This window comes from Bombus bifarius, unplaced genomic scaffold (genome assembly GCF_011952205.1).
Source record: "Bombus bifarius isolate JDL3187 unplaced genomic scaffold, Bbif_JDL3187 scf7180000008166, whole genome shotgun sequence".
In the NCBI taxonomy this organism is placed as follows: Eukaryota; Metazoa; Arthropoda; class Insecta; order Hymenoptera; family Apidae; genus Bombus; species Bombus bifarius.
The window spans coordinates 1,251,763-2,330,992 of NW_022884488.1; the positions used below are offsets into that span (position 1 = coordinate 1,251,763).

At 34.3% G+C, this 1,079,230-nt stretch overlaps 64 protein-coding genes, 10 long non-coding RNA genes and 1 pseudogene across 161 annotated transcripts; 37 read left to right on the top strand and 38 right to left on the bottom strand.

Annotated features, from left to right (window-relative positions):
* Window positions 1–123,183: 123,183 nt before the first annotated feature.
* LOC117209186 (polycomb group protein Pc) lies at window positions 123,184–129,801 on the top strand. The gene is made up of 5 exons (XM_033450884.1): window positions 123,184–125,031; window positions 127,835–127,878; window positions 127,965–128,088; window positions 128,408–128,833; window positions 129,100–129,801. The coding sequence occupies exons 1-5, from the start codon at window positions 124,972–124,974 to the stop codon at window positions 129,718–129,720; spliced, it is 1,275 nt and encodes a 424-aa protein (XP_033306775.1). The 5' UTR covers window positions 123,184–124,971; the 3' UTR covers window positions 129,721–129,801.
* A 4,402-nt stretch (window positions 129,802–134,203) lies between these two features.
* Window positions 134,204–145,097, top strand: LOC117209181 (WD repeat-containing protein 75). 3 transcript variants are annotated; one of them, XR_004487864.1, is made up of 15 exons: window positions 134,204–134,535; window positions 134,748–134,949; window positions 135,031–135,209; window positions 135,298–135,417; window positions 135,516–135,703; window positions 135,777–135,935; window positions 136,019–136,212; window positions 136,288–136,472; window positions 136,536–136,699; window positions 136,766–136,952; window positions 137,026–137,204; window positions 137,277–137,449; window positions 137,565–137,747; window positions 143,812–144,042; window positions 144,261–144,335. XR_004487864.1 is itself a non-coding variant. In XM_033450879.1 (15 exons), the coding sequence occupies exons 1-15, from the start codon at window positions 134,405–134,407 to the stop codon at window positions 144,993–144,995; spliced, it is 2,610 nt and encodes an 869-aa protein (XP_033306770.1). In that variant the 5' UTR covers window positions 134,205–134,404; the 3' UTR covers window positions 144,996–145,097. The 3 variants fall into 3 exon arrangements, 1 of the variants encoding a protein (XP_033306770.1); XR_004487863.1 differs by having other exon boundaries at window positions 143,812–144,000; XM_033450879.1 differs by lacking the exon at window positions 143,812–144,042 and adding an exon at window positions 144,749–145,097 and having other exon boundaries at window positions 134,205–134,535; window positions 144,261–144,379.
* On the bottom strand, window positions 138,385–140,869 carry LOC117209191. Its single transcript, XR_004487865.1, has 3 exons — window positions 140,341–140,869; window positions 140,029–140,246; window positions 138,385–138,498 (listed from the first exon to the last, which is right to left on the bottom strand). It is a non-coding gene; the product is annotated as an uncharacterized LOC117209191 (long non-coding RNA).
* An 8-nt stretch (window positions 145,098–145,105) lies between the features above and the next one.
* LOC117209185 lies at window positions 145,106–146,670 on the bottom strand. The gene has a single exon (XM_033450882.1). The coding sequence runs from the start codon at window positions 146,586–146,588 to the stop codon at window positions 145,305–145,307; it is 1,284 nt and encodes a 427-aa protein (XP_033306773.1). The 5' UTR covers window positions 146,589–146,670; the 3' UTR covers window positions 145,106–145,304.
* Window positions 146,671–146,715: 45 nt separating this feature from the next.
* LOC117209187 (pickpocket protein 11) lies at window positions 146,716–150,985 on the bottom strand. Its single transcript, XM_033450885.1, has 8 exons — window positions 150,621–150,985; window positions 150,221–150,412; window positions 149,950–150,031; window positions 149,609–149,848; window positions 148,464–148,691; window positions 148,144–148,328; window positions 147,691–147,818; window positions 146,716–147,070 (listed from the first exon to the last, which is right to left on the bottom strand). The coding sequence occupies exons 1-8, from the start codon at window positions 150,728–150,730 to the stop codon at window positions 146,970–146,972; spliced, it is 1,266 nt and encodes a 421-aa protein (XP_033306776.1). The 5' UTR covers window positions 150,731–150,985; the 3' UTR covers window positions 146,716–146,969.
* Window positions 150,986–151,637: 652 nt separating this feature from the next.
* Window positions 151,638–153,235, top strand: LOC117209188 (tRNA pseudouridine synthase-like 1). 3 transcript variants are annotated; one of them, XM_033450886.1, is made up of 6 exons: window positions 151,638–151,684; window positions 151,936–152,073; window positions 152,172–152,306; window positions 152,373–152,519; window positions 152,600–152,834; window positions 152,962–153,235. In XM_033450886.1, exons 1-6 carry the CDS (start codon window positions 151,638–151,640, stop codon window positions 153,202–153,204), a joined length of 945 nt encoding a protein of 314 aa, XP_033306777.1. In that variant the 3' UTR covers window positions 153,205–153,235. The 3 variants fall into 3 exon arrangements, with proteins under 3 accessions (XP_033306777.1, XP_033306778.1, XP_033306779.1); XM_033450887.1 differs by lacking the exon at window positions 151,638–151,684 and having other exon boundaries at window positions 152,035–152,073; window positions 152,138–152,306; XM_033450888.1 differs by lacking the exon at window positions 151,638–151,684 and having other exon boundaries at window positions 152,044–152,069; window positions 152,138–152,306.
* Window positions 153,236–153,259: 24 nt separating this feature from the next.
* Window positions 153,260–154,259, top strand: LOC117209189 (dual specificity protein phosphatase 19). The gene has a single exon (XM_033450889.1). The coding sequence runs from the start codon at window positions 153,298–153,300 to the stop codon at window positions 153,877–153,879; it is 582 nt and encodes a 193-aa protein (XP_033306780.1). The 5' UTR covers window positions 153,260–153,297; the 3' UTR covers window positions 153,880–154,259.
* Window positions 154,260–154,545: 286 nt separating this feature from the next.
* LOC117209180 (vigilin) lies at window positions 154,546–163,198 on the bottom strand. 2 transcript variants are annotated; one of them, XM_033450877.1, is made up of 23 exons: window positions 163,098–163,198; window positions 162,925–162,993; window positions 161,722–161,924; window positions 161,429–161,644; window positions 161,141–161,347; window positions 160,831–161,046; window positions 160,564–160,747; window positions 160,180–160,494; window positions 159,984–160,093; window positions 159,747–159,903; window positions 158,854–159,029; window positions 158,626–158,757; window positions 158,401–158,547; window positions 158,183–158,341; window positions 157,968–158,102; window positions 157,647–157,865; window positions 157,439–157,574; window positions 157,199–157,350; window positions 156,987–157,115; window positions 156,795–156,905; window positions 156,537–156,734; window positions 156,200–156,418; window positions 154,546–155,809 (listed from the first exon to the last, which is right to left on the bottom strand). In XM_033450877.1, the coding sequence occupies exons 3-23, from the start codon at window positions 161,881–161,883 to the stop codon at window positions 155,588–155,590; spliced, it is 3,702 nt and encodes a 1,233-aa protein (XP_033306768.1). In that variant the 5' UTR covers window positions 161,884–161,924; window positions 162,925–162,993; window positions 163,098–163,198; the 3' UTR covers window positions 154,546–155,587. The 2 variants fall into 2 exon arrangements, with proteins under 2 accessions (XP_033306768.1, XP_033306769.1); XM_033450878.1 differs by having other exon boundaries at window positions 163,110–163,128.
* Window positions 163,199–163,757: 559 nt separating this feature from the next.
* Window positions 163,758–166,861, top strand: LOC117209184 (glycerol kinase). Its single transcript, XM_033450881.1, has 9 exons — window positions 163,758–164,116; window positions 164,507–164,765; window positions 164,878–165,101; window positions 165,210–165,416; window positions 165,503–165,613; window positions 165,691–165,944; window positions 166,031–166,236; window positions 166,331–166,462; window positions 166,540–166,861. Exons 1-9 carry the CDS (start codon window positions 164,042–164,044, stop codon window positions 166,623–166,625), a joined length of 1,554 nt encoding a protein of 517 aa, XP_033306772.1. The 5' UTR covers window positions 163,758–164,041; the 3' UTR covers window positions 166,626–166,861.
* Window positions 166,862–167,265: 404 nt separating this feature from the next.
* On the bottom strand, window positions 167,266–171,007 carry LOC117209183 (flagellar attachment zone protein 1-like). The gene is made up of 14 exons (XM_033450880.1): window positions 170,849–171,007; window positions 170,687–170,785; window positions 170,220–170,398; window positions 169,802–169,965; window positions 169,553–169,725; window positions 169,413–169,473; window positions 169,216–169,342; window positions 168,886–169,028; window positions 168,702–168,813; window positions 168,349–168,630; window positions 167,807–168,277; window positions 167,686–167,736; window positions 167,516–167,614; window positions 167,266–167,430 (listed from the first exon to the last, which is right to left on the bottom strand). The coding sequence occupies exons 1-14, from the start codon at window positions 170,943–170,945 to the stop codon at window positions 167,311–167,313; spliced, it is 2,178 nt and encodes a 725-aa protein (XP_033306771.1). The 5' UTR covers window positions 170,946–171,007; the 3' UTR covers window positions 167,266–167,310.
* A 2,129-nt stretch (window positions 171,008–173,136) lies between these two features.
* LOC117209160 (nitric oxide synthase, salivary gland) lies at window positions 173,137–180,329 on the top strand. Its single transcript, XM_033450846.1, has 24 exons — window positions 173,137–173,382; window positions 174,643–174,779; window positions 174,893–175,055; window positions 175,545–175,636; window positions 175,697–175,838; window positions 175,912–176,051; window positions 176,130–176,304; window positions 176,374–176,475; window positions 176,545–176,739; window positions 176,812–177,054; window positions 177,153–177,257; window positions 177,326–177,393; window positions 177,468–177,611; window positions 177,675–177,849; window positions 177,925–178,054; window positions 178,110–178,188; window positions 178,257–178,450; window positions 178,529–178,698; window positions 178,789–178,999; window positions 179,080–179,167; window positions 179,253–179,377; window positions 179,440–179,585; window positions 179,669–179,860; window positions 179,926–180,329. Exons 1-24 carry the CDS (start codon window positions 173,275–173,277, stop codon window positions 180,031–180,033), a joined length of 3,432 nt encoding a protein of 1,143 aa, XP_033306737.1. The 5' UTR covers window positions 173,137–173,274; the 3' UTR covers window positions 180,034–180,329.
* A 225-nt stretch (window positions 180,330–180,554) lies between these two features.
* Window positions 180,555–182,607, bottom strand: LOC117209161 (succinate dehydrogenase [ubiquinone] iron-sulfur subunit, mitochondrial). The gene is made up of 6 exons (XM_033450847.1): window positions 182,449–182,607; window positions 181,725–181,855; window positions 181,518–181,661; window positions 181,235–181,430; window positions 180,904–181,128; window positions 180,555–180,842 (listed from the first exon to the last, which is right to left on the bottom strand). Exons 1-6 carry the CDS (start codon window positions 182,491–182,493, stop codon window positions 180,750–180,752), a joined length of 834 nt encoding a protein of 277 aa, XP_033306738.1. The 5' UTR covers window positions 182,494–182,607; the 3' UTR covers window positions 180,555–180,749.
* Window positions 182,608–182,827: 220 nt separating this feature from the next.
* LOC117209162 (coenzyme Q-binding protein COQ10 homolog B, mitochondrial) lies at window positions 182,828–184,419 on the top strand. 2 transcript variants are annotated; one of them, XM_033450850.1, is made up of 3 exons: window positions 182,828–183,130; window positions 183,677–183,796; window positions 183,891–184,419. In XM_033450850.1, exons 1-3 carry the CDS (start codon window positions 183,087–183,089, stop codon window positions 184,333–184,335), a joined length of 609 nt encoding a protein of 202 aa, XP_033306741.1. In that variant the 5' UTR covers window positions 182,828–183,086; the 3' UTR covers window positions 184,336–184,419. The 2 variants fall into 2 exon arrangements, with proteins under 2 accessions (XP_033306741.1, XP_033306742.1); XM_033450851.1 differs by having other exon boundaries at window positions 182,828–183,051.
* A 462-nt stretch (window positions 184,420–184,881) lies between these two features.
* LOC117209156 lies at window positions 184,882–188,111 on the top strand. The gene is given in 9 exon segments (XM_033450839.1): window positions 184,882–185,361; window positions 185,685–185,802; window positions 186,039–186,065; window positions 186,067–186,082; window positions 186,200–186,221; window positions 187,140–187,181; window positions 187,351–187,418; window positions 187,475–187,678; window positions 187,756–188,111. Coding segments are annotated over 9 exon segments (921 nt in total). The 5' UTR covers window positions 184,882–185,021; the 3' UTR covers window positions 187,840–188,111.
* Window positions 188,112–188,388: 277 nt separating this feature from the next.
* Window positions 188,389–190,292, bottom strand: LOC117209155 (protein CNPPD1). The gene is made up of 5 exons (XM_033450838.1): window positions 190,074–190,292; window positions 189,904–190,000; window positions 189,394–189,599; window positions 189,189–189,317; window positions 188,389–189,118 (listed from the first exon to the last, which is right to left on the bottom strand). The coding sequence occupies exons 1-5, from the start codon at window positions 190,116–190,118 to the stop codon at window positions 188,390–188,392; spliced, it is 1,206 nt and encodes a 401-aa protein (XP_033306729.1). The 5' UTR covers window positions 190,119–190,292; the 3' UTR covers window position 188,389.
* Window positions 190,293–190,490: 198 nt separating this feature from the next.
* LOC117209153 (actin-binding protein IPP-like) lies at window positions 190,491–196,357 on the top strand. Its single transcript, XM_033450837.1, has 7 exons — window positions 190,491–190,936; window positions 191,272–191,800; window positions 191,892–192,057; window positions 192,790–193,136; window positions 193,257–193,603; window positions 193,685–193,905; window positions 193,979–196,357. Exons 1-7 carry the CDS (start codon window positions 190,867–190,869, stop codon window positions 194,213–194,215), a joined length of 1,917 nt encoding a protein of 638 aa, XP_033306728.1. The 5' UTR covers window positions 190,491–190,866; the 3' UTR covers window positions 194,216–196,357.
* Window positions 196,358–196,785: 428 nt separating this feature from the next.
* On the bottom strand, window positions 196,786–204,620 carry LOC117209157 (splicing factor 3B subunit 1). 3 transcript variants are annotated; one of them, XM_033450840.1, is made up of 19 exons: window positions 204,460–204,620; window positions 204,002–204,180; window positions 203,836–203,922; window positions 203,610–203,736; window positions 201,548–201,627; window positions 201,270–201,437; window positions 200,975–201,191; window positions 200,484–200,888; window positions 199,937–200,400; window positions 199,500–199,857; window positions 199,132–199,424; window positions 198,926–199,051; window positions 198,630–198,851; window positions 198,363–198,545; window positions 198,083–198,271; window positions 197,819–197,994; window positions 197,465–197,737; window positions 197,164–197,380; window positions 196,786–197,097 (listed from the first exon to the last, which is right to left on the bottom strand). In XM_033450840.1, exons 1-19 carry the CDS (start codon window positions 204,485–204,487, stop codon window positions 196,939–196,941), a joined length of 3,951 nt encoding a protein of 1,316 aa, XP_033306731.1. In that variant the 5' UTR covers window positions 204,488–204,620; the 3' UTR covers window positions 196,786–196,938. The 3 variants fall into 3 exon arrangements, with proteins under 3 accessions (XP_033306731.1, XP_033306734.1, XP_033306733.1); XM_033450843.1 differs by lacking the exons at window positions 203,610–203,736; window positions 203,836–203,922; window positions 204,002–204,180; window positions 204,460–204,620 and adding exons at window positions 201,950–202,018; window positions 202,297–202,898; XM_033450842.1 differs by lacking the exons at window positions 203,610–203,736; window positions 203,836–203,922; window positions 204,002–204,180; window positions 204,460–204,620 and adding an exon at window positions 201,950–202,898.
* An 820-nt stretch (window positions 204,621–205,440) lies between these two features.
* Window positions 205,441–209,089, top strand: LOC117209192. Its single transcript, XR_004487866.1, has 4 exons — window positions 205,441–205,707; window positions 205,806–206,105; window positions 206,220–206,545; window positions 206,796–209,089. It is a non-coding gene; the product is annotated as an uncharacterized LOC117209192 (long non-coding RNA).
* A 7,611-nt stretch (window positions 209,090–216,700) lies between these two features.
* On the top strand, window positions 216,701–217,215 carry LOC117209222. The gene is made up of 2 exons (XR_004487880.1): window positions 216,701–216,882; window positions 216,973–217,215. It is a non-coding gene; the product is annotated as an uncharacterized LOC117209222 (long non-coding RNA).
* Window positions 217,216–221,485: 4,270 nt separating this feature from the next.
* On the bottom strand, window positions 221,486–222,696 carry LOC117209174. Its single transcript, XR_004487862.1, has 3 exons — window positions 222,553–222,696; window positions 222,262–222,467; window positions 221,486–222,179 (listed from the first exon to the last, which is right to left on the bottom strand). It is a non-coding gene; the product is annotated as an uncharacterized LOC117209174 (long non-coding RNA).
* Window positions 222,697–227,580: 4,884 nt separating this feature from the next.
* On the top strand, window positions 227,581–259,217 carry LOC117209173. Of its 2 annotated transcripts, none has more exons than XM_033450867.1 (3): window positions 227,581–228,087; window positions 254,093–254,299; window positions 256,865–259,217. In XM_033450867.1, the coding sequence occupies exons 1-3, from the start codon at window positions 228,003–228,005 to the stop codon at window positions 257,221–257,223; spliced, it is 651 nt and encodes a 216-aa protein (XP_033306758.1). In that variant the 5' UTR covers window positions 227,581–228,002; the 3' UTR covers window positions 257,224–259,217. The 2 variants fall into 2 exon arrangements, with proteins under 2 accessions (XP_033306758.1, XP_033306759.1); XM_033450868.1 differs by having other exon boundaries at window positions 256,886–259,217.
* A 3,031-nt stretch (window positions 259,218–262,248) lies between these two features.
* LOC117209198 (mitochondrial E3 ubiquitin protein ligase 1) lies at window positions 262,249–264,033 on the top strand. The gene is made up of 5 exons (XM_033450904.1): window positions 262,249–262,580; window positions 262,753–262,958; window positions 263,045–263,229; window positions 263,300–263,498; window positions 263,559–264,033. The coding sequence occupies exons 1-5, from the start codon at window positions 262,476–262,478 to the stop codon at window positions 263,884–263,886; spliced, it is 1,023 nt and encodes a 340-aa protein (XP_033306795.1). The 5' UTR covers window positions 262,249–262,475; the 3' UTR covers window positions 263,887–264,033.
* On the bottom strand, window positions 263,994–265,776 carry LOC117209197 (cytoplasmic tRNA 2-thiolation protein 1). Its single transcript, XM_033450903.1, has 6 exons — window positions 265,562–265,776; window positions 265,240–265,471; window positions 265,046–265,164; window positions 264,785–264,973; window positions 264,458–264,662; window positions 263,994–264,376 (listed from the first exon to the last, which is right to left on the bottom strand). Exons 1-6 carry the CDS (start codon window positions 265,607–265,609, stop codon window positions 264,138–264,140), a joined length of 1,032 nt encoding a protein of 343 aa, XP_033306794.1. The 5' UTR covers window positions 265,610–265,776; the 3' UTR covers window positions 263,994–264,137.
* A 168-nt stretch (window positions 265,777–265,944) lies between these two features.
* LOC117209199 (splicing factor 3B subunit 5) lies at window positions 265,945–266,400 on the bottom strand. The gene has a single exon (XM_033450905.1). The coding sequence runs from the start codon at window positions 266,234–266,236 to the stop codon at window positions 265,979–265,981; it is 258 nt and encodes an 85-aa protein (XP_033306796.1). The 5' UTR covers window positions 266,237–266,400; the 3' UTR covers window positions 265,945–265,978.
* Window positions 266,401–266,926: 526 nt separating this feature from the next.
* LOC117209195 (cyclin-dependent kinase 12) lies at window positions 266,927–278,414 on the top strand. Of its 11 annotated transcripts, none has more exons than XM_033450897.1 (13): window positions 267,286–267,548; window positions 268,114–269,437; window positions 269,512–270,635; window positions 270,735–271,162; window positions 271,225–271,421; window positions 271,505–271,709; window positions 271,788–272,056; window positions 272,257–272,430; window positions 276,181–276,568; window positions 276,698–276,818; window positions 276,883–277,065; window positions 277,231–277,287; window positions 278,137–278,414. In XM_033450897.1, exons 1-12 carry the CDS (start codon window positions 267,533–267,535, stop codon window positions 277,263–277,265), a joined length of 4,464 nt encoding a protein of 1,487 aa, XP_033306788.1. In that variant the 5' UTR covers window positions 267,286–267,532; the 3' UTR covers window positions 277,266–277,287; window positions 278,137–278,414. The 11 variants fall into 11 exon arrangements, 8 of the variants coding, with proteins under 8 accessions (XP_033306786.1, XP_033306787.1, XP_033306788.1 ...); XR_004487868.1 differs by having other exon boundaries at window positions 267,287–267,548; window positions 277,166–277,287; XR_004487867.1 differs by having other exon boundaries at window positions 267,287–267,548; window positions 276,883–277,287.
* Window positions 278,415–278,492: 78 nt separating this feature from the next.
* LOC117209158 lies at window positions 278,493–280,857 on the top strand. Its single transcript, XM_033450844.1, has 7 exons — window positions 278,493–278,604; window positions 278,976–279,090; window positions 279,179–279,359; window positions 279,429–280,225; window positions 280,292–280,385; window positions 280,624–280,726; window positions 280,808–280,857. Exons 1-7 carry the CDS (start codon window positions 278,493–278,495, stop codon window positions 280,855–280,857), a joined length of 1,452 nt encoding a protein of 483 aa, XP_033306735.1.
* A 1,036-nt stretch (window positions 280,858–281,893) lies between these two features.
* Window positions 281,894–298,248, bottom strand: LOC117209196 (receptor-type tyrosine-protein phosphatase N2). Of its 2 annotated transcripts, XM_033450901.1 has the most exons (18): window positions 298,028–298,248; window positions 296,270–296,365; window positions 290,630–290,683; window positions 290,478–290,538; window positions 289,564–289,695; window positions 289,123–289,204; window positions 287,789–288,533; window positions 287,402–287,545; window positions 287,264–287,310; window positions 287,025–287,171; window positions 286,825–286,951; window positions 286,485–286,552; window positions 285,914–286,294; window positions 284,927–285,148; window positions 284,799–284,804; window positions 283,635–283,999; window positions 283,503–283,556; window positions 281,894–283,368 (listed from the first exon to the last, which is right to left on the bottom strand). In XM_033450901.1, exons 2-18 carry the CDS (start codon window positions 296,355–296,357, stop codon window positions 283,104–283,106), a joined length of 2,988 nt encoding a protein of 995 aa, XP_033306792.1. In that variant the 5' UTR covers window positions 296,358–296,365; window positions 298,028–298,248; the 3' UTR covers window positions 281,894–283,103. The 2 variants fall into 2 exon arrangements, with proteins under 2 accessions (XP_033306792.1, XP_033306793.1); XM_033450902.1 differs by lacking the exon at window positions 284,799–284,804 and having other exon boundaries at window positions 298,028–298,242.
* Window positions 298,249–300,849: 2,601 nt separating this feature from the next.
* Window positions 300,850–304,152, top strand: LOC117209225 (ribosome biogenesis protein WDR12 homolog). Its single transcript, XM_033450972.1, has 9 exons — window positions 300,850–301,014; window positions 301,171–301,256; window positions 301,340–301,550; window positions 301,631–301,771; window positions 301,841–302,016; window positions 302,089–302,159; window positions 302,239–302,485; window positions 302,567–302,699; window positions 302,771–304,152. The coding sequence occupies exons 1-9, from the start codon at window positions 300,947–300,949 to the stop codon at window positions 302,907–302,909; spliced, it is 1,272 nt and encodes a 423-aa protein (XP_033306863.1). The 5' UTR covers window positions 300,850–300,946; the 3' UTR covers window positions 302,910–304,152.
* Window positions 304,153–304,420: 268 nt separating this feature from the next.
* On the bottom strand, window positions 304,421–351,145 carry LOC117209223 (protein alan shepard). Of its 8 annotated transcripts, none has more exons than XM_033450966.1 (12): window positions 348,830–351,143; window positions 316,752–317,204; window positions 315,241–315,455; window positions 315,017–315,075; window positions 314,778–314,902; window positions 312,354–312,359; window positions 310,469–310,626; window positions 310,220–310,373; window positions 309,949–310,143; window positions 309,635–309,727; window positions 309,378–309,538; window positions 304,421–309,276 (listed from the first exon to the last, which is right to left on the bottom strand). In XM_033450966.1, the coding sequence occupies exons 1-11, from the start codon at window positions 348,884–348,886 to the stop codon at window positions 309,392–309,394; spliced, it is 1,662 nt and encodes a 553-aa protein (XP_033306857.1). In that variant the 5' UTR covers window positions 348,887–351,143; the 3' UTR covers window positions 304,421–309,276; window positions 309,378–309,391. The 8 variants fall into 8 exon arrangements, with proteins under 8 accessions (XP_033306857.1, XP_033306860.1, XP_033306856.1 ...); XM_033450969.1 differs by having other exon boundaries at window positions 314,811–314,902; window positions 348,830–351,142; XM_033450965.1 differs by lacking the exon at window positions 312,354–312,359 and having other exon boundaries at window positions 309,955–310,143; window positions 314,757–314,902; window positions 348,830–351,145.
* LOC117209226 lies at window positions 346,848–348,819 on the top strand. Its single transcript, XM_033450973.1, has 2 exons — window positions 346,848–346,941; window positions 348,431–348,819. The coding sequence occupies exons 1-2, from the start codon at window positions 346,872–346,874 to the stop codon at window positions 348,748–348,750; spliced, it is 390 nt and encodes a 129-aa protein (XP_033306864.1). The 5' UTR covers window positions 346,848–346,871; the 3' UTR covers window positions 348,751–348,819.
* A 6,020-nt stretch (window positions 351,146–357,165) lies between the features above and the next one.
* LOC117209170 lies at window positions 357,166–358,512 on the bottom strand. The gene is made up of 3 exons (XR_004487861.1): window positions 358,153–358,512; window positions 357,751–357,843; window positions 357,166–357,308 (listed from the first exon to the last, which is right to left on the bottom strand). It is a non-coding gene; the product is annotated as an uncharacterized LOC117209170 (long non-coding RNA).
* Window positions 358,513–358,721: 209 nt separating this feature from the next.
* Window positions 358,722–360,300, top strand: LOC117209169 (tRNA N(3)-methylcytidine methyltransferase METTL2). The gene is made up of 6 exons (XM_033450863.1): window positions 358,722–358,880; window positions 359,091–359,243; window positions 359,327–359,641; window positions 359,718–359,831; window positions 359,910–360,082; window positions 360,145–360,300. The coding sequence occupies exons 1-6, from the start codon at window positions 358,771–358,773 to the stop codon at window positions 360,276–360,278; spliced, it is 999 nt and encodes a 332-aa protein (XP_033306754.1). The 5' UTR covers window positions 358,722–358,770; the 3' UTR covers window positions 360,279–360,300.
* Window positions 360,301–360,589: 289 nt separating this feature from the next.
* LOC117209168 (protein HID1) lies at window positions 360,590–364,191 on the top strand. The gene is made up of 12 exons (XM_033450862.1): window positions 360,590–360,784; window positions 361,004–361,363; window positions 361,476–361,529; window positions 361,601–361,824; window positions 361,899–362,140; window positions 362,225–362,455; window positions 362,537–362,662; window positions 362,726–362,982; window positions 363,063–363,306; window positions 363,371–363,513; window positions 363,593–363,759; window positions 363,836–364,191. Exons 1-12 carry the CDS (start codon window positions 360,719–360,721, stop codon window positions 364,056–364,058), a joined length of 2,337 nt encoding a protein of 778 aa, XP_033306753.1. The 5' UTR covers window positions 360,590–360,718; the 3' UTR covers window positions 364,059–364,191.
* A 2,002-nt stretch (window positions 364,192–366,193) lies between these two features.
* On the bottom strand, window positions 366,194–368,201 carry LOC117209176. The gene is made up of 4 exons (XM_033450870.1): window positions 367,783–368,201; window positions 367,414–367,615; window positions 367,014–367,209; window positions 366,194–366,931 (listed from the first exon to the last, which is right to left on the bottom strand). Exons 1-4 carry the CDS (start codon window positions 367,871–367,873, stop codon window positions 366,638–366,640), a joined length of 783 nt encoding a protein of 260 aa, XP_033306761.1. The 5' UTR covers window positions 367,874–368,201; the 3' UTR covers window positions 366,194–366,637.
* A 570-nt stretch (window positions 368,202–368,771) lies between these two features.
* LOC117209179 (GTPase Era, mitochondrial) lies at window positions 368,772–370,329 on the top strand. The gene is made up of 3 exons (XM_033450876.1): window positions 368,772–369,317; window positions 369,408–369,842; window positions 369,919–370,329. Exons 1-3 carry the CDS (start codon window positions 369,075–369,077, stop codon window positions 370,294–370,296), a joined length of 1,056 nt encoding a protein of 351 aa, XP_033306767.1. The 5' UTR covers window positions 368,772–369,074; the 3' UTR covers window positions 370,297–370,329.
* A 233-nt stretch (window positions 370,330–370,562) lies between these two features.
* LOC117209193 (sulfotransferase 4A1-like) lies at window positions 370,563–374,224 on the bottom strand. Of its 2 annotated transcripts, none has more exons than XM_033450892.1 (8): window positions 374,137–374,224; window positions 373,935–374,047; window positions 372,454–372,678; window positions 372,077–372,176; window positions 371,397–371,592; window positions 371,193–371,319; window positions 370,984–371,078; window positions 370,563–370,913 (listed from the first exon to the last, which is right to left on the bottom strand). In XM_033450892.1, the coding sequence occupies exons 3-8, from the start codon at window positions 372,659–372,661 to the stop codon at window positions 370,608–370,610; spliced, it is 1,032 nt and encodes a 343-aa protein (XP_033306783.1). In that variant the 5' UTR covers window positions 372,662–372,678; window positions 373,935–374,047; window positions 374,137–374,224; the 3' UTR covers window positions 370,563–370,607. The 2 variants fall into 2 exon arrangements, with proteins under 2 accessions (XP_033306783.1, XP_033306782.1); XM_033450891.1 differs by having other exon boundaries at window positions 374,122–374,210.
* Window positions 374,225–377,150: 2,926 nt separating this feature from the next.
* Window positions 377,151–387,392, bottom strand: LOC117209150 (zinc finger protein 624-like). Of its 2 annotated transcripts, XM_033450830.1 has the most exons (8): window positions 386,928–387,392; window positions 381,286–381,402; window positions 379,423–380,548; window positions 378,953–379,341; window positions 378,578–378,862; window positions 378,266–378,496; window positions 378,013–378,194; window positions 377,151–377,663 (listed from the first exon to the last, which is right to left on the bottom strand). In XM_033450830.1, the coding sequence occupies exons 1-8, from the start codon at window positions 387,060–387,062 to the stop codon at window positions 377,189–377,191; spliced, it is 2,940 nt and encodes a 979-aa protein (XP_033306721.1). In that variant the 5' UTR covers window positions 387,063–387,392; the 3' UTR covers window positions 377,151–377,188. The 2 variants fall into 2 exon arrangements, with proteins under 2 accessions (XP_033306721.1, XP_033306720.1); XM_033450829.1 differs by having other exon boundaries at window positions 378,953–380,548.
* A 1,203-nt stretch (window positions 387,393–388,595) lies between these two features.
* Window positions 388,596–390,886, top strand: LOC117209152 (mucin-5AC-like). The gene is made up of 5 exons (XM_033450836.1): window positions 388,596–388,738; window positions 388,826–389,208; window positions 389,283–390,264; window positions 390,346–390,555; window positions 390,628–390,886. Exons 1-5 carry the CDS (start codon window positions 388,596–388,598, stop codon window positions 390,830–390,832), a joined length of 1,923 nt encoding a protein of 640 aa, XP_033306727.1. The 3' UTR covers window positions 390,833–390,886.
* A 547-nt stretch (window positions 390,887–391,433) lies between these two features.
* On the bottom strand, window positions 391,434–396,575 carry LOC117209151 (DNA excision repair protein ERCC-6-like). Of its 5 annotated transcripts, none has more exons than XM_033450833.1 (15): window positions 396,256–396,575; window positions 395,781–395,989; window positions 395,213–395,688; window positions 395,077–395,139; window positions 394,870–394,999; window positions 394,644–394,796; window positions 394,439–394,566; window positions 394,192–394,346; window positions 393,805–394,119; window positions 393,545–393,739; window positions 393,298–393,447; window positions 393,114–393,224; window positions 392,832–393,035; window positions 391,859–392,765; window positions 391,434–391,770 (listed from the first exon to the last, which is right to left on the bottom strand). In XM_033450833.1, the coding sequence occupies exons 1-15, from the start codon at window positions 396,343–396,345 to the stop codon at window positions 391,589–391,591; spliced, it is 3,468 nt and encodes a 1,155-aa protein (XP_033306724.1). In that variant the 5' UTR covers window positions 396,346–396,575; the 3' UTR covers window positions 391,434–391,588. The 5 variants fall into 5 exon arrangements, with proteins under 5 accessions (XP_033306724.1, XP_033306723.1, XP_033306722.1 ...); XM_033450832.1 differs by having other exon boundaries at window positions 395,077–395,136; window positions 395,757–395,989; XM_033450831.1 differs by having other exon boundaries at window positions 395,757–395,989.
* Window positions 396,576–396,894: 319 nt separating this feature from the next.
* Window positions 396,895–406,819, bottom strand: LOC117209244 (putative phospholipase B-like lamina ancestor). The gene is made up of 7 exons (XM_033451009.1): window positions 406,596–406,819; window positions 401,544–401,804; window positions 399,718–399,867; window positions 399,305–399,551; window positions 398,918–399,165; window positions 398,446–398,686; window positions 396,895–397,762 (listed from the first exon to the last, which is right to left on the bottom strand). Exons 2-7 carry the CDS (start codon window positions 401,651–401,653, stop codon window positions 397,112–397,114), a joined length of 1,647 nt encoding a protein of 548 aa, XP_033306900.1. The 5' UTR covers window positions 401,654–401,804; window positions 406,596–406,819; the 3' UTR covers window positions 396,895–397,111.
* A 2,060-nt stretch (window positions 406,820–408,879) lies between these two features.
* LOC117209245 lies at window positions 408,880–409,505 on the top strand. The gene is made up of 2 exons (XR_004487883.1): window positions 408,880–409,065; window positions 409,311–409,505. It is a non-coding gene; the product is annotated as an uncharacterized LOC117209245 (long non-coding RNA).
* A 1,761-nt stretch (window positions 409,506–411,266) lies between these two features.
* Window positions 411,267–414,198, top strand: LOC117209243 (dopamine beta-hydroxylase). Its single transcript, XM_033451008.1, has 10 exons — window positions 411,267–411,633; window positions 411,717–411,870; window positions 411,973–412,119; window positions 412,203–412,450; window positions 412,515–412,668; window positions 412,767–413,030; window positions 413,131–413,361; window positions 413,452–413,580; window positions 413,659–413,833; window positions 413,923–414,198. The coding sequence occupies exons 1-10, from the start codon at window positions 411,479–411,481 to the stop codon at window positions 414,066–414,068; spliced, it is 1,803 nt and encodes a 600-aa protein (XP_033306899.1). The 5' UTR covers window positions 411,267–411,478; the 3' UTR covers window positions 414,069–414,198.
* A 1,499-nt stretch (window positions 414,199–415,697) lies between these two features.
* Window positions 415,698–422,462, bottom strand: LOC117209241 (active breakpoint cluster region-related protein). Of its 2 annotated transcripts, none has more exons than XM_033451005.1 (13): window positions 421,820–422,462; window positions 420,483–420,957; window positions 420,143–420,377; window positions 419,774–420,053; window positions 419,516–419,695; window positions 419,211–419,426; window positions 418,918–419,037; window positions 418,604–418,848; window positions 418,232–418,529; window positions 417,791–418,073; window positions 417,438–417,708; window positions 417,150–417,321; window positions 415,698–417,048 (listed from the first exon to the last, which is right to left on the bottom strand). In XM_033451005.1, the coding sequence occupies exons 1-13, from the start codon at window positions 421,931–421,933 to the stop codon at window positions 416,632–416,634; spliced, it is 3,306 nt and encodes a 1,101-aa protein (XP_033306896.1). In that variant the 5' UTR covers window positions 421,934–422,462; the 3' UTR covers window positions 415,698–416,631. The 2 variants fall into 2 exon arrangements, with proteins under 2 accessions (XP_033306896.1, XP_033306897.1); XM_033451006.1 differs by having other exon boundaries at window positions 418,268–418,529; window positions 421,820–422,461.
* Window positions 422,463–423,438: 976 nt separating this feature from the next.
* On the top strand, window positions 423,439–426,955 carry LOC117209171 (armadillo repeat-containing protein 5). Its single transcript, XM_033450865.1, has 6 exons — window positions 423,439–423,820; window positions 423,948–424,168; window positions 424,254–424,967; window positions 425,037–425,212; window positions 425,354–425,567; window positions 425,633–426,955. Exons 1-6 carry the CDS (start codon window positions 423,572–423,574, stop codon window positions 426,564–426,566), a joined length of 2,508 nt encoding a protein of 835 aa, XP_033306756.1. The 5' UTR covers window positions 423,439–423,571; the 3' UTR covers window positions 426,567–426,955.
* Window positions 426,956–427,080: 125 nt separating this feature from the next.
* Window positions 427,081–430,761, bottom strand: LOC117209172 (cytochrome P450 315a1, mitochondrial). The gene is made up of 6 exons (XM_033450866.1): window positions 428,874–430,761; window positions 428,463–428,653; window positions 428,055–428,389; window positions 427,637–427,861; window positions 427,333–427,545; window positions 427,081–427,261 (listed from the first exon to the last, which is right to left on the bottom strand). The coding sequence occupies exons 1-6, from the start codon at window positions 429,407–429,409 to the stop codon at window positions 427,148–427,150; spliced, it is 1,614 nt and encodes a 537-aa protein (XP_033306757.1). The 5' UTR covers window positions 429,410–430,761; the 3' UTR covers window positions 427,081–427,147.
* A 2,358-nt stretch (window positions 430,762–433,119) lies between these two features.
* On the top strand, window positions 433,120–435,814 carry LOC117209210 (transmembrane protein 120 homolog). Of its 3 annotated transcripts, none has more exons than XM_033450926.1 (6): window positions 433,120–433,396; window positions 433,665–433,783; window positions 433,864–434,022; window positions 434,104–434,196; window positions 434,274–434,491; window positions 434,564–435,814. In XM_033450926.1, the coding sequence occupies exons 2-6, from the start codon at window positions 433,755–433,757 to the stop codon at window positions 434,971–434,973; spliced, it is 909 nt and encodes a 302-aa protein (XP_033306817.1). In that variant the 5' UTR covers window positions 433,120–433,396; window positions 433,665–433,754; the 3' UTR covers window positions 434,974–435,814. The 3 variants fall into 3 exon arrangements, with proteins under 3 accessions (XP_033306817.1, XP_033306816.1, XP_033306814.1); XM_033450925.1 differs by having other exon boundaries at window positions 433,120–433,324; XM_033450923.1 differs by having other exon boundaries at window positions 433,125–433,324; window positions 434,274–434,371.
* A 468-nt stretch (window positions 435,815–436,282) lies between these two features.
* Window positions 436,283–437,810, top strand: LOC117209212 (translocator protein). Its single transcript, XM_033450929.1, has 3 exons — window positions 436,283–436,565; window positions 437,274–437,486; window positions 437,557–437,810. The coding sequence occupies exons 1-3, from the start codon at window positions 436,458–436,460 to the stop codon at window positions 437,749–437,751; spliced, it is 516 nt and encodes a 171-aa protein (XP_033306820.1). The 5' UTR covers window positions 436,283–436,457; the 3' UTR covers window positions 437,752–437,810.
* Window positions 437,811–437,895: 85 nt separating this feature from the next.
* On the bottom strand, window positions 437,896–442,710 carry LOC117209207 (serine/threonine-protein kinase unc-51). Of its 2 annotated transcripts, none has more exons than XM_033450920.1 (13): window positions 442,242–442,710; window positions 441,705–441,797; window positions 441,308–441,358; window positions 441,118–441,187; window positions 440,836–441,012; window positions 440,478–440,712; window positions 440,078–440,392; window positions 439,711–439,980; window positions 439,379–439,632; window positions 438,904–439,272; window positions 438,699–438,841; window positions 438,462–438,597; window positions 437,896–438,380 (listed from the first exon to the last, which is right to left on the bottom strand). In XM_033450920.1, exons 1-13 carry the CDS (start codon window positions 442,329–442,331, stop codon window positions 438,307–438,309), a joined length of 2,277 nt encoding a protein of 758 aa, XP_033306811.1. In that variant the 5' UTR covers window positions 442,332–442,710; the 3' UTR covers window positions 437,896–438,306. The 2 variants fall into 2 exon arrangements, with proteins under 2 accessions (XP_033306811.1, XP_033306812.1); XM_033450921.1 differs by having other exon boundaries at window positions 438,699–438,826; window positions 442,242–442,709.
* Window positions 442,711–443,688: 978 nt separating this feature from the next.
* LOC117209213 (DNA-directed RNA polymerase III subunit RPC9) lies at window positions 443,689–444,512 on the top strand. The gene is made up of 3 exons (XM_033450930.1): window positions 443,689–443,871; window positions 443,950–444,220; window positions 444,293–444,512. The coding sequence occupies exons 1-3, from the start codon at window positions 443,864–443,866 to the stop codon at window positions 444,389–444,391; spliced, it is 378 nt and encodes a 125-aa protein (XP_033306821.1). The 5' UTR covers window positions 443,689–443,863; the 3' UTR covers window positions 444,392–444,512.
* Window positions 444,417–445,706, bottom strand: LOC117209211 (density-regulated protein homolog). 2 transcript variants are annotated; one of them, XM_033450927.1, is made up of 6 exons: window positions 445,551–445,706; window positions 445,321–445,472; window positions 445,137–445,221; window positions 444,879–445,058; window positions 444,642–444,781; window positions 444,417–444,572 (listed from the first exon to the last, which is right to left on the bottom strand). In XM_033450927.1, the coding sequence occupies exons 2-6, from the start codon at window positions 445,420–445,422 to the stop codon at window positions 444,528–444,530; spliced, it is 552 nt and encodes a 183-aa protein (XP_033306818.1). In that variant the 5' UTR covers window positions 445,423–445,472; window positions 445,551–445,706; the 3' UTR covers window positions 444,417–444,527. The 2 variants fall into 2 exon arrangements, with proteins under 2 accessions (XP_033306818.1, XP_033306819.1); XM_033450928.1 differs by having other exon boundaries at window positions 445,321–445,451; window positions 445,551–445,698.
* Window positions 445,707–445,877: 171 nt separating this feature from the next.
* LOC117209206 (clustered mitochondria protein homolog) lies at window positions 445,878–459,750 on the top strand. The gene is given in 17 exon segments (XM_033450919.1): window positions 445,878–446,157; window positions 452,858–453,144; window positions 453,228–453,650; window positions 453,743–454,109; window positions 454,344–454,480; window positions 454,564–454,844; window positions 455,013–455,139; window positions 455,223–455,397; window positions 455,478–455,680; window positions 455,758–455,899; window positions 455,973–456,178; window positions 456,271–456,477; window positions 456,552–456,659; window positions 456,662–457,081; window positions 457,169–457,441; window positions 457,530–457,655; window positions 457,733–459,750. Coding segments are annotated over 17 exon segments (4,314 nt in total). The 5' UTR covers window positions 445,878–446,066; the 3' UTR covers window positions 458,474–459,750.
* LOC117209214 lies at window positions 449,820–452,338 on the bottom strand. Its single transcript, XR_004487876.1, has 3 exons — window positions 451,791–452,338; window positions 449,921–450,068; window positions 449,820–449,834 (listed from the first exon to the last, which is right to left on the bottom strand). It is a non-coding gene; the product is annotated as an uncharacterized LOC117209214 (long non-coding RNA).
* LOC117209209 (U6 small nuclear RNA (adenine-(43)-N(6))-methyltransferase) lies at window positions 459,184–462,425 on the bottom strand. Of its 2 annotated transcripts, XR_004487875.1 has the most exons (7): window positions 462,150–462,425; window positions 461,825–462,044; window positions 461,611–461,751; window positions 461,176–461,533; window positions 460,903–461,101; window positions 460,240–460,825; window positions 459,184–459,618 (listed from the first exon to the last, which is right to left on the bottom strand). XR_004487875.1 is itself a non-coding variant. In XM_033450922.1 (6 exons), exons 1-6 carry the CDS (start codon window positions 462,321–462,323, stop codon window positions 460,307–460,309), a joined length of 1,611 nt encoding a protein of 536 aa, XP_033306813.1. In that variant the 5' UTR covers window positions 462,324–462,425; the 3' UTR covers window positions 459,711–460,306. The 2 variants fall into 2 exon arrangements, 1 of the variants encoding a protein (XP_033306813.1); XM_033450922.1 differs by lacking the exon at window positions 459,184–459,618 and having other exon boundaries at window positions 459,711–460,825.
* Window positions 462,426–463,996: 1,571 nt separating this feature from the next.
* Window positions 463,997–494,651, top strand: LOC117209200 (ecotropic viral integration site 5 ortholog). Of its 9 annotated transcripts, none has more exons than XR_004487871.1 (12): window positions 470,710–470,761; window positions 477,413–477,693; window positions 480,375–480,608; window positions 481,766–482,029; window positions 482,191–482,455; window positions 482,602–482,964; window positions 483,154–483,831; window positions 483,966–484,448; window positions 484,545–484,643; window positions 488,688–488,843; window positions 490,465–490,576; window positions 492,933–494,651. XR_004487871.1 is itself a non-coding variant. In XM_033450906.1 (11 exons), exons 2-11 carry the CDS (start codon window positions 477,629–477,631, stop codon window positions 490,522–490,524), a joined length of 2,667 nt encoding a protein of 888 aa, XP_033306797.1. In that variant the 5' UTR covers window positions 470,710–470,761; window positions 477,413–477,628; the 3' UTR covers window positions 490,525–492,590. The 9 variants fall into 9 exon arrangements, 7 of the variants coding, with proteins under 7 accessions (XP_033306801.1, XP_033306800.1, XP_033306797.1 ...); XR_004487870.1 differs by lacking the exon at window positions 492,933–494,651 and adding an exon at window positions 490,685–492,590; XM_033450906.1 differs by lacking the exon at window positions 492,933–494,651 and having other exon boundaries at window positions 490,465–492,590.
* A 1,893-nt stretch (window positions 494,652–496,544) lies between these two features.
* LOC117209202 (failed axon connections) lies at window positions 496,545–551,434 on the top strand. Of its 2 annotated transcripts, none has more exons than XM_033450914.1 (4): window positions 496,545–497,151; window positions 546,666–547,004; window positions 547,418–547,567; window positions 548,088–551,434. In XM_033450914.1, the coding sequence occupies exons 1-4, from the start codon at window positions 496,807–496,809 to the stop codon at window positions 548,442–548,444; spliced, it is 1,191 nt and encodes a 396-aa protein (XP_033306805.1). In that variant the 5' UTR covers window positions 496,545–496,806; the 3' UTR covers window positions 548,445–551,434. The 2 variants fall into 2 exon arrangements, with proteins under 2 accessions (XP_033306805.1, XP_033306806.1); XM_033450915.1 differs by having other exon boundaries at window positions 496,547–497,151; window positions 547,430–547,567.
* LOC117209205 lies at window positions 515,693–517,059 on the bottom strand. Its single transcript, XR_004487873.1, has 3 exons — window positions 516,778–517,059; window positions 516,557–516,684; window positions 515,693–516,246 (listed from the first exon to the last, which is right to left on the bottom strand). It is a non-coding gene; the product is annotated as an uncharacterized LOC117209205 (long non-coding RNA).
* Window positions 540,411–544,402, bottom strand: LOC117209204. The gene is made up of 4 exons (XR_004487872.1): window positions 544,133–544,402; window positions 543,180–544,003; window positions 541,602–543,095; window positions 540,411–541,492 (listed from the first exon to the last, which is right to left on the bottom strand). It is a non-coding gene; the product is annotated as an uncharacterized LOC117209204 (long non-coding RNA).
* Window positions 551,435–551,798: 364 nt separating the features above from the next.
* On the bottom strand, window positions 551,799–557,306 carry LOC117209203. 3 transcript variants are annotated; one of them, XM_033450917.1, is made up of 6 exons: window positions 557,169–557,306; window positions 555,089–555,320; window positions 554,339–554,500; window positions 554,030–554,237; window positions 553,764–553,959; window positions 551,799–553,316 (listed from the first exon to the last, which is right to left on the bottom strand). In XM_033450917.1, exons 2-6 carry the CDS (start codon window positions 555,269–555,271, stop codon window positions 553,124–553,126), a joined length of 942 nt encoding a protein of 313 aa, XP_033306808.1. In that variant the 5' UTR covers window positions 555,272–555,320; window positions 557,169–557,306; the 3' UTR covers window positions 551,799–553,123. The 3 variants fall into 3 exon arrangements, with proteins under 3 accessions (XP_033306808.1, XP_033306809.1, XP_033306807.1); XM_033450918.1 differs by lacking the exon at window positions 557,169–557,306 and adding an exon at window positions 556,848–557,128; XM_033450916.1 differs by lacking the exon at window positions 557,169–557,306 and adding an exon at window positions 556,628–556,693.
* A 745-nt stretch (window positions 557,307–558,051) lies between these two features.
* Window positions 558,052–559,753, bottom strand: LOC117209178 (protein transport protein Sec61 subunit beta). The gene is made up of 3 exons (XM_033450875.1): window positions 559,401–559,753; window positions 559,116–559,312; window positions 558,052–558,586 (listed from the first exon to the last, which is right to left on the bottom strand). The coding sequence occupies exons 1-3, from the start codon at window positions 559,401–559,403 to the stop codon at window positions 558,499–558,501; spliced, it is 288 nt and encodes a 95-aa protein (XP_033306766.1). The 5' UTR covers window positions 559,404–559,753; the 3' UTR covers window positions 558,052–558,498.
* Window positions 559,754–560,176: 423 nt separating this feature from the next.
* On the bottom strand, window positions 560,177–562,757 carry LOC117209175 (tax1-binding protein 3 homolog). Its single transcript, XM_033450869.1, has 3 exons — window positions 562,398–562,757; window positions 562,017–562,145; window positions 560,177–561,931 (listed from the first exon to the last, which is right to left on the bottom strand). The coding sequence occupies exons 1-3, from the start codon at window positions 562,452–562,454 to the stop codon at window positions 561,743–561,745; spliced, it is 375 nt and encodes a 124-aa protein (XP_033306760.1). The 5' UTR covers window positions 562,455–562,757; the 3' UTR covers window positions 560,177–561,742.
* Window positions 562,758–566,486: 3,729 nt separating this feature from the next.
* On the bottom strand, window positions 566,487–881,938 carry LOC117209166 (Down syndrome cell adhesion molecule-like protein Dscam2). 5 transcript variants are annotated; one of them, XM_033450859.1, is made up of 34 exons: window positions 881,821–881,938; window positions 793,218–793,280; window positions 720,570–720,659; window positions 636,173–636,359; window positions 626,556–626,698; window positions 613,147–613,311; window positions 586,005–586,151; window positions 585,343–585,483; window positions 584,344–584,534; window positions 581,262–581,502; window positions 578,969–579,122; window positions 578,752–578,903; window positions 577,593–577,862; window positions 576,516–576,661; window positions 575,619–576,054; window positions 574,731–575,024; window positions 573,851–574,081; window positions 573,289–573,444; window positions 573,121–573,191; window positions 572,708–572,951; window positions 572,440–572,586; window positions 571,840–572,001; window positions 571,537–571,753; window positions 571,373–571,461; window positions 571,100–571,303; window positions 570,584–570,772; window positions 570,280–570,465; window positions 569,753–570,200; window positions 569,357–569,583; window positions 569,034–569,202; window positions 568,720–568,883; window positions 568,323–568,425; window positions 567,545–567,761; window positions 566,487–566,879 (listed from the first exon to the last, which is right to left on the bottom strand). In XM_033450859.1, exons 3-33 carry the CDS (start codon window positions 720,655–720,657, stop codon window positions 567,551–567,553), a joined length of 5,973 nt encoding a protein of 1,990 aa, XP_033306750.1. In that variant the 5' UTR covers window positions 720,658–720,659; window positions 793,218–793,280; window positions 881,821–881,938; the 3' UTR covers window positions 566,487–566,879; window positions 567,545–567,550. The 5 variants fall into 5 exon arrangements, with proteins under 5 accessions (XP_033306750.1, XP_033306748.1, XP_033306746.1 ...); XM_033450857.1 differs by having other exon boundaries at window positions 566,488–566,879; window positions 567,573–567,761; window positions 568,720–568,868; XM_033450855.1 differs by having other exon boundaries at window positions 566,488–566,879; window positions 567,573–567,761.
* On the top strand, window positions 602,990–604,518 carry LOC117209167. Its single transcript, XM_033450861.1, has one exon. It carries the CDS (start codon window positions 603,455–603,457, stop codon window positions 604,487–604,489), a length of 1,035 nt encoding a protein of 344 aa, XP_033306752.1. The 5' UTR covers window positions 602,990–603,454; the 3' UTR covers window positions 604,490–604,518.
* Window positions 881,939–887,424: 5,486 nt separating the features above from the next.
* LOC117209236 (solute carrier family 12 member 8) lies at window positions 887,425–891,083 on the bottom strand. Its single transcript, XM_033450999.1, has 10 exons — window positions 890,361–891,083; window positions 890,123–890,303; window positions 889,895–890,040; window positions 889,607–889,838; window positions 889,318–889,519; window positions 889,007–889,241; window positions 888,608–888,928; window positions 888,372–888,533; window positions 888,125–888,303; window positions 887,425–888,049 (listed from the first exon to the last, which is right to left on the bottom strand). Exons 1-10 carry the CDS (start codon window positions 890,556–890,558, stop codon window positions 887,890–887,892), a joined length of 2,016 nt encoding a protein of 671 aa, XP_033306890.1. The 5' UTR covers window positions 890,559–891,083; the 3' UTR covers window positions 887,425–887,889.
* A 227-nt stretch (window positions 891,084–891,310) lies between these two features.
* Window positions 891,311–893,971, bottom strand: LOC117209239 (survival of motor neuron-related-splicing factor 30). 2 transcript variants are annotated; one of them, XM_033451002.1, is made up of 6 exons: window positions 893,832–893,971; window positions 893,487–893,710; window positions 892,815–892,964; window positions 892,537–892,542; window positions 891,888–892,038; window positions 891,311–891,813 (listed from the first exon to the last, which is right to left on the bottom strand). In XM_033451002.1, the coding sequence occupies exons 1-6, from the start codon at window positions 893,868–893,870 to the stop codon at window positions 891,670–891,672; spliced, it is 714 nt and encodes a 237-aa protein (XP_033306893.1). In that variant the 5' UTR covers window positions 893,871–893,971; the 3' UTR covers window positions 891,311–891,669. The 2 variants fall into 2 exon arrangements, with proteins under 2 accessions (XP_033306893.1, XP_033306894.1); XM_033451003.1 differs by lacking the exon at window positions 892,537–892,542.
* A 50-nt stretch (window positions 893,972–894,021) lies between these two features.
* On the top strand, window positions 894,022–895,470 carry LOC117209240 (peflin). The gene is made up of 4 exons (XM_033451004.1): window positions 894,022–894,358; window positions 894,569–894,743; window positions 894,821–895,099; window positions 895,211–895,470. Exons 1-4 carry the CDS (start codon window positions 894,347–894,349, stop codon window positions 895,300–895,302), a joined length of 558 nt encoding a protein of 185 aa, XP_033306895.1. The 5' UTR covers window positions 894,022–894,346; the 3' UTR covers window positions 895,303–895,470.
* Window positions 895,471–896,129: 659 nt separating this feature from the next.
* Window positions 896,130–897,190, top strand: LOC117209159. Its single transcript, XM_033450845.1, has 4 exons — window positions 896,130–896,134; window positions 896,499–896,743; window positions 896,817–896,945; window positions 897,023–897,190. The coding sequence occupies exons 1-4, from the start codon at window positions 896,130–896,132 to the stop codon at window positions 897,151–897,153; spliced, it is 510 nt and encodes a 169-aa protein (XP_033306736.1). The 3' UTR covers window positions 897,154–897,190.
* Window positions 897,191–897,248: 58 nt separating this feature from the next.
* On the bottom strand, window positions 897,249–899,460 carry LOC117209238 (tripartite motif-containing protein 45-like). 2 transcript variants are annotated; one of them, XM_033451000.1, is made up of 6 exons: window positions 899,266–899,460; window positions 898,984–899,195; window positions 898,487–898,659; window positions 898,185–898,408; window positions 897,900–898,100; window positions 897,249–897,817 (listed from the first exon to the last, which is right to left on the bottom strand). In XM_033451000.1, the coding sequence occupies exons 2-6, from the start codon at window positions 899,181–899,183 to the stop codon at window positions 897,578–897,580; spliced, it is 1,038 nt and encodes a 345-aa protein (XP_033306891.1). In that variant the 5' UTR covers window positions 899,184–899,195; window positions 899,266–899,460; the 3' UTR covers window positions 897,249–897,577. The 2 variants fall into 2 exon arrangements, with proteins under 2 accessions (XP_033306891.1, XP_033306892.1); XM_033451001.1 differs by lacking the exon at window positions 899,266–899,460 and having other exon boundaries at window positions 898,984–899,247.
* Window positions 899,461–899,562: 102 nt separating this feature from the next.
* On the bottom strand, window positions 899,563–904,566 carry LOC117209235 (dyslexia-associated protein KIAA0319-like protein). 6 transcript variants are annotated; one of them, XM_033450998.1, is made up of 16 exons: window positions 904,471–904,566; window positions 904,067–904,405; window positions 903,555–903,967; window positions 903,308–903,480; window positions 902,842–903,219; window positions 902,548–902,773; window positions 902,095–902,468; window positions 901,903–902,014; window positions 901,667–901,815; window positions 901,398–901,588; window positions 901,224–901,323; window positions 900,833–901,153; window positions 900,662–900,763; window positions 900,398–900,583; window positions 900,225–900,323; window positions 899,563–900,100 (listed from the first exon to the last, which is right to left on the bottom strand). In XM_033450998.1, exons 3-16 carry the CDS (start codon window positions 903,959–903,961, stop codon window positions 900,084–900,086), a joined length of 2,835 nt encoding a protein of 944 aa, XP_033306889.1. In that variant the 5' UTR covers window positions 903,962–903,967; window positions 904,067–904,405; window positions 904,471–904,566; the 3' UTR covers window positions 899,563–900,083. The 6 variants fall into 6 exon arrangements, with proteins under 6 accessions (XP_033306889.1, XP_033306888.1, XP_033306886.1 ...); XM_033450997.1 differs by having other exon boundaries at window positions 899,563–900,113; XM_033450995.1 differs by having other exon boundaries at window positions 900,174–900,323; window positions 904,471–904,565.
* A 725-nt stretch (window positions 904,567–905,291) lies between these two features.
* On the top strand, window positions 905,292–910,144 carry LOC117209215 (protein smoothened). 3 transcript variants are annotated; one of them, XM_033450932.1, is made up of 9 exons: window positions 905,292–905,566; window positions 905,778–906,098; window positions 906,419–906,859; window positions 906,931–907,100; window positions 907,220–907,560; window positions 907,758–907,959; window positions 908,038–908,208; window positions 908,287–908,741; window positions 908,829–910,144. In XM_033450932.1, the coding sequence occupies exons 1-9, from the start codon at window positions 905,555–905,557 to the stop codon at window positions 909,575–909,577; spliced, it is 2,862 nt and encodes a 953-aa protein (XP_033306823.1). In that variant the 5' UTR covers window positions 905,292–905,554; the 3' UTR covers window positions 909,578–910,144. The 3 variants fall into 3 exon arrangements, with proteins under 3 accessions (XP_033306823.1, XP_033306822.1, XP_033306824.1); XM_033450931.1 differs by having other exon boundaries at window positions 905,555–905,566; window positions 908,287–909,577; XM_033450933.1 differs by lacking the exon at window positions 905,292–905,566 and having other exon boundaries at window positions 905,852–905,941; window positions 908,287–910,144.
* A 1,011-nt stretch (window positions 910,145–911,155) lies between these two features.
* On the bottom strand, window positions 911,156–924,575 carry LOC117209220 (androgen-induced gene 1 protein-like). Of its 6 annotated transcripts, none has more exons than XM_033450961.1 (5): window positions 924,483–924,575; window positions 919,850–920,014; window positions 912,560–912,697; window positions 912,242–912,459; window positions 911,156–912,023 (listed from the first exon to the last, which is right to left on the bottom strand). In XM_033450961.1, the coding sequence occupies exons 2-5, from the start codon at window positions 920,000–920,002 to the stop codon at window positions 911,825–911,827; spliced, it is 708 nt and encodes a 235-aa protein (XP_033306852.1). In that variant the 5' UTR covers window positions 920,003–920,014; window positions 924,483–924,575; the 3' UTR covers window positions 911,156–911,824. The 6 variants fall into 6 exon arrangements, with proteins under 6 accessions (XP_033306852.1, XP_033306853.1, XP_033306850.1 ...); XM_033450962.1 differs by lacking the exon at window positions 924,483–924,575 and adding an exon at window positions 924,356–924,476; XM_033450959.1 differs by lacking the exons at window positions 919,850–920,014; window positions 924,483–924,575 and adding exons at window positions 914,709–914,909; window positions 918,433–918,453.
* On the top strand, window positions 913,109–914,674 carry LOC117209221. 2 transcript variants are annotated; one of them, XR_004487879.1, is made up of 3 exons: window positions 913,109–913,288; window positions 914,341–914,513; window positions 914,596–914,674. It is a non-coding gene; the product is annotated as an uncharacterized LOC117209221 (long non-coding RNA). The 2 variants fall into 2 exon arrangements; XR_004487878.1 differs by lacking the exon at window positions 913,109–913,288 and having other exon boundaries at window positions 913,524–914,513.
* Window positions 924,576–924,580: 5 nt separating the features above from the next.
* LOC117209219 (clavesin-2-like) lies at window positions 924,581–939,533 on the top strand. 7 transcript variants are annotated; one of them, XM_033450950.1, is made up of 7 exons: window positions 932,627–932,748; window positions 932,814–932,930; window positions 935,114–935,305; window positions 936,136–936,340; window positions 936,818–936,941; window positions 937,041–937,253; window positions 937,819–939,533. In XM_033450950.1, exons 3-7 carry the CDS (start codon window positions 935,146–935,148, stop codon window positions 938,527–938,529), a joined length of 1,413 nt encoding a protein of 470 aa, XP_033306841.1. In that variant the 5' UTR covers window positions 932,627–932,748; window positions 932,814–932,930; window positions 935,114–935,145; the 3' UTR covers window positions 938,530–939,533. The 7 variants fall into 7 exon arrangements, with proteins under 7 accessions (XP_033306845.1, XP_033306842.1, XP_033306841.1 ...); XM_033450954.1 differs by lacking the exons at window positions 932,627–932,748; window positions 932,814–932,930 and adding an exon at window positions 924,581–924,679; XM_033450951.1 differs by lacking the exons at window positions 932,627–932,748; window positions 932,814–932,930 and adding an exon at window positions 927,735–927,938.
* Window positions 939,534–939,845: 312 nt separating this feature from the next.
* On the bottom strand, window positions 939,846–946,847 carry LOC117209218 (fatty-acid amide hydrolase 2). 9 transcript variants are annotated; one of them, XM_033450942.1, is made up of 9 exons: window positions 944,838–945,117; window positions 944,632–944,763; window positions 944,236–944,551; window positions 942,642–942,848; window positions 942,275–942,478; window positions 941,659–942,186; window positions 941,198–941,587; window positions 940,496–940,678; window positions 939,846–940,411 (listed from the first exon to the last, which is right to left on the bottom strand). In XM_033450942.1, exons 4-9 carry the CDS (start codon window positions 942,846–942,848, stop codon window positions 940,313–940,315), a joined length of 1,611 nt encoding a protein of 536 aa, XP_033306833.1. In that variant the 5' UTR covers window positions 944,236–944,551; window positions 944,632–944,763; window positions 944,838–945,117; the 3' UTR covers window positions 939,846–940,312. The 9 variants fall into 9 exon arrangements, 8 of the variants coding, with proteins under 8 accessions (XP_033306833.1, XP_033306834.1, XP_033306831.1 ...); XM_033450943.1 differs by lacking the exon at window positions 944,236–944,551 and having other exon boundaries at window positions 944,712–944,763; XM_033450940.1 differs by lacking the exons at window positions 944,236–944,551; window positions 944,632–944,763; window positions 944,838–945,117 and adding an exon at window positions 946,546–946,719.
* LOC117209217 (cytochrome b5 reductase 4) lies at window positions 946,758–974,764 on the top strand. Of its 5 annotated transcripts, none has more exons than XM_033450935.1 (11): window positions 946,758–946,894; window positions 950,761–951,075; window positions 966,485–966,655; window positions 970,563–970,663; window positions 970,755–970,920; window positions 972,028–972,290; window positions 972,366–972,588; window positions 973,182–973,476; window positions 974,020–974,106; window positions 974,170–974,328; window positions 974,510–974,764. In XM_033450935.1, the coding sequence occupies exons 2-11, from the start codon at window positions 950,856–950,858 to the stop codon at window positions 974,562–974,564; spliced, it is 1,740 nt and encodes a 579-aa protein (XP_033306826.1). In that variant the 5' UTR covers window positions 946,758–946,894; window positions 950,761–950,855; the 3' UTR covers window positions 974,565–974,764. The 5 variants fall into 5 exon arrangements, with proteins under 5 accessions (XP_033306826.1, XP_033306825.1, XP_033306828.1 ...); XM_033450934.1 differs by having other exon boundaries at window positions 946,865–947,102; window positions 974,510–974,758; XM_033450937.1 differs by lacking the exon at window positions 946,758–946,894 and adding an exon at window positions 949,469–949,574.
* A 97,388-nt stretch (window positions 974,765–1,072,152) lies between these two features.
* LOC117209194 lies at window positions 1,072,153–1,078,701 on the bottom strand (annotated as a pseudogene).
* Window positions 1,078,702–1,079,230: the final 529 nt, after the last annotated feature.

Sequence of the window (1,079,230 nt, forward strand, 5' to 3'; positions counted from 1 at the left end):
TCAAACTGGAAAGTTAGAGATTTTCTAATCGATATCGACGTCGATATCAAAGCTGTTAACAAAATGTTGGAAGACGTCAAGCGTAAAAGTTGAACAAGGCTAGCGTATAGTCATTTTCAAGAATTCGTTCTCTAAACATCGTGCGTAATAAAACCTGCTTGAACATCGATATCATCGATGTATGCGTGTAGTATTCCCAAGAAATTGCTTGGAAACAGCGTGAAGCCGACTTCCCTGCTCGTGATGGAAGAGGGCAACACCCAAAGGGGTTAAAGACTCGTAAAGTCGAGCGAGGAAAGGGTCAACATGGCGGGGAACATAAATCTCTGCTAGTCTTTCTCGGTGGCCACTACAGCCAAGTCGAAGGGCAACTTAAGAACCGACGAAGATGAAAGATGAGCGAGAAGCGGTAGGAAAAAGATAAAAGAGGAGGTGGTGCTAGCGAACGAGAAGGTAGTAAGACCACGAGTCACGAGCAACCTTTCCATTGCACGGTCCCTTTGCTGTCATAATTAGAGTCGGGGGTTGAGTAATCATGGACTTCGCAGCGACTCTTCTTTTCTTCCTTCTTCTTCTTCTTTTCTTTCTTCAGAAATACCACGACAACAGCTTTTCGAGAAAATTTCAAAGTTTATTTAGGCATACGTACTACGAATGGAATTTTCGAACAGATAATAGCACAGCGTCGTAGTCTCGGTTATCCGAGACCCGTTTAACCGAAGTTTCGTATCGTCCGAGACGCTTTCAACTTTTTCCTTCGAAATTTTAACACGACGAGTACGAAAGCGACAGCGAAGTTAATCGAACTTCCGACCGACCAAATAATTAATTAAACCTTTTCTACGATTTTATTCTACGATTTAAGAACACTGATACAACTTTTCGTATTATTCGAAGTGGATCCGGTCACCACATCGGATAATTCTATATGTATTTTCCGTATTAATTACAGTTGTATGACGACTACGATTAACAAATTTGAAAACCTTCGACTTTTAAGCGTCAGGTGTACAATTTACAATACGATTAAAACGAACTTCGAATAAATCGATAATGCAAAACCGTAAATAGGTGATTGCAGAATGCAAGCAGCCACTAATTGCTGTTCATTTCGATGATGTAGTCTGGCCTCGACCCTCGATCTACCTGCTCGAAGGGCCGCGACCTTCCATTGAAATAGATGCCATTTAAAACGCATGCTACGACAATTCGCTTTTCTCTTTTACAAAGCCAGTCCACGTTTCCGTAAGACTTTACGTACGTTATTCCGACGTACAGAACCAACTAATTCTGATAATGGCGAGGAAAAGAAAGCTAAAACTTACGGAAATGTATGAATTTCATAGTACGAACGTACAATGGACCTACGTATAACACTTTTTACATTCTGCGCTATAAGAAACAGCGTCGTGTACGCTGTGTACGATAATATGCGTTACCAATCACACGTATGCGTTACACAGTGCCGTGAATAATTATAAAGACAATCCTAATTCTAGATAATGAATTTTTATTTTCTGATAATAATTCTAATTTTAGAATAAAGAGACTTTAGATAAATTTAGATAATATTAATAAAACGGAAATTGAGAAAATCGCTTGTGTCTTTTCATATTATAATACGCTTCTCAACGCGAGAATTGATTGTAATTTTAATAAATAAATAAATAAAAAAAAATATTATAATACGAAACAAGACTGAAGATGCGACAAATTTTCTTCTTTCAAATTAACTTGTTAGGTATACTATACCCTAACTTATTTAAAGTTTCATTGTGGATATCCGTCCACGATTTTATTTATCTTCAAAGTTTGATAATATTTTCTACGGGTGGCTCCTGGCGATCGTAAACTTTGCTCGCTAAAACTCCCCACACGTTCTCCATCGGGTTCGTATCGATACTGGCCATGGTAGTAATTCTACTGCGAAATCTTGAACCACTGTTGCGTTGAAAAATTTCTATTTCAATTACGAAAAACTACAATTCGCCATGTAACGTCAGTTATTCGATTTACGATCAGAATTTCGCTCAACACGTTCAAACGCGATCAGTGGTTTCTCGCAAGTATCGAAGAAATAATACAGAAAACGTGTTCGACTCTCTAATTTACATCGCAATGCTGTATTTTATACTACACAGAGCATAAAGTATCACGCGTACTAAAGATATTTCAGAAAAATCAGACTTCGCAGAGAACGACAGCGAAACTGTACGAAAGGCAAAACAGAAAGAAACGAAGTAAGAAGAGAAGGTCAAAAAACAAGAAGCGACAACGAGTAGATGTAAATTGCACGAAAAGAGAATTAGAAAGTGCCGCAACCCTAAATTCCTCCCTAGTCGGGGTGCAAACGATTTCAAGGGTCGTTACCGGCCCCTCGAAGTCCACGACGAAAGCCAAGCGGCCCGAAGGACACCGCGGGCCCCGTGCCTCCGTCTTTCTCGGCTCGTTATTCCGGTCAGGGACCACCTCCTGGCGTGGCGGCGGTCCTCATTGTAGGACAAGTAGTCGACGACTCTCTTTCGCCTCGAAGGGTCGGGAAAAGCAACACCGACAACGCTCGAAGGTCGTTATGAAGCGAAACGACCAGGCGCCTACCGATCCTTCGCTTTCTCTCTCTCTCGCTTTCATTTCTCTTCTTCCCTTTCATCCTCTCGCTCGTCCACCGATTGTCCAGCGGATCCTCACGCTGAGATACCTCCGGCTTCCTACGCGTCCATTTCACCTAATCTCTGTCTCGACTCGTGTTCGGGTTTGTAACCATTGCGACTCGCAGTCTGCCGCGAGAATTTCATTCTGTCCTAGAGTGACCTTCTTGGTCTGGAATTTCCAATCTTTTTGGGCAAAGATGTGCGTTAAAGAGAACGCGGAACTCGAAGAAGGAAACATGTTCTTCGCGAAAGACGCTCGTTCCAGTTTGCTGGCTTGAAAAATTACCACGATATAATATTCGTCTATTTTTACAAAATTTCTCGCAGCATAACGATTCGACGTTTTGCGGTATACTCCTCGTTCTGCAATTCTCATTTTCATACGTCGTATAGATAAATCAGTTAGAGGGTACCTTTGCCGAGTTCGAGAGTCTGCGATTTTCACCACTTGCGTGTTCATTTTCCATTCGCAGAATCATTTATTATTCATGTTATAGTACCACGCCAGAATAATTTACTTATCATTCTCAACGAGAATTGATTGTAAACTATTTCCAAATAAAAGAAAAATTGCCCATTCGAGTTATTCTCAAAAATTACGAAGATATAGTATTCGCCTATTTGCAGAACGTTGCCTACGAGATAGCAAGATGGGATTTTACTCTGCGTCAGTGTCCTTTTTCTTTCGCAATTCTCAATCTGTCGATGATATTGTAGGTGAATGGTAGCGGATCCGAAAATGTTCAACGTTATAACGAACGTTGTCGTTCTATTCTATTTTTGTAAACGCTATTAAAAAGACAGAGCAAACGCAGAAATTTATTTCACTTACTAGATATTTCTCAACGCGAGAATTGATTGTAATTTTAATAAATATTAAAAAAAAAAAAAAAAAACTTGCTAGATATTACAACGAATACTGTACGTCGGATGTTTGATTTACTTTCGCACATCGCGCGCATTCTCTGCGATTTACGCTTTTAATTTTCCCACAAAACACGCGGTCTGATAGTAAGAGACGATCGTACCGGGAAACGAGAACCGCCTCCTTTTCGTTTTTCTCGACATTCCCGCATCGGCATGCGCACGAGTCACACCATAGCTTGCAAGACGATTAACAAAGGGACTTACGCGTAATTAAACACTGCAATTTCCTTATCTACGCAACGATGGCAATCGAGTAATTAATTCTGGTGGTTCGTACGAGTAACTATAGAAGTTAGCGTTGTTTAACAGTGGAATTAAAAAATTCCTTAACGTAATGAGTCTTGGATTTTTGTCCCCGTAATTTGTCCGGGAATTTCCAATGCTTTTTTCAAGCGTAAACGAGAATCCAGCGATTAGATGGGATTCTAGGTGAGTTTTCGCTTTGGTTTCTCCAACTATAAACGTAGGATCTTCGACTTTCACAACTATCCAATTATAGCAAGAAGCTGTTTAATAGTAGAATTTAAAAAATCTGTTAGGATAATCCGCTTGAAATTTTCGTTTCTGTAATTTGTCCCGCAATGTTTCATCTTTCGCGAACGATTAGAAACCAGCAAACGCTTCGTGCCCAATCCAAAATCGACCAGCGAAATTCGAATATCTATTCGATTATTAAAAACGCGAATGCAGATTGATATCTAATACGATCGTAGAGATTCGTCCAGCTCACAAAGAGTTAAAAATCATCGAATTTACAGAACGTTTCAAGAAATTCTAACCGTTAGTCGCTTCACCAGAGATCAATTAAATATCAGAAGTTCATTACGGCTTAGTTCACAATTTCAATTTCAATCGTTTGTCCAATAATAGTCGACGTAAAATTCCTTTTTAATCGTTAAACTGCACGTCTGTCTTGACACTTTGTTAATTGCAATTACGTAAAGAGAATATGATAAGATGAAGGAAACGCTGGCCAAAGTTTGAGCTTAAAGAATCGATTTTTAATAAAAATGTCATATTTTGTATATTTTAATTAAACATACCTTGCAGAATTTTCTATAGTAAAATTGAAATATTTTAATACAATTTTTCATTATTTTATAATAATTTTCTATAATAAGATTACAACAATTTTGCTGCAATTCTTTGCTATTTTATAACAATCTACTATACACAAAGAGTTAAAAACCAGCGAATTCACACAACGTTTCAAGAAATTCTAACCGTTAGTCGATCACGTACTAGCAACATGATTGTAACTCGGTATCTATATGATTCTGTGGTGAACGATGAGACGTTTTGTTGGTTAAATTAATAACGAGATGAGTTAATTTCGTTAACTGTATTTACAGATATTTTAAAATGTAGAATACAAAGTTACAGATATTTTAAAATGTAGAATACAGAGTTACAGATATTTTAAAATGTAGAATACAAAGTTACAGGTATTTTAAAATGTAGAATACAGAGTTACAGGTATTTTAAAATGTAGAATACAAAGTTACAGATATTTTAAAATGTAGAATACAGAGTTACAGGTATTTTAAAATGTAGAATACAGAGTTAAAGATATTTTAAAATGTAGAATACAAAGTTACAGGTATTTTAAAATGTAGAATACAGAGTTACAGGTATTTTAAAATGTAGAATACAGAGTTACAGGTATTTTAAAATGTAGAATACAAAGTTACAGGTATTTTAAAATGTAGAATATAGAGTTACAGGTATTTTAAAATGTAGAATACAAAGTTACAGGTATTTTAAAATGTAGAATACAAAGTTACAGGTATTTCAAAATGTAGAATACAAAGTTACAGGTATTTTAAAATGTAGAATACAGAGTTACAGGTATTTTAAAATGTAGAATACAGAGTTACAGGTATTTTAAAATGTAGAATACAAAGTTACAGGTATTTTAAAATGTAGAATACAGAGTTACAGGTATTTTAAAATGTAGAATACAGAGTTACAGGTATTTTAAAATGTAGAATACAGAGTTACAGGTATTTTAAAATGTAGAATACAAAGTTACAGGTATTTTAAAATGTAGAATACAAAGTTACAGGTATTTTAAAATGTAGAATACAGAGTTACAGGTATTTTAAAATGTAGAATACAGAGTTACAGGTATTTTAAAATGTAGAATACAGAGTTACAGGTATTTTAAAATGTAGAATACAAAGTTACAGATATTTTAAAATGTAGAATACAGAGTTAAAGATATTTTAAAATGTAGAATACAAATTTTTTGTATTGTTTTGAATGACTTTAGCACTAGAACTACCACACCAATCGAATTGACTGGTTTTATAATTTTATTTTAAAATTCCTATTTCATTTATATTTTCTTCCACAATGATGTAACGAGTTTTGCAACGATAACTAAAAGAATAATATAGTGAAATTTATTTTGTTTTTTATGTATTCAAACTGAAAATAATTTTCTATCAAGGCTCCCAGTCAAAATGACTGGTACTTGTCAAAGTGTAAAAGGATGCTGCGATCTGTTTATCGAACCCCAATTAACCAGTTTCCTCGTTTTGTACAACTTCCCACGTGTTTTTCAAATTTTTACTGCGCATCGTTCGATATGATGATATCGGTTATCAGAAAAATTCCGGATCGATCGTTAGATCGCTAGATGCTAACACTAGAAATACCACAGCGATCAAAACGACTGGTTCTACAATTTTATAAATGTGTCGACCCTAGTTTAGGGATGATGGTCCCAGATGGATTAATAATACCAAAAATGTACTACACAACATGGAATTGCTTCTGTAAGAAAGTAATAAATCAATAGATATAAAAATACTCTATTATTGTGTATTTTTTAAAGACCACTCGTTTTGACTGGTTTTGGTACAAATAGCTTCGTGTTAACTATCGGTAGCTCTAGTGTTAATATTACTATTTACACATCATTGTAACATTTAAAATCTGACACTTAAAAACTTGCAAGTCGAAGTATGATGAGAATAAGTTGCAGTTGCCGGTCGACATTCGCAATTAGAAGTCTCAGCGTTAAGGGTTAGATAAAAGTAAATAGTTAAATCGCTATGGAAACAGAGCACGAGCGTTCACGCGGTTCACGATATTTCGCTTAACGTCCCCGTGAAATTGTAACGGTGGACCATGCGAATTTACAGCCAGAGACCGGTGCAATGTCGGTTTCGTCGTCGGCTGTTATCCCGTGAAACAAACTGTTCAACCACGCGTAATTTCATAGGCTATAACCACGTTTATTCTTTCGCTCTTCGCCTCACAACGCTATGGGACTCGCGCGATCGCTCGAATAATCGAATCTCGAGTATTTAGACGCCAGATAAACGAGTCATCAGGTGGTAAAGCTGCTGGTTTAATAACAAATCGTTTTCACGTTTAGTCAGCGGCGATTGTTCTACGAATTTCTATGCAAATTTACGTTTTTACGAATACAAATATATACAGGATACTCGTGCAGTTTGGTGTACGGTTATTCTACGCGTAAAAATAGAACTGAAATGTCATGTAACAAAAAGACCATAAACGTATCGTGACAAAGTTGTGACAAAAATATATGTACGTCAATATTCTTTGTCTTAGTTTAACACAGGACAAAACAGGATGCGTAATGTTCGTGGTTGATATGAAACGAAGAGTCCACAGGACAAGTTTTAGTATTTTTCAGGAAAGAAAATTTGCTTTTCGCCAATGTCACAACTTGGTATTTTCTCATGTGTTGAAATAGAAGATCATTTGAAATCTTCATTTTATTCCGCATCATTTTCAATGTAATGGTATCCCACTGGGGGTAGCCATCCACATGTTATATTACTATATCACTAAGCTATAATATTTTACTAAATGTCCTACTGGACAAATTGTAAAATGTAATTAAATAAATAAAAAAAAATGTTCAATGTTTACGAGCTCCGAGATATTCCCGTTTCTTATATCGTTCTCCTTTGACATTGCTCGTTTTTTCGTTGTACAATCTAATTTCTTATTGCTTTTTAATTGGGTTGGTTGATCATCTGTGTCTTAGCCACTGTGAAACTGAGAAAATTTTAATTCGCGATTTAGTTCCACTGAATTCGTTAAAATTGACGTTTGTTGACATGAGAAATTGACACGTTCATATGTTTAGTTATAATACTTATAAATTATACCTATCTATACCACGCCAGAAAAATTACTGAAAATTGTAATTGAAAATTGAATTGATTGTAATTTCAACAAATAAATAAAAAAAAAAAATATGTTTAGTATCTGTTTGCACGATTCTACTGTACTGCGGTTTTCTTTCAATTTCGTTCTGGTTTCCAAATTAGTCGCACGAATCAGAACGAAAAGCGCGCGTGAAGAAATGAGACAAAATCGCCGTGAAATTCTGTCTGATAAATTCAATGGCATATCGATATCAAATTTGCATTGATAAGGGCGAACGACACATCGAAACGATAAGTATGTTTAGCTTTACGTATTCACACTTTTGTTATAACTATTTGACAAAACGTTTATGGGCATCTTATCTATAAAAATTCGCCACGATGTTTCGTCAGCGTTTTCACATCAAACTACGAACGTGTAATCTCGCAAACTTTCTTAAAATCAGTTTACTATCAATTTAAAAAAAAAACACTCTGATTCGTCGAAGATACAACGTAAAGATACGAATCCTCCAACGTTGCAAGTCGAATCGCGGCGAACTTACAGTTCGAAAAGTGCACAGAAACAGCGATCTAAAAATGTGGAATTTAATTTCTGCGATAATGAGCGGCATAGAATGTCAAAGAAAAGTAATAGTCCATGAAAATGGCGAGAAAGAAAGCGTACGTAAATACGTTGGAAAAAGACCTTTCGTGCTATAAATCCGTGGTCCTCCTGACCTTGTTAAAGTCGTATCTCGGGAAGATCTTCAGCACGTACGGCAGGTTTCAAGAGCATACTTGCCACCTGGCGGCCAAGCATCTTCGCCTTCCTCCCCTTTCCTTCCTCCATCATTCCTGCTGCTGCTGCTGTTGCTTGCTTCCTTTCGCAGTTACGCGACAAAAACTAGTCGCATGCTTAGCTAAATGCTCTCCCGTTGGCTCCTTGTCCTTGGCCCTCGTCCTTTTAGAAAGAAGCCGATGCCGTCAGTTTCTTCCTCGCGATGGCCACCACGTTCCCTCTCTGTCTTCGCGTTCCATTCGAGATCGACGCATGAAAACGATCGGGGCAAAGGGAAGGAGTAAGAACGATTCTCGAAGAACGTCTTTATGTGCATTCTGTTTTTTTCTTTCCGTTTAACACATCGACCATAGTTTTTGCGCAAATCGTACGATAATTAGTGTTAGGATCGGATCAACTTTCGCTTGGAACCGTTACATTTCTCTAAGGATTTTTTCCAAGGACCAAGGTATTGGCTGAGATTTTCAATTCAGGCAATTGGGTTTTATCAAACGCCAAGCGATTAATTTTACTCGGTGGTTTTAACTTGATCGATTTATTATTAACGCGAGCCAACTGCTTCTTTTACAAAATTACAACATTTTTGCTAAATTGCAAAAAAATACAGAGTAAAAAATACAAAATTGTTTAAAAATACAGAGGATAAAAATTCAGGATTGTTCGCGACCAAACGACGAGCAAAGGCGATCGAGTTTTTAAAAATAGAAGGTAATCGACTCCAATCCGGAAATTTAATTTCATTAAATGTTATTAACGCGTTGTTCTCATACTGTGTATTTCTTTTACACGTTGTTACGATACAGTCGAATTATACAGAGAAATAACTGTAGAAATTCTACAAAATGAGAAAGTTGGGAATTAAGCAGTCAAATGACATTTCGAAACGAATTACTTCAGTTTCGAACGTTTAGAAGATTAATATCATCTTAATTGGTCAAGACACCCAACAGATCTCATAAAGGATATAACAAACACGAAGATGGTACCCCGCTGGGGGTAGCCACCCGCATGATAATCAAACAGCCAAAAAATTCTACCAAATGTCCAAATCGGACAAATTGTGAATGTAAACTATTAAATAAAAAAAAAAAAAATCTTAATTGGTTCACATTTTTAATAGTAATTTCGTATAATATCGAGTTTCACTATAATGAACGTTAATGTTAACAATGAAAAATAGAACAAAGTGAGAAGTATAAATGTAAATCATGCGAAGGCGTCGCATCGAACTTTTACGAACGTGCTACGCGAACGTTTTAAATTTCCTGAAACGCTTGACGGAAGTCAAGCCGTTCACAATATTGCACGTGTTCTTCCACTCGTAGCGCCATTAACCTCGACAATTGCAGCCAGTAACCCGATGTAAGTGTCCTACGTGTCTCTCGTACGCTGCGCCATTTACATAGGTACTGCCATGAATTCCGAACTTCTGATTTTATGACCGCGAATCGCCGTACCACTTTTACAACGGCTGTAATGCATACGTTTCTTCGAAAAGAAAAAAAAAAAACACGTGCTCCATTTCGTTATTCTTAAAAGTTAGAAAGATGTAACGTTCGCCAATTTTTATGGGATTTTCTATTCGTTTCGTACGCAGATTTATTGGTTTGGCGACTGAGTGATCGCGGATTTTGTCATTAGGTGGTATTGACAAAATCCGCAATCACTTAGTTGCCAATATTTGTTGATTAATCACAGTCGTCGTTAAATTAGTGAAGAATCAGAAGCTATTTAATAATATTCGATTTGTTTAATTATTAGAAACTTGTAAATTAGTTTATTTTTTCTCTTATTTAATAATAAAAAATGTTGTCCTCACGTATTTGCCTATCTCTTTATTCTCTGAAGAAAGACATTTTTGCAAAGATATAATAAAAATATCGAAGAAGATATAACATACGATGATTTAATTTGTCATCCTTTGATAGCGAAGAAACTTGTCTCTTTCTTTTACTAGGCAAACAATATTTAAAAAAGAGCCGAAAGATACGGCGAAATATCGTTAAATGTTTCTTCGACAGTGTCTAATGGAAAATGAAATTTCCTTCTCTAATCCTCCTACCTTTCCTTCATTTCTCCAAGAAAATAATCCGCAATAGCGTGCTATAAGACGCGGAGAAGCACAAAGCAACTTAGGTAGCGTCAGGAAAATCATTTTCTCCTGCGCCAAACACAACGATCCCGTTGCCTGTTTCCTGTTATACACAGCTCTTACCTCGTTCACCGACTACAGTTACCCAAACAAATCACTTTTCCAAGTACTCGAACAACCCGATTATCTGCATCGTCACTGGTAGGAAAGTCGCCTAAAGCAAACGTAAGCAACGTACACTGTACTGCTGCAACTCTAAAACGAGTATTCTCGACCGAACGACAAATTCGGTTCGCCACGGTTCGATTGCTCGTCAACGTCAAACGAATTCGTCGAGACAAATTCGTGCAGCATGGAATATCTTTCGAAAGATGATCTTCTCGAAGACGTCCACTTTTCCCAGATGAATTTTTCTCTGAAGCGCAGAAGCTCGGCTTATCTTCTATTTCGATTCATTTCGCTTAACTCGGGTAATTTAGAAAATGGGATATGAATATATATAACACGTTTACTGTCACGGTGGTCGTTGGTAACGAGCCACGTTATTAAATTTTTCAGACCGGTTAAAAGCAAGATAAATTTCATGAACTAGCAGAAACCTTCACCACGACGCGGATGATTTCGATAACATTGTCAGGATAAAGTGGATATTTTGCGACAGGGAAGTGTTACGGTCGCACTGCGAATATTTATGCGATATTTATACGTATTAATATTTTTACAAAACATTGTCAGAAGAAACGAAGCCTAAGCAGAACTCTGTCCCATTTCATGCCGATTAAGTAATATTTACTTATTTACAATACTTATAAATTATACTTATCTATAATAAGTATTAACTTATTGTAAATAATTAGCCATGTCACTGCGCCACGCCAGAAAAAATTACTGAAAATTCTCAATGCGAGAATCGATTGTAAATTTTATGAAATAAATAAAAACAAAAATTTCATGTCGAGTACTCTACTTTTGGCAGCCAGTTTATGGACGCCTGCGCGTTCCTGCATCTACAAATGTACCATAAATGCGTGAAAAAGTGGTGTAATATATTTCGCGACTAACCAGAGCGAAAGATGCTGAAAATTCACGTGGCAGGCAACAACTCGTTGATTACGAATTAATTACGAATTAATTAATAAATGCAAAGTCTTGTAAAATCTTAAGCGCGTCTCAACGAGGCTCGTAGTCTGATCATCCAGAAGAATTATATCGACGAGGAATTATATACAAAGCATTTATATAGCGTTTCAGACGTATTATCCGGCCATGTTGGAAAGAACCGAAGAAGAAATTTCGGAGAAGAAGGAAGGAAATGATGGCAAAAAAGAGAAAATGGCGAGAAGTGCGAGAACGAGGAAACGGGAACGCTGAACCGTTATATTCCATCTGCAGAGGCGAACTGCACGGAACATAGATCGCACGACGCCTGCAGTCGCGACTAGGATCGTGACGTCATTTCGTCACGCGCCATCAAGCGTCTTCGTTGACTTCGTCGTCATCGTCGATCAACCTTCCTTCTTCGTCGGCTGTTGTGCACCGGCTGAAACGTGACGAACGAACGCGGTCGAGGCGCGACCAAAACGCGTTGAAGACGCCGCTGAATCCTTGAAGATCCTCTGTCGCCATCAGATCGCATGATATGGCTGCTCGTCTCGTGAAAATCGATTATAACGCGTTTATTACGCGTGTCTTCGTTTGTAAGACGAGACACGTAGTTCCATAGCAAGGCGAAGTTCAATTATTCACGAGATGGAGATCAGCAGGACGATGGAATTTTTTTCCATTTTGTATTGTATGTTTTTTAAACACTTAGATAACGTTCTGTTCTATCGCAGCAGAATTCGATAAGATATTTGGTCGGAGAATCTTCCGTAATTTTTTTCCCAGCGAAATCTACGTATAAATAAGATTACAAGGTAAATGAGCCGGGAAAACTCAATCGACCCTGCCGCGTTCTTTTGGTTATTATCGACCCAGTTCTATTTTTATATTGTCAGAACGTGTCTGGAGTTTGAGTTTGAGGAAAATAATTGACGAAGGTACATGTAAATAGTAGTAAATAAAAGAAATGTTATTACGCGTTTAAATTAATTTCATTGAAATAAATGTGATTAAATTCTATGTTAAGTAATAATAAATCCTCAGGACATTAGAAAATCTTCCTCTGTTCACTGAAATAAATGGAAAATCGGAATATCAAAATTGAATAATCGTAGTAGGATTGAAGTTAAATATTGTTTCCAAGTATCTCCTTTTTATTACACCACCATCGATACTGATTGAACATTTTTTACCAATAACAAGAAATTTGCATACTTAGGAACACTTTGTAATTTAAATTACAAGAATATTCGTTTGTTTCGATCAATGGAAATTTCGACGATGAAATTGCATAATCATCTACTTGGAAATGAGATGCAAGTTGGTTTGCTGTATCCTGATCAGACGGTCGACGCACCGCTAATCAAAATCAAAATTAAACAACATCGATATTAAGATATTAGATATCGAAATTAAACAACAGTGCTTTCGTTTTCCTCCTCTTATTTATAAACAAACGTGGACGAAAGCGTAAAACATAGATTTGAAGTAATTACAATTGAATGAATTGCGCAATTCACTAATTTTGAAAATAGTATGCAAGTCCATTGATCACCTTGAGCAACGATATCGGTCTGCTTAATTCTCAAAGAAACCATCGGTGTAACGAATTCGCATCTACTTAAACACACAGAGACGTGGACAAACTAAGCAAACCTTGGCAGGATTATTCGATCGATGGAAACGCGACCACTTGGATATCTTGAACCAAAGAAAGGACTCACGCTACCTTCGAAACGAACGCTATATATCTACGTCATTAGATTCAGCTAGAATCCAACATACGATAATCATTTATTATTCGCGCTATAGTACCAATGATTCTCAATGAGAATCGATTGTAAACTGCTTCCAAATAAAAAAAAATTCTCGTTTCGCTCATTTCTTATTTTTTCTTTTTTATAAAACAATAAAATCAAAAGTCCCCGGTTCATCAGAACATAAAGAACGATAGGACCGAAATGTATAATATAAAAATTCGCTTTTTTCGTTCAAAGCTAGTCCCGCATTTGCTGCAAACATCTTCCTTTAAACGACGAAACGAAAATTCCTAATTGCATATTTTTTACCAACAGCGTGCTCTGTACACGCATCGACTCAAATAAGAGACGAGACAGACATTCTCGTTTCTATCTTTCTATCTTCTTCTGTTAACCGAATACAGCCGCGTCATCGCGTTGTCGTTCTCATAGTTGACAATGGACGGGCGTGTGTCTAATTAGCGGTTGCCAGCGGCACTTGCGATGGAAATCTATCTAAGGGAGAAGAAAGGGCGAGAGGCAGAGACAGAAACAGAGAGAGAGAGAGAGAGAGAATGCAAGCTGGTAGTTGCTCGGTGGCGGAAAAGCTCCTTCGATCGAGATTAAGAATCCGAACCGGGTGAAATCGTTTTGTGCTACGTCATCGAGGCCATTGTGCCTGGCCCTGGTCTTATCGCTTTTCCGAGCGTGTCGCGGCAAAACCGACCTCGACGATACGTGCTTCTCTATCCCTTTCTCTTCCTCTCTCTTTCATAGACGACCGCTCATCCGTGCATTGTTATTCAGAGAGCAGAATGTGAGCATCGTTGCTTTATTTCGTTTGACGGTACGCACCTTGCAATCGAATTACACGACAGCCGTGCAATGGGAATTATTCAGACGCGTGAAACCATCTTTCCAGTATCTTCTGATTTATTCGATCGTTTTGTTCAATTGTTGGCGAGCTAGCTTCAAAAAATGTATATCGATTGAAACAACTATCGAACAAGTTAGGTCTGAGAAGTCGTAGTATTTGAGACTGGAATTCGAATTACGTGCAGACGTCCTGTTCGATTCTTTTATTCGAATCGATTTTGGAGCAGGTAAGACTTGTTAGCGGGTCGTTGGTGAAGTTTCATTGAAAGGATGAAAGTGTTTTCGTTGTGCAACTTACTAAACAACTAACTTGAGAGTAAACTAACAAGACTAAACTTAAGGAATTATTGAAATAAATCGTTTCATTTGCTTCTTTCTTTTTTTTTTTTTTTTTCTTTACGACTGGATCGATTTTGTAGGATTTAGTCGTCGCTTGATAAATTTGTATTATCCAAAGGAGATTTCTAATTACGAAAGTTTACAGGTTAAATTGAAAGAATTATCAAATGGATTATTTTATTCGATTTTTTAATTCCATTGATTTTAGAAGAATCTCATCGTTGTGTTGTACGAAGAATGAAAAAAACATTTCTTCCAGGATATGTCGATGACAAGTTGATTTTATTAGAAGTAAGCGACCAAGGCACATAAAACTACAAATCGTTAAAACGTTAACATAAAAGGAATTTGCATCGTATCGATTCGTCGCTCTCTACCGCTTCTTAGAAAATAATTCAAATTGTTATACTTTATCTAAAACTGTAATATTATAATTTAATACCGGCTATTATATGGCTAATATAAAAAATAGTGAGTTCGAAGTTTCTGTTCGTTGGTAGAGCAGAAACTCTGGAAGAAGGGGGTGACGGTTCCACCCCAGATGAGCGGATAAGGGGATCGAGGCTTCTCGATTCCGTGCTGCATGGATGGTCAGTGATTCAGTCAGGTGTATCGATGTGCCTCTTCAAGGTGTGCCGTAGTCCCAACACAAACGTTTACGAGCCACATCAAGTTGTCCCGTAATATTCTCAATACTACAGTCCAAAATATATAAGCTGTCGAATAAAATTATTTTTCAGATTTTTCCTCAAGTTCTTCAGGTACGCAAATTTCGAGGAAAAAGTGGCGCGTTCGCAATGCAAACGTTTACGAGCCACGTCAAGTTGCTCCGCAATATTTTCAATAATACAGTCTAAAATATATAAGCTGTCGAATAAAATTATTTTTTGGATTTTTCATCAAGTTCTTCAGGTACGCAAATTTCGAAGAAAAAGTGGCGCGTTTTCAATGCAAACGTTTACGAGCCACGTCAAGTTGCTTCGCAATATTCTCAATAATACAGTCCAAAATATATAAGCTATGGAATAAAATTACTTTTCAGATTTTTCCTCAAGTTCTTCAGGTACGCAAATTTCGAGGAAAAAGTGGCGCGTTTTCAATGCAAACGTTTACGAGCCACGTCAAGTTGCTTCGCAATATTCTCAATAATACAGTCTAAAATATATAAGCTATGGAATAAAATTACTTTTCAGAATTTTTCTCAAGTTCTTCAGGTACGCAAATTTCGAGGAAAAAGTGGCGCGTTCGCAATGCAAACGTTAGAGCACGTGGCTGTGCAATATTCTCAATAGTAAAGTGCGAGATAAATAAGGCGTTGAATAAGATGATTTTTCACATTTTTTTCATCAAGTTCTTCATATAGATAGGTAAATTGTCGAGGGACTTTTTAATTGTTCTATCGTACTCATCAGAACGTTATACATCATATTTGCATATTTTCCTCGTCGGTGTAAAGAGTGTAAAATTTATTTATATATTTTTAGATGGGTTTATGGAAGTAGGTAATTATAGATAAGAGAAGAAATCGGTGTTCAGGTATTTTTAAAATAGAAGTTTATAAAAATATAAAATATCTGAAAGGGTAGGAAGTTATATTAAAAATGAGGAAGTGATTTTTCTTGTGTCACAGTTTCTATTTTTTTTTTTTTTTCTTTTCTATTTTCACTTGGAATAGAATTATAAAATTAGCTTTCCCTTCTCTTATATTTGTTTCATATTTTTTATTCCGCTGTATGTTAGATTATACAAATTAAGGACAAACCGGTTTAAAAATATACTTTGCCAGACCTATGTTCTCAGACTATATACACAAATAAAAGAAGCGATCGTTTCAAAGATACATCCTGTTTTGAAAATCTCCCAATTTTAACGTCAGATACGTGATTTATCGATCGAATTCGACCTTTGTTTATTCTGAAACCGGACGATTAACCTCGATGAAGATACTTGGTTTGGCTTCTGTATAGTTTACACGATAACCACTTTAATCCACTTTTACCATAAAACCTTCTAAATAACGCATTTTATATTGAATATAATTTACAGTACAGTAATTTATATTTTACAACAAAAAGTTTACATTTTAAGATAAAATCTGAGCACAATACAAAGATTTTAATCAGAAACCAACAGATGAAGATTCTCCGATCTTTAGAACGATCGAGCGATCGGTTTACCCAAAAGAGAAGCCCAACACAATCGAAAAGTTCTGACCAAAAATTACAGTGAAATCACGTTTTTTCCATTTACTCTATGAAATTTGAGTTTTATTCAGTCAATTTATTAAATTTCAAAATATAATCGTACGATTAAAAAATTCCAACAGCAACGTTTCTTCAATTCTTCAATATGTTCTATAAAATTGAACCGAACCTGTTACGTATTATTCACTTACTATACTTTCAAATAAAAAAGAATGGAAAAAGAACTAGTTCATAACATTTCTTCGATCTACTCTAAATAATCTAAAATTTGATCAAGTCGTCTACGTATTGTCGATTTATCAAATTTCAAAGTACCCATAATCGAAAATAAAGGCGATCAAAAAATTGGAACAAAGACCCGAAGAGAAGCACGCGTTACTTCGATCTTCTCTACAAAATTTAAACAAGCCCATTACGTGTTACATATTGACTTATTATACTTCCAAAGAAAAGAAATCTGATAAAAATCAATTCTCGAGGAAAAAACATTTCTTCGATTCATTTTACAAAATTTAACCAACCAGAGTATATATGGCCAATTTATTAAATTTCAAAGTACCATAATCCAAAGAAGATTAAAAAATTCGAACTTTTAACTATTAAAAATTCCAAAGCCCAGAACAGACTATAATTGTTTGTTCAATATTTGCCACAAAACTTAAGCGAACGTGCCGCGTATTATCCATTCACTATATTTCCAAATTAGAAAGAAACCAATAAAAACCAGGTCGATAAACAAATGAAACGAGCACTGACCTACACCTACTATTAAAACAACCTATCTTTTTGCAAACGTTGCCAGGCGTAAATTCTCGAATGACCGCAAATCGTCAGTTCCTAAGCAAAATACCGTCCCTCGACCAATTAGCTGCCAATTAAGGATACCTGCCTGTTTCTTTGTGGAGGAAGCGTGGCGAACGTGGTTCGCACCTGTCCTCGTAATCGATTCAGTATCGCCTGGCGCAAATGACTCGGCTCGAGGAACGCGATAACGATAATAAGAGGGGGATTACCGAACGATAATGAACGATAATGAAAATGAAGTGACACCAAAGGTATCGAACCTGTAATTCTTCAACACCGTGGTAACGTTGTATCGTTAAAAGTCTGCACGTAAATTTCTGTCTACCTGATGTATGTCTCCCTACAACCTGTTTGCCTTCTGCGAGAACTTCGGCTACGATGCACATACGAAGGTTTACGTGCCTTTTCCACGATGACGTTATCTTGCAGGAAAATTGAATGTTGATCGTTCGGGAGAATGACGTATGAGAGAGATCGTGAGATTGTTGCGGGTATTGGCGCATGATTTCTCTCCTTTTCGCGTTTTTATTTAACGAGGATAGCGTAGGTTAAGCGGCGTACGACGACCCTTTACACTTTTGGAATTTTGGGTATTTCAGAAACTATGTATATCTTAAATGGTTCAGACGTTTTACAAATCTTAGATACTTCAAGACTACTTTTAGGTAGTTCAGGTGTTTTAAAAATGTTAGAAACCGTGGGCATTTTAGATAGTTCAGGTGTCTTAAAAATCTTAGAAACTTTAGGCATTTTAGATAGTTCAGGTGTTTCAAAAATGTTAGAAACTTTAGGCATTTTAGATAGTTCAGGTGTTTTAAAAATGTTAGAAACTTTAGGCATTTTAGATAGTTCAGGTGTTTTAAAAATGTTAGAAACTTTGGGCATTTTAGATAGTTCAGGTGTTTTAAAAATCTTAGAAATTTTAACCATTTTAGATAGTTTAGGTGTTTTAAAAATTTTAGCAATTTTAGGCATTTTAAATAGTTCAAATGTTTTAAAAATCTTAGAAACTTAACTTTGGACATTTTAGATAGTTCAGGTGTTTTAAAAATGTTAGAAACTTTAACCATTTTAGATAGTTTAGGTGTTTTAAAAATTTTAGCAATTTTAGGCATTTTAAATAGTTCAAATGTTTTAAAAATCTTAGAAACTTAACTTTGGACATTTTAGATAGTTCAGGTATTTTAAAAATCTTAGAAACTTTAACCATTTTAGATAGTTTAGGTGTTTTAAAAATTTTAGCAATTTTAGGCATTTTAAATAGTTCGTGTTTTAAAAATCTTAGAAACTTAGACACTTTAGATAGCTCAGGTGTTTTAAAAATGTTAGAAACTTTAGGCATCTTAGATAGTTCAGGTGTTTTAAAAATCTTAGAAACTTTAACCATTTTAGATAGTTCAAGTGTTTTAAAAATCTTAAAAACTTTAAGCATTTTAGATAATTCAGATGTTTTAAAAATTTTAGCAATTTTAGGCATTTTAAATAGTTCAAATGTTTTAAAAATCTTAGAAACTTAACTTTGGACATTTTAGATAGTTCAGGTGTTTTAAAAATGTTAGAAACTGTGGATATCTTAGATAGTTCAGGTGTTTTAAAAATCTTAGAAACTTTAGCCATTTTAAATAGTTCGTGTTTGAAAAAATCTCAGGTACCTTGAATATCATAAAATAAATTCAGACGTCTCAAATATTTCAAATATTTTACATACCTTGAATGTTTTACGTACCTTTAATACTCCACGAAACTTATTTTTTTTCAATCTCTACTTTATTATTAAAACTTACCTATCTTACATATTTCAAATATTTTCGAAACTTGAAATATTCTTCATAGCCGGAATATTTCAAAAAATGTCGATCCGTATAAGCATTCCCGTTTCTTAATCCCTCACTCGCATACCTGTATAGAAAAAGAACACGAGAACACGATGATATAACAAGAACCATTGTAACTGGCCTATCCACGTGCCTATCCGCATCAGCCTTCGCTTTTCACCTAACCCGTGCTCGCTCGGTTTCACGGCATAGGGTCGGCGTACTCTCCAGTCTCTCTATAATTTGACCATTTCGGGCCATTATACGCGATATATCCGGCCGAAGCCACCCTCCTGAGCAACCGTTTTCCCTCCTTTTTCCTTTCACAAGAGGCAGACAGCTGGTTCTCGCGAGCGACACGCGCCGATGCTGCAGCTTGTTCTTCGTGTCTTTCCTTTCGTCCAATTTCTACGCGATATTTTAGGTATAACGCGTGCACGTATTGGGCCTGTCAGGATAACAACAGTGGCACGCGTGCGTTATTTTGACGTGGATGTTACACGGTAGAGGGATTAGCTTCGAGGGAACTGGACGTCGATGGTTCGGCTTTCACGTCGAAACTTTGAATGGATTTTTAGATTTAGGCGAATGACGAGGTGCGACGAAAATTCGAGTTTTCCGCCATAACTTACTAATCTATAATAAATATATAATACTATAGCATCGTGGACGAGGGGCCTGGGGTGTGTCGGGCAAATTATAAACAAGCGGTTGCGGAGCATGTGCGTGGTGGGACTAAGACAAAAGGTATGAAGCTAAGACAAAAGATAAAGAATTGCTAAGGGATATAAACGAATTAACAGCAGTATGAGTTAAGAAGCCAGAGAGTGCGAATTGCATTGTCGAGAGAGAGAGAGAGAGAGTTGAATCCGTGGTGAAGAGAGTTGCAAATTAATTATCTAATTGTCTTAATTGTAATACGTTATTGTGATTAGTTCACGTTAAACAACCATCGTTTCCTGTTTAATCAACATCTGTTTAATCCATTTATTGTAAATAAACTAATCGTGGCATAAGATATTGCAATACTAAATTTACAATAAATATATGTCAGAAATGAGGAGACATCGGGGCCTTTCTTTTGGAATTTTTGAGATCCCCAATACTTTAGTCAATACTAAACTATTTATTACAGCTGTACTTAAATGATAAAACTTAGAAATTGTTATGATTCAATCCTATTATGTTTGCCCGAGACTTGTGACGGTGGGCTTGGGCTCAAGGTGACACAACTGGTCGCCGAACGTAGCCACAGTCATGGGATAAACGTTTTTACCTAACAAAGAAGTGGCAATATCGTGAGACACACGTTGTATTAACAATCAAACCCCGGGCAGGAGCAATGTCAGCTCTACGCGGGTCTGCCTAGCAACGGCGGCTGGAATTTTGTTGGTATCCCCGGCCAATATGCAACGAACAAACGCGATCGTAAAGAGAGGAAAATTTCCATCGGTCTTTTATTCTTGCGATCACCTTGCAGAGTTTTCACATCGTCTTTACGCGCAGTATTATACCGAGCGTCACAGCAAACGTTACTTTCTGCTTCAAAATATATTCTACGTTTAACAAAGAGTTACCCCGTTGACCGTGGATTCGTTATTGAACCTAAGAACATTGTCACTAACATCTCGAGTGTTTGATCACCACGGTTATTTGTCAAACTTTCTAAAAATCAATATTTATACCAATATATAATTTCTATCGTGCAACAACGATGGCTAGTTCGAATGAAGATTCGTTACACGCCCATAAACTGTTAAGTTAGCTAAGCCGACATATGACAATACTAAAAAATAGGTGAATCGAGCGGCGGTTAAATCGAATTTTAAACAGAATTGATGAGTATCTCTGTGCGACGTTTTTCTTCTCGTAATTATCTTGGCCAGCAATCTTCTTCTTACGGTTCGTTCCATTTCTACAGCTAGTCCCTGTTAGAAATCTCTTATAATCTCGTCTAGCCTGCGGGATAGCCGATAAAAATGTGGCGAACGTCGATGAGAAAGTTACATCGTTTGAAAATAAATTCGTAGACGTGGCAAATTTTGTACATCTCTTTTGCACCTGGACGCCGAGGTTAAACCGAAGCTTCGATCCGCCGTGTCTGCGAATTTTCTATTTCTATTTGCGCGTTTATGTTCGATCGACGATCCCGATGCTCCTCGCGATGTCAAAGACCGCGAAACGAAGATTTTAGACAGACTTCGATTAGGTTAGATAAAATAAAAAAATGGTAATTTCTCGCGAATAGTTGCATCAGTGACGGTACTACATTTGCTGAATCAAAACGATGATTGATATCGGGGGAAAAGAAAGAGAAAAAGGACGAAGAAGCGTGCGTAGTGGCGGAGAACGAGGGGAAATAAAAAGGGACACGATCGAGAGAGTTGAGATCGAGCGGAAACTGCATGCCGCGTAAATTTAGACCGGAGAAAGAGTCCGATTTCTAAGTAGCCTCGTAAAAATGGCCGCCGTTTAAGAGCCAATAATAGGTGGCCAGATTAAAAATAACGCGATATTTGCGTTTCCACGCAGCCACAGCAAACCTTTAAAAAGCGTAAAAAGATCGACGCGAGCGGATTGCCTTGCACGACAAACTCCAAGGATTTAAAATTAAAATCTATCGATCGGAAGCGCGCGTTCGTTTCAAATCGATTGAATCGGCCTTCGTAAAAATAATTTGTCGTTTTAAAGCGGCTTTTAAAGTAAAAGGGACAATCGACGCGTTCCAACGAACCTTAACGCGGTATTAATTGATAATAGATAATTTTTTGTTATTATTTTGAGAGCGTTTTACGTCGGCAAAAAATATCTATTTTATTACGAATTTCGTGTAGAATAGTATTGGCTTGGCAACTAAGTGATTGCGGATTTTGTCATTGGGTGGTATTGACAAATCCGCAATCACTTAGTTGCCAACACAATAGATTTTCAATTTTTCCATCCTTCGTCCTACGATTCTAACGTAGTTAACGTTGATAGTAGAATTTACGTTGATGTATTAGGTTGTCCGAAAAGTTTCTTTCGCTTTCTAAAGAAATAATAGACGCACAATGTTTTTTCTTTTATATTAGTTCATTGAATTATGCAGGAACATAATAATAGAAATAGAACGAAATGGATCATAATTTAATAAAATAATATAAAACAGAAATTGTTGTTCATCCATTATCACCTTATGAAACGATAGGAACTTTTCGCACAACCTAATACTTGTAACTTGCAAATAAGTATACTCGTAACTTCTAACTAAATAGTTGTAGCTTTTGTAATGCTTTCAGAATCGTTTCGAATTTTCCCAATGTAATCGCGATGGTTAAATGTCCATTACAGGTGCAATGAAATTTCAAAATGTTTCGTATAACAAACGTGGTACGTTGATGAAAGATATCGACGAACGTACCAATACTTCTGCGTGCCACTGTATAAATCATTTATATTTACGCACGGCATACGCGTTACTTCATGATCATTAATGGATCAATTAAAAAACACAAGCCTGCCTGACATTAACCATTCTTTTGCTATGAAACGAAAGAAACCTTTCGGACAACCTAATATATTCCGCTGTAGAATCTGCGCTTTCCACATTTCCAAGATCCAAATTTTGGCTCGCTGCGCTGTTCTTCGCCTTCCGACCGACGATCGAAGCGACGAGGGTACTAAATATTCGCGGATCGACTCGCAAGCAGGAAGAAATCTCGGAAACTACTATCGAGATCCAGGAAAAACCATTTAAACCGAGAGAAAACCCTTCGGATGTTTCTCCGCTTCCGAAGAATCCTCTGATCGGCGCCAAAAAAAAAAAAAAAAGAAGAAAAAAGTAACAACAACATCAAAACGCTTATTATACGCGAGCGCAATTATCGCGTTTTTCCAGGCAGCCTGGTCATCCTGGAGCGTGCACGGTTAGACGAGAATTATCGAGAAGAGGATAAAAAAAGCCAGAGAGAGAGAGAGAGAGGCGAAGAGAGTGGCAAAAAGGAAAAGAAACGCAGAGAAACAGCTAGGAGAGTCAGAGCTGAAGGAAAAGAGGAAAGAAGGAAAAAGACAGAAGGCAATTCAATGAAGACTCAAAGGATGCTTCGCACGAGAGGATCCGATCTCGAGATCTACGTCGAATCAATGACCGGCTGAGAGGCTTGTCTCAGGAAGAGGGTCTGAAGAAAGAGAAGAAGAGGGTTACTGAAGCGACGAGTTGCGCAAAAACCGACCGAATGAATCCACCGGCCCGCTTCTCGACCGGCGGAAAGAAAGAAAGAGAGAAAGAGACAGAGAAATCTCTTTCGTTCTTTCTTTCTGTTCGCGATCCGCGCGTCAGAGAAAAATAAGGAAAGCAGAAGAAACAGAGAGAGAGATGCCTCGTTGCTGGGTGCCTGGGTGCCGTAAATAATTGTTCCAGCCGGCCGTTTCGTTTCGTGGAAGTCGAAATGTTTCGCGTTGTTCCATGAGAAACGACGAAAATGCCGTGTTCCGATCGGGCTTAACGTTCTGCCACAGATACGTGGCATAGACCGTGTTTTAATCGAACTTGGGAAAAACCGCGCATCTTACGATCGGTTAGCGTTGTATATCATTGGACGTATCATATCGATCATACAGAGACTTTATTGGTTTCGAGCTGTTTTCTAGACAATCATAAGTATTAATCGGTAAAATTGTATCAAATTACATCGATAGATAGTACATTGACTCGATCGGAAGATAATTACGCCGTTGGAGTATCATGGGAGCACCGTTGGGAAAAGCACGTTAATGCGGGCGAAATGAGGACAGTTCGGGTTGAAATTTCCAGGGTTTTTCAAGAAATAGGCTTCCTTCGAATTTATTTTGCGCTTACTTGCATTCGTTTGATTAATATTTGCCAGTGTTAGGTGTACTTTTTACCGTTTGAAAAACAGAGAAAGTGAAAGACTTGTTTCCAAGTATTCGGAAAGTATTCAAAAACTTGGACAAGAAACTCGCATTGAAAATTAGAAATCTGCGGGTCGATCTCTGTAACAGGTATACGTCGAAATCGCGAGAGGCAAACTGGCGCGTTAAAGACAACCGTTGATTAATCGTCGAAACGAAATTGAAGTTAGACAATTGGACGCGCCATGCGTGAGCAAATACAAAGAAAATCTCGCATCTCTTCGCAATTTTTCGATTCCTTAAATTATCTACCTACCTAACGTTACTAATGAAAAGTTGACGAATGACAGGGAAAGATCGATCTTTAAAGTGGCGCACTAGTATAATAGCACATACGTTAAAGTATATGAAAATATAGCGAGGTAAAGTAGCCGCTGCTTGTGCTACCGGTCAAGCGACATTATGCTGGCTAGATGTGTCCGAGGATAGGATTACTCAGCGACACCGGAGACTCGTGAAAACCGAGCATAAGGCCTTTAAATCCGGTATCAGAAGAACCGTGACGATTGCGTGTCTCTCCGTGTTCGCTGAATTGCGCCGCACATCGTAGCCAGAATAAACAGCCTCTGCCTGAGGTCGCAGTGAATTTTCTATGCGGCGACGGAATTCCAAAAGTCACCGACTACTTCCAAATGCAAATGGCACCGGTTATAATCCTTTTATTATAAATCACCGTTAATCGTGACTTTTGTAAGTTCGTAGTAAGCGAAAAAGCGTTTGTCTCGTTACAGTTGCTATTACGAAAGTTCGATTACGGTTTGTATCGTAAACGTCCTGTTACGAACATGACGTTAGGCGTTTAATTACGAACACGGTTGAACACCATGTAGTTATGAGCATAATTTTGAATATTAAATATCTTAGACGGCTTACCGTTCTGTCGCGGATTTTTATGCCTTTAAAATGCAAAATTTAGAAATATAAAAATGCGACGCGCAAGGATATACGAAACATGGAACGTGGACTACTTGTTTGGATTTTTAACAGATAAAGCGAATCTTCAATTAAGTTTATGTTTGTTTAGTTGCGTCCATAAAGATATAAATTTCAAATAAAATGTAAAGATCCGTGGTCTCTTTATCATAGACGTAATCTCTTAAATATCTTCTTACAAGCATAAGTTTAAATGTCTTCGTTTAAAGGGAAGTGCTTGGCTTTTAGTGTTTTAGCTTTATCGTAAACATACCTGTGGTTGTATTATGATAAACATAATTTTAAACGTCTTCTTATAAACGCAATCTTAAATGTCTCGTTATAAACGCAACTTGAAATGTCTCCATTTGGCCGTATTTTAGATTTTTAGTCTTGCTATAAACGTAACAGTATCTGTGCTACTATGGACATTATTTAAAGCTCGTCTTGTTTTAACGAGCATAATCTTAAGTGACTTGTTACAAACAGAAATTTAAATGTCGTCGCCCAAATGAAAGTACGTCTTCGTGTCTTTTAGTCTTAGCATAAACGAAACTATAATTGTTACAAAATGTCTTGTTACAAACATAATCTTAAATGACTTGTTATAAACATAATATTAAATGTCTTGTTACAAACAGAATTTTAAATGTCATTGTCCGAACAAAACTACGTCTTCATGTTTTTTAGTCTTAGTACAAACGTGACTATAATCGCGTTATTACAATTACAATCTTAAATGTTTTGTTATAAATATAATCTTGAATGTCTTGTTATAAACATAATATTAAATGTCTTGTTATAAACTTAATCTTAAGTGACTTGTTACATACAGAATTTTAAATGTCGTTGTCCGAACGAAACTACGTCTTCATGTCTTTTAGTCTTAGTACAAACGTGACTATAATCGCGTTATTACAATTACAATTTTAAATGTCTTGTTATAAACATAATCTTAAATGTCTTGTTACAAACAGAATTTTAAATGTCGTTGTCCGAACGAAACTACGTCTTCGTATCTTTTAGTCTTAGTACAAACGTGACTATAATCGCGTTATTACAATTACAATTTTAAATGTTTTGTTATAAATATAATCTTGAATGTCTTGTTATAAACATAATATTAAATGTCTTGTTATAAACATAATCTTAAATGTCTTGTTACAAACAGAATTTTAAATGTCGTTGTCCGAACGAAACTACGTCTTCGTGTCTTTTAGTCTTAGTACAAACGTGACTATAATCGCGTTATTACAATTACAATTTTAAATGTTTTGTTATAAACATAATCTTAAATGTCTTGTTACAAACAGAATTTTAAATGTCGTTGTCCGAACGAAACTACGTCTTCATGTCTTTTAGTCTTAGTACAAACGTGACTATAATCGCGTTATTACAATTACAATTTTAAATGTCTTGTTATAAACATAATCTTAAATGTCTTGTTACAAACAGAATTTTAAATGTCGTTGTCCGAACGAAACTACGTCTTCGTATCTTTTAGTCTTAGTACAAACGTGACTATAATCGCGTTATTACAATTACAATTTTAAATGTTTTGTAATATAAATATAATCTTGAATGTCTTGTTATAAACATAATATTAAATGTCTTGTTATAAACCTAATCTTAAATGACTTGTTACATACAGAATTTTAAATGTCATCACCCGAACGAAACTACGTCTTCGTATCTTTTAGTCTTAGTACAAACGTGACTATAATCTCGTTATTACAATTACAATCTTAAATGTTTTGTTATAAACATAATATTAAATGTCTTGTTATAGATATAATCCTAAATAACTTGTTACAAACAGAATTTTAAATGTCGTCGCCCAAATGAAAGTACGTCTTCGTGTCTTTTAGTCTTAGTACAAACGTGACTATAATCGCGTTATTACAATTACAATCATAAATGTCTTATTATAAACATGATCTTATTACAAGCAGAATTTTGAATATCGTCGACCGAATGAAACTACGTCTTTCGGTCTTTCAGTTTCGTTATAAACGTAACTGTATCTACGTTATTATGGACATAATTTTAAGTTTCCTATTATAACGTGATCTTAAACGTCATATTACAAACATAACTCGAAACGTCTTCACCCGAAGAGAATCACTTCCGTGGAAAAGAGCACGCAGTACGAACGAACCTTTATTTCTGCGAGTTACTCGCAATGTCTCGCATTCGCCGACTTTTCGCTCGACTCTTTCCACCTCGTCCTCTGCCGCATTCCGTGGCGAGAGAATATCAGGGCCCGTAAGAGCCCCGTCTATTTAGTAAGCTGTAAATCAACGCGAGTCGCCTCTTTGACTAACAGCCGTGGCCGTATCGTGGCTTACCAACCTCTGCTTCTTTCTTCTCTGTCTCGCTGTCTTTTAACTATACGCGATCTTTCTTCCGCTTCTGTCCCGCTCGAGCTGCTCCTTTGCGCGCCGTTCCTCTCTTCGACTAGGAGATACGTTGCGAACTGCCTCGAGGAATCTAACCGATTCAACGCGTCGATACCCGTGGTTGGGTCCGTGCTAGTCCATCCACGACTATGAACGAACACCACGATACGACGAGAATGATACGGAAATGCCGAGACTTCTGGCTATTTAAATTTCACTGTGCAAGTTTCATAAATTTTAGCGCGCGAAACGAGGATTCGCGCGAATGACGAGTCACTGGTAATGGAAAAAATGTTTCGCAGGAAGATTTGAATAAATTTTTCTAAGCACGTCGACGGTTATTTGGGTATTTCGATTCGAATTTGAAAGAAATTTTAGGAATTGTATTTATCGTCGAAATGACAATTTTCGTGGAGTATGACGATTAAAAATTGAGTGATATTTTGCTCAATTGCAATGTGTATTGTATTAGGAATCATATGAAAATAGAGAAACGTAGATTTGGGGATTTTCGGAGCAGATTTTGCAAATTGCATCATCGTTAGAATGTGAATACACGTGGAACGAGACGATCAAGAATTGAGCGACCTTAAGCAACGTTACGTCGAAAACGATATCAAAGTATAGAAACGTAGGTTTCGCGATCTTCGGAGCAAACTTTGGAAATTATATTTTAAATAGGAAAATGTTTACGACCAGAGACTTAGACTTGAACATTTAGATTCGAATTTAAAGGAAATTGTGCACATTGGATTACTAAATTGAAAATTCGCGTAGAAAATGATAGTTAATGATAGTTATCAAGCAATATATTGGGTTGGAAGCTAAGTGATTGCGGATTTTGTCAATACCACCTAATGACAAACATTTAAAACATACAATTAACATTTAAAAACCATAGATTTTCGAATGTCAGATTGAAAATTTTGGAAATTTTATCGTCGACGAAACGAAACCGTTTTCCATAAAATACGTACATTTAGATATTTACTTTTGAAATTCTCGAAAATTTCAAGCAGTGAAAAAATATACATCGATATATAATTATCGCAAAAATGAACTTTGTACAGTTTGCAAGTGATTCTAACGTAGAAGAACCTTTACATAAATAGAGTATCGCCTCTTACTAAACCAGACCGCATATCAATGCTCTGGCCGTCTTAACTGCAACAACCCTCTCCCGATTTTCTCTTCTAGGTATTCGATCGGTGAACCAGATGCCCATAAATTAACTATGCTCGTCTCATCCTTGTCTCTCTTGGACCTATCGTTTCATTCTAAGAAGATACGAGTGCGAGCAATACGCTGGAGCAAGGCAACGCTGGCTGGCGTGGTTACAGATACGATCGATCGGTTGTTGGAGAACCACAGGAACACCGGCAATTTACGCGAAGCTGCCTCGTATAGTATAGTAATGGTTTCCTGGAAAACTACGTCTACGATGTTGGCGGCCGAGGCCCGTGATTATTGGCCACGCGGTTAAAGCAGCGGATAATACCCTCCTTGCGAGCGATCATTATGCGCGATGACGCAACGATGCTCGATTGCGACACGTTTAAAAAAGAATACGGTCTGCTGAATTGCGACGATCACTTGGACGCGTGAATTTTGACGCTGAATTGATACGACACGGAATTTCACTTATATATCGATACGTTTGATTTTAAATTCGTTAAATGGAACGATCGATTATCCAAATACGAATACAAATGTGTAATATACAATGTAATCATACAATATGAAAATAAAAATTGAGATATCAAATGATGGAAAATTCGTAATTGGTTCTTTGCGAGGAAACATTGTCAAAATGAGAACAGAGATCGATGAAAGTTGCTGGGTTCTTAATAGAACGATTTTGTTTCGTGTTACGATATTTACGAAACGGTTTGAAACAGACGATCTTGCCTCGTGTGGAAACAAAGTTACTCGATTAGCAGGGAACGTAGTTAGTCTGATATGTAATAATAATATTCTAAAGAAGAGATCGGATCGGAGAATTTGTTTGAGGAAACATCGTCAAAATGAGAACAGAGATCGATGAAAGTTGCTGGATTCTTAATAGAACGATTTTGTTTCGTGTTACGATATTTACGAAACGGTTTGAAACAGACGATCTTGCCTCGTGTGGAAACAAAGTTACTCGATTAGTAGTGAACGTAGTTAGTCTGATATATAATAATAATATTCTAAAGAAGTGATTTGTTTGAGGAAACATTTAACGGTAGAATTTGTAGCTTGAAGGATGGATTAGATTAGGGCGAATTGGAATCGTTTTGAAGAAAATGCTTTAAAATATTACAGAATGATTGATTAGCATGTAACACGAACAGTTTGGAAAATGATTGATAGAGTTTAAAGGATCTATAGAGTTGAGGATTTAAGTACGTTAAACAGATTTTAAGGTAGTTACACATTACGTTAAGCTAGTCAAAGATCTTAGGACGATATTTTAATTCTGTTTACTGAGATAGATCGCGTGAATACAACGAACAGAAACTCCTGTACGATTTTCAACTATTGTAATTTTGTTTCGTCGTAGTAATTCGATTTACCAACAACATATATATATATGTAAATTCTATAGAATTCAAACTATTTTTACTTTTGTTTTGTTTTATCGGCAGTCATTTGCTGAATAGAATGAATTACGAGAGAAGAACGGTAATTTAGTACTTGGAAAATTCTCGATTTTCCAGCTAAAATTTCTAATAGGTTTGTTATTAACTGTTATTGTATTTAATTTAATTTATTTTAACTTTTTCTATTTATTTATTTTATTATTATTATTTTATTTATTTATTATTTTATTATTTTATTATTTCTTTTAACTTTGACTGCCACGTTGGTCATATATGACCCGCCACAGTTTCTCCTATGACGAAAGGGTGATCATTAGTGAACTTCTTACAGTCGTAAAAATTGAATGAAAATTGACAGTTAGGGCATTTTGAATATAACCGACAAGTAGAAGATACTTTGAAACAAAAAATGCCCCATCGAACAATTAAACGTTTTTGTTAGAATATCAATTAAAAAAAAGAGAACAAATCTTGCATCTAACTGTGTTAAAACACTGTGACGTCCTGAGCGAAACATGTGATTTCGGCGTGACAGTCAAAGCGTTAATTATCCCCCAAATAAACTCGATTTTCCAGAATCGATCGTCTGATTTATCCTAAGGATTTACCTTATTACATATATATATATACTTCTACTATAAACGTAACGATTTACGTGTATGAGTGAAAATAATTTCAGAAAACGAAAGAAACACCTGTTCGCGCTCTTCAAATTATTACACCCTTTGAAAACCAATTGTATCCAACTGAAAGAATGATTCATTTATACCAATACAAACACACGATACTACACAATACACATACAAACAACAGTAATAAGGCATAACTTAAAAACTAGTAGCACAAGAAGAAACTAAAAGAAATACGTAAGATGATAAACGAAAATACCTGCACAATTTGGAAAAGCCAGCTACAACTAATATCAACCATAGATCGATAGATAAATATTTACGAATTGAAATACTCGAACACATCTAACATTTTTTTTTTTTTTTTTTATTTAATATTTCACATTCACAATTTGTCCAATTTGGACATTTGGTAGAGTTTTTTAGCTGTTTGATTATCATGTGGGTGGCTACCCCCAATGAGGTACCATCTTCGTGTTTGTTAGGATATATCCTTTATGAGATCTGCTGGGTGTTTCCTTTTTAGTCTTCTTTCTATGCTTGTGTTGATCGTTTCCGCTGCCAGCCGGTTAGGGTGCGTTGCTATTCTTTCTCTGTACCTTCTTGCGAATCTGCTAATCTCTTCCTTGACCGTTGGTATTCCAAGATCTTTCCGTATGTCCTCGTTTCTAACGTACCATGGGGCGTTTACTATTGTTCTAAGAATTTTAGCTTGGATTGACTCTATTTTGCTTATATGACTCATTGCTGCTGTTCCCCAAAGTGGTATTCCGTACGTCCAGATTGGATTTATGGTCGTTTTGTATATCTTTAGTTTGTTTTCTATGCTTAGTTTGAATTTTCCACCTGTTAACCAATACATTTGTCTCCTTGCTATCTGTATTTTGTCTATTATAGATTTAATATGCTGTTTCCATGTGAATCGCGTATCTAAGTGGAGTTCTAGGTATTTGACTTGCCTTGTTTGTATTATGTGCGTGCCGTTCACTATAATGTTTGGTGGTATCTGTTTCCGCAGTGTGAGTGTAATGTGATTGCATTTATCGGGGTTTGCTTTAATTTGTTTAACTCGAAGCCACTTTTCTATTTTTGTGATATGTTCTTGTAGTAGTGTGACTGCTGTTGCAGGGTTAGTGTGCCTGACTAGTACAGCTGTGTCGTCCGCGAATGTCAGTATTTTGCTATTGGTAGCTGTTGGTATGTTGAACACATCTGACATAAACCAAGATAAACCAACATAAACCAGGATAAACCAATATAAACCAAAGTAAAAGAGAGGAAAGTGCGAGAGCAGTGCGGAAGCAAAGCACGCGAAAAGCGTGGAAATGGAAAGAGATCGCGTTCAGTGAGATACGAAGGAGTAACGGCGAGCAGGAAAAGGAAACGGCTGGTATCGAACGAGCGTTAGAAACGTAGAAGAGGAGGCCGAAGGTCGAGCCCGCCACCTGTTGCACAATCGACCAAAAGTCACGCATGAAAGGAGATTAAGGGAGGTCTCTCCTTTTCCCTGGTGCGCGCCGATTCGCGGTGTAATTGTTTCGTCCGCGGTCGAGATCGTCGGCCCGTGACTATCGCACGATTGTCCCCGCATGTTAATGGATTCGTGTCGCGACTTAATTGCTCGCCAAGTCTGCCTCTCTCTGTTTCTGTGTTCGCGAACACGGCACCAATTGCTGTACAGAAGCTGCTACCGTTTATTTACAGCGAGAAGGAGAAATAATTCGTTCGGTTGAAATGCAGAAATGAAAACACTTGCTACGTAATTTAGCGTATTTTAGAAAGAGAAATATCTTCTATCGTAATCTTCTATGTATTCTATATATTATTCATAGATATAGCGATAACAATAGCGATAGCGTTTATTTCCGCATATTTATTGCACGGTATTAATGAATTCTTTTTTTATTTCATTTTATTATTTTATTATTATTTTATTATATGAATCATTGTTTAAAAGCGCACAAAAAAAAAAAACGAAAAAAACGTGGTAAACGTGAAAAGATAGTTAATATAACACGGTTTAACCTTTTGCATTCTGAATTTTTATTTCAATCTTGTTACCAGCAGCTGACAGTGTTTTTATGTGTTTTATTTGAAATTTGCTTTAACTAAAAGATAAGACAATTTAAATAAATAAAGGAAGAAACAAATTCGTTTAAATATTAGGTTGTCCGTGTCTTTCTTTCGCAAACGTGTTTTTTACAACAGTGCAGCTTCGTACAAACGTGAAAGGAAGATTGTGAAATGTCGCGGTGTTTATCTCAACAGAACAAAATTGATCGTACGTAATTCGACAAAATAATAAAAAACCTGGTGCGTCTACTATTTCCTCATAAAACGAAAAAATCTTTCCGGACAACCTAATACCAGTTTTATTCACACTATCGTTGTATTTTGTAATTTTTAAGCGTATAATATATCTTGAAACGATTCTCAGCATCCAACCCTGCTTTTCTTTCGCACGTTTCATAAAATATGGTGGAACTGAAAGAATATCGAATGGAACTCGACAAAGGAGCACCTGAGATAAAAGCTGACGTCGAGTCACGCTCGACATAGAACAATGAATAATTTACTGTTTAAATATTTTCCTCGTCTCTGTGAAATGCACAGTATGGATAATCGTATGGCTTGCACTTGGGTATCTTGTAATTTTTTATACACATTTTCAAATTGCTTTGAAACTTCAGCAACGATAAGCGAATCCCATGTGGGCGCTAATGAGATTTAAAAACGTTTCACGTAACGCACGTAATACGTTCGTTATGATAAAAGCGACTTACAGCGAGAAGGAGAAATATTCGTTCGGTTGAAATGCAGAAATGAAAAGAGCAACACTTTCCACGTAATCTAACGTATTTCAGAAAGAGAAATATCTTCTATTGCAATCTTCTACGTATTCTATGTACGTAACAACATATTACTGATAGATATAGTGGAAGCTTTTAAATGTTTCCTATGTACGTTACAACCTGATATATTCAAACGCTTAGAAATTATCGTACAGATAAAAACGATTAAAAAGATGCGACGTCTGATCGACGATAAAAAGACCGTGTCGTTCTAAAAACAAAATATAATTTTAACATTTACGAACTGACATGTAACAGAATATAATGGAAGAATTAAATGACATTAGCGCTACTATCTTCGAGATTCTAAATCGATTAAACCCGAGACTCGATCGAATAATCGAAGTATTTTCACATCCGCAAAGATTTCTAATAGAAATATTTGTCGTCTTGTTGAAAATAATACAACTTTTATCGCTCGAAACTCTCCTTCGGTCTAAGTTGGTTAAATCGGTGAAAACAACCGGACGAAAATAATCGTTGCTCGAGAAGATGAAATATTCGAAGACGATAACAGGGAAGATATAAAGCGAACCGACTTCCGAATCCAATTACACTAAAAGACGTATTTTATTAAGATAGAAATGTACCTACAATATTACATCGAGCGAAAACACAGTGGATATTAGCGAAGTATTGAAAGGAGAATAATTTTCTTGTTTCTCTTGAAGATGAAATCGATCTTTAGAATAAGCAGATGCACAGCTCACCCCTACCTCAATCCTGAGCTTCGGATAATCGTTTCTATGTCGTATCCGAAAGCTGACGTTGCAGTTGCGTGCCTGTTGGAAATAAGGCTATCCTCGAGAACTCTTGAAGCCAATTTCTAGGAACAGTAATTAGCGCAGAACGCGGTTAAAAGAAGCTGAGAGAAAGGTAGATGTACGACTGTCGACTTCATCGTGTGCCAATTGATCGATCGGTCATTTACTTCAGAAAATTAGATAATTAACGCGTATTATACGGAATATTCTTATTTTTCTCTTCTAAATAGAAATTTTTGCTCTGTATTATAATATATTTAAAAAACAATGCCACTACCATTGTATTTCATCTTTAGATTTTTGGTCAATTTTCTCATAAGTTTACGTCCTTTTATTATAACATTCGAGTCACTCTTTGCTTCCTTGAAATTCTCTATGCTGTTTAGCTCTTAAAATGAAGCTCCTCTTCGTCTTTTCCTTATCTCTAATACTCGTCTTTTCTAGACACTTTCGTACTACGAATTTCCATTTATAGAACGCAGTAGGAAAATTTCTACGAAAAGCAGTTTCAACAGTCTGCGCTGTAATACAGTTTCTTATTGATTAGGATTAGCAAATGACAGGTGTAAAGCGCGAGAAGATGGTCGACGATCTTTATCAATTTATCTTCGACTTGAATCCACTGCGGAGGCAAAGGAATGCGGCCAGGAAATTCATCGAACGATCCATCATTATTTATCGCAACGGCGTACTATGATTTATTGCCGCGATTCACCAAGATACGATCGTCGCTCGAAATCCTCGTAGATTCGATGAATCGATGAAGACGTTATCGTTATCGACAACGAGGTCCAAAGGTGGTGAATCCATTATCGCAGGATTTATTTATCGATTATGAAAAATCAATTTGTATTCGATACGGCGACACCTGCGACGAATATCGAAGTGATCGAAAGTGAAATTTAAATGTATCGAGTTGGCAACTAAGTGATTGCGGATTTTGTCATTAGGTGATATTGACAATCATTTAGTTGCCAACCCAATACGTATCGAAGAAATGTTTGCTCTGCTTCTACATCGGATATCTATATTTTTTATTTTAATATTGGATTATCCAGTATTAAATTTGATTGCATTGAAAGTATCGGACAGTGCGATTAATTTAAGAAAAACTTGGCTACTACCATTATTGAAAGATTGTGTGCTAGGTGGGTCACTTACTCTCTTCGCGGAAACATTGCTACCTAACGTTGCATTGTAAAACTTACGAATTTCTCGTTTGCCAAGTCTGGGCTATTTTACCAAGTATATGCAACAACGCTGCTGATGTGAAAGACAATTTCAAGGATACAGCTAAACTGTTAGGAACAAATTTAAATGAGAAAAAGAATTTAAGGATGTCGATAACGTCTGCCTTACGAAGATTAATAACGAAAGCAGTCGAAGACTTTGCGAAGAATTTGCAAAGAATTATTTACCATTGTTTTTAAACCTATACACTACTAAGCCACTACAATAAGAGTGTATCTTACAATTACGGATAAGGAATTGATACACGAATTATTCGATCGTGCGTTATTTAAGTTGAAAGAACCTGATATCGACGATTTTCTCAAAGAAAGTACTCACGATATAATAAGATTACTTATTAATTATACTGACATTAATAGATTAAAGACGTTTTACGATATGTGTGTACCACTTCTTAAAGAAATTTCTAAAGCCAAGGAACAGAAGAAAGCATATAGGTTTTTAGAAGACCCCCTCCCCCGCCCCCTCCCCAAAGTCACACAGCACCAAAAAAGCAAACTACCTAAGCGTCCTGTTTTGCGACCAAGTTTTCAGGACAGAAAAAAATAAAAAAAAATACATAAAAAAGCTCCGCTCTCCAGCGGCTTAAACCCAAAAATTGTATTATACAACGAAAAATGTAAAACGCCGACACATAATACAGCATGGCAACGTCGTACCGCCGCGTATCGGTACCTTTGCCTAACATATCATTAGAAAAATTCACCGTTTATTGTGAATATGTACGTAAAACTGTATTCTTGGGCTCAATAAACAACTTTAAATAAAAAAAATAAAAAGGTTTTTAGAAGAAATATATGGCAGTGAGAAGGAAACGTGTAAAGAGTTTGTAGTTCGATAGAGACGCGAGATACAAAAATTATTAATATCCTCGGCTACTGAAGTCGCAAAACCAAACAGAGGAGCACGATTAAGACGCTTGATTCGTCTGATCAAAATACATCCACAACTTGAGAAAACTAAGTTCTTAGAAGCCATTGTGCCCGAAGCGGTAATCTATTTAAAAGAATATTGGATTATCATGAAGTGATATTATAATTATAACGATTGTAGATATTGCAACTGAAAATGTAAGTTTCTTGTTTTATAAATCAAAGTAGGAAAAATATAAATTTCAATCTGTTCGTATTTAGATGTTCTATCGCGGTAGCTTAGCGATTCACAGAACATTGGAAACGTATTACCGAAATTTGATAGTAGTTTTACCATCGCATTCCAAGACTGCAAATTTTTTAAGCCACAGCTGCAGAGCCGGTGATCTTGTTATTAGACGATGAAAATTGAAACGTACAGTTCTACCATTAGATAATAGCATTAACTTTAAATAGATTTCCATTCTTTCTCTTTTCATACACTATGCTTTCAATGACTCGTTAAGAAAAATATGCATTCAATTCTCATTAAGAAAAAAGAAGAAGAAAGAAAAACATTACAAATTGCATTTGATACACCGGGCAACAAGACGTTGCAAGTGTAAACGACAAAAGAATGTAAAACGATAAATTATCGTGTCAGGATCGAAAAAAAAAAAAAAGAAAGACACGGAGCAAAGGGAGAAAAGAATTCTTACGTTCATAAGTCTTATCATTCATAATTCACCGTGAGTCGCAGCTATGAAACGATGGGACGTCAGTGACGTTTCGAAAGGACATCATAAGTTACTGACAATTCCAGCCGCGGTCAGACAAAATGTCTTTGCAGTGCCGCCATAAGTTACCGACAATTTTCTCTTATCCATCGACCGTTCGGCCTTATCGCGACTCCGGAAAGGCGGTAGAAACAGGTAGAAAGTGAAAGGAGAGAAGGATGCACCAGGAGAAAGGGACGCGTGTAGAAATCCAGCGGAACGTTGAATAGGAAGGAACCTGGAGCAATGGAACTCGAGGAACCTCGACGAATCTCCAGTGAAACGGATTGTGATTTGTCGTAGGATCTTCCTCGTCCTTTGATGATAGTCATAATAGTAAAATTCCGAATTTTTACTTAAAAAGAGAAATTTTTTGTAATTTTCACGATTATAAGTTGACCTTCCGATGGTATTTTTTATTTTAATATTGGCTTCTAATTAAAAGGAAGAGATAAAGAGATATCGTTGTTTTGGCATTGATAGTGACGCAATTTAAAAAATGTTCATTTTTGAGACGCTTTTAAAAATTGTTTGAACGTACGTTCTGAAAAATACTAAATACGTGCCTTATTAATATAATTGCACTCTGACGAAGAACTAACGGGATCGTAATTACTATAAATATGCCGTTTTACGTAATCAAAATTGGAAATAATTTTATATATAATATAATTGTATACAATAATAATTATAAAAATAAAATTATAAAAATTATACGTAATAATAACTACAATATAATATAATATAATTGGAAATAATTATTAATATAATTGCCTTCTAACGAAGAGCTAATGGGATCATAATTACTATAAATATGCCGTTCTACGTAATCAAAATTAGAAATAATTTGCACTCTGCACTGAATAGTAGGAAATTTGTAATTTTTTCAGTTGACCCACTATCAATACCAAGTAGCGATATGTGGATTCGCTGGAACGCTCAATAGGATTTCTTTGCCATGGATTATCATTATACGTATATTGCATATTATATATCGGAAAATTTCGAATTTTTCCTGAAGAAAAGATGTTTGTAATTATGGGTGACTTTAATCTGAATTTTACACTGTATTTTTAATTTCGATATTGGCTTGTAAATTAAGAGAAATGTATACGTGTACGAATTCAGTGGAACTCGGGGAACAGAGCTCCTGTCTGATTGAACAGAATTTATATAATAATTTCTTTGCGATTATGTATTATACCGTGTGTTGCATATTATACGATTCTATCTACACGTATATTCTACACTGTTTATAAGAAATATGGTAACATCATTGTACCATTTTACGTTACACTGTTATACCATTTACACTATTATAACATCTACATACTAATTAATTATATTCAAGTATATTGAATTTTGTAGGTATATCATTTACTACACTATCTACTATCATATTACTATAGAAATTACCATAGAAATTTCGTTACTGTCAGAATTTCTAGAATCTCGTGGTATTATAAGTAAAATATATGAAAGCTGATAAAGAAGAAGAAAGCGTTTGAAAATTAAGGATACGATTAAGGATAAATAAGAAAATTTCGAACGTTTGCTCAAAGAAAGGATACTCGTAACGTCGAATAAATAAAGAGACAAGAATTTTCTAAATCGTTCGTTCTGAATTCTTCGCCATTTCGTTACACTGACGAGCGATCAAAAGAATGTTAAAAATTCTCACGGAACACCATATTTGCGCGAGACTGTAAGCATAGTAGCAAGAACTGGTCTTATCAGTGACAAAATACGGGGCGATGGTGACACGAGTCCGCAGATAAGGTGCATGTCTTTCAAAATGGACGATCAGCCGGGTCATGTCCTCGCGAATGGATCACCGAAACAGCCGGTCGATACGTATCGCTTCTCTGCCATTACTGTACCATTGCTTCACTGCCCAGCCACAGCTGCTTTCCTTTCCTTTCCACGACAAATGTTTTTTTCATTATGCAACCGGTCGCGAGACAATTTTGGATATGCGACCAGAAAACAGGCAAGTTGAAAAATGGGTCAATACGAACTGGCGAGACGTGTTCGTTGCGATATTTCATTTAAAAAAGGTTCGTTAAAAGTCGCCTGTTTTCGTTTTTTTTTTTTTCGTGTAAATGTGCTTTATTTGTATTATTTATTATTACGTCAACTAGAATATTTACCAAAGTTTGGATTGTTTGGAAGGCAAATGGAAAAACGATATGGGAATTCGTGCTTCCGTGCGTTTCCAGCATTTTGCTGTTTGTTGGTGTTTAACAGGGAATAACATTGTGAACGAAAAGTTTCAATTTGACCGATTACATGGAAATTTATTGATTTTGTAAAATATCTTGCAACGGAAGTTATAGATACTTCTATAACTAACAATGCTGAAACCTTAAATCGACCTGGAAATTGTCCTTTTCTTTTTGCTTAAAAAGACATTTCGAAGCTTGGAACGCAAACTGTTTTATAACCTAGCACATTTTGCGATGAAGAACTACATCAAGTAAACGATTGCATGATACTCAGTGTAGCGTAGATGGCTAAACATCTTCCGGAAGCATTTGCAGAATCTAAAGTAAACGTTCTGTCCTCAGCTCGTTACCCTTTCACAAATATTATTCTTAGGAAAATGATTGCCAATTATCGAGTCCCACGTCCGGCTGACTACGCAAGGGAGTTTCCACGATAACAATTCAAATTAATTACCAAACACTGTTGCGAATACCGAATGTTATCTCGCTACTCGACGAACTTTAATTTCATTGAAATTCAGAAAAATTATACCATCGAATATATACATCATCCTTAATAGACGCACCTTGGTATGTTACCAACGAAACCATCCATCGCGACCTCAAGATACCCACAGTCAAAGAGGAAATAGCAAAATACAGCGACAGATATAGCAAAAGAGTCAACAAACACCGAAACCCCCTAATCACTGGACTACTTGACACGACGGACCAGATTCACAGGCTGAAGAGGCATTACCCGCTAGACCTAAACGCTAGATTCATTTAGTTATCCAAACTAAGCATATGCACTTACCTATAATACCTACAAATTATACCTATCTATAACAAGTATTAACTTATTGTAAATAAACAGCCATGTCACTGCGCCACGCCAGAAAAATTACTGAAAATTCTCAACGCGAGAATTGATTGTAATTTCAACAAATAAATAAGAAAAAAAAAAGAATATATACATCGACAGTACAAAGTAAAATCTCACTTTCTACGCGTGATCCTCTTTATCAGACATCACTAGCCACCATAAGGAACCACTTTTCATAAACATTTTACCTGTTACCGAGTTCAAAAAACGATTACAGTTGCGACGTAACGTAATTTCCGCGTTTCATCGATTTTCTCACAGCAGCTGCCAAGAACTGTATCTGAAGCTTTACAAAATTCTTCTTTTTACGAAGACAGTTTTTGGACCACGAGATACCTACTATCGCCTTTACTTGCCTTTTTTCACTTATCCCGCAGTTCCCTTCCACGGTTGTCGTTTCCTCCCTTTTTCTCTTTCTTTTTCCGTGCCGTGCGGACTCTCGTCTGGCCGCTTAATGAAATTCGACAGCGACAGACCGTGTAATTACCGGCTTTCGCCACTTGTTTAACACTCAATTCATTAACCGGCGAATTCGTAATTAGCCGAAAAAAGAGAGTCGCTTCAGCTCGATCCAATTTATTTTCACTGTTTCGCTGACTTTCTTTGTGCCGCGTTTCACCTTCCGCGTTACGTTCGACCTGTTAACCGAGGGATACCAGTTAACTCTTTATTCGAATCGCCAATTTCGTGGATAGAATAATTTCTTTATTCAAAAGCAATTAAAAGCCTGCCGTCTTCTTACGCGTCGTTTCGTTTCCGTTAAGGATAAACTTTATCGTATGTTTAATTCACTGAAATTCACCTGTCTCGATTAATTTACAGTTTCGTAATTGTAGGAGATTTTGATCGAACAGCGAGCCGGTTAACAAGTTCTGGCCGACAAATTTAGAAAAATATTTTATATTATATTATTGTAGATTTGGAAAAGTTGGTTTCTTTGCAGGAGAAATGTACCTTTGAGCGCGAAATTAAGCTGTAAAATTTGTAGCGTCAATGAACCATTTTCTTCGTTGGAAGTTTCAAAGCTGTGCACCTAAACCGCTGGTATACCCTGTTAAATTCGATTATCGAAGCATAAAATATTGGAAATTTCTTCGTAGAAGATTCTGTGTAAAAAATAATTCCGTATAAAATTCTTTATAACAGAAGCTTAATTACAGAAGGTGTTCAAACGCTGTTTGAAACTTTTTATACGTGTCTTATACAAAAGATGTTGAAATCTCATTAGCACGAGACACGACTATCGCGGTTATGTTAGCAAAATTTGAAAAACGCATCTTTACCACTAATTATATGTCTAAGATCACTATTTCTGCTGTATACTCGTTTTTCTCTAAATATAAGTTTGCAACGAATGTCTTGTAATTTCATGTATATTTTCCAGCTGGTTTAAAAATTCTCTACCATAATCGCGATAATAACTGTGTCGTACCTCATTGGTGGGTGCTAACGAAATTTCGAAAAGTTCTGTACATATAGTGCACGTAGTATGTTCAGAGGAACAATTCCATGGCTGTGTTCGAAAAATTGAAGAAGTGAGTCGATGTATGTATAATGTATATACGTCGACGTTCATAAATATGTGAACATTATGGTCGATTTCTATTATCAACACTGTTATCAAGACTGTTATCGAGGATATACGAATCAATGGCAGACGAAGGATACGTAGCAAAAAGGCAATGCTTGGTATCTTCATGTGGAATTAGATGTTTGTAGAAATTTTATCAGATGTTTATTATTATTATTTATTATTAGATTTTTTTAGACTTATTTTATTATTAGATTTTTTTAGACTTGGTATCTTCATGTGGAATTAGATGTTAATAGAAATTTTATTAGAAGTTTATTATTATTATTTATTATTAGATTTTTTTAGACTTGGTATCTTCATGTGGAATTAGATGTCAATAGAAATTTTATTAGAAGTTTATTATTATTATTTATTATTAGATTTTTTTAGACTTATTTTATTATTAGATGTTTCGTATGAAATTTAAATCGTTTCTTCAGAATCTTAAATATTATTGTTGGAATCGATGTCACTCGTGACAGCCTTCCGGTCAATTTAGAAAATCCTTTCCTTTCTTAACTACACCTTGACAACCGAGTATAATGGAGAACTGAGTACAAAGAATTCCTTAAATAGAAGAACTGCCCCGTAATACCGGACGCTTGTACCACCCGTTTCATAGCGTGTTGGCTTTTAAAGACCAATTTTAAGTGCCGTGATATCCCACGATAGACCTCGCAAAGGATAAAATTGTCCTCTCTCCTTATTTGTAATCTTCCAACTGATTTACATGCTGTTAAAAAATGTAAGTCTCCATATGTATACAGGGCGGTTGGTAATTGGTGGTACAAGCGGAAAGGGGGTGATTCTACGCGAAAAAAGATGTCGAAAATATAGAATAAAAATTTTTCGTTCGAGGCTTTGTTTTCGAGAAAATCGACTTTGAATTTTCGCTCGGTACGCGTGCGGTACGTTATAACGGATCTCACTGTAGATCTTTGTCTCGATAGAAAAATTTAAAAAAAGAAAAGAAAAATTAAAAAAAAATGTTTACTAGTTACCAACCACCCTGTATATTAGGTCCGTTTTATATTATTTCATCGAATTACGTACGATCCATTTTGTTCTATCAAAATAAAGATCACAACGTTCGACAGATTTGGTTTCATGTTTGTATAAAGATGCGTTGTTGTAAAAGACGTTTCTGTAAAAGAAAGACACCTTTCCGACAACCTAATATATATATTTTTATTAATGTAGATTATTGACTGATACATATAGACATGTAGCAATAGCTTATTATTATGTACTTATCGTACTATTGTATACTATACATATACATATGCTATATATATATGTAATAACGTAAATCCTTAGAGTAAATCAGACGATCGATTGTGCAAAATCGAGTTTATTTTGGGAATAATTAAATTAAATACGATAACAGCTAATAACAAATCTACTACCAATTTTAGCTATATTTTAGCAAATGCTAAATTACCGTTCTTCTCCCGTGATCTATTCTATTCAGCAAATAACTGTCGGTAAAACAAAACAAAATTAAAAAATGTCAGTTGCCCGCTAGTTTGAATTCTATAGAATTTACATATATATATTATGTATTATATTTATTATATTCTGTATACAGATCATATGTAAAATCATAGTATACATATTTTTATTAATGTAGATTATTGACTGATACATATAGACATGTAGCAATAGCTTATTATTATGTACTTATCGTACTATTGTATACTATACATATACATATGCTATATATATGCAATAACGTAAATCCTTAGGGTAAATCAGACGATCGATTGTGCAAAATCGAGTCTATTTTGGGAATAATTAAATTAAATACGATAACAGCTAATAACAAATCTACTACCAATTTTAGCTATATTTTAGCAAATACTAAATTACCGTTCTTCTCCCGTGATCTATTCTATTCAGCAAATAACTGTCGGTAAAACAAAACAAAATTTAAAAATGTCGATTGGCGAGTAATTTGAATTCCATCGAACTTACATATATATATATTATGTAATATATTTATTATATTATATATACAGATCAAATGTAAAATCATAGTATAAGTATATATGTACAAGTATATAAATATAAATTTCCACATATTTCAGCAATGGCGTAGCTACATCGATAAAAATATCATGCTCTCTGTTCGTCATTTTTCCACGATCGTAAAGCGTAAACCAGAAAACGCAGAACGAACGAAGCTAAATACACGCAAAGAGGCATCTCGTCGGGAAATATCGGGTGACGGTACGTCGGCGGTTGCAGTCCCTTTCTTCAATTCGGTAATCCGGCGATGTGGTTTCGTGCAGCTTCGAGAGACGTCGACGGGATGATCGCAGCTGCCGCAAGGATATATAGGAGCATCTGGCTGTTGCACGGTCGCAACATCGCCAACCTTGCAGGTTCGAACGCAGCAACGAAGCAACTAGACCGTAAGGGAGAGAAAGGGAGAGAATCGAGGAGCGAGAAGAGCGCGAGAAGAGGAAGAGGAAGACGATGGAAGAAGGGAGAGCTTCACCGTGACGGCGAGGGAGAGGAACACGGTGGCCTCTCGAGTGGGCTGTTCTCCAAATAGCTCCACCTGCCCTCACGATGCCAACACGCTCTGCTTCTCTTGCTCATCCCCGAACTACCGATTATGCGGCCGCTTTTTGACCCGTGGTTCACGAGTAATGATCGCGACGTGATCGTCCAAAGGGCAAGCTAAAGCCACGCAGGGATTCTACCCGGGCCTCGCACCTGGCCCCGGAAGCGGATTATTCCTCAGACGCTGCTGGGTTAAGAAGGATGGACAGGGCGAAGGAGGACAGAGGAAAAGGATAAGAGTAGATTTGGTAATTTCGAAGGAATAAATCGATCATTTGCTGTGCAAGGATCGTGTGTCCACTTTTAACCAGTTTTCGAGACAGACAGCTTTTAAGGATTCCATGGTAATTTACGACGAAATGTACATTTTGCACACGTTGATTTTATCTGTATCGATGAGATTGGTCGGAAATTGCACGTTGATTTTTGGAAACGTAAAACGGCGAAGGTGCGTGTCACGGTTCTTGAAAATATCTATCCGCTAAGCATAAAGGAAAATATTATTTTTGACGAGTTTGTGAAGTAGATGGAAATTTGATTTTTAGATCGTAAAGAAACGATCTATTTGTATTATTCTAATATATATTTGAGTCGGATTGTTAATTACCATGTTGACTGTCACGATGATGATCGGTGACCCGCGTTACTAAATCTTTTAGAACGATTGAAATAAGATTTTGATGGACTAGGAAATTCTCAACAGTATGCACGACTCGCGTACATAACGTTGTCGAAAGAAAACGCGTAAATACGATATAATGTTTGGGAGGAATGAAATGTTACGATGTAGCATATTTCGATCTATCGCAGCTGCCAGGACAAAGTGTATAAAGTTCACGCGGTAGTCAACGTGTTAAAACGATATCGTTCAAATATGGAAAGCTGAACGTATACATATACTTGTCTCCATAAGTAGCTAATTCTATGCGAGAATAATACCACTAGAATAATAATAAAAAATATAATAAAATTACACATATACGGCTAACAAAATACGTTTTCGTGGCATTTAAATAGAATACACTTAACAAACTGAACTGTCATTCTCAAAAATCAAACACCACAAATAGCCAATAATTAATTCCGTAATTCTGCAGTTGCAATAAGTAATTCCGCAACACAGCTAATTACGATCCTGTCGTCAAACACTTTCAACGAATACGACATAGTTATCGGCAAAAATCTTCGCAGATCTCTTAAAAAGAGCATTTTGACGAGAATAAAATGGTAGAAAATTAAACCGTGCGGTTAATGCGTTCGTATCAAGATAACCAAGAATTGTTTCATTATTATTACCGCAATGTTAGAAAATGAGTATGTTATTATGCATTAATATGACAGTGATTGATATGGAGCTCAAACTTGTCCAAGTAAGTTGAAACTTTGAGAACATCGATTCAGCCATGTATTTCAACTTTCAAACGTACCGTTCCTTTAGTTTCATAATTAATGCGACTACCACGATACATTTTCGTGGCTTGGAACCACGTAAACAACCTTTTACGTCGATAAACTCGGAACACTGTTCCACGAGAACCAACAGTGCTGCACTGACTTACATCATTCACCTCGGCATACGAAGCGAGGTCACTGATTCACTGAGTTCGCTGGGGATCCCAATAGACAAGAAATTGCAGATGAATCAATATTTTGCCAACGAGTAAAACAGACGATTTTTGAAAAATGATATAACACAAAGGAAAATGTATAAAATATTAGATCGTCCGGAAAGTGTCCTTCTTTTACAGACACGTCTTTCACAACGATGCACCTTTATACAAACGTGAAACCTAATTTGTCAAACGTTGTGATCTTCATTTTGATAGAACAAAATGGATCGTACGTAATTCGATAAAATAATATAAAACGGAAAACGTTGTGCATCCATTATTTCCTTATAAAGCGAAAGAAACTTCTTGGACGACCTAATAATAATATAATAATATAGAATGATATATATGATATATAAAATGATATAAATGGAATTAAAAGAAAAATAAAAAAAACCGTGGGATCTTTTAGGGACTTCACTCGACAAACTAAAGAAAATTGATCGTTTTACCACGCTGTAATATGATTTTATAAGATGTAGGAGAATTTAATTCGCTATTAGCCCTCTCGTTCCAAGAGCTCTTCATCTTGACAATTATTCCGTAATGCATACTTCTGGTAGAAAAATTCGCGCAGCTTTGGATTTTCAGGGGTAACAAGCGTATCTGGAACAGGACCGGTCTTTTCACGATAGGAAAGCTAAAAGGTTGAAAATCCTGGTCGGTCGACACGTACTTACGTATCGTCGAGTTCATCGCGCTCCTCCGGCTTTTCTAGGACAGCCAGAATTACCCGTTTCATTGTGCCGCGTTTTCTTTTTTCATTATGCCTTCAATCCTACGTCGAGTTTCGCGATGAATTAATAAATCACGCCAAGCTCTCGTCGCAACCTCGTAATATCCAAGCAAGCTAGGATTCTCTCGACCGAGGACATCTTGATAATAAGCGTAATACGTTGCAAAACAACCAAAAATATGCTATTCGAACGGTAGGACGAGGATGGATCGCACTGCGAATTCTACGCGGATAAAGTAGGTCGTATGAAATTCATGCAACTTCGTTCCAGTGACATCTTTTTACTGAAGAGATTCAATGCAAAATGTTCCGCAGGCTCGTGAAAGCATTCGACCGCTCGCAGGCATCTTTTATTATACAGCATATTACCGTGTCCTATAGGAAACATTTTGAAATTTCATTAGCTCTGTCGTACGATTACATTGACGAAGCTTCAATGGAATTTGAAAGTATACATGGAAATTACAAGATGGATCTTGTTGTTATTTCTGTATTTAGAGATAGGATAACAATAGCTATTATTATATTCTTTCGATAACTGTATTATCAGGTAAGCGTTTGTTATATATTCGATAAAGTGCCTTTATGATATTCAACATCGAATCATCGATCACGCGTTTTTTTTTTTTTTTTTGTTTTTTTACGTTATCTTCTGCGCTAATCAATATTATTACTATTAATAATATTTTCAATAAAATAATAATTAATTATTGAACCTGGGCCCATAACCTGTTGTTATTTCTGTATTTAGAGGTAGGATCACAATAGCTATTTTTACTTTATTCTTTGGATAAATCTATCGCGCCGTTCTCAGCCGAAAAACCTTTATCGCACTTTCTTACATTGACTAGGGATAAAAACAAAAGAATATCTTAAATCGATTATATCTAGAACTATCTTTTAGTTACTATTTATTGCAACTAGCGTATCTGCGTATGGACGGCGAGCGCGAGCTCACGTTGTCATTTTCAATAGATCTTTATCGATATCCCCCCATGGGGTTACAAAATTTCCTCTTGCTGTCTGCACATCTTCAACCCATTCGCCGTCGTAAATAAAAACCAAATAAACAACAAGATATAAAAAATATACGATAAGAAGAATACAGATATATACAATAGAATGTCATACCTTCTTAGACTATGCCAAAATCCATTCCATAAACAAACATAAACTAAGACAACAATAATAATAATAATAATCATGCCTTACAAAATATAGACGATATACGATAAATTACACAAAAGGTTATACAAAAATTATTTAATTGATATATATGTATATATCTTGCAGAATCACGAAAGCATTTGAAAAATCAATTACCCGTTATATTAATGAACCGAACATTAATTCCTATCAAGCCAGTATCGAACGCGGAGGAACCACGATCCTTGGTCGATTAACATTAGAACTACCGATAGTTAACAGAAAGCTATTTCTACCAAAACCAGTCAAAACGAGTGGTCTTTCAAAAATACGTAACAATAGAATATTTTTATATTTATTGATTTATTGCTTTCTTACAGAAGGAATTTCAGGAAGGAATTCAGGAGTGTTAGCAGGATTTCTAGTGTTAGCAAAACGAGGAAACTGGTTAATTGAGGTTCGATAAACAGATCGCAGCATCCTTTTACACTTTGACAAGTGCCAGTCATTTTGACTGTTATTGGTATAAATAGCCTTGATACGAAATTATTTTCAGTTTGAATACAGAAAAAACAAAATAAAATTCATTATATTATTCTTTTAGTTATCGTTGCGAAACTCGTTACATCATTGCGGAAAAAAATATAACATGAACATTTTATTTTAAAATAAAATTGTAAAACCAATTAATTTGACTGATGTAAAAGTTCTAGTGTTAACAATGCCGAGTCTCCCTCTGTTATTGTATTGGTTGTCCGAAAAATATCTTTCTTTCGCAAACGTGTTTTGTACAACAGTACACCTTCATACAAACGTGAAAGCAAGTCTGTGAAATGTCACGGTGTTTATCTGAATATATAATTATTAATATAATTCGACAAAATAATATAAAACAAAAACCCTTGTGCGTCTAATACAAAACATATAAACCTATACCTAATACAAACATATAAACCCACTATCACTTTGCGTTCCAATAGAATTTAGCCTTCCAATAGAACCAAGGATTACGTGTCCGGTATCGAACGTGCGGATAACTGAGCCCGATAACGTTACATCACTCATAAACATACGCAACTGATACATCGGAACCTTGTTAGAAACTCAGAAACTTATCCTGTTCCTGCCTGAGTAGCTATCGCGCGGGTGTGCAAGAATAAAAAGAAGAAAATAGCAAGCAACAAAACGAAAACGATAAAAACAAATTATAAGCAGAAATCTAAATCGCATTAAATAAATAAGTAAATTAATCGGTACATAGTAGATAAATGACAAAGAAACATAGAAGTAAAAGGAAACAACGATAGAAAAATAACATACACAGATGTGACAAGAATAAAATCGACGCATAACACAAACAAAAATAAAATGTACGAAACCTACGGATCGACATAACAACTGGAAAATGTTCACCGTGACACTAATTCGCGTTTGACCAACCTCAAGCGCGAAAGAATGATGATCCTTGGCCGGTTAACAGTCCCGATTCTCCCTCTACTATATCCCCAACCCCCTGAACCACCCCCGCTCAGCCCCTCGATCCCTTCCATCCGCGACCTCTATTAAGCGTTATATTCCGCTATCCAGCAGCGATGGAGGATAGTTCCAGTGTATTGGCATGCTGAAATACGGGGCGCGTTCGAAGCGCCGGCAGCCGTCAGGGTATTGATTTACAATGCTTACTCCTCTCCACAGCAACTCCCATAACTACAGACCCCTTCTCCGTCTCTCTCTCTAACCAACCTACACTCGTTCCTCTGCCATATTTTCTGTCTTTCTTCGTCCTTTACGTTGCGCGCTGCGAACTCTGTTCGTTGATCTCTGGCCGACGATCGTCCGCGATCTCGCCGATCTCGCTTTTCCTCGTTCGTCGAACGCTGGCCCCCCCGTGACCGATGAAACCGACACAATCGGTGACCTGGTTGCCTCCAAGATAAGCGGTTATACGAGAGACCTCGAGAACACGGCTGGCGCACGATTTTATTTTCATCCGGTCGTTTCCAACGATGTACAGGGTTGAGAGCGTACAACAGGGTGGTTACGGTGACCCGGTTGACGTTACAACGCAAACATCATTTAGACGTTTCGCCTGGCTTCTTTGCGAAAAACTTGTTCCACAGTTTCTTAATACGGTGGTTCGTCGATGAGGCGTGAACAGTGTTCATTGCGGCTTATTAAGGTTTACGCTAACTATCGGCTTTTACGTTTTCGCTTCGTACGACGAATATACGCAACCGTTTAAGGCTTCGAACGGGTTTGTTCTTCTTTTCACGTTTTTTCGACTTTCTTAACGCAGATGTTGAGGCGCGAAGAGCGTTAACGAGGCTGGGATCTATGCAAAATATTAAGTTTTAGGCTTTTGCTTCGTACGATGAGTATAATCGTTGAAGGTTGCGCAGGGCTTCTTTTCGACAGGTTTTAGAGTTTTCTAACTCTACCAGGTGATCGAGGTGCGAAGATTGTGGCTGGGATTCGTGCAAACTATTATTCTTTAGTTTATTACTTTGTACGATGAATGTGGTTGTTGAAGGTTTTTAATGGACTCTTTTTGAGACACTTTAAGATCTTTTAATGTGTATTTTAGTTCTGAAGTATGGAAGATGTTATTTCGACTGGGATTTTGTGCATATTGTTACTCGTAAGTTTATTCATTTGCACGATGAATATTGGGTTTTTTACTCTTTGCGTGGGTTCTTCCGGGTTTTTGTTTCTTCCAATGGACGCGTTGATTTCCGGAATACCGAGGTTTCAGTGTATAAGAAAGCGTGTTATCGCGTGTTATTTTTTAGATAAAATTTGAAAAATTCATTCAAGAATTAATTGAATAGCCTGGAACCTGTCAAAGTGAAGAAAGTAAATAAAATTCTTGTCGCGAATTAAAAAATGAAAGAAGTAAATTTCTGGTTGAACGTTCTATACATAATCCAAAAACAAATCCAACTTTAGAATGCTTGCAGTTATACGCAACATATCGACGACATAGCTTCGTTTCTTTTAATTTCGATCAATTCTTCCGCGAAAGGTAGTCTGAAAGGTTCGTACCATCCAGATGATCAACCGAAAGCTTTCTTCCAATATTCAACCATACAAACAGCTCTAATTACAATAAAGAAAACTTCTTCCGCTAAAATAAAACACACTCCACGTACGAGACTAATTATTCAAAAACTAATTACAATAAAGAAAAATTCTTCCAAAATCGCCAAAATAAAACACACCCCACGTACGAAACTAATTATTGAAAAACTGATAAGCCATTTTCTAACCGATCTATACAGCTACGAAAACACCACGTACATTATTTTCTACCATCGATGGACCCCATACAACACACTATCGACGTGGTCGCATTAATATGAATGAATAAAGGAAATATATGAATTTCCGATGAACATGGTGGCCCAGATTCCGCCGGTGACGGAATTTTATTTTCAAAGGGACGTCTCGTACAGCGATTGTGCATCGAATCGCGCTTTCATCGAGCCGCCGCCGGCTCTCGCGAATATTGCGCGGATTTGCGTAATCGCGAGGCTCGCTAGGATCAGCGACGCCAAGGGAAAACGTCTGATACCAACGGAATCATCGGAAACAAATTCCTCTGAACGAACGCGAAATGAATATTTACGATGCATATGCCGTGTCTTTTTTTTCCTTCGCTCTTCATTCCCTTTTTCTTCTTCTTCTTCTACTTCCACTCTCCTCCTTCGAGCATCGACGAGCTCGTTTGTTTGCGAAGCCGGCGCGCACAGTGACTGTATCGATGTTCCAGTTTGCCTATTCGCCGTTGGAAAAAAGGCGAATAACGCGGAACCCGATGGAAATTGCGAAGGCAGCATGCAAATATTTGATGGATCGGGTAGTGGATTAGGAAGTTGGGATCGAGCGTAAGAGTAAATGGAAAAATTAGGGACAAATGAGAAACTTATAGTTGCGCGTGGCGTACAAGTACGTGTGTTTATTCGTAAATTTGTATTGCGCGCTATATTATCGCAATGAGTTTGTACTTGCATATGGAAAACACATATTCCCAGACTTGCATCGTACATTACGTTACCGCGTTATATGTGCGCGGCAAATACAGAGCCGCGGATTTCCAGCGTATTTTAAGTTCATGTCGTATCTGACACCTTTGTCTAAGCTTTCTTAACGCTGGAACTACCGATAGTTAACAGGAAGCTCTTTCTACCAAACCCAGTCAAAACGAGTGGTCTTTAAAAAATACGTAACGATGGAATATTTGTATGTTTATTGATTGATTGCTTTCTTACAGAAGGAATTCCATGTTATGTAGTACATTTTTGGTATTATCAATCCATCTGGGACCATCATCCCTAAACGAGGGTCGACACATTTATAAAATTGTAGAACCAGTCGTTTTGACCGCTGTGGTATTTCTAGCGTTAGCATCTAGCGATCTAACGATCGATCCGGAATTTTCCTGATAACTGATATCACCATATCGAACGATACGCAGTAAAAATTTGAAAAACACGTGGGAAGTTGTACAAAACGAGGAAACTGGTTAATTGAAGTTCGATAAACAGATCGCAGCATCCTTTTACACTTTGACAAGTACCAGTCATTTTGACTGTTATTGACATAAGTAGCCTTGATACAAAATTATTTTCAGTTTGAATACAGAAAAAACAAAATAAAATTCGTTACATTATTCTTTTAGCTATCGTTGCGAAACTCGTTACATCATTGCGGAAAAAAATATAACATGAACATTTTATTTTAAAATAAAATTGTAAAACCAGTCAATTTTTTAAAATTTTCTTAGAGTTCCTACGATCACAGAATTTGATCGTTCGTTCCAACGTTCCTCGAACTTTGCCAAATTTTCAAACGAGGCGAATAACAGGACAAAAGTGAGGAAATTACGACCGAAATAATCATTTTCCTGATAATCTATATCAGGGCTTACTGAATTTTCGTGATCAGAGACCCACTTCCGGGAACGGTATATAATTCTTCAAGACTCAGTCGAACATTACCGATTTGATTGATTAGCAATTTAAGATCGACCAGATACGAATCTGCGACGTAAGAGAAACAGATACCTGGTAACTCTCGTCTTAGCTTTAACCGAATCGAATTATTCATCCGACGATTCTCAATGATTAAAACACTCCTAACGGGCAAGTAAATTATTCTCGTTTAATATTTAACGTGGCTTCCCCTCTGGGTATCGATGATCTAAATCAGAGCTTCTTAAACTATGGGTCGCGACCCGATACGCGGTTAGAATCACGAGATCGTGAACATTTTTCCGACTACCGCGCACCTGTGAAACGACGAATATCAATCGTCTGGCATTAAACGACGACGAAGAATTCATCGAGTTAGCAATCGACAAAGGGAAAGGACACCAGCTTCTTAAAAAATCTGTAGATCGGTTTGTGCTTGGAATCAGGACATAATTTCCAGCAATCTCTAAAACGACCTTAAACACGCTCGTGACGTTTCGTACTGGATTTTTATTGCAAAACGACATCTTCGTCATTGGCGATTGTAAAATGAAGATATCGGTTAACTGTGAAAAATGTTGAAGATACTCCGCTATATCAAATATTCAGCCAACATTCGATTCTTCGTGCATAAATAAACAAGCATATTCGTCTGACGATAATAAATCGTGAATATCAATTATGAATATAACAAAGAACCGTTTAAAATCGAACTTGTTCCATTTACTACCGATCAATGTTTTCTTTGCATATTTACTCGGTATAACCGAGGGTTCGCGTAAAATTTCACCCGAGGAGAATGGGATCGCGAATGGAAAAAGTTCAAGAAACGCTGACCCAGATCAAACATTACGTTTCATAAAGAAAATGAGAGAACTAGGCCGGAATCCTAATACGCTGCTCATAGATTGCGAATTTGTATGCAAAGTTGCGGGTATATTATATAAAAAAATATGTAAAATATATAAAGCAGAGCGCTGCAACTTCTACTTCTTCGGTTGTGTCTATTAAAGTATGAATTTGCATAAAAATCTGCGGTCTACTTACGAACTAGACTACGCTTAAATTCTATTTCTTTAGTTGTATCTATAAAAAGAAGGAATTTACATAAAAAACCTACAGTCTAGTTATGAACAAGGTTGCGAGACACTTGTCGTTTAACTGGCATACTTCTAACGTAGAAAATCATTTTTTAAACAAGACCAGAACACCAACGATCAACGAATTACCTGTCCCTTCTTGGTCGTCCTCCGTGACGAACGCGTATTATTCACCTGGCTATTATCGCGTATGTAAATATCTGCACCAATGACGCGCAGGTTAGGATGGCATTGTGAAAGAAACTGGCAGGGCAGTGCTTTCTAAAACGCCGTGCACGGTCCCGTTTTTCTTCACCACGCGATTCCACTGGTCGTCGCCGTACGTAGAAAGCACAGCACAATAGAATTCTCGAATCGCTTCCGTTCGACCGCGGTTATTAGTTGCTTGTTCCTGTCTGGCTCGGAGCACACGGGCTGAATTCCAAGATGAATCGACGATAAGAAAAAAAATCGTGACAAGGAAATGCAGATGTATTTTTGCCGCGACGTTCGCTGCAATTGCATCGAGTCTCGTAGGCTTTTCTCGTGCCTTTTTACTTCGCCGGAAGTAAATCCAAAGGAGAAGGTAATCTCGAATGAAAGCTCGCGTTTTTAAAGGCTTCGATTCAACAAAAATGCGAGAATACGTTTCGTACAGGTTTCGCAGAGTATTGTTAGCATTAAAAGATCGTAGGAAGATTTTGTATCAGGTATCAGGCGTACGCAGAGATTAGGTATTTTTAGGTCATTTTTTATCGAGTATATTAATTATTTAAAACTGGTAATTAGCCACGTTACGGTAATTTTATAGTAACATGATCCACTATAAATATATTTAGAAATATTAATTCAAATAGAGTTCCATTGAATATTATAATTAGGTACGTTCAGATATACTAGCGTTCGAATGGAATTAATGGGCGCGCGAATGACATAGCGATTAAAGTGTTAACGTGATCTAACAATCAAGGTTATGAATGATAGTGTACTACTTATGGTAGCATTGTATTCAAATTGCAATATCCATTTGTGCATTGAAACGACAACTAAATATTGACTCGAATACCAGCAGTGGGATGATATTTCTTATCGATGTTTGCCATCGTTTCACCAACAATGTGCCTTGCTTTTCATTTTCCATGGCTTCGACTATATCCACATGACCAAACAATTTCGTACGTCGCATCGTTCTAACAAATTCTTCGAATATCACGCGCCTTTTCGCGACTTAACAATTCAAGTAAATAGAAGATTTCAGAATTTGAGTTTCTATGGAATACCAGCATGGTTTGTGTCTATCATAAACCTCGTAATTCAATTATCGTATACTTCGTCGTTGCATATTTTCGTTGTTCGTGTTACGTAACACTCGTTGGCGATGAACGTTAAGTATTATAAGCAAAAGAAATATTTCGTAAAACCGCCCTGATATTTATCAACTTTTGTATGATATCGTTGAGTCATAGATCCATATATAATACAAACGTAATATTTTATATAATATAATGCAATATAATATACTGATAAAGTTCAATAATCGTTTTCGTCGTGCCAAACATCAGACATTCCTGTTTGCACCTATGCGAGTAATTCCAACATAGAAATTCTTCAACGATTCCAATCAAAAACTCTAAGATCCTTAAGGATGCATCTTGTTATGTTACCAACGAAACAATACATCGCGACCTTAAGATAGCTACAGTTAAAGAAGAAATATTCAAATTCAATGATAGATATAACATAAAAATTAACAACAACAATTAATTTATTTATAATTCTCAATAAAAATACTTCCAAATATAAAAAAAAAAAAACGTCAGACACACCGAACAAAGTAAAATAGCGCAGGAAGAAATATTCGAATGCAACAACAGCAATAGAAATTAAAATGAAAACAATGGAAAACGAACACGAAGCCTGGTCACTACACGTCCTTAGACGAGATTTCAATGGACGTTCACCCATGGTCGTAGCTTTATGGCATTGCGTAAAATGAGTTACAGGCCGGATAATCGGGTAATAAACTTCCGGCCAAGACCCCCCGTGTGGGCGGCCACGTGGGTCGGACCAAGTTGCGGTATTACGGCGACGACGTCGGTGTAAATATATTTATTATGACCACCCTTGTCGCCCCGGTTCACCCAGGTAAAAAGAACAGGCTCGTCTGAAAATCCTTTTGCTTCGATTGTCTCCCTTTTCTCTTCTATACGAACTCCGTTCGCCCTAAGTCAAGACTGCCACGATAATTTATGATGAAAGAACTTTCCTTCGACGATTTCTGCTCGTTCTACGTTCTGTGGGAAAATTCTTTGCCTCTTCCGTGTTGTTTCTCTTTTTCATGCTCTTCCATCATTTAAACTTCGAAATCTTAGGTATAGGTATTTTAAGTACTGATTTTCGACCAGCCTTTGTTCACCATGTACATGTAACCAAAAGACTTGCCTTGAAAGATTTCGACTCGTGAATTTTCTGCAGAGAAATCCTTCGCTTCTAGTGTTCCTTTTTTCTTTAGGTTTCCAAGGTCTGAGATTTGCATCGATGCTTGAGAACGTCTATGATCGTTGCTTTTTCTAACGAAGGGCGTAATTGAACATACCTAACGCAGAAGAAATCGGTTTCTCTTGGATGGTATTCACTTACGAATATCTATGAACGTCTACGGTTCGGTGAGAAGATAGGAAGTTTCGAGATAATAAGATAGCTAAGTTACTTTAAACACTTGCGGAAGATAACAAAAGAAGATAGAAGTATTTGAACATTTCCTATTTTTACTACCTACTTATTTACTCGTTATCGCGATCGTTAACACAGCTAATACTACGTTACGTGTAGTTGTTACAGTAGTTGGAAAGCGCAGTGAAACATAGGTGAATCTCACCGGTTTCGAGAATGTGTGCGAGTTCTACTATCCTCTAATAACTAGAGTGTGAATATCTGCGAAGGGACGTAGCATGTGCAACAACTCGGCGACGAGTGAAACACGAAATTGCGAGTACCGCGGCGAACATCACTGGAAGGCGTCCAGCACGAATTCTTGCGCCTCGTTTATTAGGGGATGAACTATTTAATGGACGAAGCGTAACGTAAATATGGAGGCATTCTCAGAAAGCTAAATGGGTTTTACTTTGAAAGATCGTGGACACATTGCACATGGTATTTCCCTTTCGGATACCATTAAGAGTCTCACTTCGGTGCTATTTCACTTGAAAGTTACACAAACAGCTACCTATACGTTTCTATCTTCTAAATTTTATTCCGTTGGTGTTAACGTTGCGCTAAATTCGAACACGATTGTTAAAAGTTTAATATCAGCTTGAGAAAATGTTTTTCTTCATAAACGAACAGATTAATCAACTAAAGGGTTAATACGAGCTATCTCGTTTTAAAACGCTACAAATATTCGTTTCCATCGATAAAAACAAAATTCTTCTTATCTAAATAAAGCAACTAAGCGAATACGCTTGCAGCGGCTAGAGAAAATATTGGCACACCGTTTTATTTATTGTAACGTGTATATAGCAATTCGTTAACACGTTCGCTACCACGCGTCACGCATATGCCACGCACTACGTATGTATTAAGTTGCCCGAAGAGTTTCTTTCGTTTCATAAGGTGATAATAAATGAACAACAATTTCTGGTTTATATTATTTTATTGAATTAGGTATGATCCATTTCGTTATATTTCTATTATTATGTTCGTGCATAATTCGATAAACTAACATAAAACAAAAAACATTGTGCGTCTATTATTTCCTCATAAAACGAGAGAAACTTTTCGGACAACCTAATAGTTGCTTTTCAGAGCCAAGCGATATACATACGTGAAACATATTGTGTTTCAAGTTTCTTTAAGATAAATGCACGATATCTTATTTATTTTCACTGGAGATACTTTTAGATATTACAGACAACAGCAAATTATCGCCAGTCTGGCATCGTGGCACATTGTCTTTGGTTATTTTGACTTTCTCCTTTCGATTGACAAAAATTCCACACGACTATCGTCTTCTAAACGCGAAACGTGAATTACGTCAAACAGGTAACGATACAATACGTCACACATGTGTGACGAATGGTCTGCAGTAAAAAGCGATAACACAGCGTCGCACGTATCATACGCAACGCGCGTCCTAAAACCCGCTTGGATCTTTCTATTTAGCGTTTTACATTATGATATACGCAGTCTTATGAAGTAGATATTCTGAAAGTTTGAAACTTGGACTACGAACAGCGACTGTTTCTCCAAACGGCGGTAGCAAAAGAATTGAATTAAAGTATACTAAGTTTCGTATCGGTAGTGTACTTTCATACGACCAGAATTTGATACTTTGTAAATGAAATGTAAGACCTGATGAAAAAAAGGGTTCGTTGGGAAATAGTTATTTTTTATTCAGTTAATTTGTACTTTACAATTTGTCCAGCCGGACATTTGGTAAATTCTTCTATTTTATTGCTAAATAACACGTGGATGGCTACCCCCAGCGCGAAATACCATCTTCCAGTTTGTTTATTTTATTTCTTTACTGAGGTCAGTGCGGTGTTTTCTTTTCAATCTTCTTATATCTACATACAGCCAGAGATTTTCGATCGACCGCGTAGAGCTGAAAATATCCTAGCAAAAACGTGCTTCTACATACTTGTATTTCCCAAAGCAGTATTTCTCTTATTAGGTTCTATGTTTCACTTTGATCATAGACAAATTTGTACAGTTATGTGAAAACAGCTATCTATTAGCGAATGATACGAAGCTTGATTAATTAGTATCTAAATTCTGTAATAAATACAATGGTGTGTACAGACACATTTCCTAGCCATTGTATATTCCACGAGGTTCTACCTTTCACGCTCGATCTAACTATATGCAGCACGATGCAGTTGTATGTATGCACATAAATACATAGATGGTAAACCTGACGTAAAGGCGGACGATCGCGACGAACGTCGTCGCGAGGAGAAAAGATGATCCGAGCGGAACGTAAATTCAGCGGTAGCGGGCACGTACCTGCGCTACTGCCATGGACGGAAGCAATCAATAAGGCGGCTTAAATTACGGGAGGAATCGTCGTTGACGTGGAGAAACAGAGCCACGGGGCAAGCGCTAATAACCCAGATGCAAATTGATAGTGCTCATTATCATAGTAACAACGATCGTATACAGGCTCGTAAGAGCCACGCCGCGAAAGGGGCAGCGAGATTTATTTCGCTCGTTTAAATTCCCTGCTGCCGCTGGCGAAGCGACGAAAAACTTGTCACGAGTGGAAAATATCGCTGTTTTCACGACCGAAAGTGCTATCTGTGGTTTTTGCGATTCCTCCATGTTCGTCTTTCGTTTTGCAATAATGTTGAACTACCAAACGCGTCAAACAGATTTCAGATTTCTTCTCTTTGGTTTTCTTCCATTTTTATTATCCTTTATCGAACATTAATTGCGTATTACGCGTTACATACGCCCATATTGGGACACGTTCCAGTCTCATACAGAACGCGACAATTAACACAGATTGTTAAGTGTTTAAATTGTTATTTCATAGGCATAGAAAATTCTGATTGAACGATCAGGTATTCGAGAAACTTTTGCAGAAATTATAACATATATAGTAAAAGAATGAACGAACAATTATACATTGACTTCTATCTATTGGTTTGAAAATGTGTAGCTATGTAAATTTAAGTTTGCCGGATTAGCGGTTAGTGACTGTCGATCGAAGAAAGATGTAAAGACATATAGTTACGTTGATGATTTAATAACGCGCTTTGTCTAAATCGTAGCTACGATAGGCTTTCAGAAATTGCCTATAGTTATTAATTTAGAATGTTAAATTACATTCACAATGTGCTCATTCAAAATGTATTTATGATATTCAATTCGAATTCATTAGCGATACGACTAGACGGATCTCAATCGTACGATCCTTCGTCGCTGATTAAGATCTTTATTCTTGCGACTCTATTATTTGCTCTGGTGCTGCATTGAATCAACCACGTGTTTGCACAGCTGTGAACAATATATTACACTGCGAAATATACCGTTTCAACTAATCTGCAATAAATACTACATTATTGTATTATTATTAAGTTGCTAAACTCTGCACAATCCAAGCTTCTTCAATTGTAACTTCGCTGGCGCATCGTCTCGATTTCACAGTAAGAAAGAGATTAAATGAAAAAAAAATGGATTTAAGGTTGTAGAGGCAACAAACAAGTTGAACTTGTTTCGTTAGAATATTCGTAACACGAAAACTTCTAACGTCTCATTTTGAACGACGAAGAAATAATGTTGCAAGGAATCTCATCGAGAGAACAATCACAGTTAAAAGTTCCTCGACCTCTTACGTCGAACATCGATCGGTATAACGCGATTCCAGGGAAAAACGTGGAAATTCCAGAGCGTCTAGGCGCACGTTGGCGTCCCGACGAGGTGTCACCTGTTGAATCCAGCCGCAACGCGAAACACGGACCGCCTGTTTCCCTGGAAATTGCATGTTGTCAGAATGGAAAGAACGGACAGAGCATCGAAAGGGAAACCAATGGGTCGGCAACAATGATCGCCAGCCTTTCGAACTCCTTAATGACAGTTTCGATCGGATGGAACGATTTTCATCAAACACCGCTGAACAGAATAACGATTTATAGTTTTGCTATTTATTCTTAGGAAACTACACGAAATAATTAAGTAGCGTGTGAGTACTATAAGATGAAATGCTATTAATATTATCACATATATCACATGCGTAACTAATAAAGGACTGATAATAATGAGGACAAAAATAAAGAGAAGATAGCAAGACAGTGTAAAATTTATAACAACGGAAGAAACTTAATATTTTTCATGACAACAAAGAGGGCAAAGACACAGCTAGCTATATAAAAAGTGATCAAGAAAATCGTAATATAACTGCGTACTGGTATTAAGGTTATTCTATACAAAACCATCTATTTCATTATTTTAAAGCGCAAGGTCCATGTCTAAATTATTTTTAAGCACAGAATAACATTGTAATCAATTTATATATATAGAAGTTATAAACAAAGTCAGAAATTATTTACCTACAATATCTATAAAAATTAGGAAGACATAGATCGCTAGATATTTTCATTTCGACAGAATCAAATTGCGTTCCATGCATAGGACGTCCAGCAACAAGTAGAAATCGATCGATGAACAAAAATAGAACGAGCAGTAAGCGGGACGCGTTGCGAATTATAGGTACATTTAGTGATTCATATCGTTGTTAATTTAAATTATCAGGTAATGGGTTATTAGCTGACCGTTCACGGGGATGGTCGGGGAAATTTAATTAAATTCATTTGAGACTTATGAAGAGATATTCGTTTAACGAAGCGCTTCGATTTAACGATATCGCGCCACTGCGTATGTTTACTTCGTTTAAAGGAAATTTGTTGGCTCGAAAAAGTTTGCTGAAAACGATCGCCGAAGTACGAGACGAAACTTGATTATCACGTAACAAATCCACTCACCGGGTTTTCGAATTACCCAATAGAACGCAGAAAATTCGAAAGTAATCCGAAGATGAGCCAAAGAACACATAGCCCAAAACGAGTATGCACGAGAACGAAAAAGTCTAAAGAAACTTAAATCTAACGCAAGTAATAGGAGGACGAGAAGAAGTTTCCAAAAACAAGTTAAAATATCCCTGGAAATTTAAAGGGAACATCGTCGAAAAAAGCGACACTCCAAAATCTCAACACAAACAGGAAGAATATAACGGAACTGAATTGTGTAAAGGAAGAACCTTTACTGCAGAACTAAGGAAAACCAACCGAAGGAAACCCAAACCTAACCTAAACCGACCGTGAAAATTAAAACCGCTCGTAGATCACGGCGAAAATGACAAAGATCGAACGAAACTTTCCAAAGTCCATGAAAAGATCCTTATTCCGAAATTATTTACAAAAACCACAAAAATCAAGAGAAACTCGAAGAACCTAGTCACCGAACCAGAAACTCCCAAATCCGCGCAAATCCAGCTAAACCTATTGGAAAGAGCAAACAACGATGAAAAAAACAACGAGGATAAACGAGGAAGGAAAAGGGAAAGGAATAGTCACGTGAGAGGGTACGCGTGCACGCGCGTGTCCCGACATGTATACGCATCGTGAGGCACGCACGGCCGCGTATCCTCGCGCTCGCTACGTTCACGCTACGCTTCCTCCCCTCCCCTGCGTCCACTGTGCTACCCACCCCTCCCCTCTCCTCCCTCCACCACAGCGATCTTGTCCCCCCCTCTCTCCCCCGCCTGTGCATCGTCCGCCTGACGCCCCCCACCCCCGAGCCTAGCCGGTTACCCCCTCTTGTCTCCGCCTCCTCTCGGCTCACTCTCGTCTGGCTCGACGGTCCCGAAGGCAGCGGACAATTTATGCCCAATTACACCCTAATTACCGTAATGGCACGACTCCGGTACAGATGGTGCACGGAGTTAAGTAACTGTCACGGGCCACGGGAGCGAGGCCTCGGTTCTTCGATCGGTCGTTACGACGCCGCGCGGCGCGGCGCTTCTATGCCTATATAACGTTTTCGTTACGTTCGCGTTCTGCTGTGTCCCGTAAGTCGTAAGTTGCGCGATCATTGCGATGGAAATATATATGTACTCGCATATAGCGTTAAGAGGTTAGGATAGATATCTTAGAGGAAAGATCCTTTGGTAATTAATGGTACCTTGGCTTAAGGCTATTTTCGACGATATCGACGTATATACGACGTAAAAGAAGCGCGATATTGTATTAGCGCGCAGAAAGTAGAAGAAACGCTAATTGTTGTATGCACGAAGTAAAAGGAGCCCTTCTATGCTTTGCCAGTGCACGTATCTGTACGTAAGATATAATATAATACCTTGGCTTGTGACTTTTCTAGCGATAATTGTTTGATCGCGTAGAGTACAAGTTCGTTTGTTCGAGGATGGGACGCTTCTATGCCTTTGTAGCGTTTTCGTTCGTAGCGTTCGCGTTTTCCCGCGCCTCGTAACGCGACGATTGCGATGTAAATATTACATACAGCGGTAAGAGGTTAGAACGAATGAAAAGATCTTTTGGTAAGTAATATCTTGGCTTATTACTTTTCTAGTGATAATCGTAATTGCAGTACAAGCGCGCTTATTCGAAGACGAAGCGCTCTTTTATCTACGCGGCGTTCCGTTACGTTCGCTTTTTACTGCGTTCTGTAAATTACGCGATCATTGTGACATAAAGTTGTGAGGTTAGGATGGATTAAAAAATGGCAAATGACGATTAATGTCTTGACATATGGTCTTTTAGTGGTTCTTCTTCCACTTATAGAACAGCGTTCCGTTCTATTCGCGTTTAGCAACATCGCGCAAGTTATACGGTGACTGCGGCGTAAGTTACAGAATTGAGAGGTTAGGATTAGTTATGATTTGAATCAAAAGATTATTTGATAGGTAATGTCTTGATCTCTGACTTCTTTGATGCTTATTATGTGTATAAACTAAAACTGTATTTATTCCAACATACAGCTCTTCTATCTGTAGCTTTTTTTTCCATTCTCATTTAGGAAATTTAGGCGATCCGATGATTGCGATGTATGTACATACAGAGTTAAGAGGTTAGGATGTCACGATTTGCATCAAAGAATCATTCGATGGGCAATATCTTGGCTTATGACTTTTCTAATCATAATTGTTGCATATATAGAGCTGTTGCATAAGTTTGTTTATTCGAAGATAAGACGCTTCTGTATATAACGTTTTGTTACGTTTACGTTTTTTTGCGCCCCGTAAATCGCGCGATAATCGCAACGTAGAATTCACAGACCTATGGATATTTCGTGCTTTATGTGCAGAGCAGAAGTTTGTTTATTGGAACATGGGTTATTTCTAAGTTTAGCGTTTCGTTTCACTCGCGTTTAACATCGTCTTATAAGTTGCGCGATAATTGCGATAGGCATGCAGAGTTAGGTTAGGATAGTTAGATAGGTGGATAGTCATCCACCGCTGTGTATGAAAGGATCATTTGATAGTTAACGTCTTCGTTTATGATATTTTGACACGTTTTAAATATTTGATACACACGGTAGAACTTCTCGTTTGAAAATATCGCGCGTCGTCTCCTCAGTTCGATATTGAAAGGCGATAAAGAGTAGGATCGATGGACGTTTGTACAAATTATTCTTGGCTGTAAATGTTTCCTTAACCTACACACGGACACGCTGCAATTCATTAATTATAAACAAATTCTCCTCTTTCGTAACGCTGTTATTCTTTAGCATTTTCCTCCTTCAATTTCAATATGAAATCGCCAAGTGAACGAATCCCGTGATGACCGAACAGACCTTGAACCTTCATCTCTATTTTCCAAGAAGATTAAAACCAATAAACACTTGCGCAGGAAAAATAAATTTCTCGATCGAGACTCGGTGAGTTTCCGGGAAGATTGTTGTAAAAATGGACGATTAAACAAACTGTTTAATGGCAAAACACGGGTGAAATCAAAGCCAAAGTAACGAGAGATAATACGTGAATTTACCGCATCTCTTTGCTGTACTCCGCATCCACAACGAGAGAAATGAACTTTGGACATTGCAGGCTACGACATACTGAATCATAAAATCAATCAGGAATGTTCAATATGTAGTTATTTCTGGTTCAATCATCACTCAGACCCGTAACAACAACGCGTCTAAAGAAATTATAATTGAAAAGACTTTGTAACAAAAAAAAATAAAAGAGCATCTGCGAGCGACAAATTCCCTGAACAGACGAAAATAGTACGATCTTAGAGAATTTTTAGACCATTCGGACGTTCCATGTTCGATTGAGCGATCGCCAAACTGCGAAAGAACGCTCGTTTAAAGGTACCTTGGTTAAGTTTGCGAACATCATTACTCGACAATAATAAGTTCGCACTAAACGAGTAGATACAGGCGAATGATCTTACTCTCGTGCTATCTTCTCACTCGTTTAGTTTGATATTATATTCCATAATGAAGAAAACGAGTGTAACATAGAGAGTACAAGCAGGTAGTCGAGACGAAATTTCAACTCGCATTTCAACTTTAGTCGTTTCGACTATAGTGGTGTCCGTGTCAGGAGCAGATTGCCGGACAAGTTTCCAGCTTATCACGTTGGAAGCTAGACGATAAGGGACACGTCGTTCTCGCGATCCCCATTATCGAATTCCTGTTCGTCGTTGGAAAGCCTGGTAGGTTTCGTTTTCCGTACGAAGAGACGCGTTAATAAATGGTTCTATTTCGGAGAAACGGCCGCCTAATCGACGTGAACCAACGAAGATGGAAAAACACAGGCGAACGGGTCGTCGCGTCGCGTCGGCGTAGCATGTGGGAAACACGTGCTCCGCAAACCTCACCTTAGAAATCGTGACTTTGGAGCGGCTGTCTGGCTGCTTCGTCGTCATTAAAATCGAACGACCTTCGGAAATGATGAAGCACGAAGGTTAACGCTAGAACTACGTGCCAGCCTTTAATATAATGAGACTGGCAACGTACATACATTTATTATGGGAAATTCAAAAACGCGAAGATTTGCGAAATATTGGAAACTTTGAATCAGCAAGCCTTGTTTTGAAGATGGAATAACGCAGCAGACTTAACACGGCTCCGATTCACATACGTGTGCCACGAAACGAGATACTTCTAGCTTGCGGTTAACGCGTGAAAAATTGTACTTTTCGTTTATTCTAACACAGAATGTACGTAGTATGGGAGAAGATCTTTTAGAATGAAATACTCGTTACAATATTTAACCGGTGAAACAAATATCTCTTCGTTCTATCAGAATCCTCGATCACCGAATAGCATAGAAGCTTCCAAGTATCAACCGGATTAAAATAAAAGATCATTTTTCAAATGAAATTCAAGACACATAAGTATAAGCTAAACAGGTGTCCCATGGAAGAAATTTTCTGGCGAGGCGGTTGAAGGGTGAAAATACGTGGAGGAAGTTGGCGAGGAACAAGTTGGCCAAAGATAAATCGTTTGGAGTTGCGTGTTTTTTTTTTTTTTTCGTTCGGGCCAGGAGAGACAGAGAGAGGGAGAGAGGCAGCAGAGAACGAGGCGTGGCTTCGACCGCGACCCCATGGTATTTCACCATACCCCTTTAATTCGGCGTATAACGCGGCTCGATAACGACTGCCACTATGTACTCCCCCATGGGACTCGTTTTCACGGTTCCGCGTTTCCTTGCACGGCCAACGTGCTGAAATGCCGCGCATTTCAATTCTCCCGACTTCCTCCAATGCCTCGAAGTAAATTAGATACAGAGATAATCTCGTCTCGAGCAAAGACACAGCGATGTTTAACAGTTGACTTTGCGATAGTTTTCAAGTTCTGCTAGTAAGCAAATGGAAACTTTAGTTTGACAATAATATTAGGAATTGGTTTCAGTGCCAATGTTTTGACAGTTCTGGATATTGTGGATTAAGGGCTTGATAACAGTTGGAAATATTTCAGATCGAAGGATCTTGAAGTCGTTCTGAAGTTTCGCCGCTAAGTAGCTAGAAATCTTGGTTTGACGTTAATATTAGACGTAGGTTTCGGTTCGAACGTTTGAACACCTTTGGCTACTGACACGCGTTTCATAAGACTTGGAAATGTTTCGGATCGAAAGTTTCGCTGGTCGGTAAGTAGAAATCTTTGTTTGAAATTAGAATTAGCGGTAGTTTTCGACAGTGTTTCGACAGTTTTGGATGTTAACGTTTATGGGATTGACAACACTTAAGAATACTTCGAAAGTAACTTTTGGTGTCGTTTTGAAGCCTTGTTGGTAAGTAGAAATCTTAGTTTGAAATTAGAATTAGCGGTAGTTTTCGACAGTTTTGGATGTTAACGTCTATGGGATTGACAACACTTAAGAATACTTCGAAAGTAACTTTTGGTGTCGTTTTGAAGCCTTGTTGGTAAGTAGAAATCTTAGTTTGAAATTAGAATTAGCGGTAGTTTTCGACAGTTTTGGATGTTAACGTCTATGGGATTGACAACACTTAAGAATACTTCGAAAGTAACTTTTGGTGTCGTTTTGAAGCCTTGTTGGTAAGTAGAAATCTTAGTTTGAAATTAGAATTAGCGGTAGTTTTCGACAGTTTTGGATGTTAACGTCTATGGGATTGACAACACTTAAGAATACTTCGAAAGTAACTTTTGGTGTCGTTTTGAAGCCTTGTTGGTAAGTAGAAATCTTAGTTTGAAATTAGAATTAGCGGTAGTTTTCGACAGTTTTGGATGTTAACGTCTATGGGATTGACAACACTTAAGAATACTTCGAAAGTAACTTTTGGTGTCGTTTTGAAGCCTTGTTGGTAAGTAGAAATCTTAGTTTGAAATTAGAATTAGCGATAGTTTTCGGTTCCAGTGTTTCGACAGTTTTCAATGTTAACGTTTATGGGATTGACAACACTAAAGAATACTTCGAAAGTAACTTTTGGTGTCGTTTTGAAGCCTGTTGGTAAGTAGAAATCTTAGCTTGAAATTAGAATTAGCGGTAGTTTTCGACAGTGTTTCGACAGTTTTGTATGTTAACGTTTATGGGGTTGACAAGACTTAAGAAAGTAATTTTTAGTGTCATTTTGGAGCCTTGTCAGTAAGTACAAATCTTGGTTAGAAATTAGAATTAGCGGTAGTTTTCGACAGTGTTTCGACAGTTTTGGATGTTAACGTTTATGGGATTGACAACACTTAAGAATACTTCGAAAGTAACTTTTGGTGTCGTTTTGAAGCCTTGTTGGTAAGTAGAAATCTTAGCTTGAAATTAGAATTAGCGGTAGTTTTCGACAGTGTTTCGATAGTTTTGGATGTTAACATTTATAGGATTGACAACACTTAAGAAAGTAATTTTTAGTGTCATTTCGGAGCCTTGTCAGTAAGTACAAATCTTGGTTAGAAATTAGTATCGATAATAGCTTCCGGTTTCAGTGTTTTATCCATCTTGGATATTGACGATGCTGGGATAAGATTTAAATTTTTATTGGTAAGTGAAAATCATGGTTCGAATTGAATATTAGAGACAGGTTTTTGTTCGAACGTTTTAGCGCTTCTCCATATTCATGATTATGTGTTTACCAAGATTTGCGAGTGTTTCATAAGACAAGAAGCAGTTTTTGGGATCGTTTTAAAGTTTCGATGGCGAGTAAATGGAAATCTCTGTTTGAGAAGAAAATTAAAAGTTTCCAGCCTGACTGTCGTTAAAGATTCTAACGAGGTTTACAAATACGACGAAGATTTTTGGAATCTACGCTTTTACAAGCACGCTTTAACCAAAATAAGCATAATCTTTCTTGTTTTAGAACGACCAATATATCTATCTGTCGATCAACGTACAGAACATTATTCCACAAATTTAGAACATCCTATTAATAGCGAAATCTATTAGTTTCGCGACGAAAGAAAATCTCGGCAGGATTCACGGGAGCAAACTGAATTTTCCATCGGTTTGCTACGGTTTCCCCTTATCTTGATTGTCTCATTAAATATCGACGAGTGTCGAAGGGCGAATATCTTGGGGTCGCCGTTGGTGCTTGTCGTTTCAACCCCTCGTTCGTTTGACACTGATTTTCCTAAAATTTGATAATATTTCACCATTCAAGAATCGAATTACCTCGATGATAAATTGGTCGCCTCTATAATAAATTCATCTTCCCAAAATACGAACGTTGAAGCGTAAAAGAACCTAATCTCAGATCGGGCACTTGCAACTGCAAAGTCACTCAACTCCAAAAAGTATTTATATTCCACAGAAGAAGCGAAAAATTACTTTTGAACATAAGTTTGAATCGAATCTATAAACAGCAGGAGTAACGCTCGTGAAACAGGTTCGGCTATATTTTCCCTTCATTTCTAGTTTTCAATCCTGGGAAAACACCCTCCTTAGTCAAGACACAATTCACGATTAGTCGTATTTATAGAACAGCGTTACACGAATGAGGAAGAGCGAGATAACTGTGCTTCGCGAGTCAATTTATAACGATAAATGAGCGAGGTTTTCATAATCGGTCAAGACGGATTTCCGCAACATTTTCATACTGATAACTTGAAAATCACGTCTTTTTTTCGCGTCACTTTCGTCGCAAGCGTGCAACGATTATTTATCAAACACTCACCGGTGTTTGACACGATAAACCGTAAATTTAGAATACCAAAATCTATAATATCTATCCAACGACTGTAGAATCGCATACGGTGACACGCGAAAATATTCGAACACTTACACGCAGAATCATTTTACGAAATGTGTACGAGATCTTTCGAAATCTCAGTAACAGTGCAAGGAGACTATCGCGATTGTCAAATCTGAAAGCTACCTGAAAATCTTTATAGAATCTACGAGATACTTTTGTAAAAAAAAGAAGTTAACTCTGAAACATTTAGAATGGAATAATACGATGACACAGCGATGATTTTAGCGCCTCGTTCATTATGTATAGCCGCTGCTTAAAATAAAGACGTTCTCGATATTTGTGCGGAATTACGAGACTTAATATTCGTGTCTTGGAAATTATTCGATTGAATTGGAATTTTCGCGTTGATTCGAACTGTGAATTCGAGCGTTGAATCGAAATAACGCGAGGAAAGGAATTATCGTTAAAAAAGACTATCTACATTACGAGTGTTACGCGAAAACCTTTGTCACATGAAACAAGTTGATTTATCATTCATCGGATTCAGGAGATTAACTGTACTTAAACTCTTGTTGGCTTCATTATCAGTTTCTCATGCAGCGTTAACGCGGTTGTATCCGCCGTTTTACATTAAACTTTCTCGATACTCGGAACGCCACGGTTACACTCTGATAACTTCTAAGTTACCTACACCTAATTATAGAGTTATCGCATACATACATTTGAAATTCGAAGTCCTGGTAATTTGCTTAATAATATGCGGCGAGTATTACACGACTGTAAATACCTTAAAAGATTGTAGTTGATATTAAAATTATCCGGTTTACCTAAACCAGAAAAGGAAACAGAAAGAAAAATCACTAAGACTAACAAGCGAATCCCGGTGACTGATACGCGCCGATTTTGACGAAACTTTGCCGGGTTTAACTTTAAGGAAGAATGAGAAAAGAAAGAAAAGATTTTAAAAAGTTAACATTAATTAATATTAATTAGTATTTGTTAATTAATATCAAAATTGCAATAAAAGATATGCCGTGTCTTCAGTCCTATAAACCTGTGCGATGAATTTATTGACAAAATTCAGTTTGTTTTGCAAAAATTATATAAAACAATAATTTCTTACAAAAAAATGTATAAAGTAATGTTTCTAATATTTAAATACGAAATAAACGTTTCTAAGAATCGTATACCGTACTTATACGAACTTATAACGTATCTTGAGTCAATTAAACCTGTGCGAAGAATTTGTCGACAAAATTCAGTTTATTTTGCAAAAATTATATAAGACAATAATTTCTTCCAAAAAAATATATAAAGTAATGTTTCTAATATTTAAATACGAAATAAACGTTTCTAAGAATCGTATACCGTACTTATACGAACTTATAACGTATCTTGAGTAAATTAAACCTGTGCGAAGAATTTGTCGACAAAATTCAGTTTGTTTTGCAACAATTATATAAGACAATAATTTCTTCCAAAAAAAATATAAGTAACGTTTCTAACGTTTAAATAGGAAATAAACGTTTCTAAGAATCATATACCGTACTTATACGAACTTATAACGTATCTTGAGTAAATTAAACCTGTGCGAAGAATTTGTCGACAAAATTCAGTTTGTTTTGCAAAAATTATATAAGACAATAATTTCTTCCAAAAAAATATATAAAGTAACGTTTCTAATATTTAAATACTAAATAAACGTTTCTAAGAATCGTATACCGTACTTATACGAACTTATAACGTATCTTGAGTAAATTAAACCTGTGCGAAGAATTTGTCGACAAAATTCAGTTTGTTTTGCAAAAATTATATAAGACAATAATTTCTTCCAAAAAAATGTATAAAGTAATGTTTCTAATATTTAAATACGAAATAAACGTTTCTAAGAATCGTATACCGTACTTATACGAACTAATAACGTATCTTGAGTAAATTAAATCTGTGCGAAGAATTTGTCGACAAAATTCAGTTTGTTTTGCAAAAATTATATAAGACAATAATTTCTTCCAAAAAAATATATAAAATAACGTTTCTAATATTTAAATACGATATAAACGTTTCTAAGAATCTATACATTTCATTATTCTAATGTATTCGTTCGGAAGATAGACGGTGAGAAAGTACAGTGACCGTAACAGCCGAAAACTTCGACCAAATGAAAAAGAGGAAAAACGTCAAAAATGGTCAAAATGCAAAGAAACGCTAAACCATCGAGTAAATGGAGAAACTAGAACGGCGTGGATCTGTTTTTCCAGCAAGCACCACACGTTCCTCTGTAACGTTGATACGATCGATAGCCACGAAGAGGCCGGCGATTAAATACGATGGAGTCGTCATTAAGATGATTGAGATATAACTGCTTCCATTCGGGGCCCTTCATTAAGCGCGCGCTCAGCCGAACCGCAAAAGGGTGGAGAAAGAAAAGAATCGGACGAGAGAAGAAGAAGAAGAAGAAGAAGAAGACGAAGAAAGAAAGGATGGCGGTGGGGATGGGAAATAAGAAAACAAGAAGTCAGTCGCTAAACGCAGTTTCGTTTTCTTATTAATCAAACCACGTCGGCAAGGCCTAAGATTGTAATTACATAATTACGCGAGTCGATGCGAGATAATGTTACGCTGCGAAAACACGTTCTGCCTTCTCGTTATTCGTCCGATCTTCGAGATCTGCGTCGGTCGAGTGCACGCGCGCTTCAACATACAGAAAAAGGAAATAAGAAAGAAAGAAATCGACGCGTCGCAACCTATTGTGTATCGTCGAATGCAGATGTCGGAGCAAAGCGTAAAATTGTAATAAAAATACGATCGAAACTGGAAGAATCGCACATGCGTTGCAGGGCACAAGTATTGGGATGTGTATTGATGTTTGAAGTACAAATTGAATCATTTTTTTCTATTACTATTGTTTAGTTATTTTATTAATATATATGTACCAATACGATGTACATACTGATATATAGTGATATATAGTGATGTTTACCGATATATAGCGTACATGATGATATTTGATTAATCTGTTAATTTAATCGCGTCATACGCGCGTGTTCTGTAATGTAAAATAGCAAATAAAATACACTGTGTCGTGATTTTTCAACGAGTGTAAGTTCAGAAAGCGTTCTAACAGTTATGGTTAACAACAGTATACGTCGTCTAGTGATCGTGAAAGTTTAGAAACTGGAAATTTTCGATTTAAAGGAGAAAATTGGAATTATCAATTTCGGTGACAATGCTTGGTATCAGTGGCTGCTACTCGTTGCTGGTCGTCTTGATAAAAAGATACTTTGCTAGTTTTCCCGGCAATCGTCCACTGGCGCGATGCCAAAAATACTTGGCCAGGTTTTAGGTTACGCTTGGTAGATAGAAGTATCTACGAAAGAATCGTCAATATCCATTAGAAGCATTAAACTTCCGAACAGACTCGATATTTTATGCAAATAAAACGTTTCTATTTTATTTCTGCATTTTCATTGTTACTGAACATTTATTGATACAAATGTAACACGTAAGATCGTGTCGGCTCAAATAAAAAATGTTCTGACTTAGAAATAACGATCGTATAATTTTATTGGATTTTATTTATCGTCGTATTATTGTCCTACAGTCGTATTACTGCAAATGAGTATAGTGATCGAAATATTACGAAACGTATTCGTTCCGTTTTCTCCATTTGACAGGGAACATCATTTCTTCCGATCCTTTACCACGCTCGATAATTTACGTATCATTTTAAAAGTTACATTTCGCCGATCATTTCGACAAAAGCTTATCGCAATCGTCGAGTCTTAGCACTTCTCGAAGTTTCAAACACATCACAAAGTAAAAGAAATTTCCTTGGTGCTACGTTTTCCTGCCAACGAAAAGGGTAAAACGAACATTGAAACGCAATAAACGTACGTTAGGCGATGCAATAATTGGTAAAAAATTGAAAATCAATTAGCGCGATTAATGAAAAGACAGTTTCAACTGCATACAGCAACATGTAAGAAAAAGCAACGACGTTATAAAGCCCGAGAATGTACCATTGCCATAAATAAACGAACGATGGATTTTTTTTCAAAACTGAATATTAATCGTGTGGCTACTTGCGTGATAAAAAACGAAGAAATTGAATAAGAAACGAAGTCGATCGGTTTGCCTTACGAGAGGCAGAGAAAGAGGCAAACTCTTTGTTCTTCGCGAACAAACAATAACGTCAATTATACGAAAGAGAATGAATCCGCGTTTTCTATCTATGAAACATTACGAGAAAAAATTGATTCTCATTGCACGATACATCCACTCGCCGGAGAGAACCCGATACGATTAAACCCGGCGACCTTCTTTTTTCTTTTCCTCCAGTTCCCTTCCCGTCCCCGTTGGTTAATATTAATTGGACGGCGCGTTTAACCAAGCGAGTAGTAGCACTCGTTCGCTTCGCCAGTGCATGGCCCAATGGCTAATGGATAAAGCAGACGAGTTATGCTAATAAGTGTGCAAAGGCTTCGCCAGAACGCATGCGCTCCGCTCATGAATATTCATCGCGCTATCTGATTACGTCACTGATTGCCGGTATTCGAAAGTGTTTGCTCGCCAAAGTCCAGTGCCTGGGTATCGTGACGTCCGATCATCCGCGACTGATCATCCTTTGTCCCGCGGGAGATTGTTTCATCCGACGCGAAGATCATTTCTCAGATTTTCGATTTTCGATTTTCGTTTAATGCGACTAATATTATTCTTCAGTTTCCATGTTTACGGGATAAGAAGTTTGGATTCATCGATTAACTGTAAGGACTATGTCCGTCTCATTTTTCACATTATGTAAATTTTCTCTTTTTTCCACTGTGTCATATATACGAATATTAGCTGAAAATAATCGACGAACCATGTACTGTATAAATATTTCTATGTTAAATGTCGTTGATGTCCGTTGAAAATCCTAAAAATATCAATATTCTGGAAACGAGAAAGCAACGATCGACCGACATTCATCCGAACCGATCTCAAAATTCCGGCAATTTTTGGTAATAAACACAGTTTGAAGAAGCTCAACTTGGAAGATAGTTCGTCCGTTAACCAAGAAATTCGACAAACTGGAAGAAATCGTCTACGTAGAATGGATGGAGAAATAAGATCGGTCACGCAAACAGTGAATAGCTGGAGTCGAAGGAACAACGAAATGCTTGACGGATAAATGATCGTCTCTCTCGTTGGCAGGGTGCGAAAATAGAAAATCCGATTGGCCGGTGCGAAAGAGAGCGGAACAAAAGCTTCATGCAGAATTCAGTGTCGGCCGCTCCTCTATAATCGGAGCGGAGTATCGATCGGTTAGCAGCGGATACACCTGCTCGTGTGCAAAGCTTGTGGCCTCCTCTCTCTCACTCTCTTCGCTTCCCCTCTTCATCTCTTCCTTCGACACGCTCTCTTACTCTCTCTCATCCCATTCCACATCTCCGTCTGTCGCTTTGGCAACGTCTGTCTCTCTCGTTCCCTTTCAGGAATTTCACCCAGGGCTACCTTGTTAATCTCGGCCGCCGACATCGCCATCTTTACGGCGCCAGCCGGCGAGATCGTGGTCGATAGCGGGAAACCCGCGATAATGCACTATCATCGGCGATACCTTATTGTGGGCCCGAGATTAGGCTACGCGAACAAAATGACAAAGTTTTGGGAGCGTTTCGACGTTCGTCGTTGCCAGATTTTTCCTCGAATAATTGCGATGACGAGCTACCATCGACGTTGTGGCCTCGAGATTAGGCTACGCGAAACAGATGAGGAAATTTTGCGGACGTCTCGACATTCGTTCTGACGAGGTTTCTTCTCGTATTCGCGATAATGCGCTGTACGATCGACGATACACCTCGTTGTGGCCTCGAGATTAGGTTTCGCCGAGAAGATGACGAAGTTCTGCGAGCGTTTCGGCATTCCTTGCTGGCAGATTTTCTTTCGCGTTTGCGATAACGCGTTATCATCGATAACACATCTCGTTGTGGGCCCGAGATTAGGCTACGCGAACAAAATGACAAAGTTTTGGGAGCGTTTCGACGTTCGCCGTTGCCAGATTTTTCCTCGAATAATTGCGATGACGAGCTACCATCGGCCACGCACCTCCTTGTGGCCTCGAGATTGGGCTTCGCCGAGAAGATGACGAAGTTCTGCGAGCGTCACAGTATTCGTTCTGACGAGGTTTCTTCTCGTATTCGCGATAATGCGCTATCATCGATAACACACCTCGTTGTGGGCCTGAGATTAGGCCGCGTGGGAAACGTGACGAAGCTTTGGCAACCTTTCAGCATTCCTTGCTACCACATTTCTTTTCGTATACTTACGATAGCGCGCTATCAACGACCACGCTGCTTTGCGGCTTTCGAATTAGGATTATTCGAGGACTCGTTATTAGCAGATTCTTTCTTGATATTCGCGGCAATGCGCTGCCATCAACGACACTTTCGCGTGGATCTGAAATCGAAGCACCTTGGCACATGCGTGTGCCTATGGAACTATCGTCGATGAATTTTTCGAACGATCTGAAGGTTTGTCAGGAGGATATTTTGTGGGAAGATGGTTTTGAACGATGGCGTGGTTGGAGCAGGAGATACGAGAAATTGGAAAATTGCGTATCAGTTAGCGTATGCTAAATTGGTATGTATAAAATGATACGATAAAATGATACGTTCGTTGTCGATCACCGTGATCTTTCACAGTGATTTGTGGTTTCTCGTGATTGCCTTTGATTGGCGCAGAGGATAGCTGTTCCTTGCACGCATTACACTTGTATATTTTGTATTAACAATACCAAATGAATATTACGATTTTGAAAATCGACGAGTTTAAAATATCGATGTAACATAGAGAAAAGAAAATTGATTTATTTTCTATCTTTAATATTAAACAAAGGAAATTTAAGTTACGCGCAGGGAACCTAACGTCGTTTTAAATTTCCCTCGTGTTCAGATATCTTTTATTTCATAAAAAATTTTATAAAAAATAATTCAATCAGAATCTAGAATTCGACCATTTCGACAGAATTCAAATCAGTATATTCAAATCAACGAGCTACGCACATTTATATCACAAATTTAGATATTTGTTTCCGATTTTCGTACGTATCCAGGATTTGTCTGAAAAGTTATAAAAGTTCGTACAAACAAACGTAAGAAATATATATGTAAAAGAACGCGTTTTTCACTTGTTGCGAAAGGTGTTCCTAACTTCGTCTTCGTCTTACTTTTAACGAGAAACCGTTTACATTATTCGCGCATGTTACATTAAGTTTATATATGGTTTCGCGATAAAACATATTTCAAGCACGTAAAAGGCGAATAGTATAAACACGTTCTCATTAGAAGTAAAGGGACTAAATTAGGAATATTGTTCTTAACGACTGAAAAACACGCCATTCTATGTATATATTTTTTACTCTGTTTGTGCGAACTTTCGCAACACGTTGATTACGGATCTTCGTTACCGAGCTTTCAACCTAACTATACAAATGTTTCCGGATTAAAGAATTGATTTAAATGTTGAAAACGAGCGACATTTGGACGCGACCCCTTATACAGCATATCGTATGAAATTGTGAAATTAAACGTGTTGTTCTAAGAAAGAGCGACCCCAACGAGGACAGAAGAAGTAATTGAAGATAATTGCGGAATTAAACGTAAATAATATTCTGCAAGACGATAATCTTGGAAGCTGAAGCGAGGAATATGTGTAATAGTTAAATTACGAATGATTCTGTGAAAGAATACTCTGTTCTACGAAAGAACAATGTTGAACAGCGAAGAAAGAAATACAGGAAATTATGCGATCAGTTCGATCTGAGATGGAATACGTTCAAGTTCGATATTCCACTAAGGAATAATCACGTGAACGATAAAAGAAGAAAGAATATGAGCTGTTGTCAAATTGGTCCCGTGCCAGCGTGATATTCTACGGAAGAAAACGATCCTGTACGATGATAACTGCGTGGAATTCCTGACGTTTCCATCCTTTGATAAAAAATATCTTCGTCTAATGAAAGTTAGCGCGTTAACGAACGATCAATGTGATCACAACTGTGACTGAAAATTGTATTGAAAATAAAGGAACCGATAGTAGAATTCTATTAAGTTGTCGGGAAAGTGTCTTTCTTTTATAGACAGGTCTTTTACAACATCTTTATACAAACATGAAACCTAATCTGTCGAACGTTGTGATCTTTATTTTGATAGAACAGAATGGAAAATGTGCGTCCATTATTTCCTTCTAAAACGGAAGAGACTTTTCGGACGACCTAATACTTAGACAAACCCGTGACAGCAAAATAGAAAACATAGATATGGTGTTCGCGAAAAGGACTGGAATTGATCGATAAAATTGGCGGATCACTGGATAATTGAAATGGTAATTGAATCATCTGCTACTTAGCGTGCTATTTAGCGTAGCTGAACATGATATAAATTCGGTAAAATACAAATCGAGTCTCTTCCACGTAGCTACGTCATTGAACACGAAACGAAACCAAACGAAATAGCGACACCTCGTCAGGAAGATATGACGAGGCAAAATTAGAATACGATTGATAAATTCTCTTCTGCTATTTCCAGTAAACACAGATTTAGCGTACTCGACATATTCTTCCTCTCGTTTCCTTCTTAATTACCGTGCAGAATTCAAAGAATTTAACTTGCAATTAAACGTCGTTTGGAGCAGATTAAAATTGCCGCTGATTCAGGACAAATATTCCAAAAGACTGTGTATCTGAAAATTTCTTAGTAAATACACGCTAAGAATCGATGAGAAAAAACACGATCCATCCACAGTTTATCGCTAAGATCCCTAATTGACGCACCTTGGTATGTTACCAACAACAAACAATACAATATGTGAAACGATACACCGCGACCTCAAGATACCCACAGTCAAAGAGGAAATAGCAAAATATAGCGATATAGCAAAAGAGTCAACAAACACCGAAACCCCCTAATCACTGGACTACTTGATACGACGGAGCAGATTCGCAGGCTGAAGAGACACTACCCGCTAGACCTAAACGACAGATTCAACTAGTATTTAAATTAAGTAACATCTACTTATTTACAGTACTTACATACAAATTATACTTATCTATAACAAGTATTAACTTATTATAAATAATTAGCCATGTTACCGCGCCATGCCAGAGAAATTACTGAAAATTCTCAACGCGAGAATTGATTGTAATTTTAATAAATAACAAAAAAAAAAAATCCACAGTTTACAAATCTTCCAACGCTAGTCAAGTTATTTCCTTTTCTCAGACAAACGCAACTATCTCGGGCTTCAAACTCGAACGACAAACAGACAGGCAACCAACATCCAACGACTACGTGGAGAACAATGAAATTGCTCAGAGACTTCGATACGTATGTTAGAAAACTTAATTCAAAACAGTGACAATTCCATCGCTAATGATGAAGAAGTCGATGCGGTCGGACGACGTAAAAAAGAAAGTAGCAATTTAATTTCTCTCGCAGCTCCCAACATTAACCTAGTTTTTTCCTAATTTGGAACAACTGTCCTCGAAACTATCCAAAGATTTCTCACGGTGGGTATGTAAACTCTTATTCTTAAGTCACCCGATATCCATCAGCTTTCAGCTAAAATTCCACTGAATTTAAATGATCGATAGAATGTACACTTGTGATGTTACACGCTAACTTTATTTCATAACATAGATTATTTTACAGCGTAAAATCGTGTATATTTTAATTGGTCTAAGCAGAGAGCAGGTTTATTTCTAACAATATCATTATAAATATTTAAAACATAAGTATGTTTATTAGATAAATATATATGAAAAACTCGTCAATAGTAATAAGAAGTAAGAGAATGTTAGAGTTCTAAGCAAGTGAACAATTGTCCGTTTCACGCTAAGTGGTTTCGAATTATACGTGGCAAAGGGAACACGTTAATGAAAATAAAGTTATCAGGCGTTACGATTACAATCCTAAACCTTAATACCACGAAACGATAGAATCCATGACAAAATTAATTCTTCGTGCATGAATCATCGATATGATTCACTATCTTTAGAGAGTGTGACTTATCCTTGATACTTTAATAGCTTCTCTGATTATAAAGTGAACATTTTTACAAAACCCCTGTCTTACAAAGCAATATTCCAGAGTGGTAAATATAAGAATATAAGAAATCCACGAGACATTTAAGTAACAAAATAATTCCCTACAGTTCCATTCAGAACTCGTCGCGTCGTCAATTTCAAACCACAAGCGAGCGTACTATAAAATAATCTGAAAACAATGGAAACAATCGATCAAGCTTGCCCGTTAGATATTCTCGCTCCAGTCGAATAAAGGCACTTACTGTATAACATTTTAATTTTAACGCATTGATACTAACCTTGACACTTGGTGTATAACGTTATCTCATAAAACGACACGGTAAAGCAAAGAAAATTCTACTTTTGCGTTCAAAGAAACACCGAACAGATTATTATTGGCTTGACAACTAAGTGATCGCGGAATTTGTCAAAATATTTGTCAAACCTAATGACAAAATCCGCGATCACTTAGTTGCCAAGCCAATTAGTATTCCATTGCGAGTGACAGTACGTCGGTACGTTCAGGTGAAATGACAAGGCACCGGTGTGTTGCAGTAAACAGAAAGATACAGTAACACGTTATAATACGTTTAAAATTTTGGCAACAGGATTCGCCTCGTTCAAAACCTGTCCCTTTCCTACCACATCTACCCTAACTCACGTACGAGCAGTGAAATCACTGCGGAAGATCGTACGTATATTCTAATTCCATCATTTCACCCAAAATAAGCAGCTGTCCGATGACTTGCTGACGTGTACGAAAGTGTACTGTAGCTACATGCTTAAAAAATTCACGATCGTAGAGAAAAACACAATCGACGTATCGTTCGCGAGGTTCCATGCTACCAACGAAACAACGATCGCTGTAAATTGGCGTTCGGAGGGAAAACGGGTCGGCGATCAACATTACGTTCCTGTACGAGAATACTTTATTATTCTCGGAGGCGGTGCGTGTGGCGCGCGGAACGTGGCGTTCCCGAATTAGAGTCGGTTTTTTATCCGCCTGAACCCGACGCAGGCCTAAGCGGCGGGGAACCCGTTGCTGGCCGCACCTGGAGACGTTCCAAAAGACATTCGTTTGCGCGCCAAAATCGCCTGACGCTGTCAACGCCAAGGTTGAAATGAAAAAAATCGCGCAGCCAACGCTGCGAGCGTGGCGCGACCACCTTTTATTTGCTACTCCCTTAACGAATGCCCGAAACGAGTTCAGCACACGTGAAATTGCGAACAGGAATGTCAGCAGCCTTCCTTTTTACTTTTAATCTGATCGTGCAAACGTCACTTTTAGTTGCAAGCGTCGGCTGCCAGTCGATCTGCTTGACGAATTCAACCTAACTTTGCCACGGTTTTCTCGAAACTTCTTCCCGATCGTAACGTTGTTCGAACGTTCAAACACGAGAACATCCTACTCGTACGTGGGTACAATCTCTCGTGTCAGTTTGAATAATCTTGAACATCCTCTTAAAACATTGGGCAATCGAGTTGCTTTCTGTTCGCCGCAGTGACAGCGGGATTGTAATATAAAAAGTGGCGGCTGCATCAAGAACAAGCTTCATTTCACCTCGCAATCCGACTTCTCTTCTTTCTTTTCTTTCAAAAATTCTTTTCCCAAAAGTCAACATCTTTTAAAGTCAAAATTGAATCGTTCGATATAAAACCGACTACGAAGAAAAGTAAGCGAAGTGGCAAAAGTTCAAAGTTTCATTAGATTGCTATTGTTAGTGAAACAAAGGAGTGTTCTCGTCGAACGATCGAACCCGACGATGTTCTACTTAGAAGACCAGAATGATCGCGAATGGTCATTACATGTTGGCTTTTTTATGGCGCATCTCGGTTAATTCTACGTCGATTGAGTCAGAAAGTTGACGACACGCTGACCGGAATGGTATTGGAGTGAAATCATCGTTTCTTCCAAAGTGGATGCCGATCGCTTAGCGTCACGACGATTCGAAATCGTCGATCTCGATCATCGTTTTCCATGGAAAACGTCCGTGGAATGGACGGCTGTAATTTACCATGGAAACGCCTTGGTCGATTTTATGCTCGCGAATCACCTTCGCGATTCTAACTTTCTTGGAAGCGAGACAAAGCGTTCGTGTCACGAGATTAGATCTGAAATCCTTTGCGCAGCCGATGCGTGCTAATTGATTCCAATTGATCGATGTACAGTTGCAACGAAAATTATTTGCACGCCACTGCGTATGTTACGTATAGAATATCATCATCGTTGAGGGCTCACAGTCGAGAATCCACGTTCCAAATCACATCATCGAATAGAACTACTTTTCCTTAAAACACCGGTTGAAGAATGTTCGTAGTAGAAAAGACCGTAAGTGGTGAGAAACAAGTTTTGCAGGTGGAAAAAAGAAGCTACGCGTTAATGTAGTCGAAACTCATGAAAAAGAGAAGTGTATCTACGTGGAAAAGTGTGTACGTGGCAGCTCTTAGTTCTGAAGAAAACTGAATGTTGCATTCGTTTAGATGCAGCGTAGATAAAAGCTAGGAAACAATTCAGTGATCTTCTACTTTCTACTAGACATCTTCTAGCGTTATTAATAATTATTTAGAAAGAGAAATTGGATTTAAATTCCGTGTTGCGGTATTCTCGTCGATACGTAGAAGAACGTTTCCCAATAAAAAGCCGAAATTTTCCAATTTGAACGCCTACAGTGTTTTCTAGAAATACCTTTCGATCGGATATCTATATGTTATTCGTTTGCATCGAAGCGTAGAAAATCAAATTGGTAATCACGGCGTTGGTATCATTAGTCATTTAATCTGCCACTGCTATGGAATAAATTATCGTACTCGTATACTTGATATTTATAGATATACGCAATTTTATATGATAGATACGTAATATGCGACGTGGTTGCGTACGTCTGGATGATTTCACTTAATGAATTATTCGTTTATTATTTATTTATTTATTTATCAGTTACTACTACGTCATAAATATACCTGTCAATATTAATACCAATTTCTTCCATCAAAATAAAGAGAAATACAGTTGATTTCAAACGAAGAAAAGTCTATATAATGCGCAGAAGATTAGAAAGAAGATCCAAAAATATCTAGAAATCTCTTTTGTAACGCGAAGATGATTCCTTTACGGAAAGTAAATCTATTTCGTAACATCTGTAAACCTCGCTCTCCAAATAAATCTCAATCGCTTTCATCGAACTAAGAACAAAATCTCAATTAATACACTTTACATTGCACTCGTCCAAGCTATTAATTACCTGAACGATAAATCCATTGTCATAAATATATTGTAGTATCGTGTATCGCGTGAAACTTGTTTTAAACTTTGATAAACCATGTCTACTTCGCGGAATAAAAGATAAAAGGCTAAGAATTAATTCGCCTGTGAAGCGGTTACTTATAATTTTCTCTCGATAAAAGTAGGCAAGTCTGCGTGTATAGTTAAAGGCCGGTTAAAGAGAGAAAACATGAGACGATTGGTGGTTCGTTTGATCGGCTTTTTATTTCGGTCAGGTGTGGATAAAAGTGTCGGGCGTACTCGTGGAAGAAAACCCGGTCGTGTTAATTATTAATCGAACCGGCGCGCCGGCATTCGCGTACAAGTTATTTGTTCCCCCTCCTCTGCTGGCGAAAACGCCGCTTTTTAATTAACGCGCTGCTTGTCCTCGCCATTTTTCCCGTAATTGCGGTTACCGATGCTTTGATCCGCTAACCACGAGTGTCGTCTAACAGAACGAGACAAAGGAGCTGGTGAAATCGTGTCAGAAACAATTCCAGGCAGCCTTTAAATCTTTGTGACTCGAAACAAACGTTCCACAGACATTCGAACTGCTGTCGTAAATCAGCTAACGTAATGGCTAGCTTAATGGCTTAATGGCGAAAGTAATAGCAAAATTAGGATTAAAGAGTTAAAAGGAGAGATTTAAGTAGATTTGAGGGACGAACAGGTCAAATAAATTTACGATCGAGTTAGGGTATAATCGTTGTAAATGTGAAAAGCATACTCGGTGAGACGGGTGTATAGAATTGTAAGCCAAATGGATTCCTAAGCCGTGCAGGCGGAAATAAAAATAAATTAGTGTCGTTATTAGTGAGACGTTGGCTGGTGTTTGAATGTTATCTGTAACAGGTAATGATTGGCTGTAAGAAGTCGAATAGAATATTATTGAAGTCTGTTGGACGTCGTAATGGTGACACGAAACGTTTTAATTGTTCTTGCAGCATTATCTCGACGATGTCGTAACTGACATCCGTTGCCTATCACACGCTTCCCATGCCTTCGATAAAGATAAACGCACGCTGCCTGCGTTGCAGAGGAAACCGCATTCCAGTCACCTCTGTTCAGTTTATTCAAGTTTTTGTTTGCCGTTTCTTTGGTCGAGGAAAATTTTCACACCAAGGAAATTGATGTTTGCAACTCTGTCACTTTCCTTTTGTAAGGAATATAATAAATAAGTAAGGTTACTTAAGTAGCTTGCGCTACCACCGCGTAAAGGGAAAGTCGCTGCACACGATCCAAGTTTTACATTTTTAAGACTTTGCACGATACGATATGTGCTTTTGCATACGTAATAACAAAAAGTGCTAAGTAAACGATCCAAGCGGCGTTTAGAGTACGTTACACGTGTGATCGCTTTTTGCTGCAGGTCGCGCATAATGCGATTCATTGTATCGTATTATCATCTATTCGACTTATAACGTTAATAAATGACTTTCGACGACGATATCAACAAGAACGGGAACGTCCACGTTTATATTTATTTCTCGTCGTACGTCCGGATGATCTGCGAATGCGACGTTTTACCAACTTACTAAACGATGAATCGCATTGAGAAAAGGAGAGCGCGTAAAATTGTTGATCAATCGAAAGGAAGGTTTTAAAATGTGTTACGATGCCAGATCAGTGATAATTTGTCGTTGTCTATGGTACATAGTAGTATCTCTAACGAAGATAAATGAATTCTCACGTATTTATCCTAAGGAAAATTGAAAGAAAATGTACGTCACGTGTGTCTATGTAACGCGTGGTAGCGAAACAGTTAACAAAGTAAATAGATGATTTAAGATTCTCGATCGCAAACGAAAGATAACGTTCACATGATTAAATAATAGTCGATCAACGATGGATAATAGCGCGAAAGACAGTCCTCGTTTGATTCAAGGCGTTCGTATGTGAAATTTTCTGCCTTAGGATTTTCCCTTCTTTTTTCTATATCAACCGCAATTGTAAGAGACCACAAGAGACACTGTTTATTCGATCGACGATGCAATCACGTACATTTTACTACAAAAGTCTTAAAAATATTGGATATATTTTTCGGCGAAGAGAGAAGCTCTCTGCATTTATTTACAAATATCTCAACAGATAAATTCACGGAAATTCCCGTCTGGTACTCGTTGACCATTTTGCCATAAAAACAAGTGCGTTAATGCTGTCAACAAGAAGAAGCTACTATGTTTCAGTGGCAGCAGATGCGTTAAACACGCATAAACGGTGATAGTGCAACAGAGCAGATTTGATTCAGTCGAGAACAGGTAGGACATTAACACATTAACGCATTACGGTTGGCTGATAAACCTGTACACGGGGATCGTACTGATTTATGAGACTGAACGAAGGAGTGTTTGAATGGAGATAGGATGAAACCTACAGAGCGTGTGTGAGTAAGCTGATTCAAAGAAGCTTTTCACGCGTCACTTTACCGCGTAAAACGGTAAATTCAGTTGCGTCAACGATCCAAACTAATCTGTCGTAAATCTTTATGTCGTACGTTGTAATTATTATATACACACGATGATGATGGTAAAAATTGCAAAAGAAAAATTTCCAAAATCTTATCGGATTATACGTCACGTTAATACGATAGCTTTCTACGAAGGTTAAAATTATTACCATCGTGTGACTCCAGAAATGATCCACATTCAACACGACTAACAGTCTCCTCGTTTATTGTTATTATACTAAAGTTCTATCCTAATGCACAAATTTCGCAAATCGTTACTATACTACGATATTCTCTCGAATGTACAATAATCCTCGCTATTAGCATCGATCTAAATGCACAGAATTCGCGAACCATCACTGCACTATACTACAATGTTTCCTTAGATGTATAGTAATCTCCACTGTTCTTGTAACATAGATATATTTATGAATCAATATTTTTTTGAATGTACAGTACTTAATCCTCGAATCATTCTACTGTAATTCTCATCGATTCTATCGTTTAATAATCTCCAATACTCCCCTACTATAATATCGTTCACTGCTGTAGCATGGTTCATATCGACTCTAAATGCACAGAATCTGCGAACCATCACTGCACTATACTACAATGTTTCCTTAGATGTATAGTAATCTTCACTGTTCTTGTACCATAAGTAGTTCGTAACAGCTCCTAATACACAAAGTCCTCTACAATATTTTTTGAATGTAGAAAATCCTCGAATCATTCTACTGTAATTCTCATCGATTCTATCGTTTAATAATCTCCAACACTCCTCTACTATAATATCGCTCACTGCTGTAGCATGGTTCATATCGACTCTAAATGCACAGAATCCGCGAACCATCACTGCACTATACTACAATGTTTCCTTAGATGTATAGTAATCTCCACTGTTCTTGTAACATAGATATATTTATGAATCAATATTTTTTTGACTGTACAGTACCTAATCCTCGAATCATTCTACTGTAATTCTCATCGATTCTATCGTTTAATAATCTCCAACACTCCTCTACTATAATATCGTTCACTGCTGTAGCATGGTTCATATCGACTCTAAATGCAACAAGATCCGCGACAGCGTTACTGCAATGTTCCCTGGAATGTATAGTAATCTACACTATCGTTGTACCATAGATAATTCATAGGAACGCTAAACTGCTCGACAATATTCTCTTGAATGTGATTAAATATTAATCGAATACCCGATACTCGCATTATTCTACCATACTCTAGATCAGCTTTGTACGTATGATCTTCGATCTAATGATCTTCGACTCTCCTATGCTACGATATCGTTGGCATCAACTCTCGGTGTACAGCAATTGCCACGCCAGCCGTTACGATCAACCGATAACCGGATCAGGCCGACCAACCTCCCCAAACTGCCTGGCCCTCGGTCATTTAAACCATCATCCACGAACCATTCTTACAACCCCTATCATCAACGTAGCCAGAAAAACATGCTTGCACCGGCAATATGTATGATACAATAAATACAAGGAACAGCCGACGAGGCCGGTAATTCCGCGCCGCGAGTTCGGCAAGCGTTCTCCTTTGTCCGCGAAAATTGTCATCCGGTGGTAGAGGAGGGTCCGTGGTAATTTTCATTCCCGTGTCACGAGCGTATTTTTTCGGCCATATCCTGTCAACGATACAGGCAGCAGGGCCGCATTAAAGCTTTCGAAGCCTAAGACTGTCACAGAGGAGAGAGGCAGACAGAGTGAAAATCAGCGACGTTTAAGAATTTTCGCAACATGGTCTCTGATGATTCCAAGTCCGTGTAAAACTTCCAATCACGCGTGTCTCGTAACGTTCGAAAGATCATTGTCGCTCACTGTGCATGTACGCGCTGAGTCATCAGAGTACTGGCCGTCTTAGAGTGGCGAAAACAGAGATCGCTGCGTCTTAGAGTACTTACCGATTATGCGAATAACGCGTTGTTTAACCTAAAGCAGTTGCAATTGACGGGACTTTAAGTAACAACGATCAACGACAAAACATTCTCAACAAATCCGATTTTTGAAAATACAGTTGCTTATCTTTCATTTTTCATGGGAAAATTGACTGGTCGTATTCGTCAAATAAAATGTGTTTTTCTTCAAAGACAAAGTCCGCAGCTGTATCGCCCTCCCCTTAATCAGCGCCTGCACGGCAGAAAAAGAGGAAACGCGGAGAATCCTGGCGAGAGAGCACGGAACGACGAAAAGGCTCCGCGGAACGTACGAGAGCGCGAGACCGGAAGTTGGGAATGTGGGGCGGTGATGGGCCACTTCCGGTGGTCCCCGTACACGCCTCATATGCCAAGTCAGTCGGACTGTGATCACGGTGCACAGTCTCTCTTGTCCGTCGGCGAAACCGCAGACAGACCGTCTGTCTCATCATCCCATTAAACGGTCACCGTGCTCGCATGGGTGTCACGTCGGTACCGATACGTAGAGACCCAACACCCCCCGTGGGACGCAACGTGGTGATCGCGTTTAACTGGCTTTAATTAACGCGCGGAATCGATACGAACCGTGTGATCGGATTTTGGAGCTTTTGCTTTGGGATTAGGGTTTTTAGAAATTGATAAACGAATGAAAATAACGCAACGATCGCTAGTAGTAGCTTGCCTATATTTATGTATATTTTGTAGTTAAATAAATAATAATAAATTTGTATTTAAATATGTTTTTGTACTTAATCGAGCATAATCGGCGCGTAGGGTCGCAGCGAACGGTGCGAGCGGATTTTCCGAATTTTTAATTTCGAATTCAGTTCCCTGAAGAGTAGTAAACGATTGAATTTATTGCAACGATTCCTAGCAGTAATAGGTCATGATTTTTTAACACACACGCGCATTATTCTTCATGTTTTTAAAGCTGAAGCTATTGTTGTATATTTAATCGAACATAATTAGCGCGTAGGGTCGCTGCGAACGGTGTGAGCGGATTTTTGCAATCTTTGATTCGCAGTCAGGTTCCCTGAGAAATGGTAAACGAATGAAAATACGTATTGCAATGATCGCAAGCGGTGCTTTTTATACGATAAATGAGTCGAAATTTAACACGATTGCTTGTATCTGTAAAACTGGGGCTACGTTTTTACATTTAATTGAGTATAATTAGCGCGTGGGATTTCTACGCACTCCGGTAAGTCTGCGTGATTTCTGGAATTCTTAACTCGGAATTAATATATATTTTTCATTTTTGTTTATGGTAACTGTATGAAATCGAAAGGACGTAGAGAATTTCAGCAAACGTATTTTCAATACCATCGCACGTTCCACAGTGTCTTTCTTTCGTCCCGAAAATACTTGAAACGTTTGTCAAGCGTTCGTGACATTTCTTAAGACCTTCGATCGTGAATACTCGGATAACTATCGATTTTCATGCAAAGAACGTTTAAACTCGGAGACACGTAAATGCAATTAATCGCGGCCGGCACAATAGAACGGCGATACGCGGCTCGTTTCTTATCGTAGCATAAATTTCAAGCTTTCGCTTATCCACAGTTCCCTCGAGTTATCTTTACGAGTTACACGATTATTCTGCATTGTATCATGCTCGTTTCAACTCGCATAGCACACGTGTATTCGCAAGAAACGCAGCAATGAAATGTATATTTGTTCCTAATGTCGAAGGTCCAGTACGTACGCCCTCGTTACCAAAATGCTGAAATATCACACGGAAATTGCATTCGGCAACTTGCAATCTTATGATTTCATCGCAAAATCAGAATACAAATTGAACGTCGACGAGAGTGAAAATCGAGCTTTGAATAAATCCAGGTACGCGACTGTGATTCCACGATCACGAAACAAAAACATAGAAACTCAACAACATCCTCGGGGGAAATTTTGATGTGACGAAACCAATCGCAAGAGAAGTATAACACGAAAAATCTTGAAGGACGTTTCCAAGTTACGCATGTTAGAGCTCCGCGTCTGATTGTACGAGGTAGTCACGTGAGCGTCAGGTCACTTAACTCCGGTTCTCTCGCGTGTGCACCTCGTTTCGGGTTTTCGGTATGCGACCAAGCGTTCCTGCTCTTTCTCTTTCTCCCTAAGCTTCTCATCCGACCAACGACACGTACGAACAACGTCCAAATTGCGAAAAGAAGCCAAGTACGAGATCCGACGAGAAGAACTTTGTATCGCAAAACAGAAGAATACGGAAAACCCATAAATCGTTTCACGGTCGTAACACAAATCAACACAAATGTGGCAATTTGTTGCATGAATTAAGACGTTATAAACCTGAGCGTTAAATTACGCGAACAGGTTGACGATGAGCCGAACTGCGGTCGATTTTGTGCTACGCGTGAACATACTCGATACACGCGTACATATTTACAAATGCGTGTCTTTATTCGAAAGAAATTCGACGCGTCAGAGAGTGGACAGTGTACAGAACCGTAACAACAGAATCCTAATACCTCAGTGAACAAGAAGACCCAAAGACAATAGAGCCATTTAGCGAACATCTGTTACGGGGACTTGTGCCCATAATCTGTCCGAATAGACGAAATTCTATCGTCTATTTGAATTCTCGTCCATAAATCTTCCACGACTCGCTTATTTCGTGCAACATGAATTTTAGAACACCGGTTTAGACCTTTTCCTCATTTTATTCTTTACCCATACTTCGAAACGACGAGTTCCAAAATACGCGCAACGTTGATCTCACTCGAAAGTAGGCAAACGTGCGATGATTTATGGAAACGTGCATAAATGAAACGAGGATTAGCAAGAGGAGCGAAGGACAAAAAAGCGAACAAGGGCAATGTGCGAAATAGCCGGTGAATTAGCCGAAGCAGGACAGAGCTGGTTATTAAACGCTGAGCGAGGAAAGTACTCGAAGAGACGTTTATTAAAGGCGACGAGCGCAAAAAGGAAAAGAAATCAATGAGCCTGCGACCCAATGGAAGCAAGAGGACGGAAAGGCAATAAAAGGAGATCGAAGAAAAGAGAAGAAAACACCAGGCTCTGGTCGCGTACACGAAAGGGTAATTATAATCGTGCCTGTTCGCGCTTCTTCTTCGTCTTCGACTAACTCTTCCTTGTTCCGCTTGTATTGTATAGGTATAGTGGTGTCTCGGTCGAACTAATGGTTGGCTGATGGGGGCGCCACAAGCGGAAGAGAGAGACGCCGAGTGGCACTCATAGGAGCGTAACAATGGCTTTCCATGCCGGCTCAACCAACCAGACGACCGACTGACGATCATGACGAATCGTTCCCCGTGGGATTACCGGAAACCGGCCACTACCCCGGGGGTTGCTCGCTAGTGTTCTACCGTCCACGTCTATTGACCGAAAAGTTAAGCGAACTGAGGATTAAGGCTAAACCTATCGCATACCGAAAGAGCAATTGCAGCCGTGGAATTTTCGCATCGATCATTACGTTTATTACTAAGCCCTCGGTTGATGATTAACTCGTCGTTGTCGTATACTCTGTAAGCAATATTACTGCAATTATCTTGCGCGTATATCAAATGTACCAGTACCTCGATCCCACCTGTAATCCCTCGGTACACTAGTTGTACACCTATAGCAATACTTTTGGTACCTGTAGCAATACTTTTGGTACCTGTAGTAGTAACTTTGGTACCTGTGCATTATTTACGGGTACTTAAATTCGCGCGAATTGGCGTATTATCTTGGTATTTTAATTCGTACGACCTTTTATGAGTATCCGAGGAAAGTGAAAGATTTACAATCTGCAAGAATAGACGATATTAACAAAAGGCTTGTACCATTTCGGTACATGGAAATGTTGCAACAGTAGGGCAAATAACGACGCGTGTATTCAAATACGCTGGAAACAATGTGTGTACTGAAAGATCGAGGTACGAATATGTACAGTGTTTGCTTCGGAAAGTAAGTTAATGACTTAAACTTTTAGCGCAAACGCCGACTTACTTTCCCAAGCGACCGTACACAAATGTACGTACGAATGTCTCTTAAAATCCGCGCGTTACAGCGTAATCTCTAGTTTAGATAGAGATCTCTAGACAGTTTTCTATCGTTCACGTATCTCGATCGAAGAGTTTAACGAATTGAAGATTAACGTTCAACTATCGCATAGACATTAAACTAGGAACCGTAGTTCGTCGTATCGTTCGTAACGCTAATTATCGTTGTAGAGGCACAGGAGTCAAAGGACGACACGAGTCGAGAGCGACTCATGCGGTTGTTTTACCGCGGGACATTGACTCAGCCTTGACGCAGAAATGTAATGATAAACAAACTGCGGGCAAAACAATGTCGCCGCTACATGCAACCGTCGAATGAAGAGGAATTCAAATTTTCCCACTTCTCCCCGACCAGTATAAATAAACGGACGCACAGTACATATCGAGTATCTAACAGAGTGTCTCCGAGTATCTCACGAGTATTTACCGAGTTACGCGACGAGCATTAACGAGTATTTATTCCGCGATTTTATTTTGCGATTTATACTTTGTACTAACGACTCACGTTTACGGCTGTACATTAATTTATTATTTTAACTATATTCGACGGTTTCAACAACGACCAGTCTCGTCCTTTAAACCTCACGCACTGACTATCCTCTAAATCGTTAACATCTTGACGATTTAATTGAGACTGGCTCATCGTTGTGTACCTGCTTCGTACACGATGTTGTTGCTGTTATTTGTATAGGCTGTGAGTATTACCACGGCGAGTCAGATTCGTCGTTTGTGGTTTAAGAGTTTAATGTTAAACTGTCACGACGAGCGAGGCTCGTCGTTTGGAGCTCCGCTATCGAGTGCTATAGGCAGAAATATTAATGATATTGATATTGGAAAAATCCAAAACGGGTAAAAACAATAAATTATAAACGAGGAAAAGAGTACGAGTCAAATTTTGGGTAGCTACGTTAAAACACTTTTAAAATATTTTTTTATATTTGTTTATTTAAGTTGCATCAATCGAACCGAGTGATTAACAACCACGTTACTTACATAACGTGAAATGCAAATGGTTAAGGGTTAGATTATATATCGAGTTAAATCGAACGAAATATACCGATACGTTCCGAGGCTTCCGATACGTTTGAACACGACTTTACAATCTCAATCGCTTCTTTAGGATTTTCGTTGATTAGCTACAATCTTCTTTCATGTTCGTATAACAGGCAAGATTCGTTCCATTGAGTTAATTATTGCCGTTTTTTTTTTTTTTTTTTAATCACGAGAAATTGATTTCACTTGTTTCCCGCTCTTCTACCTGAGATCGTAAAATAAAAATGATAATATCCAAAATTGAACAGTTGATCTTGTATTACGCTTTAAATATACCTAAGTGCTTCTTCTTTGCAAAACTAATTAACTCTGACTTATACTGCTGTGCCCGCCCACCAGGGAAATAAATAACCAACTTACGATATGCATTCTTATTGAAATACACAGCATAACAATTTCCTGCTCTTAAAACAGGTAATTGCAGGCCTGCACATACTAAATTCGTTGAACGTGCGATGGCGCTTTTCAATTATCCCAAACCAATAATCGATCGAAGCGAGACACTAATACTAATCCTTACGGCACACCAAGTTAAATTCTAATCTGTAATTATCGACTACGAAACCAGTTTTACGCATCGCTCTAACATCCATTACGAATCACGGCGAATGAAAAATGAAAACGAACGAACGAGGGAAAAAGAAGCGAAACGACACACACGGCGAACAAATAATAAAGGGTTGAAGAGAAATATGAGCGGGTTGACGGTGAAAAATCGACGGTGAAAAATCCACTATGATACAATCGTTAATGGCAACTAGGCAAACGTTGTTGCTCGCGTTATAATGTCGTTACGAAGCTGTAACGTTCGATGTTTATCGTGCAACACGATGACTACATTTTAATCGCGCATCGAATATCACGGATACCGGTTGAAAGCAACGATAGACATTAAAATAATCGACAAAGGAAGCGGAAAAATGAATAACAAGAGGCAGAAATGAAGGAGAACCGAGGCAAAAATGTGGCCGTGGAAGCCTCGCGACCAGATGCTTACCTTTCGCGAATGAAGCCACCTCGAACGAAAGAGGAAGCCATATTTTACCTCGATAATAACGGCTGGAAATAGACAAATGTAATAAAGCAGCTACTTGATAAACGTAGCAAAGTTAATGGCGAATGGAACATGTGTTGTCCGATGAAATTAGCCGTAGCGAAGGAAAGATAATGGTTTCTTGAATGTTTTCAGTATATGGATGTTAATTGTTCGATGTTTCACATTGTGTACGTGCAACATTATAATTCGATGCATTATCAAGTACCAAAGTAAACGATAGATATGTTTGTCTCTGCTGTTTCTACAAAGTGTGTTTCTATTATTAATAATCGATCAAGAGAAAATACTTGACGATATACGTCATGACCATTTACGTTCAATGTATTTGCTTTTGGTGAAATTGGTTTCATTTTCCAACGTTAGTGTGTTATGTTTCGCTTACAGACACGTGGAAAAATTCTTGTCTTTGAAAAGATCGTACAAAATGTACTTGTATTAATAATTGCCAAGATTTATCGTTAATAATTAGTTTTAGAGAACAATGTTTCTTATAGTTAATTTAAATAGACTTAAAGTTTAGTCTCTCACAATTAATTTTCTACAATTTATTCTTAATAACTAATTTTAGAGAACAATGTTTCTTATAGTTTGTAGAAAATTCCCTTCTAAATAACGTTAATGCTCGACGTTGAACTTATAAAACAGAGGAGCAGAAATTCCAACAATGTAGAAGCAAAATTTGACGACAAATTGTTCCGATTTAACGCTCCCTCATCCTTTCACGTATTTTCAGTGAATTCTATCGAGATGCCTAATCGATAGTTAGTTTGCTTACTATTTGCCAATTTGTCGACCGTTTCCTCGGATCACGCGGACAATTAACAAACTGCATAAAACTGGAAATCATAGCTCCGTCGAAATATTAGAGAATTTTTTCACGAATGGTAAAAAGAAAAAAAGAATAAAAAAACAAAGGGAAAAGAAGAGATACGCGCGAACGCTGGATTCGACGGTACACGCGACAAGCCGCGCTTTAATTAACACGAAAATTCTGTGCGAAATTTCCCGAACGGATTAAACGATTTTCGTAGTCGTGTGCCTGCAGGATCTGCACACTTTGCCGCTTTGAAAATGTAATTGGAATTGAGAACGCGTTTTGCGCGTGACGTCCGCTCTTTCGATAGTAAATGCTCCCGTTTAATGGTATTCCGCGCCGAAATTACTTCGTTACATGTTCCACTTAGAAGATTTGATGCGATTATCGGTTCTAATGGATTCGAAATTAAACGATTAATCGTAGGTATCATTTAATTTATATACCCAGCGATTTCATTTTTCCAGACTAAATGACAAATTGAAACGTATAGATTCACCTGCATCATACTTTATCGATAATTTCTGATAAAATTCAATTGCCACAGATTTCATTTTACGTTCAGAAAAAGAAATTAGATCATCGATCAACTCGTTAACCGGAATATATTTCGTTCTTAGAAAATTGTTCGTGATCAAGCATCGTTGAAATAAACGATACGGAAGAAGTTGCGCACGTTTTGCGCAATTGATACTGCGGTTAAAGTTTACGACGAGAAACTTTTCCGAGATGGATATTCCTTTGAAAATTGATCTAACGTCGTTCAAAGACGATTCTCAGAGCAACTCTTGCAAGCAGAATATGTAGCTACAACTTTTAACGAACCCATTAGTTTCACCTGCAACGTCAACGATTTCTGCAGAATCATTTAAAGAAGCTATTTAAAAATCTCTAAGTCGATACGTTCGATACTTTCTTCTAAAAAAAAAAGTCTAAAAGTCGGCAATTTTACGGTCGATGAACCATCGTACCTAGTATGTGAAATTACGCAAGATAAAAAAGATAAAATTAATCTGTCCTCTGAAAATATATTACAACGTTTGTAAAATTTCTATAGCAAATTCTATAGATAACGAAACAATTGAAAGCGAAGAGCTTCGTCAACGAACAGAAAAGAAACAAAATTACGTGGATACTTGGTATTCGTTAGTGGAAAAATCAATGTTCAAAATGAATTAGCCAAACACGAATCGCTTTGTACGAGGCTGTAAATTCATATTCTTGAAACGATTTACGCTCTAAAATGCGCACACCTGGTCGATTTCATTTTCGTTTTCTCATTTCCAACACGCGTATTTATATCACTAGCCCGGAGAATAAATTATCCGCGAGCTTCGTTACACTTCAAACGGTTAAAAACTCGAACGAACGATGCTCCGCTGATTAAAACACGATATTTACATGAGCCATCGTCGTTCTGACGATTTCCATTTTATTAGCATTCGGACAGCTGCTGTTCAAAGGCCTTTTACCCCGTGCAGATCACAGCCCTTGTCACATCGACGAATATTATTAAAAAAACGTCCGATATAAAGTTACTCGTTAACAACGACAACACGTTGCACCGGCAACCTATTCGACTCTCTTATCTCCAACTCTTTTAAATATGCAACGAGTCGGAGAAGAGTGACGTAAATAAAATGAAGAATCGCGAACTTGTCCGTAGTCGAAATTCAGCGACGAGGTGATCAACAGTCTCCGTACTAACGTTAAAATTATTGTTTGATTGCCATTATTTATGCAAATTTATATTTTTATGCGGACAGCGAAGAAAATGGAAGTAGCTGGCTAGAGTATCGTTCTACCCGCTAAATATTATAACTATACTTTACTATATGTATGTGGGATGGTGTGACGTCAGGGAAGGACGTGGCTGATTGTTTGTAAACGTTGTCAAGATATGTTAATGTTGTCAAGGAGTGTTGTGAGCGTTACCAAAGTTTGTTAAGGGGAAAAAGAGCGTGGTAAATGCTGTCAGAGTTGAATTTATAGTGGTCGAGAGAAGTTCGACGTGTTGTGACGTAGAATTAGTGAGGAACGAATACGCGAAACGCGGTATTATATTCGACTTTGTGTGAGTGCTACGATATTGTATTTATCATACTGTTTTCTATTAACTAATAATATAACATTCCTACATATATATAATATATATATGTATAGTAGTATTAATTATTTATTGAATTATATTTTTGAAGCAGTAATGTAAAATACTGTAATGCATTTGTTCATTGATATTTAGATATAATTTATTTGATTTAATTAAAATATTTTGAACATTTTTAACATTTGTAAATAATTGTATTTAATTCTGTTGAAATATACAATTATTGTACTGTATTTCTGAGAGGTTGTACAGAATAATAATATTGTGATATAGTTTTGTATTAATTTAAAAGTATTTTACATTATATAAGAGGAATATGTATAGTAGTATTAATTATTTATTGAATTATATTTTTGAAGCAGTAGCGTAAAATACTGTAATGCATTTGTTCATTGATATTTAGATATAATTTATTTTATTTAATTAAAATATTTTGAATATTTTTAATATTTATATATATTTATATATATACTATACTTTGGATATTTTACTATTTTTTATATATAAAGAATCATGTATATGTATTTACATGCACACTGTACATTTCTGCATTTCTTCGATAACTTCGATGAGTTCAATAAGAATTTCTCACAAATGTGCAATTTCTTACAAATTGTTAAAATTATTAAAATATATGTTATCGTGAAAAAGAAGAGGAATACTTGAAAAACATAACAAAAATGTTTTTCGAAGATTGCGCCACTGAATTTCGTTTGTGAAGCACTGTGAATCGAGGCGAAATTGAAAACGATGTTTTTTATTTTCCCCTCTTTTTGCAAGAATAGCTGGCGACTAAAAAGGGAGGAACAGCGAAGTAGCGAAAAATGGTTGGCCAAAAGCAGTGAAAAACATTCGATATGGCGATAGTCCCCTGGAAAAATTCGAGACGCGAGTGGAAAACGAGGACGTAGTACATTTGGACGATCGCTTGAAAATGAAGGATCGTCGTTGACATTTGAAATTACTATTTTTCCATCCTATCTGCTTGAAATCTCGCTATTTCTTTGTTTCGTTTTAGCTTTCGCTTTGAACATCCACTTGCAATTGTTTTTATTTCATTCTTTCTTTTTCTAACGATAAAGAACTGTCGTTCGTGTGTATTTAAAATCTACCTATTGTTTTATATCTTCCCTGCTGACAATTTTGCTTTTCCTTTTCTTTCTTTTCACGTTTCATTGGCAGTTAGGAATTTTCCCCGTTTAAGTCTCGATCAAATATATTTTCGCAATTACCGCTAACAAACCTATCTCTAATTCGCATAATCCCAGATCAATAGAGCTACGCGAAATAAGAACCGTCTAATCGAACTTTACACGTCGAATTACACATCGATTACGATATTTCGCGCAAAAAAGAAATCCTCGAGAAATTGGAACAGAATTAAGGGAAAAAATGCTTTCCAAACGAAGGAGATACAGTTGCATTGGCTTCATTTTGCGACTCAGCTAAACTACCAATTATAAATTAGAGCTACAGAATATGGGTATAGTAATCAGGGAAGTGGAAGCTCCGCCCAGCATTTCCCAACTATGCAATAGTATAATAAAGGTGGGCCTGTGCGTCATATAAAAGCTACGTTTCGCGTTATATCAGCGTACAGACAAACTTCCTAGAATTTAGAATCCTTGTTCTATTGCATCACCTCGAAATTTACATACTTATCTAGCACGCCGCATGCATAACCTATTGCACAGAAATCTCCAAACGTTACACCGAAACCTCGAGGAAAAATGTTGCAGAATGTCGAGTATACGTACCAAATAATTGAACGAAAAAATATTTAACAAATTGCAATTTTTCTAGGTTCCTAGTATCCGATATATAATAAATTTGATAGAATTGTATTCTGAGATGTAAAAATAAATTCATGCGTTAACAGTATATGGAAATATGGAATTCATTAGCCGTGTTTTAACGTTAAAGAATTGAATGAATTTATTCTATAAATGATAGAACCGCATTCTAATACTTAAAAATATTAGAAAAATATTAGAAAATTAATTCATCGACCAAGTGTCGGTTTGTTTAGAATTATTTAGAAACAAATCCTATTTATCAAAATTTCATTGCTAAACGTAGTCTTTAGGTATGTGGTATAGTTAGGTATAGTTTCATTATAAAGTACCAAATCGTCTATTAAAATCGTAGATCGACGTTCACGTGATAATTGCTTTTCTTAGACGAGTTTCGATTTGCTACAAACTGCTCGTCACATCATCTTTGTTTTATTCTAAACAACAATAGTCACGTTTCTATACGTAGATCAAGATTAACATTGATTTTTCTCGTATACAACAACGTGAATAGTGATGGACGTTCAGAATATCTGGCTATGGGAATAACTTGAGCGATGATAAAGATAATTGCGTGAAAACTACACTGTATTTTCTTGAAATCTGACCTGATATCTATGACAAATTTTAAGCCTCTTCGATCTGAAATTATCTAATGATTTTTGCCTAAAAATGTCGCCCGGAACATCATCTATTCATTGTGTCGAAGATAATTTTTCTTACGAATTGTCGACTAAATAATAACATAAAATTAGGAACCAAAGACGAAATACGCAATATCGTATCGTCATCAAAAATCGTCAATTTTACATACTACGTTAGAAGAATATTGAATATTAATGTGAATAATGTGAGAAATTTTCATGAAGAAACACGGGCGTTCAAAATAAACTAACAAGTTATCGCAATGATCAACCGATGATTGTAATTGTATTTAACGATTAGGATGCTATTTGAAGATGGTCGAATTATACTGAATCTGGTACGTGCTATTTCAATTATTAAGTCTAATAGTCTCTCATATAACTTTTATTACAATATCTTGCAGTAATACGATTAAACCAAATGTTCATCATTCTGTTCGATAATCTTCAGTCATCTGTTGGGTAATGTCATTATTCCATTCGCGTGGAATTTCTGTTGTTTCTGAGCAAAAGTGTAACCTCAGAAGGGTTGCAATTTACTCAGCCGACAACTCGCTATTATTTTCAACGAAACTATAAATAGAACGACAAAAATCTTAAAATCTAAAAATGTCACTCGCTTCGTTAAGAATCTTGCGATCTGAAGAGCCCAGTCATCTAATGAAAACCCTTAAAACGTTAAATATTCAGCCATTCCATCGCAACCAGTTAATATCGGTGCATCGATCTTGCTCGAGCACTTCAATTTCCTTTTACACAACCTCGTCAAACTACCACTTTACATATTCTCTACTTACGTACTACAAGCCAACCCCTTGGCAAAAAGAAAGTCACCCGAAACAAAGCCCGCGGATGAACAAAATTCGCTGCGCCCTAAAGACCAAACACTCAGCCTTCGAACTCGAAACGATCTCTCTAACTTCAAACATCGGGTACATTCGCCGGTAAACTGGAATTCTGGACGAAAGACAACACGCTAATATATCCTTTTGCTTATGGTTCTCAGAATACAAGCCACCTCCACATTGTTGCCAATCTTTCGCCTGAGATTCTAACATCCAAATCTAATACCTGATCTTACCTGGCGCTCATGTTGCAAATGCTTCTCCGCAAAGCTAATAATTCCGACGTACGTGCTCTTTTGTCCGGACGATATATCGTCCCTTTTACGTCAAAACCAAGAACGTACAAATTTTTCGTGAAAAAGAATCCTTTTTCTCGTTCCCAGCCTATACAACCTATACGTAGAGGACGAGTGTTAGAAGAATTACAGGATTAACGACGTAACGATTGTGTACTAAGGTTGGTTCATCGTCTTCCCAGTTATCCAACAGTTCTACACTCACTTGCGAATTTCTATGATCCAGCGAATCGCGCATTCGCGACGTCGTCGTAAAAGAGGCGATAGATAGGCGAATCGCTGCAACATACAATCTGTCGTTGTTTTTCCAAAACATCCTTCCACCCTAAATTCCACTCGTTGTTACGTGCATACGTGCAATAATCACGTTGTTGCACGTCGGCGCCGTGGATCCCGCGGCGGAACGTCGATCGCCCGGTGAAAGCGACGGAGACGGGCTACGAGACGGTGTGTGCGCGCGACCAGGACAGACGGATACTTTATCACGGTCGGAGTGGCGCAAGTGCGACGAAGACGGGAACATCGAGACGCGCGCGCCAGAGTGAGACGCGCGTTACGATATGCTCGCGACGGTGCGTGTAACAAACAGAGATAGAACGAGTACTGAACAAACTGGTAGAGGCTGGAAGTGAAACGGAGGAGAGAAGGTAACGCGAGAGAGCCGCGAGGGCTGGCAAAAGAGCCGAAGGTCTCGCGCTCTCTCGCCGTAGACGGATAATACGCTCGCGCACAGCGGCGCGTTCTCTTGCACGTGCACGCGCGCACCAGCGAACAGTGGTGGCGTATCCGCGGATGGCTTAGCGCTTCACAAAAAAAGAGAAACAGAGGATAAGAGGAAGAGAGAGGCGAGAGAGAGAGAGAGAGAAAGAGAGGCAGAGCAGTAGAGTGTGGTTTGTTCTTTTTCCTGCTTTTTGTAAAACAGCAGACGCGCGCCGCGAAGCACCGACGAGTATATGCTACTCCGTTTCCTAAACTTTCTAGCGGCTCTCGGTACACTGGAAACGATACGACCGGCTGGAAAACCGGACGACGCCGGTTACACGCGACCGGGATCTGGATCTAACGAACGGGACGATCCTCGTGGCCATGCTTCTCGATTTGAAGTAGGCAATTTTGAAACGGGGAAATTTGATAATAGGCGAATGACGGAATTCGATGGATTTTTAGATTAAGTCGTGGACTTTGGAAGATTTTTGATAATGTTTGTATTATTTATATCTTTCGATTTGAAGGTGAATAGCTGGTAAATGGCTGTTTGCTGGATTTTTAGACCATTATAAAATTATAAGTTTCGGAAGATTTTGCACAGTATAGTTCTTTGTTTATATGTTTATTTAATATGTTTAGTACTTTAGTTCGTTTCTTGTATTTCGAAGGCTTTTTAAAGTTAAATAAAGGATATTCTTTTTAACTTTATTATCCCTTGATATAGATAGGTTCTTTTTCGCAAATAGCATCTACTTTAATGGATTTAGATTTTGTAGAGTGTAGGGTTGTTGTGTAGGACAGATTTTAACTGATTCGCTATTTTTTGACAGATCCAACAGAATCATGAAGATAAACGCGCCAAGGACTGTCCAAAAGTGTCACGTATACAAATAAGATTACATAAACGTGATTATCAACCGTTGTGCGGCGAGAATCTTTAAAACATGCAACACTCGACCGTTCAGTGAAGGAAAGTAACCTCTTTTCTTTCTTTAGATTGTCAAATAAAAATAACAGTCCGATGTGAATGTACCGTCTTTTTATATGGCGCAGAATTTTATTAATTAATTCACGTATACTATGAGATAAAGAAGGCTAGCAACCGCTGGTATACAGCAACGTGTGACGGTCAGCGATAAAAAGCTATATCGCTCCGCTAATAATCTTTCTAACTTTAGTATGTACACTATTGTGCATAAGTATGGACATTTGATGGAATCTCATCGAAAGATCGATATTTGTATCATATTCTCAAGATTACGATGGAAGAACGTCTCTCTGCTGTCGATCCTTTGCTTCTTGCCACAACTGGCTTCACAAAGCTTCTGCTAAATTGAAACTAACATAATACACACCTGTATCGATCAAGCTTATCTCTAATAAATAGCTGAAGCTTCATAAAATTTGTACTAACTTTTAGAACGTGGCTGAAAACGAATATTCCACTCGTTCTAAGATATCGAACAAATACGCTTAGACTCGCTTAGGTTTGGTGTTCTCGAACAAACAATTTTCATCCACCTTCGGTTATTGCTCTTTTATTTATACCCATTAATATCAACTATCGTTCTTATTACTATTTTTATCGTTAATATCATTATTCAACATCTACCACTGCTACTACTCCATATTTACCGTAGGTAGCTACATGCTTGCCCGAGATAAGACCAAAGTGGAGAATTAAATTCAACAGCTTTATTCGAAGTACAGTAGCCAGAAAACGTATTGTCACATAGCTAATACTCTTTTATCAAAATTGTACGCTTCGTTTCCATGGTGTCAAATTTTTCTCGTCGTAAACTACTGCTAAATGATACGAAACTCAATACACCTGGATCTAATTAATTAACATGCAAATGCTACAACGAATACAACCACGTGCTCATACTTTTCGTAGCCGTTCTACTCGTATATTTTATATATATCAGCAACAATTTGGAACTGTGAAAATACTTATGCACCGGTTAGTGCATCCACGCGTAAAATGCAACCGGTAGCGAGGAAGGATACCTCCGTATCCGGACGAGCAACGTGGAGAAACGAGCGTACGTATTAAAATGCCGCTACGCGGAGTAAAGATAGAAAGAGGAACGGAAAGAGAGTAATCGGTAGGGGGCACCAGCCAAGCAAACTCCAGCGGAGAGGAGGGCGATTAAGAGGTAGGGGTTAGATCTTGTTACGCGGCGGGTGATCCGGAGCTAAGCTACCGGTCGAAACGCGGTCGGTTCTCGAGGACACCTAATTCCCCGTGCCACGGCTACGAGACATCGATACACAGATTCTCGAGTAGCAGGTTCGATAGTTGGATATAGCGCGCGTCCACGAATTCCTTCGAGCCGCTGTTCTACGTGACTGGAACGGATAGGGCGGGAACCACGCGGGGCTGAAAATCCAAGGGAGATCCCATCGACGATGACAGTGCAACGCAGTCGAGAATTTTGATTCAGAATCTAGCCAATGGAGAATTTTAATAGACATTTCATTTGAACGATAATCGTTTGCAATATTTCAGTTGTTTCATTTATAATTAGTAATTTAATAATTAGTAGTATAATTAGTAATTAGTATCGCCTTGAATGTAGATATTATTTACACTGGGCGAACTAATTGGTAGACACTATGAACGTGATTCTATCGTGTAAAACAAAGAGACAAGGGCAATGGGATTTTCACGATAAATCTTTTACCGTATTTCTTATAGTAAATCGTTCTATATTTTCTTGCAGTACCCTTCTCCATAGCTGGCCGGTGTATTGTTCGCGTGATACGATGATAAAGATCGATTTTAAGATGGCAATTAAAAGAGAGAATAATACGTAACAATAACAGTTACATGATAGGATAATGTTTTTATATAGCGAAACATAACAATCTAAATGGACTTCGAAGCGATATAAAAACTGATATAGCAATCGTAACCGAGACAGAATCCTTATAGATAATAGTTGCTGGTTACCTTTGCAAAATAACGATTCTATAGATAGACAACTGTCTTAAGAACAGAAATCAATATTAAAACTATTTTCAATCCTTGAAAGTTTCTGGAGACGCGTCTACATAGAATTTCATTTTTAGAAAGAAATATATGCCAATATTTGTGTTTTTTATTGTATATGTTAATCTGTTTACGACACGCAATAACATTGTATCCAAATAATATTACACTGCAATATTATTTTATTGCTTGATCTTGTCTATCCAATCATACTAACGAGCAATAAACCGTAATCCCTTAGAGCTCATTTAGTTGGCGCGGTCAGTTAAATCAAGCGCACCCCCGAATTTGACTAATCGGCGAACTTATAAAACTCAGGACATCGCTATCGTTCTCAGGTTCGAATCTCCACAAGTGTCTTTCGTAACTTTACAATATTAATTCCATGATATTGGTTTGCAAGAAGTTTTCAACTTATTATTACCTCTCCTCTCTAAGAGTATGACGATTATAAAAACTTGCCTCCGAGACCTACCGCAAATAGAAGAACACGGATAATCAAATGAAGTTACAAGAATAAAGTGAATAATAGAAATCACGTAACACGCAGGGAAAAGAGATCAAACGTTAGAAGCCATATAGCATCGATAATTAACAATTAACGGGGGGCACATCGAAATAATCGAACGCAATACGCGATCGCAGCAGAATTAAAATTAAGAGCCTCGTCGATGCTTCGACTAATTTAAAAAACACGACTGTCGAACAAAACCTCGGTAGAGGTACCTCGATACGATGACGCAGAAAGAACAAATTACTGTGCCGAATAATATAGCTACCTACACGCGCGCAACTTCCTTCGTTCTCTAATTAGTAACCCTTGCGTTACAGCAGTGCCTTCGCTAAAAATACACGCCGCCGTATAAGCCTGTGTCGCGTTCGATCGAACCAAAGTAACGCTCTGTTCGTAGTTCTATACATTGGCTCTCGTCTTCGAGAGGAGGATCGCGTGGATCTCTCGCGGCGAGAGATCGCGAGGTAGAACGCTCGGTTGCGAACGTCGAGGAAACACGGCCACAGAGAAAGAGAAAGAGAGGGAGAGAGAGAGAGAGAGAGAGACGATCTGTTGTCAGTAACACTCCCCGTAGAATACGTAGGACCTCGAACTCGTCTGCGGATCGATACGAGTTCCTGGTGGACTCGCGAAAGGGGGGCTTCAGGAGGGGGCTGGGGTGGTAGAAGAGGCAGCGGACGCGGGGAGGGATAGTCAGTGGTGTTTGTGGGGTGCGGGGGTGGACTGACACAGGGACGCCTCGGGGGTGTTTCCATGGTGACGGGAATTATCGTCCGGGGTGGGTGTAGGGTCTCCTCTCTCTCTGTTACTCTCTAACCCTCTCTCTCTCTCTCTCTCTCTCACCCTCTCTCTCACCCTCTCATTCTCTTCCTACGTACGTGCCCTTTTTCTCCTTCTTCCAGTCTGAACTTGTGATTTTCTAACGATGCCTCTTCTCTCTGCACGGAGCTGCTGCTCAAGGAGGTGGCAGAGAAAGAAGAAACAGAGAAAGGTTGAAGTAACAGGTGAACAGGTGTACAGGATATTATTCCTCGTGGAATTTTGGGAACGATGGGCTAGAATTTGGAAATTTGAATGTGTAATTTGGAGATAACGTGTATAGGCTTGTGTATGTATGTATGTAGCGAAGTTTCGTGAAATACGGCTGGCACAAAGATATTAATTTATATGTGCGTGTACGATAAGCGAAACTTAACTATGTAACACTGGCGTACAATTAAATTTCATTCATATCCACTACAATGTCTACTTATTTCTGTACCCGATCGCAGTATCGAAAGCGATAGATCTTTGAGTAAACTTTGGGCAGGATGCGAACATGTTTAACGAAACCTTTAGATTAATGGAATTCATCGGCATCCGAGTCGTCTGGATAAATCAAGGTTCACTAGGTAATCGAAACACAAGGTAAATCGGGAAATTTCGATTGAAATTTACAATAGGTACATCGCTATCTCCTTCTTATTCCGCGCCTTTCGAACTCAACACAGAAACGAAACAAATATCGAAGATAACGAGACGATACTGTACCAACCACGAGTGTTCTCAGAGAACGACGAACTACATCACTGAAAAAGGAAGGGTATAGCGTACGATTTTTGCATCAGATAATCGGGATCTGAATACCCAAGAGCCCGAATAATCAAGACTGCGGTTAATTGAAGCTCCACCGTGGTGTCTGCAAACGTTGAACGCGTTTCACTGCGTTTATATTTTGCGGTTACCTTATTATAAACCTGTTACCTCATATAGCGTAGGATTTATGGCGTAAAAATCGCTTTATAACGTAAAATACAGTAGACCCTTGGTTTACAGGTCGGAGAACATAGAGGTTCACCAGCCACTCTAACCTGCTTCCGTCATTAATCTATCATTGCAGAAGATGCAAACAATTCTATATGTCCGTATATACGTTGTATCGTACAACTTTCTCTGCTACGGTTCAAATATTCCTTCCTTCGCTCATTTCCAACATACTACGATACATTTACTATAGTCCTTGTTAATGCTTCGTATCTCGGCTACCATACGATACAGTGCTGATAAACGAGATTCTACTGGAGCGAATAATAAAACGTAAGTGTGCGAAGTTAGTCAGAGTCTTGTAATAAATATAGCGAATCGGTGGTTCACTTACTATACCGGCGGTATACACATATGGTGGTAGCCATGGGTAGACGAAGAATACGAAAGGGTTTTTTGGAAGCGCGAATTCGGTGCTGGTAATTTGTTGGAAACAGGTTCTCTACCGTGGCACGGCCAAAGAAACGAGCACGACGGAATCATCGGCGGTCTCGTAAACGCATCCGCGAAACGGAAGAAAGAGAGAGGGGCAACGAGGATCGGGGCTTGATGTATCTTCCACTGGAAGCATTGCGCCGTGAAACACTCACGATGAACGTATAACATCTATGTGGTTACTGGCGAATACTCGATTTAGATCGCCAGTTTCTTTCTTTCGCTAAATATTCCAGGTGAAAGCAAAGATAGAAGCTGCCTTTCCTTTGACTCATTTTTTAAACGACCGTGTTTTTCCGACCTTATCTTTCGCTGGATGCATCTAAATAGAAGACGCTGACTACGAACGCATAGCCGAATATCCTTCTTACATTTTCACTTAATCGCGTCTCTTTCGTTAAACATTCCAGGTGAAATGAAAGATCGTAGCTGCCTTTCGTTTCACTCATTTTCTAAACGATCGTGTTTTCGATCTTCCATCGGGTACATCGCACGATGAAACACCAGCTGCGAACGTACAACTGAAGATCCTCGTTGGGAGAAAATAAATTGTTACGTAAACGAAATATATAAGAAAGCTTGTATATTTGATTAAATGAAAATTACAAGATTCGGACCTGCTAACTGATGGAATTGTTAAAATATCTGTAGAATCGTGCGTCGTCTCTATAGCATTCTTTATTGCGTTGGACAACGTTCACTACGATAACAAGTTATCTAAATCAATTCATTTAAGGGAACAGCTAGTGCCACGTGTTACTTCCTACGTAAGATAAATCAACGATATGCTAGAATTACATAAAATGTACAAACCGATGACTCATTAAACCAATATTTCACCACAAATTCACATTTTTGCGAACGCAATTAATCAGAGTCTAGCCGAACCATTGCTTTACACGCTAAACGTTACAACGTGTAGGTACTTCGGATATTTTACATAATTTTATATTATACGCATTTTTGCATCTTCAAATTTCCCAAAAATACACCAGCATCACTATGTTACATATATATTTAAGATAGCAATTGTCAAAAATCGGGCTGATTTACCAAACCAAACCTAGAAACAGTCCTATTCGATATACGTAGCTATACAAAAGCTGTACAAAACCATCGATAAACCAATTAGCATACAGAGTAGCAGAGCAAAAAATTATCACATTATTTGAACAACGTGGATACGAAAGAATCAGTGTGTACGTGTATCCATTTTAAAAGCTCCACTTCTCAAAGATTGAAATAGGTTGAAAACGCGAGATTCGAAAGAGTAGCGCGATCGAGAAGAAAAAGGAGGATCGTGGAGTTCGGCCAATCGGCGATCGGCCCGACCAATCGAGTTCCCGGGAAAATAATCCGATCGAATTTGCGGACAACGGGTGGTCTGGAAACACGGTCGAAACCGATGATCTCACCTCGAGATATCGATACGGACGTCGAGGTCGTCGGGTCTCGTGCCGTGGAAAGTTCCACTTGGCTCGAGAGAGGCAGGAAACCTGCGCAGACGCGGTACGTGATTTCGTACGTTCGCGCGCACGTCGAAAACCTCTAATTTATATCTGGACTTGGGTGCAAGATATCAAGACGATTCTTTCGTCGGCATTTTCTAGACCATTTCGCCGTCTTATATTTTAAATTTCATGGAAATCCGTTGAAAATTCGAGGAGTTACAGCGATTTTCTGGAAAGCCGCTTTGATGTCCATTCTCCTAAGGGATATCGATATTTCGCGGAAAACATCGATTCCGATGTGTTCTATGTAACTTTTTCGTCGTCGATAACATCGCGCGTTAAATATATTTGCCAGGCTATAGATTCAGAATGAAAAGTTTGACATTAGGAAATCGATATTTCCTCCAGTTCCTCTGAATAGCCGCTCTCATGTCCATTCTCGTAAGAAACGTCGGTTCTTACGCGTTCCACGTGTCTTTACGATTATTAGCGACAACGTGCATTAAACGTATTTGCAGTAGCAACAATGGTATTAAGTTTCAGGAAGATAAACCTGAGATTAGACGATGGATGTTTATGCATTTCTAAGCAATTTCAAGATACTTTTCAAACTTGACTTTCAAACAAACTTGACTTGAAACAAACTTTCGGTCGTCTGTAATTTACATTCGACATTATCTAGCTCCTAATCAAAGCATGCGACGCGTTATTTTAAGATTATTTGAAGACAATACGAGCCAATCGAATTTTGTAAAATCAACGATAAAATACAGAGGCTACCAAAAGCGTGTACATAGGCAGATACTTAGTTCGGTAATCGAACGATCGGTGTTACGTGCAACGCGTGATCGCTTTGGTAATAATCCTTAATTTACGTACTGCGGGATATTGCGTTTAGATGTACCTGGTTTTATTACATTTTCTTCCCTGTGCTTTCTTAGATGAACGTGTCTAGGATCTTGTAATGTTTCATTACGCAATTTGCTTACAATTAGCAAGTACCGTTCTGGAATATGATTGGTCAGATGGAAAGTGAAATCTGACGAGATTCGATCGGTCGCTGGACGATTAACCACGTTTAACAAGAGCCTGTTTATATTTAAGGAGGATGTAAATCAAGGCGCAACGCGAATTCTGTCCGGGAACAAAAGGAGGGTGTGGCGGATTTACGCGAGTTTACGGCTCGAAATCGAAAATAGAACGGACCATAAAGACCGGCATGCTTCGTGCTAACTAGAATACGTGAAACCCGAAGACATAGAAAGTACAGGGGTTTGTCAATCACACGCGGTTCCACGCTTGGTGAAATTCTTCCACGTTTGCTCTCCTTTCCTCGCGTAGAAGTGGCACGCTGCCTTAATTGAAACACTTACTTATCAACTTCGTTATCTCAACTTTTACGTATACCAAGAAAATAGAATTAATTCTAACGCAACGTTAATTCGTCTATCGCGTAACCGAAAGAAGAATCGCATAAAAAATTACCAAAATTTGAAATTTCCAGAAAAATCCAGACGGCAACCGGTAATTGATGATCCGGCAAACGTTAACTTCGCCGAGAAAACACGACTGATTCCGAGCGATTTTCCCGTTTTCGGTTCAAACATATCACTCGATCTACCGTTTTCACAACTGCGCACGCAGCTAAGTTGGAAAGGCGATCTTTCCATCTGCTTCTCGCAAGTTTTAATCCGCAAAGCGAAAACGGCAAGAGCGCGTTTCAACATGTCCGAAGAAAGAAAAGAAAAAAAGAAAGAAAGAAAGAAAGAGAGAAAATGGGGGTGGAGGTTAGAGCATATCGTGACGATAGAGAAAGCAGCCTCGGCCGGACTACCGCATTCGTGCTGGGACGAGTTTCGAGGGAAGGCCCCGTAACTTGCCAGACTAACAAAATGGTAGGACCCAGCAGGCCTGGCTCAAAATCGAGCAACAAGTTGCTGGCCGCCTCTAACTCCTATAGGGTGTCCTAAAAATAAACCGAGGGTGACCACGTTCCTATGAAACGAACGGGGAAGCCTTCTAACGAAATAGAATACACATGTACTAACATCTTTCGTGTCCGTTTCCATGGAATCTTTTATGTACCTACTTTCGCTATTCCTTCTGTCGAACATCGTTAAATATGTGTATATAGATTACATATAAAAATTACGAAGAGATTATGTACAACTGTTTGTCGAAGTTAAATTCACTTGCAGGAAATGGTATTGCAGCTTTCGCAAAGAACAATTTCTTGCAGAAGATCGTTAGATATACGTAATATTAGATCAGGTACAAAAGTTATGAAATTTTGTACGGTTCTTTTATGAAGGTAGATTAAGCTGTACGAAATGCCACTGAAAATTCTGCGAAGGATAATTTCCCGCAGAAAATCGTCGAATATATGTATCTTATTAGATGCGCAGATTAGATGCAATAGATGCATTTAGATGCAATATATAAGGAGATTTTGTACAATTCTGTTTCGAAGCTAGGTTCACTTGCAGGAAGTGTTATTGGAGCTTTCGCAAAGAACAATTTCTTACAGAAGATCGTTGGATATACGTAATATTAGATCAGGTACAAGAATTATGAGATTTTGTACGGTTCTTTTATGAAGTTAGATTAAGCTGTACGAAACGCCATTGAAAATTCTGCGAAGGATAATTTCCCGCAGAAAATCGTCGAATATATGTATCTTATTAGATGCGCAGATTAGATGCAATATATAAGGAGATTTTGTACAATTCTGTTTCGAAGCTAGGTTCACTTGCAGGAAATGCTATTGGAACTTTCGCAAAGAACAATTTCTTGCAGAAGATCGTTAGATATACGTAATATTAGATCAGGTACAAAAGTTATGAAATTTTGTACGATTCTTTCATGAAGGTAGATTAAACTGTACGAAATGCTATTGAAGATTCTGCAAAGGATAATTTCCCGCAAAAAATCATCGAATATAATATATATCACATTAGCTGCAGAAATTGTAAAAAGATTATGTACAATTGTTTGTCGAAGTTAAATTCACTTGCAGGAAATGGTATTGCAGCTTTCGCAAAGAACAATTTCTTGCAGAAGATCGTTGGATATACGTAATATTAGATCAGGTACAAAAGTTATGAAATTTTGTACGGTTCTTTTATGAAGGTAGATTAAACTGTACGAAATGCTATTGAAGATTCTGCGAAGGATAATTTCCCGCAGAAAATCATCGAATATAATATGTATCACATTAGCTACAGAAATTGTAAAAAGATTATGTACAATTGTTTGTCGAAGTTAAATTCACTTGCAGGAAATGGTATTGCAGCTTTCGCAAAGGATAATTTCTCGCAGAAGATCGTCAAATGTAGGTGCAAAAATTACGAGATTTTTGTACGATTCTTTGTTAAAAGTAGATTAACTTGCAGAAAATGGTATCGAAGGTTTCGCAAAGGGTAATTTTGATCTTTCCTTTGACGTCTTGGAGATTTTAAAAAAGAAACTCGGCCCAAACTAAGTAGAAATTTGCTTTAACTTGCAGCGAAAACAATCTTCCATCGTTTGAATAAACTAGCACTGATCGAAAAGCCAAATTGATAAATAAATGATACATCTATCTAGAAAAGACGTGCAACCAACTTGTACGCCTAATGTTAAACGTACAAAGTAACTCGAAACTTCCTGGATAATCTAATACCTACGCACAGAAAGCATCGTGTTTCATACACATAATGATCTTTCAAAATAACAGGTCCAATTACAGTCACGAAGATCACCGAAATCACGGCTTTCATTGATCAAATTAAATCGTTTGATCGAGTGAACAACTACGTACGTATACGCAGTATAACGGAGCGTATTGGATACAAAGTGGGTCGTCCAATTCGACTATCGCGACCAACCGTAACGTTTCGTCGTCTATCTAATTACCAACATCATCTGTCGATCGTACGTGAATAGAATTAATGGACGATATCGATGGAAAACACGTGGAAACAGTATCAGCTGGTGTTCGCCGTCGCGTGCGAAAATCTATTTCGTAATTGAATAATGATCGTGCCAATTAGCGGCACGCCCGCTGAATATACCGAAGCGCGATCACCGAGTCCCATATCCTTCCCATAAATATCGATATAATCAAATTTTTCCTGTTTCACGAGCGCTACGAAACAGCGAAATTTTTTCTCTCATTAACCCTGCTGCGTTCTATCGTCATTTTCAACCCAACTCTACGTACCTTTCCAATGATAAAGAGTGTCTCGAGTTCGCACAAAGTACATGATTATCATCAGTATATATTTAAGTACATGATTTTTCGTTTCAATTCCATAGGAAAAATCTTCCTAAAACGTTATCCTTCCTGTTTCCTAAAATCAATTGAAAACGATGTTTGATCGAGATGGATTTACATAGAATTCCGCGATCTGGTTCTACTTCGGATCGTTTGGTATTTAACGAAAAGATAAAATGTTAAGAAAAAAAGAAAAAGGGAAATCTAAACGAACGTAACACGAATCGACGATTTGTTTTAGGTACATCGATGAAGAACGATCCGAGGAATTGTTTGATGTCCAAAGTCTAAAGTTTATCTTGGAGAATGCTACTCGATCTGGTCGGAGAAAGCGCGCTTGATAATCGAACGAGTGTCGAGGCTTCGATCGAGATACGATATCTATCGCGTGTCGCGCACATTGTCTCTATTTATCGTCGGCCAACACGCGCCGCTGCTCGCGCGACAAAAAGGAACGTCCTCGGCGTCTTCCCACGCGTTATCGTGCGACGCTAGCAGCGAGCCAACGACCGTTTTCGACGCCGCGCCGCTGAATTTCGCTCGGAGCGCTGGTTGCCAAACGGAAACCATTTGGTAGCGCTTGCATAGTGACAAAAGCGGTTACAACCGATGCAGACAGGCGAACGTAAACGTCGTCGTTGCGATCTCGTTGCCCGATTCTGACTCTCTACGACTCCGCCTTTATATTACTCGATCTCGATCTTTATGTTACATGGACGAAAAATGTTAACTCGACGTTTTCGTGATATATTATCCGCCGTTATTTTTCTTTAAATAAATTACGGCGCACTTAAATAGAAGCTAGTTGCGCATAAATAGTAACTACAGACGATTCTTCTAAATAAATCGTAGATGTAAATAGAAATTAGTTCTGCATTATAACTACGAATAATTTTCTTAAATAAATTATAAAGGCAAAATAGAGAAACTGGTTTTACATTATAACTACGAATGATTTATTTCAGTAAAAAAAAACCCGCATTCTCGTTTATATTTCATTTTCCTAATTACAGTCTATATACGTCATTGCACATTATGTTATCTATATGCGATATTTCGGAAACGCAGTACAAGCTTGCAAGAATATTTATAGAGGATACGGCGATTAGTTTAGAAAATTTGAATATGAGAGAACATAGCAATGGCGATTTATTGGCATTCAAGCAGATACGTAGACGCATAGAAACTGGATAAAAATATTGCAAATATTTGTTATACTTTTATCGCGTCAGAAACTGATTGAACTTTTGCATCCGTCTAGAATCTACTATAGCGTGATCGTGCATCATATCGTTAAAAAGATAATCCTGTCGTGCCACGTTCATTACTGAAAATCTACAACCAAACGACGTCATAATACAACGAGTATTAAGATAACTAAATTAAAAACGGTATAGATATAGAATTTTTAATGAGATCCATTGAAAGTGCAAAGTATTTACTACAGATTTTACAATAATTTTTAGTGGTTTTCCGCATACGTACATATCGTTTTCCAAATTCACCTATTTCTTGCCGTAACCTAATCTTATTAATCATATTTTATGAGCTTGAATATACATAATTATCTTTTATGCTGTAACATTCAACTACAGTCGAATAGCTGTATAGTCATTCATTACGAGAATCGACTTTAGTCCAAGCGTCATTACAATTCATTCATCTCTATCACCAACATATTTAAATCAATAACGATAGATATATGTACATCTCTCTCTCTATATACATATATCTTAGTAAGAGGATATGAAGATTAAAGAATTATCGTTCCCTTCTAAAACTAGCAACGTTTCTCAAGAATACATAGTTGAAGAGATTAATAAGACGGTGTAACGATTAAGACAATTAATCACGAAATTCATACGAGTCGTGTGTTCCAAAGATCAAATAAAGATATTGCGAACTTGGTGTTCTTAATGAAATAACAAATTTCTTAATGTTTGGTCTCTGGTGAATATTAAACGTGTTGATTTAAATGACGAAACGAGCGAATACTTGTGATAGTCAGATATGTTTCACGCTCGTGTGATGATGGGCCGCTACAAGTCTAAGAAACATATCGTAACGAAGGACTTAAAAGGAACAAAAATTCGTACAAAATAGGAAAATCAATGGGTAAATTTGATTTCTAAGAATTCTAAGAATTCCTCGATTAGTTCTTTGGGAATAGTTTGTAGGAAAATTAACTTTCAATTCACGCTAAGTACAGAGCGCAGAACTTGCGATTACGTTCGTTTGTTGTTTATTTATTTAAGGATGGAAAACCTTGGAATGAAGAATTTCGGTCTATCTTCAACATCGATGCTATATAACGATGAACGAAGTTGTATATGCAGTTTATGCGCCATTATAGCCAGTATTGCGTAATTTCTGAGTGGCCAGCTTATCTTTATTACATCCTCGCGTTATTAGATGAAACGATACTGTAACGATCAGAGAAAAATAGCTTCCCGTTTAACCTTTTAGCCGCTCGATTCGGAATATTTCATGCGCGCTATATCACTGAATCGCGTTCGAATGCTAAATCTTACAATATACCGGTGATTCAACTCAATACGTAACAAACCGACGAATCGGGTAACACAGGTGTTAAACTATGAATACTTCTATAAATTCGTATATTTATGGAAACAATTGAGAAAATGAAATCTACATAGAGTTGCATCTTTCACTCTAAATATCGTAACAAATATCGCATATCTTGAATATTTTCTACATTCTTGCATAAATGCATAAAAATCCGCTCTCTGGTAATAACTTCTTTATATCTGAAAATATTTTCTATCGGAATCACACTTGAATGAAACAAAGACTAAACATACATCCAGAGCGAATTTTCCCCAAACGGTTAATAATATTTCGATCACGCTCGTATCACTAATTTCTCGTGTAAAGCGTGAAAACACGGAATACCGTGTAATTACATAGCCACAAAGACGTTATCAAACGCGTTTCTACATTTTATTCGAGCGAAACTTGCTCGGAAAATTCATCGATCTAACGTCATAACAAACCAAATCTCATATAGTTCATCGTTATTGTGATCCTAATAATCCTCGTTATTTTCGCATATAAGGACCATTAGCACAAATGTATTATTTATGAAGAATTTACATAATGTATTTAATGTATTATAATATCATTCAGCTACAGCGGAACAAAATATCGAAGTTGTCAATTATCAGAGACTACCTTATTGGTCCTCGATTATAGTTCGGATTATAATTTTCAAAAGCTAAACGCCGGTTCTGTGCGCTTACAAACTTTAGAAAAGATACACGAAAGATGGAAAGAAGGGATTTTCGCAGACGATCGAAACGAACGTACCGAGACTCGAACATCGTTCGTTTCCAGGCGAACGACCAAGCAAAAAAGATACTCGTTCGCCGTTACCTAATCAGCGGAGGCTCTCGAGCGTCGAGAGGTTTTTCACTGGTACTCGCGCGATTACGAGCGAGCGCGCGCGCGCGCGCGCATACACGTACACGTGGGAGTCGCGACGCTACTCGCGAGCCAACAGAACGCACTTAAGCGCCGTGAGACGAGTTCGCGCGATAACACGGCGCTGATAACAACACCACGACGTAGGTACATTCACGTTGCTCGTTACGTCGTGTCGTGGCTATTCGCGATAGGATACATATGCCTCGCTAACTGGCCGTTACTATCCCCATTTACTTTTCTTAAGACGAACAACGAGATTCTGATATTATAAGATTAGTATAATATTACAGCTATTAGTAGTATATATATTAGTAGTATAGTAGTATAGTAGTAGTATAATATACAGCTCACGAACATTTTTCCAGCGCTTGTAGAGGTCTTCATCTGTGAATATATATATATTCATCTATGAATATATTCATCTTCTATGAATATATTTATATTTAAAAATTGTATTGACTATCGTCTCGTCACCGCATTGGCAAAATTTAACACGAATCTGAAAATGTATCTGTCTGAGTCGATTCGTTCGCTTTCCTCGGTAATTGGCTATGTAAAGTACAAAGATACTGTGTACGCTAGTACTGGCGAGTATCCGGATTCCTACTTTGTTACATTTGTGCTTACTTTGATTTCTTAATTAGATGTAATCCATATATTTATAAATAATATAAGAAGTACGAAGTAAACGTTAACTATAATGTATAAAGCAATTCTGTAAAAGTAAAACGCCTATCGCGCGATACTTCTATAAGGAAAAAGAGAATGTTCATGGAATTTTGCAAGTTGATCAGAAATCTGAAGCAGAAGAAATTATCCTATAGTCGATCGTGTACTTCATGAAAGAGATATAGCGAGATTGTAAAATCGATCAGAGGCTAAAGTTTTTAATGCTTGAGAATACTCGAACGAATTAAGCAAAGAGGAGGAAAATGAGTATCTAAAACCGCAGTTGCAATTTCATTAAGTACTGTTTTGCTTTAGATCTAGTAGTTCCCATCGAAAAAACCTAGGTACAATATCACGTGTGATCCAGATTATGCTATTTATTTAATGTTCTAGTTCAGCAGCTCGCTATATTTCTTCCAGCGACATATTCCAACGACCATACTACCTATCTTCATTCAGTCTGTACACGGAAATCCCTTGGATAACACTTGAACTGCATGGAGGATCAAGTAACAAAGTCACCCAATTTATATCGTTCCCTTTACGATCCTAAGATTTGCAGGCACTGTGAGCCCTGAATAACACGGAATCAGTTTAATAAGACTACCGCACTGTGTGTCGGTATAAATATTACATTTGAATGACTTTTTGAAACCGTTCTATCATGCGTTTAATGAGTTTTCCCTTCATGAATGATTTTAAAAAAGACATGCTAGTATTTTTTGTGTATTATATATGTAATTATTATATACGTAATAGGTAATGAAGTCAAATCGGAGTTGAAAAAAGGTCCTTTGGAAGGAATGCGGATGTGATTGGTTGTTTTTGACAGACTCAACACAATCGTAAAGTTAAGCACGCATATTGGCCGAAGGTGTCGCATACACAAACAAAGCAATGTAGTGTGGCGGCACTTGACAGTAAACTTCCCAACAGTTTAGGTCGCGTGACGCACGACACAAAGACCCTATACCTGCGGATAAGATGATCCGTACCGAATATTTCCAGCTAGCCTAAGGACCGCTATAAATCTTAGGATTTATTTTAGCTAAGGTCCTCCAAAGAGACAAACAGTCTTTGTTTATCAGTCTCGAAGTCAATCACCTACCACGGGGACACAAGAGAAATCTGCTATCTCTCACGTACGATGCTTCCCGCTAGCAACACCCTCTCAAGGGCAGCTAGCATCCTTTTCCAACGACCAACACGAATTAGCCAATAAACATTAACGTACATTTCCCTCACTTTCCGAACCAAAGCTTTTCTCAACGAATCCGATGCCTTCGCATCCTTAGACACATCCCAACGCAGTCTTCCTCCGCAGCAGCATCGCGACAAAAAAGTCAGTCTATTACAGCGAGTCAACATACCACGATCGTTATACTTACACGGTTCGAGTCGAATAATTACCTAAGCTCTCGACATCTCGCGCAATCATTGTCCGCACTCGTAGCGCATCTCGAATCATAGCTATCCAAGCTCTAACTTATAACCGCGCATTCGCGAACCGAATATAATCGCGAGTCCTGCGCCAAGTGTACTCATTGACATTACAGTGAATAAACATTTATCGTTGAGTAAATCTGAGTTTTCCTTCCGACCCTATCACGACATATCACCTCAGTAGCAACGCGTGACACTGAGCAATGGAAGGCAGTACGTCCCTTGCTTCTGTCTCGTCCCACGAGACTTCTTTCCATCTTTATGTTATAGATTATAGATATACCTGCATATAATTCTATTTCATCGTTTTTTCAACGCCATAACATACTTACTTTTGTCGAATTTTAATTTTCTATTAATTTTGAATCTATTCATTTTAAACATGTTATTTAAGACCTTTCGAGACCATAACCTACTCTGGATTATTACCTATAGTTTTTCTAACATCTATGATGTCTACTAGAACCTAGAACTAGATTATACATATAAGTACGGGATCATATACATAACTTGTGTCTTGAAAATTTGAAAATATTACAGACCATGCTATTGTATCATGATTCAACTGCGCATTTATTTATAGGAAAATAAACTGATGGAAAATTTAGAGTGGAAAAAATGTGCAGAATGCTCATAATACAAAAAAATGTATAAAATATCCAAAGTACGGTATTATAATATTCATTATCATATATTATATACCTATTGTAATATTTATCGTGTAAAAGAAATCTTTGCTTAGGTTCCGTTAATTTGCATAAACATGCGCAGTCTAACGCTTGTCGCCATCGTTGCAAGAAAAATCCACTTCGAAAGTGTTAAGGGATGTTCGCAAGATCGTTGTCACGCTGGTAGTACAACGCGTTATGCGTCGGTCCGTATAAAGAGCGACACATTGCGCCAAGCCTATGCGCCGCGCGCTCCCGCCGCTGAATTAATAATCGAACTTACGTGGGTAGTTGCTCGTCTACCGGGTGTCTACAAGGCGAATGCATGCTTGACGAATCACCGACGATGGTAAGCGCCACTCGGCCATTAAAACACCGCCTAAAAATAGAAGAAAGCTGTGTTAACTTGATGGCGGTAGTGTTAAGCCTAGACGATGATGAATTGATCGTGATAAGAAACCAGGTAAAAACTGTATCGCTGGCACCTTTCTCAGGTACTTAGGTAGTCAAGGATGATAAGCAAGGGCTGATAAATTGACGCGTTATGTGCACGTAATTGTGAAAGTCGCTTAAATAGCAAGTGTAGAAAAAGTGAATTTGTTATTCACTTTAATCTTACTCGCACACTATTGTCTTGAATGAATGAGCAACAACTGAAGCGTATAATATAGTTGGAAGTACCTATGCTTCTTATGGTACTAAATACTTGTGCGTAATTTGAGTAATTAGTACGAACATTAAGCGAAAAATAGATCGTACCTTTTCTAAAAAAGAGTAAGAACGTCTTGGTAGAGACTTAAATATGAATAAATTAGACACATTAGAATATCTAGTTCTAAAAGGATTGTACTCTACCGATATTGATAATTTAATTATAACATAATTGATCGAAATTTCTCAATTGAAATTGATATCGAACATCAAAAGACATTTCGCTGTGTCTAATATAAAAGAGCGAAACTAAATAATCTGTCGTATGTTACTTATAATTCCTATATATCTAAAACGAATAGTAAACAATTCCAAATCATGCTTAAAAACATACTATCTACGAATAAGAATAAGAAAACATCCCAACCAAATTCCAAATTAACAACATTTATACATAGATTATGTGTCGAAAATCTCAAAACTATGCTAATTGTCAAACAAGGATTGTCTGCTTCACGCGCGAACAGTAATAAAATTACTACGTATAAGTGACGCTTCTTCCATGACATGAATGGATATTAAGCACTCGAAGAACGCATAGTTTGTCTACAACTCACTGTTAAGATTCATGTTACAAATTCAGCCGGTTGATCCAGCGGGGCGGTAAAAGAGTACGAAGAGTCGGTCGAGAATACACGAGCAACGTGAAAAATTTATAAATCCATAGTGTCGGTTACACGAATGGATTCCGAACAATACATATCAAACGCCATATCGTATGAAAGATTCATCGAGTTCTCGCTTTCGAACGACTCAAATGAAAATCAAATAGAGATAAATAAAAAAGACAGAAAAAAATAGTAGAGTCGATTTTTCGAAAGGTCGAAAACGAAACATATAGGTATGGATATTCCTTTCATACGTAATCGAGGCATCACTATTATATGCGACTGACACGCGATTAATCTTTTACGTACACAGGCATCTACTGCGCATTATAAAATGCATATACTGTCTTGGAAAACCGATAATTCATTTACATATAATTAATACATTTACACATAATGATATGTAAGTACATGTACGAAAACATAGCACTCGTACAGGACGATATGATTCGTCAAGATTTACGAGTAATTAATAATTCGAATTCATTTCGCTTCTCGTTTCGTAATTGGTTAGGTTTAAAAACTGTGTTAGATTTCCACCAATAGAGTCTTAGAAGAGAATAATAGCAACAAACATGGCGGATAATGAAGAAGAAGAATATAGTAAACGAGTTCCCAATCTCCGAAATGGACTTGAGAATGTCTCCAAGTACGCTAACCTAAAACATCGATTATTTAAAAAACTACTTATCGGATGAAGATGACCCTTATATAAATAAACATGACAAATGGTAGAGAATGTTACGTAGAAAACGTTACCTTGATATCATAATTCGATCCTGAGTTATTAAATGGTCACTTTTTCCACGAGACGACTGCTCGAACTCGGTTCTCCTGGTCTCTCTCGAGGGAACGCGCGCACACGTCAAAACTACTCGAACGCATATTCTATTATAGCTTTATGTACAACTAATTCACTGCAAAATGTCACTTTTTACATTTCTCTTTATCACTTATCAATACCTATTAGTTATCAATCGATTAACTAAACCCAATTAGTCGTAATCTAGAAACTACACGATAAACTAGATCGAAAAAGTTAAGATGGCTATCGTATGATGCTTCTGTAAGTTACTCGATATTCGATTTCCCACTGCTATTAATCGATAACTAGCAAAGGATGTAAGGTCGATGCGCGAGATGTATCGATTCTCGTATTCATGCAATACCATATGCAATACAGAGCGGCTTGCAACACTGATTGCTTTTGACAGATAGCTTATACGATATTGGAATAATAAAAAAGAATTGTCGTGAATATTGAATATTATTCGATCTTACGTGTGAAACAATACCAACAATTCCATGCAACGTTGTCAAGCTTATTGTTTCGCAGTTGCAGAATCCGGCGGGTTTCGATCGATTTTCTAATATTCACTATCGATAATCTTCGATGTGATGTTTTCAGCAATAACATACGGTATGTATAACACCACACGTTTCCTTTTATCTCTCTTTATGTTGTTTACTCGGTACATTAGCCATTATTCCTGCATAAATGCGTGTTAACTGTCTCTTAATCTATCCACCATTTCTTCGTAACCTCAAACGTGATTTACGAGCAGAAAGGATGGTATAAATCATAAATATGATACAGCAATGATTTACTGAGTTGAATAAGGGAAGGTAAATTATTATAAGTATAATAAGGTATATTTTCAAACTGAATTGATAAATTTAATGTAATTGTTTTTTAGCGACAATCTAACCTAGTAGATACACTCAATTTTCTCATTTAAGAGGTTAGTGTAACTTTCTATTTTCTAGTATCTCAAAATTTCAAATATTGTACGCTAGATTATGTTTCTCTAGATTTTGATCACATGGTTTTATTTACAGTTTCCGGCTCGACTCGTTCGACAGAGAATAAACGCGTGACGTTTTTGTTAATCTTCGAAAGTGACTCATCATAGAAACGATTTCAACATTTGATAGAAGATTTTGAAGCGGATCCTGACGTACCATTAGATCCACGAAGAACGCGCCACGCCCTGCTTTCGACGTTGCCGTGTCCGCGATGGACGGCCCGCATAATGAGAAACACGAATCAGTGGCCTCATCGTTCTCCCGTATCTTTAGTCGCGTGCGCTGCGACTCCGTGCGCGTTTGCCTTTGCTTATCGCGTTCTTGCGCAGCTTTAATTAGCTAGCCGCCATCTCTTGGTCGCTATGCTACTTCTACGTACTTGCTTGTTCCTTTTATTTCTTTTGCAGTCATATATCTTCGCTCATAACCATAAAGATGGTACGGCGACGCTTCGAAGCATATATCAACAAAACACGTGCGAATTAGATGGACCATAGAATGTGCTTGTTAAGATACCAACGCAGTTAAAAGACATACACACAGGTTTCGTCATTTCGTAATACTGTTATTACACAATCAGTATCGGATTCTAAAATTAAATCAGCTCTCATCCCAGATTTGTCACGTGTAGATTGTCGTGTAAACCGAAGTAACAAAGTTAAACATGTCGCGTTTGAATCATTTGGAAATTTAAAATAACGAAAGATTACTTTAAACAGAATCCTGATGGCAGTGTTAAGGAGATTAAGGAGGTTACTTTAAAAGCGTGCACTACAGCAGCGACAACGACGACGAAGAACAAAGGAGAGCATTGCTTATGCAGGGGAAAGAAGGAAAAGGAGGGGACATGCCATAAGCTGCGTACCCGCGGCACGCCATCTACATCGGCTTTGTGTATTTCATGGTTGCGCAATAGCGCGCGACTCGAGAAAGCCGAGCGCGCGACGCACGCTGGCATTTTTGCTTTTGTACGTCGGTCATAGGGTTGCGCACAACACTTCGTCCAACAATTGATTGCGCTTCAAAGGGAGGCGAAACTCGAATCGGACGGCGAAAAGGGAGAAGGGGAAAAGTGAAGTCGTAAAAGAGGGTACGCAACACCCATCCCGCGACAAACCGTACCGAACAAGGGCACAGAAGGCAAGAGAGACGGATTACCAACATTACAGTCAAACGGAGAACAAAGGGGGAAGGGTGTAAAGAGAGAATGGAGGGAGGACGGAAGACGCAGACAAAGAGACGAAGAAAGAGGAAAGGTGCATGCGATGAGAAAGGGTGGGGAAGAGGAAAGGAAAGGAAGATCGGTCTCTTGGTGCAGAGCGTAGTGGTTATAAAGAGAAGCGGCATCGCTGCACGGCTACTTGGCTCTCCAGGGCCAGGATATTTCAATACCGACGGTGGTCGGCCACCGCCGACGTGGCTACGAAGAGGGGAAATGCTTGTGACGATGTGCGCTTGTACATATATATATATATAAATGTATATATGTAAATGGTGTATATATGTACTTCCCCTTGTACCCCTCACCCACGTGCCCGCCCTACGCGACAGCACATACGCGGTATATACGGCTTTACACACCCGTGGGCGTTAAAGAGAAAGAGAGAGAACGAGATATGACCGGTGGCACGGTAGCGCGCTCCGCTATTCGGGTTTCCTGCACGAGGGGAAGAGTGTGATGGGGAGGGAGAGAATTTGCTGTCTCTGTTTGAACATACACAGAGGGGGAAAGTTGCGGCAAAACGGAAAGGCTGTTGTCGAAGGGGAATACAGGGACGCGCGCGGCACGGCGATGGGGACCTCGAACTGAACCGTCGACCGACGATCGTCCGTGAGCCCGCCTTCTCGACGAGTCGAGGGGAACGGACGTGGGCTGTGCCACTCGTCGATTGGTCGCCGTGCTCAGCGGGGTTAGAAGCGTTGGTAGCGCCTCGAGAATCCCACCAATCGAGCGCCACTGTCGTGGCTTTTTTATCCTGCTATTTGCGCCGAAGGACGGAGAAGAGCAGAGGTTCCCCCATCTGGCTCTCTCACTCCTTTTGTATCCCTCTCCTTTTCCTTTGCTGAACCGCTCTCCCTATGTGTTCGTCGGCACGGAGAGGACACTCTCGTTTCGGGATCCGTTGAGGTTGCACACGTTTTCACGAACAGTGCCGCCGGTTTTACTGCGACGCGCTCTATTCTACGTTGATCGTACTCGATACCGTGTGTTATCATTCCGGCGAGTTTCCGATTTTTGCGAATAGTCCGTTCGAAAACGTCTGTTTATTATAAAAGCATCGTATGCGATGCCGTGCGGTAGTGTTATGTAGTGTGTGACAGTACGTCGCAAGAGGATACAGTGTTGCCAGATCGTGGGCGCGAATCGACACGGCAAAAGCGGTACCTTGATCGCTTGAAGCATCGTGATTAAATCACGCGTGTGTTTCTAGAAGGACACATCGATCGATTCGTTTTGTTTGTGATAACAAGTGATAAACGTAACGACGGCATAGTCGATTCTCGAGTTAATCGGGTAATACGCCAGTGACATTTGGTGCGGTGCTATCGACGAAATAGAGTTGGCAACGTTGCATCGACTGGTCTCTCACACAAATATACGCATACACGTACCTAGAAGGGAACTTGGGGTGGCTGGCTAGCAGGCAGGCGGCAGGCAGGCAAGCAGGCAGGCAGCTTTCTTGTTCCGAGGACGGCGCTCCTGGTCGCGCCGTCTCTCTTTTCTACCTCCATTGCGCTTGCTCTTCTCTCCCTCTTCTCCCCACCCTTCTCGTCCTCGGTCACTCAATCACACTCTCCTTCTTTTGCTTTCTCTATCTTTCTCTCTCCGTTGTATGCGCGGCGCACGTACCGTTGAGAGTTTCTCCCTTCCCCTTCTGATACTCTTTCTCTACCGTTACCCCCTCCCCTCCTAACCTCGAGCGGGTCGGGCGAGTCCACTAAGCTTGCGAGGGGAGTTCGGCAGACCTCGGCTCTAGTCGGCCTCGATCCGCAGAATGTGCTAGACGCTGTGAGTCGATCGCTCCAGTTTTTACATATTCGTATATAGACAGACTCAACGCCGTTCACGAGGCTTTAAAACGTCCTATTGCACTTCGTACACGGATCCACGAGTTTCCAGTGCCTATATCGACGTTAGTTTTCACCATCAGTTTCGGACGCACTCGATCAGCGTATATCCGTACGACGGCCATGTTTGGTGTTTACGAGGTGAGGGGGAATTGCTGACGTCACGAACCCCGATCTTGCACGAAGGGAGTAGCAGCACCAGCAGAAGCAGAAAACGTGTGTTGCCGGCCAACACCAGGCACCACTATAAGTCTCGATACCAATTCGGAGACGAGACACACAAGTCAAGCGTACTCGTATTCCTCGACAAATATCGTACGCAGATTTATCCGTAAGGTGAACACACGTAGAAGAAACTCGCGGCGCGCAAACTGTGCCGCTTGAAATTCCCTTCCCGATGGGACGTGCGTGTACGCCGACTTCGCTCGTGTTCGCCGGTCTTGCCGCGACTACTGGCCTTTCAAAAAACATCGGTCGCATTGCCGCCTCGCTGCTGAAATAGCAGCCACTCTAATCACCAGTCGGTCGACTCAGTCCCGATCAGTGCGAAAAACATCGAGCAATGCCGAGTCTTCTCGTATACGAGACAACACGTGTTTATTGTGTTTACACGGTGTGTCATCTCGATTAAATTAGAGCATCGTGGTCAGATTACGGCATAGGTACATATGGTGTTACGTTACTCAGTGTGGTTTTTTAGTGACACCCTCCACTCTCTTATTGGATATATTAACAGCTTTTATTACGGATCTAACGAACAAGGATTAAAAACATGGATCTAGGTGACAGAGTTTACGCCGCGGAACGGATTATAAAGAAGAGGGAAAAGCGGGTAAGAGAAATGCGAACCGTCACCAGCAGATAGCGCCACTACATGGAATCTGTTTGTCTACGCGTCGTTGCCGGTTCCTCCTCCCCTCTTCGTGATCTTTCTCTTTCCCACCTCTATCGTTTCGACAATTCTGCCCCTCCCGTTGCGATTTCTATCATGTACGATGGTCTCGATATCTCTCATCGAACTCGAACAGGCACGTTTTATTGGTACATTAACGTTTTATAGGAAATACTACGTTTATTTATTTCGTTATATTGTAAATATGCCTTTAAATATCTATGCATTACCGCGTGCCTTTTCGGGAAAAATAAATGTTATGATAATTTTCTTTTTCTTTTTAGTTTTTAATTTTCAAACTCATTATTCATTTAATTTATTCGAATTCTATTAATTGATACTTTTATTACAATTTACTACGATTTATTGAAACACTTAATGAAACTTTGTAATAAATGAAAGGATTACTAAATTTCTAATCAATTTGTGAAACTTATTGCTTGCTAATTAACCCAAACAATGTTTTCTTCTGAAAGATAAATGGGTCATAACTATATATGTAGCGTATAACACGTGATAGTAATTGGAAGTCTACAAATATACTTGAATTTCTGATTAACTTAATTTTACAAAAATTTTTTAATTCTCAGTTGACAATCGTTTCATTTCCTTATATCACGACTTATGAAGGCACAAACTAAAATATCAGAATTTCATAACATTCAAAATTCGCGCCAGAGATATTATAACATGTTCGTAATCATATTCACACCATATGAAGGTGATTACACAACAGTCTATTATTCTTGTCCAAACTTACAAATTCAATATTTCAATTAAAAACGCGCTGACATTCAGGTTTCAAGTGGAGAATTCTCCAAATAATCTCGCATTAAACTTATAATAATATTGATTGATTTATTATTGCACCAATATCTGTGATATGGTTGTTTGAAAACGGTCGCGATTTATGCAAGAATTTATGCGTTTTTACCGTGGCGGTGATCTTCGGAGTAACGACATGGTCTCGGCTGGCAACGTTGTAAATCGACATAAAACACGCGAGATTTCTCAGCTGCGAGCGGCTCATGCGCGATAAAGCAACGTGTCCTATACCTGCACAGTTATGTCATTGTTTTCCAACTGTCAGACTAGCTGCGCACCTAGAGCGGTCGGCATGCTTTCGTTCGTTGGCCGACGGCCAATAGGTGAGCCGTATCAGCGGTTCTCGTGGAAGTCAACGCCGCCCGTTTTATCGACCGTACGCTCCTACGGAGATGGATTCGAAAATCCGTCGTTCCGACGCAGACGCGCGAAACGGATCTTTGCAATCGGCCACATTCTGACATCGTGATCAACGATGACTGGCGCCAAGGGTCTTTTTATCGGTCGACGTATTCAAACAACCACTCATACATAATACATAACTATTATGTTTGTTATATAAAAATTCTATAAAAATAAGAAATTAAATTATGTATCAAATGTGTTCGTCATAAATTATGCCTGTATATAGTAAAACAAAGAGGATAAAGTCGTAGTCATTGCAGATCTATTTTTTATCATTTTATGTGATATCGAAATAGTTCAATTCTTAAAATTACGTAAAAATTAAAAATTTAATCATGTATCAAATATCCTTTTGCAAAATGATATCTGCATATAGTGTATTAATCCATTAAGAATAAAGTAGTGGGATAATGTAGGAAAATTGCGTAAACGTAATATTATTGAAAAAATAAGTTAAATAAATTATAAAGATTATCGTTTTACGAAAATATAATAAATATGGCGTTAACACCACGTTGATTTTTAATGAGTTATTAGAAAAATTGTGTATCAAGTACCCTCGTGAATTTTCATCTGCATATAGTACGTATGTTAATATGAAAAGGATAAAATCGTACATCGTAGTCATAGTCTTATCTCGATTTCTCATTGCGTCTATGTCACAGATCTGCAAGATTTGGAAGAGTGCAATGTGCATTGCACAATTCAGTAGAGATTGTAAAAATCTTCTGGTTTCTATTAAAACGCTTCTCTCTTTTTTCTTTTGGTAAAAGCGTCGTACCGGGAAATGGAGGGACGATTTAGGGGATGATGTTTCGTTAGGCTACTTCCAGATGGAGAAATGATACAATTCCTGCATCTTGGTTATCTTTCAATACATAATTCGTTAGGTTTATGAGTAATTCATTAGGGCATAATTTTGTTGATAGTATGATATTGGGTATTTTTATCTGATTTAAGTACTGATTATATTAATATCGTTCCTCTTGTATAAATATCATAAGCGATATATATGTGTATTATAGTAATTCATTGAATGTAAACTAATTTTATAGATGATGAATCAAGTTTAGGATACTACTTTTTGTTACTCTACATTCACGATCTTAACATAAAGGGAGTAATAATTTGTGCATATTAGTACTCCTTGGAGTTTCTTATAAACATTTATTTTACAATAGTTAGATTTCCATTCTTTATGCTTGCACATGTGATATAGCTGCAAAATATTACACTAAAAATACTGGTTTTTTTTTAGTAGTACTTCGTGTAGCATTGATATAGATGAGCTTCTAAAAAATTTTAATTATTATTAAAAATATAACATAAAAATAATAACACGCTAATAAAGATACTTCATTTTTGAACTGCATAAAATTATTTAGTTAAATTTTCAATTAAAAATATCGGATCTGTATCTTCGTGAGATGTATAATTGCCGGATTCATTTCCATATTTTATTCTTATAGTTATGAATTATTTGTCATAAGTGAATGATTTCTGTTTCTGCCAGGGCAAAGTAGAGTACTTCGTAAAATGGAAAGGATGGAGCAAAAAGTAAGTTAAAAGTACAATTGATAAAGTTGTTAACAGGTTCATTATCATTAACAGATTATGAATGTAAGCGTTTTCACTTTTTACAGACACAACACATGGGAACCCGAAGAAAACATCTTAGACGTCAGGTTAATTGAATTATACGAAGAAAGTCAAAAAGGTGGAGATGTGACTGCAAGGAGACCTAGGCGGAGGGATACTAGATATAACGTAAGTAATTTATTCATATTCGCAATTCATGTTCGCAAAATTATATATATGTAATATGATAATATATTACTGTGTACTGTAGTACATACTGCATATTTTCTAATTCAAATTTTCAAATTTAAATTATTGACATTACATTTAAATGTGTTTCTAATTAAATGTGTGGAAATGGAAATTATTAAAAATTAAGCTTTCATTCAATTATATTGAAACCTTTTTCATTCTTAGCAGTAAGATAATTATTGTATTTTCTTCTATAATTTTTAACGTAAAATTGTACAAATATTTCAATAAACTAAACCATTTTTATAATTCACAGGAACACGTTTTGGCTAACTTGGTCGTCGAGGAAGAGCCCGGCGGAGACGAGAGAGTTGGAGAAGATAGTCAAGACGAATCAACTATCGGTAGCACCTCCGCGCCTCGCCTAAATCCCGTTGCACCTGACGAAGATACGCTTCCGAGTTCCGTCGATGGGCACGAATCGCCAACAGCCCCAGAATTATCTGCATCCGCGTTCAGTGTTGATTCAGATTGTTCCAATAGTAGTATAGACAGTCCTCTACTGCCTAGGAGAGAACCGACTGGTACGAAAAGAAAGGCCGAGGTTCTCAGCAAAGAATCGGGAAAAATTGGTGTTACCATTACTACGAGCAGTCCAAGCAGTGGTAGTGGAAGTCCTCCTCCAAACAAAATACCTCGACTATTGCCCCTGAAGAGTAATCCAACGTCTCCCTCTTATCACGTAAGTATTCGTTCATTCCTCTTCTTCTCTTCGTCTTATGGAGTTTATCTATAGAGTTTAATCAGTGCTAATCTATATTTTGAATTTATAGATAGTTAACAAAGTGTTCAATTATATACAACTAATCACAGAAGTGTCCATAATTTCGAAATCTATCAAAAATTTGTAGCATATATTATAATAAGGACAAAAAATAATAAAATAAATAAGGAATACATTGAAATAATTTCTAAAATAATAAGCATATGATTGTAAATACGTTGCAGAGTCACAAGGTAAACGGCAGGAGGCCGTCATCGTCAAGCGTGAAGTCGACACCGGAGGAACCGCTGCCAGCGGTGCCGACGACACCAGCTCCAGCGGTGCAAGAGAAAAAGCGTGCCGAAGCTGACGTGCCTCACGGTCCTCCACCCTCGCTGCCGCGTGCACCGCCAGCACCTCTCTCCCCTCAGATAGACACGCCTTTGGAACAGCCTACCAAAAAGAGGCACTTGTCTGAGCAAAAACAAGAGAAGTCGAACGGAGCTGTGACAGTAGACGCGAACGGTCACAAGTCACCTAGCCCTACGGATTCATATACAAACAACAACAGGTTACCGACCGTCGTCAATGGGCATCATAGTCATAACAATAGCAACAATCATAACAACAACAGTAATAGCAACAATAGCAATACATCGAGCGTGAAGCAAACGGAAATCTCGAAGACCGACATGTATGTCCCTCTTTCAAGTCCTGGTACGGATTACTGGCACGCGCGGAATCCAGTTGCCGATCAGGTGTTCATTACAGACGTGACGGTAAATTTGAAGACCGTTACCATCAGGGAGTGCAAGACTGAAAAAGGATTCTTCCGGGAAAGGGATCCAAAGAGCGATATCTATTAACGATCTTTAAATAAGGACGCTTTAACGCGAATTTCTAATACTGAACCAGCTTGTAAATATAAATTATTTTCACACGTTGAAGTGTAGAGTCGAAAATACTGAACACACATATATATATATATACACACATATATATATATATACATACATACATATACGTATATATATATATATATATATATATATATATATATATATATATATATATATATATATATATATATATGTATGTATATACGTATATGTATACTTATATTATATGTCGGAGATGAAAGGACACCGGAGCCTTTCCTCTGGAACTTCGGGAAAATCCGTAAAATTGTAATTAAAGCTTACAGTTTGTGATTAAATAACTTACCGTCATTCTACCCAATTGTACTTGTTGGCGATCGGTTATAATAAACTTGGGCTCAAGGCGACCATCAGCCGCCAAATGTAGCCGCGGTCAACGGGACGGGCACTTCTAACAAAGGTACGGAGGGATAGTATGACCCTCATTAAAAGAATACCCTTAGAGGTACCTGACAGTACAACATGCCAACAGTTCCTTCGGACAATGAATACCGGATGTTGAGGCACTTACATAGCACAAATCCAGTTAGCCCGAAGATCCGCTATAAAACCTGGGTTTTTTCGGTAATTAAGATTCTTCAAACGGACAAGCAGTCTTTGCCCCAAATTTGCCAATTGACAGCGACGTCAATTTCGCTTACTTTCGGAACGAGGGCTATACTCGACGAATCCGATGAACTCGTGTCCGTGGACACATCCCATCATAGCTTTCCTCGGTGGCATCATCAGGACGAAAATTCATTCTTTCTTGAGATCTGATCGACGAAGGGAGTAGCGTCTTACGATCGATGAGTGGTACACGTTTCAGTTAGAGCAAGTATATCTATTCTCCCGTTGACCGTGGATTTGTTATCGAACTCAAGACCAACGTAGTATCGCAAGTGCCCAACCACCGCGGTTGATCGTCGAATCGGTAGTATTACCAGGCCGTACCTTTGTTATAACCCCGTGATGGCCCATTCCAAGATCTAGCAAACGCCCACAACTCTATTCCTGACGCTTCTCCGACATATATATATAAGGACTTTTTCTAAAAAAGTAAAACGGACTCTTTTTTGGTGATTGCGAAGAGGATGGTCGAGGTTATGTGTAATTACAAAGAAATTGTTCAACTCGCAGTTTCCTAGAACAAGATGTTACGTGAACCTAAAATTGGACGTGGATTTGATTGGGGAGAAAAATTCGAACGGTCAGTTCCGGCGTGTCGAATAGAAAATTATCGTGTAAGTCGGCGGATAAAAGATAATAAGACTATCGTTATGCGACAAATAAACGCGAAAGAACAATGGTACACGAGTCACTGTCACGTCGTGGCATACACTTGTACATTTTAAAGACGCTTGATAGACCGTAAACTCTGTGTACGAAAATCAGACAAAAAAGAAAATGCAAAAAGATCTGAAAGAAACATTTTAGAGGATAAATAACATTTTCTCATTGATTGCATTTCCGCTTGTATTAGAATTCTGCAGAAAAAAAAAAGGATAAAGAATGGTGGAGTACCATTGTAAATTAGTTAATTTCAAATTTTAATATGATAAAATAGTACAGATCTGGAAAGAAATATTTTTCTAATTCATTTTTAGAATAATCAAAGCAGCTTCGTAGAAGCGTTTTAAGAAAATACGAAAAAAATGAATTTTCGAGTATATAGAAACAAAAGTAACAAAAAAGGAACTAATGTTATCTTGATGACGTATTTCTCAGCATTATGATATTATATTGTATTTAACTGATGAATATCACACTCATTTCTTTTTCTCTTTTTCTTAGCGAGTAATATTTTGTCACAAGAAGAAACGAAAAGAGATGTACCATTCGTTCGTAGATTTTAGATTTGTTTAGAGGCACGAACGCATTATTGATTTTTTTTTTTTTTTTTTTTCAAGTTGTTATAGCATCACACTCACACAAACAGACCTACACACACGTACACATACAGTTCAATGCACAGTGACAAACAAGCTGAAAAAGGGAAGCAAAACGATGTACGTTATCAACAACGTAGTACATGATAACTTTATAATCTATATAACATGTTTTATATCGGTTGTCGGTGTTTTTGTTACGAATCGATTAAGTATTGTTTAAACGTGTTAGATGTTGCATTTTTTTTTTTATACCTTCAAAGGTATCTTTTCTTTCATTTCCCTTTTTTTTTCCATTTGAATTTAAGGACTGACTGCGTATTATACGTTTTCATACACGCGACATTTAATTCCAACCATATATATATATATATATACTTACGAATATGTATTTCGAGAAATATTTATGCATATCCTTGAGAGAGCGCCATTTTATTTTTTTAAGATGGGTTGTCGACGTGTATTCACCAAATAGGAATGTTCCTACCTCGAAAACGGTCATCTTGAACAGAGAATCGAGTACAACCAAATTCTAACGATCTTCTATCCAAACAATGTAATTAATTAATGTCGTTAAACTTCCTCAAAGATTGACTCTATTCTCTTCCTTTTATTTTATTTTATTTTATTTTATCTTTCTTTCTCTTTTTAACTTCCGCTGCACCGTACATTTGGCGCCGCGTGTGCACCAATTTCGGAACCAGTAAATTCGTGATACAGTTAATTGTATAAGCGTAAATCTTAAAAGGAAAAAAAATACATATACGTTGCTTATTTATTCTAACTAATATAAAGAAAGAAAAGTTTTTTTTTTTTGTTTTTACATTCTTAGTATAGTATTAGAGACTATGCGCGCGATACGTCCCATTTTACAAGGAAAGGAAAAATTTTCTTCTCTGTCGTACATTAAAATTGATTAACTATATAATTTGAAATGATAAATCGACGATACATTAGTAATAGATGTTTAATATTTCTTCTTTTTTTTTCCGATTGACTATGTACGATCTATTTCCAAGCGAGAAGCAGAATTGTAACGGTTTATCTTTTTAAACGAGAAAAAAAAGTGGGACTATTTGCGCGCAGTTAGGTCGCGCGATTTCTTGCAATTCGCGTTTGCAAGGAATTTTAAATACGCGTTTATTAAATTGTTGTGTAATGTAAACCAATACACTCTGTATATTGAGAGAGAAATATTCTGTAAAAATTGTAAATAGTTGAACACTTACAATTCTATGATAACGGAGCGATTTTAGAGCGAGAGTGAGAATGAAACAAAGGGCGAGAGAGAGAGAGAGAGAGAGAGAACGCGTAGCTTTAGACCTTTCAGTTTATCATAATTGTAAATAGAGAAACGGAAAGCAAGAAACCCCTTTAAGTTGTAAATGTAAGAATCGCAGAACTGCTGATCTAGGAGAAAAATCCTTTTTAGCTTTAGAGACTTTGAGATAGACTGTGCGCGTACCTTCAATATTGTTTCTGTACTTATAGAAATATTCAGATTCTACTTATAACGATTTAAAAAAAAAAAAAGATGAAGTCAACACAGATACACACACACCGACACAAGGAGAGAGGAAAAAATGTGAAAAGATAACCCAGCGATTACGCAGGCATATACGATATGAACCCCGGTAGTACCAAATTTAAACGGTAATTTTAGTTCTGTCTGGTACAGATTCCTTATATTTCAATAAAATCTTTATTTGAATCTTTGCTCGCGTGCAGTACTTGTTTACCATCCACTCAAAGCCGAAATTCATGCGCTTTATTTATTGAAGTAGCTTGAAAGCCTGATCAGTTTTTCTTTTTCTAAGTTCCCACTTATGTTACTGTCCATAATGTGTAAAGTTAAGGGAGAATAAAGCAACAGTTACTCGAAAAAAAGGTTTCGTCGAATAGAGTATGTTAAAGTATAAACATTATTGTGTTTAATGTTTTATCAATTTTCTTTCTTTTTATTAATATCACACATTCATTATTAATATTTAACGAATATACAGAATACAATAATATGAGCATAATCATTATAAAGATACAATTTTTTACGATAAGAAATTGAAACTTATCGGTAGAGGAAGTAATTCAATTTAAAACCGATCAATTCTATTATGTTAGTAGAATTAATAAATGACTAGTTCATTTACTATTGATAAAGAAGATTCCCTACGGTTCGAATCTACTATGTCGATATATCGTATTGTGGATTCCGATAAAAGGAATACTACAGTTATCGATGCATTTTATGACGTGCATAAAGTATTTCAGATGTCGCTAAACTACAATTTCAATTGCTATAGTAGGTGAATGTGTAGTCTGTAAATTAATAACAAGTTTTTAAAATATTTTATTATAATTGAGTTTTTATTTATGAATATTAAATATATAAATAATTATACAAATTTTTTTACATTTATTAAGATTATTACTAGCTGTTATTACGATTGTGAAAAAATATACTATGATTCTTCGAAATGAAGTTGCACTTAAAGATTTAGGTATTTTTATCATTGCAGTTGCAGAAATGGTAGATGAAGTTTGTTTAAGTATTTGGATCTTTGGATGCGAGAAGACACCATGTGATAGGCATTTGGTTTGGTTAATTTATGTTTTAAGCGTTTGTAGTTATCAAAATATAATATTTTTTACTGTATTTTATATCTTATTGTGTCATTAATATATGGGGTATACAATACCGCGTTTAATTATTAGGAACATTGATCTCTTACGACATAAGTGAAAAAATGCAAATGAAATTAAATACGCGACGCGAATCAACAAATATTGAAGTAATTGATGTAGACGATTTAGTTTTAACGAGAAAAGGCGGAGGAAGTATAATTGATCAACGGCCAGTTTTTTCACACGATGGAGAGTAAGTTTTAATTCAGCATATACAAAAATTATAATTTTTTTTGGCGTTTAAATATAAAATTTCTGGTTGTAAACATGATGGTACTAAACATGTACTTCATTAATTTTGTTAATGAAATTATATGAGTAAATATCGTTATAAATGTTGGACTACGGTATTCAAGAACAAAGTTATAGTTAATATTTCTATTAAATAATACATATATGTTACAGAACATTATACATAGTATGGAAGCATGTTATAAGAGCTTACAGTACACAAACTGGAGATTTTGTTAAAGAATTAGAACCAGCAAATTACAGAATTGCAGGATTAATAATACATCCAGAAAATCCTAATCTGATCATTGCCTGTACAGAAAATGGAGAATTAAATTTTTGGAGTTGTCAAAGTGGCATTATCACAAAGAAATTGGTATAAACATTAAATGTATTTTTTACCATGATTTCCCTTTTTGAGGCTTTTATAAATCCATAATTGTTATACTTTTTACAGAAATTAAAATTTCAAATAGAGCCAAAAATAAAAACGTTTCACATTGTAAATTATAAAACTCATAATGGAAATGAGTTGCGTCAAGTGCTTGTAACATATATTTCCAAATGCAATACAAAAATTTATATAGTGTTATTTGATCTAGATAATGGAGTTTGTGCAAAGTCTACATGTATATCGTAAGAAAAATTTGCACTTCGATAATTATGAATGAAGCTCTTATTATGTATTATTTATGTGATGTATTATTCTTACATATTATTACAGGACAAAATCTTATGAATACTATGTTGATATAATTGGTAATCATGGTGAAAATTTAATAGCACTCCTTCATGATGTAGATTTGCATATATTGAATCCATCAAGAAATTTTGTTGATAAATTGTATGTATTATACTTAAGAAAAATTATTTAACATTAAAGACAAACTGAAATTTTCAATAAAAAATACTTATAAATGCCACTGTATTTCATGATCGCAGACATAAGACAGGTAAAACAGGTAGAATACCAACATGCATTGCTGGACATCCAGAAGAAGAATGTGTTGCCACAGGAGATACAACTGGTCGTGTCGTAGTATGGAAGGGTTTGTTTCAAACAAGACCTTATACAGCAGTTTATCATTGGCATACATTACCTGTTACAGAAATAGCATTCAGTAAATCAGGTAAGATATATATTTCTTATATTTTTTTAAATTTCAACATGTACAATAACTGTATATACCATAAAAATTGCAGGTGGTCACATGTATACAGGAGGAGGAGAATGTGTTCTAGTGAAATGGGTTTTAGCAAATTCACATCAAAAATCCTTCCTTCCTCGATTACCTGCACCTATTAAACACCTTACTATTGCTCCTGATAATTTATATGTGGCTGTATCTACTTTAGATAATGGTATGAATATTTTTAGATATTTAAATCTTTAGATCTATTTTAGATAGATGAAATATATTTATAAAATATATCTATATTCATAGGTATCGTGGTTGTAAATCCACAAAGAAAATTGACATCAGTTATACAAAATTTTACATGGGGCGTGACCTTATCTTCTAAAGATTTATTTCCTGCTGGTCTTATCGTTGATCCACGTACGAATTGTTTAGTTTTAAATAGTCGTACAGGACATGTTCAATTTTATAATACCCATACGAAAAGTTTATTATATAATGTGAGTAACAGTGTAATATAAAACAGGTAAAAAATTTACGCTCTGTCGTTTATTAACTTGTTAATAAATTTTCAGATAAATATTACGGCACAAAATTTTTTAACGCAAGAGCGTAATGTACTTATTATAAACACGGAAGTTACAAAGATAGCAATAAATCATGATGGTATGTGGATGGCGACTGTTGAAGAACGAAACGATAAAATGTCATGTATAGAAGTGAGGCTGAAATTTTGGATGTATAACGTTAAACAACAACAGTAAGTACAAGATATGCATTCTTGATGTGTAAATATTAAGTTTCTGTGTTGTCAACCTGTTAGGTTCGCATTAAACACGTCAATCGAGCTTCCTCACGATGGCGGTGTGAATGCTTTGCACTTCCAACCGTGCATGTTATTCGGTGACGAGGGAACACTGGCAGTTACAACAGGCAGAGATAGAAAATTCAAATTATGGCATCTTGTAGAACCTTCATCTTTACACAGTATGTAAAAGTTATATTGTAATAAGAGAATTGTAGTATTAAACTTTAAGATTATATTTGTTGTAGAAAAAAATAAATGCTGGCAGTGCCATAGTGTAGGAGATTACAGAAATCTGCCTGCAACGGATGCTGGTTTTTCAATTGATGGTTCATTAGTTGGTATTGGTTTCGATTCTAGTCTAACAATATGGACTCCCGATACTTGTACGTTTAAATGTAGCCTTACACACTGTCAATATCAGTATCCAGTGACGTAAGTTTTATGAAAAATAGACCTTATAATAATCATAAGAACAGCATTGGGATTATTATATATGTTTTACTAGGCGAATTGAATTTGGAAAGCAAGATGCTTGTCATCTTGTGGTAGCAGTTTCCACGCAGCATATTGCGGTGTGGAACATCCTATCGCTTACGTTAATATGGAGCGTACCTCTAAAAATTGCAACTCTTACGGCAGATCCGAAATCAACGTACATGGCTGTTTTCACCACCGATAATTCACGTAAATATATAACTTGCTTTAAAAGATACCCAAATTTTTATTTTTGCATAGCAAGTAATCTATTAATTTTAGTGTTTGTATTCACACCCCACAAATCGACACCCGTCTACACAAGAAAAGATTTTATCGAAAATAATAGTTTCATTTTGGGAGCCACCTTTGTACCACATTTACAAGTGAAAAGAGATTCATCGTACAGATCGTGGCAACGAAGATCGCAGCTTTTCTTTTTAGATTCTAATCAAGTATGTACACGGCAAATGTATGCAAAACGTATTGATATAAAATATCTGTACATTTATTGAATCATCCAATACAATGATCATATGTACTATATATATTTAATTGTTTTATCAATAGGAATTATTAACGTTAGAACCAGAATCCGAAGTGACTATTTCTCTTGAAATTTTATCTACGAATGCAACAGTTCCTGCGACCGCGTTTAGCAATTTAATAGCGAGCACAACTACCACAGACAAGGAAGTACCCGCTCTATTTATGCACGAACAACTGAAAACAGGAAAAGGAATGGTGAAAGAGGTAAGTAAAAAAAATATACCTTTGCAATTTATGTTTATAATTAGTGGACGTATGATTCGACAGGTAGGTGATATTCATCTGAAAATAATTTCGTGATAGAAAAAATAATTTTATTCTAGAACATATTCTCATTTTACAATGAGATCAAAGAGCGTTTATATATACACAATTTCTCGTAAAATATAGTATAAATAATTAAGTAGGAAATATAGAAGTACAAGTAATATTAATAACTTAATACAATATATAGTAATCTTTATCAAAGTTTTAATCTTAGGAAAATGGAAACTGTTAATCCCGTAAGATATTCTCATCTTTTTATCTATCTTCTTTCCCGTTTCTATTTTATACAAATTAAAAGATGAAGATAAATTTTGAAGTCTTGGAAATACAGTCTTGCAGTAAATAACGAGACATGAAGAATTAAATTAAAATCTATGCAAGTTGCATTTATCAACTAAGTTCATAAGTAATTCCAAAGTGTTATTATGGCGTGCCACATCTCATTTCATTTTTATATAAGTTTGAGTATTTGCAGCAGAACATTTAGAACAGCTGGTCGATGAAACTTGAAATATTGTGACTTATTCGTTGCGGTCGTCCATACGGGATTGCGATGAGTTTGTGTTTGTCAGTGTTTCCTTCCTAAACGGTAATTCCGACACCGGCGTACGAGATCGAATTTTCTGTAGCGTAAACAGTGCCACTGTGGGATCTGTCGCATATTCTCGATCGCCTGCAAGTTATACATCTTAAAAAAATAATTGGTAACGTTTAATAAAACTTAAAGAACTGTGTGCACTATGAAACAAATATATAAATAAATTGAACAATCGTTTCGATAAAAGGAAGTCGCAATTTAAAATGTTCCTTTTTTATGCAAATTTTATTTATAAATCACTTTTATCATTTCTGTTTTAATAATTGCGACGTTTTTTTTTTTATTTAATTTTAGAATTTAATTTAAAAATTATACAAAATTAAAACTATGATATATTTCAAGTAATTTAACATCATCCTTCCGTTTCTAAATTATATTACAATTTTAATATCGCTATGAAATATTAAAAAAAATTGTGATAAAAATATTTGTGAAATAGAATCTCGAGATTGTGACTTTGGAGGAATTAATTATAATCGAACGATTCGAACGGAATTTTCACAAGCATGATTTCTGTTTACGGTACCACCTACAGTTCGGTTTGATTAGATATACCAATACAAGTAGAGAAAAGAGATTGATTTAATAAGTACCATTCGCGAGCAACGTCCACTCGTGCTTGCAATATTATCATATGCATCCCACGTGCTTATAAGAAGGGAAACACGGAATTCCATTTATTTCTATTGATTTCTCTGTACTCTGCGTAAAAGATTAAACAAAAATTCCTGTTTATTTAAAGAAAAGAAATATTTCACACAAACCAACAACTTATGAAACAGTCAACGTATGATAATTAATTGGAAATTCAATTATAGCTCTATATCTAATTGAGAAAGTCTTTGTTGTATCTATATGAATATCGATGACCGAATTATGTCATTTCAGGCGAAATTATCGCCATACACGTGTATTATGTGTTTCCCCTTTATCTATTTGCTCCATTTTGTCAATGCAAACTCGCGCGACCTAACGATAACATTTTCTGATTGCCAGAAAATCATGACTTGTTTGAAATTATCGTTTTTTTAAACGATAGAACGATTATTTCTTTTTTTCTTTTTGCGAAAACAAGAATTATAATGAAGATTATAATGAAGCAATGAAAAATTAATGCAATGAAGAAAGCTGCATCATTTTCAGAGACTACATTTTGATTTAATAGTTTCTGGATATTCACCGGACATCACCGGTTGCTGTATAATTGGCTGACTCACGAACGTGTCTTCCTATACTTATCCGCTTTATCGTTCTTTTCACCGCATCTACGTGCCTAATTCGCAGAGAGGAACGCGACTTTATGAGTCAAAGCCCCAAGCAGATGCCCACGCGCCACTCTCAGCACGTGGTTACGTTTCAAACAAGATTCATATCAAGAATTGATGTATTAAACCATCTACAGGAAAGTAAATAGAAAACGAGATGCAGAATGTGATAAATGGACCACGATGGAACGTTGATGAAAGACGTGTACCATTACGTTTAACAGATCAAAGTAACACAATAAATGTATCATCTTCAACAAATTTAAATAATCAGAGATAGTTGAAGTAACTTGTCAGCGTTATTCGAGTGTAAGTTACACAATTTCACTGAAAGTATATGAAGAGAGGTACTCACTATCTCTGGATTGCCAGCAGGATATGCAGACGTGGTAACCATTAGGAAGAAGACGACTATCAGGATGCACACAGAATTCCACGCTGTTAACTTCATGCCCGAAATTGTCGTAGATAGACGTCGGAAGCTACTTCTTCTACTCTCTCTTGATACACGAGATAATTTAGTTGAAGAACGTAGTCACCAGCTTGATACTTCAGTGTAATATTTGAAAAATTCTGCCAATCACAAACGCCCAAAAGTTACTTTCAACGAAGAATATCAAACAAATTGCAGAATATCAAGATCCCGATCTCCTCTGTTTAAATTTACCTTTTATTTTCTTCTTTTGCTTTACACTTGATTGTATCGAGGAATAGACACCGCTCACAAGGATATCTTCACAGTAAAGTAGAAGAAGAGATGATAACGTGTTGCTCGATAAAACGATGGAAAAAGAGTCACAACGATGAAGAGTTTCTTGGCTGAGCGTTCAACGTAGAACTGACTTTGGGAAGTGGCCTCGCCATGATTTAATATAGGAGCTACTTCTCCGCACTCCCACCCTCTCACGGCGTTCCAGTTGTCCCTCTGACCTAGGGCATTGTCTTCGACGGAAAAACCTTCGGCACGCGTCACTCAAGGAATCGTCTCGATCTTCCCGGAAATCGTCCAAGTACGTGATAAAATTGCAGGCTGAATAATTCTTTCAAAAATCTCAACTTTCAACACCTAACACATAGAAGAATTCTTTCAAAGGCCTGAAAACATTGAAAATCACAACGAACATATTGGTATCTTTTTGTGAAATAATTATAGAGGAGATAAAGGCGAAGAAAAGAAACAAATAATATTTGATCTCACTCGTTCGCTTCTCTTTCAGGATGATAAGAAATTTGTAATTAGCCAACAGGGTGGAGATAGAGGCGAAATTCAGAAATAAACTGACCGTTTGATATCACGCAAACATTCCAAAGAACAATGGAGATCGGTCTCAAGAAGGGATGTCCACGTGTACCGCTACAAAATCTCATTGCTTTAAGGCCAATGCAAAATCAATAGACCGAGTTTCCCTTATCGTGACCAAGCTGGTGCAACAAGTAGACGGGAGAGAAAGAGAGAGAGAGAAACTCGTTTGAACTGTCTCGTATACGATGTCGGTCTGCGTGTGATCATTTAAATGAACGCGATAATATCAGCTTGTCTAAAAGTAAAATCTTGCCCCATTTGGAGAACGCCTTTAGTGTCTGGAGGCTAAGCAAATTAAGGATCATCACATGAGTTTCTGCGGTCCTTAAGGCCGCATGATCCGCTAATGATGGCGTTATGGAGAACACGGACGCAGCGGATAATTAATTCTACAAGATCGTTCAGAGACCTATACGCGTTATTTTTTTTAACGTTTATCGAGAGAATCTATTAGAAGATATCAATTTTTTTGCGGGGAACTAAACGTTTTTAATGACTGTTTTAAAGAAAGAAAAAACTATTTTCACTATTTATATAGTTTTGGCTAGTTAAATTTTTCATATTTATAAGAGATATCTTCCTGTTTCATTTTTTCCAAATAATGTGCTAGGCATATTTTGTATATTTTTCTAAATAATCATAAAGATATTTTGAAACGTGCTTAGGAGCATTTTCAGTTTTGAAGACGTATAAAAGCGGACACAAAGCATCTCGTAGCTATTGATTAATTAGGTAGGTCTACGTCGTTACTTAAGATTCACAGTACACGGATATCCGCTAGCTCACAGCTTTCTTGCATATTGCGTCAATTCTGTGGAATAGTAGAGTTAATTGCTTATGAACCACCTGATGACTGTTCCTTATTTATGTTACGTTACGTTCTATATTTTTCTAGAAATGCATAACAAGAAATCAAACACGAACCCTAGCATTTTTCTAAATTACAAAACAATTTCTCTCTTCGGTAACAATAATTTTATATTATTTCCTATCATTGCTATATATATTCTCACTTTTTTGCTAATATCAACAATTTAATCTTAGACGTGCGAAATAATTAAATTTCATATTTCTACATCTATCCTGATGGACTATATTAATCTAATATTAAACATCCGCTGCTCATAATTAAACAGTTTAATATATCGTTATATAAGTTTCATATCTCTATTTATTCCAATTTATTAATTCATTCGGTATCAATAATTTATCTTTAACTTTCTCTTAATGTCTGTCAGTCTGCGGCCACAGTCATTTGCCCCGACAAAAATGATAGATCGTCGTGCGCACCAGTCGGAGCGGAGCTTCAGATGTGCGTAATAAGTTTCCGATTTTTCGGATAGATTAACGAACTGGAAAGCAAAGTTCCAACAGCCGATGAAGAATCAAAACTTTCGACAGTACGAGCCTTTATTCATTCTCGTTACGGTGCACAATGGAGAACGATGGTTTTCAACGTCGCTCCGGAATTGTTTGCAAATGTTGCGGTAAAATCAGGTCAGGACGAACCTGTTGAGGAAGCTAGGAACAAAGTCTTATCTCCCGCGGGGGCTGTCCTGATATTGTTACGTTACCTATTAATAAAATCGTATTCCCCTCGCGTGTAGGTGTATATCGAGACGGGTATTCTATCTAATCTTTTTAGATTGTTTCAAACTGGTCGCCATTCTCCCGTAAACTTGCACAGCGGTGCATTGTTCCTTCCCGGTGAATCTGTCGGTGTATGACGCCCTCGTGAATTTCGACGAGATCGAATTATAACGAGAAATCTAATAAAAACAAGTGGTCCGATCCCAGTGACGTTGGAAAAAATAAAACGACGTTTACAGTTAAACCTCTCTTCGAGGCATCTCTGTCTAAAATTGTTTTTTTCTATTTTCTAATGTTACTCGATGGACAAAAACGGAATGCAACGGTTTCGAGTTTGGGAACCCATTGGTTCAAAAGTTATCAATATGTGTGACTCGATTTGGCAGGTCGCCTTGCGATGCGACCCGATCGCCGGAAAGATATGTGGCCCAACCAATACTACAGCGATAACGCTCATAGTGTCAACGAAGCTGAACACTTAAAAATTTAAAGATCTATCTCCATTCCATAGGACAGAGTAAGCCGTATTGTTGACTAAGACGGTATTTTATTTTGTCAAGGTCATAGAGGTCCCACTGCCTGTTTTTATTATTTTTCTCGTTATACGCGCGTCACCAACAAGGTAATTAAAAAAGGTTTCGTCAAAATCCACGAGGACGTCACACGTCGACAGATTGACCTTCCTCCCAATTAAACGCACCTTTGATCCATTTACATGTTTCGATTTTAATTTCGTTAAGATAATAGCTCTGTCAATTTATATGCTTAATACATTTGTTGATATTTGCACATTCGGTGACGCGTACGTTGCATCGATGCAGCTATTTAAAAAGTACTACTTATGCGTATATCTCGTGAGCTTAACAACACCGGTAGTGAAAAAGATGGTGTAACTCTAAAGATAGGATAATACTTTAACAGTAACGTGTTAAGCTGTTCGTATTTTTAATATAATAAACGTTAATTATTTATCGTTGATTTAGCTAACATTTTAATATTACAATTATTTAAAGAGTTTTGTATATTATACGCACGGAATATCCCAGTAAGAGTTAATTAAAGGAAACACTAGGAAATAATATCATACAAAATACTAAATACCGTGCGACTATATTAGACATCTCAATGGTAATCGATGAAAAGGGAAACTCTGTGAAATACTATTATACTCTGTTAAGATACTAAATATAGATAGTGTATGTTTCTCGGTTGTGTTTTGCTTGATGAAACATGCGTCTTTTCTAGCAACTTTCTGGCGAAAACTGGTGTATACCGAGAAGAATATTCGTGTAGGTTGTAAGAGACGCGTCAACCTAGATCTGAAGTAGAAGATTGCAGGAATTGCAGAAATTTTCGTTCGGGGGTGTGCCTGCGTCAGCCTTAAGACTAATTAACTAATCGGATGTCGCGAGCGTCACAAGTATTACCGAAGAAGTAAACGCACGTCAAATATCATACGTATCTTTCCCAATTATAGTTAGCTCCTTACTTGAAATGTTTTTTTTTTTCTTGTTTCTTTCTTTATCGTCTTTAATTCGTTGTTTATTTTTATCTAGGTAAACGAACATTTTTATTTAAAAGGAGCATTTTATTTATTTATTTCTTTTTTTTCAAAAAGATATTAAGCACATTTTGAATGTATTAAGAACTGCGTGAATTTCGATATTTAAGTTAATATTAATTATGCCTTTCAGCTTCTCAGCGTCTCAGCCCACACGTTACCGCCCATGAAGATGCTTTGTGCATCATTCATCACATCTCTGCTCTCGCCATCTGTGTCAAAAACTCAATCACCTGACGATAGAATCGAGAGGTAATTTAATGAAACATTGTAATTAATAAATTATATGTATACTGTATGGATATGTTTACACATTTATTCTGAAATTGAAAAGAACAACAATAACAAAAGTATATAAAATTTTCAAAGTGAAGTATTCGTTGTAATAATTAGTAAGTCAAATAAAACTCTATTAAGTTAACTATATTCATAGGAATGTAAAATAGCATTAAGATCCACAGTCTAATTGTGAGAAATGTTTGGAAGTGAACTATTATAATTGAGAAATTAAAACTACTTAAAGCTTTAAGTAATAGATCTTCAAGTACTAGCCTTGAAATGATAACTTAGTAGTTAGTCGATTTTGGACAAATTACATGCTTTTCATTTTGATTTGCTTAGGGATGAAACAATCCAGAATGACGAAGAGTCAGAGGAAAGCGAAGAAGAACTATTACGACCGGAAAATCGTGAATCTTCACCTGTAGCTGAAATCGATAATGTCGATGAGACAAAAGTACAACTTGTCGATCACGATTGGTCTTTCCTTAGAACTATACTTCCAGATCGAGAGGAGATTGAACAACAATTGATAGATGACAATCTTGAACCAACTTTACCATCTGAAAATATTTATAATGTAGTGTGAAGATTTTTATTTCTACGATACACAAAAGAGGAATTGTTTATACAATAATTGGCAAAAAAATAGTGATTATAGATTTTTTAATAAATTATTTAAACGAATACAGAAACAAGAAAGAACAACTTTTATTTCATAAATTCTATTTATGATATTACTTTATTGTAAACAATGTCCATATATAAATAATGTACATACAGTGGAACACCATGTAACGATTAATTAATACGATGTGATTTAAATTTTAAAATAAAAAATTTGTCATAAAGTGTGAGTAAGAAAACTTGTTATTATGCAATAAGAAATTTCATAACGTTATGTCGGTTTTGGTAATTTATCTAATCGGAAACTGAACTCAACCAATTCAGTAACAGTTTCTGATAATCGTTTTCTATATACCGGATCAATTTTCATTATTTTAAGCACTGTTTCGTTTCTATTTACAAATTCAAACTCATGATAACTGTCAGAATTATTCATAATTTCTGCACCTACTTTTTCATCCAATAACACAGTCTGGAAATATATAGCTGCAGTGATTAGAGCACATAATCTCTGCTCTTCCATCCCTTCAACTAATTCTGACCAAGATGGAACTTGCACAGAAACTGATTTTGCTGAGGTCAGTGTTTCACACAACACACTATAGTAATGCTTCAGCATAGCCTCTTCCCACTTTTCTCTAAAATCACGATCTGCGCAAAGATACAACAATTGTATCACGTCGTGCGCCAGAGGAGAATATCTTATTAGCTGGAAATCTACCAAAAAACACTTGGGAGGTACTGTGTTACTGAACATCAGATTATTCCCCCATAAATCTCCATGACTAATAACATTTCTTTTTGTAGCTGACATTTCTAAGGCTGCGTACACTTCTTCACAAGCTTTTGGTATCATACTGGCATCCAGACCAAGGTGTTTAGCTACAGCAACTATGGCATTCACACTTACTTGAAACCACATTTTAGTCTTGCCAGTCTCAGAGAAAGCATTCTCAACGAAAGCATGTGGATACATTTTCTTCAAAGACTTTCCAAAACGTGCTTCCACTAACAGAGAGGATGCATGCATTCTGGCAATGGATGTTAAACTGGATACAATGAGCTCTTTGTCGAATAACCTATTCCTCAACGAATAGCCTTTAACACCTAAATCTTCAAATACCAGGAGATTCTCTTTGACCAAGAAACAAGTTGCAGTCCATGGTTCATCTTTATACTCATGATACAGTTGAGGAAATATGTCACGATAGAAGATTTTCTCCTTTAGAAAGACACATTTATCAAGCACGTATTCAGCTTGACTGGGTACATCGTACGGCACGACTTTAACGAAGAAGGACAGGATCTCTCTCCCATTTGCGGCTTTGACTTCCACGCTGAGCTTCTGATGTGATCCCAAAAATCCGAGCTTCCCATCAGAATATGATCTCAAGAAAAATTTGTGCACCACTGTGTTGCTGCCTGTTGCATGTTTCACTAAAGCTTGTACATCTTGAAGGGTGAATAAATTTCGATAAGCATCCACATTAGATAGATGTTGTCCGCTGATCGAGTATTCTGGCGCGATTCGAACCTCCAGCTCTGACTTTGACATGGTTGAGGAAGTAACTATCGTAACGACTGATCCTCTTTATATAAGCATCGATCATAAGCTACTTTCCTTTTTAGAGCGTAGGTATCTATGATGAATTTACAACAGGGTACTTGTACCTGTTTTTTGGCGTGTATATTTACCGACAATCAGTGCTGAGATAAAGCGGCAACGAGACAAAAGATCTGTGCGCCACATGATTCGGATTACGCTACTATCGAGTACGTGTAAACATCGTAATGTTTGCTCTGTCTCTTCATTCTATTACGCATGCTAAGCCTGTGCAACAGCTAACTTTAACGCTAAAAAAAGCAATAACTGACACGGTCACATAAATCGTTCTTTGTCCACGTTCTAATACTTTAATTCATGAAGATTTGGATTTTACGCTATTCTGTCTCGACGAACAAATAACCAATACGGTAACTCGAAGATGCTTAAGATACTGGCACCCATGAAGAGACCAACCGCACTTCCAACAGAAACTAAAAATAACAAACAATCAGATAACGTAACGTTGTAAGATAATATGGTACAAGGTGTTTCAGACATTGACAAATTTTAGAAACATATAATAATATTTGAAATATCAGAAAAGCTTATTACAAATATAAAGTCAAATTTGTTTGGTTATTGTAATATAATGGATACTAACTTCTCCATTCTAGCTTTATGTCCATACAAATATCAAAAATAAAAATTTGCCTACATGGTAATCACAGTAGAGGAATTCATATGTCAAACAATTGATAATCAAGGAAAATAATAATGAGTAATTCAACATACTAATTATTTTACGGTCTGTATATATCTTTATCTCAAAGAGAAAATTTGTTACTTTATAAAATAAATTTTTCTTTTATTCTGGCAGTATGGTTATAATTATATGGTTGTAATGTTCCATTAATTTATGTGATTATGTTTTCCCAATTGCTTCGTCAATGTCGGAAGAACAGCTTGTTTAATAGTTGATAAAAATAGCGCTGATAATGAAAAGATCTGTAAAAAAAATGCGCGAGAAATATTCTTCCTCTACATCTATATAATATTTTATTACAAATGACTAAATAATTGTCACTATTAATTACTATTGTTAATCGTTTACCTATAACGTCTAAAAGATCGTTAACCACATATCGACGATAACGCACCGTTGGATGTGATAGCAAGGTAAAATGAAGTCGTGCATACATTTGACTCGGAGTATCATATTCAGAGGGTTCCAATCGATTTCTGCAATACAAAATACCACTTATACTTAAAAGCATTATAAATTAATTTGTAAACAAATACAAATTAACAGATATTTTGTGTCTAATATAGTGCTTAGAAGAGATAAAATAATTACTTTCAAAAGAATGAGTGCTACATTGTACGATACAAGCGATCTTAGGATATTTGAATATTTTCAAGATATTCTACGCTAATTGTCTTTCAATTAATGCCTTTCTTCAACTCCACAAGTGCGTTCAAACGTGTTCATACATAAAGTAAAGGGAACTATACTATCTCATGCAAAACTTTCGATCCGAGCATAATATTTTTATAGAATTCGTACACGAGCAACAAAGTCCCTTCGCAATCCGGAAGACATTCTTCGTCTCTGAGCGATTGCAAGTCGATATTCGTTTTATTGGCTATTATGCAGACCGTCTCGGTGCCGTTGCAAGCTCTTGCCCCTTGGGGTACGAGATAATAAAAATTCACGCATCCGCAAAGCTTTATCATTCGTTCTATAATTACCTAGCGATAAATACCACTTAATTTATTAGTGCCGACATATAAATCAAGCTCCGTCGGCCAACAATGGGCAAGGATTATTGTATATTCGAAAATACATCGGTGTAGTTACGACAAAAGAAAGAAAGATTGACGTACTTCCAGATAGCACGAGTCGCTACTGTAAATGTTAAATAGATTGTTCGCTCGTATTTCGTCGCGAAACCGACAGCCCCTGTGCTCAGCAGCAATATTCTTCACGCCAACCTCGTTGAACGTGTCTTTCATTATGAACTCGACTCGGGTCGTTTTTCCGGCTTTTATACGTATCTCGTCCATCCCCACATTGTTAAGCATTGGTAACTTCAAATTATTCAAAAGATGTACCTGTAAGTGTATAATTTTTGTATCGAGTATTTCTTTTCTTTTTATTTTGAAACAGTATTATATAACAGTATTTAAAACCAATATAGTAATTTATAACAGGCTCTCTAGTTTGATTTATAAAGTAATACGTACCATTTTGTGCATTGAACTTATAACTAAAAACTACTTTTGAAGAAACATGTTTGATTAGTATTAAATTTTAAATGATGCAAGCTTTTAATTAATTGTCTCGAGGATATAAGAAGGATCAAATTTTATCAATTTGTGTTTCTTTAAAGCTGTTTGATGATTCATTAATGGTGTATTGTATATCATATGAACGCGTCCTCAGCTAATTGATGAAGCTAACTGTAATGCATATGGAACATTTTATCAAAAGATCAGACTATGTTTAGATACTTTAAATCTTTGTTTATATATTTGCTTTGACTTTTAAAAAAAACCTTAATTACGCGCTGCCGTATTTCTTTAAGGATAACTGTAACTCTCTGATCAATACTTCCTTTTGGATCACCCAATATTGTTCCTTCTATTGTTTACTCTTGCAAAAACACGTGAGGAAGTGATTTACTTGTTTAAGTATTAAATTAATGACCGAATTATAGCTAATATTTTTTAAATAAAATTAACATTAAATTATTTAACTTGTTAACCAACCTTTTAAGTAGGGCGAGTTAAGTCGCCACTCGGATATTATTAAATATAACAATTTTTTATTTATAGATCTATTTTTAATGCTGTTTTTATTAAAAATTAAGCATATCATGTTTGTATCTACAAAGACTAAAATCGACCCAACTATTATTAATTCGTTTTCATTAAGTTCTAACTCTATAATTATACTAGTTTTTTTTATTAAAATGTGATCCAGTTAACTGAATAGAAATATTATTAAAAAAAAAAAAACAAGTACGAACTGTGAATCCAGCGAAAAGATATTTCTTCATCTTTGCATCTAATCGAATATCGACGATAAGATCGCCGTACTTCACGGTGCGATTCACAAAGAAATGTACGCCGGGTTTCAAATGGAACGTATTCATCGCGATGCAATATCCCACGCCAGTTTTCCTCAGTTCCTGAAATTCAGTGCAGCAGTCGAATTTTACGTTGTTCCACGTGCATTCCGCTAAGAATTCTTCGCAAGGAACACGCATCTGTGATAAATAAAGGTAGAGAGATACATATTTACAGTATTTCAACTTTAGCGCCCGATAAATGTGATTATCTAACTGCAAGAAAATTAATAATCATTCACCTCTTGATAAAGAGACAAAAGATCTTCCGTCGATGCACGGAGGAAACTCGGGTTGGAATAATTGGTGAACAATCCCGGGTTTCTTAAAAAAAGGACAGATATCATTTAGAAAATAACAAATTTTTTATATTTTAATTTGTAATATAAGTAATTACGATTTCAAATATAATAATATTTTAAATTGCTTAATAGTAATACAAATTTCCTGTAATTAAATTTTAATCATAATGCAAAATGGCAAAATATTTCTTAAACTAAAATTTTAACGTACCTTTTGAAATATTTTTTAATGGCGGAAGTGGAAGTAATGCAAAAAGCAACCGTAGGAAAGGATGTTTGCCAATCAACATATGTAGTCTCGGTAGTTAAAGCAACAGGATATTGAATATAATTTCTCACTACATCATTAATCATATTTGCACAACCGTACCAAGACAGTGCACAAAAAATTAGCCAAAATAATCTGTAAATTAGTTGTAAAAATGTAAAGTTCCTTCGTCATTATTTAATTAAAATTATTTCTATCCCACTATATTAATTGTATATTTCATATTATAAATTTTCAATCTACATAAAAAAAAAGAAGGGAAATTTAAAACATTGCATCGGTACATGTTAATAGCGTTAATTGTGATTTTTATAAATAATAATTTTTAAATAGACGCGTTTACCTTTCTATATACGAAAGCTGATCGTTCACAAGATATTTAACACCGTGGATAGTACAATTTGTTAAATATTGTTTGATAATTTTCCACCACCAAACGAATTTTGCCTTCATTGTTATGCTAAACTAACGTTCTAGATTGAACTAATCGAATTAAATAAACTGCTTTCTTAATTATAAACGAATCGATTAAATATGGTACGAGTTATTTCATAAATTATACATACATTTTGATTTAATCACTGGATGCATGCATAAGTTTATGATTATTTTATTACGCGAGCTGAGCTTGTTTCATGCATTATTTTATATCTTTAGAGATCAATTGAATAGAATATTTCATTTTTATATTGTTTCACTTTTATTGCAGTAAGTATAGATAATTTAAACTAAATTAAATAAGTTAATAAAAAATTGATAGTAATTCGATAAAAATGGATAAAAGATATTTATAGTCATTTTTTATCGTTTCACTATAATTACAATAATTAAAACAAAAAATAAATTTTGTAAAAAGAGATATCAAGTTCCCTTCTCATTATGTTCTTTCCTTTTACCAATATATATATATATATATATTAATGTATTTTTATAATAATAAATTATAACGAATAGTAGTAGTAATAGTAAAAGTATTTGCTGCTCCATCCGTACATTAGTCAATGTTTCAGATATAATATTAGCCTGGTATAGTCCAACAAGTACACAAAATATACAAAAACTAAATTATAACAAATATATGAATTTAAAATTTCTTAATAATAAATAATTATTGATGTATTTTTTTATATTACATTTATTTCATTTTTATTCCCTAAGTATACATTTTGCAAACATGTAATAGGTATTTACAAGCATGTAGCACGTGCACATGATGGAGTGGAGTACCGGTAAATGTGTATACATTTGCGTATATTTTGAGGTTAGCTTTTCGAAGATAAGTTGTATATCATAAATTTTACTAATTATTGTTTAATTTATATCAAGTAATTGAAAACGCAATTGTTTTAAATTTAAAAAAATGACAAGATATTTTATTAAATTTTCATATCTTGGTACACTGTACAGGTACAATTAATCATATCATTTATAATCATAATCATATATCTATTTTTAATAATTTATATGAACTCACATTCATGTTTGAAGTTACTTCTAAAAAATTATATTTTTGTATTTTTATACAGATTACAGTAGGTAAAGAATAAAATGTAGAATTTAAAAATGAAATTTTCTATAATACCAGTTTTTAAGATATTAGAATACAAATTATATAAAATACGTATCTTTTATTACTTTTATTTTATTTGTATGTTTAGTGGAATGCAAAAAAATATAGTTAAAAGTACAAATATTCAGATATATGATATTGACACCATTCAAGGTGCTATAGAAAGTGCTTTCTCAACGTTGTTTCCAAAAAGTATAGTATGGCCAAGATTAACTTGTTGTAGTAGGTAATGTTTCTACATATTGTCAATTTTATTTGACATTATATTGCAAGATATTAATTATATACAGGTATGTGATTAATATTGATGAAACAAATTTATAGAACAGATCAAGGTGTACATGCGATACATAATTCAGCTCATATTGATGTAGGAAATAAGTATGATGCTATTTACAATCCTGAAACGGCACTTAAATATGTTAATCGGTATCTTATTAACTGCGGTCACAATATAAGGTAATCAAATGTTTAATAATTCTTATATTTTTTGATCATTAAAAATTAATAATATATCGTTTTAAGGGTATTGGAAGTAATTCCAGTAAAGGATACATTTCATGTAAGACAATGTGCAAATTCTAGAACTTATCTTTATAGAGTTCTGAGAGCTAAGAATAACAATGATCACAAAATTCCTATAATGGAAATGGATTATTGTCTGCACCTTAAGTATAACTTATGTCATAAGTATCATGTCATAACTTAGTATTATGTCATAACTTATCAATCTTATGAAGTATTTGTTACAGGTCAGATACTTTTGATCCTGAAAGAATAAAACGTGCAATACAACTTTTTATGGGAACAAAAGATTTCAGAACATTTTCTGCAAAAACTATATCAAACAAACCAATTAATTATGTAAGGAGTTTGTACAGCTTAACTTTTGAGAAAGGTTCTCCACTTATGCCGTTTGATCCTCTCTCTGAAAATTTTGAATTTTGGCAATTTAAATGTTCATCAAAATCTTTTGTATATAAGCAGGTATAATTAATAAATATTATTTTATATACGAGAGAATGTATGTAATGTACATTACAATAGATGTGTTAATGATATTAATACTTTTATTTGCAATATGTGTGCTTTTCTAATAAATTATTTTTTGTAGGTTAGACGAATTGTAGCTACTTTAATTGCTTTAGGTACAGGTAAAATAACAGAAAAAGATATAACTGTAATGTTACAAGTTCCTGGCCATCAAAATTTTCTACCTATTTTACAGTCAGTACCAGCAACTGGTTTATACCTTTTGAATGTAGGATATAACCAAGAGTACTTAGATGAACATATTATAAAATATAAAATATCCGATGATGGAATAGTCATACCATTAAATGAAACTGAAGTATAATATACATCTAGGAATGTATACAAATATCACCAAATAATATTTTTTAATTAATTCAATTATTTTTTTTTAAAGTACTAGTAAAGTACATTGACAATGGACTTAAATAGTCTAATAAGAAGTAAAAAATTACAATTAAAAAAATGCAAGACTATTGTAACCAACACGCTTGGTCAAAAATATGTAGAGATTGATGGAATAAACACAGAATTGTCCTCTACTGCTACGCCATTTGTCATAGATGATAGACCAGACTTACAGATTGCACATGTAATACAAGGACTATTCCTAAGTTCCCAAGATCCTGTTGTAAGCAAAGAAATCTTGCAAAAGCGTAAAATTCGTCATGTTTTAAGCATTGGTATTGATGCATCAGTAAAATTTGATGACATCAAATATTATTATTGTGACTTGTTAGATTTACCTGAGTCTGATTTACTCATAGCAATTAAGAAATGCATTAAAATCATACACGAACATCGCGATGAAAATATTCTTGTACATTGTAATGCTGGTGTATCTCGCTCACCAGCAATTGTTATATCTTATATAATGGCTTACGAAAAAATATCTTATGATGATGCATATAATAAAGTAAAAAGTGTAAGGAATTGTATTAAACCTAATGAAGGATTTGTACAGCAATTAAAAAAAGCACAACTCTCAAACATATTATAGTAGGTAATTACAAATGTATTGTATTAAAATTTATAAAATTTAAAGTTATTACTGTAGAGAATAGAAGGAAAAAATAACACTATTTTAACAATAGATTAATTATGTATATATATTGTTACAGTAGAATTCATGTATCATGACATAATGTGTACAGAGAATATTATTTCATAATTACAATTACTTTGTATTTATAATTCATTAGAAAAGGTACATTCATGCACAGCATCTATCAAATTTTTAGCCAAAACTAAGCATATTAAAATTGCTAATTCTGGCATTTTTGTATAAACCATGCATTGGAGATGACATATAAGTCGTCGTACCAAGTAGTTTTATAAAAATTACTGTAAATCTAAAAAATATAGATGAATTTCTGTATACACGATAGTATCTATTATTTTATTTGTGATAGTAGTATATCATTGTACCTGTAGTACAATAGCTATCATATCGATTATATATATATAATAATAATAATAATAATGTAATTATTATCAATATTTATATAGTGTATACATATATATATGTGTGTGTGTATATATATATATATGTATATTTATATATAATTATGTATAATCTAATATTCACATTCCTCCAACAATTGAAATGAGCTGTCTTGAAGAAAATAGACAAGGCACTTGAACCGAATATCTTTTTCTTAGCTAGTTGGCCTCATAAATAGTAGAATGCAAAAATTTGCACATCATACAGCAAACAGTAAAATAGAAAGAATAAATAAAATTAGCTATTCAAAGAATACGACGTATCGCTTGCATTATAAATATTCATGATTCTTTTCTTTTAATGACGCCAATGATCTCGTGTCTCGTCTTTGATGACTGCACAAGAGCAGTACAAAAATAGCAAGGCCTTCTAAAGATTATGTTCCCCAATGCACATTAAATCCAGCATTTAATAATATACATGACCATATTTATCTTTTGTTGGCAGATTCATTCACTTTATAGCGCAGTGAAATTTGACGAGTATAAAGCGATCTTATTAATTATACTAGCTATAAAAAAGCAGGAAATTATATCTAGGAACGTTTTCCTTAGAAAGACCTTAAAGTTTCACATTTAGCAAAAAATTTGTGTAGACTCTAATATCATTATAATGTGGTTCAAAAACAGTTCCACTTAAGTCCAACATAACAAAAAAATGCAATTTATATGTACAAAAAATATAAATAAATTAACAAAACATGCTTGGTTAAACGCAAACGCATTTAACCACGCAATCCATACGGATAGAGACAATCTGAGATATATATAATATACATAAAAAATTAGTTCCTACGAAGCCACAGTCTTAAGTACAACATATCTGTACCTGAAAGGCATATCAGCAGCAATAAAAGTTATTAAGAAATCGGGTATTTCTGTGACAAATGAAATTACGCGCAATTTGCGTCTGACTGTATGTGTGAATATTTCTAACATGGCAATCAACCTAAAATCATGCGTTACAGTTACAGATACATAGGTAATTAGTATATGAACTGTAAATATAAACACCATCGTCAAACGTTATGTAGTAAACCAGTATCAGAGTCCAATAGAGTGGCCAGGTCGTATGCAGCAACATCAGTAATGGAACAGGGAACCACCTAGCACTAATGTATGTACCCTTCTGTATGGTTTGTCAGAGGAAAGTTACCATATAATGTTATCTTATATGTTTCATTGATTTTTACACTATTTAAGTATTAACGTTTCACACCCCAAGGACCATCAGGATTAGTTACAGGTACGTGAGAATATCCGGCAAATTGCGGAAATTCTTCAACGCTAGCGGTGTTCGGAGCACTTTGTTGTTGCTGCTCCCAAGGTCCTCCTTTCACTACAAACCCGGAATTTCCAGAATTCCTTTCGTCGCGTTGAGGTGAACGTAAATTTTCGCGGTACTCATTTTCTATAACGTCTTGAATCTGAAATTTAATAAATATTATATAAAGAGAATCTTTTTTATCATAATTTATAAAAATTTGTATATACAGGATGGTTGGTAACTGGTGGTACAAACGGAAAGGAGGTGATTCTACGCGAAAAAAGAAGTCGAAAATATGGAATAAAAATTTGTCGTTTGAGGCTTTGTTTTCGAGAAAATCGACTTTGAATTTTCGTTCGGTACGCGTGCGATACGTTATAACGGATCTCGCTGTAGACCGTTGTCTCGATGGAAAAATTTAAAAAAAAAAAAAAAAAAATGAAAAAAATTTTTATTCTATATTTTCGACTTCTTTTTCCGCGAAGAATCACCCCCTTTCCGCTTGTACCACCAGTTACCAACCACCCTGTATGTTTCGTAGTGAACTTACATATTCTTCTTCTAAATTCAATAAACGATCTTTTGCATCAGCTACATTTTCTTCCGTACCCACAATTGTTACAATATTGGGATCAGGATCGGTTTTCCTTGGAAATTTAATATCAACTTTAAACTCATCCATTATTTTACGAATATTCCTTCCTTTCGAACCGATTAAACGCGAATGCACAGCAGCATTTATATGCACTTCTTCTTTCGTCAAGTCATTCTAAATTATACGAAAAAAAGTAGTTTTCATTAATAATCATTATATACAAAAAGTGATATTTTAATAAAAAATATTAATTTAAAAAGAAAATGATATTTTAGACAAATAATATACTTACTAATTCGTTAACAATTTTCATGATATCATCTCTTGCGGTGCAAGCATTTTTTTCATAACCAGTGATTGTAATGATATGTTCTTCTGGATCACCTTTACGTGGAAAATTAATTTGAACATCATGATCACTACGTATTTTATTAATCACGGCCCCTTTTCGTCCAATTATCTTTGGATGATATTCTGGATCAACTTCAATCTAAAATAAAATGCGTTGTTTTATTTTAAAATGTTTATTTATAAATATAAGCAAACGTACCTTTAATTCGAACGATTTCAAAGCTCTATCTTGACGTTCAGCTTCCAAAGCTTTACACTTATCGAGTATAGCTTGTTTTGCATTTTCAACACACGGTGGTGTTCCAGAAATCTAAATAGAATATAATATTAGTCTAATATTAAACAGTACATTGATGTTACACTTTGATATTAAACATTATATCGCATATACCTTAATATAATCAAGTTTTTCCTCCGCTGGAGATAACATGATATGAACATCATATGTATTCATTAGTTCCCGCACATCACGACCCTTTTGACCTATTATAGAGCGATGAAGATCAAACGGCACCTCCACCTAAAAATAATATTATAATTTATGCAACTTTTCGTCATTTGTCAAATTATTTGATATGTAAATTAATCGATAAAAGTACTAACTTCTATCGTAATTGGTACTAGATCAAGCAACGCTTGTTTAGCAGCAGCTACATTTTCTGGTTGCCCAGTAATGCGAATAACATCACACGCTGGAACAGTTTCGGGAACTTCACCATTCTCACCGTTCATTTGTTCTGCTACACGCTGTTCATCTAAAATATGAATATTCCAATCAAAAACTTGTAACTCTAAACTGGTAACATTCCTGTAACTCTTTTAAAGGAAATTTTTTATACCAACCATATGTTTCCCGATCAGGGAATTTTATTTGTACATCATACTCAGATGTAATCATCTGCACTTTACGTCCCTTTGCTCCCATAACTGTACGATGATGTTTTTGAGGTATTATACATTCTTCTGTCACCATTGATTCCTAGGAAACAACACACATAATTTATGTATAAAATAATTACGAAATTAGAAGAAACAAGAAGACAAAACTTACCAATTCTTGTACAATTTCACGCATTCGTTGCTTCGCTGCTTCTATACATTCATGTGATCCTTTTAAAATTACTCGATCACTATCGACGCCAGCTCTCGGAAATGAAATTTGTACTCCTCCACATTCATCTGCAATACGATGTAATACACCTCCTCTCCGAGCAACAAAATGTCTATGATGCTTCGGATCAATGCGAATTTCACCTTCAGTAATATTATCCTATAAAACAGATGAAACATAAACAATAATTTGATCCAGATAATGAAGAATAATTTTAAGTTAAAGCGAATTTTAACATAATTAAAGATATTAAAGACTTACGATTTCGCTAATTGTAGCTTCTAGTTCAGCTTTAGCTTTTTCAACAGCCTCTTTCTTTCCCATAATTGTAATTATTTCCTTATCCTGATCTGCTTCCGTTGGAAATATTATACGTGCCCCTGTGGATTCTCTTATCTAGAATAAATAAAGCCTGATAAATTATAATTAATATATAATTATGTAATATAAGATATGCAATAAGTTAGCTCACAAACCTTTTTGATATTGGCACCATTCTTTCCAATAAGGAATTTATGATGTTGTACTTTGGCACGTACTTCAGCCGAATAACTGGACAATTGTTTTTCATTTGTAAGCTCAAGCAACTGTTGTTTTGCCTTCTCAACATCTTCTTTAGGCCCCCTAATAGTTACCTATAAAGAACACAGCTAGATTAATGTTTAGTGTTGATAATTTAAATTAAACTCTTTACCTTATCACTCCGACTCTCTGCTGTAGGAAATTTAATTGCAACACCACCACAATCTTCCATAATAGAGTGAATTAATTTTCCACCAGTACCAATAAGAGAATTGTAAAACTTTGGTGGGATTACTATCTCATCCATAATAATATTGGCCTAATGTAAAACATTTACTCAATGCAATCACACAATTAACAACTTAATATTTTTATAATATAACGATATAAACATTACCAATTCATTTTGTATTTTTTGAATCATTTCTTTAGCTTTTTCTACATTCTCTTTCTTGCCAGTGATGGTTATAACATCGCTTTTCTCACCTTCGGCAGGTAACTCGATTTTAGTTTGTGTTTCTTCTCTGATCTAAATTATAAATACGGACAATTATTTTATTTATAATTTATGTTTTAAGATAATAATTACGCATGCATAATTAAGATAAGATATTTGAATACCAACTTTACGAATGTTGACTCCACCTTTTCCAATGACAAACTTATGGAACTGCTTGAAAATAGGTACCTCTAAGACATAATTATGTTCATTGAGTTCTTTTACTAATTTCATTAAATATTTATGGCACTTATCTACATCCTCTTTAGGCCCTCTAATTTTTACTATATCTCCTTTTTCACCTATAAATAAACAATTTGTTTAATTATTTCTTTTAAGTCTTTCTACATTTGCTTTTTTATAAGTATAATGTAATATCGTGGTCGAGGGGCCTAGGGGGTGTCGTGCAAATTATAAATAAGCGGTTGCTGAGCATGTGCGTGGTGGGGCTAAGACAAAAGACAAGGGGTTGCTAAGGGACGATAAACGAATTAACAGGAGTATGAGTTGAGAAGCCAGAGAGTGTGGGTTGCTTTGTTGAGATAGTGTTGTTAGCGTTGTTGAGAGAGAGTTGAATCTGTGTTGACGAGAGTTGTTAATTAATTATCTAGTTGTCTTAATTATAATACGTTGTTACGATTAGTTCATGTTAAATAACCATTGTTTTCTGTTTAATTAACATCTGTTTAATCCATTTATTATTAATAAACTAATTATAATAGTTTACGATACTACAATAATATTACTACCCCTAAAATTATAACTTTTATATAAAATATACAGAACTTGAAAATAGGATTCCTTTTACTATAACTTTCTAATAACTTTTAAATTAGTGGTCTCATATTTAAAACAACGAAAATATGCTACAATAGAAAATGATAAATATGACCTACACTCTAAATATGCATACTGAGCTCTTATTGGCTAAATGCCAACAAGAGCCGAGGTCTTTCAAATGTTTGTACCTGGCATAAATCCGAGTTCTAGTTATTGCATACATATATCACGCTACATACCTGGACCAGGAATAGTGATCTGTACTTGATTGAACTTATCTCTAATTTCTTTAATATTATCTCCCTTATTTCCAATAATACTAGGATAATAACGATGATCTATTATTACATCTTTCTCTTTTTCATTCTCCAATTTTTTCACCATTTCTACTAACTCCTGTAACAAATCGGAAATATTATAACGCAAAAAATTTAAATTATGTGTTATTCATAGAATATAAAAGAAGTATTACAAACCGTTTGAGCTTTGAGCACACCAGCAAGATTTCCTTCAATACGAATAATGTTACTACCATCATTCTCAGAGATATTAATTACAACACCTGTTCCTTCTTTTACTCGGTTTACTATAAGAAATGTATTTAAAAAATAGAAAGAAATAACTAAAATTTTAATACAAAATATGTCACATAACAAATTTCAAAGAACATACCATTACATCCATTCTTCCCAATAATATGTTTATAAAATCTAGGATCAACATTTAATTCTGTAAAAGTGAGCTTAGATATAAGATCACTAGCCATCACTTGAAGTTCATTTTGTGCTTTTTCTACTTCTTCAGGAGGACCTTCGATTTTGATTTTATCTTCTTTTCCAGTGAACTCTACATTCACTTTTGGCATTTCTTGCGTAATACGTTTAATATTAACTCCTTTCCTTCCTATTATATATTTATGAATCCAAACGGGTGCTTTTACTACAGCTGTACGAACACTATTCGCTTTTTCATATACTTTATTTAGTGCTATAACATTTGGTTAAGAAATGGATTAAAATAAAACAATATTATAATTATTTAAAGGATCATAATTACCTTGACCAAGCTTTTCCTGAGGTCCACGAAGAGTAATAGTTCCTGTAGGAGAATCTGGTGCAGGCATTTCTACACTCACACCAGTTACTTGCAGTATCTCTGCTATTGTACTACCACGTGGACCAATGACATATTTGTGCTGAGATTTTGGAACTTCAACTGATACTATTGCACATCTCTTTTCCTAAATCAGAAATACGGGTTTAATTCTGAAATACATATAGACCAATTTCTGCTTAATAATAATTTTTATCTAATCATTCATACCATATCTCTATAAATGGCTTCAATTTTTTGTTTTGCTGCTAAAACACCTTCTTTTTCACCAGCAATGGTGATTTCATCTTCTTGAACAGAAGCAGGGGGAATATTAATTCGAGCACCAGTGTCTGCCATCATGGCATTGAGATTCTCATTATGTGCACCATGTATAAATGGATGATATATTTTTGGCACAGATATTCTTTCAAATGCTTTTCTTGACTAATGAGAAAACCATTGTTATACAAAATAATATAACTATATTATTTTTTCACTACAATTTAAATATAATGTAATTAAAATATAGTACTCTTACCTGTTCATCTGAAATCACTCTAATTTCATGCTCAGCCTTTTCTATTCCTTCTTTAGTTCCTGTAATAGTTATTGTATCTGACTGGTCTTGCACAGATGGAACATTTATCTTTGTTGCAGTTGTCTTTTCTAGATCTTTTAGACGCTGCCCCTGTTTTCCAAGAATCCAACGATGATGATCCTTAGGAATGCTAATCTGTTTGCTTGCCTGCAGTAATCAAGTAAAAATTTCAAGTTTTTACAAATTGCTATTCTAATTCTAATATTACATTTATTTATAATATGTAACCTGCGTCTGAAATGTTGTTAAAATTCGACGCTTGGCTTCCAATACTTGATTTTGTTTACCAGTTATTAGGAATGTTAGAGACTGATCTTTTGATGTAGCTATTTCAATGATTGTATTTGTCTCTTTCATTATTGTTTTACACGTACGTATGGATTCACGTTCTCCAAATTTGTCACTATGATCAAATTTGCGTTCCTCTCCAGGTACACGAAACATCTAAACAACAAAATAGTAGCAATGAAATATACAACTATAAAGGAAGTATACATGTGTTACAACTAAATAATTTGTACCTGTGTAATAGTTATACGTCCAAGTTGTAAATTATTATTTATAGAGAAAATATTTAATTTTCCTGAACTTGAACTGGCTGACTCAGGAAGAACTGGGAATGTCTCATCATAGGTAGGTGGCTCATAGGCCGTTCCCTCTTCCATTACTGACTGCTGCTGCATGTTGGGGTTGTCCTGTTTCGTGCCAAGTCCTTACAGTAGCACTATAATCAATAATTATTAATATATTTCTTAGATTACACATAAAATAACAAGCAATTTATTGAATAATACTTTAATTTTTAAATCTGAAATACCTAAATTAAATTGCACTCAATTCAAAACAAAAGACAGGAAATCACTTAATCTAATTCATTATCAAATTTATTTACAATATTTGTTAACACTTTACGTTTATATTACATGAAATCACATACAATGGATTGAGAATCATGGTTGTGTAAGTTAAGATTTTGAGAATTTGGATTCAGTAGTATATTTCAATTCTTAGAAATATAATAGTAATATAGCATGATTACTAAATGCAGAATTTTTCATGACTTACACCACTATGATCTTCAGCTCTCCATATATGTATGTATAATTTCATAACTTAAACTGATCATTTGATAACATTAAACAAATATATAAAGTGTAAATATAAATGAAAAAGAAAATGACGGAAGGAGTATGAAAAAAATATAACATATATATTATTACAGGAATTACAGGACGTTGAAAAATTTCTTTGTAAAATTCCCGTTTAATATCGTCTTTTAACATAAATTCTTGCTTAATGATTTCGCGGTTGACAAATGTAGTAAGAATTGACAGACAGCGATAGAAATTCGTGACGACTAATATATTAAACGGAAAATGGGAAAACGGATTTAAGTTAAATGCCAGCATGTCAATGACCACGGAGTAGTTGAGCTAGTGACCACCATATGGAATGAAGTATTCACTTGACACGTCACAAGATCGCTAACCTTTTCGAAATGAATACATGCACGTTGCATAGATCAAAAATAATGTTTGCGTATTTCTACATCGAAATAAGAAATAGGTAATCTAAGGCTGTCGTTATATTCAGATAGAGAAAGACAGGAAGAGGAAAGAGATGAAAATACATAGAGAGAAAATGAGAGAGAGAGAGACAGACAGAGACAGAGACAGAGTTTCGTATGGGCAGTCACGACATATCACGAAATACATAATACTTACTCTACCGTAATAAAGAAATCCGGCCAAGTAATAAACGTGTATTACGAAGCCAGTTTATTAGTGATTTGCCTGAAACATTTGAAAATTCACGGTTATTAGACACTGAGATGACCACTTAATCTAATTTAATTATCATTAGGCAAGTAATTGTCCACTACTCTCACGAAACGTACGTCTTTCCTTACCGGTAACGCAAAGTGAAATGCGATAAATAGGTACTAGCTGGCTTGCAGAAAGTTACTATAATGCAGAGATGTCAAGCAGCATTCTCATTGCAAACCTTAGAATACAAATAACGCTAGTAAAGTTGTATTCCACAAAAAAATGTTTACACTTTTACACCTCTTTTTACGTAAAAACTACGTATCGATACTTAAAATAAATGAAAGAATTTACTTGTTAGGAATTCTGAAGAATAAATACATTCGTGTTTTCATGCACAATGCCAAATGTTTAATTTTTATAATGATGAAGTAAAAACTTTTTGTTGTCTAATTATTGTATATACAGTGAAATTAAAAATAAAAAAAATGAATAAGAATATATTGATAGGAAATATAATCACTAACAATGATTACATTTTAGTACATATATACATATATTTTTTGTACCAGCATTTTATATTTAAATTTTGTGAAAAAGATGTGAATATTCATAATTTTTATATTATTCTATAGCTATTATATTATATGTATATTCCTATACATATTACCTTTACGTAAAAAGGAAAAAAATGACACCATGTGGAGTCAATATTTAAATTTATTTCTCTCATATTTAACAAACTTACAAAATAAGCGATATATTAAAATATTTCATTAATTTTTTTCTGTATCATTCACAGACTATAATGTTGTAAAAAATTAGTGTACTGTTTGCTATAAAATAGATTCGAAATGCGATCAATGAAGAAATATACGGTAAAGAAAATGAATAAGTAATTCGTTTAATTTTACTAGCAATGAACATTGTTATCGTTGATTAACTTTTATATTTCAAGCGTATCATTATGTAACATGATAGAATAAAGGTTGAACATAGGTCATTCTGCGAATATTATATATGCTTAAATATTTTTCCTAATAACGAACTTCAAGTGAGAAAAAGAAGGAAAAATATGCCTGAAAACATCAATCGCACGGGTCCATTCATAGGAGCAATTGACGAAGGGACGAGTAGCGCTAGATTCTTAGTAAGTAAACTTCATTTGTGTTTAAATTCAAACAATGAAAACAACTGACAGCCAACTGAGATTTCTGAATGGAATTTGAACTCATATAGACTGTGTTCATGCGGTTGTTTCTCCACAATATTTACTTTACGATATGTTATACTATTTTAAACTGAACGATAGTTTCCTATTTAACAATATTCCACATTAAGATTTTTATTTTAATTTTTGTTAGGTCCTTTTATGAATTTGTAAGTTAAAATTTATAAGCTGCTTTGATCGTTGTTTTATTAAATTTTTATTTATAATTATATAAAATTTGTTGTAGCTTTATTTTATGATAAGTAGTAGAGTATATGTAGAAAAATTATGTATAATACAGAAAGCATAGTGCAATGTATTTTTTTCTAGGTGTTTGATGTCTTACGTAGGAAAGTAATAGCATCACACCAAATTGAAATTAAACAAAAATATCCACAAGAAGGATGGGTGGAACAAGATCCAAAAGAGATTTTAAAAGCTGTTATAGAATGTATCAAAAAGACTATAGAAAAATTAAAAGATATCGGCATGAGCGCGTCAGATATTAAAGCAATTGGGATCACCAATCAACGAGAAACTACTTTAATGTGGGATAAAAATACAGGAGAACCATTACACAATGCAATAGGTAAAGTATGTGGTTTATTATTAAGATATTTTTGTATTCATAGCATATATATTTAAACATATATTATACACATGTAAGAGTATTAAAATAAAATTAATATTATTTTTTATAGTATGGCTAGATATTAGAACTACCACAACTTTAGAAGGTATATTAGACAGTGTACCTAATAAAACAAGAAACAAAAATTATTTGAAACCTATTTGTGGCCTTCCAATGTCACCATACTTTAGTGCTCTCAAAATACGTTGGCTTATTGATAATGTACCATCTGTTAAACATGCAGTTGATGAAGAAAGATGTGCTTTTGGAACAATTGATACATGGCTTATGTGGGTATGTCCATTTATTTATTTTTATTCATATATTATTACATAATATCACAATAATTGATTCACTCATAATTTATTTCTCGATGAAGTAAATCGTATTTGTATCATATAGAATCTCACCAAAGGTCAGTTACATATAACTGATGTTTCAAATGCATCTCGCACAATGTTAATGAATATTGAATCATTAAAATGGGATCCTCTGTTATGTCAATTTTTTGGAATTCCACAACATATTCTGCCTGAAATACGATCTAGTGCTGAAGTATATGGAATAGTTTCTAATCCAGAAGTTCTTGCTGGTGTACCTATAGCAGGGGTAAATATTTAAAATAATATATCCAGCTATTAATTTTGTTTCAAATTTGATTGATTAAATTAACATACTTTACCTTTAAATGTAAGTGTGTAGGTGATCAACAAGGAGCACTTCTTGGTCAATTATGCTTAAGGCCTGGGCAAGCAAAGGCTACTTATGGAACTGGTTGTTTCTTACTTTACAATACTGGAAATGTTGTATGTATTTATTTCTGTCAATCAATATATTGTGTAGTATACGTTTTACTGAAAACTAATTCATTTTATCATTTTAGAAAGTAGATTCGACTCAGGGTCTCATAACAACTATTGCATATAAGATGGGTAAAGAACCAGCAATTTATGCATTGGAAGGCTCAGTAGCTATAGGTGGGGCAGCTTTAACATGGTTACGTGATAATATACAACTATTCGCTAATATTACACAGTCTCAAGACATGGCAGAAAGTGTGAGAAATTCTGGAGACGTATATTTTGTACCTGCATTTTCTGGTTTATACGCACCATATTGGCAACAAGATGCACGAGGGTAAGTAAACCGTAATAATAATATTTCAGAAGATCGCTACTCCTATTTTTTGATATTGCAAATTACAAGATGCGTACATTTTCTAGAGTGATTTGCGGTATCACTGAAGATACGCAGCAATATCATATCGTCCGGGCAGCATTAGAAGCTGTCTGTTTTCAGACGAGAGATATTTTAGAAGCGATGATTAAAGATTCCGGAACGAAACTAACAACTTTACAAGTTGATGGTGGAATGACAGTAAATAATTTGCTTATGCAACTACAAGCTGATCTAACAGGAATAAAAGTTGGTATGTAACATTTTTCATTGATATCACCTTTACCTGCAATGAACATATATATTTCACTTATATTTTAATAATAACATTTTAATAATGTATATAGTGAGACCCAATATGGTAGAAACAACAGCATTAGGAGCAGCTATATTAGCTGGTATTGGAGTAGGTATTGTTGATATCAGCGATGTAGACGCGTCGCAAGTTACAACATTTTCACCAGAAATTGGAGATGATGGTAATAACTCTTTTGAATAAAAGAATAGAATGCAAAAGAGAATAAGTTAATAATAATTTCATATATTTATATTTCAGAAAGAGATTTAAGGTATTCTAAGTGGAAAATGGCTGTCGAAAGATCTATGAAATGGGATTGTTCTACCACTTTAATAAACAATTAAAATAAGATAGTATTACTGTAAATAATAAAAAGGATAATATAAAATTTAATGATATTTAAATCAAGGAGTACATAAAAAGTAAATACTATCTTGTTCGAATCAGGATACATGTATATAGATTTGATTAAATATTGCGGAATGTTTAAATCTAATATGCTACATCATTTAAATATAGACACAACAATCTGGAAGATAATAGAAATGGAGGGTCCAATATTAAAGTTATATATATCTTGTTCCAGATTCGAAATATATATATATATATTACGTACGTAAAATAGTCAAAATTATACATAAGTTGTGTGTTCATCGATGAAGTATTATGTATATTTTGTTAATGAATATATTGATTGAATGTATTATTATTATTTGTTATTGAAAAAACTTTTCTTTTGTGAATAATTGTTATGTGTTTATATATTTTTAAGCATATCTGTAACTCCTACAAATAAAGTGTATACTTATACAACTTATATATCTGCATAATTTAACTACTACAAATTGATTAGTGATAAATTAACATACTTGTAATTATATCGAGAAAATACATTTTAAGCGATTACGAAAAAACATATTGTTGAAATTTGAAATAATACATTTTGTAATAATCCTAAATGTAATAATAATATGTATATGTAGTAATAATATATATGTAATAATCCTAATGATAATATTATATAAAATTTTATTTTTTAGAAATCTTTCCAAGAGTTCCATATTGAAGATTTTTTGTAGTTCCATATTGCCGTAATCCAGTGCCACGAGTTTTAAATATTCTTTTTTTCACTATCGAATTATTTTTATCCTATTTGTATAAAATAATATCTTAATTTTATTAATCAGATATAAAATATATGAAATTTCAAAGAAAACTTATCTGAAAATATTACTTCATTTTTTTTCTCCTGCTGTTTCTTTATTTTTATATTCGATTGCGTTATATTTTTATTTTGAGAGAAATTAGGATAGTTTTCTGTATATTCAACAATCTATAAAAATAGTATTATTTTTGCTTTATCTTGTATTATTAAAAAAAGTAATATTAAACAATAAATTTCACCTTTGTTGGAGAATTTAACTGGAATCGAAGTTTCCTATTTTGTGACAATACCTATAATTACATAAATTCAATATAAATTCATTTATACACACAAAGTTAACATGTTATATGTATAACTTACAGTCTGTGATTCATTGTTAACTTCTATATCACTAAAGTTATATATATCTTGTTCCAGATCCGACATTTCGTTTTTATCTTTAGATATAGCTTTCGACCTATCTACATTTTCTTGGTCTTGAAATTGTTGCTCTTTCATTTCACGAACTTGACTTGTTTGCGTTTGGCTTTCTATTTCTTTAATTCTTGTTTCAATTACATTATCGTTAGATTCTACTAGTGGTTGCATTCTTGTTCCCAAGTTTTCCTGCAGTTTGTTACGATTTGCTATTGTACATTGATCAGAATTTGTTTGTCTATTTTGATTATCTTTGTTCATTTTGTTTAAAGCTTCATTTAATTTTAAAAAGGCACAATGTTGTGTAGTTACTGTTTTCGTCATTTCTGTTAATTTAACATCATATTTTTGTTTTAAGGATGTTATTTCTGCCTCGTGTTTCTCTTTTAATAAGTTATAAGCGTGCTCCAGTTCCTATATGCAAGAAATGAATTTGAGTGACTATTTGTAAATTTACAATTTTTAATTATTTCTTAAAATTATACCTGTATTTTTGAATGCTTCTCTAAAATCATTCGTTCTTTTTCTCTTTCTAAGAATTCAATTTTTCTATTCAATTCTACTATCTTATGTTCGTTATCGCGTTTCATAATATCCAAAGACTGCTCAAGATTTAAATTACGAACTTGTGTCTCCTTTAATTTGTTTTCTACATTTATGAAATCATTTTGCACGTTACGGTATTTATTGTCAATTATCTCAAGATCTTGAGCTAAACTAGATTCTAGTTCTTGTCTTGTATTTAAATTTTCTTGTAATTTCTCGACCTATTGTGAGGTGTAGAATGTATTTATTATATATAAAAGAATATTTAAAGGAAATCATAAGATCACTATACTTCTTCTGTTCTCAATTGCAATTGTTTTGATAGTTCTCCTTCTTTTCCGAATGACGTTTCATATTTTGAACTTAATTCTGTGTTGCGATAAAGCAAATCTCCGATTTTATTTCTGTCGCAAAACCAATAAAGTAACAGAGTTTAAAATATGTATTTAATTAATCTAAATTCACAAAACGCTTACTTGTATGTAGAGATCTCCTCCTGCAATTTAACAATTTTATCGTCTTTTTCAGCTAACGCGGTACTTAGGTCTTGTTTTTCTTCCGTAATCTTCTGTAATTGCACTTGCAGTTCTTGATTCATCGACGTGAGATTTTCTTGCTTCTGGAATCATAATCGTTTACAATATTTCACACGTTTATTACATCTATGATAACAATGGTGATAAAACAAGTAAAATATTTTCCTTCCTTCGGAGGAGACAAGATTGTACACGTCTTTCTACTCAAAATAGGAAAATTAAAGTAAAAAGGAAGAAAAATGTAGAGATCAAAAATATTATATTTCTGACCTTCATTAATTCTAATTTTTCTTCTGCATGAACATTGTGCAAATAATTTTTTTCTGAAGTCGATTTATCCTTCATATCTTCGAATTGTTTTTTCAATTCGGTCTCAGCAATCATCATTCCATGTATCCTAATAATGAATTAGACAAAAGTTGACCATTACTTATATAATAAGTCATTCATAAATTTTTCCTAAGTACCTTTTCTCTTGATCCTTTAGTTTGTTTTCAATTGTACTAACAATATTTCTCTGTGCATCATCTATACAAAAACATATTAAACAAAATTAAAACAAATATATTTAAACAAAGTTTCTAGTGAAATTTACATATCTATGTACCTTTCAATTTCATAGTACTTAATTCCTGTTGTAGCTTCTTCACCGTTGACTGTTGTGTAATAATGACGTCGTTATATAACTTTGATAAATTATCCTTGTGCTGCTGAAACCCCTTCAGGCTCTCCGATATTTCATCATAATAATTAGTAATTGATTCCCAATCGCTGTTCAATCTAGACATTAATACTTCTATAACAATCATTCTTTAACTGCAAGGAATGTATAAATAATCTATGACAAATATGTTACTGTTGCAAAATGTCCTCTTTAGCTCGCAGCTCGGCCTCATGAGATGCAGAAAGTGAAGATATAGTTTCTTCAGCACTCTGCAGCTTCTTCTGCAACTTCTGAATCTTCCGTTCTTCAATTCCATACATTCGCCTCATTTCTTCCGTGATGGAATTTTCTTGTGTCTGTTTATTTAACATTTGTTCAATAATCAAATTTTATTCGATACTTTTCAATAATGACTTTTTAGTAGAATAAAAGACAATAGAACAATTTTGAAAGTAATATCGCTCGTTTAATAGGTCTCCATTATTTTATAATATTTTTAGATTATAAACTTGTTTTCTTTTTGAATTTTGCATGTTGTTCCATTGTCTTTAAATGCTTGATATAGAATGCATGAATAAAGAATGGACGATAGAACAAAAATTATAATCACTACTGTTTGGGGCAATGCTGTTCGAACACCCGTAAGTTTGTACCACTGTCCTATTAAGGTATTGACGAATTTTCCGCTTGGAGATGTTTTCTGAATCTTTTCGAGGCTCTCCTTATGAGGTGACGGAATCTTTCGCTTTGTGCATTCTAAGTGCAATTTCACGTCTTTTCTAAAAGACCCTACGGTAAAACATTTCATACATTTAGTATTTAGCTAAGATGATTTATGTTACTTTTATATAATATTATGAATAGATCACGGATAATCGTGCAAATTTATATTTTTATAAATTACGCTAAACGAATAGAGCTTAAACAAAGACTTGGTTTATCTATTAAAAATTACAACGAGTACTCTACTTTGGACATTTTACATATATCATGTATTCTGTATATCTTCGTACCTTTATATTTCGTATAAATGCATGAAACTCTAACTATAAATTTATTATAATGAATATATTATACCGCTACTTTGAGGAGTTTTCGGATGTCTATTCGGGCTATTTTGAGGAGTAGAATGAATCCTACGTTTAACTTCCGACAGTATATCTTTCCTTTCAGATCCTACAAAACAATTACAACTTTACTTATTGTTCACAAGTGGAAATGTAGGTAGCTAAAGCTTACCAGCATCTCGTGGCGTTCTCTGTAATTTTTTTGGAGTTATGTTGCAAGATGCGAATTCAAATCTGCGATTATCTTCCTCTTGCTGCATCTTTTGCATTTATTGCGATCGTCACTGAATTAGAACGTAAACAAAAATTAATTGACAATGTGACAAACTTTACGTATAGATTACCAATAGAATTCCTGTAATAATGATATTATATAAATATCATTAAATCAAAATAATTATATTATATAAAATTGTTTATATGGAGATAAATATTTCTGTCAATAAAATTATTTTTCCGCACAGATTATTATTTGATTGTAAAAGATATGACAAATTTTTTCTAAAAATAGATATGAAATAACAAACGGTAGTAGAAACGGCCCTATAAGTAGGCTGATTAATTTCGGACTTTACTACGTAAGTAAGTACAAGCACTATCGATATCCTGTGCATTAAACTTTAATCGATATTACATGAAATACTAACATCTTTTAATAACAATAAAGTAAAGCATTATATGTATACATGTAATTTGATCGTGTTTTCTAGAGGAAGAAAAATTATTTAAGAACACACTTTTTAAAAATAATCTTTTCTTTATTTGTAGAGTTTAAATAGTAAACGTTGTAAATGCAAAAATTATTTTAATTTTTAGGCCTATGACGAAATTATATTCGCAAAAAAATGTTAATTTTTATGTAATTGAACAATACAAAAATTAATATTCGTAATTTTATTAATTAATCTTATACATTTTTATCATTTATATTTTCTTCTAAATGCATAAAGTTAATAAACTCTGAAAATACACGAAATTCAAGTAATAAACAATTTAAATATCAAAACTAACAACTATGCATATACTGTTTCCTTATTCTTCATTCATACCTCTTATATCATTTATTTCAACATCTCAATAGTAAGTAAAAGTTCCCCGTCTTTCTATTTTTATATTCATTATAATCCTGTTCAATTAGTTACTGAATGCACGTGTTACAGTCGGTAGATATATCAATAAAAATTTTATGATATATGAGATTAATCATCGACCATTCAAATGGGTAACCATGCGTTAAATCGAATGCGCATCTTTATGGTCCATGTAACAATAGCCTCTTAATAATCGACCACGTGTCAGGACTAAACCTTGTCAGTTAACAAGGGAGAGTCTATGCTAGGAGTTCTTTAATAATGTATATCTAATATTGTAGTATTAGTGATTAATGTATTAGATAACAATAATTTTTCAACAACTTCTTGAAATTGGTTTTTTAAAATGAGTCTCTGATGTTGGCTGTATGTAAAATGAATAGATATGTCAAAAGAAGGAAGATACTTGCGACTCCCTAGATTATTTAGAATATTTCCTAGAAATGCTATTTCCCTCTCTTACTATTAGTCAATAAATCATTCCTGTATATATATCTTTTTCATATCGTTTATTTTGACTAAATAATCTCTTCCTTGCTAAGTGATCACATTTGAAGTATAAGGAGAAAAATGAGGAATGTCCATTTTTCGTGATTTTCCATTTTATAAGACATTTTTGTTTGTGAGAACTGGGACTGTGGAACTATCACATCATCAATGATTATAATGTTCAAAATATCTCTACAACATAGCTCATTAAAGATTTAGTACATTTGTTAAAAAGAGGGAATATGCATTCTTTAGCGGAATAAAACATAGATAAAAATAAATATTAATCTTTCACTAATCATTTTTTTCATTCGTTAAATTTTGTTCTTTTATATTACAATTAATAAAATATCACAATTCAATTTTTTCAATAAAGATATTTTGCGATATTTCTTGTTTTCTCCTTTACTTCCCTTACTCTTCATTTCATCCTAACCTGTGGCCAATGACCAGAGCAGTATTATAACTCATATACAATACCTATCATTTAAAACATTCTTACTTATATAATACATATCATACATATCATTATACCAACAGATAAAGCTAAATTTCAAAACAAGTCCAATATATTATAAAATAACTGTTTTATAAATATACATAGCAGAAAAATATGGAGAACTAAAATATTGACTACTTACTCGTTCATACATATCATTACATCAATAGATAAAGTTAAATTTCAAGACATTTCTGATATATTATAAAATAATTTCTCATAAACGTAACAGAAAAATGTTTGAGGCTAAAATATTGAAAAAGAAATGTATGACAGCAGAGTGTTTGCTGAAACATATTGGCGCGGTAAATCAATGGCGCAGCTCCACAGCGCATGTGAGATTTCACGGAGTCTGAGGTACTGCTGATTGGAAGGGGCTAAATATCTCTCCCTTCTCACGGGGATGCTCGCGAAAGGAAGTCAAGCCAGTATACGTGCCGCGGCAGCCTAATATACAGCGGAGCGGTGACAAGTGAGTCAGGGGCACTTTTTGTCAAGCAAAAAAATCATAACGTCGAGATGAAGGAGCACGAGACAACGGGTGCTTGTCAGAAGAAACCGACGAAACTGCGTAACCTCATCTACAAAACCGAGGCTTTTGACTCCCTGCATGCTGGAAATGCGGAGGTACATATAACGAAAGAGACACTTTACAAGCATAAATAATTTTTATTTCTGTTTTCTCCTTTTCATTCCCTTCTGCTTCTTTAATTTTTTATTTGCGTGTTTTGTAGGTTACTTTCTTTTATGTATCTATCTTGGGGAATTTTTTAGTTGGAAATTTCGGGCTGTATTTGACGTTGGAAATTGCACGGTAGCGAATAGTGTGAGAGTTCAAATGAGATTGCGAGTGTGGGCGAATTTGTAACAGAGCGAGTCAATACTATCGAAAAACGAGAGTTTGGTGGTCCACTAGTTGCGCGGAAATATGTATACTTACATTCGTTCATAAGTACTAGAACACTTACAGGAGAATAAGGAAAACTCTGACAGACCATTAGAAATCTATTAATCCTCGTTTAGAACTTCGTTAGACTGTAACGAATTCATACTTTTTTGACTTCAAGTTTCATATAATAAATTTAAATGGTATCTTTATTTATATTCATAATATGTCTTAGTTACTGTTTTAGTTACTATTTAGATGTTCATATTACTAGGTTTTTGATTATATTATAATTATATTAATAACAGTTATATGTAATATTATAGACATATATGTATATTTAGAATTATTATTATAATTAATATTGTATACATATATAGTTGGAGATAATTTCATAAGTTATTTTTTTAGCTATTGAATTCATCAAAATTCTTTCTATGTGTTTTAGACCATTAATTATATAGATGGCAAAAATAAAATTTTTACGAATAGTTTTCTTCTACAATCTCTCTATAATTTTCTCTCTATAATCTTTTTATGTGTTTTAGATAATAATGTTATTCTATACAAATACAAAATTCTGACCGATTAATTATTTCTCTAACAATCTAGATTAATTATTACAGTGTACAAAATTAGCAAATGTCCTAATATTTATGAACCGAAGTATATGTAAGTATATGTATAAGTATAATGTAATTATGCTGCTCAAAACAGTCGGGAGATTGAGTTTTGAAATAATTGAAATAAATGAAACATAATATTTTTCTCGGGGATCCAATTTATATGAAACTGGTAAATAACTGATTAGAAATTAAACTGATTTGAATATACAATGCGATTAGTGTAATAATAATAATAATCTGATTTAAACGTGAAGCTGTTATTTTAATTAATAATACTCTTTTTTTACTACTTATAACGACCTAAGTAAACGATTAAAAAAATTTCTAATTTTTGGAAAAAATTGAATACTTGCTTAATTTTGTTACTTTCTTCAGAAAACATTGTGTTCTGGTCAAGTGTGTCTCGGTAGCATTATGCAACTACCGATTCATGGAACAGAAGCCCGTTCGAGAGAAGAGACCCTTGTGCATGCGAAAGATTTTCTCGAACAATATTTTTCTTCCATCAGAAGGTACAATGCATTCAAAACATGTTTTATATTTCTATGATATTTTATAGCATATTTTATACAATGATATTTATAATATTCAAGTTGTTAAGTAATATTTTTCCTTTAAAAAATAGATTAAACAGCGAAGCACATCGTATTCGTTGGGAAAGCGTGCAAAAGGAAGTTATGGCTACTAGCACTTATCAATTAACTGAAACTGAATTAGTTTTCGGAGCGAAACTAGCGTGGCGTAATGCCACAAGATGCATCGGTCGTATTCAATGGTCTAAATTGCAAGTACGTGACAATATGTCCTAATCAATCAAAACTTACATTTGAAGAATTAAAGATATAGTCAGTATAAGTTTAGGAAGCTTCTTCTATCAAGTTCAAGATCGTTTCTACTAATACAAAGCTGAATATATAATAATTAACGATATAGAACCTGAGAGTAAATAGATAATTACAACTAGATATCGGATTTTTACGTATTTATGGAAAATTTAAAGGTACAAAAATATACAGAATACGCATAATTTATAAAGTTAAAAATAAGTAAAAATATATCAAAATGCGTAAACTATCCAAAATATTTGAATAGTTATAGTATTTAATGAATTAAATAGTCGTCTATTCAGAACCCGTTTTTCAATTATATCCATAAAAATGTGAATTTGCATCTTCTCTACATTATCCAATTTGTTTCAATTCACGGATAAAATTAATAACAGAATAGAATGATATTCCATGAATTCTCATATATATGTAGATATTCATTTATTATAGGTGTTTGATTGTCGTTACGTTACGACTACCAGCGGCATGTTTGAAGCTTTATGCAATCACATTAAGTACAGTACGAACAAAGGAAACATTAGGTATTTCAATTGAAAAAATTTTCCATGGAATGCGTACTATTTATTTTTTATTATTTTTAGGTCTGCAATAACTATATTTCCGCAACGTACAGATGGAAAACACGATTATAGAGTGTGGAATCAACAATTAATAAGTTATGCGGGATATAAAAATCCAGACGGTACCATAATTGGTGATCCTGCAAACGTTGAATTCACCGAAGTAAGCTGATTAATTCCAATTGTCTTTTCCATTTCTAATTTAAAACTATCAGTCAACTTACTATTTTTTACAGCTATGCATGAAACTAGGTTGGAGAAGTGCACGCACTCGTTTCGACATATTGCCGTTGGTATTGTCAGCAAACGGCCATGATCCTGATTATTTTGATATTCCAAGCGAACTTGTTCTTGAAGTACCTCTTAGTCATCCAACGTAAGTATTTTTGTTCGTTATTAATGTATTTTTGTAAAATTTATTAATGTCAAATAATTTTTACTTGTTCTATTCTAGATACGATTGGTTTGAGAAATTAGAATTAAAATGGTTCGCGGTTCCTGCCGTATCTGGAATGGTATTCGATTGCGGTGGTTTGGAGTTTACAGCCGCACCATTCAATGGATGGTACATGAGCACTGAAATTGGGTCGAGGGATTTATGCGATGTTCAACGATATAATTTACTAGAAGTAAATATTTTACGGAATTTTAATATTCATTCTTCTAGAGAAACGTGCTAAAATAAATTTTATTTTTAGACAATTGCAACTCATATGGGATTAGATACAAGAACATCCACTTCATTATGGAAAGACAAAGCCATGATAGAAGCTAATGTTGCTGTTTTGTATAGTTTTCAAGTATGTATATATAAATTATAGATAATAATATTCAACATTTTTTATAAAAATTAATAATAAATCTTTTAGATGAAAAATGTGACAATCGTGGATCACCATACCGCTTCGGAATCTTTCATGAAACATTACGAAAATGAAATGCGATTAAGAAATGGATGTCCAGCCGATTGGCTCTGGATCGTACCACCGATATCAGGATCAGCTACACCTGTGTTTCATCAGGAGATGGCCCTGTATTATTTGAAGCCATCGTATGATGCTCAGGTTTTTATTGGATAAGTTATTTAGCACATCTCTATTTTATATTTATTATATTTCTTTACTGTAAAATAATAGGAACCTGCTTGGAAGACACATGTTTGGAAAAAGGGTCGCGATAAAAAATCAACATCTAAAAAGCCAAGGCGAAAGTTTCATTTTAAGCAAATTGCAAGAGCAGTAAAATTTACGTCTAAGTTATTTGGAAGAGCTTTATCTCGAAGAATAAAAGCTACAGTATTATTTGCTACGGAAACTGGCACCTCACAGATGTACGCTGAGAAACTTAGCGAATTATTAGGACATGCTTTTCACTCCCAGGTATTCATTATTTAATTAAATATCACAAAACTTTCAGTTTCAGTAAGTTCATTTTAAAGAAATAACGCCTGAAAAATACTTGAAGCTATCAATTTTAGGTACTCTGTATGTCGGATTATGATATCAGTAATATAGAACACGAAGCTTTATTACTGGTTATAACATCCACCTTTGGGAACGGTGATCCCCCAGAAAATGGCGAAGTAAATTTATATCTTTTGTATAAAAAGATTGAAACAAATTATGGTTTCATATATATTTTATCTTCTAGGCTTTCGCACAAAATTTGTACGCAATGAAAATGAATGAAACGTACATTAATAGTGGCAATAAGATAAGGTATTTATACATTTAAAATAATAAAATGATGAAATTCTTAAATTGAATCCCAATGATTTATACCATAATTTCAGCCTGGCGACCTCAAAATCGTTCATTAAAGCAAATAGTCAGACAGAAGTAAGCAATTCAAAGAAACTAGATAGACTGGATTCACTTCGTGGTTCTACCACAGATTCTCAAACGGAAGACACTTTTGGTCCTTTGAGCAATGTCAGGTATAGATATTTATTTAAAATTAACTTATAAATGTGAAACGAAGCTTATATTCCCTTTTATAGATTTGCTGTTTTCGCATTGGGATCATCAGCATATCCAAACTTTTGCGCATTTGGTCGCTATGTGGATAACTTGTTAGGCGAATTAGGCGGAGAACGACTGTTGAAATTGGCACAAGGAGATGAAATGTGTGGACAGGAACAAACGTTTCGGAAATGGGCAGCCGATACTTTCGCTGTTTGTATCTTATTACTATAATCTTTTATATATTATTATGCAGTAATTTTTAAGCATTTCTCATAACAATTCCAGGTTGCGTGTGAAACTTTCTGCTTAGATGACGATGATACTTTACTTGAAGTTGCTTTATCTTTAGGCTCAGAAGCTTTGTCGGCAGCTACTGTTCGGTTTGTAGAAGCTGAACCACAACTAATTGGAAAAGGTATGTTATCTATAACTGTTTATAAATTATAAATTTTATAATTGTAATATTTCAGCTTTAAGCAAATGTCACAATAGAAACGTGACTACTTGTAATATGTTCCGAAAAACAAATTTAAGCGGTGATTCATCGAGGTAATGATATATTTTAAATAATAATTTTATAATTATACAATGAACTTTGACTTTACGATCTTGTATAGTGGAACTACATTACTTCTGGAACTCGATGATATAGCAGGTATGGAAATACAATATAAGCCTGGTGATCATTTGGGAGTTTTCGCATGTAATAGATCAGAATTGGTAGAAGCAATTTTGGAACGAGTACAAACTCCCTTTGATCCAAATACACCGATTGAATTGCAAATACAGAAGCAATCCCACACACCGAATGGTTAGCATTAACATTATTGAAAATATTAAGTCTCGTTATTGTTCAGTAGCAATAAATTTCTTTTTCTTTGTTACATAGGAATCATGAAAACCTGGATGGCACATGATAGGTATCTTCCTAATTCCTTGAGAATATTACTGAAAAGATTTTTAGATATCACGATACCACCAACACCAAACCTTCTTAGATACTTTGCGTCGATTGCTACAAATCCAAAAGAACAAGCACAACTCAACCTTTTAGCTTCTGTAAATATTATATTAATCTTCAATTTGAAAAAATTTAATTACCAAAAGCATGAAAAAATCTGGAAAATCTTTTCTTCTTTTTAAATATAGGATCCAGCAGCATATGAGGATTGGAGACATTGGAAGTTCCCCAATTTAGTAGAAGTATTAGATGAATTTCCATCCGTGAAACCTTTTGCGCCCTTATTATTACTCCATTTAACTCCTTTACAACCGAGATTTTATAGTATTTCTTCTTCTCCGGATGTACATCAAGGACAAATACATCTTACCGTCGCTGTTGTACAATATAAAACACAAGGTATCTAATTTTACATACAATCCCTGAATTATCTAGAGACCTTATTTTGCTTAAAAATATAATTATTTGTAAAAAATTAGGCGGTTCTGGGCCAGTTCATTATGGAGTTTGTTCTAATTATCTACGTGAAATATCAGATGGAGAACCTTTATATGTATTTGTACGTAGGTAAGTTCGTATTTGTAAAAGCAATTTTTATTAATACAATTTTAGCAGATGTAATAAAATATGATATATTTCTTTTTACATTTAGTGCACCTAACTTTTATATGCCAATCGAACCAAAAGCGCCAATGATACTAGTTGGTCCGGGAACTGGAATTGCTCCCTTCCGTGGTTTCTGGCATCATCGCCTTGCACAAATGAAATATCAACCAGGTATCATAGTTTATGATATATTATAATATTCTTAAAATAAATACGGAATAAAAAATTTGTAGATCTTGAGTACGGAAATGTCTGGTTATTTTTTGGTTGTCGTCAAAGAAGCTTAGATCTGTACAGACAAGAAAAGGAAGAAATGGTAAAGGTTGGCGTTTTAGATAAGGTTTTCTTAGCTCTTTCGCGAGAACCTGGATTGAAAAAGGTTGCAATTTAAAATGTTTTTTAAACAATTTGTAACATTACTTTGTAGTATTTGAAATATTATAGTTATATTAATTTTAACAGACATACGTACAAGATTTAATTCAAGCAGAAGCTTCACAAATTTATGATATGTTGGTGTACGAAGGAGGTCATTTTTATGTTTGTGGCGATTGTACAATGGCAGAAGATGTTTATCAAACTTTGAAACATATTATACAGACTCATGGTGAAATGACTGATAAACAGGTCGAGGCGTATATGTTATCATTACGCGTAAGCCATATCACAATTTTATGTCTAAATATTCAATTTCAATTACTTATATAATTGTTTTTTAGGATGAAAATCGTTATCACGAAGACATATTTGGTATTACTTTAAGAACAGCAGAAGTACATAATCGATCGAGGGAAACAGCAAGAAATAGAATGGCTGCAGAGCCTTAAATCTTATTGTGATGTACATGTAACCTTGAAAAATTTTCAACAATTTTGTAGATAGTTTTCAATTATGCATATCATGCATTCTTATGCAAAAACTAAATAGAAAAATATTGAGATGTCCTTATTCTCTAATATGTCGTACCGTTACATAATTTACTATAGTTTTATGATAATTATAAATATTATAATGTACAAGTTTCTAGTATTATATGCGTGTATATTTTTGATGGTACTACTTAACTACTTAGATTTGAATTAAATAATAGCAAGATTAGTATATCTTTGTTTTTTAGTAAAAAGAGTAAAAATACATATCTAAATAACATCTTGCTCATTGTGAAATTAATCAATGTTTCAACAAATTCATATTAGCAATAATGCATTATTAGAAAGATATAAAACGTGCAATATAAAGTACTGAATATATTCTATTGCATTTATTTAATGAGTTTCAATATATTATGTTTCACCTCCATATTTATATAAAAGTCAATAGTTGAAGTACATACAAATAAAATCATTTATATCAGAAGGAATTTTTATTTACAGTAAACCATATTCGATGTTTATGAAAAATTTGACTTCAACTATATATTATTTTATTAAATAATTTAAATTAACTATATTTATTCGTTTTCATTTAATCAAACATATTTTCATATTTAATTATAATGAACGAAAAGTACATATGATTGACTAATTCCATTTTCATTTTTCACTTATACAGCAGCATCAATGCCAGGTTTTTGTTTCTCACTAATATTGGCTAACAATTTCTTTATTTCTGCAATAGCTTTGCCAGGATTCAGACCCTTTAAAAAAACATATAATTTTACACTGAAGAATTATATTTTTTAGATCATTTAAAATTACCTTTGGACAAGTACGAGTACAATTCATAATAGTGTGACAACGATATACTGAAAATGGGTCTCGCATTTTTTCGAGACGTTCCTTTGCTTTGGTATCACGCGAATCAATAATCCATCTGTAAGCCTGCATAAGCACAGCAGGTCCTAAGTACTTATCACCATTCCACCAATATGATGGGCAAGAGGTACTACAGCAAGCACATAAGATGCATTCATAGAGACCATCCTATATCACAAAAATTATATTTTATTGCACTATTACTAATTACTACACATTATTGCATTAGAATAAAAAATATAAAATTCCATTAACAATTATAATATTTAATTACCAATTTTTTACGGTCTTCAACACTCTGCAAATATTGCTTTGAACCACTTTCTTGTCCATCACCACGTTGCAACCATGGTTGTATACTTTTATACTGGTTATAAAAGTTATTTAGATCTGGTACTAAGTCTTTTACGATATACATATGTGGTAGGGGATAAATCTTACTAGTTGAATTTGTATCAGTATCAATTTTGCTGAAATAACACCAATCAGGATTTATATTTTAAATCTAACTTTGTGTTATTATTGAAAATTGTTCAATAAAGGTAATTAGTATATACCTTATACATGCTAATGTATTTGTACCACCAATGTTCATAGCACAAGAACCACAAATGCCTTCACGGCAAGAACGACGGAAAGTTAAAGTTGGGTCAATTTCATTCTTAATTTTAATTAATGCATCCAATATCATAGGACCACAGCTATAACAAAGTTTGAATTAAAATAATACAGAATCACAAAAAAAATTTTTTAAATAAACTTACGTGTTTAGATCCACTTTATATTCTTGCATATATGGCTTTTCATCTGGCTTATCTGGATTCCAACGATACACAGCAAAGGTTTTTAATTTGGCTGCAGCATTTTGATTTGCAGAAATATGAAATCTTCTAACCTAAATCAATGAAGACTAATATAATAATGAATTTAAATAAAAATAGCTAGTTAATATGAATTATTGTATAAAATAGTGTTATCTTTTTTTATTTAATTAGATAGATGTATTTAATCTTATACTATTGATTATGTGCCAATTACAGTTACGAAATTTTCTCACAAATATAATACATTTAACAGAATATTTATTTAATTGAATACGTTCTATTTGAATATTTGCCAATAAAGAATTTATCGACAATAAAAAATTATTTATTAATAAAATAAGAAACTAGAATTATATACTGACAGTCTGTCCAATTATTACGCTAAATTAAATAAAAAATAAAATAATGGTTTGAACAAAAGCATCGCGTAACATTATTTAATTAATTATTGTTCTCATCGTTGTGACATTGTTCTCAATGTTTAAGTATAAATGTCAAAATATATAAACGAAAAAAACAATGGAATTGACATCGGTGATGCGATAGATTAAAGTTAGGTTTTATTGTAGGTTTGCACAACACTTTGCAACATAAGCAGAAAAAGAATCTATAACTAAGAAAGTGTGATTATTTAATTATCAATATGGGTTTTATCAATACTTACTTGCCGAAGTGCATTTTTGCAAGCCTGCGGTGTAATACCAGCCATTTTTTAAAATGAATTAGGGTGAAGACGTTTGCGGTACCTGTGTTATGTAAGCTACGCACGTGAGGATGTACCAACCTTTCTGTGATCTTTGCTTGGGTAGAAATGTGTCTTAACCCACTGTCAAATTTCATATCAATGTCAATGACACGCAAGGAGTTACTCAATAGAATTGCTTAAAATTAAAAAACTTTTATTTGTTGATAATATCTGCATTACACAACTCCCAAATATATTTTGTGTAATATAATTAATATACTAGATTAAAATATGGATTCATTTTATTATATAAACTAAATTTGTTATACATTATATACTACTCATTGACATTTAATTATAAATATCACCTATTATTCTTAAATGTATCTATATGCTTCTTATCAGTTTTTTATGTAGTTCCACTTTGAATAATTCAAAGAATTTATTCGTACTTTTAAACATGGATAATATAAAATATATCTTAATTGGATGAAATGCTTAAAATTAGACAAAAACCAACGAAATGTATTTGTAAAAATTGATAACATTCAAAATTTTCGCATGCATATATGAAAATATGATGTATATATATCTGTGTATATAAATTTTATTAATGTATGTTATATGCAGTGGAATTGTCAACTTGTACCATCATGTATAGGTAACATACTTTTTGTATTTATTTATTTTAAATACTCCATTCAGTATAAACTGTATATTGCTTATTTATCTAGGTTATGTTTCGTATGTGTGTTCCATTTCCTAAATTACCATTCTTAAGATAATTTCTTAAAATAATTGTAGATACTAAATTATGTAGTGCATATTAAATATAATAATCATAAAAAAAGGAAATTTATAATATGAAACAAATTATTATAATACATAACCTAACTAATATTTGTACATTTCACTTGCAAGCGTTCCTAAATATTTCAATAACTGTTATATTTTTAGAAATTTAAACAATAGTCATTATCATTTCACTCGCATATATATTTTCTCATAATTTTAAATCTTTCCTTTTAATAATATTATGTAAGTAACAATGTGTTATAATTGTTAAAATAAAATATAAAATTTGTTTTTATGATTAAAGAATAATAAAAGTAATATTTTTTTCGGTGAACCATTTAAATGCATAATCAAGAGATTTTTTTAAATTTTTAATTAATTTCTATGATAAAAGTATCAATGTCATTTTCAGACCGATTTTATTGCTTGAAAATGCTGTTCTTCAAAATAAGCAAAATTTTAACAAACAATATATAGGAAGAATATATATGATTGCAAGAACAAAAGAATATGAAGGTCGTAAATTAGTAGGGTGAGTTTCCTAAATTTAAGAATTGTCAATTTTAAATTCATCGGTACCTCACGAAGGAACTAAAAATATTATGACAAGTTCTTTATATACGCAGGTTCTCAATGGAACAAATATACGATGTCGTAGCTGACGTGCAAAATTATAAAGATTTTGTACCATTTTGTAAAAAGTCCGACGTTATATTCAAAAGTGATGATATGCTCAAAGCGAACTTAGTAATAGGATTTCCACCTATAAATGAAAGTTATACATCAAAAGTGACGACAATGCGGCCGCGTTTCGTAAAAGCTGAATGCTCAGATGGTAGATTATTTAATCATTTAAATACGTTATGGCTTTTCAGTCCAGGATTAAAAAATAATGCACAAACTTGCGTCATTGATTTTTCTTTGTCGTTCGAATTTAAATCACTAATTCATTCGCATTTGTCGAATCTATTTTTTAACGAAATCGTGAGACAAATGGAAAATGCCTTCCTTGATGAAGCTAAACGTAGATATGGAAGGCCATGTATTAAAACAGTACGATTAGAAAGATGATGTAGAATAATATTAAACTAATAAATAATTAATGACAATATTGTATAATTTATAAATAAAAGCACTTCTTAAACGTTTTCCTTTTTCTGATTTGTAAATTTTTCTCAAGTCAAGGTTGTATAAATCATAATATTATATATATAATATTTTTAAGAAACTACTTACACTTGAAGTAGTATATATTCTAATATACATATCTGGTATATGATAATATATATATATATATATATATATATATATATATATATATATATATATATATATATATATATTGCAAATATTTAACATCTAATTATAAAATTATTGCAAGTTGTTTTTTATATGTAATAATTTTTTATGTTACTACGGATGTTACAAAATTAAAAGATTAAATATTTGAAAACCAAAAATAAAGTAGTATTAACTGATTAAGATAACTGAAACTTATCAATGATTTTTTGATGTTTAAGACTATTAAATATGTGATTTAACAATGACGTAAGATTGAGTCATTGCCAGTGTATCTATGTAACTCAAGATATGTGCACGTGTATGTATCTTTAAATGTTTAATAGCATAGTGTATCTTTATCGCTACTAAACAAACACAATTATTGATTTTAGGTATTAGTACTATACATGCCTTCGTAATCACGTAAATTTGATTCAAAATATCGTGAAGGGAAGGGAATATTCATTTTCGTAAAGATGTGTACGGTGCTTGCAACTTTAACTAGTCAAACAGTATTTATCCCGCGGGAAATGATGTATTTTAGTAGAAATATATCGCGATTTTATCACAGTCGTCAAAAATTGTGTTGCGTGGATAATTTTCTGTTAAGAAAGCATTCTTTATTTTCGTTTCTTGTTGATACGTGGAGTATATCGAGGACACGTTATAGCGCGGGAAGCAAAATAAATTTTCCTGAATCCTTAACGAAGGAAAAGGCGAAAGAAGTAGCCTCTAAGCTTACCTTGGAAGAACGAAATCTTTTTTTAAAAGTTCTTAAAGAATGTAAATCGGAAGAGGATAGAGTTGGATATCAAGGTAATTATTTTTTCTACAAATTATCATTAGACTGCGAATATTTATGTAAATTCATATTTCTATAAATATAATTAAGAAGGTAGGTAGACAATTGTTTTGCAAATGAAATATTATAGAAGTATTCTATTTCAGGTATTCTATATATTTTTACATATGATGTGCATTTTATGCACTTTTTTATTTTTGAATTTTTCATAAATGCATAAAAATCTGCAGTTTATTTACCACTAAAATAGAATTATTTTTTATAAATCTGATGAATAATGTATGAATGAATTTTGCTTGTACAACATTTATGAGAATTATTCTTCTATTCCTTTAAGACCAATTAGCTGCTTTTCGATGGTGTAATAAACTTGGACGGCCTAGCAAAATATCATTAGGGGATATGGATCCTACAGGCACTTATTGTCCTGTACCAGAAGATTGGTTTATGCGCAAGTATGGTAAGGGCTTAAGAACATTATTTAATTTTTGTAATAATCAGTAATTAACAATTTATAATTTTAAAATGAAATATAATAGCTTTTGCATCACTACTAAAGTAGATTGCAATAATAGAATTCTATATTACTAAGATTTAACTTTTTTTTATATTAATGATCTGAATTTCAAAGGTGAAAATATTTATTATTATCATATTATGATTCATTGCAATTTTCATTATTCTTTAACAGTATAAAAAATTTTCTTCCATTGCATTCTACATGGGCATCAATTTGTAAGTTTATTTTAATATGCACTAAACTAGTATTTTATATGCAACTGTTTTAATTGTGTTTTAATTCTTTTACTTACTTCTTCTATTCTAACTGAACTTTCTGGATGTTTTAAAAAGACAACTACAGAACCACACTTAGGTAATATATTACATTACATGTACATACTTATTATTGTTTTTAACACAATATACATAATGCTATATGGTAGCTTAAGGGAAATTTAAACTATTTAAGTTATGTTTTTATATTATATTCTTTTTAAACAATATATGCTATTTTTGAATAATAACTCTCACAATTTCATTAAGTAACTTTGATACATTTATGATTTAAGATGTTGAACACTTTGAAAAAAGCATATTTTTTACAAGAACTTTATAATGAGTTTCATCTATTAATTCAACAATGAACATAATGAATGCAGCCAGATACCTGTATAAAAATAAGTTGAACATTTAGGTAAATAATTTTAGAAATTTTCATTATATAAAAAAAGATCATGTTAAAATATTTTTACAATTTAATTTTTGCTACTTCCACTAAATTTTCATGTGGAATGTTTCATGTTTTTGCATGCTAAATATTCTTTTCATATTGTAGAACATATTCTAAAACAGAATACTTAACTTAATTTTACACAGAATACAGATATATTTAGCATATACGTAGCAAACTTTAATGTAAGTACTTTTTAGATAAAAAAAAATGTACTTTTATTTGAATAAAATTTTGTTTTTCATAATCTTGTGTACTTAATTAATTAATTACTTATCCTATAGATTTTCTTTTATTTGTTGTTAGGTAATTAACCATAGTAAATATTCCTCATGTAAATTATATAATGTAATCATTTCATGCCAATCTTTAGTAACTTCCCTATCACTTATAAAGTTATTAAACATGATTAAGTTTTGTATATATAAAGAAATGAATGCATGAACCTTTGTCATTTATGTGTTGTAACACAAGAATCATATTTTTCATAGTTACTTATTAATTAATTATTATCATGTTATAAAAAGACACACATTTACATTTTTCGTTTTCCTCTTGCAGCTGAAACTGTTCCAGAACCAACTACAAAAGATCTAGTATTAGGTATGAATTTTAAATATTAACATTCAACAAATATATTTAAGAAACATATAAACTCAATTTTAAGTATTTACTAAAATAATCTATCTAATAAAATATAATAATTTTTTGAACTTGTTATTGTGAAAGATGTTTAATTAATATTATATAATGATATATAACATTCTTACAGTTGCAATTTCAAATGCAATTCCATTCATTGGCTTTGGTTTTCTTGACAACTTCATCATGATTGTTGCTGTATGTATTACGGATATATATTATGTATGTTCGAGTTTGTAATGTTGTCATTTCAGGGAGATCAAATTGAAATAATATTGAATAAAAAATTTCCAATATCGACTATGGCAGCTGCCGCGTTAGGAAATACGATATCTGATATAATAGGAATTGGGTCTGTACATTATGTAGAACGTTTTGCTCAAAGTGTTGGTTTTAAAGCACCAAAACTTACTCCCATGCAATTAAACCTACATAGAACAAAAGCAGCCGCTAATTTGGTATGATACATTCACTTTTACATTTCGTTTCGATTAAGAATTTACAACGAATAAGAAAATAATTTTTAATAATCCAGGGACGTGTTATCGGAGTTACAATTGGCTGCATTATCGGGATGACACCTATTCCTGTTTTTTCCTATTTTCATAATGGTGGTTGAAATTATAAATATTACACGCTTAAAAACTTTTACTATTATTATAATATTTACTTTTTATAGTAAATTGATGTACAATAGTAGAGAAAAAATTATCAACTTACGATATACTCGAGACCAAGTTTCGTAATTATTTGCAACATTAATTTATGACAATCATAGCGTTTATGTAATATTGTGTAATTTCTGTACAATGAATGTATTTAATGTATACATAATCTATAAAGTAATTGTAAATGTATTATCAAAACTGTATAAATAGCAGTAGTAACAGATAGATTATCCTGTGTCTTATATTCTGACATTATCATTTTTCTTTTTATTATTTAGATCTGTTTGTAGAGCTTATATCCTAAAGGTTGTCATAATTAAGAAAAACTAATGCCTCCATATTTCATATTCTTTATTGAAAAAATGATTTGTTAATAAAGAAATTTTTTTGCCAGTTACAGGTTAGTAAAAAATATATATATATATATATATACCTTTTTTGGAAACTCTTCTAATATAGACAATATATCCTGTTAAATTTTAATATTTTGATATGTGATGTTCAGTGCTGATGATCGAGTGTCAATTTTGTAACACAGTTCGCGTAATATCTCCAGTCGTGCAGAAGAATTTCTAAATCAATCCCCAATATTTGTTTCCAAAATTTTATAAAAGGTTCGTCTGACATAGTAATGTCGAATAAAAATTTTGTTGTCATTGACGTGTCTGCATATTCGGTTTTATCGTTTGCTGTACGCAATGTTTTTGTCGACTCTAGACCTGAATATTCCGGTAGCCATATCATCATAGAATTTAACCACCATTTCCAATTTGCATCAGTAGCCTCGTTTATTCTAATATATTCACAATTTTCTTGAGATTGATTGCAACTTAAGGATGTATATATAAAATCATCAATTAAAATATCTTCTGATGAAATACTTTCAATTTCAATTGGCAATGAGGTTATATCCATTACTGGATTACAATCTGTTTTCATATCTGTAGAATTATTTATTTGTCTTGGACTAAGTACTGTCCCTGGAAGGTAGCTCGCAACTAAGGCAGAGCCTAAAAGAGTAATTACTCCTGCAGTATATGTTGCCAAACAAATGGTTGACATATTTACTACAGCTTGTGCTACTGCTATTAATTGCATTGAATTCATTAGACAAGTTAATTCTGTATATGAAAACCAGCCTCTTTTCTGTGCTTCTCTGTAAGCTACATCTTTCTCCAATTTCTGTAGTCTTTCCCAAAATTCTTGATTATGAACAAAAACAGTCCAATCCTGTATAATTGGAAAGATTTCTTATTAATAACATACATCATAGATTCAGTAGTATATTTAATTTACTTACAATAGCTTTGAGAAAGTCTTTCTCTAACTGATTTATTTGTAATATAGTCAGATCACCTGATAGTGCCCACTCAGCATTGAAAACTTCATCATCTTCTCCTTCGTCGTTTAAAAATTTACTAGCCACCATCTGTAGAACAAAAAACAATATATTTTATAATAATCCTCAATAGTTAATTTAATCTTATTTGAGGCAAACATAATACCAAGGAAACAAGGAAGAGCTCAGAAGGTGCCACTTGTTGAAGATATTCTGGATTACAATCTTTCAATCTTTCCAAATACAGTAATGCTAAAACAAGGGAACATGGGGAAACACATGCATTTCTAGATATTCTGCTAGCCTCTTCCACATCTAATCTTTCAAGTGTATAACCACCTTTCACTTCAGTAAATAACTCTGCTGCCAATTCTAAGAATAAAGTTTAATTACATAATCATTAATGATGAAAAATATTTGTTTGTAAAAAATAATTGTTTGTGAAATATTATTAAAATATAAAAATTTTGCTTAAGTATCACAACAATTTATAAATTTATATCAAATAGATAAAGTATAATAATATATAGCTTATAAGAAAGTAATACGTTATTTTTTACTTAAATAACTTGTTAAGACTATTATATTAGATTAATTAGAAATTATACAATTTAATTAATATAATTTAAGTAGAGCGAATATGCCAATAAATATTTTTAAAATTACTGATACTAACCGGTAACAGGTAAACTGAGGCAATCAGTTACTGGTAATTTCGAATAGTAAAGCGATTTCGATATACGATTTAAAAATTCGTCGTGATTACCAATGCTCTGTAAATAAAAATAAGGTTAGGAAATTTTTGTATTCCTATTCATTAAAAATGTGGTACGAAACTAGTGTTACCTTTAATTTCGATGGGGTTTTCCTTTTCCTTGACATAGTCGACATGTTAAATCACTAATGAAACTAAATGAATATTTTTTAAAATAATATATGTATATATGAAAAATGGAAACAACAATTTATAAATATCGTATTTTGAAGCTATGATACATGAAACCCAATTTTGAGTAGAACAAGATGATTTATATTTCCTGTTCATAATGAATGGAGCTATAGGTAAAATACCATTCGTACCACTACAAATATTGAATTAGCTGATCTGAAAAACATTAGAGTACTTATTTATTGAACGATATGTATGTAAAATTATATTTGTGTGAGAACAAAGATTAAATAAAATAAAAAATTAAATATATATATGTCGATTATGTTTATAGGATAACTCTTATTATATTGTTGGTATAACTGAAAGGCAATGAACTTATAATTGAATTACCAAAATCGAACGAGTAGAATGAGTGAATAAGAAGCTTTAATTTTGATATATAGAAATAAGGAAAAGTCGGTGTTCTTATTCAGTTACAAGTAAAGTATATATATGTAGTCTTATGTTTAGAAGAAGTTCAAGTTCATGTTATCTTTGTTGATGTTCGTAAATTGTTTCGTAAACGTGTTATATACCGTTCTTATTAGTGATTCTTTTGTAGCTACTTTCATACATTAAATAGGTTATTTGACATATGTCAGATTTCTTATTACCGAATTAGTGAATAATTGGTGGAATCAAGAAAGGGATGAACCAAATAAAGAGCGGTATCAAGCAATAAAATTACGTGAAAATGTGGTTGTAGTGATGCGTTTAAAAGGGAAAAATAATACAAAATCGTTTCAAAGCGTCTATAAGGTGCTTTCGCGTATATGCCGTAAGTATATACTATATATCATTTTTTAATTAATTAATTGTTTAAGTCACTGCATTTCCTGAAGTAATATAATTATTACGTAAATGTAATAAATGAACCTATTCGATTAAAATCTAGTTGCCATTATGTGTCATATTTTTTATTCTCCTTATATTAGATTTTAGATGACTTAAATTTTTAATAATATTTAAAAACTAACAATTCTCTGCTTTATAATAAATTAATTGTAAATCCAAAATGTACATTGTAAAATTATATAAAATTAGGAAGAATTATTTTTATGAAGTATTCAAATAAAAATTATAATCGCACAAAGGAGATAATTGTTTTATTAGGAACTGCAGATAAAGGACAACTTGACAGTTTCATGGCGGATGGTGCAGTGCCACCAATAAAGAATGGCCATAACTGTAATAATATGGGTTTTGCAACACAACCAGTAAAACAAACTTCTGATGTTTCCAATACCGTTTATGCTGTGGGGGAATATGCTCCGAAAGTTTTAAGGAATTTAAATACCCAAAGACTAAAAAATCAGTTTAGTGATGTAGGCCTGGTCGCTGGTGGAAGCATTATTAGAGCACACAGATCGGTTTTAGCAGCAGGAAGTGCTTATTTTAATGCTATGTTCACTGGTGGCTTGGTGGAAGAACAACAGGAATTAGTAGAAATTCATTCAGTATCAGCTCATATACTTTCCCTCTTGGTGGATTTCATTTACTCTGGGAATGTTGATATTACCCAGGACAATGTTCAAGAATTATTTGCAGCTGCTGATATGCTAGAATTAGATGAAGTAGTGTTTGGTTGCATTACTTACTTGAAACAGCAACTGCATTATTCAAATGCCCTTGGGATTTATAGGTGAGATGAGCAAGACTATAGCAAGACATGAGCAAGACATATACCTAGATTATTGTAAAGGACTATTTCCTAAAATATTTATATTAAATAGATTTGCAGAAGCTCATAACAGATTAGATCTTTTGGAAACTGCCCTACGCTTTATACAAGTCAATTTTCCTCAAGTATCTCAAGAGGAAGAATTTTTGGATCTGCCAAAAGAACATCTTGTTCATTTTCTCAGTAGTGATTATATTCATATTGATACTGAATTCCAGGTTTGTACTCTTATATAGACTGTTTTGGAACAGGTAATACAAGTGGGCATGGGTAAAGATTCTCTACAAAAGTCGAAAATATAAAAAAATGACTTTTTATTTGCGGCCCCGTTTTCCAGAAAATTAAGTTTTAAAATTTTTCGTGTTCGCGGGTACTTGTAACGCTTTTGACTTAACCGATTGTATTATATGTTATTATTTTGACCATATTATGAAGGACACTGACTAATACTATGTTTTAGCAGAATTGAGACTTATATTAATAAAGAAATTATTGAAATTGTCGTTTAGTTTACTATAAAAAAATTGTTACTCTCCAAATCACGGAAGCATAAACTAATGTCAATAAATTTAGAATCCGTAGTTCAAATGCCTGTGTGGTCCAGTGATAATCCAGTGATGATCCAGTGATGATCCAGTGATCTTGTAGGCCAAGTTACCATTCTACCAAAATCATCATTTGCATGATCATAAGCACAGGAACGGAGCAATTTAAGTGTGGCAAGTGTTTCACGCACGCAAAGTATTTTCAAATTTAGTTTTCTCAGAAACTAAGTCTCAAACAAAATATTATTATTCTATATTTTCGATTTGCTTCTCATAAGGAATCCATCCATATCTGCTTGTACTACCCGTTCTGAAACATCCTGTATATACTCTTGAAAATGTAAACTTAATAGTTCAAATAATAGTAAATATTATTTACATTATGATCTTTTGATATGCTACTAGGTCTTCCAAGCAGCATATAATTGGATTGTTCATGATATACCAACAAGAAGATGTTACGTATTTGAGATATTAAGCCATATACGTTTACGGCTGTGTTCATTAGCAAGATTGGAACGAGTTATTTTGGAATGTAAAGACGCGAGTCTTATTGTTGCGTTAAGATCTATACAAAAGGATTTAGTATCAAATAAAGGATGTCTTGTGCCTCTTCACGCACAACCTAGACTTTGTGCTAAGAAAAACATTTTAGTGATTGGTGGATTACGGCGTGAACATTCAGCAGGTAGTTGGGGTAGAGCTGCTGAAAGTACTTACGAAACAATCGAAAAATATGATATATTTACCGGGTACATTTCCATCCATATATACTAATTAATATTAATTTGCAGATTAAAAGTAATACATGTTAAATCATTAAACAATAAAATATTACATGTTAGATCATTAAATGATAATATCTTTTATAGTGAATGGAGTAAGGTAACACCTATTGGAATAGGACGAATATTACCAGGGGTTGCATTATTAGATGGTAAAGTTTACGTTGTTGGTGGAGAACTTGAATCATGTATTATTGCTAATTGTGAATGTTACGACCCACGTGATAATGTATGGACTTCGATCGCCTGTATGGAAGAACCTAGGTGTGAATTTGGACTTTGTGCCTTGGATAATAGCTTATATGCATTTGGTGGCTGGGTGGGTGAAGATATTGGTGGATCGATAGAGATATATGATCCAATAACTAATTCTTGGACACTTGACGGGCAACTTCCTAAACCGAGATTCAGCATGGGAGTAGTTGCTTATGAAGGTGAATGAATTTAATTATAGAAAGAATTCTTTGTTTTTGAATTAAGATATAGAATATGATTTTATATTTTAACATATTTAGGATTAATGTATGTAGTCGGTGGTTGTACACATAATAACAGGCATAGTCAAGATTTAATGAGTTACAATCCAGTAACAAGAGAATGGACTCATTTAGCTCCAATGCTTACCGCGCGTTCACAAATGGGAATTACTATTCTTGATGGATATATTTACGTTGTCGGTGGTACTAATAAAAATCAAGAAGTTTTAACGGCCGTTGAACGATATTCCTTTGAAAAGGTGATTTACTTTTTATATATTATAATGTTGTTATTTAAATCTTTTGTATGTTATAATATTATTCTTATTTCAGAACAAATGGAGTACCGTTGCGCCTATGAATATGGGTAGATCATACCCTGCAATTGCGGCAGCCGATAATAGGCTTTATGTTATAGGAGGTGAACAGTGTCAGGAAATCAATTTTTTTCGGACGCAAATTACAATTTCTACAGTTGAATGTTACGATCCCCATTTAAATAAATGGCATGAATGTGCTGCATTGCCGACAAGTAGAGGTGAAGCATCGGCAATTGTTGCACCTTTTTGATTGAAATTTTTTTTCGATCATATCACTCTAATCATATGCGTTTCCTTTTGAATTTCATAACGATATTTCAACATCTATTAAATACTTCTTAAACGTATATATGATATCAAGTGAGAAACATGTTTTTTGACTATCTTCGTTTACGTCGTATATACAAACATGCAAAATCAAACATACATAATCTTCGATGTATTTTTTTATAGATTACAATTTTAACAGTTGAGACAGAATTTTTCCTAACGAACATAAGATGCAACAGGATTTGAAAAAAAAAAAAAGAGAAATGTTCCACTATAATACTACAATGCTATTTTCTGTACCCATTAAATTACGTATGCTGATTTTCAAAAAAGAATTTATTATATATATTTAATAATGAAAGTAGCTGAAACTGACTTCCATATATTTTAAAAATTCCTTAGCGTAATAAAAATCTTATTAATTGTAGAAGTGACTGAGAGAGAAACAGCCTTCACATTCTATAGTCATTTACCAAAGTTATCAAGAATACGAGATATGATATTCTATAGTAAATTTTATCACACTACAACGAGAAATAAACGGAGAATATATTTCCATGTAGTATGTGTGAAATGAAACGTTCTTAGTCCAAAAGAATGCAAGTGAGATATATTTAATTTTCATCAAAAATTGTATGTTACAGTTACGCGTGCTGGAGATATTTTCTCTATCGATTTTTTCTCTATAAATAATATTTTTCGTTATATTTCGTTACTTATTCATTTTTTACGGCATAAGGAGAGATAAATACTTAATGATATTATGCTCTTAATTAATATTTTAAACAATTATAGAGAGGTATCTTATAAATTGCGAAGTCGTGTTTTATAGAATCACATGTAATTTTCATAAGTTAAGAAATTGCATCTTATGTTAATAAGTTTTATTAACAAACTTGATTGCATATTGGTTTTTGTAAAGAGTGGCTTGTATTATATACAAATTAAAATTGGAAGCATCCGTTTAATGTGTCGTAAAATTCGTACAAATTTGAAATGATACAAAAAGAGAAAGAAAACTAATAAGGGGTTGCTTGTCACATTTATATATTGCTTTTTACAAATTCATGCATATGAATAAGTACTTAGCCTGAAATTTTTATAAAGTGTACATGTTATATCAGTGTGATTCTATAATCAGCTCCTCTTAGCGTTTTCATCACAGAAACAGCTTCTGTTACATCAGTTACATACTTCCATGTACTTCTTATACCAAAGTTCTGTTTAACAAATGATTTATACAAGATGTTATTACGAAATAATTGATATAATAGTAATTCGTATTAAGTTTCAATTTGTTATACTGTTTTAGTTGGTTGTTCTTCTTATATTAGTCATCTATTGTGTTTATGGTTATGTTTTAATAAATACAAAACATTAGACACTTTGTGAAAAACTGTTTTGAAATAACGATATTCGTTGAAAAGAATTGTTTAAAATTCATTAAAACGAAGATTATTATCTTAATTTTATAAACGTATATACTTTTTAATGTGTATTATGTGTTTCTTATAATCAATTATTTTTTTATAATGAAATATTGTAGAAGAAAGTCTAGTTTTACTTACTTTGTCACATTTATAATGATATATTCATTCTTATTATACTAATTTACGGATATATGTATACGTTATTGAAAGTGCTATTTGATAAAAAGATGGCCTTTATATATAATTTAACTATGTTAACGATATTAAGAGCTTAGCTTTTAAATTTTGCTTGATTTTCAATTTGAAAGTATATACAATAGTAATATGCATAAAATATATATTGCACCTTTGTCAGAACCGAACTTAAAGGAATTGTATTGAATTCATAAATAGTTGAGAAATATCATGAATACAGTGATGTATGCGTATGTATATGTACACATATATGCTTTATGCCAATTTAAAAAAAATCTCTTTGGAGGTACAGACATTTCACACGCAATTTTTATACAAAAAATATGATAAATGTTTCATAGATAAGAAGCAAATATTATGTAAAACAAACACGACTGTATTCTCTAATGATACTTAAAAATTGTAATATAAATACATAAGTTCAGTATGTGAATGTTTTACACAATATATACTATAAAATATTAAACTGTCTTAAAAATTACAAATAAATATTTAAAGATAAATTGCCACTAGTCTCATTTGGTAGTTTAACAAATTAAGTTTCAAAAATAAAATATTGAAAAAGAATCAAGTTAGTGTTTTTATTATGATATTGTTTTCATGAAGAATACAGTTCATTTTGTTTTATTTTTATGTAAATATACAATTATATGAACTTTTCTAACATTGTAAATGAAGGAAATATATCTTACGTAAGATTAAAATAATTATATTTCTCTTTTACTACAATATAATAAAATTTATGGGAACAACTAAATAAATATTGAAGCGAAATAATGCTTCGAAATAAATTCAATATCGTTTAGAATACGAAACATTTTATTTATATACGGACTGACAAATATCTCTTTTTATGCAAATTTATAATCAGAATCAATTTCTAATTTAGAAGAATTTATATATAATTTGTTTAAAGAAGTCCAAGAAATAAATACTGTTGTCTATATCTTTTGCGTCACATTTAAGAACATACAATTATTTTAGCTGGTTTATAAACAATAATAAGCGAAGGATGCTAATTTCTACGGAGATTATATAAATGTATGATACAACATCTCTTACATATACTTTAAAATCATTACAAAACATAGTCCAATTCGTATCTAATATACTGATTCTTTGGATCATTCATAATTCGAGGATAACCAGCTACAAGAGCATCTTGTCCACCTATATAAAGAGAATTATAAATTTTCCAATATACATCTCTTACTTTTCGTGCTGGATGGAACAATCCCTGTAAAAACATTATGAAAATATCTATTATATTAATATCTTAAATACAATGTGTTGAATGATTTACCTGCAAAGTGTATTGTAGTATTTTAATTGGCCCAAGAGCAACACGTAAACCATCTACAGCATCCATAAATGCTTGCACCAAGTGAGGTGAAGTTTCAAAAACATTGGGCCATACGTGATTCAATAAATGTATCAATGCATCTTCACAACCAAATCCGTAAACACCCAATGCCATGTGTTTAATAGCAGCACATGCAGTTTGCCTGTGCACTAAATCTCTGTATAACGTTATATTAAATTGGATTATTATATAATTATTTCTAATTTAAAACATTAAGTTTTTGTATAAATGCTCTTTTTACCTGTCCATGAGCGCATCTTCTAATAGTGGGCTAACAGCGTAAATGTAATCTTTTCCCATTTCTCCAATATATTCAAACAAAAAGGATAAAGACTTTAATACACCATTTTGTACGTTTAGTTCTGGTACTCTATACTCATTCATCAAAGCTGGAAGAACCGTAAATGGACTACAGGTTTCAGCTACAATAGCTATAGCCACTGTAGTGCATACACGATTTTGACGTTCCTGTACCTTTAAGTTATTCAAGAGGGTTGCTAATACATCATGAGGTCTGCACAGAAAAAGATAAAAAGTTCAAAATGATGTTAAAACGTAATATATTATAAATCCTCTATGTTTAGTTTATACTTACCCTATTGCTTTGGCAATATAACCAAATGTATTTACTGTAGCTCTTCGAATCGCTTTCTTGTGAGCTTTGAGCAATTCTAAAAGTTCAAAGCATATTCTCATCCATTCTCTGGCAGATACATATTCGGGTCCTCTGTCTGCGATTCTACCTACGAGATCAATACAATTTTCTTGTACCTAAACAGAGAAGTTTAGGTATAAATAATTTATATTTTTCAAGATTTTTGAATGTATACGTAAATATATTTGTATAAATAATGCAGACCTTTTCATGCCTGTTCTTCAGAATAGGAGTAAGACGTGGTAGTAAGTCTTTAATAGGTGGTGTCATTTTTGTCATTCCTATGACATTTACAATAGCTTTCAATGCGCCCAAAATGCTTCCTAATACCTCAGGGTACTCTTCTCCTAAATATTCATAAAGAACGACACCTAAATGACCCATTAGTTTTTCCTATAACACAAATAAGTATGATTTTATACTACCAAAATTTAGGTTTATGAAATTTTAATAAAACTTATGCCTGTATGGAATATGAATTTACCTCTTGACAAGTTTTCATGACAACGGCAATTCGTGATATCAAGTCGGCAGCTTGTTGTCTTACTTTTGCAGATTTATTGTTCAATCTCCACAAAATTGTTCCACAAATTTGTGGGAGGTATGCTTTCACTCTTTTTCCTAATGTATTCACAATAGTTCCAAAACCATTTAACATTACAACATCCTGTTAAATATAACAAATATAATAAATTCATTATAATATATGTAAAACTTGAAATTGTTTATAAAGATTATAAATATTATGAACCTCTGTTGTTTGTTCCTGGAAAGCATATAAAATACCATCAATGAGTTGTTCTTCCAAACGAGAATCAACATCCGCGGCTCCCAAATTACCCATTATTTTCTCAATGGTTTCCATAACCATCTTCCTATACTGTTCGTTTTCATCTTTTAAATCGTCTACCACACGATTTATAATTTCTGATGCACCAACTTTATTTGCAATTTCTACAGTCGTGTCAACAAGCTATAAAATTAAGATTTATAAAATGCTTTCTGTAATTATTGTAAGTATACCTATTAATATTATGTAATATATACTTGTCTGTAATTTCTACGATCTAAAGCCATTCGATGGTTCCAAAAATGTTTGAAGAAATGTGGGAGGATTTCATCTTTAATATATTGTGCTTCGACACCATCTGTTCCACAACATTGTTTCACTACCTACAGTATATTGTAATGTAATAGTAATATATTTAACATGTTATAACTTATTATAACTTATTATAACTTAAGGTACTTACTTTCAGAACAATCTTTTTCATTTCTTCATCAGGAGACTGGAATTCACGAATAAGAATTAACATCACCTCACGAGTATAATAATTGGCATATTCGGCGTCCATAAGAGGAATTAAATAACCAATAGCCTTTAAGAATGCAGCAAGACCTTTTCCTCTATGTGTACGAATACCTTTCCAAAGCGGTTTTAGAACAGAGTCAAAGCTCTCGATACCATATGGTGTGGCTGCTTCTGCCAATGCAGCAATTGCTAAAGCAGTGATAGTACGAACTTTCTGTTGCTCATCCACGAGACCTATAAATTAATCAGTGACCTCTGATTATCTTTTGAAATTTTATTTAATAACCCTAAAAGATAGTTTCACATTACCATGTTCTATAATTTCAACTAAACTCTTCAAATGTGGTAATATAGCACATCCCATAAGAATAGCAATCTGTTGTACAATTTTGATACCCGTGTGACGAGCTTGCCATGACTTTTTACTGCGACACACGGCTTTAAGAAATGGAAGCAAAGAAGGAATTCCTAGAGCTGATGCGACCACAGCGAATGCTCTGGCTGTCGTGTTACGAACGTATTCATCAATATTGTCAATATCTGGTCTCATAGTCGAGATCATCGTTGCTAAACCAGCTGCTTTAGCCAAATTAGAGATAATTTCTCTACCTTCGACACGAGCATAGTAATCTTCATCAATAAGTAAAGGTTCAATAACGACCAAAATCTAAAAATAAATCATATTTTTACATTTATCAATGTTAAGAGAAAATTGTTAAAATATTATATACAGCGTATAAACTTACCTTATGTACGTAGGGTCTAACCAAATCATCCAGTTTATAAAGAATACGATCAATAACTTTCACAAGAAGATGCCGTTCTTGATCTTCAAGTGTAGGAGACATAAGAAGAGGGAGTATCTGATTAAATAAAGGACCCGCGCCAAATTCTCTTGCTTTATCTGTAATTTGTCTTAGAGCAGCTTTCCTCATTGGTGGTGTGCCATTTTTAATTTTTAATAGCAGCTTCATTATCTTCCTCTCTTTTTGTTCTTCAGGACTAAGTGTTTCTTCATCAACATCGACTAATAACTTATCAAAATATTGTGCGTCTTCTGGTTTCATAAAAGGCAAATTTCCTTTTGGTTGATTGTCTACGAATTTCGCAGTTTTATCCTCAGTTTGAATGAAAAATCCTTGTGGTGTGCCCGCAATAGGCGTCGGTGTAGCAGTGAGCTTCCTTGCAGGTGTGCGAATTGGAATATATCCTATATTATAAAAGATTAAATTAAATATACAATTAAATATTTCTCAATCATAATTTTAAAAATCATTATTTTGCATCATTTACCCGCAGGTGGTTGCAAAACTTTGTATCCAGGTGGGAACAGGGCATCCAGTTCATCGTCTGAGAGTGGTCTATTTCTCTCATCGATTTCTCGTTCCCAACGATATGCTTGAAGCTGTTCTGGTGTCATTGACATTAAATGTCCTGGTGTTGGAGTTGCCAATCCCATAGCTTTGGGTCCTGTTGGTGTTACACCACTAGGTGTTAAAATTGAAGTTTGATGTGGTGTAGTAAGAGGAGTTGCTGGAGTTTGTGGCGTCATAGACCCAGGTGTCTGATTCGAAGGTGTTTCATCCCATCGACTTCGACGTTTGCTAGCAGAAGGTGTTGGTGTCTCCTGAATTAAATCTCCTGCAACTCGATCTGTTCTTGGAGTCTCTGCCCAACCACTGCTATGACCAGGTGTTTCTAATATATAAAACAAACATTTATTATTTAACTATTTATTCCTGATTTGTTATCTATCTTCTTAATAAAATATACTTTATATTTACCACGTTCAGTTTTTGGCGTCTCATCCCAACGATTTCTACGACTTGAAACAGTTTTTTCATGAGAAGGAGTTTCTCTACCAGGAGTGGCTGCACCAGGTGTTGCGTGTCCTGGAGTAGCATCCCACATTCTTGTACTTACGCCTGGTGTTGCACCAGGAGTTTCTCCACCTTTACCATGACCAGGCGTTTCATCCCACCTAATTGCAGCAGGTGTTACCTAATAACATTTTAAAAGGTAATAATTTTTATTATTTCTCACACGTTAAAATTAGTTCAGAAGTATCTATTTACTTACATCTGCATTGTCCCATGATGTTGGTGTTGCAGTTGTACCAGATGGTTTCTTAGGTGTTGGAGCATCATCTGTTTGGTCCCAACGACCTCTTTTCTTAGGTGCAGGTTTAGGTTCACCATTTGCTTTCAATGTTCCCTCTTTGGCTTTTTCTGCTAATTTTTTTCTTAACTATAAGTATAAATATTATGTGAGTATCTTAAATATATTTTTACTTAATAATATTTTTTACTTAAATATTAATGAAAAAGTTGAACGTGTTAAAATTGCTGATCATATACCTCAGTTTCTTCTCCTTTCAATAACTGTTCCCGCATAATCACGGTATATGTCCTAGAACCGATGTCTGGCGTCTTACCACCTGTAATCAGGAACCAAAAGTCACGCAGAGCGTAACCATTAGTTATTTGTTCAATGAATGCTTAAATTTTCAAAAACTTCTGAACATACCTAGCGATATTATAATGATATTTATTGTTAAAATGCCCCTAGAATATTTGAGTATATTCTAAGTAAACTACTGAATTGACTCTCATTTCCACGTTGCATATATCATCAAATTAAATGACAATAAAGATGTTTTACAGAAGTAAATGTAACAACAAATCGTAAATAAAATATCGCGTTAATTACGCAACGGGTTTGAGAGAGTTGCAACAGCAGATGGCATATAGCATACGTACGTGAAAATTTGGTGCCATAGGGAGCACTGTCCTGCTCATGTCTTCCACATCGAAAAATACTTTAGCCATCTAAAAATCAACTCATTCTTGTTATTAATAATATTTGCACACCAACCACTCATACTATGTTTCAATATTTATGTTCTCACGAGAAATGTGTGATACAATGAGAATTTATCGACCCATATGTGTTATACGTGTAAGCAATCAAAACAGTAAATAAAGAATTTGTGAAAAAAGAAACTCATGAAAATATATTAAATTATAATTGAATATAAAAAAAAGTCTCATTGTATCATTTATACGATGTGACTGTAATGCTCTGTGACAATTCAATCTCGCTTAACCTTCGACATAGTATCCTCGGTAAGCAGATGATTCCAAATGTGCAGACCGTCACTAAGATTGGAAAAAAATGTAAACATTAGTATTTATTTGAAAGAATCACATTCACTCTTTTCACTCAAGCCAGTCTGTCTTATTTATTTCTTAACCCTTCCACAATCTAAGCATGAAAAATTTTTAAATCTATTAACTGTTATAATAACTGAGATAAATATTTTGAACCCAAATATTTTAGAAAATAACTGTGCAAGCAACATATAATCTGTACCTTCATTAATTTAGATCTGATTATAATTAGCCGATTGTATATACTAAAAGATCATTATTTGTGCCTTTCATAAACTTATATAAAGACAATATAAATCATAATATTTTTGATATGTGAAACAACTATCTATCTCAGTTATTATAGTTAGTAATACTACAGCAACAGAAAGATATTGCTCAATGTGTATTCATTAAAACAGACTAGATAAATATACTAATATTTATTAATATTGAAAATAACTTTTGTTGTAATATATTTATATTTAATGTCTTCTTTGAACATCTATATACAAGTCTATCTATTTAATATAAAATTTTGATTTTGTGAAATATTAAATTACTTTATGTCTGTGGTGATATGTATAAGAAACAAATTAAATCATATTACGAATAAATGAAAATAAAATTTTCATATATTTGCTTATAAATTATTTAAAACATGTTAAGTTATGTTACTAATTATTTGGAAAACTAAATAACATAATTGCATACAAGTTTAAGTTCATCTTTTACATTATATTACTTTCTAATAAAGATAAAAATGATACAAAACAGACATTGGTGGTATGGTCATTCAGTTATTGAAACTTGTGATACTTTATAATCAAGTTTGTAGTACCATTAAATGATTTTAAAAAAAGTCAACTTGACTATTTAATAATTTGGAACAAAATAATAATATCTATTAAATTAAATTTCATTTTTGCCACATTAAAATCAAGTTGACTTTTTTCAGATATAAAAATATATTTAAAATGACCTTAGTTTTTTTATAAACTGCAGTGATAGAAGCTTTATTGTGCACATATTTTGTTGCAATATAATTAGCACTTATATGCACTAAGTGATCTTAGTCTAAAAAAAGAAAAATTATATTTAACTCTATTAATTAATTTATCTTCATTATTATTTAGTACATAATTATTATTCTTTTACTTATTATATTGCTTCAAAATATTAACAAGGATAATAATATATAAACACACTTAATATCTAATTACCTGTTTTGTTTTCAAATTGCTTAACTTAAGAAGAAAAAAATACCAACCTTCTGCAAAAGGATCGACACGCTCAGGCGATATAATCATTCTTCGTCTTTTTTGCCTATATTCATCTTCTCTGTCAGCTATGGTGGGTCGTCGTCTGTCCGCAAAAGGATCATAATCCTTTTCACTCTGGGGCATAAAAAAATTAAACATTATTAAATTAAAATTATTAATACCATTAGCAACATTAATAATAATAAGAATAATATTGTTTTCAAAATATTATACCTGTGCAACATCATTGAGTAATGCTGCTGGTGCAGTATAGCCTGGTCTTTTATTAGTACTAAAAGTTGTTGGTTCATAGTCTTCATCCTTAAAAAAAAATAATACAATTCATAACTTATTATTATGTTACAATAAAAACAATCATCATGGTAAAAAATGAAATTACCTCAATCTCATCATTGGCTGCAATAGATGTAACATAGCCTTCATATTTATTATTACTTCCATCGTAAATATCTTGATCATAAAACCCAGTCTTTCCTAGCCCTACTTGGTCCTTTTCAGTAGATGCATTTTGAATCTCTTTTTTCTTTGACTGTATTTCTCGTATTTGTGCTTCAATATCTATATAGATCAATACAAATACAAATTACATTAAATTTACTAAGAATCTAACACAATGCAAGGCTAGAATAATTAAGATTAACTATTAGCAAATGATTGCTTAAATATCAAATTTACTTATGTTGTTTCTTATTACTGAGTCTAATCAAAGGAATTTAGATAAAGATTTGTAAATATTCGGTAATTAAATTACATAAATGAATAGAATCGCAGGTAATAATTTAAAATAAAGTATAATTCCAATCATAAATACCAGAATTTAATTTATGACAAACGAACCTTCATGCGTTCTGGGAATGGAATCCATCGTTCAGCATCAAAATTTTACAGAAAAATATCCTCCAGAACATGAAAAAGATTCACCAAAGAACCAAATCCCGTTTTCTTTACCAATCTTTATATTGGTAATGTTATAAGATGGCACACTATCAATTATTTCCAAATCATTAAAGTGCGTTTACATGAGTATTCAATTTAAGGTTAGCAAAATGTTCAATAAAATTTGTTGTTTTATGTATGAAAATGAGGTTTGGAATATTTACACGACCGTATACACAACGATAGAATGTAATTCGGAAGACGAAATCATAAAAGTTTACAAATTAATCCTCTTTGTTTTTGTCAGTAATGAAAATTTATATGAACATTGAAACACTATCGCCATGTAGCCGTGGAAAGATGGAACTAATCCCTATTGCAGTCTTTGTCGCACATTATCGCAATTCTTGTCTAACTCAAGTATGTATATCTGTCCTTGTCGCACAATATTGCTATCTTTATCTAGCAAGTTATGTGCTGTCATTTATCCTTACTGCTCCTATCCAGTCCTCCTATTCAGTTGCTGTTACTTTTGTATCAAATAGATGGTAGCATATGCCTCTTCCGTAGGCAAGGGACGCAATAGTGTGCGACAAAGATAGATATATATATACTAATGTTAGATACAGACAGCAATAGTGATTAGTTTCACTTTTTCACCGCTTCGTGGTGATAGGGTTTCAACGTTCAGTCTATAAAGCGAGCAAATTTTTATTATTAAGAAAAAGAAACTGATTAAGAGAATTACCTTGTGGAATGTGACTTTTGTGATCCCCTCATTTTTTTTATATGCCATCTGATCAGCAAGATGCACGAATAAAAATTTACAAATTTCTTCCAAATATTGAATCACTTTAAATAGATTATTTTAAGAAGCTGTGCCTTCACATATATTTTTATACATGTAATGATGTTTGTGGGAATTATAAACAGAATTAAAAACAGAATACATGTATATAGATGGAGTTCACATCTGATTTTGGACGAATTAAAGTACTAAGAGTATATAATTCGTATGGATCAATGAATCAAACATTTTTTAAAGAATCATTCGTTTGTAATTTAAGATACAGTCCCATTTAATTAACTGTTTTCACTACATTATCATGTTTTTCAACAATCGCAATATACACGGAAATTTGTTATATTTGATTCGATATTTTTCTTTATTTGTTCGATATTTTACTTTGTGTATACGTTGCGCTCGCGGTAATTACGAAGAAATTATACAAAAATAATAATACTAATGTCATTATTATAGTAAGAATTTTTAAACGTAGCCTAATGCAAATTATTCGCTATTTCAGACGTATATGTAATATGATATAACGCAAATATTTAGGCTGTGCTACTTTACAATACAACTAGATAATAAAAGGTAAACAATGCACGAAAATCATTATCAACAAATGTTGACTGATAAAGTAAAATTTATAGCAATTATATCATTTCGCAAGAAGAAAAAAAAAGAAAAAATACACTGTTTTCTTAATATTTAAACGTATTTAATACTTTAGTTATTTTTAATACGATTGAAAAGTTGGTCCGATAATATATCAACAATAATCTGGTAATTTATCAAAACTAAGCACTCCGCGTTCTACAAGGTATTTATTATGATTTTTATCGCATTATCTTTGTAAATTTAATTACGCCTCTGTTGCTGTGATTTATTATCGAATCCTCTGATATATATATATTACATTTACTATCTATTGCAGACACGTTCTTAGAAGTACCTGGTTTTTATTTCACTTCACAAGTTCTGCAATATTTATTACTCAAGGAAAGGAGGATCTACGCGAAAGTTTTAAAGTAACCACGATGGTCATTAAGAAGCAGGATTATCATCTATTTGTCTCTGAAACATTTTTTAATCATTCCTTTACATTTAAATTCTTTCATCTAACTTTAGAAATATTGATAACCGAAGTATTTATATTTTATAAACATGTTATTCTAAAATCTTATCAAATTTATCATTCAGTCTTATGAAATGAGTAGTACGTGGTTCTCCGATGCAATCCTAAACGATGAGAAGTATTACGTAAATACGTTTTCCGATCCTTTTAATATATATGTATATATAATTAAGGAGAAAAGAAGGAGAAAAGATATATTTAATATATATATATATAATTAAGGAGAAAAGAAGGAGAAATGAGAAAAAGAAATCAAAATTTCCTACAGCTGCTTAAGACAAGAAACTCACGATCAGTTGCCAACTCGAAATCGTGAGTTTCTTGTCTTAAGCAGCTGTAGGAAATTTTGATTTCTTTTTCTCTTTTCTCCTTCAGGTGTAATGCATAATCAGATGAAACATCGTTTACTATAAATATTTCCCATACTGATAACGGTTCTATTCGGAAACATTTTGCATGTGTTCTTTCATTACTTATTGTATAAACTGTGGCTGACGCAAACTGGAAAAAGATTGGTTTAGCTTGTACAAATAATGCACAAGATTAATAAAACAATCCAAAAGGATAAAATAACAGAATGTAATTAAGAAAATCTTTGCAGCTCAGGCAGGTGGCCGTTTCTTATCGTTCAATGCAAATTACAAATTTTCCAATATAACTGGCAGTTTGATTATGGCTTGGACAAATATTGACTCATGACGCCGAAAAAATGTATTTGAAATAATCGTGTGAACAAGCAGAAGATTTTAACTTTTTACCTCGTGGTACAAGATAAAAATTGCAGTACAAATCGACCTAAAAAATGTGTCAATATTAACTTGGAATAAATGCGTCATCTATGACTTCAAGAGAACATGCACGAAAATCACGCTTTCTCACGTTCTTCGGTAAACGATGACGTCAAGATTCGGCTGAAAACAGATTCCTCTGTGTTTTTGGAGATTTTCGGATTAACCGATTTCGTTTTTTTACCGTCCCCGGTAACGTTTAATGAATTCTTGAAGTTTTTCTTTCTACGGAACAACGTTTCGAAGTAATTTCGATAGAAAATCAAAGATCATGCGGTATATTAAAACCCATGTATAACTGCAAATGTCAATATGCCGCATTATCGTTGATCATTAAAGTAAATAGATTTACGAGCACGTCTTACGTTCGTTAAGCTAAAGAGAAGCCATTAATAGTAGGTTGTTATCGAATGTCCACTTCCGCGGGTGTGGTTTATCAGTGAGACATTAGATGCGGTTAAAAATAGAAAGTACTTTGTCATAATACATAGGTATATACGACCGATATATGACTTCGGTATATGCTATGATATTATCTATATTCGAAGATACTGGAAAGATATAGAGATCAAATATACATCCATATGTATACATACAAATTGGCTCCAAAAGTATTTGTACATTTACCATGGAAAATTTTCATGTGCGTGTCATGCGTATTATATAAAACGTTCTGAAATTTGATTAATGCTGCGATGAGACACCACTGATATGACTATATCGGCAAAACTCGAATCCAATTTGAAAATATACATGCATACTTAGAAGTTGCAAGGTATTTACCGTAAACTTATATTTAGTGAAAAGTTAGTATTATGAATAATTAGTAGAAAAATCTTAAGCATATTATAATAGCTGTTACAGTGAATGATAGCCTGTTCAAATATTTTTGTGTCTGCAAAATATATACATCTTGCAATTTCTATATACGTTTACAAAAATCTCAAAGAGAGGAATTCCAAAAATTCAAAATTGTATCAAATAATAGTTATTAATAATCATAATACTTGGGCGTCGTTACAGTGCCAATAAAATTTTGAAATGTTTCGTTTAACACACGTGATAATGTTCATGAGAAGTGTGCGACTACCGCGAGAGCTACACAGTTGCATTTTTTACCACTATCTGCATATGTATCCAGCAATGTGGAATGATTTATTAGATTAATCTCCTCAGAGAAAATGTTATGTTAATGTAAGATTTCATCTCTAGCTACGTGTAAGTTAATGAAATGTAAATTACAAATGGTTTATAGATTAATTTCTTAAAGACTGAAGTTATGTTTATATTACATATGACGCAATCTTTTCTCACTGCGTTAAATATATGGATTGGCATATAACACGTGGATTTTATAAGATATGACTTTGCAAATATTTCCTTTCTATGTTGTTTCGCAAGACGATGACAATAATGTGACAGAAAGGTCGGAAAAGTTCATTAATAATTCATCATTAATTGCTATGTTTTATCCTTAGAATTTGATGGACTTTGAAGTACGAATTCATAACATCATAATAAATTATTCTCTTTGAAATTACGACAACTTTTCATGTCTATTATATTTGTATAATCAGCATCTATGAAGCCAACGTGTAAGATATTTTCCTCCCATTACCCGACTTTTTACGTATTTTTTCACTGTTTAGTCCCTAATGAGTAAATAAATGCGGATTAAGTTGCGATTAATTATATAAAATATACATGAAACAAGAAGGCGAAGAGGGGAATAATAGATCATATCAATTTTTAAGCACAATAGTCTCCAATAATAGATTAAGATAAAACGTCTCTCGAAATTGTATCGATAGTATCAATTAATATTGTATAATACAAAATGTACTCTCTTCTTCTAAAAATAAAATTCGAAGGATTATAGTATTTATTAATTTCAATCGCGTTCACGTTATCAGGCTTTACGCTTCGCTTTCGTAATATCACATTTTTCTAATTATATTTAGAGATACTAACAAACACATAGTACGAAATTTCATGTACCTGAATCTAATTAACTTCAACATAATAAATACAATGATATAAATATTAATAAAAAATTTGAAGGTGCAAAATTGTGCAGAACGCGTTTAATATAAGAAAATATATAAAATATGAAATAGTGTAGTGCTTTGCGTAATAGTTGATGGATAAAACAATTTTTTGTCAAGGCTCTACTATTTCAGTTACATTTTTCAAAATATAAATCTCTGTAAAACGTCGCAGTTTTTCTGTAGCCACTGTTCGCACGAAATCTTTATGTTTGTAAAATGATTACTAAGAGAAAAGGAAGAACACACTCGTTGCGGATAATTTTACCGATGCATGATTCATATAACACAGCTGATTATAGCTGATCTCTGCTAATCATATTGTCGTATAAAGATGGCATGAAAAGTGAATACACACTTCTTTGAAAAAAAGCAGGTAATGAGTTTGTTATCGTTCAACAATGGAAACTGATAAAATCCAAGTTCAAGAGAGAAATCTAACGACGTATACTTACTGGTGATTATTTCCTCGATTGTGTAAAAAAATGAAAATCAAGGGAAGCGAAATCATTAAAGTTATCTACCTCTTTAATTGACTGTCCGCTATCTCTATCGTTCCTTGAAATTTTTATTTATACGGTCTTCTACTATGTTAATTGCCGATAGGTTGAAATCCTAGTTTAGAAAAATAATTTACTTTCAAAGAAGAGGCTTATTAATATGTATAATATAGATAATTCATTCAGATTTCTTTCAAAAGGAATCGTTTAATCGAACATGTCCACTGGCCAGCCTCTTTTTCATCTTATAAAAAATTTATTAAAAATTTCAGGTACTTTCGTAAGCCAACTGTTACGTTTTATGGTTTCATGTATTTATTTGTCCCTCAACTATTCAATATGAATATGAATATGAATATGAACATGAATATGAATGTGAACATAAATATGAATATGAATATAAAATTGATGCAATGAATGAAAAATAATGAATTTATGTAATAAAGTTGAGAGATTAATAAATGTAACGTGGAGCCGCACATGATTCATATTGCCCTCTTGATAAATTGTAACGAATAACTCGAAGAATAATACGAATGATTACCAAGAGAACAGTCAGATAATTTTTTCTCCCGAATGTATTTTCTTTGATTTTTTTAATAACATATTACGATAACGGTTTAATAATAACGATATATCATTTTTATTGTTGTTTCGGTCTCGTATTGCGTTTTTTTCTAGATACCTGTAACTTTTATCTGAATGTGAAGTGGCTAATCGAGTCAGCGGTCTTTCAGATCACATGAACGCGATAAAATTAACCGGATGAGAATTTATCAAGTATGAAATTTTGATAGATCGAGAAATTTATTTTGAGCGATATTTTCAATAGAGTACCTGGAATATGTACATATTCGGGTCATTCCTAATCCGATAAGGAATGTCAATAATTAGTATCGACTGAGGAAACTTACACTTGTATAATTTATGTGGCGAATAGAATAGTAGATGTACGAACTAAAACTAGAGCCAGAAAGATAAAAACCATTGGCTTCTTAATCAATCATTATTTATATCATCGATTGTAAAGATTATCGAAATGGATTATTTTATAATGATTTAGCTTGTTTTTTACTCCAATGTTTATTATTTAATATTTGTATTAACATACTTCGTGCAATTCAGATAAAAATGAAGATTTAGATAAAATGAAGAATCAAATTGCAGCGTAATTGAAGAGTTTTCCAATAAAAGAGCTTGTAGGCGTCTTCTAGCCAAACAGTTAAATTATTTTAAATTTCAATTATTTTGTAAATATAAAAGAGGAAACAAAGTTTTCTAAGAAATTCTTTAAAAGTTCTTCACGAGCTTCTTCATAATTATCAATTTAAAGGTATAATCAAAAAGCTAGAAAGCTTAAAGCTAATATTAAAAAATTATAGCTAAGACTTGAATGTAATTTGGTCAATTTGCCATTTCGCCTCATGGCGAATAAGAAATCTCCTCAATTATAATACACGCAAATTAATTGCGACAGTTTACAAATTTGACAGTTTACGTAACTAGATAGCTTTTACTATTGATAGGATTATTTCGAGATTTTCTTGCTACGCGTACCATATCTTTTTGTAATGGAAAGTTCAACAATGAGTATTAAGCACGCGAGCATGATACGTTATAAGTAAGATACACGATGAAACGAACTCCTTGTAACATAGCTGATAAGTATACGTCGATGGAAATTCCTGGATTTAATTTCACTCTAACGAGATTTTTATGTACACCGGGAGAACTTGGAAAGGGAAAAATAAGACGAACCGTAATATCTGATGACCGTTCGATAAAAAAAAAAAAAGAAATTAATATTTCATTTCTCTTATAGAGAGCACAACCACAGGTGAAAAACATGATAAATCATATTTCTCGTCTTTTATAGATGAGCAATATTAAAATTGAATAGGTTGCCAAACAATTTCATATCAAAGCTGTGTTTGCGTTTGATTTTGGGATTAAATATGTGTTTTTCTTATCCTCTTACATACTTAAGACGCATTAATAACAGCAGTTACACGTAGATTCCCATTAATTTAATTGAAGCAACATGACAATTACACAAACATTTAATTCTTAAAAATCACTGTGGATCTATCACCTATTTTCAAAGGATTTATAAGCATCATCAAATATACGAGATCACTCGCTTCTTCAAATGTGTATTTCGCATTAAAATATAACTTTTTAGCCACAAAATAACACAGAAGTGATGGAAACTAAGGAAAGTAGCCTTATTATATTTTTTTGCCCTTTGATCTTCATATACAGGCATGCAAGAGTATTTAAACGTTCATTGTGGAAAACTTGTACATTTTAAAATTTCATTAACACTATATCGAGACACGATTGTCATAATTACATTACCGGTTATACGTAGTTGGATACTTCATGACGTTAATTTAAATTGAATGCCTTGCAATGCCTTTATTTTTTCATTATTTTATTATAAATCTGTTAATTCGTCTGTTAATTCTTCCGTGTGTTAATTCGTATGTGGCTTACAATGTAAGACATTAAACAAAGTAAAAATTAGACTTTTGCAACAATCGCAACGAGTAGATATATTAATCCTTATGATAGGCAGTGTATATTGGTAAAATTTAAACTCTATCAAAAACTGAAAAAATTTCAAAATTTAAACTCAATCTAAAAATTTATATAAAAGTTACAAGACATTTACTCCAAACATATATCCAATAAAAAAAATTAAACGTATTAAATACGCGTTAAAAATGGTCCCAATATGGGATATCTGAAGATATATCGAATATCTTGCGCTAATTATCTATAACGACAAGGCAAATGATAAACATCGTATCGCAAAAAAATTAAGCTACTCGTCGGTTTCATCAGAAAGCTCGAAGCAATCATTATTACCTTGGTCATAGAGCGACGTCAATTATGCAATTTTTCTTTCGCTCGGTCCCATCAACGGAAACTAATCATCGGACGATCGAAGAGCCGCTATCATCAATTTGTAAACAAATTCCCACGACCGTGAGCCATCGTTGCATCGAATTTAATATCACAGCCTGGTATTACCACGCACAGCGTGCTTCTTTATATTTTTCAACACACCCAAGCAACTGGTAAATATAGCGCCGCATAGAACGATCGGACTTTTGTTGTACCGTTTCAATGGGCTGCTTCGTTAATTCGACGTGCATGTCCATCAGATACCTATCGTCGATTCTTCTTTTAAAAACGTTTTCTGAAAAATTCTTCTCTCTTCCCTTTTTCAGAATGAATTTTTGTGAAATTTTCGATAATGGCGAGTTTTGCTTGTTCCTTTTATTCGGATTATTTTTCATTCGTCCCCGAACGAGGTCGATGAGACTCGTTCGAGTTACGAGGTTTATTGTTAGATCGGGGTGTATTATTAATTCAGCCATCGTTCCAGATACGACATTAAGGAAGAACGAAATGAGTTTCTTTGTTTCTTTTTTTTTTCTTTTTTAACTTAACTTCATTTATCGGTAAGTATACATCGTAGGATTACATTGATAATAAAAATTAACTGGACCGTTCGCGTAATAATTCACTGGGTTTTTCTATGGCTTATAATTTTCCTTTCTTATCGTAAGCGTTGACTGTAGTTAGTCACGGAAATATCTGTACACTCTTTAGAGTAGAATAACTGTTGAAAAATTGGACCAAACGACTTGAGCTTTCTTGAGAAGCCAGAAGGATTAGTACCAGATAACGTGTAAAAGAAATATTGAAAAAATTTAAACAACATATGTTGGACATTTATATCAGTTATATACATACTGAAAGTTTCATCGAAATCGGTTAACGTTACTATAAGTTTGCTGTTCTTCGCGAGTTTTAGCCTGTAACTGCAATAAATTTGCAGAATATTTTCGTGACTGACTGTACATGCGATGACTAATAGAATTTGAACACATACAAAACTGCGTTGGGGGCTTCGTTTTGAAAATTTGTGAGGTATGCGTAAATTCGTTTGATTCTCAGCTAGACAGGAGTAGATAGTCGATGATCTATAATCGATGAATTATATTACATATGGAAATATAATATCAAAAATGTAGAATAACATCTTTTCATTTGAAGTCTCATTTTTCGATCAAATCTACGTCTACTTGGACTAATTCTTGGCTAACATATCTAAACTTCATTTTCCCCAAAACGAGAGTGTAAACAACAAAATTTTATTCTTCATTTTCAATTTATTTGTGTAGAATAATTTCCTATCAGTTGTCCATTTCGGTCCAGCCGACAATTGGTCAAATTCACGTACCCTGTACCTCGTAAATTTTCAAACTCGATTTTTTCAAACACGAAGCCTCCGACGCACTTTTGTTATATTTGATTTTCGTCTTGCATATAAATAATCATTTGAATCGTCATTATGTATTTTCTTCGGGATAGTATATTTGAAGAAGAACAAACTTATTTTTACATTGTTTTTAAATGTTTCAAATAATCGAAAATTATCTGCTTTTAACGAGTATTCTTCAATTACTGTAGTGTTGCCGCGACTGGGGTAAGTCAACGGCAGTTTAGATTTGGTTCTAGTAAGCGGGCTATGGATCAAGCAAGTGGCACTGCGGCGAGTTCGATTCTTTCCGCGCCAAACGAGATACGCAATCAACTGGTAGATAGAGTACGCGGTGTTTACAATGCTTTTAAGACGCACCTTGTAAGCAAATATGCAGCGAAGGCCATGGTAACAGAGGCGCAATGAATCTATTTTCATTTCGCATATGTTATGCGTTTGCGCGTGCTATGAAACCTAATAATAAAATTGAAGAAAGACAATGAAGCTCGTTGAAACGGTTGGCAAACATCGGCATGCCTTCATTGATAGAATGGAATCAATCGCATTATTCGAAAGTGATAGAACCTCTCCTCTCTTTGTGCGCGTATCTTGAGAAATTAAAAAGAAATTGATTCTTTTCTAAAATGTGTACAGATTAGATTACCTCGAGTGCAAAACCTAATTCATCGATCTTCTGTTACACATAAATGAAAAATCTCTGTTTTTTAATTAATTTCTCAAGCTTTCGAGCTTCTTTAGATTTACTTCGAAAGTATCAGCAGCAAGAGTAGACTACACGTACACGCTAGAAATTGAAAACAAGAGTGGGCGAATCCCAGTTACTCAACAAATCGAGCAATTTATTAAAAATGTTTAAAAAACGTGAGCATAAAATATTCAATGCAACGACCGATTTCGTTATGTTATCTAGGTTTGTTTTGGAAAAAAGAACCAGTTCCTGCACTTTTTCACGATTAATACAGCTTACTGCAATAACGTAAGCTTGCATCGAGAGAAGATATGGCTTGGTTCACCTTTGTCCTCGGTGCCTCGTATAAATTCAAATTGAAACGTTAAAAGAAACGTAAAAGTAAAAATGCACAGAATGCGCGTAATATGCAGGCATACATACGACAGAAGCAAAGTACAGTATCCGTTATGATATTTAGTAGGTGAAACAAATCTTTGCGTCTTTAGTCCTTTAGTATCCTTTAATCTTTAGTTCTGTTCATAGAAATATCAATTTGCATAAACATCTATCCAGGTCTAAATATAACTTATTCTTATACGTATATTCTAATATGATCTATTTTTAATCAAGAATTTTTAAGGCACTTCAAAATTATTACTTGCGAGTTGATACCAAGTGGAAACTAACGTTTGCAGAAAATATGCTGTTAACGTGCAGCAACTTATCTGACAGGTGCATAAGTTATTGTTAATGATCGGACGTATACGGTGCATCAGCGTAGAATGTTTCGCACGCCGTTCCGCAAACAAACTGATTTAGACGGTGTACGTGAGCGTCGTGCGAGATGGAAACGGGCCACAGCGAAATTAGCATGAGAAAACGTTCTGAAGCGGGATTGAAATGTACGGTCCGACGAGTGTAAGTCAATGTGACGAGGAGAATCAGCGGTTGTCGAGAAACGAGATGTCATGTGTATGCAGCATCTTTCTATCAAGGTGATACGTTCTGCACATGTACATTTTCGAAATGCAGAATGTGTAAGAAAAAGGAAAAGCGTAACTGAATATAGTACGACCAAGATTAATGATAGACACGTTATTTCTGCTTAACTTTAAATGGAAATGTTCAGTTGACGTCACTATGTAGTCCTTGCATTGTTGGTCTTTATTATATTTAAATTATCCTACCATTTCTTCTTAGAATGGATTAAAATAAAAAGGAGAATTAAGAATGGACAAATGATCGAATTCCTTCGCTTTATAGAGGACTATCGTGCAGATGATCGTATTTTCGAATAATTAGTGAAAAAAAGCGAAGGATTTTATTAAATGTATAAGTAACGATCCCACTTTTATTTTTTAACTTCAACTTAATATCGATGTTGTATTTTTCCCTCTGTTACATTAATCTGTACGCGTGTACGTTAATTTCTCCATGATCCTTTGAATATTTACGTATAACGTTTTTACTTTTCAAAGCGCCCGTGATTTATATTGGATCATTATCATTAAAAACTGGTTGAAAGTGTATACGTAATTTGTATGAATAATTTTTTTATGAATAACTCAAAACATGATACCTAGGCAAAGAATTCTTTTATTCGCCAAATATTATACTAAGTAGGTATTATACATTCTGCGGATTTCAGGAACTTCCAAATTTCTATGAATACACAAACATCTACGATCCATATAAAATATTCTAAAAATTTCCATATATTTTTTGTTTAGATTAAAATAACAGAGACGTAGAGATCCTAATCCTCTGCATAGTAAAGCAGAGTAAACGTATGACTGCGAGAATTTTAGAAACCTGTTTTATTTTAATTTTTCTCCAACTATCAACAGATATCCTAACATGTTTCACGCTGGCCGATAACGATAAGCGATATACGGTCGATATACTATTTAATTTTTTAGCAATAAAATGCTTCCTGATAATGTAGCATTAGCAACAATACGTCCAGTCTAGAGTGTTAGCAATTACAAAATCAATTACGATTTATGATGCAATTCTCTTGACTCATTATCACAACCGGTTACGTTACACCAGACGTGTCCGGGACGAACAATCGAGATCTAATCAAAGTTCAATAATTGGAGGCGGTTCGACGATTTCTTCGCGGAAGGAAGCCCCCATGGCGAGGGTGGACAATACACAAGGTGTGTAATGACTCATCTCTAGCGTGGATGTATCGCGTACTATGTCAGTAACGGCAGAATACATCATACGAAATGTGAGATGCTCGTTAGTCTCGTTCCAGGTGGCTCGTTATCGCTGGTAGCAGTGTGTCAAGTATCACATAAGTTAGCCTCAACGCGTGACACTCGTGTAATACCTAGTAAAGGCAAAATTATGAAAGAACCTCGGGATTCGATAAGAAGGAAGGGAGAGAAAGGGACGAGGAAGAACAGATTCGTTCGATGATGTGCGGTGAAAGATCCATTGACACGACGACCCGCTTCTTCGAATTTGCGAATCAAGCCGGATGCATCTGAAAGAGACGATGCACTTTGATTTTTGTATATGCGCCGAGCATACGGTCGATGCAGCGCGTTAAAAAAATATTATCAAGCGGACAGTGAGCTAAATTGACTGAGACGACACGTAGTTAGTTACGAGTGGATTTAAAGAATTTGCAATCCTTTTTTATTGCTTGCGACGTATCGTCGTTTACGTAATAAGAAAATTATCGAACCTTCTTATTTAGACGAACAATCTTTCATTACCGGATTATTCTAAGAAATTTAGACATTGATTAGCCTTTGCGTTTACTGGTTCGTTTTACATAGACGTTCAAAGAAAAATCTATAGGAATAAATCTTCAGTCGTTAACCAGTAAAAAATAGTCTCATATAAGTGTTATAAAACTGCAGAAAATTAAATTTGCATAATACTAGTCTTTAAAAGGTCTACGTCGCGACTATTGATCCTCCCTGTACGAATAATAGCTCAAATCACGCGATACAATATACATACGCTTATAAGTTAATACCTGTCTGAATCGCTTCCAGGCTAATATTAAACGATCGATGGAATCGATAACCATCACGATTGAGTCATTCGGACATCAATTGACTACATAAATTGAAACGTACAGGAACAATAACGTTTCAAACATTGTCTTTTAAATTTTTCTTACAATTTCCTATTACATATTTGCATAATCTTGTTGCAATAGATAAATAGATTTGAGGTATCATTCGTTTCTCAAGAATTGTACATTAATGTAGTTATATAAAACGTTGATGTACGTACTTATGTAAACAGTAAGCTGCGATGAAATTAAGAAATTAAGAGAAAACGAAGTTAACCCCAGTTTAATCAGATTGGATGTTGAGATTGTTGAGGGGCTCGATTGTTGAGCATTATCGAAGAAACAAAGAAGACAAGCTAACACGACGAAACGCGCTGCACAGAGAAGATTAGATCCTGGAAGTCTGCGTGTTCAACGAAAATTATTTAACGTGGAATTAACAGAAACGCGGATATAATCTGCGTCCCAGTGATGAGATTATGGTAATACAACTTGTTTGCTGCTCGACGTGCGGTGACAGTTGGATTTAACTGTCCTTTCAGCGATAGAATTGTAAATGGTAAAAATCAGCGTGTATATGCCTTTAAAAACGTGATTCTCGAAATTCGAAACATATACAGGGTGGTTGGTAACTGGTCGTACAAGCGGAAAGGGGGTGATTCTACGCGAAAAAAGAAGTCGAAAATATAGAATAAAAATTTTTTTTTTCTTTTAAATTTTTCCATCGAGACAACGATCTACAGTGAGATCCGTTATAACGAGACGTGATAAAGTGCACGCGTACCGAGCGAACATTCAAAGTCGATTTTCTCGAAAACAAAGCCTCGAACGAAAAATTTTTATTCTATATTTTCGACTTCTTTTTTCGCGTAGAATCACCCCCTTTCCGCTTGTACCACCAGTTACCAACCACCCTGTATATCTTGTACGACACGCGACATTTATCCCGCAGCTTCTATATTTATTCAGCGGATTTGGCACGATACTGGTCTGGCTTAATAATCGAATGGCACCCAGACACGTCACAAATCTCTTTGTCATCGTTCAGATATGTCTTCCGGTTGTTTGAGCACTTATACAACTTATACGTTGCACTACCGTTCGAAAGTACACCGATAATTTTTTCAGTTTCGGCAAGATGTATTTTAATCGTAAAGTTATGGATAAACGAGAAAATCTGCTACCTCGCAGTCCTTGCCATGATCTTATTATCATTCTTATACTCGTAACTACATTATATAATAATATCGTATAATTATATGACAGAGAATATTTCAACATTGCTAAGTTGTTTTTTAGAAGCCAACAGACAATAAATTTGTCACTTGTAATTGCCAAATCTTGAGTAATTTTAGAATAACTTTCCTCCTTGTCAAGCTTTTTATCTTCAAATTCGTTAATTTATAAGTTATAAATCAGATTGACTAGGCTTTTCTAAAATAATAGAAAGGTTTCTGACATTTATGCGAATAATGATATTTAAATATATATATATATACCATAGTATATGCATGTATAAGATAATATATATATAACCAGTATATATAATAACGTATAATCATTTTCATAAACTTATCATCATTTTTATAAACTTAAACAATTTATTAAAGATTATCATAAATTTAAATAACTTATTAATCTGTCGACTCCACAAAAATGTGCTGCTTCTAATTATTAATTTACCATTAATCTAAACATCTTTGACAAAATCACATTATTATAAATTGACCAAAGTGTCCGGATACTTATGAATGTTAATATATGCACCCGCAACGAAAAATCAGTACAAGAGGGTATTTCGTATAATTGCGGTAAAAGAAGAATAACGAGTGGCTTGATGTTATTCAAGATCGTTTAAAGAGAACTGATTCTGCTTTCTCGATGGGAGAGCATTCGTCGGAGCATTCGTCGTTATTATTGCGTCGGAAGCAGGAAGCTTCGAAGATATTGTTGCGGTATTATGATAATGGCTTGGTAGCTTGCGACTGCATATTTACAGACTAGAGTCTAGAACGATAAACAAGCTGCACATAGTGTTCACAGCCATCCAAACATTAGATATATTGAATCATTCAATCGCGTAATTCTTGGCAGATTATGCGTCACTCACTTTCGTATTTTGTATACTAATACGTTTAACCCGATACATGCACGCGCGTAAAAAAAATTATTTTCCTCCGTTTGACGTCTTGCTTCTTATCTAAAGATTTTCAAATGTCTATTCGGCGTCTCGCCTAATAAACGCGTCAACTATTTGTTCGAAACATTCCGCGTTGAATGTCAAGGATCTGAGACATTTTACGTAACATCATACTACGAAATAGCAGTCGAAAATTGTACCCGTTGGTTTTTGAACGGTCGACTGTTCAATGACTTTAACAGCGTACGATATAAAAAAATATAAACCATGATCTACATCCACTATATCGTGCTACGTTTTAAAATCATTCGGAATCGCCGGTTACTGGCTTAGAATTGAGAGATAATGAAACTATTTGCGATAAAGGATCAATTAATGACCCACCATACATGGCATTACGATACATTTCGTTCTGAACAAAATTTTATTTCTTCATCGTCCAGCATGCTTACAGTTGCGAGCTTATAAAACAGGAAAATATAAGTGGGGAAATGCTTAATTCATAAATACGACTAACTGCATTACGATAAGCTTCATTTTTATCTTTCATTCTGTGTAATATAGGATTGATATGATGACACAGGATATAATATGGAGTAATATTAAAAATAAATTTTGTTTACCCTCTGAATCATAAATATAGAACAACTTTCTACTCGTTTCCTTTCTTTTTATCTCGAGTAATAATTTAATTTGGATAAATATTAATAATCTTTCTAAATTCGAGTAATAATGTACACCTATTACAGGTACGTTCTTCGAATTTGAGATACCTCGTGATACCTTCGGAACGTATTTTCCCCTTTTTTTCCTCTCTTCTATTTCATCGCTGGTGTGATTCGCTCGACGATTATTTTCCTGTACGGTAGAAGTAATTTTTAATTTCCTAGTAACATATATTTATTCAACGGGAAGGAGCGAGATATGTAATCGATGCTTCTAGTATTTAATTGTAACGTTATGTACGGTATAATTTTCCCGCAAAAAAGTTATACCGCGCGTCCAGCAAATATTTCCTTGATAAATACTATCGTTTTATAGTACGTCGATCGTGGAAAATACAATGGATCGACTGTAATACTACATAGGGTCGATGGTAATACACGTTTAACTTTATCAAATTAAGATATTTATTGATTTAAATTATAATAATAACCGATAATAACATAATTGTAACCGATCATCCAGAATCGCAATTGTGACAAATATAAAAAAACATCTTGATAGGTACATTTTTCATGTGCCCAATTTTTTCACTCACTACATTGCACCAATTTCTTCGTCTGGTTTCATCGTGCTGTAGGATTCCCAGCATACCAGACAATAATATTCTTTATCTTCTTCGTTATTAGATTCATTCTTTTCGTATAGATATTAAAAGAACGTTGCAATCGATCTCGGTCATACTTTCGAACGTAAATTATAAATTTTGATTAACGAGACGCGTAAAACTGTTAAATAACGATCGCTGTTACTTAGAAAAAGGCTAGATTAGAGATCAAAAAATAGAGAAAGCAACTACCTGCAAAGGAAATATTTATATCACAATTTTCAGTAAGAAAGGGTTACTTTAGGATATCGTACATCATTATAGAGAAGTTATTTTATTTGCTATATACATGTTTATGTTTAATCGCTATATACATTGTCTAACATTGATGGGTGTATTCCAAATGTTATTCCTCATTGTATATTCAAAATTTGTGTTAATATCTATCACATGTTTTGAGATATTTAACGCATTACATTTGTACAGCCCGTTACCACGGGTCGAACCAAATGCTTAACATTTTCATTGCATCGCTTTAATTATAATCAACTATAGTATTTATGTACACATCAGAATCTTATAAAATTACAATTATATAAAAACATTAATTATTTTCAAGTGTAAATTGTCTATGTATGTTTTTCTGTATGTATTTCTATGTGCCATGAGCGCTCAATTTCCAATTTAACGTGCACAGGAATCATTATTTAAACTGAAGTATGGAAATTAAAACGCATGACCTCACGATTAATTGTGAACTCTTATGCGAATATTAAATGATGAATACGACATGACGAATATTTCTTCAAAAATTTAATGTCCACTGACATCGTCATCATTGAACATTGAACGAACTAAAATCATAAAATCACGCTTATAAGAATCTCACAAACTAATGCCTGACAACGAGTCAGCTTTGAGCTTGAGGCGAAGAACTTTCGTGTTAATGTTCTTCGTCAGTATCATCATCGATATCCAAAGAACCGAAAATGCGAGGCCACACTTCTAGTATCTGTAAATTTTGCAACTTTTCAATCCAAACGCTCAAAAACGGTGGAACATTTGTGATATCTAAAAATGTCAAATTCTTCTACCTGAATGAAGTATGACCAGGTCCAGCCAAAACATTGGAGGAAACAGCTTGCCACAATTATCGACGACCAAAACACCAGTAAATTGGAAGTCATAGATCTAGACTCATTGTAATGTAAATTCTCAAAGTTTTTTGTCCGGGATGAATATAAGTAATCAAAGATTTCACCGATCGACATCGCTAGCCTCACACAAAGCTTTAAAAGTACTAAAACAATAAAATTATATCTGTAATATTCGAAAATCTCGATTTCCTTTAATTCGGTCAAATATAAGCTGTCAAAGAACCTAACGTAAATACGTATTATTATCCAAAAAGCACCAAACAAATGAAGACAGTACAGCCACATCTGTAGTATCTGAAAGACTTTAAAACTTCTACTCGACTGTAGAGTCTGAGCAGTGCAGAATTCTCCGGCTCGTAACGATAGTTCATATACGATTATAAATTGCAAGATATAAAAAGTTCGAAAGAGCAAGAGAGTGCATGAGAGACAGAAATCGTGCGTGACAGACAGAAATAGTGAGTGAGACAAAGAAAAGCAGAGGAAATATATTAAGGGGGGGTGGCATATTGAACGCATTCATTTAAATAATGAACTGAATAGGAAACTTGTTTCCTGACATTTATGAGATGCAGTAACATTTGATGAATACAACAAAATTTGTTTCTATTTATCTTCAGGAAAATGGTGGTACTGAGACGATCCGCCGGTGAGTCCTTTAAATTTGTCCTGCCACATTGTCCTCATTTGCATCATGACCCTACTTAAGAGGATTGGTCCCTATCACCGCGCGCGGTCGGTCGTAGGTGCAGTAAATGACATCCGAATTCTTCATGGAGTTTATCGAAAATTTGCTGTTCAAAACGATTGGTAGACAATGTGACTTCGCAAATATCGCATCTTACATTCTTTATAACAGAGGAAAAAAGTAAAAATTATTTAAATTAAAATAGAAATAAAAAGAAGGAGTCGCAGCGCGCGTATTAATCCGCGCTTGGTGATTCAAGACAGTCGTCCGATTGCGTAATAATCCACGCTTGGTGATAGAAGACAGTCGCAGCGCGTGGATTAATCCGCGCTTGGATGCAAATGGGCTAATGTGATATAGACCAAAAAAATCAAAAGTCTTTGTTTTTTACATGGTAAATGTTATGCAAGCATATAATAATTCTTAGAAGCATTTATTTTCATGAAAATCAATCGAGATCTTAACCTTATGCACTTCTGTACTTTTTGGCTTTTTGATCGTATTATCGATTATTATAGATATATTATTATTATTATAGATAATTATTATTATTATTATAGATGAAACTTCAGAGAAACTACTTGCTTTCTGATTGCGATGATTTCTGAATAACTTGCAAATCTCAACATTATGAAACACCTTTTTTCTGTACATGATGTAACTATCGGTCATAGTTTACCAGATAGTAGGAAAATTCTATTAATATCACTACAGTACGTTGTACTTATAATTATGGGTCCGTGGCAGCATAAGCGTCCGTATTAATTGTCAGAAATTGAATAGAATGACCTGGTCGAAAATTGACGCTTATTTTCAGTTTATATATACAACGAGGGTGAGTCTAAGAAAAGCTCCTTGCGCAACTGTATATGAGAAACTGTAAGAAATGTCTGTTATATGTAATTCAATTAAAAATGTATATAATAAAATAAATATAAAAATATCATCGATGTATTCGTTTTTAATTGTGCACAGCACTTTTTACAGTCACGCACATACAATTGTGTAAAGAGCTTTAAGATAGCCCAACTTCCGTTTACATGTATACATTATAAACGAAAGATAGGCGGTCGGCAACCAGATTAACACGTACGCTGATAAGGACGTATAATTATAGACAAAATTCAGACGCATGAAACATCGATCATTTTTTGGGAACATTTTGGTAACTATGCTTGAGTAAAACTAAACTATACAATTACAATGTTGATTTCTACAACATATCTAAAAGTCATCGGGATCGGAAAGGAAGTAAGTTTTCTATAGTTTCACTGGATAGTTAAACTACAAAATTCGCTAAATAAACGATTATGAATAGTATGACTCAATACGTAACAAAAACTACAACTCCAACTTTTTGTGGACGAACTCGAGTCATAAGGAAAGAACAAAAATAGTTACAATTGATCAGACTAGTAAATACTAGATTAATGCATCAGATGTCAGTCTTTCGGCCACACCAAAAATTATTCCAATAAAATACCGACTTGTGTTAAGTGTGCCAAAAATCATCCGATCACTGATTGTGCAATAGAAAGGTCAATAAAGGCTGATAAGGTGAAATGTTTACCACTGATCGTTCAATAAGACGTCACATCGATAATGTTAAATCTTTTAACTGCCACGATAATCACCCTGCTAGTTACATTGTAGCATTGAAAGTAATTGCACCAGAATCTCCTCAGCTTTGATAAAAGTCGCTCATATATATAATATATATGTGTGTGCTATATTCGATTAGTCACAGGTCCCCCATTACGAAGATAATCCCTCAATTTGATAATGAAGCTATTATAAAGTTATATACATAAGTAACTGGTGTTAACATTCATACGAAAATTATCTGCCAAAAACTCAGAAATCCTTATAAACATACATAACGAACAAATGAATTTTCTGGAACGATAAATGGAACAATTCAACACAATGTTAGATCACACCTTACGAAACTCAGGTCCAATAAAAGCAAATATAAATGCTACTGCAAATATAAGCCCAATAAAAGTGTTACGTTTAAAGAAGCAAAAAGAATTATATCAAACATACAACAAAAGCATAAGTATAAAACAAAAAAATAAACACAATAAAAAATCAATACAAAAATAAACATAAAACACTTGACCTTCAGCTGATGACAGGAAAAATTATAAAAGAATATCCTTTTAGATAAGCCCTCTATAAGGCTGATTACAAGTATCTTCAATACAGTACTGCGATCAAAATATTTGCAAAAGCCCGGGGTTAGGTTGGGATTTGCATTTAACGACATCATATAGGCCAATCTTGTTGCTATTAATTATATAGAAAATACTAGCGAGAATAGTACTAAGTAAACTGAAATCAATCATCTCGTCTAGAAAGCTTATTATCTAATCACCAGTTTGGATTTCGTAATAAACATCCTATAATTCAATAAGCGTATAAAATTGTTGATACTATCATTACATGCTTTGAAAAAAAGTTATATTGTTCAGCCATATTCCTAGATATCGAGAAAGCATTACCGTTTAAAATAGCAATCAATTTTCCAGCTCTATCTCTAATATTACTATCTCACTAAATCTTACATATCAAATAGAAAATTCATAGCCAAATTTCGGGACAGTTACTCCAATCAATACTCAATAAATGCTGGTGTTCCACAAGACAGTGTCTTAGGATCTGTACTTTATATGGCACTTTATATGCACGATAACGTTAACACTGCCTCTCAGTTTCTGCAGCAATCCCTAGTAAGTTTGTAAACTTGGTTCTTAAAACGAAAAATAAAACTAAACGAGGAAAAATCCAGACGCATTACCTTTGCATTAAAGGAGCAAATATCTCGTACTGTATCTCTGAGTAACAAGCTGCAGTTGTAAAATATCTAGGCATCTACGTAGATAGGAAATTAACGTGGAAACACCACACCCAGAAGAAAATAGGGCAGACTAAAATAAAAAGAAGAAACATGAACTATTTAACGAGAAGGAATTTAAAACTGAACTCAAAGAATTAACTTTTGTTATACAAGACCATCATTAAAACTATCTGAATCTTTGGAATCGAACTTCGATGTACAGTTAGCATGAGCAACATTAAAAAAATAGGAGCTTACAATCAATAATCCTCCTTACGCTCGTTAATGCTCTCTGGTACATTAAAAACTAGGATCTTAGAATAGAATCAGTCGATAGTACAATAACGGTTTTTGCTGTGAGATACACAAAGGAATTAGAAAACTGTCTAAGTCTACTAACAAACAACTTATGTTGTGCCTTTATCCCGACAAAAAGGAATTAGAAAACCGCTTAAATCTACTAGCAAACAACTTATATTTTACATTTGTCCCAAGGGGATTGAGTAAGAAACATCCCAATGATCTGCTTAACTAAAGCATTTAATAATCTACGAACAAATGTATTTATGTAACTGCAAGGCACGAACTACTGGGAATATGCCTACAGGCTATTGTTCCAACTCGTTATACCAATTTACCGAATGTTCTCATGAACAAATTGTGAATTATCTCGAGGAAACTAAAAAAAATCTTCATTTGTGCTTTTTCTGTCCATTTTGCGAGATCCGTATTTCCTGACGTTTCTAAAAACTTTATTTCCTGCTTTGTCTAGATTTAATATTGTAATAAATTGTTACTAATCATCGATAGTTTTCTCGCTACTTGCTAATCTTGGGTTCTGAATATTTCCATACATGCGTACACAATTTTGTTAATTCTTTTCAGGATAGTACCTGAGCGTGGATATTTAGCAAGTATACGGGGAAAAACTACTTTCTGGACAATTTCGCACATTTTTTGAAATCAACAAAAAACAAGACTTATTTTGGAAATGCTGAAAAACATAATTAGAATCATTAAATTTGGGGTTTTTGTTACGTTAACAATTTCTTAACGACCAAACATACAGTCGTTATAAAAAGTATTTGTACACCGAGGAAAACCCATTTTTCGTGATTTTCCATTTTGCGACAATTTAAGCTATTAAATCACAATAGTTATAATGTACAAAACGTCGACATAAAAACGTGTTGTATCGGTTAATAACGGGAAACGTTCGCTTTGTATTGGAACAAAACACGGAGTGCAGTTTCTGCAAAATAATTAATATTCTACTAATCATTCTTTCTCTTAATGTCGAAGCACAGTATAAACTTCATTTCAGAAGAAATATGGTTAAATCCATCGAATGTTGTTCTTTTTCTAGCTGACTAAAATATTAAAACTTAATCTTCTCAATAAATCTGTTTTTTTCTTCTTTACTTTTCGTACAGTTCGATCGATAAAAAAAAGAGTACACCGTATTTTCACTCAATTTTTTATTTATTTTTATTACTACATATATATTCCGTTTTTTTTTTTTTTTTTTTTTTTTTGAAAATATCTACGATTTGTTTCACCGTGCGGCGCGGTGCGGGGCCGCTTCGAAGAGAAGAGGACTTCAAGCTGTTCCATCGGGAGTGAGCGAGCGAGCGAGACGGGTCGTCCCACGACGGGGCGGCTCGTGGTGGGGTGTCAGCCGCGGCTTATCTGGCGACTTTATGTATATTACGATGCCCAAGGCAGGAACACGAGCAGTTCACTGCTGGCTAACTGGTCGGAGAAGTCGGCAAAGCTGAGTCTGAGCGCGACGGCCCGGTTCATCGAGAGAAACGTGTTCGAGAGCTAACGACACTGAATTAAGACTTCTGACACACGTACGCGCACATATATACTACAGATACACTGACATCGATATATAAATATATACACACACGTACAGATATATATATATATATACATTGTATATATTTATGTAAACGTATATACATACATAAAAAAGAGAGAAACATCAACCGTTGGCGAACCAACCGAATAATTACGGATACATACGCGCGTGCATACCGGTCAGGTGCGCGAAAACATAACCGTAGTGGAAGCTCGGGGCGGTCCAGAGTTTGGCAAACTGATCGAGCCGTTATCGGTACTTCTCAGTGATCACTACGATCCAGGATGATCGTCCTCGCGTGGTCCTTGTTTGTGCTGGTTTCGTTACTCGTCGCCACCAATCAGGCGTTTCTCGCTGCTCCCGTATCAGGTATTGACAAGTGATCATTTTCTCTTCTTCTTGTATGTTAATTAATTCTCTTCTTTTCTCTTCTTTTATACTCTGTCTCGTATTATTTTATTTTGAACGAGAACTGAAAACGTTGCGTGAAATCGTTATGAATACCGTAACGAATATGTGTGAAAAAATATTTGTTGCTCGGTATGAATTACCGTTTGTCGATTTAAAAAGTTAAATACGATATGTGTAAAATAGTGTGGGATGTGAGTAAATATATTCGATATAAATTACGTATCGATACGAAAAGTACAGTATATATGTATAAAACAGTGTAAAGGAAATACATATAGACATACATGAGTAAATATTAGTCATTCGGTATAAAATAAAATTTTGGATGTATTGGTAAAATGGTATTTTTTCGAATTCTCCTTCGGAAAGTAGTTAAAGTGTCGGACGATAAAGTCGACGTCCTCACGTGGCGTCTCCGGTTGAATTTCCGCGTTGTGTTGGCGAATAATTGCCCCACACGTTTTCGTCCTTGTATGCACGAAAAACGCGAGAAATTGTTTCGATGGAAATTTCGAGTAAATGGCGTGACTTTCTCGCATGTTTGATAAGACTGATGAGTGTAAACTGTAAACAGTGATCAGCTATGCCTAAGGTTGTTTAAGTTTAAACCGGACGGACGCACGCGGATTTGTATGGTTTCGTGAATGAATCGCGGCTACGATTTCGTGATACACGGTCCTATTAATGCTTCCATGTATCATCGTTCGAATTCACGCATCGTTCAATTATTGATCACAGTGAAGTTGAGGCAGCGTAGCTTTATACACTTACGTGGCATACTGGTTCGTAATTGATTCGTGTTTTGATATTTGAATGTTATATTTGGTAGCTAATACTTTATGTAAATAGGTCATTTATGTAACCTTCAAGTCACGTGGAGGTATAGAGAATTCATACGTCGACTGTCGACCGAATTTTGTACGCCTTACTTTACACATAGTCGATATGCTATCACTTATGTCAGTACGATAGAATATGTTTATGTACGTAGTTCGTAAAGTGATTGCAATTGCTTAAGCGCTTTATGGAGCGTTTGACAATTTTACGAATGTTTTTACACATTTAAATTTCTTTGTTTACCGATTATATTTTAATGGTAAACGCGTTGACAGATACACCGTATAATTAGTTTATACAACTATCTTTATATCTTTATGTCTATGAAAAAACGTATTATTTTAGCAGTTTTCATTGCCATTTATTGCACAGACCTGCGAGCATGTATACACTCGAAAGTATTTAGATCTAAATTTCATAGGCTGAAGTAGCAAAGCATAGAGTGACTACGAATTAATTTAGCTAGACGCGTACTGTAATAGAGCCACAGAACTTATACTAAGTTACTCCGGTCATAGTATCAGGTATAGGTTTATTATATATTTAGACGTCGTTTCAAAATTAATTGGAAATTGCGCTATACTTATTGGTTATGAGAGTCTGTTGCCACTATTTGCCCTCTTAAAACTGCCAAACACATTTTTTTGGAGTTAGTACGTTTAAAGGTTCCTACTGTCGCCTAAGTTTTAGGACACTGAACAATATCGTTTCTTCTGCCAAGAAAGCATACGACTTTCCAATTATTAGGGGATTATGCAAAGTTCCAATACTTTTATCTTTAATAAACTATTACAATTATCTTTTCAATAAATGTAAGATAAAGCGTTTACATTAAAAGGAAGAATTACGCTTGTTCGTGCACGTTTAAAGGAGTAGCCGTACTAGAATTTTATACTTCTTATTCTGTTTTATAATACTTAATCGATATTATGAAGACGACAATTTGGATTAAAAAATTGTATTATTTGATCGTAGATTATTTCATTTCAGTTCGTGTTATATCACGTAAAATATAAAATGTATAAATTATAATGATCGTCTATAACTCACGATACCGGTATGACGTTCCTTAAACTGTACCTTCTTATAGTCGAGTCGTTTGATTTCTCTCTCACAAAAGTCCCGTTAATTTCTAAGGTATCAGCAACGTGATTCGAAATAATTGAAATAATCAAAGAACACAGAATTCGATGATGTAAATGACTGGAAAAATAATTTCGAATGGAATTTGGCGTTAACACAACGTTAGTCCTTAATAATCTAAAAAAAGAAATTCATTCTCTAATGGCATTTCACATGTTTAATCTGGTTTTATCCATCAAACGGATTGTTTTAACTTCCACGAATCGTCAGCTAGGAGGAAATAGTTAGGTAAGAATTTAATTTAAGACCGGTTAATATTTCCGACAAGTTCGTCACGCATTACTATTGATCTTTGTACAAATTCACCGATTATTCTCGTTTATAGGAGTTTCTTATTTAGAAATTGTACATAGAACTCAATCTTACATCACATTATTATCGATTTATTTTCACTTGTTAATTCCCATTATTTAGCTATGAAGCATAGAGTTATGCTTTGTTCGAACTTCTTTATTTCATCTTGTAATCTTGTAATTTTTATTTTTCATTAGATTGGAAAATTTCGTCGTTAGATTTTTACTTTTACAAATCTACTTATTCAGGTAAAACGATCCTTACAATTTTGTTTAATCGAATAAAAATTACGACTTCCTTGTTTTTTATCTAGATGCAATCTTTGTACAATTTTTTCATCAAGAAATATCGAATAAGTATTGTGTATTAGATCGTGAAAGCACTATAAGAATATTTTAATAACAGTAGTTATTACGTTGAAGACTAATCAATATTTAATTTACTTAAAATAATTGAACTTTTCCTTTCGAAAAGAAAAAGAAAGTAGAAAAGGAAAACAAATAAAAAGCGATTTTCCTATAAATCTGATATCTTCATAGATATCGCCCTTATTTCTCAGGCAGTGTTTATAGCATAGTTTGTTTATAACGTTCGATCTTACGAACCGACACAATTAAAAACTAATTAGCCAGAGACTCGAATTATGAAGCTCCTTCGCATTGATCGATGCCAGTACATACGTATACTACTGACGTTCGATCGCTATTTCTAGCAAGGTTTATTCGATAAAAGAGACATCCACCAATGATCTCATTCGATCTCTATGTTTATGGATGTCATTACAAAAACGTCATCCCTTAATTTCTGGTCCAGTATAATTCGTATTAGTCATCTAACAAGTTATTTCTTACTCACTCTTACTACTCACACAGCAAGAGAAAGTTTGGAAAATTCAGTTAGCAGATATAATTTGAAAATTTGTTAATTCTCTTGCCTTGCATGTATTTAAAATTCTAAAAATTCTTCTCTTTCGGATAACACAAAAATTCCTCTAAGCCTGTTCTTTTTCTTTTTTGTGCAATTTAAAATTTCGAAAATCCTCCTAATTCCTAATGGAATTTACAAATTCTAAAAACACGTCTTCTTTATACATCCTCTATTTACTAAGAAAATTATTGTCAATGCATCCTCGTGCCAGTAAAATTGTCTTTTTACTTGATTCTGGAGCTGAATGTACGTGTTTTCATTTTCTCAACAATTTTTGATATTATTATATTGCTATATTATAATACATTGCTCATCATAGTACTAAAATAGCGAGGATATATGAATATTTGTCTTAATAATTATGCTCTTGTCCTCCACAAAATTTAAGCTTATCAACCATTTTTAAAAGAAGTGATTTCTAAATTTTGTTCATTTTCAATTACAATTTAACGTCAAAATTCTCCCGCTTATTGATTATAACAAAAAATGGACAAAAATATACTTATCATATCTTGTAATCTTCAATTATTAGCAAGCTTTATATTACCTAGGGCTTAAAGTAATAGTTGATTATCTGTAGCAATTTTTATCAAGATACAAGTAAAATATACATATACCTATAGGCGATATCAAAGAAAAGAAACTCTCATACTTGTATGTGTTAAAATGAAAGAATTTCTGTCTTTGGCTACGTGATTTTCGTGATCACACCGCACGAGATTACACGGTCTGCGTTTTCATTGTACTTCATACACGATCGTTATCACTTTCGAGATATTTTCGATGACCAGGATGATGAGATCGAAGTAAAACTGCAAAAAATACGCGGCTTAATTTTTAATGGATCGCTCGAGTAATCGGTTACATCGCAATCGCTAATGATCACGAGTACGGTCGAGTGCTTTCTTATTATCGATCGTAGAACTTGAACATTTAGAATCTTCGTAATTAGCTTTCATATATTTCATTATATTTACGATTGGATCAGGAAAGGTTTGGTTTTGATAAAAATTTGCTTAAATCAGACTAATAAATAGGGATTGATAATTAATAATATCAGTAGATTCATTGGTGGTAATAGGAAGATAATAGATTTATCTTTTAACAAAATTCCTGTATTTCAATTAACAAGCTTCGTTATATCTTTTATCTTTGGTATTATTATTTTTGCTCTATCTTTTTAACAAATTTTTGATACTTTAATTTAAGCCATTATTTTCTTATCTTTCAATTTTTTTTTCGTATGATAATCGTAATCAGTTATTTGTTTAAAAATATTTTTTTGTCCCTCGTTTCGTTTTATCGATAAATAAAGTTAGTTGCAACTATAAATATGTACATATTGGACTGAAAGAAATACACAGGTTCTCCTCAAATGTGTACAAGATTTGAAATATTTATTACCAGTGCTATTGGAATAGAAAACTGATAAAGTGTATATATATATTTATGTATGCGTATGATATACATATATGATTATAACAAGTTTCCTATTTTCGAGGGGTGTCTCATTCGAAGACGCATAATTTCGCTGAAACAATACGTTTCTTTTCACGGAATTTCTCCTCTATTTGGATGGATTTACTTTCAAGTACAACACGTGATTCGATTTCTTGAGAACCTGGCTTTTCTTGCACGCAGGTACGTTCGAAGAAACCAATCATATCGATCATACTTGTTTTTAGATCGCATGATAAAGCGATGGTCAAGAATAAATCCCTTCTCGACATATGCATGTGAATCAGAAATCTTTGATGTAATAACTCATTTATACAATGACCTTTGAATTTTTCATAACAAACGTTCAATATACAAGCTTTCGATAAACAGAAGTTTTCGATTGTCGATGTGAGTAGTCAGAATGAAAATTAACATTAAAGTAAAGGTAATTTAAATCGATATATTAAAAGAATTGGGACACGGAGATAGGAGAATGAACAATAAATAAGAATTCAAATTATTATTTATCCCTTCAGAAACATTGGCTACAGAAAGATTTATTAGGCTTCCAATATTCGAAGGAAGGAATAAAGATGTTGGTTTACAGACGATCCGTAAACTGTCAGTCAAACAGAAAAATAGAAGCGTACGAATCCATGAAAAGAAATATCACGCGTTTCTTGAGCTTCTATTGAAAAATGCGTAAGTTAAAAGCATATTGCGGCTTGCAATTGTATTACAGAAAAATACAAAGAATGGAACGAAAAGTGAAAATTTCGATACACGTAATCTAAAGTTACGAGTTTCCATTGTTTTAAGACTTGACGAGTCTTCTTCTATCTTTTAATGTCATTCCACTGTGTTACTGCTGTAAGAAAAATGTCTTCCTCTAATTGTTGCTTTTTTTGGGAAGACCAAGTTGCTTTGGGAAACGATGAGAAAAATGAAGAAATGTTACGAATTACGTAGTAGGCAGTTTGAGCATCATAAATTTTAACCGCAAAATCCGGACGTTCCTTAAAATACGAGGAGTGTTTTAACATACTTCCGAAACTTTTCACTGAAGGATCAGCAATTTAAGAAAATAAACGGAACGTTTTTACGGAGAAACGAAGAAAAAATCCGTATGCGAGATGTTCTCCCTAACTTTCTGTTTGATTTTTATCAATTTACCATTAAAATAAAAATATTTCCTCCATTGGCGATCTCAAACCTTTAAACCATTATCCTTTATCTTTTTCATTTTATTAGTATCGATTTTTCTTTAACATTAGAAGCTGTTGTAAATTTCACTAATTCTAATCAATTCGAATTGCTGATATCTATCCAAATTTTCTACACAATTTTTATTTATCGTTAGCTTTCTATAAAAAATGTCTTTTCGTTAACAGTTTCAGATTCGTCCAATATAAATTTTTAGTTTTTGCTTGTTCTATTTCGTTAGTTGTATATTTTTCGAGTGCCTCTAAGAGACTTATTAAATTGTTGCAAATTTTATTAATCATTATCATTAAATAGGAAGTAATTCGATGTCTTCAGGTCGGAGAGTTTTTATTTTCGAAAACTACTAAGCCAGTTACTAAATCAATAAAAAAGAAATCCTAGGTGTATAATGGAAAAATAGGGAACAAAAGTACAATATTAGGTTTTATCGCTTTCGCGTATGCAGTATACTCGACCACACGCGTTATTCCGCGATCCACTTCACAATACACTTGACAAGCCAAGAACGTTCCCACTGCGCAAACACAAGTGTCAAGAGCTAGCAGAATCAAAGTACACTTCGGCGGAATTTGTGTGCCGGAAAGTGAAAAGGAACGTCAGTGGACAGAAACTTGTGCGCTTTAAAAATCACGTGTCTGGTCGTCACGGGGCAACGGGTTCAACGTTTGACCCCGAATCACGTTACACACTTGATTTTCTTTTTCTACGAGAACGATCATACAGACCTCCAAAAAATAGGAGCAAAGAAAGCAGATAATAGGTGGGAGAGCTGAAGAAGTACAATTTATGAGTTAGTGGAAATTAACGATTCGAATTAAAAAAGAGGGAAAAAAGAAAACAACTTGAGAGAAAGACGAGAAAGGCAAAAAACAGTGTAATTTATGGGTTGCAGAAAATTAAGATTTGGAGTAAAAAAGAGGCTTTCAAATATTCAAGAGTGTTAAAGTCACCCTCATTACGAATAATTAATAAAGTTTATCGCTGCGAACATTAGTCCACTATGAACTCGTAACATGTTTTAGAAAGGACAATCATTTCGATTGATTTCGTATCGATCTTTGTTGGTTTGCTCAAATTACTAAAAATTAAATACCAATAAAAACCAATCGTTACCAATTAACGCAATAATAATTACCAATTAGATTCCCAAATGATCGCACGAACGCCACAGGGTTGGCCCAGGTCGTTCTCCAACGTATATGAGCCGAGATTGAATATCCCCAACAGATATTAATAAAATATAGAAAATTGTATATCTTTTTGTCGTTTCTCGTTGTTCCATATTCGTCAGAAATACAGTATTACAAAATTTAAGGAAAAGATATCTGAAGGAATATAAACTTGAGGAGTGAGCAGAACAGGGTCAAAGGATGCAGTGACGCAAAGGTTGATAGACACATTAAACGGGAGACAAAACGACGAGAGGCGGAATGAATTTGATTTTACACACGTTAATTACACGTGCACCAACGTTGGGCCGAGTGGTAGTTAAATACCCTGGCCCGATCGATTCGTTTACCTTAATTGTCGCCGGTTATCCGTTAACGAGCCTGTCGTTTTCTGTCAGCCCTATTGGCAGCTTGCCAGTGGCCCTTTTAAACCCGCCAGCAGGCCTCGTCGATTGGATATTGTGGTGAACTGCTGCAGCTGCAGAAAAGACTTGCATGTGCGCACTTGCATGCCTAAGGCGGGTCCAGCTTGGCCTATGTATCGGGGGCAAAAACAATAAATATCGTAGTCATCGAGGAGTGACGAGTGGAGAAAGGATAAGCAAAGAGAGGGATGTGATTTCGGCACCTTTGAACCTTTTTTGCAACTTTGTTTAAAATTCAAAATGAAGGGAGAAAGGAGAGAGAGAGAGAGAGAGAAAGCGAGGGGGAGAGAGAATGAGCGTGAAGATTTGTTTGTTTTTACCAAGGTAATAGCAAACTGGGAATCGTAATTGCTTGCCACTTTATTGCTATTTTTCTGAATAAGTTTAGTACTACTATATGTATATTGACTTAATGGTGTTAATTAATTTCTTCTATTTTTCGGGATTCGTGATTGTACTCGCCACCTTGTAACTATTTTTTGTGAATGAGTTCAATTATTATTATTTTGTATATATCGAAGTGCTAATCAAGATATTTTTATCGTTTAGAAATTAATTTTTCATACGTAGACAAAATACTTATTTGTATGTTCATTGCTATATGTATATCGATGTTCATTTATTGTACACTTGATAATGTATTAACATTGAAAATTGTATATTATTGTATGAAACGCTTATTATTTTGCAAAAGTTTTATACATTAATCTGATTCAAGCAGAACAAGGTAACAGTTATTTTAAACATTTTTGAGGAAAAGGTGATTTAATAAAAATTAAATTTTATTTAGATGGCAGCCAATTATCTAACTAAAGAATATTAATGTTTAATTGTTCTGATTGCGAATAAATATTATAAATGATTAAAATTTTCTTCGGCTTCTAGTAACCATCATCGATTACGAATATTTTTTGTACTTACATTTAGTCAAACAAATTTTTTTTGTGATTACGTTCGACTATTTTCAAAGTTATTAACATTACTAGTAATTAGTATTTGACAACATGAAAACATTTAATTATAAAACTTATCTATTTTATTAAGCAAAACACCGATATGAAAATATATGAAACAAAGAATAAGATAAAAGATACTGTAGTACGATATTTTTATTACCTCTCGTAACAATATTGTAATACAATATCTTTTATCCTGTTCTTTGTTTCATATATTTTCATACCGTTTTTTTTTTCTTAATAAATATATACGTTTTATAATTAATTCTTCTACGTTATCAATAATTATGTATCTACTAATTATAAATTATGTTAATAGCAATCAACAATAGTCGAACGTAACCAGAAAATATGGTTACCGTTGATAATGGTTATCGGTAACCAAAATTAAATTTCCATTATCGATAATAATTATTCGTAATCAAACTAAAATTCCCGTCATCGATAATGATTACCGGTAATCAAAAGGATTTTAATTATTTATAATCATTATTCATAACCAAAATTTTTCTTAATTCAAAATATTAACTCTTATGCCGTAGAATTTAGAATTTAGTTTTAGAATTTGTAACAGTTACAGCAGATAAAATTTATAGCGGTGTGATATCTGAATTCAAGTCAATTTCGACATAGTCGTAACATCAAACCATATACTGTAACGTGAGATCCACAATAGTGGATACAGAAAGTAGAACTTCAGGTTAAGAAACCTAAGATGCTTCTTGACATCTCTCCTTGACACTTCTTCTTCTTCGAATTTTATTGAATATTTTTATTTTTCTGAATCCCATATTCAGATAAAAATTAACAATTTTAATAATCATGTCGTGATATTGGGCCATGAAAATCTCAAACATTTCTAACTATTCCAACTAAGGGAAATATAGAATATTATCGTAGATTAGATACGCATACATCAATACGTACATATAGTAACAAAAAAACATATATTTCGATTTCACAATTATAGCAAATTTCTTCCAATAGAACATCGAACGACTAGGTTCGACTAGGCTCAAAGAGAACGATCTACGTACATCCGTCGTTACGTCTCGATTCACCGAGTGATAACGCGAATTAATCAGAGATCCGATTAATCGTCGACTAATCAGCCGGTGTGGAATACTCTGTCCGATTATTCTAGACCATGAATCTCAATTCCACGCTATAGAGAAGGCGATCACGAACATCATCGACGAAAAATCTAGAGACGAATGATCTTTGGGATGATGCAATATGACATTGACTTTTACAAACATCACCTTTCTCTTTTCTGAGACTTAATCGAGCATTGCTTTCTCTTAACTTTCTGATCATCAATAGAATCAGAATTTTGTGGAAACTTCATTTATACGTAGTTTGAGAAAAATGAAGGACGATAGTGATATTTATCATGCAATTATATGTGAAATTTTGTCTCTTAGAAATTTATGATAATATATGATCATAAATTAACAAACAATAAAATTCCTCAGGCTTGTCTATCGGCTTTACATGTTTTTGATCGTTTTTAATCGTTTTTAATTGATTGGGTAGAGCATTGGAAAAATGAAGATTGGTTTATTTTGTGTTTACAATTGATTCTTTTATAGAAATAGAATCGATGAGAATTTGTTCTTGGTGAAATAAGAAATGAAAAAATATTGAACGATCGCTCATCTGTCTGTTGCTTCTGCAATTTTCTAGTCAAATTGTTTTTTTATTTATTTTAATTATTTTCCTATCCATTGTATATTCTTTAACTTGACTTATAATTTCCCTACAATTATTTTTAATAATATAACAATCAATTTCTCAATAGACCTACATTTTTAGAACAACAAAGCGTATAATAATAAAAAGGGTCATAAATCCTTATCATAAATCCCTAAACGGAGAGCTTGGAATTTTCATCGTTGCATAAATTCTGGAAATAAAGTTTTTTATTTCAATGCACGCAATACGCCTCTCCTGATTTTTTTTTACTCAAATCGCAGAATATTTAACACTTGGAAGATTAATTACTGAAAAATTTACTACCGGATTAAAAGATTAATTACTACGATAACCAAATTTTAATTTTCCTTGTATCCTAGGTAAACAATTCACAGTTTTAGGAAAATTAAAAAAGTGACTAATTGTAAAAGTATTAATATTCTTGAAAACACTGTTCTATTCAGTGTATTATCATTGTTGGCGCTTATAATGCCACTAACAATACTAATTAATGAGTGATTCTCTTCAAGATGTCACCTATAGATGTTTTCCTCGATATCGATGGAAATCAACAAGAATAAATAGTCGTCGGCATTGTGATTCGTTTTCTATGTCGCATATTCAACGAAGCTCCCATCTCGAAATATTTACGCTTTAAACAACTTTTAAACACTTGCTGTTTACCAGGAATTCATTAAAAAGATTGACACTAATCGGTAATTCGGTTCTCCCGCGATTAGTCTTTCTCAGAATAGTCCTTTGCATAATACTTTGTCTTCTCCTTTCTTTGTCTTGTTTGAAAAATATCAAAAAATTTATATATGTAACAGCTGTTTACATGCTATTTTAGAAGAACGTAATCAGTTTTACGCGTGTTGTTGAAATGTTTTATGACTTTCTGCTGCGTTAAAGCGCAACACGTTCCGAAAAATTTGAATATTAACCAAGAATAACTGTTTGTATTATCCGAGCAGCTTTTATTTTTTTCAATTTGTAATTAAAATCTCGTGTAATCACCTTTGAAGCTCCTTTATAAAAATTCAAATAATTCTATGCTTACTATTGAAACGTTGTACGACGTCATGGTGGATGGCAACGTTACAAGAAATATTAAGCAAGAAGTTCCTATTAATTGAAGAAATATATTTTTCTCAATTTGTAATTCAAACAAGATAAGTTGAAAGCAAGATTAAAGTTCCAAAGGAATAATGGTTATTTCTTTGCTACAGTGGTTATTCCTTTACAACCAAATGTCTTACTGTAATTTTGTTCGATTTTAGAATCATATTAAAATTCTTAATCCGTGGAATTTTAATGATATAATCAGATTTAATAATTGTTAAAAAATTAACAAGTATTTCGAATGAATTAAAAGGCAAATTTTCTCTAGTAAGTCTTCACGTTAAACAATCTAAGATACAACATCGTTCAAGATAAAACACTTTTTCATCATGCATGTATCATTAAATATTCAAAAGCACGGAATCGTTTTGTTTCGTGTGCGTTAATGGACGAGAAACGAAACTGGGCTAAGAACAGAGTCGAACTGAAAAATCGAACAGCGCATTGTGCCGATTAAAGGCGTTCATTATCGACGTTGTTTTTGCTGGTCTAAAATCGAAGACACTTCCAGCAAGTCGTAGCTCGTTATCGCGACCCAAGATCAGCAGATTTTTCGAAGATAACCTTCGAATTAGAAGAAGGTTAGAACCTCTTACAGGCAGTTAGAATCTTCTTAATAGGAGACTTCGTTAACCGATCTCGTTTTTGTGCTGTAAATTACTCGATTCCCATTAACTCTTGGCATACTAAGATGGGATGGACGATGTTCTTTGTTAGGATTTTTTTTTATCCCTGTACAGCGAGGTACTATAAAACGTAATTGGTTTTAGAATCTCATTCGTTGCAACTTCTATTGTACATTGTCAGCCTTAAATATCAGGACATCCACTCGTTATACATTTATTGGAAAACTTATTTATAGCAATTTTATTGCTTGAAAAATACTTTATCCGTAGATTGTTAGATTGTTCTTTAAGCTATTGGTCAGGTAGTACAGATACTTCTAAATTGATAAAGAGAACGTAGTTAATTAATACGAGAAGTACGTCTATATTTTTGAAATATTATTATGCTAATTTATTTATTATTACGTTATTGCACTATTATGTTGTATGAATATTCTTCGTGTCACGATGTTTTTTACTCGTCATTGTGTAAGAATGATAATGACATTGTATGGTTCTTCTATTACATAATGTGGGTCTTTTTTACAATGATGAATATACCTTTCTTAGAAATATCTTCCAAGGATAGAATCTCGTGAACTTTGTAGCGTGGCGTCATCCTATGAATAACGTGATTATAGAAAATTAAGAATAAAATCAGAAAATTTGTTACTTAAAGAAGAATCGGAAGATACGTGTAAATCGCAGAAAATAGACGAAAAATATCGACGACTGTTAATATGCAGAAAAGTTTCTCTATCTCGATCTTTCCGAACGAAGAAACATACATATTTGCACTGTTTATGAGATAATTATAGTCTAATTTAATTTTTCGCTTAATCTTTTCTTTCCATTTTTAAATTCTCAAATATGTACTTAACAACTTTCATTTCAATATTTAATTGAAATGGAGAGATAAAGTGACGAAATTGAAGGACTTCATCGCAAACTTTATAATTGAATATAATATGAATTTGCCACGTCGTTTCGAGAGCCTAAATAAACAATCAAGGATTAAATATTTCTGTATTCATCAAGTTATGCATTTTGGGATACGAGAAGACTGTAATTAGCAAGATATTAGGCTCGTTCAGATTGGCAAAGGATATACTGTCTGGATGTTAAATATTCGTCGTGCAAAAAAAAAAAATCACGTACGAATAGATCTATCGTCTTTTAGGTTTTCGCTTATTGTACGTTTCATATTGAACACACAGTATAGACTTTTACATTGCAAAGTAATGTAATTTATTGTCAATCCTCTGTAAATAAGCTCATTTCAATTCTAAACTATCAATGTTTTTACTGAATATTTAAAATTTTTTTTAATAAAAATAAAAAGTCGGAGGAGAGAACTTCGAGTTCTATTTTTTATTATTCCCTTGAACTGGCCTGATATAAAATTCTTCTGTAGTTTTGAAATTTTGAAATAGCGATGACGTTTGTCCTTTGCTGTTCTACGTTGCTAGGGTTTTCTCCTCTTCTCTTCTCCTTTCATGAATAACAATAAACAAGAATGAAATATAACTTGTTTCATCAATCATATCTTATTGCAGAATTATTCCAAAAAATGCAAGAAATCATTTCATAACTACCGCGAATATTTCAAAAAATAAAAGAAATAGAAGAAACTGCTGTTTTGAGTAGGAATAAAAACATTATAAAAACAACGATGAGCAGCATTCTCAATTCTTCTTTAATCCAAAGAAACTTAATAAGCATATTTAGATTGGATCGGCTTACGAATTTTGAATGCTAAAGAAAACAGATTATTTACAAAAAGATATCATGCAATAAACTTGAGAAATGCAAATCACTATAACAACTTTATGAGTAATAATCATAAATAAATGTTTTCGATTTATTTCTTTGAAAAAAAACCAGATGGATATTTTTTATATTTCATAATTTACTGTCATTATATATAGATAAACCGTTCGTTTAAAGACCTACGCTTTTATAAAATTACATCAAGTTTACCTTACTCTCACACTTATTATTAATTACCTATTTATACTCGATAATGCACATAAATAATGTCAGTAAACATGATGTAAAATAGGAATTAATATAATTATCGACAAATGTTTATTTAACTTTATGATTGTAATGGATGAAAGTTCAACAGAATAAGCAAATACAATTACATAGTACTGTTACTATGTACTGCTATTACTATTACTATTACTTTATAATTTACTATCATTACTTGTATAAATATTTATTTATTATACCATAGATCAATGTCTTAAAGATGTACTTTTGAACTAAGGATATCTGCTTCCGTACATTCATTATCAATGATTACTCATTAGTTTCTAATCATTTACTATTACTATATAAATATCTTATACTATATGCACTAATATCTTTCTAGAATTATATTACACCTTGGAACCAAGATTATCTATACCTCTAAATCATGAGATCTAATTGGTGTGTCCTAGTTCGAGGCCGGACCATCGTGAATTACCCTAATCTCGCTAAATTTCTGGTCGACCGGTTCAGTGACCTAGCCAGAAACTTTCTATGGCGGATTTATAAATGTTAACGCGTCTATTCTGCGCGTGTACAAGCGTGTAACAGGCCCAGGAAACCGTTATAGCTCGTGGGTCGTCGTTATATTTGTGACGTCGAACAACCGTCCTCGTTTGTGTAAAAATTACACGCGTGAATACAAAGTCGTTCGTTCGTTGAATAAATAAATGTCTTTGTGCTTTTTGCATTTACAAGTCTGAACATCCCTTGAATATTAAGAGAATCGTTTGAAATAAAATCGCTCGATGTAACAGACGGTGCTTTTTATGGAAAGATGCGCAGACATCGTCTCGTTACTGCATCTGACCATGAAGTTCCGGATGTACTTACACGAAGGATAGACTGCGAAATAGTATGGGATAAAGTGAGAATTCGTAGAGAACAAATCTGAATTGGTTAGCATAAATAAATTCGCACTTGATATTCTTATATTTCGTGTAATATCGTAAGTTGAATTAATTAATTTTAGATTACTTGAATTTAGATTAATTTTATTTAATTTTGGGTTAATAAATTCCCTCTATTTTCTCTTACAGACAAAATGCTACGTTTAGAAAAATTGTACGTTTTCAAAGCCTAATAGTATGGTATTAAAAAACTTGATTACGCGTCCATTTCATAGAGATGAAATTTCTTATTCCACAATTTTAGATTTTCAAAATTTAATAGCAAAATATGAAAACATTTTTAATAGTAGAATATATTTTAAAGATATACGAATAATAGTAAGATACGAAGAAATTTTATTACACATGGGTAATTCCAATATTTTCGTATGATAAATATTATCCACTGCGAAGTATTTATCGATAAAATCATGAAACCTGATTGGATGGAATAAAGGATTCGTTAGATGTCTTGTTCAAAAAACTCTACAATTATCTTGAATCTCTGTTCGAGAGGAAGACCTTCGAACGTACTCTTTTGTTTTTGAGGCCGAGTCCAGCCGGTGGAACTTGGCCACCGACCAACTTTCACGTTTGTCGTGTATTATTATCGGAAGTATTGTTATCTGGCCTGAAGTGTACAGCCATTGTTCGCGTGCACGTGAACGGATACAAGAGCCTACACTAGACTTTCGCCGGATGCTGTGGCTTTAAGGGACGACCCTTCGGCGTTTGTTTCAAAGTCGGCCGCGTGAACGAGATCGAGATAGTGCATGTTACACTGATCCATATTTGTCAAATATACCCATGGAAAGATCTTTCAAATAAATCGAAACACTCTCAACGCTAAGAAGCTAAAACTTTAAAAGAAGTATGTTTCTTCGAACTTGAAAATGATTGCCATTTTCCTAAACGTTCTCCTTAATTGAGTATCTATCTTTCTGTGGGAACATGTGTGAAAATTCTACAAATTTGAATAAAATGTCCGATTAAATCAAGCTGGTCTTTTGTTAGAAAAATTTCTTTTTGTTTTTCTTTTTATTCGAGTACCTTGGATTTTGATATAAATTATCAATAATCAGTATCATTTAAAGAAAAGATAATCAGTATCGTCTAGATCAATGAATTCGAAATATACTGTAAGAATCAGCAACGAAAGAAAGAATCGCGATATTATGAAGAAGACTGTGCAGTTACCGATGCAGTGCGTTATCAAATGCATATTACGTGAACGATTATTATAAATATCAAATGCGTGACTATGCTCTTTTACGCGATACAACGTAGGCAAGCATCGTAATTGCCTTAACTGCACGTGTATATTTTATCTGATTAGTACGAACGTACTCTCTATTCATCAAACGCATCGAAAAGATTTTAATCGGATTTTTTACGTTCACTAGACGCGTTTCTATAGATTTTTGGCTATCTGCCAAAAGTCTGGTTGTAGAAATTGCTTAGATTTTACGTAAGAATACAGAGCGAGCGATTTTCTCAGTGTCCAAAAATAATTTCGCCATCAAAATCTGATCCCTCGTCGGAATCGATAACGCAAGATTCTTTGGCTCTGCATTTTATCTCTCGAAAACATATTTTAATCTTGGCGATAAACGATCGACGCGATAATATTGAATCGTTAATCATGATTTCAAATTATATTTCGCGTTTTAATTCGATTATTCACCGATCTAAGAATACTAAAGTAAAAAGAGAATGAACTTTCATGAAAGTTATAAGGCTTCTTGAAGAGTGTTATCGGGTAGATTGAAAAATTGAAAAATTTCCCCCACTCGTTTACTGTATCGATATAATTGTTTTTCAATGAACACTTGGCTGGTTATTGCTTCTTATATCTTCAAATTCGATGAATTCGACGATAGTATGAAAAGCGATAAGAATGTAACGAGTATATATATACATTATTAGCATTATATCAGTAATATAATAATAGCTGTTTCGATAAATACCGTATTATACATAATATGTTACTGCAATAGAATATCATCGTACAATGCAAAGCAACAATTTAATACACTATTTTTATTTTTACACTATTTTATTTTTAGATAATACACCATTTTTCTCTATTCTCTCTATATCTATGCTTCGTAGTTTTTCTTAGGTATTTCCTTTCTAATAATTAATTTAAGTTAATCGATTTTACCTCTGCCAGGTAAAATCTCTATTTTGCTATTCATTAAATTCCTATCTTTTAAATACGGGGACAAATTATATAAATAACACGTAAAAAGAAATTTCCAATGTCTCTATGTCTACATGGTTTTATTTGGATAAGTACATTAGCAAACTGCGTATGGAAAGCTTTCTCTTTTCCTCTCTCTCTTCGTTATCTTTTATGTGGCAACTATTTCTATTGATATCGTAGTAAATCGTAAAAAAGATGATTATCGGAAACGATGTATATTCTAGTAAAAAGCTATTATAATTTCATCAAGACTATCTATAAAATTGCATCAGCAAAATAATAGTCACCTCGGCATACCACACATAAGTAAGTACCTCTTATGATAAAACTACGGATACAAAATCGCTCTAATACTGTAATAAGATTGCACTAATTCTATAATAATACTACTTTAATCATTTTAATAGACATTGCAATAAATCTTCTAATAGATATCACAACAATAAATTAGTATATTATTATTATTATTATACGTAATAATATATATATAATATTTTTTCTTTCTATCTGTTTAACTTATTCTTATTTCTTCTTCTTTTATTGTAATTTTTATAACAATACTACGCTCATCGTTTTATTCTATTTTTGCAATAAATCTAGCAATTGATAGAAAGGAAGCAAGTATCGCGATAAAGATGCAATTTTTTATGCAAAGTTTCTCATTTCTTCCAAAAGAGAAGAAAAGAAAAAGAACGAGGAAGTAGGTATAAGAAGTGTGACCAAGAAAGCCTCGAGATTCTCAAACGTGACTACTATTTGTCGCTAGGCGAATGAAATTTTATCAGATGACGCGATCATGCGTAGTAAACCGCAGTCTGGATGATTAACCGCGCGTACACGGGCATGTAAGACATATGACCGATTCGCGAACCGTCTAGGAATAGTGCAATACAATGGAGAACAACAGCTTTACCAAGAGAAGTCAACGAGGACTCCACGAACAGTCAACAACACGTTGCGCAACTTTTATAGTCGCGCTACGTACTTACATCACTGCAAAGAAGCACTAGTGGATATACATTTATTGTTAAATTCATCTGCATTCAGATAATTAACTGTATCATTAATAAGAGTCGATTAATGTTGAACAACATAATTAGGAATCAAATTTATTCTAACCTTCTGTAAGCACCTATTATGGAATAGTGTTGGTTGCGAGAATTAGAATTATTCGCAAATTGTTCTCAAGTTTAATGAATATTTCTATTTATGAATTGACAATTACAAATTATTATTCATAAGTTTCATAAATATTGGTATCTATCGATCATTTATTTATGAATGATATTACTGAAAGTTATACATTATGTTAGATTATGCTGTGATTCTTATAAAAAATACAAAGTTTTATTACTTTTTGTATGTAACGTACTAATCGGGATAGATTTGCTAAACTTTTCATTGTTTTCATAGCTATGTGAATGTTTCTAAATCGATAACTATAATTGTTCTTAATTTATGCAAAGATGGTTACGTCTTGAGACAAGTTAAACAATTTATAACACAATATTGTTCGATATCAACAAAATTCAATATAACGGATATCGAATGTCAATGAATGTTTTTCGTCGTTTTGATGCTTTGAGCATTAACAATATGTATGTTGATGATATTAAAAAATACGAGAGAGCTATGGAGATCGAAGAAACTTTATTTTCTTTGAAATTCGATGCTTCTCAAGAATAATTAGACGGACTAATTACACAGCGTTAAGGGGTTAAAAATTACTTCCTCTACAAAGAATTATCATGATCTCTTCCTAATTATTTCTTTTTTTTCCCCTTATAATTTTGATCAGTCTATAGGTGATGTTAGGTACTTAACATTTCCTCATAGTAATTGGAAAAAAGTTTCTAGTATAACAGAACAAGCTTGTAGCGGCATGAACCTATTTCATGAGCACGCCGGAACGAGGAGACTTTAAGCACACTTTCATAGCGAAGTTCGCCAGCAACTTTTCGGTAAAAAGTTTATCAACGAGATAGAACCGAGTACCGAGATAGGACAGGAACGCGAGCCACCCTATTTCTTAACAACTATGAAACAAACGCATTACGAAGTAGGTCGGCGTTCGTTTTAGAAGTGATAGAAAAATGGCATTAGATATATGTAGGGTTTTCTGAGAAACTTTTCTTTACTCATAAAGGAAGAGCTGATTGGAGCCAACGAAACGATAAAATTTAATATATGTGCTTCAAAAGTGTCTTAAAAATATAGTATACTTAAGTAGACAGAACAATTCACTGGCCTATAATACAGGGCGCACATTTTAGACCTCAGTTTTAATTAAGAAATATGCATTGTATGGTGTACTAAAAAAAACACAATATCGCACAATGGATCATTTGTTAGTATTGTGCGAACAAACGCGTATAATTTGTGTTTATCGTTACTGTATTTTTCCCGCGACTCCCCACTTTTAAATTATATATTATAATTTACAATAAGCCTCTTGTTTTCCCGTTGCATTCTTCCTCGAATACATTCTTAGTGATATACAGTTTGGCGTAAATACCAGATAAGAGAAATAGAAAAAAATCGATGAACAAAACGTGTCTTATTATTTTTCGATCGTAAGACGGTTCCGTCGTTCACCAACAAGAGTAGAAATAGAAATAGAAATATTTTCATAAAACTAGAGAAAATTGTTGATAAAAGTTGTTTAAAATATTACTTGATTTTTGAGTTAAACAATTATCTATACTGGAAAATATCTATTATATCTATTTAATTGTTCTAGTAAATTACAATGTTATTTTGCGAAATTACATAATTTTTTTTTTTGCGTCTTAAACTATCTTTTTTGCGTCTCTGTATACACCTACATATTCGTAATTGTTCTATTAAAGCGTTCAAGAGAATTCGAATCGAGTCTACCTCTTCTATCTGGAATTTAAAACTCATTTGTGACTAACACGGGTGCCGACGAGAGGCAAATTGGCGCGTAACAGCGCGTTCAATGGTTTAACACGATTATTGTATTAATTACATTTGCAATTATCCAAGCAGAATAAGCAGCAACAAGTAAGAGTCAATTATCTAAATTGTGCGCGCAAGGTAAACCGCGAACCATCTGGATTGCCATGTCACCATTGTTTTTCCCACTAGCTATATCTCATTTCGGTGATCTCAATCGTAAAACTGTCCGAAAAATTCCACCTCTTTTTTGCAACTGAATGATTCATACCTAATTATTCATATCCATCAGAATTCTGGGACGTCAGTATACACAGCGTGATAGTGTAAATTTCCTGAATGATCAAAGAAGAGAACACGATAGGTATTCATTTATATAAGCTTGTTAAACAATTTTGTCAAGAAATAACTTCTTTTTCTTGATTTATAAAAGCATGGTACATGGTAATTGTACAATAATTTGATATAACATTAAGAGAGTTTGCTTCGAGATGAGAAACGTAGAATGTTTCTAAAATATATGTAGTTGAAACGATCGGAGATCTGTTTCCAAAGGTCTTTCTTTGTTAATTGTCCACGATCCTTAGAAGATGACCAAAATCGTATTTAGCTCACAGCATGCGTTGCCAATTTTAAACGTTTCGTCGATATTAATACGTGTCGCATAGAACTGTCTATGTCTAAAAAATCAAAGACCCGAGTAGTAATTGTTGCAAAAGAGAAAAATGAAATGAAGAGAAGAATCCCTATATGTGACATAAAAAACAATCTATATCTAGAAAGCTAAAAACTTCGTTAATAATGGCAAAAGAGAAAGACAAGACAAGGAGAAGGGTAAAGCGAAAAAAGAAGAATCGGAAGATTCAAGAAGAGGCAAAATCTTATCCAAGCTGTTCAATTTGCCTGACGGCATATTGGAGACGATGCAAGTCCTCGCCAATTTCTCGTCAGGCCATCTCCTGTAATCGTATTCCCGAAGGTCGCCGATGATTAAGACTGCATCGTACACGGAATGTACGTAAAACCGTGGTGAATCGCCTCGCGTTAAGTGGGGAAAAAGGCCTGTATAAGCGGTTCCACGTAAAACGTGAACGTTTCGTGGATCACGTACGCCTTTTTCCTTCGAAGGAAATGAAACAACCTGAATATGGAAAATCCTGGTGCCGACCTGTTCTGCGCTGGTATATCGACGTTGGCACAATGAAAGTTACATAAGCTTCAACTTTGTTCGTCATGAAAAAGAAAAGGATGGAAGTAAAAGAAAAAAAAACGGATCATATTTTTATTAGCCAGGAATTGTGCTTGCTATTGGATACTTTTACTTACTATTTAACTTACGATACATATATTAAATTTGTGTTGCGCGATGGCAAAATAAAGACACAAATATATTATTAGTATTATTAGAATGTGAATCGCGAAAAAAGAGAAAAATGAAGCGAATCTTGTTTTTATTGTCCAATTACATTACCTTTTTATTGTGTATTTTCGTGTCGAACGTGTATACGTGGGTGGTAAAACAGAGACACGGACATGTTATTACGTTATTGTGATCTGAGTCACGAAAAAGAAAGAAAATCAAGTGAATTCAGTTTTTAGTAACCAGACGCTACCAATAGATCATTTTCACTTACAATATATCAAATTTGTATTTTAAAAATTTATACACCATCGCTCAAACATATTTGGACATGGAATTTTGTATAAGAAAATGAGTTCATAGAGCAAGAAAATACATGCAGTAATTAGTTAAATTTAATATCGAATAATACCGCCAGTAAATGAACTTACCAAATAAAGGAATATGTATGGTACTTCTAAGGAAAAATGAGACAATCAGCTACACATATCTTATAAGATATCTGTGGTATGTCAATCCATTAAAGACTGATCAAGGAATCGTCTCGGGAACACAATTTCACTGTTTTACGTTTTAACTGCGTACTCGTGAGAATCAGAGTCACGAGAATACGAGAGTACGAGAATATCGTACTTAGAACTCGTACCACTCACAATCAATATATACATTCTACTATAATCTCAAAGTGAATATCATTCGAGCCGTTTCCATCAGGTGATCGTTAACTACGTAAGATTGAATCATCTAATAGTACTACATTTATGTACAACGTAGTAATTAATAGGAAATAATCGTGTCAGGGTAGACGTAAATTTTTCATCTGTGTTTACAGAACGAAACGTTTTTTCCTTTCCCTATTTCTCGTGACACTTCGATCCTTCTCGAGTATATTGAAAAGAAAATTGCTAATGGACAGTATCATACACGTTGATCACAAAATTATTTGTTTTGGTATTATATGTTTGAATACGAGAATTTAAAGAACTATGAAAGTATCTGCCCAAGTAGAATAAATCGTGCTATAGTGTGGCTTTATAGGGTAAAATCACCCTTTGGAAAAACGTAAAATCTTCTTTCTCGTCGATATCTTAAAAAAATTATAAGAAAATTGAATAAAAATCGTGGCATTTCTCATGTGTACAGAATGGTTGGAAATAATAGTAAAAAAGGTTTTGTTTGTAATATTTTAAATATTTTATAGCCAATTTTTAAATTCTTAAATTATTTTTATCTTACTGATTCGTATACGTGTATACTTAATAGCTCTCATTTCTCAAATTATTATCTTATTATTCATTCATGTCACTGATTCCATATTTAGCGATTTATGTATTTAAATTTAGAATATTAATTTATATTTTGCTTTGAGTAAGATGTACTGCACACTTGACGTAACTACGATACTCTTGCGATCAACCGTAGAAGCCACTTGATAATTTCGCGACATCATTTTAAATGAAATTAGGTTTCGTAACTGATGCCGTGACTTTATTTCATTCACATCGAAGAACGTAGGAAGTAATTGGATATAACTTCTTATTTCATCTTCTTTTTTTTCATATTCAGTCTATATTTGTCTTTTCAAAAAACATGCTATCCATAACGATATATTTTAAAATATTGGTACTTGACAAGTCTCTCCTTTTTATTTCCACAATGATTTATCAATAACGATTGCAATTGTTTTTAACATTAGTGACAAGATAAACAAAAGTGGTAATTTGAGACTAAGAGAAACGATAATTTATTTTATCAATCATTTTTTTGATTGGAACGACCTTCTATCTGATTCGAGATTAACGAAATTGACGAGATTAATATTGATTGTTATTGAGACAGAAATATGATTGTGCACATATAAAATCATACTAATGCGTTACATACAATGCAATATGTTGATTAAAAATTTTGTTCGGTAATGTATTGCTAAAAAAGCATACAAAGAAGAAAAACATACGATTTCACAGTGAAATGTATCTTGATATATGTATAGATGTAGAAAGCGGATGCATCTGTGAGTGGCTGTGCGTGTAAGAAGCAGTCAACGAGTCGAAGGTGAAAACCATTGCGGAACCGTTGCCAAACCGTTAGGCTGCTTTCACACGGAGATACGCGTATCGCGATACATGTATCGTGAATTGCTTTCCGTGTGAATGTCGCCACTTGTTTTAATGTTTCGTCTGTTCCCTTCATACGAAAAGTATCCTTGCCAAGATACACGAAATGAGTATCACGACAGTGCGTTTCAGGAAAATCGTTGTGTGAACGCCTCCATTGATATGTTCATATATGTTTATACATGTTCATATATTCAGTATCTATCATACGCGCATCGCGACGATACGCGACCAGGCAACCGCGACTGGATGACCGCGACCACGACCAGGCTAATCGGTAGAGTCGAATCGAAAATAAAATAAACTAAAAAATCAAGAGTCGAATTGCTGAAGAAAGTCGAAAGTCGTGCGCGGAGTTTAACGGTTGCTCAGCGAGAGAAACGTAAGTGAGTTGCGATACCAAGTGTTGTAACCGATCGCGTTAATTGATACACTGTGGGTGTAAAAGCATTCGCACATTCTTTCAAACGGAATTTCAACAAAATGTTCAGCATGTATATAACATAAAATCTGGAAAATCTACTTTTGAAATTTTCACTATAGGCTCAAATGAAAAATTTGTAAAAAGTTACTTTTACTATTTTCTTCGCGAGTCCGATCGACTGCAACCTCCTCAAGAACTTTTTCCACGTCGTCTAGTAGACTAATTCTTCTAACTTCTCAGAAAAAGCTCAAATCTGGCCCAATTTTTGAAAAGTCGATCTATCTTAAAGAATGTACGAATGTCTTTCACGTCTATCATATGTGTTAGATTGTCGTAAAAGTTTCTTTCGTTTTATAAGGAAATAATAGAACAAAATGGAAATGGATCACACATAATTCAATAAAATAATATAAAACAAAAAAATGTTGTGCGTTTATTATTTCCTTATGAAACGAAAGAAACTTTTGAGACAACCTAATACTTTTAATTATAATTATATTATACTTTAATCGCAAATTAAACATCGTTCCTCATTCACTCCTAATCTTAAATAAATCCATCGAAATAAACTATACTGAATAAAATTCCTATTTAATGTACGAATTTGAAATGTCCCTTTTTCCTTAATTTCAATGTTATATATAGATAAGATTATCATAAGAAACGTGCATTGGAAGCAGCATATGCGCAAAATTTTTATTTCTTCTTGAGCACGTACAGATAATCATATTTCTTTTCACGATAAGAATGATTAATACCGTTCTTAACAATTACATAGAGCATAAAAATAACGTATTCTTAATATGCTTTTCCTGTCCATTAAAAATCGAAAAGAAATATGAAGAAACCGATGAAATCTGCCAAAAATTAATCATCGCTTTATCGAACCTTACAATTAAATTCGACCAAGTACTAAACCATTTCAACGACACGCTGTTGCTGCAAAAAAAGAGAGAAAGAAGACAAGCATAAAATGTAAAACTGTAACAATGTAACGTAAAAACGTTTTGAACACTCGAAAATTTCGTTCACGTGAATCCGTGATCTTAAATCGTAGTTGATCCCAAAATCTTAGAAGATATTTGCAGATGACAAGATAGAGGAAACGTGTTTGTCAGTGAATTGGGACAAATCTGGCGCCGTTGAGGCAACATTCACGTCTTGAACGATATATTGCCCCCCCATTAACAACGTGTGACACGTGAAATACTCGTTGTCATTCGTTAGTAGCCAATCAATAGCTAATTCTTTTTTATCTCGTAAGTTTTCCTTCCTTTTTCTTTCTTTATCGTTAGAGTAATATGATTTGATTATTTGAAGTACCTTGGTTCTTCGGTTCGTGACATTATGTAATTTTCTTTTACGTTAATATATCGTGTGTATGTTGTATATAAGATATGCATGTGTGTATTGAAAAATAGAAATTGTAAAATAGGAAATTTACATAATCTTCCGCATTCTGAAAGTTAATCAATTATATCAGTATTAAGGAAGTATAGAGACTTCGAATTCCTACAGAAATACAAATTTCTAGAAATTTGTAAGAAATAATACCGAGTTTGTGGTTAGAGTGAAAAAGTTGAATATCTGTATGAATATTAAACTGAAAACTTCAATTTATATTTATTAAGAATTTTTAATATTTCAGGTATATATCTGAGTCTTTATTTACTATTAATATTAATATTAACATATTCCATTGAAAACCATATCTTACGATTTAATGTCTTAGAAATATTACACTGCACGAATTTTTCTACTTATTCTATTAACAATATTTCTCTATTTAAATTTAAATAATCTTAAATCTATTTTCATTCACACAATAGATTTTTAATTATTTTATATCATTAAATAAAATTTTAATTCCAAGTATCTACAATAATAAAATTTCTATCTGTAGTGGTACAATCAAGTAAAAATTTCAAACTTTTCAGACGAGTATTTCTCTGAACTTCCCAATGAAGCTAAATTAAGATTGATCAAAATTTAGTTAAATAGATCCTTGAGTACAGCCTCAATTCCCAGTTATTCGGTACAATCCTCAATTGTTTCGAGTTATATATTACGAAGGCGTTCGCGACAGTTCCAACAGTTAATTTTAATTTTCCAATTGTTAACCTCTGTCGCTTCTACATTGTACTTCTGTTAAATTCATATACGTATTGTCTTATTGCAGTTCACGGAGCGCCGAGTTACGATGTCACTAGCGTTCAGTCACGATTGGAGACCAACGAGGTGATTCATAAAGTTAATAACAACCACCAACAGCCGGTCGATTTGAGAAACGATGATGGTGACGATGGGCAAACGCTCTATGTGATCGAGTTCGAGTCTGAATCGAACGAGAAAGAAGAAAGGAATAAAGGGAAAGACCCGTCTCTCGGTAAGTAGTGATTCATCTTTACGGATCTTAATTGAGAAAGTCAGAAGGGCGAAAATGATTTCTTCTATTGGTTTAAATAGTAGAAACGCGATACAAGTGACGAAACATTTAATTCGAGAATATCGTGGATACAATTAATTCTAATAGAGGAATCTATACATCTCTTATACTATTATTTTCTATACTGTGTTTAGTATAAGCTAAATTTTTATTTGATTCTGACAGAAAAACAATTAATAATACTCGATTGCTTACGTGTTGATTAATGTACATTAAAATGAATTTCTTTTACTTACGAGGGAAAAATTATGACCAGTTATAATCTTTCACTTTTAATGGAAAAATTGAGAATCGAGAACTATTATAAATTCGCAAAGCAATAGATATAGTACGAGAATAAGGATATAAAATAATAATTGAAAAGTATAAATATCAGATCGTGTAGTATTACAGAAAATTATAAATTGTAAATTAAATTATAAGCATATTCTTGTTTCTTGCAGTATATATAAAGCACGATAATCATTGAAACAGATGATAATAAATCTAATCACTATTTATCAAATGTTAGCATTTATTTTAGGGTTGTACATAAATCTTGTATCCATCACTCTACGTACATATTTAATAGCACAAATTTAGATTGCTTGAAATGATTCAAGAAGTTGGAGATAGTAGATTCTAAATCACATTTTGGTAGGATATTCGATTCTACATGTGTTTTTTAGTTTGACGATATAAATGCCTCGGAGCAATGAGAGGGAACACATTTTAAAAGGGAGAAATAAATTAATTCTTCCATACTTTAATTATCTCAAGTCACTTGACCGTTTCAATCATACAATAAACCATCTGTAAGACACCGGATTCTCAGTGAACAGATAAAATCAACAAACTAATGATCTCCCAATTACTTAACAATCTTAAGGTTTTAACCAACGCAAGACACGATTCTAATTTTATGCGCAGCATTTTATTAGTATCTTCTGTGACCCAACAGTGCGTATCAACGAGTTAACAATACGATCAGGCAACCGCTCGTTTGCATATAAATCTTGTATCCATCATTCCACGTACATATTTAATAGCACAAATTTACGCAACACGATCGTTAGTGTCACGCATAAAAATTCGTTTGCCGATTTTAAAGGCTTTATTATCTCGAAAATTTTTCTCGTAATTTATATTCCATCATCGTAGCAGGATCTTACACGAAACATTTCTGATCATTCGTGACCAAATTTGATGCCTTCGTTTACTCAAAATTTCAGCCTCGTACATTCTTTGGACTTCTTTTTTTATCTTTCTAGTATCTTCTTTCGACCAATACAATTTTTTTCGTATAGTCAGTTCTATTTCAGTTCTTCTTCAGTTCCCTCTCTCTCTTTCTCTCCCAGAAATAATTTTATATTATTTTAATTTGTTTGAAATTGAATATTCCACTTATATTGTCTTTGACGATAAAAAGTAAAAGAGAGAAAAATATATAACCTTTTTCTTTTTGGAATAACACCCATATTCTCAAGAAATTCTTTTGTAGAAGTATGCTGAAATTGTTGATCGAACTTATCACAAAAATTTGTTTAAATTCAAAGAATGAATATTAATACGAATGACATTTGATTTCTCCTTCAGTCAGTTGATTATCAATGTGAGACATCAGACGCATAATTGATTATTATTTATGTTTTCAAATGGTTAGTCGAACGTATTAATAGAAACTGATTATTTAATCGTGAATCACCGAATATAATTTGCATAAGATCTTACGTACAAGCAGCTAGTGATTGAAATAAATCAATTCCAGCATTGATTTAGCGTAAATCATTAAGGAATTTATTGCAGTAAACTAATTCTCCAAATGGTACCATAACGAAAGACGTCAGCAGAGTAAACCAATAACTGCCTCTCCTGTGTATCTGTCTGTAATCTATTGCTTTAGATTTACGTATATACCTACATATACGTTTCAGATCGCGTGCATGTTATTTTATTACGTGCATTTCTAAAATTTAACATATTCTAAAATTACCTGTTTCCCCAAAATGAAACCAGTCGAAACTTAAACGATACACATATGAAAAAGTAAAATTATTATACAGCTAATTACATAAATGAAAATCATGTAAAATTTATCACATCCTATACACACAATACGCATCCTTTAAAATCCCCATCAAAATTAAATCCTACTCATAAATTACATGTATTAATATAATTTTATTTTTCAATAAACTTTCTATGGGATTGCCGCTGATTGCATATATGTAAATATATTACATAAATCCTTTGTCAAAAATATCTCTTTATTTGCATGGGTTTTGCAAATTTTCTAACCGTTATAAAAAGAGGTCGCGACTTGGAAAAGATCGGAAAATATCATCACAGATATTCTTTGTTCTTATTCTCTTGGGTGAAGCAATAGAACCTTAGGTATATTATCACAGTATCATAGTATTAAAATCATGTTCACCTAACAAATCCTCTAATTCTTTTAAGCTGTGCATCTTGCTATAAAGGATTATTATAAACATTTTATTAACTCGTCCGTTCCTTTTTTCACAGGCGGATTTCTTTTTGTTTCAGTGGACAATGACGGTCAAACTCCTCTAGACCCATGGTCGATCGTGTGGTACATCGGATCCTTCGGAGGTTTAGTCGCCTTTTTCCTAATCGTCAGTTGTTCAGAATGGTGTTGTCGTCGTGGTGGACGACCGTTAACAGTCCCCTATGCTCAACGAGCTGAAGCAATAAACGGACCTGTAGTAACAGAAACACCGCCTCCGCCGTATCATTTATTCGCACCACCGCCATACGATTCCGTAAATTACGGTGAAATCGTGGACAAAACAGCCGGAGAAAAATTGGACATCTACGTGATATCCGTGCCGATTCATAGACCCGTGGTCGAGGCTCCAGCCTAAGGTTTTCCCAAAGAGTTCCTCGAACAGAGGATTGCGACCGAATCAAGATCGAAACGACAAAGAAGAAGAAGAAGATATAGTGTATTGTGTCGCTCCTGAAAGATTTGTCGAAGCTTCCTCGTTGGTATTCCCCTTTAACCGGGGACATTTTGACAATCGTCTGCTGATCCATGTGCAGGGTTCGTTGAAAACGAGCTGTGGATCAAGAAAGAATGTAGGACGAGCTTAATGAATGTGTAACGTGTTGGTTGAACTTTGAGAACGTTTTAAGTATCGTGAACACTCGAAAGGACGAATAAAACTCTTGCTCATGACGAAGATAAGCTTGACAAACATGTTGCTCGGATCCTGCAGATATTTTAAGCATCGTGAATAGTTGAAAGGACAAACAAGATATCTGTTCGTGATAGAGAAAATACTCTTCATAAGACATGTTGTTTGAATTTTGTGTAACTTTACTTGAGGATAATTTGAATATACGTATGATGAGTCTTTGAAAGGACGAAGAAGATTCTTGTTCATGGTAGAAGGAACAAACAATCTTCTCGAATTATTAATTGCATCTAGGAACGAGAAAGCACGAGAAGAAGCTTCGAATCTCTACGACGCTCGACGAAAATCGAGTTCATAAGAAATCCCCGAGAGGGAAAATTTCAACGCATTGTTAACGAATATTTAAAGAGAAACTCTCTATCTTTGTGAGTGTGGGCGAAGAAAAACGAAGTCGATGAACAATTAATTAAAGCAATTAATAGGGACTTAAAGATACCAGCGAGGGAGAAAAGCAAAAACGATTATGAGAAATCTCATCGTACACTCCGATGTAGGTTCAACTGAGAAGCAATGTTCTCTGTGATGAAGTTCGTGAAGCGAACTGAAATTAGAACTAGAGACAATCTTTTCGCGTGTGCTTTTGAAGTAAACCCGTTGTATGGGTGCCAATCAAGGAACTTTACTTTCTCCTTTCTTTAAGTCGAGTGAAAGATTAACAAGATGCAAATAACGTGTAAATCCAAGCTCGATCTCTTTCGAGGGACGAGCAAAGAATTAGAATGAATCGCGTGTTTCCATTAAGTGCTTTTAACACTTTAAACGAATTGTTTATCCAATCACTGCCTGATCAGGTGAATAATTGAAATTTGATAATCCTTCTAATCCTTCCAGCTTATTAACCCGTGTATACGTTGATTTCTGCGCTCGACTCGTCCTAACTAGTTGAAAGAAGAAAGAAACTGCCATATTTTCGTACACTGTGCTCGTTATTCGTTATCCCTCGAGATCTACAACGCCATTTTTAACCCTGCTGCGTCCTTTCTTCGACTCACTCGTGATTTCTTTAGAATAAACAATTTTTTAAATATAGAAAATTTCTCAAAGTTATAATAAAATATAAAGGAGTCGTTATTGATATGCATAATTTCTATTTTTAATTTAATGTCAGAATCTTTTTTAAGGTATTAACCTGTTAATAGGGGGAAATGAATCATTTACATAATAATCTCTTATTTAGTAATTCTATATTTGTTTAGGTATAATTTCATGTTTGCTACAAATAAATTATATGTATAAGAATTGCGCGAAGAAAGCATGATAGATCGATTTTTGTTAATTTTCTAATCTCTTATAATAGTTATAAAAATTTCTGGCTGAAGTGCAACCAGGTTAACAAGTTAAAAGTGAGGTTTATTTAACGAAACAGGAGTAATATTGGAATATGCAAACTCTGTGATCGCAGCAGGGTTAAGGAACTACAAAAGCAACGCACAAAGACAAGTTCAAATGACGAAGTTGGTCGTTTTCTTCGCGCTCCTACGACGTCACTTTTATTTTTGCATCATTCAAACTCGATCGAAAAATCAATCAGATCACCCGCGATGAAGTAATGAAATTGGCATTTAATTCGTAGGTTGAAATAATTGCAAGATCATACAGAGAAATTCAAAAACTTGTCTAGTATATTGTACGATTTGGAAATTAAACGAAAATATTTGGGATTATTTATGTTTATTTTCGAATTATTAAAGTACACATGGTCTTTTGATTATTCTCAATAACGTGATCTACAATAGGCACTTTTCTTAATCCTACTATGTTCTTTGGATTATTTTTAAGTAAATCATTCTTTTCTATTGTTAAAAGATTTTTTATTTTTGATAATAAGTATAAAAGAATCGGTAGAGATTTTTCTTAAAATATTAAAAATCTTTTTATTTGTCGAAATAAATGATATAAAAATGTGAAAATCATAGCAGGGTTAAGTCTTTTTTTAAATATAATTTTACTACGTATTGCGAAAATATCCAAATGCTTGCAATCGACATATACGTTGAAAATATTTCAAGAAAATTTAAAAGACAAACCGATAACTATTTCTAACTTCATTACAGAATCATGTAAATTATGTCGACATAGAATACTTCATAACGACTACCATGTCTTATCTAGCATCTCCTTATTTTTCAAAACATGTCGAAATATTCGAAGTTCGCCGTGTCTTCTTTTTACCTTTCGATTAAAGTTAAATTATACAGACTGTTACAAGACAATGATTAAATATTTTAAATTGAATGAAAACAAACAGATATTACAATTACAATGGATGATACAAGGAGAATGATAAAAGATCAGTCTTCTTCAGTTTCGAAATGATACATAGAACATTTTAGGTTAAATTAGGCTTGAATCGAAAAAAATTACAATCAAATATGGATAGATGCTTCCTTTAAAAGCAGGAAAAAAGATATGATGGTTGAAATGTTCGGTTGCAAGCGTTCCGCTAATTACACCGTATCTCTAATCAGAGCCAATTACAACTGCGATTCTTTATATTTTTTTCTCGTTTTAACGGTAACTCAACTCTTCTTCCGGGTTGTGTATGTGTACAAGCGTTGCATAAGAGGGCGCGCGTGTAACTCGCCTCGCAACCTGAATGATCTATCAACGGGACACGTGTGCGAGAAGTTCGAATAATTTCTAATATTGCTACACGCGATTGACCTCAATCGCGATCGTTACAAGTCCGACAATTGCAGACGATCATATACATAGATTACGAGTTGACTGCCATAAAAAGAATTTAACCGAAGGGGGTCACGAAAACAGTTCGTGAAATATTCATGCGATTATGTCTCGAGGGAAGGACGATCCTTGTACATGAAAGCGTTTAAATACTTGCAGAAACATTTTATGAATATATGTTATACGAAACATTTGAAAATGTCATTAACACTGTAACAAGAGCCAACTATTATGATTATATTGGTAAACTGAAACAGATCTGAAAATATATGTATATGTGTGGAAGTAATAGATAAGACAGACATATAAAATGTGTAAAAATGGCAAAAAAAACATGTTATTATATTATTATATTACACAATACATCTCAATGTTCAATAATAGATAGAGCATCTTTAGCGCTTATTATATATTCAAGGTAGCTATTCCAGATAAGATATACTAAGTTTTTATTAAATATATGTTTGCAATAAATGAGCCATTCAGGAACCACATTGATTAATTTCATAAATTGAAGAATACAGAGAGGTGATGATATTACAAATATACTTTTAGATTTACCATTATATGTATATATCCTTTCCTTGCGATGAAGAAATTTATAGAAGTGCACTTACATAATGAAATTGAGAAATTAATAGAAAATGGAATTCATCAGTTTGGTTTGTAAGAGGATCAGATATCTTATAACTTCTATACGTATTTTTTAGATTTGTTTCAAACTTAACCAATACATTGATACTAGCCAGGTCTTATTGCAATGCTGGTGAGATATCAAAATATTTCATGCAACACATATAATATGTACATAAAATGCTTTTACAAGTGTTATTGACAATACTTTCGTGAGCAACTTCCTCGGGAAAAATATTTTTAGTCTTCTCATTTTGACGCGTAGAGCGCCTTTATAAGAAAACGAAGTTTAGTATTTAAAATGTTAAATGTTTTGTTAGAAAAAAAAGTATTAGATATCTTAGATATTATAAGTTCGAAATACAGAAAATGTGAAAAATACTCGAAACGGAAAATTAGGGTATTACATGCGAGGAAGCCACGTATTGCGGAATCTAGTTTTATTTATGACAATGTTGTCGCATTGATCTCCGCCATTTAGCTTTAACCGGTCGATTAATTGTTCAAATAAAAGCAGAAGATAGGGAGAATTTGTGTATGAATGAGTGGGAGGGTGTTAGAGAAATTTATCGTACGATTACGTACAATGTCAATTATTATTATTATCGTTATTATCACTAGTAATGTTATTATCATTGAATTCGTAATCGCGTTTCCGATTGCGATTGGAGCACATTACGATGAACTTGCTCTCATTAAGGCATGCAAAATCGCAGCGCTGTCACTATTTATTTTTTATACTTTTATACATACTGTTTATACGTATTTCAACATCTCTATGTTATCAATAAAAATTTCTTTTCTCCAATTTCTACTATACGTAATAATTTTTTCATTTTTTCTCCCCGATTAATTATAACTGACTAATATTTATGCACATTCATATTCTTATGAATACAATTTAAAAGATATAACTTAAAATGGAAATTGTTTTATCTATCAAATATGTGCTTAATGTGCAATTTGACAATCAAAAAACAGTATACATACTATATATGGTATATAGGCAGCAATGATAACTTTTATAAAGGTTATCTTTTTCAAAATCTAATAACTTTCAGTACTATTTTAAATTAAAAAATGAAGTATAAAAGTCGTAAAAATCATAACGCAATTTAGACTGAACAAAGCAAAGAAATCTGAGATAAAGAATAATATTTAAAAATTCTTTTCGTTAAGCAAGAAAATTTTACCTGATTCGTTTGTACATTTCTTGATCAAGTAAATTTTGAAATATTACAAATTACTTACACTACAATAAGATATAAAAAAGATATGAAAAAATAAAATTTCGATATTAACGGACATTGACAAAATAGTTTTAAACGCGCATACAGGTTGACCAACGTAAAAATGCAAATTTAATTGCAATTTTAGCACATGGTCAACAACAGTCTTGACAACATAATATATGTAATTGCCTCTTACATCAGGTAACGATCGCATGTGCGTTTTCATTTTTAAATTTTCAATAAAAAATTATATATTTTAAGTTTTCAAACATTCTGTCGAAATGAAACCACATGGGTTAGACAAGAATTAATAAAACTTCTAAACATGGACAATTCTTTAACTTCGAGTTTTAAAAATATAACCTAATTATGGATTACTTAGGTGAAATAGTAGCGCTCGGAATTGATAGTATAATTTTCGGTGTTTGTTTAAAACAATACTTTCACTGCAAGAATGCAATTACAGCAGTCAAGGTAAATCACGTGTATTTCTATTATTATTATTGAATACCTAACTTTGTTACAAATAAAGTATGTTACACGTTGCATATGATAACTTAAATATTCTAACCAATATATCTTGATGTAAATTATAGTAACATGTTTAATGCTTAAAAATATCTCAAAATGTTTAGTTTCTCTACAGGGTGCAGAGTTTCATGAAGTCGGGCAACAATTGGGAGAACTCCTTGATAAAAGTTCTGATAATAAAATAGATTACATAGCAATTAGGGGTATTGTAAAACCCTTAGGAAAACCATTGAATAGCATTAATAATAAAAAATTAACTGGTGTTGTACAAAAGCTTAAAATCAAAGAACATGTTATAGCTAGAACTACTGCTGGCTTCTGGTAATATTTTTGTTTCAAATATGTTATAAAGATATAGAATTAAAAACATATGTATTTAAAACTAATAAATTTTTATTTGCACGTAGGTCAGATCAGGAACGTACTGTTCATAAAGTATATAACACTGTACCATTTTCTTTGCAACATGGAAGTTACTCCGTAGAAGTATTAGAACCATTATCAGCAGATATTTTAGATCTGGATGTGGTATCTAATACCTTTGAACCAACTGTACCATCCTTTGCAGATCATTTATGGGGGTTTTTCACAGGTAAAAAATAATTATTCATATACTGTATAACAAAAGTTGTAATTATATTATAATTCATTATTAATCTTAGGTGTGCGCCAACGTGGTTTACAATCTACTGAAGAACTACTTCGTGAAGGAGCAGTTATGACAGGTATAGGTGAATTAACAAGAACAAAATCCAAAACACTTACATTACAACCCCCTTTAAATGGTACACCATTTTATTTAACAAGCATGTCAATTAGTTCTTTGCTTCGGAAATTAGACGAGCGTAAACGGACATATAGGTGAGTTTTGTATTTATACAATTCTCAAATATGATTGTTAATCGATTTTTTATATTTTAGATTATTATGTTTAATGTTCGGTGCTATTGGAGTGTTAATTGGTGGAATAGTTTTTCGACGTTATTGGAAGGATAGAACAGAACAAAGATTAGCAGAAGATTTAAGACAATCTTTAGCTGCTTCACGAAAAGAAAGACGACAAAGAGTAAGAGATACTGATCTTAGAGAAGATCAATTATGCATTGTCTGTCGCACAAATCCCCGTGAGATTATTCTTCTTCCATGTGGACATGTCTGTTTATGTGAAGACTGCTCTGATGATATTACTAGTGATTGTCCAGTTTGTAGGGCACCAATTGCACAAAAATCAGCAGCATATATTATCTAACATCAGCATAGATATCAATTTTATTACTTGATGAAAATTAATGTATCTAAGAGTGAAAAGGTAAATAAATATGAAGTGACTAAAAATGCTAATGAAACACTAACATATACTTTTGAACAATAAAATAATTATTAGAAGTGATTAAAAGTAGTACAATCTCAATTGAAATTATTTACAAATTAATAAACCTGTGTATTTTGATAATATATCCTTAAAATTCATACAAATATATTTGAAGGTATAAGTAATCATCAAAATTCCAAATTTTTTAGTTTAGTCTTTTCATTGTTTTTGCATTTATCGTTTGTTATAGAATCTATCACTCGTTTAACTTTTGTAGATTTTCCAATGCCAAGTTTAGGGAGTCCTCTATTTAAACCTTCTAACATAATGCAAGCTTTACAAATTTCCTGGCTAGATACAAATCCACAACGAGAACAATTTCTTTGTTCTGGTAGTTTAATACTTTCTTTTATTTGCAATGTTTCTCCTACGAAAGAAAATATATTAATCATGTATTTATATAAATATCAAGAAATAATTTTAACACAATAATTATAATCTTATTTACCAGAATGAATGATATCCAATATAGAAGAGGGTCTGATTTTCTCTAGATCCTTTAGATATGTTCTTGCATGTCCTCTGTATGCATTTGGTGCATATATACATTCTGTTGAAAAGTATATCAACTGTTTAAAGTATGCATACATTACTATCTCTTTTTCATATGCATATTTAAGTGGCTTGCATCGTCTTATACAATCTGCTCCTGCCTATATTGTAAATAAAATGTTAATCGAAACATGTATTCACATATACATGCAACATGTACCTTTCATTTTTTTATTTTTATTTTTTTTTTTTTTTGAGAAAGCAGTATACTAATTAAACTTACAGTAATAACTGAAGTACATCTTTGTAATCTTGCTATATCACCTCTTAAGATATTCATTAAAACTGTCTCTGCAATATCATCAGCATTATGGCCTGTTGCAATACAATCTACTTCTAAAAGAGCTGCGCCTCTATCTAACGCTTGTCTTCGAAATACACCACAGAATGTACAGTTATTTTTTTTGCCAATCTAAAATAAAATAAAGATTAAATAACAACTGTAAGTGATTTTTATGCAAAGTTTCTATGTAAATATATATACTTCTGCCACAATTTCATCCATTGTCCATCCATATAACTCTTTGTAAGATAATATTTTTAATGGGAGTCCATAGTCATCTTTATTCTGTTGAACAGTTTTCAAACTATCATCTCTATATCCTAAAATATAGACTTCTTAAAACAAAAATTCTGAAATATTTAAACATTATAGCATAATTCTTTTTACTGAAATACCAGTTATTCCTTCATCAATAGACAAAAGAAAAAGATCAATTCCATATTGGTATCTATCATTTAAAGTTTTCAAAACATATGCAAGTACTGTAGAATCTTTTCCTCCTGATGCTCCAATAGCTACTTTATCACCAGGTTTAAATAATTTGCCTTGTGTAATTGTATTGTGAATCTCACTTTCAAATGCATAGAAAAAACATTCTTTACATAATGCATGCCCAGTTTTAGGTCTCTGTAATTAAAGACATAATTTTTCTTTCATACACTTCTGTAATATATTATACACTTAAATTTAAATTAAGAATTTAAAACAGTAACTTACTTTAAGAACAGCACCTTTCCCACACTGCTTTGAACATGGAATAGGCATTTTGCAGAATATTACACTGTTTACTTTGTTATAATAGAATGTTATAACAGAAATTTCACTGTGATAATTTAACTTCTAGTTTATATTTTTGTCTTCCTTCTTTTAATTTTTTATTAAATTAATAAAGAACTTACAAATATTAAGCTTTTATATATGTTTATTTATAGGGGTTATGTTAAAACTTTATTAATATATGAAATTCATTTTATCACACGTACAAAAATAATTTCAATTTATTATTTAATCGGAACCAATTTTTGTTTTCTACGATGAAGAAAAAAAGAAACTTTACTAGTTCATAAAAAAAAAATTTTCAACCGCGCGTATAGATTTTGCAATATGTATGTAACATGCGTTCTATCGAACTGATTAATCTTCTGGTTTCTCTGGAGGCGGGCCGCAAGGCTGTAGCATTTTTTCCATAAGATTGAATCGAACACGGGCTTTTGCTTCGTTTTCTGCGATAGCGAAGAAATTTAACAGATCATAATGTCCCATGTAAGAACTGCAAGAATCACGATGCTGATTTACAAGCCATTCAAACTTGGTTGTGTCAGCATGCCCTGTGCCAATATACTTTGATTGCAAATGCTCCAACTGACTATGAATGTTGTATCGTTCTCCCATATTCTAATTTTTCAACGATAAAGATTAAAGCTTAATGAAAACTTTGCTTTTACTTACTTAATATTTAATACTGTTTGTCGCTATCGAATCACTATCAACCATGGAACAAGAATTTCTCTTAAATATGTAAACATACATTACATCTTAAGGTAGAGAGCGCCTCTATCAGTAAACACATAATGCAGACATTTCATGTATTTAACAAATTTTAACATAAAATAATAAAATTGTAAGATTGGAGAAATAGAATTATACAAAAAGATATTTTAATATGTATCTAAAATAAGTATTTATTGGTTATAAATGTAACAGTATATATCTTTTTATATTTGTTCATATACATATCTATCTCATGTTTCTTACATTAATTTGAAAACAATACAAAACAAATCAATATTAATTAAATATAAATATTTAAACCATGAATTTAAAATCTAATTCGATAATATATGTTATATAACTATGTGGAGATATGTTATTAATATGTTTCGTTCTACATTTATAATTCTTGTATTTGTCTCTATTCTCTCTAGTTTGTTAATGATGATATTTATATTTATATACACACATAACAAATAGATTTATTCCGACCAATCGCATCGAGTATAATAATATTCAAGATTATTCCGCAATTCTGTATACTCCTTACCTAGCCGCAAGAGTGCAGCACTTATCGCTTGTTACGTCAGACAATAATGACGTGCTAATGGTTAATGGCTTCTACTTACTTGAGCTACCTTTATGAGAAAGCCAAATACAATCCAAAGAAAATTCATGAGATATGATGCATCGGCTAGTAAAACTATAAAAATATGATTGCCTGAACACTTAATTGTTACGATAGCTATTAATTTTTATCAAATTTTACTCGTGGCCTACGAAATATGTGTTAAAACTGTTTACTGAGCAACGAACGTAACCATTGTATTCATCGCTACATTGGATCACCTCGATGCAAAGAAACTCAACATTCAACGTGTTATTACAAGATTTATATTGCACGTGAGTACTTATACGAGACATCGGCTTATAGTTCCGTTAAAAACATTGACTAACTTTCTTTTATGAAAAGTGGGCAACTCCCTTGCCACCCAGTCGTTAACAATGGCGGCTATATTAGTTCGGCCGAAAAATTCTTTTCTGCAAAATATTCTTTAAACCGGAAAGTCATAAGTTTGTACTCGATAGATTTTTATTTTTACCTTGGAAATAGGGAAGTTTGTTAAAAATTACCGTTTTCCACTATACATATCGAAAAATCGTGCCGTTCGGAAATACTGTTACGTCGACTAATCTATGTATGTGGATGTATGTACGTATCGTCATACGTATGCGTATTATTGTCCATGTGTGTATAATGTCCATGATGATGTGTTGAAAGTATTAAGGAAAGCTGAAATATAATGCATATAATAATGTTCAAACCTTTTGGTTATATCAATTAAGGTTAAATTAAATGTAAAAAATTCATTTGTTTTGTTACTTCGATATTTTTGTAATATTTTTGAAAGTGAAATCTAATATATATAAAGTGTGTATTTCTGAAATTATATATTTATCTTTATGAGAAGGAATATGTAAGTAAGCTAATGATTTGTACAAATATTACATATTTTGAATTCTATATGTGTTATCTATAGTACTAAAGCATTGTCACTTATTTGAGTGCGATTCATTGTTATATACAGTTATGATACATACCTTACCAAAAAAAAAGAAAGTAAAATTGTTTAAACGAGTTATATATATGATTGCTTTCTTAATTTTGATACTTCTATTAATTCTGCCATTGTTATTTACCAGTAACATCCAGTGTGTTAATAAAGCAAATAAAGTATTACAGATTACTTTTATATATTAATATTATTGCATTTCAGTAGGTGACATGCCTAGCAGTCGTGATATTGAAAGAGCTGAACGTAATGGAAGATTTCGAGCACGCAGAAGAGATAGTACCAGCAGTGATATAAATCGACATAGTTTTGAAACATCTGATAAGAAGCATAGGAGGCATGGGAAAAATAAAAGTTCTGGGAAAAAGAAAAAGAAGAGATCAAGAGATAAGTCCGTAGAGAATGTTCCAACTGTAGCTTCTTCCATTGTTAAACCTTTGGTTGAATATTCAGATGTGAGTAGCGAAGACTTGTCTGAACCAGAAGCTGGGGAAATTCAGTCAGAAGATAGTAGAGGTAATAGCTATACAGATGGAGAAGTACCTGAAACAGTTTTACAAAGACGTTATTATGGAGGGAGTCCAGTACGTGCACTTGGTGCATCTCCTATTAGTCTTTCGCCATCTCCACCAGTTCAGCATAGACATGTTAATAGACATTATTCGCCAAATGAACAACAACCATCTGCAATGCATGGTGGAACACCTGAATATGAAGAAGAGTCTAGACGATATGCAAGAAGAAAAGAGAAAAAACACAAACGAGAAAAGAAGAAGAAGAGAAGTCTTAGTCCTTCATCCAGTACTGGGAAAAAGAAAAAACGAAAGTCTAAAAGGCATTCTCATAGTCTGAGTCCACATCGCATTGCAGATGAAATTATCATAAGCCCCGAGCATGAAAAACCAATTGGAAATTGGTCAGAATCACCGCCTTTACCATTAAAAGATAGTACCTCGCCGATATCACCTGCTACACCACAAGAACAAAGGAGTTTAAGTGATGTAGAACTTGAAATAACAAGGCAACCTCGAAATGTAACTCCTCCATCACTTCCTCCAAGACCAACAGAATCACCCCATACCCCTTTATTACCTCCGAGAACGACGACGCCAGAGAATAGCAAAGCAAGTTTATCAACAATGAAACATACTCCTGAAAGACAAAAGCATAGTCCTAGTATCCATACACGACGTAGTAGCATTAGTCCAGGGCCCACTATTAGCTCGAGTCGTAGGAGACCTCATAGTCCATCGCCACCATCAAGACGAAGGGACCATAGCCCAACGAGAAGAAGAGATTTTAGTCCAAGTCCAATGGTGCATAGACTTAGGCACAGTCCTAGTCCTTCAACAAGGCGAAGAGAATTTAGCCCAAGTCCTGTAAGTCACCGACGTAGAGATCCTGTTAATTCTCCACCTTCGAGTAAACGTAGACGGCGTGAAGAATCTGAAAGACGACATAGACATCATGAAAAAGACAGAAGAGATAAAAGGAAGTCGAGATCAACTAGAAGTCCTACTGGAAACAGGTACTATTTATTACATGATATAACAATTCTAAATCATTTGTTTTGCTATTGAAAATAATATTTCTTTTTTTTAGGTTACATTTACCTCTTTCTCGTTCACGATCACGAAGTCCTGGACGATGGCGAAAGTTACAATCACGATCTAGATCGCGTTCACGGAGAAGAAGCCGTACTCCAAAAAAATCTCGTTCTCCTAGCAAGTCACATAAATCGACAAGAAAACACAAATCAAAAAGTCCACGTCCTTCGAGGATACCTTCTCCCTCTCCTCATAGATCCAGAGCAAGAAGCCCCTCAAGTATCACAGCAAGAAATCTCCGAGTACAAGCAAAGATTAGCGAAACTAGTTTATTTGCTGAACTCGTGAAAGATAGAAACATGAGGGAATTAGCATACAAAAAGTTACAAGCAGCTAAGGAGAAGGCTGTTATTCAAGATGAAGTTCAAATTATAGAAGGCACTGATGAAAAAGATAGTAGTAGTGTATCTTCTGAGAACAAAGCATCCACAGACAATAAGGATAAGTACGTGAATCATAAAGACCAATTGAAGATAACAAATGAAAGTATGAAGCCTGTTGACCTTGTGGATATTCCTGTTCCAATATCGGATGACAATGGAATAGCGGGAAAAACGCCACCATTGCCAATTACACAAACTGTTAATGCACCAAATGTAATACCTGCAACTAATCAGCATATGTTTGTATATACTTCACCTACAACTACCACTAGTGTCTGTCCAGTGACTGTTACAAATAGTCCAAGTTTCCCAGCTGTTACAAATCTGCAAGCGCCACCATTGCCACAATCTGAGTCTGCAAATACAACAGGTTTAGTGTCTATGTCAGTGCCTATTCCTGTACCAGTACCTGTTCTCCCTAATTTATCTGTTCCACCGCCACCTATACCTATACCAGTTCCAGCACCAAATACAGCTATGTCTAAATTTAATCCTCCTAACAATCTAGTTCCTCTTAAGTCGGTAGATCCTCCTAAGCCTCCTATTGTAGCATTCAAAACTAAAAGTTTATCACGGTTACCATTACCACCTGGAATTAATCAAAATGATTTGGAGAGTATAGACTCACCACCGAGTCGATCTCCAAGTCCGCCTAGTAAGGCACAAATGAAATTCCCAGCTTCAACTACAAAACCACCGCAAAAAAAGAGTATTAAAGACTTACCTATGCCACCGGGTAAGTTTGTGATATAATAACATATGTAATTTTAACCTCATTAAAATAATATCTTTCTTATTATCTATTTCATTATCTATATGATTAATTGATGTGTAGTTGTTCCTGGATCAGAAGATTTAAGTGGAGAAGATGATCCAAATGCAACGCCTCCTCGTACAAAAGTTGAACGTGTACCACCAAAACCGAAATTAAAAAGACCAAAAATTTTGAAACGTAGAAGTTCTAGAAATTGTCATATGCCTATGTCGGCTTCGAGTGGTAAAGATTGGGGAGAACGCTCTGTTGACGTATTTGAAGTCATAGCTCAAATAGGAGAGGGTACTTATGGACAAGTTTATAAAGCTCAAGACAAACGAGCTGGTGTACTTGTTGCATTGAAAAAAGTTCGTCTGGAAAATGAAAAAGAAGGATTTCCCATTACAGCAGTACGAGAAATTAAAATCTTACGACAACTCAATCACAAAAATATTGTGAATTTGAGGGAAATAGTTACGGACAAACAAGACGCGTTAGATTTTAGAAAGGTATTATATATATTAAAATATATAATATAGGGAGGATAGTATTGCATATTACAATATTATAGGACAAGGGTTCATTCTATCTCGTATTTGAATACATGGATCATGACTTGATGGGTCTTTTGGAGTCTGGAATGGTTGATTTCAATGAAATGAATAATGCAAGCATCATGAAGCAGTTATTAGATGGATTAAATTACTGCCACAGTAAAAACTTTTTACATAGAGATATCAAGTGTTCTAATATACTGATGAATAACAAGTACGTAAAATGTATTATTAGTGAAAAGAAAATTTGTATTTCTACAATTGTATTTTTACAATTTAATTGTATAATTTTTGCAGAGGGGAAGTTAAATTAGCTGACTTTGGACTTGCAAGACTTTATAATGCTGAAGATAGGCAGCGTCCCTATACGAATAAAGTGATAACTTTGTGGTATAGGCCACCTGAATTATTACTGGGCGAAGAACGTTATGGCCCTGCAATAGATGTATGGAGTTGTGGCTGTATTTTAGGAGAATTATTTTCTAAGAAACCGCTATTTCAAGTAAGGAAATGACGATGAACTACATTTCTGTTAAAGAAAGAAATTGAATAAAAGATGATTATTTTTATCTTTTGTAAGGCAAATGTAGAAATGATGCAGTTGGAGATGATTTCCAGAGTCTGTGGTACACCGACTCCTGCCGTTTGGCCTTCTGTGATAAAACTGCCATTATGGCATACATTGAAACCAAAAAAATCACATAGAAGACGTTTACGAGAAGATTTTTCATTCATGCCAGCACCAGCACTGGATCTTTTAGATAAAATGCTGGAATTAGATCCAGAAAAACGAATAACGGCTGCTGATGCACTTAAAAGTGCATGGCTGAAAAATGTTCAACCTGAGCAGTATGTTTTCTTCTTGTATTTGAATATGTATACATAAAAAATATTATTTAAGTTTATCATGTAGTTAGGAATAGTAGCAACAGTATTTATGTAGGAATATAATTGAACAAACGTTGGAATACTTTTTTTTATAGCTTTTTTGTACAAAGACTTTAACTATTGCCCATTCATAAGACCTGTATCTCTTATATAAAAATTAGGATGCCAGCACCTCAGCTTCCTACTTGGCAAGACTGTCATGAGCTGTGGAGTAAAAAACGAAGACGTCAGCAGCGTGAGCAACAAGAAAGCTCTGCTGGAAAGATGCCTCTCCTCCCTCTTCCAAATAAAGGAGGTCCCCATAAGGCTATGGAAGATCTGTCTGATGTCGGGGGGTGAGTAGCTGTAGAGAGACATATTGGCACAAACTAGGACGCGATATCCAGTACTGACCAGATACTAATTGCTTACACACGTAGATGGCTGTGTATTGCAGTTGTGCTTGGCATTTATTTTCTTAGCAAAATGCGTTGTTAGAGATCTTATTTAAAGAATGAAAACATAACTGTTGTAGTATCTTATTTTCATCGTCCGTTTGCATGTGACTTTCAATAATGGATAAAATAAGTTAATTTTAGTTTGATTCACAGTCGTTCAAACACGACGATGGCTATAGTGCAGAACAATGGAATATAGACACGAAAATGTACAGCAACGTTCTCTTTTCATGGGTTTACTACAAAGATTATGTTCTCTAATACTTTTTAAATACATGAAAATATTTTGAACGCATGTATTTAGAAGAAATACAAAATTTATAGCGATATGTTTTTTCACAACAAAATATATCATAATATAAAATAATATTTAAATACTCCTTAATAACTGCAAGAAATAATATCATAATATTATATATTAGTATCCTTTCAAAGTAATATCAAATATTATTTGTTTTGGAGGGTCAGCATTTATGTAAAAGGAAAATACGCGTTCCTCTTACAATGTGTTTGTGATTCAATTTAATTGCCTTTGAAATTAATTATATGAGCTTTAAAATTACGAGATATCTTTTATGTTTAATAATATTAAGATGATCAATAAGTAGCTAAATGTGTACATATTTGCTAATCTATGTTCATGTTAACATAGCCATGCATACATTATGACATGTTTGTGTAAATGAAAATGCACATATGTACGATTTTATATCACAGCTTATATATGCATTTACATAAGTGAATGTATATGCATATAATTACCAATATTCATGATTGTATCAATGATATACATCTCTAAAAGCTGAATTTTAAAATGGTTATATAAGAAAGAAAAGGAATATATATTAAGTATATAATTGTAAATAAAAAAGAAATTTCGTATGTTAATTTTCATATTAAACTATTAAATTGAAATGTCTACAAGCGCATGAAACGATACATGAAATGAATGAGCACAAACTATGAGAAAATAAACGATCTTTATAATATTTAAAGTCTTGGAGTGTAAATAGGTCAAATGGATACTAAGAAGAAGCTGATGGAAGATTGAAGACAATGGAATACAAGGAGCCAAGACTAAAGTGTGAATGTATTACGCGAAATATTAACATCACGGCCATCACCATCGACATTTCATTTTATTTACGTTAATTCAGTTTATTTGAACATTCACATCTATAGATCAGGCATATTTTAATTGATCATATTTTCGCAATTGTGTGTTATAGTTTGTTATTCTGTATTGTAGATAATTATCATAAGTTTCAATATACGAATGGCAGTATAGAATATTTGTTAAATATTTTCATGTTTTTGCATGTATTATGTATCAAAGCCATTCTTATAATGAAGTACGGGATATGGACAAACCTAATGTATTATCTTTGCAATGTAAAATAATATTGAATTTCTGTAATATAAAATATTTACAAAATGTCCATAGGCATCTGCCTAACATTTTTATGGACAATGAATTTCCAATGTTATTAAAATATTTTATCGTTTAATTTGTTTAGTCCCTTTCAATGTTTCTATATTTTTATTTGTAAACTAAGTAACCACACACACATATAATCCTTTGATAAAGTCATATCTGACAATGAACACTGGGACCTTGGGAATGAATGATAATACCAGTGTACATGATTATGTACCCTTTTAAAATGACATGCAAAGTACATGTTATTTCTCTACTTATTCCACAATAAGTTTGTACGAATGTTTAATACATTTATTATCTCAATGCAGAATGTACCAAAATAAATAATATATTGATATTATAAAAATATAATTTCACGCGTAGGTAAAATAAAATAAAAATTTCATTTCTGTGTAAACATTAAACAGCATTATATGATAATAAGATGATTCAAAAATTCATGCAGTTTATTATCACAAATAAAGAATATTTTATTATGACCTTTGTCATGAAGGTAAATGAATCAGATTATGGATGATTAATAATATGTGCTACTTCAAAATATTATCAAAGAAAAATATTGCTTTGTGATGAATCATTTTAATAAATTTGATGAATTTAAATAAAAACGGAAAACAGAATGGATCAATATAACAATATAAATCAATGTGTAAAATCATTTTTTTGTAAAAACGACAATAAAGTAAATATATTTTCCATTTTAGCTACTTTATTTAACATAAGTATGAATGATTTGGTAGTTTCAATTCATATTGATTTTAAACAAAATTATATACAAAGTACAATATAATGATTTCTAAGCATTGCATGTAGCACATATTACAAAATTTATTATTAAAATTTATCAATTGTATGATCAAATTCAATTTTCCAATATTTACTATTTTTATTGTATTTGTATATGTAATTATTATGTAACTGATAAAATATAAAAATATTATATATATTATATCAGAAAAAATACGTGTGTACAGAAAATATTATACATTGCAATTATATATAAATATATAAATACTAATTATTTTACTGTAGAATATTATATAAATAGCATACTTTTGGTTATGTACACATGTTACCTCTACTATACATATATATCATAATAATACTATATATAGTAGACATACATTAAATTAATTATTATTTATTTTACATTGTTAACGATAAATTATATTGTGGAATTCGTAGGAGACAACATAATACTTGAAATATAAAGTAACAAATAATTGTAAGTGAATACAAATTGGCAAGATATCTAATAAGAAAAACAATTATGTTTCAGGAAATAATGTTATTGTGGCAGAATGATAAAGGGCAAATTTTATAGCACTTATAAGAATATAAATAGGTAATAAATATTCCAAATCCGTATAATATATGTTTATACCCAGGGTGTCCAGTTTAATAATTCACACGAGACTTGGTTTTGCGTATCATATAACAAATTGGGCTTTATGACTAAAATAATAAAAGCTTGATCGTTTCGTGCAAAAAGGTTGAGGATGCAATGAATTGAACAATCACATTATGATCTTAATATCTATGATCCTTTATAAAATTGTTGTGTCATATCTCTTCACTTATACAGATATAAGTGATAAGTATGCAATAAATTGTGAAAAATAAAATTTACAGAATACAAATAAAGTTTGATATGCTGTGCCTATTAAATTGCATGTATATCCATAAAAAGTATTGATTTGTTAGTCTTGCTTGTTCGATATGCACGTTTATAAAACGTATTATCTTTTGCATGATTTCTATTAATTATGAAACAAATATTACTATTGGGTATCCATGTGTTATTGTCCATCTTAATAATATTTATAAGAATTTTATTTCATATTGTTTTATTAGCATTATTTTATAAATATTATTAATATATTTTATTCATTTCAAGAAATATTCCATTTTAATATGGTATAAATCATTATAGAGGTCATTTTATGGAATTATATATGTCGGAGATGAAAGGACAAATGTGAACCCGACATATATAACACACTAGAAGTTTATATTTATTATTAAATATATTTACTAATTACTTTATATATATAAATGTATATAAATATATATATATATAATTTATATATATTTATATATGTTTTATATTCAATAAATTTATTTTAACATAACATTTTGTCATGTTCAATAAAACACTTGATCTTTACTTTTATAGTTTTTATGATATGCTTTTGACTTGATTTCAGGTCTTCCAAACGTTTAAAAATGGAAGCAGGTTACAATTCTCATCCAAATCGTCTTGATACGGAATCTTTCTATGGGGGAGATAATTTGTTCAACCAAAGCAGACCTTACATGGTCTCATCGCCATCATATTATTACACAAGTCCTCCACCTGTTACACCACGGCCCAAGGGAGATGTTAACAGACCTTATATGATCTCATCACCATCATATTTTTATGTTAGTCCACCATCAATTATGCCACGGCCCAAAGGAGATACTACCTCTCATATGCCAGAATTATACACAGAAGATAATCTTGTTCGAAAATTAAGTGCTCTCACAAATGTATTAAATCAGGGAAAACCAATTCGTGTTGAAGATCTCATGTCACTTCGATCAGATAATGAGGTACATATACTTGGATTATTGTTTCAAATACTTCATTTTTATAACTTCATATAATCATTAATTCTATAATATGATATTATTATATTGTTATAATATTTAATAGCATAACTATTATAATTCAAATTACAGAGTGACCCAAAAGTAGTACAATTACTAGGAGAATTGCATGCTGAACTACGACTTGCTGCAAATTCAAGATCAAGTGGACTAATAGAATCTCACCTTCCTGTACTAAATCCACTACCTTTAGGTAAGTTCCACTTATTTTTTCTTATATTTATGATATATTATTGTTTTATATTTTATTTTTGCAGATACAAATGCAGCACAGTCAGGAAATTTTGATGCACATGCAGTTTATGCTGGTGATGATGCAATGAGTTCTGGAAGGTGGTCGCAGGTGGCTACAGCTGGTGTTCGCAGTGCATTATTAGCGCTAATGTCGCGCTATGGTTTGGAAACTTGCAATCCTTCCCCTGTTATCACCCGACCCCCAGGTAAACCAACATCCAACCTAACACAAAACCTTTCCCTACCCTCGACTTCCTCTCAGTCAGCATTCAGCTCATAATGATCTGTATATATAACTCTTTACAGCGTTCTAAACTATGTTCTGTATAAAGTTGGAAAAGGTCTAAATTGCTATTTTTTAAATTAACTAGGCATGGAAGTGCAACTGCATCCAAGTTGTTTATAGACTCTACTATCTGTTCATAACTGTAAGTGCACATTCGGTGTATAATTGTATATAATTGATGTATTATTATTACGTGATCAGTTACTTAATATAGTACTTGTATCTTTAATAATAACAACATGCTCTTTATAGTCCACACTTATGCGACATATGAAATAAGAGCTTCAAAGTATTAATGTTTATCATCTTAGTTTATCACATTAAGTTTCATTTTCATATTGGAAATATTTAATACTTATGTGTGTATATATATATACATGAAAACACAGGTATAGTGTATGTACATCTAAAAGGTTCAAACAAAACGTTTGATAGATCAATATAGATACTTTTATCTTTTTCAAAACAAGAATTTGTTTTTAAACTATTTAGCGTTTACTACATATAGCTTTATGTTAGGTGATATATTTTGTTATACTGAATGAATTTGTTGAAAACGAATTAAAATATGAGGGTTGAAGGTATTTGAAAGAAAACTAAAATTGGATGCATTCTAAATGTTTATTTGTTGCATAAGCTTTTTTTTTTATATACGATGTCAAATCCTTATTTATTATGGAAATATTTACGGGATGTAATGTACATAATAATATCGAGACATAATAAAGAGATAAAAGTACACGAATATAATAGGCTTTTTTTAGGACAGAAGAACGAAATTAATTCAACTACATAAATTCGTATTTATAAATTAAGTATATCATAAATAAATAATTTTTGTTTGGTTAGATACTTACAAAGTTATGTCAAGTATTTCTATTTTTTTTCTTATTTACAAGAAATAATAAAATTGAAGTTTTCGGAGTTCTTTTTCAACATAATAAAAAACAGGATAAAAGAAAAATTAACGCAAGTTTCACGAACGTTTCAGATTGAAGTGATTGCAAGAGAAACACGTATACTACGAAAGTGAGGTTAGGACGTGTGCTTCTATACCGGCAAGCTGTATACAATATGTATGTGACGATATCATGGCGATTTGTGCTGCAGTTTAAAAAGAAACTGGCGACACACTAGATTATTCAGTGAAGTGATCAGCAGTATGGAGTATGGGAATGAATAATAAATTGTTTATTTTGTTGAGTTTGTTCGATTCTATGCACAGTGTGATAATAATATAATATAATAAAAAAAGACACAATGAATTAATTAACGACAAGTGAAAAAAAGGGACAGGGTATTAAGTTGTTTTAAAAAGAGAATTACCTAACCTCATTCATTTTACTGATGGCTTTGTCAGATGTTTTACAATTCGATTGTTCCATAGAGAATGAGATTGCGCAAAATGCTTTGAAGAATTTTACTAGAATGCTAGGAAAAGCATTCGAACAATATAAAAGTAAGTATATTTCTATCATATATATTGTTCTTATATTAGCAAATGGAGTTTCTTCGTTTATATTTCTTTCAGTTATTTAACTTACAACAACAAAGCTTACTTTTTTTAATTACAAGGAAATTACGCTTACGATCGAAAAATTATTCTTTATAGTTTCTGTATGCAATTTTATAATAATATATATTACTTAATTTTTGATTTGTTATGTACAAATTAAAAAAATAAAATCTTTTAAAAATAAAACATTCATAATGAAAATAATAATGTACTTTCATTATATATGTACATTGCTTTATATCATGAATGCAATTTTAAGTAAAAAATTTGTAGTTAAATTTATATATTTACACAACAGACTCTTATATTTACAGAGTTATGGAATGAATACTTAAAACTGCAGAAATATTGTGGAAACATTACGAACATTGCTGACTTTAAGATTCCATGTGAATTGTTTGAATCAGACATTTTTAGTAATAAAGATGTGTAAGTTTTAATTCTGTTGCACACTTATAATTTATAATGTTGTATTAGTAAGATTACATTATACATTGTTTAATGTTTTATATTTCAGTATTAAACCTGCTAATAACCAAGTATTAAAAAATACAAAAATATTTCCACACGAAGATATTAATTGTGATAATAATTTTAGAAACTGTGATTATATTTCAAATGTAGATAATGCTGTTTTAATTGATAGATCTGTTAAGTGCCAAATACAAGAAGATAAATTATTAAAGAGCCCAATACTTGTAAGGAAACATTATAGATTTAAGAAGACTAATGTTATAAATAATCAGGTTAATCTAAAAAATTTTAAGAAAAATGAAATGAATTTGTGCCTACCAATAAAAACAGATATTTCTAGTTTAACAAACCTAAAAAGTGATATTATGCAGAATCCATTATCTCAAGACTCAAAAGAAAATGAGTGTTCAATTATCGAAAATAGCAATGATGAGATTAATACATCGATCAATACAACTAATACCAAAATGTCAAAAAAATTGGGAGTTAGTAAATCATACAATGTAGATACCACATTACTGAAAAATGGCAAAAATCATAGGCAATCAAAACTTGTACTTCTCGAAGATGAGCAATCAACTGATATTGTAACTCAAAAGAAGCATAACAGATCAGATTTTTTAACAGCACATGTATCACCTAGAAAAGGCATAAGAGAACAGTTTAAAAATTATAATAATTCTATAGAAGAGGACGTAATTCAAAATAGTCCAAATAAACGTATAAAGTTAAGTTCAAAAATGAGAAGTTTGAAATTAAAAAGGAAAACTCCAAAAAAAGAGATTAATCAACACAGTCTGGATCGTCATTTGCTACCTCTACAAAAATCTGTACAAGAAAATCGAACACATTTAATTACAGAGCCAAAAATATTTGATTTTTGTAATGAGAATGTTAACAGTAATGATAAGACACAAAAAAATTTTAATTCAGCAAAAGAAGAAACAGATTCCAATTCCTCAAGTGATAAAACGTTCTGTACTTTAGGGGAGTTATTGCAAGAACACTCTCCTTGTAATATAAATAAATTGAAAGAAAATGTACCTAAAACTAAATCTGTAAGAAGGACTCTTATGAATAGTTTTGATATGTAAGTATTGTTTACATAAATGCAAAACATTTTGTAAAATATATCAAATTTAATATATTTTTTAAGGTTACCCGCGAAAGAATATATATTTGATAAATCACCAAAGAAAAAGTCTGAAAGAGCACAGATGAATGGTGTTAGTTGTTGGCAATGTAAACAGGTAATATATAAGTTTAATCTATAACTTATAAAGAAATAATATAAATAATTAATTGAAATAATGTTAAGTGTAATTTATTTCTTCTTAATGCTGCAGAGATTGAACTGTAAGTCAATACTATATCAATCCTTTATACATACATAAAATAATATATATGTTTATAAATGTTTATATGTATATACATATGTATGTATATGGTATGATTTGAATCATTTCACGGAGAAAACTTTTCTTTTAGTATTACACTAGTCTTGGGCTTTCTGAGGAAGAAATAAGAATGAGGCAAAATAAATGTTCTCGACACAGAACTAAATATAATGAAAGGAATGAAACACCTGAAGGTAATTTAATATATTTTTTATATTCTTAGAAGAACAGAATGATATATGTACTTAAATTCTGTGTATGCTCATATATTTCAGATTTTTGGAATCCTCTATTTCCTGATACTACTTCTGATTCTAGTTACTAAAATTGAATTACAGCGTGATGATATGGATTTATTTATATATACATATAAATATGTTATTATTATCTTACATATAATTATTTATTCTATTAGTTTGTAAACTTTAAGATAGGTATAAAATAAAAGTACAAATTGTATAGAGATTTTTAAATGTATAAAACTTATGGTTTAAGAAAAGAAAAATTGATTTGAACAATATGAACACACTATATATTATGATTTGAACATAGACTGATTTATTATATTATAACACATATAGTATTACATCTTTTGAGTGTATGTGTAACATACACACGCGCACACATAGTATAGATTTATATATTATTTCATTCTATGTAGACTCATCCCTTCGCATAAAAATATAGAATCTTTTATATGAATCTGTGCTAAAAGAGACTAATAAAACATATCTGTTGGTTAAGCAAACTTTCACGTTGAGTTCACAATATATCACTTGTATTAATCCAACATAAAATATAAGCTGTCATAATTAAGATTTTGAACTTTCTTACTTGGTTTTTAAAATGTAGCTTATTCAGAAATGGAAGCAGTATTAGAAAACGTAATTATTAAATTTATTTCTTTTGTAATCTAACTTGTTTGCAGTACCTGATAAATGTATGACTGTCTTTTAAATCGTTATTTAGCAAAAAAAGGAAGCAACGTAAACATAAACTATAGAAAGGAAACATTGTAATCGTACTGCACAATAAAGAAGGAAGGAATCACAAATACAACTTGTTCATCCTGTGGGAGGCTGGATCTACAGAATGAACAGAGCCGTAGTTTTAAAACAAGGATGACGTTTCCACTTACGGTTTGTCATATCGACACCGGCAATTTGTGCAAACATGTATGCGTATATTTTTCTTTTTATATATCGCCTAACATCATTTTCACGATATTAATGATTAAACTTTTCATTCACGAAGCGTGTTCATAGTAACATATTTGCATGATATTTAAAACATTAAATTTATGTTACATGGTCATATTCTAGTTCATATTTTACATCAATAAAACATTCTTATAATAATTCTTTTTGTTAATAATGACGATACTTAATTATGATGTGAATATTGTGCAGCTCGATCATTTTTATTTCTGTATGCATAGAAAAAAGACTGGATAGATAGCGCTTCTTGCGACGTTCTCGCGTGAAACTTTACATTTAACGTTTAATAAAATTTTATTTCACGGAAGCAACAGTCATAGCCGTATTAAAATCCACTAAAATCCATTCTCTTTAGAACGTGTAACAATAGTATAAAAATTCTGATTTCAATTTCTAACGTGGGGCATTTAGATTCTCGCATTACTAACATAAAAATTTCATTAAAGTTTTGTATATAAAAATCTTTTCTAAAGAAATCAATTCAATAAACCAAATACGAAAATTTAATTAAATGTATCAGTAATTATATGTGACTTAATTAATGTGATCATCAACGTTATATACACTTGATAGAATTGACTGAGCAGATAGAATTATATTATATTTTTTGGTGTCTTATTTAAAGCTATTGTAAAGCACGTTAGTAGAATTGTCCATGAGAGGCAGCAACGTATTTTTAATCCGATTAAAATAAAACTTTTATGGTATGAAATTAACAATGCAATGAACTACATAAAGACTGAGCTACATAATGGGAGGTAAACATTCATTTCCATGATAAAACAATAAATTACGTTAAAATTTGATCACGACAGAGTGTCGCGAAAGACAAGTGTATAAGGACTCACAGTACAAATGATTCCGTTATTAGCCGATATTTAGAATTCCATCAGCTGCATAGCTCAGTCTTTCGAATCTATATGCTTGTACTTGACTATTCAAGTAGGCCGTAGTCAAACGAGATGTATAATTAAATATTATAGATTGCCACAATAAATTCTTCTTTAAAATAATTATTCGGCAATATAATTCATATGTATATATTTATCTCGTAACACAAATAAACAAACAATATCTTTATAATTTAAAGGGTCTAAAATTCGATGTTTTCTGTGATGAAGTATAGTCAAAGCAAAGTTCGTTAAAAGTTTGTAATAGATTTAGATGATGTTAAGATATGTTCAAAAGTATTTAGGAGAAGAAAGTTATAGAAAATAAAAGATATAACAGGGACTTTAGACTTTTGATGCGATTACGGTTGACTAGAAATATTTGGCCATTTTTTCTCCGGTAGATTGTAATTAATTCTTTGCCTCTGCTCGTCGCGACTGCAATTTCGAATTCGAGTCAAATCTTACTGATCTTGTTTCGTCGAAGAATTATTTCCTGGAAGAGATTTTTCTGTAGAGGGGACAGGTAAAGCTTTAAGGATAGCGTGTACTTCTTCTGCCACTGCCATGAGAACAAATTTAAATTGTTGCTTTGTTGCAACCATGTCAGGTCTTTGATCTCTTATATGTTCTAATGTAGCTGCAATGTCAATTTCTTTGGCTCCTTTCATCATACGGTTTAGAACCATGTCAATTAAACAATATGTACCAGTACGCCCAGCACCATCACTGTAAATGGTTATGTTTCTTATTTCTATTCAATGCATCACGTATCAGATGAGATTGTTAATTATTTTCCAAAAGAAAAAGTTATTATTATATGTATAATATGTTAAATGTAAATAATATATTACAAATCTTACCTGCAATGCACAACTATAGGGCAGGATCTGCCTTTATAGGATTTGTTAATTTTTCTAAAAATAGATAATAATAGATATTAGGATACATTCTATATATACTGATATAAACATTTGAATTTATAAGGTACTTACCGGCGGAATTCAAGAAGAGCTTTGATGGAGTGTGGCACGCCGTTCTCGGGCCAGGACAAGAAATGGAATTGAGTTACAGTTCTTGTTTCGCCGGTACGTAGATTTTTCAAGTAGAAGGAACGCACCAGATAGTCATCGCACCAGAAATGTTCAGATACAAGATGCACCTCATAGATATGATATAATTCTGATCCTTCTTCGGGCCAATAACGATGACACATGGCGATACCCTCTTCGGTAAGTCTAGTTAGCATCACTATTACGACGCTGCCTTGTTCCCAAACTAGTTGCCAAAAATCAGCCGTCGTTTCTGGTAGTGGTCCTTGTGTGGCAATGTAAGCTGGATTACGAGGATCATGATCCGTCTAAAAAAGAAAAAGAAAAGATTCGTTTGAAACATTATCTTCTTACTATTAATCTTATATTGAAGCAAGTCACACGGCTTTCTTGATTTATATAACAAGCGCATTTACTATTTTTTAAACTATTATGTGATTCTGGTGACCTTTCATATTATGTAGGGATTGTTCAAATCTTATCATATAATTAAACTTTGATTTTTATATTTAATCTAATAAAAGCTATTTTGTGGAACTTAAACTAATGCCTAAACTATGTAGTGCACGCATAGCGTTTATCTGAAATGAAGGTTCATCACAAAATGTAGATATAAATTTACAAGTAAATTCATGTCAAAGTGACAGAAAACGTTCATAAAAATACTTGTATTATGTATGTATATTTACTAAAACAATATATCATATTGTATTTTCTTAATGCATTTGAATATTTACTTGTTTTCTTATTCATTTCCTTATTCTTTGTTTATTTTCCTATTCAAAGTAGTTGAAAATATAAACTTTTAGTAATAATGTTATTAATATTCAACATATTTAACAATTGCTTTTCTTAATGACAATAAAACAATTGCAAGTTGAGTATAAAATTGACAAACGTTTATATTCCATTACTTTCTATAGAATTAAATCCATCTTTAAATTTATATCTATATTTGTGATAATTTAAATCATGCTTCGATTTGCCATCAACTAACGTTATTAATACTATTAAAATCTACGCGGAAGCGTTTTTAAGGGAAGCATTGCTTTTTCATTAAAACTGCGAATATAGCAGCAGAATCTCCATGCTTGTCGTGTGACTTACCGATTTCTATTTTCAGTTCCATTTTCAACGATATTAAAATGAAAACCACGCATGTGTTATTTTACTCTGTATTTATGTTTTCCTTGAATTCTGAAGAAGTCTCAAATGATTAACTTAAGAATACTTACGATTGTAGAGGCGTTAATATAGTCGGAGTTATTGACATTAGCGAGATCATTTAGAATCACCCTGGAATGATCGTAGGGAATCGCTGCACCAGGCCGATTGCATTTGGCATTCGCTTCGCTTTGTGCAATTTCGGTTGAAGAGGGATCCACCTCGTAAGCACATAATGCGGCCCATTCTTGATCCAATCGATCCTTGTTTTTTAGATGATCCTCCATGTAACTCTAGAAATATATGTAATATTGGGAATTTACAAAAAATATGTAATATACTAATTTATAAATTATATATATTTTATTATATAAATAATTTATATATAGTAACTTAAGTGAAGGCATAAAATGGCGCAAGAAATTACAATATTTCTTTTTATGATATGTAATAGTTTTCTTTGATATGTTTAACTTAATTTTAATTATAATATAAAAATTCAAATTTTTTAAAGTATATTAATATACAGGGTGGCTGGTAACTGGTGGTACAAGCGGAAAGGGGGTGATTCTACGCGAAAAAAGAAGTCGAAAATATAGAATAAAAATTTTTTTTTTATTTTTTTTTAATTTTTCCATCGAGACAACGATCTACAGTGAGATCCGTTATAACGTACCGCACGCGTACCGAGCGAAAATTCAAAGTCGATTTTCTCGAAAACAAAGCCTCAAACGAAAAATTTTTATTCTATATTTTCGACTTCTTTTTTCGCGTAGAATCACCCCCTTTCCGCTTGTACCACCAGTTACCAACCACCCTGTATATTAAAATCTTAAACACTATTATTAAAATAGCATTTACTATAATCATATTAGTACATTTACGAGTATGTTATTAATTTTTATAACACAGAAATTTAATAAATAAAATAATAATATATAACAAATTGTACATTTGTGGTAATAACAAAAATATGAATGTCCGTAGTTAAGGAATAATCTCAGTTTTGTGTCATTATCTTGCTTTAAAACATCTATAAAAATATTATATCGACTTACTAGAACCATTTGTCCGGTTAATATGTCCATATTCGAAGGAGCCGGTTCTTCTCCCCAAGAGGATGTGCTAGATCGATTCGATGGCGAATTATTTGACTCATTTTCCCTGCTTAAATTCGTAATTCGTGGCGATCCTGGTTTATCTGCCGGTTGTTTAGCGTGCATTCTTGCTCTACATAAATCTTGGTAGTCCTTCGATGCTTCCGGATCAGGTGTAGTTAGTCCTGCCAATTTGGCTCCAGCTTTAGCGTGTCGACGAGCGATTATCAATGTGACTACTGCAGCTACAATGGCTATGACGCCTGCAGTTACTATTGCTCCGAACACAGTCGAACTCATTTCTGCTTTTTTAACAACTTCCAGCGTTGCGGGTAGCTTGATCTTTAAATAAAAAAATATATTAATTTTTGTTTTCATAGAATATTCTCTTATCGAAGTATTTGAATGCACTGTTTAAAATAAGCAAAGAATCACGTTTATGATTCTGATCTTTCTACAATTGAGTGATCCTATAATTAATTTAAACAGTATAATTGCAAATATTATGTTCTAGATATGTTTTAAGATGAACCTTGTCACCTATGCCTGCACGAATCACCTCAACACCCAAAGAATTTTTCAATTTCCCACGTATGTCGTCTGAAAATATACAGTTGATTAATTTAGCGATTTATTACTCTATGATTATTAGAGATTATTAGTTTACTAGTAGACAGTAGATGTTTATGCAAATTCATATTTTTATGAATACAACAAAAGAAATAGGACCTAAGCAGAGAAATTGTTTTCACCTGCCAAATATTAAATTTCGAATGGTTTATATATTTTTGCATATTATTTACATTTTTGCATCTTTAAATTTTCATAAACGAATAAGCATCCGCGATCTAGTCATTCGATTAATTGATTACCTATGTTATTAACTACGTCGGTAGCGCTATAATCTTTATTATTTTTGACGACCTTGAACGTCACTTCCGCACGGCCAACACGAATATCTTTTAAAGAGCCAGATGACAGCCCCAATAATTTTTCCACCTGGAAATTGTTCGTTTATTTCATCTATTCTTAAAAAAAAAAAGTTAGTACGCTTACGAAAAATGACTATTACCTCCTCGACGACATGTTCACCTTCCGACCATCTGTGAAATGGTTTCTGAAATTCAACGTAAACATGATCCAGATCAACGTTGTACGATTTTGAATCTGTTTGTTGCTTTACTTCTTTTTTCACATATGGGGTAAGTAATACATTATTCTAAAAATGAATATTTTTCTAATTAATATTTTATTTCATATTTTCTAATTAATATTTCTAATTAATAATTTTGTGCACGATTGACGACTTACATCTTGCTCAGTTTCGATAGAATCAGAACGATTTTCATTTTCTGAAACTGCAAAATATTTGATATTACTTTATATCGGGAAATAATGATTCAAGATTTTAAATATCAAGTAACAGTTTACATAAGTAAAGATATTTACTGGATGGGGATGGAATTTTAAACGCATAGTTATTTGTTGAAAACGGCGGTCCTGGTTTCTTAACATCCCCACGTTTAAAGCCAGCTAATCCGTGCTTCCGAAGGAGTTCACTTATATCATCGGCAAATAAATTGTATGCATTTTCTGAAAGTAGGAAAAGTATTTTTGTAAATTTTCTTTTTCTCGCAACTGTCTCAAACTAAGTACATATATTATAATATGCTGTGGATGTTTATGCATTTATAGGAAATTTCGAGATGCAAAAACAATACATAATAATACATAAAACGTAATACATATTATAATATTAGATCTTATTCCTTTAGTTGCATTTATGAAAGTATACATTTGCATAAACATCTACAATCTAATAATAAAATAATATACCGTCAGTATCAACATTAGCTTTATCACCAGCCTGTATAAGTCCTCCTTCGGTATAAATTCCATTTTCCATCGACGAGCCATCCTTCTGAGGCACTATCTCTTCATCGTTCACATCGTCGTAATCATCACTATCGTAATTATCTTTCGAATTGTGTTTCACGTTTTCCAGAAAACGCTCATTTTCGTCCGGTGTCTCGCTAAATTTCCTAGGTTTGTATTTTTCCGAGAACACTGTCTCATACTCGACATTCGGACCTTCGTCCGCAACTTCCTTTTTATCGGAATAATCTTCAGATTCGTCTTTAATTAAAAATTCTAGATCTGAAAGTTTCTTCGATATCCTCTCCTTCAAAGCGTTTTCAAACGATTCCATCGCATTGTTGTTGTATTCTTGTAAATTATACAAGGGAGGTTGACGTCTAGTTCGAGACAATCTTTCAACGACTCCATCAAAAGTCGTTGGATTCTTACGCAAATTACTTTCGTCGTAATTTTCTTCATAATCTTTTTCGTTCATCGAAGAGTCATAATCATTGTAAGAATTCGGATTATACCTCGGTTTGTAGAACTGGGAATCGATTTCTCTGAATTGTTCTTTGTACGGCGATCGAGAGAATTCGTCATTATAGAATGAATCAGGGAAATACTGATTTTGTGTGCCAGGAGGGTAGTAGAGCTCATTGGCAAATTGGCTGTTGAACTTGCCATTGTTGGGCGTGAATTTTACTATGGCTATTGTGGGTACCTTCAAAAGCAAAGTTCCATTGTTACGTAGTGAAGGTAACGTTTAAAGTAAAGTTTTACTACAGGCGTTGTCGATATTAATAGATACGTTTTGTGTCGTGTAAGATGAACGTGAAATTTTCATTAGAAAAATATGGATATTGATTCATTACCGAAGTCTTTGAAAGAAGATCAAAGCTTCAAAAAACCTAGACCTTGAAATAAAAGTTCCTCTCAGGTTAAATACTTTATAATAGTTTGTAGTATTTAATCGAGGATCTAAACTTTTGAAACCTTGACTTTTTTCTTTTAAAAAATTCTAACATTATATGTATTGCAAAATTAAGGATCTGACAAATTCTATTTTTCATTTAAACATTAAATTTAAATAGTTTATCACAATCTTTGTTTAAAGACTTTGATAAGGTTGAATCTCATAACTAGATATAACTTAATATAACTTTTCGACGTTATTTTAAGATTCTACCGAATCTACTTTTCACAGTTGGATATTCTACCGTGACTTCTTCATTTTATTACAAAGTTAAGACATAACTTTTCATTTTGTCACGATACAAAACATGCCAGCTATGGTGGTGTAATGAACTTACTTTGGCCTGGTCGATTTCATTCTTGTTTTCGAAATGCGTACGTTGCTTTAAATGCTGACAGAGTCGAAGATCGTAGTTTTCCCTATAAGATATAAAAAATGAAAAAAAAAGGATAATAGTAAAGATAATACTAAATAGAACAATATTCAAGAATATAATAGGACAATAGCATGCTGATTCTTTGTCCTTTATTCTAAAACATTTTTTCTCTTTCTTTTTTAGTCATTCGCAAATTTTGTAGATATTTATATAATACTTCTAAAATATTCAATCAATTCCTCCCATGCTTCCACTTTAATCTCAGGTACCCAGTTCATTTTTAACAATTGAAAGTTTTATACACATTCTTATGAAATCTTTTTTCCAAGAACACAAAGATTTCTGTCGTATTAATGATTGCTTATTATAAATATCGTTTGATATTAACAACGTTAATCTTACCAGTAGCGTAAATTGTACAAGGTCATTTGCATTATACACTGGGTGTAGGGATGAGACCATTTGTATTCATCGACTTGCAGCCTCTCTAATTGCATTCTTAGCAGTTCCAATTCGTCAACGTTGAAATTATATCTGAAAGAAGAAAAAGACAATAAATATTAGCTACCTCTAAATTGAAGAGCTTTACAAGTAAATGTTTATGTTCACAACGTTAATTGTTTCAATTCGATAAGTAGAAATTCACATTCTATTTGTCTAGAGCATCGTATAAGTAGTACAGTCGGTTTATGATCAGACAGCAAATGTAAGTACTTACTACTGTCGTAAAAGATATTAGTATGAACTTATGGTTCTTATACTAAAGTGAAACATTCTAAGTTATTTATCACAAAACAAGTAAATATATGTATACAGACTGTTCCAACTATCTTTTGGCCAAACCTTGTCTTTTTTTATGAACATAAATTAACAGACTGTGGTTTTTGTATACATTCATAGGAAATCTGAAAGTGCAAAATTGCACAAAATGTATATAATATGAAATAACGTACTAGGTGAAGCAATTTTCCACCGAGATTCTACTTTTTTATTTACATATATTCTTTTAATTTATGAAATAAACGTAAGCATGGAATTGTCAATGCGACGACTGATTTTATTATACTGTCTGGTTTTAATTAAAAAATATGAATTTCTGCACTTTTGTATGAGCAATACAGTATATTGCGATAAATTCAGAAAAATATGACTACCTTTGCTCTAAATGTCTCAAATAAGGAAAATTATAATAGATTTATAAAAATTAACGTAAGACAAAATATTCGTTCGATCAAAGTTTTCCAATTCTATCGATCTTTTAATTTCTCCTTTGAAATCTCTGTTGCTAAAAAGGCTTCTTATTTGTGAATACTCACTGATAATAATCTTCATCGTTCAGGTCAGTGTATAATGGCAAACATTTGCCAAACGCGAGATCTGGAATATTAAAACGGATAATCGAATGTTATTCGTATCAAGAGCCAGTGATTGCAAAACAAATATATTTTATTGTTCAAGCAATAACTACCATTGTAGCACGTTTCCGTTCGGGGATCGCAGAGGCTCTTACTGAACAGGCACCCTGGAACATGAATTTATACGTATCAATAGAAGACTAATGAAGCTTTAATTAACAAGGTTTTTTTTTTTAAATACATGATACCGAGCAAGATTATGATAACACCTCATTAATCATCCTTTTGCAACCAATTCAAATAATATTCTCATTGTCACATTAAATCCAATGAAATGTAAGAAAAGTACAATACTAGCAAATAAATACTAGCAAGATCTGATTACTAAAAATATTAATTTCATCATATATAACAAAAGTTCACGGTATAATGTTGAATATATTAAACTATGTTTTTATGATGTACTATAATCATAATTTTTATATTCGATAGAATCTTTCTTCTTACTTAATGTACGCAACGATTAACAATATTTTCTTTATTAATTTTATATATTATATAACTGTATTACATATTTTAATATACTAAGTATCACTGCTTTGTTTCACATAAAATTGACTTTATAATTACGACGAAAAGTTGACTTTAAAGATCAAAAATCGTCATTTTTTATGGCCCATTAACTAACGTAACAATTACTAAGAATATTAAATGCGTTGATGGTATAAATAAAATTACGTTATTTTCACTCATAATACATTGACGCAAATGTTTACGTCATAATCATGTGTGCAGCGATTTTCTGCCGCATATTCTATAGTTGAGATCGCAACGTATTCGCTAATTAGAATACCGAGCACAACCCACTTTCATTGCGTGGCTGCACGATCGTTTAATCCTTGATAGGAGTTGAATAATCACACGGAGACTTTGTTAATCTGCCACATTAAACGTTAATATCCATGCATTTACTTTGTTTTATTGATAATTTATACATGAGTTTATTATTGGAATGCTTTTAAATACTGTAATTAATCGTATATTGTTTTTATTGATACGTAATACGATAAAATAACGCACGATCTATTAATTATTTATCTATAATTTAATTGCGTATAATTTATATCGTGTAGCTTGTAATTACATATTATAATATATATTTGTAACGATAAATTGAAGCTATCAGAAGTCAAACTGATCAACTCCACTTTTTATTCATTTTTAATTTCATTGCATAAATACCTGCAGGATTAATGTTCGATCGTCAAGAAACAAATGATTTACTTCCATAAGTTCATGTTTACGAATAATGATGATAGAAGACGACGCACGTAATAGTTAATTTTAAAATAAATTTAAAGAAACAGTGTTTTCTATACCTTTTTGATTTATGGAGTTCACCTAACTTCTGAATAACTCAATTATTAATTAATTATATACAGTTACTTTATTACATAAAAATAATGTACGCTTAATTATAACGTTATGATAAATTACACTAATTACAGATATTAATATACTGTATATTATATTTATTACATAAAATGTGATGGTATAATAAAAGGTAAAACAGTAAAATAAATCTTCAGTATGTATATACCTACATACCTATTTGTATAGCCGTTTTAAGAAGCTTTTCAACATTGGTCAAATAGGGAAAAGAGTTAAAATTTCCTCCCTTGATAAGATCTCATTACTCCTTAACTTCCCAACAGGCAATATGGAACAGGCGGACGTCGTTTCATTTCCCTTGACCTTCGTTTTAGAATTGAGTTCTTCTGAGAATTGCCTCGCGTTAACTACACCGACGCAACGATTCTACATTTTACATCTCACAAGTAACATTAATACCACAAATTTAATCAGCAAATCGTCTCAATCTTTCGTAATTTACACGGTATACGCTGTACAAATTTTGTTATCCTGAACTTTATATTCAAACTGAATTAAACCATTTTGTCCAATCATTCTATTAAAAACGATGTAAAACGAAATAACATTTTTATATTATTATATAAATTTTTATATCGTACTTTACGACATTCTGTGTAAGCTGTATAATAACATATTTCTTCATGGTACTGAAGTTTCTCAATCTATTAATTTCTGGATTCCGGATCTCTTCAGAGGGATTTAAGAGAATTCCCGCATTAAAAGAGCGTCACGATCGAGAATTAATAGCGAAGAAATCTTCGTCAAACAGAGAAACATTCTCGAGGAACCATCGTTACTACTTAAAATTACAAAGAGCACTTCCCTTAATTCCTTTCCGAAGAGTTGATAGAAACAACGAGATAAGAGCGAAGAAAAATTTGAAGAAGAATAGCAAGAAAGCAGGTGTAAACAAAGAGTAGCAGGAAAACAGGTACGACGAAGAATAACGATGAAGGGTCGCAGTTGTGAGTGGAAACGGATCTAGGGCAAAGGAGAGGAAGCAAGTTTGCAAAGGCGGTGGTCGCGTGGGATGTACGGTTCGATAATCGTGGATGGCTGGTGGGCGAAAATCGAATATCACCTCCTTCTCTTTTTATTTTTATTTTTTTTCATCCTTCCAATCCAGCCCCGGGAAGAAACAACGAATTTTCAAGGTTACGAGTAAATAAGCCCATCTACAGCTTATATTTGATCGGATACTCGTGTGTGAATAACAGACACGACGAGAAGGTATCGGATAGAAAATCGATGGCAAGTGAATTTGACGAACGAGGTGCTACTGCATGGGAAAAGAGACGTCGGAGAAACTGTTGAGACGAGAAAATCCTATCGGCAGTTCAGTTCCTCTTCTTTCGACCTTAGATCGAGAGGCAATTTTCAGGAACTACTGTCGTTTTCTCTTCTTTCTCGTTTTTAAACTTTGTGTTTATCCATTTTTTTATTGCAAAGAGAATTATCCTTACTCTGTTTTTCGGTGGAAGGGAGACTCTCCAGCAAATCTAGCGATGAGAAAGCGATACTTTTATTTAGGAGAGGACAATGCTTCAAATTGATTTCGTTTTTTTTTTTTTTCTATTGGATATCTGCAGGATATTATGCCATTTTTTAAAGAGAATTTTTCTGCTCTGGTAATAAAAAAGTAATATCTTTGTTTCTGAAACAAAAACGTTTTTAAATTGATTTCTTTATATTCGTTAGCATTTTTTTTCTTTGATAACAGAGAGTAATCAATATTATACAAATAAAAAAAAACAGGCAAATTATGAAAGCGAATGCCGAAGGGGACGTAAAGAGACTCCAATATTTCATACGGTGTGCAATGAAAATTAGAGGAATTTGCATCGAGTACTACGACGGCATAACTTCATTTAGGATAATGTGATGTCAATTACTAGTAGTAAGGATAGAAATAAGACTCAAATGGGATAGTATAAACCAACACTATATCAAAGAAATATTATTACAAATATATCTACCTGTGTACTAATATTATAGCTTTTAAAAAGAGCATTAAAATAATAAAGCGATATAATTAAAATTTTATTTTAAAGTGAATTACAGCCTGTGAAGAAGAAATTTAAAGTTCCAAGGATCATCTTGCGAACATCTCAAAAAAGATGAATGCTAATCGTGTTACTTTAACATTCTTGTTTCAGAAAAAAAAGGAAAAGTACAGACAAAGTAATTTGCAAATAATATTGAAATGTCCAAACGAAGTTCATAAGTAAATTGAATTTCAGGAGTTTTGCCATGAAAATAGTTAAGCAGATGCGAAAACTTCCACTAGCTTTTCTATAGTAATCGTAACAGCTTGTAACATTTCAATGTTTGCTTACTGATCATATTTAATTTTAAATATTAAAGATCGTAAAAAGAGAATTTGAAAATTCTTCTCGAATTCTTCGTGCATCCTTTTGTGTATTTCAAATTATCAGACGTCGAGTTTCGAAAAAATTCAATGATTAATAATTTGAATTAAAAAAATTCACTATTGAAAACAACAAAATATTTGAAATTTGTTCGAACAATTAAACGTTTCAAGTAGTTCAAATGTTTAGTAATTATAAAATATTAAATTGTTAACGTTCGTATAGTTGGAACTCTGAATAATTACATAATATTATGTGTAAATACATATTCGTCATTTAATAATTACATTTTACACACGCGTGCAAGAGCCTTATCCAGAATGTCACGCGTGATTTTAAAACACGTTTTGTGGTAAAATAACGTAGGCATGAAAAGTAAGAAACGAATAAGAAAGAAAACTACAAAAAAGAAAAGGGAGAGAAAGACGTATATTAATTAAAATTATCGCACAAAATATAACTAATATTTCCAGCTGGAACTGTCCATAGCAATCCATATTCTAAAAAATGTTGGCTCTTTCTATGACTTGTGTAATCTTCATTCAATTCCATTTTAGCGAATCTATTTGCGATAAATTAAAGAATACTATATTTTTCTAAACCTTCGTTAATCTTCATTAATAGAAGTTTTCCTGCAGATGACATTGAAATATTATTCTATTCTCGTGGTATTCCGAGAAATATCCATCAGAAGAAATGTTTGAATTGAGAAAAAGGAAGGAAGAATATCGGAGAAATGAAATTTTCGCTGAAATATCGATCACGCTGAGGATAAGAGCATGAAATAATAAATACACCGAGTTTTTCTAAACGCGAGGGCCATGAGGTATGAAATCAAGAATTTCATTTATCCCCTTTGCACTTTCAGTATTTCCCTCTGCGCTTTAATATCTAACGCTGCTGTCTTGTCAACGTTTTTATTAATTTTTTTGTAGTATAATAAAAGAAGAAAATCCGACGTGTATTGTATTATGTCATAGAGAAGGTGCTAATAGCGAGATATGATTAAATAAAACAGGTATTATATAATAGCAATAAAAGTCATCCTTTGTAAAGCAGTAACCTTCGTACCTTACTATTTATACAATGATATTGGGCATGTATTTTGATTCTCGCTTTTAATATAATGGGAAAAATTGATACGATACAAATTTTTGATTCGATGGCCGAAGATAAAATAAAACGTGTTGATTGAACATGTTGCTTTAAATTTAGTTTTCAGTGAAAATATCTATCTGTAGTCCGTCAGGATATTGGTAGATTTGTGTTTCCTTTCTTAAATATTTATTTGTCGATGAACAGGATGCAAAATTTCATTCCTATTGTTATTTATTTCCTTTATTTATTTATTCGAAACTGGATAAGTCAGGAATATCCTCTTTTGCAGTTAGAGGATAACATAATAATATTCCCTCAACTTTTCGGATATGACATTCATTTTCATTGCAAATATGTTAGAAATATATATATATATATATAACAATTTATATTATACTAAAATTTATGACAAATTGCATAAAATTTAAAATGTCATCTTATTTAATTTTCCTCGTTTATAACAAGCCGTTTTTAATTATTTGCTGCATAAATTCCATGAGAAACTCGTTGTTGGCATTATTTTAAAAAAGTTCTACGTAGAAAATATTCATTATAGTTTTATCAGATTTATATGCCGAAGACATTCGTTGTTTTTCATAAATTCTAGACTAAAAATAGTCATCGTTGTTTAACAATATTACATAATATTGTATGATACACTATATTACTTTAATATTATTTTTCAGATAGCCATTCAAACGGAATTAAGAGTTTATTATGACAGGGAGATTCGTTTATTCCTTATTGCGAAGACATTCAAGGATTTAGAAAGTGATTCTCCAGCTATTCAACCCCCTCTGAAGGAAAACTTTATCTCGATTGCTGGAATAATCTTGAATGTGTAGTACTTACCGACATCACCATCACCTAGAATTACGTGATGGAGAATGAAGAGCACCAACAGTACCGAACCTCCTCGCCACCACTGTTTACGGCCCATAGATCTTCCTACAATTACACATATGCATGTTAGTTCGTTATTCAAGATTAAGTAGATAAGTCCATAAGAATATTCTTTTTCTTTCAATTTCAGTCTTATAATATGGCAAGTCCATAAGAATATTCTTTTTCTTTCAATGTCAGTCTTATAACAATGGCATTATGTTTCTTTTTGCAAATGAACAAATACAAGGATAGCTTGGACGGGAACAAAGATAGTGCGAAGATAGTTGAGAAAGATTGTTTCTTTTTTCAGAAAGTTCATGGTTCATAGTCGATAGCATAGTTATTTTCATTAAGCTAGGCCGAGCTGATGCTCCCCTCGATTAATGAAAAAGCGTAGATCTTCATTTTTAATGAGACGAGGCAGAAAAAAGAAAAAAAGAGCAAGCGAACCAGAGGATATCTGAGAGATTGCATTCTACATATAAAAATAGAGTACAATTACGAGTTTTTCTCTTCTTTAATTATATGTTGGTAATTATGATGATAATTATTGTTTTCATTGTCCATTCGTTTATACTGTTCAATACTTTTTACTTCGATATTTTCTATATTTTCCTGTACTTTTAATATTTATATTAGTATATAAATTATCTGTAATTATTGTTTTAACAACCTTAATAAATTGAAAAGCAGAACCAAATTTAAAAAAAGAAAGCAATCTTTTCATAGATTTTCCAACTAGTTTTTTCTTAATGTTCTTCCTAATATATATGTGTATATCCTTCAACGTGATAATCAACAATGTTATGAATGACAATTATAAACGACCTTATTGACACGAATATACATGATTTATAAATTATTCTAAAATAGAATCAGAAACTGTTCACTTACAAAATTTCAATTTCACAATGGAAAATAATTTGCGATATGTATTACACCACAGAAAAGTGTACAAGCTGTTTGGACTACGGTACTGGGTACATGGCAACTTGTTAGAGTAATCGAGTTATATCTTAGCTGCTCGAAACTGTTCTCTTGTGAGCGTAGTGAACCTATAGTAAGGTATAACAGCGAGCTTCATCAAGATCATCCAAAAAGCATAACTACCATATTAATTTAATCAACGTTGAAACAACGAGCCGGTGGATACCGCATAGCTTCATAAAGGGTGCGGTACACCTTTGCATAACGACACGAGAGCTGCGTTTACGCAATCACAGTATGTATACACCCCTATAATCAAACTATATCGGAGCGTGAACAAAACAAGTTACAGCACTGTTATCGGAAAACAGCTTACTGAAGCGCAACAATCCAGAATTTAATCTCGACCAACCGGTCCAATTTTCCGATCGTACCCCCAAGTAATTACTTCTATCTCAATTACCATACCTATGCTTGAATAAAAACAGCTGTTCACTTTGTATCTTTTTAACAATCATTCCTTTCAACAATAATTTTTACCTTCTATCTTGTAAGTTGAAAAATGAACAACTTAATTGCACATCTACTCGATCCTGAATTTGAACAGAGCGTAAATTAGCAATTCCTTTAATTTTCCACGAAAGTGGCAAGATTCCGCGAATCACCGACCACGTCTCTAGTTATATGGCCGAAGCATCAGGTTGTAGTCACGTTCCCTCCCCCTCCGTCTCACCCTTATTCCTGCGGACCTGTATGTCGCTTTGTAGCGGCAAGAAACGTGTCTCTTTCTCGACTTACCTGGGCGTGACACCTGGTTGCTTCCTCTCCTTAACACATCCTTGCCGTGATCCTTCGACCTTTGTGGTATGTACCGCGTGCGTTAGAAACAAGAGAACTTGATGCGATTTGTTCGTTCAATGGATAAAGATTATCGACTATGGACCATTTCCTACTCGGCGCGTACTGTTATGCCGCAGCAGTGCCACCGACTGAGTAGTCTTCCACGAAGAACGAGCAAGCAGGGCATGCGTTGACCAGGGAATCGATTGCAACGCGCACATGCCGGCTGGCAAACGACCAAAGATGTGGATAGTGATGGGACCAATACCCTCCTGGACCTTGAAAACGACAGTTACACAATGCACTGGATACTTCCTGAAATATAGATTATCGTGTTAACGCGGTGTTTCCAATGGTGTGGAAAAATTGATCTGAATTGGATATTCATTATTAGAAATATATTTGATAATACATACGTGATCAAATAATTAGTAATAAATATGATGTAATGATGTATTTTACATATAGAATGATGCTATGAAAAACACTATATTATAAAGATACTGTAACATAATATTTGATAGAAATAAGTAAGATGTATCCATCGACTGTTCCTAAGAATCAATTATTTCAAAAATGAAGAATTTACTACTTTTTTTTTTCTTTTTGATGAAATAATGAAAACTGAATATTTTCAAATGTATAAAATTAAGATAAAAATTTGTTAAATAAAAATCAATTGGTATAAAGGGGACAATAATTTTCTGCACAATTTTCTATTTAAGCATTATAGAAAAATATTATGACCACTTTCATCACATGGTGATGAAATTATAAAAAATTAACACTGTAATAACGATTAATGATAAATTTACCACTAATAACATTAAAGTTGTAATATTATATCGTAAATGCTATTACTCTACATTAGCTGGAAATATGTCTATTTGATAAAATGAACATGATCCCAGCAAAAAATAGTTCCACTGATAATCGACCAAATTAGAATTTAACTACCTCATAATTAGACACACAAACACAATTATACAAATTATAAGAACTTTTCTACAGGAGAGTTATCAAATATTCATCGCATTTGCAATTTCCATTTAAATAGTAAATCTTAAATAAACGTTTACAAAATTAATGTTAAATGTGTGAAAGTAAAATTTATTTTAAAATAAGTGGTGAATATAAGGTCGTTCCCATCGCTAGAAATGGACAAGAAACAAGCAGAGAGGGAAAGAATTAATATCACCTACAATAATAGAGAAACAGTCGGAACCTCTTGTGCAACTTACTATCAACAAGCCTATATTGTTGCATACCCTATCTCGAACAGCTCAAAAACTTTCAGTAAAGTTCCGATTTAAAAAGATTTTTCCCCCCAGATAATGTCGAATTGCGTGGAGTGTTCGTGAATCGACAAACACCTGCGCATTTTCCATTCTATCCCTCTTGTACTTTCCATCTCCTTTACCGTTGAGCACCTGTTGTTCACGAATTGCGTTCCTTCTTTGAAATAATCGAGCTTTGCTTTTTGCACATAAATCATTCTATGCTGAAATAGAATAATATTAATTATATGAGGAATAATCGTAATTTAATACATTTTGGAGATTCAGACTGCTTTATTCCCTATTCAGTGTAATATTTGTTATATTACTTTAGTAATAATTATGCACATTTCTAAAATTATTGTATTTCAGAAATTTAAAGATAAAATTAAAGTATTCGTCTTCCTGCAAATAGATAACATTATCGTTAATGTAATTTTTAATATGACAACGATTCTTACTGACGAAAAAGCGCTTTAAGAAATGTTGTATTTCTGTTATCAGTGGCAGCAATGGATTCGTATAATTTCATCGAAGTATCGATTAGGAACACTTGTTGCAATAGAACTGACCCCAGCAGTAATAACTTTCGCTCTGTCCTCTTCTTTTATTGGGAAGACAAAGGCGGAAGCAGAATAGTCTGTGATGTACCAGATAGTCGATTCGTCTTAACATTCTAATCTTTTATTTTTTTCCGCTAATCGATGATCAACGTTGATTTACTAAAAAATATATTGAGCATGTTATCTCATTTTTAATATGTGAAATTTATCAAAGTTTATTAATTAACCAATCGTTCTACATTAAGATATCAAATATCTTGCGTATTTTACAAAGTGTATGATCTTTTAAATGATTAAAGAATGTTCATTAACATTATGTGTATTAAAATAAATAAAATAATACACACTTTATGGATCAGAATAGTAAAACATTTAGCGATAAATAAATACTGACATAAATAGCCAATTTTATTATGAAATATCATTATATTAATAAATAATAAATAGAGAAACATAAATTATTATTATCATTTATATTTGTTCTTTTCCTGATTTGACTTTTTCTACCATTAGTTTTATTTTATAATTATTTTGCAATATTTATTACATAAGTATAGTAAAACAATTTTTGAATATATTAAGAAATATAATTATACATACATATAAAATTGAATAAAATTCATTATCCAAATAACAAAATTATTATTTGTCAACCCTAAAATTGTATTTAATGTTATGTTAACGAAATTTACTATTAAATTAAAAGCATCATAAAAATGTTAATTATTCTACCTTTTAATATGTATTCATATTTCTATATTAATTAATATATTTCTATTTATTAATTTAAAAAGGTCACATATACAGAACTGAATAAATAAACCAGTACAAAAAATTTAGTCTTTCGATAATGTGAAGAACGATTACCTACAGAAGAGTATCGATTACATGATAAATCGATTCGTTCAGAGTTCCGAGAAGTCGATTACTGGTGTCGATATAATCTAGTTTAAAATGTAGCACACACGTGTATTTTCTGTATTTTCTATAATTCCCATTTTATAAAAGAGTAAAGTACGAATAATATTAAAACTACGATGGCTAATGAAAGCCTAAACAATAGTGCTCCACAGGTACAAATAAAATTTCTTACGAAGCAGGAACAGTAAGTATTTTTAATTATCTTTTGTAAACTGCATTAGGAGGTTATTTCATTTTGTTACACAGTTATGACATTGTGTTTATGCTTTATATAATTTGCAATAATTTTGTTATTTCAGTAATCATAATATATGTGGTAAATAATTTTTTCAAATTTTAGGTATGCTGTTCCGGATTTCCCATTATCAGTGCACACATCCATTGTAACAAGTGAATTAAATACTCTTATAAATGAACTTCTAAAAGGTAGCATATTTCTAAATTAATAAACTTAAACATAAATTAAATTTATTGAGGAATATTTGTTTATTAACTGGATTTAATTCTAGAGTCGACCGATATAAAAAATGATATAGAATTTGATTTCTTGGTGTGCTCACAATTTTTACGCACTTCATTAAGTGAACACATAGCAGAAAAAAATATTTCTACAGAAGAAGTGATTATTGTTGAATATGTTGAAAAGTATCCACCACCAGAACCTCAGGATTGTCTTTTACATGACGATTGGGTATCTGCTGTTGATGTTTATGAAAAATGGTAACTTCTTTGATATTTATTGTTGTTATTTATTATTAACATTATTATTTTGTATTAAAATACTTATTATACTTTAATAGGATTTTGACTGGTTGTTATGATAACACATTACATATATGGACATCTAAAGGAAAACATCATTTAGTAATTCCTGGACATACTTCACCTATTAAAGCAGTAGCATGGATATCCATGACTAGTGACACAGCCAGTTTTGTTAGGTATGATTTAAAACCGGGAAAAGTTGAATTGAATAATTTTAAATCATTCTTACCATCTATAATTTACAGTGCATCTCAAGATCAAACAGCTATAATATGGGATTGGAACATTATGGAAAACTCTGTAGATTGCATTCATGTATGCAGGGGACACGAACGTGGACTAGAAGCTGTTAGTATTAATTACGATAAGACTATAATGGCAACTGGGGCATGGGATACAATGCTTAAAATCTGGTCTACAGGTAAGTAATTTATATAACAAAAAAATGAAGTTCATTAATAAGAAAATGGTTCACTTTCATTTATGTTTGTAGCTAATCAAGATGAAAATGAAGATGGTGAATCCAGTTCAAAAAGATTAAAATCAGAACATGGTAAAACAAGGGTAAATAAAATGAATAAACAGTAGAATATTTGTCAACAAAGAAATAATTTATTATGATATGTACGTTTGCATTATAAAGGTACCTAAAAGAACTATGAAAGGTCACAAAGAAGCCATTAGTGGTGTAGTATGGTCAGATAAAACAGAAATTATAACATCCTCGTGGGATCATACGATGAAAATATGGGATTCAGAATTAGGAGGAATCAAACACGAACTGGCTGGAAATAAAAGTTTCTTTGACCTCGATTATTCCCCATTAACTCGTACTGTTATAACAGCGTCAGCCGATAGGCATATTAGATTATACGATCCAAGATCTACAGGTTTCGACTGACATCGTTTATTTATCAATTTCTAATCATTGTTGCATTGAAAGTTGTATTAAAATAATATTTCTTTTTTAGAGGGAACACTTGTGAAAGCAATATTCACTTCTCACACGCAATGGGTACAATCTGTACGATGGTCGCCAGTGGACGAAACTCTTTTTATTTCAGGAGCATACGATAATGAGATGAAACTCTGGGATACCAGAAGGTACGATAATTTCCAATTTTATTTACAAAGTTGCTTTCCGTGTAAAAAAAAAACTATTTTTCTTCTTATAGTCCTAAAGCGCCATTATTTGACCTTTCTGGCCATGAAGATAAAGTATTATGTTGCAATTGGTCGAATCCTAAATTCATGGTATCCGGAGGTGCGGATAACACCGTAAGGATATTTAAATCGAAACATATTGTTCGTTAATAGCGAAATATTGTTTTATAACTTTTACATATAATAGAGAAATGAATTGTGCATAGTGCAAATTAATAAGAATAAGATTCTTTTTATCAACTTAATATTTATTATATTCTAAATCAAGCAATATAATCATCTAAAAGAAATAAACACGTATCGCCATCGTGAAACGTACTGAATCACGAAATCATGTACTCAGTGTAAAATAATCAAAAGATATCGGATCAATCTTTTAACTCCAACATCGTAACTTGAAATAAATTAAACGTGAATGCAGATCGAGATGATGTATATAAAGTAATTACAAAATATTTTCGTACAAATAAACACATCTAACGAAATCAAAAAGACAAAAAGTACAACCCTAATGGAAAAAGTATTGCATGGCCTAAGAAAAAGCTCTCAGCATCAAATCAAAATTCGTACTCTTTTTATTTCAATGAGTTCTTTTTACGATGTGTTTGCTTTCCTTTTTTTTTCTTTTTAATTTTACCCTTCTATTTTACATCATTATAAAACCACCATTTAATTGACAAAAGAGGAGATCTAGTAATCGTTCTCATACATTGCCAGCATCTCGATTAAAATCTTTTTATCTTCACCTCTTTTTTTAAAATTTCGAATCTTTATTGCGCACAAATTAAAAGCATTTACTCAAAATAGTACAAATCGCATCAGCGTGTACGGTGTTAAAAGTATTAAGAAAAAGACTCGTTACGTTCTACCGTATTACCAAAAATCGAACATGGCATATTAATTCTCCATAGTCTTGTTACTCCGCAGAAAACAATCCTATCGTCGATTAGTATAAACGCGGACGCTGGATGTATTATTACACAATTAGTTGGGATAATGTGGGGGGCTTATTATTTTAACATTTCTTACAAAGGACAAATGTTCAGTCTGTTGGACATGCTGTACTACCACACATTAATAAACAGTATAATTTCGTTTAACCGATGTTCGATTGAGAAGAACGTGATATTTCTTGTTTCCTTTTTGGAGTTTCTCCTATTTTCGTTTTCTTTTTTTCTTTTTAATTTGTTAAGCTCACTCTTTTAGTCCTGGAGAATACCAAAAATCTATCTCAGGATATAACATTGAAAAAGGCATATACAATAGTCGCTACTTGATTCAATAGAAGGCATATCTCTCTTTTTTTAGTGTTGGAATACGTGTAAATACAGTCACTGATTTTGTACGAGAGTAAGTTTATTTTACAGACTTTACATTTCGTTTGTTCGTTTCTCGCAGAAATTGTTCTTTCACTCTTTGACACAACAAAGGAAAAGAAAAAACGAAAATGAATCTGTATTTATTTTTTTATGAAATTCAACGAAATCTAATGCAGACAAAAGAGAAGTACAATTTAAAAAAATGACATCTGAGAAGAAACAATGATATAATTATAATTTGGGGATTCACTCTCTCGCTCTCTTCTCTCTGTGTTGAAGACTATTTTCACAATTGGCCTGCCATTAGAGAAAACTTAGGAAAGGAAAAGAAAATGATTCGAATAAATCCCCAAAACAGATCGTTTATTGATCAAAAATAAGGGATGATAGTAATTAAGAATTTGATTCTTTCACTTTGAATACCAAACCATGCTTGTAAGTAACTCTAAAAACTGTTTGGTGCACGCTCCACATACAAAGTGTAAGAAGTGTGTGACGTTTAGAGCGTGCACACGCAGTGTGCAGTTTACAGTAACAGTGTGTCTCTGCAGTCTGTGTCGTGTCATAGGCAGATGGTTGTTCTTTTTATTTAAAGTACGCATTATAAATTATGCATACAACCTACACACCACACATTCGTCTCGCACTTTCTCTCTCTCTCGCTCTCGCGCACCTCATATGTGTTTCTTTTTTATCTTTTGTATTTACTACTTATATCTCACGTTCTCTCTCGCGCTCTCTCTCTCTCTCTCTCTTTTTGTTTTCTGTTTGCGTTTTTTGTTTTTCTCTTCTTTTTTTCGTTTTTTTTCTTTTTTAGAAGACCCTATCTATAACCCCCACATTATCTCACACAAAGACTAGCGTTTTTAAACGATCCAAAATAAACTAAGGGCACTTTTAGTGGCGTATGCCCTGTGTTCTTATTCAAGTTCCATGAAAAATCTAATTCTGACCGTTGTTAAACTTTGTTGTTGTTGTTCTTGTTACTTCATTTTTTTTCATTTTATTACAGCACCTATCGACTTCTAAGAGCCCCTATTTCTTAACTAGCTATGACACACTTGCCTTAATCTAAGAATTTCATTACGTGCTATGCCTCGCCATCTTAAAAGTATCCGAGAACCTAATGTGTGTGTTCATTTTTTACTTTTTTTTTATATTTTTTTCCCTCCCGATTACTTAATCCTCGTTTACGCATGCGAACTTAATGCCTCAACATCATATTTTGTTTCTTTCCTTTCTCTCGCTCTCTGTCCCTTTCACTCCCTCTTTCTCTCATCTTGAAATTTACGAAATTTTTAATTCTCATGTATATTCTCATTGGTCGCACACCACATAACAATTAATTATATAGTGGAGAGAAGAAACAAACAAAATGAATCGAATATAGTAATGGCAATTTTTTTTTTTTGTATAATTACAAGTGTCGTTCTTTCGTCTTGACGCTTATGAATAGAAGATTTGTATATGTCGAAAAATACAACGGATGTTGGATTAAACAAGGAGCACGGGAAAGTTATGGAAAAGAAATTAGAAGAGATACAGGAAGGGTCGAAGTAAAAAAAAAGCAGAACAATGGGGCAAATGGAAAAATGTTCGTCTCTCTCTCGTTATAGCTAAAAACCTATCTCCTTAACAATAGTAAAACAATGACTTAAAACCTCGGTGAAATCTAAGGACTGTACAAGTCGAAGTACGATGACGCGCGTTACATTATCGGGCATCATCAAAGTCTCAACTCGGACTCGCATCTTTCTTATTATTTCTTTTTATCGCTTAAGCCGACGTTCGACTAACATTATATTACTTATTTTTTTTTGTTTCGTTACTTAAAAACACCCTACGTTTTTTTCCTTTTTATCCTCATCTTTCTACATCAGCCTACGACTACTAGTTGTGAATCTAATCTAAAAAGAGGCTACGCTAGAAATTCTAAAGAAAGCTTACGGAAAGCAGCATTGCTTGGAAACATTACGTTCCAAAAAAGAGATTGGTTTTTTTCTTCTTTTTCGTAAACCACGCCCGGCCAGCCCAAGCACCTGACCCGCGGTGCGCAGCAAGCAGTTCTTACTATTTATATTACAGTAGATAATATGTTGTAGAATAATATATATTTATTATTAATATGAATAGCCAGTCAGTCTTGACGGGTGCGAGGTGCATAGGCTGAACGGTGCCTCGCCTGATGTGTGTTTTCCTTTCTTTTTTTTTTTTGCGTTTTTTTAACGAGGAGAGGCAGTTGTATATGTATCCTAACTATCACCTAACTAACTACCTAAACTTAATCACTTAATTGATTACTTCCTATCCAAAAATGGTACCTATCCTATATATTTATAATCAACACTAACTACACAACATCTCTTTCTTCCCAGGTTCTATACAATAGATTACGACGCATTCGCTCTTGTTTTCTCTCATGTTCACTCTTACTTTCTCTCTTGTATATTTCACATTCTAGCATCTATCTTCCCCCCCCCCCTCCACCTCGCTCATTTTATCATTTAACTTCCTTCTACCCCCCTGCTTTCTACACACATTTTCTTCTAAATTTCTAGCTCACGCACTTTCATTCGCCTTCTATGATTCTCCGCGTCTCTTTCGCTCATTGTCCCTTGCATCCATTGATCTTCCTCGCTCTCTTTCTCTCCTCTCTGCCCGCTCTCCAGTGCGGCTCCGTATCTGCGGGAGCTGGCATTTATGTCGGCCGAACCATCGTTCTTCCGCTCTCGGTCAGCACTATAAAAATGCTGCTCTTTTTTTTTGTTTTGGTCGTCACAATAATAATTAGTTATTTAGTACAAGTCTATTAGTAAAATTCTTCAAAATTCACTATTTAATCACATGTGATTTTTGTTGTCAGTCATGGTGACAATCGCTTGTGCAAACAATTTACACACTCGCAAATAGGTTCGCCTCTTTCTTTCTTTCTTTCTCTCGCTCTCTTATTCTTTTTTGTTAGTCTCCCTTAATGCATGGACTCAAATCGAGTAATAATCGGTCTCTTAAAAAATAGTTCATACCACTTTTTTCATCTTTTATCTCTTGTCATCAAATCGTGATGTACCAAAATAAACTAAATATATTATTTACTTCAAGTCTCAACAGTGTAAAAATCTTTCATACTTTAGATGACGTCAATAATAGTAATCATTAATTATAATAATACAGCATATTATTGTAATATTATAATAATAGCTACGATCGCCTCTAACTCTATCTAACTACCTGCCTGCCACTTCGAGCCCGGAGCTCGTAATATTTGGTAGAAAGCTTTCTGCTAATCGTTCCTCGACTCGACCTAAGTCAGACAACGTGAAAACTGTGCCAGATGTAAAAACGGGCTTAGAGGAACGCAGGAGAGGAGGGTGTTTTTTCTTTTTTTTATCATTAAACCTTTTGCTTCTCCGTTTTCTCTCACTCTCACTCTCTCTCTCTCTCTCTCTCTCTCTCTCTCTCTCTCTCTCTCTCTCTCTCTCTCTCTCTCGATACCACGTAGATAGAAAATTTTCAACTTATATTCTGTATTTTACGTTTCTTTTTGTTTCCTCGCGTTCGATCCTCTCGCCTATCGTTCTACTCCAGTCCCATTATCTTTTTCGTTTTCATTTGCAACGCGATTTTATTCGTTTGTTCGATATAATAAATTAATTTACACTCTATCTATCGTATTCCGTTGTAACAAGCCTATTCTGTCTCTCTCTCATTTTCTTTTGGGGCGGTATGGATTAGTCTCAGTTAACAATGATCCGCCATTTGATTTCATATCATTTTTCTTTTGTTCCTAGACTCCGTACGAACCGTACAGATGTTTTCGGTCCGTCAATCCCGTTAGTGGCAACTATACACATACAAAATCTATTCGAATTCATAACCAAAAAACAAACGTAGTGATATTTAACTGGCTACAACGCAAAAACAATTATATTCTCTTAACTAGAAGATCAAAATTTGGCTCAAGTTTCGCATTTACATACCGACGTAAAAATATATTATAATATTTTTCAGCATATCCCAGTCTAGCGGATTTGTCTGAAAAGGCACAATTCTAAAAAAAATATCTGTATTCACTGTACAATTAAAACTGATATCAATTCGTAGTAACTGTACTCATAAATATAAATCTTCTAAAAAGTACTATGTTCCTTTCCTTCTTGTTACAATAATTACATATATCCTGAAGTTTTTTTTTCCTTTAGAAATAAAGCTTCATCTTTTTCTCTCTCTCTCTCTCTCTCGCTCGCTCGCTCTCTCTCTCTCTCTCTCTTAAAATCTTCACTTCTTTTTCGTCCATAAAATATATTCGTCCGTGATTAAAAAGAGAACGCGAACTGTACTTGTAAAAGTAGATAAAAATCTCCGCGTGGCAATACATACATACAATATATGTGCCTGGCTTGGAATGTCTGAACGAAACAGAAGAAAACAAAAAGAAATAACATGATGAGAGTGCAGTTAGTGGATGGGGTGGTGTGCGCTGTTAAGGAAGAGCTCTTTTCTTCAGTATCTTCTGTGAAAAAGAAATACTGATCCACAACCCCTTCTCTTCGCAGCCCAGCCACCGGCCAGCCAGCTGGCACGAAAGTCCGGTAGGTACTGATTACAAGTAACCGAATCTGAATGTTTTTTTAATCAATTCTAGCATTTGGAAGTGCTTTTTTCTGTATATTATTATTATTATTATTTCTTGGGAAGAATTCTCCTTTGTATATTTCTGAGCAGCGTTTCTTTTATAGTTTACAGTTTTTGTTAAAATATTTTATTCACACTCTCAAAGCCTTTAGCTTCGACTTATCGTTTCCTTAGTAAATGTAATACCTAAAGTTAATCCTGGAAGCCTATCAGCTTGACACTAAACTGTCCGTCGCAGAATATCAGTTTTGTCACTGTCGTAATGATGTGTTGGCGTTACAGCGTATGGAGCCGTGCTGGTGCCGAACAATGTAGATGACACGAGCACTCGTACCCCGTTCTTATGACAACATTCATTCTCTAATCGTTGGAAAATATTAACTACTTTCACCTATTTATCTGATGGATAAAATGTATAAAAGATGGCTGGCAAGTCAATTATCATGAGGAAGAATCTTATCTGACTTTATGTATTGTATTTAGCCTTATCTATCCTTCATTAATATAATCCTTCTTATCAACAGGTGTGGCTCTCCTAACTTACATAACTCTCGGTGTAATCGTATCTGAAATGTTAAAAAAAACGGAAATCTGGTTCAGCTTTGTTTATAAAATCCTATATATTTATATATATAACAAAAAAATCATTGTGAAATGCTATATATACCTAAAAACCGTAGCCTACTTGGGCTGCTGAGCTTGGTATTGTTGGTAAGAATCATCAGGAGATGCTGCATTACTTGTTTGTTCAGAATCACCCAGTGGCATGGTATGAATAATGCTAGGAGGATAAGTAGTATAAGGATAGGGATGTGGGCTTGCTATGTACTGAAAAATGAAATATTAAAAAAATTAAAATTAACATAAATGTTGAAAAAATGATTGAAAATTTAAGAGAAAGTAAAAAAAAGATTCTATACTTACGGAACCAGTGCCAAGATGTAACGTAGACATTTGTGTAGTTAGTTGAGGAATCATACTGTATTGTGGATTACTAGGATCAGCTGATGGCATCATCTGTAATATGAAATTCATATTAAAATTTTAAATTTAAATACTTTTATTCAGTTCTTTTAACATTTAGTAACAATTTAGTACAAAAATATCCAGATTAATAATTATGCACGAATATATGAAATTTTTCAGTAATGGAAGAATAATATTATTTAAGATAAATGATAAATGATTTAAAAAAAGAGAGGAAGCAAAACCAACAAAAAGTTTGTACAAAAACTCACGTCGACCTGTTGCATGTGTGGAGGGGCAGTCTGCACCAAGTAAGGAGTCACCCAGGGCGTTCCTGGCACACTGTATCCCGGTAAAGCTTGACCATAATGACGACTATATTGTGTTAAGGTGGCTGCAGGTAGCATGTGAGTAGTTGCAACCCCGTTTTGACCAACACCACTTGTATCGTAATTCAAAGTTATATTCTGTGAAAGTACATACCACAACATTAAAACTGTACATTAAATACTATCTTCACCTTTTTGTAATTGCATAAATTACCTCGCCAGTTTCCCTCCATATTGTACTTTTGTATAATGATTTTTTCTTATTACCACCATCAGCAAATTTTACCAGTAACGGATCTTTAGCACCTTGTAGTGCCTTTCCATTAAACATCTGAATTATTTGTTCACATTTTTCTTTAGATTCCATTCTAAGATATACATAATATAAAATATTAATATTACTAAATGTAACAAAAATTAATATGATTGATAATTATCTTTTAAATGATAATATAACACTAACCTTGCAAATCCAACACCTTTACTTTGTCCAGCTGTATCACGTAATATTCGTGTTGAAATAACTTGTCCATATTGAGCAAGCAAACCTTCAACATCATTTTCTTTGAAACTCAGGGGCAGGTTTGCAATATATAGATTAGTCGGATCCTGCTCCTGTTGCTGAGAAGAGAGTAAAAAATACTATGCAACTTATTGTATTACACTCCTGGCTTTTTATATATATTGTAATATATATAAAAATATATTTTATAATATACTTGTATATAAATTTCAAAAAAGCTTCATATCTATCATTTTAACATTCACGACCAAAACACATGTATTTACATATTCCTGTGTAACTATGATTACAAATGAATGCACAGACGAGGTCACTACAATGAGAAATCAATAATCATAATAAATATGATTGGAACATTTTTATATTAGCTCACAAGGTCAATATTATAGATTTCTTATATCCTTGCATTTTTTATGATGATATTCGTTATAAGTATTTATTTAAAATGTCTCATAATACGCTTCTATTGTATATACACATTCACATGGAATGTTAAAATGATAATTCAAAATGAAATCTCATAACAATATATACAATGATGCAAGAAATTCAACAAACTAAAATTGTATACAGTAATCACAAAAATTTCTTACATATAACTTGTCAATGTATTTTAATAAAAATAATGAAAAAAAATTGTATAAATCTACAACAAGATACTACTAAAGGAGAGCATTAAACTATAACAATTATTTTAATCTAATATTGAATGTAAGAATGAACAAATACTCAAAAAACAATTTGTTATGAATTAAAATAATCATTATTTTTAATACTGAAAGATTATCATGCTTCATGGCATTACTTTACCATATTGTGGTGGTTCTCCAAATTTGCTTTATGGATGCTTAAAACTAGTATTGACATCAAATATATACTGCATTTATGTACAAAGCATGCTCACACGCATTCGTTTTTTCATAACGGAACTCCTTTTTTCTAAATTGTATATAAAATTTACAATCTATATGTGCCTATTGCATTCAAAATTTAGTAATGCATAATAATGACCTAAAAGTCAAGAAGCAACTAATGAATTCACAAAAAACCACAATAGTGAATCTCGCCTGTGCAAACATTGTTTATTTAATGCAAATAATAAATTGTTACATTCTTCCAGAACGTATTTATCAATTATTATATCCTTTTCTTTTTTCCAATTAAATCATTTGTATTAAATGATATCTCGAACGTGGTTTCTGTTAGATTTACATTGTTTTGTTAACTGTGTAAAATATATATTTGTAACAGTAAGTATCTTTCTTTACAAGTAAACTTTTTTGTAAAGAATATTCATAATTCTTTTCTAGTTATATTATCTTTCTACTACTTTTTATAAATTTGTGTTTTAGGAATCACATATTCTTATATGATAAATAACCAGTACCATAAGTAATGCAAGCTAACTAATTGTTTATAATAAACAATACTGAGGATAACCATTCAAAGCATTAATAAAATTTCAGTCACATATGACACACTGTTGGATACAAGCATAACAAAAAAGCACAGGCATGTTCACATATATACAGTTATATTATAAGATAGAAATGAAAGTGAGTCAAATTATCTTGCAATGTTATTAAAATATATGTTTCCAAAATATATACACATACATATACATGTGTTCATGCTCAAGTTTTTCTTGCTTACGATTCTCATATGTAGAGAACAAAAAGCAAAAAGATATATGTACACTAAACTTAACTCGAATTCGAATTTGATATTTATGCACCCTCAAGCATATTTTGAGATCCACCATTTCTCTCAAAAATCAATCAACTCTACAGTTACTTGAATATACTTATACTTTACGACAATTTACTTCAATCTTGCGAATGCATTAAAACAAAAAAATAAATAATGAAAACATTATGATATAAGCTAAGCTTATGGCATCTATATATGTATATATATATTTCTTTTAAAAAATATAATATACATATACACATATATGTATGCATATAAACACATATACATATATGTATGATAAAACCATAATATAATTTAATGACTTTGTATCTCAATAAATTGATTTAATTGATCAAGTGTGAATGTGTATAAAGGATTTTAAAAATAATTTGTACATATTTCTATACATGATACTTAATCAGTAAATCACTAGAAACTTTAGCAATTCTCTGTAGCTATAGTGTACTAAGTTCTTGCTAAAGACTTTTCAAAATTCCCAAATACACATCCTAAACTTGTTTGGTGTGCCGGTTAAACTTTATTAATCAAGCCAAGTGTGTCAATCAGAGTCAACCAACACCCCAGGATTAAGATAGCACCTGATCTTCGCATAGCATCACTAACTGGTAAGTAAATACCATGTACCCTGAATACATTTAATAATGGGTACATTGTTTAGTTATATCATATCACATGCGACTGACATCATCACAGCTGCTGATGGCACCCCGTGCTTTTACCGCGGCCAGATTAGAAGAAACATTCCAAGTTAGTCTTTTATTTAGCAATAAATATAGGCAGGAACCAGTACTTTTTATTGGCAATGTGCATACGTAGATAAAAACAAATAAAGAAAATTCAAAGTGAAAAAATTTTTAAACTAAATGTATATAAGCGATCTTTTCTAATATTTACACACCGTTAGAATAAGAGACAGACACATAACATTTGACAGATTGCACAGAGAATAAGATAAACTATAACGTATTTTATTCATGTAGTATAGTATACTACCACACTTAAAAGCAATTTTAATGGAGTATTCTAAAGAATTTTAGAATTTTTCTTAGTATGACAATAAGCTACTGATTCTTTTTTTTACATAGGGCACAGACACAGACATCTGAATACATTAGAATAATTTGCTAGAGGCTTGATTTAGTGCTGAAATGAATGCAATCTTCAGACACGAATTATAAATGTGTTGACACAGCAGTATCAGCAGTTTGTGGCCGAGGTACAGCAACAAGCATCGATAGTTTGGTAGGTATATAAGACAGAATGGCAGAGAACTGGTGAAAACTAGAGATTTTCAGACAAGTGAGATAGGTTCTAATAGGAAGAACTTTATAGTACCTCTTTTTATCTTAAAATATGCATAATTGCCTGCTACTATATTTTCACTGATAATACAATTATATAACGTTATACTAGTCATATTACCTTTACGAACATCTGTATCATAAAAAATTTTTTTCGAATTTTATCAATGAAAATATAATTTGTGCATAATACCACCCCTCTAGCAGCAATATTTTTCTGTTGTTAAAAGATAAATCTTAAGCATGTGAAAGTTTATAAATTTATTTGAAATCCCTTCTCACTTGTCAGTAAATTTAAATAGTTCTAATTTTTGTTATATCTTCCATAAAACCTGTCACTTTCTTTTAATCTGACATCTCTATACTAAAAATACTTTTTCTACAAGACGCAACGATTATAAGATACTAAACAGTCTTGTCAAGATACAAACTCTATGCATTTCTAGAGGGGCTGAGAGCAGAGCAATGATGCCAAGACGATGATGCCATGTTTGTCTTTCAACTATTATAACAAAAGTGAATAATTTAACAGCATTTTAAAGAACTTCATTATTAGTTATAAAATATTTATTAATAACAATTTTTCTGGAATTTAAACATAAAATTAAAAAGAACAATATACAGCATGTATACAAAACATATATTGACATCTACTATTTATCATAACAATTTGATTAATTTTTTATAGTTAATAAAATAAATAATAATAACTTATATATTATGACTGTAGTCAAATACTGCTATTAGCAAACAAATATTGCAAATAAATTGTTGAATCTAACTTTAAAAATCATTTCATTGGAAAACTTTGATCACTGAAAGACAACCATGATATCTATTGTGATCAGAATTTCAGTACTTTTTTATCCAACATTATATGATAAATAATGCATGAAAGTACTGTACTGTATACATATTTATCATAGCAGTACAGGAATAAAAATCTTTTTCAAATTAATGGCATTTAATAGTTGATATATCAATGGGAGAGCGTAAGGGTTGTAATAATGATCAAATGTAAGAGGACTACAGATGGATTTTAGAATAGGATAGACTGAAAAGTAGAAAGGCAGAAATAGGAAATAAAAAGAGAAAAAAGATAAAAGGGAATAGAAAAAGAGGGGAAAAAGAAAGAAAGAAAAGAAAAGAAAGAAAAGAAAAGAAAAAAAGAAAAGAAAGAAAAGGAGTTTACTGTTACTCTGGTATTACTGTACTTGCATGCACAACCAACGTACACTGGGCAGTCTAGGGAGCAACCAGATACCCACTTTCGCCATCTGCGCTTGGATGCCCTTGGCAACCAGTGCTTTCACAGCACCCTCTGCCGCCACTGGTGACTCAAAGTCTACAAATCCGTAACCTGTAACACAACAATTGCAATATCAATTAGCAAAACCAGTTAGTAGTAACGTTGAATTCATAGTTAATAAAAAATAAATGATAAAAACAAAGATATAATAGAAAAGTTAATTACCTTTACACTTATTCGTATTTTTATCCAAAATGGCCTTTGTAGATGTAATAGTTCCATATCTGCAAAAACACAATGTATTAGAAACAACACACTCCCGCACTATAAATAAAATTCAATGTCTGTTAGTTCTACTAAAAGTTAGAGTTATATTGACAATCAATTCAAATAATAATATACTACCAATCAGATATTAACAGAAAATACTAATTGCACGAATGACTTACTGAGAACACATGTTTACGAGGTCCTTGTCAGTTGTATTTTGATTGAGGCCACGAATATACAAATTTGTTTTTGATAGCTGTTCTGCCTGTTGTCCTTGTATAGCATTATTGCTAAGACTTGTGCTCATTGTCCCACTTCGACTGCCGGTAGCACTGCTGGAACTACTATTAGTGTTAGCTGGAGAGGAAGCTGTAGGTACCCGTTGTCCACCATACTGTAATACAGTTAAAATATACAATTAAAAACAATTGAAAATCATTATTAACATAATAAATATATAAACAAAATAGTACAACATGCATATTTTATTATTTTAGAAAAAATTTTATAAAAAATGTTTTTGGGACTAGATACATTAAAACCTTTTAATTATATTAACAATTAGTATTTTTTAAACAATAGAACTTAATACAAAATATCAATTTAAAAATACTCAAGCAATAAATAAATACGCAATAACGAAATATGATTCAAATTAAATACTATTCTGTTAGAAAAAAACATCTAATATTTGAACTTGATGAAAAAAGGTATCGAACGTGGTAATCAAAAATTATAAAAGTATACTAGCCCCACCCGGTACGAGAAAAGATTAAAAGTATCATGATATAACACGTGATAATTTTTTATTTTATCACGCCCTCTATCTACATACTGCCAGAGAATAAAGCTTTTCTTTTACTTTCAACTTGTCCTTTATAATTATGCCGGTAAAACATAATACCACTACTACAATAAAAGAGAAACGAAGATCTATGTATCATTCTATGCGAAGTACATACATTTTTTGAACAATCAATTGAAGAGACACATTGTGAGTTCAGGAAAGAATAAATGTTAATGAAAGATTGGAAAAACAAATGAGAGAAGAAATCGCACATCGTTTCCACGAGAACTGTGCTGAGTTGTCACGGCCCCACCCGGTTTGAGAAAGGGTTAACCCTTTCGCTGCGCAAAATGGTCTTTTCTCCTGCCTACGCATATATTCATTTTACAATATCACAGATACCTAAATTAAATAGTTTACACAAAAAAAGGGAAGATCTACAATTATCACACGACACTCCGCGCATACTTTATAGGTTACCTTGTTGCACTACCCAACCATTTTCTAACCATCAAACTGCACGTAAGCCGACTACGAACGTCACCCTCTCTTCATAAAACGATTAACCTTACTCACAAATAATTCAAAACTCCATCTGTTAAACTCAAGTTTCAAATTCACCATTGCATTCTAGATAAAAGCATCAATCATTCTTTAAGTTCATATGTATAAAGAGGCTAAACATTCCAGCTAATAAATCACACTTGTATCCGAATAAACAACAATCAATTTGACGTACAATGTTTAAAGTCTTAAAGTAACAACCTATTTGTCCATATGCCAATCGAGAGAATCAAAGAATCCGTCCATGTTCAAATCGAAAACAGTTCGTTACAGGAAAACGGCATGAGTTCCGAATGGTATAAAGCTCTAGCTGATGAGGAATGAAAGGAGAGGACTTACCGACGCGTGCTGTGCGTAGGTGGCGGTGGCGTAAGGATTCGCCGTAGGCGGTAGTTGCTGTGCTCCGACAGGCATCTGGCCCGCCGCAGCTGCAGCCGCTGCGCTTGGATACCGCGTGTACGGTGGATAGGCAGCCGCCGCCGCAGCCGCAGCCGCAGCCGCATGAGAGGGCGGCGCTGCGCCCCAAGCCGCTGCACTGCTCGCGCGATACTGCACGGGGTTCCCACCTCGTGGTCCGCCGCCGGTGTTCCCCTTCAATCCATGCCCGCCTCCACCACCGCCGCCGCCACCGCCACCTCCACCTCCACCGCCGCCACCGCTCGCCGGACCAACACCGATGCCACCGCCCGTAGCGCCGCCGCCGCCGCCTCCACCACCACCACCGCCACCCCCGGCGCCACCGGCATTACCATTATTAGCACCCACATACGCCGGTCTAGGACCATTCGTACCCTGAAACAGGTAACAAACAAGTACATTTTGATCCTTCAATTCTGTTTATTGATTTGTCGGTAGAGTGAACATATTTGAAAGGGAAGAGAGAAAAATAAGGAATGTTACAAAATAGCTTTATTGAAAAAATGATTGTAGCAGCAATAACATAAAATTTATACCTTACTTAGATATTCTAAAAAAGAATGATCAATAAAATATTAATTATTTTACAGTAATTATTTCTGTGTTTTATTCCAATATGAAGTGTACATTCCCTGTTTTTAACCAGTACATTTATATTCTTTAATGCTATCTTATGGAAAAAATTTTGAACATTATAATCATTGTGATTTGATAATTCTGCTATAAAATGAAAAATCAAGAAAAATGAACTTTGCTTGTTTCTTTCTTTTACTCTTCATTTATATGCAAATCCATATTTTTATGAATAGTAATTTTTTTTAATTTTCATTCAAACAATAGAATCAAATGTTGTAACAAGTGCTATATTTTAAACATTTTACATAGGATGTTTCAAAAAGTTGATGCCAAACTTCATATACTATTCATCAAAGCGGGCGAAAAGGTCCTAATAAACATGATTGCAAATATTAGAGACCTTATTATATAAAGAAGGTTTTCTGGATTACAGACATCTAACCAGTAATGTGTTCAGTTCCCTAGATTAATTAAAAATTTCTGAAATGATAAAGGGCAATTTTCAACACTTTGGAGAATCGAAAACAGTTTCCACTTTTGACTTAGAAAAAACAGTTTTGCAAAAAGTTGATGAGAATCCCGATACAGGCTGTCGAAGAATAATATTTCAGAAAGAGACCATTCTTGAGCCATGTCACCATGTGGGAGAATCAGAAAATTTCAAAAAGTTCAATAGCACCGGTACTGCCTGATATTATTAATGACAATACTAATCTTCTTTTATTACTCGACGAAACGAAAATATATCTGGTAATTCAATCACAGTCACGGTACCACACACAAATCTTTTTAGGCACAGTTGGCCTTTAAATTTAGCCTCGCGGCACAGGAATACAGAACGTACAATCGTAACTGAAGACAGAGTCACGCCAACTGTAACATTTTCCAACGTGATCGCAGCGAAATCGTGATCGTCGGCAGAGAGACTAACGCGAGTCACCCAAGAAATAAATCGTTTAGGATGATTAATATCGCCTTGAGTATATTATTGTGGCAAAGTGAGAATAGGCAACTGGTTCATTACAGAAAGGAAGGAAAAGAAAAGAAGTTTGCGCTCTACCTGAGATTTGTGAGGTAACGATAACAATTACTATTTGCGGTGAAAACAGAAAACTTGCCCGCAACATTTCTTTTCATTGTAACCACATCTACGCTAATTTTCTTCGACTGTTCCACAGTAAAGATCATAGCATTACTTCTGTAAACGATATTGCGTGAGAACATATATACACAACGTATACACAAACGGACTCACGCTTAGCCGCTGCGCTACGCTATCCTAATTAGAGTCATTTGCACAGCAAATTCGTGTCAGTTAATGTCTTTAGCAAACATGTTACAACGACTCTTGTAAGTCCGCGTACCAACAGTAGGCACAATCGGTTGGTCTGTTGCCAGATAAATTTGTTCACAAATAGGCCTTAATTGTAACGTAGGGAACGTATTGTACATGAAACAAGAGAGAGGGATATTCGAAGGTTGTCCTCCAGATGCGCCCAGTTAAAAATTACCGAATTCACAGCTCTGCCTCCATTGGTCTATAATACGTGAAATCATTTTATCCGTCTCGCGAAATACTCGGAAAAATTTTTACTACTAAACCATTACTTTTAATAAGGAACTTTTGGCGTTTTAACACTCGATATCTTTTAATGATGTATGACATTTCGTCATTTTTGTGTCACTACTTCTTACGACTTTGCGGCATTATTAGATGAAAATATCTTGTTTTTATAAATGTTTAATTTTAAGACTAGACACACCCATCCTTAGCTTTCCTTCGCCACAGTATCGTCTCCGAACGGACTGATTTTACATCCTTCGAACGGTCAACATCCTTTAACCGGGTATACACAGCCGTAGATCGGTCACTCACTCATCTCGTACATACGCACCAGCGTAACTGTCTTCGTTATAAGTTGTTAGAATAAACGGTGATATATAACTTACTATACTGTGCCATATTCATTCAACCACCTCTGTTATCTTAACCGAAACAGGGGAACGACTATTTCGCGGCGTCGATTAACCGAATCGTAGCGAGAATTGACGCCTCTCGCTGACGCGTTTTCCTCGCGACCGCGTCTCTCCGCGAACGGTCGTAACAATGATACTAATGCAGAAGCATTGTTGCGAACTTACAATAATTTTCTGATAATCATATTTATCATTTTAATAGAATCTTTGTATTTAGATGTTTCATCTTATATACCACTTATGCCTATATGTAAGAAAATGTGACGCTATCACACTGTGACATTGTAACACTGAACTTCATACGTGAATTCATTTCTTTATTTTCAAATGGATTTAAAATTCATCAGTTAACAGTATCTTTCATTATCAAAAATTGCATGTTGGCTATGTTATCGTATCCTTGTTACATGAAGAACGTAATTGCACGTTAAAAATAATGTCTAATTTACGTAGAATTAATAAAATTTCTGTTTCTATTATAATTAAAATGACTACACTAACTCAATCAAAACAATCAAAATGTATACAAATTAAAAGAATATTATTTGTTTATAATTATTGTGAACAATAGCTATTTCTATTAAATTAGTATTTGCTAAATAAATAAAAAATAATTCAAGCTTAAAAAGAATAGAGGAATAATATGGGAACGTACATAGGTTCGTTTACATACGTTAAAGTATGTCTTCAAACAATATCGTTCGAGGGGTTTAACGTTTATCGAATCAATTCTTTTTTGTTTTTCATCGGCTTATCTTCTAAGATATATTCACGTAGGAAGAAGTAACTTATACACATATATATGTGAATATGTATTGTAAATACAGCTTTTTATCTATCGTGCTTGACCTCTACATAATGGTACTATCAAATACTAATAATATAGAGAGGTCTCGTTACAAACGATTGTAAAAACGTTTCTCATATTCGACAAGCTCGTTCATTTCTCATTGATGCAAATTCGAAACAGCATTACGATTACTTATGTAACGATAAGATAACGGTATTTTACTTGTAGCAAGTTCCAAGCGCAATTAATGAAAACTTCGCAAGGATTCTCTAGGAAATGTTAATTCCTAACGGCACAAGGCGAATAAACTGACAATATTTTGCAGTTGCGAAATTTTGTACCTATTTTATTTGTAAATATTCTGGAACAGAAATTGTTGACAAGGAAAGGTATAGCACTCTATAATATTTAGTAAATAAAATAATTTTCCGTCTAGATTATATCTTTCTAATTATATTCATACGAATAGGAATTTATAGATATAAAAGTCTATATATAGTAACAACGTACGTATATCTTGTAATTTGCAAAATTTTACCAAAAATATTAGTTCAATTGTGTACAAGAGGGCCCAGTAGATAACGTGTGCCATAATAGCTAATCAATTTTCGTGACACTTACTATTTTTATCGCATAAAGATGTGACTTAATTCTTTTATTTAACTCTCAGATAGTATCATTGGGTTATATGTAGATGACTATAATAATTTATCTAAGATTAATAAAATCTTAGGTCATTTAATGTTACTTTGTACTGTATATTCCCGTGATATAGGTTAATAATAAAATAAAACTAAATTAAAAATTAAATAATCTAACTCTAAATTATTATGATCTTGAATGACTCAATAATGATAGCCCACATAAGTGCTAAAGAAAACAAAATCGAAAAGAAATAGTGTAACTAGGTATAAAATGAGAAAGTAGTGTAGCTAAGTAAATGAAAAAGAAAGGGACGTGTTTCCTTCGTCGATCAACACTCGCAGAATCACTCGCGGCATCGTCTCATTGGGCGGATAATTTTCTCATCGAAATAATCGAAAGCTTGCTGTCGTTGATATATTTTCTATGGGCGGCTGATTGTCAGGCAACATCAAAAATAAATTGCAATCGCGATCACGAAGGACTTTCCTCGTGGTGGTGTGACCGCCGCCATTGCATCTGTTGCAATCGCAGGACAGGCCTTTCCAGGACTTTCGAGCGCGTTGCATTCCAACCTCTTTAGAAAGGCCTCACTCGTTGATTTGCATTTTTGGCATAGTTGTGATAACACGGTTTACCGTTTGTTGGAGAACGAGACGAAAGCCAACCAGGTATGGAAGGGAATAGAAAAGAGAGAGAGAGAGAAAAAGAGAGAGTAGTACACGGTTGGCAAGTGACACCAGAGCTGAAAATCACGACTTTAAATCACTTATCGCGAAATTCAAACCTTGTTGCTTCCTGTACTACTTACTGATTTCTTTCCTCCCGTCTTCCTCTCTACCTTATTAGTAAACACAGAGAAGTCCTATTTCACGCTTCTGTGTGGGCGATTTGTTTCTAAACCCTTGTTATTCAAATTTCTAGATACACATGAAACGTTATCTACATCTGGTAAGAAAAAGAAAGCGTTAATGGATCAGATCTATCGGGAACTGCTTACCGATACGCTTGCGCATCGACTTTGCTACTTCCTACATTATCCACCAACTATAATGTTCCTTTTTTCTCCATGTGATATCAAGTGGACAAGACTGGTAGAAATGGGAGAAACATACATATTTGCCTTATGACAGGTCCAAACTGAGTTAAAGCGCTTCTTCCTCATTGATCTTGTCAGATTCCACAAATTCGTCTCTCATAAATAATTATGCAATAAACACTCGTATAATTTCTAAATTTCTGCCAATTCTTCTGAGATACTTCTTTAATAAAATCCTAGATACTTCTTTCCTAATAAAATCATCAGATTATACAAGGCCATTGCAATTATAAAAACTGTTATGCGTATTAAGAACTGGCGGCATTAAGAAAATTGTAAAGTCTCGCAGTGGACAAGTCGAAATCATGGAGGGTAAGTCTGAGTCTCGTGAGGCTTCGAATCGTCTTATTCCCATCGCTAGGTACGGTACACGTTACAATGATGCGCAGACGTGATAAGCAGGAAGTGGCATCCGGTCGGTACATCACGATACCCATTTCACACGTCGTTCTCTATTTCGCAGTGACCAACGGCCACGTTGTCTGCATGCCGTTCAATTGAACCGGCGGCATCTACGGGCAAATCGTCTGTCTCGTTATCGTTCCGTTCTGTTAAAGCACCGCGATGCCGGTCCTCCATTGTCACGATGATCACAGACGCCTCCACACACCCAACTTTGGAGCCTTGCACGCGCCTTTTTCATTCATCGTTAGGAATCTTCATTGATGTTAATTGCTAATACGAATAGTTAAAAGAAGTATGTTACATGTACTGGGTCTAAAATTAATATATAAATAATCGTATCAGCTTCTTTGATTGATACGTCACGTGATATATGCTTTTTTAATGTTTTATTAGATTATCGAGTAAGTCCTCGTCGAGGTGACAATTTTATTTTGAAGTTTAAACGGGACCTAAATATTACTTGCATAATTATTATATTATGCTCATACAATTTCTTTAACGGATACAATACGAGGCATCTCATTTTAATTATATTTTCTATTATCGAATGAATCCTTGTTGTACAAATTTGTTACAACATTATTTCGAAGTTTAAGTGGAATCTGATTATTACTGATATAATTATTTATCTAATATTACTATGCTATAATATATATCTTCAAGAATCTGACAATAATCCATTTCAATTTTTACTATTAGAAGTTGCAAAACAAATTTTGAAGGGAAGAAACCACTAGGAAGCTTAAAGTATGGAAGCAGTCGGTGGAAACACTATCATCTCGAATAATTTACAACTTGTACTCTCATTTCTACAAGTAGTCATTAAAATCCGTTAAAGAGTCTAGCGAGTTAAGGAGAAGGAGATGGTAAAGGTTCAGCTCGTTATAAGACGACTGTATTTTCTTCCTCGATGAATTTCAATGACATTATCATTGGCATAAGTTTGCAAACTTTTCATGATTATCAACGAGGAGATAAACGTTGCATTTACTGCAAATCTTAACGAGATCACGGGAGTACTCAGCCGGATAATTATGTTCAAGATCCAAATAATCTTCTTGATATTCATACAATTTATTAAAAACTTGCCTTGACTCTGAATAATATAATGATCATGAAACTTTAGAGCGACTTTAGACACATTTCAAAGTCTATTTAATTTTGAAGGGTCAAAATAATTAACTCCATTTATTTAGTTTCAATTAATTGATAGTAATTCAAATATTATTTGTCTATTTTTTTTATTTGTTATATTTACTTAATATTAGTTATGAGTTTTTGATAATAATATTATTTGCATATTTATTGCTATAGAGTAAAAATTCAATTTAATTAATCACGTTATTCCATCCCAAAATAGCGAAATCGTATTTGTCGAAGTTTTCCTGATCCTTCTTAATGATTCCTTAACAAACAGGAGGGCAAATATACGTAGATATCTTATGGCAAACATCAAGTTTATAGCTTGAATTGATCAAGGGAAATGACAGATTACGAAAGCATTATAGTAAATTTTGTGTACGTGGGGAGTACTTTAGTATGCACAGATGTCGATGCTTCCTTCAATTTCGTAAAAATAACGATTTTTCAGCGAACGACTTGTCATCACCATCTACTTCACGCATCATCGTTGTTTGAAAACGGTCGCGTAAAGCTATCTTTGCCACAGACTCGTTCCGCTTTCAAAACGGAATAGCAAAGAGGAAGGGAATAGCATTGAAATAAGGAATTGTCTGCAGAGATGTAATTTGCATTCATGTATAAATTAAAATTATGGATTTAACCTTTGACTTTTCCTCCGATTTGCTTGTTTGACAATCTATTCATTAATTCTTTAATATTTAAAAGGAAGATTATTCAAACGAAATTATAATGAAGAAAAAATTCGAAATATATTACAGAACATATGGTTTAAAAGTTGATAGCCTTTAAATATATTTGAAATTTTGTACTTCTATTCATAAACTAAACTATTTATATATAACAAATTGTAAAGGAGAATAGGGTTTCTTAAAATCAATAGCAACAAACTAGATGGTCCATGCACAAAGCAGAAATAAAGGAAGGAGGTAAGTATATACATATATGTATACGGGAATTGGTGATTCTTTCTTCTTATCAGAGAGGCGTGACTGTACGAGGTCACTGATAAATGATAGTGGTGGGGAATTCTTATCGAGTCGTCCAGTATGCATATGTGAAACTCTCAACTCTCGTAATCACTTTCTAAAACAGTCTTTCACCTTATTTTTTTTTTCATTAATCTGTTTTGATAACACTTTTTCAATTCTGTAACTAATTAAATCATAAAAACATTTTAAAAAGAGATTATACAAATAAATATAAAAAAATGTATTACACTAAAAGAGATAGAATATGTGCTTATAATACAGTAAAAATATAAGTTTAAAAAAACAAAATCATCTTTTTAAACACAGAAGATCTTTTGACTGGCAGAATCTTATATAAACAGAAATTGAATGCATAGGTAATAAATAATTTGCATGGATTGATTTGTTTTGTTTTAAGATAATTAAGTTTGTGCTATTAGATTTACTCACAGAAATTTAAACACATAATATGATAACTCTACTTCCTAGCTTGTAATACCTGCAATTTGATATTTTTGGAAATCTCAAGTTTGTGCAATATTTCTCCGCTTTCTGTCAAAGCGTCAGCAATGTTTTAAAATACAACCTAAGTTAATGTAATCAAGTGATAGATTTATGAAGGAACGCGGGATCTTGTGCTACAATGAACAATTACACGTATTCGTCACATTTGAAAAGTCATAAAAATGTAAAGCAACGTACTGATAGCCGTTCAAGAATCTATACTTCCTATTGGAACAATTTAAGTGGCGACACTTCAGTCTTACGATTTATGAAGCTATTTCGATATCAATGAACTGCTAACTAATTACAGTTTTCGGTGATAATAAATCAACTTGCATCATATTCACCATGACATTAATATGTACATTAATTCCTTGTAAAATACGTTTCATCGATATCATTTATCCTAGATTTCTCTATCTAGATTTAAATTTCTTTTAACACGTTACAGAAAAAAAATAACATTTTAGTAGAATCTAAATCTCTCTTGATAAAAAAGTTACAATAAAATATTTAAATATAGAAACATAGCAAGTAAAAAATCATTGTCTGCTTAGTAAAAGTTCTTAAATAAAACTTCAATGTGCTACACATTAAGTGCTAGAATATTGAAATTCTATTTTTTGTAATTAGATATATTGGGAATTGATACTAAAAGTATAATAATTAACTTATCTAAAAATATACAATTATGATTGTACTAGAATTCTTTCATTATTTCTGATTTCTAGTAAATTCTGTAAACTTCTTATCGTACAAGAACGTTTCGTTTCTGTTACATTTATAACAAGTTCTTGCTTGGTTCAAACTGAACAAGCTAACTTTTTAGACACTAATATTATACATAAGTAAATGTAACATGAGATACTTTGTAAGATAATCCTGACTACTTAAGAGATGCCAATGTGTTTCTTATAATACGTCGATAATGTCTAATAACACCGTATCATTTGGAATATCTAGCACAGTTAGTCCCCTAATTGATGATTAATTTCAAGCGACACCTTGTTTCCTTGGGCAGATATATTTAACATTACTATCTTACAACTTCCTGTACCTTTATTTTGTCTTCAAAATTTCTACTCATACAGCCACTACTTAAGTATAATTTTTTACTTTTTTTTTCAGTATTCTAACAACTAAATGTGTAATTTTATTTATACCAAATTATTAAAGTTCCCAAGGAAGTAAATTTCCAAATTTTTAATTTTTTAAACTTGGAATATTAAATACCACTTATTATTATAATATTGTTTCAAATTTTTGAAATGCAACAGACAGGGCATATTGTTGTTGAAAAAAATTACAGTGCGAAGCGGATTAAAGATAGAGCATCTTCGCAGGACCGAACTTTCTTTTATGTTAATACATCCCACAGCAGGTCCTGAGAGGAATCAGGATGTCCCACATACCATGCCAGGGCAAACAGCGTCAGTTGCAAGATCTCGCATGAATGTTACGCTCTATTAGCAAACGGATTCACGTTACAAATACGATAAAGTTTTTTCTTTTTACCGAGACTAGAAGGGGTCCACCAAAGATTCGTTGCCGTAGATTGTGAACAGTACACCGAAGAGATATTTTCTCTCGGGAGCACCAACGTATGATAAAAATCATCATCCAATCGCTATCTTTTTACTTTTCCACAAGTGACGCCGGTACAAATCAATTAGTAGTTTTGTTATTTTTGATGCTTTTTATTTTTCTTGAACCCACCAAATAAACATCTAAAAAGAACTTATACATAGATAGTATTACTATAGTAATTACAAATAAAGTAAGAGAAATTCCTATAGCTCTTACCAATTTTTTTTCTAGTGAAATCACGTCACATTCTAATGAAATTCTACCGCGGCAAATTTGAAATTTTCTATTGAAAGTCACCACAGAATTGCTAGTTTCTTTGATAAAACACTTTCAAGGTTGTTTTAACGTGTAACGATCAACGTGCACGAGTTTAATTGAATTCCGTGGCCAACATGCGGCAACAAATTTGCCATAAAAGAGAGTCATAGAAGCGAGTAGATGAAGCGAGCCGATAAAGTTTACCGTGCGTTAGGACTGCAACTCGCTTTAATCCCGTTTACTGCTTCACGGCCAAGATGCATGCAGTCAGTGAACATGGTAACAGATATAGACCATACAGGTAGATACTCAAACTACTCTCACGCAGTAGCGGAGTGTCCGCTTCTCGGTTTCAAACACGCCGTTAACTCCATCTAGAAATTCATTTTTCCTATACCAACTTTACACTTCGCGGCACGCTCAACTAGTTGCCCGATAGAGCTGCAACATCATAGCATTGAGTAGTTTACTCGCTTATAAGTGGCAGTTTTAAAGTGGCAATTTGTATATTTAGAATAGTAAATTTCAACACTTTTGTATTATTATAATACATTTGGGAGACATTACATATTGAAATTATGATAGATATGACTTTCACATGAAAGAGGTTATTGTGTACGATATTCTAGGAAGATTAAACATACTTTTACATTTGAAGTAGGAAAAAATGAAACTTTCAAAAGTGCTCGATATCTTCCATTACTGTCTCGCCTGATACGTCACTGACTGTTTCACGCAGCGCTGGCGTGCATGTATCTAGCGATGGGACCAATATCCTCGTGTGCATTACCGGCATTGAGTGATTATTTTAGTAAATGCTATTTAACATATTACTTGTTTATCTGGAATTAACATTTGTTATTATTTTGCATATTTATATTTCATACACAGTCGATGACAAAAATAAGTGGATGTAGTAGAAATAGGTAGTAATGAAGTTCCGTGAAATATGGCTTGTACACATAAAAATTTAAATATTAATTCTAATTATTTACTAAATAATCTATATGCTATAAAGATATATATAAAGAAAATTTAAGTATATAACACTAGTACTAATTCGGCTAAACTTCATTGATATCTATTTCCATTACCTATCCACTAGTTTTTGTCTTCAAATATATACATATACTACAGTTCTTAGCATGAAGATGAATTTAGCAGAAAAGTAACATAATAATAAAATAAAGTACTAATAAAATTAATTGATCAAAAATTCTATATTAATAATCCATATGTCGATAAACGTCCATATGTAGAAAAATCAGAAATAACAAGTAAAAAATCGGTAAACTTTCATCATTTATAGTTCTCAAGAACAAATCGAATCAGTCCCATCGCTAAACATCGACGGATGCGCGTGGATGCGCATGCGCATGCGCGTACGGCCTTAATGGTCAAGAGAGGACGGGAAAAGAAAAGTGGCAGAGGGGAGCAGGTAAGAGGGAACCAGTCGTCAGGCTCGCTCATCCCTCTGCGAAAGAGTTCCTCTTTGCCAGCGCATACCGGACATTCCGTTTCTTCACCTTGAGAAAATACGTACACTACGTACACTACGCACTCACGCAACACGGTGTGACACGCTCTGCTGTTCCTTTCGTATTTCACCGAGAGACATACGACACATACATACACATATAACTGCATGTTCTAAACTTTAGATTATTTTACATTCGAGTAGCTCTCTGTATCATATCTATTATCGATAATTGAACTTTCTTTTAGATCCTAAAGTTGCAGGATATAAAATGCCAATAGCTTCAAACACATCGGGAAAAAATTAGTCGATATTGAATAAGAGATCGAGAGCAGACTATAGAAATCTGAATATTCTGCCCAGCCATATGTTTTTGGAAACGTTCGTAAACTGACTAATCGAGGACAATTTCAACGATACCAAGCGAGCCACGGAATACAAAGTAGGATTTCACGCCGAAGAACACAATTAATTACTTTCAGATCGTTGTACCAGCAAGGTCGACCTCGAGGCAAGCGAGTGTACAATACCAACACGTTTACCTTCCGATTGACCGTGCTCTTTCCCTGTCTGTGTTTCAAGTACAAAATGTACGAGGATAATTTATGAGAAGATATCTAACAGAAACTTGATTGAAATTCGGCGAAACTGTTTCACGAAATTAGGAAGCTTTTGATATGATAAAAATCTGTAAATAAGTCTATTGCAGACAACATTGGGAGGCACGTTCAAGTTTTTCACATCAAGGGAAAAGTATGCGTGCTATATCGCAGTTCGTCTGCATAGAGAGAACGTACTTTTTAATAACACTCTTCGTTGAAAATATTTTCTCCTCGACATTCGCTGATGAAGTCACGTATCGTGACCGACCGACCAACGATATTTGAATACTTTGTTGCACGAGAATAACGTTATCGTGTAGAATTTTTTCTGCATAAACATTTTACAAACTTTTCAAACGGTCCAGGTAATTTCTTATGACGCCTTCGAAATTCTAAAGTCATTTCGATGGTATTAACATGATAGGCGCTTAATTATGTAGAAATCTAAATATGACAGAGGATTTAAGTAAAGATATAGGCGTACCTAATGTAATCGGGCGAGTAAATATATGTTGTCTTCGATCGAATAGTCAAAAACTTACCTGAAACAGAAAAAAGAAAGCGAGATTAGCGAAATGTAAGCTTTATATACAAAAACACTACAGTTATATCGCTCAACAAATGAGACAAAAAGCTCTAATATACTACATAAGATACGTATTTAAAGAAAAACATTGATGCACTATTACATATGTTTCTTGCTCGTTTAACATTTTGTTAGAAACAACTGTGTTTAGTAAAATCATTAGATCGTGGATGCTTATGCAAATTTAAATTTTTTCAAGCTCTGTTACATTCGTTATATTTCAGATATTGTATATATTCTACGTACACAATATATGCATTGCGTGTATTTTTATATCTTTCAATTTTCCATAAACGTATAAACATTCGCCAATCTACTAATTACTGTTGAACAATCTCAACAATCTACAAGCCATTCATGAAGCACTATTTTGTCTAGTCCCTTCGCACATAAGTACATTGATTAGATGTGATTATAATGAAGGAGTTTTAATACAAACATTAAACTCTGTAATTTGCCTCTAAATCTTGATACAAGAAAACTGCCATATTCTAAGATTTCAATAGAAAAAGGAGAAAGAATATCAAAAATAAAATACCTAAGTAACGATCGGTTATTTACGACTATTTTCGTCCGCATTTTTCTTATCGATCCGGCGATTCGCGGAACAGAAAGTCGATCTGATAAGGGCGTTATGAACCATGAGCAGTACGTAGTGAAAGTTACAAAAGACGTGGTGGTTTATTTGAAATTACACAGTCGGTAAACGCGCGGCAAAACCTAGTAAACACCAATCGTGACTTCCTCGCGACCGTTAATTCTTTCTCTGTCTATGAAAAGATCATTCACGCACGATGCCTGCTTCACAGTGATTTTTATCGACTGTAAGTAAAAAGAAGAAGAAAATATTCTTAACTAATGGAATTCCAGTAGCGAATTCAGTCTTATGTAAATCGACTTTCGTTTTTTAACGAAACTATCATCGAGTGATACAGGGAAAAGAATATTCTTTTATATTGGAATTATATATTAATATATTAAATATCATAAATAGTCATAAATCATAAATAATCTTCCCTTTAAGTTTATGTCCTTCTTTTTTCAAGTTAGGTATATGAAAGTTTTCAGATAGAATCGCAGAAATTAACACTTTCGTTTAACTTTTAATCCAATAAAATCCAATGGTATATCTTATTACTATATATATCTACGCAATATATGCATCTTACGAAAAAGGTTAATATCAATGTATGAGAGTATGTAAACGTTAGAATAAAATGCATGAAACTGAAAACTGTCGTTGGTTTCAGATCAAAGTTGATTAAAGTAAAAAAACGAGCGAAAACATAAAAATGAATCAGCTGCTATAAATCGTTTTGTAATGTGTAAAACTTCGTAGCCTCGAATGGCTAAAACTTAAACGATGCACTCCTTTTTGTAGGCACCACTATATATGAGTCATATTTTTCTTATTTTTCTTTTCTCTCAACTGACGCAGTCTAAATTCGTTCTTCGCGTTTGTAATTATATAATATTCATAGAAGCTGGTGTTGAATGAAAAATAGTAATTTTTAATAAATAAAACGTAGAAAATGAGATATACGTGTTTCAAGGTACACATTTTAATCATTATAATATCCAAATATGACGCACTTAAGAATTTTAAAAGTAAGTTTTTTAACATACGCATCTTAATGTACAAGAACATATGTAATAAGAGAAGTAGAAGAAAATCCGTGAAATGCTACAAATTATCAGCCACAATTTAATAAGTTCAATGTTTATTTCGATAAGTACGATTAACGCGTTTGACACGTTCCAACTATCCGGAATGATACACGATACAGCGATATACTACATTTTAGCATTAATAAAAATAATAGGACTTCAGTATTACATTTTATATTATTATAATTCTCAGAGTATGAAATCCTTCTCAAATTTTTCAGCACACTACTTAGCATGAATTTTACACGAATGAAAATCGATACTGAATGTTGTTTCGATTGGCAATTCGTTAGGAGGCGCGGAAGAAAACACCCAACAGAGCGGAGGCAGACGTTTGTTCGAAACGAAAAAGCAGCCGTTGTCGGCCGGCGAGATACCAAGTTCACTGACTCCGATGACTAATACGAAATTAATTACTCGACTGCTAACGTTTCCTTCCAGACGCCTTAATGGCGCTCCGACTACGTGGAAACTATGCGAAATTTACCGGGGTAGAACCGGCAAATCGTGGAAATCGTTAATTACCGTTCACTTCTACGTAGGACCGTCGATCGTATATCGTTATTGTTAGCGGAAAAACTTGCATGAATTTACGACTGTGTTTACGAGTAGATCGAGTTACGAGCGCGACATTAATTTCTCGTGTAAATCGTCGTGTATAAACGCATTCGAACGTTAATTTAAAAAAGTATCACTTTATACGTATCTCTTGATGGTTATGAAAATGGTTTGGATTAGAATAGTCGGAAAAGTATTCGTTGTAATATCAAAAACGTGAGGATTTCATTTTTAATGTTTTCACATCGATAGAATATTCCGGTTAAGATTCATCAGCGTTTAGAAAGCAAAATTGCAATCTTTTGTAAACAAATTTAACGAAAAGTCGTATAAAGATACAAGTGATAAAAATATTATAAATTATCAACTAGATGGTTTCGTGACCAGAACTCCATCAAACACAGTATTAAGAATTTCTAAAATTTACTTGACCAGAATTATCTTTAATTAGGTGGATATTGACATAATTTATTGAGTTTCTAAAACTATAATTCTAACGAAAACGTGATTTTCTAGTAGATGTTTCATTAAAAATAATTTTACCAAATAATATTGCACGATAATTTTGGACTATGTAGCCTATTTTCGTACAATGATCGTCAATGGCTATTGTTAAAACGCATTACTCAAGCTATTTTGTCGTCAGAAAATGTCATAAAAAATCAATGAATGCAGTCTATCGTCTCACGTCCTTCGACATTTTGGATGCATTCCCAGATCAACAGGTTTCGTGGAACAGAATTTGACTACGACGTAGCTTATTTTTGCGTTAAAACCAACTCTCGTACGCGACGGAAGCGTAACGACATTATTTATTGCCCGTTAACTTCGATCATAAAAATAACAAGTCCGCGTCGGCAACGAATAGAGATTTCGTATGATAAAAATACGTGGCAATAACAGAGGAAAACACGAATCACTGTGAATCTCTCTATCGCATTGGTCTACCGATGAAAGTTGGGGAAAATTTGATGCTTCCGTTTTATTGAAAATAAACGATCACTAAACTGCGAATTTTTGTTTAATTTCATATTTTTATAGATGAAGCCTAAAAAAAGTGAGATTTATGTGGAGATTTGGTCCACCTACTAAATGTAATAACGAGCTATTTATTTTACATATTTTCATACTATGTGCATTCTATACATTTTAGATATTTACATCTTGATATTTCCCACAAATGTATAAATATTCACAGTCTAACGATCACAGATTATGAGAAAAACCTAAGAGTCAGTTGAATCGAGGCAACGTCGTATAAGCAGTTGAAACTGTCTGCACGCAGAACGTTAGAAGTTTCACAGTTAGTACCGATACGGTTATTGAAGTAATATTTCGCAACTACCTCGAACGAATACAACAGTTAATTTTAATTACCCCTGTCTACACTGCAGTTAAAGGACTGAGTCATAAAAATGACATTAATATTGACGATCGTACAGTAATTATGTTAATGAAACTTTAAATGGAGAATGGCGTTAAACGTTGGTAAAGCATAAGTTGAGATTTATATAATAACTTTAATTGATTTTGTTAATATTTTATCATGTACCTCTTCGCAATTATTTTGTAGCATTTCATTTCATAAGTAAAACTCATTTACAATAGAGAAGAAGATAAATAGTTTTGCTCGAGACATTTGTAATAACGTTTTCGTTAAATTTTGTTAATTTGCCAGCTGAAAAACGAATTATTATATCGAATACGAAACAATTAATAAGGGCAAAGAAAATTGATACGAAGAATACCAAAATTCCGCACGTTTGAAGTGCTTCCGACTTACATTTTCCCCTAGAATAACCTAGTCCAGCGATATCCATCCAGTGTACCTAACTATTTAGTCAGGGACACTAACCACTTTTCCTTTTAGTCGCCAAATAAAAAAATTGCAATAGCCAAAGCAATAGCCGTCCGATGCGAACGCCTTGTCGTCCACCAAATGTATTTTTCGTTTGTCGCGAAATTTTAATAATTAGTTTATGAGACGAGAAAGGTTGAAAATCGCTAATCTAGTTATTTTTATATTTCGTGTCGATACATACTTTGTTAACAACGTGTCATATACATCTTACCATACCACGGTCAATTACGGAGGCGCGCTTTTCAAATGTATCAACAACAACGACCTCTGGCGTGTCTCTATTATTCCAAAATGCAATTATCTACAACGGCCGAAACAGGAATTTCAACTCAGAAACGTTCCGATTCATGCACGTGTCGCCGGTTATTACGCCGGCGCAGCATTTAAGCTCCGGCTACACTCGCGTTAACGTAATAATTCAAGACCCGACGCAGAACTCGGTCTGGTCGGAATAGAATGATTGCTCGCATACCACAAATACGTAACACGCTGCGCGCGCGTTACGCGCACGTACGCCAACGATTAAGCAGAAAGTATTATTTTGTGTCGTTAAGACGCATTCTACGGATTTTCACCAGGTAGATCGAACTTCTGCGCGTCACTAGTTTTAACTACTCGTATTGGATTATGTTCGAAAAGATCCATTCTACGGTTCGTATTCGAGAAATTTATGGCCTTTAAAGAGCATGTATTACAGGAAACCTATGATTTATGGACGGAATTACTCGATGGAAAGCGGCAATAGTATCTATTGATTTTGAAGTTTGTAAAGTGGAAATTTAGAAATTTGATAAATTTAACGCGTTTACTGCCGTCCGAGTTTTATATAATTTATAATAGTATCACATTCTAGCGTAATACCACCATATATTGCCATAGGTTTAGATTGGATCGTTTAAATATAGTAATTGTTGTTGCAGTAATAGCCGCTGAGATTCATCGTATTTGAGTTGTTCTAATTAAGCCGGTCATTGGAGAGCCACAAAGAAAATTTAAAGAAAGAAAATATCGTACTTCAAATCTAAACCATCATATCATCTCCTTTCTTTGGTCAGGTGATCCGGGTTATGGTGGCAATAAATTAATCCTCTATAACTGGATTCTTTACTGCTCATCAGAAAAGAATTATTGTTGTGGGCAGCATCTTTGATCTGGTGGAAGAAATAAGAACTAATAATTTCTATATATAAATTGATATATGGCAATAGAATGATGCAATAGTAGAATATAATGACACAGAGATAGAAGACACGTAAGGCATACGATATTAATCTAATTAGATATATTATAGTTTGTAGATACCTCTTGTTCCTTGTCTGACTTATGATTATTGGGAAACTTTATAATTAGTTTTCTTTAAAGATATTAATTAGCTTATAAGAATAGCATCCTTTTAAGAGTGAAATCATTTGAGAAAAAGTCAGCGTTTTTCTCTTTGCTGTTCAATGTAGGTAAGTCTTATTAAAATCCTTCAGAACTTAATTAGAGAAGATCAAAGCCCTTTGTAATACAAATTGCTTTCAACATTTTATGAAAATAAAAATGCGGAAAGCTGAATAAGCTGAACAAGCTTCCAATATCTGTCCATAATCTGACTATGTCTTCACGTTTAACCAATAACGTATATCTTGTTAAATTAAATTTTAATACAGAGGCGTGTAAGTTGCTACTATAAGTTACTATATTGTAGATTATTATAGTATAAGCTATATGCAAGAACGCATTGCATAGTACAAAATGCATTAATATACATTGCAGAACGTCATAGCCAGCTCTAGTACTTCCATAAAACACTGTAACAAATTAATTGCCGCCAAAAGGATACTGTTGACAATTAGTGGATCATTGGTTGGCACTCCTAGAATAAAATACTTGGAAATAGAAGATATGACCAATGAAAATTAAATAAAGTAGCAGATACAGTTACAGTTCATAGAGAGGGAAAAGCATTGTATAAGTTATATGCTAAGTATAATGCATTTTTAATTTAACAAAAAAAAAAAGATCAGATTATTAATAAGAATCTAACCAAGAAAAATTAAGCTACTAAAAGTTGAAAGATGAACTTCTTTGCTTACAAAGGTAGATTACAGGGAAACAATTTATCGGCATAGAAAAGGTGACAAAATCCGGTTTTATTTAACATGTTCCGAAGCAGATGGTCAGTTAATGGTTCGTCATCAATATCGTCAAGCTGACCTACATACGCGGCACCAGGACATGGATCTTTCCTTGTGTTTGATCAGCGAATTACACTTGAAATATGCAACCGAGTTACATTTGACGAAAGTTGATAAATTTCTCGCATTGGAATCCACCTTTCGTTACGAAATCTTTTTGATATTCATTAGCTGTCAATTTCCACGTTTGCCACTCAGCTACGAACAATCAACAACCTTTCGCACTTTCAAGCGTGTGACGTGTTCCATGCTAATTTTATAATGATTCTGAGTGAAATAAAATTTAACGATATCGATAGGGGTACGCATAATGGACGATTAACTTTCGAGAGAAAATTTGGGGAAAAATGTGAAATGGAGGATAGTTATTAGCAAAATTCAACCTCTACTTTAAAGAGAATAATAAAATATTATAGAATATAAAATATTATAAAATATTAAAATAGTGATTTTAAAATATAGAACTCTTTGAAAAAGGGGTTTCACGTTTTATCGTATGATCGGTTTATTTATTATTAATTAACTCAAAGAAGTTTCTTTCCAAAGAAACGAATTAAGAACGTCTGCGATATTAATTTTGAATAAATAAAAAACTTAGTTATACAGATTCTATGCTATATAACTAGATAGATACGTTTAAATTTATAGATATAACTAACTACTACATACAACTTCTCCAATTTCCTGTTTTAGATATTTAGATCACCTACAAAAGCATTCCGATCTACAATCGCTGACAAGAATGTATCGACAGAGAAAGAAAGAAAACAATATCGTATCCTGTATCCTTCTTTTTCAAAAGTACTCGAAAAAAGGACTATCTAACAGAGATCCTCTCATCGATGAAATTAAACCCAGTTCGATTCGCGGAAGCCTATCTTTCTACGAGAAAAAAAAAATATCGATAGATGATTCCATCTGGCCAACTCGGTCGTTGAGACTGCAAAAGGAAGAACGATTCTCGTGTCGCTTTTTCACGGTACATACATCTATGGCTCGAGTCTAGCGATCCATCGGCCGATCTGTGCAGGTGCACGCACCAGAGAGAAGACATTTTGCGTGCCTTCTCTTCCCTTTCTCTGTCTAGTACACGTACCACACGTATGGCAAACGTGAGACGCATAATACGTTAGCCATTTGAGAGGCAAGCATCATGATCGCGATTCTATGGTTTCATATGGAATAGTGTGGTTTTATTATCACGATCAAATTATTTATCGCGAGGTTAAATGTGAACTATAAATTATTGGACATGCCCAAATGTTGTATTCGTAAAGAGAATCGAACTTCTCAGGCCTTAGGACTTATTTGACATTTTTTTTTTTTAAATGTACAGATATTTGATCAATTTTCTATGTTAATTTAAGTTAAGTTGTACAAGCAATCACGAAACAGGAAATCAACTAGTAAGTACAATACGAAGTAAAGTACGAGTCGAAGTTAGAAAGAAAAAAGAAGACGACTGTACCAAGCTCTAATTCTCTTTTAATTCAACTTGCTCAAGAAATCAGTCAATGAAAATATTTCCCCATGCTCCAATGAAAATTTCATACTCTCTAAAAGTCCGAAGAAATGCGTTAGAATGAAACGACAGACAAAAAGACGATGTGTAACGGACTAGAAAAAATGAAGGTAGAAAGAATAAAGAGAGGGAGAAGAAAATAAAGACAGGAGCCGGCTACCTGATCATCTCGAGTCTGACGCCCTTTAACCGAGTTTAGGCCGACGGCAAGTATTATTAGCCAGAGATCGCGTGCTTCCGTGTCCTTACCTCATGAAACAATGAGATCGTCCGCGAAAGATATGCGCCAGAGCGTTCTACGTTCGCGATATATTGAGCTCACGCGAGACTCTCTCCTTACCCATAGAAATCCAATCATCTTGATATTATTCTTTCTCTTTTTATAATTCATTTTTTCCTCCTTTAACTCTATGTCTCTGTCTTTCTCTTTCTCCCTTGAGCTAGGCGAACCCGTTATAGGTCTCCTTGAACTTGCTCTCCAACCAGATGATGAATTATCTCTATACTGAACGAGACCAGAACGTGCCCAAGCTCCTACAGACCGGTCACAAAGACGATTTTCAATGGGGTCGTGAAGACGTAGGGAACTTAAGAGATCGTGGATTTTAGCAGCTTAGCGGTGAGATTTGCAAAGATATTACACGAGAAGGATGCGAAGGTATTGTATGTATATATATTGTGATACCTGGAAAGTAGAATATGAGGATGGTTGTCTTAATGGTTTCTTTTTTGTTCGTGAGTCCGGCGAGACAGTTAATGAAAGTATTCAGCGCATGAGGAACCTTGACATTACATTCGATTCAAGGCTAATGACCTTGAACTGGCAAGCTAGGTCATGGGATAGAACTTAGAATTTTAGCGATTAACGAATGGGAACTAGTACTATTCTCAATATCCATATGTTTTAAAGAAGACTATTTTGTTACTAAAAATTATTTGTAAATCTTTTTTCAATTCCATAAAAGATAACAAATTTACTTCTATACGAGTTCCAATTTCTTATCTCTGAAGATTAGAAACGCTTTCCTAATTCTTGCTTAAAAACTGGATTTTAGGTGTAAAATAGAATAAACAAGTATCTACCTTAGATTGAATTGTACATGCGTAATAAACACGTGAAAGTACTACTCGATTCCACGTCGAAGAGAAAACTATAAAGCAACTCTATACCGCTTCAAACAATTGCTTATTATCTGTCCAAATATTTGTATCGCTTGCTAAAATATCTTATCCTTCAGGGGTCTAAGTCTAGTGAACTACGTATAACAAATTTAACAAACCAAAACAAATAAAACTATTGCTATACTAAGTTCAGAACTTCACCTCTATATGTACTATTACTGTTCCTTTTGAAACTACTTAAGACTTTTCTACCTATACTTTTGTTCTTTTTCTACTAACATTTTTCAAAATTGCTTTCGATCGATATATAAGAATTTCTATTTGTCGTTACACAGTAAAAACTACTAAGTTACACGCGGTTACAGTTATATGTCTAGGTAATAGAAACCCTCAGAAAGTCAAGGCTTTTCGAGCAAGGAATTTTGCAAGAAACGCTGGACATCGTACGACCTTGACTCCGCGCAGACATCGGGTACCGTTGCCTGTCTAGGAAATTTTTTCTCGGTGACCGTGCGCGTCGGCCACGAGAAAGCCGCGCGTAAGTAGACAATGACAAAGATTATTGCACGCATACACCGTATTCGCGTGGGTGTACTTTCCGTTCAGTGTCGGCCACTTTTGTCTAACGGTCTGTATAGCCATCAGATGCGTGCGGTATGTCAACAAATGAACTTTTGCACGCATCCGCTGCCTTGTCAGGTCAGTGATTCAGTCGTTGATCGTTACACTCGTTACCTCCAACTTTCCCTTTCGTTATCATCACCCTATTTATCGATCAAGGAAGAAGAAAAAGAACCGTCGGGTTCTCCCAATTTTTATCGTACAGCTTTCTCCTTCTCTGTGTCAACGTTTACAAGATTATCTCCCTGATTTAATAATCTGCCTAATCTGCCTAATAATAGTTTAAATTGTTCGTTCGATAAATGTTCTTTAAGAACTACTTTTCAACATTTGAATTAAATTTCTGAGAAGGATTTGTAATTTTTAAATAGTATAACATTTCATTTAAGAAGAACATATGTATAATAAAAACTACAACAACAACAATAATAATAATTATGATATGAATAATATTTATGACGTATAATAATTAAATTAGCTAATTGAAATCAATTTCATTACTTGCTAATTTTTGGCTCTGTGTATTCAAAGGTGCTTAGATATTTAAGCATCGGAGATATATGTACACTACTTTAGACACGATCATTTCGTATTTTCACTTGCGTACGTTATACAGGTATTTCATTTAAATATGTAGTTCACTCTGCAACTCTACGGTTAAATGACGCTTTTAGGAAAATTCTTACGTCTAGAGTATCCCAAGACCGCGGGGATATTTGCATGGATGAAAACCAACAGAATAATAATATATAGAATGCGATAAGTTTGCCCGAAGCAAAATGAAGCATACAAAGAACAGATTAGAATGACACATCATTAATGTAAACAGCCGCAGAGATCATTTTCAAAGTGACTCATTTCCGACGAGATGAGTCTGCCTTCGCTTACTTCTCTTCTTCTTCATCTTCTGTATATCTTTTCAGAGAATAACCTTAGAATTCTTTGTTATTTGTCTATTATTTTTCTATTTCCTACTTTCTATCTTATCCGTCCCGCTTGTTTCTAACTGTTTCTAGATCGATTTTGCACATTTACGTATATAAATATTTTTATTATTAAAAAAAAATACGATGATCTATATTTAAATCAAACTACCAGTAAGAATATGTGTAATATCCTACATATTCTATACATCAAAACTCTGTTCTTCATACGTAGAGAAAAATCTATTTACATATTATGAACTATGTAAAGTTAAATATATGTCAAGGTATTTTAATTCAATAAAGTTGAAAATACGAAGATCATCGATGTAAATGTAATATGAGAATTAAGTAAGTGTACAGAAAGTATCTGCTTATCCTTCGCTTGTTCGTTAGAAGTACACATCATAATGGTTTTGAATTGTTTATAAAAATTAAGTTCTATGAGAATATACTAAGGGAAGAATATTGGATTACGGACAATGAGCTACAAGTCGGTCAGAATCATAATTTTACAAGTTATACGCGTTCATTCTATTAAAGACGGTATTCTTTGGTTTCATAAATTTAATCAAATAATAACAATAGCCAGGAAAGTTGGCACGAGGCCAATCAAAGAATCTTCAATCTATTCTCAACGTAAATTCCCACAAACGTTAATGCTCAATTTAATTACGTTAAATGTACATTTGAAAGCTTATGCTTCCATATCTATACATTTATTTATAGAGATAAATCTTTTCATAATACAATTACATGAATTTACGAGTAAGCATTACCCTACTATTTCCCTATTTGTGCGTTCGCCGCTGTATTTCTCTTATTACCACACTATGAATGTGTGATATAAACAGGATACATATAACATGAAAAAAGGTATAAAACATCGACAATATTTCATGAATAGAAGGAATCTCTATTCCATTTATTTAGTTGCAATACATTCAGAAAAATATGAAATGGCATAAACACCCACAGTTTACTTATTAATCATCGTATAGAAATTTCTTAGAAGACTTGCCTGAAAAATGGTCGCCAGTAAATCTAAAATCTTCGTAGAAAAGATGAAAGAGGATATTCTCGTTGAAGTATGTATGCGCGAGAATCCTCGAGAAAATGTCAGATGTACGCGGTATCGGTGGCATTAAGAGGCGCGAGCGATAAAGGCAATCAAATTATTTAGCATAAAAATGGCTAGTTGCAGGTTTCCCAAGCAGCGAAACCGCCCGAGGGTGTCTTTCGATGGAGATACAATCACTACGTAGCGTCATGACGAGAAGAGAATCCTTCGATTCAACGAAGGAAAAAGGACGGCTCTTCTCTTTCACTATCGACGAATCAAGGCCCTTCGATTTTACGCTAGCGACTCCTCCAACCTTTATACCGCGTGGCTGTGCGACCGCGTAACGCGTTCCCCGGGACGATTAACCGTATAGCTTGGTCAGTTATGACCGACGCAGGAATCACCGTAATTACGTAATCACGAAATTGGCCTGCCCCTAAGGAACAGAAGGCAAATTGAGACAAATGGTAAAAGGAATCATGGCCACCAAGCCGACAAAGATGCCGGGCAACGACGTCGCTGAACATTTCTTCTTTCAACCGAATTCTGGCCAACCTTTTTTCTGCTAATTCGACAAAAGTACGACTTTTGAGCGTGGAGAAGCTGGGATGTTAATAATAACGAGCTCTAAGTTTGACGCTATTCTCAAGTTCAGTGATATGACTTTCACTATCTCGAGATTATTATTTGGCGGAATAACTTGTAATACTAAGAATATCGATATTATCGTATTATACAGGGTGGTTGGTAACTGGTGGTAAAAGCGGAAAGGGGGTGATTCTACGCGAAAGAAGAAGTTGAAAATATAGAATAAAATTTTTTTTTTTAATTTTGTTAAAAATCGACAGTGAGATCCGTTATAACGAGACGTGATAAAGTGCACGCGCACCGTAGCGAAAATTCAAAGTCGATTTTCTCGAAAACAAAGGCTCAAACGAAAGACTTGTATTCTATATTTTCGACTTCTTTTTTCGCGTAGAATCACCCCCTTTCCGCTTGTACCACCAGTTACCAACCACCCTGTGTATATATGACCAGAAATAGGATTCCTTATGAGATATGTTTTAAAATAACTATTTTAACATTCTCATAGTAATTGAAAATTATGTTCTTGCATTTATGCTTACTAATTCACTTCCTATGCTTACGTTAAACTCTTGTATTAAAAGCATAAGGTATAACGATATATAACCTTAAAGTAGGAAATATATTATATAATCAAGGAATAAATCCATTCAGAATGAATATGAGTATTAAATAGTTGGTGAATTCGTCTTTAAAGAATCTAAATAAATAAATAAAAATATAAAAAGAAGGAAGGAGTTTTGATAGGCATAGGCCGGTATCGTTTCCCTAGCAACATTCCTCTTCCCTCCGTTCATGGAGACCCTTGTTCATATAACTCGATTGTGAAGTATTTCAAAACCGGAAGGCAAAAATGAGATTAATCTCGGTTCAGTGTATCACATCGTCGAGATTTCCGGATGTTCGTCCTCGCGCTCCAGCGAAGGGAGCTGAGCCTTGCAGCCGCTGCAACCACAAATAATCGATATCCTTTTGCTGCGTCTATTCTCTTCACCCTACCTGGCCCTTTCTCTCTTCGCCTTCGCGTTCTTCCCCCACTCTTCTCTCTCTCTCTCTCTCTCTTTCTTCCCTTTGCACGTCGGTTCGTTTTTATATTCCCGTCGCTTGCAATTTTTATCCACCCACCAGCCGCTTTTCGACGCGAAACTCTCCTAACAGTGAAAAACTTTCGTTTCGTGGCGGTATTTTCTTTTCAAACGTTCCACAAAACCGACACGCGAATTTCTGTCACCTCTTTTCAGCTTTCAGTCGACTAGAAAACTTGGTTTTTGGGTATAACCAGGCTACACTTTCGCCTTTGTCTTTCGTTTACGAGCTGGAAAAAGGTGGACAAATTTTGTTTGTCTTGTTTTCGCTAAATGGAATCTCATCGTTCTGAAGATGTATTTGTTCTATTGTTTCAGTCCAGTTGCTTTCTCCTCCTCCTTCTTTTTTCTCGATTTTACTTCTTAGTTAACGCCTTTTCTGATCTGGTAAATTATGATTTGTTATGGAAGCTTTTATTACCATTGATTGCTATTTTCCAATCGATTTCCATGATTTCGAATTAATTCATAGGATGTCACTAATAATAAAATGAAAATATCCAGACTACAGGAATGGCAAATAAGAGTATCGATAAACTATATGTTTCGTAATATAATTTAAGATTTTTATCTTTGAGTGTTTATTTTCTGAGAAATCTATGTATCGTATGATAGAACGCTTTCGGGTAGTCGATCTCGCCCGAGCTTTGCCGATTCGACGAGTTCGGGTCTTCTCGACTTCGCGTAACCGCGCGTAATGCAAACGATTATGTGACTGAAAACATGAAAAACATAGACATAAGAAATATAGACCGTTGGTGCATTATGAAGAACGTAGTCCTCGTTAAAAGATAGAAAATAAATATTATTATCGTAGTCTCCCTTTCTTTCTGTTGCAGATATTTTTTATAACACATAGAAAAGGAAAGGAAGTCCTCGTTATGTATCTCTATCTCTTTTTCAACGGGGCCCATTTTCTCAACTTCGCGGTCTATACTTCTTAGATACGTCTATGGACGAAAATGATACACCAGAGCTAACAGTACTCCTGAAATCATCAGAGACACGCAGATCGATGGAAACAATCAATCATCACGATCGCCAGAAGTGGTCGTGGCTCGCGACGAGAATGACTCGCCTATGTAATCGCGATTGAAACAAATCGGTTCAATTATCGTTATGAATTCTCAACGTCAATCGACTAAACGCACTTGGTAAAGCATCGAGTACCGTTCGCAAGCTTAACTGAACGCAGCGAACTTTCTATTCCTTTGCATATCAAAAATGAGAAATGTTATATAATGAAAAAGAAATATTAGGGAAATCATAAAATTCGAGAATATATAATTATATATTATAATTTTCAATTGTTGTAAGATAATAATGCATGCGAATGCACGTTAAATCATGGTCAAAGGCAATCATGAAACGTGACGCTATAGCGATCGGTAGCGTTCAATGTTCGCTCGTACTGGACAATCTTCAACTATTTTTAGTACTTTATGATCAACGGAGAAATTGTTACACGTAAGAAACGTATAAGTAAAGACCCGTATATAAAGGCCATTCGCACTTTTTGTTCCACGTTTTAGTTTCTTATTCGTTTTGTTTTTCTAACATGTAACATGATACTTTTTATATTGAAATTTTATTTTATGGAAATGTACTATAAACATAGACTAGAAATTATCGATTTTCAAAAACCGCATATATCTTATGTATAATATATGTACATACGAAATCTGTGTTACGTACAGGTAATCCCTGAGCCTACATAACTTTGGTCTGCTATATATTGACTTGTAAAAATAATAATAACAAAAATATGGAAATACGAAATTCAGGAAAAATGCAGCTATAGAAGTAGAGATATAAAAGGATAGATATAGAAATGTAAAGAAACAATTGAATTCTGCCTAAAGAAGCTTTTTGAATATAAACGAAAATGCAAAATTGAATATTTCCTTACAATCGTTGATTAATAAACGACAATCGAATAATCTTACACCTCCAAGCACATTAATATTGCAAAATGATTCATTAATTCCAGTCTAATCAGCGTAAGGGATCGTCAATTCTACGTATATAAATGGAACAGTTCGTTGGCTGGCATTGGCTCTCGTTCCATAAGACTGCGTACATTTAGGTAAATTTTGTTCAAGCAGTTTCTCAACGAATAAGAGATCAATCGAGGCCCACGGGCAATTGATGCCAAACGAAAGTTGCTTTGGCTTGGAGCAGAGAATCTGATAGCGAAATTGAATATCTTTCTAGATCATTAAGCTTGAAGATCTCATGATTAGCTTGAACTGTCTCTTATAGATACAACCTAGGAATTTGTAAAATAAATCATACCAATAAGAAATCTGACGAGATAGACTTAACCTTTTAAATCATTAAGTTTGAAGATTCTAGTATCAACATAATTCTTTTATTCCACCTCATAAATATGGCTCCTAATTTTTTGGATTAATGATTTCAAATAGAAATTTGGTAGTATTGTTATATTAGTATATATATATATTTATTTATTTATTTATTTTGAATGAATCAATGTCATCTGACATACTATGAAGGCATTATCTTCAATGAATTGCTTGATTATTATGTACATAGTTCCTTATGTAGTCTCTCAGGATCTATACAAATCTATGGATGAACTATTTCCCACAGAAATAATTCAGCAATGCTGCTTCTTTTTATTCTAGAAAATCCAGATAACATTAAGTCTTACATTTTGCTGCTAATAATATCGTAGCATTTTAATTATTTTCAGTATTAGCTTTATAACCTAACGTAATATTTATATTCCTCTTCACCACAAAGTAACTTTTAGGACATTTTTCGATAAATAGAAGTATCAGGTATATTTTACATTTGTTTGCAAATAGTCTTATCTTTGTATGAAGTATTAAAACTATTTGTTGACTAAAAAACTTAACCTATATAAGTAAATCATATTTCCTTTCACTCTGTTTAAATGACTATTAGATGATAAATAATTGGATAAAAAGGAAGGAATTTATTTATACGAAAAAATCCTCTGCTATGTGCATCAATAATTTCGCATGTAATTAAAAGAAATTAAACGTAAAGATGTCTGCATTTCTTGTGAAACACGTACAATGTGCAACTTTTACATCCATAAAAACCGGTAAGATAAAAGCATGCGAACTTACTCCATAAATTTCACGCTTAGCTCGTGCTAAATGACAACTTTGTATTTGGTCGCGGTAATTTATACGTGTGGGTCATTAATAATATAATATGAAGCTCCTGAAGTGTTTTATTTTAATATATTGCTTAGTGAATAAATATAAAGTCAAAAGCAATATTAACTATGAGACGATTTAAATTTAAATATAGGTTGTAGATTTAAAAATTTAATAATTTAATGGCAAAATCTAAGTTTAGATACCGCGAGTTTGAAAAAGATTTGTATCTGATAAGAACCTTAAATTTAATGAATGATGTGTTCTTGCAACTGATAAATTTTCTATAGATATATCAATTAAGATAAAGAAAGAAACGATCATAAAAATGCACTAAACAATGCACGAACTGTTGGCTATAAATATGTTACAGATAGGCGTCTGTAATCTTGATAAAATATTTGATGTGTTAATTAAACACTTCACTTCAGATTGTGAAGTTCAAAGTACGCGAATAACAAACCGTGGTTATGTTCAACTGACCTCCGCGAATTTATCGATTTTGACTTAATATACTCTCAATATGCTTTAATCTCTGTTCTATATGAATTTGAAATTAATAAAATCTTTTTTGTTTCTTAATATTTGAAGATTCGTGGATTTTACGCAATTGTTTAGTAAAAAAGAAAGTTAAAATAACTGCATATCGATACACTACGTTACTTTAGTTTGTGTTAGTATGATATTCAAGTATCAATTTTCCGTTGGTAACACTGAAAAGAACAGCTGTTTGCACACCAATCCGTTTAAACACATTTACCATGCGATAACCTTTACATTGGCTACATTAGCAATCAGCAAACTTGGAAACAACGTGAAACATTAATTGTCGATATTGTTGATCATAAAATGACATTCTCTGATTACACTTAACACTTTTATTATTATATGAACTTTAAATAAAAATTGATAAAAAATATTAATATATAAATTTTCAACTTCTTATTAAAATTCAGTTGTCATATTACAAAATAAAAATAATTTCGATCATAATTACGCGTTTAAAAACTATGCGAAAATGTTATTGTTGTGTCACTGAAAGCATACAACGAGGTTGGCTACACTGACGAGCGTTAGGTCGAATTTCAATGTGCAGATTAAGAATGCTTCCGGATAGTGGCTCCACGTCGCTTTCACAAGCAACTAAATATTATATTAGTAAGCAATTGAGATTTCTTTAAATATTGACAAACATATTTCAGAAATAACATATCAAACAAAATATAGTTATTTATCTCATATTCCACCCAAATTCGTAACTATCATTCATGAAAATGTTGATCATAGGAAGAGCAATAAAAATACTAATCAAAAACAAAATTATGAAAAATACGAGAATTCCCTTAAATGGAATTCTTACTCATTTCTATTAGTTTTATTAAGCAATAAATCAAACGAAAAAAAAACATTCAATGATGTTTACTTGTCTAGAATTATCACTTTTTATCGCAATTGGTATATTCAATGTGTTATTTCTAACTTTGTATTGAATTTATCGTATATCGATGAGCAGAAAAATAAGTATTTTAAATGTAGTAAAAAATATAAAATTTCACGAAAATCGGAGCAATTGAAAGTAGACACAGAACAGGAAGAGACAAGAGCCTGCGCAGAATGCCAGGACCGTATACATAAGAGTAAGAACCTGACACATGCACTATCTAAATACCAAAACATTTATTTTGACATTTCTGTAAAGGTAAATCATGAAAATGATAAATGGTAGTTCCATTAAAAATCTTACAGTATCTTGATCAACGAGAAATATATATTTTTAAACGTTTTCAATTAATAAGAAAAAATAATAGGAATAATATTTTAAATACATTTATCCGATTACATTTCAGAGGAGATAGTACTAAATGAGCTAACAGTAATGATATTCATGACTATAATATAATGGAAATGTTACTGAGACCATGTGGTTTGAAACACTTTATTCTTGATTTTTCAGGATCAATTCAAACTATTCTAAGTGTTACAAGTACTATAAAGAATAATATAAAAGTAATAGATTAATAAAAACTGTAACAACAAAATCATGTAATAGAAATATATATTTATTCCAATGAATGCCATTAACGTATTACCGGCAACTAGTATGTACCTACTCGTGACAATCGTCAATTCGATCCATTAAGTTGATCATTCGTAATTTATTTAAATACTATCGACAGAGACTGCGGATTTTTATGCATTTATGGAAAATTTAACGATGCAAAAATACGCAGAATGCATACGCAATGCAAAAATGTATAAAATATCCAAAATGAAGTACCAGTTTTGATAAACAAAATACATTTCTGCTTAGGTTCTCTTTCTTTAATAGTGTTTAATTTGTATAATATCCACAACTTACTGAATAATAATGATATTGCGGATTTTCATGCATTTACAGGAAATTTGAAAGCGCAAAATTGCAGAGAATGCACATAATATATAAAAGTATATAAAGTATCCATATAGTGCTTTTTATAATACTAAAGTTATAACAATTATTATATACCTAGTAAAACAGTTTTCTATCTACTTCCTATTTTCTTAATTATTTTCTCAAAAATATGAATTTGCATAAAAATCCACACTCCATCGATAATTGAAAGCAAAAAAAAAACAACCAAAATGAACGTATTCTAAACTATTTCAGACGAATTCTCCCCGGTTACAAAGCACGATAGACTCTCTCGAGGGAGAGAAAAAAGGAAGGAAGGAAGAAAAGAAGCAATACGCGAAGACGGCCGAGAGAAGTTGAAGTGGGGGAGAGAAAGAGGAGACTGGGTGGGGCAGCAGACGCCCCGCGGCAAACTGTCAAACTACGCCGGTTCCGCAAGGTTCGTGGCCATCGGCCGTCCCCATGGTAATGCTACGTTTTCCAAGAGCATGTACACACAAGTAAATATGCACGCACACCGACACGAACGCGAAGCATGGAGGGTTCGATGCGGAAAACCGACCGATACGAATTGATCTCGAATATAACTAAAAACCCGAGTGAATTATATGAAATAAAATGACAAAAAATATTGTTGGATTTCATTCGACTTACCATCATTTTGTAGTTGAGCTTCCTTGGCGCGGCTACGTTTTCCATTCTCACGGACATGTTAGCGGTCTTATCGCTCGTGGCGCCCGCTCGAAACGATACGCTGTGCCGTTGTCCTATTATTACGGGTAATGCGTGTGTCTCCTCTCTCTTCTCTTATTTCGTACTTGTAGTTCGTTGCTGGTTTTTTCAGGCTGGTGTTGCCCGGCCGTTAAAGCAGCGTCACCCGCGGATTTTCGATATCTCTTCGACACTGGTCAGATGCAAGCAAAGAACCAACACAGCACGGTCACGAAACGAATTTGCACTCCGATCGGCCGATAAACCGGGGTGGAGCGGAGGCAGAAAAAGAGTGAGGAAGGAAGAGAGAGATGATGAATATAAGTGTGGGTGAGACGCTTCGTAGAACGAGGGTTGTCGAGGAGGGGGTAGAACCTAGGATGAAGTACAGTATGTATGGTTATGGACGCGAAGGGACAGCAATAAAGTCAAAGTCAGTCGGTATAGTTTTAATACCGACAAAACCCGATGCGACAAGCGCAACAATACATCACTTTGCAGCAAAGAGAAGAGAAAGAAGAAAAAGAAGACGGTAGGACGATTTGGATAGAGAAAGGGAAAGAAAAAAAAAGAGAGAGGGAAGAGAAAACGTGAGCTGAGGGGTTGAGACGAGAGAGAAGAGAAAAAGAGAAAGAGGGACGTGGTGTGTGCGGCTTTCTGTTGCAATGACCGAATGTACACGCGGTACTACGTAAATGTAGCCAAAGGATGGAGTGAGGAAGAGCGAGAAAGATGAGGAAAGAAGGGGGTAGAGAGCCTGAACCGATGGCGATATGAGACGGATGTCGAGTGTCAAGAGGGTGTGTCGGCTTATACACTTCACTACTACTATCGGTCGAACACTTTTCTCCACGTCGTAATTCGTTATTAAAACACGCACCACATCGAGAGAATCAGTTAGGCTACACCGAGAACTAAGACAACGAGTAGGAGAGACTACGCGAGATTATCACCTACTTCGGTGTCGTTTTCAACCAATAGTGGTTGCTGTTGCGGTACGATCGTTCTTATCCACGTCGTTGCCGTCTTCGTCGGAATTGTTCCCTTTATCGTTGTCCTCGTCGCTTCGGTCACTGTCTTCCTTAAGTCCTTATCTTCGATCCCTCGCTTGTATATCTTCCCAATCACACCGTCTTCTTCCTTTATCCTTATCCCTCCTCTTTGTTTTTCTTTCCTTCTTATTCTTCTTTCGCACTTAGATCTTCCAGTTATCGCGAAAATCTTTCTATCTTTTTTCGTACTTTCCGTCGTCGTCTTCTCGTCCGTTATATATCGCGCGTGTGGCCTCGCACCTTTTTAATATCGTACAAATTCCACGAAGCACTACTAATACAGCATGTTACAAAAATAGAGTTTGTGTTCCCTTAAATAAAATAAATGTACAATTAATTGTTACTTGTGGTTAGGAAACATTTAGTGTATGTGTTGTCTTGTAGGTAGAGTCTAAGCTACTGCCCGGCGAGGTTCGCCCATCTTGCCCGAAACTAAGGAGAGTCGCCGCTTGGAGGCGCTATGCACGCCACCACCAACGGTGGGGCTCCGGCGGCCGCACCTGTCTGCACGACCGCCACTCAACACACATTCACGTATCAGCACGTATACAAGCGATATCTTACGAGTTCGTTGAGCGCGACAAAGAGATAACCAATGTACCAATCGTCCGTCCAATAAAGACAGGGAAACTACAGCCTAAACGAATGACGTAGAGGAGAGAGGGCTATGATCACCGCGGTTTTCTTGATGAGTTTCAGCGTGGCGCAGTTGGCAAGCATGCGAATGAACGAGTGGCGAAAGCTCGACGGAGACCGCTAGCAACAGCGCCCCGCGAAAGACGAAGAGCGATAACGAAGCACGATACAAGGGAAGAGAATGAAAAAAGAAGAGAGAGAAAACGGACGACAGACAGTGGCGGGTGGTATACTCACCCCCGTATACGCGACCCTTCGCGATACGGCAATAAACATGTGTGCCATATGCCCTCTTATGTAGAAATCTACCTGAGATAGAGTACCGACCGACTCTTCTCTTCTTGTTCACCGACCATTTACTAAAGGAGAAAAACCGGTAGATATTAAGATCTCTCTCTTTCTTTTCATAGGATGAGAGATCGATTCTTTCGGCCCTTTCGTTGATGCCCGACGAGCTTCTTTCGCACCTTTCCGCGAGAGACTCGCGTTATCGATCGTGGAACGACCTCACTCACTTCTCCTACTCCCTCGAGGTCAGGAGACGAGATTTTCCCCTAGCTTTTTTCCCCCCTTTTCAACAGCAAATCGCGGTAATTTCCTTTGCGGTCATCGACATTTCTCATTCATCAAGATGCTGCCTAGACAAACGCCACGGTAACGTTCGATGTGGATCAATCGGGAAAGCAACGCGTATGGAAGTTTCAATCGATCTTTCACTTGCACTCTTCACTATTTCGTTCTATTATGATGTTGGAGCGAAATTCTCTTTCTGGTTACCGCCTGTTGGCCATAGCTCCGTACTACTCACAGATGCCCTCTACATTTCCAATCCTAGATTCTCGATCAGTGGCGTAGCAATTGGAAAACTCGATTCGATCGGTCTTGTACATATATCCTATTTCGTCACCTACACAACTACGTAGCGATATAAATTGAATTGATAGGTTATGATTATACGATCGTGTGCAATTTCTAAAATACATCGTAACGAAGAAAGTATCTGTAAACCGGATTTGTGTAGCAATTATGTTGTTACTAAACTTATCATGCAGATCTACAATGGCAAGAAAGCATGTATTATCAAAACGTTACTTTCGATAATGACAATATTGTCTTTATATACGTCGAACAGATGTCCGAACATACGTTTTTACTTCGCGAGAGCCTTGAAAAAACTGCAAGAATCTTTCCATTCGTAGCAGTACAACTTGCACGAGTAATAAGTCACTTTGATATAACTACTTAAAAATGTACTACTTACCAATCACTTTGTGATTTCTCTAATAAATACAAACCGTGCCAAAGGCATGCATATAACGTGTCTTCGAAATCCATTGTCAAGTGTCCCGAACATAAAACTACGCCATTCTTAGTAAGAAATAAATATAATATTATACGTTTATATAAATTATGAATCGTTTAAAGCCATAAATCATATACGAATCATTTTAGTTATATAAGAAACGGTATATAAATAATTCGTTGCCGAACAATAAATTTTACATTTTCTTAAGATATATAACTCATAGATTAGAATATGTATTCATGTAGGTACTTACACTAGTTTCACTATTAGCATACATGACGCATCGACCCTTCGTCTCGCATAATGGTATAAATCTTAATTAATTGTATTCTTCGTTGTCCAAACGAAACCGAGGACCGATAAATCGGTAACTACATAATTCTTTTACCTCTAAATCCAAATTCCACAGAGCACTTACAAGGCGTTAAGACCTGGGGATTTATGTAGTCATTACCATCGACTGGCCGTTTACCTGAATTTGCTTGCCTGCCTGATTGTCTGTCTACCTGCTTGCCTGCTTGCTTGTCAACCTTATACAGCATCTTCGATTTTGAAGAAAGCAGGCCACTTTGTTTTGAACGGTGTCTTTTCTTATATCTCTCCTTCTCTTTCTCTCTCATTCATGACGAAGTCACGGACAAGGTCAAGGCCGTTGGCCTTCATTTCTCGACATCCTCCACAACCTCCTACGAACTACCTCTCTTTGTCTCTCTTGTATATTCTTTCTAATCTTACACATTTACCTTGATACATAACATCTAATGAATATTTATGACATCGTAACTTTTCTATCGAGGTAGCTCAGTCGATACATTCAACTTATATTGTTTGTCCAAGGATTTATTACTAGGGTTTGTCCCAGGATTTATTATCCTTTTTTCATTTTCAGTGCTAACTATGCCCTCCCTTGTACCGTTACTTTCCCTTCCTGGCCTGGCCATTTTCCATCTTCGATTTCACAGGCCCTGCCACGGCGAGTCGCCTTCAGAGAAGGAGGAAGGGACTGAAACAAAAATGTCTCTTGCAGAATGAACGATCTCACCTGGTCGACTCGTTCTACTACGCGTGGAATTGCACGGAGATGAGAGGACGGCAGCCACTCAGACATTCCGTTCCTCGTACGAACAGGTTTCCTACCGATTGCAGAAAAAAACTACTTAGACTGAAGTAAGCTAAACAAAGTTATTCGCGAAGAATCGATACGCCCGATTTCGGTATGGAGAGAAAGAAATCTGTAAGCAATCTACAATAACGGTTACAAAAAGTATTGACACGATATTGTATTTGATATAGTATTTACGTACTAATTAATTAGATTTAAGTATATTAAATATCGTATCATTTGCAAATACTTTCATGTGATTACAAAAATTTGATACTAGAATATAAAATGTAGAATCTAATATAAAAACGTTTCATTAGAAAACAGATATGTTGCCAATACTCGTTGCAATAGCTACACTTTGCATTTTCTATAATTGAAACGCTTTGACCGTATATATATATGTATATGATAATATTATATATATATATATATGTATGTATATATGTATGTATGTATATATGTATATGATAATATTAAAAAATGAAAAATTAATTTTTGTCATATATATAAAATTTTAATTTTGTGTATACGATGATCTTCTGGAAAGAGAATAGTGTTCTTAAATTATATTAACTTTTTTTATTTGCTTTTGTAGATAATTGCTGGAAGTATGTTGGACCACATGGGAACTCGTCGATCGCGCTATGAAAAGGCCGAAAGTGATAGTCCCAAAAGACCGTATCAATGTTGATTAAAAATCGTCGTTTCCACGCATGCGTCACTCTTAGCCACTATCAGTCTTATTCGCCGAGACTATAAATGGACGAATATGATATATAAGAACGATTATTTTTAAAATACTTTTTAGATAACTTAGGACGTATATTAAAATATTATTTGATAACTATATAATTAGATAACATGTATTTGTTTGATGTATAAAATTATATATATATTTTTTGTAAATACTGAGTGAAATGGTATCGAAAAAGATGGTTAGACGAGATATTCGAATATCATGGTAAGAAATTCCACGATGTACGCCAAAATTCCCTAGGGGCACTTGGGTCAACAGGAAGTCAAGGCCACGCGGTCAATTGCCCCGCGATCCGTCGCCGTTATAAATAGATACGAGCGGCCGGTATCTACGCATCTATTTGCACGCATGCTGTAAAATCCGAATCGGAGTTATTCCGACCGAAGTATAGATGGTTTTTGCTTTCCCTGGACTTTTTTCCTAGCGCGTCTCAGAAACCTCCCATTGATAAAGTGGCACGTAATGAATGTATCGATCGTTGAATCCCCTAACGCTCTAACTGTTTATTCCTATTAAAGCAGTTTAATGAAAGGAATGAGTTTCTTTCAGATATCCCTTTATAAATACGGCCGTCGCCATTCTAAATAAAGGACACAAGAGAAATGGAGAATCGTAGGCCTCTGGTTTCTATATAAATTAATAAATTGAATAGAATAAAAGAAAGCAAGGGTTGAAGACAAGCAAAAAGATTACTTATTGTTAAAGAAATTGAAAGTCTTTCTCTCAATTTTTATATTTTAGTACATTCACTCTGGATCACTGATTATATGTAACTAGGAAAAACTTGCAAAATATGAAATGCAAGAGTAATCTATAGTTTCTTAGACTTTTGACATTATTAAAGAAATAACTCACAGTTAATTTGTCATTTAATACTCTTCTGAATTCCGCCCCTGTTATCTTTGCTTTATAATACGTGTTTCCGAGAAACGCATCGCATGATTTCTTCTATAATTTACAAGCAAGTGAGTTCTTTCGAAAAAAGGGCAGCATAATTATCCGACATTCAGAATGTTGTGTTCCGCTAGTATGTATTAACACATAAAGATACGTTGTTGTAATGAAATGTTAGATATTATCACAATACGGAGAGATCGTGCAGAAGGAAACAGTTCCTATGAAACAAGAAGAGTACTTATTGATCCGGTAGGTGGTGGATGTAGCGAGCATGGCTTATAAATGCCATCCGCTACGAAAACTACATATAACCGATGCCAATACTCTCTTTGACGTGGAATTATTATGCAAGCCAATTCTTTACGAGAAGGGTCGTCAAATAATTCAATGAAATGAATCAATTAACGATACGGTCTATTTTATATTCTTAGACGTGGGAAAACGCAAAAGTTGATAGCAGGATGAATTATCTAGAACCAATGATTTGTTATAATCCATTGAAATTCTTGAATGTAATACGTATATATATTAATGGAGTACCTTAATATTAAACAGGCTCTAATTTTTTATTTTTACTCTAATTATGTTGACATGTATTTTTTATTTTATGACTCTTTGTTTTATTTTTCTTTCATTTTTAATAAATATTTAAAATTTTTTCTGGCCAGGCTTCAATACGATTTGATAAAAGATACAGCTTCGCGGATAAATTCAAGGGGAATAACCCTGTACCACCCTATACCGGCAGAATATATAATCTCGAGGTCATTGCCCGAGCGATCTTTGGGGGTTCCACCATGCCTGAAACGAGGGTGAGGTAACTCGGAATACTGGGCAGATATCGACCACTTTCCCCTAAAAGCTAAAATGCAAGGATGCAATTAAATATCTTTACACATCCCATTTATAAAATACATAAAAATCAATTTAACATAAATTTATAAAAAATATTAATAAATTACTAATTACCTCAATATTCTTAGACATTAGCATCATTTAATATCCTGATCCTGGTAGAAACCTTCATCACCTTATATTAAAAGTAATTCAATTTCCTTTTTTCTATTAATTCAAATTTTAATTCAGATGTATTCTTCTCTTGTTTTAAGAGTGGCAGGTGGATGTTAAAGAAATTATTGCTAGTCACGAACGGGCTGGAACTTAAATTTTTACCAGGAGGTTACCGACATGATTAGTCCTCCATTTTTCGTTCATTAATTAGATTCTGCAGAGAGCGGCCCTAAATCTGTACCGGCCCACCGGGAATTTCCCAAATTCCTCGATGGCCAATCCGCCCCTGTTGTGTTACATATAAGGGCATGCACAATACAACTGTTTAATTGTAATTAAATTACATTATTTATATTTTATTGATAATAATAATATCAGTAATAATATAGAGAAAGTATGAAAGTATGCTTTATGATCTTCAATTCGGTAGAAGTCGACCTTGCTATCGAGAAATCGCAAATCAGACCGCAAGATTAATCGGTGCAGTAATATTTGTCAGTTCCTCTTGTCTTTTCGACGACTGTACACGAGGTCTGTGTGCAAGGGCGAGGATTCGATCTTTTTCGACGTATGAGACGGTCAAAGGAAGAGGAAAAAGAATAGAAGAAGGAGGAAGAAAATCGAAGAACTGTCTTATGGGTAGGAGGGAGAGATAGGATAAGGGTTATTCGATGGGTGGCCGTGCCTTTTGGGGCAGTGGCCCTTGCTGCGATGCCTCCGAGGGTGAGAAGGGGCAGACGAGGACCTACGCGTTATTGAGCGGGCATTTCCCACAAAGCGCAGACGAGGGCAACCACCCCGTAGCGCTGCGGCGCTCAGAGTTCTCTACTCACTCTTCCTTCTCTCCCTCTCACGTTCCCTGTCTCCCTTGCCATCCCCTTTTTCCTGTTTCTCTGTTCGCTCGATCTCTATCCGATCTCTGCATTTCTCCCTGCCCTATCCACATTTTTATCTTTTTCTATCGCCTTCTTTTTCTGCCTCCCTCTTTCTCGCAGTCTCCTCTCATTTTTTCTCTATATCCCTTTCTACTTTGGTACGTACACATACACACATACCATACATATATATATATATATATATATATATATATATATATATATATATTATATATATATATAATTTGTATATATTATTATACTATGTCTATATACATATATATACATACATATACATATATGTATATATATACATATATACAGATACATATTTCTACCATTCTTGTCCTGTTAACATAGAGACCCTTCGTTCTTGCAAATTTCTTGATGTCAATAGGCGCTTTCGAGTTTAGTGCGCGCGTTAAATTTATCGAACACAATGCTCGTGAGCTCGTCTAAAAAAGAGGCGACGAAACCCGAGGAATATATGTACTTTGTCGCTCTATTTCATTTTCCTTTTTCTTTCGAATCCTGAAACTAATTATGAACATAATATAAAACAGATAAAAAAAATTATATTATGTTTAAATATATATATGAAAAAATGTCGTTTTTCCTCCCGTCGTTTATAGTCCTACGTTTTCGTCTTTGTCTCCATCGTTCTTCGTTTATCCTTTTGTTCTCGCGTAGCTTTCTGTGCGCATGTTTTTCATTCGCGCTTTGTCTCCGCAAATCCGTCCGCTTTCTGTTTTCACACTAAGAACTATACGATCCTAGAGTACGCTGTGATAATATTGCGAAAATTGTTTTTAATTACATTCCATTTTCTTTCACTTTATGATGCGTTATAAATAGAATACTTATCTAGCTGCTTATAGTTATTGCTACATGGACTGCATTTTTTTCAAAATAATACATGTTTGATTATTTTTCCATTTTCACTTGATACTTTATCTTGACTTCTATACATTTTAGATATACTAATAGAAAACATTTTTTATTAATATGTTACAAAAAGATTTTTTTATATTGATACTTTGAAAGTGTATTAATTTATGTTATACATTTATTTCATAATATTTTCATTTTTTGTCGCTTGTTATGAAAAAAATCTGTTACAAAAAGTTTTTTCTGTACTTTAAGCTTTTTTCAAGTCGGCTGAAATCGATGAGTACTAACCCCCGTGAAAACATGAGGGAAAGAGAAATGGATGTATCGATCTCACCTCTAGGGACTTGGTGGGATTAGGACATCACGGTAGCCACCCACGACGAGCCATGAAGCACCATGCAGTAGCGGAAGACGGGACTTGTAGTCCCTTAGCAACGTGTTATCATGAATTTGAGATACATAATTTCAGATAACTTTACATATTTCAATTAATTTCTTTTTAAATATGTAGTTAAATTACTTTTATCTTTTAAAATCTATTATTACTAATAAATTTCTTAATTAATTACCATACTTTAGATATCCACCAATAACTATCTTTAAAAGTAAATACATATATATATTAAACATAACTTTGTTTAAATAGTTAAAATGAAAAATGATAAAAAATCTGAAATCCGTTTAGTATATTAGATCATATAAATAATTTTATTATTGAAATATTAATTGTTAGTACCTTGCATTATAATTTATATATGTGATACTTTCGTATCGAAAACTACTGTATATAATATATACAGTTTTTATACATTTTAATATAATATTGATTTTCAGATGGAAAAAGACAAACGTACGCCTCGTCCCTGTGGTACCAATCATCCAATGACGCAACATACCACCCTCAACCTGCACCCTCTGCGTCACACCCATCCTGTTTCCGCATACCACGTGCCCTCAACCTATATCTGTCTCCTAGGTCGTTGATCTGCAAAAGTCCTATTGCACATACGGTATAGATCTACAGTATTTATTACAATTTATAAGGAAATAACCACTAAATAGCCCAGAGTAATTGGTATAAAAATGATCGCATTCTATTTATGTATGTCAATTATGTTACGAATAACAGTTATAATACTTCCTAAAATATCTGTAATTTGCTCTCGTAAAATTGTTAAATTTTATTTAGTAATATAGTTGATTAAAATAAATAGGATTGCATTATTTTATCAATTTGTTATTTTACATCATGATTTATTAAGTTTTTGATTTCTAGTTTAACATACATATTATCCGCTTATATAGTGCATCTGTACGCTGCATCTATGCTCTGCAGAAAACACGTGATACAAAAATGGAAGAAAGTATACCAAAATTACAACAAAATGAATTAAATGATAAAAGACCACAATTTGGTAACAGAGTCCTCTCCAGCAGTGACAATATATTTCAACATAACGCATGGTACTTATATATGTTTAATGTTTAATAAAGAAAATTATAAAATTGGGTTATTGAAATCCTAACCTATAAAATATGGTTTTCTCAAATTGAATTGTTTTTACACACCGAAAACATCAATTTTCATTAAAGAAAGAATTAATTTATTATATTATAGACTTATTATATTATTTAATTATGATACATTATCATTTTACAATATATTATTTAAAGGGACAATGTTGTGTGGGATGAGGAGCAGCAAAAGTTAGCTCAATTAAAAGTGAATGAAAATTCGACCATAATTTTATCAGATGAAAGAATTCAGGAATATGAGAGCAAGGCTGATAAATATTGGGATAAGTTTTATGGAATACATGAAAATAAGTACATATATGAGTTAACTATAAACTCTACAATTTCTTTAAACAGTGCATATAAGAAGAAGAGTTTTACTTTTAATGTTGCAGATTTTTCAAAGATAGACACTGGTTATTTACAGAATTTCCTGAGCTAGCTGCTGATATTGTAAAGCAAAATGTTAAACAACCTCTGAGATCTACAACTGAAAACACAAGTGAAAATAACCAAGGATCTCATATAAAGATTCTTGATTTACCTAATAAGAATGGAAATAAAATTCTAGAAATTGGTTGTGGAGTAGGAAACACAGTATTTCCAGTACTTTTATATAATAAAGATCCAAACTTATTTGTATATTGTTGTGATTTTTCTGATAAAGCAATAGATATATTAAAGCAGAATTCTTCTTATGATACATCCAGGTATAGTCTTATATCTTAATATAACATATTATAGCAATCATATATAAGTAACATATTACTTACATTTCATTTAAAGATGCAAAGCATTTGTTCTTGATGTAATACAAGAGAAATGGGAAACTCCTTTTGCACCAGAAAGTTTGGATATTATAGTGCTGATATTTGTCCTTTCAGCTATACATCCGGAAAAGTAAATATTTAATTAAATATTTATATATGTTCATATAGTTGAAAATACAAGTTACATAATTACATCTTATTTCTCCAGAATGAAGCATGTTATACAACAAATACATAAGTATTTAAAACCAGGTGGATTAGTTTTATTTCGAGATTATGGAAGATATGATTTAGTTCAATTAAGATTTAAGAAGGGCAGTTGTCTTGCAGAAAATTTTTATCTTCGAGGCGATGGGACCAGAGTATATTTTTTTACCCAAGGTATTTTGTTCAATAATGGAAGATAAATAAAAATAATAAATAAATAAAATATTTATTTACAGAAGAAATCAGGACCCTTTTTACAAGCTGTGGTTTCACAGAAGAGCAAAATCTTGTAGATAGAAGATTACAAATTAATAGAGGAAAGCAACTTAAAATGTACAGAGTATGGATTCAAGGAAAATATAGAAAATAAATAAAAAGTTATGTTAAGATAATTGTATTTCATTTTTCTTCAACATATTACTGTATAAAACCGTCTATAGAACAATTAGAGGCAATTTTTTAATATTTTTAAAATATTTTTTGTTAAAATATTGATTATATTTTTGATTATATGAGCAATTTGAAATCATTAAATATGAAAAATAAATAAAGCTTTTCTTAAAAAATATGCCATGCTTCTTCTATAATACCGGAGATTTCTCTCGAATAGTACTATAGTATATTTATGCTAATGAAACGAAAATAATGAAATTATAGTTAAAAAAAATAAAGATATATTGGTAACACTGCTGCACTATTAGGACATAAACATGGCGTTGTCCGTCATCGTTCTGGTTTAGAGAGAAACAAATCGTTCCTGTATTTTAGTACTAAACTTTTTACTTTAAATCGACAAAAAAATAGAACAACATGGGAAATGCTGACACAAAGTTAAATTTTCGAAAAGCAGTTGTACAATTAACATCAAAGACACAGGTAAAAGTTATTGTTTATTATTTCATTCAGCAGCATATGATATATTTGACATTTCGATGCATTAAAACATATACAACTTTTTTTGCTATTTGCATAACTTTCAATTAAAATTAATAACTTTTTTTCTATAAAATAAATTAAATTTTACATAAAACTGTTTAACAAATTACAATTTACTACTTAGGTTAAAAAAAATACATTTTTATTTTTTAATTATAGGTGATTGATGCTTCAGATGACAATTTCTGGGACCAATTTTGGTCCGAAAACGTGACTAATGTACAAGATATTTTTACTTTAATCCCTGCACCTGAAATTCGAATACTAAGAGAAGAAGCTCCTTCTAATTTAGCCACATTGTGTTACAAAGCAGTGGAAAAATTAGTAAAAGCAGTTGATAATAGTTGTAGAACCCAGAGAGAACAACAAACTGTTTTAAACTGTTGTCGCTTGTTAACAAGATTATTACCATATATTTTTGAGGATCCTGATTGGAAGGGATTCTTTTGGTCCAGTTTACCTGGTAAAGAAGATGAAGAGAGTATACCATTGGCTCATTCATTACTCAATGCTCTTTGTGTAAGATACATGATACATTTTATTAAAATAATAAATTTATTTTATTATTTATTAAAAGTAGTAGAAAATATTAAGAAATGTTATATTGTTATAATTCCTATTTTTATTTTAGGATTTACTATTTTGTCCTGACTTTACAGTAGCTGCAAATAGAAAATCTGGCCCTGTAAGCATTTTCTTGTCTTTTGAAAATTTTGAAAATTTCAGAGTGTTACTAAAATGTTTGAAATTATGTAGGATAAAGCAGAAGAACTGCAATCTATAGATAGTTGTGAATATATCTGGGAAGCTGGTGTAGGATTTGCACATTCACCTCCTAGATATCCAATTTTAGATTCAAACAGAACAGAATTATTAAAGTTATTACTCACTTGCTTCAGTGAAACCATGTATAATCCTCCCTTGGATTTGTCAGTGACTCCAAACAGGTGGATTCAACATTTAACTAGTTCTGAAAATAGGTAACTCGAAGTTATTATATATACTCTAATGCATAAAAATAAATTGGTAAAAAACCTTCCATGTTTTAACACAGACATGCTTTACCTATGTTCACATCATTGTTGAATACAGTATGTGCATATGATCCTGTTGGACTTGGAGTGCCATACAATCATTTGTTATTTACTGATTCGTTAGAACCATTAGTTGATGTTGCATTACAAATCCTTATAGTAACACTAGATCATGATACTAGTGGTGGTACTCCATTAGAAGAAGGAAGTATTGGAGATAATTTATTCATTAATTATCTGAGTCGAATTCACCGAGATGAAGGTGACATTTATTTTTATATTTAATTACATGTATTTTAAACAAATGATCGAATAAAAGCATGATTTATAACAAACTTACTTTCAGATTTTCAGTTTGTATTAAAAGGTATTACAAGATTATTAAATAATCCATTAATGCAGACGTATTTGCCAAATTCAACTAAGAAAGTACATTTCCACCAAGAATTATTGGTATTTTTTTGGAAAATGTGTGACTATAATAAGAAATTTTTATACTATGTACTAAAAAGTTCAGATGTTCTTGAAGTACTAGTACCTATATTGTATCATTTAAATGATTCACGTGCAGATCAATGTAAATATTTATAATTCTAATAATTTACTAAATTTAAGTTAGTATTTTTATTATACACAGTAACTTAATAAAATTTTGCAGCTCGTGTTGGATTAATGCATATAGGTGTATTTATTTTACTACTATTGAGTGGAGAACGTAATTTCGGTGTTAGATTAAATAAACCATATACAGCTACTGTACCTATGGATATTCCCGTTTTTACAGGTGCAGTATAGTATTAATACACTTTATTTAAAAATAATATATAACTTCTAAATATACTTGCAGGTACACATGCTGATTTGTTGGTCACTGTATTTCACAAGATAATCACAACCGGACACCAAAGATTACAGCCATTATTTGATTGTTTACTAACAATTCTAGTCAATGTGTCTCCATACCTTAAAACTCTATCAATGGTGGCTAGTACTAAGCTATTACATTTACTTGAAGCATTTAGCACTCCATGGTTTTTATTTTCAGCACCTACCAATCATCATTTGGTATTTTTTCTTTTGGAAATCTTTAACAATATCATTCAGGTAACTTTTACATATATTGAAGGAAGAATTTTTAATATCTAGAGAAGAAGGAAATTTTAACAAAATTTATATATTATTAGTATCAATTTGATGGAAATAGTAACTTGGTTTATACTATAATACGTAAAAGGCAAGTGTTTCATGCATTAGCAAATTTACCAAGTGACTGTAATACAATCGCAAAATCTCTCAGTAAAAGACAACGACGACATGTACCCGCTAGTACATCTAATGAAAATGTCAATGAAGCAGCAATGGAAGGTTCACATCCTGCGCAACCTGCAGAACCTGGAACTTTGAAAGCAACCTTATTAGAAACACCAGGTATATTCCTTTATTTTATTATATATTATTTGAAAAACAAATTTATGAATTAATTCTGTCAAAGGTATTGAAAAAATGACTGAGAAAGAGTCTGCACATCCATTAAGTCCTTCAGTAAATATTGATGTAGGAAAACCTAATCATCAAAATAATGTGAATGCTGCAGAGGATTTAATGAATTCTACTTCTAAAAGTTCTGTTATACCGGTAAGATCACAGTGTAAATAATTAACAAATTTCTTTAACGTCCATAAACTATTTACATGTTATCTTATCGATTAAATAGAAAGGAGGTATCAGAGTGGCAGAACATATGAATTCTTCTAATAATATAAATCAGTGGGTTCCTTCTAGCGAATGGGTATATCAATGGAAAAGTAAACTTCCATTACAAACTATTATGCGATTGCTTCAAGTTCTTGTACCTCAAGTTGAGAAGATATGCATTGATAAGTGAGTATAATTTACTATTTTTCTTAGTAATTTGTTTCAATAATATATATATATATATTTTTTTTTAATATTTTAGGGGACTTACTGATGAAAGCGAAATTTTGAAATTTTTGCAACATGGTACATTAGTTGGCTTATTACCAGTACCACACCCTATTCTTATTAGAAGATATCAAGCAAACGCAGGAACAACTGCTTGGTTTAGAACATATATGTGGGGCGTTATATATTTAAGGAATGTCGAACCACCGATTTGGTATGATACTGATGTAAAGTTATTTGAAATCCAAAGAGTTTAAACACGATGCATATTATTAAGTAAATTATTATTAGCTTTAGCACTGAAATTTCTACATCATTCTTACATGAGGTATCATTCCTTAATATAAAAGAAGAAATCTCAGTGATCTATACTTATTATAAATTGCACCAAGTGATAAAGAACTTTACGACTTTATTAAATAACGAATGACATTTTTACAAGTGTAGTCTTTCGTACAATTCTATTACACAGAGTTACAGAACTGATTTTACAAATATTGATTGTGAGAAACTATGATGGTATTATAATTCTCAACTTTCACTGATAAATATGTAAATATTTGCGACTGTGTAAGTGCCTTCACAGATGTAAATGACAAATTATTACACCAAAATGACATCTGTTTAATTAGTAACGTAGTTTCTTATTTTTTTTAACTATTTTTAGTCTAAACTATTTTATTTCATTAACTTGATATTTTTAGTAAAAAAGCACTATACAATTGCTTGTTTGACATCACTAAAGATAATGTAATAATGTATTTATTAAGAGTAAATGAAATTATTCTAAATAATGTAAAATATTGGTTTTGTATGTCTGTGTAGTAGTCACGAAATTTTTGAAAGACAACTTGATAATTCACGCTTTGTAATGCATAATATGTTATTTGAAGTTATCAAATCTTATCCCATCTGGTATATTTTTATTTTGTGATGGTACAAAACCAAGTATATCATATATTTTGCATGTAAAAACAAATGAATTTATTTTTACATTGTAAATGCATTAATAATCTCAATTTCTTAGCTTTAGAGCATTTCAAAATAAGATAATAAGTTCCTTTTTACTTATATTTCTCTCATATTTTAAATTATGTTTCAAATTATAAAAATTCTCTAATCTTATAATATAAAATATATTTATTTGTTAAATTTTAGAAATGAAATAGAATTTTTATAATAAGACATTTTTTATATTTACATTAAAGTAGTTGATTAAAAAATTAATATGATTTTATTTAGTAAATGCGTATATAATATGTATATACATATATATATATATATTAAGTATTATATATTGTTATTTATATATGTTTATATATATATAATTTTATCTTTTACTTCAACTTGAAGTATTGAACATAATGATTTATTAATGATATCATTTTTCTTGAAAATATTTTGCTTTGATTATATATAAAGAAGCCAGAAAGATAGTATAAAGGTGACATTTGAAATTTAAAATTTAGAGGCTTTTTTATGCTTTTTATATTTCTACTCATGTACATCATTTCTGTATTGGTGCAATTACATGGTTGTACTTTAAGATTAAATTATATTTATTTTAATGTGTAATAAAATGATATAATAAAATATTTAGCCATATTATGCATAAAAAAGAAGCACCTACACTCAATAATTATTTAACAACTCTATACAAGTGTAGTGTATTTAGAAATTTATAACACATTTGGTATACTAAATTGAAGAAGTAATAAAACAAAAAAATTGAATAATACTTTCCTTGGTTCAAGCTACATTTTAATATGCGGAAACATAGCTTGAAAGTCATTGTTAGTTGTAACTATTAGTTATGATATTCTATGTGATGATATATATTATATAAGTTTATTTCAAATATAAAGCACAGTTATTGCATAAAGAGTTTCAATATTGACAAAGAAAAATTATATAAAATCATATACATATATATGTATATTAAGTTTGTGTCATAGCCAAAAATTTTGGAGCATGAAAACATTACGCGTGTATGTATGTACACACTTATCTATATTATGTACAATTATGTAATATTAAGTATTATAAAACACATACTATACTTAACCTATGCTTTTTTAAATTATTATATAATAGAGTTATTGTACTTTAATTCATAGTAAAAGATTTTAGATTTATTTCAAACTTGATAGATTATGGAAAAGTGAACAATTTATATGACTCTAGTATGATTCCGTGCTTATTTTCTATAAATTAACTTAAGTTTCAATTTTATTTTATTGCATAAATAGTAGTTTCACTTTATAAATAAATACATATATTAATCCAAATGAATTGCAATTTTATCGTAATACATCGGTTTCTCTTATGTTTATATTTTATAATGAAAAATTTCTTTAAAGGTGAAGAAATGTTACTCATTTTCTACAGCAAATCATTTTGTATATTTGTATTTCGCTTAAATAAACTTATTCGAGTATAAAAAAGGAAAATATATATTAGTACTGCATTAAACATAAAGTATCGCGGATATCAGTTGTACTTTCCGACTCACAATCAGACATTGTATATAATGCCCACAACAGTGCCTCTTATGTTTCTTTAAGTTGCAAATGTTACCATGGGCGACATTGATGTTACATTACTATTTTGTATCACAGATATAAAGTTTTCCTAGCCTAGAAAAATTGTTAATATTTTCATTAAATTTTCCTCATTTCTTTGTTTGCACAAATCAAAAGCTTGGAAATGAAATATTTATAGTCAATGATGCACTTTTGATAATATTGTGTATCGATGTTTTATGTTTAGAAAATGTAGTATATGAAAAATAGTGATAGTATTTTATATAGCTTTATATTAATATACTAATATTAATCTAACGCATAATTTTGTCATAAGATGGTGGTGGAGCTTCTTCTGGTAGATTGTTCGAGGGAATCAAAATAGCAATATGATAGGGTGGTGGTGGATTCTGTCTTACTACAGAAATAGGTCTAATATTTTCATTAGGTATTGGAGTTGTACCAGTCACAGATGCAATGCGCTCCTCTTGAATTTGATGTTCTTCATGACTATTGTGATGATGTCGACAACATAAAATAGAGTATAAGCATGCAAATAATAATAATGTTAATAGACCCCAAAATACGAATATTTCTATACCTTGACCCTGTTGAGAAAATGTTCAATATTAATAATAAAGAAATGAAATTAAAACGTTTACTTCATAAAAAATTTTAGCTTCAACTTACTCCACTACTGAAATAAAATTTTGCAGCAGCCACAAATCCTGTTACAAGCACAAACGTTATCCAAACACCACACCGTAATCTGTAACTTGCAAGTTCTGCATCATTAAATTCCGAAAAATCCAAAAAGCTCCTATTTGTTCCATTTGATGTAGTATTTGATAATATCAATTGATTATTCCCAGCAGTTGTTACATTACTGTAAACAAATAAAAGCTTTAATATTTTGGCTATTGTATTCATAATAGTCCCTTAAACATCCATATTGTTCATAACAGTTTATCATTAAGGGCGAATCATTTATAAGTACTTTCTGGTGATAGACATGTATAAGTGAGTCACCCTGTATATAAGAAGAACATGTTCCTCAGAATCCTCTTAGTAGACCTTTTTCTTTAATTACTTGGAGATGTTGTTTAGCTGGACATGTTGAGTAGAGCCAACTGGAAAATGTTGTGTCTCATTGTTTGGTCTTATCGTTGTTCTTATCATTCTGCAAGTATTCATATTACTAGGACCAGCTGTATTTCCCACAGCATTCAGATTTTGAAATCGGTGAAGTGGAGTAACCATTTGTCTCAAATCTGCATTATATCTAGATTGATCTGTAAAAGCAACAAATATAAGCATGAAGATCATTTGGTCTACTTAATGAAGAAGATTAACAATTTTGCTGTTGTGTATATTAAACAATTTTCACCAAAATTTGTAGGTATCATAAGTAATAAATAAATTTATGTATTAGAAAAAGAAATTGAAAATATTTTCTTACTCAAGCGGGTCTTTGGCAAAGGTGTGGCGGGGTATCGGCGGCCAGTGAAACCGTAATACCTGCCCGCCGGTTTGTTAATCCAGAAATGCATGCTCCGTTTGAACAGTTTTACATATCCATTGCTATTTATGAGACTTGGCCATCAACTACTATAGGAAACTGAACCACTTTCATAAAAGTCTTCACAAAAAGGTTGCGGATGGTTTTAGTTCAAGTTTCATTGCCCGTACATTTTAAATCGATGCATCGCATCAAAGCAATTCTGTTATTCATCATTCGTAAAGAAGATATTTAAAGCATTTAAAAAAGTTATACATTTCTATCTTCTCTTATCTTAAGAACTTTTATCACGTTTAATAAACATTCTGAAAAATTCAATACAGCCAAACGAGAATTTGCATTCGAATCTGATTCGAATAACATACGTCAATACATAATGACTGAACTGCAGCTTGAAATTTTGTCATTGTCAATTTAAAATCAGGTGTACCAACACAGATGAAATATACATCATGGATTTGTTAGAAGAGAGAACTGAAGAAAATAAATTTTTCAAATAATCTATTTGAAATAAAAAATAATGAATATTATCTGATATTATTCAATTATTTAACAATGAAAATATATTTTTTTCTTTTACGTTCAATCATAATAATATTTTATGTGTATGTATAACACACGAAGAAACTAAAGAAATAACATTCAAATGTAATTTTTCAAAATAAAAGGTTTGGAAGTAAATTATATTTTTTATTACATATTTGTGCGTCACTTCGTTCTTTATTATCTCTTAATTTTTATTTTATTATATCATACTACATGTTATTAAATAAGTTCGAACATTTGAAAAATAAATGTTTTGTCTTTAATATTTTCTATTTTAAAGGAATGACAAATATGTTTAATTCATTTTCTAATTAGAAATTTTAAGTTGTAATGATTTTTTGTGAAGCATTTAATTATTATATATGTATATGACTTTAATTTATGCTAACAATTAGTTGAAATAAGTTACGCAGTTAGCTTATAAATTGAATAGCGTATTGAGTTTGTATCTAAGTTGGCATATCATCGGTATGCTTATTGCCAAACATTTGAATTGTTCTATATGTAAATATAAATTGATAGAATCGAAAGTATTACTTGATGTTTTAGTAAGAATGATGTTTTAACATTTGTAAATAATGCTGATAAATTAATTTACCGTAGTTTATTCATGGGAATGTTCAAACCTAACCTATTAGACCTTTTATAATCTCAATAAATAATGTGTTATTAATTTTATTGGCATAATGATTTCATTTAAAATCAAACAACGTGTGCTTCAATCTAACATATCTTTTTTTAAACGATCCCCTTTTTGCTCTGCTATTTCGAATGTTAGCAATGAAGCACAGTTAATATCAAATGATCAAACTGCATTAAATAATGCATCAGACTTATATCAGGGAATCAAAAAATTAGTCAAAGTTGCAATCTTAGGTTTACCAAATGCTGGAAAAAGTACATTGGTAAATAAACTCACAAACAGATGTGTACGTATTTTCATACATGTTAGAATAATTTATTTATTTCATAATTTTAATATAAAATAAGTATCTTTAATATTTAATATTAATATACAGATATGTCCAACGTCTTCAAAAGTTCATACTACAATGCACAAAGCAGAAGCAATATATACAGAAGGAGATACTCAAATTGTATTTATGGATACTCCTGGATTAGTAGTACCTAAAGAAATAAAGACTTATAAATTATCAGATTCATTCAAAGATGATCCTAAAACTGCACTCATTGAAGCAGATATTATTGGGATAGTACAAGATGTAACTAATGTATTTACTAGACATAAGATTGATGATTTTGTCCTTAATTATATAAAGGAAAAAAGAGAAGACACACAACTATTGATAATTCTTAATAAAGTAGATAGATTAAAAGAAAAGATGGCATTGTTAGAAGTTACAAGACAATTAATAAACAAAGAGAATTATCCAAAATTTGATGATATTTTTATGATATCTGCACTTAATGGAGATGGTGTGGATGATTTAAGGGTAATTTATAATAAATATTATGATAAAAATAATTTTCAATGATTTTTTATATTTTATATTTAAATATATGTTGTAGAATTATTTGCTCGACTCAGCTAGAGTAAGTAATTGGAAATATGATGAAAAACGTTATAGCGATCAACCAGCTAAAGTTATAATAGAACAGACAGTTAGAGCTAAATTAATGGATATACTTCCATATGAAATGCCATATAATATAAAAATACTAACAGAACATTTTGATTTGGGTGATGATGGTAGTATTCATACTGTTGTAACATTAAATTGTCCTAAAAAAAAATATGTGGAGATATTATTAAAATCAAAGGCCCAAAAGGTTAAATGCTTATCATTTTACGTAGAGAAAGAATTACGTCATGCATTTAAAACTAATGTAATAGTTCGTATAAATGTAACATGTGCAAAATATGAAACTCCTCAACTAAATCGGTAAAGTCATAATTTTATAAATGATATCTTTTTCCTTTTATATATTATAGTACAATATGTAAATTTATTTAATACATTGATATAATTTAAAGTACACCATTTTTGCGTACAAATATTTAGAATTATTTACTTATAATTCTCAATGAGAATTGATTGTAAAATTCATCCAAATAAAAAAAGAGGTTGGAATATATAAATATATTTTATTTAACAGAATTTCCTAACAATAACAATAATAATTTATTTCCCAGTCTTCCAGTCATGAAAAAAGACTTGGAGTCATGAAAAAGACTTAAACTGTTTGAATTATCAGTTCTAGTTATTACTAATGTTATTAAAATACGGGAAAATGAGATCAGTTCCTCTCAAATTTTCTTCTATCCATTTATCAGCTTTAGCATTAAGTTCCTCAGTGAAAATATCTTGCCATCCACCACTTTTGCCTTTTCTGACAAATATTCCTTTCGTTATAATACCACATTCGTTTAATTCTGATAAATTCACCATTTGATTATTTCGAAAATTCTTTACATTTAAATAGTCTGCTACTTCTTTTAATTGTTCTTCAGTATAAGTTTTTCCAAGAAATTTAGCAACTTCTTTAATTGCTTTTGAAAAATCCTAAAAATATGCGAATAAAAGAAATTTTAAAAAAGGATTAATCTTTTTCAAATATCGTGTTTTATCTTACATGTTGCATATCTTCATAAAACATAAATAAAACGTTTGGATGATTTCTATTTGCCCATGCTTCCTTTAAGTGTTCCCAATATGGACCCCAATATGCTAAAAAAAAGATTATATAGGGGATTATATAAGACATAATTTATGTTCTATAAAATTTGTTAATCTTGTTATTTAGGTTTAGTATGAGTATTTAAAAATTTACGTAATACCTACTAAGATTATTCTGAAAGTAATTCCAAAATGTTGGAAAATCACCTATGTATCCTTGAGTTTTAATACCTATATTTAAATAATACCAAGAAACAGCAACATCCTTTGGATTTCTTGCAACGTACACTATCTTCCACGAAATAATACAATTTTACATAAAATTATACAATAAAAGACAATATAACATCTTCATAACTATAAGTTTACCTTACAACCACTGTCCAAAATATTTGGTAACAAAGAAAATGGAAAATGTGATTTTATAAATCTCTTTGAAGGCAATTTTGCTAAGACTTCATACCCTGGCTCAGCAATCTTTTTACAAAATTCTACTTTGTCTTTATCTCCCTCATTCATCTTTATCAATTCTCGAGTTACCTCTGAATGATTAAACATACTAAATCTAGAAATAATATTTGCAGCTGCGTTAATAAATTCTGTATGCAACACTGTTATTTTCATTTTGCAATATGTATACCTGTTATACATTAAAATATTTCTACGTATGATTTTAGATTTTGCTTATGGAACTATTAACCGTTCTTGTAAAAATTGTTTTATTTTTAATAAAATAAAAAAAATTTTTTTTAATGTAAGATGAATTTCACATTCTATCTTTTTCTTTAACTATATAATTACATGTCGTTCGTACGTAATATTATGGTCACAGGATATTGTATATTAGCCAGGAATAAATCGCATAATTTTTCAGGGACGATGAATTCATATAACATTAGTATTGTAATGTTATATAACTGTTAGTTCTGTTATATTAGAAACTACTGTTTTATGAAAACCAGTGACAAACTTCTACAATCACCATATCGTCTGCTAATTTTTAATTTATCTTAAGACTTCATTAACTTAATTTAATTAATTATACTAACTCAAAAAATGGAAATCGTTCTGCCAAGAATTCCGTCCTTGCTCTATTAAAATCTAAGTCATTTGACAATAACCAGATTAATTCTTGAGTCCACGTCGTTCCTGGAATAAATGAGAAACAAAGTAAAGTGTTTAAATTTATTCTAAAAATATCTTAGTATACTGTCTTTTGATATTTAAATTTAAAAGATATCGACAACCGAAATAATTGAATTATATCGATTATATTGACATTGTGCATACAAGCATTTAAATTCTTTAATACCTTGGTACTTTTTTAAAGGGAAGAGTATAAAAACTTAAATAATAATCACGTTGAGAATTAGAATTATATTTTATTATCATCAATGATAAAAATTTTTAAAACATATTTAGTTACCTGATCTTGGATAGGATAAAACCCACGTATCGTCTGGCCTTGCCTTAAAATTATAAAATCCTTTACCTTCTATCGTATATTTATAGGGAAAGAACCACTTTTTTGGACCTACTAAAACAAAACCTGTTCTTTCACCTTTAAATAATTCCAACATTTCCTTCGTATCTTTTTCGTTCAAGTATTCATATTTCGGTGACTCAAGGGCCATTTTTCTATATTTTTACTCTGTAACAAGATACCATTGGCGGATTATGGAAATTGACTAACAGTTTTATTGGCTTCTATGCATTATCAATAGACAATCTATTGATTGTTATGCATTTATACGAAATTTGAAAATACAAAAAATGCACAGAATGCGCATAATACACTCTATAATATTTCTATATGTTAATTTCTACATATTAATATATTTATTATACAGTAAAACAATTTTGATTGGTAAAACTCCTTTTGCAAGTGATCATTTCCCACGTTACCGGCACTCGATATAAATGTATAGAATTACAACGTTTACAACTGTAAATGAGTAAAAGGATAAAAACATAAATCCAGAACATGGGATGAACAAAGAAGAAACTCTGACATGATATTTACAATTTTGTATATAATAAAACGTGTAGGATATCAGCGGGTAATTCCAACATAACTCCAAAACACTAGCCTGGGCGAACGCTTTAAAATTACGTTTTTTAATTAATATAAATATTTAATTAATATAATTTAATTAATTAATTATTATACATATTATAATTAATATAATATGATTTATTAATATTAATTAATATATTATTAATTAATATAATATAAGTATAATATTTTTTAATTAATATTATCGTGTTTCCGTCACGGGAAATGTTGTTCTGCGGCTTTGTTTTTGAATATAAATCCACTTTCATTACGAAATGATATGTGACACACTATTAAGTTATAGCAATATCCTTCTACCACTGTTCAAAATATCATGTCAGTGGCAGTGTGCAGCTGGTTTATTCCTTATTTACATGCTGGGCTAGACATCCCATATAATCTTTTATTCATTAATAAGATTTAAGAATTGAAATAAATAATAAACAGATAGAAATAAATTTATTAACGACAATGAAAACCATTTTACATTGATCCTATAATACTGATCGTTTCACTACAAAATGTAAAATAATAGAATTTTTGAAAAAAGTATGAAATAATTTCTATTTTATTTGTATTTTATTTAAGTAATTTAGTAAATGGTAATTAAGTAAATGGGTAATCTAATTTAACAACTTGCATATGTGTCTAAAAAGGATACAAATAAAATAAAAATTATTTCATAGTGTTTAACACACCTTGTTTTTTTCTTTATTTTTTTTTTAAACGATTAATTGTTTATGAAGAAACGTAATATTATAATCAAAATAAATTAGCGATTTTTATTTCAGAAAATTGCATATATATTTATTTTTCAGTCAACAATTAAATGAACTAAATAAATTACTTACTGAAGTGTAATAATGAGGATGTTGAAAAGTCTTCGTTATTAAATTAAGAGATTGTTGAACTATATGTATCACTAACAAGAGACGATGTTTACGCACCGTGACAGAACGTACACCTGATAGAAGAAGAATCCATGAATAAAACCCGAAGAATATAACGGGAATTCAGGTTAACGGATTTTTATTCAACTAAGTACATTCCTACCGGTCTAATCCCACTTCTTATCCTTTTATTTTCTGGTAATAAGTTTGTTATCCAAACTAAATCCAAATCCAAAATATAAAATAAATTTACATAAATATCATTTAACATTTAATTTATTATCTCTTCGAGGACGATTGACACATATATGTATGTATACATATGTTCAACGTAAACCATCTACATAGTCTATAAATCCATATACATTCAGCAACATGAAGACACATACATACAATATGTCCGCTTTAAATCTCTACACGTGATTATTTATGTAATTACCAAATATACGAAAAAATTCTTTAGATAAAAGTTGTATGGTATCGAGGGGGACATATCATGATGATAATTGTTTGATCTTGATAAAATTGAAATGACCTGTAAAAATCACTTTTGAATTTTTAAATGGAACCCTATACTTTTTATTGTATATTCTTGTAGCTGATTTCGAGATCTTTCGAGAAAACAATACCTACACATGTAATTTACATACGCCGTTTTAAAGATCTGATCTCTTAAAGTTACTCGATGTACACCATTTTATCTCTCCATAATTGCGACACTTGAGACCCGATTTCCTGTAATATCACCTCCAAAACATTATTCATGATTGGAACATTTCAATATTATTAAATTTTTTACTAAAGAAGCAAAATTATAGTATACTTTTAGAGTTTACAAAGCTTTTTAATAATAAAAAAATATTTATTTTACATAACACTTATTGGATATTAAATTAGATACAAAATAATAATAATATAATCATAATAATCATATATGTAAGACAAAAGTTGCTCTCTATTATCATTATCACGGTTTTGGTTTTTACTTCCGTCCCCCCTTCTACTCGGTCAATCGTGAGTCGCTTACAGGGCCGCATTAAGAGATGAGAAGAAGAGACAGGGACAAGACAACAGGGTACGAGTTATTTTCACACGATGGCGTTACACAACGACGTTACTAACTTCTCGATTAAAGTACCCTACTGCAGATAAATTGACATCATCGTTCTTCCCACCACGAGAGTTTCCAGACCTGTATGTATGGTGGCTCTAGGAAGAATGAATTTTATGTATTTGTATGTGTGTTTCAGGGAAAAGTAACATCTGATTTTAATAAATTAGGATAATGTTCATAAAATCTTTTGCATACTTCAAAATAAGATAAAAATCCATCGCCTTGGAATAATACATATTCAACTTTCTCTTCAATAGAAAATTCTTTTTTTTTTTTATTTAAAATTTCACATTCACAATTTGTCCAATTTGGACATTTGGTAGAATTTTTTATCTGTTTGATTATCATGTGGGTGGCTACCCCCAATGGGATACCATCTTCGTGTTTGTTAAGATATATCCTTTGTGATGTCAATAGAAAATGACATGAAAATTCACTAATATTTACTCTTAGTGTAAGACTAATTTATTATAACGAAATTCTTTTCTTCATTCCAATTACAAGATTGCAACAACATATAGGTACTGATGACACTGCAATCGTATGGTAATTAATAAAAAGAATTAAATCGACGTGACTCAAGTCAATTATTTTGATCTACAAAAATAACGGAGATTATCGGGTAGCCTTTTCAAGGTGGTGCACATAAGGGTAACGCTAATGTTAACGGCGCGTCAACTGAAAAGGTTTCGATATTAACTACAAAAGAATATACAATTAAAATGTAGGATTCTATTTGAAAATTCAAAAATGATCTGTACAACTCATTCCAATATTATCTCAAGGCCAAACAATTATCATCATGATATGTTTCCCTTGATACCATACGACTTTCATCTAAAGAATTTTTTCATATTTCCATTAGTTACAGAAATAATCGCAGATAAACGCTTAAAGTACATATTGTATGTATGTACGTTTGTCGAAAAAAATAATAGATTCGGAAAAGCTACTGTTATTATTTCAATGTTGAGCTAATAATTCTTTGGTGGGTGGGCAAAAGAGTTTAAGCAAAGAGGAAATCTTTTCTTTGATGTAAGTCAGAGTTATAAGTTTCACAAGGAAGCACATGTAACATTTAAAATGCAATGTAAGATTAGGTGTTAGGTTTTGGATATATTATTAAAATTCCAGGAAAAAAAGTGGAAAAGAAATGAAATTAACATATACTATTAGAACCATAAATAAAAGACAGCAGCAATGTAGTAGAAAATATTAGTACACTTATCCTGTTGACGAAAATTTGAGTTATACTTTTTTGCTTGCCCACTAGAGAATTTCAAATGACTATTGTTGCTTGACTCCACGAATCATTTTATTTGCAAAGAATTAAAAATAGATAAACAGTATTAGTAAAATCATTTTTATAGACTAAATTTTTGGGATATGGATATTAAAATGTCTTTATTGTTTTATTTCTTTTTATTTAATACTTTATTTGATTCAAATGATAAACATTTCATGTGACTTGTTACTCTGATATAAAAAATTGAACGACTAAAGATTATTACTATGATAATAATTACTATAAAAAGATTTTAATAATATATACTTCCGCGTAAAAATCATCCTCGCGTGATTGAATATATTTTAAAAGTATAATTATTTTAAATAGGAACTTTTTATTTATAACTATTTATAACTTTTGCAGTTATAAATTTAATCAGTCTTCTCTTTTTCTTATGATTAAATAAGCGTAAGAGTGTAAGAGAATCATTTTGCTTTAATATATCTTTGCATAAGTTAAAAAAATAGGTTTATACCGATAATTTTCTTTGGTCTTGAAATCAATTTATTATCAAGACAAGGTAAATAGTTCTTTAGAATCATTAAAATGCACGAACAATAAAATAATGATTAATTACGTACTGTTTCGAATATGAACAGTAGTAATCAAATTGTCGTGTAAATCGATTTTCTATCTATCGAATCTATCTAATTTTAAATCGATTGATCACAAAATGTATTTCTCATATAAAAATATTATATAATATTAAACCTTAAACATTAATTATTATGTAAATTTAATCAAACGTATTAAAACTTGTTCCCAAGTTCAAGTACTTTTAAATAATTGGCATAATTTAATAAAAACCAGATATTAATAATTTTCTGGTCCTAAGACGTTTTCAAGAATTGACACATTTTCATTTTCTGGAATTAATCTGTCATCGATATTTGTAACGTTAATTGCAATGTTTTCAGAAGATTTCATTACTTCTTTTTCATTATACATCTTATCAGAATTCCATGTTTTTTCTGTTGATTCAATGCAAGAAATATTTAGCCCTAATTTGCAAAGATTCAATGCAGTCTTTTGTTCATGCTCCACAGTCTTTACTACTAACATTTCATCATTCTGGTTTTCTAGAGAAACTTGAGACATTGAATTTGTCATATTACCAGTCTTTAGTTCTGCAGTTAATTCTGCTATATTATTGAACGATATAGTCCTTTCTCTCTTACTTAAAAGATTTTTTAGCTCTGGATTTGCCAAAAATAGTTTACATCGTTTAGTATGTATCTTCATATTGTCCAGACGATTGAAAGGTTTGTCACATCCAGGACAATGAAATCTATAAATAAGACATATGTTATAAATAAATAATATTAAATATAATACAATAGTATACCGCATACATACATGTATACAATAGTATACATATTGTCCGCCAAATGACTCAATATATATAATGTTAATATATATTTTAAATACCTTAGTAGAAAAATAAAATTATTTAATTGCTTTATACTGCATTTAATATCTTACATTGTTATCATAATATTAAAAGAATTTCAAACTTTCTGAATATGATTGGTGCTTTAATTTAAATACTTCGATTAGTTTTAATACCTCCAGTCATTAGTGAATTTCTCAGGATTCAGTGAAGTAAGAGACCATTAAGAAACTATTAGAAAACATACCTAATTTTGCTATGTACTGCCATGTGAGCAGCTAAATGAGACTGCTGACCAAACGACTTTTCACAGACATTACATTTGTACTTTCTAATACCTTCATGTTTTAAAAGATGTTCTTTTAGTATTTGACTACTCTTATACACATTTGGGCATAGAGTACATTTGTATTTTGCAGCAGCGTGAACCTATGAATATAATTTGTGTTTTTAATTATATTCCAAATCAGTAACTAATAAATTAACAAAATATATCTTACATTTTGATGATTGTGTAAAGCTTTTCTTGACTTGGTATGTTTACCGCATATGTTACATACATAATCTTGCATGTGAATGTTTTTATGATGCGTTTCTAATGCTTTTGCATTAGATAAATAAGCAGAACATAGTTTACACATAACGGCTTTATCTTTGTTGTGTACAATCATGTGTGCACGCAATCTGCTTTTTGAATAAAACTCTTTTCCACAAAGTTTACAGTTAATATCCTATAACAATTTTTAAATGAATAAATAAAATACAGTAATTAATATATTATTTAATAGATTAATCAATTTTGTTGATGGTACCTTCAATGGTTTATGAGTGGCATTATGATAACTTAATATTTGTCTACTAGAACTTGCAAACTCACAGAGCTTGCACTTGTATGGACGGGCACCTGTATGAGTATTAATATGCTCTTCTAATAAAATGGCATTTACATATCGTTTTTCACACAGATGGCACGCGAATGGTTTAATTTTTAAATGACTTTTTCTGATATGGCATCGAACATTGCTAACTGTAACTGTGGCAAAGTCACAAGCTTTGCATTGATAGGGCTTCATTTGTAAATGTCCCCAAATATGTACCTACAAGAATTCAATATGACTATTATTATGTGTTTTATTACAAATTTGAATAATTTCTTACGTATAATAAAAATAATTTGTACAACTTACCTGACACTTATCCATTCTGACATAAAGGGAGCCACAAATATTGCAGCGTATATTCTTTTTATTAATTATCGTTATGTTTTTTTGTACTTCTTCCAAATTTACTATCGACATGTCCACCGTGTAATAAGTCTCAATAGCTAGTTTTTGTTCATCACTTATCAATTCGGAGATTTTTCCAAACGATCTATCTTTACTTTTAATTTTATTAAAACTATCTTCACTCAATCGAGATAATGAACGTTTGCTGAGGTTGCATTCTATCTCATTTGTAGTACTTTGGTCTATTACATCTATTGCAATGCACGGTTCTGTGGAATCTTCCTGCATCATCTTTGGATTTGATAATTCATTAGATTGCGAAGACCTTATAACGGTCACACGATTTTGTTCTGTAAATATTTTTAATTGCGGATTATTAGAAACATTAGAATGCTTAATAATATTTTGTACTGTTACTAAATTAGTCTCACTATTTTCAGTTTTCTCAGATTCCTCCACCAATGAACAAGATATCTGCGTTAAATCTAACTTTTTTCCTTTTTGATCATGATTCTCCGCTACAGTTTTATCTTTCTGTCTTAGTATCTCATTAGGAGTCAAACCAAGCTGATTTGTCTTTTTAATCTCGCTAGGAGGAGTACTTTCTGCTTCTCCTTTCTCTTGCTTTACAATAACTGATATTGCTTTACTTTTTACAGACCAATCTCCTGTATTGTTCAAATGGCTATCAGGTTTTTCTGTGCTTTTACCATCAGATTCCATTTCTTTTAATTTATTAATTACTAAATCATCGCCAATATGATGATTTTCATTATTTATGTATACAATATCAGGTTCCTTAACTTTGGTATAAATTACATTTGAGGATGTGTCCACCATTGCCACCTGTTCCTTCACTGCCTCTTGCTCAACTTGTGGTTTGGGGGAGGTTTCAATATTATTAATCACATTATTGGACTTATCAATATCATAAATAACATGCAGGCAGCTGCTTTTGCATTTGTTATCCAAATTTTTTAAACTACTACTTAAAGTATCACTCTTACCCATATCATTTTGGATTATCTTTTCTTCTTCTTCTTCCCTCTTTCTCTTTTTTCTGCTGCCTGCTGAGAAACTGACTCCTCTCATCTTCTCCAATTTGTTTTTCGATCCTTTTCTACGTCCTACAGGTTGATGTGTATTTATACTAATGTCCTCCTCATCTTTTTGCGCCGAGTTCAAGTTATTCATTGACCTTGTACGAACTGTGGTCTTTTTTGATATATTGTGGTTTAAATTTTTATGTTTTAAATTGTTTGTATTCTCTTCTAAATTACTAGCATCACGCTGGTCACTCCCCGATGTTTTTTCACATAAAATTTCATTGCTTATATGTACCGTAGTTTGTGTAACCGAGTGATCATTAATAGGGGAATTATTTACGAGATTGACGTTTTCTTCTTTTCTTTCAGTCCTGTAGTACGACGTATTATTTTCGGACAGATAATTTTTTGTACTCTTTAGACTTTCAGGTGATAATGCCTTAGCTTTCCGTTTCATCTCATTTGCAGATGGAATAGCGTTCTCCTTATCAGATTCAGCATCGCTATCTTGCTGGATTTTAAAGGATTTTAAATATTAATTTTGAAATATTCTATACATTTTTATATCACATATGAACATAAAAATGTTATTCAATCTTCTTCGTCTAAATTGTTTCAAACAATATATGTGGATTACTCCGGAAGCGGAGGAATTTCAAAGATTTCGAGGTCACTTCTATCTCTTTTTTAAATTGAGCTATATCTTTTTATACACTTTTTTTATAATAGGCTTGATTTTCTCTATAAAAAGTATTCAAGCACAGAAAACGATAAGTTTAAAAGGTATTTTAGCTTTAAGTTCATACAACTTATCTTATGAAAAGCAAGAAAAAACGTAAAGCAGCGCTTTTACGTTCATGTTGTCTTTGTATTTCATACAAGTTTTACAAACTTGAAATTAAATACCTTTTAAATTAATCGTATATGAAAAGGTATATGATTCAATTTAAAAAAATATAAATACCCTTTAGTAAATAATATATAAATATACAACTATTATTTAAAATATAATATATAAAATACAAATATTTGGAATGCCTCCACTTCCAGTGTAGCTTATATAACGCGTGAATGTAGCAAATTTTTTAATTTTGCAAAATAAAATTTTTGTCTATCCCATATCATTTTAAAGCTGTCTTCATTTGTTTATAAGAAAAATATTGGTACATTTTATTTTCTCTAACAACAAGTAGATATGGGCAAACGCGAGATTTTAGTTAGATAATGTATCAAGTTACAATAGCTTACAGCCTGCAAGAACCCCTGTTGTACCAGATGACAGCGATCGTAAAAGTCGCAGAAGAATTCCAGGATACCCAAACATCGCAAACAAGCAATCTGCGGCAGCCCATCGTTCTTCTTTATCTGAAACAACAAAAAGAAACTTCTGTGTCCAAAGAATGATCCACGTTATCTTTATAGATAGCATAAAAAAAAGCACAACACTTTACTAGGAGATATACCCCAATTAATCACAATCTATCTTGCAACAAAATAAGACTAAATCTAAATGACTTTAAACTTAGTAATAATATACTGCTATTTCTACTATCTTAGAATTCTACAGAGGAATTATATTAGTAACAGAACAAACCTCGTTGACTCGTATCTTTTATGTACATGCAAGATAAAAATAAATTACCATGCAAGATGAGTTAGAAGTGGTATGGAGAAAAATAAGGCTGAAAATCAAATAATTAGCGGTCCCAAAAATATCGTACCTTTATTGAGAAAAATTGTGGAATCCTTAAACAAATGTATGCTTTTTTCTTTATTGTCGAAAAATTGTTATATACGCTAATTCATACTGCACATTAATAACATATTAATGTTTACCTTAAGATATATACACAGTATATATAGTGTATATATATACAATATATATATCGACTTACTTATTACCTACTAAATGGAAAAATAGATTGGTTTAACAAACGTCTTGTACAAAATAATAATTATTGCTTATCACTTATGTTATCTGAGGAAAGAGTTTAAATGTTAGACGTAATATCCTTCGCACGATTTTATTAACAGTTCTCACGGGGAACAATTTGTCCCGAGGAAAAGTAATAATCATAGTTCTTTTACATAATTCTTTGCGCTCTTATCTTGGAAACGCGATAGACAAGTAGAACGTTTCACTTAGTAAAAAAAAAGTTAAAGTATTATACATATACTGAATATCCTGAAGCACTGTATAAAATAATAACTAAAACATTATCAATTCATTATCATCATTAACTAAATTCTGCTCCATATAAAACTATTACATTCTAAGTAAAAATAATGAAAAAATGTATATCATAATTATTCCTATCTTTTATCACTTAACAATTATTTCATGTAACATCCCTTTCAAAATATTCAATATAGTTCCTAAATTATATTAGGATCATTTGAGCACAAAGAATTACGACTAATTTTCTTCCGAAGGAAGATCAATGTTGCACGTGATACGTACACATCATCAGAATCATTAACGATTTTTTCATTCACCAATGCTCTTTCTTAATACATGAATAAAATATATATTGAGTTGACCAAGGCACTTACGATATAGTTCTACGTTTTTCTTTCTAGCAAATCACATAATATGCTTTCTTACATAATTTATTGTATGCGCTACCCTTATAGCAAAATATCCGTTAGTTTTAATAATATAAGATCTATCGGAAACAATAGTTCACTTAAATCTAAAGACTTTTCATCATCAATCAATAATAATATATTTTGCAAATTTTCAATTTTCTTATATGAATCATTATTTTTGCTCTGAATCTTCATCTATATACATATGCAGTTTTACATATAAAATAGAATCGAAAATATAATAAAATACACTTTATACATGTATTATTTAAAAGTTTTGCAGTTCTATTAAAAACAGTCATGTAAAAATATATAGAAAATATTTTTTTTCACTTCTATATTCTTTCTTGGTCGGAGTTTTTGACTTTGGAAGCCCTGTATTTACATCTTTTCATGAATTAATCTTTCCTAGAAAGCTAACTGTGCGATAGACATACAAATTTTCCTTAAAAATGAATCCAATAATACTCTTTGGCTTCCTTACAATTACAAGTATCAATCGTGACGTTTCTTTTTTTAATTTTTGTTATGTCTTATTCCAATATTCTGTCATGTTTCATGGCTTGTCTTTATTATAGCTTTGGTAAATTCTAATCAATAATGTTTCACGTGCAAAAATATTTTCTAATGTAGTATATGTAAATGGAAAAAATACTTAGGAGATACCAGTAGTCTCTTAAATGCACACCTACTACATTATGTACAAAATGACGACTAACTTACTGTAAAAAAAGAAAAAAGAAGGAAAAACAAAAAAAGAAACGAGCGACGAAAGAGGAAAAAAATTGAGTGATCCCCATTGCAATTATTCATCCGATAATATAAGTTACTCCAAAATTTAAAAGTAAAATTAATCAATATCTCATGATTAATATTGCTGAATTTTTTTGAAAAAGCTTTTACTTTTAATTCTTGCAGCAATATTTTTGAAAATTTTAATTTATTGAATAACTGATGCTTTATCGACTAACTTAACGTTGTTTGACTAAGAGTTAAAAAAAACGTCTCTTTTGGAAAGCTCTAGCTCACCCATGAATTAAGTTAAGTCTTAAAAAAATATGAGAGTTATGTCAGTACCGTTACTTTTCGTTGGACGCAGTGGAAGCAACGTCGCCACTAGATGCGTTCTTCTGTTTGCTATTACTAGTCTTTTTTTCTTCGAAGTGTCTTTTTCTATGTACCTTCATGTTATCACGCCTATTAAACTTTCGTCCGCATTCCGGACAGGCATGCTTTTTCTCACCGTGCACGTGTCGGTGTGCAGCCAGATGACTAGCTTGTGCGAATCTTGCACCACACTTTTGGCAGATATGTTTCCTCAGCCCTTCGTGCTTCAATAGATGTTCGTTTAGGAATGCTTTGGAGGCGTATCTATTGTTACAAACGTTGCACACGAACGGCTTAGGATTTGAGTGTTGTAACACGTGAGCCTTATACTTGGACGCGACTTTGAACGTTTTACTACAAACTTCACAAGTATATGTAGTCGCGTGACGCGTTTTAATATGTTCATTCAAAACTGAAAGACTTGAATACAGGTTGTAACAGAATCGACACCTGAAATTGCGACGATTTTTTAAATGTACGCTAGCTATATGACTTAACAATCTCGTACGGTACGGGAACACTTTGCCACAATATTCGCAAGCTAAGTTCTGCGGAGGTAAGTGTGATTTCATGTGGATTTGTAGAGACACTTTGTGATGATAACTTTGACCGCAGTCTGTACAAGAATAAGGTCTCACACCTTTGTGCACGTTGTCGTGCTCCATTAAATAAAATTTCGACTTGAACCTTTTTGGACATTTTGGACATTGTATCGGTCTAGGATTAGTATGTGAGCATCGAATATGCTTCATTACATCGGACTTGCATACAAATTTAGCGTTGCACAAAATGCAAGTATACTGCTTAATACCGAGGTGGGTTTTCACGTGAACCATACATTTGTCCTTACGTTCATAGAACTTACAACACAATTTACAAGAGTAGCCGTTTTGATTATCCGTGACGACATGTTCGACGTTATCGTCGACACGAATTTCTTCTCCGTCGATCCTGAAAAGTTCTTCTGGGTTCTGAGAAGCTTGCCATTTCTGCTCAAATTCAGCAGAATCCTTCAATTTCGTTGAACTGCCATTCTTCAGGCTACTGTTGATAATGGTGTTTATTATACTATTTACTTCTACGCAACTTTGATTTTGTAAAAGACCAACGATTGCCTTGTCCACCAAACAGGAACCCTGATCTGGAAATACTCGCGCTCGAACAGTAGCTACATCGTCACTTTCCTTTTTACATAATTCTACAGTAAAACTAATATCTTCAATGTCGCTGCTTTGATTTCGGGATTCTTTTACAGAAACTTCGATGTTTGGAGAGTTTGACACAATACTTAGAAGTTTATTTAATGCTGATGTTGGAATTTGTATAGTGTGCGGATCTTGCTGCTTCCCAACCACTTTCTCGCCAATTTCATTAGGGCTATTATGTGGACTAACAGTTATTTCTGTGGCAGTATTATCATGACTTCTAAGTCTATTTGCGATTGGCGTATCAGTCACTGTTTCGTTTGCAGCCGTTGTTTCTGTACTTTGTCTACTTCTAAGCCATCGCGTGGGAGTTGTTTCAGAACTTTGAACAATTTGTATATTCTCTGTATTGTCTCCACTTGTACTTTGAATATTATTCTGCTCTTTTGGAGCTTCTTCATTGCCTTTTACTTGCTGTTGACTCCTTAAGTTTCTCTGAGTCTTTGTAGCTGTTCTTAAAACACGTTGCTCTACTTCTTTAACACTCCCATCATTAGGAGAATTAAGATTTTTGTTGGTTTCATTGTTGTTGTTGTTTGTTGATGTACTTGGTGTTGTATCTTCAGTCTTTACTTCAGCCTAGAGATAGATTGAAATAAAAGTAGAAGTGGGTACCAGAAATAGTTTTATTGAAGAAAATGAATTTAATCCGGTATTTGTGGTACATACTTTTTATTATAAATAGAAATATATTAAAAACTGCATATTTAATAAACAATTTTTTATATTATGATTGAAAATTGTTTTATGAACCAAAATACCAGATGATACCACTTTATACTATTTGAATTTCAAAGAAAAAAGTGAGCTGCATGCTCTGGTAGCATCATAGATGAGCGGTAGAGCTATGTATTAAATTTGAATACGAACTTACAATCTCTGTTAAGGGTGGTAGATTGTATCGATCGCGTAACACTTGTTGGGTGCGAAGACACTCCTCTTGGAAGTCGCAAACGAATTCGAGCTTGCCCAGACATTGAACACAGATCGCCTTGGGCAGAGGATCCCTTTCATCTATCTGCGATTCAAACAAAATATCTAAATACTAAATATATGTGATTTTTAAAATCTTACTTGAAGATCTGATTCTGTACAAATTTTAATTGAACTGAGAAACCATATTTTGTCTTGTTCAAGAACAATTATGAATATATAAACAATTTAATTAAAACCCTACCGCTCTGTAAATACACCATTTTGAAAATTCTTATAATCTGGTACCCACTCTAATAATACATATTGCTAACATTCATACTTATCATTATAATTGTGTAAATACAATAACATTAATAACCATTTACAAATATCTAAAAACAAATATATAATGTTTATGTAAAAAATATTGGATATAGAATTAACAATTACTTTCTTATGTTTATATAAACTTGAAAAAATAAAGATAGATTAAAAAAATGAATACTTTCAAATCCAAATTCACTTTTTTGTTAATCAGATTCCAAGAACAAATTACATTTACAAAACATCGATTACAAAATATTTCATTTTAAAAAAGATATAAAACATAATATAATCATAAAATAAAGAATAGCAATATGAGGATAATAAATGATTACTTACAAATTAGATATCTTGTATTTAATAAAATAGTCCTTGTTGTACAGTATATAATACAATTATACATGTCTCTAAATCATAAACATATTACATACAATTATTTAGGATTTACTTAAGAATTCTTTAAGTCTATGTAAACAATTTGACACACATTTGGAATAATAATATGAAACTGAAATAAATATTTCTTTCTCAAAACAAACATAAAACATAGAAGTATATACGATATTAGTACTAAAACTACACAAGTGAAAATTAATGCGAACAAAATATAATAGAACAAAGATAGCAAAAAGAAAGAAAGAATATCTTTTCTTCTCATGCTCTTCTCCCCTCCGGCCATTTTTCTAACCCCCTCCTCTAACTACAAACGGGGCCCGGACCCCATGACACACCTCTTACATTTGTACTCACCAGAATGTTGATTTTTGTGTGGATCTTTAATCCTAAAAATCGTTTGGTGCCTTCCTCACCGAAAACGTCGATGTATATACTCTCGCACTGGCCGCAAAGTCGACAAATTTGCGCGTCTCCCTCCCCTAACTCCATTTTTGTTTACGTTGAAGGCTGCCTGAATTCGCTTTCGACTACTTGATCACACTGAAAATTTACCATGGAACCGATGCTTGTATTATTTGGCCCGATCCCCGTATCATCAGCCGCTTGTTTTAACGATGCCAGGATTTTCGAACTCAACCAGATTGCCGGCAAAATAAATAGAAATGAATTAAACAAAAGACAAAATTTTAACGTTAGCGTTACTACTTGCTCGCTGATCTGACACGGGGATGTAGCCGCGTTCGGGCCAGACTAGCATACATTCACTTCCCTTCCCCTCCTGCGTTGTACGAATTTCGACCAATCGATGATCTCTGTTTCGCATTACACATTTACCGTGTTCGTAATTGGTCGCTACCATCGCGGTCTAACTTGAAGCATTGTATATAGACTGACAGTAGATCGACAAAGTGATTGAAAATTTCGACTTTTTTCTTGGATTTTCCTAATTTTGAATCTTCTAAGGCACGTAAAGAGTAAAGCGACAAGCTTATATTATTGTAGCCATATTGACATTAACAATCAGTAACGACGCATTGCCGCTCAATTGTTGTATAGCCTATTTCACATCTATTTCATACAAATCTAAAAGTTTTATTTATTTTGTGTTTATTTCTCTATCACTTACTTTGTGTATATATTTCGTGTTAGATATTCACAAATTAATGGTAACTAACTAATTTTGGTGTTGTGTATTGTGCATTTAAGTATCTACTATTAACACTCTTGAAATTAATATTTTGTAACTATAATTATATTTCGTAACGTATTTAATATATATGCAATATATAGTACTTCATATTTATCCAGTTTTCTGCCCCTAATAATATTTACATTTTTATTTATTAATTTATTTTTCTTTTTTGTATTGTTCATAAAAATAACAGGAAGATAAACAACATATGATATAATGAAAGTATCATTTCAATTTTTCGGTGAGGTTAAATTTAATACAGTAGTACGATGTAAAGAAATATATTAGTTTTAGTTATTAAAATAATCAAGGAAATAAAATAATATTTATCGTAAAGGTATGAATGGGTATATACTCTCTAAGGGAATTTCAATTTGTTTAAAATTTAGAGTTATGTTGTTATGTTTTGTACCTTTAGGTTAGGTTGTAACAGAGTTCAAATAAAAATTAATGACGGAAAGATACAAACATTTAATTGTCAAAAATATACAAGATTTGTGAACGTCATAAGAGAATTTAAGTGGTATTGGTGATTCATATAATTTTACGATATTATTGATAACCAAAATACGAATATTTACAAGTATTGATTCATTTTATACTTAATATTCAATATCTTATTTGTAAGTATCAAATATTTTAAAACTATTAATTTAATTACTATTAATTTAAGAATTATGGATTACTATTTTATAAATCTCTTGTTAATACTCAGTGATATTTAAAAACTGTTTTACATATGTTTTAAGAAATGAAACTTCATTTATTTTTATTTTATAACATGTAGATGTTAATTTAATAAGGTGAAATATTAAAAAAATGATTTAAAAATGAGCACTTTAAACAACTCTGTTATAATTTGTTACCAAAATTCAAAACCAAGGAAAGAAAAAGTATCTTCAAGAAAAAAAAAAGTACAAAAACATGTAAAACGAACATTCTATGAAAGTCCACTGAAACATATCCAATTAAGGTAATAGAAAATGCAAAGAGAATTTGTACGATATGTATAAAATGTAGACTTATATACACACATAAGCATTTGTTTTTGTAATTGTAGTAACAAAAGATGGGCACAAGCACAAAAACGACTATCATGTAATACTAATCAAGTCTTTAACAAAAGAAAAGATTCTTTTTGCTTTGCAAAAGAGTCTTTACAAGATAGCGTTATTATTTTAAGCGATAATGAAAATGAATTAAATAATAAAGATGATGAAAGTAAACAAGAACTACAAACAAGAAAGAGATTCTTAGATTTGTCAATAAATGGTGAAGGAAATCCTCAATGTAATTCAAATGAAACATTAAGTCAAACGAAAACTGCAGTAGAAGGACCTCCAAGGAAGAAAAGGAAAAAGAACATTGTTGCATTATCAGAAAATAATTCAACTTGTCCTTCAGTATCTAATACAATTATCGATTTAGATGATGAAAACATAGGTAAAAAATATGTTTCCTATAAAATAATAACATTTTTCTAATTAAGAATATTATTGCAATTTAATTTTTTATAGCTTTGGTATCAGATTCTATAAATCAAAGTTTAGATGATATTGTTGTGGTATGGTCATCAACAAAAACTATTCCATCATCTGGAGAAACTGTTCCATCATCTGTAGAAACTGTTCCACCATCTGCAGAAACTGTTGCACCCTCTACAGAAACTGTTCCACAATCTGTAAAAATTCCTGTGCCAAGTGCAAAAACTCCTCCACTATCTGTAAAAACTCCACCATGTGCAAAAGTTCCTCCACAATCTGTGAAAAGTTCACCATGTGCAAAAACTTCTCTACTCTCCATAGAAACTTTTGTACCATCTGTAAATCAATCAGAAGAAGAACCTATAGATCGAAAGAAGAATGACAGAATTTTTATGATAGATACTACACCAAATAAAAACAATCTTAGTTGCTTACAATCCAATGAAGATATATTGCAACATGAAACAAATACTGAAAAGGATGCAAAAAACAAAAAAGTAGAAGAAGAAGAAAGTGCGATAACTTGTTTACCTTTCAGCAAACGTAGATTGAAATTTCCTAAACCTCATAATATAAGCAAGAACATTATAATGATAAAACCAAAGACAACTCAAAGATTAAGAAATTTCAAACGACCAGTAACAAACTATACTACATCTACATTTACATCTACTACATCTACTATATCCACTACATTTAATACATCTGCTACATCTACTATATCTACTACATTTAATACATCTATTATACCTACTATATCCACTGTTTATACATCTACTATTGATACATCTACTATACCTACTATCTCTAGTACAAGTACATTACCACTTGTATATAATATGCCAGTTGCATATAACTATCCTAATTTATATGACTTTTCTAATCCTGGATTTCAAACTACTTTTGAGCCTAGCTTTATATCATATCCCCAATTATCTACAACTGGATCATCTGTACCTCAACCACTTAATAGCTTACGGGAGATAGTTATTGACGGCAACAATATAGCTATGGCGTATGATGATTGATTATTTGGAGATTATATTTAATTTATGTATTATAATTATACGTGCAGCAACAATTTAATATTTTCTAGGTATCGTAAACATAAAATATTTGCGGAGGAAGGAATCAAGATAGTCGTAGAGTATTTCCAAAAGAGGGGTCATTCTGTTAAAGTATTTGTACCTCATTATAGAAGATCATTAAACCACCCATTACTTGAAAAGTTATACACAGATGGAATAGTAATTTTTACACCAAGTCGTGTTATTGGTGGTAAACGGATAACTCCTTACGATGATAGGTAAATTGTTTTTCTTTTTAGCTATTGTGAGAACTATTTATTTTATAAAATAGTATTCCTTATCACTTCTAGGTATATATTAGAATATGCAACAATGTGTGGAGGTATCGTAGTTTCTTCAGACCAATATAGAGATTTATATTTGGAAAAACCAGAGTGGCGTGATACAATTGAAAAGAGATTATTGATCCCAACATTTGTAGGAAATTATGTTATGTTTCCTGAAGATCCTTTAGGTAGGGGTGGTCCTACACTGGAAGAATTTCTAAGACATTGAATGTAAAATGTAGTAAAGAATCAATGTAAATAGAAATTTAGTTTATACAGATAAGTTTTTATATTTTTTAGTGACTATTTAATAATAAATTACAATATGTATATATATGTGTATATACATATTGTAACTTATTTTATTTGCAATTACGAAAAAATTATAGATAGTATACAAAAGATTAATACATGACAAAATATTTGATTGATCTAATTAGCAAAAGAGAGCAGCATTTTTTTATTGTAAAAATATTTACATCTATCAATTATTTTCCAATTTATCTTTTACATGTAAGTGCCTAAGATATAAATTATTTCGTATAGGTAATATAGTGGGGTGAAATTATTGTATGCTTAAAAATAGTAAAATAAAAAAGTTATTGTTTCTAAACCACTGAAATAATACATTATAAAATAATGTATCATTATATTTAATATACAAAAATAGTTTAATATTTAATTAATAAATGATTATATATTAACGCAATATTTTATACACAATTAAAAAAATAGAAATTAATTTACAATGGAAATACAAAAAAGATTGTTTTAACATAAGGTTTTGGAAAAGTTCATAAATGTTCATTAAGTTGTACTTATATACTTGATTTAGTTTCAAAAAAGTGTTATTTTTCTGTAAACATACATTTACATCAATAATTATTTTTTTGTTTAATTGGAAAATTTAAGATCACTGAATAAAGAATCACTTTCAATAAATTATATAAACTAAATGTTAATTACTTATATACATGTATAAAAATCAGTCATTTTTTGGTGACATAGAATTCCACATAGGCTTCCAACACCACTTACGAGATTTACGAATACTGTCCATATTTTCTTGCGCTGTTTCGCGCGCTAATCGTTGCATTGGATTTTTGTCATCAGAATTATATTCTGAATTTGATAATACTGTCTCGTGTTGAAAAGCAGAAGTCACGCCTAAGGAAGAATATTTTATATATTTTACTATTATTGTATATAAAAAATCCTAATAGAAAATACGCTCATATAATAAGAGAGTAATTACTCGCTTTGGCAAATAATTTTTCTAAGACGTATTGATCATCTTCAATTGGTTTAGGTTCCTCGGCCAGAGAACGTCCAAGACGTCGTCCAATTAAATGTGAGACACGTTCTCCTTCAAATAGAGCTGAGGCAGCATGCTCTTCTAATCGTGAACTTCTTTTTCTTTTTTCTTTGCAATGATTTTTATTTAATTTTGGCAACGTATCTTCATTCATATTCACATTACATGTTACTGTTTCGTTATTTCTATCTAAAATTTCAGTTATATTAGCATCATTAGATAGACATTGTACAGTAGCCTTATTTGATGTTTCATGTATTTTAATATCAAAATTTGATCTACTTGTTAATGTATGATCTTCATCTTCCAGTTTATTATTTAAGATGTTGTCTGTATTGTATTCAATATCTTTTGAAATTTTATTTTGGATATTGTTGTCATTCGTACTTTCTTGATGTGCAGAAAAAAGTATATCTTCATTTTTTTTATGAAGATTACTCTCGTTTCTAATACCTTCTTTTGTTAAATTATCCTTGAATATTTCATAATTGTGTTTTAAAATATCTTGATCAATATTATTATTATGGCAACTTGAAACATAATGATTCTCTGTAGCATTTGCTATTTGTATTACAGGTGTAGAGTTTGAGGTATTTTGACTTATATTTTTACTAAGCGTAGCTGCTAATTTTCGCATTTTTTCAATTTTATTAGGTGAAAATTTGGTAGACGAAGAAACTAGTCTAGATTGTCCGAATAATTGATCTATTTCACTAGAATTATTATCGATAGATTCATTAAAATTAAAAAGTTCAACTAAATCGGAAGTTTTAAATAATCTATGTTGACGTGGATCTTCTAAAACCTTATTTGCAAGAAGTATTTTAAATATTTGTCTGTGATACATCTGAAACAAAACATTATCTCATAAATACTTCGAAATATTCAGCAAAAGAAAAACTTAAGATTTTACCTTTTCTTCAATAGTACCAGCAGTAATAAGTCTATAAATGGTAACTTTTTTGTTTTGTCCAATTCTCCATGCACGTGCTCTTGCTTGAGCATCAGTTGCTGGATTCCAATCCGGATCATAAATAACTACTCGATTTGCTCCAGTCAAATTTACTCCCAGACCTCCAACACGCGTAGTTAACAAAAACACAAAATATGATGGATCCTGTATGAAAAAGATCAAATTACAAAAAGACTTAAAATATTAATAGAATACATTTTCCGTTTATCGATATATATATACCTTATTAAATAAACGAATTGTTTCTTGTCGTTGTGACATAGAAGTAATTCCATCCATTCTTAAATAAGAATATTCTTCGCTTTGTACTAGAGATTCTAAAACATGCATCATCTGGAAATAAAACTTTGTTATACATTGTTTTGTACATAACGTATGTTTATAAACAATTATATAACTTATTTACTTGTCTCCCTTGAGTAAAAAGAAGTACTCTATGTCCCTGTTTCTTCCAAATTTTAAGAAGGGACCGAACCACTATCATTTTACCAGAGCGCTTCCAGTATCCAAATTTCTCCAATGCTTCATTTGATACATCAATGTCTTCATCTGAATCCTAAATATACATTTAATTAAATACAATGAATATTATATAAATATTATAATATAAATTAAATTATAATTTAAATAAAATATATAAATTATAAACTTACAACTGGATTTGTATAAAGAAACAAATCAGGATGATTACATATCTTCCTAAGCACTGATAATGCTATGAGGAGGCGAGCCCTGTATCTTCTGCTTACTGAATTACTCTTTTCATGCAAAATGAAACTAACATCTGCAGAACGTAAATATTCTTTATATAATTCCTTTTGTTCTCCTGTTAAACTGCAAAACAGTACCTAAAAAACATGAATTGAGATATGAAATTATAAATTCTTACAAAATATCCTAATGTGTAACAAACCTGTTCGTTCTTTTCTGGTAGATTAAGATGATGTTGCACATCATTTTTTGTTCTTCGGAGCATATATGGTGTAATAGTATCTCTAAGCATTGTAGCGACCTGAAGCGCGATAGCTTCTTGCAAAGGAGAAGCATTTGTATATCCTCCACGAGTTATAGGGGCTGCACAATGCTCTAAAAATGCAGGTAAAGTGCCTAACTTGCCAGGTAGAATAAAATCAAAGAGGGACCATAGTTCTTTTAAGGAGTTTTGCATAGGGCTACCCGTTAACAAAAGTCGATGTGGTGTAGAGAATTCCTTTACTGCTTTACTGATCTACAAGAATTCAGTTGCAATTGCTTTTGTACCTAATTGTAAAATCGTCACAAATTAAAAGCAAAAAACTACCTTTGCTTGTGGATTTCTTATTTTGTGACCTTCATCAAGTATGACATAGTGCCATTGACTGGTTACAAGTAAATCTTTATGTATAAGCATACCAGAATAAGAAGTAATTAATACACCACCAGATTTTAAAGAGTGCATTAAATACTCCAAATTACCTGAAAAGATATTTATTAATAATATAAAAGTGATAAAATATCACATTATTATTATATGTTAGTGTAGTAAGTAACAAATGATTTTATCTTACCATTATAAGTTCCACATTGATGTAGAACAGCCACTCTTAAAATAGGCCACCATTCATGAAAATGCTTTACCCATTGTTCCATTAGAGTAGCTGGACAAACAATTATAGTTGGTCCTAAACCTCTGAACCTATGAATAAGTAGTTGTTATTAATTAAATATGTATTATGACTTTGTTAAAATAATCAATAAACAGAAAGTATGTACCTTCCACCATCTGACAATAATTCACTACAATCTAAACCTGCAAGAAATGCAATTACTTGAACAGTCTTTCCCAAACCCATTTCATCACCTAGTAACCCTCCTAAGCCACGAAGATGCAGTTCCCACAACCATTGTACAGACACTTTCTGATATCTAAAAAAATTAGTCAAATTTATATATACACATAATAGATATATATAAAAATCAGTCTTTTAATTATTCATACTTATATAACTTTTTCCATATAGATTGAGGGATCTTAAATAAATTATCTATTTTGTGTAGTGGTTCATCTTTTGGATAACCACTTTTCTCTACCCTTTCTCTATACATCTCTTCATTTCCATCATCCAAAACTAAAATTCACATAATTCTCTATTAATAAAAGTGACATATTATAATGATTAATTTTATGATAAATCACTATGTTTACCTCTTTTTGTATGAACAGATTTGGTAAGAGATTTTCTCTTTTTACATGATTTTCCTTCATCTGCTATAAAATTAAAAAAAAATGATGCTTCATTAATAAATATTAAGTTTCAAATTAAACTAGTGATAATATGTACCTGAATCTATTTGTTCATCACTCGGTACATATTCACTTTCAGAATCATTAGTTATATCTGCAAATTTAATGTTTGTTGTATTTTCAATCAATGTCTCTTTAGTATTATCTTCGGAACTATTACAGGAAATGAATTCATTTTTTGAATGTTTAGCCTCTTTGGTAGAATTCTCAATTTGATTAAACTTACTATCTTCTGTTTCATAATTAATATCATTGTTTTTATTTAAACTTTTTGATGTTTCAAATTCAGAAACTAATTTCTTCTTATTAGCTTCGATTTTTGTTTTTTTCGCTATTTTAAATTCTTTAGGATGAGTATTTAATAATTTTGGCTTTTTAATTGTTACTGCATTATTACTAGTATACTTAGATGCCTTTGAATTTTCTTTCAAACGTTTTCTTTGTTTGGCAAGTTCAGCCTGCTGTCGAAGGTATTTTTCAAGATCAAGTAAATGAGAGGATTTATTAAATGTCCTGAAAAATGAATATTAAGTTTAGTTTTTATAATTTTTACTTATAACAATTTTATTAATATCATATACCCTTTAGTTTTTAACAAATCAAACTGTTTTTCAATTGCTTGAAAGGGCGTAATCTCTCCAGTTTGAACTTGTTTTTTTAATTTTTTTTGCCCTGAACAATCTATAGTACCAGTTCCATTATCATTGTTTAGTTCTTTTGAATCCTTTTTTGTTTTTATATTTGATTTCATGAAATTATCAATCTTTCTTGATGCTTCATTAAAAATGCTTTCCTCGCTTCTTATTGACAAAACCTAATAACGTTTCTTTATTACTAACAGTATGATAAGAATAAATTAAATTTTATATTACATATTGTATAATAGTATATGTTCAACTTTTTTAAATATTACAATTGCAGATAGTAAAAGTAATATATTATATTTTATTATCATATTTTAAATAAGATATAACATAAACTAAAAAGAAAGATGAGATAATTAAAAAAAAATGTTTCATATATTCTCTTCCGTTATAAAAATTTAAAAATATTCTAATTAAATCAATTTTATAACATAACCTTCTCTCTCAAACTGTTATCTCCCCCATTTATGTGTATACCATTAAATTTTTCATTATTAAAAACTTGTCCTTGATCATCACTTTCCATGATTGCGATAATGAAATCAAATGATACCTTCACGTGTTACAATACAATATGTGATAAACAATAACCAGAAAGTGGCAAAAAATTGAGAAAATGTAGAATTTTAAGAACTACATCTTAAATAGTTTTAATGTTGAATTATTAATTTTTCTGATGAAATATTTGATAAATAAACATTGTCATTTAACTTGCATAATATTACAGTCAATGGAAATAGATATAACTGTTGTCACGCCTAGCTTTACCGGCATATTAAACGTTATTTTACGTAAATATTGTTAGATGGTAGCACTAAAATTGTTTTTTTTCATTAAATTCAAAATAATATTATAACCTCTGTTATGACTTACTATGTACCATAAATAAATAAATAAATATATATAATTATAATCATAAAATTCTATATAAAATTAAATAAATATAGTATCAGTACAAATTATGTAGATCAAAATCATCAGAATATAATAAATGTAATATACTCGCGAATTTAATGGTTTTTAATGTTAAAATAAAGATTTAAGGTGATAGAAATAAATTTGGAAACACTATAAATTCTTATGTTTTTATTTTATTTCCTAAAATTTAACCATAGGCGGCTAACATATGAGCCAGCTATAAAATATTTAAATACTATAATTAAAAATTTTGCCTAAGAAGAATAAAAATCAAACTGCGAGGAATTGACGGGAAATCGTCTCCATTCTCTTAAAAATACTTGAAAATGTTTTTAAAAAAGTGTTAGTTTTAAGCAAAATTTTAATAAAATTAATTAGGCCCAAACCCATCTTGGGGTAACGCCTTTAAATTCAAAAGAGTCCGGGTGACCTACATGCGAAATATTGGGGAAGCTTTTCGACCATTGGAATGGTGTTCGCGATTGCGATGTAGATGGTCCGGAAGTAGCTTCAAAGCTTTTGAGACCATCCGCACAAATTGCTAAAATCTTCGTATCTATAATACCATACGGTACAGGTATATCCTCCAAATCTCCACGATACGTCAATTCCCGCAACTGACTTGTTTTTGAATTTTGTTCCTCGGAAGTGCAACCTTCCTGGCTGCATCCACGCATGAAGTTTCGAAATTGCTCGAACGTAGTGATATTCTCTTGTAAACGCATTAAACGGGTTTTCAAAAGATCTACATCCTTCTTGGCAGGCCGTACGATGTCGTTGATGTTTTGAAAATTCGATATACCAATATACGATATGAAGCCGATTTTTTTAAACTTCTCGGTGTAATTCATAGCAACGGTGATGCGTGGTAGTTGTTCCACTAATAATACAGTCATAGAACGTGGCTCAAAACTGATCCATTGCAATGCAGAAGCTCCACCATTCTGATGAGATATAGTATCAAACCAAGATTGACTGTTCGTTGCTAGTCGATTTGCTGCCATTAATCTTACAGTTAGCATTACCTATAACATTATTATTATTACTTAATAACTTTTTGTACATAAAATAAACTATATATATGGCGCACCTGTATATCATGTACGAATTGGCATAAGGTGATTCATTATGAAAAACTAAGGCGAAAATATACAATAAAATTTTTTCGTTCGAGACTTAGTTTTCGAGAAAATCAAGTTTGAAAATTTATTAAGTATACTTCAATATAGCTAATTTCAGATTGACAGGAGTTAATAATCGGCACGAGGCTATTCTACATGCTAAAATGAGTAAAAGATGTGAAATATTATTTTCCCGTTTAAGGCTTCATACTAAAGACGTTAGATTTCAAGAATGTTTAGTTAAGAATTTGCTCAATATTTATTCTTTACATGCGTAGATACATTTTCAAATTTATTATTCTAGGAAACAAACCGTTTTATGAAAAAATTTTATTCTTATTTTCTTATTTTCACGTGTGGAATAACCTCATGTCGATTATTTATTCCTATCCAGTCCAGAATTAACTATGTTCAAATACATTTTATAAATTTTCAAACTCCATTTTCTCGAAAACTAAGTCTTGGACGAAAAAGTTTTATTCTATTTTGTTTAATTTTCTTTTCATTCTGTCACAAAGAATCGTCCCATACCTGCTTGCACATGATATTCAGGCGCATCCTATGTAAATTTAACAATAAATTCATACATGATCTTTTGGATACAAAAGACTCCACTCATTCTGATTCGTTGCTAATAAAGATGTTCCAGTAATAATCATTTCATGATTTTCTCCATTTATTAAATAGAATTCATCGCGGGACGATAATGCACCAGGATAGGACGACAATACAATTGATCGACCCGGAATTAATGCATCAGTTTTTGTCGTAGGTAGCACATGATAGCCAAATGTGTATTTTTTTAAGAGTCTTAACATTTGAGTGTATCTATAAAATAAGAAATAAAGATTTGTAGTTTATTCGTATTAATTTCTATCATCTAATAAAGTACACATTTAAATATATTTACATAGTTTGTAGTTTTATATAGTTTAAATAATTACACCCACGTTTATTATAATTATTCTTGCAGCATGAAAATACAAAGCTTATGTCAGTTTATATTTGAAATTCTTAAACAAATTGATTAATATAAGAAATATATAATGATTCACTTACGGTGCTGATGTATGTTGATTGATTGCAACTAGAGGTTCCGAATTGTCTCTTGCAAGAAATTTGAAGTGGATCATAGAACTTACTACGGAATTGGAAATATTGAATACTTGTTGGAAACCAGATAAATCGGAAGTCAAGGCGAGCCAAAGGAAATCGTCAGATTCCAATGATACCGACACACGACTCCGACGTACAGCAAATTTCCAACCAGCTTCCAAACCATCTAATTGAGCATAAAATAATCGTACCTAAACAAAAAACAATTTTATTTTATTTTATTAACATATTTTTTAATATTTAGTATTTTTTTAGTTATAGTTTATTTTATCGTCTTTTAAAACTACTAAAAATATGATTTATTATTAAGACAATAGGGTAATTGTGTACCATATGCCAAAAAGGATCAGTAGACTCCGTCAATTCAGCACGTTCACGAATGACGGCAGTGTTGTCTCGAAGATATCGCATTAGCTTTCGGCACTCAACGGGTTTTGTTTCGCATTTTGGCTTTATAGTGTTGAACCAATGATGATGAATTAATTGCCAAGTTAGACTACCTTCCAACAGTCCGGCGGCATAAGCTTGTACAGTATCTGGGTATTTTGATGATGTTTCTATTTCAATATAGGACCATCTGTAAAAATTATATCATTTTATATCATGAATCTTATATTTGAATCTTGATTATAGATATATATATATATATATATATATTTAACATACAAATATTATATTATATTTGTAATATTAGCTTTATACATATATTTTTTATATTAACTTTATGTATGACATTGACTTACCCATGCTCGAAAATTTCAGTTTTATAATAGGCTCGAGCTGCATGCAATGGTATAGCAGTTAGATCATTGCCTTGGCCCCAAAACTCAATACGATATCCTCCTTTACGGTTCCATAATACGGTGGCTGAATAGATTCCATCTTGTTCGACACTGTTAACGTACGATAGATAGGTAATTAGAAAAGTTTAACTGGTGTATCTGTGCACATATGAAATGAATATATTAGACAAATAATCTGGAATGCCCACATAATTGACAATAAAATAAATTTTAGTTTCAATTTCTACGATTAAAAATTATTGTTAATAATTAATGATCTGATTAGAAGAGAATTAAAAGTTTATTATGTCTCTATGTGAAATATGCGAAGTATACATTATACATATCAATATCCTTCACATACAGAACCTACTTCTAATTGCAAATCCTGATTGCAATCACATGTGTAATATATGCTACATTATTCATTTATATCGAACTTTAGAAACGTAGGCAACTCATGAAACTCATTAAAACCAGTTTTTAGTAATTCTTTACACACACACGCGCGCGCGCGCGCACACACACACACACAGACTTAAAAACATCTCGATTGGAATACGAAATATTTTTCCCTACTAGTTTGTACCTACACTTTTTGAAACAATTAATTTCTTTCAGATTACCTGTCAAGTTATATAATAACATGAAAATCTGCTTGAATTGAATTAAAATTAAAGTTACAGTACTCGAAAATTCAGATGCCATCTATACAAATATATCATAAACATTTTCCAAAAATTTTACTCAACTAAAACAATAGATAACAGCAATTAGATAACAGCGACGTCGTATAATACAGATCAAAGGACAATAATTTATTAATTAAATAACAAAAATAATAGTACAAAAATATTACAAAATAACAAAAAGATATTTAATTAAAAAAACTAAGAATAAGACATATTTCAAGAATTTATGTAGATCACGTGCAAATGATAATGGCCGGTGCAAATATGACAATGACAAACTTATGACAATAAATAAAGTAGTTTTTATTATCTGTTCGGCGAAATTATTGTTTGCCGTTTGTGCACGCGGCAAGCAAGATAAACCGCGTGACAAGTACGTAAAAGCTTTGTGGTACGTCGGAAGCGCAACGTGTGCACGCACCAGCCGTGCTGTGATAGCGACAAGCGCGAATTCGAGAAGCCAGACGTTGCGTTACTCGATCCTATGTCGCGACCGGTCCCATCCAGCTTGTTACCATTGAAATGCTGATGCTTTCGATCGCTTCACTCACATTGCTGCACGCGTTTCACATGTGTCGAATGCGGTCGGAGTTATCGCAGGAACGTTGATCTTTCAAGTAAGAACACTTGTTTCTTGATGAAAGATCACGACACCCGTTATATGTATGTATATTGAAATTGTATGTGAAATAACTTGATATAGATCGATATTTGATTTATGGCCAATAGTGATTTAAATAAGATACACATAGTTGTATTGTGCATTAATTTTTAATATGTATATGCTCTAACGTTAGGTGAATGTTATCGATTTGGTACTATTTCAGTTAATGAATGCTATAATGCTTTTAAATATTAGATTATTATTTTTGCGCTTTTCATCTAAATATAAATCATATTTGGAATACTTTTCATACCTTTCGTACTTTTTTATATTTACATTCCATATATTTTTGTAACAATTGTATTTTTCTTATAATTACTTTTCGTCAGGACAGTCTAATTTAAGAATATTTATAAATATCAGCCATGTCATGATTATTCCTATTTAGTACTGATTCCTATTAAAGTGATATAGTGAATTAATGAACTTACTGTCCGAATTCACCGAGTATTATGGCCCCGACTCCTAGTAAAGCTACGGCGATTAGGATGTAAGTGGAGATGCGTGTCTGCAGCCAGGAGGCTCCTACTACCTTCAGCATGGCTCATCGGTAAGCTATACACCTTGGTTACGAGAAGAGAAGAAAGCAGAAAAGCACGAATTTCGCGTTCTCAACCCATCGATTACAGAAGCTGGTCTTCGGCCTCCTCAGGCGTTTCAATAGCTGCCAATACGCGCTTGTCTCGTGAGTACTGAAACAGTTAAACAATTTCCAATTCAGTCAAAATATTAATTTCCATTGGAATTATCTATATATATATTCCTCTATATCATTAAAAGTCACTATATTATTAAAAGCTTGATGAGAGACTTTAACTATTTTATACAGCATCTTGTTTTTCATGATAGTCATCGTAAGTTCTCTAAATCTATATCTATATTTAAAATTTTCCTGTCTTGTAACATAAAAAGAAAGTCCATAATTTTATCATAGAATACGCGTTTGAATAGCAGTTATTTGAAGATTCTAGTTCAGTTACTCTGTTATACTTTGTTTATTTGGACATTATTACAAAACAATTGCCAGATTTTGTCTTCTATAAATTATCCCATGGTCTATCGTTCATTTGTCGCTTACAACACGGATCGCATAAAACAGGAATGAGGCTATAGTCGAATTCTCTTTGAGTATAACATTTGGCACTTGTAATATGCATGAACAAATTGATAAACCTACAAAATATACGTTTACTATTGGTACCGTGGATTCCCTATAAATCGACGCATTTTTTTCAGAGCATGATGATGGATTATAAATATTGAACGATTTTTTTTTGTCGGTTACCGGTTCATTTTCAATTCTTAAGCATTCTTAAAATTTTCACAAGAATCTATCAACTATATGTAGGAATACACACTCTCTGGTTAGTGATCTCTACAAAATTATTTATTATAATTTAAACAGGAAATAATGGTTATTTAATGTGAACTTAATGCAGTAATGTGACTGAACTAAGACAACTTAAATTAATGATTCACAACTCTGGCTACAACTCTTAGTACAACTCTAGTCGCAACTAACGGCTACCTTTTATACCACGGTTTTGGTACTCCTAGCATGCAGATGTGGATGATCCATGGTCAAGCATAGCTTTTTTAATTATCCCGTGTCGTAAAAGGCCACGGGTATATGGCCCATCTTTCCCTGGCCTGTCAACACTTTTATTGTTTTTTACCTGTAGTACATCACGATTTGCTCCAGGGCTTTTCCTCAATACTACATATATATATTGAGGATATAGTACTGGCATTTTTGTAAATTTAAAAGAGGATAATATTACGCAGTTTTCTATTAGCTTCTGATTTTCCCCTCAACGCTAACAAAAACACTGATATGACTTTCTAAAAAAAAAAAAAAATGAAGATCAAGGTTATTTTATTGATTGATAATTATTATATTATCATGTTGTATTATGAATACTTTTATGGCAAAATATAATACAATTTGGTATTGACAGCGCTGTTTTTATACAGATATCTCTCCAGGCCATAAAAGACTAGCGAATGATCTTAGAAACTTGGAAATTGCCGATGAAGGTTAAGGTCTAGGTTCGTTCACAGCATTTCAAGGATTTTGCGTTGATATTTGCAATTAGATGTGTTTAGTTCCTTTAATTATCGTTCATTCGGCCAACTATGCTTATAGATAGTAACTTGTTACGTAATTGTAAAACACTTATCTGTAAAGGTTAACGGATAAATTTGCCATTAAGCATAGCATATAGCATAGCGTTAGACTTAGACAAATATCTATGTCATAATATATAATTAAAACGATAAGTATAAATTGAAGTAACACGAAAACATTTTAGATAAATGTTGTTAGAAGCTTCTATATCCTATTAATGATCACAAGAAAGAGCACAACAAACAACACATTGCATATATAGAGTAAAAATTTGTTTTCATTTAAATTTGAAGATAGCAAATTTGAAGATTTAGATACAATAGTTATGCATTACACACACTGTTCCTTTTAAATATTAACTTTTAATGAAAGATATACATGCATATTGTATAAAAATAAATTCGTACTAACATTTAATAACACTGCAAAAATATTGGCAAGTACGATGAAGAGGATTATTATAATTCAATTGCAAAACTCTAAAACTATTCTTCAAACGGAGTTACGATCTTCTTCTTCTAAAAAATAGCTTCTTTTCTTAATTCATTATAAATTTTATTGACTTTTTTCTGTAATTATTAATGTTCTATTCGTTAATGATAGTATCATCGTTTATAGATGAATCTCGGGAACTGAGCCAATATGAATTTTCTCGTTGCTGTCAGAGTTCACTTGCATCCGATAACTATATGTTGAATTGTTTTCTGCGACGTATTATCTTTACAATTGACGTATTCTTATAGCAAAATGTAAATAAATTTATCATCATTCAAGACTCTGTAGAAGCTTATAAATTGGATGAACACTAACTTCGAGAGATTTCTTGCTTGCAATGCAACTGCTAAAAGAACATTTTCTTTTACAAAATGTGACTATGGAAACGGAAAAAAGATATTATGTTTGAAGTAAATATAATAAAAATTCGGAAGGAAAATCGTTTTAAATTACTTTGTTATTTAAAGAATTACATCTACTGTATTATAGAAACGAAATATTTGGGACCTTCTTTAATAAAAATTATTTTTGACTGTATTATCAAAGAGATACATATGATCAGAATAATCTTTCTGCAATATCTTTATATTTTCTTATATTCAATTTAACAACTGCTATTAACGATAAAAAGACGGCGATGGTTATCATATTCGCTCGAAACAAAAATCGTCTTATACCAAAAATTGTTCTCTTATATTTATTTTTTCAATTCTGAGACGTGTCCAAGAACGCATAACAATATTTCTATATAATATGATATTAAATTGCAAGAAATTACTCATGTTTATTCCAGATAAAAAAATGATAAAAGATAATAACAATCACATTTTCTTTAACGACTCTTTACGACGAGATCCTTACTAAAAATAGTATACTTCACTAAAAGATTAAAATAAACCAAATACATAATAATTACTAGCGTACTTTTGCATCAAAGGACATTTTGATATATATTATATAGAAAATTTGAACATCTACTAATCCTGATGTAAATTAGAATTATCAATATGCTAAAATATCAATGGAAACTTTAATAAAAATATAATAAAGCAGTCCTGTGACGATTCGAAAAGCACAATAAGCTTTTTTTTATACTACCTATACATCCTCCTATCTCTATAATAGTTATTTTCCAATCATAAATCTTGTATCATAATTGAAGGGCAAATAAAGTTTTTCCATAGAATTGGGTGTGCCAATCGGAAAAATCTATTAGCATACTCCACATACGCTTAATTTCAAGTGAATGCATAATCTATAATAATTTACAATCTTTCCTGTCGATCGAAAATATTTAAAATGGATAAACGTGGTACGTCAAACTTAACGATTTTAATTAGCGATTGGCAAGTACAAATACCCACGCGCTTATATATTTAAATTTAGTCACTCTGGTACACGATGTTATAAATCATTACAATTCATGTTTCCACGTGTGAATGGCGTCTTTGTATCTCATAATCATAATTATGTGAAGTAATGACGTTCTTCAAGATGGAAAAAAAATATGTGGTCCGTAAACGTTGTGGTAGAATTACATTTGTATTAAATAAAGAATGAATATAACTATGTATTAAATATTCTTGTCAGATCTTCTGGCTAATTACAAAGAATAATTAATGTAAAGAATGGTGGTAAAATTTGTATAGGAATTTAGAAAAATATTTAGTTTCTAACTTTGTGACAAAGGTGTAAGGTTCTGAATATTATTGCAAATCTATATATTGAATTAAGTAAATTTAGCCGGAAATACAGCGCATGAAATAGATACACTGCCAATTCGAATCAAATCAATGTATTGTATAGAGTCACGATTTCTTCGACCTCCTTATCATTCGCCAATTATTAATCTGAGTCATCGTTGCACACTTTGACGTGGGATTCTAACTTGCAATTATCGAGCGACCTGAATAAACATATACTACATGAAGAATAATATAACATATTATATTATTCTACATTATTACTACATTCATTATTCTACATTACTTCTTTTAAATTCATTTTAGAGTCAATGAATATGAATAATATAAGTATGTATAAATTATGTATGAATACAAGTATAAATAATAAAGTAAATGATGTTTACACCAATTTGAAGTTACTATATTTCACACGAATAGAACGTACTAATTTACTCTTATTTAAAGAATTTGCAATAAAACCACGATATACATATAAGTTACCATGACACGAACAAATTTATGGAAACAGCTGTACCTCTCATTCTAAAGCCTCAAACAGGAAGCAATATAGCATGCAAGATAAGAACTCTGACAAATATTTGTAGATAAATTGGTAAATTTTTATATTTAAATTCATATTTAATTTTTAAGAGATACCGTACATTATGCTAATAAACGATTTACACTTTCACTAAAAAGCAGAGCTAATAAATCTGTTCCAAATAATATGAATACAAAAATAAAATCCAAAAATCTAAGAAAATAAATTATACACACTCCTTTGCTAAACGAGAAATAAACTCTGATTTTCACTTCAAAGAACTTGCAATGTACGAATCTCATAGGCGATTCCACACGACATGAGAGCGCGGCAAACAAGTTACATGCAACCACGTGAACAGACTACCGTCGCGGCAGCTGTGTATTTCACTCCAGAAAATTAAAACTTAAAAGTTCCAAAAAGGGAACAAGTATAAAAATCAATATTCTTTATAGAAAAATTTCACATGAGAAAATATAATAATATTGAGAAACAGGAACACTTCTATGAATCGCAAACGATCTATCAATCGACCGTCTCGGAATATTTCTATTCAGTGTGCGCGCCTGAGCCATACACGCTCTCGTGCATGTCTTTTTTTTTCCTCGTATGAATTCTTCGTTCAATCACTTACCAAGAGTAATAGAATAGATTCTGAATTGAAGCGCGTCGAACACGGGTAGAAAATCAGTCATTCGTACGGAGATTACATTCCTTTGGCGTGTTTTTTTGCCGCGACTTTACGACGTGGACCAGTTGCTCCGACACTGAAGTCCAAGCGCGAGCATACGCTGCTTCTCGACTGACGCGGCAACCCGTCGACCAGAATTTCGAGTACTATAAGTTGCATATTCCCTTTCTACCTTCCACAAGCCAACCGGCGTCGACGGCCTTTGCTATGTCGTTGCCATTGCTGGATCACGTTGTCGTGGCACCCTGCACTTGCATTGATACGCCCCGTTATCAATTCGCTTTATCATTTTCAAGTTTCCGTAAATTTGCGTCATTCCTAAGCAAAATGATTGGTGTAAAATTTAAGATATTTTAAAATTATATAAGATTTTAGATACATTTAGATTCTAGATATCTGTATTAACAAACTTTTTATATTTTATATTTATATTTTTATTTAATTGTATTAAAATATGTGAATGCTAAAATCAAATATTACATAATTAATTATATTGCTTTTAATTATATACTTTGGAACTACTTTGGAATAATACATGAATATATTGCAGTCCTACCGATTTTATCAAGTTATCAATGTTTTTGCGATTTGAAAGATAAGATGTATAAAATGCTAATGTATACATACAAAATAAATAGAGTTATGTCTTTGAGAGAGTTCTGAGAATATAGTATATTACATCAACGATGAGAAGTTCTACGTATAATAAAAATATGTTTGCAAGCTATTTAGTTTATACAGCATGAAAATTTACCAATACTTTATCAGGACATCAGTTTTGTAAGTTTATGTAAGTTTTTCAAATACTTTGTGATTGTAATATATATATATTCCCTTTCAAGTAGTAGTTCCAAAATTGATAAAGTGTCCAATAATCTCTAAAAAATAAATGAAATTGTTTTTATTTAAACATCTCAAAATAAAATGCTTAAAAGTCGATATAATTATAAATACTTATGAAATAATTCGTATCTATACTGTACCGAGAACTATATAGCAGTTGACTAATACACAGCTCTTTAGCAAGACAGTCATCACTGTTGAAACTTAATGAGTTTTAATTGGATGTAATTGAAAATTTTAGTCATCTCGCAACTGTGACTGACCGAATAAAGGCATAGATGCACTCTGTTTAACTGGATTACACAAGAAATGATACTAATCCTTTGCAACGTATTTGCTGTCATAGAAACGGAGTCCAGAACGAAACGTTCTAACATTGTAACAATAAGCCCCGTTGTTCAATAATAAAGATTATATGTATGCAGCACTTGCGAACAACAGTTTCTCTTATAATGAGTTCCGTGTAAGATCGACATTTTCCGGTGACGTAAGATTCTTGTATCGCAATTGTTATTATTTTCAAGCTTCCCATAGTTTGTCATTTTTTTCTCTTTTCGTGTGAATTATTTTATGCTTGTTATTTCGACAAGGAATTTAATAAATTTTCTTAATAATATCGTGAGTCAAAAATTTCATATATCATGTTACGTGAATCATGCAGATAAATACTAAAAGTACTAAAAATAATAATGCTTTTGAGATACGAAGGAATATTCGAGACATTTGATCTATCCATCATTGTACGCGCAAACACTCGTCAACTTTTCATCATTCAGTGACCATATTCGACCTTCCACTTGAGGAATTTTATACTCCCACGTTTGAACTTTCATCACTGTTGTAAGTTTACTTATAATTATCGCTTTATCTGCTACTGTATAATTAAACAAATTTTACTATGGCTTTATTTTTCGATATTAGTTGCTCAAATGGTTCTTTTCCTTCTTCTTGTCTCTATTTAAGTAGTATATCTACGTTCAAAAGTTCCATCGTAAACTTCTAGAAAACACGGCATTTTTTGAAATACAATAATAAGATAAGATACGCAATTTTCAATGAGTCAGAAATTGTACTAAGTGCTCTGGAGGCGTTTATGAAAACTATCGCTATCATTTCAATAAAACAATTACGTAATATAAGATTGTGAACGCCTTTAACTAGTTGAAGCGATAAAAATTTTCAATTACAATTCAACCCAATCTCGTTGACTTGTTCGCATCGCTCTTTGAAAAATCTGAAAATACCATTTTTGTCAATTTTAAACGATCTAAGAAACGGGAATTAATGGAAATTAGAAGAAAAATATAGGAATAAAGATATTTTGGTAATCCTTCGTAGAAATTTTATACGAATTATCTATAATATTCGAACCAATATTTCACAATTCGGTACTATTCTTCCACAAGATTGCCATCAGTGGTTGACGGAAACTGAGATAATCCTGAATATATTCTACATTTCTGAAAATAGATTATCTGCGTATACAACAGTATTTCTCAACAAGGAGTTCTTCCTAATTTTACACGTCTGACACATTCAATAAGATGTATAGTTACTACCGGCGTATGAGGTAACCTTTCTTAACTTAACCTCCTTTAGTTCGTAAAATTTATTACATATTTTTCAGTCAATGCTTTCCGCTATATAAAATATATAATATATTTAATATAGTAAGACATTTCTGATGAAGAAACGATCTAACTAACGAATTAAAATGAAATGAAATGAAATGGAAAAATAAGATTTGTTAAATATGGAAAATTTACAGCTTTTACTTTACTTTACGGACAATGCATTTTACGTTGCAAATTGCAGTTTACGTTGGCACAGGCTATCCAGAAGTTAAGGTCCTCGGCAAGATCGGGTTATTTGATGCGCCGACAGGTATGTTTGTGAATTCATGAAAGCAACCGGATCGTTAGCCAAGAAAGGATTTAAGGCATTCATTGATCTAATGACTACTGCACAATGACTTGCTGTTGCTTCAACAGACACTATTGCTGGTTCTAAGAAAAAGTGCAGGGAGCATTTATACAAGTATTATGTAGGAAGACAGTATTTTCTAGTAACATTTATATTCGATAACTATAATGAAATTAAAGGAAATTATTGTATAAATAAATAAAATTGTAAGAAATTGTGTCCAATAAAATTATTAAGAATTATTATGTTCAATTATTTTACATTTGTCACTGGTAGAATTTATAAAAAATACTTAGTTCATAGCTTATAAAATTATATATCTGAAAAATCATATAGCTTATAATATCCATATACCTGAAACTATACAAAAAATAATGTCAGGGAGATGTATAAATATTATTATATCGTTATAGGCTAAGAATAAAACAATGTAACGTAAAAATAAATAAATTTTCTAATTATCTTTTCATATTCCGGAAATTTCGGTAGTTAATTTTGCAGCTAGATAATTCAATAATAGAAAGGAAAGATAGCGAAACGCAGCAGTGCCCTAAAAAATAAGTCATATTGAAAATCAATTTCGACACTAGTGTCACGTGACCTAAGCTATTTATTCGCATCAAATAAAGCCTTTCGCGAAAATTGTTCTCGCAATAAGAGCCGCGGAATTTCTTGATTGCAGCTGGAAGGAAAAGCACGCGCCATGACTGGAATGTAATATACACCCTCTGGCATTCGATTATTATCAAGATATTTTCTCGATGTTCTGGCATCTTTTTTCTTTTCGCCTATGAACGTTATCTATCTAGTGTGAATATGTTAACTCATAAAGAGTCGACGTTGCGTTAAAGTAACATTTAATTGCAATTTTTTTTAACATTTTACATTTTCAAATTCTGTATTTTAACACTGTGGTTATAAAATTCAACTTTTGTTTAATATCTTTCTTTCTTTTGGTATCTTTTCTTTAAACTTTATAGTTTTATAAACTGTAAAGCAATTAACGTATTTATAACATTATGATAAACTGTTTCCTGGTCCTTAATGAGTTAATTTGGCAATCCACAACTTTTTTACCTACGGAGAAGAATGGTATAAAATAGAACAAGAAGATATGTGTAATCAATAGTAGACATAACACTTCTTATGTTATAATGAAGTTTGATATCTATTTCGATGTGGAGTATATCTTATTTTCATGAATTTTATTAAGGAAAAATCGGAATTAGTCGAACTTGACCTCGAGTAGAGTGATTTTCAGTTTATTGGAAATTGATAACCTGTATAATCTACTTTCGAGTAAATGGAGATAACGAAGCCAGGGGAAGATGGATGTAGGTAGAAAAATATAGATTGCTTGAATAAGAAAACTATGCTATTAAAAACATTAGAAATCAATATTATGATGTCATTTAAAATTTGTTTTAACAATAGATATCTCTTCATCGTAGATTTGAACTTATATATTTTTTCTATTTATTATATTTTAAACTTTAGTATGCAACATATACAAGGTTAAACTAGATTAATATTTTTATATATCTTTATCTGTATAATTTTCTTCAGTAATTACTACTTACATTTTTGTTGCAGTTCTTCTAACTCACAAGCACAATTTCGAAGTAGTATTCACATATGCGCATGCGTATCTATTACAAACTTAGTATATATCAATTTTATGACATTAAAAGAATTCAATCATTCGAGTACGCATTTTTTTAATTTTCCTTACACTTTTTACAAGCTAAAAATTACTAAGTGTTTCTTTATTTACCTTTTTTTTAATAAATGAAATGATTGTGTGTGTACATATTATGATGTAGTATCATCGCGCATGAGCGCCGCAGAGAATCGGCGGCAAACCAGTGTTATACGAAGTCTTCATCTTTTCGGATCATTTGGAACCTGTTAGTAGAAATTGGCGATAGGAAGGTAAAGGATCATGGAAATATCTGTGAAGCTAGTTCAAAATTGAGTAAAAGACATATAACATCTAATAAATTATAAATCAGAAACGAGTGATTTTTCAAGTAGAAAATCCACTGATTTTAAAATCTAAGATGCTTTTGAAAATTTATTTACTAATCTTGTTTACAATTTTAAAAGATGTATCGTGTTTATCCTGGCATGATTATCATCAGAATAGCGAAGACAGTTCGAACAGGAAAAATGTCCATACAGTTCCGCTTGGTTCAGGAGCCACTTTTCATTGGAGGTATATTTTTATAATATTAATTGAATTTAATGTTAACAGATACACCGAGGAATAATTAAAAAATTGAAGAATAATTTTTTTAGGGTTGATTTTATGAGCGAAATGATAATTGCGGAAGTCCACTATATAGGTGTCGACAATACTTGGTTTGCCATCGGTTTCTCGAATTATGGTGAATTAAAACCTGCCGATTATTGCGTTCTGTGGATTGATTGGCACCGACAAATTCAGTTACAGGTAATCATGAAATACATTTAACAATTACACGAGAAAACATGATAAGTCCATTTTTATCGATTTTATAATTTTTATATCAATTACATTATATTGTAATTTCAGGATGCGTGGGCAGATGAAGAAGGAAAATTAAATCTCGACCTGCAACAGGATTGTGAGAACTTTGCGTGGAGAAGAAGAGGAAACGTCACGAAGTTTACCTTCACCAGGAAGTTCGATACTTGCGATGAAAATGATTACATCATGGAGGTAAACTAACTATGAAATTAATAAGAGATATTAGTCATTTGATTATTTTTCTTTGACATAAAAAAATATTTAAAAATTCGTAGAGAGGGACCACGCACTTAGTATGGTTAGAAGGTTTGGGACCACTGTCGTCCTTGGCTGGTTTACAAGTATCGGATGCAGAAGCTTCTGGCATGTCCAGAACAGAATTGATCAGGGTACTCCATAAGAAACCAACATTTCCATCGAATGCCTGGCAATTGGAAATGTTGGCTGATCATGTAAAAGTGCCAAATAAGGAAACGACTTATTGGTGTCGCATACAAAAATTACCACCCGTTTTGTCTCAAAAGTGAGTCTATTAGACTGCAACAAAATTCGCCAGAATTAATCTTTTTCCGAACTATTATTTCTAGACATCACATTCTGCAGTTTGGCCCAGTCATACAAACGGGTAACGAACACTTGGTTCATCATATGGAAGTTTTCCATTGTGCTGGACCAGTGGCTCTTGAAATTCCTATGTACGATGGTCCTTGTGATGGAGCTGATAGACCGGAAAAAACTCAAGTGCGTTAAATTTCTTAGACAGATTTCTTCATTTATGCCTTTAAAAAATAATTAAATATGTTTTCTAGAATCATTTTATTTTTTACTCCGTCTCTTAGGTATGTAAAAAAGTCTTGGCAGCTTGGGCAATGGGAGCAGATGCTTTCGTTTATCCAGAGGAAGCTGGTCTTTTGATCGGTGGCCAAAATTTTAATCCTTATGTCATGTTGGAAGTTCACTATAATAATCCCGAACTTCAGGATGGGAACGTCGATTCTTCAGGAATTCGTTTTATCGTTACTAGGAGTCTTCGCAAATATGACGCCGGTGTAATTGAACTGGGTTTAGAATATACTGATAAAATGGCAATTCCCCCACGACAAGTAATGAATCATTGCACATATAATTAATCAAAGATATATGCACAGATATATATTATAATATATGTTACTAAAATCGGAATTAATAACAAAATTTTTGTAGGAAGCCTTTATTTTATCAGGACATTGTATACAAGAATGTACAGGTGTTGGTCTCCCACAACAAGGAATACATATTTTCGCATCCCAACTTCATACACATTTAACAGGCGTAAAAGTTGTTACTCGTCATATTAGAGATGGAGAGGAGCTGCCTCTGTTAAATTATGACAATCATTATTCCACTCATTTCCAAGAAATTCGTCTTTTACCGAAACCTGTTACCATTTTGCCTGTAAGAATTAAAATCTAATACTTTATATATTTCACGTGTACTCCATTATATTATGTACATATAATAGATTTTAACGTAAATTAATGATAGGGAGATTCGTTAATAACAACTTGCACATATAATACGATGGATAGGGAAAATATTACTCTTGGTGGATTCGCCATTTCCGATGAGATGTGTGTGAATTATATTCACTACTACCCTAATGCTCGATTAGAGGTATGAAATATTAATATTCTTTTATAAAAAATTATAAAATTATAAGAAGAATTATAAGAAATATTCAATCTGTTTTAGGTTTGCAAAAGTGCTATTAGCGACGATGCACTGAGAACTTATTTCCGGTATATGAGGGAATGGGAGAATCAACCAACTAGTGTCGATAATGGAATTTCTGCAAATTATGAAAGTATAGAATGGACCAAAGTTCGTGTACAAGCTTTACATGATCTATATGAAGCTGCACCATTAGGTTCTTAATTATTTAATTTATTAATGTATTAAGCATCTGAAGTTTGATTTTGATATTTCAATTGGAAATTTTAATCTATATTTGATCAGGAATGCAATGCAATGGCTCTGATGGATCTCGACTTCCTGGATTATGGGACAACATACCAGCCACACCGGTCAAACTACCCTTACCTCCACCAGCTCGAAATTGTCCACACTCGTCGTTAAGACAAGAAATAATAAATTCTATATAAAATTCTTTTTCTGTTACATACTGTTATCTATTTTCGAAAATATTAACGAAATCAAAATTCATGTCTACGGATTATACACAAGTCTGAACATTAGTGAAACATAAACGAAATAAAGTATAATTATAATTCATGTGGATTTACAATGGTTTCCATAAACGTATAACTTATCAGCTTACGCATAAAATATTTTACAAATAAAATACTTCTTTACTCACATTATTTAACAGCTCTTTCACTTTATCTATATTCTTTTAAGATTGTTTCATTTAATTACATAATTTTAAAAGAATATAGTTTTTCAAAAGAAAAAAAAAGAAGAGAATGAAAGAAAAACAATTCGGATTACACTACAAGGTGTTTAAATTTAATGTAGTATTTGTGTAAGCCAAAAAAAGAAAGAAACTGAAATACTATTAAAAAGCGTACCCTGGGAAAACGGTAAACATATTATCGATATATAAAAGTTTATAAACCTCCAGTATATTTATGCATCTTAAGGGTTTCTTTTTGGCAGTACATTGTCTTGCTGCGAATAAGCTAGCTTAATCGAACATTCGTTAACAAATACTTGTTCTATGAAAAATTGGTATTTGTAAAATATGAAATAATAAAAATAATCATAGTTATAATAATAATAATAATAATAATAATAATAATAAATCGTGATAGCTGAAACTTTGTCTTTACACATTTTACGAATGTACAAAAGAGGGACGCGTCTTAACGTTAAATGTGATATAAAAATTAAAGATATCCAATTATTTACGATATAATACACATGGGCGGGTTATACATACATACATACACACGCACGTACACGCTGAAATCACGCACACAATAGTTGCCTTGTTCGCTCGTCAAGCGCAAAGATCACTTCCGGAAAAATAACGTAATGTGTTCTTTTTTAATTTCTGTTTTCTTTCAATTTGTTCTTTTGTTTCTTCGTTTCTTTTCTCTTGTTTCATTCGACCCTTATGTACGATCTTTTGATCGAGCTCTCGTTACATTTTTTAATCTTTCAACTTCGATTAGAAGTTGTTCACAAACATCCTAGCATGTAACACAGAATTCTATCGAGTATTAAATTTGTACTGCCAAATGCACTTCTGTGTGTTTTAATCCTTTGAAGTATATATTTCCAAAAATGGTATCTTCTTCCTTTTTAGTAAAGCACAATTCTTTTAAAAATCTAGTGAACATGAAGATATAGACTTGATTAGCTGCATTATATAATAGTAAAAAAATACCATTATCTACCTAGTAAATAAAAAGTGAAAAAATTTTGTTTAAAATTTGCAAAATAATTTGTTTTAATCTGATATACTTCAAAGGGTTAACCATAGTTCTCTATTGAAGGTATGGGAGAGAATTTTTCTCTTTGGTACTTAATTAAGCTGTACTTAGACTTGAAAACATTGATTTAGAAAAGAAATTTAAAAAATGGTTGCTAACAGAAACTGATTAAAATGATTTGTATATCTTACTGACAATATTGCAAAGGAATGTATACACACACACACATATATATATGTAATATATAAATGTGTATATAATAATAAAATATAATACTTTAAAATTGCATATACAAAATATTTATGTTTAATTTATCCAAGGGTTGAAAGAATTTCCTTTTAAAAACAGTATTCCTTTTTAATTTTGTAAATAGATCGTTAAAATATCGAAGTTATTACAGTTATTATTACAAACTTAAGCAACTTGAATAAAAGAACAAACACGAGTCTAACCACAGCTTAAATGTTAGAAACTTGAATTTAAGTCATTTCGCGATATTTCTTACAAAAATTCGAGAACGCAGAATTCTTTAAAGATATTCTTATAAAGAATAGAATCGGCAGAAAAATGTGGCTTTCCTAGAAAACATAAATATCAAGTGACAAAATGGAATATAGCCAGCATATTTTGCATATACTATTAGAAGCTTTGATTTGCACATCTCGAGAAACGTGCTTCCTGAAACATTTAGGAACGTGATTGTTTTGAATACGTGGACATTTTTGTGGACATATGCGTAAAAAAATTTAGATTCTCTGCTAGGAACACGCTCCATTGGAAAAAATACTTACTTTCTAAAGCGTGGATGCGTTAACGACCGGAATTCCATATTTATGTTTCTTTCTCTCTCACTCTCTCATTCTACTTCACGGGAAGAATTTTTTCTTCAACATAGCTTTCTTTTTTGGAAAAATGTTTTACGTGGAATCATCACATAACAAGAGATCGTGGCTAAGACTTCGCGGGTATATAAGTATAAAATATATATTAAGGAGCTTAAAGTACAATAAGTGTTCTTTAAGTCCACTTTGCTACATTATTCGTATGCATACCAATACAAGAGGAATTTCATCGTTCAGGATTTTGTCAAAGCCTATCTACTTATGCGTCTAATTCAGCGTTGTGTAAACGATACGTCACAAAACTAATAAAATATATATTATAAAAAATCGTTAATTTTACATTACAACGTGAGTTGCTGCGAGCCTAATTTCCAATGAGACTCGCGAAAAGCAGCTGACGCTACGATGTATCAACAAGAACCTCTCGACTAGAGTGACTGATTGTTCTGTTGCATATGCATTTGCAAGAAACAATAAAGTATACCGGCCTGTGCCATCACGTCCACGGTCCCTGCAGCTAATGGATCTCGACTTTTTGCATCAGATCGCGAATTCGTACCAGGACGCAGAAGCGTTGGTCCGAATACTGTCGCTAGGTTGTGCAAAGACATTTTATTTTGGGCCTCGTGTTTATTAACTCGTATCAAATGAGTAAGTAGAAAGTCGATAACTGCCTTATTCACGGCTGGTAGACTTTCGTATACTCTTCTGAGAGCAGCACCTTTTGATAACTCGCCAGTTTGGAAAGCTTCTAAAAACGCGGGATACAGAGCATCCGTAAAGAGAGCTTCCGGCATTTCACGGAGATACAATTTGAGCACACCTGTTACAGAGTGAACGTCAACCTAAAAATATAAAAATAAATTCATATTAATACACAACTCTTTGAATAATGAGGTATTTTAAAAAGAAAGGATTTTATTCTTTTATGTAATGTATTGGCTACCTCTTTAAGCAGTTGTTCTGCTTCGTACGAATTACTTTCAAATGATTTGCGTAATTTTGTTAAATCAGAAGCTGAACCAGAAACGCGATATAATCCCACTTCTCCGACTCCTCTCCTTTCTACTTCCCTAACGCATGCGGTTATAATAAAAGGAACATCGCGTTTTTCACGTCTATAAAAAACATATAATTATATTTAATACAGATGAAAAAATTTTTAATAAAAATATATAATCAAAAGATTTAAATAAGAGTTCATAGTTCACAGTTCAAAAGTCATAAAACATACTTGCACACTTGTTGAATTTTAGCTCCAAATAAACCTTGAGGTTTAGCAGATGGTACCCGCCTTAATGTCACTTCACTTGGGACAAAACGAAGAGCTACATCTAATGTAGCTGGGCCTAAATTTAATGACCTTTCTACTTGATCTGATTGAAGCCAAGATCTACTTAATCTTTGTATGCATTTGCCACGTAATACAGAACGCGTTCCACATTCTTCATACAACAAAATTCTAACATTTTGACTTCCCTCTAGTTCCACAACGAATGTTTCGCCTTAAATAAGTGAAAATTAAGTAATTAATTAAAAAAAACTTATTTATTCAACTTTCGAAGTTTTATAAAAATAAAATTTTACCCCAAGTTGGAGCTTGGCCTCTCGCAACTCGACTTCTTGCACGTTTAAAATAGTGTCCATAACTATCAACTTCCACAATAATATAAAGATCCCCTACTCTATCTAAACCAGGTGGTGTCAAGCCAAGTAAAGTTAAATGAAGATCGCCTAATAATAAACTTTCATCGCGTCCTGATCTAAGTAAATAACTTCCCATATCTGTTTGAAGGTAAGTACGACAAGCTGTAACCCAAGCCTGTAATTCGTACATTGATAAAGGTAATGGTCCTGGAGGTTGTCCACCCTAAAAAATTATCATTTGCCATTCATTTCTCTCTCATTAGATTAGTATGATCATTTTTTTCTAATATCTTTACTTGCATCCTCGTGTTGAATTTAAATAAAGTGCATTATTACATATCTTTATCTTATTTATTTATTCGAAATCTGTGAATTACGCACCTTTGACTTATCTAGGTACATATGGGAACGCATTACCTGTTGCAATGCCTCCACCGCTTCAACCCATTGAGAACGTTCAAATTCACTGGATAGAAAGAATGTGTACGAGTTTTGTACTCGATGTTGACTTTTGTGTGCAACGCGTAATACTAAATTTGGGGATGCTAATACTAATTGAGCTTCAAGCTCAGCAAGTTTCTTCCTATTTTTTTCTGAACCTCTACCACCGAGTCTAATTCGTTTTTCATCATTCCGTTCTTCCCATAGTATCTGATCACGTACTGTACATGCTTGTGATCTGAATATGTATAAATTATTATTATTATACATATAAATTATTATTAGGAGTAAATGATAGACTTTTATATGTACCTCAAAGCTACAACATTAGCTGGACTAGTCTCACGAGGTTCAATGCCATCTTCTGTCACTACCGCCTCTGCCACTGGTACATACCACTTCAACTCAAATGTAAATTTGTCTCTGCCAGAAGCTTTATACTTTGCACAAGCAATTACATCATTAAAAAGAAAAAGATGTCTCAACTTTCTATGACCATCAGACAGTTCTACCACAAACGAGTTTTTTACTAATCTCCGTTGTGCTCTATCATGACTCTAAAAATAATATAGTTTTACAAAATACTAAATTAATTATTATTGTAGCTATAAATATAATTTATTTACCGGAAACATTGACTTCGTCTGAATAATATTAAATTCGTCTAGGAAATTTCTAGTCATACCAAGAGCCTCTGAAAGTGGCGCATGATCTGCATGATTCACTGGTGTGTGCTTAAGGAGATCCTACAATCAGTTGAGACACAATTATCAATGCGAATTGAGATAAGATAACGTTTACGAAGTACATTTCCACATCATTTTATCAACTTATCCAATCAACGTTTTATCTGTGATGTATATCTATACCTATATAGCTTTGGTTAATATAACAAAAGTATAAACTATACAATACTTACATGCAACACTAGCGCATTTTTTTGTACTCGCGCTACTGGCTTATGTAAAAGATCTTCAAGAGATAAACCTGGTCCTTTTGGAATTCCTCTGAGTCTTATATCTCTTGTAATTTCACCAAATTGAGTCGAATGTGCAGAACACCTCCGCACAGTATCAGTAGCGCGAGCGTAATTATGTAAAAAAGCTCCGTATAATCCTATATTGCTGGCCATTATCTTAATTTGTAATCCATAATGGAATATTAATAAGAGGGCAGGATGTGTGAATTTCTCAATATTTATATATTAATATATTTAGTTCTTACTTTAAATTGTTCACCTATAGTAGTTTTACTGTCCCATTTGTCTAGTTTCTTTCTAAGACCATCCAAAAATGTTTGATGTAGTGCATGTAATTCAGGAATTTTATAAAACATCGTACCAAATTCATCTTCAGAAATAACAGGTTGCGATGTTGTTAATGTTGCCCTGATGGCTTTCATGTACTACAAACAACATATACTTTTTTAATCAAAGTAATGTTATTTATGCATATTATGGAAAATGATAGATATATTACATACTTGTAACATTACATTTAGACATTCGACATATATAGTTTCACTCTCTACCACCGAGTTTATGATGCATTTAATCATAGACGTTCTATCATCTTCACGGTCTTTACTTTTCTCCTGTCGACGAGGTGTAGTTGGTGTTGGAGATTCTAAGCTACCTTCGCTTAGGCTTAAAGGCTCTGCATCACTACTACCAGTTTCGTTATCCGTGCTAAGAGCACGTAATAAGATTGGTGGTGCAGGACTTGCACCTTCTTCATCCTCACTATCCATTGCCGCTCGATGTCTGTAAATAAACAGATGTATATTTGTAAATATATATATTTAATGTAAAATTATTTTAAAACCAATAATGTTCAGATACAAATAACTTACTGTATAAAATAATCAATGTTGACATAATTACTCTGATTCCCTGGAGAATCAGGTAAGGAGGGCGGTCTTCTGGGTGGTGCTCTACTGCCATTATTGTTTCCAACAGGTGGAACACGTGCATCAATATATACATATTCTCCTGTTTGATCTAAGGCTACAGAATCATAATAAGGTTCCTCCTCTGATGCCTCTGCATCACCATCCTCTCCATCTTCATTAACTGCATTTTCTAAATCTATTTTTAATTATTAATATAGATGAAACGAATACAATTAAAATTATTAAATAAAATTTTAAAATTATAGAATTATAAAAGTATAATATAGAAAAAATATAATACCTTTTTCATCTTCCTCTTTAAGAGATTCTTCATTTTTATCTTTCTTTGAGCTTCCTGTCACTTCAATTACAGTGACATAGTTACTTGGCACATCTGGGTCACTGTTTCTTCTAAGTTCAGGCACTTTATCAGGACTCCTTGGTATTTCACTTTTGGGTCTTTTGCTTGTACTAAGAGTAGAACTTAGTTCAGAAACACACTTGTCCTGAAATTTACTTATATCTTCACGCGCTGGAAGAGGTGGAGCTAACGATTCCACATGTTGAACATTAGATGAGCTTGTAGAATCTCCCAAATTATTCTCTGTTGCTAAACAACTGTGTTGATTTTGTGATTCTGTGGATTGTTGTTTCTCAGGTGTAGTTGTAATATTACTATTTGCTAATTGCTTATGACGTTCAACATCAGCCAATAACCTTTCTAAATATTCCACATAAAATTCTTCCTTTTCAAGTTCTTCTCTCAAAGCAGTCACCTGTGAAAATAATAATGATTCTGTTTAACTATTTTTTATGTAGCTACATTATAAAATATACATAATATAAATTTGTGTCCTTAGTAGATCATAACAAAATTGAAGTAAATAGCGAGTGATTAATCAGTGAGAATATATTGTATAAGGAAATTTAGTAATAAGAAATGATGTTCTTAGTATAGCAGATAGTTAAATATATTTAATGGCTTCATTTCCTTTATAGATAATAATAGATAATATATAGAGAAATTTTATATGTAAGGTAAACAAAATTTTTAAATTTATTTGAAACCAATACAATGAACATAAATAGTAGATCACATTAAAAATATCAATTATGGTTAAATATAAATTAGCTTAATTTCCCAGTTAAGTAAGAAATTAATACGATGACTCATAGAATAAAGCTCCCAATACCTCAGTAAGGAGGAAAGTTTTATGTAATAAGGAACTAACAATTTATTAAACAGTCCCCTTAAAAACATAAATCCTATTTAAAGTTTTCAATATATTGACTCTTCCACTATTTATTTCTAAGAAATAATTGGCATCAAGATAATCATATCAAGACATAATATTCCTGTTTGGTCTTACTTCCATTAATAGTACAGAATTAGAATGTATCATATATAAATCATAAATAATATATTATAGCTTTTAAAATAAAACCAGCTATGTTAAATTACTTAATTCAAAATGCAAGAAAACATATCTCTTGATATCCCATGTGTCTGATATTTCGAATTTTTATTTAAATAAATATATCTACAGAAAAATCTTAATATAAATATATGAAAACTTCATCGAAGAAAATTCTTTTGCAATTAGAAGATAATAACAGAATTCCTGACTGGATTCTCACCTTCTGTTTATGCTTGACTAGGTTGGCCCTGACGTCTTCTTCCCAAGCTGCCGGCAAGGCGCTGTCCGGGAATCTCTGTACCCAGACACGCTGGAAATCCCCGAAAACGCTCATTACTCTACTCCAGGCCCTTTAAAGAGAGGACTCCTCGGGGACAGTGATGATCTCGGACACGATTCAAGCCGCTGTGTACATTGCACGGGCGCGGCGGCGGTCGTGGCTCTCACCCGAATACGCCTGATCACAATCTCGTTTTGACACAGAGATTCTATTGAAACGGACGTGTCACCGTAACGAGGCATAAGTCGTTCGTTTCGTTCGTGAACGATTTTCCTTTCCGGTACACGCTATAACGCTATACCCGAAGAATCAACGAAACGAGCGTCATACAACCGCTGTCATCTTGTCGACATCTCCTGCGTAGCTCACGGTCCGATCCCCATGCCCTCTCCTATCATTTTGACGCCTCCGCTATACTTTATTCACAGACACTGCCCTTCCTTAGACGCAGCAGGTGCGCTTCACGGATGATGATACTTTTCACGGTGCGCTTACGCAAAATAGAAATTCATTTCTTACGAAACGCAGCTAAAATTATGCATTTTTCTCTTCGTTGACAGATAAAAATTATACTTTTTTACGATGGTATAAATAAATTTTCGCTCCGTTGCAACATTACATTAGCGATGAATTTTAATTTTCGAGATATTCACTGGAAAAAAGTAATAGATATATTATAACGATATATGACGATAACTTTACGTAATGATTTAGAATTGCTGTTTATGTATATTTATATGCATTTATAAGAAATTTAAACGCGCATAATACAATAAGAATGCACATAATGCATAAAATATTCACAATATAAAGGGTAAAGTATTCATTATAATATTTAAAGAGTGACACATAAATATCTACCTAGATTTCGTTTCCTTATAAAAATGTAAATTCGTATAAACCTTTGCAATTTAACTAGAAAATATAGGGGAAAGTAACTCCATCTTAAAAAGTGCAACGAAAATTTGGTTTATTTTGGAATCAATATTGATAAAATTTCTATTAAAGTATATTTCATATGTAGATGAATAACAAAAATAATTTTTTTGATATTACATCGATTTTTTTAATTATAATATTGTATTTATTATAATATACATACTCTTTAAATTCATTTTGAAACATATTTCCATTACTAAAATGAGGGGATCAATTAAACATTAAATAAATTTAAAAAATAACATGTATATATAGTAACAGATGATAAAAAACACTTATAAATAAATACTCAAATATATATATAATTGTTATTAATAGCATTTACTAATAATTATTATGCTTGTCAAATACCTTATTCGAATCATTAATATGCTTGACGATTACTTCAATTATGTTCCTCACTTTTCCTGTATAATATATATCTAATATCTACTAACTCCATTGAAAGCATTGTAGCGCCACAGTGCGGGACATTTAAAAAGGTAATTCTATAAAATAATTAATTAATTATCTTTACAAAATTGTAAATTTAGATATCAAATTATGATTATGTATATTGTATAATCGTTTTCTAAACATATTTTGATAACGAAGAATTATTAATTAAACTGAATCTTTTTTCACTTATTTTTGTAAGTTGCTATACAGGTGTAGCTATCAACCTCGGTGGCTGTACAATTTAGAGGTTATGTTTCTTTTAGAAAATTAACGAATTTTCATCAATTTTTCCACTTATTTATAAAAATACCTATTATGGACGAGAGACATAACTGCCCGATATTACAAGAATTAGTAAAATGCATAAAATTGGAGTCAAAAGGCGGGATTTTGTCATGTTTAAAACGACTTAAAGACGATTCAAGATGCTGTAAGCAGTTTGTCAAAGATGGAGGAATAGACATTTTAGTAAATTTACTTCGTTATTTTCATAATACAAAAGTACTAAACATGACACTGAGTATTTTAGCGGATGCTTGCATGAATTCAGATGCAAGGAAAAAGGTACAGATATATCTATTTTCATCTTTAAAATCAGTTGATAAAATTTATCTGTTATATACTTATAAACAAAGTATTTTTTCTATGGAATTCGCTTATTCATAATAATGCAGCACAAATCTTTTTTTAGGTCAGAGGCTCTAGTATAGCAATTTATGTAGTTTCTATAGTAAAATATATCAAACTAAATAGTAGTATAGTCTGTCGTGCCTGCAGACTAATCGGGAATTTATCTGAATGTGACTGGCATGCAAAATCATTATGTGAAGCTGGTGCAATCCAAGCTTTGATTAATCTTCTACAATTAGATATATATGTGTACATATACTCAATGGCTATCAGAGCAATAAGGTATTACAAAATGAATATATATAACAAAAAATAATATCCTTGTACTAAGTGGTATTTTTAATTAATTTGTATACGTTTTTTATAGGATTATTTGGAATACATATGAAGGTAGTAGAGAAGAAATCTTAGAGTCTAGAGTAATATTTAGAATTACATATATATTAGTATCGACAAAAGAAAAATCAGATAAAAAGTATATGGGGCTAATAGAAACCTGTTTAAAAGCCATATGTGCTTTTTTGGCCACATTGGATCCACGAGTTGGAGAACAATTACGAGGAGAAAAAGACATACAGGGTTATAAGACTATTGTGCAATGCTGTGATATGAATAATAAAGTGGCAATTAGGTGTTTGTACAATCTTTGCCAAATTGCAGAATATCGTCCCATTTTAGGAAATTTTGGTGCTATTGAAAGCTTTATTGCCCTTATTAAAGATAGTTTGGAATTATCTAAGGAAACATTAGTCAGTTTATGTTTGTTCTGTAGAGAAGCTGTAAATCGTGCGAAAATTAAGATGGCATCAGGTTTAGAATTAATGTTATCTTTACTAAAAGATACTGAGAATGAAAAATATCATCCCATGTTATTACATGCTTTAGCACAATTTGTTTATGATGATCCAAGCATTACAATAATGGTAAAAAATGGTTTGCTTGACGTTTTAGTTGTTAGATTAAAAAAAATGGTAACTGAAGATGTATCTAATGAGAGAACAAACGTTTCAAAGAAAAGAAAAAATGATTCTCCTCCTAGTAGACAAACGCAATTAAAATACAATAAGACGAATTTAGAAAGGTATGTTTGTAAAATTTAATTTATGTCTATATTATAGAAAACGTAAATTAAAAATTTGTTTATTTATAGATTTAGTTCAGACTATTATCGAGATGACTGGAGTCCAGGAAGTGCTACTAGTGTTTCGTCTTCACCTCCTAGTACACCACCATTACCTTTTTATGATTCTATTGAAACTGACGAAAGTGACGAGGATAATTACAGTCCAGTTTGTAGTGATGCAGAGATGATGGATACAGATGATGGTAAATTAGTTTATACATGTACTTTGTGACAGTTGTTATAAAATCATCTTGAAAACACTTGGGAGTAATAACTTACACTTAATTTTTTGAAACCCGAAGCAAAAGATGAGTCATTAAAAAGTTGTAAATCAATAATTATAGATATAGAAGAGTCTCAGAACGAAGGAAAGGAAACTAAATCGTCGAATGTGTGGGAGTATGCAAATGTGTGGACATTAGTATTACTAAGTCGATTAAGTCATTCAAATGATCCAATTGATCGGTTGGCCGATCCCGCAACCATTGAAGCGTTATCAGCTTACATTAGACACGCGAAAAACCCAAGAGCATCTAGAATTTTAACTAGAATTATAAGGTAAGTAATAAAATAACACTCATTTTATAAGACTTATATTATTTAATAAAAAATTTTGTATATAGGAATGGAGCGTATTTAATGCCATTGTTAAAACAAGGCTTCGTTTTTGAAGCTGAAACGTTGTACGGTTCGGAACAATATATGAGACAGTTATGTGTTTTAGCAGAAACCGGCGGAGCAGTAGGTGAACTTACGTCTATACTGCTTCGCGGAGAGGAAGCTCATAAATTAGTTATCGCAGTTTCGATACCATTCGTAATCAAGTCGCGATATATTCTAAAATCGCTACTGAACAATCACGGTGGTCTTCAATTAATATTTCACGTTCTATCCGACCAACAACATGTTCTTCACGAAAACGCTATTTGTTCAATTTGTCGACTGGCAAACACGCTTGAAATTCAACCTGAGATTATAGAGAAGTGTCAAATCACGGACACTGCTTCGACTGATTTTCCAAGAGTATATGACAATCATCCCAAACTTGCAACGGTTACATTTGAACTGGACGACGGTACGACTGTCGACGCTTGTAGGCAAACGCTGTGTCAAAAATCGGATGCATTTTCCGCCATGCTTGAAGGGTACTTTTCAGAATCCGGCAAGAAACGTGTTAAATTACGAAACACATCGAAAGAAGCTCTTAACACATTATTGTTAGCTGCTAATGGAGCAACTTTCGAAAATAGAACTATCGAATCATTACTAGATGCCGTGCTATTGGCTGATAAATTTCTTATGGCTGATATATCAGATATTCTTACAGAAAGTTCTATTTCTCAGTTAAATTATAAAAACTTCAGTAAAGCGTGGAACTGGGCGAAAGCGAATTCGTGCCATGAACTGAAATCCTCTTGCGTGAAGAGGTTTCTGACAGCCACGATGACAAAGCCTGAAAAAGTTCAAGCATTTAAAGATTTTTCTACCTCTGAAGGTTTTCAGGAATTTCTAGACGAAATAAGAAAAATCATCAACAGCGTTTTGTGCCAACGTTAATGACGAATTAATTTCATATATATAGGGTGTTTCGATACGGTTACTAAAACCGGGCATGCTTAAATTTATGGAGAAGTAAATCAAAAATACAGAATGAATAACGATGTTTTGTTATTTTTTATTATACTATCCACATCGAAACACTCTGTGATATAGTGATATTTACTAACGATGGCGTGAGCAACTGTTATAATTATGATGATTTAATCATTTAATCAACATTCTTTAAGTAGAAAACACTTAATGAGACTTTTACATAATGAAACATTTAGTTCGTACAATACCTTGATCATGCTTATTGTCAATATATTTTAAGACATGGAATTGATGTATAAATATACAATTTATAAGTATCATTTAATTATAAATATATATTTAAATGCTGATAATTGTAAATAATTACATGCGTGCGCGTACATACACAAACATGTATGCATGTATAATGACGAAAATATTTCAATCTTAGTTTATTCGATATAAATGTAAATGGGCAATACATTGTTTCGAAGGAATAAATAAACAAAAAATAGAAAATGAAAAATACTTTCCTTAAATGATATTTGACTTCGATACATTATCTATTAGTTTCTCTCCAGCAGCTTTAACTTCATCGGCTCCGACGGTACAGATATCAAGTGTAAAATTAATTTAACCTGATCCTTATTTATACATTCTATTTTGAATGATTTAACCAACTGCAATTTTTAAGATAAAATCAAATAAATTCAATAAACCTTAACATATCTTAAGTTTATTATTTTCGCACCTCTGCCAATGCAAGCAATATTTGTATTTCTGCTAGTTTTCGACCAATGCAACTTCTAATGCCTAAGGCGAATGGTAAACTACCATATGGATGCACTACACCTTGATAAGTGCCTTTTTCCGTTCTAATCCACCTTTCCGGAAGGAACTCATTTGGTTGCGGAAAGTTCGCAGCGTCGCGACCACTCGAATAAAGTGATAATACGAGTAGCTCCTACAATAAAATATCACGTGATTTTTAAATACCTTCTTTGTTGTTTATCGATATGTTTATTATAAGTAACACGTAGTATAAATTCATTTACCCCTTTTGGTACAAAGTAATTACTAATCACACTGTCTTCCGGTAAATATCTAGATATAAATGGAGCTATAGGATATAGTCGAAGAGATTCTTTGATTACGCCTTTTAATAATGGTACGCGCAATATATCTCTCTGTGAAAGATCCTTCAATTGTTCAAATAGTTCCTCTTGCCTTTCGGGATGATTACACAACAGTAACAATATCCATTGTAAGGTGGTTGCTGTCTGAGCATAAAGTATAAAATTAGTTTTCAAATACTAGCAATGTATGTAAAATAAGTATGTAAAATGAATCATATTGAAATTTAATTTTAAATTAAAATTTTTCTTGAATTCTTTTCTTTATTCTATTCTTATTAATCTTTAAATTCAAATTTCAAATGAATAATATTATCCTGTCGGTTTCAGTTGAGCTAACCGTATCACCAGCTGCTAAAATGAAATCGGTAACGATGCAGATTGCGTCTTCGGCTTGAATACCTTCATCCATCATTTTCTTTAACAAACCGTCGCCACCTAATTTAGTCATTTCCGGGACCAGTACTCGAACAATTTCAAAAGCTGTATCAGCAGATGCAATGAATTTCCTCCAAACAGGTAAGCGTAAATTCATAGCTAGTTTGGCTGGTATAATGGATAATTTAGCTGAATATTCGAATATTTTGTGCAACGTTTTCGCCAATATTTCGAAGTCTCGAGACAACTGTTTCTTATAAAAATGCCAACACGGTCCCATTAACGTGGCCATCATTGCTGCAAAATAAAAAACAAGCTTCTATAAATACTTTTCTACCTTGGATTTTCGATTAAAGTAAGTTATTTTTACCCTCGATAGACCATTGATAAAGTTGAACCTGTAAGTTCATTATGATAGCATCAGTCTTAATCTGTTTTTGCCATTTCTGTCTAAGTCCAATGGCCACCTCTTGACACGGCTCAAACATTAAATTTGTTGGATCTGGTACTAACATTACTTTATTTAAAATCTTACGAAAGTGTATCCATTCCTCGCCATCCCTATCAAAATGTAAATGTTCATTTTAAAATTCAACCAAAAAATTTGAATTTTCTTCATTTACGTTCTTAACATACCACCATATTACGTGGTATGTACAATATGTACAATTTATGTACAATAATTATCAAAACTGAGTTTTATTTGTGATGTACATATTTATACATTAAAAATGACTTTTCAGATATTTTTAAACCAAAGAAATGCTTAAAGTTACTATACATGAACAGTAAACCGCGGCGACATTTCCGTATTTCGTTGTAAAGTGTCCAAGCTTCCGGTAGGAAATGTTTTGGCGCCGAACCTTCTAGTCTAAAAATTCTTCGATATTCATGGACTGAATTTACGAAAACTGCTGTAACTGGTCCTAAACGTTCCCTATAAACTGGACCCAATTCCTTGTGTCTTCTATGAACGTATTCATGTTGCCTTTTTGGCCCGCCAGAAAGAATGAATGACAAAAGCGTCCCAAAAACAGGAATTCCCCGTGGTTCTGGTGCTTTCCGTATAACACTTTTGGACGCCGTTGTCACCACAGTAGCAAGATTTCTGTCGCGCGATTTTTCGCTGACCTCTATATTCGACTGATTCGCGCCATCTATAGATTTCGAGATATCGGAGTGATCATCGATCCTCGATGCTTGCGACGCGCCTGTGCAATCGCAACCAGATGCACATTGTTTCAACGCGGTAATTTTATTGGAAACGTTTACAGATTTGCCGGTTTTGAAAACATTTTGCGCAACTTTCATCTTCATAATTCACCGATGATTCTTCCTTATTTACCGTTAATGCGAAGAAACGATGATTACCGCTGACACGATACTATTTTAGGGTGTTATATATTTTACATTGAACACACGTTGTTGAGTTTTAAATTTAAAACTTTTATTTTGTCGACGAATCGTTCTTTCTTCGAAATCTCAGAAATGACTTCATTGAAATAGAAGTCGTTTAACAGTACTAAAGAAGCTCTTCTTTTCTTTCTCTGGTGTCATGTTTAATAACTCGAGATCAATCCGGTGATAACACTGGTTGACAGTTTAATGCGATAGCAGAATCGTTTTTATGATCATTGTATCAACGCTGATTCGTATATTTTTTCTGATAACGTGATCGATCATAATTCTCTTGTGGTAAATATTTTTCAGTTGTACTCTTCTCCCGGGCACCTTGACAATTATTGCAGTTTCCGGTTGTAACCGAAAGTAGATACGGTAATAGAAAGTATTGAATCGTAAAGAGAGCGGAATTCGAGGAAAATATTGAAGTTACACGCCAATTACAAAACACTGGTATACACGTGAAGAAGAAGATCGAATACCGTTTACTATGACCGTTATCTAGAAGCCGTTTACCTCTCCGCTGCAGGTTTCCACTTTCATCCACGAGAATTCCTTCATTTTGTGATTTGCTACGTTCTTATTTTCAAATCATTTACAGTGTCGCTGAGATTAACATAATAACAAGTAATTAATGTAAATCGCTGTTTGTAATACTTCTTCGGCTACTTTGTTATTATCTTAATATTTATCCACAATTAATTTACATGATATATGCCGCGTATGTGTTAAACTGATTACAGTTTGATAGTACCGAGAGGTTGTTGGTATTAGAACAAGCACGTTTGTTGCATACTGACGTAAATGTAATATCTTTCTTAATTCGTACTTCCCATTCTTATGTATGATCAATTAAGTTCAAATTGAGACAATCACTATAACTATAACAACGAGTAATTAAGAACAATATATAGATCAAACAGTTTTGTGCTTATTGTAGAATAATGTTTTTATATATAACACTATTATTTCTTTAGCTCTCTGTAGGTCCACTAATTTTACATTCACTGAAACTTATCTTTAATTATTGTCGTTGAGCTTTTTATATTTATTATTGTGAAACAATCGTGTCTGAAAGTATCATATTAATATATCTTTTTATTTCTATAGAAACTAATCCGTTAGAATTATTTCAAATAGAGTTGCGTGATTACAACTCCTTTTTGAGAGTGGCACTACTAATCAGTTTTTCATGTGTTGGCAAACACTGATACTTCCTCGCGGTCTGATCGTGGTTACCCCGAGCCCATAACGCCCGACTACTACACACTGTTTAACAGTTTCGAAGATATTTAAATCTCCTGCTGAAACTTCTTACATGGAGTGGGGACCACGTGCGAGGTTCCAAGAATAAAGTATTATAAGCTATATAAAATTTCATTATAGGAACAAATTTAATAATACTATCATGTATTATATCTATTTCATAACTAGTATTATTCGTACTAAGTTATGATTATTATATATACTATATCTGCTTTTAATACATATTAATAATCAACAATTTAATAATTTAAAATATTTTCTATATTTAATGCATTTCAGAATTTCATTCAACATTTCGGAAATGTTTAATCGTATGATTAGCGAAAAAATTGGCTTTTATCAGTAATAAATATTTGTGTAAGTTAATAAATATGTTACTAAGTATAAAAAAAACGGTATCAAAGTTCATCATTTCACGTGTTGTTTTGTTATTAAAGACTTGTAAATGACTGTTTTAAGTGTATAATATATCTAAGAACATAGTAAAACGTAATTTACGTAGATAAGAAGAAGATATTTACATATGTAAAATTGAATAAGGTGAGAAGATTTTGAACAGGACAATAGCATTTATAAATAATACATTCGATACTTTCCATCTAGATAGAATATCTACTTTTGAATACTACAACAAAATAGATCCACTGTAAAAAGAGGCCACTGGTAAAATTCATCTTATTTCAAACGGTACGCTCGTGTCTTTGTAAATTCCTCATTTGAAATTTTTTATCAAGCAGTACGCGTATCGTATTTTGTTTGTATTTTATATCTTATATGTTAATACAAATTGAAAACTATTTGATATCTTGCACATAATTACAACATCATGAAAGTGATTAAAGTGTAATGCTCATTCAGGCAATACTTAATGATGCAATGCCACAATTATACATACTGTTGTAATCATACATCCAAAAAATTTGCGAAAGAAAATTTTATTTATTGTTATTAAAAATTCTATTATATTTTAATCATCGACTAATTTCTGAAACTAATTAACACATCTCTGAAGAAGTGCTTATCATTGAAATTCGTGTATTCCACGACGGATGAAGAAACGTTCAGGCAGGTGATACTTTTTACGCGTTGGGTCAGAAGATCAACGTTGAACAGTCAAAATGAAGTGCGATGAATATAAAGGAACATGTTTACCAGAGAATGCAAAGCACTTTTGTCTTCGCAGATCGGTGGAGCTGTCTGGTCAACGACCGTGAAAAAATTCGCGTGTTCAACGATACAACAGGACGCGGGTTAAATTCACCGACTGTATGGTACTGTTCGCAAATGGCGATTCTACCGATAGTTTACCTGAACAGTGGCTCGATCAGCTGACATTTTATGATTGATAAATTTGAAATACGAGTTCAAATTAATAAATGTCTAATTACTCTACTAAAAGTATAAACAGTAACCTTCATAGGTAAACATTATATAGTCAAAGAGTTTGAAAAAATGACCTGCGTCTATGTTTTTATTAATAATTTGTTAATTAAGAGGAAAAAACTTTATTTGATTTTGATCTAATCTAGAATTATGTATCGGAGAAGCAATGTTTCCCAATATTTTTAGAAGATATTGTTAATTTTAATAGCTATATAATTTTTTCTGCTTGTAGCTATACACTATATACTTACAACTTAACATACGAAATGCAGAGAATATTACAGAATATATAGAATGTATTAGATGTAAATTTGTAATTTTATTTCTTACAAAATTTGTCAATATTCATTCGTTATATGTTTCTTAATTATTCACATTAATAAAAATATATCGATTTTATCACCATGCTAATACTATTTAAGTAATTCCTGCTATAGTCAAATTTAAATTGTGTATTAAATATAATTAACGAATGTGATATCGTTATCACTTGAATTATGTAAGATGGACAGTAGTGAAATGCCCAATTTTACTGACAAATAACTCAAATATATTTCAGCAAATTTAGCAATTATAATTATATTTAATTCATTATTTCATAAAAATAAAATTCCATAAAAGTCAACTTTTCTTACTATTCAAATATAAATTGGAAAAATCTAATTAAATATTTTGATGCAATATTAAAACTTTTAATCTTCTATTTATAGAAACCAATGAGCGTTATCAAAACTGTTCTCCAAAATCTTCCATTGGGTTTGCGAAAATCTAGAAGATAAAACTTGTTAAAATGCTTTAGAAGAAAGAAATGTACCAAATAAATATACATTGAAAATAAAATTAATAATAAAAAATAAATAAATTTTAATATTGGATGAAGTTCAAATTACATTGCAAAATTTAAATTCTCTATGCTAAATATGAAATACATATTCATCATATATTCGAAGATTAGCACAACTAATAAGAGACTGTTTCCAGAGCTCTCCTTCGCTACTTAGATGCACGAGGAAGTGCTTGACTCAGGTCTATAAGAACACCGCAAATCATTGCGTACCTGAAACTTTAGTGAGTCGTTACTCGTTGGCCATCGTCCCTTTTTTTTTTGCTGCGATGGATACTGATGTTGAATCCTGTTTAAAAGACTGGAACGACCTAGCACAAGAGTACAAGGAATTAGAAGTAAGATAATTTTTTGTTAATCCTGGGTACTGATGTTGTCGGTGGTTTAAACGTTGGACCATTTTCTATGAGGTTAAGTGTATTTTTTATTTATCCATAATCGCAACCGGTGCATAAAAATACTTTTATATAATATTTCCTGAAATTAAAAAACCCTTTTTTCGAAAATATATTCATAAACGTGTTTGAAATACTATCACGAAACATTTCTTTGTTCTTTTCTTTACTGTTCATTGTTTAATCAATACATTTGGAACAAACAATATTTCTCCATATTGTGTGAGGTATTTTGAATATTAATAATGTTTCAACGTCATCAATATTTCAATTTTGTTAACAGGCATTGAACAAAGAATATCTTGCAAAATTAGAGGAAGTAAGTGAACTTCAAGCAAAATGTTTGAAAGGAATTTCTCACCAAAAATACCGGATGAGTATAATATCAAAATCATTGAAACAGTAAGTAATTGTTTTAGTACGTATATACTTTCTCAATTAATTTTCTTCAAATAATTGAATATATTCTCATTTAACTTTAGGTTACATGCGAGCGAAGCACAAAAAAGTTTAAGCAAAGAGATGGCTAAAAGAAAGCAGCAGTTACATGAAATAGAACAAACATTACCAAAACCAAATGGCACATATCTTCAAATTATTTTAGGCAATGTTAATGTTTCCATTTTAAACAAAAATGATAAGTAAGGATGACAGTAATAGTCATTTATCCAACAGACAAAACATTATAGGACGTATATTTGAACATCTCATTTATCTTTCAGGTTCAAATATAAAGATGAATATGAAAAATTTAAATTAGTCCTTTCTGTAATCGGTTTTATTTTATCTATGTTAAATCTGGTAACTAATGTCAGGTAATATATATTATTTATTTTGTATCGAAACAGAAAGTATATTTATAACAACCTCTTATTGGTAATATCTGTTGCAGAACTTTGGAACTTAGTTTTATGTTCCTTTTAGTCTGGTATTATTGTACATTGACAATAAGGGAAAGTATATTAAAAGTAAATGGTTCAAGAATAAAAGGTTGGTGGAGATTTCACCATTTCTTTTCGACTGTAGTATCTGGTCTGTTATTAGTATGGCCTAACACAGGGCCATGGTACGCATTTAGGCAACAATTTATGTGGTTCAATGTTTACATCAGTATGTTATTTATCAAAAATTTATCCAACAATTTCATTTATTTACATAAAATACAGTATGTTTTATTTGCAGGTGTAGTACAGTCTCTGCAATTTTGTTATCAGCGGGGTGTTTTGTATCGGTTGAAAGCATTAGGTGAAAGGCATAATATGGATATTACTATCGAAGGTTTCCATTCATGGATGTGGCGTGGATTATCGTTTTTATTGCCATTCCTTTTTGTTGGATATGTATTTCAGTTATACAATGCATATGTCTTATACACATTAGTATCCCATCCAGAAGCTACATGGCATGTTCCAGTTCTTAGTGGTATGTTCTTGGTATTGTTCCTAGGTAATACAATAACAACTACCATGGTAATTCGTCAAAAACTAAGAGAACGCGTTAAATATCACTTTGCTGGAGTATTTTTCTCCAAAACTGAACGAAAAAAGGAAGTAAATGGGGAAAAGGAAGTGAAAGCTCAGAAATGCGAGTGAAATAAAATTAACGAGAGTTTTTTAATCAGTCGAGTATGATAAAAAGATTAATGAAATATGGAATGAATATTCACGAATAAGAAAAATGCAAATGTCAGGCAGAACTATAATGAAGAAATGCAAATAAAATAAATATATCGATTAACTCTGACTAAAGAATACCAACCAAAAGTAAACAAAACACTGGAAAACTCTTCCATGGATTGTCGTCTTTCTATCACTCTCATTAACACAAGACTCATTTAAAATATATGTACTAACTTGTAATGTAGAAATGAATTATTTGGAAGTATTCTTTTTGTATGCCTTTCCACATCAAGTTTACTTTTCTAGATATCAACAAAATTACGCGTATTTACTATTAATTTAAGAAAAAATTAAAGTGTATTAATATACTCTTTTAAAACAGCAATTTTATGTAGCAATTTAGTAAAAAATTTGTTCACGTTCTATCTTCTAAAAAAGTGTTCCTTGAGGATGTTATATTTTATACTTGCTAACATTTAAATTCATGTTGAAATTTAAATTTATTTCTCTCAGAAATGATATATAAACAAATTTTGTTTGTGTCAAAACATAAATATACCTTGTACGTGTACCAAGAGAAAAAGAAAAATGGTCTCACACGTAATGTTATATTCACATAGGAATACATATGCGCCTATATGTGTGCATGTTATTATGTACTATTATGACAATTTAATTAGAACAATATATGTTCACGCACACACCCGTATACTCATGGGATACTTATGCTAGTTACAGCTAATAGTCACTTATAATTATCATGCATGACATTTTGCACATTTGTGTAATATAAACTTATTTGTTTTGTTCTTAATATATTTATTAAATTATATATGTAAATAAAAATATGTAACTCGCCTAATATTAAATAAAATAATACATTTTCAATCATACGTGTGTACATGACCGTGTACGTATATTTGTGCTTATATTTCTATTGATGCAGAAAATCAATAAAATAAAACAATCTCATAGCTAATAGCAAATACATATATCAACTTACATTCCAAATTTTATAAAAAAAAAAATAGCGATTTATTGCGTAAAAAAATCATGAAATATCCTATCTGTAATGAAGCTATTTTTTTGCAATTCATTATTGTTAGTACGTTATTTTTATTAAATGTGTGTATAATATGTTTTTATCTCATGTATGAGAAATATATGATTTTATATGATAGTTGTAATTTTATTTATAATATTAATTGCATTACATTGCATAAGTATTCATGACAATGTAAATTCATCGCAATCATTGTTACCAATGTACGTAATAACGGATGTAACAAGTAAAAGTGTGTAGGTGTGCCGATAGTGCTTCGAAGTAAGTGTAAGCAGTAAGTACACCACTAGAAAGACGTCAGTCGCGAAACGTAATAAACGCATTTTCTCTATTCTCTGCAATCTATGTTCAGGTATTTTGAAAAATAGTCAAATAATATTTCCTTCTAAGTAAAATGCCTGTAAAAATATCTTGGCCGGTTGTGGCAGCTGTTATTTATCCGAATATAGGAGGATGGGCTGGAAGTTATATCACTAGAAAAAATATCAAACCTTGGTATGAGGTAATTAAATCGATTAATCGTTAAAACTACTCAAAACCAGTAGTGGAACATGGAGTCAGAAAATTTTAGCCAATAAATTTAATTTATGAACAAATATACATAGAGAGTGGTATAAAACTTTGTAATATACTAACAAATATTAGTTTTGAATATTATTTCTAATAAAATAACAAAAGTCCCGATTACTGTATCTATTAATTAAAATTGATTATGTTCAATTTTTACTCGGTTAAAATAAGGATTTATTTCTAAATAAATTATATATTTCTCCGTTTTATTTTATTATATTAAATGCTTGAAAAAAATCTCATATATTCAGCAACTTAAAGAATATTGTAAGATAGAGATTCTTATCTAAGAACAGAACACGCGAATCATATATTATCGTGTGAATACATGCGATATAGGAATAGGAAAAAAACGTTGCATAGGAGCTCCTTCTGTCCTTGTCTAATGAGATATGCACATTAACGCTGCTTGTTGATCGGTGTTGTGCTTTCATATTTATTGTAAGCGTTATTAGAGAAAAACACAAGAGGCTTGTATGTAGCGTTCTCTTTTTATCCCTACATCGCTTTTTCAGAGAGATTCATTCGTTTTTAATATACTACAATGTATCTTCACTTTTGACCATTGGTTACATTAAAATTCTTTTCAAATGAAGTTAGTTTTAATAAAATAATAAATGTTTTGAATCATATTTAACAGTCTTTAAAAAGACCATGTTGGACTCCACCAAACTGGGCATTCGCTCCAGTATGGACAACCCTTTATTGCACAATGGGGTATTCTTCATATTTAGTATGGAGAGATGGTGGTGGTTTCAGGGAAGCAATAGTACCTCTTTCTATTTATGGAACTAATTTAATACTAAATTGGTCTTGGACACCACTGTTCTTTGGATTACACAAGATAAAATGGGTATTTTGATAGAAATAAATATATCACAGATTTTAATTACCTTTCCATTTATCTCCTTTTATGCTTTTAGGCTTTGTATGAAATTGTTTTATTATGGGGAAGTACTGTAGCAATGGGTATGTGTTTTTATCATGTGAATTCACTTGCTGGTTGGTTGACTATTCCATATTTAGCATGGGCTACTCTTGCTACAGCATTGAATTACACAATTTATAAGGATAACAAACCAAGTATTGAACCAGCTGTGGATGAAAAGAAAAAATAATATACTTGGTGATACTTCTGTAGCAAACAACATTAATATAGATCACCTAATGAAAACAATACTTTACTCTTGTTTTTTTAACAGTTACTATATCACTATTATCTTATTTGATAAGAAACATGCCTTGCATTGAACGCACAATGCTATTAGTATACACATGTTTATTGTTTGATATGAAATAAAGGTTAGTCATAAAGTTAATCAACCATACGTACATTACAATATATATATATAATATAATATCTATATTATATATATAATTTAATTTCATTGTTCGCATTATTAATAAATCATATAAAGAAACTTGTACAGAATCACTTTCGTACTCTTCCACGGGGTAATCTACCCTATTCTGTGTAAGATCTAACAAAGTTACTATATATGTTATCTTAAATTTGCTTCTTTCTACAATGTCATCTTTGTAGCAAGGTCTTAATGATTAATGAATTAACAGTTTTTATACAGAATAGGGCAGAATATCTTACAGAAAAGAGATATCGAGCACGGTACAGGTTTGGGCGGGTCGCTGCACTCTGCTGCCATTTTTCACAAGCGCTATGTAGGATCGGTTGCATAAATGTAACCTTGTTGTTGAAGTACGTATAGGCGTTTTTCAACAGCATCTTTATCTAAAATAAAATATATACATTTTAATATCTTGATTAAAAATAGGAATATATATTCTACAATAAAAAAAATATATAAATTACATTTAATAAGGAGGGCTCTATCCTGACTGTGGCTGACATGTTGCGATAAAGAATGGAGCAATATCTGTGCTGTATGATACCGCTGAAAACATTCTGCAGGGTTGCCAAACAATTCGTCTAGTGCTGCTGACTGACACTGTTAAAAATATAGTTTTTCATAAATATATCTATTTCATAGGTATATTTTTACCTAGTTAAAAAAAAAAAGAAAGTAAAAGAAATTTCCCAGATACTTACCATTTGAATGGCATGGTTGTAAAGAATTTTATCTGCAGTAGCTCCTGTCTGATGAAGAAGCCCAGCACTATTGAGCTGTTTACATTCTGAGAGGCACGTTCTGAATTTTTCGTTCATTGTATTCACAACTGAAATATAATCATCTCTATATATTATTATATTTAATATACAATAATTATTCATAATTATAATAAACGAAAATTACCTTCTTTAACGGTAGTAGTTGGCTGCAACCGACCAGCGTTAAGTTGTTGAGTTGCAAGATTTAGTCCAGAACTGAGCCACTGAAGAGCTCTAACAAGTAAAATTACTTGTTCTGCTCTCCTCCTTGTTGCAGCAGTGCTTGCTTGTTCGATACCACCCAAAGGCGCACCTAAAGGTCCTGCTCTTGTTCTTGCTACTTCACATACACATTCGCATAATGCAACAACAAAGTTTAACTTCGCTAATATTTCGTTGTGTTCTCGTTCCAAAAGCGTCTCCTCTGGAAGTTCAGGTGCAAAGAACGTCAGTGGTCGATCATCTGTTATCGTAGGATTTACTTCTGGTAAGAGATTTTGGAAACTACCCGCCTCTGTAAATATAGTACCAAAAAAAAGAGTGAAGATATTGACTAATTTAACATAAAATATTTCTCCTGCTGTAGCACAAACAATTTGTAAATAATATAAAATGCGTACCAGATATTTCAGGAAGTGTAACAGCTCTTGTTCCAAAAGGAATAACTGGCGAATGCCTCAATGTGTTGTTATTATCCTGAAATGCTCTCGATGTAGGAGAACCTAACACTGCCAACGGTCCTGTTAGTAATGGCGAAGATGCACTATTATTTCCAGTCGAACGCCTTAATGGTGACGTCCCACTGGAAGTATGTGAATGCCTTGCAACAGGACTAACTTGCCACGTATTTGGTGGTGGAGGTGTTTCACTTAATCTGAAAATAATCACAGTTAAAAAAGATGATACACATACGACAAATAAAATAATTTATACCAATAAAAAATTAGTATACCTTCTACTGGGTGGTGTACCAATGACAAATTGAACACTGGGTGGACTAAGAGAGCCAATATCAGGAGCATGACTTCTATGAGTATCCACACTGCGTTTCATACTTATAGGTTGCGAGCGAGGAACAACACTACTTCCCGATCGTACATTTGTAGAAGGAGATGATGGTTGTGCAATACTTCTTTGAGATGGAACGGGAATTGGCTCAGAAATGGGAAGGAAGCATGGTCGTGGTGGACTCACTGCCTCTCTACTAGTTTGTTTGATATATCTAATCAATTAATAACAATATTAAAAACACATATAATAATAAATAAAATAAAAGATAAATAGAAATTTTTTGTATAAGATGTTATTAAATTACGTACTTTACTTGTTGTGTGTTGGGATTATTGTCTGTGTCACTACTGAGATCACTTGGCACAAGCACAAAGTCATCTTCAGGGCTGGAACACGGACTGGTTGTTTCTGGCTCTGATCTTGTAACAGCCGTAGCTCCTTCTTGAATCGCTAATGTTCCTGGAGAAGCAGGAAGTTCAGCAGGAACTGGACTAGGGCTTTCCCTGGAACCTTGAAGGAAAGGATGTCCAAAGAATTCATCAAAAGGCATACGATCTCTAGCATTACGTCTTAATAAGCCCATTAAAAGATCTGATAACTCAGGTGAAGTTCCGGGTGGGATTCTAAAATATAAGCAATTAAAACAAAAAAGAAAATGAATATAAGCTTCTCTTTTCAGCAAAAGCACATAAGTATATTACAACATACTTAGGTCCAAGATTTGCATTTTTCTCATAAAACAGTTTTAAAGCCTGAGGTGTGTGAGCTTGAAATGGAGCTTTCCCAGTAAGACATTGAAAAACTATTGTTCCTAAAGACCAGAGATCTGCTTTCGCATCATACTGAAGTGACATTATAACTTCTGGTGCCATATACATAGGTGAACCACATAATGTTGCAGCCATTACACCATCTTGTAAGAACCTAGCAAACCCAAAATCCGCTGGAACAGAAAAGTATAATTTAGAACCCTTTTTCTTTACTTATCCCTTTAATTTAGATAAATTTAAACTTTTTTTTCATGTGGTACAATACGTATTAAAGAAATAAAGAAATAAATACTTGCCAATTTTTAATGTTATTTGATGTGGCTGTGGACAAGCCTTACCACAATTATGACTGAGTAAAATATTTTGTGGTTTAAGATCTCTGTGAACTACACCTTTGGCATGTAGTGCTTTCATCGCACCTGCTAATTGCTTTAGAAACACTCTGATAGTATCTTCAGAAAGAGTTCCTTTTGCTAATTAATGAAAAATGAAATAATAGAGTAAATATAGTTGATCTTTAGCTCATGTAAATATCATTTCAATGTTTTAATAAGACTTTTTTTTTATAGAAAACATACCACTTAAATAATCAGCTAAATCCCCACCATTACAATACTCCATAACCAGGAAGACATTATAATTAGACTCCTAAACAGTAAGTTCATGATTAAACCAATATCAATACTATTATATAATATTTACAAAGAAAGTAAAGATATTTAATGCTTACTAACGTAAGTATTATGTGCTAATTCTCATTGTACTAACCTTGCAGTCCAATAATGCAACAACATTTTCATGATGTAATTCTGTTAGTTCCTGAAACATAATGTTTCAGTCAGCAACCAAACTCATTATGCAGTTGTTATTGAAATATGAAACATTTAAACTGTTTCTTAACCACAGATAATTCTTATTAAAAAATATATGTATTAGTTTTAAACATTCAAACTTCCTTATAGCAAATATTATTGTTCTTATTAATAATTAGTGTAAGATACATAAGTATCTTACGATTACTTTACAATTTTTTATTTCAGGTGAATAACATGAGAAAGATCATGTTTCTTTATAAGTTAAGTAAAGGCAATTCTTTTATAATATAAGTCAAATACAAACATTAAATGTATCTCAAAATATAGATACAATAGCACAAATTACAAACCTTCAGAATCTTGATTTCTTTTCCAAGTAGATTCTGTGATTTTGCCAAACTTTTTTTGGTGATACTTTTGATTGCCACTACAAAATTTGGTTTCTACAAAACAAAAAGGACCATATATAATCACCAACACATATAATAATTGCAGATCACTGAAGAAAACATAATAAATCACACTTTTCATGTTTTACAGAGAAAAGTAACATCAAAATTATAAAATCAATGCAAATAGACTTATCATTTTCTTTTTCTGTTGTTTTCAATTGTGATGGTGAAATCTAGTTTCCACAAAACAAAAAGGAACACATGTAATCACCAACACATGTAATTGAAGATCACGGGAGAGAAACATAATAAATCACACTTTTCATGTTTTACAGAGGAAACTAGCATCAAAATTATAAAATCAAAACAAATAAGCTTATCATGTTCTTTATCTGTGGTCTTCAATTATGATCAAAGTTTCGTTGATTCACTCCTTTTTATAATTTCATTGACGATCACGATTTTCAATGATCGAAAAAAAACAAGAAAACTCACTTTACGATGTCTACCTCTGAAGACGACGGCGAATGCGCCGTGGCCTATCAGATCTTTCGTGTTGTACTCGTAGTCGCCGACGATTTCCATTGTTGATCGTAATTTCTCGGCGATCGAGAATCTTTCACCGATCTTTAACAAGCAAGGTCAACAGTTTATAAACATAGCACGACAGGCTAGGAAGATGCATTGCCTGCGGAGAGAGAGATCGATACGTGTTGTAAGAAAAGTTGCGGTCCGTAGGATTTTCTGTTCGGTATCGGTCCTATTCTCCGACGATCTTCTTCAAAGACTTAATCAACCTCGGTCATCGGTCTACATTTTGTCCACCCTTATGAATCACATCAATCATTAACTCGAATCACCACACTGATGGTAGTGTATACTTGCAAAATACAAAACACTACGGAGTACGCACTCAGACGTACAGTTGCCTTTGCAAGATGTCAGACGATTCCGTACAGAGGTCGTGTTAATGTTCACAGGTATGTGACTATCGTATTAGAGGCCCGCGACTTAAAATTTCTTCAAATTTGTTTGTGAGTGAATATGAGGCTTACCATAAAATTTGAAAGGGTTTAACATGAGTAGATTGCGGATTTTTATGCAAATTTATATTCCTGCGAATATAATTAACAAAATAGGATCTCGGTAAAAATTGTTTTACCTATCAAGTATTAGTTGGATATTTTATATAACTTTTCATCTCAAATGCATTCTGTTTAAGAATGGAATTTTGCACTCGCAAATTTCATATAAATGCATAAAAATAAGGATATCGTACAAATTTTTAACGAAAATTGTATTCTTATTTCAACTCTATATGGTATGTATTATATGTATATGTACTTTTAAGTATTTTGTACTGCTAATAAATAGAATTTTATATAAAGTTTGATATTTGGAATTGAATTTGTAGTACATTTTATAATGAAATTAAATATATATATATATATATCTTTCATTTTATATTCTATAAAATTTAAAGGAAATTGTGAAGTTTTAAATGAAAATAATTTTGCAATTAGAGTTGCTAAAATTAGATTTTATATATATTTCGATTAATATCAGTTTCATATTAAATCATTTAATAAAAAGAAATAAAAAAAAATATTTAGAATTGAAATAAAATATTTTAAATATTTTCCAGAATAAAATTTGATAATCGTTGCTAAATAGTTAATTATAATTTATCTTACGTCTATTTAGAATGTTAAAATTATGAACAATTAAATTATGAGCAATTAAATGCTATTATATATTTCTCTTTACGTCTTCCTTTATTAATTAAATTGTAATATTTAATCGCTAAATGTCAGAAAGTGTTAAATAATAGTAACTAATCAATAACACTGTAAATATATTTTGCTTTTTATCTTTATAACTATCAAGTAACGTATGGGGGCTACAACTTACCAATATACAGTCTTGCAAGATCTAAAATATAACTATAGTCAGCTGTGGTCCCTGAGCGCGTGTCATGCACACGACATATACTTATATTGGAATCAAATATTTGTATCTGAAGAATAACAATAAATATGAGCACCTAACCTTACTATATATTTGTGATTTGGAAATATAAGAGAGAATCACAGTTAAATATTGTTTGAATATTTAATATGGAAGTGTGAGTAACTATCTTTTTGTATTTATAATTGTTTTAGTGAGTAGCTATTAAAAACTTTCAGAATAAATTTTATGTTAGGCTCAAAGATTGCTCAGCTTGTTTAAGCAATTATGAGGTTCTAAATATTCTGCAAAATATAAAATCAAATAAAAAACAAAAAATGAAACAAAATCAGTTGGCAAGTATAACGTATCAGACTATAAGATATTTAGAAAAGACTCCATGTAAAAGGCAAACACCTGAAAAAATTAGAGGACTTCTACAAGCATTGGAACCTTATAAACTAACAAAGTGCGAGAAATTAACTCTTTTAAATATGTGTCCTACAACACCTCTTGAAATACAACTGGTAATATAAAATGCGTGATAAGAAATATAATATTTGAAAGTACATATAATTATGTATATATATATTTTTTAGATTATAGAGGATAGTGAAGACCGTTTGACCGATGATGAAGTAAATTCTTTACTTCAAGTAGTAGGAAATTTCTTAGGTGAAGATGAACAAGATGGATAGCATGGTTTTACTACTTTAACTGTACAAAGTTCTTAAAAACATTTTATATACTTTATGTACATTTTATTTATATTAAACAGAAATGGAAATGATATAATATTAAATACATTGTGCAAATAAACTTTCGGTTTGCTCATTATCTTTTATGATCCCCCAGGTCATCTATGGAATCTTCATCAATCTAAAAATTTGTTAAATATCATAGATTGTGTATTTTTAATATCATTAAAAAAACAATTATTGTTCTTACTTGTGGCCACTTTTCTGGAATTACTTCAAATAGTTCATCTTTTACATCCCCTTGTATAACTATTTCATCGTCTCCTGTTACACTAGATCCACATGCAAATTTACTACCAAAAAACTTTGCAGCTACTTTTAGATCTATGTCTGTAAATTAATATGCATAAAGTTTTAATTTTACAGCTAAGCAACTATCTTGTTTAGAAAAAAAAATGAATTGCTATGAATAAGCATTTTATATTACCAAAAGTGCTGAGACCAGTAACAACTGTAACAGATTTCTTTTTCCCTCTAGGTGCTCTAGATACGGTCACTAATTTTGGAACATCTTCTTTTTTCTTTGTCTTAAGCATGCCTTTGCCACCACGTTTTTGTCGTTTCTTTTCATCTTCACCTCCACCTGCCTCTGTAGTAGTATCTTCCACTGCTCACAAGTAAATAAAATTTATAGTATGATAATAGAACTTACAATTTAGAATAACAATATAGAAATTATAATTACCTAATTTAACTTTCTCAAATTCTGTTGGTAAATTCCTTTCTAGCCACTGCTTACACTTTTCATATTCTGGATAATATTCACAATACTGTGATGCAAATGGGAATTACATTTTCAAAAAATCCAAGTATTAACTTTTTGTCATACAGTATAAATTTCAGATACCAATTGTTTAAGATTGCCTTACCTCGATGGGAAGAGAACAATTTCCACAATATTGTACTTGTATCGGATAACTGACATTAGGATCAGGTCCTAAACGCAAATTTGAAGATTCCTCTGCCGACATTCTATCAAGACACCTAACCTTACAGTTTCCTGTAGTTTGATACGAATTTACTAAATAACAAATTAATCCCTTATTAATTTCTTCAATTAATTTTCTTTTTTCAATATGTTTCTGTACTCCTGTAATACCTTTCTTAAATAAGGTCCAGACAATTTCTTATTCAAATGAGTAGTCACATAAGGTTAGCAATCCAACATCTAGTAATTTTAATTCCGTTTTGTTAGGTGCCAAAAAACGATTTCATTTCTACCAATTTCTACCAACGAAGGAACGTTCTAATAACGTCCAACTTCAAAAGGAACCATACTGTTTGATACACCGGCAAGGACAAATAATAACCGTTCAAAGAACGTCGAGGGGTGGATCACGTGACGAGAAGCACCAATCAGAGGAGGTGATTCGATAAACCGCTAGACAAGGCAACCAATCGTGTGTATTAGACTTTGTACTTCGTTCGAAACGCACGTGCAATACAGAAAAGCGGCTCGGTGTGCCTCAGAGTTAGTGTGCTGCCTTGTGAAAAGAGTCGGACGTCGTTTTTACGGTATAATTTCAACGAAGTGTGCGCGCGTGTTATTGTGAATAATAAGCACGTGCCTGTTTCTAGAGTCGTGTGAAAGCTTGATAAAAATTGTCAAAGAAAAATGACATTGGTCACACAAATAGAGACCACCACGGAAAATGGGAGTATGAAAATCCCTCTGCTCAATGGCAATGAGAAAGGAGCCAGTACTGGTTAGTATACTCATGATTTTAGAACCGGCGACCATCAATTTTCTTATTTCTCATGGTTAAGCAGGGTACGGCCGATCATGTTATATAATGATTCGATCAGGTTACCATGTTCTATCCGTTTTAATGTGCGTTTTTAACGATGCCGCTTCAGTCAAAAGCCGGGCCTTCTGTGTTATGTAACGCGCGAATTGCGCGAATCTATGTATTGCAGGGTCATGTGAGCCACACATAACTTTTACGAGAGAAAAACTAGCAGAAGACACGACATAAACTAGCAGACGAATCTTATTCCTTTTGTCGGCCCTATTATTACCAAGAGATAATGATTTCGTTTTTCTCATAATTAGTCGTAACCCTTGCCCCTCATTTTGCAAGCAATTATACATGAACGCATAAATGTATCGTTTGACATGCTTCGAAGATGCACCTTTCAATCGATGTACAGTCTCCATTTAACCTTTCCTTACTTTCCGCATTTTCCGTTGGTGTTGAGATAGAAATACATTATTTGTATTAAGGATATTTGCTTGTAGCACGTGATTAGTTTCTCTCTGGATGATGAAACCATGTTACCTGCCCTGTTTAATTCATTTCAATACATCTCTCTTTATTTCAAAATTTTCACACTCGTAAAACGTCGTTCGCTAGCTTGTTATTATTATTTTCTATTATTATCCTGTTATGTCTGTAAATGTTAAATAACTACTAAACTGCTGAACAGATAAGTATTTTTGTGTACTGAAAGAATAGAATCTAAATAGAAATTTATTTATAAGTATTGTGACACTTATACTTAGCAATGTTCTAGTAATTTTTTGCTATTTTGTATAGTTTTGTATAGTTTATTGCGTTCTGAGTATTTTTACTTATTTGAATTTCCCTTAAATGCACAAATATACCTAATTTAATGATTATTGATCATCAGATTAAGATAATCTTTCATTTAGTGATATTCATATTTTCGTCATATATACATAGTTATTATTGGTTTGTACTAGGCAGAGGATATTTAGGAACAATGAGAATTATGTAAATTATATTGCACAATTGTCTCTCTTTTCTCGTTAATGGTAGTTCAGTTTAAATGACCTTATGGTACATGTTTAAGCTCATTTTTAAACTCTAATGGTCAATGAAAAGTGAATACGTTTATTTTGAGAAAGAGCTATAAATTTTCTAGAGACGTATTATTCATCACTGTCGATTGACGCTAGACCCTTTCTGTTAATTTGCTCTTGTTTTAGAACTCATTTCGTGAAAAAAAGAACCGAAGGAAAACACGTGCATGTTAATGACCTCTCGCACATAGGCGTAGAAACGAAGAAATTTTAAATTATGAAAAATGTGTCTGAAATGTTCAAATACTATTTAACGAAATACCTTTATTGTGAAATTTATTCTATTTTAATTTTTTTTGTAGATGCATTGCAAAATATATTTGATATAACTATATGTCAATTTAACTATAATATTTTGTACTTGATGATTTCTTCTGTAATTAAAATACGTTTTCTCTATTTTTTTGAATGAAATGAAAGGAATAATAAAAGTAAAAAGGGCTAAATTTAAACGATGCTAGGACAGTGATAGTTTTATAAAGGGTCACGTGTTTTGAAAGAACAATAGTGAATTACGAAGAATTATCGATAGCAGGGGTTATCGGTATTCCTTCTGACGTTGTTTCCCTTACGTCTTTGGTTTCTGATACACTAAAATGATGTTTTAACAAATATCTCGTACAATTTGGGAATTTCTTAAATTACATTTACAATATTACATTACAATAATCGTCTCTCACTATATATATATATATATATATATATATATATATACACGCACGCGGCATAAATAGTAGTCTTAAACATATAATTAGTGCTAAAGGTAGTCGCACAAAATATTGTGGCTTATTAATATAGTAAATAACCGACTTCAAATATTTTGGTGATCTTCACGAAGTGTATGCTTCCAATAAATATCTTGTAACCTTCATATCCATTTTCAAATTGGTTTCAAAGTTTACCGATATAATATCGATAGTCTTGCCTGTTTACAGTGTTAACGAAATTTTAGTTCCATATAATGCACATAATATATTCATTAAAAATTTCTGTACGTGTATATTTTTGACTATATGTATATGTATATGTATATATATATATATATATATATATATATATATATATATATATATATATATATATGCACATTTAACAATTACATGAACATGAACAGGTTATCGATTACTTGTATTTTCTTAAACATGTCGTAAAATGGTTATGTAAGAATTTTTACATCTTATGAAAAATTCTGTTATTGAAATATCTTTTGACAAAGCCTCTTTTATCGTTTATGTACGAAAAATATAGAATTATTGATTATGTTACGGGATTGTTTGTTAAGTTTGGTAAAACGATTCATTGTTTCCGTTATCTATGGTATTTCTTATGTCGAAGCTAGTTGTTTTGAATATGTATTAAAGTTTAAGATTTGTAGAGATTCTTATCAACCTATTTATGTATAATCGCTTCGTAAATGGTTTCGAAACTTGTCAAGTTTTTCTGATTGTAATAACGAAACGAAAAATATTATATCTTCTGGTATGTGTAAGTCAATGGTTAGTACTTGTCGAGTTCGATGTTTACATATCGATTCAAATGGCTGCGATTGTAACTCGTCTATTGTCAACAGATCGCTATTCTGCTTTGATCGATCTTATTTCCAATTGATTTTCGAATCTTCTTATTCATTAATAATATTATCAATCTTTTTCTTTATTAATGAATATAAAGACAGTTCCATGATATTATATTCATCTTTTTATCGTTAAAAACTATTAAATTAAGATGTATGAATATGTTTTCTGCTTCTATCATTTCGTTTTTATATAATAAGTTAAATGTATGTAATAACTTTATATGATAGGTTAAATTATTTTTTGCCATCAAATAATATGAATTCTTTTACTTTCACAACTTTTTATTATTGCTTGATTTTTCTTAGTTTTTAAAAGATAGAATTTTAGAAGAATCTCTTAAGCAAGATAAGAGATACAAGATCGTTTTGAGAAAGACTTATCTTTTTCACGTTTTCATTTTTTTATCTCCGAATCTTTCTCACGGCTAAATTTTTTATCTTCTTTCTTAGTAATAGAGAAATCCAAAAAAGGAGGATCGTTTTCGTACAAACCAGTAAAATGTATGATAAGAATGCGATAAAGCAATCGGTGTCTAAGATAAATTGCTGTAACTTGATAGTACATGAATACATATATTCATAAGACGATGCAATCGAACGATTTAATTTTCACGATAAGAAATGTGTTAGAATAAATCTGATAAAAATATGGTGTTGTACATATCGTTATAACTATAAAACAGTTCATTTATTAAATATTGCTGTAGAACAAGATTCGTACAATTCCTCATAGAAATTTCATGTTAACCTTGTTGCAAAAATAAATGTTATCATGTGTATAATTTCCATATAGCATTGAAATTATTTGCTTGCAAAATTATCGATAAAGATAGTTTAACACGTTGATTGCTACGAGAATTTATATATTCTTTATAATATATAATTTTATTATATATAGATATGTTTATTATTTATAAACTATACCACAACACTTAATTTTTCCAAAATATTATATTCTATTTGCACATTTTTTCTGATATTATCTAAATCAAAATAAATAAAAAATGTAAATAAATTTTTTATTCAGCGAAATTTATCTTATTTTAATCATTCTAAAAAATTTACGTACATGGTATCGTATATCACCAATGACCTTCGTGCCGCTCAACGTGTCAGAGGAAATCATTATATGCATAAAGAAATACTGCAGCTACATATTCCGAAGATTGTTCGCTTTTGATTTTCTTTCGATCTTGACAATCATAGATGAACGCCCTCTAAGATTAATAAGATTTTGATTGAAGATAACTCGATGAAAAATTGATAACTGCTTCAAATAGACCAGCATGAATGGATATAAGTACTTGAAAACATAATTTTAGCCTTATACATATCATTTTTATTAAATCTTTTTGATTCAGTTATTACGTTACATAATTCCTAAATTCGTAATAAATATTCAACGTTTATTTATTTTAAAATATGCGAGTACTGAAATATTTATTTAAAATTGTAATATTTATAATATTTTTATTTTTGTTCCTCTTTTTAACAAAATTTGTATGTACGAAAGTGGAATTTAAAAAGATATTTATAATCATTTATTGCATCAACACATATATATTTTAAATTCAATTTCCATCTTTTGGACTGTAATTTCAACGAAAGAAAAACGTTTGGTTTCATATTAAAACAATAATTTGAGAAAAGGCAATATATTAGAAATAGTAGCTATATAATATATAGAAATCATTATTAGATTAATAATATCTGCTTAAGAGATTAAGTACATAAAAAAATTTTCCGCGTAGAGTAATGCACAGGCAATCCATACAGAAAAAACGATAATCTAATCAAACATTAAAATAGAATTTCAATTCAACTTTATCCATTTATCACACACAATACCTATTATGCACAGACAAATAAATACTTATTTCAATTCTGTTTGTTTTTTTTTTTCCTTCTCCATTCATTTATCTAATAATTTTTATACTATCAATATACTGATCTTATTTAAAAAAAATTATTACTAATATTTAATATCTATGTATATTATTACAATATATTGTAACATATACATATACAGGGTGGTTCGTAACTGGCAGTACAAGCGGAAAGGGGGTGATTCTGCGCGAAAAAAGAAGTCGAAAATGTAGAATAAAAATTAAAAAAAATTTTTTTTTTAATTTTTCCATCGAGACAACGATCTACAGTGAGATCCGTTATAACGAGACGTGGTAAATTTTTATTCTATATTTTCGACTTCTTTTTTCGCCTAGAATCACCCCCTTTCCGCTTGTACCACCAATTACCAACCACCCTGTATAAATATGTAATATATTGTTTATTTTTGCAATTATTCTGATCTGTAAGCATCAGTAGATAGTGGATTTTTATGCGATTTTATAATAATAATAATAATTTATTTTTCAGCTCTTCGATTATGAAAAAAGTCTTGGTTTACGATTGTTATTTTTATTTGTCTTGCACTTTTAATCGTAAAACTTTTATGCAATTTTATATTTTTATGAATATAACTAGCGATTTGTCTCATGTATTTAATTTTATGACAAGTTTCCTACTTTAGATGTTTTATACATTTATGCATATTTTTTTTCATTCATGAAGCTCTAAAAAATGTCCTTATGAAGAGTCATATATATCATTTTACATTATCTTTCACATAAAATTCTTACATTGTAGCTTTACTAGGTATATGAAGTATATCTCAAGGTATATGAAATTTTAAACATTAATTGTAGAAAATATAGAGGAAAATTACATCTTTTTAAAGAACGATGTGCATGAGCGCACATTTCAATGCGTGTATTCTCTGTATTTTTGAGTCTTCAAACTTCTCATACATGCATATAAATCCGTATTCTAATCATCATCAAAGTATCATTCTAGAAAGACATCAAAGTTCAATATTTTATCAATTAAAATTTGATTCTGCATAGTCTCTTAACTTATTCATGCACACGTTCAGTTGTTACCGAATTATATGCAGATCATTACAGAGCGAAGGCCAGTAAAGATCAAGGTTTCACAGATCCAAATTATTTGAAACATGTTAGAGTATTTTAGACGTGCCATCATCGTAGGGTTACAGTAGTCACTGATAAGCAAGCCACACTCTCTGTAAATTGTAATTAATATTATAACTGCCTAACATCGGCGTATGCCAGAAATGGATGTATATTGCAAACATAGTATCGATAAAATTAGTACGGCATTTGAGTGCAGACTATTTACATTGCCGTTTATTTATAAGTACATTGGTGAATGCAAGTGGCAGCCCCACGGATATCCACCGTCGTATCTAGTCGAAAATGCGCCTTGTTTCCATGGAAATAACGCGTGGACTCGGTTATTCGTATCGTTGTCACCGTTGTCTACATTGAAACATAGATCGTTAATATCCATTTTAAAAGAAAAGAAAATATTACGTTTCATCTAACATATTATCAAAATTAATAAGGTAAAACGTTTGTTATTATTTTTACTTGTTTTATTATTTTTTTGGTTCTTGAGAATTATTCGGTGAAGCCACTATGAAATTGATAATATAATATTTGAAATAAATTATTTTATTGTCATATTGTTAGTTATTATTTTGCTTGTTTTATAATTTCACTGATTCTTGAAAATCGTTCGATAAAATAATTGCATAAATAATCATAATTCTGTAAAATAACCATGTAAATAAGTCTGATATAATTCTATAGATATTTCTTTAGTAAAGTAGTACTTAGCAAATACTGTAAATTTACGATAAAATCGCAAATTAACTTTCGGGGATAATATATATAAATAAAAAAGATGCAAACGTTCCCATATTTAATCAACTATCAATCAGTAAGATACTCATAGCTCTGGTATATGTTACATAAGCTAAAAGCAAAATTGTTGCTATTTTATTTATTCTTGATATTTGATTTATATTTAATGTTTAATATATCCTCGATTAGTAAAAATTGTTCATTTGCTTCATTTGATATACTTTTTTTATAAACTCCAATGTTTGAATAAAAATTTATTAATTCGTGGATTGTATGTTTAGATCTAAAGGAAGTTGTGGAGGAAACCGGAAATGTGAGCACGACTGCGAAGAATGTCGTTGAAAAGGGCGAAGTCGAAGCTACGAAAGAGAAAGGGAACGAAAAAGAGAAGGAGAAAGAAGAAGACAAGAATAAGAAGAATGACAAAAGCGAGAAAGAAGATAGTGATAAGGATGCTGGAAGCGAGCAAGAAATCCTTCTCATTCAGGATATGGGATTCACTGTTAAGATCATCTGTCCAAATGCTGAGCCCTTTGATATCCAAGTTTCCAGTATGGAGTTGGTTCAGGTAACTAATTATCCATTCAAGAATTTCTTTTCCTATGACAACAATTAATAAAAAACAAGTTAATAAATTTTATTATCTTTTAGGAAATCCATCAATTACTCATGGATCGCGAGGACACCTGCCATCGCACATGTTTTTCCCTTCAATTCGATGGTAACACACTGGATAACTTTGCTGAGCTGAAGAATATTGAAGGCCTAAAAGAAGGTTCCATTATTAAAGTTGTGGAAGAACCATATACAATGCGAGAAGCTCGTATACATGTCAGGCACGTGCGAGATTTATTAAAATCTGTGGATCCTGCGGATGCTTACAATGGCGTCGAATGTAGTAGTTTATCGTTTTTAAATGTGGTTACTAATGGCGACATCCTTGAGAAGAAGAAGAGCAGAGCAGATTCGGTTGATTGTACTCCACCTGATTATATTATACCTGGCTGTAAAGACAGGCCATTACTACCTCTACAACCTCAAGCCAAAGAACAAAAATGCCCTCCTTGTTTAAAAGTAACTGATATAACATATCTATAAATAAATTATTTACTTCGTCTAATTTATTATTAATATAAATATTTAATTTATTAATTTATTTATTGTAGGTATTAACAACATCTGGGTGGAATCCACCACCCGGTCACAGAAAGCTTCACGGTGATTTATTATATCTACATGTGGTAACGTTAGAAGACAAGCAATATTATTTGACTGCATGTGTCAGAGGTTTCTTCCTCAATCAATCGACAAAGGAAGTATTTAATCCGAAACCAGCAACTCCGAGTCATTTGTGTCATAGTTTAATTGAACTACTGAACCAGCTCAGTCCGGCTTTTAAACGTGGTTTCACTGCTATGCAAAGACGAAGAACGCAGAGACATCCATTTGAACGAGTAGCCGCACCTTATCAACTTTATGCCTGGTGTGCGCCTCAAATTGAACATACAATCGATGCAATACGCGCTGAAGATAGTATGTTTCGTTTTATACAAATTAATAAAACTCTTTCATATTAAATGCTGTATTAGTCATACATACGTATAACGTGCAATACTTGAATTAGATTTTTTCATTACAAGATATATGTTTTACTATTATTACTTCTACTGACTTTAAATTAATTGGCTAGTTAAGGTGTCAATTGTGTTGCATCACAAGTACACACGATTCTATGTTTAATCATTCATCTTATTTATTTGCATACAGCTTTCTCTTCTAAGTTGGGGTACGAAGAACATATTCCCGGTCAAACTCGAGATTGGAACGAGGAGTTGCAAACAACGAGAGAGTTACCTCGTAAGAACTTGCCTGAAAGACTACTTAGAGAACGTGCTGTCTTTAAAGTATGTCAAAACTTGACATATTAATTGCATTTCGATACGTTGTTCCAGTAATACGAATTGAGTTTCATGAATGACGTGTTTAGGTTCATAGTGATTTTGTCACTGCTGCTACTCGAGGTGCAGTAGCCGTGATAGACGGTAACGTAATGGCAATAAACCCTGGTGAGGAGGCAAAGATGCAAATGTTTATTTGGAACAATATTTTCTTCTCTCTTGGATTCGATGTCAGGGATCATTACAAAGAGCTTGGCGGCGATGCAGCTGCTTTCGTCGCGCCTAAAAACGATTTACAAGGTCTTAGAGTATATGCTGCTATTGATCTACCCGGCCCTTATACGCTTGGTACCGTTGTAATCGATTACAGGTTTGTAGGAAATTAGACACACGCATTCCTTTCATCACATTATTTGTACGACGTGGATATTTTGTAGCGGATCATTTGTACATACTTGTTCAGTATTCTATCGCAACTTACATCTCGATCGAAAGGATGTTAAGTTTTCGTGGTAATCACTCGTATTCCTCTGCATAGAGGATATCGTGTCACCGCTCAGTCAATCATCCCTGGAATCTTGGAACGCGAGCAGGAGCAATCTGTTGTTTATGGTTCTATAGATTTTGGGAAAACGGTTATCTCGCATCCAAAGTATCTTGAATTGGTTAGTTTACAATAATGCTTTTTTGTAATTTCTGAAGAGTATTTATCTAGAACTTTATATCACATGTGTATTATGTTTTATAGTTGAACAAAACTGGTCAACTATTAAAAATTCTTCCTCATAAAGTTATCAATGATGTTGGGGAGGAGGTTGAACTTTGCAGCAGTGTAGAATGCAAAGGTATAATCGGAAATGACTCTCGACATTATGTGTTGGATTTATTACGAACTTTCCCTCCTGATGTCAATTTTCTTAAATGTAAGTTTATATAACTAACGAAAAGTTCAGAATTAATTACTGCTATTATTATTGTTAAACTTTTATTCTGATTTTTGTAGTGGAAGGTGTTGAACTGAGTAAAGAAGCTAGAGCTTTAGGTTTTCCAATTGAGCACAAGCATAAATTAGCCTGTCTTCGTCAGGAATTGATTGACTCCTTTGTTGAAGCTAGATACGTGCAATTTATTAAACACGTCGCTTTTCATCTACAACAACTTACATCTGTAAGAAAAGTACAGAAGGAAAATGAAACCACTATTAAAGTAAACAAAATTTTTCAAACTTTATAGTAAATATTAGTTTCAAACATTGTTATTATTTGGCATTGTATTAATTTTAGGAAGATAAAAAGGAAGAATTGAATGTCGTTGCAGTGGATAGTAACAAAGAAGATTCTTCTCATACTCTAATAGAAACGGATGAAGCCAAAAAGATCGTGGAAAGTATAACTGACTCTATCACTGGTGGAGAGAAGCAAGAGTGTATGTAACTTAATTATTCTTTTTTATTTATAATGTTTTACTTCAATTCTTCATTTAAATCTTTTTTTTTAAGTGGAAGAAAGTACAAAAGAAGTAGTTCGCAGTGCAGCAGCAGCAGTTGGTAGCCTACGGGAAGCCGAATTTGATGTCAGGTTTAACCCAGATGTATTTTCTCCGGGTGTTAAACATCCAGATCCAGATGGGCCTGCTTTAAAAAAACAAAGACAATTGGTGCAAGATGCGGCCGACTTTTTACTTACCGTACAAATACCCACTTTTGTATGTTTTGATATAGAATACTTTTATATTTAATGCATCGATACAATTTTGTATACAAAAAATATATATTTAGTTCAATTTTTTTATTACAGATACGAGAATGCTTAGATCATACAGCTGCTGCAATGGATGGCAGCATATTGGTAGAAGCTTTACATGGTAAAGGCATCAACGTACGATACCTTGGTAAATTAGCAGACATGTTATCTACTGTTCCACAACTGCAATATCTGAAACGTATTGCTGTTTCGGAACTTATTTTACGCTCGGCGAAACACATTTTTACATTTTATATGCAGGTATATTTATTAAAATTGAAATTAAAGTGGTTATTTTAAATTTTATAAACGTAAGAACCTAATACTTTTTTTAGGGTACAGAATTAATGAGTCTTTCTGCAGCTATTAGTCATTTCTTAAATTGCTTATTCTCTTCTGCACAAATCATTCATCCACAACAAAATCTAGAAGAGGTATGGCAACATTCATTTATCAATTAAATAATATCAATAGTCGAAATAATTTTCTACATAAAAGTTTATATAATTGTCGGTTTCAGCTTCAAAGTAAAACTGCCAAACGACGGAATAAAAGAAAAGGTAGAAATAACGGTCCACAACAGTCTGAAGTGGAATGGGCTTCCTTAACGCCTAAATCTCTTTGGCAACAAATTAAAGCAGATTTGAAGAGTTATTATGATTGGGAAGCACCATGTCCGGAATCGTTGGATGCCACGATAGAACATTTTCACCTTCAGAAAATTTCATTGCTTCGTAATTTCTGTATAAAGACTGGTATTCAAATTTTGTTACGTGAATATAACTTCGAGAATAAGAACAGAGTCACGTTCTTCGAAGAAGATATACTTAATATATTCCCTGTTGTGAAGCATATCAATCCTAGAGTAAGTAATGCATTTAGGATACAAAAAACAAGTCATATAGACATTTTCATAATAAGTTATTAGAAATTATTCTATTACTTCATTTAGGCTAGTGATGCATATAATTTCTATACAACTGGACAAAGCAAAATTCAACAAGGTTATTTGAAAGATGGATATGAACTGATTAGCGAGGCACTCAATTTATTGAATAATGTATATGGTGCAATGCATCCCGAAATTGCACAGTGTCTTAGAATGCTTGCGCGATTGAATTACATAATGGGTGAGCATGGAGAAGCTCTTGCCACTCAACAAAAGGCAGTCCTTATGTCAGAAAGAGTCAACGGTATAGATCATCCATATACTATTATTGAATATGTAGGTATAAAGTAAACGCACTTAATTAATGATTAAATATATGTAATAATTGCAATTATTCTAATATTATTTTTCTATTTGTCAACAGATCCGTCTAGCCCTATATTCTTTTGCCAATGGCCAAGTCTCTGTGTCACTTAGGTTATTATATAGAGCACGTTATTTAGCCTTACTAGTTTGTGGCGAAGACCACCCAGAAGTAGCACTTCTTGACGTGAGTATCTATGCGAATACTAAAAATTCTAAAGCTTTAATACCTTTAACCTTGACCAACGTTAATTGTTTGTTTAGAGCAATATTTCATTGATTCTTCATGCTGTCGGAGAATATGAATTGTCGCTCCGATTTTTGGAGCATGCTTTGGCTCTAAACCTTCGATATCACGGGCCACGATCTTTGAAAGTTGCTGTTTCTTATCATCTTGTCGCAAGAACTCAATCTTGTATGGGTGATTTTCGAGCGGCTTTAAATAACGAGAAGGAAACCTACGCTATTTATAAGCAACAGTTAGGCGAGGATCATGAAAAAACCAAAGAGAGTAGCGACTGTTTGAGACATTTAACGCAACAGGCCGTAGTTCTACAGAAAAAGATGAACGAAATTTATACCGGGAAATCCGGTGTAAGCCTACCACCGATTCAGGTGCAACCGCCCAGTATGGGATCCGTACTTGATATGTTGAATGTAATCAATGGTATTCTATTTGTTCAAATCAGCCAACAGGATATTGAGAATTTTAAAGCGGAAATAGAGAAACGACAGAAAGAACAAACACCTGACAGGGAGATAAAGGCGCTTCAAAATGGAAACAAGAAAAACGAGAAGGAGAATAAGAAAGAAGAAAAAGACAATAATAAGAAAGAGGAGAAAGAGAATAAAAAGAACGAAAAAGAAAGCAAAAAAGAAGATAAAGAGAATAAAAAGGACGAGAAAGAGAATAAGAAAATAGAAAAGAAAGCGGAAGCACAGAAAGAACTGAACAAGTTGGAGGAAAACAAAACAGTGTTAGAGCCAATAGTAGCAGAGAGCTGAGCTCGCTTTAAACCGCTAATGATGATACTTAGTAGTTTTTTCTGAATCCTAGTCTTTCCCTGCCCGCGTCCGATCTTTTTTTAAGAGTAACGCGAGTACGGCATGTATAACTGATTGGGATAAAATGAAAATGGGAAGTGTTTGCTCGAGATAAGGATCGTTATTTGATGTATCGTATATACGTTTATAAAGTGCTATCGGAATCGAACTTTTATAGTGTGGCGATCAACAGCATAGGTGAAACATTTCGAAAGAGTTAGATTTCCTAATGGCTCGCGATGCTCAACTACAATACACCAGGCTACAGAATTTATTTGACTGACTTATAACTGCATATAATACATACACGAAAAAAATTGATTCTTCACGTATGTAAATAATTCTAAATGAAAAAATTTATTGCCTTAGCACTTGCTTATCCAAATCTATTCGTAATTTGATGTATGAATTTCACAAATTATTGGACAGATAAAAAGAGAGTATGATTTGATAAAAATATAAATAAATATCTGTGTCGCCTAATATTGTCGCGTTTTTCAAAAGGCTCAATTAATTTTATATCATAACGATAAAAGTTATGGATATTGCATACGTTACTCTTCTATCGATTGACGAAATAGTAAACTAATATTTGTTCCAGCGTATTGCACAATTGCTGCTGAAACTCGAAGGAAATGCATTGTACCAGTAAAATTAAAATGCTACGATAATTATTTGTAAAACAAATAATGGACTTTATTATCGTAGAATATAAGTCAATTGTTTTTTCCTACACTTTCGATAGGTTATTTTATTACTACATATTTGAAATCATTATTTTGTTCCATTTAGGCATTGCTGTCACTTTCCCACTTTAGTTGTTATCATTGAACTCAATACATAATGAAGTCATATAATTGTTCTTTTATCTTTAGATACTATTAATTTGAGGTGAATCTTGTTGAGTTCAATATAAATGCTATAGGTAAAACTGATATCACATGAAAATCAACGAGGAACCGTATCTGTATCGTATTCAACAAGACAAATTCGTTTAGTTTTGTTAATTGTTTTTATACTGTATGCATCACATGAAAAGCTTCCTTTCATCTTTTTATCATCGTTGTTTTATCGTTATTTTTATCATCTTACATGAGGATTTAAATCTGAAAATAATTTTGAATCTAAACAAATTTCCTGTTATATGGGAAGGAAAAATGTTTTTAAAAAATATGGTGGTGGCAGGAAAAGCATGGTATAATGACAAGTGTGCTGTTATATTTCATGATCATTAATAACAGTTATCAAAAAACGACTCATTAATCAACATATTATAGAAGTAGCGTCAATTTCCTAATTACAATTAGAAATACTGCAGTTAGTTCTAGAGTTATAAACACTGAGAATTATCTGTTACCGAGCATATATCTTTATCAAATAGCATTCGCTAAAACGAATGTTAGAAATATGCTATGTTAAAATTTTATCATATTACCATAAAAATTAAGTTGAGAAATAATACCTATAATTTGTTGACATTTGTTTTAAATGAAACAAAAAATTTTGTTTTGAGTTTGTTATGTTTATAATAGTAACGTCGATAATAATAGCGAAAGGCGAATAAATGAAAAATTTCTAATCGTTTCTGTTGAACGAGTTTGTATACTTTATAATATGAATTAATATGGAATTATACTGCACTTGTTAGCCAAAATGTACGATAAAGAATGCTAGTTAATAAGGATTATTCATTATGAATAAAGTTAAATACTTCATACATATGTTACCTGTTATATAATTTCATAAAATTTGCGTATGAAATAAATCATTTTGTATAGAACATAAATTGACATCTTAAACAGATTCCGTATCATTCTTGTGCAAGTTTTCGACTTGTTCTGAATTTATTTCGATTTTACTTGTTTCTAATCGTTTTCTCTTCCTTTTATTCGGTCTTTCATGCTGCTTCTGAAAATATTCTCTAACATCTAATTTGTTTATTAAATACTGTCGAAACGTTTCTAAAGCAACCTTGCCACCAATTCCTTTTTCAAAGATCATAGATATTTTTACTTCATCATTTTCAGGTTCTTCATGTTCTATCACTTCAGCAAAAAAGTTACATATTAACAAAGGTTCGTTCTTTCTCACGATATCTCCCGAGTTATTCTTTATTAATTTTTCTGTATCGTTTTCTGTAATATCATTTATTACAGATGTTTGTCCTGTGTCATGGTTCACAGATTGATTCATTAACCTTTGAGCTAATCGACGTTTTCTACGTGCATGCGACCATGTATCATTGTCCGCAATTAGTTGACACGACCAACCATTAAAGTTACCAATTGGCAAATTTAATTCTTTGATTTGTATCTATATGAAAATGAAAAATATGTCAAAAACTAAAATATTATAAATACAACATGTTGGAAATATAAATATAATCTTACATGTAACTCTTCCATTGCTTCTTCCAAAAAATTAACAAGGTCGTCAAAAGAAGCAAATTTATGTCGCATTGGGAATTGTATCTCCATCGGACGTTGTTCTTTCAGTAATTTTGCAATATAATCTCCACTTTTTCGAATGACAGGCGCATTTGTCAAATTAATAACATCTTTAGGTAAAAATGACCAAGCCAATCCCCATCTGTTAAAAAATAACATTCATAAATAACAAAATAAAAAATTTAAAATAAAAAATGTTTGTAAAAATATATTCACCTTTTTGTGTGACCTTGACAAAACTCTGTCCATGTTGAGTTTTCTATGCCTTTTTTCTTTAGAAATTTTAATAAGAATAGTAAATTACTTCTTCTACCAAACATAGTGGTGTAAATTTTTGCCTTTTCTTTAATTTCCATACTTTCTTCAATCATTTGTATTATAAATGCTCTTTCACCACCTTGAACTGTAAGTTCAACTTCGTTTCCAGTTGGTGCATTTCTTGGTGGTAATTGCTTTATAATTTTCTCTGATGATCCTTCTATTTCAAAAAAGGGTGGATTACACATTGTAAAGTGATACACATTATCCTCTTTTATAATTTCTTTCAATATTGTTCTTTCATCCACTTTATATACTGCAAAAGAATATTCTAAAGTAAAAAATATAAACTTGTGTATATTTTATAAGATAAATAATGTGTCATTAATTTGCCTTTTATTATGTCTTCCAAATTATTATTTTTAACATGTTCAATAGCTGTCTGTATACTTGTTTTGTCAACTTCTGTAGCGATCATTTGATTTCCATACATTTTTGCAAATAATAGAGGATAAATACACACTGCCCCAGTACCTATAAAAAGATGATTATTATCACTGAAATTTTCTAATATAAAATTTTATTCTTAACTTGATTTCCAATATACCAATATCTATGCCAATTACTTCCTTCATTTCATTGAAAGAAGCATGTTTCATTAAATCTTCAATCCATAAAATGTAATTTAAGCGTAATGGCAGAGTTGGTACTAATTTATTTGGAGGTATTTTTACTTGCAGATTAAAATCATGTTTTAATAATACCTCTGTGAGTACTCGCAGAGTACCTTCTCTTTTAAAGTCAATCTTTATCTTGCCGGTTAAATTCTATAATATAATAATATAATTCATTAAATAGATAATATATATTATATTTATGTACGAGATGATATATATAATAATAGTAAACAATTGCTCAAATATGTAGCTTACAACAATTGCAATATCACGAAATTCTGGATACAGCAAAACAAGTTTTTTGAAGTCTGGTATTTTCTTATATATATTCCTTGGGTGCATAAACTTTCTTAACGACATTTCTAAACAATTATTTTTTTTTCTTTTCAGTAACGATGTCAATACGTGCTTTATGGTCTTAAATTGCATAAAATATGTGTATCCATAACAATCAGTAACAAATATTTTTATTTACAAATGTAAAACCATAGATGAGATACAGAATAGATCCGGCATCTTAAGAGACTTTGTATAACATATTCTGAAATACCGACCGTTCAATAAACTAGTAATATAGTCACAGACGAGTTATAGAATAGACGTAACATGTAATCAGTTCATGTTACACATTTTAGGGTGACTGATCACCTTACCATTTTCGTATCACATGTGATGTTATCGATTCAGTATAGTACTGGTTTGAATTAAGGTTATAGTTTTTTATAAAACTAAAAAATAATAAAACAGAGCACCCTATAATTGCAAACGAAGCATACTTTGTATTTCTACAATACTTCAGAAAATATTACTTCATTACAGATTATAGAAAACAGTTCATATTCGGTCATAATCTCGCTAACAATTTAATAAGCTTCTTAATTATATAAAAGCATAATTCCGATCGCAACTGGTTATCATCTGCATCGGAGGAATAAAAATTGCATTTCGTGAGGATACCTTTATTTAAATTCGAGTAAAATTCTACACAAGAGGCCGTTCATGAGCCACTCAACACTATACATAAATTCATTTAAGCTGTTAACAAGAATGTCGACATCTGACTCTATTTGGTCCGTGTAAAGAGACGTAAAAATTTCATACCCTCCTTGCGAAATACTTATCCCTATACGGAACTTATACTTAAATTTGTTTTGTAATATATTACACTAAAAATTTGTTAGCGTACATTTTTTAAATGTTTGCCTAAATAATTGTTTAAATAATTGTTTTTTTTATTTTTCTTAAGGTAATTCACTTGTTGTATTCGTAAAATAAAATTTATTTTTTCTACATAACGAGGCGCGGAGTATAAATTTTATATATTGGCACAAATTTGCTGTAGTAATATAAGGCTATCCTAAAATATTAATTTAATTGATTTATGATCTTAATTACTTGTATTATTTTATTTATTAAAAGAGGAACATTACATTCATTACACTTAATTGTCCATTGATGATAAAGAAAGATTAGCGTTGAACTGAATTCGATTAATATTATCGACGTAAGGAAGATACCACCTAATAACAAAATTCGCAATCACTTAGTTGCCAACCCAATAGTTCATTGACCCAAACAAAATTCCCGGCATACAATATTTCAATTTTCTGCACAGCTTTGAATGAAAGAGAAGCCATTCCGCTTCAGCCAATCAGGAATCAACTGAGTAAAGTTTTGGCGCGGAGCATCACTGTACCGTCGAAAAGCGTGGTGTCAAGATGTGATGTTCTCTGAAGTGGGTAATTTCAACTACGTATGCTTCTGTTAGTATTCTATTATCTTTTATCAGCTATTTTCAGGCTTGTTTAATAATAATATGTAATACGTCCTTATTTAATATTTTATTAAGTATTGTTATATCGAAATTCTATAGTTTCTTAAACTTATTCTAAGTGTTAGTTTTAATAATAGAAGCTAATAGCTTGTATTATAAGCTTTTAAGACAGAATTTGAGTTTAATTATTGTTTCATTTTAATACAATTAGTTCAATTTTATACATTAATTCTAAATTTTTGATTACGTTTTATACAGGTCACTGGTTGAGTGCGAAGATGGCTTCGAAGGGATAAGAAACGTACAGACGTCACAATTAAGGATGATTCGGTGTAGAGGATGTAATTTGATGACATTCGATGCAAAACATTTGATATCGTTTGATTTATTTTAACAAAGATGAGCGTACGTATACGTTTATATTGCTTTTTAACTGATTCACATATTGGTATCCAACTAATATGTAATATGATAAACAATTATATAGTTTGTTAACGATGTAAAACATAGATTCATTCAATTTTTATTATATTTACACAAGGAATTGAAGTTTGAAATAACTTTTATATTTTTGCTACATTTCGATCACGAATTCTCTATGCGTAGTTATTGCGTGTTCTTTTGGTTTAAACAAAAATCTTCATTATTGATCAATTTTCTATCTTTAAACTTCAGATAAATAATTTTCTTTAACTTCTAAACTTGGATTTATTTAAATAACATTAACTAAAACTAATTTAATAAAACAATTTTTAAATTTCTAATTAATTTTATAGTCTTATCATTTTAAAGGTTTTATCACAAATAAACAAAAGATTATTTAAATATTGATTAATAATCAACAATTACGAACAACATTTTCAATTAAAAGCGAGCGTATTATACATAACATATAACATGATGTTAGATAAAATTATAATCATACGAACTAAAATATTAGAATTTTATGATGTTTGAAATTCGCGGCAGAAATATTAAACAGATTCCCGCCTACGTTCGTGGTGTATCAAGACGGATACGCAACGTTTACCATTGCCAGATTGTAACATTTGAAACGTTGGCAGCAGTGTAAACGAACGAATCTATCGTGATGACAATTTTAAGTGGTGACAGCCGCGTATGTGTTCCTCAGCTTCAGAGTAGCATTATATACGTTTTTGCTGACACGAAACATAATTTTCTTAGTGCGTGATTTGTTTCATAAGAAGCATATGGAATATTAATCACACGTAAGGTATGTGCTTTACGATAATTTTAACGGATATCAGAAACAGATGGTCGTCGTCGATTTCGTTTCGCCTGACAGTTTGTTAATATGGACAAGTGCCACTCTGACAGTTTTCCTCTCTCGTAGTCGTATTGTTAGGCACCTGTTACCGATTCATCGTTATTTACATTCCTGTTATCTGATTCTCGCCACTTTATTATCGATTTACGTTTCGTCTGCGTGAAAAGCGGCACGATGTGAATAAACTGTATGTGGAGTAACGTTTAATGATGTCACGTTGGAAATATTTATTTCTTCTGGTTTGAAATGAGTTTCAAGTCAATGAGAGTACATTTCGTATTTTATATTTTCATTTTTCCTAAAATAAATTACTATAGAACTACGCTGAGATGATGTGGTTAATAATTGATTTAAAGATATAAGGACGCTTTTAAATAATAAATGGATGTTGGAGGTTGTTTTTTTAGACTATATTAGGATTGAAGTAACAAAATAATGCACAGTCGTTATTTTTTAATAAGATTGTAATTAAACATTGTTATACTGTGGATGTGCTAAATGTGCAAAATTATATAAAATTTATATGTTATGCATTTACATGTTATTTACATGTCATATAGAATTTATTATTATATATCCAGAGTAAAATATTTGAAGAATGAAATGAGTTTCTACTTATGTTCCATTTTGTTAATTGTGTTCACAAAACTATAAATTCACATAAATATCCATTAAATATTGTATAAGTTAACTCAGTTCTTAAAATTTCATGTGGTAGGTGAATTTATCCTTTAGACTTTAGATGAATATTTAATATAAAATACTAATAACTATTATTTCATTAACATAATTTCAATTTACATTTAAACTTGTTTGTTATCAAATAAGTATTAGATCACATATTTATATTTTTATACTTCTATGAATTTAATTAAGAAAATGTAACTTAAATAGACGTATGTTTTAACTATTAAATATTAGAATAAGTATTTCACATTGAATATTTCATACATTTTCATATATTATGTGCATTCTATATATTCTTGTATTTTCAAATTTCCAGTGAATGGACTAATTATAAATGATCTAATTGGAAGGAACTTTACATATTTGTAAACTTTATATATTCGACAGGAAATGGAATGAAGAACCTGATCGATAAATGCTTCGTTGGAAAATAGGGCTATGTGTAAATACCTTTTGTAGTCACTTAATGGGAACTACTCAATAAATCTCTGCAATCATGTGGAAAGCAAAAATACGTGTGACTAGACTGCAGCTGTTCATGCATTTATGGCAATTTTAAATGTATAAAATTGGACAGAATGCACATATTGTACATGAATACCAAACTAAAGTATTCATTATAACATTTAGAGAATAAAACAAATCTTTGTTTAGGTTTTATTCCTTTAATTGTATTTATAAAAATTTGCATAAACATATGCAAATCATTGTAAGGTAAAATAATTTTCTTTTAATTGCCCAATCTAACGATAACAGAGTTCATTTAAAAAATTTTATCACAGACTGACGTCTACCAAATTTAAAGTGAATCTAAGTTTTTCAGATTGTTTCTGCCTTTATTTTGAGGAAACTTTTTTCATTAAGCTTCATCACATTTTATCCATACCAGTGCATTCTCATTGGAATTTGATTGCTGAAACCGTGCGAAAGAATTCTTTTTTTTTCAAATCATCGCATTCCATGGTGTGCAACGAGTGTGCTTTCTTCCTCCCCCCGCGCGTTTCCCGGTCGCTTTGTTTGCACATGCATTTGGACGATTGCTTTCCACGTATACAACCGCGTATACGTTGTGTAACCGTAACGGTAAAGCGATCCGTCATTCATCGTTACGGAACAATTAGGAAAACATATTGTAAGGAGCATGAAGATCCGATGTAATGCATCAAGCGCAGATCGAACACTCCAGAATGCGGTGGTTCATGAAAGTATTTGAAAACTTACGATAGAAAACTTATACTTGGGTGATTCGTAATTCATAGTACAAATGGAGTCAGGAAGATTTCATGGCTCAAAATAAGACAAAATAAGAAGATCAAAAACAGCGAGAATTGTGTCGGAGGCTTTGTTTTTGAGAAAATTAAGTTTGAGAATTTGTTTGGTACGCGTGTAGCGGGCTAGTTTTTGACTAACATATTCAAATTTTATTTTCTCCAAAACGAGACCTTAAACGATAGAATTTCTTATTCTTCATTTTCGACTTATTTTCACGTTTTGAATAACTTCTTGTAAATTATCCATTCATGTCCAACTGAGAATTGGTAAAATTCACGTATACCGCACAAATTGTCAAAGTTGATTTTCTCAAAAACGAGACCTCCAACACAATATTGTTATTTTTTATTTTCGTCTTATTTTGAGCCGTAGAATATCCCTGATCCCATTTGCACCATAAATTACCATAAATTTGGGCCATTCTGTATACTGTATGTATTATATAAAACATTAAAAAATTCAATTACCGCTGTAATGAGACACGACCGCCATGATTGTATTGGTAAAATTTGAAACCAGTCTGAAAATGTACATATATCTCACAAAAAAATGTCCATACAGCATGAATAGCGATCTTAAACATATAATAAGTGTTACAGATAGTTCACTGAATATCGAGGTTTGTTAACATAATGGATAAACTGTTTAAATAGTTTTGTAGTATTTGCGAAATATATGTATAAGTATACTAGTATTAAATATTTCATAATTTTTATATATTTTCAGATTAGTTCCAAATATTACCAATGGTGATAGTCCCGCCTGATTGCAATGCGAGTATTTTATTTAACACACATAATATACCGATACAAAATTTCTACGTGTGTTTAGATAGTTTTGTGAACCAGTGCAGCCAACGTAACGAATTTGTTTCGGTAAACAGAGACCGGTGAAAGGTTCGTTGCTTTTTTCCGCGTGTAATTGTTCCTTGCGCGAGCTGATACGCGCTTTTTCTACGATTTCATTTTGGATCCAGCTCGCTGAGATATTTTATCGCGTTTCTTTTTTCTCCTCAACCTTCTTAGGGCTAATTATTGCTTCAATGTCTCAAGAAATAATATCAGATATTAGTCTAGAATACGGCAAGAAATTTAACTGCAGTTACGCAATGAAAAATAAATTATAGTTACGTAATTACGTATATATATTTTTCAACGTATCAGGTGATATAACTTTTTCCATTAGAAAAATGTAGCAGCCTGTTATTAAGAAAAGAGTAATGAACATAATTTGTTGAAATTTTATTGGGAATTTTCAAATTATAAAAACAAAGGATTCTTTTTTTATAGTTACATAAACTTAAATGTTCACAAAGTTAGTAAATTCTCATTGGATTTTTCTATGAATGATGGAATTTACTGTTTAGTTTAGTTGAGTTTTTCATTGAAAATTTTACAAGTAAGGAAATAAAAGAATTTCTTATATATAGATTTACTTTTTATAATGCTGGTCATTGTTTTCTCATTGAATTTTCTCGCGAAGTTCTATTTAAAAGATACCAATTGTATAAATAAACGAGTTTACTATAGTTATACAGAAGACTAATTTATCGGTTCTACAATAAAACCAATCGATTTTGCCTCGTTACAAAGCAGAACCTGCTATACATGAAACGTATGCTTTTGTTATTAATTGGAACTCCAATTGTGGAACGAGAAAGTTAAGAGAACCTCTATATCTATAACTCCTTTCCTATAAACTTTAACAACATTCGCTATAATTTATATAAACCGTGACTGTAACTTATTTTTGTAAAATATGTTTATCCTCCTCGGTATCGACGAAATAGTAATTAAAATGAAACAAATATTGTACGACATTTTTATTATATATTTATACATGGTATTTTTATTACTTCATTACAAGCGATAGATAACATGTAAAGGTTGCACAAATGCAATATTATTTAAAAATGTAAATAAACTAAGTTACTGTTAAATTAAGAAGAAATAGAATAATGTAGAGTAATAATAAACAAGCTATTAGTATAATAGATACATTACAAAAGTCCATTACACAAATAAATTCAACGAATGTGTAATTTAGTCAAAGTTACTGTGTTTATCGTCCGGAAGAATTTTCTATCTGATCTCGCTTGGTGAAGAGCGTTTCATTAAATTTGCGTATCAGAGGTCATTGACCAGTTATTTGATTTTTCGTCGAAATTTAAAATAGAATATCAATGAGAATGAATATTTCGGTCGATAAATGTTTTAAGAAAAGGACACTATCTTTCTTTCATTTTTCTCCAATTGAACGGGCATTATTTTCGATTCTCTATTATAATATAATATTGATAATATCGCTGATCTGTCCTCATTATTCAATACAAGTTTTTGAAGTCTTGCAGTATCGCATAAAAAAATATTTGTTCAATCTGGACAATTTAATTTCTTATAATAAAGAACGATATATTTGTATCAATATTTCAATATTCTTATATTCTCTTAATACCTTATATATATTTTCCAATATTTCAATAATTCCACTAATCTTCGCGATTTAATATCCCTCTCGTATAACGATACGATGTTTCTGGTTAATTTCTCCCATATGTCAGTCGCTCTTCAGTCCTCGTTGAAAAAAACCTACATATTTAAATTTTACTTTTTATCGTTCTATCCTCCGCTTTAATATGTTTGCTTCGCACATCTGGGACCCGAGGAATTGTAACATTTTTATTTATCCACGAAGTATCGTCCTGAATTTTAAAACTGTTCCTCCATAGAAAATAGCAAATGTGACTTATCGTATTCTTGTCTTAGAGCCTTTATGGTACCATAATATCGTATAAAATATCGTAAGCATCTGAACGACGCCGTTTCGTGAAATACCTCGACCATAGCGTCGCACATCACGAAAATTGACATCGGACTATGGTTATAGTAGACGCGTATTTGGACGAACTAGCGTTCTGACGAATGAAACATCCGAAAACTGCAATGCCTAGCACTCATAAAGATCTATAAACATATTTGATCACATCGACGTATTGGATTCATCAGAACCTTAATTTGTCCTAATATGCATCTACCTTAACTGTTAACCAACCGAGTGTGATCTTCATAATTTATTCGAAGTCAGATTTTTCTCTACAAAACCACGGACGAAATTTACACCGTGTATAAGTTCATCGAAAAATCTAATTAATATAACAGTGATATAATATAAGAAACAAGAAGCCAACAATCTTCTTGCAACGTTTCATTAACTCGTAAATTTTTTAGTCCGAATTACAGATAAATAAATAAAATAAAAATAGAAGTAAATCCATGGCGAGAGGAATTTTGAACTGCAATACAAAAAAAGAAAAAAAAAAACATGATAATATCGTGGCCTGCCGAAATCAACGGAATAAATACTTGATTAACTTAACTGAAGGATTAATTATCTCGACTGATCCAATGCCTGGCTTTGTCCCTGAAAAATCAACATAATCAATATCGCATTTCTTCGTAATATTTCTAGAGAAAATTTGCTATCGTTCCGTCGGCGGAATCGCGTAGGTTCTTTTATTTACTTTCTCGTTACGAAAGAAGAAAGAGAGGTCGGTGCGCATGTGAAGCATCCTGGCCTGCGCGGGCTCCATCGACCCTCAAACCATTTCGTATACGTTTCCAGTACGTGTTTAGCGATCCTACTGTGCCAGTTTGATCGGAAAAGGGAACGAGATAAAATCACCATCGATTGGCCAATTAACCGGCGCCCCTTGTCGGACAATCGTGCCTCGACTGCATTCGAGACCAATCGTTATCTCTGTGTGATATCGTGATATTACCGGTTAAGGCAATCGTCCACACCTGTCACGCCACTTGATCTCGATCCTCGTCTTTTCTGGTTAGACGTGTACGGTCGTTTCGTCGCAGTGAACGATTTTAGTTTATTTCATTCCGATTACTCTCTTTGTTATTTCGTTATCAACACGTTGACTGTCGTACGAATTTCATATACTCTGTGCTGGCAGCGGCGACAGATGTCGATGGTTTACCCTGCAAATAATGTACGTTCGATTTTAGTGTTTTCGAGAAAAAACGGTTTTACAAATTCGATGGTATTTTATAATTAAATAAGTACGTTCTGCAATGTGAAATTGATCGGCAAATTGTCCATTGATCCCTCTTAGGAACGTAAAATGACAAAGGTCATATTACGGTTCAGGATCGTGGCTCTTGAAAATCTCTCTCTGTGTATGTGTATATATATATACATATAAGTAGAATAAATAAAAAGATTATTTTTGAGAAATTTGCGAGATAGATGTGATTTTTATACGACGCAATGAAACAGCGAAGAATTATTTGTCACGTACAAAAATTCAAATTTCACAAAAAGCGGACGTACGATCTTTGTGCAATAAGCCATCGATACATTTGATTTGATAATATTTGATTTTTCGAAAATACTGTATCGTTCACTTCTTTCTCATAATGTTATTTGAGTAATTCACGTTGCTGACGATTGATTGGTCTTATCTTAATTATTCCAAAGAATTTAGTAACGTGGGCCACCGATGGCCACCGTGGCAGTCAACGTATTAATACGTATTTTTTCCTCTTCTTTATTTCAAATGCTATTATATCTAATTATAGGAGGGAAGAAGACGAAAGAAAAGGACGATGGTTGTCTTAAAGGGGACGTTTTAAAGGGGAGCGAGTTCTCGAATTTACGTAATCGTGTTTTAGACGATTGTATACACGGTGACTTGGAAATCGTGCTGTAATAGGAAAAGAGGTGATTCCCCGTGTAGAAACAAATCGAAATCGTAGAACGACGATCTTCAGGTATCTCCCCCAAGGATTCTCATTTGAATTAAGGGATACAAAGGGTGTTTGCATAATAATAGATCAAAAGCAATGGAAATTTCTCCAGTTTCAATCTCGAAGTTTCTTTGGGATTACTGAGATTAAATCGGTCGAACACTTACAAAGTAATTCACAGAGAAGATTTTACAATTTACGTAATCGTACTTTAGATAATTCTATGCCTGTTAGAGCAACGTATTAGAATTTTTGTTTAGAGGTTTTGTAAAGAGTATTCTACGCTCGTGTATGTGTAATAGATCAGTAAAGGCAGAGTTTAGAACGGAAGAGTTTAAAAGTTTGCTTTTATTCAGGTGGAAGACGGATTGAATTTAACGAAGCCCTGCGAGATCGTTTCTGTGGAATCTCAGAGTTTACGTAATCGTTCCTCGGACGATTATCTGTTCGTTAGGTTAATGTACTATTGCTGCTTTTATTTGGAGTTAGGGGATATATCAACATACGACATAATGGATAGAAAGTGGTTGAAGATTGGAAGCAAGGGTGTATTGGGGATGAAATAACAGAACGTTTTACGTTTGCTTTCTCTTTCGTGATTGAGATTCTGTCTTTCGCTTCTTTCTTATTAATCGCAGTTTCTTTCATACTTACGAAAGAATACAGTTCCTTATGTCGCAATTGAAATATTAAAAATAATATTTTTAACTTATCTAAATTTGTACATTTTATCGTACTGCTCGAACAATACTATTGACTTTTCGAACAATTTGAGTCGATCAAAAGGCTGGTAACTGTGAGCATCGTCGAGCCTCGATATTTATAAAAGTCGCATCACCGCGATATATACAGCGAGTCAGAAGCGATTCTAAACAGGTTTTTTCGTTACAAGCGATTTCTTCGTAGATTCTACGGTATATTCGACTCGTCGCTTTATTCCATTGTATATCGAGCAGAAAAGTGACTGCAGAACTCTATACGTGCCGTATATAAAACACGGAGAATCTTTACACTGGGTCTACATTGTCAGGTCGTTTAACAAAGTGAAACGCGATCGATCGTCTAATGTCTGATATAAATTGTGTCTTGTTAATCGCACAGCTTGTACGACTGTAACGTACACATAGGTTTTCCTATGGCATAGCCCTTTGTGCGATTTAAAGCATCCATTTTCATTAAGACGTTGTCGTGAACCAAATATACCGATGTCCTTGATGATTCTTAGAAATTATACTTTCTTATTCTTTCCATATACTTTTCTTGTGAAAACTATTTTTATAAATACTATTTAAACTTTTTTTTCTTGCAAAAACTATTTATATGTAGCACACGTGCTAGTCGAAAAGTTTTGGGATATTTCGAAGAAAGAAACCAACGAGAAAGATAAAAATGACGTACGTAGTTCAGGATGTAAATGACCAAGTTAGATTTACGTTAAATTTCGTTGTTGATATTAACGCTAAAATTACAATAAATTCGATATTAATAGCAAATATTAATACACATTTACGAGCATATATATTCCTCTTTATTTCGATATATTGCGATGGTGAATGCGTTATTAATTAAATCTAGACGTTCAAACGAAATTATACGTGTCTTTTCTTTTTTTCCTTGAAATTAAATTCCAGTTTCGTGACCATTTCGTCGAATAAAATATTCGTTCTCTTATCAATAGACATACATATGTACTACAATACCAAATACGTATCGTACGGTTTGGGCAAATATTGTTATTAACGATAAGCTTACCATGCTGTATACTGGAAATCGCTATCTTTTGAATAATTACGAACAATATACATTATCAGAGACACTTGTCGTGCCTAAACAGCTAGATATTATGTGTCTCTAACACGAATGTGGAACGTGAGATAGTCAGATACGCGATCAAAAAGTTCTGTCACACCTACAATTAGTTGTTACACTTTTGCGAGTGAAAACGAAACGGAACGTGGGTGGGAACCATGGGTCGGTGATCACGCGATTTTACCTTGCTTCTATTCTCAGAGAGTTTAGAATTAATTTAACGAATAGTCTTTACGTTATAACTGTAAAAAATGCTTATACACGAGTTACAAATATTATATATCTGTGATTATACAATCGCCGATAGAAGCACGAATTGTGCAAATAGTTTTAGATTCGTTGATATTTCTCAGTGTCTATATTTATTACTGGTTAATTTTTCATTGATTTATTATTGTAAATGTATTATTATACAGGGCTGTTATGCGGTACATTTATTGGGAAATTTCAACGAATTCTACTTTATTTGATTTTTTTATATTGCAAGGCATTTACAACGCGAGATAAATTAGCAAAGTTGCGATAAAATAAGTTGAAAATAAAAGCAACCTAAGGGATACAATGCGTTTACGTATATCGTTCTCTTTGTCTATTTGAAGTTTCAATATCGTAAAAGCTGCGCGAGAATAATAAATATGGGAATTTTGAAAGATATTGGAATTAACATGATTAAAGTAATACTTGATCAAAATAATATTTATTCAGAATGGTGACGTGTTCGAATGTAATTACGTGGAATTTGTAGCGAATAAAGTGATTAAGAGTAGGAAGAATAGACAATGTCGGTGGTAACGTTCTGTAATGAATTCTACGCGATCCATCATTCTAATTTGCGTTAATTTCAATGTAAGATATGAAAACATATTGGTCTTCCTTCTCATTAGCATATGAAAGCAGCCTTTTGTATGGTACTATACTTCCGATAAATGACTCAGTGTTCGCTTACCTCTTTAGGAAAACACGGAAAAAAAAATAAAAGAAGGAGAATGTTTCTACTTATTACGATTACAATTCTCTTTTCTGCTCTCTATTTCTGACACGTTTTAACGTATCCTCAGACTACCAATATGTATTTTCAAGGTTCTTCACTAAGAGGATCAATATGTATCGTTAATATCTATTGACAAATTGACTATTTTCATCGAGAACCCTGAAATACAACGATTATTGATTAAATGACAAATTTATCGATTGTCCGAGAGCACTTTTACTTCTATAAATCAAAACTACTAATTAACAGGTAAATAGTACAATACATAAATAAAATTCATAAATAATCTTCAGAAAATTATATAAAAAGAAAATTCACTATTATTAAATTTCATTGAGATACTTAACTTTAATTTCGTACTTTGTTAAATTAAACGCTACACGTTCAACGATTATTTATTTTTACTCGTAATACTATCAGTTTAATTTACACTGTACTGTCGAAAATAGCGTGTCAATATGTTAGATTTATTTATCGTGTCCTGCGACAGTCCACTGTACGTTTACTTAAATATTTAATTAAATATACAGGGTGGTTGGTAACTGGTGGTACGAAGTCGAAAATATAGAATAAAAAAATTTTTTTTTAATTTTTCCATCGAGACAACGATCTACAGTGTGATCCGTTATAACGAGACGCGATAAAGTGCACGCGTACCGAGCGAAAATTCAAAGTCGATTTTCTCGGAAACAAAGCCTCGAGCGAAAAATTGTTATTCTATATTTTCGACTTCTTTTTTCGCGTAGAATCACCCCCTTTCCGCTTGTACCACCAGTTACCAACCACCCTGTATAAATATGTAATATATTGTTTATTTTTGCAATTATTCTGATCTGTAATCATCAGTAGATAGTGGATTTTTATGCAATTTTATAATAATAATAATAATTTATTTTTCAGCTCTTCGATTATGAGAAAAGACTTGGTTTACGATTGTTATTTTTATTTGTCTTGTACTTTTAATCGTAAAACTTTTATGCAATTTTATATTTTTATGAATATAACTAGCGATTTGTCTCATGTATTTAATTTTATGACAAGTTTTCTACTTTAGATGTTTTATACATTTATGCATATTTTTGTTCATTCATGAAGCTCTAAAAAATGTCCTTATGAAGAGTCATATATATCGTTTTACATTATCTTTCACATAAAATTCTTACATTGTAACTTTACTAGGTATATGAAGTATATCTCAAGGTATATGAAATTTTAAACATTAATTGTAGAAAATATAGAGGAAAATTACATCTCTTCAAAGAACGATGTGCATGAGTACACATTTCAATGCGTGTATTCTCCATATTTTTGAGTCTTCAAACTTCTCATACATGCATATAAATCCGTATTCTAATCATCAACAAAGTATCATTCCAGAAAGACATCAAAGTTCAATTTTTTATCAATTAAAATTTCATTCTGCATACTCTCTTAACTTATTTTATTTTTTTATTATTAAAAAATTTTTATTCTATATTTTCTATATTTTATTGTACCACCAGTTACCAACCACCCTGTATATTATACGATATTATACAATACAATATTATACAATAGGATTTAATTTAGTAACACCGTTCGACCAATCGACTGTTGAGCGATCATTGAAACTATTTAAACGATATGGTTGCTGCTTGCGCAGATGTTCGTACACGCTTGAAATTCCACGGTAATTCAGAATACCGAGAAACGTATTATCCCATCTCGCAGCCGATGTATGGCATATTGCCAGCAGTGTTTCGCGCGTTGCATTTGTTCGCTAATTCATTCGCACGCGCTAATTGCTCGGCTTTCTTCTTGACCTTTTGTCGTTCGTGCGCGTCCGCTCGCTTCGAACTCGACTGGAAAATTCGAGGCACGAAAGTTTAAACATGAATTTCAGTCGTTTTTAGAAAAGATATTGAGCGATAAATGTACACGAAGAAAGCTGCAGGTAATAAAAACGAGCAAACATATGAATTGTGATGGTTGAAATGTGAAAAATTAGTTGCAGTTATTCCAAGAGAAGTTGTCGAACGAACACGAACGAGTAGTTGAGATATAAATTATGGTAGCCAAAGTGGGAAATATTTCGAGGAAAATTAATTCGAATGTTTGATAGGAATAACTAAAGGATTTCCTGGTTGGGAAAGGAACCGTGAAACTCTTCGATCGACTAGAGAAACTTCGGTCTCAAGGATAAAGTTGCGAAGCATATTAACGTTAGACAGCTGCATGAGTCATTTCGTAGGATTGCTTTGCAGATTCCAAGTAAAATGCATTCGTTTTATCTAGGATGGAAAGTAATGGAGGAAATTTAAAAGAAAGTTTAATTTCTCGTATTCTGACAATTTTCTACGGTTTCAATCTAATCGTAGAAACTTTCGTTCACGGAATTCTCACGACTGCTATCCTTATTTATAAAAATAAGTTTCTTAATTTTATCGAGTTCCATTGTTTTGCGAATTTGAAAAACTCCGCTAATTTTGATAGATTTTCACAATAATTATCTTTCCCGTCATCTCTTAGTAGGTGTTGTTCTTGCAATTACATTTCAAGCAAAAACCTAATATACAGGGTGGTTGGTAATTGGTGGTACAAGCGGAAAGGGGGTGATTCTAGGCGAAAAAAGAAGTCGAAAATATAGAATAACAATTTTTCGCTCGAGGCTTTGTTTCCGAGAAAATCGACTTTGAATTTTCGCTCGGTACGCGTGCACTTTATCGCGTCTCGTTATAACGGATCTCGCTGTAGATCGTTGTCTCGATGGAAAAATTAAAAAAAAAATTTTTTTATTCTATATTTTCGACTTCTTTTTTCGCGTAGAAACACCCCCTTTCCGCTTGTACCACCAGTTACCAACCACCCTGTATAATTCAATTTGAAAGATCTTGCGGTAAACCGAAGAAGGTTTATCGTAATTAACGTCGAAAAGTACGTAGAATAAATTTTTCCCCGTAGAAATTCGCCGACCTACTCGGGCAGAAAGTTATTCCAAGAAAAAGATGCTTCTGAACAATGCGAGTAAAATGGTTCCGGGGGAAATGGTTGGAAAATCGTGCGCTGCGACGAACGTTTCGCGGAAAGATGGAAAGTAATTTGGTAAATCGAAGGTGGCGTGTCTAAAAGTCGATTTTTCGATCGAAAGTTACGCGAGTGAGACGAGAAAATTTCTCGATGGTTCTTCGTGGTTTGCTGGCACCAGCGGCGGCGCGATGGACACGAAATAAAACAACGAAAAGGTAGAACGATTGCATTAATTGAAGTTCTTAATGAACGTTGGACCGCGTTCTAAAAGAGGACATAGGTGAAACATATATAATGCTTGTTACGTTACATATATAATGCTATGTTAGAGATAAAACGCGAAATTCAGAGAAATGGTGTTTTTAATTTAAAAATCGAATTGTGTAACCCTTTTCGCAAAATATTTGAATAACATCAACATTCTTTAGATTATGGACAAGGTTGGCTCGTTGAAGATATTTGATGCGAGCTAAAAAGTTGCAATTAAAATTTCAAACTGACTTGAACAATGAAACAACGATGAATGACAATTAGAAATTGTTATTGGAATTTTATTATGCTCAGGGTACATTGAAATACAATTGTAACAATAACGTGTATAAGTTTGATTGTTCGATCTTGCATGATCTTGACTAATTTTTGTCGTATTGTATCTTGTACCTTATACGTAAGAATTAAAAATGTTAGGATATTAATTATGAGACACGGAATATTTTTTACATTGCCGGATGTTCTCTTTTCTTTTTTTTTTTTTTTCAAACAATGACATAATATTGTATCAATTTATAGAGTAATTTATTTTCCTTGGTATGAAAAGCATTTCCTCCAATGAAAAGCATAATATGAATACAAACATTAATTGTGAGACACGGAATATTTTTTACATTGCCGGATGTTCTCTTTTCTTTTTTTTTTTTTTTTCAAACAATGACATAATATTGTATCAATTTATAGAGTAATTTATTTTCCTTGGTATGAAAAGCATTTCCTCCAATGAAAAGCATAATATGAATACAAACATTAATTGCGAGACACGGAATATTTTTTACATTGCCGGATGTTCTCTTTTCTTTTTTCTTTTTTGTTTTTTCAAACAATGACATAATATTGTATCAACTTATAAAGTAATTTATTTTCCTTGGTATGAAAAGCATTTCCTCCAATGAAAAGCATAATATGAATACAAACATTAATTGCGAGACACGGAATATTTTTTACATTGCCGGATGTTCTCTTTTCTTTTTTCTTTTTTGTTTTTTCAAACAATGACATAATATTGTATCAACTTATAAAGTAATCTATTTTCCTTGCTAAATATTAGCAATGCAAATCACCTGTCTTGTTGTTACGTTTCTTCGTATAACTTGCTCGAAAACCCTGTTTGTTCTATTTAGCGTGTTATTCGTTCATATTTAGACATACGCGTATAACAAATACGTAAAATAAGGAGTTGAGAAACACACGAGTCGGAGTTTTAATTGGACGTCTATGAAATCCATTCGTCGCTACTTGAACCTCATTGATCTTGCGTGAAACGATATTTTATTTAACGACGAACGATTTAATACAAGAAAATATAAAATCGATGTTAAGGCCGACTCGTTAACGAGATGTTTTCACACTTTTCCTTTTTATCCTTTTTTTGTTAATTAATTTCCACGTCGAAAAGGTGAGAGGTGTATACCGTACGGTTTATCGGCGATCTCTCTAACTGCGTAGACGAATAATTATACCAAAATAGAAAATAGTATTTCAAATTACACGCTTTTCTTTTTCGACTGTAATTTTCGCGCGTAACTCCATGTTCTGTCTTATTAAGCGCAAATAAGAGAAAAGCAAAGTGACTAACGGTAATGTTAAGAAATAAAATTAAAATGTAGAAATTATTAATTAATTCAGATTAACTGTGGATGATAATATAATATCTTTTATAACAATCGTATTTTTTTTTCTTTATATATACATGTAAATCGGAAATGAAAGGTAAAATTTCTTCGAGTAAGGTTTCGTTTTTGAGAAAATCGATTCGTAGATTTATAGATGTATGTGCTTTGAGTTATGTGCTTCTGTAATATGTAGAGAGACCAAAATCGATAAACCGATAGATACCAACAACATGTCGCGATAATAAACCGGTAGAATAATAGATAATAAACCAGGACGTTCGTAAGTGTATAAGCAGGAACAGAAACAGATATGTATGTACACCAAGGTTTATCATATCGTTACTTCGAAGTTCAGTATACGCGTAAGTATACTTGATACATCGCAATGTTCTCAAAAAATCTTGTTCAATTGAATAAATAGAATATTGTCAATAATATTCTGCTCCTTATGTAGACATTGCATTTATTTATTTTTTATGTACATCTGTTTCATTTAAACCACAGTTAATAGTAACATGTACATATTTTTGCATTAAAAACAAAATTTTGTCACTTCCCAATGAGGAACATAGCAGCGGATGATTTAAATAATGAGACGACAATTTCATTTATTTCTAAAAACAACTCAATTATATATAACTAAATTAATAAATATAAGTTTTATCATATATCATTATTACATCGTTCCAGGTATAGAATAATATTCTTTTCACACACACACAAAATCACATTAATGATAAATAGACTATGGATGTTTACGTATTGTAAATTCACATCTGTGTGAACCTAAATTTTTATTTATTTATACTTCTTTATATAATCACTTTATAATTCTCCATAAATGCCTAAACATTGGTAGTTTACTAATAAAGTCATAATATTTTTTGATGATATTCCAAAAGAACAGGCATAGAATGATAACAGTAACTGGCCTGTGGAAGGTACGCACATGTATAACATTTTTGTTACGTCACTTTACATGCTGACACGAAACAACGATCATTTTACAGGGGTCAAGAGAAGCAGGCAGCCGGACAATTAGGATTATCACGTTATGGACCGCAGGTGATGAGTGTGTTGTGTTTATGCACCACGATACACCAGACGGGTCAGAACAACAATCAGGCCAGCAAGATACTTCCGAGCACACCACCGATCTCATCTGAGGAAGAGAGGATAAACTCGTCGCAGGAAATACCCACCGACGAACTGGCTCTATTAGCTAAGCTGGAGGAAGCCAATAGGTGAATCGTCGCGCTGACTAACGTTCAACATCGACATTGCATGTGCAAACGAATCGTGCTTTAGATACTGCGTATACATTGCCGCTTACACGTTCAATTATGTTGTGTTACGTGACTCAATATCATTCCATACACGATCAGTTGATTGTGAATGAGAGAAGGTGTAACTTGAATGGGATGAATCAAAACATTTCTACATAAAAGATAGCTTATGTAAATCGAAATATAAATATTTAGCGCTGTTCTGAATACAATAGAATATGCTAAACTCTAAATTTTTTTCTAAGCGTTCAATTTTTTAGTAAATGTAGAAGAGGAAATATATTGTATGCGTTTCTATTCGATTCAACGAATAGGTGAATGAAAACACTTTTAAGGAAAAAGTGGTTTACGTGAATGGAAGGGCAGATATTTGTTGCTACTCTGAATATATTGACAGTGTTTTCTAAATTTCTAGCTTTTCAATCGCGCATCTTTGCATTTAGAAAAGAAGAAATGTTGTATGTTTCTATTTAACTCGATAATAGGTGAACACAAGTAGATATTGAATTCACATTAATATGAAATCTTTTACTTATTCTGAATAGTCTGTTTTTGTATTAATTTGGCAGTTATGTTTATCTTATATTTTTATATTTCAACTGATACTAAGCACACGTTTAGAAAAGAATGTATATACTCTTGCATTAATTAGGATATTTATTATAGTCTTGGGTTGTAACATATGAAAGTATAATTTTGTATGACACTACCTATCCGTAATGTTCTATTAGCTGAGAGTAATTATACAAAGAACTGGCATTTGTTAGTAAAAAGAACTTCAAACTTTATAGCACCACTTGATCGTATTAGTCCATTATACATCTATATTTATAAGTAATTTTTATGAATGTCCGAAGTTAATTGGATTTAAAAATTCAAGTTAATTGAATTTAGCAAGATAATTGTATTTAACTAAAATTGAAATCTAATTGATCAACATATTTAATTTATATCTAATTCATCCACTGTTACTAATAAAGATGAATTTATTTCATATTTATTTTTATTTCAACCAAGATGATCAGATATCTCATATGTTACCACTCAATAGTGTTTTAACGAGATTGCATTAATGTAAAGTACATGTCTAAAGAGTTTGATGTAATTAATAACAGGCTTATCGAATCGGATGCAAAGTCGTTGAACTCGCTCCAAAGCAATCACAGTAGAAAAGGTTCCGACACATCTCAGGTGTCCGTGGCGTCGGGGGGCAGCGGAGGAAACAGCGATGCCGCACCCCGACGCCACAATTCAGCTGATGGTGAAGAGAATACGTGGACCCTATGGGGTCACATCGTCGCTGATTGGGATTATCATTGGAAGAAGAGGAAAGAGTTCGTCAAAGAATTAGTACGTCAAGGAATACCTCATCATTTTAGGTAATCAACTCTTTAGCAAAAACTTAAATTTATCAAGTTCATTAGTATCTTTGGATGATCTACGTACTCTCTTAAATTTAATAAGAATCAATAAGAAGTAAAATTATAAGATAAAAACATATTATGATGAGTGGACAACTGATTCATGTTCATCGTTACAGAGGTATTGTTTGGCAACTATTAAGTGGTGCACATGACTCTCCTGTGAAAAAGCAATTTGCTGAGTATATCAAGGCTACGTCAGCATGCGAAAGGATAATCAGGAGGGATATAGCCAGAACGTATCCTGAGCATGATTTCTTTAAGGAGAAAGACGGACTTGGTCAGGAGAGTCTATTTAACGTTATGAAAGCGTATAGTCTTCATGATCGTGAAGTGGGATACTGTCAAGGTTCGGGATTTATTGTAGGATTACTCCTTATGCAGGTACACTTTAATATTTGAGTGGGATTAGAGAGCTATAAAAGAATAAGAATAATTATTTTAAAGAAAAAAAAAAAAAAAAAAACGAAGACATGGGATGAATTCTGTTGAGTCAATCAGAATTAAATAGGTATATCAATTTGTTACAGCAAATGCCAGAAGAAGAAGCTTTCGCTGTACTGGTAGCGCTTATGCAAGAGTATCGTTTGCGAGACATGTTCAAGCCGAGTATGGCTGAATTAGGGGTGTGCATGTATCAGCTAGAACATTTAGTTGCTGACACCCATCCCGAGTTACACGCTCATTTTACGGCTCAAGGTTTTCACACGTCAATGTACGCGTCGTCTTGGTTTCTTACGCTTTTTACCACAGCGCTCAGCCTACCGCTGGCCTGCCGCATTTTTGACGTGTTTCTGTCCGAAGGCATGGAAATTATTTTCAAAGTTGCACTGGCCATGTTGCATTTAGGCAAGGAAGATTTATTAAGCTTGGACATGGAAGGCATGTTGAAGGTAACTGTTTATCATCAGAATCCAACATCTTACCCATAGATAAGAACTTTAAAAAAATACAGAACGTATTACGTTTAGTCGTAGAAAAAAGTCAAGTATCGCAGGCTTTATAATTAAACAATGTTTTCTCCACACGTGGATTTGTTTATTAATTATTTTATTAATATTTATCAGTTTTTTCGTGTGTAGTTCTTTCAGAAACAGCTACCTGGAAGAGGCGAAAAAGATCCAGATGGTCTCATGAATCTTGCCTATGGTATGAAAATAAATCCGAAAAGAATGAAGAAACTCGAGAAAGATTATACTGTGCTGAAAATGAAAGAGCAAGAGGAGATGGTTGAACTTCGTAGGCTTAGAGCAGAAAATAGGTTACTTAGGCAAAGAACTGAACTTCTGGAAGCTGAGTCTGCGGAGTTGGCAGATAGATTAGTCAGAGGTCAAGTTTCTCGAGCAGAAGAGGAGGAAACTGCTTTCGTTGTACAAAGAGAATTAGCAGCTCTTCGACACACGCATCTTGAAACCAGTCATCAGCTTGAACAAGCTCACGAAGAACTAAGATCATTGTCGCTTCTGCTAGAAGAAAATGTGACATCGAAACAATCCTCTTTGGATGAAATTTTGTCAAAGCAGGAAGCATTGTCACAAAAAGAGGAAATGATACAGTGTTTGCAAGAGGAATTGGTAAGAGTTCGACTACACGAAGCAGAGAACGACGCGACGATAAGGGAACTTAGAGCAAGAATACAAGAATTGGAACAGGATAAAAAGACGTTGCGTGAATCAACGCCGGATAATTCTGTTGCTCATTTACAAGAAGAACTGATTGCTGTGAAACTAAGAGAAGCAGAAGCTAATCTTTCTTTAAAGGTAATTCATTTTTTTTGACACATTAAAAGTTGTGAATTTTCTATATTTATAAAGAATCGCTTAAGGTTCTCAAATATTTGTAAAGTATGTATTATGTATTTAATAAACTTATCGTAATATAAGAAATTTGTTAGGATCTTCGGCAAAGAGTAGTGGAATTGAGCAGTGCCTGGCAAAGGCATCTGCAAGAACATCGTTCCGCTCAGAATCAACCTGCAAGCGATTCCACGCCGAAGAAACTTTTGTTTTGGGAGAACCGAGGACATGAAGTGCAAAAGTTCGAAGAGGATTTAATGACAACCAGAATTCGAGAGATGGAAGCTTTGACAGAAGTGAAGGAGCTTAGACTCAAGGTCATGGAGCTTGAAACTCAAGTGCAAGTTGCCACGAATCAACTTCGTCGACAAGACGAAGGAGGGAAATTAATTAAAGAGGAATTAGAGGCTGCCTTAGCTAGGGAGAAGGAACTTACTGCCAAACTACGGGAGCAACAACATAAATATTCCGATCTGGAGTCTAAGATGAAGGATGAAGCTATGATGGCTAGGATACGTGATGCAGAGCATGCGCAGCAAGTGGCAGAACTCACCCAGAAAATATCTCTTCTTGAATTAAAAGTACTATTTCTTTATTTGTACTAATTTCTTTAACTATCCCAACATGAATATTTACATACAGATATAGCAAATATGGATTATCCCTATTTTTTACAGAACGAAGAGATGCACGCGGAAGGTGAGCTTAGAAATAATTTAGATGACAGTGAGAGAGTCAGAGAATTGCAAGATAAAGTTGCAGAATTAAAAGCTGAGGTATGTGAAAATTCTTTGCTTTATTCATGCTGCATTAATGAAAGCATTGATTAAAAAAGAAAAAAGAACTGCAGTAAGAGGTGAATGGAAGAAACATTGTTAAAATGTTATTTAGAGCAAGATCCAAATTTAGCCTTAGTATTATATTTTTTGCATGTATTGCTCAATTTGCTCAGGATATTTTTATTATTTCTATAAAATTTATCATTAAACGATGTTAAGTTAAAAATAGAACCATTCATGTGAATCTCAAAGAAGCATACAGTATTTTAGTACTGAAAATATAGCTGCAAATGCTTTCAATTATGCACAAGTATAATTATTATACATATTTATGATCGACGATGATCCTCGTTAAATTTCCTTGATTAAAGTTGAATCTTATCTCTTTGTTTAACGTATTAACTACACTATAAGTCCAAAGTATCAATGGTAGAAGTAATGATGGTAGTTAACAAAGACGTAGAATTATGATCTTATTACAGTAGTTTAAGGTCTAATTTTTATTCAATTTGCTATTAGACTGCAACATAGTAAATTTTAAAGCTTGTAGAGTTACATAACTATTAAAACATATCGTACATTTGGATATAGAAGTAACTCGAGTTGTTAGCCTGTTATAGGATCTTGATTTCTTGTTTCAGTTCGTCCATTTTCATACGTCTGTTTTCATATAATCATATACATAAATTCTATACAGTTGTCGTAATCATTGATACATTTAACATTTCTAACAAATTATTTCTGATTTTAGTATTTTTAATATTTTTACGTGATAAAATAATAAACTTTATTTGCATAGAGATGATATTTTATTAAATTTTTTGTTTCTAGGATTTTTCTACATAAAATCATCAATTCTAATGATACTTAAAAATCATGGCTCAAGTTTTTTCATGAGAATTTTATACAATTCACTGTGACAATTTTTTTAAATCATGTTTACATATCTGTGATAATGCACATTTTTTGTAACACCATCTTGTGAAGTACCCATGTTTTTCACACACACATTTTTTCTCTATCTGGAAGCTCATATTTATGGGGGTTTAACACTATTGTTGCTCTTTTCTGTTGCACTGTTAATTCACATATCACAAAGGATTGAGATGTGATACAAAGGATTGATGTGTTCCTAATAATGTTCTAACTGACTATCCTAAATCCTTTCAACAAGAAGGATATATGAAAAAACATGTATATAAATCAATTGTATTTGTTGGGTGCACAATATTACGTCTATCGTTATAATATATAACATAAGCGAGGATGTAATTTATGCTTTCATGTTATTGTGACTCACAAAATTATGCACCAAATTGCACCTCTTACTGCAATGTAATGCTAATCGTCACGCTAATAAACAACTTTTTTTTATTGATAAAATCAAGTGCTATAAAAAGTTTAATTACAATTTTCGTTCCAGAATATTTTTCTTTCTGCTTGTAGGTGTAATATTAAAATTAATATGAAATTTTATTAACATTATTGACTATGATATTAATTAATTAATACCGAGATAAACGTTTTATAATATTTCCAAAATTAATCAAGTGAATACTAACTATGTGACACATACTTCTCATATTTGTAATTAACAATTAACTGTTATGATAAAATATAGCTTTTCTCATATTTTTCATATTAAACAGATAACATGTTCCTTCAGAGGTACCTGTACACATTAAGAATTCATTGTGCTTTCATCATCAAAAGTACATCTGTGGTTGTTTTAATCCTCTCCTGATTTTGTGTGAATTTTCTGTTCACATAATTTGTGTAAATTTTCTAAGTCATGGGAGAAATTGTTGACATGTAAAAGCTTTGAGGTGCATTCACAGCTTGTTATGTCTCTGCTGCAATGCAAAATATAAGTAATAAATGTCGAATCGCTTCTAAACTTAATCGTGGTTACGATAGCCGCTCAGTTAATGTTATTTTTTGCATTTATGAAAATAAACTAATCATCATCGTAACTAAATTAAAATTTATATCTTTGAGGGCATCATAATATAATAAAGTATGTATTTGAATAAAATATTTATGTTTTAATTGTATTGTACATTGAAAATTTGCAATAAATTAATTACAAGATTTTAAAACTAAAAAATATATTCTATCTAAAATTTATTATGAACTTTTTTACGACATTAAAATAGATATAAGTACCAAATTTTCAATGTTTTAGCATTAACATTTAAGGCGTTTTGTGTAGTCACATATTAAAATCACTCTATTATAAATCAAGCTTGCCATTTATAATACTAATTGTGCTTCAAGGACATTGTATTAGATATTGAGAGCTAGCACAGCACGGAGTAACAATTGGTTCTAATTCTACAAGTAATTTTAATTGAAAAAAACATGCAGAAAGTATGATTTCGAAGATACACCTTCAAAGATATCTCATTTATTTTTACACCTTTTCTTAATTAGACATTCAGCAGAAATGCATTGCAATATATATGCTATTAAAAAGATATATCAAGCAAAAACAATCATTCATGTAGAGAGATATAGTATCAATTGAAGTTGATTTTAATGTGAATATAAATATGAATGGAATTCTTATTGTGTAAAGGTACCAATCACTAACACAAAGAAATTAATGGTCTTGTAAAACTAACCCTCTATTGCTGTGTTATCTCTGTCTCCTTAGTTCCCTACGCCAATCACCAGCCCGGAGACTGAGCCTTGGCGCTGGCTCGAGTAAGTCTTTACCCATCCGTAAGCATTATTTTCTTTCCATTTCATGTTTGTAGCATGATGACAGTGTGTACTATATCGAAAAACTGTATTTTCTTTCCATATAGTTTTGTACATATATTTTATGAGATAATTACTTGCTATATTAAACTACAGGACAATTTATCCTTGTCTATAATAAAGTGCTATGAGACTCAGAAAAACATTAAAATGAATTTCGATCTCGTCCTAATATCTCCTTGGACTTTTCATTCATCTACACATACACATATAATTCCCCATTACATTGTTTTCTTGTGCTGACTTACAATTGCACATCTAACAAAGCACTGATTTAATTCACTAACTGTGTTTGATATATGCTTGCAACTTGCACATTGTAATTAGTGTCTGCTTGCTTTACTTTCATTTTTTTCACTAATTTATCACAGGTGTAAATAAAGTTTTTTATTGTAGAAAGAAATAGGAAGGACATTTGTGAAATGCTTTAAGAACATTTATAAGCAATATTACAGATATCTTTATGTAACACATTGCTTAATCAATGTGTTAAGTAGTGCATGCTATCCATTATAATTTTCCACACAATTTTCAACTCTGTGTGCTTTATATGAAACATAAAGTTGATGCTATCAATAATTTATTAAATATAGTAGAAGAAATGGATATTAAGGATAATTTAACAGTTAAAAATTTGTGCTATATTCATAGAGATGCACAATCGAATAAGATTATTTTCATTTAGAATTCTAGTAAAAATAACTACTTGATAATTTTTTATTATTCTTTGTTGTATTTTTTTCAATGAATTTTCGAACATACAAAAATAAAATGCATGGTAATCATATGTGGTTCATCTAATCTTAATCATTTATATTTATTTGTTGCAACTTTTAAAACACATCATCATCTGATTTTAGGCAACTTTTATCGCCTTAAAAAATGGCGTGAAAGACTTCAAAAAGTAAAAAAATTGAAAAGATCAGAATAGAAGCATCTGAATAAATTTCATAAAGATTGCATACATTATAAAAATTACATTATTTTGTGAAAAAGAAGTACCCAGAGATGGTAATCTCACAAAATTGTCCTAGAAATAATTTTCAACAGAGTGATTGTTATAATTAATAGAGTACCAAATCATATAAACTAGAAACTACAATGCACATTTGCCTAACAAACTAGAAAGTAGTTGAACCATGTCAAATGGAATACTTTTAGAGAAGGAAGCATAAAGCACATTCCTTTTGAAAATGATGATGTACATCTGCAAAATCTCATAAAACTCCCTCTCAATGAAATTTACAAATATTACTGCATGTTAAATGTGTGTCGCAGGTCATGAGGCTAGAAAGCTGGAAGCAACGTTGGACAGGCAATGGTGGGCAAAATGTAAGAAGTTTCAGTGTTGACACTGAAAGCGAGCTGGACGAGCGGGATCTCAGAATTTGTTTACAGGATCATATCAATGCAACTACACAGAACTCACCAGAGGTATAGAATTCCATGCATACCAGACATTAGGCAGCTAATTGTCGTTCGAACACACACAGAAGTATTCCATATGTCAGAGCAGATGGGACCTTTTACGTTTCATGATCATGCTTTCGCTGTAGAGAGAATACGACGAGTTATAACACACATATAGAATATTATAAATCGAGAACACATAGGAATAATAGCGATATTATGTTTTTAGTTTACGTGTAATATCACTATAGCTCGTGATGTATTAACAACATAGTAGTAATTAAAATAGGTGTAATCTGGCGGTCATTAATAACGCAATATAAAATTATCTGACCCGGATCGATCATTCGTTGCAATCAGACTTCGAAGTAGTATGTATTTGTAAAATGTGTTCGTTTAATACAGAATGGTGTCTAGAGTGTCTCAATGTCTCGTAGACATTTTGTTTCAATAGCATTGCAATTAACATTTACAATTTTAATTATTTTATCACGAGTCTCCGCAAAACCAGAAACCATCTTCAATTCATTCCATTAATTTTTATAATAGATAGTTCATTGCATTTCGAAGTCTGCTTACAATCGACGAATATTATAGGTTAAATATAACTATGTGACGCATAAACGACACGTTTTTATACGTATTACGCATTCTGTGTATTTTTTGTAATTTAAACCAAATGTAATTCCATTTAAGGAATTGTATATTGAATAGAATGAAATCCGGCGACGGGGAAATCGGAGTCTTATACGAAAGACTAAGAGTCAAAAGGAAAAAAAGAAAATTGACAAAAAAAAAAAGAAAAAAAAACGCGTTTTTCCTGATGCGACGGAATACTTAGAGTCTCATTAACAAGTCGCAGTAGCGTATTACTCCGGTTTGTAGAATATTATAGGAAAACGAAACAATAAAACAAAACACAAACATATATGAGTAAATAAAGTATACCAAATACTCTTTGGATTCATCAGTATTCTTCTCGCGTACATTCGCGTATTTATAATACGCTAAAAGTAGTAAAGAAACGACACGAGGTTAATTTCAAACGGTCCAACTATTGAGTGGAAAACTTGCACACACAATTAAAATACAGTACTGTGCAAAAATCTTAGGTTATTTTTCTAGTTTTTACATTTTGCTTTTCAAAAGTGATTGAAGGTGTGGTTGGCATTATTTTAATACTATTGTTATACCTAGAAAGTTAATACCTATCTTTAAGTAATTAATATTTTTAAGTCATTAATATTTTATTCGTAAATCATGTTTTTATAATGCCATAAATATTTGATAGTATTTGGAACAGTGAAATTGCAAAATTTTTAAAAAATTTATGAATCAGAAAAGACAGCATCTTGAATAAAATATTGAACAATTCCTTTCCATATAATAACATATACAAAAACTTTTTTATTATAGTAACTAAAGTAACAGTAACGTAGATAATTTGGGATTTTTTCACAGTATTATGTACACATACACAAACATTCACATTAAACAAGATTAGAAAAGAAAGATGATCTTGATTAGATAGAGAGGGGTAAGTAGGCGCTATAAAAGATTCGTAATTTCGTTAAAATTGGATCTAAGCAGCTGCTGATCGGTGAAGGGTGAATCGGTGTTCTTTAAATCAATTTACTAATTGCAGATTATTGAAAGTGAAAGTGAAACCGAACGAGATAATCGGGAGTACAGTTGTAAAACTTAAATAGCCCGGATAGCTCGTTCCTTATAGCGAGGACGTGATAATTACTTCCAACGTAAGTAGTTGCGCAAATCAGAACGTCAAACTGCTTTTATCTCAAATTTTTTTTATTCATGGATTTGTTTTTTTTTTTTGTTCATTTCTTTTTTCGGTTTATTTTCAGCTTAATCGAACCCTTAACGATCCATTCTCGTTCCTGCAATGATTGTACGTGTTTTCAGACGGTTTAAGAATTCAAGTAAATAGCCTAAACGTATTTACTTTTAAGATAAAGGGAGCAGCTGATCGATAAAGAGAGCAACTTTTCTTATCGTTCCATAATGATACACAATACATAATCTTCAGCCATTTCGGTTTCGTTTTATCGCTTTGTCTCTTTTTCCTTTTTTCTTCTCTTTTTTTTTTACTCTTTTCATTCGACAAGTGCAATCTTTATTTACGTTCATTAACGTATCTTCAGAAGAGTGTTATTAAAAAGTATGTATATTGAAAAATGATTTTATGGGGCAGTGTAAATAGGCAATTTTATTATCGATTATTCTTTTAACTAGATTTTGATACACAAAAATATCTTCAGTGATATAATATTTATAAACTTAAAGTATGCATGAACTTGGCAAAAGTTTTATTACTCATAAAGAGATAACAAACTAGAGATTGGGAAGAAGCAATACTTAGTAATTAGTATATTTAAAAGTTAAGAAATGTATGTTTGATATTGATTCTAATTAACCGTCGTACATGAATATTCATTTTAAATCGTTTTACGTATCGTCTGTATTTTTATCTACAGATTACTTTTATTAGAATAATCATTAAAATTTGTTATCAATTTCTAGAAATGTATGTTTGAGATTGATTCTAATTAACCGTCGTACATGAATATTCATTTTAAATCGTTTTACGTATCGTCTGTATTTTTATCTACAGATTACTTTTATTAGAATAATCATTAAAGATTTTTATCAATTTCTAGAAATAAACAATTTATGAGGTATATAATTTACAATTTTTATAACGAAAATTGTGTTCTTAAAGTCGATGGCAATTTTATTTACTGTACCTATATTAATCTTTTTTAACTAAATATCAATTTTTAATTAATTTATTAATAACGAATTTTATTATAAATAACGCTGGAACGTTAAGGGTTAAACGCGTCCACAGTTTCTCGCTTTGGCCTAAATTGTACTGTACATAATTTCGTTTTGTCACGAATAATTGGCACCAGGATTATAAAAATCGATCGTGAACGCACCGAACACAAGAATTCTCTCAAAAAAAAAACGAGACTTTCTGCTTTCGTGCACGTTTGATCAGAAAGGAAATTGCATGTAACCTTTGCGATATCATAAAATCTTATTAATCGAGTAAATTATTAATGTTGAGTAAATCTGCTAATCAAAAAGGAGGGCTCGATATTTAGACTTTTACAACGTGGATGATCTTTACTCTGCAGCAAGTAAAAATTCTATTTGCCACTCGAAACTCACATTTTCACTCGCTTTCCAGCTATTGTAATTTAAAAATCAAGTCTAAAATTATTTTATCGCAATTGTCTACTGTATTTAAATATATATGTATTTATTGATTTGTTATGGGGATTCCTGTGATGTATTCTGTATATGAAGATCATAGGAGACAAACATAATAAGTACATTTTTGTTGACCCTCTGACTTTCATATCATTTTACGATTAAACAACAATGTAATTAAATAACTTGTTAGGTTTAAAAATAATATTAATTATCAAGACATGCAATGTTTTAATATCATGATGAGGAAAATTTTAAAGAGCATGAAAATACACATGTGTAGCTTCACAATCAAATAAAAGAGATAGTTCTGTTAACATGAAAGCGATTGACATTGTACTGAATTTTAAAACTGTTTCCTCGTAACAAATGTTTCTCTCCTGTACTCCTCATATAAGATTTCAATACATATACATAGTAATTTATATTTACGAAACTTTTGTAATTTTTGCTACGATTTCTAAATTTTGTTATTTTATAATATATAAGGAATACTTGAATAAATCAGTCTTTGAATTCGGTTTTTAAACATTTTTAACATTGTGATTTTTTCATAGATCGCTTTTTAAAGAATACTTTTAAGGAGGAAATTTTTCGATTAAATTTTTCTAATCTTTGAGGAATATTTGTATTGTGAGAATGATGGATCCCCTGTAGCAATTCGGTATTTTCCAGCAAATCACGAACAAGTCAGTATGTCGTGTCGCTTTTACACAATTCACGAGAAGGGAAAACGTTTCTGTAAGAGACGAAAAATCATTCCGTAGAAGTCTATACTTAATTTTAAACAAATCATAGAAATACGCTAAGGCAATGCTTAATGGCACAAGCTCAATAATTTATTACTAAGAAAGGCTTAGTTTCTCGTCTTTTCAGATATTTCGCCAGAGAAATCGAAACATGTTTCTTTCGTCTATTAAAAATAAGGAGAGTAAATAGGAATAATTTCGATACTGCCTGATATTCGAAACCGAGTGGATTAAACCGTATAAATGGCTAAAGAGAAGTGTCCATTAGAAAATATCCAAAATTCTCTCACGTCGCTTTTGCGAATATAGGTGTGCGATTATCTGAAAATCAATTTTTACGCAGAGTACTGCATTTTCTTAATTTTAAGCTTGTTCTAACAACTAATGAAAGAGAATAACGATATCAAATGATAGGAGAAAAATAATGATTAGTTGTATTTAACTGGAAAATCGTGAAAATCCTAAAAAAAAAAAAAAATTATAGAAATTAATACGATTTAGCTACAGCTCTTTTATTAAAAAAATGTAGAATTGTGATATATGTATATGTACGTGTGTACTTTAGTATTTGTTATTTTAATCAATTGACCAGTAAATGCATTTAAAAAAAAAATAGTTTGATCTGTTGCTTTTATCGAAAAGAGAAATTATTTATTTATTCGATTTTTTAATCGGATTTTTTAGCGCTTTTCGAAAATACTGATCGAGTTTAACACGAAGCAATCTCTTGTACACTCTCGAGTGTTTTCTTGAAAAAAAAAAAAAGTTTGGTACAGAGAATTGTTTTATTTATACTTATAAACGATTGCTATATTTATGTAGCAGTTATTTGTACAGTTTTCACATAAATACTTCTGTTTATTATGAATCATATAACTTATTTGCGTTCAATAAAACTATCTTAAATAATGTCGCTATAGTAATCAGTATTTATTATGATGGCAAATATTTTCCCAGGTATCGTTTGATTTTTAAACATTGTCTATTTATTGCCTTTATACTAAAACTATGTACAGTCATTATTAGTCTGTTATATTTTTTAAAAGCTCTTATTATTAGAAATCACTTGTGCAATTTTTAAAATGATTCTTTTGTAAATCGTGATTGTACTGGTTTTAATAAAAATTAATCGCTATTTTATATATTTACAATACATATTGTATACTTTCAATTTGAGGTTTAGAAAGAATTCTTTAACCATATTTTTTAATAATTATTCTTAGTTAAATTTTAATAACAATCTCAGTCATAACTCTTCTAACAATAATAATAATAATATAAATAATTATATAAATATAAATTTACCGGGAAATATATCGGCTATCATCGATCAGTATTCGTAGATATTTATCGATCAGTATCAATATTGGATTAACTTTCACCATCGATAGCGCCAACTTCAGTCGAGAAAGAAAATAGTACTAAAGGACGTACAGAACTTATTTCTTATCGTTATCGAAAGTATGCGAGTGACTAATATATATCTTACTAACATTATTCATCCTTTTCTACACGTTTGTACTTTAAGAAACTATCGTGAAACTCTTCAGATATTATATTCATTCAACGTTTTACACAATGCAACGAGTCTCTGTCTGAATATACCTCGATATCTTGTTACGGATCATTTCGAAGTAACTATATATGAACTGTACGTATTCTGCGCATTTAAACTGTATTTCTAGAACGAGCGTTCGTTAACGAATCATTTGTTAGTGATTTTCTTGTTGTATACAAGGTTTTTGGACAGATAACGCGCACACTACGAACAACGATATGAATTTGTCACGAACATTGTGGGGAATATTATAACATCAGGAGTAAATAAATTTTTATTCACTTTTAATGCTGTAGTTTTCTTCCCTTTGGTGTTCAAACATCAAACTATTTAAAGAAAATTCCATAGTATTGAAAAATGGTTTGTTTTCATGTTCCAAAAATTTATATTTGATTTTTATCTTTCTAAACAATACTTTGTGGATAGTTACAAGACGTTCATATATAACGAGTGACATATATACAGAGTATCACAGTAATCATGGTACATTTGGCAAGGGGAAATAATAAGTTGAAAATGTAGAATAAAATTATTTCACAGGATGCTTTGGTTCTGAGAAAATTAAATCGAAAACTGGTCAAGTACGCGTGTATTCAATTCATAGTTCAATACATTCAAACTCTATTTTCTAGAAAACAGAGGGACAGTAAAATTTTATTCTACATTTTTTATTTATTTTATCATTTTTTTCGTAGAACCATATGCTTTTCGATCGTACCGCGTTTGCTGAAACACCGTATAATATATAACAATAAAAATTAATTACGAACATCTTGAAATTATCCACGAAATTTTATTTAAAAATATAAAAATTACAGTAGCTACCAAAAGTATTTGTACACCACTGCATTTATTATTTCATTTTCATATACTAATTAACTAGATCCGACTGTAACACATTTTGTATCATTTAATGGTAACTTTCACATGATTACAAAAATTTAATAGTATGGAAATGAAATGTAGAACCTAATAAAGAAACGCTTTAATGGAATATACAAATATATACTTTTTGTAGCCACCGCAAATATAATCTTTTATATAGTATTTATGTATCCTTTATTCCACATTTAGTATCTATTTATCTTTTTTCCGGTTGGTCGATAATCGAAATCGCTTCGAACTTCACTTCTTACCCTTCGATCATTAATTCGCGCCTCGAGACAAGGGGACTCGGTCGTCTCCTTATACCTATTGATGGTCCCTAAGCGAAGCGGTAACCCACAGGAAAGGTATAATCCCGCTTACAGACTTAACAATCTCGATACGATATTCGGAAGGAGCAAGAAGGATGAAAAGGAGAGAGAACGCTGAGAAAAACGTGTGAGGGAGAGTGTGAAAAAGAGAGAGAGAGAGAGAGAGAGAGACAGAGATAAAACGAGCGAACGCAAAGACAAAAGCAAAGAACCAAGGACCAGGGAGAATTTGCGTTCATGGGCGGCGCTAGTTGTGGCAGGTAGTTTTCCAAATGGAGTCTATCGGCCAGAGAGTGGAAAAAAGTAATCCGTGAAAAGGGGTTCGTTGTTACGCCGATCTGATGCGACGTTGCCGATTCTGTGCGAATGAGAAGAGCGGTTGGCTGGGTTGGTCCAGGACCGAAACTAGAACATTATAGAGCCCTTCCCTCATATAGCCTCTCTCTCGGGGGAGCGGGGAGCGTTGAAACAAGCGCTATAAATAATATAAATCCTAAACTTTGGAATATTTGAAACAAAAATACAACTTATTGATGAGAGGAGAGAGAGTGCTATTTATATGAGTATAACGATTAATCCATACGATATATATTTCGTAAGAGCAAACAAAAATTTCGATACAAAATTCGATGAATAGAAATAGAATATTGTTATGACAATGTATGTATTTGATAATTCGTGCAGGGTACCTAAATACATAGTTGCGAGTTTGTTCGGCCCTCTTGAGGTGGCGGTGGCGGCAGTGTTGCCAGGCGAGACTAACCACGACGAAGTGGAAGCCGAAGCCTGCTTATGGGGGTTCTCGCGGGAGGGAAGGAGGGATTGAAAGGGGAAGTTGGATGAAAAAAGAAAGGTAGAATCAGGGCAAAGAAAGAGAAAGAGCGGCACGCGGACCGGGCAGGGGTGGCGGACCAATTAAATATGGCGACGGCAGTGGGGTGTGGCGCTTGCGCATGCGCAGCGCCGGTTTCAGCTGGGGGGACAGGAGTCACGGACAGAACGGAGCAGCGACGAGAAGGAATCAACCGGCCGGCAAGCAGAGGGATCTAGACGAGTACTCGGCGTACGTTTGTGTGGTGCGCGCTGTCTTCGAGAGGATAGGCTCTTCCAGTGTCGCTCGAGAACTTGCCCGCTGACGTTTGTTCGCTTGGCTTAGCTCCGCTCCGCTCTGTAACGAAGCGTTTTCTTCGTTTTCACTTCGAGACCGGGTCGGACCTGTGAAAAAGTAAGAGTAAAATCAAGAGATAATGACGATGGCAACGGAGACAGAAAATACCGGGCCCGAGAGCAAGGAGATTAAAGACGTGAAAGAGATGAAGGAGGCATTGAAGGACGAAACGCCGCCGGACAACAAGCAAGAGGAGAAAGATGCGGCGAAAAAGGAAGATAGTAGTAAGAAGGAAGAGGCCGCTGACGCCGCGGCTGCTACGCCATCCAACGCACCGACCAAGGCTATCAGCGTGCATAAGACCAACTACGAGAAGGATATTGTTTATCTGTATCAGTTCTTTCGAATACCGCTTCTACCCTCCATCTCGCCGTATTGTCTTAAGGTGGAGACATGGTTGCGGCTCAACGGCATCAAATACGAGGTAAGTATTTTCATTTATCGTAGAAAAGATTTACATATTTACCGTTTTCAGATCCTTGTTTATTTGCTAGAATAGTGATATAACAGACAAAACAGAAAGGTGATATATAAAGTTTGGCGGAGATTACTTTAAAATAGCACATTCGAAGTAGAGAATTATTAATCGCTCGACTGTCTGGGAATAAAAAAATGTTTTTTTTTTTCAATTTAAATAATCCTTAGATTCTTAAATTTCCTTTCATAAGATATTGTTTCTATTCACTGATTACTATTAAACGTAGGGTTAATATATACTTTGTATTCTGACATCATATTTATTACATCGTAATCTTGTTAAATAATTACAACATTTCCATAACTCCATTTTAGAGTTAATTTTTTAAGACATCTTGTAATTGATGTTTTTCTAGATGTCATTCTTTTAACAGATATACTCTCCCCGTACTTTCCGATCATTTGAATTTCGAAACTCATGACACGGGGCAAAACAGGGAGATCGATGCGAGCACAATGCTCCCAAGGTTGTACCCCAGGCGTCATGTTTCTTCCGGGTATATCCAAGAACGCTTTTTTTTGGACTTCCGTCATTATAAATCTACCGAGTTAATTTCCAATGTATTCATCACGTATCATCTCGGGGATATATACAATTCCATCGAATCGATAAGCATGATATATTTTAAAAATTGATAGAGAAGCTGGATCCTTTACCGATTATTTCAAAATGGCGACTCTTGTCAACCTTTGTGCATTCAAAGTAATGTTTAAATGCACCTTCGATACTGTTTTCTGTCACTTTTCGTAGTTTTCTGCTCAATCAGGATTTCGTTTTTCTTCGTTCGTTCTTCTTATTTTATTAATCATTCATTCTCTCATGATTCGTGATTTTATCGAGAATTTAAAAATACCTCTTACTACGATATCGATTTCTCTTGACTGAAAACTCGGTGGGCATTTGCATGAATTTTTCAAATCATTAACTTAGGTTCGAATGCATGAGATGTTGCATTGTTAATTTATTATTAATCAGAGTAGTTGCTATTGCAACTTCTGTATGCACTGTTTAGTTTAGAACTTCTCAGGTTTCTTTAAGATCAAAATAAATTGATCCAATAGCTTACCTTGAAACTTTATTGTGTAAATATTGATAGAAATCGTACTGTTCATACTCGAGCTTGTAGACAAGCGTTAGATAATGTACTCACGACTCTTTGAACGAAGATGAAGCATGTAATCGTGCACGTAATAGCTAAACATACATGAATCTTATTCCTATTACACGATACATACAGTGTCTGCAAAAATTATTGGCACACTATTATGTGTGTTAGTGCATTTACATACTAATTAATTAGATTCAAGTATATTAAATTTCGCATCGTTTAATAGTGCTCTCATACGATGACAAAGATTTGGTACTATGAAAATGAAATGTAAAATGTACAGCCTAACAAATGGACTGCAAATTTAATATTTATGTTTATCTATTAGAAGTTTGTGAAGGGTATTCTGCTGTATATATATTATGTATTATTGTACACTATATACATTCTGTTCATTGTTACATCTTCAAATTTTGCATAAATTCATAAAAATCTGCAGTCTACTAATAAAAGACTCCTCCATTGGAAAATAAGTACATGTGCCGATACTTTTTGCAGCCATTGTATACATATACGTATCAACCTAATCCGCTGGAACATCAAACCTGTTACGCTCTTTCGAAACCCAGCAATCTTATACATATCGACCTCGTTATAGTAGATCTCGCTCTGTTACACATGCTATATACATATAATTCTACGAATCGTCCATTTGAATAAAATAATAAATATGAAATATCCATGACCCGTGTCGGGGTCACGTTCTGATTTCCAATGTAGCGTTTCGAAAAAAAAAAAAAAAAAAGATATGTACATTAAGAACCGATTTCTCTCTCCATGCGCGATGTAGCTACCGTTTTCCATCGTAAAAATTGTATATCCGGCGCGAGAGTAAGGCAGCCGGATGACTGGCACACGCGATCGAAAAGCATGAAAATACATTTTCTCGCGAAAGAGGTGAAAGGCCCGGCGGCATGCATTCCTTTACGGACTTTTAAAACGGGTTTCAACGAGTCGCGTGGGGGGCGAGCCGGGGAAGCCTATTGGAGGGCTTCCAACTTGAACAGAGGCAAAAGTGCCCCCGTATGCGCCGCTGATCCTGCGCGTTTGTTTCCGAGGGGGGTGGAAAGGACGCGTAGCAGACTACTTCGCTTCCGAACATACGCACCAGAGATACTACTAACGATTATCGATGTGTTAGCGATACTAGAGGGCTTCTGAGGAATCACAATGTCTAATGTTTAGTTCTATAGATATACAAGCGATTCACGATGCGTTCCTAGGGATTGGAATAATTTCTTATACAAATATATAAATCTGTTATTACCGATACTGAAATTACCAGACTGGACAAAATGATCAATTTGTAATTTTTAATTTTATAGATTTATACGTAAAATTAGTTTATGTACTGATACAATTTAGTGACTTTTCTCAATTTTCATTATTTGATTCTTTTTTTTCTTTACGAAATAGAAGATTCGAACAATGGAATGCCTTTTCAGTTCAATCCATTTAATGCTGAAAATGTACCAAACAGGTTAGGTTAGGTTTCTTTGCGGGGTAAACAATTTTTTAAGCGAAGAGAGTACTTTTATTTATTCAATTACGTTGCATAAATATTTAAATAAATCTATCGAGATCGAACCTAACCTAACTTGTTTAGTAAATTTTGAGCGTTATAATAACAAAAGGTACATCGGTTTCATCTACAATTGATTTCTCGTTTTAGTGGTAAAACGATTCTTTTTTAAAAAAAAAGACTGAAGTTAAATAGAATTGGGAAGAGTTAGTAAACTGCTATGCCAATTCTCCAGCAATGATTTCTTTTTACCGTCGTCATAAAATTGTTCTGTCGTATTTTTAGGCGACGTAATACTTGCTCTTTCAGGATAACGAATATCTTTCTGTACACAAAGAAAGAGACGGAGATAGTGGTTTCTTATAGTTACTCTCGGGATAGCTGTGATATGTGATCAACTATCTTCGCGGCTGTTTACGCGCGTTTTTCTATCGATTTATTTATATCGTCGACGACGGCGATATTGGTCGCGGGTCACGAAGCAGACAATAAATAATCGGAATGTCTTATTACGGAACTTACATGTGGAACAAGTACATATCACGTTAGATAGTACTTTGTATTTTTTCTTGTTCTAGTTGTATGAAATTCCGTTCGATTTTGATTTTTAGAATGTACATATACCTTTGTGTTTATACATATTTATTTTTATATTTGTCTTAAAGTCAGTCTTACAGTAGGTATTATCAAATATATAGTACTTTTTACAAACGGTACCTCCGTTTACTTGGTTGATATGGTAGAACTTTGCATATTAGCAATCGTATGTTGTTATCGTTGTATGATAATGATGTCGATTGATACATTGTAATACAATTTCAAATGGCAAACGACAAATTTCCATAGATGGTAAATGATATTGCGTGTAAATGTATATTACGTTTTTCGAATACTGATACGGACACAATGTATAATACGTACATTAACAAAACACGAGTAATTATAACGTCAATTTTTAAAATTATCAGACTACAAATCTTTTTTAAATTATATATCAGAAATAACTTAAATATTATATATGTAAACTATATATCATACCCTTTTAAAATAATAAAACTATATATTGTAGATCGTGTCATTCTCTTCGTTTGAATAATTACCATAATTAATATAACATAAACAAAAAACTATTGAAACTTTTAATCTTGAAATTAATTAACGTATTATTACAAAAAGCAGTGTTTTCTCTTACAAATATATAGTAAACCGTTTCCCAATAACGGGAAACAAATTCTTCGCGTATTTAGTTTCGCGTTAAAGAAGGAAAGAATCCAGGAATTTTTCTGTACCGTGTTTGGAACGAATGGAATTTCATTCTAGGGTGGTCGACACTTTTGAAACACTTTTGGAAGCTACCTCCATCTCCTTCTAACTGTTGCTAGAGCGGCGTTCTTTTTCATCTGGCCGCCAGAATCGCAGGGGTCTTCTCACAACATCTGTTGAACATATAACGCTTTCCCCTGAAAAGGAACGTTGCACGGACCTTCTAAAACGTAGATTTTAGACAGTCCATATTTCTCTACCTAATTCTATACTCTCGTCTATCCTTCATCAATAAATCAGAGATACATGGCATCCAGATGTCATAAAAGAAATGGTATTATTATTATATTAGTGTTAATAATATTATTACAATAGTATTATGAAATTTTACAAGATACAAATTACGAGTTACTAATATTAAATGATAACTGCTAAAGTTGCGTCAAAAGCAGTATTCCTAATGTCTTTTTAATAAATTCGCATTTGTAATTTTCTTTTTTTATCAATTTACGTTATCTAATTCAGCGCAGTCGCGTTGCATGTGGAAAATAGAATTTGAAGAATTTATTCAACGTTCTTTTTGTTCTTAAAACTGTCCGTCTTAAAATTGCAAGCAACGAAGATTTATAAGCTATAAACTCGTAACTCGTCAATTCTCCAAGTGTAATTTCGATAATTGATAAATTGTTCCGCAAAGAGTATGCAGAGAATTTGTGTAATTTTCTGTGAAAATATACTTTCCAAATCTCAATTATCTCAAATTCTCTGAAAATGTTGGATGAATAAATATAGCATTGTTTCGTCTGGTCTTTTCGGATTGAGAGGGCTATTTTTAGACATCCTAATGGAGGATTGCGCTTTATGTAATTTATCAGTCGCAATTGTCAAGTGTTACTGACGCCTCCACTTCCGGTACCCGCTTCTGGATTCCCCGATCGCAGCTCTTGATTTCATACGCATGCTCTGACTGAATCATAGTGGTAATTGTTGCGTTAGTCACCTAATATAATGATATTTAACACCAAAACTACCAGAATAGGCAAAATGGCATAATAAATTTCTTAAAAAATAAATAATCAAAATTTTCTAGATTTATAAGGGTTGCATGCCTAACAATGTTTTTATTTATTTATTTATTTATTTAAATTTTACAATCTGTTCAGTAGGACATTTGGTCAAATATTATAGCTTAGTGGTATAATAATATAACATGTGGGTGGCTACCCCCAGCGGGGTACCATCTTCGTGTTTTGTGAACCTAACAATGTGAAACAAATTTTTATGAAACATATAATTATTATATATATAATTATTATTATTAAATATATATAACATCTCTTCTCTTATGATATATCTTACCATACACCTATATTTGCCATCTGAATTTCTCTGATACAAATTTTATGCTTAAAGACGAGTCAAATTAACTGATCTATATTATTCATGTTTTGTAACAAAATGCATTTTTAAGAATTTTAATGATTTCCTACTTATTAGGAATATGTTAAGAAAGAGATTATTACTATATGTTTATGTTTACCATTCTCTCTGTTATTAAAAATATGCATTACTATCTTCTAATATAAATGACTATTTCTTATTATGATATGCATGTATTTATCGTCTTCTTTATTAAGAAGAACATTCCTTCCTAGTGTAATTTTCTACCTCTATAGAAAATTCTATCAATTAAGAGCCTGTATCTCGGCAAACAGTAATTAAAAATCAATTCTTCGATGGCTGGAATAGAACTTATTTTACTTCTTCGCAATACTAAACGCTTCGAAGAGCTTAATTTCTGGACTGGATGAAGATGGGAAAATCTTATCTTGTTTGTTGGAATCTGGTCGGAAATCGCGGCCTGAAACGATTATAGATCGTATTCCCATCGAAAGAATCGTAGTAACTCGTCCGCAATGTATGGCTGTTCGAATGGCAAAATGACAGAAGCGAAACAAAAGAGGTCACAGGTAATACGGAGGAAGTTCCTATTGAACTAATCATTATCAAGATAGGTATAAATAACGCGTGGAGTGGCCCGGATCAATTGGCCAACTTGACCAATTTTGCACCGGCTATAAACGATGCGTGTAATTTCTAAGAAATGCTTTCTATCCTTACAGATTCCATGATAAATACTATGCATCCCTATATTTGGTGTTAGATCACTACATTTGGAATAGTACTGTTGTTATTATTATGGTACACTGAACAACACTGTTCTATTGTCTTCTATCTTTAGAAGAAATTGTCCCTTTTTTTCCTTCATTCATATTTCCAACATTTTTTACATCTTTTTCAACCCTGCTGTGATTTTCAAAATCCAAAGAAAAATTTTACCAAAGAAAAAAAAAATGTTTAATCAAAAAAGATGTGTAACATAAAATTAAAACGAACCAAATCCTGTATTCCATTAATAATTTATCTTATTCGAGCTTAAGACGTTAATTAGTAAAATGCAATTTCGACAAAAATGATCGAACGATTGCAACGGGATTGTTTCTTTTTTTCAATCTGGAATGTAAACCATCATTGTTTATTGGAAACACAATTATAGCCTTGTTTAAGGCTACACAATTATGCCACAGAAATCGACGTCGCAGCCTCGGTTATTGTGCATTGTCTGTTAGTTATTCTCTTAGCCTGAAATTATATGGGGTGTGTCGTGCGAAGTATTACGAGCTGTTCTCTTGGTTACCGTGTTAAGATCAGCCGTGGAAAATACAGAATTGATATTTTGGGATTTCTCAACATCTTTATGGCGGCCTGAATGTGCTACACTGTACCTTTCATCCAGTTTTAGAAACCAGTCGAAAGAAGCCTTCTTTTCGTCATTTTTTAATTCCACAAATATTTGGATTTACGTCGCGAAATATTTATTTTAGAAACGAATAAAAATGTAAAAATGCCGGGCGGTATTAAAGATAATAACAACGGCCAAGTCTCTCCTTTCTTCCTGATTTTAGCTTCGTAAATATTTAGCTTTACATCTCGAGATACCTATTTTAGGAACGAACAAAAAATCCAGATAGAAACTTTTAAATTGTCACTGTATCGTATATACACACGCTATTGTATCAAAGATAAAAATAATATTTCTCGCACGTAGATTCTCTTGTCTCTCGCTGATTTGAATAACAAATAGAGACTGTAAAAGATATCACATAATAAAACAGCAGGTTAATCATTGTTCCAGTGAGTTTTAACGAAAATTTACAATACAAAGGGCGACAAAAAGTTCGAAGAAAATAAGTTGTCTATTGTACGAACGTGTTTGTTACGAAGAATACTATGCCATGGTAAATGAATATTCATCGGAATATTGGAAGTCCTTGAAAGGATGCACGATTTGCATAGAGTTGCGAAACAAAAGAGAAGGAAGAGGCTACTTTCGAAGGTGTGCAGAGAGACCTGGATCAGCGCTAATACGCGAATCTAGGTTATGAAAAAATCTGAAACAAGAATTCTCTGTTTCATATCTGCTTCTCACGCTTTCTTGGCAAGACGCGCTTTTCGGTGCGAAAGTTAGCGGGACACGGGAACGCGTGAAATTGTGCTAATTTATCTGTAATGCCTTCTCTCCTTCTCCTCTTTTAGTTTTTTTTTCCAACCTTGTACGGTCATGCTGCATATCTCTTGATATATTATTAATATATATTGCAGTCTCTAACGATATATTTAAATGCCTGCTTTTCAGGAAACTTTTATATCATAAAGATGTTCGTTTCGTCGTTTTCTTGTTTGCTCTTTCTCTATATATCTCTCCGAATCTGAAAAGTTACCATTAGCGTCGTCGAGACTGTGATTGCTATAGAAATAACTGCTTTCTGATAATTTATTATGTGCTTCACTTTATTGAGCTTTTTATCTATATATAGCGTATTATTGTTGAAATTTGTAAGGTGGTATATTTAGCGTAACATGTAACGTTCTTTTCCATTCATCAATTAAAAATTCCACACAGTCGTAGGTATACTGATTCATAATTCCAATGTGTAGTTCTTTCATATGCATATGTATAGTTCTGTTCTGAAATTTTGCCATTATAAGCCATAAGACGTAGAAATTACGTATTTGTATCTTCATATCCCACAATCGTTCTGTTACCGTACTCCACTGTACAAGAAGTTAGTAGCGTGATATTTTTACTGTCATCTCAGCAATGCTACGACCATTTGGTAGGACGAGGAATGCAGCTCATAGCCTTATCTATAAACAGATTAAATTTCGCGAGTCTACGATAAGCCGTTCGCTTATGGCAACTTCTTTAGTATGCTCATGTTTCTTTCGGCCGACACACGTCCTGGAAACGTCTGGTGATCTTTTTAAAGGCCGAACGCATTCGTGCAAAATTTCTCGTAAAACTCGGGAAGAAAGGAACTGAACTGGTTGATATGCTAAAAGAACCATACGAAGAGAATGCTCGAAGCAACCATTTACAAATGGACGAAGTGGTTTCAAGCAGGAAGAGAAAAGACGTGAAAAACGATGATGCTTGCGAGGCTCGACCTTCTACCTTGCCACCGATGAGAACATCGAACGTGTTCGTAAATTTGTCTTATCAAATCGGCGAGTCACTGGCCGGATGATCGCTGAAAAGCTTAGTAGTAGGTAGGTCAATTTAACAAGTATGCGGTCGATTTTAAAAATTGATTTAGAAACGCGAAAACTCGCTGCTAAAATTGTCGCGCGATTTACTGATCCAACTCTACGAACGTTTTAAACAGACTAGTATGTGAACTTAATATTATAGTCTACCCTAGCAATATATCGTTGCACTCTCATTGCTTTCGAAGCAGCAATTTTTAACTTAACCTAGTCTCTTTTCTCAAGGGAAAGATAAGAGAACAAATGCAATTATAACCTAACAAATCTCTTATAAATTTCCATTATAAAACTTGCAAATCGATCAGGAAAGATTCGACGGGATGTTCGACGAAGGTCGAAACAGGTAGGGCAACGAATCATGCGTGCGAACGACCGAAGAAAGAACGAGGATGGAGGGAGGGAGAGAGAGAGAGACGCGCACGTAATGCGCATGTCCAACGAAGGTTTGTCGGGCCGAACCATTTGTGCTCGGCCAATCGATTGTTTCCGACGTTTCTCCAACACGCTAAACTCGTTTCCGGTCCGATTTACCCGCGACCAGTATCCGCGATACATACTGAGCACGAGAAGTCGACTACGAAAGCGATACATTATAATTGCATCGTACAGTCGCCCGTTAAACGGCCGATTGTAGCGGTGGTTTTATTGTCAGGAGTGGGGGTAGAGAGATGTTGGAGGGGAGAGAGTGGGGGTTGTATCGGTTACTTTTACAATAAGTAGAATACGGATTTTTATGTAACATCATATCTTTATGAATATAAGTAAAGAAAAATTGAATTTTCAGTGGCTACAGAAAGTATACCAACTGCATTTGTATACTAATTAATGAGATCGAACATTCGTATGATTGCAATATGATTACAAAGATTCGATACTATGGAAATAAAGTATAGAATCAAATAAGAAGAACGCTTCGTTGGAAAATAAGGGTGCGTGGAACTACTTTTTGCAGTCATAGTATAAATTACGATTTGTTTCATTTGGATGGCTGTGAAGGTATTCGGCGTAAGTGAGGTTTCCATGAAAAATGATTTAGCCCGTGAAAATACCTTTTCGTTTGCGGAACTTTCAATCGACGGAACAGTTAAATAATTACGTTACAATAACTGAATTAATCAACGAATTATAAAGAATAAATCGTTCCGTCGACAGAATGTTTCGAGGCAAAAGAGCGTAAACGAAAAGCTGACTTACACCGATTGGCTTCCGAGCCCTCCTCGTGTTAAATGTTATAACAGGTATTCTACTCTGAATATTTCATATAGTTTTGCATATTATGCACAGCCTATGCTTCTCAACACTTTTGAATTTCCTATGGACACATAAAAATTCGTAGTCTAGCAGTCAACTTGTAAGTAACCACTTAATATTATATGAGGATCTCTCGGTGCTCCATCGAGCATAAGTATTATACTTTCATGACGGCGTAATGAGAGAAAGCAGATCTCGTTGCAAAGAACCCTGGTAAACTCGATCGAGGTCGCGCATCTCGGTTTAACGATCTCGTATATGTCTATCTTATGGCTTTTAAGAGAATCGATTAGAGCTTAAGAAGCTTGACGATGCTTTTAGATATTTAGGAAGATTGAAGCGTGTAACAGGTGGTTGTTGCTGTTAATCAAGGAATGATAGGGCAATGATGACTTTTTGTTCCTATGGTAGAATGTTCAAAGATGTGATAATCGAGTGGAGAACTTGTGCATGAACTGCAGGAATTAATAGATAATTAAAAATAAATAATAATTGGTGGATTCGAGGCATCGAGTCTTGCACTTGGACCAAAGAAATTGAATTTTAAATTCGGCAAACTACAAATGTCTAAATTAATAAATCGTTTGCAATGTTTCCATTCTGCAAAATTCGATACTGCTGCGGAATAAGAATAAAGGTCTTCTATTATACAAAATCAGTACCGATGCTGCAATGACGATATGATGATAGACGAATAATAAACTACAATGTTTATTACGTGTACAAGTACAAAATAAAACGAGAAGGAAAGAATTGTCTGAAAAGTGGTACAAGGTTAAAAAGGACACGATGATGGTACCCCGCTGGGGGTAGCCACCCACATGTTATATTAGTATACCGCTATAATATTTTACGAAATGTCCTACTGGACAAATTGTAAAATTTAAATAAATAAATAAAAAAAGGTTAAAAAGGAATTCGAAAGCAATTTTCTAAGACAAGTTTCTCCCATCGAAGATGAGATAACGTATCCATCATTAATCGTAGATAAGAAGGTGTAGATGAAAAATAATAAATCAGACGCAAGTGACAATGGCAACGGTGCAATTGTTTGAGAGGAGACTGGTTCTAGAGGAAACAGTCCAAAAGATCTGCAGTTATGGCTTGGGCTGGGTCGGGATTTAACGAGCCATGGAATGAGCTGACTCATAGGAACTACGGAGAACGCAGTTCACGAGGAAAAAACAAAAGTGGGCCTGGTATTTAGGTTGGGAGGAGTTATCAGCCATGGGCACCTTTAGCGAAACTTTATTACATCGTGTAAGTGTTCCCGATTAAGCGACGTGCAGTTTGGTCGAGTGCTTAAATTGCATGATTGATCGGTCGCTTCGTATCGTTGTCTATCCATTTTGATATTGAAAATTATGGGACTGACCTTCGTGAATGGTTCAGACGTGGATCATTATCGAATATAAATGAACTTGATAAACGTGATACGTTGTAATTGAGATGAGTCTTATTTCATATAGCGTGCATTTATCCACTCGATTATATTTTCTATGTTCTCCAACGATGATAAAAAACGTAGATAGAATTTCCGTTCGAAGAATTACAAGAGGAGTAATATATTTCTTGAGACGGTGGAGTACTTGCAAAAAGTTTTCAAGAGGTTCTAGTTTAGAAGTTAATCGTGGCGTGTATGTTCTGCAACTTTGATGCTCTATGCTTTTACTATTATTATTATTTATACGTATACGAACGATTTGTGGGAAGTCTGCCAATTTACGAATGCATAGCACCTGTTAAAAATTAAGAGAAGATATTATTGCGTGCAGCAATGTAGATTTGTAGAGTTATTATATATGTGTCCTTTATTTTCATACTCTTAGTTCTTTATTATTATTATTATTATTTTTATTAGTATTATTATATACAAATGATTTGAGAAAAGAATCAGTTAATTCAGTAATCGTATTTGTCGAAATAAAGAAGGAATATAGTTACCTTGATCCGTCTGAATTTTGTTTATAAGAATGTATAAGATAATAAGTACGATTATACGTGATAAAAGAGAAGTATTTTAAAATTCCTATTCATTTTCTATGAAACACGAAACATGAACATTTCTATGTAACACGTTCTTGCCACGCGCTGGCCAAGTTTCCACATGGCATCGTGTATCTTAATCTCCACGCGCATTCTTAGAACTGTTCCTCCTTCGTAACCTGTATCTTAAAACAAATTCGGCTGTTCCGTTATACTCTCACCATCGTCACATTCGCAAATTCAGATTACATTTATTTATACTTCTACACGTGTCACATAATACATAAATATTATTCTGCACATTATTTTAAGCGTAAGTAACAAGCCGGTCTAAGATAACGTTTAAAAATCGATTAACATTCTATAAGATAAATAATTGATGAATACTCCTATTCATAAGTGTTCGGTTCCTGACGATGGTTTATCGATTATGATAATTGACTGGAATTATCAGGAAATTGATTATTCAATTAGAATTATGTATTCGCGCGAGAGCGTCGAGGGAATTTGCGAGTGTTACTTGCAAAATAATCAAGGAACTTGGCTAATTAGAAATTGTATATCAACGCCCTCCTTGTCATCATTTCTTAAGATCGTTTCGAAATGGGAGCATTTAACGTGGCCGCCTAATAAATTCGACCGCTAAATTATACACGTTGGAAACTGTTAGCAAAGCGTACTAAACTCAGCGTACTAAATTCCTGAGTTTCAGAGTTACTGAACTCGAAGTTCCTGGGTCCAGAAGTTCCGTAGTTAGCAAATCCAGAGTTCGTATATTTAAAAATATCGCTGGCTTCATTTATTTTCACTTCCACTGGTTTTTTCTTCGACCAGTTCTCAAGTAGTTGTAAATGCAGCTCAAAATCTGCAAATAGTCCTGATAACCTTTTAAACGGTGCTTCATTTGCGAAGAAGCGATAATCGAGACTTGTGGGTTCTTGTCTTGTAGTGACGTTAAAACGCAACAGTTATAATCATTATTATTATTAAAACTCGATATATTTATCTCGGAGCCGCGATAAACGTCGAATTCAGATCGTTCGAAATAGTTTGAAAAATTCGAGGAATTAAATAAACTTTAAATCGTATTTTGCTGAAATGTTCAATTTTCTGCGTGTGTTCCAGTTTCTTGAAAACGGGTCATTTGAATTGCTTAATATTTGCTCTCATAGAATTTAAATTTCTCCGTTTTTATCCTGCGAATTTATTTTCTACGAAACACGACATATATACACAACTATACATAAACAACGAGATCTTATTCGAGCAATAATCTAACGATAAGACAGTCTTGAACAATAGTAGTCGTCCTATTATTGTCGTATCGCGTGTGAAACGACAAGGAGCGTCTTGGAGTAGTTTTCAAAGTTTGTTTCGTCGCACACGAGTTACACGAGCGTAGGCCAATGCCTGTGTTAATTTGGAAAACCGATTCGTGTTCTTGAAGTTTAGGATGTTCTCGAGAGTTTATAACGCGCCGATCCCTATTGAGTCAGGCGAGACGAGTTTCAGATCTAATTAGAATTCGTAACTTGCCTACCCATAAATAACTAGGCTGAACAGTGACGGGACAGATGTTTGGGGTAGTTTGTTCCCAGTTGTCGAAAATTGCAAGAAGCTATATGTTTAGCTGACGTTCTAATAGTATATTGCGTTTCGTTTGAATAAATTTCAAAGTTGCAGCAAACTTCATCTTTGATTATTATCACGCTGTATCATTTGAATAATACTGTGCTTAAGAGATTGTTGTATTCAGTAGAAACTTCTATTAAGACAAAGTAATATGAACGATCCGTGAAGGAAAAGTTTCGCAAGACTTTTTTTTTAATATTTATTAAAATTACAATCAATTCTCGCGTTGAGAATTTTCAGTAATTTTTCTGGCGTTAATTATTTATAACAAGTTAATATAAGTTTCGTAAGGTCGTATTACAAGGTAGCATAAGTGTACTGTGAGGTGACTTAAGTAGAATGTAAGAAAGTATGTAAACCGGAAGTCGTCCAAAGCCGAAAGGCAGGGACTAAGTTTAATAAATAATATAAGTTTCGTAAGATGGCTTGAAAACTTATTCTATTATTTATTCTATTTGTTATTCTATCAATGATAAAAGATCATGAAATCTTTATATTTTGCATTATATATATGTCGGAGATGAAAGGAAAACCGGAGCCTTCCCTTTGCAATTTTGAGGAAGCCTTCCAATGCTTTAGCCTAGATTTTATCATAACTGTAATTAAGCAAATGTCATTTGTAATTGTTTGATATTTGTGAAAACGAAACTGGGTTCGAGGTGACAACTGGTCGCCGAACGTAGCCACGGTCACGGGATAAACGTTTTGCCTGACAAAGGTGTGGATCGGTTGTATCGTTCTCCCTAGAAATCACATAGAATTGTACTTTAGAGATGTCGATATAATGGGACACACGTTGTATTAGGAATCAATCTCCAGACAGAAACTGCCTAGTAACGGCGTTTGGATCTTTCTCGATGTTTCCAAAGAGTATACAACAAACTTTTGAGAGAAATTGCCTAGCAACAACGATTGGAACCTTCTCGATGTCTCCAGCGAGCATATAACAAACAAATGCAGTCGTATAGCGAAAAAGATTTTCATCAGATATTCATTCGTGTGATCGCCTTGGAAAATGATACATCGAGCAATTTACCGAGTGTCTCAGCAATCGTATTTTTTTGTGTTTAAAATTATTCTACGCATAGTAAAGAGTTATCCCGTTGACCGTGGATTCGTTTGAACCCCGGAACATTGTTAATAGCGTAAATTAAATTCATTATTCGTAAAACCTATCAATCGTTAATCTCATTATTCGTTAAATTCATTATTCGTAAGACATATTATTCGTTTCTCTTATTGTTCGTTAAACTTATTATTCTTTAATCTAATTATTAATTAAACTTATCGTTTGTTAATCTTATCATTTATTAAACTCATTATTCATAATATTTTGTAAAATCTTGTTTATTCGCGTAAATATATTCTCTGTTTTGTAAAACAATGGCTAATTCAAACGAAGAATCATTACGCGCCTTAAATCCTAATGATAACCCGACATATATATTACGTAACTTGTAACCTGACAATTCATATTATATTATACACACATTAATATATACATTTATAGTTAGGAGGATGTTGAGATAGCAAGGCAACTAAGAATAACGATTTATCGTAAACCGAGTCCCTTTCCAAGACCAGGAGGTTAAGAAATAAACTATTACATATCAAGTACTATTATATACATTTATATATACGATATACGACTTGACAATTTATCGATATTATACATACATTAATATATACATTTATAATTGGAAGGATGTACCGTCGAGATAGCAAGGTAACTAAGAATAACGATTTATCGTAAACCGAGTCCCTTTCCAAGATAAGGAGGCTGAAAAATAAACCATTACATATCAAGTATTACTATACATATTTATATATACGATATACAATACTAATATCAATATAATACAACAAACATAGCATCAGATAGTAAACGATTTTACAGTTTACATAGTTTTTAAGTTTTTTCAACTTGTCCACCTTGTCTGTCGAAATATGCCGCTATTTACCTTTAATCACAAGCCAATTGCAACGTCAACGCCATCTACACCGCGCATAATTGTCGAGCGAAATGATCCCGTGCTCGCTATAATTTCACAATATTATCCGGCTCTATTAGTCGCAGTTGGCGAGCGTGTTAATTCAGCGATTACGTCGGGCTATAGTACGTGAAATAGCGTTAATAAGACTTTCATTCTGTACGGCGCACGGTTGGCCTACTGCGCCTCCTGCCGATCGGCTCGAGCCTAAAGCAAAAGGGGGATGAGGCGAGACAAGGAGGCGAGTAGCGTGTATATATATGTGCAAGCGTGCACGCTTCACGCTTGAGGCAGGTCGGGCTCTTTAAATCACCGGAAACGCGCAGGTAGAGAGATGTGGGTAAACTGTTCTCCCTTCCCCTATCTTCGCTCTCTCAGCCTTTTAAAAACAGTTTCGTGGAAGGTCTACACGCCTGAAAAAGCGCGTGCACGAACGTTTAACGTGGAAAATTTGTCTGGTCGGGATTTCTAGGCGGACCATGTGCATTTTAACGGCGCAGCGGTTTCCCTGTTAGGCGCCCCTTCGGGATGTTACGATATGATTATGGTGGTAAATTCTTGCTGTTGAAAGGTTTGGAGATTAACGCGAAGATTAGGTTTAGTCGACCGGGAAATTTCGTGGGCGTTTGTGTACTCACACGGTCTGTTCTACTGTTTACGTAGACGTTTCTGTATTCGTATCTGCGCTTGCGGGATTAAGTGGAATTTCCAAGTGGGTTGTTGTACAGGATTTAGTACTTAGCAACAGTTCGAATCAGAGTATCGTGGCATTACGCGGTATTTGCGGTATCTGTAGCGAACACCGTTTAATTCTCTCTGTATTCTATTTATCGAGATTTCATTGTATAGCGCACTTACGGAATATGCTGTTCGCTTCTAAATTTCGTTTTATCGCGTCGTCTATAGAAGCGGGGTTACATTGTGCGATGAAATTGCACAAAAGATTGGACGGGGAATTAATTCAAGTAGAATTTCCTGTTGTATCGTAGTTTTCCAGCGGAACAATAACAGAGACGAGGACATGGAAAGAATTGGAGAAGGTGGAGTGGTTTTTGAATTTCAACGCTCAAACCTTTTCGCATATCGCACTGCGACAAAATTATTTATAGTATTACGCCAACGGTACTTGGCTGTATTAATTCGATGCCAACTTTTAGCATATTTTTTTTAGATTGGATCAGTTATGCGTATAATTATGATATTACTCGCAGTAGCAATAGGTAAATGGAAAACATGCTAAGGATATTACACGAATCAAAAATGTATAGTGAAATATATTCCAAAAATATATTTTTTTATTTTAAAGTATAGGTATCTATAGTTTATGTGCAAACTCGTTAGTTCTCCTAAGCTTTTGGCAATTTTTGTCGAATTTTCTCAGCATCGTCTTGCGAACATTAAATTAAATTAACGGCGTAACGAAAAATACGAAGGTAATTTCCGGTAAGGGTCGAGAAAGCAATATTATTTTCGAGTTTCCGAGCGAAAATGATTTTGATTCGTTGGGGGAAGTGTCCAATATGCCTTCCGGCTGTTGGAACGCGTAATTCGATTCTCTTTATCGAGGCTATTGTACGAGCCTCATTGAGTGCCGGATTTTTTTCTTTAATTCCCGATAATAATCTTAATGGAAATGTTAATGGAATGAACGTATTGGTGGATGCTAATAATAGAAGCGTTTTAATGGAGGCTTTACGAGGCGTTATAACGGTGCTGTAATGTTCTGCATTTGAATATTACAGCCGTATAAATTAGCAGCAATTTTCGAACGAAAGTAGTGCAGCTTTATGATCGATATTTTTATAACATTGCGTACTTGCTGGTAAAAAATTATTATTTCTAATTACATTTTGCAATGAGTTTATCACGCGATGTCTATTCAGCAATAAAAGCTTTAATCGCGTGGATAAGTAAATTTAAATCAATTTTTTCTGCCACTCTGGCTCTGTCTCAAAATGAAACGTTCGTGTTTGCGCAAGCGATACTATTCAGCTTTGAAATGAGGCTAAACTTAACCGTATATCGTTTCCTTGAAATCGACGAATCAATAAGTAATTGGTTGAACAGTTTTTATCGTTTTTTTACTGTTTCCTGTTATGACGGTAATTTTACCGCGTGAATTCGCGATATAACTGCAAATTTTTCTGCGAATAGTATCTCTTTGTTTATAAATAACTTCATAAATAATATTTTACAAAGTTTTTTCTATAAATAATATCAGACACAGATGTTTCTATAAAAAAAGAGGGAAAGTGCGATGTAATTTTAACGATGCTATGGAATTCTTCTCTGTTGATGAAAAAGGTAACAAGGAATGCGGAAGCTTCTCGTTAACATTTCCAAATCGTCTCGGGGCGAATTTAATTTGTATCGCGCATATCGTCACGTATACATATAACGTGACAGAGTATGCAAATGAAATTTTTCTTTCGGCTGAAACGAGGCTTGAAAGAATTTCAGAGCGAGAGAGAATTTCGTAGCGGCGTTCTCGAGTATCCTTGAATTGATGATTCTACATACATTAAAAATATATGCATTTTTCTCATGCCTATGCGTGCACCATGATTACCTTGTGTAGACTGCGACGTGCCTTGCTATTTTATGCCTTATGCTTATCTTTGTTCTTCGTCCAAGTATTTACGTTCTTATTTAATGATAGAAAAGTACTAGCGAAAACAAACTCGTCTATTGTTCCTTTTTCTCTTTCTATTGCGATATCTTCTTAATAGGCATCAGGAATAATTAAGTATAATTATGAATATAGCACGCAATGTAATGTCTAAAATAAAGGACTAATATACCAAGGTACATAACGATATCGATATAAATTTAATTTTACATAATAATAGTTATTTTTAATAAAGAAAAAACTGCTGAAAATTTTCGATAGCCCACAAGTGGTTTGAAGAATTTTAGGAGCCTGACAGACTTAAGAAAAAATTGCAATTTTTCCAATAACGTTATTCCTCGGTGTATTACACTACAGATTTTGTACGGTATTTAAATTGCACATTTAAAATTTTAAAAAGATATTTTTCTCCAATTACATTTTAATATAACAATATTTAGACTACGACAAAACTCTCCCATGTGTTAATTAATTAAGCAAATAGTATATTTTTTACAGGTATTTTAATAATCAAGATAATACATAGACAGTAAATATACGATTCTCTAATTGTGTATTCTTTCGCGCTTGTTTTATCAACAGAATAAACCTTTTTCTTAATTGAGACATTTATTCTCGTAAACGTAACATTAGGTTCGTTTAACTTAAACTCGTCAGCTACCATTTCCTTCTGATTTGTTCTCCAAGGAAAATTTCCTAATCACGTTGCACGTGATTCCCCTGTGCAGTTTCTTGCTTTGCAACTTAAGCAACTTACCGCACGATCGTAGGCAGTAGTAGATGTTATCTTCAATTGAAGACAGAATTTCCGACGTAGTAACATGATCATTGTCGATGCACCAGACCTTTCTTCCATTCGTCACGACTTTATCTTCCAGTCTTTTTACTTTTCCATTTTTTCTTCGCTGCAAGTTTTACTTCCAATAGGTTATCCACATTGCGGTTACTCAAATCCTTTTTTCGCTGTTTCGTTTGTTATTTCTCACGTAGATCGACTTCGATCAACGATAAATTGGCTTCCGTCGATTGCTTCTTTTCGCTACTTTTTTACCTGAAATTACGCCAATTGTACCTGTACCGCGTAAAGAAGGCGAAAGGAACAAGTAATGGAAATTATATTACTGTGCAAGAAAGATATTTCCTTATTCCAAAACTTCAGATCTTCAAACCTATTCAATCTATTTCAAACACGTTAAATAATCATCCATATTATCATGAAATTTTTTCATTATCTCAATTATTATCTTTCATGCCCTAAAGTATTCCTTTATTCGTTCGAAGAACAAAAAACCAAAAAAAAAGACCAAGAGAAACGCTAACATTATTCCTCAAACATCTTCAATCCACGTCAAATCAATTACCGATACCCAATTTCGGAATAAGCCAAGTAAATCCATCTCCCCTTTGAGTCTCTTGCGGACAGCAGCTTCAACCAGATTTCAACTGAACACTTCGCACAATAACCTTGCATACAGACACATTCATTTACCTAGAGAAAGAAATGAATTTCGATCGAGTATTGAGCGCGCGCGAAAGATCGTCATTGTCTGCGCGCACGCGATACATAAAGAATAAAACGTACGTGTATACGTGTAAGGCCTTACACACGCACCTTGTTTTCCATGGACAGCCGTCAATAGGTATCGCATTATAAATCAACGCGACGCGGTTTCCGTCCGAGGACTGTCCATTCGAAGACGCAATACGCGATATACGCGTTCTTTCGCTATATAAAGCATCCTCCGTTCGATTTGTTCGACTCGTCCGTGGCTGGTCTATTGAATCGCCTCTCGTCGTCCTGTCGTGCTCTATGAATACAGATTTACTTTGTCGCTCGCACATATACAGTAGCCGACGAAAGTAATTTGAACACTCGCGACAGGAAACATTGATGTATGCGTATATCGTGTACGTGTTGCATAATACATTTCGAAATTTCAGTGTAACGGGATACGTCTGCTCCGATTATACTGGTCAAATTTGAAACCGATCTGACAATTTATATAGAAGTTGGAAGATATTTATCAGAAATGTGTATTTCATAGAATGTTAATATATACCGCACGAGTCGTAGCCTTGAGCATATAATTTGTGTTAAAGATAGTCTCGCTAAGTATTGTTTGGGTAGTACCGAGATAGCGAATAATCGAGTGTTCAAATACTTTGGTAATTTCTGTGAAGCTTGTGGTAAATAATTTCGTCGTTTGTACATATCGTGGATTTTGAAAAACGCAAACATATATTTGGTAAAAAATTATCTCACAGCGCGAATGCAATGGTCTTAAATATACAGGGTGGTTGGTAACTGGTGCTACAAGCGGAAAGGGGGTGATTCTAGGCGAAAAAAGAAGTCGAAAATATAGAATAAAAATTTTTTAATAATAAAAAAGTAAAATAAGTTAAGAGAGTATGCAGAATGAAATTTTAATTGATAAAAAATTGAACTTTGATGTCTTTCTAGAATGATACTTTGATAATGATTAGAATACGGATTTATATGCATGTATGAGAAGTTTGAAGACTCAAAAATACGGAGAATATTTTCGACTTCTTTTTTCGCATAGAATCACCCCCTTTCTGCATGTACCACCAGTTACCAACCACCCTGTATAACAATCGTTAAAGATAGTTGCAGCCAATGTTGAAGTTTATTTTAAAAGATGCGCTAAATATCTTATAATCTCTTTGCAGATTTCTTTCAAATTTTATCCATGTAATCGCGATAGTTGGGTCTCGTTCATGTTACCTTCATAATATAATAATAATTTAATTATATAATAATGAATTATTATATTAGTAAGGATCGATAAAACATCTCTACGATCGACCAAATACTTTCGTGACACTAACTATACGTTACCATTGCAGTCTGTTTTGAATTTGTGCGCGTGCCTAACGAAACGCGTTCACGCGACTTATTTGTAACGCGTAGAAAGCGTTTCCGTTTGTCAGGTGAATATTCGGTAGCAGCGAAAGTTCTCGTTTAGTCGATATTAGTTGACGAACGCAAATACATAAAGCGGCGTTTGCTGGATGGTGTAGGTAGAATGTAAAGGTTAGATATGTTAGGAATGTATTTATTGGAATGATTGGCGTTCAGGTTGGGTGTTGAACCGTAGGCTGTGTTTGAGTAATTTATTGAGTATGATGGCGTTGTAGGCTTTGAAGCGTACAATTGAAGGTTGAACCTTTCGTAATTACGTCGTTTCTTTTTATTACAGGCAGAAATATTATAAGGGGTCAGTTATTCCATTGAATAATTGGTTGATAGTAGATTTTGTTTAAAAGTAATCATGTAGTATAGTTATATATAGTATAGACAATACGGTTATATGTAATTGTACCAATAGCATGTATAATACTTTACAATTCAATTAAATTTTATTATATAGCTCTTGTCAAATATTCTAATTTAGTTGATTACTCGATAATTAGGATAAACCTGAATTTTTCAAACTTCTCGTTACCAATAACGTTTTGGAAGAATTTGTATACGTAGAAATGTAAACAGTGGCTCTTCCTTAGCACGATGCGAGCAAACGGTTTCACTGTTTACGCTGTTTCCTAGTCCTTTGAATCCGGCCAGCGTATATATACGTTTCGTATATTTTGATTGAATCCGGACGACGTACATATACGCTACTGTATGTTTCGATTGAATCCACGGGAAATTTATGCGCGGTTTTGTTAAGTAGTTATTTATTTTACTTATTTATCTATGCAGTGCGGTTTGGGAACTCGGAGCTGCGCGCTTTTGCTGGCTTCTAAATTGTATCGAGTATTTGAAGGTGTTTGTAATTTGCAGAAATTTCAAGATAGATGGTCAGAGTGATAGGAATTACAGTTGTTTATACGAAAAAGATCAGTGAAGTATCTGTCGAACAATTAAGATGGAGGGGTTTTGAATTCGGTTTCTGAATGTTAAGTAGTACGAGTTACAAAATAATGAAAGTAGTTGTCGTAAGATGTTAAATTATATCGATGAATGTAAGTGGCGGTACACGATTAAGCGTTTGAGCAATCTGAAAGAAAATTGCATCAAACTGTATATTTAATTAATACAATTGAACTTAGAAGCTTAGCTGTTTCTACAATAAAATGATAAAAGGACTAGGAAGGAGTAAAACGTCGAGAATTTCAATTGGTACAACTAATGTCATAAGTTTCGTTTTCCTTGCAATTTTTGAATATTTAATATTTCTAATGCTTTGCTAATGTTTATCGCTTGTATTCGTTAAATTCCTTTCCTTTGCAGACAGGTGGTTGCATTAGAACGTATTTCGACATACGTTTCAAAGCGTCAATTTAGAAAAGCGATTGTGCTTACACCTACTTTGCTTGAGCAACAGAATTAAGAAATATCTGTACGCATGCAATGAAAATTGTATGTATATACTTGTGACAACTATCATGGATTGTAGGTACCACACATGTTAGACATTAATCTTCTTAGTTAAATTTCAAATGTTTAAGCATTATAATGTAATCGATCAATTTCACCGTAGAAATATTATTATTACGTAGAATCGTTAAGTTCTATTTCTGATAATTCCTCGTTATTTCCTAATTAGTTACAATTAGCCCGCAGCGAAATAGAATCTACTGTTTGTGAAAGAAGATGGAAATTAGTCCAACAGTCGATTTTACGACAGACTTTTTCAGTACTGTAGTGAAAACTACCTGCATGCCCTAGATATTTTCACATTGATACTAAATAACGATAAATCCTGTAAATTGCACGAGCTGCGACGCAACATGAGAAATTTGATCCTAGAGTTTGAGATTTGAAATTTCAAAATATGAAGAAGATTTGAAACTTCCGGGAAATTTTGCAAGAACATTTTGAAAATTTAATTCATTGTGCGTTATACAATAATTGGTAATAAAATAACACAACGTTTTACACTCGAAAAATAATGTGTTTTGTTTTCGAGTAAAATTTCAAATAAAAATTTCAAGTCGAGCTGTTCGAAAACTATGGAACTTGGCCAGCAGCACCAATATTTACACTCCGTATATCGCCTCGTATTATTCAGAAATTTCGTTCAATCGTGTGCATCAGTATAAATATATAACGATAATAATGAGATTCAATTTATTCTTCCTATCAGTTGAAACGAAATATTTGTATAGTAAAGCAACAAATTTGATGTCTCTTTGATCATCAATACCTCTCATTCAGTGACCAGAAAGCATTGATTCTCGTCGAGGATAATTATTTAATATTGATGCGAATGGATCGGTATACGGGACGATAAACGCTTTATCCTAACGAGACGGTTATAAATTAGCGGATTTTAACGTAACGTAATGCGATTATGCGTGGGTAACGTGGGGATTCCTTATCGAGCAGAACGATCAGAAAACAGACGGCAATTATTCATGGTCGATGATTTACTGGAATGGTATGTCCTGAAATCGACACAGTGAAGTCTCGATCGTCGTTACATCGTACAGAATGTAAAAGTCACATTTTCCAGAAGTAAATACAATCGACAATAGAGAATGTAATTTTTCTATAATAATCAAAGAGTCGATGATCGATGGCTTTTCGCCACATTTGCTTGAGAAAGTATGATATTTTTAATCAGATAAAGATTACACACCAAGGATAGAGTTTTCTAAAATGTGATATCAATTTGGTATTTAATTAGATGATTATACTTGTGTCATCTGGGCAACTTGGGATTTGAGAAATTGCTTGAAAATTCGCAATTTACATTTCGGGTGTTCCCTCTGTGTTCACTTTATCCGAAATTGTGATATGAATAGTAAATTCGAAGATTGATCTGTGTGCCAGAAAGTACTGGGTTTACTGGGTTCGTTAAAACTTTATAACTTGGATCTCGAGATTGTTAGTCCACAATCGATGTACTATGAATGCAATTAGAAGTCTCAGTCTTTAATAGCTGCCTTTGATGTTCCATCCAAGCAGAATGGAGCTGGATAATGAAGAAGTTGAACCTCAGCAGTCTGGCTCGTTAGACAGCCATCAGTAAATGAAATAATTTTAGAAATCACCTGTCTTAATCCTCAGTTACTAAAGAAATTGCTCTCACGCTATTTATAATGCCCCTTTTCAGACATATTTCTACTTTCTTGTAGATTTTTATTTCCTCTGTTATTCGCTATATTTAAGTAACAGAAATATTTCTATTCCAATATTATATAGTATTGCTATGCAGATTTTAATTCTCTTTATGTTATTTACTATTAAATATCACAATCATTTGTGCAGAATGGAGCTGGATAATTGAGAAGTTGAACCTCAGCAGTCTGACTCGTTAGACAGCCATCAGTAAATGAAATAATTTTAGAAATCACCTGTCTTAATCCTCAGTTACTAAAGAAATTGCTCTCACGCTATTTATAATGCCCCTTTTCAGACATATTTCTACTTTCTTGTAGATTTTTATTTCCTCTGTTATTCGCTATATTTAAGTAACAGAAATATTTCTATTCCAATATTATATAGTATTGCTATGCAGATTTTAATTCTCTTTATGTTATTTACTATTAAATATCACAATCATTTGTGCAGAATGGAGCTGGATAATTGAGAAGTTGAACCTCAGCAGTCTGACTCGTTAGACAGCCATCAGTAAATGAAATAATTTTAGAAATCACCTGTCTTAATCCTCAGTTACTAAAGAAATTGCTCTCACGCTATTTATAATGCCCCTTTTCAGACATATTTCTACTTTCTTGTAGATTTTTATTTCCTCTGTTATTCGCTATATTTAAGTAACAGAAATATTTCTATTCCAATATTATATAGTATTGCTATGCAGATTTTAATTCTCTTTATATTATTTACTATTAAATATCAGAATCATTCGTGTTCCTATATCAGGGCCATATTGTACGATATAGTGCCTCTTTTTAGTCACTTTTCCAGTTTCTTCAGACAATTTTTCCCCTAATATACTCGATTTCTCGTTTCAAGTATATTTTCTTCCTCTAAACCGTTCTTCACGCACTGGAAAACCTGTTTCTTCGTAGGTAACCAAAATGAGATTAAGATACAAACTTTGAGATTTACAGGAAGTTTGAATTAAATGATAAATCACCTTACTCTGTGTTTATGCATTCTTCTCAATTTTGTTTCGACATTGTACAAGTCTGAGCTGTACATTACAAGAACAAGAAGGCTCCGTAAGATCTAAGCAACGCTAAACAGAAGTGTAATACAGCTTACTCGCAATCTGTAACACGACACCAGCAATATTAGTGATCCCGTTACGTTAGCACTACTTGGGTGCCGAGAGCTCACCAACCGATTCAGAGAGCCTTCAGACACGTAAAAGTGGTACTGTCCACCAGCTGGTGCATCGATGACACCGTAAATCGCGAGTAATCATGTCTGCACTTGAGAAACCTGCTCGGAACGATTTCGTTTCCTTTCTTACCGCAATAATTTATATGTATATATATATATTTATTTATTTATTTAATATTTATTTAAGACAGCTTATATATGGTGTGTTAAAATAGTCGATAATATCGAGTTGTAGATGATTTTATATTACAAAATAGGTGAAGAATACGAAATGGAATTCTCTCATTTGTGGCTTTGCTACTGTGACGATCGAATTTTTAAATCTCTCCAGTAAATCTCGAGATTGATACAGTAAAGGTATAATAATACCGGGTAGATGATAATTCTAAAAGCAAACATAAACGGTTTGGTTAGTAAAGTTTAGTTAATTAATAATCCGAGTTTAAAAATGTCGATTATTTTTGGACTCGATGTTATCGAAAACGAGGCGTTAAGCAAGAAAGTTACATCGATTCGGACCGTGCTTATTTGTAAATTTATGTATTCCATAAACTTTGAAATTGATTTTCTTGAAAAGAACGGCTTCGAACGAAGAGATTGTTATTCTACGTTTCCCACTTGTTTTTGCACACGTAGTAAGTTATTGCTCGCTTCTGATACCATCTGGAGACACCCGGTATATATGTGCACTGTACACATATCTGGTGATTATTTATATTGGTGGTATAATAACGGGTTATGCGTTTTCAGCGTGGAACGCAGTATAGACAGCAATTGAAATTCATGGCTCGATAAAGCTTCATCTGGATCATTGCTTGATAGCGTTTGTGGATCTAGGAATCGCATAATTGCGATTTAGTAGGAAAAGGTTTCGTGGAAAGAAAGTTATGAAGTATTGATTATTCTAGGATCTGTGACTTAAAGCAAAATGGTAGTTTACGATGCGTTTCATATATACGATAATTATGAATGTATCAATTTATTATTGGTATTTAAAAAATGTTTCATTAAGCGGTTAATTTCAACATTCAGAATGTTAGAGTAAGCTTGGAGTTTAATAAAACTCGAAGCCTTGGAATGCACATAATGTATATTTCTTTCAAGGAGATATAGTTTTTAGCTTCGATGTGAACGTGGAATGTAAAATGTAAAATCGAGGAATATATAATATACAAATATTCTTATTATACATTTTACGAAAGATTTTACGTTTATTATTATTACATTTTTATATGATAAGAAATTAACAATTCATGGTTGAAATAGGTGTTGTTATTAAAAACTTGAAAATGGCCAAAAAATAATGAAATTTATGAACAAGAAAAATGAAAGAAAAAAGAATTTAAGCAATTTAGTTGATTTCAGTGTGGTATTTTTCAAAGCAAAGTAGTTTCTATAGTAAATGCTAATTCTTTATTTCACACGATGAGTATGAACTCGTCGAACGTAACTAACTGGTAAAAAAAGAGCCATTAAAAGTTCCTAGCAAAATTTCACAACATAAAATAACTATTTTAATATCCTTGCTCTATTAAAATTAAAAGTAAATTTTGCTACAAATTTTGTCATTTTTCCGTAGTTCCAATTTATCGTAAAAGAGATTTTTCCGTATCAGTAAAAATCGAGGATTCCAGGCGAAAGTTTCGCTCTTTCGACAAGAAGATCGCGATCTTTCGTGAAATTAATTTTATCACAGATCCAAAAACACACTGACACGAATCGATTTCGATAAACCCGCGATACCATACAACATCGAGGACTCCAAAACTTCGATCTACTTTTATCTACAGAAATGAAAAAGAAAATTCTGATGAAAGTATACCATTTAAAAAAATCTAATTAAAATCTTTCTCTTATAATCGTCTAAAATTATCCTTAATTGTTTTACAATTGTCATACAATTTTTAATGCTCATTTGAAAGATTTACCTTTCCTCCAAAACTCTTTTACACGCCGCATTCTTGTTTGAGATGTACGCAATACCTAATTCAACTTGCCACGCTTGAGAAACAGGCTGACTCACTCACCTGGCCATTTAAATGCCTGGAAAAGAAATAAAATGTCGCACCTGGTGCAACGTGTCGTCATTCGCAAATCCTAAAATATACACACACACACACGCAGACATAAATGTAAATCTTATACAATCCATTAAATTTCATGGTGTCCATTTAAGGTGCATAAAAAGAAATCTGTATAAATTTCGTAATATCGACCGCACTCCCTAAATGGAGATTTTACTGTAAATCCAAATATATACAAGGTGTCTGAAGATTCTTTGAAGGTGTAGGATATCAGTATGGAATTGTCGTTGAGGCGAAATTCGATATGTAGAACGCAGTAAGAAAAATATAATAACAGAAAGGATACCAGTGGCAGCTGGTCGATCGTTTCAAGTGTACAGTACACTTTTATTTTTAAAGGCGATCGATAACTATCGATCCTCCGTCGTTTCATTCTTAAACCTTGATTACTTTTAATCTTTCCTCTGGATAATTATAATTTTCTTCTTATTCGTTATAAACATTCCGATTATGGAGAATTAGAACAACTCAGTTTTATATATATAGGGTGAAAAATCTGAAGTATGGGGAACATAAATATTTCCAAAAATATGTGAATACAAAAGACGAATATGTACGTACATGTAAATTGAAATATATCGAACGTGTAAATATTGATGAATTATTTTAAGAGTGTAATTCTTTGGCTTAATTTGTTCCTTGTATATGAAAATGCTGGTGTTATTTTGTTAAAGTTTCTCGACTGATCTTTTCTTAGATGGAACATTTTGAATATGAACTAGCCTAATTCTCAGTTTGAAGAACTCGATAACTATAGTTATTCGATGTTTGAGAAACTTCAAATCTACGTATTTTGCACAATGTCAACCTTCGACCGAGATCTACCACTTAATTTTAATCTGTTCAAAGTATATTTTATGAGATGACTATCTTAGATATTTTGTGTTAATCGCATTTTTGAAAAATATTGTGCATGTGTGATTTTAATCATTGTGGTAGCTAAACTGTCCATCCGTTTCCTATTTGCACTTTTGTCCTATGAATTCTGATCTTTTTTTTTTAATCTTCTCCATGTCTTTTCTTTTATAGACTAAAAGGTACGTAGGTGTTCTTGTTTTACGATCTTTATAAATCTGTTCATGTAAATCATCCATGGAGAACATGAACAATATGTACATTGTAGAGCTTTTACCTCATGAAGCTTCTTAAGTATTCTAAAGCGCACTATATAAAGACATTTGCGACTGATCAAAGCATGGAAACTCCAAGAATATGTAGCTGTCATAAGTATGGCCTTAGGCAAATAAGTAGAACTTACAATCGGAAACTTTGCCGACCATATAGAATTTTCTAAATTTCTCCTACTGTTCCCGAGTATTCGATTTAAATAGAAAATATTCGGAAACTAAGAAACATGAAAAAACGATACGAAACCGTTGATAAGATATCAAAAGGTAAGGAAAGTAACAAGAAATAAGGATGCGAGAAATGCTATAACTTTTTACTTGCCATAATAAATAATATAGAAATACAATATTTTATGGAATGTCTAAGTATATAGAAATACGTGTAGGTATACAAACTATACAAAGTAAAATATTTGTTACAATATTATAGAGGCTGAAGTAAATCTAAGATATTTCTTTAGGTATGTTTATAAAGATAGGAATTTGCATAAACATTTATAATTTATTATGAAACTCAAGAAAGCTATAGTAATTACAGATGGCTATAATAAGAAACAAATAGAGAAATAATGATAATTCTTTTAGGTTTTGTATTTACGTTTTAAATAAAATAAGGAACAGAGTTGAAAAATCGTTTCTCTGGAAAATACGTGGTCAACGTTGGAAAGAAATTTCTCTGAGCAATTTTAAGCTCCTTAATGGATCCGCATGACACGAAATCCTGACACGTGTCCGCCTAAGGAGGTATAGGTATTAGAACCCTGTGCGTGAGATAAAGGAACTTGGAAAGGTCATTTTTAATTTCGTATGACGCAACTGGTTTAAGTAACGTGTTTCCACATATTTGCCCCCCGTTATCGCTACTCTCCTTGCTACACATATATATATAGGATGGTTCATGCAGCTGGGATAAATCCGTGTTTCTTTTTTGATCGCAATCTGCAACGAGTGCAAATACAAATAAAAGATAAAGAAGTCGAAGAATCGTATTTATCTTTATATTCATAAAGGTAGATGTCCATTTGCGAGACAAGGCCATCGTTGAAATTCGAATCCTCCATAGGCAGACTAGATCATTCGTGTCCATATCTAAATTCGTTTTTGCTGTTCTGGACTTTCAAGAGATCTTAAAACTTAATTACAACAATTCTGAGATATTCGTTGCAAGTCTTCGTTACGTTAGAAAGTTAATGTTTCAATGAGAAGTATTCGAAAGATTTTTCAAAGATGTTAAAAATTCGTTTCGAAGAATTTCGGGGGATAAAATTTCACTAGAAGGTTTAATCTGAATTAATTGTTCTATTCGGCGGGGCAGCCAGCTACGCTCGTTAAAGCCCAGAACTGAAAACGACGTGTCGCGAGTTCGAATCCTCGGCATACAGACGAGCACAATTAGCTGCGGACTGAAAAAAGTTTCTTATTAAAAAAAACATACACCATTTATTAGAAGCATTTGTTCTATTCATAGAAATATCGTGATGATATCAACGAATGTTTAAGAGACGAAAGAAAGAAAGAAGAAAAAAGGAAACAGAAAATGATAAAGAAATTCTGGTTAATCTGTTGCAACGAAATCATTCCCCTTGAACGACCTCATCACCAGACACCATCATGCGTTTCATAGTAGACGAAGCATACGACAGAAAAACTGTTTCGTGGCCAAATGGGTGCTGGGCGTGCATCTCGATGGTTTCTATCGCGGCAGAAATAAAGTCGCCGGAACGAATGCGGGGGCAGAGGCTTCTTAAAATAGCGTCGAGACCTCTGGATGGACCTCGCCGATTGTGCGTATCTCTTGGACATGATGAAACAAAGAGACGAGTCGATCATCGTCATTCGTTATAGAAAATCGGAGAAGCAATGTAGGAGGATATTTCCAAACTGGTGATACAAACCAAAAATGGGTGAATTTACGTGAAAAATGAGACGAAAAGTAACATTTGTTTAGTATACGTGTAGGGAGACTCGTTTCCAAGTAAATCGATGTTAAAAGTTCGTTAAATACTCGAACAATTGCTTTAGTTTCTGTTTCCTTTAATCGAAAAGATACAGTGAACGTTTTTGCGAATAAATGAATCGCCAGGGAAATTAATCTTAATCTCTTGAAGTATATTAGCATATAATGCATACAATTAGACTTTCTTTTAATTTAAGTGCGATTGTAATTAATTGTAAGTGATAAGCGGTATTTTAGAGAAATATTTCTGTGTATACGAGATTCTTTTTCAAATCATCGTGCATTTCAGATCATTGTGTTCAATAATCAAGTATTTGTACATTATTTTTTGCAGAAGAAAATTTCTGTAATTTTAGTTAATTTGTCTCTACAAGAAGTTACCGCTTAATGACCAAGTACTTGGATATTATTCTTGTAAGAAAAGAAAAAGATAATTATCTTGTCGTGGTCTTAATATATTTGCCCTTCAAGAGGTTAACATCCAATGGTCACATATTTGGATGTTATCTTTCCAAGAGAACTAAGTAACAATTCTCGTCTTCTGGCCATAATAAATTCTTGAAGAAATTATTTCATTCGATCTGTTCAAATTGTTGGATTATAGTAAACGTCTCGTACAGTATATGGTAGATTTGATCAAAAAATTATACAACAATTACCGCCATACAAATAAAGCTTAATAAATTTCATATTACAATGTAAAATCCTATTATGGTAATATTATAATTATTATTGTTATATGACAAAATTCAAAAAATTCAATATTTTCTTATATAAAATTCTAGTACATTACGTACAGATTCTATCAAAAATTGTATACAAATTTTGGTACATCGTAAACTTTTCAAATTTCAACAAATTCCATATTACACCGTCGAATTACAATTACACAGTGATATTACAAGAATTCAGTATGCAACTACGTTGTACGTGCAATCTTTGTCGACAAAAGCGAATAATATAAGAGAAAAGAAGGCTTAAATAGACGTGGAATAGAAGGCGGAGAAAAGAAGAGAGACGAATAGGAGGAAAAAAAAAAGGTAGTCGTTTTGCTCTCTTGAAGTCGTTGATTAGCGAGCGACCAATTGACGTGCTCCGTAACTCATCCATTCCCTTTTCCCATCTTTTTTCTTTCTCTTTTTTTCTTCATTCTTCTTAACGAACGATCCCATATTGTCGGATAGTTTAAGCTAGTTTCCTTCGTGACGATGCTCGTTTCGGGAATGCAGGGTCGTTTAACCTTTGACTTCGTAGTCACACCGGAATCGCGTGAAGAGTATTCGTGGGATTTCGAGCATCCGTCTACGAACTTCAGTTCTACTTATCTTCGACTCTGTTTAATGGCCGATTATCGTTGGTGAAAACAAGATATGATAATTAAGAGGAGGAAATTGTGTCGTTCCCTTGTTTCCACTAGATGTTGTTGTTGAGTGAAGAAAAATGAAAACTACGCGGTATTTTCTACAGTTCTACGTATTTAGAAGTTACGATATTTCTGATCGTTTCTGACTTTTTTGTAATAGTCGATCGTCATTGGTAAACAAGATATCGTAATTAAAAGAAGAAAATTACGTCTGTTCCTTTTATTCGTTAGATATTCTTAAGTATAGAGGAAATAGGGCTATGTGATATCTTTTATAGCTACATGTAGTTACAAGTTATTATTTTTCTATGAAACCATTCAATTTTTATATCGTATATATTATACATTATATATTATATAGAATAGAAATTTCATTTTTTAATTTTCTTTTTTAATTTTTCCATCGAGACAACGATCTACAGTGAGATCCGTTATAACGAGACGCGATAAAGTGCACGCGTACCGAGCGAAAATTCAAAGTCGATTTTCTCGAAAACAAAGCATCAAAAGAACAATTTTTATTCTATATTTTCGACTTCTTTTTTCGCGTAGAATCACCCCCTTTTCGCTTGTACCACCAGTTACCAACCATCTTTGTTTCATTTAATGGTTAATTAAATTGTTGATTGTGTGTATATTGTTGAATTAAAAAGGAAAGAGTACATATTTTTATAGTTCGATTGAGATAAAAGTTACATGCAAATAATTGCGGCTACTATATATGCATTTTGAAGGAGATACGTATAGTAGAACATATATAGTAGTTCGTTATGGCTTTCCGTCTGGTTGGTGTGATTTTATTTTTGATCAAAGCTGTTATTGTTGTTTCATCAGACCATCTTTTTCTATCCTCCTCTTTATTGTGCGATCGATAGGCTATTTATACGAGGTTCTTTACCTCTTACAGTTTATTTAAATATAATATGAAACGGATTATTATTAACCACAGTGTGAGAGAAGATCTTGAAATTAACTTTTATTCTTTAACATAATTGCATGCATTGCGTTATACAATAGAACGTATTGACATAAATACGAATAAAAATTACAAACTGCTAATTTCTTTTAGCATATTGTGCCAGTTTAATGTGACATATAAATAAAAAAGATCTTCCAAAATTGGAAATGAACGGTAAAGAATTTCTCGGAAACGAACGTACGAGCGCAAACATTTAAGGAAGTGTTACATGACCCGATCCACTTCTCGAAGAAAAATTCCCGAAAAAGTAAAAACAAAAATTTCTCTTTAATTCAGCCCCAATTAAGCCGACCCGAACCACTTCTCAAAGAAAAGTCTCAAAAAAAAAAAAAAAAAATAAGAAACAAAAATTCCTTGATAATTTATTCTTCAATTAAACAAGACACTATAATTACTGTGTTTCATTATATTAGAAATTTCTTCGTTATGTACTAGATCAACTCACACGCGTATGATATATATATATATGTTACAGGTAGTAAATCAAACGATGGGTAGACTAAAAAAAGTTTTTAGTTTTAGAAAGCATCGCATGACTCAACACACTTCTCAAGAGGAAAGATTAAAAAGAAAAGAAGAGCAGAAAAAAAAAAGAAAGAGAAAAAGCAGAAGGAAAAAATTTCTCATAATTCAACGTGGCTCCAATTAAACATGACAGTATAATTACTATACTCGATCATGTTGGAGAATTCTTTATTATGTAGTGGATGAACTCGTAACCTCCTAGGTGATGGATCTATTTCCTCGTATCGTGAAACGAATACCGATGCGTAAGTTACTTGTAATGGGAAGTTATATAACTCTGGACAGGCAGGCAAATTGAACAGTACCGTTATGTACCGCAACTGCGATAATCGAACTCCGCCCATAATTAAATTATCCTTTAATTGGATCACAATGCGACTATACACGGGACCCACGTTTCCTCGCGATGCATCATGTGGGTCCTATAAACGTTTCTTTTTCGAATCCATCGTTAATACAACCTCCGCATCTGCCATAAATCTTTGATTGCTCGTAATTCTTCTCGTTCTCTCCTACTTACAGTATTTTTAGCTCGTCCTGTACACGTAAAACCGTTTTCTATTTACTCTTCGAGTTTCTCGTCTCTTGTTCCATTGCCATCAAGTTTGCCTGTTAACCCATTCAGCGTTCCATGAAAGTTTCTTTCGTAGACGTTTCTTCTTGCTGCTTGGCATATTTATTGCACCTTTTTCCTGTCTTTCTAATATTTATTTATTTCCATCGTACGATAGACAGGCGTATTCTCAAACCGTAGGAAATTTGTTCTTTTCTATGAAGCAAATTATATTTCCTATAATTAATATATATATATATATGTCGGAGATGAAAGGAAAACCGGAGCCTTCCCTTTGCAATTTTGAGGAAGCCTTCTAATGCTTTAGCCTAGATTTTATCATAACTGTAATTAAGCAATTGTCATTTGTAATTGTTTGATATTTGTGAAAGCGAAAATGGGTTCGAGGTGACAACTGGTCGCCGAACGTAGCCACGGTCACGGGATAAACGTTTTGCCTGACGAAGGTGTGGATCGGTTGTATTGTTCTCCCTAGAAATCACATAGAATTGTACTTTAGAGATGTCGATATAATGGGACACACGTTGTATTAGGAATCAATCTCCAGACAGAAACTGCCTAGTAACGGCGTTTGGATCTTTCTCGATGTTTCCAAAGAGTATACAACAAACTTTTGAGAGAAATTGCCTAGTAACAACGATTAGAACCTTCTCGATGTTTCCAGCGAGCATATAACAAACAAATGCAGTCGTATAGCGAAAAAGATTTTCATCGGATATTCATTCGTGTGATCGCCTTGGAAAGTGATACATCGAGCAATTTACCGAGTGTCTCAGCAATCGTATTTTTGTGTTTAAAATTATTCTACGCATAGTAAAGAGTTATCCCGTTGACCGTGGATTCGTTTGAACCCCGGGACATTGTTAATAGCGTAAATTAAATTCATTATTCGTAAAACCTATCAATCGTTAATCTCATTATTCGTTAAATTCATTATTCGTAAGACATATTATTCGTTTCTCTTATTGTTCGTTAAACTTATTATTCTTTAATCTAATTATTAGTTAAACTTATCGTTTGTTAATCTTATCATTTATTAAACTCATTATTCATAATATTCTTTTTTGTAAAATCTTGTTTATTCGCGTAAATATATTCTCTGTTTCGTAAAACAATGGTTAATTCAAACGAAGTATCATTACGCGCCTTAAATCCTAATGATAACCCGACATATATATATATATGAGATGATGTGCGTGATAGATAATTGAAGGAACACTCGAATATATTTAACGACAAATATTTATTAACAAATATATTCGGTGAGTACACTTGGCGTAAAACTCGCGGTTATTAATTTCGTTTATCAATTCGATATGCTATACGAGTTCGGACGATGATTGCCTGAGATTCGGACAGGCGTCTCGCGACTGACTTTCCATCACGATGATGCTGCATAGGAAAAACTATGATGGGGTGTGTCTAAGGATACGAGATCATCGGATTCGTTGAGCAAAGCGTTGGTTCGAAAAGTGAGGGAAATGCACGTCGCTGTTAATTGGCTAAATTTTGAGCTGGTGGTTGGAAAAGGGCGCTAACCACCCTTGAGAAAAAGTTACTAGCAGGAAGCATCGTACGTGAGGAAAGCAGATTTCCAGTATCTTCCCGTAGTAGGTGGTAGGTATAGAGACTGTTAAGACAGATTATTTGTTCCCTTTGGAAGACCTTAACTAAATAAATCCTAAGATTTGTAGCGGGTCCTTAGGCTAACTGAAAATATTCAGTAAGAATGTATCGGCATCTGGTAATCATCTTGTTCGAAGGATAGGGTCTTTGCGTAGCGAGCCACGGGACAGAAACCGTTGGAAAGTTTGCTGTCGAGTGCCGCTACATATATTTTTTTTTATGTATTTATTAAAATTACAATCAATTCTCGCGTTGAGAATTTTCAGTAATTTTTCTGGCGTGGCGCAGTGACATGGCTGATTATTTATAATAAGTTAATACTTATTATAGATAAGTATAATTTATAAGTGAGTGTTATAAATAAGTGAATATTACTTAATTTAGGTAACTAATTGGCTACATATATATAAGATTAAATTCTTTTTAGGGTTATTTGTTATTAGATATTTATTATCGGATGGTGGATATTTGAAATTTAAAAATGTAGTAGAAAATTTAAAGATGCAGAAGTATGGCAGAAAAGATAGAAAATATTAAAACTGTAGCATTCGTGGTATAATAGTTTGCACGTAAAGCTTTTCGTGGAAGGTTCAGTTTTTTAATTGCGTTGATTAAAATATGAATTTTTCCACAGTCTGTTTATTATACGTATATTTTGTCGCTTATATTTGCATATGCATTTTGCTATAATTCTGATTTTCAATCTGTATCCGTATTTACATCTTCATTTTAATGCCATATTAATGTCAAACGTAAACAAAGGATACCTACGAGTATTGCATATGTCATTCACGTAAATGTGATTCACCGAGCAATGGATTGACCTTTAATTCGATCATGCCTCCTAGTCGTAAGTTACGTTTCTATTGAATATCGCTGAATGTCATGATGCATATATACAACACAGCATACAAATTACCCGAATTAATATTATAATTACCTGATGGAAAACCGAGTGCCCAATTTTACAAATTCCTCCTTAACCGTTACGTTACTATCGTATACTTCTACGCTCAAATTCGCAAAATTATGTAAAAATAATACATCGATAATAATTCACAGTAGGATGTAAAAGTAATAAATAATACACACGAAAATAAAAACGAACGATATAACGGTGCGTAGTAGCCGACATAGTCGTCATAGCACTCTGTTTAGTACGAATTCTGTTTTCTTATTTTTCCCCGGTTACGGCGAAGAGCCGTAGGTCGTTCGGTTTAGCGTAGTGGCAACAGAAGCATCGTGTCGGCATACCACCGCAATGTACCCAATTTATCCCCTTTGCCGCGGGTCTTAATTAATTAATCTTCCAATTGAACCTCATCATTGCTTATCTTATCGCGTTGGAACGCTCGAAAGACTGCACGCGGCCAAACGTTCTGCTCTCTCTCTGTGGTATTCCTCCACCGCGAGAAATTCGTTTCGTCGCGTGGGTTCATTGCACCGTTTCAACATAGAACGAACAAGAATATTGGACGTTGCGATATACAGGGCGATTCTTTCCCTAGGGGTCTCCCTGAAGGAGCTCCGATCACTGCGATTTTAACCGGATCATACAGAGTGTTTCGTTTAGCTTGGATTTCCCCATTGGCTTAGTTACTTTTATCAAGAGAACAGATCGGGGCAAATTTGGTTGGATTAAAATGGCCAACATCGTGACTCGTGATTTTTTCTTACCTGAGGTTATTTTTTAATTTTTTTAAGATTATAACGAGATTGTTTTAAACAAAGGTGTTTTTCTTAACGAACTAATTTTTGTACATATCGGACGTATTTTTTTATCTTCGATGGAAAAGTGTTAAGGCAGTCTTCAAGTTGTTTAGATTCTGCCTAATTTATACGAGTACTATTATGAGAATCTTACGACGATTTAAAAAGTTAATGAAAATCTGAAGAATCTTAAAATAAATAAAATCTTAATAATTTAAAAAAATCAAGTTATTTACATTCCATCTAATAGATACGAGTACTAATGTGACAAGCTTACGACGATTTAAAAAGTTAATGAAAATCTGAAGAATCTTAAAATAAATAAAATCTTAATAATTATAAAAATCAAGTTATTTACATTCCTTCTAATCGATACGAGTATTAATATGACAATCTTACGACGATTTAAAAAGTTAATGAAAATCCGAAGAATCTTGAAAAGTAAATAAAATTTGAAGAATCTTAAAAAATAAATAAAATCTTAATAATTTAAAAAATCAAGTTATTTACTTTCCATTTAATCGATACGAGTACTAATGTGACAATCTTACGACGATTTAAAAAGTTAATGAAAATCTGAAGAATCTTAAAAAATAAGTAAAATTTGAAGAATCTTAAAAAATAAATAAAATCTTAATAATTTAAAAAATCAAGTTATTTACATTCCATTTAATTGACAGGAATGCTAATATGACAATCTTACGACGATTTAAAAAGTTAATGAAAATCTGAAGAATCTTAAAAAATAAATAAAATTTGAAGAATCTTAAAAAATAAATAAAATCTTAATAATTAAAAAAAATCAAGTTATTTACATTCCATTTAATCGATACGAGTACTAATATGACACTCTTACGACGATTTAAAAAGTTAATGAAAATCTGAAGAATCTTAAAAAATAAATAAAATCTTAATAATCTAAAAAATTAAATAAGAATCTTCGTATCAAAAAATACTAGATAATCCTAATTAAATCCTAATAAGAGTGCCTTCAATGACAAAACTTCTGAGAAGAAAAGAACCTTCACATGGTCGCAAGAATTCATTGGAAAGTCTTATTCGTAAATCTCCATGTCACGTAAGCGCTATCTATTCGGTATCTCAAGAACGTGGAAAGAACTCGTGTCCCTTAGTGTGTTTCGTTCGACGTTGGTAACCCTTATCAAGGATACGTGATGCCGTAATCGCATCGAGTGGATGATGGCTTGGCAGGCCTGAGACGAGAAGACGCTTCCTTCGAGTCTGTTCTATTGTCCAGATATCAAGGAAGAATTATCTTGGACGTTTCGTAAGACGTCTCACAGGCGGCAATGAAGGAAGTTCATTGTTCGATCGCCGACGATCTATCGGAACGCGGCCATAGAAATAGTCATTTCAAGATAATTCTGTATATGATGAAAAAACGAGGATCTTTATCTGTTCGATGGGCTGGAGTATTTTTCCTTTCTTATTGTCGGTATGATTCATGTTAAAGCAGCGATGTATAATTATATAATCCAGTAACGGTTTGATAATATTAACACGTGTGTCTTGTGCGTTCCATAATTTTGGCATATTACGGAACATTTACATTTAAATTTAAGAATATTCTTAAAGCGTTCATAGGAAATAACAAAATAAAATAAATAATCAGAAAACAAACACGTAAGAATGTTACATAAAAAGTCATCTGCTAACACAAAAAGCAACGGCGATTTTGTTTCACTGTATCAACGATGAAAGCAACGAATGCGATATAATTTTCTAATTGCCCTCGATGTATTCACAATTGGTCTCCCACGGAGCGTATCTCCCCAGTCGGGCATACTATTTACTATATTAGGTAGCTATAAAAAGAATAGACATTTATCTTTCTTTTCTAACCATGCGTTTTTTTTTTTTTTTGTTACCAGAATCTATATTTCATTTCGATATTATCAGATTTTTCTCAGTCGTATGAAAGTACTATTTGCTACCAAGTGACTAACTTATTTAATTAGCGTATAAATGTTATGATAAATACAACGATATACAAATACTTTTTCTAGCCACTGTATATATGTATTTACGTATAATCTAAGTATACACGGTGGAATCTCATATCTGTCCGTAAGCGTTGTCGTTTCACACAACGCCAAAGAGGCGGTAGCCCGTGAAACGACGGTGCTGGTGCACGTTGACGCGGAAACGCGGCGAACAAGGTGAACTATCTGGACACACACGTGTTGAACTGCTGGCCGACATGTGCGGCATCGAGTGTCGATACGTTGAGGTAGGCCGGCCACCGACCTCTCTACCGAGTTCTAGAGTCGACTCGCTCCGGCCGACTCGTTCTCCGTTCTCAACCGGTGTCCCGTCGCATACCGCTACATTTTTATTTATTTTATCCTCTATACGTGGACCTGTTCCAAATGCGTAATCGAAAATCGTCAGTCAAATCAAAATAGGTAAAAAAGCTACGGGGTGATTTGTTTTCACGTTTTGATGGGGTAACGAAAAAATTGGAATATTGTTTTTTCTCTGTCATACGTTGGATTTTATATCTATTATTTATTCGTTTAACGATACCTCATTTGTATTTTCGGACCTTGAGGGACGTTGGTCTTTACATGCTTAAGACTGTGGATTTTAAAAAAAGATCTTGGTTTGGAGGAAAGAAATTTGATCTTGGAATTAGAAGACAGAGAATCGAACACTTTTTTCTTATCCTATTTATTTAGATAATGTCAGATTTATATGAAAGATATTTGCAATATTGTATTGCTTAAAATTACCATCAGGAATTTGAAAACACTAGCGTTCCAACGTAAAATTCCAATTAAAAGAAGCTTAAGTATAATCGATATTTATTTTCATATTTTAAATTTGAAAAGCAGGAACTTCATTTTCATATATGAATGATTACGTAAGAATTGTATTGTCACGTTCGTACATACAAATATGTGGGACGTTTACGTAGCACTAATTAATAATTAATCGATATACATACAAGTGTTAGACTTATCTGGTTAGCCGTAATATATCGTAAAAGGTAGAAGTTAGTATTCAGTTAGTTTGTAAATATATAGCTTGGCGAATGTTAATTGCAGGCCTGCCATTGAAGCAATCTTTTAAAAAGATTCTCATAATTTCCTACTTCCACCAGTCAAAAGTGTTTGTCGTTCGTTAAGTAGGCGTTTCGAAATGAATGTAGCCGGGGATCTTCATTATACACGTTCGTGCTATGAAGAAACCGTTGTTCTCCATAATTAACGCTGCAATCTTGTAATGGTAAAAGGATCCTTAACCCTTTTAATGTTTAAACTAAGGTCAATGTGGGTCAAATAAAAAATTGTACGGAACAGAAAATTAAATACTAGTCGTTAAAACACAAAAAGTTTTCGTCATTACGCTGGGAAATTTAATTCATTCAATGGATTGCTCACGATTAGTTTCGTTAGATGGAATATATAATTAATGAAACTTTCAGGCGTAGGTTTAAAACCCACGTTTTAATTAGCCTTTTGTCCCAGTACGTAAAGAATACATATTTTAAATGAAGGATTTTCAATGTACCAAAATATAGGAATTTTCAGATTAGAAAATACAATTTCCTTTAAATAAGAAAATAGAAGATAGTAGACAAATGTAATGTAATGTAAAATTGAATAAAGATTTTTTAGCATTATACTTAGAAAATGTAAGAATTTGCAAAAATGCTGTTAAAATATCAGAAGAAAGTTTAGTCCATTTAATGGAACAAAAAATACAACTTTTTACGATTTGAAAATCCTCGTATATTTCATAAAATGTTAAACACTAAAATTTAACTAGAAAATTACGAACTAAACGTGCCAAGAAAAATGCACAATACACTACGCGTGTTTGTGAATCTTTTAGACTTAATCTACGGTCTTGTCGCACCTTGAAGGATATATATATATATATATATATATATATATATGTATACAACTTGCTTGGATACATTTCAATCGGAAAATCAAATGAAGAGAAAACATAAAATAAATCGATAAAACATCTGTCTAAAGACAAGTGCAATGTTTGCAACTTCAATAATTGAAACGATTATAATCGACTATAATGTCGTACATCTGTTGTACTGTATCTCTTGTGCTAGTCAGACAATGTAGAGCGTCAGATACAGTTCTGCAAGCACGTATGGTGCACGCTGTCCGTTAAAATTTAATTGTATGATTATGGATCGGAATTTCGTGGCAGGGGGCAGACAACGAGCAGAAGATTAGGCGTTATGCAGCTACTGCAATCTTCTTCCGAGTAATTTCTTCTCATAGGCTTTTCAGATTCGTCGTAAGTGATGCAGACTGCTGCATCCCACATTGGACCACGCATTACGTAGGATTTCCTTCTGCCATTCCATCAGTTGCCACGGATAGTAATTGGCACGTAAGTGCAGCCTCGAGATTCACGAGGTTCTCCTTCATTCACAATCTACCTATGAAATTCTACCGGGGAAACGAGGATTTCTAATTTATGGAAAACGATACATTTTGCATTACCTTTCAAGTAGGTCATCGTGTGAATTATAAAATGGTTCGATGGAGAGGAATTTAGACGAGTAACGCAGAGCGAATTAAACGATGAAAAATGAGGAGAAAAGAGAATTATTTTATACCAAGTCTCCTTCGATTTATCTTGCTCATTGCTACATATGTACTTTCTGGATAGTTTTAGTTCTCCAGTTTAATACTTTATATCTCGGTCGTTTTATATGTTCCGAAGTACCGTTTTAAGGCAATGGAGAGTTGAAATTGGATTGAAATTGACTTGGCCTTTGAATCAGCGTATTTCGCCTTATGATCAATTTTAGTAAATTATTAATCCGCCTTTTAGTATTTCGTCCCTGTTTTATCGTATACACAATCATTCTGTGAATCTTATTTCTAAATTTTCCACAGATGCATAAACCTTCATACTCTACCCATTATTAGAAACACAAACACTCTGTGAATCTTTGTATTTCCAAATCCGCAAAGAAAATCCATCAGAAAAGACATAAACTCCTCACACTGGCGTCAAAACGACAAACTTTTCTTCTCTTGCCTTGCCCCGCTCTATATCGGGTTCTGCCTCTTCGAATCCCCCGAAGCTAATCGTCGGTGAAGACCACGAACAGAATATAAGGACCCACTCGTTTTACAGCTTCTGAACATCGCGACAGGGCGCCCATTAGGAATATTTATGGGGTACCACGATTCTGTCACGTCCAGAAAGTCTCTGTTTCTCTTTTATAACCCCTCGATACCCTTCTCTCTTTCTGGCCAACTGGTGGACGTAATCGAGCGATAGGGTCATTTGTTAACGGTTAGATAGGCCGGCCAGCCTGGTGTGTACGAGTTAGAGAATGGGGACCACTTTCAGTCCTCTCCATTACAGTGGTAGGTACACCGGCGGTCTCGAAAGGTCGAAGCGCATCAAAGTGACCGAGCTATGGCCATTTTACGCAACAAATTGCCCATTGTTTCAGGGATACACAAAAAAAGGAAAAAAGAAAAAAAAGAAAGAAAGAACTTCTTCCTACTTTCTGTATTCTGAGATATTTTCCGCGACAATCGTCAACGAAGAGACCCATTGTCAGATACGCTGCGCAATTTCACGTTTCCGTTTTTCTTGAAGCTGTATTTCTTGGAAAAAGTGGATGCTTAACGATGAGAACCGCCTCTTTGGGTTAACTTGGTGGTTTGTTTGGTGGAGTATAGGAATTCTTGTGTATCGACAAGGTATAGAGATGGAAAAGTACTTTTTCTTGGTTTATAGTTAGTATTCGTTAATAATAGCAGGTAGAGAATTATTTCTATAGATCTCGTTTGACTATATTAAATGTTATTTTCTTCGTAAATTTATATATGTAGAGATTTTTGTTGCTACATGATATTAAATTTTGTGTATTTGGATAAGATTAAAAGTGGTACTAGAAGCTCTATGATGCATGTAATCGTTTCTCTTGTTCTGAAAAATGGTACTAGTATAGAATTGATAATGTGATACTAGGAATCCTTATAACGCTGTATATTATATTACGTTTCATTAGTCGCCAGTTTCATTAGCAAAAAAGAGATTCTGGTGGATAAGATTACAAGTGCATTATATAAAATTACAATAAAATTGTAGCCATTAATTTAATTTTAAAAGAGCGTGTAAAAAACGTGTTACAGAAAAGTAGGACACGTTCAGCTATACAAAATGTCTTCTTCACTCCTCATGTTTTGACACTTTCCTTCTACAAACCTCGTGCCACATTTAACGACCTGTAACTATAAACTATCAATAACATATCCTGCTTTACAACTTCCTTCGCTGTCATTCTCTCAAAGTAGTTCTTCACGTATTACGTGGCTATAAATTACTGCGAGACTCTTTGTAAACTTAGTTGCAACGGTGCTCATGCATGAATTACACCCTGTGCACCTATTCCCTCGTGAGTCATATACGTGACTCATCCCTGTTCATCAAATAATAATTTCGTGTATGTGTTTCACGACTGATTAGAATCGTCCTATCCATCCCCTAATTCAACGAGTCTCGTTAACACGGGGTAAGAAAGAAACTTCATTCAAGAAAATCGGCTGACTCATCGGTAACCGTGTCGAACGGATCACTGGCAATTTCATGGATGCCAGTGACAGTTTTCTGTGCCAACATCGGGCACCGACACTCCGCGGTTAAAATGGATTTAGGTTTAGCGGGTTCAGTGTATTAAAGACACTCTTGAGCACGGACGTCGGCTGCCAAGTGGCAGGTTCGTTGGACTTGGCAGTCACGGCTCGCGTTTGCTTTCATTTTCGGCTCGATCGGTTCTTCGCGGTAGCGGCCGACTTTACGACATAGCCTTGTGTAGTGAAACTATTTTCACGTGCCGCGAACCATTCACCTCTCGCTGGTATTTTCATCGAGACGACGTGTTCTAACCATTGATAGCCGTCCGACATTTCTGCACGACGTGTAGGTGTCGGTGAACGCGCGCTTTCCTCTTGCAATTGGCGAACAATAGAAATGTTGTGGACGTATTTATGTCCCCTTTGTATGCTCCATACATTACTTTTAATCCTTTTCGAAGCCAATGTATTATTGTCGTGCTGGAAAATACAGTAATATATTAATGTTATGATTTTGGTTATAGCGAAGGATTAAAGTAGTAGAATTAATACATGTAGAAAATGATAGAGATATATAAATTACACTTACTCATGAGTTAGATGTATCTGCGCCTCATTTGTATGCCTCGTGTCTAGTGGAAGAAATATGGTTATGTTGTGAAACATGTCGCTTTCCTATTTTATATATGGTAAAGTAAGAGCATAGTATTGGTACAAGTGATAGGTGTAGTTAGCTGATGATGAAGTTGGGTTATTTTGAGATATATTGCGATATAATTAGACGAAGGTTCGACGTTTGATGGGGAGAAGACACGGTAGGGTCATTGATTTGATGTTCACATTTTGCACACATGTAGCACATGTGATGCATGGCTAATGGATTTTGAGTATGTGAACGATATCGTATAAAATTATGGCCAGAATTTTCTCATGCATTTTACGTATATATTTAGATCTTTATATCATTATCATCTCTATGTGAATCTTCTGCATTTAAGTATTATGGTATTTTGTATGGTATTTTAATGTCTGTAACATTTTCCAATTTCAACTTGGGCACATTTTCTCTTCTAAATACAAATCGTTATTTTATTCTTCTACGGTTTCAAGAAATGAAACAGTATGAAAGAACATTCATTATCACATCCCTATGTTTTTCTATAATCATCCAACTACCATACCTATCAAGTTAACCAACCAGAAGTTTTTCTATCGTCTAAAACGATACAGTAACAATAGTTTACTGCATTTACTTTCATTTTTGGGCAACCATAATGGGTGAGTATAAGCCGAGTAGAAAGTCAAGAGAGAGAGAGAGAGAGAAAGTGGTGGTCCTATTGGTCCTTGGTGTAGGGCTGTGGCTAAAGCTCACTGTTAGCCAGCGCTGGAGCAGCCAGCAACCAGCAGCAGCTAGCAGCAGCATCCCGTACGATCAATACGCAGCGCAAGCTGCGAGCCACGACTACGTGAAAATACAACAACGACTACCATGATCGTCACTGACGAAGACGATGACACGACTACTACGTCCATGACGAGGACTGCCTACGTACGATACCACGACATAACGGCTTGGAGCCTCAGGGAGAGGAGGAGGAAAAGGGAGGAGAACGTTGCCAGGCGACGGAAGCTGCCTACCGCCAGAGTTCATCGTCCTCTGGCATGTTTCTTCTCCCTTCCACCCACCCATTCACCCTCCGTTTATCCTTCTCCTCCCCTTCTCTCCCCGCTTCGCTCGACTTTGTCTTGTTCTCGCTCTTTCTCGTTTTTCATGCTCCCTCTATCTGCCTCTCCCTCTCTAACCCCACGCATGCCCCCCTCCTTGACGGTTCGCCGTTGTACCACTCCCTGATTCCCTCTCTGGCTTCTCTTTTACATTCTCGTTCCTTCTCATCTCATCTTTTTCTCTTTCAATCTGTTTCTTCCTCCTCCTATGTAGAGTGCTCTGGCCCTTTTTCTTCAGGTTTCGTATTTTCCACATCGTCCCACAATGTTCGGTCAATGTTTTCCTTAGTCCGATTTTTCCTAGACTGTTTTCTGCAGCTTTATCGAAGAGTCTATTTCTCTCGGGGGCTCTTCTCATCTGAAGAAAATTACTTTGCTAGGTTATCTCTCTTTCGCTTAGGATTCTCGCCTCCCTTCTTTTTCCCTCTTGTATTCGTCTTACCTCCGCGCATTTATTTTTCCCTTTCGCGTTGGTTTGTTTTCCCTCTTCAACCCTAGTTCCCCTCGATGTGCAAGTGAACGTACACAGAGAACGCGCATGCGCGCATCGTCTCGTGTTATATACACGCGAGTCGACGGGAATCGCAAACGGAGGGCAGCTGCCCCACGGTAATTTGTACTCCACCGACCTTCCGCCTCTGCTCGACTTTTCATCTCTCGAAATTGATACACGCTTCTCCGCGATATTCCACAGCGTCGGTTCGCTCTCTTTTTCCCGGTTATTATGCGCTTTTGAATGCGCGCGGACGTTTTTTAACGATCGTCGCCGGGCCACACCGGTGTACCACGATCACCGCGCCATCTGCGGAACCGTGGACCCGCGAATTAATCAGTACCGACCGCCTGCATTGATTTTACGCCAGAGGATATTTAATTCTGCCACGGCATATCGGATTTTCATGCTTTCTGCTCAAGTCGTTGTCCCTCCGTTCGGGTATGGCTTCAGCGCTCAACTCGCGACCATTTTTTTCCTTCATTTTCTCTCGTCGCGCGTTGTATTCGAAACAAACACAACGCGCGAGTTCAATGTCCAGCCTGGACGCTCGTTTCCAATAATATTGCAGCGAAAACGAGAGAGTACATATATAGTGTATCTTCTCCATATCCCTTTATCTTTCCGGCTACCGTTGCACATGTGTACCCGGTTTCTTCTTTTTCTGCCCTCCAGTTTAAGCTTCTCTTTTTCTCGATTTGTTTTCCCCCCTCGATTGTTTGTTTTTTCTCCTTTCCCGCTTTGCGTCTCTCTCCCTAGACCGTTTCTCTTGCCTGAAATTCACATTGGTATATATTCTCCGCTGCTCTTCGTTTCCCCCTTGTCCTAACCTCTTTTCCCCCCTCACCTCTTTTCTCATCTCCTACTCCCACCCCTTCTTGTACCACCCGTTCGTTACTCACCATTATCACGACGCACTCGTATTGCAAAACAGCAGTTGCACCTCCGTCGCTGCCGTCGTAAACGTCCACGTCGTTTCCATCATCGCTATTATCACTCACACAGGGAAGATGCGCACGGAAGCTGCGCGTACTGCGCTCTTTAGGGCCTATCCTCAACGCGCCTCCCGCCTCTCCTCTCATCATCGAACCGAGAGATCTTCCTATTCGACTTACTTTCGTTTATTTCCGATGATGGTGCAGCTGCATGCGGCAATCGCTGATTGCTGACGATGATGAGCTCTTTCCGAAGAGGTATTCCCACGTATATATATCGCGACGTTGTTCCCCTTTTCGTGGGACCGGACTCGATGCTCCGGTCTCTTCGTACATTATTGTACGGTTAATTCAGGTGATTTCTATAGACACGAGCGCGCACCATTTGTTCCGCTCGTCGATTCGTAATTGACATGTTTCCTTGGCATTTTTCTTTGTCCTCGTGTTTCAGTATCCTTTGTTCTTTATGGATTTGACCGACGATTCGACAACGACGCCATATTGGTTTTTTAGGGAATTGTTGAGAACTAAATTGTAGGTGCATACACAATTAAGAACAGAAATAAGTGAACAGGTAGTAGAAATAGATATTAGTAAAGTTTCGTTAAATACGGCTTCTTTTTTTTACACAGAAATGTAAATTTTAATTTCAATTATGTAATGAATAATTTATATACTGTGAGTATATAAGGTAATTGAAACTTAAGTATATAACACTACTACCAATTCGATTAAACTTTATTGATACCTATGTACTGTTACTACCTGTCCTTATTTTTGTTCTCGACTATATGATACATGATATCTATTGACACAGAGATATAAACATCCAATGTGGTCCATATAAACAGGTGAAAAGGAGAACAGGGTTAAAATGGAATAGGTTGAAATGTTCTTTATGTTAAAACTAGTAATTTTGACGAAGAGGGAATGGAAATACGAATAGAATATATAATTTGTGAGAACATTAAAATGAGGAGTTATATTTACTGCACCCGGAAGAATTTTTAATATTCTACTATTACTATATTCATTGATTCTCCAAAAATGTATAATAACGTTGCATACACATGCTGTGTCATTTATCATTTTGTACCAATTTGCTTAAAGAAAGTCGTAAATCGAGAGATTCTAGGTCACCGTTCATTCACAATAAAATGTGCTAACAGATGGCCAGCAAATAGCTAGAAAGTTTCTTATGTACTGAGGTGAAATCTCAGGTAATATAAATGTTATTATTCCCATTGACAGTGTTTTAAATCTTACCCATTGTAAACGGAGATTGAAGAAAGTGGATCACATCCGTATTAATTTTCATATCCTTACATATTAATGTCATATCAGAATGATTAACTCACTGGAATTTTATTTTTTATTTGCAGAAACATTAATATAGATTTATTACTCTTCTTAAGTAGCTTATTATCATCTATCGTCCTTCATCGAAATCGTTCTCTATTTTGAAACTATATATGCATTGAAATCATTTGCAGACCTATTGTTGTATAATATAGTATAGTATATACCACAATACTGTTTTGCAATATGATCCCACCTGTAAAGGAACACCAGAGATATTATTGACTGATGTGGGATGAGGATGTGTACTCTCTTGTGTATGGCGCTGACGCGTATAAATGTAGCGTGTTTTGCTACAGGTGCAACTGTTTGTATATTTATTTCAATGCACCAATTAAATACTTTTGAACTTAGTGGTACATATGTTTATCTAGAAATCCATATTGATAAAGAAAAATATGTTTTATTTATGTTGAAGTAGAATGGAATTAAAGATGGAGTAAGTGTATATCTTTATTCGTATCAGGATTCGAACTCGAGCCAACAGCACCAGTAGCGCGCGCCTTAGTCGTGACGCTATTGAAGCCCCTTGGTGTTCCTTTACTTTTTCCGGTTTTTTTTTCCTGTGAATTTACAGTTTGTATCGCAAAGGCTTCCGATCCCACGAGCACACACGCTTCAAACATTGCGTACCAAATATTCAATATAAAGCATGTCTATCCCGAGAGAAATATGTATTTATTACACTATACATTGTGTATAATGTGAAAATTATATTTCTTTTGGATAGATTTTATTATATCCAAAATGACGGATCCACATGAAGAGGGTGTCATTAAAAAATGCGTAACAATACTCTAGTGATTTTTTGAGGAAACTGCCGAAATTTTGGAAAGCACCAAATGCTGTTTTCCACCAAAAGCTGCTTCCCAAATTTTGCAAATTAATTTTCAAAAGCACGAAAAATACTTAGGTTATTTAGTATTCTCCACTTCGAAATACGGAATTTCAAATTTACAAATCTCCGTATATAAAAAGAAGTTTGTTTAAAGCAGTTAGAATATTAATAATTATTAATAATTAAAATATTAATAATTAAAATTTTGTTTTCTAAATGAAAATATTTCTTATAGTAATAATATATTAATGATTTCAATAAAAGAAAAGATCTAAAATTTTATTATTTTCTTTCTGATTTCAGAATGTGGACCATAAAATGAAGTTCCGCTCTAAGAAAGGAGCATTGCCCTTCGTCGAGTTGAACGGCGAGGAGATCGCGGATAGCACCATCATCCTTCGCGACTTAAGCGCGAAATTCGACAAGGATTTGGACGCCGTCCTTACGGCTGAGCAACGAAGCGTTTCTCACGCAATGATATCGATGATCGAAAATCACCTGGTATGGGTTGTCATGTGCTGGCGTATCAAGAATCTCGATCAAGTTTTGAAGGGTTACAAGGTGAACCTCCAGCACGCGCTCGGTACTCGCATTCCTAATGGTATCCTCAACTTCTTCTTCAAGCTTACATTCGGGCGCAAGGTAATTTCCTATTCTAAATCCCGTTGTTATATCTAACAAATTTCTTATATTTTGAATATTCAATCTTTGGGATAGATTATAACTAGATGTATCACTAAATTAAGAAAAATTTTAATTAATTATCTATTGTAACAATTAACTCAGATATACCCAATATCCTTGGAAGAGAATGATTAAAAAGTAATTTTATTATATTCTACTTAAACTTTATGGTGCTATTTATCGCAATCAATCTTTTTTTTGGCAAACATGACCCTCTTTAAGAAAATTTCATTTAATAATATGAAAATTTTGTAATTAATATATAAGGGAGGGAGCAATATTTCAAAATGTTTCATGAGATGGATTGGGCATATTTGAGTTAATAAAATATGATTATGTCTATATGAAATGTAATATTTTAAATATTTGAGTACTTGTTCCAGGGTGCGAAAAAAGTGAAGGCGCAGGGTATGGGTGTGCATACCCCAGAAGAGATATCCCAATTCGGTTGCGCCGATCTCAAAGTTCTCTCCGACATGCTTGCCGACAAGCCCTTCTTCTTTGGAGATGAGCCGACTACGGTAAATGTTGATTCACTTTTTAGCAAATCTATTTGAAGACTACTGCGGAAAAGCACGATAAGTCACATTTTCTATTTGCTATAGGACAGCAATTTCCAAATTCAATGTATTTTCAAGTAATAATGTGTTATTGAAATTCCTCTTTGGGGTTAAACATACATTTCTACCTTAATTTAAAAGATATAAGATATCAAAAGCGATGAAAGCTTTTTGTAACATTAAAATAAAATATTTTAATTTCTTCCAATACGTTAATATTATAAGAAACTTTCAAGCTTCTGATATTTTACATTATATTTTTTAAATTATGGAGAAAGTCAAATAAATAACAATTTTGGATTAATTGAGACACAATATTTTAACATCTTTCAATATTTTATTAAAATGTGTTAAAATATTCCCTTTTAGTCATACGGTAACACTGAAATTATAAATTCGACAAAAATGTACTTATCATGTTTTCTCACGTAATCTTCATTCATATTTAATCTCTGCTAAAATACTTTTATATTTGAAACAGTTGGACGTGGTGGCATTCGCCCACCTTGCCCAAATCCTCTATATCGACAAAGACACGCCGTACAGTCTCCGAGATTACATGCAGGAGAATTGTCCAAACTTGGTTGGTCACTGTTCGCGAATGAAGGAGCGATGCTTCCCGGATTGGGATGAGATCTGCTCCACCCTTGACATGAACACGCACCTACCGAAGCCAGAAAAGCAAGAGGAGAAGGAAGGCAAGGAGGACGCGAAGGAGTCGAAGGAATCAAAGGAAGAGAAAGAAGGTGACAAAGAAAAGGCGGATAAGGAAGAAAAAGAGCTGGAGAAGGACAAGGAAGTTGACGAGAACAAAGAAAAGGAAAAGGAAGGGAAATAAGCTGTCTCGAGTGGACATGCAAACAAATAAATCTTTCAAAAAAAAAAGGGAAAGGAAAAAGAAGATTTGAAACTGAAGAAAATTGAGGGTGTGATCTGGTAAGATATAGAGAAGGGGGGAGGGGGTTGAAAAAGAAGGGAGTGCGGGAGAAAGAATGAGCGTGTGTGTGCGTTTGCATGTGTGTGTAAATGAGTGTGAACGCGTTTCGTGTGGAATGCTCGACAGAAAGGAACAGAAAGAGAGAGAGAGAGAATGCGTGCGTGAGAAAGAGAAAGAATGAGTATATAGAGAGCATGATGATAAGGAGGAGGGGTAAGAATGTGCGTAAATGATAGAGCGACAGAAATTCGATGAGTGCAAGAAAAAAGAGGGTAGTAGGGGGGTTTCAGGTTTAGAGCTCTCTACTTATACGTATAGATATTAAAATAGACTCATAATGTTAAATACTTCGTTTATACGTTCGTAACACGTTACGCCATTTCTCATCGACACCCCAGCACACCCAATATCGAACAACAAACTTTATTATTATATTCGACCCAGGGCCCTTTTTCCCCCCGCGAAAGATAATACATACAATGAAAGCTGGATTAAAAAAGAAGAGTGGGAGGAGTAATAACAGAAACGGGGCTATCTTATAAGTCATTAGAATATCGTAGGTTTGCAATATATCAAATGCAATAGCCTGATACATTCAGGTGTGTGAGAGATCTTCTTCGCTGGACAGTGGCCAAAATGAAATGCATCGTATTCGTCGTGCGGATAGACACGATGTGTATTGTATACGATGCAGTTTAATGCGAAGGAGCAAGATCGTTTATGGTTGCGAGACAGGACGATAGATAGCGCCCCTGACACTGATTCAGGGAGAAGGCGTCTTGTGGTCGCTTCTTATACCATTGGCTCTTACTGTGCAAAATGAGTTACGTACCTAGCGTTCCAGCAACGTACCGTATATCACATTATGATCTTCGTTTGATCGTGTTCTTTAGCCACACATGTACATGTCCGTACTTTTAGAATTGCTATTTAATATGTGATGATTTTAATATTTTGCATTTTTTAACCGTTCTTTCCACACAATCGGACTCCATTCGAATAATCATCATTCAAAACGTAATATATCATAGATTCCTTTTTGATACATTTGAATACTCGAATGACCTCTCAGAAATCGTTTTTCATGCAACGATAATCAGAGATCGAATTGTCAGGTGCATCAGAAAAAGAATAATGACTGTTTTTCATATTGTCTTGAATTTGCATCGTGATCTTTATTTTTTTATACGAGTTTCACCTCGAGTAAAAGCTCACTTACGTATGTGCGTGCGTCGAGTTGTGATTTTTTTACGATTTATTAACGTCTCTTCGATGAACGAAGGATCATTTGCGATTGCGGATCGACGGTAAATGATAATATTTACGATGATTTGTATATTATTAGAGATATTTATATTGCGTGCACGCGGATGCAATCCGATTGATGGCGCCGCTAGAAGCGGAAACGGCGCCGTCATCGCGCTCTGAAATCGTTTCAGGCGCTTTGTTTCTTCTTTTTCTTTCATCGAGACAAGAAGAAAAAATATAAATGAAACAAAGAGACAAAAGGAAACTATGAAAGAGGCATCAGACAAATATCGATTCCCTCTATCTGTGTTTCCTTTTGATATTCGAAAACGAAATAAAATTTTTTAAAAATAAAAGAAAAAGAAAAACGAATGAAACGCTGTGCTGCCCCCGTGTGTTAGTTGAACTTTATTAGATGACTTTTTTCTTCGAATGTGTGAGGAAAATTTTACATAACGAAGTAAAAGAAGAAAAAAAAGAAAATACAAAAAAGTGTCTTTCACGCATCGAAATGAAGGAAAAAAACAATTTACACACAGAGAATACACCAAACACATACACGCTCACATAAACACACAAGTACAGACATTTTGATGTATAATGTTATATCGAACGGGAATTGAGTGTTTTTTGTACGAGACCCGCTTTTTAGCAAGCGTTGGTCAGAAAAATAATTCCACGAGGACACGAGTTTAATATAATTAATATTTAAGTAGCTTACTATAATTAAACGACGATTACGATTACATAAAGGACAAAAGGAAAAAACAAGTAAACAATTAGTCTGTGGAAGCTGTTTATACCTTAGGAACAACGCATACGTTTACACCCGTGGTTACATTATTATTATTATTAATTATTATGGATTATTACGAGTACGAGTAAAATAATAAGATAATGAAAAATTAGACGAAGAGGAAAGGAAAGAAAGAAATGAAAAGGAGACAGCAAGTAATAAGAAAACAAGACCATAAACGTTGTAAGCACAGTAGGTAGGCACACATCCAGTACAGTAAGATTATTATAAGAGGAATAATAATAATAATTATAATATGACTGCTCGTTTTATGCTCGGCGCTATACATTTCATTGTCATTATTATATCACCATTTATTAACGAAATACATACGAACAAATAAAATGTGTTTATAAATATAATGTCATCTTTACGAAATTTTCATCGATCTTTATTGAACCGACCTGACACGATGAACGTTATTTTTTACAAGTAACAGAAAAAAGAAGAATCAACGTTTTATTTTGTATTGCTTGTATTTTGCGACACATATTTTCTCCTTGTGCATTTTTAAAGGTAGCACGTATACACTGCATGCAAATTTAGGTTAGGCGATATACGTAATTTAGGTTTCGTTTTTAAGAGAAATCTTCATTTTTTAATCCCCCCTTTTTAATTATGTTATAATTATAACGAATATGTACATACGTCGTGTATAAGCTGTACGATCAATAATTTTTTTCACACAAACCTTGATATAAGTTTTATATTGATATACATATATACATAAATGAAATTAAAGTATAATTAGAAACAAGTAGAACAATATGTGCATTATATTATAAATAATGAATAAGAACAAAATTGTCGATGTCGAGTTAGAGATTTAATAAAACACAATAAAAAAAATATATTCACAATGGTCGATATTAATGTTTATTTTAGTTTATTTTCAAAAGTGCCATAAGACGAAGATGATAAAACGGAAGAAGCATTTAAATAGAATAAAAGTATGATTAGACTTGTTTATTATCTAAAATCTGAAGATTTACATAACAACGAACGATTGAAACGATTCTGTGAGATAGTTTACAATAGAATACTTTTAATTTGGCGTAATTTTCAACTGTAGCTGTATTCTTTTTAAATTTGTTTGTACCAAATTGTTTGAATTAATGAGACATATAACTCTTTCATTTTTATCATACAAGTTTGAGAAAATTTTACTGTTGATTGCTTTTAAAAGAATACAGCTTAATAATACTTTTTAGTAATTAAAGCTTTATTTTACGACCTTCTACTCGGCACCAAGATATGTATAATATTGCTATAATTTAACGCTACGATTAACCTGTATACAATTATTCAGTGTCACGCAGATAGCTTTTTATTTTCCGAATCTTTTAGATTTGATTATGGTTACACATTAATTTTTATTTTCTGTTTAACTTTTCCTAAAACTTCTTTTAATCGACTTTTTTTTCAACAATGCTTAGTCTATAAAGATTAATAACAGGTTTGTAAAAGCAATAATCAACTCAGAAATCAACTTTAGAAACTAAAAACACAAACTTTTAGATATTAACTCTCCTTTTATTACATTAAAATATTTTTATCAATCGTGTAACTTGATAGTAAGTTATTTTCTGAAAGTCAGAAAATTCTCTAGATATGTAAAAATAGACGAAAGCAACTAATATTGCTATACATGTGGTCCCTACTGATTCAAAAATATTTTAATCATGTTCTAAGAATTGTTGTTGGAATATAACCAATGTTTTACTTTCTAAAAAAATAATTTCTGTCTATATAAGACTAATATTTAAAGAAATTAATATACATATTCGTAATGTTTGAAATAAATTACTGTCAAATATCTCATAAAACAAAAGGAAGTTCAGCAGAAACTACATAGCTTCAAATCTCTACAGTTTATCGCACATTTATTTTTATATTTTCATAGATATAATTAATTTTCAAGATTATATATATTAATCTAAATATCATTATGGACTCGATCTAGAGTACCATGTTCGAGGTAGTGTAATTAAGATCTTAATATTGATTTAATATTTTATGTTCTTTAATATCTCTTAATATCATCCTTCCTAGGAGTTTTAACTCTCTAAACTTTCGAAGATGTCAAATCAATCAGATTCGCAAATAAATTTAGAAAATAATTTTTTCAATTCATTTAACAAGATATATAGCAAAATATTGTAACACACATTAATTCCGTAATCGCATAATTCCATTTTACCCTTATTCTCTTATCTAACAATATTATCTGCGTTTTTGAACTCATATCACAAGAAACATTAATATTTGCAATTCGCATACTCTAAAAAGTGTCATTGCAACATATTAACATCATAAAAAATATGATAGGTACTTGTCCAGTTCGTCTTAAACTCTGCTATTGAAGGTTTCTCATATGTAATATCTTAACCATCACTCTCAAGCGAGTGAAACAATTTGAAAGAACTGTACGAACGGTAAAATGCAAAGAATCATGACAGCCTCCTCAAAAGGCTGTACTAGCCGTGGACGACTGCACGCCGGACTTTGAATTTGATCGTCCGGCGTGTGACTATAGCTACGTGGACGCAGCTAGACTTATTGATGTCGATTCAGTGACGGCTGATCGTGGTTTCACGTCCAACGAGTCATAAAGCGGAAACTCACAACAGAAGAGGCATTTCAGAAAGTACGGCACCTCGACGTAGAAGGATGGTGGCATTGGAATTAATGGCGATGTGGATTGCTTGTAATAGCGATACTCGGCGTTACTGGAAGATGATAAAATATTTTTCTCGACAAATCTTTCGTATTATTACATACTACATTTTATAAAAGATTTATATAAGACTTAACCCATTGTCTTAAGATCTCTGCTATATTTACTTTAACCCTCAAACAGTATTGTTGGGTTAATTATGATAATTGTTAAAATAATTATTTAGTTTACGTCTCTTAATCTCACAACCAGATAAAAAGTCAGTTTTGGTAACATAGAAGTGATTATTGAATTTGAAAATTGAATTTGAATATCATATTCTTTCCCCTGTGATATACAGTTTATAGAATTGAAGGTAGACATTGAAATACACAATCTACCTTTGTTGAATCATAACAATAATCTATACCACGATTATGACACGATATTATAAGACAAGGAATTAGTAAAGACTGATGATTTGATAAAGTGATACATGGGTTGTAAATCGGGAACTTACTCGCGATACCTCTCATCAGAAGCTCTTTCCAATAGAGGCATACCGGACAAAAATAGGATAATAATTGTAGTGAAGATTGGGGAAGCTATAGCGATCCATTCAAAGCCTTCAATCACGTTTAACGATATCGTGAAAATACCCCACCATACCACTATTTCCCCGAAATAGTTTGGATGCCTGGAGAGTCGCCATAATCCTGCAATTAAATATAAAGTAAACAGCAGACTTTGAATAACACTTTAAAAAGTTTAGTATAGAAAATATACCATCATTGCACCACTTTCCATTATTTATTGGATCTTGTTTGAAAGAGAATTTCTGTAAATCGGCATATGTTTCGGCTAATAAACCGGTCACAAAGAGTCCTGTACCAGTGCTATCTAATGTTGTCATAGTTTTAGGAGCTGGTGGTATTTTATGCCGCGGTGAATTGATGATAATCACTGGTAAACTTACTACATAAACCCATATAGCCTAAAAATAAATTTTAATTAGTTATATATACATATTTATTGTGTTCTAAACAAATATTTGATTTTGACTAAACTGTGCGTAATCTTAAAATTGTTTGTCACCTGAAATGTCCAAAATACAGCGAAGCGAATCACGTTACTGCGGCGATCTTCAAACCTCTTGTCACGACCAATTTTAATAATTCGATACAACAGATATCCAGAAAGACGAATACCCCATAAGCAAACGAATATGGTGACCATAAGCTGCCTGCTGTCATAAGGCTACGATACAATTGTTTACACAAATATAAATTAATAATTTACAAATTATTTATACGATAATAAATCAACAATTTTAGAAGTTTTATCTATTGATACATTTAACATACATTTTATTTGTATGATACGTACTATAGAAAGCAATTTTCTTTTTAATCTCTAATCTCTCTATAGAGAAAGATTCAATGTTAAATATTATATTTTTTTATAATAATCTTAAATTATTTGCACTTATAATTTAATAATTTACAATTATAGATAATGTAAGCTTTTGATGAATTTACTGATGTGGATTATATTAATCTATTACAATATAATATAAAATTACTATAAGACACTTCCCCAAAATACCTTATGCTAAATTTCATAAAGATACGCTAATAGTTCCTCGAACCTGAGAGGAAGTATTCGAATTACCTCTTAATGGCGGCCATAGATCTCTTTCGAAAACAAACGGTCGTGTAAAAATAAACTGTGGCGGTTGAATCAAACGTTCAAATGTATCTTTCCGCGCATTTTCGATTAAATGATTTCGGTCTGTTGTTCATTTACACGAGCACGAGCATGGAAGCGGTTTTATAATTAGAATACCTTGCCCACTTGGCCGAGAAAAAAAGTGAGAAGGGCGAGGATGATGAAGTTCGTGCCGCCGGCAAAATCCGTTAATTTGTCCAGCTGAAAGGTCGCCGCAATCGTGAAGAAGATGATTTGCATGCCAACGGTGACGATCGCGCTCACCGCGAAGTGGTCCTCGTCTAAAATATCGACCGCCATTGATCCTAGTTGATTGCCCACTCCCGCGCTCGATGAACTATTTTCGAATCTGGAATCGTTAATGAAGATATTACATGTGCGTTCATGTATATGCTTTGTTAGATAGAGATCTAGAATTTTACTGTTTTAATTTCATTACAGAATGGAACTTTAGGTCACCTATTCATAACTTCATATGTAATTACGTAAATAATTTTTTTATGTCATTTTATTTTATGTAATTAGATATTTTATGATATTTCTTTAAAGGTTATATTTTTTTATGTATTTAGATATTTGAACTACTTGTTTATAACTTTAGGTAATAATTAAATGTCAGGGTTATTTGTAACTTTTTATTTTTGTACTTCATAATAGTCCTTTACAGGTTATGTTTCTTTCCTTAAATTTGTTTAAATTATCTAGTCAGTCTTTCATAATTCCGTAATTATTAATAATGAATATAATCAAATAAAGTAATTTAATAAAATAATTAGGAATTAATAAATGAAAGAAAATTTATTCTTTGTGTTCTTGTAATGTCATTTATATATAATATCTTAGCAATTTGTGTTACTGTAATTGCTTATAATACGATTGATGTAGTAGATTACAAGCGTAATAAGTGTAGTTGGAACAGCAGTGTTATAACTGGTAAGTAGTATAAGCAACGGTCTGATCAGACTTGAGAAGATTATGTGTTGATACATAACTCAAACATCTGACATCTTTATGATTCTATTTTGTTTCTTGTATAAGCAGCCTTGATATCTATAAGTAGGCTCATTTATAAATTATATCGGTTCGTGCGTACTGCAATTGCATTATTCAATAAGAATAGTATGTTTCCAAAAACATAATATATCTACTTGAAACTGAAGAAAAAACATTTTATAACTTTTTAAATCTATTTTATAACATTTTATAACATTTATTTTATAACTTGGATCGCTTAATTTGGAGTCAAATCTCAATAAAATTATTGATAGAAACTTAAAACAATTTATGTGTGTCAACTTGAGATAAAAATGTGAAAGATTAAAATAAAGGTACAATGTTTAAAAATGAAAAATTTTTAATTCAAAGTTAAAAATACGGATGCTATATATTCTCCATTAGTTTGGTTAATATATTTCATTGTATAACTTTGATTCCTGCGTCAACATTATGATCATTTAACTGCCACTGCATCGTAGAGCGTCGCAATGCAGTTCAGTTTGTTCAATATCCTCACAAAAAATGTTCAGAAAGATACCATTCCTTTTACAACATATACTCGTAACACTTAAATAATCTCTTTTATCTAATGCAGTGAGATTTCACAAAATATTTTCAGTCATAAAAAAAGTAAAAAAAAAAATCATTATTTGTATTTACCGTTCTTTAATTCGAAACTTTTGCATTATATACTCTCACAATTCTATCTTTAATCAATCATAAGACAAAACGTATCTTCCTCAAAAAAAAAAAAAAAAAAAAGAAAAAGGAAAAGAAAGAAAAGAAAGAAACTCTGAAATATCAATTATTTATTCAAAACAATACGAATTTCCGGAAGTGCACATTATCACCACTTTGAGCCAGTATAAAAAATTCCTACCATTTTTCTACTATGAAGATTGAAGAAGCAACTTGTTCGATGTTATCAATGAAAAACAACGCGAAGCACCATTCACGAGCTCGAGTATCGCCAAATATCAAAACTGAAACCGTTAATTGTTATTCGATTAACCATTTTTAAGTTACGCATCAACGCTACGTTGGAGATGAATGCGGATCACACGAGCCACTGTCACCTCGAGAATACCACGGAAATTTCAGCGAAGTCACAATATCTTAGTAGCGCGAATTTTTAGCTAATGAAGAACGTACAGAGTCTGTGCGATGGTATATACATCGGTTAAAGGGATACGACAATTACCTCGACAGAGAGGGACATCATCGTAGTAACTAACAGAACGGGTGGACTTACTTCCACCCGCGGCGACAAGCAGCGGCAGGACTACGAGGGGATTCAATGTCGAGTCGAGTCTAAAACGAGAAACCCATGATCACGTGCTATGAAACGACCGCGAGCGCATCGGCGCTTTTCTTCTAGCTCCGTCCTTTTCTCGCTACGCTACGCGTCTCTCTTTGTTTATTACTCTATGGTGTCGACCTATTGGATTTCCCGATTCAGATTGACCATCTGGCATTATGGTTTATTATAATTATTTCCATAATTAATACTTTTCCTCATGATTACTTTACCATTAGTGATTTCATTAGAAAAAGTTTATTTTACTTAAAAGTAGGTAGAATTAAAATATCTTACATTAGAAAGAATTATTATAATTTGTTATTTAAAATGATTTAGAAAGGGGTAAAGATATACTATAAGGTTTTTAATTTATTTCATGTTCTTTAAGTACGTGTATATGATGTTTACTTTTGTATATACATTTTTTGTAAGTATAGGTAACGTCTTCATGAAAGATGTTTTTTTCTCTTTTTTCGATAAAATGATTGTTTTTCTGCTTTCTGCATAGTTATTTTATCACAATTGCTCTTTTCTCTCAGAGCGCTGTGATCTGCGCCCATTCAGCATGGAATCAATACGTACACGCGAGCGCGGGTGAGTTTCCAGTTAAATGGAACATGGCGCATTACGCTTTTCGTTTGTATTGTCATTCATTTGTACTTGCAAAAACAATGGGCATCCTTTAAGAGACATCTTTTAAAATGCTCGAGTTTGATATTGAACTTAGGAATTTTTTTTGTAATTATACAAAGATGGATGAAAATAAAAAGAATTAGTAGATTGTTTCTTCAAATCGAATTAAGAATAATTTATTTTAGTATTGTACATTATATTATTATAATAGTAACTTTACAAACAATAACTATGTCTTAGATAAGATAACGCTTCTCAATGCGTATCTTCTTATAAATGTTATAAAATCCAGTTTGATGAAGATAAATGATTATAATAAGTGCTTTATGATCGCGCGTTACATTTTGGTCTTCCTTCGCGATAAAAAAGTATAGAGATCCATTGTGTATGGAAATGTAATAATTTATAACTTGCAGTGCTCTGTTTCTCTTAAATGAATTAGAAAATAATATTAAAAATGTAGCATGTTTTCTTGAATCTTATTGATCTTCCATTTTTACAATATCCTCAACTTCTTTTTAATTCATTTCAACAGCTGCACTGCACAACTCGTTCCAATTGTTTCATTTTTTTCTTAAGCTAATACCTATTTTAGATTTTAAGATCTAGTATATTTGCCCCAGATGTGAAGCATGAAGACAGATGCAATGAAGAGAAGAGACATAACAAGCACAGGCACTGGTCCTCTGTAAATAGATATTTAGATTATTAGCATTTGACTCAAATATATTAGCTCATGAAACTATTTCAACACCTCTAGAAACATTTTATGTATATATTATAAACAATATTTTGAAATTTCATTAGTACTAGAGCAAAACACGACTATTGTCAATAAACGTAATATTGATAAAATTTGAAATAGATCTGGACATATATAGTACTTACAAGATATTTCTTAGAAACATATACTTTGCAAAGATTACTACAGTATTTCAACAGTCAATAATTTCCTATATTAATAAACTAGAATATTTAGCGAGACCATTTGTAATACTAATTGTGTGTTTAAGGCTACTATTCATGCTTTATATTAATTTTTCACTAACCATATGTTTGCAATAAATGTCTTATATATTATATATATTATAATAAATGTCTTGAATATGTTTATAAAAAAATTCTGCAGTTGGTATTCAAATATTTTCATGGGCAACTATACATATTTGAATTCTATATCTCTATATTTTTTCTCAAGACTTTACGTTTACTTACACTTTGATGCCAGGAGAGTCATCGGTATAAAACCTCCACATGCCATCAGAACCAGCTCCTGTGTTTCTACTCCTGGTTGAAGTAGTTGTCGCAGTTTTCCTTTGTCTAACTGTACCACCACCACCTGTTCTAGGTACTATAGCTTTGCTTGGCGATCGGCCCGTGGCTCCAACTGAAGTAGAACTAGCTGCAGCAGGCTTAAAAAGATAAACAAAATATAACCATAAATTTCTACACAAAAAACTGTCTTCATTTCCTATTTAAAATTTTTACGAAAATACTTACCATTGTTTGTTATGTTTTCTTGGCGCTTGTTCGTCAGTAAAATGCCAAATAAGGAAAAGTTTGTTTTATAATTTAAAATTTTGTTTAAACTCACAATGAATTAATATGTGGATTCGCTTCACTTTTTTAAGATACGTTTCGTTATCTTATTGTGAGCAACATTAAGAGAATATTGGAATAAAGTGACTTGGTAATATTGTATCGTGCAAAGCCAACCTTCTACCAATTAGTTTTAAACGTTTACTGCTAGCATAAAGCACGGTATAAACCGACGTGTCACATGCATACCATCCACGTAGTGAGCTCCAGACACGTCATCATATGCCGTTAAATTCATAGTGATGCGTGAGCGTTGATCTTTATGCCGCGTTTTCATGTGAAGAATCGTGACCAAACATTTTATCAAACTATATATAATTACAGTCTGTGAATAATATCCAATTATCTTTAAAAAAATGAGCAGTTGCATAAATAATTATTTTCAAATTAAATTAGCAAGTTTTGTAGAACTTATTAGATCATAAAATAAATAGAACACAGTACGGCAAATTTAATTGTAAAATATAGCTTGATATTAAAAATTATCTGCTTTATCAAATTTAAAATAAGATAAAAATGAAACAAAGATATAAATAAGATGTTTTGATATATAACATAATAAAAGTGAAAAATTTTGAAATATCACGAAATATCACGCTAATGATTTAAGTATTTGTAATTTTATAAAATTTCAATTTCATCGATTTTGTTAAATAAAAAAAAACTATAATGTTACATACTTATGATAGTATAGGGCATTTATTTGTTATTTACAGAATATATGATCATTAGTTTGTGTTTCACAGTTTTCTATATTAATTATATTTTTGGTAATAAATAACATATAACTTTTATATAAGTATAGATCGCGCGAATTAATGCATGTAATTTGTCATACTGTGATTCTATACAAAAGATCTTAAGTATACGTGCATGTATAATGGTCGCACGCATAATAATTTATGTTCTACAATTTTATCCGTTAATCTTTTCCGTGTTTTAGCAGACTAGTTATAAATTTATGACAACATATTACACTATCTCTTACAAAATTGTTCACACCATGATATAAAAGAAAATCGTACATATCGTTACAGGAACTTTCTCCTTTTTGTTTCACTTATTGTACATTTTTAGCCAATGTAAGGTAAAAAATACGAAACTGTGTTGCCGTTGTTTACATGTAAATCTTTACACAAATGCATTCATTATTAATAAAAGTAAAAAGTTCATAAAATACAAAGTTTAATACTTCTATTGGTCTCAGAGTGTACAGTCTCAATGATACTTCTCTTTGCGCCAATAACAGAAAATATTCTGTAAATGCTTATAAATGCAGTAGTTGCATGTAATATACAATACTTATTTGTGTAAATTAGATATACCTTTTCAACGGTATCAAAACAATGATTATTGTATGATTGTTCAGTCACTGTAGAGTATTTTAAATGCATAAATTCGAAATATTTCATACGAATCTTACAGTAATATATTGATATACTAGCAATACAAAATTTTGTAAAGGTATGTTGCATATCTAAGCTACTGTAACTTCATTATGCTTTGGCATTCTGTTATATATTTTACAATATAGAAATACTTAAAAAATTAAAATGACTTTCTCATCCATATAATTATTTCTTTTGTTAAAAAACCAATCAAGAAATACGCTTCACTTTCTTGTCATTCAAATAAGACTTCTTTTTGTATGTAAATATATACATAGTGTTAAGAAATATTCATATGGACCCAGCGCAGCAGTTACTGTTTGGCACAAGGAATATTGTTGCAAATTTTGATATACAATAAACATTATATAGTACGATTTTTACGCAGGCGCATCTAAATCACGCTTTTTAAGCATAATTTTACATAAATGATAGCATCATTAGCCATTATCAGAAAAACATTTCCATACAATCACATTTTTTTCAACAACAATAACGAACCATAACAGGACCTTTATACATATATATCTATTGCTCTAATGCTTTATTTTTATTGCAATTAGAAACGGATATTATGCCTGCAATGTAACCATAACAATCAGTGAGTGTGCATCAATTAACATTATGCCCTATTATAATTGGAATCGTAAATAATTGTTACGAATATGTTTTAAAAATAGAAATTAAAATACAAAGTATTTAATCATTTTGTGACAACTAACTCAAAGATATCTTACTACTGGTCATAATCTAATACAATATTTGGCAGACATATAGCTCCAATAAATTGACTTTGTTATTGTATAGAGCGAAATAAATATTCTTCTTAGACCAAATTGATCTCTTATTTGGTATTTAAGTACTTGTTACTCCTTTACGGGCTACTAATAGATTTAATACTGGATGCTTTCTGATATATGATACTGCTTTTTTATGAGTTACCATTGTAAAATCATACCCATTGCACTGTAAAATTTTATCATGTATACGAAGACCGCTCTTTGCTGCTGGTGATCCTTCATGTACTTCAGTTACATATATACCCTAAAATATTGTAAAATATCAGTTAATAACATCTGACAATATGGGATGCATTTACAATATCCTATATCATATTAATCTCCATTACATTATCTGTATAACCCTGAGGACTTTTTCTGAAATCTTGATCAATTCCACCTCCAATTTTAAAGCCACACTTCATCACTTCTTCCCCATTTTCATTAACATCCGTTTCTTTTACCAATATAATTGGTATCTAAAAATAAAATAAAGTACATAGTAAAATTTGTTCGTAATAGAATATTTTGTTTAATATTACTACATGAATATCTTTTACCATGATTATTGCATCGTATCAATTTATATTGTATGAAAACAAAAAAAATCAGAAAGAATTTAAAAATAAAATTATATATTGTAAAAAATAAAAAGAAATTAAATTAATCATGAAGTTCAATGCCTAAAAAATACTTGACAATAATCGAACGAGTATCACTTGTATACTTACGCTTAAACATTCCATAGCAGTGCCAGCTTGATGCTGAAAAGCCATTTTCGCGCACATAATGATAAATCTTGTGTCTGATGAGATCAGATTGACAATTGCTTCTGATGATTCAACGTTACCACCAATTGCTCACGCACTATACACACCAATGTACCGATCACACAACTATTCAAAGATGTGTGTATGAAGATGTATTTAGAAAAACGTGTTATTGAGTAGCAGAAAAATTTTGGTTCACTCTGAACGTGAAATCAATCGGACAATACCGTTAAGCTTGGTACACTTCAGCGTTGTTAAGATCAGTTAAGTTAAGACAATTTCGTTCTCACGTTGACAGCCATGCGTACTGTTCGATATAGATAGGAAAATATCGTTCCAATAGTGTATCGTAGAAAATATCATTGACTAAGTATAGGATAGACTTGACATTCAATGCTTTTTTGTGTTCCATGTTTTGAGTCACCTGACTCGCTTATCATTTATGTGTCACATGCGATATTATCGATATATCATGTATCCCACCACCGACGAGGTACAGAATAGATGTGACATTCAACGCTTTTTCGTGCCCCAAGTTTTGGGGGTTATAGACACATGCCATTTTCATATATCATGCAACGTTATCGATTCAGCATAGTAGAGGTTTGAATTGAAACTAAATTTTTCTATGAAATTACAAATAATGTATAGAATAAGATATTTTGAAGACTTGAAGACTTGAAATTGGGAAGTGAAATAAGGAATACGAAATGACAATGAAACTTGACGCGATAAATGTCTGTTTCTCTTTATTAACAAGCTGAGTTAGCATACCTTGTGAAAGTTTGACACTTCGATAAGACATTCGATTGTTTTATTCTTTTTTTTTATGTTCTTTATTTTATTTTCGCGTTAACCATAACGGACGACGATTAATTTTATCGAACTCGTCCACGGATAGTTATACGAGGATATGATACATAAGTTCTAAGGTTCACGGATCTCATGTATTATACAAATAATTCGCTGGTTCGCAGTAGCTGCGACGAGTTTCTATATCACACGCATCTCACCTATGCACGCGTTCATCGGACGCACACTCGGAAAACCAATTGCGCTATTTTGTGTTTTCGCCCAAATTTTCTTCTAACTATGATCACGCATTTTTTTTGACTTTGAAAAAAATTTACTAGAAACCATACGGTCGCTGCTATCGTACGTTTTGCGCACGATTTAATCTTCATACAATTCGCCATGTCCGTTACGTTTGTACAGACGAAATATATATTTATGCACGTATAATAAATTACGTCGTTATCTCGTAAGAGGGCATACTCTGCATATTTGATGTCTAAATTATGAATTTTTCTCTAGGAGTTTTATAATTTAATTAGTTAAGCATATGTTGCACATCAATAGTAAGGCGCGTCATTAAAAAATGTAAAAAATTTAGAAAACATTGGGATAGCCCTTAATAAATACACACAGTAACTCACAAAAGTATTTGAACACTTATCATAGAAAACTTTTATAATATATACTGTATATTTTATTTATCTCAAATTTTACCAATATAATCATAATAGTCGAGTCTCATTAGAGATGCTAATGAAATTTCAAAATGTTTCGTAGAACACAAAAGTTTATAAAAGATTTCTACAAATGTTCGAATTGTTATTCACTTCTCTGAGCTACTGTACATGATAAATATGTGACATATTATTGAGTGTGACGTTAGCGAAAGAGGAACTTCGGAAGTTGAAGCTGTAATCTAGTAAATTCCTGTAAAAAATTTGAAATGGGAAATTGTTACATTTAAAAGTTGATATGGCAGTTTATTGATTAATTTTCAACTAAATTATCGATAAAAATATATTAGTACCATCGAATTCGATAGTTTCAATAGTACTTTTATACTGTTACTTATTAAAAACGTTTGTGTATTAACATTATTACGAACAACCTAGTCTGTTAAAAGTTTTCGTAGAAATATATTATTCATATAGAAGATGAACTTTTTTCCCTCTCTTTCCTTTTGGATAAAATGCACGGAGTATGCCCTCGTTTGTGAAAATTCTGAAATTATGAGCAGTCGAAAAACGTACGGTCTTAGACGCCATGATAACGATATCTCGTTTAATTATTACAATTAAGGCAATAGCCTTATAAATTAATAGTCTTTGGGAACCGTAAACTCTGTTTGGCAGAAATCAACTTAAGCGTAGTTAATTAGCCTCAGTCGCATCATTTTGAGAATACGATGCGTGAGACTTTAATTGCTTATCGACATTTGAAAATGCCTTATCAGTCCGCGTAATGGGTAACTTATCGATCATCGTGAAAGTCGTCTGATTCGATAAGTTTTGCTTCGAACAAAATGTTTCACCTTTTGTTTCACTATGCATTTCAAGAATAAGCAATTTATAATTTTTTACTCGCGCTTTAATAAAATTCGTAGTAGCTTTCATGGAAGCTAACCTTTATTCTCAGAAACCGACTATCGATAAAAGAATTTCCTGTTTGTTGCTCTTCCTTCGTTTCTTTTCTCTCGTTTCGAAACGCATGATCACGAAAGGTTAAACATTAAAATATCTATATAGAATATTTTGCGAATGAAAACAACATAATACTTAAAGCTATCTTTTGTCGTTAATTAATAATCGAGCTCATTGTATGTCGATAAATTGTTCACCCTCTAAATATGATGCATACATGTATGTACATTTTTAAAACATACCGTTAAATACTCTTTCTCACTCACACTTCTCGATCTTTGATCGAAAATGCGCGTTTTGACGCAAATATAATCCTCGAATTATTTTATCAACATAATTAATCAAAACGAAATGTTGAAACGCACAGTCGTGCTTTCTTAATGCCGATATTTAGGAATGTTGTTGCAATTAGCACTCTGCGTAAAGCGGAAGTTGCCATGATGTATTTGGAGATTCGTTTCTTTCTTGAAACATCGTTATATTATACTTTCTTATTCTTATTAATTTATGTAGCGGTAATTTTACAAATGATATTTGTATGAAAAGAAGGGAATATATAGATTTTTTATGCTAAAATGTAAACAGAGTCGATTTAGTATAGTTGCCCTGAATACACTGAAATAAAGTTGCATTCATTCTTCTTAATTCTTTGTCAGTATAATAGAATTACAATTGTACTTAGTTATCATATCATTAGATTTTCAATGAACGCTTTATGTCAGCTTTTTTGTTTTATGATATAAAGCGAAGACCACAGGTAAAAGACACGATAAGCAATTTTAAAATTCAATAATCAATTCCATGTTACTAAAACTATTCTTTTAAGTAATTGTGGAATCACATATTTCTTGCACTCTACTGGACATTCCAAAAATAATTCATCAGTTGCTTCTTTATATAATTTTAAAGATATATTGCCTGTTTTTTTTTGAGACATACCTGTGCACCTAACAAGTTGTTTAAAATCAAGAAATTAACAAAGATGGACTTGTCACGTTCTTTTCGTGTGCTGTTCAAGAATAATAGAAGCGATTATACAATAGATATTTAAACGATGTTTCTCGAGGATAGCAGCAAACGATTCTCAATACCTCACTCTCATCATGCCTCTTCAACTATACAATCCATGGTAACAGTGTGACTAATGATACGTACAATCTATACTATACAGTAAGACGATTATACACGTGTGTAATCCATCATTCCATCTTTAAATTGACTTGTAACGCTCTGTTGATGTTCTTGTTTCTTCTTGTTAATCGCTGTTGCAGAATCTTTCCAGGAATGATTGCGTTTGTTGCTCTCACGTAATGTATGTGGTTGGGTTTTAAAAGATGAAATTCTTATATAGGGCTAAGGACTTTTGTCGATACTTTCACATGTAACTGGTTCCTGTCGTTTCGCGATTGGTCGATCGGAAAGAGCTGCGAATAACGCAACGGCAGTATTCGATGCAACGATGAAGCGATCGTTCAAACGATTTGTCGATAACTTTTAACAGGAGAATGCACTGAGAAAAATGTTTAAATATAGAGAAACTATCGTTTTAACCTATAGGAACATTTTGTATATATACATATACAATATTGTGCGTATATATACAAAATGTTGTATATGTATTGTATATATGCATTGTATATGTCTATATACATATACATATTATATTAGATGTTATGCTAACATTAATTTCTCTTAAGTAAAATGGACATTATCTTCGAAATGTTAAACGTTCTTCTCAGTGTTCCAACGTGAGCAAAGATTTTTACTTTTACGACGAAAATCCCTAGTTAATTCCGATTTTGACAAGAGTTATAACCAGACTCTGTCAGTTGTCGAAAATTGCAATTTTTCACTGTACGTTGACGTTTCTGTAAGACCCTTAGATAGTCAGAGGATTCTTTAAACCTCTATTTATACCTTTTCATGAAGAGTTCCGCTAGAATTGCTAAATCTTGATCATACATGTATAGTGAATTCTTGCCTTTCTTGTTCCTTTCTTTGTTGGTACCTGAAACGAAATTGTATAGTAATGTTTTTAGTCATACTTCAAATTGCAGGAGGTATGCTATTTTTCTTTAAATACTAATCTATCTTTTAACGCTAAACAAGCTTTGTGTCATTGAAGCTTTTGTTAGATTAATATGTGGCGTGAATTTTTATTTGAGTTCGACTGATGATGCTTTTCGGTGTAGCTTCTTTAATCCTTAGAAGACATCTGTTCGATTGGAATCTTTAGATATAGTTTGAGAGCCTTGGAATAAAATAAAATTGATAGGAATCCCGTTTATTTATAACTCAATAAAATTTTACTACATTTATTCTGAGAATTTAATGAAATGGTAATTTCTGAATATCATGATTCGATCGTTACTTGCAGAGGGTTCGATTAGGATTCTTATAAAATACATTGAATTAACCATGACATCTATTGACCATAATAAGCAGTATTCGAAGTCCTTGAAGCAAACCTTCGATATTAAATTTTGTTTGCATTCGTAAGTACATATTGAACTTAATCTCATCATTAATAAATATAGTGGTATGTAAATACTTTTGGTAACTATCGTGTATCTCCTGACGAAACTCATTGGACAGGATATAGTCAACCAAAATTTCAGAGGCCTTCCTAGGATTAACATGAGTAGAGAAGGGAATCTCAACGTGTCAGCTTACTACGGTCTACGGAGGTTCGTGTCGATACCTAGCGAGCATAGATTCAACGGCCTCGATCGGCAGTCTACCCAAACTGCCGCCGTGGCGGGTCCCGGTCGACAGATCTTGCCAGTCCCGTTCACGATCACGATCACGATCACGGTCGCACTCTACGTCGCTCAATTCGCGGCTGTCGCTAAACCCGCTTGGCGGCAATAACGTCATGTCCTCCACCGAACTGCACAATGGATCAGAAACACAACATTTAGAAAAATAAGAAATTATACATAATATTATATTGGAAAATATTCTTATCGCCATTCATTAAGAAATTGATCTTTGATTCGAGTTTGATTAATTATTCTGGATCTGGTATTTAATGGTTAAATAAGGTTTAAATTAGATATTTGTATAATCTCAGTAGATCCAGATTAATTTAGAGAAGTTTGAAAGAATATTGTTATTAAATATTTTATATGGATATAATTACTTCATGATGATGAGAGATTATGATGATATATATGAATTTAATCGTCAAGGAATTTGATGAAATTTATGAAGATATACGATACGATATCTTCAAGTAATAGAAAAATGTAATCAGTGTAGTAGTAAGAATGAATTTTTATGAAATGTATTGCATATGAAAGATTTTAATTCTTTTATTATCGTCGTGATTGTTCTTACAGACTTTACATTTTTCTATTATTTATCAGAAATGAGATTGATAAAATCGTGATACGAATATTGAACATAATCAGGACTGAGTGCTATGTGGAAACAAACAAACCTTGGCTACCTGCGAGTAGACCGGCTCGGCTGTCGGCTTCGTCGTCTCGCAAGTGAAGGTGAGCCTTCGTTGTTGGATTCTGTACTCGATTCCACCCCTCGTGAAAATACATCTACAGAATGATTTTATGCAATTAAGTATGTAATTGTAAATTTATCGATCTATAGACTTATTCTATAAAAAAAGCAATGAATTAAATCGAAAACTGTTTTTACAAAATTACTACTTTAATTGGGAATCTTTCTAAAACTTTAGAAAATAACAAAATTTGGCAGAAAATCTGCGTCATTCAGGGGGCAAAGTAGGAAAATAAAAATTTGAACGAAACAGCAGGGTTATGTATTAATAAATCAAAGAAAAACAATGAATTTCCAACAGGAACTAGAAACAATATTACAAAATTTACCTCTGCAAGGCTTCACTGGTACCCTGTAACTAGGTCCAGCGCACTCTCCGCAAGGGCTTCCGGACGTGTCGCTTCCGGAACCCTGACGACTCGAGCGTAGCTTGCTCTCCGCTTCTGCGATGCTTGGGAAGTATCGTTGCTTGTGCCACCTTGGAGTTTTAGACCTGAACGTGAAAGAACACCAGAAAGAGGAAGAGAAAAGGGTTTGGGAGCAGGATATCAAGCTTTCTTTAGCAAGGAAGTCGAGCAAGGAACGTTTACTCTGTCTAGCATGCGCTTTAAATAACAGAAAAGGGTTGAAAGAAAACAGTTACCTCTCGAAGTCCACGCTGGACCTCTCGTAATCGATCGTGTTGATGTCTTCGTTCTCCAAATGTCCAAACGTTTTAAATTGCATCGTATAATCGAGCGTGGCTGTTGTTACTGAACGATTCTCTCTTCCTGGTACGCTGAACGTGGCGTACGGACTTATTTCGTACATTTCTATAAGAGAGAAAATGACTGTTAGTTAATATGTGTAATAAGAATGCAAGAATATTATCTAAAGATCCCTTTAGAAAATTATATTTTTAATATAAGTCTCTAACTTCTTTCTATTGAATCTAATTCTTCAATTTGACAAGTGATAAAAACAAACCTGATCCATGGTCGTTAGACTTATGATTCTCTTGCTTCACTGGCGAACTGGTATAAACCTGATGATTCCTTCTATTATCACGTTCAGCAGTGGACTTCAATTGCATGGTCGACATACAACTTGAAAGATGATGATGTTGCTGATGCTGCTGCTGTTGCTGAACCAAACCCAATCCTGACTGTTGATTCTGTTGTTGTCCAGGAAGAATTTCTCCTAAGTAATTAGCTCTAAAAAGCACAAATAATATCATCCTTAATCATAAAAATATTTATTAAATAAATGACAATTTTTAAAATTTATACATATTAATGATAATGTACATAAACGGTAGTGTTTGGAACTTATATAATTCAAATTTTATATATAACTAAAATTATAATTTTGAAAATAATATACCTTCCACTGCGTTTCAGCATTACGTATCCCAGAATGGCGGCGGAAATAACTAACACGATTGCACAGACGATAGGTACAACCACGTAAAGTACTTTATGATTAGGTATAGCTTTTTTAACATCGTTTTCCATAATCAGGTCATTCGGAGGACCAATACTAACGCCACTGAGAGTGGTGGTCGCGAATTCCATTTGCGTTTGCGTGGATCCAGCGTCGTTATGAGCTGTCAGACGTAAACTATACCACGAGGCAGTCTTTAACTCTCTTATGACTAGATCTTCTGTAGCACGACTTGCCACTAAATTCCATGGTTCAGTGCTGACACGTCTACGGTACTCTACGGTGTAATATTGAATCGGACAACCACCATTTGGCCAAGATATAAGATTTAATTTGACAGAGGTGCCATTGGCAGAGATGATGTCTCGTTCTTTTGGTAATAAAGGAGCTATGAGAAAAATTTGGGAAAGTTATATCGTATTCTAATAGGAGATTATATAAGAAGTTAAATCTGTGTTAAAATTTACCAGTTCCTTTGGTCGTGGCACTAATTAAAGGACTTGGATCTCCAGTGCCCACACGATTATGAGCTGTTAAATGTGCCAAGTAGGAAGAACCGCATTTTAAACCTGATAAAATGAACTCAGTTTGTTCGGGTGATAATGCGATTTCTTCCCAGCCACCCTGGTCCCTTTTGTAGCTTAACACATAGCCTGATAAAAGTAATATTTTTATATCAGTTTTATTAATTATCATTAATATTAGAAATAATATCATTCTATCGTTTGATTATTCTATTACGATTTCTGATATTCTATATTTCTAATATACCTTGAATAGTCGCACCACCATTATTAGGATGATTCCACCTAAGTCTTATGCTATTCGTTGTTGTATACTGTAGTTCTAACATTGGTGCTCTGGGAGGCATCACCACGACCAATGTGTAAGTGATGGAATCGTCACCGAATAAGTTGCTAGCTGAACACGTGTAATTCCCAGCGACTGATTGTTCTAATCCTAAAATTTTTACTTTCTTTAATTTCTTCGTTTATATATTTTTTAACTCATTCAAAGTTGTCTGAATCTTACATAACATTTTAATGTTGCAACGATTCTTTAAGATTATCGATTGAATGAGTTAAAGTACATATAAGTATATTAATTGAGGAACTTCCTGAGAGGGCTTGTACGTTCATATACATTGTATACTATATATAATTAAAATTATAATTTTGAAAATAGTATAGCCACGACCAAATACATATATAATTAATCATTTTACCTTATCGATCTCTTTACCAGAGATCTTTTCAACTATTTTTAAACCGATATTGTTAAACTAACCACGAATATTGAGATGACCATCAGCAGTTAATTCGTAATGTCTTCCAGTAGAAACTTGACTATTTCGATATGTCCATATTGGACGAGGCGTAGGATTACCCACGACCAAACAAGACAAGGTAATTGATGATTTAATCGCTCTTCTTAATAATTGTGAAAAAGACGCCACTCTAGCTGGAGCTGTAGAAACAATTTTATTAAACCCTATTATGTATATCTAAAATTATTTATAAATTAAACAATTTACAAAGAATATTCTATAAATAATCAAACCTCTAGTATTTGTAGTTTGAGTTACTATGGTGGTCGGTTCTCCTTCACCCAGCCCTGTCGTTGCTGACACCCAGAACTCGTACAATTTACTGATACGTGATTTTATTTTACATCATTATTTGCATTAAAATTTCATTACAGTAATTTTATAAAATGGCTATTACCTTTCAACCAAACCTCTTAGTTCCATAGTAAGAGTGTCAGTCGGTGACGATGGTGGTTCGTGCATGGTGTGCGTGTTATGGTTACTGGAACCTGCCTCCCTGCTGTAAACCGTGTACTTGGAAACGTTCCCATTTGGTTGTAGGGGTGGTAACCACGAAACTAATATACTCTCCGCGGTTAGCGCTAAAGCTTTGATACCAGCTGGAGGACCTGGTACTAAAATGAATGATAAACAAGTTACAATAAATAGTAAAAATATTTATATTAGGCGAATCAAAAAATAATAAAAATATGATTCTTACCATCCTCCTCCGTTGTACAAAAAATCGGCGGACTTAGAACTCCATCACCAGCACCAGTATAAGCCAATACTCGAATAGAGTAATTCGTATACTTGTACAGAGTGTGTAGATAAGTTTCTACGCTGGATGTCTTCTTTACTTCACCCACTGTCGATATGTCCACTAAAACAAATTTTAATGCAAACAAGCCTTTAATGGAGAAAGAGAATCAGATATCTATAATATAAAATGCTTAACTTGATATAAATGTTATCATAGATCTGTCATAGATACATCTGAGAAGTACTATAACTTTAATCCGTGTTACAGTGCCAATTTTTGGATAAAAATTATACAAACACATGAAAAATGTTTGTTTTTATTAAAATAGATATAATTTATAAAACGGATCACTATTAAACAAAATATAAATATTTCCTTGTGACAGACTGAGATATCCGTTTGTTATAGAAGAAAAGTAGAAAAATATACAATTAAATACACTGATAAAAATCAGAAAAGAAGAAACAGCTTTATGATGTGCTTGAAAATACTTATAGAATATAATAAATGTTGTGTTTAAAAATGTTCATAAGATACAATACACATTATTTTACTTACTGTTGTCAGTGGGTACTGGTCTATAATATACTTTATAACCCTGAATGATTCCTCCATGTTGATGGGGTGGGGGTGCGCTCCAAGAAACTTTTACACTTTGGGAAGACAGAGGAATACATGATACTTGCGTTGGCGGAGTCTCCGGTACTAAAACAATTGCAAGATAATACAATAAATTAGTAAGAGATCACCATCGGTCCATTAAACGGTAAAACAATAATATTCATAAAAAGGAAATGTTCTTATGGAAAGTTTATGTATATCTCACCTCCTTCCTGAGTTGTTCCAACAATGGGAATGCTGGCTGGGCCGCTGGCTATACTATTGAAAGCTCTGATCGATATATCGTACTTGGTGAACTTTCTCAAGCCTGTAAGCTGCACCTTTGTAGTCGCCCATCCGTTCACGGTTAAACTTTTGCTTTGGTTCACACCTGATGTCGAAGATGAATGCTCCGACCATGTCACTATGTAGCCCAATAGATCTCCGTTACAGGATTCCTTTGGGGGCGGCTGCAAACGCAATAAACCTTTCAGCGTTTCATTAAAATTACTTTGAATTAACATCTTCCTCCAAAATCAATCAGATTTATCTAACATATATAATTAATATATTAGGTTGCGTAATAGTATATATTGAGTAATTAGTTGAGTATTTGTATATTTTATAAACTATATTTACCTGCCAGCTAACCATGAGTTCTCCAGGACCTGCTGATTGCACTTTGATATTTTGTGGCGGTTCAGTAGGTGCTGTTAAAAATAAAAAATATGGAAGCTATGAAATAACAGTGAATAAAATATTTATATATTTATTAAAATTATATTAGCCAGGGGTATATTTTTGTACCTTCTTCTTGAGTTTTGGCGACCACGGCATCAGTAGGCACACTCACATCTATTGAATTTATGGCAAATATACGAAACGTGTAAGTCACTGCTGGATGAAGTCCTCCTACCAAAGCTACTTCCTGATCGTCGCTAGTAGTCTCGAAAGGAGATAAACCTAAAAAAAATGAAACTGTAATTATTATATTGAATTATATTGAATCTAATTACTATACTACGTTCTATTGAAATTATTATATTAAATTACAATGAATACTACATAAAAGCAAAGACGTTACATTATCTAAAGTCAAAGAGATTAGTTAAAAATTTTACTTTATGTGAATGTGAAGGATATCGATACTGTAAAAAGAAATCAAACTAAACAAAAATTTGGTGCTTTCGTAAATTGCATTTTTTTGTAAACGGTATACTCTATACATATAGGTTGTCCATTAAATATCATAAAATTAAGCTCGAAAATCGCTTATAAAGATTAAAAAGTAGTAAAATAGAGATAAAAACGAAAACATTTTCAAAAAATAACGACAGCTATAGCTTTGCATGATTTAAAATGAAATTACCATTTTGTGTTGGATGTATGTTATTTCCGTTATTGGAACTTCCCGGGGTGTAAGTTACGTTGTGCGTTTTTGCGGGATTCCAATCGTCAGCTAAACCGTGATTCAGAGATCGATACTGAATAACGTAATTTCGTATCGGGCTGTTCCCATCGAAAGCTCTCTTCCACAATAATCGTATCGATCGCGAGCCGATTTCTATGACTTCTAGCGAGGCTGGTGGATCTGGTCTCTCTGTACAAGCGATAGAATTAGCATAATTAAATTATCATTCGTGATCACAGAATAAATTAATTCGTTTGAACAGAGAAAATAGAACAATAAATTTATTCATGATGATAATATGTTTTAGGAGCGTGAAGAGATATACTATAGAGATTAATTAAATATTTTTTAATTAATATAATGAGTCAATAGCAATTGTATTATCAATTATTGAACATACACATATGTTATTCGTATTAACAAATATCATCGTTATTAATTATTTGGACTTTAAAACCTTTCCACGTAGAGAGTCTTTTAACTTGAAGAATCTTTTATTCTGAGTACTATGAAACATTTCGAGATTTTAAGAATTTCGTACTGGAAGTATTATCAAGGATTTTAATATTCTAAAAGCTATGATTAATACCAATACTCAGAGTTATTGTATTAAGTATTGTATTAAAAGTATTCTCTCCATTTTTAAATATTTTTTGTTACACTTCTTCTAGTTGAATATTACATTTTAAATATCAATATTTATATTTATATTTAATATTTCATATCAAATACAAAATTAAAAAAGAAATTACCTAATTAATAATATCAAAAAATTGAAATATGATCCTAAAAACAACAATGACAAATCAAAGGGAGATAAATCTTATTAAAATACTACCTTGAACAGCAAGATAAATCAGATGTTCGCTTCTCCCATAGGCATTGTCCGCTGTGCACCTGTAAACTCCAGAATCTTGACGATCACTGCTTGCTATAGATAATTGTGATTTGAGGCCGTTGTCTGTTTTTATTTGACTGATGCTTAGCCGGTGACTGTTAGTATCTAAACGATCACTATTGTGCATCCATTGCACTTCTATGGGATTATCCCCGATGACAGTACAATCAAGCGTCACGGATTCGCCACGACGGATCGTCACGTTCTTACTCTGGAACTCGAACCTTGCTGGTTCTATAAAAAAAAAAAAAAGATAAAATATTCTCGTTTGACAAAACTTACTTTATAAGATTACTGCAACGAAATTCTAATAAATTTGGTAATATTTTACAAGTATTTTCACCTTTGTATATTCTTAAAAAAGAGAAAAGGAAATAAAAGAATAGAATAACTGTGACTATATAGGGATGCCAATTTATTTTCAAATTTCGCAGATACCAAGAATAAATAAGTGACGATTATACTAAAGTTTGTGATAATTGGGACTCGTAATAAATGTCTATAAAAAATAGTATTTGAAATGCTGTACAAATATTTCATAAACATATTATCAACACTAATATTTTAGTAAATTTATAGATGTATATTTAATATTTTCCTTCGATCCAAGATTGAATGTTAGCGTTACAAATTTAATAATACAAAATAGAATATATTTTCTTAATTAATAATATAATAGAAATTAAGTATAAATTTTGTCCTTTAACACTCAAGACATAGATGCAGAATAGATAATTTCAAATTTTGCTTAACACAAAATATGAATTAAATAAAGATAATGTTCCCATCAGATAAAATTCAAAGTTCATCTTGTTAAACTTGACTTACCATGAACAGATACATAGATCACTTTACTCAGACCAGATCCAATACCATTATTTGCTCGACACAGATAATGTCCTTCATCCTGTGGTCCAGCAGATGCTGTCCACAGAGATCCATTCGGTAGAATAGTTAATCTTCCATCAGAACCATCAACAAGAGGTTGATAGTCGTTGGAAGTTCTTTCTCTGGCACGCAACCACGTGACACGTGGCGGAGGAAATCCCTTGGCCTCACAATGGACGTTCAATGGATTTCCCAGGAGGGTGGCCACGTCTTGCGGCTCGAAAATCCATTGTGGAGGTACTTTTACCAAAAGTTCCGCTGTGTGGTTGACTTTGGCTGCACTGTTAGTCGCCACGCAGGTATATTTGCCACTGTGCCGCGAAGAAAGTTCCTTAAAGACGAGTAGACTGAAGAATTCAGCTACCCTCTCCTCGATCTGAAATGCAAATATTTGTGAATGGAGTTTTTTTTTAATTTAATAGCATTTAATGGCTTATTTTCTAATTTTTTGAAGTTTTTATGGGATCATAAATGGTATTAGGTAGGTACGTTATACTGGTTGTTTATATTTATTGCACTTTATATTTTACAGTATAATTGTACAGAATATGAAACTATAAAAGAAAGTAAGGGATTTCTTTTTATAAGCCTAGAATTTTAATTTGTTAATTATTTCTTTGTCAAACAATAGAGTATAGTTTTCAAATTACTTTGAGACTACCAAACGATACAATTTTAATTTATTTGTAAATTGTTACGCTTGAGCAAATAGGTAGAAAGAAAAAAAATTTTATTGTTAAGTCTAATATTGGTTCTTAAATTGTGCAATTAAATATTTTTTTGTCATATAATAGCTGGCTCACATAAATTAGTTTTCTTAGAGAGACAAAGACGTACACGTAGAGAGGAAGGTAACGGTTCACCATCCTTTAGCCAGGAGAAGTAAATTGGAAGATCACCGGAAGTGACGGTGCAGGTGACTTGGGCGCGACTTCCTTCTTGGAGGTTTGAAGGGAAATTGAAAGGACTCATTACAGGTGGACCTGAAACGAGTGACATTTTTTGCTCTTACCATTTCTTTAAATTTCCTTGCCTTTATTCATTCAATCATTATTTCAAATATATGTAAATATATTATATACTATATACATAAATCACGCCAATTATTGCGGTAATTTTATACCTTTTTAATATAATTTTTATGTTGTTATTTGCAGTCATTTGCGGAGTAAAAATTGACATAAAAGAGAAGAAAGTAAAAATAATTATTGTGGTTAACACTTATTAGTTTCCGTCCGCGTGTATATCTTTTAGCTTACTTTCTCAAACGTCACGATAAATGAGAAAAAGTTGAGAAGTAACGCTAGAGGAATTCTTTCCGGCGTGCAATTTACTTCTTTCGCCTAGTCTCGTGACTTCTTCGTGGACGTAAGCGACCCGACCGTAAAGAAACAGAAACAAAAACTCGTTTCTCGTTAAAACGAATGTATGTATGTGCATAGTGGTACTTACGGTTTTTGCTTCTACTGAAATACGATCTTACCGGGAAAAATAGATAATTATAGCAAATATTCGCCTTTTATAATATGTATAATATTATGCTCCATTTTTCATTAGTACTTCAAGTTCCTATAAGCTATCAAATCTAAGAAAAGTCATCTCGCATTTTAAACTTCTTAATACGCTAATAATTACTTTAACCCTGTAATCACGAGTACTTCAATTTTCTATATCTTAATATTCCATCCGATAAATTAATATTAATATTAATATTTTTGTATATTAATGTATATTAATTGTATATTAATGTATATTATTGTATAATAATAATTTAGTATTTTATAGTTGAAGAAATGTGAACACTCTATAACAAGTAAAAATTAAAAATCAATATTCGATGAAAATCAATATTCTGTAGTTAAAAAATATTTAAACGTAAAAGAATTGCTCCATTTTTATCCCCAAAATACTCACTACTGACTGTTAACCGGATGTCTCTGCTCGCCGTTTCACCGGATCTTGCTTTAACCATGCAAGTATAAATGCCAGCATCGTTTGGATCCACATTGGCGATGGTAAGATGGCCTTCGCTGTCTACACGGTGCCTTATGTCAAGAGGCAGTGCAACTCCTCCACGAGACCACTCGACTGACGTGATAGGATAGCCGGAATAAGGGCAAGCTATGGTGGTATCGACACCGGCTATCGCACGAACTGGTCCTATCGATCGGATGTATGGCGGTCCTGAAATTATTAATCGACGTGAAGTGGCTTCCGACACATTTCACCTGGCCACTAGTCGAATTATTATAGGTACCCCCCAACGTAATTAGGAGCGATTAATGTTCTTTGAGATTTACCACCAAAGTTATGTTCTAATATTATCACATAATTTTTTAAGTATTCTCAGTGCAAATAATTAATTTTATTTATTATTTGTTATTTCTTTGATTTTATATTTATTTATTATGTATTTAATATTTTTAGGATATTAAGAATATTAGTATTACTATTTATGGAATTATAACAAAAAATTAATTGGAAAATTAAAAATAGTAATATTCGTGTGAGGAGAATATTAATATTAAGGTTATTAACATTCTTGTATTCTAACTATATTACGAATTTTTATTCAACGTTTCCAAATTAATCTATGTTAAATAACATTCTTATATTAATTTGCTAATTTCACTATCTTAAAACCACCAGTTTCCCTATCACAGGTCTTCTCTAGCGTGAAATTAAAAATCAATGAAATCGAATTAGCTTCGGTTAGATCAGACAATGCATTAAAGACGACGTAACCCTTGTCAAGTAAATTACCAAGTTCAAAATTACGACTACACCTCTCTGATTAATAATTCACCTATCAAATTCGCAAAATTGCTTATCCAATCTGTTGGACTAAAGATTAAACTTTATTACAGATGCAACCTGCATACTTCGAATTGAAACGATACAATCTCTCTCGCTTGATATCATAAGCCGAAAGATGATTCCAATTATCATAAATCTAAAGCCACGACAAAGATGAAACCTTATCGCAAATACAACCCCCTTGACCAAATTCGAACAATATAATCCGTGTCACGGCATTAGTCAATGTAACAAGTCAAAGGATAAATCGAATTACCATAAATGTTTAGTCTAGCTTTGTGCTCGACTGTAGCCAAGGTATTGGCAGCGACACAAGCGTAGAGACCACCATCTTCAGCACCAGCCGACGATATGTTCAAATGACTGATCACGTCTCCGGACTGATCGACATACTGTCCTATCGCGTACCTGTATCGGGCATTGTGCTCGGTTAAGAAGCTGAATATTGATCGATGAGAGATCTAGATACGCACCTGTGTCCAGAGGCGATCTCGCTTAGAGGCTCTCCATCCAGCAACCAAGTGAACGATGGTGGAGGAGATCCGGTAGCAGAACATCTCAAGGACACTGGAGGACCTGGCCGCAGTGCTTGCTCGATGAACGTGTATTGCAACTCTGGTACGGTATCTGACAGAATAGATCGAGCGTTAAATAGTTAATTGGGCCAAGTTACGTGGAAATCTGTCAATCCTAAAAATGACAAAAAATTAGTTAAACACGGTACAGAGCACGTAATTTTGTGATGTAGGTTGCAAAAATAATGACCAATTCATAGAACAACTCTTCTTACATTATGTAGCTATTAAAGGTATCAAGCCATAGTTTTATTTTAAGCGTACGATTATTTTGCAGAAAACTTCTAAACTACATATTAATTATGCTACTTACTATTAAATAAGTCATCAGAAAACATTGTAGAACAGGAACGAGAAATAAAATGTACCTAGTGGAAATTTGGAAGGATACATCTTTCTTGAGAAATTAAAAGCTTAATTTTAGATCATTAAGGATTGGTAATTGAGGGCTTTAACTGAGTAACCAGTCTATTGGAAAATACGTTCTTCTTATAATAAAAAATACGATAAATATATCATAAATCATTAGTAAATTATTTCGCAAATGAGACATTTGTTATTATGAACTTCTATAAATAAAACATTTGCTGTATCATATGCTAACATGTGCTAAGGAATAATATTTTTTTGACAAATATAGAATGTATCGTTTTGTACCTTTATTTCTGATTTTGTTTATATGAATTTCTAAAAAAAAATGGGTTATTTGATTTCATTATTGTTGATGACTCATAATTAGATCGTCATTCTTTGATTTCATAATATTGATTTTACCATGTTCAGATTCTTGTTTCTGAGCCTTTCAATTTTGTATGTCATAATGGGGATGAAGCTTTCAAGATTCCAATAATAATTGAACGGATACCTCGAATAAGAGAGTAAAGTACATGTAGAGGCACTCGATAGCAAACTGTCCAACGGTTTCTGTCCCGTGGCTTGCTACACAAAAACCCTATCCTTTGGACAAGACGATTGCCAGATATCGAAACATCCTCATAGCATATTTTTAACTAGCCCAAGGACCCGCGATAAATCTTAGGATTTCTCTAGCTAAGGTTCTTCAAACGAACAAATAGCCTTTGTCTTAGAATTCCCTAAATTTATTACCTACTACGAAAAGATACGGAAAATCTGCTTTTTCTCACGTACGATGCTTTCCGCTAGCAATTTTCTCTCGAGGGCGGTTAGCATCCTTCCTCAACCATCAACCTAGAGATTAACCAATTAACAGCAACGTCCATTTCCCTCATTTTCTTAACGAAGGTTTTCCTCGACGAATCCGACGATGATCTCGTATCCTTAGACACACTCCATCATAGTTTTCCTCCACAGCATCATCGTGACAGAAAGTCAGTTGGTAGTTGATAGTTGGCCAGAGTTCCTCGACGCATCTTGAGCAATCATCATCCGAACTCGCTCCGCGCACTCTACTGAATCGCTATCGTAACGCATCGTCTAGAAGTCGAATTTGTAACCGCGAACCACTAAGTGCAATTGCGAGCTCTACGTAAAGTGTACATCTAGAATATTGTCAATAAATATACTGTTAATTATACTCTAGTATTTCTTCAGTACCTATCACCACCTATTTACCTCATAGATTTAATACATTTTTGGAGAAAGCTGTTTTTAAGCCCAACTGTTTCACAAGTTTCAAACATTACATCACCCTTTGAACAGATATCTACCATATACGTGTACTAAAACAATCCACATGTGCCATAAGCCCTTATTCGATGTTTCCATACAATTAACGAGTTCTTGAGGAAAGTGGTACAAGCAAAGGAAATTCTTCATTTAAAAGCTTGAATTCAAGCAACTTGCCCAATCTAAACAAGACTTTATCAGATGTATCTCTCCATATAGTGGACTAATTAGTTCAACGAAAGAATATAACCATTCAAGTTGTCATGACTAATTCTGAAACCTCTGTCAGATTTTTAGATTTTGAACTTTCACGATGACTAGATGATGATATCTATAATTCATCTTTCAGTCGTGTTGAACCTGACCTGAAAATGAAGATTTAAAAATGGTGGCGCGAAACCTTCAGTTTCAGATCTGCTTCGAGCAAAAATGAGCTAGAATGTTCACGAAACGTCAGAATGAAGCGCAACGTGCTAATAACGCGATTGAAACCCAACGAATCACAAATACGTATGTCGTCTTTATCAGATTTAGTCGAATGTACCTCCAAGCTTCAATTCGGCGGTAGCCTGCGCGTTCTCCTTGTCGCTTCTGACCAGGCACTGATACATCCCCTTGTCCTTTCGGCCGACCGAGCCTATCACAAGCACCAGAGGAGCCAGCAATCTGATTCTCGTGTCCTGCGCGGTCAATACCGGCACACCGTCGTGCAACCACTCGACGCTTTCGACCGGATAACCCTCCACCGTGCAATTCATAGTGGCTGACTCCCCGGAATTGATGATCTGTAAATACCGGGAAACGGTTAACGATTCGTGCTCGAAAGTTAATGCCCGTGCCGCGATTTACGCAGCTGCACGATCCTTCCCTCTTTGACGCAAACACTGCACTGTTTATCCGCTTCGTTGATCGCCCAACCGTTTCATGGTGCTCGCATTTTTTCTTTATCCTTTTTTTTTTTAGTTTGTAAGATTTAATCGATCTCACGAAAGAGTATAGAGGTTTGTTGCAATGTTGGAGATTATTGGAAAGGAAAGTCTTTCGTGGAAAATGGATGGAGTGGAGATTCGATTTTGAACTTACGCGGTAAGTGTTGAGATGTTTGTGAGAGTTTCCGTGTTAGGAAGCTCTTTGGGATTCTTTGTTACGACGTTAGATTTCCTGGGTACAGTGATTTTATGAAGTAATATAATGTTGGATTGTACGTGTTCTTTTTAAACTCTTTCTTGAATCTTTGATTTGAAGCTTGTTAGGAAATCGTTATATGTGATGACAGTTTTAATGACTTATATGTAATTTTATAGAACTTCTCCCTTTAACATAATCGTCTATTATCTTCGGTAGTGTAAGTAGAATACTACTGTTTGAAATAATAGGAATAAATTTTTTTTTTATTTGGTAGACTTTTTACAATCAATTCTCATTGAGAATTATAAGTAAATTATTTTGGCGTGGTAATGTAACTGGGATTATAAGAGTTTATAGTATGTTTGATTCTAGTTGAATCTAATGCTTAAATCTAAAGGAATAAAATTGGAGAACAAATGTTCAAAGGAGTTGCTTCCTAAATTTTCATTTCTTACCTTTATTAATGTAAGCAGAATACGATTACTTAAAAAAATGGAAAGTATAAGACGCGTGAACTGACAGTAGCATTTTCTACATATAGTAACATTATTAAAAAATATATGTGAGAATTCAAGCAGTACCATCTTCAAATGTTCTTATGCTATCTTTCTAGCGATCTGCTGTAAGACGTCTGATAGCTACGAAAGTTTTATTCATCAATTTATCTGTAGGTATCCTTAGGTAGTCATCCTCTACAATTAATCATACGAAAGAAAAATTGTCTTCAGACAGTCATTTTTCACGAGCCTCTGCTTTTTCGTTATTTTGAGAACGAAAATATTTTCACATATCAAATTGCTTACAATTCAAGTACTTTATACTTGATTCAGTTGGGACGTAATACATATGAATTGAAATAAAAATGACGCAAATGTACATGTACATGCATATGTACATTTTTACACAATTAACAATTTGAGATTTGAGATTAATAGCATCGTGAATTTATCCTGGTAATAAAAATCAGAGGAATTTCACATTTTACTTGCAGTTTGCTAATTGCATACGCATGTATATAATTCGTGCATATACTTTGAGTGATAAGAGGAATATGTTATCTGGAATCTTATTTCCGCGATTCTGGCGCGATAGTCGTAAAAGTTAACAGTAACTGTTTTAGTGTCATAGCTGCCACTTATGATAAGTACTACACTATTGTGGAACACTGGGGTCAATTGTAATTGGATATGACTCAGAAATGGTCGCAATTGAATTTTGTAGCCTGGGAGTTACCATAGTCGATTTCGATGGCTTTAATGAATCCTTGCCAATTTGTGTGATTTATGAATCCATAGAAATCGACACCAGTACCTATGGCTTGTGATTTGTGAACTCATGATTATGGTCCATCCTTATGTTCACTGTTACAATTAGAGCTCAAGATTCAAATTTTTTAAAATCGTGATCTAGAATTCATATTTAAAAATTCATATTTAAAAATTTATAAGTTATAAAAAAGATACTCATATGCCTGTGTTCATAATGGTATTCTAATTTTACTTTTAGCAGGAATAAAAGACTTTACAAATGATCAACATGATGTTATCGAGGGTACTGATAAAAAGTACAGAATAAAATACGAGCAGATTTAAGAGGTCTGTAAGTTATGGAAAAACATGTAGAATTAATATAGTAAAAAAATGATTACTGGAATAGAATTATAATATAATAAGAAAGTGGAAGTGATAAAATAAAGAACATAGAGGACGTAAGAAGAATATAGGCTTATAAGTAGAATGAAAGATATAGTACATAAAAGATAGAGTTAGAATAGAGGAAAGAAAATTAAAACATGAGCAACAAATAAAAAATCTATAAAATTAAAAATAGTATAGATAAACATATATGAACAGTGACATGAAACAGATTCCCGAACTTCTCTTTATATTGCAACAAATAAAGAAATGAAAAAAAATTTAGACATATAGAATACCTTTTCATGTACAATTATGTCAATTCTTAAGTATTAAACATATCTCATCATAAAAAGTCCTCAATAGGACATCATAAAAAGTCCTCAATAAATTCCTCAATAGCTTCAAGAAAAGTATAAGTAGCATAATTGTTCACTAACAAAGTGTGAAAAGCTTTTTGGAAATGACTTGACGTCATATTAGCGAGTAGCTCACGATCAGTTCTATTCGACTTTTGATGCAGGCTAATTCTTTATTACATAATGGAAGTATAAAATAAATCATTCTTATTGTTATTATTGAGAAAATATGAATTACCCTTGATAACATGACGAAAAACGAAAAAAAAAGTATAATTAATAATCTCTCATCGAGGAAGAGACAAAACACTATAATCTATCGCAAATATGTTATTGTTGAAAAGATCACAATCTATGATATACGTACTATGTATATTTCTTTATTTATCGTAACATAAGGAGAAATTACGAAGATTTTTTCACACCACTGTATCTGTATGAAAATATGCAATTTTTAAGTCAAGTAAAGTTACACAGGAATGAAGGTGATAAATCCAAATCCTACCTGAACTCGGGGTTGTATTCGTGCGTTAAGTTTTGAAGTAACCGACAGGTGTGTTTCCGCTCGTTGCTCGCCGACCTGATTGCTGGCTCGACAAATGTACCTTCCTGCGTCCTGAGCGTCCACGCGGCGAATTTGCATTAAATCGCCCCACAGTTGAATTCGACCAAATGACTCCACCGGTATCGAATGACCTGCAACAACAGGATATTCGTTGCTTGCTGCTCGATACTACTCTCGCTAACGCGGGATATTACATGTTATCGTACCTCGTCATTTTCATGCATACTTTCGTTCAAGACGAAGAATGGAAGGGAATAAAGTTGTTAAATTGAAATGATTGGCGTAAAATTTAATATAAATGATGTATGTATTGTAATTTTGATTTCACGAAGGTTTATCATTTTCATTTATTACAATTATTATTTCAACTTTATAATTCAACATAATTATGAAGTATATAAGTTAATAAAGAATTGGATATTATAGAAGTTAAAGATTAACATTTATGACCGATCAATCAGTACGTAAAAATTCCAAATTTTGTTGTTACCATCAATATGACGAAATAATCTTACTTTTTATTACACTCTTTATTTAAATTTGTGGAATTACTTAAACATCCATTTCTTACAGTAAAATGCACGATATATAGAAAATGGCAGTGAAAATTCTTAATTGTGTGTATAATTCTTTTCAAAATTGATCATATTACAAATCTCGTGGCTATGATATTGTATCATTTGAGGACAGCATTAATAGCACATTAATGGCAAATATTTAATCGTGCACAAGCTTGCAAACAAATGTTTTTGTGTAAATTTTATAAAGTGACCATTGTAACCAAATTCACGTGAGACCTATTTTTTAAAAGCAATCGTAGGAATTATAATTATTTAAACGATATTATGCTTATGATCTGATATGGTTTGATCACGTTGGATTATATGATGCCATAGTGCATTTAGATTACACAGTAAACAATCCCGTAATTAAACCAACCGTTAACATCGCGATACCAGGTAAATTGCGGGGGTGGAGTCCCCTGGGCTGAGCAAGTTAGATGAACGTCCGAGCCGCTTTCAGCAGAGATGGCGATCTGAGATCTCTGCATCAACCGTGGTGGCATAGATCCTGTTGGTTCTAAAAATTAAACGATATATATTCTATTAAATATTCATTCTCTTTGATAGTTCGATGAAAATTGAACTTACATTAATATTTCTATAATATAATTTATATTGTATAATACGGAATGTGAGTAAATATAGGAGTCCAAGTGAAATTTTAATATTGACGCAATTATGGATGAAATAATAATTAAACAATGTTGCAATCGATATTGTTATTTAATACTTCAATTAAAATTTCATTCAAATTTAAGTTTCGTATGTAATTGGTAGTATGAAATGTTAAGTGAATGTGAAAGTATAAATTAAATCGTAACATTGCTATGATTATAAATGATATGATACTTGAAGGGTAATAATGAATTAATTTCATAGGGATATAAAAATTAGACAGTGTTTTAGTAATAGTTACATTGTATCTAAATTTGCTTTCTAGGAAGAGAATCTTGGTAATATGGGGATAGAATGCTTAAGCAGAGAAATGTTCAGCAGTAAGAGAAAAATATGGTTTATGTAAAAATACAAGTAACATGCCAGCGACTGTTAACGTTGCAGGCTCGCTTCTTCTTCTTTCACCGGTCAACGCGTGAAAAGTTAAGCACGAATAGGTGGCTCTGCCGTCTTCCGGTCTGGCGGCTCGGATGTGCAGGTCCCCCTGAGACGTGACCACGAACCTTCCACCTGCGATCAAATCAATTTCTCAGTAAGAAAAATCCTAAAATTGACAAAGGAATTGATTAAAAAAGGGAAACATTGAATTTAGTCCAATTCACGATATTATGAAATTGACAATCGCGTAAAAAGCTTATCAGTTTCGCTTCTGAGTAGTTCAAATTATTATCAACTTTTAAATGGTATCTTTTAAAAGTAATATAATCTATTTGTTAAACGATACTGCAGTTTTTTTCCAAGTACCATAGTACCAATTTCACTTACGTCTTCATCTAGACTGAATCTTGGTGTCAATAAATGTTTTAGTTACAAGTCTAGCGTGATCAAATTGATTTCTCAGAGGCTCAATTTATTATCGATGATTAGATTGTCCACCTCGTAAAAGTACTATAATCAATCAATTAAACAACGTTGCAGTTTTTATTCCGCTACAATACCAGTTTTCCTTAAGCTTTCATTTAGACTATTTCTTGTCACCAGTAAATGTTTTAATTACAAGTCCAGCGTGATTTATGGTGTTTACGGATGAGACTGGTGAATTACATCGTCAAAGTAACGCAATACGTCAGCGGCCGACGTTAATCTCCAGTATTTGACGCGGCCTGCGAACGCCACGTTTCAAATAATCCCTTTGAAATAGCTTTACAAGCTGTACAACTTTTCCACGGTTCAGACCATCGATATATATCGTGCATCGTATCATTTAATTCGTTGTTCGATTTCACGCGTTTTTGCCCAAAGCCCGCGAGAAATATCATTTTTCAACGTTTCGCTCGTGCGTCCTCGTTTTGCGCAGCTTTTTATTTAACTTCCGTTGCAACGGCGGCGTATATCCGGAAACACGTCATATATTACGAGGTCGTACATTAAAAATCGCGAAAAACAAAATGTTCTTTCGACTCGTGAAATTACTTACTGCTATTTATATCCGCGAATGTAGCACGGCGAAATAATTTATTTAACGAAAGAATACAAATATTCCAGCACTTATGGACAGTTTACAATGGAATTTATCTCTTAATTTAATCGTTATCAATAAATTAGATACACGAGTTGAATGTCTACCCGATAAATAAAAAGTGTACGTAGATTATTTGGAACGAAGCTCAACTTGAAATTTCATCGAGTGTCCTGTAGAATTGACCGTTAATGTTCGTTATCCTCAATTCTTCACCGAGTAATAATTTATATAATGGGGACCAACGCCTTTGATGATTTATTAGCTAGCGGATATAAATGTGAAATAATATTATGGAAGTAAGTAATGAATATAAATATTAAAATTGCTGGAAAGTATCATCAATCTCTTGGTATCGTTCATGATATATTTGTGTGTAATAAAATTTGATAAATGAAGAATCGCGTGATAAATACGTTTTGTTGGATTATTTTGAGAACTATCTTCATGTATTAATTCATTTTGCGTGTAATATCTCGTTTCTTTTTTTTTGTTTTTAATATTTCGTGAGAGCTTGATGGAAAAAATACACCTTTACATCATTATGCTCTGTACGTTATTTACATTTCATTTATTTTTCCATCGAAAATAATTTTTATTAACGGTATAGAAACATGTATCTTCATTCTGATGATTCTCTAGATAAATTTTTCAATAAATTCAAGTTTTATGAAGCTTCTGCGGTTCGAAAAATTATTAGAATCTTGGAACATTGTTTAATCGACAAACGAGAAATGTATCGTTTACATTTCATATCGGAAGAACTTTAATTCGAATTACAAATTTACTTCTGTTATGTACAGTTTCAAAATATTAATCATTCAACATGAAAATCATTCAAATGAATATAGGAATCGCAAAAGATAATTAACAATTCACCATGGAAATTAAACAACATTAAATATAATGCTTACAAATTTTTACATATTCAATTCAATGAATGTAAAACATTACTAAATTGATATAAAATTCATTAAGAATAAAAACACATTAACATTCAATGCAATGTTTCATAATTTATAATGCTCCATATAATGAAGATAAAACACAATAACGATTATAACAAATTGTTAAAAGTGCACAGAATGCACGAAATATGCAAAAATATATAAAACATTCAACGTCATATATACATTAAATTCATTATAATATCCAGTAGATGAAACAATTTTCTACGTAGCTTTCAACCTTCTAATCTATATTAAACTATGAAAGCAAATTAAAGATTCAAACTACATTAAAACATGTATATACACACATTACAAACAGAAGATGTCTCAATGGACTCAATATCTATTATTTATATGCATTATGTTACCATATTTACCTGTCATTATTTATAACAGATCGCAAATAAACCAGGAAATTATTAAAAGAATTTATCTTCGATCGATCAATCGCATTCAGTACGAGAAAACAAAGCAATTCTATTTTTCACATCTTCGTAACGCGATCGAAGCCGATATTCCTTTTGGAGCGCGACTGTTTCCGATGGAAAGCGGCTTCAGGAGGCCGGAAGCAGTCGGCTCGATCGAAAACAAAAGCTGGTTATGCGTGGATTTCATGGATCCGGGGGAAATAACGCGATAGCTTCGATATTTTCGTCTCGATTCCAATCCGCGCGAGAGGTTATGCAAAATCCTCGGTATCTGTCGATGAAATCCCGCTGCCGACGTACCGTCAGGCGTGAAATTTTCAATTTAGTCGGAGCCAATGGCCGCTCGATTCGCCGGACCTCGGCTCTCTTCTGCTTCTTTTCAAGATCCTTGCCTCGTCCACCAGATTTCGACTAAGCTGCTCGCGTGTAACTGCCCTCCACGCCAACGTAAACGCTCGGACATTTCGAGTGACCCTTGAATCCTCCGGTTCAGCGAAAATGAAATTACTCCTCATAACGATCGTGATGTGCAGATTGTTTTCACTTAGTGTCTTCATTTTTACTTGTCGAAGCTATTTCGTAGTTTGGATTGCCAGCTTTTTGTGTCGTTGGAGTTTTCACGAGTTTTGAGATTCTTCGGTTCTATTGTTATTCGGTATCTTTCTATCAAGGAGCTTTTCATATTGCTAACAATAGTTGAAGCTCTGGATCTTCTATATTATTAACAGTATCTGGAATTCTATATCCTCAATAGCCAAAGAAAACGTTATTTGAGATTCTTTGCTTTCATTGTTATTTATAATATCTTTTTATTAAGGATATTTTTATATCACTAACAATATGTAGAACTCTATACTGTCTATATTATTAACGATATTTAAAATCCCGTACCTTCTATTGTTATTGACAATACCTGAAATGTTACATCTTCCAAAGCTAGAAAAATAGGAATTCCAAAATCTACGCAACAGTCTTCCCCAACGTTCTACGTTTCCTTTTTAAACTTTTTAAACTTCATGACAAAACATTTTTCTTTCTCTACCCAATAAATATTTCCAATCCATTTCCAATGGAATCGAACGAACCAAAGTAGCTATTTATTACCCTCGATCGAACATTCGAGCTGGTGCTTATTTCCTAAGTACGCACACAGTTTTTTTGTTCATTACATCAAATAATGTTTTTACGCACGAAGGTATCCAACAATACGTGAATGGCCCTGAAAGAAACAGGAAATGAGGTTGCTAGACAGCCCCGACGGGGCCGAGTTTCTTGGATGTGAAAGAAGCAATTTAATATCGTCTCTCCCGACGGAATAAAAATACGGAGATAAATAGCTCGTAACTTGCAGCTCGACAGCCCTATGCGAATCGGAAGTACGATTACTGTCGTCCACCAGTGGGACGGCGCATGCACGTTCCTGTCACGAGGCATCAGGATGGATACGTGGACGTGCAGTCGCAGGAAACGGACCAGTGGCAATCGATTCGAGCTTTATCGACTGTACCCCTAGTTTTTTCTTTCGTTCAATATATATAGACTTTGATAAATACGTAAAATTATCTGAAAACTCATTGTCAATCTCTTTCTCTTAGCCGCGTAAGGCGTATAAATACGCCTTTAACTTCGTTACAAGGCAATGTCTTCCTTATTTTCAACGACACGCAAAAATGAAGAAATAAATTGTTTGATACGGAGGAACAAATAACATGGCAAATAAAAATTTTGTCTTAAGATCATATTTTTCGTGATTCCAAAATGGTCGATGTTTTTTTTAAATGAAACCATATATTTTTGAATTCTCTATAAAAAATTATTAATCTACTTATTTCGAAACATTACTAATTTAGTAGATATTTTGACTTTTATTTTGTAAAACTTATTGTATGAAAAAAGGGGAAAAAGAATAGGAAAAATAGTTAGCCTTACGTCTTTCTTTGTTTATTTCCTGAAAATCCCCTAAGTGGTTTCTACTGTAATAACGATAACGATGAATTCATAAATTTAAAAACAAGCTGATTATAAATTAAAGTAAACCGAGTGCGCCGTATGTAGTTAACAGCGATTGTCTTCTTGCACTTTATCGATCAATGACAAAAATATCATTCGATCTGAAAACCAGTTTCAGAATGTACCGAAAACGGTACACGTGGCTTTCATTTTTACGACACCTCCATTATCCTCAATATCAGAAGGTCTGACACGTCTTCGAGGCTTCTATCCTCTCGCAGGAACAGGATATGAGGAGAAAAGGGGTCTGCGCCGAGGTCTATCGATTCTTTTTGAAGTTTTTCTTCGAGTCACACCGGCGGCTGTTCGTGTCAAACGTCTGTCGGCCAAGCTTTGTCGTCTTTGCAGCGTCTGGATGGCGCATTTTCATTTTCTCCAAGAAGGGCAACATCCAGCCCTCTTGTCACGTCGTTGTCTCAGACATCGAGTGAAACAACGGAACACACGAACCATTCAGCGCTTTTTTCCTCGAAAACATTCGTCCTTTCATGGAGATTCGTAGAGAAAAAGGGGATTAACGTCGAGAAACAATTCCAGTTTCGAAATTCTCTGGTAATTTGTTCCAAGTTTCGCGTGCTCTCCAGAGAAACACGTACATTTTTTATGACGTTGAAGATAGCGTGCGACTTCGTTTGTAACATCGTTTTAAGCTTTCAATTGAAATTGTTCGTTATAGTTGTTTTATTTTGCCATTTTTATAATTGGCCACAAAAAGTATCTGGCTACGTGTTACGTATTTATTAAGTACTATTATTTATTATTATTGAGTATACATATATGATTCAAATACTATATTTAATATATTCTTTATAAAATTATGTTCTAGCAAGGAGAAAATAAATTGAAATTTATTTTTAACGAACACCTATTATTGTATTTTATAATGATGGACCAGTTGTTAACACTTGCTAATTATTACACGCCACTGTAAAACGCACTGAAAAGGACAAAAATAACGACGATAAAAATCACAAATATCCCTAATATTTGCGTAAAAAAATAACTTTAGAAGAATTATTTTCAAAAACCGTTTAATTATATCCGGCTGAAAATAATAATCGCGAACAACTTCGAGTATTCTTAAACCACAACGTACTCCTCAAAACTACCTTAATAATATAAAATCACTTGATACACCTGGAAATTTCCATGCTCCAATTCTCGTAGGAGCCTCAAAATCTTGCAGAAACTTGTGGCAACTTCAAAATTTCGATGAACGAAACTTCTCACTCGATAATTACGCGACGAAAGCGCAGTGAAAGACGATCGTTCTTTCGTTCAACCGAAGTATCGAGAAGTTCATATAACGGAAGACGAGGCGTTTACGTAAAAGCTTCGAACTACTTTGTAAAATCTTCGAATGCCCTATGGACGCACGTTCGCGACAGATTCTCCTGGCACGTATTTCAATCGAGCGTTCGTTCGCCTGTGAAACTATCCCATTTGATCCCCTTTTCTTATAAGAACCGAGTCAAGAAAGAAGAATATTTTTACGAACAAAGGTGGAATAATTCCACGCACGATCTTTGAACCAATGCCAATGAAATATAGACGAGCTGTTTTTTGAATAATTTAAACGAGTAATGGAGAAACTGTAGCAGTGACGGAGCTTTTAATTTGAGGAAATTGTTGGTAAAGCTAAAAACTTTGATCTTTGATTAATATCTTCTTGTTGAGTTATAAACGATTATAATAGTTTTGATTTAATTATATTTAGTTATATGGTCAATTAGTTTTTGGAAAAATTTGTATTATTTTTCCAAAACGTATTATTTCTATTTGTTGTTTTTACTTATTGTTTATATTTCTTTATTTATTATACATATGTATTATTTTTCCACATATATTATTTTAAAATAGTTCATATTATTTTTCTACTATGCTTCATCATTGATGAACGTAAAAAATAGATTCTTCGGTTTAGTTTCTTATTTTGTGTCATAATCCTTCTTAATAGAAAAACAATTGCGTTTTACGAGCTAGTAAAATAGTAAAATTATTTTTAAGTTTGAAAAAGTAATTTCAGTATAATCGATTATAGTTTGTGATATAATCTTTCTTGATGGAAGAATAATCCTATTTTCCGAAGTAATGAAATAATAAAATAACATCCAATTGAATTTCTTTTTCATGCGTGAAAGAGTAATTTAATTTGACTCGATTATGATTTGCGACACAATCCTTTTACGAAATAATTTTTCGTTTAACGAAGTAATGAAATAACAAACTGATTCCTAGATGTGGTATTTCAAGCGTAAAAAGGTAATTTCATTTTATTCGATAATAATTTATGACATAATCCTTTCATGAACTAGAGATTTTGTTTCATCGAGTAATAAGATAATAAAATGATTTTTAGTTGGCCTCTTCGGAGCGTGACAAAGTAATTTAATTTTTTGGCTATTATAATGCCTGGTCTGTGATATTATCAAAACAGTAGAATTACTTTAACGAAGGAAAACATGGTTTATTTATTTTTTACATCTATAAAAACTGATAAATTTTATTCGTACTTTTTCAAAATAGTCATTTATTGCAATGGAAAATCTGAAATAGTAAAGCATTTTTGTAATCGCTATTTTTTGTAGACGAAAATCTAATTTTAAATAGATTTTACGTATACAATGTTTGATTGTTACGGGTAATAAAATCTTCAATCTTTCTTCTAAAAGTGCGATACAATTTTATATATCTGTATTTTTGTTCAAATAAAACACATTGTAAACGTAATTTTAAAGAGCTTTACGTCAAATTTGTTCTGTAATATCAACGAAACCATTCGAAGCAGCGATTTGTTCCATAAAATGATTCTATCGTTTCATTCTACTCCTATTCGTTATCGATTTCGTAGGAAACGCGAAGGGACAGTGAAATATTGGCAAATGTTTAAACATGCCAGCAAGTGTACGTTCCATGGTACAAATGCCTCTATGAAATACCGTTCAAAGTCCTTTCTTCGATTGACGTTATTCCGCTTCACGTGTCAATTCTACCTGTCGTACAATTCATTTTCAAACGACGTCCCTCGTAAATGTCTATTCTCCCTGATGCCTTGTAAATACGTACGTATCGAATTTTCATAGTGATAAGAAAAAGTCTTTAAACTATTAAATTGTTCCCATCGCGTCGTGTACTATTCGCAGCAATACGTATTAAAGTCGATGAAATTGCATTGAAATTACTCTCGATTCTTCGCAAAGAAAGTACAAACCATTCATACGTAACCAAATACTACCGTGATACTCATCTCCTAAATATTACACTTAGCAAATGTATTATACTTCGAATATTTTATACATTTATAAATATTATAGGTATTTCACCGTTTCCAAATTTCCTATAAATATCCAATCATCTGCAGTCTATTTTTCTCCTAAACCGAGGAAAAAAGTAATTCGCAAACGCTTCCCTAATCGCTTAATCACAGTCTTGCGAAACTCACTCCCCCTAAATATTAAATATATGCTTAACAAGTACCATACTTCGAATATTTTATATACATATTTTTAAATATACTATGTGTATTTTTACATACTTTTATCTAGCTTCACTTGTATTTAAGAAAATTTTTAACTGAATTTTCGCCTACTCCCACATATCCGATCAGCTTGAAAATTGGCACGAGTGCATGGTTCCCGCGACAATGTACAATGCTTTAACGCATTCATATGATAAAAAATTTACAGGCCGATACGACTAAAAATTGCACTTTCAACCACCCCGGAAATCTATAAACATCCACAGTTCATCCTCCTTGAAAAAAAAAAAAATGTTTAACAAATTCTTTCGTAATCACCATCGCGTGGCGTATCATTCACAGCAACGAAATTACTCTCGATTCTTCTCGCGAAGAGTGTGCAAAACATCCATACGTAAACAGATATCCGCCCCCATCCGTCCATCCGAATCCAGCACGGGCTAACGGGCCGCTTCTACTCTCGTCCTGTACACGCTCAGCCATTCATGTCCCATACATATTTATGTCGGTCGGTTGCACGTAACAGGTATCACCTTCCACCTAACCTCTCCCTCATCCTCTCTCTCTCTCTCTCTCTCGTCTCCTGTATCAGTACAGGTATACACGAGGCAGCGTGTGTCCGCTGACGCAGGATATCACGGTGAACATCACGTCGTGTCCGCCTATGATACGTTTGTTTCGTAACCAACTGGGCCAACATTGTGCATGCTACACGTCGCGTCGCACGGAAACACCTGCGCGTCCTCCTTAGTCATCGCAACGAGCAACGTTATCAGCGACGCTATCCTGACCCAAGAACAGTAGACGGAGCAGCCTTCGACGACGTCGTATCGCGGCGACGTGCCAACGTCGTTAACGCGTTCGTCGTTAAGGGGTGAGGTAACGGGTGGGTTGGTGACGAAGGTGGATGGCGTGTCTCCCGCGTCTCCGGGGAACGATACAATCGATGGGGCGATGGGTTTTCTTTTGTGCTTCAGGTTGAGGTATAGGTAGGGATGTAAGATAATGGGCTTACTACGTGGCGAAGATGATGGCGAGACGCTGTTCGAGAGGGTTGGTGATTGTTGCTGAAGGGTCCTTTTGGGGTGCGGATGGATATATCTATAATTTGAAATTTGATTTTCTTATGTTTTAAACAGATATGTTAATCGGAAGATCTCGTTGCGCAGGTGAGAATTATTGTCTTATTAGTTATTATATCTTTCTAACTAAACGTAATAATCTTCCTTTCTTTGTCACTATAGATATTCGTGTACTAATATCCAAAACGAAATTTCGATTTATATATCGAAAATATTTATGAAAATATGAAAATATGGAAATATTTCAATAAAAATTGAAAAGCGGAAATAAATAAGGCTGCAAGTGATGAAACAAAAGTTTCGTGGAAAATACCTTTTTGTTCGCCGAAATGTAGTTTATCGATAGAATATAACGAAACTCATTTATTATAGGTTTTGTGCTACTCTATATAATTTTACAATATTTTTAGTTTTATATTTCAAAGGTTTGTTAATCAATAACAAAAGTTATTTTATATTTTAAGTGAAAGTACCAGTACACATTGTCTGTCTTGATGGGATAAACGAAGTAGATTTATCTTTAATGTCGATGGCGAGTAATTTTATTTTCTTCTCTGTTATAATTCTTGTTTGATGTCCGAATTCTTTTTCGTTCATTACCTTTGCATCTCTCGTCATTCCGTCGTTTCATTTTTTTCCAACACTCATATTACTCATCACGTTTACGTTTTCCACAGGTATAGCGGGTGTATATATGTGTTTATATTACGTTTATTTATAGTATACGCTGTCCGCGTGGAGTGGTCACGTAACGAATGACGAGCAACGAAAATAAAAATAAATTCTTCTCGCAATTCAAGATGCAACGTACATGTCCGAGCACGAGAAGCTCGCAGGCACATTTAGCCTAATCTCGGAGACGAATCGTGTAACATACATCCTATATCACATACGAAATGCTACAAATTAATAACACTTGCCTCCATATTTAGTGATATTGGTTTCCATATAAACGGCCTTTTTAAGGGAAAAAGAATTTTTTTTGAAAAGACACACACAGTTTTTTTTATTTCCACCCTTTGATTTTTTCGTTATCTAAACTCTTCAGGAAATGGTACAAACGATGTTTTTTTTTGTGACAGATATTGAGAAATTATTAGCAAATTGTTAAGGAATATCATTGTAAGAAATTTTCTGTTTGCTGGAAAAAGAGGAGGATATTTACAATTTTGTTTCTATGAAATCAGTTATTGCAATTATCGAGTAATGCAATGGGATCTAGTGATGGTGCAAGTTCATGGCCAAGACTCTAAGCTCCGAGTTTACGAAGTTTCAGAGTTTAACAAGTTCCGTGTCTATCGAATTCCCACGAGTTTGGAATTGTTTTCGCTTGAACTTCTAATTTGTTTTAATCGCGAATGCTAGTCACGATGTTCCAGCTAAATTGATTTGTTTAACCTATTTTTTTAATTTCTTTGAACATTTGCGAAAATTTGATAAACGAAGATATATGTGAAAAAGTGGTTGAAATATTAATAAGACTTTTGTAGAACTTAACTTTTGTATAAATATTATAGATAGTACCAAAATAATGTGCAATTGGACAAATGTAAAAAAATTAGTTTTTAAATTGTAAAATTACTATTTTAATTACTACAAACCCAACATTTTCACTTCAAAATCTAATCTGACCGAATTTAAATTCTACGATTGACTTTTTTCCCTCCGATCTTTTTTATTTTATATACTCCGTATCTTATATGTATGTGTATTAATATTTGAATAAAAATTTCATTATGTCCATTTAATATTTGGGTAAATTTACATATGTAATAAATATTTCGAGCTCAAAACCCTTTTCCATATTACAATTCTACAGAAACATCATCTGTGTTATAACTCTCTATGTAATTACATTTTCTGTACAATTTACAGAAATTTCTGCAACATCTTTTCCTCTCTTCTTGTAATTTCGCATGATTATAATAAATTACAATAAAGCAATAAACTAAAATTTGAATTCTCTTTGAAAAGATATGGAATCAATTTAAACACAAATTATTTTATCAGCGAAAGTGAAAAAAATCCTTTCATAGCCATTCAACAAACAGAACCAGAATTATCCTGAACCAAACCTCGTGCACGGTCCATCGACCGGAAGCTGGTGAATGATTCAAGCCTCCATCTTCCGCCGGTCCAGTAATTGGTACTACTCCACGAGGACGGCTAATGTTGACATCTCATTCTCCGGTTCAAACTAGCTCCCATTTCTATTACCGACGTTTCAACTTAAAAATCTTCCTTTCCGACAGCGAAGCTTCGCAGAAGCTGGCCACCCCAAGCGTAAGTGTGTCCGCACACATTTGCACAGCAACTTCTCCGTGCCTTCTTGTTCTCCAGCTCATTTTCCTCTCTCTTTGCGTCGACGCGTTACGACTTTATTTCTCCGTACCTAACTTCTACTTCTTCTTTCGCTTTTGCTTCCGATTCTTTCACGTTTGTTTACTGGTAGACTACCTGTATCGTGGAACTACGATTCGTCCAGTGTGTTCATAGCGTCTGTTCGTTTTACTTTGGTTTTAAATTTAATGTAGCGAGATATAGCCGAGGACGAAGATAAGTGGACAGATAACAAAAGTAGGTGTCCATGAAGTTTCGTTAAGTAAGGCAAGCTTAGATAAAAATTCAGATATTAATTTCAATTATTTATTAGACAATGTACGTACTATAAAAATCTATATACAGAACCTGGCGGAATAATATGTAAATATAACATAAAATATAAAAGTTACTATGTGATTCAATGTGGAGAAAAGAAAAAAAAAGGATATAGAATAAAATTGTTTCACTCTCGGCTTAGTTTCCGAGAAAATCTGTTACGCCGCCTAAAACATCTGGACGCCAGCCCGCGCGACCGGACAACAACCGACCTGCGTAACGTCACTTCGACCCTCAATAAACCTAAGGGCCCACCATAACTTTCACTTTCCTGTATTGTTTCGCCATGTGTCGTCAATCCGTTTGTCCTGAAGAATGTCTTAAGCCTAAAAGTATGTTCGACGCACATCTGGTTTTTTAGAGAGGTCCTTGGGTTTATTAGTCGCACTTAAAACACGGAGAAAGCGGGTATGCACCCATGAGGAAAATCTGAATAGCGCTGTAATAAAACAAGCTAGATTTTTCTCACGCACACAGTCATCTATCCACCACGATGGTAGGAGACTCCCTACTCATCCCTTCGAGCAGTAATGCAGGTCATGACCAATCGACACCTCGGTTCGTTACCCTCACTTTTCCTAACGAAATTGGGAACAACGAATCCGCGTTCTTTAGGCACAGGGGCACACCCACACCGAACTTTTCTTCCGTATGAAAAAGGGAGCGACAGTCAGTCTAAAAACTAACGCCTAACGCGGCAGTCTACACATAGCGCGAGATTCGCATACTTCCCGCAAATCTTTGTCGGTTCTCGTGCGACAAGTTGTTAGCTATTTTTTTCGGCATCAGTGTAGTCTAAGTGTTGGACATATATAATTTATAACTCTGTGAATCCCAGGGTTATACAAACTCAATCACCCCTTATTATCTCAACGGAAATCAGGGGATCGATCAATTCGTGGTGTCGATTGTTATAATCGTAACGGGGATTTACGACCCCCGTTGACGTCTCTCCCTGCGATTACGTCTCCCCGCGATTGGTCGAAAATACATGGTCCTTCGAGCCGGATTTCGTGTCGCCAAAAAGTGCACTGACCAGTGACTATACAGTGTCGCGTGAAATCCAAGTTCCAACCACTTAGGCAGCTGATCAAGGGAACCGCCATCGGAGAGAAGCACCTCCGTCGCTCAGCATCTACACGAACCCACGCCGCATCGTAACGATCATCAACCGAATCCCAGATCAACGTCCATTTGATCAAGGTAAGATCGTTCCTATCATTAAAATAAAATATGGCCCAGGCTGAATCAATCAGCACGTTACGGCGTAGACGAGGCGCCCTAGCCCGTGGACTAGCAGCCATAAGACGCGAACTCGATGAATACGAAGCGTCCGGGAAGGCAAACAGACTCGTCCTAATATCTTGCCGCAGCTCGTTCGATGAACTTTGGAAGAGGATACTCGAGGTTCAATACGAGTTAGATGTGTTAGATGAGGGGGAAGATGCGCGTGTAGATTCGTTATCGCAAGAGCATCGGGAGCTTGACGTGCGGTTCCTAGGGCTCTTTGAGCAAATCTCAGCAACAACCCCGTCGACTACAAACATAGGTGAGACACGCCGGAAACCAGAGCCAACCACCGTTCCAGAGGTCCGCGTGCCCCAATTCGACGGCGCCCTCGAGAACTGGACCTATTTCTACGACACGTTCTCATCCATAGTGGACCGTAACGAAAGTTTGACGAATGTCCAAAAGTTCCAGCATCTACGCTCATCTATAACTGGACGGGCCGCACAGAGTATCCAGTCATTAGAGCTCACAGAGGCCAACTATCCCATCGCGCTTGACACACTGAAGGACAAGTTCAATTGCCCCCTCCAAATCTGCATGCGCCATTGGAATTTGATGCGCAACTATCCGGAAATCAAAAGGGAAACCCCAGAAGCCTTAGAGGATTTGTTGGAAACCCTCAGCGTAAACCTAAAAGCGCTCGAACACCTAAAACAGCCCGTCACATCGAACATGGCGATGATCGAATTGATCGCGTCGAAATTGCCCTCGTCCAGCCTGCGTAAATGGCAACGCACACTGCCCCGCCAACAGGTGCCATCCTATCAGCATCTGATAGACTTTCTCAAAACACGGGCGAACGGGACTCAATTCCTCTCTAAAGAAAAGGAATCAAAAGGGTCAGCCCACAAACACCACCGTCAGCGGACCACCATACCGCATGGGCGAACCCTTGCTACAACCATCAGAACGGTGGTGTGTCCGACCTGCAACGGGCCTCACGAGATCAGACACTGCAAAGTCTTCAAGGCCAAATCAGCGACCAAACGTTTTCAGATCGTGAAGAAGGCATCGTTATGTATAAATTGCCTAGGCAGAGGACATTCGCTGACACAGTGTACATCGGGTTCGTGTCGTATCTGCGGTCACCTACATCATACTTATCTACACCGCGAACAAACCCAGGTAGACTCACGGTCGTCGAGCGGTCGATCTTCGAGCGGTCGATCGTCGAGCGGGCGATCGGCAAGCGGTTGGTCGCCGAGCAGTCGGTCGTCGGACAGTCGCTCATCGAGCGGTCGGTCGTCGGGCAGTCGCGCACCGAGCGGTCGGTCGTCGGGCAGTCGCGCACCGAGCGGTCGGTCGTCGGGCAGTCGTTCGTCACACAAGCGAGCCCCCACCGGACAATCACCATCTGGATCTTCGAAGTCGCGGTCGTCCCACAAGTCGAGGCGAACATCCGACACTTCACGGAGACGGACATCTTCGTCTCCAAGAGGGACGAAAGAGCATGCCTCGTACGAGTCACACTCAGCCCGGATCCAGAACATCACCCCAACCTTCTCGTCCAAGTCCCAACCGGGGCACAACTGACTGTCTGAGACTACGACAGCAAGGGGGATCGGACTAGCAAACACATCTCCCCATACCCCTCTGCATCATGATCTGTTGGCCACAGCACAGATCAAGGTTTTGAACAAACAGGGACAACCAATCCGAGCCCGAGCCTTACTCGACACTGGGTCGAGCATGAACTTCATGACGGACAAGCTCGCGAATTCCCTCGGTATAAAACAAGGGAGATGTGCGATCCAGATCGGAGCCCTCGACAATTTGAGCACCACGGCAAAACGATACACCACGGCCACAATCACGTCGACGGACGGCAAGTATAAGAAAACTTTGAGATTTCTTATTATCCCCGCCATATCGACCTTCATACCAAGCGAGCCCATCGACCCCTCGAGTCTGGGATTACCCAGAAATATTCAACTAGCCGATCCACAATTCCATTGCCCAGCCCCGATCGATGTCTTACTTAGCACCGGATCAACATTTGCGGCGCTGTGCATCGGGCAGGTCAACCTGACGCAACCAGACGAACCTGAACTACGTCTACAAAAAACACGGTTCGGCTGGGTAATCGGGGGGAGTCCAGCGTCCCAAACCGCGATAAATACGTTCCACGCAACCACAACGGCTCTGCAAGAGGACCTCGCACGGTTTTGGGAGATCGACGAGGGATCGGCCACTACGCATCTTTCGGAATCTGAACGACTATGTGAAGAACATTTCCGAAACCATGTCCGACGAACCAAGGAAGGCAGATACATCGTTGCCCTACCATTCAACGAAAAGCTTTCCTCACTAGGGTCATCGAAGGCCGCTGCAATGAGCAGGCTCGCCTCTCTTCATCGCCGATTCCAACGCGACAAACAATATGAAACCGCGTACAGTGCTGTGATCCAAGAATATTTAGACTTGGGTCATATGACGAAGATCAACACGGATCACGCCACCGACCACGGATATTATTTACCACATCACGGCGTGATCAAGGAATCGAGCGACACCACCAAGCTCCGAGTTGTGTTCGACGGCTCAGCTTCAAGTACCACGGGAGTGTCTCTAAACGACGCCCTTCATACGGGCCCGAAATTACAGGAAGACCTGAGACACATCCTATTGAGATTCCGGTCATTTCAATATGTCCTTACCGGCGACATCGAAAAAATGTACCGTCAATTCATCCTACGTCCAGAAGATCGTCCTTATCAAAAGATTCTGTGGCGTGCCGACAACGGAGAGATCGAAACCTACCGACTCAACACCGTAACGTTCGGTCTATCCGCAGCCCCGTATCTGGCCATCCGGTGTCTCAAACAGCTGGCAGAAGACGAGGGACCGCGATTTCCGAGAGCAGCGCAGATCCTACGGCGAGACTTCTATGTCGACGATGCGTTGACCGGAGCCGATACGAAGGACGAAGCCTTATCAGTCAGGAATGATCTCACGAACTTACTTAAGCTAGCCGGTCTAAATATCCGCAAATGGGCATCAAACGATCGGGATCTGCTACGAGGGCTACCTGAGGAAGACACCAACCAGAAATTGCATCTCGGTGAGTCATCTACGTTAAAAACACTCGGCGTCTTTTGGAATTCAGCCGACGATGCCATACTATATTCAGTCAAGACGAATAGTGACACCTCCCGAGTCACAAAACGAGCAATCAGCTCCGTCATCGCACAAATCTATGATCCATTAGGATTGCTCTCGCCGGTAATCGTTCGAGCAAAAATGATTATGCAAAAGGTCTGGACATTGAAGGTAGATTGGGACGAATCCCTTCCGACAGACGTACACACCGAATGGATCAAATACCACACCCAATTGCCGTTGTTAAATGCGGCAAGGTTCCCTCGGAAGACCATCATAGAATCCGCAACGAAAATTGAGCTACACGGATTCTGTGACGCTAGCGAAAGGGCATATGGGGCGTGCGTCTACGTGCGGACGACGGACCGAAAGAACAATATTTGGAATCGACTCCTCACGGCGCGGTCGAAGGTAGCGCCGCTCAAATCGCTCTCCATACCACGTCTCGAATTAAGCGGGGCACTTCTTCTGACATCCTTGATTTCGTCAATACGACAGGCCCTGACGACCAAGATCTCGAGGATAGTATACTGGACTGACTCCACCATCGTGCTCCATTGGATCAGGTCTTCGCCGCACACCTTGAAGACATTTGTGGCGAATCGAGTCGCTGAGATACAAACCAAGACCAATATCTCCGACTGGCGTCATGTGCCTACCGACGATAATCCAGCGGATCTCATTTCCCGAGGCCAGACGCCCAAGGAATTCCTACGTCCGTCCATTTGGAAAAACGGGCCAAGGTGGCTCCTGCAAGGCGAAAACTATTGGCCGGTCTGGAATCCGACACCGGTAGTCGACCTCCCGGAGCCGAAGAAGACGATCTGTCTGAAGACGACCATTAACGATAACACACTCCTCCATCGTTATTCGTCTTGGCCAAGACTAATAAGAATCGTCGCCCGGTGTCTTAGATGGAGACATAAGCAACACCGATCTGCCCATCTCACCACAGACGAACTGACTGCAGCGCACAACCGACTCATAAAAATCGTCCAATCCAGTCATTTCGCGCCTGAAATTCGGATCCTCCAGAAAAATCGAAGCGAGGACGTTGGAGGGAAACTACAGCCATTAAACCCCTTCCTCGACGAAGATGGGCTACTCCGGGTAGGAGGACGACTAGCCAACTCCGCCATACCCTTCAGCCAAAAACACCCGATCATCCTACCAAAGTCCCCGGTGACAGAGCTAATTATAGAGCAAGAGCACCGGAACAATCATCACACGGGGACACAAGCTACACTATACGCGGTGAGACTGCGCTATTGGCCAATCGACGGCCGTAGCCAGGTATGGCGCACTCTCAGAAGGTGCGTCCGCTGCTGCAGAGCCAACCCTCCACCAGTGGAATACTTGATGGGTGATTTGCCAGAGGCGCGTATTACCGAATCGCGGCCGTTCACGAACGTCGGAATCGACTACTGCGGCCCATTCTACATCAAGGAGAGGAGGGACCGCAACCGACGTAAAATCAAGACGTACGCCGCCATATTCGTCTGTCTGGCGACAAAGGCGGTCCACATAGAGTTAGTCAGCGACCTAACCACCGACGCCTTCTTGGCCGCGCTGCGCCGTTTCATCTCGCGGCGAGGATACTGCGCAACGATCCTCACCGACAACGGCACCAATTTCGTTGGGGCTAACCGGGAGCTGCAAGAACTCCGGACCCTATTGCAGTCCGACGACCACCAGGATAGGGTACAGAATTTTCTCGCCGACCGACAAATACAATGGCGTTTTAACCCTCCGAATTCACCACATTTTGGCGGCCTATGGGAAGCCGCGGTCAAAGCGTTCAAACGCCATCTCATCCGCGTGGTCGGCACGGAGCTCCTGACCTTTGAGCACCTCAACACCCTCGTGATAGAAATTGAGGCCATTCTCAATTCACGCCCACTGACTCCCATCTCATCCGATCCGAAAGATCCTCCTGTCCTCACTCCCGGACATTTCCTGATCGGTGACACACTAACCAGTCTACGGGAGCGTGATTTCAGGACAGTTCCATCAGGCCGGCTATCCAGTTGGCAGCGCATTCACCAGATTAAGCAGCACTTCTGGAGCAGATGGTATCGAGAATACCTAAATGAGCTAACCCGCCGCAACAGATGGGACAAGGGCAAACACAACATTCGTGAAGGCACCGTAGTAATCCTCAGGGAGGATAACGTGCCCTCTATGCAGTGGCCTTTGGGCCGCGTAATCAAGGTCCATCCAGGAGCCGACGGCATCATCCGGACCGCTACCGTGCAGACGGCAACAAGCATCCTGGACCGCGGTGTCAAAAGACTGGTCCCCTTACCCATCCACCCAGATCCAGACGAGGCCGAACGTCCACACGGAACGAAGGAGGTCACCAACGACACACCTGACTCCACAGCCAGAATTTGATCGGTGCCCTCTCAACGGGGGGAGGATGTTACGCCGCCTAAAACATCTGGACGCCAGCCCGCGCGACCGGACAACAACCGACCTGCGTAACGTCACTTCGACCCTCAATAAACCTAAGGGCCCACCATAACTTTCACTTTCCTGTATTGTTTCGCCATGTGTCGTCAATCCGTTTGTCCTGAAGAATGTCTTAAGCCTAAAAGTATGTTCGACGCACATCTGGTTTTTTAGAGAGGTCCTTGGGTTTATTAGTCGCACTTAAAACACGGAGAAAGCGGGTATGCACCCATGAGGAAAATCTGAATAGCGCTGTAATAAAACAAGCTAGATTTTTCTCACGCACACAGTCATCTATCCACCACGATGGTAGGAGACTCCCTACTCATCCCTTCGAGCAGTAATGCAGGTCATGACCAATCGACACCTCGGTTCGTTACCCTCACTTTTCCTAACGAAATTGGGAACAACGAATCCGCGTTCTTTAGGCACAGGGGCACACCCACACCGAACTTTTCTTCCGTATGAAAAAGGGAGCGACAGTCAGTCTAAAAACTAACGCCTAACGCGGCAGTCTACACATAGCGCGAGATTCGCATACTTCCCGCAAATCGTTGTCGGTTCTCGTGCGACAAGTTGTTAGCTATCTTTTCGGCATCAGTGTAGTCTAAGTGTTGGACATATATAATTTATAACTCTGTGAATCCCAGGGTTATACAAACTCAATCACCCCTTATTATCTCAACGGAAATCAGGGGATCGATCAATTCGTGGTGTCGATTGTTATAATCGTAACGGGGATTTACGACCCCCGTTGACGTCTCTCCCTGCGATTACGTCTCCCCGCGATTGGTCGAAAATACAAAATCCAATTTGAAAATTTATCAAGTATACTAAAAACATGGCTAATCCTGGACTTTGGAATTAAATAAAATTATATAGGGTTCCACTAAAAGAAAATACCGATGATCGTGGAATCTGATAAAAGAATTATCTTAATAAAAAATTTTTTACATACGCGTCTTGAGACAGCGTAACTTTCTTCTGAAAAGTTTTTCTATACAATAATTAATAAGTCAGATATTTTATGTGATCCAACTTATCTGAATCACCCTGTACTGTAACAATCACGGATTACCTTGAATTAACTCCCGCCAATTTCGAATCAATAACCGTTCAGTTTAGAGATCAGAAATATGGAATTCCTTTCTATTCTCATAAGAATCGTAACATCTGTAGGGGATGTCCTCGAGGGCCCCGTAAGGAATCGCTACGACTACTATGGAAAACTGAACGATAAACGTTCGCGTCGAAGTAGTGCGCTCCGCCGGTTTTAATATCGGCAATAGCGAAAACAAATATGGCCACCGGAAGAAATATGGAAATATTCCGGGGGAAAAGCATTCAGAAGCGAGCATCAGCCATGACGAGATGGTAATATACCCTCGTGCACGATGCCCTCTCTCGATTGCAAACAGTGGACGGCTTCGTGACAAAATGTGGACAAAGAAAGAGGATGGAAAATGGACAGAGAAAGCAGAAATGGAGGGGTAGCCTTTAGAAAGTATTCAAACTGCAAAGATGCTTTAGTTAGGGGTTGAAAATTAAATTTGTCTGAATGGTTCTTGGGAATTTTTAAAGTACATTCTTCTGATTTTTGTTTGCTTGTTGCGTTTCACGAGGCATGTCTTGATTAATCGTTGAGGTAATGGAGTTTGGGAAGTTATGGTGAAGTTGGAAAGGATTTCTTGGTACTTTAGATACCAAAAGAAAATCATTACCAAAAGAAAAAAAATTATTCTTTGCACCTTTTTCAAATTCTTTATAAAGATATACTGTTACTTCTTTCGTTATATTTTTAGAACTTCCCAATCTCTAACAACAATTAAATAAGTGTCCATCACGAACTAACAACCTCTATCTTCCAAGCAGTTAGAGGCCAATCAATCTCTCTAAACTAATTAATTGCAAACACACAAAAGACGAATTATCCATCTTTCCACCATTTTCCAAATACATTACTAATAAATTCAATTATCCCTTCTGTTACATTTTCTTAATCCAAACATCTAATATTAATTAACATCTTCTGACCTCTAAATATCTAAAAACCAATCAATCTCCTAAAACTAATGAATTGCGAAGATCAATCTCTCCAAACTAATTAATTACCCCTTTCCAGACACATTACCGTAAAACCTCAGATTTCTAACTTCGTCTAATCCCGATCAAAATAAACTAAAATCATCGCGAAACTCTCAAACTATTTAAATTCACAGTACTCGCTGGCCAGTACGAATAGTTGAATTTTCAGCCTGCTTTTTAATTTGTATCGGCGGTGCGTGGCACGAATTTACGAATAAATCTACTGAAAAAGAAGCAGGGAGATTAAGTTTCGAGCAGGGTGGCGGTATTTTTCCCCGAGGGTGCTTCGAGGATTGTTTATAGAAAGGCACCAGCGAAAGTCTCGCGCCGTAGAAAATGAAGTTTGAAGACCTCCACTTCTCTTCTTTTTTTCCTCTTTTTTTCGTCCCCTTTCTCTCTCTCTCTTTCTCTCTTTCTTCCATTTGATTTTCCAGCGAGACTGTTTCGGAGATTGTTTATGCGGGGCCCACCGATGAAACTTGCACGCGTGTCGGGTATAAACGTTTAAACTTCTCTCAGCCACTACGTTCGGCTTTTTAATTGAAATCAACCCCTTTCACGATTATAAATCCATACACGTGGAGAACTTCGTCTTTAAACGAGCGGATGCAGACTAAAAAATTATTTCGATAATGAAAAGCGTGTTATATTGACGAAGTTTTCATACGTACAAATTTTGTAACAAGTTTTCACCAATTTTTCTCGGTTTTCGAGTGTGGTAGAACGTTCTATGTTCCATGTTCGATGTTGGATATACTTTATATTGTATTTTTGATGATTTATGTAATTATATAACGAATGTATAGTACTTGTGTAACTACAGTGGCTACGAAAGTACTTGTACATACTTTTACTTTCCAATGAAGCTTTTTTGTCGGGTTTCACAATCGTTTCATGTAAGTATTAAATTTTTATAGTCATATGAAAAGTATTACGAAATACTACGAAACTTAACCTGGTTGAACTTAATTAATTAGTTAATAAATGTTATAATAAATTCAATGGTGTACAAATGCTTTCTATAGTCGTTATACATTTATCCATATGACAAGCATTAAACATAAATATTCATACTGAATATTGAAATTTTTAGTATTATATAACGGATAATGGACTATTTGAATCTATTTAAGTTTTCTATGAAATATATACTTGCAAGAAATATTTTGTAATTTCTATGTATATTTTCGAACCAGTTTCAAACTTTACCAATATAATCATGATAATCGAGATATTAGCACAGTGCTAATGGAATTTCAAAATGTCTTATGTAACACGCGCAAGATACAGGTTTACGAATATCGAAATAATTTTGTGCGCTAACGTATATTTATTAGAGTAATCCAAGATAATTAATGTTAGGTATGCAAATATAATTTCTGTTTAATTAAAATAATCCGAGTCAGCAGATTTAATGCTTTAAGTCCTTTAATTACCGAGAATGTTACATCACTTAATTTGTCGACTTTCATCATAAATCTTCATATCCGTTAAATCTCTTGAATAATTAGTGTCGGATATGTAAGCATAATTAGTGTTTAATTAAAACGATTTGACAAGACTTAATACCTTATTACTGAGAATGTTACATCATTTGATTTCTCTACCTGCATTACAAATCTTCAAACCGGTTACATCTCTCGAAATTTCACCCTTTCAAGAAAACTACACGCTACAACACACACGTCATCTTCGTGCAATTGCAGAAAGCTCGCTTCCATCCTCATCAGAAGCTTTCTTTCGTCAACGCTTCGCACTTCAAAGATCCCTAAACATCCGTTCGAATATCTGCATCCTGTCTGATGTTGATCTTTGATCCCTCTGCTGTTTGATGTAACAAGAACAAAAAAAAAAAAAAAAAGAAAGCGAAGGAGAGTGAAAAAGAAAATGGAAATTCGTCGTCGACGGATAAACGAAACATCGCGAAATAAGAAGGAAAATGGCAGCTGGGAAAGCTTCGAGATCGTCTGAAACTGCTTTGTCGATTACGATGTGCTGTCGATTTGGATTTAACAACCGTTACGCTGATGAGACGCATGAGAACACGCGTCGTCGCCGTCGTCGTCGTCGTCGTCGTCGTCGAAAGGACAATGAGGCACGGGAATTGTACAAAGGCATAAAGCCGGAGAGAAGCACGGCTAAAACACGCTTGAAACACGTCTGAATCGCGCGTGCTCCGCTGTCTGAAAAAAACGGAAAGGAGTCGAGCATCTATTTCCGGTGCTGGGACGTCCCAGCCGACCAGAGAAGGGGATGCGATCGTTATTACAGGTATGAGGCTAGTTTTGTTTTAGTTGTTACTGCATAAAGAGATTGAAATGCAAGAACCGAGAACGCTGTATTAATAACGAGCATCTGCGCATTTTAGCTTTTCATTCTTAGAATGTATTTTAAAATTTGGCATATTAACGTGAAGAATAGATAAATCTGATTCTCTCATACACACGATCCATCATTTTAAAAAATGACGTGAAATTTTATTTTCATAAAAATCGATTATATATTTCCTTGTTGTAAATTTAACATTTCAACTCGACGAATAGATGAAGATAATTTTGTCAATACACATAACCTGGTTTTTTAGTAACGAGATCAGGTTGTATTTTAATGGAAATCAACATAAAAAGCTTTCTTAAAATTTAGGATTTCAATTTTAACAAAGTAAACAAGGATTATTTCCTCAGATATGTACAATCTACTTTTGCAAAAATAATGTCAAATTCTGTCTCAATGAAAATCAATATAAAAAGTTACATATACCGATAGAATTTCATCGTCCATCTCTTACTCGTTTAATTATAAGCTACATAATTAAAAAAAGTTTTTTCAAAATACATAAATAGACGTCGCTCAACTCTATCGATATCCATTAAAGTGTCATCCAACGTTTATTCTCAGTTCAGGCACGCAGACCGTTTAAAAACTATCAAACTCCGTTCACAAGTCCTACCTACCACCTGTTCGAAACACGTCCATCGAACGAACAACTTTGAAACAACTCAACAGTTAGTTGGCGTGTTATATTCAGCCCCATTCCTCCGCTTTCCATCTTTTCAACTTTATCGCGGACTCGTGTTCCTTTCGTCGAAAGCGTCCCCGCCACCTTCTTTTCCCACGTTTTCTTCTCGCGATCGAATGTCATCCTCTATTTCTCTGGAGACCCACTGTGTTTGTACTCTATTCAAGTGGATATTTTTATGCTTTGTTGGCCTCGTTCGATCGTGTTTAGAATTTCATGGCACGAAACGACGATTTATCATCGTGTCGCTACTGATCGATTCCAGATTACATTTTTTGGTCGATTTCCGTTCGATCCGGCTGTTGGAGGTCTTTAAACGTTTGGAATGAGTTTTGTGAGAAGAATATGGTGATAATATATAGATGAATGAAGAGATTGCATTATAGTTCGACGATTTTCTCAGTCACAACGTACTGATGTTGTTAGAATAAACAACATATTTAAATTTCAATTCACCGCGCCTTAATCGCAAACCTCGTAGTATCCAATTCTCGCTTCCAATCAAACGTGACTCAAAATAGGATAGTGAATTGCAGAGTGAAGATAATGAACCGCAATGAACGAGAAAAGAATTGTGGAAAATAACAGAAATTTTTTTTAAACTGAATGATATAGTTAAGAGAAACGATGAATAATTTGGAGAATGGCGCTAAAAAGGTAGAGGGAAAAAGAGGATGCGAATAGATTTTCCTAAATTAAATAATATAGCTAAGAAAAAGTCGCGAATAACGTAAAGAATATTGCGAGAAAAAAAGGAAGTGAAGGAGGAAAATATGCATAGGAAATGATTTTTGAATTGAGTATATGTGTATTCTAGCTAATTTTATATAACAAAATAAAATTCACAAATAATATAACTTCGAAACGTTTAATGTTAAAGCTGGATTGTTATGTTATGTACAATGTAAATTATTGAAATTTGTCAAAAATCGTTTTAAGAAAGCAATAAATTAATAAAACGATATTCTTTCAATTTCTGAGAATTTGATCGGAGAAAGTTGAATGTTTCATTTCACTTGCCGCGTTAGAATTTTTGTATCTTGCATTTTGAGACTGTAACAGTTGAATTTAATCGAATTCTTAATTTAAATTTGTTCTTTAATGCTTAAGTCAATAATTCCTCGTTATCTGTTCTCCAATATCAATTAAAATTTGAATAGCTTTATAATAATATGCTGTGAGAACTGCACAATTTTTACGAGTTTTTCATAATACGTGTATAGTAATTACGAATATTTTTAAATATTTCCAATTAAAAAATGAAAAATTGAAAGGATGTAACATCTTCGAAAATACGATCGTTTAAAGGTCGAATTCTCCTGATGAATTCCTGTGGAAAGCTTGTGAACTTTAACCAACATATATCTCGACGCTAATATATTTTTTTTAAATATCAACAAAGGTGTGCCGTTTGTCAGCAATTAAAGTCAACTATTTCACCAGAAAGAGCGCGCTTCAAAGTAGGTTATTTTTTATTTTTTAGAAATACCTAGACAGCGGAATGTTGTCGGTCATTTTATGAAATATTTTATGGAATATTGCTTCGTCGACAGGCATTCTAATTTTTACGCTCTCATTGCTTCACGACAACAGGAAAATATTGAAATATTTATCATTGTCGTAAACATAGGTAATATAAATGTATGGAATGTCAAAAAAGATTCTTCGTGGCTTTGCAAAGTGATTCTATACCTTCGGATCGATGGAGATCTTTTAAAAATGTGGAGCACAAAATTGACCTTGAATATTAATTTGGATGCAGAATCTTTTTTGTTCGCATCGTATGGTATTCATCACGAGGAACAAAAGTATCAAAGGAGCCACGGATTGCAAATGACATCTTGGAAAAAGATACTTAAACTTCCATTAGTCTTCTTAATATATTTTATTTATTACATCGAAGTAATATATAAAAGACAAATGAACAATAATATAGTGGTAGCATAATATAATATTAGTAGCATCAGCTCTCAAAACCATGACAAATACTTTTTTGACACGTATCATCTGTAGATTTGAAGAAATGATTATTTCTTCTTTAATAGGAGGAATTATTTCAGAACTTGTGCTCGTAAGTATTTATATGTAAGTACTCTTGAGTACTTGCACAATAAGTAGAGTGATGTATCTGAATAACAGATACTTTTCAAGTTAGGTATCTCATTAACAGATTTGGTTAATCATATTAAACCTGCTAAGTTGTTTTGGTGGTTTTCGACCCAATTGTATTCTTCTAACGTTACGAAGTACGTGGAGTTTGGACTAAATACGAAAGAAGTCTTATTCAAGCGCAAGATTTCTCGTTTCAATTTTATGTTAATATCTTCTCCAAAAATATTACAACTTCTTTATGTTTACCAAAATGAGAGCGAGATTGAAATACAAAAATTGGAGGATCGTTGCAATGTTAATAACAATAGTCAGCAACTGATCTTGCATTTTAAGAGCTCGTAGCTCGTCCAGACGATATTGGTTTTCGATCGATTGGGTAATTTTACCGAATCCGTAACAACCGAAAACAGCGTTCACACAATTCCTTGTCTTCGCTAAAGATTACTTGCTTCGTTTGTTCGCCTGTTCTGTCATTTGCAGTTAGACAGGATGGATGTAAATACATTTTTCATTATGTTTTGACATTACGCTCGTAGAAAAAAGACCAACAAAAAACATTGGTCACAATCTATTGTAAAAAAATAGATATCAATGTGGTTTCTATCAGATGCTCATGATCCAATTAAGAAGAGATGAAATAACATTTTTTAACTATTTTCTTCTGTCAATATCTACTATTTAATGATCCGTTGAAAAGAGTGAAGAGAGGTTTAACAAAATTAAAATCTTCTTTTAATCAGATACGTTTCCTCCTCTATTCTATTTCTTTCGAATTTTTATTCTTTGCACGCGTATATCCTTCTATGTCATACAGCGCACCTTTACTTTGCTAACATGATGACAAAATTCTGTATTTATTTCTGCCATTCTCCACGGTTCGTGTACACTCTTCTCTATAACTCTTCCATAAATACGATAAAAAAAAAAAAAACGTATCGACCGATTCGGTTTTATTGTCCACTTTATACCATCGACAAAACCAAATGTCGAAAGCGAGCGAATCGGTGGTCTCACCGAATGCACGGATAAGTAAATGTGCAATTACACAAATAAACAATTGAATCGACAAGTGAACGGTTCGCCGTAGTATGAATTAGCTATTATAGTAACAGCTATTACACAATTCATTGAATCCACTAATTCGTATATATTGAGAGCTGAACGTGCGACGTGAAATATAGAAATGTGTGGGCGTTGATAATTCGACAGAATTATTGAATCGTTCAAAAAAACCGTATCGTCCGGACGCAAAGTTGTAAAACTGTAAGCTGCCAAAGGCAACTAGTAGCAAGTGTAACAAAAAAGAAGCTTCTCTAACAAACATGAAACATATAAACATATGAAGGAAAGCATAAATATACTTTTAAAGAACGTTGACACTCACCCGTGTCCGTGCTTCCAGGTAGAAGAATGGCATCGTCGCGAAACCAGGAGGTGACTGTCAGATGTTCCTTCACGTCTTCTCTTGCCGTGCAAGACAAAACCGCGTTGCATCCCTCCACCACCGGAGACCTGTTCACCCTTACATCATACCCAGGTACCGTCAACACTGAAATTCGAGCACAAACTCCAAATTAGAACTTTTAAGCTATTCGTAGCGAAATTGACGAAAAAATTGAAAGACAGCGCAGAATTAACGTTTGATTAAATTATCGTCGATATTAATCCTTTCGCTTCGGTAGTCCAGTTCGCCGAAGTACTGTCACTGAACGGAAACGCGCGCCAGAAATACGCACAGTGTGCGTGGTTGCTGTATATACGTTTTCCTAAGTCTTAAATAACAATAATTCTTATAAGAACCGTATATGAAATATCGTTTCACTGTCAATGGATTTAATAGATTTTTTAGCATGAAACAGTACACGATCGTTTGGATGTTTGAAATATATTGCGTGAAACATTTTGATGTTGTTTCAACAATGAGTATCTTTAAGAAATGATTAATCCAATATGTCAATAAATCAACAGAAGATGTTCTGCCGATAACGAAAAAATATATTATTGACTACAGATAGCACTTGTATATGCATCATTTGGATGCCGGATATACGGAGTGGCGCCCGAAGCGGAAGGGTTAAAATTCGAACAGAAGCTCCAAATTAGAACTATTAAGCTGTTCGTAGCGAAAGTGAAGACAAATTTTAAGACAACGCAGAGTTAATATTTTACTGAATTGCGTATGACTCGTTTCTCCCAATGTAACTTCACGTTTTCAAACGACTGATACTCGTACTTTCCAGCAACGAGTTGAAACGAGCAATTATTAATACAAACTTGATAACCAGACTTGACAAAGCGTAGTTACCCAATGCTTCATTAAACTTTCCTTTTTCTCCATCTTTCCTTCGTTTTTCTCTGAGCTTTACGTTTAAAAAGTTTCATCCCTTAAGGAAAAGGATGGAAAAAATGTTGCTGCAGATGTTTGCGCTGCTGTTTGCGTGGATTAAGCGGAGATGAAAGGGAAGTTTGACAAGTTTGGGGTTGTAGATTCCTCATTCTTTAGGAATCGGAGACTTCGAAACTGAGTTTATGGTAAGGGGTGAGTTATCGATTTGTTTTCGAGTGCGTTTTGTCGGGATTCTCTTGAGTGGATTAAAGTTACGCGAACTTGTAAAGGTCTTTGCTTTTCGAAGGCACAGATTTTTGTCTGTTTCTTTATACGTTTCGAAGTTTCGAATCCAATCGCGAAGTCGTTTTGTACATTGGGTAGCAAGTTTCTGATTGATAATTAATGCTTTAAACAATGCTTTAAAATAAAGTTTTTCTCTAATTTGTATATTTCAAATAATATCTTTCAAATGTTAGTAGTTCATTAGTTATTTCAAATCCTACTTCATATCTTTCATCTGTTACATTATTATAAGATTATTTAACAAGACTTTGTGTTTGAACCTTCATAATCATATTGCAGTAATATTCTCTATCTTTTTTGTGTTACAACAACGATCTTCTCTAATAGCCAAATATAATCTCCTGCTTGTAAAAGATATTTTCTAATAAAATATCGCGATTCATTTTTATCTAACGCTACAATGTAGCCATATTAAAATAAATACTAAAAATCTTCAATCAAAAATCACCTCAGCGATGCTCGAAAAATACTTCGATCCACAGCTGAAGTCAGTGTTGAGATTTACGAGAATATAGAGAAATAATCTATTGCAAGGATCAATTCTCATAAAACTATCGTAAATTATTACCCTGAAACAAAATAGAACAATCAAGTACGCTTGTCGTTCTATCCACACGATCCAAAAGAAAGAATCGCGACAGTCGTTTTCGCCCATCCGCTATTTACATAAATCCCCTTCCGGACGAGGATTTTTCACAGAGCTCCACGTTGTTTACCGACACGTTTCGTTCGAATACCGATGCAGGAGCTATAAATCACGCGGATGGACGTGACATCCGTTTCCGACCCGACACGGAAAATTCTCAGAGTAAAAATCGACGAAACATCCCGGGAAGACGTTACCACCCCCGCAATGCCATTACGCTCGCGATTCCACTGTTAAATCGATAAAGTAGTGGATCGAAATCTTTCATTCCCGTGTTCCAATCTCCTTTCGCTACAATCGTTTACACGATAAAGTTGCTTGAGCGAATTTATCGAGAGTTATGTATCGAGATAAGATACAATCGTTCATGGAAGTATTTTTGGAGTTTCATTAATTACAACTGCAGTGAGACCCGATTATCACGGTTATATTGATAAAATTTGAAAGAAATTCAAAAATATACAGTGATCCGTATTAATTTAATTTAACTCGGACATTCCATACAGTTTAAAAATTATTTAGCTTATCATTTTTTATTTAGAAAAAGTATACCCATTGGACAAGTAAAATATTTGTCCAATTATTTGTACTAATATATTAAGGATTGATTAATTTAGTCGTTGACTGGAGACCATTTTCATTCTTTTTTATGTAGAAACTGGAGTAAAGTTTATTTCACGGTGTATCGTCAATAATGCGTTAATTATCAGACACAAACTTATGCAATAATAATTCTGCGCACACCATGGTGCCGGAATATTAATGCGAGCCTGTACATAGAAGCCACAGGATATATATTTAGTGGACTTGTATATTTCGAAAAGATCGCACATATCGCTATGTATATCGACGATAATAATTTCGATTAAATCATATGATTTTAGAGTTCTCCGGTTTAATCTGTATTTAATATATAATAATAATATTAGTGACATTTATCTTATAGCTTGAGATGATAAATTAAAGGAGACAAATCCAACCAATCTGAAATTAAATAGCCTGATTTGAATTCTATACATTAAATTATATCACTCGACGATACCAGCTAAAGGTTAATTATTATCCAACTTCCAGTTACGTGAAATCATTGAACAACAAATGATTCTCGATTATTACCATTTTCACGTTCACGGACTCGTTCGGGTTTCCTCGGTGAAAAGAAAGGAGGACGTTTGTCGAGGTAAATTCCGTAGCGGAGATAAGATTAGCGTCGCATCCGGAAATTCGTTTTCAGCTCCAGCAGTTCCGTCGCCGCTCCATTTATTCCCAGATCTGACAGGTAGCTACGATATTGCTCTTAATAGCACTGTCAGCCTGGGCGTCACGCTGTTACGCGTCTCATTTCGGAGGCACAATTTAAGTATTAAACGTAACGCGTTTAAGTCACTCCTTCCCTGCTTCTGACATTCGAAAATTTTGCAATAACCCGGCTCCTCTCTTTTCCTCGCTTTCCATCCAAGGAAAACGCTGTTGCGCGACAGTGAACAACGTCGTTTAAACGAATTAGATTCAGTTCATAGTGTTAATTCAATACGTCCGGACAAGGCACTTGTCTGTCACCTGCATGTCAATTTCAGTTTTACGTTTAATACAATGTTATTTCGATTCTAAATTCTACTAGGCTTCTTCTTCTTCTTCTATGGTTGATGGAATTAATTGACAATTACACTGTTACAATAAGTTACAAATTGGACAGTATTTGGTGTTATTTTGTATTTCTTTTTAAGTATGGCGGATATTTGGGACAAATTGAAATTTCTAGTTGAGTAGTATTTTGTGTCCTTTCCCATTTGTGTGTTTCATGTTGCTATATATGGAGCAAGGAAAATGAAAATTCGGCGAAACATCGGAGGCATTTAAATAGAACTACTGACAGTCCCATCGTTCGTCTTTATGAAGTGTTAAAAAAGGAGAACGTGTCCATCACAGAAAAATTTGATAGCACGAGAGTGGACAGAAAACGGTGGAAAAAAGGAAATTCGAGGAGGCGTCCAATTGCATTTTGCAGATATGAAAAATGAAGAAAGTAGAGTGTGTCGTAAAAAAATTTGAAACCGAAGAAGCTAGAAAATGTTGGATATAAAAGAAGAAAGTTCGAGGAAATATCGAGTCAATTACTTCCTGGTGTCGTAAAAAAAATTAAGCAAATATCCAAAGACAGAATGTTTCATAGAAAGATTTAGTGGAACGGAAGGAGCTAGAAAATATTCGAATATAAAAGAAGAAAATTCGAGGAAACGTCGAGTCGATTGCTTTTTGGAGACGTGAAAAATTAGGAAGCCACTTGGAGAACGCCCCGTGACTGGAGCTGGCAAATACCTGGATAACGATCAAATTCCGTCGAAGGGGAGGAAAACGAAACGAAACGTGCAAACGAGGCCAATATGCGCAGATCTCCAGCGAACCGGGCAACGATATTTCCCGTGGATTCGCAGCCAACCCCAGGATTAAGTTTCTTTTCGATTCACGTTCCCTCGATATCGTGGCGCAGCCTGCAACGCCTCGATTTCTCTCGGTTAGATTGACGTAATCTGTTGAGGACAGACAGATCATCCGCTGAATCTTCAATTGGAAACATTGTCAAATATTTTTGTTAACTTCTTTATGTAGATACTGTATCGTTGAAATTATTATTACTCATTCGATGGTGCTTGACGTAATTATGAGGATAATTCTTTGACATAATTGAAGACGAGAATTTGTTGTTTATTTTTGATGATGTCTTTCTTTCTGATATTTTGTCGTTCAAGTCGTTGAATTACGTATTTAATTATTTTATTGTTCAAATTATTGGGTTCTTGTTTCGTTATAAACTTTTGGATACCAAGTTGAACATGAGATTCTATTGTTGACGACAAACGAAAGACAAATTTCTTTACAACTTCAAAGACAGTTTTAGAAAGATTAAACACTAAATCAGTGCAAGCCTTGTTAGAAAATTAGCCAATTAATGCACCGATACTTTATCAGCCACTCTTTAAAAACGAAATTTATAACAAACAGTAATATTAAACAGTCTCAGAATTGTCCAAATTAATCTCCAAATCTGATCCGCCAATTTATATCCCGTGATTCAGTGAAAAATAGTAATAACCGTGAATCATTTGTTGTTCACTGATTTCACGTAACTGGAAGTTGGATAATAATTAACCTTTTTAATTGACGATTGACGCGACGTTAATAATCTCTTAAAAAAAGAAGAAAAACAGAGGAAAGGAGAAACCAAAAATTCCAAACAAACGACGAATCAAAATAAAAACCATTTCTCGATTCATCTCAGGATCAATTAATGATCCATTCGTTCTTGGTGCACGATGCATCGCAGTCGCTGTCGGAGGTCATCATCGGAAGTGGCGCGGCACGAGCGCTTCCTGGGATGCCCTTACGAGAAACTCGCGCCAAGTTGGCCGGAGAGAAAAAGAAAAGCACGTAGAAGGAAACAGAGAGAGAAAGAGAAGAGAAACGGCTCCCCTTTTTTCTCCAGACAATGCAGCTCTTCTCGGGAACAAGTCCTTTGGCGGACGACGAGGGTCGAGCCGATGTCATTTCAGATAAATTCCTCATCGCTTTTCAGCCGGGTCCAGGCCTCACCTCTGTATCTCGGCCCTTTCATTCCAGCGATACCGTGCATCGAGAAGAGAGCAAGGAACACGTGGAAATCAGCTTGCATCTCTCCTCTTTAATCGTGTGTTCCTTCTTGCGGTTAGTTTGATTTTTCCAGGTGCGATGAGTGTTCTTCTCGTTTCTCTCAATTTCATGCAACGGTATTTCTTTTCTAGCTTTGTGATTGACGTTTATGATTAATGATACGATTGATGTTTGGTGGTTTGAAGAGGTTGTTTTGGAAACTTGAAAATGTTGCACTTGTTCGTTGCGAGAACAAGCAATTGAGAAATTCTTTACTTGCACCTATTGCAGCGATTATGTCAAATTATTTATTTTCTTGTACTTTTCACGATGGACAATACGGTTGATGTTTGTTGGGCTTATAAAGGACTGTTTTAGAAAATAAGGATTTTTGTTTGGGAATCTTGTTATTTATCGCGGGAGCAAGGATTCGAGAAGTCGAATTCTAATTATTTCCATTATAGTCGAATATTTTATTTTATTTAAATTTGCTAGAGAGATCATATAAAATTACTTTTCGTTTGTACAAAATTGTAATTTAATAGTATAAAAAAAAAAACGATATAACAAGCTTTATCTCATAATAAAATGCAACAATAAGCTGTTCAAAGATATTAAAATTGTATTAATAGGAGGAAGAAGGAAGAATTTAAGAATTAGTTGTCGAAATCTTTTTCATATCAGAACCCAAGAAGAAAACAAGAACAACATGAATTTCTTCTTTAAATTAGCTGAAAATTAATTCTTATCGAAATACAGAATCTGTATATTCTACAATCCAAAAGAAAACAATTTCCTTGAACTAAAAACTCCCTTTAAAAATCTATCTTTTTTAAACTAGCTTCTAAACAAATTCTTAATTAATTAAACTACGCTTAGAAATAATCCCCTGCCTTTATATCTTAAGAATTTCACCAAAAACGATCAATTTTCCTTTCACTCGCTACAGAAGCGACAAAATTAATAATATCCGTACACGAGAACTTGCAACTCCTCCCCTAAACTTTGTCTCACATTGTCCGCTATCCTTCCATCTGATGAGGCAGCGATAATTAACGCGCGCAGCAGTTTCTCTTATCCGGAACCGCGGCACGAAACGCAAACTGCTCGAATTGCAAGCGAATAGCTCGGCGAATATATCCCAGTGTCCCCTTCACGACCAATTAACCGTTTCATTCGCGGTATCCGCGTCGGATCTGGCCTGTAGAAGACGCTGCAACATCCTCAAGTACGTCTGTCTCTATCTTGAAGCGCGACACAGACGTACGAACCGGAAACGGGACGGAAATGGTACATGTTGAGGTTGAAAAGGCGCAGAGTTGAAAAGCTTGAGCTTGAAAAACGGAAGGAGAAAGACACGAGAAATACAGAGGACCAGGCCTAACGTCCAAGCATCGCGAGGCAACCCTTCTGCCCACCCTTTTACCACCCCTCTTTCTACAGCGGAAACGTGGAAAGAAACAGAGAAAAGGGTAGGAAGATTGAATGAAGATGGCGAGTCCTCTCTGATATTATCGAGACAAGAAACGAAAACGCTACTTTCACAAACTAAAAAGTAGCGCGCGCGCGCGCGAGAGAGAGAGAGAGAGAGAGAGAGAAAGAAGGAGTAGAGTTTAACCAGAGGGAGGGAATCGAAATGGGGATGAAACGCGGAAGAGCAGAGGTGGGGATGAAATCTTGCTGAATGCCGGGTCACTCGTTTAAATAATTAAACGCGTAATTACCGCCGGCTGGAACACATTTTAATGAACGGTGCCTTTTCCAGGAAGCTCTGCCCCGTCTCTGTCGACCTAAGCTAAACGTTCCTCTCCTGTGTTTTTCTGCCGGGCTGCAAGAAGTCGGGGAAACTGTGCGTGGGTCTAGGGGACTCTCTTACGTAAAAGGAAGTTGCCAGACTTTTTTGGCAGGTTTCCCTAAGTCATAAGTTCTGCGTAAGTCTACGCGAAGGTTAGGTTTCGACGAGAAGCCTGGTGAAAGGGTGATGCCGAGCGAAACAGAGTGGTTGATAACGAGCCACTTCTTTTCGAAATCCTCTTTGGCAATCTGCTTTTAAAGGGTGGATTTATTACGAAACGCTGAAGGCTCGAACGGTCCAAGACGTTCGAGAGATTATCGAAGATTTCGATTCGACGGCAGCTTGTTAACGACGAAGTTCGTAGAAAGTCCGATGTAACGAGGTTTAATTAACGCCGCGTCTCATAGATCTGGCTTCTATGATCGTTTACGTTCAACGTCTTTTCCGTTGCCCCCTTGTCGCGTCTTCTCTTCCGTCTTTTTCCCTTCGTTCTCCTTTTTTCTCTTGCCAGGCGGTAATTATGTTTAAGAAGAGAGGAAAGTCGCGTCGTTTATTAGTCGGCAGACTTGTTACCACCGGAAAACGTTGAGTTTTCACGGTGGGACGGGGGAACAGCGTGGGAGGACTTTGAGAGTAAATTTGGCGGAAATTCTTGGCGAATTCATGATAATTCGATTGTTATTGTTGCATCTTTCATGGGATTAAGCAGCATTCAATAGCGTTTAATTGGAAGTCCTACTTTGAGATGAGTTGAAGGAGTCTGTACTTTGTGCTAATTTGGAGAATAGTAGATATCTTTAAGAACTAACATTTTTTCTTTTTTGAACGGAAAATGTTATTTATGTTCATTTTTTAAATGCTTTAGATATTTACGTTGGTATAGTTGATCAACGTAAACGAACATTGGCGAACTTGTATATTTTTATATACTTTTTAAAAGTATTTTTATCGACAGATAGGCATATTTTTAAAAATGATGTTCCTCGTTCAAAGATTTAAATACTGATATTTGGGATGCCGTTTATATTTGTTTGATTTTATGTTTAAACTTAAAATATAATTTCTTAAATCCTACCTTCAATAGACGATCAAATGTCGCATTGACCAATTCCACAAAGTGAAAAGTACAGAAGAATAATGACACTACGAACACAGTTTCCTATATTTACCTTGCAATTTATTATCACTTGTATCATCTTCTTGCATCATATTTATATCTCTTCTCATCTTATATCATCGTCTAAATGAATTCATGTTACTATACATAAATTTATATTTCTTTCTTTCTTCGTTGAGAGTTGAATATTAACTGTGTAGGTATTTATGGAACGAAATAAAGAAATTAATAAACAGTGGAATTGATAAATCTGTCTTTGCCTTTACGAAAAATTCTAATCTAAACAGCTAAATCCTCGAAACGAGACAAAACTCATGGGATATTAATCGAAGACGCGATCAAAGTAAACTCTTCTATTCTCGTTCTTCGATCTAATAAACAGCATTAATGGAGAACAGCCGGAACACGTGCAAGTCGGACGATTCATGTTCGAGAACTCTTCGCGAAGTGACCGACTTACGAACGAAGGATGAAGCTAAGAAAGGGGAAATCGTACGGTGAGGATCGTAGGATTTGACTTTCGAATTCTTCTCCAGTTTATTCCCTTTTTTTCCTCTACCAACTGGTCAAATTGGCTGGCCCGTATACGCTCGCGTTTCCTGTCGGAGAACTTTCTCGCAGTTCCCCAGACGGGGATGTCTCGACGTAAAGTAGAAAGAAGAATTTTCTGTTGCCGCTGACGGCCGCGACTTACGAACTTCCCCAGACGAAAAACCGACCAATCGATACACGCTCCTCCACCTTCGTCTTGAGAAGTTGGCCGAATTTACTGTCATTACGTCTCTCCTTCGAAAATTTATTTGTCTATTTGGTAATTGACAAGCATTAAACCTTTGTTACGAAAAAAGAACACAGTAGTTATAATTGTACGTATGTTGCATATACATATGTATACGTAGAAAAGAAAAATTAACTAGACTGCAGATTTTTATATTTATGTATTTATAGGAAATTTGAAGGTATCAAAATGCATTCAACGCATATAACGTGCAAAAGTGTATGTGTACAATATATAACATATATAACAGATATAGTACATCAAGTATATAAAATATTCAAAATAAAATATTCATTATAATATTTAGTACATGAAACTCCTATTTAGATTCATAAAAATATAAAACTGTATAAAAATCCGCAGTCTAATGATAATTGATTAACAATTAAATAACTGCAGAGTTGATTGTCTGAATTTATAGGAAGAATCAGAGAAGAATTTGGAACGGTTAGAAATGTAATTTACGTAATTGCATAATTGCATATCTAATGATGAGGTCGCAAAATTTAAGATCACTTATTAGAAAATCAACACGAAGACTGGATTAATAAGTTGTAGTAGCGGAGGACTGTCAACGAGGTTGATATCTTTAAATAAAAAAAAGGAATGTCAACGACCTTTTTCCAATATACTTGCTTCTGCAAATTATTTTCTTCAAAATACTTTTATAATTATATTTGTTGGTTTCAAGTTAAGGCGATCATTGATCGTAAGTTTTATTCGTATGTATTAGGAAAAGGGCAATCTAGTTCGAGTTAGCTTTCATTCTAAGTAAGATTTTAATTTGGGAGCTTCTTGCTCTTCCTTCTTTAAGCTAAGGTATTATCCTTTTTTTATTTTTTTTTTATCAAACAGTAAATTCGAGGGAGAATCCTATTCGTAAATATTAGGCTGTCGCATAAGAAAAAACTTTCACAAGGCAAGTATTCGTAAAATTACGTATTTCAAATTATGCTTATATATCATAATTTCAAAGAATGTCTGGAAAATGAAAATAAAGTAACCTAACTTAGAAAAAGCAAAAATCACGCACATTTACTGTATTATATTGCCTACTGCATTATATTGACCTTAAAGTTCCAAACGAAAAAACCTTCATCAACGTTAATTTTCTTTTCTCCTAATCAAACAGAAATCCACCTAAAAATGGGCTAAACGTAGAGAAAGAACTCGTCTACGCGAAAGTAAAACAGTGTGTCGACGAGATCGCATTAAAAAAGCAACGGAACGAATCGAAGGCAAGTTAAATGGAAGGATTCGAAATTTTCTTCTAATTTCGGTTGCATAGTGTACACGTGCTATCCACGGCAGGCGAAAGCACGTAGCTTGCTATACGCGTTGGTCGGCATAAAATCAGCCATTTAAATGGTAGCTCACGTAAAGCTCATGGTACCGGACCAACCTTTGTCCCATGTTCTCTCGAACGACGTTCCCCAGACGTTTCTTCTGTTTTCTTCCTCTTTCGCTTCTTTTTTCCTATTTCCATCTTTCCTCTGGCCTCTTTCCTTCTCTGTCTGGTCGTTTGTTCAAATCGAACTTGCTTCGATACAATTTAACGGCTTTCATTGGCGTTTTCCCTCCGGTATTTACTCGGCGATGTCTCGGTGAAAACGCGGGCCGCGTTTCCGGCATAATGGGATCTTCAGCAACTTTCTGCCGTTTCCGGCGACCAGTCACGTTCCAAAGGCGACGTTCTCTACTGTAATTGACGTTTATTGTGCTCACGCAACGCGCCGTGGAAACGTATCGATGGGTACAAGACCACCTTTTAGTGCTCCTTTCGCGATTTATGTTTTAGGTTCTGTAGCTTGCAGAATGAAAGATAACACGAGCTACATTTGTGCAGTTCCCTTCTAAATAATTTCTCTTAACAATTTCTAAATAATGAATATACGATTATAATCTTTGACGTGTATTCGTCGTTCGCACCTTACAGTTCGGGGAATGCAAGACGACACGCGATACTTTTGTGCAGTTTCCTTTTCAAAAATTATTAGGCTCTGTTCTGGACAGGGAATTATTATTTTTAGTGTTTCTCTTTTAAGTTTCAGCATTTGTTATTCGAAGAATGGAAGACGAGATGGGGTATTTTTGTGCAGTTTCCTTTTCAAAAATTATTAGGCTCTGTTCTGGACAGGGAATTATTACTTTTAGTGTTTCTCTTTTAAGTTTCAGCATTTGTTATTCGAAGAATGGAAGACGAGATGGGGTATTTTTGTACAGTTTTCTTTTCAAAAATTCACTAGTCTCTATCCTGTACAGTGAATATTCGATTATTATTTTCAGTGTTCTTTTTTCATCGTTTGTCCTTCAGTTTTGTAGATTGAACAATATAAGAAGAACGAAGGGTCTTTATGCAATTTTGTTTGCAGATTATTACTTCTTATTATTTATAGTACAAGATTACTGTTCACTATTCTTCGTTGTAGATATTCTCAGTAGCATTCGACTATTATTTTTAGTGATAGTTTCATCGTTTGCTTTATAATTTAGCTGCTTGCGGAACAGAATAATTATATATAGCAAGAATAATTTATTGTTACACAATTTTGTCGTCAAGTAATTTTGTCCTATCCTGAATCCTACACTGGACTGTTTAATTGTTTCTAATATTTCTTTTATATAACGGTTACTCCTTAATTTAGTATTAGGTGGTCTGAGAAGTTTCTTTCGTTTTATAAGGAAACAATAGACGCACAATGTTTTTTGTTTTATATTAGTTTATTGAATTATGCACGAACGTAATAATAGAAATATAACAAAATAGATCATATCTAATTCAATAAAATAATATAAAACAGAAATTGTCGTTCATCTATTATCACCTTATGAAACGAAAGAAACTTTTGGGACAACCTAATAGCTTGAAGAATATATAAAAAACAGAATATTTCCATACAATATCCTTATATTATATAGTATATTTTTATTACTTCATATTTCCAAGAAACATATGGAAGATATAACATATAAGACTCGAATAAATCACCATCTACACAGAGAGAGCGAAGAAGTTTTTAATAATAAATTTCAGGTTAAAGTCGCAATTATTATTTTCTCAATATATCGTGTATATGTGTACCGTTTCTATACAGCAGCCTGCGTGAACGTTCCCCTTCCGATGCTGGGACATCGGCGGAAAAAAACATAGTAATTAATGAGCACCGCACTGGAACACGATAATGAGACTTCTGTCCATAAATGCAGAAATACGGATAGAGATTTTCCCTCGCGATATTTTCCGCTATTTTTATGTTATTAACGCGTTGCCCTTTACTCGACTACCCCGCGGAACTGAATAAAAGGCGACGCAACCAGAATCTTTTAATTATTCGTTAAGCCCCTTATTTGTTGCCATTTCAACCGACTAAAAAATATACCATAGCTTCGATTCAGCTTCATCAGTATTAATTGGAATGAAATTATAGACGAATGCATGCAATTTAGTATATTTATATTTCTTTTATATTTATTTAAATTTCATTTGAGCGTAGATTTTGTTATTGGCTACAATTTTTAGTTGTATATGGAATTGTTTCTTCCTTTATATTATACACATTGTCTATATGTCTTAACATTTTTATTGTATTACTAAAAATTTTATTTCGTCTTTATACTCGTCGTTTGTTCCAGTATTAAGTCATTGCACTGGTTTTATGAGACAATTTGACGACCATAAGCGAAAAACACGATGAGTCACATCTTATGGAAGAGTAATCTCGAAATGTAATTTGCATTTGATTTTTAGATTAAATATGTGCCTTTGTTCTCCTCTTGTACGTTTGAAAAAGATCAAATTAGCATTAAAGATTTATACATGTATAAATTGTTAATATTTATTTATCTCTACAGACATACATCCGTACATTTACATATTTATGAATATAATATCATTCATATTGGTCCGTTCTTTCTTATAAACCGTTAATATATAATTATGTTAACAAGCATTATTCGTTTCTTAAAAAATACATTGTGAATTTATCACCTATTTTCAAAAAATATGTATCGACTATTTCATGTTAATAAAATACTTCATTTTAGCTATCGTGCGACGTAAAACTGAGAAAATCAATAAAAACGCACTCATCATATATCTCCTGTCTGTGGTCTTCATTTATAAACTGAATGTCACATTGCGAGTTAGAAATTCGATCAGCCGACTTTTTAAATTTTACCAAAAGTATAACAAACTCACCAGCACGAAGAGTAACTTCCCTGGAAAGCACGGTTCCAACGGAACTGGTTGCACGACACCTGTACCTAGCGTTGTGCACTTCCGCCCGAAAGTCCTGCGCCAGAAATGGCGGAAAGTAGAGGGTGCCGTTCCCGAGCAGCTGTCTGAAACAATGGAAAAAGAATGAAAGAGGAAGAAAAAAAAGAAAGGCGAGAGAAACGAAGAAGCTAGAATTCTAACGTCTTCGCCCAGGTTCCATTACTGGCGTTACCATTTCGCGATATAAATTCGCCCATTTTTAGCTTCCTTTTACCATTCTGCCTTTTTACCACCGACACTCTCACGAGCAAATGCCTTTTATTAATTCGCCCAGGAAAGCTTTTAAAATTGCAGAAGAAAATACGTGGTTCGAGAGTAATTGAAATATGCGAATAAACGAGAGAAATTCTAATGTTGCATTGAATAGAGTGTGTTTCAGATTAAATTATAAGGAATTAAATGGTACTATTTAGAGTGTTGTGTTGATTCTTTACAATTCATGTACACAATGTTTTTTTATTTAATTATTCAGTCATTTGGTTTGCGAGATTCAGAGAAATTATTTAAAAGTTTCATTTTTTAATACCGTTTAAAACATCTTTTTGCATCCTTTATACAAGTTTCTTGCATCCTAAGAATTTTTATACAGCGCAATGAAATTAAATTATGGAAATATATTAAATTCTAGGAAATCTGATGGTATTATTTAGAGTTTTATGTTGATTGTTTCCGGTTTTAAGAATTTGCCACATTTTTAGAATATTCAATTCTTCGAGTTTCAATCCCAAATTTTATTTCACTCGATTATATTATCAAAAATAGTTATCTTTTACTTGATATGTTTACTCTTCTGTACGTAAACCAATAAAATTCTTACATAATCAGTTACGCTAGGCAAATGGTTACAATTCAAATACAATATACAAATGATAAGATTAAGTTTCAGTTTCAATAACAATAAAGTATCAGTTCGAAATCTAGTATTACCAAAATCTATGAATAAACGCTGTATAATTGAATTTTTATTCCTCTCTAACCCTATGTTTCCTTCTAATCTGTTCCATTTATAGTCATTTTGTCAAGACTCGTTAAGCCTGTGTACAAATCGCGCTCGCGTCGATCGACATTTTAATTTCTTCTTCTATCAGTAAAGAAAAAGTCGTTCTGCAGACGCATCGTGAAAAGCGCGCACGTCCATATAAGCGAATGTCCTTCCCGTAAGCGATAAATTGTCGCTAATGTATGTGCATAACATAAAAGCCGAGTCTCTTTCGAGCTGCAATAGAAAACGTTCCGTACGTCGATCAACGAATCGAATTAACCGCAAACGAGATGAAACATTCAGGATTCGCGTCATAATAGCATAGCTAAAAATGGCCAAAAAGGTCTAACTGTGTCGCGATATCGATTCTTCGAGAGGTCAAACTAGCAGCTAGTTTCTGTTCGTCTCGTTACACGTGGGATCATCACGAAGCTTTTCAGTTCTTTGAAGGAATTTAGGATTTCAAAATTGAAATTAATTTGGATTGACTGGGATATTTCGTTAGATATTCGCATATTACTCTTTAATTACTATTATTACGAAGATCTATCTTCGGTAAAATATTTGATAATCTTCGAAAATATCATTGCAAACTAGAATTATAACAAATATGTCTTTCGTTTTCAGTATAAATATGATATCGCCACGATGAAATCTTTCGATTTTGAAGAGTTGAAAAATTGGAAATTTCTCTATGCAACGAAATTCTTCTCTTCGTGTGAAATGAAATTTTCCTTTGTACAGCAAAAAGCTTCATTGTCTATGATATACGTATAAGATCTTCTTAATGAAACAAATAATTTTTAAATACCGATATATCGTAAAAATTGTAACATAATGCAGTATGATGCATGACATTATTCCAAAATCTAGTTATAGCGAGGATCTTCATTTTTTACGCTACAAATATAATGCTTTCAAAATAGATCCTTTCAGCATTCAATTCTTAAAGATTGGAATATTGTAAAAATTGTAATATATTACGATGCAAAATATTATTCCAAAGCATCAACATAACAAATACCTTCATTTACTGCGCTACAAACAAGATACTTCTAAAATAGGTTTTTCTCAACACGTTAAAGTTAATATTGTTTCTCGTCAGATGTCCGAGTTGTCTTATGCTACCTGCGTTATTAGAAACCGTTCTGTATTCACTGCTTAATTACACGCGTTCGTGTACGCCCGTACAATGCGGTTACGTTCCAGGTTATGATAGCCGGCTGACAAAGCTTTCGGCTATACTACTTGTTTAACTACACACCGAACCATACTACTTAATCGCTTACGTAACCTACTTGTACTGATTACTTACACAATCGGGTAACAGTTGTTTGATAAAACACGTTACTGTTGCCGTTGTCTGATTAGATATTGTGTCGGACAATATTTACACCTATTCTACTTGTCTAGTTTAATGCAACCGTATGCTATTGAACTCGATCGTTTGTTTTAATCTTCTGACCAGTTTCGCTTTAAATTTGTTTAACAAATTCTATTGATCGGCTATTATCTACTCTGATCGATTTTCTACTCAGAGAAGGTTAGTGTTCTACCTGTATTATGTTTACTGCATATTGGAGGATAGTAGAATGACTCTATTTACTGACCTATTCTACTGCAGCATTCTGTAGAGCTCTATTTTACTTGTTTGACCATGTACATTCCAATTCTACTTATCTTACCGATAATGTCCTCTACCGATAACTCTATTTTATTATTCCATTATGCACCGTTTTGCGATAGTTTGATCTTGATAGTTCTTTATTGTTTATGGAAATAATAACATGTTTGTAAGATATAAAAGAGAATAACAGTTTGATATATTTTTAGATATGAATTTTTGGAAATCAATGCCAGTGTATTACGATGGTAATATACGAGTTAAATGTTTTGCGAGGTAAAAGTTACGTAATTTTATAGCTAAATATGTATATATTGTGTAATTAATCCTAATTAAATGTGTTATTAGTGCCGGTCGTATTAATATACAAGATGCTATGGCAGGATTAACATTATCTCTCTATGATGCTATATATGCTCTGTTGATTTAGTTAACTATACAAATATCTACCTGCTCGTAAACAGGTTGTGTCGAAGGCAAATAACGTCACACGTGAGACAAATTTATTCAAGTGGATCGGATCATTTATGGAACTACAAACGGGGATCAGAAATGAGAAAGTGTCATGTTTCAGTCACAATGTGGTGTACTAATATATAATTTAATAACCTAGTATATAGTACCTACGCTAATATCTAATAATTCTAGTAATAATCTACTAATTGCAATTATTATTCGAGAATCAAACTTTCTACAAATCAATGGGAAATGTCAAGTTTTAGCATTTCCCAGAAAACAAACATTTATTTCTCAATATAATATTAGATATAATTCAATAAATATTATATTGAAATAAAACATTTCATTATTTTTTTATTCTGCATTGTTTTCAATTTCTATCTATAATTTTAAGTAATATATGCATAAAAGGTTAAATTGTAAAAGATCAAAAATATGTTGCATATCTCAATGTCTTCCAACTGCTTTAGAACTTAGCACATTTTTATTCAAATTAATACAGCAACATAGCCAGTGGTAAGCATCACATACACAGGGATATACGAAAAACTGTTAAACTCTAAAATTTGTTAAATTCATGACATGATATCTTCCTCTTTTCCCATCGACCCTTCAAATATATAAATAATAGTGGAAAGAAATGTTGAATCGGATGTGAAAATCGTTGCATACGTGCAATTTCAGAAAGTGTTGAAGAATATATTAAGCGGATGAACATTTGCTTATGTCCTCCACTTGTACGCAGCATATCGCACAGTGCAACTAGCACACGCTTGTCATCCACACTTTTTCCGCGTGTCGAGTGTCATCAACAGATTTTCCAAGCTGCGCCTGCGAACGCGAATGTCCCATTTCGAGCTAACTGACTCTTGATCATACATCCTGCTGACTATTGTAAAATGTTGAAATATAATTATCTGATGATGTCGATCCTTTATTTGTCACGAGCCATTTCACGAATCACATTTGTTTCAGATAATTTCGTAGGATTTACGAAATTCCAAAATAATAACACACGAATGAAGATACGAAAGCCAGAAAATGCAACATTTTCGGTTCGCTAAAAGAATGACGCGATTAATAGACGTACGTTTTTTCAAGGAACCAGGCGCCAATAGAAAGTTATAATAGAAACGAATTTGTTGAGACGAAAAGTTATTAGAAATAGTAGAAAAAATGGAAATAGAAAATTACTAACAGTTCAAGTATTTGGTATTGAAAAGATTTGCTTTCTTTTATTATTCAACTAATATTCTTTGAGTATTGAGAGTATTTAATAAAAAATCACGCATTTGTTATTATTCCAGGAAAATAAAAAATGATTTGTGAATTGTAATATTTTAAATAAATACTATAATTTTGTTGGATAACCATGACATTTATATTCTAGCAAATAGTAGTACACACTATCACAGTAAATTTTTGCAAATATCAATATTGACAGTTTAAATAATATGTTAGTCTTTTAATAAGCTACGTAGGAGGAAAGTTAAATTGTAAAACAGAGAAAGCAACATCTAATAATATCAAAATTTAGAGATAAATGAAGAAAAAAGGGAAACAAAACGAAAAAATATAGCAAAGAAAGGGGTTATTCGAGCGAAAACTCGAAATGGCAGAAACCTGTTTCCAGTTTCCAGGTAGCTCGTTGTTCGCGTTACTTTTGTATGAATGATTTTATAGGTGTTATTCCTTTATGCTGCACTGGCTTTAGTTCTTGATTTCGTGTTTCCACATCACTCGTGTTATTTGTTTCTCGTGTATTCATATTTATGTTTCTTTCCTTTTCTGTGGATACCCTTTACATACTTTTATTGTTTATTATGTAACATTTCCTTTGACATTTTCAGTTTCTACCTTTTATCGACGATCAACATTACGTTTCTTTTATACTGTACATTGTACAATCTCTTTGACGTTCACTTTAATTGTTTCTCGTCTATTCGTCATTATGTTTCAATTATACCTTATTTTCAATCTTTCCTTCAATTTCCTTTTCCATTCGAAGAACTGGAATATTCAAGAAGAGGGTGGTTCTTTTATCAACACAACTGCGAAAAACAGCGTAGAATTTGCTGCATCATTTTAAGTGCAATTTATATTTCAATGATGCGAGTATTCGTTTTTATTAAATACTTGTCTGTATGCTATATACATTGAGAAAAATGACTGGTTATTTTCATTAACGCTTCCCGCATAATTTCAAAATTGAATTTACGTCTGAATGATTCAAATACCATTCCCCGTAAGGTTCTCTACGTTTATCTATCTGTATTTATCTGATTTATCAAAATTTTCAAGCTGCATGTTTGTTTAAACTTGAACCTTTTGCCGTAAAAGACTTTTATATTTTCTTTTATTTACTTCATTCGTTTCCTTCAATTTTGTTTATACTTTTTCTAAATGTATTTTATTTACATTTAACGTACTACAATTTCAATATAAAATGTTTATCTAACGATTAGTTAATATAAAAGATGCATATTTTATTTATTTCGTAATCTCTGACAAATATTTGCACCATTATCTCTTTGCCTCTCATTTTTATTCCCCAACCTTTCACTACCAGTTTGATTCCAATTTATCAATTCTTCGTCTCACTATTTTATTCATTCCACCCTCCCTTTTTCACCTTTCATCTTCATCATTTCCATCCCTGCATCCTCTTTCGCGCGCGCGTCGTTACATTTATTCCAGCAATTCCTCCTCCGGTTGCTTTATCTTCTGCAAACGAAAAACAGCCTCCAGCTGTTTCCTCTCGCGTCTTTAATCGATCGACGTGTATCGAAACACCAACACCGCCGGCAGTGAATTTTCGTCGGATGCAAAATGAACAGAAAGCTCGACGTCTGAATTACTGAAAACCGAGAATCGAACAGCAAAGAGGAATGTTTTGCGGATGAATGTCGAATCGCAAGTCGAAAGGGGTTGCTTTTGCTTTGAATTCTTCCAGCTTCTCTTGCGGCTTCCAACTGATACAAAGTTTCGACTGCTGAATGTTCGACTGGTTCAAGACTGTGCCTGTTTCTGTTTTGGCTCTGATTTGCTTCTGATCGATGCGTCTGCAGTATGAGAAGGGCGAAAGTAAAGCTTTCTGCCAGGCTTCAGGGGCAATTAGATCGCGTAGCCTTGACGAGGAACAAAAGATGGTTTTTACAAGCTGAGCAGTCTTCAATGGAATATTTGAGGTTGAAGAATCAGCGAATAAAGCGAAAGTGTTTTACGATACTCTAAATATTTGAAGCATTTTATATATTATGTCTTAAGTATGCTTTCGAATTGTGTTTTTTAAAAGAGGGGTTTATTGATTCGAAGATGTTTTTGTGCAGGACAGCGTATCGTACAATTAGGTTGAAGAACGAGAGCTTGCAAAGTTACATTGTATGAGACAGAAAGTTAAAGTTAAAGTATAATTTGAAAATAAGGTGTGAGTGATAAAATTGCTATTACAGAGGAACAAATAAGAATAAGAAACATTAATGAAAAGAAGTAGCAAAATCCGGTATTAAAACTGCAGATTCTGAAATTAGAATTTGGATATAGATTTTTCAGCTGTCTGTTACATAGAAATCAGAATTTGAAATATTTGACTTATTCAAAAATTAAGATCCACGATATATGAAACTTGAGGTTACCGAAGAAAATAGAACTCGAAAACGAAGAAGTTAGATCTCCTAATTAAAGAAAGTTAGAAAAACAAAATGATCAAATTGCAATTAAATAAAGGATTAAGAAAAACGGAACTGAGTTACAGACCTGATTAGAATTCTAGAAACTTCTTGAAAGATAATCCGTTTCTTTTTTTTTCATTTATAAGATCACTCGTTGGTTAAAAGTTCATTAATGTGCGATAAGGGTGTTATCGAAACGAGGTCGAGCGGGAGGCTACGCTTTCCTGTGGGACGTCTGCTTGCGGACAAACTTACTGGACGACCATTGGATAAGGAACATTTCAATTACCGAGAGGAAATGGCTTGTCCAGGTGCCACGTTTACGATATTGCCGGACGTGTGGCATCAAATTTCCAATTATATTAACCTCACGCGATTTGCACGCGTTTTATCTTGGAATACATTCCGGAAAACTGTTCAAGTTCATGTGCCCACACAACAAAAGCATTTACAGTAGAATCTTCAGATTAATAGAACACCAAACGTTTAATAAACTTACCTTGAAATATGATATTAGTAATGTTTAATTAACGAATGGTTCTAGAACAGAGAACTGTGAGTTTTGGAGGGTATCGCTGTATATCTAATTAGATAATTAGTGTATAACCGTAATGTAATTGAACAAGTATAATAGGATGACACATGATCAGACAAGTATAATAGAACAATGCTTGATTTGGTAAATGGAATACGTTGTATGTTCGTGCAAATAAGTATAACAGTACGATAATTAATTAAATAGATTGATTAATATCGCGTTTGATGTAGCGTACTGTGTAGAAAATAATAACAATTTTGAATTAAATTACACGGAACAAAGGAGTTCTTTCACTGTGAAATTTTATCACGCTCGAATTATCTTATTCTTTGTTTCGAAAATGAAATAATTATACGTAAATAATATTTGGAATTACACAGAAATAATACGTTAAATAATTGAGAACTGAAGATAATTTCATTTCAATTACATTTCAACCATTCTATTTTAATATCGCTTTAAAACATACGGAATATTTTCAGCAATTGAAAATAGTAAAACGATATTTTAGGACATTTTGATCATCTCAAGCCTTATTTTCAACATTGAATAATTCTCTAAAACTCTCGGATATTATTCTATATTTTAAAAATATACTTTAAATGTTCTGAAATAATAAAATGATATTTTAGATCATGACGTTGGCAGTAAAATTTAGGTTCTCACATTCTTGAAATTTTTCATGGTGAAACTATGTTCGTACAGTGCCTCAACTATTTTCGATAAACGATATTAAACAAGTCTGTAAAGTACAACAAACGAGAAAACCGCGAAAAACAAACGGAGAAGTTCCTTCTGATTACTTTCCCCCGTCTGATATCAGTAATTGAACTTCCTAATTATGTTTTGTGCCGTCGTTGCAGCTGTATTTTTTCACGGGACGCCGTAATTCCGCCGCGTTCGAAACTCCCGCAATTTACAGCAGCTCGCAACTTCTAAATCCCGGCACTCTAATCCGCTTAGACTCTCTCTATCGCGTCGAGCACTCTTACAAATCGTGAATTTTCAGCCAAAAATGCGGATCTTATAACAGGCCAGCGATAGTGGAAACGCTATTATCGGAAGCTATGCCGCGTCGATGAAAATCTATTCTCTTCATGCGCGTTTCTCCGCAAAATTTCTATACAAATCGAACATATAGAATATTGTTGCGTTGTTGATTGTTCGTTAGTTTACTCGTATATTCAACTAAGTTGTATTTGTGCGTTTGTAATTGTTTAATTTTTGTATTTAATTATAAGTTTATCACCTAAAATGGTTATCATCTGCAATGAAGAAGGTGCACTGTAGTGAAAATTCTCCAAAATTTTAATTTAATCGTCTGAAGATTAGTAGTAATATATTGTTATGTTAGCAATAATTAATTTATTTCATATAGACAGATATTATTTATTACATTATTATTGATGTATTTATTATTTATTATTATTTATTGATTGATTGATTTTGATTTATTATTGATATTATTTAGTCAACAGGTGTCATTAGTTTACAAATTATTATCTTATCCACATCTTTACCACAGGAAACATTTATGTTTATACTGTACATGTTGTATAGAACGTTTCGAAACTTCATTAGCACTGTAATGATTATATTACTGTCACGATTATATTGGTCGAATCTGAATCCAACTTGAAGTTGTATGTATTTAAAAATTACAAGATATTTATTGCTAAGATATATTTAGTAAGAAACTAGTATCTAGCACGAATAGCTATTTTACTATACATATATTAAACTATATATTAAACTATAATAAGCGTTAAATACAGTGTCACAGAATATCGCAGTTCATTAACACAATTTAATGGATATCGTATACGGATATGGATAATTGACTGCTTAAATATTTTTGTAATCTTTGCCAATTATATTTAATACATTTAGTACTATTTTTAGTACATTTTTATTTCAGTGAATTATCCTGTAATTTCTATATATATTGTCAGATTTGTTTCAAACTTTGCTAATGTAATCATGACGATAGAGTTTCATAGCAGTGCTAATGAAACTTCAAAATGTTCCATATAATACGTGTAATAAATTCACAAAAGGTGTTTGTAAGTGTTCTACGTACTTTCGCGAGCATACGTATTTAATTGCGAATTTTACGAAATAGATTTTACGAAACAGAGTTTTTCCATCGTAACGGGAAACTCTCAAAAATTGGTATAAACTTCCAAACCTACTGAAAACCTGCGAACCTAATAAAAGGGTTGAAGTATAGTTATAAGTACTTTGTACTTATGTTAATTAGCTCACCTTAGTCCAGGAACTGCGGTGACCGATCTCTGATCCGGACTAGTTATCCAGGTGACGTGCGGCGTTGGGCTCCCATGAGCGGAACAGCTTAGCTGTGAGCCTGTGGTATTGGAAAAGACCAGAGTACTTGGTGGCTCGAGAACGAACACCGGACCTTGCTGACCAACCACGAGTTCCAGAATGCAAGCTGAAGAACAGAGTAAAGATAGACGGATACGTTAATGGAGTTCCCACATTCGCAAATAATAGAGATATTTCGTTTGCTTTTCGCGATCGACAAATTCGATTGTGCAACAGTTTCGAGTGCAAGTAAAAATACGTACAAACAACCCTCAGACTGTAAACGTTCTTACGGTAGCCTCGAACCGTAAACGTGGGTTTTTTACGTCCGACGCATTTTTCAGTAGATAACAACTTGTTAAAAAAGTCCAGAAAAATCATATAATACCTTCAAACGTCCTAAATTAAAGCTATCGTAAAACTTTTGTTATGCAACTTTTTTTATTCAGACGGAGGGTGGAAGACTTTCTACTTCAAGGCTACTCCCTTGCGAGAAGTTCAACTCGGTCGAAATAATCCGAGCATGAAATACCTACCTTTACAGTTTAAGAGATGAGTACAAGGAAGTAATTCGTAAATATAGTGGAACTACGTTTATGTGAATCTGCCGGGGATAAGATAGTTCATATAATCAGGTGGTTTATATATTAGGTTAAGTAAAAAGTTCTGAGCGTTTTTCGCTAGATGTCTTTAGTGAGCCATATCTCACGATGTGCACATCGCATCGAGTCATAGTATACACCGATTTCAAGGTGATATTACGCATCAAAAAGGTTCTTTGTCAGTTTTGTGTTCGGTGAAGCCAGTTGTGTGTTACAGCGTTCGAAAATGGAGATAAAAAAAGAGAAAATTCGATACATTCTTCAGTACCACTACGACCAAGGTGAAAAGGCGGAGCAGGCGGCCAAAAAAATTTGTGCTGTTTATGGACCCAGTACAGTATCGAATGCAACAGCAAAGCGGTGGTTCCAACGATTCCGTTCTGGTAATATGGACGTCGAAGATGAGGCACGCTCTGGTAGGCCAATCGTCGAAAATGTGGATAAAATCATGGAAATCGTCGAGTCGGACCGGCATGTGAGCACTTATTCCATTGCCCAGGAACTGAAGATTAGCCAGAAAACCGTTTGGAACCATTTGCATAAGGCTGGTCTCAAGAAGAAGCTCGACGTATGGGTGCCACATGAATTGACGCAAAAGAACCTTTTGGACCGAATTGATGCCTGCGATTCTTTGTTGAGACGTAACGAAATCGACCCATTTTTGAAGCGGATGGTGACTGGCGATGAAAAATGGGTCACATACGAGAACAACAGCCGAAAAAGATCGTGGTCCAATCGCGGTGGGCCGGCCCAAACGATCGCCAAGCGTGGATTAACGGCCAAGAAGGTTTTATTGTGTGTTTGGTGGGATTGGAAGGGAATCATCCATTATGAGCTGCTCCCATCGGGGCAAACACTTAATTCGGACCTCTATTGTCAACAACTGACCAGACTGAAGCAGGCGATCGACCAGAAGCGGCCAGAATTGGCCAATAGGAAAGGTGTTGTGTTCCATCAAGACAACGCCAGGCCGCACACATCTTTAACGACGCGTCAGAAGCTCCGAGAGCTTGGCTGGGAGGTTCTATCGCATCCGCCGTACAGTCCAGACCTGGCACCAAGCGATTATCACCTTTTTAAGTTTTTGCAAAATTTTCTTGATGGTACAAAACTGGCCTCAAGAGAGGCTTGTGAAAATGAGCTGGTCAAGTTTTTTACCAATAGGGACGAGGACTTCTTCAACCGCGGAATTATGAAATTGCCTTCAAAATGGACAAAAGTAATCGAACAAAACGGCGCATATTTAATCTAAATCGAATAATCTTGACTATGTTAATTTCATCGTCGAAATAAAGCGAAAAAGCGCTCAGAACTTTTTACTTCACCTAATAAAAAGAGTTCATCTGTTTCTCCATATCACCTATGATCTTTCGTTCAGTTAATAGGAATGTTCATGTTTATATAAGAGTATTCCACGAAACATTTGCTCTTACATAACGCGTGTCCCTACAGTTTACAGCCTTATCGTTAGATGTTCATATGAGTAGATGGACCCTTGATAGTTCAGGTAATAGGAACAGGGCTAAAGCCTATTTAATCTGGCACTACTGAAATTTCGTTCATATACGTGGAGTTCATATAAATAAAGTTCCGCCGTATACATAAGACATATGTAGATACATATACAACTCATACATATACATAAGACACATTTTGTTTTTTGAGGGTGTCATGAGGAACAAGGGTGAAAGAAGAATTTGTATTTGTCTTAATATATCGTGTCCTAAATTAAATATAATCCCACTCTATTTACGAATATTTTAATATTTCTTTTATAAAAGTTATTAGATTTCAATGAGAAAAGTAAGGAATCTATCCCATTATTCCTTGAAGCAAAATTCAGCAATTTTTAAAGAAGAACCAGGGCACAACGTATATGAGAAAAAATATTTAACAAATAAACATCCATATATGTAAATGTACCTGAAAGTATCGCAAAGCAAGCTAAAATAATAAATAACCAAGAATAAATTAATTACTCCTTTTCTTCTTTTTTTTTAGGAACAGCAAAGGAAAACAACAGAGTGTACAATAAATCACTTTTTCAGGAAGTTACAGATAACTTGAGCCATAGAAATTTCTTCTCCAGTTTCCAATGTTCCTTTTACGATTGGTTAACAAGAACAGTCGATTAATCTTCTAATATCTCAATGTCAGGCGATGGATATTTACATATCAGAGCAACGGATTAAAACAAACGAACAAAGATAGACAAATGGACAGTCTATGGAGGGATAATTCAGAAACCGGAGAAATCAATTCTGGTAAGCCGAATTCGACCTACATTCCATATCGATTTGACACTATACTATCGGACAGCTTGAGATTAAACGGCCTGGGAACCGAGTGACCGCATCATCGGCTTGCTAAAATATTTAATTCGAAATCCAAAGGATTAAAAACCGTTTCCCGGAAACTGGGCCGTCTCGATTTATGATCGAATCATTTCCCCTTCATTGGCCTCTGTACGATGGCTTCTATGTACCCTAGATGCATTCTTTCGCATCTTGTGCGCCATTTGTGGTACACGGATAAATAAAAGATTCTTATTGGATCTATATTTACGCTAGAACTCCACTTATCTGAACATGTCGGGAGACAAACAGTTTATATAACTGGAATTTCTGTAATAGTACTTCACCCACTAGTTATTATTTTTCGTTTACACAGTTGGAACTCGCGTTCAGATAAGAGGATTCGATCGGCAAAGGTACAGTTTAAAACAGAGTTCTGGAAGAAGATATCTTTCATTGATTTCGACAGAACACTGATGTTTCTACACACAGACAGGTTATTTTATTCACTCGCCGAAAATAGAGACTCGGTTTCAGCATTTAAATATGGATGTTATGGATGTTGCGATCAATAACTGCCACGTTTTCACGCGTTTCTTCCTTAGCTTGTGAGAGTTCGAGTTATTTCTTTAAATATATATCGAAGAATTTCGGCTCTATTTTACTTTACTGTCAATTATCTTTTTTTATCGTACGTTTAACAATACTTGCTTTTTTAATATTTTAAACATATTTACCTGATAATATCTTAATATATTTGCATAAGTTTCACAAAAGTTTCTACAAATATCAAGCTGTTGATCGATTTTTAATTCCTTGCAAGGCATTCAAAAATATAAATCAAACAAAATTAACAAATATAGCATAACATTTCCAATTACACAAAAGATATAAACGCTAAGCTATTAATCGATACGTATCAATCTCTATTCTCTTATAGGGAATTAAAAGTTATTGATCGAAAGGAAATTTTTATCTCACGAGAGTTAACCTGGTCGTTCAATTTGCTGGATGAAGCATCGTCCAGTTTTCGCGATCCTCAGCATCGTGCAGAGATTCGGCAACCCAATGCCAACAGGCAACACGGGAAAACGCAAAGGGCAGCGTTTTTACCACGGCAAGCAGGCAGCCGTGAAAACGTTTTCCCACCGTGTTTGCAGCAATGGACGAAGATAAGGAATTTTCGCACGCGTAGCCGCGACATTCACGAGCGAAACTTCTTTATGGAACGTAACGACTTGATATTTTTCGAGTTCTGTATTGGTGAATGATAATAACCAAATATTATGTATATATATGTATTTTATATACAGATTATGTACATCGTTTGTATATAACTTTTTTTTACATATACAGGTGTCCCGAAAAGTCAGGACAAAACTTATAGTACGTGTTAATGAGGCAGATGAAAAAAGTTTATGTAAAATTATGTCCGAGAATGCTTTGTTGAAGAGTTATAAGCGCTCAGAAATTTGTATCTTTTTCGAATATCCCTGCCGTTCTACATACAGTAATGAATATATTTGAGACTGTGTGCGATTGTATAACTGTATAACGAGGCTTATGAAAAGGAACAATCTGAACGATTTTTGAACGATTTTTTTACTTACTTGATGTCATTAGCACGTAGTATAAGCTTTTTATCGACAAGCTTTTCGGACAAGATGTATAATATTATATATATTTGATAATAGTTATTATTGTTGTATAAGAATTATTATAAGAAAAGGAAGAACGGAAGGAAGGGAAGAAATAAGGTTTCCTTTGGCATCCAAACCTTGAAATTCTTTGATATATGTCTGTTTCTACAAGGTGTTTAAAAACACACCTGACATTTATGAAATGTAACTCTAGACGTTAAGATAGTGAAGAATGTTTCTATACGTATAGTATAGTATATTTAATATGAAGTAATGTTAATTTACATACTCAATATAATATATAGTTAGCTTCAGAAATTAAACGACCTATAGTATTGTAGAACTCCACTTATCTGAACTTCATTTGCTGCAACAAAATTTTAGTTAATGCCCGTTTAACCTAAAGCTATCCACTACAAAATTGAAGTAAAATTCCAATATTTTAATTTATTCAAAATTCGTTAATAATCTAATTTATTCAAAGCCTACCGCAGTAATAAATTTCTGCGTTTTCGAATATAAAATTGTCGAATCTTGTATCTGTACCTTTCAATTTCTTCCCAGAAACGCAATTTAAATATTAGTTTAATCCTTAATCCTTCAATCTTCAGCAACTTTTTTCTTCGTATAATATTAAGAGATTTAAAAAGACACCATAATTTCACACGTTGTGTATAAAGTGAATAAATTTTGTATAAAGAACAGTGAATGATTGCGATATTGTATATACCACAGTATAAATGACCATTAAGAATGGAAAAAATTTTGTAGTATAAAAGTGACTTTAATTTTGTCATTTTTAATGCAAAATTCATGGTGTATTAATTTTAAACTTTCTCTTATCCATCACTGGATTTGTGGTTTTTCGAGTTTCAATGGTGGTTTCCTTAGTATGTCGTGGCATGTAATGGACAGAAATCATTGTTCGATTCTGATTTTATTACTCTCTGATATTACTCATCAGTCTATAAGTAATATAAATTAGAATAATAATTTTTTCAAAAATCGATACAGGGTTAATAAAATCGTTTATACAACAAAATCTAATTAGTTGAAAATTTGCTCACTCATTCATTATATTATACATTCTTGTCAAATATAGTGTTTGTTATATCTTAAACATGTAAAAATTGAGCAAAGATACTAATATTAATTTCCGCTCTAAAAATGTCATTCTTCCTTTAAAGAATAATTTGAAGAAAAAAAAAATGATTTAAACCATCCTGTAATTTTGATTGTTTTGCATCAAGGATGTACCGTATTATTATACATTGCTATATCATTTTTTTCTGCTACAGACTATTACACCGGACGTTCTTTACCATTTTAGTTAAATTCATTAGTAATGACGACTTGACTGAAGAATGGATTTCTGACAAAGCTTATTTGAAGAAAATCTTAAAAGTTACACAAAACCTCTGTTCTTTACTAAACGTCAGTGCGAAATGGGAAGGAGGATAAATGATTTCTATATGACAGTTGCAAAAAATGGCAAGATTATTCCCGGCATTGGGGCTACTTACTTAACCTCCACCTTGTATGGTTAGAAAAAGAAATAAATATCGAAGATATTTCAACTGAGCCAGCGAGTAAGAAAACTACCAACAAAGACTTGACAAACAGACTTTTACTGACGTCGGATCCCTTCATATCAAGTTTCAGGAGAACTGCACGTTATATGCATTTTTTATCTTCGTTTCGAACGCTCCGCTCCACTTCTTCAAGAAGCAGATCCAAAATATTTTTCTTGCTATATATTCTGTAATATTTTTCGTACCGATAAAAACACGATTGAGACACGAACAACCACCGGTCGATATGACATTTTAAAATGTAAAAAGGTAATCGTAACACAAAAGTACTTTGCGCAACACGGGTTGCCAGGATCCAGGGAAAGCTCGTGTTTGAAATGGAATTTCAATTTCCCGGCTATGGGGAGCGTCGTAGGTTAACAGAATCTAACGAGAGATGCAAATTTCATTTGGCGTCGGGGCGCTGAGACGCCGAGCGTCAAAACGTATTTTAAGCCGTGACACGGACCGAGGGCCGACTGAAATAATTCATCCGATGAATTATTTCCGCTCGTGCGACGCCCGTTAACGAGGATCGATCGTCTTTCGTTCTTCCTTCCATCGATCGAAACCGATTCCTCGACCACCTCAAACTCCCACCCTCAATTCGCTCGAAATACGCGCGAAATCACACCGATTAAACGAACCTCTGCTCGCCGTAGAATTCAAATAATAGAATTTCTTTCTGTTCTATTTCCTTCCTTCCTGTTGCGCTCTTCTTTTTACGAGCTAGTTTCTCTGCGTGAGAGTATGATGGCACGTTTAAAGAGTAACGTGTACGTGGAAACTTAATTTCAGATATAAAATGAACAATAGTATAATGTTGTTTATAAAATAGAGCCTGGTTTTATGTATGGAGAGATAATTGCAACAAGTTTTCAGGGAAACGATTAAGTGAATAAAATTTCGCATTTATAAAAAGAATGTGACGTCCCGTAATGCTATGACCTACATCTCATTAAAAAAATGTTGAACGAATTAGATCAAAACTTCAGAGAATTTCATATGTACATTCGAAATCTTAACGAAAGGAAAATTGAAACAAGCGATATGAACAATAAACGTTATAATTATGGCGAAGAATTGTTTTAGAGAATGAAAGCTTCGTGCAATAACGACTAAACGAATTTTAATCAACGAAAATGGTATTATAATAATAATAATTGAAGTTTCTTGGAGGAATAAAAAATCCAAAGAAACCAGAACTTGAAGTGAAGAAATAAATCTCTCTGCAACGTTACGAACAACTATTTTTATAATTTTTATAATATAATAACGAGGCTGGGAATCTTTATGTTTTACAGGCGTAATTATGCTACTTATAACGCTTAGCGAGTGAAACAAATCTCTGCAGAGATTCCGTTTCTTTAATCAACTGTGTAATAGTTAAAATATATAAAACTACAGTATAGTGATCCGTAGTTTCATAGTAACTTCCGAATCATCCTATACGATAATTAGCATTACACATAAATCTTCAAACTTTAATCTGACAATCACAGGAGTGTAATGAAATATTCGTAAAAATATCCACGTAATTCAATCGATTCTTAAACAGTGCATAAACTCTGAAAATAAATAACTCTGTATCAATAACTATCATCGATGTCGGATTATTATTTCACCGGAAACGTACATCAACAGTGTCTAGGAGGATCGAAATCGCCTTTCGATTGGCGCGCATTTAAAACAGGCATGGGCCAATAAATCAGCGATAATGCATTCGCTGTAATGAATAAATTGATCGAGTTATTGTACTGGCAGCCATATAAATTAACGTAGACGTCGGTATGTCGAGCTTTGTTCAGCCATGTAGGATTTGAAGCATGAAATCTATAGCTGGTGTACACTGTTACCGCCATTGGCTGTTGTTAACAACACATGCATCGCCTTCGGTACAATTAGTTTCACGAACGCATAAAGCCGACGGTGCTTGAACGAGAATGGCAAAAATCCCTGGCTGCTTACAAACCGGCGTATATTCCACCGTAGATAAGTTTTCAATGCCATCTGTGAAATTCTGTACTCGAATTATAATAACATTTGTATATTTTTGCCACACGATATACAGCGGCGGACAAAAGAAAGTTTATAAAATAAGAAATGTTACGGCGTTAGCAATTAGTTTAAACAGGGTGTACGATCCGGATGCGACTTTGCTGTTATTTCTGAGTTTATGTTTCTATACGTATTGCTGCTACAGAACACGTAATTTTCTTTATAGTCAGAACTTTAATTTGGAGAATTAATGGGATAGTCAAAGTTTCGTTTGGAACCTCAAAAGCATTTCACTTAAACTCTCAGAGTGTCGAAGCTTACGCACGCTACCTTGGAATTACGCTTTCCCTAACTCAACTGACCTCTGTCCCGCACCAACTTCCCGAGGGCGGTGTTTTCCTGGGCGTTAGCAATGTGAAAGAAGTTGACTCTTCGTTGGACAAAATTAGCTCAATGTTAACGATGTTAATTCTTCGTTGGACGGCGCTCAGTCAGCTCTGCCAAAAGGGATTTGGCGCATTCTATTTTTCTTGAAGAGGATGGAGATTGCGATTTTAAGACTCTAGAGACACTTAGATTACTCAAACTTTCGATGGTAAGTTGTACTTACACATTATCATACATCTACATTCAGTTTCATTTCTTACAGTCGTACATCTACTTTCACATTAAGCACGTTAAGCATTCGTGATGCAACAAGAAGTATAGAAATACTATAATTTCATATGTTAAATAAGAGCGATGAATAAATATGATATTGTATATGGTACAGAACAGATGATTGTTATCAATATGGTAAAACATTTTTGGTGCGGAAGTTATTTTAATTTTTTCGTTTTTAGTGCAAAATTCATAGTATATCAATTTTTAACTTTTTTCCATTTGCCACTGTAGATTCGCCATGACGACGGGTTTTGAAATATTTTTGTTGAAATTCGAAGATTTTGATAACAAGATAAGTATTCATAGGTTTTATCATGTAGAGGAGAATTTATAGAAAGTTTGTCAGATCTTTTATTTGTCAATCATGATTTTTGTATAGAATTTTATGAGTCGTACTATGATCATTTGGGGATTTTTGTTGAAATTTTAAGTTTTTGATGGTGAAATATGGGTGTTTAGAGATTATGTTATGTGGAAGATTTACAGAAATTTTATGAAAGACTACGTTTTTTATTTCTTTCAAGAACAGATAAAAGATCGTAATTTAATTAGTTTTCATAGGATTACGTGTTATAAATTTTATATTATCGCTATAACAATGAAGATTTTATCAATTCTTTGCATTCATTCAGAGTTCTCGATAATCAAATAGGATTTTTGAAAGCGGTCTTGCTATGGAAATTTTATGTATGTAGGAACTACATAAATTCCGCGAAATATTATTTGTTGGGAGGATTAATTTTTTAGATAAAAGATAGTAGTTTATTATTAAAAAGTATCATAGATTTCACGCTGTTATCACGTTGGCAAAGGTTTTCGAATTTTTAAAAGTTTCGAAGTTCTATCCCGATATCTCCGACAATGAAATGTGTTATTACGTTGTGACGTCTTTTTGACATGGAAATTTAACGTTATACGAAGGAAGATTGATAGAAATGTTCATTCAGTATAAATGCTTTATTATCAATCTTTTGTGTGAACAATAAATAATCAGATTTTATTTACTGGATGTATACATCAAAAATGTTAACATTTTATGTCGTTGAATATTTGAAATTTTACACTTCTGTCACATTGACAAATCAAATATTTTACTTCCATTTCAAATTTTCAACGACGAAATAGTAATGTTTCAACATGGAAATTTTATGTTATATAGGGTTGGATTTATAGAAATTTTATGAAACGTTTTACTTTTGAAAAACTGCTTTTCATCGGCAAATGTAAATAATATTTTTCTGCTGTATTTAACTTTCCATAATGGAATTAATACGTCCATACTTTTTTAATCTGAAAATTTCACGAACCCATAATATCATCATATTAATAACGACGTATAAACAAGAAGCAGCAACTTTTTGTATTTTCCAACGTATTGTAAATTTTCTCAATGTTTGCCAAGACTTTCCAAATGTTTCACTGTTATTTTAAACTCTTATATACATGCAGTGGTGCTTTTTGAAATTTTTAAAATTGAGAGATATATACACTTACACACATATTCCCTCTCTATATACATATATTTATTTCTATATATATATTTTATTATTTGTCTTTACTATTCTTGGATACAATCAAGTATCACAAATGTGAGTTAGTCTTAAACCATAGACGTAAAATCTAGCGGCTACAGCTTATAATTAATAGACAGTTAACCTGTGATATAAGAATTCTTTGGCTTTTATCGCAACTTAGTTCTCTTGCCAATTGTTCCACTGTCCTATTATACACACACAACTATTTCACTAATCTGCCTACTAATATACATACGATGACATTCATAAAATGTTACATAATTTGAATATACTTTCAATAATTACATTGTGGTCTTCATTAATCAATGGATAATAAAATTTGTCCTGTGTATTTCGCCTAACGTTTGCTCTACAGCTAGTAGCATAGACCTACATGTAGCCAGACAAGTGATGAGGCTTGAACACTGGCCGACAAGTGAAACAAGCCAGTGTAATGTCGGACAAGTAGCTTGCTCCCGTACACGATCAGCCACGGCTATACATCCGACACAGTTGAACAACCGAACACGACAAAAACTTAATTTCAATATTCTGCTAGCACGAACAGGATAGAACTTTACGATTTATTCTAGAGATGAAACAAGGTAGGAAATAGGATTTTTTTAAGAAAAAATAAAATGTGGGAAACATGATGCTATGAAATTTTTGTAAGTATCCTAGCGATTTGATTGTGCAACATTGTTACGATTAATTTTGAATTTTATATTGTCTTGACATTGTCAAATTTTGATAATCTATCTATAAATGATATTCGCAGGAATTCTAGAAATGTCTTCTCAAAATAAAACTTACTTAACAAGCAATGTTTGTCAATAAAAATTTGTTTAAAACTATTATGACATTAAAATAGTAATACAATCACTTCTAAAAAAAAAACGCTTTCATGTATTTCTGCTTTCTAAAACTTCATGCAACTTTTTCTAAAAAAAAACATATTCGAAAATAAAAGTATACAAACATTCGACACTAAACAAATTCCTATACTAACATAGTTCTAAAATCATACCGTAGTAACCTACAAAAGAATATTTACATATTTCTCCAATATCGAAAAAATTCTACCAACTCGATAAAAAAAAAAAAAAAAATAGAAAGAGAAACAAATTCCTAAACTACAACAAGTTTGAAGCTATTAATAATTCCTAAAGGGGTGAAATCCAAATAACTTCTGACAGAAAACTGTAGTTGACAAAACAATTTCATCGTGTGCGGTCTTTCTTTTTTACTGGTTAATTTAGTCCCGTGATTTATCACGTGACCGGGAAATACGTGTGCGGCAACACAGGCACGAAGATTGATCATTATTATAATCTGGGAGGGTGGTGGCGTACGGAACATCTGCTACTGCGAACTCCTCTCATCTATCTCCATCACGCAGCCGTAGTTTCGCACATGCATAATCTCGCGAGCCGCGTTGTCCGACAAGGAAGATCCATTTCTGATCTTATTTAACCCAGGATCCCCAAGCCTGATTCGTACCCGCGATTGTGTTTGCGCCTTTGCGTTTCCGAGAGGATACGATTAGTATTCCACACCGTGTTTTAGAGCTCTTTTAGCGCGTTAACGTTTTCAAAGTGTTAGGTATAGGGGCAAATGTATTATTGTTTGAAGGGATTCAAGTTAATTTAATTATAGTCTATTTAAATATTAATTTTTAATAACTATATAAAATAAAATTATTATATTATATTATATAATCTTCAACTATATCTTACAAAACCTACGGATGTTCTCTATTTCTATATAATTGCCCCCCGTTTATCATACAAAAAAAAAACAAATAAATATATATTCTCAAACAAATATTAAAATAAAATATAATAATAAATATAATAAATACAATATTACATTTATATCGTATAATATTTATAATATAATTTTTACATTTTCTATAATATTACAAATATAAAACAATTTCCATCCACTGCAAACAAAAGTCTAAACCCATTAGTAGCAAAATGATTTATGAAACCCTGAGAACTTTTATTTTTAAGGTAATTTGGAAAGCACGGGTCGTGAGGTGTTGTCCCATTATTCAATGTATAGCATGAATATCAGTACCACTTTCTGTAAACTTCTGGACACTTCTCTCTACGTAATAAAATCTCCTTTGTTCTTGTATATCTTTTTCTGCCATCGATTACAATCGTACAATCCATCACACAGGCTAAACCAAAATTCAATCAGCTCAAATAATAAAAGAATTTATCTTCAGTCAGCTCGACGAACGAATACGAAGGAATATATCCAAGAACGAGATCCAATGGAAATCGTAAGTTCATTAAAGCCCGTACCGTGATCCTCGTTTAATTAATAACTCGAATGTGCGTCGGTTGGCTGATCGGTTGGATCGATTTCGTTTCGATAGCGATCGCTGATTCAAGCGACAGATACACTCTATATCCTTTTTATTAATTCAATTCAATCTCTTCGATATTCATCGATGCGCGATTTCATCCGAAGAATGGAGGCATTCGGGTAAATAAAAAGCAAGAGGGGGTCGGGCTTTCATTAAATTTATGATAAAAGTCTAAGGAAAACTCTCCTCCATTTGAAAGAACCGTACTTCTTCATCTCCAGGCGTTCCTCTACTTCCGGTCGGATCTATTATTGCACGACAAATTAATCGTCACTTCGAGCCTTAATAAAAACCGATTTCCACGTAAAGGTTACAGGAAACGGACGCGACAAGTCAAATTTTCTATTTTTGAATTGGGATAGAAATTTTGAAAGTGTTGTTTTCTATCTTCCTAAAAATTTTAAAAATATTATAATACAATAGTACGATATCGTTTGTCGAGTATACTTCAACTTAGCTAAGTACCTGTTGAGAATTTTGGATCTTAATAACCGAAATAATGGTATAGGAAGACTAAATTTACACTTAGAATTTTTATTAGAATAGATATATATTTATTTGATGGAAGATTTCTAAGATATTCATCGATACACACTTGCGCGAGTCTGACCATCTTCCATACCAGACTGTTCACCGATTGAACAGTTTACATTCCTTTGTTTTCGAGGCACATACATGTATCACTACTACGCAGCCAATCTAGTCTAGCACATAAAATTATACATATCTCAATAGTACCCACAAGGTATGGGTAAATAATCAGCAGGATATTATTCTATATGTTCAAAAAAATAAAATTTGAATATGTCTAGTTAAGGACTGACTATTTTTTACATTTATTATTTATTGATTTCTTTTTATTTAAATTTATTTTTCTCATGACAAAAATGATATTTTGACACGGAGTTTAGCTTCTTATCGATTATATCTAGTCCTGTTTAGTCCGGAATTAACCAAGTCTGGGGTATACTCGCCAAATTTTCAAATTCGATCTTCTCGAGAAGGAAGCGTCGTACGAAAAAAATTTATTCTATATTTTCGACTTATTTTTTCACGTAGCATCACCCCCCCCCCCATCCGATTGTACCCCATCCGGTTACCGGACATCCTGTGTATTACGCACTATTTATTATAGCATTTATATGTATAATTAGATGAAACAATATGAACTTTCATATCGTTTAGCAGTACTTTTATACGGTTATAAAATTCGAAATTATGAAAATGAAATGTAAAATTTGATTTCATTGAAAAATAAGGGTGTGCGCAAGTACTTTTTGTAGCCACTGTTCATTTCTTACAATTATGTCATGTTAAAATCCTCCTACATAACCATAAAATTAAATTAAATTCAGAAAATCAGCAACAGTATGATTATTACGTTTTCCTTTTGAGATTTTCAAGTGGAAACGTATTGTGAAGCAATAATCGGAACGAACGCAAGATAAGAAAGATTTCTTCTGTTTGCTGCGTCGATTTCAGGATTCTACATCGTACATTATTCCTCGAGATGTTTTCTACAGACATTCTACGATATTAAATGTTGATTGAGAGACATGGAGATTTTTGGGATCGCGCGTTAGAAATAGCTGAACGTGTGTTGAGATTCGATTGCGAGTTTCGTTTGAACGAAAGATTTATTCCTTAAATGGCAAGGGAAGTTTCTGAGATTGCAATTTTTCAAACATACGTAGATCTTCTTTTCAGACGATGTATATCAAAGAAATTATAAATGGATTTCGATTCAAATTAAGGTAAATATAATCAGATTTGGAGTATAATCAAAGTTATGTGATGTAGTTATTTGAACTACGATACTTAGGATTATAAAATTAGTTCCACTTTCCTCATGGGAGAATTGGAAAAATAGAATCTGCGAAGTTGAGCAAGATGAGTATATTAAAGCAACAGACTCCTTACAGAAGCGTAAATACATAAATCAGATACAACAGACAAATACCTCTGACTTGGAGAAGAAATAATTTGTCACAATGTTATAAACTTTCTTAAACAATTTCGTCAAATGCCATAATAATATAGAACCTAGATAAGAGAAGAAATAGTGTCAACGAAATAACAGTCAAACAAATTCTTGCAATTCACTTTCACAGCTATTAGATTGTCCGAAAAGTGTCTTTCTTTCGCAAACGTGTTTTTTACAACAGTGCATCTTCATACAAATATGAAACCAAGTCTGTGAAATGTCGCGGTATTTATCTCAACAGAACAAAATGCTCGACAAAATAGTATAAAACAAAAAACGTTGTGCGTCTATTATTTCCTCATAAAACGAAAGAAACTCTTCGGACAACCTTCCGCAACGTCAAAAAACCGCAACACGATAACGTCTACTAAATTGATTAAAAATTACCATAAATTGCAAATGAAATATTGCACCAACTAAAGATTGGTTTTTAATAGCTTAATTTCCAATACAACGGCCACACATTATTATCTCATTGCAAAGTTATAATCTGGTCTGTAAAGATAAAAAGTCGTGCAACCTTAAAACGAAACAAAATCATAGAATTTCACGGGTTCCCTCATCCAGCGATAACGAAGTAACGCGTTGGTCGATCCATCCGATACGTGAATAATTCGTGTATCCGATTCGGTCTGCGAACCGAACAGCTGGCCACGTCTTCCAAATAATCTGATCAATAATCCACCTCCCACTGGTGGCCATCGCGCAGACCAATTTCGGCGACCACGTCGAATAATCGGCTCACCGTTCGAGTTTTGCCGCGTGCACTTGTCCCAAGCACGATTTACACACGTCCGCGTTGATTCTTCGAATTTCGATTAGCTGCTTCTACTTGAATTGCATTTCTTCACTGGTAGCTATTTCCTTTCTTTTCTTTTATTTTCCTCCTTCCTCCATACTTGTTCTTCTACTTCTTTTTGCAGCAACGGTGTTATTGGTTATGGAAATTGGAGAATTGAATTTTTCTGGATTTTTTACGAGCAAAGGAAAGATATTACACAGCACGGAAATTATTTAGATGTTGCGTCAGAGATTCCAGAAACTATTTAAAAATAAAAACATGGATCTTTTGATTTTTAACTCGTTTATTGAAATTTATGTTTTTCTGAATGTAATTGAGGGAGAGATTTGATTTTATTATGAAAATAACATTTTTACGAGGTACATACGAAGATTTTCAATTATTTTATTGTTTTAATCATTATTTAGAAAACATACGTGTTTAATTTTTTTTATTTACCATATGACAATTTATTTATTTGTCTATTGTACGTGCCTGTAACTTTTTTATCTTTTTACATGGCATTTTTCTGTTTTCTTATACGACAAACGAATATATTATTATATGACATACAATATAGGACAAGAAGAATTACGTAAAAATATTATATTGTAATAATGGTTGTTAAATAATTCAGGAATAAACCAGTTCAAAGCCAAAACAATTTCCTACATCATTTTTTCTAACATCGTTTCACCCCATAAAGCCTCTACTACTTCCTACAATCAATCTTTTTCACCAAACCAATTTGTTTTCCTCCAAACGAAACGTGGGCTATTCGTTTGGTTTTTTAACGCAGCGTTTTTTGCACAATGGCGAACGCACGAGATGGCAATAAAGCGCGGGCAAAACGACATAACATTAAACGGCACCGTTCCATCAATCGTGAAAGTCGTGTGTCAAAGGGAACCCACCGTTTCCGTTCCGGCAATCCGTCGATCGATCGGTGCGAAAGCTCATTCGTAAGCTCGCAAAATCTGCCAGAATAGCGTGCCTGTACGTGGCACGTGAAGCTGTGGAACGTGAGATCCGACAGTTGCAATTTTACCGCATCTTGTCACCATCCAATCTACAATGTCCTCCCTCTGGTCCCTTTCGATCCTTCGCATCCCCTCTTTCTGTGACCTTTCTGCTTTTTCGGTCACGTTTCCACCAATTTTCATATAGCACTATATTTTTCATTTATACTCCTTCTAGTATCAATACCTGTCAAAGTGTCTTACCTTTTTCGCTCGGTTTTATTATTATACGACGCTTCTCTTGTTATTAGAATATTTATTACGTTATATATTATTATATATTATATATATTATATTATATTTATGCATTTATGAAAAGTGCAAATATATACACATGTAAGTACAAAGATGTGCGTTAGTAAATAGTAAATTAGTTTTACTTCCTCATCTATAGTTTATAAACATCTGCCATATAAATATCTCATATTGTATCGAAATATGATTTGCATGTCTAATTTAGAATTTATATTACTAGGATTAATTTAGTCGATTAATTCGTTCGATTAGGAGTTATGCTCATTCTTACGCTGTATTTTGATGACGTATTGTTGCTTACAAAAGGTATTGGACCATGCTAAGTATTAAATATCCAGGATAGAAAGTGTCTGAAGTAAGGTGGGACCGATGGTATCTTCAAATTGGAGATTTAAAATATAAATTGAAAAAGAAGATGAAGTATTATAAAATATGAAATAAAGTACGTTAAAAAGTAAAATTAACAATAAAAAATATAACATGTTGACGTTTCACTAATGTCAAGGATACTATAAATATTCAAGAATTATTCTGATTAATAAAATATAAAAGTACTGTAAAATATCAAAACGTTAACAATAAAATATACATCCGAAATATCGTTTAAAAATACACATTCACCGCCATTCACAAATCAGTCACGGCCTGGCGATCGATACTCTTAATGTTAGTGAGAGATCAGGGTCGAACGATAAGTTTCCAAGAGGGTCAATAACTCATAATTGCAGCCGTTATGTCGCTGTTAAATCACAAAGGTTCGAGGTGGACTTCAAGGACGTTTGTTATTGGATTCTGCAATTACCACGGGGCAATAATCGTTCGCACCGCAAGAGCGATCGAAAACACCGGGGGTAATTGCTCGACACGTGTGGAAAATGGCCGCGTGAAGGGGTCCGTCCAATTTTCCTGTTTTTAGCAGCCAATTCGGAATGGTTACGCGGCGAATTTGAATGGGAAAAAAGAAGAATGGAGGAAAAAAAAAGGGAAAAAATAACGCAACGACCAGTTTCGTTCCAATCAGCGTATTCGTCGCGAATACAGTGTTTTCAAATTTTTCCGATTAGTTCCGGGGTGAACGAACGAACTCATCGCGTGAAATGAGAGAAAACTTTTTCATATCGTAACTAGGAGAAGCGAGGATTAAAACTATTATTGGATCAATTTCAGTACGTATTTGCGGATCCAAGTCGATTCTAACGAAAATACGAAAATTTTATATTTTAAATGACAATGAACTATCGTTTTTAATTAACTTGCGACGTTTTCTATTAAATAATTCATTCTTTGCAATTCGTTATAATTTTATAATATAAACTGCTAAGTTGGAAATTCGAATCTAAGACAGGTATATTAGTTAAAAGCGTAACGCATATTGTACCCTCGCGAGGAAAGCGACTCAACTCGAGAAAGTATATTTTCCAGAAAACGGGAGAAACTGTTTTTAATTGAATCAAATTTATGATCGGCAAGAATAACGCTCGTAAAACAGGCTCAGGCGTTGTTCCTTTTTCCATTTTTATTTCTTAACTGAGAGACCACCCTTGCAGTCAGGACACAACAAATAATAAGATGCATTTGCAGGACACAGCACAGTGCCACATATGTAAATCAGGAAGAGCGACATAACTGCTCTCTACCGGCCAAATTGTGAAGATAAATGAATAAAATTTACATAATTGCTCGAGGAATGTCTCTGCAATATTTTCAAAAGGATAATTCGAAAATCGCGTTTTTTGAATTGTATCGCTTTCCTCGCGAGGATGCGACATGCCTTTACAATTACGTACAGTAGAACTCCATTTTTCCAAAGGAAATTTTAGTTCATGTCTGATCGATTGAACTTTTGTTGGTTGAATTCGTTTAGGCGAACCCGAGCTCCTATTGTGTGAACGAAAAATAGTAGATATTGGAGATAATTGGGGATAATTGGGATAACTCCGATTATATACACCGTGTGTCCCTCGAGAAGTTCAAATTCATGGAATTCTACTGGATTTTTAAAAATTACATATTGCATTAACGATATCTTTGAAAGAAATTGAAAAGTTACATATTTTACTGTAGGCTTAATTGGAAAAAAATATTACAAGTGGAAATAAAGGGAAGAAATCAATAAAAGAAAGAAATTTTTTAATATTTATGGCCGGTAGAGTAGAAAAGTAGTATCAGTTTTTATATGGCCAGGCACGTGATGGTATAAGCTGCGGTATGGTGAAAGAGAAATCACGAGGCGTTGCATGCCACGCAAGTGGAATCGCACTGTGCATGAACAGACCACTAATGATGAACTCATTCGTGCTCTGAAATGTATCATGCATTAACAAGACGCCTATGTTATATAAACTAATGAATTTCTGTTATTTTAGCGACGTACATATTACAATAAATCTACTGTTGCTTGGATAAAGGAATATTGTTCTCTCCCTCTCTCTCTCTCTCTCTCTAAAAATATGTCTTTTATATGTAAATATAAAATAAATGTAACGCATTAATTTGTGATAATTATTATTACTGTCTACGAATATTTAGAACAGTGTAACTCAAATCCTAAATTTATGACACTCAAGTACTTAGAAGATTATCACAAAAGCGATCTCAGCTCGTGTTTGTCTTTTTTCAACAGAGTCAAAGAACGTATGAGGATGAATTACAAATTTCAGAATTTAAACTAATATATAATTGACAAGATCTTTGGCACACTTGTTGCCCTAACTGGTAGCCCTATCATTATTAGTTTCTGGGCTGACAGTCCTTTTCCTATGTCTATGTATTTAATATGTTGGTTAACATTCGTGTATATATATCTATTATTATTAAAACCTGAGTAAATAAATAAATAAATAAATACGTATATTTTGTTGCTCATGAAATCAACATACCAATAAATGGGTTTAAAGTCATTTGAATTAATCCGGACGAAAGTTAAACAAGGAATGTAATATGAAACAGTACAATGCAACAGACATCTCGAATCGGTCATCTCATCTTTATTTAGTTTTCACGGTGAGACGTAGCACGAAACTACTCCATCGTTCACGAACGAGTCGTAAAAAGCTACGATATAGAGACGAACGAGGAAGAGACAAAAAAAGGTGAAAGAGGAGAAAAAAAGAATAAAAAGGTTGGAGTTGGTGTTGGAAAGGTTGGAGCGTCGATTCGGCGTCGCATCTTCGTCGTCGTCGTCGTAATTCAAAGGGTGTCGAGGGATCCTAAATGTATGACGCAGTTATATGTCGATGGTTTTTTTCTCACCATTGGACACGATAGCTCGGGTTACAATGACATCGAGCGAAATATGCGAGCACTCGTACGTTATCGGCGCGTCAGGAACATGAACCAATTTACAGCGCGTCGATATTCCGCCGTAGACTCGTGACCCGTTGCGAAAGTAAGAGATACTCGTCACGCTAGTATGTACATACGCGTATATTGCTCTGAATTACGAACATTCGAGAATTCGAAGCATCGCAGGTAGAAGCTTCGGATTATTCTGGAAACTATTGTACATGGAATCCTTTTTCGACGTTTACCTTTCTGAATGAAATTAACTTTTCTACATTTAAATTTAACCCGATCTTCGTGTCGTTGAACTAGTTGCAAATTTTAATGCAGCTTCACAACATTGAAGATTAATGGTTGGAATGATATTACTTGCTCTATGTTTGAAAACGATCAAAAATATCAATAACAAAGAGTTAACGCTTGTTAGGAATAGCTAAAACAATAAAGCTAACCTACTAATAATAAACCTAGTATTAGCTCTGTTCAGTTACTTGGAGAACAAATTTCAATGGAAACTCAGTATATTTTTAATTAGTGTCTTTTTCGATGATTCTAGTGTCTCCATGTTAGAAAATAATAAAAACAGCCTACTGGAAATAGCTGCGGTATCCAGGCAATTGAAATTGACCCGGTGAATCGTCTTTAATTAGCGGAATGAAATTAATCAACAAATACATGAAAAGGTAATAAATGTAAAAATGCAAGTGGAAGTTAACTAATCACAAATAATAAAAATAAAACAGCTGAACCTCGTAGTCTTCTAAGAAGAACACAGTCAAAGTATCAAATGACACCAAAGGACATAAATATTTTATTTACGCCATAAAATACCATCGTCTCCAAGAATCAAAAAAGAATAGATTATTAGATACCAAAACAGAAGAAACAAGTAAAAACGAACGAAACACGAATAATGATAATAAAATAGCAAAAGTGTTCATAGACTTACATTAGAGAAAGAAAAAGTATGAATGCTTGCGTTCCCATTTTATTAAAAAAAAAAAAGAAAACACACACACATGCATACACAAAAACTAACAAAAGACAAGTAGCAGAAATAAAATAGCAGAACTGTTGGTAGATTTGTGCTAGAAAAAGAAGACTGTCGGAAGATCGATCAGTATAAGTGGTGGCGTTTTCGTTTATTTCTCGGGGTCGTATTATTGGACACGTAGGCGTCAAGCACACGCGTGCGTGCGTGCTACGTGACTAAACTGCAAAACGAAAGCGATGAAACGACGGGAAAGGAGAAACATCAATGCAGAATATTTTGGTTTTCCCTTGCAACTTCCACGGTTTTTCCCAGCCCTTTCCGCCGGCGCCTGCTTTGATGAGGAATGCATGTGCGATCGCGGGGCTGCATTTTTTATGAGCCACGAGAGAGAACGTCGCACGGAGGCCGAATAACCGAACGTCGGGTTATTCCAGAACAAAAAAAGAAAAAAAAAGAATAACCTCGACGCCGGTGAAACGTGAAAACTCATGAATGCCACGGGTTCCCGTGGACTTTGCGGACCGTTCGATCGATTCCTGATTAATATTCGACGGGAAACACCGATTTCTGGTAATATTTTCCCTACCACTTCTAGAAAAGCTTTTTTCCGGATGTAATATTGTTGTCAAGCATGAATGATAGCACGGCACAAGTATTAGATTGGGGTTATTAGAACTGAATTCTTGGACTTAACCCTGCGATCGTATTACGGGGTTACAGATTGGGCAAATTTTATTTGAGATCAAGATAGAAAATGACGATTCGAGATAAGAAATTATTTCTACTAGAGATTTATTTCAAGAATAACAGGCAACATAACTTTATTTCGTGGTAAGATTGAATAAATTATTGTCGAATATGTTTCTGTTATAGTTAATTTTTTCAAATACAAGGAAAATAATAAGATAAACATTTGAATTTTAAATATTAGTTTTTACATATATGCATAGATATAAATATTTTTAATGCAGTCGATAATGTTGCCATGATAGGATCAAAAATGATCTGAGATCTCATTTCAGGAAGTATTAATCCAAATACGAAATATCTAATGAGACGAAGGATTATCTTTTTCAATGGCTAAAAGCTAGGATACATGATATTGCGTAAAAATTTGGATATCATGCAGAGCTCACAGGAATGTGTTTGTGTATGCGAGATATTTAAGAGTACAGTACGATTTAGAAGCCAAAGAGTCCTGTGTGAACCAATAAGTAATTTCATAATTGGGGAAACAATTCCAAGAATTTTCATTATTATTATCAAGTATAACTTTATTTATTCCACTTTGCATTCAAAGTGTGGAGACTTGTCTATAACCCAATCTAATAATATCATATGTTAAATAAATTTCCACGAAGAAACCAAATTTGAATTATAATGTATAGATATAATAGAAAATAGCCTGAGATAATATGAGCAAAGAAAGGTAATATGCGAGCATATGTGACTAGGTAAATGGTACGTGATCGTATGCTGTTAGACAAGTAGTACGTGACCGTATGTAATCAGGCAAGTAGTATTAGGTCATATATAATCGGGGCAAGTAGCAGCGGATCGTATATAATCCGACAAGTAGTTCTACGCAGCGTTGTACAAGTAGTATGCGCCGATGCGTGGCCACACACGCTGTGCAAGACTACCGCGGCATGCCGTTCGCGGTCAGGCAAGGCGTGTGGACTATTAATCTGCAACACGAACACGTAACGGGCACGTGTTGATATCGTTTAATATTTTATTTTGATATAACAGAATATAACAGAGGAAATAGCGAAAACTTTTTATCAAAAATTAGTCACGGTTGCAACATGAATGTTTAGGTTATATAAATATTTTTAATAGTTTATTTATAAAGTATTTTTACTACTTTATTAACTGTGTTATTAATTTTCGTTTCGGTATGTATTTCTTCCTTCTGTTTAGAAAGATTACATATACTTGACAGTTAATATTTATTATAATTCATTTATATAATATGTATATATGTAGATATGTATAATGCAATGTCCTACTGCGAATTGATTATAGTAAATCGAAAGAGCAAAACGGTATTTAATTAAAACATTAATTACAATCATTTCTCTCTCTCTCTCTTTCTCTTAATGTTGACATCTTGCAATCAAAGTAAAATTACTACTGTTGAGAATTGTGGATCTTAATAGCCGAAATAATGGTATAGGAACACTGAATTTACACTTGGAATTCATATTAGAATAATTATATATTTTTTGATGGACGATTTCTAAGATATTCATCGATACACACTTGTACGCGTCTCAGCACTTTCTTCCATATCCGACTGTTAACCGACTGAACAGTTTACATTCATCTGTTTTCGAGACGCCGCGCACACACATACTTCCACACACTGACACCCACATACAAGTATCCCTACTACGCATCTAACCCAGTCCAGCACACAAAATTATACATATCTCAATAACTACATCAATTCCCTATTTTTGTGCACAGTTGAAATTAAAGATTTGAAACAAATAAAAAAATAGATAGTTTAGATAAATTGCAATATTTACTATACAATGTAATAAGTAACAATATAGTGGAACATAATACACGTTGGAAGTAAATGATATTAAGTTCTAGACTGATAGCCTACGCTCCAGTTTTGAGGCGGTTGTCTGAATATTGCATACTCAATCTACTCCACTTAACGTTCTACTGCATCATGTACATTCAGTGAGTAATTCAGAAGCAATTTGACTGGTGGTTTTGCTAACTGTAATAGTGAGTAAATATAACATAGACTTGGCTCTCCTCAATTACAACTTTTCAAACTTCCAACTTCTCTAAATATTATATATATTTTTTTAAAGAACGTTATTCTATCCGATTAAAGTATCCATTTCTTTATATCTAAATGTTTTAAATGTTCACAGCTACAGTAGTATAGATGGACGGACACGATGCTATTCTTTTATCCATTATCGTTAATCGATTACTTGCTTCCTCATGAGTTTTATATTATATGAATCGATTTTATTGGCTTGACATTTTCTAAAACAGTTTAATCTCGGTATAAAATGGTCCTTTCCGTCGCTAAGCCCCAACCTGCTAACAATTCTCAAAAGTGGCTGCAATTTTAAGCAACAACAGAGAAGAAAGAATTATTGGAACATAAAAAAGCTACTAACTTCGCAACGAATTAAAATACGGAAGATATTTATAGGAGTTTTTTTCATTGTTCCTGTGTTCTCCATTTATTCTGGGGTAGGCCGCACATGTTACGAAAAAACTTGTATGCTTCTAGCTTCGAAAGTTTAGTATTTTATTTCAACCCTATTTATTGAGACGAAGACAAACTGCGTCAAACGATAGCTTGAATATAGGAATGTAACATACAACTTTAAATAATTAGAATAATATCAAATCAATTTGAAATGTTACTTAATTGGAGTATAAAAATATTACAAACCATTTCGGTTTAACGAACCTAATGTCATAAAGTTTCAACGGAAGATTAATAAAAGATTAATCAAATTCTAATATCAACGATACTGAAAGTCATTGGAATGATCGTTAAAAAATTGTAATAATCGTTCGATTCAGTCGATCGATTCATACCTAAACGTGATCGATTCTTTAATTCATGTTGACTTTGTACCGCGAAAAAGACGAACAAGATTTTGGTCGATAGTGGCGTCCCAGCCTAAGGCGATTATGACACCGCCTCTGGGTTTCGGGAATCTCATTACCGTCTCGACGCTAGTGTTCTTCAGCCTCCGAGTCGAGACTCAAAGAAACAGAATTAACAGCGAGAAACAGATGAAAGAAATAGGGAAATATGAAAAAGGATGGACGAACGAGAAACAGATGTTTGGAACGAACCGAAAGAGTATTGAACTCCTAGAGAACGTTAGAAAAATCAAAATAAGTAGTGCAAGTTCGACTGTGTCTCTTGAACGAAAACGCTTATCGAAATGAAACAAAATAAAAGTGCAATTTATTAACTAGAAAATACTGTATTTGTTTTCTATGTATATTATTGAAATATATGTAATTTTGTGCGCCACACTGGATCAGCCACGTAGTAGTGATACACATATATGTGTATGAATACGTGTGTAAGTATGTGCGTGCGCAGCGTCTCGCAGAGCGAAAGAATGTCACTGTACCATGGTAAAAGTGAGACTAGAAGAATGCTGAAACACGTGTAATGGTTATCTATAAACATCTTGTAAATCGTATAATAAATAAATACAAAACTATTTTATTATCATCTCTAGATGTAATGAAAGTGTTTCTACATATTTATTTCGGCGATTACGATCCACAATTCTCAACATATATGTTGCGAATTCTCGACTAAAGAGCAGCCGGTCAGGTCAAACCGATCGGTCAATATCGCGTACCTCGAATGACTTAACGTTTAAGGTGGAGGAGATTTAATAGATCGAGTGTCAGAGTAATCTAGCACTGTATTTGCACTTGTCGTACAAAAGTAAAGTGTGATGTTATGAACACGGCGGTGATAAGGTCCTGTTAAGAGTGAAGTATTTCACACGCACGGTACGATGTCTGATGATGAACTGTCCTCCTATGTTGCTGATTCTCCCTACCAACCGTTGGGTTTCGTCTGTCCATCGTGCCTTTTCGGCTCGGCTTTTCCCGGGGGTTTTTATCTGACCTCGGAGTCATTAGGTTTATAGCTCGGGGAGGACATGTAATTCGGAATTTCCTCAAGAAGGGAATGGGCCTGTCTGTACCATATTTGCCAACGAACGAAAAGTTTTCTCATTTTGTCAGCGAAGAATTTTGCCAGTCCGATTTGAAACGAATACCTTTCAAGATTCTCTTCAATTTTGGGAGGAAATAGGAAGCCGAAGGAGTCAGATGTAGACTGTGCAACAACTTCAAATATCAAACTCGCAAAAGCATCAAGTGTTGCGAGTGGGGTGTACGGTCGAACGTTGTCGTGCTGCAACGATATCGTCTCGATTGAATTCCAAACCCGACGTGCACGTCTCCGCTAATGCTTCGGCAATGCTTTGTCTTAATGCGATAGTATACCTTGCCAGTAAACGGCGATGAATTTCCAGGGGTGTAAAGCTTTCCACGCTGTTTGAATTTCGTTCATATCGCATCCATATCAAACCTCACTCTGAACGATACTGTTCGTGATTGCGCTAAGCAAACTTGCGGAAGCTTGGTATGTTTATAAAGGAGGGTAGCAGCTATAAAACGAGTGCTCACGCAGAGCTGTAACTCTTTTCGTTCTCGAGATACAAACGAGGGTGCATTATTTATCAACCGACACTCGTATATAAAACAACTGTAGTAAATCGTTATTATAGTGTGCCACTGTAACAACTATGAAAATGAAACGATACAGAGATGAAACGATCGAAATCGCAATATCCGAGATCTTCTCAAAAGATACGTAGAGCATTCCCAACGGAGAACCAAACGTGCGCATCGCCTCCTTGCTAAAACACCCTATAGACTCGAGATCCGCACATTCCTTTCGCAACAAAGCCCTAACAAAGATTAAAAGCGTTAACAGCGATTAATAAAAAGCAGATCAAGAAGCCGCTCGTCGTCTACGAATGGAATTTGCCAAGGAGGGGAAACTGCGAGCGAGCCCGCGAGACCAGGAAGAGCGAGGCCAGCCGAAAGACGTGAACACGGAAAGAGGCAGGAAGCTCTGGTGGAAAGTCAACAGTGGAAGGGAAGACGGGAAAAACCAACAGAAGAAGATCGGCGTCGTCGTGGACGAACGCGAGAAAATGGGGGAAAAAAAGGCGTGGAACTCTGGCGAGTTAGACAGAGCGGGAGAGAAATATCGTCGGGGATTCCAAAGTCGACGAGAGAGTAGGTAGTCACGTCGACGTGAAAGATCGTAATTGCGAATTCGTTGACCCGCGAGTCGAGTGAGCTTTTCCACCAAGTCGCAATAGAGGGATGCTGTGTTGAAGAGGGGTTGGAAGGTAACCAAAGCAGAAGAGAGGGGCAGCATTCTCTCTTTCCTTCTTTCTCAGAGAGAGAGAGAGAGAGAGAGAGAAAGAGAGAGAGAGAGACGAAGAAGGGATAAAAAGAGAAAGAAAAACAGAGAGAACGACGGGGTAGGGGTAGAAGCTGTTACACACAGAGAGAAAAAGCAACGAGAAGAGATTCCGCGTGAGAGGGAAACTAAGGGTGAGGGGATGAAACGACAGAGAGTGAGAGGGGGATGAAAGAGGCGCGAGCAAACAGACTTTGCGATCGTTTATTTTTCTGGCAATTATATTCTTCCGTGAAAGGAACCCGAGCCCTTTTCAACTTCGTATTTATTTCTGTCGTGAATGCGTCGTGAAACGTCCGACCTTCGCTGGTGCTCAAGACGGGGACAGGGGGTGGATTCTCCACGCTTTTTAGAAGCGTCAACCGGCGATTCCGCGATTTAAGGAAAGCGCGCTAAGGTTCGGAGTCGCTCGGACAGCATTGAAATTTATTTTCCATTTTCTTTCATCTTTCTTTTTTTTGTGTCGTTTGTGTCGCGAGGAAACGCGAGAAGATGAGGAATAAGCGAAGAATGCCGAGCTCGGCTTTGATGCAGGTCTATCGCAGGTTCTAAGCGATAGAAGGCTGCATGCTATTGGAGGAACATTTGTCGCAGAGCGACCGAAGAATTGCAAAGGCGATGAATTCGCGAAAAGGTGAAACGTGCCCTTCGTAAAATCTAATGAATTTGTTAATCCCTTGAATCGTTGGGAGAATCGAGGTAGCTTTAAAATTAGTAAAAGAATTGCCTTTTTCTGACCAATTAAATTCTCAAATATATTAGATCGTAACGTAAGCTCGTTCTTAAAAAGGGAATTTTAAAGAACAATTTTGCGTTCAATTCGTTGGAAATGTATTGTTATATCATAAATACAGGGTGGTTGGTAACTGGTTGTACAAGCGGAAAGGAGGTGATTCTACGCGAAAAAAGAAATCGAAAATATAGAATAAAAATGTTTCGTTTGAGGCTTTGTTTTCGAGAAAATCGACTTTGAATTTTCGCTCGGTACGCGTGTGGTACGTTATAACGGATCTCACTGTAGATCGTTGTCTCGATGGAAAAATTAAAAAAAAAGTGAAAAAAAATTTTTATTCTACATTTTCGACTTCTTTTTTCGTGTAGAATCACCCCCTTTCCGCTTCTATCACCAGTTACAAACCACCCTGTATAGTACATGACAAATGAAAAATCGGAATTTCAGTTTTGTTCGAAAATGCATCAAACTAACTTACGCGACTAATATATATATACATAAACATATACCTGTAATATAATTTCATTGTAAAAGGCTCCTTTTCCGTTATGGGCATTGCCACAATAACAAATAAAGAAAAAGAAAACATTTGTAAAATGTTTTTTGTATGTAATTTGTAAAATAAGTATAAAGTCCTGACCATCACCTGTTGCGAACATATTAAATCGAAGCAATTACTCCAGACGAAAAAGCATTCGCAACTGATTGCAACTTTTCACTCTAATGTTTTCTTCCAAGATACTATCTTATCAAAGTATCCAACAATCCTACAAATAGAATTGTCCGCTGGAAACTTTTTCGTGCAACAAAGAATGTAATAGTTGCTCTGAAGGTGAATCCTTTAAATCCACCGATACACGAAGGATTCTGACAACGTGACGGAGAAAACCTCGGGACAGGCACTTTCACGCGAGCAAAAGTGTCCACGTCAGAACTCTGTTCACCTCACGGGTCAATTCTATCCGTGAAACGGGAACGAATGATTCTTGAAACGCTCCCCCAGGAGGATTTAAAGGAAAATATCGGAAATGTCTGTTTTATCTTCACTACCTTAACTCCTCGAGGGAGTTGCGTCTTCAGTTTCAGCCTTTTCCACCGTTTTCAAGCTTGTATCCGCGTAACTAGTCCTGATTTTTATCTTATATCTCTCAAACAAGTATTTTCCTTCCTAGGTTATCGTTTACAGTAACATCAACCGCTTGAGGAGAATTATTAGCGACTTCGGTTCAAACTGTATCAACGTGGCATTTTGCTGTCCCAGACAGTTTAATTTATTTTGAAGATCGGGAACTGTGGTTAATAAAGAAATTAGAATAAAATGAGCAACTCTAATCAAATAATATTTCAATTGTACTAAGTTTCAGTAATTGCAGTAACTTTAATAGAAATATCAATCTTCTTAATTTTCTGGAAATTCTATTCTCAGATTTTTGATTGACTTCTTGAGATTGATTTTTTTCATGGTACTCTGCCTTTTATTATTAAAATTTTCAACATAACTTTGCACGACTGTAAGACAATCGTAACTATTTCTCATAGTTAATTAATTAATTAAGCGAATTGTAAAACTAATTTATCTACGTTCTTTAATATCTATCAACTATATTTAAAACTTTTTCCTTCAACAATTCGACGCTTTATCAAATTAGACCTTTGTCCTGACAATTTATTTACTGACAATTTGTCAACCATTTTCTCTTTGTATTATGATAAAGTAAACAATTAAACAATCCATAAACGAACAAACAAATAAATGGTATGCTTCTTTACCATTTACATACAATTAATTTCTAAAATACTAAACTTAGCAATTGTTAGGAGAAAATCCAGCTAGAAGATTCTAATTCTAAGAATTCTTCGTTCAACAATTCGATACTTAAATCTTCGATACTCGAACATTTCGAAACTTTACTTGCTCATTATACTCTTCCGCGAAACGCCTAATTATTCGCGGAAATACACGATGTAGCCGAGGGACGGGTAGGTCTAATTAAAAGTAGCACAGCATTCGTTGGAATTTCGCAGACGGGTCAACGAAACAGAAAATGCCGAAGGGTCGGAAGAAGAAGAAGACGACACGCGATAACGGGCCAGGAAATTCCGGGGCAAATAATCGATAGGCAATAATTCTTAATTACAGTCGCGTCCCTAATTATTGGTTTTCAAGTTCGCCTGGTTGAGTTTTGCGATTCGAGTAAGTCGATAACGAAGAGGATTGATTGATCGACACGCACCATTCCGATCTAACGAGGAAACAGAGGGCTTCACATTTAAAAAAAGAGCAAAAGAAATGTGTTAACGAGGATCGTACGTGGAAATGAGACCTCGTGAAGATACAGTGTATCTCGCTTCAATTCGATATCTAAGTTCTTTCCATCGATATTCGAAACGAAAAAAGTAATTTAGACGAACATCTGAATATATTTCGCATGATGTTCGATATAAATGGAAAAGGTTTCAAGACTGGTTGCTCTCAAGATTTGTACGTCTAAATTATTTCCACGGACATTCAGGAGGAGAAAGGTAAGTTAGATGAGGATCAAAATGATTTCCATTGTTGTTCGATATAAAAAGAAATGTTTATATACTTTCAAAACTTGGAGATATAAATTATGTCCATTGATGTTCGATATCAAAGGAAAAGTTTGTATGGTCCGAAGACCTGGACATCTAAATTATTTCCAGTGGCATTCGAAACAAGAAAAGAACTAACATTTAAATTATTTATATCGATGTTCGATGGAAAAAGGCAAGTATATGACGTTTGAAAATTTGAACATTTAAATTATTTCCTTCGATGTTCGATATAAAACGTACAAAACGTACTGCTTCAAGACACGAACACCTAAATTACTTTCATTGTTCCGTTTCGAATCGCGTTAATCCATAGATTTCATTCATATGTTCCACAAAGAATAATTCAACACCCCAAGAAATGCCTCGTTACTATGCATCGTAATTTATGAAATTTTTATGTGATTTCGAGAATTATTTTGATCACTTAACTGATTTTATTCTTAACAATGTGGAAAACGAAACAAAAAGGAGGGGAAGACGCGAGGAGGCAGCCAAAGTGTCCTCAATTTACGCGACGCGGCTTCCGGCTGCCACAAACAAAACACTTTTCAGAAGGAAGGGGTTGAATGTAAGTGTGCCCCCAAGCAATACGTGAGCGACGAAAAGGGTCGAGCACTTAATTAATCGAAGCTCAACCGAGGGAAATTCAAACAATATTCGAGCAGACCCTCGCCATACGCGCTGTTCTCTAACTTCTGCTCGCGGCTTGCCTTCTTTTTTTTTTCATTCCTACTTCCAACTATCCTATCCCTAGCCATCATAAATATTCGCGATTACATTGGATTATAATGATCACGTTGAATATGCATAGTCTGTTCGTGTCTCATGCGGAATGTATTCTTGTCTCGGTGAATTCTTTGCGCGTTTTATGCCACATTCGCATATTTCTGGTAATAATTATTTATTAACGTTTCATACAACTGAAATAATTTCTTGCTTTCTTTTTCTCTCATTTTGCTTTTATGATTTCGTTTGATGTCGTTTAATTTGGATTTAAAGAAATGAGCGAGGTGGAAACTACGAACCTTTTATTTATTGGAATAATTGACATTCCTGGGAATTATAGTCGCTTCTTTGTTCCTATTTTCTTTCGCTTTTAACTTCTTTCTTTTCCTGGTCTGACTTGATTCTGACTTGAATTAGGATTAATCCTTAAAAGAAGAAAAAGGATCAGTGTGATACCGCAGAATAATAACTCATTTTTCCTCCATAGAACCGTAATTGTTGTCCTTTTCGACACGATTTAATTTCGTTTGAATTAAGTTTAAAATGGACTGTGCGAATAGGATGCGAATTTTAAAATTTACCTATGGAGATGATTAGTCATTAACGTTTCACGAACTCATGGCTGTGTTCTATCTTTTCTTTGTCGCTGAATTTCGATCCTTTAATTTAGCTAGAAAAAGATTTAAGAAGTAGCATGGTTCAAGTTCGTACTTCTTGGTTTTTTGAATTTAATTTCGAATATTGCTTTTCTTTTATTCTCTTTGTATAATGTTGGTTAAGGTGATCAGCATCACGGCAGCTGGCGATATTTATAAATTTAAAATTGAAATGCAACATATATGAATTAATTAATCAAGCAAAGATATGCTGTATTACGAGTATGAAATTCGTAATTTCTGGGAATAATAATTTAGGAATATTTGGTTCATTCTCTCTCTTCCTCTTTCTCCATGAACATTATTTTATTTCCTTTAATGAAGTAAACTTTAATGATTATTTCTTTGTGTATTATGAAATTCGCAATAATCCACTGTCAAATTTATCTCATTATATGAGCACGTAATTTTCTTTATATCAAATAATGCCAAAATAAATTACATACTATACCTTTTACATCAGTTTAATACATGCTACATTACACCAAGATGTGATAAAAAAATTACAGCAAAAGATTATTACAAATAAAAAAATGCAAATTCCAATATTAACACACAAATGCGCGTATCTTTGTTTTAGTTTAGAGCACAACAATTTCTCAAGAAGATACCACCCACGAATGACCTCAATAAAAAATGAAAAAATCCAAATCAAAATCAATTCCCTAGCACTTTCAACAGTTTCAACAGGAGCGAACTGTAAACCTACTGCACCAAGCAATCACAAACAGTAGCAACATGGAACGTTATAGAGCAAACATTCCAGCAATAATCAATCGGCAGAAAAATTTCATTTGCTCCGACCTTAATCAACTTCTGAACGTCACCGATGCGTTCAAAATTACCTATTCCGCTTTCTAGCTGAAATTTCAACATTAAACGGCCTGGTTACATTCATTTCTAGGCTCATCGTCGCGTTCCTAATAAACGGGAGCAAATTCACGAGATTCCAGTAACACGTGCACAGTTATCAGGTATTAGTTGCTAGGTAACTATCAAGGTACTTATTGATGATAACTTTGAATAACTTGAAAATGAACGAATACTCTATTTCTTTTCTCTGATGATCCTCCGATCCATTTCTTTCTTATAATAAAAAGAAACACGGAAATTATTGGAAATTAGTTTATAACGTGGAAATGAACATGCATTTGAAAGTTTCAGATTTATCGTTTGAATTATATTCAGAAGTTATTTATCACATAAGTATACTATTATTAAAAATAAATGGTGATTGATGTCTTTTTATTATCACCTTTTTTGTATACCTTAGGTTTCAGTTGGAGTTGCAAGTTTTTAAATAATTTTTATGTTATGGAAGAAGCATCAAAGTCTTTTCCAATAACAAACATCCAAAGATAGCAGATATCTCTATTTGATGTCAGAGTAAAACTCTAAACAATTATTTTCAATAAATAACATAATATTCATCCTTGTGTCCTTTAACAATATGATCTGAATAATACAAAAGAAGCTTCAAAGCCTTTTTAAATAACGACTCCAATTAGTTAACATTTATAATTTCAGAGTAAAATTTGGAACAATTATTTTCAGTAAGTAACATAATATTCACCCGGTATATCTCTCCACAATATGGTTTGAAAAATGTAAAAGAAGCATCAAAGTCTTCTCTAATAACTAACAACAGACACCCGAGGATAGCACCACCTCTATCTGACTTCAGAGTAAAATTCTAAACAATTATTTTTAACAAATAACATAATATTCATCCTTGTGTGCTTTAACAAAATGATCTGAATAATACAAAAGAAGCTTCAAAGCATTTTTAAATAACGACTCCAATTAGTTAACATTTCTAATTTCAGAGTAAAATTTGGAACAATTATTTTCAGTAAGTAACATAATATTCACCCGGTATATCTCCCACACTATAGTCTGAAAAATATAAAAGAAGCATCAAAGTCTTCTCTAATAACTAACAACAGACACTCGAGGATAGCACCACCTCTATCTGACTTCAGAGTAAAACTCTAAACAATTATTTTTAACAAATAACATAATATTCATCCTTGTGTTCTTTAACAATATGATCTGAATAATACAAAAGAAGCTTCAAAGCCTTTTTAAATAACGACTCCAATTAGTTAACATTTCTAATTTCAGAGTAAAATTTGAAACAATTATTTTCAGTAAGTAACATAATATTCACCCAGTATATCTCTCCACAATATGGTCTGAAAAATATAAAAGAAGCATCAAATTTCTTCTCTAATAACTAATAACAGACACAGTAAGCAACACAGTATTCACGCAGTAAATCGCTTGATAGTATGATTTGAATAACAAAGACGAAGCTTCAAAATCTCCTCTAATAGCGAAAACCCAAAGATAATTTTGGCTTGTAAAAAAAACCTTTATCTTATATCAGCAGAAAATTTGAAATATTTAATTACTTTCATTAAATAGTTTAATGTCCACTCAGTATATCTCTCAACAATAAGGTCGATAGCATGGACAGATATGCAGATCCCGTAATACACAAAACGGGGAGAGTGGGGTGGCGGTGGTGGTGGCTAATGGCACGTTAATTAGTTGCACGTGCTGATCGTTATAATTACCGATAACAGCAACATTTTAATCGGCCTCGTTTAAATAACCGCGCTAAATTTGTGTCGGTTGTTTACGATCGCTGGCCACGCCGGTTTTTCGTATTAATTTCTCGTCCTCCCACCCGAAAATTGCTTCCATAAATTCGGCATCGTACTACAAGGGAGGAAAGGGTAAATCGGGGTGAAAAGGGTAGCCGATACAATTCACCCCGTGACCTCGATAATTCACCAAATTAATATCGAGCCATAAGTCTCTACGATTCCCTTTACGTGACTCTCCATTCGCTGGCCAGTGTCGTTGAAAAATAGAGGAACTCCTCCTTGTCGATGCTCGACCGCAATCAATGTTCGAGAAACGTTGCTGTTTCATCTTTTATACGTCCAATAACGTTTTCAAACTTGTTGACAAAATTTCTAGCTTTCTCCATGCTGGAATAAATTAGCAGGCTAGTTTGTTTTAGCGAAATGTGAATAAAAATATCCTTGACTGAAAGTAGTAAAAAAAATTAACTGCCTATCAAAAAGTCTCATTTGAATATTTTTACCAATCCTTCTGTCTTTTCTCGCTGTACGAACACGCTGAAAAACATTTTAAAGATTTCCAAGCTAGTTCAGATATCCGTGAAACTCAAAACTCAAAATCTTAAAACCTTGAAGACCAAGAATTCCAAAAAGTGTCCCCTCGAAAAAATTCATAAAGTCAGTAACGTCATAGATAGACCGGAGAGACCGACAGTGCAAAAATCCCACTTCAGATATCGAGCTAAAAATCTAAAAACCTTTATACCGACAATTTTAAAAATCCGATTGCTGCACGACAAATATCCTTCGTTTCCAATCCTCGCTTTCCATCAAAGACATAATTACCAACCCCTCTCTGTTGCTTCAACCCCCGAAGCTGCCACCGATGCCACCAAACCAGAAGAAACCCCAGACCCGCAAAACGAGGAAGCTCCGCTCTCTTAATACTCGTAATCCTAAAAATCTTATCGCTGGATGACGAATATCGTTCATTCTCAAGTTCTACTCTCCATCAAAGATATAATTATCATAGTCTGTCTCCTCGATCGCGATACCACCATACCCAAAATTTCAAAGGCAGAAAAGCCAACTTGCATAACAAGGATGCAGGATTTCGAGGCCGCGGAAAAATGCACGTCGTGTCGTTGGCCTCGTACCAAGTTCCCCGCAGCCACAATAGGCATCCTTGCCACCAGATAGGCAGATAATTTCCACCCGTCGTTCTCATCCCCTGTGCACACTCCCACACGCCAGCCTGCACATCTATATGCATATACTCAACATGCACGTGCACATTACACATATATCTTTGTTACGCGATGCATAGGAAGGATAGTCGTCCAGTGAAGAGACATCGATGACACTATACATATTGACAAGACACTCGAGACCGCCTGACTGGGTCCTCGCCCTCCAGGCTCCTCATCGCCCTCCAGCAACCCTCTACCGCCCCTATCTATACAGAGTGTCTCTGTAATCGTGGTGCAACCGGGCGAGGAATGATACTTCATGAGGAAATAGGTTCAGTATACGGAATAAAAATGTTGGCTGCACTTCAATTTAGCGAAAGCAAGTTTGAAAAAGATAAAGGTTTCCGGGAATGTAATGTTAGCATTTGAGGAAGATTAAACATACTTCTTATTCTATTTAGGCAAACGTTTCGACGCATACATTATTTTGAAGAGACCTATAAACGAAGAGATCACGATCACTCTGTTCTTGGATTTCTTGACTAGTGAAACCCATAATTATTCTTGTAATTCTTAAATCTTGCAAAAGCATTAGCACGTTCTGAGGTTTTTTGAATTGTAAAAGCGATCACTTCTACGCAAGACTCAATGAAACGAAATAATAATTGAAAAGGAATATTGGATGATATGGAAATTATTTTAATGAAGTATACGATATTTTGAGAAAATTATGTATTGTACGATTAATGTTTTCTAATCCAAATCTAGTCCAAAATTAATAGAGTATTGGAACACGTGTAGTAAATGTGAATTCCGACTTAGCAGACGTCGTATAAGACACATAACATATCTGCAAATGGTTTCCACCATTACCTACCATAATATAAGCATAAATATTCAAATACTCTCGCAAGCAATCGTATACTTGCAAAGTTTCCAAACTCGATCATCTGAAAAATGAGACGTTGTACGAAAATATTCCATTCTACGTTTTCCACTTATTTTCCCGTATAAAGTAACCTTTTTTCCTGTTTGTACCACGATTACTAGGACACCCTGTGTATCTTCTCTTGCTTTCCTTCTTCTCCAAGCTCCCTTTCCATTCATCCAGGCCAAAGGCAGTCGCGTAACAGAGAAACGAAGCGCCCCTGGACCGATGGATCGTTACTTTTTTTCGATTGGACCAGAGGAATCCTGGCGACTCACGAAGGGGTGGGACAGGGGTGGTAAAGTGGGAGGCTGCATCGATCTCCGAACGCGGTGAACTCGAGCTTAAACTGTCACCGGCTGTCGATACCGTATCGGAGAGATTCTCTTTTTGCGAGCGTCGCGAATGTTTGGACACTACGTTCCACGTTACGTTTCCGACCAACCGGGGGATGTTTCCAGCTACGGCGAGGCTTCTGTAGAGGAGTTGCAATATTATCGGCTGGGTTAGCTGTGCTTTTTTTGTAAATTGGTTTCTTAGAGGCAGAGAAGCGAGTGGATTGAAACGCGAGGTTTTCGGTTACTCGAGTCTTGCTGCTGGCTTCATAAGAAATTCGATAGAGGCTCACGACTATCATTGAGGGTTAATTAATTGATTTTTCGTACTTTCGGTGGATTTAGTTCTGCATTCCTAAAGATATCCGCGATGGTAACGGTCTACAGGTATTCAGGAGAGAATTTATTTGCGATTTTCCAAGGTTACGTACGATTTTGGAGTGGTCAGAGCAGTAACAGGTTCCTAAGATTTAATTACTAATGTACAAAAGAACGCTTCTCGATGCATTCCATTCAACCACGTAAACAAACAACAGTAAACAGAAATGAAATAACCCATCAACTTAATTCAACTGCATAAAGATCTGCTTCCTTTCTGCTTCTAACTATTTGTTAATATCAGCAACGTTCCAACAATACCTTTAGCTTCAAACAATACCAAGGAACAAAAATATAAATCATTAACCCCTGACCTCCCCCACTACCAATCCTTTCCCAATTCCCTTTCGCGAACCAACCGAATAATCCAACCTCCTCCGATCTCACAAATATCGTTGTCGCATGTACCTACAGCAACGAATCTCACGATACACGACACATTGGTGGAGCACGCATGAAAAGAACGGGACGCAGGACGATATTTGCGAATGTTCGGTGGCAGCACGCGTAAGTATAAATCGAAGCTGGGAAGCTAACGAGGCTGAACCCGCGCGTCGATAAACCGCGGGACAATGGTACGCATTTATTCCACAATGCCACTCGAAAACTACGAGTGCAACGATACGGAGACCCCCGTCGAGACAATACGTCTCTAAACAATAGCGATATCTTTCGGCCAATTCAGAGTCGAAACCGATGATGGAATAGCGATTGTTCGACGGTTCGGAAAAGGGTGGAGAGAGAGAGAGACAGAGAGAGAGAGAGAGAGAGAGAATTCGATTCGTCGTTGAAATCGTTCTACCTTGCGCCAACGAAATCCGTCGATGACTAAATTGGAAGTTACCGATGGATTTCATCTATAGATTACGGGCTATGGTTATGGGTTAATAAGTCTTTTTTGTTTCGTTTCGTTTCTTTCTTTTCGATTGATTGATATGCGGAGATGGATTTTATATTTGAAGATTGAGAACTTTGTATAGATTGGACACTAAAGTAATTCTTTAAATATGTATAAAACGTTATGTCGGCGACCACATGCTTTTTTTTGTATTTTTTGATTGTACAAGTTACATTTATATACGTCAGAAGAACAAAGAACAAAATCTACTCTAATTATTTTCTTCCTTAAATTATTCGTGTCATTAATCTATCCAACCTCTTCTACAGAAACCATAATCACAATCCTAAGAAAATATTCTTACTTTTACAATTATTCTCATTTTACGAACATCTAACCATCCTTTCCCTTCCAAATCATCGTCTCTGGTAAAAACTAAAACCTTCATACTAACAATGATTCGATGAAAATGCTTCTCACCAGCTTCTCGCGATATCGTCGACATCAAGCTTCAGGAAAATTGCACATTATACGTGTTTTTTCATTCCTGTCGGGAATCCTTGTTCAAGTGCCGCACTGTGGGACGTGTGAACATGGCATGCAGTGGACTAAAATGGAAATAGTCATTGTTCGACTTTGACCTTAATCGATGGTATCATCAGCCTGCATGTCAGTAATGTAAATGTAAACAACAATCCTCCCCAAAATCGATGGAAGAACAAAAATCAGTACACCAGAATCGAATCTTTTGGAAATTGGCGTTTGTTGCAAAGATACGTATCACATTAATTTCCAACATGCAAATGTCTTTCTTTCTTTGAAGAGTGATTTAAGAAAAGACGATTCAAACAGTCCTGTAATTTTGATCGTTCCGTGTCAAGAAGATATTCCATTACATTGCTGTGTAATCATTTTCCGCTACAAACCACTGCACTGAACGCTTCTTTTCTTTTCTTTTTTTTTCAATAAAATCCATTTCATAATCGCGACTTGATCGAACACTGAATTTCCGACCATGTTTATTTCAAGAAAATTTTAAAACTTACCGAAAGACTCTGTTCTTTACTAAATGTCAGCGCGATACCCGACGAAATGGAGGGGAGGATAAAGGATTTCTGCACGACACTTGCGAAAAAATGAAAAGATTGTTCCCAGCGTGTGCAGTATTTATTTAAACGCCACCGTGTGTGCTTAGAAAAAGAGATAAACATTCGAGATATTTCAACTGAGCCATGGCGTAGGGAAAATATTAAAAAAAAATAAAACCTAAAATTTCCAACTCTCAAACAAACAAAAAAAAAAAAAGAAAATAAAAAATAAAATGAAATAAAAGGAAACATAAAACTATACCCGATGGAAAGAATCAAATTTCCGAATGTTTAGGCCACAATCGCCTCGCGTAAGAGCGAAAGCCTGAAATCTAGCGGAAAGTAGCGGCCGAAAGGCGGAGGTCGTCCGCACGAGGGTTAGTTTCCTCATAACGGTGCACGGAGATCTAAAAGACCAGTCAAATATTTACTGGGACTTCCAACGGCCCCTTTAATAAGTTTTTTATTGGACTTCCCTCTTTATACTCTGCGAGAGGCTGGCCTGGTATTTGCGCGCGTCCGATCATCTCCCTTCTTTTCCTCCCTCCCTCTCTCTCTTTCTTTTACTCTTTCTCTCTTTCTCTTCTCCACTGAATCTTCAAACCAGGCGGCTGACAATGAACTTGCGTGGGATGGTGGCTGGTTGTTCGCGTTCCTGAATCATTCTCGAGGCGGCCGGTATAAGGAGAGCCGCCGGTACACGGCGGGAATGCGAATCGACGTTGATTACCCGGAGAAGCATCTCCGGGATTTCGCGTTTACTCGACTATGAAGCAAACATCGCGATGCCATCGATCGCCCGCGTGCAAACCGGCCATCCTATCAGCGTGATTTTATAGAAGGAGAACGGCGAATCGAGCACGTGGATTCGCTTTGTTTCTTTGAGCTGTCGGATGAAGAGCGTCTGGGGACTGGGGGTGTACGTTTGATGCTGAGGATTCTTGCGTCGAGGCCGGGGACGTTGTTGCGATTTTGGGATCGGCCGAACGGGTATTTTTAATGGAGAGGCAGCGGGCTGAGGTACGGGGAGTATAGTAGAGTGGCAGCGTGTTTTTAAAAGGAAGGGTTTGAATATTCAGACTACAAGAGCGTACGGGGCAAATGGTAGGGGCTGGTGGTACTAGAAATTAAGCGTTGAAACGAAAAGAAATTTAACGTGTAATAAACGAGTTAAAAAGTGTACTTTGATATTGGGGATTCTTGCAATGGGAGCAGTGAGGTATTGAAAATATAGCAGGTGTAGAGAAAAAGAAAGAAAAGAAAGTAAGAGAGTTGGATGGCAACTATGTTTTAAAGAAAGAGAAGTCCGAATATTGAAGATACAGAGATGCAAGTGAAAGCAACGACGTTTTGAAGTTAAGCGTTTAGATTAATAAAGAAAATCTTAATACGTAGTATTAGTATGAGAAGAAAAAATCTTAAGAATCGTGAATTGCAGAGTCCTTTTTTTTCTTTTTTGAAGAGAATGCGTTTGATGTTGAGAATTCTTGGATTGGCTTGGACAGTTGTTAATGGGCAGCATAGATTAAAGGAATATCATTTAAGAAGGAAAGATTTGAATATTGATAACCTAGAAAGTGGAAGTGTGAGAGGCAGACTAAAAGCTGCTCATACATTCGAATGAAGGGAAATTTAATATCTAGTGGGAGTATAAGAAAGAGAGAAATCTTAATAACGGTGGATTCTAGAGTCCTTGTTACTGGTGTTTGATACTGAGGATTCTTGGATCCGGAGTGAAGAAACTGGTAAGAAAAGATATTTTTAATTAAGAGTGTGAGGTGGAGAATATTTGAGGAGGAAGATTATTGAAAATGTAGCAGTTATAGATTATTGGCAAGATGGAGATGTAAGAAATAAAAAATTTTGAATAAAGAGAGGCTGAACGTAATGGAAGAGAAAATCCAAAGAATGAGAAACTAAGAGAAAATCTAAGACTCTGGAAATTAAGGATTTAATAATAATAAAAAAAAGAGGCTGAATGTTGAAACTGAAGTCTAGAGGAGGAGAAGAGATCAACAAAGAATTTAAGTAAAAAAATACTTAGAAAAGAGAGTCAGATACAGAAAAACTAGCAATAAAGGGAAATAGTACAGATAAAATATCAAGGTTTCAGAAAGAAGGGTCACATGTTTCAGAAAGATATAGCAATAAAGAGGATAATACAGATAAAATATCAAAGTACAAGTTTCATTGAGAGTTTGTGTGCAGTTTATAATTATGATAGACCAGCATTATGACACTTGGGAACATAGAGATATCTACGTGATACTTAGAAAGCACTTACAGAAAGTAACGTTTTATTGAAAACGATGTGTACATTTTCAGAGATCTTCGAGTTTTATAAACTCTGCTTTATTGACCATACTCGACATACTATGGAGTAGTGTCGTAGCTACAAGTTAATGGCATAAACGATCTAACCTATATGGTACTCATCTTCTGAATGGCTACTTCGAGTCTCTAAGGAGAATGAGTTATGATTTTTCAACTTTCATCGAATCTACTGCTTATAGTCTTCCTGTATAGGAGAAAAACGAAAAATAATTGAAAAATGAAGATTCACGAGAGATTGGCGCAAAGATATAACTTTAAGGAAAGTCAGCATCGTGAAAAGAGAAATTTGTTATCCCTATCATTGATCAAATATGCCGTGATAACAGAAATCTCACTTTACAATTGATCGTTCTTCGAAGACATCTTCCACGTTCTCCTTTCGTTCAACATACTTATACTTATTGCAAAAATCGCCAAATCAGTTTCACGAAGGAACAAAAGCTACTTACAAATTTTACTCGGCTGTTCAATCAACTACCGATAACACTGACTTATTTATTAGGTTGTCCGGAAAGTGTCTTTCTTTTACAGACACGTCTTTTACAACGATGCATCTTTATACAAACATGAAACTTAATCTGTCGAACGGTGTGATATTTATCTTGATAGAACAAAATGGATCATACGTAATTTGGTAAAATAATATAAATGTTGTGCATCCATTATTTCCTTCTAAAACGAAAGAAACTTTTCGGACGACCTAATAGATCCCTTACGTGGCTGAAAAATCATAGCTAATAACAAGAATCACCGAACTACCCTTCTACATACACTACGGATTTTCATGTATTTTGTACAAATTTTAATACGCAAAAATATACAAAATATCCAAAATAGTAGATGAAACGAATTTCTCTTTAAATCCCTTGAAAAAATCCTTTGAAGCATAAACATATAAAAATATAAAAATGCACAAACTCCGCAGTCTACTTATATCAATTCCAATTTGTACCAACTGCTTTTCCCCGGATGGGTTTACGTGAATAGAATTGTACAGTACATCAGCTCCAAAGCACCACAACACGTTCGTCATTTTCATTCAAACGTCGCCATACGATCACCAGAACCAAAACGTTCCGAGGATCAAAGGGACACGATGACAAGCAACGCGTTATCCTCTCCTTGTGAAGGGATCAGGATTCCTTGTGGATGCAGGACGATCGGGAATGGTATTAATCCGGAGCCTAGAAACGGCAAAGGAAGTGAGAAAGCATAACCAGGAGAAGACAGGAAGGGAGGCAAGAGAGTGGACGACTGGTGTCTTTGAAGCAGAACCGTTGGCGACCGCGGAGTGAAGGGATCTTTGTAGCTCGTACATCTTGCTAATTAAATAAAAAAAAGGTCCCCTCCTGGTATTTTCTGCCGTTGCTGCTGCTCTCTGGCTGTCGTGCCGCTATTCTTCTGGGTGTCGGCCCGCGGGCAACCGTCATTCGGTGTCTCTGACTTCGCCAAGGGTGCGGACTGAGAAAAAGTCAGAGAGGAAGAGAGGCATATAGAGGGTGAAGAAGAGGGAAAAAGAAAGGGGGTGCGGGGATAAAAAGCTGTGGCACTCCGTACCGAGCATTGTCTCCGCCATTGTTCCCGTGTGTTTGCGTTGCTCGCGGTGAGAAACCAGTCGAGCGACGTTACGCACTTAGCGTTTCTGATATCGAGTTACCGATGGGGCTTTTGAGATTTCCAAATGGAAGGCTGGTGTAGGTCTTTTTGGAGGTTATGGGGGTAGATCTTTGAGTGGTTAAACAGGATGAGGTTGAAGGAGGTTTGGGTTAGGTTCGGAGTCTCTCAGGTTTCTCAGGTTTTTGGTATTTTGGGAGAAATTTTCGGGACAGGGGTTAAGTTTTTAGGAGGTTTGCAAAGGGATTTGCGTAGCTGCCATTTTCATATTTCCTGTGGGATATTTAAGAATTCAGAATATTTTGTATTAAGAGTTAGCGAGTGAGAATTTAAGATTTTGAATGTATCACGAATGATTAATAGTCTTTCGTGAAGTATGTTGACTTTGAAATATTTTCAAGAGTTTGAGGTTTTCGAGATGTTACGAATGATTGATGACTCGATCTGCGTTTCATATAGAATGTTTCTGAAGTTGGCAGAAAAGTTATAATGTTGATCAAAATTTCTTGCCAAGATAATAATTGAATTAATCTATATAAACCTTCTTAAAAATGTAACTGTTTAGTAGTTTGTTGCTTCGATTACTTTTAAATTTCAAAATTCAAGCCTTTTGGTTTCTTTCGTCCAACAAATTCGCCAATACAATCCTACAATTTCCCAAAAGTTTCATCCTATACATCTTCAACAATCTTTCAGATACCAAGCTCATAATTACAACAAACAATTATCATTAGACTATAAATTTTTCCGCATTTATGAAGCATTTAAATGTAATAATATGCAAAAACCTGTGAGATCTTCAGGGCAAACTTCTTGTTATAATATTATAAGCATAAGACAGACATTTACCTAGCTTCTACTTTTCTGACAGCGTTCATAAAAATATCAATGTTTATACAAATTTCCAGTCTACTCAGCATACAAAGAATCAACCAAATAATATTCACACTTTGCCAAATTCCCTGAAACCTCATCCAACCTCTTCAACAAGTACAACGGTTTGACAGAGTTCATAAAAATATGAATGTTTATAAAAATCCGCAGTCTACTCACCATACAAAGAATCAACCAAATAATATTCAAACTTCGCCAAATTCCCTGAAACCTCATCCAACCTCTTCAACAGGTACAACGGTTTGACAGCGTTTATAAAAATATGAATGTTTATAAAAATCCGCAGTCTAGTCGGCATACAAAGAATCGACCAAATAATATTCAAACTTAGCCAAATTCCCTGAAACCTCATCCAACCTCTTCAACAGGTACAATGGCGTGCAAAAGTTTCCAGGCAGATAAATTTTTCACATATTTCAAATACGCTACTTTAACGAATTTTAAACAATATTATACAACTATATAACAATGTTTATCTATCATATTACTATATTTTTACTTGTCACACTCTTATACCCAATATTGTTTAAGATTTGTTTATTAGACACAAAAATGAACCTTTCCGATTTTTATATAAAGTGAAAGTTTCATTGTCGGAAGGAATTGGTTTCTGCACCTAATGGATATCGCCTTTTGAATATGAATTTAAAAATCCAGTCTGGCCGGAAATCTTCGCGCGCCGCTTTATAACATCGGCTTACTCCACGCGTCTCGCGAACATCACACGAGTTCCCCAACCGGCGAGCTCTTAATTCAGCTATCTAACAATAAAACCCCTCGCATAGCGTTCCCCTAACTCCGTCACCCTATTCATCAGCAGCCCTTTGGTCTGTTCGCGTCTCGAACGAGATCTATTCTTCCGTCATCGAGGATGCGCGCAATTTTTCAACCGAGTAGACACTTGCGCGGCGATCGCGAGGAATCAAGAGCCAGAATTACAAAGTCATGAAGAAAGGGGACGAGACAAAAAGAGAAAGAGAGAGAGAGAGGAAGATAGAGGGGAATGGAAGAAGCTCGGTATCCAGGCTTTTTGCAGCGCGAAACAGAAGACACTTTTCGCTTTGATCGGCCACGACACGAGGAGGCTGGCGAACCTATTGGACATTCGACGCGCGCGTTTCAATTTCGCGCTCGCGGCGACACGAGCGTGGATTGGCCGTGATTATACGAGCCACCATTGTTTTCACCATCTGTAGAACGGCTTGGTAACGTAGCTTTATTATTCTTGCGCGTTCAGAAGTATCGGGCTTTAGTTTTGCTTCGAGTGGTTGATCGTAGCGATTGATGCTTTCAAATGATTAATTGGATCGAATGAAAAGCCTGGTGTATTGTTTGAGGAAGAAACGTAACATTAGGTCATTCTGAATGTTTTCGTAGTCGGACGCTGTTCCTTTTGAAAGGATATAACATTTTTGAAATTGAACGTTTTTATCTACTAATCTCAATTGTGTAAATCGATATTTTTGATATTATCAAACGCGTAGTTCAGACGTTCTTTGATATTTTATTTATTAAATTGTTTGGTTAATTAAAGCGTTGTTTAATGACACATGGGTTTGTTAGGGTATTTTGTACGATAAAAAACACTCAAACGCAGAAGTTTCTGGAAATCTTTCCTGGATTTTGATAATTAAATATATAAATAGAAAATAGAAAGTTTTTTTACGAAATCTGCCGAGGAAATTTCAAAGGTATTGTCCGATCGAATTTATGTACACGATTATTTATTTATTTGTTAATGTCATATTCTTCATCCTTCTATTAGATTTTAAAATACTGCAAGTATTTTTTCCTAACGATTAATCGATTTTTTCTTTGAGATTGACTGTTCTTAATATAGTTGCAGTGCTAGACAGTATTGGCTGAAATTATTAGTGGATTTCATGATTACAGTATATTCTGGTGGCGGGTTCATTTATGTACGTATAGTCGGCTGAAAAGCAGAGAGACAGTGGCACCCATAGAGACGCAGATTAGTCGAGATTGTGGCTCGCCAGAGGCGCTTTCTCACGTTACTCGAGTTTATTACGTTGCCGTACGTTATATATATAGATAATTTATTAATGTAAATAACGCACAGCGGTCCGCGGTGAACCTAACTATAATTGTATAATAAATTCGTAACGCCTTCTGTCCTCGCTCTTCTCGGCTTCTTCATTTCTGTTATTCGTGATGCCGAATCATTTATTAAGTTTCGAGGCGAATAAATTGGATAAATCGTGTCTCCATAATCGGAATGATCTATTTCGTTTATATGCAATTTTCATAAAATAAAAAAAGAAGAGAATAATTACGAGAAGAAATAAAAAATAAAAAAAGATTAGCCTTAATACATTTCACTAGAATATTAAATGATTAAAGTAGAACAGAACGAGGAAGCGAGAAAGTTCTGTATTATTTAAAATAATTCCACGAAGAGAAAGAATCCAAAAGAACTTCCAGCCCAAAAAATGTAGGGAAGGGGACATACAGAATTTAATAATCCTGAAAAAGGAAGAAAACTAGAAAGAAAGATATAAAAGAAGAGATATTAGATGTAGGAAGTTAAAGAAGTTGGAAGGGAACTTATAGAAGAAAAAGGTACACGCGGCGCTGTCTGTGAAAATAAGAGCTGGAAGTTTGACGCTTCTTATCGCGAGTCGTTCGACTTAACACTCTGTTCGATTCTTTTCTACGATCTCCAAGCATCGAATTCTCGTCATTATTTAGATTACTTCGTTCTTCGCGGCAACCAGCCACCGAAGAAATAACTTTTTAGGTTTGAACCTGCTCCTCGAGAAAGTTTTCACAATCACGATCTTGTTATATCGTTCCACGGCAGTGACGTCGATCAACCATTCGATTCGAAAGTCTAGCAGACTCCTCGGATGAATCTAGTTTGGACATCTTCCACAATTTTTCACTTGCTAACGAAGCTTAAAAGATTAACTTGCGCGATGGTAGATCGAAATACTTTTAAGTACTCCATGCTTGGCGAGATTTGTGGACAACTTGATTGTTAATTACGAAATTGGGTTTCAGGTGTGTTGCCAATGTACGTGGATTTCTTTCAACATTTTCTTCCAAATGTTCATTCATGTATACTAATTGTAATATGTGTTTGATAAAGTGAAAATTGAAGTTTTCTAAAAACTGGCGATAAAAGTCCAATTATATTTTTGCATTTACCGATGAATAATAAATGAGTGTTTCTTTCAAAAGTTCGTTTCATCTATTGATTCATCTATTTCATTTAGTTTAATTGTAGTACGTGTTTGATAAGGTAAGAATCAAGTTTTATAACGATGATGCAAATCAAACGTCTTTCTGCTTAATTAATGGATCAGTTGCAACCGAGAACTTGACAGAACTTTCCATCCGTTTCAACCTACCAGCTCCTCATACTCAAAGCTAGTTCAAATTAAAATTCAACAAACTTTATCTCCTAGTATTCATGATATATTTACTGAATTTTATTATTCTATTTCCTTATCATCCAAAATTATATTGAGATATGTATAATTTCGTGTGTTAGACTATATTGGCCGCGTAGTAGTGACACGTGTATGTGAATATGAGTTCGCGGAAGTATGTGTGTGCGCGGCGTCTCGAAAAACAGATGAATGTAACTGTTTCATTGGCAATGTGGTATGGCAGATGGTGAGACAAAGAGATTGCTGAGACGCGTGCAAATGTATATCGACGAAGATCCTGGAAATCATTTATTAAATAAATCTATAACTATTTTAATTTGAATTCTAAGTATAATGTTCCTTTACTTTTATTTCGGCAATTATGATCCACAATTCTCAACAAACTATTTTTATTTATTACATGCGATCATATTATTCTACCGATATTCTTCCAATAGCAGACTATTCGCATCAATTCTTACCTTTCAAAAATACTACGTTAAGCAAACATTTGTACACGTGTAAAGCGCGAAACGATATTCTTATAAATTTCCAGTCGCAAAAACCTGGCAAATTTTTGCTAACAATAAAACAAACCTAATCCAAACCCTCCATTTTCATCATTTATACATACTTACGCTTAAGTATATTAAATTTCGTATCATTTTGCAATACTTCCAGAGGAATACAAATGCAATTTCAATCTACGAAAATGAAACATAGAATCTGATAAAAACGCGATTAATTAGAAAAGGATACACGCAAATACGTTTGGCAATCACCGCACGTAACTAGCCTTTCCGAACGAAACAAGAAACGATGAAAAGGGAGATACAAAATTACGAATCAACATTCTAATTTCCTTGTTGCAGCGTTGTGACACTTCGACAGGTTAAAAAAAAAAAAAAAAGAAACGGGTACAGAATAGGCGGAAGCCAGCTAGGCCGCATTTCGCGGGAAATACGAACGGATCACCCGACTCTCTCTTCGTATTTCCATTCTGTTGAAGTCGTAGACCCCGTGAGCGAATGCCGGCTTTGCCAGGCCGAGCGAGCCGAGAGGACGGTAGAGAGAGGGTGTAGGAGAGGGTGAGAGAGGGTGGGAGTTATATCGGGGCTTTCGAGGTATCGAGGCTTTTGGGGATCAAGTCTGCCCGTCCGTTCACGGGCTCGTCAGGCTGCGTTGCTGTAAGCCGATTATACCCGCTGCAGCCTGCATCCTTGTTCATCCGACACACTCGCCAACCTCCCACACACTACTGCTGCAGCCTCTGATCGACGGCAACGTGGCGTGTTCGACGATAGGCGCTCGAGTTTTCGACGAAACGCGAGATCCCCAGACGAGGAATCGGAGAGACGGGTTACCTTCGAGGCTGTTGCCTTGATTTATCGTGTCGTTGTCTTGATCCCTTGGCAGATAGGTTTAGATGTTGTATGCTTTCCAGAGTTGGGAGGAGTGTAGTGATTATACTTTAATAAGGATTCTTAACGTGACTTATGGTAGCAAGTCGCATTTGTGACGTGATACGAATTTTATTAAGATGAGTTATACTCGCGAGGAAGAATTAAAGATTAATTTTAGACAATTTTAATGAACTGTTTGTTAATGATGATATTTGCTTCGTGAATTATTGGATGATCGAAGATTTCAATATCGACGAATGTTCATACGAGATGCCAGTTTCCTCTGAGATAATTGAAATTTGTACTACGTGTAAATACAATATTCCAAGTTAACGTTCCTTTAGCTAAATTTTTACAGATTTTTCTGCCTCTTTAGAAGACACTTTTTTAGACTTTGCGAAGCTTCCGCTAAATTCCTAAACTTTAGCCTGCCCATCCCGCTTTCTATCTCGATCCAGTTTCACAAGAAAAATTCTCTCTGTGTTTCCCGGTAGATACGCGTATCCTTTTCAACGACAATCTCCCAACCCCTACGCTCTCCACGAATATGGAAACAAATCGAAAACTAAGAACGTAACTGTTGCCCGCGTTTCCACTTCAATTTCCGTATCTCAAATTTTCCAACATTCCAAAAATTCTCTTCGCGTTTATCTATCATTTGTTTTTCCCGATGACGATTCCGCGATCGCAGTTTCTCCTCCAACATAGAAACGAATGAGAAACTAAGACACTCTGAAATGCTGCGAACTCCGACTATTTCGTCCTTTAAAAATTCTCTCTACACTTTCCAGTTGTGTATCCTCTCCAATGACGATTCTGTAATCCCAATACATATACATCGCAGTATCGAAACAAGCGAAAAGCACACGACAATTCAACAGGAGAATGTTTCTTAATTTTCTGCGATGCGCGCGTCTCGTTGCAGAATGGAGCCGTTAATCGTCGCCAAATTGCCGATGAAATCCTGCACGTGCATCGGATATCATACGGATCGCGGATGGAGGATGAGCTGGACGATCGAGAGGACCGGCATCGAATCGAGCAGGGATTTAGAGAGGTCTGGCTAAGGGACGGAGGGGATGTTAGGGCAACGGGGTCATCGATAAATTCGAGGGAAATGCAAGCTTCTCTCGCAGGCCTAGCTTCGTGTTTTCAAAGCGTTTTCAAGCATCGTTCGACCAGGCTAACCAGACTGTTTTTGACCTGGTTTCCGGCGCATCCTGTGTCTCCTACTTTCACGTATCTACGTGAAAGAGAGTGTACCTTAGCCTCAAACGTTTCGCGAAAAGGATATTCAATATGGTTTGCAGGGATGATACCCTCGTATTTCGCTTACGAAATATCATGTTCGTGTGGTCGCTATTTTTTGTCTTTGTTTCACGTTCCTTCACCGTGGAAGATCGCATATATATATATTCGCGTGCAATTCCAAAATAATACTTTTTCTCTCACTCCTTTTTTTCCTTTGGCTTGCTTTTAGAGGATTTTTGTTTGATATCGAACGATGGTTTGTGGCGAAAAAAGAAAGAAAAAGAAAAATGTTGGTTTCTGATATAATTGTCTCGGCGCGGATAACGGGTATCGCGATTTGTTGAAATTTAAGGAGAATGAATTTTTGCTTGTTTCATGCACTACTTTCGTAATGAATGATGGATTAATGCAGATAAAACGAAGAGAAATATTATCGTAGATTGAATGTTTTCGTTTATGGAGATGTATGCTCTTAAATAAGTATGATTAAATGGATATTGTATAAATATCGTTAATAAGTTGCGTTATAATGAATTGCATGAAAAACAAATGTTACTAAATCGATACCTAAATTATATGTAGTCTTCTTCGTCATGTTTTATTGAATATTTTGAATATTTCTATATTATAAGTATTTCTCCCTACTATACTCTTATTATTGAATACTTCTTTTTGACTAAATAATTTTTTATTCATTTTCTATAATGGACACGTATATTTTCATATCTCTCCCAATTGAAAAAAATACTGTTTATCGTAATATTAAAACGTCGACAGGCATTTAAATATCGAAGCTATTGAAATATCGTTCGTTTTAACAGCTGTATGTTTGGCTGCAACTAACAGACTCATAAATGTCATAAGGTATCATTAAAATATCATAAAGTGACATTAAAATGTCATAAAGTGACATTAACATCAAAAAATCAATAGGAACGTACTTCTCATCTTTGCCTCCCACGATCATCAAACACAGTAATTTTACGTAAACTACAAAAATTCCTCTTTTAACTACCGTTTCTCATTTTCGTCATTCCTGCGAACCAAAAAAAGAAAAAAAACAAGAGAATGACAGAAACGCAATTCTAAATTTCGCCATGGTAGAAACGACGATAAATAAGCGCGTGACGACCGCGAGAACGGAAGCTTTGTATGTTTCGAAAACGTTGGCTATACCGGCTCGTCTCTACAGGGTAACTGAACTGCACTTGACCCAGTTTCCGGTATATTGCTATCATCTCGACGCGCGGCAAAACCGTGCTTCAGATCAAAGCCAGCCCGCGACGAGAATGTCCTTTACATTTTGATTGTTTTGTCGCTGCCAAGCTTTACAAATCGTCGCCCCGAACCACGCCGCTAGAACTATTCATTTTCTTCCAGAAGCGTTCTGAATTCATTCCACTTTTATATCAAACGTCACCACCTGCATCATTCGGTTTATGCTTCCTCTGCCTTTCGATTATTCTTTCAATGCTTTGTCCGACGTCGCGTTTCTCGGAACGTTTGCCAATGTAATTTGCTATTTGGACCACGCAAGAGCTTTTTTCCCGGTATTTTTCCGTTCGAGATTTTTAATTTCTGTTTACTTTGCTTCGACGCAAGGTAATATTCGTCGAATAATACAAATAGGCCGAGATTGCAAAGGACCTCTTCATTTTCCTGCTGACTCGGTTTTTCAGGTTAAGTCTGGATTACACTTTGTGTTCGAGAAATGTTAGTTGGTATTGACGAATAGTAAATTCACGTGGGAGCGAGCTTAAAGAATTAACGTTACGGCCAGCATTGGAATCGACGTGGATCTATACCAGATTCAAGCGAAAGTAGGTTAAACCTGGATTAAGTATATTTCCTTGTAACTTTCACTTCCTATGGTACGTTAAATTCTTATCACTTTTCTTCGTTCTGTTGATTAGCATTTTGCAAATATGACAAGATTCTGACCGAATTTCATTGCTTCGCGCTTTACGTTTCTTCAGATTCTATTACTACGTGTAACCGTTCATAAAAATGAGAGATTCCTCGCGAATTACGTTAATTTAACTCTCCACAATTGAAACTCGTTTGACAGCGAAATAAAAGATCACAATTGGTCGCGGTATTTTCGTCTGATTTGAAACATAGGAATCAAGAATTGCGATTAATAAATGGCTAACAATCACTGCTATTAATAACGAAAAATAAATGACATTCCTTCACGTACAATCACACCTTGTGCGGCTGTGAAAAAATCATAGTTTCTCTAGTTCAAGTTTTCTAGTGCAAAAAAACTCATTCGATGCTCTAGTTTGATATGAAGCTTAGAAATTAAAAATTATCTAAAAGAAAAAGAAAAGACCTCCTTTTTTTTCGTGTTATCATGGAAAACGATATTGTAGCGACTCCAAAATACAACGAAATGTTTAAAAAACGAATAAAAAGCGTTCTTATGCCATTGAAATGCTATTAAAAATAATTCCCATCGTCGATACAACGTCCAGGTGAAAATGTCCGATTTCGATCGCGGTACTCACGGTTCTCGAGATAATTGAAAGCGAGCAGGAAAGCAGGGCTGTCGCGCGTTCGAAAACAACGCCGCCGGAAACAGTTTCCCGTTGAATTCGAGCGCGTTCGCCCAACGTATTGTTATAACCGATGATAGCTGAATGGAGGGTCCCAAGTAACTCTAAACTGTTTGCAGTGTACCGTGACTGTTGTTCCGTTCGAATAGACCAATCCTCTAATGATGAACGCATTGGGGAACAATTTTCGGATTTGTCGATCTGATGAACCGTGTCACATTCGGTATATATGTATCTAGGTTTCCAAGCATTTATGTAGTTAGTTTTATACTTGAATTTACGCCAGTAGCAATGTTATCAATTTTTTTTTTAACGGATATTACGAAATCTTTGAAAATTACCTTGAAATGTATCATTACGTGTGTCGATTTTGTATGATCAATAAATTTACGACGATACATCATTCGTCTTTTGGGAATTGAACATGAACTATGCGATAAGAAAATTGACAAATTTACAAAAAGTATAGTCGATTTGACTTTTGAAAAGAGGCACATTTACTGTGACTTTTGTCACTCTTTTGTGATCATTTGTCAAAGTAGATCACTTGTTTCTTTTGTTTTCTTATTTTTGAGAATTGGGCAATTTAATTGAGAAATTTACAAAATGTTGAGTTAATCAGTTTGGCTTCTGAGAGGCTCAATTATATTTACTGTTGTTTGTGTCGTTTTTGAATCGATAAATTTCTGAAAGTAGACGATTTGTTTCTTGAGCGCTGGATATTAGTCGATCTATCTAGTCTAGTAGAAAGTGTGTTTAATTAGTTTGGCTTCTGAAAGACTCGACTATCAGAAAATAATCAGCCACATATAATACGCAATAACATTGCAACGAACCGAAACCAGAAACAGAAACTCGAAAGAGATTCAAAGAAGATTAGAAAATTGCATAAGGTGATCTAGTGGCTTGGAAGAGAAACAAAAATGAGATAGACCCTTTAAACTACTCAACCACGGTAATATTTATGGTAGCCTGGTTATACGAGGGAAGTTTTCGCAATTTATTTCCGTTGCGTTGGCCAACGAATAGATTTCGTCTATTTCCGCGTAACGTAACGTCGGATTTAAACATCAAGCATAGAAGCAAAAGCTCTGGTGGCCGCCTGTTACGTCGGGGATTACGTCATTCACTTTTAAATGCACGTGAGTGCAACAGCAGGAAGAAATTTTAAATCGAGTAGTCGAGATATTGCAACGTGGAACGCGATCTACGTAATAGCTTGCTATGACCCGGAAACAAGAAAAATTCAAACGTATCGTGCTGATTCGCCTTCTCTTGTTTTCAGATCGTCACTTATGAAAATCCCTGGCTGAAATATGGCAATATGGTTTCGTATCGGAAGACGGTTTAACGATTGGTGGAATAAAAGGGATATATGTATTTAGGTTTGTTTTACGATAAACGGAGCATGGTACAGCCTCCTATATTTGAACCAATATGCACACAGATGTGTCTGAATAATGGAATTCTTGTATAATAGAACGTTCACTTTCTTGATATTTTTCATTCCTGTGAAAACACATTAATTCGTTCTAATATTCAATTTGTCCAATTTTCTAATTCGAAATATGGTTTTCTATTGTAAAATTGTAGTTATAATTAATGGAATAAGAAGGATATATTTAGGAATTTTCTATGACGAATGGAACACAGTAGAGACAGGGCTTTGACAAAATAATGGAAACATCTCCTACACGTCATATACGACAGATACGTATTTATCGTAATTTAACATGGAAATATAATATCAAAGAAGTAAATGTATATGATATATAAGAGGCGTTTCCATTATTTTATCCAACCCCTGTATTTCAGCCAATAAGCAGACAGAAACGTCTGAATAATAGAATTTCTTAGATCATACAATGTTTACCTTTTTTTTCATTAAATTTCGTTTATTCAATGGAGATGAAAAAGACTGACAATTCGTTCTTATACTTAAGGGTGAAATTATGGCTTTGTATTGGAAAACGATCAGGATCAGTGGAGTAAGAGGGATACAAATTTATATTTATCCTACATATTTAATAATATACTAATTAATTAAAGAGATATTCATATACAATATTTATTCTACATACGGTAGATGGAATACGGTATACTCTCCTATAGAAATGTTCGAATAATGACATTTTTACATAATGGAACAATCATTTTCTTCATATTAAATATTTATATAAATATGGACTAAGAACATTGACAATTTGTTACATATGTAATATTGTCTATCAAACTACATAAATTGTTTAATATAGATAAATAACTTTGCAAAATGACATTCTCTTTATGTTTCCTTTTCCATCCTTTTTTCTGGTTCGAATCGTCGGAACTCTTCCCCAAGTACCTTAAGTATAACGCAATAACTATAATACAAACGAGCCATTTCTTATAACAGAAATTATTCCCTTCAATAAACAAACCACAACGGTTATGATTGCAAATGCTTTATGGACAAAGTATCAAGTTTCTTTAAGGATACGATTTACCCTGTGAAAACCTGTAAAATTGAGTCAGAACAAGAAGCTGTGCTTTTTATATTCCGCCGCAATGTACAGATTAATAAGCACTTTCTTCGTTTAATCATAAAATCTACTTTATGGGATTAATCTCGTTCTTCGTTGTATATTACTTGTTCATTTTAATTTAGTTTCTACTAAAATAAACCAAGGGTCTACTTCGTAATACCAAGAACAGAGTTAAATAAAGCTTCATCTTGCTATTAATATTTCTGCAGAAAGAAACTCCACTTTATTGCCTTTCTAGTTCATCAAACTACTTTGTAATAAAGCAACGACAAACGTTACGAGGTTCGCGAACGGAGGTTGCCTCTGGTAAAACACGACCTGTTGTTTGTGGAATGCTCGTAATCGCGACAGGAAGCACGCCGAACGTTTCTCAACCCTTCTATCCCTCTCCCTTCGCCCTTCAGTTTCGTCTGGTTTCGCAAATCACCTCTAACAACGAGATTGTGCGCGAAATTTACGGAAGATAAGCGGGATCGCGGCAGTGTCGATTTCGCTCGCAGGAAGTTTCTCGGTAAACCGAAGTTCACTGCTAATTTCTCGTCCCGCCACACCTCAAAGTACACTTTAATTACGTTAAACGGTAAGTAAATGACATTAGATTGTCAACGCTCGAGGATGTAAGCCCCGACGACACAGAGCCAGGTTCCGACTTCCGGTACGCCCTCTACGTTTCGACAGAGTTCAGTCTGCAGCACGAACCAGATTTAATTAATTACTCTGGATATCGGTGTATAGGCTTGTTACAATCGATAAACTAATTTGCAAATATGTTGCAAGATCGTCAAAGAAGAAGATCGCGATGAGAATGACAAGGAAATAACAAGGAGGTTTCAAGCTTAGACAAGTTGCAGGAATAATATGCCCGAAAGTGGTGATAAGTGGATTATAAAATCGATTGGAAGATCGTTAAGGGAGAAAATTGTGGAGTCGATGGTGAAATTAATTAGCAAAATCGATCTGGTACTCCGAAATCAAATCTGTGTTATCATTGTCACTTTCAATGAATAAATAGATATGTCTCGTATATAGAATAAATTTTCGAATTAGAATAAATTTTTATAGAGAAAATAGAGTAAATTTTCATACATAGTGTATTTAGAAATGGTCATGAAATATAAAATCGATGGAAAAATCATCAGGAGGGCAGATGATAGAACGAAGATAAAGAAACGATAAAAAGCTTTCAAGTTTAGAAAGTTCTTACTAACCAAGCCTCTATTAGAGCCTCTACTGGAAAGTGTAGAAAATGTTCATGAAACGTAAAATCTATTGAAAGATCGATAAAGCGGTAGACTGTGAAGCAACCGTAAAGAAGGGATGAGAAGATTCTAAAGATAATATATTCCAAAATCCTCTTGAGATATGAAATCCTTTGAAAGATACCAAAGGGGAAAGTTGTAAAACAACGATAAAGAAATAATAAAGTAATCTGAAATCTAAGAAATTCCAAAGCCAATATTTCAAAATTTCCTTAAAGCCGATAAAGGATAAATCGTAAGGCGATGAAACGATACAGAAGTTATAAAGACAATATCGTTGTAAAATCCTTATGAAACATAGAATTCACTGAAAAATTCTTACACTGGAAGATCACGAGACAAATATCGACTTTAGTCGAATCTTCGCTCTACGCTTTTATTGTTCCTTTCGGTAAAAGGACAAAAATTCCAAAAAATAAATATATACAACGATTCTCATAAAATACCATTGATTTAACCCCTTAACCTACAACTATGGGCATAGCTCGTAGGACGATGATCGGGCCAAACGTAAATATTACGGGTATAGCCTGTAGTAGATGATCGGACCAAACGTAAATATTACGGGCATTCTCGAACCTAAATCGTAGGTTAAGGGGTTAACGACTAATCGAAATACTCGAAAAATAAAATCTACTAGTCTACTAGTCTGTTTACTAGATAAGCCTAACAGTGAACCAATAGTAGACTAATAGTAGTTCAATGATTACGAAATACCAATAGCTTGACGATTAATCGAAATACTGGGGGTAAAATACTCGGCTAATGAGAAAATCGTCACAGATGAAAATCAGAAGAATTTCATTGTTTGTTTGTCGTTGCTTCATGATATTCTTCTGTCTGAAATGCGAAAAATCTCAAGGGGATATACACGCTGAAATTATATATAAACAGAAAATCCATGGAAAAACCGTGAAACACGTAAATCACGAAGCAACAACGATCGAGTTTAATCGTATCTTTCCAGTATCTGGCGAGTGGTCTCGATTTATCCAGAGCTCTCCATTTCGTAGCTTGTCGTCCATATTTGTACATTATCGAAACATCGTGGTGGGGTTTGCAGCTGGGAAAATGGGGATGGAAGCGAGCGGGCTTTTGACGGCGGGTTGCAAAGCTCCGGAAAAGCGGAGAACAGACGGAAGCTTTGATATACGAGCAGAGACCGGTCGCAATCTCGCCGTGTCCTCGCGCGCCCCGTGACTACCAATAATCGAACGTTATTGCGTTACTCGTGGCCCGTGGTTGAGATCCGTTCGCAGTCGTAACACGTGCACGTCGAAATGGAGAACGGGTGTTGGTCGATAGGGGTGGAAAAAATCAGAAAGAGAGACAGGCAGAGAGAATAGAAACGAGATTCGATCGTGCGAGAAAGATTTTAACGCGTCGTTTCGCGTGCAACTCGCTCGGCCAGCTTGATGATTGCTCGTGACTAGGGAGAGATATGTGTTGCTCGAAAATAGGGTAGAGATTTAGGGAAGAGTTGTGAGGAAATTTCGGCCACTTTCATTGGTTGGAAATTAGTTGCAGGGGCTTGTTATTTAAGTTGTATAGGTATACTTGGGTTATTCAGATTGTTTGAATTATTTCGAGTTGGGTTTGGTTTCTTTGGAAATAAGATGAAAATAGGGGAGAATTAATAGAAAGCATGGGGAACTTTTTCTTGGTTAGAAGTTAGTTTAGAAGTTAGTTTGCGAGGTTCGTTTTTCTTAAGACCGGTGAATTTATTCTGTAATTCTCGCGTTTAACGGAAGGTAGAGGGATTTATTTATTGAAGTTTGCGGTAGAAAATAAAGTTTCTAGATGTTAATATTCAAACGCAGTTGCAATGAAAGATATAGAATGAATGGGTTCGTAGCGGATACTACAAACTTTTTCCTTTGGACCTAAATACTGAAACGAAATTTTTTCAAACGGAATCTTTTCAAAAGTACGGTAATATAAGTAAATATAATAATGATCAAGACGATCAGTCTCACATTGTTCGTCTTATCCACAAAGAGTTCGACTGTAACTAACCAAACCATTTCCACACTACTAATTTCTACATTCGTTTTATATTTTACAACCTGCTCGAAAACAAAATATTTTGTACCGTAAAAAAAAAGAACAAAGAAATAGTAATTTCCTGCTGTTCTTTATTTCGATTTAACGCATCTCGTGGCGTTATCTTTTTTCCATGGGAACCGGATATCTCGTTTGCGAAACGCGAACCACGTTACAGTAGCCGGCGATGTTTGCTGAATTTTTGAAAATTTGTTTTTCATTTGTTCGGCCTGATAGTGTGCGCCCAACAATCGACACATATATGTCGACGACAATGTTCCGTGTTGTTCGTGACTGCCGTTGTTCCCAGGTAAACAATTTATTTATTCGAACAGACCCTCCACTTCTGTCCGATCATTTCCAAGGCTCTCGCTCTTTTCTACACGTGAATCGAACCGGTTCGATGGAATGTTTGCGGATCGTTGCGAGCGTCGCGTCGGCCGTGTTAAATGAATTCGAAATAAAATTCTATCGACGGCAGATGGTGGTAAAAGTGACGAGAGGGGGCCGGGGAAATAGAATGAAAGAAGAGATAAAATCGAACGACGAAATAGTGTCAGGGCGAATAAAATATTTTTGACCTGGATCCACCGATCTGTTTAAGAGCACCAAATTTAGAATTCTTGTCCTGTTTTCTTAAATTGCATTCACCTGTTTCTTCGTTATTTTTAAAAAATCGCGCACCATTTTATAATCGACCGTGGTATTCTGAGATTTTATACGTAGGTGAAATTTCTTTGATTTCTTGTGTTGGGTTTCTCGTAGCCTGGAATATATTCGAGTGTTTTTGCCACTTCAAAAATTTTTTACAATTTAAAAATTTACTGCCGGACCATTGGCTTTCTGTTGTTTTTTAACAGATTCAATATATCCAAGTGTTTTCATCGTTCAGACAGTTTTTATAGCTCGAAACTGTGCAGCTTTATTATTTACTTGATCCTACAATTTAACCAACATCTGGATTATTTAAATGATTTTACGATGTAATTATTTTATATTGTTGTAACGTGGGGTTTATGTACAAATATTAATATAATCGATATCGAGTAGACATTAAATGGATAGTTTAATTTTAAGTTTGATAATAAAGTAAATTTGCTATATCGTTTCTTAGTCTACTTTATACTTTGTGAAGTTTTTACTGCATGAGATACAGCATCCCTGATGCATCGTTTTGTAAGTTTAAAAATACCAGAGTTCTTTAAGATGCTGCCTCCTATTTATCCTAACTTGCACGTATCGTATCATATTTTCATACGCTTCGCTCCTCTTCTTCGCTATTTTTACCCATCCTGCTTCTGTACATCCTTAACGTCCTATACACTTTATAACATTACAGAGAATTTCATAGTTGTGTCATTGGATCTTATATTATCGTAAGCACAAGTACCAAACAGATCTTCCAATTCCTTTCCTTAAATGCAAAACTTCGAACACAATATCTTTTTAAGTTACGATGTGTATTCGCTGTGAAATTCGAAATTCATTCGAAGAATCGATGAAACGCAAGAATTTCTCGCACAAATAAAATAGAACAGAATTTAAATATTAGAAAATGGTGAAAAATATGGAAGGCAGATATTCTATTCAGAAAAATGTTTATTCTCTTTTTATGAAAGAAATGAGCATTAAAACTGTTTAAAGAATTGGGAAGACATTCAGAAAAAGAATATAAACTCGATAAAGAGTTTAGCAATTACGTTTAACTGTTATTTTTATCCTCCAAAATACATAAATAATTACTAAAACTCCACTAAGTATTCTCAAAGGTTATACAACTATTCGAAAATGTGTTAGTTTCTTTGATGAAAGAGGCAGGTGCCATGAAACTTTGAAAAATTGTTCAAAGCACTAGCTGCAACTCGCTGAACAAGAGTCAAAATCTCGGCAAAGGTTTTAACAGTTACGTTTAATCGCCACTTTTTTAATTCATAAAAAGGAGAACAATAAAATCCCCTAAAAGCGATACTTTCAGATCTCCAGAGACGGTAAATCTCTAAAAGAAGGAACATCAAAAGAACCAATTATAACGTTGTTACACAATATAAGTACGCTAAAAATGCCAAATAAAAATCGACAAGAGAAAACAAAGATAATTCTCAAAGATTGAAATATTCGACAAACATAACTTTACCAATCACCGATAGGCGCATCCTCCTTCTAATATCTTCGCGAAAAGCTTCACGTTGTCTGTTCTACCGCCTGCACTTCGGCATCGACGAGATTAAAACACGAAAAAGAAGAACGAGCAAAAAATCTGAGAGAGAAAAAAGTGGAGACTAGAGAGGAAAAAAAAAAACGAGGATGCAGGAAGAGTTGCGGTCCTCGTACGGGAAATACGGTCGAGTGGCCCTCCAAAGCTCCTTTTACTATTTCTCCCTCTCTCCCTTTATCTTCTTTTTTCTTCCCTCTGTTCTTTTTACATTCCTACAGTCATGAACGTTAATAATGGCAGAACGTTATTGCATTATTCTGTCCGGAGGCGTGTAGGCCGACAGTACGGAAAGACACTACTGTGTGCACACTTCACGTTTACAGTTCCATTATGCTATGATTACGTCAAGTATCGCGAACGAAGGTCCGCCCAGCTTTTTAACGAGGAATCGACGCGGTAAAACGCGGGACCTCCATGTTCAGGGTATCGCCACTTGACTCCATATTCTTCTGCCCTCTTCTCGATTGCACCGAGGACAATGTTCCGCCGGGAATTACGCGGTTCTCGATGATAATTCAGTGGTAGAGTGGAAATACACGAAATTATTGCGATTATGTGACGTTATTAGGGAACGTTCGATGGATAGGATAACGAGTCGATCGTTACGCGCTTGGTCCTGAGGCTCGTCGATGGCAATCGATACATTTCTGGTTATATGCAAATATCGAGACGTTTATGGCTGATCAAGTGTACTTGGAAATTATTGACAAGCGAGTAGAAGTTTTAAGAATTATTATATCGTAGTCGGTAGAAATGTACGCTTGTGGTTGTATGAGACATTTATGGCTGATGAAGCGTACTTGACAAATATTGAGAAACGAGTAACAGATCGAAGAAGTGTTATATTGCAGTCAATGAAAATGTTCATTTGTGATTACATGCCAGTATCGAGACATTTATCAACGATGAGATGTATTTGAAAATTGTCGAGGAGCGAGTAAACGCTTTAAGAATTATTATACCGTTCGGTTGGAAACATTGGCTCAAATAATTGTTAGAAATGGTGACATTAACTAATTGAATTCTGTGTTAGACACGTCAAATGGATTCTGTGATTAATATCATGGCTTCTGTATCTAACATAGTACATACGTATGCAATTACTACTAGGTACGTGTATCCTGAGGCGTGACTAATAGGACATTTATAGAAAATGAAATGTATATATTTGGAATATAATTGCACATCTAATCAAAGAAAATGCACAGTTTCATTCCGTTCTGTGAATCGTCAAGAAATTAATTAGTGTAGGCAAACAAGGAACGAAGATTAATCCAGATTAACACGTGTAGACTAATTGGAAAATAATGATTCGTATTGATGCTCTGTACCGAAAATATTAATCCATCCTTTCGTTCGACGTTGGAATATTAATATATCTCACGGGTTTAATACTTCGTTTTCTTAATTAGTTGAATTCATCAATGAAAAAATTGCCTAACGAACATTATTTTACATATACATAAATACATTTGCAGCAGAATTACTGCAGCAGCGAAAATGAAATACACAAAAGCTGCATCGTAAAACAATTAAATCTAACCATTCACCTAAAATATTCGTGTCAATAATTTCCCTCAAAACACAAATTTCATTCACCCATTAGATATTACAACTCTCAATTCTTGTTCCCCAATCTCTCGATCAATGTAACCATTTCTCTCTAATTGAACCTGCCGCTACATCATCCGCAAGTGTTCATTTTCCTTCGCTATTATCCGCAAACCTTCGCAAACCAGCACAAACAACAGATACAAACTCATCGCGCCAGTTTCAGCACGGTGTCGAATTATAGAGACGAGTCATCGATTTCATCGGAAATAACGGTGGAATCGTGACAATGGGACAATGCTGGATTCGCTAGACGCTGCAGATAGTACGGAATTAGCCCTCCAAGTGCATCGAACCAGGGGAAAGGAGTCAAGTGGGCCGGTTCACCACCTAAGCGGTGAATTAAATATAGCCACCGTGTAGCAGTCGAGTGGCTGTTCGATAAGTGGTCTAAAAAAGGCAGCCCTGGAACGCCCTTCCGTTCGCGCCCGATTCCCCTTCCTTTCTTTTCACACATCCTCTTGTTTCAATCGCGTGAATTCACCCTCTTGAATCGTCATACCGTCACGCCACACTGTAGGTCTTCTCCCCTTTTACTATCAAGCTTGTCCGTTTGTTTGAAAGTTCTGATAATACTGTGGCAATGCGGGTCAGCGGGTCTGGTGCAGTAGACGAAGGAGACGAACTACGATTTAGAGAATTCACGATGACCAGAACTGGCGATTTATGGGAAACTCGAAGACACAAGAATACGCAGAACGCACGTAATAAGCAAAACAGAAAATAGAATATTATAAAACTCATTGTGCTCGTTGAGAATTTTGGATCTTAATAGCCGAAATAATGGTATAGAAACATTAAATTTACACTTACAATTTATATTAGTATAGTTATATATTTATTTGATAAACGATTTCAAGGATATTCATCGATACACACTTGCACGCGTCTCATGTTCTTCCGTATCAGACTGTTAACCGACTGAACAGTTTACATTCCTTTGTTTTCGAGACGCCGCGCACACACATACTTCCACACACTGATATTCACATACATGTACCACTAGTACGCAGCTAATCTAGTCTAGCACATAAAATTATACATATCTCAATAGTGGTATTTAGCAAATTAAAAGGCTCGAACAGAATATGGAAAGATCCTTATTAACCCTTTGCACTCGAGAGGCGACTTTCAGTCACCACGGCGTTTCGTGCTGCAACTCCGGTAGCGAGCGAGAGGCGATAGTCCCTGTTTATGCTACATTTCGACTTCTTCAATTGATGAGAGTGCGATATTGGTTCGTAAATTGGTTCCTTAGCTCTTTGTGTTCTTTGTTAGGAAGTGTAAAGTGTTAGACTTTAAAACGGAGATAAAATATTTAATCCCATATCCCTCTGAAACTATGGTTCAACTATGGTATTGAAACGTCTCCAACGTTAGTTCGGATTCGACGATCATGGCAAATGTATTATAATTTAGAAATCTTAAAATAGTGGTTTTCGGAAGTGAAATTAGCTGAAATGAAGATGAACTTGATTTTGAATTGTTGAAAAATGAGATTAATTATATCCAGAATGCATCTTGGTGAATGCCTTATAAGTTATCATACAAAAAAATACAGAAATTAATATTACAAAATCATATTTTCAAAGATGTAAATATAGATAAATTATTAGAATACAATATTTTTGTAAGTTAATTTGTATATGAAATCATTTTACACTAGCTATAAGACACGCGTCACGTATACGCTAAATCATCCGGAGTAGCTGCTACACCCGGCCGAAAAAGTCCTCCAGTGCAAAGGTTTAATATGCATGATCTCTCGTTTCAATCCTGTATTGAATATCTTATTAAGTCGAATCTTTATACGAATATTTCATATTTATTAAATTCATATATGTAGGAATGTTATATTATTAGTTTGTAGGTAACAGTATGATTTATACAATATCGTTTGCACTCGGACGAAATCGAATATAATACCCTGTTTCACGTATTCCTTACTCACTACTTCTACGACACGACAACACAACGATCTTCACACGACAACGATAAATTCAACTCTGACCCTCTCAACTCTCGTTACGATGTTTTCCATGCTCACTTTTTCCTTAACATACCTTGGAAACGCTCACAACACTCCTTGGCAACGTTAACATATCTTGACAACGCTAATAAACAATTACCCCTCACGCTACGTCCTTCCCTGATGTCACACTATCCCACATATATTTAAGAAGATAATTACGAGAGTAGAAGCTCGGTAGAAAGTTGTTCAAAAGTATTGTAGAATATTATAGAAAATTATAGAAAGCACTGCATTTTGAATAATTCGTATATTTTTTAATATTACCCTGTGCTTAATGTACCCCGTACAATTTTCCACTTTCAAATTTCCTATCGCCGTCTAATCGTTACAGGTTCTCGTAAATTGGTAAAATTGGAGCAAGATCGGGATATAAAAATTGGACTATCGCAGCGGCGTTAGCTTCACGTAGAATCAACGCGTATGCGATGTATACGTTTAAAATCTATAGAAATTTCGTATAACTTGACTAATGGACAGAGATGTACACCTATACATCGCTAAAACCACAACTTTCCATAATCCATAATCAACCCTCTCTCGACCCTTCACACAAACCTTTCTCATAATTATTATCAACAATCACCATCGACGTTCATTCAGCTTTGACCGAGGTCAATTTGCGGCTTCGTACATTTCAAGCACGGCGATTAGATGCGACCAGTCAGATAGAGATGATGAGTCGCGGTTCGCTGTCCGATGAACGCGTAAAAGCGTCGCACGGTGGATGATTCACTGGCGGAAATACAACGTGCCACCGACACTAAATCTTTTCGTCGAGGTAGCCTTCTGTATCGCGATATCGTGCACGCCTTCCGCGAAAGACGCGATTACCAACGGGCACGGATACCAGCGGCACACGATTTACCGATTTAATCGGATCCTCTCCGTTATTATGTAGATAACCCGGCGGCGCTGGGAATAATTGAATTTGGCGCGGCGATCGGACGCGTCATGGAGACGAGTGGGATTGGGAATTCCGCGGACCGTGAAATAGGATTTCGCGAAATTCTCTTTCGCCGCTGGGATGGGTTTCGCGATATTAAAAATGAACAATTTTTTTCCGATTCTTTTCACAGAGGGCCAACTATTCCAGGAATTTTTCCCCCGATTTTAAGGGTCGCAGAAGAGTGGTTGACGAGGTTGGAGAAAAGTTGCACGGTTTTCAGGTATTTTTAGATTTCAGATTGCAGCTTCAGTCGATTGGGCTGTCGACGTACACTTTGCTGAATTTTTAATTGTTAATTGTCTATGTTTAGGGGAATTTGAGAAAGTTGTGGTTCGTGTTTCTTGAAACATTGTCTCTTTTGCTTCCACATGGTTGGTACTTTGTATGTTTGTATGTCGTAGTTTCGCCGTATTAGAAATTTCGTTCGATTTCTTGGCAGTTCTAGCTTTTAAGTTAGCTAGCTCAAGTTAGTTTAAGTTCGCGTCTTTTGGATTTCGTCGATTTGTAGAGTTGCGATAAACGTTGTTGTAGTTAGTTGCGGTTGCAGCTGCTCTCTGAATTATTTTTAGATTCTAAATTAGAAATTCAATCGATAGGACAATTTGTTTTGTGAGACGTTTCAAACCTAAACCGCTAAACTGCAACGGCTGAATCTGTAGGCAAAAGAGGGAAAAAATATAGTTTGTCAAGAAACGCTTTGTTACAGAGCTGTAAACTAAATATCGCACGTATCAAATAAGCAACGACGTATTTTCCATTATTGCACACCAAAAATGAATTTCATTATCGTGTTAGCGTAGTTACGCGCTTTTTATCATGTGATGACAACTCTGTGCCGTTAATAGCTGCAATAATAATACAATAAAAAACAATTAAGTAGTATTTTTAATCATACTGTCCCTGTGGTTGGATACAAATTTAACATGGATGAACAATGGAATTAATAGCATTTCGCAGTTGCCCGGAATTTTGTTGAGTTTCAACGACTACGTGTTTCATTCGTTACGCTAGTTTTTCATGTGAACTCGTCTCTATAGAATAAACCTTTTCTTTTACAGTTTCCCGTAACTAAAAATCAAGGTATGTAACGCTCGGTGATCTCGGTGGCTAAAAAGCTGTTCCACCACGTCCTATACAGCTTTCAGCGTGCTTGGCACGAAGAACTAATGTAACGAATGAAAAAATACAGTTCTCGAAACTCAACGAAATTGTGAAGGACTCGGAATTGTGAAGGACTGAATCGGAGCACAAGGAGATTTCGAAACGTGGGATTAAAAATACTAAATAGGTAATTGCTTTTTATTGTATTATTATCATAATTATTCTGAACTGGGCACAGAATTGTTACCACGCGATAAAGAACATGTAATCACGCTGACACAATAATACAGTTAACTTTTGTGTGCTGTAATGGAAAATACGTCGTTACCTATTTCCTACGTACAATATTCGTTCATAACTCTGTAACAAAGCGTTCCTTGGCAAACTTCATATAATAACGTTTCTTTCTTGCTTTTCTTGCAGTTTCACGGTTTAAGTTTCCTACGCGTACGCAAATTTCAAATACAAGTAACGAGAAACGCGGAAGTTTATCTTTCTGTACATTTCAGTGAATTTTTGAATATTAATCCTATGTTTTCTTAAAGGTGTTGATTTTTTTTTATGGCAAATATTTCGTGCCTGAGTTTGCAAGTTGTTTAATGTTCTAATATTTCATAGTAAAATCATGAAGATATATTGAGAATACAAAATTCTTTCAAACTTCGAATTTCTCTATTACAAACGACGAGAAATGTGACTTATCGTACAGGGTACCATTCTCAAATAAATTTTCTGCAGTTACGTTTAAAGTATCATCAAGCACCGGGTATATGGTGTCACTGGGAGACAGGTTCCTATGATCCTAAGTTCCTATCCCTGAAAACGGTTCTATTTTAATAAACAGGTCGACAAGATCGCTGTAAAACGCGACAGCAGCCACGAGAGTCCGCCAATTTCCGCTCCCCCTAATATCGCTCCGATTACAACGTTGTTGGGCGGAACAGGCTGGCAAACCCGATTTGTTGTGTCAAGCTGACAGCCGAGACGAACTTCAACACGCAATAGCGAACGTGTACGCGTCGACACGGCGTCGCGATGCCTAACGCCGCTGCCACGCGGTGATGGATTAGACGCGCGGAATGACGCGTCACGGATACCAGATGAAAATCTGATTCGGAACGTATACACAACCAGCGAGTATTCCGACTGGTATAGGATTCAGCTTTCTCGCGGAAATTTCAGATGTAACATTTGATTTTTTTTCAGTCAGTATACAAAATGATTCAAATTAATTTTTGGGAAGAATACGGCGATTTGTGCGATTTTCGATTATTAAAGACTGTGGAGAATTCCTGAAATTTAGTAGATTGTAATGTAACGTTGATGTTTCGTACAAATGACTAAAAATATGGTTTTAATATTTAATATTCTTTGGAAGAATTAGGTTGATTTGAAGTTAAGAATGTTTTATTGGAAGACCAGTGGGAAGAAAATAAAATAATTCTGTAAATACGTAACACAACACTATTGCAGAATGCTGTATCTTTATGTAAATAAGATAATTACACATTTTTTGAGAATTTTGTGTGTGTTAGATGTAAGTGAGCAAGAAGGAATATAGAAAGATCGACGAAAATTTGTAGTTTTTAAATTCTGGGATTTAAAAATTGTAATTATTGTAATAATAAAAATATAAACAGTGAAGTCATTATAATTTAATTAAATATCTTTAAGTGAGCCCGTATCAATTTTATATCAGAGTTATTTATTTGAGCTGCGCAAGCATCACGTCACGTCTTAAGATTATATTAGCAGAAGAGACAAGAGCTTTTGTGAAATGTGATTAAAATTCTTATTCCATCACGTGTGTTACAGGCACGTGCGGTCGTTCCATTTTTCGTGTTGCATCTTTTACGATCTTTTAATAACTTCCCCTGCTACGTTTCACAATGTCAACGTGTCAAGACGTAGGATAGAGCGTGCTTTGAATATCATCTCATTTCTCTTGAAAGCTATCCCATAAGCCTATTAAACCGTTACCTGCTGTACCTTCAAACTTCCTATTAAGATGTTAAACAGCGAAATAGTTTAGCACGCGACGATCGATTCAAAATCATTCTATTACGATCAATTACAAAAAATAGAAGATTTAATATACGTGCCCCTGCTCCAAAGCTACTGATTAAATTTCAAAATTTTTCACTAAACTATATTTCAGAAAATTGGGACAATTTACCCGGAGAATTTTATTCCATCAAAATCATTGTTCGGAATTTTCCCTTCTTTGGGAAATACATATCCTCACCGAGCTGTAAATGGACAGACGAAACCCAACGGCTGATGGGAAGAATCAGCAATGTAGGAGGACAGTTCATCACCATATGGATGAAATACTTCACTCCCAATAAGATTTTACCACCGCCGTGTTCATAACATCACACGTTACTTTTATACAACAAGTGCAAATAAAGTTCTAGATTAATCCAACACTCGATCTATTAAACCTCCTTCACCTTGAGCGTTAATTCATTCGAGGTACGCGATATCGACCGATCGGTTTGACTTGACCGGTTGCTCTTTATTCGATAATTCGCAACAATTATTAATGCTATAAGACTCTCAATTAGATATCTCAAATCAATAAAAATCCTCTGTCAATTACATTTTCAAGTCAGTCAAAAAATGTTACATACCTTGAAATTAAAGACGATGTGTACGTACATTTAAAACCTTTGCTCGGAAAAATCACATAAATTTTTACAACCTAAAATCATTGAAATCTATTTTCGTGAACGATACGGATAATAAAAATAAAAACAATGACTAAAACAAAAACAAAAAAAAAGTCAACGTAAGAGACTAAAAAATAAAAGCAAATAGTGTAAAAAAGAACGAAATGAATCAAAATATAGGAACGTTTGTTACGGGGCAGGCTGTCGATTTTGTCGAAATCGATTTTATCCGCGATATTACGGCCCCAGCCGGACGTTTACGTGACCGCAGAGCACGCGTTGCCAGAGGCGCTAAAATGCGCGCTTAATATTTACTCTGGACCGCAAAGCGGAACGCATCGCTGCCAGGTATCGCAAATTTCATTAACAATATCGTCGATCAAACGTAGCCTGCCGTCGATAGTTCGCGATCGCTTTCTCTTCGGGCTTCGCGTTTCATATTCACGGTGCTTTATTCGTTCGCGACAGTGGCAATCGAAATATTATGTGGGTCAAATTGAAATTCTACGGTAAACGGTTTCGCGATTGTCAGAATTGAGCAGAACAGTCTGCTGTATGTACTGAAATTGAACGAATAAAAATAATGGCGATCTATTTTGTATAAAAATAACGGATTGAGATAAAATTGTTGCGAATGAGGCTATCCTTGCGGGGAAATGATTTTGTAAATTTAACGAGTGTACATTTGACTATTTTAAATTCCCGCGGACATTTGCCTACAATGAGGTAACAAGGAAATATGAAATCGAAGTTTATTTCAATTTATAATACAATTTCTCATCGTCTAAGTAATAGTTACTTTTCATCGATTTTCTGGCTAGATGAGAAATGATAGCTGTTAGCTATTGTAAAACAGACTCATATTTTATTATGTTTGATATATAGTACAAATCAAATACACCGATGTTACGAAATCTAATTTAAATATAATGCGATGATATTCTATAGTTTTATTTTGATACTCGATACTCTGCGAATGGCCTTCGATGTTAATATTATTATTTAGAGCATTTTTTATGATTTCTAACTTAAGATCAAAAATACACCGTGATCCATAAAAGCAAAGTAGAAAAAGGCAGAACACATGATACGAATGTACCTTTTTCACGGTGTAACCCGTGAAAATTCGTCAGTCGTTGAACGAGATGGAAATCCGGCAAATTCGATCTATCGTTTTTCCACCGCTTTGATGTGCACGCCACGGACACGATTTAATCCGGAAAATAGGGGTGAAGCGAGGGTTGACTAGAGTGGCGAAGGGTGAGCTGCAGGGAAGAAACGAAAAACACATAATAACGGGAGATCAAAATCGGATTCCCCGTGGTACCGCGCAACGCGTGAAATTAGTTTTCGCGGTGTTCTGAAACGATCGAATGTTAAAAATATAAAATCGATTTGTGGACGAAGGGGATGCCTGCATCGAATTAATATTCGAAGTATATGTTTGTTAATTAATCTGATGGATTTAACCAGCTAAATAAAACTCGTGATCGATGAACGGTGATTATTTACTTTGGAAATTTTCCGTTAAATATTTTTGATGAAAATTTATATTAAAAACAATAAATTAGATAGTAATTTACTGTGTGGAGCAGTAACTGCTTAAAAAGATTCGACACGAGCAACTTAGAATTAAAAATTCAGGCTCTTGAAAAAGTTGGTTAAAATCCTGGTAAGGTTCGTTAAAAGTTTTAAAAAGAATTCTCTGAAAATTTCAAACATGATCCTCGAACTGCATGGCAGAAATTTGTCTTTTTTCAAGTAAAATTACGCGATAATTCTTACTAATTGGATATAACTCTCCATCTATTGATTTATGCGTCAATCGATGACACCGAGAACGGCGTATATATCTGTACATTTGTTTTGTTAGAAACGCTAATTAAATTAAATATTAGGTTGTGTCTTTCTTTCGTAAACGTGTTATTTACAATGGTGAACCTTCATACAAACGTGAAACGAAGTCTGTGAAATGTCACGGTGTTTATCTCAACAGAACAAAATGGATCGTACGTAATTCGACAAAATAATACAAAACAAAAAACATTGTCTATTATTTCTTCATAAAACGAAAGAAACGTAGTAGGACAACCTACTACGTAAAATTGTAGACAAGCAAATACAGAATCGCATTCTAAGACATTTTGACAATGTCAAAAAATTGCTGCCAAATTCTACATCGCAAGCCTTTCATTCGTCACCGATAATTGAGCACGAATGACAAATAATTTATAGAATTATAAAATTATCACCATACAATTATTCAACTACCTTGAACTATCATAGCTACTCACGTGACTCGCTATATTCTACTGCCTCCTGAAATTACTATCACAATGAATCTATATTGTTTAAATACACGTCAAAGGTCAGCTACATATTTCAAGTTCTATGATGAACCATCGTATTAATGCTCACTCATCAAATTCTATATCTCAAGCCTGTATCGATAGTTGATCGTACATGACAGACGATTTACAGAATTATAAAATTATTACAATTATTAGCTACAATTACCAAATTCCATTGAACCGTTACAGTCACTTCGATACCTCATTACGTTATATTGCCTCATAAAACTCCTAACGCAGACAAATGAACCAACTACCATCTCGAGTTTCAACAACCCCTATCATTCACTTCGACCCTTCATTCAAGATGTGACACTTTCTATATCCACCCCGAGAATCAGTTACTTCGAGTTTCATGGTGAGCCATCGTATCAAGGGTCACTTATCAAACTCACAGACCTACATCGATGGTTTATCGTGCATGACAGACGATTTACAGAACCATAAATTTATTACAATTATCAGCTGTAATCATTAAACTACAATTATCCACATACCTTGTTGTATTATACTGTTTCATCAGAATATTACCAGAGACAAGAAAACCAAGATCTGACACTTTCTATTAGGTTGTCCGAAAAGTTTCTTTCCTTTCACAAGATGATAACAGATGAACAACAATTTCTGTTTTGTATTATTTTACTGAATTAGGTATGATCCACTTCGTTATATTTCTATTATTATGCTCGCGCATAATTCAATAAACTAATATGAAACAAAAAACATTGTGCGTCTATTATTTCCTTCTAAAACGAAAGAAACTTTTCGGACAACCTAATATATCCACGCCGAGAATCAGCTACTTCGAGTTCCATGGTGAGCCATGGTGTTGAAGGTCGCTTATCAAATTCTATACGCCAGACTTGTGACGATTTACAGAATTATAAAATTAATACAATTATTAGCTTACATACCTCGCTGCGTTACATCGCATCGTGAGACCAAAATTATTAACACGGACAAGTTAACCAACCGACCATCTCAATCTTCAACAACCTCTTCAACTTCGCATCGGTTTTTCATTCGGGATGCGACCATGTTCCGTGTCAACTGTTTAGAGTCTTATGATCAATTATCGTATTAAGGACCACCTTCTATTGATAAATCATCTATTGATCATCTATTGAATCATCTATCATTCTATTGATAAATAGAATCGTTTGATCGGCGAGTGCTGGAGGAGCGAAAATGATCATAGGATTACGCGTTCGATTTCAGAATACGGTCACGTTTCATCAGTTGGGAACGGGCACGGAGTTGAGTTATGGCAACGTAAGCATTGTCAGCGAATGAAGCTCGAGCGACAGGCGCATGCTTTCAGCTGCTTTCGCAGCGAAGCGAAGCTGAGAAAGAGTAGTGTCGCGTCAGGAAATTGCTCCTCGCGCGGAATCGAGTGAGTTGCAGGTGGAATGGCACGAATTTCGCGGCCCATTGATGGGCTCTTCGAGTTCCCCGGTAATTATGCGGTGTAGCGCGAGTGGATGTGGAAACCTATTGGGGTTGAAATTTCTTCGGCTTGGCGATAGAGTTTCTCCACGTTCAAGATTGACGATTTAATTTGTTTTGCAAGAAGAATTCGTCTAAGATTTGAGAGGAGAATCATTCTCGCATGTGGCTGTACTTAGGACAAATTTCAATGTAAAACAATGTATAGATTGCACATCTGCGTTTCATAGAAAGGATCGGTGTAAAATTTACGAGGAAAATTATTTGCACGTGTGTCTGTACTTATGAGAAGCTTAAACGTAAAACATTGTGTAGATTGCACACCTGTGTGTTTTTTTTTTAAAAGACAATCCGTATAAAATTAGTAAGGTAAATTATTTGCGTATATTTCTTTATTTATGAGAAGTTTAAACGTAAGGAGAAATCGTATGTTCGCGAGGAAAATTATTCGACTACATATCGTTTGTTTATTTATAGGAACTTTAATTCTAAAATATTGTACGGATCGTACATCATTGTTTTATAAGAAGATATCTGTCAGAATGTTTCTCAGAAGGTAAATTATACAAATGTGAGAGAATTAGGTAACAGTGAATTTGAAAAAATGAAATTGTTATACGAATGTTCAATTTAACGATATCGTATATGATTTTGTGAAACAAATTCTTTTGAAGTAAAATAAAATTATGTCAGAAAGTTCGAAATATGCTTATTTAGGTATTTTGGTATATCTTCAAACGATTCGATGTTATTTTCAACGATTTCGATACTCGCACGAAATGATGAAAATTATTCAGTTCATTATATGACAGTTAATTGCCTCTGTAACGTGCAACACCAAATTACATTAAACTCGACAGTTTAAAAAAAAAACCCTAATTTAATTTTGACGTATTTAGTCCAATGATTAATCAAGTATCGCTCTAGAAACGGATACGTATTTATATCAACGGTAATATTACGACCATACAGATTCGAAATTTCAACCACGCTTTGAAATTAATGGACATCTCTGATATCCCTTCTCAATCATCGTTTAAAGAAAATCGTCGTAAAATATGGAAAATTGGAGGGATAAAGAAGACAGGCCGAGAAGATAAAATAGTAAAAAGATATACAAAAATATTGAAATAGATTCTGCAATATTATTTGACAAACTGTATTAAAAATTACTTCGTTAGATCACTGCAAAATTTATTATCATTAGGTAATGTTATAAACGTCAAAATATCGTTACTTACGATAATATTTGCTACATTGGCAGAATTATCTAAACGAAGAATATTAAAAAGTAATTTTCACGACAAAAAATCATAGATAACTAGAGAAAATATTTCGTTTAACAAAGAATATGATATTTATGCTTCGTATAAAGATTTTGACTGAGAAATAAGACAAGATTTTTGCGCGACTGTAATAGCTAGCTTAATATTTAATATTTTCGCAATAAATAATTATTATTTCGTTATCACTGAGCGAGTAAAACAATCAGAGAAAGATCCCAACAACACCGATCTAAATAATTTATAGCGAATCCGAAATCAAAACTGTTCCATTTTTCTTTTCCTTTCTTTTCTTTTCTATTTTAGTCGTCGAAATATATAGCGACGATAAATCGAAGATTTTCACTGTGATTCGAATAAAATGCGATAATGGAACGCTGATTAAAAGAAATGGTAAGATAAAAGAAGATGAAGGGTTGAAAAAAGACGGTTTTACCGTTGTCCGGCTATCGTGCCTCATTAAAAACGTATTCTTTCATGAAACGTAAACGAGGAGAAGGGAAGATCGATGGAAACAGCAACTTGTAACGCGAAGAGAAAATGATTCATATTTTTCACCTTTCTCAACATTTTAATTTTTACAAGCAAAGCGATATGCCGCGATTGTTTTCAATTTGCTTTGCAAATGCATTAGAATCTACAGATGCCGAAGTGAATCAAAATTTGAATTGTTAAATCACATGTTTTCATAAAGTTAATTTTACATGTTTTCATGACTGTTGAAATGAATAAATTATTCTTTCAAACATTATGGTCTCCACGGTGCCCGTTAGATAAAACGATCTTTTCCCGAGGTTCTACGGTTTCTTAATTAAATTCTCAAAAAATACCAACTCGCATAGAAATCCTCGGTCTAACGATAAACGTTCGAACACCTTTCGTCAGCCACTACATCGCACCGTTTCAAAACTCCATGCACGTTCAAACACCCCCTTCATCATCCCCCTAACAGTGACGTTTTCGTGCGAAAGATGCGAGCTACCGGAATAACGGTAGCCACCGTAAAGTCGTCCATTTTCCAGCGGACACGTACCTTCGCTTAATGTCCGTTCACGGTGATGCAGGAACACGCGTGCAAGGGAAATGGTCGGAGGACGAAGGACACGATGGGTAGCAGAGAAAGAAGAAAAAAAAAGCTTTGGGAGGTGGTGGGTTGCTCGCCAGAGTCACAAAGAATGGCGATCGAGGGTGGACCAACGATGGCAGGCAGGCAGCGGGGGTTGTTGGATGGGTTGGCGAAGGGGTAGACGCGGCAAAGAGCGAGTATCGCGATACTCCATCGGGCAGAAATCGATACGGGGATGGCCAGGGGGACAGGGACCACAGGGGGATGATGCCTCTTCGCTGTCTGTATTTTTCGCGGAAGCATCGCGCGGGCACGGATCCTCGGATACACGTTGCACGTGGCTTTCGGCTGTGCTTCAACGTTGACGAGATGATGAATTTTCGACCTGTTTGGAAAGCGATCGTTGTTAACATTTCGCCGGCGGGGAATCTCCTACCTATGGTAATTCTAGCTGTGTTTGTTTTACGCGAACGAACGGATGCTAGATGTAGATGAGTTTGGTCTTCGCTAGGGGTGGAATTTAATGGAAGATAAGCATGCGAACGAGTTTCCTGTTTCTTCTTCGGCTCGATTCGCTAACGGAATGCTTTTTTTAGGTTTTTTTCGGGGTATTTAATTTTCTAATTAGCGAATGATGGATTTGGATTTGTGTGTTTTCGGTGTTTGTATTGTAAAAAGCTGGCTGATGACGGAGTTGTTTGGTTTGTTAATACTCTTCGTGGAGGTATAGCGTGCTAGGACATTTATTGTTTGATTTTAGAAATTAATAAGACAAATGAATGGCTGAACCAGCCATTTCTGCTATAGCGTAAGACACTCGTATACTATTGGTCAAAAATGTATTACTACGAAATTTTGTACGTGCAATATTTGAAGAAAAATTTGAATAATTATTGAATATGAGGAACCCTAAAACTAAAAATACAAATATATATATATAATATATAGATGAAAGCCAGAACAAAAAAAAGATTTAGAGATTCTGGTATTAAGTAGTATTAAAGTAGCATGTGAATAGGCATCTGTTATTTTTTGAAGATGCATATTTTTTATGATACAATATATTAATAAAATATTCGTATTTCCAGCAATACATTATGGAACTCGAATTAATGCTCTTTCAGTGAGTATTAAGAAATTATCGTTCAAAGGAAAAATCAATATACATTGATGGTACATATCAATCGTCAAGAATTTACATTGTGTATATCGTGCTTACTATGTAGAACATTTTGAAATTTCATTAGCGTTGTAATGGGACACGACTGTGGTGATTTGATTAGTTAAATTTGAAACTAACCTAAAGATATACGTAGGAGTTACGATATGTCTATTGCAAATGTATATTTAATAGAAAATTAATATACAGTATGAATAGTCATATAAAATATATACTAAGTATTAAAAATGGTCTCTGAATATTTAGATTTATTAATATAAACGATAGTTGACTATTTAAATACTTTCGTATTGTCTGCAAATTGTATACTTGCACTAAATATCTTTACAGTCTCTATGTACATTTTCAAGTTTTTAAAATATAATTATGGTAGTCGAGTTTCGCCACAGATTTCTTTCAAACTTGCAACCGATAAAACTACGATAATTGAGTTGCGTTACTGTTAACGAAAGTTTAAGATGTTCCATATAACACATGTAATACATTCGTGAAAAATTTCCATAAGTATTCGAATACGATCGCGAGAAACTGTATATGGGAGAAGCTAGAGCTTTTATTATAAGGAAGCAATTAATTACCAGAACGAACACTGTAAGGAGAGAAGGTCTGCGTATGGTCAGACGCAAGTTATCTTCGCCATAAGCGTCATCCTCTGACGCTTGATTTAAAAATTCACGTGAACAAAACTTTCCCACATATTTCTTTACTTTCTCACAAACCCAACTCAAACAGATTAAAACTTTCATAACTTTTATCGATAATATAATAGAGTTTAAAAATGATCTACAGAAGGGTATTATACGTTTATTAATATTAACTTTCAAAATTACTTATATTCCATGAAAATATTCTGTGGAATTAAATTTGCACCTTTTTACATGCACACATAACTGTATGACGTTTATTGGCAATGATAATCTTTGTTATAATCAATTATTTACTTTATAAATTCGATCAAACTTTTGATTAAAACCGCCGCGAAATTGAATTTTTAATACCTCCATCATTTTTAACTCGTAACGTTAATTTGAATGAAAGCAGGGAGAAAGCATTGTGAATGAAAATTACGTGCTTGAAGTAGAATGAAGCACGGTTTTTTATTCGTTTGGTTTCGCAACGGCAAGTGTTATAATTATTGGTGCTTCGCATCAATTCTAGTACTTTAGCTTAATTGTTCGTTAATTAACTGCGAGAAATTAATTAATACTTCATTCAGCTCGTTACAAAGTTGTTAATGCGGGCAAGTTATTCGATGTGGATTCCGCTGAAGCAGACCTCCAAACATTAATTCGAGCTTATCGAAATCCTAATTCTTACGAAGATGAAACCGTTGTTAATTAAGAAACAAGCACCTTTAGCAGGGAGAATTCTAATTAAAATATTTGTTGCATGTTCGGACTTGTTTAATTCGTTTGTTCTCTTATTTTTCTACTGAAGTATTTGCATTATAAATAATCCAAAAATGTTGGATTTCTATAGTTAACGTTACGAGAAAATACTTCCTGGACATCCAACTTTTCATCCTCTTATTTTGCTAATAATATACACAAAGTAAAGATAATTAAAAAAGTTCTAATTTTTATGAATAACGTCGCGACAAACTAGATATTATTTATTATGACATGTTACGTCGAAATGGAAGGCGTTAATTAGAAAACTCCTTACTTTACAAACTGATTATGGTATATTATTTCTGATTTTTTAATTTTCTACTCATGTGTAATTAAGTATAACATCACAAGTATAATGTAAATTAAGTAATTACCTAGTTAAATTTGATTTTCATTTGAAGTTCTTGATTAGTTTTGGCAATATCTTTGTAGAAATATTACGATGATACTTCGAAAATTGATGCAAGGCGGGCCAAGTTTCTGTTGGAATTGGATTAAACCATACCGGCAGAACAAACAGCGGAAGGAGAAGAGGGCTGGCTTTGGTCAGAAACACTTATCTTCAATCCTAGGCTTTAATTCTTGTTTCAATTTTCTACGTGTATAATACTACTTTCTCGACCTATCGTTACAGTAATACTATCCTCCTTTAAGACGTCTAACTTTTTATTTTCGAAATTTATATTTTATATTTATTTATATAATTTTTCATTCAAATTGAAACACTACCAACGACTTCAAATTCGATTTAATTCCACTATCACACATTTCAGCCTAATTTTTTACCATAATTCACGCTCTATAATATTATAACAAACCACTCAACACCTAATCAAATCTCGACCAAACAGTACAACATTTGGTAATCGTAATTGAATGTTATTTGAAATATTATAATTTTTAAATAAAGTAAATATTTTTCAATGCTACTGAACGCACAGAAAAGTTAGGAAAAATCCATCCAAACACTTCATTCTCATCTGAACGAAGCCACCCTATTACCATTAATTACTCAACAAATCCCACTTTGCGGAGTTCTTCGTTACCATCAGGCAGATTAAGAGGAATAAGCAGAAGCAAAATCTCCACGGCGTACACCGACTTGTGCGCCGTAATAATTAGCGAACAAGCGAATCGTCAGCATTTTCAGATTCGGCTGATTCGCTGACTTCCGTTCATCCAAAATTAACCGATAAAAGCAATGCTCTTTGCGATCGCTTTTCTTAAATATTTGAAGAATATTCGTTTGGCTTCGATTCTTACCAATGTCGAGGGCCGGTTGAAATCGTCGTCGTCATCGTCGTCGTATCACCCTGCCGTTTTCTGTCGTTTACTCGTCGATATTTCAACGCGGCCTATCTCCGCTGTCCTCTAATGGATAATTTCCATCCCACCCCTGTTGCTGCGTCGAAACTTTGTACGAACGAGCGAAAAAACCTGGTCTGATACGCTTGTTGGCATCGACGATTGCCTCGATCAGAAATCAATAGGCCTGTCTAGAGCGTCTCTTCTCAACGCGAGTCTCTCGCGTATGTTGCTTGAATTATTGCCATAGTGTGACACGTGATCCCAAGATCCTAAAATCCCTGAGACGAGTATGCGTGTCTTTTTTATGGTGCTGTTTGAAGAACGGGTTTTACCGAGCTGTTTTTCGTTATAATGTTTTGCAGCGTTAGATATTCTAAGATATTACTGTAATTCAGAGAAGGAAAAATATTAATTTTACAGTTGTCCAGTCGTGTAACATGCAGAAGCGGGCATGATGCCAAAGAAGTCTCAAAAACCACAGTCTAAAGTAGAATACCATCAAAGCTCAAATTATAATTCCGAGATGAAGATAAGCCGCAAAATGTCAAATTTGAAACTAATCTAAAAGTATATGTAGAAACTACAGGGTTAGATTTCAGCCGTTGTAACAAGTTTAAATTTTAATTGTGTAAAAGCAAATTCTAGTGAATTAACATGAAATCATTACCTTCCCCAATCTTTTCGATCTACTACAGTATAAAACATCGATAGACAAACTTCAAGTGCCTTCCCACACTTTTGTAATTCCTTTATACAAGTTCTGCTTCATATAAAGAAATCTTAGAAGGCACATTCTGAAATACCCTGAACGCACAAACCATCATTCCAAGATTCGTCGAATCCTGCGACCTCTCGGCATCGATAAACCGTCATAAATATCATATCATCGATAAAGTGTCGAGTTTGAAGCGAATATACATATGCAATGTACATATATAAATTACAAGACTATATTCCACGCTTGTTACAACGAGCTCAAAATCGTTACTTTTTCTAATCCTTTTAACCATCTAGAGTAACAAGAAGTCGATAGATTTTTATGCTTCTAAACTTTAAAGTGTCTTCTCATTGCTTCGCAATTCCTTTGGCAAAAGAGCCAACGAAGTCTTGAGAAAACACATTCCAAAGTAGAATATACCCTGGACGCTCAAATTATCATTCCAAGATTCGTCGAACGTTGCATCGTGCCGGCATCGATAAACCATAAAATGAGAATCACTGAGCTGTTCGGGCCGGAGTGTTGGCACAGTGCTCGTGATCGATTACTCGTCATCCGCGCGCGATGTCCCGAGTTCGACGCCCACCGCCCGCTGCCAAACCAAACGTACTTCTTTCTCTTTTTTCCACACCCCACCAACCCCTTCTGCAACCCCTTCTCGCCTATCCTCCTACTCGAGCTCGTTGTCTCCTGCTCTCTTTCCCCTGTTCTATTTCCAACCTACGGGTTCCTCTCTTCGGTCGTTGCATCGATCTCTTCTCTTTCGTTCGCTCCCACCTTTCTCTCTCTTTCTCTTTCTCTCTTTCGACACACGTAGAAAACGGCCGTTGTATACGATGGACGTTCGCACACTCAGACTGATCCTTCCTCTTCTCCTTGCCGGAAGAGAATCGTAGGCTCAAATAAAAAAAAAAAAAAAAAAAGGAAAAGAAGAAGAAAGAAGAGAGGGACCAGCCACGCGGGAGGAGACGATCTTTGCCAAATCAAACTCAAGCCAGCCCCCTCGTCTTCCGTCGCATGCCGGACATTCGGAATATGGTTCGCCGCGTTCAAAGTATCGATCGTAGGTGACTAGACGACCAAACTATGCTCTAGTTTTATCTCCTTTCGATTCCTTCATAGAGGACTCTTTCTTGTCCACGTTGTTGCAGACGAAGGTTCTTTATTGGAGGTTGCTTCGAGCCGGTTGTGTGGATTCCTGGTTTGAATATCGAGAGCTTTGTACGTGGAGAGAGCGACGTTTGAACGGATGACGATTTGCAATGAGCAGAGTTATTATTCATACACGAGCTTCTCCGATTCCTTGATAGACAGTTTTCGTCTCTCTTTCTTTCTTTCGAAGAAGATTTTGTAAAAATGTTTCGCTGTGCGGATTATGGTTGGAATATTTAGAGTTTCATACATGCAGGTAGATAATTGAGTGGATGATAATTTGGAAGAAAGTGACTAGGATATGATCACGATCATGATCACGACATTTTTCGATTTCTTGATAGAGGATTTACCTCTCCCTATTTGAGAGAGAAAGATGCTTTAGAGGGATTTGATTTGGTTCGGCGAATTGTGATTTGAATATTGAGAGTTTCGTGGATGAAGATAGGATTGTTTGAATGGATAGTGATTTGAATAAGAAGATCACTAGTCTACGACCATTCTCGATACTTGCGTTTTGTCTCCTTTCGATTCTTTGATGGAAAATTTTCTTCTGTTTTTCGCGATAAAGCTTCTTTACAGAGATTTTGTTTGATTTTGAATAAGGTGACACTAGTCCGCGATCATCCACGACACTTTACGATTCCTTGGTACAGGAAATTCCTTCTCTATCCGTTTTGCGGTACGAGGTTTTTTAAAGATACAACATGCATTTATAGTAGAACAACAGGAAAAATATAACAAGCGAGAAAAGAACAATACGTATTTCCTTTAATACGATAAATCTCAATCGACGCGTAATCGAAGTTGAGCCGATCAAACGCGTTATTTTTATTCGAGATTAAAAACGCAAATGCATGAAAACCGCGGATGCTTTCAGAGAGTGCGTGTGACGAAGCTTTATCGAAAGCCACGTGCTTCTAGCGCAAACATCCACCTCTGTCCTTAATTAAAATGTAGAGTAACAAACAACGTGTTGAGCAAATAAAACTCAATACCGGAATTAAAAATACGCAAATGATGAGCCACCGTGCGTTCTTAATTTACATCCACGGCTCTCGTGACTTTCAAATTATTATCATAATCTGGTCGAACGAGTGACTAGCAAGATATTTATTTTCATTAAAAATCCTAGTTGTTATACGGCATGGCTACGTGCGCATGAAAATGTTTCCAACGTGATTGAAAGAAAACATCAGATTTTCTAATTCTACTCTGATAAATCTTACAATTAATAGAGAAATATGGGAAATATATATTGATCTTTCAGCTTGTAATATTCTTCTATCGTTTTAAATAGGAATATTTGAATCATCCAATATAAAGACGATACGTCGAGAAACGAATGATTTCAAATGATAAACAGGTTTTATCAGGTTTGTCAATTACAAATTTCAATTCTGCTAATATATGTTGATGAATTCATTTATACAATACGGAAATTAATTTTATTGTTTGCATTATTGCAGTATATTAATATTAATTGAAATAATGGTACAATAATAATAGGATGCTAATTATACTAATTAGAGTTAAATAATGAAATTTATGTATAATAATAAAATATAAAATATAAATTCAATATTCTATTAAAATTTCGAACATAGAATTGTTAAACAATATTAATTAATTGTTTAGGATATAAATACTATAATCAAGTTTCTTATCGCCCTTATAAAGATGTGAATTTAACAGCTTTCGTCATACAACATTAAATCACATTCTGATTAAACAATTTGAACCTAGTTACTTTTTAATAATAATTAACAGCTGTAAAGATTTCGTAAACATTTTATCCTTGGATAATAATTAACTTTTGTAAACGTTTCGTAAATATTTTATCCTCGGATACTTTTAGATAACATCGTACACAGACTTCCCCGCTTAAAAATTTAGCATCTTAAGCGATATACCACTTCAAAATGCAATCTCTCGTTTTCTAAACCGAAAGAGAAACTCGAATCACAATCACTCGTCTTATCTGCGCTATTATCAATTTCTCGATAAACCAATAGGTCAACCATACAAAAGAAACAATCTCGTTCATATAATGTTTTCTTTGTACTCCACGTAAAATGGAATTCAAATTACTCCATACACTTTTGAAAAAGATCGCCAGATTGGGTAGGTCATTGTCTTACGTTGCTCCCATATAATAAGAACGCTATCTGTCCATTAATCTAGACACAGTTCAAGCACGGCAACGCGTCCCCTAGGATACACAAACCCGTTTCTTTCCCCCTGCTGGTGGCTATTATCGAGGCGAGAGAGAGAGAGAGAGAGAGAAGAAAGTAGAGAGGCAGAGGTCGTACTATGTTCAGAAACGAGAATAAGCCTAGACACTGGACACGCCAGAACGCTGCCAATTCTCCATTGTCCTTGGCAATCGGCCATTCTACCATTTCACCTGTACTCTTCGTTGGGGTGAACATTTTTTTGGAATCACCCAGGTGGAAAATTTTGTTGCAGAACGTTGATTTTTATTCTATTATTAGACAAGACATGTCATTACGTGTACAGAAAAATATATTTCCGGAGGTTTTGTTTTGCGAGTTTGATTAACCAGCTTTCACTCTGTTGAATGAAGTATGACGATGAATATGGATCATATAGAGAATAATATTTTTGAAGAGTTTGTGTCGGAAGGTGTTGAAAATGACAACGTGAGTTCGTGCTCGCCATCCATATGCAGATAATAAAAACTATGCATTCAATAAAATAATAACTATTGTGATCCTACCTCTGAGTATAGAAATAACAACAGAAGGTCAATTAGAGAATTTTAATTTCGATCGATGAAGTATTAGGTTGTCCGAAAAGTTTCTTTCGTTTTATGAGGAAATAATAGGCGCACAACGTTTTTTGTTTTATATTATTTTGTCGAATTACGTACGATCCATTTTGTTTTGTTGAGATAAACACCGTGACTTTTCACAGACGTTTGTATGAACGTGCACTGTTGTAAAGAACACGTTTGCGAAAGAAAGACACTTTCCGGACAACCTAATGTAACGATGAAGCTGAATTAAATATACAGAAGATATCGTTTTTTGGAATTTCATAGCGAAGGACGAATCAAAGGATTTTGATTCTGTTGGATAAACTAATACGATGAATACGGATTATAATATAAAATATTATTTTTGGAGATTTTCTTGCAAGATGAATTAAATAATTTGTATTCCACTGGATAAAATATGGCAAAGAATTGTTCCGTAATTTTAACTAAATTCTGGGATTCTGGAAAATTGCTGGAAAATTGTATTTTTACATATCTATTATACTACTCCAACATACTAGTCTAACTTCCGCAAATAAAATCATTTCATATCGTTGAAAATAATGGAAACATCGAACCGATATAGAAAACCGAATAATCTACATTCTAAAGATAACAGATATGAAAATAAATATTTTAAAAAATGTACATCATACACGATATAAATTCCTATAAATTATAACTCGCAATTGTAAGAAATCAGTTACGTGATTTACAGTAACGCAATGTACAAGAAATATAAATTGAACGATGAAGTTTGAAAAAGTGACTACTCACCGGTCAGAAGGAGTAACGCCACGGTCGAGTCCATTCCCAAAGCCGAAACTCTTTGAAACGCAATCAATTCAACGCATTCTCGGAACATTCCTGTAACAAGAATTACCAGGTGGTTAGGGAACGAAGCAAAAAGCTGGGATCATAGGGTGGCAAGTAGTTTGGAACAGTGTACGTTTTGCTATGATGGATTTTGGGAGTTTCTTGCGGGCGTCGGAGACCGGACGGAAATGGCTTTCCAAGCGATTAATTAGGATAGAAGGTTCCAACGGATTGGTCGGTGATGTATCGATGTTTGAGCGGTAAATACGTTTACTACCCGCATTTATTCGATAAATTTCGCTCGAGAGGTCGTCAAAGTCTATATTAGGATATTATATATAATTCTATACTATGAGATATATACTTGGAATAATATATATAACGCTTTATATAACTTTATGTATTTATTTGTATCTAAAGGATCTGTTTGTCATAGAAGAAAATTAACTTCACCAGAGAGGGTGAATAAATTTTCCCTATTTATTTATTTATTTTCTATTTCCATTTATCCTGTTTTATAATTTAAAATTGTTTCTCTTTAGAAAAACAACCTTATCCTTTTATCAGCAGGTATTTTTTATCTCCGAATTAAATTGTACATAATAATCCAAAGGGATATTTAAAAAATTCATTTAACAATATTTATCTTAATTTGAAACAACTTCCATTTCATACGAGCGAAATCAACTTCGCCCAAGTACAAGTTGATCCTACCAAATTTGTCATAATTCTGTTCAAAATAATGAAACTGTTTCCCAGCACGGTATTAAACAACTTTCGTTCATAAAATCAACTTAATCCATGTAACGCAGAATCGAGTCAAACTTCGAAACGACATTCGTTACAAAACCTACCATGGCACGAAGTAATTCCCATTCATAAGATCAACTTCGCCTAGAAATGCAAAATTGAAGCAACTTTTCTTTGAGATTTCATAGGTTTAGCAAAAGATATTTTGCCAGCCTATCTTATAAAATCGTTTATGCTAATACAACTTATAGGCTGTAATAGAGTTGATTTCTTAAAACCTCGTTGACGTACTTAGAACACAACAGAGCTTCGTTAAAAATCTAAAAAATTACGAATCCTTTATTGTTCCTCTTTGTTTTTTCCCCGCTATTCAGTGTAAATAACGATTCGATCGATTAAACTGAAGCTATTGGAACGTCCCGATCTTAAAGATCGTTCGTATTAATAAGACTTAAAGATCCATAAAGTAATGTTTTACTGAAAAATCGTTACCACATCTAAACGCGAATCACAGTTGCAGATTTATTATTCTAGTTGCAGGTATTATTCTAAATCGAAAATTAAGTTTCTATACTTTAAGTTCATTCGTGTTGGTACGATTCAAAAATCGTGCTGTAGCGCGAGATTTCTCAAAATGTTGTTAAAAAAAGATACGAAATAAATCGCACTTGCAAATGTTTTACCGTCACTCTGGCTCGTTCTATTGGGTTGGCAACTAAATGATTGCGGATTTTGTCATTGCCACCTAATGACAAAATCCGCAACCACTTAGTTGCCAACCCAGTATTACGTACCACGAGTTAGGTTTGCATTGCAGTCGTTCTTATTGACGTAATTCGAAAATCTCTCAAAATTTCGCTAAAAGTAGTGTCAAAGAGGATCGAACATTTGCGAATCTTTTATCTTCGTTATCCTAATTTCACGTCATTTTACGGGGTTAGTTGGACGAGTTTTGCGAGAGCTTTAACGACGGAGACAGCCTGGAGAATCAGAGGGCGAATTAGCATGCTGCCTACGCATCTGTTGACCATTAATCAATTAGCGCGATTCCACGAGCATGCAGGCGGTGTAACGACTGTCCAAGCGATAGAGTGTCCCCGTGGCGTAAAATTTCAGTTAAATGGCGCACGCTCGTACTACGCGCGTGTTAAATGATCACGTCGAAAACCGCGGCGAGAGTAAAGTTTAATAACGCGACAGAAACGGCCATCGTCAAACCGTACCGGCCAGACCATGGTGGCCGTACAAAATTATTCGCTTTATGGTGCAGTGGTGTATTGTGGTTGTTCATGGTGAAGGATAACGCGTAATGTTTTCGGGAATTTGGTTGGGTTATTGGACGTGAAATGCCGGTGAATGGGCATCGTTGGTGAGGATTATGAGGTGTGCTGTATAAATGGAACGAAAGCAGGTGTCGAAGATAAATGTGATTTTTGCTACATTTTTTTAATGAACTATTACAAAAGAAAATGGTAAAATTGGAATAATATTGATACGTGAGATATACATATGAGAGATAGGAACCGAGCTTCATCTTTTTATCAGTTGCACTATTTCATTGCCGAAATATATGACTAACGCCCAATTTTGAACAAAATAAATGGGCGTATGAGGTATGCTGAATAAATCGAATGAAATCGCATGTCGGATATAAATATGATTTTTATCAGGTTTTTTTAATTAATCGTTGCAAGTAATAATAAAATATGGTCAAAATTGGTACGAGTCTCTTAGAAGCCACAAATAATTTTCACAATTTTACTGCCGAGATATATAATTAACGTTCCACTGTCAAAAAATAAATAATTCATTTCCATAATTTTGTTTATCGAAGAAACATGGCACAAATAGTAGTTGCAGCATCTAGACTCGAGAATCAACGTTAGTAATCGATAATTAGAATCTAAATCTTAATAAATTCGATATTCTATTATATCGTTGTTTAAAAGGTGAAAGTACCTTTTCCCTTCATTTTTCTTAACAAAGTAGAATCATTTGATCATTCTACATAGAATTAATATTCACGCGGTAACGAAAGTATTTGAGAAAATTCTAAGATTTCCAATCCTTCGTATAATTCTTCCTAAAAATATTTTTAAAGATATTCACCTCATTGTAATATATTTTCTGTTACAGTTAACCAATAAATAATTCTTACCCGTGTCAGAATTCGATGAAGCTATTAAACGTATTCTACATCTGTTAATTCTATAAAATTCTATAAAGACGTGCTCCGAAAAGTAACATGATGTATAAGTGAAGGAATTTCTGTTCGAGATTCCTCGAATGTCCAACGTTGGAATTGAAACGTATTAGGCTGAACGCGGGTACACGTATAAACCGGTCGATAAGCGATAAGATTGATGATGGCGTGGTTAAGATATTCATTTATTTCTGAAGAGTGACACGTTATTTTTCAGGACGCTCTTCGACGAGCGTAATACATTTATCTTAATATTTCATGCTGTCCAGAGAGCCGAAAACGTGTGTGCGTGTGTATATATAGAACAAATGTAACTGCGAACGTTGGAAATAGAAAGAATTACACGACGTTTTTTTATTTTTTACCATTCACATTTTATTCTATTCTAATTCTAAGGGATAACAGTAATTGTAGCTTTCCATTTACATTACATTCTTCTTATTCTTCTTACAAAGCTTTTATTTAATATTCAAGGGCCGAAGATATTGTGATATATAGTAAATGGTAATATACGATAAAAGAAATATTTCATCCCCTGTGTATAAATTGAATTTTAAATTTCAAGGCGATTCATCTCCCTATCAACTTTGGAATAAATCATCGTATTCAAATTCTCTTCTCTTTCTTTTCTTTTTTTTTTTCTTATGCAAGAAGTCTAAAGTAGGTATAGTTAGATATTATAAATGAAAGAGAGGAAGAGATTTTTTTATATCGACATATAGAGAACTTTTCCTTTCTGTCTAGGATATTCCCACTATCGAAATATAGACAAAATTGAAATCAAATATGAAACAAAGTGTTTCAACTATCCCTTCATTCCTTTACGATTACATTTTATTCACTTTTTGATAATTCTCCCAAAGGATGATCAATTCCTAGCTTTCTCCAGATCTTTCGATAAAACATCAGAAAATAAACATTAACAATATCCTCTATCCTTCGATTCTATCTTTTTATTCTCATTTTTTACTATTTATCAAATTCCAACATACTACTCTCTATCTCACAATTCTCCATTCTTTACTTACCCACCCTTATTCTTATCATCCTTCTAATCATCCTTCGTCATTCGCCAACATAGAAATTAAATTGCCAAAACATGATCGTAATATTAATTGCATACTACTAACTCATGCTACCAATAATTACTGTAGCGGCACACGAGTTAGAGGACGATGCGAATCGAGAGCGACTCGTGTTATTTTGCCTTGAGACATTGACACCGCCTTGACACAGAAAACGTATGGATAAATAAACTCCAGACAAAACAATGTCGCCGCTACGTGCAACCGTCGATCAAAGACGAATTTGAATTCTTCGACTCTCCCCCGATCAGTATAAATAAGCGGACGCGATCGCAAGGAAATGAATTACAGTTGTCGATCAGTTATCAATGAGTTATCAACGTTGATTAACGTGTCATTAGCGATCCTATTTTACGACTTACACACTGTACGAGCGTCTCAACAAATATAGCCTGTATACTAATTTATTATTTTAAATATACTCGACGGTTCAACAACATGCAATAACATTTAATAAATCTCATCCTCTGTACAAGTCCTCTACATTACTATGATTACTTCTTATTAAATAATTAATTAATTTTTCACATCCTCAGAGCGATCGAAAAATAGGAAAAGAAAATTACAGTAAAAGATACTACTCCCTATCCTTCAACTTTGTGTTTCACCCCTATCCATCCTCTCTACTCGTCTTCCATCATCCGTGAAAAAGTACGCGTACCACCAAACTCCTAGTTCCTCGATTTCTTTTTCGTACAGCAGACTAAAACTCCAAGTATCCAGAGTCGCACGTACTCTGCACCGCGGTATAACTTCAAAAAGGCCACGCACGCGGTTGTAGCTGGTTGATCCCAGCGGAACGACGACGACGTCCGGGTTATGGTCGCGTAGGGGTTTACGGGGGTTGTAGGATGGGTGGTTGGCTTTAGAAGCACATTTCGTTGACCGGACAGAAAAGCACGGGAATAGTTCAGTAGGGATGGTGCGGTTGTACTGGTGTCCGGAAGCGCGACGACGGTCATTTTTCACGGCACGGACGTCCGTTTCTGGTCTACGATCACCGCGAAATACAAACAAAAATGGGCCAGGAAATATGCAGAGAATGAATAGTGGCTTCAACTGACTTGTTTTCCGCGTATAGTAACTTTTCTCTTGTTTCTTTCTTTTCTTGCATCTTTAAGAAGTTAATGAGTAACAAGAAGAATAATGTTGTTTGTTAAGAGGTGCATAATTGTACGTACGTACTTCACGGTCACATGATACGTAAATCTGCTAGTTTCTTAATGGCACGTTCTTTTATCTTGCTTTTAATTATCGTAATTTTCCGTTCTATGCGTAAACTTAATTTTAACATTATAATCGAGAAGGTTATTAACGATGGTTCCTCTTATGATTACATGAATCTTTTCCCCCTTTTTAAATGAAATTCCATAAAATTTTTACTTTAATTCTTACAATTTCTGGTTGCATTATAAATACTAAGAAAAAGAGATTTGTTCTGATACTCGATTTTACCATTGCTATTGGATGTGTAGTTTCCTACGTTACTTGATATTTTTTATCCCATCACTGTGTTATATGAGTTAACTTATTAATGCAACATTCGACGTATATTTATTTACAACAACATTTTCCAATTAAAAGTACGCATATGCTGAAATGTCTACAATTTTCAGCCAAAGTAATGAAATAAAAATTCAATCTTTAGGAAACTACGAGAGATCGTTTAATAAAAGAAATTATTCGATTTAATCCTACGATCGCTCACACTTATACACACATATACTTATGCACTTACACTTTATAAAATAAATCCCAAACAGATCATTTTATATATTACGCTCTATTAAACGTTTCTGTTAATCTAAAAGCTAAACTTTGAGCAAAATAATAAAAGATGACTAAACAGCTAGTCCCTGAAATAACCTAAAAAGGTACTCGTCACGAAATAAGTTCACAAAAACGAAATACTCTGATAGTTGTTGCCAGTGGGTGACTTAGCGGCCAACGACAAATATCGTCTCGGTTCTCTCCCCTGTCGATCGTATTTTTTCCTGGTTTATGGTGCGTGCACAAGAATTTACTGTTAAGGTCTCTTAGGGTCTCTTTTTCTTGCACAGCCGAATAGCGACCAGCTTGACTAAAGTAAGCCCAAAAAGGATGATTTATGGTCCGACACGGTTCCTTTCCAAGCTTTTCAGGGAAATCGACCCCTGCGATCGCAACGTATCAGGCGATATGAGAATGGCGCGGGCGAAAAGAATTTAAGCTCAGCCGTTTGATAGGAAGTAGATAGTTGGAAACTGTCCCGAGATGAAAATTTTCGAGAATATTTTGCTAAGCTTGTGACGGAGAAAAATTGAAAATCTTCAATGTTTGCGGTTAGAATAGTTACTTTTTATGGTGTGCTGAGAATATAGGATATGGTTAGAATACGGTTAGGATATGAAACATTTATCAAATCAACAGACACATGAAACGAGATCCAGATATAAGCAAAACCGTAGCTAATGACCGCGTTGTCGATGCGACGCTGAAGAATGAAAGAAGAAAAAGAAGAAGAAGAATATTGTACAGAAAATATTTCCTTACGAAAAATTATTACATAAAACTCAACTCTCCACTCAATGTATATTCTACATATTATAATCTATATAATCTATATAATCTATATAATATAAGTTAAAAAAATTTATAACTTTCACTTCTTCCATTTATTATTCGATATACAAATTACGCTCAATATATTAATAGTGTACAGGATAATGGTATTACACATACAGTAAGCCTGTTACTAACTTAAGATGCAATCATTACAATTACTAATGTTATACAATTAGAAATGGAATTAGACCATTTATTAGTAATATTTTTAATTTTTCGCCGCCTATCGAAAAGGTTGCAATATAATTAGTATGTTGTTTAGTAACTAAATGGGTAATGGAACCGTTGTTGTATATGTGCGTAGATAAAATACAAATAAAATAGAAATTATTTCATACTTTTTAGCGCTTTTCGAAGTCAGTAATATTTTTTTTAGCAGAAAATCTTTTATTTCACATTTCGCCAGCTTTTGACGTGACTAACACGGAAATTCGAGGACGAGGAATCATCAGGATCGTTGCTCATTCGGCCCCAAACCGCAACGTTGCGATTTTTTGCAATTTAAATGCAATAACAACGAAGCATTTTCATGGAGGACAATTTCATGGAGAAAGAGTTCCCGTTACAACATCCTCTCGAGTTCGGTTAGCTTTGCAATTTACGTTGCATGTAGCTGCGAATACAAATTGGTTTGATCGATACACCGAGCCAATGGATCACTGTCGAGTTTTAGAACTTTCGTTTATTTGTTGTAAAGAAATGTGTCGTTGTTGCGTCGTTGTCGTATCGTTCGTGCGGTGAAAAGATATATCGGAAAAATTGACGTTTTATTGTACAAGCTTTTATGAGTGTCAACCATAAAAGATATTTGGCGCATGAGAATTATTAAAATGGATTGTTTTTCCCCTTGTTTCTATTATACTGATTTGTCGCGAATTTCATTTACAAATTTTTTATTTTATGAAATATGTTACGTTCCTATTAATCATACACTGAATTCGTTACATTGATACAGTTATGAATATTCGTGCGATTAATATTCTAAACAGTAGCGGAATTTTGAATTGCGATACAAAACTAACTCCCGACGTGTTACTATGTCTTCCAAAACTCTGTTCCAAGTATCGAACGAAGATTTTAGCTACAAAGCGCGATACCAACTCTTAAACGTAATTTTTAATACAGTGCAAATTAAAGACGCAAATAAATAAAAAGAAATCCTACAAATAAAATTTCCATAGTTACATACAAATTACCAATCATTACATACAAATTGTACCAAAGACTTGAGCAATTACCTATTCACAAACTAAAAAATAATTTCACAGAAAAAAAATCCCCTCTCACATATATATGATCATCATCGTCAAATTAACATGTAAATGGCCAAACAAAAAATCGACGTTTGCCCGGCCCAATTTCACGCCCGCAAAATCAACCGCATACAGAACGAATAACCAAAGAACCCCCATAGAATCGCGCCAAGTCCCATTCAATCTGTCGATTCGAGAGCCGCTGCTTGTACTCTGCGTAACCATTAAACCACCCTTTCCTCGTTCGCTCGCTATATTCCTACAGAGAGACACATCTCGAAAACACACACAAAACGGGAAAGGGAAGAAGAAAAATATTCCACGTAAACCAGGAAACGGTAGTTACGTTGAAACGATAGCGCGTAGCGTACAGAGAAAATACGAGAGGAAGATGGATAGGGCAGAAAAAAAAATTATTAAAGGTCTCGACGACGACGTCGACGACGTTGGAACGTTGCTACAACCGGGATCAACCGTTTCAGTATCGCATGAATGCATTATTCGCCTGAAACGTGCCCACCGCGGTGAGTAACCATAGACACGCATGCAGAGCCTCGACAGATTTCGTTCGATCATGCGACCGAGGGAAAAAAGGTTTTTTCAACCTCTCCTGCCCCGCCGGGGGTTGTCACTTTGCGCCGACGTTTGATGCTTTTACTCTGGCGTCTCTCTCGCTTTCGTTTCTTCTGCCGTTTCTCCCTTTCGTTTTTCAAAGCTTTTTGCACCGGTGAAAAGAAGCCAGGAACCGGGCACGGGAAACACCGACGACGACGACACGATTTCCTCTGGCCGTCGTCGTCGTCGGTGGTTTTTGCGGTATACACGCGTCGAGAGCATCGCGAGCGTAACTCGCCTATACGGCGAATGGCTATACGTTCGTTACAACGAACTGCATGGAAAAGGGAGATTTTTTCGTTGATATTCGATTCGTCACGAGAAAGGGAGCCTTTCAGGGGCTGTTTCTTTTCTCTTTTTCTTCTGTATTTTTCTGCCAGTCTCATGGCAGTGGTTCGAGTCGAGTGGTTGAAAGGGAACGTCGATGGATAGCTTGGTTTGATCACGTTAGAGACGGTTTGACGACGTTCTTTCGGCGACTTTCGTACTTTTCACTGGTTCGTTGGTCGCTTGATAGAGTTTCGTAGCGAGAAATTCGTACGATTTGGGATTTCAAGCTTTTTGCAGCCTGGTATCGTGATGTTATTAAATTGGAAATTTCAGTCAAATGGAACCCGTTTCATATCTCTTTCCAACCAATACGAGTCTGAATTTTCCACTTTTATAATTGTCGACGATTGATCACGATTCGAGTATTCGCTAATCGATGGCAAACATTTGCGTACTCTATCAATTGGAATTTTAACTTGAATCTTCAAAAGATTGGAAAGATCTCTTATGCAACTGCAGCGACTGATAAACGATAATCTGCTCGGCATTAACGAAAACGGACGAACTACTGCATTTCGTAGCATCAATGTTAAAGTCATCGTCGTTTCTGCTCTTAGATCATTTTTCATAACACATCAATTATCAGAATCAGTTTCAAGAATTCCTGGATCTGATGATTCTTATAGATCTACACTACTGCAGCTATCTAGAAATAATCTGTGTAATTAATCACCGAGGATGTATATACACTGAGATTATTTCATTTTCTATTAAGATACATGGAGTAATCATGTAAAGGTCAGCTCCTCCATCAAATATCTGATATTTTTAAAAATCCACATTTGAAGTTTCGTTTGAAAAAACATTTCATATGCACCCACCTATGCCACGCTAAATCACAAGAAACACAATACTGTTATATCGCAGATAGAACCATAAACAATGTTGCGAAAAAGCGTGCGAAAAAGCGTAAGTGTCGACAGGCCAAAAGAGCCTGGAAACTTCAATGGACCAAGCGGCCCATCAATGTGTCGTCGGGCCTTCAGTCGAACAGTTACGCGGAAAAAGCCCTATGTGACCATGGCCGTGGATGGTTGCGAAACGCGTAAGTTGTGGGGCTATGACAAACGACAAAGGGATGCTTAACCCTTTCGCTTCGAGCGCCACTTATAGGCAGCACCCGCGACATGACCGCGACCACGCGACGTCTCCTGGATTCAACACCCCATATATCCGACATCCAAATGATGCATATACAAGTGCTATCTGTAATCAATAATATATTTTTTCGTTATCGGCAGAACATCTGTTGATTTTATTGACATATTGAATTAACCACTTCTTAAAGTTACTCATTGATGAAACAACATCAAAACGTTTCACGCAATGTATTTCAAACATCCAAACGATCGTATACTGTTCCATGCTAAAAAATCTATTAAATCCATTGACAGTGAAACGATATTTCATATACGGTTCGTACAAGAATTATTGTTATTTAAGACTTAGGAAAACGTATATACAGCAACCACGCACACTGTGCGTATTTCTGGCGCGTGTTTCCGTTCAGTGACAGTACTTCGGCAGACTGGACTGCCGAAACGAAAAGGTTAAGGGAGAAAGACGAATTAACAGTCACTCGTGAGTTGAGAAGTCAGAGAGTGCGGTCAGCGTTGTGGAGAGTGTTGTCAGCGTTGTCGAGGAGGATGATCCGCGTAAAAGAGAGCGTTGGAACCGTGGTGACGAGAGTTGTAAATTAATTATTTAATTGTCTTAGTTATAGCATATTATTGTATTTGGTTAAATAACCATCGTTTGCTGTTTAATCCATTCTAAATAAATAAAAAAATCCTACAGTACCTTAATATCCTCGACACGTTCGATACTCCTTTACGTAAATACTTCTTCACCCACACGACAAAGAATTCTCGTCGTATCCTGAAAATTACATGTCTCGATGCATTTCGCGGCGGTTTTCGCTTAAGGATACCCTCCGGTAATGGAAACCATTATTACGGCGAATATCGAAAGGATTTTGCGGGTAAGCGGGCAAAGGGAAGGGGAATGGGCGGAACAGGATCGGGTTTAATCGGTGGAAAATCTACTTTGCCAGAAAATTACGATATTGAATTCGTTGGCACTTTAACAAGTCCCCCACGGGCCGAGTCTTCGCCGCGATCGATCGATCGCAGAAACTCGGCCTCGCTTTTGTCCGCAACCGCGATACGTCTAAATCGCTTATCCGAACGTCTCTGCGTTCTCTCACCTGTTGAATACCAAAGAAAGTTCGCTCGGCGGGCGCGTCGATACGCCGCCGCGCTCAGGAATAACGAGAAAAGGGTCTCGCAGTTGGTTGCGCGCGAATAATAGGTCAAAACCGGTCACGTGCCGACCTTTTCCTTCCTTTCGTTCGTTCGAACGATCCCTTTCTCTTTCTTTCATTTTTTCTTTTTTTTTTTTTGGAATGCGTCGACGCGTTCTGATGTTTCGTTTCATGTCTCGTTTTAGAGGAATTTTCAACTTTGCATACAGTGGCTGACGAATGAAAGTATTCAAACGCTTGACCGTAGAAAACTTGTATGCATATATCGTGTGCGTTGTATAAAACATCTTGAAATTTTTATTGTAATATTATAATAGTATTGTAACGAGACGTGACTAGGTGATTATGTCAATTAAATTTGAGAACGATTTGGAAATGTTAGTGGAAGTCAGGAAGGATTTATTGCGAATGTACATTTAGTAGAAAATTAGTACGCTGAAGGAATAGCCAATTAAACTTGTGAAAATATTTGAACATTTATCATAGGAAATTTGTATGTTTGTTTTATGTGTATCATATGAAACACGAAATTTGAAATGTATGTAAAAGTTGCAAGAGATTTATTCCAAATATATAGTTCGTAAAAAATGTAATATATGTATAGTCTGGACAATTATGTTAAACATATAATGAGTATTAAAAGTAGTTTCAATAAACATTAAGGCGTACCGATATACTGAATAATTGATTGTTTATAAATTATTATATTTAGATACATAATATATATAAATTGTTTATAAATACTTTTATGATCTCTGTGAAGAATCACCTACACTAAACATCTTGAAACTTCTATGTACATCTTCAAATTTGTTTCAAATTTTACCAACGTAATGACGATAGTCCACTTACGTTACACTGCTAATGAAACTTTTAAGTGCTTTATACAAGACTCATATTAAGAACACAAGGAAAAATATAATATGTATTTAAGAAATCCCTACAAGTCATAAGAATAATTCTGTATTAGACTCATATTAAGAACATAAGGCAAAATATAATTTGTATTCACAAGAAATGCCTACAAGTTATAAGAATAATTTCGCACAAGACTTATATTAAAAACATAAAGCAAAATATAACTTGTATTCACAAGAAATTCCTACAAGTTATAAGAATGATTTCGTATAAAGCTCATATTAAGAACACAAGGCAAAATATAATTTGTATTCACAAGAAATACCTACAAGTTATAAGAATAATGTATAGAAGGTAATAATAATTTATAAGAAATAAGTTATAAAAATAAGTATAAGACTCATATTAAGAACACAAGGCAAAATATAATATGTGTTCATAAGAAATGCCTACGAGCTATAAGTATAATTTCGTAAATAACTGTATGCATGAGAAAATGCGAAGTTGATCTATCGTTTGAAGATACTTGAAAAAAATATGTAAAAGCTGTATGAGCAAAATGACAACGAACGTACGGAGATAGGCAAAAGAAATCGGGAAACGAAGCGTTTGTTTTGATGGTACGACAAGGCACCGATAACAGACGACAGAAATCAAGAGCAGAGTTTTCATTAAGCGAAGGAATATACTTTTCACTGTACTTTTTCCAGTAAAATTTAATAAAATATCATGTTAATTAAGTATTTACTTTCAAACATTTTTCGCAACACAGATGTTGACTCTTTGACGCTAACACATGTTCATGAATCGAAACTACACAACAGATCGTATGACAAACTATACAAAAAATATTCGACACAGAATGGTTTGTACTTTCCATTTATACGTTTTCTTTTTCAGCAAATGTACAACCGTATAACAACGAAAATGTAATAAACGCGTTACAATATTTACGGGATATGACTTTATGTAAAAGAAAAATAATCTCGTATAATAAATAAAATAATAAATATAATGAATAAAATCTCAATATTAAGAAATTAAACCCTTCCTTCTAACACTTTGCACATTTGAGTTGCACAACAACACCGATACGATTCACAAAATGTCTAAAAAGTTTGACTTTTAAAAATTTATTACAGCAACGCGTTAATTATTTTTCAACTGACTTGCTTACACTCAGAAAAACTCTATAATCTTTTACAAAGTCGTCTAAAGTAGAAAGAAATCTTACGTGTAATTCCCTATGTTCGTGTCAATTTTGAAAAAAAAGACGTACTTGTATCGGTCGTTTCTCCGCAGAACTTCTCACTTAACGTAAAACAAAAGGAAACTTTTACCAACCTTCCACATCGGTCCATAGCAGCCTTCGGTGTTTTTCCACGACCTCCACGATGAAACGCACCAAAGTTGCTCCATTATCACGAAAAACACGTTTGCTTCGCTATCGAGAAGACCGGTAACTAATCGAAAGTTTCGCGATACGACCAGCCCCGTACGGCTTAACGCGATTAACTGAAGAAAGAAAGGGGCGAACGTGAAAGGTCACGGTTGTTTAGCCGGCCGAACTTGTCTAAATGCAAACACAATAAGCTTTCGGCGAGGGCACGAGTCACGTAACGTCGCGTAAACAAGCTGTAACGCCGACAGCGACTCATTATGAAATCCAATAACGCGAGTTAAGACATCGTTACGCGACACAGAGCAAACGAAACTGTCCTCGACTCGTTACCTGGGCCCGACTAATCGCGACTAAGCTTGAAAATCGATCACAATTGACGCTTGGCGAAAGGTCGTGGAGGGGATGTCGTAATTCTCTGGCGATGATTCGACTGCGGAATTTCATGGATTTTTATATTCTTGCGAAATATTTCTATTATTACGACTGAACGTATACATTATATGCAAATGTATAGTTATATTATGCAAATGGAATTTCGATAGAAAATTGTTTTATATTGTTATACTTCGATGAACATGATCGACGAAACAGAATTTCGATAGAGAAATAGAGAGTTTTTCGGTAGAATTTCGTATATGCGTACACGTTATAAGCATTTTTCACATTTTTGCAGATTTCACATAGGCTTATAAAAAATGTACGTTCTAGTTATAACAAATACTCTATTTTGGATATTTTATATATATATGCATTTGCGTAGATCGTGTGCAATTTTGAGCCATCAAATTTTCCATAAATGCATAACAATAAACAATCTTGGACACTAATAAAACATAATGTTCCTTTATGAATTAAAAGTTTTTTTTTAGTTTGATAAATACACAGCACGTTACGGTTCTTTGATCCAACTTTCTTAATTTGTTCTGTAGCAGGCTTGACCATTAGTTAAATAAAATATTGGACATATAATGACCAAAGCAATACAAAGTACCTTATTTTTACTAGATATTATATTGAAATAATTATGTGTTTCCTATAAATTATTTCATTATTTAATCATATTAGATCTTTAATATATATTATTAAAAACGATGATACAGTAAGGGACCAAGTTAAACGTAAATTTATTCGTAATAATTCGTCAACAAAGTAAATTGTACAATGTGAACGTATACTTTAAGAATTAAGTAAAAAATGCCGTAATGATCAGACACTTGTGACCAACCTAATGGAAAACGAGAATAGATTGCTAATAACCATAATCGTTAGTATTAATATCCTCTATCAAAATGTTTACTGTATTCTTATCATAACTTTTCAATAAAACGTTAATTTAGTAGTATTAGGTCGTCCGAAAAGTTTCTTTCGTATTATAAGGAAATAATGGATGCACAATATTTTCCGTTTTACATTATTTTATCGAATTACGTACGATCCATTTTGTTCTATCAAACTAAAGATCACGACGTTGGACAGATTAGGTTTCATGTTTGTATAAAGAAGCGTTGTTGTAAAAGACGTGCTTGGAAAAGAAAGACACTTTCCGGATAACCTAATATCGTATTTAGCTACGTCGCTTCTTCGCGATTTATTTAAACGTTTAAATATTACAAACCTTAATATTGGTATACGCTATTTATATATTATATACCCTTCTTTAAACCACGAACAACAAGCAAATATTTATATTTTTCCCTAACCCCCTTTATTCCGCTTTCACAAGAGAGAAATCCACTTTCATCCCCATCCATCTACAAGCGCACAGGGACTCGAGAGAAAAGTCATTTCGAAAATCCCCCTTTTCAATCATCGCATTCCCCGCTTCTTCAAAATCCATCTCACCGGGTTCCCATATACATCTCTGACTGTTTCCATTTCCTTCCTTCCCCTCCTGTGTCCTCCAACGCGTATTTATAACGGCGATATCGATCGACACACAGGTTCACGGGACACTAATTGAATAGCCGTGCCTTATCAGATGCCACGAGTGCGCTCGTCGCCGAGCAGATCGAGCTTTTTTTCGTCGTCGCCTCTTTCCAATTTACCGACCAACGACTCGGTGCATCGTGACAGACGACAAGGCTGAAGAGCGGAACGGAGTGTCGCTTCGACCACTTTAACGAGCTCCTCCAGTTTCCTCTTTTCCAGCGAACCCTCCCTCGTCCCCTCCCCCGCCTTTCGTCCTCGTTTTATCTCTTTTTCGACCTATAACTCGCTGTTATTTAATTCTTCGGCCATCCTGTTTTCTAGTAAGCGTTAGAAACGACGACACCATTAGTGATTACTAGATCGCGTACTTTCATGCAAATTTATACCGCTGTGGACGTAATTAAAAGGATGGAAGTTAGATAGAGACTCGTTTTACATATTGCAGGCGATAAGAAATATCCTATTTCGAGAAATGTCATACACATTTGTCTTGTATTTTTTGCTACGTTAAATACGAATTCTGTGCATCTCCTGCGTCTTCAAGTTTTGCATAAACGTAGAAAACGATCCGGTGATTACGTTTCGCATATTACGCGTCAAGCGAGGTCTTCAAAATTCCTCTGTCGTAATAAAATTATTTTGTCATAAAAATCGCAGAAGAGTATTTTTGATATATTTGTGATTCTTCGTGTTTAAATGTGTAAAGCAACGCGACAGTGATCGGCTGACTTCCTTACATTATTTTTCTGCATTTTTGTGTCTCTCGTAAGTCTCAAAAACCGTAATTTTCTGACACACGCATTTCGAAATGTTTTCCTACGTTTGAAGGGATCGTGCAGTTAAGTATCAAAGAAAAACGCAAAGATTTGGAAAAGCGTAGAATATTGAAATATTACATGGTGGAATTTAGAGAATGTTCGAACGAGAATTCACTGGAACTGTTTCTAAATGATCGAAGCTCCGCGTGGGGCGACGCGGTGAAATTACAGGACGCAATTTATGTGACGCTCGAGGGACGTCCCGGTAAAGGATACAAACTAGGACCATTTTTAAACGTGTGTTCGTAAAGTGCTAGCTAAACCTTATCTAAATTCCGCACCCACTTTATCAGTGAAAACGATTGCAGTTGTCAGTCTCTGGAATCGCTGTGGCAGCTTTTCAACCTTTCGCTTGTCAGATAAAAGAGAGAAAGGCTTCGTTGGCTTTCGAAGCGTTTGACTTGGAAGCATGTGAAGGAATTTGTAGATTAGCAGATGCTTTGCCAGCTGAGGAAAGAAAGAGGAACGTTGAAGAGGGAGGAACAATTTTTTGTATTGTAATTTGCTCTAGTTCGCGACACGTATTATTTTAATTTTATTTATTTCGTATAATTTATGGAAAAGGTTTCTACGAAATTTCTCTTCATATTATTCTCTCCTGTTTTTAATGATGCGAGTAAAATATAGTCATTCACTTAGAGAAATACAGATGGACACTTTTAACGTGTAAGTAAATATGTTATACCCAGTTAATTAGAATTAAAATAGTACGCCGAAAGTTAACAAGCTCATATATTGGGTTGGCAACTGAGTGATTGCGGATTTTGTAATCATCATCTAATGACAAAATCCGCAATCACTTAGTTGCCAATGTGGCGGACTTCTAATAAACACACGCGTAGTGGAGATATCGAGGAGCAACAAAGAAAAGAATCTCTTCGGTTTTGAACCAAAAAGATTCATTCTGCCCCGAGCTGCGAAGTGCGAAAGGTTAAGCGAAGCTAACACAATTAGAGAAACGGTTTATTGACTTTTGAGGGTCACAATGTTAATCGTTACTTGTTGTTAATTGTAAAGAGTTTAATAAACGTTATTGTTGAAAATCAAGAGTATTTCTCGTGGGCACCTTCACCGACGATCACCTCACCAACACAATAATTGTTAAATACGTAAGTACATGTAATTGCTTTTTCGTCTCAATAAAAATAGGCATTCGTATTTTCGTTAAAATCAACAAATCTGATAGCGGCAATTTTTTATATGGTGGAAACAATTAATACAAACAATTAAAGAATTGGAAACTCTATTCGTTTTAATTGCTCTTATACGCGCTCGAACTATTCATTCAGACCACGTGCGATCAAGGAAATATTAAAGTAAGAGTCCTAGCCTAACTAGCTTCCTATCTTACCCTAACTTCCTTATCCAAATCCTTAACTTCTTCCTTATCCTTAATCCTCAACCCTTAATCCTTCCGAAATCCTTAGCTCCTTACCGAAGTGCAAAAAACAAGATCTAAAAACCAAAAGTCCATTTCATCATTCCATTTCGTGTAATAAAAATCCAATCGTAGAATCATGGAATCGCTCAAGCGACCAAGATCATCGCTAAACTGTGCGTGTCTATGCATTTATGGGAAATCGAAATGTGCAAACATAAGATGTTTGAATTAAAGATGTATAAAGGATGTATAGAACGTGCAAAGTAAAGCGTATCTAGCACACACGTCGTAATATTTAAAGGATGAACCGCATTTCTATCTAGGTTACATTCCTTTGGTTACATTCGTAAATGGACTTTGGATGTTTGCGCAAATCGGTATTTTCATGAACACGTTTAAAGAAACAGAAGTTGAGCAGAGGAAGTCTTTCGCTCTTTCGTACTCTGCACGCTTTTATATAGTGGCGGCCAAAAGAAAGTTTATGAAATAGAAAGTGTTGCAGGGGTATCATAATTTTTCAAAACGAATTTATTTTCAACGATAAGAGCAACGAATAAATATGACACAGGCTGAGTCAATAAGAAGTAGTAATTAAATTAATTCGTTATCTATTGGTTTCATCGAAAATCGTTTCAAATGAATTACGTTGTACTTCACTGGATGAATCATCGACACGATAAAAAGCTTTCGATACGATAACATCGATTTGAAACTTTATGTATCCTTCTGTACATTATAGTGAATCAATTTTAAACTCTCTTTTATCCGCTGCTGTATTATTTATGTATGATTTCGTGCATTCTCCCGCCTTTAAATTTCTCATGAATGCATAATCTGCCGCGATCTATTCGTACAAATCTGAATTTTCATAATCGAAAATCACGGCAAAAATTATCGTTCGACTCGGTGAAAACGCGACGAGTAAAACGACCGCCGTGAAACGTAATAAGTGACGGATATAAGATCGCCAGGGCCGCGAATACCTAGCAATCTCCGTTTTCTACGTTCCCCATTTCCACCCTTCTCGCATAATGTGGCTTCATTGTCCTTCTCCAACTCTTCGCTTTTTCCTTTTCCAACCAACGTAGCCAGGTACTAAAAAGGAGAATTTATTTTCTCCAACGGTTCATCTTCGATTCAGTCGATTGTCATAGCGGACACTCTGGAGGACACTTGGAGAGGACGAAGCTGGCTTAATGAGAAGCCGGAGCTCGGTGTAAATGTTCTAGCAGAGGTTGGAGGGACTTCCAGACCGCGGAAAAATCACAGCTACCTGGAGCTAGGTTTCTGCTGCTGAACGAAGGATCGGGTCATCGGTGACCTCTTCAGCCGCGGTGAAACGCCTCTGGTGAAGAGAATTAATTGAAGCGCTTGGAACGCGAAGAGGGCGAAGAGAAGAGTTGGATCGGTTTTGTGTGACGCGAAATTTATGTAGCAGTTATATAGCAGTACATAGCGCATTAGCAGTCCCAGGGAAATTGATAAATTGTGTGTGAATTTATGTTTGGTTATGACGTGAAGGAAATTTAAAAGGTGGAAACGTTGAGGTGAGAAATTGAAAATATTCGGCAGGATAGTTTCTGTATGTTGCAGATATTTCAGTATTTCGGAGGAAATTGATGCGTGAATTAATTTTTAATTGTGATATGACGGAAGCTCTGAAGTATAGAATCATTGGGGCGAGAAATTGGAAATATTCGCGGGAGTAGATATTTTAGTATTTCGGAGGAAATTGCTGTCTGAATTAATTTTTAATTGTGATATGCCAGGAGCTTTAAAGTATTGAATTATTAGTATTAGAATTGTTGAGGCTGAAAATATTTGGAAAGGTAGTTTTGTATGTAGTACATATAGTAGTAAGCGTGAATTCATTTTCAATCTTAAAAGTACAGGATTATTGCGACGAGAAATAGAAAATATTTGAGAGGGTAGTTTCTGTACTGTTCACGAAATTCGAGGGAAATTTATAAATCGATAAATATGGAATTAGTGGGTTGACAAACTGACAATCCTTTTAGGAGGTTTTTGAAATATTTTATTGCTTAACACGATGTTGCATGTTGTATACGTACATAGTATACCCGGAAGACTTGAATTTTGTAGAAAAGTTACAAATTAGTCTTTGAATCTAAGTGGAAAAATTCTATAGAGATAAACAATTTACAAGAACATCGTCTGAACTTTTACTTCTCGTCGTAAAAATTGCTGTATTTAATACATTTCTAGTAAATAAAACCGTGGTGAAGAGACATCCATTACAAGGAAAACAAGTTAATCGAGTTTTAAGTAGAACGCCTCAGTCGCTAGTCAGACACGGGAAACTAGAAGTTGGACAGTCAGATCGTCGCACGACAAGCAGGAGCAAGGATTTTGCATTTTCCTCCTACAAATTGTTCCGTAATAGCTTCTTCCCTTTGCGCGGTTTGTACCATGTCAAAAATTAAACTCGGAAACCGACTATTTTCCATTATATAGAGAAGAATAAGAAAATAATTCCTGAGAGTTAATATTACAAAAAGCAAAGATTCAATGAAGAAAATAATTTCCATCCCCTTTCACTGCACAATCACACTTCTTCTTACTCTAAGAAACAAGAGAAAAAACACAAAGAAAGGGAATAAAACAAAAGAATAATTAAGAAAAATAATTCCGTTGCACAGAGAACAATCTCGACGGCACGCAACACGTCACAGGGATCGATCGACAGCTTCCGTTTCCTGGAGAAACCTCGGGGTGAGCGTCAACGGTAACCCGCTGGAAGTTGAATAGCTGAGCCCGAGGGGTAAGACAAGGACGGCCAAGAGTTATGCATTATGATTCGCCGTTCGCAGGCCCCCTTTTCACCCTCCGCCGCCAACCTAATAGCATCACTTGTTGCACGGGCCGAGAGCCTCTGTGACCCCGCTCCAACCCCCTCGCTTCGTCGAAATCTCGAGCTGAGAGCAAAACTATTGCTCGCCAACCACCGTTTCTCAAACCTGCAGACCGGGAAAGTCCCGTCTGGAGGATAGCGAACCAGTCGTCTTATGAATTTCATTTATCTCGCGCAGCATCTCGCACGCGAACGACGTCGCGTCGCGTCCCGACGCGTCCAGATGTCTGCGAACGTTTATGGCTGGAACGAGACCACTTGTACGATTATTCGCCAGGCTATTTTCCAGGGTTTAGAGCGGATTGAGATTTTATTGGGGCGTTGCGAGGCGGAGAGCGGTTGGCGGAACCAGCAAAACGGTGGTCTTTTTTATAGAAATGATTTTTTAATAGGTATCTTTTCTGTTTTATTTTTTTTGTGTGTGTGCGTGTATTTTTATTAGATTTGAGTTATGTCGATATTAGATTCAAATCTGCGCTACGTGGAGGTGATTGGATTTTTATTGAAGCGTGGCGATTATTTCAACAATGTACTGTTGTATTTTTTGAGAATCGTTGTCGGGTTCGAATTATTTAGCTGTCAGATTTAAATTCCTATCATTTGAGATCGTCTGATATTTTTATCGAAATCGTAGCGAGGGTAAGGTCTGATTACATCTGAGCGACATTTCAAGATATTTTCTTGGAATCTACAGTCGGTTTTAGATCGGAGTTCAAGTTATTTATAATGGATTAATGTTTTATTGGAGAGCATTAAGAAGATGAGACCATTTAACGAAGGGCTGGGATAACGATCTTCAATTAAGGCGCAATTTTAATGTATCTTTGTTAACTCCAACTTGCAGCTTCCCAAACTTCATTCTCTAAATGTCTGGCGAAGTAGTATTTCACGTGCCACAAAGGAGAACAAACTGCATTTTCTTTCATCCAAGTATTCAGTTTGATTATCCATTGAAAGAACATTAATTCCCGGGTGAGTTCAATTATAATATACAGATATTCGAAGAACCACATTGCTATATGTTTCATTTGTACGCATTCCACGAATTACATTTTTTACAGCAATCGACACGAAATACTATTATTGAGATATGTATAATTTTGTATAAGAATAAAATGATAAATTCTGTGTATATGCAAACGAGTTACTTTGGTACATTGAGAATCAAAAAAGCAAAGGAAATATAGAGATATAAATAATTGCGTCTGCAAGCTACCGATTTCTTGGTTCGTGCTTGCAGAATTTTTAATAATTTCTATAATTTTAAATTTTATACAATATTCTACTACGAATTCTATGAATTTTAAAAGTTTGTACGTGTTCGTATTAATTGTAAAATCTAATCATTTAACGGGCTGTCTATATCTCATTATAAAAATGTACGTTTCTTAAATTGATAATTTTAGCAATTTTATATATCAGTACTATAACTATTGAAATATGTATAATTTTATGTGCTAGACTAGATTGGCCGCGTGGTAGTGAAAAACAGATGAATGTAACTTCCGTTGGCAGTGTGATATGGAAGATGGTGAGACAAAGAAGATCGACGAAGATCCTGGAAATCGTTTGTTAAATAAATCTAAAACTATTTTAATATGAATTCTAAGTGTAACCTTAGTGTTCCTTTACTTTTATTTCGGCAATTAAGATCCACAATCCTATTTTACGAGAAATATCAACAAACTAACTAACGCTATAATTTACTGTACAATAAAATCCATAAAATTTCATCGTGTAATGGAACACCATGAAACCCGTTATACGTACATACCAACACATTCGAACGTCAGTGCGCCCTTTAAAGCGTGAAATTGTCGGTGCTTTTAAACGAAAACTATCTTCAACAGGAGATCGTTATCAGGAACTCTTGATTTGTTGTTTCATCGCGCGATCGTGGCTGCAGAAGCAGGGTGCGCCGACATCAGCTATTTTCGCGAGAGCTGTGCTCGGTTTGATTGCGCGTCCCGGCCACGGCTCGTTGTAAATCTCATAAATCTTTCATCAAAGCGATCGGAACGACGCGTCTGAGAGCGTTCTTCCGTTAACGACCAAGCGTGTCAGCTTGATATTTCGGCGAACGGGCTACCACTCTCCCCCCGTGATATACGACGAACCCATTGCTAAAATCCGCAGCGAGGAATCGCTAACGACGGTTAGAATCGCCGCCAACGATGAATCAACGTTCGTCCAACCGTCGAGATCGGTGTACTTTTTAACCTTCTGATCGATGGTGAAACGTCGTCCGATGAAAAGCAATTTTGAAATTTGCAAATTCCTTGATCATCGATGTGTTTAGATACGTATTCTTCGATGACGTAACACGGTGTCATCTATTGTGGAAGATCTTTCAATGATCACCAATTTTAACCCTATAAGTTCTAAATTTTGTCATTGAAACCTGCTTTCCTTTTTATCATAGTCTGTGTTCCAGGTATTAGGTTATCCGGAAAGTGTCTTTCTTTTACAGACACGTCTTTTACAACGATGCATCTTTATACAAATATGAAACTTAATCTGTCGAACGTTGTGATCTTTATTTTGATAGAAGAAAATGGACCGTACGTAATTCGATAAAATAATATAAAACGAAAAAGATTGTGCATTCGTTATTTCCTTATAAAACGAAAGAAACTTTTCGGACGACCTAATATTTAAAAGCTACACAAATGACGTGTATTACGAGTGTGAATACTTGTTGCAATCATTAGAGCGTAAATGAAGAGGTAGTAGTAATGCCTAACAGTGGTTGAGACAGATAAGGTTTGAATAATTTACATTATTTACTTCGTTTATATATTTGGAGCTCAGATTCTGAGTGTATCCAGCCGATCATTTTAAGAAAAATTACATTTTACATGTTCCTCGTATCAAATTTTTCACTCTTCCCGCTGGTGAACATTTTTCTGCCCCATGTTTTTCACATAATAATACAAAAATGATATTAAGTCTGTATCTCGTTCCAAGACGGTGTATTTTTCATTTCAAAAAGCAACAATGTCCAGTACACGAATTCACTTCTAACCAATAAAATTCTACAGTTTTTATCAGCGTTCGTATAAACTAGGCAAAAATTCTGTATACGTTCAACGATCACGAAATTACAAGGTTTCCGCAACTTTGATTTGCTCTCAAAAGTTTGAAAATCGTAACTTAACACGCTTTGACTCTAGCGGCCAGATATATACAACAAATATTATAATTGAAATTATATATATATATATATAATTATAAATATATACAACAAAAATTATAATTGAAAATTCCTTCAGAAAGGATGTCGCTTGAACACGATGAAATTTTCTTTCTCGACATCGAACATTGAACGTACGTAGGCAACAGGGAACGGAGCGATTTTTTTGTCCGACAGTCAAATCGAAATCAATGCAAGTTCGATAACCGGGTGCGCGTTAATCGGCGTTTTTCGTCGACCGTAAATTGAAAATTCGCCGACTCTTTAACGAACGAGCGCTGTTGCCGATTACCAGATACCAGGAAACGAATGTCTGACCGAATGGGAATAATCGAGTTCCCCTCTGTCGCCGCGTGGCCGAATCGCGGCTGGTAATAGCCACATTGCCACGCAAAATTAAAAGTGCCGCGTCAACTGAACTATGCAACGTTTGCGTTGCTAACGTTCCATTTCCCCGTGCGTATTATCGTGTAAAAGTTGAAGCACATTTTAGTCAATTTATAGCAATATATTGACTGTTAAGCTTATAATAGTAACATTGATACTGTTATTAATATTAATTATGTTACATAATCTACTATTGTATTAATACTGTTTACGTTTTTTTTTTTTTTTTTTGTCAAATTCTAATTGTGTTAAACGTACAATTTAGTGCTTATCTGAACGTATACCAGAGCGAGCATGAATCTTATTTATTTTTCATTATTTCTCTATTTAGATTGTCTGTTTACGTTTTACAGTTAAATATTTCAAAGTTAAAAGTTCCAAATATACAATATTTATTAAATTCTTTCTTTTATTAAATTTTTTGTCTTCTTTACTTATCTTCTTTATTCCAACAATAATTTAAAAATTACACAGAGCCTGGAGATTCCTATAAGTTTTCTAATTAAACACAAGAGTTCCATACAACTATTGACTATTACGGAGTGGCTTTAAGAAATTACTTTTATCGCATAATAACGTAGAATGAACATAGGTAAACACGTAGAATCAACATGTAGATTTGCTTTGTCTTCTAAATATTCCAACGAGTTTTAACATTCTGTACACTTTTATAATATTATATATACGGTTTATAATATATATATTTGCACGTTTCATAGTAATAGCAATAGGCTAGTGTACATAACTCCACAGACTACGTAATATTAAAATGATCGCACAGATTCTTTTACGAACGTAATTCTATTAAATTGCATTCTGTTTAAAACGAGCAATTAGTTTCAATGAAAATCCAATGGTTACTCGCCGTTCGAATATTCATGACACGATTCACTCGTGATTTTATTAACTAACTCCCTTATTAAGTCACACCTTGTACATTGTCTCGTCGACGCACATATCAATTAAAGTCGATATCGACGAGCTGGCGAGCTTGGCTTTTCATTCTGTAGACGAGCTTTGTCAACGATGTAATTCGAATATAACTTTATACGTATCTATATAATGTAAAAGCGTCTCGTATCGAGTTAGTCGCGTCGAACCTCGATTGCACTTGAGAATCAGGGGCTTATTTCGCGTCTGCCTGCGTCGCGACGCTTCCGATATTGCGTATGGACAAGCTTGCATCAGTCAAATGGAAAGGTAAATCAGATTGAGACTTGCTCGAGTAGTTTATGTTGCGTTATAATATGAGAATCGTGTAAGAATAAAATAATAAGTTCTGTGTATATGCAAACGAGTGACTTTGGTACATTGAGAATCAAAAAAGCAAAGGAAATATAGAGATAGAAATAATTGCGTCTGCAAGCTACCGATTTCTTGGTTCGTGCTTGCAGAATTTTCAATAATTTCTATAATTTTAAATTTTATATAATGTTCTACTACGAATTCTATGAATTTTAAAAGTTTATACATGTTCGTATTAATTGTAAAATCTAATCATTTAACGGGCTGTCTATATCTCATTATAAAAATGTACGTTTCTTAAATTGATAATTTTAGCAATTTTATATATCAGTACTATAACTATTGAAATATGTATAATTTTATGTGCTAGACTAGATTGGCCGCGTGGTAGTGAAAAACAGATGAATGTAACTTCCGTTGGCAGTGTGATATGGAAGATGGTGAGATAAAAAACTGCTGAGACGCGTGCAAATGTATATCGACGAAGATCCTGGAAATCGTTTATTAAATAAATCTAAAACTATTTTAATATGAATTCTAAGTGTAACCTTAATGTTCCTTTACTTTTATTTCGGCGATTAAGATCCACAATTCTCAATAATAACTCTACTAATAAAAATTTGATAATTCCATTTATTTGGAATCTCAATGATTTCCTTGGGTTTTGTCAGGGGAAAATGTTTCCGTTAATTTTTTCTCAACTCGTAATATGATTTAATTATTTTGTGTTTTCTTCGTCTCTTATAAATTTGTACAGACGTAGAATATTATTTTTAAATAATCCTCTTACTTTTCTAAAGGAAACCTAGTTGCTCCTCCCTACGATATTTTCTTGCCTGGCCTCAACTTTGATACCGTACGAAGTTCTTGCCAAAATACTATTGAAAACGCGTCCTATTGCGATTTATTAGCGTGTGTCGTGAAACGTGAGAAACTTCTTAAAGCTAATTCTCAGAGTCGCTGAATTATCGCGACAGATTTCTAACTGAGAAATGACCGTCGTTTCCTTACGTGCTACTACCAATGGCCATTCGTTTCCTTGCTGTCGTCTGTTCACGAACTGCGGTTGCTTTTATTAGAATTCGTCGAGCGGCACACTGTATATTCGCGTTCCAAAAGGAACTCTAATGGAAGCAAAGGCGACAACTGTACGTCTAGATATTTAACTTAATCGCGTCTGAATGTTCGTACTATTTATTACGTTTATTTATTTCATCCCTTTCTTTATTTGAATGTAAATCAAACGTATTTTTTATATTTTTAGTTACTGTTAGCTGGTTTAAAAAAATATATAACCATCTTTTCAGGACGATATTGATATTGTAGAGATCGCAAAATAATGTTTACGATTATCAATATTGAAAGCTGTGAGTTTAAAAATTTTCCGATAGCGTTTTGTTAAAATAACTTTTTTTATATTTCCGTTACATCTTTCCGATATTCGATTCTATTGATATATAATTACGACTCATATTCATAATTTGATATTTATTAATGTTAACTAATTCATATCAGGATAAATTTGAGTACATCGTTGAATTCGTCATCGGCATTGTTTAAAAATGCAATAAAAATAGTATGATATTTGTGTTAATTAAATCTACTATTTTATATTATATATAATAATTGAAATATTATATTTCACTCCGAATATTCTTTACGTATTTTTCTATTTCACTATGTTCCGATATGGATTTCCGGTGGAATGGCTTCCTCGCGACGTTGTATTTTTCAAATTTAATAACATCACGCTACAAGTACGTCGAGAAGCAAATAAGACAATGAAATTAGTACTGCCGTTCGTCAAAAGAAATCAGATTTTTACATCTTCGTTTGTTAAGGAACTATATTTTACGTTCGAATTCACCTTCCAGTGTTTTTTATTAATCGACTGCTTCATTTCACTTGACTTACTTGTTGGTACTTTTTTTCAGATTATCAGCATACAAACGCGTCGCGCGGGAAACGTATTATTTTATGCACTTTCTTCTCTTACTTTTCTTCTACTTAAACAGGAATATTCCTTCTTTATATTCCTATTCCCCTTCCATAGTCTTCTTATCTTTCATTTTTTCCTATTTTTCTGTCTTTCTTCTGTTACCTACTCTTTATGGTATATAATACACACCATAATATATTTGTAAAGAAATACATGCATGATATGTAAGAATAAAATAATATACTATGATATGTCCATAAATAGAAATAAATAAACGTATTAATAACAAATTATATTGGTAGAATAAATATTTAACTAATATAAGATCGTGTCAAATATCAGAATAATTATTACAAAAATTATAATGTTACAAATCTCAAAAGTTTGAAATTGTGTATGCCAAAATTATCGAGTATCGTAGTCTTTTATGAGTGACTTTCAGCTAATGAAAAGAAAATAGTCGAGACGAAGGAAATAAAGCGTACTACGCAAGCTTAAGGCGAACAACGCGTTAATATATCTAACATATATTAACATCGATGGGCGAACGTCCTGTGTCTTACTCGTAATAACATTCGTTTGCTCCACCATGTAACATATTCGAACACAAATATACTTCACAACTGTAGTTTATCTCTAAAAAGCGAGAACAATTTATAATGCAAAATGAGCGACTTAGTCTCAGCATCTTTCTAGAAGAAACCTGATGGCTTCTACTATTTTCATATTTACAGAGAAATTATTGGCCTAACTCTTCGAACTTAAGTTACAGCCTGAAGGTTTCTCAAACGATGACTAGATATTGGCGATAATCTCAAAATAATTATAACACCAACGTGAATAATCTTATTAACCCTGAGATATGAATTTAAACAATGGAACCTGCTACGATATTAATCGTAAAGCTCGGTTCGCCGTATATATTCGCCATGCATTTGCAATATCATCCAATATATTTCCCAATCATACACCAAAATTCCAATAAAACGTTGAAAAACATCTTTTAACCTCTCTTCTAGTCCACTTAATAAAAGATTATCCTCATCAATATCAATCGATTCTACTTTTCCTGATCCATTCCAACTGCTCTCCAATTCGTATTTCAACGAGATAAAACGAGCCAAGATTGCCGTGGATATGAAAACATTTATTACAGCGTGGCTCGACCGGAACGCCATCAATAGATCAAAGAAATCCTCTGGTTCCCTTTGTACGCGATTCGACTCTCTCTCTCTCTCTTTTTAATTTTTATTTCGTTATCGACGCGAAAGGACGCATAAACAACAGACCGAGGAGGCTTTTGTAACTTGCATTCGAAGTGTGTCCCCACTTGGCGACAGGAACACGCAGACGGATCGTTAATTTTCACTTTAGCGAGGGACCGCGTTTTTTAAACGCTCGATAACATCTTCGCGCTGTTTGTCGTTTCATCGTGTAGCGTACCGTTACACGTATATTCGATATATCGGTCGCTCAGAGGGCAATTTATATCGAAACGCAGCTCCATCTCGAATCTCGGATCTCTTTTTCATTCCTATTAAATCCTTTCGAAGCTTCGATACGATACGATCGCTTGCATCCCGGTCCAAATCATCTTTTTGAATCGTTGATACCGCTTTTCTTTCCGTGTTTCATGGCGTATTTATTTTTCAGGTGAAAAAAACTATCATGCGAGATGTATCTCTAGCGATATTGATATTTGTTACAGTGAAATGGCAATTTTTGACAGATTTCGCGTAACAGTTCGGCATTTTTTGCGAAAGTTTCTGTATTCTTTTTGATGAAACTTTTACGTAACGCAGACGAGTGATGGAAGAGTCGTGGGTTTTCACGAGAATGAAAATCAATTAATGGACGTTTCTGTTAAGGGTGAAACGGTAAGTTTTTGCAAACGAATAAAACGCGTGACGTTTCGATTTTTACAAACGTAAATGAGCTACACGTAACGCATTCATTGATATACGTATAATGCATATGAAATGAGAATACGTCGAAAACTAGGGATCCTTGGCTGAACCGTTAAATTTGAGGTATTGGTAATATTAATCTAACGACCATACGTACACACCTCTAATTATTTCTACTATGTCGAAAATTCAAAAACGATCTTGCCTCTACTCTGCAAAATCGATAAATGAAAAAGATAAAATAACATCTGCCAGTTGCAAAATCATGTAATACGTAATCCAATATGCTGCAACACCATCCATAACACCTTTTATCTCTACTACCTGGAAACCTCGAATAATCTAAACTCTTAACCAGCTTGAAAAGCATGCAATACAAAATCTACGTACCATTATTCAGTATTCAAGCAAAGTAGCTATATGAGCTGACAATGCAAACAGAGAATCCAAAATGAAACACGTTTGCACGCAATCAAACAACGTCCAACCTCTACCTATCTGACCTACCCCTAACTATCCATTTCCGGCGCCTGGAAATTCCAAGCAACTGGTGAACAAGCTCTTTCCAAAGTGAACAACGAAGAAGGATCCTAACCATCCAACCAAATCAAACGTAACCCAACATACAATCTACCAACATCCATGAAACTCGAATCGTCTGTACAACATAGAGACCCGCAACAACCGTCGTAAACTACCTGGAACGATGGAAAAGAGGCAACTAGAACAAAATCCCTGATGCACGATTACCCGTCTAGATGAACTCCAGAGACACGAAGCCACGATCCTCGCAGTCCTGGTCGGAAAGGATCTTCGTTATCGTCCTCCAATTGCCTAATTCTGAGGAACGAGCCAGCCCTCCTTTGCAGAAGGTGGTGGAAAAAGACCATCTCCTATTCTCCGCACGCTTAACCCTTCTGTTCGATCGATCGATGCCTGAGCGGCTAGAAATGAGATAAAACGAAAGCGGACGGTGTATAGAGTGCAGGAAATAGAGAGACGGAGAAATGGAGGTTTCGGGAGGCAACTGGGGAGGAGGAAACGCGGTGAGGAGAGAAGACAGGAGGAAGGAGGGCGGAGTGCGTGGGAGGTGGGTGGCAAGGAACGACAGCAGCGGGTTTCGAAGGACTCGAGGGAGGCGAGGGAGGCGAAAGGAGGATGTGCTGTCGTTCTGAAAGGATAGATTGTTAAGCTACGGCTGAATGGGAACGTCTCCTTTTTACCTCTCGTTCGGCTCTTTTCTTTCGCTCGTCTCGCAGCCGACTTTTCGATTTTCTACGTCGTCGCGAAGAAAGGATATTGTTCAGCTCCGGCAGGAGCAACCTCGGGACACAAGGTTGCTTCAAGAAGAAGAGTAAGATGGAGGAAAAAGGAGAGAGAGAGGGGGGGGGGAGAAGGATAAGACGGCCAACTGCTATGAGGATTTTTCATCAGCGTTTGCCCAGCCAAAGTGCTGATTAGCGGGAACCGCGCCGATGAAACTGTTTCCTGCTTCGAAGCTGCGCGCGAATGGAATCGAGAAACGCCGACGGATCCTTCCGCAGACCTGAATAGATAGCTGCTTCTTATTGAACCGGTGAGGCTGTTTGAAGACACGTGGCGATAAGAGGGGAAGACGGTTCTTATGGGGAAATTTATGCAGTTTCCTTTATGCATATTTTATTTAGGCGTTGGTTAATTTATTGAAGATAAACGCTGGCTTGGTAATTCGATCATCGGTAATATTTCATCTGTAATTTCTCCTTTAGGCAATTTATGTTATCGAACGTTGATTCTAATATTATGCTAGCTACGAAAGCGTAGAAGTTTTAGGACTTAAATAATATTTCGAATATTAAATCTTTGTGATTTGTTGTTGTGTAATTTATTGTTTCGTTTAATATTGTATTAACGCGCTGTTTGATTCGTAGTTTTTATTTTGAACAGTTCACGTCAACGAGTTTTGTTTTTTAATATCTTTGAATGTTCAGTTATAGAAGAAAATTCCAAGGGCTCTTTTTACCATTATATGTTCTTCCATTAATCTACCATTTAATTTGCGATCTTTTTAGTAACAAATGGAAATTCCAAGTATTTGTTTGACATTTTTCTCCTGCTACTTTTCTTCCATCTAAATTACACAGTGAAGATTAAAAAGATTGGGTTGAGTTAATTTAAGAGATTTTTAGTACTATTCACTCGAAACCGTTTTTATTGCAACGCTGATTTCTTACGCGTCCCTTTTTGGAGAAGAAAAGAAGTCACCTTACAAGTAAGGTGATTTATCTTCGTTTTCTATGGCGATCAATCGGCGAAGTTCCGGTCAGATTGAGGGTACAAGACATTCCACTATCATGAATTGACGGTACAGTAAACGCTGTAGCATTCTAACGTCGATCATGGTAAAAACGATTAAAGTGATGGAAACTATCTTATGCAACTATTATGCAACAAGGACTTTTTTAATTTGTTTAAAGCGAAGAGAGCCTTGAGCGAATTATTGAATTTGAAGAATCACTTAAATTAGTAAACGTGTTGCCAATTGTACCTTTACCATCATTCGTCACTAGAATATCTATTAGTAGTCACTATAATGAACTATTATTTGCCACCTACAAATCCATAAATTTTCATTTTTTCGCAGATTTCGTTCACAAAGACTCGCGATTCATCGTGAGAAGCTCTCCAAGCAAACTAAAGCTCACTCTCTCCACTTACAATCAATCTACATCTACAAAATTTCGTTCTCTCAAAACTCGGAATTTACCACCCAAAGAACAAAATAAAAAGAAAAAGAAACAAACAAACAATTCTGAAAACGAACTGAAGCTCGCAAAAATTCTCAACTTGTAATGTACCGATCCTAAAGTAACCAGCATTCTCATCCTTTTGCTTCTGCAACCCATCTTACGCCATTACATCCCGACAACTTCCAATTTCACCTTGTATCCACCTGTGAGCGTAATCCGAACTTGCCATCGAAGCGAGGTAAAGCGAGGGATGACGAAGGGGAGGAAGAAACGACGAGAGGCAAGAAATAGGAGACGACGAAAGGGAGATGGACGAATCGTCCGAGTAGTCGGTTTAATTTCCGGTTGGATAAATTTTCCAACGTGGAGAAGCCGATCCAGGTTTCGCGAGAAGCAGCGAAGGCAACGAAAGGTAAACCCCTTTTCCACCCTCTCGTAGGAATGGAATCTTTTATGCGGTCGAAATGCAATCAGCTTGTACTGCACGCTGAAATATCCGCAGCAGGTACAGTTCGGATCGTGTTTGCGTATCCACGACTCTCGATTCTATTTTCCAGCGGAATTATTAGCGAAGGGGTGGAAAGGGGTACACGAGAACGGGTTTGATCGTTTGAGTATCGCGAGGACAGGAGAATCGAAAAGGTGAATGGGAATTGAATGGTTTGTTCAGGTATTTAATTAATACGTTCAAAACGGCCAAAACAATTTTGGAACGTTTTTAATTTATCAATTAACGTCACGTGGAAACTCGTTTCTTTCCGAATACCATGCTTCTGTCGTGGATTTTTCTGACCCATACGCCAGCACTCGTAATGAGCCTGATTAGTTATCGAGATTATTAGACATCAAGATCTGGCAGGAAAAGCAATTTCGAAACTAAACTAGCTATTTTTCTCAGTAATACGAAATTATTATTAGTTACGGGATAAATTATGGAATCGTTGAAAGGAAGATACTTACTGCTGGTTATTAGCAAATATTGTCGAGAAGATGGAATTTCGAGCTAAAGACTACAACGTTATGTTGTCGAACTTCGAACAACTACAGTGAATATTCGGATACAACGGTTTGCCGATTAAAAGAAGCACGTGTCGAACATGTTTGAGTACATTCTAACATACGGAATATTAAGATACTATCAGCAACAACCAATTTTGAAATTGAGAAACTTATTACTTCAGCAATCCTCCGAACTTTCAATTGAAGTCGCAGAAACGCTTAAACTCGAATTCCAAATTTGATGATGATAACTATGAAATTACTGCGAAATTATAATTGTGATAAAATTGTCAATTCTTTCGTGAGATTCCATAATTCCAACGAAATCTCGATGTCGACGCAATAATTATTACAAGAATCAGCGAAATAGAAAATTTGAAATGTAACATTTGTTTAAACATATCCGAGAGTTAAATGCACGTGTGAAATGTGCTATAAATGGCAAATAAGCGAAAGATATTTGGAATAACGCGAATAGATCGAACAGCAGGAATTGTTTCGTAATTAGTTGTTAAGAACGTGTTTGTGGGTAGAATATATTTTTTGGGGGTGAAAATCCATAAATTCCGGGCGTAGGAAAAAATGAATCCGTGCAAGGAATTTATGAACGTGCAGTGTAACAAAAATTAATCGCGTGGTCCGCGCGAGAGCACAGCCGCGAACAATAAACAATGTCAGCCAGGAGTGAACGTGTAAAAGTGCTTCGCGCGGATTTCACAAACGTGGCTGGATATAGCGATCGTAAATTAGCAGAATAGCATGGCATGAAGGAAAAATGCGTCGTAAGTGTCGCGACAAACTTAAATCATACTGAGATTTTTTCGATCGTTAAAATTTCCCTAAAGACGATTTTAAAACAGGACAATAAAATATTTCTTAGATACTAAACAGAACATTTCTTTTCCAATTCACTTTTAGAATATTCTATAACAGATAGGATATCTAATGTATAATATTTAAATGAAAAGTATTTTTCATTCATTTTGCAACATATGCAGTAAATCAATAAGAATTACTAATAGAGCCATCTCGTTACCGGTTCATTTAATAAAGAATTTTTCATATGAAATATATTACATTTTTTTCACCTTTTCATGTTTTATTTTATCAGAGACGTCAAAGAATCTTCCGAGCTTTTTAAATTTCAACGAATCGAACTCCCTACAAATTTCATCAAGCTTTGTAAATACTTTTTTAATACTGCGTTTCGACCAACACAAAGACGAATCCAATGATTTCTAATATTAACAAATATTTCGTGTATGTTTTAATGTTGCAATAGCAATATGTTTTAATGCTAGCAATAGATATACTAATTCTGTATTTGCACGGATAATGTTTAACGTTCATATATTTTCGACAGATCAATTGACATTTTTAACGCAAATATCGAACATCGATATTTTACGAATATTATCTAGAAATAATTATTAATTTTGTACAAATACGGAATCTGTTTATTTATTCTGTTGTTTGTATGTGATTATAAAAATGGTTTGTTTGACTCTATTAGAATAATGTAAAATCAAAGCCAAGGAAAAGGAATTACATACCAAAGGGATTTCTTTAAGGAGGTTAAAGTGAAAGACTCGAAAAGAGAGGATTATTCCACATAATAAAAGATTCTCTTTTCCAGTGATAGAATAAATCTACTTTCTATCTCAGTCATACTTTGTAAATTCTAGAATATCCACCAATAAATCCTATAAATTCTGTCAATTTTTGACATCGCCAAATTTATATTCGCATATAGCATTCTGACTTTACACTTCATATTATTTATGTACGTGTAGTACCTATACTTGCCATATCTGTGACAAAAATATACAATTTCCAATATGCATATCTGGATATTGTAAACAGGCTTCTCGCATATTTCAATATTGCGACTCGAATTATTTAATATTTCATCTACGAAATCATAATAATACTTTTTTATACTAAAGGAATATTAGATGTGAAATGGAATCTTCATAATATCTGGATAAAGTTAATACAATAAATCCAATGACTAATAAATAATTAAGAATACCATTTGTAGATAAAAAGCTTTAAAAATCATGCAACATTCGACGATCGGTCATTTTTCTACCCTTAAATCCTTACCACCCACTCTAAGAATCAAACTCTGTCGATTTAGCTGAAATCGGTATGTTTCTGGCATCTGGTGAATTATTAAGATTACTAAGATTTCTAATTAATTAAATACATGTAGGAAATCTTCGATTGAAAAACGATCTTGTTCAACTGCGTTGAAGTTCTGTTTTCATTATTATATTACTTTGAAATTTTCTCCGTGAAACCCCGATCGCTTTTACATACATACAAACATTACGCGTATATTTTTAACATTAAATTTTGAAACTTAAACCTTCTAATACAATAAAAATATTACACTCTAATATCCCTAATAAAATTCTAAACAATTTCTTTTTCCACTCAAATTGCCTCGAGAAACAAATCTGTTCCATCCAAAGTCATAACGCAACAACCCCAGTGTCTGATAAATGAACTGCTGATTTTTCACGCAAATTCGTATTTTCACACAGCCGATTAAGCAAATGGAATTTACGTTTCAACATTTCTAATTTCATCTACTAAATATCCTAGACAAGTACTTTGGATATTTTGTCTATTATTTTTCCATGTTACGTGCATTTTGTGCATCCTTGCAATTTCTAATTTCCTGCAAGCTCATAGAAATCCGTCGTGCTCTAATAGATAATCAAGATGCTGTACTGTACAAACTATCAGCTAAAATATCGTACAATGGATGCAACGATTCTCAAGCGTCTCGTCGAGGCGTTTAACGAAACCTCTCTCAAGAATCTCTCCCGAGTTCCCGGCATATTTTAGGATCGTCGAAGCTCGCCGTAGGATCCAGGACCGTGCCATTAGCCGGAAGATTCAATTACCTCGACAAGATATCCCTCCATAATCGAGGTCTTGCCGTCCGCGTCGGTCGAGCGTTTTATTAGCGACCTTCCAAACGCAACCCTCTACCACAGCCATTTTACCAACGAACGATTAAGAACTATGGCAGGATAACCGTGTGGATAAGATAAGACACTATAGCCAGCCACCCGTTCTCAACGTGTATTTGAACGTCACAATTAGAACAAGTTTATTCCGTACTTAAACAGAAAGTTCCGAGCGTTGGAAGCAAATTTAAGCAGATATTCGTCGTCCGTTGGATTCGCGTTGATTTCCACCGAATTTGCGGCTCGTTCGCTATTTATCCCCACCTGCCCTCCTTGATCTGGCACACTGATTGTCCCATTAACTCCAGAAACGACGATAATGAATACCTGCGCTAATAGCGTCTGTTTCCTTTCTTTGAGTCTGCGATATTCGTGCTCGTTACAAGATGAATATTTGAGGTAAGAAGCTTGGATTTCGTCTCGTTTGTCATCATTCGAGGCAGAGAATATTGAGTTATATGTCTGGCTATTTGGACTGTTTTTGTTCCTTGTAATTTATCTTGTTGTAACTTGCAACGATTATATTTTCTACACCAGAAATTATTTTCATTGGATGTTACGACGTGTATCTTTAGGTGCTTGTGAGAAACTTTAAAACGCAAAGATATATGCGCAATTCATGTAATTTGCGACATATATGAAATGTGGAAAATAAAGTGTTGAATACCTGCGCTAATAGCGTCTGTTTCCTTTCTTTGAGTTGACGATATTCGTGCTCGTTACAAGATGAATATTTGAGGTAAGAAGCTTGGATTTCGTCTCGTTTGTCATCATTCGAGGCAGAGAATATTCAGTTGTATGTCTGGCTATTTGGACTGTTTTCGTTCCTTGTAATTTATCTTGTTGTAACTTGCAACGATTATATTTTCTACACCAGAAATTATTTTCATTGGATGTTACGACGTTTATTTTTAGGTGCTTGTGAGAAACTTTAATGCGTAAAAATATATGCGCAATTCATGTAATTTGCGACATATATGAAATATGGAAAATAAAGTGTTCGTTATGATATGAACTAAATAAAAGAAATTTCCATTTAGAACTCCAAAATCCATCGCTTTAATAAGTTTCATCGTTCAGTTGGTAATGCTATTCGCACTCAATCTTCCGACTGTGACTTTTTTTCTTTTATAACAAGTACGGAATTTCAAATCTATCATTTCGTTAATTTAGAATCCAACTTAAGATGTATCGTTCCGATAAATTACGATAAAGTTTCGAATCTATCATTTCGATAATTTAGAATAAAATTCCCACGTTTCGTGGTTTGTCAGAAGAATCGTGTCAACTGTAAAGTTCATTGTTCTGTCAGGTTCGGTATTTCCACGATTAACGATATTCACTGAGCGTTGTCTGAAACTTCTTTGATAATTGTCCTCTCGACAAAACCGAGAATGGCGCGCGCTTAAACGCGCTATTACCCGCGTCGAGCTTCGATAACAAACGGGTTTCGAAGGAAAAGCACGCGACTCAAAGGATCAACACGCGATAATTACCCGAACAAAGGACACAATACCTCTTCACCCGCGTGCTTTCACACCCCTTTTCACCGAAACTATACACTTTCTGAAAACAAACGTTCGTCTGGCCGTTCGTCGCATCGACTGCGAACAACGCGCGATTTCTCAGTAATTAAGAGCCGCATAATGCAAGTCGTTTTAATTGCGGAATCTTAGCGAGCTCCGCTAAGGTTCGTCCAAACAATGAACGAATGTCTTTCGGAATCGCAGCCGTGAAAGTGGCGTCTGAGGACCAACGCGGCATTGATTGTTCCCGCGCGTTGTTTGAGCCATGGAAAAATTTCGAAAAGGAAGTCTCTGTGCTTTGAACGGGGGCGCTTTTGCAGCCACCGATCGACGAGTGTTGGGTCGCCGTGGCTACTTTCCTGAATAAGGCAAAATTGTGCAGATTCTGGATACGAACGTGTGTTTCTTCGTTTCCATCGATTAAGTTTCTGAATTAATCGATATCGTACGTAATATTGACATGGAATGTAACTTACCACTGTGATTTATTAATTAATCAATATTCAGATGCGAAATGTATCGATAGAATATTTTCTTAAATATTTATACAATCTCGGGCAATAAAAAATTGCTTAATTATGTGAAAGGCGCTGTAAGAGAGTTTTAAAAGTTCATCAAAACCTGTGATCTTCGATCCTCGTATACATAATAATAATCTCTGTTTCCATTAAACAAGTTAACTTCGAACAAAGTTCCACAATTTTCAACACTTTGCTTCAAGAGGCTGCCATTCGAAACTCGACGATACTCACAAACCACAATTCATTTCTCAATGACCAACTAAAATGCCCATAGTACCTATCATTTCCTTTTCCTCTAAAAACCACAGAACTCGTTCCAGTCTAATTTCCGCCCTGAAAAAGGATCACAGAGACAATCGAGGCAACGTATTCACCGGTCGAAAAAACCTTCGCCCCACAGTATCATCGGCCGAATCGAGATCAACCGAGGCGAAAGCGAAAAGACAGGACGACGACGGGGTGCCGTTTCTCATTTAGCCGGAACATCTATCCGCACGGAAATCGTAATTGCATAACTCCGTTGCCGACAACGCGAACAAAGAGCGTACCCTAATCATTGATTTTCACGGTTTCACGATGGCAGAAAATCGTTTGCGGCGAATCACATCTAAACACAACAATGGGCTATATGATCAACAATGGAGGCTGTATTGTTTCCTCCGTCATCATGCATCCGCCCCCGCGAACATCGACTCGCGATTCCATCATCAGAACTCTGGAAACCAAAACACAAAGGGCATTTCCAATCACCGATACTATGCTATTCGCATCTTTCGCCCTCTTGCTCCGCCCCCGACGCGATAATCTACCCTTGCTGTTTCCTTTTTTTTCTCCCCCCCTTTTCCCTCTCTTTTTTCTTCTCCTCTTTTTCTTCTCTTGCTGCGTTCTCAGCTAATGCGAAACGCATAGCCTCGCACAATAGTTGGATGATCTCCGCGGGCCTCGAGGGCGAAGGTCCTTCATCGTGGTAGCTTCGGGTCGATGACATGGAGATATTCGAGTATCCGATGGATTCGTCGATCGTCTATATTGTTGCTCGTTTATCCGCGATAGTCGTGGCTGTTTGTCCATGGTGTCGGGGATGGGCTTGGCGAAATATCGAGGAATCGCAGCAGCGACGGAGAATGTTCGATGGAACATTTTCGGAAGACCGTGAAAGATTATTGACGGTAGCTTCGTTTTTGATGATAGCTCGGTAGAGTATGCGAAATTACAGAAACGATTGACTCTTCTTTTTGCGTTTTTTTGCCGATAGAAAATATTGATTCGCGCCATTGATATTACCGTTGATTGGTAGTATTGATGCGCGATATTGATTGGTCATATTCAAACATATTGATTTCTATATGCGACGTATACGGTGTCGGGGTTGAAGTTTGTAAAATATTAGAAGCGCTGGAGAATGTGGAAGATATGGTACTCGTCTGAAGAACCTTCAAGGCTTCGCTTGAAAAATTCCATCTCGCAAACTTAAACCTGATATCGCGCGTACAAGAAAAAGATTCTTCTCGTCTTATTATTCGAAAATACCTCATCTAACTTTCCCTATCGGTTCGTGTTCTCCATAAGTACACCGAGAATGAGAATCGTCACATACTACCACTTGAATAAAGCTGGCTCGGATGTTTTCAAGGAAACGACAGAAAAAAAACACGCGCTGTCCGTTTATCCGGCTAATAAATAAACGTTATCTTCGCGACGCAGAACGATTAAGCGGAAACGTCGTGCGACACATAGCCATTTATACAGGGTGTCCCAGACAGTTAGCTGGAGTTAGGTAGGTACGGGTTTGGAAATGTTGAAGATAGAAAGTAAAATTGCAATGTTAAATGGTTTCCAGGGGTGTATTATATGATGTACGAGTTTTATACGTAGATGGATACGTCTCAAGGTCAACTGGATTTTTTAACATTTCATTCAACGTTATTAAAATCTCTTAACGTGCTCGTTTAAATAGAATCGTATATCTTTTTCATACGTTAATTGACGTACTTTACAATTATAATTTTTAATTAGGTTATAACGTAGGTTTAATTATATTATAAAATAAATTTATCTCTGTATAAAATGATATTAAGCTGCTGCTGTTTTAAAACGATTATTTTAAATGATATATTAGCGCCAATTTTTCGCGAAGTTATACTTGCGCTCGTCCGCCTTCCTCTTCCTTTTGTTGCTGGCAAATGTTTTTTTTTATTTTACATTCAAAACGCAGAGAGAGATATATATATACGCTTTTCCGCGTGTTTTATGAACACGTTACTTGTGTTAACCATCTTGAAATTTCATTAGTAATGATACATAATTATATCATGTTTATATGGGAAAAATTTTTAACGATTCTGAAGCTGTATACAAAAGTTAGAAAATATTTACTGCAAGTATATATTTTCCAGAGATCGGAAAAGTATTCGAACAGGAGATCGTTCACGATATTATAGGATTTTTTTATTTATCCTATATGATAAATTTATTGATCGATAGATCTATTTACAATGGATTAAACAGGAAACGATGGTTACTTAAAGTGAACTAAATACAGTAATGTGCTATAACTAAATAGTTAATTCACAACTCAACTAATAGTTTACAACTCATAACAACTCGACAGCTCAACTACTCGACTCTCAACTCACGACTATCTCAGCTCGAATCTCAACTCACGACTATCTCAACTCGACTCTCAACTCACGACTATCTCAACTCGACTCTCAACTCACAACTATCTCAACTCGACTGTCAACTCATGATTCCTCAACTCCTCACACCTCGATTCTCAACTCACGACTATCTCAACTCGACTTTCAACTCACGACTATCTCAACTCGACTGTCAACTCATGACTCCTCAACTCCTCACACCTCGATTCTCAACTCACGACTATCTCAACTCGACTTTCAACTCACGACTATCTCAACTCGACTGTCAACTCATGACTCCTCAACTCCTCACACCTCGATTCTCAACTCACGACTATCTCAACTCGACTTTCAACTCACGACTATCTCAACTCGACTGTCAACTCATGACTCCTCAACTCCTCACACCTCGATTCTCAACTCACGACTATCTCAACTCGACTTTCAACTCACGACTATCTCAACTCGACTGTCAACTCATGACTCCTCAACTCCTCACACCTCGACTCTCAACTCACAACTATCTCAACTCGACTCTCAACTCACGACTATCTCAGCTCGACTCTCAGCTCACGACTATCTCAGCTCGAATCTCAACTCATGACTATCTCAACTCGACTATCTCAACTCGATTCTCAACTCACAACTATCTCAACTCGACTGTCAACTCATGACTCCTCAACTCCTTACACCTCGATTCTCAACTCACGACTATCTCAACTCGATTTTCAACTCATGACTATCTCAACTGAACTCTCAACTCATGACTCCTCCACACCTCACACCTCGACTCTCAACTCACAACTATCTCAACTCGACTCTCAACTCACGACTATCTCAACTCGACTCTCAACTCACGACTATCTCAACTCGACTCTCAACTCACGACTATCTCAACTCGACTCTCAACTCACGACTATCTCAGCTCGAATCTCAACTCACGACTATCTCAACTCGACTCTCAACTCACGACTCCCCGGTAAAACAGCCAGGTCTTTTTGGCTCAACGGCACTTAGACCTTCCCGCAATACTGTTTATGGTTCACTCGATATTTCTTAGGCCATTTGTCCACGATACTACAATACATTTACAATACATGATCGTTGATACCGTATTCTAATTTCTCGCTAAATATAAGTTTGCAGTGAATATCTTGCAATCTTTATGTATATTTTCAAATTACACTCAAAATTCTGCCAATGTAATCTTCCGAGTCGCGCCTCATTACAGCGCTAATGAAATATCAAAATGTTTCGCGTAATACGCATAGTATGAGCATAAATGAAAATTTTCCATGAAAAGTGTACGAGTACCTTTCGGAGTAACTGTATATTCGCGTACACACGAAGCAACAAGGATAATAAAGCCATTTCAACCGAGCTTGGCGTCCGGCGTGCTCGTTGCGAAAATAATCGCGGCTGAAAATGTTTCTCGGTCGAGCGATTTATCGAAGGAAAAAACTCATTCTTGCGCGGAAACGGAAGCACGCGAATCCTCCGCCGCTCCTCTTCAGCTCGCTGCTCACTGGTCAAGCTGCCGGAAAATGTCGCGAAAATTTATGCGACCATTCATTGAAATTTCGAAATGAATCTGATCCTACTACGTTAGCCGGTGTCTGAACGGAAGCTCGACGATACAAGGAAGTTGGCCGGGAAATTTATAGCGGCACGGGGATGAAATTCCAACGAATCGTGCGCGCGCTCCCAAAGAATTGTCTCGTTTCAACGGTGACGCACGCCGCGGAAAATTTGACTGAATTGCGAGCAATTGTTTCGCTTTCTGCGTCTCCGTCGGGGAAACGGAAACACGTCGAGTCTCATTTTCAACGATGCCGCAATGAACGTTTCGGGGATATGAGAGCTCGATAAGACCTCGATAGATCACACGAGATTTCGGTCTACGATCGTGACATTTTTGCGGCAAAATGTTATTACTCTGTTGTAGACATACGCGTTTTGTGATAGACCACGTGTATGTAATAGATTTGGACTATCTTCGTTATCAAATCGAAGATAGTCCAAATCTATTTGAAGATGCTTCGGTGTAATAAATTGAAGTACCTGCGTTATCGAATTGAAAGTGATTGAAAATCGCCAGCAAGTGAGACGATGGTTTGGAAGGAAATTTGTAAAGCTTCCGAAACGAAATCTTTTCGGAATGTCTCAGTTAACAAGTGGAAAGAGTTGTAACGTGTTTTATATCAGTTAGAAGAGTTCAAGAAATTGTTGCTTCGTCTATTCGTCGTTATCTCTTGCGAAATGTAGTCATGCAGATCTTGTAATATGATCAACTATCCCTCGATCAAATTGAAACTTAAATAATTGTGCCCTTTCCATGTTTGAAGATTGCTAGAAAATATAAACAATGAAGAGTCATCATCTCACAAAGAAACAGTTACAATAAAAGGAACTGAAAAGTACTAACGTGTCTAGTGCATATAATGTAAATAAATAGTATGTTGTTTGATACAGTGCTCATCTCATTCTTCCTTCATGTTCAAACGAGCTCTCGATATTGTCGTCTAAGAATAATCTCGAGCAAGTTAGCCTCGTTCCTCGGATATTAAATTTAAAAGCGATCTATCAGTGACAGGGATGATTTATCGAGCATCCTGACTCGTTGTCCTAATCCAATCGCGGTCCAACCCTTCTATTTACCCGAGGAAAGTCTCTGGCAGCTTGAAAATAAACGTAAAACGAAACTCTTATTACACAAACTCGATACACAATAAAAAAAGTCATAGATCAATTGCAAACGATGTATTTGCCTGGATCGCTCATCTTGCATAATGGAAAATGAAATTATTATTTATCCGGGAAAACTTTCTGACAGCTTCAAGATAGACAGAAAGACGAATTCCTCGTCGATAGATTATGCAACATTAATTTATGCAAATGCGTGCCTTTCCCAACTCGATTAAAGAAATGAAACGAACAGGGATTTGTATAACAATGAATACTGTATTTTAAATGTTTTCTACATTCTTGAATGTTATGTACATTTTATGCATTTCTTCTATGAATTTATTCATCGTATTCGTAAACATCTGCAGTCTACTCGTCACGCAATCTCAAAACACGATGGAACAACCACAAATTGCAAATGATCTATCCCGCTGGACCATTTATCTTACATAATAAAATATTCATACAATTGTTATTTAAATTCTTATTTATCTTCTCTTTTCAAGACAACTCGCCGACAGTTAGAAAATAAATGAGAAACAAAATGTTCGTCAACTCGAAGCACAGTAAAAATGCGAGTGACAGATCGATCGCAAATGATCTATTCTCTTGCGTCAGTTACGTGATAGGAATCTTCTGTCTATTAAGTTCTTTTTTATCCAAAAAGAAAAAACTCTGCAATCCTTCAGCCGCGGGCAACGTGGAAACTGTTGTAATTTTTTGTTAACTTGCGCGGATGACGCGATTATCGCGTCGCTTCGAGTTACCGCGGTATCCGCCAAACAATGCCAAACGATGCTTCTTCTAGATTGAATTGTATTTTATATTTGACTATATGGAGTCGCTATTTCATCAACTAATGTCGCTACACGGAACCATGTTTCCAGATATATCATGCTGGAAAACAGTTTTAACTTTCCTTTTGTACGGTACGTCGATATTCGCGTTTCCCGCAAGATGCCAGAAAGCAAATAAAAATATTTCCTTCGTCGACACTAACTTCCAGATTTCTTTTTCGATATCATTGAAATACTTTCACACGGTGAACGCACAGGCGAGAAAAATTTCCGCGGTTTTACAAGGCAGCGGTTGGCGGGTTAAATTCTGAAATAAAACAAAACTAATTTTGCTCGCCAGCTTGAGACACAATAAAGCGGTCGAAGATCGATCGCGAACGATCCATTCTCCTGGACTACTCGTCTTCTTGGGTAAATAAGAAACCTTCGTAGATATAGAATTTCTATCGCGTTATTTCTTACGTATTTCTTACCCAAGAAAACTTCCCAAGTTTTAACGCGAGCCGAAAACAAACGCCTCGTCAACTTGGAACGCGACGAAAGAAAAGTCGCAGATCGGTCGCAAACGACCTCTTCTCCTGTCACCGCTCATCTTACGCGATAGAAAATTCATAGCCACTCGATTGCCGCTCGTATTCTGCTACGATCGCCAGAAGAACAGCGTTTTCAATTGGGGCAGTACGTTGGAATCTAGCGGATCATCGGATGACCATTAACCGAGTGCTCCGGTGCATCTAAAATTCATGTTTCCATTACCAGTTTCGAACAGTGTGCACGATCGAGAGGGTGAAAAAGAGGCGAAACAGGAAAATGTACCGACAGAGTGAAACAAACGGATACGAGGAAGATGGCTGACGGTACAGGCTGCATCGTATATTTCATCGGGTTCGCGGCTACTGAGATTTATGTCCGCGGTAGTAACCCGTTTTATCAGGAACGAGAAGAATCACACGATATTTTATATGTTTTTGCGGTGAACACAGAGGATGCACGCTTTCTGTCTGGCGTCGTTAACACGCCAGGGCGTCTCGTATTGCGTCCGGTGAGCGAGAGACTTTCCAAATAAAAGCCACGCTACTTTTCAAATGCAACCATAGCGTAACGACGCTGGTCCTTTTATGGACGACGACTGTTTTCCTCGAGAAACTAGGCGGTCATTGAATTTTTAGAATCATTGTTATTGCCATTGAATTTGGTTGAGATCGAGGTAAGAAAAATTACAGATCGACGACTCAGAGTTTAATGTAGCTGCTATATACGTTTCCATAGCTTTACGAGTGTTATTTTAGTTTTACCGATAGTGTTCTTGCAGCACGCATATGAGAGAATTGAAGGATAATTTCTAAGATTTTGCAAATAACTGTGGAGGATGGTCGGTGGTGTGGTAGTTTAAATGACGAGATTACTCGATGTTGAAACCGTCAAATATTTTAAAACTGTTGGAATACAACGATATCAGTCGCATGCGGATAGAGTGTTTGATCATACGGATTCTTCCGTTCGTTGCCCAGCGCCATCCTCACCAGCGTGCGTTCGTGAGATGCATCACGGCAGTTAGCACGTGCATGCTTTTTCAAAAAACGCCGGAAGAAGCGTGAGGATATGGATGGAACATTCTAGATGGGCACGTCGAGAAGCTACTAGAAGGTTCTGTGCCACATGTGACGTCACACAGACACCCACACAGGTCACACTCGTTACTGCGTAGAGAGTGGGGCTCTAAACCTTTTCAAGGGCCATGGGTCACTAAGCCAGTCTGTGAATAACTAGCCAACTGTCTACATTCCAGAACGCACATTTATAACTCTCGAAATAATTGTTTAATAAATATCACATTATATTATTTCAACACAAACATTGTGTCTTCCACAGTTATTAATCTTAATCCCAAGATTAAATTCTAACAAAAACAATTATAAATACAAAGTCAACCGTAGATTGCTCGATACGGGTCGTTAAAAGAATGTTCGCTAAGACGATCGGTACTAACTGATTCGCTAAAGACTGTGTGTTGATCGCTAATAAAATCGCTCGAGACGGAGACTGAAAAACTGGTCACCTTACGATCATGTTCGTTTATTTATACTGGTCGATGGGGTACCAGTATGTTTCAGTTCGCCTTTGTTTGACGGTTACACGTAGCGGTGACATTGTTTCACCCGGAGTTGATTTATTCTTACATTATGTCTAATCTTTTTTTTTTTTTTTGTACGTGGAGAAATCCTCATAGGCACTCCGCTGTTGCTAACAATCGGTAACAGCAAAGTAGTATCGGACTCCTACCGACTAAAACTCCACGATGACCATCCTACACGTATGACAGGAGTGCTCCAGGAACCTCTTATGAATTATCTTCTGTTGAACCCCCTTCCCGCGTCCTCGTGTTCGAGCCAGTCCTAATAATTTTCTGACTGTTGAGTTTGGCGTTAGGGGGGGACATTATGTCTAATCTAACGATGTTGGTACTCCGAGGCAAAACAACAACGTGGCTCGAATTGTCCTCTACATAACAGTGGGATATTTTTAATAATTAATATTTAATTTAATAATTTGCACCGTCGTGCAAAGACACTAGTTCCTTTAACATTACACGTTCGTAAATATTAAGACACCCGCTGGTCTCGCACAGAACGTGACACTTGATGTATATTATCAGGATCGATTAGAATTTTCGATTTATATAAAATACGATCTAAGGTATAAAAGATGGTACAGATTGTTTGCAAATATTATGGGCGAATAATAAATTAACAATTAGGATTCCATTTATTTATTTGGAATTTTATATTAATAATACATCGATTCTTTTTTTCTTTTTCTTTTTATTATTTGAAACGTGAAAACGAAGAATGGAGAAAATTCGAAGGTTTAACTAGTTTCTATGAATCTCGTGTGAAAATTTTCGACTACTGAAAGAAGTTTATTTTCAAAGTTGTTTCATTGGTAAAATCTATGCGAGAAACACATACCAATTATAATATTTTAACAATGTATACTTCAACATACACCAATTATAATACGTTTCGGAGATCGTGTACATTTCAACGTAAATTTACAGTAATGTTTTTAATACGATACGTAGAGTCTGATAATAATCTGTTTTAATGTTGCAGGATGGAATTTAATACAACTTTAATATAGTATGGCCAGAATATTTTTCTTTTATTAGATGAAAAAATTCAGAGAATTTCCAAAATACTTCAACGATGGTACAGATTTCGTTAATTATTTTTAAAGACGGCAAAAAGCGGAAACCAATGAAAAATCAGCAAAATTTCTAATACCGAAAAATTCACGAGGGTAGCAAACACTCACTGACTGTTTTAAAAGCGCATAAAATCGAAAATCCAATCGTGTTCGGAAGTTGGAAATCGGTAGACGATATCAAAGTTCAAGTCTCGTTTCCGATTCAGACCCGATAAATTAACAAACAAAAGTTAACAATCGCGTTCCAATGCAATAGAAGTTACAGCTGATCGAACGTTGAATCGGAAAGTATCAATGAGTTGCACTGTATCTCTCTCGAAGGAAGACTTGTCTAGTTTCATTGTAGAAGAATAATAGAAACGAGGGAACACAAAGGAGACAAGAGAATTCTCTCGAAAGATGCTTTAAATTTTGAAGATCGTCGTTTAATCTAACGTAATTTTAACTTGTAGATTGACTGTTCCCTTCCTTGAGCCAACGATGAATAAAGATCTATTCTTTTTCTCCATATAGTGTTCCAGATCGATGACTGGTGATTTGCGAATCTGAGCGTTTGCCAATTTGCAACTCAAACTCGTATTGTACCTTGTCGACTTGAGAAAAGAGTACTTTTTATACGTTTGCAAAGGTAACTAGATAAAAATATCATTTCCAAATCATCCCTTTAAAGCTCACCATAAATCCAGACCAATCTCAAAACACCCTAACACATTTTAATCCTCAAAACCTGCATAGAGAAATTTGAACAAAACCAAATATCTCAACGCCCAAACTCATCGTACGCCATTTGCCCTAATGATCATTCACAAATAATCCCTCACGACGGACGCTCACAACAAACCCAGACTCACTGAAAAGTACATCTCGGTTATTCAAACCTACCTCTACAGAAAAACATGGCAAACAACAATGAGAAAAAACTCTCTCTATATACACAAACAAATCTAAAACCTTCTTCCAACCTAATCATACATCATACAACATATAACTCACGAAACATCCCACGAACCACCCTAAGACCTTCCAACAAACCGCAGCATTCCAACGACGACAACAAACACGTAGTAATTCTTAAATCCATGAAACAGATCAATTTTGCGGAATGGATACGAATTCAAAGGGAGACGACCAGCATCGTTCACAATCCTCCTACCGATTATCGAGGCACGCGAACAGGCTGCGAACACCGGGAGCAAGAACGCGAGTTTTGTTCCGCGTGGCGGATGTCGCGTCGTGCACGCCTATGCACTATGCAACCGTTTGTACACGTACGCAAGCGTTACAGTGGACACATCGTCTGGTCTATACTGGTCGAGATAGGGCTTTGGATCCGGTCAGGCACCGGTAGGAGGCCGGCGCTTGGATTTATGTCCTATTCATTACGTAGCGACACAACGACGCGGCGTCACGCCGCAAACGCACACGGGGAATCCAGCAAGCGGGCATCGATCCCGCGGCCTGCATCTGCCGCTACCTGCCGTGTTTACCGTGCAGCGAGCCCCTGTTTGCTCGCTACCTACGCCAGCGATACATTAATGACAGGCGGTCCGCCGACGAGGATAAGGCTCGTACCAGAGGACGTGGGACTCGCTGAGGGCCACTCTGTCACGGCGAGTTCCGTGGTAACGAATGGTTTCGAATGGTGAATTTTCGGCTTGATCGGCAAAACGCTTCTGCGCGTGCAACGTGGTACATAGACGCGGAGAGATTGTGTTTTAGAAAAGGTGTTTTAGATTGAAGAAGGTTCAGGATGATTGGACTACACGTCTTTGAGTCTTTGGATTTCGATCTGTGTATCTCGTCGAACTGTTTGTCCTGAACAGATGAAGCGCAAACGTCGCGACGAAACGTACCGGTAACTCGATTGAAACGAAGATTCACAAATATACGAAAGAGTTGTTTTGATGAATTCTTTTGCGAGGAGTGTCGAACTTTTGGAAACCTGTGGTTCGTTGCTGAGATTTCTGACAAGCAGAGATCAGTCTTTGATTTGGACTCGATGCAGCGTAATACACAGATGCGAAATGGTGGGAGTAGTTTCGCTTGATTTTTGCGGACTCTTCTGTAAGATGGGTGCCGAATTTTTTGGAACGGATGATTTGTGGTATATGTATGTTTGTGGATATTTATTGAGATCTATGACGAGTGGAAATTAATGATTTCGGATGAAGAATCTTATGTCTAGTGGATAAAATGATTTTGAGAGTGGAATATAGAAGAGTTCTAAGATTGGTGACTTAATAAAAAAAATCCAGAACGACGTACCAGAGCCTCTGAGAACGTCGAAAACCGTTTTTGGCACAGTTAAGGAGTATACAGTGGAGAAGCTAAGACAAAAGTACGAAGCTGCTTTTATGCTGGAGAAATGGGTCAAGGTTTAGGTACACAAGCTGGGATACGAAGCTAAGTACTGCAGGTGGCAGCCATCTGAATATTAGCTTCAAGTAGAATGAATCTGTCGATGGCCTGGATTATTCCACCAGTTTGTCTTTCGACAACTAAACAAACAATTAAAGTTCTAATCCTTTCATATTAAGATATCCCAAGCGAAAGCATTAGATTTGTTTTTTGAAAAGAGGAAAACTGAAAGCAGTAGGAGAAAGGTAATGCATGTTGATTTTATGCTAATAAGATTGCAAATTCAAATTCCCATTCGACCAAATCTGCATTTCTTTGCCTCTGCAAAGCATCCTTCGAAAGAACTTTCGGCATATCCACGACAGTCACTTTGCATTCAAACTATCCCTCCATGGTACATATGAATTATATCTACATAAAAATTTGAAGAAAGTATTTTAATTCCATTCCTATTCTAAATTCTCAGATAAACGAAACGATACACGAGTTAAAGATCCCAACAGCGAATAATCCAATTCAAACTAGACAAGATCTCACCACGCCATCAAAAAACCACGAGATTTGTCCTGAGTTAAGAAATCAACAAGAATTCCAAGTTACCAGTCACTCAGTTTTATAACGTTTCGTCACGAACTGTATTTTCCATCGTTTACAATGTTCCGAAACCATGCAACTTAACTCAAAGTGTGCACCAAAGTATTGTAATCACGTGTGCATTAGCAAAAGCAATCAGAGTTCGAGCACGCCACTACAACCACGAAATTCTTCTTGAAGCAAGAAATCAACGCTTGGAGGGGCAATTCGAAGTTACCTCTGAACAAGCCACAGTAGTGTTTCCAAAGTTGGCAGGCCCGCAATGGCCCTCGACCATCGGCGTTACAAAGCAACCAGTTGTTTCAGGGGAGCGTTGTCCCACCTCTGTTTGTGCAGGCCTGCCAGCCGCAGTATCGTCGCGTTTGATGGCGCGGCTATTCTCGCTGAATTACGATGGAAGCGTGCGTCGAGCCAGGTCAGAGTATTCCGCTCGGACGATTTCTCGTTGGTCAGAGCGTACAAGCATTGCTCTTTGTGAATGTAGCATGCATAGGACACGTGCGTGCTGTGGTCCTCTCTGTCCAGCGATCACGCTACTTTCGCCCGTCGACGCGGCAAATGAATGCACCGTCACCGGCACCGCGAGTATTTAACCGGATGTCCGGCGTACACCGCGCGTTTCACGGCGGCCGCACGCGCGCTCATCGACGTTTATGACGACAGCTTCTGGTTCGATATTACGCCAACTGGTATATCGAACGCGTGATGTCCCAACCAACGCCGAGTGTTGTATTCTGGGCTGACTGAATTGGGCATTTTATAAATTTGAGAAAAATGACAGATAGAACGTTTATGTATGGCATGGTTGATAAATTGTATTTAAAATATATCATATATTGAAGATGTATGACAGTAGCAACTAAATTTGTGCGATTGGAAAACTATGGATATTTATATTTTTAGGAGCAAAATTAATGGAATGGAAGCTAAACAGCCGATGTCTAAATCGATGCCGAGTAGTGTGCGATGGGGTATTTCGCAAATTTGGAAAAATTGGTAGATAGAAGGTTTATATAGAATGATTGATAAATTAGGTATGTACTATATTTTGAGCACCTAAAATAATAGCAGCTAAATTTATGCAGTTATTACACCATGTATATTCATACGGAAATTAAGCAAGTGATGTTCCAACCGATGGTGAGTATTGGCTTCTGGAACGAGTAAATAAATTTGGTCAAATTGTAAAGATATTAAATTTCGAGGATGCAGGATAAGGGTAGCTAAACTTACATAGTTACTATATTTATAAGATATTATATATTTCTATGGATATAATTAGAGGAAACTAAGCAGAGATATGTTTCATCCGTTAAATATTATTACTAACAGCATATTTTTACTATTTTCCATATTTCACGCATTCTGTACTCTGTTGCACCCAAAAATTTCTCCTAAATGAGTGTAAAATCTACTACTTGCTGTTTATAAATTTAATATATACTATATAAATACAGCATATTATATTTCTATCCTGTGTTCGTTACTATTCAAAAGAAATATTACACGTTGTACCTACGTAATTCCAACAATTCCAACATTCATAGAAAAAATAAACTTGTCAATTCGCTCAGGAAAACGCTTCGACCATGCGAACTCTAACGACTGGTCGGCTTTATTATCTCGTTATACGATGCAGACTATTATAACGACGTTTCGAGGAAGTTTCATCACGTTGTTGAAATTCTGACTACTTTCTGAACAAACAGTCCATGGACCTAGGTGTGTGTCAGCTGGATACCGGATCACCCGATAGAAGAGAAATCGATAGCATTGTAATCCCAGCGAAGGATTTTCGGGGAACCACATTACCAGCTCACCCTCTTTTCTATCGATGGGAAAGAAGTACTCGCTGCCAGCGAGCTTATTAAGATTTGCGAACTTTCCTCTCTCGTAAATTTCGCGGCAATGGCCACGGTCAAGCGTTCGACGTTCGAACACTCCAAGAAAGTTCCCGTTCCGCCTGAAAATCCTACTATTTATTCCTGCGCTATACAGCAGCCCTGTAAACGATTTCATCGATACTACCCCGTTCTTTGTTTATTTTAGAAGGCTCTTGTCGAAGGAAAGTTACAGTTTCTTACAATTTATTCGCTGAAATTTGTGATTTAATCGAAATACGTCCGAACTTTATTTCGACGTTTCGTGAAGTAATATCGTTTCATTTAATAAGAATAATATTTTATAATAATTATTCGCGATGCCATAGAACGTTGTAGAGCATATAGAATACATCGTAGAGTACGTTGTTGATTTATACATCAGTGATAAAGATCTCGTGAATCGACTGGATCTAATTGACGAAGTTTGACGATCGAAGAAATTCGTATTCGATGATTATTGGAAGATGAAGAGAAATCGAAAGGAAACGAGTTCCTGTTGATAATTACTAAGATAAATATATGTACGCCTCTTATTGATATAATATCACTGGAATGGCGAAACAGTAGGACAGAGAAACGTGAGAATGTAGTAGGACGATAGAAGGGAAAAAGCAAATAGCAACATCTGCATCACGCCACATTATACCCATATTTCCCATGGGGTGACAATGAAACTCTTGTAACCAAGAGAAGAGCTGCGTTGCGTTCTCGAGATCATGAAAAGCTCGTACATTTTCGAGGGGAGACAATACGATTTAAGATCTCGATAATAGATGAGATGAGATGAGAGGAGAGGAGAGGAGAGGAGAGGAAAGGAGAGAGAAAATGAAATTTCCTCGATACCTCGCCCTTTAAAAACCTCGTGAACGACGTCGGACAATGGTCTATCGAGGAAGAAGTTAATACTCGTAAGTAATCGCAAGACGTGGAACGATTTTCCAGCGGACATACCGATGAGAAAGTTCTACGCTCGTCAGAAGCTCGAAGAAGCTAACGGTGTCACAGAGTTGTTTTTTAAATTTATTTTTAATTATAATTACAATTATAGTATAGGTATTTTATTTATTAGTTGTCGATACGTTTGTTCAATTGTTGCCGAGTGAAGAGATCTTTGTTCTGTTCTTTTGATTTTCTTGACATCTTTGCTACGAGGTTTCTATAAATGTTCATTGAAAGTTTTTATGAATTGCAAACTTTCTTAAATAAATATAAATTAATAAAATTAAAATAAATTATTAAATTCTATGAAGATCATTGATTATTGAATATTGCATCGAATTGATTAAATTCATTAATGTATTAGTATTATTAGTATTGGTATTAGTATTATTATTGAAACATTATTCCTGATTATCAAAACTTTTGTTCAAAATTTATAAATTGACCAGTAATTATTAAATTTGGAATAGAAAGTGTTTGGAATTTAAAAATAGCAATTCGTTTTAAGGTTTTTAGATTCTTTTAACGTTTCTCGCGAATATTTCTTTTGTTATCTGTTACAATGTGTGAATTCACTGATTTTCGTATCGCTTGGTAAATAATTTTAATAACATACAGTTAAATTACAGCTAAAAATCAATAAGCTATGAATACCAATACGCAATATTTATGATAGTATATTTTTGAAATTCAGAAAAGTGACAGAAATACATATTTAATCGCGAAGCGGAATAAAGTGACAGTTTAGAAATTGATTAATAGAATTGATTAACAGCATATCCAATTTTAAAATTTATCTCCCATAAAAACAGACATATTAATATTACCAAAGAATAACCTTGCAGTTTAAAATATTGGAAAAAATTCCTATAACAACTGTTTTATTCCTTTCCACAGATTTTAAACTCAACCTCCAAAAAAAATTTCCTTTTACCTCAAAATTCAACAAAAAATCAACGAAACTCTAGTTATCGTGTCTTTATTCTGTAGTCTTCAACTGACAATTGATAAAAGTTCATTTATGGTCAAAAAAAAAAGCCGAAAAGATTTATACAAGTCCCTAAAAAGTAAATTCTACCAAGTTCCATCAAGTTCTACACAAACGAAATAACAATACTTCACTACGTGAGAACAATCCGAGATTTGCGTCCCGGAAATAGCCGCCTCTTCCTTCAACATGTTCCTTTCTTTGCTGATACCAGGCGGCATAAGCGATCCGGATAAAACGAGCGGAAAACTCGAGTTTTCCTTGGTATTAAGAACCGATTCTCGATTTTGAGAATTCCACGGACGTTCCTGGCCCGGTGGGAATGGGCCAGCATTTAAATTCTCCGCGCAAAAGAATCGATTTTCACGTAGATCTATTTCCTCCTGCTGTGTTCACGTTCCAGAAACTGTAAACGAAGTCGGAAAAAGCCACACGTTCATCGATCCCTTTGAAGCTTTCGCATAAGCGTACCGATACGGTGAAAAAGAGAAAGGAACATAGAAACGTGGTTTTCCTTTCCTTTAGAATCTTATCTTTGATGTTTTATCTTTGATTTGGAAATCTTTCTACGGTTTCCGGATTAAAACCATATACGGAGGACCGAGAATCATAGCGGTGTAAGTCACTTTGCTGATTAAAGTTGTTAAGTAAATACAAAATTAAAGAAATGATATTTGTTCAAATTGAAATAACTGACTAAATTGAAATTCTGAAAATCTTCATTTATGATTTTCAGCTTGCTATGTAGAATTTCACTTTTCCAATTAAAATACTGTCATGGATGGAAAATTATGCTTGGATAAGCAGATTAGCGATGACTGCTGCTTTGGAATATTAAATACGCAAAATATACATAATACTCAAAAATATATATAACCTTAGCATGAAAATATAAATTTATACAAATATTTTCAGTTTAGTTATTACACTTATGTTATGTCGAAGAATTAAATTTGTTACAGAGTTCCTTTTATTAAAAGGAACTGTATTTATTTTATTAGTACGCGATGTTACAATTCTACTGTGAACGATATCAATTTTCTCTTCCTGTTTCGTATCGAAAAAAAATTGTAAAAACAATGAGAGATCGAGAGAAAAGTTCAATTTCTAGCGCTATGTGTACATTCATAGAAACTCGATTCCATCATCATACGAGACCTTCAACTAGAATGAAATAGAGTAGCGGAATATCAGAATATCATTATTATCATATTATATTAGAAGTTGAAAAATTCTAAAGAATTTTCTATTCAGCAAATACAAACAAATACAGCAAAGTTTCTCCACTTCTCCAAAGTGAATTACTTACCAGCAACTTCTCCATTGTATTTTCTTTGTATTCCATTTATTTTCTATTAAAAGAAAAATTCTATCTCTTATATCTTGATCACACAAATTCCCCTATCGGATAGCATCGTTATTTAAAGTTAAATCTGTCGATGTAACAGAGTTCGAGAACAAAGCAAATTCTTCGGAATTTCCCATGTGGCAGAACAAAAAATGAATAAACATGGAATGTAAAAGCTTCGATTATTAAGTTGATTTTTCTTCAGCGTAGATATATGGACAGATAGATAGATTTTCAAAGTGATCTTTGATCGAGCACGCTGTCGAACATTAGGAGCAACACGATCATGACAGAGGCTCTTTTTTAATGCGTCAGCGAGCAGACGGCCAGGACCATACGATGAATAATTTACAGGTTGAAAGCTTTTCGGGCAAACATCCGTGCCGGCGACGATTTAAAATTCCGATTGACCCTCGTCCGGCTATGGTTGCGCTGGGAAAACGCCCACGGGTCCGTTTCACCTCGGCGTTGGATGACCACTTCCGGTCACTCCAACTGATCACCGACCCTTCGCTTTTCAATAGAATTTTAATTCTTGCAAGGAGCTACTGATCTCAAATGCTACTGTCTCAAGTGTCACTTGAATGAATTGAGAATTGGATCTTCTATTTCCTTTTTTTTTTTGTTTTGTAAAATTAGATTTTCTAAGCTGATAAATTTTTGTGGTATTTTCAATGGTTAACGTTGATGTTTCTTTTCAGTTGCGATTCTTCAAGAAGCGGTTATTTGAGAATTTGAGAATTCTTTTTTGCTTCTGGAAATCGAATTTAATAAGATCGAATATTTTGTGGTGTTTTCTACGTTTAACGTTAATGCTCCTTTTATAGTGTAATTTTCTAAGAAATATCTACCTTGACTATTGCGTAAATAAGCGATCAGAAGGTACAAAATGTACTTGTATGAATATATACTTTCGTACATGTATGTGGAAAATTAGACAAAATTAGAAAATTCAACGAATGTAACGAAATTTGAAGATGGTCCAATTTCTCAGCAGATATTCGATACTCAAAATTGTTCAATATCAAAGCAAAGAAAATCGAAAGAACTGGTAATAAACTCAAAGTAATTGAAAGTAATTGTCTACATAAGTCAGGTTAACGAGTGTCTTCAGGGCGTTTGCTATCCTCGAAATTTCCTATCGTATCCTTCCGAACTCAGAAAAACGAGAAAAGATGAAAAACACGTTAGAAATAAAAGATCGCTACAAAAAGGAAACTTGCTAACAAAAAATCAATTAGTTCAACTAAGCCTACGAATATATGTAAATAACACGATTCCTAAATTTCACAAATCAGCCATCGTTTCCTAGCAACCCCTCGATGTCTGAAGCAAGACATGTCGGAAACAATATGAGGTGGTTACAACGTGTACTCAATAATGTAACGAGTGGATGAATTTGTAATAGTCAGATGTATTAAAATAAGTATAAGTACAAGTACAGAAGTTGTAATCGTTGCTCGGTCGATGTTACTATACCAATTGTAGCATCTTTACTACAATTAGTTTATTTACAATAAATAGATTAAACAGATGTTAGTTAGACAGGAAACGATGTTTAACGTGAACTGATCACAATAACGTATTATAATTAAGACAACTAGATAGTTAATTCCCAACTCTCGTCACCACGGATCCAACGTTCTCTCTCACGCGGACCACACTCTCTCGACAACGCTAGTGTCACGTAAGATTAATGATAAAAGAGGAGTAGCTGAGCAGTAACTTAACTTGACTGTGCTTTTATAATTTTGTAGGCTTTTATTCGCGAAAATGATTAAGTATAATATTACAATGAAGTAGCGAAGTTAAAATAGTTGTTCAAATCGCGACCAAAACTGTACGCAAGACTCAAGACTAGTCTCGTGGTCGAATGCTTGCAGTTTTTATATGTTGCTTTTGTAGGTGTTGAGGGGCAAGGGGAGGATCCTGATTGCCCTACGTAATGCTATTAGCAGCAACGTAGCAACACTAGCTCCCTGACTTCTCAACTAACACTGACTGTTATCCCTTTGTCTCTTTGTCTTAGCCCCACCACGCACGTGTTCCGCAACCGCTCTTGGCCAGGGTCACACAGGCCTTTTCCACGAAACTATTCAATTGAAAGACCGACGATACACTGTTGGGCCTGTCGACACTTCGGCTTTCTCGCGACATTGTTTATAGTTCGCCCTATATCTCTTAGGCCTTTCGTACACGATACTACACAATCGAAGAAAGGATAATAATACTCTGTCTTAGGGAGCACGTTCATACATTTATTTATATCAACAGACGTCACCCCAAAAAGTTAACCTTCCTATGTAACTCTGGCTGAAGATTACAAGAAACGGCAATAACAATCACTTCAGATTTCATTTGCCTCTAGATTGGGGTTAGGTTTCCAACCAAAACAATGTTAGTATTCAAAAGCACAATTAATTAACATGAATCTCTGCTAGATTTGAATTTTCCGTTTCAACTTGACTTTTTCTACCCTCATGTGCCGTTACAAATAAAATGAGAAACTCGATTCAAGTGACAAGTACTTGACCACACTCAAAACATTCTTGAACCCTAAATCACACCCATCCAAACTCAACAAAGAAACACCAAACGTTCGTCAAAGCGATCAAACTAACTCGACAAACGTACACACAACGCGATTTCCCGGTGTTCAAACCCTAAACGAAACGATTAAAGGGAGAGACCTGACCCTCGTAGCTCTCAGTCGAACGCGCGTTAATCGACATCGCGATTACATATATCCATTGTCGTCGCTGCTCAGATATTCAGATACACCATGGTGTAAAGGGCCTAATCCGGACAACTGCAGTCCAATAACGATAAATAGCCGTTTCACGAGGGCGTGTGCACCAGCGGATAAGCATCTAAATACCCGGTGTCCCTGGTATCCTGAATCTAGCAGAGCAGGCTGACTATTAGCTTCCCCAACAGCCAGCCGTTGTGCACGCCGCGTGTAACGCGATATAAACACCTTATGATTGCCCTTAGGGGGATTTCGTAACCCTAGCCAACGATACAGCCGTGGTATTTATAGGGGAACAGGGGTCCCAAGCAACCAGGGTAAACGCAACCGCGATTTACCAGGATCATTGTCGTCCGATTGAATGAAACAATCGGACACGGTCATTAGGTTTATACTGGGACATGTTAATAAATGTCGTGTCAGAGTAGATGGTTTGTCGGAAAAGTCGCGACTTGTGGCTTGTTGAACATTTAGAAGGGAAGACTCCAGGTTTTAGAAAATTTGGAAATATTTCTGCGTGCGTTTTTATTCTCGGTAGAATCCTCGGTCGATGATCTTTCAAGGATCTTCGACGATCCTTTCAAATATTTCCATAAATTCTGACACTTTAAATTACTATTCGTGTACCTTTTTATGTTTTTCACGAATTTTAGAGGAATTCCATAGGAATTCGATAGCTTTATCACGGTGTATAGTAAGTTTCTCAGAATTGTTTGAAATATTTTCGTGGATGCAAATTTCGGCGAATTTTCTAAGATCTCTTGAATATTTTTGTAAATTACGAGGGTAATTGATCGCTGGTGGTTCGTTGCAATGGATTGATAGTATTCCAGAACTTTTGTGAGCTTGTTTTTGTTGAGAATTGTGGATCTTAATCGCCGATATAAAAGTAAAGGAACACTAAGATTACTCGCAGAATTTATATTAAAATAGTTTTAGATTTATTTAATAAACGATTTGCAAGATCTTCGTCGATTACATTTACACGCGTCTCAGCATCTTCCATACCACACTGCCAACGGAACAGTTACGTTCATCTGTTTTTCGAGACGCTGTGCACACACATACTTCCATGCGCTCATACTCACATACGTGTGTCACTAATCTAGTCTAGTACACAAAATTATATATATCTCAATAGTTTTGTACTTAATTACAGGTGAAGATAATCTTACGGGTATGGACAGATGCAATTGAAAATTCAAAGGTGGAATTTTTTGGAATCCAACAGAGACGTTGTATGTGTTGTAAGTGCGAGTATCCTAGGAAATGGCAAGTTAAAATTTCAGGATTTTGACGGTGGATCGAAATAAAGCGCGCCGGTTTGTTACCCCGAGGAACCTGCGCCGCGGCTTTTTACACAATTACAACCCCCTGACGACTCGCCCAACGGGTTTGTTTTTCGCCAACTTAATTACGTGGACGAAACAATCTTGCCGCGTGGCAGCATGAAAATTCAAGTTTCGCAAGAGCAACGAGATTTTTTATCTCCTACTTCCCTGCTCTGAAATTATTATACCACGTAATAATGACAATGATGATTATATATAATAGGTAATTGCTGGTTTTATTTTAATTTATTAAATAATTAATATGTATATTTAAGAGTTTCTGAGAAAGGAAAAGTTTAAGAGAATTGCTGAGTTTAAGATAAAATTCTGAAACACATTCTGAAGTAATTAAAACACGAGGTATCTTGAAACGCTGCTAAAATTTCTCTTAAAACGATACGTTTAAAAGCCTGGAATTACAAAAGAAGTTTCTTTATCCTAATATCTTACATTGCAAATATTATCCTTAAAAATTGATGAATCTTAACCCAATTATTTTGTCCCATTATATATAGAAATTTCTTTACACTATCATAACATTAATTCCTGACTGTTATTCTTAAGAATCAATGACTTAAAATTACCTAGCTTGTTTCGTTAAAAGTGCAAGACTTTTTATCCTATCATTGAGCTGTACCTGTTATTTTAAGAAATAAACAAATCGAAATGAAATATTCTTCTCTGTTAAAGATAAACGCCAAGCGATTATTGTTGCTCTTAAAAATAAATCTCAGAAAATTAATTAGCGTCTTCTCTCAAAACTAAGTCTCTTCGTTCTACCATTAAAATATAATGATCGCTTCTACGAAGAAACAATAATTATTTCACAAACAGAAACACCGATTTCACCCTCCATCGTTCCTCAACATCCTCAAACAGAAAGTATCACGCATTCTAATCAAAACTTTATCTTTTTTCCAATCCTGTCCAAGACACCTCGCGACCCCGCGCTAACTAAAAAGCGACAACAACAACGAGAACCATAAAAAATAATTAACATCGACGCGCAGAAGCTTCGTACAAAGAGTCCGGTAGAACAAAAAGAAAAGACACCTGAAACATAAATAGCCGCTGGAAAGGTAACGGAGGCCACTTTCAAGAAACTGTGTCGAAAAAGCAGTAGAAAGGTAGTTTGCTTGAAACGTGGCCGTACTTTGGTGCTTTCTGTAAACGAGAGCGACGTCCATTGTCTTCTGGTCCGAACCGTGTCACGCCGTTACAGTCGTGCAGATTTCACTTAATTATCGTGCAAATTGCTCGACAATGCAAATTACACGGGTACGCGCGATTAAAAACAGCTCGCCACTCTAAAGGTGACCTGGAAACGCATCAGGTCGTACGTCGTAGTCTGTTGATTGAGAACATTGATTGTCTCTCCGTCCTGCAAATTCGTGTGATCGACGATTGTTTACGACAGTGGCTACAGAACTTGCTTGCCAGCCGCTGCATTTCTTATTACGTTTGCACTGGTGTACGTACGCTAGTTAATTAGCTCCAACTATAATAAGTTTCGTATCGTTTTGCAGCGCTTTCCTGATCGCCAGTGTGATTAAAGAAATTCGGTATAATATGGAAACGAAGCGTAGAATTCAATAAAACAACGCTTTATTAGAAGATAAAGTTGTGAACAAATATTTTTTGTACTCACCGTACGTGAAAAGAATAGAGATTTGTAAAATTCATTGTGTAAAAGTGGGGAAAAAGCCGAAGAATGGTAGATGACGAACAAAAATTATACACGATGATACTATAATTGATGTAATGATGTTATACTCGATGCAACGACATCATAGTTAACACTTTGATTTTCATATACATAAGACTTGTACATACGTTGCCCTGAGAATCGAAATAGATCGAAACGTATCTACGTTATAGCAATTTTCTCTCACGATATTATTTACATCATTCGCATCGTTGATATTGTGTTATTGCATAAAACTTACCTTATTTTAATCATTCTAAAAAAATTCTAAAAAAGAAAAAATAGCCACCGTTGCAGTCAACGTGTTAACGCAACAACGCGATGACGCTGTATTCGTAGCAATAACGCTATGCTCGATGCAACGACGCAATGACGCGACAAATACCATTGTACATTGAAGGTAAAAAAAAGGGCGCCGGAGCGACATTACGTTCGATGTAAGAAGAATACATCTCTCGAAAGCTATAAAAAGATTCTTAAAGTATTCAGAATTTCTCTCGTGAGAAAAGAAAGTAAAAAGTACATTTCTGTGAGCTGTGAAAGGAGAACCAATCGAAGAGAAACGCAGGTGTATTACAGCGTTCAATAATAACGCCGTGTTCAACGCAATAGCAAAATCAATGCAATGACACAACAATACTATTGCCCGTTCAACGCAAAAAAAAGAGTACGAAACGTTATATTCGACGCAAAAGGAATATATGAGAGAATTCTTAAAGTGCTCGGAATGTTCCATCTGTCTCGTAAAGAAAGAGAAATAAAAAATACATTTTTGTAAGTAATCGAAAGAGGATCGATCAAATGGAAGCGCGGGTATAGTTCAGCGTTTAAAGTGGGCTCCTCGAATCGAGCCGTAAATTCACATCACTCTCCCTTTTCATAAAAGCACCCTCACGCACGTGCGCCCTCGATCACAACGCGTCGGCGATTCTTGCGCCCTCGACACCATTCGCGTCCCGGTGCACCGTAAAAAGAGGAAAAGAGAAGCACAAAATACGACGATGATGAAAGAAATGGCGAGAAAAATTCGTAGTTGCTTCCCAGCGGAGAAAGTTGGAAACGAAGTTTCGTCGCGGTCGAACCGAAGAATATCCTAAACATGTTTCAAGTATTCTATACGCCCCGTGCACCAAGGGAATGGAGAGCGTCGCGAGAAATTCCCAACTAAGTCTAAAAGTTGCATTAGGATACGTAATTGCAGGAAACTGGCGATAGGATTGCAAAATTTCCGATTCGTTTCATTGGAGAAACATTTTCAAATTTTTCATTTAGAATTTTTAATCCACCTTGCATATCCGACAATTGGTAGAATTCACGTGGATATTACTGAACTGACGTTGTTCGACGAAAATAAGAAATTATCTACGTAAAGAAAAAGAGGCAATGCGACAACGTTATATTCGATAAAAAACGAATACATGTTTCCAAAGTTACAAAAAGATCTTTAAAGTATTCAGAATTCCCGTGAAACAAGAAGATGAAGAGTACATCTCTCTAAGTACTGGGAGGATCCATCCATCGACGATTAACGTCGTTCGAACAACTGACGCTTTGAATAATGAACAGTGAACACCTCCGATTCTATCATCGATTAAAACTCGTACGTGTCTTAAATTCAAATTATCCAAGAACGTCGTCCAATTAATTACAAACAATGCGCCACGCTTTCTATCGTGTTGTTCGTCAAAAACTGCATGTACCTCAAATTCGAATTATTCGAAAACCGTCCATCAACTGGTAATGTCGATCGAACAATTACAAACGGTAGCATACAAACGATGCTCATCGAAGAACCATCTTCTTTCGCATAACGAAGATTCCACTTCCGGTGACCAACGATAGAACAACCCACTGAGTCTAAAGGGCGTTGATGGAATATTTGGTGCGTCTGTTTAAGAAATATTTCTCCTACGCGAAGAAATTTAACTGGCCACCCACGAGTAAGATGGAAAAGATTTCCCAGCAACCTTCTGTCCACGTGGACCTTCTGAATAAGTAAGGAGAACGAAATGATTATAAATTATGTGGAGCTCGTGACACGGCGTACGAGGGCTGTTTCGACGTTGTTGGGATTTCTCTTTTAAAGAATGAGAAGGGAAGAAGGAAGAAATAAGAAGGAAATATAGCGAACTCGAGCGGAATACAAAGATGCGAGTGTTCTAGCGGAAATGTGCGTTGGAAAAATTTGATGGATTCCTTCGCTACTTTCCCTTTGGACGATATTTCAGCAGTTATGGGATGTCGCGGCATTTACATGTCAAAGAAAGCCAGGATAGGAAAGATGCTCCGCATCAGAGCGTATTCTCTTAGCAAAGCTGAGCCAAGGGGCGTTCTGTACGTCGCGTTTCTCTTTCTTCCTACGAGAATGAACTTCTTTCCAAACGCCCGTGGCAACGTTCTTTTCAACCGATACTCTGTTTCTTACGTGAGATGATGAAATAAGAGCAAACGCCGGTTTGATTATCGCTCACTTCGTATCTATAGCCTCCCTACGTGAGCGATTTGCAACAATGTGTAATGAATAATTTCGCGTTATTATTTCTTTATTTTGATTTTTCGATGTTACATTTATAGATTAATTTACTTATAATTCTCAATGAGAATTGATTGTAAAAAGTCTTCCAAATAAAAAAAAAAAATTTATAGATTCTCTGGAAATGATATTCCTGGATTAAACGATAAGAAGGACAAGATTACCGAATGAGAGAGATGATATTCTACATTGTACTTTCTCCATTCTACAGTTATAGATTCTGCTGAAACGATATTTCTCAAATGAAATAAATAGAAATATATAGCTTTTATAGTTATTACTCTTGCGTCTTTGTTACGTGTCTGAATGATAAATTTTGAAATACCGTGTAAGATTCATTGTATATCCTTCTGCCATTAATGAATCTCATATATCATCTGCTACAGTCCAGATCGTTATGAAAAATGACTCGAAGAATAAATACATATGTCCAATATAACCTGTTAATAAAACGTGTGTGTATATATATATATTTCATTGTTAAGATCTAAGATATAAAAGTAGCAGAATACAAAAGTAGAAGGAAAATTTTCCTTTACTTTATCTTTTGCATAACTTTAAACATAATTAATGGAAGCAGCAAGTTCGAAACTAGTTTTACATGTAATCCGTCATGAAAAGATTACAGGACTTTTCTGAACCGAGAAACTGCTGTATTTATTACGCTATTTATTATGGTTACTATTCTGTCGTTTATGTCGTTTCCGTTACTGTGTGCTTCGAGGAATACAGGATGGAATAGGGAAACATTGTAACGAGATGAAAGATTAAAATTTCAGTCGGTGGATTAAAGTTGAATATATGAATGGAAGAGAAAACATTAATTGTGAATTTATTTACGAGAACCTTCTTTGTTATACGCCGATCAAGATATCGTTCCTCGTCCAATTTAAATCAGCTTCTACCAGTGATATAATATGGAAATGTTACTTTCTATTTGCATAGAAGTTCGTTGCATCGATGTGATATGAACTGCCAATATGTTTTACATCAGTATAACGATTATGAAATATCATGAATAATATATTAAAACAGGATGCAACTATTTCTTCGATCCTCGCCGTTCTTATCAGGGAGGATTGAAAAGGAATTATTACTAACTCGTAAAGGATATCGTCGGATAAGATGCAGGCGAATTTTTCTTTTCACAACAATTTCTTTGTACAACAATTTAAAACGTAGACATTTTTTTACTATTCGATATGTAAATCAATTGAACGTATTCTGACTGAAAAATTCCAAATTCCAAAAAACAAGAAAATTCCAAATTCCAATTTCATTCACGAATATGATATAAACTTAATCGCTAAAGTAATTTTCATTATCCATAAAAATTAACTGCAATTACAGGCAGTGCTTCTACAAAATCACAATTTAAAATACAGTCATTTAGAATGAAGTCATAAGGGTTTGAAGTATTCAACATGAAAAATAATAACGTTTAACAGGTAATTGTGAATCTTCTAATTTTAATTTCCTAAATTCATTGATTTTCTAATTTTCGTCCTTCTAGTTGATATTTTCGAATTACTCATGAATTTCCATGATTTTTTTCTATTAATTAATCGATCGAAGATCAAAGAATACCCGAGCTTGTGAACTTTCTCTCGTAAAATATCGAGGAAGGGAGAACAGAGGGGAAAAAAGGAAAGGTGGAAAAAGGGCGCGAGTGAAGTTTCAGGAATGTTTTTAAAATGATAATACAAGGGTGCGCTATCGTATCGGGGATTACCACGAACGAGGTCCGACACAAAAGGCATTTTTATGTAAATCCTTCAGCCGGTGGACAATAATTCTACGTATTATACGACGGGACCCTGGGATAAATCTGAAATCTCTCGTGAGATACGGTGCACGACAGAAGAATGTAGAATTTCGACGGCAAGAAGTTCAGAAACGGTTAACTAAGAAAGGAAGCACTCGAATCCTTGAAACGAACGCGTGGAACGTGCTGCGCAAGTCCTTTGATAATTTATAATATTTTCGTGTTATCTCCAAGTTTGGAGACTCGATCTTCTGTCACGTAGAGAAGTAAAATTTTTAATTTACAAGTCGACACCTTGATTTCCTTTTATCTTTGAGAAAGGACATTTTTGAGAACGAGTTTCGAGATAGGTAGTCCTTCGAATAAAATTGTAGACGAGAATTAAATGTATTAAGCAATGGCTAAAATATGGCTTGATATATCGACATACAACTAAATATAAAGAGGAGATATGCTGGGAGAGATTGATCGTTCGATGAAAACAAAGGTTCAGCGTTTTTAAGTGAAATTTAATATAATTTAGAAAAGGAGATTAAAATATTTTGTAAGTTTATTTCGGGAACAAAAACCAAAATATGCGGCCTTGCCTGGGTATAGAAATAATTTTGAATTAATTCTAACTTAATCTGGAAAAATTGAAGATAAGTTTGATGTGATTTATTGAATAACTGACTAAGTAACGTCTCTTCGTCGTCAGAAATAAACACTCTGTTCTCGTTCAAAATTATCTTCGCCTTTGACCTTAGTGGACTATAGTCTGGCAGAAGCAGTCCATAGAGGTATATCGTATGTACTATATTAACCTATGTTGATACATCAAACACTAGCCCAATAGCATCTTCGAAGATAAACGACCTTAAGCCTGATACATCGTATATTATTTCTGTACTAATCCAGATTGCCTATTACTAAAAACTCATGCGAATTTTTCTTTTTACATTATTGTACTGTAATAATATCATCTTAATTTTATTTGCAACGACCTTATACAACAATTTACATTTTTTATTATTCGATATGTAAATCAATTCAGCGTATCCTGGAACGCGTATTCTTTAACGAAGTAACGTCTTCGATTCAACAAAATAATAAGCTTTTCCTACGAAAAAGACGAATGTCTCGAAATTCTAATAAATTCAAACTCTAAACTACCTGTAACAAAAAATTCACGCCAGAAATCAAGTATATTTCTTAAGTAACATACTCGGTTTCAACATCCTCCTACAAGAAATATGAATACTTAAAGGTTCTAAGCTACACGATCTCTAATTTCTCTTAGCGAAATATATTCTGCCGTAAAAATATTAAACCAAGATAGTTTTAAAAATAAAAAAAAAATACCATTTTCATCCGCGTATATTATAAATTCTACCTTTAACAACACCTTTAAAACCCGCACCTTGACGAAGCTAAATGACCAGCAACCATGCAGCTCCAAACTCATCAACGAACCGAAGCCATTACACAAATCACACGCGATCGTCGGTAGATCGTGAAACGAGCCAAGGAACAGCGATCAACCGGCCGAAAGAAATCGCTAGAAACGGATAAACTTCCTCTGGTAAAACGAAGAGGGAACGCGGAAACGTGGAATTGAGGATCGACGTGGATCCAACGGCGGAACCGTTCGATAGACGCGACGGTGGCTGTTTGCCATGGAATCAGGCGCAGGACGAGCGTGGAGAGGTATTTGCCCTGATGAAAGGGCCTTTCAGGCCGAGACAAAAGCGCCGCCGGCTTTCCGGCGCGATCGATCCGCGCCTATGAAGGGACAGATGGAAGCCGCGAGCGGACTAATTCGAGGAGCTGTCCTCGAATCAGCGCGTCGCGGCGCGCTGAAAAACCAATCGCCACCGATTCGTTTGCAACGAGTCGAGCGAAACGAAAGGGATGGTTCTCCTTTCGTCGAATAGGAAACTATTTTTCTTGGTAATTGAGACGTTTCACTATGTTTGAGAACGTTTGTCTCGCTGGGGAAATTTATAGTTTTGGCCATTCTTTATCATTTAATTTGTGGTTTGTTTAAGAATCCAGATAGAAAACTATTTTTCTTGGTAATTGAGACGTTTCATTATGTTTGAGAACGTTTGTCTCGCTGGGGAAATTTATAGCTTTGCTCATTCCTTATTATGGAATTTGTGGTTTGTTTAAGAATCTAGATAGAAAATTATTCTTCTTGGTAATTGAGACGTTTCACTATGTTTGAGAACGTTTGTCTCGCTGGGGAAATTTATAGCTTTGCTCATTCCTTATTATGGAATTTGTGGTTTGTTTAAGAATCTAGATAGAAAATTATTCTTCTTGGTAATTGAGACGTTTCACTATGTTTGAGAACGTTTGTCTCGCTGGGGAAATTTATAGCTTTGCTCATTCCTTATTATGGAATTTGTGGTTTGTTTAAGAATCTAGATAGAAAATTATTCTTCTTGGTAATTGAGACGTTTCACTATGTTTGAGAACGTTTGTCTCGCTGGGGAAATTTATAGCTTTGCTCATTCCTTATTATGGAATTTGTGGTTTGTTTAAGAATCTAGATAGAAAATTATTCTTCTTGGTAATTGAGACGTTTCATTATGTTTGAGAACGTTTGTCTCGCTGGGGAAATTTATAGTTTTGGCCATTCTTTATCATTTAATTTGTGGTTTGTTTGAGAATCCAGATAGAAAACTATTTTTCTTGGTAATTGAGACGTTTCATTATGTTTGAAAACGTTTGTCGCTGAAAAGATTCTAATTGTGATCATACTTTGTTACTCAGTTTCTGGTTTCATTATCTGCATTCAACAAGAAAACTATTTCTCTTGATAACTGATACGTTGTACTATGTCTCAGACAGCCTGTCTCATCGGGAGAAGATTATACCTTTGATCTTTCTTCTTTTTTACCTTAATTTTTAGTTTCTTTATACATCTACACTGATTCGCGAAAATATTTGAACACTTATCCTATAGAGTTTTGTACTTTCTGATTCGATGTACTTTTATCACATCGTGTGCGTTATACAAAATATAAGATTTTGAAATTTCATTGCCACTATAATGTCGTTACCTCGTTACTGTCGCGATTATATTGGTAAACTTTGGAACTCAGGCAAATAATTCGTGCAATTTAATCCAAATGTAACTACAAAGTATCTAATCAAGATAGAAATTTACTTATTAGCTTCTACCAAGATAACCTTTCCTTTCTGTTATATTATTTCAAATCCAGTTTTCCAATTTTCATATCTCATACATAATTCAACGCATTCGTTCATTTTAACATTCATCGAACTAATCTTCCACAGTCAATTCAGTCCACCTATCGATCTATTAAAATCATCAAACTCGATCCACACAAGAAATATTCCATCTTTATAATCTTAAATCTAACAATCCTACCAACTCCAACATATCCTAAAGGAATAATTTCATTGAATTTATAAATTTATTTAACGAAATATCCCTGAACCTATAAATCGAATTCGAAATCCGTACCGAGGGTACTATCAATCTGGCGATAAAAAAACTAAAAATTAATTTTGTGTTACGTAAAGGATATTGTCATGGCTCTGCAATTTCTGTTGCAGTGATATGTAACAGCGTGAACCGCAATTTCTGCATCGCGTCAAAGGGATCTAATTCACGCGGTAAATTTTTCTCCGTGCGATCGCGAGGCGGTCGTTTTGCCGCTAATTACGCGTACGGAGATACGCGTAGCCGCAGCTGGATGGCTCGCGTAGATCAAAGCTTACCCTAACAATGACGAGCGAGCTCGACCTCTGTCTCGTTGCCCTTTAACCGGCCTTTCGACCTCGTCCTGTTGGTCACGTGAGAGAGGAAGGGAGAAGACAGGTTGTACCTCGTTATCGGTCCCGTGTGACCCGGTGATACAACCTGTCGGTCGAATTTCCGCACAAAAATTCCACTGTTCAACGAAAATTAATATTCCCTCGTTTCGTAGAACGTTTACGACTCTGTGGCGTACGGGGATTGTTAGTTACAGCTGAGAAATCTTTTTAATCGTTGTTTATCTTATCCTATGCATACGTAATGGCTCGTGAAAATATTCGAGCATTCGTAGAAACTTTTTATGGATATATTATGTGTATCGTATGAGGAAATTCTAAATTTAATTACGACGAGACACGGCTGTCGTGATGGTATTACTCGAATCTGAGAATGTTTACAGAAGTAACAAGGTATTCTATTTACATACATTTATCTACTAATAATAGCTTCCTAATTCAATGACGCAACACTCTTCTCATCCCCCTCTGTTTCTTCCTCGTGTGCATTTTCCTCCTTTCAACCGTCGCTCCTTGTTCATACTCAATTTCCTAAAGATTTCCTCATTAGAACTTTCGTAGAAATAAAATAACTGTACATGGTACTTTTCAGTCATACCCGATACACATAGTACGTACGTACACAGTATAACTTTCGCAGCTGAATAATTATCCTCTACTACTATCGTACTAATAATTAACTAGTAATAGTTCCCCAGTTCATTAACGTAGTGTTTCCTTCACTTTCGTCACAACTTCCTGTACATATACAATTACCTCAACCCTTCCAACCCTTTTCCTTATTCTCACCCGATTTCCTAAAGATACTACGAAGCGACTACCTGAAAATGAAGAAGTTGTACACGATATACCTGAGTATCTTAAATTTGCAAACACGCACGATACAATATGTATGTGCACATGTTGCATACACCGAAATAATAATTACAGTACCACTAGCAACACATTTCCACCATTATCACCACCATTGCCACTATCTACGAATTTACCTGCCAACAATACTTTCCTAATACATCAACGTTGTGCCTTTTTCATTCCCCCTCCAACTTCTTCCGCCCTTCGAATTTCCTCGATCCTGTCAACCTTTCCTCCTGCCTAACGTTCTAAAAATATATATGGACACACGATCTCTTCTAACGATGTAGAATTAATTTCCCGATAGCCTCACCTACTCTCTACCATAAGGGTCAATTATTTCGTCCGTTGGTAACAGTTCTGCACGAGGTCAGTGTACACGTAACCCATTTGCACGCGTGTGTTCCGTATAGTAGTGCGTGTACGTATATAGAACGACGTGAAAGGGCCTTGTGTATCTGGTTGTATGGATGTCCAGTGGGCAAATACACGCTAGGTCGAGCACGAAGGCAGCAGAAACTGTCGTGTCACTACTCTGTCGCGAGTCTCTCCGTGCACAGGCTCGTGAACGAGAATCGCGAACGAGGATCGTGAACGGCATTCGCTTCGTTATCGAAAGGGCGTGGTATCGTGATCGATTTTAACGGTATCCGGTCAATGACAGAGCGATACGTGTGTTTTCGATAACGAAGTTTCAACGTGTGGCTTGTTATTAGACCCCGTTTCCCATAAAATCTGTTTGATTTACCTGTCGATATTTGTTTGCTCCCTTTACTCTAACAACGCGACAATTGTTTGACGAATTAATAATGCCAGCCGGTCAACTCGTATCAACGAATATTCTTCGCTTCGATAATTATAACGCGGGCTGATAGATAGCGTGACGAGTGAATATTTTCAGAAATATCGCTGGTATCCAAAGAATATTGCACGAAGGATATTGTAGTTTCCGGAGGAACCGAGTTTTCAATAGTTTTGTTGCTTAGTATGAGACAAGCTTCGAGATATGGCAAAGTTACTGGCTTCCTTTTAACGCGTTCAATATGTACGATATGAATCCAAAAATTGATACTTTCGGGTCGTTTAACGTATTGATTCGAATGTAAGCGACGCGAGTAAAAAAGCACGAAACTGTGATAAAATATTTTATAATTCGCATCGAATACGTACGCAAAAATTTACGTTTAAAAGGTATTTGCTAATACATAACACGGTAGATGATGGACATCGAACTCGAAGTGAATGGATTAATAATTTTAATTTTCTGCTTTAGATATGATGCTGAAGCAATAAACGTGGTAAGGGCAATGCCAATGTGCATGTAACGTATGTAGACAAAATTATAGTACGATAGATCAATTACGTAGATATTATAATTCTATGAAACTTCGACTTTATAAACAAATTTCTTTCAGGAAAGCAAAAATTTCATCGAATTCTTTGACAGCATATGATCAAAAATAAAAGAGATACATACGATTGAATGAAAGTTTTGTAATTTCAGCAGGGAGTCTGGAAATATCAGAATTTGCAAGTTTGAATTTAAATCTGTATTCGTGAATATATAAATTTGAATGTAAATTGAAATTTGAATTTTAAGAGTCGTATGTTCGAACGTAGATTTGAGTTCGTATTCGAATAATTAGAGAAAATGTTTTTCGGACACATGTACAACGAGTAACAAGTTTCACTTAAGTTGCTTATAATTTATACAAGCTTTCCCGTAGTCGTTATGTTTGAAGCGTTGTTAAAATACTACTAATTCTTCGTTATTACAAAAGCAAATGAATAATCATGCCTCATGTAGAACATGCAACGGTGCAAGTAGTCAACGACGGAACTGCTGCGCCGTGTCTGACCATTGCGGTCTTCTACTACTGCAGTTCTTCCTGCGTTTCAACGTTAAACACGCAGCCATTTCCCGTGAGATTTAATGTAAACTCGAATGCAACGGCTATTAAAAAATAAATTATAAAAGATCTGAGCTGCTTTTTTAACAAAATAAATCCTAAACGCGAAGATCGACTATAATTTTAAAATACGAAAAATATCGTTTATTATTAATTTTGTTAAACGATTAACGTTGAAATGCATCGTAATAAAGTAACTAAATAAATAGAATATAAATAAAATAAACACTACCAAGTACGAAAATAATCTCTCTCCTACGTACTATATTATTTTATCAGATAACGAAATAATTTTTTCTGCGCACCAGTGTGATTACTTAATTACACAATTAACGTTAAAATACAGAATATACTAACATGACGCGACGTTCAATCGGTAAAATCAACGACGGTTTAATACTATGAACATTTAATTGATAAATCACCGTTTGGTAATAACTTAAAAGCATCCAGCCACGCCACGAACGTTGTACCAGGATCGCTAACGAATTAACATTAAACAGGCGACTAATTTTAGGCAACCCATTAAATATATTTGTTGCCGATGATTTAGTTACGAAAGGAATTTCAAAATCGAACCCGCAGTTTACAACTCGCTTATCCCGGGTTGATAGCCGTTGATCATCAAATGGAGAAATACGATCCGATTTTCAGTTGTAGCAACGAATATTTCGATAATTGATAGTTATGTATGTTTTACGAAATAAATGTTATTATAGAAGAAATATGAGATTGCAGGGCACTCACGTTAGAGTTGTTTGATCATTCAGGCCTGACCTCCAGGTTGACCTCTGATCTGCTACACCCACGCTGAAAAAAGAATGAAAACGTTCCTGGAGATACGTTCATTTCTTTAAATTCGCTGATAGAATTTATACAGATTTGAAGGACTCGAATCGAAAGATAAGTTTTTCAAATATCGCTGCAAAAATGATATGCAGTAGGTTCTTTAAGAATATAGAATTTTTTTTAGCAAATGATAAAATTCTACGGTGTAAGGTTTTTTTGCAAATTTTTATCGCACTTTTCGAAGAAAATTTATAGAAGCGAAAAATTTGAAAATGTCAGCTTGAAATATAATTTGAAGAAATATTTATAACAATTAACATGGATTTCACTAAATAGACATTCGTAGTTTCAGTGTGTAATAAATTCCTTAAGAATACACAAATTTTTAGTAAACTTCTTTATGAATATGAGATTCTTTCATGAAGATTATCGAATTTCTTATCACATTTTCGAAATCTACCACGAAATCGGAAAATTCAAAGAGACGTAATATTTTAAATTAATAGAACTGTACTAGTGAAACTTTAAAATCATTAAAAAAAGAGAAGTCTATAATCTACCAATTCAGTAATATTATGATATATATTATAATATATAAAAGATAATATTATAATATATAAAAGAATGCAGGTAACGAAAGCCTGAAAAATGAAATTTCTCATTTTTCCCGTTCCTGTCTCATGATTTTCACGTCGTTTCGTTCGAAATCGCGAAAGGTGCTCGATCCGTGTCGGACATAATTAATTCTGTGGCGCATTCCATTAAACGCGACAGGTCTGGAATTATTATTCTAATTAATATACGACGGCCGATACGCGTGTATTAGCGGCCGACTGTTGCTCTATTAAATGCGACGCCATGGCCGGACAAAATTTAAATTTCAAATCGGTTTCGGTTGCACGACGACGCGGCGGCCAGGGATTCAGCGCCCCTTTTCACCTATGCCACTGATCGATACAATCGTTCGACCCTCTTTTGCATTCGCCAATTTTCGTTTATTAAAAATGGCAAACCGCTCGGTGAAAACGCCAACCTCTACGAGATAGCGTTTCGCGAAACGATTCAGTTGTTTGAACTTCGGTTTCAGTTACAAAACTACGAACTGGAAATTGTCGTCCAGGAAACTATCTTCTTAAGTTTAAGAGGGTAGAAAGAGAAAGAAAAACAGCAAACGAGATCATCAAATTAGACATAGATTTCCTAACCGATGAAACATTCTATCCGCAACACATTGAAACTATAAAACAATTACTTATATAATTCTCATAATAATTTGATTGATCATTTTCAGATCAGTAGAAGCACCGTAGAAGTATACAGGTATAATGATCAAACTGAAGGAAGATCGTTTAAAAAATAAAAATATGAATTTAGAATGAATCGTAAATCGGGGCGACTATAAAATCTAAAAACTAAACAAAGTCAATTTATGGAATCTAAAAATCATGAAAATGATTTGTAATGAAGAAAGATGATCATGAGTATATTATACTCTATCTCTGTGATACCATAATTTCATGTTTCAGTATCGTTTTTCTCCGTATTAATAGATTATACGACAAAGGAAAAAATTTCAATGGAATTTTCAGATCGAACGCAAGTTGAAACGGACATGACAATCGAGAAACTGACTGAAACTTTTCCTCTCGGAGAGCCTCTTCGTTCAGCATTCGAATTTCCACGGCATCCGTTTAACAGGAAGTTGCCGGTCCCGCTGGCTCCACCGGCGCTATCCGCGTAACGTAAAACGAAATCGTAAGCCGCTTAAAGACTTAACGGACCCGACGAAAATTCTACTGGTTCGCCGCAGCTCGCACGAAATCCTCCTCCGCCCTGTTTCATGCTACTCCACTCGCGTTTTTTCCCGCGATACGAGTCCAGAACAAACAAAATGCAGCGGCGCCTGTTATCGTGAGATAGGTGAGAGAAATTTTTGTTGCGCGACGGGGTATAAATAGATCGTTCAACAATAACTGAAAATTGTAATGAAGCGATCCAGAATGAATGAGGTTATTATTTTTATCGTTTCCTCTCTTTTATTTATTTATTTATTTTTTTGAACTTTAAATCTTCAACCTTTCGAATTTATGAGTTTTTAAATTCGAAAAGTTTGAACTTCTTGAACAAATCTTTCATATTTTCAATTAACTTTCATAATGTTAAGCCTTTGATCTTTCGAAGTTTTGAACAGTCGAATATTTAAATCTTCAATTTCTATTTGGCATTTTCAAGTCTTGGAATCTGCAAATTTAACTCTTTTATATTTCCGAATTGCCGAGTTTTTGTATTTTTACATCTTTCTGCATCTCTTTCGTGTAACTTCTTTAATGTTTCGAGCAATTTGAATTTATAGATCATTTGAGGTCCAAATTCTTTGGAACGAGAGAAATTTTGAATTCAATAGTATGCTTCGAAAGTGTTATCCAAGTTTTATTGAAAGGAGTCTGAGAAACCTTAGTAATCCTAATGCTACATATCAACGATAATATCCTGAAAGGAAGACCCTACGGCTATAGGGCTGAATAAGTACCATAAATAAGAGGAACAGCAACCACCAACCGACTTCACCAACGTTTACTTACTCATAGAAGTACCTGTTGCAACGTACATTCTAGTCCTCCAAATTTAGCTACCTACTTGAAGAAAAATCCTCTTAAAATCAAATTTTGTACTATTGACATTAACTTAAACAAAAGGTATAGAAATTGAAAAATAAAGAAAACCCTCGTTAAACATTACACGAATTCCACTAAACGAAGCCAATATCTGTTTACAGAGAACGCAACAAATTAATTAAAACTCGTGTTAAATTACTTAAATAAAACTTGAAAAGGGAAAAATTTCATTTAACAGAGTGTCACATTTTTCAGTGTGGGAAACCATAATGAGAATCAGAGGACGGAAATGTAAAAATTGTTACGTTGAAATATTTGAAATTTCGCAAGTTGCATGATTCAAATTTTAAATCTCTCGATCTATCAAAAAATTCTTACGATAAATTTGAAGAAAATGACTAGAACGATAGTTATAATTTCTTTGACATCGCTAGATCACAACACATATCATGTAAGACCTATCGTTATAAATGAAGTGTCTCGTTCTAAAAAAATTATGACTGACCTATATTTTTTCAAACTTCAGTGTATTGTAGGTATATCTATTAAATTTCAGTGTTCATCGTTGAAAGAAAAATTCACCCGGGAAAGTTTCAAATTTATGGCTCCTTCAATCGATACTTCGAACATATCGAAAACTGAAATATCGTGGATCTCGGTACAACATCTTAGAAATTACGAAAGAAACGAATCGACCAGTCGAAGAGTTATCGTTGGCGGTCGTGTTTCGTGACCGATCGAGAATGCAGAGTAAAACACAGGTGAAAACCGGCGGGGGATGGAACGGGTATTTTATGGAAAACGAGAACTCGATAGAACGCGACGCGCTGCGTCGGTTTCCAGGGTGCAAATAACGCGCTGAAACTGGAGACTCTCGAACGTCACGGTACGTTTCCAGCACTGGCTTTATTATGCGAGAACACGGCCATTCTGTGGACGTTTGATGCGCTCGCGAGTAAAAAGAATTCTCATTCTTCTCTGCGGAATCTAATATCGAAACCGTGTCAGGTGTTAAGACGTTCTTTTGTGCTTAAGAGAATGTATATGTGCGATATAAAGAAACGGAATTATCCACTCTGTAAAAAGTTCCAATTCGATTAACGTTCCGAGTATTTAAGGAATTGAACGATTGAAATGTAGAAATGTTTCTGATTGAATATTTATATTTTTGCAGAATAAAGTGTTTGAGTTCTGAATTTGTTCATACGAGTGAAATTTTAATGCAAGTAAGTGGATTTGATCGAGAAATTTATTTAACAACAACCTCCTTTACGTTGTTGTATATCGAATAATTTATAATTATTGATATTTTTTAATCTTGAGAAACAATATATAAAGGGATAACTTTGGTTGCAAGTAGAATAGGGCGCTACGATGGTGTAACTACCTTAAGTAGAATGTTGCCCCATAGTCAGACAAACTTGCATCCCTACGTTTCTCAACTAAAGACTCCGATCTAGCTGTTCCGTCGCTAAATGAGTAGAACACATAACACTAGTAGTAGGGTTACGTACTTATGATATGGAAATATCTCTTATTAAACGAAATATACAGGAATACACACGACAGTGTAAACTACTTCAAATAGAATATTATTTGAGAGTCAGACAAACGTAAATCCCTATGTTTCTCAATGAAATAAGCCGTTTACACAGCATAAACGCAGATTGGCGTTCTAACTGAAATCTAACTAAAATTATGTTATCTGTAACGAGCAACACGACATAGTTGGTGTTCGATGTGAAACAGAATAGAAACATTATAATCCCTTTGACTCTCACGAAAGAGGTTTCCAAATGCAATATTCTGCGAGGTATAACATTGTAATTAATAATCGTTGCCTATCAATCATTTTACATTAATCGAAGAACGAAATTTTATTAACCATGAATAAAATTCAAACGACGGAAAAGAAAATCTTCACCTAACACAAAAGAATTAAACATCTTCATTAAAAAAAAAAGAAAAAGACCTTTGTTTCATAACAGTTTCCAAACTACTTGAATACGATTGTTATCCATTAATTCGCAGGTTAACCAAACTGAATAAAACTCAGTGATTGTATATAAAATTTAAATAGTACGAAATCTGCAGTGCTGTACGCGGGAAAAAAAGAGGAGAAACAGTAAAAAGGAATTACAGTTCTAAGTACTGTTGGACGAAAGCAGTCGTCGCTTAACGACACTAGCGTCGAGTTCACCAGAAGAAAAATCCAACGCCTGGACACCGAGGGCAACGTAATAACCACAAATTGTCGAGTACAATCGCACGGCGAGCGCTTTTCCTTTGGAAATTTCCATTGTAGCGAAATAGAAAAAGTAAAATCGTTATCTAACCGACGAGGCCGCGGGGACTCGTCCGTAAAGAGGGGATGCTATGAAACAACGCTGGAGAGGGTCTCGCAGCTTTCGTCTGGTAAACGCGAGGAAAAAGAAATACCTAATTAAGTAGTGCGTTTGAAACGCGGCAATTTGCGTGAAGAGGCGAACGAACAGCGAACGACCAGGGAGAACCGTCTCTGGATGTATCCCGACTCTCGAAACTCGATAAGAGAACCTCTGTTGTTTCTTCTTTCGAATGCAGATCCCCTGGAATCTTCTCTATCCCTCCCGGTTTGTTTTACATTATTTATCTTCCTTCTATTTCTTCCTGTTGTATCGTTACGATCGATGTTACGGGGTGAATGACGTATTGCGAGGAATTAATCGACGTGTTATATGTTCCATGTATTTTTTAATCGAAGTGTATACAGCAAAAAATGCGGAAGTTTATTTTTCCTGAATATTTGATTTTGATATCGTTTTTAACGAACAACTCGTTAGATTAAAAATCCACATCTTTCAAAAATAGGTAATAAATCTGTGGAACTTTTAGATAATCAAGGGAATATTTCATGTTATAGCACTTGGTATTTTTGAAATGTTCGATAGGGTGGCAAAAAAAAAGCGTGTCTGATTCTACAGGCGAATTAGAAAGGTGTCGATCGGAGAAAAATTATAAAGAGTGTAAATGATTTGAGTAAAGAAGAAACAAGAGGCAAAGCGCAAGGAAGAATGAACCATGATAATTGTTAAAACTAACCATATGATAGAAATGACTTTAGTAATTTTCACAGGTTTGTGGCTCTAACATCGAGAAGAATACCAAATAAAGAGAACGAAAACTCGTGTTAATTAACGCCGAATAACTACCTGTCTGTCTAGTCGTAAACAATTAAGTAGAATAACTATCGAACAAAAGCGCAATGACAAAAGCAATATCATACGAATCTAATAAATTCTCTGCTACGGAACGTCTCAACGTAAACTACAAGAAGAGTAAACTGTAAGGAAACCGCGTTTCAGCAACTTCTCCCTTCGATAAGACCGTTCCGTCCGCGTAGCAAACACATCAACGAAATATGAGACAAATTTCAGCGGAAGTTGCGAGGTATTTCGGGACGAAAGGGATCTCGGCAGAAGTCGCTGGAATCCCAACAAAATATTCCCAGGCAACGTGTATCCGTGCCCGTGTTTCAATTCGAACTATCCGACGCAGCTTCGTCCCGGAACTTTTTCTCCTGACTTCGTACTATTCTACGTTTCTGCATCTTCCTCTCTTTCTCTTTCTCTTTCTCGCTGTCTCTTCATCGTGCGATGGCGAGTCAGAAGTTTGAAATTCAAATACGCGAAAGTTTCGCCAAGAATAACGTTGTCCCGCTTGTATCGTGGACCGAAGTTCCAACGGTGAAAATTCTTGGTATTCTTTCGTGACATGGCCTGCCTCTTTTCGCTGGGACGTCGACTGAATTTTCCGGCAATAATCACGAGAATCGAGACGAGGGAGGCTTTTGTCGTTTCTCCGCGTATATTGAGTTTCAGATACGGCGGAGTTTAGGTGCGCCGTGTGCGATACGTTCGCTGGAATCTTTGATATGAGAGAGTCTAGAGGGAAAGAGGCGGGCTGTTTTGTTGTAACAAGTGTATTCGGAAATGGGAATCGAGCGTTAGGATTATTTGATGCAACGGTCATGTAAATTGCACGTTATCGGCGTAGACCTTTGTCCGTGAAATGTGAAAATTTATTCATTTAGAAAGTATGCTACTGCTAAATACTATCTAGATATTTCTTGCTGTATTATAAAAATGAATTAACGTTTCAGCTTGTTTTGTGTATTGTGTTAGTACATTATGAAACAAAATAATTCTTTCCTGATATAGTTTCTTTCAAACAACTACGGATAGTATTTAATTAATTAAAACATACTATTACAATTATGTGAATAGAATATACAGTCATTGAAATTAGGAATACTAATAACAATTTGTCTATCCTGTCCTTTTTGTACGTATAAGGTAACCGATGATTATTACGTGGTTAATTTATATTTAAATTTCTTTTTTTTCCCTTTCCCTTGGTAATGTGTTCATCGATAAAATGCAGAAACGAGGGAAGAACGTTGTTACAGTTATTACACAGACCTATAAACGTTTAGAACCTTTTGCTTCTTGAAGCGCTTTAGTTTAAAAGAGTTTCATTGTGGCAATATATCGAAGTCCTTTCTGATCATAAAAATGTTCAGAACGCGAAAGCTTAAGCCACGGACGTCTTAAACTCATCCCTATCAACTTCGCCAAAACCTCGATATCTTCGTTATAAATCTCCAGCGTGAAACTCCTACACATTCCACTGCTATTTCCTCAACTTTCGGACGAGTATCGTCTCGGACAGCAATTCTACGCCTGGCTTCGGTGCAATTTGTTTTCCAATGATCCGCAACTCGTAATTCCGTATGGGAAAGGGGGCAGCAAACAGCGTCCGTTAATGCACACGGCGCAAACCAAGGCACGTGGTGGAGAACACATTTTTCAGATTCCACGTTTATTGCCGCAGCTTTATGATACCTTTATGATACGTGCGCGCACACGTCCGGCCACCGTTACACGCTCTTGCTCTTACCTCGTTCGATTCTTTTTGCACGCGCAAGGCGTGTGCAATTCGCGTTCCAGCCGCGCCGCAAATTCCATTCGTTGTTGTCCGCCCATAAATTACGTGCCTTTTTCCCACGATACGATCCAGCTCGCCACCTTCCAGATACGTTGAACGAAAAATAGACGTCGAATGCTATGACTGGTCCTACTTTGCGCGCAAAGATCGAAGCAATTCGAGAGTACACGAGTTCCATAAAAAAAGTATGCGTCTGCTGGATGTTCAATGTTCAATGTTTATAGCGCGATCAGCGTTTGATATTTAGTTTCTTCTTGGTTTATAGTGAAAAAGATATTCTCGGAAGCTGCTCAGAATCTTGAAATATTTCTACCGAATAAACGTGTAATACGGAAGAATATTTTGTGCATTATATTTTATATGTGAAAAATGAAAAAATTTGCCTGAAACAAAACGTCGAATCCAGTTTGATATTACGTAGGACTATAAAGATAACGCTGGAACGTTATTGACGACTATAGTAGGAAGCTTGTACCGAAGAAATCAAATGTGAGGAGCATATGAAAATGATAGGTAACGTAAATGGAGAATAAGATTTTCATTTATACAAACGAAAGTTTAGTCAGTGCTCTAGCTAAATGAACATTCGTCGCGAATTATTCGGTGAATCTAGTTATCTAATCGCCATTGTCCCTTGTTATACGCATGAAAAATTACAAGTGAAGAGGAAAATCAGTGAACTTTTCATCTCTTGACAAGTTTATATGAATAAAGTTCTATCGTAATTCGTAAGTCGCGTATCATTCCAGAGTTAACATCACCTAATACGATAATTATTGTAGTAGAGTGGACGAGGGACCTGGGGGGTGTCGTGCGGATTGTAAACAAGCGGTTGTTGAGATGCGAATTATAAAGAAGCGGTTGCTGAGCATGTGGATAGTAGGGCAAAGACAAGAGATATGAGGCTAAGATAAAAGACAAGGGGTTGCTAGGGGACGATAAACGAATTAACAGCAGTATGAGTTGAGAAGTCAGAGAGTGCGGATTGCGTTGCCGAGATAGTGTTGTTAGTATTGTTAAGGGAGAGTTGAATTTACGTTGACAAGAATTGTTAATTAATTATCTAGTTGTTTTAATTATTATACGTTTGTTGCAATTAGTTCGTGTTTAATAAGCATTGTTTTCTGTTTAATTAACATCTATTTAATCCATTTATCATTAATAAACTAATCATAATTATTTACGATACTACATTATCCTTAGTCGTATCAGAGATCTAACCTACCAGCAAACGACCATAACCGCGGTCAGAACTGTTCATTAAATTTACGCTATCAGTGTGACGACTCTATGAGACAACAGATGTTCACACGTGTTCGATAACATTTGTTTAAAATGGCTGTTAAGTTAGAACAGCATCGCGCCATGCTCCTGATGTTCCAAATATTTGGACACTTTTCGGATAAACTTCGTACACGCACGTAACATTTCAAAATGTAATATTCAAGTAAAAACGAGAGTAGAAAAGTACCATTCTCCCGTGACTTTATTTCGATACGCTCGAACGCCATCCTATGAAATATTGCAGCCTTTTGGTCGCTTATGGATGCCTTGGAAAATGCGCGGGTGAACGTGCAACTTCTCTGCAACGCTCGTTCTGATAGCGAATATTTATCGTTGTCGTTATTATTGGAATTTTGTGGTGGTGTTAGTACGGTATAACGAGAAGATGATAAGATTGCTCGTATTTAATAATCCTGAGAAATAATAATAAAACGAGCTAGCTTATTAGAATTCGATCCTTCGCATTGCAATTATGATAGCGTGAAAACGATGAGTATTATGCGAATATTACATATATAACATAAATGAATAGACTAACGTAGTTTACCGATCGTAAATTGTACAGTTTTAGAGTATGAACAAATTCACGTGTTCGACGTCGTAATAAAATGGAACAGGAAAGGATTAGAAATTCAATTAATTGACAAATATCAATTTAATTTTGCAAGTACAGGGTGTTTCACGCAACTGGACCAAGCCGTAACTCTGAGACGATAAGACATACTTTTACGTAAGGGATGATAAAACACATCGATAGCTGTGTGAAAAAATATATGCTTCATGACATATATAATTTTATATTCAACTTCAATATATGATTTTGAAACATCTCCATTTCCAGAGTGGATACATACGTCGTGTAATGTATCATTCGAAGCCAGGTAACCTTTTTCTATATTCTACCGTGTCAGAATTACAACTTGGCCCAGTTACAAAAATACACCTTGTAGATACGTAAGTTATTTATTACGTTATACCTTACTTTGCTATTCATCGTTACGAAATATACAAGAACACAGTTCCCAACGAGATAACAAATTTTAAAGCTCTCGATTATTTCTTAACCCCTTAGGGGTTCACTGAATTTTAGAAAAGTGCGCGAGAAAGAAACATAATATTAGCATTTTCATCGAACGTAATACTACGAGGATGAAATTTTAGAACATAGGATTAATCATTTTTCGTCAATTTCCTAATTATTCTTTTGCAAGGATGTCAATGCTATGGAATACAAAGCATCGATACGATTTAAGCATCTTTCCATATTCTCCCAAATATATTCGAAAATTCTCTATGTTCATAATCGATCACAATACAACGTCGAAATTAATTTAACCACCTTCCGGGCGAATCTTTCAGCGTGCAGCCGTATCAACGAACTCATTAACGCATTCGACGCATTATACGGTCCGTATTTCTTTGTCCCTTTGTTTCGTTTCGTCGCACTCGCTCCACGATAATTCCACCCGCCATGGAAACTAATCGCAGAGCTCACGGTTTGCCGAGCAGAACTAACGTGGCATTATTCCGGAAACGGACAAATAGGTAACCGTTGTCGACAAGCGGGACCGAACAGATCATATTTCTCTTCGGGCAACCGTTTCCCAATCCCCTGTTGCGTTTCTCTGCGAATTGAACGTATGGCGATTAGAATCGATCATTCGATTCCTTCGATGAACGAGGAAAATGTCGAACTTTATGAAGAAAATGAAAGAATGCTACGAATTACTCTCGTAATTACATAGCGAAAAGGAAAGTAAACAAATATTTCAAACACGTCAAATTGCTTTAGCTTTCTGCCAAAGGGAAACCTACTTTCGATACCCCGTTTTCTATGTCGATAGATTTTCTATTTTATACCATTGAGCTTTTATTTGAAACATTTCTTCGTTAAATTATTAGAATCAATTTAATACTGGAAAGATCAGTGGGATTATTTTGCCCCATTGAATTAATTTTGTGTCGACAAAAGTTACTGTTTTTACTAACAAGTATAATTATCTGCGAGCTTTTAACTTTCAAAGAAAATCGTTTTCTTCTTTTAGATAAAACTTTCTGTTGCAGACGAAACAAAAGATTATTTTTAACAATGGTTTCTATGGGGTATAATAATAAAGGTATAGATACCTAAGGGGAAGACACCAGAAGCAAGAAACTCTGGTACCTCTAGTGCTGAATACCGTAACGATTAACTTATGTCACATCTTCTATAAAAAGTTCACACGTATAGAAGAAAAATGGTACAAAAGTTTGTTCGTGATATTAACTGACACGTGTTTACGATAAATACTTGAAACTTCCATGTACATTTTCAAACCTGTCTTGAACTTTGTTCACATAATCGCGATAATGGTGTCTCGTTACAACGTACACGAAGCTTCGAAATATTTTACACGACACACGTAACATATACATAAAATTTTCTTTCTTCAGTTTCTTTCAAATAGTTTAACGAGCCACTATAAATGTTGTTATTTGAACGACCGTCCAATGTGCCGAGGAAATTGAACAATCTCTAATTTCCAAATTTCCTAATTTTTTATTAATGACGCTAACGTGTTAAATACGCATATTCACGAACACATAAAGGATATCGTATTCATCAGAGAAAGATTTGCAGGTTGAAACGAGATCCGTACTCGAGACACAAGACACAAAAGGATTGGGCACATGAAACTTTAAAATATTTCAACGAGGAAAAGCGCAAGTACTAAACAAGATCCGGCGAGATTCCCGTCGCATCAAAAACTCGGGCTCACTTTAAAAAATGCATTTTCTGTGTACATCTGCCGTGACTTCCCTCCACGATTCTCCGAAAGCCCTTTCCCGCGACGCCGTCCCTAGTTGAATTCGTTATATGGCATAATGTAACTCCATGAAATACCTTGTACACGTGACGTTTTATTTAAAAACCCGAGACTCGCTCGCACGTGTACCCTTCACAAGCCTCCACAGCAATTTGTTTTCATGGCTTTCGAATGTTCGACTATTCGATGCGACGATTACCACGTTTCTCTGCTAAATTAAATTCTTCGTGAATTTTTATTCCAATATATGCGTAATGCGTTGTTACAGCTCGTAATTCTCTCTTTAGAATATGCGCTTTTTTTTTCTTTTTCATGTGAATCGTAACGTAGATCGGGAGTGACGGAAGTACGTACCTGACTGAGTATTTCTCATTCAATCGTTCGTGTATAATTCGGTAATTCTATTTTATCTTGAAAATTTGAAGATACGATTGTACATAGGAATATAATAGATATTCGTGAGAGAGAGATTTCGAATTGCTTTCTCATTATCGATATCTCGATGTCAACTCGTGAAATAATAATTTTATATAAAGTAGACGGATAGTCACTAATTTTAATCGAGCGTTTCGTATTATTCATTCATTTTGTATCGTCCCTACGTCTGTTTATACATATTCGTATTTTTCCACGATAGAATAGTTTATATTCAATATTAATTTTATATTCTAGTTTACATTTCTCCATACACGTTTACTCGTAATAACAGAGATTATTATTTATATAACAATGGAATTATACAGATCGATGGATACTACATTGATAACAATCTGTGACATATGTAATACGATATTTCACATTTTAAAGCAATCTGTACGTGATCCATATCATATGAAAACCGTTTCACCAACCCTTTCAATTCCGTTCTTACAGAATACATCATTTGTCAGAAACAAATTAACAAATATTGTTTTGCGAAACAAATTTGCGAATTACTGAACGAACTCGATTGAGAACGATTTCATAAGAAAACGTCGATTATGACTGGAATTAGTCCAGTCGCGTTGTATCCAATCAGAGCTTCTTTTATCCGATACAGAGTTTCGTCAGATAATTATAGTCACCTTTAGCAAGCGTTCGACGTTAGGTAATTATAGTTACCTTCAACGACGAAACTGTTAAAAAAAATCACACGCATACACATACAGAGAATATACCTTAACGAACCATTTTATTTTATCCGCTAGCGACCAATTATCGCGGCTTTCATCAGATGGCAAAAGAAGGATGGCAACGAATCTGGGTCGAACGTGGTGCCGACTGAAAATTGCTGGTATTATAAACAGTTAACGACAATTAGCCGGAGGTCCGGTATCGTAGCACGGTGTACGAAATCTGTTATCCGCCAGCCGATAACAACGCGACACTCGGCCCGCTCCGAGCCAAATTTATCGTCAATAATTGTCAACGCGAGCTCATCTGTTTGCGCGAATGGCGGCCCCGATTTCCGCTGTTAACGTTTACTTAATAATTTGTAATTAGCGAGCACACGATCGCCGTTAATCGACTCGCCCAGGCGAACACGATCATTCTTGCAAGGGAGGAGGGTGAATCGTGACCCTTCGTTGACTTCATAATACGATCTATGATATAACCAGATCGTAAAATTAGTCGAAGGATTAAATTTATATGTTTGAGCATGTTATCGAGTGAATTGAGAGAAATTTGATACGAGAAACATTCGAAAATATAAATAATAACTTCCATCTTATTAATAATATCTTTTCTCTTCTTTTTTTCTGTAGTACGTACGTTGATAAAGTTTGTTCTTCTTGTTTTTGTATTATCAGAATGGTTGATTGGATGTTTGAGATTTTGAAAAGATTGTATGTTAGATTTTACTGTTGGTTAAATATAATATTTGAGATTTGGAAAATATGATGTTTCCAGTTTTATCGATATTAATCCGAACCCTTTATAATTCTTTCCAGTCAACCGTTTCCTCTTAAATATTCCGTTTTCCAGACACGAACGTCCGCTTCCACGTCACTGGAAATTTTACGCGCATTTCTACGTGGATAGCTCGACGCGAAACACTTTTATTGTCCATCGCGAATCCACGAGCAACGTTCTCCTCTTCGTTGCGTCTCGTCACACGCGTATAAACACATCAACGCGTTAATGGACCGCAATTTCTACGCCGTTTTCCTGTTCAGTCGTCAAATGAAATTAATTTCATAGATATCCTGAGGTACAAGCACATCAGTACTAGCAAATCAAAGTAGGAATGATATATGTGCGTACGTGATTCTGGACCGGATATGGAACATTTTTGAAGAAAAGTGCTTCAGTTCAACACGTGTTCAATGTTACGTGTACAACGATACTTAAATGTGCGGTGCAGAAGCATACGTAAAGTAAACGCAAGAAATATTCGTATACATCCATTTTTATTAATTATGTTCCATGTTTCATTTTTATAACAATATATAGACTTTGATGTGAAATATATTTGTTGAATTTATAATCTAACGGTTACATATAAATAGATTATAGTAAGTTGTTAAATATATTAATCATTACTATGGAATTTTTATAATTTATAAATTGCATAAGAAAGTAGGCTTATAAAAGGAAAAGAAATAATAATTCTTGTTCCAAGTATCTCGTATAAAGAAAAGAGACAGAAGGTAAAATAAATTAAGAAAAAGAAGCAAACAAATACCAGTCGAAATTCCACGAGTAAAACGCTACGTCAAGTATCCCTCTTCGTTTTATTTCCTGACAGATGAAAGAAACCAAGAATTTCGAAAGAGAAAAGAAATAAAACGAACTTACAAAAGTAAACAGAGCTGCAGAATTAAAAGACCGCGCCAAATTGCACGAACAATTTCTTATCGTATCATCCTCGTCGTTTTGCCCAATCGACCAGATAAGTCTACAACATATCCTAAATCCACTTGCATTCGTTTCTCATTCTCGCAGATAGATCCTCATCATCGTAAAACAAGACGGAATTATCATTCATGAACTTTCTTCGACCGTGGAAACCGACTTCCACCAGTTACTTCCGTCTTGTTGCAACTGCGCGGGCAAAAACGATGGAAAGAAGAGAATAACTCTTTTAAAAGTTCCGCGCGAGAAGATTAATTAAAAGACGTCGCGAAGGAACAGTTTACACCGTGCAAAAGCGACATCGAACTTTTTAGCTTCAACGTGATTCGCGTATTCTTCGTTCCATCCGCGACCTTTCGACCACTTGCGTCCTTTTACGCGACTTTCTCCATCGACTTTCTCCGAGGTGCAGACTCGTCTTCAGAGGAGACATCAAGGTTTTGATCTCGTTGGATCTCTGGCCTCTGTCTCTGAGAAAAGTTGCCGATGCTTTTCCGCATCAAAGAGGGAAACTGTCGCGATCCCTGCCGATAATTGGAGGAAAACGAGCAGCGAGGAATTCAGCCGTGCGATTAATGAACGTATAAATACGTCGTCGTTGGCCGCATTTTGTTTTCCTCGTTTCCTTTCGCCACGGCAGTTTCGATTCTCTCACCCCCCTTTCTATTTCCTTCGCGTGAACTTTTAACGACGCAACTTTTCTACCTCGCTCCTTGTTAACGATTTGCAATGGATCGAGGGCTCAGTTTTCGCTGTTTCCGGGACCTTCGAATCTCGTTCTACAAGTTTTTGGGCAGCGAAGTTAGGGAGAAACGTGTTACGTTTGCGCAGAGCGAGGACACTTGTTCTAATTTCACCGATACAAATGAAATTACAACGTAGCTAATTAGTTGGAGTGCGGGTGTTTATACGTTTGGCAGAAAATCGCCAACTTGCACAAAGTGCAGATGATGTGAAAAAATATATAAAATGTGCAAGGTATAGCGCTTTCTACAATATCTGATGGGTAAAATAATCTGTCACGTTTTTTTAACTATGTCCCCAAAAATATGAATTTACATAGAAGAAAAGAAAAACCGCAATCTACCGATAGTATTGTCCTTGCGTGTTTTAAAGTCGATTTTGTCTGCTTCAACCAAGCAGAAAAGGTTCTAATATCTTTTTGAGGAGATCTTTGATAGAATTTTATTCCTGGGGAAATATGCACTGATTGCGATGATCATTGAGGTTCGAGTATCTTTTAACTTTCTTAATTCTCTATTTGGAATCGCATGAAGGAAAATCGTAACTTTTCGTTGGAAAGTTATCCAATTTGAAAAACAATCTTAATAGATAACTTTGCTGAACTCGCTAACTCGCGTGATGTTTCTTTACGTCGAATGATCTCGAAAGAGAGTTTGCGACTCCGAGAGTTTTCGATGTGACAACTTAATGGCGCGAAGCCACCATTGTTATCGAAGACTGTGCGACGAAAATTGAAAGAATCGTTTAATTTAAACTAAACTACTGTTGAAATACTTTGCCTTACTTTTAAGTACGTAAGCGCCTCGAGTAATTTAGTGTATCACTGTAAATTGTATTATTGTATTTTCACAAGCGTAAGAGTAATTCTTTGCTTATTACAGTGCTCATAATAAAATATTACACGTATATTTCTTCCTCGAAGCAGACGATGTCTTTCTACAGTATTTTAACGCTCCTTATATTGCAACAACAGGTGAAATATTAAAAATATTTTAGTCGATGAGAGAACGATCATTTAATAATTCCTCTTCGTATTTTTCTCTCATTCTTCGTCGGGAAGAAGCATTTAATAATTCTTTGTAGATAAAACGGAGAGAAGAAGCTAAAAATCCATAAAAAGAAAAATTGGGGAGGATCTATAAATCGTAAAGATGTAAGAAAAATCAGGAGAAGGTAGAAAAGTTCATAGAAATAAACCTAAAACAATCGCCTTGATTTATCTAGAGATATCGCATTACTTAATATTAATAAAAATTCCACGTCGAGTTTAATTTCTCTGTTTCACAGATAATTTACAACAATGATCAAACAAGTTGTTCAAGTCAGCTAAATCGATTCATTTCGTCAAATCTATTCGCTTTTAAAATGCTTCTCTGTCCTACCATACCTACCATTGAAATCCAAAGGAAATATAAAGAACAGATATGAATCTTCCCAAGAAACCACTGAGACTGGCTTGTAATCTCGTTCCTGGTAGAACGATCAGTCTCAGTTGCATAGGACGCAAAGATGGAATCTGAATGCCGCGATACAACGAACGAACGTTCATAATCCGTACGCAGAATCCTATAAACCAGCTCGGCGATCTGCAGTTGATTGATTCAAAAATGTTATGACCTGTGCGAATGACAGCTCGATAATGAGTTTGTCAACGGACGACGAGCTCGAGCTGATCGCGACTCGATATCGGTGAATTATTTTTTCCCCCGTAAACAATGCTCGGACAGCGTATTATCTTCGTTCGTCCTCAACAAAAATATATCAAGGAAATATTCTTCGTCGAAATTCTCTCGAACGATCATTAAAAATATAAACGGGATCTTCGACGTTGCCGAGATAAAGTTTCTCTAACGCTTTCGTTAAAAATCTGAATTTACATAAATAATTACAGGACGAATATGAGAAGCATCTCTCTTTTTTAAAGCAGCGTAATTTTTCAAAGTACACTCGTTCTACGTGGTTAATAATCGCATCTGTTTAAACAGTTAATACAGCGAAACTTAACAACGAGAAAAAGAATCGTTTCGTCGATTTCTCCGTTGCAGGATATTCGAGAACGAACAGAGATAAAATACAAAAAGTAAAAGAATGGGAAGTAAAGCGAAGAAAAGGGGATGATACTGGAATAGGGAAAAATAGGGCTGTCTGTGTTTGAACATTTTTTTTCAACGACAAGAGCAGACTCGACGTGCTTCAATATACTAAAAACCTTGCTGTTTTTCATCCTTTACCAGTGGAAACTCTATTTAGAGAAGTCGCGTGCGCTATGCTACGCGTGCATTCACGGGACACGTGTCCCCCGTGTGTTTTGCATATTTCGAAACGGAGCATTTGACTGATGAAAACATTTTTGTGTAGACCATCGTGACGTACAATGGACGTACATGCGAAACCACCCCCTCCCTGCTTCACCCTTTTTTACATCTATAGTCTCATTCCCGAGGATGCACGCGAAAACGACGGAATATCGACGCCGCTTTAATTACTTTAATTATCTCGAAAATATTTTACCAGACGTTTAATCGCGGGGGACAGAGGTAAGCAATTTCGTCCGTCTACGAAATTATGAATTTTCCCCGGCAATTCGATATGCTTTAAAATGTTCCCGTTTTTAAGATTAAATTGAATTTTTGTTATTAACAGATTTTTCCTTATCTTTTGTTGTATCTTTTTATTTCCCTCTTTTTTAGCAGCAAGGGGGAGGAAGGAGAAGGAGATAGTTTTAGAAGGAAGGAAAATTAAATAAACGACGCTTCCTTCGAACCAGTGTAATTGAGAAGTAGAATTCGAAGTACTCTGATACCCTTAATTTCTATTCGATATATTTTAATTACCTTTGCAAATCGAAAACCTAAAGAAGACACTTGTTTCGAGGGACAAGCGATTAATCGACAGATTGAGTTGAGGACAGTCTGGTATCTTTAGTTTTCGTTCGACAAAGTCGTTCCTGCAAAGTTAAGAACTGAAATCTGAATTAACACGATGTTCAATTTCGATGCCGAGTAAAGAGGAGATGAAATTATTTTGAAAACATCGCTACAACATCCTTTGCTAATTACATCTGAATGTATCTCCCGTGTAAAACGACGAAGCAAAATTCGAAAAAGCTCGCTTGCAAATTTCCAGCTGTCCATCGCGTTACGTTCGGTCCATAAAGTCTGTCTTTCCTGTCGTATTTCGGGAAGGCGTAGAAGAAAAATTGCAATTAAAGGGGGAAACAGAGTAGAATCGGGGAAAGAGGGGAGGAAAGAAATAGAGAATGGCGGAAGTAGGCTGTTGGATTACCGGGGATTATTCAGAGAAGAGACATTCGCAGAATGCAACGTCGATGCGCAGGATCTAGCAATAAACTGCGAAGCCACCCGCTGGAAACGATTCGATTTTGCGCTCGTACGAGCATGCTTTTGCCACCGCTATAGGGACGTCACCATAACATGCGTCAAATTATGTCTGCAAGATACTCTCCTCGTTTCACGATGAAAACACGTCGTCGTCAAGCTTCTCTGAACTTTAACCGATAACACGACCAGAGGAAAACAAACATTTACTCCGACGACTTAATCGTTCGTCTTAATCTTTTATTGAAATTCCACGAGAATAGTGAATTTCAGTTTAATTAGATCCCCGGTGTTATGTACTTTTTCATATAACATCTTTATCTGTTTGAGTACAGTCGCTGTACATACTCGTTTCCTTATAATTCTAACGTTATCATTGTATTATCGCAAAAATTGACAATTCTACTTTTTTTAATTAAACCATGCCAAATCTTCTTTTCTGAATTATTGCCATTTATCCATTAATCACCGGTATTGCATTAACGCAACATTATATTTGCGAATTTTTTTCTTTTTTTCTTTTTTATGAATCTGCATTATCAAGTTTCATATTCCGTATTTACACTTTTTCATGTTGTAGCTGTGAGAGGGAATTTTAAGGATTCGTTTAATATTGCAATATTGTTCCGTCATTATTTCCTCCATTTCGGTTCTACGATTTTATGAAACTAGTGCATCATGTAACGTTACGATAAATCATTGCTCGATCCTTAATGGCTTAACAGAAGCTTTATTTACTAGAATTGATGTATTTTGCATGAATTCACGATAGATAATTGCATTTCAATCTCATCAAATACGTAACGGATCATATCGATCCTTAAAGACGTACCTGACTTCTCCAACAGCTCAAATATTTATAATAAAAAAGCGTTGAAAACTTCATTTCATACTCTACTCATACTTACATACTTCATCTCATACTCTAGAACGTAGAAACTATCGAGATTTATTAAATAAAATTTGATACCGAATTATTTCCATACAGAGGTAGAAAAAATATCATTGTTGAATTTATTATAACGTCGGGATGAGATTTTTTAATTTTAAAGGAACTACACAGTGATCAAAGGTTCTCTTGTTACGAATTGCTGTAATTATTTTAAATAATACACATTTCCCCCTGCCCTTTCGTTAATCACGATTTTACAACTTACGAGAAATTCAAATCTCGGCCGAAATTACAGGCGAAAAAATACACAGAATCCACACGAACGGTCTTGTAATGTACAAAACCGAGTTAATGGTTCTTCGTTGTGTGTTGATTAACATACGATATTATTTCCGACGAGCTTTTGCTTTTTAAATGAAATCCCCCAACAAAATCATTCTGAAATTAACGCGTGCTTTTTAATTCTACGTTTCGACCAAATTATTATTACTGAGTTTAAAATCTCTCGTACGAATTATCTTCCTCGTTCAACGAACCGACAAGTATCAGGATATTTGCATAAAGAAATACGAAAGGATCGTTTTTCATCGAAGATGATCATTTTCGAAGAAAATTTCTCGACAATTTTTGTTTCGTCGGCATTTTTCTATTTATTTCGAATATTTTCTCTAGAAAATAAAGAAAAAGAAAAATCCTATCTTACATTCTTCTTCTATTTTTCATTCTATTCTTGTCTTATCTTTCGAACAGAGAAAAAGATATAAGTAGAATCTCTGATAAGATTTTTCAACGATTTCTTGATAATCTTCTACGTGAATATTTTTCTATTTTTTTTTTATCGTCTGCACTGAAAAATAAAAATACTGAAGGGAGATCTTGATGCTGTGGTTCGTATACGCTTCCGCGTTTTCTCAAAAGGACATAACTCCCCGGTTAAAACTTTTTCCGCGGTAACACACGCGAATACTCATTAGCATTTCCTGTGAAGCCGGTTGAATCACCTCCTTTGATAGCATATTATCTCGCTTTTTGAAAGAAACGAAAATTTGCTTTTTCCCCTCGTTTATATGCAAGAAAAAAGTATAGTGTATGTCGAAAGTTTATGATATTACATGTATACAGGTTGTTTTATCTGTTTACTATTTGCAATACTTTTGCTATATTAAAGTAAATAGTATGCAATGTTTTCTATAAAAATTATATATCTTTTCTGAAAACCAGCGTACAATGATAATTTTATTCTTTTATATCTCTGTATTTAGGGTGGTAAAGTTAAACGACCATGTACAATACACGCTTTGCTGGAAATAGGTCGAACATACGTACATGTTTCAAAAGGTACCTTGAATTCAATGGAAATTGATCGTTGAAATTATTAACTAGATAGAATTCTTTTAATAATTCATAACTAAACGTGCCTTTAGTATCATACACGAAACAAAATTATTTCAAATTACTAACAGATGAACGTTCGCGATAAATTTATGGATTTTCTCTTCTAATTATGGATCCTATGATATTCAACTAAATATAAAATTCTATCAAAGTAGAAAGAAGTTGATTTTCAAAATAAATCTTCCCCTTTTCAAAATCCTGCTCTCGATAATATTTTATAACACGTAACCAAAATTCAAACGCACAAAAATCCATAATATTTGATAAAAATTAAAATTCCATGAAGAACTATATATAATATGCTTATATGTAATGGTATATCTAATACGTGTATATATAAATAAATATAGAATTTTTCTAATGACTCTTATCTTCCTTATTTAAATGATATTTAATGATATTTAACAATGTTTGTTTCGAAAACTATGAACGATAAAAGAGAGAACGAGAAACGAAAACGTAAGAAACGAATGAGTGGAAATGTATAGAAACTGAAATGAATTTAATTCAAAGATAGTCCGTGTAATATCCCTTTTCCATTTCCAAAGGGTTATCATCACAGTACGAACAAGTTAATTGAATTCCTCTTGCATCGTAGCATCTGAGACATTACTGTTGACTATTCAGAGACTGATACGAGCGAATTAACCCAGTCGATCGAGACACGTACAGCTCCATGGACGTCTCAGATAGAGCATTACAGACAGCTGTTCGATGAAGATGTATAGGGTGCCCGCAATATCACCTACGAAATAATTCGAACAACGTACGTGCAGAAATAAGACGAATTCAAACAAAATTTCTTCTATTAAGTTTGAGTAAATTCAATCTGTTGCTAGTTTTTCACAAAACCCCGTTTATATATATTTAATAAAATATATCCAATAAATTATTAAATATTTAATAACTTTTAATAAAATTTATCAAAAATATTATCCGCAACAGTTTTAAATACACCAAGTTCTATGAAATTTCTCGATATTAATTTTGCTACGGTGTTTAGTTCATTTTCAATCTGAGAAAGATCATACTACAACCTCGAAACGAATATAAAGAAACTATTGCTACGATCTTTTCTTAAAAATACGAGGTAGAAAGACACAAATTTTGCACACCAGTTCTCTTTCGAATTAAGTCCGCAAATTTAAGGACCAAGAAGATTCTATTTCCCAACTTATTTTCGCCCATTGCAACATCCTCTAGCCCAGTAAATCTCATTGTGCGGAACCACCCTATATACATAAAACACGCCAAACGTCTAATCTAATCAAACACCTACTTGTGTAACAATCTCTATATACCACAGATCAGACGCTTCAAAATCCTCTCGCCACTCTTTCGCGCCTAACGCTTCGTGAAACAACGGAAGAATTTCATCGAAAAGCACGTCTCAGTCTCGAAACTTGAAGAAATGGAAAATATCGGGAAACGCGGATGAAATTTCATGGCGAACGAAATGTTACGTAAAATCGGGCCCGATCGCAGAGATTCGAGCCGATTCTCATGGAAATACGTGGAACAGCACCGCGAGCGCCGCATTATGCACACGTAGATTATTCGTTCGAGGAATATATGCGTGAGATTCGCGCAACTGACGTGCACGTATATCGTGGCGAGCCTCGAAATTAACGTGTGAGCGTAATTATTTCAATGGTCGCGCCGGTGGTCGGTCCACTGTTCGACCTACATACCGGCAAAGCAACCGAACCACCCTCCCAAACGCGTTAAATTAGCGATCGGCCTACTTAACAGCCTCTACGACCAACCAATTGTCATTGTCTCTCTCTCTGTCTCTTTGTCTCTCTCCCTCTCGCGCGCGCGCGCGCGCGTAATATCGTTCTACTAATGTGAAACATTATTTGAAACAGCTTTGTCTATGCGGATGCAATTTGGAAAATTTGAATGTTTCAACATGCGTGGGATTCAATGCTGGGATTTTCGTTGGAATATAAAAATTACGAAGTTGATAGCGTTGTTGGATTTTTGTGCGTTCAGTGCAGTTTGAAGCTGTGAGAAGAGGCGTGCATCTAGTTTGGAGGAGGAAATATTTCGAAATGTAGAGACTCTCGTGGAGATGCAAAAATTGTCGATATTGAGCGCAGGAACGTAGAAGAATGATAATAGGCATACAGTTTTAATGGACGTTGATGAATTGTCAATGAATTCCGTGAGCAATCCTGTTTGACCTTGTCTGAAGTTTTCGCGTTCCTGCGAATCTCAATGTTCTTATAAAAATGTAAACATCTTGAATGTGGAGTATTAAATTGTAGCGGAGTCTTACGAGCTCTCCTATTTATGTAAAATAGAAAATATTCATTTTATTCGTTCGAAAGAATAATTTAAACTCGTTGAAATGTATAATTATAGGAATCCTATAAAATTTCATAGCGACAAATAAACCGGAAAATAAGCATCAAAGAAAATCTTAATGGAGGATTCGCACATTTTATTCGATTTCCAACCACCGAAACCTCAGACTTATTGATAATTTGTATCTTACTCGTGTAGTACTGCACATTTTACACGCACCTCTGTAATCCAAAGGCAATCTAATGTAATAACATCGAAATATTCAATGTAATTCCAAGTAAAATGACAAAATGTATATCCTACCGAATACAGAGAAGCTAACTCGTGTTCCAGCCTTAATTAAAAGTCCGTGAAATATCCGAGTAACGGCGTAATAAAGGTCTCGCGGTAGTTCACACCTGTGAACGTTTAAATAACCGGCATTTCAGCCCACCTCGAGCAGAGAATCAAGAATCTATTCGCGTAAACTGGCGTCTGTTGAACAAAGAGCGTTTATTGCTCCAAGCTGTAATAAGAAAGACGCATTTAATTCTTTCAACGCGCTCTTATGTCATGGAACACTGACAAGCTACGATAGTAATTAAGAATCACATTTCCTTTGCATAGTAATTTATTAGCCGCTGCAACATGGATAGATTTATAGTATTAGGTTGTACGAAAAGTTTCTTTCGTTTCATAAGGTGATAATAGATGAACAATAATTTCTGTTTTATATTATTTTATTGAATTAGGTATCATCCATTTCGTTCTATTTCTATTATTATGTTCGTGCATAATTCAATAAACTAATATAAAATAAAAAACATTGTGCGTCTATTATTTCCTTGTAAAACGAAAGAAACTTTTCTGACAACCTAATCATTTCTCTTATTGTAACTACCTCGTCATATCAATCAATCGAATTAAATTTATCACTGGGCAAAATACATAAACAAGTTTATCCAACTTTCTAATGTGCAATTTACAAAAAATTATCTGAAAAATTATTCGTAATAAAAATATTTGAAGTAATGAATATTTATAAATCGATAATAAATTTAAGATTTAGGAAACTGAAATACAGTTTCATATATTTTATGAAAAATATTTCTAATATTTTGCAATAAATTCATCGATTCAAACCTTCGTTTATGTAAATCGAATTTAATTGCACGCGATTTGACAATAATATAACTCATAGAATAGAATAGAAAATAACAATAATCATCCCTGAAAATGTACAGGCTACTTTCAGAGTGAAACGAAACCCTGTGACTAATCACAATTCTTTTTTTCTCACTATAAACATTCTGATCGCAACAGATGAAGAAATTTCCAATCAGCGAATTATCAGTTTCTAAATATTTTCTATATCTCTGTTTGTCTATCCTTCTTTCTATACTTGCCAAACTTATTCTAAGCTTATGAAACACGAATTTCTGTGAGAAACGAGGAACAGACGAATATTTTTCATATCTGAAAGAAGTCGTCTGGCGCGTGCATGATAATGGTATGTTGTATCTGTGCCGAGTGTCATTTATACCTTGGGGAGAAACGAGCCACGCAGATTATTGGTCGCCCGTTTGTGGGATCATCCTATCAATGGATTTCGGATACAAGTGCCTAACCTGCCATATTCAGGTCTCCATTGCCTTTGAGCATGGACAACCGAATGCCTCTAGCACACCTAGCCCACAATGTGGCTTTGCTGTTCTATGAAGATGATCCTGTTCTTCGAGGACCACAGTGTTCGATCGCAGTTCCCAATACTCTCCGCATACTAGATGTTTCACGTTGCATTGCGTGTACTTTTAGAAATCTTACGAAGAACATACGGAATATCATAAATACAAAAAAGAGTAGAAATATCGTTAAAATTAGATTGTAATATGTAAATGAAATGGAAAAGAATAGGTGTATTGGTGAGGAAAATACGTTACAGTATATTTGCCCTTTCGTACGGTTGTAGTAGATTCCGAATTTTCTGTAATATCGGTATTTTAACGCAGAAAGTATTTGTAATTTTGAAATGATGAAATACCGTGATTAGCGCTACTTCTGTATCACTGGGAAAATTCTACGCTTTTAAAATTTCTGTTATTCCAATATTCGTATTTATGCGTTGCTCTAGTATTTTAATACGATATTTGAAATTTTGTAATGATAAAGTGGTGGTTGGCGTTGCTTTTGTGTCGTTAGAAGGATCCCGTTCTTTTCTAATTTCTATAATATTAGAATAATAATTCTACTACTCCCATATAAGGTGTATACAAATGAGGATCGACAAAATAATGGTTAGAGAAGAATATTTCGTGTACATGCTTTGGCTATTCGAAGGTATTCGACTCTCCATCGTCGTTACATTCGCCAACGTTTCTCACCCCTCATTAACCCATATCGCACCACCTTACACAATCTTGCATTTCCTTTCAGCATCTCGATCATCTTCAATGAGAAACCTACTTCCAACACACTCATTCACAGTGAAAATCATACAAAATAGAATTGAAAAAGAACCATTCGACCATCACAGTATCAGTGAAGATGTGATTCCCTGGAATTAAAGAATACGACAGAGAAACACGCATTCAAACTCCCACCAAAAAAAAAAAAAAAAAGAAAGAAAGGAAGAAGATAAAAGAAGAGAAAGATTTCACGGTTTAATAAAAGCTGACCTATATGAGAATCATTAGAGGGAACGACGAAGCCGCATGAGAACATTTTGAATCGAGAAATACGCGATATCAGTTGAAAGAGGTTTTTCGTCGAAGCGCGTTTTCAGTGTGCTTTTACTTTTCTTTCGCACCTTTTCGCTGGTTACTTTTCCAGACACACCTTCCGCGTGTTAACGTTCGCTTTAAATACCCTTCTGCTTCAATTCGCTCGATTTTACACGCTTTTCTAATAAAAATATACACGTGCACACAAAATTTCACAAGAGACAGGGTGCTCGAGCTTTATGGCGGTACTACTTAACACGTTCCGTGCCACGACGAAATTAACAGTACTGCTAGCACTTTAAAAAGAAAGGAATTATACAGGGTGTTCCATCTACTCTGTCCGCCTAACCCCAATCTAACCTCTTCGTTATTTTAGGTTATAAATGAGAATGTCATTTATAAGAGTCGTTATATTTGCATTAAGTTTGAGCTGTAGTATAATATAAACGCTTTCGTGTTGTTATTTAAGCACGTGTTTTTTTAACGAATATATCCATACATAAATTGTTTATCAATTAACAATATTTATAACGTCGCGGAGATTGGCCGCTCGAAATCTCCAAGTCTTGAAACCCCTCGAAACTCAAACCTTTGTAATATCGAAACTTAGACACGTATAATAATTTCTATAAACAACTTGGGAGAATATTTCGATCATATGAATTTATTTTTATTGCACTGATAACGATGCAACTGATCTTGTGTTTAAACATCGCTTTCAATCAGTACCATTTCACCAAGTCACTACGATCGTTTATATCGAGAAAATGAATTTTAGTTCCTGACAAAATAGGCAACCCTTGGAGAAAAAAAAGGATTTGTCGATTATTTAGTACTGGCCAGTCCAGAATTAGCCATGTTCAAGTATACTGGATAAATTTTCAAATTCAATTTCCTCAAAAACTAAAGCTTACACGAAAAAATTGTATCCCTGTTTATATTTTGTTCTTATCTATTCATAAGGAACCGCCTCGTGACCGTTTGTACATGTTATTCGGCCGCATCCTGTATGTTATGTCGTCATATCGAATAGCTGAAAGTGCCGCGCAAACAAGCTTCGAAAAAGCACCGACACGGCAAGTAGCGAGCAGGCAAAGGACACGGTGTTCCACCGGACATTCAGCAGGCATTTCCTGTACGCCATCGACGAGCTTCCGCGCTCGCGAGACAATGGTCCGGCGAACAAAGGAAAAACGAAAAGCAGCGGCTAACGGTGCGTCGAAAAAAAGAAAAAAAAAAAGAAATAACGCCGTGCTGCATCGTCGTCATAGTGCAATCGGATGCAAATCAAACAAGAACGTAGCGACGAAACGAAAGGCTAAGAGAGAAAGAGAAAGGGATAAATAGTATCGAAATAACGAAAGCGAGATAGAAAAAGAGAGTGTGTGCCGTCTAGCGAACGAGTCTAGCTCTCCTTTCGGCCTGGAACACCGCGAAAAACGCGTTATTATTAAAAAAGTTGGGCTTGTTATCTCGCCGGTATTCATCCATTAATTGCACCGCGTCTCTCGTGAGGTTTGTCCGCGTACAACTGCAATGGCCGAGAGTCCTGGCGAACCAACCGAATTCTCTCACGGTGCAAAAGGATTAATAATTTCGTGGTACCGCGATATTGCCACGCGATAATCCCCTCCTGGTCTCCGGAGGTATTCCCTGTTTCCAAGGAACCAGAGTGACGAACGTCCTTGGATATTAACATATATGGACCCCTGAGACCTGATACGTAGTGTTCTCTTGTAATCGCTATTTACGCTTGACCTCCATTAAACTTGGGAGAACAGCAAGATTGGTTGAAAGAGTTTGTTCTTTCGTTTTCACTGGAACTGCAATTAGAATTAGCTTTCAATTTACGAGTGTTGAGAGTAATTTTGTGTACTGGCGAAGGAAGTTAGGATCGTCCATAGAGGAATTTGTATTTGTCAATAATGTTAATAATTAGGAGAATATTCGAAGAGGAATATGCATTCATCAGGAATTTTCGAAAATGGTGAATTTGAATTTAATAGTTGGATAATCGGATATGGTGAGAGTTTAAATTATTCATTGGTATTATATCAGTTAAATATTAATAGAAAATCTCACATTCTGTTAATGTCTTGTCTATTGTGCATCAAGAAAGCGATACAAATCTGTCTTCTTAACAACTCTTCTTCACAAGGAATTCATAAGAAAAGCCATAAGCAATTTCTTCGCAATCTAATTATGTATTTGTTATACGTGAACTACTTTCAATATTCACGTATATCTGCGAAGAATTGAATTAAGTATTTACAGGGAATTTTCAACGAGCAAAGCAGCCATTAAATTACAAAAATTAAAAGTCTACTTGAAACAACACCGAAGACCGACCAAGAACTTAAAGTTCAAAGACTTGAAATCACAACAGCCAGCCGCGGTCCAAATTCTTCCACGTTAAAGAATCGCTAAGTACGTATATTCCAAACAACTGCACTGCCTATGAAAGAAAAGTCGTGGAAATTCAACCCTGCCGATTTGAAGAGGCTTTTCTCTTTCAATATCGACGACCTCGACACCCCTAACACCACTCCCTTAAGTGAGAAACAACTCTGGTGAACGTTCCACGTCTTCGAATAGTCGCGAAACCTCATTCATTCGACCTCACTCAACCCTCCTCGACAAGATCGAAAGAAGAAAAGCGGCGAGGCAAGCGAAGCCAAGCCAAGAGTCTCGGGATTAAATTGCAAAATAGTTTCGGTGGTAAATAACGAGGAGGGAAGTTTGGCGAATGGCGTCTTCATTTTCGCCGTTAGAAACCGTCACCGGCGTGTACATACAGTGAGAATCAAAAATGAGCATACACCTTGCAAGCATACGGAGATATCTTGGAAATTCATTCAGAAACTTTTATGTGCGTGTTACGTGAACTAAACATAAGTTGAGAAGATTTATTTATTTATTTATTTACGGGGAAAACCATTTGCTACAAAAGGATATAATGCAGGGAAAATACATATATATAACGCAATAAAGGAAAGTTTGAGATCAATCTTATCTCAATGAATCTTAGTAATTTCTGTACTAACAATTTTTTATCATATTAATAATGATCATCTATTCTGTGCTATGTATTACTTATCTTTTTATTGCTTTTGATAAATGAAAAGCAATTTTGTAAAATTGCGTTGCTCTTTTATTTTCCTTATTTTATCAGCTTTCTTTTCGCCACCACTGTATATTGTACTGTGTATTGTATATATACAAAAATGAAAAAAAGCAAAATAGAAAAGATGAGGAAGAGAAAGATAGACATAGAAGTTTCGAAGCTAAGAACATATAATTAAAATATATGTCCTACGAATCCTAAGGATACTATGAATTGATACAAAGTATATAGGAATATAAATTAATAGTAAAAATCATAAATAAATTTGTGGGTAAGATAATATTTTACGAACCTGATTTTCCTAAGATGTGTACTCATTTTTGACTTTCGCTGTATATACGATTACATAGGGTTGACCCTACCCCTTCTAGCATGAAGACCGAGCCTGCCCAATGGGGAACGACTGAATCGAATTTAATTACCGATGTGCAGATATTTACTTCGTACACCGGCTCGCCGGCGACCAGCTCGTTAAAAATTTAATTTTCCACGACGTCGGGGCTCGCTGCCTCGCGTACATCCACACCAAAGGTCATCCAAAGTGTGTACGGACCAGATGGAATTTATTTAACCGCCAACTTTCCATCGATTGCGAACCCCCTTCCGTGTTTTTCTTCTTGTACTTTGCTTCCCACCCTGCGTCTTCTTCATTCATTACTCACCGTACTTCATTAATGTAGAGGAAAGTAGCCAAGTAAAAAATATCTTTTCTTTTTTCCCGAATGTCATTCTGACAGAATCGATCGCAACAAATAAAAGACTTTTGTGGGTATTCAGCCATATAATTACGGTCAATTTAAGACCAGTCACGTGTCTCTAATGTTATGAATAATTTTCAATATTGGACTAACATTAGACAAACATAAATTTATGTACCTAACGTGGAACAGGTTGTCAAATATGAGACACTGACATCAGATACGATACTTTTATGGAAAACGAGCAAAAATAATTGTATTCTTCTTATTGATTACATTTAAAAAATTGCTACCTGCAATAATCACATATCCAAGCGCCAAAGTCTGCAAACAGCATACTAGTCGTATGCCTAGAATGAATTATATGAGTAACGTGCATTTAATTCATATTTCCTCAGCAGATTATTGCAGGACGAATTCTTGTCAGAATTGAACGATTGAGATAGCTCATAATCGGCAGACCATAAATTTTAACCATTTGTTAGATTTTTAAAATGATGATTAAAAATGGCACCATTTCGTATTTTGCCACTTTCCTCTAAAGGATATAAAATTCAAAACGTTCCAGTCTTCGTCTATCTATAAGCCAATTTTTTTTTTCTACTTACCAAATGAAATGTATTTTCAATCCCTTGGCAATCCAATTCAACCAAATGTCAAATTTCTTACGTGACGTTTGTTGCTTAGCTCTATGGAGTTTTAGAAAGTTTGAAACTGCTTAGTCCGATTTCGTATTGGAAAGTTTCGGGGGTCGTTGACCATCCTCCCCACGAATCTTCCAGAACCTTATGATTTTCTTTCGCGACACACACACACACACACACACACACGTGAAGTAGAATTGTGCTGACTCGCGTAGAGTTCAAAAACAATTCTCATACGTTCGCAAATTTCCTCCTTCAGATTTCGCTGGGATAGTGGCAAGTTTCTTCGTTATCGTTACTTCGCAGTTTTACAGTCGATAAGGCTGAAGGAATATCAATGAAAAATACGAACGTCGATCTCGTTCCTGCCTTTTCGAATATCTCCTTCCGAACATGAAGTGTCGAATATTTCAAATCTACGAATGAATTTTCTTTCATACATTTTCTTTCTCGAATTTTTATAAGATTGGGATTTCTGATATTCGTTGGTTGATATTCGTTGTTCAGGAGTTAGGAGGTTTATACAAAAATTATTTATCAAGTAAAGTTAGTTAGCAAAAAGACTAAATTCCAGGAAACAGTATAATTTTGCAATTTTCCATTCTTAACCCTCGAAATTTCTCTCCGACGATTTTCATATTTTTCCAATGCAAGACTCAAATATGACTCGATCCACAAGACTGAAATTCTTAATCAAACGAAATTCATCCTTAACCCTGCCACGTCCCTTCGCAATTCGATGCCATCGGACGATTTCTCAAATTCGAGAAAACTATTGTTACAAAAGAATCCTCATCGGAACGCGTCGTGTTTCATTTGAATTCCACGCCAAAGAGTATCAAAAACTTTTCTCTTGATCGAAACTCTAACTAGATAAAGATACACGAAATATAGTAAAAATAGTACGATTAAAGAAGCCTAAAACTTTCGTCCAAGCAACATAAAATAACCAACCTAACCCAAGCTATTCAAACCAACGTAAGTACAAAATCGCCCGTACGTTTCTCGGACTTGCAGCTACGCGATCTTCTGCCCTACGACCTTCCACTTACATAAGCCGAAGCTAACGAGCAAAGATGGGGGATGTAACCCTTCGATTTTTCCGCTTCTCCGGGCGACAGTGCCAGGATAATTGTGATTACGGTCTGGCTCGACGAAGAAGAGAAAGTCAGGAAAGGCTAAAAACTGGAAAGAAAGAAAGAGGAGAGAAAAGAAACGAGACACCCGGTGCACTGGTGGATACTCGTTTTTTCGGTCGTTACGAAATCGGTAATAGGAGCTGCGCCAGAATGCAAATGAAACCGTAACACGGCAGAAATGTAAATCCGACGTGGCGACCGAACTCGAGGGGGATCTCGTTACTTATAAGCACTTGTTACCCGGTGGTTACCACTTAATGGAATTAATGGGCGACGTTGGTGCACGCGCGGCTCCTGTTACTTCGTGAACGTGTTCCGGACCTGTGTTCCGGTTGTCTGTCCGAAAATGTAGGACGTTCGAGCCGAATGAAGCTAAAAGAAGCTCTGTTATACCGTGAGTTTCTTGTCCTACTTCGAAGGTTCGCTGTAATTGAAAGGTTAATTTGGGAACACGCGACTTTTTCCATGTACCGGTTGTACTTGGTCTTGTTTGTTCAGTTTTATCTTTCAGTACAGAGGTACGAGGCAAGTATCAAAGAATATATCGCTAAAATAGTGGTTTTCTGCAAATCTGGCAATTTCTATTGATCGGATATAGAAATAATTAATTTTTCATTCTCAAGAAACAAATACAAGTATTCAGAAATGTAGAAGAATACGTATGAATGCAAAGGTATATAAAATATCGAGGGTAAAGCACGTATTGTTAAATTCAAACAATGAAGCATTCTTTCACATTTAAATTTCGTTTCTTTATCTGTACTCGTGATAACGTGAATTTGCATGAACAACGGATTTTACACCGCTCCAGACATTGGCTTATCCAAAAATGCAAGAAAGTAAACGTCGGAAGTTAATCGCATAAGGAAATACCTGTAATGATTTCCTTTCAATAATTATTTCAATGATTCTACAAATTCTATCGTTCACTACTACTGTACAATCTACACGATTTTATAGCACTAACTTCGCCAATACTTCGATGTAAAAATATACCACATAACGTAACAACAATATATATACAATATTTAAGTGTGGCAATATCTTCATATTGTACAATATGAATATATATCGTATAATAACCGTCAAGGAATATTTCACAAACTTTCCAAATTTCACATAATTCTACAAAAATCCATCATTCATATTTACTGCAATCTTCTTCTCCTTTTAAATCTCCACAGTTTCATAGTTCTAACTTGGCCAATGCACGCGAGCACCCGCCAAGGGAAAATATCGATGAATCGTTTCTCGAATCAATTAGATCGAGATTTTCCAGGAGCCGGGGCGCAAACATCGGGGTATCGGTATGAAAACTTGAAAAGTATTTCACCTGGTGGAAAGCAGTCCGTGGCAAGGGTAGTAATGAAGCACCGCCGAATCTCCTGGGAGTCAACAAAGTTTCATTAAAACGGAAGTAGCTCAAGCTGCCGCGTTCCCTCATAAATGAGTATCCCCCATGTAGGTAACTTAAATCGATTTTCGTGGAGTTGCCGCGGCCGCATCTACAAACTTTAATTCCCTCCGTCACCAATTATTCCAACGCCGACGTGGGACACTTTTGTTTAACTCTATCGGATGTACACCGCCGTACAAAATCGCTTCTCACATTCCCTCGATATATGCCACGCTTCTACAATCTCTGCTCCTCTTCTTTCGTAAATCGTACCAATTATCGTAGATGCATGAGTAATGTTACTCTTAGGCGTGAGTCTTATCGTCGCGATGCTTTCAACGAATTCGCTGTGGCTTTAGAGAAAATTATGTAAACGTTTATTTTATTTAGAAATTTAAAGGAGCCGAGGAGTATTTTTATTTCATTTGTAAATTTATAAGAGTTGAGAAACTGTTTATTTCGTTTGAAAAAGAAACTGTTTATTGTATTTCTATATCGTTTTATATTTATAAAACGAAGATGAAGTTGAATATTAATGAAAATTCTCCTTCCCTTTCACAATCGACCCTTTGCATCAAATACACGGCACGAAAGATTTCTGTATTATGATAGCCCGCAAAAATGAATCTTATCTGATCTACGTAACTAACAATTTTCTACGATTAACATGCTTCAAGAATGGTTATAAAAATGAATTACACGATATAAAAGATCCCTGTACTATACATCTCAAACATCAAATATACATAAACTTCCTAACGTTACTTCTGCCGACTATAAAATTTGCAACTTGCAATGGAAAAAAATCACGCCCATAAGCGTGCTATCATTATATACAAAATACAGACAAAGTTGAAGACAGAAGAACGTTCTTTCTCTTCTCAAATCAACGCTTTACATTAATCAGGTAACGTAACATCCTTCTGTGACATCCTTCAGAAATAAATCCATCTGACTTATGAAAAATCTAAAATTAACACTTTCTAAGAGTATCTACAAAAATTAACCACTACCTAAATTAACACCCGTCAACGATAAATCTACCTCACCCACCTAACAAAAAGTCTTCTAAAATCTTACAAAAATCAATTGCACCGTATAAAATATTTCTGTATTATATAACGTCGGTTAAAAGTAGATCTGCTCAACCGTCTTAACGATACTTCAACCAATTAGAAAATTTACAACTCCACAACCTATAATGAAAAAAACTGCACCCATAAAACGGTTAAACTACTCATTCCGTTCGGTAAACGAGGGTTGCAGGTGACTCGGAAGGTTGGACGAAACGCATCGTCGGCTAAATGAGTCGAAACGACGCGAAAAAGGAGAGCAAGCGGATACCAGCGGTGCATCGTGATCGAAGAAAATCCTGCGTGACTGGGCGAGAGGATTTAACGAGGCCCGTTTATATCGTGCCTCCGTTAGCCGGCTACGGCACAATCCAATTTTTTTGCCTCGTTCCTGCTCGTCTGGCGTCCGTAATGCGCGCCGCCCACCCCTTTCATCCACCCTCTTGCCACCTTGATCCCATGGTGGAGGCAATTACCTATGCAAAGAGGTAAAGGAAAAAGTAACGAGCGGAGCGGACGCATCGACGGTGGAACGCACGTCAGAACGACGCCCTTTCGAGCCCGGTTTAAGCTCGTTGTCTTCCTGGACGAGCAAAGAAAAGAGGGGTTGAGAATATGGGCTATGGGGCCTGCTCGTGATAAGCTTTCACGTTAATGCCGGTAATCCGGGACTTCTTGGAGGGCATTCGCCGAGTTTTAAAAGGATTTCGTTCGGAAATGAATTATTCCAGCCGCCTCCCTCTGTCGTGCTTGGATTTTACCTTTTTCGGCTGCACTTTCTTTTTTGGAAGGGGGCGGTGGATGGAAGATTATGCGCAGATTTCTGGTCTTTTCTTGGATGCAAGAGTTTGGCGATTCATCGTGGAAATGGGATCTCGACTTTTAAAAAATATGTTCTTTCAACAAAATTTTGCTTAGAAACGAATTGTTCCAGCAATCTTTGGAATTCTGCCTTCAGTTCCCTTTTCCCTTGTTTCCGACTATTTCGCGGAGATTTTTGCATCTCTGTCGAATACCACAGTTTCCTTCAGCAGAGAATTATTTCAACGATCGCTCGAGTTCGATCTTCGGTGCAAGGTTTTCCGTCTTTCCTGTTTTCCAGTAAAAGGAAGATTATGTAGAAATTTCTGGACTTTACTCGCAAGCAACAGATTAGTGTTTCGTTGTGGAGACGAGGTCTTGACTTTCAAGAAAATATGTTGTCTTAAAACAATTTTATTATAGAAACGAATTATTCCAACAATTTCACTGAAATTTGGCGTTCAGTTGGATTTTCCTTTCTCCTTGTTTTGGCGCGGATGGAAAATGATATGAAAATTGTTGATTCTCACGCAAATACAGAAGCTTAATGTTTCGTTGCTAATTTGCAAATGAAGACAACGCCTTAAATGGATATTCTACAATAGTATTTGGTCTTGGAAGTGTCGAGTCAGAAACTGGTTTATCAAGATGAAGTAAGAGGATTTAGTAATTCGAAGGGTTGTCGGAAGGATGGAGTGAGATTAAACAGTTTGTTGGGTAATTCATTACTCATCTTGAAGTATATAATCCCTAATTTGAAATACGTAATTGAATATATGCGAGAGTTCCAAAAGGAGATTGATTACTAATCATATATACGCTCATACTACTTTTCATGTTTGATTACCGTAGTAATAAATTGTTTCCTTCGATCTTTCTTAAAAATTTGTATACACTGAAAAATACGGAATCGAAACACATTCGTTTGTAACGTCGATCTATACTTTCTCCCCTTATCATCTCAAAAATAAGTATTCTGTCGAGTAACTTGTCAAATAATTTTTCAACAAACTAATATCGTACATTCTATTTTCATTTACTTTCTTCACCTTCTATCCCTCTCGGCTCGTTCCAAAATAATTCTATACTTGTTTTACAAAATTTCACTTACTTACCGTAGTCACTGATGCATCTCTAAAAACTTGTGAATCAGAAAAGACTACCAACACGTAAATAAATATTTAAAACAGTCTGTGAACGCGCGAAGAAAATACATAGAAACGCATAATAATCGAATAGAATAACAGAAAGATTTGCTAAAAAGAAATCGACGTTTCATCCAAGCTGCGAGAAAGCTGAATAACTTCAAGAGGACGATTAATAATCATCGAGGTCGATAGGAACGAGCTTTAAAGAGTCTCTTAATATTCCCCTTGGCAAGCAGCACGAAACACGGTAAACAGAGAAGCAGAAACGAACTGATTTTCACCTAGGCCTCTCCCTCCGTCGGGGACTCACTTTAATTAATTGCGGTCAGTCAGCGGAAACGACGTCGCCGTCCTATCAACGGTAAATTGCTCGACGTTTTGACCCTTCGCCTTCGGCCGATGCCTCGGAGTAATTGAAATTTAAGACGTGAAACGAGCGCATCCACCAAGACGTAGACGACGGCCACCAGTTTGGCCTTGCGTCGCCTCGATTCGATCCAATTAACCACCGCCTCGAGAAATCGAACGACGACCACGACAGACTACATCTTCGTTCACGAAGAGATTCGATTCTGGTTTCCGTGTTTCTTCCTCACGTTTACACTGGTCTTGTCCCGTCCTCTTCTTCCAGGGAAGGTGACGTACAAACAGCGGCTACAATGAAGTGAACCAGTTTCCAGAACACTGCAATCCCCTGGTCGATCGAGCGTCACACTTCCGGTAAGAGACTCTGATTAGACCGATGCCGAGGATCACCGAAGGAGTTTACGACGCGACGTGACCGCTTGTGCAGAAGATTTTTTGACTTTGATAATTTGATGACAAGTTCTTAAGTCGTTGAGGGAAGGAGGCTTAATGTGTTGGAAAATGAGAAAGGCAGGGGAAAGTGGTAACGGGAAGAGGAAGATACTGAAAATTGTGGCCCTTGACTTTCGACGATTAGCGAGGAATTTTTAACAGACCAGGAAGACGATGAAACACTATTATATCGATTCGAGAAAAGCTATTGGAGCACTCGTTTTCAACACAGATCTTCTGCTTATCGTTTGGCAAGAAGTTTCGATCGGAAATAAAACGATATAAGAAATTCGACAAGCTACTTTTAAATAACTGAGAGACTTTTAATTTGTGCTATGGAGTTTTTAAATTCTTGAAAACTTCGACAAGTTTGATTTTGCCTATTTAGACACGTTCCTTCGCTACTTCTTCAGAGTACGTTGACCTCAACTCCTCTGTGTCTGACATATGACGATCCTACGTTACTTTCTTAATTTAAGGTGAATTTACAAATTTAACTTTTAATTAAATTTTAGTTTAATTTCTTTGGTGATAAATTAATAAAGTCTTATGACATCGTAATAAAGACTGAAATATTTGTAGAACTATTAAAATTTTAAATTTAGAGAATATATATATATTAGAGATAGAGAATATTAAAATATTGATTTAGTTTCAATTATTCTCGAAAAATAAATATAATATAATATAATAGTCTCGAAAAATAATAAACTGTCAGTAAAATGTTTAAATTAGGTATTACATATTAATCACATTGAATAAATAACTGTACCTACTATAAATTTCGTATAAACGTTCATTATGTTTTTCGTCAAATTTATGCAGCGACATGAACGCTCGAAATCCACTCACGGCAGACCGGTGTTAAAATCACTATACTTATACATCCTACGTCTATATCTACACTAAAGCTGACGCTACTAGCCGTGAAGGTACTTAAACAAATTGGCTTAAACCGAGTACTTGTTAGGAAGTAATCTTGTTGATGGAACAAAGTACACTCTTGTGGATAGTAGATGAAGTTCTATCGTTTTCTGACTCTGTGGTCTAGATTTCCTCGTAAAGTAAACTTGAAATATCTTTTTACTTAATTTCTCTGTCTCATTTAACGAGCAAAATAATTATCACTCTCGTGCTGAATATTTATTAACATCACTAAAAACTGGGCAACAAAAGGATAAAAGTTTCGTGAACGATATTATCGAAAAAGATAAATAAATTGACTTGCATATTTAGTTTTATCAAGAGTTTTTAATTAATTCTATATAGAGCTGTTACAACTTCTTCAAACATCAGAAAATCGAATCATTTAAGTTACAGAAGAAATAGTGACGCGAAAGATATTGTTGAAGATACTTTTTGTTATAAATTCATCGGTATAAAGTAATTGAAAAAACAATCGCGAATGAAATGTCCCGTTAATACAATGCTAAACTTTAATAGCTTAAATAAAACTGCGTTAAAAGTTTTATTCGAACTACTTTAAAACCAAAAGAAATAATTCGAAGCACTTTCCAAGAACGAAGCTCAACCCTTCACCTTTTCAATTCCATTTCCATTTGAAGATCTATCAAAAGCTCTTGAAATCCTTCCGAAAATTATTCCAACGCGTCAAATCGTCCTCTTACCAAGAAACCAGAGAGCAGCTCATAATCTCGATTCTCGGGAGACCGTCGAAAACTCTCTCTCCCTCTCTGCCTCTCTTTTTCTCTCACTGGGCCTTTATCTCTTCCCTATTCTCTCAAGACTTAATATCCGATTTCGCCTTCAACGGGATACAAACTACGCTAATGCAAATCCGTGTCGAGGAACGTTTGAAAATTCCGCGAGCGGAACCGCCGCAGATTGCAGCAGATTAAAAGGCAAAACGAAGTGGGAGGAGGTCTAAAACCGGGTACGGAAATAGATAAAAGTAGTAAGAACATCGTGGCTAGCTTCTCTACTGAATGTTCGCTGCTCTTAGTAAACCCCTTTTATCGATATCCTATTCGAAAATCTACCATTGTTGCTTGCTGGTGATTATGGTGTTCTTATTTAGTTATTTAAACAATATGAAAGTATTATATGCGACCAATTAATGTTAATAGTATACTGGATTATCAACTGTAGTGTAAGAAAGTAGATTTTGGGGAAATGAATTCTTTTTGTAAAGAAGACTCGTATACGAAGATGTTTTGGAAGTGTAGAATAAGATTTTTTTATTTGAAAATTCGTTTTCGAAGAGACAGTAGATTCGTAAGCGTACTGGGGTAGTTTTAATTAACTCGCTGTCATATAATTTTTATTCTTTCGTGTTGTTATGGGTTGCGTTAGTTATTCAGCGACGTTTAATTGTGTCTAATTAATAAACGAAATTTTACTGCACGTATACAGCCACTTGTAAATATTAGAAAGGGGATATCTCCATAACGTGACAAAATGTAATATTTTTACAAATTGAACGCTTTCAAATATTATTATTATAAATTTACCTTGGGATTCACTGTTATTCACGCTTACGTTTCCTATCGATGAACATATTTACAAAATTAAAATATTCGACTCTTCAAAACCAGATGTGCATTCAAATAGTGAATTTTAAGAAATCATAAAAAACAGGATTCACTTTACCGTCTAAAGAAGCTAGATTAATACTGGAAATAAAAATTTTGAAGTTGTTCCACGTTTATGATACTTCAAGCTATCACCAACTGCTATGTTATAACAAAATAGAAATGAAATGCGATTAGTTAAATTTACAAATTTATTATATATCTATATATAATAAATAAATTTACATAATACAAAATTACGATAATATAAATTTACAAATTAGTACTATCACTATTGCACACCATTCCTCATTTCAAAAGCACAGAGAACTTACAGTAAGGCGTTGGTGTCACGATATGCGAACAAATGCCGATTACGACAGTCTGTTAGCTTATGATACCCTCGTGTGCAATGGGAAACTAAGAAGAAACCTTTAGAAACTCTCTTTGTACCTTCGTATTGGACGAACTTTAATGATACTTCCATCTGAGCTGACCTTAACGTGTCTATTTTGCGAACGAGTTTAGTCCCTGGAGAATTGCATGGTCGGAGGGTGTGTGCGTTTCATGATCAGATTATCGCGATTGTTATCGAGGGATGAAACACTGAATGGAAGTGTGAGTTACCGTAATGTGATTGATATTGTTGCTACTCACTGAAAGCGGATATGTTGGATGGATCCGAGCTTGTAATTTTGTTTTCTCCTTTAGACGCTCCATACCTTTGTTCTTATATTATTGCTTTTTGAAATGCATATGTATACAGGGTGCCTTGTTTGAAATTACCAGCTTGTACGATTGTTGTCGTTGTTATGAAGATCGACTGTGATTTTTTAAATCAATGTGCGATCAAGTCAGTCTCTTCGAAACCATTCGATTTCCATTCGAACATTTCTCGCTGTGAATTTCGTGTGTAATTTCAAGTGAGACAGCCTGCATTTGTTTGAACCTGTGTTGTATGAAAATGTTAAAATGGTCTTAAGTGTAATTTTTAAACAGCATATATAAAGTATCATGGCACTTAGTTGATCGGAAATGCTTCATATCGAAAGCGTCGAATTAAATATCAGAATTTTACTCAAGTTCAAATAACACGTCGCATACTTGAAATATTTTATAATCTATTGAATTTCAATAAAATATTATCACACATACTGCCTAAATTCAACCGCTTAAAAGCTTCTCTAATATTTAACTAATACTATCGATGTTAATTAGATGTTTTATAGTAAAATGTTGAAATATTAATATAGTTAAATGTAGTTAATATTTAAATAAAATATCTATAAAGTTTATTTAAAATTACTTAGATCTGAACGATCATTGATTTATTTTTTCACGGCCTATTTTTTAAAACACCGAATATTTTTGTAACAGCCTTTAAATCGAATTATTCATAATTACCCTGCAACGATCCAACCACAAAACTCTCGTAAAGGAACGACAGAACTCTAAGATTTAATGTGATTCGATGGTTTGCTGGATTAATGGCGGGACGACGTTTATGTAATTCGCGTTTCCTTGTTCGTTCCTTTAAGGAATGCGGCGAAGATGGTAGCGTGGAACAGGAACAAGGCGGAATTAAATCGATGGAATGTTCAACGACATTGGCCCTGAACGAAGCGATTGCTCCAAGTCGGTGTAATTCCTTGATTAGAAACAAAAGACCGTCTCCTTTACTGGCTCGGTCGCTCGATTCTTGATTTTTACTTTTGTCGAAGCGAATAGACCAGAGAAAGGCGGTCTTAACTTCTCTTGTAATCTCTTAGAGAACTTACTTTTGCCCGCTGAACCTTGACAATCGCGTTATTAAAATGTATTTATGAAGACGTTTTGTTAAATATCATCGTCCTTCTTCTTTGAATTATCTATCGGATTAATTCGTTTAATAATTCGATTAATTAGGAATTATAACATTCTGATTTTACTGGAGAGATCATCCTGCGAAATATCATTTTTATTAATTTCAATAGACGATATATTATTCTTAATTTTAATCTGCAATTTGTTTAGAAATTTCGTTAATTGATAATTATAATACATATTCTGATTTTGTTGGAGAGGAATGTATGAAATATTACTTTCATTATTTTTAACACTCAATGTGTTATCTCTAATTTCAACGTGCGATTTATTTAGAAATTTGATTAATCGATAATTACAATAGTCTGATTTTGTTAAGGAGAAACACGTGAAATATTATTTTTAGTATTTTTAATGCGTACTATGTTATTTTTAATTATGGTTAGAAAGGACGAATTGGTATTATTACGGTAATTGAATGAATGTGTGGCGAAGGTTTAAACCAGGTAACGCAAAGTATATTGGAACGATAATTATAACAAATGTGAGGAGTTCCGTCTCGCGTGAGCATCGAGCCACGACTACCTGAACTCGGCGCAGCTTTGCTCTACTTATGCTACTTCGCTCATAGTAGTTCCGTCACAGCAAATGAGTGTAACGTTAAGAATGTTTTAAGTTAACGAATATAATAATAAAACTACAGTACTACAACGGAAACTTCGTTTATTCTTCGTCTTAAGTTACTTTACATTTCATTACATGAAATTTCTAAACGACTTTTTAAGTGACAAGAATTATGTTTGATATTTTACTAATGTCAAATAACAATTATTCTAATTTTCATCCATTTGTTTTAAAATTTGTCAACTTGTACTATTATTAAAGTATCACGTCGATAAGATTTATTAGATAAAATTTATGCTACAAATGAAACCTTAAAAAATCGAAATTCCCTGAATACCTAAAAATCTATCAATTCTTCTTCCAATGTAATTAAAAAAGCAAAAATAGAAAACAAATACCGTAATCTATCCAACGAACCAAGATCTTCTCTTCAATTTGATAACGGGACTGTTTGCCACGCCTAAGCGATTTCCGAGCAATTCTTTCGGCGACAAAGCACGCTCGTTAATTATTCGCGGCGTTGCAATGGGCAAAAGGATTTCGCGGTTAAAAATTTCGAGCGACGAAACAGCAAGATGAGACGACGCGCACGCGAAAGAAAACCGCGAAAACCGAGTCATTAGGGGAACAATGCCTATCGCGAATTTCTTCCTTTTTTCTACTCTCCACGACTATTGTCCAGCCACTGCAAACATTTTTTGCCCTCACGACACAGATTCTAACTATTTGTAAACGTAACTCGTTTAACTAGTTAGAAAAAGCGTAATGTTTCCCATAGAAACGTACAGAATAATTGTTTATCAAATTGCAGAAATCAGTTGCTCGCTTCAATCAATAAAATTGCTTTAATATATAATATGTCACGAGTTGTTTCTTAATAAAATCAGAATATCGTAATCGTCAATTAATCAAACTCCAAAATAAATTGCACGTTAGAATTGAAAATAATATGTTACTTATGAATTTAACATTTTTGTTGAGATATTGCTCCGATATTGGAATTTAGAAAACTTGCCGAATCTGAACGAAGGTTAAGATATACAACGATCGATAAGCGGAACGACGAAGAAGGGAGAAAATAAAAGTGGAAAATCGTTTTAGAAATTAAGAGCAACGAAAGGCAGTCGTCCAGGGGCGGTACTTCCGGCGAATAGGGCGTAATGCAATTACCACAGGCTGAAATCACGTTTCGGTCAATCGAGTTTACGAACGAACGAACGAACGAATCGGTCGAACTATCCTGTGATACTGCAGGAATTTATGTCTCGCCGAGGTTCTTCGTAATTTATATTTGACGTTTTATTGTAGCTTCAAAACGATTTTCTTTGGTCGTATTTCATGGCAGAGATATTAATTGTGTTTGTAGAATTTTACTTTCGTTCATTCAGCAACATTATAAATTAGAACACTTAAGTAAAGCAATAAGATTAAATGACAGAAATTGTCTCAAGTTATAAATCAACGCGGGATTATTTTGCTCTTTTACTGGATTTGTTTGTGAAGATAGTACGAGATAGAAACGAAGGGACTCGCTGATTTATATTTCTATATAATTTTCTTTCTACGATCATTCAACAAAAATTCCAAGTCAATTGCTTAAAATGTTTCTTCTAAATCTCATTCGAAAAAAGCAGATTATGTTACTCGTTCGAACAGCTTCCTATCTCTTAGATGCTTCTCATCCCATGAGAAATTACAACAAAAGGGAGCGACTTTGAAATTATTCCAAAAGTTATTCGGTTATTACCTACACCACCTAACCTAACCTACATAACCAAAACAACATACATAACCAACATAACCTAACACCAAAACAGTTACGTTTCGTTTAGTATCTCGTTTCTTTTTCCCGTTATTTTTCATTCTTTCTTAACACCAAGTAATATCTTTGGTCGTTAACAGAATAGACGATACAGTAGTTTATCAGCTACTTTTATATCATTGTAAACTCGCCATAAGGTAAATAAAGTATAATATCGGAAAATAAAGATATAAATTTTTTCCCAATTGCTTACAATTTATTAATATTAAATTGAATATACAAATATAAATTGGACAGAAACGATATTTGTTTAACTGATACTAAATGTGATTTACAGTTTTTGGCCACTCTCGTCACAACGAATTTAACACTCTCTCTCTCTCTCTCTCTCTCTCTCTCTCTCTCTCACACACACAACTCGACTCTACTCTTCGGTGTCTCGATTGACTCTAACGACTCTACTCTTCGACGACTCGATTAGCTCTGACTCTCGCAACACACACACTTTTCGACTCGCACACTCTGACCTTTCGGTCGTCCCACCTTGAAACACGAAACCGTCCTTTTGATCTAACGTTGTCTATTGTTTTTCTCATACCTATGTAAGAACTAGGTGACTTTAGTCACATAGGCGCTCTTAAATGTAAATGAACCACAGAAGGACGACGTACACGGTTTTTTCTATTTTCAACCGATCTCTGGTTCAAACTACTTTACGATATTACAAAAGTATTACTATATTTATCTTTCTATTATCATCCTGTTGTTATTGCATCGCGTTAAGTTAGAACAAGAGAACGAAGCGATAAAGAACATGAAATGGAAGCTCTATAACTCGTTAGGGAATCAATGAAGAAGTAACGATCCACAGTATCAAAACATAGCCATCCATCACCTACTCCAATCCGCGCTCACCACGAAAATTCCTAACAAACGATCGTCCGGAAGTGGCGGATTCTCTGGCGCCGAATCGTACCGCGGTGTCTGATTTCTGTGTGGGCTGATCTCCGACGTATCAAAGCGCGAGGAAAACGCGCACGAGCTTTGCGTACGTTCAGGGTAACTCTCGGTGTGCCGTGTATGTATTATGCAATGAAGCTGGAGTGTCGCTCTCGACTTGGTCCCTCGTACTCGCGCGCTCCACGCGAAGAGGGCGGAAAGGCGGGGGAGGATGGGTTGGCGCAAGAGGCTGAAAGAGGAACCAGGGAACAGGGACGTGTTTGAACAGACACGCGACACTCGTGTTTGCCCTCTCTCCTACTCTCTCCGTCTCTGTCCGCCCTTTCACAACCTGTACGCTGTCTTTACTTCCGTCTCCTGTCCCGCGCGCGCGTTTCCAACACTCGCTCCCGATTCCCTCTGTGTTTCGTTCTTTCTGCTTTTTTGTCCTTCTTCTTTGTATCATTTTACAATGGAGACACCGGTGCCGTCGCCGCTTCCACCGCGTCGCCTGACCCCTCGTCCTGGGCTGAGGATTGAAGTGCCATTCATTTTCGAGTTGTGCGAGATTCCGCGCGCCAAAAGAGTCGAGCGTCCCCTTTTCCTTCGTTCTTTCTCTCCATTTTTCTACACCGCCGCCCCGCTCTTCTCCTCCACTTCGCCACCGCCTTCCGTTCACCGAGTAATACTTGCCCCGTCACCGGGAGGCGAGAAACCGGGGAACGCGGAGAAAGGACCGAACGCTGGACGCGATTGAGAGAAAAGCAGCGAGAGGATCTTCGATTTCGCAGGCGATGGTGACACGGTAATGGGAGATCGACCAGGTTCCTACGATCCGCAACTTGATCGACGCGATTTTGAATAGAAATATTGTGGAAGCAAGATGCGGCGAAACGCGAAAGAAGGTCATTTGGCGGTCGTAGAATGTGGTTTGTAGATCGCGGAATTTTGTGCGTTTATGAAGAATTTGCGCATGCGAAGATTAACAGAGTGCGCGTGAAGAAGAGTGCAGAGCGAGAAAACGTATCAGACATGAAGAGTAAAGCACAGAGTAAAGAGTTGTAACGTTTACCTTACGTGAAGCAAACTTTTGTTTAAGTTTTAGTTTCTTAATCAACTTGGTAAGAATATAACTTTGCGTAAATATTCGCAGCCTAGACAAGGTTCTATAATTGGAAATTTTCGACATAGTTGAGAGACGATATAATTGAACGACCTGTTTCTAAGCAGAGATCTTATAGAAAGAAGCTGTTGTACGTGTTGTGAGAAAGAAAGTGTTATCTGTAATTGTAAGCCATAGAAAGCTAAGTTATTGACAGTATGCGATATGACTGAGAGATTTGCTCCAATTCGGATTTAATCGACGTGTTTTTAAATGGAGATATCGTAGAAGGAAGACGTGATACCAAGAAAGAAATGATTATCTGCGATTGTACAATAAAACAGGGAAAGATAAGGTTCTACGTTCGGATATCTTCGATCAGAAGTATAAAATGTAATTGTGCTGCAATTCGGGTTTGACTGGCGTGTTTTTGAACGGAGAATTGGTACGACAAAGATGTAAGGAAGACAGAGAGAATTATCTATAAGATCTGTGTAATGTGAGAGATAGGGATAAATTGAAAAATTTTAGGTCAAGATTCCATAATACAATTAAAGGGTTTTTCTAAATTCGACTCAATGGACGAATCTTTATGATGTAATATAGCAGTTGTTCGTGATTATAAAGAATAGAAAAGCTCTAAATTGAACAGCTAAGAAATTATTATCGGCTCTTATAATTGTAATCGTTTATCTCGTTCAGGTTTGATCAAACATGTTGTGAAAGATAAAACTGTGGAAGAAAGAGAATTTGCAAATGAAATTTGACTATCAGAGAGGGGAAGAATTATTTAGAAATTCAGAATTAATCAAATCTCTTAGTAAGCTCTTAGAAGCTTCTAAAATTTTATTAACTAACAGCGACTGCTTATAAAGAATCTAGAACTTATCGAAGAAAGGTATCATAAAGGTGTTACTACCGATATTATTACCCATATCCCAATCCAGACAAGACGTGTTGCCATCATAAATTGATTAATAGTAGCCATAACCTGTATCATTACATATTGCGATTACCATAAAACAGACGAAGCACATTTACAGGCTCGTATAGACAGCTTATTAATTATGGCGACTTTTACGATGTCGACCTAACAAATTAACGACAGACACGAAACGCTCGTAAGGCGCTTTACGACGTATAATTATCTGCAAACGCGACGCAAGCTTTCCAACAGGAGAAGAATCATCGTTTTTGCAACGTCGACGAAACAGACAGACACGCGTTCTTTAATTATAATCCGTTCACGAAAGTTTAATCCAGTGGCATACTAAAGCTTTTCACACTGTACGTCGCCTATTTTTATCTATTTTGCACTAAACGTTGGAAACCTTTACTTTCTGAAGTTATACCGTGGTTACAAAAATTATTAGCCTCCTTATTCTCCGGTAAAGCGTTTTATACATCGGATTTTATACATTTTATTTTCACAGTATAATATTCTCGTAGTTGAATTTGATTGTATTTTGTACGTGAATCTGTAATTAATTAGCATGCAAATGATGTTCGAATATTTCCTGCGAGCCATTGCAACAAATATTCTTCAGAAAGTAAAACTAACTATAACTTCAGAAAGTAAAAGTTAAATTTCTGTCTCTTTTTTTTTAAATATGTGATTGAATCAAAATTCTTAAAATTTTGACCTGCACAACTATGGTATTCAATCCGCTAAATATCGCTTACCGCGCTTTTTAATATCCTGTATTTGCCAAGCTTTCGACCGAAACTTCATTGCTATAGAAACAGGCTGCACCACCATGTGACTCTGATGCGATGAGAAAATCATTTTTAAAGGGTCGACGTCGTAAATTGTGTCACCGGCTGTCCTAAGGGCTGACCTCTTAGACGTATTTCACGCTTGAAATTCGAAGGGGACGACGGTCTGGCGCGAGGAAAACCAACTGAGCGAAAAGTTGCGGAACTTCCTGCTTCCAGGGAGGATTGACGAGGGTAGATTTTACCGGGAAACGCAGCAACTAACGTGGATACGAAAGGTGCGCTTCATATTTTTCAAATATGCCAGTACGTGGAATTAAAGTCGCTTTTCGAAGTTTAATACGCGAATTTCGATGAGATAAGTGGAGAATAAAAAGTTTTCTAGGGCGAACGAAATATACGATTACTGGAATTTGGATAACGAATGATGTTTGAAATTTGGCATTTTACTTTCGTATTTAAAAAATTGCTTGATTTGGGAATTTTTTGAAAGAGGAAACCTGGTATTATTTGTTAAAATTTTTATTATAGAGTATAGAAAAGAATGAGTTATCGGTATAGGATATTTTTATTGAAGTTTAGAAATTCTAGAATTTCGTATTTCATAATAAAAGCACTCCGAGTTCATTTTCTAAATACGAAACACCTCCATCATTTGGGATAAACTATTAGAATAACTATCTCGCTTCCCAAGAAATGAGAATGAAAATATTATGAATTTCCCTTCCGAGTTCATTGAACCAAAAAATCTTCCAACCTACGGTACAAACTTTCGTCATAGTGTAAGATATATTTCTGCGAAAGTAGAACGTAGAATTCTAGATTAAAATACCGTCGAATCTGTGAAATATTCAGAAGTTCAAATAAAATTCTACGTTAAAAAATCTGAAATCTCGAATAAAACTTCATAGTCCTCAAATTCCAATCAAACGCCAAATATTTCCAAGTGTACAAAAATATAAGGAAAGATACTATAAAAAAGAAACAAGTCCTTAAACGTAAAACTAACTAAATTAAATTCATCGTATCAAAAAGTATGTTCTAAACATAGTGTCATAAAGATCAGCAAATACTACAATTGATACAACAAGATACATAATTGCATCGAAAATTCAATAAAGAACGACCTCGCTTCCCAATAAAATAAGAAATTGTATACTTTGTGTTGCATTTGGATCCAAAAGCTGGGAATAAACCATCACGTTGCGAACGTCTCTATTGTAACCGCGAAACGTCTTATATATGTACTTCTCGTAAAGCAATGAACAAAACGGTAACTCGAAGCAACGTTAGCGAAACGTCGCTGCGACGCCGGGACCAACAATAAGAAAGTAGAAGGAAAGTGTCGGTGGAAGGACGAGAAATTACGGGGGCGGCGTAAAAATGCACCGCTGGACGATTTTACGCTTCGAATAGAGACGCAAAATCCTACCGCAGCTTTACGTACACTACCGTCCAAAAGTATCCAGACGTCTTTGCTAGAACGTCTCTTAGCTATGAAATTACAAGTGAAAAGGTCCGCAGTCATTTTATTCTTTACGATCATCATATCTACACGCACGCTATAAACTTTGAAGCGTCCTGCGTTTTCTTAGATAAAATATTTTTTGTACACATTTGTTTGAAGAATAAGAAAAAACGTGTTCTAGCTATGAAATTACAGATGAAAAAGGTGTGCAACAAATTTTATTCTTTACAATCATCGTATCTATACTCAAGGCTATAAGGTAGAAGGAATATCGTGCTTTTTAGATAAAATGAACTTTTTTGTACGTTTTACGGTATTTTTTACAAGTATTAGGATTATCATTTTCATTTTTAAAGATTAATTAATTGCAGTTTCGATTCTTATGAAAAATTCCGCGGAATTCTAGGTGAAACGATAGAGAAAGTGGTGCTTCTAATTATCAGTTCGTCATTAATATCGATTTTAATTGGAAAATTGAATTTGTCAAATTCAATTTCATTTCCAAAATTTAATTCGATCAATTCAACTTCAACTCCGAAATTCATTTGTTCCTGTTCATGTGCAACTCCAATCGCAAAATTTAGTTTGTATATTCGTCTTGGTCAAATTCAAATACAACTTAATGTGTATATACATAGCGCATTGTACATAATCATCTAAAGGACCTAGTTTGTAAGAAAGAAATATTTTTCAACTAATTTTCATTCATCGACGTTCATCAAGTGTGGTAATTAACGAAACACAAGCGCTAATACTATCGATTTTGCCATCATATGAGATTACAATGTAATTTCATGGTGAGCTACTTATGTTACCACAATATACGTCAGCACGTTAGTAGTTTCAGAAATCACAGTGATTGTTATTGTTATTATTATTATTATTATTATTATTATTATACCCGCGCGATTGTAATATTATTAATGAATTCGTGATGCACAAGCATAATCTCGATGATAAATTTATACTATTTACTGGGTTTATGGTACAAATTGAAGATACGATAGATGAAGATTATTTTTTTAATTAAATACTCTCCTTCGTAGTAGATTATACACATTTCTCGTTTATTGTGTTATCGAGTTAGACTTTTTTTCTTAGTATAGATTTTTTGTGAGAAATTCAATCACCTTAATACCTTTGGAAGAATAATTAAGGGTTTATAAAAAGGTATTTTCTTGCTTCTCATCGGTTCTTCGCGCGTATTAAGTTTCACTTTTTTAGTATCGGATATCAAATTTATTCTGAAGAATGAAAATTTACATCGTCGTCGTCTGATGGAGATAAACAAGGTATCATTATAAAAATGTATCCTTTTTTAGTATCCTTCGCGTTGTCATGTCAAATTTCACAACTTCAATGACACTCGGTATATCTATTTAAAATAGAAAATTTTCAATTAGTTATGAATAATTTGTAAGAGAACATTTTCAACAATTGCTTCGAAATAAAAACGAAAACAATTCGTCAATCTCAAAATCACCGAAAGCCACTCTTAACAGCATTTTCCTGAGACGAAATCTCCATTACTGAAATCCCAGCGACCTAATTCGTTACTAAAATCACTTTTCTAATTATACATCCTCTGTCCAACCCAAATACTTGTTTCACTTTGCAAACTTCCCTCACAAACATCTCTCAAACATGTTTAAATCGAAGCTGTCTGTATATTTCAACCGTCTATACATTATCAAAAACTATTTTCTTAAATACACTATAAGGTAATTAAAATCTATCTGCAATTCAACATTCTCAACATTTCAATTCTCTCCAACATGTAATTAAATATTTTACACGTGTATGAATCATTGTCATTCAAATGATATGAATTAAAATAAATATGTCTATATATAACAGAAACATCAATATATCAATTGTGACAAATATTTGTTAGAATTGCAAGAATTTGTTATATCGATAGATTTGGTAATTGCAGTGTTAATTTTCCAAAATTTACAACGTGAAACCTAAGAAGGGAAACACGAAACAATAGCCTCGTATTTATATCTTCTTTCCAAGAAATGAAGCATACTTCTACCATCCCCTAGATCCGTTTCGCTCTCAACATTCCGAACAAAGAAAAAAAGTACGAAGTCTAAAGAACAACCCCAATAACTCTGTCCCTGTGACGCTCTCCAATTATTCTTGCGAAACGAGAAATTGTTCTTGTTGCTTTAATATTCAGGATACTGTGACACAATTGTCCAGCCGCAAAGAGGAACCAAGGGACGTGCTAATGGTATGGAGGCTGTCGTTCCTAAAATTTCAAGCAAAGCAATTCCAAGCAAAGATGAAACGTAAAACCTTGTAGCCTGGTATTGCTCAATGCTATCAACAATAACACACTCCGACACTTTTTCTATTTTCTTCCCTCAAAATTTCCAAGAAACAACCGACGTTGTTCGAATATATCGTATCGACTTTCCCATGTAACTTTTTCTTCTCATTTAGCAGTACAAACTAGCTCCTCGATATTACGACATGAGTCTCGTATAGTGTATATCTTCCTTCAAAGTATAGCATCTTCCTTCAAAGAAAAGAAGCATACTTTTTTCATCCCCTAGATCCACTCCGCTTTTTCAGTCTTCCAAGCAAAGGAAAGAAACGCGAAGGCTGAAGAACAACCCCGATAACTCTGTCTCTCGGTAACACTGGCCAATTATTCTTGCGAAAGAGTTACTGCAAAATTCAAAAACCTGCGAAGCAATTATTCGACAGAATCAAGCAACGTCGTAAGGGTTTCGTGGCGGTTGTAAAAATTCTCGCGGAAGATCGACGTGCTTGAGGCATGCTCACCATGGTGTAAACCCCTTCGGATAGAACACTAGGTACACAGGGTCGCGTTTCAGTGGCAGAACGACCGTAGGAAACGTACTGCTTCACCGTGGAAACATTTTTAAACTGGCACGCTCGTTTCTCTCTTTAAATCGCTCGATGCCGCCGCGATACGTTACAGAGATCCATGGGTATGGCCTCGAAACGTTCCGCTCGTTTCTTCTCCGAACGTTTAGGGATCAGTTACCCGCCGTGGTCACCCTTATCCCTTCCGGATAATCGCGCCGCGATCTTCGCTCATCCGTCTTCCTTCCTTGGTTTTTTCCCGGCTGATCTTCTCCAAAGTCACCGGACTCCATGGAAACGGATGGGATAATGTTTTTTTGCACGGGATGGAAGTGACCTTCGTACGGATAATTAGGTTAATGGTCGTTATTGAGACTGACAAATTGAACATGATTTAGACATGTTGATTTTCTTTTTTTTTTTTTTTGGACATTTCGTGAATAGACCTTCGAAGGGGATGAATATTTTGTGTAATGAACAGAGGTGATAGGAGAGAAGGGGGAGGTAAGTGTAGGAATAAGAGAAGGTATTTGTATGTATATGTATGTTTTTTAAGAAATAAGATTTTTGAGAGCAAGTGTGATCTGATAGGATTTTGTATAGAAAATGTTATCTAAAATTTTTTAGCCTTCCTAGATTCCTTCTAAGAACGCTTCTCGAAGAATAAAATTTTTTAGAAAATAGAATCACAAGTTTTGGGAGAATTTTATACATATAGAGAATCTTATATAAACTTTTAGAATTTTCTACTTTTCTTCGAATCCCTTGGAATCAAAAATCATTCGATTCACAAGTTTCGTTGTCTAATCGCGCGTCTAAATCTTTAAAATTCTGATTTATCATTACATCGTTATACTATTTTCTCTTACGAATACAATATTAGCTCGATACCGAACTGTTACAATGAATCTCATGGCCTATTTATCACATGTATGTTTTACATACAAATGTTCAATTAAAATACTCTGCCTCCCTCTGAAATTACGATTCCAAAAATTGTTCAATTTTCATCGTAATTAGAAAATTCTGTAAAAAACTTCTAAACTTGAAACTCCATCATCGAAAGTAACCCGATAAATATACTTAAAACGAGCATCATCTCATCCGAACCCCTCGATGCTATCAGACGATTACCACACCCCTACTCGATCGAACCTCGTTCGATAATTAAATTAGTCCCGCCTTTAATCGCGTTACGCGATTTTTCCTCGATACAAGTCGGAAGGGAGAGCAACGATAGATAATAGAATACTTTTACGAAGTAGCCGATTCATCTCGTTGAAAATCGTGTCTATTTTTCACGAAGATCGATCTCCATTTCTATTAAATCTGACGTTTCGTTGCATTTACGAATCGAATCGTTCTTTCGCGATCATTGTATCCTCGGCCAATCGGATTTCGCAACTTCCTGTTTACCTTAGTTTCGCGCGTCTTGGATAGAAGAACGAGCAAGTAGATACTCGAGAAATGCTTGTACCGCAAATTCGATAATGGAAATTCGCCGATATCGCCCGTAATCTTTCCTTTCCGTGAACGTTTTCTGGGAAAAAATAATATAGTGTACCCACGGTAACTAAGCTGCAATAACATTTTTGCAAATTCATATCTTTATAGATATAAAAAGATGGAGTCGTAATTAGACTAAGCAGATATTTAACTCACGTTTTAAATATTGTGACAAGTGTTCCATTTTGGGTATTTCGTATTCTTTTGCACATTATCTGCGTTCCTTTTTACCTTTAAATTTCCTAAACTATTATATAATAAAATTATTAAGATAAACGTATAAAAGTCTGTATATTTAACTAACTTATATGCCTTATATGTAATAGATACATACACATATAGTATAATACAAATATAGCTAGATATAGTTACATATATTCGTTATATTACTTTCATTCTAATTAATCACGTATGACGTGCCTAGTTCTAGCGTTAAGTAAACTTCGAACATTTTCAATGGCATTCAAATCGGCTGAATTGCTGGTCCATAGAAGTACGAAAATGCATTTCGACGAAGGGAACTCTGTGATGAACTTAGCTCTGTGACATTGCGCAGCAACAAATTCTATGAGCGTCTACGGATCAAATTCGTAAAAAAAAAGAAGAAATAGAAAAAATACCAAACGAATAATAAATAAATAAATAATTATAAATAAGCAAATAATTTGTCTAATGAAAACATTTCCTAAAATTTTCTACGTCGCAAAATTCCTAAATACGCTTTACACAAAATTCATCGAGGTAATAGAAAATAAAAAATTGAAAAAAAAGAATTCCAACGATCGATATGAAATATCAGGAGCACAGGACATTTCCATTTCAATCACGCATACAATTTACGCGCGTTGCATGTTCCTCGTATTACATCATCCCGCGAATCAAAAGCCGCCGCTCGATTAGTCCATTGAAAATTCGCCGGGCGATCGCCGCGTGTCGCGTCCATCCGGTTGAATGTCGGGTCCACATGAATGCGACGCGACAGGCATCGAAGTAGCGAACGTCACGCACTCTTCAGACGGGACACGCGGGATTTTAATCAGCCGCGGCGTGTAATGAGGCCGTACGCTGCGGGTACCAACGATTTTGAACAGGCTTCGTCCTAATGAACACAAGTCCTGATCGAGCTAATTGAAGAGCTCGACTCTCCTGTGACTTCGTCGGAATAATTAACTCGTCAATGTAAAATTGTCGTCGTTAAAATTAAAATACGATGCCGCGACTATTCGACTCTAGATGTACGCGACTGACTAGTATGCTATTGAATCGATGCTAGTTGCATAGATTTTTTTATTCGGTTCGAAAGGCTATTCTGCAAAAATTAGCAAAAATATTTTCAAAAATCCTATTGGCAATTAATTCGGCTGCGTGATTTAATTTCGTGGACTACTGAAGTTACGATTCGGTATAAACTTCTTTATAAAATATGTATATTTTATTAAATGTAGGAAATATTGAAAATTTCGTGTGTCTTTGATTCGATTGTAACTAGAATTGGAAACAGTTAACTGAGATATTTAGCTATAGCATGAAATATCAGAATCTTCTCGTAATTTAATGATACAAGTCTTTTTGAACGGTTCTTGAGAAATTAAGATTTTTATATTGAAAATTCTAAGCAATGTCTATATTAATACGGAATGTTCTAAACTTGTACATTAAGAGGTAATTTTAGGGATTCAAGATTTTTAATGTATCACGAGTAATTAATAGTCCCTTATAGAATTATATTAAAAGATAATGAAGAATATCAGCTGAAATTTCTGTAAAATACCCAGAAAAACGTGAAATATCTTGATAAACCTTCAGATAAATTTTTCTTTCTCGCATAATTTCCAATTCATCTTGGTCGATGGTTTCTCTCCAATCTCAATTTAATCAGTAGCTATATAAAGTAGTTACTGTACACATCTATTTCCTTAATAATTTTCCCTTAAAGCGTTTGTTCGCGCGGAGTATCATTTTCCAGCTGTCTAATAACTCAATTACCACTTAATTAATCTCGAACGATCGTAAAATTCTGCCTCTCATTCATAAACCGATCTTCTCCTCGACGATGTACATCCGCTTTCAAGCTAACTCGATTGAAAAAATATAATAAAACTCAAAAGCATATCTGTCATCATCGTGATTTCTTCAAAGACTGAGAACAGTCATTTACAAAGTAGAATTACCAATTTCGATCCTCTTAAATGTAATATTTTTCAAAGAACGAATCTTCAGAAAATTGAATGCCAATGAGAAAGAGATACACTGATCTGAATACTAATCGAAAAGAGACAGGAAACAACCCGAAAACTAAATCTACGTCATTTATTCTGCACGAATTTAATGTTTTTAATAAACACAACATCACTGTCTTGATTGAACGACATTACCAATTTCGAGAAGTTCGCAACACACCCTAATCCTGCGACAATGATCCTGATAAATACGAATTGCCGACCAATCTTCTAAATAATAAATAAAGAAAATAAATAAAGGGATAAATAAAAAAAATGAAAAGATGCAAAAATCCAAATTCCATACTCGACTCTGTACAAATCCCAATACTACACATCCAAATCCTCCAACAATATTCCTAATTAATACGATATTCTCGATTCGCCGAATCGATCTTCCCTACCCCCTCCTCGTCACATACCGAATTTAATAACACTACGGAACGAGAAACTCTGAACGCTGAAATTATATCCTGGATTCTGTACGTATCTCTCTAATCCTCTAATCCTCCAATAGCGGTTCTAATAAATACAAACAAGCCCCGACGAATTGTTAACACCTTAGCAGCTAGCTACGTCAATTACGACTACAAACATCGGGAATTTACCCTCGTCGACTAATACTCGACATAACGCAACAAGAAACGTTTCAGCCAGAGTAAAATTGGTGGTCGATAGCGAAGGATCTGCGTTCGTTAGGTCCGGCAGCGATCTTGAGTGTTTATTAATACACGAACAAGGGGGTGGAGCCAGGTTGACGTACACGTAACCTGTTTGATTATGCGACGGTTTGCGTTGTAATTAGCGCGGCCTGTTTGACCAGGCCGACCAGATACTCGTGCTACGTGCCTGTAACTCATGTGACCCGGTTGCAGGGCCACTGAATTACATAATACACACGCGACGCGCGTACGCGAACGCTGCAAATGACATTTCCATGACGTATGTAGCTGCAAAATGAACGGACGGGTCGGTCCTTGTCGCGAGACCGGCCCTCTGCCAACGAGTGTCGTGAAAACACGTTTTAATACGGCCAGCCGGACAAGACGACCACTCTCAGCGAAGAATTACCGCGAAATAACAACGACGTGGGATAGGTTCATGGATGGAGAAAGAGGATGTTTAACTGAGGACAAGGCTGCCTTGTTATTGTCGCAAACGGTCGAATATTTTATCAATAAAAAAGAAAAATTCGTAGCAAGGTTCGAGAAAGATACGTCGTTCTATTAAATTTTATGGAAAACTTGTTATTCTTTTTCCAATCTTTTTCCAATCTTCGAGTATTCCGTTTTTCATAATTAGATTGTCGATCTTTATACAAGTTAATATTTTCGCGAGTAGAATTAAAAAACGGAAGCTTCCCGCCCTTTAAACTTTATAGTAGCAGCTGTTGTCCGTGACTTCGTTTGCGTAGAAACTAATATGAGTTTAACTTTGTTATTCTAAATTCACTGCATAACATTCAATCGTTTGTAACAGATGGCAATATAGTAAGCAATTTTGGAGAAATATTTGCCGATCTTGCAATGGAAATTAAACTGCGTTAGTGCGACTTGGATCAAATTTGTGCTCATTGCTCGGTTCCTTGAGAAGTAAGCAATAATAATAAAATGTAGACTGTGGTCATCTGGAGGAAATGTACTTTTCAACGGTGAAAGAAATAACCAAATCGATCGAACAGTTTCTCGGATTACCTTGGACACACGCACATACACCTACTTAGTGTTATAATATATATATTTATTTAAAAAAGCAAAGAATTTAATAAATAAAACATTACTAAGAAATAATCTCAAAGTAAATTGAAGTACCACGTCTAAATTTCCTTGACGATAAATTGTCAAAGTGTAGATCGAATTAAAAATAAAAGAAACTACATTGACACAAGTATTTCTCAATTTATCGATATCAACGATTGAATGCGTAAAAATTATATTATTTGTCGGTGTTTTATTTACGCAATAAAATCCTTACGCATCCCTACATACGCAAACTAATATTCGTTTAATGTTCTCTATTCAGAAGAGAACTCTTTTAAGTCCAATCCTTTTTGCTCTATACATCAAGTATGTCCAAGAAAAGTGTCTCTAATTTCAATAAAAATTTCCCTATCCCATAATTCTAAACTATTCCAGCGTATTGTAGTTAACTCGCATCTAATTTACACCTTTCCAACTTCAACCCGCATAACTTTCCAAGCCTCCGAAGACGTATCGCTTTTCCAGTATGCGTACCAGCCACGGGATCTTCATTCTTATAAAATAGTCGGAAGGTACCCGACTGCGCCCAGGTGAAAAATTTTAATATGGACAATGGCGGTGGAATTAGCATAAGCGCATCGATCATTGCTCTCGCGTAGTATCGTCGTCTAAGAGAAAGTTTCATGACAAGAGACATTCTCCTCTGCCGTTTATTTCCACGGGATGAAAATGGCCTCGTCCCTTTCTTCTCTCCGTCGTTCTCAGCATGTAAATCCGCGAGAATTAAATTTCACCCCGATGAGGTGAATTTCAGAGGCAATTTAAGATCCCACGATGCCTTTTGTAAGAGCGTGCACCGTATCGACGATTACCCGGTTAAATGGCCTGGAAGTATCAAGTCGATTGTAACCGCGACAAAGTGGATTACCGGTGTAGCATAATCTCGATTCTACGCCAAGGCCGTCGTAAAACTTCCATGCAATTCTTTTCCACGATGCGCAACCATCGTCGAAAGAACGCGAACGAAGCCCCTCGCGACATTAACGAACCGTTGTGCTTCTCGATGCTATTCGAGGGATCAATGGCTCCTCGAATCGGAAATAGATGATTCGAGAGCTTAGGAGGACGCGTTGAAGAGAAAAAATATGATGGTAAAACGCCAACGTTATATCGTTTGAACTACTGGGTTGGCAACTAAGTGATTGCGGATTTTGTCAATACCACCTAAGGACAAAATCCGCAATCACTTAGTTGCCAATCCAATACACTGGAATTTTTGCAAGTTCTATGCGAGAATGCTAGTGAATGAACGATGGATGTTCATGCGTTTATGTTGAGTGCGAATATGTAGAACTGGACAATAACGAGATACTTTCATGCAAGTACGGATATATAGAGAGATTGCACGGATATATATGCAGCTCAGTAACAAAGAATCATAGTTGAAATTAGGATATAAATGACGCAAGAGATTTAATTAGAAATTTTATTAGAGGTATTCGTTTTACGGTAGCTTCTTCGGTTTGCCTTGTATTATGACCTTGTGCATGTACATATATGTACAATATATAGGAGATTTCTTCGAATTTGAACATTGATCGGCCTAAACGAATAGAATGCATTTGGAACAAAGATTTTGTCAAACTCTGTGTGAGAATATTAATCTCTAAAGTTAACTGCTGTTTCGTACAGAAGCTTACATCAGCCTAGCATCCCTATCGTCGTAACAAATTCTCCGAAGCAACTCGACAAACGCTCCAAAGGGGAAAAGATCTCGGCGCTTAGGAGCATCAGGCCGTAAAGAAAGAAATAAAAACAAGTTGGTTCCGAAGCAAACGGCGTAAGAATACTCATTTTCGAAGGAACGAGCACGAAAGAACAAAAGTTGGGAAGTAAAAAAGCAGGATCAGCCGTCGAGTAATCCACGTTTAATCGAATCACTCGTCAAAGCTCGCGGTCCCTGTTCTCTCTCACAGGTCGTAGAAAATAGATTTCCAGGTGAAATATTTGCACGCTGTCACTGGTCGTCATATTCATGAGAGCAGCACGAGAATGGAGTGGGAAATGGATGACAAGAATTAGATTCCACGTAGGAAATGCGACCGGCTTTTCTAGACGATGCCTACGCGCCATGTCAAAGCTGACTTCATCTCCGTGGTATGCTCCCTTTTTTCCATTTTCTCGTTTTTCCAAACGGTGTTTCTTTCCAACGGTATACCTATGGCTTATTTTACTGTGTCTATGTAAAATCGTTTCTCCACACTTGTCTTCGCTAGAAACGATAGGAATAGATGGAGCAACGAGAATCGCAGAATAATACGAATTGTTGAGACTTCCAACAATTGGGAGTACGTACGAGAAATGTTTTCAAGATCCAAAGAAACTTTAAATGTAAAAAAACGAATATATCTTATCTCTACTAAACAATAGTTGCACAACTTCTTCCATTACAGTGTATTGGAACATTTATTTTGTCCGACTGTATTTACTAAAAGAACTAATCCATGGCAAATCGATATGATATCAACGTTACGCCATCAATTTCTTATTTACAGTTCGATTGGGCTGCAGCATCAACGTTTTAAAAACTATACTCGATGATACAGTTAGTAATTTTCTTGTTTGTATTTGTTAGGTTTTGTCCAAAGGCAAGTAAGCGCGTTACTGATTTTTATCGTAGTACTAATTTCAGTAAACTTGAAATCCAACGAAATAATTTTATTTTCAACTAGAATAGGAAAGTTATTTCAGAATAGCGTGAATACGATAGGCAAGCGAAGCATACAAATGAACGTTCGTTTAAGGAAAAAGAATACGATTCATAGAAATTAAGATTAACGTGTTGTTCGTAGGAACAGTTGACGTGTTGTACTGGCTAAATGAAATAACAAGCTTCTGTATGAATTTGAATGAAATTGTACGAGCAACGATGTCTGGATCGAGTGTAATAGATTTTTAAAACTGGCAATTGTTGATGTAAATTCATTGCGAACGGTACATGCGATTGAAATTCGCTTAACGCGTCTCTGTTACATCGATTGCGGTTGAGAAAGTGTACTATGAATGTTTGATTTAGGCGCTATGCCATATTGATTTCAGTACATCCTTTGATTTATGGTGTTTGTTTCACAACGGAGGAAAGCAATCGTACTATATATTTCTCGTATCAATACAACTCGAAGAAATAGAAATGTAATCGTTAAGGTGTTGTTTGCTACATCTGTAACATCTTCATCTCGTGAAGCATAACTCATCTCTGATATTGGCGTCATTTGTAATTTCTTTAGCCTGCAAGAATCATTTATTCTCAACCCTTACAATTTTTCCATTGCTTCTAAAAACCTGACTCTGCAAAAGTTCAAATAATGCCACATTTCTTTCACAAAATACCAGCAAAACATAATATAAAAGCCACATAACCATAATAATATAAAACAAATAATTTCTTCATTTTTTCCCTAACAATTACCTTCTTTCAGTTTTGGAATAATAAGAATTCCGCATGAAAAATAATCCACTGTTAAAAATCTCGCCTCGAAACTAGCCCCTTTCGAATCCTCTGTTGCTTTTACCTTCTTTATTTCTTAAAAAAGAATCATTCGTTTGAAATGACTTCGTGTCTTCGATTCACAACTGTGCCAATGCTACAGCTATGGTGTAAAATCGTTATAATCGCGACTGGAGGGAAGAAAAACGACTAGGAAAGAAAGAAAGAAACAGAGAGCCAAACGAACGGTAGGTAGCGCGCGTAAGCACGAGCGCGGAAAAAAACGCAACACGGAAAACTCGCGTTAATTTCCGTAGGCAACGCTTTAAGTACGAGCGCAATTAACGCGATCCTGTAACAGCGGTATCAAAAGGCTGGCATTCCGGGTTTATTTCGCGCCACTGTAACGTCGCTCTTAAACTTCGTCGTCGTTGCAACGCCACTACTTCCCAGTCGCTATTTTCGAAGCTGAACGAAACTTCACCGCGATATAGATGAAATATATTTATCACACGATGCTTAATGCTCCAATTCCAAACAAAGAATCAGTCAGATATCTGGGCGTAATTCTGAACAGAAGAATGACATGGAAACGACAGATCGTAGATAAATCCAAACAACTTAAATCGAAATTTAAAAAATTCTACTGGCTCATTAGCAGACGTTCCAACTTAAACGCGCAGAGTAAAATAATGCTATATAAAGCCATATTAAAACCTGTTTGGACCTATGGGATCCAACTATGGGGAACAGCGAGTAATTCCAACATAGAAATTCTTCAACGATTCCAATCGAAAACTCTAAGATCCTTAATAGACGCACCTTGGTATGTTACCAATGAAACAATACATCGCGACCTTAAGATACCCACAGTTAAAGAAGAAATATGCAAATTCAGTAATAGATAAAACCTACTAGTTATTTAATTACTTGACACGACGGATCAGCTCCGCAGGCTAAAAAGACATTACCCTTTAGATTTAAGCATTAGATCCAACTAGAATCAAACATACGATAAACACTTATTAAAGACGACATAGTAAACACGCCAAAATAATTTACTTATAATTCTCAATGAGAACTGATTGTAAAATTCTTCCAAATAAAAAAAAAAGATGCTCAATGCGAGTTATAGTATCCTGGTTGTAGCGTGTAATTCGTGCCACCAATTCGACGGAGAAGAGGATAATTCTTAACTAGTTTCTAAACTAGATTTAAAGGTGTTGAAGTAATTACTTCAAGAAAAACTCTGCATCTTTTCTTTTGTATATCCGTGACCTGGAGGCCGCTGTGGATACCAAGAGAATAGAATTTAGTGACAAAATTCAAAATAAGGAGAGGTCCATATTATTGTGCCTTTGAATATAAATTTTGTTTTGGGTTACAAGGTGTAGAAACGAAAGAACTATAAGTAGATTTCTATTGCTGTTTCTTGTAGCCTTCAGCTAGATCTACACACCAAGGTTAATTTTTTGGTAATGTCCTTTGCTGTAAATATATGAACGTGCTCCCTATCATTTTTTCTATTGTATTGTAACACTGTAAGAGTGAGGATTTCGATCAGCATACGCTATACCTGTACGTATACTTATTTCAATATATTTTTCTATTAAAAATTCATCCATTCGTTCCTCTATCAGTCAACCTGAACAAAAGGATGAAATGCTGAAGAAAGAATTGTCAGATGTAAACATTTAGTAAACTTGGATTCGACGATTTTAATAATTTATTAAGTGTGGGATTCTATGATTTGTTATTTTAATGATTCATTGAATGTGGATTCGGTGATTTAACGGTTTTAAGGATTTATTAAACGCGGTTCACATGATTTATTAATGGCGCTTTGTGATCTATTCAATGTAGATTTCATGGTTTGCAAGTTTAATGAATTGTTCGGTGAGCCGATGACTCGTGAATCGGTTGAAGGATAAAAACGATCTGGATGTGCGATTGGAATTTTGAGAAGAGAAGCTCAAAATGTTCGATATTTTGGTTATTAGAGGGCAAAGACGAGATTAAACGCGTGACAAGAATTTTCCATGATGGAGAATTTTGTAAAATACATATTCCAGGCGAAGATGAAGCAGATTAAAGAAAATTTTAATTATTGTATTCGATAGTTTTCGAAACATATCGTACGTTTTCATGATACGTTACGCAAACTGACGGAAAAATAAAGCAAATACGTATACCTTTGAAATTATGGAATATGATTCTCTGTAAGTTGGATTGATCCGTGAAGATATGTCGAGAATTCTTTAAGGGAAACGAAGTCGACGTTAGAGCGTTTTTAATATTTCAGATTTCCATCAGCAAATTCCCTCTGTGAATTTCTAATAGAAATCTCGATGTTCCTCCAACATTTTATATTCGACATTTTTTCGATTTCAAACTTTTTCTCAAAATATTCTTCCATGTTAATCGACAAGCTACTATTTCAAAGGTGCATTTTAATGAAATTTCTCTAAACTGAGATACATCAAAATGTTTGGAAGAATTTCCGAAACAGTTTCCGAATTAGTTTGAACAATTCTTTCAAGCATCTGACATTCTCTTGTATTTCTTTATATTTTCAAGCCGTGTTGCAGTCTACTTATCAGAAGGCATTACGCGATCGCGAATAAAACGAACACGGAAAGCCTTATATTTTTCCATATCTCCGCCATCAGTGTAATCTTCGTGAAATCGATATGCTGTGGAAAAAGGGAAGAACAGAACGAACCTATTCACATCCCTTTACGTTTGCAAGCATTTAACAATCGTTTCGTAGTGCTTTTAAAACTCGAAAGAACTCGGCAAAGTGCAGAGTGTACACAATGTATCAGACACCGTGAATTTGGTCGGGTGCGGATCGAAAGTGGCGCGATTCGAAAGGAACATTCGCTGCTTTTCGCTTGCACGAGCGGAGCCATCCCTTCGAACAAACAGCCGGAGAGAAATTCGGAGGGCGTGACCGGTCGTAAATTTTTACACTCTAGATTACCCGGTGCCACGGCAGCGAATACCACGTTTTAACGGCTCGTAAATTTTTTTACGCGCCTTTTTTTTATATATACGTACATTTTGTTACGCTGTCTGTAGCTGCCGTCTCGTTAATTCCATTAATAAACCTCGGGACCCGCGTAACAAACGTTACGACGAGCCTTGGCAGTGAAAACAAATAAAATGCAACAGCTGAGTGCTATTGTGCCGTATAAAACAAAAGAACTACTCAGAGATTATGTTAACCCTTTGTCTTATGATATTGATTCACGTTCGTCGAGTGGATTTAAATACAACGAACGTAAGCTGTACTCGTGTCAAAGTTCAATTTTATATCGCAATTGTGGAAATTAAATACGGCGTTGTCACGTGTAATTGCGAGTTTGCCTTAAATTCAAATCTTTTTCCTCTGCTTACTGCATAAATATACTATGTCCATATTCTGTGAAATTTGTGATTTTATACGCAGAAGTTGTTGACTATTTCTTTATGCTGTATAAAAATCGTATTTATACCCAGTTTGTAAATTTGTTAAAAATAATATTTTTGTTTAGCGTATTTAGCGTATGAACCATCTTCGTCATTTTGTGTTACCTAAAAAGGATCAACACGCAGTTTGCAAGTGAAATAGCGTTGATAAAGATGAATACAATACATAAAGTATTTATTTCATTATAAAATATGATGAAATGTTTTAAACTGTTTCTCTCGAAAATGCTAAAAGCGGCCATAGAATGTTTGTCCAATAAGCGATCGATATTTAAATCTGTTTTTTTAACAGTTTCCAAGATGTTCCATAAAATATATTTCCACCGTTTCAACGTAGATTTTAACACGCGCAAAAGTCGACCTATTAAACATTTCTTCGAGAAGTACATAACTCGTACATTTTATAAATATCAACGATTTATTCATCTACCATAACACGATCCATCATCTTTCATCGATCGGTATCGTCGAATCATAGGTGCCCATAACATCCTAGAGATCAGAGGTTACTTAAATTTAATTTACATTCTATACTTCATTTAATAAAGACAATTTGATAGCTCTCATTGCGTAAAATATGGATTTCAAAGAATTAGATATTCCAAGTAACATTCTAAAGGAACAGCGACATTGTACGAGAAAGTTTCCGTTTGATATCGAAAATTCAAATTCAAATTGTGGCTGATAGTCGGAGCACCACTAAACTTGGCTCGTGTTCGTATCGATAAAGTAGAAAAAACGAAGAGAAGACAGTATAGAAAATATATTACGGAACGAAACAGTGGGAATTCGAGCTCGATGGGGAATTTAAACGCAACATAGCTGGAATTGAAGTATCGCGACGACTCCTCGAGACTTTTAAAGCTCCACGGTTGCACCTCCGAGGCCGAGTATCAATTCCGTTCAATCGACGTTACAAATTTACGAGGGAAACTCGTGATAAAGCGGCGCGTGCCTACGATATTTTAATATTATTCCCTGAAACTGCACCATGAGGAGGACGCGCCGGCGAATATTCCATGAAACATTGGGATGCATCGGCCGTGAATCTTTGATATCTTCATCGGATATAGGATTATGGAGTGGCGCTAATATTTCAATTGATCTCGGTTCGTTTCGATGAGCACCCGACCGATGTAACAAGCGAAAAAAAAACCGCTGAATAAAACTCGTGAGAATTATTACAAAAGGCGTCGATCGGTGCATATTTTTTATTTTAAATCGATTATTACGCGAAACTGTCTCGTTTGATGTTTATTTATACCTTGAACGATGCATTTTTCATCCGATCTTGAATAATGCCCCGTCGGTGAAAAATAGGATCGAGGGGAGAGGGAAGAGAAAATTGAAAAATTAAACTCGACCGCTGACCAACGCATCGGAAAAGTTGATATTTTCACATATATATATAGAGCGAAAGAGAGAAAGAGAGAGAGAGAGAAGACACAGAGAGGAAAATAGACGGTTACTAAAATTGCCAAATCGACAAATAAATCAGAATTTTTCTTTTTTTAACTGGAGAAATAATAACACGAGCGCAGCAGAGGTCGGAGCGCCCTATCAGCGAAAACATGAAAACGTTCCGTTAACTCGAGCGGACAATAACGCGAAACAATTATTAACGAAAATCGTCAGCGGTGGGCTAGTTTAAATGTTTTATACGCTGGTTTGATTCTTTCATTCAGGTCAGAATGCCTCGAAGCAACTGGCATTTAAAATAGTTTCGCTGAAATTATGAATCTTTAACGAGGTAGAGAAAAGCTGACTTTTAGGGGGAATGAACACGATATTTGAAATGAAAATATCACGTGTTACCATTTGTTGAATAGAGAAAAAGCTGAATCTAGTAGAAAGTAGTGATATATTAACAGAATTATTGAACTACCGAGCCAAGATCAAATTTGGTTAATATAGATGTATTGTGTTGTATAGATGTGTTGTATAGATGTATATAGTCACACAAGTTAATTGAAAAAATATCGAACGGTCAAGGAAATAGGAGAGTGCCACCAAGATAATAAATTTAACTAACAAACAGATATTACATGAGTTGACAAGTGAAATAGGATTGTATATAGTCAGGCAAGTCACGAAAATATGATGCAAACATCAGGATATTAAATCAATCAAAAAGTTGGGCTATTATAAAGACATCGTGTGGTTTCGTAAGTGAAGTAAAATTGTATATAGTCAGACAGGTAAAAACATCAAATAACCGAAGAATAGAACTTCCATTGTCACGATCACGTTGGATTAACATAGAAACACGTTATACAATTGTCTGGCGAGTGAAATGAGATTGTATATATCCAGACGAGTTAAGTGAAATAAGATTGTACACAGTCAGACGAGTTAAGTGGAATAATCCGGACAGTAGAACACAACCGCGATCGGTGAGAATAATTTTACAAGGCCATCGACTTGAAAATACTAAAGTCCTAGATCAAATTCTGCTGACTATATTAAATTCCACGATTCTGAAGTGTACTATCTACGTTCGTATAATCCCATGGATCTGCATCAAATCCTATGTTTTCGTGATTTTTATATGGAAGTCTAGGAACTTAGCAGAATCCTACATCGAGACCATATGTTACCATGGCCATCTATATCAATATCCTATCGTTCTATACTCTGAATTTATTTTCTCAGTAGGCATTTTCATATTCTTATATTCCATAGCAACTTACTGGATTCCAAAATGTCTCATATTATGGCTGCACGATTTTTATCATTTTCTCTTTTTCGCGATGTTCTACGCGACTGTGACTTCCTAACGCATCTATATTATGTCAATTACGATCTGGCAATTTACTTCGGACGACATCGCTCGATGTGATTTCATCAAAAGCGGTTCGATACAACATTCAACGCAAAATACGATTCGGAAACGCACGAAGCGCACGTCATTGATCATTCCGTATATCATCGCGATAGATATAAATACCAATGACACAATTTTCCAGAATTCACTCGGCTTGAATCAGTTGACAGGTTTATAGTAACACAATACGGTTGTTGCGGACGCGTTCGAATTAAAATTACGCGCGTTATAAGCCAAGTGAAAACCGGGTCAACTCTTTGAATCGCGTTGCGATGATAAATGACGTTCCAGTATTTCGCCAGTGTGGCGCCGAGCTAAGAGAACGAAATTCTCAGACGCGCGTCAAATTCCATAAACTAACGTAATCGAGCTCCTGTACACGCCTGTACACGCTTCGGTTACGGAGTGACAAATTAAGAGAAACATTAACGTCGTACCGACGCGACGCGGATCTTTCGAATGAACCGCGCTCGACCGTACCGATACCCCACATAATTTATCTCTTCTCCCAGGAGGAGATTATCGTTAGACAGAGACCAGAAGATCCATTGTTCCTATACGATTAACAACGACGAGCCATACCGATGACGGTTCTCGTCTACGATCTATCGATCGTGGTGCACGCCGAGACTCCGAGGAAGATTAATCAGCCGTCAAACCGTCACGGATTAATTTATCAGGTGAATTAATGAATAAGAGTTATGTGCCAAGTTCTATCACTCCGAGAAACGTTAATTGTGGTAAAATATGTGCTTGCACATATAAGTAAAAGTTTTTGAGACACAGCAAGTAGAAACGTTCTGGTCTTACGAATGAATGTAAAAATGCTTGTAGAGATGTTGGTCTTTGATCAATCTCGTCTTCGTTTTAATAGATAGAAAGGTTTTTAATGGTTTAAGAGAAGCTTCGGAATGAGACTTAAGCAATTAAAGTTTTAAGATTTTTGTAGAAGCTGTGTAGAGGGATCGATGCCTGACCAAATACGTATCTACACTACTTTGGTTGATAAATATTAAATCGTACTACTTCGCGGATCTTTTTCAGAAAATTTCACACGATGAGCTAAAAGTATGAAATACTTTATACTAATTTATAATCCTTTCTTTCATTCTCTCCTTGTTTCAGTGATCTTGTCAAATAATTTTTCAATAAACTTATTTCGTATCGTCAGTCATTTCGCTTCCAATATTTCAAACAATCTATTTACTTTTTCGTTCCTAACTGTTATATATATTCGTTGTAAATCGTTCTATATATAACGTATGATTCTGCGAAGCCAACAAAAATTCGAGAATCGCGAAAACTGATAAAAAGTTAGTACTGTAAAGGAAATATCTAAAAATTCATCGAATGCATCGATCCGCAGCCTAAATTTAATTATTTATAACTTGAAAAATAAATCTCGTCCAACGTGAATCTTCCTCATCATCTTGGTGTCTAGAATAGGAAAAATAACTCGAATTTCATGCACAAAGTTTAATCCTAACGTTTTTTCTAAAATCATAAAATCAATAAGAACGTATTATCGTATTCTTCTTCTGTGACTTAATTCCACCCGATACAAACATACCGTGTGACACCGTATAAAAATATTTCTAAAAGATACGATTAGTCTCCGTTATGAAACTTACTAACGTAGGTAGGCTGACTTTTGCATGATACTGCATAGAGAAAGTGTGGATAAATGAGAAGCTTGAACACGGCGAGTAACAATGCGACCAGCAATAAAACGGGATGGAATGAAACACGGGCATTCACGGACCAGCCTTGGAAATCCAAGACTCTTCGAAACGAGGGTTTCGCGCGTCCGAACAAACCTGCGTCGCGTGATAAACGCGTCTTGAATGGAATTCAGGCTGCCTCGTTTCTGTGCAACGTCGCTCCAAAGTATACGTTGATTACGTTAATGGAAGTCGCGTGCCAACTACGAATTGAACCTTCGCTGAACGATTAAAAAATGTCAGTGCATTTTGCGTGACTGACTGCAACATGAACCTCGTTCCCGTTTCTACTTTCTGTCTTACAGTTTCGTATCGGTATTCGATGTAATTATACTGTTTTTCCAGTATCGTTCTCGTGCACAGATTGTCGAATAACGATCGAAAGAAACGTATGTGTTTCGTGCATCTTTACTAGTCCCTTCGGTGATCACTTTATGAGTACTGTTCTAGCGTGATGATTATCAAATAACGATCAAAGGAATTCTATTTCTTTCTTACATCTTCACTAGTTCCTTTGGCGGTTACTTTACGAGTATTGTCCTTGTGCGAAGATTATAAAATAACGATCAATGCAATACTATTGGATTGGCAACTAAGTGATTGCGGATTTTGTCAACACCACCTAATGACAAAATCCGCAATCACTTAGTTGCCAAGCCAATATATGTTCGCTACAGTTTTACCACCTAGTTTCTTTGTTATTTATTTTGTAAATGGATACTCGTGGATATCAAATGATTTCCACTTTGCCAGAACCTATACCTAATTATATGTGTGCTTCGAGTATCACAACATCCTCGTACAATTTCTCTACTGACAAACGACCAACAAAGAACACGTAGATCGGTAAAGGCACGCAACGCTTGGCTAAAGGATAATTATAAACGACTCTTCGTGCAGAGAGCAGTTTCCATCCGACTATCGCGAGGATACGGAAGGGAAGGAGAAGAACGAACGAAGAAGAAAAAAGAGATCCGTGGAACGCGTGTGCGGAAATCCAAGAATATTCGAAAACCGAGTTTCCGCTCGTTACGTAGCCGGAAAAGCTTGGTCGCGTTAAAAGTGCAGTAAAAGGAATCCAAGCTCGCTCGACGAGCGTACCAACGTCTCTGCCGCGTTAATTGTAATGATATTAATTACGATAATGGAGATCCCCAACCAGCCTCTCCGCCACTTACCCTCATACCCCTTTGCCTCGTCCCTTCTCCCCTCCCTTTCGATCCATCCTGTTACCTTTCCTCGTGCCATCCCTTGCCCGCGTTTTCTTCTCATCCGTTCACGCGGAGTCAATTAAGTGGATATCTCAAACGAAAAATTCTAATAAGCCCGCAAAACGACTCGACTACGAGCGAGCGCGCCGAGAGAATCGCAGAGAAAGAAAGATCATTATTTTTCGTTCCCTTTTAGAACGGTCGCGTTAATTCCCCAGCCCGTTAGTTTCATGCTGAATTTAATGGGGTTTAATGGTCTTCGGCGTTATTAGGTTGTCATAGGCGGAACTTGAATGCAATTCTCTTCTCTCTTATTGCAATTTATTTTCGCTTTATTCGTTTGTTTCTTTCTCTTTTCCTTTCTTTTGCTTTCTTTTTTTGTAAATAGCAGGATTGCAATACGTTTTTCTTTGCGGACGTTTTATGGGGTTTAATTTATTGATCTAGTGGCGGAATTTTATAGAACGGGATCGTTAAGTCTGGAAATAAGAGGTTTTGATTGTTGTTTAGGAGGACACGTTCGTCTGTATTAAACTGCCTTATGCTACGTGGTTAGACTATTGTGAAAATAGATGATTTGCGAGCGTACTTCTCTTCTTCCAATTTATTTCTTTCCATCTTTTCTTTTCGTACGTAGCGGGTTTATAACGCTTCGTTTTCCTTAATTCTTTTCTATGTATGTATCTTCATTTGTTCAATATCGAATTTCAAAGAAATAGAATGAAAATATAAATATGAATTATGGATGAATTTAGAAGCAAAAGGTGTCGATCCTTGTTAAGCTCTTCGTGATATGGAAACTTCTTTCGTTAATCTGAACGTCGAATTTTCAAGAAATAATAGAACGATTTTGTTTCTCTTAAAATCAACAATTTTTTTCGACGAATTTAATATTTTGTAACAATTTAAAGACTCTGATAAAACCCAAAATGTTGATGCATTTAATATTATACAATAATTTAATAAAGTCTCTATTGAGAAACCAATGATTTTATGAATGAAATACTATTTGGTGATCTTTGACATTACTAAAATATTCTAATTAAGTTTAAGAATTTTCAACAATTGTATTTCCTTTTCTGTGACTCAACACCGAGTTTTCGGAAAACGGTAGAATCAAGGATGAACATCGGTGTAGAGGATTTTGGTTTCTGTTAAAGCGACCTCGTTAAGCCCTGGCAGTTAGTTTTACGCTGGATTTAATAGCGTTAGATGGTTTTCAACGTTATTAAGCCGGCATATTGGGAATGCTCGAATGCGATTTGCGTAGAGATTTATTCCTCGCTTCCGAGAAATCGGGAAGACCGTATACAAGGACAAAGGAATCATCGTTCTTCCCTTGACATTAAAATACTCCCATTAATTTCGAGCCAAATTGAATAATCTGCTCCCTTTTTGATTCTCTTTCCTATCAAATAATTCATCTAACCTAATATCCTTTTCATCGTCTTTGTCTCTCAAATTTCATGGATGATACTCATTTTGTTATTATGGAAAAGAAATGAAAGACTAAACAGGCGAGATTAAAAGAAAAATAAAAAAAAAAATGTAACCTTAATGAATTACTATGAACGCATTCAAAACAACGTGAAAATTCCAGCAGAATCCCAGAATCTGAAAATAAGTATTTCAAATAAAGCGTCGAATCGACAAACCATTAAATTACACAGCCATTAACGCTCGATGATGTTAATAAGAAGAACCTAATGAAATTGATAGAAGAAAATCCGTGTATTGAAACATCCACTAATCCAAAAAAGAATTCTCAAGTTTTACTACAATTCCAGAGAGAGAAAAGGACTAATACAAGTTTTTGGCCTTGACAATAATATTGACAAAAGCCTAATCGGATCGATTCAAAAAGGTCTACCGATCGAAACGTTTGCTACGTTCCAAAATAATTCTTAAATTGCAGCAAAATTTCAAAAAACGAGAAACAGCAAAATAGCGATATTTGCTGTCTTCGACGACAAAACAAAATAGAAGGCTGATCGTAAATTCGCAAAGCCGCAACACCGTCGAATATTCGATCGAAGGTTCGACGTCCCCGATAAAACCGTTCCCACTACACAAAAGATACTTCCGGCATCGATCTTCCACTCGTGACGTTGTGTTCGTCATCGATATCATCGTGATCTTTCCTATCAATCTCGTCCTGCCAGCCAACGACTCGATACGAGTGCCACTCGAGTTCCAGCGGCAACTGAATTCCCATAGGGAAAGAAAGGGTGAAGATAGAAAAGAAGACTTTCCGGTGAAGAAAACGATGGAAGGGAGACTTCCGAGAATTCCTACTTTCCCTTCGACGGAACGAAAGGAATGAAAAGAAGAGGGGAATCGGCGAACGAAGGGTGAGAGTAGCTGAAAGTATATCCGAAAAGGCAAGTGGGAGGCTTTTGTCTGGACAAGAGCACGAAAAACTTTTGTTCCATCGTACCTTGTCGCTGGCATCCTGGTTCGAGCCAGTGTCAATCGACATCTGTCGTCGTAGACGAGCCATGCGATTCCCCTATCGCGAGAGAACAATCGCGTCACGATTCCGATTCTTATTAAGAATCCGCCTTGTACAATTCTGCCGCTAATAAAAGTTGCTGGCGGGTGGTTCGAGATATAGACACCATATCGTTCCATTAAGGAAACTTCGATGGAAGATTTGTTAACCGGAAAGCGTTAAAAAAAAGAAGTTTGTAATATGAAGAGCGTGTATGCCAGTGACAACGAGGACGAGAGGATGGATTAATTGAAATTTTAAGAAAATAAATTCGTATGATTTTTATAATTATTTTTCTTAATCCTTTCACGAGCAAATGGACTGTGTAGAAGAAATAATATTTTCGTTAATTAATTGTAATGGAAATACAATTTTTCTGATCCTCTTGTAAGGCATATAGAGCACGCTAAATAGCCTAATACCGAAATTAGCTTTTTGACCAAGATAAATGCATTTATTACTTTGTTAATCAATAAGATCTTAAAATACAATGTCGTTGTAAATATATGGAATTCTGGGTGTGATTTTTTAAAAAGATCGATATCTTTTCATCTCGCCTCTTAATCGCGAATAATGAAGTATTTGCAATGGAAAATAACGAGGAATACTTGTTAATGCAGAACGAATGATTAACGAAAGTGGAAAAATAACGTTCGACCAGCATCGAATAAATTGTCCCGGATATATATATGAAATTAAAATCACCGTGAAGAAGTAAATATTCATGATCATCACGGTTCAGTTATTCGACGTTAAATGGTTATTTAACATCGGTAGGGGAAAAGTTCCGGCGATTTTCCTCCTCATCATGAAATTAATTTCCGAGTAACGAATTTCGAGTTTAAAGGTCTCTTAATTGACAGAAATTATGCGGGTTTCCAATAAATCAAGAGGGTGTACTTTGGAGAAATCTCACCGGGGCGAATTAAAACGTTCAACTCCCTAACTATTTCGATGCCGCCATACGGCTCCAGTGAATATTTATACATAGTATGAATTGCTGTTTCAATGAATAACTTGTAAATAGAAGTAGCAGTCGTAACTGCGATTTACCCGGGGGAATTTTAATTAATGAATTTCGAACACTCGATTTCGAATGAGCATCTGCAAACCGGAGGAAATGTAACGATGAGATCCACAGTAAATATTTTTCGAAATTTTCGACATATCCGAATTAAGCAATTTTTGTATGTACATTTCTGTTACGTCCTGGTATCACCTCGTTATAAGTGAATTTTAAACGGGATCAAAACTTTTCTATGTAAAAAAGTTTCTCTCGCTATTAGAAACCAGATACGAAATCTTCTCTCGGTATATTTTTTCGGTAACCTACATTTCTAAGCACTGTCTCATATTTTGTAAACTATGAATTATCGATAAAAAGAAATGATAAAAGAAGTTGAAATTCAATCGATTAAATTTCTCGTAAAATTCGCCGGATAGTAAACGCCGCCATTGCTGTATCTAAAAAGAACAAATATTTTTCTCCAAATATTCTCAGTGAATTTTCTGGTTTGTACAAATTCTCTATGTTCCCTGACCAATTTGCCACCGACAGAAGAAAAGAATATTAAATATCTGAATTTCGTTCAAAACTCCTCTGTTAAAAGCCACCATCGCGGTCAAATTCAAAAACAAAAAATTGTACCATACAACCCATAGAACAGCGAACCACAGATCTCCTATACAACATTGTTGATTCCTATGAATTTTTCATGATTTTTTAACTAACAATTACTAAGGATAGAAAAGACGTAACAGCAACGTATAAACTAATAAATCACTATCTTTCCAAATTACGAACCATATTTTTTAAACGTACCAAGCTTCGTTTATGGATCACTGTGCGCGCCGCTCGAATCCAGAAGCAAAACGTGGCAAAGACAATAAGCGTCTCGCGTAAACAACAAGAGCTGCTCTTTATTGAACGATGAATATTTCAGATGGTGTTGCAAACGCAACGCGTGCAACGACTCGCCGATTAAATAAATTTCACATTATTTCTCCCGCTGAAGTATCGTTGTAGTAATGGCGCATCAATTGAATTAACACTGAAAGTATGAATTACCGATTAACGCGTCTCCCGGTCTTAACAACCATCCGCCTCTTCTCTCTCCCCCTCGACAGTCGACTATTGTGATTTATAACAATGTTGTTTAATATATCGATTACACGGCAGAGGAAATAATTATTCCTGCTGAAGTTATAAATAACCGACATGAAATTATGCCGTTTCCTTCGCAACATAACTTATCGATGTATTAATGCTCTTACCGATCGTTAAAAGCGAAGAATGACGAGGGTGCGCCAGGATAAAGCGGCAAGGGGATTAACCGACTACGAGGGTTAATTGGCTCGTTCGTCTTTATTACCATAATACCAATGGTGTTATTAACCCCGGGATTCAACATTTCGAATGGTTTCTCGACTGCAACACTCGCGTCGTTTGTTACACATTCGTCACAAGTGGACATCAGTTTGAGTTTCAGATGATTTAGATGCCTTGCTGCTCGTCTTTTTCCTTTTCGTTTTATTGGGTTAATCAATAGTTAGGATAGTAGATTTAATAGAAGAAATATGCAATTCGTTTTATCTACTAAACGCGATAGTAAGTGCTATACTTTGGATATTTTATATATTTTTATATATTAAGCGTATTTTTGCAGCTTCGAACTTCCTATAAATACACAGATATCAGGAATTAGAATTAAACGCATTGTATAAGTTAATACAGTTTTCAGATCATTTTTTATTAGATAATGTTATCTCATAACTACTGGAAGAGCCTAACTACGCAAGGATATATATATAGCTTAACTGAAATAAGCTGAAGATTGTTGCAATGAATTTTGCATCTTATGTGAGGTCGATCGACTAGTGATTTATAATTGTAGGCTTTCTGTATATCCATATTTGATGACTGATTTCATGTGGTGTATGATTCTCATTCTTTTCTGAATGTTGAAGAGTCGTACTTTTATAAAACAGAATGTTAGGTCAAAATAAAACGATCAAAGGGACAGCTGTTTTTAAAATAAACAGAAGAAACATTTGCATCAGATTGGACATTAAGTTGGATATTCCAAATGAAAGAGGGAAATTTATTTGCAGCTACAAAAAACCATTTTTAACGTGTCGTATCTTTTGTTAAGTTGTACAAGTTTCACATATATCAAACATTTTCATGCGTTATCTAAAATAATAAAAATATTGAAATTGAAGGTAATTAGTGGGACACCTTTCATTTATTGAAGTCTATTAAAATTTAATTGTAACTCGCTTACGCTTAATTAATTTCTTGCTATCCTCAACTGTGATAACCAATAACAAATATAAAATCAACTTACGATTTAATTAATGTTGTTACCTACAGATATTCGATCTTTACGTTCTTCTCTATTAACACATTGAATTAATGCAGGAACACCGAGAGTAAATTAAATTCAGCACACAAACAGCGTAGCAGAGATAAACATGCAAAGTTCACGAAATTGTAGAGCTCATTTCAACGAAAAACACCTACGTAGATGATTAATTGAATTTCGTTTAATTTTTATATAAATGTGTTCATTTCACCTTTACATTCTTTCGTATAGCAACACTTGGAATTAATGTGAAATACAGAAAATTAAACACGTCATACAAACGCAGTCGATTCCAGTGGATAAATACAAGATAGACAAAAATATCAGACTCATTTCCATCGAAACGACTGATTAATCATATCTCATCCAATTCAAATCTCTTTACAGCCAATCTCTATATTATCTGTACATTATCTTTATATTAATATTTCGGATTGATATAATGATATCCACGAATATAATATTGATTCATCATATTATATAGTATTTATGGTATAATATTTAACCTACACTATATTAATAAATCTCAATGTTCAGTGGGACTGTATTCAGCACTTGTTATATGCTTCAAATCGCTGTTCACGCTGTAATAACATTTTATTAAATTCTAACACATTTCCAGATTAATTTCTAATTTCACCGATATACCTAATCATAACAGTCGCGTTTCATTACAGTGCTTATGAAATTTGAAAGGGTTTTAGTAGCACGTACGATATATTTTTAAATGTTTCTGTAAATGTAAAATACTACCATGAATCAGTGTATTAACTTGACAAGGAACGAGGATGGCTATTTAAACTGCATACTAATTTTTCACTATACGAATCGTTCAGAAACCATGCTAATCAATTCCATAAATTAAAATACATTATAAAAATGACATTTACAAATATTACTCTTCCCATTAGATTTTCCTTGGTATTTGCGATTATTTATGCCTTCTCCTTGCGATAAATGAATTTATGAAAATAAAATTCCATTATGGATATGTTGAATACTAATTACGTACACTTCAGGATAATGTGAGATTAATAGCTTTATAGAAAGTCGAAAAGTTCGCGTATCTTGCCATTTCTATACACATTTTCAGACTGATTCCAAACTTTGCCAATATAACAATAGTAATCGTGTCCTCGTTACAACGCTAATGAAATTTTGATACGTTTCATAAGACACATATAATACAAACGTAAAAGTTCTACTATCGTGGGCATCGAAATACTTTGGCGAGCTGATGCGTATACAAAGTTGCATACCAAGTTTGAAAAGGATTTTCATGAACCTGGCGGAAGAAGCAACACGGTCCACCGGCGAAAATACGCGTGTCACGTTCGCATAATGATTTCGAGCGGAGTGGCGTGTCGGCCGTCGGTCAATATTCAGCTGGGTTTTCCCGTAGAATGAAATTTATCGTGCAACGCACGCCATTATCGGTTATTACGTCACGAAAGACACGTGCCACTGATGTAGCCCGGGTCGCGCCGAATGCATGCATTAAACCCGGTTTTGAAATATTAAATACGATATCGAGCCGAACGCAAATAACAATGCTATTATCAGCACCGAAGTAATAATTAATTTACGCGCGGGACAATAGCCAGTCCCCGTAGTTTTTTATTTCCTGCAAAACGGGTTCCTTTCGACCGAGTTCCATTAACGCTTTCAAACGTTCTAGCATTTCGTAAACTTCATCAATTTATTCCTCTTTCTATGGAGTATGTGTTTACTTCACGAATACACCGTCGTTGTTATACGTTTCGTTTGAAATGTTGTAGCAAAAGAATGGTTAATGTCAGGCAGGCTTACGTTTTCTAATTGATCCATTAAAGATCATGAAATAACGCGTATACCGTGCGTAAATATAACGTTCTGACGAATTGTAAATGGAGTGATTTATACAGTGGCACGCAGAAGTATTGGTACATTCGTCGATATCTTTCATCAACGTACCACTTTTGTTATGCGAAACATTTTGAAATTTCATTGCACCTGTAATGGGCATTTAACATTGGAAAAATTCTAAACGATTCTGAAAACATTACAAAAGCTACAACTATTTAGTTAGAAGTTGCGAGTATACTTATTTGCAAGTTACAAGTATTAGGTTGTGCGAAAAGTTTCTTTCGTTTCATAAGGTGATAATAGATGAACAACAATTTCTGGCTTATATTATTTTATTGAATTAGGTATGATCCATTTCGTTCTATTTCTATTATTATGTTCGCGCATAATTCAATAAACTAATATAAAACAAAAAACATTGTGCGTCTATTATTTTTTTATAAAACGAAAGAAAGTTTTCGGACAAGCTAATATTTAGTACAAGAATATTATTCAACCCATTTATCACAAACTACGACAATCCTCCTATAACACGATATTTTTGTAACACGTTTTCCATATAACAGAGGACGAATTAACCGTGTTATACATAGAAACGTCCACTGTATACATTTTGCAGAAATCACAGAGGCACTTGAACAAGCAATCATCCGTAATAAGAGACGCGAGGTTTTCACGGCCTGAATTGTCACACTTAACGCTGTTGTACACAACATTGTTTGAGTTGGACCCTGAAGAAGCTAATTGCAGTGCTGGTGAAACATCGGAAAGAAATTCCTCCCGAATACGACTTTAACCAGTGTTGTATACAACAGCGTTAATATTAGGTGAAGTAAAAAGTTCTGAGCGCTTTTTCGCTTTATTTCGACGATGAAATTAACATAGTCAAGATTATTCGATTTAGATTAAATATGCGCCGTTTTGTTCGATTACTTTTGTCCATTTTGAAGGCAATTTCATAATTCCGCGGTTGAAGAAGTCCTCGTCCCTATTGGTAAAAAACTTGACCAGCTCATTTTCACAAGCCTCTCTTGAGGCCAGTTTTGTACCATCAAGAAAATTTTGCAAAAACTTAAAAAGGTGATAATCGCTTGGTGCCAGGTCTGGACTGTACGGCGGATGCGATAGAACCTCCCAGCCAAGCTCTCGGAGCTTCTGACGCGTCGTTAAAGATGTGTGCGGCCTGGCGTTGTCTTGATGGAACACAACACCTTTCCTATTGGCCAATTCTGGCCGCTTCTGGTCGATCGCCTGCTTCAGTCTGGTCAGTTGTTGACAATAGAGGTCCGAATTAAGTGTTTGCCCCGATGGGAGCAGCTCATAATGGATGATTCCCTTCCAATCCCACCAAACACACAATAAAACCTTCTTGGCCGTTAATCCACGCTTGGCGATCGTTTGGGCCGGCCCACCGCGATTGGACCACGATCTTTTTCGGCTGTTGTTCTCGTATGTGACCCATTTTTCATCGCCAGTCACCATCCGCTTCAAAAATGGGTCGATTTCGTTACGTCTCAACAAAGAATCGCAGGCATCAATTCGGTCCAAAAGGTTCTTTTGCGTCAATTCATGTGGCACCCATACGTCGAGCTTCTTCTTGAGACCAGCCTTATGCAAATGGTTCCAAACGGTTTTCTGGCTAATCTTCAGTTCCTGGGCAATGGAATAAGTGCTCACATGCCGGTCCGACTCGACGATTTCCATGATTTTATCCACATTTTCGACGATTGGCCTACCAGAGCGTGCCTCATCTTCGACGTCCATATTACCAGAACGGAATCGTTGGAACCACCGCTTTGCTGTTGCATTCGATACTGTACTGGGTCCATAAACAGCACAAATTTTTTTGGCCGCCTGCTCCGCCTTTTCACCTTGGTCGTAGTGGTACTGAAGAATGTATCGAATTTTCTCTTTTTTTATCTCCATTTTCGAACGCTGTAACACACAACTGGCTTCACCGAACACAAAACTGACAAAGAACCTTTTTGATGCGTAATATCACCTTGAAATCGGTGTATACTATGACTCGATGCGATGTGCACATCGTGAGATATGGCTCACTAAAGACATCTAGCGAAAAACGCTCAGAACTTTTTACTTAACCTAATAATAAATTTCGATATTCAGTAGGATCATCTTTAACATTTATTGCTTAAAATAACTGTTTATACCGTAGACCAATTTTTTATTAAATATAAATTTACAATAAACATCTTGCAACTTCCATTCATAATAGATAAATGGATTTTCAGAGTAGATTCAAATTTTGCCAATACAATCTTGACACTCACATTTCACTATACTATTAATGAAATATTACAAAATATATTGTTTAACATGCAGGATATGCGTGTACAAATTTTCTATGGTAAATGTATATTTTTACTTTACTGAATGATACATTAATTGAAGTGGAAATCTCATATAAGAGACAGTAGCACATTTTGCTGGAAGTTGAATTAAAAGTTTTACAGTCTCTATCGTTTTAGTACACACAGATTGCAGATATTTCGTCGGCAAGCGGTTTAATGTGAAATACAAGAAACACGTTAAATGTCTAAAACTTATAAAATACGGTATTTCTTAGTATTTTTCTTATATAAAAATCGCTTTTTCATAAAATGCGTTAAACGTGCTTTAAACCTTTATTCGAGGCTTCCATCTAACATATTTATTTATATTTTTATTAGTATAGTTATATATGTTATATTTATCTAACGTTTACTTTTTTCTTCGTATCAAAGATAGCTAACAAGTAAAATTCCTAGGAAAGTATCATGAATAATGTGAATATTCAAAGAGAAGCTGTTATGAAACCAAATATCGCAGTAAAGCGGCTTGTTACAGTTTTCACTAAGATATTGACAATGAGATAATATGTGCGAGAATAGTTGCGCGAAATATGCAAATTGCGTAGTGACGAAGAGGAAAAGGTTTCGATAGCATATCGGGTAGGATATTGAAAAGCAGAAAAGCGGTTTTCGAAAAATGGGAAAAATTTACGTGGCGGATTTCGTGAATGGAAATAAAAAAAAGATATGGATAAAAGTTCTTCTGAAAAGAGTTTTCGAAGGTGATGGTTTAACAAGTTCAAAAGGATTCCGTGCGAATTTTGAAACGTATATTATCCCGCTTTAAAAACTGAATCAATAATCTGGAAAGCAACTTGCAGATAATTTTGAAGAACTATGTTACTACGTAATCAGAGCTCGATCTCCGTTACAATATCTCAAATGTATAAATTGACGATTAATCGAACTTTGATAATTAATTGGACAGATATCGCGTTCAATCAGCGACAGTTGTATCATTGAAAAAGGAACGGAATTAATTACTTTGTTCGCAAACGATCCTTTATTTGCAATGTAGAATAATGTTAAACAGACTGCGTGATTCATTGGTAAAAAAAGAACATATTTGTACTTCATAATTTTGCTTATCTGAAGTAACAGACACCGAGATCCATTTCGTTCAACCGAGAATCCCGAGTGTAATTAATGAGAATATGTATTTCATGGGTAGCAAAATTTGCATCGTAAACGTGCGTGCAATCATAACGATTGATACCGAACATGCAAGTTCATCCTCCTTATTTTCATTGTGGTTGTGTGCCCAATGTGTGCACAAAGTAGAGACTCTAAGGGGGAATTATTAAAATTAATGTCACTTCTTTCTTCGACAGCAATAACATGAAAGCAATGGTTCGATTCTTCGTATAAATTTGTTTATTTATTGTATATATAGTTTTAATATGAGAAAAAAAATCGTCTTCATATGTTAAACGATACTTCTATATCGTTGAAGATTCCTATGATCATCCCATAATTTCGATTCCCATAATTCCCACAAAAATAGTTCATCCCTATGTTCACCTATAGCTCAAACCATTGATCCGAACAACCATGCAGAAACTTTTCTCGACCTATGTTTAACGATAACTCTAAATTATTTGGACACTTTCACAAGCACCTTGTATTTTCACCGAAATAGTTCATCCCTATGTTCACCTATAGCTCAAACCATTGATCCGAACAACCATGCAGAAACTTTTCTCGACCTATGTTTAACGATAACTCTAAATTATTTGGACACTTTCACAAACACCTTGTATTTTCACCGACATTGTCGAATCACATAAAAACGTATGTATATAGCCTTTGCTTTTTAACAGTATCTTGGAATCACCCGAAGAACGATAAACCTTCCATCTAATGGAATAAAAATGATCATAAAACAACGGTATAAATTTACCATAAAACAGTGATCGAACGAAAAAAAAAACGAGCTACTTCCTCGTGAGACAACCTAACTAAGCAATATGAAAGCACTGAACACGTCATAGAAATTTACGTGGATCGATTTTATGGGCTCGAGTTCCGCCATATTCACGTACAAATTCTATAGAAAGCCGTACGTGAGAATCTTAAAGTTATCTCGGAAAGCATCAAGATAAGAATATACGAAAAGATTATTTCTGTGAACGAAGGCGAAATACAGAGAGAGGTAGTGGTAGGTTTTATGGAACACTCGACGTTTGATTATTCAATCCACGGGATAATTATACAAAAATAAGAGCATGTTTACACGAGTGCATAAATAACGGGGTAAACGGGTTGATTTCTCGTTATCGTCGGGCAAAACGAGACAACGATCGATGGGTTCAACGATCGAAAAACTCGGTTCAAAGCGAACAGAACGAGGAAGAGAGGGAAAAAAGGAAACAGGATGTATGAAAAGTAAATTGGTCTGGGATGGATCGACTGGACGCCTTGTTTGAACTGGCCAGGCAAAATTAGCGAGTTGCTGGGCTACTGTGCAACCAGGTAAACGATGTAAAGTGGAAAAAAGAATACATGCACGCGAAGAGAACCGAGGGCTCAGAGGAGATTAAAACGTTGCGAAAGCGTTCCTGATGTCTTGAATTATTTAGAGCTTCAAACGGAAAAACTCGCGTTGTTTTTTCACTAGCTCAGATTCGACGCTTTCATTAAACATTTCGCATAAATGTATACGTCAACTACTCACGAAGTAGATCTAATAAAAACGCCATTACTATTTAGACAGGGCGTATATGTATAATATACTACATTTATTCTTTCTTGACACATAAAATAATAGTAAAACCGCACTTAGTCATTCTAGAACGTACTAAACTACTTTGCAATGAAATTTTATAACATTTCGGTTGAATAAATACAATCTTTTGATAGGCTAGATAGACGTTTATGAGTAATCGTAAGCGTATCAAATTTTATACTTTCCCTGTGACATCCACAGCACAAGAACTCAATCGAAACCACCCCTAAATCCAAGCTACATCGTGCAGAACAAAGCATCCATAAATCTCCTACAGACCGCCGCGTGTCACCCTTGCCAAAATTCACGAGCACGCGCCGAAAATACACTACCGTTCATAAATATCTGGATAACAGTGTGTAAATGTTAATGAAACATATAAATTTCAGAGAAGTGTACGTGGCCCAAGAAAAGTACTTATTATCTTCTTATAAAATCAACGAGTAATAAGTTTTAGCTATTCGATCATTGAACGATCTAGCGATCATTGTTCATCACCTCGCATAATTCTTATCGACAATTAAAATACATCTCGTCACGAGTAAGCGAGTCATAGTTCTTAACTGTTCTATCTCTCCACTAGCTTCCACACCGAGAAAAAACCTAATTCAAAATTTATCAAGTTTAATATTATTACGCGGATATAACCTTCTAAATCGCATTACCACAAATTTCAATTCTTTACACCAACGAGACATACGTGCATCATCGATTAATTATTCGTGAAAAATAGACTTAGTTAAGAACCAGGACGACTAATTCTCTCGGTACTTTTCAACATTTATTATTGTACCTATTTATCCGCCCAAGTTCTCCAAAGCCGATGAAAACACGCGAATAGTGCTATCCTTCGAAAAAAAAAAAAAGAGAATTAATCGTCGGTTGTACGCAGCATCGTCACCGAGCATCATCGAAAGGGCGATTCGTTATCCTGGTAACAGGTGCTCGGGACCGGCGGCGTAACAAAAACACGAGGGGCGGTTCGGCGCGCGAGAAAGGAAGCCCATTAGCGTTCGCGCGAAAGCGAAGTGGTCGCTCATTCATGAACTCGCCAGACATACCGTTGTACCCACTATCGTACTACTACTATTACTACTACTACTACTACTATTACTACTACTATCACTACCGGTGTTACTACCACTACGATACGGCCACGTCACCACCACTTTTACGCCACTCCAACGGCAACGTTGGTGTTGGTTACGTGTGTTCCACCGCAAACCGGCACCACCACCGCGATACTGCACATCCCGTAGCCACCCGCGTTCCTCGCGTTCTTACCCGAAGGAGTTTCGAATGCTACTGCGTTCGCCCAGCCCTCCCCTCACCCGAACCACCCAATCCTTAACCACCTCAATCTGATCACCGGCCACCTTGACACTGAAATTGAATTTTGGTAGCGCAAGTATCGACTTGCGTGAATTAGAAGAAGATCGTCTCGGTGAGGAGTGAAGAAAGGAGGATTTGAAATTTCGTGAACGAAGAGCGAAGAGAAGATGACGAAGATCGGGGATCTTTCGAATATTCGAGTAGCGAACGAAAAATGGAAGGAAATTGAGAATTCTTTAAGCGAAGAGCAAAAGGAAGATAGAAAAGATTGGTCATTTTTCGGGTGGGTTTATGAGAGAAGAAAATCAAGAAGATGTGGAATTTTTGAGCGAAGAGCGAAGAAAAAATGGAGAAGATTGGGAATTTAATTGAATAAAGAGGATAATTCGTGATAAATAAGAATACTATTTTGGGTTTTGTAATTTAAAAAATTTGCTCAATAGCAAAATCTATCTGTATACGAAATGATCGAGAAGGATCCTTATAGAAGTCCCATAATTATTCAACGTGTATCATAATGAGTAGTCTTGGTATTAATCGATCGTGACAAATTATGCTATTTATAAACAAGCCATACATCTTCTTTGTTTACCCTTTGTAACTTTCCTAGTAATTTCTATGAGAAAATATCCTCTTTAAAATCAAAATCGAAATCAATATTCATCGCGAAATTATCTAGCCTATTTTTTTTAATTTGGGAATTTATAACATTTATTTTTCTATTCTTTTCGGCTTTTGCTTTAAGTTTGTTCATCCATTAACCCCTCAAACGTTTTCTCTTCAAGCCCTGTTGTTTCGATATCTTTTATCTTTGAATGTTTTATATGTTTCCTATCGTTTGGAACTATGAAACGTTTCAAGATTTTTTTATACCTTTTCTCTTATTGGAAACTATTTTGTTCTGGATCGTTGTACGTTTAAGAGGTCTTTTGTCTACCTTAAAATATTGGAGTTATCCTTTACAAATTATTTTCTACGAATAAACAATATCTTTTTAATACTTTCATAGGTTCCTTAGCATATAACCGAAAAAAATGAGTAGAAATCTTAGTTAAGAAGACAATTATCACGATATTAAATTTTTAATGCTAAAAAGAACAGCCGTAGGATCTTAAGAATATTTACTACAAAAGAAAACAAGGAGTCTTTTTCAGACTCTAATTAACTATACTCGAAAAACTGAGAAAAAAATTGTATACTACGAAGTTGGATTTAAACAAATTCTACCGCTGGAAACTTCGAATAATTTTCCCTTGATGGAAGATTAAGAGACAAGTACATTTCCATTTTATGGAATATTTTACTGGATCCTGTTCATACAGGATACGACGGATCAATAATTCAGAAATTTCAGCTTAGCGAACTCCCAGCATAGGGAGAATGGTTTTTGGAATTTCTCGTAAAAAAAGATAAAAAAAATACGTATACCGGGACCATTTTTATTTCGAGCTATAAGAAGTTTATTCGCGGCGTAGCATCCCATAAAATGCTCGTAAACCGTCACGTACAGGCGTAAAAGGTATTTCAAATTTTTTTACTTTCCAAGTATCGTATACGACTGATTGCAGTGTTTAAACTTCCATGGAAGTTACGTAAAAATTGTTTCCCTGTCTAGAATGTATGTTGCTGCCACTGAATTTCGAAACCGGAATAAAACCTGCAATATTTATATTGCATCGATACTTGCACGATATATGCATAGTAGCTACAAAAGTATTTAAAGTATAGCACTGTATTTATTACAGCCTTTACGTGCGTAAAAACGTTAGTTAGCAGACTGATCAGACACAAGTATAACGTATTACATGTCATAAAGTAGTCTCATTTGGTAGTCTCATATGACTAAAAAAATTTGATACTATAAAAATAAAATACATGTAGCGGCACATGAGCTACAGGACAATTCAAATCATGTTATTGTTTTGTTTCGGAGTAGCAATATCGTTAGGATACACATAATATAATAATAAATAAACTCCGGGCAAAATAATGTCACCGCTACGTACAACCGTCAAACGAAGACGAATTTGAATTTTTCGGCTCTCTCCCGACCAGTATAAATAAACGGACGCGATCGTAAGGAGTTCAGTATCTATCAGTTATCAACGAGTTATCAACGATTTTATTAGTTAGTACGAGTTAGTTATTAGTTATCTGTTAGTACGAGTGATTATTGTCTGTGTTAATTTATTTATCATTTTAAATATACTTGACGGTTTTCAACAGCAAGTTATCTCGTTATTCGACAAACCAATCATCCTCTACAGTGGCCAACAAACCTCTACATACAGAACCTGGGATAATAAAGGTTACGTGTTTCTTATGCACATAATAATAATACTTCTTCCACAGCCGTTGTAACTATCGTCTCGATAGTAGACTACAAGCCCCATAGGATTAAAGTACAAAGTCTTTTACTCTTTCTCGATCGATATAAATCAATATCTGAGAAAAACTTCATTCAAATCAACTTGATGTATATTACATTATGAAGCTAGATATTTTCATACAACAGAAACTCGATTTGACTTTCAACCACTCGTTCGTAGCGACAATTATCGGGGAATTCATGAAAATGTTAAATATCTTCTCGCTGAGAGCTCGTTCACGGTCGAGTTTCAAATTGAAAAGAAGTCGATTCTCGAATGGAGGCGTGATTTCATCGTATTTTTTTTTCTTTCTTCTTTTTTTCTACCACCCCTCGTATCCTCCCTTTTCCACGAGAGCCTCAAACGATTACCACGTACTGCGAATTTTCACGCGAGAGACAGCCTCTTGAAAACAGTTCAGTTGACCTATTTCCTTCGTTCCAAATGACAGATTGGAATCAAACTTTTCTCCGGGAAATTCTCGCCAAAAATAGTGCACGCTGACGTTACCGGATGAAGATCGATGATATGAAACTGCCGCTGAAGATTTTCCTACTAAACTCGTGCTATCCTCATGACACTGATTGACTCGTATTTATCATAAAAAGAACAACCGACGAGTAATATTTTACTTCTCTAAATTGATTGTTTACAGTCGCATTACAACAGTATATCAGCATATTATATATTTTTCAAGTTATCTTTTATAGAAAAGAAATGAACTCTAAGGTATCATCTGGCTTGGTAATAAAATATGTTGCAGTATAAGATGAGATAATCGATAATAACTTTTTAATTACATGCAATGGCTCGTAAAAACTTCTCGTGAATATATCGTGTGTGTAGAAAACATTTTGAAATTTCGCACAGTCCAAATAAAATAATATTTTCATATGATATGATATTGAAATATTCTTCCTAGTCACCGTGTATCACACAACGAGGATTTCACGACAAAATTTCGAGATTCTGTAACACTTAATATCGTTAAGATAACGGTGGAACGACGTCTGGATTCTCGATATCGACGCCTTGACCCTGAACAGCCACTGAACTTCATAACTTTGCAGCAACTTCCCGAAAAGTTTTCTCGTAAGAATAAAAAGTGACAGGGATGTGCATAAACAGGATGAACTTGTACTTTCCGCGTTGAAAGTGTATTCGATGGTTTCGTGGAGAAGTTTTAACTTTAAATGGACCAAGTGCAGAATGAGTTTCTTAGCGTTCTTGTTTCAGATTTATGAAAACTACTCGCTGAAACGAATGATATTCACTTTTCGTTTAATACAATCGTTTTTACTTTCCGCCTGCCCGCTAGTTAATCCAGATATTCTGCTTAATTTTAATTAAAAACAAAATTAAAGAACGGACGAAATTAATTAGTCGCCGAAATATGAGAAAGATGTCTTGTAAATGAAGAAATATCTACAAACGGAATAACGAATCGATAATGTAATTTCGAGAGTCCAAAAACAGGATAATAAATGAGAAAACAGCTGACAAATGAATGAATAAATAAAGTAACAGAATCAGGCGAAGTTTAAGAAGAACGCACGAAATGCACGTGGCAAATCTGCGCCGATTAAACAACTCTTATAACGCTATGTGTTCTATAACAATCCTAACAATATTATAATGACAATAATGTTCCTTCTCAAAAGTTAACGATCCAATTTTTACATTAAAAATTCTCAACTAACACGAATGAATCGACCAACGATCCAACAATTAAACGTTCACATACGGACTTGAAGCAAATACACCCACGTTCCAACCAATTATTCACTGTTCCCAGCCGGAACGTGCATCTTGACTCACTCTGCACTCGACGAATCAGTTTCGTCATCAGGCAACCCGGAACACATATCGGGAACGAACGTAGTAGGCATCGGTGAAATTCGCAGTTCGAAGGCTGCTTTAACGAGCAGCTCGTTAAACGCGAGGCAAGCTCGTACGTAAGCCCACGACCACGTGTCCTCCGAACAGATTCTACGCGTTCCACCATCCATTACCTTCTTTACCCATATCAACTCACCAATCACTCTCACGACTGCGAAAAAAGCAAAAATCCAGAAATCCGAACCAGAGCTAAACCAGCTGGATAATATCATTTAGCAACTGACCAAACTTTTCCCTGCAACTGTTCGAGGGATAGGAAACCTTTCTGCGAAATACGACAGTGTATCCAAAATGAGAATGCCACCATTCACTCTCACAAGTCCAAAGAACAGAAATCATTTCGCCTACACCTAACACTTAGCTCATACGTGTGTACTGAGAAACGATCAAATTTGTCAAACTTTTGCCAAATTGTATAACAACGTGTCCGAAATTAAAGTGCGACGATGGCGATGAGAATGGCCGATGAACGTGTTAAAAGGCCGAGCCGTTTTCAACAGAATTAAAAAGGTGTGAAGCAAAAGATTTCTCACCCCCCGCAGCAGCCAGGCCTCGCAGCTTCCGCTGGAGCTCCGACCGTAAACACACGTCGGTGGTTGATCGCGTACTGAAGTTTCCACCGCGGATCCGACATCCGACTAGGATCCCACACCGGCGAACACCGGCAACCCCCGCCTCCCCTTGCCCCACCGTGCGTCCTCTGCGCCCCACCAGACACCCCGCTCGACGCTCGGCGTCGACGAACAACCACCCTTTTTAACCCTCCCGCCTAGCCGCCACTCGAAACCGTCACCCGACGTCACCGTACGCCTCCACCTACGGTACCATCCCCCTATCCATCCTGTCGGCCTGACACCTAGTCGCCCGACAGAAGCCGCCGGACGAGATGAAGTAGTTTCTTCTTATCTCGAGAGGATACGCGGGGGTAGGGTGCTCTGATCGTACCGGGTTGTGGCGGTGTGCGCCGGATGAGAAAGAATTGGATGGGTCGCGGCGTGCTGGCTTTTGTTTTTAAAGATAAAGGTTGGCTCTCTTCGGATTTTTGGAGCAAGATTCGAAGATTCGAGGAGAAACTAAGGTAGATACACGAGGGTTTAATGGCGAGTGCGAGGCTCGGATTGTACAATAGTATTGCAGTGGGTCTTGTTTGCAAGGTTGCTTATGGTTGAAGTTTTTGAGGACTGTTTTGTATATTTGGAGAATCTAACAGGTTTGAAAGAAAGCATATGGGGCGAAATATATGGGGCGTGATGATTGAAACGTAAGTGGCATATAGTAGCTTGCAAACGATTGGGTGATCATAGTTGGAAGTTATGTTGGAATATGTCGAGTGAGAGAGAATTGTATGGGTTGCAGCTGCAGTTGCAATGCTGAATTTTCTTTTTAAAGATAAGGGTTGGCTGTCTACAAATTCTTGGAGGAAGATTGTGAAATTCGAAGAAAAAAACACAGGATATACGAGGGTTTAATGATACGTAGGTGAATACGAAGATTGCTTTCGTTCGAAAGGTTGGTTATGGTTGAAGTGTTCGAGGATTTGGAGGATATAGCAGATTTGCAGGAAGGTGAAGTATATCGGGTGTAATGATTGAATCGCAAGTTATGTAGTAGCTTTCGAATCGATTGTATGATCGTACACGTTACGCTGCAATATGTTGGGTGAGAAAAAATTCAATTGGTTGCAGCGTGCTGGGCCTTGTTTGTTGCCAAAGTGTTAGTTGTGCTTGAAGTTTATTGGGATTTGTTGAGATATTTCGAAGATTTGAAAGATTTGAAGAAAGGCAAAATACTTTCGGTACTTTCGGATGATTCAATCATTGATTATGTCATGGTACGGATTGTGTGAGGGAAAATTGGATGTGTTACGCTATGCTGGGCTTTGTCTTTCAAGATAAGTTAGTTCTCCAAAGACTTTTGTGGAAAATTTGACAAATTCGACGGGGTATATGGGAGTCGAATAACAGGTGAGTGTGAGGGGATCGTACGATTGTATAAGTTGTGATGGAATATACTGGATGAGAGAAAGTTGGATGAGTTGTAGGATTTTGTTTTTGGAGATAGGAGTTCTTTTCAAACTTTTTGGGGGGAAATTTGGAAGATCCAAAGAAAAGCGGAGTTGAACGATAAATGAGCGTAAGTGTAAGAGTTGCATTATACGATTCTATAAATTGTAACAAAATTCTGTACTTGTAAGAAGAACACTCGATCGGCTGCATTATTTCTTCTACTTTTAAAAATAGTTTTTAAGACAAATTTTTCGAGAAATTTGGAAGATTCGAAGAAGAATAGGCTATGTAGTGGTTGGACGATAGGTGGAATGTGAGGTGTATAATATACCGCGTGTGTGTGTGTATAAACAAAGCTTCTACATGAACTCCCATGTTATTCTCTTGCAACGTCGAACAAGAATCGAACGAGATATATAGAATATCAACAAACAAAGTACGCTAAAAACCTTGGAATTCATAGATCGTAATCGTTGATCTATGTCTTCGAATAATTCCAACTATCCAAAATTAAAAAAGAAATTATATGGAATATTTAAATACTCTAAAACAGTTTATCATTTTAGAAAGATTAGTGAAGCATTACGTTTCAAAATCAAATAAAAGTTACAACTTTTAGGAAGATTCCTATATACTGTTACAATTTTTCTAATATTATTAAAGCCTATCGTGATTTACGGTTTCATGATAAATGGAACTACATATCTTATTTAGAAGTTATGCTTTATAATTAGGTTAAATAATAATACTATGTGATACCATAATACTATAAAATCTTATCGTCTAAAAGTCTGTTTTCAACACTAACGTGTACGGTCTTCTCGATTCTAGAAGAAGAAACTAGAGAAATGAAATAAAAGAATATATAACAGTAACTTGAAATTGAAAAACAGTAACTTAAGAAATATATCTTTCTTGGAGGTACTGTAATTTTTAAAATTTGTTTCTAGCGATACGCATTTATAAGAAGATTAGAAACCTTACATTCATATTATTATTATGTTATTATTATACATTGAAAGAAAGATCTATCACGGAGAGATTAAATCAATCCCAAGAAGAACAATTTTTTTTGCTGTTACGCTTAAAAGATTCCTATTCTCTCAGAATCGAGATATTCGCAATTCAATCACAAGTCCAAGATAGATATCTAAAGATGAAAAGTATTGTCAGGGGTGAGATAGCTTCCGGAGATGATCCGCAGATCGTTGAACCTTGGATTAAAAATTTTTGAAAAGCGGTTTTTCAATGGAGAAGGGAATCGGATCTTCCCGGCAAAGTCGACGGTTTTCACCGGTTGCAGATTTGCCAGAGTCCCAGGTTGGTGAGAACTTTTTACTCCAGTAAAAGGCTTCCTGTTTCTGCAACTTGTTAAGAACTCGCCCTTTCGCTTTTCCACCGGCACTCGAATAAAACGACCCGTTTATGTGAACCTTGCCTTCTCAATGTATACGCAATGTCTTCTTTGAATAAATTTCCGGTAATACTTCTAGAGCAGAGAAATATCATACGCGTCGTGTCGTAATACAAGTTTTTCCTATGTGTACACGATCGAAAATGTCTTGTATAATCTGTGAAAAGAGTTCAAATTTACCGCAATTATGATCCACTTATCTTGCTACGAGGAAATGTTGCAATAAGCTGGTTTCACTGTAGAAGAATAATGTTTCTTTGGAGAGACTGAAATTGCGATCGAAGTAAAAATATTGAGATATTTATTAGATTATATCCATAAGTTTATTTATAGTCCTTGAGAAAAGTGTAGAAAATCATTTTTTATGCAATATCTATCTAATCAAGGATGTATATATTATTTTGTCCTGGTATCCTTCGCGAATGAATTAAGCAACTCAATTACCCTATCATTTTAAACCTTAAAGTACGTTGTCTTTTTATAAGAATATCAATTTCAATATATATATTGAATGTATGTATTTTTATATTCTTTGAATTATTTATTGATTACTCGTAAAACAGTTCTTCAGATATTGCAATAATTAATACTCCAGCACAAGTTAATGGTTTAAAGTTGAGTGCACCTAATTTAGTTTCTAATCTTCAACGAAGAAACCAAGACAAATGCTAATTGTGATAAAATGTTATGTTATACCATGTTTAAACATTGTCGTAAACATTCAGTAGCTTTACAAAACATACGTCCTTGATAATAAAAATTATTTACAACTAATAATAATATTATTCTATTATCATGATCAAATAGTTCAAGTTATATTTTCGTAAAAGTAAAGTCTGTGCGCTTTTGTGTCTTTAAATATTCCATAAACACATTATTATAATGTGAGCGAAAATTCACCCTTTTTTATCACTAGTTTATCACAATATTAAAGAATTGTACCAGTTAAGGATTAAATGCTTCACACCTTTAACAATACTTGGAAAATTAATAACACTATATAATATTTTCGATGGTCAAAATCAGTTATTAGAAATACAGGTTTACATAGTGTAACTAATTATCTCGCATTCTGACGCCGTGGAGGATTTTAACACAACCACCTAAGAGGCTGCCGTGCGGAGGAGGGTTAACCATCGCGGTTGGCCGCTAGATCACCACCAACCTCCTAGCTTCCGAGGCTCTCGCCGCGAGTTTAACCGGTTGTCGGTACTTACTGAATCTGGAGCGATTAATAGCCCGATGTACATGCGCAAGCATAAGTGAAACATAATCCCTGGCCAGAGAACGCTCATGAATAGACAATAAAGTGTGAATTATACTCGTAATTTGAAAACGGTCGATCGGATTAAACTGAACGATTTTTATAAAATTACGCTAAGAGATATATTCCCTGGAATACACGATATTAATTGATGAATATCATGCGATGAGGAAACCACTATTTTCTTCCTTCTTTTGTCAAGAAATATTTGATTAACTTATTTTAATATTCTATATGAATATTATATTATATGATATATTATTAAAGCAATTTTATCTGGAATTTGAATATCTAATGATAATGTAAAAATAGACTTGATTTGGTTTTGAAATGGTAAAAATGATAAAAATGTTGAAAATGTATTTTACAGACTTATGTATGACGTAGATCACCACAAGAGAAGGTAGCATAAAGTCGTTTCGGTGTACTGTAGTAGTTATATATATATACAGTAGAACCTGAACGTAAACTCTGAAAACGTTAAAAGATGAAATTGTTTATAAATAAATCCCATTTGCAAGTTTGAGTATTGTTGACAATGTCGACATTGTTCGACAATATCAAGATTTTTACCTGTTTGTGCAGAAATAAACTGTAGATGCAATGCATATTTTCAGTTTGAAAACTTTCCCACGCGAGATCATTACATCGACGAACTACAGATCACGAATGAATAAGTCTAGGGATGAATATAGAAACTATATTCGCGTATAATATGACGCGTACTGACTCTAATACTATGAAAAGATAAAGTAACAAATAATTAAGAACACACATTTTATATTTAATTAAGTTTCACAAGATAATCAAACACTCTGTTCGAACTTTCGAATACTTCTATTTTTGCAAGCACAATGCAAGTCAATTCAATGTCAAGCCGGAAGTCCATTTTAATCAAAGTTTAATAAGTAGTGGAATTCAAACAATTATTTCCAGTAAATACTGTTTTGTTTTGTTTATATGTGGTAAAATATATTAGTATAATTTTATATACGACAACATGATGTCAAAAAAATTTGTAAATATAATGTAATTTGCAAAATATAAAAGCTCGCCAATATTAATTGTATACGTGCAATGGATTAGAGTAGTACGTTTACAAAAATTTAAAATTAATAGCACATTTTATTTCTCATTTCAATTTCTTTAAACCCAAAGTATTTTATAATTCAATAATACAATACTATGTTCTTTGCACATCATATCCATTTAAAAAAAAAGAAAATGGGACAAAAAATAAAGATTCATATTTTGATTATTGATCTATATATATGTATATTTTATTAGTAACATACTTATTTATGTAGCGACATTTATAAAAATGTTAAATAGCATATAAATATGTTATCACTACATATTTACAAAGTATTTAATATAAATGATTTGATATCCAGCATCGTTTTCTTCGTACCTTCATATGATACATAAAATATTATGATTTTATTCCAAATTATAAGGGCTATAAAGAATAAATAATCTCACGTCACAAGAAATAGTTCCTAAAATAATTCACTGAATATATGGACCCTCCATTTCAGAAATGCTTCTGGCAGTATTGCATTTCAACTGTTTAATGTACATACATCGAGTAAACTGATATAAATAGTCCTTTTACTCAGTTGCTCGGAATGACATATTTTGTGCTTGTTCCTTATTCGATTACTAGTACTGTTAAGGCTATCACGTGACATTTTTATAAAAAATTCCTTGTATTTAAGATATGAAATATTCTTAATTCCTAGCTAGACTAGTTTTGTGCGGTCAATAACGTTGCGGGTGTTAAAGCAACGCTTCTCTTTCCGTTTCGTCCTATTTTAAAATGCGACGATAATATGATTCCTATACAATTCCTTTTTCAAATGACTCATATCTGATTTCCATTGAATACTTTTCCCTAAAATCCTGCTGGGTGCAATATTTAATCAACATTGACATATTGTCCTGTGACTGTGGCTGTTTGATGGTATCTTCTTCTTCCAGCAAAGTCTTCATTTTCCTCGTTTAATTGAGCCGAACAAGTTTCTACACCAGGATGCACAGGTGTAACCACAATTTGTTCATAATCATAAACTTTTCTTCTAAAATTTGTGAACAATACCTCTTTTATTATTATAGTTTTGCCAAGAGAATATTACAATAGTGTTAAAAATTACCCCATTATTCTCAATAGCGACGTTTTCAGCCATTTAAGCAATTTAAATTCGGACGAAACACCTGGTTTAACTGCAGGATTAGCATGACCAATGTAACTCCAAACAAGGAAAACGACAACAATATTGGCAATAGCATAACCCCAATGAACAAGAAACATGATGAATAATTTTATAAGACACTGTAAAAGAAATTCACGTTATGATTATACTTAAATCATAAGTTTGATGATGTATAAAAAAGATTTACCCCTAATAATGAAAACCATCTATTACACAAAGGACTATACCAATTTCCCAGTTTATTATGGATATGAATTTTTCGTTCTGAATTATCCGTACTGCTAGCATTTTCATCGATACTTGGAGAAGAATCTATATACATATTATTTTCAGAAAGGCTAGGATTTCTCTGAAAATAATAAATACAATATTTTCTATTTTGTTCTTCGTACAATAATTAATGAAACATTTACCTGTACTTACGATAAGATTTTTATGTCGTATTCGTTCAGGAAATAAGTTATCGAGATCATTATCGATATCGGTTATTGAATTATTTCTACTTGCAGAGTCATAATCGTGATCAAACGTCGGGGACTGTGTTCGAAATCTTTGTTCACGAGACAGTTGAATATCGAATGTTTGTGCAAGGGCGAAATATGCATAATCCAAGCACGCATATGTCAAGAGAAAAGGCATAGTAACAATTGGTGCAAGTGTGTTAATTTGACCGGTAATAATGAAAGTCAATGTGACAATGGCAACAACTAACATTGCATACACGGGTACCTTGTTTGGTCCTTTCTAAAATATAATAATTATTTTATGATTATAACCACACGTAATAATAGAAAAAATGTATAATTGTAAAATCATGCTCACCCCTCTTTGCAAACAACTGATTCCTGGTATTACGTTTTGACTAGCGATAGATTGAAGAACTCGAGGTGTACCATACATTGCACCCAAACAACTGCTAAATGATGACACATAAAGACCTGCCAGTAGCAATACTGAAATCCCTGATACTGTTGATGCAATCATAAAGTTCGTAAGTAGTGCCTTTCGAGTACAAGTTGCCGCGAGAAATAATGAGAAACATAAATACAAAAAGGTTCTGAAATTAAATACACAATTATGATTAAGTTCTTGCAATGAGTATGACACACTTAATTTTGAATTATGATTTTTACCCAGTCCCTACAGCTGCCAATGTTCCATTAGGAATATCGGTAGATGGATGTTTTAAATCTCCACTCATATTAATACCAGCTAAAACGCCAGTTACCGTGGGAAAGAACACACCAAAAACTGTAAACCAATTATATCCATCTTGATAGTTGGTAAAAGTATTATTTTTTAAATTTCCTGATAACCATCCTTCAAAACCTGCCTCTATGATATATACATACAACATATATACAAAATTATACACTTGTCAGAACAATAAAAATATCATGAACTATAGACTATTGCTCTTACCAACATTCACATGAGTAAAACTTCCAACCATAAAGTCTACACCAGCAAGCAATAGAATTAATAATAGAATAAATTGGAGTTTTATGACCCACTTGACACCAGCAATATTAATAACAGATAACAAGATAACAGCAGTGCAAGCAAAACCACGTTCTGCCCATGTAGATTCTAAACCCACAAGACCAGCCATAGATTCTCCAAACCCTAGAACATTTAGAGCACAGCCCACCGCCTACAAAAGGTTTTAAAGTAATGTTCTAAATATTATTGTTATACAAATTGTCCCACCTGTCCAAAACAATATAGTAATCCAATAGATCCACCAAATCTTGATCCTAACACATGTGATAGTAAAAAGTAAACTCCACCACTCTCTACGCGACATCTTTCACATATTCCCACAGCAGACAATACAGTCACTAATGCGATACATACTAAAATAATGATGAAATATTAAAATTCTTCAAATGTTCAAATCTAATCATTACTGATATATATAAATACAATTGTTATTACCTGTACACAAAATTATTAAAACAGCATTAAGAACACCAGCTTGGCCTACTATCCACCCAGATCTTAAAAAGACAATAACTCCAAAAATATTAATTAGACAAGACGTAAAAACCCCATCCCAAGTTCCAAATAATACAGGTTGAGAAATGAAAAAGTTTGATTTCCACCAAGGATCAGCACTCTGAAAGGCAGGAAGTTTAAGAATATAATGATAAATACTCTTATCTTAACCACTTACATATTCTTGAGCAAACAATTCATTTGCTCCGGTTTGATACATTTCAGGACCAAGTTCTTCATATTCTCTATTATGTCTTTGTGCTTCATTATTTCTTTGAGACTCTGCATTATTATGCAATCCATATCTAGACCAATCGATATCACTATTATTTGCAGTATCTCCATTTGACAATTGATTTCTTTCGTTTGACTCCATATCTTCTTTTATACAAATAAAATATTTATTTTATATAACAATTACTTATGTTTAACAGTTGAATCAGTCTTCTTGCCTTTAATCAATTCCGATTTTCTGAAGATTTTAGATAATAAACTGATAAGCACATAAAAAGTTTTTCCCTAAGAATCATGTCTACGTTATTTGTTAAAATACATTTTATTTAATGCCTTGAAAGGACGATTTTTAACAACCGATTTAACTTGAATAATATAAACATCGAATTATTTTATTATCATAACGGAAACGTCAAATGTACTTAGTGTTTATTGACGATTTTTATTAAAATAGGTTAGAGCTCGATTTAGGAGCTTTAAACAAAACGATAGTTATCATAGGCCTTCACAATAACGTAGTAATTTAATACATTCATCTTTTCAAATTTATCAACTTCTTATGTTAGTTTTGTCTCTTCAAATATATCACCAATATATACTGGTGACGTGTTGTTCCACGATAAAACGACCATTTTTACCTTTCTAACGGTATCAACTATAAATATATACCATAGTGATTAGTTCATCTCTATAACGCACTATGACGCTGACGCTACTAGATCGAATATTCATATTTAAATAAATATGTATATCACTCTTTTTAGAATACAGAGTCATTTATTTAACAATAAGATAACGAATATAAAATTCCATATAAATAAAAGTTAATCATATAAGTAAAATAATCTTGTTCTGTTAATGGGTTTAATAAAACATTTTGGACATTATTGCATAGTCTGACTTTAAAATATACATTTATTCGTATCCATTACAGGTTACAAACAATATCATACTCACATAAATGTATTAATCTAGAAATACATTCATTCACGACAACCATTCGCTTCATAAAGGTAGAAAATCCAAATACTTTCCGGATTTATTTGAGGTCATTATTCGTTCATAACATAATGACTACGCACAATCTACAAATATCGCTAAACACTCTCTTCAATTCACACACTCGGAAACATTCTCATAACACAAAACATACAATTTTTCAGTTTCCTCGAAATTTAAATTTATCGGAATAATAACAATAATCAATAGTTCTATCTCACGAATTATTATAAATTGCATATTTACAATAGTATTCATGCTCCTCTTCTCCATTTTTCACCATTACTGAACTTAGTCATTTCTCGACCGCTTACTCCACACGTGCCAATTCCAACTCGACCATTTACATTTTCTGGCGTTGCAAATATACTCTTTTTAATCACACCTTTCTTAGAAGACTGCGTTAAAAAACATAGTATATTAATAATTAATAATTAAGAAATTTGATAACAATTTGAAAAATGAAAAGTACCTTATTTGTAAATGCTAGCCATTTGTTTTTCTCCATTTCGCGCTCTTCTTCAAGTTCCTTAAATCGCTGAAGTTTCCTTTGTTTCTTTTTTTTCAGATATTCTCTTTGTTTGTTAGGATCTGAACCTGCTACTGCAGCAGCTTGCATTTTTCTGAAAATGAATAAACTTATCATTCGTGAAATCACTAGTGATAAATCTATCATGATGTTTCCATATAACATTTCTGACTAAAAATAGAAAATATGAATAATGAATTCTGTAATGAATTCTAGCAATATTGATTATTGTAAAATGAATTATATGTAAAAAAAATAAGTGGTTACTACTGCTTCATGAAATATAAAGTCTAATAAATCGTTCCATCTCTATAAGAATAATGATAAAATAGAAATAATTTTAATTCACCTAGAAACTGATTAATGCAAATTAATGTAAATACAATTAAAACTTTACTTACAATTATTAATATTACATATTATCTTAAACTTCGCTGTTATAAAACTTTGTCCTAAAAACATTATTATTATACTCAAATTCAAACTAATATACTATTTAATATCATGTGTAATAGTATTTTTGTATGTGTGTGTATGTGTATGTAAGAAAAATAAAAAAATATTCCAACAAAAATCTGTTATTTCTTGTTACCTTTTCCTGAGTTCCGGCGATGTACACGAACAGTGCGACACCAAAAGACAAATGAACAATAACGGAATTTCAGATCGAAGCAGACCAAACAGTGGAGTGAATATTGTTGCCAATTGGGGATAAAGGAATAAGGAGAAAAATGAGCTATTAGTAATCATAATTTCTTGTAAAACTTATCCCACAATGTTCTTTAAAAAAGCTGATATGTGCTCAAAATTGTAAAGGGAAGATCATGTTAATAATGAATAAATAAAGTTAATAAATAATTGTTAACTCACTTTGACTTTTGATCCGCCCAATCTGACGCTGGCCTTTTAGCTACAGATTTTAATTGACTAAGCATTGTGACATCTGTGTTTTTATATTCGTTAAATGTTATATTGACAACACCATCTTCACTTATTGCATCTATGGTTGCCTCATAGTATCTAAAAAAAGTAAATGAAATAATAAAAGATATTGTATACACATTTTCAGATTAGTTTCAAATTTTACCAATATAATCATGATTGTTGTATCTTATTGCTACTATAGATTTGTATGCATTTATGAGAAATTTGGAGCAAAAATGTACAGAATACATATGATACATACAAATATATGAAATACCTAAAGTGTGGTATTTTTTATAATTGAATTACAAATTTTTATACTATTTTATATATTTCAGAATATATTTAAAAGGTAGAACCTTTGTGCAAAATTGTTTTACTTATCAAATATTATAAGAAGCACTATATTTTGGATATTTTATATACTTTTGCACCTTATATGCATTCTGTGCAATTCTATACTTCCAAATTTTCTATAATTGCAGACAAGTGTACAGTATAGTTATGACATTTAATAGGTAAAACAAATTTTTATCTATGTTACATTCTTTAAATTACATTCATAAAGCCACTGTAGATAACTGCTAATTTATCAAAAAGATATATGAAATTACTTACTTGCCATCCTCGCTCCAGGGTGCCATGCATTGATCACCAATCTTCCACTTATTGGCCAAAACTGCAAGTAAAATAGGATCTTTAGCATCCATGCCATTGGCTTGTCTTTTCTCCTGCTGTTGAGATTTAATTAAATCATGTGTCAGCTCTATTACTTCCTCGAGATCAATTTTCAATTTCAAGAGTTCTTCATTAGTAGGGTCCGTGGTAAGCGCCGCTTCCACCTAAAACGGTAAAACACAAAATTCATTAAACATCTAGTGTCGTAAACAAGGAAGGAATCGCCAAAAATGGACTCGCCATCCCATCATTCTTGTTAGGTTAAACAAAAAACAAAAACCGTACCTGTTGAAGCTGTAACTTATAATTTTGTAAATCATCCATGGCGAGATCAACAATATCTTAACAAAGATAAAAATAACGTCCAACAGCTGTTCTTTCCCTTTTTGATACTCCTGTCAAAAAATCAAGCAAAAGCGAATACTACAAACCACCCTACCCTCTATGTATATATACTGTCATTTTAAATACAAAACAATTCGTAAGATGGCACTGTCAGTGTTAGCGCTTATAAAAATATAGATATCATTAACGTTTCTATAATAAAATGTGAAATAAAATATATTCTTTTTTTCGTGAAGTATAAATGAGGAAGTAACATTTCATACAATTGAAAAATTAGGTACACATTAAATTTCTAATTGTATGAATGACTAATTAACTATATATGCAATATATATACATACATATATGTAATTATTCTATATATGTATTGTGTACTTCACTTGTGTTGCATCAGTACAACAATTGAATACACGCTGTAATTAATACTATTTGACAGCTGACAGAAAACGTCAATTATGGCCTATCCGGTAATTATTTCCTGCAATTCAGATAGAAATACTTTGTCAATAAATTAAAATACCTTTTATCACTTTAAAATATATAATAATGTATTCTGCATGTTTATTATAACTATTTATAAAACATTACAATATTTATGATAATACTTATGTTATGTTTTGCTTATTCATCACTTGTTTATATTTTATTGTTTCAAAGTGAATGTTATACATTTTTAGAATTCAATGTTTGGAGCAACAAATCCTGAAACACAAGTAAGTCCAGAAGTACAGCAGTGGTTTGCTGCTGTTGATAGAGATAGCAGTGGAAAAATCACTGCTATAGAATTACAATCTGCTTTAGCAAATGGACAAGGGGGTACATTTTCAGATACTGCTTGCCGACTTATGATAGGTATATTCTTATAATTTAATATTCTAATTTATTGATAAATTTCATAATATCTAAAACATTTTATTCTTCATTTATAGGAATGTTTGATAAAGAAAAGAATGGTACAATAGATTTGTATGAGTTTCAAGCTCTTTATAACTATATTAATGCATGGTTAGGTGTTTTTCGTAGTTTTGATCATGATAATTCTGGAAGTATACAAGAAAATGAATTAAGTGCAGCATTAACACAGATGGGATATAGATTAAGTCCAGAGTTTATATCATTTCTTATAAAGAAAAGTGATCCTAAGGGCCATTCTAGTATCACAGTTGATCAATTTATTGTATTATGTGTACAAATTCAAAAATTTACAGGTAAATATATACATATAACAAATAAAAATATGTTAAAATCATTAAAAATAATAAAAATATTGAAAAGTATAAATTGTATAAATAAATTTCATTTTTAACTACTTTTTACAGATGCTTTCCGAGTAAGGGATACTGAGCAAGCAGGGATAATCAATATTGGATTTGAAGATTTTCTAGGTGTTGCACTTGATTGTACTGTATAACAGTTCTTCTTTTTAACAATAGTTGAATTACATTTAATACAATTGATTCCGAAATTAATATTGTAAGTTATGATCTCTTTAATAACAGACACAGCTACAATTTTTCTAGCTTAGAATTATTTTACAATAATTGCTTACAAATATAATAAAACAGGATATTTTAATATGTTTGGGTATTTAATGTGGATTCAATAAAATAGGATGAAAAATAATTAAAAATTTTGAAAATTAATTGTAAGATTACAATTATTTTATGAATTTGCGTTTTATTTAACTTTCATTTCATGTATGTAAATAAATTAACAAAAATTATGTTTAATAAGTGGCATTACTATAATACTAATATAATATGTATATTTTATTGATTAGAACAAAAAATTGTTAATTTATTTTATATTATATTACTCATATTTACTTATATTTGGTACAATTTTTTTTGGTAGTAAGTTTTGGTTTGCAAAAATTATATATATATAGTTGCCATTGTGTTATTGGTTTAAGTTTAAACTGGTTTAAGCAATGGCAGCTAAAATGTATTATTGCGTGTTTATACATAAGTTTCTTGTGAAAAGCATATTTATATTTTTGAATGTGCATGAATTAATGCATCGAATTATGTGATAATTCATATATGTAGATATGAAAAAATTAATATTTTATTTCAAATAATCATGGCTCCAATATATTTTTCAAAAAATGTTTCTCTAACCTAACATCAAAAGGATGAATACAATTAAGTATTTTCTAGAAGGCTATATGTAACAATAATAAATATGAATTTGTTCCGATGTCCACATGTATAACTACATATATTACAAAACGTTATAATGATGTAAATTAAAATTAAAAATAAGTACAACATTGTTTATGGAAATAATAGTAGTATACAATTAAAGACTATATAATTAGGTAAGAAGATAATTAGAAAATTTATTAAAATATATTTCATTAAAGAAACATACTTAAACCTCAAATGACAGTGAAATACAAAATTATTAATGGTACATTATTTTAAGTAAATAAGGAATCTTGTCGAATGTACATCACATGACAATTATATAATCTTTGTAACACAAATAATGAAGATCCTATTTATAATATAATATTATTGTTCATATTAAAAAATTTAAGATAATACTGTTTATAATCACATTTAATTTAGAATATAAGTAATGATAATTATCTAATTTAATCAGATGTTTCAATGAGGCTTTGTACGATGGATCAAAGCTCAAGAATTGTGATACAACAACATCGCATTCTAGACAGGCACAGGAAAGAATTCAAGAATTTAATAGATTAAAACGAGCCAGACAACTTCTTGATGCTATTTCTCTTACAAATGAATTACTTGCAGATGGTTCAAATGTAGAAATATTGAGTCTTGCTAATACAATAATAAAAAGATTTAAAGTTTTGGGTGTATCTAACATATCATTAGGTAAAGAATATATTCATGTAAACATCATGATCTTCTGCTATATTTTTTTTTTAATAAATACAAATTTTTACAGAAAATTCCAATCAAAATACAAGGACGTCTATATTCAAACCTCTTCATACTGGTATTTATCACTGTTGTACTTTCTGTTCAAGTGGGGGTAAGAAAGAAGCCACTTGTGGCTGCGGAGGAATTATACCTGGTAATATATAAATTCTCTAAATAATTTTATTATACACCATTATTTATTACAATATAGAATATATCATGTAATTAAAGGTGGATATAAAGGTTGTGGCCATGGTCATATTGGACATCCTGGGGTATATCATTGGTCTTGCTGTGGATCAATCCTACGTTATGGATGTTGCCTCTCTTTTCAAAAAAGTATACATCAACTGCTGTTTTAATGGTAGTGGTTTGAAATAAATTTTATTTTTTCATGAATATGTTTTATTACTTTTACAAATATAAACATTTATTATATACAGATAATAGCATAAAATTATATAATGGAATGTTTTATTTTTTTTAATTATTTGTATAGTAACAGTTATTTTTTATCACAGTTTTTTGTATCCTATAGCAATGCATAAGTTTTTACCTCAAATGACAGTCACAAAATATTCTTAATTAAACCTTAAGATCTATAGTAATCACATCTATAGTAATCACATGACAATTCAGATACATGTATGTAAGTAATATATGTATGCATATTTACTTACATATGTTTCTCTTATAATATACCTTTTGTCTTAGCATATCCCTAATTTTTTTTATATGTGTATATATATTTCTTATAATTGTAATATTATCTGATAAATAATTGATTTAAAAAATTATCAGTTTAACATACCTATAATCAACTGAAATGCTGGTATCCTTTATTTCCTCAAAAGAGCTATTTAAAAATGCATCTCGATCGTACTGTGTTAGGAGCATGTTTAAAAGAATTTTTGCTCTTTGCAACATTTTCGTTAAATATAAAATAACTCGTTTTGCAACTCCAGCAGCATTTTCACTTGCATGACCTCTGTGTTGACTACTCCACATACATTCTTTACAGGTTACCTAAAAAATATCTTATATACATAAAAAATACTATTTGTTAAATAGAAAAAAATATATATAATTAAAATAGCAAATTATGAACCTGTTGACAAGCAATACAATAAAAACGCAAAGCATGTGTAGGATGTTGCTGGCAAAGTGCAGTACGTCGTACTTTTGTAGCTTCCATTAGCGGTCTTATCGAATGTTTTAATGGTTTTAATTCCAATGTAATTTGTTGTTGATGCTTCATACCACAATCTAAGCAAAAATTGCGGAGACACGTGGAACACTGAACAACTGCCTTTAAAAATATTAAATATTAAAAGTATAACATTTTTAAATATCTTTAAGATGTAAATTTATTTTAATTTGACATAATGCTTACAACAACTTCATCTGGGCAAATATCACAAAGTATTTTGTTTGTAAATTTAGAGCGGATAGCACTCATTACCAGACGATATTGAAGAGGATAATGCGGAGGTGGAACTGTTGAATTAGCATTTGGTAATTGAACATCACATAGAGGGCAAATTTCGTAATAATTATTTTGGCTGCTTTCCGATTTATTGTTTTGAGTTTTAATACTTTTTGTAAAATTATAAAATGCTGTGAATGTAAAAGAGAGCATAATAAGATCTCTGTTTTTGAAAAGGTACATTAAATTTTTAATTCTATACCACTTACGTTTACTCATTAATTCTGAAATACATGTTGAACATATAGGATGCAAGCAAGGAAGTAATCTAGGTTCTTGCATGCTTTGGCCACATCTAGGACATCGAAAATCTTTGTCTTCCTGCATATTAAAGGAAGAGAAACTTTCCTCTTGTAAATCTCCATTTATTTGGCCTTTCATGCTAGAAGGTAACTCAAAAAATTGATATACAGAATTTGGTCTATTCGCATTCCATGATAAAGATGGATTGGGCATTTATCATAGTTAAATGAAAAAAAATTATGTAACTTTTTTTATGATACAAGATTCTTTTTTTAATTTTTTAATGAACCTGTTGCTTTATTTGTTTCAAAATCTATAGCGTGTATATGAACTAGACAATACAAACGTCATTTCTGTCTTTAGATTCTTAACAATGAATTAAATTTTTAATGTTTACTAAAATATATAAGAAAAGAATTTGCATTTTATGTCAATATACATAAAAATTAAAAGTAGCACTTACCGTACGTTTTTAACGAAACGTAATGGCTCCACGTTAACAGTGGAATATCCATCTTCGATTTTATTTTTTCGTTCAAGGAATATGCAATCTTTATTACGAAATTCATTGTTCTTATTTTCATCGTCCATCAATGACTTTTCACTGCAGCAACTCTTTATAGATCGATATTTCGAACAGTTGATAAAATCCATAGACACCATTAAATTATCACGCTAATTTATTTATTGATATAATTAAAATTACGTAAATCATTTAATCTAAAAAAGATTAAAAAGGACTTACTGATTTATGAAGAAACGTAACATATACAGAAATTCGTCGGTGGATATCTTTTGCACTACTTCGTGCTTGCCATAGCGTAATGAGTTATAAATAACGTTAAAGCGAACGCATGCGAAACGAAAATGTGGGTGCTTTAGAATGCTTTATACTAAATTTAAAATCATTTTATGATTCCTGTTACTTATATTGTTTTATGATGGTAACACGTGCTATAAGAAATAATTACTATTTCTATTTAACTTCGAAAACTATATTCGCTTAAAATATATGTTTAGGGAAATTAAATACCACATTAACTATATGGATAATAAATTTTATTATTTATCCATATACAGTGTAAAAATAAGATCGATGATATACGTATTAAAGAGCAAGTATTACATACAAGAGATATATGAATAAGAAACGATCATTATATATAAATACTAATTCCAATACTTTCTAAGGCCGTAATCAAATCAAGTTTGATCTTTGAATTGTGCTATAATACCGCACGCGTATATACGGCGGCACAACTATAATTATATAATAAAAGTTTCAAATATGTGTACACAATATCAATAAATATATGTGTTATTTCGAATAAATCAAACAAGATGCAATACAGTGAGCGCGTGTATTTTCTTGTCTCTAATCAGTACTTAATTAAGTACATCTAGTTTCGTCAAATTCTTTTTACAAGTGGCAACTTCTGAGAAATCATATCCTTGCTAGATACATACTTAAAATTACAGCCTTGTAACTGACTAGTAAAATTGATGGTTTTCTTAATTTTTTTTTGGCCAAACGTACACAAATGTGCGTCGTTTAACGAAATCTTAAATTCTACACATTCCTGAAACAAATTCCTGAAATTATGGCTTACTTAATCCGCGATTCATTAAAACCCTAACAGGTGTGACTATTACCTCATGTTTTCACTCTAGAGCCCACTTTAATAAAGCCATTTCGAGATTTACCGTTTCTTACTTGACTGCTATTTTTCGCTTTACGATGTTCGAATAAGACATCATCGGAGTCCGTGTCTGATTCAGATAACACCATTTTATGTGTTGAAACTATAAAAATAAACATATAAAGAGTCATGACGTAATATTATTTCTAAATTCATATAAAAGGAAAGATGCCGTACATGTGCTGCTGTCGTCCTCCGGTTCCGGTTGTAGAAGAGAATAACGCGGTGGTTTTTTCTTAGTACCAAGTGAACGTCGTTTACCTGTACATATTCTTTGACACAGACAAACAAGACCCCAAATGAGGCCAACCCAACATACGACTAGAGACAATAATGCTATTATTACATAGAGAATACTCCAATCTGAAAAAAAATATGACTTCAAGTCAACTTAATTTATTTTCATATTAAAATTTACTTTTCGTATTTATTTTAACATACCACAATTGGAATCGCCATTGCCAAAGTATTTCTGTATTAAATTTTGCATCCAAAATGCTTCACACATACATAATCTTGTTTCTTGATCACATACTCCATGGCCTATTTAAAAACAAATTTCGTACAACAAAATTATTTATAACGTAATGATATTTAATAAAAGATACTTACCCGAACAATTATTTTGACACACAGCAGTATCAATGTTTGCAACAGACAAGTGAAGAATGCCTGAATCTTGTCTTAATTTTTCTTTCAATCGTTTAACTACTTCCGGCCCGTACATAGCGACTTTTCCTCCTTTTTTCTCTACATAGAAAATTAAGACAGCTCTGCCTGTATGTGGCTCCGCTCTTAAATTTCGGACAACAATAGATGCTTCATCCCGCAGTAACATTTGTAATTTTAATACCAAAGAATTTTTTTGCGACACTGTTAATAAATTTGCTTCGATGTTCAATGTTAATTCAACTAAATGCAATAATTGTGGGTCTATAAAGAATATATATACATTATTTAAAGCTTTATTACAGTATTATTTCTTTTCTTCTGTAATATTTACCGGGTTTTACTATCACGGATACAGTGTCCTCGCTACTAAGACCTTGGTCATCTATTACTTTTAATCTAAAAAGGTATCTTCCTGGCACGATATCTGTCAACTATAAATAAAATTTAAAAATACTCTGTTATGAATAAAAAATTGTCTACTTATGATACTGTTAAATATTATTACCATTAAGATTGGCGATTTATCAGAATTCTGAACTATAGTGCCTATAGCAAGACTAGACGGATCCCTCGACCACATCCATTCACTAATTCTTAGGTCGTCAGTTGATTGAGATCCATTAATAATTAGTGCGCTAATCGGGGCTACAACAACCTGATCTCCACCTGCGTTTGCTTTCGGGGCAGCATTTTTATCTATGTAATAAAGTTAATTTTAATAATCAAGTAATTACAAATACTAGTTAATAGAGTGTAGGATAAAATTCTATTTACTTTGTGTAACTTTTACTTTAACGGTGTCCGAATCTTTATTTCCATTATCGTCAATTACAGTTAACTTAAACTCGTAATCACCCTTCGTTAATTTTGTAATATTCGTAACTGATTCATTCACTGCCGAAAATACAGCATTACTAGGTCCACTGTTAAATCAAATTTAATACTGCATTATAATATTACGAGATATAATCAATTAAATATATGAACTTAATGTATGAACTTAAATTTACCTCATTTGCTCCCAATGGTAAGATACAATCTTAATATCATCTTTACTTTTCCGACCATCAAGTACAGTTTTTGTTTCGGGTAACGCTATAGTTATAAGTTCGCCGGCATCAGCTATTTCAAATTATGTAAAATAAAATAATACTTAGATTTTTTCGATAGAAATATAAGAATAAGTAAAATCATGTAATTACCTTTCGGCGGTTTATTGGTTGGTGGTTTCACAAACACATGAACCTCAGCTGTAGAAAATTGTTCTGAATCGTCTGTTACTTTTAGCACAAATGTATACATTCCTTCCTCCAAATTAGACAGTTGTAAATACGGCGTTCTTGTATTCTGCATATCTACTGCCTTGTTTTGATCCGAAGGACTTTTTGTCCATTCCCAACTTGCTATTCCATGATCATCTGTACTTAAGTTACCATTGAGTGTCAATGTGTTCTGAGGTAAATATATAATAATGTCTTGACCAGCATTAGCACTAGGAGGATAATCAATTACTTTCAAAACTGTTATATTAGCACTCGTAGAATTAGTGATATGATTGGAATCTTCTACTGTTAACCTAAAAAAATAAAAGATTTGAAATATTAAACAATTATTAAATTTTTTATAAATAAACAGTTTATAATATCAGTACTGACTTAAAAGTGTAGTTGCCAGGGATAAGATTATCTAATTGTAAAGTAGGTGTATCAATTAGATTAGGATGATATCCAATAGGACCTCGTTGCAATTCCCAATGATAAGAAATAACACGGTCGTCATCTTTACTCGACGAACCATCTAACACAGCTCCCGTATTCGGTAATTTTACAACCTGCGACGCGGGTGAAATTATAGCAACTGGTGCTTGATTTATTCTCTTGGCTGCAAATAATATTAAATCAATAAATAATAATAACCAAAGGAAATATAAGCATAATAAGAAAACTTACGTGGTAAAACGCTAACATTTGCGTATGTTTCTCCATAGGTATTTGGACCATTTACTGTTACTTTAAAAGTATATAAACCCTCAGATAAATTACTTAATTTAACAGTCATACAGTTCTGATCAGACATTGTGCCAGTATGGCCATCCGGTTGACTTAGAAGACTCCAAGCATAATTGTAATGTTCATTTCCTTGTTCTGCTGGCACAGTATATGCAGATAATGTTACTTCATTCTCTGGTAGGCGTACTTCTTTTGAAACTGCAGAAACTAGCAATCGTTTTACTGGTGGCTTCATGGATGTTCCAGAATCTTTTATACTTTGTGGTTTTCCTTGAGGTGTTACACCAAGTTCTATGTCTTCCACCAAAGTGCAAATTCCTAGCACAATTAATACGAATTAAAAAATTCTCAATAAATTAAAACACATTGAATATCTTTCTAATGACCGCTTAAATGATATAATTACCTGCACTATTATGCTTAAATCCAGTAGAACATTGACAAATTCCAATATCAGACTTATCCCCAGACTTAACACAGATTTCATGCTCTAAACAATTCGATTGAGTGATGCAACTTATCCCATTTGACCCACCAAAAAGAATATGATCTCCTTCTGTACCATCCATGAGAAACCCTCTAGAAATCAATTAGAATAATTATTAATTAAACGAAGTTATAATAAAATATTATATATGAAATTGAAATCTTACCCAGTATCATCATTTATTTGATCCAACAAATCACTCCACATTTCATCTTCTTCTACAGGTTTAACTAGAACCATGCTTGGAGGATTTTCATTTGCCAAATCCTTCCTATATAAAGGTATACATAATTTGGAACTTTTACACTGCACATGATAGCAGGTACCATTATGCATAAGTGCCACATTGCATGTAGTTTCGGTGCAGCATGCAGCGACACAGTGTTTCATGGTATTTAAAGGCTGGGTAGTATATATTCCACTAGATAGATTTCCACGAGGTGTGTAACTTGTAAAAGCTCTCGGATATAAACCTGGGCATAACATTTGCCATTTTGTGTCCCTATCTGGATAATCACCAATGCAATTTCCAAATAGCAATAAATATAATCCTAAATAAAGGATCTTAAACATCTTCAACTATAAAAGAATTCCAATATAAAATATGTGATGTGATAAAATATGAAATCTTATTGTAAAATTATTTATGTTCATTTTTACATAAAAAAAATATTTTACCTTCTTATTCGTACACTTCAAAATTATCAATAAAAGTTGGTATGATCGAAATTATTTTTCAGGTTATTCTACGACACATCTGTCACCTTAAGGATTGCTTTACTATCTAATACTGGTCGCAGACTGTCGAGAGATCGTGTAGTATTATGTTCCGCTGGTATTAATTCCAACTTGAGTATAGACATATATGGCCCAGGCTTATCATATATTAACAGCATGTTATTATCAGCACCAACAGCTAATCAACTATAGGGGAATTTATCATATTTCCTGTTACACCGGAATAAGGAAAGGCCAAGTGAAGAAAACCGACGTTTCACCTAATAGCACGTTATCAGTCTAAAATGTATATTATTGTTAATTAACATCATGAATTTATCATATTTATCAAAATAAACCATTACCGAAAGTACTTTGCACGCTATTATCCTTTGTCAATTCACATGCTGTAACACCTGTGCTTAATAGAAATGTTTTGCAGAGGTCGACACCAGTAAAAATAATAATTGACAGACAAATTAACCCTGGAGTAATTTGCGAAATTACGCATGTATCGCGTATTCGTTATATTGTATTTTTGTTACATTTATCGATGTACGTGTTTCCATCGTTCATTTTATTGAAAAACGGCACTCCGTGTTATCTATATTGATTATGTAAATGAAGCGGCTTGCGAGTCTTATTGTCTGGCTTATTGAATAATAATTAGATGTCAGAATAAAAATTTTTAGGAAAGGTTTCTGTAAAAAAATATCATTTCACATTAGTAATTAAACTTAATTTCAACAGAATATATTTTTTAATTTAAGGTTTATAAAATTACTATTTATATAGCGTAATATTGAAATTAATTTTAAATTATTGGTCAAAGTCGACAAGATAATATACATAGGTTGTAATACATGTAATAATGTATATATATAATAATATGTATATGTAATAGTTGTAATAAGTTCATTTATGTTTTCTTTAAAAAGCACGTCAAGTGTTATTATTGTTACATAAAACCTAATGATTGATTGAACCAATGAGTGATTTATTTATCTCATTTTATTGTAAATACAGATACATGTATTACTTCTGTATTTAAAAGAATGAATTTACTACAAATTACAATAATTGCTAAAAAAATACCACGTATTATTAATATTTTATTCATGGAATGAGTTGTTTATAAAATTTCCCGCGTTCGATGCGCAAATAATACTGCACATTCTACGATGCTGCCACTGGTGAGGTATTTGCGAAGTTATTTACAGCCCCGTGCATTCAAACACCGGAAAGAGGTATGGGTATGAGCAAGTTCATCGGGTTCGTCGTGGGTGGCCTGGAAGCGAACGGAACGTGTGTGTGGTCCGAGCGTTCGTATGCTGGATGCGACTGTCGCGAGCGTAGAAGATGCAAGACGCTTTGTCCGAACGAAACGGAGAGCCTTCTCCGTGGCACTGTATAGTCGTTCAGAAAATAATTGGCGTGTAGTTTTAAGTGATGCGTCCGAAGGTACTATTTTTATTCATGGAATACTTTTGTTGTTTATCTCTGGTGCAGTACACGTGACATTTTCTTTTTAATTGAGCCGATAGCATGCCGGGGAATCGCGCACCGATTACGGAAGCCCATAACAAATTATCACTATATAGTACATTACTGTTTTTTTTCTCTTTAATAATGATATTAATTTTTTTTTTCATGATAATTAATCTTTTTTCAGATGACGCTCCTATTCATTTATTATTTTTTAATCTTACATCGAGCGTCGTCGGAACTGGCGCACGGATTTCCCACTAATTCGAATAGTAATAATGAAACATGGAAACATGGTTTAGAGTTGAGTCCTAGGCACAGAATTAAGGATTCCACTTATCTGCTGGACAGGTACCCCATGAGAGAATTACCACCTGATTCTTTAAATTGTCATAGAGCAGCAAAATGTGTAGAAATGCAAAGGAGTACTTGTATGGGTACAAGATTGTCATATACCACTACTACATTGGATCTTATACCTGAACATGTAACCCAAGATATTGTAGAGGTATATATTACACATGAAGTATAATTCACATAGGTATTTTTAGATATGAATATATTTATAAATGTAATTTTTGATTTTTAAAAGAGGCAAATCTTTCAAGTCTAGAGTTACTTTCTCTTTTCTTTGTTCTCTTTTTATACCAGATATTTCAGGTCAGAAAAATCCTATTTAAAATCACCTCAGGTACTTCCTGCCTCAACTATATCACTCCTAAATATTACAATGCTTTTTCCTTATTCCTATATTGTTTAAAATATTTTTTATACTAATATTTTATTTTTCATTTTGTTAAATGTACTTATTATATACTTATTTTACAGGAAAAACTACATGTATTGCAAGCATTAAGACATATGCCAAAGTGTTGGGCAGTTGTTCAACCCTTTCTGTGCTCAATATTTATGCCAAAATGTATCAATGACACAGTGGATTTACCATCACAAGAGATGTGTAAAATGGTTTCAGGACCGTGTAGAATCGTGTTCAATCACACAATATGGCCAAGTTTTGTTAAATGTGAAAATACAGATTTATTTCCCAGACTATGTAAAAATGATATTAGAGAATTGAAATTTAATATTTCTGGTAAATGCCTAAAGCCATTAGTTCCAACTGATAATGCACTTGCTATTTTTGAAGGAGTTGAAGGTTGTGGAACACAGTGCAATGATCCACTTTTTACACCAGATGAGCATAAGCAAATTCATTCTTTTATTGCCTGGGCTGCAGGCATCTGTGGTTCATTCAATTTATTCACAGTTGTAAGTAATAATTGTCACGATAAAGGAATATAAAATAAATAACATTGTATCTAATTTATGTGTTATTTCAGATAACATTTTTAATTGATTGGAGAAGTGCAAATAAATATCCAGCTTTAGTTGTATTTTACATAAACTGTTGCTTTATGATGTCCTGTATTGGATGGCTTGTTCAGTTTACAGGAAGCAGAGAAGTAATTGTGTGCAGGAAAGATGGAACCTTAAGAATGAGTGAGCCGAGGTAGTTTATAATTATTTAATGTATATAATAAATTGTTGTATAATTACATATGTCGTATTTTGTTGAAAATTTTTGTATTAAGTCAGATATAAAAACTTTGTGTACTAATATGTTTTCAGTGGAGAGAATTTGTCATGTGTCGTAGTGTTTGTTCTTGTGTATTACTCCCTTATGGCAGCTATGGTATGGTTTGTGATCCTTACATATGCTTGGCATATGAGTTTTCAAGCATTAGGCAAAATCCAAGACAGGATTGACAAGAAAGGCTCATACTTCCATTTAATTGCTTGGTGTTTACCACTTGTCCTTACTGTTACAATCATGGCATTAGGGGAAATTGATGGAAATAGTGTTACTGGTATATGTTTTGTGGGTTACACTAATCACGCAGTCAGAGCTTGGTTTTTGCTTGGCCCTGTGTTGATTGTCTTACTCGTTGGAGGTTATTTCTTATGCAGAGGTATGTTTTGAATCTACATCATTTTTCTATTTAGCTTTCTCTTTATTCACTTTATTTACTTTTTATTCATATAATAAAATGTATTTCTTTGTATGCTTTCATGAAGATCATAGTCTAGTAAGTATCTTGGTGAAAATAAATATTAAAAAATGATATTTTTACTTCAAGTTAACTAACGTTATTGTTAATATTTTTAGGATTAATTACTTTGATTCGACTAAAAATAAGCAGTCAAGAAATTATATCTGAAAGAGCAAGTTCTAAAATACGAGAGACCATCGTGCGCACGGGACTATTCTCGATTTTCACATTCGCTGCAGTTGTGGTGACTTTTTATTGCCACATTTACGAATTTCAACATTCTGAAGAATGGCGTCAGAGTTTTAGAAATTACATGATGTAAGAAAATCGAAACATAAAAAATTAGAATACGTAATAATATACGATGTTTAGTAACATTTTATATTTCACGTACAGATGTGCAATAACAACAAAGTATTTGGATATTTCGGAATGTAAAATGGAAGTACGACCGAGTGCAGCTAAAATGCAATTACATTTGCTTTCACCATTTTTTGCTGGTATTCTTATGTCTTCATGGGTGTGGACTGGTTCAACTGTAGATACTTGGACCAGATTTCTTAGACGGTAGTATTATATAGTAGTATATAACATTGCTTTCATTCTTTTTTTAACTTTTAAGCTATTAAAATTATTTTATTGTAGAACATTCAACTGCGAAACAGAAGAGCCTATTAGACTGAAGAAACACAAAGTAATTGCTCAAGCGTTTGCAAAACGGAAGACATTCAACAACGCTGGCCGATTGTCTATCAGCTTCCATAACACCCACGAGGATCCAGTCGGTTTAAACTTCGATCTAAACTCTGTAGCTTCTCAGGATTTCAGTTCAACGTGGGCAGCTGCTTTGCCAAAGCTAGTTACTCGTAGAGGTGCACTCGTCGGTGGTACAACGGGCTCTGTATCTAGTAACAGGAGAAATTCTGTAGATTCTGAAATCAGCTTTAGTGTACGTCGGGTGTCCGTGGAATCTAGAAGAAACTCTTTGGATTCACAAATATCAGTTCAAATAGCTGAATTGAAGACAACGCGGAAAGTCGCTAGCAGTTCACGCGGTCGACGCGGGAAACGACGACGAGACTTCGGAAAATCTAGATCAGGTAAAGTAGGCCCGCTGTTTAGAAGAGGCAGTACTACATCACAGGAAAGTCAGCTCGGTGCACAGATATTATCGGCGTTGACTATAGGTGGCAATTCAAAAGTACCGCCCATTCAAGTGCCTAATATGAAGAGACGATCGGCTAGCGCTGGTTTGGATGACCGCGCCTTGAATCCTAAACTATTCGATGGGAAGAATGCTGGGATGCTGCTTCCGTTCCTATTTCCAGGGCAAAGTGGCAGTGATGAGAATTTAAGTAGTGAGGAGAAACAGCATCAAGAAATATCAGGAAAAGACGTGGATATCGAAGGAGGAAATATGGAAAAGGACGATCAAGACAGTGACAGTGATGACAGTCACCCAGAAGAAGAAGCTAAAATGTTAGATCCTGAAGAACCTCATGAACGTAGCAAGAGTAAAATTAGCAACAAGAGTTCAAAAAGTTATGGTCACGAGAGTGATAGGAGGAGCAGAGACGGCCGTAGGAGTAAATATTTGCTCCAAGATGAAACCATTTTAAAGCATTTGTTTCAAGAATCCAGTGATATTAAGTTGAAAAGTGACACAGAAATAAAAGAGGTATATAGAAAAGCTGGAATGGGAAATCTGGCATCTAGTTTAAACTCGTGTTCTCCCGAATTGACAAGACTAATGCAGTCCGAAGCGCAGACTGGCAATGCTCGAGAAATGGCAACGCAGACATCGTTGCCATTGGACATTTTAGAAATGGAGGAATTAAAACAGAGCATAGACGAGATTATCAATAGCCGAAATTGTAGCTCAAAGGGAACACAGATCTCACCGCAATTAAATAAAAACAAAAATATCACTACGTAACGTCAGTTTTTCCTCCGACTTTACGTACAAAAACTTTTTGTAAAAATGATTTGCGATACAGTGAAGTTCAAAATCTGTCTTTTTAGTTGATAACTATTATACTGCTAGACTTATTCAAGTTTTGTTTTAGTTTTGTAAGTTTTTTTATTTTTTATATGTATATGTTCTGAGTATTTTTTAAGGAAGAAAACAACATATTTCATGAAGATTTAACAGTATAACAGCTATATGTGACTTGTGTTATTTACATGTGTGACTGTATATGTGTAATGGTGTAATGACATGACTGTAATTGTAAATACTATTTTAAAATAACTCAGTCTTAGTAGTATACATTATTACTTTTTATACATTTTATTATTGATAAAATTGCAATATAGTAAAAAATAATTCGGTGACATTTTACAATACTAAAGTTGTAAACGTATCATAAGTATAATTTTCGCTTGGCTTTTTATAAAGAACAATCTAAATCTATTTTTAACGTTGCTCTGTATATTACAGTATTCTACAAAATGCATATCCTACTGTACTTAAGTCACATACAAATATTTTTTTATGTATGTACAAGTAGAATTTATTTTCTTATTTTAAATTTGTCTTTTAAAAAATTAAGACGAATTGTGCAACGAATTGAAAGAAATTACATTCTACATCTCCAATACAACATTCAAAATACATATAATATTAACAAAAAAATACATTAAAAGGTGTCTTTATTCAATAGTATTAAACAAAAACGATACGTATTTAGCAATACATCATTTCTTCGATAATTTTTACCTCCATTTTGTATAAATTGTTAGAATAACTAATTATTATCAACATTTTTTATGAAATAAATGGAAAATATCTAGTTCTATAAACAAAAATGTCTCAGTTAAATATTAGCACAACACATTGTATCTTTGTGAAAATGTATTCTGAAATTTACTAATATATTTATGGAACATAACTATAGATAAGGTCAACCCGTTATCGATAACTGATATTTTCCGTATATAGTTTAACAACTTCCCGGTATGCGAGTCCAATTTACTCACGATAAGAGAGATAAAGTCAATCACGTTAATGTGATATTTTGATTTTGTAGTAATAAATATTGAAAATTCATGAAGATCTTTCAAAATTATACATCTTTTTTTCTTTTTTTTTTTTTAATGCACTTATTATTTAAAAGATAACTAAAATCCGTTAACAGACTCTGTACTCCTGATCGACTATGTCATATTTCTTTGTACATTATATAAATGACGAAATGCTAAATTAGATCTCTAAAGTTAGTCTAATCTGTTATAAATGCAAAAACGGCATTTCTCATCTCCACTCGATACGTTTTCGACACGAGAATCATCGATGGCATCAAATCTTGGTGAACACGAGTACACGTGCTAATAATTTCTTTGCTTGATCAGTCCAGCAAAAGCATATTCCTCTTGCTCGATTCGCCTCACTTCATTATGCTTTCAAATCCGGTCCGATACATTCTGCTACGTACTTTTTTCCTATACTCGGTACAAACACAGCCGGATTTTAGTATTTGATAAGACGGTATTTGCAAACATGTCTGTTGATATACCTTCAAAACGCGGAACAATGCATTCATTCCACACACGTGTTCACAGTTCACCATTTCTCTATGACGCATTTTCTTCCTTTCTTTCTAAATTTTATTTCATTTCTTAGTTGTCAGAGTAACAAATATCGAACGTATAAAAATGTACTAGCTGTTGCATCGTGTGTACGTATGTGTCTTGTCCGTGTTTTTCTCTTTTTTACTTTCCATTTGTTTGCATTTTTTAATTTACATCACCATGAATATCAGGCATCAGAGTGTGTGCAGTGAACTTAGTTATTACAATTAGTCTTCCCTTTTCTTTGTTGCATATGTCACAAACCACACGAGAGAAAAAAGTCACATCTACATGCTCCAGTCACGCAACCCTCTTCAAGTGAACAAATTGTTAACGACCGCGTTCTCCTCGTGCTTTCTGCTTTTGGGTAAAAATTAACGCGCTCTGTCCTTGCATGCACATATTACCATGTTTTTGTTTAAGAGTTTCCGAAAGAAAATTTATCCATTGGATACGCGTGCATGCCGTAATGTAGGATAAATGGAGCAGGAGGATGATAGGAGGAGGGAGAGGTGGAGGAGATAGAAAAGTGGTTTTTAATTTTTATTTACCACCACCTTAGAGGAGGCTAATGTATGACCGAAGTCAGCGCAGCTAATCACCATGGGCGAGGCTATTTGCTCTTGGCATAAGATTTTTTACTTTTAGTATATTCGTTACCCCAAAGGAAGTTGTCCACTGCTTCGCCGATCAAATACAAGGATAAGGTGATTAAAAGCATTACAAAGAAGAATACAACTCGTAACGGCAGCGGCAACACATCTAGTACTGGGTACACCCAGATACCGCTCTTATAGAAAATTATATGCACCCTGAAAATAGTAATAATTTACGTAATTAACTTAATAATAAATCTTTTACTTTATATTATACTTTACGTTACTATATATTAAGTCTACTTTATATTTACTTATAATTTTAAAATCCTAATCGAAATTTTAATCAAAGTTTAAAAGCAAAATATGACAGTTGACCAAAGGGATAATATTCTTTTATAATTTTTATATTTTTTTTTATACTGTCAACGTACCAAATTAAATATACAATCATAAAGGCTAATAAACACAAAAGGCCAAATGATTTCCTTGGATATTTTCTCGGGGCTATCATCATTTCTATTAGCGTGGAAACCATGATCATTGTGTGCATCAAATGATTGAGCCACCATGGAAAGTAAGGATCCAGCGCCTTTGGAAGCACCAATTCGCGATCCACAAACATTAAAGTCCAGAATATTATTCCAACGAACTATAATCCGAGAAAATCATACGAAAATGTATGAAACTTTAATTTTTAACTTTTTACTAAAAGTAAAAATTTTGTAGTTTTTGTCTTTTTCTTGATTTACCATGGCGATCGGAAAACCGAGGATCGCATGTACATGATCCTTTAATTTACGTATGAATGGTGGCTTCTTAGGACTAACTGCATTTGTGCCGAACCAATCATTCAGAATACATATGAAGAAAAATATCGCTTGAATGATCTGAAACAATGAATGATTACACACTTAATTTCTACTGTTTAGATTAATAATTAGAAAAACTTGAATATATGGTATTGTACTTTTCTGTAAAAATTATTCAAAACATTTTTTACCGGTTTACATTTGTTGCGATTTATGTAACTAATAAGTAAAAGTTTAAAAGATATTGATAATTAGTTTAAAAGATAATTTTGTACAGAAAATAGATTTCTTCAGTGAAACTTGAGACGTAATGTCGAAATTGCAGTACAAGGATATAATGCCGCATCTCCTTTGTAATTAAACAAACATCATGTCTTCAATAATAATAAGAAGAATAATGCAAAAAGCGACTAAAAGATCTCAATAATTAACATAACTGCAATAAATTTGATAAAAAAACAAATAAAATTTGCATACATACATAAATATATTACATAAATTATGTCATTTCATTATTCTATTTAACGTAGAATTGTAAAAAAGGAGACCTATAACCTAGAATTTGTAATTTGTCAATTACACATATGTATTTAGTATAAAGTGAAAATTTTCCGCTGTTTTTATTCTCTAATTATTTTATTATAAACGTATTCGCATATCATGTCTAATGTAAGTACTCTAAAATGAATAATGTAGCAACACATTATTTATGTAAATTTAAACATTTAGAGACAGAACCAAAAAGATAGAATCTAACCAAACACTTGCCGTTTTTCATTATGATTATTGTACTGTACTTTGGATATTCTTTGTATTTCTACATGTATGTGTGTCTATTATGTAAATGTATTTTATGGAATTTTTAATTTTTCATGAACTGATAAACATCCGCATTAACAATATGAACGGTGATGAATATTTAAACCTACATTATATATGAATAAAAAATTATATATATATACGTAGTTGTATGTAACATCGTAACATATAAAATGTTTAATAAAAGTTTTACTGTAATGAATTATACCGAGAAGTATTGACAGCAATTAAATACTAATAAAACAATTGTCTTGTATGGATACTTCAAATCATGCAATGATAATCACTTGGCTGCATATAAATAACATGACATGACACGTGCTGTAATTCGGAGATAATATGGAGTGGTACTCGAACAATTGAGTTTTGTTGTTATCCGAGCTTCATAATTTGTAATATCAACGTGAAATGATCATATGAAATCGTTCAGTGGTAGCAAAAGATTATGAAAAATTTATTTTCCCAGCTTAGGCATTAGTTCAATAAATATATAAATATCATGATGTATATATGGAGTATTGTGATGTCCCTATAGTCCGTCCAACGAGATGAAGCAATAAATGTAAACAATAGTTTATTGCTATTGCCAATATTGCAGTCACAACAGTAAAACTTTCTTTACTTACACTGCCTCGTTGGAGATATTATTATACTATGATATTATTATTCACGACTACTCTTTTTGTTATCTAAACAATTAAAATATTTGATTTGTAAATCACTTTGATGTATAAATTAATTTTTTATTACAATTTTGAGAAATCAGTAAGTATAATTAAATATTTATTCAATCTCCAAAAAGATCACTGTATTTTACTGTAATTTCGACTGTTTTCATTTTTGCGAATGCGATATGCATACAATACAATATCGTATTCTTACGTCTTCTTTTGTGTTTTCAGTATTGCATAATAATGAAAATGTGAAATAAGATTAAAATCATCACGCAATTTCAGTTTACTTGATGTAAACGAATCTTACAAGTATTTATGTAGAACATGCCTGGAAAATAGTATACCCATAATTGTTTTCTAATAATTAACAATTATTTTAAGTCAATTGACATTCCATAATTGTAAGTACCATTTTGATCAGTGATGTTTATTACATCATCAGTTTTATTTAATAAATAATTATTAGGCTAGTATTTTTAATAGGATCGTAAGTGGTTATGTAAGGTGGATTAGGAAAATAATCTAATTACATGTGAAAAAGAGACCATTGAGACCAAGAGACCAAAAAAGAGTTCATTGATTATCACGATACTAACCGCGTCCCAGAAAGTGAGGAACTTGAATTTCCCGCCATAGCTGTTGTGCATTTTGAGAAGATTCGGAGGGACAATAGTGTACATGTAATCATAATACACGGAGAACGCGAATTGCACGCAGGAGATCATGTGAAATCCAATTAGTAGGCCTTCCTGCATCTCGTAGTTATTTCACATACAGTTTTTTCGTGATCTGAAACGCTTTGATAGATTTCCATGATGGCGATCGTATTCGACCAATCACACAGAAATAAATTGATAAAAGAATTATTCATCTTTTCTGTGTGCATTCACTCTTTCAACAAACGTTTCTTATGTCGTGCAAAATGGGTGCATTATTGGATTCTCTATTTTTATAATAGAAGCCTTTTTTTTAAGTTACAACTTATAACAATCGCAACTTTATCTATTCTGTATTAATAACGTTTGTTCTAAATTTATGAAATAGTTTATGAAAATTGAAAGAAATGGATAAAGATGTACAAAAAAAGATATCGTTTCTTTCCTTTTGTATAACATATTAACTAAATTACATATTACATATTACGTTAACAAGAAATTTATTTCTTTAGTAATTACATTTTCTTGTTGTATGTATACTGTATATAGTATATATGTAATGTACTTATATAGCCGATTAAAGAAAGATATATAAGGAACTATAATATTGTGTTCAACTATGAATTACATAAGACAGTTTACTCTCGAATTACGTAAATAGCACGTAATAAAGTGGTATTGTAATGGTATATAACATTTCAAACAATTATTTACTTTGTCTTGCTAACTTTATCTACTATATTATATATAGTATTGTGTATTAGATTCCAGGTAACGGATTGAGCATAACATTGAAATTTAAATTATTAAAAATAAAGCAGATTGCTCTACAATAACACGTGCTTTTTGCAATTGATTTCATTACAGTAAAAAATAATCGTGGGAATAAAAATAGCGTTTCTATATAAAAAGAAATTTATAATATTTTTAATCTTAAAAAACAATGTACTGTAAATAATACGCTTGTTGAAATCACTGACATTTACTTTGTGATTCTAAGATCATCCAGCTACACAATTCACAAAAACAAAACAAAAAACTAACGATGCAAAATAAACGATGCACAGACTGTTGATGATAGCAAAGAAAAGGATAAATGTAGCTATCTATATAATTGCACAAAAATAGATAAAATATTAACCTCACTTAATAAAACGGAAATAACTAAGAAGTTGAAGTTATTGCAAAGTAAACATTCTGTATTACTTAAATATTTTCTAATTATCTTTCTTTTTTAATAGCAAAAATTAGAAACTTCGGCTTTCTCAAACCGCACTCAATAGTATCGACCGCGTCGACGGTCTGCAACGTACTGACTGACGGATAGATGAAAATACAGTATGAGGATTGTGAGAAAGAGAGAAATAGCCAGTTCACCATGTGCGTATGGTTTCATCTGGAGAGAATTAGATACTACGGTGCACAGGTTAAAATTCACAGGTTAAAAGTAAATAAAACTTGCATATAAAATGGATACGCAAAATGATCAGAAACATAAAAAAGAACCTGTATACACATATATAAGGCAAGAAAGAAATTGACGACATTGTATGCGACCGTATAGATAGATACGTGTTGTTTCTATTACTAACAGAATTAACACATTATCTAAATGTGTACGAGTAGCACGTCTACAGTCATTATTTTATTTTTCTCAATCAAAATGCGCATTGATTTCGAAAGCCAAATACATATAGAGTACATAATATAGTACGAAAATAGGACATAAAAAAAGGAACGGGGCGTGTACGAAATAGAGAAGCGCCATTAGAAGACAGAGATAAAAAGTGCTGCTGTTCTTGTTGCTCTTTCTCTGCGCGAATAGAATGCGCACGAGCTTTTGCTGACAAAAATCGTTTCCCGACCTGTTCTGAAGAATATCATGTTTCTTTCTTTTAAGTTTAATGCCCGATGAAGATTAGTTATTTTAATCTGTGGATCTATACTGAAAAATATAATTTAAGATAAATATAGATTTCGTAATTATTTAGGGAAATTTTATAATTATCATTGTGATACACGAGAAACTTCTTTCGACTTTTAAAGTGTTTTCTGATTGAAAGTTCGATATCACTTTATTGAGACGTGTTACGTATTTATATAGGAATAAGTAAAGGATTGGATCCCAAGACTGGAGAAAGATGATTACCATAACACGTTACGTGATTTTTCACTTCCTACTACCATTCACGATTTTATACTGCATCTATGCTCGAGTGATACGCTGATTTCTATTATGTACACGCTAAATTTAAACAGACTTTTGTATAGTGGTGGTTCCAGATTTTATTTTTATTAAAAAGGAGAAAGTATTATGAATTTAAATAATATCATATTTCGAGTAAATCATATGTATATTTTTTTAGAAATAGCATTTCATAACTCATTAATCAAGTTGAGATACGTATATTTGTTGACCTTGTTAAAAGATAAAATACGAATACTTCGTTTTATCGATTGTATGTAATCAATAGTATAAGTAGAAATTTTGCGTTCTAAATTGAATACTTTATACGGGTAGACAACCATTGCGATTGTGTTGTATAATAATATGTACCTTCATTTTGGTAATTTTTACAAGATATTGTTACACAATTTTGTAAAAGAATTAACATTAGCTATTCTCTGACTGTAGATATATTTTATTTATGGAATATTCGTTATGTATCGCAACCTTGTTTGATTAATGAAACCATGTTTTTAAAACAATAGATATTATGAGAAGTTTGTTATTCAAACAAACATCAAGGAAGCATGTTATTTTACACTTGCTATATGTACCATTCATTGTATATACGATATAAAGTACAGATTCTGAAACTGGTAGAGTTAGGTTCCCAATACAAGAACAGCAATATCGGCAAGAACAGCATATATTTTTTGTATCGTAAACAATTTTAGATTTCAAATAATGAGATTCTCATGTCTCGTTTGTGCTGTAAACGCGGTGTAGGTAACCTGTGTAATATTAGAGAGGAGAAATTCTCGGGTAAAATGATGTTTTGACGAAGTACCTCTATCCTATTAGCGCTTTGTGACGATTACTGAGTAGTTCCCTTGACCGTCGCAAGAGACATCGTTGTTAAAAGGAAGTTGTTAAAAAGTGTAATACAGATTTTACTGATGGTATTATAGCAAAAAATCAGAGAAACTTGGATTTTCGGTAATTGTATATAAAGGGATACATTTCATTGATTTTAATGAAATTTAAATATGTATCAGGGTGAAGATTTTATATATAATATGTAACCGCCGCTCAGTCATAGTTTTCGAGATATTGGTGAAAAACTGTTGCTATTAGACATTGAATTTTGTCTGTACGTGCACATCAATGGCACATACACATCACGGCGCGACAGCCAGCAAACGATCTATAACGGGTGAATTCGTCGAAAATGTGTTTAGTTTTTTAGTTTCACAATATATTTAAATTTGATCAAAATCGCTGAGTTCTATCCTTCTATGCACAGTTACCAGATTTTTTACTTTGACGCAATCTACAGGTTGTCAGAGAACTATCAGGAAATAGTCACAAGTCGCCTGAGGGGTGTTCGAACACCTTTATACTATACTATGACTGGAAGTGCTCCTATCATGGGACTTTCAGAATCTATATATACGATTGTGCTTTATATGTACGCTATACTAAGCTATATACACTTACGTAACGGTGTCAGAGGCATGCATAGGTTATGACGTATTGGCAATAGCGAATAGAGGCAACCAGCCCCTGTGCTATAAGGCCGATTTCACACGATGATACGTGTATGAAATGTGGATGTGCTATAGTATATCTAACGAGGCGAGACAGTCGACTTTCGAATGTCACTAGTCGGCAGCCAATAGTTGCAACCGCAGTAATCAAATTTAGTTCACATTCATTGTCCCGTCACGTTGGATAGACTACACTATTTGGCGGTACTGATTTCGTGCATCTTGAGAAACTTGATCGCTGGCGATACTTTCACTCAAGAATAAACGATACTGTATATTTTATTCCTGGAAATATATCTCATGCGTATATTGCGGTACGTATTTTGCGGTACACGTATCGTCGCGTGAAACCGGCTTAACGCTCTTAATATGGGGAAGAAGATTCAGATTCACACACACACACACAATGAGCCGCTGCAACGCGCATGTGTACAGAAACACGAGGTAGACGCGGAGAGCAAATCGTGCTTGAGTATTGGCATCGAGACGTTGTACGAAGTAGGAAAGCGAGAGTAAAGGAAATGTGAAAAAGGCTATTAAATAATGACTGTGCGTAACTAGTATAAGATTAAGAATTTTGGAGTATAAACGTAACGTCAAGGTTTCATATTTAGTTTTAGTATAAAGTCATTTATTGACGTTCCATCATGTTGTAAAATGTGGAACGCAATATTACTGTATTTATTTAGCTGACACAAGTGCGTCGATGTAAATTTATTAGCGTTTGACTAAACGTTTATATAAACCTATAAATACATCGTTCAGAGTGAATGATATTTAGATGAAACTGTAGGAAAACTAACTACCCTCCGGTCTCGATGATTTTTAGATATGTTGTAGAAATCGATATTTTGAATTTTTCTTATACATAGAAAAAGTGGATTTGCTTAGTTTCCGAGATATTCGTCAAGAACTACCGGTACTACAGTGAATTTTGCCTACAGTTGTATGTCAGTGTATACGTTAATATTGCTTGCCGGTTGCTGGCCGCTTATTTTCTGTTTATAAATGAGTGTTGGGCTAGCTTAACGATTTCGTGCACAACGTGTATTTGAATTTCGGAATTGACCAAAATATAATCTTAAATATCTTAAAAATACATCTATATGCTTAACAACCTTGGTATTTAATTAAGAAGTATGTCATATTATCTAAGTTAGCAATTGTTTTATATTCTTTGCTGCCAATATTTTTCATAACATAACATTTTTTGGAATTTATATTAATTATATCTGTCGACACTTGTTACATATCGTGAACCATAAGATATGATGAACAATAGAAAACAAAATATAATGACGAATAAAAGAATTATAAATGTTTTGAACGAAATACGATTTTATTAATATTAAAAATATGCAACTTACCAGGTTCCATACAGTCAAGAACTTAAGTTGTCCTGGATTGAAGTCACCACGTGGGGGTTTAAGCAGAGGTATCGTAATCAAAAACCCTCTGTATGTCGTAAACGTGTACATCAGACACGATGAAATATGGTGTAGCTGATTTATTGTGTACATTTTCCTAAAATCCTGATAAAAAGATAAAATTTTGCGTTAGGGGTTTACATTATAGACTTTTTTATACATTATGGTAGTTCTTGATACGTAAAATCCAAAAATGTAAGTCATTAGGAGTCTAGCGGTTCAAAAATTACATAGGGAGAAAAATTTTGAATCGGAATCTTCTACTTGCCAAGCGGGTATTTTACCGATTGAGCTATCCAGAAAAGTACGTGTCCGGTTGAGAATTAAACTATTGCAAGTTGCTGTCGAGAGTATTTCTTCAGCGTTTGAGAGTAACTGTTTCAGAGGGATGAGGTAGCTTACTCTCGAATAGACCATGATCGAAGAGCTACTGGCACAATTCGAAACAATTTCATATTTTAAAAGTAGTATATCACGACAATTCATAACATGAGAAACCAGGTAAGTGAAGTGTAATCAAGTATGTAATAGAACGAAATATACAAATATTATCAGAATATCAAAATTACAAGTGACACAAGAACCCAGAAAAAGAAAAAATACAAAAAAGAAGAAGTAGCAGCGATCCGATAAAAAAATGAACTTCAAATTGGGTCTATTTTGGGATTTCGAAATTTTTAATTCCAGCTCTCGCAATAAACATCACAAGATCGTCACACATGAAGGCATCGGTGGTTAATTGTAAATAAAAGGAACTGGTTCAATTATACACTGAACTTTTGTTGCGTTCATTTGCACAAAATTGCAAAACATCTTGGTATCATCTTCAATTCGAAAATCCCTTCTAAATAATGAACATTACAGATAGTAAGCTTTTGGTGAGTTTTTCTAGTAAGCTCGAGGGTATTAATTTTCCAACTTGCTTTCAGATAGACAGACAATTTAAGAGTACTCTCGAGAACAACTATCGGGAGAAATTCCCAAATCGACACGTACCCTAATATTGTTTCTTTTTTATAGAAATGATTTTTCCGTGAAATTTGCTACAACTGACGCATAATCCTTACCTGATACCTATGACATACAGGTTAGGTTCAACTAACGACTGACAGATGGGATGCGACCTTGTATTATCGGCTAAGTTTATACGAAAAAATCTTTTTTATTTTTATTTTATTATTTTCTTACTGTAAGATTCTTGTGTCTTCACGAAAGTATTATATTAACCAGAATAGCATTATATTGTGATAAATAATTTTTATTTAAATAGCAAACAATAAAAATGGAAACGATAATAGACAAAATTCAATAATTTTAAATGGTATCGACATATACGTAATTCGGATTACGTAACATTAAATAATACATTATTTATCAATATATAAGAAATAAACACAGTGCTTCATATTTAATAAAAATAGCTTCAGTAATTATACCAACAGTAAGCTGAAGAATAAATACTTAATGTGTTGCTTCTTTTAAAGAAACTCAACTTTGTTAAACATTATTTAGATTTTTAAAAGATTTTCTAATATTAAAATCTAAATTCTATACCGAATAAATAAAATATTAAAGAGAAATGTCATTTCTTTTACAATTTTCAATTTTACAATTCCATTAAGCTTTATATCTAATCTAAATTGGAAGAAACAACTTCATGAATACATCATGGAGATCCTAATCGACGAATAGGTCACGATATTATTTTTTACAAGGAATTAATATTTAAACGTCAATGCGGAGCTGAATTATATATTTCTTAGTATACGACTGGATATATCGTTATAAAAGAAAAATGTTTATTACATAAGAATTCGATATTGATAACGATCATATAACTACTCTTGTAAAATTCCGCAGCTGAAGAGACTTGAGCAGCATAGATATTATGTATTGCACCACAGATGACGATGCAAGATACGTTTCAATTACATGGTAATTATGCATACTCTAGTACCATACTCTTCTCTACTGCTAAGTTTTATTTCCAGTATGCATTTCTTAAAAAGATTGATTTAAGACAGACTTGTTCTATCCATTGTGAACTATATCCAGTGCTCCATATTATTATAAATAGTTTAGTATTGTATACTGCACATATGCATTTTGTGCACTTTTGCATCTTAAATGCATCTTAGAAAAAAAATTGCAAACAATAAGTATGTCAAATATCATAGTAATGGAAGCAAGAACACATTTACATATAATAACCATTCCTATATCAATAAATATATTAATGAATATATATAATATAACAAATAGATATAATAACTATTAAATATTTTTTTCGAATGTTCATTTTTTAACTTTTACGAAATCTTATTAAATAGGTATATAATAAAATATTATATAAGCTTGTTCGGCGAGATGGCACTTATTTCTCTATCAACTTCCAGATAAATGACTGGAATCCGAGTTCAACTGGGTTCAAAATATCGACTCCTCTGGTATTATAGTCCAGAAAATTGTCAGTTTCCGATCCTTCGTAATAACAGTAATTAAATTGACAAAGTGAAGAGCCATCAAGATGAACGTGAATGCACTATATACTACCAAAAAGATATTTCTCTTATACATACAAATAATGTATTGTATTTATTGTACTTTATTACCTCTTGTCTTTCGTCTGCGAGAGGCTTCCGGTTTGTATAATATTCCTTACGAAATTCATATAGCTGCTTTCCTTACGTTTATTATATTTTACAAATTCATAACATATTCATCATTAAGGATGTGGTAGAAGTATAATTATAAGACATAATATAAGTGAAATCTTCAAGTAAAGTATGGTAAATTTAGCTATCATAGTGATGAAAAACAAAATATATAAATAATGAATAATTAGCGAAATAATTTTGTGTATGGAAGATAAGGTATTGCATCTTTAAATAATTTCTTTCATAGGAAAATGAAACGTTACAGAATTAATGTGAAAATAACAAACATCGTAGTCATAAATAACGCGATTATTTGATTCGAAAAATGAACGAGATGAAAAATGAGATCTTCTGGAATGACCAGAAAAACAGGTTTGCAGAGAATGTTTTCGTGCGAGGATCAATTTCAGTGAAACATTTACGCTGGAACACTATTCTTCTTTCTTCGCGAAATATTTAAATTATTTCGTACTTCATTTTCCGTACAAATTGTTAAATACAATGATGATTTAATAATTCGAGATCATTCTAGAGAATAAACACTCCTAATACTAAGTGTATGCTAAATTGTGCAAATTGTGCCAGAAGTTGCACAACCACTTTTTTTGTTGCTAGTATTAGCTGATAATTATACAATGGTTTTCAAAGAACGAGTTTTTCTATTCCTATATCGACGAAATGGAAAATTTCAGAAATTTAATTACTTGCCCACAAATTACATTCTGTATTTGTATGGTTCTACGTGCATATAGCACCATAGATTTACAGAAAAGTTTATTTTATTAGAAAGAAGAATTGCACTTACGAAATTCACAGTCTAGAGTATTGTAAACTCATTTAAAAAAAAGAAGTGAGTTTAGTTTCTAATGAAACCGATCAATTTTTCGATCATTCTTGAAACTGATTAAGTCTATTGTGAATGTGAGTTACGTTTTTTAGAATGAGAATGCAGTTACCCCTTTAAATAAACTGCTTCGATCTGTTTTTCAGAGGATCCGATTTCTCTTATCCCATTAAAATATAAGTGAAGTAAAATTGTACGCAAAAAATTCTCTATCTTTTAAAAAATACACTCCTCGATCATCTGAGAAAGTAATTATTTCCAATATTATTAGCCGCATCAGCGCGGTGCCCAGCTTCAGTATAATATCCTCAACGATATTAATTTAACAACTGTTATATTAAACAAGTTCTTTCGCGCTTATTTTATTGCATTCCGCTTAACCCTCCATTTAATATTTCTTAAAATCGATAATTTTTATTTTAAATAATTTCTCAGTTCATTCTCATTTCAAATATATTATATATTTCTAATCACCCTTAATTCACTCAATAACAATCTAAAATCAACAACTTTTACTTAAAAAGGTTTCTCGTTTCATTTGTATTTCAATCATATTATAAATCATATCATTCGTCTTCTATTTCCTCTAATTCATTTCTTACGTTAGAATAGTATTCCCCTTCATTTCTGCATTCCTATTTAAACAATTGACACTTCGTGGCCCTAGTTCTCAACTGTTCCTCTTAACTTTATTTCTTAGAAACATATAATTAATCAATCCACATATGTCTAATTGATATAAAGATACAAATACATGATAACATGACGAAAATTCTACCTAGAAAGCAACAAATATTTAGTTCTTTTAAGTCCTACTTCCACGCAATAATATCAAATTCCTTATAGATTTTAAACTCAGTTTCTTCGGTTTACGAACTAATGGAGATAGGACAGTTGAGAACTAGAGCAACGACTTATCTTACTTTTAATTATTTTTAAACCTACCTTGACGGATGACTGAAGAACGTTAGAAGATCTAATTCTATTTAATTTTTGAAATTATGCCGAATGATGAAATTGAAAATTTAGGAGAAGTAGGTTTGTTGATATGTAGATTGATCGAGATACGTACAATGAGATACGGTACAACCAACTGAATCACAGGCCAGTCTTGTGAATTCACGAAGCACGCACATCAATTTCGACGGAAAGTCAGTCACGGACTGACAGTTAACTGTGCTCCACCATTCGTTGAGTCTTAACTGAATGGGGAGCAATAGATAAAACAAAGAAGTCAGCTGATTCGTCGCCGTTGTGCTCAAACACTAGGTAGATATATCTGATTTCAAGATAGCTTTAATAACACATTGTCTTTATCTCAATTATAGGAACTCTTGGTAACTTGCAGGTAATATTCGCGAAAACTGATAAAAAAAAACGTGTGATACCGTGGCGCTAGTATCGCGAAAAAGGGCGAATAGACTTTGTATGTACAAATTCATTTGACTAATCAAGTAGTTTATATTCTATTTAACGAATCTATCGTCAACACATGACTTATGTTAATGTTTGCTGCGCTTTAAAACAGGATAAATTTTTTTATCGTATAAAACGATGTAAATTTATTTAAGAACTTAAACGAATTGGTTCACTAAATGATGTGTAAACAAAATGTTGAAAAAATGACAATTAGCCGAATCGCAAAGAAAATAGTGGAAATCGCTTTTTACAATGTTTTTATTTGAGCCTGTAATGAAAATTTAAACTATGCTTTTATCGGAAAATTTTATCGAAACCAGATCCACGTTACTATGAACTACAAACGGTTGAAAATACTGAAAATCATAGTTGTTTACGACTTTCAACCTGTAACTGTAATAAATCTAAAGGGGCATTCAGATCAATATTATGGTCAATATCCCAGGATTCTTAACATTATATTAACAGTTATATTCATCGTCTAGATGATTTTTTTCTGAAAGATTCTGAAAGATTCGTACATGTTACGACGCTTATCGCTTGCCTCTGCATCAACAGATTTCGATTCGTTAAATTTTAAAAAGTTAGTCTGTTTTAAAGAGTGACTGAGTATTAATTTGACCCACTATATATAAAAATATTGATTGATGACATTTAGCGTTTGAATCGTAAACGATAATGAACGTTATGACGTTTCGTCTCGTTTCGATTTTATTATCATATATTTACTGTTTACTATGTCTGGATGGTCAATTTAAATGATTAGTTATCAGAAGTTTATTAATATAATCTTACTAAACCAGAAAGTTCTTAATGTAAACATGATTAATATTGTAAATTATAAATGCAAAAAAAAGAGGATCAAATGTGTATGACGGTCAAAGTTCAAATTCTTGTTTAATTATTTTAAAGTGTTATTTGTATTTGCAGATATGAAATACGTTTGATTTTGTTTCATCATTTATTTTCTATCTATATATCTATATATTTATCTATAATCTATGCAAATGGCAAAAGCATACATTCGCAAATTTTCAAAAAGTTCAAAATTTTCCGCATAGTTAACTCCTTGCAGATAGGTGGGTTAAAGATCGCCTGATCCTTTTTGCATGATGGGATACATTTTATCCCATCTCGAAAAATTAAAGTTACTTACAGTCATACAATTTAATATTTTATTTAAAGTTCTTCGTTCAGTTGGCAATGCTATGAACCAACGGTAAATGTGTAAATATATAGTCGAAACGCATTAGTAAGTTGTTGACACTGTTGTGATTGAGGTTAGCGAATTGTATGGTGCAGTGAATTTTTGTCTTCCATAACAGTATATGTTGTTTCGTTCCTTAAAATTTATTATGAGTGAATAAATTGTTTTATAATAAAAAAAACATATTATTTTTTATGATGTTTTATACTAATTTTGAAGCTGTATATATTATGACACTGTATATATCCCACCTATCGCATTCCTTTCCGTGCAACTTAGGTTTTTATTTTCTTTAAAATCTTATGACTCAAAAAGATAAAAGATAATGTCACCGCGTATAAAGTCACAGATATACACTTATCGACAAAGGTTACGAACATAATGATCGCTTGAAAATTATTTTTCATCTTGATATGTATCACATGTTTCCCAATATTTTATTTTTTATTTAGTTTTTGTTGAAAGTGGCTATATGATTCAATCAATGTTTCTCATCTTTTGTCACAAAGTTCTATTTTGTTTACCCGATTTAATATTAATTTACATCTCACACGAATATAGTCGAAAAAAGACTTCATGTATGTACTGTTACTTTTTTACAATATTTTTCATTTCATCTAATATATCTAAGAAGGTATATAATAATCTCTTTTAACTTTTGTCAGCAAGTGTATTTCTGCTCACGGCATAAATACACCCCCAAATCGGAACACAGGAAGAGTTTAATATCAGGCGTAGTGAGATAGACATCCTCGTGACTATTGTAGTGTAGTAGTTAGTCGCAGTAATAGAAGTAATTTATAATTGTAGTGTTAATTAGATTTTATAGTAAGTTCTGTTAGGGAATAAATGTTATTTAATTTCAGCATAAAAAGTAGCATTGAATTTTACTCATCTATCTAGTAATACCGTCTCAACATAATCATATGTAAAAAATAATTTATATTCATTATAAACACTGATATAATATTTACTAATGGTAATATCAACACTAATTTTCATAAGTACGTAAAAATCAATAAGGTGATACATTGTGTGCGTCTGTATTTTGATAAATATTAGCTCCTTGATTAAACAATATAACTAAGCAGTATCACTGACTAGGTACAGGATCTATACCAGTAGCAATACGTCATATATCATTAAATTCTCAATAGTGACCTCATACGGCAATCAAACCAACTAAAAAGAATGACCACTCAATTGTACAAAACTACAAGATTTTTGTTGATGTGTTAAAACCATTTGTATTATAAAGTAAACAATATTTCTTGTTATTCTAACAAAATTATAACCGTCACTAAAAAATATACACTCAGATAATATTATTTATATCATCGCAAACATAATCTAGTCTTTTTGAATTTCTAATGAAAATTTAATAAATTACATTTCATACAATGGTTCCAAATAAAGTTTAGTCGCAACAATCAATAAGAAAAATACAATCACTGAAATAATTTAATTTAGATTATTAGAGATTTAATTTATATTATTAGTGATTTAATTTATTACGAAAATCTACTAAATCAGATTTCATAAAGTATTGTTAAATAAGATACAGTTTTTAGTTACATTTTTAGAAGAATTTTTACCTAAAATACAGAACGTTCCTGTTAGCAGCTGTTAGTAACGGTAGAGTCCATAGGGGGCTCACGAACGAATTGGTTAACTAAGAGTTTCGAACAGACAGTTTCGCGCCGCAGGTAGACTGTTCACCTGCTACCTTCCGGAAGTATTGTTCTTTGTGTCTCGCAGTTTCGAAGAATCGTCCGCATGTGCAGTTGCGTGTGAACGACAGCAGGCATTTTTTCGTTCGCCTGATGCAGTGGTTAAATTCAATGTGTCAATTGTGGTTACAGCTTTCGATACAAAACTGTACTGTTGACGTAGCATAAACAGGTAACTATGTACTATACATATGAACATACTTATGGCTCCATGCTGAGCAGGAAATAGATTTTCTTATATCTTGTTTTTTGTCACCGTCAGGATTCATCGAATCTTTAACATTTATTGAAACAATATCCAAATTATTATTGTTTAAATTTTTTATAGATCATTTTATCATCAAAATTAGATTAAAGGATAGATAAATGTATCATATAAGAAAAAGACAAATTTATTCATATATATATATATAATATTTTTTATATGGATTTCTTTCGTATCGTTTGTAGGATATGTTTATGGAACCATGATTTATTGTAACATACTATCTTTTTCGTGGAACGATAGGCACCAATTAGTAAGACTACGTTGTTATACGATACGTAATAGTTTAGTTTCTTGTAAGTCTTTTCTACACGATAATCAGTCCCTCTGCCGAAAGAAAGAAAGTAATATAGGTACACATAATTAAGGTATACGTAAATATAGACGGTGCAAATTACAATTTGATTATTTTGTATTTCCTTCAACCCGTAATACAAAAGAAAGTCATCGATGTATCTACACCTGTATCTATGACGTGCCATCTATGTTCATTCAGAACTAGCCATAAGACTTATATGCAATGTAATGTGAAGATAAATAATAATCTAAACATAGAGAAGAATTTAATAAATATTGGTACTTAAAAATTATTTTCATATTAGAATAGTACTGTCAAATAAAAATTAGAAAATACTGAATAGAATCAATCTCTGGTGGGCAGGTAAAAGGGTGTAAATCAGAATGATGTATTAGTTTTGCAGAAAAGGCCTTATAATATTTAAAACATAATGTAGAATCAGGTATTAGATTTTTTATATACTATTAGAATTTTAGGTAAAGAAGTGGGAAAGAAGTGAAATTGACTTGTACTATTAGAACCATAAACAAAAGAAGAAATGTAGAAAATATTAGCGTACTTATTCAGTTGACCAAAATTTAACTTGTGCTCTTTTATATCCGCTCACCAGAGTTAACGTTTTAATACTTGTTGTGTCAGAAGTGGACCGTAATATTGAAATCTGATTGCACTAAGATATCAAAACCTCGAGAAAATGGGTTGCGGCTACCTTTTACAACATTAAAAGAAACCGGTAACTTCTGTCTTCTTCTCTGCTACGCTTCTACCGTTATGTTGCGTAATGTATGGCGGCGTTACACGAACAGATCTGTTTTCGTCCTTCGAGTGCAGACAAGCCCGCCATGCACCGCAAAAAATTGGTAATTTATATGTGTCGTAGTTTCAAAACTCCGTGATTGTTGATTAAAAATATACATTGAGACATAGCAGTCAGATTTCACAGCGGTTCATTGATATTTGAGGTTATCTGTTCGTAATTTGCACTTAAATAATTTGAGTTTGTACATCATTCAAATTCATTCAACCTTAAGTTATTATTAATCTTATAAAGAGAATCTTTTTTTCTATTAAACCTAAACAAGCTCCTTATAAAGAGTCATATGGCTATAAAGAGGATTTATACAACATGTGTAGTGCAGTTCGATATAAACTGCTACGCGTACTTAGGGGATGTCAAAGTTTATTGAACTCAATTGGACGTGGCAGTGATGCATTGGAGGACCATTAATCTTTATTGTTACAAAACTTTCTCATTATTACTACAACATATTGCACAGAATTCCTATTCTTCCATATATAGAATTGATATTTTTGCTTAATAATCAATATATTAATACATAAGTTCCTCAACTTATAGATTATTATATTAAATTTCACCGAGTAATTGAAAAACACCATGCATTTAATCAGGCAATTTTCTACACAAATATTTGTATTTCTGTAGAACTTGAACGCTCGCGTTCTTTTAATTGCGAATTAAGTTGTGTAATCAATATTGTATAATAGCTTCGACAAAATGATCGCGGGTCATAGTGTTTAATCTAAAGTACGATACCGGTAGTTCTCGTCCTTGAGGGAATCGATCGATGGAAGAATTGAATGGTTTCGCGCTATAAAACAAGATTTTCCTTTATCGGATATACAATAGGACTTTAATCGTCCAGTTGCTTGTTCTGAGAGGACGCTGCGTCCTTACGAAAATCTTTATCGTGTATATCTCTTTTGCACAAAATGTCAATCGTGCATGTGCCAATAACAATTATTATCGGTTGTTAATCGCCGTGGATGTTTATGAATTCATTAACAATCTTGCGACTCTCGAACGTGACTCATCAGAATTCTTACAAAAATATAACGACAGTATACGAATTTGCTTATTTTTTTTGTTTTTTTGAAATTATCGAGAACGTATATCTTTGTGTGTCGAGGATCAACATTTCGCAATGACCTTATTATTATGTTATTTATTTTCGGTGTAAAAATATTTAAAGAAAATCGAGCTGATGGAAGTTCGTGGAAACAACATAACATGATATTTTATATGATTACGTGACTCGACAGGATATTACCAAAGTGAACCGTGACCAGTAATTCTTCAACGATATTTTTACGGATCCGTTTTCCCTCGTTTCTTTTTTTTTTTATTTAAATTTACTCAAATCACTGAGTGAGGTTTATACAGCTGTACAAAAATGATACACTTTGAGTACATTTTATTTTCCCTTCTCTTGAAGCAATGCATTTGTTATTTTCGAAATTTTGACTGCTCCTTGAAAATACAAATTTTCGAACGAATCTTTCCTCGATAATATACGAGACGATTTATTAAAGATAAAATTAGTTCACCGTGTTCTATATGACCGTATCGTGACAAAAATCGGCTCGGGACATCTGGTCAATTAATTTTTCTGATTATCTCGTCACAGATGCGCAATGGTTAAACAGACTCGTCACTAGAACATCCACAGACAATTGATGCATATTACAATTCATTTAACAGTAATACCTCAACTCTAATCTTCGAGTAATATGTACTTCTTATTTTGAAAGTAATTGCCATACAAGTAAAATTTTGCCATTAATGTCAGAATGTAATAAAAATACGTATATGTACGTATTACGAAACTTCTTTAAGAATTCACTGATCACATACTATGCGCAAAGACTTAAAATGACATATGTATTGTGCAATTTTCGTTGAACCACCAAAATTACGTAATTGAATTTTAATTTTCCACCTTGTAAGCGTTTTCTATATATTTTACTACTGGATGCTCGCATTTTTTGGGGAACGGTTTTACCTGATAGCGCAACGAGAACGATCGGTGAGTCAGCCGCACTGGTAACCGGCTTCGTCCGTCTTTCTCTCTATCTTTTCTACTCCCACCTTCAGCGGTCATCCTTTTCCTTCTTTGTCGATATTTCATCTCTTTCCCACGCGTTACTTTTTCCTTTCTATCGCTGTTCTCTCTTCGTCTCTCTTTAACGTTGCAACCCTCCTTTCTCCTTCCCGTTTGATTTCAGCACAGGTTACACTTTTTCTCTTTCTCTCGATACTTGTCCTTTTCACGTTCGATCGTAACTACGCTATTTTCGTCTCTCTCTAACTGCCCATGCCCTTTTTACTATATACCGTCTCTTCTCTGTCATGTTTTTTCTATTAGTTACATCAATAAAATTTGAATTCATTTAATTCGAATTATCTTTTGTTCCATTTCATTCCGTACCTCGCTTTCTGTTACTTCTTTATTAAGCGTATCGTTAATAGAAGAGATCGAATTAATTTATACGTTATTTGAATCTTTGAATAATACTAAAAAGCAATTGTAACTGTTGTGAATTTGAAAGTTTAATGACGTCAAAGTTTTTACGATAGTTTGCTTAAATGTAACTTTTAATATACAAGGTGAAGCAAATAAAGGGTTCATAGCTTCTGACGTAGATCGTACTTGCCAAACGATGGAAAAAGGTCGTAATAGACATGGATAGAAAGATTAAGAGTTCCAAAGTTATAAACAGATTTTTGTTTCCGTTGAAGCGAGAAAGTTGCTCGCTGTAGAAGCTATCGTACCGTATGGAAACAATGGATTACCTTATCATTTCTTCTTTTCTTGGTTATAGAAGGTTTTGTACATGATTTCCTTCCATTTTTGCACACGCTTGATACTTTCGTATCAAAGAATTGCGTACTCTTTCAAAGATCCCTGGACGTGTTCTAACCATTTCACTGGTATTTTGTATCGAGGCAGATAAAATCCATTGTTTCCGTACGGTACAATATCTTCTGAAGCGAGAAAGTTATTCGCTTCAAACGCAACAAGGAATTATTTGACTTTGAATCTGTTCTATTTCCGACCCTATATGCGCAATATAACTCTTTTTCATCATTTGTCAAGTACTATCTATTCTAGATGTTACGAGTTTTTTTTTTCTTTTTTGTTTCACCCTGTATATATGAAAATATGAAGATACTAAGAATAAAAAATATATAGTATGTTTCTAAATTTCCAGGAAGATCGAAATCATATTTTGCAAAATTATATAAATATCGATGGTCTAAAGATAGATTTTTTAACGTTATTTTGGTACATTAAAAAAATAAGAAAATGTATAGCGGATTTTTATGTTTCTAAGAAGTTCAAGTCATGGTTCTGAACCGTGCGTCTCAAGTCCATCGTTACATCGTTACACCGCCGACGATTCTTTTCCTTTTTCCTTCAATAAGGCAAGCGTCTCTCCTTGAGAGTCTCACTCGCTCCTTTGTTTCTCAATGCTCTAACACTTTCGAGCGAATCGCAACAGGCGACTTCATTGCGCGCCGTTCGCTCGTGACCGTTCGAGCAACAAGGCTCCTCTGATGCACGAGTCCTTTGTCTCTTTTGTTTACAAATTTACGCAGAATACGATTAACATTAGCGGGTAAATTAAAGGTGTAGTATTTTTTTTAAATAATTCATGACACAGTGTAACTGTATATTTTGTAGAAATCACATAGATACCTCGTGTGACAGTGAACAATACCGACAGTGATAAGAAAGAAACAAAGAAGAAGGAAGTGTGATTTTCAGTGAAGTGTTTTACAACTGTTGCAAATATTTTATGTAAGTGCGGCATTAAAATATAACCTATGCCATTAAGCTGTTTACGATTTACAACAATTTACATATGTCGCAGGTCGCCTAGTGTGAACAGTTTCCTCTACGGTATACATGATTCTAATTTGTTCGAATGATCTTCAGGTTATTTTTTACAACTCGATGTATCAAGTGAATTTCTGAGAAAATGTCATATGACAAAATGGTGTACACGAGTAGATCTCGTAAGTGCTTCGTGTTCAAAGCAATGGCTCAGATATAACCTATGATGGCTATCTTAATGAATTTTAAATGGCTTTGAGCTTCTTTGATTTTACCCAAATTAACGTTCCGTAGCATTTTTAATAAGTTCCTGTACTTAATTACACCGTGCTCTGTAATTACACGCACTGCGATTAAGAGGATTACGTTTCCAACAGATTTTAACGATTTATATGTATATACAAACCATATCTGTGGTTAACATAAGTGTACGTTTTTATGTCGGAAAAAGGAATATCGAAAAACAATAGTATTGACGTTGATAGACCGTCATAAACGTAGTTTATAAAATGTAGTAGTTATAAAAATGTTTGTTGACATATGTTCAATTTGCACTGTGTTTGAAGCATCAAATTAAGGATAATGGCTGAACTACGGATGTTTATATATTTATTGAGAAGTGAAAAAAGCAAAAATACATGTCATATACAGAAATATATATTTAATGTATATTATATGGTACTATTATATTTTTTTATTTTATATTTTTAGATTTACTATTATATTTTTAGATTTTATATAATATTTGTTTATATATATAAAATATCTTCTACATATGATATAAAATTGGTAAAGAACGTAGTATTTCGCATACATATAATATTGACTAACTCTAGAATTCAAGTTTTATTTCTGTACTTTTATTATAAAAACATAAATTTGCATAAACATTGCCAATGCAGTGAATAATCGTTCACCGAAGAAATAGTTACATGACTCGACAAATTATTCTTAAGTAACGACTTAAAGTAATAATTTTACGATAACGCTGATACGAATTCGTTTCTTCGTTCTTAAAGTGAAATATTTCGTATCCTAGAAATTTTTACCTTGAAAATATAGATTCATGGCTCGAATTAATATTCACGTTACAAAAAGTAAGTCTGAAATAATTAGTTATTGCTGAATGATTTTATGAAGTTCGCTGGATCAAAGTAAAAGTCTCAATAAGCAGTTACACGAACCGGTCGCGGTTATCCTGCAAGCTGTATTGCGTCTCAACGGTGTTTCACCTAGAAATGAGTCATTCCGGCTACTAGTTAGACTCGTTCGATGTCTTCTTAAAGCGTTGATTCATCTGTCATTTTTTATAGAATCAAAACATAAAATTATAAAGAACAATTGAGACAGTGATATTTTTAGAAAAATATTCCTAAAGAAAAGACAGCTGAATATATTTTTAGCCATCGCTTATACGTGCTTGTCTTTTTCAAACATAATTATCGTAGTTCGAGTATATTTTTACATACGTGAGTGTATGAATTATATATTGATCACGTATCGATCACGTATTGACCACGTATCGAATGTTTGCATTGACCAATCATTTTTGTATAAATATCCTGCAAATATAATACGCATGGAGACAAATTTCATTTCCATAAGGTACTTCATTTACTTTAAGGGAGTGTCTCTTCAAGTGTTCCATGGTGCTGAATGTCTCACGTATATATGCGTTTGCCGGTATCTTATGCTTTTATATCTGGAAGTGTATTTCTTATATTCACAAGTTGCGGAACTGTAAATGTTAATTTATCGATAAGATTCCGCAATCTTCTCAGACATATATGTATACATATAGTGGCAGCTAAATAAATATATATGCATATAATCAGTAAATTTAATAAATTCAATAAATATAGTACATGTATAATAGCTAAATATATACAGCAGTGGATAAAAGAAAGTTTAACATTGATGCGCTATAGAGTCTAGCCACTTTTGTACTAACAATTTTTTACCATATTGGCAACATTCGTCTGTTCTGTGGCATATATAATAATATATCATATATAATAATAAAACAATATAGAAAAAAACTTATTTCTTATTTCATAAATTTTCTTTTGTCCGCCATGGTATATGTATATTAAACAAAAGGATCTTTCGTTTTCACCGGATGTTTCGATTACGATTGATTGCTGCAGATCTGTGGTAAGGCGAAAGGCGGGTCCGCAAGATGTCTGAGTATTGCGAGTACATGTGGGACACCACAAGAGGTCACATGAGCCCTGCACTTGCACGGAGTATTTATGAGGAGGAGGCCAGATTCGACAAATGCGACAAGAAACTGGCCATTAAAACCGTCCGAGCAATATTGCGTGAAATGCCGGATGTAGGTAAGAAGGGGTTTATTCGCAACGCTCGACCGTTATTCGACCGGAATTATTTATCGAAACTTCTGTTGTATTAAAATTGCCAAATTGGAGATACAAAGGCAAATTAGAGTATACTATATCGCAATCTATATGAAGACCACAGGTGAGAAATACGATAAGTCATATTTTTCATGTCCTATAGAAGATTAATTTTTAAGTTTTCTTTAATTTCCAGATCGAATACGTATGTATCTTTGTTATTCTCTTGAACATTTTTATCATCAATGTCAATTATACAGACTAATATTAATTTAATTAAATTAGCGTGTAGTTAAATAATCAGTAATTAAACTGCGGATTTTTACTCATTTATGAGATATCTTCAAATGAGAAAATATATGAAATACTCGAAATATAGTACTCATTGATGCAATTTATGAAACAATTTGCTAGCTGGCTTACGTTCTTTTAATTATCTTCATAAAAATATTAATTTGTATAGATATGTATCCGTAGGCTGGGGATAGCTAATATTATTTCTTACAAAACATTGTACGTTTATTTGTAATTCTTTTCAGTCAGTGATACAAAGTTAGAAAATGAACAAAAGCTGATTTATCGTATTTTTCTCATGTGATTTTCATACGGTATTATATATCTCTTGATAATACGGAGATACAGTACTCGCATTAGTACATTTCATTTGATTGGTCCCGTTAGGTTCGCCTAGACTGATTCGTTTTCCACGCGTCGATCCTCGAATTTCCGGCATAATGTCCGCGTTCGAGCGGCTTCCTGCCGGCTATTTTTTTCACGCGAAGCATTACAATGACCCATCTGTTTGCTTCTAGACTTGAAGCACTGCACGGATGAATATATTACACGTTTCCTGCTAGCCCGGAAATATCGCACGGAACAAGCTGCTGCCCTGATAGCCGCTTATCAGGCGCAAGTAGCGCATCGACAGGATATCTTCGGCAATCTAACCGCAAGAGATCCAGCCTTGCAGCGGGCGCTGCGCGCTGGAATACCCGGTGTACTTCCTGCACGTGATAGGTACCATTTTGAAATTTAAATTCGTTTCCGGTCTATTTAATACATTCTGAAACTTATATTAACATTTACGTAGACATAGCGAAGTTAGTACTTTCGGATATTATTTAGAATTAAATCAATGATGGTTGTAAAAATAAGTTAATAATTTATAGTAATTTTATAGATAGTTTACTTTTGTTATATAATGATAAATAAAAATTTGATTGGCTGATGATTAAATTTGAGCATAATATAAGATTATGGATATCGTTTTATAAATTGTGATCATTTTTGAAATCATAATTGATACAAGGGAATATTTAATCCTAAATATTATAAAGATACAAAGTTTACCACATCTATTGATGACATCGTTCTTTGTAACTACAACATCTTTGCGTATTTTTAAAATATTATTTCAATATAACTATTAATAATTTATTATTGTTATTAATTTAAATATATTGTTATAATATCATAAGTCAAATTCATTTTCAGAAAAGGGAGATGCGTACTCGTTATTTTAGCCTCGCAATGGGACCCTATTGCAGTACCAGCATTATCAGTTCAACGCGCTCTCTTTTTGGTTTTAGAAATTCTCATACAAGACCCAAGGAATCAGGTACGATTCACGTATAAGTTTGTGTAACTTTAAGTCTCGAACAAACAAAGTAAGTCTTTTAGTCTTCTATAGCTCTAGACGTTCCATTTCTTTTTCTAGCAATCCGGTTTCGTGGCGGTGGTAGATTGGAGCGGATTCTCTTTACGACAGGGCGGTGCCCTGGGCGCAGCGGCACTGCGAAACCTAATAGCTGCTCTTCGAGGACGATTTCCGGCTAGATTCAAAGCTATACACTTCCTGTCGGCGCCGCTTTACGTTCAGGCCACATTGGCCCTTGTGAAACCTTTTTTGGACGAGAAAACTCGGAACAAGGTAGGAGAAACTGCTGAAGGACAAAGTACATATTAGAAAGTAGATAGAAAGGGATAAAATAATAGCTTCGAATACGTATCATAGTAGCGTATTATATTAAAGATAGAAATAGATTAAGAAGATTAATTAATGTAAACAATATACATCAACGCACGTATTAAAATGCAACTACTTGACGTCAATTGCTGTAATTGTATCAATTAAGATAATACACTCGGTAAATTCCACATCCCGGCAAATTATTATTGCAAACAAAGCCTTTAATTGCTTTTAATTTCTAGCCATGTGTATAATCGCTTGACGCTGAAATTGAAACGTTTTGCATACATACATATGGGTTTCAGATACGAGTAACTAAATATTGACCAACAGATAATCTAAGATAGCGTAAAGCTCCAGAATGTTGCATGTTTGCATAAAGTGTGAATATCCGATTTCATTAAACGAGCATTCTTTTTAATTTCAAAGCGAGCGGATATATCGTATTTCAATTATCTTTCAATAAAAAGATTAAGTTTTTCAATGGAATTTATAAACATTACCAATGTACATCTAATATTTTCAGATCTACTTACATGGAAATAATTTGAGCACCCTGCATGAACACCTGCCCACTGACATTTTGCCAGCGGAATTAGGTGGCACAGGGCCAGCATTTAACCCAGGACTATGGGCCGAACCAGTTATTCATTCAGCGATGAAAGAAGCTGAACTGGCTGCGATAAAAAAAGAGAAGGAGCAAGCTGAGAACGTAGATCAGTCTCGCGATAAGAAATTCGAGTCTAGAGACATGGAGAATCATAAAAGAAACGAAGCAGACTCTATAAAATCGAACAATGGTGTGAATAAAGAGAACGGAAGGCGATTCTTCAATCCTTTCGGTAATTCTACGAAGAATCAGTCGCCGAAGAAACCTGGAGGAACAAATGTAGAATTGAATCTAATTAATCGTACTAATGGATATGCAGAAAGAAAAGAAGGTAGGAGAGATAGTAGAACGATAAAGGAAAACGAGGATTCTTGCAGTAGAGGTAGAGATAGAATGTTAAGCAATGGTAGCGCTGATTACTTTGACGACAAAAGAGAACAATACAAGGATGTGCAGGATAACTTGTTAGGATCTCGATCTGAAAGACGCTCGAATGAATATGAGATCTCAAATAGACCAGATAGCGACGACAGTAAGGATAATTCGTTAGATAACAGATCAGAGAATGCCCTAATTGATACAAGTAAAATTGAAACTGCCTCCGAAGAAACGAATCTCATAACGTAATGTTAATTTTCTCGACTTCTTAGGTTAAAACAAATTAACGCAGTAGTACTTCCATGAGAAGTGTTGACTTTCAATTTTAAATATAATGAAATCAAATACTGTCGCTAGGTTTAAGATCGGTAGAATGTAGTAAGTTCCGTGAAATTTGTATTCTCTGTAGGTTTTAAAAGATATATTGTGATACGATATACATCATTTTTAATAAGTATTTATACATTAATGAGGCTTTTGTTCTTTATACATATATACGATTCTGTTTCAACTAGATCAATGTTATTTAAACATTGAATTTCTTATCCTTTTTTATCTTATTTTATTTTTAATATCTTTTATCATGAAAAGAATGAATTCGTTTCCATACGAATTTTCATTATTTCATAGACATATTTACATACTACTACTACTATTGTTCGTGACAAAAATAAAATGAACATTGCACGAACATTCTCTATGTTCCTCTTTCTATCGTATGTGAAAAACATATTCACATATAGTGTTATAACTTTCAATGAGTACTTACATTGTGAACTTAAGATTATGATATTTATCAATTTTTATAGGCTATTTATCGCTGTCCACGAAAACACGAGCATAGTTAACAAAAATCTTTGCATGTGTATGAAATTCATACAACTATCAGTCACATTTTTTTAAAGAGTTTATACGACAAGCAATTCGTATTAGGATTGTAAATATGTATTAAATTATTTATTGATATCAAATGTATCATGAAATCGAAGATCTCTCATTTCGTATGACATTCTCGAGAAATGCGAATCCTGTACTTACATATTGTTAGGATTATGAGTGTGATAAAAATTGCGTCGTAGATAGTTTTTTTAGTTCTTCTAACTGTATTTTTTAATAAAACAGTATTTTAATATTTGGATGATTTTTCTTTGGATTTATTTTATATTACAACAAATTGAAAAATATTTACAATTTTCATCATAAAGTAAATCAACAAAATTATAGATTAAGAAATGTTCATTTTTCACATTGGTTCACATTGGTAAAAGAAAAGTTGTGATAGAATAATGGGGAAGAAATAAAAATTTATTTCTTTAGTATATAAAATATATATGTATGTATACGATATATTAACATCAATACACATTATAAACATAAAACTTTAATACTTTATCACATCATTATCAAAAGCATCCTACTACCATGTAATTGGTTTTTTTCTCTATATCGTCCATCCACACATTCTCTCCCTCCCTTTCTCTCTCTCTCTCTTTCTGTTAATTTGTATGAAAATAGAAAACCCTATATAGAGATCTATGATGAGGTATATAAAAACGGTAATCAAATACAGTGTAGTAGTTTACTTATATACAAATGTTATTACTTCCTTCAACATGATTTTTGTTAGAAAAATGAATTTTTTAACATCAATTTATAAATATAAATATACGCACATCTCATATATTCATATAGTATATATTTATTACGCACAATTTTGCGTATTCGGCGAGACTTAGTTTATAATCGGCTACACAAACCGATAAAAAAAAATTCAGTATTTATTATATTATGTATACTTGTAAGAATTCTCAGCTTCGTCTCAGTTCCTTCTCAGTCCTTTCTCAGTTTTTTTCGAAGTATTTGAAAGATCTGCGTTTTGGATAAATGTTTGTACTTTACCTTAGTAATTGGCTGGTATCGATTAATCAGGTGTAAGTTAGTTCTCGAAAAATGATGATGACAGGGCATGGTAAAAAGAAACTTTATGCATCGTATTACGCACAGGATTATTGTCTAAGCGACACGTATCGTATCAAGCTACAATAGTTGGAGGTACCCAACCTCCAAAACCCCGTTCTAGTTCTTCACAAACGGCTATGGTTAAACGATCTTGATGTAGGCCACTAACAACCTGTAAGATACAATTTACATATGATACTAAAATTCTTATTTTACCATTCTAGTTTCATTAATACTAATAGTCCAGAGCTTATACCTGTATACCAATAGGAAGTCCCTGTTTGTTCAAACCTAAAGGACACGCAGTAGCAGGTAAGCCCAAAACATTAATAATTCCAGTGTATGAAAAATTGAATGGTTTAATCAACGGTTCGTAGTGCATTGGTGCCGCAGTTGGATGCGTTGGGTATAGGAACACACCGTCTTCACCTAAAATATCCTATTCGAAGAAAATTGATTAGAAATAAATATTAACAATAAGCATAGTAATGGTATTGATTTAGGAAAAAGATAAAAGTTCGGATATTTCTGGATACATGCTTCAACTTTAGTCAGTCGTTTTCTCGTCGCGTGAATACAACTACAAGATGAAAAGATATTTACAAAAATAATAGAGATCTTTAATAATTGGATGGAAAAAATTTCATTCTGCATGCAGAGCAATATCTTTCTTCTACTTATTAGAAATAACTCGTGATACCGTGAAAGACAAACTAGTATAGTCTGACCAGTTCGCACGAAATACTCGAGAAAGAAATCACGTCCATTTTAATAAATAGTATTGTTCCGTAACGCAATAGTAAGAAAGGAAGACGAAGAAGGTAGGAGCCAATTCCAATCCTGATGAGTTACATTACAGGCACTTGTGAATGTACATCATATTGCATCAGTAGTTTATAAAAGATAAGAGATCATTGATATAATTCATAAATATCAATAATTCATTACGAGATCATACCTGAAATTCTCGATAAAGTTCTTTACTTTCTTGTATGAATTTCGTGTGTTTATCGCTTCCATGCTTCACGGCAAATCTTTCAAACGTGGCAGTAAGAAGAGCTATCAATGTATGATTACTCAGGAACAGTGTCCATTTCAAAAATTCCCACCATAAATTTATATGACCCACTCTGTTCGACAATTCATACGTAAAATCTTTTTCGTCTTTACAACTCATATTGGCCATCCAGAGAGCGATGCTTTTTTTCATTTTTTTTATGTGGATCTTAGTCGCTTTAATTTTATGAGCTTTCTCTAGATATTGAACTACCTTTCTCATGGCTTCTCTTATCTCTGACTCAACTGGAGACGTGAAGTATTGACCACCGTCGTCTTCCATATAATAAAACTAAATTGAAATAAATACTTATCACATACTACATACGACCAATGATTATAATATAAATATTCTATCCGTACCTTAAGCTTCGAAATGTCTACTTTTTCGTTCAAATGCAACATATCTGCGTTCTTGTCCGCAAGAATCTTCAAAGTAGGCAGTAAATCTTGTGCGTATCTGCACATAGGGCCAATAGATAGCAATCTGTTTTGGTCTTCGCTTTGTGCACTCGGGTATTGGCCATCGTTCGAAACTATTCCAGTAGAAGGTTTGTGCCCGAAAAGTCCATTGAAGTAGCTCGGTATACGAATAGAACCACCAATATCTGATCCTATTCCTAGTGGCGAACCAGCTGCAGCTTGTATACAACCTTCACCACCGGAGGAACCTCCGACAATATGTCTCGTATTATAAGGGTTTTTTGTAGTTCCATATAAACAGTTAGAAGTTTCCCACCACATGGCTAATTCTGACACGTTCGTTGTAGCCAGAGGGATGGCTCCAGCAGCCCTCATTAACCTAACCACTTCTGCGTCATGTTCAGAAACAACGTTCTTACGAAGGGTTAAACCAGCTGTCTGTTTCATTCCAGCAATTGCAATACAGTCCTGTAATCAAAAAAATTTACATTTGTCTTAATATACATATAAAACCATCGTAAGATGTCCATTGCATACTTCATGAAGTAAGATTTACCTTTGTTGTAAAAGGCACTCCAAAGAAGGGTTTTTCTTCAGCTAATGCTTGAGGAGATGGAGCATTCTCAGATTTCAAAAGATCATCACACAGTTTTGCTTCTTTGAGGGCGTCCTCAAAGCGATCTTCCACTACACAATTTAATATTGGTTGAATTTCTTTTATCCTATCTATGTATGATTGTACCACTTCTTGTGAAGTTAACTGTAATCATATGTGCTTACTTGTAATTTGTATATAAAGACTTATTAATAAATAAACAGAGATTGTGATCATTTTAATTTATTATTTTACAAGTGTCTAGAACTTATCTTACAGTCATTTGCAAACAGATTTAATTTGGATTGGAAGAACACAATGAATTTACCTGTTTATTTCGAATTTTTAATGCTAAAGTAGTTGCACTGTGTAAAAGCGTTAGATCCTTTATAGGAGGTTGAGACTCTGCAGGACCCTTCAAGAATGCAACGAAGGTATATATCCATTTGCCAATGAATTCAATTAGTCGATGAATTGCATTCAATATTTGTCCTTTAGGCTGCATTTTTCCCTGATCTTTGTGTTTAGTTGACATCTATCTAGGAAAAACGTAAATACTTTATGTCAATTACTATCGTTATACTATAAAAAATAAAAATATTACTTTATTTAATTGCGAGTGAAGCTCGTAAAACGTAATAGATAACAGAAGATAAATATAAAAGATCATGTAATTTGTTACAAGTTATCAGATTAATTCTGCGATTACGCAGAGAAAAAATTATAATGGCAAATAAAAATTACAATAAATATTACAGAGAACTATTAAATAGTGAAAACTATTAAATATTTATATCGCATCATTCATATGATTATGTATAATTATTTATAATTAAATCACATTAAATATGAAAGAACATGCTAGAATACTTTATCTATTTTTGCAGACGAAAACTCTAAATTTAAAAATTATATCATTTCGAGAACAACAGATTCCATTTTCATCTTTTGCTTATATCGTTCTATGTTACATGCTTATTTTTGAGAATTACGTTATTTTTGCGCTAACTGGCCTGTTTGAATATTTGCATAAACAGACATAGAGAAGAGAAGATAAAAAGAACATTTAAATAAGAAACAGACATTCTCAATAAAATCATACTGCAAATACTGATGGAAATATTTTACGATCGGAAATTGCAACACCAAATGTCCTTGCTTCGAGGCAATAAAAAGTTGTTTTGTTAAAATATCTTTACACGATATTACACGAAACTTCCGAAGAATTCAAGAAGAAAAGAAAACGATTGAACGACTTTTAGCACAATCGCTACTAGTCCATCGCACGTTTTCTTTATCATATTTCACATAAGAAACATCGAGCAAATTACTATAAATTATATAAACGTCGCTATCATTACGTCGTTTAATGGTCATTGAAAGAGATCGTAGCGTCGCGTTAATAATGCTTCAACAGCGTGTAATTTAATACAGGGCGGGACAACTTATAATTGCGTATATGTACAATTAATTCATTTCAATCCGTCAGAGTGATCAAAGAAGGCTTTAGACAATTTGGCTTGAATCGTGTAGCAAGGATTATTTTATTATTATCCCTTCTGATAAGAATCACGTTGTCAGTCTAAATACCAGGATCGTTATCTTTCTCTGTGTTTATGTACCATTATGTCAATGTTGATTAATGGACTGACCTTGTGCAATTATCTCACTGTGTCAGCTTGCCGCTTTTATGGGAAACGCCGGTCAGTTTATCGATTAATCGGGCGTACACGGACGCCTTAAGGGACGAACACTAAACGTATCTACGCGAGTACGCTACGCACATTTGAACAAATTCGTTGAAAGTGAACGAATGCCGGCGACGCAATAATTTTAGCGCGCTGACAGACTCGATAATGATGTAATTGAGGTGTTACGCATCAAGGCTACTCAGCTACCAAGCCATGAGAGTTTGACAGTATCCGTCGGGCCGGAAATCAACTCGCGCCGCATTTCAGGCCGGTTGGCTACGTTTAAGCGTTTTCCATCGAAACTTCTTCTTGAAGTCGTTCGCATGCCGTAAGCGCAATTCCGCTTCCATTCCGTTAACAAGCAATATGTGAAAACTGACTTTTAGAGGTGTTATCAATCAGAATGATTCGTCAAATGGGTTCGTTTGTAATAGGCTAGCCGAGCATAGTCACGAAGTTACTCGCGTAACGGTGGTTGAGTCTCTGCGAGCGTTCCAGCGATAGATTATTTCTGTGACTTAGAAGTCAAATTGATCGACCGCGCTTTCTGAAAAATTCTTCGTTTTAGTACTAGAATATACAATTTATAATTTGTTCGATGTTTTCAGAAATACAAAATGATTTTACCTTCGATGGGAGTCGATCAGTTTGACTTCCGCATAGCTCGTTTATGAATTTTATTAAATAGATTTTTTCGTTGCACGTACTCGACGAAAGTTACGAAGGCTCGCGTGAGATCGACTGTAGGAAACTGTTTCGCTATTTCAACGTATAAATTGATGATTAATAGTTGGGCTATAGAATGTACGCGGCTAATTGATACGTTTACTTACTATTCTGCTATTATACTTTATTTGACGAGTCAGCTGGAATTACTCGTTGTATATTAATGTGTAATTCAGTATCATATGACACTTTACGAAAATTAAGCTGGTTTAAGTCACGACTTATCGACAGTGCAATACCGCGTCTCGTATGACGTCGCTTTCCCCAACGCTCGTAGTCGACTGACACCACTTATACCTTCACCGGTTCTGATTATACGAGATCCGCGCAAACGCTATAGTTGCTTGCCGGCCTGGGACTTACTTTTATGCATCGGAGAAATATTTAACGGGTCGGGGATACACTTGTAAGATGGCTGCCAAGCAGCGATGGATAGATTACTGTTACGATATGATGTTCATAACTTCGCGAGATACGCTCTGTGTTGATATTACGTTTCAATAGCCCCTCAAAACCCGAATTTTTGTATTATTGATTTAGTAACATTTCAGCATTTCGTATCGCAAGTCTAGAATTATGACAAATCGTCAATTATATTATAATGTTAAACTAATTCTATATAACGTTACAACTTCCGTGGAAATTTCACTATTTTATATTGTATCGCGATTTCTATAGACAGATTTTATTAGTCGATAGGATGTTTTTATTATCAATTTGATAACCTTTCAGTATGTTCCATTATAGATTACGATTACAGTATTAAAAAATCTAATGTTATTATATCATGCTAAAAGAATATACTATCTTATCTAGATTCATATGTGTATTAGATTTATTATATAAATTTATCAAAAAAGTATTTATATGACAATAAGATCGAATACTAATTATATATATAGAGATATATTAAGTTGACAATGTTCTTGTCCATTTTATGTAATACGTCTTCGTTATCCTTATGTAAGTTGTTTTAATGCTCTCTATTTACTGGATTAATAAGACGTCTGTAATTGACGCCGTTAATTTTACACCGATAGGCGATTTTAAATGTTTATTTGTTCTTGATTTTTGCCATGCGGTTTTAAACGTTTTAGTTTTAGTTTTAAACATGTACGTATACATTTTCAATACAAATTGCAAAGATACATATTTAGTTACACGTTACATTAAATGTTAGTTACAACTATCTTATACGATATTTCTCTCATTTTATCTGTTCATTTATTCTCTATCTTTGATTTTCTTCATTCATTTCTGTATCTTTCATTCTAAAATTTCAATAAAAATATGTTCAGTGTACACAGTCTAGCTTCGTTAAAGGACCACGAGTCGGGATATAATGTGGCTAGTTACCGAGACAGGTGCATTTCTTAAAAATTCCGAGAAACCTTCTCTGTTGGTTATGAAAACAGATACGGATACCAAAGACATTTGTTTACTTACTTGATATACATGTACTAGGTAGAAACAATGTAGTACAATTAAGGAGCTGTATCCAGCCGCGCCCAGAACCGTATAGATTTTATAGAAACACTTCAAATTTTAGACTATAAAACTTATTTGAAAATTGTCATTATACTTACAATCTTTACGATGTATAAAATCCCTCTTAACTCCCACTTAAATATAATTGCCGTATTAACACATTGTTGACGGGAGACGTGAATCGAAATTTTAAAAATAGGAGATGTTAATCGAATGGATTTTTCATTTCATAAACATTGACATATTTTCTAAAACTATGCGAAAACTAAAATTTATTTCACAGTATACCGTTAACAATGTGTTCATAAAAATTTAACCTATATTAACCTGTATATTATTAAAACACACGAAGAGGCGTCTCCACTTTGACATGTCACGATCCTGAAAGGGACTCTGGTATATATGTAGTAACGTGCTCCAGAAATACTTCAAATAGTTTCAAACGTATGCATGTAGCAGAAAATTCGAATCGTTCGACGAAACCAGCTGCAGCAACTGGTGGGGATATCGATGGTCAGTTATTGAAGTACAATACAGGTCAGTTAACGTGGCACTACTGTATTCCGAAAATTTCGGAGCATTAATTCATGAGAAGCCACCAGATGGCAGCTCGATCGCACGCCATTAACGAGTAAGAAGGAGTGGGGAAGAGGGCATGGCGTCAATGTGCGCGCGCGTGAGTATATGTGTACGAAGGGTGAATGTCACTTTGTGTCCACTTGCTTCCTTATCACTCGACAAAGAACTCTCATTATCCTTGGTGATTTTATTATTGGCCACGTCTCCTACTAAGTTAACGACGTAGCGGTATAGTGCAGCGAAGACTGGACACCTACGTCTTCTGTCGTGACATGCGGCTCACGATCGTCGATCACCTTTTTGAGGTTAGCTCAAGACCGCGCGGCTAAGCGCCGCGGTATTATCTCACGAAAACGTCCACCGTCTACGCGTATCTATCTTTTCCATTCTTCCTTTGATCGAAATTGTTAAAACACGTTGAACAATTCGTTGGAATATTTCGAAGATAGTTTCGAGGTCGAAACACGATTTGGGTGTCGCCGTTGCGTTTCTACGTCTCGTCTTTTACTCCCACCCACGCGATTCAGTTTGATTACCGATTAGCTTTATTAATATTTCCACATAGAGTGATTCAAACTCTACCCACGCCAGCTTTGTGTATTAGTTTTGATAAAGTACGTTCATTTTCATGATCGCGAAATAAAGCACCATATGTTCCTTTTATGTATTTTTCATCGATTTTTCTTTTATTGTCAATGTTTTTATATTGTTAGTTTGTCAGATCAATTTTGAGGTATTTGTGAAAACTAACTCTAATAGTGAACTATTTATTAGGATCAGAACGTAATTATCCAATAAAAGCTTAATATTTATAAAAAGAATAGTATAATTCGAAATGGATGTTTCACGTGTTTTTTAATACTAAGCAATGCATATTTGAAGTATCTTGTTATACATATGTAAAACTTGAAGGTTATTAATTAAATTGTAAAAAGGGCAACATTTTTACACTGCCAAATGATTAAGTAGTTAATAATTTCCTAGTAAAACAGACACGTGTAACGTAAAGTTTTCTAATATTGCTTTCTAATATTGTGTTTAATATAAATTATTTTACATCGATTACAAGGGCAAATATTCTATTCCATATTTTTTTTACATTAATATCTAATTAATACAAAGTAAATATTCCTTTCCTTAATTGTTTATAATATCCAAATGATTTTTCATCCATTGATTTACGCAATTAAGACTCAACGTTGCGTTAAAATATTTTATACATCATTTTTTTCAATCAATCCATATTATTGGATTCTGTGTTGAAACGTTATGATTATTATCTTTGTGTGTCATGCTTGAAGAAATTGAATTTTTCATACCATTATGATAATGTATCTTTTTTATAAATCATCTATTTAATATTTTCATACAGTTTAGTTCTCCAGCGTTTAGTAGTCTGTTTAGTATTCTAACACATGTTTTATCTCTAGACAAAACAACATTTCATTGCTTCGTCTCAAGACTAATTGTTTTGTTTTTCTAGTTACTATTCGCTATATATAGATTATGAATATTACGACGAAGTTTCCTGTCTTCTTTACCTTCAACTATATACCTATTTAATTTAAATGCCGTGCTGAGTCTTTAACCTTGTGTCATCGTATATCTTTTCGTATTCTATGTTTACTGACAGGCTTATTTAATAGCGCGCTATATATTTCGTTTATCGGTTTACTGAACCGATTCCAACGTTGTATTGTGCTTCGTTCGCACTCCCGAAACCTATTTTAATTTCTCGGTGACACGTCCTTTATTCGTATTATTGTACATTTCCAAATCAAAGAATTTTCGAACTCTTTTTTTTTCAATATCACCGACTTTCCTCTCTTTTCTTCGAATTTTTAACAATACGCAATAAGGCTGTAATTTCGAACTTTAATTTCTCGATGACAAGCTTCTTGTTCCTATTAAATTCCCAATTATAAAAATGTCTACAACTTCTCTCGCTTCCATATCTCAAACGTTTCTATTTCATTTTATAATTTTTACAAATGCGCTACAAGGAGGTAATTTCAAGTTAAATTAATTTCGAGATTCTCTTTAGATTTTATCTTTTTTTTTCCGTCTGTATACTCCTATACCGTGTCCAGAAATAGAAGATAATTTATGAAATAATTAAAACAGATGTTTACCTCTATATGTATGTGTGTATATATTTATGTCGGAGATGAAAGGACACCGGAGCCTTCCCTCTGGAACTTCGGGAAAATCCGTAAAATTGTAATCAAAGTTTACAGTCGTAATTAAACAATTTGCCCTCATTCTGCCCAATTGTACTTGTTTGCGATTTGTGATAATAAACTTGGGCTCAAGGCGACCATCAGTCGCCGAACGTAGCCGCGGTCAACGGGACCGGCGCTTCGCCTAACAAAGGTGTGGAGTTATAGTATGACCCTCGTTAAAAGAAATACCAATAGAGGTACTTGACAGTAAAACATTCCAGCGGTTCCATCGGACAATGAATATCTGATGTTGAGGCACGTACACAGCACAAGTCCAGTTAGCCCGAGGACCCGCTATAAAACCTGGATTTTTCCGGCAATTAAATTTTCCAAACGGACAGACAGTCTTTGTCCCAAATTGACCAATTGACAGCGACGTCAATTTCCCTTACTTTCGGAACGAGGGCTATACTCGACGAATCCGATGATCTCGTGTCCTTAGACACACCCCATCATAGTTTTCCTCTGTGGCATCATTGGGACGAAAATTCGTTCTTTCTTGAGATCCCACCGACGAAGGGAGCAGCACCTGACGATCAGTGAGTTTGAGTTAGAGTAAGTATATCTTTCATCCCGTTGACCGTGGATTCGTCATCGAAGCTAAGACCAACGTCACTAACATCGCAAATGCCCAACCACCGCTGTTGATTGTCGAATCGGTAGTGTCCATACTCGTAGCATCAGGTCGTATCTTCGTTATAACACAACGATGGCCAACTCCAAGGGAGGTCTATCAAACGCCCACAACCCTGTTCCTGACTCTTCTCCGACATTTATTTTGATGAAAATGAAATAGTCTTCGATGAAAATTTGTCAAAGATCGTCAGTTTCTGTAATTCGTGAAAAGCGAGGAGAAAGCAACACAGATATTCTTCTACATTTCTCTTTACATTTGTCTGACGATTATCTCTTTACGATACCATCCGAGCTAGGTAATGTCGCGATAAATTTAAGCGAGCGTGACAAAACTCTATTTGTCCAGCGATTCCGTACACGGGAAGAAACTTCCGGCAGTCAAAGTGCTACCATCAAACAACATTGTTACCTTCTATTTTGAACGTTTCTGTACGCACGAACATCTGGATGATTTTGCATTATGTCACTACCAATTTCACGTGTACAATTATTTCTTCTGCGTGCAACGATTTTTACAATTATTTTTTATAGTTTAAAGGCATAGAATACACCTTTTTTCATACGATGCTTTATCTTTTTGTTTTTAAAAAAAAAAAGTAATTGGTTTTAATTATTTGACTGATACAGCTGATTTAATTACGCTTGATTTTTAACTATAAAGTTACACGAAATTAATTTTATATTCTGAAGAAGTTGATGAATATAAAAGTAATTTTTGTTATTAATTAGTTCTGAGTCAGCGAGCAGTATTTTACGACTGTTTTCGACGTTTGATAAAATATCTCATCAATAAATTTCAGTTTTCATGCAAAAATCGAATCTAAATAGAAATTTCTTTCATCTCTTAAACAGTACGTCACTTTATTTTTTATATTCTTGCATTCTTTAATGTAATGGGCGCATAAATGCAATGTAACAAATGCGGTAGGAATTATCACTTCATAACATAAACATTCAGTACAAACGCATGAAATCCAATAATCGTATTAAACCCAGTAGAACCGGCTTTAATAAAAGAAACCTTCACCTTCACCTTCCATTCATAGCAGATCATTCCTCAAACACGAGCCAACCACTGTATCAGTTTCTTCCTCTGTTTCTTTAGATTCGACGTTATACTATGACACAGTCCATGCTGGAGAGGATATAAACTACAAACTTGTTTCTTCAAACAAGAATACAAATAACCAAGAGATCAGTATGAAGAAGAGTCTAAGCAAGAATCAAGGAAAATCAGATGATACAGAAACGAAGGATATTCGAGAGAAGATGAAGGAGATCGACGTGAAGCCCTCGTCGTCGACAAATTCTATGGCGAACAAGCCTGCATTGTTACCTAGTGGTGTTGGTCAAATGAAGCAACTGCAGGGAGCGAAGATGGTTAACCAAACGGAATCATCGTCATCTGGCTCGGCTACGGGTGAGCTGATACGTTGATTATGAAGAAATAGTCTTTTGAGCTTGGCTTTTAACTGTTTGTTTATACTTGGATGGGCGAGCTATTTTATTTTGTCCTATTTTATTTTACTTTAGTTAAAAATCTATTGTATAGAATGGCTCAACAAACGTAAGTAATTAACTCATGAAGTGTTATCATTATAGTGTTAATGTAATTTATTTTATCATTTAGAATTTGCTTTTAATTCATTTACATCATTGAATTCCTTTCTTAAACGATTGAATTGGATCTGCATTTTGTTAATGCAACATTTCCTTTTGCAGTCTGGTTTTTTATTCTTATTATTATCATGTGATTCTTAAACTGGATAAATCTGCTTTTTAATATTGTAAAGACTATTGTAATATTGTATTTGCTTGCTATTCTCCTTCGTTTCTGTATCTTCTTTCACTTGGCTTCAATCCTATAATTTCATGAAGTTTGAAGAAATTGAAGCATATTCTTTTTTTATATCATAGAAACTCCTTTTCATGGCTTTGATTTATGTAGCGAGCCTGTGCAATGTGTCTGCCATTTTAATACTACAATCTTGTATCTTAACAAAATAATATTCTGCTTTACTTAATGGGACCTTTATGCAGTTAATTACTTCCTTATTATCTCGTGAAATTGATGGAATCTAAATTCTTGAGTGCTTGATGCAGAGAGAGAGAGAGAGAAAGAGAGAGAGAGAGAGATTTGTTCTTTTGTTCCCAATTTATTTTTAGCAAGTTTCAATATCTTTTCTTTAGTAATAGTAATTATAATGGAAATGAATCGTGTTTCGATATAAAGTTGAAATCTGTTATATCTTCTTCTAATATTGGTACAAAAATATTGGGAAAAATTTCAAACGAAGATTGTTTTACTCCTGCAAACAGTTAAAAGTTTTCCGTGCTTTGTTCTCGTTAGAAGAAATCCATCATCGCTGATCATCGTTGCACCATTCTGCTCTCTTTTAAGCCACGCTTGCGATTTAATTTCGAAACGGGCATGAATCGATCCGAGGTTCCGCAAATTGTCCCGCAACTTCGTCAAACTCCAAACGTTTCCAGGCGTTCGACATTATCCGGGACGCGTCAGACACTTCAACAAATTGAAACATTGATTAATTACCGCCAAATATAATTTAAACCCCGTTCGTTAAGCAAACTTTGATCACGCTTTATGAATTTCCGCTTTGATGACATCGCTTGACCCATAGACATTGCGCAACAGCATCTACATCTCACAAACAAAATTCGTATTATATAAAGCCAGAACTTTTTGCAAATAATATCCAAGTAATTTATGGTGATTGATACATGAATTTTAAATTACAAATTCTAAATTATGGATTCCAACTTCTAAATAATACAAACTATAAATCATGAACGATAATATAATACTATATTTTCTTCAAACATCTGACTATAGTTGTTATTAAATATGACTATACTTTCGTTTGTAGCAAGATATCATTTTGATGTAAACAATGATACGCTTTATTGATATGTTTTATGGATATGTTTTAGAATTCTGTTCGTCTTAAAAATTGATAACTCTCTTAGAATTGAAACTTTTGTAGTTGGAGAAATTAGTTAGTTTCGTTTGTTAGAAATACGTTTTTTCCAATATTTTATTTTATTTATTAGAAATCCATAGCATAACGGTAAACCTGCTAGTTAGTGCAATTTCACTGACGAGTGTAATCCATTTAATAGGATTCGAACTCACAGCCGTGATCTATCCTCAAAATTAAGTATCGTTAGCTTCAATTTGAAACTCTATTTCATCAAAGTTTAAAAAACAAATTGGAAATTAATATATAATAAATATATACCTGGGGCACATTTGTTTCTAAAGCTTGAAATATGACTTCTCTATACGTTGGTAGATAGAAGAAAACTTTATTTCTCTATTTATCCGTAACTCCATTTATTAAACACTAACGTTTAATACTTCATTTTTCATTCACACAACTCTTGCCGATTAAATTCGCTTATTTGTAAATAAAATCTTTTATTAAATCCCACTTTCCTTTCTCCTATTAAATTTCTGCAAGCTGATAATAAATTCTCTTCCTTAACTCTTACTACTCAGATCATTACCATTGCTATTACTATCACTATACTATTGCTACTTCAATCAATATAATGAATAATAACAGTGGAGAGAATTGATGAACTCGTATTACATAAATGAAAAATTCGCTCATCTGTAAATAAATTCTTTTATTAAATCTCACTTTCCTTTCTCCTATTAAATTTCTGCAAGCTGATAATAAATTCTCTTCCTTAACTCCTACTACTCCGACTATTACCATTGCTATTACTATCACTATACTATTGCTACTTCAATCAATATAATGAATAATAACAGAGGAGAGAATTGATGAACTCGTATTACATAAATGAAAAATTCGCTCATCTGTAAATAAATTCTTTTATTAAATCTCACTTTCCTTTCTCCTATTAAATTTCTGCAAGCTGATAATAAATTCTCTTCCTTAACTCCTACTACTCCGACTATTACCATTGCTATTACTATCACTATACTATTGCTACTTCAATCAATATAATGAATAATAACAGAGGAGAGAATTGATGAACTCGTATTACATAAATGAAAAATTCGCTCATCTGTAAATAAATTCTTTTATTAAATCTCACTTTCCTTTCTCCTATTAAATTTCTGCAAGCTGATAATAAATTCTCTTCCTTAACTCTTACTACTTAGACTATTACCATTGCTATTACTATCACTATACTATTGCTATTTCAATCAATATAATGAATAATAATAGTGGAGAGAATTGATCAACTCGTATTACATAAATGAAAAATGATAACTAAAAGAGAAAGATAGTGAACTACAATTATATTAAATGATAGTTAGACAATGAAAAGAAAATAAAATTCATATATATTCCAATTATACGAACAGTTTATTGAGCAGTTCTCTTCTGAAGACTTCGGATGAATGGAATCCTACTGTATAAGGAGATAGGGATGGCAATACAATGCATATTTAAATCGATACATCTTTAAAATTGATTCTGGGTAGCCAAATGCCATTGTCAATCGATTGGATATCTCCATATGCCTCAGCAGTCGATTATTCAATAGGATCATGCCCGGTTCGCATTATTGGGTCAGGATAGGGCAGGGCAGGGCCGTCTGGCGGGTATATTTTGTCCCCTGTCCTGTCCCGATAGTGAGAATCGGCCCTACTCGAGCTTGAAATCGCAAGAAGAATTCATCGTGGGACCTGCAACTGTCGTTTTCGTCTGTGCAAAGGATTTTTGTGACCGCAAAAAGGATCGTTCCCGATTTACATTATTGGGTCAGGATAGGGTTGGGCAGGGCCACTCGGCATAAATTCTGTCCCCTGTCCTGTCCCGATAGTGAGAATCGGTGCTGGATCGAAATTACGAACGACTGGTGTGTTTATTGATTATTTATAGTGTCATAGATTGACCGCGAATTTTTATGCAAATTTATTTCTTGTGAACGCAATTACCTCGAGATAGAACTGAAATAGAATCTCGTTTTACTTAATTAGAGATGAAACGACGAGTATTCTGTGTTGGATGTTTTATATATTTTTCTTTGTATATTATTTTATTTTCTATGTATCTTGCATTTTGTTCTTAGTTCTTTTAATTTCGTCGTACAATTAGTTGCCTATCATTGTATCATTACGTTCTATTAGTATGCTGTTGCACTGAAATTAGACTATCTTTTTGTAGCAATTATTTATCGGTACTCGGATCTCTAATTAAAGTAAAAGTTTATAATCAATTATATCTTTTTGCTGTCGTAAACTATCAAACTATATAAAAGTATAATTTCTGTTATAGATTTCCTTTTTTTCTTTTTTTGAGGAAATAAGATGTACGAGCTTGTAAATTTGAGGTGTAAATGTTCGATTCGTTGTTAACGTGTTTTTCTTTATTAGAAGTTTATCACCATTAACTATCATTAGATGTTTATTATTATACTGTCAATTTATTATTAACCCTTTGCGGTTCTGTATTCTGAGTCTATGCACGATGATCTTATTACAGTGTATCGTATTGCCATAGTGACTGGACACCGTATTATGATCGTAAGTTTTATTACAATTTCGCGTGCGTGTATATGGCAATGTACCATTGTTATACTTTATCGTAATAAAGATGTTCTAATTTTTTTGAAGATCTTTATCTCATATTATCTCATCATATCAGTTTTCTTATTTACACCTATCTGAATATGTTTCAAAAATAATTAGAAACTGCAAAGGGTTAAGGCTTTAACAAAGTTAAAAGCTCAATGGAATTTATAGTTAAATAATTGACTGTGGAAATTTTTGAACGATAAATTTGATTGATGGAAATATTTCTATCCAAACATAGAAATTTAATTTATGCTGCGATCAAGCGGGGTGGAAGATTTTAAAAAGTCAGGGCCGTCTTCTTATTTCTCTGTAAATGTGTTATACGTTTTAGAGACTGGATAGAGAATTTATTGCATTTAATCGATCCATTATGTTCTTGTATTACTGTTCTACTTTATTTCTTAGAAATGCAATAATGAGGATAAACACGGTAATATAAATAACGCTATTAAGGAAGAAGATTATTTTAAACGTTTGCAATTAGAGCTATTACGCAACCAATATGCTTTTAATAAGTTTCTATATATAATCTGAGGAATTATATTATCTTTCCACTTTAATAATTCAGTACAACAAAACAAGCCTTGAACTTAAAAGCTCTGCTCCCAGCTATTACAGCACATCATTCACATACACCTCTTCTATTTATATATCGTAATCGTCGTGTAGCCTCGAATACTATAAAATATAGTGCACTTAAACGCTTCAAACGAGTACTTAGCGTGGGACTTAGACCCCTCTACACGTAGAAGAGAGACGTTTTGAAAATTACACTTAATTGGTAATATTGCATCTTGATTGGTTTAAATAGCCTTAATCCTGCTTCTGAGATTAGCACAATCGATTCTTTCCATTGCTACGATATGATTCATCAGGCACATTCGATTCATAATACGACTTCAATGTGATCCAACATTCGGATAAAAGATTTATTAAGAAATAATTTGTTTGCATAAATGTTTCTTGGACGATCACCAAGGGAGAGAAAAAGAGGAGAAAATAAAGAGAAGGATATATGCAACTATTCTATTCGATTTCCTAGATGAGTTATGAGAATAAATTTACGTAACCAAGGAAAAGAGCAAAAAATAAAATATAGCTAAGAATATCCATAACTTTTTTCTGGTGATTATTCAAATAAGATGTTTGGTTGTCTCATAAACGATTAGTTCAGTATCCTTTTTTATTCTGTTTCCATTTATAAAAATTATATAATTAAAATCAATAATATAAATGTTCATATTGGAAAAAGAAACTTATTTCACGTATTTGCGATAAAAGCAACTACTTTTCAGAATAAATTGAACATCGATACATCTTTGTATGTTTTCTACTAATTGTATTATCCGTTTTAATCGACTTATTAATCATTCTATTCGACTCCGACCTTATCTTGAAGTAATCACGCGATAGTTCACTCGGCTGAGAAAATCTTTCCATGTTTCTTGTCAATTGTATCATCCATTTAAATCTGCCAAGCCAAAAACTAGAGAAAAAAACATTTCGAACGATTCGCTATCTTTTATCTGAAAGATAAAATTCGCTGAAACTTGTCAATGAGGATTATCAGGACAAAATTAAACCTGCCACGAGTACTGAAATTTCTGTTGCTTTTCGTCGCTGAATCTATGAATAGTACGAATCTTGTCATAATAAACGTTCCCTCGAATCAAAGGAAATGAAAATGAAGACTGTGCTTATACGATCCCATTCGAACGTTTCTCCATCTGGAAAATTTTGTCGACCTATTCATATTTCACGATTGAAATAGACGTTCGATATTTACGAATAACCGTTCGATACTCCTTTATTTATTTATAGTGTTTGATTTACAATGTTTGACCAAATATTGACCACGATGGAAGGTTCGTCTGTGATTCACGTCTGAATGTTTGCAAAGCCTACCGACGCTTTTGTGATTTTATCGTTATTAATCGCCGATCACTATGACACCGATTAATCTTGTTTCTAGGTCATTGGTACTATGAATAGAAGGCGATAAAAAATGAAAACAGTGTTACTTCGTTCGATTGATTGGTACAGATCGATAAGTAGGTCTGACATTGTATCGAGTCTTGTGTTTGTGTTTTAACTTTGAGATATTCTAATTCTTACACTCTGACGTATTTGTTGTGAACAAATTTCTGGGATGATTAGACACTTGTTGGGGATTTCGAATTTTAATTGTATTTTGCTTTAATTGTATTTTGTACTGTTAACTTTTATAATTTTACCACTCATACGTGTGATATTCAAATTTTGGGAAAAAATGTCTTGAAATCCTATTTCGAGAAAATACTTCAAGTACGTTTCCTCTTCGAATCTAAGAGAATCTAGGATTTCTCTTAAGATTTAATTTCAGGTATTAAATTGTAACGAAGAAAATTTTCTAATCTCTGATTTTTACTATTTTCTTTCATTTCTTGCAGATTCTTATAATCTTTTGCTCCGTATAATTTTTAGTTCCACGAAAAGGATATTTTTATATACGGTGTTTCCTTGTTGTTCTACAGAGGAGCATAGAACGTAAAGTATCAGTCGTTGTGGGTTCATTTGATCAAAGCTCGATGTCTTCAGTGGAAATGGTTCTGCTGATCGAATTTTCTTTGGTCACCGGACGTCAACTGATTACGTATTTCCTTGAGCAATCTCTCTTTTGAGAGATAGTAGGTTCGCATACCAGACGAAGATGACTACGATAATGGTGTTACCGAGTCTTCCACGAGTTGGGAGACGTGTCATGAATCTTCTCATTTACGTGACAATTAAATGGAGAAGCATTTTAAATCTCGTTGAAAATTATAGAAAATTATTGTGCAAAAATTAGATATTATTTTGCTATTTTGGTTGATCTTTTGATCTTGATGGTTGATCTTGAACGGTTGTTCTATAATAGTAAAAGCACCTGGAACGAAATCTCATTGTGAGCAATAACTTCATTATTTTCTACTTGTATACAGCAACATAAACGAGTTTCCTCTAATTAGTAAAATTCTGTCTCATTAAATATAAAGCGTCCACGGACTTCTCAACCTTAAATCGCTCTGTACACTATGAATTCTTCTAACGCAGCACTCAATCATGGAAAACCATGAGTTTGAAAAAGTTTTGAATATTTTTTTCACGGCATTCTGCAGTTCTCACTTCAATTAAAATGATATAATAATAAGATAAACAAATTATCCACGCTGTACTCTAAATTCAAAGTACGCGTTCAATCTCAATTAATACGTGTATTATGCGAAATGTGATATTGTTTGGTAATTAAACTCGAAGATTCTTTTCATCGAAGCATATAAAACCAAAAAATTGTTTAATCAACGTTCATTAAAAAATCACAACAGCGACGATTGCATTTTTTGCATAATCTCGTCGCAAGAAAATTATGTACGAGAATGCAATCAAGATCGTGTGACGAGAGCGAACAAAAGAGGAATGCAAAGTGAAAAAATCTCCGCTAAAGTGCCTCATGCAGTTCTCAAAAAAAGCCTACATTACATGTTCATATATTTTAATTTTCAAAAGCATGTTACGCTATATGAAACAAATTATGCGCATATTATAAAAATTCTACAAGCGTTATGCAATAATGTTACGTTCTATTAGCTTCTTTTTGCATAGAAAAAATTGAAAAGATACGGAACAAAGAAAAAAAAATATGTCGATATACGTTACTTCGTGTAAGAAATTTAAAGCTTTAAAAGATAAACTTTAACGAGCATCGCTCTTCGTTTATTATTTCACATTGCAAGATATCGTATAACGCGAGAAATATATTAAATATATTTTTAAAATATATTTTAAATATACATTTATAATAAAACAGGTAGAAAATAAAAACGGCGAACACTAAAACACTTGCACCAAATATCGTCGAACGTCCTAATACTTATCTCGACTTATACGCAAGAGTATGACTGTATCTCTGTTCTAGTGTTAAGCAGTTGCCTCTGCAATTGCCAAAGCTGCAAGCAAAATTGTGTCACGTCGCAGCTAGCTTCTCTATAGAATTGCCAATACAGCGTCATGAAAGAATTAGCGAGGGTAGAAGCCTAAATCTAAGGGTAGAAAGACATAGAGCTATCGAAGAGAGGTCCGACGATGTCCACGGGCAGAGAAGCACGCGTTCACTGCTGAGATCCTGCGTGTTAGGCACATCGTAGCTACTATATTGATCTACCTGTCCGAGGGCTATATCGGTCCGCGTGTTTCGGTGCAGTACCTTTCAGTCCACCAGCGCGGGATCAACGTTTCGTCCTGCTGTATTCATCGAGATCACGTTTCCTTGAAATACAGTTCACAGTTCAGTGTTCGTGTTCGATCGACACCTGTGAATCTTTCTGTTCTTTCTGCTTCTTTTTCCTTTTCTAATTATCCGACACGTTATCATGCGAGCTAATTATAATCCGTAAGCCGGAAGCATTCGAAATTCGGGATATTCTCGGTGTTTAAATTTCACGAAACGAAATTAAACAATGAACAGTTCAGTTGTCGTGTTCGATCACACTCGTCAATATTTCCGATCTTTTATTATTCGACCTATTATTCTACAGCTTAAGAATCTACGAAGGAAATAAAATTCAGTTAACTAATTTTAGTTGCAGTTTCGCCAGAACGAAATTGGTTTATGGCCCGGTTACCGCGTTTAATCGATACCTATGAATCTTGTCAACGTTGTTACTCAATTTCGTAAAATTACGCAGTTCGCCGTTCAGTTTTCGCGTTCGATCAGACCCGTGAGTGGTCCTCGCGTTATCGTGTCACCTTTTTTACTTTACAAACCCGTTACTCTATGGTCTAAGAATCGACGAATGAAAAAGCTCGAATACCTTTGATTCCAATCTCGCGAAAATTGCATAGTTTACAACTGAATTTCCGCGTACGAATATTTTTATTCAATGTGCTATTGAATAAAATCATCTTCTATCGCTCGATTTATATTATTTTATCAATTTACTATTCTTCGATCTAAACAATTTGAGATGTCGAGTGGTGCCGGTTGCAATTTCGTAGAAACCAAATTACACAGTTCACGGTTCAGTGATCGGCGATTCTGAATCTTTTTAACCTTATTATTCCATCTGCTACTCTACGATTAACCCAAATCTAATTCAAGGCTTCAATACATCGCAGTACCGCTACACAGTTCACAGTTCACTGGTCATCGCTTGTGTGCTTCGTTTCAACCTGATTACCTACTTTATTTCATCAACTACAAATTTATTGTTCCGCAGTAGAAAAATCGCAAACCTTCGATACTCTCAGTTCCAATTGCACGACGATAAAATATCGGTATCGAGTAAAGTGTCTAATGGACGAGATGAATTTTAACGAGATATGTCTCCAGAGCTCGACAGTAGATGGTAGATTTTTGCCATGAGAAACTGGTAACTGGATAACAGAGACAGTGGGTGTTTGCTTTTCTTATTTCTCGCTCGTCACTCCTATTACAAAGGATCACGCTGAAAGCGAGAATTGTTCGAGTCTAGAAGAGGATCGATCGACGCGGTTCTCAAAACGACCGATCGTTTGGACCGGTCTCAGCAGTTTTTCCTGGGATATATCCAGACCATCCTATAAGTAATGCGGTTTCTTGGGTATGTATTAAACGAAAACAAAGCTTAACGAAGCTAAGATCAACGACGTATTCATTCTTCGTCCTCTGCGATTAATTTCTTTCGTCTCTTTGTGTTAACATGTTAATGCTATGTTACGTCTTACGTCTAAAGCAACGTTTGTTTCGTAAGTCGGTTTGCACCAGTGATTTCGGAAGAATGGAGAAAGATCTTCTGTTTTAATTAATCATATTCATGGAGAATTTAAATTTCCAAAAATATAAAGTACAAATGACGTGTAAAAATGTGGTAATGATCCAAAACGAAATATTTATTATAATATTTATGTAATATGTCAATGAAATCTATGTTTAGTTAGAAATCTCTGTACATATACAGGGTGGTCGGTAACTGATGGTACAACCGGAAAGGGGGTGATTTTACGCGAAAAAAGAAGTCGAAAATATAGAATAAAAATTTGTCGTTCGAGGCTTTGTTTTCGAGAAAATCGATTTTGAATTTTCGCTCGGTACGCGTGCGGTACGTTATAAAGGATCTCACTGTAGATCGTTGTCTCGATAGAAAAATTAAACAAAAATTGAAAAAAAATTTTTATTCTATATTTTCGACTTCTTTTTTCGCCTAGAATCACCCCCTTTCCGCTTGTACCACCAGTTACCAACCACCCTGTATATATATGTAAAAATATGTTGCCTATCCAGAATTACGTATTCACTGCAACGTTCATGTAACGAAAGAAATTTCTATTTACATTCCATCCGCGCCTCTTTAGTTATGCTTTTATGCACTTACGAGAGATTTAACGGTACGAATATGTACAGAATACGAGTACAGTATATTCTGGTTATACTAATTAGTACGTAAAATAATTCTCTATCTAGATTCCAATTATCTCTTAATTAAGTGCAGAAAATACGAGTTTGCGTAAATATCCGCAGTCCAATTACGATCATACAAATATCAATGTTTATAAATACCGACAGTTTAATAACCAGATAACACATATTTTTGTCAATTTCTATTTTTACGAATATAATTAGAAACACGTGATCTGGCTACATTGCTTTACTTATTAAATAACATAACGAGTACTATACCTTTAATATTTCCTATATTTTTCCATCATTTCCATGCATTTTATGCATTTTTCCATCTACAAATTTTCTATATGAATACACGATGATCCGCTGTATAGCGCCAACTAATATCAAGCTACTTGATATACTTCAGCTACACAAAGTTTTCGCACGTATCCTTATTCTGTAACGAACCTTTTCTTTCTTCTTTTACCAAGCTTTATATCTTCTTACATTTACATCTTTAAAGTATCAAATTTTTGTAATCGTATTAAATGTGCCATCAGATGGTACGAAATGTGATATACTTAGACCTACTTAACTATTACGTAAATACTATAATAAGTACAACGGTGTGCCAATACCTTTTGTATTCACTATAAAGCAGATTCGAGTCTGCAAAGTTTCCCGATTATTCTGTTTCCGTTTTCCTCATATCGAAACAATAGGTCGACGTTTGTTTACGTTTTTCCTATCGTTTCATCTGCGGTTCAGGTTAGACTGCTGACGCTGTTAAAGTAGTTCAACGCTTATTTCTAAGTATATTCAACTGTGATTCGAGTTTACTCGAGGCTAGTACGCGTTGCTTTCTTTCTTCTTTTTATTTCCTCGTTGTTTTCTGTTGTCGTTTGCTGTTTCCTCGCTGCTTTTTCATTTCGTCGCCGCTTTCCCGCAGCAACCGTGGTTTATTTCAGCGGAATTTTCACTGGGACAGTTACCTCTCGGGCACGGGTGGTCGCGCTTTTGTTGAAAAGATTTTAATTTTTCTGCGGGAATATGATAGTTCTTTGTGGACCATTGAGAGAGATCTTTTTCTTCCAGGTTTTCTTTTCTTCGCTTCTTTATGGTTTGCTGTTTTAATTAGATGGAGGTTGGTTATTTTGTATTCATTGTAGCCAGTTCTTGCGCGACAAAAGATTCTTCGCTTGCTCCTATCATATCCTTTCACGTTAGCTGTTTCACAGTAGCCAAATGATTGAGGTGTTTTCTTGCGAACGACCTCAGGTAGCATAAATGCTTGTAACTATATTCCGTACAACTTCGAGCATAAGTGTCTTTGCGTCTTCGAAATATCGTTTGAAGAGTTCTTCCTCGATGGAATACTCCGAGTTGTTCTATTTACATACATTAAATTTATCTATCTACATTAAATTTCGAATTTTAATAGAAAACAGCCGTTTAATAGCTCGTTTACCAGTTATTAATTTTCTTCTTCCTTGGCAAGAAGATTTTCAGTGCTTCTCGAATTATTTCTTTTTATTTGAACAGCAAAGGGCCATCTTTCTTCTATTTGCAATTTTATTCGAAAGTATGTTTGTATAATAGTATTTCTACGGATTATTTTGTATGCCGCTGAATTAGTAGTTTGATTAATGATCAGGATTATCATATGTATTTAGCTACTGGAATGTCTTTCGAAGGGAAAAACTGAAAACTGACAATTTAGCATAAAGTATAGATAATTTCTATGGTAAATGAATCATTGATAATCCAAGTTCAACGTATTTGAAATTTAGATACGACATATTTCAGATTTATATCTTTATTTGAATAACCAATATTACGCATTACTCTTAGAGCAACTCGTACTGTTTATGTTATTTACTTGGAAGTAAAAAGAATATAATTTACATTTGAGACTGTCTCTTTATAATTTTTTACTCCATTTGTTATTATTGTAGTCTACGATGCATGAAATGTCTGATTATAGCAGTCCTTACAAATTACGTAGACGACTGATGATTGACTATTTACATTAAAGTAATGTGTAACACATTCATCACGTCAATGAAGAATAATCAATTTTCAGATTGATTATTCATGATCATGATAACGAACAAGATTATGCAATATTATTCAACGGGAGAAAAATATTGAATAACCTTTTTCACTATCCTGGTTATACAGGGTGTCTGGTAATTAATGGTACAATCGGGTGGTGAAGCGATTCTACGTAAAAAAACCAGTGGAAAATGTAGAATAAACTTTTTTCATACGACGTCCCATTTCCGACAAAATCGAGTTTGAAAATTTGTCGGCTATACTTGAACTTGGCTAATTCCGAACTGAACGAAAGTAAATATAATCGACCACAGGTTAAATTGAATGGAAAAATAAGTGAAAAATATAGAATAGAATTTTTCCATAAGACTCTCTGTTTTCGAGAAAAATATATTTGAAAATGTATCGCGCGTGTGCAAAGATCGACTAATAGCTAAACACGTGGAAACGAGGTTTTAAACGAAAACATTTCATTTTATTTTATATGATTTTATTCTATTTTCAAAATATTTTTAGTCGGTACATAGCCAAGTCTACAAATTTTCAAACTCGATTTTCTCGCGAACGAAGCTTTATACGAACCAATCTTATTCCACATTTTCCACTTATTTTTTCACGTAGAATCACTCTGTACCGAGTTGTGCCACTAGTTACAGGACACCCTGTATACAGGGTGATTGGTAACTGGTGGTACACGCGGAAAGGGGGTGATTCTACGCGAAAAAAGAAGTCGAGAATATAGAATAAAAATTTTTCGTTCGAGGCTTTGTTTTCGAGAAAATCGACTTTGAACTTTCGCTCGGTACGCGTGCACTTTATCGCGTCTCGTTATAACGGATCTCACTGCAGATCGTTGTCTCGATGGGAAAATTAAAAAAAAATTTTTATTCAATATTTTCGTCTTTTTTTTTTCGCGTAGAATCACCAGTTACCAACCACCCTGTATACACACAATCGTATAATATCTTAATAATTCCATCGTATCGTACGAATTTTATTTTCCAACATTTTATTGCAAACAGAATGAAATTTCCGGGACCTTCTATCATCGTACAAGAAATCCCTCTATAACCTACATAATTCACGAACAACCCTAATTCACGAAATAAATCTCTTTTAAACAAGCGGAAATTTCATCGCCAATCTTTTTATCTTTGTTTCTCGTGTTCGAAACATTTCGCTCGTCGAGGGTTGCTGCTTTTTCAATGCAATGCAATTTCTATGCAGGAGGATGGTTAAAGGTTTGCGGACTGTGACGTTTCGATGAGAAAATGCCACGATGCTGCGGCGCGTCTTTGGTATCCGTCATGGGCGGCGAGGGGTCTCCGCAAAGTCTCGGTTTGCAGATTCAGGACGGTCAGTAATTAACGATAATTGTCTATTAGTTCTACTTGCGTCCCGTTTCTGCGAACGTTTGCGAATTTATCGTGTCTCCTGTGCAACGAGTGGGGATGGATGTTTCCATGTGAATTTACAGAATGGGTTGAATTTATGTATTTTGGTTGAATGAGAAATAACTGGATTTTCTGTTATATCATGCACCTGATCGTCTGCTGATATCCGTTTTATTAGGTTTATTTGTTTGAACCGTGGTAATTTTATTTATTATTTTATGTTACATGTAATTTAACTGCATGGAAACAGACAGTATTTGTTAACTAATCAATTTGTGACTAATGAGTCGTGCAGTTTTATGGATATTACTGGATTTATTCTGTCTTTTCCACGAGTAGCAAGGATAGTTCGTGACCTTTTTTTTTGCTACCAGTTGTACTCGCATTTTAATATGTTTTTGTGTTATATCGAGATACGAGATATTTGTAATAAAATGTCGAAAGATACGAAGAAATTTGTTGCATATTTTTTACCAAAAAAAAAAAAAAATACAAAAATATACGGACGAAATATATACACGTGTTGTGGGAAATGAGTGACTGATTATTAGGATCGAACGAACTTTACTGGTGTACTACAGTGGCCGTGGCTTTTTATTTTCCATTATCGTTGTATTATTTAATTTATGTTTCAATTGGTATTGTATCGTAAAGAAAAATAGATTTTGTAATGCAGAATCATATCGATATATTGTCTTCGTATTTAACACGTTCACTGTTGGACGAATTTTTATTCGCTATGCTACACGCATACTAACAAATCCTTTTCACCTAAAATCTATTTTCTGTATGGTATAATGTCGTGTACCGTATTATAATGCATTTCCTACTAACATACACGTTGTAATTTTGAAATTTCCAAGAAACGTTAGAAGTGCCTATTATAACTTTTCAATTTCCAAATTTCGGGAAAAAAAGAAACGAAAAGTCGAGAGAAGCATTGCGATCTCCAAAAAGTAAAAAAAGACATATATATATACACACACACACACACATGCGAAAGTATTGTAGTTTCCAAAAAGTAAAAAAAAAAAAAAAAGAAAGTAACAAAACACACAGAAGCATTTTGTAGTTCCTAAAAGAAATACAGAAAATAAATGTAGGTTTCAGCTTTTTATACATTCCAAGTTTCTAATAAAATACGTATGTATTTGTACTTGTGTGAGTCCCATTTGAAAAGAAAACACGAGAAATACATATAAGCATTGTGATTCTTAGATTTTCAAAAATCAATAGATACTAAAAATACAGCTAAATATTTCGGCAACGTCACGCACACCATAAAAATGTAGTTCTTAAAAATATATTTCTTCCTTTCCCTCTTCTTCTTCTTCTTCTTCTTCTTCTTCATTCTCTCGACTATTTCGATGCATGTGTTTAAACGCGTAAGCAAACAAGCGTTTGTTTTTCTGAATTTTTCCAGGCAATCCTCGAAATAAAACAGCCTTAGCACCTGGCCACAGTTTGATGGACTGGATTCGATTGGGAAACTCTGGCGTCGATTTAACCGGCGTTGGTGGAGTTCCACGTGTCGTAACTTTGTCCGAACTGGCCACTCACAATAAGCAAAACGACGCTTGGATCGCGATTCGAGGTAGGTTTTTTTTTTTAAAACATGCTCCTAAAAAAATTCGCCTCCCGTAAAATACCAGAATTTCTATTTCAATTTTTCAATTTCGTCTTCCCTTTAATCACACTGTCCGAGTATTTAAATATTAAATGTACGTATTCGACTATTTAATTTCTGACTGTAATTGAGTTTAAATTTAAATTGTAATTGAGTTTGAATTTAAATTCCTAGAATCTATAATTTTCGAAATATTTCAATTCCCCGTTTCTCACATCCACAGCCTTTTAACGATCTAAATTCAAAGTCCTGGAAATCTATAGCCTTCGAAGTAAAAATCCCTTGGTCCTCCAAATTATAATCCTCGAAACAGCTAAATTCTCATGCAATTTTCAAATTTTCTCGTTCGCTCACAACCAACGGTTCGTTCATTAAACAGCAGAATCTACTCTCCGTTAATGTGATTGCTCGTTAATCCCATTTCCACGAGCAAGAGTCGTTGCCTCGGACGTACACAGTTTCATTGGGATTAAATCGAAGAAATGAAAATCAATGGCCGCAGAAACGTGATCGCATTTTAAAGGCGATGCGATATCGCTTTCGACGCCACTTCCTCTGCAAATTGGCTTTAAGAGCGTTCGTAATGACAGAGTCGCCGAGGATGTCTTTGCCTGGGAAACTAAGTGCTAGATGTTACGTAAAGTAAGAGAATCCGGGCCAACGTGATATTAAGGAGAGACTCTCGTCTAACATCGATAAAAGCGTGTGATTTTAATGAATTAATTTTTTTTTTCTTTAAGACTGAGTACCAATTATTTATATGCAATTAGACCTTGTTGGGATGAAAACAGATAGTCTTGAAGTACAAATGTAATTCTCGTGTCTCTGTTCTTCTTACTGTTTAGTGTATATTGCGCGAGTGCTGTGGATTATCTTTGACAATATATCGTTGGCGTGCAATGAAACATCTGTCACAGTCACCAGAATGCAGAAGTTAGCAAATCTCCTTAAAGTTAGATATTTCTGTTTCGACCTATTTTTGCAAGAGGAATATGAACAATTGGAAAAGTTCTAGCGTTTAGAAGAGAAACTTGCTCTTCTTGGCGGACCAGTTTAGTTTCTATCGCTTAAAAGAATATTACAAATAAACAAATAAATATTTATGGTTCAATCCCAGGAGAAATTTGATTGATCAATCAATCAATCAGCCTTTTCAGTTATCGTACACGCCAGTTTAGAAGCTTATTGAACGTGTCAGATTAAGAAGTTGATAGACGATAAGAGGAATTGAAATGAAAAAAATTACATTTAACTTTCAGTTTCTACTGTAATTGTTAGTTAATGTAAAAAAATTCATAAAAATCATTCGTCTTTGTCGCTGCTATAGGACAATCTTCCCTTAGACTTAGACTGTTTTAAGTCGAGTTTTAATTCAGTCGAGTTTCTTTTCTGCTACTACGTACAGTCGGTCTTGAAAATATTCGATACGCTAGCATAAGTTTGACTTGTGTCTGAAATGAATGCAGATAAAACAATAAAAATATCTTCATGAAAGTGTATTGAAGTCTCGTGTATAGTTGTGAGAAAGCAGAAGAAAATATTTCTCATTCGGACATTCTACAAATTAACGTGAAAAAATATCGAAAAGTCAAAGTTACGTTAGTGTCTGAATATTTTCCACGCGGACTGTATTTCCTTTCACTACATTTCATGAAAATATTGCCAATTTATGTATAAAAAAATAACGTTTGGACACTTTAGTTTTTTTCGTTGTGAATCTTCTAAAACCCAACATTTTCGTCAAATAACTTTCTTTACAATTGCAATTATATGATACGAATAACTGGGCTGCAAAGTTTCATGCAAATTTATATTTTTGAGAATATAAACCAGAATATATAGAACATTGGCAGAAAATTGCTTGACTTGCCAAGTTATTTACATTTACATCTCTAAATCTCCTACAAATTTTCATTTTACAAAACATTATTAAATCATGAAATTGATTCATTTCCTAAATTCCTAAAAAATTATATATGTATATATGTACATACAATTTTGATATTATAAATAACAAATAACTTTATAAATATCATAATGTACGGTTGGCAACGTATATTTGACGATTTCAATGCCACAGTCGCAATATATTTTTTAATCCCTTTTTTTTTTAACAAATAAATAATATCTTCTCTTGCCGTTAAGAATATGAAATTTTTATTAATTTTATTACAACATGTTCCTAAAATATTCCGACATTTGTCTTTATTCCATAATCGCCGGGCAGATTAATTGGTTGGTAGAAAAACGCCTTCTTTGGAAACAAGAAAATAAGCGACAGTCACGAGAGGCAAGGAATAATATAGGTCAACGTCGAACGCTTTTAGTTTGATTAAAATTTACTTTTTCCCCACCATCGTACGACATCCAATCGTGCAATATTTATTCAATACCCGTCACAAATCCTATTTTAATTCTACCTATGTTCGCCGGTATATTTTTTGCCATCATGATCTCGCATATTAGATGAGGCATGAGTCAGGCAATTTCTAGGGAATAGAGGAAGTACGAAGAAATAATCCAAATATTAAGTAGCACGATCGAATAGTAATGAAAGAAACAGGCGATCGATAATTATGGTTGGGGAAAACATCAACATTGTTGAATTTCTGTTTTATATTGCTTTTTATTAAAATGATGTTATTTTACGTGTATTTGAAGTTTCACTTTAGTTCGACATTCAAGAAATTTTCGTATTGTTCTTTGTCATTGACTTATTGGATCGATGATTTATTAAACGATTTATTATTTATGTTTCAAACGTCTGAAGAAAATAAACGTCGAACGTGACAACTGTGAAAAATTGATCGCGGACTACAAATGTTACATTGCAGTTATTTTTATGCAGCAATAGTTAGTTTGAATTAGAGAAAGGAACGTGAATGACAATGAGAGAGTTGTGTATTTTAAAGTAAAAGCAAAATGACTTAAAGTTTACATAACGTGGGATTCTTACACTCTGTGTCCTCGTTAATCAACTTGAAACCTCTATGTTTTGTATTTTTATAGCATCAATTTTTTGTAATCGTACGAAAATGCTATTTTGAACGATACGAAATTTGATATATTTTATATATATTTTTAGATGCAGTAATTACAAAAATTACTTGCAAGTAGCTTTATACTTCAATAAATATTCTATCTACCAGCTTTTATACTGCCCTATAGTACCAGATTTTTGTAATTATACGATACTAAATTTAATATATTTGAACCCAATTAATTACTCTGTAAATGCCATAAAAAACACAGCGTCAATATGCCAATACCTTCCGTAGCCACTGTGAGTTAACGCAATAAAAAAATAAAAAATAGATGAAACTAAAAAAAAAAAAAAAAGATAAAGCTGCCGCAACGTAAACGCTAAACATTAAAAAGAACTTAAACTTTCTTAAACTAAGAACGTACACTTTCAAAAAGAATTTAACAATCTACGCAATGGTTAGTATCAAAAAATTAAAATAGCTAATAACGAAAAGCAAGTTGAACATAGAATCGGCAACTAAATGATTGCGGATTTTCTCATGAAATGGTAATGACAAATTTGTAGAGGTTTATCTGTAGAGGATGGTTGATCGGTGAGGTTTAATGAACGAAATCGTTCGTTATTGAAACTGTCGAATATATTTAAAATGATAAATCAGTATACAGATAATGTTCGTAAACACGCTCGTACTAACCGATTCGCTAAGACAGCTAACGATTCGTTAATTAGATTGCCGATAATTCGTTGATAACTGGTTGATAACTGATCGACAACTGACTGTAAATTCCGCAATCACTTAGTTGCCAATCCACATGATAATATCACTGAAATAACAAATAATTAATAGCAACTCGATAATAAAACAAGCTCTCTTAATTAACTCCGCAGGGATCGTTTTCAACGTGACACGTTACATGGACTTCCATCCAGGAGGAGTCAACGAATTAATGAGAGGCGTTGGAAAAGATGCCACGAAGCTTTTCGAAAACGTAAGTGCAACGATATCCGACTATCCATCGGATCAACGGTCTATCGTTGATCGACGATTATTTTTACGTACCCATAGATCGTTCGTTGCAGGTGCACGCTTGGGTCAACTATCAGAGCATCCTTCAGAAATGCGTGGTCGGAAGGCTGAGCCGTGGCTCGGTGAGCGGTACCACCGCGTCGTCGCCGACGGAAAATGCTGCCTCGAGTACGAGCAATTGTTCGTCGGCGACGTTGAACCTGATAACAAGTTGCACAAGTGAGTAACTAACGCGACATCGATCCTGCCCGCTTGTGTCTCGCCGATGGCGATAAAAGGAACGAGCGTCAGGCAAACCTTGATGGCTCTTTTCATGGAAAATTGTGAATGCAAAGAAAACAAAAAAAAAAATATATATATATATATATATGTAGATATGGCTTTTAAAGTGGCTTCATGCCGTTTATAGAGAAATTGAAACGTTAATGTAGTTGAATGCAAACTATGTTTGTGGGCTGTTGGAAAGGATGTACGCACCTAGATGAAGAGACTTGCGGGTCTGTGTTAAGAGAAAGATATCAAGGTTTTGGTATACTCTATAAAAGTAGTTATCTTTGTTGGAATGTTTATTCAATTCTCAAGGGTGGATTGTTATATTATGGTTGAGAGATAAATAGAAATGATGGAAATTTGTGATTATTTAATAATCTGTATTTATTGTTAGTTACGTTTATCATACTGTATGTTGTTAGTTTGAAACTAAACCGTTGTAAATGAGCTTTGAACAGACGCGAACGTTCATCGTATGTAAATATTATATTTGTACTTATTATACTTGCCTCTTTCTGTGAGAGAAGACCCGAGCGAGTTCTTAGCAATCTTCAGATTGCTTTTATATTAGGGTATGTATTTGGAGTGGCTATATTTTGTTGGAATATTTGGATTACTGGTGAGTTTATAGCGAACGTTAACTCTTTAAATATGGACCATGTGGTTTAGTTACATTGGACAATTTTACATAACACGCTCCATTATATATTTGGTCTTATACTAGAAAGTGGACAAAGTGTTCGCTCTTTGATGGTTAAAGATTCTCGTCTTAAAATTAAAACTGAGATCTCGTTTTCAATACACGCTTCGACAAATTGAGGAAGTGCTAAAGTCTTTTTTAATGTCGACATTTATATATAGACAAATGATGAATTGTGTAGCGAACGAATTGTTAATAAATTATCGTAGGAAATAGTGCGAAGGAAGGTTTTGAAAGAAGAAGAGAATAAATAGAAACTGTTATTATGGAAGGGATGTTGGAAGAAGAGTAGCCATGTTTGATTAATCGACAAGAAATACACAACAAGAGAATAATTAGAACGTATCGATTTTCAGCTCATAGTGTGAACCAAGAAAACGTATCAGACGCTAATTTATTGAATATAAAAATGGAGTGGAGGCAAACACCCTACTCGTTGATATTGTTTTATCCAACGCCGTGCAATTATCCAAACATGTGCTATCAATTAACAAAGATACACGACTCGAAGCTGGTATACAAATTATGTTTCGGGAACACCATAGTAATGCAGGAGTTGGAATTAACAGCAGAAATAGAATGGCCACCGGACTGCTTCAGAGATTTAGAAATGAGGGAGGTAATGTAACTGAAAAGCTGTTGTTTAATTAATGAAAAATTTAAGATATTGATTTCTACTTTCTGCGTTATGTAGATGACTTTTACGTTTGCGAAGCGGAGGGTAGAGTTATGGAAATCTTACGGTAATCAAACGGTATTGAGGGAGACGAATATGGATGGTCGAATGTACACAGAATACGAAGTAGTTACGAACAAACCGCTTTCTAAGTTAGTTCATCTGTTAGTCGTGCGAGCAAAAGACTTCTTGCAAATTGTACCTATTGGCAGGCACGTAGAAGTCAAAATGAATGTCATGGGTGAATATCATCCTTTTCCTTTTCGCTATTTAAAATCCCTAATTCATTGATCGACTAATTAAGTGAATTTAGAAACGTAATTAAAATGGCACGGTAATTCTCATAACAGCTACAGAACAGCCACAATCGAAACGAATATCTTTAAATCATTCTTCTTCTATTTATCTGAACTGTAATACTGTAATAGTTTCTATATTATTAATATCAAAGACGTTCAAAGTATTTTCATCGAAGAGATTGCTTTGCCCTTCAAGTAACTTGAAAATTGCTATAAAATTAGTTATTCGCGTCATTCTTCGCAGTAACTATTTTTGTAGCCAACTTACCTTATCGAAATGTAAATGTTTTATCAAAATAGAATCTTGCAACATTCTTTCATTTTTATATTGGTTCGTACAATCATATTTGTTGTAACAGTGCATCCATCGATGAAATAACTATCGATTTTACTCGCTAATCTATTAATTCTGTGTCGTCTACGTTATACAATATTTAACAAACTATAGTAAAGATTTAGCCGATTCCATCTTTGCATGATAGATAAAAAGTCCTCGAGGAAAGTACGCAAGAAACTATGAGATATTTCGTTTTAGGGATGGAAATATCGCGATTGTACACGCCTGTCCCACCGTGCCTTCATCCGGACGATATGGCGCCAAACTACAAGTCTGATTGCCTGTGTTTCATGATCAAGAAATACCCGAATGGCGCTTTGAGTCCGTCCATAACCGCTCTTGAGATTGGTCAGACCTTTTTTGTGAGCAATGCTTTAGGTGACTTCATGACAGAACCCTATGATATGTATACTATCCTTCATATGATCGCTGGTGGCACCGGTTTGACAGTGATACTTGGCGTCATACAGCAAGCTTTGGCCAGAAGATGTGTGTCAGTATCTTTTTATCTACAGGGCTTCTGAAAATCTAGTTTCCCAAACGTACTTTCTGAAGACATGTTACATAACAAGACATGATAATATTTCTTGCGAATTTGTCACGTTTTAGAGATTTTGCGACTATGAAATGGCCATTTCGTTCAAAGTAATACCGAATTGCTTTTTTACTTTTAGTTGAATTTTAGTTAGGAGAAGCTTATTGGTAGCAATAGCGTTATTTATTGTACCAAACGTACGTTTCAGTGGTTTAGGATCTAAAACATAGTATAATAAGATTCCAAGAGTGCAGAAAATATGCAAAAGAATATTATTATAATACGAAAGTAGGTTTAGTAAACCATTTGTGAAAGAAAGTCTAAATGTTGATATTTGGCTTCCTGAATTTTGATAACGTTACTTCCTATGCAATTCTTATCGAATATCGATAGTTTAATCGAGTGTGATTAAGCTTTCCAGTTAATAGATGAGATGTAATAATGTATAGATATATAATCCTTGCGCATGTTTTTAATATAATAATTTATGAAATGCTGCAGAAGGAGCATAAACTTACTCAACTTCAACAAGGACGAAGATAACATGTTTTACGTGAAGGAACTGGAAAAGGCTAGCACAGACAGCAGGTGAGTAGATTTTTTTGGATTTGTCTTTTCATTCTCTTCAAATGGGACATCTGTACGTTGCAGATTAAAAGTTACACATATCCTTTCACAAGCCGGAGACACCTGGAAAGGCAGACGCGGCACGATATCTGATTATTTATTAGAGGAACTAGTTGCACCATGTGAATCTAATGCATTCGTCTATACGTGCGGGCCTCCAGGATTCATACTGTCCGCAAGAAAGTAAGAATAAGGACGGTTTACTATTCTATTTTCGAATTATCTCTGGCTATGATATTTAAAGTGTACAAAAATTTCATAAAATAAGAGGATAGCATGAATTTTGCAAATCATAGAAAGAAGCATAGGTCGAATAACGTTTGTCTTTGATTTATTTTTTATTAATTGCGTGTATGTTTTTCAGTTCACTTCGAAAAATCAATTGGAAGCCGTGCCAAATGTACGAATTCGAAGATTAGCTGTACTCATCGAAAGCGTACTCCATCTCTTTTGATACCAAATGTTGGAACATTGGCAAACGTATGGAAACAATTACGTGTCGTACCGTTGAATTTTTAAAAAGAATCTTTTGGATACTTTTATTCCTATTTCCGCCCACAATCTCAGATTCGTGCGTGTAAGTTTATCAGGGAATCGAGTGGCAAATATGTAACAATAAAAAAAGAAGAATGTTTGGAGAAATAGAATTTTTTTTATAGAAGTATTTTTTATGAGATTTCGTTTGATAAAATTTTTCTATGAAATTTATATTCAATTTTTCATCGAAAGATGTAGAATTTCTTTTCAAGAAGTAGTAGATCTTTCAATTTTTAATGTTACTGTCGAAATTAATTTAGAAGATAATTCTATAAAGATTAATTATCTATTGTGTATTATCTATTAAAGATTCTGTATCTATATAAAATATTGCAGCAAAGTTAATTATGATTTTGTTTCTTTTGTGAAATAGTGTCTTCCGTTTCAATAATTCACTCGATTTGACCGCAATACGCAAAAGCAAACACCTGTATATTTGTACTTACTATGAGTAAGTAGACGCGCATACTTTGTACCATATCTACGAATTTCGAAAAAAAAAAGAACAAGAAATGAAAAAAAGAAACAATAGGAGTAAGGGTCACGGATGAAAGTCTTTGAAATCTACGGGACGAGCCATAGATGTAATTCCTATATGGTTCGCGAATAACAAATTATTTTTACAAACGTCGTCTTTTAATCTATCATCCAGAGAGTTGTATTTTGAACAATTTATCCGGGAACATTAACAAGTATTTTCAGACGTAGGTCAATTCGAAACGATCATGGTGCTATTTCTTAAAACGAACCGAAACAAACATCTCACAACCATAATTTTTAAATTCCCAGTCTGCATTTTATATAGAAACATTTTAACCAGATTTTTATTTCCACATAATAAACTGCAGTCCCCTGTGTCTATCGAATTAGAATCCCTTGCGAGATTTGAATATTTTTTACTTGTTAGTAATAAATTAAATAAATTAAATAGTTGACAGGCTTTCTGCAAAAAGCCACATATATATAACTTTTATTACACAAGATGATAAATTGAGTAAATAGTGGCAGAATTTTAGTCCTAAAATTTGAATATTATCTACGTTTGAATTAATAATTACAATTCTTAATAAATCTTCTACGTAGAGTACCATTTGCATATGTTTATAGATGTTTTCTTTAGGAAGTTATTCAATTGTTATGTATACAGAATCGTCCACGTATTTAGTAATAATTATTTGGACAAACAAAAATAATCTGTTTATTTATCCTGCACAGTGTGCATGCGATACGATATATCGTTTGACGAGTGGAATAATTTGCGTACGTAGTTCTAATTCGATAGCCAGGTACTGTGAAGTGATCAAAGCATCATGTTGGGCTTTCCTTTGGAAATAAAACACGTGGCAGATAGGGGCCTTAGAACTCTGGGTGAAAACTCTAGAATCGTTACCAATAAAATGGCCTAATCGCAGAAACGTTTTAAAATTAACAGCATAACGCAAAAGTACCAGAACCATAGTTCTTCGATTTTTCATAAAACTGAAGAAGATTTACGATAAGTGAGTGGATTGGAAAGATGGGGAAGATCGAAGAACTTTTGCAAGTAATTTTTACCGATCACGTGTTTTCAGATTCGAGCGTGTACGATTGTTTCATTCGAAGTTGGCCGTGTTTGAAAGAGGAAAGTATAGTGTCTCGTAGTTTGCTGAACGACACGGATAGTTTTATTCAAAACATACTCGAGTACGGACCATTTTCTGCATTTACGTACATGTTAAATACGCCTATGTGTATGTATATGTGTGTATGTACATAGTTGTTACCAGAAATAAATGAATATTTGATGGCTCCTTGTCTTGTCGTGTTCCTCTTTTCTTTTCATATTTTTCTCCGCTTTCTTTTATCCTTTGAAACTTCTGTCATAGCTTCAGCAGTCTTTCTACTTGGCAGACGAACAGAGGAATACCATGTTCTTTTATCTCTGGAAGTTCTACGACAGCTTTCTTTGTCTTTTCATTCAGAAATTGAACTGACGAATCTGTTGGTATTTGAAGATTTGAATGTAGGAAATTTCATTTTAAATGCAACTCGACGTCATAAAGATTCAATGTGAATAAATTTTAGCTTAAATAATGATAGATGAAGCTTCAGCAATTTTAGAATTTACCATATATTTATTATATCCTAGAGAATACTTGGTGGAAAGAAGAATCTTCAAATTTCTGCAAATTCTACTACTGTGAATTCTACTCCAATTATATAAATTGCTTGCTCCTTGACATTTTCGCATAAATGAAATTTTACTATCCTACAATACTCCAGAAATTATATATTTAACACGAATCCCTCGCTATTAATTATCATCTCTGCATCCAAATTCATTTGATCTTCTAATTGCTTCAAATAATAAAGTACCAATAATTCCATTAAACATAAACATCAGCAGATTGATCTACCACCAAAAGCAAAATATAATTGACACTATCACCATGAATGTACTCAAGAGAATTGATAGAAGAGAATACCATTTTTGTTAATAAAAGAATGAACTAACTACTTAACGGATATGTTAGGCAAAGAGTATCATTTTTGCACTTCATAAAAATGCATATTTTATATTAACCACAAGGGAAATAAATATCTAAACAGAGTATCATTTTCCAAGAGGTTCATTTCATAAAAATTTATATTTTATATTAAACACAAGTAAAACAAATACCTAAAAAGAATATCATTTTTATATAATTTATACTGTACTTTGTGTTGAACAAAAGTAGAACAAATACTTCTATAAATAAATATTAAAAATAGTTCAATATTAAGAGAGTAAATAAATGTGGGGGTGGGGGTGGGAGAGAGGAATTTAAAACTTTCCAAAATTCGTCCTCGCATCTCGCCAAGCCTTTCCACACTCCAATTGTAATTTACAATAACATGTCTTGCACAAAGCAAAGAGTGTTCACTATTGATCGTGCAAAGTTTTTCGCTGCAACGTGACGTAACTGCATCGGCGAACGAGTGAAGCTTTTTGGCCACAAAAAATGTGTCGCGGCTGATTTTTGGCTTCCAAAGCACCTGACCTTGAAAAGTCGCACTGCGAATTTCTCGCGCCATATATCGATGTTCGTGGTCGGAAGCCTACCTCGTGCTTGCCAAGCACATTCTTCCGTTTGTAGGATCGATCAATCTTGGAGAAGAAATTTTCGATAACGAAATTTTTAATTATTTGACAAACTGACGGTAGAAAGTTCAGTGGAAAACATAGAAGTTATTATTCTCCTCTGCGACGATTATATTCCCAATTATAATTATTGACCATAACATAAACTATAATTATTCCCAAATTTCTGACTCTTCGGCAGGTAGGCAGAAAAATACAAGGAAAGAGCGGCAACACATCCAAACCAGCTGGCTGCTGAAGCGAGCAAAACTCTCATAGAAAAAAGAAAACACCCCATTGACCTCGCTAAAGAAATAAAATAGTCAAACTCAAAGATGGTATCCCGCTGGGGGTAGCCACCCGCATTTTATTTAGCAATTAAGTTAGAAAAATTGACCAAATGTCCAGCTGAGCAAAATTGTAAATTACAAATTAAATAATAAAAAAAAAATTTTTTTAACTCGAAAAAAGAAATTGTTATTTATTTGACTTTCGTATGGAATTATAACAAATTGTTCTTAAGCTATAAAAAATATAATTAAAGTGAAGAAGGGAAAGCGTTTCCAGTGTCAAGTCTCTTAGTAGACATTACCCTTTAGATTTAAGCACTAGATTCAACTGCAATCAAACATACGATAGTCGTTTATTAAACACGACATAGTACCATGCGAGAAAAATTTCCGTATAATTCTCAATGAGGATTGATTGCAAAATTCATCCAAATAAATAAAAAAAAAAGTCTTCTAGTGTTTTTAGTTGCCTTCTTTTAATAGAAACATTTTTAGTTGGCTTTTCGATTAAATTCTCTCGCGTCATCTTAAGGATACCAAACATTGGATCATTCAAGTCGAAAGATATTATGGTTCTTCGATGTTCAACTATACTTGTTATCGAACGAGACAGATAACTTTAGAAAATATGGTGAAATATCCGAAAAGAATATTCTATGTAAATATTAAATTGTACATCGTATATCTAAAAATAATTCTTTCTGAAAATGACATTTCATAAATAAATAGCATACACTCCGCGCGATCGTAACATATTTTCAGAAGAAAAGTTACGTGACGCGAGTCATATAAAACTCGTGCACAGATATTCTATTATTTTTGTTGCTTTCGACAATTCAGTTAAATATAATTCCTATGTATGTTTGTCGTGATAAATCGCAGATGACGTTGGAAATACTAACGTTTTTCGGGGTCGGTATTTCAGAACGTGAGACACGAAATCCCATATAGTGTCATGCCCATCCTGTCTTTAAATCAATGAGGATAACGTAATTATCAACATGGTAGTTAATGGAAGGTGATTAGCTAAAAGGCCTATTAAACATGGTTTTGGAATAATGTTGTACCGTAGAGGATGCCATAACGTGGAATGACATAAATCTAACAACCGAAGGAACTTCATTGTCACGAGAATTGAAATAGCGTCACCACTTTGTGAAATCACCTTCTTCTTTTTTAACTTTCAAACAGACGAATTCGTTGCACGTTCGACGATTAACATCGATGAAATTAATGCAACTAGAAATCTAATTTTCTTCTCTTCCCATAAAATAAATATTTCAATTAATTAACATTTTTAGTTGATTGTTAGTTCTCATTCCATAGAAATTTAACACGACATATAATATAACAGAATTATATGCTTGAACATGATCGTCAGTATATTATTATAGGAATATTAGTCATTTTAGCTTAAATTTATATTTAATTTTATTTAATCTCTCGATGAATCGGCTCAAATTTCCAGCTTTAACGGGAAACAAGAATATTTCTGCTTGTTCTCGGAATAGAATATTTATCCTACGTTGACATGCTTCAAACAATAGATTGTACTTTAAACATTATTTTTCAGCTATAACAAGAGTATACTCGAGAGAAATATCAGAAAAACAGACCCTGATATTTGTAGTATTAAGCGATCGATTGCAGCTAATAAAACAGGGCTGGTATTTACTGGTTGGTTTTATCCGATGGAAACGAGCACAATGAAGTAAAAGCAAGTTCAAAGCTTCGACGGAACATCAACCGGTCTCATCCCCTTTCTTCAGAACCGATCGAAGCTTGGCGAAATTTCGTACCAACCTATCGGTTAAGAAAAAAGGGAAAACGAACATAGAAATAGATCGGAGTTTCCGATCGATTTTTGGCTGCATGCCTCGCGTCTCGCATAGACGTTCTGAAGGCTGAAAATTTGTTCAACGATGCGACAAAAATGAAAGAGAACTGTTAAGAAATATTAATTGAATTAATAAACCTTTTACTTTGCCTTTTTTGTTTTTTTTTTTTTTTTTTTTTTTTTTTTTGGAAGTTTATGGAATTTTTACTTTTTTCGTATTAAAGTGTTTTGTTCCAATATTATATTATTCTACGAACCTTCCCTTTTTTTTTTAATGTCCGATACGAATGGACTTTTTATTTGATAAAAATCGTTTCGAGAAATATTTGATTCGATACTCTCCGGTTTCCCAGAGATTAAAAACAAAATGCAGTTTCAATACACATTTTTCGGCAATTGCTCGCACCATTTAAATATTGATGATTGCAAATAAAAAATAATATGTGTGAAATATTTTTTTAAGAACTTTACTTGATAGATGTATTTCTTAGATATTATAAAATTATTTAATTATTCTATTACGTTCCATACTCTATTATAAATTGTTAAGATTAATTTTGCATTATTTTTCCTGCAATTTTAAAATAAAGTATAAGAATTTCCTCGTGTTACGAACTGTAAGAATAGAAAATTTAGAGAAAATTATCAATTGTTTTCTGATTTAGAGATTAACAATTTCCGAGGTGTATTGGGTTGGCAACTAAGTGATTGCGGATTTTGTCATTAGGTGGTATTGACAAAATCCGCAATCACTTAGTTGCCAGCTCAATAATTATTTCTGAGATCATAAATGAATTATCTTAATGTTCAAAGTTTAGATGGTTTATTTTCCATCTATCGTTTAAACAGTAACCGACATGTTACCGCCTCAAAAGAGTAATTAAACTCAAAGTGGAACCTACAACTTCACGGATGAAACTCATAGTCGAAGTTTCCGGATGCAAAATTAATGGAATCAGGCAAAAAACAATCGTTAGTCCCTAAGTTCACCTATACAATGCCGCGAAGATCCATAATTTCGGAACTCTGAAACTCTATTCTAAACAATTTGCAAATTTTAAAGAAACCTAAAGCCTGAAGCAATAAATCAAACGTTAAAAATAGGTGCAGTAGTGTTTCCATCGTCAGAACATTTCTTACGTTTCAGGAAATTGTGCAAAAAAATTGCGACAAACGTTGCATTTCTGTCTCTGTATTTTATATTTCCAATATAAAACAGTTTCAACTTTATTAACTTTTATCTTTATTTATTTTCAAATAGTCCATGTCTTTCGAATTTGTAGGAAATTCCGGTTTTACAATATACGTATACTGCGATATTTACCTTTTACTCGAACTCTTTGAATTTCACTTCAAAATCTACATTTTCCACTTCGCAAACGCCGATACGTAAAATATAAATCTTTCACTTCATAAACTGTATACATACGTTTATGATATAATTTGTCCTGAATTAGAATGTTCTAAAACAGCGTTTTTTTGTGATTTTTTTTAGAAGGGAAAGAAAGAAATGAAGTTATTGAATTTTGAGATATGGTTTTATATATATTTAAGGAATACAAAAAATTTTTTTCTAAAGTAAAAAAGAAAATTATCACAGATTTCTAAGCCTCTTGACTGGAACAAAAAACCAAAAAAGGATTAAATTATTATATATTTTTCTTCTGGGTGAACCAAACAAAGGCAGAAAAAAAGTTTATTTAAATAATTATTATAGCACCTTAAAGTTTATTGTTTTTTTGTTAAAACATATTTGTTTTTAAACCCGTCAAAATTTTTAATTTCACATTTTTTTCTGCCGTTGTTTAGTTCACCCAGAAGAAAAATATATGATATTTTAATCCTTTTTTGGTTTTTTGTTTCAGCCAAGAATTACGAGGTGGATCTTTCCCGCCGATTGAAGACTGCAGCGACAAGACGCCCATGAAATAGGCTTACTTTTATGCTTTTACTTTAAAAACAATTTGTTTATATTCGTCAAATATACAGGGTGGTTGGTAACTAGTGGTACAAGCGGGAAGGGGATGATTCTACGCGAAAAAAGAAGTCGAAAATATAGAATACAAATTTTTCGTTTGAGGCTTTGTTTTCGAGAAAATCGACTTTGAATTTTCGCTCGGTACGCGAACAGTGAGATTCGTTATAACGTACCGCACGCGTACCGAGCGAAAATTCAAAGTCGATTTTCTCGAAAACAAAGCCTCAAACGAAAAATTATTATTCTATATTTTCGACTCCTTTTTTCGCGTAGAATCACCCCCTTTCCGCTTGTACCACCAGTTACCAACCACCCCGTATATAAAACCATACCTGAAAATTCAATAACTTCATTTCTTTCTTTCCCTTCTAAAAGAGATCACAAAGAAACGCTGTTTTAGAACATTCTAATTCAGGACACCCCCATGAAGCAACCATAAACATGTACAGCGAGAGAGAAAGCAACTTTTCTATTTTTCTATTTTTTTTTCTATTTTCTATTCTTTTCTATTCTATTTTCTATTCACCTGTAGCAAAGTGACATCGTCAAAAAACATATCTGATGTTACGATAAAATGTTGGGGTATCGACTCAAACATCACGCGACAAAATCTCACGAAGTTTAACTTAACCCGGGTGCCCTGGTTCCACTGACAATCGAAACGCCATAAGTTTCTATCGAAAATTCTATAAATTTCGTCCGAATGCAGGCGTTTAATCGTGCGAGAAGGCCAAGCAGAAAACGGCGGTGAAAACCACGTTGAAAGGAAATTCTGCCGCAACGGTTAGAGGAGAACGTTAAAAGCGGGATTTCCTCGAGAAACCGTTGCGACGATCGATGGGATTTCTATCCCATAATAGGAACTAGGAAAGAAACCGCGAAGCATAATGGCCACGGATTTTTCGAATGGACGATACGCGAGCGCGTACTTTGTGCGAAACTTTTCTTTGTTCGTTGTTGCAAGGGCATTCATCGAACCGCTATCGTCCGTGGAACGAACGGTGCTTCGCTGAAATTGTGACTTTCCACGACACGCCAACGACTTTCCTCACAAAAGCCAACTTCTCCGTGAAGTTGTGTCTTGAAACATCTATAACTTGTTTCATGGCGTAGGAAGCATTTGTTTTCTGCAACTCGATCGCAAAGTTACATTCTTTCTTGCGTAGCAAGGGAAATACGTAAGAAGAAATACCATAAAAAAATTTCACAGTGTTTAAAATTAATCTGGTGGAAATTGAAGAAAGCCTTTTGTTTATTGCAACGCAGACGTGTTCAATATGTAGACGATTTGTAATGAAAATCCTCATTCAATTATCATGAGACACGCAACGTAATACCAAAGATATCGGAAAGGGGTAAATAAATTTTTCTATCACTTTCTCATTCAATACAAGGAAAGAACAACATTCAAACCAGCTGGCTGCTGAAGCGAGTAAAACTCTCATAGAAAGAAGACCGAGAAGAAAACACCCCACTGACCTCACTAAAGAAATAAAATAGTCAAACCCGAAGATGGTATCCCCCTGAGGGTAGCCATCCACATGTTATCTAGCAATTAAGTTAGAAAAATTTACCAAATGTCCAGCTGGATAAATTGTAAGGTAAAAATTAAATAAAAAAGAAAAACTTTCTCGTTCGATCTTACCTCTTCGAGAATTTTTGAGAATCTTCAGAAATGTGGCAATAAAGAATTATTTATTATTATTTGTTGCTTCCTCGCCAGCCAAGGTACACAATATTATAATCCGAAAATAAGAAAATCACGCTCGAGTCGAGATTCTTTATCAGTGAAAATAAAAACTTGCGTAGAATTTACAAAAATCCTCAGTCTGGTTATAGTCGTACACGCGTACGTACTAGCGAATATGTTGATGTAAAAATCGTATAACGAGATTGCAAATTTCTACGGTATCGATCGATAAGAAAATGCAACAGCCTTATCAAGATATCGGCGTTCAGCACGAACGAACCGAGTCTACCGTCGATATCGTTTTCTTCGAGCGTGCAATTAATCGTTCTCGATGGCCGCAATATCCGAGCATTTAATTGGTGGCCCACGAGCCACGAATTCAGGCCGACTCGAGCGATTGTTCGCCCTGCAATGGTTAAAACATAATGATATTTGCTCGGCGATTAATCGCCGACTGGCCCGTTTCTCGAACAATGTTTCCGAAGGGAACGCGCTGAGCGAACAATGCACGGCCACGCAGAAAATGGACGTATTGTTCGATACCAGTATTCTTCCATCCAACGATCAACATGCTGATGACTTGTCACGTGGCAAGAAGCTTTCGTCCTTTCGATCGATTTCGCATCTAATAATTGAATTTTAAAAAGTAATTCATCAGAGAAACATGATAATTGTCTGTAAATATATGGTACGTAGATAATTGTAATTGTAGCGGAATAGAACTTTCCGACAGCTTCGCGACACAAAGCGCTATATCATCAAAGCGTAAGGCTGACATGCTCAATGTACTGTCACGTAGAATAAAAAAGAAGAAATCGAAGATGAAAATAAAAAAGAGAGAATTTATTTCCTGGCACTTTGTTTACACTAATCACAGTTTTACTTTCAAGCTCCAGCCGTGACTTTCCAAGGCTGAAGCTCTTACAACTTGACTTTCGATCGGATCCGTTTGTCTTTCCTTTGTCACACCTCAATATCCCCATTATCCACGCGTTTGTTAGGCGTCCGCAACATATCGATGGCTCATTAGGCATTTCAATCCTGCCCACAGGTGACCATAAATAAATATCTGAGCATGATTGTGGACAGAAGAATGACATGGAAACGGCACATAGTAGATAAATCTAAACAACTGAAATGAAAAATAAAAAAATTCTACGGGCTCATTTGCAGACGCTCCAACTTAAACACGCAGAGTAAAATAATGCTATAGCATATTAAATGCTAAAGCCATATTAAAACCTGTTTGGACCTATGGGATCCAACTATGAGAAACAGCGAGTAATTCCAACATAGAAATTCTGATAACTGATATCATCATATTGAATGATAAGCAGTAAAAATTTGAAAAACGTATAGGAAATTGTACGAAACGAGGAAACTGGTTAAATTGAGGTTCGATAAGCAGATTGCAAGACCCTTTTACACTGTGATAAGTACCAGTCATTGTGACTGGTATTGGTACAAGTAGCCTTGATACAAAATTATTTTCAGCTTGAATACATAAAAAAGAAAATAAAATTGATTATATTATTCTTTTAGTTATCGTTGCGAAAGTCAATACATCATTGCGGAAAAAAATATAACATGAAGTAGAAATTTGAAAATAAAATTGTAGAACCGATCAATTTGATTGGTTTGGTAGTTCTGGTGTTAAATCACGATTGATAGCGAATCAGATATTAGTATTTCGAGGACAGATTGAAAAGGTGAAACGTGGCTTTGTATGTAAATTCGATCGCAGTCTATAGTAATCTACGTATTAAGGGTGAATAGTAATTTCATATAGATTTCGATACACTTCCGTCTAAATAATTACCCTAAATAACACAATTTTTTTAACAAATTTATTCTCTAATTTTCGAACGCTATAGAACACGTAACGATCCTATCAACGCACGGTAATATAATTTCCTTTACTTTAATAGATGTTCGATTGAACGATTTTCGAACGTAACACGATTCTAAACCACTTTCCTCTGATTCTCGTATTTTATAAAACGCACAACGACGTTCTTATCGTACTGCAATATAATTTACTATACCGTACTGTATATAATTACCACGTATAATTTAATATAATTAATGTACTTTACCTCGATAGATTTTTGATCACACGATCTCACGAACATCACGATCTCATTTCCAATTTAATCTTAATTTAATTGCTCTAATTTTTCTACCATCGTATCTAATTTTCATATATTGCAGAGTAAAGTAATGCTATACAAAGCCATATTAAAACCTGTTTGGACCTATGGGATCCAACTATGGGAAACAGCGAGTAATTCCAATATAGAAATTCTTTAACGATTCCAATCAAAAACTCTAAGATCCTTAATAGATGCACCTTGGTATGTTACCAACGAAACAATCCATCGCGACCTTAAGATACCTACAGTTAAAGAAGAAATATCCAAATTCAGCAATAGATATAACATAAGAATTAACGACCACCAAAACCCATTAGTTACCCAATTACTTGACACGATAGATCAGATTCGCAGACTAAAAAGACCTTCAGATTGAAGAATTAGATTCAACTAGAATCAAACATGCTATAAACTCTTGTAATCCAAGTTAAAGTACCACGCCAAAATAATTTACTTATAATTCTCAATGAGAATTGATTGTAAATAGTCTCCCACATAAAAAAAAAAAGAGTGACGACACATCTTTATCTCCGTCATCACCCCATTGGTTTTGAAACGTGACAGTACCATCAATATCCCTACGGTCCTTTCGCCGAATATTCCGAAGAATGCATACGCGGCAACCGTCACGAACGTCTAAGAAACGTGTGCGTAGTGGAGATATCGAGGGGTAACAAAGAAAAGAATCCGTTTGGTTCTGAACAAAAGATTCATTCCGTTTCGAACAGCCAAGTGCGAAAGGTCCAGCGTAACAGCGAAGCAAACACATTCGAGAAGCGTGATTGTTGATTGTTGATCGTTGATTGTTGACTGTTGATGGTTCAATAAACTTTTTTGTTGAATATCGAGAGTATTTCTTGGCCACTTACATCTAACACCACCTCATAATTAATCCCTCGAGCATTATGCTTCGTTACTGAAACTGTAATGTTGAACAGTGACACGAATTTTCAGTCATTAGCGTACGTGTGCTTACGTGGTAATTAATACGCTATCTCGAGGACTGAATTTGCTATGGAGCAGGGGATGGTAAGATTGAACGGAGGATCGGTCGGTGCGACGAGATATTTCAAGATGCAGCCCGGTACAGTGCCATAAATCAACGTATGTCGACATAAACATCGAGACGCGCAACAATTTTCATAATCCGATTACATTGTTCCATTGCTGTGAATTTATTTTGCTCTTGATGCATACGTATAGTGTAGGTATACGACATAAACGTTCTAGGGGTTCAAGAAGTGGAATGAAAATAGACAAGCATACGTATGTAACATGATCTTTAAATTTTTCAAGTAAAATATTATAGGATTTATTCATTCAGAAATATTAGAAATTAGAGTTTCCAATGATTCCTATCCTATATGATAAATTTATTGATAGATGGATCTATTTCGTCATTAGATGGTAATGACAAAATCCTCAATCCCTTATTATGCCAACGCAATATTTACAATGGATTAAACAGGAAACGATGGTTATTTAATGTAAACTAAATACAATAATGTGATAGAACTAGGACAACTAAATTGATAATTCACAACTCACAACTAACAGTTTACAACTCATAACAACTCGACAACTCGACAACTCAATCCTCGACTCCTCACAACTCGACTTTCAATTCGCAACTCCTCACAATTCGACTCTTAGTTAACGACTGACTATTAATTCGTCTTTCTCCCTTAAGCATCCTTTTGTCTTTTCTCATACCCCCACCACGTATGTTTTTGGTAATCATCATGATCATGTACGCCTTCTTCCGCGTAACTTTTCGACTGAAAGACCGACGACACATTTGTCACGACTGGCATACTTCAAATCCGATGGACTGACGATGGAGATAAAGATGTGGCGGCACTCGGCGACAATGTATATCGCTGAAGTGCCTAATGAACCATCAACATCCCAATGGTCCTTCCACCGAAGGTTCTAGAAGAAAGAGCACGTGGCAACGGTCGCGGACGCCTAGCAAATGCATGAACGGTGGGGATGTTGAGGGATGACAAAAGAAAGTAATCGGATCCGATCGAAAGTCAAATCATAAGCGTCTCAGTCTTAAAAAGTCACGCCTAGAGTTCGGAAGTGGATTGTAATGTGGATTGTTGTTAGAAAAAAAAAAATAAAGTTTTTTTTTTTATTTTTCACCTCAAATTTCTTTTTTTTATTTTGTTATTTTACGTGATACATTGATGGACCGCTTGGCCCATTGAAGTTTCCCGACCCTTTCGGCCTGTCGGTACTTAGGTTTTCTCGCAACATTGTTTATAGTTTTTTTTTTTATTTGGTAGACTTTTTACGATCAATTCTCATTGAGGATTATAAGTAAATTATTTCGGCGTGGTACTGTAACTCGGATTATAAGAGTTTATAGTATGTTTGATTCTAGTTGAATTCAGTTCTTCAATCTAAAGGGTATTGTCTTTTTAGTCTGCGGAATTGTTTATAGTTCACCCGATATTTTTTAGGCAATCTGTCCACGATCATTAGATTCAGCTAGAATCAAACATACGATAATCACTTATTATTCACGTTATAATACCACACCAGAATAATTTACTTATAATTCTCAATGAGAATTGATTGTAAAATTCTTCCAAATAAAAAAAAAAAAAAAGATCTGTCCACGATACTATTGAGTTGGCAATTAAGTGATCACTTAGATCACTAAGATCACTAGTTAGCTTAGATCACTTAGATCGCTAATTAAACAATCACTTAGTTGCCAACCCAATACACTATTATGCGAAAGGTGGAAAGAAACGTGGGTTCCTTGTACCATTACTATGAATTTGTTGCAAGAAAGCTCATTACGGAGTCAATAGATTAGACCTACGTTACGTATGCTGTTTTTGTCGTTTTTCTTACAGTACTAATTGCGTTAGGTATATTTTGTAGAGATCATTTCGTTGGATAGGAAGGAACGTTTATTTTCTAAAAAATCTTTAATTTTATCTTCACGAAAACCAGTGTCGTTATGATCGTATACGTACTTTCTGAACAATCGTATAAAATAAGAAATTTGAAATCTATCAGTTCGACGAACCGATAGTTACGATATTTAGAGCTTTTCTCGGAGAGACGTGAACGAACGTTGAGCGGTTGCAGCACTTAAGGGGATGCTTTCGTTCTTATTAATATTCCGATCTTGTTTGTTGATGAAACTTTACAAGTTACCTCTACTAATGTAGTTTCTTGCGCGTTAACGATAAGTTTGATAAGAAGGAAAGTCGATTGGCGCAAGTGAACCTTACAAATTACGAGTCAACGCTGTCGCAGTTTCCATCGATATCGTTAAATAATTATGATTGAAACGGTACGATCAAAGAACATTGGCGAAAGAAACTTTTAAATTCACGTGAAATTTGAAATTTCAGATATTTCCAGGTTGCAGCAGTGCGTTTTACGTATATTTCGTTGAAACGAGCGCCGGCAGTGTATAATGTTGAACACGTTGAATGTTGCGACGATGAATTCTACAATTTTGAAAAATGATACACGCAACGCGGCCCAGTTTCGCGTAGAATTCATCTCCTATCAGGTTGAAACTTTCGATATCAGCCTGATGACGAACGAAATTCTCGTTCGTACGAGAACCGCTCTCGATTCCAATGGAAACTATACGCAAGCGTCGATAACATTTGAAATTCACAAGTACGCACTGAACTCGATACCGGGATATTCCTAATTACGCCAGTTTTCCAAACAAAACTACTCTACTTAGTAGCGATTCGATTTTCATCAAACCACGCACGTCCATCGAATCGATCGTTCGTCTAATTAGGGGATGAACACGAAGGCCACAAAACGTGAACAGTAATTCCGATAGGTGAAATATACCGGAGATGGATTAATAAAATGTAACGATTTTAATACGAATGTAATAATATTATCAAATTTATAAATTATCGACACCGAATGTTATAAAATATACGAGCCGAAGAACATGATAGCTCACGTTCTTCATTCGAAATTTTATTGTCGATTCTATATCGAAACAATCCTTTCAGTTGATTTTGTGATCAAATATATATTTTGCGATCCACTTGAACATTTAAAAAATATTCGTAATGTTAGTCACGTAGACTAATTCCTCGTTTCTTCCAACTATTATTATTATTATTATTATTTTATTTATTTATTTTCGGTTTCACTTAGCTTGGGAAAAGGACTTGGCTTACATAGTTTCAACTCTCACTCATTCCCATACTTCGTTTCTTTCAGATATTTCATATTGAGGTATTTCTATTTTTTCGCCAAGTGATATAAAATTGAGAAAATCAATAAAAATGGATTTACTTCTATAAGAAGAGAATGGAAATACGAGTATCGGGAAGAAAGAACGAGATTATGTGTGAAAAAGTTTATACTATTAACCCTTTGCACTCGGAATTTTATTTCAATTTCGTTACCAGCAGCACCCAACGGTTTTTAGTGTTTTATTTGAAATTTACTTTAACTAAAATATGAGACAATTTAAATAAATAAAGGAAGAAAGAAATTCACTGAAATACCAGTTTTATTCACACTATTGTTGTATTTTGTAATTTTTAAGCGTATGATATATCTTGAAACAATTTCCAGGATGCAATCCTGATTTTCTTTGGCACGTATCACAAAAAAAGGTGGAACTGAAAGAATGTCGAGTGGGACTCGATAAAGCAGCTCCTGAGATAAAAACTGATATCGAGTCACACTCGACATAGGAGTGAAAAGGGTTAAATGGTAATTAGTATCAATTAATAATGACTAGTGTAACACACAACTTTTGTAAGGCAGTTTCTGATAACTTCAACCCCAAGTGAGATATTCCACCGTTTCCAGTTAAATGGAACACCTGTATACATAAATAAAACTATTTAAATTAGATTGGACAGGAGATGGTAATTTAGTGTAACACTATTCGGGACTGCACAGATTTTAATGCGATGAAATTTATAAGTGGTCTTCAGGTACAAACTTGTCGATGCATAAAAATGAGAGGCTTTAACGTAATAGCGTTTCATGGCTATAAAATTTTTATACCGCGAGATTTATGAATAGTTTTCAGAAACGAACTAGACAACGTATAAAAATGAAAATCGCGGTTCTAATGAATCAGGTATACCGCAGGCTGATTATTAACGCGTAATGATTTCAATACAAATATAATTTTTATTTATTAAATTAAAAATTTAAAGTTAATTAAAAGATAAATTTAAAGTTAATTTAAAAAATTACAAAATTAATTCTCACTAATTCGAGAACCATCCTGGAAGAAACTCTCAGAAACCAACCACTTCCAAATCCTAATTTTAAAAATATAACTTCCCGTCACATTCTTTCCTTGATCGCCGCCCATTAGATCACACGAATTAAAGAATCACAAAATCGATTCCCACCAACCATAAACCACTCCAAAAAAAGCTCTAAATAAAAAATCATCCACGTTCGACTGCTAATTCCAAAGGTCTAACTCACCTGCCACATTCTTCCATCAATCGTCCCCTTAATCATACCACAAGAACTAGAAAATGTTACTGAAACCTTAAAAACCCACTCCAAAAGAAGCTCTAAATAAAAAATCATCCACGTTCGACTGCTAATTTCAAGGGTCTAACTCACCTGCCACATTCTTCCATCAATCGTCCCCTTAATCGTACCACAAGAACTAGAAAGTGTTACTGAAACCTTAAAAACCCACTCCAAAAGAAGCTCTAAATAAAAAATCATCCACGTTCGATTGCTAATTCCAAAGGTCTAACTCACCTGCCACATTCTTCCATCAATCGTCCCCTTAATCGTACCACAAGAACTAGAAAGTGTTACTGAAACCTTAAAAACCCACTCCAAAAGAAGCTCTAAATAAAAAATCATCCACGTTCGACTGCTAATTTCAAGGGTCTAACTCACCTGCCACATTCCTCCATCAATCGTCCCCTTAATCGTACCACAAGAACTAGAAAGCGAAGAAGTCCATTGCCACTAATTCCGAAACCATCCCGAAAGAACTTGAAAAATCAATTCCTCCATTACTTTGCTTCCTGGATGCCATCAACGCACTAATTAAAAGAACAAAAACGGATTGCCTACTAATCTTCGAATCAGCCAGAAAGAAACTTCGAAAAATCTCCCATTTCCAACTGCAAATTCCAAGAACCTAACCCCCTGCCACATTCTTCCCTGAAACATTGCTGAACCATCAAGACCACGCAAGTCGAAGAATCGCGAAATCAATTCCCAGTAACCTTAAAACCACCGGAAAAATAGCGTTCCTGCACAGTCTAGCCGACGATCTCGAGAAACCTTATCCCATCGCTATACGTTTCTCTTAATTATTTCTCTCGAAAGCCACCTACGCGCGGATTCAAAGCCACGATCAGAGCGTCACCTCTGCGTACTTTTCCTTCGAATCCACCCCCGCGTAATCCCACGCAGCATTGAATACGTCCAACAAAGAGGGAGATGGGGAGAGGGTTGACCGAGAGAGGGTGTTGTCGGTGAAATAAGAGGGAATCGCGCGTGCACGCTGGAAGAGGCTGAAAGAGCGGGACACGTCGACGAACGAAGGGGTGGAAAGGACAGGGATGCTGTGGGCAGAGAGCGGTTTCAGTCGCGCGACGGCTTTCGCCCAGGCCAGTCGATCGAGCTCCTCTCCACAGGAAGAGCTATCTCGCGCTGCACACCATGAGATCGTCGGCAGATTGCGTCGATCCAACGGCTCGCGACTCGCGACGTACGCCATCGATGTGATCGCGACCAGTGCGCATTCGGTTGGTGTCTCCGATTTCAGCAATTTGTTTCTCCTCTATCGAAAATATTTCATTCGAATGGGAAAAAGAGCAGTGGTCAATCCAAGTTGGTATTCTGGCTTGCCGTGGCTGGGTGACACTTGGGTGCCCGCAACCACCTGTGCTAGACAGCCTTGGGTTCTCTCGGTTAAATAATTTGTATCGCGTGGTTCACGAAGTTCGGAGTCTAAGGTCTTTTTTCTTTGGTTCTTCCGAAGCGGGTGATGTTTGTAATTACATATTTTTTAGCAGATCGGATGTTTTTCAGGGGGATGCGTGGGACGAGTTTCTTTCACCAAGGCTGACGCAAGGGGATAAATGAATTTTCGCGCTTTTTCTTTGATATTCTTTCGTTATGGGTGATACCAGGGCGCTCGTAATTAGTTATTTTCGATGTATTAGGCGTTTTTTGGGGGTTGTACGGAACGACGAGTTTGACGTTCGTTGCTTGAGATTCTTCGTTGAGGGTAACGCACGAGGTAGATAAATTTTGTCGTTTTTTGTTCGAGATTCCTTTGTAACAGGCGATGTTACAGTGCATATAATTAGTCACTTTTTATGGCTATTCTGCTGTTACATGGAATTATGAAATTCGTCGTTTTATTCAAGAATCTTTTCTAACGAATGACACTAGGCTTCCTACGACGAAATATTTCTGATAAATTGTTCTATTTGGAATAATAAAGCTTGCAATTCGATATTTACGATACTTTTGCAGTACATGACGCTTGACTAGGGTGCTTTCTTGGTGTTGCACGAAATTACGAAATTCGTCGTTCGTTTCTCAAATTTCTTTTCCAACGGGTAATAGTACAATTCCAAGGATTAATTATTTTTCATATGTTCAAATTTCTTACTATGTTATGTGGAATAACGGTGTAAGAAAAATTGCTATCGTTTAGTCGCTTTTAAAAAAAGACGACGTTAAGATGCCGATAAAAATTGCAAATAATCTTTTAAATGTATGACTTTGAATTTCTTATTGCATAATTCCGATCTCTTTCTTGTGTTACGCTGCAAAATAAAATTTCCCGTTTCTTGTTTAACATTCTTCCATATTTTTGACAGATTTACTTCACGTTGAATAATAAATGCCGGCGTTGTTTAGTGGTCTTCCATAATGAGATATCACAAGTGCTGATGCTCGATAATTTCTTTCGGTATAATGGTGTTACGTGACGCGATGCAGCTTGCCATTCAACATTTATTATTCTTCTGCAATGTGTGACAGTAGGCTACATATAATCCCTTAATCTCGATAGCTCGGGCTTCCTTTGCTGAACGTAGAGAACGTAGATGGAGTTTGACGTTTGTCATTTACTATTCTTCTCTGAAGAAATACGACGAGCCACTTATGTTTATCCTCGATCATTGACGTTAGAGAGCATAACAGAGCAGAATTTACCGTTCGCTCTTTAATATTACAAGCAGCAAGATCTTGAGATAAAAAATATGCCAAGGTCTTTAATCTCAACATTTCCTCGTATCTATTTCTGTCGTATATGTCTAATTTTAGTCATCTATGTATATTTATCATCTGTGTACAATATATTTGGATACTTTAGATTCACAATTATCATTTCGTTGAACGTTCTTCAACTCTGTGAGATATAAATAGCATTTTATTTAGCATTTCCTACTAATTGATCCGTATTTAAATAAACTTCTCTCCAAACTTATTCATTAATTCAATCAATTTTCATATCATTCATATTCAGTGTTTTACGTAACCAGTAACGTATTTACACCCATTCCTACTATCGTATTCCTACTAACACAAAGACGAATTCGATGAAATACGGTATACAGTCTAACTCGATATAGAGTCACACAAGGCTAATTATAGCTACCTACATGCGATATAGATTGACGGATATACAAATAGCAAGAATTCTTACTTACCATATTTCGCTTAACTTGGTTTCTAATTATCACCGAAAATGAAACTTTGTAAATCACCGCGCGTTTATAATTCTTCAAAGTGCGAGAAATATATTCGTAAATCCCGTATCAGATATACAGGATGGTTGGTAACTGGTGGTACAAGCAGAAAGGGGGTGATTCTACGTGAAAAAAGAAGTCGAAAATATAGAATAAAAATTTTTCTTTTTAATTTTTCCATCGAGACAACGATCTACAGTGAGATCCGTTATAACGAGATGCGATAAAGTGCACGCGTACCGAGCGAAAGTTCAAAGTCGATTTTCTCGAAAACAAAGCCTCGAACGAAAAATTTGTATTCTATATTTTCGACTTCCTTTTTCGCGTAGAATCATCCCCTTTCCGCTTGCACCACCAGTTACCAACCACCCTGTAGAAACGAAACTTCTCATGAAACGATTAATTGAATTTACAAGCAACAGCGATACTTTTCAAATTATTGCAATTATATTCGAGTTTGAATTACAAATTCTACTGTTTTAATATTCCTTTAATATTCCTGCACCGATTTAACGACACAACCTGTCGACCTTTAATGTCCAACATACACTCAAATATATTCTACATTGAACCACGTAATGGTTAAGTAGAATTACAGTTAGTCGGAGATAAATAAGTACGTATATGTATCTAATCATACGTTTGTTCGAATAAAAGTTAAGGTTAATATTACAAGAAATCCTATAGCGATAATTTTGACTGGTTCTATCGTCGAATAAAAGAATTCTACGTTCGTTGTTCGATGTTAGCCAGCACTGTGGGTTGCACAACCACCTGTGCCCACGAACTTAACCTCTCGCAACAGGGACCTAGCTGCGTGGGTAGATAAACCGATGAAGGTTGCCACTCAGCCTTACGTTCTCCAGGGATTTCTTCGTTGCTTGTCTTTCCTCTCTCTTTCTCTTTCTATCCATCGACCATCCCAGCTGTGTAGGAAATTGACTAGCGGGATAAAACTCGTCGCTGGTCAAGGCTAGCTCGTTTCAACCTGTTCACAAGATTCTTCAGAATCCGATTGTCTCTAATTAAGGCCATTGACACGCAGAGTCAGACAAACGCGGCGTCTCACGGGGACGAATTGCGCGCGAAGAGGAAAGGAAGCATCGTGAATTAATCGGCGAGCATTAACGATTGAGCGGAGAGATGAGCCGGGGAATTCTTCAGCGAGCGAGCAGCCAGGTCAAGGCCAGGGCTTCGAACGCATGCGAAACGCCAGGCTTTGTTCTCTTGAATTTATTCCCTCCATCGCCACATTTTTTCCCCTTTTCTTCTCGCTGTGGAACAGCTTCCACCAAGGGTAATGCCTTTCTTTGAGAAATGCGCCGTCTTCCGGGAATTCAAGGCCCTCCGCGTCATTCTACGGTCGCCAACCGTACGACCGGAAATTCGTAAAAAGACGGAGAACCAGGTCTGCAGTTGGTCTCGGTGACGCATTGGAATTTCGTGGTGTTTTGGTTTTTCTGTCGTTCTGTAAATTACCATTCGTCGTTCGTGTCGTTGGTAATTTTTGGAAATTGTTGCAAACTTGTGGCTTGCATCGGCGATTTCCAATCAACCAGGATTTTTGAAAAATGACAACAGCTAGAACAACAATAGCCGTGCGGTATAAATGTCCTGTTTCGAATCAAATACGCGATACGTTTCTCCATGTGCCATAGAATTTTTACGATTACGTAGTTTGCGTATATTGCGAGAATAAAAAATGTTGGAAATCGCTACATTACGACCATACGATTGAAATTCGCAAAAGGAGGTAGAAGATGAGTCGAACTAGAAGAATTCGGTTGAAATTAGCGACGTGCCGGAATTTCCAGATACAATTTATCTTTTGTATAATATACGTCATAATTAGCACGTCGTTCAGTATCTGCTGCTCGTTTATAACGTAGTTAATTATGGAAATTTTCGGAATTATAGCTGTGGGAATTACTGGAGGTTTTTTCATTTCTGTTTGTTTTAATACCGGCAAGATCGTTGTAGGAGAAGATGGAAACATTTTTCTACAGTTGGATGATTCTTCGTTAGCAATATGTATTATGTAGTTACAATACATAGACGTTGGATAAATAATTATAGTTAGAATAGCACAATGAAGATAAACGTTACTGTCGTAATAAAAGTCATCGTTATATTTCTCAAAAATATCTTCATCTCTTTAATAATCATTGCAAGAACAAACGTCTCGAGTTCCTAATTTTCGTCACCTTATTAATTCCAATATTATCTACGAGAGAAAATCTGTCGGTTCAAAACGAACGAAAATTTTTGTCCTAATCAAATACCTAATATAAGCGATAATTTGTAACGATTATTACAAATTCTTTCTTACATAAACTAAGAAACGTTCTGATTCGAAGTTACAGTTAAGTGTTAGCAAAAGAGAAGACAAATGTTTCTTCATGCTTTTCCCGTTTGATCTTCAATTATCTATCTGATATCGGGAACTTCCTGATTCGAAATTAAACACTATCAGAAAATGAGGAAAGAGATTATTCCTGTCTAATAGAAATTTTTACCATAAGTTGACTTGAAATTAGCGATCTATCTAACATGAAAATTAAGGTCATCGCAAATCTCACAGCAATCAATTCTAATCCTTATGATTCCGCTGCCAATTGCGTTTCTCCATGAAAACCAATTTTCAATATCGCTTTATAACATTTTCAAAATCGCTTTATAGTACGATTGCATAAAAAAACAAATATTTGTTCCACTGCATGAATCGTGTCTACCATCGTGCACTTGAAAGATCTCGATCGCCGGATTTTCCCCAGTGTATCCAGTTTCCGGCAGAAGTGTGAAACACCGTGTCGTGTCGTTTAAACGTGCGTCGAGCAAACATGATTAAATTGATGGTTCAGCGATCGTGCGCCAAGATGGACGAGTTGATTTCGATTGAACTGGAAATCGTGTTGCCGTTTTAGCGACGTGAAAGCATTCGAACAAGCTGTATTCATCGAGACTGGACGCGTCGTTCAAGGAGATCGCACAACGTCGACAGGATTCTTTTCCGGAAATGATCGCTTCCACAGAGCAGTACGAGGTTGGTATTTTAATTAAGTTTAATCGAATTGTATTATTATTTGGCAATTGTTTTAGTAAGTTTTCAGTGTTACTTATTATGTATTTAGTTAATTCTCAATATTTATTGGATTTTTGTCAATTTCAATAAATGTCAACTGTGGAATATTTGTTGCCTCGGAATACACGAAAATTATACTGAAAATTAGCAGCCGATTACCATGATGTTAATGAGAAGGGTTATAGATAATACAAATTGTCAAGGACGAATATTTATGCAACGATACGAATTAATCGTCTCTACAGAGAATATTTCCACGAAGGACAATACACGTACACTAGAAAATAAACTAAACAGTATGAATCACTTTTGTGTAGAAAAATATCCTCTATAAAATAATAAACTATTCTAAATAACACGATAAACCTAGCTAACTTAAATAAATCAACTTAGATAACAGTCAATTTGATCTTCTTCGAGTAGAACATATTATCCCAGATTATTTCTACGTTAAAACACTAGAACATTAAAAAGCTAGTATAATAAATAAAATACGATTAAAGCAGTAACTAGCTAAAACGTAAATTAAATAAACTCCCTGAAAACTTAATGATGTCTTTCTCCCAATACAATTTCAGACATTACAAATTTATACTCTTCGATAAACGTGACAATTTACGATTTATCGTTAATTTAAGTTTAATCTCGAGAAGTGGACCGTTTCTCGATAAAAATAGAAAGTAGACGCTGCATGTACGGTGTGCTTCCAAACTAAACGATTAAATTGTACCGTCTCGAAGGCAATATTGGATGGACGAAGGTTTAAAATCGTCTCGCTGAGCAATTATAGAATAAAAATATTGAACGAAGGAAATATTATGATAGAGGGAGAGAGGTGGATGATATTTATTTGGTCTGTTTGCTCTCCACTTGCACGTTATTCGATATTATTGAAGTCGATGGATGTAGCTCGTATCGGTAATAACGAGACATATAACCTTTGACTTTTTGATTGATGAAAGGTTCTTTGAGATGGAAAATTGCTGTAAATCAGTTTGTTACTTTGTTCTAGGTATTAGCCCTTGGCAAAGGACTTGTTGATACTTTCCATTTCTTTTTAACCTTTCTACGACGATATTAGAATATTTTCAGTTTTAATTTACTTCTACTCTACATGTAACAAGAGCCTTTTCTTAGAAATTTTCTCACGGGAGAAATCTTTTCCTTGTAGCGTCTGAACGATTTTCAAACTATCGAATGTTTTATTTTAAAAGGCTCTTAATTATTCCAAGCGAAATATCCTATCATTATAAATAGTGCAGGTAGCGGCCTAAGCAAGCGTAGTATAGGGTCCAATAAGTATAAATAATGTCCCAGCTAATAACGTTGCGTTATCAATAATGCTTTCACGAGGAACAAACCTAAACGTTCAAGACTGAATGAAAAAATTTCAATACTTAAAACGACAACTTTTATATTACATACACGATGGAGCTGAAATTTCATTTATTTCACGTTGCAAGTGTGACCATTGCATCGCGTTAAGTGGATCGCCAATGAGTCACTATGAAACACACGCGCATTAGATCCGTTAAATACATTTAACTGCACATTAATTGTGCATTAACGAACGATATTATGCCATAGATATTCTTTAATATCGTACTCAACAAAAGTACCTGCGTTTTCACGAAACAATCTTTTCTATGACTCACTTATGGTTCACAAACATCGAGCAAAATGAAACCTGTCAGAGTTTCTCAATGAACATAACAAGTAGCTTTCCAAATGCTCAAAGCTATTGATGTGTACTTTTATTAAAATTTACTATGAATATCAAATATTGCAAGTAATCGAGCGAAGTGAAACTTGCCAGAGTTTCTCAATGAACATTAGAAGTAACTTTTCAAATGCTCAAAGCTATTGATGTATACTTTTATTGAAATTTACTATGAATATCAAATATTCCAAGCAAGAACAAAATAAAATAAAATATCTAAGGATAAGAAATTTTAAAGTTAAAGGTGAAGTATAAAGAAAATTGCTATATACGAAATATAGAAAAAAAAAAAAAAACGCAAGGGTGTCCCATGCATCGCGAATGACCCATAAGCCACAATAAACTTCGACGGAGTAAATTAATTTTGTCAGATGGGGCGCGCGACTTTTCGAAGGGAAGAAACCCACGGGGTAAAAGGGACAAAATTTCCCAGAGGGTGGCAGGGGAGGGAGAAAAAGAGCACGGAGGCTCGCCGGATATTAAAGCACGTGTACCTTTTACGTCTTCGTGTTGTATAGCGGTTCGCTGTTGTAATACGAAGACTTAAAAGTGCTCGTGGCTTTAATATTGGCTTTGTTTCCGATTTCTGCCTCGCTATCTTTCGCGAAATCCTTTCGCCCGAGCGTATTCCAACGGGCAGAAAAAATACATAAAAAATAGATAATAAAAGAAGCAGAAAAGCGTCGGTCGTTATTGCAAAAATAAAAGAGACAGGAGAAGACAGAAGGAAATATCGATTAATGGAGCGAACCGTGAACGTATTTCGATACAAAGATCGATACAATCGTGTCCCTCGTTTGCTCGTCAATTTTTCTTCTTTTTCGCACTGTTTTCTTTCGTTTATTTGATGTACTTTTAACAAAAATAGGATCTTAATTTCCAGTGACACGGAACAAGCGGTATCATCGCGTTGATATTCAATTGATAGCGTGTATTTTAATTAAACATTGACGAACGATTCGCGAGTTGCAGATTGATTCGTGTGATTCGTTTATCGATTTCAATTTTTGTTTTCTAGTGATTGTTTGTTTGATACGCATTTGATATTGTTGTTATTCGCGGTGTTTCACATTCGCTTGCACGTAGTTTAATTGGATTAGAGAAGATATTCTGAGAAGCAACGCACCTCGTTTGTTTTGAGGTGATTCGTTATCATAACAAGATCTTCGATGACGGATTGATAACGATACTTCGGTGACCTGTTGTCGGTGTCGTTTATCGAATCGATCGACTGGATTATCGCCCTTTTTTTTCGACGGTGAATTTTCGTTTGGGAAAAACAAATATCGCTGAAAATGTTTCCGCGAATTCAAACAGATGGAAAACAACGGAATGTAACTGTTACGATGAAACGTTGCACAAAATATTGCGTATGATAAACTGGCCAAAATGGTATTAACGAAAAGATACGGGAAATAAGAAAATGGCAACAAGAGTGTCATGATTTTATAATTGCACTTTTTTATAAGCAACCAAGGTTACGTGTCAAATCGTAAACAACAGAAAATCGTAAACCTGCATAAAACCATAAAACTACAGAAACGTCGCGGATTATCTTGCAAATGAAACAGAAATTTTCAAATTACGAAGCACAGGGTTGGCTAGAAAAATTTAACAAACAGCGAGCAGATACGCGCAACACCTTTTCCTCGAGTTTCAAACCTTCGCTTTACATTAATTGTTCTATCTTAAACCCGGCGTTTCTAATTCTAAATTCTAAACAAATGACAATCGTCATTAGTAGAAAGCCGCGAAACAAACGCTTACATGGAAACTCGACAACAGGTGGCAGGTTTTTTAAAATTTTAATTCTTTACAATCATTTGGATTCGTTATTTCTCAGTTTAAATCTTCCAATAGATTTCCGATGAACGTCATTAAGGAAAATTATAAAGCAAGTCAAACCTGGACAAAAATCGCAGAAATTTCATAGGGTACATGGTAGAAATGTTCAAATCCTTTAGAATTACAAGCGGCCAGTTCCAAAATTTTAAACACCCGACAAACTAACATACAACAGAACCTGCTTTCATCCGAGTTTCCATGCTTTGCATTACGTTAATTAGCCCACCTTGAATCTGCTGCTAAATTTGAAACAAATCACAATCGTAATTAGTAGAGTAATTAGTAGAAAATCGCAAAACGAACACTTAAATGGAAACACGACATTAAGAGATGCATCGACGGATTACGACATTAACAGACAAAATTTTCTTTTCTTTTTTTCTTTTTAATGCGATCCTTTAAAATTTTCTCCAGCTGCAAACTCTGACGAAAACTCGACGGCAAAACAGAATCGTTTCTCCTCGAGTTTCAATCCTTCGCTTTGCGTTAATTACATCGCCTTTTTGGCGATAGTGTCGGGACAAACGTCATTAACAGAAAATCGCAAAGCAAACATTTATTGTAAATGCGAGCAGAACAGGCCGGAAACTCGACAATAGATCACCCCAGCGAAGCAGAAACTTTTTCCAAGCGATGGTTCCCACCGATAAAACAATAGACCGCGTGTGGCCGGGGTCATTAGCGAAACTGGGTTGCGTGGATTCGCGTGGTGTTGCGTGCCTCGAGCGCTACTCGCTCTCGCGTCCATTCCTCCCTCTTTATTTTTTCCCACTCTATGCACTTTCTACTCACCCCTTTCCTCTCGCTTCGACGATTCCGCAAGCCCAGCCGCACCCTATTCCACCCCTGGCGTTTCGTAGGTACGAAAAGTTGGCACAGTGTCTCTAGTGCACCTTGACACCACTCGCCCCTTGTTGCAGCCGCTGGGGTTTGCCAGCCAGGAAATTAGATTTCCTAATTTTTGCGCCACACTCAAGCACGGTGGAGGTTTTGTTAGGAAATTTCGGAGGAACTGGCTGTGTTCTATAAACAGGACATTTTTGAATATATATATATATATATCTTAATATCTATAATCTCTAATATTCTATTTTTATATGATTTAATATTATACTTATTTATGAATATTCTTTTTTTTTTGAAAAATTTGTTTATTGATTTATTGGTTTCTCCTTGACTCGCAGAGGACGCTCAATGAATCAACTAATGTACTAATAATAATAATAAATCAAGTATAGGGTTGGCAACTAAGTGATTGCGGGTTTTATCATTAGGTGGCATTGACAAAATCCGCAATCACGTAGTTGCCAAATAATATCGTTCTTCTGGTCTTTTCTATGAATCGAAGAATATTTCTCTGGCGCTTCGATGCTCAATAAGTTCGTTTTATGTAATTTTAATGGTAAAATTTCGTCAGGAAATTTTCGTAAAACAGACGATATTCTGCGAATAGCAGTGTATATCTTATCCGGTCTTTTTATTCACTCGGAGAATTGTTAAAGATTTTTCTTTTATACTCTTAAACTCGTAAGACTCGATGAATTAGATTTTCGAATAATAGTTGACATTTCACCTGGGTTTTCCTATGAATTTTTGGCGAATCTCTTTGCGTTCTATATATAGCATACATTTTCACATCTTGTTTATTCTCTTAAGGTTTCTAACACTCGATGAATTACATAGTTTTGTGCAGTAGCGATTTTGGGATAATAGTATTTCGTATTTAATATAAATCTTTACTTATACTCCGTTTGTTAGTAAGACAAACCGAAGGAATTTTATTTTTCCCTTCGTGATATTCGCCGTTTGGTTTTTAAAGCGTGTCTTTAACAAAGAAAATTGAAGCAACTAGTTGGAGGAGTTGGTCGGCCTTGCGAGAAGACGCGAAGTTTCATTGTTGTAGACTTTGAAGAGCATGGTACAGCGGTCGCGATAAAATTTTGATAAACAAACCGCGTTCCTTTGTGTATTTTATTCTTCCTGTTTTATCCTAGTTTTTACCGACTCTCTAGAGTACGATAATCAAGACAGCTCGATAAAAGAGTCAAGCTACTTTCACGCGTAAACGACTCTTCTAATTGTTTCAAAGGCATCTGTTTCTTCGGATAATCCAAGTATGATTCGGTTGTTTTCCTATTTTAATAAAGATATTCCTTTACTTACGTCAACTTTTAAACGTCATTGTGGTTCTATAAATTTCTTAACGCTGATAGATCAGAGTAGTTGATTGATTTTCACGATGTAATTCGCGAGAGAAGAGAATCTTCACTTTGAGAAAATACATTTTTTAACCGCTACAATGACATAGGAGGAAAAGTTATTGCGTTTCCTTTTTCGTTATCAAAGGGACTAGAGTCTCTTAGGAAACTTTTATTGCATGAATCTTTTATCGCTTGAAACGCTGACAGATTTAAAGTTGAAAGCAACAGAGTTTTATTCTATTTCGTTTCTCGGTGTTTCTCGTGATCAATGTGCCAAGCTTTCTATATTAGAAGATTTTTAATTTATACAAATATAAATTTTTAACATTTGTACATAAAGATGGACAGATCTATTACACATGAAATATTTATGTGATTTAATGCGCGAGACCTAGTACAACTCATCACGAGTCAAAATTCGCCGTTCAGACTTTCACATTTGTTTCGAAGACCACGTGTTGGATCGATACATTCCATTCGATTAACACGAACATAAACATATTAATATCTGTCTGCATAATTTGGTAATAACGGTTGTCGTTAATACGTCGTAATTGGAGCTTAATGATGCGTTGTTGTCGATAAGATCATGTCGACAACATTCCACATTACGTGCTACAAAATAGAATTACTACAGCAATAAATATGTAAATCACTAGAAATCATACAATATTTGTGAAATTTCTAAAATTTATTCCCCTACAGTTCAGATAAAATCGTCGCTTAGATGTCACCAGTTTGACAAAATTTATTAGCAGAAATTCAAAACTCATAGGACATAAAGAAATTTATTAAGTTGTGTGATACCTTATCACCTCGAACGATGATACTATTAAATTCCATCGACTAATTGAGTTTTAAGTAATAAAGTGTTAAAATCTCCGAGAGACACAATGTACAGTGACTCACGAAGGTATTCAAAAACTTTTATAGTTAGCAACTCTTTATGTTGTACAAAACGTTTGAAATTTCGTTAAGACTGTAACAAGGCACCGCTATCGCGATTATGTTGATCAAATTTCCAACGAATTTGAAAATCTATATACGCAAGTTACAAGATATTTATTGGATGCATAAGCTTTGCACGCAATTTGCACGCAAAGTTGCACGCAAAAATCACCAAAATATTTGAACAGTCAATTGTTCGCTATATTAATAAGCCACGATGTACAGTGAGATTAGTTTTAGCACTAATATTTATTGATACTTTATTTTAACACTTTAATACTTTATTTACTAATATTTATTTTAAGCCTAAGTTATCATATAAGTTATTATAAGTATAAGTTATGTCTAAGTCTAATTATATGTTTGCAATAAGTGTCTTACAACTTCTAAATACATTTCCTGATTGGTTGCAAATTTTATTATTATAACTACGATAATTATGCTTCATTGCTATCGAAATGTTAAGAAATTCCGTGTAATTCACGTGATACGTTTATAAAAAAATGTCTATGGTGAGTGTTGGAATATTTTCAGCAAAAACGAATACTTAAAGCATCTGACTGGTGAATATTTATTTTGCTGATAAATCTAGATATCACGTCGTACGCTTTAAATTCGTCTTGTTTGGCGTTTTTATAAAACTTATTAGACGATACGAAGATACACCGGAAATATCCTGTCGAGGCTGGCTTCCGCATGTCAGGAGACTGTCGTTGCGTGAAACTCGTCACCGGTTTTCCTTCGCGCCCTTGGGGAGTTTTCAAAATTCGTTCCACTTTCTAAAGATATTTCTGAAACACGACGCGATGGACGTGTTCCTCGAACGCATTAAGGATATTAAATATCGAATATTCTACGAGTGCTGGAGAAGAAAAAAAAAAGAAACAAAAAGGAAAGAAGGAAACACGTATTCCGCCCTATTTTCGAGTTTACAGCGCATCTTCTATTCCCCGCGGTTCGTTTTCTTCTTTATTTCGTTGCGGTTGACGTTACACGTTGAAAATGCCTCCAAAGTAATACGTATATTAACACTAGAACTACCGATAGTTAACACGAAGCTTTCTGCCGAAAAGCAGTCAAAATGACTGGTTTTTAAAAAATACATAATAATAGAATATTTTTATATTTATTGATTTATTACTTTCTTACAGAAGAGATTTAATGTTATGTAGTACATTTTTGGTATTATTAATCCATCTGGGATCATGATCGCTAAACAAGGGTTGACATATTTATAAAATTGTAGAACCAGTCATTTTGACCGCTGTGGTATTTCTAGTGTTAGCATCTAGCGATCCAACGATCGATCCGGAATTTTCCTGATAACTGATATCATCATATCGAATGATAAGCAATAAAAATTTGAAAAACGTATAGGAAATTGTACAAAACGAGGAAACTGGTTAAATTGAGGTTCGATAAACAGATTGCAGGACCCTTTTACACTGTGATAAGTACCAGTCGTTGTGACTGGTATTGGTACAAGTAGCCTTGATACAAAATTATTTTCAGCTTGAACACATAAAAAGGAAAATAAAATTCATTATATTATTCTTTTAGTTATCGCTGCGAAAGTCAATACATCATTGCGGAAAAAAATATAACATGAAGTAGAAATTTGAAAATAAAATTGTAGAACCGATCAATTTGATTGGTTTGATAGATCTGGTGTTAAATCACGATTGATAGCGAATCAGATATTAGTATTTCGAGGACAGATTGAAAAGGTGAAACATGGCTTTGTATGTAAATTCGATCGCAGTCTATAGTAATCTACGTATTAAGGGTGAATAGTAATTTCATATAGATTTCGATACACTTCCGTCTAAATAATTCCCCTAAATAACACAATTTTTTTAACAAATTTATTCTCTAATTTTCGAACGCTATAGAACACGTAACGATCCTATCAACGCACGGTAATATAATTTCCTTTACTTTAATAGATGTTCGATTGAACGATTTTCGAACGTAACACGATTCTAAACCACTTTCCACTGATTCTCGTATTTTATAAAACGAACAACGACGTTCTTATCGTACTGCAATATAATTTACTATACCGTACTGTGTATAATTACCACGTATAATTTAATATAATTAATGTACTTTACCTCGATAGATTTTTGATCACACGATCTCACGAACATCACGATCTCATTTCCAATTTAATCCTAATTTAATTGCTCTAATTTTTCTACCATCGTATCTAATTTTCATATATTGCAAAGTAAAATAATGCTATACAAAGCCATATTAAAACCTGTTTGGATCTATGGGATCCAACTATAGGAAACAGCGAGTAATTCCAATATAGAAATTCTTCAACGATTCCGATCAAAAACTCTAAGATCCTTACTAGATGCACCTTGGTATGTTACCAACGAAACAATCCATCGCGACCTTAAGATACCTACAGTTAAAGAAGAAATATCCAAATTCAGCAATAGATATAACATAAGAATTAACGACCACCAAAACCCATTAGTTACCCAATTACTTGACACGACGAATCAGATCCGCAGGCTAAAAAGACATTACCCTCTATATTTAAACATTAGATTCAGCTAGAATCAAACATACGACATTTTTTTTTATTTAAAAAATTTTTTTAAAAATTATTTTTTAAATTTTTAAAATAATTTTTTTTTAATTTAAAAAATTTTTTTAAATTTTTCCATCGAGACAACGATTTACAGTGAGATCTGTTATAACGTACAGCACGCGTACCGAGCGAAAATACAAAGTCAATTTTCTCGAAAACAAAGCCTCAAACGAAAAATTTTTATTGTATATTCTCGACTTCTTTTTTCGCGTAGAATCACCCCCTTTCCGCTTGTACCACCAGTTACCAACCACCCTGTATAAAGTACACAATATTTCCATTATCACAGAGTAGTAATTTTCGTATCAAAAGTTTTTACTATTTCAAATCAAAAATTCTCGAAATTCCAATGTAATGATCGAATATATACCCACGATAATTCCAAGCTTCCCGCCAAACGTATACTTTCATCGTCGGTTATTTCGAATCATTTGTCTGGCAGCCTCTAAATTACGCAGCGCCGGTGCAAGGCAGGTTCAGCGCGTTCGCCGGAATCCGACCACGCGGTCTACGAAAATTTCCCAATTAAAAAACAGCGATTTTGATTAACTTCGTACAGAATGCTGATACCATTGACAGATGCAAGACATTTTTTTTAGTGGTGATGATTCAGTTAGAAGGAGTGACAAGAATAATCAAAGTTCAGTGTAACTCCCTAAAATCCTCATATCCTGGAAACTACTTCAGATAAAAAAATCCAAGCGCTTCCGGAGAAATGTACTTTTTAGAGAAATTAAACTATATCAATAGTTTTTTTTTTTCAAAAGTCACACATGATTACAGATTTTCTACTTTCATTAAATTTTTTGCCCCTTGAAAGCGAATTATGGATGCGAAAAAATATTACTTGGATCTGTTTAAAAAAACTGCTTAGAAAAAATACATAATATGTAACAGCATTTGTAAATAAATAATTCCTCGTTGTAAAATTTAAGTGTAAGTCTTGAATGTGTATTCAGGCACCGCAAAAGCTCAAAAGCCGGCCCTGAAATTACGTTCAATTTTACGAATGATCAACAACGAATCGTTGCTCGGATTTCGCCAACTGATTGACAATGACAGGCAACGATCGAGGAAGATTCCTTGGATCACGTAACACCACGTGTCACACACGTATATCAACAAGAAGCTTCACGGTGAAGGGTAATCTTTCCGCTGCACTGCCTCGTTTATCGGCTGGATTACGGCGTATTTATTCGAGGCGCGAAGGAAGACGACTTTCTCGATAGCTTCTCTCTCTCGATATTTTCATCGGCCAGGGAAACTTACTACCCCCTTTCAATTTCCCTCCGTATTCCTCGAGCATCCGCTCGCTGCATCAGGAATTTCGATAATTCGTTCCCTCGTTTGTGAAATATATACACGCCCTTCTCTACGATTCTCCACTTTTCTTTTTCTTTCATTCTGCTGCAGCATCTCCTCTCTAGCATCTCATTTGTTTAGATTTATTTGCGTTCTCTGATAATTTAGCGAGATAGATGATCGTATATTTCAAATATTTTAGTAACGACGGAGAAATTTTGCGATTAAATCGGTGATAATTGATATCCTTTTTTTTTTAATTAGAATTCTATACACAATATGCTATGTATAATACCGAAAAAAGCAAGTTTAAAACTGATACTTGCTTGGATCAGCATACGTGGAATTTGTATTAAACGTTTCTTCTGTACCTGACAATTGTCTGTTACAGGACAATTATATCACAATTATATTGTACGATTGTTTCTCTTGTCAGTCATAATTCAGTTTTGTACAATTACAGTGTTATTTCCTCCCGTTTCTCCTCTTGAAACTTTCTTTCGCTCGTTACCGTAGATATGAAGGTACGTAATTGAAATTGTTTCGTTGCACGATGCATTATAATCATTCCATTGTGAAACTTTAACTCTCTCACTGATCGACTCTTTTATCGACTCTTTAATAAGACTTCGCCTAAGAAATAGGAAGTAAAAACATTCGAGGTAAAAGAGAAGCTAATTTTAATCGACAAGAAGAAAAAAGATAATCGCAAAGTTTCAAAAATAAATAAAATATTCCTGATGCGATCTATCAATTTACGATGAACATAAACAACGATATAAAGTAAATTGCAATTCTTACAAGAGAAAGGGTTAATATTAGAATGATTCGCGAGCATCCACATTCGTTGCGCAAACAAAGCAACCGCTGGAAACAATGGAACGAGGTGACGACGTTATAATGGGAAAAGTCCAATCGATCTTCGAACACTCCGTTTCTCCTCGTTCCCGATTATTTCCAGCTACCTCTTTATTTCGCCTCGATTGCAGTGCAAACGATCCGTTCTGTTTTCGCAGGAACTTCGCGATTGTCCTTTGTTCATCCGTTCGAATGGTTTGCAGTATGAATAAAGCCCCGTTTACATTAGGCAACTTTTGGTCCGACGACTAAGTAGATCGACCTTAACTCGTTCAATTAAAAGGTTTACGCTACCACATCGTTATTCGACATTTTGTTGTTTAATCATGGATTAGTGCAGTGCGTAAAAAGGTTGTACGCGTATCCTCGGCAATTGCGTTAACACTAGAACTACCGATAGTTAAGCAATTTGCATCATGGCTCTACTTAAGAGGACTGGTCCAGATCACCGCGTGCGGTCGGTCGTAGGTGAAATAAATGACGTCCGAATTCTCCATGGAGTTTATCGAAAATTTACTGTTCAAAACGATTGATAGACAATGTTACTTAGCAAACATCGCATCTTACATTCTTGACAACAGAGGAAAAAAGAAAAAATTGTTTATTTTAAAAAAAAACAGAAATAAGGAATTAAATCATATTATTTCTCGTGGAATTCTTTAAAATGGTCAATGCAATAAACTGATATAGGCGAGATGCTGACAAACGGGTCAAACGTGATCTCTCACATCTGAAGAATACTTAGCGACTGAAATAAAAAGCATTCGCAGCGCGCGTAACAATCCGCGCTTGGTGATAGAAGACAGTCGTCCGATTGCGTAATAATCCGCGCTTGGATGCAAATGGTTTAACACGAAGCTATTTCTACCAAACCAGTCAAAATGACTGGTCTTTAAAAAATACGTAATAATAGAATATTTTTATATTTATCGATTTATTATTTTCTTACAGAAGCAATTCCGTTGCAATTCCATATGCAAATAAACATATGGTTTTTTCTAGTTGATTTTTTCACGACGTGAAATGTGGGTGAAAAAATTGGTGGTTTAAAGAAATACGAAACAGTATCATATTTGTTTTTAATACAAACACAAGCTATAATTGTTTTCATCGAAAATCGAGAATCTTCCGGATTTTACGCGAACAAATGAATTGCGTCCGACCGAAAGTTACCTAAAATAAACGGAAGTTAAAGGAGACACGTGTTTTACCAACGAACGAGTCTGCGTTCTGTTGAAATTGCGATCGAAACGCGTTGTCTATGAGCGTCGATTTTAGCACTTTACCCGTCGAGCACTTTTCATGTTTGTTTTTCTTTTTGCCATTTTTATTTTCATGGATAAATAAATATTAATCCACTAAAAGCCAACGCTGCGCTAACAAGTTAACTGTCACGAATTTTATATATTTTGCCCTGGAAGCTGCAACAGCTTGAAATATATTGCACCGTAACATTTATTCTTTGCTAAATACTATACTGCATTTACGTATTCTTTTTCACAATGTTGCGTAAATCATTCACATTGCTGAAAATTTCTTAGTCCATAAACATTATCTTATCTTATTATTATTATCCATAAACATTATCCGAAAAAAATGTTGTAACATGTTACACACATTAGTAGCACGATATTCCATTTTCGAATTTCTGATTCACAGATCTTCGGAAGATTTTCAAATCCGTTATCGTGCGACAATATTACGTCAAAGAAAGGCTAATCCGTAATTAAATGTTGGAAGCGTAGGAGAGTGTATTTCTGTGTTTCTACGCTATCAATCTCACTACGATTGTGTAAACTTTCGAATAGAACGTCCTACTTGTTGTTAGAACTTCGCTTGCACTCCGGATCACCATGTCTTTCGAACTTTTCCAATTACAACACCTTCTAAATTCTAAGCCAACATTCGAGATTCAAAGCTAATCAACGCTTCAACGTTGTATGTATTTCGTGCAACAGCACAACCGTATTGCACCGCAGTTGAATAGCATTTTGCAAACCTGAAAGTTAGAAATAGAAATTAGAAATTATGAAAAATATTTTGACAATATTCCATGCAAAGAACGTAGGTGCAAAGTTTTAGAACCTGCAAACATATGAAGTTGTTAAAATTATTCCACATAATATGAAAATTATTCGTTACTGCATAAGTATTGGATTGGCAACTAAGTGATTGCGGATTTTGTCATTAGTTGGTATTGACAAAATCCGCAATCACTTAGTTGCCAATCCAATATAGCAATACACTGAGTGTATCATCGCGTATTACTGATCTGATCATTTTTTGAAAAATATTTGTTGCGTCCATGTATGCTGTACACAACGATAGTAATATGGAAATAAAAGCTATCAGCATAGCTTACTAAAAATATTTGTGTTGTCTCTTCATTTAATTTTATCACTCTCGATTGCAAAGAATTGATGATTTTTAAAGCGGTTACTGATTTGGAACGAGCATAGTGTAAAAGGACAGAGAAAAGAAGAAGGAGAAGATAAAAGTTTGCAGTATGAAAGAAATTAGAAATAAGCGAAATAGTAAAAATCGTAAAATGCTTGGAAGCAGACGAATATGAAAGGGAAGATAAATTGATACAGAGAGTATAGAGTGGAAAAATGGTGCTTTTATCTTTGATATTGTATAAAAAGTGACGAATGTCGAACAATCGGCGAATTCGACTGGTTTATTTGATATTTTTTCGAAATGGTATTTGGCTTCTGTTTTCGATTTGACGTGCAGTCAAAGGTAATTGCTTTGGGGGATAGCAACAAGTGTAGAACGAGAACTTACCTACGAGAATTTAGGATAGAAATTATTTTATTCGCAAAATTTAAGCAAGATAACATGTACAGACGAAATAATATTTTCTCTACTATATAATCTACCAATTTATTCCTTGTAAATGAAAAGCCAACATTTTTAATTCTAAGAGCTACAATAAAACTGTAGCATAATATTACATAGATCTCTCAATATGAAAAATACAATTACAAGAATGAAAAATTCCCATATATATATGTAATATTTTAAAAATACTAAAAAGTTTTAGAGTCGTGACATACAATTTCTAAACAAAACACATAGATAAAAATACCGGAATACGATAGATTTCGGATAAAAATTCAGAAAAGTTGCAAAATTTTTCAATTCAATACTAGGTTTCTAAGCAATAGTCATCTAATAAAAATGATTTCTCTGTTCCATTTTTCCATTCCACGTTTCATTTACTCTAGCAGTGAGACGCGAAGTCCTGCTCGTGGAAACTGACTTGCAACGTCGTTCATCTCACAGTTAAGTCTCTCTCCCTTTAAAGAAACTAGGCGAGGCGAATTGCAAATACCTTCATTATTCCGCGTTTTCTTTTATTCATCGAGGACAGCTAATTTTTCCAAGAGAGTCGTTCGTCCTGTGAATCGATCGAAGCATTCGCTTTTTCAACGCTCGACAGGCCACAAAGAATCCACTCGATCTCCCGTTACGTATTATTATTATTAAATTAACCATTTATCGTATTCGAAATATTCCACTGTTCACGGTTAATAGATTCACGATAGATAAAGAAACAAGAATGTTAATGGAATCTGAAAAATTTCATGAATTTTATTGGATTAATAGAAAAGTAATGATTCTGTGTTAAATGGTTCATTTAATCGATCATATGATATCTGCTTCTTCTGATTGTATCATCGCTTTTGATATCTTCGTACAAAGTTCGTAAAAAGAAGCTGATTTCCATTTTAAAAGCATTGTACGTATGCTGTCCGATTTTAATCGATTTATTAACCCTTCGACTCTTGTAAAAATATTATTTTCTTAACATTAACTTTACCAGGCCTGGTCAAAATTTAATTAAAAATTCTACATTCGCTGTTATTTATTTTGTTCGTCTAACTTCATGTAAATCTTTATATTAAGAAAAATTAAGAAATTGATTAATCGGATTGTTACGCCGCGCGACTCTCTGCCTGGCCCAGGTCACACACCGCGGGCCAGACGGACACCAGAGGTCCGCTCTTCCGCACGGCGTACCCTCATTAGCCTTAAGCACCGTCCATAAATCATAGATTTACGAGAAAAGGTCCTTTAAACAAAACAAACATCTGGTCCCGAGGAGTTTCTAAACACTATTGTCTACCACGGCAGGACAAGGGAAAGTTGGTTTTTCTCACGCACGCTGCAACTTTCCTCCCACTAACCACTTTCTCTCGAGGGCAGTTAAGTCCCTTCGTTTAACCAATTAAAAACGAAGCCTATTCCCTCACTCTCCTAAATAACATCGGCTCCAACAAATCCGATGGTCCCGTGCGCTAGACACACCGATCCTTAGCCTTCCTCCGAGACAGCATCGTCTCCCAAGAGGCACTGATTCTACATCCTTCTAACGGTCAACATCCTTCGAGCGGGTAGACACACCCGCAGATCAGTCACTCAATCATCTCGTACATACGCACCAGTGTAACTCTCCTCGTTAGAAGTTGTGGAATAAACGGTGAAATATAACTTACTACTGTGTCAGATTCAATCAACCACCTCTGTTATCCTACCCGAAACAGGGGAACGACTACTTCGCGGCGTCGATTCACCGAATCGTAGCGAGAATTTACGCCTCTCGCTGACGCGTTTTCCTCGCGACCGCGTCTTTCCGCGAACGGTCGTAACACTTGGTCCTTCGAGCCGGATCATCAGTGGCAGTGGATAGTTTTGTCACCCATCCGGTCGAAACATTTGGTCCTTCGAGCCGGATTCAGTGACAAGTGAAAAGTGTGGACACGTAACCGGTCGAATCATTCGATCCTCAAAGCCGCATCACGCGTCAAGTGAAAAGCGCACACCAGTGACACCCACTAGCATACAGTGCCACGTGAATCCAACATAACCAGCAGCGGAAGCGTTACCCCCCAACGAGGTCAGTAACGTCAAGGATCGTCACCCTTGAAGAGATAAAATTCAGTGGTTAAAACGCAACCACGCAACCTCCTGCCGCAACTGGACAATCTTCAACAGAAGTAAGTTAGAACCATTCCACTCGCACTTATCCAACGAACAATGGCGACCGGAAATGCAGCGAAAATTACATCCTTGCATCGGAGACGAGGCTTTCAAATCGGTCGATTCACCTCTGTGTCGAAACGACTCGATGAATACGAAAAATCTACACAACCGATTAAGGCCCAATTAACGGCCTATATGACAATGCTCGACGACGCATGGAAACAATATCGATTGTTACAAGAGGAATTAGAAGATCTAGGCGAGATAGACGACGCGCGCGTTTCCGAAGTAACCGACACATATGACGATCTTCTAGTCCGAATACACACCCTCATGGATGATACACCAGCATCGCCGTCGAAATCACAAGGCCCCGAGTCGTCTAATGTCGCCGAGCCGACATCGCTTAAACTGCTGGAGATTCGAATACCCACATTTGATGGTACGCTCGAGAATTGGCAGTCATTTTACGATTCCTTCTCGTCAACGATAGATCAAAACGAACAACTAACACCAGTCCAAAAATTCTATCACCTCCGATCAGCCTTGACTGGGAGGGCCGCGCGAAGTATACAATCGCTAGCCATCACCGAGTCAAACTATGCCATCGCTGTTGACGTACTCAAGGAAAAATTCGACTGCCACCGTCAAATCTGCATGCGCCACCTCGACTTGCTTTTGGACTATCCAAAAATAGTTAAAGAGACACCCGAAGCCATAGACGACTTTCTCGAGACGTTCAAGATAAATATCCAAGCGTTAGAGAACCTCGGTGACCCAATCACATCCGACACCGTTCTTCTCAAATTACTTACATCAAAGTTACCCCCAGCCATCATTCGCAAATGGCAATGCACCTTACCAGACAAGAAGTTACCGTCATACAAGCACCTAATAGACTTCTTGCAAACACGAACAAACGGCGATCAAACGAACGCTCCAACACCAATGGGAGAAGGGGGTACCTACCAACACACTCGTCACCGACCAAACGCACGACATGAACGAACACACATTACAGATTGGATGTGGATGTGTCCGACCTGCAAAGGATCTCACGAACTCAGATATTGCAAGGTTTTTAAGGCCAAATCGGCTACAAAACGCCTCGAAGTTGTAAAACGGGCATCGCTCTGTATAAATTGCTTAGGCAGAGGCCATTCACTCACTCAATGCACATCCGGTTCATGTCACATGTGCGGGCAACGCCATCACACAAATTTACACCGAGCGCTCACTCAGGTCAGTCCACGGATTTCAAGCGATCGGGCCTCAAGCGATCGGTATTCAAGCGGTGGGTCAACGAGCGGTCGGTCAACGAGCGGTCGGTCAACGAGCGGTCGGTCGTCTGGAGATCGATCGTCGGGCGGTCGTTCGCCGCACAACCGATCCTCTAAGGGACGATCTCCACCTGGATCATCGCAACAGCACTTTACACATCGATCGAGACGCACAACCGAATTTTCGCGGAGATCTACCCAGTCGACTCCAAAAGACCGAGCATCTCATCCTCCTCATGAATCTCGAGCATCGTGGAACAAAGGCACCGACCGAAGCTCATCGCCCAAATACCAATCGAAGACGAGGAAGAACTAAATAACCAAACCTGCGCATTCCTAGCCGCTCTACGCCGATTCAGCTCTCGGCGAGGATACTGCGCGAAAGTCATCACAGACAACGGCACCAACTCCGTCAAGGCTAACAGGGAGTTGCTGGAAATTCGGACCCCATGGCAGTCCGACGAACCCAAGAGAAGGGGCACAAGTTTTCTCGACGACCAGCAGATACAAGGGATTTAAGGGATTTTCAACCCTTCAAATTCTCCATCCCGTATCATCCAATCCGAGTGATCTCCCTATCCTCATTCCCGGTCACTTCCCAATAGGTGACTCACTAACGAGTTTACGGGAGCGTGATTTCAGGTCAGCTTTACCATGCCGGCATCCAGTTGGCAGCGTATCCACCCGATCAAGCACCACTTCAGGAACTGAGGGAATCATAAGGAACGCTACCGTGCACACGGCAAGTCACGGTCACGACATCCAACGGTCATTCTCCACCGAGGGTCATTACTAAGAGAACGCGATTCGAGCGGGTCATCGGGGGGAGTCCAGCCTCCCAGGCAACCTCAAACCGCCGCACCGCGCTTGATGAATCTTCACCAAGCATCACCGACGTTCCCTTCGACGATACCTCCTGGGCCGAGGTGTTTAACGAAACTTCCAGAAGCAAGATTCACGACACTTCTTGGGTCGTGAATTTCACCTGGAAATCGCTCGGCACCGGCGAGGAAGACGGCGATCCAGACTACAAAGGGGACAACGTGCCATCCAGGCAACGGGCCTTTGACCGTATCTTCGAAGTCACCCTGGCGATAACGGCCTCATCCAGACTACCACAAGTCATACGGCAACGAGCATCTTGGAACGACGTGCCACGCAGCGCGTCCTACCAACGAGCCAACCCGATCACGCAGAATAAGGACAATCAGCAATCAACAAGGAGTCGGGCGGCTGCTCCAATTAACTCCACCTTTAATGAAATTTTGATCGGTACCCTCTCAACGGAGGGAGGATGTTACGCCGCGCGACTCTCTGCCTGGCCCAGGTCACACACCGCGGGCCAGACGGACACCAGAGGTCCGCTCTTCCGCACGGCGTACCCTCATTAGCCTTAAGCACCGTCCATAAATCATAGATTTACGAGAAAAGGTCCTTTAAACAAAACAAACATCTGGTCCCGAGGAGTTTCTAAACACTATTGTCTACCACGGCAGGACAAGGGAAAGTTGGTTTTTCTCACGCACGCTGCAACTTTCCTCCCACTAACCACTTTCTCTCGAGGGCAGTTAAGTCCCTTCGTTTAACCAATTAAAAACGAAGCCTATTCCCTCACTCTCCTAAATAACATCGGCTCCAACAAATCCGATGGTCCCGTGCGCTAGACACACCGATCCTTAGCCTTCCTCCGAGACAGCATCGTCTCCCAAGAGGCACTGATTCTACATCCTTCTAACGGTCAACATCCTTCGAGCGGGTAGACACACCCGCAGATCAGTCACTCAATCATCTCGTACACACGCACCAGTGTAACTCTCCTCGTTAGAAGTTGTGGAATAAACGGTGAAATATAACTTACTACTGTGTCAGATTCAATCAACCACCTCTGTTATCCTACCCGAAACAGGGGAACGACTACTTCGCGGCGTCGATTCACCGAATCGTAGCGAGAATTTACGCCTCTCGCTGACGCGTTTTCCTCGCGACCGCGTCTTTCCGCGAACGGTCGTAACACGGATAATATAAGAATGTACATGAAGTTAGACGAACAAAAGAAATAACAACGAATGTACAATTTTAACCAAAATTTCGAAGCCGTACACTTGACGGGGCCTGGTAAGGTTAGTGTTAAGAATAGTTATTTAAAAAACACATCACAACAGATGTACAAAATTACGAAGAAAATTCTCCTCCTCTTCAATTCTTTCATAAGGTTATCCCTCATCTAAGACACGTCAGGATAAAGGTAAAAAGTTACACAGAAAACTTGTTGCCCCTGCAACCCTCACAGAAACTTATTTCTTACTTAAAACACACGAGCATTTGAAAAAAGTTACAAACAAAATCTTCCACTCCCTTAATTCTCTCATAAGGTTGTTTCTCGTCTACAATAAGTCAGGGCAAACGTAGAAAATATAAAGAAATCCTGTAGAATATTCTATCAACTCGTTGAAAAAATGATTTCTTATTCAAAACACGTCACGACGGTGGTGTTGTTAAAAAATTAACTACGTTGTACACAAGTTCGCGCGAGCACGTGCGCGGAAAGAAGACGAGGAAACGTGTCACATCGCGGCTATTTTCTTGGCTCGACGACCTTTAACGGCGGCAACAAGCGACGTCTTGAGGGCTTGTCGGCTGTTTAAAAGTCACGAAGGCTAGCCAGCATCCCCCGTGCGGCTTTGCTTCGCGTGTTTACCCTATACGAGAATCGTTATACGCGAAGAACGTGTGTTCTTTACACTCTTGATAGCCTCCGAACGAGTATTTTCTTTCGCTTTGTACTTCAGAATGAGTCGAGTGAAAGAAGCGTGCGCTTGAAACCTGCACAAGATTTGAGAAATATTCCGATACAAAGAGTGAATCGTTAAATACAGAAATGAAAGTTGAAGGGATGAAAACGGGATAGTTTCTTATTTTATTTTTTACTTTTGTCGAAATATACACCCCTCGTCAAAAAGATAACCCAGGTGTGTTATCTTTAATTTCTCAAAGTTTTGCAAAGTTTTTCGTCTGTAACGTGTAATATCAAAACATTATAAGTTAAGAATATGCAGTTCGTTGAAAATAATTAAAAATGTTATGAGGTTAGGTTGGGGTTAGGTTGGTATAAAAAAAAAATTGTTTTATTTTAAGAACGAAATGATAGCACATGTACAGTAAAAAAATAATAAGCAACATAAATTGTAACTGACAATAATTACTTATCAAACATATATACTTATTTAATAATAGGTACATTTAATAATAGGTCCTGAGAGTGTGCAGGCTACAGATGCATTATCTTGTTGAAAGATTTGATCAGTTCCAGAAATGCGTTCTGCATGATTATTTATTTGTTCTTTGATTAAATTTATGTATCGGACACTATTCATTCTCCCATCGATGAACTTGATACTTGTCTTGCTGAAATAACCGATGCCGGCCCAAACCATCACGCTGCCTCCTCCCATTTGTCGTCGAATTGCTGACATTGTCTCTTTTCTTATGTCATGAAAATAATATTGGAACCCATCAGGACCATGCAACTGAATCTTCTTCGTCTGAAAATAGTACTCTTCTCCATTTCTTTTTCGAATGCATTCTTTCTTTTGCAAAGCGTAAACGTTCTGCTTTGTGTTCCGTTGTTAACGAAGGTTTCTTTTTCAATTCTAGCTTCTTGATATTTTTGCAGGATAGTAGAACTCGACGAACACTTGAAACACCGGCACTAACACTAGATTTTTCAATTATTTGCTTCGTTGTTAACTGCGAGTTGGAAGCTACACGCAAAATTGCCATAATCTTCAACATTTTTTAAGAAATTGTGTAATACTTTACGACATCTTTTTATTACTTTCGATATTTTTGCTACTGATAACTGTTGCTGTTTTAATTTAAGAATTTGCTTTTTTTCAGACTCGTTTAATTTTTCTCCGCGTCCTATTCTTATAAAGTTATATAATATTGCACTGTAATCTTTACTCGTTGATAGATCATGAACTACTGAGCAATTTCTAAACATACTAATAGAGTGTGCTATTATTTCGTTCTTAAAATAAAACAATTTTTTTTTGTTACACACTAAACCTCATAATATTTTTAATTATTTTCAACAAACGTTATATATTATACGTTACAGACGAAAAACTTTACACTTGTCGTTGAGAAATTAAAGATAGTACACCTGGATTATCTTTTTGACGAGGAGTGTATATATTTACACCGTTAAATATTTTATGTTTCCTTGGGAAAATTATAGAAATATTGGTTGGAAATTTTGTTTCTTAGTTGAGCTAAAGAAGGCCATTTTCCTCAATTTCTACGTTTGACTGAAAGAAGAGATTGTGGACAATTTTTTACTGAGAAATGTATATATTTACGTGTATCCTGTTGAATATGTATGTGATATATTTTGTACAAATTTTGTGGAATTTCTCTTAGTATCAAGTTAAAGAAAGGTAGTTTTCCTAATTTTCATATTTGGTGAATAATAAAATTCTGAAGAGATTGTGAATAGAAAATGTTTTTGTAGCGTTAAAGAACGGTAATTATTTTATTCGCGTCCGAAGAGGACGATGAAATGGACAAATTTCCTGAAATCCGACAATTTGTTCTAGCGGAAAATATATTTACAAAGTTAGGTAAACAATATGAGAAACATATGCCGCATAATAGTGGGAAATTCCTAGTTCCTTTCATTGTAATAGGGGCAATTCGCCTGGCGGCATGCGATCAAAGGCAAATTCTAATTCGCAAATTACAGGCGCCTAAAGGTATTCGTTTTAAAGCAGCTCAAGGAATTAATCCGTTAAACCGACGGAACGGGGCTAACGAAATTAGACGGAATTAATTTAACGACTTACGCTTCTCCTTCGGTTAGTCGCCAAAGTAAATCGATATTCGCAAATTTTACCTCCACTTTCTCAACGCCAAACGGACCATTCTCTTTTGTTTCTATTGTGTCATAGTAAATCGATGAAACAGCAACGTCCGTTTTTGATCGTAAGAAGAAAACCGCCTTCATACAGACTTCTGCACTTCTGTTTGTAAATATTGCAACTCTTATAGAAACTGAAATAAACCTGAAAAATCATTAGACTTAATAGACTTATCTTTATAAATATCAATTCATATTTATGAAAACATTATGATTCTCTTTACGTCTTAAAGCGTAAGCTGTGAAGAATTCATATTTTCTATGTTATAATTAGCTTCCAGTAAATGATAAAGTTGAACTCTTCTCTCGTTTATATCTCTCGTTTTTTTCTCATTCATTGTGCTTGCACCGAATTTTTTCGCATTCGTACTATTGGATTTTTTACTATGCTTATTATTCTCTACTTCCCTACAATCCTCTAGTATCCTACAAATGATTTCACGAGTCATATTTAAATTTCTGTAGATTTTATTGAATTCGTCGATTCTGTCAATCGGGTTCAGATGAAAAAAATCGTACGCCTCAACTTTTCTGTCCGAATACTTCCGTAAACTGATATATATATATATATATATATATATATATATATATATATATATATATATATATAGATAATCTAAGAAGACGAATAAATTATTATTATCACTTCGTTCATAACATTTAGACATAGCTAATTTTAATTAGGCGCAATTGATTCGATTGTAATTAAATTACATTAAAAATATGTGAGCGAGTGTGGTATATATATTTTAAATTTATCATACAGAGAACAAACGAGTTTCTCCTCGCAAACCCAACAGCTAGAAAATTCGATAGCATCCTAGAAAATGCACGTTTCCGCGCCAAACGTTGTTTCACAATTAAAACTTGTCTCGTTCGTGGGACCCGTTAAAACCCAACCTAATTAACGATCGAAACTTTCCATAATTTCGAACGATCACCGTGAAATCAGTTGTTTTCAAGCGTTGTATTATATCGTAGCAACGTTTCTGCTGATTTCTTACTTTGGAATCAATTCCAGTTACTTTTTCAAACATCTAAAAAAAAAAAAAAAAAAAAAGAAAAAGGAAGAAGAAAAGAAGAGTAGGGAAAGAGAAAAAGAAGAATAAGAGGAAGAGGAAACGTGGAATCGGAAGAGCCTATGGGGAGAGCGAGTTGTTTCGGCGAAAATTAAAAAAAGGAGGGAGAGAGAAAAAAGGGAAATAGACGAAACGTTCCTCGACGAAGCCACGCGGGACAAAAGTATTGCACTGACCCGATTCAATCGTCGATGTTCTCGTTCGAGACGAGCTTAGGTTACGTATCCTATGAAACAATGGACGATTCTTCAACCTGTTAACCGGGCAAAACGAGATACAGATCGTTATTTGTTTTTACGTATCGTTTTGTTTCTCTTCAAAATAATTAGTATTATGTCCGACGCTTTTATCACCGTGTGGTACATCAAAGTCAACGTCCATAGCAAAAATTAAGAAACACTCGATTTTTATCGACGTTAGGAATTTCTATTATATGAATTTAGATATTTAGACAGCTGTTTTCAAAAGTTGAAATATTCCATATCCATATTTTACAGCTTGGTTTTTCATCCATTTATGAAAAATTGAAAGCTGCACAGACGAACGGAATACATATAATACAGAAATTATCTTTATAGTATTTAGTAAAATAAAGCTGTGAGTATATTCAATTTCTTTCATTCTATTCGAGTTTATTCGTAAAAATGTACATCGGCGTGAACATGCTATTCATACTACGTATGATTGGATTAACCGATCGAGTAATGGTACAAATCTAGAAAAATAGCATTTTCATGTATATATCGAAGAAGTAACTTTAATTCTTTAACTCAAATCGTACTAAAACATTTCCTTTCAGCCATCAAATAAAAGCATAAAATATACAAAGATTGATATTGTAAAATATACATCGTAGAATAGCGTTTGTATAATGGAAATGAATTGAGATTTTACAAAGATTGTGTGCGCTTAATCAATTTCTTCCTAAAGACTTCACATTGGATAGAGATTCTAGGCAAATGTAACGAAGCTGACGAAGTTTCTTGCTGATGTTTCCTTTCAATCCCTAGACAATTCCGAAGGACCAAATTAACCAAAGTTCAAGCTGGCGAAAGTTAACATTTGGCCAGTGAGAAATACGAAGAAACTTCAAGAAGGAGAGCTTAATTTTTGCTTAAAGATATTATTCATGCAAGTTGCAGAATAAATTTAGAGAAATCGTGAAGTATCCTAGACAGATCAGGATTGTTTAAAAGCTAAATTCGTAGGTTTAAAGCATCGCCCGATGGCACGCGAATCGGGAAAATATTCTGCTGCATTATACTTTACAAACGTATACTATTTAGCAAGTGAAATAGCTTGCCACGTAAAATTTCCGATTTGAATAGACGCAAAATTGCATAAAGCTGTGACCTGAATTTGCCAAAATGGCGTGTTGTTTCCCTATACGCTGCTGATATACTGATACATTCTATACCGAATCTCTAATTTTGTTATTGTCTACGAATACAATAATCTGATTTACCACGTTTACGTTGATAATTTATAACGGAATTGAACTTAATTCTACATTAATCAAAATTTAATGAACATTATGTAGAGATTGTTTATATCAGAGTACGTTATGGGAAATCAATTTATGCTACGAATGTATTCAACTGGGTGTTTTGAAAAAAAGCATTAAAAATATTCGATTATCTTCAAAATATCAGCGTCGCTGAATTTCTTACTTTGTATCGATATCAATTGATTGCGTCGATCGATTATGCAAACGAATGGTCGATCCTACGATTAATCGATACCACGAGAACGTGTTGGATTATTTCGAACCAAATTATTCTATCATCTGTTAAACAGAAACTTTTCTAATCTTAAAATTGTAAGTTAATAAAACCAAGTCAGTTTCAGTTCAATCGTTTTTAATTCTTTCACGTGTAAATATTGTGAAATTATCATTTCTTCTTCATCTACAACATCGCTGTATAATATTCGTTGAAAGAAATTGAGTCGAAGAACAGTATGAATCCAACGGTTTTGATCTTATGTATTGAAAATTTACGGCACAAGATCAACTATAAAATTAATCCTTCTTTAATCCTTGAATTGGAAATTTCTATTGCAAATTCGCATTTTTATGAATCCGAATCTAAAGATAGAATTAGAACAGATATTTATAGAATATCTTATATATTTTTGCACATTACATTGTGAATTCTATGCATCTTGAACTACCGTTTTTCTTCTTAAATCACAGACAATTTTTAAATTCCAATCTTAGCATTCAACACAATTTTACTACTTTTTCTATATCGCATTCTTTTTATCAATAAAGTTTTTCAAAAAATATATATGTGAAGAGACACAAACGTGAAAAAGAATCGAAGAGAGTAACAAGGTTCAATTTATTAATCATCATTTTCTCTCGCTAATTATCACCTCTGTCGTCACATTCCTGTTCTCGGATTTATCAGCGGCGCACAAAATGTTCAAACAGAAATTACACACACAAAAACGTCCAAGAATGTCCATAGCGTATGTCGAAAGTCCCCGAGAGCTTGTTCAGCGAGGGTCAAAGGAGAGATTCGTAAGCTTAGCGACGCGAAGAAGCTGTTCCCGTAAGATAAAGCGATTTAAGTTCGTCAGACGACGGCCCGCGTTTAGGCTAGCGTTTCTCACGCTCGTTAAAACTTGCTAACGGAGCTTGAAGGACTCACGAATCGCGTGCACGCGGTCGAACGGTGAAAATCGAGGGAAAAATCGTCGAACGACCGAGTAAGTCACGGTACGTTGACTTTTTCCAGGTGAAGCTCTGGCTTCCGTCAAAGATCTCTACGCTCGTTAGGTCTACGTTTAGTATATTACTACGAATATTTCTTGGCAATGTATCATAAACTTTTCGACGTAAACATCGAAATAAAATTTATGAACGTGTGATTTATTCTTGGTCCGTTGGCGACGAATGATCTATTTGAATGACACGGTGAGACATTTTGTTCTGGTATCATCTTATCTTTCATTTGATATTCACTGTTAGTTATCAAGATAATAATTTACAGAATTAGCTCAACTTATTATTGATTTTTCTATCGAATGAAGAATCTGAGTTACGTAAATACAGTTTCTCGAATTCTGTTACTCGTAAATTTATTAGTAATGGCGATCTCGTGTTTTAAGGATTTTTCATTTAGATTTTAACGAAAATCTGGAATTTTCACGAATTGCGTATGCATGTCTTTAACAAAATTCCAACTTGCTTCCTGTAGCTTTATAAATATGCGATGCGTGCGGTACACAAATAAACTCAACTCGAATTGCTGCATGGGAAAGTTGGCGATGTAAAATTTTACCCTTTTATCGCGTTCCATTATCTCACATATCGTGATATTACGCTACATCGTCGATCTACAAATATCGTTTTTATTTATCTAACGAGGTAACTGTGATAAACTTGATGTAATTATCCGCCTCTTTCGTTAAATTCTTCCAAAGCATACTCATAACAAATTATAATAAAATACTCTTGATTTTCAACAATAACGTTTATTAAACTCTTAACAATTAACAATAAATAACGATTAACAACGATTAACGATTAACAACGATTAATAACAAATAACAATTAACACTGACTATCAAGAGTCAATAACCCGTTTCTCTGATTGTATTGGCTTCGCTTAACCTTTCGCACTTTGCAGCTCGGGGCAGAATGAATCTTTTGGTTCAGAACCAAACAGTTTCTTTCCTTTATTGTTCCCCGATATCCCCACTACGCGCGCGTTTATTAGAAGTCCGCGACGGTTGCCGCGTATGCATTCTTCCGAATAGTCGGCGAAAGAACCGTAGGAATATCGATGATACATTAGGCCTTTCGGCCTTACGCTTTGAAGGTATAGCGCTTTGTGTCGCGAAACCGTTGGATATTTCCGTGGTCGAGTGCCGCCACATACGCAATACAAACCATTCTACATGCAATTATTTCCTTAACTTTATCGTTTGTTTCAACTTCATATTGGGTCGGCAACTAAGTGATTGCGGATTTTGTTAATATTACCAAATGACAAAATCCGCATCTTTCGCTATCTTTCTGTTCACAAACAGTGAAATATACACATTTTTACATATAATTTTCCACCACTCTTGTTGCTCTATAGAAACTCTATAAAATAGTTCTGAAATGGATCTATAAAAGAGTTCCAAGTGTACACAAGTCATAGATAGAGTTACTACTCTTTTATACTTAAGAGAATAAAACAACCAAGTTCGAATTTACCAGTTTCACTGTTTATCACCGATTCTTTATTCACCGTGTCATCTCTTAGCCGGAAACTGGTTGCAGACAGTCGGTTTCTTGCAACGAAAAATCAGAAAGTCGTAACGCGCCTAAATTCGCGCGTGTTCTACAGTGGCGAGATGGAAGGGAATAAAAAAAAAAAAAGGGAAGGAAGGGAAAAGAGCGGGTGTCCAACGAACGCAACGCGCTCATATTTCATCATCGATACGCAAGCGACAAAAGCCTGGCTCCGTGATCTGTCACGGATAAGAAGACTATTGAGAATCGAAGCGAGCGGCATTTCTATGCGAGCTGCTCCCTTTTGTATCGTCATCCTTCAATGTGCACGCTCGATAATAGGATTTTTCTCTTCCTTCTCTTTTTTACACCCTTTTCGAAGGCACACCAGAGAAGGCAAGGCCAGAGAATACAATTTCTAAGAGAGGGTTCAATGTTTTTTCGAAAGAGTGCATTTTTATATTTTTGTTTAAAGCACGCACGACCGTGTCCCTCGCTAGAAGGAGGTGGACACCGCTGATTTCTTTTTTTAAGCCTGCTGTTCCTCTTGAGTTTCCACGGCTCGAAGTGAAAATTGCGCTATAGTAATTACACGGTGTATGCTTCACGAATTTTTTGTTTCGCGCCTTCTTGTGCAGGATACAAAGAATTTCGTTGAATTCTTCGTGCAATTACGAAGAGCGTAGAGATTTGAGAAACAGAATTCCAGCGATAAAAAGGGATCAACCCACACAGTTTCAACTACGTTCGTCGTGTGCACGTGTATACAAACATAGAAATATTTTTAATATTTCCGCATTGCAAAAATTGCTTTGCGAATGGAACAAGAAATTTTATTAAAGAGGATCATCCTTTACGATTAAAACTAAAAGTAAGCGAAACTCGTATGCTCATAATGCAATACTTTCGCAGAGGTAAAAAATTCTTTGTTAGTGCTATGAGGTTTTTGTAAAAGTCGGCGAAAACTGACAGTTTTTACAGCCAGTGGAACGACGATTGAAACTTTCCTCAGTTTTATATGAATCGCCATTTGAATTTGCATAAGATCCCAGAGATACGTACAATAGTATAGCGTACAATAGCGATCGATTTCACTTGCAACAGAATATACGTATTAATGTAATTCAGTTTTCAGATTTCGTTTCATATATAGTGGCTAAAAAAATATTTGCACACCGTTGTCTTATCATAGCGTCTATTAGGTTGTCTGAAAAGTTTCTTTCGTTTTATGAGGAAATAATAGACGCACAATGTTTTTTGTTTTATATTATTTTGTCGAATTACGTACGATCCATTTTGTTCTGTTGAGATAAACACCGCGACATTTCACACACTTGGTTTCACGTTTGTACGAAGGTGCACCGTTGTAAAAAACACGTTTGCGAAAGAAAAACACTTTTCGGACAATCTAACACATACTAATTAATTAGATCTAATTATATAAGTATAATAACTTCCGTATGAAAGTTCCCTATGATTCCTTTTTCCTACGAAAATATACTGTAGAAGCTAAAAAATAAATAAACTGTAGATTTTTAGGATTTTTATGCAATCTCATATTTTTATTTGCTATATTAAGGAACTAAAGAAATAGAAGCTACATAAAAATTTGTTTCCTTGACTGATAATTACAAGAAGTATTCCTCTTTGAATATTTTATGTATTCATTATACTACATGCAATCTGTGAAACTTTGCACGTTTAAATTTATTATGGATGCATACAAATACGCAATCTACTGACAAAAGATGTTCTGTTAGAAATGAATGACACCTATGTGCAAGTACATTTTGTAGCCATTGTAAGTTTTTGCCAATTTTTTTGTTTGAATAGTCGATCATGCAAATTTTTATATGTAACCGACTTTACGATCTCATTACACCATGGAAACTACTATAAAAATGGTCTTTCGAATAAGAATCGGAAGGGTTGTGTGCGCTTGACAGGCTGATTTTATCGCGCATCGATCTTAATGTTTGATGCTGGCTTATTATCGGGCTGCACAAGCCACTTTTACCGGCAATGCTGAAAGTAACGAGGATTTGTGGAGATGATGATGGCGGGCTCGCGATATTGGGATACTAACACGCCTTTTGTGATTTATTGCGTTTGTAATATGGAAGTTTCTTGTTTTTGTATCGTTTCTAGCCAATGATTCTCTAACCAATGGCATAAAACTGTCGTATAAATAGGAAATGTGCGTTTTGGTTATTTTTCTCGCCGATTGCAATCGACCGTTGGGTTTCGATTCTGGAGTTTCAAAGATTTATTCAGATTTTACGGTCCAAAATATTTTCTGTATTTGTCGGCAATGTACGAATATAATAATATTATAATATGAAAAATAAGTTTTATCTAAAATTGACTTTTCCATTATTAACATGAAAATGATACAGAGATAGGAGAACAATTGAATACTTTTAGTACGACAAGTACATGGAAAATGAAACTCTTATTTTAGTTACAATGATCTAACCATCATCGCTAATCACTATCATTGTATTACAGTTAATAATCGAATTTACATTTTATTTCATAATCTCGCAATTAGATTTATTATCTTAGAATCATTTCTAATTTCGTGGTCTATAATTTACATGTACATTCTTTATGATTCTTTTATATAATACAAAATTTCTTTTATACTATAACTCTTCGAACCTTTCCCAACTGAATTCTCCCCATAACACTAGATTTAACCACCAAAGTATAAAGCTTCTATCAAAGGGATGAAAATAAGAGACATATGAAAAAATATATAATGCAACGAAGAAAACGACCCTGCAGCCATACACTCTGCAAATAATCATTCGAGTGCCAAGGATCTCTAAACTCGCTACGAACCGCGCAGGAATCTACAAAATTACTATAAAAATTCCGGAAATCTCTACGAAAATTTCGACGTAAAATTTCAAAAATCTAAAATCCCTAGAAAACTCCGGTGAAATGTATGAAATTTCTATGGAAAAGCGGAAAAAATCTAAAATTTCTATGAAACTCCTTCCTTCTAGGAATCTATAAAATTTCTACGAGAACACGAAAAATCTAAAATCTCCACGAAACTCGTGAGAAATCTACGAGATATCCATGCAGAAGCGAAAAAATCTAAAACTTGTCTGAAAAACAACGACATGTTAACCAATGTTGAAAAGAAATTTTTCATTAAAACGCTACATTATATCCTCCATCGTGCGAAGATACCACAGATATTTGTAATCAAAAGATGTCTCTCGCTAATAACTACTTTCCGTTTCCCTCGAAGCGATCGCGCAAGTCGTCTGAAATCCAAGTGCACGGTAAAATTAAACGCGCGACACTCGCCGAAGCAAAACACGTTATTACCCTGGGAGCCATCAGCATCATACTCCTCTAATTGCCTCCGCCTTGTGAACATCCTCAACCGGAACGTGCATCCGCATGTACTATGCACGAGCATCGATGTCGATATCGCGACGATGAAGGTGGCTCGTGCACCATAATTGGCCCGCTAACTCACACGGTGTTTGCTCATAAAGGAGTCACGAGGGCTGAAGTTAGGTGTATTCCAGGGCTCTCGTTGGTGCATCGCGTTAATTATGGTGGAACGTGCAACTTGCATCGATCCGACGATTTCAAGGGAGTTGGCCAACTGAATTCGACGGATTGATGATCTCCCTTCCCGTTCAAATCGATTCATTAAGGACGCTGATTTTAGAAGAGAAGAGACGAAGAGGGGGTCCCCGATGCTTAATCGACCGTAATTAATACGTTTGACTGACACGTGAATTTTACATACGATTACTCGCGTTAATATTCGCACACGGCACTATCTCTGCATTTGTTGCTTACGAAAGGGGATGATTTATATACATCGTGTTGATCATTCTATGAGAACATGAACCGTTTATCTTGCATTCAAAATATATGAACAGTATCTTTCTAACAATAACGTTTGATTGAAGGGAAGAATATTAATCTTGATTGTAACCTTTGATACAAAAATATTATTTTAATCGTTCTAAGAAATTTAGTGAAAGACGAATAATTAGCGTGATAGTGAACGTGTTAAACAATGCATCACGCGTCACGTGTTCCTGACCCCAATATATCGAGAGCGCTGCATCGACTCTTTCTTTGAGACCGTAGTCCAAGGGGGAAAACAACGATGTTTCGGCCTTTTACGTTTGAGAGCGCCGTTTGGTAAAGGGGAACGTTCGATTGGTGTACGCTAGAGTGCTCGGTAATTACCTGTGTAGGGTGAAAGTTGGTTTCGATAATGGAGAGATTCGCGCTTCGAACTAGAAAATATGTGCGGCGAATACATTGATTCACGAAAGTATTCGTATTCTTGTAGGCAGCTTTTACGAATATTATATTACTTGTATATATTTATGAAAAATTTAAAGGTACAAAAATGTACGAAATACACATAATATTACGTAATAGTATAAAAATACTTATATGAGATATGCAAAATGTACTCTACTTGTTACAGTACTTAGTAGGTAAAATTTTCCAAGTTACATTTTTAAAATTATTTTTATAAATATATAAGGTTGCATAAGTATATGTGTCTAATTATATGTGTTATGAATTTGGAATTTTAAAACGTCACTAGCACTGTGTCGTGACTTGTTTAAAGTTAAAAAAATGGTCATTTCGAAATGGAAATATATACATATATTAAGAGATTTAAAATTGCTTTGTTTTTAACATCGTCAAATAATTTTACCATTATTTAGCACAAATAACCAGATGAAATTGATTGCTAAACTTTCTAAAAAATATCTTCTTTTTTGCAATCGCATTGCATCTTATGAACTAATGATATACATACACACATGTGTTTCTATACTTTTTCTATTCTATTCTAATATATCTATTCTAACGTACTACGTATATCTACTTTTTGGAAAGTTGGCTGGACTCGACTTAGAGCAGATTGCCTCTCTACAAACTTGACTCAATGGATAGTTAGCTACAGAATTTGATTTACTGTCAGATTTTGTGCAAGTTAAACTTGGCAGAGACTAATAACAAAGTGTACTGTAAACTAATATGGTAAACTTAGAAGCTAATCTCTTTTAAATCCTTTGTACACCTATGTATCTTTATAAATAGAAAATTATAAAAAAGAAGAAGTAATAAATGATTATTTCGTTTGAAGTTTTTCTTTCATGCCTCTGCTTTGGATCATTTATAATTTTCGTGTTATATCATTGAATTGTTTCTTCGCGAATATCATTAACTTTCAACGAGAACAATGATCTATCTGATTTCCTGTTAATTATACATACAATACTTCTCCTCTACTTCTCTTTTCATTACAAATAGACATAATCTTTGCGAAAATATTTTCAACAAAAACAAGTAATGCGTATAATCTCGTGCTACTCGTTTTCTTCTTTTACGTTTGATTAAAAACTCAAACGACTGTTTCGTTTTAAGCGGCATCGACAATTAGACTACTATTTTGCCCCAAAGTACCGCACATATGTTATCAAATATCTTGTACAGCAATGTATAAATTACATATGCATTTCGTAATTAAATTCACGCAAACCACAAATTATCAAAACTCTCCGTTTATTGGGAAACCTACCGACAGAATCCCCAGAGACAATCCTAGAAATATTCCAATATTTACCACTGTGAAGGCATCAAAGGCTTCTATCGAAGAAGCCAACTCTAAACTATATTACAATCGACTGTTCTTCAATTTCCTGAGGATCGTGGCAGAACCAAGAAAACAAAAAAAAAAAAAAAAAAGAAAAAACAAAAAGAAAAGGAAAAAGAAAAAGAGAATCTCCACCCTTCCTTCCCTAGAGGAAAAAGCAACGAAAAGGGACCTTCAACAAGTCGCGAAGAACCGGTGGAGTGGTCCCGGAAAAGGAAACACTCGACTCGCGAGTATTTTGTTAATTAACATCGAAGCGACGACAGGGTTGGAAAGCAACGTCGAACGAGAGGCAGAAATCCAACGTTAGGGATGGGATCCAAGGGAGAGGATCCAACGGACTAATCCACTTGGCCGATGGAAAAGCGAGCAAGGGAAAAGCCGGACCAGCAATTTACCGTATTCACCGTGTATAACGTAATAGCTTGGCCTGACTCCAATAAATGAATACGAGCGAAGCTACGCGCGAGCAAAACACGTGATAGAATAAAAAGCGAAACGTTATTTCTACGCGTCGGTCGATGAAAGTCTCGTCTCCACCGTACCGTTCTTTTCTATTCTTTTCATGCTTCTCTGTTCTTTTATTCTCATAATACCCTAACACGGGATACTGTAGTTCATTTCGTCACCATAGAAGGATGCGTTACGCGATACAGATAAATTTTGGTATCTTTCGATGGGAGGTAGCTTTCTCGTTTGGACATTTTCTGGCTTCGGGTATTCGCGCAATTTATCGCCACCGGAGATGTACAGCGTAAAAACAGATCATTGCTGCAAGGGTTTTTGTTCGATAGTATAAACGAACGATATATAGTCTACACGGGGAAACTGAAAGTTGCATGATGGGAATATTTTTTGCTGGTGTTTGAGGTTTTGTTCCATTTCGTGAATGGAGATGGTGATTTCAGGTTAGTTGTGGGATGTGGATGTTATACTAAAGTAAGTAGCCAATCTTTTGAGTGCTCACTAAAGTAACCAAATACGATCGAAAAAGATCTTTACCCTTTTCATAATTGGAACTCCGACATTTGTATTTCACGTATATTGAAGGTGATGGTAACGACTTTACGTTAGTTACGCGATATGGATGTTATACCGAATAAACAATTGATTCTTTGAGTGCTCCTCTGAGGTAACCAAATGTAATCGAAGAAAATTTTCTAATTTTTTCTTTTTATAATTTCCACTCCAATGTATCTATTTCATATACATGGAAGATGTTGGTGGTGGTGGTGGTTTTAGGTTAATTATGATGGTTAAATATAGATAATTAAAGTAACCAAATATAGTGGAAGAAAAAGTTTTTCTTTAACTTCCTTACCCTGAAAACCTTCTTTCAATAATTTCCACAAATAGGTCGACAAAATCGTAAAATTCACCCCGTGAAGTATTATATAACTAAAGCAACAGAAAACGGTAGAATTTTCGCGAGTCGAATACGTAATCAGAAATCGATAAATAATATTCAAAGGTGTGAAATGGAAGGTTTTAGGGAAAATTAGACGCCATTATCGAAGGAACTGGAATTTGCCCGACGAAAGAATTGTTGCGGCATTTTCGTTGAACACGTTTCACCGCTACTCGCTCGTCGAATAGATCAGAACGCAGCGCATCAGGAATTTCAAATGGTTCGCGGTGAGAAATTCATCTTGCGCAGTCTGTTAGAGATGATGAGTTCTAGATGGAGGATTTTCGATACCAGTCAGCTTCCATTTGGACTAGTTCAGGTAGACGATTAGAAGGTAGTCTATCAAATATGAACTATCCTAATTGTCGTATTGTAGATTCAGTTCAGAAGATCATCCTGAACGTTCAGTTTATTCTGTCCTATAATACTATTCTACTATCTGGAAATTATATCTAGATTAGGATTCTGCCCTCTTGTTGCGTATCAAACGATCCCAGATGAAAATCTAATTGTTCGATGAGATTTAATTTAGATTAGATTATTACATTTTTCTATTCTGTAATTTTTCCGTCTCATTTCTGGATCGTAAATTCTTGGTCTTTCTTTCATTCTGTGATCTTGTAACATACGCTTCACCAAAATACCTATTTTTATTCTGTCGAATTGTGACTCCATACACAACATTTACATCCAAGTTCGTATCGTAACCTTTTTTGCATTTTCAGCGGACAATTTTATTAAATATTACATTTTTATATAATTTATAAGATATTAAAATCTACTTTTTAATATTTTATCCTATCCGAGATTTCGTTACCTATACACGTATTGTTATTCTTGACAGAATAAAATAAAATTTTGCTTAATGTGTATGGTACTTAGTTTCTACGAAAAATCTTGATTTCTTAAAATAGATGTCGATCAAGAAGAGCTTCGAAGCTGTCGTTCTATGCAAAGGTAGCACGGAAAGATATGACAAATCCGATTTTATCGATTTCCTGACTCTTATGTCACTTGATAGCTAACACAAAATATTTTAATACAAAGTAGTTGGAAAAGGATATAATTTGACATTTTCCAAGATGTAAGACTTTCGAAACGAATAACATTATGTCAGTTTATCTCGGTTAGACTAGTCTATGTATTCTAATCTGTTCATATATATTTTAAACGTTCAAGAGAATGACATAAACACGTACATATTTATTTCTCAAAATCAAGCGGAAAGACAGCTTTAATATGCAATTGGTTGACGATATATTGAATTTTAATATTGCTCTTCTATAAAAGACGAGAAATGACTTATCATAGTTTCAACATCATTATAATCATACAACAGATTTATATATATATACATACATCTTCAAAGTTTTCATCATATAATCTCATCATCCAAAACAAATACACGAAATGTAGAATTCGTGGCATTATCAGACTCTGCAGTACCCAACTCGCGTGTTTCTCACGGCAAATGGAACGAATATTAATATTTCAGAAACTGTTGTCCAATTTGCGGACTAGCGTTACGGAAGCACGCGAAATACGCCTGGAAGATTTGTTTAAAAATGTAAACGAGCTTTGCATACCAAAACGTTACGATTAGCGCGCGATAGAATTTTCTAGGGAACTACGTGTTGCATTAGAAAAGATATTGCCGTAAACGATCGTGCAGAAAACGCGACCTAAATCTTCCCCTAAATGATCTATGCTCGTTCTGAACGAAATGACACACGTTGAACAGTTGAACAAATGATGGATGGTGAGTTTAATGCGTTAAAATGATTAGATCAATGTCCGATAGATATTAAACAAGTGACTCAATGTCTGTCTTTTGTCTTCTATTGCAGTGTTCATTTTTACGAGCATATTTCATATTTGTCGCGTTGAGAGAGATCTTAAAATTTTTATTTAAGTTTAATTTAAAATAGAATAAGTTTTAATTTAAAATAATTTTAAAAACACGTATTATCTTTCTAGAAGAACGATTATAAGATAATTTTTGTATTATAATATTCTTTAATATTCTAATTAGAATAATAAATGAAACAGAAATACAAGAAATTAATCGATTTAGATTTCGAATAGACTAAGTTCCGAAAAACATTGTGCAAGAAAATTTCACGAATATGGGAGTTAAATTGAAAAAGTGACACTGAAAGTTTGTATAACAGAATAGTATTATAATTTTATTCATTTAAGAATTCCTAATTTCGAACGCCTTTTAAAAACGTTTTCGTTAAAGATATATTCGAAAATATTTCTGATTAACAAGATCTACGAGTCGTAACCACATTAACACTGTTGTTTTACAACAATTTGTACAATCTTCATTTATTGCGAATATGCAAGAGACATGTAAAAATCAAGTGAAACCGATTTCTATTTTAATCTGAACTTCCTTCGCCAATTATTCCAAGCATCGCACGTTCCACAATTCTTTTATCTCTTGTGTGAGAGCAAAACTCTCTAAACAACCTCGATCTTACCATCGTAAGAAGGTCATTAAATTAGATTCACCTCGATAACGAAAACTCTCCGATCCATTCACGAAATCGGATTCGACGAAAGTTTCGTAGCACGAAGTTCCTTTAGTACTTTTCGACTCTGCACGAGTCTCACACGTAATCGTTCGTAATCGTTTCCCGGCCGAACTCGAAGGGACGTGTGTTGACCAGGCGGAACTTCGTTGCTGTGTACCGTTTTCCATCTCCCGCCGTCTCTCTGGAGACTTTTCCTCTAATAGCATCGGCTACTACTACTAGTCAATCACTACATTTCCAAGATAGAAAACTTTTATGTTATATCAAACTCTATGTTTTACATAATATAAAACATATATTATTTTATATGTTTTATATAACAAAACATTTTGAAATTTCATTAGCATCGCATGAAACCGAGACTGTTACGGTTATATCGATCAAATTTGAAAGCAATCTGAAAATGTATATAGAAGTTACGAAATATTCATTGCAAACACATACCTGGTAATTAATTAACGATATAAATGGCCATAATTAGGAACATAATAAATGTTAAGTACGATCGCACTGAAAGTTAAGGTTTATTAACATAATGACTGATGTTTATTGAAGTAATTGATCGTTTAAATACTTCTGTGCTCGCTGCGAAATATCTATGCGTATACATGTGTGAAATATCCTGCAATTTCCAGACTAGTTGCAAACTGTGATAATATAATCGTGATGCCTCATACAACACGTTTGACATATTCACAAAAGATTTCTAGAAGCGATCGAATATTATTGTGAGCTCGTGTGTGCTTCTGATTCTCTGTGAGACGAGAAATTGTAACGGCGAGATATTAACATGTATGCAATTGGTAATTTCACCGAAATCTTAGAACATAAAACATGAGACTGTGTTTTAACTAAAGCGACGAATAAATTCCGACAAATATCATTAGTCATTCCGTTTGTACATTCGTAATGCAACAAAACATGATTTAAACATGTCTGGATAACCACTTAATGGTTAGGAAGATGAGTTTTCTTGCGAGATCAAAAACGTTCCCACGACAGCGTTTGGAAAGCTGCCAAAAGGTTTTCAAAAGCTGTAAATTTCTTCGCGTCTAATGCATCTCTGACATAGGAATTCACGTCTAAAAACAATCGTCGGTATTTCAACTACCAAATATATTTTAGTCTTCGCGTGTACTTTCTAGAATAATAGCAATGTTTTTGAAGTCGTCGATGAGGCCACGAAATTGATCATTAGGCTAGTTCGACTATTTACTCATTGATTATTTCTAATAGCAAAATTATTTCTCTCAATTATTTTCCTACATATATATATATGTATAGTATCAGCCATAAGCTGACAGAATATAGCGAGGAAACTAATTAATCTAGATCTGAATACAAAGTTTACAAATTAAATGAATTAATCGTTTATACATATTCTTGCACTTGTATTAAAATTATCTCATTTAAATCATCGTATTAGATAGGAATTTTGCTTTTCATTGTAGATTTGCAACAGATTATTCCTAAACACATATAATACGATGCCGACCATAATCATTAGGCTGTGACGTTAACTTAAATCGTATACCTTCCACTGCTTTCGCTTCTCAATTATTTTAGTATTAATTTTTATTCATATTGCCTTACGATGTAAAATACTAAACGAAGAAAAATTTGTTAGAATTTTGCTACAACTGTAACGAGTAAATAGGTAATCCTAATACTTACCAATAGCCAGCAGTATGTACGTGTGTGTGTGTGCATTTTAATGTACCTTAGAACGAACTAATGTTACAATTTAAAAATTTTAAAAATTTAAAATTTAAAAATTTAAAAATCGTTTTAGCATATCCAACTGTATTCGTCATCCCCTAAAAACGACAAGAATATTCGACGTTGAAGGGGCTTTGCACTCGTAAAAATCACTTTTTCAAAACTAGTCCACCATCGTAAAAGTCCATAATGTCTTCCTGAGCGAGCGTGCTAGAGGTTTATCTCGAGTACAAGATCGCGTGGCACAGCTCCCAGGAAACCAATAGCAAACGTTAAACGGGATGGGTTACAACCCTCGTTCGAGCCGAATCGTGATCAAATACATCTCGAGCAAAGGCGCCCGTTCAAAGGGGCGATTTCGCTCGCCGTAACCTCCGTGGAATCTCTGCGGTTAACGAGCCCGGAAACCGATGACACGAACATCCCCACGGAAGACGCGTTAATTAATCGATGTAATTGAATATTGTTCGCCGCAATCCCCTAACGTGTTCCACAGACGTTTTACACTTATCGTGTAAACCTGATTGCACACGTGACCGATGAGTTTGTTTGTCTTCGTTGATAAAGAAGAAAGGAGAGAGAAACGAGAAAAAGGAACGGGGTGGTATACGGATAAATAAAAAGTCGATTGAAGAAAGGGAGAACATTTAATTGGACTAATTGGTGTTATGTAATTTTCTATTGTATTATTTAATACTGTAATATTATATTAGTATCATAACAAAGATTGGGAAGAAAAGAAACTTAAAGAGTAAAAAGGAAAGGGAGGAGAAGGAAGCAAAGGAAGATTTCCTCCATGTTTCATATACTAATATTATAATAAAACTTGGAAGGGAATAAAACTTGGGAGGAAAAAGTTTAAGAGGGAAACGGGTGGAAAGCAAAGAATGCAAAAGGAGATCTTCTGCGTATTTCGTATGTTAATATTACGATAAGAATTGGGGGGAGGGGGGCCAAATTCAGTGATGAAAAGGGAGGAGACTACTTCTAATTATTAGTTTGTCATCAATTTGTACACTTTGGTAATATTCCTATACTGTTACTGTACATCGACCAAAATATTAAGTTGTCCGAAAAGTTTCTTTCGTTTTATGAGGAAATAATAGACGTACAACGTTTTCAGTTTTATATTATTTTGTTCTGTTGAGATAAACATCGTGACATTTCACAGACTTGGTTTCACGTGTTGTAAAAAACACGTTTGCGAAAGAAAGACCATTTCGAACAACCTAATACATGCTACAATACTTGAGGATCCAGCAGCAGCAAGCAAAGAAGTTTCCAAGACAACGAAAATTAGCGAGATCCGTTCGATTTCACTCGAAAGTAGGAAATCCACGAGGCGTAATCCACGGCGATTATCAAAGTCAATTAGCGCCAACGGCAAGAGTCCATCAATAAGCGAGAAAGAATCGGGCCGTGTAATCCTTGACACCGTGCACCAGCTTAATGGTTTAATTTATAACCCTAACTATTCACCAGAAATTTCCACCCCTTCGCTGTGAAACATCCCAAGAGCGATATTTTAACGTGAGGACGCGATTCACCGCAAGAAATCTTCCCCTTTTTCGTGCTAAAGATTAAAAAGAGAAGGAGAAATATACGTCTTCTTGAATCATTGTCTTTGACGTGAATTTATCGGCGAGGCTGAATGGTGAATTCACTTTTCAGCAAGCTAGGTTTTGGTGTTTAAAATCTGCGAGCTTCGTTTGCATCGAATGGAAATTAAAGGCGTTACATATTCATGCCCTGTTCGCTGCTTCTCTTGTAAATACGCACCCTCTTTCGCTGTACTTTGTACGTGATTTTTTTTCTCTTCCGGTTCCTCCTTTTTCTCTTTGTTTGTTGGCTTTTAGTAGATTTCTTTTAGAAAGTAGAATAGCAGGGGTAGATAGACGTTTCGCGGTTCTTGCTTCTAATTGGCAGTACTGGCGAGCTTTTTGAATGTAGATTGCGAAATTGTATTCTGTTTTTCTGCTTTTGCTTATTTCTTCACTTAAGTCAATTCGTTTCGTTTGGCAAAGTTATGATTATTTTATGGAATAGATAAAGAAGAAGACTAAAGCGAGAAGAATTTACAAAGAGCTTTCAGTTATGATTCTTCTACATTATACTTATATGTATAGTTCTGTATACTTATATGATGTTCTGCACGAGAATATTCCGTAATTTTGAGTTATAATAGAATGTATGAAAAGCATCGTTATTGCTTTCAAGGGTTTATATGAAAACACTGAAATTTTAGTACTGTGTAATTGATTAATTTATTTTATGCAACTATATTGATCATAATCGATTAATTTATTTTACATGTAGATATGCATGGCTAGTCTATGGTAAATCATATTGTAGCTAGAGAAAATAATTTTGGCAAACTGAAGAATCCAAAGGAATCTAATAGATATTGACTCATAATCCAGATCTAATATATCAACAAGCGATGATTAAATAATTTTCTGCTAAAGATAAAGAATTCCAACAAGAAAAAAAAAAAGGGAAAAAATGCAACTATAACGAAAACACTGAAGTTTTAGCAATTCGAAAGTTTTGAGAACTGGTCCCTAATCCTATTTGGTGGAATCAGAAAGTGACGCTAGAACGTTTTAGGTCCATCGTATGTAAGTTCCAAGCACAATGCACGTACCAGTTGGAAAAGGCAATATTATTCCGTGAGAAACGTCGCGGTAACAAAATACCGACCCATTCGACTGAAAAACCAATTCGTACTCCGTTTCTACACATGGTCCACGGTCAGTTGTGTTTTATCTTGGACGTTGGAAAATGCTTCATTCCAAGATAGCCGCGTGTACGGCGAAAGAAAGAAAAATAGCAATTGCCTGGTGTCCACGTTTCCTATCCAGCGATTCCGGAATCTGATCTCGCGCTACAATGCGCTTTAAGCTCGTTTCAAAAGCTTAACAGCTAGCTTCATAATTCTTCTCTTTTGATAACCACAACCGACGTTCAAGAGTTTCCAGTCGGATAAAATTTCGTGTAACTGGTTTAAAAAAGTGGCTGAATGTATATTATATTTAAGGATTCTTTATATCTGAATTCAGAGATAGAATTATACAAATATTCTAAATGAGCGTGATAAATAAATAAATATTCAGCGTGATAAAATCATGCATTTCTCCCAATAAAAAAGAATACTATTGTAGTATCGGGGGAAAACCCTGGGTAATTAAGAAGGTCTATTTGACCATGGAACATGTGCGTGCCAGGTATACAGTGTAGTATCGGGGAAAAACCTTGGGTAATTAAGAAGGTCAACTTGACATGGGACATGTGCGGGTCAGGTATGCCGGAGCCAGGGTATAAAAGGCAGCCGTGAATGAATTGGGAAGCTTTAGTGTTGCCAGTGCGGTAGGAGAATGTTGTTCGCATTGGGAGTGGTGTTGTTAGCGTTGTCGAGTGTGGTCGGCGTGAAAGAGAGCAGTTGTGACGAGAGGAATTAGTGACAAACGATGACTGCGTGCATATAAACTGACGAAGCATCATGCTTGATTTTGTGTTGGCGTGAACGATATTGAAATAAATCTGAGGTGTAAAAGTATTGTCCGTAATAATTGTAACTGCTAGCTGTAGATGTCGCTGATAGGGTATTGCTGATTTTCTTCCGCTTTTGATGCGTAGAAGAAAAATCGGACTCCGGTCGCCGGGATTTGAACCCGGGTCCCGAACGTTCGTAGTAACCTAAGACGCTAACTACTGCGCTGCTGTCGTCTGACATTAGTGTCGAGTGGTGGTATTTGCTGTTGAGAGCCGCCACAAATCATACCGTTAGCAAACCTATTAGCACACTAATTAGTTTTTCCCACACTACTGCTAATGTGACTCTTGTGACGAAGGTAAAGTATGAAATTTAACGCGATCCAGTCGTCGCTTCCTGTACAAGATACGAGGATCATTTCTGAGGAAACTGCCCTACATAAAAGATGTATGCTCATAAAAGGCGGCATTATATATCCTTCCAGGTCTCTTTAGTAAGCGAGGAAGAAAGAAATCTGAGATTAAGTCTCTGTATAAGTTAGTTACGCGATCTCCATCGAATTCAAATCTTTCACAGTCTTAGTGGATTTCGAGTCATCAATGCTCGATTATATTATACATTTAAATTTCAACGATGTTGGCTGTCGAGCCGCTCGCAAAGACGTCAGGCATCCTCCTGATAGATCTCATAAGGATCGTCTGGTAATGCACTATCAACGATAATCAATCGATAAACGAATTTCCAGCCTAGCTAACGAGCGTATTTTACTTAACGAATAGGTGTAGATAGCGAACTAAGAACCCTGAGCCACGTGGCATCAAAGTGATTAATTAATGGAACGTGATGGATTAATGAAACATGTCGGAGGCACTTTTGTTCTTCACTCATTACAGGAAATATTGAATTATGGGAAATTAGTTGTCCTCGGTATCGGGGAGATCCGATAATTAAGGATTTAGGTAATTCTTCGTTAGTGATGAATTGTTTTCTGATTAAAGGGAGGATTAATAATTAAAGATTAAAAGAAGATTAAACGTTATTTTTGTTTCATGATAAGGACAATAACAATTGCTCACTTTTAGGAGCTAATCATTGAAGAAGTTATTTAACGCATATGTGGTGTAACTGTGTGTTTTTCAAAAAGGAAATATTGTACCATTAGTCTCATATGGATTAAAAAATACCTCCCATTTTCTTCTATTTATTAAAAAATCTCATAGCTTGAATTTGATAAAATTGTTTACCAGGTATCAAATATAATACCATTCTTTAGAGTGTTTATGAATACAAGAAAATGGTACCAGCGCGGAAATTTCAAATCCGATTACGCTATTTAATTGCATCAGGCTAATTATCATTGTCTTAACAATGTTGCTTTTGTAATTCAAGAGCAACACGCGCGTGGATTAATCGTGCGAGTATATCAGTTACGTGTTGCAATAACTCTCCAGTAAAATGTTCCACGGGTGGCGTTCTGCTGAGTAATTACGTGCGGTCCAACTCTATTGTTCTCCTTTTCATGCTTTCTTTCTCTCTATTCATTGGTGGTATGAAGTTGTTTTATTTACAGCGGAACGTTAAATATCGAGTTATAATTAAAGAACGTAATTAAGCAATCCGCGTGTTATAAATATTCGTCTGGTCAAATAAAAGTGGTAGGTACAAATTTGTGGACTGGAAGATAATACGTTGAAATTAGGATTTATTTCTGTAAATTTTTAAATCATTATCTATATGCGTGTATCTGAAATGAAATTTTCTTCTATCGAGTAAACTATACGAAAAATAGTAAATCAGAAGACTTTCGAGATGAGAATGAAATATCAGCTAATTTAATTAGTATGAAGAATTTCGATGTAAAATTAGTACAAGTCGATATTTAAATTGCAATATTTAATCGTTATAGATAATATTTAATATAAAATGTTATTTTCCAAATATGCATTAAATCAATTTATACAAAAATGAAATGAAGAAATTTGCTCGTTTTAATATATCTGAGTGTCAAACTAAAATGGACAATATGAATTTATAAATTAGAGAATACTACAGCACGTATAAATTATTTTCTTATTGTAATATATTTGATATATCTCTGTAGATAAACAATTTTATATCTTAAACACTATTTGCTACCATTAACGAGAAACAGTAAAAAATGATATATTTCTTCCTTACTGCGGACTATTTTCCAAAGAAAGAATGAAAATGTTAATTTGCAACGATGCAGGGACGTGAAAACATAAGTGTACCTTCATACGGCACAATTTGGGAGGAAGCGTGTGCTTCCGGTCGAATGAACCAAAGGCAAGAATCAATGACATTTATATACCTATGGTTCCTCTAGTTAATTATACACGTACGCAGGTCAATTAGTTGGGACAATATATATTTAATTGAATTAGGATGCTGAAAGCGTTAACATGATGTTGACTAATTAACTGAAACAAAGTAACGCGACCTTAATTGTTCAAAGAGTAATTAGACATACTAGCAAATCACGTTGTCCTATTTCGATATCATCTTTCCGAATGTTCGAAAAATATACATGTAGAATGATATAATTATTATTTTGCTAAATCGAATCTTTCATAACATAATTAACTTGTCGACTACACAGAGTCACTATAATAGCAGTTTATGAATTCTTTTCTGTGTACGAATGATTATTATGTATTACGAATTTACATGGAGAAGAATTAAAATATATTAGTTTATACCAGTGTATTTTATTACTATAGTATACTAATACGCGAAGTATTTAATTTTTTACTCGATAAGATCATTCTTGCATCCAAGAATACAAGCTTTCAATAACCAGACTTAATAAAATTTAACTAATTTTGATAAAAAATATCCAACACATGAATAATATATTAAGTATAATGTATATATGACTGCAATAATAAAATGAACTAATTAAATGTTGTCATCCACTTTGCAGAGTAAATAACACAGTCATGATAGCACTTTTTGACCACTTTCACCATAGTGCAATGGTTAAGACGCGCTTTGATTGCCAACATTTCAATGTGCCGATACGAATTTAGCTATGCCCGATAGCGGAACGCGTTTCGATAAATCCATCAACGAGCTTTTATCCGTGGGATCTCTGCCTGCCCGGCAATCCTCGTAAAGCACACTGCGTATTCAATGCGAAAACGCTCTCGCGCGAATAGAACGAAACGAATTTCGAAAATCGTTTTAAACGTGACACTATAGGACAAACAAAAAGTCGACCAGCGAAATCTCTGTACTCGATAATAGAAGAAAAACAGATCACAAAACAATGACTCGGCAGTCTGAATAAATTTTTGAAAGTATGCAGAAATATATAAGATATAAAACTGTACACGATGTTTGAAACGATCTACGATGAGATTGCACAGAGATGAACATTTTGATTATTACTTGGTGAAAATGATTAGATATTCAGATTATCAGTACATTCTGTTTCTATGCGTTTCAGCAAAATCATTTAGGAAAGCAAAACGTGCAGTGGGCAATGTGTTCGTGCAAATCATATTCATTTATTGTATATATATGTCGTATGTATGATCATTAATTTTATTATTAAAATAAAGCTACTTTCTATTTAAAAATTGTTAATTCCATATGTGAACACATAGTAACATTTTCTAGTAATAAATGTATTAAACGATGTAAATTTCCGAGTGGAATTTTCTGGTTTCTGTTGCTAAGGATACAAAGAGCTAACTTTTAGCACACGAGTGAATTTTTACGATATCGGCGCGAATAATAATCCCGAATTTCTGAGTATCTTTACATAGAATTGCTTTTGGAAATTATCACGTGGCGAAGCGTAGCTCCACTTCGGTTACTGAAAACGTTGAAATAATTAACAAACCCGATATCCAATATCTGTGATAATATTCGCACACCCTCTTGCGGTTAAAACGCGGGTCACGGTTAAACAAGTTTCCGAACTTGAAATGGAATTTCCGTTAATTCTTAATTTTTGGTCATTTGATCTTCCGACATTTAATATTAGCAAAACGACCGCTTCATCTAGTAAACGTACTTCATGTTGAAAATTTCAAATATTACAAATACTTATATAAATTGCGAAGAAGCGATTTAATTTCCATACAGTTGCGTTTCTCGACATGACTTACTTTTATTACAGGCAAATGATCTACTCACAGTTGTGTAAACAGACATTTGCAATACGATAAGAGTGATGAAATTGTTTGTAAAATAATTATACATAAATAGAGCTAAAAAATATCATTTGGAACGTCAGAAAATACAATATTTTGCAACATTGTTAAGAATCGCTACAGGTTTGGAATTCTGTTGGCCTTGATATATTAACATTTTGCAATATAAGTTGAAACTCTCTCTAACTAATTTACATTGGATAAATTGCTTCTAGAATTTGATAATTTAATTGCATTTTCGTATTTTAGTAGTAAGTTTTCATGCAAAATAGTTGCCTGTCTTATAAAATCATACCATAAATTATTTGATAATCGATGAATTTCTAGTTGACCTTTACCCTTATGCAAATACCAATACTGAATATCACAAACTGTCTGATAACAGCCAGATGAACTCCTAATTAATTTCCAACTATATTTAAATGCCAATATTGAATCCAATTTGGGGTTTCTGTTAATGTGTACGTATTAGAGAAATTACAAAGATCGACTTAAGAAAATTGAAGCAGCTTCCTATTCTAAAAAGTTACATGATTAATTTTCTGGTAATAGATGAATACGTAATTAATCTTCAATATGGAATGCCGATACTGAATCCAATCTTGGGTTTCTATTAATGTCTAGTTATTTTGAAAATTATTATTGAATCAATGTTTAATTATTGTGAATATCAACCTAAGATATTTCTCTTATTCTAAAAAACGCATTCCATGTACGGTAAAAATGAAACAAAATTAATTGAGGTAGCATGTCGAGTTCTCAGACATAGGACGGCAAAACGACCATGACGGAGAGGAAACGCGTGCATCTAGCAATCCGATCTACCAATTAAACTATCTCTTCTGAAAAATGGCCAACGTCTACAGTTGCTGGATTGCCAGAGAAACCAACTATTAATCTTCATCGGTGCAGCGACAACTAATTCGCTTCTGAAAAGTAATTCGCTTGAAAGAAACATGTGCTGGTGGTACTATTGGGTTGGCAACTAAGTGATTGCGGATTTTGTCAATACCACCTAATGACAAAATCCGCAATCATTTAGTTGCCAACTCAATAGAAAGAGAAAAGCATCTAAAGCGTCAGTTGTGGAAACTAATTTCTGGAATGTGTAGGGGTATCTTAAACCTGTTTGCCGATATGTGGGCGGCGTTGCGATTCGTGGTAGTTGTCGTCGCGATATTTGATCAAAAGTCAGCGGCCTTTAATACTAAATCGTGTCCATTGTGCGACTCAGCGTTGAAAGACGGCACAGGGACCATAGATGACACCTGGAACAATACAGAGATTGAATTATGTACCGGAAGAGCCCTTTTCATGGGCTCGTATGCGAACACGTTCCTTTTGTTTGACCATAATCGTAGAACAGCTTTTAAAGACTTTGATCTGAAGTTTAGTAATTTATAATTTGTACCGTGTCATTTGTTAATAACAGAAATAATTCTATTTAGTAATAAAAGTCATTTGACGTACGGTAAGAACAGTCAGAAGTATCGGTGGTTTATTTCCGACAAGGTATAATTCAATCAGAATTTCTTCATGGAAAAGAAAATTTGCAATTATTTTATAGCGCATCATAGTTATTGCTGGAATATTATAACACGTTGAAATTGATTTCTAAAACTTAATACGATTAGACTTGCCCCAAGTTTAGATTTGCTCCAATTCAATTGATAAATATCACAATTAAAATAAAATTTTCAAGAATTGAAAATTCAATTTTCACGTTATCTGTTTAAATAGTAAATTTTAAAATTAAAGTTTTGAATATAATGAAGTAACTACAAATTGCAATTATTCTGGATTATAAGATAAAAATTCAGAAAGTATTATTTAGATCAATTAAAGTTATCTTATAAATAAATTCTCATTTTAATGTAAAAGTTAAAAATAATGGGTTTTTTGTATTTTTATACAAATTCAAATGAACAATAGATATAGTTAAAAAAGATACAGACTCGGTAGAAAGTTGTTATGCCTGCTAAGTATTATAGAAAGCCTCAAATTTTGATTTTATTTTTCATACTTATACTTTTTCATATTATGTGCATTCTGTGCAATTTTGCACTTTCAAATTTCCTATAAATGTATAAAAATCGCAAATTGGTACTTTTAATTGCTCAAATCCCTATCCGATAATTATTAATTTGTCATTTAATTTAAGAAGTTGATAGTTACGAGATAGCTGTTATCATGGGACTGCATGAAATAGATTTTATGAAAATTATCTCCGGGTGTAAAGATTAAAATTTCTTTTGGGATGGAAACAGATATCCGAATTTTCGGACGGTTTAAAAAAGTAACGTCACTGGTGAGCAGAAAGATCGTAGAGATATTGGATATTCAGGGGATCCCAGTTAAATGTAACTCGAGGACTCTTGAGAAATTTCTCAACTTAATTCAACGTGTCACATGCAACTGGCGGCACGGGATCATTTTCCTTTGAAATTTTAGGTCATATACCGTGATGGAATTAATAAAACTCGGACATTTGTAACTAGCTGCCCGGAAGGAAACATTATGAGGAGGAAATATGCGAAAGAACCTCGAACCAAGGACTCATTTTTTTTAAATGACGCAATTTTTCTTATTCTTGTCAGAACTGACAGCTTTAAATTATAAATCACGTAACCTAGAATCGAGGATGAGAATATTTAATAAGAATAGGAAGAAAAGCGATGAACATGAAAGTTAATAGTGATAATTAGACTATGAATGTTTATATAAATTCATATTTTATACTATGTTGCAAAATGTTTTCATATAATAGATACCTGTTAAAAACATGGCAGATTTTATTATTTATTATACAATTTAATATTCTATTACACGTAGTTATAATAATTGAATCATTTTATTTGGAAAATTATGTAAGAAAGATTAATTAAGTGTCTCGGTATTAAAATTTAAAAAATTTTACAAACTGGAGTTGGCCTGGAAACGGCTCGCTTATAAAGAATGAAATCGTTATAATTGGATTGGATCGTAACTTTGTAATTAAAAAAATTAAAGAACATTTTGTCAGAAGTAAATGAAAACGTCTTTGCGCCTTTAAATTTTTCACCTGTAACATTTTCATAGTTTCTCGCGTTAAAAAAGACAATCCATTCAAAGAAGAGCTAATATTTATCTCTATCGAAGGATAATCGATGAAAAATCCAATACGATATCCTTTCTCTTCATCTGGATTCGCTCATAATCGATCATATCGACAGTCACGTCGTTTTAATTCCACCGTGTGCGAGGATCGGCCAATGCAATCTCGTTGTCGTGCCGCGGTATTAATCACTGTGCAGGAGTTGCGAAAGGTTAATATTCCATTCGGGGTATTACCGGAGAAGTTTCAAGTTACAAATTGTAATGGAAATCCAGAGAGCCATGGATTCTCGGAAACCCTGAACAGGCTGGTTGCGGTTGCCTTGCACCAGAGATTCTCGAATAAAGACCGAAGTTCGATGGCGGTGCTTGTTAACGATATTGTTACCGATATACATATGTTGTTACTATCGGATCACCGATAAACGCGATTCTTATAATTATTTACATAATTAGAAAAAGGACATATTAAATCCAAAGGTGTACGAGTCTTTTAGAAATAGATATCTATGAATTTTATTAATAATCAATATATTGATGAAGCTATATATGTAAAAATATACGTCCAAAATCAAATAAAAGGAAAGTAAGATAAAGCATAAAAAATGTGAATTATTATACTTTTTCCTGTGATTTTTAAATATTAAGAATGTTAGAGAACATTTTTGCTGTATAACGTTCTCCACAATAATCCATTACAATTTTTACATTTCTTCAATATACATATGCAAGTATTTGAATATTTCTTCAAGAAATAGTTAATAGAATATTACAGTAAATATTATTGTGGACTTATCCTTAACCATGGATATGATTAACAATAAGGTTAAACTTGGAGTAAGACGTCTTATACTATGTTACGTAGAAACAATAGAAATAAAAAGCAAATAAGCAGTAATACATTTACAATTATTTATAAAAAAAAAAAATTAAGAAAGCTTCGATTGTGGCACCCTGATGAATATTAACTTTGTTAACACGGACTCAGAAATAACTCTATTCACTTGGTAAATGCTATTCTAATAAAAATTAGCTTTAACAAAAATTACTTTTATACAAGCAGTAAGTTAACAATAAGCTACGATATCGGTAGCAACTCATATTGTCATAGATTGTTTTCTATGATTCCACTGAATGCTAAATGTGAATTTGGCTTCCGATTACTAAAATACTTACATATATTGTTACCTAGAAGATCGAAAAATTTCACTAGAGTTAATTTTATTCCGAACTTCCCGAATAACAAGACGTTGCTTATCATTCTAACTATCATCTACTTCTTTTCTAACTTCAAACTTCCTTGCTTCGTTTTATAAATCCTAAATTTAATGTTTTTTAATTTAGTACAAAGAAAACGAACGCTTCTTACTAAATTTGGCCAATTTACCAATTGAAAAGTGAGTTATATTATATAATCAATAATAAAAGAAAAAAAAATTAGTGCAGAGAGTGCAAAAAAGAATTCAACCCAATTAAATTTATGCAATACGTTGAACATTTCTAATTATACTCTTGGGAAGACAACCTTCAATGGAAAAGTAATTACTGTGTTAAATTAAAAGAACTCGAGCAACGTTATACTTCGTGTACGTTAATCGATAACCAATCGATGATCAGTGCCATTAACAGCGCCAATGGCGTACGATGTCTCTGTGTTCGCGTGGCAGAATACACAGCAGTGAATTTGGTCTATGGATTGTACGGTCATGACACTACCGATAAACGCCATCCATTATTGGCCTTTTAAAAAATTTATTTTAAAATACTTTGCGTACAAATCATGTTGCCATAAATAAAATGACTGGTATTGAATTCGACAGTCCCGGGCCATTGTATTTTCGTACTGCAAAAATTTACAGAGAATGCGATTAATTCCATTGGTGAACGTATAGGGACACGAATGGAAAATTAATAAATCCCTAACATGATCAATGAAATTCGTGTTCAAATTTGTTCAATCGTTTCTTCTATCAGTTACTTGTACAAGAAATAAAAACGAATAAAAAAGAATGGAAAAATAGGATTAATATGATTTCAGATTCATCAAAAAATATTATGGTAATATTTCTATTTGAAATACGACGAGCGTGTATATTCCACGAATCACAAGTCACAATTTATTTCGAACGTATCTCAGGAACGTAACTCGTAACGAACTAAAAAAAACAGGTTAGAAAAATACGATCACGTTTTATCGTAGTTTATTCGTGATCACGTGAATGATATTCGGTATCGACATCGCGTTTCCGACTCGCATTTCGCAGAGTAACTAATTACGACAAAGGGTGACTTATTCCGAGAGAGGGCCAAAGAAAATAAAAAAAATACGCGCGTCGTTTCGGCGACAGTTTCAGAAGCAAAAGTCAGCACAACGGGTAAATGGTAACAGATGCCATTTCTCCCGGCTATACCTCCGGAAATGTGAGTGCTTGTGTACGTATGTAGGTATAAATCACGGATGCAGCAGTGGCATACACATTACCCGGCTGATGCTTTATGCATCTTGCTTTATTCAACAGGCAACGCTGGGATAATATCAGGGTGTTACGCAATTCTGATTGAAGTCGATATTCTCCACAAATCACAGTCGCCAGCGAATGATCTATGTGTAAATACCCAAACCACTCGTTAAAAAGACCAAGCTACGACGTTAATAATGTTATAAAATATTGCTATGAAATTATAGCAAGGAGAGAAATATCGCGAGGTTAGGTTAAAGAGAATCGCAAAAACATCATCATAAATCGCAATAGACGCTAATGCAAGTGAAAGAGGGCGCGATATTACCTACTGTGGTTAACCTCACAAGCACAGGGGAAACATTAATCGTCTTGCAAGTGAGTGACCCAAAGAGGTTGAAATGGTTCGAAAGAAATCTCAGTAGAATGGTTGTCGTTTTTCATCCGTGAATATTAAAGAAGAGCGAGAAAAGTGAGATTCTGAGGAAGATAACCTCAATTGCGACAGGTTACTGGTCTGATTAACACCCGTAGGAATATCGATGAGTCTTTTCAAATCTAAAAGTTAATTTTCTTTACTGATAACTGCCGATTTTCATTTTGTAAAAAGAGACTGGAGTGCAATAAATGATATTGGGAAAAGTCCTGCATTGCATAATTAATCTCTTCTAAAATATGAATCGCAGATTAACAGATACGACAAGTCAATACACAACTCACAAATCGATCTATAAAATTCAATAAATTGCACGCGAGATGAAAACTGATTCTTTCCCCCTGCGTTACAGATATCTTCATACATCATTCATCTTAAATTCATTACCCTATATGTATAGTGTATGTAGAGGTGGGAGCTACAGTCTATAGACTATAAATCCTCCATGAAAAGTACATTCTATTTTACGAGTATACCGACTGAATTATCTTAAGAAAGATTAAAAACAAAATAGCTGTGTTGTAAAAAACATAACAAGACATTTAGATATAATTGATCAGAGAATATATTCCATTTTTTATTTACGTAGATTCATTTCACTCCCTTCCTTATTTTATGAAGGGAGCCTCCGCTTGTCGATAGTCCCATGCTTCAATAGCTTTAATCCAGCACTGACTACTGTATATTGGATTGAGTTGATAAATACGTAATGCAAAAATGTTTACGTAAAAAATCGTTTCTGTTCTTAAAGCAAGAGATTGTTCGTAACGTACAAAACGCATGTACAGTTTACAATCTGAGATTTTAACGCGCAATTTAAGAAGGTGTTCAATGTATTTCGTTAAATCTTTTTAGTTATTTTGGTTTGAACATGAACAATGAGAAGACGTATTTTCGTACAGTTATAACTTTTTACTGTCGAAAAGATACAAACCGATAAGATGAAGGTAAAAATACAAACAGTAAAAAAGATTTGTGATGTGTATGTGTATCCAAAGGTCCTTCAAAACGTTCTATGATTTTAGTTTTACCGATCGTAAACATTAAACATTCTGGCGGATTTATTGAGATTAATAACGATCAAATTTTCAGTCTATACCACACGAGAAAATGTTGAAATGTTAGCAGTATCTAATCTTTAGCGTTGAGAATCGTTTGCATCAGTTTAGTATAGTTTCATATCGATATTATTTTTTGGCCAACTCAATATAATCTTTATACTTTAATTGGCGTCAGCAGTTGCATTAAATGACTACAACAACTACGAACGAATAGCGTCATGGAAACCATATTCTTTTAGTGACTTACCTGCACAGTCGAAGTTGAATAATTATCATTAGTAGCGATAGAATGGTAGATGAACGTTATTACTTCGAAAGATTAATTTCCACGCTGCACTGGCTGCGCTAGATGGACGGAGTACCCGGCACATACTGCATACACATTATCATGAACTGAAGCCACGTCCTGTATTTCCAAGTCGACCTCTTTTGGTTATATTTCCGGTATCGAAAAATGATTTGATATCTTCTTCAAACAGGACTTCAAATAATTAATGAAATTCTAGATGAAACGAGCTGAACTATGAATTAACGCGAAAAAATCATGACACAGTGTGGCAAATGGCATGCTGGGAAATTATTAATTACGACGCGACACAACGCGGGGAAATTAACCACATAGAAAATTGCTTTTACATACCTGTATGTTAAGTTTCTGGTTTGCTTATTATCCTTGTCAACTTGTGCTCGATCGTGCTTTTATTTTATGGAACTACATTTCACTGTGAAACACGTTAAAGAATTACTCGATCAAAAGTGCAAAATTGATACTATTACGATGATTAGAAAGTTCCGGTAACTGACGCCATGAAACGAAATTACGAAACACTGTAATACTACGGTAAACAGCAATCTAATTATATTCAATAAAACTATTTATTGAATTTTAATCAAGCAATTTAAAAATTATATTGATAATTAATATAAATATTTTTGAAGTGACTGAAGATGATTATTATATTTAAATCGCGATTTGTAATATATAGACAGGAAGTTTTAAACTAACCAAGCGTTACAAATTCAGTTCGTCTCGCGGAATTACGTCGTTCGTAGCGTCTTTCAGTCTTTCCAGACAGTTTTGCAACTTCTTAGGTGTTGTTAATAGTGTTGTGATAAAAATTAATATGTGATGTATAGATATTGACAGCGAAACAAATGTGTGATAGGTTATAGTGCTAATTGTGAAGTGTATTGTTAAATTAAATCAATTCCTGTGATGATTGCTGTATACAGACTGGATGCTGCCATTTTTGCTATTCAAGTCGAACAGGTAAATTCTTAATTTTTTTGTTTTAATTTTTCAAATGTATAGCTTTCATGGATATAAAAAATACTTAAAGTTAAGCTGACATTAGCGTTTGTTTACCATTTCTCTTTGTTTTTAAAGCTTTTGTTTCGAAATCCACTGTAATTCGATATAACTGTACATATTTCGTTATGATTTATTTGTCACTTTCTAATTGTCCACGAATATTTCATTTATAGAGAAATATTTGTTTTTCAGAGCAAAAATTCATTTTATATAATATAATTATGCTTCACGGAATAATTGAATGTCGGATAACGAAATTTCACAGGGCACTCCTTAGATATATTTTAAATTTAAAATGCATATAAAATTAAATTTGAAACATTTAAAATATTCATGAAAGTATTTTAATAAATAATCAATATATTTTACATATATATGTGCTTCTACAATTTTAATACGATTGTTAGAACCTATAACTCATAGGTATCACTATTTTATTAATACAATACTAGGTTAGGATTAGGCTTATGTTTTACTAGGTTCTTGTCTTATTGCCTTCAATCATACAATTCTAAATCAATTTAACTCGAATAGTATAATAAATAAACTGCGGATTTTTATGGACTAATGAAAAATTTGAAGGTATAAAATGAAGATATAAAAGCTATAAAGAAAATATATAAAATGTCTAAAGTACAATATCCCTTATAGTATTTAATAGTTCAAACAATATATATTATTTTAAAAGATCAGAGAAATTGTCTATTATTAACCAAATCAATCATCTAATATCTATTATCAATAATGGTTTTATTATGTTATTTCTATTATCAATAATAATATTAATTAATATACTAAATATTGGACGATATTATATATTGTCTAATATTTACTAAATATATAGTAACTATTAGTAATAATTGAAAAAAAAGTTATTTTTACGTTCCAAAAATATTTTGTTGCGAAAACATTAACTAAATTATGTGTATGTCTGTACATAGCTGTAGCATTGCTGATTTAAAGTTATGGAAATTATCAATGCATATACACATATTCGCCGTGATCCAGGTTTATCTCACATCGATACATATTTCAAAATTACAAGTGCCTAGCTCTATCAATGCGTTCGTAACTCTTGTATAGCGATAGTCATAAAGTGAAACACTCGAAAGACAAGCATATCCAGGTCTGGCACATTGAATATCCTCCACTTCCCGTGTATTTCTCCAGGGTTTACTGGCTCGAATTTTTTACTAGCTCAATACGAATATTTCGGCCGTCTTTTTACGATGTAACACGGAGTACTTCCTCATAAACTAGAAGTACCAACGAACCCCAAACGTTGAGCACTCTTCAAAGCTCGCTAGCTTAGACGTCCAGCCTGTTCCATCAGTAAAATCTGAGACTTTTCAGAAAGATGGTATGCAAGTAAAGGATCTTGATTTCCAATTTCAAGTACACCCTTCAACACTTTAATTTCGAAGCTTTGAAAGGTCTTTTAAGAAATTCAGATCCTCTGTCTTCGGGTCAATACACTTTAACTTTAGTAACACGGGACGATGTTAACTATGACTTTTGCTTTTTTTTCTGAGGCCACGTTAGTCTGTTAACTGGGTCATCAATTGAGCCCAAAATGTCTATACTCTTATTTTAAGAAATATTTTAAATATTTATAAATTTTAAATGTAAGAAATATTTTAAGAATTATTTTAAAAAGTTAAAGAATTTCAAAGTTAGAGTATTGATTCCTTCAATCTTTTTTCGTATCTAGCTCTATAGTATGCAAATGATAAGAAATAGTATTTTTTGAAAATTCTGGTTCATAGATACACCATACTAATCAAGACGTATTTTCAGTTTTCCTTTAAAATAAACAGAATAATGAAAACTGCGTCAGTCATTAGAACAATTTTTTAAGAAGACTCTACGTAATACAACTCACATGCTTTTCATTATTTTCACTTGAAAAGAATAGTCAATATTTTCCAATCATTGACAGATATGTACGCAAGAAAACCGACTGCAAATGTCCTATGATTCCTTTGAAAGAGAATCTCAAAGGTATCTGAAAAGTAACATTTTAAAGCAGAATGGCCCTTAAAAGACGAAGTCAAGGGAAAAGTGGCAATGTTAGTCGGTCAATAGCTGTCAGAACGCATTTCCAGTTGAATTAGGCGAACGCGTGGCGAATCGTTGATCCGTAAAAAAAATTCTTCGGTTCTCGTGATCGCAACGCGCCGCCGACGACGACGACGACGAGCAGATCTTTCCAGTCGATAGAGCAAAGATTTAGGTGAACCGGAACAGCGCCTCTGAAACCGCCGCTGCTAAAGGTCTTTAAAAGCTTGCACTCGCGCGAAAGCCTTGCAAAAAAACGAAGACGGGAAGAGAAAACGACAGAAAGGGAATTGAGAAGAAAAAAAAAGATAGAAAAAATAAAAGCGTGGAACCAAACCGGAGACAGAATGCAATGGCATCAGTAGCTGAAAGAGCCCGTTGCTCGGTTCGTGAAAATGCTCTCTGAGCCCTCTCGAACTTGGTTTGAAATTAAGATAAGCCGACTCAAAGTGATACTCGGCTCTATTGAAAAGTAATCCCGTTAAAACTTCATCTGTCTTGGAAAAAATGCGTCGCTTGACGACGGAAGATTCTCAGTTGAATAACTTCGTATTAAATAAGTTTTCACTGGTTGAAAATTCTACACTAGCGTCCGTAAGTATTTTTAAACACGTGGTGCAATTCGATCAAAATGTTTCATTGTCAGATGTTTATTACGTTAAATTGTTACATATGAAACGGTCGATTTTACAAACTGTGTAAAAAATTATTCAGAATTTAGCGACTGGAGGTGATGTTAAATAGCATTTGTTAAAGGCCAATTCAAAGCTTGAAGCTAACCGTATATATGCTTATAACATTAACATGTATACGTTCTAGAAAAGCTACATGAAAAGGAGAGAGAATTTGTCATCAGTGTGAAAAATTTCGATTGGAAAATACAAATGTGAAAAATGGATCGAGAAACTATCTACAAAGAACAATTAAACGTTTCAATTTTAAAGATTGTCATTTTGTTTTACAATGGTCAATATGTTTTGAATCTGTTGTAATTGGATCGAGGACATTCGTTTGAAGTTTATTTTACACATTTACAATAATTTGGAACTGTCCAAATATGTACTTATGGAAGGTCGTATAGATTTGATTGAATAAATGAGTCTTCCGTAAAGTTTGATATGAGCCACTGTTAATGTTAGTAATTTAATTCAATAAAGCATTTAGGGGCACGTTATCAGAAGTTTGTTGTTAACTGTGTCGGAATGGCGATTGAACTTGCAGAGGGTTTGGCTGTGAACAGATAAATTTATGTCTTTGAAACGATCAAAGTTTAGTTTCGAGTGATCATGTATAACTGTAGATATGCATAGTACCTATACGACGTTATTTAGCACTGGTAAGTCTGAGTTTCCATTTGGTCCCTTTAGGCAGAGATATATTTCTAACGTGACAAAACGTTCAGAAGAAATAAGTCGAGGAGATTGCAAGTTAGAATATATTTCATTGAAACAAATCAAACAGAACAAAATTTATCATTTCAATTGAGATGAAACTGTAGCTTCAAATTAATCTGATTTAAATCAACTTCATGTTAATCCCGAATTCTCGAAGACTCAGATACTTAATACTTTAGCATAAATGATAAAGTTTCAGTTATCTTCAATTTCGAAATAATAGATAGAGCATTTTAAATCAGCATATTTAACGTGTAAAAGATCTGCTCAATTTAAATCCTATTTTTTCATTTCTTGTATTTATGAAAATACAAATTTACATGAACAGCATATTGTAATCATCATATTACTGGGAATCATGCTGAACACACATGTGCCAGTATCCCTAGAGAAATTAATGTGGTATCCAATTTTCAACTCAAATTGATAAGCTCATTCTTATAATTGAATTTCAGAAAACGAAATGCAAGGGGAATTGAAATTTTATTTAATTAAAAGCTGTCATAAACGTATGAAGAAACACGTGTCTCTCGTTTCGTGTGGATAGCAATTGCATTTAAATAGTGGGAATTTTCGATGACAAGTATCAGAATCATGATTTTGGCAGTCAGGCGAAAACACGTAAATGTGCTTGGACGCTAATCTCTATTTCCCGTTGATCTGCAGCTGATCAAATACACGATCAATCGGAAGCACGGCTAAGTACCGAAAGCCGACGAAATGAGTTGATTGCCGTACTACAAACGTTTCGAGGCCGATTCTATGTATCGATTAACGTCGGCTCCGCGATCATCGCATATTTACACGAGAAAATTATAGGCTACTATAATCGGCTCAATTAACTCTTTTCGATTTAGTGAAACGCTGCCTCACACATTCGCCTATGACACACCGTCACAGGAATTTCTCTTCTTCTTCTGCTTCTTTTCGCCTCATTCGCGACTGAAATTCCCAGAGTGGAGAAAATTAGAAATTTCCCTGTGCCCATCCGAGCTACTTCAGAAGTCTCCTGGAGATTTTCTTTTGGACGTAAAATTATTAAAACTAGGTGAGGCTTTTTATTTAAGTGGAAGGGAATTAGAAGAACCCGCATTAGAATTACCTAATGGAAGTTGCGTTTCACAGTGAATGATCACGTTTCATGATCGAGCTGTTCGTAAGATAGTTACAACGATCAATTTTACAAGTTGAAAAGAAGAACGTGTTGAAGTAAATCATTCGTTTTTTGAAATATTGAACACTAATCCTGCGATAAATTACTTTCGTCTTCGTTTTTTATTCGCCCAACAGTTTGTTCGATCAATCCTTCAAGGGATTGATAAATTGCTCAGTAAAACAATTGAAAAATGTAAAAAAGCTTAAAAATTTATCGGTGTATCCCGCGAGAAGCTTAATTATTGAAAGTTGAAATTTAGGATACAAAGCTTGATTAGATTGACTACTACGCTGCAGATTTGTTATGCAAATTCATACTTTTGAAAATGCAATTAAAAAAAACAGATAATTGTCTCATCTTATGTTATGTTAACTTATCACCTAAAAAATTTTGCATGAAAATCCCGAGTCTATCGATTAGTCGTAGATATATTTCTCGTTTCAATTTCTTCGATACAAATTTTATACAACCAACGTCGAACAGTTAGGAACATCCGAGAAGCACGTTTGAAAATCTTCTATCAGAATCAAAAGATCATTTGATCGTATAAGGCTATTAAATTAAACACGTGGATAAAAAACAAGGTGATCGATTGATCGCGTGCAGGTGGAAGCATTGGATAACGTTCTCGAGCGGATTACAGCCGAAGGATTGCATTCGCGAATTTCCCTGTGTTTACGAAACGTTCGATCGCCCATCCGCAAACAAGATGCAGATCGCGGGGTTGTGAACGAGCCCTGTTCCCTCTGTTAATTCCCCTCGTTCCCTTGATTGCACCCGCTCAAGAGAACCTACAGGAAGCTGTTAGCCCTGTGTTGTTATGCGCCAGACATAGTGCACACTGTGACGGACGGCAAATATTCTGCTTCTCCCGAGACGCCAACGCGTGTTTGATGCCTCAGCTTCTCTACACACAATGAGAAATTCCGGTGTTTCGGGTTGATGATGGTCAGAATAAATGAAAGTTGGAAAGAATTGAGCGTACGATTAAGCAGATGAAGGTTGAAGTCCAGATGTGCTCAGATTTTAACATCGTTTTGTTGTGAAATTTTCTTTGGAGGGTTCTTAAATTGTTGAGTATAAATATCGTATGGAATTGTATAGCATGTGCAAGTATATATCATAAAATATTAGAATTTAGGTATTGTTAGATAAGATGGTAAATGGATTTTTGGCGATGCTCCTTGGGAAGTTGTTAAATCGTAAAATGTAAATGGTATATTTTAGTAATGATAATTTGTGAAAGTCAGCGCATACGGTTGATTAAGAATATGAAGATTGGATTGTAGGTGTCGAGGTTGGTAAAGTTTATTGGGAAGTTATTAAATTATGGCTATGTGAACAATGTGTTTTCGTTTCTGTGGAAGTTAAGATGTTTGATTAATTCAGCAGACGAATGTTGTCTTTTAGGTATAAGAGTGTAGTATGAAGTTATGATTGAGTTTTTGCTGAAGATATTTTTTCTTGCAAATAATGAAATAGTGAGATGTGAAAATTACAAATTCTGCTTATGTATGATATATATTCTTTTCAACAGTTTTCTTTGAAAACTGTTAAACGTTAAAATGTGAATTCTATATTTTCATAATGGTAATTGCTGGACCTTTAATATCATTATATCATATTACTATTACCATTGCTTTCTCTCATCATTTAATTATTTATATCATAAATTTCTCACTTCATAATAAACTCACTTCATAATCAATTCCATGGCCACGAAGATTACCAACCGTTCAAAGTGAAGCTCGTGAGATAAATTTCAGTGCTTGGAAATGCATCCTGCAAGGGCAAAAACCGAAGATCGTTTCGTGCAACAGTTCTCTTGTTCGCAGTTTCCGTTCGATTCCAGTCGCGTCCGACTAGATTCCATCGTAACGAGGAGTCGGACGAGCCATTAGGTCGACGTCGCGACCGACGACGTCTCCGGAAATTGGTTGTTTCGATCGGAGTTCGGGTGGCGCGCGTGCGGCAACTCATCGAGTACCGGGTGTCTCGTTCCTCGGCCGTTTTTACCGGTGCACCGATCACCGGGGAATCGTTGGAACGCCGGACGACCGAGAAAACGATATCTGTCAGAGGCACGTGCGACGTGACGTCGTTTCGACGACCAGGTCGCTGTTCCACGCTCGTTCGTTAGAATTTCGACGCCTCTGCCGTCCTACGATTGAATCGTCAGTCGTCCTGTCCTCTTAATATTTAGGAACGTCGTTTAGTTTCATTCGACATATCTATTATTTTTATTCTTAAAGCAGAATTTGGTTTCTTGGTTTCTTTTATTTATTTATTGGCGAGAGATGCTTCGAATTTTCCTTTTAATTTAATACAAGGATGCTTTTCAGTAAAATTTTCCCTTCTTCAGTTTTCTTTCATCCTCTGCTTGCCTCTATATAATCTAATCGCGTATCTTATTCGTTTCAATCAATCAATTTATATCAAACAAACATACATATCCCTAAATAGCTTCGTTTCGAGCATTTTTAAGATTGTTCAAATAATAGGCTAGTATTTTCCCCGTACTAGAATATTTAATAAAAAGATACTTTATAACGAAATCTTTCACTTAACATTCTTACTCTTATTGCAGTTATATGAAATAAATATAGGCATTTCCACAATCTGCGCTATGAGAATCGTCGGCTCGTAAAACAAAAGAAAAAAAAAAGAAAATAGCGATTAACTCTTTTTATAGGAATTAAACAATAATACAACAATATACAAATAAACAATATACAATAATATAATAGTTATATGTATAATAATAGTGTTGAGAATTGTGGATCTTAATTGCCGAAATAAAAGTAAAGGAACACTAAGGTTACACTTAGAATTCATATTAAAATAGTTTTAGATTTATTTAATAAACGATTTCCAGGATCTTCGTCGATATATATTTGCACGCGTCTCAGCATTCTCTTTGTCTCGCCATCCTCCATACCACACTGCCAACGGAACAGTTATATTCATCCGTTTTTCACACACATATTTCCACACACTCATATTCACATACGTGTGTCACTACTACGCGGCCAATCTAGTCTAGCACACAAAATTATACATATCTCAATCAATAGTATATAATTATAAACGTAATATACAATATTTTCTTTAATAAGAAACAACCTCCTATTCTAATGATAATTACGATGATAATAACGAATGATATTGCGTTGGCAACTGAATTTTGTCATTAGGTGGTAATGACAAATAGTTCGTGTAAGCTTCATCTTCATCTTTCTCGATAAATGCGGATTGAAGAGCTTACAATCTACGTGGACTAATCGTGGAAACAGAAATTGTGTAGCTAAACCAACATTGTTCTATTTGGATCGTTCGAATCGCATTGTGTGGTCGTCGTTGTCGAACGATAATGAGCACGCGCCCTAGGGAATAATGCGATCTCCTCTGTTTCTATCGCGACGAATTTCGGTAATCCGTGGCGTTTGACGTTCAAGATATCGCGATTGGTCGGGGCTCCAGTTTACCAGCTAATTAGCGATTTCCGGAAGGACGACGCGTGCGTGTCGCAGCTGAATGCGCATTTCAATGCGTGCTGTTCCAATTAACCGGTGGCCCGGCCTACCGGGTTAATTGGCCACTGATGATCGATAGACGCGTTAAAAACGCGCCATGCTTCGACTCTGTAGAAACAGCGGATGCTAGAGAAGTTCACCGTGGAATAGAAAAATTGATTCACCGTGTTGTTTAGAATCATTCGAGCGGTTTTATTTAATATTTGTTGCTCGAATCTTGAACATTATTTCGTCGATTTTGTATTGAATTTTAATTTTATTCGCATTAATTAAATTGTAAGTTACAGGTTGGATATAGTTCGCTTTTATAGTTAACTTTTGTATATTTCTAAAAATGAAAACTCGCTATGGATTTGTGAAGACAGTTCACGTTGTTATTTGAATACGTTTAAAGTAGCTTTGTTTGATATTTGTTACTTTAATCTTGAATGTTATATTGTTTAGTTTTTGCTGGATATTTAACGACGAACTACATTTTTCAACTATGGACGATCAATTGCAAATTTTTTGCCGATAATCTGTGTAAACTTTTACGAGGTAGAAGTGGATTTTAGATGGAAGATATTCAGTATATGTACAGTATATAGTATAAGGAAGATACGATTATTTGTGTATGTAGCAGTGAGAAAATTTTTCTTTCGTTTTTTAATCTTGCTAATATTATTTAGATCTTTATCGTCTTTATTAAAATTTTGTAAAATGTTGCAGTGTGTAACGTTTACTATTTAAAAAAGGGAAACACTTTTTTATAAACACATTTTTATAAAATAATATTATTACAAAATAATTTCATGGAATAGTAGAACCTTCATTTTTGAAAACAGTTTACTTGTAAAATTAATTTTGGAGAATATCTAGATATTGTTCTTCTGATAAACGATAATATGATCTTGTCATAAATTAATCTATTTTTATAATTTAAATGTACTAGAATAATCAATACTTCTATATCATTTCCTCTATTACTATAAAAAATCGAAAATTTAAATGAATTAATCGATTAATTCCTATAAAAAGAGCTAATTGCTATTTTCTTTTTTTCTGTTTTACGGGTTGACGATTCTCATAGCGCAGATCGTTCTCGATTATATACCAATGGTTTCACGATGCTGTTTTATATGAAATTATTAACCTTCGTTTCCTCGTTGCTCTTGTTAGGGGAAAAGGAAGTAAAATGGAACTCTGTCGGGAATTAAATGATTTCTTTAATTCGCTATTTCGAGGAGCGCCTGGAGCAGTTGATGAGAAAAATACTTAATTTTCTGGTCGGAATTGAAGGAATGGGAATCACTTAGGCTATTATAAATTTGCAGTCTGATAACTAGTTTCTTTTTTGGTGGAAGATAATTCGAGAATTTATAAAATGATGCAAAGAAATAGTCAAATGAGTCACACTGTAATTCAATTAATTATTATAGAGTAACAATTTAACCAAAGAAGTTTAGCAGCTGCTAGATGTATTGGTAGGTAAATATTAAAAATTGGCAATTTAACAAAGTGGCGAAAAAGTGGGAAACAACATTGATCAATCTCATAAATTGATTCATATTTATGTCATCGTCTTACAACAAACCGACTTAAATAAACTATTTATTTCTTGACAATCGAATATTAATCGTATGCTTGCTTTGATTTTTGAGAGGGTTCTTCATAGATGACAGCTTAAGACAATGAGAATAATTCGTACACGAAAAAGTTATACAAAGTTTATATTTTAAACTATAAACGATTTGATAATATTTAAGACCATTATTTAAGAATCAAATGTAAGATTTCAATTTAGGAGTTTTTTCAATTTTTTGAGATATAATACGCATGATGTAGAAAGTTAAAACGCAACATTTCCAGGGACTGAAACTCCATTTCTTAAGATTTAAAATACTAAAAATTCGGATTAAGTTCTAACGTTCTGAAGCTGAAGATTAAATTGTATTAAGATCCAATTCCCAGAGATTTTAAAGCTACAACATAGAGATTCCAAATCCCTTTTACAAGTCTCTTTCCCATGTTGCTACTGCAATCCATCGATCACATCCTAGTTCTGTTCTTCTGCTATCCTCTTTACGAGAGTCTCAGATTCAACAATTTCGAACAACAGGCACGCAAACACGATAAAACAGTCTTCCTAGCAGTGAAACGCTTTTGAAATAACTCCATTCTCGATATCAGCATCCGCTATGATAAGTTGAAAATGGATCTGACCGGTTAATCCAAATGTCCAAATTGTCTATTTCCAAATACACATTATCATCTTGCTTTAGTATCATATTGTTTTACAAGTTTAGTCAAAAGGTTGGCATGAAATTGTAGGAGAAGTATTATGAATTCAATCATCTATGTATTTTTCTTTGTTTCTTTATTATGTTTTTTCCTACGTAAAACTAATTCACCAACATGGTACTTTATTAAACTCTACTAACATTATAGTGTCGTATTAACAAGCTTTTTATATTTCTTCTTTTTCGTATTTTATATATTTTTGCACATTGGATATACAATTTTGTATCCTTTAATTTTGCGTAAATACATCAAAATTCATACTTTCGATCGTAATATTGTACTGGGATTTTATGCGGCTCGTGTACAATTGAAATACTAGGTTGTCCGAAAAGAATCTTTCTTTCGCAAACGTGTTTTTTACAACAGTGCACCTTCATATAAACGTGAAACCAAGTCTGTGAAATGTCGCGGTTTTTATCTCAACAGAACAAAACGGATCGTACGTAATTCGACAAAATAATATAAAACAAAAAACTTTGTGCGTCTATTATTTCCTCATAAAACGAAAGAAACTTTTCGGACAACCTAATAGACGCTATGATAAGACAACGGTGTGCAAATATCTTTTTAGCCACTATATATGAAACGAAATCTGAAAACTGAATTACATTAATACGTATATTCTGTTGCAAGTGAAATCGATCGCTATTGTACGCTATACTATTGTACGTATCTCTGGGATCTTATGCAAATTCAAATGGCGATTCATATAAAACTGAGGAAAGTTTCAATCGTCGTTCCACTGGCTGTAAAAACTGTCAGTTCTCGCCGACTTTTACAAAAACCTCATAGCACTAACAAAGAATTTTTTACCTCTGCGAAAGTATTGCATTATGAGCATACAAGCTTCGCTTCCTTTTAGTTTTAATCGTAAAGGATGATTCTCTTTACTAAAATTTCTTGTTCCATTTGTAAAGTAATTTTTGCAATGCGGAAATATTAAAAATATTTCTATGTTTGTGTACGCGTGCACGCGACGAACGTAGTTGCAACTGTATGGGCTATTCCCTTTTTATCGCTGGAATTCTGTTTCTCAAATCTAATACTACAACCTAATACTTAGGTGGAGTTCGCGTGAACGTTGATTCGACGATATGTGATTTCAATAAACATATTCTTTGTTAAGAGCATTTAATTTAGTTGTTGAATTGAACACATTAAGAGTCGATGGTGCTTTGATACAATACTTGATTTGAAATTCTTTCCAATCAATTTATGTTATTGTGTCGTGCTTTTCAACACTACGGTTATACAAGCAGAGACAAAACATTCAATTAATATCTTTTTCATCGCTGTTCTTTTTTCTAATTTAGATTCTATTGGGTTGGCAACTAAGTGATTGCGATTGTGATCATTCCTTAGGTGGTAATGACAAAATCCGCAATCACTTAGTTGCCAACCCAACATAATTTTACACGGCTCATGGTATCAAATATCTTTTGCATTCTGCAAATCTTTATTTTGTCGCCGATTTGTGCAATTTTTTCTACTGGAATATTTATTATTTTGATACGGGTTTTGTTCCTTTGTAAGACAATATACATAGAAGTTCTTCAATGACATCGTATCTACGCTAGTTCTAAATTGAGTTAGTAGTGGACTAGCGATAAACTCCAGCTACAGCAAAGAGATGTGTCTTCAAGAATCGACAATTATACAATATTAGTTATATTTGTAAATACCGTGGTCACTTAGTTTACCACGTTATTATTGGTAGCTTTATTTAAACTATTAGTTCATATTTCAAAACAATAAACTATTCGCACGTAACTCGGTCAACTGAGAGGAATGCTGCAAAATCCACCTCTTATTTTCTAACATTACACGTTCCTATCTCGAAACATCCATCCGTTGGCAAATATTTCCAATATTTCCTGGAATACAATCACAGTCATCGCAAAACGATTCTATATTCCATTCGATCTCTGACTGGCATTTCGCATGGAAGAGGCAAGAAAACCGGCAGACATTCATCGTTATTACCGTGATTGTTGACGCGTGGTAATTTACACGGCATCGAAACGAAGATTTTAATTAGAAAGTGAACGAGAGCGAATAAATAATATAACGTCGTTGAACAACGAGGCTCTGATTATCGATTGACATCGGGAATATCGATGCTCCTGTTTACGTGCCCCTTTCGTTGCTATGTCATTAAAATAATGTCTGATAGCTGAGAGAAGGTTTAAGAAAAAAAAAAAAAAGAAAAAGAAAAAGAAATATAAAAGAAAATATAATTCTAAAATGTTGGGATCAAATTTTAAAAGAATGTACTATTTGTCAGAGCAAGCAAAAATATTAATAAATATGTGGATTTAAATATCGTTAGATTTGGAGTTATAACAGGTTCTTATGAGTAAAGTTTTACTTTCTTGAGAATGTTATATAAGTAGACTGCGATTGCTTACGAGTATATGAGAAATTTTAATGCGGAAGGATGTATAAAACCCATATAATATGCAAGAATGTAAGAGTAGAATATGTTAAGCGAAGAAGCAGCTATTTTAAATATAGAAAGATGAATGAAAGAAATTATAAATTCATGTAGTATCGGAATACTTAGACTGTAGTAGAAGAGTCGCGTTGCTGGGTATGGCCTCTTTTTCTTCTCACTTTTATATTGTAGTATCGTGGAAATTAAAATATAAATTTTTCTTACAATTACTTACAATTTATTAATAATGAATTGAATATACAGGTATTAATTGGACAGAAAACGATGTTTGTTTAACTGAAACTAAATGCGATACTCGTATCTATCTCAAATAACTTTACAGTTATTTGGCAACTCTCGTCACAACAAATCTAACACTCTTTTCTCTCTCTCTCATTAGCAACTCTAACACCTCTATAACACTGACACAACTCGATCAATTCTCTCAACTCTGCTACTCTTCGATGTCTCGATCAACTCTGACTCGCAACACACTCCACTTTTCGACACGAATACTCTGATCTTTCAGTCATCCCCTCCTTGAAACACGAAACCGTCCCCTTTTGCTCTAACGTTGTTTGTTGTTTTTCTCATATCTCTAAGAACTAGGTGATTTTAGACACATAGGCGCTCTTAAATGTAAACGAACCTCAAAAGGACGACGTACACGGTTTTTTCCTATTTTCAACCGATCTCTAATTCAAATTACTTTACGATATTACAGTATTGTGAAAGAAAAATCGGACTCCGGTCGTCGGGATTCGAACCCGGGATCCGAACGTTCGTAACCTAGGGCATTAACCACTGCGCTGCCGTCGTCCGACACTAATTAGTGTCGAGTGGTGGTATTTGCTATCGAGGGCCGCCACAGGCCTTTTTTTTGCACGATACTACATTCATTTCTACGCTGATGGAATTAATTAACATAATAAATAGTGATAATAATATGCAAGAATGTCTGGAAGCTCGAAGGTATTTATTGTATTTGCCATAGTATTTAAAGAACGAGACGAATCTCTATTTTTACGTTTGCATAGATTTGAAGATAAAGAAACAGCAATTGGTTCATACGGTAACATAGCTAATTTTCTTCGACAATTTGTATTTGAATTGTCACCAATCCTTTGCAGAACTCTTTCTTCTAAGTGAATGCTATAATTATCGATCTTTAATGTAAACCTAGATATATTACACATAATAAATTGGAATTAAAGCTATGACAAAATGAAACATAAGAAAACAAAAATATTTTGCTATTTCAATAAAAGTAAACAACTGTACTATGGAAAACATTCGCGTACTTTTACTAATTGAAAAAGCAAACAGTCTGATATCAGTGTCTGATGAACGATAGAATTGGTTTATTAGAAAGCATTGAAATCGATTATTCCGAGCGCGATCGGTAGATGTGCAAGATAGAAAAAGAGAGAAGGAAAGAGAACGCGTGCAAATCGACGGATCTATCTCGATTTTAATTAAAATGGATTCACGCTGCAATCAACCGTTTATTTATTAATTAACATCGTCGATGTTTCGGTGGTTGCGTGGTATACCGTCAGGGATCGATCGTGATTTCCAGGAGGCGAAAATAATTGAAAATTATGCGCGGTCGTGGTAACAAATTGAAATTGTGAAAAACGGAAACGATTAAACGGCGAAGATCGGAAAAAATCGGTGACCCGAACGTCACTCAAAATACAACCTCGATACAGTTTTCAGCTATTTCGTCGATAAAAAATATGGATTATATTGGATGGGTTCTCAGAAAGTAAAACTTGATAGTATTTGAAATTTTTAATATTATTGTTCGATAGTTTGAAGGTATTTTCTGATCGCGTTTTGGATATTTCCATCGATGTGAATCAGAATATTAATCATATATAGAAAATAAAACTTGACGATGTTTGACATTTTTTGTGCCATTCTACAATTCGAATTTGAAACAGCTGTAGTTCGTAAGATCGATATTAATCGCATACGCACCTAGTTATGTGGCAGTAAGTATAGAATGTTTATGTATTCATGTAAAATTTGAAGGTGAAAAAATGCACAGTACACGTGTACCTAAAGATATTCAAAGTATTTTTGTACGATCTTCCATGTTTTGGAGTAAATTAATATAAATCGAAACAAGAATATAAATAAATCAGAATTGTAATTTATACTATTTTCTATGCAAAAATATATTATTACGATGTCGAATATCGCACTAAACTATCGTGCAACCCCTTCTCAGACACAATATCCAATATCGTCCGCGATATCCAAGAACAATATTCAATATTTCTTGGAAAGATCGCAATACATCCATACAATCGTCTCGTCTTCTCTTCATAGTGTTCACGCTTGTATATAACAAATTTCGGATTTGCTAGTTTATACTTTTCTGCGTGTTCTGTACGAAGAAGAAAAGAAGTGGAAGGGAGAGAATGGAGAGAGAAAAGTTCGAGGATGTCGATACAAGAGTCACTCGCACGCAGACGGCGATGACTTGGGGACGGGCAAGAGTCTCGACAAAGTAATTCCCATTGTACGCGAGCAAATACACGGGGAGGGCCACTTAACATCGCCACTTTTCAGCGACCCTTTCATCGCGCATTGTATCAGAAAACCGGCGCCGGATATACTCGTACGATATCCACCCTGACGCTTCCTGTTTCCGTTGGGTTTCCTCCCTTTTTCCGAACTTCCTAGGTTAGAACGCTTCAAGTAACTTCATTCAAGCTATTTCACGCTTTACGACGCGTTACGAATCAGATTCTGCTTTTTTGAAAATTTCTACTGGTAGGAAGTTTTATGGATTTATTTGGTTCGTTTTTTTCTAATTACGTGTATCTCGTTTTCTACGTAGTTCTATCTATTTCCATGTCATTTACGATTTTACGAAGTTTACAGAATAATTTAATACGACAAATTTTTCTATATTTCTAATTCGATAAGTATAAAATATCTACTTCTTTTTTTTTTGTATTCTGATATGTTTCTATAGCGCGATATAATGACGTGCAAGTTATTCTATTTCTCGCTACGATTCGTTGGTTCGAATTGAGTCTGAAGCAGAGCAAGGGTAGAAGCAAAATTTTGCAACAAATTGCTCGTTGATTATGGAAATTGCTTTCCTAGCCGGCCACCACTACGCTTTCGCACGAGTTTATGTTGATAGAAGACGGAGAATCAATATTTTGTCACGCGTTGCTTCAACCTCTGAGAAATCTCGATTTTAAGGTAAACTAACAAACATTTTGCGTACGCGATGAGGAACGTGGGAGTATTTTCTGAAGTTTACTTGTGGTCAGCGAGTGAAATGGTAAAAAGATGTTTCTCATAAATGCGTTGTACATTAAGGAAAATTTGCATGCCAGATAAATTAAGATTTTAACTTTTATTAGTCATTTTTCTTGTAATTATAATTAATCTAAATTAAAAAAAAAAAAAAAATAGAAACGAAACGACATAAGATAAAAAGATCATTCTGTCAAATATAGATTTATAAAATGTACCAATAATTTCTTCACGCGGATATATGCAAAAATTTATCACAATTCTTTCTTTTTTTTCATAATTACAAACCGTAAATTTTCTCCTACGTATCTTTTATTATTTTATTACTCTTCGGATCCTTAACTACGTATCCGTATTCCGACTAAAAAAATATAAAAAATTTCTTTATTTCCTTCTTGCTTCGTTCCTTTCTTATCATATATTCGTTTGCGTGAATAATTTTATGACTCTAACTTAATGATATAATTTTCAAACTGAAATAGCGTCTTTTCAACTGTTAATTTCTTCTAAGATCAATTTGATCTATCGGAAGCGAAATTTTAAAAGGAAATGGAATTAATATAGATATCCAAGTTTGAAGTGAATTCGTCTTGTCGATAATTTGATCAAAGATGCACGTGCTTGCCCAGGAATGTTGCAACAGAATTATGTACGATATATAGTTGGAAGTTGAAATATACAGTCGTGTCGGATTCACATATCATTTCCTGTCACGTTTATCTGGTTGAGAGTGTATTCTCGAGTTGACAAATTAACAGAAGCAGGATCACGGTGCGAAGTTATTCGATGATTCGACGAGTTAAGCAAAGTTTCGTCTCGCTTGAGACGTTTCGTTTTCCTGTTCAGAGTTACGAACGTATTTGACTGTCACGTTAAATGTCAAGACACGTAGTTCATACCTTAGTATTCTCTCTCGATATCTCGTGAAAATTTGAAATAGATGCTTCTACGGTTAAGTGTAAAGGATTTTACAAATTTCGTGTATACGCGTTGCTATTCGAGGAAATTTCAAGGTGTTGAATGGAAAATTGTAAGTCTAAATTTTAGAAGATGCAAGTCTTTAAATTTCTTATTTCTCGATATTTCAAATCTTCCAAATCTTCACATTTTTAAATTTCCGAATTTCCAAAATTGCTAGTACTCGAAGTTCTGTTACTTTCAAATTTTCGCAATTCTAAATGTCAACTCTTCAAATCCCGAAAATATCAATTTTCGTCACAAATGTCAAGTCCGACGTATGTTAAATTTATTTCTATTTTCCCGACTCTGATAGAAAAAATTCTTCTTCAGGCAAACCTTTTTTCGTTTTGATTTTTCACCGATTATATGTGTCTCGAACTTTTAACTTCTCGTCCTATGTGGCTCATCAGCTTCGATAGCTGAATCAATTTGGTCAGCTAGGAAGTTGCAAAGACTCGCAAAACTCGGGACGTCACGTCGTGCGAACAATTGGGACGTGATGCACGCCGATAAGCGTATTATCGAATTAATTCGACGCGGTCAACTTTTTTGTCGATGGTTTTGTTTTCTAATTTCTTCCAGTTTCGAAACGAAGCACGTGTCTCTGTGAAATTAGCCGCGCTAATTTCCAGAATAATTGACCAAAGCTCCGATCCTTTCTCCGACTCTTTTTATTACAACGAATTAAATTGATTCTTGATCTTGCTATTTAATTATCGAATTTTCATTAAAAGGAAGAAACGTAAAAAGAAAGAGCATAATAAAGCAAAAAGAAAATAAATTATGGAGGATTCTGTATCATATTTCCATGCTGCTCACCTGCTTCCCAATTCTACTTTTCCAATTTAATTTAACGAAATGTATCTACCGATTGGTCATTGCTAATTTTATAGATAAATATTCACAGTGCTGATTGATTAAAGTTGAGAATCATAAAAGTTCAGTGCATTATTATTGCAATAGAACAGTATAGGTATTTGACAGAAAATAATACGTTTCTTAAACTTGAAGTATCTTTACTATTCATAACTTTTTACAGTTACCAGCTCTAGCCATGCTAATATTATATCCATATTAGAGAATTATCAAAGGCTTATAAAAATAAATAAATTAATAGCATAGACACACGATTATATTAAGTATTATACATGTCCAACGAAAGTGATATGTAAGCCTAAGAACATATTTTGAAGAAGCGGTCATTCTGACCATCACAATAACTTGGATAGATACCCAGCATATTTGCAGTTCATCGACTGCGTGTGTCAAATAAGTCGACAGGTTCTCATTGCGTTTAACGCACACTTTCTATCGATATCACGGTTTTTCGTTACTTATACCTTTGTACATTTAGCATATTTTCATTTAGCGGGTATATGAAACATCGTTGTACGTTTATTATAATCATCGCAGTCATAGATACAGAGAGATGTGGAATAAAAAACTGTCTCGTTATGATTCTACGTGAATAGAGCCAGTTTTTATCGTACCAGTCTGTTTGCAGATTGTTCTAATGCAACTCGTTAGCATGAGATGTATCAAAGCATGGAAAAGTTTGTATCGTAGATATTCACACTCATTGCAGTATGCGACAGTTGGTATGCAAAACATTGTTGTGACTTGTTTTTCACGGGTGAACTTGAATCGTTGTTTATGCGTTTTTTAAATCGTCTTCTCCAAAAGTTTTGTTTATTTACGAACAAGAAAACTGTTAGTTTCAGGAATATCTCGAAAAACAACTCGAAGGAGGTCGCCGTGAACAGGCTACTCGTGGAAATCGATCAATGACGTTGCTGGCACTGCGTAGGACATATTGCTTCCTTTGCTCATAGCACAACAAACATTTTTTCGTATCTTTCAGTGATGTGAAATTATTTGTATATAAGCTTGGTGTTTTCGCTCGAATCACTTCGCTACGTACAAAACGATAGTTTGTTGATAAACAAAAACATTTGCATCCTTTGTGCGAATGATTTTATAAATTGATCCTCCTCCCCAAGTTTTTATTATGAAATATTGAATAAAATTGTGAATGTTTCCTGAAGCAACGAATCACATTACGCGCACAGAGTATCGTATTAGAACGAAATGTTTGGAAATTCCGACTGCTTGTGTAATGTGTGCGGTCGCACGAAAGAGCGACTTCTTTTCATTAGTTTACTAATTAGAAAGCTTGGAAATATTTATCACTATATATTTATTTATTTCGTTCTTTTCTGCGAATGATTGTACAGTCGAAGGAGCGACATAAACGGTATTTCTGTTGCTGCGGTTAACGGAATAGAGATGATGAAACTAATAAGAACTATCATAGAAAACATAGCGCCCTGAAAAATAAAGGACACGTTATTACGTCATGCTAATACGTGTTCGAATGATATTAGTGTATGTACTTACAAACAGGATCTCATCAGCGAGTAAAGGATAATTACGTACGGAATATATCGACATTACTAGAACAGGATGTATGAGATAAATAGTATACGATAATTTACTCAAACGAGAGAAGATATCTAGCGATAAGATCTTGTTCACGATACCTGCAAACATAAAGAATATATTTTTACAATACGAACAATGATATTATTGCATTAGATGGCTGACTTAAAAAATATCGATTTACCGCCATTATTCGTAGTGCATGCAACTACAAGCCAGGCAATACCTAATGCCCAGCATGTTCTACTGAGGGCCAAATAAAGAACGGAGAGACCTAGGGATATGTTCTTGTTCGCGAGTCCGAAGAGAATCGAACAATTACATAAAATTGCCAAGGACCAACCAACGATTAAGCTTTTCTGAAACATAAATTTAATCACGCTATTGAAAGATGCAGAAAAATATAAGTCTAACGAACAAACAGTATACATTACTTTTGAAAAATGCAATTTGTAATTCCATTTTGTAAGAAGGTGGCATGTGGCCATTCCTATGAGATATGGCGGTATTCTACACCATGGTCGTATATAAATCTCTGACATCGTTCTATATTGTCCGTCTAGTCTACGAAAGTTAATGTAACGTATATTTACAAATTCCTTATGTTATAAAGAATGTTAAACATTTTGTATGCTTACGTAGGCTGGTAATTAAGAGTGTATCCCGTATAAACGAGTGATCCTATCGATGAGAGTAGCGTAACAATGCCTATGCCCATGGCGATATGGTAATGCCTGAAATAATTGATTTTAGAGACCAGGTACGACTAGACACTGAAGGATTAAAAATCGAAATTAGAAACTCACGTGATCGATAACATTAGGAGAAAAGTACCAAATACGAAGAACTGCATATCATTGGGCAAGTACCAACTCCATGTGAGACACTGCAAACAGTATTTCTCTCCGAAACGATTCTTTCGTAGTAACGCGAACGATGTTTGCAATAAATTATCTAAGAAAGTATACGTACTAGCTCATTCCACCTGTAGAAGTTGTTGAAGTAAAGTATGTTAGTCCACCAATATTTGGAACACTTAGCATTTGGATACTCAGTGGAAAGAAGTATGGAGACATGATCATGCCAGGTAAAATTCAATATCGCTATTAGTATAACGACGAAATATACAGGTGTAAGCCTTCCAAGTTAATGTATTTATTTTATCATCGAAATCTCATCGATAGAACAAATTTAGCATTGACACTATACTTTACCTTATGTATCGTTTGACAATCTTTTGAATAAATTCATTTATCCTTTCTGCTATAGGCGGGGTTCCCTTTTGTTTTCGTTGCCCGTTCAGAAATGTATATGACAATAGAAAACCACTGATGAAGAAAAACGTATCCACCACAAATACGAGGTTTGTTATGACATGCCCGAATAAATCATCTTTTGATGCAATGCGCGCTTTGTTACCTGTGCACGTGATTGTATGAAATGGATAAAAAACAAACTTGTTAGATTAGAATTAAGGAACGATTAAAATTCATTTCTTACCCAAAACATGACCTGAATAGGTGGCTGTGTGGTACAGAATAAGTATCAAGGTTCCTAATATTTTCATTCCGTGGAAAATACGGAAACCATCTGCACCCTTTTGCTGTTTAAATATTTGCTTTACATTGGCGGTGAATGAAAAACACAGAAGATATTGGCCGATACCGTTCTGTTGCTTCGACTTTTGGGTTGCCGGTTCTTCGTCAACGGTTTCGCATTTATCTCCTATTTCGTTTTTCACCTCTGTTCGAAGTTAATCATACGTTACATAGATCATTATGAAATAGGCTGGAGGCGATAAGGATCAATAAGATTGGTTATTTGAGCGAAATTATTTGTTAGATAATATTTTAATACAACGTATCGATGTATGTATGTGTGGCTTACCGTGCATGATGTTATTTGCGACCGTACTGCATATCCTTTCGTTCTTTGAACGCTTTCGATGGACGAAGACGTCGTATATTGTGGCTGCTACCACGATAACACATAACAATAGCAAAACTCCTCTGTAATAATTATTAAAATTATTTTATTAAATGTTTAAAGAGTTTTCCATCCACCTCCAAACACACATTTATTTTTGTGATAATAGCTTTGTTAACATTTCATAACATTGCTAGAGTTAGTTAGTTGGTGTCATTGACATCGCTTTTGCCCTTACGTAGCCCCATGAAACAGATCGACTAGTATTACATCAGGTGGCCTATCTAAAACCTAATTTTCAGTGCATAATACGTTTCTTTTAATATCTTTCAACACTTTCACGAAGCTAACTCCCCTTGCTTAAGGTATTTCCTCTTATAATTACTTAACTGTGCAAACTAAAAAAATATTTCAGACAAAGCTTGTAAAAATGAATTGATATAAAAGATTAGGTTGTTCGCGAACCACGGTTCCTTGCAGGTTTTTCATCTTCGTAATGAGTAACAATAAAAAGATGTTGACCTCAACAAACATTGCCACTCAATTTTACAAGAACATTCTTTTACAAATCTCCACCAATCCTGAGATGTAGAATCACGCTGCGGTAGCTTTACGCTTACTTTTTATACACCCTGTACATAGTACTTCAATCGTCAACAAAAATCCGAATTTGTAATTACTCGGTTGGAATTTACATACAGGATGGAGATCATCTTCGCAGAGAGAAGCCATTGATAATCATTCGTCAAGTCGGAGACTTCGATGAACCTGAAGTGTATAGCAAAAAGTTTGCCGATGAGAAGAGTCTCGTCGTGCAATATTTTATCCACCATCGTGGCTACATCGCGTTTACTGCAGGATGCTGGTAAACAAAGTCCAAGCGTGATCAAATCCTAAAAAAACGCAATCTCTTAAATCTCTGATGGTCCATTAGGATTGTAAAGAGCTGTACGTGAATCTTATGAACTCTGTTAATCAAGTGCATCCTTAATCTGCTGTCTAAATGGGCTATATACTGATTGCAAGTAGCGTTACAGCTTGAATCATTGGAAATATAAATTTGAGATGCAACCTGTAAAATAAGAATGTGCTTACTTCGTCTTCTATTCCTACATGATATTGCACAGTGCTATAGTGCCGCATGCGTGCAATAAAAAAACGAAACTCAAAGGGTGGATACTCCTCGTTCGGGTTCTGGTATATCGAATCGTTCTTTTGTTTTTCCTCCGAGATAAGCAGCGTGCGATTTACAGAGAGGTTGGTGCAAACTAGACGATCTCCTAACCAATAATTGTTTCCGTTGATAAATCCCTCAGATGGCACGCCACTGGTGTCCAATGCTTAAAAAACACATGCTACCATAATATACTCAAAACAGTTTGTGATAAAATTGGTGACAAGAATCTGAAGCGATGGGAGAATTAAGCTCACGGTTTGGACTTGCGTATTTAAAGCCATCAGTTGCAGTTGATCGGTAAAAGAACAACAACGGCGATCGCCGCTTCTACGCGCTTCGAACAAACAAATTAATTTGTTCTCAATCAAACTCAATTTTTCGCTTTGTTTTTGTGACACATCACCGATCCAAAACTATAATTTTCTACAGTTAAGACCTTTGTCGATCAAATACTCATAAGACTAAAATTTCAAAACCGCTTATTTTTGTTTTCTGGTCAAACTTAAAGATGGTATCTCGCTAGGAGTAGCCGTCCACATTTTATTAGCAATTAAGTTAGGAAAATTTACCAAATGTCCAGTTGGACAAATTGTAAAATACAAATTAAACAATAAAAAAAGAAAGAAAATGTTTGTCTCTAATGATGGCAAGAGTTTTGCAGTCCGAATACTATACTTTATTCAAACTTAATTACAAACTTGGAATAATTACGAACAGAAATATACGCAGATAATTTTAACTGTCCATAATTATGAGATGCGCAGTAAGAGACTCAGTAAAAGCGATGACAGTTGACAATAAGATCTACGTCAAAAGTGCAGCCGTCAATGTGTTAAAAATTCTGCATTCGATTAATACTCATTATTCTATACAATTCTATCAGTATACTATACGAGAAACGTTTTTGCAGGTAGGGAAATACGATTTTACATAATCGGAAATCGAGATTCGCTTCGCGAATACAATTCAGATTGATTCTTTATACTATTAAATTCGGAATATTCATTGAATAAATGAAACGTGAAAAGGACGAGTATAAAGCGAAGAGTTATATATATTATATATTATTATTTATATATTTCCATACATATATGCATGCTGTTTACCTAACATTCCAATTTTGTATTTTAAATTAATTTAATAAAACCTTTCTCGTGATTAGTCATTGTCGATATTCTAGATGAATATTAAAAGCGCCGATCAATTAAAGTTGAAAATCACAAAACTTTGCTGCATTATTCAGACGATTGGGATAGAACAGAACAGATAGAATGAAAAAAAAACGAAGTGTGTTATTCGCAGTTAACCGTACGTCACATAAAAGATTCCCACGAAATAAACTCGAGGCGATAAAAATTAGTAACATCGGTTGCTCGAACGTGTTTAAATAATACTGAATACCAAGTACGTATCGTTTATCCTTCGTATTTTCATTTAGAAGCGCAACGATTTCATTTTCGTTGTTTACACGAGTTCGATGGCCGAAAATATCATATGCTATGGCCGCTGTCATGGTAGTAAACAACAATAACAAAACTCCTCTGTAACCAAAGTTTTAAGGTTTCTACTCGATGTTACTGTAAGATGTCTACTGTCGATTAGGAGCTTGAAATTTACGTACATGATGGAGATCATCTTTAAAGAAAGGAGCCATTGATAATCATTCACCAAATCAGTTACTTCGAAGAGCCTGAAGTGTATAGCAAAAAGTTTGCCGATGAGAAGAGTCTCGTCATGCAATATTTTATCTAGCATCGTGGCTACATCTCGTTTGGTGCAGGATGCCGGTAAACAAAGTCCAAACGTAATCAAATCCTTACAAAAACGTTCGTCACAGTCGTAAAACTCTGCATTATATATCTGATTCGTTATGCCAGTCAGGTACATGAGATATGTACATGGTTACTTCGTCCAGTATTTCTTGGTGATATTGCACAGTGCTATAGTGTCGCATGCGTCCAATAAAAAGAACGGAACGTAAAGGGTGGATGCTCCTCGTTCGGGTTGCGATATATCGTATTGTTCTTCTGTTTCCCCTCCGAGACAAACAGCGTGCGATTTTGAGAGAGAATGGTGTAACCTATACGATCTCCTAACAAATAATTGTGCCCTTTCACAAATCCCCCGGGTGGTACGCCACTGGTGTCCAAAGCTTAAAGAATATATGATACTGCGTTGGAAACATCTGATGATACAATTGGCGATAAGAATTTTAGGCGGTAAGGAAGTTGAATGCAGAACTTGGCGTTTCGTGTTTAAAGTCAGAAAATTCTGTTCGTTAGAATAAGAAAAACAGCTACTACTATGGCCGTCACCTTTCCGCACTTCAAACGAAGGAATAAGTTTCTTGCGCAAGGTGCGAAGAAAGTCTAAAGGTCGAGGTTCAACTCGACTTAAAATTATGCAGCTGATACAACCGCGACATAATCGTCGCTAGAAGAATTCTGGCGGTTGCATAAGAGTTGCTTTTACTGTTATTAATTTTTCACGGTGTAAATGCATTTTAAATGCAAACAAGGGATGCGACATGTCACGAAACACAGCCACAAGCACGATGTATAGTTATTCGAATTCTATATCCGTTTATGTTTGTACGTTGGTATGTTATGGTTATACGATTATGTGTTATATATTTAATGTGATTTGTTTTATCCTTCCTTTGGTACGCAATCGGCCGGCAGTAGAAATTCATTCACACTACCTTAAAAGTTCTGTTTACCTCTTAGACCCCAAAATATCTGGTTGTCAACAGCATTACGAAATTCATCAACCTCCGTCCGACATCTGCTGGAATTTAGAAGATCCACATTTTCCAAAACTGCGTACGCTGGAAGTACCTGCCTCATGGTCACTGGGTCTAGCGTGGTCGCTTGGGTCGACACGTAAGTCATTGTTAATGATAAAAGGGATAGCCATATCCACGAGGAATTTTTTCCGTACTGCATGCTCTGGAATAGGATTTGCACTCGGATTATTCAAATTCTCTATTGAAAAAAATGGTCAACCATACAAATGACCATTATTCTTTCTTATACGATGAAGTACGTTGTCGCCCTTTCGATATTATGGTCGATCTGAGTATGACTACTATAATATGAATGAAATGTTCAATACATCTATGGGGTACCAACATTTTCTAGGAAGATCGCGTCAAGACTAGTCGTATCCAACAAGGAACGCACAATTTATGACGTAGGACGCTGACAATCATTGTAAATATTTCATCTTCTTGATTATCGCCCAGTTACGGAACCCCAATTAGATTATTGCAGTACTGTTGTCGGCACGTGGCTTACGTTAATTATCGTTAATTATCAGCACGCCGATACTCTGTTGAGCAAATTTTTATTTTTTTCGGTTTTTCTCGGTCAGTATTTGATCGTAGTAGATATTTGTGACACGATACCGAACCTGCCAAGCTTTTCTTCCTAGAACTAACGGTTCCCGAAATGCACCAATTTTGAAAAAAATTGTGGGGTGTCAACTTTACGGATGTTTTGTGCTTTTACAATAGCAGTTACCTCATTGCAGGAGTAGAATGATATGTATTGTCGTTAATATTATAAAATTTGAAATATGTGTGAATTGGAACCAAGATGAGGACAGCAAAATGGGGCCATTTTCTACTTACATTTTTTAATACATTTAAAAAACTAAGATTCTAAGAGAAAATGAAACGACGGCACGCAATACTGCAGACGTTTGTGTCTAGAGTTGCGTCAAAAGATACTTGGACG

What these genes read in the sequence shown, in the direction of transcription:
- LOC117209243 (XM_033451008.1), top strand. Translation starts at nt 411,479, where the DNA reads ATGCTTTTGAAAATTTATTTACTAATCTTGTTTACAATTTTAAAAGAT. An exon ending in CCACCCGTTTTGTCTCAAAA is followed by an intron (nt 412,451 to 412,514) that starts GTGAGTCTATTA and finishes TATTATTTCTAG; the next exon opens with ACATCACATTCTGCAGTTTG. An exon ending in ACCCTAATGCTCGATTAGAG is followed by an intron (nt 413,581 to 413,658) that starts GTATGAAATATT and finishes AATCTGTTTTAG; the next exon opens with GTTTGCAAAAGTGCTATTAG.
- LOC117209150 (XM_033450829.1), bottom strand. Translation starts at nt 387,062, where the DNA reads ATGGAGTTAGGGGAGGGAGACGCGCAAATTTGTCGACTTTGCGGCCAG. An exon ending in CCACTCATAAACCATTGAAG is followed by an intron (nt 378,497 to 378,577) that starts GTACCATCAACA and finishes AAATTGTTATAG; the next exon opens with GATATTAACTGTAAACTTTG. An exon ending in GCAGTACATAGCAAAATTAG is followed by an intron (nt 377,664 to 378,012) that starts GTATGTTTTCTA and finishes TCTTATTTATAG; the next exon opens with ATTTCATTGTCCTGGATGTG.
- LOC117209215 (XM_033450931.1), top strand. An exon ending in TAACCCAAGATATTGTAGAG is followed by an intron (nt 906,099 to 906,418) that starts GTATATATTACA and finishes CTTATTTTACAG; the next exon opens with GAAAAACTACATGTATTGCA. An exon ending in CATTCAATTTATTCACAGTT is followed by an intron (nt 906,860 to 906,930) that starts GTAAGTAATAAT and finishes GTGTTATTTCAG; the next exon opens with ATAACATTTTTAATTGATTG.
- LOC117209173 (XM_033450867.1), top strand. Translation starts at nt 228,003, where the DNA reads ATGATCGTCCTCGCGTGGTCCTTGTTTGTGCTGGTTTCGTTACTCGTC. An exon ending in TCTCGCTGCTCCCGTATCAG is followed by an intron (nt 228,088 to 254,092) that starts GTATTGACAAGT and finishes GTCTTATTGCAG; the next exon opens with TTCACGGAGCGCCGAGTTAC. An exon ending in AGGGAAAGACCCGTCTCTCG is followed by an intron (nt 254,300 to 256,864) that starts GTAAGTAGTGAT and finishes CTTTTTTCACAG; the next exon opens with GCGGATTTCTTTTTGTTTCA.
- LOC117209241 (XM_033451005.1), bottom strand. Translation starts at nt 421,933, where the DNA reads ATGAGCGTTTTCGGGGATTTCCAGCGTGTCTGGGTACAGAGATTCCCG. An exon ending in CTATAGGTGAACAATTTAAA is followed by an intron (nt 419,427 to 419,515) that starts GTAAGAACTAAA and finishes TTACAAATTAAG; the next exon opens with ATAATGGCCAGCAATATAGG. An exon ending in AGACGAAGTCAATGTTTCCG is followed by an intron (nt 418,849 to 418,917) that starts GTAAATAAATTA and finishes TATTATTTTTAG; the next exon opens with AGTCATGATAGAGCACAACG.
- LOC117209199 (XM_033450905.1), bottom strand. Translation starts at nt 266,236, where the DNA reads ATGGGAGAACGATACAACATTCATAGTCAGTTGGAGCATTTGCAATCA.
- LOC117209179 (XM_033450876.1), top strand. Translation starts at nt 369,075, where the DNA reads ATGATTTCATTTAAAATCAAACAACGTGTGCTTCAATCTAACATATCT. An exon ending in ATAAACTCACAAACAGATGT is followed by an intron (nt 369,318 to 369,407) that starts GTACGTATTTTC and finishes ATTAATATACAG; the next exon opens with ATATGTCCAACGTCTTCAAA. An exon ending in ATGGTGTGGATGATTTAAGG is followed by an intron (nt 369,843 to 369,918) that starts GTAATTTATAAT and finishes TATATGTTGTAG; the next exon opens with AATTATTTGCTCGACTCAGC.
- LOC117209152 (XM_033450836.1), top strand. Translation starts at nt 388,596, where the DNA reads ATGAGCACTTTAAACAACTCTGTTATAATTTGTTACCAAAATTCAAAA. An exon ending in GGCAACAATATAGCTATGGC is followed by an intron (nt 390,265 to 390,345) that starts GTATGATGATTG and finishes AATATTTTCTAG; the next exon opens with GTATCGTAAACATAAAATAT. An exon ending in ATAACTCCTTACGATGATAG is followed by an intron (nt 390,556 to 390,627) that starts GTAAATTGTTTT and finishes TATCACTTCTAG; the next exon opens with GTATATATTAGAATATGCAA.
- LOC117209193 (XM_033450892.1), bottom strand. Translation starts at nt 372,661, where the DNA reads ATGGCCCTTGAGTCACCGAAATATGAATACTTGAACGAAAAAGATACG. An exon ending in TTACTTTCAGAATAATCTTA is followed by an intron (nt 371,079 to 371,192) that starts GTAGGTATTACG and finishes TCTTTTTTTTAG; the next exon opens with CATATTGGGGTCCATATTGG. An exon ending in TTTATGAAGATATGCAACAT is followed by an intron (nt 370,914 to 370,983) that starts GTAAGATAAAAC and finishes GCATATTTTTAG; the next exon opens with GATTTTTCAAAAGCAATTAA.
- LOC117209162 (XM_033450850.1), top strand. Translation starts at nt 183,087, where the DNA reads ATGTTATATGCAGTGGAATTGTCAACTTGTACCATCATGTATAG. An exon ending in ACTTGTACCATCATGTATAG is followed by an intron (nt 183,131 to 183,676) that starts GTAACATACTTT and finishes TGTCATTTTCAG; the next exon opens with ACCGATTTTATTGCTTGAAA. An exon ending in GAAGGTCGTAAATTAGTAGG is followed by an intron (nt 183,797 to 183,890) that starts GTGAGTTTCCTA and finishes TTATATACGCAG; the next exon opens with GTTCTCAATGGAACAAATAT.
- LOC117209157 (XM_033450840.1), bottom strand. Translation starts at nt 204,487, where the DNA reads ATGGATTCCATTCCCAGAACGCATGAAG. An exon ending in TACTCAATGATGTTGCACAG is followed by an intron (nt 203,737 to 203,835) that starts GTATAATATTTT and finishes TTTATGCCCCAG; the next exon opens with AGTGAAAAGGATTATGATCC. An exon ending in TGTCGATCCTTTTGCAGAAG is followed by an intron (nt 201,628 to 203,609) that starts GTTGGTATTTTT and finishes TCCTGATTACAG; the next exon opens with GTGGTAAGACGCCAGACATC.
- LOC117209240 (XM_033451004.1), top strand. An exon ending in TGCTTGCCGACTTATGATAG is followed by an intron (nt 894,744 to 894,820) that starts GTATATTCTTAT and finishes CTTCATTTATAG; the next exon opens with GAATGTTTGATAAAGAAAAG. An exon ending in ACAAATTCAAAAATTTACAG is followed by an intron (nt 895,100 to 895,210) that starts GTAAATATATAC and finishes TACTTTTTACAG; the next exon opens with ATGCTTTCCGAGTAAGGGAT.
- LOC117209196 (XM_033450901.1), bottom strand. Translation starts at nt 296,357, where the DNA reads ATGGGCCGTAAACAGTGGTGGCGAGGAGGTTCGGTACTGTTGGTGCTC. An exon ending in AACGGAAACGTGCTACAATG is followed by an intron (nt 290,539 to 290,629) that starts GTAGTTATTGCT and finishes TTAATATTCCAG; the next exon opens with ATCTCGCGTTTGGCAAATGT. An exon ending in AACGATGAAGATTATTATCA is followed by an intron (nt 289,696 to 290,477) that starts GTGAGTATTCAC and finishes TTCTTCTTTCAG; the next exon opens with ATATAATTTCAACGTTGACG.
- LOC117209175 (XM_033450869.1), bottom strand. Translation starts at nt 562,454, where the DNA reads ATGTGCGCGAAAATGGCTTTTCAGCATCAAGCTGGCACTGCTATGGAA. An exon ending in CTGCTATGGAATGTTTAAGC is followed by an intron (nt 562,146 to 562,397) that starts GTAAGTATACAA and finishes TTTTATTTTTAG; the next exon opens with ATACCAATTATATTGGTAAA. An exon ending in CTCAGGGTTATACAGATAAT is followed by an intron (nt 561,932 to 562,016) that starts GTAATGGAGATT and finishes ACAATATTTTAG; the next exon opens with GGTATATATGTAACTGAAGT.
- LOC117209200 (XM_033450906.1), top strand. Translation starts at nt 477,629, where the DNA reads ATGGTTCTTCGTGGTTTGCTGGCACCAGCGGCGGCGCGATGGACACGA. An exon ending in GGAATACCTCATCATTTTAG is followed by an intron (nt 482,030 to 482,190) that starts GTAATCAACTCT and finishes TCATCGTTACAG; the next exon opens with AGGTATTGTTTGGCAACTAT. An exon ending in TTGCAGAATTAAAAGCTGAG is followed by an intron (nt 484,644 to 488,687) that starts GTATGTGAAAAT and finishes TGTGTGTCGCAG; the next exon opens with GTCATGAGGCTAGAAAGCTG.
- LOC117209184 (XM_033450881.1), top strand. Translation starts at nt 164,042, where the DNA reads ATGCCTGAAAACATCAATCGCACGGGTCCATTCATAGGAGCAATTGAC. An exon ending in ACCATTACACAATGCAATAG is followed by an intron (nt 164,766 to 164,877) that starts GTAAAGTATGTG and finishes TATTTTTTATAG; the next exon opens with TATGGCTAGATATTAGAACT. An exon ending in TGGCAACAAGATGCACGAGG is followed by an intron (nt 165,945 to 166,030) that starts GTAAGTAAACCG and finishes TACATTTTCTAG; the next exon opens with AGTGATTTGCGGTATCACTG.
- LOC117209186 (XM_033450884.1), top strand. Translation starts at nt 124,972, where the DNA reads ATGGATCTAGGTGACAGAGTTTACGCCGCGGAACGGATTATAAAGAAG. An exon ending in GGAGGGATACTAGATATAAC is followed by an intron (nt 128,089 to 128,407) that starts GTAAGTAATTTA and finishes TATAATTCACAG; the next exon opens with GAACACGTTTTGGCTAACTT. An exon ending in CAACGTCTCCCTCTTATCAC is followed by an intron (nt 128,834 to 129,099) that starts GTAAGTATTCGT and finishes AATACGTTGCAG; the next exon opens with AGTCACAAGGTAAACGGCAG.
- LOC117209218 (XM_033450940.1), bottom strand. Translation starts at nt 946,590, where the DNA reads ATGTCAAAGTGGAGACGCCTCTTCGTGTGTTTTAATAATATACAG. An exon ending in TGTGTTTTAATAATATACAG is followed by an intron (nt 942,849 to 946,545) that starts GTTAATATAGGT and finishes TTTCCTAGATAG; the next exon opens with ATGTCAACTAAACACAAAGA. An exon ending in GACTTCCTATTGGTATACAG is followed by an intron (nt 940,412 to 940,495) that starts GTATAAGCTCTG and finishes TGTATCTTACAG; the next exon opens with GTTGTTAGTGGCCTACATCA.
- LOC117209171 (XM_033450865.1), top strand. Translation starts at nt 423,572, where the DNA reads ATGGACGAGAGACATAACTGCCCGATATTACAAGAATTAGTAAAATGC. An exon ending in ATGGCTATCAGAGCAATAAG is followed by an intron (nt 424,169 to 424,253) that starts GTATTACAAAAT and finishes CGTTTTTTATAG; the next exon opens with GATTATTTGGAATACATATG. An exon ending in GATGATGGATACAGATGATG is followed by an intron (nt 425,213 to 425,353) that starts GTAAATTAGTTT and finishes CAATAATTATAG; the next exon opens with ATATAGAAGAGTCTCAGAAC.
- LOC117209180 (XM_033450877.1), bottom strand. Translation starts at nt 161,883, where the DNA reads ATGCAGCAGCAGTCAGTAATGGAAGAGGGAACGGCCTATGAGCCACCT. An exon ending in TGGGAAGAATGGATGTAATG is followed by an intron (nt 160,094 to 160,179) that starts GTATGTTCTTTG and finishes CATTTCTTATAG; the next exon opens with TAAACCGAGTAAAAGAAGGA. An exon ending in TGAAAATTGTTAACGAATTA is followed by an intron (nt 156,419 to 156,536) that starts GTAAGTATATTA and finishes CGTATAATTTAG; the next exon opens with AATGACTTGACGAAAGAAGA.
- LOC117209195 (XM_033450893.1), top strand. An exon ending in AATATACTGATGAATAACAA is followed by an intron (nt 271,422 to 271,504) that starts GTACGTAAAATG and finishes TAATTTTTGCAG; the next exon opens with AGGGGAAGTTAAATTAGCTG. An exon ending in AAAAATGTTCAACCTGAGCA is followed by an intron (nt 272,057 to 272,256) that starts GTATGTTTTCTT and finishes TATAAAAATTAG; the next exon opens with GATGCCAGCACCTCAGCTTC.
- LOC117209176 (XM_033450870.1), bottom strand. Translation starts at nt 367,873, where the DNA reads ATGCATTTCTGGATTAACAAACCGGCGGGCAGGTATTACGGTTTCACT. An exon ending in TTTGCCAAAGACCCGCTTGA is followed by an intron (nt 367,616 to 367,782) that starts GTAAGAAAATAT and finishes TTGCTTTTACAG; the next exon opens with ATCAATCTAGATATAATGCA. An exon ending in CAGCTAAACAACATCTCCAA is followed by an intron (nt 367,210 to 367,413) that starts GTAATTAAAGAA and finishes ATTTGTTTACAG; the next exon opens with TAATGTAACAACTGCTGGGA.
- LOC117209209 (XM_033450922.1), bottom strand. Translation starts at nt 462,323, where the DNA reads ATGCAATTTAAGACCATAAAGCACGTATTGACATCGTTACTGAAAAGA. An exon ending in TTTGGAAGACATAATAAAAG is followed by an intron (nt 461,534 to 461,610) that starts GCAAATTAATGA and finishes ATTCTTTTGCAG; the next exon opens with TATATAAAGTGGATGAAAGA. An exon ending in AAGCAATGGAAGAGTTACAT is followed by an intron (nt 460,826 to 460,902) that starts GTAAGATTATAT and finishes ATTTTCATATAG; the next exon opens with ATACAAATCAAAGAATTAAA.
- LOC117209189 (XM_033450889.1), top strand. Translation starts at nt 153,298, where the DNA reads ATGGACTTAAATAGTCTAATAAGAAGTAAAAAATTACAATTAAAAAAA.
- LOC117209169 (XM_033450863.1), top strand. Translation starts at nt 358,771, where the DNA reads ATGGAAGAAAGTATACCAAAATTACAACAAAATGAATTAAATGATAAA. An exon ending in TCTTCTTATGATACATCCAG is followed by an intron (nt 359,642 to 359,717) that starts GTATAGTCTTAT and finishes TTTCATTTAAAG; the next exon opens with ATGCAAAGCATTTGTTCTTG. An exon ending in AGTATATTTTTTTACCCAAG is followed by an intron (nt 360,083 to 360,144) that starts GTATTTTGTTCA and finishes ATTTATTTACAG; the next exon opens with AAGAAATCAGGACCCTTTTT.
- LOC117209168 (XM_033450862.1), top strand. Translation starts at nt 360,719, where the DNA reads ATGGGAAATGCTGACACAAAGTTAAATTTTCGAAAAGCAGTTGTACAA. An exon ending in CATTACTCAATGCTCTTTGT is followed by an intron (nt 361,364 to 361,475) that starts GTAAGATACATG and finishes TTTTTATTTTAG; the next exon opens with GATTTACTATTTTGTCCTGA. An exon ending in TCTTTAACAATATCATTCAG is followed by an intron (nt 362,983 to 363,062) that starts GTAACTTTTACA and finishes ATATATTATTAG; the next exon opens with TATCAATTTGATGGAAATAG.
- LOC117209210 (XM_033450925.1), top strand. Translation starts at nt 433,256, where the DNA reads ATGGATACTGATGTTGAATCCTGTTTAAAAGACTGGAACGACCTAGCA. An exon ending in ATTTTAAACAAAAATGATAA is followed by an intron (nt 434,023 to 434,103) that starts GTAAGGATGACA and finishes TTTATCTTTCAG; the next exon opens with GTTCAAATATAAAGATGAAT. An exon ending in GTGGTTCAATGTTTACATCA is followed by an intron (nt 434,492 to 434,563) that starts GTATGTTATTTA and finishes TTTTATTTGCAG; the next exon opens with GTGTAGTACAGTCTCTGCAA.
- LOC117209185 (XM_033450882.1), bottom strand. Translation starts at nt 146,588, where the DNA reads ATGTCAAAGTCAGAGCTGGAGGTTCGAATCGCGCCAGAATACTCGATC.
- LOC117209225 (XM_033450972.1), top strand. Translation starts at nt 300,947, where the DNA reads ATGGCTAATGAAAGCCTAAACAATAGTGCTCCACAGGTACAAATAAAA. An exon ending in TATAAATGAACTTCTAAAAG is followed by an intron (nt 301,257 to 301,339) that starts GTAGCATATTTC and finishes ATTTAATTCTAG; the next exon opens with AGTCGACCGATATAAAAAAT. An exon ending in CAGAACATGGTAAAACAAGG is followed by an intron (nt 302,160 to 302,238) that starts GTAAATAAAATG and finishes TGCATTATAAAG; the next exon opens with GTACCTAAAAGAACTATGAA.
- LOC117209235 (XM_033450995.1), bottom strand. Translation starts at nt 903,961, where the DNA reads ATGTTTAAGATCCTTTATTTAGGATTATATTTATTGCTATTTGGAAAT. An exon ending in ATCCGTGATAGTAAAACCCG is followed by an intron (nt 901,154 to 901,223) that starts GTAAATATTACA and finishes TATTCTTTATAG; the next exon opens with ACCCACAATTATTGCATTTA. An exon ending in GTGTCAAAATAATTGTTCGG is followed by an intron (nt 900,764 to 900,832) that starts GTAAGTATCTTT and finishes GTTTTTAAATAG; the next exon opens with GCCATGGAGTATGTGATCAA.
- LOC117209161 (XM_033450847.1), bottom strand. Translation starts at nt 182,493, where the DNA reads ATGGCTGGTATTACACCGCAGGCTTGCAAAAATGCACTTCGGCAA. An exon ending in TATAAAGTGGATCTAAACAC is followed by an intron (nt 181,662 to 181,724) that starts GTAAGTTTATTT and finishes ACTTTGTTATAG; the next exon opens with CTGTGGTCCTATGATATTGG. An exon ending in GTACTCGTACTTGTCCAAAG is followed by an intron (nt 180,843 to 180,903) that starts GTAATTTTAAAT and finishes GTTTTTTTAAAG; the next exon opens with GGTCTGAATCCTGGCAAAGC.
- LOC117209183 (XM_033450880.1), bottom strand. Translation starts at nt 170,945, where the DNA reads ATGCAAAAGATGCAGCAAGAGGAAGATAATCGCAGATTTGAATTCGCA. An exon ending in CAGCATTGCCCCAAACAGTA is followed by an intron (nt 169,966 to 170,219) that starts GTGATTATAATT and finishes TTAAATAAACAG; the next exon opens with ACACAAGAAAATTCCATCAC. An exon ending in GAGGAGATCTCTACATACAA is followed by an intron (nt 168,814 to 168,885) that starts GTAAGCGTTTTG and finishes GTTTTGCGACAG; the next exon opens with AAATAAAATCGGAGATTTGC.
- LOC117209226 (XM_033450973.1), top strand. Translation starts at nt 346,872, where the DNA reads ATGTGCAGATTAAGAATGCTTCCGGATAGTGGCTCCACGTCGCTTTCA. An exon ending in AGCAACTAAATATTATATTA is followed by an intron (nt 346,942 to 348,430) that starts GTAAGCAATTGA and finishes AAACTATTTCAG; the next exon opens with ACGAATTCTCCCCGGTTACA.
- LOC117209188 (XM_033450886.1), top strand. Translation starts at nt 151,638, where the DNA reads ATGACAAGATATTTTATTAAATTTTCATATCTTGGTACACTGTACAG. An exon ending in AACTGCGGTCACAATATAAG is followed by an intron (nt 152,307 to 152,372) that starts GTAATCAAATGT and finishes TATCGTTTTAAG; the next exon opens with GGTATTGGAAGTAATTCCAG. An exon ending in GATTATTGTCTGCACCTTAA is followed by an intron (nt 152,520 to 152,599) that starts GTATAACTTATG and finishes TATTTGTTACAG; the next exon opens with GTCAGATACTTTTGATCCTG.
- LOC117209166 (XM_033450855.1), bottom strand. Translation starts at nt 720,657, where the DNA reads ATGTTCCGAGAATGCGTTGAATTGATTGCGTTTCAAAGAGTTTCGGCT. An exon ending in GGCGTTACTCCTTCTGACCG is followed by an intron (nt 636,360 to 720,569) that starts GTGAGTAGTCAC and finishes TCTGTTCTTCAG; the next exon opens with CTTGCATTCTGGAACTCGTG. An exon ending in GATTTATCTTGCTGTTCAAG is followed by an intron (nt 574,082 to 574,730) that starts GTAGTATTTTAA and finishes TCGCTTGTACAG; the next exon opens with AGAGACCAGATCCACCAGCC.
- LOC117209217 (XM_033450935.1), top strand. Translation starts at nt 950,856, where the DNA reads ATGAAGAAGAGTCTAAGCAAGAATCAAGGAAAATCAGATGATACAGAA. An exon ending in GTCATCTGGCTCGGCTACGG is followed by an intron (nt 951,076 to 966,484) that starts GTGAGCTGATAC and finishes GAATTTTTCCAG; the next exon opens with GCAATCCTCGAAATAAAACA. An exon ending in TTCATACTGTCCGCAAGAAA is followed by an intron (nt 974,329 to 974,509) that starts GTAAGAATAAGG and finishes TATGTTTTTCAG; the next exon opens with TTCACTTCGAAAAATCAATT.
- LOC117209158 (XM_033450844.1), top strand. Translation starts at nt 278,493, where the DNA reads ATGGCTTTGTCAGATGTTTTACAATTCGATTGTTCCATAGAGAATGAG. An exon ending in TATTAAAGAGCCCAATACTT is followed by an intron (nt 279,360 to 279,428) that starts GTAAGGAAACAT and finishes AAAAATTTTAAG; the next exon opens with AAAAATGAAATGAATTTGTG. An exon ending in AAGGAATGAAACACCTGAAG is followed by an intron (nt 280,727 to 280,807) that starts GTAATTTAATAT and finishes CATATATTTCAG; the next exon opens with ATTTTTGGAATCCTCTATTT.
- LOC117209213 (XM_033450930.1), top strand. An exon ending in CACCTCTTGAAATACAACTG is followed by an intron (nt 444,221 to 444,292) that starts GTAATATAAAAT and finishes TATATTTTTTAG; the next exon opens with ATTATAGAGGATAGTGAAGA.
- LOC117209239 (XM_033451002.1), bottom strand. Translation starts at nt 893,870, where the DNA reads ATGGATGATTTACAAAATTATAAGTTACAGCTTCAACAG. An exon ending in CCCTGGAGCGAGGATGGCAA is followed by an intron (nt 892,965 to 893,486) that starts GTAAGTAATTTC and finishes TACTTTTTTTAG; the next exon opens with ATACTATGAGGCAACCATAG. An exon ending in GGCTAGCATTTACAAATAAG is followed by an intron (nt 891,814 to 891,887) that starts GTACTTTTCATT and finishes TTTTTAACGCAG; the next exon opens with TCTTCTAAGAAAGGTGTGAT.
- LOC117209220 (XM_033450959.1), bottom strand. Translation starts at nt 914,867, where the DNA reads ATGCAGGAAGGCCTACTAATTGGATTTCACATGATCTCCTGCGTGCAA. An exon ending in TCGGTTTTCCGATCGCCATG is followed by an intron (nt 912,460 to 912,559) that starts GTAAATCAAGAA and finishes CTCGGATTATAG; the next exon opens with TTCGTTGGAATAATATTCTG. An exon ending in ATGATTGTATATTTAATTTG is followed by an intron (nt 912,024 to 912,241) that starts GTACGTTGACAG and finishes TACTATTTTCAG; the next exon opens with GGTGCATATAATTTTCTATA.
- LOC117209167 (XM_033450861.1), top strand. Translation starts at nt 603,455, where the DNA reads ATGGGTGATTTGCCAGAGGCGCGTATTACCGAATCGCGGCCGTTCACG.
- LOC117209187 (XM_033450885.1), bottom strand. Translation starts at nt 150,730, where the DNA reads ATGAAGGCAAAATTCGTTTGGTGGTGGAAAATTATCAAACAATATTTA. An exon ending in GCGACTCGTGCTATCTGGAA is followed by an intron (nt 148,329 to 148,463) that starts GTACGTCAATCT and finishes ATTTATCGCTAG; the next exon opens with GTAATTATAGAACGAATGAT. An exon ending in GAAGGGACTTTGTTGCTCGT is followed by an intron (nt 147,819 to 148,143) that starts GTACGAATTCTA and finishes TTTGTATTGCAG; the next exon opens with AAATCGATTGGAACCCTCTG.
- LOC117209211 (XM_033450927.1), bottom strand. Translation starts at nt 445,422, where the DNA reads ATGTCGGCAGAGGAATCTTCAAATTTGCGTTTAGGACCTGATCCTAAT. An exon ending in ATTGTTCTCTTCCCATCGAG is followed by an intron (nt 445,222 to 445,320) that starts GTAAGGCAATCT and finishes TTTGCATCACAG; the next exon opens with TATTGTGAATATTATCCAGA. An exon ending in TTCCAGAAAAGTGGCCACAA is followed by an intron (nt 444,573 to 444,641) that starts GTAAGAACAATA and finishes ACAAATTTTTAG; the next exon opens with ATTGATGAAGATTCCATAGA.
- LOC117209207 (XM_033450920.1), bottom strand. Translation starts at nt 442,331, where the DNA reads ATGGAAATCGTCGGCGACTACGAGTACAACACGAAAGATCTGATAGGC. An exon ending in CCCAACACACAACAAGTAAA is followed by an intron (nt 439,981 to 440,077) that starts GTACGTAATTTA and finishes TTAATTGATTAG; the next exon opens with ATATATCAAACAAACTAGTA. An exon ending in AACTACTACCGTTAAAGAAG is followed by an intron (nt 438,842 to 438,903) that starts GTAATTTTCGTT and finishes TAATATATAGAG; the next exon opens with ATGATTATATTTCAGTTGTG.
- LOC117209238 (XM_033451000.1), bottom strand. Translation starts at nt 899,183, where the DNA reads ATGGTGTCTATGGATTTTATCAACTGTTCGAAATATCGATCTATAAAG. An exon ending in TTTGCCCAGATGAAGTTGTT is followed by an intron (nt 898,101 to 898,184) that starts GTAAGCATTATG and finishes ATATTTTTAAAG; the next exon opens with GCAGTTGTTCAGTGTTCCAC. An exon ending in ATTGTATTGCTTGTCAACAG is followed by an intron (nt 897,818 to 897,899) that starts GTTCATAATTTG and finishes GATATTTTTTAG; the next exon opens with GTAACCTGTAAAGAATGTAT.
- LOC117209160 (XM_033450846.1), top strand. Translation starts at nt 173,275, where the DNA reads ATGAAGGAGCACGAGACAACGGGTGCTTGTCAGAAGAAACCGACGAAA. An exon ending in AACGATATAATTTACTAGAA is followed by an intron (nt 176,305 to 176,373) that starts GTAAATATTTTA and finishes TTTTATTTTTAG; the next exon opens with ACAATTGCAACTCATATGGG. An exon ending in GCAATCCCACACACCGAATG is followed by an intron (nt 178,451 to 178,528) that starts GTTAGCATTAAC and finishes TTTGTTACATAG; the next exon opens with GAATCATGAAAACCTGGATG.
- LOC117209178 (XM_033450875.1), bottom strand. An exon ending in GACTCTCCTGGCATCAAAGT is followed by an intron (nt 558,587 to 559,115) that starts GTAAGTAAACGT and finishes ATCTATTTACAG; the next exon opens with AGGACCAGTGCCTGTGCTTG.
- LOC117209219 (XM_033450954.1), top strand. Translation starts at nt 935,146, where the DNA reads ATGTCTGAGTATTGCGAGTACATGTGGGACACCACAAGAGGTCACATG. An exon ending in TACAAGACCCAAGGAATCAG is followed by an intron (nt 936,942 to 937,040) that starts GTACGATTCACG and finishes TTCTTTTTCTAG; the next exon opens with CAATCCGGTTTCGTGGCGGT. An exon ending in ACGAGAAAACTCGGAACAAG is followed by an intron (nt 937,254 to 937,818) that starts GTAGGAGAAACT and finishes TAATATTTTCAG; the next exon opens with ATCTACTTACATGGAAATAA.
- LOC117209202 (XM_033450914.1), top strand. Translation starts at nt 496,807, where the DNA reads ATGACGATGGCAACGGAGACAGAAAATACCGGGCCCGAGAGCAAGGAG. An exon ending in AGCTTACATTCGGGCGCAAG is followed by an intron (nt 547,005 to 547,417) that starts GTAATTTCCTAT and finishes TAAATATTTGAG; the next exon opens with TACTTGTTCCAGGGTGCGAA. An exon ending in TTGGAGATGAGCCGACTACG is followed by an intron (nt 547,568 to 548,087) that starts GTAAATGTTGAT and finishes TATTTGAAACAG; the next exon opens with TTGGACGTGGTGGCATTCGC.
- LOC117209172 (XM_033450866.1), bottom strand. Translation starts at nt 429,409, where the DNA reads ATGAAGATGAAAGTTGCGCAAAATGTTTTCAAAACCGGCAAATCTGTA. An exon ending in TTATCAATGGTCTATCGAGG is followed by an intron (nt 428,390 to 428,462) that starts GTAAAAATAACT and finishes TTTATTTTGCAG; the next exon opens with CAATGATGGCCACGTTAATG. An exon ending in ATTACTTTGTACCAAAAGGG is followed by an intron (nt 427,546 to 427,636) that starts GTAAATGAATTT and finishes ATTTTATTGTAG; the next exon opens with GAGCTACTCGTATTATCACT.
- LOC117209236 (XM_033450999.1), bottom strand. Translation starts at nt 890,558, where the DNA reads ATGGAGTCAAACGAAAGAAATCAATTGTCAAATGGAGATACTGCAAAT. An exon ending in TACGACATAAAAATCTTATC is followed by an intron (nt 888,534 to 888,607) that starts GTAAGTACAGGT and finishes TATTATTTTCAG; the next exon opens with AGAAATCCTAGCCTTTCTGA. An exon ending in GATGGTTTTCATTATTAGGG is followed by an intron (nt 888,304 to 888,371) that starts GTAAATCTTTTT and finishes TTTCTTTTACAG; the next exon opens with TGTCTTATAAAATTATTCAT.
- LOC117209198 (XM_033450904.1), top strand. Translation starts at nt 262,476, where the DNA reads ATGGATTACTTAGGTGAAATAGTAGCGCTCGGAATTGATAGTATAATT. An exon ending in ATGCAATTACAGCAGTCAAG is followed by an intron (nt 262,581 to 262,752) that starts GTAAATCACGTG and finishes GTTTCTCTACAG; the next exon opens with GGTGCAGAGTTTCATGAAGT. An exon ending in AGAACTACTGCTGGCTTCTG is followed by an intron (nt 262,959 to 263,044) that starts GTAATATTTTTG and finishes ATTTGCACGTAG; the next exon opens with GTCAGATCAGGAACGTACTG.
- LOC117209151 (XM_033450831.1), bottom strand. Translation starts at nt 396,345, where the DNA reads ATGGAAAGTGATGATCAAGGACAAGTTTTTAATAATGAAAAATTTAAT. An exon ending in TCAATGTGGAACTTATAATG is followed by an intron (nt 394,347 to 394,438) that starts GTAAGATAAAAT and finishes ATATCTTTTCAG; the next exon opens with GTAATTTGGAGTATTTAATG. An exon ending in TTTTTACTCAAGGGAGACAA is followed by an intron (nt 393,225 to 393,297) that starts GTAAATAAGTTA and finishes TTTTATTTCCAG; the next exon opens with ATGATGCATGTTTTAGAATC.
- LOC117209153 (XM_033450837.1), top strand. Translation starts at nt 190,867, where the DNA reads ATGCGTTTAAAAGGGAAAAATAATACAAAATCGTTTCAAAGCGTCTAT. An exon ending in GGTGCTTTCGCGTATATGCC is followed by an intron (nt 190,937 to 191,271) that starts GTAAGTATATAC and finishes TTGTTTTATTAG; the next exon opens with GAACTGCAGATAAAGGACAA. An exon ending in ATATTGATACTGAATTCCAG is followed by an intron (nt 192,058 to 192,789) that starts GTTTGTACTCTT and finishes ATATGCTACTAG; the next exon opens with GTCTTCCAAGCAGCATATAA.
- LOC117209181 (XM_033450879.1), top strand. Translation starts at nt 134,405, where the DNA reads ATGCAAATGAAATTAAATACGCGACGCGAATCAACAAATATTGAAGTA. An exon ending in GCATTATCACAAAGAAATTG is followed by an intron (nt 134,950 to 135,030) that starts GTATAAACATTA and finishes TACTTTTTACAG; the next exon opens with AAATTAAAATTTCAAATAGA. An exon ending in CAATATCAGTATCCAGTGAC is followed by an intron (nt 136,953 to 137,025) that starts GTAAGTTTTATG and finishes ATGTTTTACTAG; the next exon opens with GCGAATTGAATTTGGAAAGC.
- LOC117209212 (XM_033450929.1), top strand. Translation starts at nt 436,458, where the DNA reads ATGCCTGTAAAAATATCTTGGCCGGTTGTGGCAGCTGTTATTTATCCG. An exon ending in ATATCAAACCTTGGTATGAG is followed by an intron (nt 436,566 to 437,273) that starts GTAATTAAATCG and finishes CATATTTAACAG; the next exon opens with TCTTTAAAAAGACCATGTTG. An exon ending in GATTACACAAGATAAAATGG is followed by an intron (nt 437,487 to 437,556) that starts GTATTTTGATAG and finishes TTATGCTTTTAG; the next exon opens with GCTTTGTATGAAATTGTTTT.
- LOC117209203 (XM_033450916.1), bottom strand. Translation starts at nt 556,653, where the DNA reads ATGCAAAAGTTTCGAATTAAAGAACG. An exon ending in TGGAAAGTGGTGCAATGATG is followed by an intron (nt 553,960 to 554,029) that starts GTATATTTTCTA and finishes ATTTAATTGCAG; the next exon opens with GATTATGGCGACTCTCCAGG. An exon ending in TCTGATGAGAGGTATCGCGA is followed by an intron (nt 553,317 to 553,763) that starts GTAAGTTCCCGA and finishes ATCATCTTCCAG; the next exon opens with TAACGCCGAGTATCGCTATT.
- LOC117209223 (XM_033450963.1), bottom strand. Translation starts at nt 348,886, where the DNA reads ATGTCCGTGAGAATGGAAAACGTAGCCGCGCCAAGGAAGCTCAACTAC. An exon ending in CTCGTAAACATGTGTTCTCA is followed by an intron (nt 315,076 to 315,240) that starts GTAAGTCATTCG and finishes GTGTTTTTGCAG; the next exon opens with ATATGGAACTATTACATCTA. An exon ending in CACACATGCAACAGGTCGAC is followed by an intron (nt 309,728 to 309,948) that starts GTGAGTTTTTGT and finishes TTCATATTACAG; the next exon opens with ATGATGCCATCAGCTGATCC.
- LOC117209244 (XM_033451009.1), bottom strand. Translation starts at nt 401,653, where the DNA reads ATGCTGAAGGTAGTAGGAGCCTCCTGGCTGCAGACACGCATCTCCACT. An exon ending in AATCAACATACATCAGCACC is followed by an intron (nt 398,687 to 398,917) that starts GTAAGTGAATCA and finishes CTTATTTTATAG; the next exon opens with ATACACTCAAATGTTAAGAC. An exon ending in TTTTGTATCCAAAAGATCAT is followed by an intron (nt 397,763 to 398,445) that starts GTATGAATTTAT and finishes ATAATGTTATAG; the next exon opens with GTAATGCTAACTGTAAGATT.
- LOC117209155 (XM_033450838.1), bottom strand. Translation starts at nt 190,118, where the DNA reads ATGTCGACTATGTCAAGGAAAAGGAAAACCCCATCGAAATTAAAG. An exon ending in CCTCAGTTTACCTGTTACCG is followed by an intron (nt 189,600 to 189,903) that starts GTTAGTATCAGT and finishes CTTTATTCTTAG; the next exon opens with AATTGGCAGCAGAGTTATTT. An exon ending in AGCTCTTCCTTGTTTCCTTG is followed by an intron (nt 189,318 to 189,393) that starts GTATTATGTTTG and finishes TTTGTTCTACAG; the next exon opens with ATGGTGGCTAGTAAATTTTT.
- LOC117209197 (XM_033450903.1), bottom strand. Translation starts at nt 265,609, where the DNA reads ATGCCTATTCCATGTTCAAAGCAGTGTGGGAAAGGTGCTGTTCTTAAA. An exon ending in GGAAAGGTGCTGTTCTTAAA is followed by an intron (nt 265,472 to 265,561) that starts GTAAGTTACTGT and finishes CTTTAATTACAG; the next exon opens with AGACCTAAAACTGGGCATGC. An exon ending in TATTGATGAAGGAATAACTG is followed by an intron (nt 265,165 to 265,239) that starts GTATTTCAGTAA and finishes TCTATATTTTAG; the next exon opens with GATATAGAGATGATAGTTTG.
- LOC117209159 (XM_033450845.1), top strand. An exon ending in TGTATCTAACATATCATTAG is followed by an intron (nt 896,744 to 896,816) that starts GTAAAGAATATA and finishes AAATTTTTACAG; the next exon opens with AAAATTCCAATCAAAATACA. An exon ending in CTGCGGAGGAATTATACCTG is followed by an intron (nt 896,946 to 897,022) that starts GTAATATATAAA and finishes ATGTAATTAAAG; the next exon opens with GTGGATATAAAGGTTGTGGC.